At 38.3% G+C, this 1,112,354-nt stretch overlaps 5 protein-coding genes and 2 long non-coding RNA genes across 21 annotated transcripts; 3 read left to right on the top strand and 4 right to left on the bottom strand.

Moving 5' to 3' along the window:
- Positions 1 to 23,497: 23,497 nt before the first annotated feature.
- On the top strand, positions 23,498 to 93,170 carry PTPN12 (protein tyrosine phosphatase non-receptor type 12). Of its 2 annotated transcripts, XM_040062497.2 has the most exons (18): positions 23,499 to 23,703; positions 55,526 to 55,634; positions 58,752 to 58,828; positions 59,858 to 59,953; positions 60,836 to 60,874; positions 61,601 to 61,672; positions 63,099 to 63,158; positions 65,592 to 65,734; positions 67,130 to 67,196; positions 67,760 to 67,837; positions 67,928 to 68,026; positions 77,078 to 77,163; positions 84,341 to 85,305; positions 88,194 to 88,271; positions 89,581 to 89,669; positions 90,616 to 90,646; positions 91,156 to 91,272; positions 91,872 to 93,170. In XM_040062497.2, the coding sequence occupies exons 1-18, from the start codon at positions 23,605 to 23,607 to the stop codon at positions 91,931 to 91,933; spliced, it is 2,367 nt and encodes a 788-aa protein (XP_039918431.1). In that variant the 5' UTR covers positions 23,499 to 23,604; the 3' UTR covers positions 91,934 to 93,170. The 2 variants fall into 2 exon arrangements, with proteins under 2 accessions (XP_039918432.1, XP_039918431.1); XM_040062498.2 differs by lacking the exon at positions 88,194 to 88,271 and having other exon boundaries at positions 23,498 to 23,703.
- Positions 93,171 to 105,621: 12,451 nt separating this feature from the next.
- On the top strand, positions 105,622 to 152,777 carry RSBN1L (round spermatid basic protein 1 like). Its single transcript, XM_040062474.1, has 8 exons — positions 105,622 to 106,207; positions 117,224 to 117,337; positions 128,154 to 128,797; positions 141,243 to 141,380; positions 141,582 to 141,724; positions 143,297 to 143,464; positions 148,486 to 148,594; positions 148,677 to 152,777. The coding sequence occupies exons 1-8, from the start codon at positions 105,622 to 105,624 to the stop codon at positions 149,328 to 149,330; spliced, it is 2,556 nt and encodes an 851-aa protein (XP_039918408.1). The 3' UTR covers positions 149,331 to 152,777.
- A 5,897-nt stretch (positions 152,778 to 158,674) lies between these two features.
- Positions 158,675 to 162,001, bottom strand: TMEM60 (transmembrane protein 60). Of its 2 annotated transcripts, XM_040062296.2 has the most exons (3): positions 161,863 to 161,916; positions 161,430 to 161,479; positions 158,675 to 159,333 (listed from the first exon to the last, which is right to left on the bottom strand). In XM_040062296.2, exon 3 carries the CDS (start codon positions 159,289 to 159,291, stop codon positions 158,887 to 158,889), a length of 405 nt encoding a protein of 134 aa, XP_039918230.1. In that variant the 5' UTR covers positions 159,292 to 159,333; positions 161,430 to 161,479; positions 161,863 to 161,916; the 3' UTR covers positions 158,675 to 158,886. The 2 variants fall into 2 exon arrangements, with proteins under 2 accessions (XP_039918230.1, XP_039918229.1); XM_040062295.2 differs by lacking the exon at positions 161,430 to 161,479 and having other exon boundaries at positions 161,863 to 162,001.
- A 448-nt stretch (positions 162,002 to 162,449) lies between these two features.
- PHTF2 (putative homeodomain transcription factor 2) lies at positions 162,450 to 225,320 on the top strand. Of its 6 annotated transcripts, XM_040062231.1 has the most exons (19): positions 162,450 to 162,508; positions 176,697 to 176,773; positions 188,253 to 188,309; positions 188,689 to 188,700; positions 191,713 to 191,782; positions 194,849 to 195,007; positions 199,462 to 199,627; positions 200,318 to 200,482; positions 205,308 to 205,509; positions 206,587 to 206,745; positions 209,517 to 209,735; positions 211,602 to 211,730; positions 212,943 to 213,215; positions 214,376 to 214,507; positions 215,209 to 215,295; positions 216,330 to 216,485; positions 219,751 to 219,846; positions 222,108 to 222,233; positions 222,998 to 225,320. In XM_040062231.1, the coding sequence occupies exons 2-19, from the start codon at positions 176,729 to 176,731 to the stop codon at positions 223,016 to 223,018; spliced, it is 2,274 nt and encodes a 757-aa protein (XP_039918165.1). In that variant the 5' UTR covers positions 162,450 to 162,508; positions 176,697 to 176,728; the 3' UTR covers positions 223,019 to 225,320. The 6 variants fall into 6 exon arrangements, with proteins under 6 accessions (XP_039918165.1, XP_039918166.1, XP_039918167.1 ...); XM_040062232.2 differs by lacking the exon at positions 188,689 to 188,700 and having other exon boundaries at positions 162,484 to 162,508; XM_040062233.2 differs by lacking the exon at positions 200,318 to 200,482 and having other exon boundaries at positions 162,484 to 162,508.
- A 24,050-nt stretch (positions 225,321 to 249,370) lies between these two features.
- Positions 249,371 to 963,324, bottom strand: MAGI2 (membrane associated guanylate kinase, WW and PDZ domain containing 2). Of its 8 annotated transcripts, none has more exons than XM_058420134.1 (23): positions 962,983 to 963,324; positions 751,160 to 751,276; positions 542,267 to 542,386; positions 492,670 to 492,885; positions 485,405 to 485,618; positions 473,124 to 473,203; positions 407,253 to 407,310; positions 400,293 to 400,414; positions 398,698 to 398,880; positions 369,889 to 370,524; positions 341,035 to 341,066; positions 336,491 to 336,680; positions 321,077 to 321,168; positions 314,928 to 315,120; positions 313,863 to 313,949; positions 311,626 to 311,874; positions 299,167 to 299,352; positions 295,390 to 295,564; positions 292,409 to 292,649; positions 291,077 to 291,220; positions 273,200 to 273,338; positions 267,294 to 267,382; positions 252,190 to 252,381 (listed from the first exon to the last, which is right to left on the bottom strand). In XM_058420134.1, the coding sequence occupies exons 1-23, from the start codon at positions 963,281 to 963,283 to the stop codon at positions 252,325 to 252,327; spliced, it is 3,921 nt and encodes a 1,306-aa protein (XP_058276117.1). In that variant the 5' UTR covers positions 963,284 to 963,324; the 3' UTR covers positions 252,190 to 252,324. The 8 variants fall into 8 exon arrangements, with proteins under 8 accessions (XP_039917277.1, XP_039917278.1, XP_039917280.1 ...); XM_058420135.1 differs by lacking the exon at positions 267,294 to 267,382 and adding an exon at positions 267,626 to 267,662 and having other exon boundaries at positions 252,313 to 252,381; XM_040061343.2 differs by lacking the exon at positions 267,294 to 267,382 and having other exon boundaries at positions 249,371 to 252,381.
- Positions 454,292 to 459,470, bottom strand: LOC120751462 (uncharacterized). Its single transcript, XR_005700443.2, has 3 exons — positions 459,347 to 459,470; positions 459,135 to 459,223; positions 454,292 to 455,335 (listed from the first exon to the last, which is right to left on the bottom strand). It is a non-coding gene; the product is annotated as an uncharacterized LOC120751462 (long non-coding RNA).
- Positions 945,743 to 949,049, bottom strand: LOC120751463 (uncharacterized). Its single transcript, XR_005700444.1, has 2 exons — positions 948,892 to 949,049; positions 945,743 to 946,477 (listed from the first exon to the last, which is right to left on the bottom strand). It is a non-coding gene; the product is annotated as an uncharacterized LOC120751463 (long non-coding RNA).
- Positions 963,325 to 1,112,354: the final 149,030 nt, after the last annotated feature.

Raw genomic sequence — 1,112,354 nt, 5'->3', positions numbered from 1 at the left:
CAGTACTGGGACAATCCCCAGTATTGGTACAGGCTGGTGGATGGACGGATTGAGAGCAGCCCTGATTAGAAGGACTTGGGGATGCTGGTGGATGAGAGCTGGACGTGGTCTGGCCATGTGCACTCTCTGCCCAGAGAGCCAGTTGTGTCCTGGGCTGCATCAAAGCACTGTGGGCAGCAGGGAGAGGGAGAGGATTCTGCCTGTCTTACTTTGTTCTCATGAGACACCACCTGGAGTCCTGCATTCAGGTCTGGCATCTTCTGCACAGGAAAGAAGCAGATCTGTTGGAGCAGTGTCAGAAGAGGGTCACAAAAAATGATCAGAGTGCTGGAGCACCTCTCTTATGAGGACGGGCTGAGAGCTGGAGTTGCCCAGCCTGGAGAAGAGAGGACTCCAGAAGACCTTATTGTGACCTTTACTTAAAGGTAGCTTATATGAAAGATGGAGAAAGACTTTTTACTGAGGCCTGTGGTGATAGGAGAAAGGCCAATGGTTTTAAACTGTAAGGGAGATTATATTGCTTATAAGGAAGAAATGTTTTATGATGAGGAGTGAGTGAGACACAGGAGCCACTTCACAGGTGGCCCCGGTGAAGTTGTGGATACTGCATCCCTGGAAAGGTTCAAGTTTGGATGGGACTTGGCACAACCTCCCTGCCCATGGCAGGAAAAGGTGTCCCTGACCATGGCAGAGGGTTGGACCAGATAATCTTTAAGGTCCTTTCTGACACAGACCATGCTAGGATAGATTCTGTGTTCAGTACTTGCCAAATCCATTTTCTTACCTGCTCCTTGCCCAGTAGGAAGAAAGTGGCCATGGAAAAGAGCATTGCATTGCAGTTGCAGTAGGTTTTACATGTTCACACATTCCTAGTGGGGACTGTGGGTAGGGAAACACACAGGGTGGTGCTGGACACACAAGCAGTGGGACTGTGGCTCTTGGTTATGGGAACAAGAAGCTTGCTTAGTTTTCATGCTCTAAATTGCTTAAGGACCTCAAATTAGATACTCTATACTGCTTTGTGGACTGAGAGCCTAATGAGGTTAGCTAATGAGTTGTATGTCCCATATTGTGCAGAGTGAATGTTTCTACACAGTTTTGTTTTAAGAACTCCATGGACAATAGCCTTGAGTGGTATTCTCAGGCTGAGAAAAAATTACATAAAAATGTTAATACATATTTAAAAACCAGTTTTAATTACTTAAAAGCTAACTGCACTAAATACCTTAATTCTAATTGTCTGCTTGTTTTGCGACTTCCCTCTGAAGTGAGGTTACAGTTGTTTATTAAGGACAACTTGATATTTTACTGTAAAAATCCTCTTCTTTTTTTTTTTTTTTTTTTTTTTTTTTAACTACCACAATCCTACTTTTTATTCTACATTTTAATTACTGGTACATAACTTGTATCAATATTAGTTTCTTTTTCTCAAAACCTTGAAATAATATTTTTGGTTCTGAATGTAAAGGTCAGCTTCCTAGGTCAGTTTAAATATCAGGACAACTCCAATTGCCTGACCTAAAGGCAGTGAAGTCAGTTGAAAGTAATACAGCCTGCTGCTGCTCTGCTTTTTATCATTTCTGGAAAGGTTTGAAATGGGTAAATGTATGGAAATTTAGAAAAAGAGCAATCTTGCTTAAAATCTAGGTGGAGGTAGAAAATTTGCTTCATAAAACAACCTAATGAAGTAATCATCAGAGTCACCGAGGAGGGCAGGCAGCATCCTGCAGAGCTGCATTTCCAGCTTGCTGATCAGGCTCTGTTCCTTCCACTGAGAAACTCCCACTTCCACTGAGGACGCAGGATGAATACACAACATGCAAATCTGACCAGTTGTAGGTGCTTTTTGTAGTTCTCCCATGACTAAGAAGCTAAAGATCATGAGTAATTTATTTCAGCCTTTTATCTTATGTCTTTTTGTCTAAAGATGGGATCCTCAAGATGTCACTTGCCCTAAACTCTAGAAAGCACAGATCAGTAATTTGTAATCTCCTCCAAGTTCTTCATTTTCAGCCGGGCCAGTCTGTAATGCCACCACTTCTCCAGCACATCTGATGGGCTCACCAGGTGTGCACAGTACAATTATCACTTTCAAATGGCCAATGCAAGTACATTTGTTTCAGGAGACAGCAAACTCCCTAAGACCATCTTTCAGTTTGCTCAGGCCTGCAATCCTACTGCAATCCTACTGTAATGACTGCCCTCTCGCCATCCTTTCTGTAGGAACTGTCACTACCAGGAGAAGCTGAGTGTTTTGAAACATGCTGTTGTTCCTGGAAGACCAATTTGATCAGAGGAGACTGGTCCTTTCAGGTGAAATGCCATTAATTCACTTAGGAGCCCTGGATACACAACATTCGAAGAAATGATGTGACTCCTTCAAACAGTGCAGTACCAGTCATCCCAGTGATTGAAGATGAGTATTGTCTGTGTATTGTGTTCATGAAGTGGGGAAACCTGTGGGGTTTTTTCTTACAGGTTTGTTGGGATTGGCCTGCATGGATGTATAGAGGTTGCAGAACCAGGAAAACACAGGGATTACTGCTGGACCTAAAAGATAAAGCTGCAGATTTTAGGATAACTCTGTTCATGTAAGGCATGTATCATTTTTGCTTAAAGTGGTCTATCTTGAACAGTAAGAAGTAGGTATATTAGGGTGTGTGAGGACCACAGTAAGTTTTGGTTGCTTGCTTGGTTTTGTATATATATATATATATATAAAATAGAAAAGTGTAAATTTTGATTATTGGTGTCAGACTGTCCCAGCTGCTATATTCATATATCTGTTGCTGTGAACCCATGAAGATATAGTTAATGCTACTGAGAATTACATTTTATAGCATACATTCTGAACACTGTAATACAGCCTTGCCACCTGGACTACGCCCCTCACAACCTATCTAGAATACAAAATAAATGAAAAAAAGAATTAGAGACAAATATTAAAACCTTGGAAATATAACTAATAAATATAAAAGCTGGGGAAAAAAATCTGTGCAGCAAAACCAAATTAATATAAATAGCATAGAATTTTTTTTTAATTGAAACAATTCCAGAATTAAAGTCACTTAAGGCTTGTCTTTAGGCCAGACTGACTGGAAAATGTTTCAATTTCAATTAACCACTCTTTGGTTTAGTCTGAAACTGGTAAGACCTGAAAAACTTCCACAAAAACTCATTTAAATATAGTAATGCCCAATTTTGGTAATGTAACATGTACAAACAAGATGTCCATCAGTTTAGTTGGCAATTTTGAAAGATTTCCACTAAATACTCTGCAATCTTCTGAAGCATTGGAGAACCACAAATACTATGGACTTTTTCCCCTGCTATTTAGAGAATAAATGTAGCTTACTTTCTACTGGTTTTTTATGCTACTTTTTTTATTCCTGATTCAGTGTAGTTGATCCAGTAAAGCTTTTTCTCAGTGCTCAGCTTTTATTCTGTTGGATGCTGATTGTGCCTTTTGACCTGTGCTGAGGATTTACTGGTGTAAAATTGTAACATAATTTGGTTTGGACCAGAATTCAATGTAATGTTTATAACATTTGTATTCCACGTGGATCTTTACCAATTATACTTACGGGCAAAGTATTGGTGCACATCTGAAAATTATCTTTCTAGACACTAGCTAGATTTACTAGCTAATAATCTTACTGTGGGAATAAAATTGGGATTTAAGAGAAAAATTAGCCAATTCTGTCTCACATTTTTTTGTTTTGTTTCCTCTAATATGAATTAGAATGCCTATATATTTTTGAATGTGTCATTTCATCTTTCAGTTTCTAATTTTACAGTATTAGGTGACCAAGACTGCATTCAGGTCAAGGTTTGTGGTTTTACAGACAAATGTAATTTCTATCATAAAAAAATACATGTGAAAACTCAAGCTGCAATTTGAAAAACTAAAGAAAGCAAAAATCAGGTTTACACAGATCAAAGGAGCAGCAAAGAGTTTGATTCCAAGGCTGAGATCTGGCCACTCAAAATTATTAGCCCTCTCTAGTGCAGTGATGCAGACACCATGACTGCAATAAGGCATCAGTTTACAATTTGGTTCATTTAAACTATTTCTTTACCAGAAGTGCAGGCAGTCAGCCATGAAAGTGGCCAAACCAGGAATGTATTGTTCTAATGTTTATGAAGTCAAAAAACCCCAAGCAGGAACCTTTCAGCCATTCTACTCCACTTCATCAACTCTTCTAAAGGTTTGCAAAGACAGGGTGATATGGAATATGTTTCATTTACAATAAAACATTGCCAGAGAAAATTCTGAGGGCATAAGCCACATTTCTGGAAATTGCAATGACTCAAGTGACCTCTTGTTCTGAAAAGTACAGTTTTAAGCCTGCACTACTCTGATCTGTAATCAAGATAGGGAAAAAGAAACAGTGGTGTGGGCAAAACAGACAGGACTAGATTGCATCAGAATATGGTGTTTGTTTTCTTGCCTGACCCAATATAACACATAACTTTGAGATAAAAAGTAGTAAGAAAATTGTGTGGACATTTCCTTTCTCTTTAATTTAGTCAGTTGTACAATTGTTTCAGGTTGGTCATTTGCTTTGAAGACTGTTTGTATTGTAGCAGACTAAGGGCAGCTGTACCCCTACGGAATCATGGTACTGAGAAGCTGTATGGGAATTGGTGGTCCATCCCCTACACTGAGCTGATCAGCTGTATCCTAGACCATCCTCAATGCAAGTATGCTTAAATGCTCTTAAAACTTCCCATTTCCTAAAGCCTTTCTAGTCTATGGCCCTCCAAGCTAACCTATTTTAGTGTTTAACAATCCTGTAGGTTGGAACGCATATTCCTAACGTCTATGCTAAACCTCCCAAGCTATAAAATAACCTAGTTATTTCTTGGTTTTCCTCTTGTGGCCATGAGTAGGAATTAACCATCTGCTCTTCATTTAAGGGGAGACTGTTTCATTTTTTTTAACCCACAGTTATTTAAATATATATCCAATATGATAAAGTGCAGAAATAGTGCAAGGGTGAGGATTTGCTGTATTTGGCGTAGTTAGTGGTGTGTGCTCACTGTCCTTTCTGTGTGCCAGCCTACCGCTGTTCCTTAGCGGTAAAGAAACCCTCCCTGGGCCGGTATTTGCGCTGGTGCAGCCAGGTGGAGTTCAGTAACATCTTGCCCTGCTCTGAGGTTTTGCACTTGTAGTGCAGATGTGGCAAGGGCCTGTGGAGTCTGCCAAAACCTGTGTTCAGTGAATTTGTCTCAGGCATAAATTTTACCCCTTACACAAGCACAACCTCAAAATGAGGAGGTCCTGCCATTGCCTAAAACTGTGGAATCCTGTAGACCACAGCAACAGCTTCGCAGATCAGGACAACATTTCATTCAATGTTTTAACCTCCTTAAAATATTTGTAATTACTAAAAGCCACATTTTCTTATCATGTAGTGTTGAAGAAGCTGAATTCTGCTGAATTAATCCTGAGTACTACTGCTGCTCATAAAAGCGAGTTTGACCTCAATGTGTTTGACAGACAGGATGAATCAATTTAAAATGTTTTCAGTATTTCAGAAATGTAGAATGCTGTATAAATGATAAATATTAGTTTCCCTAGATGAAAATGAAAAAAGCATTTACCCCAGTAACCAACATTTGATCTCAGTTTAAGTTATTGACTGTAGTTCCAAAAAGTGGATGTGGTCATCCTGCTCGTACTCATTGCTGTGTAGAGGGATCGTAGTGCAAACACGGTAAATGGGGATAGTAAAAAGTCTGGGATAGTAAAAGGTCAAGAGCAACTCAGCAAAACAAAATTGACTCCAAGATATAACAAGTACATTTCAGCAGGTCCCTTTTCTTCTGTCCCACCTCATGCTTTGAAACAGGATATCACATAACCAAACTGCACAGTGGATCTGTGGCATTAAAAGAAGCATTTATTGGGCCTACCAACAAATTCAAAATTTGGGCTACTAACTGTCCACAATTTCAGTAATCATTAACAAGAAGGGATATTTTTTTAGCTCATGGTAACAGAAAAATCTCCAGTGCGTCATCTGGGCTGCAGGACTGATGATGCACTGTCTTATCTAAATTGCAGAGATAACAGAAAAGTCCAAATTGTGAATATTTTAGCTTTTCTTTAGGTGATTTTAGATGACAATATCACCTTTATAACACTTTCTTCTCATCCAGCTAGTTAGATTCTACCCTTGATCACTGTACAAATCATCCTCTGGTATTAAATGAGAAGTGCCTGGGCTAGGTGTGAAGTGCAGGCTTGGAAATTCTGCATTCCCTTAGCCTTCCTGTAGCTCCAAATATCCCTGGTGAGATCCAGCACCATATTTCTGAGCATGAACGAATGACTGCTTCCCCAAAGGCACACAGCCAACACGGTCTTGTTTATTGTTTTCATGCAACCCTAAGTCTTCAGTGGAAGTTCATTCATATTTTTACAGAAAATTCAAAGTAAATGGATATTTCCATGTGGCTTAGAAGAAGAGAAATTGCACAAAAATGGAAGCAACTCTGCATCTTGCCCTCAGTACTCTAATGGAAAATCCAAGCACTCAGTTTCCCAGTAAACCTTCTCAAAGCTAATTTTAATGTAAACAAGCTACTGCTTAGAGTGCTAATCTGTTTTTTGCTGTGACTTGTGAAACGTGTTTCACTCTTTAATGATATTCTTTTGTAGGTGCAATAGCAGTCTATTGCCTACATAAGATTATATTTTCAAAATGCAGTATTTTTTAATATATATGCCATTGTTCTGGAAATTTGAATTGCATATAAAAATTAACATGAAATTTTGCATTGTTAATTGGCTTTTACTGTGCAAATTATGGTGTATGCACAAAAGTTTTGGATCAAAACATTGGGAAAATAGACATAAAGTGCATTTTTTTCCAAAAATGAGCTGATAAGGAGTTATTTGGAAATGTAAAATATATAAGAAAAGGAGAAAGGGTAGATAAAATGTCAGTACTGACTGCTCATTTACATATTTTACAAATGAAAAAAGTTCAATAAAATGCCAGACCAGCTTTTTCTTTCCTTACCTTGATGCAGCATTTTTAATAATTAGACAGTTACTATCTAGGGCAGAATTTCTTTAAATTGTTACTTCAGATGGAAGTTTTCTAGAGGAGACTTTGCTTTAAAATAAACAACAGATGCACTTTTCCAGGTAACATATAATTGTGCTGCAGAACTAGATATCATAGAATGTTTCAGATTTGAAATGTATCTTGTCAAGGAGCTGCGACACTCGCAGATACTGTTTCCTAACTGTAGCACAGGATGTCAGTGTACAAACTCCAGTCCAGGATGCCCTTAGCTGCAAGGCGCCAGAGCCTGTGGATGACCTGGCCATGGGTCTGTCTCTCATCTCGTGCATTAATTCCCTTAACATCCACTACTGGCCACTTTAGAGACAGGTTAAAGGGGGGCATGGAGCCAGCTGGACTCTGACCGGACCTGCCATGATCAAAAAATGTTGTAATACTTTTTTCCGTTGAAATTTTGGAAAGACACAAAACAAGTTCATTGAAATTCACTCTTTGACCCCTGTGAACACAAATTACCAGCACACACACATTTAAAAAAACAAAACAAAACAAAAAAATCCCCCACCTTTTAATGTTAAGCCTTTTAGTGACTATTACTGAGTAATCTTTAATGTACCATAATGATGAGAGACCATTACCTATAAATAGGAAATGGGGAAGGGTTTTAATGTATGTTGCTAGTAGTTGGATGCACATTAATATCTCAGGTTCATTCATCAGACCTATACTTATTACATTTAATTCCCAAACCTTATGATTTTATCCTATTTCAACTGGTATTGTTGGAAGAATTCCAGTTTCATTGAACTCTTTGTCCTGATAGCAAAATTAACTTTAAGATGTTCTCTCCATCTGTCCAATAAATAGTTGTTTTAAAATCTAGAAAGATTTTTTTAAAAAAAATCTAGCTTTTTAAGACTTGAGTCATGAAACTTTTAAAATTCAATTTTAGTAGAAATTAAAGTCTTAATGACTAGAAATCTACATTTAGTAATCACCAACCATAACCCATTGTGAATGATAAAATCAAAAGGTCACAACAAAATAATAGTTAAAAATATTTTGTCATAAACATTGCTGAAAGGTAGATTCTTATGAGAAAAACAATTGAGATTACTGTTAGGTCAAAAGGAAGACGTTTGCATTAGAGAAGTGTATGATGAGCAACGTGCACAAAAATGTCAACAAAAGGACTGAGAAGATCATGTATTTGATGTTCATAGACCATCATCCTGCATCCAACTAAATTATGAGGTAATAATATGTAAAAAAATTACCTGACCTCCAGAGAACTATTTTAAAACTTTTTTTTTCTTTTTTTTTTTTTTTCTTTTTTTTTTTTTTTTTTTTTCTTGAGACAGATGCTTCACAGGTTTTCATGAAGAAGCTGGAAGTATTTTAAAATGTTAATGCCTCTATGTGCATTTTCTGCCAAGATGGATTATGTTATTTATGAGATTGATTTTGTTCCTACCTTTGCAAATTATTGGTAATGACATTAAAAAAGTGCATACCAGAATCCCCGAATATTAATGTTCTTAAGTAAGTCCTAAGCCTACATTTCTTGTGGCTGTGCCACAAAGGGGAGATTCCAAATTCAGCAGTTCTCAGTATGTTCTAAATGAACAACACCCAAAGCGACGGCCAGCAACACTCCAGCAGGACAATCCTGAATAATTTGTTTTTTGTTAAAAGGGGTAGAGTAATTCCCTGTACCCCTTTTCTGGTGGTGGATCCAAATGAGTGTTCATGCTGGCTATCTCTATTCCTCCTCACAGAGCTGGTGGGACAATAAGGGCTGATGTCCTGTGGCAGAAACCCTGTACAGCTCACAGAGCCACAAACATCTGCTCCCACACTGTCCCCTGTCCTGGTGGTGGCTGCAGAAGAATCTCACACAGAAGCTGGATTGCAGCTTCTACTGGGGGTGTCTGCAGTCAATGTGTTGTCATTCAGGCTATTTTTCAGCTTAGAATGTATTCAATATTGATTAACTGCTTAAGCTTTAGGAGATAAAGTGAGAGGAATCTATAATAAATATCTATATCCATGTATATTTCCCTTTAGAAAAGCCAAGCAGTTGAAATCAATGAAGGCTCCAGCTTTTTAGTGACTGACTGTTTCTGCTGAGCTGGCTACTGAAAGCAGAGTGTGAGCTGGAAAGTCTGATCCACTGTGTTAAAGTCACACTAAGCTCCTTCACCAGCAGCCCTTGGAGCAGCCTTGTGGCAGGAATGGAGCAAATGGAAAACACTTAACTGGGGGAGCAAACATGCTCAAGCAGAGAAGGAATTATTTCACATTGTCATTAGATGTCAGAAAGTTTATATGTGTCCTTACAGAAACAGCCAAAAGCACCAGTCCCCCCACCCCCCAGGTGAAAATCACATTAGTAACAGTAAGAAAGCTTTCCATATTTATTTGTGAGATTCATGAAAATCATAATGTGTCTACAAGTGCTTTTGAAGTGAGACACAATGATAGGACAGCAAGGAAAACCATCTGGACAAGCTCCAGAGAAGTAAATTGTATAAACAATTCCTAGAAAATATTCTGAAGCAAGGTTTGTATCCCTGCTGCCAACTTTTCTGTGAGAAAATCTTTCTCTGTGAGAAAAAAAGATGGGAAAATATAGCTTGCAATTAAATGTAGAACTGGAAGCTTGTATTACTTTTTTTTAAACAGGTCTCACTTACTTTGTTTCAGAGTATAAAATGTAGGACCAAGGCACAGCACAATACACTTAGCATAATCTACAAATAATCCCTAAGATACAGAGGGAAGTTTTATTGATGAAATTCAGCTAAATAGTTCATTAGCAAGGGAATTAATAACAACAGGATGGCATTAAACAGCAACAATTATGATAAAGTTGTTTCACATTAAATACACATTAAGTGCACATTAAATACCCCAGGAATTTCAGGTATTTGAAAGCTATGGAGGTCCCATAGATGCACTTGTAGCCTGTATTATTCTGAGGTCAATGGACTTGGAAAACTATGTTGAAACAGCAAAGCAAACACTAAGGCAGATGAACATGATTAAGTCTTGGTTTACTTCACTACGAAACCACACCTCTGTACTCGAGAGTCTCAGTCACGTGTACAATGACTGAGGAAGATCACTTTGGCAAAAAGAAATTTGAGGGTGTTTTCATTAACTCAAGCACCTCTCATTATAGGACTGTGAACTGTGACAGCAAAAATGGTGAGGGTAAAGAAATGTAACTGTCTAGCAAACCTTTAGGCCCCACCAGCAAGCAGAGACAATGAGGCTGCTCATTTGCAGACAGTGAAAACAAGAACAACCAAATGATATAAAAACTGTGGTTCAAATCTGAGAAGTCACATTCACTCCAGATAAGATATTCCAAGCAGGATTACCATCCTTGTGTTTTCTCATGAACACAAATTATTTCTCACTTAGGAACTGTCTGGCACTGTATAGAAAAAACATGTATTTATCTAAGATTTGGAGGCATGCAGCAGCCCTTTTCCTGGGAAATCTGACAGTTGTGCAATGACAGTGAGCACACGCAGTGGTGAGGAGAGGCTTGGCATATGTTAGTAACCCTGGACATTCATAACACCTTGGAGAATGTGGCTCCATATGTAGAGCAAGCTTGATGTTTCTCCAAGAAGTGCAGCTGTATGTGCAGTGTTTGGTGGCACAGCCCAGAAATTCCAGTTCCATTCTGCAGGTGAAGCACAGATTCCTTCTGTGCACAGTGACTCAACACTGACAGTGCATAACTCCGATTCTAACTTGAATAATTGCATATGGGTAAGAACAGTGGCATCTAGCTCTGCACCTTGTTTCCTATAGTGACTACCAAGTAAATTTCCTGAGCAGGTTATAAGGGCCCTCCAGAAGCCCTTCCCAAAATGTATTTTGAGTGACTGCAGATCAGTGATTCTGTGACTTCCTAAATTATTTGATGTAGGTTTGTATTGAATAATCCTAGGTGTCCTTTTGATCCATGAAATTATCAAAATTTTATTTTGAATTTGGGTACATTTTTAGCATCCACAATATCCTGGCACAAGTTCTATTGATTAATAATGTGATGAGTGAAGACATAGGTCCTTTTGTTTGCCTGGAGACTGGCATCTTCTTGCTTCATTAGATATCTTCCAGATTTTGGGCTGAAAGAAAGTTATTTCCTACTCACCTTATTCAGGCCACTCCTGATTATGCTGTTCTCTAATATATGTTTTCTTTTTGCAAACAAACCCCTTAATCTATTTTTTTGTTCTTCATCCTGTATCCATATTGTTCTTCATCCATATCTTTAATCACACTTGTTGCACTCATTTGTATCTTTTACAGAACTTCTATATCTGTCTTCAGATGGACACATAAACACTTCTGAAGACGTGGATATGCCACGTATTTATACAACAGAAAAAGAATATTTTACAGTCTTGATTCCTTTTGTAGTGATTTCTAGCCATGTTTGTCCTCATTATACATGCCTCTACAGTGAATTTTTGTTGCCTAGTCATTACATGTAAGAAGTCCTTATGTGAGTCTGCAATCAGCCAAAGTCTGTATCACTGACTAATTTGGTGCCATCAGCAAATATTTTCATCCCTTTTTGACACTGTTTTCTGATCCCTTGTGATCTGTGTTGAGCAATGTGGACTTCAGCACAAAGCCATGTGGGATTCCATGTGTGATCTCTTTCTACCGTGAGAGACAACTGATACTTTACCTCATTTCTTCCCATCTTCTGAACATTTCTTCATGTCTGATTAGCTTCCTCAAGAGCCTCAAGGGAGTCAACATTTTGAGTGCCTTCTGGAAATCCAGACAGATGGTATCAAACAGATCTGTGCTGCCAGCATTTTACTGACATGTCAGAGGACATTGGTTGATAAGTGAAGCACAACTTCTCTTTACAAAAACCATGCTGACTCTTCCTCACTGTACCATATTTATCCTGATGTCTACCATTCTGTTGGTTATTATTGTTTCTTCTGTTTGAGTCAGTACAGGGTATTAGTTCAGAGTATTGAAGGTCTTGCCCTGCAGTCCTGCTTAAAAACTGGTATCAGGACAGTGAGCAATATGTTTAGCAATGGCTTCTCTGTGCTGTCTCTAAGGGAGATAGATTAAATAGATACACAATTAGGCAGCTGGATCCCTGCCTTTGAAGTCCATGCAGGAGACAACCCCAAGATGCTGTGCCTGTGCTCTGGCATGGGCTGAGCAGTGCTGCTGGGATCACTGCACTAGAGGAGCCTCTTAAAAATCCTGCTGAGTGTTTGCTCTCCTGTGGATCTCCATTTCTGTGAGCAATATAGAAGACATCCCTTCATGTTTCATTTAGAATGAAACAAAGCAAAACCAAAAAACTACTCAGGCAACATGTAGATTTGCATTTAACCAGAGATCAGGCTTTTCAGGAACGGTGAATTTTGCTGAGCCTATTAAAAGGTTGTTTATTTGGTTATACCAGTTTTACAGAATTTGACTGTCAACTTGAAGGGATTTGTATAATGCAAGTAAAGGCTAAAATTAAAAGCAGATTTAAATCATGAGTACAGATAACTTTGTGAGCATTCCAATTTAGTAGTTGTGTGTGGACCTGAGAATATTTTGGCTTTCTCTGTTTTTATATTTAGTATTCAAAGCATTCATACACACTATTACCTACTCATTGACTGCCAGATAGATTATGGAAAGAATGGTAAGTGCTTTACTATGTTAAAGGCTCCTTGGTTCTTGGTTGTTTGGTAATCCAAAGAGTTGCTAATGGATTCTGCAGGTATTTCCAATAAGACAGTCTGTATGTATATATAGCAGATTTATCTATTAAATGTTTGTCAATTATGTATCTTGTTCCGGGAGACTTCCTGGCCGCTTAGCAGATACATCCTTCCAGCACACTGACACCACACTAATTTGTAAAAAATACTAATGGTCCAGGCAGTGTGACTTTCACAGGGCTGTAACTTCAAAAACATTAGTTGGAGAAATTTGCCTCTTACTATTTTTGTACATTGCCTGTGATTATTGCTGTCATAAATTAGAATTACTCAAGTGTGTTCTCCATCATGTGTACTTTCGATCTCCTTGATGCTGTCTGTAACGAAAGGCACAACTCTTATCTTTGTTGCTCTGCCCACATGCTTATGCCATTGTTTCCTTGATATTATTAATTTACATCCTGTTAAATTCTTTGACACAAATACTTTGAAAATGCTTTGTATGTGCTATAATACCTCATGGTGGTTTTTATCTTGCTAATTTTGTTTCTGAAGTTACATCAGCAAAGGAGGGAAAGCCACTCTCCATTAGTAAACACAAAGTCCCTGGAGAGTACTGTCCGGGGACTTTGTGTTTACAACCATCCAGATGGCAGTGAGTGTGAATTTTGCATTTTGATTGAGATGGTTAATATTGATATAAAAACAACAACCCCCCCCATGTTTGCAGAAGATTGCCTACAGACTATGCATCTGGCAATGTAGCAGGTATATAATTTATTCCATGTACAGAGAACATGTTTCACTTAGAAAATATAACTAAACAGAATGGTTTCTGACTCTGATCAAGTAGAGTTTCTTCCGTGATGAGTAGAAATTGATGCATGCCAGAAATATTAATTGGTAGAACAACCAGGAACAATAAAACAGTGAGCACTTTCAAAGTTAAATAATTAACCAGCAAACATACATACAATCAATACTGCCAGCAAGTTATGTTAATGCTGAGGTCTTAGCACTTTCAAGAGTGCATGCTTGAAAATTATAATTAAATACATGTGCAAAATAGTTTTATCACTGATATAGTCAAGAAATTACTATATTTTTGTATGTAAGAGGTAAATATAAGGAGGAAAAATGATAATTTTAAAAGAGCTTGATATTAATTTTCTTCAATAAGTGATGCTGAGATGTAACAGCTGCATTGTATTTTACCCTGATTCTTTGTGCAGATTTCCTTTTATCACAACTGAATCATTCTTGTCTTCCTCTTTCTATTTTAGTTCGTATTTACAGATTTTATCATCCACTTTAGTTTGCTATGAAGCTAAGAAGCCCAAAGTCTGTACTATGAAAATGGAAGAGTTTTAACTACTGGAAGTCACATGCTAGTATTTTTGATTTTCTGGATTTGTTTGTTTTGCAAGTAGAATTTCTCAGAATTCAGTCATGAGCACAGGATCAGTCAATGGTACTATTCACCACCTTCATTAATGATCAAAATAAGAATATGCTAATGAACTTTTTGGTGGCAGAAGGCTAAAGAAGGAAGAAAGGCAATCCTTGAGGATCTGAGGACTAGAAACAGGGTGAAAGTTGGGATAAAATCCATTTCACTAGAGGGCAGTTCCCTTACAGGCCTTGTCACAGAGTTTGCATTTACACCTTCTCATCAGTTTCTAGATGGTGTAAAAATCCTTTCCCCTCAGAGCTTGCACATGAATGAGAACATGCACCACTTCTACAATATGTGATTCCTCTTTCTAATGGCAGTCACTTAAATTCTACCTCTGCCATCCAGGATATCCTTTGTGTGTCTCCAGGTCAGAACTGGGACTCCTGAACCAAGATGTTTGGCTCACACTCAAGTGTGTCTGGGCTTTGCTCCTTCCACAGCCTCCAAATTTCTAGGGAAGTTCTAAATTCAGGGGGAGAAAAAAATGAGCACCTTATTTATTTACTTATGCAACATTTCCAGTGGGCCTGAGGTGACAAGATTGGATCATATGGACTGTTTTTTCAAGAAAGGGCCCTCTTTGAAGGCTAGGTCAGTTGGGTTGCTTGCTTTCTGGGTACTATTCCAGTGTCACGTAGTCTGTGGCAATGCCAAAGCCTTGATTAGTTGTTAATGGAATGTGCTATGCATGGTTTGGGCTGGAAGGGAGCTTAAAGATCCTGTTCCAATCCCCCCACCATGGACAGGGACACTTTTCAGTAGACCAGGTTGCTCAGAGCTCCATCCATCTTGGCCTGCCCCAGGGATGGGGCATCCACGACTTCTCTGGGCAACCTGTTCCAGTGTCTCACCATCCTCAGAGCAATAAACTTCCTTCTAATATCTATTCTAAATGTGCTGTCTTTCAGTTTGAATCCATTCCCCCATATCCAGTCACTACCTGGACTTGTAAAAAGTCTCTCTCCATATTTCTTGTAGGCTCCCTTCAGGTACTGAAAGACCACAATTAGCTCACCCCAAAGCCTTCTCTTCTCCATGTTGAATAAACCAAATTCTCTCAGCCTTTTCTTGTACAAGATCCTTCTCCATCCATCCTTCTAACCATCTTGGTTAGTGAGACTCTAACCAAAAAGCTTCCTCCTGTGTTTCCTTATTTTCCTTCAGAATTGCATCTACTCGCTGTGTCGCTTAGCCTTCATCCTCTGCAAGCAGATGCAGAGGTTAGGGAAGTTTTTCAGTCTGGAACTTGGCACATACCTTATCTTCCCCATCCGAAAAAGATTGATTCTTCTTAAAGAATTAATTTGACTCTCCAGCTATGAAGAATACCCTGTTAGAAATGATGAGCAGTTTATGGCATAAGAATAGAGCAGAACTTTTCCAATACAGCAAAACAAAGATGATTGTGCGTAGAGGTATTTTGTGCTGGAAAGAATATCCTTGAAAAACTGAGTTTGAGAATAAGAAAAACCTTCCAGAGTCATAGTCTTCTTGTGTGGCCAGTGGAGGCAAATAATGTGATTTGTTTGGAGATGAAGCTTGACAGTGTTATTAATTGGATTATATTCAGGTTTACATGTGACGGCAGGAGCTTCGACTTGGTGACTTTTGCTGTTCTTTTCCAGTTCTTACCCTATATTCACCTATTCCTAAAGCTGGAGAGCATTTTGGCCTAATTTCAGCAGTCAGAGAATTCATAAGGAACTTCAGACTGCAGAGGAACTCCCAGGTGAACCCAACATGATGGTCTTGAAGACAGCATTAGATAATACTCTTACCAAAAAAAATCCCAGCTTCTCCTCCTCACTCTCTGTGGGCTGATTGAGAACCCCTTATTCCTGTCAGAATGAGATGGCTCATCAGTTCTAGATTTCACAGTCTTTATTTATTTATTCTTATGATTATATTGTCTTTTAGCTGAAGTAGAAATTCTTTCTCCTTGATTTTTTTAAATCTATTGATGTACTTATAGATCAGTTGTATCCCTTTTCAGTCTTCATCTCAAAGTCCTTAGTATTCTCTGGAAAGAGACTTTCCATTGCCCTTTTCACAGTAATTGGCCCCCTGGCAGTTACTGCAAACTCATTACAGACATATTGATAGAGCAACACCAACACTCATTTTATTCAAATTTTTCTATCAGGTCTTGAAAAATTCATGTTGATAAATTAGTTTACAGGGAGAATTGGCTTTCCTACCTCTATTCAAACTGTTTATTTTTAGCTAAATATTACTGAATATGGAAGCAGTCCAGTTTACATCCTGGTTTGATTTCCTGTTTACATGAGCCAGTCTGGTGTCACCATCGTATTTCTGGACCACTCTGGAAGCTTGTGTGCAGCCTTCCTTCCACCTCCAAGGAGAGCTGCCCTACACAATGGAACTATTGTTGTGCTCTCTGATAGTGAAATATGAATATTGTCGGACACAATATATGCTGGACTTATGTCACTTTGCTATAGTGCACAGATATAACAGCAAACCTTTCACTGAAGTGTGGGGAGAAAACTCACTTTAGATAAAAAAGTCGGAACTGTACCCATATTTGTTTGAAGTTAATATATAAACAGATCTGGTCATATATAGAGTGACTGCCTATAGTATAATTTTTGTGAGCTTGAGGGGGAGGGGTGTCTTTAGTTGCAATTTTTTTCCCCCTTCCCATCTGGTTTTGTTTCTCAAACTATAAAGCTTACTATTTCCCTTAAGAGACTATTAAAAATATTTTTTTTTAAATCTACAAAATAGTGAAGAATCTGAACGGGCCATTATGACTACTAATGGTCATAACAGCAGGCATTTCACAGGAGGGACTCAGGGAGCTCAGTTTCACCAGTCCATCAAATGCATTAGCAGTCTCTGTCCCTGTTACTATTTTAATAGGATTTTCAGAATAAAATGGAATAGTATGTGCATCCAGAGAATGCTCATGCCAGGTAAAAGAGGATTAAATAATTTTGGCTCAGATTCTGTCTAGCAATTTTTGGTTTAATTTTCAGTACAGATGCATTTTAGAGAAGTGGGAATACTTTAATGTGTGATGATGAATGTAAAACTAGAGACAGCCAAGTCTAAGGTTTGTTTAAGGATGATACAAACATTGCTATGCTAATGGATAAGAACGCTGAAACAGAACTGGTTCATTCTTTTGTTCTTGACGCTGATTCACAATAACTGAACAAGATAAATTAAGCAAAGCTCATTCAGTTTTTTGTAATCTTTTGGATTAATCTATGCAAATTTTCATGCTAAGAGTATTCTTTTCCAAGTCATACTGCAAACTTCATTTTTATTCAATTACCCCTTTCAAAATCGCATTTTGAATGAGTGCCTCCCATTAGAACATCCAGATTCTTCCCTGGTGTCTTTTAAACACGCCGTTTTGTTTCGTTTTGTTTTGTTTTTAACGATGCTCATTCTGATACTTGCAGGCAAAGGTTCGAGAGCACAAATACCGAGCATGGCCTGTGCACAGGCTTACCTTCTGCCGCTGCTATTTCCATTTCAGCCGTGCTGCCTGTGCCCGGGGAATACCCTCGAGGAAAGCTTTGTCCCCGGGAGGCACACGAGGTTCCCGGGAGCGGCTGACGGCAGAGCGCAGCTGGCCCGCAGCGCCCACGGCCCGGCGCCCTGGGTCACAGGCACTGCCGAGCCACGGGATGGGCTTCAGAAATTCTGTGCCCCATTGCAGTAAGGTCAAAAGATACAGCTGGAAAATGGCTCCCGATTTTCCTGATCCAATAGCACGGAGCACGTCTCCTGCTGCATTAATGGTGACATGTACAAATACCAGTCATCGGGCCTCTCAGAGACGGGTTTACAGGGAGGCTACTGAACAGCAGCTATCAAAAGGGGACACGGCAATTAATTTGAAACCCGTTTGTTATTTATTTTAGTACTGTTTAAAACTTGCAGAAAATCTTGATTGTGTTCTGAAACTTTTTTTTTTCCCCGCTCACAAAAATCAAAGCAGCTCAGTCAACAATCTTTAATTAAATTATTTTTTTTTAAAAAAAAGGCTGAAATATTTTGTGCCCAGACAGTATTTCACAGCTATTTTCTTTTTAAAGATGGTCATGGTAGAAGATTATGCTGGTGGTCATAATGCACACTCTTATTTTTGTTTCAGGTGCATGCTAGCAATACCTAAAAATCTCTTTAAACCTCAATGCTGTTTCAGTAAGTGCTGCAGCAAGAAAAAAGTTTGTTCTATGTACTGAAACTGAGTTTGTATGGGGTGGGGGGGTGTATGTTACACTTAGACAGGATTCCAAAATACGCATTGATCATGAAACTCAGTAATTCTAGTCTAAAACATTTATTACTGACTTAAGAAACGTCAGTTTAAAAGGTTTGAGCAATATCACACAATGAATCCCAGAAGATGGCAAATAAATAAATAAATAAAAAAAATCTAAGCAAGCCAGGTAAAATAAAATTGTAGTAGGAGTATTTTCAGTGGTAATTACAGGAGTCTGTCATTACTGAACTGAGAGTAATAGAGTCAAATGTCAAGAGATCCAGCAGTCACATGGCATTAATGAATGTGAATGGAACATATTATACAGACACTGATCAGGTCCTTATGACTCATTTAAAATGAGATTAGTTTCAGGTTTAAATCAGAAATTCAATTTATTTGTAGTGTACAAAGGATACTATGTATCTTACTCAGATGTATTGTCCACAGTGCCTTTTGTTTTCAAAATTAGAATTTTGAGACTCCATGGGGTTGCTGGCTTTTAGTTTGTGACTTATAATCTAAGTGGTTAAACTGTAGCTGAAGATCAGTCAGAAAACTTAATACATTATTTTTATTCTTTTTGGAAACAAAAGTGACTAAATACTGAAATGTTTTGAGGATAAGAGTATAAAAAACCTATGTGATCCTGATATTCCTGAATGTTTCATTTAACTATTTTCAGCCAGCGTGAAACATTTTGACATTTGTGGAAAGACACATTGCATTGCAGTTTGTCCGATCAAAGACAAATGTTTCGCTTGGACTTAGTTTTTATGTGTACCCTTGAGCTGTTCAACAGCTTCCTGGCATTTATACTCCACGCTCCAGTTCTTTCATGTGCTGAGTCCCTAACCCAAGTTGTGCTGACTTCAATGGTAAAGACATTTCTGCATCTGTAAGTATAACAGTGCATTGTTTTTGTCGGAAAGCAGAAAAACATTGGCAAAATTGTTTCCTGTGGAAAATGTAACTGTTACAGAAGCAGCATTTTCCATTGAAACACCGCGTTTTTAGAAAACTTCCAACTAACTGCACTTAAAGTATATTTCAGGAGTGTTATTATGAAATCTATAAATGCTAGCATCTATTTTTTATCCTAAATAATTTTGATTACAAAAACTTTCCAGACACCCAGTATAGATAAAATAAATTGAGCTTTCATGTATAGGATATATCGACTATAATTTAATTAAAATTTCAGTATTACATTATTGATTATACAACACCATAAAGTGTTATGGGGCATTATGGTTCTTTTTGCATTACACCAAATAGTGGAAATCTATGAGCCTGCAGATTATTGCAAAGGAGAGAAGAAACCAGTGACAAAGTGAGCAATCATTGTAATGTAGTCAACAAAATTACAAGGAATACACAAGGTTTTGTTTTGCTGGACAAAGGAGGAATTAAAACTGTAGGAGGTGATGCCCTTACTCAGAGCTGTAGGGTTCTTTCACCCTTCCCTCCCACCTCGGTTCTTTGATTTCTTTCTGAAACACACTTTTGGGTAGATATGCGCTGGGTTTTGAACACAGCTCCAAGCCACAGAGGCATTGAAGCCAAACAGCTTTGATGTGAGCCTGTGCTCCATCTCAGCTTGAGGGAAACTGCTGAAGGCTGGTGAACTGGGATGTGTGGTAGTCCCACCCACTGACTGGGCAGCACCATGGTATGCAGGCCAGGAAGCACATTTACCAATCTACACCATGTTTACCTTGTAGGAACATGAGAAGCCACCTTGGAACAGAAAAAACTGTCTGTCTGTCTTCCCTGCAGCAGCTGGAGTAGTGCACAGAAAGGCAAAATGAGATTATAGCAGAGAAGCTGTAGGCGATTTACTCGCTTTTCTTCAAGGACCATACTTGTATGGATTGTTAAGACAAAACTAGAATTTTCTTTATAGATTTGGTTTGAAACTTCCTGTTCTATCTATAGGGTGAGTAATTCACGCTGTGTGTCTGTTTTTCCGCCTCTCTCCTACGGCTACACAAATACGCACTCATGCACACATGCTGCATTGGTCAGATGTCTGGGGTTAGCCCAGAGAGTATGAGCCTCAGATCAAAAGTGTGAGTTAAAATGCTATTTTTGCTGCTGAGGCTTTAAGTGTCTGTTCATAGCACAGACATGAGACAACCTCTCGCAGCATTTGCAGGGCTGTGGGAGATAAAACTGGTGCTATTTGGTTTGCAGCTCTCACAGGTACAGGTGCACATGCACAGGCAGACGATGCCAGGCACAGTTCTCCACGCTATTCCTAATTTGTTTCGTATATACCTTTGTTTTGGCTAGTGGCACACCTAGTTTGGGGGCTCTTTTTTTGTCTTCTGAGACTGTATAACCTTCTTATCATTTAAACCAAATGAAAGGCCACAGTTACACTTGGCCTTTCAATAAACAATAGTTTATTACCATTCAGTTGCAGATTGTGAATGAGGCCAGACTGACAACTGAGTCATTTCCATGTCAGGCAATAACGATATCAGATTCATCATGATCTTTCTTTTCCTCCTCTATAACTCGGTTGTGTGAATAAATTAAGAAAACCATATAACATTCAAGGCTTCATTAATTGTTTGTGTACTCTCAAGTATCACTTTTCTGAAGTTACCTGCCACCTGGCACTGGGAGCAGGTTTGCCAGGATAACTGCTGAGCAAACAGCAACCTTCCTAAGCAGATGGAAATCCAACAAGGTCACATGGAAAACCTATCTGGTGATCCAAGCCCCAGCTATCCTTGTGGTCTCTGGTGTCTCTCTCTAATTTCTGTCTTTGCCTTTAAAGCTGCCTTTTAGTATTGTAAAAAATCAGATTTGGAGAAGGAAAAGGAGAAGGAAGAGAGGAAATAAAACAAGAAAAGCAGGTATCCTTGTGGCTCTTCAGGGCCAATTGATTAACTTATTATGGAAGCTGGTGCAAAGGACATCGAGACGAGACTGAGCTTTGACAGCTGATGTGTTTGCGTGGAGTGCTCAAGCTTTATTAAACCTCAGAACAGAACTGATGCCCTTTCTCAGCTCCTTCATGTGTCCTCATGTCTTCTGTATATTAGCTGATGAACATCCACAGCTAAAAAACCCAACCCCTTAATAAGATGCTGAAGTCTGCAGCAAGTCATGTGAAAATGCTAAGCCTCTCAATTTTCCAGCCTACCCCTCTGCCAGAGATGGCTTTGTCTGTAGCAGATGCAGGAGAAAGAAATGCGTGTGCATGCAGCAGCAGCTACAGTTCAGGCTGCTACACCATATCTCAAAACTTGCCTCCACTAGGAAGATGGTGAGTTGGTGGACACTGAATTGGGCTGAGGGTGGTAATGCCTGTATAATGTGGCCATTGTACTAATTCTGGTGTGGAAGTGGTATTCTTTGGCAGCCTTCTAAAACAGTAATATCTTACACCAACACAGACCAAGCTTTTTGTAGGTTTCTTTTGGTAACAAAGCCAGACTAATGGAATGATCAGAGAAGAAAACACACCAATTTTCTATGGACTTATATTGGAGCTGAGTTCCCTGAGCCGGTTCGATGTCCTGTCCAACAGGGGTTGTGTTGGTGTGACTGCAAGCGCCAAACACTCCCAGGGCTGGGAATGAGCAGCAGAGAACGGGTGGTTGGGCAGGAGCGACTTAGCCGGGTTATAGCTTAGCTTCTCAGCTTGGACCTTCATCATCTGCCTGTGTGACAAAGCTTTACTGCATTGACAGCATCACTCAAGGCCGTGTAGGTCTTCACCAATAAAACTATATTTTAAAAGACTTCACTTGGAATATTTATTAAGCTACAAGGCTATACATACGCACACCTCTACAACTGCTTCGCTTAAGCAGAAATGATAAATGTCATCAGGATGAAGAAGTTTAACTTTTCCATATAACATTAAGAATGAAATAGCACATTGCCAAATCCTCCAACAGGTATTTTAGGCTGTTTAAAATAGAAAGGCGCGGGGTGCCTGAGCCCTCTCGCTGGGGTGCCGAGGGATGCGGGACCCTCTCCCTGCCTGGCACTGGCCCGCAGCCCACGGACACCTGCCGGCGACACTTCCATCATTCAGCTTCGTCTGCGGACACTTCTGTTACGTAGATCGATCTATCTATCTATCCATCTATCCATCTATCTATCCGCACACACATACATACATACATATATACATACATATATATATACACACACTTCAGAAAGACTAAACGCTTACACACATATACATAATTAATATACATAATTAATATATATAATTAATATACACACACACATAAATACTTAATTTACATACATACAAATACGCGAGGAGCGGTCCCCGGCCAGGTGTCCGCGCCCGTCCCCGTCCCTGTCCCGCCCCGCCATCTTCTCGCTCGCTGTCCGGTGTCCACCGCCGCCTCGCCTCGCGAGGGACCCCCGGCATTTCCCACGGCTGCGGGCTTCCCACTCGGGGCGGGACCCTTCTGGTCCGGGCGTTTCAGTGGGATGCTGCGTGAGCCCCCAGTCCTGGGACGCGGCGCTGTCGCGACTACATGTCCCGACATGCCGCTGCCTCCCGGCGCGACGCCGCGGGCACTCACCGCCGCCCATTGTGCTCTGGCCAAGGGAAACAGAGCTCCGCTCAGCCTCCCCGCTCGCGCGCCAAGTGGTTCCTTCCAGCGCTCCATGAGGCGCCCTTCGGGCGGTCCCATTCGCGGGAAACGGGGGGAGGGCCGGCGGAGCGGGGCGAGGAGCGACGCGGAGCCCAGCGAGCGCTCCCTCGAAACCCTGCCGGCCGGTGATTGGCGAACGCGGTCGCCAATAGGGCGAGGCGGCGGTCGGGAGAGCCAGTGGGCGCGGAGCGCTGCCGGGCGGGGCGGGGCACGGGGAGAGGGCGGGGCGGGCGGCGCGCGTGCGCGGGGGAGGAGGCGGGGCCGTGTCGTGTCCGTGTCGGCTGCTCCAGGGAGGGTCGGGCGGAGGGAGGGGAGGATGGAGCGGGCGGCCGGGCGGCCGTGAGCGGGGCGGGAGCGGAGCCAGAGCGGAGCCAGCAGGCCGCGGGCAGGCCCGGGCGGGGAAGAGGCGAGGCAGGGAAGGAAGGCAGCCGGGTGACGGGTCGTGCGGCGGAGGGGGCTCCGGGCAGAGAGCGGGCGGGCGGCCGGGGCTCCCGCTCCGCAGGGCGGCCGGCGGGGCAGGATGAGCCAGGAGGAGATCCTGAGGAAATTCATTAAGCGAGTCCAGGCCATGAAGGACACGGACCACAATGGGGAGGACAACTTCGCCAGCGACTTCATGGTGAGGGGCGGCGGCGCGGGCGGGGCGGGCGGGGCTCCTGCCGCTCCCCGGGGCGGGGGGGTGACCCGCAGCCCCTTCCCCATCCCCCCGCCAGCGAGGGGGTGTCGGGGCGGGCGGGCGTCGCATCCCTGGGGTGACCTGCTATTGTGTGCCCCGGGGCTCGGCCGGCTCCCCGTGCCCACCAGCACTTCGGAGCTCGCGGGGGGAGGGAGAGTGTCCGCCTGGATTCTGCCTCCTTCGTGCCCCCCGGCCCTGGGAGGTTTGTCACCGCGGCCCCGGCCCTTCCCCGCTCCTGGGGGAGTGGTGGTCATCGGCTCTTGCAAAATTAACTGGGAGGCTCCTCGTCCACCCGCCCCGCTGCTTCCCTGAGCACATAAAGGGGACAGAGGCGGCGTGGGGGGGGCTGCGAGCTCTTCCTCGCCCTTGCAGCCCCTTTTCTGCAGGGTTTCCATCTATGATATCAGCTGGGGATAATCGGGCAGTCGTTCCCTCCTTCCCATTTTATCTGTCCCTTGTAGCTGCCTGCTTCTCTTCTTTCCGAGGAGACGTGTTAAATATATTGATAGTCCTTGGAGGAATATTCATCTTCCCTTCGCTACCATCTCCCATCCCCCATCGCAGCCCTGCCTGTATCCCTCGTCCTTTCTTCCTTCCAGATCGGTTCACCGTCGGCCTTTGGTTAACATGTGCGCTCAGGGAAAAAAAAATTGAAGAATTAGTGCTTTTTCCTGATTTATTTTAGCTGTATAATCGGGCTGTTACAATATTTCGAGGGTTTTATCTTTTGAACTGGTCGTCTGTGCTGTGAACAATAATTTTGATTGGGCAGATGTTGCCGGCACTTTTCAATAAAATTTAAACAATATCAAAATGCAGTTTGACCCTCAGAAGAGCTGAAGGAGAGCGGGTTAGTGCCCTCCGCATCTGTCTTTGTAGCTCGTTTCATTATGCGTCGCTCTTTGGGATTAAAAGCACATCGTTGGCCCTTGAAGCTGTCATCTGTGCTAGTGGTCTGGGAACAAAAAAACCCCATCTCAGTGTAAGTGTCGCATCGGAGATTGTCCGAAATGTGGGGAGGAGGCCGCGGATGTTGCGCAAGGCGAGGGGCGTTGGGAGCGCTGGCAGGTCCAGGGGTGGAAGAGGAAGTGGACTTTGGGAAGTAACGAGTTCATCCAGGGTGGGGACGGAGCCCGTGGGAAATCGGCCACGCTCTTTGGGCAGGATTTTACAAACACTAAAAGTATGCTGCTGAAACATCTGAGCGTGTGGGAAAGGAAGAGAGAAACGTGTGAAATGAAGAATGGCATTGGAGCGATAGGACCCTTCTAAATCTTCACATGACAGCTTAAAGGTTACAGAATTTGACAGAAGCTTTTCATTAAGTCATAGTTTTAGTACTAAAATTGCTGTTTAACACAAATTGACATCTTGCCTTGTACTGATGAGCCCGTCTTGTTCATGTAAATTATATATACTCTATGAAAAGGCTGGCCTAGACGAGTGCAAAATGTGGGACACTTTTAATAATCTTTATGTTAAGTACTTTGTTCTAGATCTCCTAATCCGCCTCTACCATTTCATATCTGATAGTTATCCTGATGTTTTAGCTTTGTTGTAGTCAAATGATATACAATACATATTTTTATCATCCTTTGAAGCAGTGGCACCTCTGTATGGAAAAATAGCTTTTGTTTCAATTTCTCTCTTTGACAGCATGTAGCTGTCAATGGTATAGACAGTGAGTTTTCCCATCGCTTTCCTGTAGCAGCAAGAAAAGGGAATACTGATAAAAATGGGAAAATAGGCTTATAGGAACTAATGGGCAAGACATTTCAGGAGAAAGATGTATTACCTGAAAGAGTGTTAAATATTTTGGGGAGAATTGTGTTGAAAATTACTTTTGTCTTCTTAACACTTTGTATTTCAAACTTCCGTGTTAGATTTTTGTATCAGAAATTAAAGTAAAACCAGGAAATTAGAATTTTCAGCTCTAATATTCACCTTTATGTAGTAGACATAGATTAGTGTGATAAGACTCATGATTGCTGATTTTTAATTTTTTTTATTGTGAACGTATTGGGGTATTTGGGGATTTTTGGGGTATGTTTTTTAGGGTGTATTTGGCTGTCTTAACAGAGCCATGCTTAGGTCCTCTGAAATTATTGAAAAGGAAGAAGGAAAGAGAGGTAAAGGGAATATAAGTTTCAGTGTTCTGTTCAGTTGAAGAATTAGTAGATATTTTTTGAGGGGTGACAAGGGAGGAAGTTGTGTTTTCTCATTTAAGTGCAGGATGTTCTCTGGCTGTTAAATAGTGGCAAGTTTGTGGAATAGGAATTGCTGTTACTCATTGCTTCATTTCCAAGTCAAAATGGAATCTAAAACATGAGTGACATAGTGGGTGAATGCAAATGAAAACAATTCTTTACCTTTAGGTCTTTATTGTCTTTGATTGTGTTGAGTAACAGGCTTAGAGAGTTGTACATAGGCCCGAGTGAATGAACACAAGTATGTGCTGGATGCCAAGGAGTGCTGAGGAGAGGGTAGAGAAGCTAGAGGTGTGCACAACTAAGCTGATAAACCTGGCTGATTGCTATTGAAAGTCCAGAGTGTAGATGACTAAGACTGCAATTTAATAATGCCATGAACATACCTGGAAACAACTTCCGCTTGGAAGGTGGAAAGTTGATTATTACCCACTCCACCACTGCCTCCCCACCTGCCCCCCATAACAAGATAAATTCTATAATCTGGCCACCAGTAGCAAGCTTGTTGCTGGAAATCAAATGTATTTAATTAATTTGCAGTAGGAAGTAAGCAGGACTTATTAGTAGATCACTTCAGTACTCTGGGTGTGCACAGTTAGGATTAAATGAAGTGAATAGTTTGAAAACAGGACAGACATGTCTGTAAGCCTTGTCAGTAATCATGTATATGTTGATATGGGGCAAGTGGGCTTTTTCCTAAAAGAATATAGGTTCGGATTTTGCTACTATGGTTGCAGTACATCCAGGAGTATACTTTTTCCTGTGTTTTTGCTGATATTACTATTTGGGTAGAAGGAAATAAGCATAGATTACTTCCTCTTGATGTTTCATGCTGTATGAATACAACCAGCGTGGTCTAAGTTCTGATTTTTTTGTAATGAACTTGTGTCTTACATCGAACAAGGGTTGGAAGTCAAAGTTCCATATGGAAGAAAGGAAAACAGCTATTCTAGAATTTAGAAAGACCCTGATGAATATTTGCTGATTTCTTTTAAAATTTTAATTTACCCACGATTAACACATTTATGTTTTCTTACCTTATAGTCATGACAAAAGCATTCTGACACTCATTTCTCTTGTTTGATGTAGGTTGCTGTTGTTATAGGAGAACTGAAATATGAATAGTGTGAAGTTTTACCTTCAAAAATCATGTTTCAATTCTTTTGTGGTATACAGCAGTCTTGCTTCATCTTTTGAATTATATATCTGGCTAGTCTGTTGTCATGGAACACCATGTATGGCTGAGAATGGGGGGGGTTTGTGATGGACGCTGTATAGGGGGCCCTCAGCTGCTGTTTGAAGGTAGTGGTGTCAAAAAGATCTTGTCTTAGATCATCAGTCTAAATAATAATGATGTTTTTTAACTGCTTAGTTATACCTAGTCAAAGATCTCTTTATACCTTTCATTCAAGAGGGCACAGGTAACTAACTCAACTAAATATTGTGTGTCTGTGTTCTGTTCAATCTAACCTGAAAATTTTGGAAACAGTAAAGTACTCAAGGTGCTGTTTTCTGAAATGTGAAACGGAATTTGAATGGTTTGAAACAGGTAAAAAAAAAAGTGTCCCTGCTTTTTACTTCTCATTGGTTTTGGTTTTGACATTTTTATATTTAAACGCTTCCAGCTGATTATTTTGTGAAAACGCTATTTAAAAAAATGGGAGATGGAATGTGCTTGACTTGTAAGGATGCAATATAGCTGATCATAGGAAGTGCTAAACCACACATTATAAAACTTGATTTGTGCATTTTTTTAGGCTTTTGTCTTTCTTTTGTTGTTTTGTGGTTTTTTTGTTTTTTTTTTTTTTTCAGGAGAGGGTACAATTTCTAAAGTGTGTAAAGGCTGTTTTAAATGAATGAATGAACAATCTCTACTATACTAAATCACTGATTAAAACTACTAAGACACGTAGTGAAAGTCCACATACTGATGCCAGTCATGACATAGATTTTGTTCTGGTCTGGAACAGCATTAGGGATACCAGAAATACCTATTCAACTGTAGCACTTCAGAAATGCCTCTCTTAAAAGCTTGTCTGTGTATTAATGTGCATTTGCATAAGCCTTTCTGATTCAAATACTATTAGTGCACCTCTTGAGTATCTGTGAAGATATCTTTGAAATTTATAAGGCAGGCATATAATCTGGAAACGTATAAAACATTTATTGTTTTTTACTATTGCTGCATTTTTTTTAAATATTCCACCCTATAGACATTTTTGGAAGTGATGTTTTCTAGAATCTATTTAATGAGTTTCATGCTTGTAATTTATTGTTAGGAATACTAATGCTTTGTCATATGTGTTATAAGTTGCATGCTGTCTTTTCAAGAGATATTTGTATCTGTAAAGGTTAAACAGGGAAAAATGCTTTGGTGGAATCAACTAGATGGTAAACTGTTTCTTGAAACTTCAAATCCAAGATTTAATTGGTGTAAGCAGAGGTTTGCATGGAGTTCTTGTAAGCTGGGTTCTTTTGGGAAAACATCAACTGTTTGGAGCACTTATTTTCTCTAAAGTGTGACAGAAGGAGTAATTGCATTGGAGAAAATGACCCGTAAGTGTGTTGTACAGTTGATCTGTTATAAGAAACTTTGCTCTTAGCAATGAGTTAATAGGTCATAGGCAACTGTCACTTTAGATATACCTTGTGCATTTTTATCATTGCAGGGTTAAATATTGGATCTGCTAGTAGTCACCTTTCATATTATGCTTAAATTTGCGTGTAAGTGTATTTTTAAGGTTTTGTTTCCATTAATTGTATTTCAGCTAGATGCTGTTAATTTGTACGTGGGGGGCACACCCCAGCACATTTCTTCGTTGTGTGTCGTTATAGTCATCAAGGCCATTCATAAAGCTTCTTTACATGGACCAAATTTGGTTGGAGTAATTTGACTGAATAGTCATTTCAGTAAACCCAAACTTTAGAGTCTTGTGAAATTTTGTGAAATGCTGTTCATTCAATGTTATATGAAAATACAATTTTACATGAACAATCATTCAGTTTAAATATTCAGCTTCTTTGTCCTCTTCTAAGGGAATGAGTGCTGTTTCTGTTGCTTCAGAATTCAGACAGATGCCATTCTGAATTTTCACAGGGGGAGTTGAATACAGCCACAAAGCTGCTGTAGTGACCCTGGGGTATAAGAACTTGCAAACCCTGCCTAAAATTGCTGTTCTTTCAGCACATGAAACTAAACCAAATCAGTTAGGCAATGCTCTGGGTTGTGTCAAATAGCTTGTGTGGTAACAAGTTCTGTTTGCTCACTTTCCGAAGACAGCGGTGTGTAAGTCTGCTGTTCTCATGGATAAAGAGTTTTGCACTCCAAATAATTTAAATAGCATGTCAAATACATACTTTATTTTTATTCTTTCCTCAATTCTGCAGCACCTTTTGCTGTGTTTAGTTATATACGTATATAGATAGATGCATATCAGTAGTTACCCATATATGGATATGTCTCGTGACCATAATTCATCAACCTTAGACCCTAATCTATAGTTCTGTAGCTCCATCTGCATGCTTATGTATTTGTATATGCATGGTTGTATGTCTGTGTACTACTCTGCGGATGTGTCACATACACTCTAGTATGAATTTCTTGGTTTGGATTGCATGTAATTTACTTTAAAATTGCAGTAGGTTCAGATTGTTTTTCCTTGATGCTGTTATAGCTAAATATAAGTTATCAGCTCTGAGAGCAGGGGAAGGTTAAGCAGATATTCAGATCATGAGTGCAACAGAAGTCTGAGACTTCTATATTAATCTCTTAAAGCCATTGGTTTGTAATAAACAGAAATTATGTTTTATCTTCTTCACTCTTACTATATAAGATCTGTGGATTTTCCATTGTGTACTGCTACAGTTTGACTATAGAATGCTTAGTACTAAGGACTTCTTGGCATAGGGAAAATAGTAATCTATTTCTTAGTGTTGGGAAAACGTGAAACTGTAGGAGTGCCTTGGGTATGCTTTTTTAGAACTGAAATCAGATGGTAGATGATGTTTTTTTCTTGGTGTTATAAAACAGCCTTCTGTTAGGGAGAGGCATCAGTATTAAAGGTCAGATAAGGAACTGAGTAAGGCACAAGTGAATTAGGTAGAGCAGGAGCTCTTTGTGCCATTAGGAAGTGCATTGTTTGCATCCTGATCTTTTCCTCAAGCTGTTGTACTCCATAATTGCTATGGCTTGGATAACTCAGCTCTGTGTGTTTGCCCTAAATGAAGCATTACTGTTCCTTTTAACTTGCACATGAACATTGCAGAGAGATTAAACTCTTTGTTTTCCACCTTCATCTGACAAAAAAACCCCCTTGTGAATTATTTGTTCAAATTTGAACGATCATAATGTATTTATGAAGGGGGAGGGCACTCTGGTGTGGCTGTGGAGTTTTGGATCTGGAACCTGGAGCCCCAGAGAGTGGCTGTATTGTTGGAGCTGTGTCTGGAGTCCCTCTGCATCTTCAAGAAACCAGATTGTGTTCAGACCCAATATTGGTGAGGCAACATGAGTACAAAGCCAGTAGCTTTTCTAGGGGAGCGGAGAGTGCAGCAAGGTAATGAAAGAGTTGTAAGAGCAGAAGAGCACAGTCAGGTCTGTCAAGCTTTAGGACTGTCATTCTGGGTTGGAAACTGTTGTTTTAAAGTATCTCTGAATACTGGTGTCAGGATGTTTGGGTCACTGAGGTTTGCATAGGAAAGTTACTGCTTGTGTCCCTGAGGGCCTTGTTCCAGCTACGCTTTTGTCATCAGCTTTAGAATGAAAAAGTTCTTACGCAGCTAAAAAGATCAAGTAGAGAAAAATGTTTCCCAAAAGGTACCAGATAAATAGAGGTATAAATGGATGACCTAGTTGAGTTGACCTAATTTTTGCTCTTATCTGTCCTCCTACAAGCCAATACTTTTAATTTCTTTAAAAGACAATTTTATCGGTGTTAATTTATGGGAAGACTTAAAGGCAATATTGTCCTAATGGAAGTGTCTTGTGAAAGTAAAACCTAGAAGAATTGAATCATCTACTCTAAAAAGTCGTAAGGCAGTTACTTCAATGGGGGAAAATATCTGACTATTACAAGACGACTGAAGCTATGGGCCTCATGGGCTATACATGTCATTAGGAACAAAAGCAAATAAAGAAACATGTTTCATTCATTCATTCAGATTTCTGGAAGGAAGCATCAATAGTTTTGAAGGAAATCCTACCATAATGGTTCTGACCGTTAATTTTCTGTATTAGTTTTACTTCTGAGCTCCCTTAGTTCTGTAGAAAGAATTGAATTGCCTAGTGTTAGGAGTGTGCCAAGGGCAACTGCATGAGTAGACTGAAAGGTTTAAGTGCTGTAAGGATTGGTTGGATTTTTATATTTTTAATTTGCTATGATATGGAGAAATCTTAACACTATTGTTAGGTTGTTAAGGGTATCCGTATAACTTGTGTTCCTTCCTTTTAGGCAGAAGGGCTCTGTGCTTTGTATTTTACATGTTGGAGAGCAAGCCTTGATTCCTAAACATTATTGAAATTTACTTGTTTTAATTGCCTGATTTTTGCTATGATTTTTGGTGTCTAAAGTCATGGGTTGGAAAGCATCAGTCTCTAAGGGGAAGTTAGCTTAGTTAAAACCATATTGCTTTAAAGAATGTATGTACTACTTTAATCTCTTTCATTTAGTTATGACACTGAACTTGTCATTTTTAAACAAACTTTTTTACATTAACTTCCTTTCTGTGTAGTCTTGTAAGGTGTAGCTGGGTTTGTTTTTCGAAGGTCAGAGTTCAGTGGTGTCCTCTTGAACAATTTTACATCTTGCTGAATTTGTCCTGCTGTCTTGTCATTCTTGCTGCTTCATGTGGATGACAGCTGCTTTTTGTTTTTCTTCTGAAAACACACAGATGTTCTGTAGTCTGTGATCACGGCAAGAACAGCTTGTATGTGGATGAGTGGGAGAGTGGGGTTTTTGTGGGTCTGGAGAGGTAAATGACCATCTTCCAGCCATGCAGCTGGGCTGCAGTGGGAACGAGGGGCCAAGGCTTGTTCCTCTGGGCAGCTCATACAATCAAAGAGAGCCTGAAAGGAATGTGGTATATGAGTAATACCTTATGTTCTTCCTTTTATTGAGGTGGGGCAGTCAGCGCCTCTGCTATTGTTGCTATCCTTGCTATCTTTCTTATTTGCTTTAAGGTCAATATCATGGATGAGGAATTAATTTCTTGTGCTGAGCTAGACTTGTTCTAGGTTCTGGCTCATACAAATTTTTCCTGGACTTATTGGCATGATTTCCAGCTACTTGTCACAGGTGAGCGTCTCAGGGGGCTGTTCCAGAATGTTCATATTGTTTTCTGTTGTTAATTACATTTTTAACTGCATTTTGTCTTCCATTATGATAGTATGACATTATTTTTATTCTCCTGGTAGTTCTTGGAGGACACAGCTATCTTTGAGCAACTTGGTTCCAAACTGAAAGGATGTTTCATGGGTTTCCTGTCCAAGTGTTCAGAGGACTTGTCAGTGTAGATTATGCATCCTGTTAAAATGACTGATTGCTGTGGGAACTGCACTGCTCCTGAGAAGTCTGAATAGTGTTCTACTCTGTCCTAAATGTTTCGCTTCTTATTTGACTAGGTTTGACTCTGTAATGCCTAACCCTGTGATGGAACAGTGTATTTTTTTCCACAAGTGTGTGGGTAGCACGTGTGGTACTTGGGTATAGCTTCCTACTTAGGCAAACATTCTTATTGGATTCGTTGTCCAGTTGTTTCACTGCGCAAAGCTGAGAGATCAATTAGTATAAAAAGCAGAACAAACAGAGAAAAACAAGTGATAGGAATAGTGCACTGCTCTTAGACTGTGCTTAGGCTGGGTTGATGACTAGCTGCTCTGTGAATGAGTAAAATTAATCATGGAGATATCTCAGTGGTAAATGTATTGTGTCCTGTATTTTGCAGTGCACAGCTCTTTTTTTACTGTTTTTGCACATGTAGAAAATAAGTCTTAATTTTTCCTTTATTTTCTACTTGAATCTTTACTTTCATACATGGGAAGCAGGATTACAACTGGAATGCTTTCATTACTTACTCTCTCATGTATATTCTGGTAATTTTAGCAAATAGGTAATTGTTAATTGAAATGAATACAGTTGTCCAGTAGGAATACTCAGGAGAAATATCTAGCTCAAAATAAAGCTGGAAAATGAAATACTGCTCTGGAGGGAAGGGCATATGTAGGTTAGTTGAACTGCTTCAAGAAACTGAGAATTCCTACAGAGTTGAATTAATTATAAATTGCCTATAGGGCAGCGTCGCTATTGCACAAACTGCTAAAGGAAGGAAATAATCTCTTAGATACTGTGAGTGTCCCCAGATAGCTCTAAGTATTCAACAGTTACTTCTAAGTTTTCAATTTTAGGTAGTTTAGGTTACACAAAATTGTGTGGATTTTTATTGTGACCAAATTGGACTGTAAAATTAATTTTAACTCATTTTCTTTGAGGTTGCATAAACAGAACTGTGATTTTAATGGACATATAGGGAAATATATGTAAATGTTAATGGAGAAAAATGACTGATTTTAGGCAGGTAGAAAGGACTTGGAAAGTACTACAGACACACACTGTAATTTACTTTAGTAAAGAAATACGGTGTTTTATAGATGCTTTATTTTTCTGTTATTTCCACTTCGTGAAGACCCGGCCCAGAAGGGAGAAATATACGTTGTTTCCTTTAACAGCTCTTTGCTACAGAATTGCATTAAGTGCTACACAGTCGCTTAAAGCTTTGGACATGAGTCTGCTTTTCAAACTGAATGCTCTAAAAAAAGTTATTAAGCTGAGGGTTGAGCCCTATCACAATCTTTTATATTTTCCTTATAAACAGAAAAAACCTTTCCAGAGGCTATTCCACAGAAATGCTGGGGAAATTGCCCTGGCATTCTGTAGTAACACTGCTACAGTTGCTTTTTCAACTGGTGCCATCTATTTTCTTAATATTTTGACTAAGATGATGAAATGTCATCAAAAATTACTAAAAGAAGTGTTTCATTTCTTTTTCCTTTTGTGGTGAAAATGCAGCTTGCAAATTGTCTGAGATGTCAACTTCCTATTTTTGTTGTTCTGAAAAAAGCAGGTGAAACTGTGGCAGAGAAGCCTAGTTGTATTTTTTACGAATTACAGAAATCTATAGCCTGTTGATAAATTATTTAAAGTGAGAGACCAGTAACAATGAAAAAAAGTGTGTATCCCAAAGTCACCAAGCTGTTGCCATAAATCAGTGTGATTTCCAAAAGAATATTTCTTTCTAAAATGCTAATTCCATAACTAATTCTAATATGGAGTAGCCTGAATGTGAGCTTGCATTTGGTACCTTATAAGTGATTAAACACTGTAGTACTTTTGGTGCAAAGCTATAGCGACATGTCTTCCTGGCAGGGCAATTTAAAAAGCACTAGCACTGTTTAAATTGGTGATCGTGTGAAAATGAAGCCAGCATCCTGTTTCTCCAGCCTTACAGCATACATAATGGGCTTCCCTTCCTGTATTCATAGAAAAAATATTCCCTGTCTGGTACAGGAAGACAATATGGTCACCCAGTGAAGGTATGTGGATATAAAAATCTCAGTGATGATGTCTTTAACCCTTACGGAGAAAGGTAACTTCCAGATACATTAAGTGTATGTGAGGTCAGGATATGTTTAGAAGTGAGAAAAGCAGCAATTAAGTAACAAGGGAATTCAGTGAAGGGGTATAAGTAGATAAAGAACTGATTTATTTCTAGCGACAGTACCTGTCAAACTAAAAATGGCCATGATTTTTTGCTAGGTAGAGGAGCTTGTAGGGCATATCAGGGAGGCACTGGAAGTGACTTTTGTAAATAAATGCAAAAATTAGTTTCTTCTATTCTTTGAGTACCATGTGGTTTATTTTTTATTGGGCTGTTGTATTACTTACCACTTTAACACCCCCAGAATCAATGCTGAAGTCAGGAGTTTCCCAAATTGTGCGCTGCTGATGTAGATGGAATAGTTTGCATGGAACACCTGAATAAGATAAATGATAACAAAGCAGACAATATTTACGTGTTATCTTGGGATGTTTTTTCCCCCTCTTTCCCCTGCTAACAGATTTTTTTATTGTGGTACTGGAAAGTTTGTTGTTTGTTGGTGACAGCTGAGAGGGTGGAGTGTTGTTCTTATGGGGTTGTGGCTGTATTAGTTTTGCATGGCCTGATTTTGGTAGTGGGTGAGGGCTACAGGACTGGCTTCTTTGAGAAGCCACCAGAAGCTTCCCCCATGTTCAACAGAGCCAATGCCAGCAGCTCCAAGAGGAACCCTTTGCTAGCCAAGGCCAAGCCCGTCAGTGATGGTGGCAGCACCTCTGGGATAACATATTTAAGAAGAAAACCCCAAAAAAGTTATTGCACAGAAGTAATTGTGGTCAGGGAAGAGCAGAGTGAGAATATCTGCGAGAAACAGCCCTGCAGGCACCCAGGTGAGTGCAGGAGGAGGGGCAGGAGGTGCTCCAGGTGCCAGAGCAGATTCCCCTGCAGCCTAAGGGTGTCCATGGGGCAGCAGAGATCCACCTGCAACCCCTGGAGGACTCCACCCAAAATAGGTCAATGCTTGAAAGAGGGCTGTGACCCTGTAGGAAGCCCACCCTGGAACAGACACCTGACAGGGAGAAGCCCATGCTGGGCCAGGTTTCCTAGTAGGACTTGTGACCCTGTGAGGGTCCCGTTGGAGCAGTCTGTTCCTGAAGGGCTGCACCACATGGAAAAGTGACCCACACTGGAACAGTTCATGAACTGCAGTTTGTGGGAAGGGCTCACAGTGGGGAAGTTTCTGGAGAACTGTGTCCTGTGGGAGGGATCCCATACTGAGCAGGGGGAGGACTCTTCTCCCTGAGCAGTGGCAGAAGAAAAACATGTGGTGAACTGACTGTCACTTCCATTCCCCATCTCCCTGCTCTGCTTGGGAGAAGGACATAGAACCTGGGATGGAGGAAGGGTGTTTTGGTTTGTTTGTTTTTAATATTTGTTTTACTTCTCATTATTTGTTGGTAATAAAATCAATTAATATCCCAAAGTTGAATCTGTTTTGCCCATGTTGGCTGTCAGTGAGTGATCTCTCTCTGTCCTTAACTCGTGAGTCTTTCATTATATTTTTTTTCTCCCTTGTCCAGTTGCAGAGGAGAGGGTTAGAGTGGCTTTGGTAGGCACCTGGCACCAGCCAGGGTCAATCCACTACAGCAGCTTTCCATCTTTGTGTGCCTGAGCTGCAAACCTGTTTGGATGGAGATCCCAACCTTCTCTCCTTCCTCTGGTTGGTAGGTTAGTGGGTATATGATTGTCATATTGTGTGAGAAGTTAAGTACATAAAATCTTTTAATTTACCAGCTGGGCCTTGAGAAACCTTAAAATTCACAACATGTCTTGCATAACCAAAGTTATCCAATTTGCTTCTGGAGGTTGTTTTGAGGGCCGTGGGGGAAGGATTTCTGTAGAAGAAAAGACAGAAATGCTTGCTCATGTGAACTTCCTCTTGTATTCATACCCTGTCTTTGGCTTGTCTTTAGCTTATTGGATCTAGCTTCTGGACATTATATAAACAAGATATCCTTCAGGAATTCTGTATTTATGTCAGCTAGTTGTTGAATCATCCTATGAAGTGTGTAGTTTTCCACTGGGTACTGAGTACAGTACCTCTGTCAGATCTTATGCAAATTGCAACATATATTTTTGAGCCAATATCAACTGATCTGTCTTAGAATGTTTTCCTTGAATGAGAGGAATTTTGTGCCTCTCTTTATGTTGTGGTTGCATTTTACTAATTTTTTTTTTCCTCATTTCTGTTTGTGCTACCTTGTGTCCCTGGGCTGCTAAATTTATTTCCTTATTTTTTAAAAACCTTTGGCTTTTACTGGTTTTGGATGACAGAAGCCATTACATGATGAGTGGAAAACCATGTGAATACGTTTCATACACTTCAACTTTACCTCACTTCTAGACTAGAAGCTCTTCAGAACAAGCATTGGCTTCATACAGGTTGTCATGGATTTGATGAACTGAAGGTAAATGATTACCTATAGTATAGTTTGCTATCCTTTTAAGCTATGTGAGTATTGCGTGATTGGTTGTTGGATTATAAGAAAGTGTGGGGGGTTTTTTGTCTTTTTTCTGAGTTCAATGGTCAAAGTAGAATAGCCTGGTCTATTTGGATCTTGGTTTTAAATCCAGAGCAGAGTAGCTTAGCCACGCATTTTATTGACCTTATTATCCTCTTAAACAGAAAGTTGCATTTAGAAATGTTACCTGTCTCTGATAGTCAGTGGACAGTGAGATTCAACCAGACTGGTTTGAATGGTCTTTGTAAGAATCTTCATGCAGTGTCTCATATGAATTTTCCTGTTGTGGTTTGTTCATTTCACCAGGAATAATATTTCAGGGTTTGTATTGGACCAGGTAATAGTGCTTATGGATCCCTTTCCTCCAAAGAGCCACTCAAGTGTTGAGCTGTTGTCCAAGCTTGCTTATTACAGAGATTCATGGAGACCAAAGCCTAAGCTGAGTATTCAGAAATAAATACTGAGTCCTGACAGCTGCAAGGAATGCAGTCAGTATTCAGAGGGAATAGCAGTGAGGCTTGCACTGGGGCCAGGATGCAATCTTCTAGTAAGTGGTGTACTTGAGCGTGCTCACATCCTGTGCTATTCACCATAATGCATCTATAAGAAGCACTTGCATCCTGATAAGACGTTGTGATACTTCACTGCTCCTGTGAATTAATTTGCTTTGGCTGTAGAGTATGTGTTTCTGTATTTTGCATTTTAAAGCCAGGACTTAGCAATCCTGTATGTCTCATCCTATTACTTGTCATGCAGTTACTGTCTCTTTAGAACAAATGTGTATTCCTGTCTGGGCTTATTAGCATTAATAGCTGTTCTGGTTGCTCAGTGGAATACTGATGCACAATGCTAGAAACTGGGAATGAGAAGAGGGTAGCCTTTAAGGGAGGTCACAATGGAAGGATTAAAGAGGGCATTGCTTTGGAAAAATGCTACTGTTCTTTAAAATCAAACTGCAGCAACAGATAGAGAAGTTGTGATTGAATTTAACTGATGTGTTGAAAATTAACTGAGGTCTTTTAAAGGTATGGATTTGGTTTGGAATGCTGCCACTTCTATGAAGGGAAAATAAGATCGAGAGACTTTGAGTCCTATTTAACTGTGCTTAAACAATTCTCCTAATAGTAAGTGTAGGGAGTTCTGATATTTGGAAAGGGTCATTGTTTGTCCACAGTCCGAATTTCACGCAATATCTATCGCCTATTTTCTAGCTAGAAACACTGCAATAGGCAGTCCTCAGCTCCTCAGCATCTGTAGGAATTTACAAGTTTGGGTTTTTTCTGACTAATGGCACATCTGTTTCCATGCTGAAGAGCAAGTCACATAGTTTTCATGGCTGTAAGCAGCAATGGTACTTGTTCTTTTTAAGCTGTTTAGTGCTTTGGAGCTTCCCAGTTGCCCTCTCTCATTCTCATTTTCTTTTTCTTTTTTTTTTTTTTTTTTTTTTTTTTAAAATTAAAAAAACCCTCCCACTTTGGTTTAGTATTTGCTATCTTTCTGAAATTTTAAATTCCATTCTTTCTTATCCAACTTTTCCCGTGAGTGGCTTTGCTAGATCGGAGGAAATAACTTTGGTAATGCAACTTTCCTCATTTCCTGTATTTATCTACTTATTTTGTCATTCTGAAGAGCTGTGACTAGCAGTTTCACAAATTTGGAGATTTAAAATTGGAGAAATGACGCCTAATTACACTTTTAAATAATGGAAATGTATGTTCAATACTCAGTAAAATGCTATAACGTGTATGTTTCTTGAGGGAGGTAAAAATATTTTAATGGAGAAGGCAGCACAGAGGAAAGGTTGGGAGGAAGCTGTTGAGTTTGTGGAGATTGCATTGCATTTTAGTGACCTAAAGGAGGAAAGGTGTTCATGGCTTATTTGTGTGCAGGTTGGCAGCCTGCTGCTTTCTCAATGATTAATGTATGTTAAGTAATGTTGAAAAGGCACAGTAAAAATGTGAGGGAAGTTGTGATTGTGCCAGGAGCTGTCACCAGTATTTTACATTTGAACGAGGCCTGACTCTGGTCTCTGCAGGCAGTGGGGCTTTGTGATGCCATCCGGAGCGTCCACTTGACAGTGCCTCACCGAATCACATTGTTAATTCTGTGGCTTTGCTGAAATAGGTTCTGGTTTTCCAGAATTAGAATGTGAATTTGACCACAGCTCAGAATATTTTTTAATGTATGTGGAAGCAGAGAAAAGAGGAATACTTGACTGAGTGCTGAGCAGCTTTCCTGTTCCTAGGTGGGCAAGTGTGGGCTGCAGCCCGTGTCCCTAGCAAGTTCCTGTACAGGCAGCATTTGCTCTGAGACGAGGAAGGACTGACAATCAATGAGGTTAGTGGTTTAGGAAATAAGATGCAAGTGACAGAATTGGAGTTAAAAGCTAAGAGGTGAAATATTGTCAAAACTTGATGCAATAGTTAGAGAAAATCTCAATATATAATTAGCTGTTGTCATTGATGTTAACTATTGCCTCTGGTACAGGAGAAACAAACCAGCTGACCCTTGTCTATGGAGTGGGAATGAAACAGTCCTCATGTTAGCTCCTTGTACCAGAAGCTGAGCAGATTTGCATTAATGGAGCATGGCTCATATCAAACTTAAAGAATCCCAAAATTATAAAGAAAAAGCCCTTCTATCCTTATCTTATAATAATGTAGATCATGAAAACCTGTCTTTCCTGTATTCCATTTGTTAACTTCTGCAATATATGATGGAAGGAAGCAGATAAATAGCGGTTTATACACTTCAGGTTTTAGCTAGAGGGAAACTTCTTTAAAATCTGAACTATGCCCTAGAATTGTATCCAAGGTGGTAACTTGCCATTTTCTACAAGGTAAAAAAGCCTAGAATCTACTTTAGCTGCTTTTTCCTTTTTTTAAGGATTTCTTAAAATAAGAAACCCATGGTTTCCATTCAGTCTCACTAATCCTTTAGCATTTGTAATTTACAGGGTTTGGGTGGTATCTAAACATTTAGGTACATAATTAATAGTAATGAAATCCGAATCAATAAACCATGAAAGAACTATTGCTTTGTAAAGGCTACTTGTGTGCTGAGGTGATGGGTTTGTTACTTGAACACACTAAATTAGCTGAATATTAGTTGTGGTGTTTGGTACAATAGAATAATATGAATGTCATTACGCTGCCTGGAAAGGATCTCAAAATGTTATAAACATTTTTGGAGTTTTTTGGGGGGAGTTGTGGGGTGTGTGGGGTTTTTTTAGTGCTGTTGAAATTAGAATCTGCTACATGTGGTCCAATAGGTATATTCATAATTGGGAAGGAAGATGAGTAGATGGATCTACAGATCACTGTATGTGACCAACCAATAGTGTTAGCAAGGTGGATGAAGAGGTGATCTAAATACAGCTTACAGGAAATGCTGAAGAGTTGGAATTTGGCCAGGATGTTCCTCTTGTTGCCTTTTTTTCTGTTCTCAAGAACATTCAAATTATCAAAACAGTTATCTTGGAAAGAGATGGACCAGCAAGCAGAATGTTATTGTAGGGCACATATGCACATGGGAAATAGAACCTAGAGTTATTTCTGTATTGAGGGTAATTTTCTTGAGATTTCTTTGAATTTGCAGCATAAGGGCAAAAGGGTAAAACTGTCTTAGACTTGCATGGGCGAAAAGGATCTGAGTAGAAGGCAGTCCCTTAAAAGTAACTTGATTATAAAAAATGACCAGTTCAAGTGATCATAATTGCAGTTGTGGTGGTTGGGAGAAAATAATAATGTGAATGAGGTGTGGTTTTTTTAATCCTTTCCAGGCAGTGCAATACAGTCTGGTGTACATAGTGCAACAGGTGTGTAAATAATGGGGGAGGAAGATAAGGAGATAATTTTTAGGGTCACATGATACTTTTTCAGGTTCTTTAGAGTATTAAAACAATTTAATGGGTCAAATGAAATATGCACCTAGTCTAATACTTTATTGTGACTGTAGGATACTATGAGAACGTCAGGAATGAAGTGGAGCCATCCTCCCAGTCTTTCTCAATGGCGGATTCTGAGTAGAAGCTCAGAATGTGTCCATAGTAGCAGCAGGTTGATGAGCACAGGACACCAGAGCCCATCCCTGGTCAGGACAGGGGCAGCTACTGCTACCTGGCATGTTTCAACAGGCCCTGGACTGCTTGCAAGTGTTTTACTTTTTTAGTTCTGTATAATTTCCTATCATTCAACTTCTTCTTTTTTTTTTTTTTTTTTCCCTAAGTGCCTATTTCGAAGAAGAAAAAGTTGTGGTGAATTTTTTTTTTTTAGCCTTTTCCTGTCTGGCAAGAGTAACAGATGTAAGCATGCAGTTAACTATAAGCAGTTCTTCAGGATGTGTCTTTAGCCAGATCCTGTGCTTGTTCAAATTGGCTTCAAGGTGTTTTTCTTGCTTGGGATCAAAAGATTGTCTGGCAAACTGATCCAATATCTTCAAAAAGAAAGAAATTTGTACTTCATGACCTTCTGAAATACTTAATTTCTTTTTTTTTTTTTTCAACTTCATAGCCTTCTCAGTCTCCTCCACAAGAACCAAGAGGTTTCTTGTGTGTGCTACCACTGCATTGATCATTTCTTTGATTGTATAGGTTTCTTAGAATCCTGTCTGCATTAAAATATGACATAAAATTTTGGCTTGTTTTTTCTCACCTTCTTTGTTTGTCTGTCTTCTTTTGTAATGTGTGATGCTGCTTCCCCTCTGGTTTGCCCTTGCCCACCAACCCAACATAATTTGTAGAGGTGTCATTAGTTTACAAGTATGGTCCTGCAGTCGAGCTTAAGATTCCTTTTATATCAGTATTCTCCTTTTAGACTTAAATTTAGACACCCTTGAAGAGGTCAAGCAGCTGGACTAGATGATAATTTTAGATCTCTTCCAACCGAAATATTCTATTCAAAACTTAGTTTGCCTCAGTATCTAGATGTAGTGCAGCTGAATAGAAAGATCTGACAGCAGTCACTCACTGTGCCTGAACTTTGACTTTGGATCTGCCCTTTATTTAGGGTGTGGTATTTCATGCCTATCGTAGAGGATTTTACACTGTGCTGTAATAATTATATTATTGCTTCCAAGTTTAAGCCTCTTTAAGCCTGACTTACATTTTAGTAGAGATAGAACCCATTTTTGTGTGTGGCTTTTTCTGTTTGTTTGGTTTGGGGTTTCTTTGTTTGTTTGTTTGTTGTTGTTATTGTTTTTTTTTCCCCAAAAAAAGCATTGGTTGGTGTTTTGAGGTATTTCAGGAAGCAGGAAACAGAAATACATTTATCTTTCAGGCCTTTTTAACACCCATGTTCTGCATCCTGGAAAGTGTCAGTAATGTTTCACAAAAGGGTTCTTAGTCATGAGGTTCTCAACTCTATTGGCTGAGCTTTGTGTCTAGGGCTATATTTGTTCTGTGTCTCTTACCCACAAGTGCTGCTGTTACTGGCTGCTTCTGTTGTGGCCAGGGATGCTTTTTCAGAATTTTCTCCTGTACAGTTGGCCTGATAACCAAGGACTGGCAGCTGCCCTATTTCCATTGGGAGCCAAGGTTTTCCTCTGCCCAAGAGGACACTGACATCTAGTGGATGGGTTCCACTGACACAGGGCAAGAGCTGCTGCTTACTGGCCATCTTTCTTCTAAACTTTTAGCTAATTTTTCTTTTATTTAGATCATTGGGGTTGCTGGGAAAAAGGAAGAAAAAAGGAAAAAGCCCAATCAATTTTATGTAACTTCTGGGCTTTAAAGAGGGAAGTCTGTGTAGTCAAAGTAGCAGTGATTTGTTGTTGTAATTTGGTGTTGTTGTAATTTGGTGGTGGGTGGGTTTTTTTGTTTGTGTGTGGGGTTTTTTTGTTTGTTTTGGTTTGTTTGTTTTTTTGTTCCTTCAAGTCACCTGCATATGAGCCTCAGTTGTTTGTTATAAAATGATTCAAGTTAGAGCATCGGCAGTTGTTCTCCCAGCTTGTGAAGAGCATAAGTTACCTGTGGAGCACAGCAAGAGGCAGATCATAAAATTATTGGGTGGTTTGGATTGGAAGGGACCTTGAAGATCATCTCATTTCAATGGCCCTGACATCTTGCTCAAAACCCCACCCAGCCTGACCCTTCCAAGGATGGGGCACCTACAGCTTTTATGGGCAACCTGTTCCAGCGTCTCACCACCCTCATAGTAAAGCATTTCTTCCTAGTATCTTATGCCCTATTTCAGTTTGAAGCCATTGCCCATATCCTGTGGCTACATGTCCTTGGAAAAAGTCCCTCTCCATCTCTTGTTGGCTGCTCTAAGGTCTCCTTGGAGCCTTTTCTTCTCCAGGCTAAACAACCACAACTCTCAGCAGGTGCTCCAGCTTCTCACCTCCAAGACAGACAGTGCCTTTAAGTTGCCTTCATTTCTGTGCCCGTTCTTGCTATGAAACTTGGGGCCTAATAATTGCCCAGCAGCTGCCTTGCAGCTTGTCCTGGATATGTTAGTTTAACTGGGAACCAAGCAGCAGGAGAAGCTTTAACAAAACCACAGATTTTCCAGGAATGTTCCTGACGAGAGAACAGTGCTTAGAAATCAAACTTTCTGAAAATGTTCATCAAAATGTTAGTATTTCTTTAAAGACAAAAATAGACATTTTGTTTCTGAAGTAATAAAATCCACTTCTCTTTAGCAGAGAAAATAAACACTGCCTAAAGCTTGACAGCAGGAGATGGCATGCTAAAGTATTGCTGCAGATTATTGTTTGATCTCTCAAGTGTTTAAACTATTCTGCACTAGTACTCATTCAACAATAATGTGCTGGGTTTGGGTTTGTTGACCATCTGGTAACTTTATAGATGTGGTTAGAATGAGACAATTTCTTTAAAATCAAAGAAAAACCTTTTGGGTCCCTTTAATGGTACAGGAGTCATAGAAAGTATAGACTGACATTGCTTAGGATGAGGGTGTTAGGTTTAAATGTTCAGGGACTGTCTTTAAAAGGAAAACATTGTTTCTTGTCCAGAGTAAATGTTTTTTAATTTGGTTTTTGTTGTGTTTTTTTTTTTTTTTCCCTGTGAAAGATGCTAGCACTTGCTAGCATTCTTTGGTTACTTTGAAAGCATCCCCAAATAAAACCAGACTATTGCAACCTAAAATATTGCGTAAAAAAGAAGTCATGTTTTATATGAAGTACCAGGAAACAAGCGTAAAAGCTATTAACACTTTTTGTGTACATTTAGGCAATGCAAGCAATAGTAGAATATGAGTGTTTCTGCCCTAGGAGGAAAATTTCATTAATTTCAAGTTGAATTCGTTTTACTGATTTCAGACAAAGAAAATTAAAAACATACTCCAACCTATTATGTTAACTAAGATGAGAAACTGTTTTTTCCCTTTGTCCTGTTGTCTGTTGAGAATTTATATTGTCTCATCTGTAGCTTACCAGCATGCTGGACTAACTACTGAGTACAGGTTATCAATAACTAGTCTGTGGGTTTTTTTTTTTCCTTGGTGACTTTTATAACTCTTGAGTTGCCACTTGGTTATTTGTGATATGCGTTTGTGTTTCTGTCATTGTAACTTCTAGCCTACGACTTTATTTGGCATTTTTGAGGTTTATTCTTTTTTCTTTTACCCTGAAAGTTGGTTCTCTTTATTAATATTATATTCCCATCTTCATCTCTTACTGTATTCTGGTTTGTCATCAAATGTTTGTTAGTGTGCACTGCTTTGCTGGAGAGGTCATGAAGGAAAATGCCTGCTTGGCCTGGGAAGTTTTTTTGACAAACTCTGCTTGTGAAATCCCTTCAGTCAGATGATTTTTAAATTTTTTTTTTTCCTTGTAAAAACAAACTAAAGAGACTAGTCTCGACTGAATTCCTGTAGAAATTCACATAGTCTTCTTTTGAATTGGCACCATGTCAAATACTTACTTGAGGCTCAGATTGGAACAGTTTCCTTTTCCAAGAAAGGAAGTGGAGTCACATATTCCACATAGATGAGAATTAGAGATAAAGATCTTGAGGTGGGATCTGAAGGTGTTCCCGTGCATTTCTGAAATACCTGGAAGTAAATCTCTCATTCAGAACCGGGAGGTGTTGAATAAACTTGTTTGTGTATCAGATAAAAACCCCTGTGCTATTGTTTACCAAACAAACTATCCACTTGTATATTCTGGATTGTAAATATTAATCTTTTTAAAGCAATGGCAGCTGAGGTTTATTTTAAATTTATCTGCAGCTTGATTGACAAGGTCCTTGTCTGAACCAGATCCATTCTGCCAGTTGACTTGAGGACCTTTCTATTTGTTGAAATTTGGCACCATAGAAGGACTGTATTTTGCACATTAGCTGTGTAACAAACTTCAGTTGTGAAGTACTTAAAAACCTGTAGGTGATTGAGCATGTACTTCATCTTTGTTCTTCAAAATATAAAAATTACAGAAATGATTGCATTGTAAATGTTAAAAAGGCATCCTCCAACTATTTGGAAAAGAATTTAAAATTTGAACTGTGGTTTTGATGTGCAGAATAAAATTTATATAAAAAGACTTTATTGTGGAAATATGAGGAATATAGTGGTATAGATTTTCAGCACTGGTTTTAGGAGGATATGCAATGAATGTCTTTTACTTGACACTTTAGGAAAGTAACAACTTTTGTGACTCTTCAGAATTAAAAATTTCCTCAAAAATGTTCATGATTTTTAAAAGGTTAAACTTCAAACTGTTTGATTAAAACAGTATTTTCATTTACTTTCTGGTAACTTCACTGTAGTATCCTTGTCTTTGTATCTTGTTGAGATCCAGGCCTGCCAAAGAGACGACTGGTTCCTTTGTGGCCACTTTTGGATTGGCATGGCCTGAGAATACCTGGGATTAAGGTTACCATGGAATTCAAAGTGTCAATGGTGTGTCAAGCAATAAATGATTATGTTGGAGAAGCACCCCTGCCTTTTCCTTTTCTTGAAATGCTTATTGAACAAAATATGAGGCAAGTAAAAAACACTCTCCTTGAGTGATAATCCTAGATTAATACTGTAATATGTACTCTTAATGGTGATACTGTGTAGATGCCTGTGTTCCTTTTGTAGGAGAGAATTGCATACAATATAGCACAAACTGAGAAGATTTAAAGACCTTTTCTTGAATTCAGCAGAAACAAATTAAATGGCAGAGTTCATATTGTTCGAGCATTTGAACATTTAGCAGTTCTACTTGAATGTTCAGCCATTAAAGCAAGAACTTTAATGGAGAGAAATAATCTAAAGTCATGCATGGAAATAACTGGTTGTCTGAATTTATTGTTTCTGTACTAGCCATTACTGCTTTGGTTTCATTTCAATAGTTGCTTTATACTCCCTCTGCCAGAATTATGAGAATTTTGTTGGCCATTGAATTCCCTGTCCTGTCTCTTTCTGAAACCAGAATTATGCTTGGAAGGTGTGTGCTTCTGAGTTGCTGGGGACAAATTTGTTAGGCAAAAAATGACAGATACTGCAAATATAAATGATTACAACACAAAATTCCTTCATCTCTCTGTAAATATTGTGCTGGTTATTAGCTAGGGTTATTACAGTTGAAATCTTAGTACAAGTTTGGGACTTTAATGAGACTGCTTCTTTCTAGCTCTTAAAATGCTGTTGAACTCTATCATAAATGGCCTTTTTATAACTAGTACATTCCTTGGCTTCCAAACACAGCCTCAAAGAAAGGGTGAAAATAGTTGTGTTTTCTCCAGAAAATAATAGAAATGTATTTTCTATTTGCTATCTTATCTTTTTATTACAATCCCTTATATATTCCTGCGTGAGTTGCCACATGGAAGTACTGATTCAGTGTTTGTCAAAAGTTTTCTTATTTTTATTTATTAAATAGTGGGGGTTTTACTTACCAATCATGAACTGGCAAAATGATACTATCAGTATCCTAGTTTTACCTGCTGAATAGTGGGGGATCTAAACTGCTGAAAGTCTCTAAAGATACTGTGTTTCTAGACAAGGTTCAAGCTTGCTTCAAAAAAAAAAAATTAAGACTTCTGGTGAAAAAATTGGCATATTTTTATTGGAATTGTGTATTAAGCACTAAACACATATCATTGAATAGCAATCCAGCTGTATGCCAGAGGATGTCACTGAACAGCACCTCTGAGCTCTAGAGATGTTTCAGTAAGGTAATTTGTACTCAAAACTAGATCACAGTTAGTGTTTCTTGACTGCACAAACAGCTCTGCTTTTTACCCAGAGCAGTTGTTAGGCTTCAGCTTTTCACCTTAAAGCCATTCTCAGTGAAAGTCTTACAGGGCAGGATCTGTGTTTCAGATAAATTGGCAAGATGGGGCTGTTAGAAGCCTTTTGGGAAGGCAGGACATAACAGCTATGGCAGACCTTTTTTTGAGGGAGTGTGTGTAGATTTATTAGAAGGCTTAAATAAGGTTTTACTAAGGCTTTAAGACTATTCTCCTGTGCCTTGCCTTTATTTATGGCAGCTTTGGTAGTGGGGGACTAGCAGGTAGGAAATTCTGGTTTACTTCTGTTGGAGTGAAAGCTCAGTGTTTCCTGTTTCAGTCATGGTGCTTCCCCCCCCCCGCCTTGTATGAATTGCTTGGAAAACAAACACTGACCTCAAGGAAGTGTGTTCCAAGGCGTGGGAAAAGAGGAAGGGTTTTGCATCTTGTGAAGGAAGAGGGAGGAGAATTTGGGTTGGTTCCCCCCCTTTTCTTTTGTGCTGAGCAGAAACAAAAGCAAGATACATTCTCCGTGGATCTGAATGCTTCATGCCATGTGCTATCAAGTTGCAGGCAAGGGAATGGTAATGACTGGGAGGAGTAATAGGTGGTGATAGATGATGAAATATTTCAGGGAGAATTTATATGGTTGAACAACCTCTATATTCTTCAAGGATAGAAGCTAGTTTTTAGATCCTCATGCTGTTTGTACCTCATGAATTGTACCTCATGTGTATTCGCTGTGCAGGTTTTCTTGTGAATTCTTGTCAGAGGGTTGTTCTGAGTGTTTCAGGATGTTACGTTGGTTGAGATACAAACACTGAAGCTGAAGAGCCACAAAGCTGTCACAAACAGTGACAGGTCCCCTCCTGTGGCCATGAAAAAATATGGCTTGTGTTCCATTATACTGCCTGATTGACCTGGAATAAAACATCATGCCTTTGGGGTGTTTCTTTGTGCAAAAAGTCTCAACTTGCCTGTAGATACTTTCTTCTAGGTTTCCAAGGGTTGGTCCTGGAGACATTGTTACTTTGATGTCTTCCTGCTACATCAGAGCTGTTGGGTTTTGGAGTAATCTCATCTGGAGATGAGGACAGGTATCTACTTCATCTCTGTTTTGGGTACAGGATATGGTCTGTAGAAGTTTTCACTCAAATGTTGCACCGACAGTGTTAGTGTCACATCCAGGATGCCAAAATTTGATTTACTTCAGAGGCAGAGTCTGGGACAGACTGTGAAGGTGGAGTGGACTGTAGTATGGTCACTTCTCCTGGATAACTCAGAGGTGGTCTTGAAAAGAGGTTTACCTTGACCTGTAACCATTTTTTGCTTTAAGTAAAGAGTAAATTTGATGCTTTTAATATACCTGTGCTGTCAGCCAGCATAAAGCCTAATACTGAAGGAATAAGAGGAAGATAATGAATCCACTAACTCGAAAATCGTGATGTTAAACAAGGGGGTTCCCTGATTTATGTGTTTTATTTCTTTGTTTCTCTAACTGCTTTGCTTCCATATGCTGTTTGGGTTTATATCATGAAAGTCATCTTGTTGCAAAAATTTTGAGGCTTATTTCTGTTTTGAATTATCAACAGTTGTTCTGGAATTGCTCCAACACTGTTAAGAAGCCTGCTATTTGTAGTGTGTGCTAATGTTAACCTTTTCTGGTTTTGCATTAAGGTGCTTCCTCGGCTCTGGTCCAAAGTAGTCATCTTTCTAATTGCATGTACTAAAAGCTTTCATACTAATAGAAATTTTCATGTTCTTCACTCACAGTCTATAAAGAACTCTTACTGTTTCATTATCCAGCATGTTTTCACTTCTTGTAATATATTCATGGTGGTCACTGCAGTAATGTGAGTGTGCTGAGGAAACAGTATGGTTGAGAGATAGGCAGTTACAATCCCAATTCTTAATGAGTGTGCTGCAGGACTTTCTAAAATATCTCAGAACATACATTAGTAACATAGTAACTAAAACCAGATTATGCTTTGGTAATTTAGTGTTCTGCTTTGCTGGATTATTTCCTTGCTTGTTGTCAAACCATGGATCTGCTTATTCTCCAAACTTGTAAAACTGGCACTGGGTATGTGGTTTAACTATGATGCTGAACATCGATTAACTGTAATTGATAGTAGGGCTAGTTTAGACTAGGATTAACATGCAGATAGTATAAAAATAGTTTTAGAAATGAGGGAGAGGAAAGAAGACTTTTGAAGCAGTCAGCCCACATTTTGATAGTGTCTGTGTAAAGCTATCTTTAGTTATTAGCAGTGTGGGACGTGTCTCATTCTAACCTTTTTCTTATGGAGAATATAGGTTTGGAAAGATGGGAAATGTTGGTCCTACTCTGACAGTACCTAATTCTGGACAGTAAGCTGCTGGTTTGAGGTTTTTACCTGATTCTGGGTTTAATGTGATACTGAAGAAAGTAGGATGTACTCCTTAACAGGCTGCTTGCAGTATCACCATTTTGCCTTTTCTACATGAGGATGTACCAGCATTGTCTTCATTGGCTGGTATTTCTTTATGGGATAGAAATCTCCAATTCACCTCTTTCCTGAGAAAATATCAGAGAGTTAAGATGATGTAAAATCATAAAAAATGTCCTGAGTTGGAAGGGACCCACAAGGATCATTGAAGTCCAACTCCTGTAGGGAATATGCCATACAATCTAATACTGAAATAATGTTGTTTGCAGTTGCGTGGGTAATTTTGGAGGGAATTTTCTTCTACGTGGCTCCCACAAGCTTCCTGGAATGCAGTGGGGTTTGTTGGACTCATCATTGTCCTGCTATGAAATGCTGAAGACAGAGTCCCCAGGGCAGTGTAGTTACCAGGATTGTCTATTAATCACTTCAGCAGAGATTCCCTTGGAGCACCTGCAGCTCCAGGGTTAGTAGGTGTTGCCAGAAGAGAATGCCGAGGCAATGAAAACTCCTTCTATCAGTTCAGCCTGCAATTTCCTTTCAGGGCTTTGTTTCAGAGAGATAGGTCCAGTGCAGACTGCTAGCCTGGTTTTTTTGCAGCCAAAGCCACCTGTGAATGTGGAGATACAGTGAAGGTTTACCAAATGGAGTTTATGTTTGACTAGTGTTTGGGAAGGCTTTTGCCCTCCTTCACGAGGGCTAGGAATTCTTGTAGACAATTGCTGTTTGAAAGCTGACAGGAATCAAGGGGAAAATATTGATATGTTTTACAAGTGTATGCTATTTTACAAATACCACTAAGACAAAGTGGTGTTCACCGTGTTCATTTATTCCTTGCTATTGCAGCCTGGAGCTGCACATGCACTCCTGAATAGTCCATTCTCCACCTGAGTTTAATACCATCAGCTAGTCTTGGTGTTTCCCAGAGACCTCACTGATGAGAAAGTGGTGTAGGAAAACTCTAGTTGGATTTGCAAGGCCTTGAAATTGAAATAATTCTGGAATCAAAGGAGTTTTAGGAAGTCAGATCTGCATTTAAGCACTGATACCAATGTCTGCGTTGAACTGTGTGTTGCCAAAGGCATCTCTGGCATTTCTTCATTCATAGGTACAGAACCTGAAACCTGGGTTATCTGACTATAGATAACCAGAAGATAGTAATTTTGAAATTTTTGTGGTAATTTACTTCACGTTGCTCCATACAGGTACATTTTTCTCACTATGTAAGTACTAGGGAATGTGTTCTGCCCTAGTAAGCTTTATCTCAATTATTTGAATGAGACCAGAGTTGCACATAATTCTTAGTTTTTTCTTCTCTTCCTGTAAGTAAGAAAAACACAATGTCCACCTTATGATAGAAATAACTCTCTTATTTCATGAAATGAGTGCATTAATGCAACATTTTTAAAGTGTTTCCTAACATCTTCTTTTATGCTCTGATTTTTAAGGTGACTTTTATGGAAGCTTTTCTTTAATTGCTCATTTCTTTGAGTATTTCTTAATGCATTTTGGCAAATTTTTCAGAACAAAAAATAGTCCTGTGTGATTGGCACAAGGTCAGGAGACCAATGCCAGTGTAGATCTTCCCAGTCCATGGCCTGGTTCTGTGGCCTGTTGTCACATGGCAGGTGGGTGTTGTGGAATACTGTAGCAGCTGGCATCTGACACTCTGCTATGTCCTGCTCCTCAGGAATGGTCAGAAAGGAGTCAAGAGACCTCCTCTGTTGCATTATCTCTTCTTTTGCCAATTAGAAATGTCAGACCAGGCTAGGAGGCAGTTTGAGGACTTGAGGTAACAGAAACTCTGGTGAAATATTTGTCTCCTTGAGAAGCCTGGAAAGGAGTCAAAGGAACTTTTGTATCTTAAATGAAGCTTATGCTTTTGAAGTGAGTTCTTTAAATTTCAGTATGCTATATAAATGCTTTCTTTAATCCACAAACAGCACTTCTGTGATATTAGGCATTGGGTCTTTAAAAGCTTTCCAAAGTGTTAAATAAGTAAATAAACTGACAATGAAAGTCAAAGATCTGTATTTCCTGAACTGATTGGACAAAGTTCTTAATATGGTAGGATTCCACAAGTTGGGTTTGAAAAGCTGGTTTGTCTTTTTACAAAAACTCTGAAGTAGATTTGTAGTACAGATTGTAAAACCACTGTGGAAGCTGGAAGTATGTTTCTGAAACTTAAATTGTTTCAAAGGCTCATCTCCCCACTGTCACATGTGGTGTTTGTCACCACCACACAAACCACTTCTGTCACACAATGAATAAGCAGAATTAAAGCTGAGCTTTTCTAATGACTGGAACTAAAGGCCTTGTGAATATACTTCTTAAAGTGTGTATTTGTGGCTCATCATGCTTACTCTTTGACCATTTTGTTTGTTCTTAAAAGAACACACCAGTGCAGATTCTTGTGGTACCAGACGAGCAGTCCCACGGAACAGGCGAGTTCAGGCAGCGCCTGGTGTTATCTGCAGAGGCTCCAGGCTGGACCTCCAATGTCCCTGCTGCTGGTGCCTGAGTATCTTCAGGGAAGCATTTGGGCAGCTGCCTGACTTAACCCAAATGAGCATTGCTTTGTACTCTGGACAGTTGTTTATTAAGAATCAGCTTGAAACCGGGCTGAGACGGTTCTTGCTGGCTGTCTTGTCAGCTTAGCGTAGTCGGAACGGAATTCTTTTCTCTTCTGCCCTGTCATTACCCCGGTTCTGCTATTGAGTACATTCTCCTCCTCCTGGTCACTCTGGGCTGTAACCTAGGAAGCCCTGGATCCCTTGCATCCCGCAGCAGGCTGTGAGCACACGCTGCAATGGCCTTCTGCAGTTTTCTATTGCGTGTGGAGCGGAATCCTCTGCTGAGTCTGGCACTTTTCCATTCCGGTGGTACTCTGTTCAAAGCTCAGATTTAAAAATTCTTTCCTTGCTCCTTAGTCAATTCTTCCTCTTCCAAAGCATGAAATAGATATTTTTCTATGTAGCAGATACTACTATAAATTGTAAAGAATGTTCCTTACTAATTTTAATTGCTCTCAGGACGGTACTTGGCTATTTGCTATTACCCATGTCCCAGAGCTGCCGGCAAACATACATTAAAAGCATGGATTCTGAAGTGTTTTAGGAACAGATGTACGCTAAAATCAACCTGTATTTCATTTCCAGGCTTTGCCTTGCAGCTGGGCTAAGCTAATCCTACTTTCTGGTCTGTTCAGCAGACTGCAGAGCAGGGGAGATTGAATCATGTAGGGAGGAAGGCTATGCTAGGTTCTCATAGCATTGTGTTCTAGAAAATGCAAGATGATACTAGTCACTCGAGCCTTTTTGGCTTACAATTTGTCCAAATTGTATTGGTGAAAGTGTTTTTTCTCGCTTGCCTTTAAAATGGCCTTATGCAAAAAGGATTGTCTTCCTGCTTTTTGATACCTGACCCAACTTCCTTGAGTGTGCTCTTTCTCCTGTAAAATAACTTTTGTTTCTAGTCATGGTTAGTAGAAGTAGTTTTTCTCTGAACTTCTAAGCAGAGACATGACATTTACCCTATAAAAATCAGTAAGATGGGAGAAAAGAAAACCATGTTGGAGCAATACACAAAACCATATTAATGACTGTGCTTGGAAAGTGTCTTTGTTGGTCTTTGCTTTTTTTTTCCCCTCTTGATTGGAGATTTACAGCCTATTTCAAAGTATTTCTCAGCCTTGAAGTTCATAGCTGATTTAGCCAAATTATGTGCCTTTGTTTGGCTTTTTCTAGACTCCTGGATGTGTTCAGTCTTAGCACAAGTGATATTTTTGACTCTAGGAAAGGTCAGTGTTGTGTAGGACAGTGTCTCCTATGTGCAGTGGTATTCTTTGTCTGTGCTCTGTGACAAACCAGGTTTCTCTGCCTGCTGTGGGTTTAGGTAATGCTGTGAATTTGCTTTTAGTGTTGCAGAGATGAGTGTGGTCTATATGGAGGATTCCAGGAACTGTTTTGTCTTTTTAAGGATTGAATCTTCCTGTTCCTCACTCTCACAATGCTTTCAGGTTAAATATTTAGTAACTTGATCACTGTGTGGTCAGACACTCACTACCACACCTCCTGATATTTATTGTTTTTCTTCATTGATTAATATTGCAGATTTCTCGAGAAAATTCATTTTAAGGAAAAAAAATATTTTCAGGCTAGTTCTGTTGCTCTTTTTAGTGATCAGCGATTGAATTTGTGATGAAGTCTTTGCAGAAAAGAAGAAAATTGAAATCTGGTGCTTCTTGATTAGTTTTTTGGTTTTTTTTTTTACCTTGCCATTTGTTTTTGCTCTGCAAATGTCACTTTTCTGGTTTATTAGATGTGTATTACTCAATTAAATTAATGACAGGTTTTATCCACATTTGCATGGGTAATTAGATTTTTTTTTGCTATATCCATATAAATTTCATGAAAATGTTTTTTCTGTATGTAAAAGAGATGCTAAGTTTTATGTGTCTTTATTCTTAAGGTTGAGGCTAGAACCATTTTGGACCTAATGTGCATAATTAGTCAACCTCAATTGCATACTAAATTAGGAGGAATTATTGGAGGCTTGAGTTACCAAAACATTTTTTTTAATTAAAGTGTGCGGTGAGTGCCCCAAGTTTTTTCTTCTTGAATTCTTGTAATGCTACTAAAGCTGGTTTTCCAAAGAGATCATCTTCATTATGATACCTTTGTGCCTATATGTTGCGGCATTGTCAGTGGCAAACAAGGTTTACGCTTTTAACTGGTCAAAAACCTCTCCCATTGTCTGCCTTCCCCAAAAGAACACAAATCGTGAATGTTTTGAGTCTTCAAGTGTGCAGTGATGAATTGAAGATAGAGGGAGGGAAACATGAAGAATGTCTGTCCTTCTCCCTGTGCAGAACACCCCTCCCCTGGAGATGTTCAACTTGTTTGAAGCTACTTTCAGTCTTCCTCTTGATAGTCTTATGCACCACCACCATGTCAGTGTTGATAGAATGGCTGGGTTTGCAACCACCAGAGTTAAATTTCTTCATTCTTTGGTGTTCCTTTTTTAATCTGGATGTCTATACAGTTTAAAATAGCAAGCATTGCTGGCTTCTCTTGTATTTATTTTTTTCAATGAGAAGTTTTAGTCCTCAGTTTTAAGGTTGCAAAGGCCTAACTTGTTTGGATGGATAAAAGCTGTATTGCTCTTTTTATTTCCTACTTTACTGGAAGGCAGGGGTTGGTTTTTATTATTTGAGGTTCTGACTCTCTCACGTTTCTAGGATTTGACATAGATGGAGGGGGAAAAAATGATGTACTGTTGTGAATACAGCAGACCTCCTGTCACTCATCTTAACTGTGAATAGCTTGTGCCCGAGAGACAGGAACCTCCTTTCTTTGAGCTTGAAACTCAACAGGAGTTGGGCATTAGGAGCTGGCACCAGTTAAGTGTAAGATTTTGGTTTCTGTTCAGTTGTCAGTGTTGGAAGCTTTGTGCCTCAGAGCCAAGTACCAGCTGTTCCTGAGCCAGCCCATGCTGTGCTCCAGGTACCCTGAGATGTTTCCTTTTTCTCACAGGTCTTCCTAATGCAGTTCTTACTCCTCAACAGGGCCATGTATTGTCCAAGTAAAGTATGGCCATAGTTCATGCTGGTGCTGTACTGGCTTTTCCAAAGTTCCATGTCTCATGATGCATAGAGCAGGCATCAACTTGCATATAACCTGTTGATGTGCTGAAAGTACTGGAGAACGGGGTGTTTAAACTTCATCGTAGTGAATGTCATAAAAGGAGAGAAGAGATTTTTTTTCTGAGTGATCATCTTCATCAATTAAACTAATACCCTCTGTTTATCTTGAGCCTTGAAGATATAACATAAATCTTTTTTTTCAGAGGTTAAGAAGATTATCAACAAAATACAGAACAGAGAAGATCTACCCAACAGCCACTGGAGAAAAAGAAGAAAATGTTAAAAAGAATAGATACAAGGATATATTGCCATGTAAGTCTGATTTACATGTTAATAGAAGACAAAGTAAAGGGCTTGTTATTCTCCACGTGTTTTGAATTTTGCTTTTTAGTTATTACTGAAAGGCAAAATTGGAGGTAATTTGCTGAAAGATGACATTCTTAAAATTTTTTTTGACTCAGAAGGCAAAGTGACTCAATATTCTTATATTTTATCAGGGGAGGTATCACCAGAAGATAAATGTGTTCTGGTTCTGAAGTTATATCGAGCCAACACTTTCATTCTCGCTCAGAATAGCTGAGAACTTTACTAAATGCTTAAATGTATGTTTTCCTTAGGAGCGTATTATTCATGGTAGAAAACCAACAAATGTCAGCATATACTCTAGGTGAAATTTTAAGCAGGCTTTAGGAACCTGTTTTGATGTAAAATAGATCTTTTTGGCCTGTTTATGTCCTGCAAATGGGGTTGAAAAACTTTCAGTGCTAGATCAGCAAAATGGAAACCAAAGCTTGAGTCCAAATGAAATTCTTTTTAATGTGTGGACACAGAAAGCAGAGTCAGAGCACAATTTGGATTTTAAACCCACCGACATGTGAATATTACATATCACTGATCTGAAATTACAAGACTGTCTATGACATGCTCACTTTGTGTAGCTCCTGTGGCCACGTATTTCAGAAGCTCTCACTGTGCTGCTTGATCTGAACAGCTGACAGTGAGATTAAGGGGTAGGCTTCTGAAAAATGCCACTTCACTTATCCCAGGAGGTTAGCAACAGGTACATTTTACTCTCCTTATTAGTTGGGAGGAAATACTAAATAGGTAGAGTGGAAAAGAGAGAGGAAGTCGTTATTGTCATCTTATTATCAGTGTCCTGGCATTTTGGTAGATCATGAACAATGTAGTGAAATCTTGGTAGCAGCCAGGCTGAATTGGTGAGACAGTAGCACTGCAGCAGCGCATGCATGGCTGCAGCTGCAGCAGTGGATGAGCACTTGTGTCACGTGCATGGAAATAAAACCCGAGTCACTGGGATCTGGAAGGGAACGAAGCTTACCGTGGGGAAATGAGCAAACTTCAAAGCTGACATTGAGGAAAATTGAAGGTATATTTTCAGTTTAAGTGAATGTCTCAAACATCCAGAATCTCTGTCAATGAAGCGATGGGAGACCAGCTTGAAATGAGGAGCAGGAGAAAGTATCCTTGTCTATTTCTCGTGAATCCAGGAAATAACGTACATTTGTAACTTAATCCAAGATTAGTGCTGTATTTATCAGAAATTGTTACTGCTATCAGAGAGATCAGCACCTCAGCACTAACTCAACCCTGGCTTCAGAGTAAAAGATGCATGTTCCCATTACAGTTTACTAAGCCATCCTAAATGGCAGTTAAACGCAACATGGTGTTCACTGGTCACCTGAAGAACCAATTAGTGTGAAGTGAACCTTTAAGTTACAGTACAATATCCAACATAATCCTCAGAAGCTGAGAACTGCAGTGGATTTTTTGGGGGAATTCAATTGCAGATCTTAAACTCTGTAACAGGTGAGCTGTGGCACACAGAGACAAGATGGCCATGTTGATGTTTGGAAACTGCTCTAGAATTTTGGATCTACTGTGCTAAGAAGATAGGATCCCTCACTAGCCTGCCACTGTAATTAGTCTGTTCTCCCACTTAAAAGGAGTTTTTAGTGTAAAGTCCATGACACCATTTCATGCTTAGAGAATGTTCTTACTTTTACAATCTATGTATCAGCATGTAACACAGTGCAAAGTGTTTTAAGGGTTTTTCTACGCCTTTGTATGATTGTGTTGTCTTTAGTGATCTAAAAGTCTCATAATTTGCACTTGTGCTTTTTTAAGAAGCATTACATGGTAACACAAGGTTTTTTGCATGTTATGAGGACCCTGGCAGAAAACTTTCACCATTTTGCAAGCTTTTTGGGAGAGCTTTCTGTATAGAAATAACTCTTAGCATTTACTTCTGGGCATGGTTCCCTGTTTTATTATCAGTGATGTTTTGACAAAACAAAAAAACCCCAACTAACCATATTTTCTCTTTTGAAATATATCTCAAAATAATATATAAATGTTCTTTGTTATTTTCTTGAATTTAGGTCTAATCAAAGGTTTAGCAGCTGTTCTGTGGTTGAGGAATTGACCGTGGGAGCAGAAATTAACAAATTGCTTGAGCAGCTGCTGTTTCTACAGATACTTCTGTTGCCCCATTTAAAGATAATTTCTTTTTTGATATGGATTTCCAACTAAAAGAGCCTCTATTGTAGAGATGGTTTGAACAATTTCTATATGATAGCTAATAAGTGTTGTTATCAACAAGAGCTGGAAGGACTGGCAAGCCTGCCAACCACCCACACCATTTTAGTAACAATCAAGTTGTTGTATTAAAGATGCCAGGTTTTTTTAAGGCCAAAAAGAATAAAAAAATGTTTAGTTTCTTCTGTCAACAAATAATAAGGCTATTTTTATATTGCTGAGGATTTTGGTCTCCAAAGATGTGCTGGTTTTATCAGAAGCTTTCTCAGAGAGTCAATAGTGTTTGAGGCAGAGGCTTGACATGTCCAAAACCTCCTAAATGAAGGAATGTGCTGCTTTCTAGATCAGAAGTGCTCCAGCAAGGAGCCCAGCCCAGTATTTGGGGTAGAGGGGTCAGTCTGTGCCTGAGCAGTAAACCCTGGTGCCTGTTTGCTGTTGTGATACCTGATGGAATCCTCCTTGGCAGAGACTTTGAGAGCTGCCAGCTGCTTTAACCATGCACTGGTGTTTTGTGCTCTCTGCTTTCCCTAAGTGTGTCTTAATTCTGAGCACTGTGATCTGTGTTAATGTTGTGTAACTGCAGTTTTGATGGCTTCTGATTAACTGTCTTTTGCCTCTTCATAATGGATTGCTCTTGGAATTCCAGGAGGTGGTACCCTGTGAACCTGAGCATCAGAAGCACATAGCAGTGGGAGTGACTCTGCTTATCACTCGCTGCCTGGGTTGGGCTAAATCAAATGTATTGACTTGCTTGTGTGACTTACCTTTGGAAAAGGTTCTTTAATGTACTATATATATATGTTATATTTACTGTTCTGATTTACATGTGTTGTAATCCTTGTTCAAAAATAAATTTTGGTCTGTTTTTTTTAGTTGATCACAGCCGAGTTAAACTGACCTTAAAAACTCCCCCACAAGATTCAGACTACATCAATGCAAACTTTATTAAGGTATGTGGTACCAGCTTAACAGTTCTTCTACTCTTTTTAAGCTTTTTTTTTTTCTTCTTCTTATCAGTGCAGTTTTAGTATTATAGTCTAACATAAGACTTTAAAGCTGTGAGGGAAGATATTATCTTACTAGGACTTGAATGAATTTGCAAACAAGATGCCATTTATAACACAATCTTTAAAGCTTTGACTTTACTCCTAAGTGGAAATATAATGAAACTATTTCATTTTAAGGTAGCAGGCAAGTGAATTATACCATAGGAAAATTCAGATGTTATTGTTTTAACAGGACATTTTTAGGGACCATAAATGAGGTGTTTGACAAATTGTGTATGTTAATGTAAATTTCGCTCTGTTCGTGGAAGAAGTGTGGCAATGGAATTAAAATTCTGACATTCTTAATCTAACAATGGCAATGGGATTAATCTAACATTCTTAAAGAGAAGCCAGAATTTGACAAAAAGCCTGTTACAGTTTTGTTTCAAAGTATTAATATCTTGAGCTGTCTTTTTAGCTTTACTCTGATGCTGTTTCTACACACTATTTATTTTTCAGAAACAGATGTTCCTGTAAATCTTCCTTTATGAATGTTTAGCTTGAAAAGCTGAATATTAATGTACTGAAAATTTATATAAAGCAAAATTTAAATTTTATATTTTCAAAATATATTACAGGGAGTAAGGAACTTGAATTTGTTCATGAGGTTGCTTTTTTGCGAAAACTTTTCAAATTTTAATCATTGAATGTTTGAGTAACAAAGAAAATGCAGACTTAAAGGGAATCTTCAGAATCTGAATGTACTTATTTCCTGTGACAGTCGCTGTAGCTGTTGTGATCTTGGGCTCCCTTGAGATTAGCAGCAAAATTCCCACTAATGTAATAAGGAGCCATGTTTTGTATTCACCCTTCCTGTTATATATTTTAAAAAAGGATATTCTAATTTCACACTATTATAACCCAAAACCTTTTTTTAATTTAGTGCAGATAAATGTTCTTTACAAACATTAACATCCTTTTTTTCAATCCCAGGGAGTTCATGGGCCAAAAGCATATGTTGCTACCCAGGGTCCCCTAGCCAATACAGTCATAGACTTCTGGAGGATGATATGGGAGTACAACGTTGCTGTAAGTAGCTACAGAAAAATTCAGTGTTGCCTTATTTCATGGCTCTGTGATTGTGTATTTTTTTTGCCTGAGCTGGCTGTTATGATCAAAATATTGTCAGTGATTTAGATTATTTGCTTCCCAAATCTTGCATTTTGTAGTTAAATAGCATTAATATTATTTACTCAGGTTAATAATGTAAATTCCAAGTAATAATTTTGTTGAATGAATGTTAAATCCTTCATATTTATGATTAGTTTCTTGCTTGGTTACATCTGTAAGGTAGGAGACCTTACAATTCTGACTTAACGTAGTCTGGCAAAATCAAATACAGAACAAGCATGTGAAACAAACAAACGGGAGAAAACCCAACAACCCAAACCACTTATCTTTCTTTCTATGCTAATTTTGGGTTGTATATTCTACATCTGTTTAAACAGCTTTTGTCAGGAATTAAATTCTAAATACTTGTGGAAATTGGCAAATGATTTGTGAATTTTTTTGGGGGGGGGGTGTTGTTTGATACTTAAGTCATGGTTACTTACTGTAACAAATAGCTTACCTGTTGGTGCAATTTATTGTGCTACTCATGCTTTCTGAAATGGCTTCATTCAGAAATTTGATTGATGGTCGGGGTTTTTTGGGGGGGGGGGGGTGAATTACGTAGCCTTGAAGTGTTGTATTAACGATGTTGATTTTGTGAAGGATGAAACTTGGTTGCTGTTTTAGAATTAGAAGAGCATGTGTATGCAGGAAAGAAAATACTACTAATTGATGTCTTCCATAGTAACCACTTAAAGTGTATCAATATCTGCCTGACAGAAGCAAGTGGTAAAGTGTAGGTTTAAGTTACATGATCCACAAACATCTAATTTGGAGCATCTTTTTTTTTTTCCTTTTCAGATAATTGTAATGGCCTGTCGAGAATTTGAAATGGGAAGGGTATGTGTCCTAAATACAAAAATAAATGAGCTTTGCCCATATGGGGCAATAGCTGTGAAGCTTCATATGCCAAATCCATAACTGTGATAATAATATGCCAGATGAAGTGAGAATGCTTATCCTTACATTTGTATATAGGAAAGGGTTCATGAGACTGCATTTCTTTGCCCCATTTGTAGGGTTACATGATTATTTAGGTGTCATCTCAGTGGAATATGTGTTTGTGTACAGAACTGTATGCAAGGGTTTGTTTCTGGTAGTGTCACTGTGGAAAAAGTGCCTTGCACTTTGTGGGATGTAGGCCAACTACGAAAATTCTGAGTCCTTCAGAATTTCCTGTCAATTGATACAGCTGCGAAAAGAATTTTGTTTTTTATAATCTCTCTTCTTTTTTCTTATGACCTTAGAAGGAAATGCAGAATTGTGAATCCCCAACTTTCACAAAAACTAAGCTTTCATTGCTCCCCTCTGCACGATGTTTATGCATATGGTACAGGCAAACATGAAGTTTACATCCTAATTTGCAAAGTGTCTTTTGCCTGTATTTATGTTGGTTTTTGAAGTCTTGGTTTTGTATTTCTCTTGTTATCCAAAAGAGAAGTTATTGTACTATCTTAAAAGAAGTTCAGAATAAGGCATTCAGGGTTGTGATTTTGTCTCCTCTGCTTCTGTTAATCATCTTTCAGTACCATGCATGAATTAAATTAGGATTCTTTACTTTAACAGAAAAAATGTGAGCGTTACTGGCCTCTGTATGGAGAAGCAGCTGTAACTTTTGGACCATTTCGTGTTTCTTGTGTAAGTATCAGCCTTTATAAATTAACTTTTAAGTATTTAGTGGGTTTGTAACTTTAATATTCAATGAACTGTTTGTAGTGGGCTTTTTAGTTGTTCAGTACTAAATTTTACACAAGGACTTTCAAAGGGATTTGCCCATCTAAGCTGTGCGGTTTTTTGAGTCCTCCTCAATTGTTTTATTTTTTTAAAGAAGGGAATCTGTGTCCCTTGGTCTTGTATCTTTTTATGTAATATTTCTTGAGTTTTACATGCTGTCTGAACATCTGTACCATACTCAAGAAACCAAAATCTTGTGCAGTTTTTTTGTCTGTTATGACTTGTGCCTTCTGAGTGAACTGAAAGTAACACTGAAATTGGTTATTTTTACCAAGTTAATTAACATGAAGTGTTTTAAGGTGTTCAGAAAGAGTTTACATGCCTGTTTATTCAGCTGTTAATACTACTTTGAAATAGTCTAACAAGAATTAAATACACTTCATCTTATCAGGACAATATATACTTGCAAATTTTAGTCTATAAGATTCTGAGTTACCTTTTCCTACGGTAAGTTGATTCAAATTTGGCTGCTTTTTGCCCTGTTGCTTGTGATACTGGTGAAAGGGGTTTGTGTGTTTGTTGTAATTGATTTCATAGCTGCAGCTGAGAATCTCTTAGCTTTAGGTGCTCTGGTGTATGTGGACTGCATTGCTTTAAAACCTGCAAAGTGTTGCAGTTGTTGATGGGAAATGTTAAATTCCCAGGAGGAGATAGAAGCACTCGAAAGCATGTATGCAGTCTCCTAAATTCTCTGTGGGAAGCTGTAATGCCAAGTTTTTAAAGGCTTATTCAAATTCTGACACTACTGATATTTAAAGTACAATAATATTGTTTGATTTCTGCATTATAAAATTTCCTTGCTATTCCAAAAGAAGATTTGAAAATTCTGTGAGCTAGAAGCTAGGTTTTTTGGCCACAGCCAAGATAATTAGTGATTCCTTTAGTTTTTTTTTTAATTGAAAACAATGGAAAAGGGAAGAATAAAAGGAGGCAGGATAGAAGCTGAAGCTTATACAGCAAAAGTGTTACAGAGGGATGGCTGTGAAAGGCAATCTGTAAATTATAAAAGTATGGAGAAATAAAGCAAAAGAGGTAGTTGGGAATATTCTTACATGTTTTTTTAAAGACTTTGGACTGACAAGACTTGAATTTCAAAATGCACACGTTTAAGTAAAAGTTATGCATTTTGCACATCTTGTGCAGCAAGCTAACTTGCTGGTGTGTTAATCAGTGTTTTGATTGCCCCTCTCTGGAGGAAATCAAAAAGACAAAACCAGTAAATTAAAAAAGACCCCCAAGTTTAAAGTTTGAGTTTTAGTTATGTCCTGTATGTTGCATATTGATTTTTAATATTTTTTTTTCGAATGCGTTACTGTTTTCTCACGTTTAGGAAGCTGAGCAAGCAAGAACAGATTACTTCATTAGAACATTATTACTTGAATTTCAAAATGTAAGTACACAGTCACTTCTGGTCTCGCCTCCAATGGTTGCTCAAAAGTCTCCAAAATTACACGATGTCAGAAAATGTAGTGAAAATACCTTCACTTTTTTAGGTACTGATTATGCATGTAAATGATAAAGTTTGGAAGTGATGTTAAGATCTTAGTATATAAGGGAGGAATAGTGAAATTCTTTGCCTTTTAGCTATGTTCTTGTTTTCCCAAATCGCTTAAGCTTTTCTTATAAACTTACACTGAAATGTCAGATGTCAAATGGCAGACTTCATTCGACTGAAAAGCAGCTACCAGTACATAAAAACCATAGAGCCCTCCTGTAAAACACAAAGCATAACAGTCTGTTTTACAGAATACCTGACACTTTAATTGTCAATCTGCATTAATAAATGATTTATTGCAGGTTAGCCTCATTTGTGGTTACCTTTTCTTTGGCAAAGCTTTGTTCCAATTCAACAACAGATAGCACAGCAGTTACAAAAACCACTTAATCATGAGGGGAGTAATCTTGGGGAAAAATTTTTGTCTGCAGTATTTGCTAGGAATGCATGAACTTAATCAGTTTGTTTCTGTTAGTGCTCATAACTGGGCTGGCAGACAGTTTAGATAACCGAAATTCTGTGTAGTAATCGGGGTTTGTGACATTTTTTGAAATGCTGCCCTTCAAAACCGCACTGCGGAACCTGCCTTCCTTTTAATTCCTGGATGTTGTATGAAGTAGTTACACCAGAAACTGTAGCTGATGTATATATTTTGCTTGCCTATACTGGAACATGCAAATGATGTTTGGCTATTGACTTTGTGGAGTTCTGTCCCAATTAGAAGCCTGTGTACTGCTTAAAAAGGAAGCAGCAACAAAAAGCTACACTTTTGTTCCTATGAGGAGCAATTTAACTGAAAGGTTTAACAAGATGTGCTGATATTTGATATGTGCCTCTGATAAAGTGGTTTTTCTTCAGATTTATGTAGCAGATATGCTTGGGGATTCCTGTAAAATTAACTACAGACTTTTCATCTTTCTTTGAAGAATTCTAGCCTTGCACTGGAGAGGAAAAGTATGTTTGTGGTATAAAGTAATATCCTTTTAAGTTTGCTTTTAGGTTTTCCAGAATAATTATATGTTTTGTCACTTCTGTAGCATTTGCAGTGGATTATCATACAAAAACACCTAGGCAAAAGGATTTAAAATTTCCATAAATCTTCAAAGTTATTTTAGTTTCCAGAAGGAAAACCAGTTTGACTGAAACTTGAGTATTTTCAAGAAAGAACTTTGGTCATTTAGTTTATAAATGACAGTAGAAAAAAAGGACTATAAATGTTCTTTTAAATTTTTTGATTCTCATATAAAAAACAAATCCTTTTTTTTTTTTTTTTTCCCCTGACCATTCTGCTAATGTGAAAAAATCACTGGTCTTTAAAAAAGTAATTAAGTGCAATTTCTGGGTGGAGCTTAATAGATAGCTATAACTCTTCCTTTTTACTGATGACCTTGCTTTTACATTATCATCTCGATTTTTAAATTTGAGCTTTCTTAGGCTGCTTTCTCTTGTTTCAGCTAGCTATAGTGTTTCCATAGAGCTAGGAAAAGTCAAGCATGAAAAATAGATAAATTTCCATGCTCAAGAGGCCTGCTGTGTTGCTTCTCACATAACTAAACAGAAGGGAGTGTAGCTCTTGAAACCTGTGGACTGTAATGTTCATGCTGTCCAGGACATCGCTTTGAGGGGTGTACTGGAACCCCAAGGTGTGCCAGTAGAATTAACTGCTGCTTCTGCTGCTGGCTGCAGGTGCTTTGGAGAGTGATGGAAGAGAGGGTTTGCAGGGATTCAGGTAGCTGAGTAACTAAGCTGCTCTAAAGCCTGCTTCCTGCCTTGTCTTTAGTATTGTTGTAGCTCCTGTTCCTAGATAAAAGTGTATCTATTGTTGTTGCAAGTGTGATGCACATTTAGATAGGGTCTTGATTATTTCTGCTGTTTCCTTAATTTCCCTCTGTGAGCCTGTGCACTTGTGCACACGCTGTATTTTGTAATGTGATAAAGCAACACCTTTGCCCCCATTTTTTCCCTTGAGGTAAGTCACCAAAGTACAAATAGAAGAAGAGGAGACCACATGAAAGATTCTTTCTCATTTCCAAGTTATAGCTGTAAGGAGAATAGACCCTTTTCATATGGTGCAGCATTTTTGGTCCTTTACCCATATAATAGAGAGGGGCTTATGAAATGTCCCATAGGGCATCTTCTTCTGTATTAGCAGCACTTCCAACATGACTTCAGACTTTCTCTTCTATTTGTTGAAGTGGTATAAGCTGTAGGGTTTTGTAATCCAGTAAGTGACTTTGCTTGTCAAAGCAAAGGTTCATAGAAATACTTATTGGGTACAAATTCAAATATATGTTATCATTAACACCTTTCTCCCTGCCTCTCCCTTAGGAGACTCGTAGTGTCTATCAATTTCATTATGTGAACTGGCCTGACCACGATGTCCCTTCGTCTTTTGATTCTATTCTGGACATGATCAGCTTGATGAGAGAATACCAGGAACATGAAGATGTTCCTATTTGCATACACTGCAGGTATCAAGTGTATTTATCTTTTCATTTTTAAACATTTTCATTTTCTGGTATCTAGACTTTTGTTATGGGACGCACTAGTTTTGGTTCTAAGTCATAATTTATTTGTTTTAATTGAAAAAAAATTCTTGTGTCAAAATATAATTCAAAATCATACAGGCCTCATTTTCTTAAAACTGATGCAACAGTGAAATTTTGCTTTTACTTCAGGTTAAGGCAGAGTATCAATCAGAAAAGAATGAACCTTTGAAAGGGGACCTATTTTGAGTTCATGAGATGTAAATCCTTGTGAGGACAAAACAGACTTTTGAAGATCACTGCAAATCAGCTTGGGAATAAAGGCTTCACTCTCAGTAGGAGAGACTACGTAGCACATACATCACTGAGAACTCTGGCAGTGTTCTAATGTGACAAAAAAAGATCTTTAATGGCCAAGCTGTAGTTGGGAAGTCCTGTGAGCAAGTTTCATCCTTGACCTGAAATTTGGCTAACAGAAGAACCGTTGAGACTGAACTGCTATGAAAATATTTTGATGCATTGACACTTTCTAACAATTTATCTGGAAATCTTGCCTGTTGTTTTTAATACTTTTTAAAGCAACAAAAGTTATTGTGTTGTGTCAGGAAAAAATTGAATACAGATTTATAAGCTAGGACATGTTACATTCATGGGACTTATTAACTCTTTAGAGCTCAGTTATTCTCTTCAAGGCCGGCATTATTTTTTTGAAATAGACCTCTCAAGTGAGGTCAAAAACCATAAACTGACTCAGCACTGAAATCTATTCACATTATCCTGTTCTTTTTGAATGCCAGTATAATTCTGAATGTTGACTCTTTACAACAGTGGAATCACAATGTAATAAATATGCATTAATTATAATTCTGCATGTGTAAAGCAGAGGAATTCATACCATTAAGAAAAATAAATAAGATAGTTTGCTGTCACTCTTAAGCTTTCAGATCTAGGTTTTTCCCTACAAAGCAGGAAATACAAATGTGATGCTAAATCAGAAAAATGTGGCAAGCCTTTAAATGCATTCTGTTCTGCCATTTTACATTATTTATCATTAAACCTGGAGAAGACCACACCTGATGAAGCAATAGTACCTGGGAATAATGTGACAAAAGAAAGAAGCAATAAAATGGTCAGCACTGAATCATCTTTCATGACTTCAGTTCCAAATGGCTATGAAAACTTGCATTAAAAGATTGAATGCTACATTTTGCACTGCTGATTTTATTTTTAAGACACTGTAGTGTCAGGCGTGAAATTCAAATGATCGTTGAGGGATTTGGAGAATTTTTTTTTTAACATGGACTTATGAAATATAAGGCTTATAGTGTTTTTTTTATCAAATTGAAATAATATCTAACACCTATCTGTTCATGTTCATAGTGCAGGGTGTGGAAGAACAGGAGCCATCTGTGCCATAGATTATACATGGAATTTGCTTAAAGCTGGGGTAAGGAATCCTGAAAGAGGTTTTATGACATTCTGTTATTTCGTAACAGTGATTGAGCTTCCAAGTGCTCAAAAATAGGGAAATGTTTGAGACATTCTGGAACTCTCTTGACAAATTGGATGCTTAGTTTCATTTTAGTATGAACTTACTTTCCTTTTGACAGCAAGTTTTTATCTAAAAAGGTCATTATAAATTCTAATTTTTAAAAAATAAATTTCAGTATAAATTGATCTTTGAATTCAGCTTTCTCAGTCTTTTGGATTTATCATGTAGCTCAAATATAAAGGGATAACTTCATTCTGGGATTTTTAGATTATGAAGCATTGTTAACATTGCAGTGTTATATTAATGACATCTCATTTCAAAAATGCTTGAAATGCTCTCATCTGGTCTAAATCAAATGTCACTTTGGAGTTGCTTTGAAAAAAATTTAAATTGTTGCAGTAGGGAAAGAACAGATTAGCTTTACCTATAAAAGTTACACTTCTTTTTAATGTTTAACAACCTTTGTATTGTTGTTCTAACAGTTATGTCATTGTAATTAACTTGCTTCTGTATTTCAGAAAATACCTGAAGAATTCAATGTATTTAATTTAATACAGGAAATGAGGACGCAGAGGCATTCTGCAGTGCAAACAAAGGTAAAGTTTGTTTTAAAATTAATGTGATGATATATAACTAGTCTTTAAAAAGATCTTGTGCATTAATTTTTTTCTGGTACCTTATTATAGGAGCAGTATGAGCTTGTCCATCGAGCCATAGCACAACTGTTTGAAAAGCAACTGCAAAAATATGAAAGTTGTGCAGACTGGAAGATTGCAGATGGAGTGGTAGGTGTCTTTCCCATATGTAGCTGTTAGCTTCTGGTGAAAATTCTCCTGTGAAGTTGTTTTGAAAATGTTCAATGGTGTGATCTTATTAAGTTCTCATGTTTTTTAAAGTACTGCTTGCATTGAAATAGATTAGGGGAGAGAAAAACAAGTTTAAAATCCTTTTGTAAGGGAGCTCCATGCTCTACCCTTTTAAGAAAGGAGAAGGAAGTGGAAAAAATATTCTTCATTGGTATTCACAGTATTTGAGGATTTTTCTGTCTTCCTGGCCTTCCCCTTTAAATTTCATGTCCCCTATAGGTTTATTCTCTTTTTTATGTTTACATATGTTTTCTTGGCTGTTGCTGGGCACTGTAGGAAACATGACTTTTTGGATGAATATATTCTTTCTCTCCCACAGTCTAGAACTCTGTACCACCCTTTGTCCCTGGATTGTGTTTATTCAGTGATTTTCTGTCCCTAATTGGTGTAGATTCCATAGGTCTCTAGAGGGAGTATGAGTGGTATCTTCAGGACTCTGAAATATCTGGAAGCAATTTTAAATGTCCTTTTATTAATAAGCATCCCATTTATTTTAGGGATTTAGCTGTCCTCTACTGTGCTTTCTAGGAAGTCTAGAATGTTTTCAATTCTTGGATTAAAGGCATCCACCCTTCTGCTAACTCCTAAGAATTTATATCTGTTCATGCAGTACTTATGAGGTCTTTAGTCATGACAAGAAGCCTGTTGACTAAATGCAATATGGATAGGGTGGCTGCTTTTATTTGTTACAGGTTTGATTAAGCTGATGTGTGATTTTTTTTTTTTTTCCCCCTAAGAAATGAGCATGGCAGGGTTTGGAATATGCAGATTGATTAGCTTTGTACAGAAGTAATTTCTGAGTACTTAAGTTTTGATCATGAAATAGTGCATGGATCAGCCTACTGTATCTTCTGGTGATTTGACTTAAACCTTACCTTGTGTCTGTGCTCTTACATAGAATCAAAAAACGTCTCTTATTTACTTATTCCAAGTACTTTATATTCTAAATGACTTACATATTCCAGAAGGTGAATAAAGCTGTGGCACAGTATAGTGATCCTCTGTAACAAAGGCAAGTGCTGTCTTCAGCACAGCTTGAGAGCTTTTCTGACTAATAAAACAAGACTGAATAGAAAATGGACAGGTAATGCACATGGGGATGAGAGAGGGATAAATCCCAGCTCTGAAAAGGCAGTGATGGAGTGTGAGTTTTGAGTTTTACTTGGATATGATCTTGGTTTATGATCAACAAGTCGTAAAGGAAATTGAATTTTAGCAGTTACTTGGAAACTAATAAGAGCAGAGAATGTAATGTCCTTGTGTGGGTACCTTGCAGTTTGGCTACTGACTGCATGTCAAGTCTGCTTATCTCAAAAACATGTTACGGAATTTGAACATTAAACAACTGGACAAGGATCAAAGGTGTTGGAAGGCTCAATCTAAAGACCAGCCAGACTGAGGTGGAGGAAATATGGCTGAAGTTAGATACAACAGAGGCTGAGTAACAACAGAAAGCTGATTACTATTAACTTTTTCTGAGGGATACCAGCAAGACCTGAAAGACTTAATAAAGTGACATTTGTATAAAAAATGCAACATGAAACTGCAGAGCTCCTGGCAGCTGAAAGCCTTTATCTTTGTGGTGAATATCTCACCATCTTGGAACCTTCTTCCATGAGTTTCACTAACCTCTGACCTATGAAATTCCAGAGTTGCGATCTGTGGGAAAACATTCTAGGGAAGGATCCCCAAACGCCTGCTCTGATCTTATTCTTTCCTGGAAGTTCCCTTTTGGTCACTGCTGGAAGCAGGCAAAGTAAATCTTTGACTAGGCATGGCATTTTTTGTTTTGGGAAATGATGCTTCTTCCTACTGTTACTTGAATAATTCTGCAGAAAGTTTGAGGGGGGAAAAATTTCTGTATCTAAAAGTTTGGTACTTAAAGTTCCTACTGTCCATTTTTTAGAAAATTTGCTTTCAAGGAATTAACTGGTACAGGCTTAGCTTCTGTTCTGGATTTATGAGAGAAACCTCACATATCCAGTTGAATATTTTCTGGTAGTTTTAACCCAGTTCTCAAAACTCTGAAGCTCACTTGAGACATCACTTTGATATTCTGACAAAGCTCCTTTTTTACCTCCAGGGCTATTGTGTAGCATCTGTTGTATATGAAGTCTGATTTTTCCCCAGAAATTTTCTAGTTTGCTTTCTTTTAAAAAACAAACAAGCATTCTGGGATGTATCTTGATTAAAAAACTAATTCTGAGGCAGGAAGTTTTCTAGTAACTTTATTAAATACAATATAATATTCTAAGGCTCCTTCATGTATGTTATTCTGCCTGCAGATGCTACAGCAGCTATGAAATCTTTACTATGTGAACGGTTTTAATTATATCCAGTGAAAACTATTTCAACAAAATTCATGTGCTACTTTGGATATATGACTATTAGTTAAGTAGCAGATGCTACTGGGCTGGAGAGGAAATGTGTCATTTATTCTCTTTTGATAGTACTGTGAAGAGCTGGAGTGCTCTGTAGGGTTGGTTTCATGGCTTTGTTTTCCTGTTGCTGTTCTCATTTCAGGCAGTGTTTGAAATGGGTTGGGTTGCAGAGGCTCTATATGCAGGGCTTGCCAGTAACATCCCAGTAAAAAGTTCATCTGATTGGCAGTGGGGCAATATTCCTGGGGAAGCGGCTCATGCACAGCCCCAAACGTGTGTTCCTGTGAACTTGGCAGCTGAGCCCTGCTGGAAACAGTACTGTAAAAAGCTGCAAGGCATGCAGTGTTTGAAAATAGACTTATGATAGGGTTAGAATTTCCATTAGAATTTGATAGATTCAAAACCATGTAGAAAATATATGACCTGCTTTAATGTAGTAATCTTACCGTATATATACTATATACGGTATATACTATACTACTAATGTAGTATATTCTTACCATATAGTTATACCTACTGTGAGTGTGTAGAACTACAAATGTTTAACATAACACCAAGTATTTAAATGAAGTGAAATGAAATGAGGAAAGCTCTGCTCAGATACCAATACTTTCAAGAGTACCCCACAGCACCCAAATTTCAGTGTGAAGAATTGCTGCTCAGGAGCCTTTTTTTTTTGTGATAAGAAAATAATTCAGATGCTAAATTTGATAATCAGAGCTATTCCCCTCCCCCACTTAGTACTACTTTCAGGTTACCAAACAATTAAATTGGAACAGTCTTGGACTGAAGCCCTTCCCACTGAAATTCTTGATCATATTGTTGTGTATTTCAAGTCAATAGCTGTGCTTCTCACCATCATTGGCTTTGTTAGTACTGCTGTGAAAATATTACACATGGTGTTGTGTTTGGAAGCTTTGAAATATATGTGAGATCATTAGTCTTGGTCATCTGATAAGGTATCAGTCAGATTTGTATCAGTAAAATATTTTATGAGTTATGTGAGAAGGTTTTTCATGAACTGAAGTGAACTGTAACTGTCTTGGAAAGTCTGAATCATATGGAATTTAATCAAGTTGGATGTTCTGTTTGGAAATCAGAAAATTGGTTAAAAGACAAACAACCAAGCTCACTCTCAATTCAAAAATGTTTCTCGTTGAATTTTTTCTCTTGACGGTACCGAGCATGTTGCAGTACTGCAAGTCCTTGTTTTGCCCTTATCCATGAGCAGAAGCTTGTTTTAATGAACACTTTCTCCCAAATCTGGCAGTGCTAGTACTCTCCCGTGTCTCTCGCATTTTGTGCTGTAAAGGCAACAGGGATCTGTTGCTGTGGTTGGCTGCACACTTAGAAGAGGAATCAGCTGCTATAAGAAGAATGTTATTTGAAACATTAATGGTTTAGAAACTGTAAGTGAAAAGACTGATGTTCATTTTCTCTTTGCTCTTTGGCAGCTTGGAAGGATATTTTTTGTTTTCGCAGCATTCTAAAAAATCATTTAATTCTTCAGAGACATTTATCTCCTTGCCTCTGTTGGAATGTTTAATCTGAGTCACTTGAGTGTATCATTTCAATCTGAAGTATTTCTCTTTTTATCTACTGATGCTCAGTGATTCCCATGCTGCTTTATGAAAAGAGCAAAAGGAATGCCTCAATTCCTTTTAAGGGAAAACATGAGATTACTTCTGGAGGAGTCTTTGCAGTAAATTTGCCAGTATTTCACCAGTACAGAAAGCTTCTGAATGACATTAAATATTTCCACTGTGAGCTCCAAAAGAAAATGATACATTGCAATTCCTGGGAAAAAGGGTTTGAATTGTAGACAGTGTGTGTGAAATCACAGTTTAAGACTATGATCCTGTATTTGTAGTTAGTGACAGCACTATTTGGTGATTGAGCCAGTGGAGGAAGCAGGCAGGGGAAAGACCCCCCTTGGGAGGTGATAGCACAGCTTGAGTTACCTTAGCAAGCTGGTTTCAGACACTGCATCTACTGTGACAATTCTTTGTTTCTCTGCATTACTACAGGAACATAAGTTACTCTGCATTTTTGTAGACATGGGGCAATCTACACAAAGTATCTGAGTTATGGTCTGGTCACTTGTTGATGTTTTCTTTCATAGGTAGATATGCACACGTCTATATATGTGCAATCTAACGGAATACCTAGAAATTCCTAACTATGAGCAGTTTCACTTGATCTCAGTAGCTTCTCCCTCAGGGGAGCAGCTCCAAGGGAACTCTTGAACAATTGAGCATTTGATGCATATAGACACAAAGGTTGGGGAAAGATCCTGTTCTTTTGTTTACTCATGTTGCAGTGAGAGGCCTGCCACAGTAGGATAGTTGTCTTCTGTGAGAAAAGAGGGTGCTACACTGAACACTTAGTGAATTGCACATTTGTTAATCCATGTTTAAAACATTATTCTGTATGATGACCCCTGTGAGCTACGTATGTTGTCCTGGTTTGTCTAAGCTGATGCTTTTAAAAATTGTGCTCTGCCTGAGAATGCAACATCTGTCTAGAGAAGCAAGAGAGTGTTGACTGATGTCGATAAGCTGTGCTTAGGAAGGCTGTGCAAGGCTTTTTCTTAATACCACCATCTGCTCTTCTCAACAGATGCAGTCATCCCAGTGAGATTCCCTATATTCACTTTCAGAGCTGAGTTTCCTCATTTCTGCTCCGTGCTAGTTTTTCTGCATGTTTCCCTATTCGCTCAGTTTGATATATGACAGGGAAATCTGTGAGTTGGTGTCATTCAAGGGTGATAAATGCTCAAAATACTGGTTATTCCCTATTTCTTGTAACACAGAACTGAGAACAAGTAACAGGGAATGACTTCTCTAAAAGCAAGTGAAGACTTCACAGAAACATCAATCCATTGAGCTAATTAGAGAAAGTAGCAAACTGCCTCTCTTTGTGGAGGCAGTAATTCCTGTAATTATTCTTGCTCCTCATTCAATGTAATTGAAGCAGTGAATGGATCTGGAGTTTAACCTCTGATGCACAAGTGAAAGTTTTGAACACCTCTCTGCCTGAAGCCTTCCCTGATACAAAATTGGGGTAACCACTGGCTTTTCTGGTGTTAAATTTGAAAGTACCATTTTGTGTGTGCAGGTTTTCTTGTTGGGTTTTGTTTGTTTGGGGGTTTAAATTTTTTTTTCAAGGAATTGTTTTTGTAAACTGTGGGTTTATGTGCCTTAGACATTTGAGCTCATATACATTTTTGTAAGGCTTACACATACATTTTGTTACCCGTAGCAAAAATGGCAGTGCCTTTTCACTACTTCTGCCTGTCTCAACTAGAAACAGCTTCTTACTGTACATGTGGAGTTTTAAAAAGCTTTGACATATGTTAGCTTCTTTAATAAGCTTTTTCTTCTGCCTGTGAGAAAAGCATATCTCAGGAAACATTCTGTTCACAAACACTTCACTTTACAAACATAGAAGGACAGGGATGCAGCTGCTGGTTTGTTTTCTGGGCAAGTTAGCCTAGAGCCAACAGGCACACCCTTTCCCTTGCCAATACCCTTTAGAAAACTGAGTGCATGAATAAGAAATGTGTTCCTGAAAACTTCTGTGCTAGTGGAACTGAAATGGGAGACTTTTCTGTTCTGTTCTAGGATGGGGAAGTTGGTGGTGAGGGGGAGGAACTCTTGTGGAGTCTCACTCTTTCTAGTATCCTTGTGCCTTGTGAAACTGGGGTGTGCTGTGGTGCTGAAGCAAGGCCAGCAGCCTGCTCTGCTCTCAGGATGCAGTTGTTTAGGTTGCATTCATTTCTAGCTTTGGTTGTTTGTACTTATGAGTAAGGGAGCCTTTTGTGTACAATACCAGCGCACTTAGTGCTATCCATAGTAACGAATCCGTAAGGGAGAGATTCAGAGTTCGCATTGCACAGCTGGGGGAAGTGGGGAGAACGTGACACAACCACTGAGCAGGAAGCAGAGTTTATTGTTGAATGCTGGGAGCCTCGGCATCTTTGGCACCAAGCTTCAGCATGATCCCCTGCCTGAATGAGGCAATAAAATTAATATCCATATTTGTTAAAATGATCTGTATGGTCACTCATTACTTGATGTCAAAAAGTAGGAAATAGCTTTTTTGAGAGGAGCTGGTAAGAGGGATTGGATGTTCATGCCCCATGGTAATGTTTCTGGTGCTGGGGACCCCAAATCTGGATGCAAACAGGGAGGTGATTCTGCCCCTCTACTCGGTATCCGTGAGACCCCACCTCGGGTGCCGCATCCAGCACGGGGGTCTCCAGCACAGGCAGGACACGAAGATGAACAGAGGGATGGACAGGTCTCCTAAGAAGACAGACTGACTGAGTTGTGGTTGCTCAGCCTGGAGAAAAGAAGGCTCCAGGGAGACCTTATTGTGTCATTGCAGTACTTCAGGGGGGCTTATGAGAAAGATGGGGACAGACATTTTAGCAGAGCCTGTTGCAGTTGGACAAGGCATAATGGTCTAAAATTCAAAGACGTTCAGACTAGATGGAAAGAAGAAATGTTTTATGGAGAGGGTGATGAAACACTGGAACAAGTTGCCCGGAGAAGCTGTAGATGCCCCATCCTGGCATTCCTGACAACAGCCAAAGCCAGCTTGTACAGGGCTCTGAGTAACTTGATCTTTTTAAAGATGTCCCTGCTCATTGCAGGGAGGTGTGAATTAAATGGCCTTTGAAGGTCTCTTCCTAAATGAGCTGTTCTATGATTGTATGAAAACCAAACAACTTTGATTGACTGCAGTGGGAGCTTCAGTTGTGTTCATTTAAATGAGAGTGGCTTTTATCTGCTGATTGAAACTTACTCCAAAAAACCCCTGATAGTTACAGCTAGTGGTCAACAGGACAATGAACTCCCTGTGCAATTTCCCTGAAAGGGCTAACACAATCCATTCATTAAGGAACAATAGGGTATTTCTGCTGGTCTACTTGTGCAATATTATATTTGACAGCAAGCTAATGGAGGCAGTTAGGGAAAAACAGTAAGAAAGTTACTATCAAAATAGTTAATTTTTTTCTTCACAGGTAAAGCTCCACTTAGTACACTGAGGAATAGAATTTGATAATAGACTCATAGTAGCCAACAGTGGTATTGGTAACTTCTAAGACATGTAATAGAAATTAAACCCACAAAACTAACTGATCTAAATTTAAGTGAAATTAGTTAACTGTTGAGGCAACACGTCGTTTATCTTCCAAAGCAAAAATTGCTCACTGAAATCAAATGCAACTATCATATCTGAAGCAAAAATTTGTCAGGGAATTCCCTGTTGTTCTGTAAGACTGAAGAAGGGCAGTCTCTATCACCAGCCTCAGCAGGTAGGCTGGCAGACCGCAGACCCTATTGCCTGAATGTGCTTTGAAATCTATTACACCAATTTGGGATATTTGTTGTTCTTTTCTAAGACTGCTGTTCAAAAGAGAGCTCCTGCAAGAAAAACCATTAGGTAAAATAAGCATTAAAGTTAAGATAACACCAAGGTCCTCTTGGTTTTGTTGGGTCTTTGGCTGTGGCACATGTTTGGAAATGATATGTCAGCTTTAGACTGTTGCATGTTCCGTTTTGATTTTTAATCATATGTGGTTTTTTCCTTATTTTTGCTTAGTGGCTGGGTTGAAACAGTGTTGATAGTCACTCTTGGGGCACTGTGTTTTAGATCTGTGGTGAAAACAGTGCTGATGGTTGTTTGTAGCTAATGCTGCAGCTCTTGCTGAACAGCGTTTGCATAGTCAGGAGCTGGCAAAGGCCCACCTGTGGAAGGTTATGAGTGATTGCTTTTGCATTGCTTGTTTGATTTCTTTTTATCTTCTCCCATTTCTCCTCGGCCTGCTAAACAATTTTGTCTTGACCCACAAGTTTTCCTGCTGTTCCTCTTTCCCCTCCAGGGGTGGAGTGGAGAAATGAGTGGCTCAGTGGGGCTTAGCAGCCTGCCAGGGGTAACCCAGAACAGTATTTCACATTTATATACATGTAAGTGTGTATAGATTTATAAATACAGGCATATAGAAAATATGTCTTTTATATTTATGGTCCTAAAGGGAAATTAAAATCTTCAAGCTTTGCTGAGTAAATTAAACTTTCTTGTACACAAATGGCAGATTATTCGAAAGTGGTTTAGACAAGTGGTAAGATCATTCTCATTTTCTTACAGCATTGTAGATTAGTCTTTTCTTCATTGGAGTGATTGTACAATTGAAAATAATTAGACTGACTGGAAATGAAATACTTTATTATCCAATTATTCATTTAATTATTCAACGTGAATAATTGGGAGGGTTTATGAGAGCTTGCTCACTACTAAGGAAAGATCAGCTTTTGAATATTTTCTCTACTGGATTGTTCAATGGCAAGCAGACCAGAATCTTCAGTCAGAAAAATCTGAAGTTGGAAAAACAAGATAAAAAATAATTTTGTGCATTTTCAATAGAGTTTGCAAGGTGATCTCTATATTATAGCCAAAAATAGGTCATATTGTTACATATTACTGCCAAGTGTCATTACAGATCTTTGGACCTCACTGATCAAATAATGTGTGTATCAGCTTTACAGCCATGTGTAAAAATACCCTTTTTTCTTTTCATCAGGATGAAAATAATACAGAAAATGCTGTCAGTTCTTCAGATGCTGAGAAACAGGATTCTCCTCCACCAAAGCCTCCACGGACCCGCAGGTAGTTAACTGTTCCTTTGCTATTTTAAGCTGAAAGACGAATAAAAAGTAGACTAAAGCTACTGATACTATAAAGACTTAAGATGAATATGTTGTGTTTATAAATAGAAATATATAAAATGCAAATAGAAGTCTTGTAATTGACTCTATATATAAGCTACAATGTATCTGGGAAGTCTGTTTAAATACACCAACCTTGCAATTATTATCTGTGAGTAGACAAATTTATTAGTCAGATATGTTAGATCTACTTGTGTTTTAATTCTGCCAGGTGATAGTAGCAAAACAAATTTAAAATAGCCTCAAATAATGACTGAACCCTCAGTTTTGGAGACAAAGCCAAAATGAAACATACCCATTTATTCCAGAAAAAATCTCAGACAATTACTGGTTTTGACTAGAGTATGGCAACCAAATGCTGTTTTTATTGAGAAGAAGAATTGGTCACACCAATCCTTTCTTTCAGCAGAGGAAAATCTTCTCTAGCTCTTAAAATGCCTAGATATAGCTTTACAGAAGCCAAAAGTAAATCTGAACCAACAGATTCATCAGCCTAAAATGGGTACCCAACCCAAGTGTTAAGACACCAAGTGTAAAGAAGCAGCTCTCCTCAACTAGGTGTCCAGTTCCCCAGCTGGTTTGTAGAGAACTTGTAGTGGCCTTTGGCAGGTGATCTTGCCTGTGTTACATTGCCTGGAGTCAAATAGCAGGTGAGCACTTGGGTTTCCTAAAGTTGTTGAATGATGTAAGAAACCACCAGCCAGTTGATATCCTTGCATAACATTTAGGCGTAAGTAATGTATAATTCCTCTAAAATAAAGAAGGAGGTGGAACATAAGTTGGGGCTTTTTACAAACAAATTACGTGGTTGGTGCTATATGGGCAGTATATTTTTTTGCCTTATTTGGATTGATGGTAATGTGATTGTATTCAATGATGTAGATTAAGATGATGACAGAGGAGTAAGTTTACCTGTGTTCATGATGAGTTCCAAGCTCTTGAAACTTCCTCACTGAGCTTTCTGTCCAATAGATGATTTCCTTACTAGTGTTCCTTGAAATAATCTTAGGTGTACCGTAGTTTGTATCAGTTTTATATATTCATGTAATCTTAACATATGGATAATTCATGTAATTCATGTTTAAGCACACATCTGTCTTATCTGCACCGCATTGTTCTTTACTTGCTGCATTAAGTTAAAATCTTTTAATCTCTCCTTAAAGCCTGGGGTTTTTTGGGCCTCTTTCCATAAAAATCATACTTTCCCATCTGCCAGCAGTGGCAGGCAGATTGGTTTCTTAGAGGTGAATAAATGGAAGCTTTTAGCAAAGCTGTTGTCTTTCTAAAATGGAGATTATTTTTGAAAAACAATTACTTAAACTCCTCCTTGAAGATGCTTCTGAGGAAAGACTTCCTTTGCTATTAGTCACATCTGCTCAAAATACTCACTAATGAGCATGGTTTTTTCTTGATGTGGGGGGTAATTATTTCAATTCTACAGCCTGATTCAGTCAGGACATAGAGCCAGGTTTTGTGTATTGTGGATGTTTTGGCATAGATTAACATCCTTTTCCTGGGGAGGATGGGAGAGCAGAATCAGTGAAACAGTCTAATTTAATCCCCATATGCACAAGGAAACATTTTTAGGTTACCAGCCAAATGTGTACTTGAGTTCTACATGTGCTGTCTCTGAAGAAGTTACAAGCAAGTTGCTAAAGCTACTCCTTTTGAAGAGAAAAAATGGTTTTTACATTCTTTATGATCTATGTTGTAAATGGCTTTATAATGTGTATTTAGTAAAGCAAGCTGCATTTTTTAGAGGGAAGGTTTAACATTTGCTTTGTTTTCTAAAGCAAAAAGAGCTATAGGGACTGATAGAGCAGAGTACTTTGGGCCAGCTTGGTTTCAGGTGAACTTGCCTGAGATGATCCTGAGTGAGCAGGAGAGAAGTTGGGATTTTTTTTCTTGTCCTCAAGACGCTTGTTTTCCATACTGTTACTGGACTAAGCTATGTTTGCTTAGACAGTGGAGTCTGTGTTTCCTGTTAGCTGTTTTCTCACAGCCCAATGTCTGCTGGATGAGATAGTGACATCTCCTTCGCAGCCCTTTCCACGCAGGCTAACCACTCAGGACATGGCAGAATTTTTCTGTGGAGGTGGCTTTCTCACTCTCTCTTGTCCTGTTTGTAATATTATCATGAAATCATCTCAGTATCTTCTTTAGACTTAAGATCTCTTCTTCTAAAAGTGCAGCTAATGTCATGTAAACTCTCTTGTCTGTGCTAAGGACGAGATGTCACTAAAGACTTTGATCATACAAAGTAGGAAGCTTACTCAGAGAGGTATAATTAATCCTTTTAGTACTTTGGCCTGGGTATGTATTGAGGAAGGAATGATACTTGCTAGGCTGCTTTTATCTCTTCCTGGAAGTTACAAGTATCTTTAGGACATCATTATTATATTGGTATTAAATTGGTATTTTAATTACTTAGATCTCCATGAGGCATCTAGCTGTACTTGTTTGGCAGAGGTTTTGGAATTGTATTGCTTTCCAATCTTTTCTCACCTTGTAATGCTGTAATGTGATTAAACTTGCTGTACAATATATGAGTATAGTCATTTACCTTAATGACTCTCTCCATTTGATGTCAACATAAAAAATTCCACTATTCCTCCTTAATTATTACAGAGGCAAACAAGAACAACTCATTAGTGCATACATCAGCACCTTATCCTAGAAATTGCTTGGCTTGGCAGTTGATCATTTCTTGTGAAAGTCACCTTTCTTCAGAGGTCTTGAGGGAATGGGAAGTCTTCATTAGGCATGTTTTAATTCTGTTCAGATTAAGAAGAGGACATAAGTAATGTTTACCATAGTTAGATATAAGACTGCAAAAAGCCTGAGTTTTAAATTTACATTGTAGGACTGTACTCGATTTTACATGACTGATGTGTCAGAATTCAGAGGGAGCACCTTAACACCTTACAGTATTAGTCTTTGAAATATTCATGTGCTTAGTAGTTGATTCTAAAGTATTTGGGAAACGAGGTAGTTTGTTTTAGTCAGGCTTTATTTTGGTTACAAAAAGTTCCTTATTCTCAAGTTCAAATCAAAGAATAAACTTAGAATAAACTCATAAAAAGTAAAGATGATTTAACAGGGTTTTTTTGTATGCTGTGTAATGTGCTGCTGTCTGAAGGAGAAAAGATGAACTACTGTAGCAGTTTAACTTCTCATCACATTCTGTTTGAACTTCAGTCTAATGATAGTAAATGCATTTCCAGGGTTATGTGTCATTCTGTTTCATTTCAAGCCCTGCAAGCCATCTCTTTCTATCTCCTGCAAAGCAAAGATAAAACTCATTGATGGGTGTTACTTCTTTAGTTAACTATCTCTAATTTGTATGCCACAATTAAAAAAAAAAGCCTCAGTAAGTAAATTTTAAAAGATAAATTCACTAGCTGGTTATTTTTATTAATTCATTGTACTTTTATATAAATTATTTGTAGCACACTTGCAACAGCTTCACTTACTGAACTACAGCTTTTCTTTCACGTGGATGGCAGTGATTTAATGCTAAAGTAGAATAATGTGGTTGTCTAGATTCAGCCTGCTTATGTTGAGTTTAATTTTCCTATTTTAATTACGAGGGAGGATGTAGAGCTTGCTATCTATTTTTGGTTATTAATAGCAGCTGCATTCCATGACCTTGGCATCACTCTCTTTTATTTGAAACACCCTACAGTATGCACCATAGAATAACCATGGATTACTTAAGGTTTTTTTTCTTTTGAACACTGGCCAAGTTTCATTTAAATCTGAACCCATTGTGCACAGTTCTAGTAGTACAGCTCTTTTCCATTAGGAGTAGAATGGATTAGATTTTAAAACGTTCTAAAAATTTATAATGTATTGCAGAGAAAGCAATAAATGCTTTTTTACATGTATACGTTTTTGGTTGAAAGCTGCGGGAAGGCTCTTTTTTTTTTTTTTTTTTTTTTTTTGACAAATTATAGTACTTTTGCCAAATTGTATGTGATTATTACTGTGGCAAATAATTTTAAAAAGTTGTTATTGCCTAATTCATGATTTACCTGAGACCTGAGAAGCCACTGGCACTAGGGCACTGCATCAGCTGCTCAGGCTGAGACAATAAAGGTGTATGAAAAAGCTGCCTCAGCCTCCCAGGGAAATTTCATATCCAGCTGTAGAGGAGGAAGTGCTGAGGTAGTGGCATTCCAAGATAATCAGGAGCAGTCCTCTCTGAAGAGGCACTTGAAGGTTGAGTCATGATAAAGCTCTCTATTTTTTTTATCACATAGTGAGATTTTGTACCCATCTGTGTTTATTTAAAGGTATAACACAGGGAGGCTTACTTCTCTTACTTGAATGGCCTGGCTCTCTTTGGTTCACTGACTCTTTTCGCGATATCCTTTTTTATGAGCTGTCTGTCAGTTTCCTGGTATTTTAAATCAACCTGGTCTTACTGTCTCCTGTTGTTTTCAACAGTATTAGTGGTTCATTTTCAGATAATTTTCTGCCTCTGGGGGCAGAAATGTCTCTGGAGCACAGCTATTGAAGGACATGCCCAAAGACAGCATTATGCAGCAGCCCAAAATTCCCAAGATTCACAAGACTTTTAGAAAAAACTGCTGCCAAACAGAGCCTCTGGATATGTTCATATCCTAATATTTCTGCTGAGTGAAAACAAACAGAAACCTTATTTGCAATGCAAATATGGATAGCCCAATTCTTGAGGATAGATATCCTTCAATATTAAAAAGGCAAAGAATGATTTTAGCAAATAATTTCTCATTTCTTCACTGTAAGCTTTCATTTAAGAATGAAGGAGTGCCATTTAACTTTAAATGTAATAGGGAACATTGTAGTAGTTCTGTTGAGATGTGTAGGAGGAATTTGTTTAATCAACTTTTGGGCTGCTGATTTGTGCAGCATTTCCTGTATCATCCTATGGATACATCTCAGGGAACCGTTTCAATACGTGTGATCAAAGGTTAGAGTGATTTTATTGAACAGTAAATATTGAACAGTAATGGTGAAGAACTTAATGAATTTTGACAGGCATTGTCGACCTATAACCTTGTTATATCTAGTTTAATTCTAATTTGCTCCTTTAGCTAATTGTAATGCTTAATGTTAGGTCTGTACCAGATAAGAAATTAGTTTTGCTGATTGCAGACAACTCTGGGTCAGGAAAATCAGGTCAATAAGGGAAAATCATGATTTACAGTAGGAGGATTTAGTAGAGATTACTGATGAGCATCACTGCTGGTAAAAGGGGGCATGTAAACATTTGTGCAAGTGCACTCACTGTCTGTCTCCCTGTGTTCCCCTCCCCGCTTGGAGCAGAGGAGAGAAATCCAAGAGGAGGGAATTCTCTTGTCCTTAGTGTATATTAAATTGGAGCAAGACTTATGTCCCCCCTTTCCTGTCTCATCTTTACTAATTCAGGCAAACAACTTATTGTCAAGCTTCTTCATTTTTCAACATCTAGAGGCAAGAGTTCCCAAATTACTTCTGTTAAACTCCTGTGATATGCTTTGCATTTCTCCTGTTTTAATGTAAAGAAAACCAGCAATATACAAGTGCAGGGAGGAAAGGAAGAAAAGGAATTTGAGCCCCAACTCTTTGTGGCAGGAGTCAGGCAGAGAATGGAAGAGATCACCCAGAACTGCAAGGGGATCTGGGGTTTTCCAGATGCAAAGATACGGGAACTTTTAGGAGATAATTTGGAAGCTGGGGAGCTTGCAGTACTTTGGGGGGTTAGGATTTTCACAAACAGAAAATCCAAATGGTTCTCTTTAGTATGGAATCCCTTGTATAAAGATTTTAGTTCTGTAAAAGGATGAAACACTGTCCCAAGTCAGGTATGCTTTTAGTTATCTACAAGGCTCAATTGTGAGACAGTTCTTGGGCTTTTTTTTGTTTTGGGTTTTTTTCCTATATGTCATAATAGTCTCAAGAATTTGCACTTGCTGAGTCCTTCTTAGGCATGATTTGGAAGCAGAGGAGCCAAAGTAGTACTTTGTCTGCCACATAATGAGCAAAGTCAGACAAATAATGAGAGCCTGTGTGATGCCTTTCTCTTGCAGGCAGAGTTCTTGTGCAGTTTTATGGTCCTTCTTATGCTGGAAGGTCTCATGAGAGCAGGGTATAGGGGTAGAGTAGAATTCCCTCCTTCCATGTGCTGGCCACGCTGCTTTGGATACAGCCCAGGACATGGTTTGTTTCGGACTGTGGTGAGTTGGTTTCTGCACACTGCTGGGTCATGTCCAGCCTCTCCTCCACCAGCACCCCAAGTCCTCCACAGGACTGCTCTCTGTCTGTATGGATGCCAGGGATTGCCCCAAGCTAGGTGCAGCACCTTGCACTTGTTCTCTTGGGCCCACCTCTCGAGCTTGTCCAGGTCCTCCTGGATTTTTAAAGGAATGAAAATTATAAAAATGCCTTCATCAGTTAAGCTAAATGTTTGTAGCCAACTACTCTACATCTAATCTGACCATATGCTTGAAGAACTTCTCCTTTTAAGTACCTTGAGATGAACTGCAGTTATAAGTGCTGTGGTCTTGCTAATATGCACTGTAATTTGGACAATAAATTATGTTGTATGTACTTCATGTCAGCTAAATTTGGTTTGCAACTTAGCGGAGACTATCAAATACACAAATATAAAAATACAATCCTCTTGGGCATGTACAAAAAATAAAATTGAAAGAAGATGTTCAGTGTTAAGTGAGATGCAAGGATTTTTTTTTTAAGAAATCTTTCTTGGCTTTATTGAAATTTTAATTCCATATGTCAAGTTTCTCAGAGCCACTTAAGGAAAAAAAGTAGTGAAATGCTGCCACAAGAGGGCCTGTCTTGCAATGTCTGCAAAATACTTCTGAGAAAGGATATGAGCAATCTTTGAACTATTAGTGAGGATTAGCTGTGGCCTGAATGAATGTCTTTGTGATGTTCTGAAAGACATTTTGAGTGCGTTGACTGCCTATCCCACTAGTCATATTCTATGGCCGTTGTCTGTGTGCAATGGAAGCTCTGTGTGAAGCTTGATATTGGTATTACAGCATTAATAACTGCAGTGGGAGATGGATAGATATCTAAAATCTTGTCAAAATCCAGAAAACTTAGACAATTGTGTCTTGGTTGTTTTGCAGTTGCCTTGTAGAAGGAGATGCTAAAGAAGAAATCTTGCAGCCTCCAGAGCCTCAGCCAGTACCACCAATCCTAACACCGTCTCCCCCATCAGCTTATCCAACAGTCACTACGGTGTGGCAGGACAATGACAGATACCATCCAAAGCCAGTTTTGCACATGGTTTCATCAGAGCATTCAACAGACCTCAATGAGAATTACAACAAATCCACAGACCTTTCAGGGAAGAACGAACCCAGCGAACACACAGAGAGGAGACTGGAGCGCAACTTGAGTTTTGAGATCAAGAAGGTTCCTCTTCAGGAGGGACCACGAAGCTTTGACGGGAACTCGCTGTTGAACAGGGGACATGCAATGAAAATTAAGCCTGCGTCATCCTGTGTAATTGATAAGAGCTTTAAGCCACAGGAACAGATTTCAGGGGATTCATTTGTAGATGCTTCTCAAAACTCATGTATGGAATGCAGCGTGCCACAGTTTAACACAGCCTTAATATCTTCAGCAGAAAGTCTGCAGAGCCAGCAGGTGTCCGATACCCCACCCAGACCGGATCGTCTGCCTCTGACAGAGAAGGGACTCGCCACGTGGTCGCTACACGGGCCTGAAAATGCACTGCGTACGTCCGCGTCTGAAGAGTTGTCTTCGGACACCTTGTGTCACGGTGTTAAAACTCTCTCTCTAGTATCGAACACCCCAGCTGAACATCCTTCCAGTGACACTGTTGATCATACTCCTCTTTCTGTTCGAGCACCCCTCTGTTTTACTAATCCTCTCCATGCAGATGATTCTGACACGGATGAGGTGGACTTTGACAGAGCCATGAGCAAAAGCGCGTCCAATGTGTCAACCGCAAGTGCCACAGTCTCTGCTGCCACTAATACTGAAAACATTTCTGCCAGAAAAGTATTGCCAATGTCTATTGCTAGGCAAGACTTAACAGCTGTAACATGTTCTGAAGATGGCAAAGGTAGGTTTCCCTGAGGTTCAGAAGTGCTGTTCTTTATTTAGCTGCGTCTGTAGAGCTGGACAGCGTAAATTTCTTTGCAATGCAATTTTCTGAAGATAAATTTAATCAGTGCAGTATGGCAGCTTCAGAGAGGGCACAACTCTTTTCCTGACAGCTTTCAGTTTGCATGTGAGCTATTTTTGGTATAAGGTACTACAGACCATGATTAGCTGCTTCAAAAGCTGTACTGTGAGCTTTATTGTGAGCATTTGTTTAATGCTTTATTTATAATGCCTTCCTGTAGGTTTGTATGTAATCGTAGGTTTCTATGTTATTATTTGGTGCGTATTTTTTCTCTATGCCCAGTTTCATGGAAGTGTCTATAATTGAGGGTTGACTAATCAAAGCATTTTCAACAGGCTTGTGCAAATACATAACAAATTTCATGCTTATTGGTTGATGTGCTGTTCCTAAAAATGTAGATGTATCCTCATTCACTGTGTTGGTCTTTGAAGTTGCTCATGATTTGGCTCCTGCATTTTAATAGTGTTGTAAATATTGAGCTGTGCTTTCCTTTCTCTGTATGTGGCTGGGGATGACAAGCTAATACGGCTGTTCATTTCAAAAACCAAGTTATGCTTTAATAGCATTTTGAAAATTATTTAGTGGCTTTTTATCTTTTACTACTTTTTTTGAGGGTTTCTTTTGCGGAAGTTTGCAAGTTAGAACATCATTTATTGAAGGCAACAGGGTCCCAAAGCATGCAGGTGCAGATTTCAGTCAGGCCGGCACACTTAGAGCAGATGGAGGACAGAGCTGGGAAGAACAGATTAGGCCTTGGTAACTGCTTGTGCAAAGCCCAGCAAAACAAGAATTGAGGCTGTGGAGCTGAAGGAGGAACACGAACTTCTGGATCCAGCTCAGACTCCCATGCTTGGAGCTGCTTACAGTGATGGCCTCACCTCAGGAGTCTGCGCAGACTTCATGACTTTCTGAAGTGAAATGGGGCTCAGTGTATATGCAAGATGCAGAACCAGCTGAATTGAAAATACTGGCTTTGTGAACTGAATGTTCACCAAAAGTCATATATGCAGAGATGTGAACTGTTTTGCAGCCTTAAAAAAAAAATCTGTTTCTGTAGATCTTGATATAGATGTATAGATATTATGAACTGTATCTATAGATCTATAGATCTTGGGACATTGCGTAAACACAGGACAATACTTGCACACACCGGTTTATTTTTAACACTGTGACTTTAAAAGGTGCTCTGCAGAGCTGACAAAGTCCTTTTGTCATACTTATTTCAACTTTGCAAGCAGTTCTTCTTGGATTTGTTTTATAGATGTGTAGGCTATTGTATTTTTCCTTTTAGACAGAAATTTTTTCTTCTTTCCCAGAGCAATCATTGTTTATCACTGTTTGGAAATTATCACCTCTCTGTGCATCTCATTATGTAGATGCTATAAGAACGTGCAAATAAAATAAGTGATATGTCATAAATATCATAAAGAATTGGAGAAGTGTCACTCTAGAATTTGTTTCATGTAACTGTGTATCAGAAACGTCTTGAAATAACAGTACACTCCCTTATGCTGCTGGTATGTTGATGATTTCAAAGGAATTGATTAAAATTCTAGCATTAATTTTTTATCATTTATCTCTTGTTAATAAGGGTGTATCTCTTCCCTGTTTGTATGATAGTGAACACTTCCCATTTTACATTCTGGTTGCAGGTCTTGTAATTCCTCTGGGACTCAAGAATATAGGGTTAGATTGCTTTGCACCAGTGATCCTAAACCCTGTTTACAGTGGCTTTCTTATTTTCATACTGGCTCAGGACTCTTCTGTCTGAAGCTGGGAATGTGGCTTCAGTCACCAGTGAAACTTGTCTGTGAACTTACCAGCACACTAAATGCGGGCGTGCATGATCTTATACCACGCAGTTAAATCCTCTTTTGCATTCAAATGAAGTGAGAGGTAGTTGTACCCTGAGGTAAAAGTAAAAACAAACAAAGAGAACAATAAAACAGCAACAACAAAACAAAACCCTAAAAACTCACTTTCAGTTAGTGCACGTCTATGGTGACTTTATTTGGTTTTATAGAGGCCCTTTCTGCTAATGAAGGTGTTCCTGTGCTGTAAACTTGAGATGGATCAGGTCTCAGAAGTCACTTCTGTCCCTGCAGCAGCTGGGCATGCTGGCAGCTCAAGCTTCATGGCTTTATTAGTTGAAGTGTGTCTTTGTATTTTTGAATCCTGTGCAGAGTACAGTTGTCAGATGAGATTTCTTATGGCAGCAGCTACTTTAAAATGTTTTAAACCTCTAATTACTATTCCAAAATTCTTAGCAGGTCAGAGAGGGGCTTTTACTGCCAGAACAGCTTGTGTTAGTACACTCGTGGGAGGTGAGAGGGAGCAGACTGGGGGCAGGATGTGGTACTGGCACCAACAGCAGCCATCTCCTCTGGCTCCTATTTACCCTTCTGCCTAGTAAACCTTGCACTAAGCTCTTTAACCAGATCGGTGGTGTGGGAGCCAGTGGGCCTCAACACGGACTTGGTGAGCAAAACTGAGACCTGAAAGAATGAGCAAAAATTATTCATGGGAGTTACTGAGGGTTTTTTCCTCCAAATTATTTAGACTAAAATGTGTTTTCATTTTCATGCTTGCATAAGATGTAAACTGATCCTACGCCCTTAATGTGAAGTTAATGTTGTTAGATGAAGTTGCTCCACAGTGTTAGTGTGGTAAACCAACATGTTTTATAATACTTGGAGCAAATTTTTCTTTTGTTTTAGGTATTATACTGAGTTTAGGATTATCTCATATATGAAAAGATCAACTTCTAAAAGTCTAGGAGAAAAATCTATCTTTTTTAACTTCTCTAAATGTCATATTTGATTTAGATGCTGATGCTAGTGAAGATTCCTCTCCCCCGCTCCCAGAAAGAACACCAGAATCATTTGTATTAGCAAGTGAACAGAGTGAGTTTTGATGTTTGGTGATAATTGGAGATAAAATGTGAAGAGCATGTGTATTTGAGTACCCCAATTTTTGCTTAGTTAGCAAATTGGAATGAATTCTAGCATGTGCAGCAGCTTATTTTAAGCTTTAACTTTTACACACCCTTGAACCCAGAGAAATTATTTTTCATTTTCTGTCTAAATATGGTGTTATATGATATTTAAGTAATTGGAGACTTTTATATTAGTAGAGCTGGTTTTTGATCTGAAGGGTATGGAAATGAGATGATACAGTGGGGAAATGCAGTTCAGTTAGGGAATTTCCCAGCTATCTTAATTTCCTACTGCTCCCAGGTAGGGAATGGGTATGCACATGAACAGTGTTTATCTGATTCCCCTTTCTTGGGCAAAGGAAAGATGATGACACTTCATTCTGCACTGCATGTAGTGAACAAGCCCAGTTTGTGAAGTTTAATGCAGTTCACCCTTGGACTGTGTCAAAAGGGTAACTGCAAGAGAAAGCTGACACTTACGGATGATGTGCTCCTTTTGTCATAGTTCATTCATCAAGCCAGTAATGGCAGAATACAAAACAGATGAACTGAAATGAAGTGATAAATTAGGTTGATTCTTGGTACCTTCCAGAAAACCTAACATGATATAGTTATCTAGTGAGACTTTAGTTTAGTGTCATTTTGAAGCTCAAAAAATTTTGGACCAAGTAGTTAATCTAGATATTTTCAGCATGAAAATGCTGAAGTTTTGTTAATGTGTTCTTTGAGCATCCTAAGCATAAATTCAGAGTCAAAGTGATCCTTTGTTTGGATATTATGGACCTGTTGCTTTTCTGTGACCGCACAAGGAACAAAGATGTTTTCTTTAAAAAAAAAAAATCTCTCCAGGATTGGAATCACTAAAACCACTTCCATTTTTTTTGTCTTTTTGCACTATGTCATGAAAGGACAGGTGTGGCTGTCCTGACTTGTATGTTTTCTTAGGAGATCTGAAAAAACACATACTATTACTGCCCAGCTGATGTAACAGAAGTTCTAAATTGTCCTTGAAAAGGAAGCCAGTTCCCCTGTTGATTAAGAGCCCGCAAAGGAACAAAACAAACACCCCCAATGCAAGCACTGTAGTCTTGTGCTTTGAGTTATATTGTGGCGTTTTGCCTTTTCCAGAGCACTTTTCATGTAAAGAGATTTTCATGTTTTTACAGGCATTTCATTTAAGGGGGAAAAAAAGGTTTAGAGTACATTTCTAATGCTGTGTACTAATGCCTCATCATGAGGAGAGCTGAAGTGTGTTGAGTTGATTTAATTCTTCCTAGGCACACCCTTGCCCAAGCCAGTTCCGATTGCACAGTCGGAGTGGAGCGTGTTGCGTGATCAGCACCTGCCTGAGCAAACAGCCTCCACAGTAAGTGCAGCAGACAAGCCTGTACTAATCAGTCATTTCTGGTTTTGTTGGGAGCTACAGCAGAAGGTAAAATACGTGCTTGTGAGAAGTTGCAGCTGTTGGCCATGTACAACTGGCCAGTTTTCCCTCTGCCTGAGCTGCTGAATTGATGTGAAGAGCATGTTTTTTTTCCAAGAAAACTTATCTGGTTTTCTAAGGTCAGCAGTATTTCTTTTAAAAGGAGTAATCCTAAATATATGTTAAACTATGGCCTTAAGAGTGTAAATGTGCTGCTTTTAGGGAGCTTGCTGCCTGCCCTTAATGGATCTTAGGCCAATTCAGACTGGAAAAGAACTGCACTCTCGTCTAACCTGCTGCAGGGCCTCAGCCCAGGCTAACCAGAGCTCTTTCTGGCTGCATCTTGAAAACCTTCAGAGATGGACACTTCTTACAAGCAACCTCTTTCACTGCCCTTATGTCCATATTTATTTTAAACAAACTGGTTTTGCCCATCAGATTTCACTTTTCACTCATCCAGCTCACAGTCATCCTGCATGATCAGCTGGCAAAACTTTAAAAGAATAAAAGAACTTTTTACATTTGTTACTTTTTTTTATATGCCCCCAATATCTCACTTTAAAATATGACAAAAAAGATAGATGTGAATTTTCAGGGACTGTAAATGTAGTGTGAGAACTAACCTATCTAAATTTCCAAATAAGTTGCAGTGTCATGTTTTCAAATTTTTATTAAATGATGAGGTTCTAATAGTAAATTCTCATACTAACTACTATAGCATTTTTTGTCAATGTTGAGTCAAGTCAAAAATGTTGAGGCAGGTAAGGATTTCCATAAGCATTATATGGTTTTGGTGATGTTTTCATGATCTTAAATTTCTGACTTTCTTTTAGGTCTTTCTTTCTTGGAAGTGGTTTGTGTAATTATTTTATATATCTCTCATTAACAGGGTTTGAAAACAGCTTCACCTATACTACCTGGTAAGTAGTGTAAAAGCTTTTCTATTTTTTTTTTTTTTTTCAAAATACATTTTTACTTCTGAACAAAAATTTGCCTGAACTTGATCTTTGCTCTGAAGATATCTAAGCATATTGTCAAATATACTTAAATGATACTAAATATATTGTTACCTATGATGTCTAAGCATCTTTAGTTTAGAAAGAACATGAACAGATGCCTTTATCTTGATGTATTAAATGGCACTGTGAGCTTTTGCTGTAAATAGATGCTTTGTGGGATTTCAGCTATCCATACAAACTGATACAAAATAATAACCCTGATTTGGAAAGCAGGAATGTGTTGCTGTCACTGACCATCTATTTCATAAACAATTTTCAAGTATCACTTTTAGGAAATGAGAAATTGGCTTTCAAAGCTTTATTTTTGTTAGTAATATTTGCCGCCAGTTTTTTTTTGGACTGTAATAACGAGTGGTATTGCCACAGTGTTGACTAAGTGAATGTTACAGTGAGGAGTTTGTGTTTTCCAGATTGTCCTGAACGAAGCAACAAAACACCAACTGACATTTTACCTCAGATTTCTTTTTCTGGTTCCACTGATACAAGAGGTCAAATTCCAGAATTTCCTGCAGAAGTAACAGATATTGGTAATTACAATTCTTTCAAAATATAATCATTAGATGACTTAAACAAGGGATTCACTATCAGCTGCTACTACTGCCTGCCTCCAACTCACTGAGATGCAGAACCCAGACAAATAAGCCTGCCTAGTCTCTTCAGCAGTGCTAAAGGAGTTTTCCCCAGAATAAATGACTGAATAATTCTTCGCTTTGGAAAAAACCTGAAGTGTTTAAAATATAGAATTTGTCAAATGGGTTATAATTTTTGTAAAGCACTGAGAGCTTCCAGAAATAATATCTGATAGCTGCTTAGGTATGCAGAGGAAAAAAAAAAAAAAATATATATGCATATATATAACAAAGGCTGTAATACTGTATTTATTTAAAAGTACTTTCCAGTGAGGTTTAAGTACTGAGTTGTAAAGGTATACAAATTCTTCATATTTGTATTCCCTATGGCCAGAGTGCCTTAAGAATTCCTGGTATTACAAAGTTTTCTAGCCCTGAGAGTAAATCTATTCTGTAAGAGCTGATGCCCTGTCTTAGTGATCTTCTGACTGCTGCCAGCCTCTGTGAGCCTGTGTTGTCCCAGCAGACAGAAGTATTAAATACATTTCTTTCCTTAGGTTTTGGTAACCGCTGTGCAAAGCCCAGAGGACCAAGAGAGCCACCCTCAGAATGGACATGATCCAAGAACCAATGGACATACAATCGATAAATTATACTGGAAAACTCAAGTGCCACTGAGAACTAGAGAAATAGTGTTCCACTTTCCTGGGGGGCAACTAACACAGAGCAGTGTAGATCTAACTATCAATGGTACATTCTTGCAGTGCATCCCACGCAAAACCTGACACAAGGGTCACAACAGTGGATTCCAGTATTACAACCTTTTGCTGGGCCATCTACCTGCCTTACTACACTTAGGAGAAAGTATTACATATGATTTATTTTGTAACTTCAAGTATTATTGCCTTAATGTCTTTTAACCCTGTTACACGCTGCTTGTAGACATATGTTAATATAGTAATACTTTTGACAGATTGTGTTTATGGACTACTTTTTGCTAACATTTGATTACCATGTATGCATTATTTTGTATATGTACAGGGCAAGTAAGTATATAATTTGATAAAGTTGCAATCATAAAATATTAACAGAAGATGTAAGAAATCTCTGCATGATCTAAATTTTTTGTGTACCTTATTTGTAAGTTATTTGCCCTGAAGTTTTAGAAAATAGTTTCTGGGGTTTTTTACAAAAATTGCTGGACACACACAGCCAGAATTGCAGGTTAGCAGAGATAAAGATTGTAATGCATTTTGTAAATTGTAAGCAAAAGGTTATTTTTATATTATATACTGTTTAATTGTCAGACCTGATTTGTTCTGGTTTTCATCTAGTCATGGAGATTCAGTAAGTGCCTTGGAACAGTATTGAATTCTCTTAGCCTGTGTATGTTACTTCAGTGTTTTGAGTTCATCTGGAATTAGATTATCAAAAATATTTGTATGTTTCTTAGTATATTTGACCTGCCAGTAAAAGAGAAACCATTTTACATAATCAATACTCCTTAGTTTTCATTTTCATGTTTCATCAGTTGCAATCTTTAGGAAGTTCATCTCTATCACCTTTCTGTATAGTAAACAGTTTTAATATGGCATGTTTCTAATTTGGGAAAACCAGAACACACTGGTAAAAGGACTGTTTCAATACCACTGTCTTCTCTTACAGATGGGGAATACAATTTATGTTGTTCAGCGACTGTGTATGTAAGAAAGCAACTTATATGAAGGTTCACCTGGAGCCCTTGCAGCTACACTGTATCTTGGCAATATATTATGTCAAGAGTTAATCCTTATAAGGATTCCTTACTTAAACTTTTCTGTAATACAATCTTTAAATTAAAGAAAGTGAAAATCTCACTCTGGGTGGTTTTACTCTTAGGAAAGAAAACTGTGTCCAAAAGCAAAGTGTAACAGAGTGAAGGATGGCAGTCTGGTTTAGCTTACAGATCTCATACTTGAACAGAACACTGACATTAGAACCTTATTTTTAGTAACTACTTTAAAAGTTCTGGCTAGCAATAATGCCAGAGAAGCAAAGAAGAATGTTTAGAAGAAAATGTTCATTTTAGGTAGTGAAACCATATTATTCTGAACTTTAGCTGGAAACATAGTCTGATCTACTACATGTACCTTAGTGTCTCTGCTAAAAGAGAGCTAATGCCCCGAGAGCAACTCTGTTGTAACTTCCTGAAGGGACAGAACTTGCAATTACTGTCTCTGACTCTGGATTTAATCACCATGTGCTTTGTACATGTGACAGACTGCCAAGCTGGGGAGCTCTTTCAAAGAACTGTGTGCACTATAAATGCTTTCTGTGGATGTAGTTTTGCAGTTATTAATTTAAAAATAAATCATTCAATGATATATGCCATCTGGGATAACCTATATCAACTGTATTCCTGATTTGTAAACAGTTCAGACAGCTGGAATGTTCTGCAGTTGGTAGAGTAAGGCTGGCCTGAACTTTGTCTTCCTTCCCTCGTGTTGCAAATGATTAGCTCAGATTTTCACTCTTGCAGAGCTCCTGTGGATTTGTAATGCAAGATGGGCTGTCAGCACCCCTGGGCAGTCCAAATCATTGGAACTTCTGGGAAAAAAGTTCAATAAGAAAATTTCCAAATATGTTTTGGATGTACTTTTCAAGGATCCCTTCCATATTTGTCAACCAATAAAAAGCAGATCTGTGCAGGTAGTAGATTTTCTGGTTTTCACAGATGAATTTCACTTAACAGCAAAGGCTGACCCAAATCTGTGCACTACATACATGCCATCTGGTTATGCTTAATTAAAGTATGTTCAGGTTCATCTTTTTCCCCCCTGCTTTATTTTGCACAGATTTGGATCATATTTCAGGCTGAGTCTGTCACTGAAAAAAACTGAAAGGAAGGTTGTAGCCTTTCTTTGCTTTAGTGATGAAAAACTGCAATTGTCCGGTATGGATTTCTGTTTCCTTTGACAGAGCTGATTCACAACTCGCTGCTCCCTGCTTTGGGTTTTATATTTTCACCTATTGTATTTCAGATAAGCTGGCAGTTTTAAGAGCAAGGTGAAGCCTGCCCAATGTCATTACTTGCTGTATCTGCTCTTGTGGGTGGTGCAGAGATAACTGCAAGTCTGGATGCTTTATGCTGGGGAGTTTCATGTCTTAACTTTGAAATATTATCATCTTAACAGCTTTGTCCAAATTACCCAAAACTTTTCCTTGTGGTTTATTTGAAATGGAATCTAAAAGGGTTTAGAGCATTACACTGGCTTGCAAATGACCACTGAATCCATTTTGTTCATATATTGAAATCAATCCTGTTTAGTTCCAGTCTTACATGTTATTTTTTCCAAAAGCAGTCTTCAACTTTCATCTCTGAAGTGCAGCTTTTCAGGCATTGACTTGCTCATTGTAGCAAAGAAGCAGTAATGCTACTTAACCCAGCTATTTTTATTAATAACCGCTGCATTGGCTTGTGTGGCCTTAAGTATTTTTCTATTATACCATTTATTAATTTTTTCTAAAGGTATTAATATTGAATTAAAGCATGTGGTGAGTTATCACATCGAAAGAAGAATGAGTTCTCTATGTTTCTGGAAACGTGAATTCTCAAGTCTCAGAAGAAAGCTAACCTCTACTACTACCATTGCATTTCTCTATTACTCAGCATATTTAAGGTTGTGCATTGATTTCACAGGTAACATTCTATTTTGTTAGTACTTAGAACATTACACCAGCATTTTTATTTCTTATCTGCTAGGAAAACCTGCTCCACTTACATGTAGTTTTCCTTAAAGAAGTTTTGAACTTGGGACCTGCGCAGAACAATGAAAATCTCAGAGAATTACCTCTGGATTTTTGTATATTGGAATCTTGGACTGGGTTTCTTTGGAGATAAATCTCTAAAAGAATGAATGAGTTCAAGTGTGACGCAGTGACTCGGCAGCATGATAACCCTGTGCTGCTGGGGCAGTTGCTTTTAGCTGCAGGTCAGACTGTTGGGAAGCACCCAAATACCAAGCTCTTGCCTGCAGCATAACTCTGACATGCTGTGGACAGAGAAAGAAAACCCAGCAAGAGCGAGTTGGATGGGGGAAAAACTAGCAATGAATATCACCTTCAAAAGGGGATTTTGTGGAGCAACAAGGAGTTAAGGACTTTAGACAATGGAACTAAGCAACCAGATACAATTGCACACAAGTCAGGCTTTGAGAATTTTCTCAAGGCTTGAGGGAGGAGTAACATCTCCACAGTGTAAACAAACAAGTTGCAATTCCTACAGCTCATTGCCAAAGAAGGGCCTTTCTCACAATCTCAAATGCTCTTCAGCTCTTGAGAAGCTGAAACCTTCTAAGGGAGGTTATCCTGTGTGGGCTAAAGAACAAAAGGCTAAATGCATGGAACACATGAACCTAGGACCGAGCACAGCTGGGGTCAGCCAGCACAACACACTGACTGCTCTGGAGCACTCTGAGTATCTAAAGCCTGTTAAAACAGTAAGGCTGTGAAGTGGTTAGTAACAGGCCTAGTAACAGCCAGGCTCCGGGAGTGACTTTTCCCAACCATTTCAATGCGTGTACTTAATCAAAACACAAGTTTGTCAAGGGTTGGGTCAAACAGAACAAGAAAATAACTGTTCTCTTGGCTGCAATGCTGTCATATCCTCAAGATGTGAACCAAATGCTTCACTTCATTACTTTTAAGACCACATGGCAAAAGCTTAGTATTTGCAGTCTTAAAGCAGTGAGTAAATAAAATGTTGTTTGCTGTTCTGTCTATTCAGTAACAGTTGATTTCTTTAAAAACTTGACTCTTGCCTCTGAAATTGTATTGTGTCTGTATGAAGAACTTACTGTGGTGAAGCCAAGGTAAGGAATCAGTTTTGCATTTTGGCTTAAATCCTGCAAAGTTACGTACCCTGTGCATGTAAAGAGCCGTGGTGAGCTCAATGCAGGTATTCATTCATGGGTGTTGTGTGTTCGTATTTCCAGTTCTGGGGCACTCATAAGGACAGGGGTTAGCTCTGCCTCAGGCACTGTGACTGAGCTTCACAGATTTCAGATAGTGAGGTGGAGGTTGTCTTTCACATCTACAGTTCCTACTTTGATCCACAGTTGCAGTCCTTAATATAAAAGATCACAGACAGGTTAAAAAAATTGATCTTTTGGGTAGGTAGTGCCACAATCTCACAGAAAGCTTGACTGTCAAGTCAAAAGAAGAGCAGGACTTGGATCAAAGACGATCCCATTTCTCAAACATGAAGTATCAAAGACTGCTGAGCTTTTCTGCTTACTCGACTTCACTCCACCAGAAGACACCTGGAGTGTGGTTCCATCCCAGTATATATTCCACCTCCTACATCTCTAGCCTAATGTTAAATGGACCAAGAAATCCCATCAGATTCATAATCTGAGTGTTTTCAGGTAGTTTGCTACATTTGATCAAATTTTTATTTGCTTTCTTGCTGTTTTCACGTTAAATGGTATATTCATTTTTCAAGTGAGCCTGGAGAAGCTGGCAGGAAGAAGACAAAAACCTTGTGAGGAAACATGCCAGCTCTGGTGTCCATTGGCTGTAGCTGTTCTTTTATTTAATGCATCTCCAAAATGTATATGCTTTATGGTGAATATTTAACTTTGTAATGTCAATTACACATTTTATCAGCCCTGCCCAGTGCACTTCTCATCTTAGGGTTTCATTCTTGCCTGCACTGAACACTTTTTGCTCGAAGTGCAGGAAGATTGGGCCTGGTACATTCTAATTCCACATGTTACTATTGTATCTGGCCACAGCTGAACCCGCCAGTTTAAAGGCAGGCAGTTGGGTAAAAAACAGTAATGTCGCTTCTGATCTGTTTCATTAGAGACAAAAGCTAAAATACCCATCCCTGTGAACTCCAGTAGGGAACCTAGGGTTACCCTTCCCATTGACATGAACAGGCCCTACCATCAGGCTTTTCTGAAAAAGCACTTGTACACTGGTTTTTATAGAAGTTAATTTAAAAATTACTCATAACTCAGGTCATGAAATTCATGGGGAATAATGTGTGAGCACTTCAAAAGTGAAGCAAGTTGCTTGGATAAAGTGATCCAAAGAATTGTCTCTGCTTGCTGTGTGGTAAAAAGTGAGCCTGGCAGGGTTGGGAAGAACAAGGAGCACGTAACTCCGGAGGAGAGGAGGTGGGAAGAGCTGAACTGTAGCAAGTACAAGGGGGGGAAGCTGTCTTTACGTATGGGTAATAAAAGGCTGACATGAACTTGTTAAGCAGGTTCCCAGTTTTGTAAGCTCCTCAGATGGGCAGAGAGGTGTGGCTGGGTAACAGGAATGTAGTACGAGGAAGACGCTTCTTTAAATAAATTGTTGTGTTTGAGTTTCTACTCAAATCTGCAATTGAGTAGGAGCCTCTTGCGTTTTGCCTGATCAGGCCCAGACAAAGATAACAAGGTGGGAGAAAAGTAAGGATAATAACCTAATAAGGATAAACTGACCCTTGAAACATCCTGGAGTGGCTAGGAGAGGTGGAGATGTGAAGAATGTTAAATTCAGAAAGCAATCCCTTGTTAGGGATTTTGAGACCTCAAAGTGATACCTGAACAAGAGCACTTTGTGATACCATTGCCGTGCAATGAGTACATCTTTGTCTGCCTGTTGGCATGTAAATCACTGGTAAGAAGGAAGCCATGCAAGTAATTCTTTTTATAATGTAAATCAACTTCTATTATACGTTAGGACTAGTGAGATACCTAACTGCTCTGAAAAGCCTTTCTGAGCAGCTCTTTCTCCTTCTGTGTCATCAGACAGCAAATTCATACCAGTTCATTGATACTGGAAAGAACACTCAAGTGTATTTTTTCTCTTAAATTTACCCTTTTTGGAAATTAATTTTCAGAGCCTACAAAATATTTTTACAGATGAATTAGTTCTTTACACTTTGGATACTGGGTGGTGGTCAAAGTTGTCCTGAATGTATTTCTCTGCCACTAGTGCCTTCCACATGGTTTATTTAGAAGAATGGAACTCTCATTTAGGCAACTATTCCACAACAGGGAGAGTGGTCTTAGACTCCCTGATTCATAGGAAAGGGGGTGTCTAACCTTACAATTAAAAAAGAAAAAAAATTAAAAACATCAGGCCTCCTTTGAACCTCAGGCACCTGCCAGCCTCCTCTGGGTGCTAAGTTGGAATGGCTACAAGAGGCAAAAAGTCTCTCTTAGAGATCTTCCATGTTAGTCCACAAGATTGAGCTCAACCCTGTCTCAGGAAAGGGTTTGGCTCCAAGAGAGGCAGCTCTGCTCTTGGGCCTGTCTGCAGTCCTCAGATCACAAGGAGGGAGGAGCATTTGTCACTAAACCAAATACTTTGTGTTTCAGCCGTTCAAGGCTCCTCTCCCCACCACTTCTGGAATGTGACGTGCTCTAGGGACTCCTCATAACTCAAAAAATGGACAGGTACTCTTACAGGTCATATCATGTGCCTATCTAATTTATATTTGAAGCTGTGAGACAAATCCTCACTTTGCTAGAGACCAAAATATGTGTAACAGTAAGGTCCAGAAAGAGGGCACCAGGTTACGTCACTGCTTATAAATTTGCTGCACACTTCAGTTGCACAACTCAGAAAGCTGGCTGGAGTTTTTATGAGAATTTTTATCTTAATGATGTTTTGTAGATATATCAAGCAAGCATTTTCCAGTGTCTCTTCTTTCAGTGATTAAGAACGTGTGAAGAATTTTTCCTTCTGCTTCTTCATCTCCTTTCCCATTAACTCTGAGCATCAGAAGGAACCAGCATGAAGGAGCTCACTTGGAGCAGCCTCTGGGCCAGAGCCTGTGGTCAGATGACAAATCTGTCCTGCACATTTGCTGGAAGTGGGGCTATCCATCAAGTAGGCTCAGCATTCCTGCCTCTAAGCTAGAACAAGACTGTACAAGTAACAAGGTACAGTTGTGATTTGACATGAACAGGCTGGGAGGAGCCTGCTCATCTCCCATTTCAAGACTGTGATCTGAGGCTGATAGTGATGTGTTAGATTTGCATTGAAGTTATTCCGTCCATTCTGAGTGAATCCCAAAGCCGCTACTGCCATCCAATACATATATTTGAACATTTTTGGGCGACTTTATACTGTGAGATGCTTTCCTAATACCATGGTCTAGAAATTCCTGTGTAATTATCTTCCAGTTATATCGGTACATCAGAGAAAATATGAGGAAATTATGGCAAATGCATTTTTACTTCCAACAGTTTGTCTTAAACTGTTTCCCAGAATCACTGTGGCCACTGATCTGAAGAGCTGCTGCCTCTACTGTGAAGTTTGTGAGCAGACAGAAAGCTCTTTATTGTGGATTTTTCCATTAAGATGTTGTTTATGTGAGCAAGAAGCTGAGTGAAAGATTAGCTGCTACACTAGTTGTTTGTTTTCTTTTTATATATACACTTACAAAAATAAACAGCTACTTTGCAATTAAGTCTGTACCTACCACGCAAGACCTGAATTTCCTAGAACTAAATGTACTCCAGATCAAGGCCAGGTTGGATGGGACTCTGATCAACCTGGTCTAGTGAAAAGTGTCCCTGCCCATGGCAGAGGGGTTGGAATGAGATGATATTTAACCCAACCATTCCACGATCATTCTTTGATCTGTTTATTATTCCATAAGCCTTTAGGGACAGGGCGGAGGAAAGCCATCAGGAAATCCATACAGATTTCAGTTCATTGACTTAAAAATAAGAGGCATGCATATCTCATAGAACTGCTTGTTAAGGACTAAGTATTAGAAAGTTTAGTTTGGGAGAGTCTGTGCCTTTTCTTTAATGGAATCCTGGAATGGTTTGGGTGGGATGGAAACTTAAAGATATGTAACAGAAACTATATCAAAACTTAGAGCAAAAAAGCCCTCAGTCAAAACAAAATTAGTTCCACAATCACCTGTGAAACCCTTGGAATTTCCTGCTGAAAGACTTCTGTAAAATTTCCAAGCTGATATGTATAAAGGATGGGATATGGGGATATTTACAGCCCAGGCAGGCACAGCTCAACTGGAAAATGTGGCTGGTCTAAGTCCTTGTCATTGCAAATAGATATTGATTCCTCTGCCTGCTGAAGCAAAGACTTGTAGATCCTTCTATCCATGATGTTTGGGGTGGCCTGCAGCTGGAGCATCAACAAGCAGAAAAGATGGTGAATTCCAGGCACAGCCCACAGAAAGAGCCCTTCTCCCATGGTCCCCCTTTCCCCAAGGACAGGAGCAGCCACAGCCTTGCTGTAGCAGCTGTGGTAAAGAAGCTGGGATATAAGCTTTAGGCACTGTATTGTATTTCTAAAAATGCAGACAGGATATAGTGAACAAATATGGGAGTGGACAGACTCTGGAAGGATTTGAGTTAAGGTGGATCTAATGGTAGCAGATGAAAAAATGACTACTTGTTTTAGTATCTGTACAAATCTGTGCAGAGCAGCAGGGAGTTCAGGTATCTCAAATTGCAGTGAGCAGGCTGTTAATTGGTAAAAAAATCCAGAGCTGCTGGCTTGGAGCTCCATCTGAAGAAAATTCATCTCTTAATTGCTACTGAAATAAGGAAATGGGTAAGACTTTGATCCATTTCCTCCATATGTAAAGAAATACAGTTTTGTTTGGCTTCTATCCTCTTGATTTCATACTGATTTTAGTCATTATGTATCTTTTGTATTGAAAAATTCTAAAGATCTTTCAAATAGTCAAATTTTTGGGGTGCTATGAAAACAATAGCTAAGCAAATTACCTTTTCAGCTGCAAGCAGATATTTAAAATTGTGTATATCAAGACTTTCCAAGTTTGCTCCATTTTGTGATTGTTATTACACTTCAAAAAAGAAATATTGGAGCTGGGGTGTTTCACATGTTAAACACAAGTGAGAAAACCAGTTGTAAAGGCTAAAGAGCTGTTCTAGCACTAACTGTCTAGCTGTTTGAAACAAGTAATGAAGGTCCTCCCTGAAGTGTAAACTCCTTTTTGTGGTTTTTATGGATTCTGTAAAATGTTGGCAGACGAACAGTGTAATAAAAACCATGAGTGTCCCCAGTTGTCTCCTCTGCCACACTGCCAAATGTCTAACCCAGCACCCCTGAGCAGTCAGCAGAGACATTCGCTGCTTCTGAGGGGAAAAAGGCCTTTTGGGTTAACTGCTGCCTTGGTCACCAGTTTGATCACAGATGCTGGGCTGCACATTCCCATTGCTCAGGTGTGGGGACACTGTCCCTTGTGAAGGACAAGGGCAGGAGGGGGCAGTTCTTATCCCCCTGCAGCAAGGCTCGTCATGCTGTCAGCAGCTCCCAGTTATGAGCCAAGTTAGTCCCCAGTGTCTCACTCAGTCCAATTGTTTGGGTGGTAATTGCAGAAGTATTTGGATATGTCACTGGTTGTTCTGAAACCCCTGACTATGGAAAATGAAGCTCTTCTAAAATAAATCACTTTTACAGGATGAGATCACCTTTGTCAATACATTTCTGTGCACATAAGGCTAGTTTTCACCTTCATTTCCAGAGATGAATTAACTGACTTTTGATGAGTTTGAGGAAATAATGAATAACATTAAAAATTACAGTTAGCTAATTTTGCAGACAAAAACCAGCATAACAATGTCTAAGTGCTATCAAATGTTTTTAATTTACACTTGGCACAATTATTTCCATGCTTGACTTAAGAACTGAGCAGATGCCAAACCAAGGAAGTAAGCACATGGAGAGCAAGTTGTTGAAATTGTAAAAAGATTAAATAACATTTCTAAAATCTGTTTTCCTCTTTGGAGACCTGAGTAAGGCTACAAAGCATCACTTTGGTAGGCAGTAAAGAGCATAAAGCCGAAACACTGTAACTCAACCTGTGTACTGCATTTACATTTAGCTTTGTATTTTATAGAGGATGTCTGAAATTATTCTAAGTTTAGGTGAGCATATACAGTAATTTTTTTAAATAAATGCTTTGATTAATAACCATTTATATCAGCATTTCATAATTATCCTAATTAAAATGGCAACACACTTGCAATAAGCAGGCTAATAACACGGGAAGCTTATTCTTAATGCATGTTGCATACTGGACTGCTTGGTGCCTGACATTTTTACTGTTATGGTTTTGTTTCATTTCGGTTTCCATGGTCTAGAAAGTCTTCATGGATTTCCCTAAGTGCATATAAAACTATAGACAAAAGTACATTGATACAATTTCCATAGTCAGTTTAAAGGCTTCTGCTGAAAGAGATGAGCCCTCTGGTCTCTGTGTGTGGGGTGCTGCCAACACCTCAGGGACTGACCTCAACAAAGATTCCCAGTTCACACAGCTCTCTCTGCAGGGGACTGGAGTTGTGAGGTGAGACACTACTGTAATTCTGTGTAGCAGTTTGGTTTGGGGCAGTGTTACGACAGTGTTTCTTGAGATTGTATCACTTCATATATATTTCACTCTTTTCAATTAACGTCAGAACAAATTGCTGAATCTAACCCGTAATTTACACAAGCTGTCCTGCTTGTATTTACCCCCTTTATTCTGAAGCAGTTTTGGTGGTTTTCATCTTTTCTGTCTCATTCAGGAGCATCTGCCTGCAATGTGTGCACCAGCAGCCAGAGGTTTAATTAAAGTAAAAACAGGTAGTAAGGAAGACACCATGAAATTTAGTTTTAGTGCTTTGGAATGTGTGCTCACCTTAGGTATGGTGGAACACTTTAATGTATCTGTGTGACTGGTGACAAAACAAGTGACAGGGACAACACCCCTCCCTCTAATGCCCATAGAGCAGCAGGACTGCCGGAGCTGAAATGGAGCCGGCTTCTGAATTTCATGCACCCTGCAATTTCCTCTGCTGACAAATGGGTATGAGATAGCAGCAGCAAACCTCCAAACATTAGTCACACTGCTTTCCAACAAGTAACAATTACATGTAATAGGTACTCTGTCATCTTGCTCCAGCTGAATTTTATGAAGAATTCACTAATAAAAACCTGGCTTATGCTTACAAGCACAATATGCTACTTCAGAAAGCATAGGAAATAACTTTAGCTTGAGCTGAGTTTAGTGGCATATTGTCAGCTGTTAAAGTTTGCTGCACATTTATAAGTTTATTTGTCTGTTTTTAAATCAAGTGTTGGGCTATAAGTTCTTTCACCAGTTTTATCTTTGTATCTGTTTTCATATTGTTGGGTTGCATTATAATTCAATGCATTTTTAAGACATCCAAGCATGTCCAATACAAAGATCTGAACTGTCTTAATTATTAACATTGATGTAAGTGCACATATCAAGATATTCAGCTATTTATACAGCCATCCAGACTCATTAGCCTAATAACTCTTGCTAAGCCTGCTGCATGGAGAAAAGTGATGTACTCCTAGGTGACTCTGGCATTTCACAGGTTCTCATCAAGTTCCTTGAACCAAAACCAAGCCCTAGGACTTACTTAAAGAAACATTGCTCTTCCATTCCTCAAAGCCCCTAAAAGCGAGAGCTGAAAATATGATTGTGCTTTTCTGAAGTTTGAGTGAAAATATACTGTTGACTTGGGATCAATATTGGCATAGAAGTAAGATGAATTTGGTTTCAAGCCTGTGAAGTTGAGACAGTGCCATGAGGTGCCTCAAATACTCACTCTAGGGTCACCACAATCCAGTTTCCATTAAGGACTGATATATAGGGATACTCATGGCCTCGTGTGCATATTGTGGCACCTCTAACATCAGTTGAGACAAAGCCACTGATTTGGACTAAGGTGGATGGGTCACTTTTACTTAACCTGGAAAAGAGACATCCATTAAAACACACAGGTTTTCCTCACCCACTAATACAAATAAAACATTTCTGAGGGGAACTGAAGATGACCTTCATACTCATAGGCCCACTCTAGTTTACCAGCCTGTGTACACATGGGAAGATTTGCACCTGGATTTCAGTCTGGGATTGGATGCAAGCTGAATATTGCTGCAATACATGCTGTGAAATGTTCTTCCTTTGACACAGATGCCATTTTCCGCATGAGGCCCAGAAATACAGTTTGAGGATACACTCTCACACTAGTGGAACTTGAAACATCTGAGGAAGAAGCAGAGTTGTCTGGATACAGGAAATCTGTTCTTTGCTGCTGTTAAGATGAACACTGAACTAACTGCATGCAGCCTGGTTTACAATTTCAAAAGAAACAAAGGACATGGCTCAAGTGCTAGGTGCTTATTCTGAGTCTGATCAGTGGCAGCTCAAATGAAAATGCTTTGTGGAACAAAAAAATCTAAACTTAAAACCTTGTTTGCCTGCTGATACATCGTGTACGGAACTTCTCAAAGCAATTTCATCTGGCTGCCATGTGCCAGGTTCGGTTTAATGTGGCAGCGACTCGGTTCTCCCCGCAGCAACCAGGAGACCCGAGGTGTGACTGACCAGAGCAGGATCCCGGCAATTCGAACGCTCCAAGAAACTTCTGTGCATTTCCACAACGCTTCCTGCTGACACCAGAACTTGGTGAGAATTTCAGTCTGGTCCTGAACCGCGGTAATGGCAGCTTTAGTCGCCAAAAGCAGGACTGGGGGGCTCCTATTTAGGACACTGAGCTCAAATCCCTTCCCTGAGGCACGGCGGTCAATAATCCCCTGGTGACACACACCCGACTGTGCCGGCGGCACTGTGGCATCGGCACCTCGCACAGCTGAACTCGTCAGCCTCTGCCTTCCTCCCATCAGCAGGCCCTCCGGAGCTTCCAAGCTTTATCTGACTCCCCCCAAGGATGCGGGAGAGCGTGGGGAACTGGGGTTCAGAGAGCACCGAACGAACAACCCCCCGGCCCGGGACACCCGGAGGGACACGTTCATCGCTTCCCGGGGTACATCCACCGGGAACGGCGCTATTCCAGACCTTCCTTATTCCCAAACAAACGCCATTCCCAGGAACAGCCCACGGGGCTGCGGGACTGCGAGGATCCCGTTCAGCCGCTCCCAGAGCGAAGAAACCCAAAACCTGAGATGCTAACGAAACCCCCGGGATGAGCCGGGATCCAAACCTTCCTTACTCCCAAACAAGCGCCTTTCTCAGGAGCTCCGCCGCCCCCCAGCTCCGGACCCCACTGCGCTCCCCTCACGCCGTCCCCGCTCCCAACCCGAGCGCCCCCGCCCCCGCGTGCCCTGCGCACTCAGCCGAGCCGCCTCCCCCAATCCCCTCAGAGCCCGCCCCTCTCTCCGCCCTACGATTGGTCGCTCTCGTTGTCTGTCCGGCGTCTCCCCAGCCCATTGGGCGAGGCTGTGCCGCTGCCCCTCCTCCGGCGCTGTCGGTTGGGGCGAGCCGAGAGTAAATAGACGCCGGAGCCCAAGATGGCGGAGCTGCCCGGTCTCGGTCGTGGCGCGGCGCCTCCCGAGCAGGAGCTGCTCGGCGCCAGGACGGCCCCGGACGCGAAAGGTTCCCGTGGATCCCAGCCGGCCGCCAAGAAGGTGAAGGGAGCCGAGGAGCGGAGCCTGAAAGGCGCTAAGCGCGTCAACGGTGAAGGGGGCGGCGGTGGCGGGAGCGCCAAGCAGCCGCTGCCCGCGGTCGTGCCCAGCTACAGCAGCCCCGGGCCGTGGGGCTTCGCCGCGCTGCCCACGGGCCCCTCGGCGGGCGCGGGGGGCTTTGCGTTCCCTGCCCCGCTGTCCCGGAAGCTGCTGCCGCCCGCGGTGCTGCTGCCGCCGTCCGCCTCCCCCTCCTCGTCCCACCCGCAGCACCAGCACCGCCACCATCGGCACCGCCTGGCGCTGGCGGGCGAGGCGGGAGGCGGCGGCAGCGCCAAGCCCAAGAGACCCAAGGAAAAGCGGGACAAGGAGAGGAGGAAGCACGGGGCGCTGCCCGCGGTGGCGGCGGCGGGAGATGGCGGCGGGGCCCTGAGCCGGGAGGAGAACGGGGAGGTGAAGCTGCTGTTCCCGAAAGGTGAGCGGCGGGGCAGCGCCGGCAGCGGGGCCCGGGAAGGGAGGGCTGGAAGGGGCAGCGAGAGCAGGGGGCTCGCTGGAGCTGCCAGGCGGCAGCGGGCTGTGACCCGGGCCGGGGGCTGCGGGCAGTGCTGGACCCGGTCACACATCGCTGGCGTTGTGTAAGTTCGTGGGGAAGGCAGCAGCGGCTCAGTCCGCCGTCAATCCTGTCAAAAAAGGGGGTGTGGAATTAGCGATGGCGTCAGCCAGAAGCTGCCAGAGGCCTTAGGTTTTCTTACCTATTAGGGAAATGAGGATGCCGAGTAATTTATTAGAAATGTGCGAACAAAACCGAATTCGGGGAAAAACGCAGAACGTGTTGCAAAAAATCGCCGTAATTTCAAAATTAAATCGTGAATAATCTCGTTTTTTAAGGCTAGTAATTTTTACAAGCTAAGTCATTGAGTACTAGAGAGCATGCAGTTAAAATTTAGATACTTAAGACTTTTGGAATCTCATGTAGTTGCTGCTTCAGGCTTTCTTTATTTCTTGAAGATCGCATCTCCCAAGGAATGCTCGAGGCCTTCAGGATAAGGGGAGGAGTGCTGCGTTAGTTCATTAGTGGGGCTGGGCAGAAATGGCCATACGAGGTAGGACAAGATGTCAGGCAAGAGTCTTGCTTGGATTCCTGCTGTGATCAAGAGTAAATCTTGGGAACTAAAAGACAATACATGAATATCTGTCGACAGTACAGGAATACATGCTTTTATTTCTAGTGTGTCCTTTCCCAGTCTCCAGTGACCTTAGACCAGATGTTGATGCTTTTATATTTACATTGAAATATGAGGAATTTGAAATGTGCGCTCCATTACCTAGTTAATCAGATTTCCTTTCTTTTAAAAGAAAGGTAAATTACTGTTGTATAAATTTAGGTTACTTTGATTGTGGCCTTATACCTGTAATTACAGGATCAGCCAAGCTTGCAGAGAAATATCAATATACCTTTTTGTCTATTGATTATGTTGTCTGGGCTGCCTTACTTCATTTTCCACTAATTTCCATGAGTATCTTAGTCTATGATTCACTTTATTATTGAGGTGTCTTATTTTTTATTTTGTTTTATTTACTCGGATCTTGATTGGTGGTGTACAAGTGGGTTTTAAGTATGTAATTTCAGTGCTTTCAAGTGTTCTGTTTTAGGATTTTTCCTCCCCTTTGTTCCTGTCCAAAAGGTGACTTGGAAAAAGCCTTTAGAAATGATGCTCAGTACTCGTTTCATGTTGGTGAAGTTGTTTTGTCTTCAAGAATAGCTGCTAAGAAACTCACCCAATATCCTTCTTGCAAAGCCTTGTAATTAATAACCATATTTACTCAGATTGCTGTAGTGTCCTACCAGTGTTAAAGAGTCACATTAGTAGATCTTGGAACTGTATTACAATAGCAAGATGAAATATTCTTTCACATTGGTAAAAGAAATTGGCACGTGATAGTGTTGACTGAATAATTGATGTGATTTGTCTTTAAAGAGAAGATTCTGCACCTTGTATCTGGAAGATACTTCTCTCAGAGCTTATATACTTGGAGACACTTTTTTAAGTTCCTGAGTGTTCGGAACAGATCTTTTTACCTTAATTTTTTTCTTTGAAAGTTTATCTACATGCAACAAATAAATTTTCAAAGGCAAGCGATACCTGTTTGGCATCTGAGTCTACAGACTTCTGTTTAGAGGAAGTAGTTTCTAAAGCTAAAATTTTATGGTATAATTTCCTAGATAAAAGAAGAACTTTATTTTAATTAAACTGTATATTTCTGCAGAGAAGGCTGTGTGAATGTGAAGGATGCACTGAGTCTTCTGCTGAGAGCTGCCAGTCTTTCAAAAGTGATTCAGTATCTGTAGATTAAAGAGCAGGTTTGTCCTGTTAATCCTGTGAATAATTTTCTTTGCAGAGAGGAAAGGGGAAAAATGCAGTTATGATCCAGGGAGAAAAGAATGGCTGGGGGGCAGGCACAGTACAGAGCAAAGCTAAGAATGACATTAAGGTGAGTGGGTGGAATAGTCAGGACTTTTACATTGAGAGTGCTGAAGCTACAGACTGGAAAAAGATACCAGAGGGACTGTGGTTGCAGCATATAATGAGTGAACGTGGAATGAATTTGAAATACTGACAGGAAAGGAAAATAGCAGGCAAAAGCAGTATGGAGGTGATTCTGGTCTTGTTTTTGGGCAAAAGATTATACTTAGGTGCTGTAGGAAAGGCCAGGAAGGTTAGAAGAAGATAGAATAGAAGGAGAATGAAAATTTTAGACAGCCTATGGATACAACATGGGTACCTTTAGGCAGTTTGGGTTAATTATGAAAAAACTGAAAGGCAGAATATATGAAGGGTGGGAAAGCAAGAATAAGATACTCTCCTTTAGGTGCAATGAGATGGGTTTGTAGAAGCTGTCCTCAGTGCATTCTAAAAATCAATCTCATGCAGGGAAGTGCAGCCTCTTGTTCCTGGAGTTAGACAACCTTTTTGCTTTTGATGCAGTGGAAAAGGAGCAGCAATGTGGAAATGATGGTATTGATTGTTTTTCTCTCCTAGCATTCAGAACTGATACACTTGCCTGTGTAACACTTGCCAGAAGGAAAATTGTGCCAGTGGGGAGACTAGAGGTGTAGAGGCGGAAATACTAAGATAAGCAGGTGGAATGGGTGAGAGTTCTTGGTTGTTTTGAGGTTCTGAAAATGGAAAAAGTCCAGCCTCCTGTTTGCAGCCAAAATGGAGATGCATTGCAGGTGGGTACATGGGATGGAGTGGAATTCTCAGTACCTATGAATGAGGAGTCGTGTTTCTGATCAGTGAGCTGTGTGCTCTGCTGCATAGGACTCTTACGGTGTGAGGGGAAAAAGCTTTACCTTTGTGAGACAGACTGAGGGCCTGCACAGATCTTAGTACTAGAGAAAATGAGGGGCAAAGCTAGGGGAATCAGGGGAAGAATGGCAAAATTTGTTTCATGAGATTGTTAGGACTGTGGTATAGACAAAATAATACAGGGGGTCAGGGTATGCAGTGATGTGGAGTGAATGAATGTGAGATCTGGCCTTGAGAGTAGTAGTAATTGTATATTCCTAATTTTAGTTTAATTACTGTAATCATGATAGGGGTATTGACACTGAGGGGGAAATAGTGAGATATTTCACCTTGCATTCAGAAAAGCTGATGACAGGAGCTGATGTGTGTCCTTCACTTGCAGTAGTGATTATGAGGTAAGGGAGCCTAGTTCTGAGGCACACTTATTTCCTAACGGATAGGAAGATGTTCAGCTTGGTAGTAGCCAAGATGGATGATGTGTTTAAAGCTTTTCAAGAGTTTTTATATTTTCTTCAAGTCTTTGGTTAAAAACTTTTCTGGTCTTTTAACTAATTGCAAAGAGCTTTTAAGTTACAGAGTCATAACCAGGCCTTACAGCTGGTGATTCCATCAGATGAATGGAGTTCACTGACCCCTTCAGAGATGATCTACCATGCAGAGAACCTGAAAGAGCCTTTTGCCGGATGCATGATTTATTCTGCAGATAACGAGGTTTAGGCTGTTTAAAATAAGCTTAAATTTCACTTGTCATGTGCATTCTGGTAGTGGAACTAAAGTTGTGCAATGTTTTTGTTTTTAAAACACAGTGTCAGTCTGACAGAAGTGATTGCTGCTCATGCCATGACTCTGCTGATTCAGTTAGTCATTTAACTGATACTCTGCTCTAGCAGTTCATAGTTGAAATTGTTTTCATAACAGTGCAAAGCTCAGCTCAGCCACTCCCCACTTCATTAGACAGCTCCTGTCCAAATCTTTTGGTTTTGGTCCCTATTCTTGCTGTAAGGTGTGATGCAGTTGCATGGCCAATCTTTTCTGCTTTTCCTGCTGTTTCTGTGTACAATTTGTCTTTCCCTCCATTTTAATTTTTTTTTTCCCCTTCAGTGAAACATTTTGCTGATAAGATTGCCTCAGTGTGCAGGCAGCTGCAAAATGAGATTGACATCTTTTGACTTGCAGTTGGGGATTCCCCGTATGAGCAGGAGAGCTGGATATGGTGCTGTAGCTCTTGTTTTTAATATCAGTCTATTTTTTTTTAACTCTCCCCCCTTTGCTGCCCCACCCCCTTCCTTTCTCCTGATGTCTTTGAAGGATAGATAAGATTAGATTTCAGATGAGCATTTAGCAATGATTCTTCTGGTAACTGTTACCTTGTATTGTGTGACCCTTCTGGGATTTTAGCTTTCAAGAGGTGACACTTTCCAGACTTAATAATTTTGGTTTGCATCCAGTGGGATGCTCATTTCATAGTCTGTTACCAAAGTAGATTGAAGAAGGTTTTGGATTTTCTTTTTCCCTGCTTTAGAACTGGGGCCATGTATCTTGCTTGTTAGATTGTCTTTAATTTTTTCTTCTGCTAAACAGTTCCTCCTTCTGTTCACTTCTATTTCCCTTTTTTTTCTTTTTCCTTGTACTATGTGACTTGACTCACTTCCCCCTCCTCTCTGTTGGATTTTTTAAATATAGCAATCATTTTCATACTTATGAGGCCTCTTGACCATTCTGAATTCTTCAATGTATTTCTGTTTGGATACCCTGCTGTAAACAGCAATGTTTAGAAGGTTTTAAGTATGGTATTGAGGAGGAGGAGGGACTCTTCAAATTTCTGTTACTGTTTGCGATTTACATGCAGTTCAGTTTTCAGAGCTGGTAGTGACATTAATGTAAGTATGCAATGTTGGGATAAATTTGGGGCAGTGCATCTTTTTCCTTGAGGGACCCTATCCCCTTTTTGATAAGAAAATCTGAAGCTTGCTAGGCAGAATGAAATCTTTCTAAGCTGGAGAACCACGCCCTTCCTGTACCCCAGAATCCAGCTTCATGTGTAATTTATGCAGCAGAAACTTACTGATTTTTTGAGTACCAAATAATTTTTCTTAGTTGACACAAGATCAGGAGGCTTAAACATTTGATCTGAAACCTCTTGAAGAGGCCTTGTTTGCATGTCACATTATCTGTTACTGATTTCTGATGCAATGCCCCAGTGCTTGAGCTTAAACTTGGCTCATTCAGTTCTGCATGTAGAAGGTCTCCTTAGCAGCGCAAAGCTTAAAGGAACTGAGAGCTGTAAAGATCATATTTCAGTTTTTTAGAAGTGTTTTAATTCTGAAAGGGATCTGTCTTCCTTTCCATTCATTGAAGAGTTTGGGGAAATGTGCTTGCCTGATAAGGGGATTTCTTTAGTTATAGCTTGGATTTTAAATTTAAATGACTGAAAGAGGTATCAGCCATATATTCCTGGTTGCTGGGATGTGAAACCTATCCCTTTTTTGATGATTTTTTGTATCCTGGAAATACTGTATGGGTTTTTCCGTGTTCATTAAGTAGGGAAACCTGCTCTGCAGTGTACATTGTAGGATTTAATAAGTGCAGGTGTCAAAGCTGTTAACATGGTGATAGTAAATGTACTTCAGGTACCTGTATAACCAGTTAAACATGGCTTCTTGAGGTTTTATTTTTATGGTGTTTGTTCAAAGTGAGGAGAGTGCTGATGGAAGGGATGGGAGCTGATGTTCTTCTGTGCCCCTCCTTATTCCCCCTTCCTTTCAGTTACACTGCAGGTGGTGTTAGCCATATTGATGGTGTCCCTTAGCAGTAGTCTGTAAATATTTTGCCGCATGTGCAGTGACAGCCCTTAAATCAAACAGAGGAGAGAGAGTCAGAGTACTTTTAACGTAATCTGTGACTGACTGCTCATGTGAGTTACCATCTGGAAAATGATGCAAAGCAGCTGCAGCTTTTGGCATCTGACAGAGTTGTACAGCTCTCCTCTTTCAGTGCTGAAATGGACTTGCTTGTTTGAGCTCCTGCATGGGCTTCAAGGTGCAAATTTCCCAAGTCACAGCCACCACATTGCACGTTGTGCATCCACTAAAGAGCGATTCCCACTCTTGCTCTGTGCTCTTGGTTTACCTTTTTGTCTGTAGAAAGCTTGCAGTAGAGGCAAAGATCTGATTAGATTTCTGAAATCAGGATGGTGTGATGTGTGAATTTGTGTTCCTGTATTTTCTGCTTAGGAAGTTGTGACAGTCATTATGAGAAGGTATCTCCTGAGTTGGGAAACTAAGAACTTTAACTGTAGCCTTTGGTTGTAAATGGCTATTTATTGTATAAATACAGTGTGTATCTATTTCTTTTATTTATGTACTTAACATCCAGAAAAAGTAGCTTTGGAATTTGGGGAGGAAGTATGCATATTGTTCTTAATTAGTTCAGTTCATTGTGTAGAATTGTTGTAAAGTGAAAATATTTTTCAGATGCCCTTTAGAAAGGTGAGATGGCTCACACCATAATAAAATTCTTTCTGACTATATGTAGCACTGGTTTTATTTTAATATACTGCTGTTGCAGCATTTCTTTTGTGTGTGGGTGTACTGTTTCTGTGACATGCAAAGCAAAGAATATGGACTTTATGGTGACATTCTTTAGTGTGAACTTGAATGAGACATGTAGAAATCTCTTAATTCCTTGGATGTTGTATTTTCTCCAAACAGGGATGCTTATTCCTACAAAGCTCTGTATTTTAAAAAGTATTATTTAGTAGAGTTGGATTGGTTTTGCTTGGCAAGGTTTTGGTAGCTGGGGAGATACAGGGGTGGCTTCTGTGAGGAGCTGCCAGTGATGGGGGTAGCATCTCTGGGATTATATATTTTAAGAGGTAGGCAAAAGTTACTGCACAAGACCAATTGCAGCTGGAGAGATGAGTGAGAATATCTGCGAGAAACAGCCCTGCAGGCACCCAGGTGAGTGCAGCAGGAGGGGCAGGAGGTGCTCCAGGTGCCAGAGCAGATTCCCCTGCAGCCCCTGGTGAGGCAGCTGTGTCCCTGCAGCCCAGGGAGGTCCATGAGGGAGCAGAGATCCACCTGCAGCCCCTGGAGGACTCCACCCTGGAGCAGGTGGATGTCCAAGGGGGGCTGTGACCCTGTGGGAAGCCTTTGCTGAAGCAGGCTCCTGGCAGGACCTGTGACCCCACGGGGCACCATGCTGGATCAGGCTGTGGCTGAGGGGCTGCACCACATGGAAAAGGACCCACACTGCAGCAGTTTGTGAAGAGCTGCGGCCCATTGGCAGGACTGATGTTGGAGAAATATGTGGAGTAGTGTCTCCTGTGGGAGGGTCCTCACTCTGGAGCAGGGGAAGAGTGAGAGGAGTCCCCCCTCTCTTGAGGAGGGAGGAGTGACAGAGATGACATATGACAAACTGACAGCTCCCCCTCTGTCACTCAGGGGAAGGAAGTAGAGAAAATTGGGAGTGAAATTAAGAGTGGAAAGAAGGGAGGGGCAGGGGAAAGATGTTTTTAACATTTAGTTTTTATTTCTCATTACTGTGCTCTACTTTTGATTGCTAATAAATTAATTTTTTTCACCAAGTTGAGTCTGTTTTGCCCATGACAGTAACTGATGCTGCATACAATCTTTGTCCTTACCTTAATCCGCGAGCCTTTTGTTGTATTTTCTCTCCCCTGTGCACCTGAGGACAGGAGTCCTGGAGTGGCTTCAGTGGACCCCTAATGTCCAGCCAGGGTCAACTTTGCTACAAGAGTAAGAAATAACTTTATAGTAATAGAGGCTTTTTTTTGCCCTCAGTCAGTAGAACTTGAAAACTAAGGACCGAACCTAGCTCTCACTGAACTTCCATAGCTGATTCCTACTGTACTTGGATTTATATTTTTTTAACTCAGGTAAGGAGTATTTGCAAACTCTGTTTAGTCTGTGATCAGTTATTTCCTGAGCAGTGTATTTCTTTTGTCAAAATCATATAAAGTAAAAGTGTGTGGTTTGGTAGGTGGAACAAACTTAGTGAAAATATGGATTTCTTTCTTTTTTGCCCTGGGATACAAATTATTTCCAATGGTTGGCTTTTAGTTTTAGTATCTTTGGAGGTGTGTAGAGGCCTAGGAAGGCTGTGTATTTGGGCTATGTTATTTCTGTGGAGGCTCATTTCATCCTCAGTAGCTTAAGAAGCCTTTTTAAATTTTCTTTTTTATTTGTTAGGAATAGTATTGGTTGAAGCTAACTGCACCACTTTCTGTGGACATGGAAAGCTTATCATAACTATCTTTCTACTTTTACTACTTTGTGATCTTGTTGCCCTACAGACAAAATGGAGACCAGCAGTAGCTTCTACTGGTAAACTTCAAAAAAGCCATACAAGAGCATTCCAGGTTTTCCTAACTTCAACAGAACAAGATTTTCCTGTTTTTCCTTGCCAGTGTCACTCACTGCTTGTTTATTCTATGTAGGTTGTAAAATGCCTAATGTTGGGGGCGTTAATTTTAAAGCAGGAATTTTGTGAAGAATGTTCATGTTTCTGGATGTCTTGAGAAGAATAATCTGCAGTATTTTGCTTGAGAGTTCTGTTTGAATTCTGCAAGCCAGACTAGAAAATACTTATTAATACTTATAACCTGAAGACTTTTGAACTGAGAATTAAGTTCAAGTGTTAATCCATTGAATAACTCTCATTTCTACACAGGTGGTTGTTTTTTTTTTTAGCAAAGATTTTTTTAAATTCCAGTGTTTATTTATGCCTTTTTTTTTTTTTACGTGAACTACTGGCTATTGTTAAGCTATTCTGTCTGCTTTCAGGGAGGAAACCAGAAAATCTGTACATTCGAATTGAGCTTCTCAACTGTTTTTCACTTGCATCAGGCTCTACGCTGGTTTTGTTACAATACTGTGATTTCTAGGAGGGAAAGTTTTCTCCAAACTTCCCTCAGCTGCATTTACATTGTATTTGCAGTCACTTAAGGTTTGATTTTACTGTGGCTGTTGCTGGGGGATGTTACAGAACACATTCATTGTTTCTTTTGTCGGTAAAATTTCACCATTGGCTCTAATTGCTTTGTACATGTGAAAATAAACTGGAGGCTCTTTAAAAGGTTCTCGGTCTTTATGTGTTGCTTCTGACAAAACTGGAAGATTCATTGGCCTGTAGTGCTTTTCGTGAGGTGGTAGTAAAGGATTCTTTCAGTCTTTTGTCCTCTTTCAGCAAGACTCAACATTTGTATATGCTCTTCAACCTTGCTTTGATTTGTAAGTGATAGCAGAAGTCAAGTGTACCTCTTAACCATACGAAAACGCTGAGATGAAATCTAGGTCTTCCCATGATAATTGTAATTCTGGCTGAGTTGATCGTTCAGCAAAGGTTATAAATCAAGCTGATGTTACTGCCTACTAGCTGAATGTCTGCTTTCAGAGTGTTACATTAACTCCTGTTGTACAATTTGCCCAATTTCATACTCGAGTTGCAGGGGATTTACAAATTAGATTCCTTTTTGGGGAGAAACAGGTGGGAGAGGAAGATTTATGTCTCCTTAACCTATTCCTAGAAAGGTTTGTGTTGCTTAGGAAAGCTTGTTTGGTTTCCATGGTCTGCTGTACGCCTAAATCTGCTTTGTCATCCATCCCTTCCCACAGAGGTGAAAGGAGGAGGCTGTTCTTGGACATGGTTGTTTCAGTCACTTAGAACTAAGACATCCTGGAAGTGCAGCTACTTTATTTAATGTTTATGCCAGTCTAGTTTCTGTTCTCTCCCCACTGCTTATTGTGATCTGTGGAGAGGCAACAGACTTATCTCAATTGCCATCTATTTTGGTTTTTATTTGACTTATTTTCTTGAGACTCTCCCTAAAATATGTTCTTTGCTTCACCCTGAGAACTGCGAGGGTTTAAGTTCTGTATCCTTATTAGAAAACTCCTCAGAGGAAAGATATGAATGCTGTGGAATCACTGTTAGAACATTCATTTTTGTGGATTACTGTCAGTTCTTTGCACCTTTATCAACATGCTTCCTGAGTAGTTTGGTTAGGGATCACTCTACATTGCCTTCTAGAATTGAGTGCTTTCTTTGGTTTGGTTCTGAAATATTTCTGATTTGTTAGTAGTGAGCATACTTGCTTCTTCTATTTTATGTGAGTGCTTAAGGAAGAGTAATTGGATTTCTTTGCTTCCACTTGGGGTTTATAATGCAAGTACCATGAATAAAACATCAGGGCTGTCTCTCAGCTGTATTACTGAAGCATAACATTATGTAGAAGCTTGAAATCAGATTTCCTCTTTCCCTGTGGAGGTTAAAAAGCCCAGTGAGCTCTTGAAGCAGGTACTGGCTTCAGGCCAGGAAATGAGGCGTGAAGTGCTGGCTACAGTGCATATGAGCCTAGTAAAATCTGACTTCTTTAATGCTTGGCCTCATAAGTGAATCTCAACTTGGCTTGCAAAGATGACTGCTTGAAATTATGAATTCCTCTAGGTCTAGTATTTTACATGCAGAAAGCATGCCTAAAGGCTCTGCTTTTCTATGTCAGGAATTTAAAAAGCTGGAGTGACTTGACAAGAAAGTAATAATGAGACTGCTCAGGTAAGCTGTTGCTGATTGTAGGTAAGCAGGGGAAGCACCTGTGAATTAAATCTGCTTTGTGAATACAGCACATGTTATGTTTTTATTAATTATATCTGACTGCTATTAATGCATTAGCCTGTGACTAATATAGAAGATTTTTCAGTTGGCAGAGTAAGCCACCTTTCCCAGGTATTTGCAAAAGCCTTTAAGTTCAGAGTATGTTATGAGGTTTTCAGTGTAGATCTGCACCCAAGAAAATGCAAAATATACTCTTCCCCCCCCCCCAATTCTTATGTAATGCATGTGATTCCAGTTTCAACAAATGAGCTGACTGCAGATGCAAAGAGCATAAGGTACAGAAGTAAGCAAAAATTACTATACAGTTAACTTGCTGGGTTGTTGCATACAGCCACAACATAACAAACAAAACTTTTCTGAGCTAAAGAAGCTTATGTTGGATTATGCAACAGATAAATATTAGCTTTTCATATTGTAAGTCCTGGGATTTCCTTGTAACTCCTCCTCTATATCCTCTTAATAGAGCTTGCATAAGAGTAATAGGAAACATGTATGTGACAATTAATTTTCTGTTCTTGCTTAACTGTGAAATATTTGCATTTCAGGTCAAATCAAAGACAAAGTTAAAGAAAGGGAGAAGAAGCAAAAAGAAAAGAAGAAGCACAAAATAATGAATGAAATCAAGAAAGAGAATGGGGAGATCAAATTACTGCAGAAAGGTAGGTTCAAACTACGTAGTGGTTTTTCATTCTGGTGCTAGAAGTATTTGTGATTGGATACTGTGTTTTAATACTATGTTTTTCATTTAACTTATGCTGTTTTTCCTGGTTAGTTGGTGCAAGAGTTGCAAAATAAAACCTGATACAGGTGCTAATTTTTTTGTCAACTGTGCTAGGTGCTGGAAATTAAAGCTAAAACTATCATCACAGTGTTGCATATCCAATAGTAGTAATAGGAAAGAACAGTACTTCGAGGAACAATATTAGTGATGCTTTAATAACTGCTCACAAGTTGTAGGTTATCCTTTTATATATTGTGGAGAAGAAAGATGAATGCATGTTGCATTTTATGTCTAACATTAATTGTACAATGTACTGAGTAATTAAGGGGTTATAATTCAGGAGCTTTGTCAAATACTAAGCAGTTTTATGCAACTTGCAGTCTGAAATTTGGCTGATTTCTTTAACTTTGTTTTCTGAAATGAAAGGTTGTTGGGGTTACATTTTCTTGTGGCTTGTGCATACACTGAGTCTTAGGACTGTGCAGTAGCTGAGTTTGGAAGGGATCTAGTCCAACTGCTCCGAGTATGATCAACTAGAGCAGGTTGCCCAGGATTATCAGACTCATTATCTCCAAGGGTGGAAGCAACAATCACTCTGGACAATGAGATTCAGATTATATATACAGAAGATTTTTTTTTTTTATAATGATGATGATAAGAGACTGAAATGGGTTGTCCAGGGAGGTGACAAATATCCCATCCCTGGCAGCATTCAAGGTCAGGTCAAGGAGTGGGCTCTGAGCAACCAGATGTAATTGCAAAGATGTTTCTGCTTATTGCAGCGAGTTAGACTAGATGGTCTTGAAAGGTCCATTCCAACATAAAGTATATGTTTGTTGTATGGTTGATGAAGAAAGGCTGGGACTGATAGGCCCAGAGAAGAGGAGGCTGAAGGGGGATATCATCAGTGTGTGTAAAAACCTGATGAAAGCAAATGAAGAAGGTCATCACCCTTCTGGGTCTATTCCTTCCAGGCGCAGGGTTTTGCCCACCTCTCTGTTAACTTCATGAGTCCCCCAGGTTGGACCATTTCTGCAGCCTCTCAAGGTCCCTCTCACTGGCAGTGCAACTCTGCGGCGTATCAACTCGTTTGAGTGTTGGATCAGCTGCAGCTTGCTGAGGGTGTGCTCTGTCCCACGATGCCATTAATGGACAGGCTGAACAATACCAACACAAGATATTAAGGTCTGGATTACTCTAGCAGGGACTGTTTCCAGCTGGAATTTGTGCTGCTGCTCACAACCCTTTGAGCCCAGCAGTTAAGCCAGTACTTGAACCACCTTACTGTTGACTTAGGTCATGCTGCGTCAGATTTTTTGTGAGGGTGTTGCTCATTTGAGTAGAACAAATGATTTTTTTAATCTGTTGTTTTCAGACTCTGCTTTTGAAGTTAGGAAAAAATTCCTGATAATGTTTTTCTGTTACCCTGTATACTGTAGCATTTAATTTACAAACCAGAAACTGAAACCTTCAAATCAAATCTTGAACTTCAGAATGCTTGTATGAGGTCAGAGGCACAGAACCCTGTAATTACATTGCATATTATACTCTGCACACATGTATTAAAGAACAGTGACAGTTTAAAACCTTTGTTGATCAGATCTCAAGGTATTGCCTTGAACTCGAGGATTGTGTAAGCTGGTGACTTCCTCTGAAAAGAGCACGTGTGACTCTAGTCTTTGCTGAGCCTGGAAGGAAGTCGGTGGTTGAGATACTGGGCAGCAGTTAACTGCCATAACAGTGGGTTCTTTAGGCTTTGTTTGAATAGCAGCCTTTTTTTACCCTGGTCCTGTTTCTGTTGCCATTCAGCAGATGAGGTGCAATCTGCAAAGACAGCAAGTTGTCTTACAGCGATCTAATACATGATACCTCATGGGGCTGTTGATACTAAAATTGTGCTTTATTTTCAGATTAATGTAAAAGTGTGTATGCCCAGGGATTCTGTTAGAACATCTCTGCTCAGAAGCAGGATAGCTTATTTTCACAGCAAACAGTGCTACAAATTAGATTTATCACACAGGTGTATTTTAGGTTTTCTTTAAGGTGTTGGCTATTAAATGTTTTGTAGAGGCTGTGTTTGGTTTGCCAGTATCCTGCAAAATTGACTCCTATTTCAGGGAAAGAAGGGAGTGAGTCAGGAGAGCAGACAGTTTTTTAGAGCAGACATATCATCTCCACTGGGTTTATATTCTGTTCAGAGCAGCAGCTTGGTGTCTTCTGTGGGCCTCCAGAATCTGACCGGATGTGCTTGTATGTGCTGTGAGGTTTGTATAACATTTCCTGAGCTGTCCTGCTGATCTAACTTTACATCCTGGGCAAGAGAGAGCAGAGGCAGAAGTGCTTTATGATGCAGCTTCTTGTATATATCAGTGTCTCTGGACATTTTCAGATATTAACTCTATCTCAGAGTGTCTTCTTCCTGTGTAACAAAAGTTAAGCTTAAAGCCCTGTTGTTTTGAGTGCAGGATTTACTGTGTGGGCTTTGGAACAGAGTTTTGGAATGAGTCTGCTTTCCATTTCTTTGGGTTTTTGCTTTTGTGGTTGTTTTTTCTATTTTTAGTCTGTGTTTAGAAACCAACAGTACAGTGCCTAAAGACAGCTTATTTCCTTCCTCTATGTATTAGATCTATATCTTATTGTAAAATATTGCTCTGGCCATCTGTTTGGGACTGACTTTGGTTGAGGGGGTGGAGGTAACAGCCTACGTGACTTCAGACAGCTAAACTGGCTGTCCAAGGTCAAAGGTGACAAGTTATAGAAGAGGTCATACTGAGGGACTGATGCCTTTTGAGGGAGAGCTGGTGCATAAGCCTAATTTTGGTGCTCTAAGCTGAATGTGGAAGAGTTTATTTATACTTGGACGCTCTGGGTTGTGAGCTGTTCATCTGCCTAAACTTGGGTTGGCGTTCTATTGAAAGCAGTGATAAAACTTGGCCGTGTTGGAGAAGGGTGATTCTTAAAAAGGGTTTTTTAAAAAGGCTGTGCTTGAGGCTGCTAAAGGAAATGAGGCTCTTTCAGAGAGCCTGATGGCTTTTCTTTTGAACCTAGGATTAAAAGGATTTTTTTGGTCGTCCTTTTGCACTTAAAAGATGTATTCTCTATAGATAAAGCTACAGAATTGCCTCTGTCTCTGTCTGCTATGTGGAAGGAAGAGCTCATTTTTCAGACAAAAGTTGCTTGGCACATGCATACTGTTAAAAATTCAGAAACTCTTAAGTGATTTAAACTTATTTTTAAGAAAAATCTGCACTGTAAACTGTCTAGAAATTGAGCATTGAATGGAAAATATTTGCACCGATGTTATGTGACAAAGTTACTGGAGGTGCTGCAAAAAGGAGGATGATTAATAGGCTTATTTGTAAACAGTCCCATTTCTGGTTTTCGTTTTAGAAAAAAACAGTCAGTCTTGTTTTTCTGATTACTTATATCTGAGCACAGCAACTGCTAAAATTGTGGTAGGAAAAATTCTTAGTAGGTGTTTCTGCAAGATTAAATAACTTGTTTTATTGAATTCCAAGATCTAAGAAAGAACTGGAAGTGAATATTTTATTTGCTGGTATGAGCATACATAAATATAAATTGCTTTCTAAAGCTTTTTAAAAGTTATTCTTCTGGAAGAAATGACATTTAATTGTTCATTCTTATGAACTTTTAAAATTTTCTAGATGACTTTTTTACATAAGTAATTATAAAGTCAGTATATTGAGCATGAGACATGAGTCTTCGTGTATCTTAAGGGCAAGTGTTCAAGAATATGTATGCAATGCACTTTAGTTGAGGGAATGAGTAAGACTGAGATAAGAGAGCAGGGCACACAAAATCCAGCACACTGATTTGTCTGTGATACTGGGTTTGCTTCACAGTCCTTATGCACCGAGTTACCAACTTCTACCAATAAAATATATGAGTAGAGGGTAAAACACAGATGTCAAATGGGATAGAGCAAGTGGCAACTGGAGGGAGAGCTGTGCTGGAAAGCTTTCTGCTGGAGCTTGAAGCAAAGACTTCCGGTACGTGAAAGTGTTAAATTTTGGTGACTGAGCTCTCTTAAAGTAAGAAGTGAAAACTGATTTTAATTACTGGCTGCCGTTAAAAATCTTTGTGCCTTCCTGCTACTAGCTGTAATCTAGAAAACTGTGGGAAATAAAGAGTTTAGTGTTACTAATTTTTGGCTTTTGTTTTGAAATGTCTAATTATTTTGGCTGTGACCTCAAAGTTGAGAAACAGCTGCTCTGGTTGAAACAACTGAATAAAGTATTAGACTTAATAGGTCTCTGCTTATTTAAATTTTCAAATCAAATGATCAAACACAACAAATGAACAAAACACAACATAAAATAAATTTCAGGTGATGTCTGACTTCTTGTGAAAACTTACATTTGGAAGGTATCTGTAATTAACCAGAGATTAGGCTGTCGAGAATCAGTTTCAACTACAAGTATGTGTCATGTAATAACAGAGTGTTGGCTTATTTGCATAAAATTTGCACAGTTTTGAGTATCAGTCCTTAGTAGTAAGTCCCATGTCACTAACCGTGACAGGGATACTATGGCACCACAAAAAGTAAGGTGTGCTGAGTTACCTTGGAAGATCTGCCATTCTTGTAGATGTGTGCATGCAAGAATTGTTTTTCTATTTATTTAGCATTAGTTTTGATAACTGCGGAGTATGTGTTTGAATGAACAGAATGAGCATCACTTCCTCTGATCTTCTTTATTGATAAAGGTGCAAATTTTGTAGCTATCCTTGTGCAGATACTGCTAAGCCAGATAAGAGCAGAAGCTGTTCTTTGGTTTTTTTATAGTCCAGTAAAGTGTGAGCTCAGTCTACTTTTTAACAACAGATCGAAGAGGAAAGTTTCTGCAAATGTGGATGCTGAGGATTTTTCTATTCTCCCCCCATCCCTGTTAATTCTCATTCTTGGAGTCCTAAGGTAGTGAGTCACAATAAATAAAATGTTTTCAATACAACTGAAAATTGTTGACGTCTTCTCGTGTTCTTGAACCATGTGGTGGAAGAAAGCTTTTTGTTTATAGGTTCAGTACCTGTTGTGTCTAAATGGATCTCAGGACACAGAGAGACAATGATGCTGTGCACTTCAAAATGTGTGAAATTAGATTCCAAGGGTCATATGTATATGTGTGTATGTACACACCTGTACTGTGTGTGCTGGTGAAGACTCTCTCTAACCCCTGTCTTGAAAGTTTTGGGTTGCCTGTGTGTGCCTCAGCAGTAAGAGGTGGATGCAGTTAGCTTGCATTGAGTACTGCATTGCTGTTCCCAAATCTGACTTAAAGTAGTTTGGATATCTCAGCCTTGTGTTGGGATCTTTATGTAAACTTTTGGATTGCTTATTTATGTTTTCACCAAATTCTGTACGCCTGCTCTGGAGCAACTTGATTACTGCCCAAGAGAGTTGTGGAAAGCTGCTCTTCTTTTTTTGGTGTCCATTAGTGAAGTATTAAAGCAGTGTTGCTGGCTTTGGAAGAAGCTGTACATTTTACTTTTAAGTACTTTGATATATGCAGCAGAGGAGTGACTGAATGAATGTGTTTCTGCTCCTCTCTACAGCTAATGTGGAAGAAGAAAGAGAAGAAAGTATTTATTGGGCATTGCTGATAGCAGTTCCAGTATTCCAGCAAGCTAACTCCTTTTGCTCTTAAGTGTTTGCAGCTTCTGAGCAGCTTTAAACATTATTTCAGAGTGGATCTTTGAAATTCATCAGGGCAGAAGCCTCAGGCTAGAAATGTGCTTCCTTTCTCTATCTGTCACATTCTATTCAAGCTTTACTGAGAAATACATCTGAAAATCAGTTTTTCATTTCACGTTTGTATTCTTCAGGGGAACTGTCTGTACACTAAAGTAGTTGAACATAAATATTCTAAAATTTGGCTTATGCAGGTGTCAAAGCAGTATGGAGAGCAAGCACCACCCACACCCATTGTAAGAGGATAGATGGAGGAAATTGTAGTCTAAACAGTATTACAATTAAATGAACTAAAGTGTTACCTTTAAAAGGTAAATTTCTTAACTTCTTTGTTAAATTTAAAAGTTCAAGTATTCAGGTTACAAAAATTTCTATTAAGGTTTGTTAGGAAATTGATCCTGTCTCATAAATGCACTGTTGGATGAGGTGATAGGACTACTTTTAACTTGTGAAACTTCAGCTTTGTTAAGTGCTGGGGTGGATGGTGAAGGTGTGGGGGACAGGGTGGGTAAGCAGACCAGGTGGTTTGCTGCCCTGAGGAGGGGTGGGTGCTGGTACACCTTGTGTCCTGCTCCCGGTGGTCTGTGTGCTTTAGTTCCTGTCTGACAGTGCTGTGAACCAGGTCACTGGTCTAGCAGCAGAGTGAATAGTTTTCTGCTGAGCTGTTAAGTTATTGTGCAGTTGATGAGCACCAGTCAGTAGCAGCAGTGGCGCAGGACTATGTGCCAGGAGCAGTGACAGAGGAGAGTGGGGGATTGGATCATCTGGCAGTGAGCTCATACATTGCTCAGCTGTGTCATAGCCACTTGAAGGCTGAACTAATAATTAAGAATGAAAAAATGTGACATTCTTCCAAGATACAATTTGATTTTAAAGTGTTCTTTGCAATGCGGTGTATAAAGTATGTATAAAAATATTTTTCTGTATGTACGTCATTTGCTGCTAGTGGGGAAATGGAGTTTTTGACAGAACTTGTGTTGTGTATGCAGTAGCAAAAGCTTGTGTGGATTTTAAAAAGGCTCAAAACAACCAAGCCGTTCTTGAAGTCATGTTACCTAATTCCTGCTTGAAGTGGTTTTAGAGAACTAAGTTTTACTTAGTTTGGTATGCAATTTTTCCCAAAATCTTTAATTCTATTAATGTTTTGGAAAAAGCTCATTTGGAATCCTTTTTATCTTCTGATTTCTGTGTTTTAAGGCTTTTTTCTACTTCACTGGCATCAGTAGCTCAGACCCTTGAAGATGGGATTCATGTTTTTTTCTCCCAAGGGTAGACACAGTTTTTCTCTTTCAGTTGCAAGTAGCAGTTCAGGAGCCCCTGCTACCTTCCATCATAGATCTTCTGATTTTTTTTTTGTTACACAGCCTTTTGTTCTTTCAGTGATTGTTGCTCTCTTGGCTTCCAAGTGTTTCAGAATTAAAACTGATCTTGGTTCCATCCTTCTTATATATAGAGATGCAAAAAATTCTGTGGAAGAGAGTTATGCACAGAAGTGAGGGGCTGTGGGCAAATATTTATTTTGTTCCAAATTAGGGGCTGTGGGCAAATACGTATTTTATTCCAAATTATGTGCATCATTTTTGCAGCCTGGTGTGATGTGAGAAAGTGTACAATGATGAATTGTAATACTTGATATATATGTAAATGGCATAACCCTTTTATCTTGTGTTCAGAAGTAAAAGCAGTCTATATTAAAATCAATGTATTTAAAGCTGAGCAGAAACTTTCTTTTATATACCAAAAAAAGAATTATTTTTATCCTCTGGTTAAAATATTTTATCTCTTCTGAAGGTTTTGGAGAGATAGTGTGCAAACAGGGAATGACAAATGTTCTTCACTTAAAAAATGTCTTAGTGTAATTACCTCTAAGGTTTTAAGTGCTTCCATCAATATATATTAAGTTTAAAAAAAATACTTTTACAGCTGGTTTTGAAGACAAACCTTTTTGGATCTGTTCATGTGAACTTTATGTAATTCGAGACTGATTTACATTCCATCTATGTTGTTTCTGTCTTAAAGGCACCACTGGTTTCAAGACCATGACTGTGCTCTTTTGAGTGCTGCTCACTGATGATTAGGAAAAATTAACTATTTCAGTTGGAAGGGACCTACAGTGATAATCCAGTTCGACTGCCCAACTGCTTCAGGGCTGACCAAGAGTTAAACCATGCTGTTAAGGGCATTGTCCAAATGCGTCTTAAACACTGACTGCCTAGGGGCATTGACCACCTCTATAAGGAAGCCTGTTTTGTTGTTTAATAGTGGAAATTTTTTGGTTGGTTGGCTAGTTTTTTTAAAATTTTATGGCATAGCTGCATCCTTGAAATACATTAAATGATGGATTAGAGAAACTGCTGCCACATATTACGGGAATGAAATGGATTGTTAGTAAAACTACTCAGATCAAATCAAAAGGAATGGGACAGATTGAAGGGGAAATCAGATAATATTTCTTCTTGTACTTCAGGAATGGAAGTCAGTAGTTTTTGTTGTTTTGCACAGATACAGATTCATACCCATCTGTTATGTAAGTACTTTACATTTCAGCAGTAATAATGGAATGTAACTTAATAGCTGGGTGTTCAGCAAGAACATACAGATGCTGATCTTCAGTTGTCATAGGATTTTCTTTGGTGGTTGCAAACATGCTCAAGTAGGAGAGAGCAATTTGGCTCTTACCACAGCAAATAGCTTCTTGCTTTGAAGTTTGTTGCCATTTATATTACTCTGATTGAACCCCAATAAATAAAAATTTCCATCTTTTCCCTGCCATGCATGATGTCCCAGATCTGAGTGAGTAGTTTCAACAAAAATCTGAGCTCCATTTAAGTACAAGTGAAGTGGGTTGGCAGGTAACTTGTGCTTCCACCTGCATCACCTTTGCTTAGCTCCAGCATTTGGTGCTATAATTCCATAGTTTGTATATTCAAACTAATATAATGTCTGCGGAATGCTTGACTTCTTTGTGATATCCATCAGTATTGCACAAAGTGTTCATATTTAGGGTGAAACAATTTAAAAATGCTGAGTTAAAGCATTTTTAAGAGTTTGCAATACCTGTATACTCGTGGATGCTTTCTGATTATTCTTCTTGCAGTCAGAAGGAAGGGAAGAATGTCTGAGTTTGTATTTTGAGATTTGTATTGAGATTTCAAAGCCTGCAATACTTTACATCCTGCTGTCATAAACCATTTCTTTGTTTTTATTTCCCGCTGACTGGAGCCGGTGCCATAATGACACCATTGCAATACCCCAGAATGTAGCAGTAGGTGATTTTTGTCAGGTGATGACATTACATGCAAGGACCCTGCCATCCTGAATGAACTATTTTCAGGATTCCTCTAAGGTTGAGGTACTTAGTTGTTGAACATCTGTTGCTGCTCTTCCTGGTCTTTTCATGCCCACTAGACTTAAAGACTCTGGTGACAGAAAGAAGATATTAACAAAGAAGTGGTGAATATTGCATCTACCAGATGAAGCAGTCCTGTTGCAGAGGTTTGATGCTGGTTTAAATTAAATTTAGCCTAAGAAACGACAGACTTCCATGAGGATATTCTGCCTTTTGGCAGTTGAACTTTGTTAGCTAAAAGTGAAGCGGTGTTCAGCGAGTGTGCTGTGTTCAATCTGATTCTGAGTGAAGGGTGTCTTTGTAGTTACTAACTGTGTGGATTAGGTTAAGAAATCCTAGAATCCATTTCCTTGTTTGGGCTAAATAAGAAATGTGGTGACCTCAGGGCGCTTCTCCTTCCTCTCTCTGTGAGAAAATAGAATTCAGGGAGATAACTAAATCTGTCTCTGCTTCAGGAATCCCAGAAGTATTTAGCTGCTGTCACAAAGCTCAGGAGACTCAGACCCAAGTATCTTCATTGTTTTTTCTCCTTTCCTGTATCTGCATCTTCTGTGTCCAGTCTCTTAATCATCAGGAAGAATTTGTGATTTGATGCACCAATTCTGGTCTCACTTTTGTTTTTTTTTTAAGGACTCTTGTAAGGTACTTGGGTGGAGGATGGCAACCTGAATATAGTCTACTGCAACATAGTGGTAGAGACTGGCTAACTAACTCTTGCAGATTTCATATTACTTAGTCTTGCAATAAAATACACAATTTTTAAACTTCAAAGCTTCTGTGTTTGAACATGTTGGTCTTGAATTGCTGGTGTGATTATAATTTTGTGCTGAAACATACCACTGACTTCCTTTCACTACGTGCTAAATCATTTTGACTGCTTGATCTTAGGGCAGTGTAGTGCTGGAAGATTTTTTGGCTACGACTTCTATTACTTGCAATAAAAAAAAAAAACAACTCTCTTGTTTAAAACAAGTGAGAACATTTACTTTGGGAATCACCTAAATGTGTTATCCCCAAATGAGTAATTTTTCCTTTCAGGACATTTTGGACGTTTAGGACAGGTTTTTTTTCACTTTAGCTTGTATTTTTTGTGAACTTGACGCTAGTTTCTTTTTTGTGAGCATTAAAACAAGACACATTAAAGAAAATTTTATTTATGTTATAATATATATGGGATCAGATTTTAGATGTTCCCACAAGTACTTCTTCAACAAAGTTTATGTAGTTGTGAAGGAATGACCACATGAAGAAGCCCATCAGAGCAGGTCAGTTCTGGCAGCGGTGTCTCGTGGGCAGCTTGCTGCTGCAGGTTCATATCCATGGATGGTTTGTAGGCCCCTTGTTTGGCAGTGTTGGACAGATGTCTCTGGACTTCATGGGACAGCAGCTGCTAACAACCAGCTGAAGGGAATGATGGACTGCGACTCCTCCTGAAAGCAGCCTTGGGAATCCTGGGTTATTGTGATGTTTTTCCCTTGTTCCCTCAGCTTATTTATCCGTTGCAATGTGACCAGGGCAGGCGTCCCTTACCCTCCTCACCCTCCTCACTTTTGGTAACACATGCATTATGACCCTCGCTTTTGATCTCTGGTCTTTGTGTGCCATGGTGAGGGTTTTGCTGACTTTGAATCCCAATCTTTAAATATATATTTTGTATAAAAATATCCTTAAGAGGTTTTTTTTTTAAACTCTCAACAGGTGGGAAGGAGAAACCAAAAACCAATGCAGAAGAGCTACAGATTAAAAAAGTTAAGAAGAAAAAGAAAAAGAAACATAAAGAGAATGAGAAGAGGAAGCGTCCAAAAATGTACAGCAAATCCATTCAGACCATCTGCTCAGGACTGGTTTCTGATATTGAGGATCAGGAAGCCAAAGGCATCATAGATGATCATCTTAAGGATTTCAATGGGAAAAATATGGATCCCAAGAAGGACTGTGAGTCCAAGATACCAGAGAACAGTGAGTTTCCATTTGTCTCGTTAAAGGAGCCACGGGTTCAAAATAAACTCAAAAGGTTGGACACATTGGAGTTCAAACAGCTGATTCATATTGAGCACCAGCCTAACGGAGGTGCATCAGTTATCCATGCCTACAGTAATGAACTCTCCCACTTGTCTCCTGTGGAGATGGAGAGATTTGCAGAAGAGTTTGTGGGTCTGGTTTTTAGTGAAAATGAAAACTGTGCAGCTTACTATGTAATGGGTATTGTTCATGGGGCAGCTACTTATTTACCTGACTTTTTAGACTACTTTTCGTTTAATTTTCCCAATTCACCAGTGAAAATGGAGATTTTGGGAAAGAAAGATATAGAGACAACGACTATGTCAAATTTTCATGCTCAGGTAAGAGGTTATGCATTTTACTTTCTAAAGTCATATAATGGTTTCAAACAACTGTGAATGGGTGGGGGTTTTTTTAGAGTAGTTGCTATTAGCCCTGCTATGTGGATGACACACAAGACCAGGATTTCTTTAATAAGTCAGTTCTGCGTTACTGAAGATGAGAAGAGACAAAATTGTTAACTGAGACATCAGTTTGGATTTTTGGTGGGAGGGCAAGTGTTTGCATGCTTGTGTGTGTAGGTTTCTTTGGATTTGTTCCTGTTGCTGAAGATTAGCCATGGATTTTGGAGGGTTAAAATGGTTTAGCTGTGGCTCTCTGGGTGTCTGAGCAGTAGTTTATCTGTATGAACTTTGTCATAAAACTGAAATGCTTTAATACAGTGTTATACATAAAAACCTGTGTAGGGCACAGTTAAATTAGCTGCATTTGTAATCTGGGTTTTCTAAATCCATCCTTAAAGAAGAGCTTTAAGAGGGGGTTAATGTGGCAACTGATTTGGTCCTTAGCCTTTGCATTTCTCCTCACTTGGCTGGATTCTCTGGAAGGCTCTCAAGTTAAATGGTAGAATGACTGTCAGCTTTTGAATATATATTTTTTTTTGGTGAGAAATTACTGTATACTCTCTTAACAACAGCTGCTGATTAAACATCACCTCTGCTCTTCATTAACTTACTGTAGAAAATAAATTTCTCTTGCACAGAAATTATTTATAGCACTGGTTTTCAGGAAAAAAAAAAATCTGTCCAATTTTCACCTTGATTATGAGGTTATTGCAGAAAGCCCCTATAGTGAGTTTGAAACATTTTATGCAGAAACTCAATCCTGTTTTGAATTATATCAACTTTATCTCACAATTACTCTTTAACACCCATATTTGTGAACTTGGATGTTGTGTGGATCAGTTTTAAACTATTTTAGTCTTCACTTTTGAGACAATTAGAAAGAGTTCAAGTGTAAGTCACACTGTCATATTTTTCATTCCTTTTTTTCTCCTTTGGCTACATAAACATTTGCATAGAACACTTGCATGTATTGACTGATTTCAGGTGTGTGTTATTCACAAGGATATGCAGAACTAAAATGTTGCTGCAAGAGAACATTTGCAGTGCTGGCTGAAAAAATATCTACTGCCCTGGAATATGAATATTCTGTGAACTACAGTCACTATTTTTCCTGGGAATCATTAATAATAAAAATTGCAGAACATATGATGGGCAACTCTCCAGAGCTGCTCTATCTTTGGCCATTTTATAAAAGAAAAGTTGGATCTGTCCTTGTACGTTCCTTAAATCCAGCTGGTTGTCTTGGGGAGCATTAACACAGGTACAGCTGTGTGCTAGTACCTGCCCTAAAGAAATAGTTAAGAAAAGCCCAGATCTTATTGTTGCGGATTATAATAAAATTATTTTACTGAAATAATAAATTAAATTGGTATTACAATGGTAGCATCAACATCTGTAGTTCAACCAGTCCTGTTGTTCCTTGAGGTTGAAATCATAATTCCCCATTTTTGTGTAAGTGAAGGAGGAACTGAGAGAGGCTGTGGTAGGTGAAAGAAGCCAAACTGTATTATTACAGGATTCACCTGATCAGCTCCATGGTCTAAGCTATATTTTACTTGGCTGGAGGTTTAGTTCTGGTATCTTCTTTTCCTTTCTGTTCCCTAATTTTTTTCCTTAGTTTTCATGGCATTTTATCACTTCTCAGTTTGGCTGCTTGACAGAAAATGCTTGGCTCCTTGTATTTTTGCTAACTAAGGGGTACATGGTGTATAAATAACATATACAAGCAAACATCAGACTGTGCAGCATTCCTGTTTCCTGGAATATTTAAGTCTGTATCTTGGTTGCCTAGTACATTACCTTATGATTTTCTTATTTCTGTTTTACTTTGGCTGTTTATTTTGTGGGTTTTTTTAATGTGGGCTGCTACAGTTAAAATGTTTTGTTCCTTTGTATTCTCCTTTTTGACTTGTTACATTTTATGTAGATGGAGAACATTATCCTGTCTCACTAAGTTCTTTGTGAATCTTTTCAAAGGATTCTAATATCTTGTTGCAGTATATTTTGATGAAACTTTAAATGTACTTCGTTTTCTGTTCCTACATTGCCCAAGCTTTGTGCTGTGGGGTTCCTTGTCCTGAGCAGCCTGAGCAATGTCTAGCGGTTGTTGTATAGCCTCAGTTCAGGAGGGATTTGTTTTCTGAGGAAAGTTGATTTTATCAAGTCTGCATTGAGTATGTATCTTGGACTATATCAGCTTTAAGAAACTTGGGTATTTCTTTGCTAACTCTAACTAAAACACTGAAACGAAGCTCACTTTGGTACAAGAGGTTCCTTGGTAGTTTCTCAGAGCTCACGTACCACATGTAATCAATCTGACAAATATAAGTGCTTAAAAAGATTTTTAAAAAGTTATTAAAAAGGAGAATGAAGGCTGAGCTAAGCCTGAAATCTAAAGTATTATAGAGTGTTTCATCAACTTCTGTTTTTTGAGTTGATCCTTTTGTTACTACTCAATCTTCTACCTTCTGTTCAATGACAGATGTGGGTTTGGGATTTTTTGGTTTTAAGTAATGCATATTTCTAAGTCATCAAGTTCTATGACAAGAGGCAGATTGCACAGTAAATTCTGTTACTGAGGTCAAGTTGGAGTCTTAAGTTTACCTGCATCCCTCAAACAATTTACTTAGTTTTCACAATTGTAGAGTTGAAAACTAAGTCCTTGCAGCTTGCTTCCCAATACACCTGTGTCAGATAGGAGTAATGTAATTTTACTTGTTAGAAGGTTATAAGGGACACAGATTTGTGAGAATATTTACAGCAGGTGCAGGAGAGACAAATTTGGAAACGGTTCTTTGTAATGAGAATTAGCTTTTAAATTTTACAGGGAAAGGAACCTGGAGAGTTTTTTCATCATCCAGCTTGAGTCTATGCCTGAGTAATCCTTAATTTTTTTTTTTTGGTATTAGTGGAACAGCTCTTTCTGAACTGACTGCAAGGCTTAGTCAGATTGTTTCTGCAACTGGGCAAAATGAAATTAGTCTGGATATCCTTGTAGCCAGTAAGTCAGTCCTTCAGGTGGTGAAAAACTATCTTGTAGCTCCATCTTCCCTGGACTCTGTATTTGTGTACATGGCAACAGCTGCATCAGTTACTCGATAGCCATGAATCTTGTTAGGTTCTTATGAGAATTTTAAAGAATGTAAATAATCAGCTTTTGCCACCTACTTGCAGCTTACATCACTTCACTTAAGCTATTAAGTGCTGTTGAGACAAATGTTAATATTTTGAACTTATTATTATTTTCCTTGTGCTGGGCAAGTGTAAGTTAATTACTGCTGTGCTGAAACCCCAAAGCTCTCAATTGATGTTTAACAGGAACAGTGCTTAGTGCATTGATTTTACTGTCTTGAATCAGAGGCAACTTCTTAGTACAGATGAAGTAAAATGCTGCCAAACAATTCCTCTGCTGCAAAACAAGATGGAGTATTTTAAAGCCATATTTGACGAGTCCTTGTCTGATGTGTTTGCAGTAGATCTCAAGGTGATTCCACTCTTTCCAGAGAAATCTGTTGTAAATTTTTTTTCCCTTTTTGACCTTTTATCCTTTTATTCTGTTCTTTAGTGGACAAGGCAAGCAATTTATCCTTTTCATTCAGTTTTCTCTGTATTTGAAGATTGCTCCTTTTTTCCGTCTCCCTAGATCAAGTGTTTTGAGTTATTTCAGTCTGTGATTATGTGTTATGCCCTTATTAGTCTTAGTGTTCTCTCCTTATGTTCAGTTCAGTCATCCATATTTTTTTCTTAATATACTAAAATACTAAAAATCGACAATGTCTGCCTGTTTTATTGATGTCAGAGACTATGAGAAGATTGCTGCAATTGTCTTGCAAATTATTGCTCTTATATCTATTTGTTTCTTTTTCAGAGCAGTTTCTGATCTGCTGTAGCAGCAGCTCCTGCTAATTGAGTTGCTTCCCTTTTCAGGTTTATGCAGTTCATTAAATATGTATGTGAGTGTAGTTCTTGCTTTTGTTTAAGCTTAATTATATCCTTTGCATTCAGACCCTCTCTCCAGTTTCAAGATCTTGTTAGTTTTGATCCTTTCCTGTAATGGACTTGCAGTGTTGTGATACCTGTGGGTTTTATGAGGAGACACTGCCTTCAAAGGAAGGATCCTTGCTGCCCTCCTCAGAATTAGATAATTATGTGAGCACAGACAAAACTGCCCGCGGTTTGCTCTTAATAGACCATGTTTCTGTAGCAGTTTTTAGAATATAATGGAAATGTCAAATGTCAAGATATTTACTGATCCTCTGAACAAGCCTATCCAGCCCTTGTTACAAAGAGTAGTTTGGCTTGATTTTCCTTTTTTTTTTTTAACATGACCATGTTTGTTAGTTCTTACTATCTTATTTTCTAGATAGTTGATAGTTGTATCCAGCTAAGTGGGGTGTTTTTTCTGTAAACTGGAATTAGGCTAAGTAGTCTCTAGCTCCTCTGTCTTCTCTTGACACCTATTTCTTTAAGATGGTGTGTTACTGTCTTCTAGTTCTGCAGAACTTGTTTAGTGGTTTTGAGTTAGAATCATGGAATGGTTTGTGTTGGAAGGAACCCCAAAGGAAGGAACCATCCAGTTCCAACCACCTGCCGTGGGCAGGGATACCTTCCACTAGACAGGTTGCTCAGAGCTCCATCCAGCCTGGCCTTGAACGCTGCCAGGGATGGGCCATCCATAGCTTTTCTGGGCAACCTGTTCCAGTGCCTCACCACCCTCACAGCAAAGAAATTCTTTGTAGTAGATAAACTTGCCCTCTTCCAATGTTTAGCCATTCCACCTTGTTCTGTCACTATATGCCCTTGTACACTGCTCTGCTCCAGTTCTCTTGTAGTCCCCTTTAGCTACCTGAAGGTTGCTCTGAGGTCTCTCTGGAGCCTCTTCCCCAGGCTGAGCAACTCCAGTCTGTCTGTGAGGAGTCTGTCTTCATAGGAGAGGTGCTTTAGCCATCTCATCATCTTCATGGCCTTCCTCTGGACTTGTTCCACCAGGTCTATGTCCTTCCTGTGCTGGGTCCCCAGGGCTGAATGCAGCACTGCAGGTGGGGTCTCAGGAAAGAAAAGGGGCAGAATCCCCTCCCTTGCTCTGCTGCCCATGCTGCTGGGGTGGCAGCCCAGGACGCCTTTGCCTTTCTGGGCTGCGAGTGCACAAGCCTCTCATCCAGCAGCATCTCCCAGTCTTTCTCCCCAGGGCAAATCTCAGTTGATTCTCCATGCTGTATTTGGGATTGCCCCAACCCACATGCAGGACCTTCTTGCACGTGGCCTTGTTGGACTTCATGAGGTTCACAAGGCCCATCTTTCAAGCCTCTGGATGACATCCCTTCCTTCCATCGTGTCAACTGCACCACACAGCTTTGTTCTCATTGATTTATTAAAGCTTTGTCTTGTTTTACCTTACTGCCTTTGTGCTGTAGGCATGAGAGGATGCACATCATTCAGCCTGTTTACTTTAGGAAAAGTCACTCTAGCTGTACAGTGTGCAATTAAACAAATGGCCAGAGCCAATCTGATTGCTGCTGCTGCTAAAAGAAAATGTCCTTATTCCTTCTTTCCTCCCAGCTGCATTTTCTTGTGCCAAGATCTGGTGCTTCTTGAACTGGTGAGTTCAGTTTGTTCCACTAATCCAGCAGAACTACTTAACTACTCTTGAGGGATTGGTTTTATTACTGAGTTGGCAAATTGTATTGTTGAAACGTGTCAGAGGTAGCTCAAGGATGACTGTGGGTCTGCACAATCAGCCCCATTCCATAACAACATCTTAAGAGAAATAGTTTCTGTTGCTTTTGTTCCCAGTTTGGAATAAATTAATGTTGCCATATTAGCTGTGATGGACGCTGAATAGTCAAATATTAATGAATTAATTATTTTAGAGGAAGATCTGTTATAGTAATGATAGAAATTCATGTTTGTGGTGTGACTTTATGTGAGGGGTTGGCCTCACTTTTTCAGGTTCTGCACACAGAGCTTGTCATTCCCCTACTCTTTTAGCCTCTTTAAGCTTCTTTTAATATTATCTTCTTGCTTAAACAGCTTCTTTAGCTCTTTAACATTTCTTTTGCAGCAAGGTTTCTGCTGTTTGGCTCTTTTCTAATTTGTGAAATCTTGCTTGAATTCACTAGTTCCTTTAATATTTGAGGGGAATTGTTGAAAATATTTTTTAAAGAAAATCTCAGATAATTAGTGCTTCATTTCCTTATCATTAAAGATTTGTGCAATATCTGTTTCTATATATTGTGTTATTATACTGTGTTCTAGAAAGAATTCTTTTATATTGGAACCATATTTTTTCAGTTGTTTCGGTAGTTTTCAGTAGAACTTTGTTTTCAGTAAAATTTGCTTCTTGCTTTTAAGCTGATCAGATGTTTGGTTAGTTATTAAAAAGGTATAACATTTTTTAGCTTCTTGCTGTTACAATTCCTTCAAAATAAAGCCTTCTTTTTTTCCCTTCTGGATGATGAAAAATTATCTCTTTTAAAGTAAATACATTGTCCATTCTCTTTCTTTTTATCTAAAAAAGATTGATTCTTATAAAAATTCTTCTTAAAAAATCTTCAAAAAAAAGTATTTTTTTAAAACTGATCTGTAGGACTATATGTAAGAGACTTTTTGATCAATGGTGGCAACATACTGTCTTGAAGCACGAGTTTTCACTTGGTGAATACCATCGAACAAAGAATGAGTTCACAGGGAATGATATTGGAAATCTGCAACACATGCTCATTTGTTTTCCACTTAGAAAGCAATTACCTTTCTAGATTTCTTCTTGATAGTTACATCCAATAAATAGATTACAGTCCTGTGTTACTCTTTTTAGTCACATATGTTGTTATTGACAAAAGCCATACCTAAGTAAAACTCTGGAGGTTTGTACCGGCAGCTCGGACAGGGTGTGGGGCTGACCGTGCCATGGATCTGCCTGAGCGACCAGAGCAATAGTAGCTACATCGCTCTTGCTGTGTCATTTTCCATGAAGGTGTCCAATTGATTCTGTCCTTAATTTTTTATCTATTTAAAAAATTCTTTGTCAACTGCTTCACTGTTTTTGTGTTGCTGGAATTCAGAATAAAAGTTGAAGTCATTTTGCTTTTAGAAACCTCTGTCTATCCATGCTATTATTTGAGAATTTCATTTGCAAAATGGAACATGTCAGATGATAAATGAGCTACAATGGTAAGAGGATGCTGGTGAAACTAATAAAGCAGTAAAAACCTTGAGATTGCATTTCCAGAAACTTCCAATTGGGAAATAATATTTGTTGAAATTAGGTTTTTAATGATAATTGGGTAATGCCAGAACTGATACAAAACCCGGACCTAAAAAAGGTGAAGGAAGGAATATGAGATACATGCGGTTTAATAGTAAAAAGCAGCCAAACAAATTGAGGAGTATTTGTAAAATCAGAGCAATTTTGATGAATATTTGTGCAGTGCTTGCTCCCATTTGAAGCTGGAAGTATAAGGAAGCATTTAAGGATTTGAATGAAGTTGGCAAGGAACAGAGAACCTCTTGGGCTCTTTATTGAAATGTACGAAATGAGCAGGCATGGTAATGGCCTCTTCATGGCTGCAGTGTTTGACATTATCACTGACTCTGAAATGAGATGATGTCCATTCTGAGATAGCAGCATGTAAGTGCATGGCTTGTGCATTTGTAGCAAAACCCTCTATTTCCTCAATGTCCTTGCATATTCTTAGGCGGTGTCATGTTTTGGGAGTTTTTTTGTTGGTATTTAGTGGGGCTTCGTGGGCTTCTTAAAATTATTTTGAGTTCAGTTGGTGGATAATTTTGTTGTAGGCTATTTTTTTTTCTCTGAGGATTGTTTTTCCAGACTTTCTTGGTTTTAAAGGTGAAAATTTGAAATAAATTTAAACCTTAAAATTCTAGCAGGCGAATCATAAAGTTTCAATTAAAAAACTCCACCTCCTCCACCTAAACCCCACAACAACCCACACCCTACTATATTAAAAATAGGAATTCAGTTGTTACTTGGCCCAGTTTACATTTTTTAAATTCCTCTATTGAAATGCATGATTCCTCTGGATTGTTCCCTCCACTTTGTGATTTATTCAAACCCAAAACCTTTAACATATAGTGTCTAAAACGTTTATATTTGTCAGACGATAATGCTCTATATATTTTTGGTATTTATATATATAATATGTATTTTTGCATTTAGTCTTCAGATTCTTGTCGGACACCAAGATATTTCTGTCAAAACACTTGCTATTGCATTAAAAAATCAGTTGAGGCTGTGCGAGTCACAGAAGCAGATAACTCTCAAGTTTTACTAATTGTGGGTTCAGTGGTGGTTTTACTGTCAATTTTCTGTTCCTGTGATGCAAGAGAATGACAGTCTCCTTTTATGTGTTTTTAGGTGACATACTTCAGATGTAAGCTACACCAGAAGAAAGAAATTAGGATGTCATATTCATTATTTTATATGTTTCTATCTCTATAATCTGTTCATAGTATTATAATGCATGTACTTGGTGATTTGTGTGTATTCGTTCCTTACCACATGCTAGAAGAGCAGCATGTCCTTGATTTTTTTTGTTCCAGTTTTGGGCAAGTCTGTAAAATTTTAAAAACCCAGTCACACTGTAAGCTGTGAAATTACTTCTGGGAAGATTATTTTATAGAAGGTGTGTGTGTGTGTATATATATATATTCATATAGTGCTTCATTAGCAGTCAGTGCATAATTTAATGTAGAATTTGATAGGTGCAGATTTTAGGACATCAATATTGTTTTTGTGGGCTTAGAAATACACAGAGGAATCTACTTCTCTTCAAACAAGAGAAGTTGAACAAACCAGCCAAAGGATACTGGCAATAAAAGGAAGGGACAATGTTGCTGTTATCTAATATGCCATAGGTTATATTTATTTGGTTGTTGTCTTTATTAGGATTAAATTTATGTTTGTCATTGGTCTAAGGTTAATGGGAAGTTTTGATGTTTTCACACTGTTACTTAGTAGCAGTGTTAAGCTGGGAGTGAGTGAAAATCAGCTCCTCACTAAGAATGTCCTCACTTTTTTATACATGCTCGTCTAAATCTTTAGCCTAATCTGAGGTAATGTAGTTCAAGCATTAACCTCTTCTCTAAGACTGGAGTTTAGGATGCTACAATCCAGTTCATGGAAGAGATGAGGTAGGAGTTGCTTTTTACCTGCCCACAGCTGCTTCATCTTTCAAACTCTCTTATTCTTTCTGGCCAGGCATTAGTATTTATGACCTATGTCTTTTTTTTTTTTTTTTTTTTTTAATTTTCTAAAATACAGAAATTTTTTTAGGTAATTTCTGGATTAAATTCAGATCAGTTCCCTAGGCTTGCTCCCTGTCCATCTTCAGAGGACCTAATGCTATGAGGAAAGAAGGGAAACGAGAGAGCAAATCTTCCCTGTTGATCACTAACATGGATTTATTTTCTGTTTTAACTGGGTCTGGATGGATTAATTTTATTTGTGGATTGTGTTTTGGGTTTGTGACTAAAACTGTTGGTAACACACTGGTGTTTGGCTCTTGCTGGGTATCACTGGCAGAGTGTCAAGGCTTCCAGAACCCCCCTGGTGAGTAAGCTGGGGTGGGCACGGAGCTGGGAGGGGACATGGTTGGGACAGCTGGTCCCAATTGGCTGTGCTCTATCACATCCTGCTCAGGAGCAGTCCTGAGGGGACTGATGGCTTGGCTGGAACGCCCTGTTGCTTGGGACTGCTGGGCATCAGTCTGTTTGTAGGAGTTGGTGAGTGGTGGAAAACACCACTTGGTGGTTTTTCTTCTTCGGTTTCCTCTTCTCTGAATAAACTGTGTTTATCTGGACCCATACATTTCCTTGCTTTTCCGGTTCTCTCCCATGTCTCACCAGTGTGGCAGCTGAGTGAGTAGGGGCTGTAAGATCAGTATCTGCTGCCTGGAGTTAAGACACTACAGGGCTCATAATTGCTCAGACATTTCATTCTGTATTTGTAGTGATGCGATTCTGATAATGGTCCCAGAAGAAACCACTCATCATTTGTAACTTTGACATTATTTAAGCATTCATGTTGGTATTTCTTCTCCTAAACTGGATCTTGAGAAGCAATTGTAACTGCCTCGTGATCGAGGGAAGGGTGGTTGACCAGGAAAGCTGGGGGTGAAAGAGGTTGGACAAACAATGCTTGAAAAAGTTGTGTTCATTTTTCAGCTTTAATTTTCAGTGGCATGGTCTTTTATTTGGAACAAATGAAAAATTACTTAATTGATCCTTCTTAATGCAAGCATTATGCTGCAGCTAAATACTTCACTGACTTGATGTTTCATTACTAACACCTAGTGGTATATAAGCCAAATGAGTGGGTTGAAGCTGGAAGCTTCACAGCTTTTCCAGGCTTTAAGTTAGTATTTTTAAGAGAATTTTTAGAGTTTTCACTTGGAGTAGTTTCACAGCCAGCTTAATCTTATCCTATATGAATCATAAAATGATTTAGGATGAAAAAGACAGCAGGTAGACCTCTTCAAGAGTCCGGCTGTTAACTCAGTCTTGCCAAATCCATCACTAAACCATGTCCTTAAATTCCACATCTACCTGTTATTTAAATGCCTCCAGGGATGGTGACTCAACATTTTCCTGGGCAGCTTATTCCAGTGCTTGGGATCCTTTTTGGTGAAGAAGTGTTTTTAATATCTAATTTGAACCTCCCTTGGCACAACTTCAGGTCATTTTTCTCTTGTCTTATCACTTGAGACAGTGGTAGTAGATAGCATAAGGAAACATGAAAAAAGGCAGAAAAATGGTTCTAATTAATCAGGGATGTAGATGAAAACAGCGTCTCAATAACCTGGACTGGAGTGGTGGAATACTTAACTACTTATGTCAGTGGAAGAAACATCCTTTTGCGTGTTAGGCTTTTTAATAAAGTGTCACAGATTTGTGAGTGTCTGTAGCTTCAGAAAGTGGTTTTAGGGTTCTTCCTAGCTCATTGCTGTAATTGTACAAACTTCTGATGCTTTGTGCCAGTGCGGATGTAGCTGAGGACTGAGCTCTGATGCAGATTCAGCAGAAATGAATGTTTTGTGATATTTTATCACAAAATCAACAGCTGCCTCTGCAAAAAAAAACCCCTTCAGGAATATGACTAAGGATTTCAGGAATAGGGAATTATTATTGGACTGTTCTTTTCAGTGTATCTGTAATGGCTTGCTGTAGCATTAACTAGGACATTTTGTAAATCCCTACTTTTAGCCATAAATCTGTTTGCTGGGAGGAATGAGAGATGACTGGGACAGTGTTTGGTTCTGCATTTTTGGAAAGATCTGGTTACATTAGTAGAGTTTCTCAGACGAGCAGTGTTGTTCCTTGCTTTATTTTCAGGAACTGCTGTTAATTCTCCTCTGCACTGCCATAACTACTAGGAATGTTGATGGTCTGTTTGTGTGAGGAGCATAGCTAAGCAGTATTTCATTAACTGTTTTCCTTGCACTTTTTTACTTTTCTTACTTTGGATGCAGAATGTCCAGAGGTGTCATACAGGAGCCTTACTTGCTGTGTGCAGTAATCCCTCTGCTCTTTCCTCTCTTCTGATCTCTTTGTATTTCATCTCATAATGCTGCTGTGCCTTTCAGCCTGCTAAATAGGAAATCAGAAGCTTAAAGTGGGCATGATCCTCATCAATCTCTTGATGCTTGAGTATTTCGGTGATCTAACACAACAGATTGTTGAAAAAAACCCTTAAAACAATATGTGTTCCTGTTCAAATTTCACAGTAGAAGATTTCTCATGAGAGGTGAATGTTACAGCTGTTAAAGTCTGAAGGGAGGACAAGATGTGCTAGCACAGCAAATATGAAGGAGTGACGATCATTGTCTCGTTTTTTGTACAATTCTTTATGAGCCTTGTGTTCGCTGTTGTAATTTTCTCCAGTTAATGTGGTCGCAAAGAGGCAGAACTAGAGAGGATGAGTAGCAGAGGAAGTGTTTAGAGTTAAACTACTTGTAACTCCGTTCTGCCTGTTGCAAGAAAGAAGGTAGAATTTCAGCTAGGCTTAAGTAATCCAGGTAAGAATCCTTACTGACTAGTTACTGAGCATAACATGCATTGATACCTTTTTAGAGTTACTGGTTTGGAATGTTATCTTCTTGAAAGGCAATGAACAGTTACTCCAGTTTACCTTCAGGTGTTAAAATAAAATGTAAGTTGTTGTGGATGTTTAATAAGATCTTCTGTCTTTGAATTCGTAGTAATTTACTTCATAATAATCTTAAATACACTGGAGACTGAAGGACTAAAAAAAGTATTTCTTTTTATCTCAGAAAGCATAAACATAGAGATTGCAGGTGCTCAATGAATGTAGAGTATGCACAGTAGAGGACTTGGTATAACTTTTGTTGTCATATTCTACTTGTAGGTAAAAAGAACATACTCTCATGGTACGTATAGAGCTGGCCCAATGAGACAGATCAGCCTGGTTGGAGCAGTTGATGAGGAAGTGGGGGATTACTTCCCTGAATTCCTTGATATGTTGGAAGAATCACCCTTCTTAAAAGTAAGGACAGAAGGGAATGGGTTGGGAGAAGGGGGACAACATGCTGTGTAGTGCTGTTACAATAATAAAGTGAGAGTATGTGATACTTGTTTAGGTAATTGAGTGTTCTAATAAATTCTTTCATCATGAGAGATAAAGGCTGCATTTAAAAAGTTTTTTAAAGTAACTCACTTGAAAATTGTGGCTTGTATTTCCCATTAGTGTACACTGCCATGGGGAACACTTTCTAGTTTAAAATTAGAGAGTCGTAAAGACAGTGATGATGGGCCCATTATGTGGGTACGTCCAGGAGAGCAGATGATCCCTGTGGCTGACATGCCAAAGTCACCTTTCAAAAGGAAGAGGTAAGTTGAATTGTTTTACTTGGTAGATGGCTGTTTAGTAGTTTTTTTTCTTTACAAATTCATTTTATCCCAAACCTTTTACTGTTTGATATTACATGCTAATATAAATTATTGTAAATCTTCATCTCTGAAACCACTTTTTTGTTGTTTTTGTAAGAATCTGGATTTTTTGTTTTAATTTTGGCTGTCTGGCCAAGTAAGGTGCTGGTCCTTCTTGGAGCTTTAATAGAAATTTAAGGTGAAAACTTGAGGAAAATGTGTACATGTATGACATGTGCCGTGATATGTACCATGAGACGGGAATTGGTACCCCTGTTGTTACCTGTGAGTGGCTGTGTTACGACCTCTGGAGACAAGGGCTCTTCTCTCACCTGGAAGATAACAAATCCAACATTAAACAAAATCTTTAAGCTTTGCTGTGGTATTGTGTATAAGAACCAGCTGATGAGTAGGGAAGGCCTCTTGCAGAAGTTGGATATTGTATGTCATAAGGAGTTGTCATGGGAATTCTTTTCAAAATATGAACACAAGAAGGTGGCGTACGAGAAGCGGAAGCAGGGGCAGGTGCCTCAGGAGGAGTGTAGAGACACTGTCCAGCCATGAAGGGGATGGATGCAGTTACAGCCAAAGAGCATCGGGACTTGATTTTGGCAAGGGATGTGAAGGGCAGCAGAGACTTACACTGGCATATGGACAGAGAAGGACTGGGAAAATGGAGGGCATTTGCTGAATAGGGCAAAGGACCTGGGGACAAAGGACATGGAAAAGTCTGAGATAGCGCTTTCTTTGCCCTTGTCTTTTTGAGTGAGATTTACTTTCAGGAATGCTCTGTCTTGGAGACAGTGAGAGTGTCTGGAGCAAGGGCTACTTGCCTTCAGTGGAGGAAAATCAGGTTAAGAAACTTAATAGAAATGCAGATTAGACAGAGACAAGCCTGTGGGACCTGCTGGGATGGATCACATCCCACAAGTGCAGTGGGAGTTGGCCAGTATCATTGCAAAGCCATTGTCTTTGAAAGATCATGGCAACTGGCAAAGGTTCCTGAAAGCAAATGCCACTCCAGTCATTTAGAAGGGTAAGTAACAGAACCTGGGTAACTGCAGGCCAGTCAGTTTCACCTTCATCCTGGGAAAGTTGCCATTTCATAGACGAGCAGTGCAGCAGATTGAGGGACAGGGTTCTTCCCCTCTGCTCATCACCGGTGAGACACATCTGCAGTATCATGCCCAGTTCTGGGCTCACCAGGCCCCAGGCCAAGACAGGCATGGCCATACTGGAGTGTGTCTGGTGATGTGGCAGAGCTGGGATTTACTCTTGAGAAAAGAATGCTCAGTGGGACCGTATCAGTGTGTTTAAGCACTTCACAGAAGGTTGTAAAAAGGACTTATTTCAGCAGTGCCCAGTGACATGAACAGAGAGAATGGATACAAACTGAATTACAAGAAAGTACATTTAAAATAAGGGAAAAAAAAGTTTCTTTTTTTTGCACAGGGGAGCAGTCCTGTTGGCTATGATAGAAATTAGGTAATTCAGAGAAATTTCTGTATCACTGTTACTGTTTTTCTTTTACAGAACTACCAATGAAATAAAAAACTTGCAGTACCTACCTCGAACCAGTGAACCCCGTGAAATGCTCTTTGAAGACCGGACCCGAGCCCATGCGGATCACATAGGACAAGGCTTTGAACGGCAGACCACAGCTGCTGTGGGAGTGTTGAAGGCTGTGCACTGTGGGGAGTGGTAGGTGTCGATTGGCTTCACCTAGGTGTTAGAAAAATGTTTGCCTGAATTGCCGTTTGTAATTGGAAGGGAGTGCAGAATAGGTTAATCTAGGATTAAAGATTCCTTGAAGGCTTCATAGGTCCTGGCTGAGCATTAGATGTTTGTCTGCCCTCTTTAGATTGTGTGTGGCTTTGCTGTGTGGTTGAACCAGAAATGTGTACCTTGCAGTGACAGTTCAATAGCTATAATTGAGTTGCTGTTACTGAGATCACGTTAGATGTAAAAACACCTCACACTTCATTTTGCTTAAAGTGGTGCATAGAGACTGCAGCAGAGGTGCCCATGGAGACCTTCTGGTAGTTCTTTGTGTTGTCTAGAGATGAGCAGAATTCTTACGCTTCTGCTTCTCCAGTCATGGCTGTTATAACCCTGATTTATTTATGAAGCTTGCCTAGGAAGAATTCTGTTGGAAGTTGTATGATATTTTTTGGTGTCTGTCTTTGGAATTCCTTAGTGAGATGCGGGAAATTACATGTTCCCCATTTGAAGTTTGTTTACATGTTAACCAAATAAAAGACCCATAACCATATGTGCTACCTGGTCCAGATCTGTGAGGCATTTATTTATGTCTTCAGACCGTGGAGGATGACTTTAGTTTTGGAGGTTACCTTTGCATATGTAAACACTATAAACACCTTTTTGTCTGTCTAGAAATCAGAAGAGCAAATTCTATTTGGACAAAATTATGTGAATTTGTGTTATAGTGCATGAGTTCATTGACATAGAAAGTAGAATAATTGTCACTTGGGGAAGAAGTGGATTGTTCAGATGATAATGTTTGTCTCTTGGGCTCTGAGGTTTTCAGTTTCCTTCCCCTTCAGGTTGACGACGGTGGGAGCCTTCAACTTCCTGCTTGCTCCGACTGCTGTGGTGAATTAAGACTGAGCCATAGTAGCAGAGCAAGAGCTGAGATAACTCTGTAGATCTGAATATTCTAAGTTACACTTTGCACATTTGAGAAATGGACTTGCACACCAAGTAAAGAAACCAAACAAAACCCCACTCCCCGAACTTGGATGTTTGTGGGAATTAAGACATTGAATTGATAGTAATTTAAGTGTCTGGGAACTTCCCATTCACATCCTATAGCTTTCTAGCATAGTTGACAGTCCTTCAGTTTTGGGAATAAAAATGAAATATCAGCATTTCATTTTAGTGTAAAGACTGAAAATGTATCTTTTAATTCAGAATAAAAAATTTGTAACTGATGGATGGAGACAAGTAAAATATACAACACAAGCAATACAATAAAAGTTACATATTCCAGGCTTGATTTGGCCTAAATTATAATTCCTGCTTTCCCTTTCCACTTTTGTTAATTTTGAAAAGCCACTTCAGTGTACTTACATGATGAGAACTAATCAGGGCTTATGATAACAAAGCATCATTGATTAATGTGGCACATTAAAATTATTTTAGGTATTAGTTTTGCCATAATTTGCAATTTGTGGGTGGATTTATTTTAAAGGAAACAACATGAATGGAAGTTTTGAAAAATCTAGTTTTTATTTTTGTTCAGTTTTGTTTCTTTTCTTAATCTGTTTGAATAGTTGAACAAACCTGAAAAGCTGGAGATATTCTGGAGTGATTAAGGCATTATGGCAGTAAAAATGCACACGTTCTAGTGATGAGATAATGTATATAGGAATAATACTTTCTGTGAGGAAAAAATGGGCTGTCTGAACTAAATCCATAAAAATGGGTTTGGTGTGCAAAAAGAGCTTTATAAGTTGCTGTAGATTTAAAGAAAGTAGGATTTATTTTTTAGTTGATAGGGCTGAATGTTAATTCTAGGTGGGATAAACAGTGTCTTTCAGAGCAGACGGGAACAGAAAGGTTGAAAAGCAAAAAGCAGCTTATGGTGCTAGAGGACAGACATGGAAACTAAACTTGGTATTTTGAAGAAATAAAATATTTGTCCTTTCCCAAGTGTGACATGATCTTGATTTGAGGTATTTTGTAAAATTATTGTATTATGATCTTCTTTTTATTGCTTTGAGTATGTACAATTTACAGAACTATTGCTAGCAAAAGGAATCCAATCCTTTTGAAGAATGAGGTTAAGGGGAAAAAATACTGCCAAAACCAGTTCTAGCAGTTCTCTAGTAGAGGCTTAAATGGGTTTTTCTGAAGTTATCTTATGTTTTGTTTTCATTTAATGTTGTTTTGGACATCAACTGAATTTCTGTGCTACAGTTTTGCTTGGGGGTAGGTACCTAATACCAAAATTAAAGGTTTTGCAAAATATTATCTCAAAGTTGTACTAAAGATAAAATCTGCAAAGAATACAGAATTTAAAATTATCTGACAGTGTTTTTTCTCAGTTGTTTGCAAGAGGAATGTTATGTTCTGTGACAGAATTGCAGCACAGAGCTGGTGATCCGTGCTCTTGGACAGATGAGGCTAGGAATGACAATGCATAAACCAGAATAGACACTTCTGGGAAAACACATTGATTTGGATTGAAGTTCCCTAAGTGTGTGAAATATTCTTTCAATTGATTTAAAGTCTTAACTTCATTTACAAATACTGGGGACTCCAAATGTAAATCCATATTTTCATGAAAAAAACCCCTGCATTATGAAAGGTAGATTAATGTAGTTAATATTTTTAATGCCACTTATTAGCAGTGTTTCTGAAGTTTTTTGCTTTCAGTGTTTAAATTCTTTTTGGGAGTATATAGATCAAAATACGGAGACACATTTTAATCTTTGTAAAACCGGAAGTAAAATATGTGGTCCAAAAATTCTCCCTAGCATACTTTCAGTAGTTGATCTGGGTGGTTTTTGTTTTTTGTTTTCCTCCTGAAAATAGCCTCAGACTGGTTATTTTTTGTTTTATTGAGGTCATGACCTAAATAAAATTAACATGTCTCCTATGTTTAAAAAGCCTGAATGAAGTGTACATCATTGCCTGCTTCCTAGAACCAGTAATAACAGGACATGTATATATCTTTATATAAAAATAGGTGATCATCTTGCTTTTTGGAAAGGGCTTGTGAACATCCATTAGATTCTGAAGATTCTGAAATGCTTCAGCTCTGCTGCAACAGCTGTTCCCCAGGCCCCCTACATCTGACTTCCACCCCGTTTTTGTAGGGTGGAAGTGGGGTGAGGGCTGTCCTGGAGGGGTGGCAGGCGCCAGCCCGGCCCTGCAGGTGGGAGAGGCGGGCGGCGAGCAGCAGCTCCGCTCCCTGGTTCCGCTCCCTGGACGTGCAGCCTGTGCCCACTGCGGGCCCAGGAGGAAGAAATCTTTAACCAGGTTCTTCCTGGCTGAGAAACTGTCCTTGCAAAACTTCTCCAATGCGAGCTTTATCCTTTATAAATGAAATCTTTGTGTCATCACATGTAAATTAAAAAAAAAAAAAAAAACTTTTAAAATGTAGGCATCCCTCAAAAGCAAGCATGTGGAGCTTTTTTTTTTAACATGTTTTCAGTGCAGAACAGAGTTTTGCCTTTAGATCAGAAAGTTACAAAGATTGTAGCTGCTTTTGCCTTTTGTGAGCCGATTCTAGATTGTCTTGGTTTTGAAAGACTGTTGTCTGCCAAGGAAAGCTAGAGCCTCCCTTGTAATGGAGAATGTAAACCCCTCCTTCCCTCCAAATTATTATAATTTTGCAATTAGGGGCTTTCAGGCAAAGATATGGGAATAGGAGTAACAGTTCTTTACTAGGAATATTAAAAAAGGAAAATAAAAATGTAGTAGTAGAAAAAAAAAACAAAAAAGAAACAAGCAAGGAAGCAAACAAAAATCCTGGAAAAAACCCTGACTGAGTCAGGGATATGACCTGGCACCCTGTTGGTCAGGGTGTTGGAAGCAGTCCAGATAAATCCTCCTGGAGTAACAGATGTGGTTCTGTGGAGTAGAGATGGTCCTGTAGAAAGTCCAGTGGTGATGAGGTGGGTCCAGTCTCCCTCTGGGAATCCAGTGGAAAAAAATGGATCCCTTGTGTCCTTCAGTCCCAGTTTTTATCTAGCTAGGAACAGCTGGCTCCTCCCCCACTGTGTGGCGCATCTCGCAGTGGGATGATGGAATGTGTCATGTCATTCATGGTTCCTAATGGCCCATTATCAGAAGATGTGCCCCTGGAGGATGGAGGGGTGGTGAAAGAGATAGGAAACACTGCCCCACCTGGTTCGAATGGCTGGGCCATTATCAGAAGGCATCTGCTCCCCTCCCCCCTGGAGTAAGAAGGATAAAACATCTCCCAAAAACCAGCTTTCAACAGATGAGATAGAATACACATCTTTAGGTTACATAATCCAAGACAAGACGATGTCTCCAAAGGAACTGTATAAATGGTGTGCATTTCTTTGGGAGAGATGCTTTGGAACCTAGAGATGTTTCTCCTAACAATCTGAATATGGAGACAGCCTAATTCAGACTTTGCTCTTGTGCGGCTCTCTCTATAGTGAGCATAAATAGGGATATATTTTTCGGAGATGTTTTGTGTAGGATGCCGGTATTGGCTGATTACTGACATTGTGGCAGATTAATGTAGGTTCAGCGTTTACTCCAAACTCCGAGCACGGTGTTGGAGGCTGAGATGCCGAGCAGTGGTTGCCATAGTGCTCCCAGTCAGACTGCTGCATGCTTAGGTACCTGATGGGTACATCGTGTTGGAGTGCTGACAGAGTAAGCCCAGTATATCTGGGACAGCTGTCTTTCAGCATCTAGGCAGACAAGAGGACAGTTAAAAATAGAAGTGAGAAATTGTGTGTTTTGTTGGCCTTTTATCACTGCCTTTACTTCCACTTATAAAGAAACTGTAGTTTATTTGTTTAACCAGTTTACTGAGGTTGTGGTTTAGAATTAACTGTTTTGATCAACTTTTTTTTTTTTTAAATGTAGGTTATGGTAGAGTTGTTGAGTTTTTTTAAGTTAAAAAAAGTTGCTTTATTCTTGCTTGCGGACCTTTTGTTATTTTCTGCAGCATGGTAATTTCAGCCTCTGACTGTGCACTTCTTACTCTTCTGTAGGTCTGAGCAGCCTCGTATAACCAAAGATGTAATTTGTTTTCATGCTGAGGACTTCTTGGAGGTAGTTCAGCGAATGCAGTTAGATTTGCACGAGCCTCCACTCTCACAGGTAAGCACGCTTAGAGCTGATGGTCAGCGTTCTCTGAGGACTAAATCAGAGTTCTCACCTTTCTCCCACTTCCTCCCTACAGTGTGTCCAGTGGGTTGATGATGCAAAACTTAATCAGCTGCGAAGGGAAGGCATTCGATATGCCAGAATCCAGTTGTTTGATAATGACATTTATTTCATCCCGAGGAATGTTGTGCACCAGTTCAAAACAGTTTCAGCTGTATGTAGTTTGGCTTGGCACATCCGGCTCAAGCTCTATCATTCAGAGGAAGAACTCTCTCAAAACACAAGTACTGTTGAAGCAGGGACCTCTGCAGACCCCAAGTCTTCGGTTGTTGGACTTCAGACTGACAGAAATTGTACCGTGAGCAAAGATACCTCCGAAGACACCAAATTTCCAGATGCTCTGCAGACCAAGTACCCACAGCAGGAATTTTTGCCGATAAAACATGAACCTCTTGCATCTTTCCAAGTAAAAGAAGAACCCATGAATGTTGATCTTGCTGAAAAGACAGTGACACCTAATGATGTCGGGGGGCAGAATGTTCAGGCTAGGCTGGATCACGTTGAGTTGACATCAATAAAGTTGGAAATGGATTCTAAATTTGAACCTGGCAACAAGGACTTACAAGGCAAGTTGTGCTCTGGAGGTCATGTACGTCCAGAGGATACAAGACAACCTAGCTCATCATATCCAAAATTGCATGGACAAAGAGAGGATGATTTTTTGTGCTAAATTTGTATATATGGTTTTAAATTTCTTTTTAAACTTAATGATGTAATAATGTAAAGATCATAAGTTGTGAGGCAAGTTTGTGACTTGTCTTCGCATCTGTTACAGAAAATAGTTATGTAGCTTTGTAACATTCCTCAGTGCCTGTCCATAACTGTGAAGTATCAAAGCACTTAGGGCCAGATGCACTGTAAACACTGCAGGTTTAACATAAAGAAGTCTTTAAATAATTTTGAGTTGTAGGTTTTAGAGTAGAGCTGACATTTAACATATATATTTTTTGTAAGATGAGCCAGAATTCTTTTTGACAATTCCAGGCTTTTCCATAGAGCTTATTTATACCAATTTTTTCATTTTAAATGTGTCAGCACTGTAGTGTAAATATCTTTTTTAAAAATCTTTTTAGTGTGATTTATACTGAAATGTGAGCCGCTTAATAAAGGTTCATAATAACAGATTGGTTTTATTTTTGGGTCTGCAAAAAATAATTCAGTTCAACTGCCTCTCTTAGTGGTTATGTTTCTACCTGCCACTAATGCATAGGATACCCTTATGCCTTGAGGGTGAGGAGCTGTAGCAAACTGAGGTTGAGCTGAGGCATCTTTGTAAATGCAGATTAGTCAGAAGGCAGAATCAGTCCTCCCTTCACACGACTTACACGTGCTCGTTCCAGGCACACCCCAAACTCCTGCTGTCAGATATTCAGGTGCAACAGGGAGACAAACTGGCTGTGTGGAGGGCAGTCGGACGTGCAGTGGGCTCCAGGAGCGCTACCAATGCCCGCCTGCATCTCTCTACCTGAGCTGTGCAAGGGAGCAGATTCCCTCCTGGGCTTTGCCCCTTGGCCTTGCTCAGGGCACAGTTCAGACAGTTCCATGTCACCTAAAAAAAAAACAACCACCCAACCAAAAAACCAACACACCCACAAAACAAGCCAAAAAAGCAACCACTCCCTCAAATCTTTATCTAACTACAATTAAAAGAATAATTAAGTGGTGACTACAATTAAAAGAATATTTAAGTGGTTACTTACCAAGCTAAAAGGGCCTCAACTTTAGCAGGGATCTGTAATTCACAGAGATACCTGGATTTGAATTGCTCCCTGTGCTGATGGTGCCAGGCAATAAAGGGGCTTGCCAATATGTGTAGTGGGAATGTTCCTCATGAGTCACAGTTTGGAAGCAAGAGGTGTTTCATTAAGAAAATAACAGCATTGTCCAAGTTAACTGTTCTCTTTCCCCATCTATGGAACACTTGGATTCTTTTGTGTTCCGAGGGGAGAGAACTTCGAGGCTAGCTAGCATCTGATCTGGTAACTCTGCCATTTAACTTATTTATTCTCTGTGTAGTGAACTCTTGTGTAGTTCAAATACAGCTGCATGATACGTCTCTCTCTTGGGTAGCTGCACACAACAGTAAACTGCCCTACATTCTGTCCTTCAGCTAAATACTTAAAACTTCAGATCCAAGGCCTATTATTTCCAAAGCCCTCTGTAACTCTGATTTTTGTTAGGATTTTTCTGTATAACATTTTTAAAGGTTGTACATCCTTAAGTACCCAATTTATAAACTTTGATGCACTTAGTGGTCACTTTGGCTTCATTTGTAGCAATAGAACAATGTGATTCTCTGGCCATGTCCAGTTCAACTACCTGAGGTCCTTCTGTTGTAAATGTTTTTTCCTCATAGGTTGTTAAAATTTAAAATGTTAAAATCAGCTATTTATTAGATGAGTGCCCTGATTGGTTTAATCCAAAATAGGTCTGTCAAGGAACTATTAATCAAATCAATATTTGAATTGCTAAACATTACTCCTATATAGCCATAATTATGTATTAGAGAAGCAATAGAAATGTGGGTCTCTTGGATGTGGCTAATACATCCTTAAGTCTTACTACTGTTTTCTTTAATGCTTGCTGGCTAAGAGATTACTACCAGTGTTTCAGCCTCAGGGATCTTGCTTTCCCCTTTGCCATGAGCAAATTATTCATGTGTGATGTGGTAAGTTATTGCTTTAGCATATTCCGATCTGAAAAATTTAATTTGTTCATGTAAGAATTTGAGCCTTCCTTATAGCAGGAATGTGGTCTCAGCTCCCTTTAGTGTTTTCTGGAAATAATACTTCCACCTGTAATCTCTGGCTTCATGGGCATCCATACAGAGTTACTTGGCCTTCCGTCCCTGTTCTCTGTGCTGCCCATGGAATACAGCAACAGAGCAGAGCTGCGGGTTGTAGTTTGCAGTCTGCAGGTGGGATAGATGAGGGCTCCAGCTTTAGCAAAACCAGCCTTGCCAGATGCTGCTTTTTAAAATAAAAAACACACAAAAGAAACTCCCCAAACTATTTAGTTGACTCAGAATAACGATCTTAGCAGTGTGCTGGTCATGCATTTGCCAAGCATTTGTTTGGGTTCAAGTGATTTTTAGTAACCTGCCAGGTTTTAGTGAAGTGTGGACATACATCCCCCAGGACAGCTGCCAACTTTCTGCAGCATAGGCCCTGTCCAGACAGAAATAATAAGTCTTTGAAAATTATTAGCAAATACAACTTTACACTTACGAGTAGAATTTTATTTTCTTCTGGAGATCTGCTCAGTGGTCTTGGCTGATGTGGTCTTAAACTTCTGCTCAGGTATCTTAGTCCTGAGATTTTGCTTCTGAAGTGCCCATACCTTTGGCCCATTTTTTCTTGCCACTTCTAGAGTTTAAAGAGATATTTTTTAAGTGGCAGGGTTTTTTTTTGCAGTTTTTATGTATTCTTTTGTTTCTTTGAGACAGACTAGATTCTCACTTTAGGCAGAATTCCCTGCAGACAGAATTTGAACCATAATAGGATTATCAATGGCTCCCAGACCTCCCTTTGCATTTACAGATGTCTGCAGTCTGGGCTGACTGGCTGCATTACTGTTCACTTTTTACTTGCTTTTTAAAGAAAAGATTTAAAAGGAGTGTTGTCCTCTCCCTGTGGTGTGTTCATTTTAATGAGGTTGTCCTTTGAGAGGGGAATACTTTTTCTGAGAATTTCATCTCCCAAGTGGTTCATTAGTCTCACAAAGGCCTTGCTTCAGTCCTGTGCTGCAGCCTTTGTTCATGCTGCATACAACTTCATCTTCAGACTTTTGCTTCAGCAATAAATCTCTCATGCCTTCTGCTGTAGTGAAATTAGTCCTTGCTTATTGCTTTTCCCCCTTCTCTGGATTTTGGTGATATATAAATCTTTGTTATTTTGGCTGAAATCTCCAGTGTTTTAATTGTCTCTCTTGGCCCTTGTTCTTGTGCATATTGGAGAGAATTGCCCAAGCCCATTGGTGCTGTTCCTATCTCCCTGCACGTGCAGTGGTGTTCCAGTTAATAACATAATGTGCAGAAAATTAGATGTTTTCCTAGATCCTGATACATATTTTTGGGTAGCAAAGAATTGCATTGTTACAATTGCTAAACAAGCTTCCAAGGGGGTAGCGCTTTTTTTTTTTTTTTTTTTTTTTTTTTTTTTTTTTTTTTTTTTTAAATATTGCTGGATCTTTTGCATTTCACTGACGACTGACTTCATGTGTTACATACAAGTGTTACTCAGTGTTGTGTCACCCCCAGCCCTTCAAATGCCTGAAAATTGACTGAAAGAACATTTTCATTACAGGTACTGCTGGCATGCAGATTTTTCCCTTCCTTGTTACTATAGTGAATATTTCAGTACTACTTTAACTGAAACATTAATTCTATCTAGTATTAGAAATAAAGTATTATTTTAGAAGGTGATGATTTAATTCTTCATCTGTGAAAGAATTCCTTGGCGATGAATAAAGTTGATTTTTAAGTGGATATACATGTGCACAGTAAATAAGTTGGAATTTCAAAAGATGTAGGAAATGGAAATCTGAAATAGTAGGATGCTGTGAAAGAGATCCGAACGTTACAGGTTTGGAAAATTGAATAAGTCTTCCAAGAAACACAAGACTGGTATTCATTTATCAAAATTACTGTTTTCTAATATCTGCATGTGAATAAGATGCTGAATTGACCAAAATAAATCCATGATTTTTCCTTGTGCATTGGCAAAATGAACTGTTGTGAGACAGTACACTGCAAAGTGACCCTGCTAGGCTGAAAGATGTACGGATTCTGATCAAGAGATCAAAGAACTCCTCGAGCTTCTCAAGTGTCATTTAATTTATTTTCTTGTAGTGGTCAGGTACGTAGAGAGCCTTGTGTTTAGGCAGCGCAGCGCCTGTACCTTACCAGGATTTATCCAAGCTGGAAATGGAAAGGATGAATTTTCACTGCTTTGTGCTTTGCTGTGAATGACTGTCAGGAATGTTTAATTTGATTATGAGTCACTGTGTTCAGCTGATACTTTATTACTTTCTTAAACAGATGAAATGCACTTTAAAATTGTATAGAAGTTACTGATATTTTGTGCAGATCCCACTGAAGTTGCAGCATATGTGGGAATATTTGGGGAACTGATTCCCACCAGTCACTCATTTCATTTTTCTTAAAAATGCAAGTTATTTTGTGTTCTGTTCAGAAGCAGTGATTAACTTCACAATATTTAGGTTGCTGTTTCTGTTAGAATCATCAGGGATACTGACATTGCAAATTTAGTGTATTATATTCTAACCACTGTTTTTCTCTGTGCTTTGATGCTGTTATGATCTCTGCTTTAAAGCCGTGCTGTACTTGAGTGCCAGCTAAACATTGATCTTCTCTTGTTCTGGTCATGCTGATAGATGAGCCTACTGATGAGGGCGTTAGTCCTGAATAGTCCTTTAATATTTGGTGTACAGTTATCTGATACAAACATTGATTAAAACAGCAGTTTAAACTTCCATTTTTATCAAGTTTGATTTTTCAATAGTTATTTTGATACTATGTTTTACCATTTAATTTGCCATCCGCTGGAATGACAGTCCCATGTTGGGTGCAGCTCAGACCTGTGTTCTAAGGACTGTGCTTTTTATGGGAGCTTTTTTATCTGGTTGTGTTGAGACAAAGTGGGGCAGTTAGCAGAGAAAGCTGTTCCTGGTGTCTGGAGATGAAAACCGTAAGAATCAAGACCTGTGTGTGGGAGACTATGTAAAAAAGTCAAGGCTGCTAAATCTTCATCCTTGGCTTGCAAGAGTAACGCTCAGGTACTTGCCAATGTCAACTGAAGCCATTGAGAGTTTTAGTTGATCGCAGAAATGGAATTTTTAGACTAAAAAAACATCTTTAAGTGGTGATTTTTAATGACCTTCACAAGGAACACTGAGATGAACATTAAGGCAGATGAACTAAGCTCATATTCTCATTGCTTTTCTCTTTCTTGCTCTTTTGCTTTTGTTCTGCACTGTAGGGAGACTTTTCTTCTATTTGTCTGCCTGGGATGTTGGTTTTGTTAGGAAAGGCAAATCGGAGGGAATGGCATCACTGAGTTGCAGATTTTCCTATTCTTTATCCCCCTACAGTACAAGTCCAAGGATAACATGCAGAATTTATATTGAACAGAACTCCAGTGGTCCAGCTGCAGAGATTCCTTAAGTTGCCTTAGTTCTCAAATCCTGACGCTTTTTAGCAGCAAGTTGATAGCCAGGCCCATTCAGGTCTACAAGGTTCATATGGGAGATGAACTTCATCAAAACCTTAGAAAGGTGCAAGTGTTCTTTTCACAACTCAGCATAGTTGTTTTTACTGCAATCCTAATTAAAAAACACGATGTGTTACATGATAGTGCTATGTTTTCCTTGCTGGTAAATTCAAACAACTTATTTCTGAGGATACAATTATTCAGGAATAGCTTTATTACTGAAAAGCTATGTTATTTTTTCCGAATATTACATTGATGTTAAAAAAGTGAACACCTGATGTTAAAATTCTGAGTTTCTGGGAGTCTCATAATTTTCACTTTCTATTCCACTTTGAGTCACCCAACTTTTTACACTGGAAACGTGAAAATTTTCATGAGGTTCGGCAAACACTACGATGCAGATGTGTCAGAAGATAATACTGATAAAACATCTCTCAGATGGTTGTGTACTCCTGTCTGTGATAGTTCAGGCTTTGATACTGCCCTCTGTGCCTGGCAGTGTATTTTGTGTTTCTGCACACATTCCCAGAGCATTCAGGTTAAACTTTGTTATAGGTGGGGATGTACATGTCACATAACTGCCTTTTTCAAGTAAAAAACCCTCAAAACTGGATACTGTTCTGAAATGGTGACAAATCAAGAAAACCAGTATGAATTGGCAACGAAAATTTTAGTTTTGTGACTTTTCACACATGTGCAATAAGTATTTTCTGTAATCAGACAAAAGCAGATACTCGCCTGCAATGCATGCTGAAGTGTTCAAACTTCTGTAAGTGAAGGAGAGAAAACATGTGGAATATAATCTCTCCATGTTCAATATATATATATCATCAGTACAGAGAAATACTTCCAGTTGGTTTCAACAAGCTTTTGCATTGAAGTTAAAAACAAAGCTCCTGAGGGCCAAGTTCTCTCCGTTGCCCCCCATCAGCTGCTGCAGGGAGCTGAGACAACATCCTTTGCCTTTTTATCACAAATCAGTGTGAGCCATCTCAGCATGGAGCTCTCCTTTTCCCTGCCACCTTCAGCAAGTTTCACCCATTTTATCCTGTTACTGAAGATCAGTTGGTCAGTTGGTAAACTTAGGAAAATGTGTGAGGAGCATTGGTTCCACTTCCAAGCTGTGATCAGCACCTTTGAGAACAGAGTAATTATGAACAGATGTAATTAATTTCTGCAGCAGTTTCTGGAAAGATCACAGTGGGCTATAGTGTACTTTGTATCATAAATCCTTCTGAATGAAGTTCTGATAACACAGAGAATCAACACTGTGTGCACAAAGATCCCAGCACAGTTCAGGTCCGTTAAGTATGATACAAAATTCTCAAAAGGGATATGATCTTGTCCAAGTTTCCCTGTAACGACAAGGAACTTGGAAAGTTGAGCACTTCGACTGGCTGTGTGTGACTTCTGTAGGACACCAACAAGAAGCATCTACTTCGGCCTTCCAAATAATTTATTTCAAGGTTTGTAAACCTTAAAAAGACAAACAAAACCAAAACAAAAAAAGCCACAACCAAAACTGAAATTGCTGATCTTTTTTTATTGAATTAGAGGCAACAATTAAAAGGAGATTTGTAAGGACTATGTGTGATTCTAGTTAATTAGAGATGCCAAACTTTCAGATAATTGTTACATCTGTGGAAGAGAAGGGCTTTATTAAGGGGGCAGATTCACCATTCACGGCCTATCTTGCTAATAATCACCCAGTTCCAATGAAGCCAGTTCTTATTCTTCCATCTTTTGTTTTATGTCGTAACAATCAATTACCATCATCAGCTCGGCTGAGAAAAGCTGCTCTGCTCTCCTGAGCAGCATGGGGATATTCTGGCATCCTCTGAACGAGGGGATTTAGAATTTTATTCTTCCAGAATCATTGGATGGGAGAGGACTGTGGGTATTATGTTATGCTTGGTCCCATACCTACCACAGGTAAGTGTGTGTGTGTGTGCGAGGTGCTTGAATGCCTGTTTACACACGTGTGTCACTGCTTGTTAAAAGGGGTCATCCAAGTTTACCTGAGTTGGAGGTAGGGCTTTAGGTACTCTTCACAGATTTTGGAAGCAGCCATAACAAATTCACAAGGTCCAGACCGCCTACCACGGAGTAGGATTCCATTCCAGACAGGGGCTCAGTAGCCCAGGTTCCCATTTGCAGAACAGAACCAAGTGGGATGAGCAGGTGGGTGGAGCCTGTTCTCTCGTGGCGCCTGCAGTGTGTGCTCCTCTCACAGCTCCTGCAGCCAGCGCGTCTAAGGCATGTTCTGAGGTTAATGTACTCCTCCCCACAGCTCCTCCTAATCACAAGGGCCAATTTTACTTGAAAAATAACTCCAGACTGAAGGAAGTCTTTTCTCCACAGGAACCTCACATGAATGGGCAGAAAGTCTCAAACACAGAGCAAGGTCCTTCCATTAAGTATTTTTCAGAACTGCACAATTAATAGATCCACCCCCTAAAAACAGCTGTTCCTGCCAAGCACTCCCCATAAATTACCTGATGTGCATAACTTGGGCCTGGGTACGTGAGTTTGCTTAGTGAAAGTTGATGTGGTCTTATAATAAAAATAAAGGGTTTATAAATATTTTACATTTTTTTAACAACAGCTACGGTTTAGAATTCTTTTGTCTTTGTCTTTTCCTGGCTGCTCTTTTATCAAGATAGTACAGCTAGCCACTCTGAAATAAATATGACTTAAATTAATTTTAAAGATCATTTGTTACCTGATATTCTGAATTGAGAGTCATTGCCTTAGAATGGAACGTTGTTTTCTTGGATAAAGCTCTTCCAGCAGTCTCCCACAATATGGTTCCTCTGTGTTTTTACTCAGATGTGTATGATGAAACAGCAAGAGCAAATCCAAACACTTCAGGAAGACTTTTTTTCACAGACAAGTACAGTTGAATGTACATAATTAAAATTTCATTACTGAGACACTTTGGTCTAGGTATGTCCTGCTATCTTAGACTGTTTTTCATTCATTTGACTTTTGTCTCCAGAACTGTAAGTGGATCAGTACTTTCAGCATGCATGGTGATAATGTCCCAGATAACTGCTACACTTGAATTTGGTGTTACTGCGTCTCCTGAAAGAGCATTTTAGTCCACAAAATACACTTCTTTCCTGAAGTACTACTCACTTACCTGAAAAAGGTAATTTCCTCACACCTGAGTTAGCCAGTGCTCCATGAAGCCAAGGCTTCACCTCCCCCAGATTTCATATCTTCAGGTATTAAAAACTTGAACAAGAGTTCAAGCACCACTTTGGACAGGTGTAAATGCAGTACTGAACTCACCCTGTAGTTTCAGTCTCTTGCAACACTGGTGATTTCTCACTTGGAATCTCCATTGTCTCCCTCTTCTGTGGACCTCAGGACTGCTGGCACAGCTCAGCTGCCAACTGTGTTCCCTAAGGTTCCCTATCATACAGGTTATAGGCTGTTTCAGCAGCTTAGAAAACAGTGCTTATTTTTAGACTGGTAATGGAATCCCACTGTCCAAAAAAAAAAAAAAGGTGTATTACTTTATTCCTTTTCTTGCTCTTATTTGGCTGCTGTCAACTGTTACTGATTTTTAAAGCAAATTTAGCTCCTTATGGAAATTACTGTTAACTGGTTATTTCTTGACTTACAGCATAAGTGGCAGAAAACAGTCCTCTCTCCTAGGATCACTCAATATGCTGAATACTGGGTAGAACATTTGTGGTTTCTTTGACAAGGTCTTCTACCTGCAGGTGAAGAACCTGTATCTTATTCCATGTAACAACAGTAATCATATTAGAACATCTTATGTTGAACAAATACTTTTATTTACAAGAGCATATGTGAGTTTTAAAATAAAAAAATGAAACAAGTCTACTTTCAGTCTTCAGCTTGCTTTAGCTCAAGTCTCCAGCTTGACTCATTTGACTTTCTAGTTTGAAGATCAAATTTGTGGCAAAATGGTAATAATCTAGTAATTTGGTGCCAATCTTGGCGCTGGAAACCGCTTGGCATAGCTTAGTCTCTTCGTACATAGAAGATATTATATCCAAGCTCAACCATGCCCCCGATCAGCAAGGCCCAGAGCGGGATGAACACATAGGCCAGTTTCATGGTGGTGAATCGCTGCAGCTTCGCACACAGGGCCAGGCAGAAGGCCAATTTCAGCAGCATTGCAATGAGGTACCAGACTTTCTTCTTCATGTTCTGGGAGCCATTGCGAGGGTCAAAGCCAGACTTGCACCGTCCAGCCATTTTTACAATTAGCATAACTAGAAGAATTGTATCAAATATCCACACTGGAATAAAAATAAGGAACCAGTTCCACGGCGCTTTCTCATCCAACTTCAGCACCAGCATGATGAGGAAGAGTAACGTAAAAAGCCATGTCAGCAGCACTCTTTGCGCCAGGGACATTCTCATTTAAACAGCTTTGAGAGGAAGTGCTTTGCTGTCAGTAACAACCTAACAAAATAAAATGGGGAGGAAGGGCATCAAAAGATGGCACTACACCACCATTAGGCATATTCCATAAAGGAGCCCAACTCCTTGCTCTTGCCTTCCCACTCCTAACCCCACCCACGTAGTGCTTCCTAGCGCTTTCACAACTACCACGCTCAGCTGAACAGTGTTTGTTCCAGTCCACCATTCCCTTGGAGTGCCTTAAGTCAGCTATGTCGGCCTTAATCTAAACTTGTTCTGTGAAACGAAATGTACTTTAATCCTAAACAAGCTGTCAGACTCATTTAGGGGACTTTTGAATGCTAAGAATATGTTTAGATCCATTTTCCACCACAACTGACGCACTCATAGCTAACACTTGAAAACAAAACAATTCTATCTCTGTAACAAAATAACCACAGTAAAATGTGAACCAGCACAAAGGAGTACAAAAACCCTGGGGGAGATCCTGCAGTCTGCAGAGCTGCAGCTGGAGTGACCTGGGCTCAAACTGAGCCAGTGACGCTGCCCAGCTTTCTGTCAGCCAGCAATCTTGAAATTACTAGAAGCTACAGATAACGTTTGCTTTTTGGCAGGTATCTCAAGTATTCAGACACTGGCTGACAAGTTTATTGGCTGGGTAGGATATTTAAATTTCTCTGCAGTCATGACGAAAGAAAAACAAGACAAATACATCTGCCACTACAGTCATGAAAGTTAAGTTTTTATATTCCTAACTGGAAAGTTTTACTGCTGCATCTGCCAAAAACCTTTCACTACAAGTGCAAAAAACAAAAATGTGAAGGACTGTGATCTTCCTCTAGATTTCATGCTAGAAAACTGAGTAATTTTTACCAGTGAAATGGTGCTGAAATAGGTATTTTAGTTATTTTAAGAAATTGAGTTAAATTTTTTAATAATTCTCTTTAGAACACTAATAGTCTTTCACCTGAAATAAGAAAATGAGCTTTGATTAGCTCCAGACTACAAAAACATTTGAGTTACTGGAAGTGGGATGTTGTGTTCTGAAGCATCGAATCCTCAGCACCAGATGCTGAGGGGAGGACAAGAGCTGCTTCCCTTCTGTGCCCAGTGCCTGAGCCCAGAGGCTGCTGCTCCTTTGTGTTATCACCAATGCACACAACATCACCTGATATGGCTGCTGAACTCACCCAACATGCAGAAATCCACTGCCACCTTTTTCTTTTTAACTGGGATAGTTCTTTTCCAGATTAGGAAGTTGAACAAAATCTGTGCTCAGATAAGATTTGCTACTAGAAGGAGGGAAGTTTCAACATTCTTTTGTGAGAAAGTTTTTCAAAACTAGTTCTAGAAATCAATGCTACAAACACTACAAGAAGCAGACTCTCTTATTAGCAAACTGGAGAAAGCAGAAACCACACAGAAACAGACTGGAAACTTGGGTCTGAAAGGAAAAAAGAAACTCAACACTCTTAGAAGTATCAGGTTATCAGATACTCAAAGAAGGTGCTATCACCTGTCTCTGGAGGAAACACAAGGCTACTGAAGATGTATTACATAGGGCTACTCAATTTGAAGGTTGCTCACTTGAAAATTCTTTCAGTTTGCCAAGAACCACTTTGCAACAACTGGAAAAAACAGGCAGAAGATTCAGCGTGGGAAGAAGTTACGCTGCCTTTCTCTGACCTAATAGATGTTACTGCCAGACTGGGCAGGACAACAAGGCTCCAGTCAGTTTTAGGGGCATTTTTAGATAAAAACTCAAGAAAATCCAAGTGTACTTTTGAGATCTTAAGAGACCAAGTAAAGAAACTACCAGATTTTGAAGGCTGAGAGCTGGGTATAGAGCTGACATAACAATGAAGGGTTTGATTACATGAAGCATTTGATTATCTCATGCTGAAAGAAAGATGATGGGCAGATTCTTTGCCAGAGCCCAGCTATCCCAACAAGATGGGTGACACTGGGAAAAGGATGCAGCTGTGCTACAGGTCTGAACTGGCTCTTCAATGAGAACACTGATGGGATGTCAGACTGTGAAAATAAAAAAAAAAGCTATTGACTCCTATTATAGAACCTACATAATTAGGGAGTGAATATTTTCAGTGAGGAGGAAATATCCATGGAGCATCACTGACCTTGGTGGGATGATCTGCATAACGAGGATATTATGATAGCTAATTCTGTCCTGTTTAGAAGGAAAAAATAAAGAGGAGGGCAACTTACACATGACACTCAGGTCAGTAGTAACGATAACATGAACGCATACATTCAGATTTAAAACTTGAACATCGCCTAAAAAATCCCTGAGATTCGTATTATGGTGATAATTAAACAGAACCCCAGTTCGATTAAATACGGTTTTAGAGCCTATTCCGATCGTATGGGTAATTTAACGCTTAGAAAGACATACTGCGTTAGGCCTGATTTAAAATCCCACTTAAACACAGCTTTGTATTCAGGAATATGGGCCCTCTCTCGGCCTCATGGCCTTGTCCCGCCAGGCCCCGCTTCCCCGGCCGTGTCCGAGGTCCCCGAGACGGAAGTTCCCCCTCGTTGCCCGTCACCTACCGCAGATCCCGGCGCATCCCCCGGTCCGCGGGGCCCGCGCTCAGCTGAGGGGGCGCCGGGCCCTCCCCTCCCGCTCCGCCTCAGGGATCCGCCCGCCTCCCTCACCGGTCCCGCTCCTGCTATTGGGCGGCGGGGACGCGCGTCCCTCCGTCCTCCATTGTCATTGGGCGACGGCGACGTCGCTCAAGCTAATCCCCCCTTCCTCCCCTCAGCCGTCGTGACGCCCCTCGAGCTCGGGCCGCCCACCCCGGCCGGCGGAGACTCAGCCTGGAGCCCCGCCCCCGCCGCCCATTGGTAGAAGGGCAATCGACCCCGCCTCTGCCCCGCGGCCTGTCCGTCAAGCGCAGCCCCGCCTCCCTCACCCTCTCGTTAGACGGCGATGCCGCCAGTCACGCCCCGGCCCCGCCCACCGGGAGGCGGGAGGTGCCGCCGTTGGCTGCCGGCCCCGCGCCGGCCCCGCCCCCGGCCCGGCGGCGCGCGCGGGTGGCGCGCTGTTGCTGCCGCCGCTGCCGCCTGGGCGCGCGCGCCGTGCCCCCCCTTCCCGCTTCCCCCGCCAGCTGTTGCCTCGCGCGCGCCTTCCCGCCGCCGCCTCGCGCTCCCGCCGCCGTTGCGTGCGGCGCGCGCTGCCCCGCGGCACCGGCGAACGGTGAGATGGCGGCGGGGGGGCTCCGGCACCCGGCGGCGTCCTAGCCCCGCCGGGGCAGCGGCGGGGGGAGAACCGGGGCGCCGCGTTCCCCGCGCGGCTGGGGAAGGGAGCGAACGGGGCGCGGGGGGGCGGCCGGGGCGAGGCGGCGGTGCCCTCTCGGTGCTGGGGAACAGCGCGGCGGAGGCGCGGGGCGCGCATCACCGGCGGCGCCGCCGCCGCGGCTCTCCTGGCGGGGCGGCGGGACCGGGGCGGCTGCCGCCCCTCGCCGTCTCCCGGGGGATCCCCGGCCGGGGCACGGGCGGGCGGCCCGCGGCCTCCGCGGCGCCGCGGTTCCCTCCGGCGGGAGCCGGCGCCGCCGGGGCGGGGGGTCCGAGCGAGGCTCCGAGCGGCCCCCGCCCGCAGCGCCGCGGACCCGCATTGGGTCCGGCCGGGCAGCGGCCGCGCCGTCCCGGAGCCGTCGGTGCCCGGGCTGCCGTGTCCTCTGCCGCCGGCGTCGGTGCGGGCGGCAGAGGTGCAGCTGCGGTCCGGGGCCCTTCCCGTGCTTGGGGCTCTGCCTGCCCGCTCCGGCTCTGCTGTGAGGCACCTTCTCCCCGCTGAGCTGCGTGACCGTACCGTGAGCTGCCTCGGTGCCTGTGTCAGGTGATAGAATGTGTTTTCTGCTTCCTTTGAAAGGTCCTGAATTTCAGCATCTTCATCTTCGTCTCTGACCTCGTCTCTTGTATTCTTCTGTTTTATACGCGTTCACGTTTTCTTTTTCTTGACTTTTTTTTTTTTTTTTTTCCCCCCCCCCACCCTTAAACAGTGGCAACCTGACTATAGCTTATCCTTGGTTTTTCCATTTGGGAGTCAAAATGTGAAGGAGCTTCTCATCACTCAAAATTTATGCCATCACATTCATTTTCTTTGCATTTTATTTGTTGTCTTTTCTGTGAGAAAGAAAGGAGCCGGGGAAAATTTATCCTACAGAACTAGAACTGTCCAGGTGTTTGTTACTTTTGGTTCTGTTTCTCATACCTAGCCTCTGAGTGCGTGTTACTCAGGTGTATCAGAGTCAATGAAACTTTGAGTCCATAGTGTCAAGCTCTGTGCCTGGTATTTTGCCTTTTATTGCTTTTACATGTTATTGGTCACTTGAAAAGTAATGCTGCTGAGTCCTGCATTTTGTTCCAAATTTGCCAGTGTCTTATCCATCTGTCATATAATTAACTGGAAAAAGTAATTAATTGGAAAAACAGACTTGTTGAAAGTGCTTTAATTAATGTTCTGAAATTCTTTGTGAAGAAATATTCCTACAGAAAATGCAGCTTGTCTTACAGTTTGGATACACAAGTTCTCTAACAGGAATGAGACTACGTACTATGTGTCATCAGTAATTTGTCTGCTTATATCTTCCTGTTGATGATGTTAAACAGATGGTGGTATCTGTTTTATCAGGGAGAAGTGCATCACTTGAAATAACCTGTTAATCCTAGTAAGTGAATCCTAATATCTTCAGCTGCACTTGGAGTGGTCAGTAAGCAGCAGAAGGATGTATTTCTGTTACATACATTAGCACTTGGCATCAGACTTTCTGTTTCCCTGAGGTTAAGAGGCTAAAAGTGTTCTGTGAATAAATCTCTGGGTTATAAATAGCTGTATGCATTTGGCTATTTTTGTAGCTCTGAAGTTTTGGTGATCTTCTTTGATTTGCCTCTTTGCTTGTGACTCCCTGGAAAGGATAATCCTTTTCTCAGAAGTCCTATTTCTGTTCCAGTAAGGTGTTTATGCATGTATGTACACACATCACCTTGATGGACTTCATTGTACAGGATTTGCAAGCAACTTCCATTTCTGAAGGTGAAGGTTGAGAGCAGTGCTTGGAACTTGTGTATTTAAGATCCCAATCCATGTTTGAAGTGGAATGTTTGTGCAGTTAAACGCTCTGTTGCTATGTTTTACTGCCAGTGTGTGTTTTTATTCTGGGTATAAATATTACAAAGGATAAAACATGAGCCTGAGTCACCAGAAGAAGAATTCGGAAACCTAGTTGGTTTAATTCAATGTTTGTACTATAATTTTTTCCTCTTGTGTTGTGTGGAATGTGACATACAAATAAGTTGTCGGTAATTGTTGGGAACTCCATGGAGCGTTTCAAGTATTCTGGTAGTACTGGATTTCTCCCAAAGCAGAGTTAGCTCAGCTTGTCTCAAAAAGTTGATCCCAGCTGTATCCGTGGCTGTTGGTGTGAATTCTGGGAGAAATCAGAGTCCTGCAGGTTTTGAAATAGGAAACAGTATTGGTGTGGTTTAGAGGGGGGACATAGGTGTGTTAAAGAATTCAGTCAACCTCGTCTGAGGCAGTTGACCAGGCAGTGAGAGGTGGAGTGCTCTTGGAGCTGAGCAATGCTGTTCCTGTCACAGCTGGCAGGGGTCACTGGAAAGCAGTGGACTTTATTTCTTTCCTAATTCTCCAGTGTTACATATACTCTCTTCCTTGGCTTTTTCTATATATCTATCTTTTCTTATTTCTAGTAGAAATATTGTTGAAGAGTTTTTTTGTTGTTTTTTTTTTTTCTTAGGACCCCTGTGAGTGAGAATGTAACAGTCAAAGATTGGGGTTTGGGTTTTCCTTTGTCTGTGAGGAAGTCCTTTTCATAATATGCAGTGTTGTTTATGGATTCATCATCTGATAGTTTATGTGGATTTTTAGTGAAACTTAGAAGGGGCACAAAGCTTGTACAATTGCTTTCTTCGTCTGTCTTCTCCCGTTTGAGTCACTTCTTACTCAGGTGATGAAACCGAAGTTAATGGCAACTGAAAAACATTAACTACCTACACTGTGACAAATTCTTATAAAACTTTTGACAGGCAGTGACCCAAATTAATATTCCTACCCCAAAAAGGCAGTCATAATTGCGTCTCTCCCGTGTCCAAGAAGTGAGCAGCTGTTGGGCAGTCTGTGTGCTAAGCTCTGAGCCATCAGCAGTAGCCTACTTCTACTGGCCCAGCCTAACACTTGGGATGGTTGTTGTGATGGGTGGGGGGCAGGAAAAATATTATGGGTGGGGTGGAAGAGGACAATAGAGAGCTGTGGGACAATGGTAAAAGCAGGCAGACTTAATTGCTTCTGCCCACAGAGCAAGGTAGGCCTGTTTTTTCTTTAATGTTCTTTTTGTTTTATGAAGGAAACAAAACTCTTGGGGTACTTGTTGGAGGTACTGCTTCGTTTGACTGTTCGAGGACAATTGACCAGCACTTACTCAAAGATATGTAGTGGTGTGAAAAGTAACAGACTTTGAAAGCTTTAAATGTCATGTTTTCTCCCTTGAGTTTACTGTGCTGTTATTTGTAAAGGTCCTTCTTGATGGATGGAAATGGTTAACTATTTGATGAAATGATATTCGAATTTTTAAGGAGAACCTGAAGAGCTTAATAAATTGCCATAGGGGAAAAAAGAGTTAATACTAATTAGAGCTATAATGTATTGCTGTGTAATGTTTGGGTATGCTCTACATGTAATCATAGAATAATTTAGGAAAGGGTCATTGGAAGTCATCAACCTGGTCCAATCCCATCTCAGAGCAGCTTCAAAGTTAGAGCAAACACGTATACATATAGAGAGATAACCATTGTGTTGTCAGGAAATTTGGAAATAACAGCTTGTGTTTGTGGTGGATTTTTTTTTTTTTTTTTTTTTTTTTTTTTAATTTGTTGTTGTTGAACGGGAGGGAGGATATCAGGGAGTTTCTAGAATTATTGTCTTATTTCTTAATTCATTCATATGAAGGGGATTTTTTCCCAAATTTGTTTCTGCTGGGAGTACATGTAATGTTCAGTATTTTAATTCTTCAGTCATTTGAGGTGGTCTTGGTAGGCATTCTCCAAAGAGCTTAGATGGCTTTTTGGAATGAGTCCAAGCATTGGATTCCTATTTGCAAATAATTTGTGGTTCTGTTCTTAAATAAAATACAACTACAGAGTGGGAGAAGAAATTAAAGCAATATCACGTCAAATGTGAAATCGTGCAAGCCTTGCATTTTGGAAGCTGGCCAGCACCAGATGCTTTTGGGTTTTAGGTGGTTGGCAGATGCTGGCTTGGCAGCTAAACACTCTTGGTGTTGATCTGTCTAAGGGACAGTTTGTTCTGTGTGTGGCTCACACTCTCCTTGGTATTGGCTTCTGGCCGTTGTGGGGTCGGGTCCAGGGGAGTGTTTGGATGGCCGAATACAGCCCAGTGATCTCTTTGGACGCTTTCTTGCATCCTGGGTTATGAAGCTTGAGATTCCCTCAGCTGTGTGTTTATTTTTTTTCTCTTATTATTATTGCTATTGTGTGTTTAAATAGCTGCTTTCTTTTTGAATGGGAGTAAAATCTTGGCTTCAGTGACTTCCTTTGACAGTCTACTTATGTGTTGTAATATAGTATTGCTCTGTTAAAAATTTGGCTTTGCTATCCTCTCAGCTTAGTTAATAAATGAAGTTGCCGGTATTATTGGGAAGCTGTTGTTTTCTTGACTCTATTTTCTGTTTTTCCCTTGAAGTCTCATGTAATTCATTATAATGCTTTATTTTTCTGTCCATGGTTTCCTGTTTCAATATGAGAGTCTTTCAAGTGGTTGGTAATTCACAGCCCTTCTCAGAACCCCTCCCCCAGTATTTTAATATTCTTATATTCTTCTCCCAATAATGTAGGTGTGTTTCAAGTCAGATTGCACAGCTGATCAACGGAGCTGTAATGCAGTGTTTTCCTTGTCGGTCCCCTTTTATTCAGGTCTCCCTGCTCTTCTGACTGTATTATATTGGATGGAAGAGGTCCCTGAGCTGCCAGAATTCCTGTCTGGATTTGAAATATCGGTTCTTAAGGCTTTGAGTGGTGTTCATAGTTCTCTCCCCTGTAAGCCTTCCCTTACAGATAACATTGACATGGTTGATACTGAATTCCGTCCATTTTGCCTTCTCATTGTTAAAGTTCATACATATTCTTAAGCTTTGCTAGTTTAAGATTGCCATCTAGAAATGTTACTGCTTCAGGTTTTCTTTTCTTCTTTGCAGTATAAAAGATAAGTATAGTGAGCGCTGCTAGGCCTTTTTACAGAAGCTTAAAATTTGGAATAATAGGATAGGGTTCAGTTCACTCTATTTCAGAACTTAATTTAGGCAATGCTTCATAAAAACTCTAGTCTCCTGGTCCAGCTAGGAGGAGGAGAGGGGAAATAGCCCTAATTAGTCGAGATTACTTTGTTAATGGTGCTTGAGAAGGCTTACCGGAGAGATGCGGAGCGTCCAAGCCTCCCGCGGTCAGAGCTGCCCGAGGGCTGCCCGGGTGCCACTGGCGCTCCCCCGCTGCAGGTGGGTCCGGTGGGAGCTGCTCGCTGTGCCGGTCACACCCTGCGGCTGTCTCCTGTGCAGGGGCTCCGGGGCTGGAGGCTGGGGACTGAGGACGCTGTACTGTGCTGATACTGGTTTAGAGTGGCTAAAACCCTTGTGGAGCCTTAGGGGCCACCCTGACCTTCGCGCTCGGTTGTGTGGACGTGTCTTTAGGAAGAGATTGCTTCTGCTTGAGGTTCCCTCTTTAGGACTCTGGGAGCCAGCAGGAATGTGGGGCATCTCGACTTGTGAGCTACCCTTACCTGTCAGGGCCCCATGAGCAATGACACGGTGTCTGTGTACATCTTTCTAGTAAAAATCTGATGACTGGAATACTTACCTGGAATTTGCCATTTCTTGATGCTCTCATCCTTTAACAAGGTATCACCAGGCACGTGTATGCTGGATGAGGCCCTGAATGGCTGCCTATGTCACTACAGTGTGCTAAGGTATGTGAAAGCTAGTGGAACATAAAGAGACCAGAGTAGGAAGATTTAGTCTGTTTGGTTTCAGGATTAGGATGGTTGTGCATGAAGGAGAACGGGGACTCGTGTGCGCTTTGCCTTGTGCTGGCACTGAACGGAAGAGCTGCAGGCCAGCGGTCTGTGATCCAAGGAGCTTCTGGGCACCGCTATCAGGTGATCAATAGCCTGCTCTATGCAGACTGGATGCTGCTGTTAGTCTTCATTATCCAATTAGCTGATTGCAGTGAAGAATGCTGATTCCAGGATTTGTTCAGTGTTGGCTGGTTTTGATCTGCAGCAATGTTTGCTTTTCATAGACAACAGACTATTCGGAAGCCTTTGACATCTTTCCAAAGGTTCTTTGAAAGTCCACGTATGTTCTATCACTTGCTCTTGTTTATCAGTTAGTTTGACATGTCCAGAAATACTGATAGACTGAGACATGATCTTCCTGTGTAGAAACTGCTGATTAGACCCTATCAGATAGTCTTTCAGGTATAATGGTGTTCCATTTTTAATGATTGTTTTGAGGACCTTGCCAGATACACATGTAAGGCTTGTTACTCTGCAATTCCTTGCTTGGATCGCTCCAGACTTTTTTTTTTTTTTTTTTTTTTAAGAATAGAAGCTCAAGCATTTTCAACTGCGTTCCTACAGAACAGCGGCTGTTACAAGAGACAGCAGCTTTTTCTGACAGCTCAGCCACTTCATGCCTCAGCTGCTTCAAAAACTTGCTGGATAACTATTTGTAGAACATGATGCTAACTTGGTGATTTAGGAGTGGTTTTCAGCTTCCTGACTGTAGTCATCAAGAAACCACAACTCTGCTGTGCAGTGCCTGGTGACAGATAAACATGTCTTCCTAAACACAAGTCAGTATTTCCAGTGAGCAAGATTTATTACTGTGTTAAGAACCTCAAGGAAGAAGAAAGGGACATGGCATTTTATTTCAAGGTGGTGTCTATATTTGTTTAGAATTTTTGGGTTTTTTTTTTTTTTCAAGTATTTGTTAAGGCAGCTATATATATATAAATTAAAACCTTGGTGTATAGAAATTCTGTTCTTAATAAAGCTGTTAAAGTTGTAAGAGCTGATGTATACATGCAGTGTTTCAGGGATTTATCAGTATAAGGTTGCAAATGTTTCATGGCATGTATGTGTATGCGTATAGTATTCAGTACAGAAAAGAGGAATAGAAAGAACTTGAGATCGACCATGTGCTTTTTTTAATTTAATTTTTTTAAAAAAGGTACAGCATTTTCAGAAATGGCTTGTAGATCCAGTGTGTTAACAGCACTTACTGTATTTGGTGATAATTTTGAAACTGACATTTCTTGTAGTAGCTAAGAAGCAAAATTAACTTGAGTGTAGTTCCCTTTAAAGACTTGGATTTTTCTACTTTTTTGAACAGCAGAATATGTTAAAATACTGGAAGCTTTTTGCTAATTAATAAATACTGCAGTGGGCTCAAAAGTAAATTATGGGAGGTGTAGAATCTTGGACTTCTCAGTTCAGAATCCTTTCCCCCTATTTTTATGAGTAAGGTCATTTTATGAGATTGTGTCATACAACTTCAAATGGAGCCATGAACCAGTTATGTAACAAAATTAGGAAACTTGCACAGCTCTTAACGCTGAGGGCAGAGATTCCAGAAATGGCTGCAGCAGTTGCAACAACTGCATGCAACGTTCTTTTTAACCAGAACCTGAAATAAATCTCAGAAATCCTTCTAGTCAACATTTTGTTGCTATTTCAAACAGTTGTGTAATTCACTGGCAAAACAAGGATTCCTTGGGCGAGAGCTACTTTGTGTGGCACTTCTTTGCTTCAAATATTGGTGGGTTTGCTGTGGAAGTGGAGATGGTTAGATTGAGTCTGCTTCCAATCAGATTTTGGAAGCTGGTTCTCGCTGCCTGCTCTGTGCTGTGTCTTTGATAGCTTCCTGCTTTGGCTGGTGAGTGATAAAGGGCATGAGCTTGTCAGGAAATATGCAGCAGCAGAAATAGGGTCAGATGCAGTGGCTCGTGGGCAGAATACTGAGAGAGAATACTCAGAGGCCTGAGAAAGTATCAGCTTTTCAGCATCTGACATCTTACTGGAGGCGCAGGCAGGCGTGGACATGCTGCCAGATGTCTGTCTCTCATCATATAGCACATTTTTGGTACAACTCTATTCGTAAAGAACACAGCAGCCAGCAGAGGGTCTGATTCATGTCTTATTGTTGCTGCTGTTGGCCTGATGGCATGGGCCTTCTCAAATAAACAAAACCCCCCTGAAACAGGCATCTAGGGATTTTTTGTTTGTTTGTTTTTTTAAATCAATTGTTTGAGAGTGATTGTATTTTGGGTTTTCAGGGTTTTTTTTGGGGGGGGAGGTTGGGGTTTTTTTGAGATGGAATAAAGGGCAGAGTTTGAAAATTAACTCTCATGAGCAGCATCCTAGGAATGCTGGTATCCACTATCAGCAGAGTTTTTGGTCTTCCTTGGGGAATGCGAGTATGTTAATTCCTTTTTATTTACAAACTCTTGCGACCTTGGATTGCAAGACTACTTGGAAGGGCTTGGCAGGCATGGCAGGAAGAATACTTTTCATGCTGGTTGCTGGGCTTTTCTCAATTTAACTTGACTTTTTTCCTTCTGTTTTGACTGGTGTAGGTTTTTTGAAGGGTAGCTGGAAGGAGCATGGTAAAACCTCCACTGAAAGGTGTGAACCTGGGAGTGACGAGTTTCTCATTTGCTTGTATACAATTTGCAATTCTGAAATGCTGTTTTGAGAACAGTGATGCATAGATAAAGTACTTAAAAAGAACAGTGAATGCATTGCTTAGTATTTGATGTTCCCTTTCAAAAAGGAGATGTAGGTTTAATGGTTTACATGTAATGCACTTGAGAAGTAATGATTCTTTTGGAGCATTGCTTATAGCTTTCATCCTGTTCTTTGTGGCAGTGGCAGAGCTCCCCTGGGTTTGAGTGGAGGAAGGATGACTCCTGTTAAGTTTAGTGCTGTATCTGCATTAGAGGGATCCCTCCCTTGGTTTGTTACTCATGGCAGAAGCAGCTTTTCAGTCAACAGCAGATTGCTTACGTGACTAAGCTGTTTATTTGGCTCATTTAAAGTATCAAATAATGTCAGCAATTTGATGATAATGTTAACTTGTATTTTGATATTGAACCTAGAAAGTGAGGGTTTTTTCCTTCATTAAAGTTGTTCTCTGGCTGTGCATGAGTAAGTGCAATGCTTTAAGAGAGTTTGTGTGATACAAATGTTGCTATAAAATAAGTAGTTTAGGCCATAGTCTTTACTGTTCTGATTCATTGTCTTTTCTTACTCTGCATGCCGGGGAATCTTAGTGAAATTATACCTGTGATTTTGAAACTGCTATATGGAGGATCTAACATAGCGGTAAAACAGTTCTGTCGTGGAAAGCAGTTGAAACCAGGTTGTCGTATTCTCATGGCTTTATATGATAACCTTTTTAAAACTACCTATAATTTCCTGAAGGTACTAAAAAATAAATGCCTTTTTAAAAAACATTTGAGACAAAAGCAACCTAAGTTTTGCAGTTTTAATTCCGATGATGTATAGTGAACATGCAACTTCATTGCTTCATCAGTACATGGTCATAAGGAGTTCAGAAGGACACTCAAGTCTTGACTCAACAGCTGGATGGTATCTTGACCATTCAGGTTGGGGTTGCTATAAAGGGAACAGGTTCCTTGAAATACTTACTGTGATTCACAGTGTTTATAGGCGAGGAAAACAACTATTTGCCTATGTGTCCTTGCTTGTGTTGTATTTTTAATTATGTCCTTCTGCTAGTTTACACTGTTTAGACTTGTATATTCTTAAAAAAAAACCTGTTTTTTTTTTTTTTTCTTTGTCACTATGGAAAAGCACAATTTTATTCTGAACTTCTGTCAGTTCAGATTGCTTTAGATTGTCATTTAGAATATATACATTCATGTCTGACTAGGGTCACCAAAGCACTGTGGATATGAGTAAAATTTCTAAATATAATTTGAATTTATTTAAATCCTATCTTACTCAATAAGCACTGCAGTACTGTGGGGCTTGCATGAGCTCTTAGCTACCTAAAGAGATCTAAATATAAATTTCTGTGGCTTTTGAGAAACTGCTAATTTGATTGCAAGGTGTATTGTTTAATGTGATTGTGACCTGAACTGGGAAGTAGCTAAGAAACCCCACCTCTGAACAGGCACCACCAAAATTAGGTAGTCCTCTCTATTTAGCTTTAAGAAAGTAATTAAGTTTTGATTTAAAAATATTGCTAGTTATTCATAGCATTAACCTTGGTTTTGATGGAAATGTAACAAAAGCTCTGTTGAATGTTACAGAGGTGTTGAGGTCATGCTTTTATATTTGGATGCTCTTTTTAATCCCTGAAGTTTGGAGTATTTTTTGTGCTGCTCTTAGTCTTCAGTGAGTTAAGATTAAGTTAATCTTGCTGTGGTTGCTCTGCACAGGACATTGTACAAGCGAGTGGTAAAGCTGGTCCCTCTATCCTAGATGCAGGTATTTGACACAGAACACTGGACAGAAGGTGGGTCTAGAGGGGATGAGGGGAGAACCAGGCAGAGGAACTGGCACCGCTCTGTCATGCTTGTGTTTGTCTATCAGCTGTTTTCCCTTGTTCACTTTTACCCAGTTGATAATGATGAGCTTGCGAGCTGGGCTTTTACAGGCTGACCTCAGGATCAATGTCTGCTGGAAACATGAATGACAGAGTAACTTGTCATGGATACACAGAGTTCTGAAATTGCTAAAATACTTAGTTTCCAGTCTAAGGTGTTCAGCGAGTTGTGGGCAGATAGAGCCAGGGCTGCAGCTAAAGTGCCTTCGATTGTTTCCATCCATCCCTCACCCAGATAAGCTAGCTTCAGGCTGAGTCTATTAAACTCATAATATCTCATCTCACCTCATTAAACCCCCAAAACCTAAAGACAAACTAAAAACCAAACCAGAGACAAATCCCAGCTCCTGTAAGCAGAAACACTGTACAGAAATAATTAAATAAACCTTTTCACCTTTCACCTTACTGTGCTGTCTCAGAAATGGTTGTGTAGCTCTTGAAGACAGCATGTGATATTTCCTAGTAGAGATATTTTTACTTATCACACCAAACTCTGTTTTGAGACTTCCATCCCATGATTTTGTCATATTTACTTTTGTAAGCATCATATTTGCATTTGTTTATGCAAATATGTATGCAAATAAGGTTTAAATGCCACCAAAATAGGTTCTATGGAGGATTTAATGCAGAGAGTTTCTTAAAAATATGAAAACCATGGATTATCTAAATAACAGGTTTGTTGATAGAAATCAAATAAAGCTGCTTCTTGATATTTGCTTTATAGTTTTGTGAGGTAATTGTTTCTTGAGGCAAAGGATTTTTGAGTGAATTGAAAAGCTACTGCGAACAAAGGTTACTGCCTTTAAAATGGCTGATCCATTTTAGCCATATTCAACTCAGTTCAAAGTCTTGGATTCATGAGTTAATGTTTGGTTTCCTGAAAAATCATTGACCTTGGAGAAAGGCATCAAGTTAATGTAGCTGTTGAGGGGAAGGTTTCTGTCCAGGTTCAGTGGCTCTTTAGTGCTGATAATGAGATGTTCTAACCTTTTTCTCATCCTGTGATTAGGCTGGTAGGAAGTAGGGTGTATTGTATTTGAGAGGGGTGATATTTAAGAGAAGTGAGAAGGAGTTAAAGGTCCTCCAAGATGAGGTCATGAAGGCAGGGAAGGTGAGGGTGTAAATGTGATCAGTATCTGTGTGGCCCCTTCCTGCACTGGCACCTCCGTGGCAGTGAGCTGCTGTCACTGTGACTGTGTGATGGAGGCGGTGTGTGGGGAAGGGTTTTATGTCACTTTTGAGTCCAGTGTAGTAAAGGATTTTTAAAGTCAAATTTAACTGAAGAGGTTTTCCAATAGGAAAGAACGTCCTCTTGTAAGCTTTGTATGGGGGAGAAAGAAAGGTGACCAGTCCATGTGATATGCCAGGTTATGTCAGACTCTCTCTTGGACTCCTTCCTTTTATGTGATAGTATTTTTATAATTATTGTGCCAATTAATTCTTAATAAGAACAATTGATAGTTGCTCTCAGAAAAACAGACTCTGTTATCAGAAACAAATAGAAACAATTACAGATGTTGACAGTCATAGCTGCCAGCTTTAACTGACTTGATGTGACATACATGATATTTTCAACAGTGGAAAAAATGAGATGTTTTGTTTGCTTGCTCAGTTGCACCGATTGTAAGTGTTCTGATATTTCTTGAATTTTCAGTGACTGTCTAAGCACTCTGAGGCATTTCTTATCACTTGAGTTGTAGTTTTATCTGAAGCTGTATAAAAGATATTGGAGTTGCACTGTTAGAAATCTTAAAAATAGGTTTGTTTGGGAGCCCTCAACATGTATGGCATTGTTTCTTTGAAATCCTCAGGCACTGATAGAATATCAATCCATTTGTTGAAGGTTTGTACTATAGCGTATATGATGCATATCCAAACTAAAAGCAGTATTATTTATATCTTTTAAGTAATGCACTGTATAAAGTAGCAGTATGTCCATGCACAAGTCAGAGAAGAATGAACAAATGTTAGTGCAGAACTGAGTCTTTTGGAGGGTCATTTTTTAAATAAATAGAATTGTACTGAGTTGGAAGGGAGCCATAAGGATTATCAAGTCCATCTCCCTGGCCTTGCATGGGACAATCCATGGATGTTGCCCTCCATTGGATGCTGTCTCATAGCTTAATGTCTTTTTGTGTTGTGGTGCCCAAAACTTCTCCCAGCACTTGAGGTGAGGCCACCGCAGTGCAGAGCAGGACAATCCCCTCCCTGTCAGGCTGCTGATGCTGGGCCTGCTGCCCCCAGGACAGGGTTGGCCCTCCTGGCTGCCAGGGCACTGCTGGCTCACATTCAACTTGCCATTGACCGCGAAGGACTCCCAGGTCCATTTCTGCAGCTTCTCTCCAGCTTCTTGTTCCTGAGTCTTTACACAACCAGGGTTGTCTCAAGTGCAGAATGTGGCACTTTTTCTTGTTGAGCTTCATATGGTTAATACCTGCTTTAAAAAAAAAAATAAAAATTCAAACACTGAAATTTTTGGTGATGAATAATGTACAGTAAAGCGTCATGAGTTACTCTAATGCTTAGGTCTTTCATAAAGACACTCATTTTAATCTCTTGTACAGTTTTGGTTTCCATCCCATTTGTTGTATGTTACATTTTTCTTTGCCTTTCTTATCTGTGTAAAAGCTATAAACAAATGTCTTTAAATCAGGAGGTAGATCCCAAATAATCTTTTACTATAAAAACTACCTACAGGTTAATAAGTCTTGCTTCCTCTCAATGAAGAAATATAAGGTGTAATCTTATTGTTGATACCGACAATCTTATAGTAAGTGTAATGTTTTTATGCAAGATGGATCGTGGAAAATGCTTGATGTATGGTTTGGTCTTTGGGGACTAAGCCAGTGCCATCCTTATGACATCCTCAAGCACATCCTTACCATAAGACCATCAGTGAGGCCACACTTGGGGTGCTGAGTCCAGTTCTGGGCTTCCCAGTACAAGAGACATACAGATATACCTGAAGGATTTTTGTTCTTTTCTCTTTTTTTTTTCTTTTTTTAAATGAACTCTGGCTGACTGATTGCACAAAACAAGACTGCAAAAATTAGTTTCAAGATACAAATATTTTACATAGGCTGAAATTTTGGGTTGTGGGTGGTTTTTTTTTTTAATACTGAAAACTAATTACAGTGGCATCAAAGATTAACTAATGCTATTGCTATTTCTTACTGTTAAAACAACCATAGAATTTTTCCTTGTTTTTATCTTTCTGATTTAGTTTTGGTCTACTGTTTTCATGAGGGTATTAATTTTGTGGTTAGTGAAGTTCTAGCACTGGTATTGTTTTCTTCTCCAACTATATCTTATAGTCTGTATGAATTTTTCTTGCATTTTTATAATTGTTCTGGACTTCAGAGTACTGTGTTGAGCTAATAGTTATATTTCTTAATTTATCAGGAAAAAAAGGAAAAAAGCAAAAAAGCTGTGTGTAATATAACACTTGTGAGGTTCCTGTGAGATAATGACAGATCATCTCTGTGCAGCCTGTGTGCTTTACTGGGAGGGCAGGACAGACCTGGGTCTTTTGATGTCCTGTAGCAGCAGATTTGGATTTTTTTGTTTGCCTAGAGGAGAAAGCCCAAACTCTTACTAAAATAGAAATGAGGCAATGTGTAAAGTAAATACAGCTGTTCAGTTATTTGCAGGTAACGGGAGTGTTTCTGCATTCCCCGTTTGGCCTTTGTAGGGAAGTGGAAGTAAAGTTCTGTCTCTTTCTGTTAACAGCCTAAAATGACTCTGTGAATTCAGTGGAATAAATGGCGTCCAAAGTAACTGATGCTATAGTTTGGTACCAGAAAAAGGTAAGATTTCTATTTGTTTTTATGGTGGCTTATTGTGTTTATGTGTTAATATAACAAATATAAAATACTTATGCATTACTTGTTAGCATTGTATGAGAGAGTAGCTTGAAACTTTTCTTCTATAGTTAAATAAATATTTAGTGACTGTATTTAGTGAAATGAAAATAGCTTTTGGTCTATGCTGAAAACTCCTTACTGCCTTGCTTACCTGTGCTCTGCAAAAAAAGAAATTTTGCATTCTTGGTAGAATGTTAATGTGTGCATGAGAATGTTGTTTCTGTAGCACAGCAAAGAATCCTTGTCTTTAAGTAGAAAGTAGGAATTGAAACAAATTTTCTGTCAGTAGCAAAAAACCTGTATAATACATACCCAAAAGAGAGTCTTGGTTCTTCATGGTTTAATGAGTTTCTGTGAGTTAGTGTCTATAGCTGTCATTTGGAGAGGGTACACATTGTCCTTAAGCAGATAATGGCAGTGGTCTTCAAAGCAGAAATTCTAGTTAGCTTCCAGCAAAGTAACAGTTACTTTTTAGAAATAAGATAATACTGGTCTGCTTTATTGAGGGCTTTACAACAGTGAATTAAATGTACTTAATTATATTTTACAACAGTGAATTAAAGTTGAAAGAGCAGAAAAATTAATTTTGCTGATTAAATTTATACCAATCATTCCATTATATATTAAAAATGTGAAAATAATTCACATTTTAATTATGAATTGTTTGTTTGGTTTTTTTTTATTGTGTACTCTAATTTGGAAGATGACTTGTAAAAGATCTAATGTAATGAAATTCAGTGCAGGATCTCATGGAAGGGGAAAGTGATGTTGATTTTACCTGCTTCCACTCATTCTCTCATACACTTAATTCACTCACTGTGTTGTGATATCAGAATACTGATACCCAAACACCAAGCTGGTTTTGTGTTTGGTCTGGCCAGGATCTCTTTGTGCAGTGCAAGAGATGCTGGGTGTCACATCCTCATCATGTCTCTGAGATGGTTTCTCTTGGTGATGATGCACTATCCTGTGGACAGGTCGTTCATGATAATCAGCTTTAGGTATAGATGGTCCTTTGATACAAGAAAGAGCCTGCAGTCTCTGTAAATCTTAAATGAAGTTCATGTTTGTTGTCTGGTTGTTTTTGTGGTTTTTTTCCAAATACCTGTCTGTTTTCCTGTTGGTCATACAATAAAAAGAATGGCACGTTTGATATGCTCCAACTTTCCATCCTCCTGATGTTAGGAAGAAGGCAGGATGAGTCTCTGTGGTGTGATTTTACGGAGGCCTTCTGCTCTTGATACAAACAACCCATTGCTCAGTTTTACTTTTCCCAGGACATTGCTCCTAACAGGATTACTTGTTATTCACTACAGATCATTCTTTTAACTCCTGTTCTGTCATTTTTTCCAATGATTTCACACACATTTCCATTTTTTTTTTTTTTTTTAAATTCACAGTAAACCCAACATTTCTGTGGTGAATTTCTGTAGGTTTTTACAGAGGTCTGATTGGCCAGGAGTTGCACAGTGCCTTTATGGCAAGGAGTTGTGGTGAGGCGACTTTTGTTACTTCTGGAAGGACTGAGCTGACTTCAGGAGGGATAAGATCATATATAAACCAGATGTTGCTCTTTTCCCTGGTGTGAACAAAATTTAATTGAAATCCACATGTGGACTGGGATCTGCCAGATGAGCAAGTTATGTTGCTTTAGTGTGAGGAAGCGTAATGTTTTGAGACAGAAATGGCTGTATTGTAGAAAAGTTGCAGATGTTCATGTGAATTAGCCTGTAATTTCTTAAGTACCATGTATTGAGTGTTCTCCTGGATCTGGCTGGTAACCCCAAAGAGTTTTTAACTCTATAGTGTGGTGTGTGTGTGATCTGTTCTTGGGGGTATCTAGACTCTTTCACCTATGCCCTTGATTTTACTTATTTATTTATTTGTTTAAATTTATTATATGGCACAGTATTTTTTACCCATGGATTTGTTGTTTAAACCAAATATTTCAATTTGGGGAACAGAAAAAGTTGTGCTAGTGTTTAGTTGACACTGGACTTCTTTTTTTTTTTTTTTTGTCCTTGCTTATGATGTCAAGAAACTGAACTGTATGACCTGTTGCTTCCAGAATTGAATTTTCATTTCAGTTTTTATTGTAGTTGTCGGAGTTGTCCCACTGATTAGAACTACTGACTCATCCCAGCTGTAACTGGAATTGAAAGTGAGGAGGAAGCAAAACATAGTGCATTCTGGTGGTAGGAGTTGGTTTCTGGGGCAAGAGAGAACCAGGGTTGCAGTCAGTATTGATCAAATTGATATTACTTGCCTCTATGATGAAATGAGAAAAATAAGCTGTTTTGGGGGAGGTGTTTTCAGATTAATAAATTGGTGTATGCATGCCTTAAAAAGAAATGCTAACTACTGGTATTTCTAGTTATACATGACTAAGAAGCATTTGGGTAGGTTGGGGCTGTGTAAGAAATACTGAGCAGATAACTTGCTCCTTGTCTTTCTTAGCTTTCAATTTTAATGTATTTTTTTAATGTACTTATTACATGTGTCTCTCTGCTGAGTTTCAAAGGTGTGTTTGTTTCTCAAACAAGAGACGTTTTTATATCTCTTCAATGGAAAGAGTTAAGCAATTGAGCTCTTCCAACCCTACTTGTGGCAAGTTTTGCAAACAGCAAGTTTACTCATGACTCATACTATTGTCTGAAATTGAGCTCCTTGCACCAGGATGATTTTGTAATACCCTTAATTGTTTAAAAGGTCAGACCTTTTATTATGTAAACATGTTTTTCTGTTTTGACAATAGATTTACTCTGCTTTTAGTGTACTGGAGCTCCTGATTACTGTCTTGTAAAAATACAGTAATCAATTCTGAATTATTTTAAGTTGAATTGTAAGATTTCAGACTGGTATTACAGCAGCTTGTTATTTGAGATACAAGATTGCATGGACAGTTTTAGTGCTTCCAGTGATTGCTTGCATTTCCCAGCCAGTAGAAATACTTTTTCAAGGCATGAAATCTACTAGATACAAGTTGGCTCTGTAGAAATTAAAATAAATGAAACCTCTGCTGTGTTTCTTGATGTACTAAGGAGTACAGTGCTGAGGTACTTCTGTATGACAGAGGGAGGGTTTGTCTGGCTTGTTTTCAGCCCTTGGAGCTGCCCTGCTTCTTGCAGTAGAAGGGAGTGGCAGGAGTGTCTGCATCACCCTCTGCAAGGGTTCCAGACAGCTGCCGAGCTGCTCCTCACATAGATTCACCACTTGGTTAATATCCTTAGGATTATGTGTATGTACCACAACACTGAAATTGCTTCAGCTTGGTAATTGATTAATTGTCGTAGTGTTTCCTGTGAAAAGAATCTGACACTCCACATATATGTTATGAATAATTTAAAATACTGCTTTTGTTGCTTGTAACTTTGCTTTAATTTCTTATAATACTTTCAGATTTTACACATGATAATAGGTGGAATTTTTGCTCTGGTTTTCAGTTTGGAGAAGATATGTAAATTTACCTTAATGGCTTTCTGATTTTAAGTCCTTACGGAAGTCTTGCTGCTTAAATGGGAAACTTTCTCCTGCAATATTGCAAACAAATTTGAACAATTATGTTGTTCCTTCTCTTGGGGATGCTTGTAGGAGAAGGCAGAATGAAACTTAATGAATTGAGGCTGAATCCTGCACCTGATTGCATATCATTTAACTTTGCCAATGCGGCTTTCTGCTGCTTTGGGTGTCCCTTGGGTACAGCTGTTAAAGGGCACAATAAAACAAATGAGACGTTTTCTCTCTCATTGCTTTAAAGGGCAAAATTAGAGTTCTAAAGGCATTGCTTTAAGATCTTAATATTCGGTGTTTTACAGCTCAAGATTATGCTTGCCTGTTTAGATTCATAGAATGGCCTGGGCTGGAAGGGACCTGAAAATTCATCATGTTCCAAGTCCCCCACCATGGGCAGGGACATCTTCCACTAGAGCAGGATGCAACTTGGAGCCCTTGCTAGTGACGGCCGAGGCAAAAATATCTGAGTACCTCAAACTTCTCCATGTCCCTCGTAACGAGCTCTCCTGTTTTTTTTTTTTCCACAGAGGGCTCACATTTTTCCTAGCATTCTTTCTGTCATCAACAAACCTGTAGAAGCTTGTTTGTGTTGCCCTTGAGGTCCCTGCCCACATTTAACTCTATCAGTGCTTTAACTTTCCTAACCTGGTCCCTGTATTAAATTAATAAAGGAGGAGATAAACAAAAATTATATCCTACTTGAAACCACCCGATTTCCTTTTGGCACTGAATTCACATGATGCATTATTCACCCTGGCACCAAAGGCAGTTTTTGCCAAATGGACAGGCTGTATGGCTGTTTCACCTAAACTCTGCATGCTGAAACTGCATTGATTTAAAACCATCTGACTTCAAGTGCTGAAAGTTGGCAAGTGTTAGAGCTGGCATTTGTCAGAGCACTGAGGAAGAAAATGTATGTTCAGATAGTTTCCTTCCACATTTGGTACTCAAGTAGTCGCCTGACCTGGTGGGGATTTACCTTCAGTGCCTTGTTTGCTGAGGCAAAACTCTGGTTTCTGAATCTGGTGCAAAAGATCACTCCAAGAGGGGCTGTGGCTGAATGAAGCAGGCTTGCATTTTTCCTGCCTGTAGGCTCCCATGCCTGCTTTTCCTTCCCAAAGACTTTCATACATTTATTTAGTGAATTTGGTCAGGAAACTCATCCAGCTAAAACTAAGACTGCGAGTTTACAAGGAGATGAACATATCTAATGGCCGGGGAGCGACGAGATGAAATCCCTCTGTCTTGAGAAGGATTCTCTGATTCTTAAATAGTTTAATTAGGCCTTGTGAAATTACAGCCTACAATTTTCTTTTCTCTTCCTGAGTGATCTGATTGATCTTTTAGCCACCCAGGCCAATGCAGGGGCAACAAGGAGAGCATCCTGTGGGAAGTGGAAATGATCAGGGACATAAGGGCAACGCTATTCTAAATTCCTACTTGCAACACCAGTAAAGTTGCGGGATTTTCGGAGGTCTTCAGGGAATGATGCTGAATAATGAGCCTGTCAGAGTGGTTTTCTTTTCCCGGTTACATCTTGGGGCTATTTTGTTTTATGCAAATATGTGATCATTAAAAAAAAAATAAAATGTTTCAGAGGTCTTAGATTGTAAATGCTTGGAGAGTGGCTGGGCACTGTTAGCAAAAGTGTAGCCATGGATGTAGGAAAGGGATTGCTCTTGACCAGCTTACCTCAGACAGCACTAGGGTGCTGTGTCTAGCTTTGGTTATTCCTGTACTCTCATTTAGTTTAACCTGCAAATGGTTTCTAGCTGTCCTTCTGTACATAGAGTTTATGTTTAATTGTTTGATGAAAAGAGATGTTTTGTGGTTTTTGTAGATATGCTAAAATTTGTAAACCATTACTCAGGGCAATAAATAAGTATGGCTGACGGATCTTAAAAAGAATTAATCTGTAAAGAATAATTCAGAAAAACCATTAGTATGTCGTTGATAAATGTTTAATTAGCTTATTATTGCATTCTGAAAGGGATAATATCTCTAAAGTAAGCCTTAGTAAAATTTTTGTTCAGTGAAATGGCTGTAAATATAGTGCTGTTGCAGTTATTGGCAGTATTTAAGTGGGTCATTAGTTGGCAATTCAAATAGCTAATAATAAATAACTCTTATTAAAGTTTTGAATCGCTTGCTTAATTTTACTCTAAACAGCTGCTTTCAGCTCTTCCTCTGGCACCAAACAGAGAGAAGGGAGAGGTATTGGGATATTTTAAAATAAGAAGTAAAATTCAGCAGTTATAAATTCAAAGCTCTGTACCTTAGGATTTAGAACCCTAATCTCTTCACTGTCCTTTTCCTTTTGATTAAAAGTTACTAAACTCTTTGCTGTTAGCAGACAGTGTACAACTATCATATTGTGATTTCTATCTGTGGTTTGTCAGCTAAGTTTGTCTTTGCTTAGCTTGTCCAGTCCACATATCCACCATAAACTCAATTGAAAAAAACTTACCACTCTTGAAAATGAAAAATATCCAGGAAAAAAAACCCATCCCAAGACTAGAAATCTACTCCAACAGAGATAATTGTACTGCTGAGCTACTAGAGTATTGCCTGTACTGCAACGGGGATCAGTTCATGTAAGAAATAAACTGGAGCTTCAAATAACTTTTAATAATCCTGTTCTACGTATTGAGAAAATTAGACATATTGTAAAAATTAATAATATTGCCGGTATAGAAATTATTTATACATAGATATCTTAATACTAAAATTGATATGGAAAATCATACAGTTATTTTAATTATGTTGGACTGTAGACATTTATAAAGCATATTAGGTAATATTTTAGCATTAAATATTTTAATAAGGTGTCAGACAGTCCAAGGAAACAACTTAGTTACGTATTTACCAAACTCTAGATCTTACGTATTTTGGATTTGTAATACTATTGTGATGTGGCTTGTAAAAGTGGTTAGAGGTTTTAAAGAGCAAAGTTTAGCACACAAGTTTCATTATTGATAAACATTAAAGTTTTAAGATCCAAGAGGAAATACTGTGTATTCTTAGAATTATAATCTTTGCTAGTCTGCAGGGTCATAAATTATAAATGCCTCTTTAAATATTGATCAATTCCATTTGAATCAGAAGGGCCTTGTGAGTATTGGGCTACAGGTTGATACCATCACTACATTAGCTTAAAGTGAATATCAGTGTCATTCACAAAGCTCAAGTTCAATCTTGATGCACGCGTGGCTTGTTAGAGAGGAGCACTGGGAAGAAGCACTGTACAGTGCTAAAGCCCTTTCCATGGTGCTTTGAACTAAATATTGCTGTGTTTTCAACAGCTTAACTATTTACTTAAGCTAATTGCTATTGCTGTTATACAGCCTAACTGAAGAGGTGCCAAATTGCAGGTGTATGATGAAATTTGATCAAATGCTTCCTGACGTATTTGACTGGGAAAGAGTAAGTGCAGTTATTTTAGATAATTGCAAGAGATGCACATATTTCTTAAGCCCAGAAAATGTTATGAGGAGTCTGCACTTAAAAAGGATCTCAGATTTATTTAATCTTTCACTAAGGAGCTAGCTTTATCGAGTTTACCAAATGTGTAATTATAATTTCCCATGACAAGTCTTATACAAGTTGGATTTTTTTTTTTAATGATTACTTGTGAGGAAATTTTTTTCAAGAAAACCTGTTTGAAGGTTTATACCTTGTTATAATTACTTGTTAGTTTAGTAGTTAAACAGCTACTTCTCAGTTGTGAAAGAGTGGCTTCAGTTTTCATTTGCATTTAATCCCTCATATACTGAAAATTTTTATAGTTGCTTGAAGAATGGTTGCTAATTCTGCAAATGAATAAACAAACAGAATCCCTTTTATCTTCTTTACTTGGTGTTCATTGAGGTGTGGGATCTTCAGAACCGAGTGTTTTAGGGGTAACTGAGGTAGATAGACTGGATAAAATCTTGGCATTGAGGAGACCTGAAATGCATGATTTAAACTGTGTGTAAAATAACATCTACTACTTTATCTACTTCAGCTACAGGTAGGTTATACCACAATTTTTAATATCTGTAGCATATTACTGACAAGTTTCCTATGACAGGGTTGTGTTGATGCTTGGCGATAAAAGTTGCATTTCAAATGAGGCAATAGGCTTGTTATCTAACTTTTTGTTAATTTATTTTCTGCGGTCATAACAAATATAAAAAATGCTATGGTTTCGATATTTCATAAATTAAATTAGAAGAAATTTCTGTGCAAAATCAATTTAAAATTTGGATATTGTGTTTTATAATCTGTTTTAAGAAAAGTTTATTGCCAGTTGCAGGCCTGACTGATGGATTGAAAGTATCAGTGATGAGTTGTTACACGAGGAGTCTTGTGCTAAGTCTTGAAGAGATTTTAGAAGCATTTCTTACAGTTGTGTACTTAAAAATGGGACATTATTTTTGACTCCTGTGTTCTGTACTTTAAGTTTTCTCCGCAGGATGGTGCAGAACTTGCAGGAGACTCCAGGCACAGTGGGTGGGCAGTAAATGGGTACTGGAGTTGGTGGGAGCATTCCTGTTGGCAGAATAGCTCCAGCCAAGAGAGCCTGGCCTGCAGAGGAGCCTGGGACAGCTGCATATTGAGAGAGACCTTGCTTTGATCAAGTTTTGTGTATATTTAAATTATTCAGGTTCCAACCTGATCTTATCTCTGGAAGGTTATTCCTTCCTTTTACTTGCCTTTAGAGCTTAATTTCTTTGGTGCTGGGCTAGGTGCTAGGCTTCTTTTGTCCTGCAGGTATGTGCAGTTGTAAGGAAATACATGAATAGCCAAGAGCCTATATTTGTTTTAGATTTACATTAGATTTAAAGTAAAACAGAATTCAAATGCAAATACTTGTAAATCCAAACTCTTTGAAGCAGGAATTGGCTGGTGCACTCAATAATTTAAAGCTAGGAAGGTTTGTTAGTATTAACTTACATTCTTCAATTCATTCACTAATTATGTTCTTGATTTTAATTCATACATGTGTCTAGTATCTCTGGTACTCATTATATGTTATAATTTAGTTTGTTGTAAATGAAAATGTACCTTTCAATGAATTCTGCAAGACACATTTCACCAACTCTATATCTGCTTTCCTGACATAAAGGAGAGAAAAAAAATGTAATGCCTGTGTTTTTTACTTTCCATGTTTCAGTAACACTAGTTCTTCCTATTTTTGTTTAGTGTGGGAAGTGAAGTGTGCCAGTATCCAGTATGCTACTTTGTGGTAGTGCCTTTGTTTTTATGTATTTTCTTCTGATTCACTTGGAAGAGAAATGTAGAGGGATGCTTATGCAGATGGCAAGAAGGGAAGTTGAGTATCAGGTTGGAATTTGACGTGCTGAGTGGCACACACACTGCTTCCTGAAATGCTCCTTAAACTTTGTTAAAACACAAAGGGGTGGTACGAGCTAGATTAAAAAAGAAAGCCCGAACAACAATGAAACTCATGTGAGAGAGAAATGGTACTTGCTGTCTGTAATTATCTCTTCCACTCCTTTCCATTCACACCAGCATGCCTTACTGAATACTCCTGTGCTCGGGTGTCAGTAACTAAAGTTGATCAGAGGTGGCTGGACAGATCCACTTCTCCAGTTGTAAAGGACCTTGTCCTTTAAAGTAGTTCTGGCTCTCTTATTTTACCTCCTGGTGGAAGAATTGCTTTATAGCGCAGTGTTAAAAGAGAAATGTGAATGGCAAAATCCCTGCTTCTGGTCTTTTTTGTGGAGATGGAAGCTGCTGCCTAAAGAGGGAAAAGAAATATTTGTAGGAAAATATAATTAAGATTATAAATCAGTCGATTTCCCTGTGTCACATGTTTTCTGGGATACATTTCCCAGAGTTCCTTTAACAAATGGTCTGTTATTTGTCTAAAAGAAGAACACTGTTTTAAAGACTTTCAACTCCATACCAGTTTCAGCTATGAATGGAATTACGAATGGAGTTTGCTTTGCAGCTTTATTGGCACAAAGGCTTCCTTCTGTGTTTGGTTCTTGCCTGACAGAGGGACACAGACTTGCATCCCCCTTTCTGCCCTTGTAGAAAGAAATTTTTTTGGTAGGGGGGAGAGGAGGACACAATATTACACAGCACAAAAAATTCACTCGGGTCTCTTCTTGGCAAATTTGATGAAATCCAGAAAGGCCTGAAATTTCATTTGAAATGTATTTAGAGGAAAAGCCAGAACAATTAGCTATAAATGCCTGGGTGGAGTGGTTATTCAATATATTGACTTTTTAATTGCTGGCTCTTATCCAGGTGGAGTTAGCTGTTGAACTTCCTTTAATTACTTTAATTGTAGTAAATGCTTAATTCGGCCCACTACTGTGCCTGACTCCCTAGTTATTTTCCATAGTTTATTTTTTTCCAAATGAGAGGTGTACAGTATTTATTATTATCAAAAAGCCAGTAGATTGTTTCTTTTGCACAGTTCTAAAGTAGTAAACTATAGAAATTGTTTTGCTCTTATGAATGGGAAATATTATTCAAATTTGGGAAAGAGTAACTCAGTAATTCAGTTTGCTATCCTCACTTTCAATCTTAGATATGCTTTGGAATTTACTACTCTAAATTAGATTTTTTTAATGTTATTTTTGGTCAGATTTAGAGGCACAAAAGATACTTTTAGATTTCTTTGTTTATGTGTTTGTGAGTTGGTTTCCCTGAGTATTTTTTTTGCATTTATGTTGGATCCTTGGTTAAAAGATCCTTTTTAATTAAGGATGTATTTTTCTTTCTTTCTTCTGTAACATCTAAATTAATGCAACATCTAAATTAATGCTGAAGGCTGAAATACCAAAAGAGAAATGAGAACAATGTTTTCTGGTGCAAGATGTGTGCACTTGTGCCTCTTATGTCTGCTGCAGTTGTGAACTGGAAGGAGGAGTCACACTCTTGCAGTAAGATTGAATTGATGCAGGTTTGCTCAGATAATGGGAGTTGTTCCTCTCTCCTCTCTGTCAGGTGTCTGACTGAGCTGCTTGTCGCCTCTGCAGGCTGGAAAAGGATCTTTCAATCTCAGGAACTGCATCTGTCTCTCTCTTGTGACCTAAAAGTGATCTTACACGTAACTGCTCAGAGTCTGTGATCTGAATTGATCCCCAGATACACATGATTTCTGTGTCTAGGTAGAACAGCTGGGATGGCAAAGCTTTAAAATTGCCATAGTACAAGAGATTATTATTACTGATTATCACCTAGAAATACTGTTTGTGTAGAGTTCAAAGCAATCTGATGATCTTTGATAACTTCTTTCGAGACTTAGATGTGTTGTCTCATATATTTATTTGTTTTTGTTGCCATCTTAAATCCTGAAGTTTAAGGTTGCCCTTCCTCTAAATATCCAACAGTCAATGTGGAAAAGTGCTATTTCTTGATCTTCTTTGAGTGCTCCCTGGGCTATAAGCTGGTTGGTTACCAGCCTGACCATGGATCTGTTTTCTGTGCACTGTTAAGAGATAAAGCTAAAGACCATCTGGCTTTCAAAGTAGGTGGGATGGAATGGGAATTATAGATGGTTTAAAAAAAAATAAATCAAGTGTGTGTATGGGTTCATCTAGATGTGCATGTTTCTTTTGAAGTTATCTGAAAGACCATGCCAGTGTAGCTGTCATAGTTCTGCTCTTTGTCATATGGAGGCTGGAATCTGGGGTGGGAGGGAGCGTGGTCTTCCCATTGCTTGGGCTTGCACAAGTCCTGGGATGAGGCTGGGGTTGTGTGAGGCTCAACTCTCCCTTCTATTACAGTTCAGTTAGAGGTTAGCTTGATCCTGTCCAGCCAAGATAAAGATTTCTTTGTCAACTCCCCAAGGAAATAACTTGCTGGCTTCATGCTTCTCTTGTTGAAGGTTGATTTGATTTTGTTTGATCAGTGTCTTCTAAATCCTAATGAAGATTATTTTTCTTTTTAGATTGGGGCATATGATCAACAAATATGGGAAAAATCAGTAGAGCAAAGAGAAATAAAGGTAATAATACAGCATTTAATTTTTTGTGTGTGTGATTGTGGTGAAGTAATCCACATCGTATGTTGGTGGTATTTAATACTGGTAGAGTAAAACTAGACTTGGAGTGTAACCAAATGTAACCAGCATACTGTGCTCTATTTATTTTACATAATTAATAACTCTGCAGCATTTAGTGTGATGCATCTTTCTGTATCTCAGTACTTTTTTTTCTTTTCACTTATCTTAAGATAGGGCTTAGTTGTGTTAATACCTCTGTCTTTCACTTTTCTTTGTGATGAATTCTAATGTCAGTTATCTGAGCTCTCTTTGCTTTCAGTAAGTTACCTTATACCTGCAGTTTACTTTCCCTCCTTTATGATGCTGTCATTGTTTTGTACAGTTTATTAGACTGGTAAGTACCTCAGGCTTTGTTTCTCTGAACAAGCGGTTTAACAGTGTTCTGTGCATTTTGGTGTAACTAACAGTACCATCAGCGTCTGCCACGTTGCTATATCACTTTGGAGATAAAGGATTCAATCCTTTAGGTACTAGCTCTATGGGTTGTTTATGAAATACCCATGGTGTTAATTTAGTTAACATTTTCTTGAAATTAACTTTCCTCCAACACTGCATGGAAGTATTGTGCTATTTCTGCATGAGTTTCAAGGTATTGCTATTACTTAATATCAGTAAATTGTACATTGCCTCAGTTTCCTCGGGAATGGTTTTTTTTCACTCCTCAGTACTTAAACAAAACTGTATTTGGGGGCTTGCTTGCCTTCTGTGGGAGCTGTTACTGACCTGAGCTACAGAGATTTTGTACAGAAATACACACATGAAGTTGAACCCCATGGTATTTCAGCAGCACAGCTGTGCTTGGGGCTTCCTGAAGGGTCCTTCCCATGGCCGTGAAACCCCATCACAGCTTCGAGAGGAGTTCACTACCTGCTGTGTAACAACATGTTATTCAAATAGTTACTGCAAATAGTGCCCTGTGCTGATTGGAAATAGCGTCTTGTTGGGCTCAGGAGTCCAGCAACTAACGAATTACTGCTGGTGTCTCAGTTTGGGTTGACTGAATGAAGTGCAGTTTGGGTAATACCAAGGCACATGGCTGAGTTCAGGTATTGCACATTAGTGCTTTAATGTCAGAGCTCCAACACGGCTTTGATATTATAAATTTAGAAATATTTATGTAATGATTATAAATAAACTTCAGTAAAAATCTGAAAAATTCTTATATATTCATAGAAAATATGTTTCTCTTATTACAAACTTATAATTTACTTATAACTATAGTAGAATCTATTAAGATTAATTTTAAAATTTGTGTAAAAGTGTTTTATACAATAATAACAAGTACTTTGAAGCATTTTTATTTAAACCTGCTTTTGCTAATGCTTACCTGAAATGTGGTGCTGAATAGAAATTATATGAACTAACTGGATGGGTCTGAGCATTATAAAACACTTTTTTTTTTTTTTTTTTTAAAATAACCCTAGTCTGAAACACTGCTGTTTTCCACATATGTTAGAGATTTGTGATGCCTTAAGAAAGTGTAGAAATTGCATCTGAATAAATTGAATGCTTCTACTGTGTGTAGAGAACAGTTCAGGAGCCAACTCCGTGAAGTCCATGGATGTTGAAAGTACTGTTTGACCAATGAAATTTTTAAAGAATGAGTCACCATTTCTTTTCCTCTGAAAGTCCCTTCAAGTTGTACCCTTGGCTTTGTTTTTTCAGAGTTCTTTCTTTAACATGAAAAAGTAATTTGAGCCACAGTGGTAGATTTTTCCTAGGAATGAGCATGTGTTTCTAGAAGGTTATTTTTTCCCAGAGGCACATCTGTATTTAGACTTTTGAGAGAGATCTTGTGGCCCATAAGCACTAATACATTTGAAAATAATTATATCATTCAGCATTTTCTTTTTAAGCTTCACTTTTCTTTATGAAATAGAGTGGCTCACTCACCCAAGATTCACAAGAATCTGTAGCTGATTCTAGAATTACAGTAATTTCCAAGGCTAATTATAGGTTTCTTTTCTCATTCCTCATAAAATTACTGCAGTTTTAGGACTGCAGTTCTGTAAAAATCTTGCATTATAAGGTCTTTGTAGTGCTTGAATTTAAAATACAACTGGTTGTCTCTGTCATCCTCCGAGCACATTTTGCCCTATTCATATTTCAGTTCTGTGCATTAATTTTTTTGTTTCAAGCAAACCCATTTTTCTAAGACACATTCTAATTACTCTGTATCTAGCTTGCTTTAGTCTGATTTTTTAATCTTATCTTTATTTTTGCATGAAAAAGATATCCAGTTTAATTTAAATGTTAGAAATATTTTGAGCTGCATTCAGTTGAACATTTTGCTTGATACTGTTCTTACAAAAATTAACACCAGATTTCACTGATCTTTCTCTCATTGACAATTTCATTTTTATGCTTTCATTTATACTTAATGTTTACATTTCAGTAGTGTTTTTACATATAGATGAACCATGGCAATGGTAGAAATATGTGCAGTTGACCAATTTAAATGGTTTTTTGAATGAGAACAGTTAAATGACTTTCATAGTAATTCTGTTTGTATCCTAAATATCTTTTGAAATATTTTATTTTACTCTGTATGAATTGTATGCTGTGATTTTCTTACTGTCTAATGTGATGAAGAATCTAAGCTAAGGGAAGCAGAATAAACTCAGCTGTCTCTGAGACTTGAGAGTACAGCATCACATTCTAACATAAAAACAAACTTGAAGGCTTTGCCAGAGAGTTTGGTTCTTCAGTGATGGGAGATGCTGCTTCTAAAAGACAGAATAATCTTGCTCTTCTTCCTGCTGCACTCCTGTTGTGTGGGATTTTCCCTTCCTTTTAATTGGCCAATCTAGATCCACTACTGAGGAAAAATTCAATGCTTTTCTAGAATTTGGATTTTTGAGGGCTTGCTGATTAGCGGCTCTTGCATTGCAACGTGATTTGCTATCAGGGTTTGGAATTAAGGAGTTGCAGTGTAGCATTTTGTGAAGTTGAGTTACACAATCTAAGGATAAGAGAGATTCAAGAATATAATTTGTTGCAAAAAATTCTGAAAAGCTAATAGACATGTATTACTAATTCTTGCAAGTGTGTGCATACATTGTCTGCATAATGCAAAGCCATGAGTGCTCAGTGCCTGTTTGAAAAATAGCCTGGTGGATCAGTAATTGGTTGGGTTTTATATAGATTATAAAGCGTGTAAGAGGCATCTATTGTGCATTGTTATTTGGAAAGCTTAATTTGTAGTATTTAAATCTACAAAGTTTAAGTGTTTGAATTTTCAGTAGCAGTATAGGTTAAATACAATTACTGACCACATAGATATTTTTGTCTTTTGTAATGTCTGTCATCTGCATGAAAGTATTTTTATAGTATTTGTCTATTGCAGGGTTTGAGAAACAAACCAAAGAAAACAGGACATGTGAAACCAGACCTCATAGATGTTGATCTTGTAAGAGGTAGGTTCTGAGCTAGAAAAAGCTGAATTTCTCAGTATTAAAATAACAGCCATCCTGTGTCTTATAACCAGAGTGGATTAGTAGGTTTAAAATAACCCCAAATGAAGCAAAACACAGCCAACCCTACATAACTCTTCCCTAAAGCAGATGGATAGAAAATATTGTTAAATAGTGATATTAAGATTAAATTGAAAGGTTAAGAATTTAAATTTTGTTATATAGGTCTGGATTTCGGAGGAAAAAAAAAGGAAAGAAACTTGTGCGTTATCTTTTATCATTTTAGAGTTACTAGTTTAAAAGCGTCCTACTGCCATGTATTTAGAATTCTTTCAGGTCTTCTGACATCTGGAGGAAATGTTATGTTGAAGTTTCTGGAGGGTAAAAAGTGTATAGGCCTTGATTGTTTCTTGCCTGTTTTAAATAACAGAACAGCAACAGAAGGTCAGATGATATGACACTTTTCTAAAAGTCTTTATTTAGTCTTAATTTATTCTTATCGGTATGTAATTTCCCTCATGCCTCATGAGGGCTAGGGAAGACGACATTTAGTGGTTTTATCCATGAGCCCAGCAGCTGGCACAATCTCCTGCATCCATTCCAGGAAGCCAGGTAGTGCACTTTGGGCACCCTCACATCCAGCACCGGCCTCCAGCAGCCGCCTCGGGCCCCGTTGTGTCCCCCCCGGAGCCTCGGGCCCCGTTGTGTCCCCCCCGGAGCCTCGGGCCCCGTTGTGTCCCCCCCGGAGCCTCGGGCCCCGTTGTGTCCCCCCCGGAGCCTCGGGCCCCGTTGTGTCCCCCCCGGAGCCTCGGGCCCCGTTGTGTCCCCCCCGGAGGCTCGGGCCCCGTTGTGTCCCCCCCGGAGGCTCGGGCCCCGTTGTGTCCCCCCCGGAGGCTCGGGCCCCGTTGTGTCCCCCCCGGAGGCTCGGGCCCCGTTGTGTCCCCCCCGGAGGCTCGGGCCCCGTTGTGTCCCCCCCGGAGGCTCGGGCCCCGTTGTGTCCCCCCCGGAGGCTCGGGCCCCGTTGTGTCCCCCCCGGAGGCTCGGGCCCCGTTGTGTCCCCCCCGGAGGCTCGGGCCCCGTTGTGTCCCCCCCGGAGGCTCGGGCCCCGTTGTGTCCCCCCCGGAGGCTCGGGCCCCGTTGTGTCCCCCCCGGAGGCTCGGGCCCCGTTGTGTCCCCCCCGGAGGCTCGGGCCCCGTTGTGTCCCCCCCGGAGGCTCGGGCCCCGTTGTGTCCCCCCCGGAGGCTCGGGCCCCGTTGTGTCCCCCCCGGAGCCTCGGGCCCCGTTGTGTCCCCCCCGGAGCCTCGGGCCCCGTTGTGTCCCCCCCGGAGCCTCGGGCCCCGTTTGTCCCTGGAGCCTTGTCTCCTGATGGGCGCTCTGTCCTTGCTAGGACTCAGTGGCTGTGTCGCTGGGGCTGCTGCACCCTGGACACACAGTTCTCCCCAGGCCCTGGCATTGACTGCCAGTGCTGGCGCTCAGCGCCATGTCTCAGCCCCATGTCGGTGTCCTTGGACACAGAGCAGATGCTCCCTCGCCCAGGGAGTTGAGGGAGAAGTCAGTCCAGGCTGTGCTGAGCAACTGTGGCATGGCCAGACAAACAGCAGTCTGGGCAGTGGCTGTGTGACCACTCCTTTTTATCCCCTTACTCAGCAATTTCACAGCACTTGTTCCTCCCTAAATTGCCCAGACCCTTTCTTTCTCCCACCCCTGGATTCTTCCCTAAATGCCCTAGAAGTGCTGTGCCATCTGAGCCCCTTTTCTCTGGCATCCCACAATGAGTCCCCCCCTCAGGCAGCATCCGGGTTCCTCTGAAAGATGGCTTGGGGAGCTGCTCCCAGCCGTGCATGGTGACGCTTCCACGCCTGGACAGTGGGGTCATGGCTCTTCTGGGACAGCCCTGGGCAGGGCCTGGTCATGGTGTTCATCCCATGGTTTGGATTCCCACCTGCTTTTCTTCCTCTGTCCTGCTTTGGCCTCATGAGCTTGAGATGGGTTGATGGTTCCAGAGATGAGTCTATGAGGAGGACACTGCAAAGTATTATTTGGGCTCCCCCCTCCAATTCTCTCTTTGAACTCCTCTGTGGTTGTGCAGATAACCTTTTCTCACATCACAAACAGTATAATTTTTTAAAAATGGGAATGTGAGAGAAAGAAACAAATCAAATAACATTTGAACTTACAAGAAACTAAGAAACAATGTTAGGCTTTTTCAGTCCACTTATGTACGTGAATAGCACTTAAATGATTGCATGGACATCTAAGTTGGCCTTAAAGTAGTTTCAGGGCTGGCAGTGTTATACCTGTGCAGCACAGAGCTCACTAATGCCAGTGCTGCTTGTAAATGAGATGGGGATGGTGTAGCAGCATGCAGTAGTTGCCCTTTCAGTCAATAACTTTGCATAAATTAAGTCACATCTCCATTAAGTAAGTTTTACACAGTTTTCTGGCTGGAAAGAAAAAGAAATGGGGAGATATAGGAGAGAAAGGACATTTGAATGAGAGAGATAAAAACATGTTGACCAAGGAGCCAAAGATAAATTATTCTTTGGGTGGCTTCCCTGCTCCTGGGGCTAGTCTTCAGTTGGACAGATTTACTTCAGTTCTTCCTAACCTCATTCTTTTTTCTGAATGACATGGCTGGTGCAATTTACAGCTGCTGGTATTTTAGATCCCTGTGTTGGGAAAGGGCTCTGCTGTGCCTGCACAGGCATGTAGAGTTTTCATGAGACTTGTTGCTTCATATCAAGTTTCTGATACCTCTGTGAAACAGAACAATTTTTAATAATTAATTTTAGAATAATTTTGACATGACAATGTTTTATTATTCAAGCATTCTGAAATACAGGTATTTGTAGAAGTTCCTCATAATGGTTGTCAAGAGGGTATCAACAATTTATGCCATACTTGGATTGGGGAGATAGTTATTTAAAGGAGCAATTATTAAATGCAATTATTTGAAAAAATCTTTCACTCCCACCATTTCACTATCTCAACTACTCTGCTACTGAACAACTGAGGTTCCTATTAGCCATAATGATGGAATAAATTCAAATTTCTTTTCTTTTTTTAAAGGATCTGCTTTTGCTAAAGCAAAACCTGAAAGTCCTTGGACATCTTTGACCCGCAAAGGAATCGTGAGAGTTGTTTTCTTTCCATTCTTCTACAGGTGGTGGCTACAAGTGACATCAAGGGTCATTTTTTTCTGGCTGCTTGTTCTTTACCTTCTCCAAGGTAGAGTTGGATTACAACATCAGCTTTGACTGAATGCCTTATTTTAACCATATGGAAGCTGCAGTGTGCTGCTTGGTTCACTTCATGCTGTTAAGGTCTATTCCAGTATTTTCAGAAAATATTGGAGTGACACAGTCCCAAGCATATGTCTCTTGGTTAACATTTCTTTTACAAATCTGAAGGATGCATAATGAAAAATTTAACACCCTCCTCACAGGCTTTCTTCAGCATTTGGCACACGTTAGTTTGTCACATCTGAATATAATTCAGGTTTTCAGGACTATCTAATTCAGTTCAGGACAACTATTAACAAACAGAAGTCAGTTCACAGCTTTTGGGATATTCAGTATTGAGTTCTAGCAGTCTGACTTTGTGAGTCTCTTATATGTGATACATTAAGAGGAAGATTAGAAAGGGAAGAATATAATGCAGTGAGTCAGTATCTATCAGTATGAAAGTCACCAAAAGAATAAGTGTTTCAGAAGTTTGTACAACAGATATGGAACAGAAGGTTAATGAAAGTTGGGAGCAATATAAGTACCCTGAGAAGCTAAATGACTAATGAATTTTCCACTGAAATCCAATTAACATGCAATATTACTTTTTCAAATTCACCATCTGTCATCTCAGTTGTGAATCATTGTATCATTTGGAAATTTTAATTAGCACAATATATGGAGTTTAAAAAACAAGGCAGTGCCTCTTGTGTGGTGATGTTATTAGCAGGCATAGAATTAATCTCACCATGCCAGTGCGCCAAGACCTGCAGTACTGACAAATACTCATGTGGCCTTCTAGCAAAAGTTTTTCTTATCCCCATTTCTGATATAGATTCCTAATTTATCTGTGTAAGAGATCCCATAGTGTTAATAATTTTAATCTTGTTTATAGTAATATAGGTAGTAAAATATGTAAGTTGTGGTTGGTTTGTTACCATGTTCATAGGTGTCTTGTTCTGAGAAACACTATTGCAGTAATTTTTTTATGTTCCTGCTGGTAAATTTATTAAAATATATATATATACTCCCACTTAATTTGTGGTACCTCCATAAGACCCTAAAAGTAGAAAAATAGTTAGACAGTGCAGACTCTCAGTGTAAGCAAGTTTTTAGGACATTAATTACAGAGCTTTCTTATAACTGGCCTTTTTCCTCTCAGATTTCTTAGGGTCTCTGGTTTACTAAGTTGTGGCTGGAATGTATCATTCCCTTAATCCATGTAGTGTGTAATATGACAAAGTGTTTCTGTGGTGGTGAGTTAACAAATAGCAGGAAATAATGAATAGTATTCCATATTACACTATAATCCAACTATCTGAAATACTTGATATTGAAACTGCAGAATTAGCTGCAGATTTTTTGATAGTTTTTTAAATAAATTAAAAAAGTTACAATGAACACGTAAGTGAAATTAAATGGACATATTTACTTACTGGGAACTATTTGAAACAACCCTCCCCAAGCACTTATATAGAAGTTTTGTTTTTATTTTACTCAGAAAGTGTGCTCAGTTATTAATTTTGTGCAGGACTGGTAAGACAGCACCAAAACATCAAGAACCCATGATGGAAGTTTAAAAATAAAACACCTCAAATTCCAGTGGCCATATTTCTGCCCTGATTCTGGATTTTGTACTGTAGCTTGGACTTTTTCTCATCATGGTAGATTCTCACTGACATTGTTGTAAAATGCTCTGACTATATTTTATTTATTTGTGTTCATAATTAAATAATTTACCTGAAGTATTTTCTATAGATATATGAATTGCATTACTTGGAATTACTGGTTTAAAATTGATCAGCTTTACCAAGATACTTGCTAGCATTTATGTAAATCTACAGAAAAAACTTTTTCCTTGGCTGTAGATTTAAACTCCAGGTTTTATTTGCATTGGTTTCCTTTAGTGTAAAGTGATTAGCACCATGTGTGATAAGAGAACTACAGAGAAATGTTTTATGCTCAAGGTCATGGAACAGGCCAATCACTTAAGATAAAGATAAAACTTTTCTTCTGTTTCCTTATCTATCTAGTATATAATAATACCCCATTTTTAACTTACAACATTTTTATATTTTAATGGGAAAATGAAGTGCAAACTTACAGTGTTTATTGTGTATTTCTTAAGGATGTAGCAAGAAACTTTAATATCGATGTAATCGTTTGTTGTGGTGGTGAGGTATATAGATACATATGTATGCATTTTTAAATTTGGTATTAAAAATATTTCCAAACTTTAAATGCTTTAAAAATAAATGCTTATTGGTCGTTGAAATGTAAGATTGCTTTCTCTGAGGCAGCTTTTTGTTTAATGTGATATTATTTTATTTGTGTCTGTTTTACAAAATAAGCTACTGTGTTTTAGAAAAGGGGAGGTCAAAACACTACAAATACATAAATAATTAAAAGTGCTGTAAGAAATCCTGATCCAACCAAATCTGCCTAGATGTTGGTAGGAGAAATTCTGGGATAACCTGAACTAGAATATATTGTCACGCTGTACAGAAATCAATTCTTTAATTTCCCTCCCATTGTACTTAAAGATCAAGAGATTGATAATATTTTTCTAAATCTGTGTGAAGTCTTGTGGTAGGAATCTGAAATCTGCAGATTTTTTTCTTCTGGAAGATTATTTTTTCTAGACACCTCTGCTTTACTTAATGTTTTTTAAGTAGCAGTAGTGAATTTTAAAATTACTTTGTGTAGGCCTACTCCTGTGGATCATTTCACATGGATCTGTGGAGCTCTGTGTTCTCAGAAGTGTATGTTTATCCAAATTGTATAATAGGAGCCCAAATCAGCTCCTGCTTTACATTTTGTTCCTCATGGAGCTAATTGTATGTGCGAGGAACTCAGATAAGCTCATTTAGAAAGAGATAACATTATCTTTTGCTCTCTGTGCCTATTTTTATTGATTTTTAGTAAGATGCATGTGGTCTTTGAGAAACCTTATACAGCAAAAATGTAGTTCACTTACAGTAATAAAAGATACTCCCGTGCAAAGCTTTTGTGCTTTAATTTAGGAAAAAGACAGAGGAGAAATTAGAAATAGTTTTTCCACAATCAAAAATAATTCCGTTGTTTTGTATGTTCATCATGTTTCTAATACTGGTTGCCTTGCTAAAGATTAGTTCATGAAAAACACATCAAACCTCTTTTAAGTGGAGAACATCACATCCGGGTGATATGTTAGGTGTTGTTCTATGGGATCTAGTTTAGATACTTGAATGTGGCACAAAGCTTTGTATGTGTTTCAGTCAGTTTCACTAGAGAACTGGTGACAGCTGTTGAACTTGTATTTCTTGTGCTAGAAATAGGTCTAAATTATGGGACTTTCACTACTCACTAGTACACGAACAAAACCAAGTTCTCCTGGGGTGTGCAGATGTTAGGCACAGAGAATTATTTCCTGGTTCTGTTCCTGAATTGTTTCTTGGAGCTTCTGTGTGGTGTTTGGTTGGGTTTTTTTTGTTTGTTTGTTTGTTTTGTGTTGTTGTTGTGGTTTTTTTTTTTTTTTTTCTCAATTGCTTCTCTCAGCTGAGTTACACATCACAGCTCTTCAAGCGAGAGCAACAAGGACATAGAGTAAGCAGAGAGGAGAAGGGTTGCCTTTTCCACCTGCCTCGTGCCTGGGGGATGTGTTCAGGTTGACCTAGGGCCTGTCAAGATGTTTCTGAGTGTTTGGGCTCTGGGTGCAGGAGCCTGGTTGCTGGCTGCATATGAAAAGTGTTTGTAGGGTTACAAAACTAACAGTTAGCCCTGGAATTGGAAGCTGGCCTTTTTTCCAACCACAAGTGCTAGTTGGAGCCTTGGTCAATTCAGCTGGGCTACTCCATAGTTTACATGGTTTGTTGCTTTAATCTTTTCTCACTGCTGAAAAATAAGCACACAAGTATATATAGAATGTTTATAGGCTTGTACTTATGCGTGACTGCCTGTCCATCTGGGCAATTTTGTCCCTTGGCTGGGGCATGGAGTTTAAAATTCATTCTGCTGTGTAAGGAGTTTCTAGTCTTAAGTCTCATCAAACTCACTGGATTGTGCTTTGTCATAACACATGATACAGAATTAAATTTAGCTGGGCTGCTTTAAGGATGATATTTCCTTTTTTGGTTTTGTCTCCTCCTGACATTTTGCCGTGGTTAAAGCGGTTTCATGACAGATACAGCTTTCCAAACATTCCTCCCCCCCGCCTGATGTCATTCAAGCAACTTTTTTTGAGCAATACCTATAATATCACAAGTATGAAAGAAAAGATGGGTATTAAAACAGTAGTTAACTGTTTAGACCCTTATTGCTGCTGTTTTTCAGCAAAATAATAATTTTGTTCTCTCAGAATTACATGAGTTGGCTTAAACTGCAGGTAAGGTCTGCACCTGGCTGGTTTGTTTTTGATGAAAGCTGTATGAGTTGGCCATTTCAGACATTAAACTCAACTTCATTTCCCTTCTTTTCCAGTTGCTGCTGTAGTGCTATTCTATACGGCCCAGAGCCCACATAATATACCTCTGACTGAAGTCATTGGGCCAGTATGGCTCATGTTGCTGCTTGGGACTGTGCACTGTCAGATTGTTTCAACACGAACTCCTAAGCCGCCTCCCAGCACGGGGGGTAAAAGAAGAAGGTAGAGTCTGTGTTAAAGTACTTTATCATTTAGGATTGCTAAACTTATGTAGAGAATGTGCATGAAAAAAAAAAAAAAAGGTAGGAGTTTACAGCCTGTGCTTTGCTGGAGATGAGAAATTGGTGTTCTGTTTTTATTTGAAACTTCCAAATGGTGCTTAATTGGTGCTCTTTAACTTTTATGCATTGACTAATTTAGGCATAGTTTTATTTGAATTTTAATGCATTAAATTTCGCATTTTGCCTCAAAACAGTTATCTGAAAAGTGGTAAAGTAACAGTGTTTATATTACTACAAATTTAGTTGTATAAATCTGGCTACTAGTCTATGGAAAGTATATGTGAAAAGAGATGTTCTTGGAAATGTAGAATTTAAGTATTTCAAGCACTCCACTGACTGTGGTTTGCTACAGTGAATTGTCCTATTAAAATAGGAACCCCTGCAGCAGTGAATTTTGTAGGTCTAAGCTTCTGATGATAAAGTGAAATGTATTTTGTGTTAAAAGTATTATAATAATGAATGTATCATGCTTTTTTAATTAAACGGAGTTTATTAAATTGATAGGGCAAAACTTTAGCAGAATACCTTGAAACCTTGCTTGTTTTTGCATGCTTAAACTGCTGAACACATAATAGAACTAGCAGATTGCACTTACAGAACTACCTTCCCATTTTAATCTTTTCTGCTGAAGGAAACTAAGGAAAGCAGCACATTTGGAAGTTCATAGGGAAGGAGATGGCTCTAGTACCACAGATAACACACAGGAGGGAACAGTGCAGAGCTACGGTACAAGCACCTCTTGCAGTATTGGCGCTGTCTTCAGAGATATCTGGCATGCTGCTTTCTTTTTATCAGGGTTTGTATTTATTCAAGGCTACGTATGTGTTAGAGATGCACTATCCCTTTTCTAATTGAGTAAATATTGATGTAATGATTAAACTTCTGTTGATCTAGTTTTTACTCTTAACAGCAAACTCATCTGAGTATTTGAAAATGGACTAAGGTGTTGTTTCTTGACTTTTGCAACTGCTGATGCAATAATTTTGAAAAAATATTGTACTGTCAAAGAACAATTTGGGTTGGAAAGGACCTTAAAGATCATCTAGTTCTCCCCCCTTGGCATAGGCAGAGGTAACTTCCACTAGACCAGGTTGCTCAGTGCCCCTTCCAGTGTGGCCTTGAAGACTTCCAGGGATGGGACAGCCACAGCTTCTCTGGGCAACCTGTTCCACTCTCATCCCCCCCACAGTTAATAATTTCTTTCTAATACTGAAAACTAAACATATCTTTTTTCCATTTGAAACCATTACCCCTTGTCCTGTCACTACATGCTCTTGTGAGAAGTCCCTCTCCAGCTCTGGAAGGTGCTCAAAGATCTATGTGGAGCCTCTTCCCCAGGCTGAACAACCCCAATTCTCTCAGCAGGAGAGGAGCTCCAACCCTCTGATCATCTTCTTGTCCTTCCTCTGGACTTGTTTCCACAATCTCATGTCCTCCTTGTGGTGGGGCCCCAGAGCTTAGCACGGTGCTCCAGGTGGGATCTCATGAGAGCAGAGTACAGAATGAACTTTTAGTTAAACTACATTTTGTTGTTTTACTACACTGTGTAAATTATCAGGAAAAACAACTTAGTTTCTCACTTTTAATCCAAAGAGAAAAATTAAACTCTAATTTTACTTTATTGCGTTTCCTTCTTGTTACTCCTAGAGAATACTTATTCCACTCTGTCACTGTCATCAAATTACACACTTTTTCTTCAGGATTCAAATCAACACTGATTATGCTATTAAGAAAAGTTTTTTAAAAACCCCGTTCTGTTATCTCTATGTACAAGACATGCTATGCATGCAGCATTTTGAGTGCTATGTATCAGTATTTATTAATAAATGAAAATATATTCAATAAAGCAGTATTAAATTGAGAAAAGGGATAATGCAAGTTATTACATTGATGTTTTGTTGTGCATGCTGCATTGTAAATACAGCAACACTAACATATCTGTCATACCTGTGGCCTGTGCTCTTAACCACTGGTAAAACTTAAGTTACATTCTGGGAGTGTCTACTGGAAACTTGGACAAGTTTTAAACACTTTTAAAAGTGTTGTAAGAGGAGAGTTCACTTTACTTTTTTCTGTGTGGGTTAAGCTCTCTTTGATAAACTGTGGGTTATAGTGACAGGCACCCGGGCTGTTCTTTGGGTCTGTGGGCATTACTCTCTGGTATGTTTCAAATGTAATCTTGTAAACTGGGATGTTTTGTTTTCCTTTCATTGAAGATACCGATCTGCAGTAAAAAGAGTGTTGGAAGATTTTTTTTTTTTTTTTCCTTGCCTTACCTGCTGTTGAGCTCAGACTATTTTCAGTTGGGAAGGGCTTTGTGGAATTTATCCTAAAGATTTGTTCAAACCATTTAATGAGAGGTAGTGCGTGTGTGTGTATATAGATGTTAAGCCTCCATGACGACTACTTTAGTACATACAGTAGGTTCAAAGGAAAAGGAACACGGAGTTACTGAGAATGCTGTAAACAGCCCTTAGTCCTTTGTTACCCCAGAGGCATGGTAGTTTGTATGTCTAGAGCTTTACAAACTTGTCCAGATGAAAAATAACCTTTTTTTTCCCCAGGGGAACATGCAGTTCAGTTTCTTCATGTAATTTTTTTCATGATAATGCAAACAGTTTTGTCAGCACAATGGGAGTGGAGCTGGGAACGAGGAAGCACTCCACAGTGTGGAGTGACTACTTTGTGATGTTGCTGAAAGAAAATCTTACGAAATCTCAGTGCAAGGAACTGCACTTGCTTGTCTTGTTTCTTAAGACATATTTGGAAGCTCTTTAGATAAGCACATTAGAATGTCTTATATAGAAAGTTGCATTAGTATTTATTTTCATCAGTTTCACCTACATTAATCGTTGATGTGCTGTTTTCTGGAATTTTAAGTATAGGTCATAAATACATGATTTCAGATTAACCTCAGAAATTATGTTCTCTGTGTTAAGGCAGGACCCTGTGTACCTACACCATTTGCCTGTGCTCAGATCATTGGTAAACTGGAACTGTGTACTCAATAAATATCCTTTCCATTGGCATAACTCTGTCTGATTTAAAAATTATCATTCTAAACTTCAATCCATCACAGGGACAATTTAGAAAATACTGTTGATAAGTTTTACTCAAAAAGAGGACAGTATCCAAGCAGGGGGATTTGTTCAGGATGTAGTACTGATTTGGGAATTTGCTCTGCATGTGTCCTTAGTCCAGTGGAAATCTTGTAACTTCTCTAAAAGTTTTGCAGTGGGAAGAGAAAGGAGAGTTTTGCTGATCAACCCCAATGAAAATACATTGAAAGACTACTTGAGAGTGCAAAGACTACTTGAGAGCGCAAACTGACACTCTTCCAGAAACTTTATTTAACTTTTCCTTAGTATTTTCTCTGGCTAATGCATAAGTAAGACTGAAAATAGTTCTTGATTTAGCTTTTGCATATATTCAAGCCTTTTAAGATGTTGTATTTATTCCTGGTGTTCTTTGTCTTACTCTAAGTATTTTTAGTTCTAGCTTAAATTTGTAAAAGTTGATTAAGGGTGTCTATATAGTAAGTCTAGAAAACCATATATTTTTGTCAGGAAAATATTGTTTGTTTGTTTTTAAACACATGCATAAAAGCCTAACTTTAAGCCCAAATGCATGCTTTTCTGGCTTGAGGCTTACACTTTAATTTAGGGAGTCTCACAAAAAATAACTTTGGTTTCTCTGTTAGAAGCAAATAAAGGCTTCAGTCAATCTCCCTGATATTTAGAATGAGCCTTAGTTGATACCATACAAGTAGCTTTGGTCTTGCAATTTTAGCACTCAAACATTGCTTGAGTAGTGAAATCCCATGTGAAAAAGTTGTGCATACATGTATATGTTCTTTCTTTTTCCTGTCTGGCCCTGTTCAACTGTTTGAGGCTACTTCTAGCTTTAAAGTTTTGTATAAAATGTATAAAAACTTTTCAAATCACACTTGGAAGAGTTGTCCCATTAATCCATTAATAAAGTTTAGTAACTTGTGGAGGAAGTGTTTCTGACTGGATGCGTGTGTGTGTGATGAGAACTTCATTTTTTTTCTGCCTTGTTAAAAAGGCATTTTTAAAAAGTGCTGGAGGAATATTTAATGTATTACAGATTAGCTTATCTGGATTCCTCCTTATTGCAGTTAATTTAATTTTAGTGCTACATCCTCAGTGCTCACAACTGACCTTATTATTTTACAATGAGTTGCCACTGAAAGGCAGTCCCTTTGCTTTAAAAGAAGTATAAATGTTAACTTTTTTCCTAGTTAGGGTGACAAAATGAAATTAAAGATGGGAAAGGAGGATTAAACACCTTAGTAACATTGTCTCTTCTCTTGATCATTTTGTCTGCATCCCTTTTTCCATTATTTTTTGAGCTGAAGTGGTCCTTTCTGGATTTTTTTTTTCCTACTTTATCCAGCTGTCCCTGGCCATTTTTTGTGTTCAGGACTTCCCTTTACATGTGGGATACCTTATCTTGGGAGGAATGTGAGGCAACTCTCCAAATTCTCCCAATTTGTTTGGTGTACATATTAAAGAGGAATTTAATCTTCTGCTGTAATCCAAGCCCTCACAGAATGCCTCAGTCCTTAAAGAGAAAGGCAGTGCATATTCCCTCACAGGAGCCCAAGATCAACTGAACAGATTCTCGATAGCCCTGACCTATGCTCAGTGTTCTGCTTGAAATAAAAATAAAAAAAATCAGAACCCTTATTTATAACACTTCCTTGTGTCTTCTCTCCCTCCTTTTCCCACTAAGCGTTCTGAGAATCTAAAATTCAAATTTTAATGTACTTTGACAATACAGAAGCTTAAGAGAAGACTAAAAGTCCCTGTCAGTAAGGCAGCAAGTTGCTATTCCTCTTCATTCCTTCAACCTCTGCACTTTCTAGTTTGAGAGTATAATCATCCAAATGTTTGCTGTGAGAGAGCTGCCTTCTTGCATTAGGTAGTCTTGCTGGTACATTTATTGTCTAGGAAAGGGCCTTGATTCTGGAGGATGTTAAGGGACACTTTTCAGTGTAAGTGGTCTTGAGATTTTGTCTTTTACAAAGCAGCTTAACTGGTATATTTGTAAGAGATATTGAAAAATGTTGCCTATAGTGTTACTGGATAATGCAGAAAAGATCTTCTGTTTAGTAGAGTTGTCAGTAAGCAGAGTGTATTCAAAACCCCACCAAAATCAGTGTACAGAGTGCTAAACAGCATGTTTGTTTGCAGTTTCAGGAAATTGCATGCTTGCTTTGTATCAATAATTATTAAAGCAACTTCTAGCTTACCTCTTTTATTTGTTAAGATAGAATAGAGGGGTTTCACTTTTGAAGCTTGTGGTTCTATTGCCAAAGCTGCTGTGAAGGTTTATTTTTAAAGCAGGTTTCCTTTTCTCTCAGTAGCTAATGATACACATTTCTTTCACACACTGACAGTTTATTTTATAACAATTTTAGAAGAGGATGATGGGTGTTATTAGGAGATGAATATGGCATCAAAATCAAATGTTAATATGGTTAGTTTGTGGACATCTTAGTAAAGCTAAGGTATTGGTTGATAGGAATAAGCAGGATTTAGACTGGGAAAGAATTAAGAGAATAATTAATTTAATATATGTATTTGTTTTAAATATAGATCTAAGAAAGCAAAAAACTCAATAGATAAATCCACTGAAACCGATAATGGCTACGTGTCCCTTGATGGGAAAAAGCCAGGTAAAGGCAGTGAAGAATGTGTGCAGGGCCATGAACGTCGGTGTGAAGTGATTAGGCCAGAAGAGACAGGGTGGAGCCCTTCCACGGTGAGAGATGCCTTGAGCAGCCAGAGTCACCACAAGGTAAGTGTGTTTGTTGCTTTTTATGATGCTTTTGATGCATTTTTATCTGCTTTATTCTTAAGAATGTTTTAAAAATTAAATTAGGCTTAGGGTCCTGGAGCCAAAAATTATAGTGAGTTGTGTTATTTTGTCATATTCCTGGCCTTTCCTTTTTCTTGTAGGAGGAACCTTAATGGTGTTTAACATTCTTTGGTATTCTGTGTTTCAAGGCACAAATTTGTGTGCTGTGCTTTATTTCTCTTTATTTCCTGACCGGGTAAACGTTCTGTACCTTGTCTGAGAGTCTGGGTACCTATAGTCTGTCTCTGATAAAATGGAACAGATTTTGGGTTACTGACAACTTGTAATTTTAAGGTCATTCTGAGCATTTGTTTGCCTGTGAATCATCTTCCTTTTCCTTTTTTTTTTTTTTTTTTTAACTAATCTGTGTGAAAGATGAGGAAAGCAGGATTTCCCTCCAAGTGAAATTGGCAGTGAGGAATAGGAATGAGAGGGAATAATAGAATCATTACAGAATCATTGGAAGTGATCATGGAAGGAAGCAGAACTTTTAATTTGTCTGGATCTTATTATCTCCTGGATATCCTGTACTCAAAGTAATGCACATTAGTGACCTCAGTATTCAACATACGTTCTCTAAGCACCTCATCCTTTTAAGAGGTGGTAAATATTAATTTTGTACTGAATATGTTGATAATTCAATGTTATACCATTACTTTTGGTTGGTTGGTTTGAATTTTTTGGTTTGTTTTGTTCTATTCGGATGCGGATACATTCTCTCTAAGCCTATCTTGGCATGTTCAGTTTATGAAAAATCACATTTAAAATAAGAGCATCATAGTCTTTCTTGAGGGTAATGTGAACTAGGCCTTCCTTTGAAAAAATGTTTTTGATGATACAATTTCTATTCCATAGTTCCTGCTCTGCCAATTACTTGAGTCTTGAAAATGCTTTAATATCTGGTTTAAGTGAGCATAGATACCAAAGTTGTAGAGAGAAATTTTATTTCAGTAGTTGAGAAGAAGAAGACTTAATAAATATGACTGTGTCTTACTAATACTGTATTTCTTGCACTAGGATACTCACAGGACTGTGACAAATTTATCAGATGAAGTTTCTAGTGAGGAAGGGCCTGAAGCTGGCTATTCTTTACGCCGCAATGTAGAACGCACTTCTAGCGATTGTACACTTCGAAACAGGAAATCTCACCATTATAAGAAGCACTACCCTCTGGAGGTATGTTCATTTCTATTGCTTCTTGCATGTAAATTCTTAAAATCACTTGCCTTCTTATTGAGTAAGGTATATTGAGCAAGCAGCTTGCATGCACTTTCTTGCTGCCTGGACTTAAGCTATGATATTTTCACAAATGTGGTGGGTTTTTTTCCTGTACTGGATTTTAGGAGTCTGTAAATTGGAAGTCATTCTAGTGAGGAAGAGAGAAATTTTTTTAAAACTTTTGTTTAATGACAGTATTTTGAAATTAAGGGGTTGTAATCTAATTTCTTTGAGCTTCATCCTATTTTCCAATTTGTTATAAGGAGACTAAAATATGTCTGGTAGATTTTGCATCGGGTTATGGCATCTCTGTTGCTGTCTTATGACACCAGTTATCTCCTCTGGAAATTTGCTTTGTTGCAGAAACAGTAGTAATTGGGAATATGCAAATTTTCAGCATGGTACTGCTCCTGTTTCTCTCCATTTAGTATTTTGGATTCACTTGCTTCCTTGTGGAGAAGTCAGATTGACTCTGAGTTTTCATTTCCTCGTTCGTTAAAACAACAATATAAAATCTTGTCATGAAATTTTAACAAAATTGTTAAAGCATAAAAAAATACCAAAATTTTAAGAGAGTTGCTTGACAATACAGCTTATAATAGGGGACTTCACAGATTCCATATTAGCAGAATCCTTAATTGTAAGGACTCAGTCATTGAAAGAGAATGGGATATCTTACTGTGGTTTTGTTTATTTATTCATTATTTTTAAAAATTATGCTGTTTTGCTAATGGTAAGCAGCTTCACACATATGAAACACTTTTAAAAGACTGTTTTGCTATTTTTTTCACTAACGCTGAGCAAAGAAAAAGAGTAAAATCAGCACTGACAAAAGTCCACTGACAGATGGATTTGATAGGCAGAGTCTCATAAGTAAACTCTACTTGATACAGGAAAAGTGTATTGAAAGGGTTTGGGTATTGCTTGCTCTGATCACAATTGCAAAGCCTTGAAGTTGATGCTTTGCATTAAAAGCATTATTAAATAAACTATTCCTTCACTCATTTCTCACAGACTTTGGTTAGAAAGATCCAGAATGTTAATTGATCTCAGCATTTAATACCTTTTTTTGTGTGTGGTTTGTGATAGTGGCACTGTTTGTTTCATGTTACAGAAGAAGTCCCTTCTCTGTGTGCTTGTGCAGCCGTAGTGCCTCACAGGAGGAAGCAGAAGGACACCATTACAGTTGATTTCTTCTGTTTTTCTGCTTGGATATATTTTCTCTTGCATAGAGTGCTTCAAAGCTAGGGAAGACTTTTGTAGATACCTTCAGAAACTAAAGAGACAAAATGTACTCCGTGTTTAACTGTGGCAGTGCTGTTTGACACTTACTCCCTGTTCACTGCTCTGACTGATGCAAAGAAAGAGGAAGCTTTTCTTTCTTGCTACCAGCTTGCCTCCCCCACACCATTACAAAAGAAATGTAACAATAGTTTTCAAATCAGTGAAAGCTTTTTTTGTATTTAAAAGAAAAAATTAGTGAAGTCAGTGGATATACAAATTCTGTCCTACATTTTCTTTTATCCTCATGTTTATATGTCTACTTAATTGTTGTTTGAGCAAGCTATTTTTCATGTTCTTACTTTATTAACTTTCAGCCTCAGTGGTACCCAGTAGTGACTGCCTTCTATAAATATCTTATTTTTTCCTTGAAAAAAACCCACAACTTTGGACTCTTTCTTCATTGATGTTACCCCTCTATAAAAAGTGGAGGAGGAGTTCAGACCAAAGTTTTTCTAAACATTTCTTTACAAAATGGTTTTCATAAAATACATTAAGCATGGTTTTCAGAAAGAATGAAAAACATTTCTTCAGATAGTAATGGACTATGAAACGCAGTAAGTTAGTATGTCTGCTGAAACAGTGCTTAATTTTTTTTCTGTGTAAAAAATTGTGTGTTCTCAAGATAAATTAGTAGAAAGAAATAAACTTGGTGTTAAGAGGGAATGGAAATTGCAAGAGGATGGCAATGAGTAGGCTGATACTGCTTTTAATACCACACCCCTGTCTTGCTGTAAGTGGATTCTGTTTATTGTAGAAAGTAGTGTTTTTCTGAAGACAGCAGTAGATTGTTTCTGGTGTATGCATTGGGAGATTTGAATGTCCCAAACTTAAGATTTTTCTTTCTTTATCTAAGAACTAGGTAAAACTTGAGTTTATAGAGGCATACTTGTTTGTCAAGTGCAGTTTGTTTAAAATAATTAAAATTTTATGTCTAACTGTGCAGATTACACATAAACCTGGCAGTAGCTGTGTGTACCCTTGCTTATTTTTCCCCTCTATATCTGATGCATCTCTCTGTCTTTGAGAAGGTATGTTAGTAGTAACAATGTGACTTCAGGGAACTTTGAGGGTCAATTCCTCAGAAGTTTGAGATATAGCTGGAGTCTGTGGCTCAATAATTGCTGTTCAATTTTAAACTAATGAGCTCTAAAAATGCGTCAAGTTGTTGTTTCCTTTTAATAATGAGTATGATTTGAGTCTTCCTTATGTGACCCCCTCCCTAAAAAGCAGGGCTTGTTGCTTTTTGGTACATTATCTTAAAGTATGCAACCTCTTAGACACACTTGCGATAAACATACAAATCTTTCTGATGACAAGGATAATGGATTAGAACCTAAAAATCCAGATAAACACAGGTTCATTAATCTGAACTTTATAACATCTCTGCCAGGAAATGCCGTATGAAAAAAGAGTGGCATTAATTCCCATGGGTGTTTGGGTTTCAGGATACACCTAAATCAGGTACTAGCTGCAGTTCTCGGTGCTCAAGCTCCAGACAAGACTCTGAGAGTGCCAGGCCAGAGTCAGAAACTGAAGATGTGCTGTGGGAGGACCTCTTGCACTGTGCTGAGTGCCACTCGTCCTGTACCAGTGAGACAGACGTGGAGAGCCCTCAAGTGAATCCATGTGTCAAGAAAGAATTCAGAGATGACCCATTTCATCAGGTCGGTATCCACCGATTTTGTTTTTCTACACTGCACACAAGTTCAGTGATATCTATCACACATCACAGAAAGTCTGGGAGAAAGACCTATATTAGATGGAAGTAACAAAGCCAAAGTGATTTGATAGAATTAAAACAAATAAAACTTGATTTCTACTACTCAGTCATTAATTTGTCAAAAGAAGCGGGTATGACAATATATGAAAATAGCCTATAGTGGTGTTTTTTGTTGTGTTTTGGTTGGTTGTTTTTTGGTTGGTTTTTTTTTTTTTTTTTGGTTTTTTTGGGGGTGGGTTTGGTCTTCTTTTTCTCTAGTGGAATTGCTTTTTATAAGTACTTATCAGACATCTTTCTGTTTGCTTATTTAGAAATAGATATATAAGAAAAGCAAACAGAATGATTACATATGCTTTATGTATATGCATGTATATATGATATAATGGGTGTATTATACATTTCTAAATTCTATTTGGTTGGTTTTTTGTTTTTTTTTTTCCCTTAAAGTTAATAATAGCAATTTGGATTATTTTGTGCAGTATTTTTTAATTTTTTTTTTCGTTCTTCCTGCTTGCATTCCATGAAACACTAAACCTTGGAGTAGTGAGTTGAATTACAGTATATATATTGACTTGAGGATTTATATTGATTTGACCAGTTGAGAATTTTTCTATTTGATTGCAGATTGTAAATTTTTTAATTTCAGCTCCTGGTGTTGATACTCCCTCTAGAGGGAGAGCTTGGTAAACTGTGGTTAAGAAAAACCTGCAACAAATATTTACACAATTTTAATATTATAAATAATCTCTTCTTCACCCAGTGGAAGTAAGAAGGGAGATAATTGAGTACTCAGCAGATTACAAAGATTTCAGATCAATACTTACAAAGCAAGCAATAAAATGAAAATAGAGCTTTACTTTTAATCAATGATAATCTAAATTAAAAATAATAGCATGCCCTGCCAGCACCACCACTTCCAGCAGCATGATGCACATAGTGCCAGGTGACTAAAACTAAAAGCAATTTTAATCTCCTGAATGGGATAGGAAGGAGACAGGGCTGAGGAAAATAAAGAAATGACCACAGCAGTACTTGTCATCTCAATGTTTTTCCATATCCTTTAGTTCTCACTTGGCTCTGTGGTTTGAAGAAAAGGTCCCTGAGCCCTTAGTGGATTCAGAAGATTAACCTGGGATTGCTTTGCTCTAGGAGCTGCCTGTAGTGATGAGACACCTACTGCTCTCTGAGGCTGGCCGCATAAGGGTCTTTATGCATAACAAGGATTGTGAAGTGTACAAATACCATTAAGAGCAAATAACAATTTGAAAAAAAAAAGTTTCCCCTAGGCTTAACCTGGGAGGAGTGCTTTTCAGAATGTTGGGGCTAAATAATAATAAAAAAATTCATTAAATGTGTCAGAATTAAAGATTACATAAGTAGAATGTTTTCATATTTCTCTCTTCTTTGATATGCTTGAGTGAAAAAGAAGCATATAAATTCTTAATCCCATTAACTCATCCTAGTCATCCAGGAGAGATTTCTGTTCTCACAGCTGTTTCTTGGAAAAGAAGGGGATGATTTTGAGGGATGAGACTGACACAAATATTGCTATATAGCATTTATTTCTACTATATGTTAAAGTGTTTCAGTATGGTTTTTTGGTAGGGTTGGTTGGGGGTTTTGGTTTTTTGTTGTTGTGGTTGGTTTGTTGGGTTTTTTGTTTATTTTTTGGGGGGGAGTTTTTGGGGGCTGTTTGTATGTTTTGGGCTTTTTTTCAGGGAGGGGGTTTGTTAGTATATTGCTGACAAAGGCATATTGACATGAAAATAGATTTTTATTTCTGATGGAAGATATTCTGTGTCATCCCCAGAGTCATTTACCTTGGATCCACAGTTTGAATCCAGGACTAGAAAAAATAAGTGCAATTGTATGGGAAGGTAATGACTGCAAGAAAGCAGATATGTCTGTGCTTGAAATCAGTGGCATGATAATGAACAGAGTGAGTATTTGTTTTACTTTATGCAAGTATCATATTTAGAAGTGTAAGCACTACCACTATCACTACCAAGCTTGGTTTATGGTTGGTTGTGTTTGGTTTGGTTTTTTGTTTTTTGTGTTGCTTGGTGGGGTTTTGGTTGGGTTAGTTGTGGGTGTTTAATTTGTTTGCTTTGTTGTTTGTGCTATTGTTTATGTATCTCTTATTCACATTATTGTTCTATGGCTTACATCTGATTTACTTGTTGCTACTAGATTACAGAGCTACCAGATTTTCAGTGTTGGGACAATAAAAGGTGTTTGCATTGTTAGGTGCCTGCTCACATAGCCAACCTCCGTTTTATTGATAGATGCTGTGAATATATGGGTTTATCTCCTTGATTTCAGTGAATAAGTAATTTATTGGGTTAGGAATATACACATCTGAGTATCAGGATGCTAAAGTTAGGATTGGAAAAGAAAGCTTTCCTCTTTAGGAAGCAAACCTCTAAGAGGATGAGTGGGATGTTCTCACTAGTCCTCCCTCCTTTTTCCTAGTACTCCCCTCCAGGAGACAGTTGGAAATGCATTTAACTGATGTGCTCTTTTTCAATATAGACAACGTGGGTATTTTGTAGGTTGCTCATAAAACCCAAGCAGAGCCAAAGAAAACTCTCACTAGTTCTGACAGGTTGATACTCACTCTCTCCAACTTGTTAGAGAGCAACTTATTCACAAACCTGCCTGACTCAGACTTTACAGGTCTGGATGCAATACACAGCATAGGGAAACTCAGCAAGCTGTGGCCAGCACAGCAGCACTGCAGCGCTGTCTGCACTGTAAACACTTTGATTCCACTAAAAGGAATACAACCTAAACCAAACAGGAATAGGAGCAGCACACAGGATCTAAGCAGCCCAGTCTGATTGGCCCACTTGGCTAATTCAGCATTCAGTGAATTTTTAATGCAGGAATATGCACTGGAGTTTAACTGCAGTGTTTTATTGTTGTGATTAATAAGTGATTTGTCTTATTTGGTTCCTGTGCATTAGTGATCTTTGAGGACTTGGAGGTTTTTTAATAGTAAAATGGGAAGATGATAGGTTGAAGTTTTCATACAGTTTACCAGCTCATAAAGTGTTCTTTGTGACAAAATAAAAATATTAATATTTTTAATTGAATTAATGACAAAATCATTCTGAAATTAAATATATACCTTGTTTTCTTTTTTTTTTAGGTGAACAGCTATATACCAGGAATTGGCTATCAGATTTTTGGAAATGTCATATCTTTAATCTTGGGATTAATGCCCTTTGTCTTTCGACTTTCCCAAGCTAAAGATTTAGAACAACTAGCTGCACATTCTGCCACTGAGCTTTGCATGACTGCATTTGGATCAGATGGAGATGTTCTGGTTCTCTCAATGGTTATCATAAGTTTTGTGGTCCGAGTGTCTCTAGTGTGGATTTTCTTTTTTCTGCTCTGTGTAGCAGAGAGAACATATAAACAGGTAGGGACAGCAGACCAAGAGGTGTCATCTAAAGCAAACCAAGGTTTAATGTTTATGGGTTTTGACTTCGCGGGTATTTTAAATTTGCTTTCTTCAGCATGCTCTCAGTCATAGATCAGTGATGACAAACACTTCAGTGGGCTTGCAGTTTAGGAGATGACTCAGTTCCAGTGGACTGAAGTCTCTGAAGCTAGAAGGGGCTTTTTTGTTGATGTTTTTATTTTCTTTTTTTTTTTCCTGGAGACAACTTCTGGGGGAAGACTGGCTCAATGCATTAACCCAATGCTTAGTCATATCCCAGTTTGTTTCAGGTTTCCACAAGGAGAATTTCTGGAAAAGAGCTCTATAAATTTCCAGTGTGTTTCATTCAAAACCTTCAGTTTAATTCACAGAATCATAGAATGGTTTGGGTTGGCAGGGACCTTAAAGATCATCCAGTTCCAACCCACCTGCCATGGACAGGGACACCTTTCACTAGACCAGGTTGCTCAGACCCTGTCCAACCTGGCCTTGAACACTTCCAGGATGGGGCATTCAAAAGAGTTCTGTCCATCCCTGGCCAAGGCCCTGCCTGCTTTGTTGTTAGATCAGTTCTGTAGCTGGAGATGCTGAGAGCTGCTCTCTGAAGTTCTACACCATTGCTTGCTATTGCAAGTGAAACTTCAGAGAGCAACCTTACTGGCTGCAGCATATAAATACTTACTGGCTGCAAAAGAAACATTTTTATTCTTTCTGTTCTCAAATTATGGTCAAAATACGGGGTGTAATACAGTAGAATAGAATTAACCTGCTTCTAATAATGATTTGTATTGAAAGGAACTTTGGTGGTATAGGTGCTCTCTAATGCAAATAGTTGTCAGGTTTGGGGTTTTTTCCCCAAATTTTAAGAGTATGGCAGGTCTATCTAAAATTTAAAGAAAGGAACTCAAAGTATAGCTAAATTTTGTTAATCATTAGAGCGTGGAGACTTCTAAAATGTTTTAGTGTATCTCCTCTCTTTAATAATATGCTGCACTTAGTTCTGGTTTATATTAGCATATTTTAATTTACACTGGTACATTGTACATTAACTTGACATATTTAGTGAAGCTTTTTATTTTTTTAGTATTTCTGAAAATCATTTCACAATTATGGTATTTTTTTTTTTTTTTTCTCTGCAGAGGCTACTTTTTGCCAAACTTTTTGGTCATCTAACATCTGCCAGAAGGGCAAGAAAATCAGAGGTTCCTCACTTCCGCTTGAAGAAAGTGCAAAATATAAAAATGTGGCTTTCTCTCAGGTCCTATCTAAAGGTAAAATAATGTATATTTTTGCTTCAATAAGGTTTAACACATTTAATTTTAAACATCTTAAAAGAATGTATGTTTATGTTCTGATATAAAATATCTCCTCTGCTCCTGATGGAAGGTTGGTGTTGTAGGCTGAGTATTTCTCCTGTACATTTACTATGGGTGCACATATATGTTTCACTTCTTTGACTCTGGGCCAGCAGTGCCTGCAAGCAGACAGATTTTGAGAAAGTTAATATGTGGTTTTCATCTTGGATTAAAACCTGAGTGTGTTCAGAGTTGGAGTCTTGTCTTAGTAATGCCAGCTGAAAAGTTGTGTGAATATGTTGGGCAAAAAGTGATTGTAGTCTAATACTGACTTTAACTTTTAGAATCTCATCTGTTTTTACAAGCAGAAAAAGATCTGTGAAAATATTAAGTGTTTTAAATTTCTGCATATAGTTGGTTGTCCTGTTGTGGAATGTCTTTCCTTCTTTCCTTCTAACCACACTTGTAACTTTCCATACTTTCCTTCTAACCACCTTTTTCTGTGCCAGCGGGAACATTTGTGTAATAATGTGGCTAACAAAAAAGTGGTCAGAGACAGGTGTATAGGTCAGCTGAGAAATAACCAGTGAAGAAGAGTGTGATTCTAACTAGTTATGCTGCATACCAGTGCTGATTGGGTGGGGTTTCACTCACGTGTGCATTTCCTGTATTTTCAGCGTCGAGGTCCTCAGCGCTCAGTGGATGTCATCGTTTCATCTGCCTTCCTACTGACTATCTCAGTTGTGTTTATCTGTTGTGCACAGGTGAGGAAATGTTACTTGTAGAGAAACAGCCATGACATAAATAGTTTTTAAAAAAATTTTGAGTGCCTTTTGCATGGGGATTTCTAGTAAGTTAGAAGACCCCAGTGAAAAAAACGGTAATATCTGTTAGAGCTTTTTGGAATAGAGCACCATTTTGTATTGTCATTTCATCTACTTTAGAATATTTTTCTGTAATAGCAAAAGAAAACTTTGTCACAAAAAATTAGAGCAATCACCAGTGGTGTGGTGTCCAATGAGGACAAGTGGTAGATTCTACATCTGGGACGATGTGATTCCTGGGGTATCCTGTGCCAGGACCAGGAGTTGGCTCAATGATACTTGTGTATCACTGCCAACTCAGGGATACCACTGTTATATTTTGAATCTGTGTCTTCCTTCATTTCTCACTGTGGTTTTGGAACACTTTTTTTGGGTTTTTTTTTCATTTTGCATCAAACCACACTTCTGCAAACACAGTTGGTACTGACCTTGGTTGATGCTTTCTGTGAGAAACAGGCTTGTTGGTTATATTTGCCTGCCCTCTAGTGGAAAATCTTTTAGTAAGTAAATCTATGTTTAAAGATTTCTGTGGCTAAAGATTTGTCTTTGAGCTTCTGTTTCAAAATATAGAGGATGTTCTGAATGGCTTCGGGTCGTGTTCTCTTTCCAATTTCTAATTAACTCTATTGTGTTGGCCTGCTAGCTAATTATAAGTATTTTATTAAGAATGTAATTTACATAAAATTTAGTACATGTGAGGGTATTTTTTTTTATCCCATGTAGTGCCTTTGCAGGTTTGAGCAGGAGTTAAAAATTGCCTTAGTGTATTTTTTTATTTCCCTTCTCAGACCTCATATCTCTGATACAGGGTTGATTTAAAATTGAGTCAAATTTTATTGGCCTGAAAACCTTCCATATATTTATTACTGGGATATGTTTCTTGAAGTTGTGGAGATACTTAACTGTTTTATTGTATTGTAATGTAATTATTATTTCAAATTAAATTTTGATTTCTTGCCTCTTTTTTTTTTCAGCTGCTTCACATGCATGAGATTTTCCTTGATTGTCACTACAACTGGGAACTCGTAATTTGGTGCATTTCTCTAACTCTTTTTCTCTTAAGATTTGTTACTCTTGGATCTGAAACAAGTAAAAAGTACAGCAATACCTCAATATTACTTACTGAGCAGGTGAGAATTTGTATAGACCTATGTTTTTATATCTAAACAACACACTTATCTGGTAGGTCTCAGGCCTTGTAGATTTATTAAAATAGTTTGGATTAGGGAGTTAATTATGGGGAAGTGAAGCAACTTTGCAACCCAAAGTTCGGTTTCTGAGATAAATGTTGGACTCTATCCCAACTTCTGTTTAAGTGAGTGGGCTTAGAGGCACCATCTCCTTTGATATAATTTAACTTCTAACAGAACACCAACATAAAAATTAGTTTTTAAATATGAAAAAAACACATGGAATCTCATTTTTGGCTGGGTGAGTAAAAGATTTGAAAACAAATTTAACCCTCTATGAAGTGAGTTGCTGTTTCAAGTCCAATAGCTTAGGACTGCTAGGTTGCATGGATTTACATACAGCCTCTTGTCGATTCCTTGGAAATCTTTTTTTTTTTCCCAGTAATTTTTCAAGCTTGGCTTTGGATCTATATGTGTTTCTTCTCAGGAATGTTCTTGTTGGTGTTTGTACTTCAAAATTCCCTCTCTGCTCTGCCTGGCACTGCTGATAGTTTTCCAAGCTAAACATGTTCATTTAGTGTTAGGTTAGAAAGAAATCTTTCTTCTGAAGTTTCACACTGGTACAAAACAACCCTTTCAGAGCAAGGTGAATAGGCAGTTCTAGAAACCTTCACAGGTTTCCTACAGAAAAAGTGTTAAAGTAGGAGAATAAAATCTTCCACACTGTGTGTCCCAAAGTCAGGGTGTGAGGCCTGTGACAGGTGATATAAATTACTTATTCTGCCTTTTCTGAAGATAAGGTTGGACACTGAGAAGCCTGACTGCCCCTCTGCCTTGTCCTGAATGAGATATTTTGCCCCAGTCTGAAACCTCTCAGAGTTCATTAGCCTGGAGAGTTTTCCATTGTTCTGTTGATCCCCAGAGTACCAGTAGCTGAATGTCCCAGTGAAGTTTGTTTGCTGTTTCTGGAATGAAAATGGAGGGAAGTGTTCAGGATAAGGATTGGAAAAAAATGCAGAGAGCAAGGGGAGAGAGATTGTCAAGCCTTTGTTTTGCTTTCATAGGTTTCTATACTATGCTCTTCCTGGGAGTCAATGTTTGAACATTTTAATCTAGCAAGGATATTGAAAGAAACACTTTCTGTATGTCCTCAGAACTTGAAGAAGTGTTACATCATCAGACACTTATCTTTGCATTGAAAGTAGCTTATCCTGTTACAAATCTTTTTCCTCGAAAATGCCAGAGAGCTTTATGAACTGAAAACCAAAATAGAATTTACAACTGTTTCTCAGAAAGTTAAAAGGATGCACTTCTCCCTGGGTAGGACTCATTTTAGACTGGTTTCATTTGCTAGAGCTGGCTACTACAGCGTTCTTGAGACACTCATGGGAGTCTAATATTTTGGCTTTTCAAGAAAGGTCAAGCCCAAAAAATTGGCTGATGCTCACTTTATCTAAAAAAACACAGCTGATTCAATGTCCTGGAAAATGGCACACTGCAATTATTAGGCTTACTGAGAATAGAACAAAGCTGAAAACAAACAGGAAAGTACAACAAAAACACACACACACACGCACAAAAAAACCCCCACCAAAAAACATATGAATCTCAACTCCCAGATACAATTAAAATGCTCCACAGATAAGATGAAATTGAAAATTCTACTTTTGCTAGCAAAGTTCCAGGCACTTCTTTGTGCTTTATATTTAGCCTATGAATTTCATGATTATGAGCCACGATGGGAAACTAAAAGGGTTGTTTTTTTTTTTTTTTATGCCGTTTGGTTGTAATTTTTCAGATCCTTCTGAAAGTGTTTTTAATTGGTCTTGTAAATCTGTGAGCAAAATAAACGTATGGTCTGACCATAATTGTCATTCTGCCAGTTTTGAATGTCAAAATAGGTGTGGTAGGTGACTGTGCATACACACTTCTTCTTTTGATGCCAAGTTTGTTATTGAAATTAAGAAAATCATAATAATTAATCATCTCTTAAAAGAGATTTAATTCTTCCTAGGGTTTTCAGAGTTGCTAATTAGAGCCTTTATTTTTTGTTTAGTCCTGCATATAAAACTTGCATTGTTGAAATCTTAATTGTTTTATCTTTAAAAATTGGAATCTCTTTGGTTCTGAAAGCATGATTTTAATTTAAAATGCAATGGTAATAGTTCAGGAGCTTAATATGCCTTAGAATATATGAGGCATAGATTTTGAGTTTTGGCCTGTGTAAGAAACTTAAAGTAATCTTTTTAGGGAGATCTGATAATCTGTTACTTGTTTTAGACGTCTATGGCCCTTATTTCAATAACCACCATACAATGAGGTGGTTAAATATATCATAGCATCATGTGGCATCACTTCCTTTCTGTAGTCAGGTGTCATGTGAAGAAATACTTGAGCATGCTACTAAATTGTTCATTTTTTTATTTTTGAAGGTTGTAAACCTAAAATAAAAAGCTTCTGGCTTTTCAAGACACTTTTTTTTTTCCTTTGATTTGCTCTGGTTATGCAATAGAAAAGAAAAAAACCTAGCCTTTGTCTCATCTAGGATATAAAAGATAGGTTGTTTCAGAATGAAAGCTGATGCTTCAAAATTGCTAAAAGGGCAAAAGAGCTAATTTGAACTCTTAACTTTCTCAGAAATAATGACCTAAAAAAGTCTGTATCACAGAAGTATTGAAATGTTCAATATGCTGTTCTCCTACAGCAATGAAGAGTTTAATAATTTTTCAAATATTTCAAGGCACTGGAAAGATTGATTTTCTGCACTCAAGGTGCTCATGAAGTACTAAATTACGCTAGAATCTTTTAAAAGAAATTACACTTTAGCAGAGTTACGGTTTAGCATTTCATTCTGTTCAATAACTTCTGAAGATGTTAAGTCTTGTAAGGTCTGCCCACTAGTATAAAAACCTGGGGATCAATTGTCAAACCTCAGGCAAGCCTTGAATGAGGAAAAGAAATTATCTAGACCCTACCTGTGCTGGTGGGCTTTTGTGCCTAATTTATAAACTTCAAAGTTGGTGCTATAATAATGTCAAATGTAATTTGTTATATCATAAAGCACTGTATTTTCCTATGGTGCTGAGCCAATACTTGTTCCTGAATATTAAAAAAGAAACAAAAAGTTTGCTTGCTTGCAGAAAAGTTCTTGCAGTTTTGTCATATAGTTACTGAACAATCACACTGTTGAAATACTAAGTAGTTCCAAATTAATTCCTTTAAATTCTGCGTAGGTGGTGATACTTGTGTTTTTGTTTTAAATCAGATAAACTTGTACTTGAAAATGGAGAAAAAGCCTAATAAGAAGGAGGAACTGACACTAGTGAACAATGTTTTAAAGCTTGCTACTAAGTTATTGAAGGTAAGAATTAAAATGGTATTCCCATATTATAAGAAGGGACTGGAATAGATTGGTTAAAGAGTCACTTGTGTTACTTCTGCAGGCAGCAGGGTGTGCTTTAGTTTAAATTTACCCTGTACCTCTTTCACTGGGATGCTGCTTGTTCATACACTGCAGTCTGTTATGTTGCTGTCATTGAGGATTGCAAATTATTATTACATCCAGTCAGTTTTATTCTTTAGGATGATGGATGCTTGAGAAATAAATGATGCAATTTTATTGTCTGTTTTGAGTGTTGATGCAGAGGTGATTTAAGACCTTGTGGCCTCACGCTGAATTTGGCTCCCTTAGCCTGTTGATTCCCATATGCCAGGGAGCAGCCCTTAAAATGAAGTTAAAACTCTCTTTAATTTAGCCAGCCAGGAGCTGAGATCAGAGTATTTCTTCTAGTTAGATGAGTAATTCTTCCCACCAGCACACCTCGGGCAAGGTGTGTGTCCCCTCCTTTCTAAAAAGATACACACAGCACTTTCCATAAGAGGGGTCAGCAGGGACTCAGAGCTGACAAAGCAACCGCTTGAGAGTTGTGCTGCAGCAATAAGGAGAGACTGACTAAATCAGTGACTAACTCCTGGTGTAAGAATAAGGGCCTGCAATGCTTTTAGGACCTGGTTGTGGAGCAAATGAAAGGAAGTATTCTCAATGCATTGGGTGGTCAAAGGACACTGGGGATGCAGAGAGGTTATCTGGATTCAAGGAGAGACTGGAAGAGAATGGACAAAGTCCATCAGGGTCAAGGTGTCATCTCATGAACTGAAGTGTTTGTGTGCTGTGGGACTGTGGGTAGGTTGGATGCTGATCAACTCTTGGTCTAAATTGCTTCCATTTTTTTCATGCTCTTCTCAGTGTTTTAAAGAAAGTGTTCATGTTTTCCTCTTCCCAAAAGTGTACCAACTCACAGCCTTTTGCAGTGGGGAACTTAGCTTTTGTGGCACAAATCCCAGACCCAGGCCATCATTTAGTTACTGTGAGAACATACCGAAAAGTGAGATTTCCAAGCCACCTACTTTGAGCTTTAAATAAATCCTTGGTAGTTGGCAATCAGCGCAATTACATACTTCATGCCCAGTAGCTAAATGGGCTCAGGATTTTTTTAAATTTAATTTTGGATGGTTTTGGTCTTTAAACTTTGAAAAATACAAGATTCTGTTGAATATTCTTACTGTTTTCTTACTCACAAAATTGGTAAGATGAATCCAAAATCTAAAAACTTTTTCCTTGCGGAATTTCTCTGCTGTCCTTCTCAGGATCATGTCTTTTGTATCTTTTGTAATTGCAGCAGAGTTTTATATGACATTACATCTAAATGAAAAGGTTGTTCATTCTTATTTCACCTTTCTGAAAGAAGAATCATAGCTTTGAAATTCTTCATTTTCAAGAAAGGGTTTGTAAGGCCTTTCTCAAGGCCCAGGATGTAATGCAGGAGAGGGATGAAGATTTAAAGCTAGGAAATATAAATTACTAAAGCACTGATAGTTGGTAGACTTTATATAATCCACTCATATTTTAAATCTCCTTTTTCCTTCCGTTATTTGACATTTTTCTAGGCCAGAAAAGTTGGGGTGACTATATTCACATAGCAATAATTGAAAATCGGTGAAACAGCTTCTTTGTTCAAGTTTTCTTGCAGATTAATTTGGGCTAATTTTTTTGTTCCTTCCAATTAAAAAAAAAAAAGAGTGAAATATTTCCAGTCTAATGATAATAGGATCTTTTTTCTGTATCATTCTTCTCTGTCTATATTGATCAGTTGTTAGTTTCAAAAATAATGGAAAAGGAAGGAAATGGCAATAGGAAAGATGTTTTTGTTAATTTTCATAGTCATGAGGTAGTCTTCTGTCATTATGAAAAATCAATCTTTTCTCACTTTTTGTGGTTCTGCTCCCTGTCAGTTCTTTTAACGCTGAAGGTGATTTCTGGAATCTGTAAGAAATCTGGAGATGGTGGCACCTAGCTCTTTATTTTCTTGGCTTCATGAGCAGTTTGGTAGATAATTGTACATGGGTAGCCTCCAGTTTTTTTAAGAAATATTTAGACAATAGCAATGTGATGGATATTTTACTGCACATTGTGTTTGATATGCAGAATAATAGGAGAACGTTTTACTCCACTGGGACTTGAAGACTTCGTAAAGTATCTAATATTTCTCAATACATGTGTGAACAAAACCCCTTTAGTGTCATTTTTGTTTTTTAATGAGGCTGTTGTTTTGCCTTATTTAGGAACTGGACAGTCCTTTTAGGTTGTATGGGCTTACAATGAATCCACTGCTTTATAACATCACCCAGGTTGTCATCCTGTCAGCTGTTTCTGGAGTCATCAGTGACTTGCTTGGATTTAATCTAAAGGTAAACACTTGAGCTGCATCCTTTTTCTCACCATATTGTTATAGATGGAACACATATTGAAGCATAGTTAATTCTTAACCAGGCTAACTAGAAGATCCATTGTTTGAAAACTGTTACTAAATTATTAAATTAAATCCATATCAGAAGAATAATGGTGTATTTGTCAGAGTGGCCCTTTAAACTTTTTTCTTTTCCATTTTGAGTCTTTGTAATTTCATTTAGGACAGTTGATTACAAGAATTCTTATACATAAATACGGAGACACTCGAACACATAAATACAAGACCTTCCTTAACTTTTCTTCATATCCCAGATTTGACTTCTCGCTTGAGCTCCTAACTGTTGACTCTGTAGCTCTAAAAGGGAGGCAGACGGGGCAGGCTATCCTTGTCTTGCAGTGCAGTGAAGTATTGCAGTAGGAGTGGTTTTGCTGTGACCAGTCCTACGGTGTTGGTTTGTCTGAACTGCTGATGGACTGTCCCTGTAGATCCCTCTCTCTGGCCCACTCTGAACTGAAAACTCTGGAAACTAAGATTCAGGTTATGAGGCATAAGCTTGTAGTTGTCACAAAGACCTTTAATGGCTCTTAAGTTTGCTTACATCTACTATAATTTTCTTGTTAGAAGTAGGTGGATGTAAAATCTATTTTATTGTGTGTTATTAGAACGTGTAGCAAATGCAGTAAGAAAAAACGTGGTAGTATTGCAGTTCTGGTAAACAAATAATTTGAGAAATAAGTTGATGTACTGCTCTAATTTTTTCAGCTCTGGAAGATCAAGTCTTGACAGTATAGAAAGAAGATGAAATAACACAGTGTTACAGAAAAGCTCATTGATGGACAAAACTGCCTCACAGCAGCCACCGAATCTGTATTTCAGAAGCTACAACCTCTTCAAGGAAGTCATTTGGAAAACAGAAGTGTTTACATCTGTCTTGTGCAATCTTTGTATTTATTTCATCTTCTCACTGGTTTATGTTTGTTTTAGTTGACATGTTTTATTTTCATATTACTTGCTTAGTTTTGGAAAGGGTCTGACTTAGGAAAGGTCAAAAACTGTGTGTCAGAGTTTGAAATCCTGAAATTCGATCACACTAAACTGCTCTGTCTGTTGTTAAAGCTAAGCCAATGCTGGACGTTTTTAATTACCAGTAACACTATATGGTAGTCATTTGATTTTTGATAGTGTGGTAAAATTGCGTAGAATATTTCATTTGCACCAGTCATTTATGAGGGCAAGGTCAATAGATGCTTGGTTGCAATAGAAAAGTGAGACGTAATCAAAAAATAAAGTACTGACAATACAGTATGACAGGCAGCAAAAATGTTTTATATGACTATTAGAAACAAGTGGGAATTTCTAATATTTTGAGTAATTCCAGGATCTAAACTCATATAAGCTGCAGTTTAAATATCCTGGGATATTAAAAAGGTATTATATAATAAGTCAACAAGTGTTCTTTGATAACACACTTATTAGAGCAATAATTGTAAATGGTTATCATGCTGTATGATATTTTGATAAAAACTAAATATTGTATTTATTTGAAATACTGGGCTGTTCTGCACAGCTCTGACTGTGCATGTGCACTTTTTATTGTTACTTTTAATGAGAAACTTTATACATATAAATGTATATTAATTGGGATATATTATGGTGAACTATGGAGCAGTATGTATTATATGTTGAAGTTGAATATTTAAACAAGCAGATTATTTACTGGTGAAAGGAATGCCTTGAATGACTGAGCAAAAAATAGATGCACTCCTTGTACGCTATAGTATATGCCATTGCTACCACATTGAAGTTTAAGAACAATTAAACACAAGGAACAAGTTGCTCTGGTGAGCAGCAGAGCTACAAAGCCTGGTATTTGGCAGGTTTGTGTCTTGAAATAACTCCCATTCCTCCCCAGCAGGTGTCATTCCCGTGGGCTTTCTGCTGGGGTTTCCAACACCTCTCCCTCTGCCTCCCACAAGGACCAGTCATATTGACTCGTGGTTCTTCAATGTGACAGAAATAATGTGTCTATCCCCGTGGAATTAAGTAATTTGTAACAAACTTTCCTACTATAGATTATTTTGGGAGGTTTAATACCACCAGGCACAAGTATTCTTACATTTTATGTTTCTAAAATACTGGTTTCATACTCAAAAATGACAAGTAATTGTTGACAAGAGTCTGGATATTGCCCTATGTTTGCTAATCTTCAGTATCTTGGAAGATTGGAAGTATTGAGTCTTAAACTTATGTGGTATAAAAATATTTTTATATATAAAGCAACACAAACAAGCATTTTGTATTTTATTTGCCTCTGTACTAATGTTTAAAAATGACCAAAGTGCATTCTGGTTTTTGGAAGAATGTATTACTGGAGCTTTAAGAACATACTATATTTAGGTTCTCATGTGAAAACTTCAGCTGCCTCTGATCTGTTTCTCCTTTCTCTGTTGTTTGACGTTGGGATTGTTTTTAAAAATTAAGTACATTTTATACACAGTTTTTTCCAAATTATGGTACAGACCAACACAGAACTTAATTTTGCACAAAATATATTTAAAAATAAAAAAAAGAACGGCAGGAGTTCTATGGGTGATAAAAGATAAGGCAATTGCTTTTTACAGCCTGTCATTATTATAAAACCATTCTTTACAGTGGAATCATTTTTAGAAATGTGAAATAGTGACTATATGGCTTTCATTACTTTAAAAAAAAAAGGGTGAGAGAAAACACTGTGGTTTGGGTTGAAGGTGAAATTAGTTTAACCATGTATACCTCAGCAACTCGCACTGTGCGGTTTGTTGCACTAACAAACGAAGGCTTGGGGACAGTAAAACATTTGTGAAATGAAATTAAAAATAATAAAAACCTTTATTTGCTACCCTTAGGTATATTCATTATGTTAAAAATGAGAGAGGTTTATTCTCCATCCCTCAGTGTGGAAAGTCCAGTATAAGAATAGAGGCAAGTAGAAATATGGCAGATCTTGCGTGTTAACTGTTATTTTTTGCCACGTGTTTTGTAACTGAAAGTGTGATCAGGCTTGGAATAAAGCTTTCTATGGTTGATGGTAAAAAAAAAGAAAAAAATGCAGTGAGCTATATCTTTTAGTAATGTCCAGCACATTTCTGTGTCTGCCTGTTTTGATTTAAATCTATATAGTCTATTTCGATTAAAACACTTTTGGGAAAGAAACCTGCACATGGAATGCAAATGATATAAAATGTCATGTAGAACAAGCCAAGTTAAAGTACATGTGAAATGCAGAAAGATACTTTAATAATTTCATTAGTTCTCCATGTTATCTTCTAGGAATGGGACATTAAAAACCCTTTGGGTAGCTGTCAAATTTAGTAACTTCAAAAAAATTTCTCTGGATTACCGGTTTATTGCATTCCAGGTAATGCTTAAGGATATTTCTGGTTCAGATTTCAAAGGTCCATCTTTGGCACCCAGCAGCAAACAGTAGAGAGAATTCTCTTTTTTACAGGTGGTAGTAGTGGGCTGCTGCTCTTGTCTTTACTGGATACTTCAAATCCCATGGCATCCAACATGTCTGTCTAGGGGAAAGGAGGAAAAAAGATTGGTGGTGTTGTTGATCTGTCCACTGCTGCCTCCTTAGGTAGGCTTTGGTTAGGAGTTTCTCAGTAGCGAATTTCACTCAGTGGGAATGTTAGAGAAGAGTTCAAAGGAGGAATGCATGATTCTTTGTTCTCAGTCCATAAACAATTACATTTTTATTACATGACTGCATAAAATATACCTGTATTGGTGCAGGAGCTGGGGAAGCAAATCTTTTAGTAATAAATAGCAGCTGACAAAATAATCTTTTCCAATGGGGAAAACAATTATCTTTGCCAATGTAATTCTTGCAAGACAGCAGAGGAAGTCATATTGAGAAGGTGCCCATGTTGTTTGTTTTGTTTAAACCCCCCCACAATAGTTTTCACTTCACACAGTTCACCACTTTACTGTGGCTTTCCTCGTGAATACTGCCTTTGTACCTTGTCAGTCTTAGGAGAAGCAGTGAGTCTCAGCTGTGTTGTTAGGATCCTGCTTTGCTGACACTTCCTTTTCCTGAAAATCACCACAGTCATTGGTGATGGACAGAGCCTGCATATGGCCTTTGAAGTCCCTGTGTAGGGGGTGTTCAGAAGGTGATCTTGGCAATTCTGCTGGGCCTCGGGGAGTGTCTGACCATAAAACACCAGGAGATTCCTGCATTGCCAGTGTTCCTGACTGGGCTGACCTGGGCTGACAGAGGTGTTTGTGGTAATACCTGTCAGCTCTGCTCATTTTATCTGCTCCTATTGCCTTCCTGACTGAGCAAATAGACCCCACTGGTGACAGCAACTAAACAGCTGTCTTGGGAAGGGGGAAGTGTCCAAGGCTGCCATGGACAGTTTGTGAGAGATAGCTCAGCAAAGAAAGGGAGTGTGATACCTCTGATACCTGGAACTGATCCACTTCTGGTGACAGTTCTGCTGTCAGAGTTGGATAGCTGCAGTATGAAATAAAACCTCTAAGCCCAGCATTGCCTGGGGCTTGGTGGAGATAAGGTTTCCTCCTTCCAGTCAATCACTGCTGGAGTCTGGGATGTCATGTACATTCTCTAGACACACAGGCCTTGAGAGGGGCCTTCATGTGAAGCCTTTTCAATAGGAAATGGGCACCAAGATCTTCCCCACAGTGTGCAGCTACTTCTCCTGATAAGGACTGGGGCAGGACAGAACTTGTAATGAACAGTTTAGGGACAATAACAGAGATCAGGGGAGACTGCAGCTGTAAGTCTTATCTCTTGTTGCTTGGTCTTGGTGTGGATGGTCATATTGCAGGCTGAAGGCTTTGTCAGCCTGTGGCTGTAGATCGCTGCAGCTTGCCCAAATCATCTGAGGGAGACTAAACCAAGTGGAGAGATTGGTTCTGAATGTAGAGAATCCCCATGTCCTGCATCTCAAAGCTGATCAGCTGCTGCCACCAGGTGTCTGTCCTCTTTGGTAGTTTTGATCCTCAAATGCTACACCCCATGCAGTTTAATTTGCATGGACACCTATGGTATCTTTGAGGATGCTGTGGAGTATTGCTCAGTGTGAGGTGTTTGGTGCAGGGGAGATTCATGTGAAGGAGAATTTACCAGCCTGTTGCACCAGGAGTTGGATCTGCTTCTCCAGCCCGGGAGCAGCACCTTGCAGCGAGCTCTGCTTGGGGCTGGTATTGGAGCACACAGCAGTCGGCACTCTTGGGCAGCTGGGCAGCATAACTGGTGTTATGCAATGTTTAAGGCAGGCTGGGCTTGCTGGCAAAGAGGTCTCAGTAGATCTTGTTTTAAGTGCTGTCATGCCAAAGACACTGGAATTTTATCTATAAGCAGGTGTGTAAGACCTTGGATTTTAATTGGATGTTCATGTAGAAGCTCAGGTCAAAACCATTTCCCTTGGTTTCATCAGGGAAAGTTTGCACTGTGGCTAGAGGAGTAGATGGGAAAGGGAAAATAAACCCATCTGGTTGATGCCATCTGGATTGTCTGTCAGGCTGCTGTTTGAGAGCTTCCCCCACGTACCTTTGGTGCACATAGGTCCTTATGGAATGTCTGAATTATGCAAGTGTAAAATAGCTGTAGAGCATTGGTTCAGATTAGTTAGTTTAGATTAAGCACTGGAGAGTCAGTACGTACTTCAATATGTCACAAATAATGCTCCAAAAGTGTTATTAAATAAGATAAAATATTTTTTAATGTTTATATTTTTACCTAGTCCTTCCCTCTCTTTAATAGTTTTACACTTCAGTGGACACTTTGCCATCCTTTAACAAACTTTCAGAAATCTGAAGTTGCTGCAGATTTGGTTTTGTGATAAGAAGTCAATTCTCCAGGCTGTAAGCAATGCCATGTCTCTTGCTGTCAGTAAAGGAACTCTCTGGAGAGAGAAATCAAGAGAGATTTCCTTTCTGGCTGTTCAGAGATGTAGCTACAACATTCAGTATGGACACAAGCACCTCTGATAAAATAAACAGCACTGATGGCTGGTCAGATTCAATTTTTCCAATACAAGCTGGTATAAGTTCACAGTCTGGAGCAGGAAATAAGATTTTTCATTCTGCTGAAAGATTTGTCCATTTTATTTCTTTTCCCGCCCGTCTTTGATTAATCATTTCAAGGAAAGAAAAGCACCTACACTTTAGGGACAAGCTCCCCCAAAAATTTCATTTGTTACTAATTTAGTTTATTACTCCAGTCTTTTGTTTAAGAATGACAATACTTTATGTTTAGGCACACTTGCATTCCTAAACGCCCACTGACTTTTCACTTCTAGCCCTCATAAAGAGTTCCTGCTTCTTGAGTATGGCCTTATTGGTAATGAAATTTGTCAGGAATTAGCTGGCTGCCTTCTGCCCATATCAAAATGCAAGCCTGAGTCTCTGCGTATGTGATTATGAATCAAATGAAATTTCTTGCTTTTGCTCTGTCTCATGCTTGTAAATAAATGGGAAGTGAATTACCTGACTAATTGAAAATTGCAATTAAACAAATGGAAGCTGGCACTAAACCAGTAGGTTTTGGTGAAACAGCTGTTTGGAGCACTCCATTATTTCATTAAACCATCTCTGCAATAGTTCTCATTGGGGTCAAAGACAACCAACATAGAGTTAAAGGTTTGACCTCAATGAAAAGTCACTCTCCCAATAGCTCTGCATGCTCTCCTTACTGTACCTAGGGCTGTGGTCTTCTACTTTGGGTAGGGTTCTTTGTCCTGAGATGTCTAAAATTTAGATGCCAAATTGACCCAGGGCTTCCTTGGCAGTCACTGAAAAGTCACATTTACCTTTAGAGGGTAATTCATTCAGTTGATCTTTGACCCTAATTTTAGTGATCCTCTGGGATATTTCTCTCTTGAGTGTAAAAGGAAAAGAGTGTGAGTAATTTAGAATCGGATGCAAAACTTCAAGCCACTTAAATTAGGGCAGATAATCCAACTCTACTGTTTTGTTCTGCAGTGAAACTTAAACAGTGTTTGCAGCTGCGTAATTAGTTCAGCTGCCACTGGAAAGGAAGACATTTATTTTCTTCTTTTTTTTTTAAATGTTATTAGTTTTCTCTTAGAAAAGGTTTCCAAACATGAATTCCGTAGTCTTGCCCCAGCACTCGGATCCGTCCCTGCGCTGTGGTACTGCAGCTGGTGAGCTGCCCACGTGTGTACAGCTGCAGCTCTGCAGGCAGCACTGCAGGCACAGCAGCAGCACCCACAACAGGCACAGCCTCTACCAGGGTGGCACACAGGTGTACCTGGAGAGATCTGTGTCTTTATTACTAAAACGAGTAACTTGAAGGATGGGTAAGATCGGCTCCGACCTTGACCTCAGACATGGGGAAACGCTGTTCCTGTTTTGGCATGGGCCGTGCTTTCGTTCTTTGCCTGTTACAGGGCATAAGGATTTGGAAATCCCTTATGGCAACGCTGCTGCCAGGTGTAAAGGTGTGATGCCATTGAGGTACAAAACCCATCTAAAAGCTGAGAGCCCTCCCTGCTTGGCCAAGATCTCTGCAGAGCAGTCCCTGGGACGTGTGTCCTCCCAGCAGCTGGGATCAAGGGACCCTGCTCAAAGGGAGCAGGGCTGACAGCACAAGGTTTGCCATGTCTCCTCTGTTGTCTTCAGGCTGTGATTTGCAGTGGAATCAAAGATACTCCTCAAGGGCCTTTGCTTGCTGGCCTGAAAGCTTTTGCAGGGTGGATAAAAATAGCACCAGAAAATCTCTGGCTCGCAGAGGGGGAACGACTGTTATTTTACCCCTGTCCTTCAGCAAAGTGTTCTAGTTCCAGTCTTTTGTAAACCCGTGCTAAGTTAGACTGCTCCTAAGTGTATTTGGTGAGTTATTTATTCATGCAGCCTATGTGGATGACAGAAATAACTTGAAATCACCCTGGGAACATGATGCTGGAGCCCTGTTTCCGTAACAGGCCATTCCCTGCGGTACTTGTGCTGTCGTTGTGCAGGCAAACACAGCAGGAAGAGCATTTAACCTGCATTTCTCACCTCTCCTTTGTGCATCACCTTTGAAGCAATAGCTCTTGATAGTAGATAAACTGCACTGAATATAATGAGGTGAGTCTACCTTTAATGTTACAGATGTATTACTGGTGTTTTGACTTCTGTGCTGTCCAGGGCTCTGACTCTTCCCAGCTCTTTTTTTTGCCCGTGCTATGACCCGTTTTCGCCACTTGTGAAACTGGCTGAAGCAATTCCGGCCTCACCCAAGGGGCTCTGCACATTTCTGCTGCCACTCTGCTGCTACTCCAACACACTTATGGTTTTCTTTTACCACCACTTATTTCAGTGCTGTTTATACCCCAAGTGTTGGTGCTGCCACAGCTGCACAAGCAATGTGCTGCGGGAAGGGGGTGGAAGCTGGATTTTTGGCTGCAGAAAGCACATTGTGTGGCTACAAACAATAGGGATCACTGCCATCAACCTTGGAAAGAATAGGAGCCATTGAATTTATTGAAATGGCATTAATTCCCATTGTGTATAGAGGGGAATTAACACAGTGAATGCAAATAATGTATATGGCCAACAATTTTAGCCTTGGGGTGACATAACTCTGCAGTTAGGGACTGCCATTATTTCCTATTCTTCTTTCCCACACACATGTGCACATTGTGAATTTCAATTGAGCCACAAATCCTGGCTTTCTAGATAAAAATAAAAAATTAGAAATTCAAAGTATGCAAAAGAGTAATTGTAAAATAATTGTTATAACTTGGAGGAAACAACAGATGTTTCACTTGTTGCTAGAATTCTCTGAAGGAGAACTAATTTTCCGAGCATATCGAGTACATGCTAATCAGAAGCATTTTTCTCTATGCAGCAGCATAATGGTATTCCTGGAAATGTTCTTTGTGTTGGCTTAATAATGCACAGCAGAGGAATGCACTACTGGGACTGGTGAAGCAGCTTTTGCCACTACCTTTATATTTTGCTCCTTTATAATTCTCTCAACTGGGCCACTTGAAATAAAAGGCAAAATAGATTTTTTAATGTTTGAAAATAACATTTAAACCTACCCATGAAGATAAGTGATCCCTGAAAATCAGGTTGCTGCTTTGTTAAAGTTACTACTTATAATGCAGATACAGCACATGAATTTCATACTGAGAACACCAATGCTCTTTCCTCCAGATCTCAACCTTTGAATCAGACCCTTCTAACAGCAGCTGTGACTTCAACTCATCAAAACACCAGCCCAGCTCTATAGAACTTATAGTTGTAACTACAGTACAAGAAAACCAAGTTTATTTGGTGGCTTGGGTAGTGTTTGTGGAATCAAACACTGAAGAACATCTACTGACCTTAGATGGAGATGCAGACAGACTGGAGAGGATCGAGCCACCATCTACACCTGCTCTATGAGGAAAGACTAAAGCAGTTAGATCTCTTCCCTGGAGCAGAGAAGGCTCCAGAGTGCCTTATCACAGTATTACAGTGTTTAAGTGACAGCTACTAGGAGAATGTAGCTCTCCCTTCACAAGAGGCAATGGGTACAAACTGCCTATTTCAGCCACAGATTTCCTTGCATATGCAGTTCTGTGTTCTCAAAATGCAAAGGCTTTCATCCTATCAGAACACAAAACCAAAAGACAAAACCCAACATGCAAGACAGCAAGACTGTTAATTCCCTGCAATGCTCCTTCTTAAATGCAGTTATTATTTAAGAAAACATTTCCAGAGCCTTTGGGATAGAGTTGTGATGATCAGCCCTGACTGCATGCTCCTCTGACTGGGGCAGCCACAGAATTATCAGCCAAGAGCACCATTTCTTCTTATTATTGTTCTAAGAATATTCCTATTTTTATTATTTCTGTTCTTACTAATGCACTTTACTTAATACCAGCAGTAGGATTATCTGGTTTTTAATTCATATGGCAACAGGGAAAAAAATCTTAGTATTGAGATCAGGTTGCAAATTTTTACTTGAAGGTAAATTGAAATCCTACATTTTGGCTTAAGATGTCAGAATTAGGCAAGAGCAAGTTACTGACTGTTTGACTGCAAGCAAACTCTGTTAGTGTCCTAAAACTATAATCTATAAATAGTTATAACCAGCACCAATATAATCAGACTCAAAAGAACAGAGATTTCCTATGTGCAAGTGTCCACAGACTGCCATGACTTTTGACAATGTTCAGGTGAATGGTGTATCAGTAATACGTAATACTGGTAGGCATATGAGATTGTTTAGATGCCCCATTCAATAATAAGAGAGTATTTTCAATATATTTAGAAATTTTGCACACTCTCCTCTCAATGAGCCATCATTAGCTGACAGTCTCCTTTAATATTTGCAGGAGATGTTGGTTCTATGATGAAATGGTATTCTGTTCATGTGTGATGTGGTTGGGAGGAGCAGACAAATGAATCACTGAGACATGGAGAAGGAGAGTAGTGTGTGCCTGGGTGTAGAAGAAAGTCTTAGGAGAAGACCAAGAATCACCAGCTGGGATATCTTGTTTTTGAAAGACAGTTGTCTGGCAGGGCCTTCCTGGGAATGGAGAATATAAACCCCTTCCCTCCAAATTATTATGATCTTGCAATTAGGGGCTTTAAGGCAAAGGTATGGGAATAGGAGTAACAGTTCTTTACTAGGAATATTAAAAAAAAAAAAAAAAAAAAGGCAAGGAAGCAAACAAAAATCCTGGAAAAAACCCTGACTGAGTCAGGGATATGACCTGGCACCCTGTTGGTCAGGGTGTTGGAAGCAGTCCAGATAAATCCTCCTGGAGTAACAGATGTGGTTCTGTGGAGTAGAGATGGTCCTGTAGAAAGTCCAGTGGTGATGAGGTGGGTCCAGTCTCCCTCTGGGAATCCAGTGGAAAAAAATGGATCCCTTGTGTCCTTCAGTCCCAGTTTTTATCTAGCTAGGAACAGCTGGCTCCTCCCCCACTCTGTGGAGCATCTCCCAATGGGATGATGGAATGTGTCATGTCATTGGTGGGCCTTAATGGCCCATTATGAGAAGATGTCCCCCTGGAGGATGGAGGGGTGGTGAAAGAGATAGGAAACACTGCCTCACCTGGCTTGAATGGCTGGGCCATTATCAGAAGGAATCCTCCTCCCTCCCCTCTGGAGTAAGAAGGATAAAACATCTCCCAAAAACCAGTTTTCAACAGATGAAATAGAATACACATCTTTAGGTTACATAATCCAAGACATGAGATCTTGAGGAGAACATGTTTTCCCTACAGAAAGATGGCATTGTCTCGTTAGTTTAGGGCTGAGTGCATGGAATGTTGATGTTTCGAATAATGATAGAAATTGAGAGTAAGGTTTCACACAAGTTTTTCCCATGTAAACTCTTCATGGTATAGAGAGGCTGAGGGATAGGAGAGGGAAAATGTCAATCTGAATGGAGTACATGTGGTTTCCTTTGGGTCCTGGTGGCCAGGATTTCTTCCTGAGCTTCAGAGGGGTGGAAAGACATAGAGGCAGTTGTCCCTGGGTCTTTTCTCCATGCAGGATTAAGGTGTTTACAGTGCACTGCTGGACCTGGATGGTTTGGAATTGTAGAATATTTCAGGTTGGAAGGGACCCTATAAGGATCATCAAGTCCCTGCATCTTTCAGGACAACTTAAATCTGAACCATATTGTCTAAGACCATCAGTGAGATGCTCTTTGAACTCATGGCATTGGTGCCATCACTGCTTGCTCCAGGAGCCTGTTCTAGTGAAGACCAACCTATCTGTGAAAAAGATTTTTCTAATGTCTGATCTAAACTTCCCCTGATCCAGCATTGTTCCATTGTCCTGTCACTGGTTACCACAGAAAAGAGATCAACACCTCTCTTCTCCCCCTTGAAGAAGTTTTAGACTGCCATGACATCACCCATCAACCTTCCCTTCCCTAGACTGAACAAGCCAAGTGACTTCAGCCACTCCTTGAAAAATTTGTCCTCCCGAGATTTCACCACCTTAGTCACTTTCCCCTCTATGCTCTCTAATAACTCTGTATCCTCCTCATGGTGAGGTGCCCAAAACCGCACAAAGAACATACCAGGACAATGTGGAGCAGGACAATCACCTCCCTTGACTGGCCAGTAATACTGTGACTGATGCACCCCAGGACACAGCTGACCCTTTCAGCTGTCTGGACACACTGCTGCCAATTTACCATCAACCCAGAGCCTCAGATCAATCCTTGGGTGCCAGGGCTCTGGGAGCCAGGGCAAGCTCACATGGGTATGAGCATGGAGAAGGAAGAGTTACCATGTAGAGGGTTGATGTTTTTTGGAAAGCAAGCCTAGAGCACTCCACTCCCTTGTTAACGTATCAGAGAGACAGAGATGGCATTTCTAGCTTTTTCTGTTTGCAGCATTAGCAGTAGTGCATCTCTGGGTACTTGTGCCTTGTTCTAAAACATATGGCAAATTGCTTGCCCATATGGGTTTGAAGAGCAGTGTGTGTTCAACAGTTTAAACCTCAGAACAATCAGAAGGCAAGCTTTGCATTTCAGGCTGGAGAGCATGGTAATCATCTCACATTGTCTAGACTTTCCTCTTGGTCATTTTTACATATTTTGCAGTGATTACATTCATTTCCTCTGTCTTCCTTTCTGCCAAGATCTATCTGCAACCTAGTTATCTGTTAAGATAGTTTTTCATATTCATGGTATTAGTCACCGTGAACATATTTGGAGTGAGCACTTCTGATGCTCCCATCCATTTTCGTTATGGTAAATTAATCCCATTCCTGGAGGGTGATGGAAACTGGTGGCTTTTCTGATTTATCTGTGCAGATCTTATAAATGAAATAAAACCCCCATAAAACCAGTGTTTTAAAATAATGATGTATCTCATTTTTCTTGGGAGATATATTATTAGGCCAATATAATATAGAAAACTCATTACTTTGGTTGTAAAAATGTATTAATTGGAGGACTGAGTTGCAGCAGAAAATGAAGACAAACTTGCTACAGAGTAATTTTCATTAGAAACTAGTGGAAGTCCAGTTCTTGACTTGCTGGACTTAGGGGGTAACATTACCCTTTACAGTGTTCTGATGTTGATGGGATTTTAAATTACTTTTGACAAATTTGAGTAACATTGCCTGTATTAGCAAGCTGTCTGTGAGCAGGTGAAAGGGAGTGCTTAGGTAATGGTGAAACATCCTAAAATGGGAAAAGGCTGGAAGGTGGACTTTAATCAAAACTTTCCTCATGCTTCCTCAGCTAAAGGGAAGAGTATATCACCTGAAAGTGTTGATCTTTTCTTTTGCCTTAGGCTGGAGCTCAACATGTTGCTCTTAATCTCTGCTTTCCAGTGTGGGGACTAAGGAAAATTGTCCTTAGGATTTTACTGCCTTAGGGTTTGGGCATCAGTTTATCAAGCAGACAAAATCTTTGGTATAAGCAGGAGCTTGAAGGCTGTTGGTGTTTGAGGAAGCAGTGAGCCACCATACAGGTGCTGTGGAGCTCACAGTTCAGCTGCACACACCCCTCTCCCCAGATTTGTCATGAATAGCCATTTCCTCCAGCTGGAAATCTGGGAGCTGATCTGGTTTTGCTCATGCAACTGATCTATATGTTGCTGTCTGAGTGGGTAGTTGTCTTTCTTCCTTCAGCTGTCATGAAATCCTAGCCCTGTGTGAGGCTTGGGAAGCTGCCGTGGTCTGGGGCTGCTTCGGGTCACCAGAGCAAGGCACCAGCCTGAGCGCTGGATGCACAGCCCCCATTTCTGCAGGTTTTGTGCTGCCCTTCTCTGCATTCCTGGTGCTTCCCCAAAGCATGCTCTGCCCCAGCTGCACACAGATGTATCTGCCTGTAGCTTGTTCTCACATTTCTGTCATTTCATCCAGAGTAGGTGTGTCCATATTGCACACCTGTACCTACCCCCCAGCCTGACCCTGGCAGAACTGCACAGCTGCTGCCCCTTTACAACTCTTGTGCAGAACAGACCCTTAAAGCTGGTGATTAAGTGATGAAGGGTAGTCAAAATTTCACCTGCTGATCCCTGCCATGATTTGGACAGAATGGCTGTTCTTTATCCTCCCCTGCAGTGCCATGGTTTACCCGGCTCAGCTCAGCCTAATGCCCTCCAGCCTAGCTGGGGTGCTGAGCTGCCCTGCTCCATCCTGCCTGCAGGTGGGGACTGAAAACTGCATTTTGAAGGCACAGATGCTCTGGGCGCTGCAGCTCACTTCCAGAAGGCAATTATTCTTCTGCTGCAAGCTGGGCTCTGTCTCCTCCTGAGACCAGCATTTCATGGAGGGAGGTGCAGTGTTTAAAGAGCAGCACCCCTTCCCCTTGAGCTGCCTTGCCAGTTCCTCTGCTGAGAAGCAGAAGGAACCTGAGGACCTGGGATAGATACAATCTGAGTGCAGACCGCTGTAAGAAATGGGCTGGAATATGTGGAGTGCATATAAATATGCACACATATACATGCATTTAATATGCTTTGGTTTACATATCAAACAGAAAATACTGGATAAACAAAACCATGACCAAAATGTCTTTAATGTTGCCTATTCTGGGGCACAAAACAGCAGGGAAGGGCAGCTTGGCAAGCTGCCTTTGCTTCTGTGGGAAGGGGTGATTTGGACTGTAGATGATCCAGTTTGCAGTTTTACAACATAATCAGAGATGGCTGCTGTGCATCATGCTTCTGAGCTGAGGTGGAGTGCCCTGGGACTGGGGTTGTCCACGTTTCCAGGCCAGCTCAGCTTTGCAGAGTACGTAGGGGCAGAAGGGCACTGCAGCACTCTGCACACCTGCACACACTGTTTCACTCTGGATGAAGAAAATCCAGGTATTTGCTTTTGAGCACATGCTGAAATCCTCTATGGTATGTAAGAATTACTCCTCGTTTTGGAGAGATCCAACCAGGGGATTTGGCACCAGATTTCCGGCTTTTATGTCCCTCGTAAAAGGCTTGAAGAGCTCAAGTAGCCTGGTACTCTGTTGGGGATGTTTCTCCTGCACTGAAATAAACCAGGCATTACAGCTCATTTCTCTTCTAGGTTTATGTGAAATCCTGTCCACCTTGAAATCAGAAGTTTATGTTTTATTCCAGTGGAGCCAAGCTTTCATTTTTATTTCACAGGGAGTTCAGTCTGATTTATATGATTAAAAGTTTAAAACTTATTATTCTTGTAAGAACACTCTTTTCCCCCTTTACAAAGATTTCCTAAGTGTAGAGGGACACACACCCCCCCATAAATTATGTCGTGACTGTGAACAGTAATATTGACAAACAGGGAGAAAAGCATGACAGACATGCTGCCTTGCACCCCAGTAGGAAGACCCTAGAGAGCAAATGCTTGAACAAGAACATTCTCAGAAAACCACGAACACTTTAAATTTAGCAACCTGTTACAACATAGAGACAGAAGCATGTCAAGGAGGTTAATGTCACTCAGAGTTTTCTTCTGTCTTCAACTTGCCCTTTTGTCTTCCTCCTCCCAGATTTTCAGACTGAAAGCTTATGAACACTGTCTGTTCATACTTGCAGAATTTTGGTAGAGAGGTAATTAAAAAAAAAAAAAAAAAAAAAAAAAAAAAAAAAAAAAAAAAAAAAAAAAAAAAAAAAAAGAAGAAGAAGAAAGAATTCAGATGCATGCAGGTCTGTTTTGTGTTGATGTTTAAGAAGACCACAGAATGAGTGACCCTGGACCTTTGCCTCAGCTCCCACAAAGAGCTGCTGCAGGACAGCAGTGTTACAATGCTGGTGCTGCAGCTGCCCTCCAGGTCCTTAGCAGGACAGAGCCCCTACACTTATCCTTGGTTCTCTCAGGTCTGTGAGTCTTGGCTTGACTCTGCATCCCTTGTGCTTGTGCTGCAAGGTGCAGGTCCCCTGGTGTCAGAGAGCCCTGCTGGGACACAGGCTGCCACAGCCCATCCCACAGTTGTGCTCATGAACATCAATCTTGTGACTTGCCCCAAAGACTCTGATGCCTTCCTATTTCCTTGTTCCCCCTGAGTTCCCATGCTGGGCTTCAAAAGATTTACAATGGCTTTTGTTTAATATTGAAACCTTTTGCAACCCTTTGTTATGTTTTATGGGTTCCTGAGAGACTGAATTTCCAAAGCTTTTTTTTTGTTGAACAGCACAAACTTTAAGTCCCAGCTGTCTCTCCAACTTGTAGTCTCACTCTACCAGCAGTTGCAGGCTTTGATCGTCAAAATTTCTATTATGCAACTTGATTAAAGGTATTCAGATCTCAAGGTGAGAGCAGAGAGAGATTTACATTTGAAATGATTTATTAACCTGCTGTAATTTAAGGTCATGCTAGTTTCAGAATATTGTTAGTCCTTAATTTCAGTCTCTCTTTGTGCTATCCAGTAACAGACAACTAACATTAGTTTAATTCAAAGGCTTTTTGCTTCCTTGGAGGAAATACTAGAAAGAAACAAAAATGCTTTAGTCATTAAAAGGGATTAGGAAAAAAAAAAGCTTTTGATTTCCCATTCTCAAAATCCCTATGCTACAAACACAACTGAATAATGTACCACCTAGGTAAGAAATACAAAATTGCCACTAGTCCCTCAACTTGTATTGTACCTTTTATATCACTTAGTAGCAAGGGAGTGTCAGCGTAAGCTGTAAATGGTGTGAGTAGATTGTAACCACAGTCATTGCTTGGTAGTCTCCCTATTTTTATGATATGAAAAATCCTGGATGGTCTAAGTCTGGAATAGTTCAGTTGTGCACATCATGACCACAATATCCTACACTTCTACCAGTGTCATGGTGTGGTACAGGGGGAGAGGAGTTCTAATCCCTTTGTTAAACAGCTGTGTCAACCCACACTTGAGGGACAGGGAGCCCCCAAGATTTGTAAATGCTTGTGGTTGAAAGGAATCACAAAACTCAGGGGGTCCACAAACCCATGACGTTTTATTAGTAAATTACACACTTGACATGGATTTTAGTATGTTAGTCCCTGACCTACTATATAAGCACATGACAGTGCGTTTTGGATAAAGAGGTAAGATGAAAAAGAATAGAGAAAGAAAGAGAGAAAGATAAAGAAAGAATAAGAGGAAGGATGCCCAGGCTTGGTGGGGGTACCATTTTGTAGAGAATTTTCCCTGCCCTGAAGACCATTTCCTCTCTTTCTATGTGAACTAGTGATCGTACAGAGTCCATTCTTTCAGACCTTTCTGGGTATGAGTCAGAGGGCTTCAGGGGTCTTGGGTGATCTTGAACCCCTACTACGTTCCATGCTCACTTCTCATCTTCATTTCATGCTTGCACTGGACTGTGTTGTGCTTTTCTCCAGCAGTCAGTAAAAGGATGTTTGTCACAGAAAATACTGCCCTACCTCGATACATTCCCCTTCTCCAGACACATCTTGTTCTCTTCCACAGCATGTTATTGCCAGCAATCCTTGGCTGGCTCCAGAGCCATCCAGCTATTGGTATTTGAGACATACACATTATCTATCCCTTCATCTTCTGGGCAGCCTAACTATTTTTCAGAAAGCCAAGGAAGCTAAAGAGCATTTTGGGATTCAGGCATGGTACAGACAGTGCTCACTAAACACACTCACTTCACTGTTTTCATATGAGTCACCTTTTTTTTTTTTTTTTGAGAGTAGAATAATCATTTGATATACATAACTACAAGGTCATGACTACCATGAGAAAAAACCCACAAAATTCAGGTATCATGATAGAAAGCCAAAATGATCTCAGTACAAGAGAAAGTCAGGCCTGAATGTACCTACACAGGCTTTATTAGTGAGACTGAGAAGGGGTTGCTTGTTGGGGTGCTGTTTTGTGAACATGTGTGTCTGTCCATACATGTGCAGCTCCTCTTTGCTGTGCCCTATTTAGGTGGGGAAGTTTCATTTCATTTTCTGTTCTTCACCAATCCTATCACACATGCAAAGAAATAGAAAATAGTTCTGCTTCTGTGCCCCCAAACGAAAAACTTAGTACCCAGGTATTGACTTCTTCCATATTCTGTGAGGACCTGGTCCCATTTCTGAGACAACCAAGCTCAGATTTTGGAAATATTTGGTATTCTTTTAAAAGAGAAAACCCCCCATAGGGACAATTTATGGGGGAAAAAAAACCCACCAGACCCAAAAATAAAACCATCTGGAAAGTTTGCAAGAAGGAAAGGTAAACAAGTGTGAGGAATTAGAGTTTGGATGCTGGGCTGTGGGTCAGGGACAGATGAGCTGACAGGTTCCAGGCAGAAGCACCTGAAAGAAGGGGATGGTGATGAGCCTCCCAGGAATTGCACTCTGAGGGAAGCCATGTGCATGGTTGTTAGACACACACATCTCTCTCTAACAACTCTACTCCAAACCCTGAGCTGGGCTCTCCAGACACTGAATGCACATCACAGTGAAAAGCAGTATCATCTCTTCGGAAGAGGACACAGGATCTGCCAGACAAATGTCAACTTTGGAAAGAGGCACTGTAAGTTACCAACATGACACCTTTGCAAACACATTCGTAATTACCTGCTAGGTAGATGCACTGTGAAAAATTTGTTCTTATAAACTCATGACACCCACAGATACTCACTTTTGTGTTACTTTCTGAGCACGGCACTTGTTCTGAGGCCATAGCAGGCAGCGGCTGTGCAAGCAGTGCAGGCAGCATAATAACAGGCACTGGGAGTTTTGGTCTCAGCAGGACTCCCTGGGTAGGAAGGCTCCAATTCTCAGAAGGTCCTGGTCACCTCCCTTGTTAGTGCTGGTAGCAATTCTCTAGGTTGTCCCACACTGGCAGAGCCGCAGCTCAGCTTCTTCTGGACCCGTGGGGCCAAGCCTCTGCCCCAGCTGTGGGTAACTGAGTGGAGATGTTTCACACAGATAATATTGTTGTAATGCATTAATTGGGTTTATATTGTGTTTCATCGGATTTGTAGTGTTTTTTCCCTGTTCCCTTTTAACTGTATCATGTGGCTTGTCCCTGCTCAGCTGCGCCCATCCCCCACACTGGAATGTAACCCAACTCTGTCCCACTCCCACTTTATCCCTGATCGGGCAGTGGCTTGTCCCTGGGACGGGCAGAACCTAGCTCTCTCTCGCACCGGTGAGCCACTGGGAAAGAGCTCCAGCCAGGCAGGGCAGGACTGGAGAATAAAGCTGTTATATCCCACCCGGTGAGAGAGAGCAGACTCTTTCCTTTTGCCATCGGTGGTCATCTGGTCTCATAAAGAAATACCACATCTGGTGCCCCAATGTGGGGCTCAAAGCCACAAGCGGCTCCCAGAAAGTTGGAAGAACCATGCGTGGAGCACGTGGCCGAGGAATCTCACACAAGCACATGAGTCATGAAACGTAGCCCACCCACACAGAGACACAGACCCGTCAGGCTTGTCATTCGCTGTGGAGTCTCTGAAACATAGGACTCCATAGGCCAGGGCTGTAGTTTTCTCCTTTGGCCTCAAAAAACCCATCGGAGTGCTGCAAAGAAGGCCCCTGAACAGCAGGCCGCTCCCAGAGAAGGTGACCACATATTCGTGGAAAGCTGACCCTTGGAACCGAGACTGGAAGCTCTTTTTGCACCAAAAGGGTCAGTCTCAGGCAAAAGGAGTGATTGGGAAAGAAGGGAAAGAATCTGCTCTCTCTCACTGGGTGGGATATAACAGCTTTATTCTCGAGTCCTGCCCTACCTGGCTGGAGCTCTTTCCCGGTGGCTCACCGGTGCCAGAGGTGAGCCCATCCCAGGGCCTTTTTCCCCGGGGGGAAGGGCCCAGAGGCAGGGACAAGCCACTGCCCAACCAGGGATAAGGTGGGAGTGGGACAGAGTTGGGTTACATTCCAGTGTGGGGGATGGGCACAGCTGAGCAGGGACAAACCATGTGATACTGTTAAAGAGGAACAGGGAAAAAAACACTACAAATCCAATGAAACACAATATAAACCAAATTAATGCATTACAACATAATATAACAAATAACTCTGGCTGAACCCTCAGGGTTTACCTGCTTAACTCCTTCATGCACACTGATCCTATAGATATGCTCTGGATGTGTCTCAAATCAAAGGCATCTAGGAATATTTTAATAGGGATTTAACTATCCTGACTTCAGAAATGGAGATGTTGGACATGATTTGGAGCTAGTGATCCTGCACACTTTTTATTTTCTCCTCCCCCCCGAACCGGGAGCCGATGGAATCCGGCCAGACCTTGGACCAGCTCCCTCCCCAAAGGCACGGAGGGCGCAGCAGGCCCAACTCGATGTTACCCTTCCCTCTCTCTGGCCAAAGGGAAAAAAAAAAAAGGGCTGACCTGCAGGAAATCAGGGGTTTTTGTATGGGTGCTTCCCAAAGTCACAATTGACATTTTCAGTGGTCAAAACAGATGCCAATATTCCAGCTAACCTTATGATAGGTCCCTGTCCTTTCTAAAGCAGTTCCCTGGTCCTGACCCAGAAAATCATTCCACATTCTTCTATGACTAAAAAACTAAACTGTTCTAACCTATGACAGGTCCACAGCTGCCTTTTGTACCCCCTTGCTGTCTTTTTTGCACTGTCATCCTGTGCAGGATATTCACGTTATGTTTTTAGCTGTACCACAAAACAAGCTCTTCACAGCTTTTGGGAACACTGATTGGTGCTTTGTGCTTTGTGTTTGTCACCTTGGGATCCTGGGGTCATCCTGTTCCTTAACACATCATTTGGGATGTCTGTGCTTTCAGAGCACCTTGCCATGCAACAGTCTTATCCACTGATTACCAATTCCCAGCATTGATTAAGGCTACATGTCCTTTGAGCTTTTGACAGTGACATACTGCACAACATTTGCCATGAGAGAAGTAATACAAAAAGCTGAAAAAGTTTGTTTCAAAGGGGAAAATGAAATTAAAAGACATTGCATAATGGACTCACGGAGAGGGTTTATTCTTGAGAAGATGACTCCAGTTGGCGTTTAGCTGACCAGACATCCTATGGATACCAGCCTGGGGAGGATATTTCCTCTCTGCCTAAGATGCAAAATTCAACTGGATTTTAATTAATGGATATTCTCATCCTACTTTAATAAGTTTATGTACTTCTAGTTCCTTTACTTTTTATGGGCTACATTGATTGCGTTACTTAACCTATAGGTCAGTCTGTGTAACTGTGTTGCTGTGATTTGAGTTCTTATGAATTGGTACTTTCTCCTGTGTCCATTTTGCTCTGTGTTTTCATGCCCTGATTCCTTTAGATGCCATGAAATATCTGGTAGTTCCCTAAGGTCACTCACATGGTCATTTAAAATAATTTTAAATGGTGCAGTATTAGCCAATGGTAAGAATTCTGTGACTATGTATATAATTTATGATTTAGAGGATAAAATTGTTTTCTTTTAAAATATCTTGGCTTTTGCTATCTTGGTGAATGACTTTTCTACTGAAAGACCATAGTGAAAAATACATTGCTTGCATTTTTTCCTAATGCTTTTTGCTAAAGTTCAGAAGATCAGCACTGGGATGCAGAGTCTATTTTCTCTTGCCTATAAATAACTCTGTATACAGAGCAGAAGAGCTGTAGCAGGACCATGCCTGCGTGGCTGGCATACCCTGCATGCCAGGGGGCACGGTCCCATGGGCAGCAAACCTGCTGTGGGCTGGAGAGGCCACGAGGATCACAGGTCCAAGCTGCCCTCTCCCAGCAGTGAGGCTGCAAGGAAGAGTCAGCCCTGTGGCACAGCTGCCCAATTCTCTCTGCTCTGGACACGTGTCTTTGCAGGCGTGCACTGTGTTCCAGGGCACTGAGCAAAGGCAGCAGCATCCCACTTGGACTGACTTTATCCCCCTTTCCCCCAAAGCAGCTCCCATCACTCCTGTATCCTATAAAAGCTGGCTGTAGACAGCTTTTTTGACATACAAAGGCAAGAAAAGGGAGTAAGAGATGTTATTAAATTCATACTTTGTATTTCACAATGCTACAACTGCCTTTTTGCTTTTTAATCTATTACTTCCATACAGTCTTTTATAAAGAAACATGTAATAGCTCCTTACTATCCCTCAGGCTATGCTGGCTGAGGTTCCCTGTGCTTGGTAGCTTGATGTGAGAGTAATTGTTGCTGTTGTACAGTGACAGCTCATACTAGCCCGCCTTGACTTGTGGGGCCCATTTGTTCCACCAATGTTTACATGGCAAGTCCCGGATCAGTGGTCCCCCATCACTTTTCTGTGTTGGCTGGGTCACCAGGAGGCAGTCCAGACCTGGATGGGGAAAATCCGCGTCTGATTCTGCAGGCTAGTTTGCTCCAGGCCAGCCTTGGGCTGATGGTGGCAGAGCTGCTGTACACATTATTTACTGTGTCCTCCTGCTGTGAGGAAAATGCCTGAAATGAATGGGGAAATTAGGGGAAATTTGTTGTTATGTTGGTCCATCATTTATTCAATTTGGACTTCATCAGCTGCGTAAGCAATAGGGGTTGCCAGGCCCTGTACATCAGAGCAGGGATACCTGAGTGGGAAGGTCTGGCAAAAAGTGGAGAGCTCTGGTGGCATCACCTCCAGTGGCTTTGTCACCTCCACTCCATTGCTGCGGTGCTCACTGCAGCCAATGAAGACCACTGGGGCTTATAAGTGGGGCTGAAATATGATTGACTTCTATGTAATTTGCAAAATACTGTAACAATCAGTTTTAAATGCACTAGCTATCAAACCTGCTGAATTTATTCCAAAGCCATTGAGTCTGGGACAGAGCTGTTAATCAAAGAACATAATGGACCTATAAAACTATGAGGTAGAGACCTATTTGTTAATTTCAGGGGACTGAAGGTATGGGGCGGATCATTTTGGGCTGCACTTGTGATTTTTATGCAGTGTGAAAAATGTTCAGTATAAAGAAAGCAGGATGAGAGATGAGAGCAGGGAATTGGGCAGAGGCTGCTTGAGGCATGTTCCCATAGGGGCTGATGTTGCTGATTCTCCAGAGCTGCTTCATGACCAGAGCCTGGGGCTGTGATCTTTCAGCTTCGTCAGTTGTGAACCTTGTGTTGAGATGTGAAGTCAGGGCAGAAACATTGCTGGAGCTGTCCTCTTTCAGGAAGAATGCCTCACTATAAATTAGTATGGCAAAGGAATAAACAGCCAGGTTAAGGGGCTTGTACACCCCAAAACAGACTCTCAGAATAAACTGTGGTGGTTAGGAAAAGGGCTTTTGCCCTTGACATGAGGCTCGTTTGAAGGCTTGTGGTGCTGGGTGCCAGTTGTTGGAAAGTCACAACACAGGACTCCATGCCACATGCCCAAGGATGCAGAGCTGTTTGTACAGCTCCACAGCCCGAGCTGTGACGCCTTCCCAGCTGGATGTCACACAGGCTGGTTCTCTATGCTCCTGGGTGCAGGGAGGGTGCTCTGGTGCTGCTGTGCAGGTCAGATGGGAAGGTGCCTCCAAAAGGCTTTGTGACCTCCTGCAGCTGCCATGGCACAGTGACACAAGTACATTTCTACCAGAAACCAACCTGAAAAGCTGGGCAGTACCAGGGATATTGGAAACAGGAATCATTCAGGAGGGCACACATGCTGGCATTCATCTTTCCTGGAGCAATATAAAAGAGTAATCAATTAGTATTGTTTGTGACATTCAGGGTTTGAGAAGTGCTCTGAAATATTCTGTACTAACAGATTGCAGTGCTCCATGTTGCCTGCTGGGCTTATTTTTTAAAAACTTCTGGAGTGAATGAAGTGCTAATTGGAATAGTTACTTCATAAATGGCGAGCTTTCTGGACTATGCTGGGTAAGGTCTGATTTTCTTTCTGAATTAAATAGGTACTTAAATCCAGCATTTTGTACTTGATGGTTTAGAGACAGGATGAACAATTTTCTGGTTTATGGACTGCAATTATTTAAGTACTTCAGCTAAAGCTCTTGGCACAGTTTTAATCCTCTTGGGAGTACCAACACCAAAATTCTTTAATTCCATATATATGCATGAATAGAAACTTCAGAGCTATGGGTGGCCCTGCTGCTCGGTGGTGGCAGGAGAGTTTTGGACTGGTTGGGGTGCCTGTTCTTGTTCATTACTTTTGAGCAAAGGGCACTCCAGGAAGAAAATCTGCATCTCTTTTAGAGTGTTAGTAAAGAAGTGTAAATATTCAGGTGGCTTCAGAAATGTCCCTGAGAAGGGATAATACACTGAGAAGGGAAGGACAGAATGATGCCAGTGCCCTGGTCTCACTCCTGGCTGTTCCTCAGAATATTTCCTCTTGCTTACAGTTGCACTGGGGCTCTCATCACAGGTCTGGATTTGGCTTTCATATTTCAGTTGCTCCTTCCATTGCTTCTACAGCTACATCTCTGGGTGGACAACATTGGTCCATTGGTGCTCTGCAGCACTCTTGGTGTGCAGAGATAAGGGGAACTATCCCAGGGACTGAATTCTCAACCTTCTTATGTCACAGTGGTGCTGGTGCTGGCCCACCATGGCAGTGCCAGCCCACTGCTGGAGCCTGATAGCTGTGGAGGGTGGAAATCCTGTGGGACACAGCTGTGGCAATTCCATCCCAGCCCCTTAGCGGTCAGGAGAGTAGGCAGCCTGCAATGCTTGTGTGGCCTTTAGAGCAGCAGTTAGAGAAAATATCCTAGCTTCTGGGGGACAGAAGAAGGAAAGGGGTCTTTTGGAGACTTATGTGAAGTCAGTCCCTAATGGGATCAGATATCCCTGGGCAAGTCCAAAGCCTTCTCTAGCTTTGAGCTCCATGGCAGTGTACCAAGAAACTTTTCCCCTTCACAGCAAAGCTTACTTCCAGGCAAGGAGAAACCTAAAGGGTGACATCCTCATTTGCTGAGGTGTGCTCTTCCACTTCTGCCTCTGCAGTTCTGGCCCCAGGTTTCCATGGCAACAGTGTACAAAAAGAGTAGAGTGGCTAAGACAGAAATGTGCCTGTAGCTTTGCCTGTCCTTGCCATTGTAAAATGAATTTGAAGACTTCCAGTAGAGATCATGGTATGTTGCACCCACAAACCCTGTCCTGAATGCTTGAATCACTATCAGTACAGATATTCGGCAAAGAAGATAAAAACATTATTTGTACTTGCTAAAATAGTTACTGGCTGCATGTAGAAATACTATGTCTAATAAGTAACCACTGGTGGTTTCTGGAGGACAAGGGAGGTGATTTGAGCAAGGTATTGGGTATGTCTTTACATTTGTATGGCACCCAGGAGTGGGTTAAAGACTTGGTGTGTAACTGGTCATGACACCTCTTTGAAGAGGTATCTCATGTTGAGCTGCTGATACATATCAGGTAGAGGTTGAGAGATGCCAGATGGTGACAGAACAAGGGAAAAAGAGGAAGACAAGTTCTGAGGGACAGAAGGAGAAAATGGAGAATGGAAGATTTGATTTACTGAGTGGCAGCAGCACTTATCTTGGAGGTAGGATTAAGAACCAGTGGGGAGTTGAAGAGGAAGAGAAGAGATTCAGTATAAATCTGGTGGTGATTAGAGCATATGGGATGTAGAGAGGGCAAAGCATGAGATGTTTGTGTTTAGCAGAGATGGCAAAAATCAGATGGAATCTCATCTTCGATGGAGATGAGAAGGTTTCGGCAATGGTGGCTAGCTGCACATTGAGATGAAAAGTATCAGGGAAGAAATGGGTCCACGTTTGAACTTCTGCATCAGTTCCTAGTAGGCAGCAATCCACACTGGGTCTAAATTGTTGGCAGTCTAATCCCTGAGGCCATGAAATAGGTGGATATATAGCCTACAAATGCCCCTCCTTAGGGGAGCACAGTGTAGCGAAACCAGTGCAACTTATGCTCTGTTCTAACTAAATGAAGGGTGTTGTCTATCCAGCAGCTTTGTGGAACAAAAGATGACATCTTTGGTGAGATCTTGTGGGAGCTATTAAATTTCCTTTTTTATTTCATTTCTTTGAAGATCAGCTCTTTCAGCCTTTGCAGTTTGCGTGAAAAGCCTAAGGCAGAGAAGCACCTGGAGAAGGAGTGAGCTCCAGAGCCCACATTTGCCACTGGGTAAGAAAAGGGCTGTACTGACATGTGTCTGTGGTGTTTTTTCTCCAAATTCCTGCCCAAATGGGCATTGGTGATCACAGGCTGGCAGGTGATATCTACATCAAAGAAGGCATCCATTTCCTTGTCTTGTTGCATAGGTATGAAAAAGAGATATTAAAAGGTGTCATAATAACAGCAGTGCAATGCAAACACTGTACTACTATGTTTAAAAGATATGTTATTAACAGAAAAGGTTAGACTGGATGAAACCACATGGTTTCAGAACACTTCCATGTGATACCTCTGGGTCTGAATCAGCCACACCCCCAGATTTCCAATCATGAAAATAGTGGCTATTTAAACAGCAGCAAATTATTTTTTAGTATTAAAGATGCTTCATATTTTCTATGTGTTTATTGTAATGCAAAATTATGTTATTAGTTCAGCTGGTTGAAATTTTCTATGGGGAACATTAATCTGGAAAAACAAGGTTCTGCAGAAGTTGACTCAGGCTGTATGAAGACAAATTATTATTTTCTGAAGAAGATTATATTTTAAGGAAACAGGAAATACTTATTTTTAAAAATGTCATATTTGTGTGAAATATATTGCTTGCTTTCCAGGTAGACATCTTACTGTGTCTAGAGTCTATAAACCGACGATTTATTTTGCCTAACTGGAGGTAAAGAGCATTTAATGAGGGGTAGATTTGGTCCCAAAAGAGGCTGTCTGGTTACCAATGTTTTTACACCATTATGATGTTTTTTGAGACTTATTTTTCTGTAAAATTAATTGAAAATGTAATTATGCACCCTTCACACAGCTTGACAACAAAACCTTTCTAGGACTAGTTAGAACTGCCCAATTTCTGAGATAAATATGGTTTACGCTCCGTATATGTGGTGTACTGTCAGAAGCTGTCTCTCACTGCTGGGACTCTGGCCACCCTGATCCTGTGTCTCCTGGGACTGGAAGGAGAGTAAGAGATTTTTCTGTATCTGTGTCACCTCATAAGCCTTAACTTGCCATTATAAAATTTGTTTGGTCACCTAGATGTTTATTCATAAATTGGAGCAAGAAATTAAAATGGTCTATTCCATTTTTTATAAGACAGTAGCTAATTGACTCTACTCATATTCAAGAAAATGATTGTTTCTCAGGGTAACACTGAAGCCTGTTACTCAAAATTAACACAAACTATATACGATTGAAAAAATGAAAGATTTTTGGATATATATTTTATTTGACAGTGGTTTAGAATATCATACAGTAAACAAGATTTCTGTAAAAGTTAATTTATCCATAGTGGTGCGTTTCATAAAAATAGTTGCTCACTTACAGCCTTTCTGTGACTATTAATACATGGAATTATATTTATAGAGATAGAGCTGTACAAGGTAAATTCACAGCTAACACTACACAGAAATATTATTTGGAATGGGGTTTAGATGATGTGCTGTCTTCACAGGTTATCGATTACAGCCGCATAAAGCAATTACTGCACAAGGAGTAGCTGTGAACTGTGCAAATTAGAGTTTATGCAAGCATAATCTCAACTGTTTTTCAGATTTCATTGTTTGCTTTCTTTATACATAAAAAGAAGATACCAGGACGTGCATCTACACTACAGAAGCATTGTCCAAAATCAGATTCAATAAATTAATGGCAAATTATATTGGATTCTAGTTCAGGGGATAAAGATTTTTTTTTCCATTAAATAAGAGTTTTATTAACAGCTACATGGATTTGTGCTTTTTTAGAAATCATAAATGGGTTTTTCTTTCAAAAAAAAAAAAAAAAAAAAAAAAAAAAACTTTGAAAGCTGCAAAATCCTTGACTTGAGGCTTTTCAAATAATTGGACAGGAAGAAACATGTCTATAAATTTCGCAGTCCAGTGCAATGTTTGAGACATACAGTAATGTGCTAATTTCTTGGAACAAAGCCAATCTCAATCTAGTTTTTCAGCAGAGCATGTGAGGAACTAAGATTGCTAATGAACAATAATTTTTAAATACGAATTTTTGACAGTACTTAGCTTTATGATTTTTTTTTTTAATTACCAATGTATTATTGCCCAGGATTTTGTTTTAATTTTGACAGACGAATAAGCATATGCGCACTTACACAGACACACACACACATCTTTTTGAAACAAGATAATGACTGATTGACTGAAGTCGGAGTTATTTCCTGTGAAGGCAGACTGGAATGTTTACCTGGCACTTAAGGCTTAAAATTCAAAACAGACAAGCAAGAAAGATAAAAACAAAAAGAAAAGAAAAAAAAAATTTGAGATAGGGAAAGAAAGGTAAAATGGAAACAATTTTAAAAATGGAAAAATCCTGAATTTACTGAATGAGGACACCAACAACTGTATTTCAGAAACCAGTCTAATTATTGTTGAGGTGTGCCTGAAAGGCACCTGCTCTGCCAAACTGAGGGGATGAGAGGTGAGAGTGTCCTAAGTAAATGTGGAAGGGTATGAAACATAGCACTGTTGATAAGTGACACTGTCATCTTCTGCAGGAAGGAAAGGCCTTTCCTTAAGGAAACTGCAGCTTTTTCTCTGTAGCACTCTTCCTTTCATTCATTTCAAGGGCCTTGCAGATGCCTGGGGTTTGAGCCTGACCAATTGGTTTGTGTGCTACCTCGCAGGACTTGGGGTACCTGTAATAAATCACTTTTGAGAATAATTTGCAAATACAACTCCACCTTAACTCCTTTCCAATGTACAGAAACATGGTTTGTTCACAAAAATGGCAGTAGAAATGGTATCACAGAAACTAATCCTCTGGATTCCCCACTCCTCCCGTAGCGCCTGGTGAACTACGCTACAGGGTACCATACCACGTGGACTATCCCAAAGCGTTAACAGTGGAGACGTGTCATGGGTGTACAGTTCCAAACAATGCTTTAAAGAAACCCTTTAACCCCTGTCTAGATATGTCAAGAACAATTTATTTACAACATTTTAGCTCCATGAAAAGATCCTCTCTCGGTTTCAGCTTGCTCCGTGCAGTTTTATTTAAGGCGATGTTCCAGTTTGTGATTGCTCTAACTTGTTCCAGTTTCTTGATATAAAGTTTGAATGAAATCCAAGTCCTTCATGCAGTGGGAAAAAAATGCTAAAGCTACACTGCACTATCCTTCTCTGATGTACTGTCCTTCATATTGTTTTGGTTTCTTCCATAGCTGCCAAAGTCCCTAAAATGGAACTGGGACTTTAGGGTCGATTTTAAATCTCTGTGTTGACTATATGCTTTTGAACTTATTAGATACTGTGCACATTGTCATGGAATTACACACTAATGTTTTCATTCCTCAATGCTTTGTGTATATGTGTGATAGTTAAAATAAATTAAATCAAACCAATGTGAGACAAAAACTAAGAAGAATGTTCTGCGTCAGTTTGAGACAGTTAGAGGGCAACAGTCCCTTGCTTATCTGCTCATGGCAGAAGTACCAGACTTCAGGACGCTAGGTAGCTTATCTGAGCCAGGGATTTTCCACGGCCCTGGAGAGACCGTTGCCTTTCGAACTGTGGTGTTGGTGCTGCGAGTGCTGATGGAGTGGAGATGTCCCTTCCTGGGGAACTCGCTGGGTTTCCCATCAGGGTCCCTCTGGCTGTGGTCCATATCACTTCCAGGCGAGCTGCAACGGTTGCTACTGTATGTCTTGGTAGCTCCTGTATCGATCTTGACATGGTCGGGTGCTGCAGCTGACTTCTTCTCACTGGTGTTTGTGGATCTGTGATCTTCTTTTTTGCTAAGAGATCCTCCTCTCTTGCTTTCTGGCTTCCTCAGCCTCCCAAACTGTTCATCACTGGTTCCAGCACACACGTGCTCTCTTGCGCCAGCCTCGATCATAATGCTGTGTCCCACCACTTTGCTTTCTGAGGTGGGCCTGCCACCATCAGTGGTCTTATTTTTGCCTTCTGAATATCCTTTCCAAGAAGCCTCTTCGTGCTTTGACCTGTCTACCTTTTTAGGACTTGCTGACCTTTCTCTTTGTTCTCCTAACCTTTTCTTTTTGTGACCGTTCACCGAAAGCTCCTTTGGTTTCCTTACATCGTGTTCCCTCTTGATATCCCATGTTGGCTCTGGGCTTATCTGGTGAGAAGGGTCAGAGGGTGGGGCTATGTGTGATGAAGATAATGGTGAGATTATGTCGTCGAGGGAAAGAGCTACTTCCGGCAGGCCTGGGGAGGTGGCAGAGGGAGCACTCCAGGAGTTTGGTTCGTCTGTTTCAACAACAAAGAGAAGAGAGTTAAGGGCATATCAGCAGCACAGAGTGTATTGCATAGGCACAGGTATTCTGAGCAACACTGATACCCAAAGCATGCACCAGCCTTAAACCCCTCTGTTTCAGGTGAGGTGAAACTCCCTCAGTTGTGGAATTAATAGGGAGAAAACAAAAAAATAATCCTTCCACCAAAAAAAACCAACAACAAAAAAACAAACCAAAAAAACCGCCACAAAAAAACACCCCCCCAAAAAAAACCAAAACAAAACCACCCAAAACCAAACCAAACCAAAACAACAACAACAAAAAACAAAACAAAAAACCACCCCCCCCAAAAAAACCAGGAGATACAAGAACCACAATACTGGTAACTGCAAATGCTGGAAATCCCTGTCTTTTTTTTTAATAGAGATTCTGCTTTTTTCTGCCTATGTTAAATTATTCTTAAAATAATAAAGGCAGGTGCTCATGAAATCAAATAGCCTCTTTTGGAGCTGTATAATGGATTTCTTAGCTGGGCAATATCAGTGCTGTCTCTGAGAATAAATGAGAAGGACTTTTTGTCATCTATTAAACATGTCCCTACAAGCATATAATAATTGACAAGAATTTGTAGCTCAGATAAGGTCATCATTGAATTCTGTCTCATATTTTTTCTAAGCAGATATAGTATTGCAGTGTTTATGGCCCCACAATTCTTACAGGGTACTTACACATCTCTGCCTTTATATCACAGCGTCAGCTGCTGAGTCTCCTGGTTGTGCATTTTGAATTTCTCTTGGTTACTTAGCCTCCACACAATATGGTTGGATTGTGCAGATCCTGTTTAATTTAGCTAAATAAATGTCTCCTTTGCTGAATCATGATGATTTTCCTAATCCAAACCAGAATATTCTGGGATGGATTCTTTCTCTTGCATATACATCCTCATTTCTTTTGTTTAACCGTCTGGCAGAAAACAAATCCATCATGATTAATGACAGCATGGCTCTTATTCTTTATCGTCTACTTAGAGGTTAGAGAAATTACTGAACTTGACTAATGTCATTTCCTATTTAGCACCATTGCCTGGCTTTGAATGGTATGAGGAATAATCTGTCAGAGATGAAGGACTGTCTCAGGAATCCATGGAAACAAGGTGGAACTTGTGGCAAAAGCTGGATATTTTATGGGAGAGAAAATGTAACCTTCTAGCTAAAAAACAAGCGTGGAATTCTTCAGGTCACGACTAGTATCTCTCAGTGATATCAACTGCCCTTTAAAAAAGTAACATGCATTTTTCTTAGTGCTGTGGCTGCTTTCAAATGATCATAGAGCTGCACATTGTCTCGAGAAATGGGATAGATTCTACTGCCGAGCCGAGGATCTGCAGCTTGCTTGACTAAACCAGCACTCTTAAGTTAATAGCTGGATTGAGTGATTGCTGTCTTGCAGATAAAAATAGGAGAGACAATAGTGAGGTGGGTGACGTAAAGGGAGGGAGCAGCACAGTTAGCTGAGGAGCTATTTATTTTCCCAGATGGTGTTTGTCATATGCTTTTGCATAATGAGCATATGTGTGGAGAGGATTAACATTTGAGAGGGGTAGAAAGCACAAGTTCTGTGTAAGACAAATAAACATTGAGCTGGGACTCTAAATGGGCTGAGGGTCTCAACTGAATTTAAAAAAAAAAAGAAATCACACTTTCTTACCCTCCAGTTAAGGGTGACTAATGTGCCATCTGCTCCCAGCTTGGCACTCAAGCAAGAAAAAAAAAGAGGAAGACTCGTGCTGTAGAGTGATCAGCTCCTAGGAGTTTGCCTACAAAAAGCATTGACTTTGAAGGGCTTGTTCTTTACTTCTGTTGTTCTGCACCACCAGCCTGGTACAGGACCACAGCCTCTGCCTGATGGGGGAAGCACAGAACCCACCCTCGCTCTTCTTCAATCTGAAATCCAGGGGATCCCTTTTTACTTAATACTTGAGCCAGGGACCATGCACAGAGTTCAAAGCACTAAAACTATCCTGGGACTCAGCACAAACCAAAACTATCCTGGGACTCAGCCTATGTGAACCACCAAAAGGTACATGAGCCAACTCTGAAGAAGCCACCTTGAGCTTTGGAAAATTAGGTTTATACTTTTCATGGCATTGTCGCTCCTACCCAGGGTAGAGGTGGTGCCAAGGGCTGGACCAATGTATTCTTCTGAACTACAGTCTGCTTTTCTAGTTGTCCATGAGATGTTTTTTCAGTTTTTCAGTGTCAGTGAACAGCAGTGGGCCATTATCCAATCTCGTCTTCGTCTGTGAGAGCTTCTGGTTACAGAAATAGCCTGCTACTTTGGGTAGTATCATCTGCACACCAGTAAAAACACCAAATAGCCTGGAGCAGCAGGATGCTTTCAGGTAACAAGACTGCCTCTGTGGAAAAGGTACCACTCTGCTCAAATCAGCTGTTTCTCCTCCAGGAGGACAAACCAGGGGGGTAGCATTCAAAATCAAGGTGGCAAACACCTCTTGTGGGTCCTCTGAGGCAAAAAGGATAATATGGTACCAGTTATTTGTGGGATGTTCTGGAAAGGAGACCTGGGGGTTAGTGGCTACTGCTTTATTCCCTGGAGATGACAGAATTTCTCCTACTTTCTTTTTTTAAAGGGATTGAAAAACCAACCAAATGTTGTAGTGAGAAATCATAGTGGGTTAGAACATACTTCAACAAAAGTGAGTCAGCATATCTCGTACATATACTGATATATAAGTATAGGTGTCTATAAACTGGGACATGCCATATTATATGCATTGCTGGATTTTATCTCTCCCCCAGAAAACCTTAAGTAAAAAACAACTTGGCCAACTAAGCAACAAAACTCGTAGCCACAGCTTTTTAAGTTTGGCTGTGGGACAACCCCAGGTAGTTCACTGGCTGCACTATGTTTAAAATACTTGCTGGGAAGGCACCTATATATAGGTTGGATTTTCAGTGGTTATGGAACAATGTTGCCATGGAATAAAACTATCATTTATATTCTTCGTCAATATAGCACTGGCAAGTAAGAAGAAAATTACTTTCTTTTAGGTTTAAGTACTATCAGTCTGAGACAGCCAGACTCCACCTAACCTGCTTTTCTTTCAAATGAAATGACATTATATAGATAATTGTCCTCAGCCTTGGTAGATGTTAATGTCAACAAGCCATTGTTGCAATTTGTCACTAGATAGTGAGGAGAATACTCATATGAGGGTATTGTAGCCAGCTTCCCTCTAATGTCTGAACATTATGGAAAAATATAAAAATTACTAGAGTAGAGCAAAGTACAGGAATGTAAGTAATTTGTTGCTCAGAAGAAAAACCTTTTAAAGAGCTGTGTTCAAGCCATAAGGGTTCATTTGGACTTGTTCAACCAGCACTAAAATGATTGCTTCTCCATAACAAATATAAACAGGAGAAAAATGTAAAATTTTATCCTGAAGAGCAGTTAAACTAGTAATTTATTTTCATGATTATACTCAGTTTTGAGCTACATTTTTGAGAGAGTGTCTGAATATTTCTATAATATTTCTGAATATTTTTTCTGTTGGTCTAAGGCATTTTATGCAACCTTTGTGTTAATTTGTAACATAACCTATTTTACTGTCTGTTATTCTGACGTATCTCAAAGCATTTTGCAAACATAATAAACCAGAGACAGAGCACTGATTTTATTTTTTTCTTCCTTCACCTCTTGGAGGAACTGAAAACGGTATTTGTTTAACAGAGCATGAACTACCTATGCCGAAACAACTTGCAAGCAGATGAGAAGAATATTGCACTCAGTTGCAACTGCTGGAGAGATTTAGGGACAACATAGTTTTAAACTTGTTTCTGACTTTGTCACCATTGATAACATCCTTACTGTGAGAGAAATTGTTTTTCAAAAGTGTAGCTCTCACTGAAGGCTAATAGATGCCTTCCTTCTTTCTTTGAAGGGAAAAAAAATCTCCCTTGACCTGCTAATTTAGACAAGACAAATGAGCTGGGAGCAGCACTACAATCTGTCATTGTGATGGCATTTTTTGGGTGTAATTTAGGAGGTGTTTACTGGGTGGATTTTAGTTTCCACAAGCTACTGTAACACAAGTTGGTGGCACTTCTCCATGGGATGTGTAAGAATGACTCACCTACGACCAGCTTTGCGTAACTCCCAGGCAAAAGAGTAAATTGCTAACTGAGTAAGAGCCACCACAGACACAAGATCTCGAGTGCTGGGAGCACAAGTGGGAGATGAACACGGCCATTTTGGGGGAAGAGTGACACAGGGAAAACATCAGGAGCAGAAGTTTTCTGTTTAAAGGTTTTTTTATTTGACGTAGAGCTGCCACATACATGAATTGCTTGTTTTCCTCTGTCAGCTCTCACACATTCAAAGGAGTGGAAATGAGGATACTATTCTCATGAGTCTGTTTGCTGCTGTCTCAACTGTCCTATCTGGATCCAGTGCTTGCTGATGGCTGAACCATGAGAAAAAGAACCCTGGCTTCAGTCCTAATAGAGGGGAGAGCTCTGCCCATGGACCTCTGATTTGTGGCTAGGTTCTCCCTCAGCATCAAAATATTTAAGATAACTGTTTAGTAATTTATTGAGGACATGTGATTTTTCATCAGATACAATTATCCATAAAATACTAATATTAATTTATTGAATATTTAGTATTAAGAGTAGAAATGACATCACATTTTATTACTTAAGTGCAATAAAATCTCAAAGACTTTTTAATTTTCAAGTTATATGAATAATGTACAATATATTAAAGCTTTGAACACTTTCATTAGTCTGAATGAAGTGTTTTCTGAAATGTCTAAGCAGCTGTTCTCATATCTTCCCAGAATTATTTTCCTAGGGAATCAAAGAGGGTTTGATTGAATAAAAAGTATGGTGCTTTATTTTTCTCCCCACATTTTTTTTGTCTGAAATTATGTATTGCCAGGAGGTGGCAAGCAGTTCTTACAGATGCTGCTAATAACAAAAATGGGACAAACTGTCCCCTGGTGAGTATCCGCTAATGTTGGCAGTGCTACACCAGGAATGCATTTGGGTCTTTCTCATTATAGCTTGACATGTCTTTGATGTTCCTGATTGCATTGGTCTCCTGAAGCTTTTCTTTAACACTCTCTAAGGAGGGATATTTCAGAATATATAAAGAATCTTTAATCTTTTATCCTGACACTTCCACAACCCAAACACACAGCACCCTTTGTCTCCTGAAATAAATGTTTCTCTGAAGATTTCAGGCTTATAAAAGCTCTTGGTACTTTCTGTTCAACTATCAGCCTTATGGAAATGTGACACAATATGCCACCCTTTCCCCCAGCTCTCCCAGAAAGTGAGTGGCAATGGGCTCTGCCCCCACCTTATGGCCTGCCTGTACTTCTGGCTATAAATTGCAATTCCTGTTAATTATTTAATATGCAATGCAAATGTTTTCTCACAAATTGCACTTTTCTTGGCGTAAAATTACGGTTCACTTGTCTCCCCTTCCAGTGAACTTAGCCACATTCAGATCCCTGGATACCAGTGGCCCTGGAAGCAAACACCAATGGGTTTAGGAGCCTTCTGCTGTGATATGGTACTTCCTTAGGTCAGTCACTGTGGGCACATCCAGGTGGGATAGTCTTCCCATCATTAGTACTGCTCCTATGCTTTACAAAGGTATGATGGCAGCATGCTACGGGTGCAAAATTCTATGTCTAGGAATTAGATACATGCCATATACATTTATAAAAATTAACTCAGGTTATACTTGGTTATTTTAGTATATGAACTACTTCTTTCTCACACATGCAGTTGAGGATCAGCTTAGTATTTTGAAGTCTTGTTTCTGATATAACAAAAACCTATTCTAACTATTTGCTATCTTAATGTAGCCAGATGTGTTATACCACTTGTCTACTGGTACTCAACAACGTCATGTTGACTCTGAATGTTGAGTACCTTATAACTTTAAATGTAGCTTTGCTCAAGACTGGAATCTTTCTACTTTTTAGTAATTAGTTCTTTTTTTGGCTTCACAGACTAGTTTTTCCAAACCTTGAGGACAGTTGCTCAGGGTAAGCAGAGTTAGTTTACAAGTCACAAAAGATTACAGGAAAACAAACATGTATCCGAGTCCTGATATCTTTCACTTCTAAATTTTGTGCTTGGCATTTTCAAAAGAGCAGAATGATTCATTAGGAAAGACTGATATTTGAGGTATAAAACCATGCCAGACTCAGTTTTTTTGGCCCCAAAGTCACTGTGCATTTTTGGTTTTGTCACTGGTCTAATATGGGACTGGTGACCCCTATTCCTATTACATGGAGCTATTGGTGGCATGGCTTCTGCAGATATTCAAAAGAACTGACAAGATACAAATGGAAATGTAGCGTAAGTGATGAATACTTCTGTCTCTTCTGTTAACTCAAAAGTTTAATTTTACATCCAGAAAATTCACCCACTGACCCATTCCAGCACTGGGAAGCACAGCTCTACATCCTGCGTGGCTCAGGTCCTAGTGCCATTGATACTCAGATGCCCTGCTTCTTTTCATGCTCCTGGCCATTACTGGTGAACAACTATTTAGTTCCTTTGGGTTCATTATATCCATCTTCCATTGTATACTTCACCTAGATATTAAGTGGAAGATGCCCTAAATATTTTTTGCAGCAGACACGGTGTTCATAAAGTTCTTATAAGGGCTATTTAATAAGATTTTGAATGATCTCATTTCAGGTAAAATTCACTTTTATCACCTTTTCTGTACTCTGCTTAGAGGTTTGTTAGAGAAGTGCTTTCATGTTCAGAGATCTAATTTTAGAATTATTGCAACACTTCAGAAAGAGTAGATTGTTAGTTAAGCTTGGAAGAGCAAATTTACAGAAGCTCAGGAGATGATCTTACTTGGTTTTGGAGCTAAGTGAACAGAGAGAAAAGGAAAATTTAAACTTCACTAAAAGGGGGCAAAACTTTATATTGCAAGGAAGAAAATGTTCAAAAATTCTTTAGAAAAATGCTGAATGTTTTCTTGAAAAAAGAAAGCCACACACATTGATTTGTGTTTGCTTGAATCTATAGGAAGAACTATGGATGAAAGCACTTTTCAATTTTTTATGTAATGTAGCCTTTAAATATGATTAGCAAAGAATCATGGGAAGGAGCTGATCTGACTTGGAGGGTTCCTATTATTATTCTGCACTGGTTTTGATCCTACATTATTGCACCCAGGGCATCATCAGTAAATCCCTTCCCCTGAGTTAATTCTTTAATTATGGCACCATTTCACCAGTATTTTACTGTCCTTACCACTTGAGATAATAATTTAATTGCCTCACAGAGTCATAGAGAGAGGTGTCTCAAAAGACCTCTGGAAATAGATGTCTGCTCTTCTGTTGAACATGTACACAACAAATTCTGGGGAGTTCCTTACAGGAAACCCTGTGGATCAAAGCTGAGTGGAGGAACAGAGAGATCTACACCCATCACCCCACATCAGGTCCTTTGTAGAATACACCGGCCACAGCAAGTAAGTAGCCTGAGACCTTTCAGGCTGACATAGGAGATAACTAATGAATTCAGAGACACTCAGGCTTTCTGCCATGGAGAGCAGGTGGCCTGGATTGTCTTGGATGATCTTGGGGTGCTGCTTTAGCCCTTTCCTGGTTACTCTGTCAATGTGCACCCCTTAAATATAAATCACATCCATAAACAATTCACTGTGATTTTGTAATAGTGCCTAAGCTCTGCATCATTTTTCTCTCTCCAACATCACTCACACCTTACAACAGGGCTGAGACTTTGACACTGCCCTAAAAATAGCAAGAATAAAAAATGGTCACCTGAATGTAGAAAAAAGCTATCCAAAGCTATCCAAAGCACAGGAGAGGAGACAGGGAAAAAATTAGGAGCCACACCTACAAGCAAGTTGTATTTCAGAAAAAGGTAAATTAATGTAGTAAATCAGTTTACTAATTTACTGTAATAGTCTTTTGGCTGTAAATCTTTAAGCCAGATGATTATGGTACACAATTTACCTCTCATTCCAAGGTCCAGTTTAGTTTATTCCATAGATATGATTCTAATAAGCAGTCCTATCAACTAAATATTTAAATCATCTTGATCATCAATCTGAGACAACTTGGCGTAAGAGACTGAAATGTTAATGATTAATGACTCAAACAATTTTCCATTTGCAAAAGCAGCAGATGCTTTGCTGAGGATGTATGTGCAAGGTCACAGCCCAGGAGCAGAGTAGGTGTGCACGAACTTTTTAGGGGCAAGCTGGGTTTTGAGCCAGATAACAGAAGAGGCTGATAGGAAGCAGATCCTGTGAGGTGGGATAATGCTTTTTATCACGTCAGTGTTCTCCCTTACACAAGTGGCTTAGCTGTAAAACCCCTCTGGGGAAGGAATCGAGATATTCATCCCTTCTGATGGGGCATACCTGGCTCAACTACAATGATATGAGAGGAAGCTATCATGTCTTAGAAAGTTCCTTCCTTCCTTCCTTCCTTCCTTCCTTCCTTCCTTCCTTCCTTCCTTCCTTCCTTCCTTCCTTCCTTCCTTCCTTCCTTCCTTCCTTCCTTCCTTCCTTCCTTCCTTCCTTCCTTCCTTCCTTCCTTCCTTCCTTCCTTCCTTCCTTCCTTCCTTCCTTCCTTCCTTCCTTCCTTCCTTCCTTCCTTCCTTCCTTCCTTCCTTCCTTCCTTCCTTCCTTCCTTCCTTCCTTCCTTCTTCCTTCCTTCCTTCCTTCCTTCCTTCCTTCCTTCCTTCCTTCCTTCCTTCCTTCCTTCCTTCCTTCCTTCCTTCCTTCCTTCCTTCCTTCCTTCCTATCCTTCCTTCCTTCCTTCTTCCTTCCTTCCTTCCGTTCCTTCCTTCCTTCCTTCCTTCCTTCCTTCCTTCCTTCCTTCCTTCCTTCCTTCCTGTCCTTCCTTCCGATCCTGGTTCCTTCCTTCCTTCCTTCCTTCCTTCCTTCCTTCCTTCCTTCCTTCCTTCCTTCCTTCCTTCCTTCCTTTCCTTCCTTCCTTCCTTTCCTTCCTTCCTATCCTTCCTTCCTTCCTTCCTTCCTTCCTTCCTTCCTTCCTTCCTTCCTTCCTTCCTTCCTTCCTTCCTTCCATTCCTTCCGTCCTTCCTTCCTTCCTTCCTTCCTTTCCTTCCTTCCTTCCTTCCTTTCCTTCCTTCCTTCCTGCCTTCCTTCCTTCCTTCCTTCCTTCCTTCCTTCCTTCCTTCCTTCCTTCCTTCCTTCCTTCCTTCCTTCCTTCCTTCCTTCCTTCCTTCCTTCCCCTTATATATTTTCTTAAGTGAGATTTTTATACTTTTATATTGTTATATTACTATAGGTAATAATAACCAAAATGTCTACATACCTGCTTTCCATTTAAACCAAATTGTTCTAAAATAAACCATATATATATGTGTGTATATATATATATACACACATACACACACACACGTATATCTATATATATATATATAGATATATATATATATAGATAAACACCAGTCATTCAGTGTTCCTTCACTCTAATCCCCCTCAAGGGATCTATTAACAAGAACTGCTGTTACCCTCACCCCCAGAGACAGGTTGTAACACTTGGTAAATTAGATTTTTCTATAAATCAGCTTAATCCATCTGCATAAATGCTGCAGGATTACTAACACTGAAAGAGTTGAAGTGAAGGGTAGCAGCCTGCATGGGGCTTTTACCCTCCACAGGAAGCTCCTCACTGTTATGTCAATGTTAAGTCTGTGGACAGCTTAAGTACCAGTCTTGAGTGGTGTTGCTCTAACCACACATTATCATTCAATAGGCTGTCCAGGTGGTTTGGTGCCCTTTTTGAAGTGCTGAGCACCTCACATATTTATCAGATCAGAGCTACTCAAGCAATACTCATCCTGTCAATAAAGAAGGTTTTATATTTTCCTGTGTGGTCAGGCAGCAGGGTAGAACTGGAGAAATCTCAGCAGTTCTCTCCCAGAGCCATGCTGGAGCTGGAAAAACTATATTGGAAGTTACTGTATAATTAAAAAAGATAATGACTTTCAAATTAGTTTTTATTAATGGCATTAAACCACATTAAGTCATAAAAGGTGTTCATAAATATGTTAATAAAATGTGTGGTATTAATGAAAAACATTCTGTAGAAACGGAATAATTTAAGAGTTGAATATTACGCACTTAATTAAAGTTAAATATTAAAATTATTAATTATCACAGCTAAAATGGGCGTTAACAGTAGGCATCACAGTCAGGTCAACAAATAGCTGTCATTATTAAAAGCATGTAGATAATAAATAAAATTTACTTAATAAGTGAGGAATTCAGAGCATTTTGACTTTGTATGACATGTTTCTAGAAAGTTGTTTCTAGAACACTGAGGTTCTCACTCTACAAGTGAGAGCAGAATCTTAAGCAAAACACTGCTTTGAGCTCAGTCACAAAGCTCATGAATAAGTAGTCCTGTTCTGCTTAGGGAAAAAGCTGCAGAAGCAGTTCAGTGTCTCTTCAGCAAACTCTTTTCAGACTGGGGGCCTTTAGGCAATGAAGGTGCAGAGCTGACTCTGGGACCACACTTGCTGTCAGGGCTGTTGTAGTATCTGATATCTTTGGAATGCTGAGACAAATTTATCTGAAAACTCTATAATGACATCTTGCCCTTGCTCAACAAAATTCAGCACTCTCTATGGTCATGTTTGTTAAGCACTGGTTGGAGAGTCACAGCTACCTCATAGCGTCAAAGTAAAAGCACAGCAAAAACACAAATTTTTTTTTTTTCCCCCTCAAGCTAGGAATAAGAAGTTCTAAGAAATCTGACAGAAGCTGTGGCCTGTGCTTAACCTTTCCCTGTGGTCAGGCCACAAAGCCTCAGCGAGGAGTTGCACCATGGGCTGGTGGAGCAGGGTCAGAGGCATCACCTGCAAGTCCCTCTATGGACAGACCTCGCCTTCGCCTCCCTAATGGTTGGAATAATGGGTTTTGGTGTCACTCTCTGTCTGATTATTTAGGCTCATCATATTTCTGTGTGCCCTCACACTGTTCCCTTTGCTACAGAGCTCCCTGTGGCAAGGATACCACCACAGATACATGGGGCAGCTAACTCTGAGTAAGAACAAGCTGCAGTGATGCAGTCTTGTATTAGTTGGGTTCTGTGGCAAATAAAAGGGACTGTGAGATGAGCAGCAGGAAAGGGATTTTCTGGGATATTGCTCTCCAACAGCAGAAGACTGGACTTAGTCCTGTGGCAAACTGCAGAGGCGTAGTAAGTGTTACTGAATTCCTATTTTACCTATTTATCTGGATTACGTGAGGAAAGGAAAAACTGATGTTGTGGAGACAGAGGTATGGCTGTGTTCTCGCAGGTCCTGTATTTTGGGTGCTTATCTTTCAGTATTGTCAACTGGATGGAAATACAGGGAGCCATGAAAGTAAATGTGAGAAAAAGATTTGAGGATGGGACTTTCCCCTTCTTTGGGAAGTCTGCTTGCCAGTTTATGTGGACCAAAGCACGGATAATATTTGTTCATCTGTAGTTTTGCTGTAATTATCTATACTTTACACCATATTAATAAATCTACTCCAGAATATTATATTAGAATAATTAAGCTTTAATTAAGAGACAACTTGCTCAACAACCTTATTAATAATCTTTGCTCAGATATGGGGGGACACTGCCAATTTTGGTGTGGATTAGCAAGGTTCTGCTTTAGTAATAATACTGAGTAGTCAGCTAGGAATTTTAATCTTTAAAGTGCTTCTCAAGCATTAAATAATTAATACCCAGAACACTCCCACGAGATAGGTAAGTAAATATTACTATCCCTGTTATACAGATGGGGGAAGCCTGGGTTGGACTATTCAACTAGACTGGCCTGGATCCATTGGGAGTGTAATTGCCAAAGCAGTATTTAGGACTCAGTAGTTTTGCATTTAAAAAGTGGAGAAAAGATATTGCCTTCCTGGAAGCTCAAAGTCATTGCCACAGAACTGAAAGTCTGTGCCATGTGCCCCTCTTTCTTTCAAGACAGGATTTTCTATTTCTGTATCAACGGATAATAGATCTGCATATCTTCTGAAACAGAAATTTGCTGTAAGACAGAAATAACCATACGCACCCACTTACACATACACGTCCACCGTCATTTAATAGAAGGGTGCTCTACTTTTCTGCCAGCTGCTACATATTTATTAAGTACTAAATACATGTTTGTAAAGCAGGTTTTAATATTCAATTTTGCCCTTGAATAGTTTTTACCCATGGCAATAAAACATTCTAGAACCTTTGGGAGCCCATATTCAAATTGCCTGATGGTTTTAGACCAATTTTATTAACCAGTATATTGGTTCATTTAGTGTTTGTTGTTGTTGTTGTTGTTTCAGTTTTTTTTTTTTTTTTTTTTTTTTTTTTTTTTTTTTTTTTTAACCACAGGTTCCTTAAATTAAGTTGGTATTGCTAGAAATAAGAAGGTGGTATTGGAAATGCAGCAGGAATACGAATGAATGTTTGCAGTTGTTACAAGGTGGTCACAGGCAGAAAGGGCACTTTTCCAAAATGACTATTGATTTTTGCACTCACATCTGATAAATGATGTATATGGTAGTTCAAGTTTCAAATAACATCCAACCTCAGCTCTGGAGATTTATAAAATGAGCATTAAAAAAGGATGAACTGAATTATCTGATCAGTACTCTGAACAGATAGGAGTATCTGGCATCAAAGTATAGGCCAAGATGCTTTAGCCATTTATTACACAAATGTGAAAGCTTCAGACATTCTAATAGAACTAGAAAAATCAGTTTGTAGCAGACTTTAAACTGGAGACTTCTGAAGGATATAACTACATTCAAGCAATAACCCCACAGTATAAGCTCCCAATTTTTAATCTGTTTTTTGCAAATATAATTGCAGTAGTCATTGGTAAGGGCTACCAAACCCGTGGTGCAAGGGAAGAACAGGCCTGTATCACCTGACCTGGAGATACCTTTCAAACTACCTGCATCTCTCCTGTGCTATGTCTAAGTTCAAGTAAGCCTGCTGATCATCTTCCAGAAGTGATTATTTATACAAAAGGGAACAATTCCTTTGTCCAAGATGATTGCTCTATGATGTTATGGTAGGGCCTCTCCTAAGGCATACTAGAATGAACAATTTGTTCTGCCTCAGGAAATTTGACTCCTTGCTCAGTGCTCTAATGAATGGTAGCACAGCCACATTTTTGGTTGGGATAAGCCCCATCAAAATGGGCTTTTTAGGAAAATTCTTCCCCTCCAAACTCTTTCATTAAAAAAACCTGAAATGGAGACATTTTACAGCAATCGTATTTTTATTTGACATGATACTGCTTTTTTACCAAGGAAGTATTTCAGTTTTGGTGTTGACCAGAACTAAAGTTCTTTTGCTTTTCTGGATACATTATACTGAGAAAAAATTCTGTTGCAACATTTCCTGCCAAATAGATGAGAACCATTCACAGCTGGGTGACTCTGCAAAACTAACTTTAGCTATATTATAGAGTACTTACATTTCTACTTATTTCAGGAAAAAGACTTATTTCCTCTGTATGCTTTTCTATGGGAGGAAAAATAAAGATGATGCCCAAAAAGTTGAGGTTATAAGTATGTAGAACTTGTGTTTGAACTGCAGTTCAAACTTGGGACTTGTAAAATCACCTTAATGCCAGCCTGGATATCTAACCTCTCTGAGCTATGTTTAGTGAAGAACAAAACAGAGGTAAGGTGAGAATACAAGGAATAGTGGAATTAACATTTCTATATGATGCAGGAACTTTGCAGCTAGGAGGTCTCTGATGGGTCACACTTGTTTTCCCACCCATACATGGGAATATTTCCAAATAGCCTCTAGATGTGCCCAGCTCTGCAGCAGCAAAGTATATGGATGTGTCTGTGTTCAAAAAAATCCTATTTATAGACACAGACTGGAAATAAGCTCTAACTGGAAACACATTGGTTAGATTACCTGAATCTGCATGCACGAAACTGATAACTTAAGCCCAGTTTAGTGCCTGGTTGCTGGGGGCAAGAATTCTATGAGATCACACTGGAGGAGCTGCTTGAATCTCAGAGGCTGGAAGACATCTCTGGATATCATTCCTTTTCTATTTCCAATCTGGCTACTTCAATGCGTGAGACTGTCTTTAATTGTAGCAATTGTACTACATTGTGCAAAGTCAGCAGCAGACAGAGCTGAATGCATCTGGACACTGCTGTGTTTTCTGTGATGACAGCAATCAACAGGAAAATAGAAAAAATAAGTCTTTCTTTTCCTTTGCTTTCCAGGTATTGTATCTGTGCCCTGGCTCTGTATTACAAATGAGATGTATCTGAACAATCTGTGCAGTTGGATCTGATTCTATGAAGAAAATTGCTTGAAATCAAGAGCAAAGGGCGTTGTATAAATTCAGCATAACCTCACGGTTTAATAAATGAGTATTGCCTTACAGCACATTTCAAAATGTGTTCAATTCTACATTAGTTATTTCCTCAAGAGGCTGCACATAAATATTGTTTGAGGTCAGCACCTAACTTCCACCTTCTTGTTGTTAATATTTTTGCAAGCCAAGTGCTATAAAGAAGAGGAAAATAATGGCTTAAACTCAAAAGCTTAAGATTTTCTACCTGAAAAGTCATATTCAGAAGACAAAATTTTGTCATGAGAAAAAGTGGATATAGAGCATATCTTTGCACTAGCAGTAGTGTAACATGCAAAACTCATTATTTAGGATATTAAAATACATTTGTAGAATGCATAGCTGCTTTGATGTCTTAGAAAATCAGTTATGAAAGAAAAGCTGAATATTGTAGAAACTATTAAGTGAGCTAGCATGGAAGAAGCTGGAAAATACTCCATTAACAGTTGTGAGAAACAAAATGTATTAGAAAGATAATATACATGCAGAGTTTACAAACCGTGTCTTTAGGGTGGCCCAATAAGTAGAAATATGGGGACCCATGCTTGTCACTTTTCATGCACATGGAGAGACTGGAAGGTACCATTCCTAAAGGAAGGGGAGGAACAGCCTAGGACCAATCATTAGAATTAACAGAACCAGTGACATACAGACATTTTATTATTGTTAGAGCAGAGAATTCTTAGTAAGTTTAGAACTACTGAGTGAAAAGCTTATATGTAACAGGAAAGAAGTATTTTTCTAAAGCTAAGACAAATAAGCATGCTGTAAGTCTAAATATTAGTGTATCATTGAAACTACTGTACATATATATTCAGGACATAGATTCACCTGGTCTATGGATATGGAGTACATCTTGAGGTGCTTCCTGAAGGAGTCATAACAAATCAAAAGCAAAGGATTTAATGCATTTAAGAACTGTGCCAATTTACCTGTATGAAAAAATCCTTGTATTGGTATCAACTCTGACTTTTTTTTTTTTTGCTGGGGTAGTGCTGAAGCAGGAGAAGAGAGTTTCTTCAAGGCCCTTCAGAAAGGACTTATTGCTAAATACCTTGTCACATTTATGTCTTAACCAGCAATTTGTATATACTGAAACTTTAGATTCAGTTTGGGCTGTTTAAGGAAGATTAAACTCTAGTTCTGTAAAACCACCTATGTGTAATGAGCCCATGGGATAAGCTGTGTACACAACTTGGCATTGTGTAAGGAAACAAAGGTTCCAAAAACACACAGTGCAACCCCAGGACACGTCTTTTAATAAAGCCAAACAAAGCAGGGCAAGAGAAGGAAAGGGACCATCATTGTGTAGATCCATAAAGCACCAACCATCGCCGCACAATGCAGAGTCCTTGTTCTCCAAACCTCAGTGATTCCAGTTCCCACAGCTCTGTGTATCTGTTAGTATCACAGTGTGACCTAAAATGCTCAGGGCCAGACTCAGATGTCCAAGATAGGGCAATGGAAAAGTTTTCCAAAATCTCAGTGTAAGCGGGCTGGAGTCTCTAGAAGGTATAACTTCCTGCAGGAGCTCTCAAGCACCTTAAAACTAAATGAAACTTGATAGAAACCTTATATCAACACGACAGATGATTTTGTAGTCCTGAAAGCAGGAAGGGAAACAAATTAGGTTATTTCAGATGCTCCTTACAGGAGCAAAAATTCAGTGTTTTTGCTCCCTCTGCACTACCAGACAGAAAGCAACTGGGGCAGGGGGTTCTGTCTTGCTGGAGGGATGGAGTCCACCTACAGGTGCTAACCTGCCTCAGCCTTCTCCACCTTTACACCATGTTGGCAGTCATTTGATTATAAGACTCATTGCTTTCTGAAACTTCTAGGAACTTAATATATACAAGTTATATATGTACTGTGAGTAATAAAATCTCCAGTCAGGAAAGGCCAGGAGCAATAAGCCAGAAAAAACAAACTGCCAGGACTGCTGGGACTGAGAGTGAAACACCACAGGCTGTCCTAGGGAACTTCCTCCAAAGACACCTAGAGAAAAGAGCAGGTGTTACCAAAAAAACCCCTGTAGTTTTCTGGGGCTGATCAACCATTAGAGATAACTTTTTGCAGAATTCACAGCTGGACAGAGAGACTGATTGTCAGCTTTATTTCCTCTTGAACTTTACTATTTTGGGATTTTGTGAACAGTTTTCCTGCATTTTGTCTTTAAGGGTAATACTTCACCCCAGTGTTTGGCTATGCAAAGTACATGTCCTTCTCATGGTGTTTCTATAGCTATGGCTAAGGCCTGAAATGCATAAGCATCTGTAATGAGGCTCCCTCAGTGCAAACAGACAGATTTTTAGAACTGCTGCACACCCAGGAGCTGAAGTCAGTAACCCCTTAGGCAGGGGCACACATGGGAAATTAGGCAGCCACTGCAAGAAATGTCTTGAGCCATCACTTTACTCAAATTGTTTTTAATGCTGGTGGGAGAAGTGATCAGTTCTGCAGGGATGACTCTGGGTTTTGTGTCCTGTGACATGAATGAAACCTCACACTCTCTGCAGCCAGACTTCCCAGGCATTAAGTGCTTTTCGGGATCAGGATTCCCAGCAGTACTTCTAGTCTTTTTTCACATTAATATGATTTCTTACTATGACTTGGTTCTCTAGAGAACTCAGCTGGCAGACTGTTTCTGATGAAACATGATACTGATGTTCTTCGGGTTTGGACGAGCTGTGATAATTCACCTTCCATGGAAGCACGGTTCCTCTGGCTATTCTTATCCTCAGCAAACATGTTCTGAGATGCTGGGTGATAAAACACTTGTTTTCAATGCTTCTTTTGTTGCACCCTGCTGTGAAATCAGCTACAGTTTTGAAGCATTAATCATATCTGAGCTCCTTTGCTTACATTCTGATGGCAGCATGACCGCTACAAGAGGATATCTGCCTCTGAAATGGTCTGGGATCTTCGGCATTCGTTTTCAAGCAAAATCAGCAGCTGGAATGGAGGTAAATGATGCATTTGCAGCACACTTTATTTCTCCCTAGGTTTGAACAGTGTTTAAGCTCAGCCAAAATGTTCCAAGATTGGAAATGGACAGATTTCCAGGCAGTATGAGCTCACATAACTCCTTCGGGAGATTTATACCCTTGCAGCAGCTCGTTCTTTGTTTCTTCACTAAGTGCTTTCTTGTTTTCAGTACACATTCCTTTCTTTCACAAATCACTCTGTTATTATTGATGATTTTTCCTTAACACTGCTTTTACCAATGTCAATCACATCATCATTCAAACACTGACATTTCTTGCACTTAAGTACATACCACCATATTTTGTACTAACAGAAACATTGCACTGGAGTTTAAAACACAAGGAAAATCAAGAAGTTGAAGACTGAAGACAGTAATGTGATAGTCTTGGCTGGCTGGTTTATGTAGCTCTAGATAACTTTTCTCCTTTTTAGTGCTGTGAATCTGAATGTTGCTGCTGTTGAAAAGGTTGAAAATCACAGCACTACTAAACCCGACTTGGGAAGTCCCTGATGATTTCGCTTGTCAGGACTGAGAGAGAATATCCAGGAGCGAGTCTTGGTACACTTGTGCTCTTGCTATTTTTATCCCTAGGCTTCTGCTGCACACCACCATTGCAGTCCCAATATCAGCTCTGTCCTCAACTTTGCATTTCTATACTCAGCTAAGTCTTATTTCCCACCGATGCTCTCCACAGCTGGACCCTGATGAGTATAAGAAATATTTCTGACATGTACTTACTTAAAAACCCCCTGACTATTTCAGTAAAAAGATCTCCAATTAGTCTTGTTACATCTCAGCTGTGAAATTCTGGTTGAAGGAAGAGGGAACTACTAAATTTTGACTGGTTTTCCTGATGTCCTCAGGACCGCTTTGCCCTCAAACCTACTGTCACAATCTTCTCTGCATTCAGTTTTACATTATTTGGAAAAGATGTTTCTGGGGGTCTCTAACAGATGTTCTTTGCAGCATGATGACTTAATCTTGAGATCTGGCCTACTTGAGACATGGCCTCCCATTTTAATTTGTTCTGTTCATTAATTTCTGTTTTTAACTTCCTAGTCAGGGTGCTGTTGGAATTTAGGTGCACTTTCTGTTTGTTCTTACACTACTTCTTATGCCTTTGGGAAATGGTCTAGGGAGGACTTCAATTATTTCAGTTAATTTCAACAGGCTTCTTCTTATTTTGCTTCCATTCTGCCTCCAGACTGGATACAATTCTAACACTTTTCTGCTTGCACAAAGCACAGATTAAGAACTGCAGATGTGCAGATGTTTTCCTTTGCTGTGATGCTTTCTGCAGGTTGCGTGTACACTATGATGTAAGTCCTGAGCACTTTAACACTTTTTTCAGTGCAGTAGGAAAAAGGGGCTTTCAAGCACAGCTACTCAGTTCTCCTCCTGTATGGAGCTGTAAGCTGGAGATGCAGCTTGGAAAATGATCTGATTAAAAAGCGCTTCTTAGTAGCAACTTTTATATCTCAGTAATCTGCATTTTTAAGCAACTAATGCTTAGTATTCCAAACGCTTCCCAAATGGCCCCCTTGGCTTTAAACAACACTGTGAAGTCACCGTGCTGCTTTCTGTTAGCATTAAAACCTGTGTCTGGATTTCTAGTGGTTTATATATGTTTTCTACTCATCATCTTCTGTGAAAGGGAAGACTTGTGTGCATATTTTGGAAGATTTGTTTTCCTAAATCAATGATACTTATATTGAAGTATTGTTTTTAAATTTTTTTAATGTTTAGATTTTTTTTTAACTGGAATAATGTACAATTTTATAAGATTATATGAATAATGGAAATTTGTTCTGGATTTAAGTGCAATTTGGAACTGGGATCTTAAGAAATTCAGATTTGGAATGGGTCTGAATTGCAACAGATTCTTTGCTCATCGTAGCCTCGTGGACCTACTTTATATTAAATTGTTTCCTGAGGAACCAGAGAACTCCTGGTATATAGTTCTGCTATTTGAGAAGGATTACTACCACTCTATCAGTCCTGGATGTTTGGGGTTTTTTTTCTTTATTAAAAATGATGCACCTCTCCCCATAAAATAGTTTTGGAGATGACCTGAATATCTGTTGGAGGTCTCTCTGAAGGGATTGCACACTAGTAAAAATTGATATTAACTGTATGTGGATTATTTTATCAGAGGCCCTGAAAGCCATTTTGGCTTTGTTTCTACTCACCAAAAGTATAAATCACTAACTTTATTACCATATGAGTGGGCTATGGCCCATCTTTTCTGCCTTTATTCAGAAGCTCTTGAAAATTGTAAAGGATGCAGCATACACTGTCCTGAGTATTGGCTTAGCCATAGAATTAGCTCTAGTTTAGAGAAGAGAACAGTGCAATTACCATGCGTATTGACAGCTGGGAAAGAACTGACTTTCAGTGCAGCTGGCTTTAACAGAAGTATTGAATTTATGTTAGCAACAAAGGCTCACCTAAACCTATAGTTAAGCCTAAGTATTTGAATTTTTATGTGACCGTAATTTCTGATTCTAATGGGAAAGCATTCTGGAACTTCAAAAGTAAAAGTAAAATAGTTTAATAGAGTTTTGGACCTCCTAGCATAAAGAAGTTAAGGACTTTTCATTAAAAAAAAAAGTCCCTTTTCCTTAAGGCCCAGAGGTGCATATCATAGAACTTATGTAAATATATGAAATTGTTACACCATTCTATACAGTAAGCCCTGATTTCAGTTTTAAAAAAAGCTCTTTGTCATTGAAATTACCATTGGATAATTTATTTTTACTTTTTGTCATTTCAGTTATGAATAAAGTTTCTATATTTTCTAAATGACTCACACTTTTTGAAATACTTAAAAAGTCCCAGAAGTCCTTCTGTAACAAAACATAAGAAGAATGGATCCTGTTTTCTCACCACAATGAGCAAAATCTCATGTTTTCAATTCAGAACTGGCTTCTAATTGATCAGCCATGTATTTTGTCACAGAGAATACAATGGGTGAAGTTGTCCAAGAGAGAACTTTCTTGATTATGCTTAGAGTTTCAACCTGAGCCACTCAATTGCATAGCAACAGCATCATCTGCTGTGACTCAAAATGTGCAGAGAAGTACCAACAAGGAAGAAATTCCAATAAAGGAAGAAAAGGAGAGTTTATGGGCAAATCAGCAACTCCCAGCACGCTCAGAGATGTCCCCTAGGAGGTTTGCAGTGCTTCCTCCAATGCACATCTTAAAAGCCACTGCCTGTGTTGGGAGGGCAGCAGATGACAGTGATGTACACACACGTGAGTAAGTCCACATCTGTACAGGTAAGCACTGAAGCCTATACTTCATGTGCTCCAGGAAATTACAATATATAAATATCTGCAACTGCTACTTAATTCAAAAGCAATATAATTAATTTATATAGAGTCATGCACATATAAAAATGTAAAGATGAAAACCCACCATATTCTGGGACCTGGCCTGTTCCACGTTTCAACAACAGTCGCACTCTCCTGCCACCAGACTTGATTAGCTCTATTGCTCTGGCATGTGTCATGTCCCTTGTGCTTTCTCCATTGATTTCAATTATTTGATCTCCTACCTGTCAGGTAAGAAGAATATTGAGTCAGACAGAATTGCAGTAAAAGGAGTGTTTCAGGAAGAGACATATTCAATGGATCACAGGTTACTTGAATGACAGACACACACATCAAGATAAATTTGTTCCTGTCTATCTGAGGAATATTACTGGCAGATCAAATAACCTCCAAAGTGGATTCTGAATATGGTATATCAAATGCTGCTTGTCTTCTGCTGAAATCAGTGTAACTTGAAATCAGCCTTTGTAACTTGCCTCACATCTTCTGCATGTAAGAGGCTTTGTAGAATTGCTTGATATGGTGGAATCACTGGAACATTATCTGTGCTACTCTGTAACATGCAGTGTTGTGTGAACCTGAGAAGAACTTTGTTGCACTCGCTGTTTTCATAGAGAAAAAAGAGAGGTTCAAAGCACAAATATAAACTTCCATCATTTGAATTTCCAAATCTTGGTAGTAAAGTTTCACACCAAATTAAGAGTAGTTATGAAGCATGCTATTAAACAAAGAAAGGTTAGTGCTATGACACAGGACAAGCAGGTTTGCTGGAGTTCAAAGAGCATGCTTTGAACTATTTACCACAGGAGCTTTTTGCTGGGAGTATGCACAGCCTGTGGCTGAACTGTCTAGTTAGAGCAGCTGACTCCAGGGTTCTGATTATGGATTTCTGCCACTCATCTCCTGGCCAGATTTCCAGTCAGAGTTGGCGTCATTATTACTGCTCTGCTCTATTTCTACAGCAGTTAAATGTGGCACTGATGTCTGCATATCCCATCCACGCCAATTTCCCTGGCTTTGCCTCCAGCCTGCATGTCTTGATTTTGGCTGGCGTTTCATGATGGAAACCTTCTCCTTCAGTAGGGGAGCAGTTGTCTTCTGCTGTGCCTGGTCAGCGCAGCAGAGAGCGCATGCAGGGAGCAGCACCGCACAGCCTGCTGTGATACCCCTGTGTGAGAGCCTTAAACAAGAAACACAGTGAGCTGACACGTGAGCCTCGTGTCAGCAGCACCACAGCCTTTGGAATTCGTGTCCTGCAGAAGCCTCCCAGCCCCCGTGGAAGGGCAACCACAGTGAAACCCAGAGGGAGGGATGATCTCCTGGTGCTGGTAGAGGGGCAGGTCCAGGTAATGGGCAGCCAAGAGTAGGGCGTGCGGGTGTCAGTTGAGTGGGTCAGCGCGCTCATTTGTAGTGCCAGAGGAACACATCCTTCAGCAGGATCTTACCTGCCTCAGGGTGCACCCACAGCTTCCTCACAGTGTGTTTTCACTACACTAAAGCAACAATGCCTACACATCCTAGAGAGGAAATTATACAGACTTCAAGGTGATGTGCACTTTCTTTCCTTCTTACAAGATCGTCTTAACAAAACCAGCTCTTAGCTGGCCTTGGACATTGAAATATCTTCTATTTTATATGTTTTCTTTGCTACAATTGTGCTTCTGTCAGCTAAAAGTATAATCCTTCAGAGGTTTTCCTTCTGTCCAGAGTTAGAAATATAGTATTCACCAAATAAATGTGCACAATGTGAAATGTCAACACAACTCCTAGCATCAAAGAAAACTGAAAAGGATGTCAAGAAGTTATCTAGTCCTTACATTTGCTCAGACACAGAAAGAAGGGTAGTAGAAGTACTATGGCAGTGTTTCTTAATAGGAATTCATAGAATTCACACTTTGTCAATAGGAGCTGCATCCTCTCAGGATCCTGTATGCAATCTATGCTGGTATTTTGCATAACTAAAAAGCCATTGGTCCAAATAAAATCTATTACCCTTGCTATTATACTTTGTAAATGCTGCAGAATTAACAGTGGGGGAAAAATACCAGAATTATTTGGTGCAGAATTATTTTTGCAGTGCAAATAATTCTTTCTCAGCTGATTTTCTCTCTTACAAAGAATGCATTTGGTTGTACCATGTGATGCAAAATTTAAAATATTTCTGATGGCCTTGAGGGCACACTGACACACAACACTGGTAAGATCTCCCCCAGGTCTGGCCATACAGGGCTCTCTGCATCCCCCTGACTTTTGGAGAATGCATTTGGTGCACACACTTGGAGCAAAAAGGGAAAATCTGTGTTACCACTCCTGTAACACAGAAAGAAAACAGCTTTGTAGCATCCCCACAAGGATATTAGGCCAAATACAGACAAAATTCAATGAGTTTGGGAAAACCTGTTTCTAAATGTCATGGAACAATTAAACCCTGTAGAAATCCTGTAAAAGTAAAGTCAGATTTTCAGGAGGCTTGAGGACAGATTTTTTTTTTTTTTTTTTGTGCTATATTGCCTGTGTAGACCATATTTTGCAGAAGGTATTTAAAATGTTCTTGTTAGCATGTCTTGAGAGAAGTGCCAGATTAGATCAAATGAAAGAGGTGTTTTTAACACTCCTTGATGAATAGCTTTTAAAATTAGTACTGAAAGCTGCATAGAGAATGTACAGTCCTTCAAATAAAATCCTCTGCACTCCAGAGCAGCAAGACAGAAAGATTTTAATACAGTTTAATATGTAAAAAGGTTAAGTTAATGTCACATTTTCCCCTTGTTGTTTGCTTTCCTTCTGTTTTCACTGGTCACTGTGCAGGAAGTATCTTGTATTAATGTAACCTTTTCTGTATTTCTGTCAATTCAATTTTTTTTCTCTGTAGGCAGCAAGTGGCTCGCTTGATATTTTTTTTTCATTGTAAAATATTGTAGCTGATTTGATATTTCCTTTTCTCATAAAATATTGTGTGCAAATAACTTGAAGAAGCTAAAAAAAAAAAAAGGCTAGCATCTTGGTTATGTGACCGAAGAAGGGGAACCAAGTTTACAAAAATTATTGTAGAAATTCTGATGTAGAAATCTACATCAGAAAGGGTGAGACCAGAGGTATAATGAATAGTTGCAGGAACAGTGGGTTAATTGTGTTCTGTCTTTCTTTGTCTTGTGGCTGACTGATGTACATATGAATTACACTGCCTTTGCAGCACATGCCCAGCTCTGATTAGATGACAAAACAACAACGAAGAGAAAAGCTGTCAACACTCTTACCTGGAGAAAAACTTCAATTAGGCTTTACACTCATATTTGGAAACTCATACAAAAGAGAAAACCTTGGCTGAGGAGGGCTCCCCATGTGTCAGTAAGGTACAGTTCATTTTTTTTTTCCTGCAGTTAAACCTTCCCTTCCTTTCCCTCCATGATGTAAATTTTCTTATGGCTGATATGGGAAGAAACCCGGCTGTATGTTTTCTCTTTTTCTAGGCATTCAAATATGCTTTCTCCCTCGATTTTTCTATTGTGGAATAAATTTTTACATTTGTGGAGTTATTTCTGTCTTTTCTAAATCCAGTGATTTTTTAAATATGACCTTACAGATACCCACATATTGAAGATAAACCAAGGTGAGGCCAGAGGTAATTGCAAGTATAAAATCAGTGTCTGTTATGTGGGATCCTTATTTCTGTTTCTAGGATCAAAAGTTGATTCCTGCAGTTTATACCACACAGCATTTCTCTACACTTCTCTTCTGGATCCTTCCATGTCTGTTCACAGTGTCCAAATCGGAGATATTATGAAGGTGGGGAATAGGTAGAACAAATCAAAATGATAACATTCTTTCCAAATTTATTAATAATTTTCACAGAACAAATTCTTTGCCATTTTGTAACACATCAGATTTGCAGCTCATGGTCACTTTGGATTCTGAGCAGTTACCTCACATTTTACATTGTACGTCTGATTTCTCTGCCCTAAACTGAGCACTGTACACCTCAGTGAATTTTATCAGATTGACTGCTTTAGTACAAAATTTTTATTTTGAAACAGTCTGTTTCTCAAAGTCTTTTTAAACTTCCTATGAATAGTGACATACTGGCATCAGCAAATTTAATTTTATAATTTATCAGTAGGTCTCCAATTATTAGTGGATATTGAACCGAGGTGCTTTCATCCCAGATGCCTCAGAACCACACCGGTAATTACCACTAGGAGCAAATCATTCACAGCAGCCTTTGAGAGGAATTATTGTCAGTAACTACGTTGAAAAGAGATTCCACCAAGAGCCTTTTCCCTCAACTTTTTAATGTGAATTTCAGAGTGTTGAAAGGTGAAAGGAAGATTGTACATTCTCCTCCCCCTTTTTCCACATAAAAATAAGAATGAAAATCAGACATAAGAAAGGAAAATTAGACTGGTATGACAGGATTTGCTTTCCACAATTCACATGTCAGTGAACCGTCTCGATTTTTTGATAACTTGTCAGATTATTTCTGAGTACAAAAGTTAAGGGAAGTTTTCTTTATTTGACTTTAAAAATAGGGTATATGTTTTGCTTTCTCTAGTCTAACTTTCTTGTCTTCCATAAATTCTTAGACATAATTACTAATACTCTGTACATTTATTTACCTTAGTCATTGAGCATACATGAACATCAGCAAGTTCTGCAAACTTGAATCTAGGGATGCTTTAAGCAGTTTTCTCTTTATTCTGATTTATACTATTTTTTCTTTGTTTATGTTTCTTCTGAACATCTCAGTGGAGACTGATACAAAGAAAACACTGAATATTTCAGCCATCTCCTCATTCTCATCAGGCAGTAGGCCTCTTTTTTTTTTTCCAGGTTCTTAATGTTTCTTTAAACATGTGAAACAGAGGGATGTACCCTTTCCCAGTCCCAACAGGCAGGCCCTGGTTGTGGCACAGTCCCCAGACTGGCACCAGCTCTGGTTTTGAACCTTCCTGGCAGTCTTCAGCAAAGAATACACAGCAGGAGTGATCTGTGTCCTCCAGATGTTCTCAGCAACTTAAGGGTGAAGCGTGTTGGCAAGCCTGGGAAGCTTGCCTGGCTGCTGCCTGAGCTGTATTTATTCTGAGGAAATGCACTCTTTGCAGCTATGAATCTGGAAATTTTATACACGCTGATTTTGTGTTGTGTTCCTTCCTTCCTGAAGAATTTGACCATTGCTGATTTTCCATGCTGTTTGGGGTAAATATCTACCCAAACCTAGTGGTTCTCCTCCTAACCCAATGCCACTTGGTAAGCAGAACACTCCTCTATTATATTCTTACAATGTGCAAGCACAAAATAAACACTGAAGGCTTCATCCCCTTAATGCTTTGAAATTTGAATAATAATGATTTAAATATAATTATGAAAGTAGTTTGTGTGTATGGAAAGTGTTTCTTTAAAAAATCTGTTTCAGTTCAAGTTAATTCAGATGCTCCATCCATGTGTAAGAGCAACTGAACTATAAAATTGGGCAACGTGTTTTCTGGCAATAATGAGAAGATAATATTCCTAAGGAATGTTTAAGTGACATCACTATTGATAGGTTAATTAGAAAGAAAATTGTAAAGCTTCTCCAAACCATTAGAATAAAGTGCCTCAAGTAAATGTGGGTTTATCTGCAGAGCCTTTGTTCTGGCCATATTTTAAAGCAATTATTACTGGTCTTGTTAAAAAAAGCCAGCCATACACACAAACAGTTTCAGAAACAGGGTGAAACAGCAGGGAAACACATATAGTTTTAATGTAGTAAAGAGGTTTTTCCTTGCTTGAGTGTGCTTTTAGACTACGGATGAGAGCCTTGTGTATGTTTGCCTCTGTTGGTACGTAAGGAACAGTCTCTAAGCAGGTGTGTGGTTCCCAGTTGCACGAAATTGAATTAATTGTGTATGCGCATTTTCAGTCTATGTTAAATCTAATGATAAGAGCAGCCTCAAATGATTTGTGTGGAGGGTAGTGCTATCTGTCATTTCATTAATGCATTTTATAATTAAACCTCAGGAAAGAGACTATTTTTATATGGGCATTCTATTTTTATAACTGAAACACTTTTACATGCTATTTGTTGCAGTTGTTATTGTCAATTGGTCCAAAAAGCTGTACTTGGAGACCAAAAGGCAACTCCACAGTGTCTATTTTGGTGAATTTCCAACTACTGTCAAGCTCAAGTATCATTGCCTGGAGTTAGGCACAGGCTGGATAAGTGCTGTGCAAATTTCCTCACAGCAGAGAATCTGTACTGCCTGGAAATCCCAGGTGTAACAAGTAGCCTGAGCAAAGCTACAGGGTTTTGGCAATCTTGGACTCCCTCCAGTGCATTTTAGGTGTGTGAGCTTGGATGGCTCAGCGGGAGACATGGTATTTCTCTTTGGGGCAATTACAATAACATGTTCCCTGCTACTTTTGAATCAACCACATAAAAGTTTTGAGTGAAAAAAATCTTTTTTTTCTGTGGCCAACTAGCTATTTAGGCAGCTGCAGCTTCTTACCCCTGGAAATACCAGGTTCTTTGTTCCCACAGAGAGGGAGTCTTGACTCCTGCCCAAAAGAAGGGGGAAAGAGGGGACATAGGACATGGTGCAGAGCAAGAAAAGGCCTTCATACCACTCCTCAGCAGGACCTCTAGCTTTTTTCTTTTCACTTTTTCACCTTTTCCTGAGAGAGAGAGAAAGAGTAGTGATATTTGAGAAAGAGTGCTTGGAAAGAGGAAAATGTGCATACCTGATTGTCTACAAAGAATGGGGAGTGCAAGAGGGAAAAATGGAGTTTTCAGTCATGAGGGCTGAAAAGACAGCAAAGTGGATTTCTGGTACTAAAGTACACTTGATGCCTTTCGCAACATTGCTGCAAAATAATCCATGCATATGTGAAATATAGCTGTCAAAGGTAAAAAGAAAATGCATTGTCCTACTGTACTTGATACACTATTACTTTGTAAAAACAGAGGTGGGATAACTCATTGTAGCATAATGTAATATTAATAACATGAATAACTTCACCATTACAATCAGGGATGGGAACCAACAGAGACTATGAAAAGGAAGAAGGAAATTTTCTGGTATCTTCATGATGATCTCAGGCAGTTCTCATCAGGCAAAAGCAAAGCAAATTCAAGATATGACAAGCTGATTTTATGGATCTTACAGAGCAATCTGAGCATGGAGATTCCATCATCCAAAGTTGCATCCACGCAACAAAAGAGAAAAGAACATAAACTCTGACAAGATAAAGATGAAACCACAAAAAGATTTTGAGGAGGAAAAATGCTGAAATGTAAGATCTAAGAAGATATTTTCAAGCATACCAGAGGCATGGGGTCTGGCAGATCTCAAATGACAGTTTGGGCACAAGGTAGAAAAGACTGCAGAAAACAGATTAATTCTTTACAACAAAGTTCACTGAAGAGGAGGGCAGCAAAACTCCTGCAGAGGGTCTGCTCACTGCAGGGTTGAGTGAGGAACTGACTCCAAGAGCAGGGGCAGTGGCAAAGATTTTATAGCAGACATGAAACAGAGAGTGAGAAGCCACCAGAAGCAGATGACTTTTATCCTCAGTTCTAAAGGAATTTGGATATGAAGCTGTTCAACTAGTAGCTATAGGATATAATCTACTGCTTAAATCAGTAAATTTCAAAGGAATGGGAAGTGGCAAGTGTGCCTTGGAAAGTAACCAAGTGAGTCTCATGTTCAATTGAGCAGATGGAAGGAAGCAATAAGGATGGTGAGGCTTAGCTAGCACATGGATAATGATGATATAGTGGGAAAGGGGTCAGTGTGGTTATTGTAGAGGGAAGCCATTCCTCACAGATCTATTGCAGGTCACTGGAGCTCTCAATGACTATATAGACGAATGTGATCTGGTTAGTATACTGACATTTTCAGAAAGCTATAATAGTAAAGTCTCCAATAGAGGCTCTTCTGTGGGATGAAAAAGAATAGGTTCTTCTAGGCAGGAGATTAAATTCTGGGGAAAAAAAAGCTTTATATAAGTGGTCAATTTTCACAATCAAAAGACTTTACCATGGTGATTATTCTGCTCAGCATACTTGCAAATGGCGTGGGGAAGAGCTGATAGGATTTGCAGGCAGCATATTACCATGCAGTATTGTAATATCTAAACTTAAAAGCTCTAAAAAAAAGATGGCACAATGCTGTGTGCTAAAGCAGCACATGAAATCTAGTAGTGCCAACTGCTAAGCACCAAGTATAGTACATGTGGAAAACTACCTACTCCATCACTCTAAATCAGCCATCACTCCTGAAAAAACAGATCCCACAGTCCTTGTGCTTAGCTCACTAAGCTGAAAATGTCAGCACAGCCAAAAACCCAAACAGAACACCAACTGTTAGGGGGGAAGTGAAGAGTAAAGGAGAAGCCATTGCTGTGTCATTTAGGAGCACAAATATCCTGAAAACTGCAAATTTTTCTGGTGCCTCCACCTCCAAATTAATGTGATACATTGAGAAATGGTTTGAAGGAGGCCAATGAGGCTGGTCAGGGGTAAAGACCAGTTCCCTTTTGATGCAAGATGAAATCCACTGGTAAGGTTCAGCGGGAAAAAAGTGTATATGATATAGATCAATAGAATAAGGAATGATACGGAGAATGATGAAGTAAGGTTATTATATTATAACTACAAACAAACAAAAAAAGAGAGTTTTTTTCCAAAAAATGCAGGCACTTAGACTTGGAATCTAATGACACATTATATCTGGAATGTCAAAAGCATGAGTACATTCAAATAAATAGTTAAAAAATAGTCCTAACGTCGAGTCCTAGTGTAGAAAATCTATAAACTTCTGACTGCCAGGGTCTTGGATGTTATACGCAGTGAAGAATCATTTTATATTTGTCCTACATTCCTTTTCTAAGCATCTTTTCCAACTTTTCCTTGTTGGAATGAGGATACTAGGCTGGTGGACCATAGCAATGGGCCTCATATAGCAATGGGACCATAGCAATGGGCCTTTTACCTTCAGAGATGACCGCTCCCAGTTTCCACTTCTCATGATCTGGGAAAACACAGAAGAAAAGTCGAAGCCTATGTCACTCCTATGGCTGGACAAAGTGTTGTAGTTAACAGAGCAGCATCATGTGGTGTGCTCATTTTTTTTCTAACACTTGATCCTTAATTTTTAATTTAGGGTTAATTAATTTTTTAGACCTGAAAACCTTCATAAATATTGCACAAGCCTCAGATTTAAATACGATGCCTGCCTGCCAACTATTTTAGTCTTAAAATTTAATACTAAACTATTTTTATCAAGATTATTAACTTTTTTTTTTTTTTTCACAGCTGGCTTGAAAGATTTTGCTGCTAGGCATTGAGTTAGAAGGACACTTTGAATGTGCCAAACTGGATACAATTTTGCAAGAAGGATGTTAATTAAGTGTGTGAGAGGAATACTCCTCTTTACCTTTCTGCAAACAAATTCTAAAAAACACACACAGATTTTTGGAGAAATGTTGAATAATAGCTCACCTACAGTTAATTTGCTCTTGATTTATTAGGCTTTTATACTGTCAAAATATATTCAGGATCTGCGAGCGCCTTGGTTTGCATTTCTTTGTTGTGCAGACAGTAGAATGTTGATCAGGTTTATGTCTGCATGTCAATAAATTCTGCCTTGAGTTCTGCCAATTACACTTACCCAGCACTGAGCTCCTCTTGCCACGGGCTGGCATCCAGCTCATATGCTTGAGGATCCCAGTTGAATTCTCTAGGTTCAGATCAATCACACCTAGTCTCACTACAAGTGAGGCTGGACAGTGATGTATGTAGTAGGGAATTGGAGTGTGAGTTAGATTACCCCAAAGGGACAGGCAATTCGGTGGGAATACCTAACATCTTCCTGTACTGTTCAGATGGATCACAAATCACAGAATAAATGGATGGAACTAAGAATGTCTTTGTCTTTTTGTTCCATTGCAATGACAGTGTTGACATTCACTGAATGCTTATTATGAAGGTAAGATTTATATTACTGCGTAAAGTAAGACAGGTATGCTGCAGGTTTTAAGAGTAAGTGCTACTTATGTAGAAAAGATGGGCTACTTAACTGGCATGAATCACTATGTGGGCATTTGTCTTCCAGATATGTGCACAAAACCTTAGTTGAGCTGCTGGTGGTGGAGCACGGTATGCTCCTGGAGTGTACTTCTGCCCCTGATGTGTGGGATTATTCCAAATATTTATTACTTTTCAGTGGAGTTTCTGACAGCCTTCTCAAGCCCTCACTCATGTCAAGGGTTCAGCAGCGGAATCCCTACTGTGCCACCACACCACGTGGATAAAACCTTTCTGGCTCTTAGACCTATCAATGCTCCTCCTATGTTTGTGTTTGTTGTGATTAGAGTAAACTTGCAAAGAGGCTTCCCAGAAGCAATATCCACTTTCCTCCAATATTCTGAACATAAGACTTCACTGCTTTTTAGGACTGGGAGAACCTGAGGATTTTCATGAGTCACTCAGCAGTATGTCAGTCTTGTACTTTCTTTTCAATCTAAAATAGGATTCCAAAGTATGTTTTATCAGAAATTACAGATTAAACTGGTAAATTTTTCATTCATTTTTGGATACTGGGATTGCCTTAAATGTTTGTAAAAACTCATGACTGATCAAGCTATTCCTGCATTCTTCTTATTTCCTTGCAGCTTTTTTGATTGGATAAAGAAATGTCAGTATGTCACCTACTCTCTTTACTGTGTGACAACTGTTTCTCTCTATTTTAAATGCTTTTTGCTCTAATCACCCTCTAGCTGAGCTGAGCTGCTTCTTGCTAACTGTACTTACTGATTGCAACCTTAGGTGTTTTCCATTGCAGACTATAGGAAACCATCCTTTAATGTGGGACTAATCACTGATGGAGCATCCCAAAGAGATGCTTCATTCTTCATTAACAAGAAATCTGTGAGGCTCTACACAAGTGAGAAGTTAGTGCAAATTGCAGGGTCTGCATGGCAAAGTGATTTCAAGGATTTCCATTTACTATAGAGTAAGATACTCTTCATTCTTCCTTTTAAGCTTTGATTTGATTAGATGGTCACTGACAGAAAACAATCAGTCCTGTTGATCATCAGTGCTTTTTCATATTTACCCATTTTCCATATTCCTTTAGCAACGGGACTACATACATCTGAGATAACCCTGCAAAGACTTTGCTCTGGACAGACTGAAGAAATACAACATAATGTATAGAGACCAGAATCAAAAATGTTAGAAGGTTTCTAGGTACAAAACTACAGGAACTGCATGTGGTTTCTGGTACAAAATGATTGTGCAATAGGAATCTAACAAAGTGGTATGTGGTAGTCCAGGCATTTCTGTTGAATTTTGTCATGGAAGACAACAGCAACTGAAAAGTAATTTAAAAAAGAATAAGGATATTTTGCACATGTTAATATGGACTTTAAAAAAGTGTCAATGGAAGTTGTATTACATCCAAGCCTCAGGAAGGGAATAATCCCTTATTCAGTGGAAACAGACAACTGATCTACTAAGAACCTAAAAATCAAGATTGCAAAAAAGGGATACAGTGATTTAGTGACTAGATGAACACCAAGCTAAATGTGTGCAATACCTAGCAATAAAGAAAGATGAAATGGAAACAACACCATGATGAAACAAGAGAGAGACTTCTGTTTTGCATGGTATAAAAGACTTTCCAAACACTGTAGTGTCCTAATTAACTCATCTCTGACTATCTAGTCACTGAACCCAGAACAACTTTAGTGATTTCAGGGTGCCCTGACTTGAGATGTTCGGAAGCACCATATTCCAAATTAATTTATGTTACTTTGTTAAACTCCACAGTTGTAAGCATTTAGAGAGCCCCAATGTCCACACTGATATCACCTGATCCTTTGAGAAGCCTGAAGAATCTTAATGGTAACAAATTTATTCTGTGGGACATAGTTAGCTGTGGCCAACTATTACATGCCACCATACTGTTCAGAAGCCTGGACTCCAGACTTTTCAAACGGGACTTAAAGTTGTTTCTCCTATGGCTCAAGAGAGGGCTTTGATATCAGATTATAAGTTTGATAGGAGCTCTGTAACTTATTTCCAAATATGATTTAGGACACATACAAAGAGGTAAATGTCAGTTTTGAATGTTCATACATTAGCTGAATGCTCATACATGGGTTTTGACAGCAGTTTTAAATATAATATTCATGATCTCCATGATTTGAAACTTTGGTTCTGTTTCCTTCCAAATAAGAGACAGACTCTCTCTTTCTGCCTGCCTTTTTTGACTCTCGGCTCTTGAATACCCAACTCTCCCCTTTTGCTAGGAATAATTCTTGGTGTGGGTGGATGAAGGTTTCTGAATAACCACAAATAAGGTTGGTGTGAACATTATTATTATGGGAAATTATTAAATACACAAACTGTGCTGGCTTGCAGAATGGCACGAACCTGACCACAGCATAGGCTGGTTGCTCAGCAAGCTGGAACAACCAAGCAAGCCACACAGACTCTTATGCAACAACACAGGAAGCTCATAATTGACACTATGGGAGTCTCCTCTCCATTGTGCCTGGTTTTATCTCCAGCTGTGTATGACTGAAGCAAAAAGAGGGATGCAAACCACAGAAATGCAACGAACAGGAAAAAAAAGACTGAAGAGTCAAAGCAGAACTGCGGAGTGTGAAAGATATAGAATTCTGCTGTGCCTGGATTTCAGATGTCTGTCCTGCCAAAATATATGCAAAGTAAACAATAGAAAAAGAAAAATAATGTAGCATAAGGAGATAAAAGGAAGCTAGAGATAGGGCTAAATGGTGCATGAGGACTGAGAAAAATGAGTTGACAAGACAATGAAACTAGAAATGTCAGAGATGAGATGTATGGCTTTTGTGGAAGATGTGAAAAAAAGGATGTAGCTCACAAAGTGACAAGATGACACAGACATACATTGTCTATAAAAAAGCACATTTCACCCTCCTTCTCCAAGAATTTCTTGTTATTCTGGACCTTTGCAGCCCTCAGCCACAGGCTCTTTGACACTGGTTTCAATAAACATGCTGGCTGCTGGAGATATCATTCAAGGCAATAACAGGTCTGTTGATCATATCTCATGTCTAGCAAACACTACGACCATGCTTAACAATTCCCCTGAGAGCAGTAAGGAACTTATCCCTTCCTTCTAAGTTAGGAAGGGATAGAAATCTCCAAGCAGAGTTCTGCCAATCATTGTCCTCAGCATGAGGAAAGAATAAAGTATGTTAGCATGAGCCTTATCTAAAGAGACCTGTAAAATTGTTTCCAGTAGTGTCTGAATCTTCAAAGGCTGTGGGAAGTGTGCTCCACATTATCTGTGTTACGTCCCTTGTCTCTGGTGACAGATTCAACTCAATATGACTGTCACTGACAGTGTGTGTGCCATGTTCTTGCCCTACTCTGAGACTGGGCCTTGAAATTTTATTCTTAATATTGCCATCACCAACTAGTTTCACTGTTTTGATGTTAGGATTGTTTGAGAAATGGAATGCTGATTTGCTGAGATGTCTGCCATTCTGGAAAAAGATAACAAGGCACTAATAGTTCTCTGAACTTTTTTAAAGGTTATTTTAATACATCTTTGTCTTATGGAGCACAGACACAGGTTTTCAGAATTCACCACTGTAGCTTGCTCTCTGGTCAGCTGTCAGAATTAAGTCAGTATTTACATATATTATATATATTTTATGTATCTAAATAAAATACACGGTCAGTATTTAATTCCAGTGTAGTGATGAGGTTCTCCCTTACAGCAGTCTCCTGTGAGAAGCTGCCATACATCTAAAGGGTGATTTTGAAAAAGAAAAAAAACCAAAACAAAACAAAAACAAAAATACGGCATTTTACTGCTAGCTATTGGCTAGTGTTATCTGCATAAGCATTCCTTTGCAGTTACCTGTTTACACTTTGTTGAGGGAAAAAGCTGGTTCTCAGGCTCAGTGTCCTGGTTCTCAGGCTCATCGTCCTTGACAGTGCTAAAACAACAGAACTTTCCCAGCACTGTAAGGCCTCTCTGTGTCTGTCTCCAAAAATCCTGCTACAAACATCTTACCCATAAACTGCAGTAAAATCTTGCCACATTTAATTGTGGTGTATGACCTGACATATGATTTTATATGAAGCTGCACTAATGGCTGTAGTTCTTCAACACTGGTTGAGAATAGTTTAAGAACCACATGGGCAGTGGATGCATGCAAAGAATCAGTTTCCTGCAGACCTCTGGGGCCTTTGATGGGCATTTCCTTCCCACGCTCAGTGATAAATGAATCCAAGTTAAACTAAGATATATGCTTGGGCTTTCTGCAGAGTCTGTGGGCTCAAATAAAAATCTTAGTGCATGTGAAGGTGCCATGACTAAGTGTAACAAGACTATCAAAGTTTTAAACCTGCTTTAAAGGGAATAATTTATTGAACCTCAAGACGTAATGCAGTGTCTATCTAGGCTGGCAAAAAGGGATCCCTGAGTAGAAGAGCAATAGGATCGGAAAACTGATGAACTCTGTATGACATCAACTCACTGCTCTTCCACCTTTCCAGTTCCCAGAACAGTTGTGCAGAAAATCAAAGCAGAAAGCTTCATCTGCCATGAAGTGCAAGTAAAGACTATTTTAGACCTTGTAATCCTAAAATGGGGTGTTCCTTGATGAATTTGTTTCCAATAAAAACACAACGTGCCTAGCATGCCATCCCCAGTGGGAAGGGAGTCAAGAGTAATATTCCAATTATGATTGGAGATGTGATGTGATAATGAACTGCATAAAATCTTTTTCCTTCTTACATCAATATTTACAAATCCAGTTATGGCAGGGCCAGTGGAAGATCACTTCTTTGGCTTGTTCTTTGAGTCTGTTCTCTGTCTGCTCACAAGTCTCACTGAAGTTCATAAAAGCCTGAACATCAAACTGAATTTTTCATAAGGATGTCCTGATTTTGATGCAATTTTCTTCATCTTGTTTTATCATTGCTTTCTTGTTCAATTTCTCTTTGTTATTATTGGCATACTGTACTCCTCCCATACTTACCTTCCTCAGTAATGGATCTTTTTCCTTTTACAAGAGACAGCTCCATTCCAGTTCTTTATTTACATCTGTTTTCCTATAATCATAGCTTTTACTTTAATATATTCTGCATCTGTAATGACTAACACTTTCACATGTATATAGACCTTAGAATCTTTTGAATGTGTGGTGGTGGACTCTCAGATTTTTTAACACATGTGCAAGTGGAATATGGCTGTTGAGACTCATTCCATCACTGTGGTTTTGCAGTGCCCACTAATAGAGTAAACACACAGAGTATGTTTACTAACAGAGTAAACATACAAAACCCGTGTATGAGCATTTGACTTCCCTACCTCGAGCTGTCTTCAGTTCGAGATTTCACTTCTTCAATTACACAATTTTATAAAACCACTAGTATAGCTTCAGCTCTACATTTTATTTATTTCTGTAAAATAGGGAGCTTTATATCAATATGAATCAGTCTCTATCAGGGCTTTTTTCTGGCTATACATAGATTGAAACCAAAATGTTATTTGTGAAATATGTTTGCTTACTACATGTAAGTGCTCTACAGGTAGCATGCTTCATTATACAATCTGTTTTTTTGCTACAACTTAGCTGGTTTTGTTTCTCTTTTCTTAGTTTTGTGAGAGGGAATAGGGCTGGAATTATGTGCATTATTTCTTTTTATAAGCATGATCTGTGCCTTGTGCTATATCTGCTTCGGTGTTTCTCTGTAAAGCTTCATTTAAATCAAAGAAGGCGGTTCAAGGAGGAAACAGCAAGCAAAACAACAATGGAGACCAGGAGGTCATCAGAAGAACTCTTAGCTGGAAAGCGTTCCAGTAAGATCCTGCCACAGAAGCATGATTTGCTATCCTCAGTGCTGAAAGCCTAGGATCAGAGAATCGTGTCTTTAACAACAATGGTATCTAAAGCAAGACGCACTGCCCTGATTTTCGCAAGTTTTGCTGTAGAGATGCACCTGTGAAACAGAGAGATACAGAGATGCAACAACCAGCGAAGAACTGTGAATGAACCTGCATTGTTAACAGCTGATGTAAATTTAGGAAAGGACATGTGGGTACTGAACTCTGCTTCCTTTGCCTACCTTCCTAATGTAATATATTTCTTTCAACAATGTTTTTTGTTCATTTCTATTTTTTCTATTTTTGTTTTGAAGCTCTTTCTTGAGCTTCTGCTATCAGTCACAGGTCACTGAATATAAAAATCTTTCACATTCCAAACCCATTTGTGAAGTTAAAATGTCTGCGAGGCAGGAGAATAAAAGAGAAGACTCAGTGACAAGAATGCATGGTAGAACTGGTTTAAAAACATAATAATGTTTTTAAAAGGGAGAAAAACATCCCAATTACAGCTATCTGGTCAGAATAACATTTGGCTATATGTTGTGGTCACTACAGTGAGAAAGCTTTAAATCAAGTTATTTTAGAAACTATATTAGCGGTATTCATTAAAGCATACAGAACTTTTCCTAATGCAATTGAAAAAAAATGGCTCATATTTATGTTAAATACTTTCTACATTTTGGCTACTGCACTAGTTTGTTTAAATGATGCACGGATTTTAATGTTCATTTTCTACTTAATACAGGCTATTATTTGAAATGAACCCTCTTCAAAGGTGTTCTTTTATTTTTTTCTGTTTCTTAGCCATATGCTCCCAAATATTCCAGAGCTTATTAAAAGCACAGCTTTTTCTCCATCTTTAATCACATTATAGCTACTAATGTACATCTTGCATATGGTTTCTCATTAAGAGCAACTGACAATGATAATATTAAAATAAAGGAAAGAATGAAGACCAGAGAAGATAGTCTTAAGCTAAAGTTCTAGCTGCAGCATGAAGTCACCTGTATTTCACATAAAAAATGCAGTGGGAGTATCTCTCAATTACCAGTTGCCTGCCTGACTGCTCCACTGACACAGGGACTGCTGCTGCCACCGCTGCCAGTGCCAGGGGCTTGCACTCCATGATACAACTGAGGACTAACTGAATTTTGCAATTCTGTCAACTGGCCAAGTTAAAAGTAATTTGAAGCTCAGCAAAACTCTTGAGTTATACACAGAAGGACAGTGCTCTTTCAGTAAGACATCAAATTTGATCAGATTGTTTAGACTGTAAGCAGAAATAAGTGTAACAACCATGAGATTTGTAAAATCTGTTCTTACCACTGTACAGAACACAATTTTCATTGCCCATCTTTGAAATTGAATATTGGTTGAACATGACAGCACTAATTAGATACATAAACTTTCTATGTTGACTCTTGGCAGTCTTGCCTATGTTCTCCTTCTCCTTTTTGTGTACTCACAATTCTGCAAAGTATCAGCAGGCCTGGATGAGTTTATATCTTGTCATTGTCACAACTGGACAGATTAAACATCTCTATTTTTGACTAGATTATTTTCCTATATAGACCATGGGTTTGCTTTTTTTAAAATCATGATCCCTACAAACAAGATCAAGATCAATAAACAAATTTAGCAAACACTACAAAGGCAACTTGCTTAAATTAGTAAGATAATACAGATGAGGTCTTATGTTTCATAGTTGTCTAATACATGCCATATAGTGATCACTTTGCTTTTGTGATTAGAGACCCAAATGTTAATTCTATTATTATCTAAGAAACTTAAAACGTTGTCTGAGATTTTTAAGTTGCTTAGATAAGAGTAAAAATAATAATGATAAAAATTCATAACATGATAAAAGTTATTAGCAGTCAGAAGTAATGCATTTATTTGTGAAGAAACTACAGCAATTTATGATATGTATCAACAAGTTTCTTTAACTCCTAGAGAATGAGTTTATTTTATAAGAGGTATTTGGCGTTATTTGTTTAAAACCCGATCAAAGGTGAAATAAATGCTTTCCCTTTGATTCCATCACCAAACATATCTGTAAATGTTGAAAAAAAAAAGTCACAATGCATTTTACTCACCCTCATCCTTCCATTTCTTATTGCTGGTCCATCTTCTGCTAACCTCAATACATACAAATCCATTTTGTACTCCCTTCCTCCTCGAATACTAAACCCAAATCCTTTGGCTCCTTTCTCCAAATCAACGGTAAAATAATCAAAGTCCTGTACAGACAAATACAAAATGAAAGACAATTAACTATATGGACATTGTGATATGCATTCAAGAAAACTTTAAAATAGATCTCTTCAAAAATGTATTGATTCACTTGGTATAAGCAAAGGTCCATAGAGAGATCTGGGAGGGAAATTGTGATGTAGCTTCTGATCCATTGTCAGCCAAGAATGCAAGATGCATGGGAGCAGAAGAAAGCAAAGAGCAAGCTTGGGTTGTGCAGTCCACTGTTTAGAGAACTGGAGATGCTGGGAAACAGCCAACCCAAGCATCTAGAGAGATGCTAAGAAGCATCTTATAAGGTATGCACATGGGGATAGAGATTTGCAATTTAGATACTGAAATGCACAATATTTTCATAGAGTTCTCTGGATCCCATTTAGGAATTTCAGCATTTTTCTTGATATAGTTTACATGTCTAGTTTGAAAATACAGATGTACAAACCACAATGGTTCCAGCATATAGTGTCCAGAAGTTTACAATTTAATACTTTTTGACCTGTTTTTCCTGCTTTTATATAAGGAGAAAGAAAGGTTTTTGTCAAAGTCTGAACTTTGAGCTAAATCCTCAACCCTCAAAACTGTCAGTAACTATCTGTCATCAGAGGAGTCATGTCCAAGGTACCATAACTCTTCATCTAACTCATCATCTCTTTGAATTTGTCACATTGTGCTTGATGTCAAAGAAACTAGTTGCAGGGGCTAGTTTCTACTCATCCAGACTATTACCATCAGAAATCAGTCAGGATTTTCATTCCTTTATTTATTTATTCCTATTAGATAAAATCTTAATTTTCAAGAATGCTGTAGCAGCGCAGTCTGGCCTAAGTACACCCACCAGAGTTTGAAGACTACGTGCCAAGAATGAAAAGAAATTCCTCTGCTGATGAAAAGGCTTTTTATGTTAGAGTTTTTATTTCAACTCTCCCGTACCTTAAAAATGGCATTTATTTAACATTACAGTCGCGCAATTATAAATGTAATGCTCATTTACAGATCGCACAGTTATGCATTAATATTAATGGTTTGGAAGTAATTTCCTCTACAGAGAAATAGTAACTCAGAGTAAAACCCTTTAATGTGTCTTTTCCTTCTGTGGTGGCATCTCCCTTACCAGTACCCGTGACCTGTCCCTACGGACCCTGCTGTGTAGGAGCTCTCCGAGTGCGTGTCCGTACCTGGGGCTGCCTGTACTCGGACAGGGGGTACTGCCTGGTGTCGGGGGAGTGCTGCCTGTACTCCATCAGCGGGGGCTGCCTGTAGTCCAGCGGCGGTGGCTGCTGGTAATCCATCACCGGCGGGTGCCGGTAGTCCAGCGGGGGCTGCCGGTAGTCCGTGGAGGATTGCCTGTAGTCTGTAAACGGGGGTTGCCGGATATCGGGCTTCACATCCTGCCTGGCTTTTACTTCTGACCTGTAGCTGAGGAAGGCACGAGGGCTCAGTTTCAGAGAGCAGCAAACCATTCAGAATGTTCATTGCATGCAAGAGCGAGGAGTGAAAGCGAGCTGCCTGGCCGCAGAATTGCACGGAACAAATTTTCACAGAGAAGCAAAACTCTCAAGGGTAAATAATCGAGGCATCCAAAAACAGTGAGCGCTTTTGAAACATGAGCATAAACAATTTTCCTGCAGGTCATACTGTGCGATTTTCCAGCTTGCATCAGTGAGATCAGGATTATACTCAAAGGGACAGGAACAGAAGAAGCATCTTGATTCCCACTTACCTTGCCTATTTTGAAAATGAAACTGCATGTGAAAACACCCATTATACTCACTACAAAATAATTCACTGAGTTTATAAAGTGCCTTTTTTCCCCCAAATTAATATTTCTATAGAATAAGTGGAATATCAGTGTAGTTTATATCCCCTTTCCTCGACATAAAATATTATTGTGAGCTTCTCAAGGTTAAAAAAGGATAAATTCTTTGTCTTTGCCGTTATCTTTTTAATGAAAGGTATTCTGTGATATAACATCTGTTAATATAGTGTGTATTATTTTTATTATACACTCCCTATGATGTTATCTGGCTAAAAGCTATGTCAGTAAAGTCATGTCAGTAGTTATGCACAGAAATAACACAAGGTGAAAAGAAAATAAATTTGCTTATGAGGAATTAATAACAAGTAAAATATTGCTTTAGCTGATAACTGGTTACAGGGAGGGGGGTCCTAAAATTTGAAAGAAAATGTGACTTTCTGAGGTACAGCGACTAGTTATTTACTTTATTCAGATGGGAATTTCCCTTAGCACATGGAAATTAGCACATAATGGCACTTCAGGGTGAAGTAAAGGACATTCCCTATGGCAAACATCCCTACCTCTGCCGTGTGCTAAAGAGGCACAAAGAAAGTCCTGAACTCTTTTAGCAAAGTAATTCTGTAATAGTGGTTTGAGTTATATTTTAATAAAAATGTTCACAGAGTGGATGTTCTTACACTCTTCCCTAGGTGCCAAAGGTAATATTTATTTCCTATACAGGAAATAGACATTTCAAATTCTGCTTTAATAACGGACTGGAAATTTTCAGTCACCCAAGTGACTGTGTCTGTTCATGGACACATACAGATACAGAGACACTTAGAGACTGTGAAAGGGATTTTGAAATGTACTTATTGGTTACAAAAATTACACTCTGAAAAAATTACAGCATTGTTTTTGATTATGTTGATTTATATATAAAAAGAAAATCTGAATCTAGATGTTTCAAATTGTCTGATATGTTTCAAAATGTCATTATTTTATTAATGTGGTTACAGTTACACTATGGCTAATCTTCCTACACAAAAGTTTTAATAATCAGAATCTCTAACCAGACACAAGAACATCAGAACTATTCCCCTTTGACTTTTCTGAGAAGATTAAAATAGACTGCTGCCATGTGTTCTTTTAAAACCTGTACATAGCATCTATAATAAGACTTGCATGCATATATGCAATCCTCTTACTTTCTTTAGTCAATATCATGATCCTGTAAAAAGATGACAGAAGACAAACAGGCTTACTGTGATACTGAGCCTTACTAATATTGGAAGTAAAAAACCCCACCCAACTAGTTAATATTCCTAAGAGTTTTAAAATCTTATTTTGGTAAAGAAACAAAGTATGTGGCTATACAAACAAGCTGTAATATAGCTTATAAATTCTAGTGAAAAATAATTCTATATGAACTAGCAATAGTTTACCTTTTCTGAAATAAGAGCAACCTTTAGGCAGGTTCCCAATATATGGCCACAGCTGCATATCAGAAGATGATGTTTTAATTCACAGATAGAGGCACTGTAAATTTTGCTGGATTTGTAAATAGTGACATGAGCAATTAGAGCTTACACTTTTCAGTATAATTATTACAGAATTTCTTTCTGGAACTTTAATTAATTTTCGTTTGCTGGTCCCATCTGAAAATTCCCAGTTTAACAGATATTCAATACTGACTTCCTACAGCACAGAAGGACTTTTGTGAAAAATTTGTATTGAATTTTGTGAGAAACATGTCTTCTAGGAGTTGATCACTTTTGGAAAAAACTAGTTAATGAAATATAAGGCAAAGTAATTTTCCTAGTATGACTAACTGAAAGAAAATAATTCTGGGCAAGTGAAAGTACTACATCTGTTAAGCAAGGAGAATTAGAGGGTGTAGTGTCTGAATCACAAGTGAACTCAAGTATTTTCAGAAAAGTTACAATTCTATAACCAGCATCATCTGGGGAAGAGGATCTTGATGATATGTGTTGGTTACTGGAGATTAGCATAAAGACAGTCAGTGTAATCAGCCTTGTTTAACACACTAAAAAAATAATCCAAAGACTATTGCAGATTGTAGGTCACAGAAAGTTGTATCATCCCATAGCTTTTAATAAAGCTGGTCACAAAATTTCTGTCCCCCTACTATTTGATTTGCATTACAGATAAATTTGCTAAAGTGTATGCATAAATTACACATGAGAAATTGACTGATAAATGATATACCAGAGATTATACCCCCATTAAAAAAAAAAAATCTATCTATCTATCTATCTATCTATCTATCTATCTATCTGTCTATCTATCTATCTATCTATCTATCTATCTATCTATCTATCTATCTATCTATCTTCCTGACTCCAGACTAACATATACGGGGAAAAAGAAAAAAAATAGACCATTGAGAAAATGCAAAACCTGTTCTCGTGTCCCTGTGGCTGGAGGGGCTGTGGAGGCGGTGGCTGCGCCACGGGGCTGTGCTGGGCGACGGGGCTCTGCTGCGCCAGGGGACTCTGCTGGGCCATGGGGCTGTGCTGCTGGGCCAGGGGGCTCTGCTTCTCCGAGCTGGGGGCCGAGGCTGGGCTGTTCAGCTCTGCATAAAGGCAAGATGGAGATTAAAGACCTGTCACAGTGCAGCATTTAATAAAGGGCAAAGGTACACAATAATAATTTTTGGTCACGCACTACCTCTGCAAATTTATGCTTTGTCGCTTTTACTCTCTCAGGTTATAATTAGATTTTAAGACATTTGAACCTAATGGCCTCCTTTTGATAGTCTGTGAGATCCGAAATCTTGGTGACTTCTATAATTCTGGCTGACACCGTCATTATTTAAAACACAATTGAACAAGGGAAATTGCTTTCGTGTTTCACATAATCTTTTAAAGCATAGAAATACTGATCATAGAATGACAGAATGATAGAATGATAGAATCACAGAATAGCTTGGGTTGGAACGACACTTAAAGATTGTCTAGTCCAACCTCCCCTGCAATTAACAGGGTCTTCTTCCACAAGACCAAGCTGCTCAGATCCCTGTCCAACCTGGCCTTGAATTTTAACAGGAATACCAGCATGGGTCATCTACCACCTCTCTGGGCAACTTGTTCCAGTATTTCATTATCCTCATCATAAAAAAAAAAAAACCAACAAACCTCTTTTTTTATATCCGTCTGAATCTTTGTAGTTCGAAGCTGTAAGACCACTTTTCCTATCACAACAGGCCCTGCTAAAAAGTCTGTCCCCATATTTTGTATAAGCCCCCTTGAAGTACTGCAAGGTCAGGATAAGGTCTCCTTGGAGCCTTGTTTTCTCCAGGCTGAACAACACCAATTCGCTCAGCCTCTGCTCTCAGGAGAGATGCTCCAGCCCTCTGATCATCTTCACGACCCTTCTTTGGACTGCTTCCAACAGGTCCAGAGGACCCCACAGCTAGATTCAGAACTCCAGGTCTGGTCTCATCAGAGCAGTGTAGAGGGGCGGAATCACTTTCTCAACCTGCTCATCCATTGAACAGTTCTCCCACCAAATTAATCTCTCTCCGATTTAGAGAGAAGGATGCTTGGAGTACCATGTCAAAGGCCTTACAGAGGTCCAGATGGGTGAGACCTAGAGCTCCTTCCTTGTCCATTGTCTACTGATGTAGTTACTCCATTGTAGAAGGCCACTAGGTTGGTTAGGCAGGACTTTTGGTAAAGCTGTGCTGGTTGTCCTGAATCACCTCCCTGTCCTGCATGTGCCTTAGCACAGTTACAAGATATTTGAAATTCTTTCAATTTAGAAAAAAAATCATTTTGAGAGAATGAACATTTTCCTGCTTTCCTCACTGTTTGGGATGATAGACCTGTCACTGAAGCTAAAACACTGGTGTCCTTACATTAGCTCCTGCTGTCTTTGAGCTCATCAAGAGTTTCCTGTCTTTTGAAATTTTTGGGAACTGTGAACAGTAAAACAGTAAACTCAGTCTCAATAAATTCTGACTAAACATTAAAACTGATGCTTTATTTCACTCTTTTATGTCAACTAATTAAGGTTTCATATGGGAATGGTGCAGAAAAGCAAAACCATTTTTTCCAAACAGCACAGACTTCAAAAAGACAGAGATTGGCATAGAAAATATGGTCTTGTTGCTTTTCTATAAATAAAAGATACCAGTTTTCATTCAGGCTTCCTTCTGGACTTGGGGGGAGATACATTTGCTACTGAGCTCATATAAAATATATTTCTTCCAACACACTAGCACAGTCCTGCTTGCCATTTACCTATTAGGATGCATAAATGAAAGAGACTCCACCCACAGGAGGACAGAGCACTGCAGAAGCTCCTGCACTATCAACAGCAAAGGCAAATAATATATTTTTCTATTCCTGCTTGCAACAGAAGGAGTGAGGCCAGTGTGCAAAACAAACAAAATGGACACACATATGGCTGAGCATCCCTAACAGCAACAGCTACCCATGATACAGATCTTGCCTAGTTTAACATTTGAATCTAGTTTTAATTTTTATGTGTTTTATTTTTAAAATTTTAACATGTGAGTTTTTCCCTATGGGTGCATATTCTCTAGTTATCTAATTTATGCTCACAATTATGATAAAAAATTTGTATACTTTATTAAAAATATTTTCAGTTTAGGATGAATTATAAAAAAAAGCTTGTGTATTTGCACTTAAAATACTCATGCAGGCACAAGCAATACTTGTCTGTGTAATTACTATGCTTAAGGCTGTAATTGCCCATTTTGCATCTGTGAGTCTCTTGTATTGCAAGTTTCAGAGATGAAGATTGGAAATGTTATCCCTCATTTCTACATTACTCTCATAACTATGGACAAACTGGTAAAATCATGAGCTGCTTCTAAAATTGCTTTGCATTTATATGGCATTTTTTACTTGAAAGCACATGATAGAGGTATTAGATTTTTTTACCAATTTTTATAAGCTGGGAAGCTATATCAGAAGGCAAATGAGGTGTCCAGTGTCACAAAGCCACACAGGGAAGCTGTGTCTTGGGCACAGATAATTTCTCACCGCTAGCAGCTCAGAACATCTTGTAGTACATCAACTCAGCTGCACCTCTGCTTTCTTTCTAATTTAATGTATCCATCTCTAATGCTGAACTATTAATGATGTTATTTAACCTGGATACCAGAGAGGCTCAAACAAAGTTCATGGACTATATGAAGTATCACACCTGTTTTAGATGCTTGCAAAGCTGACCTCCAGTAATTATACGGGTGCTAATTGACATGAATTCTGAGTTTGTGTATGTTTGTATTTTTCCCTTCACTGAATTCATTTAACAAATTAGATGAGTTCCCTCAGTTGCAGTCTATGACCAGCATCAGACTATTTCCCTGTCCCGTTGCTGGGTGCAGCAGCACAGGGTGAAGGTCATCTAACTGGACCATGGATCATTAAGTAATTCCATTACTTTCTGTGTGTCATTCCCAGCTCTACTGGTATTTGTTGCTGAGATATAAAGACATAGTCTCATTAATGTGGTACAATTCACGCAGCAGTGCAGCACATTGTTAAACTAAAAAAAGCCCTGAAATCAACATCAAACCCCATGGAACCAACATCAAAAGATCTTCACTGATTAGATGTGGAGTAATGACCAGAATAATGAGTCTATCCCCTTATCCTCACCCTAGAAATGAAATAATTCACAGTTCAGTTCTTTCCTGCCTTTACAGTGCCTTTACAGTGATGTATCACTATATGATGGTGATGGAGGAAACTGCCAAATCTGAACGCTTCCTTCACATCACTTTTGTCACACGTAGCTGGTAGCTGAACACGCCTGATGACAGCCATTGCAGTCGCTTGTGAATCACTTTGTCAAACTTTGGCTTGTCTTATAGCAAGATACAAGGGAACAAACTCAAAATTTGGCTCTCTTGTAGAGTGTTTTTCCATGTAGAAGACAATTCTTGCAAAAGACCTTAACATCCTCTTTCTCTCTCTCTCTGTCAGGTTTCTCTAGGTTTGCTTTAAATACCCCTTTCATAACTTGAAACCTTTTCAAGAATTCAGATCCTATCTGAGCTAGTTCGAAGCTCGTAATTCTGGTGTGCTGCACATTACAGCGGAGGAAGGAGAACAAAAGATGCTCTTTCAAGTGGTGACATAATTTAAGCTAATTGGAGACTACTTAAAATTTTCTTCCTGTTTTTAAGGGCCATTGACTTACCCTCCTGAGGAATGATGCGAAGAGTTACACTGAGACCTGCATCCTTAATTAGCTTCACAATATCTGCATGAGGCATGTTAATAATAGACTGGCCATTCACAGCTAAGATCCGGTCTCCAACTTTAAGTTTCGCACAGCGATCTGCAGGACTTCCATCAATTATCCGCCCTATTTTATGGGGTACAGCTAGACAAGAAACAATAGACACAGTTAATATGTGCTGAAACACGTGGTGGTGTTCACAAACAAAAGAAAATGAGTTCATTTTGGAAGAAAGTTCTATATGAATTAAAACCAGCTTGAGTAAAAGCTTATAAGTATATAAATTCTTATGCAATGTCATTTGCAGTAACACTGTACTGTGTTTTTTTCACTAAAAATGCAGAATCCAGTTGCATATATACTCATGGCATATACATATGAAGTCCAAAATAAGTTTGTAATTCAGCTATTTTGCAAACCTGGCATGAAACAACCTAATAAGCAGATCAGGAAAACAACAAGGCATTAAAACAAGAAAGGGGATAAATCTACACAATAAATAGCAGTCATAAATTGTCTACCATCTTCTGGTTTGCAGAATTTATTTATCTGTGTATTGCAATAGAGGAACCAAAACCATTATTTGTTTTCTATACAAAATATTGTTACTGAAAATGCTTGGGATACATGAAATTGTTCTCCTCCATTCAAATGTGTTTATTGATAAGCAGAAATAATACTGAAGATTTATTGAGATGTGCAGCTCTCTAATTAGATATTAATAATAAATGAATAAAATGGAACTGACAGCTATGGGTAGATAGACATGTACTACATCAAAACATTTCAGCCCTCTTCTCAAAAAATTACAGAACAAAGTTTCTCCTTTTGCTCTTCTCTGTGGTTCTTCACCAGTCTGTTTATTCCATCCATGTTCTGTCTCTTCCCTCATTTTTCATTGAATTTTCAAATTATTCTTGATTTTTTGGCTAGTGTTTCTCTATTATCCTCTGCTTTTTAACTAAATGCATGTGCTATATCAGTCTTTTCTCTAGGCCCCCAAAGAGCATGCTACTTTTCTTCCAAATACTCATAAATATGCTTATCACAATTAAATTACTATGTAGTCTATTAATATCCTAATAGTGTTTGAGTATTCCTCCAGTCCCACACATCAGTCCTGGAAAATTTAGCACAAGCTCAGCCTCACTATCCACCTTTAAACTGGTGTTTAAAGCCAGTGGTTTTTGTGTGTGTGTGTGTGTTTTTTTTTTCCTCTCCCCCAAAATAATAAAACCTTAATATTTAATTATCTACAGAGAACTTGGAAAAATGAAAGAAAAGATTGTTCAAACACTTTTTGGGAAATATCTAGGCTATCAATGCTCATATAAACCAAAGCTATAATGGGAGATGTGTTCAGAATACATTGCTGCAGAACAAATTTCTCATCACCCTGATAAACATTTGTTGAAGGTTTTGGTGGCTAACGCAGACTGCACATCTGGTATAAAGTCACAATAGACATACATCAAAGTGACTTTTGTTTCTAGTATGGATGTAAGTGTTGTTTACAGTGTTAAAAATTGATTTTCAAAACACCAAAAATATGAGTGAGTACTCTGAAGTGCAAGCCATAATCAAACTGCATGCTTCTTTACCACTATGGTTCAGGCAAGAATATAAATTAAAACACAGCCTTAGTAATACAGGCTCAAAAAATGCACTTCAGAAATGTCTTGTTGTTTAGGAAATATCTAATTTATGTCACAACATCTAAACATTCCTATGTTTTAAAATATACTAAGTATCTATAGCCACACTTTCTACAGAAATTGTGTTTATTTTACCCTCAATGCACACATATAGCTGCCATGCACACATATCAGTGAGCAAACAAATAAAAGAGTAACTTGACTTATAAACAATTTTCATAAAATCAGTTCTTAAAGCATCACCAAGAATCACTTAAACTAATACTAAAATGTGCCTGTTTCTGGCATATGTAATAAAAGGTCTTTCTGAATTGTCATGTCTTTGCTATATATTAGTGGAGATTTGAAAATGAGACTGTTTTATGTTAAAAAGTGAGAAATTTGGTAGTAAAAAAGAAGGGGAAATATGGTAGAGATGCCACAATTAAAATTTCCATGCTTGCCATTTCCAACCCTAAAGATGTTTCTGGTAGCCTAAATATTTAAGTAGAGACATAATTTCAGTAGTAAGGGGTGTGGGAGGGTGGGGTGTGGGAAGTCCTATTAATTTGCCAAAAAATGTTTTGTTGGACTTCTTGTACCTGACAAGTGAATAGAGCAGATGTCTGCATGTTTGAGATGTCTGCTGAAATCAAAGCTAGAGGTGGAAGAGCCATGAGATCCTAATTTGGATCCAAATCCTGAGAAAAGGGAAGGGAGGGAGAAAGAGGGGGAACTTGGTGTTCTTTTCTTCTTCCCTTTAAGCCTAATGGTCTTTACCTTCCTGATAAAGACACCTGCTCTGAATGTTTTGGTATCCCTGAACTCCCTTCACTCTGTTGTGTTATGAAAGGATCAACAGTAGGTGACCATCAGAACAAAGCTTGTGTCTGTCAAGGTATCTTTTCTACTCCACCTTGCTTTTTGAAGATTTAATGCTCCTGTTCTTAGGTATTGGTGCCATACGTTGCCATTTGATCTTGCTGCAAAGTAGGGTGTGGGAAAATTTTGCAGAAGGAATCTGAATCTCCAATGGATTCAAGGTTACACTGTTATGCTCTATAGGATTTTATGGGCAAACCTAGTGACTTACTAGAGGAGCTCATGGCCACTCAGCAGAAACTGGCTTATGCACATTTCTAGATAATATGAGGAGAAGTTTATCTCCTGGCTCTTTCTCTCCCAGTAATATTATCCTGAGGAGTTTCTGTTCTTTGCTTCTCTTCCCAGTGGAACTCTGCCTGAGAGCCCTCCTAATCCAAAATATCCTGACTGCCATGGTCCCAAATGCTTCCTTGGGAAGAGGGGACTTATTTAGGGCTTTTTTTTTAAAGCATGAATTCTTCAAAGTGATGCAGATTATCTGATGTGTAGATTGTTCACAAAAAACCAACCATGTTAAAATATGTTAGAAAACTCTCAATTTTTAGGGAGAGCTTTTGGTGGTAAAATACTTTGAAGGGATATGAAGGAGCTACTCTCATTAATCTCAGAGAATTAATCAGGTAAAAGCCAAGGAACAAAGGTAGAAACGAACTGTGAATTTCCATAAAGGAGATTTTTTATTGTTCAGAATGGTCACATCTAAAACAAGTGTGGAAGAGCTGAGAACTGTCAGTAGGGAGTGGGTTGACTGAAGTGGCAGACGGGATCTCATGAAAAGAAATGCAAGATGATGCAAGTAAGGAAAAAATAACCTTTCCTAATATTAAGCAGAGATGAGCCCTAAATTAATTATTATCACCCAGGAGACCTTGAAATTTGTGCCTACTTCTCTAAAAACAAACTTATTAAAACAGTCAGTACAACACTAAGAGTTAGAAAAAGAATAACAAGTGAAATAAGCCATTGCTAGTTACTGCTGTGCACATAAAGTCTGAGTATTGCTGATTGTTCCAGTATCCTCATCTCAAAAATCACAGCAATGAACTCAAAGATTCAGTGATGGGAAGCATGGAAGTCAGAAGCAGAAAACAGCATCTGCTCAAAGGAGTTGTCCATGAACTCAGAGTCAACACCTTGCAAAAGAGAATTTGGGGCAACCTTCTGGAAGGGTAGAAGAACAAAAGGATTCAAAAAGGGATTAGACCAGCCCATGGGGGTGACCCATTGCTGACCAAATCAGAAAACCTAGGCCGTGAAAGCTGACACAATGCCCAGGAAAGGTTTTGTCTGCTGTAGGTGCTGCTGTTCTCTCTGCTACTGGTCACAGCAAATGGACAGCAAGGAGCTGTGCAGCTGCTTTGTCTCTCCCAGTATGGCAGACCTCTCCTTGGAAAGAAACCTCCCGTATCTGGCATTTAATTAGGGTTTTGTCAACATACAATACTATTTTTTCTTAAATTGCATCTTTAGTGTTTTATTTTTATCTAAGCAGAGCATTTAATGACGGAACCTTTAAAAGGAAGTCCCAGATCACCTGACTAGTGGTAAATGTTTCCTATTCCTTAAAAATTTTTACTGATCTATTAATGCCTCTTTTAACAATTCACCACAAGCTTTTCTCCAAACATATGCATATATTGAAGAGTGGCAGCATGTGCCTCGATGAGACTTTGCAGAGAATCTGATCTACTTGTTTCAAAACACTGAGTTACCTGAGCAGCATTTCATATTGGGAGGCCGTTCAGAAAGACTTGGATTTATGGCTTTTTTTTTTTTTTTCAAGATACCCATTGATTTTGCTAAAAGTGAATGCAGAAAACAAGCTGTCCCTTGGCAGAACAATTCCTTTCTTGGTTCTCTCAGACTACACAATGAATGAGACTGCAAGGGAAAAATTACTGTAAACAAGAATTAATACATATTTTTTAACTGTTGAAAATATGGGAAATTAATAAGAATGATTTTATATGTATACAAACCACACAGCCCTTCAAAATAGACATATAGGGCCTTTTTCTCCAGTTCTATCAAGACATGCAAAATGTGATACTCAGGAGTGATGTAGTTGGATATCTACCTTAAGGTAAAATAAATCCTTCAAAGACAGAAGGCATAATCCTAGACCCAAAATAATCTAGCTGCAGAAACCTTATCTAACAAAAGGTCTTACAATGGAATGTAACTTTTCTGCAGTATTTTTCAAAATTTTATGACTTGGGGAAGATTTGAATCCTGAGAGCACTAAAGCTTCTATGATATTTGAGGTCTTTAATCTCTCCTCCTAAATCTTGCTCAGATATTTAGAACATTACAGCACAAACTGACCCAGAGTTGTCATGTAGCAGCTGAGGCTTTCCCAGAAGGTATCTAATTGTGCAATGATCAGCTCATAGCTCATTAAAGAGAAATTAAATTAAAAAATTGAAAGACAAAATGATTCAAAGAAATCTTTGCATTTAGAAAGTGGGTAAGGTCTGCTTTCCGAAACTTGCCTATAACTACAAATTTACATTTTCCTCTATATTAATATTTTTATTCGATAAAAATCATCCATTAATATCCTTGCCATACCTGCATGTCACAGAACAGAGAACAAATTTTGTGTCATTATACCTGAGTGTCCATATGCTTGGGTCAGCTGTACACAAACCCAGAGCAGTTGCTGAATACAGATACCGCTTCTAACACTATATATCACAGAAACACAGAAGGGTTGGGGTTTGAAGGGACCTCTGGAGATCACATAGTCCAACCCCCTGCTAAAGCAGGTTCACTCAGAGCAAATAGCACAGGATTGAGTCACATGGGTTTGAATATCCCCAGAGAAGGAGACTTCCCCACCTTGCAGGGGGCCTGGTCCAGTGCACAGCCACCCTCAAAGGAAAGATTTTCAGAATGAACTTTCTGTGTTTCAGTTTGTTCTGAATTCCCAATGTTTGGATTTACTCTCCTGACACCCACCCTTAAGATATCTGTATGCAGTGATAAGAGCCCTGTCAGCCACCCCTTCTCAAGGCAGAACAGAGATTTCCTTTCCTCTAAGAGAGATGTTCCTGTTCCCTACTCATCCCCTTAGAGCTTCACTGGGCCCTCCCCAGTTGTTTCCTGTTTTTCATGACTGAGGAGCCCAGAACCGGGCACAGCACCCCAGATGTGGCCTGACTAAGGCTGAGTAGAGGGACAGGATCACCTCCCTCCACCTGCTGGCAATGCTTTTCCTAATGTTCCCCAGGACACCACTGTCCTTCTTGGCCACAAGGACACAGTGCCAGCTCATGGACAGCCTGTTGTCCAGCAGGACCCTCACGTCCTTCTCCACAGAGCTGCTTTCCACAAATCAGCCCCAGCCTGTGCTGGTGCTTGGGATTATTCCTCCCCTAATGCAGGACCTTGCATTTCCAGCTCAAATTTCATCAAGTTCCTCTCCCCCTACCTCTCCAGACTGCCCAGATCTGGCCAGCAGAGCTGTCAGGTGTATCAGCCTCTCCTCCCAGTTTTGTAACATCAGCTAACATGCTGAGGGTACCTCAGTGAGGATACCTCAGCAAGGGTACCTCGGCTGAGGGTACCTCTGCCCTTTCACCCAGGGCACTGGTGAATAAGTTAAACAAGATTGATATTATCTATCAGCCTCTTGCTTCTTGAACATGAAAATAATCTCTGCTCATTTGAAAGACACACAAGATTAAAAAAGTGGGTTCTAAAAAAATATTACCATATATAAGGCTTTTCTGATTTGCATCAGTAATTTTTTTACATCTACTCAGTCCTTCTAGGCATAACTGTTGAGACTATGTTTTTTAGACAGCAACTTTCCAGTTTTCCCCCCTTACACAGTAGCTAAATATCAAAAAGTATCAGTTCAGGGGAAAAAAATCAAACCTTTGTTTTATCTATTAAAACCCTCTGGCAGATATAAATTCTTGCAATGTTTTCTAATGTTAAGAGATATAGACAGTAAGCCAAGAAAATGAGCCTTCCTGAGCCAGCTGTCCTTTTCAATGTTATACAGTGATCAAATGAATATTTATTATATTCTCAATTCTCTAAACATGCAAGAGTTTTCATTCAGCAAGCAGACTCCAGCATATCAGATTTTAATTGGAAGAATATATTAAATATAAACACCTGTAATTTCATTGCTACGGAAAAATCTAAATTCTGGAAAACTTGACTATGGTGGAGTATTTCTATCAGGGCTAAAAAATATTTTCCTGATGTTGATAGGATATTTCATGAATGGAAACATCCCATTTTGTGCTGACATGGAGCATATTTGCTTGCATAGCACAGGCAGAAGAAGCTAAATTGGATGGAGTGCACATTCCTTAGAAAGCTGAAGATCTAAGAAAAAATTAACAGAACTTACAGACTTTAATTCACATTTCTAATGAAAGCAAAGTGCACCCTGTGGAATTATTAGAAAAACCTAGGTTCCCTTGATGGGTTTGTGCTAAGAAAACTCATACTGTTCGTTCTTTGAAAACACATGAGTAGAACCTGCCAAACTCAGAAACACAGAGGATGACAAAAATCATCTAGAGAGGGAAGTAATGCAGTTAAGATCCTCCATTATTTATCTCCAAGAAATATGAAACAGACAATTGAGTATTTCATGCCTGAAAACTGGAGCAGTGTGTTTTGATGATATAAAAAATTTCTTTGACCTCTAAATGTTTTTCATTATGATTAATTGCTTATATTGATTTGAAAAACTAAATAATACAGAAATTTCTTTCAGCTGCAAGTTTTACTATCACTTAAACATACTCAGAAAGGTGCTTTTGTAGCTGAAGAGGTAGAACAGCTCAAACCTGAATATCAAAGCTGCATAGAAATGAGAATCCAGATTCCTTGCCCACAAGTTGCAAATATCTTCCATGGGGGATGCACACTGTGGGTGGGTTTTCATTGCTATGCTCTAAAAATGTCCTAGGTGGGGTAGACAGACATTCTAATTTCCAAAGCTCTGTATCCTTTAGAATTTGAAGATTGGTCACAAAAATTATGTTCCTAAACACCATCTTACCGAGGAAAAGCATAGGTGAAATTGCTGCACAAACAGTTCAGATGACACAGTTATCACTGACCGATAAACTGGTTTTTATCTCCAAACTGTAAGGAGTTCAAAGAAACTTTGGGCTGAGTGGGACTTTATTCAGAATGCTGTTTTCTGCAGTCAGCAGAGGCTTATCTTGTTTTTTTTTTTTTTTTTTTTTTTTTTTTTTTTTTTTTTTTTTTTTAAGTTAAGACTGCATGGTTTGAGCAATGAAAGAAACTTCTTCCATTAGACTCAATTTTATCATGTTTTCAAAATCCAGCAAGCACTGGCATATGCAGTGTAGGGGCAAATTAAATCTACAACCCCTGTTTTGCAAAGCAGGAGTAAGATCATAACAAGTATGCAGAGTCTTTATTTTTCAAAATTGTTTATTGATTAGCCTGTATTTTCAGTTTGCTTACACTTTATAACTGTGTTAATTGACAGTACATGCTACAGTAAAATTCCTGGAAATATTGCCAATTTTCCAATTTTATTGGAAGTTGCAAGTTAACAAGGTCTGTTTACAACACATGGTTTCTCTCTAAAAAATTGTGATGTAAAGAGATTTACAGGGGATCACAAGTACTTATTCTAGATGAAGCTGCATCCCTAACACAAAAAGTAATAGTGCCAGGAAGATATGAAGTAAGCAGGGACAAGTTTACTACACAAAACTCTGGGACACATTCATGCAGAAATCTCATTCTGGCCACCTCCAGAAGTCTGCAAGTGTTTTTCCATAGGCTGCACATAGTGAAATTATCTTGATACCCAAAAAATACTTCCCTAAATGTAATGCAAAGTGTAGATTAGTTGCTTAAATTTAAGTATTTTAGCTGTAATTTCTCATGTATGGAGAAGGGATGAGAGCCACATCCCCCTTTAATGTTGGAGCAGGATCTAGGGGAAGGCACAATAATATATTTTAGAGGCAGAGGAAGTTAATCCTTTAGTTAGAAATAGGTCAGGAGCCTGGACAGGTGTATTTTCTTTTCTTAATCTCTCAGCACTCTAAGATCCTCTGTGTGCTGCACTAGGCAAAATGACTTGCTCCTGGATATACCACTCAAGCACAGCTCTTTATTTATCCACTTTATCTCCTTTTACTGATACAATTTTGAAGCATGGATGACCTTTTCTATGCCCCTACTTTGCCCTGTAAAATCTCTTCATTCAATCCTTGTCATTCGTTTTCCACTCCTGATCTCCCCACATCAGAACTGTAGTTCAGTGCTCGATAATCCCCTGTGCTGGATTAGAACATCCCAAGCAATGCTTTGACAAAGGGAAAACAAAATTTCTACCATGATAGACACAGGAAAATAAGTGTGCCACAAGAATTGGATGTTTAAGCAAGCACCAGTAAGGAAAAATGACATTCAGATCTAAAGTACTCCGAAGTACTCAATGTTAATTTATCAAAATGACAGCTATTATAGTGCTGCCCATCACAAAATGTGAGAAAATAGCATGTTTCCTAATTATGGCTGTAGTCTGCCCTCACCCTGTATCTACATTAACTGTAAAAAACCCCTGCATTTAGTATTTTGAAAATTTCTGCACCACAAAGGAACGCCCATAAATCAACAGTAACAACAAACCCCTTGCAAACCATATAGAGAGAAAAGCTGACCAAGACCTTAAACCTCCTGGAAAAAGTGTTTCATCTCTAGTTGTGGGAGCTCCTGAGACTTTCATGGCTCATTCTCAGGTCAGGAGCATGAAGCACTCCTAAGAAGCTGTATGGGAGCAGTGCAGCCCATACCTCACCAGAGGGTGGAAAAGGGATTTGAGACTCAGCTGGAGCACTGCTACTGTGACTTCAGAGACAGAGCAAACATTCCTGGCAAAGAGAAGGTCAGCTTTTGAGCAACCCTTTCTGCTTCAGGCCAGCTGCAAAGCAGCAAACTAATGAACCTGCAGCTCTGCAGCCAGCAGCAACCTTGCTGGAATGACTGCTTCAATTTTAGCAATGCTGGAAGCACACACACCTAGTGACACAAAGTGCTTGCTCCTGTACTCAGCAAGAGCTGTTGTAATCTGTTGGACTGTAAAATATAGTAAGTGTGGTTTCAAGAACAAGGAAAATACTTTCAGTGCATAATTAATCTCCTTCCTGAGTAAAAGTGGTGATCATACTTATTCTTCTAAGACCTCAAGTCTTTTGCTTTTGCAAGAAAATAGAGGAAGGAATAGAGTTATTGAAATAAACATTCTTAAATCAAAGGAACCCCTCTTCACTCTGCCCTGAGGATGCTCCCAGTGAGACAACTTCCTGGGCGCTGCTCTTCCTAACAGTGTCTGGCACTACATGATACTCCCTTTTTTGACCTATTTCGCCCATTTTGATTTTTTCCAAATTGCTTTGCAATTACAACATTAACATTTAACTGTGCATGCATGTCTGCATAATATCATTCTGTTCCACATGGGGATACAGGAGCTGGCAACAAGTGCACTGCCTCTGAAACAAGGGACACTGGAACCAGAGAACAACATTTCACTCAATTAACATATTGGTGCTATGGGAAGGATAACTACCAAGGTGTTAGCATGGTGCCGTGTGGGTGCACATTTTGTTAGTGAAGTATCATATATTTTGGACATTGCTCTTCCTATATAATTTTTATAGTTTCCTACTGTTGGGTTGCTTTCTACCCCCGACCGTGCGCTTCAATAAAAAGATTTTGTGTTGTTTCAAGCTAGAAGGTACCTCAGGAGAGTTTCCCTGTTGTGTTTTCTACCAAAGGGCCCAAAATTTAGATGCTGTATTCTGAATAGATGTCAGTGAATAATGAGTACAAGGGGATAATAATTTCCCTCAATCTATTGGCTATGCTCCTGTTAATAAAGCTCAAATTACTTCACCCAAATAAATATTAAGTCCAGAAAATAACCACTCTTACCTTAGAAAGAGTCAATAACTTTTAGATTGTTTTCATTACTGATGACAGATATATCCTGTAATATTCAGGATATATTTTCTACTACATTTTTGTAACAGAATTCATATAGAAGGGGTATTTTCTTCTCATTTCTGTCACTGTCTACAGCAAATGTAATTTTTTTGCTCACTGCTGTTCTTGTAAACTTAAGATTTGGGATCACTTTTTGGGATCACTGAAATTCAATGCAGTTATTATTTGAATAAATTCTCTTGTCACTTCCACAGCAGGCTGTCATTTCTCTTTACCATTGGAGACATTCAACTGAGTGTCAAAAATGACTACTTACATAGTTGCTTGTGGAGAAAGAAAAGTGCTGAAAGAACATGTTGGAGGGTAGGAGGCAAAGCAGGATCTTGAACCTGGGTCTGTAGTCCTCAAGAGAGTATTCCAGTCACAGAAATTTTGGTTCCTCTCTCTCTCCCGTTTGCCTCTCCATCTGCCCCAACCACAAACTCTCTCTATAAAATAATTTTCTTGAAAAAATCATTACTGCCTTAACTGATTAACATGTATGTGCCTCAATGGATTTTTTTTTCTTTTCTTCCGCAAAGAACTTCCATTTCTTTGGTTATTATATTCAATAATGTGAAAACTCAGAGTCCCAAGAGGCTAATTAGCTATGGTTTTGTTACAATATTAATTCCAGCAATTATGGAGTTTAAAAATTCAGCTGAGGTAACATGAAAAGCAACTCTTCTAATACCTGCACAATCATGAAATACTGCAAAAAAAGTTTTCTGAGATAACTTGCTATTGTGAGTTAAGGTTTTCCCAGTACTCTCTCAGCTGCTTTTCAGGTAAGAAACCAGAAGAGTGATGTTTGGCCCTGAAGTTTAAATTGTGATTTTATTTTGTAAGGAGACAGTTTCAGGCAAAAGAATAGTTCCTTCAAAACATATTTTAGTGTAGGGAAAGAATCGTATTAGGCTGCAACTTGCAAAATTATAAAAGCTCTTACTTCTCTTGGTTTTTCAGCAGTGATTAGCATAACTTGGTGGAGCATGTGGATACCTCTCAATATAAAGCCTTTTTTGCTTCCTTCTTCAAGAGGGCTCAGCTCTCATTGGGTTCAATGTCATTGGGAAGACCCCAAGGTGCCCCTGTTTCTCCAGCTGCTACTACCCGAGTTTGAGTCTTCTGTAGGTCCTATGTCACATCTGTCTGACCTCTCCCTAGATGTACCCAGGACAGCTCAAGTGGTACCAGATGTCTGTATTAAAGCAATAAAATTGGCCCACAGAAAAAACTAGTTTTCTGAACAGAACGTAAGCTATAATTATTAAGGGCAGATCTTGTCACCTGAGTACTACTGAGTACAGAGAGATACACCTATCCCCCTGTACTCAGCTGTAGGTTTTATGAGGGCTATATTCCACCCAGTTAAGTCAACATCACTGCACCTGCATCTAACAGGTTTTCCCAATTTCCATTTGCTTCTGATGTCCCATAATTGGACAGCTGTTGTCATAGGGTTTATCATAATCTAGGCTTTTTTCCAGCTTGCTGAACTTCATCTTGAAATATTTTTTAAAAAGTCTAATTCAGTTGCATGGAGGAGAATGATTTATTCACATAACTCTACTTGTTACTTACAGTGTCTTTTTCAGACACAGTAACAGAGAAAGTCTATTTTGTGGGTGAAATCTCTATTACTCTGATAGTCAAAGAAGTGTGGGATTTGCAGAGCTCGAGAGGCCAGAATAACCTTTGGGTTTGCCCAAGACAAAACAGGCAAACAGTGCCCCTGGATAAACATTGAGAGTATCTTCAGTTTAAATCTCTGCAGTGATAAATTACTAGCAGATGGTTTAAATAAACTGTTCTTTTTTTTTTTTTTTTTTTTTTTTTTTTTTTAAATTTGTGGCAGACTTAGAGAAATATGAACTGAAGAACATGATTTACTTACTTATTGTGGACCCAGATTCAGGCCTGTTGAGGGAGCTGATGATAACAAAGCCAAAGCCTTCGTTCTCCTTGCGGTGGATCACCACGTCACTGGTTTGCAGGCTGTGAGAGGCGAAGCCCTCGGGGGGTGTAGCGTTGCTGCTGGAGACAGCGTGATTACTGTTGGCATAAGTCGTGTAGTCACTTCTTGGAGAACTGTGGTGCGTAGACACTGAGCCTGGGCTTCTGCCATTCTCTGGGCAGGGTTCTCCTACAACATAAATCACACCAGTGTCACAGTCTGACTTGCTCAGTGGCTCTGTGATTTAAAGTACATTTGCTACAGCAACACGAATACAGCTGACTGTCTACAGACCAGACTACCCCAAGTATTAAACCAGGAGCTGTAGTAGATGCAGAGAGACAGGAATCTACACAGCTCTGCAGAAAATTCAAGGGCAATCAGATAAAGCAAGCATGAACGCTGACTGCTACGCTAGCTACAAGAGAGGCGAAGAAAGTAAGAACAGCGTCTATCTGGATTGCAAAAACATTACCAAGTGCTATTCCCTTGTCTGCTGGTGGATCTGTCATCAAGAGGAAAATGTGACCGTCTAATCCAATAAAAAATTATTTGTGTTTGGATTACAAGAATTTAAGCAGGGAGCTAACAGAGTAATTAGGATTAGCTGCATAATGTTCTTCTTACAAGTTGATTAGCGTGTTCAAAAGATGTTCAAAAAGCAGAGCTGTTTTACAACGAAAAATGATCACAAGTAGTTTTTCTGTGGGTGTCATGGCAGAAGCAACAGTCATTTAAATGTTTGGAGATGCTCTTTTTTGGCAAGTTCAAAAGGGCAGAAGTGAAAATGGAGTCCATGAACGCTTTAGTATTGTTTTACAGTAACAAGGACCTGAAACAACTTAAAACTTGTGGGATTACACTTTTTTTAGTGTGAGCTTTTTGGCAACAGAAAACAGTAAATTTACATTTCCAGACGGGGAAAAAAAAAGATATCTATTCTTTGCAGATCTAAGTTATTTACAAAAATCAGCATTTATTGACAGTTTTAATACAGAACTTTCAGATAAATGTAAATATTAAGTTTTCTGTTTGGAATGACAAGAGTGGCAGAGTAATTTTACTGAACATGTGAGGAGCTCCCACATATACATATAGATCCTAGGTAGTGTGCAAATTAGACATTCAGTGTGTGTATATATTAATAAAATAAACAGCATCCAAGGACAAGCTGTTGTTTTCTCATTCAGGTGTGTCCTTTAGCAGTCCTTCTGCAACTATGAAATAAAGTAATTAGAGAGTATAAAGAGGAAGAAAAACAAACAATTATTATGCCCCTGAAAATCTCTCAGAGTTATTGAACCAAATCTGCAGCTAAATGCCACAGTCAGTGACAAGAGAATTCTCATTTTCTGGCTGTCGTGTTTCAGAAAGCTGAATATTGTTTATGTCAGTATGGCTACAACAGAAAGAAAATTCTTTTATCCTGTAGAATGACCAAGAGCTGGCTTGGCCACAAAAGAGTGAAACTGAATGCCATTAAATATAGGAAAAGAATGATAAAGGAGGAAAACCTTAAATGGCTATTCAACTGTCAACTGTGCAACAGTTTTTAATCAGAAAAATTACATTTTTGCTCCTGCCTGTGAAAAAATAACATTTAAAATCCATGCTGTTCCAAAAAATCACATTTTCCTAATCATATTGTTTTCCAGATCTTGTGAATTGTGATTTTCTGTTCCAGATCTGGGTAAGTATATGTACAAAATGGTAATTCCAGGTGAGGGCTAAGATATATATATCCGCTACAGACAGGTAAGGAAAACGCCAGATCCCTCTTCTGTGTACATTCATGCTAGTGAGAAATTCCCATGAAATCAATTGGCCTGATGTATTAGTACACCATTTTTCAGTCATGCCCATCATCAGTTGTTTTAAATTTTTCCACAAAGCTTATGTTGTAACACACCACATTAAAATCCCGTTCAGCTCCTGAAATGCTTAAACATTAAAGAGCTACACGCTACATTCCCTGGTGTGGCACTCTCAAGGCCCAAGAGCAACTTCAGGTGTTTCACCAGCTTGCTTATTGTCTGCACCACGAGCCCAGCCTGGCTAGCAGACCCTTTAATGTTGAATAAACAACAGCGAAGTCCGGCATCCGCTCTGTGCTAACTTCGCCTGCAGCGCGTGCAGCTGACGCGGGAGAGGAGCTGACGGCGAGGACTTGGCATTACCTTGGTTATTGGCCATTTTCCTCGCGCTGGGGGAGCTGCGAGGGGGCGTCGCACCAGGCGCAGGGGCACCTTTCTGGCTGGAGGACTCTGGAGTCAGTAACAGAAGAAAGTCAGTCCTGCAGGAGCATGGCTGGCAGGGAGCTGCGGTGCCGCAGTGGGAGGGGGACAGCGAAGACGAAGGTGAGTGGGAGGGCGGCTTTTTGGCACAGGAGAGAAGGGGAACGGCGCAGGCAGTGACAGTGGATCTAGGGCACGGGCAGGCAGAAGACAGGACAGGCTGGGAATGTGGTTTTGCTCATTTCTGGTACCTCAGTGAAGCGTACTCACCAAAAATGCTTTAAAAGTTCTTAAATAAACTTTCCTCAAGAAGGCAAACGTTGTAATGGAAGGTGTTCAAATTCTCCCATTAAAGCTTTAATAGATGCTGCCACACACATTTTTCAAGGTTCTGATGTTTTTCAGCAATTGAGACTGAGCTAGTCTAAACATCTAATTTACTACAAATACTTCATATTGGTTTAGGTTCATTTTCAGAATGTGTCCGCTTGACAGAAGAATCCAGCCCTATTTCTATGAGCCACTCGCGCCCTACAGAAGATTTTCAGCCAGCTTGCACTGCAGTTCAGTGGGAAATTCCAGATGACATCAGTGAGACCAGAAATGGGCTTTTAACACATACAAGAGTGAAATGAGTTCCTGCCCTGAACAGTTAACAGTTTCTGAGCCTTTCCCTTATTGACATAGTCAGCTCATATGGCTTTAACTTAGGTGAATGTTTAGTCCCAAAAGTGGACGAAAGGAGACAGCACAGACCAAGACAGCATGGAACAAACCCAGAGCACTTATGATCACCACACCAGGGTTGCCAATATGTTTCCACTTCTGAAGGAAACAACACTTGGAGTATTTTTCTCAGAGAAACAAGAGACATATATTTACAATTATTCTTTCCTGAAAATGATACAAACATTCACTTTGATTTCCTCTATTTTTTAAAACAGCACTGGTTTGTGCTGCCAGCATTGGGATCTGTTTTCCTTTTCACCTTTTCCAGCCTTCACTCACCCGTGGGTAGCACCTTTCTCCTCACAGTAAGATTCACCTGCCCATTTCGGGCAGCGTTATGCATAAGATCAATCACATATCGGTGGGTTTTGCCGGCCACTGGAATCCCATCCACATACACCAGCTCATCACCAGGATGGAGACGACCATCTCGGTCTGCTGAGCCCATGGCAATGACTGCTCCGATGAGAATCTAGGCAGCAAAGAAACAAAATCCTGTCACATATTACACTGAGCCTCCAATTTAGTGACATGAATATTGCAGTGATTGTCTCTTTCTTCTGAAAGAGTGAGTGATTTAGCACAGGTGAAGACACCTGTGTGCATCTGAAAGCTGTGCTTGTCCTCTTGTGGGTATGACAGAAGATGCTTCCTTGCCTTTGGTAAGAAAGTGCTTCCTACCTGCATAGGAGAGATACACCAGAGAATCATAATGTGAATTCTGCTTGATATGTTCAAATCAAGATAATTTGTCTCTAAGGAGTGTTGAGTTTCTATAGACTACATTATACAGAAGAGTTAAGTGATTAATTCCATCTAAGGATCTTCTTACATTTAAAAATTGGCGAGTCTGTGTATTTCTTGTCGAAAGCTCTTAATTGCTGTGTGATTTAAGTACCTGGCGTCATATACCTGAGGTCAGCAGTGGAAGTGACCTCACTACATAGAGTTCACTTTGGGACTCTTTAGGGGAAAAGAAGAACTATATTAAATGTTATTACTCATAATTAATGATCGCTCAGGCAGTGCTTGATTAAAATTGAAAAAAAAGAGGAAAAAATGTCAGCTTGTTCTGGGCAGATGTTTTTTTCCCAAATTGACATTTAAATGTAGTTTGTGTGGGACATAAAAAACTACTAAAAAATCTGTCCAAAACCTTTTAATGACTTTCTCCACTTCTATGCAGATCATTTCACATAATTTGTTAGAAGAAGAAATATATATTTTCCCTGTGAAATAACTGATAGAACAGTTGAGATTGATTCGAACAAAACCTGCTTTCTTTGAAAGAATATTAAAGCATTCACAGAGTGTGTTCCAAATTTTCTGTTCTCTTTTTCAGTGTGAGAGTCTGCACAAAATGATGGATATGACACGCCATGTGACAATCTGCTTTACATAATAAAAGATAACAGGTAGGAAGCATTGCTTTTCATGCTGAATTGCACAGTCTAGATGTGGTAGACACATAGATGGGCCTGTGGTTTTTTTGTGGTCTTAGCTGCAGAATTGCAAGTATCTTAGCATAGTGTTTAAATTAAATCCCCTGTGGAGCCTGGAGAAATTTCCCCCGTTTTTAGACTCTCTTTGGCTTACTTTTGCTTTCAAAACTTAGCAAAGAGAACATATGATGCGGCTTTATCCTACTTTCTGGGGTTCTTGGGATCCTGTTAAGCAGTCCCAGGCTGAGCAGCTAGAGAGGCTGTTTCAGGTTCTCCATTCTGTTCTTCAAATGATGAAAAAAAATACCTCAAAGCCTTGGAAAATACTTTGTGGAAAATTCAACTATGAAATATGCAATTATGCTCCTTTACTGGACAGAAGAAAAGCTCTCCAAAGCTACATTTAGCTAGATATCCACTAAGTATTCTCAAAACATTTGAGAATTAGGCATCTCACATGAGTAAGAATTTATTCGTAGTTATTTTGAGAAGAGATGAGTGATAACCCTCTGCAGCTTGGGAGTTTGTAGGGATTGGCTTCCTCCTTTTGTTTTTATTGAGCATTTGCAGTTTTTTCATAATTTTATGACAAAATATTAAACTATTTGAAAATCTTTAACCTTTGGAAAAACAAAGTGCAGATCACAGCATGGTAGGTCATCAGTATACAGAGAAAATTGGAAAAACTCTTTCCAGTTCTGTCTAAGTAATTATTGCTGATATTTCACATTTCCACCAAGGAATGTGATTTTGTTACTCATCTCAGTGTTGGACTCCTAACATAAGCAGCCGAGTCATACTTCAAACATTTCTTCTAGGTGTGTTTGTCAAGGTGATGGTTACCATATTTGTTATTTGATATATTTAATAGCAAGAATAACTTAATTTTCCTACTTTTTCATTTTCTGCGTCTGAATTTGTCTCTTATGCAGTATCTGCTCTCATTTCATGGCTGAGAAGTTGCATAATAGTTATCAATTCTACACGTAAAGCACAAATTGGAAAAATATATATCAGGATTATATTGCCTCTGAAATGCAGTTTCATGCTGGCATGAGATTTCTTTGAATGCGTGAGGAGAAGGATGATGGCATGTAAGCAATAAAGAGTGTGTTGTAGAGAAAAGTTTCTCCTATTGTTTGAGATTAAACAGGACAAATTCTGGGATTAGAATGATTGTGGCAGAGCCTAATCTGAAATTAAAGCCTGTGTCTATTAGTTTATACAGGTTAATCTGCTTTGATACTGACTTTCTTTGTGATTCTTGGCAATTATCTGAATTTATACTTCAGTTTCTCTGAATATAACACAGTAGTTTCACAGGCACACAGCAAAATTTAAGTATATACACAATAAAGGATGATTCATCTAATTTTAAGCATCAGTGATGTCTAAATCCAAGCTAATCATCTAACTGTGTCTAATCATTGCTAAAATAGGACTTCCCAAGGCACGGCCTTGTCCTAACATTTTGCTCTATGGATATCTATGTCTCAGAAGTGTGGAAAGATACTTAGAATGTATCTTCACATTGATAATAAAAAGAATATAAACATATATCTTGAGGACATTTTTGAGAAAAATCCCAGTCAGTCTGTGCTGAAAAGGTAAAACTCTTAGAGAAGTTATGTATATGTTCCTGTGATTTTGAGTTTGAGCTGCACAAATGTATGCAAAATACATCTGCCCTTTGGGACAGCAATTTGCAACTTCTGTAAAGTTCTGATTTATGTGGATTTGCAACTTTTCAGTAATATTATAATTCACCATTACAGAGTCAGATTATCTCTAAATCCTCGTTACTAGGAGGTGTGATAAATAGCTGTTGTAGTGCAATATTATATGATTTGAGAGGTTATTTGAACTGGTACAACTCACAGTCTTGGTATTTGAAAGTATGCAATAAATTTAAGTATTTCCTTTCAAAAGCACTTTTATACATACAAATATGGAAATATGGAGTAATATAGCAACATTTTCTCCTTCTAAGGTACCAGGTAGCTGATATAACTAGAAGGAAACTGAGCTACAATCCCTCTATAGTGTCAGCATTATCCTTCTGAAATAAAATTATTTGGATTCTGCTTCTTTGAAAAAGTTATTGCCTTATGCTGAAGAATCCATAGTCCTTTTTAGAAATCAAACCACAAAGACAAAAGCTTCCTTTTGTTCTTTGTTACCTGACTGCATAGCAGGAGAGCTGAAATAAAAATTTCAAAGTGTCTCAGTTCTTGTTTCATAGGAAAGGCAGGGGTTTGGAGAACAGGCAAAAACTGCTTCTACTTTTCCGGAGGTGAAAGGAATGGGAGGCTGCAGGTGGGCTGTCCATGGGGGAGCAGGGAAGCGGTGGAGGAGAGGGAATAGAGTTAAGAAGTCTTGTACTTTGAATACAAAAGAGAGGGACACTAAAAAGAGTACATCTGTTGTGTTTATTGATGTTGAATTTGAGCAGTGAAAACAAGATGGGCAACAACGAGGGGGTGAGAATTATAAATCCCAGCACTGCAACAATTAATTCTAAGAAGGCGCCTTTTTGCCTTGTACAATTCGCAGTTTCAAGATAGCTTCTTCTTAACTTCTGAGGACTTTGAGAAATGTTTGCAAAGACACATGAAACCTATTGGATTGATAAGCCTTAGGGAAAAATGCTTTTGTATGTGCAAACCACGGAACAGAGATAGCAGCCTTGAGGCTAAGGGTGGGATAAGAGCCTGTTCAACAGGACAGTGAAATGTGTTAAAGGGTGGTTCACAGAGGGCAGTAACTTTGGTCCTGCTCCCAAAAAATAGCAAGGTGCTTATCTCTGCACCTGATACCCAGCTATGGCTCTTTGACTTCAGACAGTAGAGTCAGGTCAGTCCTTTGCTGAAGAGACACTAGAAAGAGCTGATCCTCTGTAATACTTCCGTGCATAATGCATGTAGCTGCAGGGCAAAAGGCTCGTTTCAAAATTTATTTTCTACTGGATTGCTGAGCAGAGACTCAAGTTTCTCGCAGCTCCAGCATGTATTATGGATAAGAACTACCAGAATATCAGATATTCTACATGAGTTTTCTCTTAGTCCTTTAGGTTGAAATCATTCAGTTTTATATAAATAATCATCCTTTAGACAAGGCATTTGAGCTGTACTTTTCCCCATGAGATTGTCATAAACCTTCAACAAGCAGAGCCAGTCAGACGCTTAGTCTGTGACTGCTTAATTATCCATTGGTAGTGAAAAAAGTACTAAAGGAGACACCAAGAGAGCCTCTCACAAAATATTGAGCGGCCTTGTAGCCAGGGACACTTTCCTGGCAGATAGGAAATGCCATTGGACATTACTGTCCAGAGCAGGTAGAAGGAGATTTCCAAATCTTCACAGAATCATAGAATGGTTTGGGTTGGAAAGGACATTAAAAATCCTCTAGTTACAATCTCCCTGCCATGGGCAGGGACACCTTCCTCTACACCACGTTGCTCAAAGCTCCATCCAATGTGGTCTTAAAAGCAGTGCCTTTTCTAGTGTCATTTCCAACAGTCTAAAAAGATAAAATGGAACATTTCCACTAACACCTCACTAATTTCCTTTTTTGCTTCACTCAGTAGGTGTGCTTTGAGAACTTATAGTGGCTGGGCCGTCCAGAAGGGACAGGAAAAATGCTTAGTTGGAGAATGTGCAGATGATGGCTAAGTCGCCTCATTTTTATGTGCACTGGGACATGTTCCACAGAAGGAAATTACATATCACAGGGGCTTCAGGCACGCTGCAAGTGTAGAGGATGAAGCAGTGTTATCTTGGAGTCCTTCTGAGCAGCTATACTGTATATTTGAAAAACCATTGTAAATGCTTATTCTAAACTAGACTTAAATTTCAAACAGCATTTGAAACATCTTTTTTAGAATACATTGCATTCTTTTCTTTTTATGAGAGGCACCAGTAAACTGTTAAGATTTTTCAGTACTTTGACAGATGTTGACAATTTTAAAATATAAGAGCTTCTTTGTTTCTCAAAGCCATGCACTGGTCAACCTTAAGGCTTGAATGAAAAATAAACTATTCTATATTCATTTGAATATGGAATATATAAATTATCCACTAGGGAATATACAAATCTAATAATTAATTATACATTATCTCAGAAATGTGGTAACACTGGACTCAGACTGTGCTTAAAATTGTGATAATAAAGCACTATCATTACTGACTTGAGATTAATCCTAGCTGTCAGTCTATAGTTACACCATTGAGTTTCTTCTGAAAAACTACCAGTTCTGCCTGCTCTCAAAATTATAGTATTTAGATAGATTGGTAATTTATCAAAATGTGTACACATTTGTGGTGTGTCATGCATATTTGTCCCTTATTTTCTGGGCTTCTACACTGTTTCTTTTAAATATTTTGCACATAGTTTATTTTATATTGTAGTTGATTAGCATACCATCTATGTTAATTTTTTAACCTGTTATTTGGTTAAAAGGGTGTCTTCCTCCTAATTTTATAAAGCTATCATTTTTATGCCTGTTGCCACACATGATGTTATTTAACCTGGAACACTGACTGTCACTCCCCGGTAAGATCTTCTGTTTCTGGAAATAAACTGGACTGTTGACTGTGTCTTTTAACCACACACATACATTCTGCATACAAGTTACTTACTCTGAAACATAGTTATGGATAGTCTTGCATAATTGGATTTTTGGAATCTTCTGCTTAAACTTGATTTTGGAAAGTCCAGATTAAGAGATGCCAGGTCACACTCCTCAGTAATGGGATGAGTGATGCTCTGTTTCCACCTTAATGCCTTCTTATTCTAACTTAATTCTCTGTGACACCTTTTAGACATGAACAACCTGAGAGCTCTTTTTCTATGGATGAATGAAAGTCATTTTACTTGTAGCCTTAACATGGTGTTCATTTGGGTTCAGTTATGTAGTAATATTTTTCTGACCTTTACACAGATTATAGAATGTGGAAGGAAAAGGAAAATCAGGAAGAAATAACTCACAGGCTGCCCAGGTTCATCTCCTCCTAGGATCCTGAAGCCAAACCCAGACTCCATTCTCCGAAGGTGAACATCCAGCTCCTTGTAATCGGGACCTGGTTTAAAGAGAAATCCCACTGAGCAAAGCATTTTGGTTTTATCTTGAGAATTTACACCAACTTCTGTCCCTCCCTGTGTTTATTGCACATGACTAATGACATCCTGGTTGGAGCTGGTGGAAACAAATGGGCCACAGACAAGGAGGAGAATTGAAGATGTAGGTGTCTCTTGGAGGGTGGTTATGTTCAGCAGAATACACTAAACCAAACTAGAATGCATTCACAGAAGAACAGTATGGAAAAGCCTGTCCAAAATAGAGATTAAAAACGTGTCTTCTTCCTAAAACTGACTGAATAATGGACTGATGTTCATCCATCTTTGGTCTTTAATTTGTGTTTTCCTTTCAGTTCATTAAATCCTACAAAGACTAAACTGAATTGGGAGACAGAGATACATCAGTCCAACTCACAAAATATGAAAATCATTACAGGACATTTAAGTTCCAAACACAGATATACATATATATCTTTTTATGTAATGTAGCTTTTAAGTATTCCACTTCCAGGTAATACCCTCAATAAGGAGCTTTGATGAAAATAATCATTATAAACCTCTCAGTCTCAGAGTTTAAATTGAAAGCTAACATCATTAACTTGAACTCCTTAATGCTATTCAATTAAAGTCTCAACAGCTTTATGAATCAACAAGGTGGCATTTCCATATGCCTGCCTAACCTGTCTTTAGACATATATTATGTCCTGTAATATATCAGTTGAGGAATATAAAGTCTTTTAAAAGTCAGTTTCTTATAAAAGTGTCTTTAGCTTCACTTGAAAGAATGAAGTGTTCTGGGATGATGATGATGATTGTTATTTCAAATATCATAAAGTGAAACCGTAAGCATTTAAAGGATGAAGAAGTTGTCTGTTGTTTATTGTGACTATCGCTTTGTCGGCATGCTCATCAGAGATGCTTTAGACTCATCACCCAAAGCAGTGACTGACAGGAATGCTCTTTCCTATGGATTGTACTCTGGTCTAATGTGACATAAAAGCTTTTGGTCAGTGTCACCTTGTTGCTGACCCCAACAGAAAAACGGATGATAAGGTTTATTTCAGCAAACTGCTCACAAGTGTCTTCAGTTGTGCCTTGTTTCCTCAGGGTGAAAAGGATTACAGATGGCTGAAATATGGTACTTCAGGAGCTCTCACCTATAGATCTCCCCTCAAAGCCATCAGTGGACACCTCATAAACTGTGGAATTTGGCACATGCCAGGTTTAGTGTGGGATTAAAGCCTGATTTGTTTCAGTCAGGTATTATTGCAAAGACAGACACAGAATGACCTGCACTGGCTCTTTACTATGACTGTGCAATAAAAACCCGCTATAAACAGCAGCATAGTGCATTATTGCAAAAATCTAGATTGGTGAAAGTGAGACTGAAACACAAATATTTCAATTTCCCTACCAACTTACTTCCCATATATTGAGAAGACAAACCCAAACAGAACCAAACAGCTTATTATACTGAATTTTCCCATTTATTTGATGTGTCTCAACACTAAGGAGCAAATGAATTCTGGGTGTGTATAGTATGTTAGTTTAATGCAAATCATTTAAATGTTCTGAAAGGTGAAGGAATTTCAGATGAAAGCAATACTTTACCTGGTTTGCTGTGCCTACAAGGATGGGGCTTAGCACTAGGGGAATGTTTTTTTAGATAGACATTTTGGTCACCATTTGTAACCCAGGTTTAACACTCAAAGACACTGTCTCCAGCAGTCTGTCACAAACCGAGCCCTGTCTTTATTATGCACAAGTGAATGAAAATGCACCGTTGGGAATACAATAAGAAAATATAAGAATGTCACGTTGTGATTGCTCTGGCAAACTGAGATGAAAACATCCCTCAGATAATATTGACAAAGCTGAGTGAAACCAGTGTTTCCAATAGACTCTAAAATAAGGGGTATTATTTATTTTTGAAAAGATTCTGTTTTTCTTCCCCATTTAGAATGGAATAGATAAGCCAGGCTGACCATGAAAAAGTCTAGGCTAAAAAATACTGTATAGGGGCATAGTTTTCTATGAGCCCTAACACAGTTTGGAAGCCTTTGGATTAATTGACTTAATTAATGAACTAGAAGGCTTGTTCAGAAGAACCTTCCTTCCCAAAGACTTGGAATGCTGTGGAGCCCATTGTCTGCCAACAGGTCACTGAAAACTGCTTTTAAAAAATAATATTCTTTTCTGTCCCACTAAGGAAGTAAAACACTGGAAAGGATTCCTGGTTCATCAAGTCTAGCTTCCTGTTATTGCAAACCTCTGCAAGCAAGCAGCACACAGACCTTACCAGTAAAGACATAGGCAAAGAAGACATTGGCAACTGAGCTTGTTTGTGGCCTTTGTCACTAGGTCACCCACTTTGCAGTAGTATCATAATATCATAGGATGTCCCATGCCTGGCTGGTACACAAACCTGTGTGCTGTTTCAGCTTTCATGTTGGGTATGATATGACTCCACTGGCTGCATGATCACCTTTCCATTGCTCTGGAGACAGCACAGATTCCTGAATTTACATCTCTGAAAGTGGACCTGACTTCTATCCATGGTTTTTGCACTTAAGTGATCCATGAAATAAGACAGAAGACTTATTGCAAGGCTCTCAAATAATATTAATCTTTCATTCCAGATTCTTCTAGTAGAATTACTTAGGTGCTTTCTAGCCATTCATCTCTACATTTCATGCTAAACACTGTCTTTCCCAGACTAACATGGAAGTGTTACAATTATAACCGGCATTTTGTAAAATGTAAAGTATAGATCAATTAAGCACATATCACTTGTTTGGAGAAAGAAATCAGTGACCAGGTTAGTCCAATCAACCAACTTTTGCTAAACTCTCTTTGCATGGTTCTCAGTTTATCTCCGTATTGGCAGTTAGTCTTTGATCAAAAACATGTTCTAAAGCCTTACTGATGCTGAGATCCTTTTTTCTCGTTTCTGAAAGACAGGTAAGTTGTTCATTACTTTGTGCTTTTCCACACGAGCTCATGTTTGGTAGATTTACTAAAAGCCCCTGTGATTATGTGGCAGCAGTTTCAATATTCCTGAATATACATTGATTAAGTATTCTTACCCATATAAATGATTACATTTCATCCCCTAGTGATTGCTTCTCCAGGATTCTGGTACTATTTTGCTCCTCACAAAGGATTGTTAGATAGACTAAATTTTGTGTTTTCTTGCTGGAGCAGATTTTCTGTTGATCATACAGAGAAAATTACCTGTACTTACAGAAAATGACACTCCCGTGCCTTGCAATATACTACAAAGTGTTGGTTAATATAACTTCATTATGGAAAATGTGTCTTTTTGTTTTCTCTTTCTAACCTAGATTAGCATCTTGTAGTTCATGCCAAGTAAAAAGTAATAAATAGGTTTGCAGGCAAGCCAATATTGATTTAACACTGTCTTTTCCAGTTTGCTTATCCTTCCAATCAGCTTAATGACCTGTCTCCTACCAGTTTCACAGAAAGGAGAGTTTCACCTCAAAGTCAATATTTTTGCTCATGTAATATGACTATCCTCTGCCAGAGTGACAATGCTCCCTGTCCTTCCTTGCCTCTCTACACTTTTATATTAGAAAAAGAACTTTAACTTTGCCTGCTAGTAACTTAATTCTCTCTTTTTTAATAGTTATACCACTTTGTTTCTTTTTTTTGTGTGAAAGAAATCTTTCTTAATAGTTCATTTGGCCTGGAAGATAAAAAACACCAATTCACTTTGCTAGGCTATAAAACCAGCTGGCTCCCCCATGAATCTGAAAATGGTATTGGACAAGCTGCGATCTGATCATTGCTGCACAGTGAGGACAGTAGAGAGCATTGGGAAATTCCTTCTGGTTCCTGAATGATGGGGGATTTACTTTAAATGTAATGGTATCAGAATAGATTGTTACTGAACAGTAGTGAGATCTCATGGGTGAAGATGTGATTATCAACTCCCAGCTATCTTTCTGCACTGCATTCATCAGAATCACTGGGTGAACAACACATTGATAAGCATGCATGCAGTTGTTTCTTAAATGTTGAGAAAATATATACCGGAAAATGCTTATTAATTTTCTGTGTGAGACAAGTTGAACAAGTGCTATGTGATTTTACAGTGATAAACCTGGCATTTAGGATGATCCTGTAAATGTTGATATAAAATTTTTTATTGAATCTCTTCTATATTGCAATTAAAGGAAAGATGAAGTGCTTTGCTGTAATAATTTTACAGTCTTTCTGGGTGTATTCAGCTACCTACTGAAAAGAAAAACTAATTTGGACTCCTTTGCTGAAGATGTTGATTTTTGTATCATACAGATAATTATAAATTGTGAATTGTAATTGACACAAAACTACAGTAACTTCATCTGAGTTTCAGATGCTCTTGAAAGATGTGAAAAGCTTGAAAACAGTCATGGATCTGCTGCTCTGCAATGTGAGCAGCTTTTTAAAAAAGCATACATATTCCCTCTTGATATTTATAGAGAGGAAAGCTGGCAAATAAAATCTTCAGTATAAAAATCATCAAAGAAAAGAAAAAAGAACTGATGTGCTAACCGAGTTATTCAATGTATAAACCCTATTGGGTTATGCAAAACCAGTCCAACGTTAGATTTAATTTAGCATTTCTGTCCAACTTTTTTATGACTAGAAAAACTTTGATAGGATTGTCTAAACAGCCTTTTTTTTTTTTTTTTTTTTTTTTTAAAATGGGATGCCTGTTTTAGCTGTTCACTTAGCATGATAACACTGGGAAATCAGATATTGCTGTTTTTAAAAAATGTCGATTGCCATTTTACAAGATCAGCATCGGCTCAAACACCTCAGAAATCTCCTGATTTTGAAGGTTTTTGCTTTTACATTTTTACAGCACAAGATATCACAAGATATAAGTATGAGGGCAAGGAATTTGTGGTAGAATTAAGATAGAATTGAATTCAGATTTAAAAAATGATTGCTTAAGCTTAGATTTGGGCATGAGCTATAGCGATATACTTGTATGCTAAAGAGTGAACACTAATATGAAAGTACACATAAAACACAGTAAAACATAAACGAAAACTGGCTGAGAAGAAAGAAATACCTTTCCTTGCTCAAAATGCAAGTCTATTATAAAAAGATTTGGCATAAGCAGTCTACAACCCCACAAAGATCATACACAATAAAATGGTGACTGGGCAGTCATGACTGCCAATCATCTTGAGAAATGATTAAAAAAAGAATAGCTAAAACATAAAATGAAGGATAACTAGTTTACAGAAAACAAAGGCTGAAGAATACTTGCCAGAGGAATCCGCTCGAAAACCAGTCCTGGGCAGCACTTGTTCTGAATAGGAAAATGGGGAATTAAAGGTGAAATACATTTCTCAAGTTATTTAAAGATGCAGCATCCATTTCTCTGCTGTGTTTTGAATTATTAAAATGCATTTTATATTTTTTTCTTGAAATTTTGTTTTCTCCTCCCCTCCTTTTTTACTTTCCATGTGGTAAACGTACATATTCCTGCTAGATTAAGGCCTACCTGGCCATTTCTGTAGAAAGTGAAAAAGATGGTGAGGTGGTAATGTTTCTTGAACACAATGTAGGTTCTGATGAAGACAAAATTTTTAGTTTGGTTTAAACTGTGAAAAATAGTGACAATATTTGTGCTTATTCAAGTACAGCAAAAAAGGGGGAAGTTTAATGGGTGTGTTTGGATGACTTGACCTCAGATGACTTCACCCCTTCTTTTATACCATTCAATTGCAAAATGTCTTTTATCATCAAGAGGAAGATTTCTCTTGAGGTATATATGTTGCCAACAAGAACAAGTAATTGTACATGACGGTAAATGCATGTAAATCCCTTTAACATAGTTTTTATGCAGGTAGTTTTAAAGTATTTGCATTTTACTGTATGAAGTGCAGCAAAAAACTGTCTTGTTTTCATATAAAACTACTTTGCTTGCGTTAGAGGAATCTGGATGAGTCTGTAGCTGAATTCAGTCATGCTTCCTTTGCTAATTCTGAAATGTTCTGAACAAGAATTTCTGTTTTATTGTTTTGGCAGCACCCAGAGTGAATTGCAAAACATTCCAAACCAGTGATTTCTATTGGCCTACACACAACAAAAGGGCAAATAAGTATCCCATTTATGTGACTCTAAGCCAGAATATCATACAACACATATTTCATGCTATAAAGGAGATAAGGTCTTTCACATTTTTAGGACATCTTTTGTGTTTACTGTCTGTGTTGAGTTGTGTCACGTGGGCTATGCTGTTTGACTTTATAGGTGGCTGTATATCTTTGATGGTTAAACGAGACAATTCTTTCACACACTTCTGATTTTGTACAGTGATTTGGGACCCTTCAGGTGAGACGTATTATCTAAATGTAAAATATTCCACCAGCACAGCTCCTGAAAATCAAAACCTTTGAAACTGATGCTGCTCCGCTGCAAACTTGGAGAAATGATTTTTTTTACTCACAGCCTTTTTAATGTAGAGAAAGCAATTTCATCTTGATAGTCTCAATAAGCTTTTAGGTTTGAAGGTACACAAGCTTTTTGTTTTGGTAACTCAGCTAGAATCACTCTTTGGAGCTGCTGTAAGATTGGTTGATTCTGTTTCCATTTCTGCTTGCAGTCACTCTACTATCACCCCGAATTGGCCTCAAGCAGCAAAGTGAAAGAATTACCACCATTCTCAAATGGTGACCAATTAGGGAACAACTTGCTCTGTTAAGACAGACAGCCATATTTTAAGTAAGTTATCAATGTCCCTTAACAGTTAGCACTACCTTTTTCAGAGGTACTATGACTTCCAAAATAGACTTGTACTCTGTTTTTGTTACTTGTGGTCAAGCAAAAGTGCCTGTCAATGAGGTGGTTTCCTTCAAAGCTAATCTCATGAAGTTTGATATAGCTTTTGTTCCTTTGCCTTTCAGAACTTAATTTTGATTCTCACAGTGTTAATTATCATCCTGTAATCAACCATGCAGCACCTAGCATGTGTTTTCACTGTAGTTAGGAATTCGCACACACAGAAATTGGAACTGTGCTATGCTGAAGATGCTGAATCAAGCCCTGAAGTTTTTAAATGTCTGATCACCAGTAAGATAAACTTAGGTGTGGATTTGTGGTTTTGGTAACCATAGCAAAACAATGTTCATATTAGGAATAATCTGCGGTCAGCAGTATGGGTCTCTCTGCAGTACACTTAATTGTGATAATGCCACTGACACTTTAGAAAACAAAATATATCCTCTAAATAGCTGTGCTCATGCAACAAGCAAACAGCTAGCAAATAGTAGAAAACTTCAAAAGAAGAAAGATCTGTAAAAACATTCAACATAGAGGAAGGGACTGAATTAGCACTGTCTCCATCTGTAAAATATAGAGATAAGTAGTTTTTTTCAAGACTCACCTAATTCTGTGCTCAAAGACCCTACAGAAAAGCAACTTCCAACAGAGGAGGAAGGACTGCTGGGCCTGGTGCTCAGCTGAGCAGAATGTATGTCATCTGTGCACATCTTGGTGCCTTCTATCTTCTAAGGATAAATTGAGCTGGTAATTTTACCAGAATACTGAGAGACTCTAGTGAGCATTGTTCTATAGAAATGCGTCAACTAGGTTTATAGAAAACTAACCCTACACAAGGCAATTTGAAACTTTTCATTTATTTATTATTAAATGAATTTTGACATTTTCCAAACTTTTAATAGATTTTTTAAAAATATGTCAGATGTCCTGCCTCCACCTCATAGGAAATGAGGCAGAGGAATTTAAGTTTTGGAGGGGACAAAGAGACAAGTCTACTCAACACTGCCACCATGAAGAGGCATTCAAAGTGCTGAAAGTTTTAAAATGATGATGTAAGATCTTTGTGTTCTCCCTATGATTCCCTTTTGGTTGAACCTCTGCAGCTGCACTGCCATGAGTAGTTGTAATCTTTCTTGTGAAATAGGAATGAAGTACTTACAAAGTAGAACTCAAAAGTATAATAAAACATTTGTTAAATTCACTGATTTTTTTTTTTTTTTTTTTTTTTTTTTTAGTTCAGCTAACCTTTTCTAGAAATAAGAATCAAGAAAGTAAAACGAAGAAATCTTCTGAACTGTTATTTGTACATAACTATAATTAAAGTAAATCTCCACCATGGTGATGACTTCCTGTGCTCTGGAGAACAAGGATGCAGCTGTGAATTTTGAGAAGTCTTGCCATTCGTCAAAATTTGGGGGTTGGAAGTACATCCCTTCCAATCCAAACCATTCTATGACAATCATTGTATGATTCTTTACATGTCAGATGAATGCAAAGCCAAGATTAATTTTGCTATTAGAAGATAGAACAGTAAAAATCTTGCATATTTACCTTCTTTTTAAGTCTAAAATTAATTACACTCATAGATTTAGTTCATTTTCACTCATTCATTTTAAACTGAAAACTGAAATATTTGTGAAAATAGACAAGCAATAAACAAGACCTGGGATATAATCCTGATTTGTATGAAATCAATGGTGAAAATAGTGGGAGTTTTTTTTTTTTTTTTGCTGTCAAGATACAGCCATAGGAGCACAATTCACCCACAATGTGATACAAGGTGTTTTATTTACACCAATGGAGCCACTCGTATTCTCTGGAGGAAGAATTATGCTGATGAAACATAGGGACAATATTTGATATTTGTTTTCCAGATTCTGTTGTTTTCTGGATCAATCTTTGTTGAATGCTAAATACATGGACATACATAAAACTAGCACAAGGGAACATGTATATTTCAGCATTTCAGTACTAGCCATGCTTTAGGTAAGGGAGTTTCCCCAGTGAGAAGAATGAGTGTGATTATGCTGCAATGTCCTTCCAAAGCTGTGCAAGCAGCAGTTTGACATGGCTCATAGGCAATGCAGCACCCACTTGTCTCATGCACCTGTGGCCAATTCCCCTATGCCTACAAGTCAGTTCCCTTAAATTTTTACTTTGACTCTTAAGTACATGCTGCTGCTTCGCAGATCAAAATCTATTTGTATATCTTTTAGTAAAGTGTAAATTGTTAAAGGAAAAGAAATACTGAATCTTTAACACTGCCATCAGCTGTAAAACTGACACTTCATATTAGCAGAGGTCATTAGGGACCTACTTTGCAATCCAGCAATCAAAATCATTTTACATCCATGGTACTGTGATGATTAGATACTCATAATTCCATTTGAAAATGCTTTTGGTTTCACTGTCAGTTCATATAAGTAACAAATCCATTTTGTCTTGGTGAGTAATTCTTTCTGCAATGATGAACAATACAAAACCATTTGACATTAGTCTCCTAAATTTTGTCTCATTTTATTGTATATTATCTCTTATTAAAAAGAAAGGCTTATATTCATTTAGTCATATATGTTCTTAGACCCTCTCCATGGTGTTGCTTAGAGTAGCAATAGATTGAAGGAAAAAAACCAACATGGACTGTTTGGAAATTGCTTTGAGAAATTCCCTTCCTATACCTCAGTTGTTCATACTCTAGGTCAAGAAGTAGTTTGATGATAATAGACCTTAATTAGGATTTTCCCAATACTTTTATTTACTAAGTGAAGGCAGGCATGACTTACTGACATAAAGGGCACTAACTGGTGAATAGAAATATTGAAAGATATGGTAAACAGAGTGCAAGGAGGGTTTGAAACTAGAACCTGATTTTCTTGTTTACAGTCCCAAACAAAAGCCCCTTTACGCAATACTTCAGAATACTATGTATTTAGTGCTATCATAATTCAGCATATATATATATATATGCATCTGTACACAGATTTGTATACATATATGTTAAAGCACCATAATCAAAATGTGATTTCTTTTCAGACTAAGAACGAGCAAAAATGGGAAAAAATGTTAGAAGGAATTTCTTTTTTGGTCAGGAAAATACTGTCTGAAAAAAAAAAAAAAGGTGGTAGTACAGATTACGTGAAAAATTTCCTGCAATTTTTAATATTTTTAATCTTTATTTTTTAACTGGATCTCTTCTGCCAACAAGCACTGGCAGGAAAATCCTGCTTAGCTGTAGACTAAAAACCCCTCAGGTGGTAATGCATTCAGTGCTAGACACCGAAAATTTTTTTTGTTTTTTTTAAATGTTCCTTGAGTATCAAATTTAGGAAACCCCGATTGCCTTAGTGTTTTTCTGCAAGACTGGTATTTTTGTAGTTACACATTATGGATCAGAAATCTTTCCTGCTTTAATGTATATCTGTGCTGGAAACCTGGAGTGATGTTCCAGAGGAAAGGTAACCCGTGAATATGAATTGAAGTGCTTTACCTTACAGAAAGGTACTTATAAGTCTGCCTAAGAATATACCTTATTTTGTGGAAGCTAATTATGCAAACACATTTGCTATTTACATATTGCACAGGTGTTGGTGAACTTTGCTTTTTGGTTCTTTTCCAATTTTTCAAAATCTCTGACAGTAAAAAAAAATAAAAATACATAAAACAGCTGATAGATTTGGAAAGGACTTGAGAAATTCAAAATACTGTGGTCAGAGGAGACAATAACATGGGAAATTTCAAAGAAAGTAACCTTTGTCCTTGCAGCTAACGGTGGAATTGTAATTGTTCAGATTTCACTTTTAATGAGAACTTGTCACTGGCTTATTTCATTCTTCCTACTGGCATTTCTGTGTCACATCACCATCCTTGGCTAACTGAAGGACAAATGTAACCCAACCAATGTAAAAAATGTTTTATTTTACCTCTTTCCTTAGAAGAATATAGCATCAAATTTCTATTATAGCTAGAGAAATATGACATTATGATTCCCAACAGCTTTGTGACTCTTGGTTGACTAATGTCTGCCTACAGTGGTATCTGAACAAAATTTTTATAAAAGGTGAATCTACAATAATTTAAGATAAGTAGGATTTATAAAAGCAAAAATTTAAAATTCAGGTGAAATAAGTCTCCGAATGATAACTCCAGGGCTCCAGTTACAGCTGTAACCATCTACCTCATATAAAGTAATAATTTTTTCATTCATAGGAAATTCCTGTTCTGATGTTCCATTTTCTACCTTCTGTACCTAACCTGGTTAACAGGAGAGTCACACTGTCACAATCTAAGAGTTTTCATGAGGAGAAAGGAGTTAAAGGTTTTGCTTTGAATTAAAAGTAGGACAGAAAAAAGGAAAATGCATCCAGTTGAGAAAATTATGTCACAGCAAAAAGTTAGGTAGGTATTCCTCATCATGGAGAAGAAATAAGAAGAGAGGAGGAAAGAGAGTAAAAACAATACCCCAAAACCCAAAACAAAAAAGCAAAAAAACCAAACCACACCACACCACACCAAACCACACCAAACCAAACCAAACCAAACCAAACCAAACCAAACCAAACCAAACCAAACCAAACCAAACCAAACCACACCAAACCAAACCAAACCAAACCAAAGCAAAAGAGAGAAACAAACCAGAGAGACACAGTAAAGGAAGAAAGCATAAACCAATTTCCCATCTTTTCCTTTTAAGCAGTTGTTTTAGATGATGTGGTAGTCCTCCTCAGTGTTTGGAGACCCCTCATTCTCCTTTTTTATCTCCTTGGAATTTTGAGCTTAGGTGACCAGTGACAGCAGAGACTGGTGACAGCTAAGACAGAAGAGCTGACAGGTAACAGCTAACTCATGACAAGAAATTTTCAGAGGTACTGTGACTTCCAAAATAGAGTTGCACTCTGTTTTTGTACTAATACATAATTTGATTGCCTCTTTGAAACTCTTTCCCATGCAGAAGCGATAGTGCTTTGTAATTCATATGTAATCATTATGAACTGAAATCTTCCCATCACACAGGGTCTTGCAGGTTCTTCATGTTCCTTAGGTGGAAAAACATTCCTATAGAATGAAAATCATACTTTTTCATTGAGACTTCCTGCTTGAAACCCCCTTCTTGCTATCATTAGGTAGGGATGAACTAGAGGCAACACATTGGTCTAGTTCTTGCTCTGCTTTGAGTCATGTTGCTTGTGCTCCTCACAGAACTACCTTGTTTTTCATAACTTGCTTCATGCCCTCTCTGACTGGGAAGCAGAAGGCTTTTATGAGGCCCTGGTGAGAGCTGACTGTGGGGAAACCCTATGATAAAAGGCTCCATAGAAATACAGAGTTATAGAAGTACAAAAATGAACTGTTTAGTAACAGAGTCTCACAATGAGAGGAACAAAAATTTTGCACTATCTCCTTCTTTTTGAATTTTCCAGGTCATGACTGTTCACTTCTCTGCCCTATTTTTAGAAGATGAAGATGAAAATAAGGTCTTGCCAGGCGATAAGACAAATTTGCTTTGAGATAAGAAGTACTTAAAAAAAGCCAAGTAGCTGAACTTTTCCTGTGCAATTTTAGGGCATGTTCTTCCCAAAGATAACCAACCTGACACTGCCAAATGGCAGGAAGCAGTGTTGTCTTGAAACTCTCCCTCCTGCATACCCAAATTAGATGACAATTACTTGACTCAGTAATGGATTTCCTTCTTGTTGTTTCCATTTTCAGGAAACAGGGCATCTATGTGGAGCTAAGGCTTGACAAATTGAATTTGCTAAAATGTGTGCTTATGGCATTAATGAAACAAAAATGTCAGGGACAATAGAGATCTTTGGAGGCAGCTATTTATAAATAAGGGATATGAATGAATGCAGACAAGATCTGGTTGGGGACTGTGGAACCAAGTCTTAGAGAAAATGTTGAGAGGGCAGTGGTGATAGCAGAAATTTAAGTTTCCAGGATTAGCTGGAAGATGGGACACTGCTGGAAATCTAGGATAAAGTTACTGCAGTCTTTCTTTTCATCCCTTACTTACTTGTTTTGGGCCTAGGAGGTTCACAGTTTTTAATTCTTTGTTTTTCTAGGCAGCTGGCTGTAAACATCTCACATACAGTTTCCAGCTGCCTTTTGGACAGAACTCAATTGCAATCACACCAATTAAACACAGGCTTTAGCCTAACTCCAACCCACGTGTTAGACGCTCTTCCTATGGTAAAGCATATACTCTTTAACACAGTAGATCATATAAGATAAGAGTTCATCTTGGTCAAAGAAGTGCTCAGAAATCTTGAAGAAGGCACCCATGAATATTGAATGGTGTAAGATATCTTGTAATGCAGTATATAATCTTATGGGGGGGTTATTGAATCTTTGTAGTTGACATAAGATCTACAATCCCACAGTTTTATGAAGAGCACACATGGATCAAGCCTATATTGGGGATCAGGATAAAAGAAAATGCTATATAAATATGCGTGTCATATATCCATATAGCATTTATAATATTTTCTTAATTGTCTCACAGAGATGTTTGTTTCTATGCAGGAAGTCTGCACTCTTGGCCTGATCCTGACTGATGAGTGGAAAGATTTTTATTAAACTTCATCTCTTCTAAAAGCTGTTGATATGGGAAATGATTATTTGCAAAGGGTTTTCTATTTATTAGAGCTTTATACAAAGCCAGAAGTTTTTTCAGTAGCTGTGCTGAACTAGATAAAATCCTTTCAAACTATGGAATAGATTTTTTTTCCTTTTAATTTATCATATACCAAATTCCATCACTTTGAGAGAAAACATTTCAGTTCAAACAAATGTTTCTATTTATATATTAGTCTAGCCCTTATTGTACAAGAGAAAGTGAAAGAGGGGAGATGTCTGGAAATTATTTCCAGTCTTTACTCAAAACTAGTCCTACTTCTTTCAAACCTATTTGGCCTACCCCATACAGTATCCTGATCCATACGTCAAAGAGTTTTAAAATTTCAAAAATTATAGTCTCTTTTTGTGCATTTTCTTGGGAATATCAGCCAACATGGACTACATGGTGTTTGTAAATATACTGGAAAGTTTAGTTTCTACGACTAACAGTTTATAATTGAAGATTAAATACTTTACAGGGGTCTAAGTGAGTTCTCAAATCCATGTTTAGGTGTTTAGGGTGGTTAAAATACCCAGTATTTCTCAAAAAAGCTAGCAATTTATTCAGAGTACATGGAATTATATTTGGGATCTTAATTTCAGGCACTTGTTAAATAAATAGAAAACATCAACAACTATCTCCCTCAAAAACAAACAAACAAACAAAAACCAAACCAACCAACCAACCAACCAAAAAACTACATTATGGAAAGTGAGTTTTAGGGTGACAATCTATGCTGAAAAGTGTTCCACTAATAGGATCAGTGTGGCAGAAGATGGCTCTGGCCACAGTGGCAAAGGACTGAGGAGTACAAAATGTAGCTTTGGGACTAGATCAGGGTTTACTTGGCATAAAACAAACTCTGGTGTTCCTCCAGCATATCCATTCTTGTGGGGACTAGGAATACGAAAGCCAAAGAGGAGATGCTGATGCTGTAACTAAGGTATAGGCCAAGGCAAGTAAGAACAGTATGAACCCAGCATTGGGAACAATAATGTATTTCCTTCAGACTATCCCCTTGCATGCTGAAAAAATGTGAACATTCCAGGTGTCTGGGCCCAACTAATATTAATGGGCTGGTCTGAATCAGCTCCAATATTTTATGTGTAATATATAGCATATTTTGATCTATAGGCTCAAGTATTTTAAAAAATGATTCGAAAGGTGGCATTTGCAAGTAATGGCAGTGGTGAAGAAGCTTTCAGTAAAAAAGTAAACTATTTTTAAGAATTTATCTTAAAAAGTGCAAAGGCTGCAGACAATTTAGAACAATATTTTTAGCTAAAATGTTCTTTACAAAAGGAGTAAATAAGTCTAAGCCCTTTTATTCTTGTCAAAAATATAGGATATATTTCCAAACCATGAGAAATTAACTCAAGATGAGCATCTCAATGGCTCAGTACAGTTTTGTACAGGTCTTCAAATAGTACTTTATGCTATGGGTTACTTTCTAACTACCAAAGACAATGTGAAAACTTACCAGACATTTTTATAAAAACAAATACATTTGAAATTTCTTTAACAAATGTCACTTTGAAGTGAAAGTAGGTGAAACTCTTTTTCACTGATAAATTCACACCTTCCTATTGGTTGATGATGAAGAAAAAAACCCACATGGTGGCACATATACTGTGCTTCACCAAGGATTTAACCATCAAAATGGGGAGATCAAAAATATAGGGAAAAAACACCTATGAAAGTCAAATATTAGAATCTAGGCAAGATCTAAGAAAATACGTAAGTGTACAATTTTTGAAACATTTACAATGGCCTCTATTTACTGGAAAGAAATATAGTTTCTTTAAATTACAAAAGATAATTACAGAAAATTATGTCAACAGTGACATATTCATAAGCAAAATTTTAAATACTAAATGGTCAGCAGGGTCAAGAGAGCTTTCACTTACGCCTACTTTCATAAATAGCTCTTGATTTCTCATACAGCTCATATGGGTCAGGTTTTCGTGGATCAAAGGCCTCTGTTGAATCAGGAAATGAACTCCTGTGAAGAGTGGGTGGATAGGGAATATTCTGTGGCATAGCTGGAGCAGACACACTTGTTTGAGGGCTGCCTTGATTCTCCCATCGTTCCATCATCTGGAATAAAAACATACAGAGAATAAAAATGAAGTTTTGCAAAAACTGTGGCTTCCATAATGAGACAAAGACAGTGGTTCCTGTTGAAGATGTGTTTTGTAAAATCAGTAAATTTATTTACTGCCTTTTGAAATTAAATTTGTGTGTTGTGCTACTTATAAAATGACTTGGCTAAATTTACTTAATTTGTTGCTCATGGCAAGATGTGACCTTTCTCAGGTTAGACTAGGCCCAGCATTACCTCTGAAGCATGTGGAGTGCCTCTCACAGAATGTGCTGAGCTACTGGAAATTATTTGCTAAAGGTGGTATCTGCAGGTTTGTAAAGACACAATCATCAGATTCATCAAAATACATAATATACATGAAGGTAGTGCTTAACAAAGAAGGGACAGACTCTGCAGCAAGTGAATGACCTTAATGCTGTATCTTCTGAGAATACATGAAAATAACTAGCTGCCCAAAACGAAGTAGATAACTGTAACTCTCCAACTTGGAGAGCTGGAGTTACATCTCCAACTGAAGATTTAAAAAAACAAAATCAAAACCAAAAGAAAATAAAAATCAAAACTGAAGAGAAAATTATTACAGCACATATTCAAGAATCTAGTGTTCAAAAAAAACCCCACTAAAGTGGCATTATACAATGCAATGTTTCCAAGCACAGGATAAGGGTTTCAACTCATCCACGTCATTTACAGGAAAGAAGCCTACAGCAGCCTATTGTCTATGCACGGAAGACTCCTCAGTTCATGCTTTTTTCAAGACTGTCTTTAGGAGTCTCACATATACATCAAGCTTGAAGATATTATAGGTTGTGAAAAAGAAGGCTTGAGGATCTATTTTTTTTTTTTTTTTTTTTAAGAAATAGTTGTCAACTAATCAAATTGCATTAGCAAATTTCTTTGAAGATACTAAATTAAAAAAACTCACAAATATTTATCCCAGGAAATGAGTACTTGGCTATTCCTACAACCCCTCCTTCCCTCCTGAGGATAAGGGTGCTAAAGCCTCCAGAATAGCATGTTCTCACACATAACCCAACAATGGTAATTACACAAAAAATGCCTCTCGGAAACAAACTGATCTGAAATTAAATTCCACTGACTTCTATTGTTGTATCAGTGAAGGTTTATCAAAGATGATTGTAGGTTTACAGAGAGCTTGCTCTCCAGATTCTGTGGCTATCATTTGTCTTTAGTTCCTTGGTTTCAGAAATTGTTTGGGTCAGCAGGTAGGCTTTACTCTCTGTTCTGATGATTAACTGTATTAGGTTTTTTTCATACCAGGTATGTGTGGACTAAGATGTCTTAGTGTCCTGGTGAATATGCTGAATAACTATCCTGCTGCATATCCAAGTTGATCTGGCATTCTTAGGCTCTTACTTAAGAATTAACAGATTATAGATATTGGCCATTTTTAGTTGTCAAGGATCTCATTCTTTTACAAAGTATTATTATAATTTGATCCATGTTTCTGTCAGAATTTCAACAGTAAGTAGGGATGGTTAATTCAAAACTATAAGTATGTACATTCTGTGCAGTACAGTGGCATATGGAAATACCTGATTTACCAGCAAAATAGCTTAGGTACAGGAATGTACCTTGGATACATTCAGGTATCCCTTACACCAAGATAAATTCATTCTCTGCTAATAATTAGGTAAATTAGCCTATGTGATAAGTCACATGAATAGCACAGTAGTACTTCTGACAGCCCTAAAAAAATTACCTCCAGTAGCTATAAACACTTACACAGTATATAATTGCATTATGGAAATGTAAATTCAAAGGTCTCTAGAAATACACCTGATTATGATCCCTATGTCTAAATAAGAAAGAAGAACTAAGCTCAATTCAAGCTCCTTATGATAAATGAAATTACCAGAAAAATATGGTTAGGCTTTACCTTCCCTTAGGAATCTGAAAGAAGAACACAAGCAGAAGAACCCAAACTATGAATCTTATAATTTTGAAGAAGAAAGACATGCAAGGCCATGTCTATCTAGAAGTGAAAGATTCCTAATTTCTTGGAAAGTGCTGGGGAAATAGATCACTTACCTCTTTCAAAATGCGAAACTGGACAAAATTAAAGTACTTAAAGAAAGATTTAAAAAAGAAAGGAAAATATAATTATCTTTGATGAGCAAACTTTACCCTGGAGAAAGGACAGGAAACTGGAGATCAACTGGCAAAACCCTACTGGGTCTCATATGTTTAATTCTTGCTTGCTGGTTAGCTCTAAATCTTCAAGTGTGAAGTTCAACCAGCTAAACAAGCAGATAAACAGAAGGGGAATTATATCTCCCAAACCGATATCAAATAATTAAACAGTCACCTAGTGTTCATTATCGGAAGTCATCATAATGCTACTGCAGAAAAGAAGGCATTCTTGAAAGTGAGCAAGGACAGCAGTAAGTGCAGGGCACCAAATCCAAATTGGGGCAATGGTTTGGTGGCATTGCTCATGGTCATTTTGCACTAATATTATACATGATATATATATAATATATACACTACATACATAGGAACCACTGGAAATACCTGTTACCCTAGTTTTCCTTTGTTTTCCTTTGCTGTTACACAGACACAGGCTGTGCTGAGGTGTTGGGGAGGCTTTCTAAACCTCCTGTGCTGGCCTTACTGCGTCAGACTGTCTGCAGACAGTGCTGCAGGCACTTGGTTTCAATCTTATCTTCAGGCCTTCGACACGAGAAATTTATGTCTGACTATTTCTCTAGTTAAAAATGGTGACAGAGAGAGGAATTCACACTACCTTAACTTGTTTAATCATTTGAGAACTCTCTGGCTGAGATTAACCCAAAACAGAGTAGCTGTGAGCAGTCAGCCTGCAGGTACAGCATACAATGGTGTTCTATTATTCTGTGAGCCCTGGTTTCCTCACACCATTGCATGAAAAACTGCATCAACCCAGGCTGTTTTTCTAGATTCCAATTATTGCCAAGTGCTACTTAAGCACGACATTTACATAATGAAATGTTGCAGAAAATCATCAACAATAAATATGCTGATATTAATATATTTGATGTGTACATGGAGAGGCTAAGTATGGACAGGAGGAGGTCTTCAAATGTGGACCTTTAACAAGTGACCTCCAAGCTATTTATTTCCCCACTTTTTATCTGAGATTAAAGGGTGAACACTCCAGCCATTCAGGAATCTTAAACTGGTGGGAACAAGCCAACCTTTAATAATCTGATTTTTTATCACAAATGTCCTGCTACATAGATGAACAAAGCAACTTATGCAATTCTTATTGCAATATATTGTATATAGACTCTATCCTTTCACAGCAAAACCACCATAAGCTGAAGCAGTCTGACAAAGTTGCATCAGCTGACTAATTGCTACATGTACTTGACAGGGTACAAAAATTATATTGGCAGAACTTAAGCATACCTTGCTCCAATATGAGGGTACGTAAAGTTGTTCAGATTTAACGTACTTCCCCTGCCTGCTCCCAAATAAGAAGGCTCTAAGTCCTTTAAAAGGTATTGCTACTCCAATTCCCACTGCTCTTAGGAGTCTTCAGTATATATTTTCCTCTACACATACTTGATGAGAATTAAAAATTGCTCTAAGTTCTGTAAAATCTCAATAAAAAGTCAAATTAAAAAAATCCAAAACAACAAACAAACAAACAACCCCCTACAACAACAAAACAAATCAGACAACCAAAAATAGTAGCTTATGAATTCTTTTCATACTACGAATGCTGTCACAATTTTAGGAAATTACATAATGTGGTGCCAACAGAATAAATACAGCCATTGCTTAGTCTTACAGTAGGAAAAGTCTTTACACCTTGGGTTTTACTGTCAAAATCATAGAAACACAGAAAAGTTGATTAAAAGGCACCTCAGTCAGTTCTGAGCTCTTATTTGAAGTGTGACTATTTGCTGCTCTAGGTCTCCTAAAGCAAGAAAGTACCACCATCTCTTTAAGGATGTTAAACTCAAGCCATTTGTAAACCAGAAAAACTATATGTTGTTCGTTTCAAAGAATTTGCCAACTAGAAGACTAGACTGGCCTCATTTCTGCTGCCTTCCCCTCCAGACCTCTTATTTTTAAGCCACTTTATTTCTGGTTCTTGCTACCCATCTTAACATTAAGGTTTTTCTTTTTCCAGTCCATTTCTGACAGACTCCAAGCCAACAGACCTTCAGAGCTTATCAGGGAGGCCACCCCTGGTACTGTGTCACTTGGAGCTGAGGCACTGCTGAAAGGTGTCCCATGAGCTGGGAACAGGATGGGTAGGTGAAACTCTACAGAAACTTGCTTTGCATGACAGTCATCCTATGAACTCAATGTGTACAATTTTGAAAGGGAACTTACAGGCTTTGGAGTTTTCCATGGAGAAAAGAAACCTGAAATAAACAAAAAATAATGTTAGCAGCTTTTTCTGATGCACAAAGAGTGGACGCTAAGTGGTGTCTATGTTCCCATTCTCATTCAGGTCTGCAGATAATATTGATAGATATGAGAATTCTCTACACACAAGGGGTGAAAACACAAAACACAAGGGATAATTTCTAAGAAAAAAAAAAAAATATATATATATATACATATATACATATACATATACATATACATATATATATATATATGTAAGTGGAGCTATTGAGATCATTGCCATACTTTACAAACAGCATGGGATTAGGTTGAAATTAAAAGAACTAATTAAAAGGACTTCCAAATGTCTTGGTGGACATTGGATAAGACACCAAATGACCTGGTATTGATGTGTCAAATGCAGTCGCACCTTTAGGAAGAAGCATTCAGAACATCCCATCAACAAAACCTAATAATACAAGAGATTTTTTTAGAAGAAAAGCCTGAAGAAAAATAACTGTTTCATCAGTCTAGATAAGGTGGCCAAGTCTTGAGAGGATTGCTTATTTTGATACTGTCTTGGCTTTTGGTTTTAGCTAGTGAGCAGTCATACATGACTACCTCTTTTACACAAGTAGTTATCTCCTCTTCCATAGTTATTGACTGATTGATAACTTGCTTCAGTGACTTTTCTAAATTTCAACTCTTGTAGCTTGCACATGTTTAAAACTCCAGATATGTATTTTTCATAAAAAGAAATAATTTGAAACACTCATTGTAAACATTGTTCCTATCTTATGCATTACGAAGTTAAAGACCTTTAGAAGGTATTAAATAATAAAAAGAAGCCTTACAAAGGGTATTGGGTTACATTTTTTAAAATATCAGTTTTCAACAGAGCTTTCATTCAAAAACTCATTCTCAGTTTAATAGCAGGGAAAAAAAAGAGTCTGTGGACCTTCCTAGGTAAGATTAAAAGCTAATAACAAAGAGTTCATTTGTTTCGTCAGAAAGAGAAATGGGGCTTAAATTGAGATATCTAATAGGAGGCCTGCTCTTTCATTAAAAAATGAATTCAGCTGAAAAAGTAGTACTGACTTCATTATTTCTTTTTCTAAAGTGAGTCTAAAAAGAAAATTAAAATTATGAGAGCATTAGCATAGTATCTTTATACAGACAAATCACAACAGAAATGATTTTTGCACATATATTTAAGGTTTGTAGAATTCTGTGATAATGAGGTAATCTTTTCTGCCCTGATACCTAATTAATTTCAACTGAAATATCTTGCAGTGTAAAAGCACTTTAGCCATTTGTAGCGCAACACTGGCTATTAAGTAATGCTGATTTCCTTTTTTTTTTAAAAAAAATGTCTTTCAAAAAAGTAAACCTGAAAAGGTTTATGTTTACTGATTCTACAGTGCCTGGATAAAAACTGCTTTATTAACAAGTGGACAGATTTCTTTCCATCTGCAAACTCAAGCTGAGATAACAGGCATCCTTGATCTGACTTGCACATCACTTTCAGTATTAAAGATTCTGCAGCAGAAACTTATTTAATAACTTATTGGATGGCAGATGGCTACCTTTTTATTACCCACTATATTTCTGTACTGCTAAAAAGAGTGAAAACTAAAAAGTACTTTTCCACTCTGAGCTAAAGACTAGAAATGTGCTCAAATCAACTTACTACCCTGATTAGTTGTTCAGAAAATATTGGCGGAGGTAACACTCCTTACCCATTGATACTAGTGCACCTCCCACAACTTGCTGTCATCAAAAATTACCTCTGATTAAACTGAAAGGTCTTTTTTTCCCCTATTTATTTACTGTCTCCACCTAAAAAATGTTGTGCTGGAGATTCCATAAAAATTTTACTATCAATTAAAAGTAAGTATTTAAAAATCAAATAAACAATGACATATACATCAAGTCAAGATTTTTTTAAAAGCCCCTCAATTTAAAAAAAAAAAATCAATTATTCACTCAAACAAAGAGAATATAAACTGATATTTAGCTTGGAGGTTATGGGCACAGACTGCAACATACAAATGACAACATCTACACTCAAAACAAATAAAAGGCAATATTTATTCACACAGCATGAAATTATGTTAAGAAAACTAACAGATATAGGATGCCAGAGAAGTAAAAGCTCCAAAGGAAAAAAAAAAAAATAAAAAAAGGAGATCCGTATGTGCACAAAAGGATGCTATAGAAGCAACAATCTTTAAAGGCAACAAACCTTGGGACTAATAGTAAAATCCATTCTTCTGATTTAATTTCATCTGTTACATCTTGACCTCATGTAAAATGAAATAATCTCTCACCTCTGTCAAAGACTAGGTGCCAGACTAAAGGGGTGAAGGCCTAGTTCCAGAAAGCAAACTTTATATTTTTTATGTATTTCTCGACAATTTTAATGTTGCCTCACATAAGATCCGCAGTCACAGCTGAATTAAACACCCTTTTCCCAACCTAAACAAAACTGATTTTTATAGAATATATGACATTATCAGTTATTCAGTATGAGACTGATCATGGGTAATTGCTGTGTACCAAATATCCAGAATTATCACTAGTATTTAAACACATGCAACAAATGCTGCATATTCAAGAATTCAAGAGAATATTGCATATGTAGCACACTGCAAGTGTTCAAGAAACCTAAGAGACCTAAAACCAAAATGTACTATCTTGGGCATGCTGCACCCCCTCCTAATTTTCACTTTTAAATAGTACTCTGTATGAGTACAGGAACAAATCCTCTTCTTGTAGAAAACTGAGGCTTAAAATCTCACCTGAAGAATATACCTTAATAATGTATATTCAGTGTCCACTCAACAGTGTTGGCTGTCTGCAGCTACATCTACAGCAGGCAATGAGAAGAAGTGGACTTTCACTTAGTTTTACCTCACTTCACACCACACTTTCCCTTGACTTCCTGGTGCTCCTTACATGCCATGTGAGCATTCCCCACCAGGGACAGCAGGATCCCACCTGAATGACAGCTGCCAGCAGACTGGCATCAGTTCATATACAGATACCGATTTATCAGCAGGGCTGAAATTGGTTCTCCAAAAGATGCAGCTTTTTTTTGAGTACTAATTCAATACTAATACTGCCCAGCCTTCTGATCAACTCACATCTAACTAAAAACAGATACTGGAAAAGCTCTTACAACCTCATTTGACCTCCAGATTTCTGCTCTTCCCTCCTCAAAATTCCCAGCCCCCTGCCGTCCAACTTACGATGTCTTCATAAAACTTGAGTAGCTGAAAATACTATATACATTTACATATTAACACCCCTCACCTCCATATCCACATGCATGTTTAAAATTTGAAATAATAAAGCCAACTTAGATCCACCTAAAAATACTTCATGCAGCCTGTTCTTGCCATGAGTGGCTTTTGGCTCACCCATGTGCCTGACAGCCACTCCTTCTCACAGTAACCTCACCCTACAAGCTGTAGTCCATCTTTTGAAGATTTCTGTACCTTTTTTTTTAATACCCGTTGTAAAGACAGTCAGTACAGATCTGCATCAGTTTCAGAAAGGAAAGTGGGGTTGCTGCCTTCTGTTAAAGAGCAACCACCATCATTCATCCAGGTGCTAGCAGGAAAATACATGTAAGCATGCAACAATAAAAATACATAACCTCATATGCTTCTGCAAAATTAGTTTTGAGAATACAATTTCTTATTCAAGGTAGGCTATTTAAACTGTAATAAGGTAAAGCAGCTGTACATATGAACATTTTAATTATTTAATTAAAAAAATAAGCTGAGGTACAGTAACAACCATATTTTCTAAAAATCAGAATTACACTTTCTCATAAAGTGGTGTTACAAACATTCTGAGATTGTTTTTTAAGTTGTATTTACCACCTTCCAGAATGAGCTTCCCTGGAAATCAGAGCTGTGATGGTTTCTATGTTGCAACTTAACTAAAAAACTCTGTGAACTGAAAATAAATTCTGGAATAAAATATATTAGGAAGAAAAAAACTTTTTTCCTTTTTTTTTTTTTTTTTTTTTTCAGATCAAGGCAAATTCCAGCTTCAGTTTACTGTACTTCTTTTTGATGAAGACATCCTGTAACAAAAGACAAATCACATCATACTCATTGTATCTACTCCTTCTTATATCAAAGGTTAAGTATGCTTTTGTTGTAAAATATTCTTACAGATATCATGTGCCTTACACTTCAGCAGGGATTTATTGTTGAAAAGTTTAGTTTCTGGCAGGACTTAGAGCATTTGCAAGACAGAGTTCTGATTTGTTTCCTTTTCTTTTTTTTTTTTTTTTTCCCAGTAAAAATAATGAATTTGGCAAATTCCATAATGTCGGTAATACAAAACCAGCCCTTAGTTATTAGTCTGCTACCAAGGGGATGATTTTTGCTTCATTTCCATCTTCATTATTCTCACATTTTTGCATTGTTTCCTGGAAAAGTTCTTCACACCTTGCACAGTCATAAGTAACCAACATAGCTACTGCTAAGTCACAGGGGTTTTAATGATGTTCACCTCCATGGCAGATGTGTATGGATAATTAAAGTGAAGCCTGGAAACAGTTTGATTTCTGCAGTGACGGCGTGTGCTGCAGGGAGGAACTCAACAGCATCAAACACAAAACCTTTTAATCTAAAGCAACGCTCAGGGTAAGTCAACATCCCTCCACATCACTTGTCGCACTTTCTCTTTTAATGGGAGAAAGCCCACTAGCTTCCACCAGGCCTCTTGGGAGCTTTTTTTGTGCTTTAATATTCTTGCTGCATATGGCTTCCAGAACAAAGCTGTCTTAAGCACTGAACAGACCCTTCTCCTTCCTAGATGCTTGGAAGTCACTGAACAGATGGCTGATGAGCACTCCCAGAGCCTTAAATGACTCCATGGGCATCTTATCAACATCCATGTGACAACGCTTCAAGCAAAAGTTTTCCTTTCTAGAAAAGTTACTGGATAAATTTACTGTAACAGTAGATTTTTTTTTCCTCTTTTTTTTCTCTTACTGGAATCCCTGAGATGTCTATCAGTTGTCTACCTGGGCCTCATTTCCAAAGGTATCAAGTACTCATTAACTTCAAATGGATGTGACAGGAGAGAACACTGAGAGTTCAAACTCCAGTGTTCACCTTTAGCAGGGTTCAGGGAGCTGTTTCTTACCATGCACATTACATCTGGTTTCTCCCTCTGTATGTTTACTTGTTGTTGATCTATGTTAGGTGTGGTCAGATTGGGTGCACAGAACTAATGCTACCATTGCACTGACTCATTAAGATTTAAAATATCCTACAGCTAAAATTCTGAAAATACTTGTGGGAGAGGTAATTTTTTGTGTGTGTGTATAGAACAAATATACACTATTAATTCAATTACTGTTCAAATATTTTCCCCTTTTAAGGAAAAGGATCATGATCAATGAGAAGTAGTACATTCAATTAATTTACATACCATAGTAAACAAAATATAAAAGGAGACAATGAATGAAAATAAATGTAAATAATACTTATGAAAACAAGCAGGTGATAAAAAGATCATGTAATATTTAAAGTATCAGATGATGTATAGGGAATGGCAATTAGTAGTTCCATTTCTAATAAAATCAATCATTATTACATATTACTTTTTCAAAGGTCCATCTTTTTTAAACAGCTCTAAATATTGAGCTCTTACTCTAGCAACAACAAAAGGTTGATTTACCTTGAAACAAAGAGTAGGTGTAAGAAGACTGGGAGCTCTAGCTCTTCAAGCATAGTTAGCTAGTCCTGCTGTCTGCTGTCCTTCAGAGTGATGGTGCCAAGATGTGGAGGATCCATTTGGTCTTTAGCTGGGATGGCACCTGATGCAATGGGTCAAAAATCAACACATCCCACATCAGAGTGAGATGAACGACCCACTATCTTTGATCAGGCCACAACATTCCTATGTTTAGAGCCAGTGCCTTTTCCCTTGCAAAAGGCTACACACAAGCAGCATGGCAAGTAACTGATATAGCACTGTGGCACTGAGATGAAGGCTGGTTACAGTCATCAGTTGTATCAAATGCAGGTTCACGTTAAAAAGCTGAGAAATCCATTTGTCTTTATGGCTATATACATATGCTCAGATGTTACTAAACCCAGTTTTTCCTGAAAAAGGACTCATAACGGCACAAACTGATTCTCAGTAGTTGCTCGTGGTGGCATTTTTGCTTTATTTTGCATTTTGCTACTTGACTGCTCTTGATCTCAACCCAAGTGAAACTGCAACAGAGGTAGTGCTCCAGCCTAAATTGTCACTGTTTTACACTCTTTGGCCTACTACACCTATGAAAAGTGGTCCCAAAGAACGAATACATTCCTGCTTACAGACAATCTATGAAGGTATGGGCAAAAAACTGTTCCAAGAAAGATCAGCTAGATCTTTACCCCATTAGGGTACCACCCTGTCTGGCTTATCTCTCCTCCGGATTACTTGGGGGCATAATGAGTCCAAGTCTTTATTTCAGTTCTTCAGAGTTTCAGACTTCTTGACACGTAACATAAAGTGTAAGACAGAAGTTTATCAGAAATGATGTAGAGGTAGAGGAGTACCTTAGGAAAATGTACCTGATCTCATCCTAGTGAAGTTGCTGAGATGAGTGGCTCTGGTGCTGACATGATCGGCTGTGGAGTGCTCCAGTGAGGTGCACAGGGGAGTTGTCTGGACTTGGGAACCTCAGAGGAGGGACAACAGCAGCCTGCAGCCTGCACCTCACGCCACAGTGGCTGACAGGACCGGCAGCAACAAGCCAAGCCTTCCTCCAAAGGATAAAAGAAGCCCAAAGGGATCTCTAGGGGCCAGGTGCACCATCAGCAGGGTGGGCACCCAGGGCCTGGTGCGGCACCAAGGGCGTGATCTAACAGTCTGGTGGCAACTGGCACAGAAGGGCACCCAGGAAATGTGCTGAAACCGTGCCAGCTACAGGAATAAAGACATGGCCTCTCTAACTCTGCACCCACCATGAGGGACACAGCTGCCCTGGTGGAGCTCCAGTGGGAACATGCTGTCACCCCAGTGCCAGGATTTGCACTGCCATTGTGCCAGGACTGCTGGCACAGTGAGGAGCTCCTGTGCTCTGGGAGGAAGGGAATAGGCTGAGGAATTGGGGGGAGTGTAAGAGTTTCAGACTACTGGAATCTCAGAATATTCTGAGTTGGAACAGACACAGAGGGAGCATCAAGTCCAACTCCAAGGGAATGGCCCATCCAGGGATGGAACCCATGACCTTGGTGTTATTAGTACTGTGCTCTAACCTTCATTCCCTGTCTTCCCTGAGACAGGCTCCCCAGACAGACAAGACACATGATAGAATTTGTAGATAGAATATCCTCTCCCCCTGGCTGAATACAGTGACTAAAGGGATTGGTGGCAGTGGTGACAAGTCCCTGCCCAGTGCACGTCTCCTCTGGGACTGCCTTACCTCCCCAGATGTCTGGGCATAGCAGGTATGAGGCTCTGCAAGTGGAACCAAACATAACAAGGGTGGTAATTCATCTAGCATGAGCGTGATGCTCTGGTCAAGTTGGCCTGCTCCCTGTGCCAAAGCTGCCTTCCAAAACAAAGATGGGTCCTTGTCAGAGGAAACTCCCTTCTGAAGGGAACAGAAGGCTCAATATGCAGCCCAGACCCACTTCTTATGGAAGCCTGTTGCCTCTCTGCAGCCCTGGTTAAAGATATGAAGAGAAAGCTTCCTACCCTGACACAGCCCTATTATTCATTTCTTAGGTAGGCAGTGACAAAGTTGAAACAAGAGGTTAGAGGGAAATCAAGAGAGATTTCAGGGCCTTGAGATGAGTGGTTAAGGGATCAGAAGCACAGGTAGTGTTCTTCTCTATTTTTACAATTGCAGGAGATCATGACAGAAGGAACAGAAAGAACCAGCAGATCGAACCTTGGCTCTGAGCCTGACACCACCAGCACAAGTGTGGATTTTGTTTTTTTGATCGTGGGTTAGTTTAGAGAACACCAGTACTTCAGGGAACAGATAAGGTACAGTTGTCTCTAGTGAGGAATCTATGCACAGGAGTTAGCAGACTCAGTGAAGGAGATTCAAACCAGATTTGAAAGGGGTAAGGGATAAAACCAGGCTTGCTAGAGGTAACCTTGGGGGGCTGCATGTCACTGTTTGAGGGACAGGGTGTTAGCAATGTCCTCTGGTCTGCTGTCTCAGCGGAGATAGAGGATGGAGATCGGTGCAGCAGCAGACACATGAGGGTTATTGATGTGCTAGAAACCATGAAAGCAGCTGACAATGGTCACATGTTAATTAGGGCTTCTCCCCCCAACAAGGTGTCAGGATCAATAGCCCAGATGGATAGTATCTACACCACTGCACCCAGCACAGGCAACAAACAGGAAGAACTGGAAGCACAGTTCTTGGTACTGCCGGAAAGCTGTGATATAGTTGCCTTCACAGAAATGTGGTGGGATGACTCACAGGACTGCTGCAATGGATGACTATAAACTCTTCAGAAGAGACAGGCAAGGAAGGAGAGGCAGTGGGGCAGCTCTGTATCTTAGGGCCTGTCTTGATGGTCTGGAGCTTAGCAATGTGATGACAGGGTTGTATGTTTAACGATCAGGGGAAAGGCCAACTAGACAGATAACATGGTGGGATTCTTTTGTAGACCACCCAAACAGGATGAAGAGGCACATGAAATACTCTATAAGCAGCTGGGAGAAGTCTTACAATTGCTAGCATCCTGGCTTGTGTCAGCAATAGTGTGGCCAGCAGGGCCCGGGCAGTGATCATTCCCCTGTACTCAGCAATGGTGAGGCCACACCTTGAATCATTTTTCAGGACAGAAAGACATTGGGGTGCTGGAATGGGTCCAGAGAAGGGCCTGCATAGGGCCAGTGAAGGATCTGGAGCACTAGTCTGATGAGGAGCAGCTGAGGGAGCTGGGTGTGTTTAAGCTGGAGAAAGGGAGGCTCAAGGGGGACCTTTTAGCCCTACACATTTCAGGTAGGAGGTTGTGGTGAGGTGGTGGTTGATCTCTTTTCCCAAGTAACAAGAGATATGATGAGGGAAAATGGCTTAATGTTGCAGATGGGATGTTTAGATTGTATATTTGGAAAAATTTCCCCACCTAAAGGATTGTCAAGCAGTGGAACATGCTGCCCAGGGAGTTGGTTGAGACACTGTCCCTGGAGGTACTTAAAAGATGTGTAAATGTGGTAGTTCAGGACACGGTTTAGTGATGGACTTTGCAGTGCTGGGTTAATGGTTGGCCTTGATGATCTTAAGGTATTTTCCAAATCTAAACCTTTTTATGATTCTATGATTCTATGATTCTAAGTTTCTATGTTTATAGAGCTGACACAAAAGCTTAAATGACTGTGAGATCAGGTACTATCAATATTCAGCTTTTTAAACACAGGAGCACTTTTTGTGCAGTTCATGAAATTTCACTGACCTACCCTGCTTAAGCAAAAAATTTTCAACAATATTCAAACCCTTACAAATAAGTAGAAAAAGGATAGCTATTCAAAATCATGAATGCTAGAAGTAATTGCTGTTCAAGCTGTAACCCTCACTGGTCACCTGAGTCTATCAGAATGTAATCTAAAATACACCAGAGGGTCTCAAGCTACCATTAAATTTCACTTTCATGAATAGCAAAGAGTCTTTGTTAGCAAGAATACAGCCATCAGAAAAGGTCAGAAGCTGGCATGGTAATGAGTTAATTTACATTCTAATGGACGTAAAGGTATTTATTTTCCTTGGCTACTACAGCTCTGTGAATTGCTTATCAGCCAGAGATTTAAAATAATTTATGAAACCAGGAAAAAAATCCCTCCAAGTACCATGTCCTTCTAATTAATCTGGATGTGAGGCAGAGAATTGTTTTATTATATCTAAAATAGTGCAGAGGCAAATGCAATGATTAGTGACAGTTTCTGATGCATAACTACACTAGATGCTGAAAAAATAATAAAAATCTCAATTTGCGGAAATGAAAAATACATTTTTGGAACAAGCTTTCTATGTGGTCAACAAGGATGAATTATTTTCCAAGGACAAAATTAGATACTAAACACCTATAGAATGTCTCATTTTTACACAAACTCTCTTCTCTTTTCAGACACCGATTACCAGAACAGCATTACTCTGTTACAGATTTATTTCCTTGCTGATAGAAAACTATATTATCTGAAGGACAGTAGTGTCTTGGAATTGAGAAAATTCTGCTGCAGAACAGATTTTACTAGGACAACATGACCTGGAGTAGAAAAAGTTATCTTATGGAATTAAGGAAGAACCTTGTCTCTTTTTTATGGCAGAAGTTTCTCCTAAAAGTTCAAATCCTTAGGTTTATATCCTAGTTTTTGATTTGGAGATGCAGGTAGTATTGGATGAACTGTTGTTTTCCTCTCTGAAGTCTAAGAATACGTATTTTTATTTAAATACTAACCCAATTAGCAAAAGTCTGCATGTGTAGGTACTCATACATGATGAGCAAGACATCTCAGATGTTTGCTCAGATGTTGATTCTATAAACATTTTGAAAAGGTCAAGGGTATATTTTTGTACAGATGTGAAAAAGAACCTTTTGTTTGGCTGAAGGGAAATTCTCCCTGAAGAATCTCCAGGCTTGCTCATGTGCTATGTCTAATAACTGCTGCTAAAGGCAGTGTCACTGGTTCTCTTTCCACACCAGCAATTACACTCTTGACTGTACTGCTCTAATGCTGTGAGAACTGGTCATGAAAGCAATGCCTTGTCTCGGGCAAAAACATGTTGTTGAATGCAACTCCCCCTGAGAAGAGCAAACCCAGCAAGGCGAAAATCTTGGTATGTGTCATACACACAGAACCAGCAATATTATTTGGAATATAAATTGAGACTTCAGAACCCTGACAGCTTGTGGCTGTTGCTTCTAGAAGGGCCTGCAAGTGCTGCCATACCCAAAAAGACTTTGTATGCTAACTAAGAATATGTCTGACAACTCAGCGTGGCTTTAGTGAAAGCTAATTTAAGCCTCAAAAACTTTCAGAAATACTGCATCATATTACCAGAGCTCTCCAACAGTCAGAAACTCTGCCTAACTACATCACTCTCTGCTCTTTCATGTGTTTAGATTCTGCTCCCATTTAAGCTTTAACACTTTCTAAGCCCAATAAAGAAATCTCACATTGCATTATAGTATGTCACACTGATGAATATCGAGGCACATTCTAAGTATTTTCCGTTAAAATGTAGATGGTGCGTAAGTTGTTTTAATACAGTGTCCTAAAGTGCTCTTCATGAGAATACATTCACAAAATATCTTCAGCAAGTGTGGGGGAAAATATTTAATAATAAATCCATTCTTTTGCTTGCATGTGAATTCTTCTAATGTTGCCAGCTGTGACAAAAGGACCTTTGGTGGGAAGTGAGGTAGAATATCTACAGGCATCTCAACAGAATAGGATGTCTATATGTCAGCAGTTAATTAAAGTCCCCATCAGTTATAACAGACACACAAACACATATGCCAGATTTAGATATTGATATTCAGACAAGTAAATTTTCATGTCATAGTCTGTGAATTAGGAACTTGACACAGATGCAGAAACTGTGTTTCTAGTTTCCAGGGTGCCATACCTAATGTTATTCAGAAATCTGTCCTAGATTGGCAGATATGACACAGAATCTATGGAAAACTTCAGAGCTTCAGTTGTCATCCTTAGACTGCACTTCCACTGAAGACTTCTAGGTATGCCAGTACATCTCAGATGGCCCTGGATATTGCTAATGAGATCAGAGTCTCCCTCCTCTCAATTTCTCTAAAATTTGGGAGCACTGGACAAAAGTTCACCATAAAGCAACAAATAAGTGTAATTACAGAGATTTAGAGAACCTCCTGGCCACCTCTGACTGCTTGTCATTAATAAATTACACAGTAGTGACTTCCGTATTTTGTGTTTAATACATATCAAGCTGTCTGCATGGTTCTAAATTTTATTAATTTGCTTTTGAAATCTGTTCTGTAGAAATGGGAAGTGTCAGGAGCTCAGGTGTGTTAACAATAATTGATGCATTTTCATACCATACGACAAACAGCCGATGGCAACAGAATAAAAAGGTAATGATGCCACTTGGCCACAGTGGTGAAAGCTGGGATAAGAAATAGCATGATTATTTGATGCTTTGGATCCAGATGTTATTCAAAGGAATAATTAATTTCCAATTTCCTGCTCCTTCACACCAGCTTGACAGATGAGTTTATTCCTAGCTATAGGGATTCAGGTAGAACAGAAAGATTGACAAACCATTGGAGACTGAGAAAGAGAAGACCAGCTGGAGAAGCAAAACTTATCACAAGACCAAGGTTTACATGGCTATGTTGTGAAAATACAACATTTAGTGTGAAAAGCAGAATATTTGGCAAGGGATGTTAGTGGAAGGCCCACGTACAAAGGGTAATAAAACTGTGAAAAGAACAGAGAAGTTCTAAATTTGCAGTTCTCTGGTTGAACCTCCAGGTAATATGTTTTGCTTTGAGCTGCTGAAGATTTGATATTGTACACTCTGACATGTACCTAGTAGAGATACATGTCTTTGCTTTCACATACCCACTCAGGAGGTAATTCTCAGTATACAACTTATCAAGAAGAAAAAAACTGAATTAGTAAAAGCTTTGCTGATCATTTTAGTGATTTAAATTATGCTGGTTAAAATGAAGTTCAGATGGTTTAGCATAAGACCACAGGAGCCTGAAAGAAAAAAATGAGGGAGTAATAATGATCGATGGGCATGATATTATTGCATTACAGAACACCGAAGAGTATAAAGCATGATAAATAGATCAAGATGACCTGGCTTGCAAAAAAACCCATTAAGAAATGTCAATTTTTAATGAATTCCTTAAAGTTTGGAGTTGAGCAATTAACGTAAAGAACGGCTGTATCCTGAAGTCTAATGAGAGAGGAACAGTATTGATGTGAATTTTATGATGTTTAGATTATGCGCTGGTCACATGTAGTCCTGTGCAGTACTTAAAAAGTTAATGAACAGAACACTAAAAAAATGATGCTGAAAAAGGATCCTGACAAGATAGTTGGGAAGTGATAAGTATTAAATGAATGTATTACAAGGAAAAGGAAGAAAAACTGTGAATAGTTGTGTGGGTTTTTTTGGTGGGTGTTTTTTTTTTTTTTTTTTTTTTTTTTTTTTTTTTTTTTTTTTTTTTTTTTTTCCTGTGACACTGCTGTGTCTCTCAGAGGAACACAAATTGGTTTTAGACTTGAGATAGATGACATGTCCAACATAATGGAAATAAACCCCTCAATACTGAGAAAATTGCAACAGTACATAAACATGACAAGTTAAACAGAGGAGATTATGGTGCTGACAACCGTGAAGCATTTTGTGGACCATAAAAATTAGCATTTTTAGAAAGACATGTCCCTCCTTACTTAAAATCAGAATTTACTGTGTAAGAAAAACTTGGATATAGTCCTTGGATTCATAAACCATCTTCTTCCTCAGTCTACACTTATACCTCAGCATCCCCATTTGATCACAAGACAAAATCTGAATTTATGCCTGGAGAACATAGCTGGCCAAAGGACTGAATAAACAGCACAATTAATCTGTGATGTTCATGATAGGTTCTCCTTGGGTTTCCCCAAAGAACATATATATATATATAATGCCACTAAAATTGGATCTGTATGCTCTTTACCCAGTCATCCTACAGGCTTCCTAGTGCAAGTAATCCCAATCTGATAGAATGGGAAGTAGCTGGTAGTGGAAATTTCCCCTGGTGCTCTTTTTTAAAAAAAATTGTATTTTTTAACTCTAACAAGCTACCTTAAAGAGTATAATTCATGTCACAGGGATCAACAACAAAGGATCTACTTCAGAGGAAAGGGAAAGAGAAGGTAAATTCAAATTAGAGCTTTTTATCAAAGGCAATTTTCATTGGTTAACAGTAATTCTCTAACACTATCTTTGTGAAAAGCAGCTGCATTTCCAGAATGTTTTGAATATTTAATGGGTAAAACAAACATAATAAATCAGATCTCAGATGAAATTTCTATTCAGGTTCTAGACAATATACCTACTGACGATCTAAAATTTAGTGGGATCATCTAATATTAGGCAAGCACTAAATATTAGATGTCCCTCATAACATGGAGCCTGAAGTAATTTACCCAGCTATAAGCAGAACTTTGCTTTTCACACCATCAAACAGTTTTTGATCTATCAGGCAACTTCTAGATTAAGTTGCTCTACTTCTCAGTGAATGTTCTCTTTGGTGAATTTTTTAAAAAGCATTAGGACTCATAGGATAGAGGAAGCAAATTACAAATCCATTCTAATTTTTATATATATATTTTCCATCTACTCAGAAGTTAGCAATTCAGAACATTGCTGCAATTTGCAAATAAAATCATTATGGCGGGGGGGGGGGAGGGGCGGAGTTTTCAGACTCTCCTCAGAACAACTTTTTCCCTGAAGAATGTTCTGAAAATTGTGTTCTGCTATACAAAGAGACCTTAAATTGGAGACATGGCAAATGCCTATAATTCTCCTTAATCTAGTAAAGTTTATTTACTGCTGAGGCAAATAGAAAAAACCCAAACCAGTGTGCAAGTAGCTATCACATATTAATGAATAAAAATGGCTAGCTCTGTAGAAACACAGGTCATGAATTTCTATTAATTTCTTTCCTAGTAGGAACCAGTCAGAAGTGTAACTGAGTTGCAATTCTACAGCAGTAATCTGCAATAGATACATTGAAATTTAGTGACAAAAATGTTTTTATACTGCAATTATTTATCCTTCAGACAACAGAGATGAGCAAAAAATAAAAAGCTTTTGAGTACTTCAGAATTAATACCCACTCTCTAGAGACTAGGCCTGAGCCCCCACCTGCACAGTTTCAGACATTAATTTGTTTTTTTTAAAAAAAATTTGGAACATTATTTTCCATAAACAAAATTATTTCCTTATTTATTATATTGCATTTAAAACCACTATTGTTTATTTTTTATTTCTTTGATATCTGTATTTTTTTCCTAAATATAAATTTTATAGCTTTAAGTGGCAAAAGAGAAAATGATAGCAGTATATTTTAATTTGAGTGTTTTTTGACTTCATAATTATAATAATGTTTATTAATTTTGTCTTTATCACCCCAAATTGTAGAACTGAAGTAGAACTTCCCCTTTCAGTAAAAATCTCTGAAATCCCTAGAATTTTTGTGATTTTTCTTTCTTCATTACTAACTCACAATTAAATAGCCACAGAAATAATTATCAATTCAGAAGAAAAAGCAGCTTCAGCTCTTAGTTCCAGAATTCAAGCCTTTAATCTGCAAGGCAAAGGATATGCCAAACTGGTGAAGAAATTACTTTCTATTTTGTGGCAACATAGCAGGTTTTGATTTGGTGTTTTTTTCCCACATAAGCTTGATCCCAGGCTGGCCAAAGATTTTATCTAGACTTGTCTAGACTCCTTCTTACAATGGCTCCAAAGGCTTGGCTATATATATAACCAAACTAAAACCCAAACCACTGATCTTTATCATAAAACTAAAACACACAGGTTTTCAAATAGGGAAGATGTAAAATCATTAACTGGAGAACACAGAATCCAAAGGAACTTCAGAACAGCTTACCGTGCTCACGATGTCCCTACATTAGAGGTCCTTGTTTCTAGTGAAATCATTAGAGGTTCTTGTTTCAGTGACTTCCTGAGTTATAAAACGCTCTGTATAGTCCCTGCTAGTCCCCAAATTTCCATCCCATTCCCTCTGCAGCCCATGTCTGCGGTTCGCTCCTCTCAGCAGATTGCTGGGTTAGGCTGTCATCTCTAGATTTCTGCCCTGCCCCTCCCTCCACTTGCTCAGAACCCACAGGCACTGGAAATGTCTCTCCATCAGGACCTCAGGAAGGAGAAGTCTGCCCTCACTGCAGAAGGACCTGCCTAAATCAGGCACTTTTCAGAGGAATGAAGGCAGTCTACACACCTGGAAGAAACCAGAGAGATCTCTCCATCAGACTGCTGTTATCTATTTGACAACAAGGATGGCTGCAGTTGTTTCAGCTAAATATTTACTCATGGTAACCACAAATGTCTTTGAAGCAGTTTTCCAGCTAATAGACTGATAGGCAGAGAGCTGCAGGTCAGAGACTGTGCCTCCTATCTGCTGAAAAAAGGATCACCCAACAACACGGCTCTTTTGTGAGCCAAAACATCTTTTCTGAATGTCTAATTCTTCACTAGCTGGTTTCTATCCTTTCAGCTCTGTTTTAGACTACTCTTCTGAAGCAAAGCCCTTTTCTTTAATTTTTACAAGCTTTTAATGAACAACTACTTGCAAGATTTCTCACAGGAAATAAATCCTGAAATTACATGCCTAGTTGTATGCACAGGAAATGAGATCTATTACAGGAGTTAGGTGGTAAGGAAACATCTTTCCATCTACCTTGCATGTGGACAACTGAATCAGCCATTAGTTTTGCTAATGAAGAAGCATCTGGAAAATCCTATAGAAATCCCATATTTCAGGTCTAATAAAAAAGAAGCGTTAAAGATATGACATCTACAAGAAGCTTGATCTTTGAATAGTATGTGGAAGCATCACAAAGTAACTTTGAAATAAATGGGAAAAAAATGGAAAAATAAGATGGAAGAGCAAGTGTGAAGAAGCAGGGAAAGACAATCTGGAACAGGACCTCATGGATTTTTTAACATTAATAATAACTGCAATAAAATAGTTTTATTTTATTAAATAAAATAGTTTTATCTACCAATGGCATATTACTAAGAAAAATATAAACAAAACCTTTAGTTTTTAAAATTTTTTGTTGAATCTGCCTTTTTTCGTTGTGATATATGCTCATGTGATTATACATAATGATTCAAAAGCACTTTTACAAGTTTGGGTTGCATTCCTTACTCTCTTTCAAGAATTAATTTGCAATGACTGGATAAAAACACTTTCTGTTTGCTAATGCTTAATTTATTAATTATCCACATTGCTCTTTATCAGTAATTTTTACCTATTCAATAACATGCACCAAACTCTCCGCCAGCTGCAAAGTTTACAGTATTGACTTCATGTTTTCTACAGGATTTTCAAAGAAAGTGCATTTAGTCAGAAGCCAAGAGCTTTTCCTAGGGATGGTTCATTAAAAATAAATTCCCTCACTGATTTCCTACTTATAATTATTTTAAAAGATTGGTAAGTGAAGCAATTTTTCAATCCAGTGTAAGGCATACTAATTTTACTTCTTTCCATTTTTAGGTAAGGAGTGGAGTTGTTGCATGTAAAGACTTACAAAAGTCCATTATATAAAACCAATTAAATATTACAATAAAATTTGATGTATTAATAAAGATATTAATATATATTTAAGATGAAATATTTTATGTCATCTACATTTCTAACTTTTATAAAGAAATCCAGACTGTTTCCTATAGTAACATAAATGGGATTCCAGATTTGGCCTTAGTGTATGAGACAGCTTTCAGCTTTTGCAATAATGTATATATTTTTTAATAACTTTGATTATTACCTATGCTTGCCTCTGGTGTGTAGGCAGGACTCATCCCATGCACCCTTGTTCATCTGGCTTGTCAGCTAACCTAAAGTTCTCATCCAGACTTCTCTCCAATCTGTGCAGCATAATGGGAAAACCCAGAGAATAAGCTGCCTAGGCAATATCTGAATAAAATTATTTAAGTCATCTTCCTCAGGTGCTTATTTTCCACCACTGGCTGTAGGGATAAATATTTTACTCATGTAGACTAGAAATCTAACTATTTTACAGTTAAGTTGGGATGTCACCAAAAGTGAGTAGAAATTTAAATTGGAATTGTTGGTAGGTGAGTTTTTAAAAACTTTAATAATCAACAAGAAAGAACAGGTTCTTTTAGAATACAATCGATTTCAGCTGCTTTAGATGTTTAGATCTTTTAGATGAATGGCAACACAGAGATGACTGCTTCCCTCACCACAAAGGATCCCTGCTTGCTGCCCAGAGCAGATGAGGAAGGATTCACTGTAGCTGCCTACACAGGATCCCTGATAACAAGTGCTGAGGAGAACGTGGCTATATGTATTGCAAGGCAAGGGTGGGAAGACAGGGTGAAGAATGTTGCATGTGAAAGATTTTCAGCTCATTTGCCTTTAGGGGCATGTGAAAAAACACAAAATCAATTAATCACTGTGAGATGAATGCTTAAAAAAGATGATTTTGACTGAAGCTGTATATAAATGGTTCATCTTTTAGTACAATGCATCCAAATATGATGCTATTTGGATAAAGAACTTGATAAATTTGAAAGTCTGATATGCAATGAATAAGTTACAAAAGAAACCTCTTGCTTACTCAAGATTAACTTTCGTAGAAATAATCATTCCAGTTGGTGGTCATGCAGTAAATGTTAGCTGCATCAGACTCTCCAGATGTTTCTATTTTAGAGCCAACCCCACAATCCACTGAGATCTCCCAGAGATGCTACATAATAAGTGAATAAACACTGCATTATTTTTCAATTACAGTGTGAGAATAATTTGTTATGTATTTAATCTCTAGGAACACATCTGGCAAGCTGAAATTAAAAAGCATGTCACCATTCTTCCTGCTTGCATTGACTTTTAAAAAAGTCTCATATATAAAGAAATATATATTCAATATGGTGTAATAAGGAGACAAGATTAAAAAGCTTCTCTTTCTCTCTGAGAAGTACTGTGGAAGAAGTTTAAAATTATCCAGATGATGATTTGTTCAATCAGAGACCCTCTCTTTTAGCATCCTGGGCCTAAATGTGGGAAATATAGACAACCACAGAATAATCTGTATTTAGCTTGAAAGGGATAGCTGGAGTTCAGCACTAGGCCAATCTCCGGCTCAAAGCAAGGCTAAGTTCAAAGACTGGGCTGACATTCAAGAAGGGCAACTTCTCTGAATTGCCAAATGAAGCAAAATGGAGCCAGAACAACAAGCAATAAACATGCAGATTGAGGAAGGACTGGGTAAAACATGGAAGACGCCAGAGAAGAATGGCAGAAACTGGATGGAGATGACTGTCTTTGACTCTGCCACATTTGTTGGCTCTTACTGCCCACAGATCAGAGCCCTGTGGACTTTTCCCAGAATTATCTCTGGGCTGCTCTAGGGCCTTCCATCGATGTAATCATCCTGCATTTTGGCTAAACAGCTGAATCACCTGCCAGAATCTTTCCATTTTCACTAAATACTTCCGCATACTTATTCTAGAGAACATGAGATGTTAAACTGTGTGGCCTAAGAGTGATGCAAAAGAGAAGCCAGGTCTTCTGATACACTATCCCACTAGGATCATGTTTACAGTTCCTCAAGTGGCCATTCTTTTTTCCCTTTAAGGAACAGATAAGAGTGTCTTTTGCCGTACTTCAGAGATATGATAGTGTTTATATTACAGCACAGAGGCACTGCTTGGCCCCAGATGCCTAAAATAATAATATTTATTGAGAAAAAGTTAAAATACAGAAGTTATGCAGGGGTTGTAATAAAAAGATATTGGCTTTATATTGATATTGATAGTGAAACTATTAAAATATAGATAATAGTGTGGTATTCCCATAATAATAAATTTTTTTCTATGATGTCAAATAATTCTTGATGTATTAATATATTTTTTAAATTCTTTAAGAAAAATGACATTATTATTAATAATATTACTACTACTATTACTATCATCATCATCATTTATCAACTTAAAATATTAGCAAATTTTCTGCTATGAAAAAACCCTAATTATAGAAATGGAAATGAATTGATAAAATGGATATAAGGATCATTAAAACATTTCCTCATTCAAAGATTTTGCATCTGTGCTTGTATTCTTGCATACAGACTATTTTTCTAATTATATGAGAATTTTTAGAAGTGCTCAATCTAGAACACATGAAATACAACTAAAAATGTTAACATTAAAGAAAGAATATTCTAAAAAGTCCATTGAGTATAATTTGCACACATCTGAAATACAGACTAAAAATAAGGTGACGCTGGGTATGTGTATAGAGGAAGCTTGCCTTCTTTTAGCTTGTGGTAATAAAAAGTACCAAACAAATAAAAGTCAAAATTTCTCTCATTTACCAAACAGGAGCACTGCACAGTATGTTTCTTCTGTGCTAAAATACTGTTCAAACTTATGAAAATTTTGGCATTGGAAAGCAATTTATTTCCTTTAGAAATATGTTTGGACATACTTGAGAGTCAGCTTCCAGAATTTGTGCCTGGCAGCTTTGGTTTCCATGTCCTTTTTTTTAAACTGTAAACTAAAGGTGACACAACAAAGGGGTATGTATCCTGGCGCTGGTTAGATTGTGTTTAAATTATGAGTCACCCAAAGGCTTCCTGAGAAGGCAGTGTTGTATTTAATAAATGTTATAATCTCGGTTTATTAAAAAAAAAAAAAAAAAAAAAAAAAAAAAAAAAAAAAAAGAGTATGAATAATAGAGGGCACGTATAGCCCTTGTTAAACCCTTTCTTTCCTTTTTAAGAATGTAAATGAAAATTGCTTAAAGAATTGTAGAAGAATTAATATCTCATTTAGAAGACTAATTTAGTTTCTGCATTTTTACTGGATATGCAAACCATAGGGGCCAAGAGAGTTTTGTGGCTTAGGAAGTGCCTGAAAACCATACCTTCCCATCTCCCCAGTGCCGTGTCTCAAGTCTGTAGCACAATAGATAATGTAGTCACTTGTTTCATAGTGTATTAGCTTACTTTATTACTATAAAATATTGCACTATTTTACAAATCACCACATCACAACGTCTACACAATGTACTTTGACAACAGATTTGGAAGCTCAACAAATGCTGTTTAATAGGACATTACAGTATACTGAACCAACAAAAACATTGTTCAACACATTTAGACTAAACTTTAGACATGCCTCAGTACACAAGCACAGGTTGTATGGTACTTTTTTAGAGTCCAGCTCTGTAGTTCTCCATCCTTAGGCTGAGATCTCCCAAATCTCCTCTGAAGAAGGTGAGATTCACTCAGAAACTAGACTATGGGTGACTGGAAAAAACCCCCAAGTTTCTTCATGCCTCAGTATTGCAGTAGGCTCCCCCACATACTGTGCTTGGGAGGCATTTGGCTTCAAAAGATGTCATCTTTCACTGAGATGCACAGTCCAAGAGAATACCATTAAGTTTTCTCATAATACTGCTTGCAAGTGCAGAGGAGAAACTTCTCTGGCCTGGCCAGATTCCAAGGTAGACAAGCCAAAAAGTCTGTTTTCTCAAACAAACTGTTTTTCAATTTGTGTGAATTCATTCACTAGTATCAGTAAGACTGAAACCAGTCTGCAGTACTGCCACTGGAGCTATTGGGTTCTAGCAGTGACGTGGGCTGTAGCTAGCAGACAATACTGTGCCCTGTACTCCTCAAGAGAGACAAGGAGTTGCCTGTCCTGAAGGCAGAGTTCCTGCAGCTCTGCACAAATCCTGTGTGCACAGTAAGTCTCTTTGTAATCCTAATAACTCTAATGTCTGACTGCTCACTGTTTGTAGCCTCTTGGGTATAAGAATTTATTGCCAGAATAGCCACTGGAGCAATGGTGGTTACCTCTTTATGGCATGCAATGATGACAATATACACCTATACACTCATGTTTCTTTTTGCTAAAACGTTTTCTACAGGGACCTATTTCTCCAGTGTGCAAACAAATTCCTTCCAATGTCAGCAAGAGCTAGGCACACATTCCCTAGGAGAAGTGTCCACCAAGTTTTAATAGAGGCACTGTTCAAATTTCACACAGACCATACAAGTCTACATCAGAAAACAGTTTCATCAGTGATAAAAGCACTTTTGAAACAAAATGCTTTCTAATAGTCATTAAATACCTTCAGTGTAATATATGTAAAAAGGGTTTATCTAATGTTTTGCAAAATTATCCACAAATGTACCACACAGTGCACAAACATTAATAAGAAAGAAGCAGCAAAAGCATAGCACTACCACTTTGAAATGCAGTGCAATTAATAATACTTCCAGTAATACAGTGTAACAGCTACTAACTATTATTAATGTCTATTTTTTCAGGAATCCATATTCATTAAGGAGGTCTGTGGTTTCTTTATCTTTTATTCAGAAATATGGAAGCAGTTGCACACTGTTTCACTGCTAATCAGAGCTATACAAGAAATGATATGAAAGTTTCATTAGTGCAAATTTCAGGATAACTGGTCTCCTGCCCTAACTCCTCCTGTTCAAGTTTGTCATTCCCTGTGTTACTGAAATGTTACAATTTCTCTCAGTAAAAAGATTTACACTGAACCCCTTCATAAACAAGGCTCTATATGTACCTTATTTTCGTTTATCTGCTATAATGTGTAATGTTTGTTGAAATAGATTTTATACCAGATAATAGCAACAAGATGCTTAAAAAGTATTTCAAGTGAATCCAAAGTATAAAACAGTCTTAATGTGTAGAGAAAAAAAGGATGTAAATTATTGGAAGGTACATATCTCACAGTTAAAAATATGATACTCTGCAAGGTGAGACATGACTCGTTAAGATGAGTCAGGAAAGCAGTGCTTCAGAAATTTTGTTAATAAAACAGCTTTTTACAACTTTTTAACAACTGTTAAACTGTTTAACAACAGTTTTAACAACTTGTTTATTGCATGTTAATGTTATTTGTGAAAATTTTATTTCTGGAATTAACAAAGGAAAGACACTGTCCTTCTCACAAGGCTGTTAGGAAACTATCTTGCACAAAATACTGATTTCTATGCAGGGAAGGTAGGAAGGGGCAAGTGTCCATGGCTGGCAAAAGGGCAACAGGATATCTAACAGAAAAGTCAGTGAAGTGGATAATATAGCATGACTCGTAATATTTTGGATCATTAAATGTTTTTGGCTTTACTAGCTAAAAATAGCAGCAAAAATGAGCACAAAAAAAAGGCAAACAACTCAAAAGCCAGCATGAGAAGAATATGTTTGTAGAGAAATCTTTCCTCAACGCTGAGGAAACTGTTGAATTTATGATGTCATAAAAAAAGCTCATAATTTTGAGATGGAAAGGAAAAAGGTCAGCTTGAACCTTTGTTTTCCATCGTTTTTAAAGCAGATGGATCCAGGAACAACAGAGCACTTAGAGGGATGGCAAGGCAAAATGGTGTGGCAAATTAGAAAGAGAAAATTTTAAGAGGATGCCATCGGCAGCGTGTTCGACAGAAGGCATTTATGTCTCCAATTTCCAGGTATCAATGAATCACGTGGTTCTCTTCGAATGGGTCAGTGCTTCACTATCAAGTTCATTTGCACATGCCCTTTGTGTGATCAAATGTCCCTTAAGCTCCCGAACAAGAGATACACGTGACATTGAAGAATACAGGAAGGCTAAAAATGCGGATATTGCCAAATATTCCTCTCAACATTAGACTGCTTTCAGGAAATAAGAGGGAAAAGGATCAGGGCAAATGTACAGTTGAAGTAAGCATCTGGAGAGTAGAAAATATATCAGGAAACAGGAGAGATATAAGACATTGTCCCAAAATCTCTTCTCAGAAACAACGAAAGAAGCAGAACTTCATGAATAAGGCAAGTATGAACAGACTACCGTTAAAGTACCCATAGGATGCAACTAAACCAAGATTGGCTTCCTTTAGGAAGTGACTGGAGAGGAAAAATTTGCCAATGACTCAGGGATGTAAAACAGTAGAGGCAGTAGGATGACGGAAAACCTCTGTAAGTCCCAAATCAAAAACCTACAACATACTCCCAAGACTTTAATTTTTTAAATCCTCAGGACTGTTGACTAGAAAGTCCTGAACTGGGGATGAGCAAGCCATGAGACACAGGGTCTTCAGTCTGCAACAGGTACTGTGTTACTATTTTGAATGAAGAACTGCAGAATGAGAATAAAAGCCACAGGGACCTCAGTGGTGGGCTGAGCTCATGGAACAAAGAGATCAGAACTTCCTGGGCCAGACTAGTGCTCGCAGCATGACAGTGCTGCCTCAGCTTTATCTTGCGCAGCTTTTCCAAAAGACAACAACCTGGAGATAAAGAAGCATGAGTTTTCCTGACCAGAGGAATTGAAACACATAGCAATCCTGGGAAAAAAAAAAAAAAAAAAAAAAAAAAAAAAAAAAAAAAAAAAAAAAAAAAAAAAAAAAAAGAAAAAAAAAGAAAAAAAAAAATCACCTCTATGGGAGAAAGGCAAAACTGGCAAATTTGAAATAAGTCCAGGGAAAAGGTAGTGAGGATGGAGGGTTCCTTCCACTCAAGTCTGCTTATTTTGAGGGATTAGTGTTCTTCACTAGAATATTCAGAGATTTATTTGGTGAAATTTCTGCCTGTTTCTGAAATTCATAATGATGTGTCTGATTTACTGGTATCTGTTAGAGGTTTTAAGGAGCTACCGATTTCTACTAAGATTTATGCAATATCTGAGAAAAATAGTTTGCCTTCCTTTTATTCACACAATTTTTTCACAATCATTTTGACTATGTGTGCATTGCATGTGGCCCTCGCTATTTCCCATGCCGTGTCATGGTGACACTGGCTGCTGACAGTCCAGACCCACACCAGGACTGGGCTAACAATTAAACAGTGTTGACAGTGTGTCAGTTCTCCGGCTCATTTTGTACCAACATTCTCAGCTTCTCAGCGCCAGATTGGATTCTACCATTCTCTGATTCCACAATTATAAAATAGCCATCTGATGTAGGAATTTTGTCAGTCTCCCACTTTTTTGTATTTACTGTTTCACTCTCAACACCTATTATGAGTTGCCATAACTTCATGAAGCAGTCCTGGGTTGTCTGCAGGTTTCCTTAACAACAGCATTTCAGACATAGTCCTAATGGATCTACATTTGAATTCCTTTTGACAGGAACACTTCTGGAGCTGGGCACCTCTGCTGTCTACAGGTTCATATATTTCAAAGGTACTTTCCAAAAGAGATGGCGTATGTCAAACACTTGGATAGCTCAGTTAGTAGAATCTAGTTTTTCTGATTATTTTGCTCTACATAAATTTGCTACATACCACTTCAACCACTAAGTGCTGTTCTTCAGTAGTACTGGACTAATTCAGAATTTATACTCTATCTACATTCAGAATGCCTGATTTTTGAGAGCTCTTCCACACTATTTCAGCGGCCTGTACTCGATGAAATCTACTGCAGAAATCTACTGCAGAAGCTGAGGATAAAGTGTAAAGCCTGAAGCAAAGCTGGAAAGGAGTAAATCTCATTGGGAGTTATTTTCTTTCTTTTATATATATATTTTTAGGGTAACACTTTTCCACTAATTTTTTTGATTTTTCCATTAATTTTTTTTTTCCAGTACAAACACATCTGTCAGCTTATAGTAATCAATGGAAACAATATAGCTGCTTAGCAAAAACAGATGCAAAGATACTGAACTATTATAGTGCATCTACTTAGCAAAGAACTTGTCCAATAAACAAGAAAAAGATGTCTAGCTAACGCTAGAGAGATGCTTTGCACTTCCTTTGATAGACAATCATATTATTTAGATTACTATTTTTTTTTTAACAAGCATATACATTGCTACTTCTGCTTTAGAAATCTTAAAATGAGTGGACTATGAGTTGTGGGACTTCCTCCAGCTGCATTGCACCCCATGACAAGTCTCTGCTGATGGTGAGAGAGATTTTACTAGCCTCTTTAAATCTGAGTACTGCTATTTCCTCCATCCTTTTGAAACATGCAGACCTCTCCTTCTTCTGCATACTCTGGCTGTTGACCTTTTAAGCTTGAATTTTAAAATGTTTTTTAAAGTGCTGTAGCATGCATACTATGTGCAACCAAGGGAATATTTTTTCCAGTATGAGATACTTCTTCCTATAGTGAGAATAAATCACAGTCAATGTCAAGCTGTTTCATGTCTGCAGTGCAGAAAAGATTGCTGGATGAGAGGGAAATTAAGCCACTCCCAGAAACGGATTTGCCACAATTAGGTGTGCAGTCAGGCTACATTCATATCAGAGACAGAAACATTACAAGGCAACACACAACCCTATGCAAAACAGGTAGGAACGGTCCTTTGGTCTTAATTTTAAAGATGAGACATTAAAGACAGGATGCATAGGCTAATGATGGAAAAGGATGGCATAATTCAAGTGTCATTACACATCAAAATAATAAACTAAAAATTGGATCCATGAGTAATGAGAAAGTATACCTTGTTTTACTGGTGTCACTGACTGAATATTTTATAGTCAAAGAAAGTTTCTCTAAGTATTTGGTTTTGTATTCATATTTTCTCACATGGCCAAATCTTATAACCTGTTTATTATTCATAACATATCAGATAGACACATACACCTGAATCAGTCATCCTCTACTCCCTTTAAAATCAGCAAATATAGTTTTAAGGTATACCTAGATATACCTGACTTATTTGAGACACCTACAGTGGAATTACATCACAGAAAAACCTATTTCTACACAGGGACTAAAAAAGGAGACATGATGACTAAAACAGACATAATAACCTGCATTCTAGGTGTATATTTAGTCACATAGATTCCCTTTTCCTATGAATAGATTAAAAAAAAAAATCCAACAAAACCCTGGTTTTCATCTTAAAATAGTCCTCATGTTTGTGTTAAGATGTGATTTTGCCATCTCTTAGGTAGATTAGGTTTGATTCATATACTAATTTTTTCAGTTCTTTTGAATCACTAAAAAAGTGAGCTTTTTTTGAATTTTAATTTCATGGTCTCACAACCTTGAGTTAAGGTATAGTCATTATTTTTGATGTACAAAAAATTATGATAGTAAACTTGCATTTGTTCTGTGCAATCCCCTTAGGTTTAATGACACTGTAGTACTTCCAAACATTTGCTTTAGTCTTGGTCATTGTTCTACCATGAAAAAACCACGGTCTCTTTCTCTTCCTTGCATTCTCTAAAGCAACCAACCACTTCCTGCCCCAGCAACAGAAGGTTAAATGTTCCTGCATTTGGACTTAGCATATTGTGTCAGCTGAGCCAGGGGAAGGACCTGCACCTCGTGCTTGGCCTGAGAGAGACCAGATGGTGTAAACTCAGAGCGCTTTTATCGAGCGCTGAGCTCAGTGTAGTATCTCCTACCTGCCACGGTGATGTGTAGAAAATAACCACAGCTCAGTTAATGTACCAGAACTTGTTAAACTATCATGTTAATCAATGTAAAACTATCATGTTTTGATCATGAATCAATGACCTAAGAAGAAATTCTCTTCAGAGAGAGCAATTATCCTCAAGGGCTTGAGTATGTTGCTGTTTCAGTTGTTTTTTTTTTTTTTTTTTTTGCTACTGTCCTGTACTGATTGCTGAAATATCTATTTTATTGTCTATTATTACTCAGGCTTGTTCAGCATACTGGATTTCACACTCCACTTCTCTCTGAAGACTGGTGTTCTAAATTGTTTTCCTCTAGAGGGTGATTATCTTGCCTTTTGCAAAGTAAAATTCCATCTTTTTGGGGTTACACTAACCCTTCTAGTTGTCTTTATGCTCTTTTTTTTGCTATGAATTTCTCCCTAATTTGTCAACTTCTTAATAAAATAAAAATGTTGTTTTTTCCATTGTTTAAGATTCTTAATGGCCATTAAGGACAACCAGATTTAATATCATTGAATACAGCTTCTCTGCAACCATTAACTTTCTCTAAGTTCATATACTATAGTGACTCCATTTAATTATCATCCTAATTTGATTTCATTGCAAAGAAATAGAAGATTCTGTCTCTTTTAAATCATTGTTTTATATATATACATGAAAAATAATTTATTGACTATGTGCCTTTACTGACTGTGTGATTATATATCACCTATAATCACCTTATGTTTGTTACTTCTGCAATTTGACATGCTACTATATTCTTTATTCTAAGGATTTTTAGGTATTGTAACGATAAACCTTTGTCATATGCAAACACTAAAGCTTCACTTCCCTATTTCTATTCTTCAGAAGGAAAGTAGTTAGTATTTTTGCATCTTTGTGCATAGAATCCTTTTTTCTTTTGAAGCACAGAGTAATGTACATTAAGTGATATATGAATGCCTTTAGAGAAACAAAGATTTTTAATTCAAAAACCCCAATCATTATTTAATTCACGTAATAATAAATTAGGATGGATGTTCATCTCAAACCACCAAAGAACTCTTGTTTGGCTAAAATAATAAAAGCTATGAAATAACTTATGCCTGTAAAGTTTTTAACTCTATTTCTGTTCTTATTGATTCTTTATGGATAAGTCTTGGCACCTTCCAATGGTGACATTCAAACTTACTGCGTCAGGCTGGTGAGAAAAAAGAAGTTGCTAGAAGCTATTTTTTTAAAAAATCATAAATATATATACCATGGATCTCTGTTATCAGGAAAGAAAATAGCCCCAACAACTGTTGTACAAAATTTTTACAATGAACGAAAAGGAGGCAAAATGGCTTAGGAAAACCAGTAATCTTGTAAAGGGTAAATAAATTTCTCTGATCTACATTAATGAGTCAATACATACAACTATATCTAAAGCTTGCAGCAATGCTTTGGGACTACATGAATTTGCTGCAGACACCATACAAATTATTATGGGGTGAAAGGTCCAGGACTGCCCTAGTTTCACCCTTATATAGAGATGGCACCATTGACACTCAAAACACATAAAAAAATGTACAACAAACTGTAAGATTTTGCCTAGGATACTTAATTACAGACACACTTTTCCAGAACCAATGGTGATACTTCCCACAACACGGAAATTAATTTCCAATCTAGCAAACAAGGATGTAGTGAGTATATGTATGTCTTATGGTTTTGAACCTTTTATACACATTTTTGTAATTGTACAGACTTTCCAAACTTACCTCCTCTATGGATAATCAAAGAAGTTTCACTTCCAACAGGACATTCTTTAAGTATATCCACTACTTCTGCATGGCTCAGGTTCTGTACATTCTGCTGGTTGATCTCAACAATGAGGTCACCTTCACACAAACCAGGACATCCCTGAATGTCTAGAATTTGCTTCACCCTCTGTCCTGTAGGACTGTCTGCTATAGTGAAGCCAAAGCCCTGGGCCCCTTTCACAATGGTTAAGGTCATGAGTTCAGCTTGGGTGGCCCCAGAAGAAGCCATTGATATATTATCATCATGGGCAGGTGGTGGGAATGTGCTATCAAGCTGACTATCTGCTGGAATGGAGTGCAAGGAGTGTGGTGGTCGATCTGATACGTCTGGAACAGACTGAGAAGTCCTAGAAATGTATTCCAAATAAGTTTCATAGTTATGTCTTCCATTTACCACTACCGGAGGCCTCTCCATTACTGCAAGGGGTGGCACCATGCTGTTGGCAGGATCTTCAGGATCAAAGGGCAAAGGGTATCCACGACATAGCACCAAGTTGACACTCTGACCAATAGGAACAGACTGGAAGAGTTTGACTACATCTGCGTGAGTATGTCCAAGGACACAAACTTCATTAATATAGACAATCACATCACCTAGAACGAGAAGAACAAACAGTGACAACATGAGACAACTTCAATTGCTGTATATGCAGTGCATTTTTTTTTAAATGAGATAGAAGTCTACTAAAAAGATATGATAAATTCAATTAACATACTGACTCATATAGCAGAGACAAAAAAGTAAAGTTTGTCTGGCAGCAAATGTAATACAAAGACACAACAACAATACCAGTTATTTTCTGTGTAAGCTCATAGATGAAAAATTTAGATGGATCTAGACATTAACCTTTTCTTTACACTTCCTCTCTATTTTTCTAACTCATTGCAGTGTAGTCTCCATAGATTACTTTTTTATAAGGAAAAATGGACAGTTATTTGGAGAGTGTGTTGTCGAGAAATACCATTGTTTGGTGTAGAGTAAAAGAAAAAAAAAAGTAAGTATTCCTGGACTTAAGAATCAATGAATGCCAATGCAAGACTGGGTATGGATGTGCATAAGGAAACACTTTTTGCATTGATCATGATATCGATACTTTTCTGTTAAATGTGATTACTTGTCATCAGCCATTCAGAGCTGCTACTGTCATTTCTTATTCTAGGCATGAACTATCTATCTTAAATAATATAGAGATGCTTCATGGCATTTTGTAGCCAAAAGTCTCAAGGACAATGACACAACAAAATTTTTTTTGGTAGGTTCAATAGCTTTACATTAGAAAAATCTAGACAAATATATGAAATTCAGTTTAATATTTTCACCTAAGCAGCTGGTCAAACAAAACCAAAGATAATCCCTTTACCTTCAAATCTTTTCTCATGTATAGCAGACCTACCAGTCTGAGCATATGGAAGCAGAACACTTTAACTCACAGGCTATTTATAGGTCTCCATATTGCCCATGCATCAACCAGCTACTGTTACTGGAAAGTTCAGAAATAAGTTCAAAATTCTTCTTGGCATTAGAAGAGATCTATATATTTATAACCATAAATAATTTTTAATGTACTGTTAAGATGCACACTAATATAAAAATGAGTTATCAGTGCAAGCAATATTCAGAATAGTTTGATGACCCACAGTCTGTTTTCACTTTCATAAAAAAGTTTGCATCTTTATAGATAAAGAAATGGATTTTTCATTAGAGAACTCTAGAAATTAAAGTATTTTTCTAAGTGAAGACTGTCTTATTAGTATTATTATCATTAATCACCAGGATACTGTGAGATGTCTACAACGTACAAAATTCAAAAATTGACACATCACAACACAAAGCTTTTAAAGGTATTTGAAAACTCAGCAATAAAATGAGAATGATTTAGGGAGAATGAGGTGGCTTGGGTGGAATTGCTTTAAGTGTATTTATGAAATAATGTCTTTCAAGTGCTTCAGTCAAAATACCTAATCCAGCAAACTGAGGATAAGAGTGTCATCAAGATGCCAATGCAAGCGCTGTTTCTAAGTGAGGACAAAAGGCAAAGGCTGTTTCTATGTGAAAACTAAATGGTCAATTCCCACATGATCAGACCGTGTAACAGCTTGACAGTAATTAATTGAATTTGCACAAACTGTGATTCAGAGGAAGATTTCTTCAGAGGGTGCCTAGGGAAAACGACTTCGGAAGTTTGCTTAAATGATTGTGAGTATTACACACATAAACCTTAGGAGTTGCAAATGCTTTCTTAAATGTGCATCGTAAATAGATTTCAAAACAAGCAAAACAGTAATGTCACTTCATAGGCAGTACTGAAAGAACTCCATTGCTTTTGTCTCAAGCAGCTGAAAATAAAGCAGTTTTCAAAAGTCAAAATTTAAAAGAAAATATTCACCGTACAAATTACTGTGGCAATGGCTGCAATTCATCATGATTTGCTTATGCCCTGGTATAGAAAGATCTTACCTGCATTCTCATCCCTGGCTCCTATGTTAGCAGTGAGGCTGACATTGCTCACAACAGGACTGCTTCTGTTGAACTGAGAGCTCTTCAGTGCATGCTTCTGTTTCAGTAGCTCTGCCTTAATAGTAACCTTGCGACTTTTTAATCCATGCAGTCTTTATTTTCCTGAGTGCTGGCAATGCAGCTATGTGGTGGGAGGAGACCAATCTGTTTGTTCATCCTCTCTTACAGTATATTAGCAGAGTGCAAAACGAAAAATGCAATTTTTGTGTTGGGCAAGTAAATTGTTGCCTGCTTTCACCCCTTCATTCTAAGTATTTGGACAGGACTAGCTATGATATAAAATTTAAATCAATATGGTTTCAATATATCAGAAAATTACATAAACTAGTTGACATTATATAGATCTGTAGTGAAAAGAAATTACCTTTTGCAAAAAGAGTGCAGTCAGGAAACATAAAAGCCAAGTAGTCCCTTTCCCTAGTCACTAAACAGGCTAAACTGAGCACTAGAAGATCTCGGGTAAGAACTTCCTCAAATAACAACCTTCCATTATCCCTCACAGGCCAGCAGAAAATCCTTCAGCATTTCCTGAATCAATATCTTCAAAGCTCTTTGTTGTTTCTGAGGTATAACATGAATAGCATGCCTGGGCAGATGCTGAGGCTGTAACTCAGTCACAGTGGGACCGTTTGGAACCCGCCTGCAGTGGTGTCACATGGAGAATGTACAGCCACAGGTTAAGTGTGATGAGCACAAGGGCATGAGTTACTAAGCTCAGCTCAAAGAAAGGACTTGCAGTGGGGAGAAACAGTTTCAGATCATGAGACAGGAAGGAGGAAAAAAAGGGGTTAACTTCAGAAATCCTTCAAATTAATCTCTCAACTGTACTTTTTCCAAACCTAACTCATTTTTCCAGGCTGAGAGTTCCTCATTGCTGACACAGAGAGAAGTACCCAGCACTTGGTAGGAGGAGGGAGATAAGAGCATTACAGAGCCAGTGCCATGCTAATGCAAAGTTCAAAACCTCTCTTCTTTAGGAAACCTCCCTTAAAGGTTCCTGTAGCATCTTTTCTGCCTGTTCTCTTCTGCTGCTTCTAATAATAATGGGTGCATATGGACAAGCATAATAGTGATCCACTTTATAACTCATGTCTGATTTTCTGAGCAAGCCATAGTCTGCCTCCAGAAATCACAGTTTCACAGTGAGTGGGTATCTTTGAAGTTATGCAGAACATTTATATTAAGCATCAAACTTCGCCTGACTTTTAGAATTAAATTTACAAAAATGACTGGAGCTTGCTTACAGAATGATTGAGCTTGGCAGGGATCTCTAGAGGTCATGTTGTCCAAACTCTGCTCAATCAGAGTCTCTTATAACCAGTTGCCCAGGATCATGTCCAGGTGGCTTTTGAAAACCTCCAAGGAGGTAGAATCCACATCTTCTCGGGGCAACCTATGTCAGTGCTCAGTCACCCTCTCAGTAGGGAAGTGTTTGCTGATGTTCAAAGGGGACCTCCTGTGTTTGAGTGTTTTTCCATTGCTGCCTCCTTGCCGTGGGAAAGAACTTGGCTCCATCTTCTTTGTACAGGTATTTATGTAGTTTGATAAAATCCCCCTGAACCTTCTCTTCTCCAGGGTGAACATCCTCTCTATCAGGTGTTCTCTAATTTCATCTTCCTCACTAGCCTGTACAAACTGTACACTTGCCATACCACCCTCATCTTACTTGAGACTGTTGAGGGATGAGGGAGCCCAGAAGGGCTGATCTATGGAAAAGCCATCTGAATCAGACTCTCTAGATGAACTGGCAGGCTTGATAGACACCCAGTAGACAACAGATACCCTGGCCTACATCTCAAAAATCTACACTGCCACGAAAAGAGATTCTTCAGTGTCTAAATTCAGCACTGAGTTGAAGAATCTTAAAGAATACTGACAGCAAGCAAATTTATCAAACTGTCCTAAAGTTACCTCTGATTTAGTTAGGGTTTTTGCATTTAACTGAAAAATTTAGGAAAATGGGTCTGGAGGAGACTTCCTGGCTGAACCTAATCCCCTGTTGTCAGATACAACACAGTATGTTACACTGGATGAAATTTGATATCTTCTTCACAGAGACAACCACTAATCCCATAATATTTCATATATTTAACTAGCTTGTTTTGCTTATTAAAGTCTGCTGATCATTACTTATTGTCATGTAATGTTAATTAAGTCAGTGCATGAATGTTTGATTAGAGGTTACATTTTGTTACCTACATATTTCAAAGCGAAACCCAGATCTATACTGTCATTATCTTTAGTTTGATTAGTAACTGGTGAAGAAATTTCTGAGCTTAAATATCTTTTAATGACAGATTCTGTTTTACATTCCTCTCTACAATAATGTTGCAGAATTAAATCTGACACCCTGGGGATTTTCCACAAGCATTAATTCTGAAAAAAACCCGAACTTTTTTCATGCTTGATCCAAGCAGAATTTGTTTTATTGACATAACTAGTTTCATAACAAATTACCTTATAGTTTCAGGGAAGGTTACCAACTCTGTTTATCTTTCTGAAGAACCTGTACTGTTCAGTTGACTCCAGTTATTTTTTTCTGATAGTTTTTTTTTACCCCTAGATTCTCTGTGTAAACATCTTGCACTTGTAGGTAGAATTTGTCCATTTTCTTACCTGTGTTCCCACTACCGGATATAAACATTTTGCCTATTTCTTCTTATTATGTTTCTTGTACACTTAGGTTTCTGGCTGTACTTCAGTGAACTGAATTGCCTACTAGACTGCCATTCTCATTATTAATTAGAATTCACTAAACTTTGACATATGAATGCAGAGAAAAAAGTGCAGATTAGTTAGAAATTTATTAGAAATGTGTCCATTCTTCCTGACAGGTTTTTGATCATGCTCCTAGTTCTAGATTTTTGTGCTTAAAATATGACAGAATGCTGTGATTTGGGGTGGAGACAGCTCTGCTAGGGCCCTGCAGCCAGCAGAAGCCAATAGCAATGGAGCTAAAACCAGCTCATGTTTTGGCAAGTCAGCATGGGACACACCAGCTCTGCAGGACTTGGGCTGCATAATTTTTTGCTGCATTTGTAGCCCACATAAACTCTGCTAACTTCTCCAGCATTACTTATTCCCACTTGCATTTCTCACCCATATAATCTAAATTCTGCATACGCATACTCTGCATCAGTTTCAGAACTAGCAATACATGATTACTTCATCGTTGAAGCTTTCCCTTCACCTGCCCACCCACACCCTCTACTGTCATTATCAGATATATCTGTCACTTCTCAGCAGTGACCTTGTCTTCTCCTTCTGCAGGCTGCTGCAAGATTGCGGGCACTGGAGCCTGTTAATAATCAATTCAGAGCATGTTTCCAGTATCAAAATATGAAACATGGGGTTGATTTTAATAACAACAGTATGCAATTGATGGTCATGAAAAAAGCAAAGACTTGTAAGAAATGAGACATTTTTACATTCACACATACAGTTACAATTAGCAGTACAGAGAACTGGTGTGTGAGGGGTCCTTTAGTTACACAGTAGCAAACAAACTTCATTCTGAAACTTCAACACTCAACTTCCTTCCACTTGCCGTAAGTGTTAATCCAGTGTGGGAATAAATAGTTTCTATTACAAATGGCTAGAAGTATTTTTTTTTGTCTGCAAAAGATTTCACGATGATCTGCATAAACAGAAATTCTGGTTTCTTGTACTCTGACTTTCCGCAAAACCTTGTAAAACCTATTTGGCTCTAGCAAAAGAAAAAGCCTAGGGTCTTGTAGTTCATGCTAGCCTGATTTGTCTTAACCAAAAAAAAAAAAAAAAAAAAAAAAAAAAAAAAAAAAAAAAAAAAGGCACAGCCCTAATTTTGTTAATACTCAGTATAAAATTACCCTTATTTTTAAACAAAAATTTTGGAATTACAACAACTTCTTAGAGGAGATTGCAGTGTAAGATGACTACTGCATATTAGTACTGAAATACTTAAAACACCTGCCAAGAAAATTCTTAGTTAGTTCTTCTAAAGAGGAACATTAAATTAACTGCTAAAATATATCAAAAGGGCAACCTGGGGAGAAGTACATGCATACAATAACTCAATAACTACAGCTACTGATCAAAAGAACTAAATTTAAAAGTGACCACATTATTATCAGCTTTATAACAACGTACTCTGATAGACAGTACTGCAGCAGCCAGAGTGAAAAGAAAAGAGCTGCTGGGAGACATAATGGGCAGCTGCCTCTGCATTCAGAAATAGTTTCAGGACCACTTGCTGGTATGCAAGAACACTAAATTGTCCATTAAAATATCACTGCTCATACTGGCATGGAAGAACCATTTCCCAGGCTTCATCACATACAGAAAGTTTTATCTGTGTGTGACAAACCTGGCAAAGCTGACAGGTAACCACTATCCACAGCTCCTGCTTTCACTCTGGGAACTGAGGTTCAGGGGGAAAAATCAGGGTAATAACAATAATATTTATTTAATCAATCATCAGTTATTATAATTTATTATTTCTTTAAATCAGACAAAAAGTCAAACAAACATGTATTCCTAGGCATTCAGGCACTCAAACTGGCCTAGATTTTCCTTTTTCTGAAAACTGAGCAACAGATATAAATCATCTGTTTGTCAGATTTGAGTCACTACTTGTACAAAACGGCATTGTAGGGGTGGTAACTTGGGCTAAAATCTGTTCCCATCATTGGACTTCATAATTCCCATCATGAGGGACTGAGCACTGGCTCTGAACTTCTCTTCAGGGACCAGCACAAATATGTGACACAGACACTTATCTGCAACTTCACCCAAGACTCAGATCTGTTGAGCAAGCAGGTGCCATTTTTATACAATCAATTTTTTAGAACTCATTTTAATTCTACTGTGACCCAATGCATATGCCTAATTAAAAAGCTGTGTATTAAAAATTTTTGTGCTTAACTAGCATGTATCATGTAATTACAGTCAGGCAGATGTGGATTAGTAGAAAAAATTATTTCCATTTTATTTGTATTTTGCATATAATGGTAAAAGCTATTTAAATAGAGGCATTTATTGGTGAGGGAATAAAATAATTTCCAGAAAAATCTAAAGACCCTGATTATTTGCTGATCTAGTAAACATGAAGCATTGTAGATTAAAAAGTGTAACTAATGCAATAACAAGGCATACTTAAAGGAATGCCGGTCATAAAGCAGTAAAAAGTAGGCAAATTTTCTTCCTAGAAACTGTTTTTCACTTCAAGCATCTGAAAGCATAGCATGGATGTTAAAACTGCTACTTTACAAAAAAAAAAAAAAAAAAAAAGTAATTACTTAAAAGATGGTAAGCATATTGGAGGCAAGACACAAAAAAAGAAAAAGGTCCAATTTTCCAGGTAGCCTTTTATTTACAAATTATGTAAGCCTGTTCTGTCTAAGCTTGCTTGCAGGAACTACTTGTGCATCCTGAAATGCCTGGTGTGAATGAACTGTGTGACAGAGCGTCAGTGGATCTGAAGAGCGAGATAAAAAATGTATGCCATGTTTGCATAGCTATTTGGGATCACTTTGAAAGGTGTCATTGTGCACAGAGGCTCATGGAGAAATAAAGCCCTTCCTTTTCTTTAGAAAAAGGAGGTCAAAATTTACAACCCATTTGCTTTTGTATGCACATTTTATTTCTGTAGGCAGCGCATCACATTTATCTAGGTAATGGCTCCCAGGAGGAGGAAGGTAGCCCAGCCAGCCTCCCGGCAGCCTAAAGGCATAGGGGTAGGGAAAAACATGATGTAAATAGCAAGCAGCCCCTGTGCCCCACTGGGAAACCTGGCCATGTGCCACCTGTCCCTGGTGGAAGACATTTTCAGCAGCATTGTCAACTGCACACCATTGCCACTGCTGATTCCTGACATGAACTGCCAGGAAGGAAAAAGGGAGATGGATGAGATGAGGAATTAGATGGAGCATTTATAAAGATGCTGCAGCACAGTGACAAATGCCTTTACGTGTTGAAATATATATAAATATATGTTACTGGTAATTTTAGCAATAGGCAGTCAAATTGTGAACTGAAATGGTTAATAGAGCTATTTTATTTCTTTGAGTAATGGTAGCTATTCAGGAGGACAAGAATAACTAGTCACACACTAAATTAGTAATTTGTGAAAGCAACAGCACTTTGTTGGTCATTTAAAAAAACATGTGCAAAGATAGATGAGTAGGATTAATCTTCATTTAAAACCTATAGAGGTACAACTTGAAAATTCATTTCTATTTTAGAGATATTATGGTTTCCAAGGAGATTCCTTGTAACTGCAGTGGGCATTACTGCCAGAAGTGGGTCAGTTTTATAACACTTTTATCTATTTGGTAAAACTGCGATTTTCATCACTTTTTGATCAATACTTTGTTTTTCCTGCTACACTTGCACAGTGCCCATCCAGGTGCCTAATTCCAAAACTGACCGTCTGAGACCACTACAAATCTAATTTGACTATCAGTCAGGTTATTAATTTAATTTAAAGCTAAGACTTAAAGCTTTGATTTATGGATGTATTGTGTATTCATTGCTGAAGTCCACATTCTTCTGACTGAGATCAACGTGAGCTGCCAGCCGTCAGTGTGCTTATTTCAGATCCAAACCATGGATGTGGAGCCAAACACCAGGCACCAAATCTGAAGGTGTTGCTCTGATGTATTGATTAGCAACGTTAATATATCAATAATAATAATCATCATCATTATCATCATCATCCATATTCTTCCCAAAAGTAATGTTTAGTGTTGTCCCAGATGCTACTTTTTATGCTACTAATTCACTACCAGACTTTGTGCTGAAGAATCTGACTGATTAACAACTTAATCATGCCACTAGTTGTAATGAAATGTGTGCTCATTCACTGCTTCATCCTAGTTATTGGAGCTTCTCCTGTCATGCCAAACCAGAAATTCAGAATATATATATGTGCACTCCTGATTCTACATATATATAAATCCTCCAATCTTGCTGTACCTTCAAAGTAGTCAACAGGGTTTATAAGGTCAGCATCTTTCAGAGACAGATATTTCAAAATCTGGATCACTACAGATTAATGTTTCTATGCAAAATTAAAGACAGGGAGCACTCCATCAAGCAGAAATTAAATGTATCAAAACAGTGAAATAATTTCCAGCTAAATAAATGTATTTTTACTAGTAGTCTACTACAAATAAATACCTCAGTGCTTTTGAAATGGAGCTATATATAATTACCAATTCATTAATAAATGCTTATACAACTGTATGGCTAGAATATAAGTAATTTTCTACTCATAAGTTTTATAAAGGCCATTCAAATTTTACTTTATATGTCCTTGTCTTATATGGTACCTCTATATTTTCTTTCTTTTTTTGACAGCAAAATCATCTACAAAAAAAAAAATTACCTTTACTTCAGACAGCTTCTCACATAATTTCTATACCAAATGATCTACTCAATAGTTTTTCAGGCATGTATGAATATATTACTTGCTTTAAAATTGCATGGCAAAGAGAAATAGTAGAGTTCCTTTAGGTTCTCTAAGGTTTTACAGTATTTTTCCAGGTTAATAGAGGGTAATGCATTATCAAACTGACCTTCCTTCCAAGCAAACATTGGTTGCCTTAATATCTCTAGAGCCTCTTGCCCTGCCAAGCACTCATTTTCAAGGACAATATATTTTTACTCTTTGCAAAACAATTTAACACCTTCACCACTGAATAATTACTCTTTAACTTTCAGCTAATTTCTGAATACTATACTGAGTATAAAAATACAAAATTCAGCTTGCATAATATTAATTTTGAAAGAAGAAGGATACAAAATCATTAACAAAAGTCCCACCAAGCTCCTTCTTTAAAACTGCTTTATAACACACAGGTAACTCCAGCCTTAGTTAGGAAAAGGTCACTTTCTACTCTTACAGATTTATGGCTAAGAATCACATTCCCCTCTTATGAGGATTATCCAGTCTCCCACTAGCTATTCCTCCTCCTTTTATGTCTCATCCACCTTCTCTATGTTCTGTTTTGTTTTCTGAGAGAAAGGAGAATTTTATAGCACTGAGAAGTCACAATATTGTTGGGACTTCCGTTCCACTGTAGTAAATATATGACCAATAACAACACCATTGCAGGGCAAAATACTCCATCATTTTCTATTGCAATATAGGAGTTCAGCTGAATGTTTGGATCCCAACAATTGCCACAAACTGCTGCAATATGCATACACCAATTGCTGTTCAGTAGTCAAATCTCAGATCTTATATATAAAGGGGCATTAACCCTGTTGTGTATGAGAGCAACCATTTTCCTCTTCAGAAAAGAATTAATTTTCTGGATGTCTAAATTTATTAATTTGTTAATCAGCTAATGAATAAAAGTAAATTAAAATGTGTTAATATCAATGACTGTGATGCCACATCAGACTATTTGTTCAGACCATGAAAAAGCAGTCTCACACTATGCCTGCCATCTCCCAATGCCCTTTGTGAATCATCCCATGGTAATTTAAAAGCCCTTCCAAAAATTATAATTGTATCTGATTTTTCCTGAAAAGGCTATCACTTAATGCCATTTGCTTCCACACAATATTTCTATCCTGCTCCTGACAAAGTAGGTGGCACCATCCCTCCTGAGCGTGAATTGCTTCTATGTCCTTCAAAATCTGAGATCAAGTTGTAATCTCCTATCCCACTGGAGATGGCAGCCATAGTGGTTGAAGGTGATTCATGGAAAAGCTCTCTCCAGCATATCATAGGCACAACTTCCTCCCCTTTGGAAATCCTGTAAAAATGGTGGGAAGTGGGACAGCCACTCCATAAACTTCCTTCTGAGATGCTGCATGAGAAGTGCACAAAGAAGGGCAAGAGTGCCACGTGTCAGTGGATGCAGCTCACTGGAGACAGGGGGTAACTAAGGGTGAGCAGGGGATGAGTGTGTGCTGTGGGACACAGGAATGGAAGGAGCAGGAGGAATGTGGGACAAGAACGCCAGCAGCAGAGTGAAAGCAGTGGCTATGCACTGAATGCTTTGTTCTTCCCTGTCTTTAAAAACCCCAAACTGCCTGCCTGTCTAAGAGCCCTGACCTGCTTCAGGAAGGCACAAACAGACTGGAGAATACTAGTGAATCCTGCTCCAAAAGTTGATTTTTTAAAATAGAGGGCAATTTACCTTAAAACTCCTTTTGTTCTTATGGCATTTTAAGTATGACATTATTAAATTTTCAGACTTGTATGCAAGCAATGCTCAGATACAAACACTACCTGAAAATGGTTTCCAGACAAAAAAAGAGTCAGGTGTCAACTGCTTATATGTCAACTGCAATTCTTAGAAATACAGTGAAATTACAGTTATTATTTCCAATGAGGATTATAATGAGAGAAATTCACTAAACAAACTAAAAAACCACAAACAACTCTGGCTAGAAAAATGAAAGTATGGCTTCTTGTCTATTTTAACTCTCTCTGCTTTTACTACAAACTATGAGTTCAGAAAAAAAACTCAAGATTGTCTTTGTGACTCACTCAATCCAAAGATGGGGCTGCTGACACTAATGAGAGACATCACCAGAAATAATACTGTCCTAGCAGCAAAGTTAAGCATTGCTGGGTGAATGAATTCAGTGTTTGTTTGACGCACTGAATTTTAATTTCAGAGATTTTATGATGATATATCCAAGAGACTTTATACCAGTTCAACACAATAAAAAAATAAAGAATAATAAACCAATTCTAAAAGAGAACAAGGTTTTACAACAATTGATAAAAATGTAGTAAATGCTATAAGTACAAAATATGATTTGTCCCTAGTTTTATTTCATTAGTAGTTGATGTTATATTTTAAATTAATATTTAGAAGAACAAATTGCTGAAACTGACAGTCCTTAAGCTGTTCTCAGCAAGGAATCCCCAAATTGTTTAGCCTTGAGAAATTTTACATTCATAAAGATGAACCAATCAATCAATGTATTAAATGTCTAGTGAACTTGTAACACTGTAAACTGCTTTTGAAATATTTTCAAGGCTTTCAGTGTTAATGAGTAAGTGGAATTACAATTAAACACTGTGAGGAAACAAATTCTGAAGAGTTCTATAATTTTACTTTCATTGAGATTGAAAGTAGCCAGTCTTTTCACTATCCCTCCATAAGTAGGTTATTTGTATCTCTTACGGCAAAACTATTGTAACAGAACTCCCATGGCAAGAAGGACTCTGATTAACTCAGACTGTAGAAGGGATTTATGCGGGGAAAAAAAATGATACAATGTTGTTAATGTCCCTATAGCACAATTTCTAACACTACTTCTATGAATTATTCAATATGCTCAGGATAACTAGTGTGAATGCTTCTCAGCATGCTTCTTTGTTATGTGACAGACACCATAAAAAGAAAGGACAGTAACTTTGATATTAGCAGCGACCACATTTTCGTTCTCTGACTTCACTGTCCTCCCAGATTTATTGCAATGAGCTGCAAACGAAATGCTGAATACCACAGTTCCACCTAGAAGATCTCATCTAAAAGGTACTTTTGAAAAACAGAGGTATGCATATTTTCACACTTACTCATCTTCAGCTAGCTTCAAAAACAGTACAGATTTAGAAGGAGAATAAGTGGTCCATCTACTCCAAAAACTGGAGTGCATGTTTTGAATTCTGAGGCAATCTGGAATTTATAGAACAGCAAGCTTGGCAGTTTCTCTGGTGCAGAGCTTCTGATAAGCAGAGGTGACACGTTTTCTTCCAGCTGTGTTCACTGGGGCTTGAAGGCACAGGACAACCTTCACCCTGAGGGAGCAGAGAGCACCTGCCCACATGTCCAGTTTCAGGATGCTGCTATCAGAAAGAGCCCCATAGCACCCGAGATGCCTCAAAGCCAGCCTAGCACAAGGGAATAGTGGAACTGATAGTGTCAATTAAGTGATGGAAATTGAGAAGAAATAAATACTAGCAGCAATGGAAGGAGAAATATAATGACGTGAAGAAACTGTGAGACAAATTCCTCTGGCAGTGCCTACTGTCCCCCATGCTGGTCAAGGCAGCTGAAAGGCATTTCTGTAATTGCACAGTCCTTGGCAGTCCATAGGTAATCTTACAAAGAGCATGCTCCCCAAAGCTTTTAATGGCTTTGTCCTGTCATTTAAAAAATATCATAATTAAAATGAGTAATAGCACAAATGAGGTTCAGGTCCAATGGTAAGCCTTCCTTCTGCATGCACAGGTAAGAACTGTTTGCACATAACAGATATGTTTCTGTTCCACTGGAGTCTATGCAGGTTCTACTTTGGATTAGAATGAATTTTTTTCTCAATTCTCTCCTACTCACTCTCTACATTTCTTCTGTTGAAGGACTCTTGCTTGCCTTCCCAGCCACGAAAAGTAGAATGAGTACTTGTTTGTTATGATTATGGTTGTGTAGTTAAAGGGAACCTGCAAAAGCAAGACTGTTAAAGATGAATGATAATATATTCCTCTTTTTCACTTGCACAAATAGAATCCTTTCAGGAAAGATGCTCTTGAGGCATAACAAGGATTTTGAATACCTAAGACCCAGATATGCTTAGATACCAAGAAGATGTGAAAGAGATTAAAAACTGTTGCCATTAAAAGAGAAATTAGTTACATGAGCATTCTGAAATTTACTCAAAACTCTCACTCTCCCAAATTAAAAGCCAGATGAACTGTCTAATTCAGACACAAAAAATACAAAGTGTGCCTCTATCTAATGGAATGATAATACTGTTGCATTAAATTGACTGAAATGCAAAAAAAATGAAAGAAAAAGGAAAAAAAATTATATGAGCTTAATGTGATTTTTCTCTTTTATAGATAAAATGGGATATAAAAGAATATCTAACTCCATCACTAATAGCAATAAAATAGTAAGGTTATGGTAATGAGAAATTTAAATTACTCTGAAGGAGTAGGTTTGATGTGTAGCCTGTCCCTAAACCCTGCTATTGCAGGATGCAAACAGAGGTCACAGAAAAGTTGCATCTCATGTAATTTCTAATGTTTGTGAGAAGAACTCGCTGTCACTGCAAGAAAGAGTAAAACTGTTGCTGCAGTCTCTCGAAATGGATGCAATTACACTGTACAGCTATCATGCATCACTCTGCTTGTCAACTGGACAGGGCTGCTTGCATTGCCATGGGATGGCTGTCAGAAACTGACTGAACACACTGGCTTTCTCCCTCCAGTCTTGACTCTGAGAGAGGTTGTTTCAAGTGTCTTTTATGATTTCTATTACATACTCCAAATTTGGGGTAATCTTCTGGAGAATGATAAATTAAAGATTGCCTACATTGTCTCAATTATGTTTGCATTGTGCAAACAGATTTTGGAACAGTCTTTATTGAGATCAGACTTTGTATTTTATTCTTTGCTATAGGGTCTTTGTTCTAGCACCTTCTTTTCCCCATACTTGGCCTGGCTGTTTCCCACAGCTGGGTTTTCCACTTATGTATGAGAGAGAGAGAGACAGAGACAGAGAGATAGAGCGAGCCAGCCTGATGTAGCTTCCTATGGCCACTGCCATTTCTGCACAACTTAGCTGGAGACCCAAATGAGGGAAAGTCTGGCTTCTTCTGTCAGCCTGTGGTAAAGCACATTTAACACAGAATTCTTACTGGAGAAAAAAATAGCACCTGATTCTGACACACACCTGCAAAATGGGACTAACATCTAAGTGCGGTTATATTTTTATGTAGAAAAGATGAAATCTTATGTACCTGGAACCAGGCTGATCACACCTAGCTTGGGATTAGGTAGAAGATTTTCTCAGTCTGTGGTAATTTTTCTGGAATATGTAAAATAAAAAGCCCTCTAAACTTAGAAATATTGTGATTTTGTTTTTCGCAGAATGTTCTTAAGATCATGATATTTTCAATTTGATTTTTTTAATATCCCCCGACATTTTTTGAAAAATATTACTTCCAGTTGATGTGAGATTACAAGTATTATGCCCTAGAAAAGATTAATTCATTATTCCTGTAGCAAACAAAATGATTAAAGTATCACAATCCTGCTTTCAGAATTGAAGGGACTATTGAAAGATAGTATTTACAACACTGCACAGTTTAAAATAAAAATCCATCCACTCAGTACCTTGGCTGGAGTGGAATTTTTGGCATAAACAATTGCTCGAGTACAATTCTTCTTATTATCCCCGTTTCCCCAAGCAATTCAGAACTACTTTTTCAACTGTGCTAGAAACACTTGAATCTCTTATATAATAGTCAATGGCATTTTCTTTTGATGCAATCAAGTTTGGTCTAAAAAAATATACTCTTGTCTGTTATGCAGAAAATAATTGGAACAAGAATGATTAAAAGGGAAAAAAAAATCTGCCAAAAAAAGGAAGTTTTATTGAACTGTGAGAAATGATGCTGCCATTGTGACGTGTCTAGAAAATGACCAGAGATGATATGAGTGTTTTCAACTTCTCCCATCTATGTTAGAACAACTCTCTCCCATTAAATTAAAAGAAACTTCTAAAGTGATATTAAAAGTGATATTAAAAGTATAAACGCATAAATGTGATCAATATGTTCATGCCACGTGTAGGACTGCAGTGTTGCATGACTTTCCTGTGGAATTTGACAGAGGAATCTACCCTCAATCCCACTTGCCAAACAAACAAGGTTAAATACACGTGTGGTTTCCAGTGCCCGTGACCAGGTCTGACAGGAGGCAGTGTCTTTGCTGTGGGGGGATGTGTTCCTCTTGAGCTGCCTGAGCACATCAGGCTGAAGTGTGGCACATCAACTTTTGTGGAGGTTTCAGTGCAAGAAAGTCAACCAGACTCCAACAAACAAAATAAGTACCAAGAGCATTGGCTGAGGATCTGCCCAATATCAGAAGAATAATCCTGGTAACATGCTAATGAGGGGGGTATGATTATCGCTGCCCCACACATCTAGTGCGTCTCTCACTCCCATACAATGATGTTTCTCCACTTCCCCCTTACAAGAAAGCACTGCCAGGCTCTCATCATTACCTCAATTTCCACATTTGCCAGTTTCCCACCTCTTTCTGATGCCTTTTTTCAATCATTCTAGTGAAAAAAAAAACCCATTTTTTTTTCAGCGCTCTTTCATCCCTTCACCATGTTACAGGCTCAGCTCTGACAGCTTCTTCAGAACTGACGGGTTTGCAGGATTCACAGGCATGATTTCAGACCAATAATCATGAACTGCTCATAGCCTTTGCTTATTGAGACTTGCTATTTTTCTTATGCAAAGGTGGAATAGGACAGATCACAAATAACAAAGCAGCAGCATAATCCAACATGCCTCATGACAGACTTTTAGCTTATGAATACATTGTCAAGGAACATCTATCAAGACAAGGTGTCCAATATTATCTGACTTTTCCCCAGTAATACTACAGGTGATGCTCAGTATGGCAAATATGCTGATTTTAATGCAGAAAAGATTAGTTTAATACAAAGATTTTTAATTTAGTTCCATTTGGAGCTAAAGAAGAAAGCAATATATCAAAAGGAGTGAAAGTGCCAGTGTTTAAAAGATCTGTACTCACATCAGTGCTCTCAGACCTTTCTTGCAGAGCTCCTTTCTTCTTTTCCTTAGAACCTTGCCCTCCCCCTCCTGCCTCCTACATACTCACACATGCATAGAAACACCCACTCTCCAGCCATTTCTAGCATAAAATTACTGCCTTTTCTCTCTGCCTCCCTGCAGAACAAAAACAAATTATGTCATCTTCAGCTCCAGCATATCCTAGTCCAGTCAGTTTTCTCTCTATTCTGCACCCAGTTTCTGACGACCCTCTTCTCCCCTCTCCACCAGCCAGTCACCCCCTGAGGCTGATAGCCAAGACCTGGCGAAACACCAAAGCTCCAGACACCAAGAATTTGTCAAAGCTCCTGTACACAACCCTCCCTTACTTGGGCATGGCAGCAGAGCAGTGTTTAGGGCACCCTGGCTCTACCACTGTGGGATTACTTCCCTCTGGTACCTGCTGAAGGAGGAGCTGAGGAGGATCCAGTGGTGCCCAGGCAGCTCCCACTGCTGCACACACAGAGCTTTTGGGGGCAGCAGGGCACCTCGAGCTCCACCTCCATCCACCGACTCAGGGACAACATCACACTTCGGTGACTGCTGGAGGGGAGAAGACTTTTGTGGGGCAGAGAGATAAAAGGCTGGAGGAATTTTTCCAGGGGCTTCTCACTTTTCATCAGGATTCACTCCATGCCCACCTCCTGGTTAGAAAAGTGCTCCTTATGTCATTGAGAAATTTTCATTACAGGTCTTTAAACAAACAAGCTATTTTTTAAATGTCAGAATCATCAATTACAAAGAGGCAGTCGCATAAGTGCTGGAATAAACTTTGCTCTTCTTATATAAAGGCTATGTTAGCAGCTAAACAGGGTCAGATGAAAGGTGCATCGGTGCTAATAGCCTGATTCTGGCAACAGACAGTGAAAGATGTTTTCAGAAGTGAACTTCTAATAAAATTGCCTCAAATGTCTCTAACTGCCCGTTAGTTAAAGGTTTGCAAAGCTCCTCAAATATGATTTATATGCCTGGAAATGTTTTTTCATCTCTAATACAACTCTGGATAGTTTTACTTCATGCCATGCATCAAATGATAAAACTCAGAGCACGGAAAAATATATCGATCCATGTGCGATTGAGCACAGATTTCTCTTTTAATATACATTGTATGATTGGACGTTGATAATATTTGGCCTTAATATCTTAAGCTGAACTCCATTAGGCTTCTCTTCTCTTTGTTTTTAGCAGTTATGATGGGAGTTGCTAAGTTGAATAATTATTGGACTTTACTAAGTTCTAAAATGACTGTTTCTCCTTTTGGATGGGGAAATTCAGATATGCATATGTAAACTAATTTGTTCAAGCAAGATATTTGGTAACTGTCAAGACAGATATTTGCCATTCTAAATGTACAGCAGAAATTGCTTCTTAAAATTAATTATTTTTTTAAAAAATTCTTGAAGAATTTAAAATTTGTTCCCAAAAATGGTTAAGGGCAAAAATTGAGTGGAAGTTTTGAACTCTCAGATTTTAATATAAGTACAGATTGTGTTTGCTTGCACAAGTGCAGAGGCAGAGGTGAATATACGTCAATCTATTTTTTTCTTAAGAAACAAAACTTCATTATTTATTAAATGAAATAACACGAGAAGATGATGACTATTAATTTCAATGTATATTTTTGCCTGTTCATACAAATAGCCAAATCGTGTGAGATTTAATTGCATTTGATAGAAAATAAGTAGTTTCTACAACTGCAGCATTTTTGGCAGCTACTGAGTTCAGTGCATGTTGCTTACTCAAGTGGCAGCTTGCAAAACTTACAGTGTCCTAATCAATGTGAGGATTATGACAAAATATTTGTCATCTTCTGGTCTATGTTAAATGTCCTCGCAGAATCTGCAGATTTTGCATGATGAGGTTCCAATTAAAGAATGAACTTATGGACTTCCTAGAATATTCATACACAAAACAAGTGTTGATTTCAATATGAACACTCAAATTGGATAAAGGTGTATTAGGATGTGATAGCGGACAGAAGAAATAGTTTAACATTTTTTCTGCCTTTGTATTTTGCATAGTTTTATCATCCTTGTCTATGCTTTTGCCCTTTGTGGACATTTTTCCATGGAGTCAGACCTTGCATTAATAGGAATATGAGACTGCACATACTTGAATAATTTGTGTCCAAATAGCCTCTTTGCTTTTTCACCTTTACTCTTTCACATTTTACTTTACCATAGTTCTTGATTTGTGTATGATCTCATTTTCTGCTAAAGATATAGCTCCTTTGAGCACCAGAGTATTTCCATCTACTCTTTCTAAAAGAGACTGAGGGTGGTGTCTTAGGTTAAACAGGGTGTGATGCCTTGTGTTTATGGTTTGTGTTGCATTTGTCCATAAGAGACAGGATTTTTATATTATCATAGATCACATTTCTATTATATCCTCTCTTCCCATCAAATTACTTCACCATTGGTTTCTGGGTTAAACAAAAACATAACTGCAGGGAGAATCTGGTCAAAGGTGAAACAGCTGGATAAAGAAAAGTAAGTGCTATAAATGTGGAATCTGGCATGGCTGGGCATGTTCAGACCTCAGCCACCTCTAACCAAATATCTTCAGCTTTCTATAGTTGGTGCTGGAAGAGTTGCTCTAATGGCTTAAATATTAGAAAAATCTTAGCACATATAAGCAGGCCCCTCATACACTCTCTCCTGCAGAGATCATGTGGCACACTTACGTAACCTAGAATTTCACCTATTTACATGTCCACTATTTTGCTGATTCAAGTAACAAGCACATATTATCATTCTTGAGACTGATAACCATAGACCAAAATACAGTGTCAACAAATGTGAATTTCTTTCAAAATGAGGTAAGTGCCATAATCCATGAGTATTGCGAGTTGCTTCCTGTGTATGAATATGGATTTTATCAAAGCAAAATGAGAGACTGGTGTTCTTTTTGGATTCCTCATGTATTTCTGTGTAATATGTGGACTTGAAAAAAATGAGTGACTCACTTCAAAAAGAATTTTGAAGAAAAGTCACCACAGGAAAGGAAACAAGTTACATATACAATATTTAATCCCAACATTGGCATAATCTTTATGGGTACCAATAATATATGAAGCAAAATATTTTAAGGGCTGAAAATGAATTTATAATCTCCTGTATATGGGGGGATGAACTCAATCATCAAACTGCTTGTAATGTTGTTTGAACAGTTAAATGAGAGATAATTAAGCCTATTAATTTAAAAGGGATTATTGTTGCTTTTTAAAAGTATTCATAAAACAACAAATGTGAGTTTTGAACTAGACTAGGGGAAAAAAAAAATCCTTAAAATTGTCAGAAAAGGATTATTATTACAGTAATTAATCAATCAATCAATTACTGTTTGCTCTAATAGATAATAAGGAAAACCAAAGGAGTCTATTAACACACTACTTGTTGAAGGAGGAATGAGGCTGTTTAAGCAGGTGTTTGATGACATTTGCAACAGCCTTTGGCATTTGAGATATTTTTATGTGACTTGCAGGTACCACACAGGACTCACAAGAGAGTGCTGCCTGGAAAAGCAGGAGGAGGCTAGGTGGAATCCCTGGAACTTTTAATGGCACTGGACACCTATGTTTATGCAACTGACTTGCACCCACATACTGAGAGTCTCAGTTATCTCCCTTTTCCTCCCTATTGCCACCCTTCTTGGGAATCTACTTTCCTTAGTGTCCTGCTTTGAACCACCCCGAGTTAAGGTACTAAGTGCAAAATAGTGTGAGATAGAAGAGTCCCAAAATTTCTATGTTATGTCAGACTTTAGGGCTAAACCAAAGGCTATGGAGACCACTGAGTTCCATTTGTACTAATAATGCATGTAAAGAATCCTATCATGAAGTGACACAGCATGTGATGTGGAGACAAGAAGTTCCTAAGAATTTTTTTTTTAAATTGTTCCTGTGACTTAAACAACACACTGTCCATTTTCAGAAGCGTTTTGAAATTCAGATGCTCTGCTACAATTGCTCTTTCAGTTTGCATCAGTAATTTTAATTGAAGACTTCAAGGGAATAGACAAATGACAGGGCTAAAAAGAACCAAGAGCTCTCTTCCCAGCTTGAGGAATGTCTATTTGTAGGTACTGCTTAACGAATGCTCAGTAGCTCAGAGGGGCAGCACAGACTCAACCTCTAAATCCCTATCAGGCAGGACGAATAGCGACACATGGTATTTTTACAATTCACAGAGAACACAAGGATGCTGAATATCACACCAGCCAACTTAACAATCTGACAAGGTGCACACAAAGACCTCAGATGCAGACAGTAATAGTGTGTTGTATACAAAATATGGATACTTTTCTTAGTCTAGTCTTGTCTCTGTCCTGGTTATCATTCAATGAGTACCTCACAATATAGTGAATATTAAAATAAGGAAAGTATGAAGAAAACATTAAAATCAGAACCTCATGGAGATTAAAATTCAGTAACCTTGTGACAAAAGTAGATGTCTTTCCTAGTCCTTTGGTCAACATAAAGAAAAATTGAGAGATGTTAATGTACCAAGTTATCTGAAAGCCATAGAAACATAAAAAACATAATGGAAAATTAATCTTGGAAAAAAGTATCACAAGTACAAAAAAATTCTAGCAACCTAAGTACTACCTTCTTGTCTTTTTATTTACATACAGAGCTCAATGAACTGCCTGCATTTAAATTTGAAAGAAAAGGGGATTGAAAAATAATCTCTTAATTGCTGTTAATATTCCTAAAACACACGTATTAGTTGTATTATCATGCATTTAAAACCACAAGTCATATCCCTTTCCCCAGCTAAACTGTCTTAATATATTTATATCAAATAAATAGTAAAACTGGCATTTTTTCCTTTGCCTAGTGTTTGAAACCCCTTAAATATAATGTGGTCATACTTCAGCACTTTTCTCTGTGGCAGGGGAACAGAAGATTTATGCTGTAAAATTCAAGATAAGATTCAGATTTAGCCCCCTTTAAACAACAAAAAATAATTAAGAGTTTTGCTTTAAAGAATTCTGGTTACATAGAAACTCAGGATAAAATTGTGAGGACTAGCAATATTGATAAATTGTTAAATTGATAAATTGATAAATTGATAAATTGTTAACTCTATACCTCTGGCATAGTTCTGGCATTAGTTATATGATGTGCGAGTTTTTATGGTGAGAAATTAAGTGGGATGCTGTGTACTGCAGAAAGAAAAAAACCCAAAGGTTATATCAGTTTGTTGCAGCTATGAACTGTCAGGGCATCTTTTAACTCTGTCCTCATGTCTGGTGCAAAGACCACAGAACTCACCTTGTGGTTCCAGTCTCCAAACCCTTACAATCTCCTTGATTCAAAAAGCCAAATTAACTTGTGAAATGAAAGAAGACTGGTACTGCAAAACCAGACTGAGGTTTTAACAAATAGTTACTCTTGGTATGTCTCACAAACAAGATATAGGTTTTGGTTGTACCTGATGGAAATACAGTACTTCTGCTCTGCTCTGCACCATTTCATCACCAGCCTGGAGGATGCTGGAACACAAGGAGTAAATATAACACAAGTTCACACTGACTAGCCTAACATGGGTGGGAGAAATCATTCTCCATGATGCCTGAAGTAATTTTTGTTATTGCTGTTAGTTACTTTCCAAACAGTTAATTTTCTTTCTCTGAACTCCATGGGATGATTAGCAACATATGGAGACAGAGGGAGATGTGCAGTCTCAGCTAGACTAAAACATCAGATGAAACATCCTAGCTTCCAAATAAAGCAAGGGTAGTAAGGGAAGCGAGTAATACAAGCTGGTTTTGTATGTGCTGCTCTGCTCTCACAGTCCTGCCTCACCCGGCATCAGCCTGCAGCTGCAAGGCTGACACTTCATGAGGCCTTGGTGCATATTTAAAGAAGTGTTTTAGCCTGGAGATGCATAAGACTAACGAAAAGATAGTCCTTCCTCAGCAGTGCAACTACTAGCACAGCTTCTCATTTTCCTAATACCATGCCTTAACTTTGTGAGGCCAGTTTTCCTGGAGCCATCGGATGAGAAGGTGTCAGGCAGGTGAGATAACTAAATTTCAGCCAGTTTCAGGTACTGTGGAAATCAAGCCCTACATGTATGTGACCAGCTCCTGGTCAGTGCATCTCTTGAGATGCAACTGTGGTAAATAGTTGGTTACCAAGGGAAGGTTGTAAAATAGATTATCGGTTGGGTTTTGACTGGTAGCACTTCAGAAAGACATGACCTGTGTGAAAAAGAGTATAGGTACTGCGGTGTGTGGTCACAATACACTGAGTGATGTTCTGAAAGCATCAACATTTCCAGATGACTGCCAAAACATAGATTTTAATTTTAACATATTTGCTTCTTTGGATTGAAAGCATTCTTTGTGCATACATAGTTCATCTTTTCTGTTGCTCAAACTACACTGCTTGCATCCCAGCTAAGCTCACATTAGGTGATTTGTTTGCTCACATGATCTGACAATGGATAAACAGGGAACAGAATTAAGCATCTGTTTGAACTTGTAAATAGCATCCTTTTGCAGATATCCCAAATTCCTTCTGTATTGAGTACTCCACTTTTTATAAAGGTTGTAAGATATTAGCCTTACTGTGAAAAAATATGCAGTAATGAAACTAGATAATTATTTCCTAAGCCTAGTGACATTGTAGGGTCAACCGCCTGATAATGGCTTTGGGTTTGCTCTTATTCACTTGAATAATAACATTCATGGTTTTGTAGATCAACAATTGCGGTTTCTCCAATTTTCTTATATTTAAAGTAACCTCAGCTTCTTGAAAAATTCATCATATGCAGTAGATTGTTATGGGTCCTGATGGTATGTCCACGGCCAGAAGCAAGGCCATGGGTCACTACTTCCAGCATTTCTAACAGCTCATTCCCTTTGGAGATCTCTAAAGTGCAGTAAAAAGTCTGAGTGGTAGATGTGGGACCAAGCTCTAGCTTTTTTCTCTAGGCTTCATCCTATTACAGTCATACAAAAGTAATAGATGTCTGCTTATATGGTAGGTGTAGATATCTATATTGTAGACAAGTGCATCTGTTAGCTGAAACTTATATTTAATTTATGAATTTCTATCTCTAGAATGGATCAATTAATATAGAAAAAATTACCATTCCTGAGAGAACATCATCTAAAAAAGCCCAAGTTTGCATTGTTTACAGATGACTTAGCATCTTAAAGCTGGCCACATACATGCTTGAAATGAAAGAACATATTTCCCCTTTCTTGATTCACACTATTGAGCTATGACATTTCCCCACAGATTTATGTTTCTGGGAAGTTCAACCTGCAGTGACCAAAGACTCCCAGAACCACTTTTGCACCATGCCTTTGAGCTGTTTCCTGGAAACTTTCACCAAAGGAAATGGAGCTTGCTGAAATGCAGAGAGTGAGAATCTTTCCCTGAGCTTGATTATGTGGGAGTGTTTCAGTTTATCCAGTCCATTGAATAACCTTGAGAATTGTAGGTGAGTTTTTGCCTTTGCAGCTTGAGCTTTTATCTGACTCAGCCGCAGGCCTAAATCTTTGTTTGCCTTGGAACAGCAGTCAGTCAAAATAACTCACTGTATAAAAATCTTCTCATGTAGATGCAGTCTTTCACCAGTGATGTTCAGTCAGCATTTTAATCCAATGCAGGGGCATCTTAAATACAGAGAGTTTTCTGTTGGCTGCATGAGGCTTCAGACACGACAAAGCAATGTAACATCTCAGAAAAGAATGTGGTATCAGCTCCTAGGCTGTCCTGAGGTAGACAGACATGCTGCGGAGTGTAATGCTCATATCCAGCAGCTTGATTGAGCTCCAAATGCTGAAACATGTCCTAGAAAGGCATTTTCAGTATTATCAACAACCATTAGTGCACAGATGCTAGATTTACATGAGGGCATAATAGCCCCTACGAATTTTGAAACATCTGGCAAATGGGATCAGGAATGTAATTTTGGTTGTTTTAGACTCATCCACTGAGATGTGGTTCCTCTGAGTCTGCTTGTGAGGTTTATTGTGGGTCTAGGACAAATATAAATACCTCTTAGTGCCCAGCACTGGGCACCAAGTGGTTCTGATAACTTGTCAGGACCTGAGATATCTCTTGTTGCATCTCAGTGCATTCAGTTTGCTTCATTGCTTCATTTCACAGCAATGCCAAGTCACTGTCAGGCAGCTGCTTTTGTGTTCCCTGTGGCTTCCAGGCTTTCAGCAGTGCTCCTCAGGGGTCAGTACTGGGACAGGCACCATTTAACATCTTTGATCTTTCTTGGAGATTCGGACACAGGGACAGAGCGTACCCTCAACAAGATTGCTGATGGCATCAAGCTGTGGGGTCACATGCTGGAGTTCCACCTGGTTTAGTGAAAAGTTCACCTGTTTCTGGTATGGGAGGTGAGACTGGATGATCTTGAAGGCCCTTTCCAATCCAATCCATTCTATGGCTCTATGTTCCGAAATCCAAAATTGCTCCATTTTGAAACCTTCAGGTCAAACTGTTTTGTTATGATCATATGAAAGGGTGACAATGTCTTACATAGACTCCCTCTTTGAACAGCATTTGTATCTGACCCCTATATTAGATTTTGGGGAGAGAAATAAACTGAAGTTACAATGTAGTTTCATGAGCTGGTTTCTTTAACAATTATTTTGAAGTACAGCTTCGGTGTCTTCAGCTTGTAGCCAAAGTTTAGGTAAGATAAACAAGATGGTGCCTTTTCTTCTTATTTCCCCCCAATCTGATGAAGGTCTGAAGTATGAGGATTTCAGTAAGTACTCAGCCAAAAAATAGTATCACCTTTGCAAGGGACACGGTCCAGAACCGTATTAGAGTGGGGAGCAGGAGTGCTGTGGTTATCCCTGACACTCAGGCTGCTTCACAGATTGTTGTTACCGCCCTCAGACTTTCTACTATTATGCCCTACTGCCAGAACATGATGTTTTGCTCATTAACCAAAGCTTCCCATGACTGATCATATTTGGAGTGCACATAAATTGATCAACAGCACATAGCTTGTATCAAAAGAATAAATAAAATCTATTTTAAAAGCTGTATTTATTATCTAATGATGCCTAACTAACAAACAAAAAAACCCCAGCTGCAATTTCCAGTAGTTTCCCAATATAAGATTTTAACAGTATTATTAAAAAAATGCTATTGATGGAACCTGAGAGGCTTTCATATCTTTAGTTGATTCTATTGTAAAATAGGTCAATAGAGAGAGAAATTCTAATTCAGGAAATGTGAAAAGGATTTTATATCCGGAAATACAAGCACATTGCTGAACAGTTCTTTTATAAACACTTTGACTTCAAATATATTTTTTCAGTTTACCATTAACATATTTAGAAATTACTTTATTCATAGAAACCATGTTAGATGCCACAATCATTAGCTGAGATTCTCCAATTACTTTACATCAGAATCTGTCACTCTTCTTAAAAATGAAGACATTTGACTCCAAAATTTGTTCTGAGATCTAATTTTATATGTTTTGGGGTCACATAATTGTAGAGTGATTATATATTTGAATGTACATTTCTGGTTTGCATACCTAATGTAATTGAATTAATTACTTGAGAAAAAAATGCTATTTCTACACATTTTAAAGATCATATTTTTACATGTTCTCATCACAATCCATGACTACAATAATGCCCATCAACAGTATTATGAAACCTATATTGAATTTCAGCATAAAAATTCAAGTAAGTTGCAAGGATACCCTGTTTTCCAGAGAAAATAGCTCCATATGACCAAGTTCACTAATAACTTCAGAGGAATTAGCAAGTAACTATATTTGAGGTCTGCATCTGAGAACGTTAAACCATGACAAACAAGGAAAAGCTCTCAAGTCATGTATTAGATAATATGAAAATATTAAAATGAAGTTTATGTCACTGCAATCTTCTGAACTTCAGGAAGTCTGTTGTATCCTTTGTTCACTTAATCAGCTAATTTAATAAATTTTGCCTTTGGGAACTAAACTGCATTAAGTTAAAATGGCAAGAAGAACTGAGAATTAAAAAGTTGTTAGACTGATGTCTTTGTAAAATCAGTGCCAAAAATCTATATTCTACTTCTTTCTAATTTTTTGTTTCTTCCTATAAATTTTCTGTTTATTTATTTGGCATTAGAAACATCATGCTGGCTATAACATTAGTTTTGAAGCAAATCTTGTTTGTTTTTTTTCTTTTAAATAATACTTTTCAGAACCTTTACACTTCCTACTTAGCGAGTCCTAGAAAGCCGTACAAAATAAACTAGAATTTATTCTGGCATATGAATATGACTATGATAAAAACACTGACAACAATAAAAGAAGGATGAAATTAAATTTCCAGAAAAATCATGTCAGACTATCCCACTCACATCATTTGTGCCTGCATGTGTTTGTGCTTCTGCTCTCTGCACTGTAACACTCTAAAAGGATCCTTCTCTGCTGTTGTGATCCATCCACAATGATCTGTTGCCAAAGATTACAAAAATTCTCCTCATAGTGACTCTGGCCACCATGAAATGGGTTTTCTACAGAGGCAACAACAATCCCAAACTAGTATTTCTTTATTTCAATGTCTTGGTGAGAAACAGAAGGATAAATTATGCACATGCGATAAATTATGCTGGGGAGAGATGGTACAGTATGACAGGGCTGCACAAACACAGGAATACAGGACTTCAGTCCCTAGTAACCAGCTATACCCATGGAAAGCCCAACTGGACCTAAAGAACAAAAATCATAGAACAATAGAATGGTTTGTGTTGAAAGGGACTTTCAAGATCATCTTGCCACCCACTAGACCAGGTTGCTCAGGGCCCTGTCCAACCTGGCCTTCAAAACTTTCAGGGATGAGGCATCCACAAATTCTGGGCAAAAGTCTTTACCATGAGACTGGAGAAACACTGGAACAAGAGTCCACAGAGGCTGTGGAATCTTTGTCTTACGAAATTTTCTCAAGACCCTGAGAAACCTGATCCAAGCACAAAGTTAGCCTTATTTTAAGCAGGAGGATAGTGACTGAAGGTCCCTGCCAACTGAAATAATTCTATTATTCTCTGACTGTCTTTTCCTAGAGAAGATGACAACTGCTTGGAAACTGAATTAATTTTCCTCCAAAAGAGTTTCATCCATACATAGACCTGATGTGACCTTTCAGACAGTGTTTTGCAACCTTAATCAAACTGTGAACATGAAAATGTTTGCTGTAGTGGTCCAGATCTTCAGAGCAGCTTTCAATATCTTCAGAAGAAGTTTCTTTTATTTCATGAGTTTTCAGAGATTCTTTTTTAATAGGACACAAATGCCTATGTGTCCATATGCCACACTGAAAACTATCGTTATGACAGTTCTAATGAGAACAGTATTGGATCAGACTCAACTGATTATTTTGCAACACCATCCTTTGTAAAGAAATAAATTTGCACTTAGTAGTCTGCTCTTTCTATCTCTTTTCTTTCCATGTATACTTCCCTTAAATAAAGAGCTTACAAACCAGATCCTATTTTTATGTAGGGAAATGCAGAGATCTTTTCTCCCTTAAAATATTGTGAAAAGGGAAAAATAAGCTACCTGGCATTTATTAGCAAGAAATTTTTACCAAGAAACTTACCTTTTCAACATATTAACACAGGAAGTCATATGGGAAATGTATGCACTTATGGAGAGAGTGAGACTCAGAAATCTATTTCTCATCCTATTTCTTATATAAAAGAACAGAGGAACCTTCATAATTACCTGTTTCCATTTTCCCATCTTGTGCTGCAGGCCCATCAGGAATTACACTCTTCACCTGGAGAAACTCATCTGGTTCATCCCCACCAATGATGGTAAATCCAAAACCCATGTTGCTTTTCTTAAGAGTTGTGCTGAGGAAAGTCCCCTTCAGTTGTGATGCATCGCGGGTGAAGAGTGGTTTTTCTACATGAGTCAACACAAACAAGAAAGACAAAAGTTTTGATCTAGTCACAACATAGCAGGGACAGAAGATAACAATATTGGCTGGCACCAAGCGGCAGTGTATCAAAGACAAGAAAATAAAGTGTGCAGGCATTCCAGGAAAAATATTTGTGAGCTCTTACACTAATACAAAGCTAAAAACATATTTTTTATCTATGGCAGATCAGCCATAAATAAAAAGATAGAAATTTCCTTTGATATTAGAAATCCATTTAGAAGTGGATATTGTGAAGCTAAAATAATTACAACAATAAAAATGATCTGTGAGGTAATTTAAAAACCTCTTTCCTAACCTATAAATTCAGCTTTGTCTACAAAGCAGTACATCCTTCATAATTTCTCTCCCAACCACAATGAAGAAAATATCCCCTGTGAATGTCTCATTCCATTTGTCACCAAGAAGAGGTAAATATTGGACAAGCTTTTCTCTCCAAACACACGGGCTTTGGCATCCAACAGGTGACACACACGACTGCTGTGCAAACCTCGTGTCTCCTCTCGGCGTGCCTCGGGGTGCAGTGTGCGGGTGCTGGGGGTCCCATGCTGCACTCAGTGATGGGGGGCTGGGGAACGTGCAGAGTCTGTGGCCCCAGCTGGTCCGGGGCCGCAGTGGGGACGTACCGTAGAGCCCGCGGGCCCCGGCGGGGTCGCGCCGGCACTGCGACAGGTCGCTCACGCTGCGGGACCTCCTGGGAGCGAGGCGCAGGCGGGAGAATTTGGGCCTAGGTAAGGTTGATGAGGAGCTCTCTACTGTTACAAAGGAGAACAAGCCTCATTCTTTGACTATAACCTTACATTAAAGTTCATTTCTCTGTACCAGTACTGTTTGCTGCTTATACAGCTCCTGTTGAGCGCATTAATTTTTATGTTACCGAGTGGCTTCATTCTTTTAAACTCCTATAACACTGCGCTTGAGGCTTTTAACTTAATTGATGCTTGTTAGATGAGCTAGCTTAGAAACATACCAAACATCAATTAAAAGTTATTTAGAGAGAGTACAATTAAGTATTTCAGTGTTGCCAACCTCAGGTGCTCAAGAGAGAGTCATACATTCCCAGGAACAGAATTTATGATTTTATTTAGAAAATTACTTTGGGAGTCTTACTGTGCTTTCAGTTTCTCAGCCTTTAGGAAACACTAGATTCAACTTTTCCATTTTTTTTCTCTGTGCCTCTGGACATTTTAGTTGGCTGATGAGCCCTACAACTATTGGAACTTGGACATTTAAGGGAGAAAATTGCTAAGATATAGGCAATAATCTTTTGAGCACTGGCAACACTACTCTTTTAACCAGACTGTGACAAAATCACTGTCACATAAACAGGAGAGCAGGATCTTTCATCTTAACTAAGATAGCTGACATGGTACTGTACCTCGGAAACCTTGGGCCTGCATAGGCTTTGTTCCAAGTTCCGCGTTGGGCATGTTATGCTGCTGTAGCTTCCTTTTCGCTTCTAGGACAGGGTTTTCAAATTGAGTTCTTCTATTTATGTGGCTGGAAAAAAATTGATTTTGATTAAAAACTGGGTTCAGTAGGGTAAAATGATAATTTTCACAGTAGAGTGCCGTATGTGGCTGAGGTGTGTGTGGTTAGAGAGCAAAACTGTCATGAACCCCCAGTGGGCCTCAAGCTGTCCCTTACATTCTACAGTTTTGTTGGGGATGAGAATATACGACCAGTGCCCTGTGTAATGAACTGCACTGTGCAGCATCCTATCACTTCAATATGCTGAACTCTGCTACAGACAAATGGTTTTGATCTACGGGACTACATATAAAACAGCAGCACCGCTGAAACATGCTGCAGTAACTGTTTTTCATGACTTCAGCATGACCACTGATCTGTATGATTCAAAGGATCTCAACCAGTTTTGTGCATTATTATCAATTAGTTGTAAGTCAATATACTCACTTACAGAAAAAGAAAAGCCTAGACATCAGAGTTTTTATGATGGTAATTTACAAATATATCTAACATAGGTAATAAATTGAAGATTATTCCTTTTTAGTACTGTGGTGTGTATCTGCTCAGCTGTACAGAAAAATCAGCTGCAGAAACTTAATTGGATGGCAGATTAGAACAACATAGATCATATATGAAATAGAAGAAAAGTTAGTACACATATTTTTTCTTGATGTTTTACATTTCCTACTACAGGTCATTAAGTCCATCTCCAGCATTACACCACTATTTTTCTGCATTGTGTTTAGGACTACAATCTTTACTGCTACTGTCACCATACCCTAGATTTTAATTCTTTAAAGCACACATTTTATCAATCACTGAGCTATCCTTCAATCCTGTCCTGGGATAGGTTATGCATGTTTTCTGAAGGAAGCAAAACAATGTAGTATGCTACACAAAACACAGGTGCAAGATAGAATCACAATACAATCACAACAAAGAGATGGGGCTTGTGCTCCAAACACTGTTCTGGGGAAACAAATACATATGTACAGAAAGACAGGCTTATGTCACTGCTTATTTGTTCTCACTGGGTTACCATCAGCTGAGGTTTTCTGAAAATCCCATCCAAAAACATGGGTTTAAGCACTTGGACAGGTTACCTGGTAACTTTCACAACTCTAAGATCCTAAAAGGGTCTCTTTTAACATTGCAATGACCTTTTGTGCCACATTAAGAACTTTTCAGGTCCTTTGAGATTTGGATCCTGCCACTGCTTCAAAGCAAGTAAGTGGAATTGCCATTAGGAAGTGAGGTAGAGGAAAGGCAGCAAGTCCTATGGGAGTGCAATACACTTGCAAAATAGGATTTAGCAGCCAGTGTTAATGAAATGAAAAGACTTTCAGTCATGTAAAAGAATATTTGATTTAATGAGTTGAAGTAAACGTGATAAATCCTTAAGTTGCTACTTTGTTCACATGGCTATAACTCATTCAAGTGGCTGCTAGCTTACTTTCACCACTCTAAAATTTTGATTAATAGTTTTCAGTAAATTTTGGTCTATGCTGCAGACAGAGAAAGTCTCTTCTTTCTGTCTTCAGACAGGCTGTTTAAAATTGTAGGTGTTCTTTTCCTAGACTTTTGTTTCTGTTATTTCTAGTAATTGTCAGGGTCTTCAGCACCTTATTCTGGAACCTAGAAACTTAAGATAAAAGGGAGATAAACCTCACCAGTTAAAAATGCAGAAAGCAAGACATATGTGCATTAAAAAAGGTAGTCATGAACTACTAACATATGCACAAAAAAAGTAATTATGTGACATTTTATCATTTGATGTATTCCTACATTGTAAAGGAAATACTGCTTTTGCCTTTACATGAGACAGTGATGAACACCCATGATCAAATGAAATGAATCTATATGAAAGGTTTTACAAGGAGACCAGTGAAAAAGAGCATTCTATTATAGAAGATTAAAGGAGTTTTAGCTTTTTATTCAAGCAGAATTAATTCTGATATATAATTGCACTCTATGAATACATTTGGAAGTAAATACTAGAATGTATTGAAGATGCCAGGATTTCAGACTTGAAGTCGGTAGGCTTCTCACAAGAGAAGTGTGAAGTTAGAAAACAACTTCCAGTAGGAGGTATGGACTACAATATCTAGCTTGTTTTATGTTAGCATTTAATAAAGTTAAAACCAGGGTTGCTACACATGTGGGTTAATTGCTTCAACATAGGGATTATCTCTTTCTTTTGGGGCTCTAAAGTATCCTGCCCTGTTCTCCAACTGCCCTCCACAAGGGCAGAGGATTGCCATGTTCTTGTGCCATATCATGCAGATGTAATGGATATCCAAGATTACACTCCAGATTTTCATTCAGGACCTTAAATTAGGCTTAGTATCACGTTGCAGTTGCAGGGCACATCCCAGAGCTGCAGGAGGGCCACTGCAGACCTAAGATTCAATTCATGCAGTTCTGTGATATAAAAGAAGTTGAGATTTTAGCTAATCTGTGTTCATGGCTCAAGAAAGATTATTACTGTGGTACTGACATCAAAGCTAGAATCCATTTTCTACTGCCTACCTACAGTTTCTAGGTAGAGTTTAAGTTGTGGTTTGGTGCATTTAAACAGAAATAGCTTTGGTAACAGCTATCTTGAAAATGACATTTTGTCCTATCAGGCCAGATGGGAACACTAACACAGGTTCTTAAGTACCTCATGTTGTTGGTGTAACTTTAATAAATCTAAGGTTCAGTTTATTCCCATATTTTGACTGTTTTTTGGTAGTGTGCAATCTCAAAAGCACAGTATGAAATTTCCAACTAATTTAAAAGAGGAGTGTGTCCAAGAGAAGTTAAAGAAAAGAAAATTATATTTATAACCAGTCATTTTTTTTGTCAGTAATATTGTATTACGCTTTTATACTGATGATACATGACACACATCTCTTTTATGCAATTTTAAATTCTATACAGCTTCATGGCTAAATGAGAAAAAGTGCTCCTGATGAGTTTACTTGAGAAAGAAGTTATTAAGCTGAGTAATTCTCTTGAAAGAACATTCTAGCTTTTCATCTAGCTACTTCAACAGCATACAAAAATATATTACTAGCCTAGGCCTTCATAAGACAAGCCAAATGTGAGTTTTAGAGATTTTTACAAGTAAAAATCTTTTGTGGTTAAAACAGATTTTGGATGGTAGCCAAAATGTATTGCTCATTGCTCATAGGATCTAATTCAGTGAGCAATTCTAATTTCAATTTTCTTCCTTTATTTTATACAATATATGTTAAATCAAAAATCCTAATCCAAAACCTAATCCAACTAATTTCTTCTAGTGCCACTGTGGCTGTGCAGAGATCAAGGAGTGGCTGGTGCTGCTGGCCCTTGCTAGCTCACTGTATCTTAACTAGGGACAAACCCTCAGAGGTAGGATTTTCTTCTGAGCTGCATTTACTTGTAATGTCAAAATACTGTGTGATGAGGAGGTACCATCACCACCAGCCAGCCTATAAGACACAGACACAGTTCTGCCCTCTCAGTGGGGCCAGACAAAGTTGTTTTTGTGATGAGTTTCAGGTTAGATGCACTTAAGACAACTGAAACACATCTTTAGGAGATTTGCAGGCTGTAGAGTTTGATTTGCAGACTTTAGTTGATGGTCAAGGCACTGAGCTCTAACAAAATGATAGCAGGTCAGAGCCTGGGCACCAGTAGAAGGATTTTAACCTATCTAATTTTCTTAGCTACTTTAATATGTGGGGTGGGGTTTTATTTGTAGTTTTTGCTATAGCTTTTGAAATTGTTGCCTATTACCCAACAAAGTAATTCTGGGGATCACGATGCCTATAAAATGGGTATTCTAATGCATAACTTCTTAGTGCCTATCTACTCTTTATATTCACATTTTTCAGTTGATAACACTTTATAATGACAAAAAGACCTGAGATAACTTTTCCTATTTGAACAGTAACAGGGCACTGTCAGAAGTTGTAAATCAAGGAGGTCTATTTTTCCAGAATAAGTACCTGTAACAGCTAATTTAGCTATTCTATTAAAGAGCCCATGTCTGGAAATTGAGCTCTGTGTTCCCTAAAGAAGGAAACAATCTTTTGGCAATTAGGATCCTGAAAGACCCAGTGCACTTTAATGGCTACTTTTCCTCCATAGTCCTGCACAGCTCAGTGCTGTTAGTTCTTAGTTTACAGATTAAGACCAGATTGCATGAAAGTTAACAAACATATAGCAAATGCTTCTCTTTTTACACATTACAAATGAAATCTGGACCTGCATAACAAAGCAAACAAAAATTATATTATCTTCTCACACCTACATAAATGCACAATTAAGAGAGGTAGCTACACTAGAGACTTTTTTTTTTTTTTTTAACCAGAATTTATAAATATGTTGTGATTGGCCTTGCGGAATTCGACTAGCATGAGGTGTAAGTATTTTTGTTTTGGTTTGTTTTCTTTTTTAGCTTTTACTCTGGTCTCAGAATATTTGAGCTGAACATTTAAGGTGAAATGGAGTTTGCCTGCCTCATTGCTCAACCTTACAAACTTCCCATGGGATACAAGTAGCTCAGTGAGCAGAGCACAAGCCCTTCTTTCATGAGGATTTTCTAGGCCTGCATGTAAACTTGGACTGGACCTAAATGTGCGGAACTTTGTAAACTTGCGTTTCATAATTTACCTACTTTTATGACAAAATTAAAAGAGTTTATTGTAATCTGGTTTTATCTAGTTAAAAATGAACCCATCTGTTGAATACTGGTAATAAAAAAGCTTTGACTGTTACATATTGCAGCAGGAAAAATGGAAAGCAATCTTTGTTTCAAACTTATTGAGTTCAGACAGCAAATTAAACTACAGCTACGTTTTACTGACTATAAAACTCCATGTGAATTTATCAGGGCTGCAGTTTTAATGCCATACCATGAGCATCCATTCCACTTTTAAAAACCTCAGAGACTGCAGCAGGTTTGATGTATCAGTCCACAAATCTTATCTATGGTAAGATCAATAAATTTGGCACTAACAGCATTAAAATATGTAATTGCACGATAACATCTGGGCCTGGTGCCTTGCATCTGTTTACCTGTGGTTGGACATGAAATGCAGATAAATACTTGTTCCTTTTCTGACTCTGCAGTGGAGGGTGAGCCTTGCTGGTGCCAGCATGCCTCGGGCTGCACTAACAACCAAGTGGAGTCTCAGTAAGAGATTGATGCACAGAAATTGCACAACATCTGTTACACCCCAAAATCCACGAAAAACCACTGGGGCAGAAGCTTTGCTTACACCCAGCAGCCGCATAATTGCATGTGCAGAAATCTTTGGCGGGGGTTAAGTACAAATTGATGAGAGAACTGCAGCCCCTCTCTACCTGGGGACATCACAAAAGAACTCAGGCATCACAAGGAGGATTAATTTAGTGGCATTATGTAGGGATTTCAAAACTTATCCTTTTGCTTGAATCTGGACTTACTAAGGTGACTTGAGCTGAGCAGCAAAGTAGATGGAGCTGCTGCCTCTTTCACCTGAGGGCAGAAAACAAGCTGGGGACAAAGAAGGAGAGCAGGTGCTCTGGCATTTGGAGAATGGGACAGAAGGATTCAGCAGAGCAGTGATCAAACACCATTTTTCAGTTGTTTGTTTGCTTTATAGAAGGCTGGGGAACATGCAAGGGCACCCACAAGCTGCTGCTGTGACAGCAGGTAAGAAAGATGTCATCTGACATCTTCTACACCTCCAGAAATCAGATGATTTTTTGATTTCCCTGCACACCTGAACCCTCGCATAACAGCGGCATATCCTGAAGCCTGGAAAAGCTCCATCTTCATTACCTGTCCAGGGCAATCCTGGAGTCAGTGTGTTGGTATGGATTCAAAAGACCAAGGAAAAAAATGTGAGACACAAACAAAGTTTTCTATATTCTATGAAACAACTAGATAAATAGACTTCTTGAGTGTCAGGATTTGAAAGAGATTTTAGGTCAGGGGCCATATTCTCTAAAGATCTCTGTTGTTTAATAAAAGGCACTAATGGATAGTTGCTTCTCAACCTTTAAGCGCTGTCTGCACAGTGACAGGAATGGTTTTCTGTCTCCTCTCCTGCTAGTGTCTGTAGAGAGCAGAGTGAGAATTGACCCATCCCAAAGAGGTATTATAATCTGAATCTAGATTCATTTTGCATAAGTCTCATTCACTATGTTAAGTTAAAAAGCAGAGCAACTCATCTCTCAGATCTACTTATTTTATGTAAAAAATTGGCCAGGTTCTACCATTCAAACAAAAGCAATTTGTTGGTCTTTGCACAGAGGAAAAAGCTTTTTTTTTTTTTTTTTTTCTTGTTTCATGACTAAAATAAAATTTGAAGAAAACAAAAGAAAGGATTGTGCTATGAAAATAGAACTTACATTGTTTTCAGCTGTACTTTTAAATACAAAATAAAACATAAAATTTTATATGCAGCGTATAAATAACTTGACTTCTGGTACAACCGGTATAAACACCTGATTTGCAGCAAGGAGCACCCAGAAACAGATCTTAACTGAGCTAAAATGTTTATACTTTGTTCTATTCATTGATCAACAAGAATTATACCTTTCTGGATATCCAAAACTTAGACAGAAAATGCAACATCTTTTTAATGGACATGTTCTTTGTACATGTGTCATCTGGAATGGTACCATGAAACCAGACCCTAGATAGAGTGACTGAATGCCCGAGTCACTGATTTGGGACACTGATTATATCTGGGTACATTAACTGCATTGATGACTGAGAATTTCTAGTATACCCTTAGTTTCACATGCCAAGTAATTGTAGCCATTCCTTGCCAGGTTGAGCATTGCAGAGGATACCAGTGTTAGGTTATGACATATTAATAGCAAATTTATATTGAACTTGGAAACTTACTCAACATAATAAGTGCCATAAATGGGATCATCAATTTTCTCCCAGCCATATGGAAGCTCTGAAAAACAAAGAATTAATCCCTCTCAGTAAATGCAGTACAGAATGCAAAGATTTCTAATAACAAAATTGTGGATCTTTGCTGGGTGTTGGGGGAAATAATAGTGAAATTAGATAGAGTGACTAAAGCAAATGCCAAATCTTGAACACACCCCATGGCAGCCACAAGTAGTAGTAACTTGGAAATTTGCATGTAAAACCAGCTCTCAGTTTCTAGAGCAACTTATTCTGGTTGAACTTCTTTATTGTTCCAGCACTTGTACCAGCCAACAACTGTAGCACATCTTGTGTGACATCACCACCAGAGGAAGAGAGGGCATTCTAATTTCACTAATAGGTACACACAAAGAAATAAGTTGCTCTTTGAGCTTTTTTTTCTTAGAAATCCTGGAAAAGTTGGTCTAGAAGGAATGAAGAGTCTCCTGCCATATAAGTACAGTTAGTATACTGAAATGTTTGCATTATTCTTCTTACTGTCATGGCAATTCCACAATCTCCAAAGGCATCGCGTTCCAAAGGTTAGTTATATATCAGGAACACAGGAGCACAGAACAGTACATGAAAGTACAAACCAAAATAAGATATTGTAGCACCCTCTGGATGTAAATCTAACTACATTTTTCAGAAACAGAGATCCCTAAAACATTCAAGTCTTAACAATGAAACTGTTATTAATTCAATAATCTTGAAAATCAATCTGCATTCACTTATAACCAAACTGCCACATACATATTCATGTACATCCATACTTATTTTATTATCACTAACAATGAATGCTTAAAAAATTATTATACTGCCAACAGAATTTAATCTTTTGTTTAAAAGGCACCAGATAGAGGCAACAAGTCACTCAGCTGACATGAACAGAGTAAAAACCTCAGTACCAGATGCGGTGACTTGGACAGAGGAGATTCACAAAGGGATGGCCATTGCCATTATGCACACGTATTTATTTCTGTGCAGTTAAAGACTGTGACACAATGTATGGGGACTGGTACTGAGATTCTAAAAGGAAATTTGACTCTGGAATTCCTTCTCTTGGATTTTTTTTTTTCCTTTTTAAATTCTGTTGCATTATTTTAAAGTAACTTTTTGGAGACAATGAGTTCTGAACTAGACAGAACAGAACTGATTTAGGATATTGTTAGCTTTGTAATCTTCTTAAGTCCACATTCTGAACTACTTTTGTCAGTGCTATTTTGTTATTGTCACTTCCTAGGAATAAAGACCGCAAAAGGAATTGAAGGAGGTCACAGAATTACAGAATGGCTGATGATGGAAGGGAATTTTGGAGGTTGGCTAGCCCAAGTCCTCTGCTCAAAACAGGGTCAGCCAGATCAGATTTCTCAGGACCATCTTCAGTCAGCGCCTGAGTATATCCAAGGATGGAGACTCCATAACCTTTCTGGGTAACTCAGTGTGTGCCCTTTTGCCGCCTGTCTTGTCATCAGACACCACTGCAAAGAGCCTGGTTCTGTTCTCCTTGCACCTCCATTCATGTATTTATTCAGATTGACAAAATCTCCCTTGAACCTTCACTTGTTCAGGCTAAGCCATCCCAGGTCTCTAATCCTTTCCTCAAAGGAAGGATGCTCCTGTCCCTTAATTGTCTTAGTGGCCATTCACTGGACTCTCTTCTTTATGTCCATGTCTCTCCTGTACTGGGGGCCCTGGATCCAGCACTCCAGCTGTGTCTCACCTGTGCTGAGCAGAGGGGCAGGATCATTTCCTTGATCTGCTGGTGATGCTCTGCCAAGCGCAGCCCAGGAGGCCGCTGATCTGCTTTGTTGCAGGGCACACCACTGGCATGTCAAGGCTCTAAGAATTAGAAAGCCCTGGTGATGCTCTTTCCAGACCTTCTCAGAACTTGAGTAAAATGAGCTGAGTCACCCTACAATGGCTCTCACAAATACTGTGTATCTTCGGAAAAGACTGTGTAATGGAATCCATAAATATTAAAAAAGAAATCAGTTGATGCACAAATCCTGTACTGTCCCAACAGAAAGTTTCATTGCCAACTCATGCATGATAAACAAGGAAAAAAATCTGCTATGAAAAATGTTGCTCATACCAAACACTAATGTCACAGAATGAATATAAAGCATTAGCTTAAATAACATTGGTACGTTTTATTTTCATGTAACCTTGCACACTTTTCTTCTGCTAATTAACTTAATGCTGCTTCCATATCTGTCCATCTAAAATTATATTTCCTTAGAGAAAACTCAGACAGGTACCAGTAAAACCTGGACATAGAAATACACACAAACACACCCACATCCCCATATACATACACACAGAGGTGTGCATAGGTTCCTCTCCCAAAGTCTATTAGTAGTAGCATTTTCTCCAAATAAATAAATAAATAAATGAGTAGATATTTTGTCTAATTTTGAAAGAAGGTGTTTTTATGTAAGTATATACACTACAAGTGTATAGATGCAGATAATGTATTTAATTCTATGTATTCAGAAAATCTGAAAAATAATTGAGGATTCATTATTAACCTATTGGCCTATTTTTTCCTAAAGTAATACTTAATTATACTTATGAACTGGCACAACCTCTTAGAAGAAAAAAGGAAAATTCCATTTACTAGTGTAAAAGTCTGTAAAATTCAATGTATTTGGCATATCAAGGAGAAGCCACTTTTAAATGCATGGATTGAATGACTGATTACTTAACATCATAAGATAGCCATGGGTTCAGAAGAAAGAAAAACAAGATTAGCTTTGTGTACCATAATACACTCCATGTAAGGTTATGCTCTGATTTTATTATTCCATTTAAGATTCAGCCTATAAGCTATGTTTAATTAAAATTCTGTGTTGACCAGTAAAACAGAATTGCTAGAGCACAAACCCCAGGCCCCTGCCTGTCGAGAATGGCAGATAAGATTAGTGGAGGGGAGTTTACTACAGAGGTTCTCTAAGAAGAATCATCTGCTACATTAGCTTTCAGGAGCACAGTGATTATTTTTCATTACATTAAATAGTGGCATCTATTCCATTTTTCACTATTGAAATGAAAGATTAAAGGACAGAAATACTTTACTGCTTCATAAAGCAGGAAGCTAAGAATTTGCCAGATTAGGGGTGAGGGCATTTCAGTTTCTCCTTTTGATTTCACTGTGCCCAGGGATGATCATTAGGGATGAAAGTGAACAGTAAATATTTGTAAAAGAGAATTGTTGTAAACCACTAGTGAATGAGATTGCTGACAGCCACCATGATGTGAATAGGGAAAAGAGCTATGTCTTATGGCTGATATTTGTTTGGTAGCATCAGCATGCTCATTTGTGTGCAAGTTTTGCGAGCACTAGTTCATGGATACTGTGCTATAATATGACTGACATCTTCATCTTCAGGAGCTCACCACTTCTACTACTCATGTCCTCCCCAAGTCTCTAGACTGCTGAAGGCTTTCTGTGTATAGAAGGAATAAAATTAAAAATCTACCTTTTATTTTAAAATCTTAAATATCTAACATTCTCTTATCATCAAGTGCAGGGCCTGTTCAGGAATGTTTATAAAATCATCTTTTAAAAATCACTAATAGTTTGTGCAGTGGTTGGCAATACTGACACCATGAGTGGATGTAAGGTGCGGGATAATCTGCATGGTATGTTTATATCCTCCAGTTTTTGCAATGCATGCCTTAGTGAAGCAGCATCTAGCCAACACCAGTCATCTAAAAAAACCTTTGCTCAGTAAACATCTGGGTGAGCTTTTAATTCAGAAGAAACTGTTTCTCTAAAAGCTAAATGCCCATTTGTAATGGAAGTAAAGGAAGGAAGGAAGGAAGGAAGGAAGGAAGGAAGGAAGGAAGGAAGGAAGGAAGGAAGGAAGGAAGGAAGGAAGGAAGGAAGGAAGGAAGGAAGGAAAGGAAAGAAAGGAAAGAAGGAAGAAAGGAAGGAAAGGAAAGAAAGGAAAGAAGGAAGGAAGGAAGGACAGAAAAAGACAGAAAGACAGAAAGACAGAAAAACAGAAAGAAAGAAAGAAAGAAAGAGATAGAAAGAGAAAGAAATGAAGGAAGGGAGGACAGACTAATATGAACTCGAGCAGGTCACTTTAATAATCAATTGTAGTGCCTTCTCATCACAGACTGCTTATGCTAATGGTGCAGATGCTCTTATTCTGCCTTCTGAAAGCTGTTGCATTTCAGAATGATTTTTAATGGTGCCACTTAACATTCTCTAGGGATGGAGGAAAGAGTACATATTGGATCTCAATGTGCCAAGATGAAAAGCATACTATCAAGCCCAGAGATAAATTTTTCTGAAGTTTATCATTTACTAACTGAGTTAAAGAGAGTCATAAAAACTTCTCAAGGTTTCAGAACAATAGACAGCATTGTGTCGGTATCCCACTGACAGGCTGGAAAGAAAGATGAGAGCATGTTTCCTGATTCGGCTGCAATCAAAATTTTGTATAGTTCAAAGGAATATAGCATGAGAGAGAAAAAAAAAAATATAATGCCTGCTGTTATTGAAAATATTGTCAATAAGGATGTGGAAGCTGTGAAGTCAACATGTGTTTGGTTCACCTGCTTTGTTAACACCCAGGCACAGGCCAAGAATCATTTTCTAACCTATATGGGAGATTTTTCGGAAGCATACTGTATCTTCCCACTCACAAGCCTGTGGATTTTTTAATTTCTTGCTTTCTCTCTTTTCCTTCTCCCTGTTTCAAATTCAGTTTTGCCTTTGTCAGTTACCTACTGTAGAGGGTATCAAAAGAGTTGGATTAAAATTTACAAAACAGCAGAGCAGCCCCACAGTCTAGTGCAGTGTCACAGTCTTCCAATTTCTCTAAGAGATACAGTCTTTGCAAATATTTATCCCTAAGTCTAAACCAGTGTTCTTCACTGCATAGCTTACACAAAAAAAAACATTGCTTGTAATACCCTAAGGCACAGCACACTGATTCCCAGGGGATGGATGCTGCTCCAGGCACGCTGTGCTGCTCCCTCAGGAGCTCAAGGTTGGATATATTCAGTTTGGGTACTTTTGTTTGTGCAAGTCGACATTGTCCAGCTGATACATGAAACACATTGTGGTTGTGTTGCTGCTCCTGAGACCCTTGATACAAGTTGCCATAAGGAAAGAGAGGATAACACCACCCAGTGAAAATCAGGATTTAACCTACTATCCCCACACCCATGTGAATTCTGCTAGGTCACCTATCTGCATTCCATCTGGAGCTCCAAAAAGGAACCAAATCAATAGGTATATGGTATTGTAACACAGAGTGCGTGGGGAGAAAAAAATTAGATAAAATGTTGGAAGCTGAATTGTTCACTTTCTCAGTGAAAATAACAACAAAGGTAGGACAGACAAATCCACCTCCAAACCATCCCACCCCGAAAAAGAAAAAAAACAACAAAACAACCCACCAAACGCCACCCAAAAAACAACAACAAAAAAACACCCCCAAACAAACAAACAAACAAACAAACACACACACGAGAAAAAAAAAAAAAAAAACCCACAAACCAAATTGACTATTCCTTTCATGGGAGATCTGGAAAACGTAGGGAATGTACCACCTCCAAGTCAAGCCATGTAAGTTCAATTTCAATGAAACTCGTATTCTCCAACTGCCATTCTCATATCAGCAGATTTCACAGAACCACGACTGTTTATGTTCTGTCTGCAATCAAAAAGCATTCGTGTGCAATTTATTCTCACAAATAAAATGTCATTATGCAAAATTTCTCCTTGCAGAATGGAAATAAATGTCTAAGTAACACATCTGATAAATGCATCTTCTTCCTTCTGTGCAGCTTATTGTGACATGCTACATCCTTAATTATGTAGAACATAGATTACTTAATATTACTATAAATTCAATAATATTTTTCCCCAGCATTGTTACCAAGTGAAATACTGGTAGCAGTAGGGATATTTTTTAACATTAGGTGTACTTGATTCCTCTGACATGCAGAACTGTGCAACTGCTAATTAGAATTTGCATTAATACTGTGAAAAAGTGTCAACTGAATTACTTTTTTTTTTTTTTGTCTTTGTTTCTTTGTTTTTCAATCAATAAGAGTCTATAAAGGGGTTGTTAATTTTTCATTCAAATAAAAATTAAAACCCACAATCAATTAGAAATAAATAAGTGGGAAAATTACTTATATATTGAGAACTTAGCTAGATTACTGTAGGCAGTGCCTGAGATGGTTTCCTTAATAAAGGCTTAATAAGGAATTCAGTGCTTAAGAGGTAAGTGGGCAATAGCTGAAGCTGGTCTAAAGTACCCTCCATAGACCTTTTCAAGAGAAAGCAAAGAGCTTCTGTTAAAAGATTTCAAACAAATTTCAAAATTGTTTTCCATGTATTTATAAAGATTCAATTTAAGGAAAGCAGGAACATTGAAAAAATATTATTAAAACTTTACTTTTTTTTTTTCATCAAAACCTTTATCCTTTTATCTTGTTCTCTGTCCTTACTCCTGAATTAGTTGTGCCAGGTGCCTGGTTCATATTACAGAACTTCTGCAGAGAGAGAAGCTTAAACCAGGTCCTTGTTGATCTCAAAGTTCCCACTGAAGTGACCAGCATTCCCCATGCTGGGGAAATAGAGATATCTCATTATTTTAGTCACAAGTTCTTGCTCAGAAGCCTGAATAGGAATGCATCCAGGCTTCCTTGGAATAATAAAACAGCACTGTGCCTTAGCTTCCAAGAAGAGCGTGTCAAAATTTCTGAATTCTGTGTTAAATTACGCACCGTCTCATTTTTAATATAACAAAGGGTACACACAAACAGAGCCACTACAACACCCTCAGAACTCATAGATTTTACTAGCTGACATGGGTGCTGCTAGGAATGAAATCCCTTCATGATGAGGGATGTTTGTGCAGGTGCCGACTCGCCGAGGAGCCCGGCCCGTGCCCTGGTGGCTCCGCGCCCATGAGCTGAGGTGGCACCGCCAGCTGGTTCAAGGTTCAGCTGGGCAGTGTCAAAGGCCAGGCTGAACGGGGATTGGAGCAACCTGGTCTAGCGATAGGCAGGGGGGTTGCAGTGAGATGATCTGGCTCTGACACACTCATTTTACCTGCAGAACAGGAGCCCTGAGTACAACAGCTGCACGCTGGATTATCAGTTTGTATTCCGAAATTTCAGCAGATTTGCTTCACTCCATGTAGAGCTCCAATGTGGAAAATTCTGCCTTCGAAACTGATTTTATTAACACAGCTGTTACAGGCTATATTCTTTAGACTTTGAGAAAAAACAGACTGGAAAGAAACACTCTTTTTGATCTTTTGGATGTTCAAATCCTTCAATGCTTGTATCTCATTACTGGCTGTATCAATTCAGCCTTGATACAAACCAGTGTTTTTTATCTAACAAATGTATGATGTCAGGAAGTTAGGTTTTTCTTCTATTTGATTTTCAGTCTCTTACTTTATTTGTATTCTTTACTTTGTCGTTAAATGTTTAACTGCATACCCTGTGAATTTGTGGAGTTACTGAATTTACTGTTATTATAAAACCTAAACCCTCAAATTTGGCTACTGACCTAAAAAGATCCATGTATGTATGTAACAACTAACAGTGCAGGCCAAATTTTATGGGAGGCTGCCAGGTATTTTGTCGGTCAAATTCAACAACTTTAGTTATCTGTTCACCTCTTAACCTCTAGTATAACAAATTGAAAAAGTTTATCATTCACATTTCAGTGCCATTTTCAGTGCCTTTATTAAGGGGGAAACAGGAATACCCTCAGCCTTTGCTCACAGGGTAAGTGCCCCTGCTCTTGCCTGTCTTGGTTGCCCTCTGCTGAACTCCTGTGTATCTTGGGGTCCAAAAGTGGATTCAGTATTACAGATGCAGACTAACAAGTCAGTTCCCAGCCTGTAACTAACAAGTCAGTTCCCAGCCTGTACTGTTGCAAGATATTGTTCCTGCCCAAGTGTAGGACTCTGTATTTGCCCTTGCTGAAATTCACAGGGTTTCTACTGGCCCAGGCCTCCAGCCTGGCTAGGTCCCAATGCAGCCTTGCCCTTGATCATTTTGATGGGTCCCCAAGGGGTCACCTGCAAAGCTGACTCTGTTTTCTCCTTCAGATCTAGAGATGTCAAACAGGGCAGATTTATCTATAAACTGCTGCAATACTCCTCTTCCACAGGCATTCAGGCACAGTGTGGCTCATTAACCACCACCCTCTAAGCCTCAACACCCAACCAGTTACTTACACACACAGTTTTCCATCAACCCAGATTTTTAATGTCTTAAATGTTACGCACAAAATTTTGTGACAGACGGGGAAAAAAAAAAAAAAAAACAACTTGAATAAGTCAAGATAAATGAACTCCACTGCCTTTACTTCATCCACAAATCCAGTAATTTTAGCACAGCAAACAAGCTGGCCAGGCATGATTTGCAGTGGGTAAATCCACACTAGCTGTTCCCAGTGCACTGGATATGGATGGGCTGGAGTTACCTTTCCCCACAGCAGTTCTTGTAGTGCTGTGCTTTGCTCCAGTAGCTAGAAAGGTGTTGATAACACATCTGTGTTTTGACTACTGATGAACAGTGCTGGGACAGCATCACAGGTGTCTCTCCAGCATTCCCACCTCACCAGCTGTCTGGGTTTGGGCAAACTCCTGGGAAGGGGCATAGCCCCTTTCAGGTACAGCTGACCCAAATGAAAAAAGGGATGTTCTGTATCATATGATCTCTGCTCAGAAATTATAGCTAAGAGAAAGGACAAGGAAGGAGAACAATCATTATTCATGACATTTCCCTTCCAGAGCAATTGCCATGTGTGCTGAAGTTCTGCTTCCTGGGAAGTAGCTGGACATCACTTTGCTGATGGAAAGAAGAGAGCAAAATCTTTTCCTTTGCTTCCACATGTGATCATTGCTCTTACTTTATTAAACTGCATTTATCTTGACTCTTGTTTTTTTCCTCATCTTATTTTCCCCCCTTTCATCCAGCTGAAGAGGAAATGGGTAGGACAGCTTGATGGGCACCTGGTATCCTGCCAAGGGCAACCCACCACACTCTGTCATCACTCTCTTCTTCAGGTGGCCGGAAATGTTCTCAGAGAACTCCATGTATCACCCAGGACACTGTCAGGGTTTGACACCTGCCTGTGTTCTGAGCTCCTCTGCCACAGTGCCTTGAACTTCACTGATTTCATGGTCACTATAGCTGCAGCTGCTGTTGATGATCACATCTCCTGCTAGTTCTTGCTACTAGTCCATAACAGGTCCAGGTGTGTGTGCATCACCTCTCATTTTCTTATCTGGTACCTGTAGCAAGAGCTAATTCCCCCAAACTGTCAGAAATCTTGGTGCCTGCTTGTCTTCCTTGTTGCCCCTGCAGCTGATGTCAGGGAGCTTAAAGTTCCCCATGGAAGCCAGAATCTGTGATCAGAGACTTATTTGAGTTGTTTAGAGTACATTCCCTCACCCTGATCAAGGGATCTGTTGCAACAACCCAGCACAGTCTCCTTCACTGTCCTCTCCTCTGATCCTGCCCCACAGACTCTCCACCAGCCAGCTGCTCAGGAGAGCTCCACACAGACATGCTGCTCCTGTGCCTGGATGAAGCTCCTTTTCCCTCATCTCCTCTAACCATCTTTTCTGCCCCAACATATTATTTTACCTTGTTTCTCAAGGATTTTTTAAATCACAACATTGAACTTTAATTAAAATTTCAATCAACGTTAGAAAACATTTCTTTCATGACTGCCTTTTCTCATTGGCCTTGGGAGTCTCAAGTCAATGTTTCAAAATAAATCACATAGAATAATGCAGTCTGGTTTTCTGGTGGTTTTTTTTCTTCTGTCTTGTTATTACAACAAATGGCAGTTACTTGATTTTATTTGACAGGGCAGTGATGCAAATGGATAGATGTATTATAAAAAGAGACAAAAATGTAGGATCTGTAGTGATAATGTAAAAAAACCCCCAAAACCACAAAACCCCCAAAAAACCCCAAGTACTGCTTTGTAGGCTTACAATGAATTGATTATCTGTGGGTGGTATACAAATAAAAAGCTATCCTGCCCAGACTGTAAAATTTCAAAGGTACAGTATTTATTTGTGATGAGCTGCAACTGCCTCAGAATCACCAGATATTGACCCTGGGTGGAAATCTGAGAGCAGATTAAATGAAACAGTGCTCTGATCAGGCACAGAGCACCTTACATTTCTGTGTTTCATTTACAAATGGCCAGTGAAGTTCTATACAATCAGATAGAAGAATCCTCCTCAAAGTACTTTCTATATGATCTGTTTCCATGACTACCATGCTTTTTAATAACATGTTTTTACAGTTCTGCACTTGGCTGCATATACATAATGCAGATACAGTAGTTCTTTCAATAGTATCTGATGAAATAGATAAATCAATAAAATTGATGAGAGAGATTACATTGCACTGGAGAAAATTCATGTTAACACTGCACCTGCTGAAGCAGCAATTCTTCATTTATACTAGTGAAATAAGATTAGAGTCTGTTTTTTTCTTCTCAGTGGCTTCATTGCCTTGTTGAGGATGAGAACTTTGAAGGCCCATTTTTTATTGCTGCTTGCTTTGCTGTACAATCAATAAAAAGCTGCTTTGGTTGCATGGAACTGCTTTCTGAAACTTCTTGTTATAACTTATTCATCATTATGCATTTGTCATATTTATGGGGACACTCACTCCATGCTTTAAACATTATGTTAAAAAATCCCTTGGCATTTGAGTGACAAGGAAATATATACAAATTCACAAGCTTATTTTTCTTTATTTGAATTGTAATGCCATCTGCCAAAACTCATTCTCAGTATGGTTCTGTGAGAGCATCAGAAAGGAACTTTGCATGAAAAACAGGTATGTGGTCCTTTATTAATGTGCCAGACACAATGTGCTTGCATTCAAAAGGGCACTTTGCAATTTTAGTGTCTAATTAATACATCTATTTGTGTCAATGACAAAATCAGGTTTATAAGTGGCTTTTCCTTCAACAGCTTTAACAGTGTGGGATAATAATACAATAAAGAGCTGTCCATGTTTTCTTCGTGTTTCAATGTTCATTAATGTTGGCATGTCCTAACATTGGACATGGAAGAAAAGTTATAGGAAGAAAGGAGATAAAGAAAAATAAAAGGAAGGCAAAGGGAATGCAAAATATGTGCATTGTCACTTTTTATGACATTTCAGCACATAAAAATAAAAAATCATTACTATGGAAGAAGATGAAAGAACTATTTTGCCTTCCTTTTATTTTTCTCTCTTCCTTCTCCATGTAAAACCTCCCTAAGATTGAACAGAGTAGCAACCTAAACACTAGAGAGGGGCCTGAGAGGATACTGTGTTAGTGGGATGGAGGTGGAAATGGGACACAGAGATGGATAAAACAGTTATTGGAAGAAGAGAGTGTCTGCTCACTTTTTTCATGTGTGTGCAGCAACAGAATATTTGCATGTCAGGGGACTTTCAGGTTACTCAGTCATGGCTGCCTTTATCATAAACACCATCCCCGAGAGATGAGGCATCTGACTTTCATGATACTGATACATGCAATTTTGGAATCAGCAACTGATCTACTATCCAAGAGAAAGTAACCTTTCCCTCCCTGTACGCCCTGGCATGGGCATTGTATACACTGGTTATTTAACTTACATTCAATTAAATAATTTTAATTGCATTTGTGCTTAATGGTTGAAGGTAAGTCTCTAAACTGAAAGTACCAATTCAGTGGCAGAATAAACAAATTTCAATTTGATTTCCACCTTTTCTGCCAGTCCCTTCAGCTTCTTAATATCACGGTCACTACAAGTTCTTAAAATAAAAGAGACTTCCAGATCGCTTCTCCTACAACTATCCCAAAAGATGTATGGTCTACACAAAGTTAACACAGAATATAGAAACACAAAATGCAAAAAGAGAATCTCTCACTGCAGATCTCTCACTGCAGTATTTTACTTCAGCCTAGCTTTGCCTAACTATTTTATTCCTTTCTAATTCTTCTGTAAATCAGCTTAGAAGTAATCAGATAAAGGCATACAAAGACATGTCTTTTGCAGACTGACCTAGTGACACTTGGTTGAATTTTTTTGAAGACTTCTCCCTATGGCACAGGAGAAAAATTGAGTGATTATGCTAGGTCCCCTCAATGTCAACACATCCTGTTCAGAAAGCCAGTAAGAAAGGCAGCATGACCTCACTGACTGCAACCTCTGTTATTTACAAAAATACATGTATGAAGGACCAAAAGATAATATAAAAACTGCTGTTCACCAAGGCTATCCCTAAATCACTAGAAAGGAGTCTGAGTACATCAGACAAATAAAATGCAGAAATTGCAAGCAGAAGAAGTGATAAGATTGATTTTTTTTGTCATTGTGTGTAACCATGCATAGCTGTATTATAACCAGAGAAGAGCAAATAAGTACAGAACAGAACTTTTTGTGGCTGGTTATGTTTCCTTTCGGTAATTTGCAGACTTCATGAAACTTAATAAACTGTACTGCAGACCGAACTCAGAGGATGAAAATTTATTGAGACTTCTATATTGGACAGGTGTAGAGACTATTATCTCAAAGGTAAGCAGAGCTGGAAGGGACTTGATTTTACATCTCTCTTGATAGGCACTCTACTGATACATAAAGTAATGCTGGAATTATCAGCCATAGATTTAAGATGCAGGCGAATGGGAAAAATTACATTTCTTTGTAATTTATGATCCACTGTGTGCACTTACTGAGAGCTAGTTATGTTTTTCCTTGGCAAACTTTAATTATTTTGAGCAAAATGTTATATGCCTACTGAATATGTGTGCTCAGCTCCTAAGTTTGCCTTTTGGGCTGAGCTACAGTGAGGACTTGTGGATTTAAACTCATGTCTACTTTCTTCCTCGATTTGTATATATGTGCTTGCATTTCACAGGCTCAGTTACCATCTTGTTCACTGGTCTTTGCTCACAGAAAAAGACAATTTCTGTACCATGGGAAAAAATAAACCGCTAATCTTTTATCAGAAGCCTTAAAAATTCAGGGAAGTGAATGCTACATGCATTTTAGGTGCGTGTTTGTCTCTGCTCCACTGACAAAAATAGTTGTGCAAGTGCCATGTTTGTAAACTGGTTGGGTTGGAACACTTCTAACACCTGTGGCAATGGTAGGCTCTGCCAGCTTTTAGTACAAAGTGAAATGATAAAAATGTATTAGCTTTCCACTTTTCAGTTGCAGTGCTAATTACACGAGGCAGCTGGTGCTGCAGGAAAATCTGTACTGTTTAACGGTAAAGGAGTTTAAGTGGAAGGAGGGAACATGGTGTTGCTTCTCAACTGTCTCATTTTTGTCTTTAATCTCTTTTTTCCTTCCAGCATTTTAAAATGACTAGATGATGAAAAAGGACTAAGGAATAGGAAGATTTGTGGAAATGTTGAGAGAAAGCAATGGTGTGCCTGTGAGGGGAGGAAGTCACGGCATGATAGCTGGGCAAGTCTTGCTTGGACTGGCCCTGAATTGCTCATTTCCCTCCATATATTATGTCTCTCCTTGAATTGTCAATCTATTCTCATTTGTCCATACTATTTCCTCTATTTTTATTTTCTCTATTTTTGTTTAAGCTTCTTTTCCCCTTTTATTTTTTGAAATTGTGTTAGTAATAAGCAGGATACCCTTTGGTCTCCTAACAGTGACAGAAGACAATGGTGTCTCCTGCAAGTTAAAATAAGAACAACTGTTCATGCAGTTTGTATCATATAGCCTGAAAAAGAGAGAATGTCCATGTCTACAACTTCTGAGTTTGCAGAAGCTGAGTCTGCATGTCTGTAAAAAGCGTAAAAGAAAAGGGGGATTGTAAAATATGATCTTAAAATCACATGCTGGTTGTTCCTTTAAACACAAAGCCCCCGGTGATATGAATACATAACTCACCAGTGAGTGCTTAACATCCCAAGGATTTTATAAAATTAAAACTAATTTAGATGGCAGTCTAAGGTTCTCCTGAGAATATTTGCATTTTCTTGTCTTCCTATAATAAAGGCAATTAATGCTACTCAGTTTTTATAGGATTACAACTGTAAACAGGATAAATATGGGCTGCATCAGGCCTGTCAGTTTTACATTGTCCCAAAGAATCTAATGTTCACAACACTTAATTACTATGTGGTGGGACGACCCTGACTGGATGCCAGGTGCCCACAAAAGCTGCCTTCTTAATCTTCTCGTCGGCAGGACAGGGCAGAGAAAATACAACACAGGTCTTCCCCTGTTCCCGCATGGAGTCCTCCAGGGCTTCTAGGCAGATCTCTTCTTCCCATGGACCCCCCTGGGCTGCAGGGGCACATCTGCCCTACCAAGGACTGCCCCAGGGGCTGCAGAGGAATCTGCTCTGGCACCTGGAGTACCTCCTGCCCCTCCTCCTGCACTCAAGTGTGTGCCTGACTGGGTGCCTGCTGGGCTGTTTCTCTCAAATTCTCACGCCTCTCTCTTGGTGATGTAGCAGTTGTTTTTTTCCTTCCCCCCCCTGCTTCTTAACTATGCTATCCCATAGGTGATGCCACTGTCACTGATTGTCTTGGCCTTGGCCAGCACCGGGTCCATTTTGTAGCCAACTGGCATTGGCTCCATTGGACATGGGGGAAGCCATCTGCCACAAAAACCTTGCCATGCAAGGCCAATACACATTGTTTTCTCAGATTTCCAGTATCCTGCACTCTTGTGTTAGCTATGATGATATCCAATTACCTACAAAACTGGGCGTCTCCTGAGCAACTGCAATACTACAAACATCAAGGTCATTCTCATGTTCCTTCAGAACAGGGCAGTTAAAAGCAATTGGTGTCAGTGTCTCTGAGCTAAACTCAGCCCACCCTTCGATTTGCAGGTCAGACTTCTGCCGTCTGAACATTACCAAGGTTCTGAAATAATTTAATAAAGTGACCTGAGACACCAGCTACTCATTGCAATCAAACACAGGCTTGCCCCTCCACACTTGGCGATAACGTACTGAAATAGCCATTGAAAGTAATGAAAAATACTGTAATAGTATCAAGGTCCCAGAAATCATCAATTCTCAATCCAGTGTGTTCACACAGCAAAAGTGGAAGTCTGGAGGCTGTTTTACCCTAACAACAGCACCTTCTTTGCTGTAGCAGTAGTAATTCACTGCAACCTGACAACAATTAAACCATTTCACAGGTCAAATTATCCTTAACTGATGGGAGATTATATTCAGCCCTACTCATGATTCTACATTGTTCTCTTTCTTATTAAAGCTTCCCCATAGCCCTTTGGGATCTTTCTCTTAACTGCTAATAGTAATAGTTTTACTTATTAATAGGTTTGTTAATTAAGAATAAACATTAAAAAATCCTTTAAAGGACTGGAAATTTTCTGTGGGCCTAATGATGACTATGTTATTTTGTGTAATCACACTTGTCTCTCATGAGGAGGAGCTCTCAATAAAGGACTCAAATTTTGATGCAGCGCACACAACTTTGATACAGATACTTTTAAACTCTTCTACAATTCAAGGCTACACAAATAAGCCAAAACCTTTCTTTCATGACACCGTGCAAACCTGAGATATTCTGGGTAATTTTATAGCAATGAGAAAGAAGGGATATTTAGCAGGGTGAAATGACTGAGGAAAAAAAGACATATAATGTGGAAGTAGGAACTGCAGTAGGAACATTTCTGTGCATGGGCACATGAATTTACATCTCCCACTGTGATATCTTCCCAGCCCTGGGTGGTCCTTGCACCCACCTACTGCCCAGCCCTGGTGGGATCCAGACTGTCCTCTGCAGCACAGTGGGCTCCTCTCCCAAAGAACCTGCACCAGTGTCACCACTCAATGGGAAGCAGCAGAGTTTAACCCCTGGTAACTGTTCATTACCCACTGACTTATCTTAAAAAACAGAAACTATGGAGGGTTTTATTCTGTCGTATTAGCTAATCTAATGGTCAGAGGGAGATCACTCCCAAAGGGCAACTACTGCTATTGCCTCATAAGTAAGCCACTTATGCTTTTAATTTTGAGAAATTCTAAACATTTCTGATATTCAGGACACTTAAAGACCGTGACAGTAAAAGGGAAAAAAAACAAAAAACAAAAAAACCCAAAAAAACCAAAAAAACCCCCAAAAACCCCAAAAAATCAAAAACAAAAACAAAAAAACCCCAAAAAACAAAAAACAAAAACACCAAAACCAAGGATGACATCACTCAATCTTGTGAGAACAAAATATTGGATTAAAGAAAGGGAAAATTCATTCAGTTACTGCAATATGAATGGTCTTGAGATGCCAAATATGAATACAAAATTCAATTTTTAATCTATCTAAAAGTGTATGTCTGCAGTCTTTGATTTAAACTCATGTCTAATGCAAATCTTATTAAATAGATGAAAATGTTTGAAAGAAAGAAAAGAGAGCAGAATCAACTGCAAAACTTTCCCCCTTCTCTCCCAAAATAATATCTTGATCTTTTCAGGATAGCACACAAAGACCAGGGTTTTTTGGTGTGGTTTTTTTTTTTTTTTTTTTTTTTTTTTTTTTTTTTTTTATCTTAATGCCTATTTTTTATAACCTTTGTGTTATCTAGAGGCCAGAAAATGGGAATCTCTGCTAATGGTTCCACTCCTAGCATTTCACATTGCTTTTCAAAGTGATATATGCTAATTAAATGAATAGAAATAAAACAAATGTGCATAAGCAGATTTTGAAAACGTCAAAGTGCTATTTTCAGTAAGGATAGCCTCTTTTCTGATGTCCATTCCAAACCATATAGTAGACTGACAATATCCACAGACTATAGTTCACATTTGCCAAAGAAAGTACCTTGTGACTCCATTTGTATGCAGTTGATGCAAGATGAAAAAGATGAAGACAACAAAACCAGTGTTGCCATATGTTCCAGTATAGAAGCAAATTATAGTACACTAACACCCCACCACTATAAAATAAAAGGCAGCAAAGATAAATGTACCCTAAAAAAATCTACTAAAGAACTAAAAGAACTACTATAGAACTAATTAAATAAAATAAACCAATTTAACCCCCCTTTTTCCTTCAACAGCCTTATCCCTTTTTTTTTTTTTTTTTTTTTTTTTTTTTTTTTTTTTAAATTTTTCTTCCCAGCATTAATATTGTTACAGGTTCTTCCAGTATTTTCTCTCATTATCATTAGAGATCTTAATGTAATCTTTCACCAGTAGCTTCATATTTATTTTTTTTGTTACAGTTAAATCTTCCAGGAACTGTAGCTTGAATAGCTGAAGAATATGTAAGCTTCTTATGTCTGTTATATCAAAAAATCTCAGCCCACATATTAGTGGTCCTCATAGCATCAAATCATAGTGTTATATATGCTGGTCTGTCAATTTTATTATTTTTTTTTTTTAACTTGAAACTTTACTTGTCTAGTTTAGTGCTTTAATATAAGTCTAGATTTTCTCATTTTGACCCTCTTTATTTTCCCATCAAAATTTATTTCCCCTTGAAAGAAGTTTAGGATTAAGGTAGGCTGTGCTGTGTAACTTTTTCTATAGTTATCACTATGCATGGGTATCGTTCTGGATTGAGGATATCTTTTACTAGGTTAACCTTCAGGTGAATTCTGAACAACTTCACATACACACAGGGATGGAGCTGGAAATATGAAAAGGATGGAAAATCCCTGTATTCAAGATTCTTCTTCCCAAGTATATAGATTTACCGGATTCTTTGATTTCCCTTTTATCTTCAGAAGAAGGAATAATTACCTATGGGCTAATAATCACATTAAAAACTCCAATGGAATTGCAATCTTCAGGAGAAATAGTGGGGGGGCTGTGAGCAACCTGGTTGGGTGAAAGATGTCTCTGTGCATGACAGGAGAGTTGGACCAGATGATCTTTGAAGGTCCCTCCCAACACAAACCATTCTGTGATACAAAGGATAGCTGGTAACTGCAATGTGGACAACTTGTCTCCAGGAATGACAGTTTCTCTACAGACAAGCTACTTTTGTTGCTTCTTTCACCCCCTCTTTTCCCTCTACAGCTTCCAACCAGTCGCTGTTCAGAGATACTTTTTTCAGACCTTTAGTTCCATTTTCATATATCTTCTCACAAATGTGCTCCCTATTTTTTAAATTTTTTTTTTGCATGTTGTCACTAATAATTTGTATTGATTCACCCTGAATTAGCAGTCAAAATGAATCAGAAATCTTAAGTGCTGTAAATGAATCAGAAATCTTAAGTGCTGTTACTTACACAAAATGTCAAAAAGCGGGGTTTCTCAGGACTGCCGGTTCTTGATGATGGTGTAGGCGGGTTTCTAAGCCCAGCAAGGTGTCATTGCCACTACTTTTTCAAAGCAGACACAAGCCTAATAATACATTAGTCATTTATACAGCATTCCTCCCCCCAAATAGTGATCTTAGAGCAACTGAAGGTCTGTGAACTGATCCAGGGCAATGTGCAACACCTGACTGGCCTGACAGAAACTAATATTCTAGGTGGGGAAGAGGGACTCCTTACAGACCCCTTAGGAAGTACAGGCTGGGAAGACAACAAGGTAGAGTTGCCCTTTATGTGATAGAACAGCTGGAATGCATGGAGCTCTGCCTGGGGATGGATGAGGAGCCAACTGACAGTTTGTGGATGAGGATTAAAGAGAGGTAAGGGTTGGTCTGTGTTCCCTATAGGCTGCCTGACCAGGACGCACAAGTGCATTAGACTCTCAACAGAAGAACCAGATTAAACTCTCTACAGAAAAATAGAAGCAGATCCACATTTGGAGGCCCTGGTCATCATGGAGTACTTCAACTAGCCCAATATCTGCTGAAGGGACAGCACAGCAGAGGTTCCTGGAGTGCAGCAGGAACTGTCTCATCCAAGTGAAGACAAAGAGGAGAAGTGATCTGCTGGATGTCACACTCACTTGTTGGGGATGGGAAGGTCAAAGTCAGCCTTGGCTGCAGTGACCAAAAGTTAGTGGCGTTCAGAGGTTGCTCCCAACATCAAGCATTCTGTGATGGTATTAGAGCAGCATCTACAAGATCTGAGTTAGCCTAGATGACTGGATAATTATTTGCCAAAAGTATTAAAAAATGCTTAAAGAACAGCACAGAAATAGGCACAAGAAAGACAATGCAACTGTACAAAAAAGTGAAATGTACAATCATATAAAATGGGTGAATTACATTTAGCCTCTGTATTTATTCCTCTTTTTGTCCATTTCAGCTCCAGTCTTTGATTCTGGTTCCAAGATGTGTTTCAATACGGAGCCTACTCAGGAGGCATAGACCTTCTGAAAATGTTTAGGTGTTGTTGAATGTTTGCTTTTACTGCCTAGATCTTTTAAATCTAAATCCTTTTCATGGAAATTAATTGAATATTAAAGAGAAATTTGCTTTCCTGTTTCACAAAAGTATTCCTGTAATCCTTAATTGTACCTGCTATCCCATTCCAATCTAAGCTGTAGGACTTTTAATCATATTTACAAATACATTAAGTTCTCTCAAATCACACAGGTAACATTTTATTGACCTATTTCAGTTCCAGCTCATTAAACACAGATGTTCTGATGCTTAAGAAAAGAGCAGAATGCAAACAAACAACCCTCCACTCCTCCCCAATTAAGTGTAAAGGTGCAAAATTCAGAAGCAAAATGGCTGATTTAAATTCTCCCATCTGAATTCTCTTCTCGGGTCCAACCAAGCCCTCAGTTTTTTCTTCACCATGAACTGAGGTGTAGTTGCAGGATTTCCATTGAACAAAAGGGACTAAATGTTGCCCTCAGGCCGTAGTGTGCAATCCTCACTGCAGCCACATTTACACAACTTAGGTCCCAGAAACAGTCTAGCAACAGACTTGGCAGCACAGAGATGCAAGAAAACTAAATTTATCTTGCTTTAAGATAACCTTTATCTTTACCTTTAAGAGCTAGTCAGGCATCCCCTCAATGTGTTTTGAAAGTTGGTACTTAATTTGTTTGCTGCACTGGAGTTGTCAAGAGTTTTCTTAAATTATGAATTCTTCTGGGCTGAGATCAGCTAATTTATTTGGCTACCCATTTGTTTGCTAACCTCAAAAAAAGGCTCTCTTTTATGCTATGTGACAGTACATAATAATCATAAAGTTATAATAGAAACAGGTCAAGCAGTGGCAAAATAGTGTTTTCAGAGTAACTGAAAATTATTTTGTAAAATTTTTAAGCAAACACAATAAAGATGCAAAGGACTGTTAAAAAAGTTATTATCTGAGATATATAATGAAAATGTTTTATCTATGATAAATAGAAAATTACAAAAGAATTCTATATTCTTAGTAGACTGAGATATAAGCAGATGGAAAAATTGATAAAATGGGATAGATGGCATTTCAGCTTCTGAGCCATACTCTTGAGCATTTTGGCTTTTCTGAGATTTCCAGGATACGCAGATATGTTTCTATTCAATTAAGCCTGAATTTGCCTCCAGTTACAACTCAGCATTTATTGAATTGCACAGCTCCTTATATTCAAGAGTTTATGTGCTGACTTCAGGTAAATCATGAATCTCAGCAACATCATCATCACTACTGAGGATGATGTTTGTTCTTTAAATTACTTGCTCAAAGCAATACTTGCTTTCCCAATGTGTAGTTGAATAACTAAATCTCCAACAGCTTAGCAGAACCTTTTCCATATGAAATGCCAAATCTGATTTCTGTGCCCAGCTTTCTTTTTTCACAAGACTACTGATACGTGCTTACACACTACTCCAAAATATCCTCAAAGTATAATAACATTATGTTAAGAAGCATTTAGATATGATAGTTTAAACTGTGCTTTTGATTTATGATATTTAAACCAAGAGATTAGCTGATTAAATCTGACAAAATAATGGCACCTGCTTCTGAATGTGGAGCTGTTATTACTGGTGGCATAGTTAAAGTTGCTTTGAGATTGGTAGCTGCAGCTTGTACTGAATCCCTTGGACCTGGGCCAGTGCACATTAAAGTCAATAGAAAGGAGACTTGCTTGCACTGAAATTAATCAGAAATGAACTCATGAGATTTAGAGCTAGAAAAATTGTATGTATTGCTTGCTTAGTTTCCTAGATGCATGGCTCTTTTACCTACAGAGGCATTGGTGGGCATAAGAACTTCCAGAATGCAGAAACTGGGATACTTTCGAAGGCACAATGTCAATCCTTTGCCCCTAATGAAATTATCTTTAAATACTCCTTTTAATAACGTTTTACTCATGCAGGGGGTTAGAAATACTCAAAGATGGAAAATTTTAATTCACAGGAAAAACATTAGTTTTATAATGTTTTTTCTTCAGAATATACCAATGTTTTAAAATCTCAAATAAATTAAGCAAATACTATTATGCTCATCTTTGCAGATGAGGATGCTGAAACACAAAAAAAGATGCAGTTTCTCATAGTCACACATTAAATCCCTGGCAGCGCATGGGACAGAGTCCAGGACTGCTGATTATCTGTGAACCACTAGACTACACTACTCTCAGCATGACTTAAAGAGCCATCTTCAGTCTCAGAAGACAGCTTTGTAAAATATAATTTTGCAAAAGATTGTTGGCTGGATTTCACATGCAGTACTTCTAAGTCCGATTTTTTCCACTCATCCTATTTCCCAGGTTTTGACTTCACAAAATGTTTTGGGATTAGCTTCTGAGAGCCTTGAGTTTCAGCCAAACATGGATTATGGATCAGATAATGCTAATTACAACTAATAATGTGGGCAATAATATTGTAAATTGAGAAATTACCATGGAATTAATTTTGTCACTGAAAGTTGGAGTGATGCTACAAGAACACAAAATCCATAATTAGAGGCCAAAATATGATAAAGATTAATCTTTAGAATATTTATTCTGAATGGAATTGGATGATAAGTAAATTTATCCACAGACCCATAACTATTCAGAAACTTGAAATGAGACTTGGGATAGATTTGTCTGCTGATATTTTTTCTGGATGAGATTCATAAGAATAGTACTTTAATTTAAACGCAGCATGCAATTGCTTCCCATCAAGATTTGCCCTTCATATTCAGTGAAGATTTGAAGGAAATCAAATTCCTTCAAATCAAATTCACCATTTCCCAGAAGTATAGCCTTAGTGGTGTTCACAGTCTAAAAGCAACTGTTTTCATTTGTTTTTGCTTTTTCAATTCTTGTGATTAGTTGTTTAACAGACTAGAACCTGGAGTTCACATATTTTCATATAAAGGAGCATCCTTCTCACTAGGTTAAAAAAATTACCCATACTTTGTATATTTTACTGGTTGGCTGTGCAGAAAATGGAAAGGATTAAGCACAGGATGGATTAAGAAAGCAGTGACGTATGAAAGCCTGGTGTATAAACCTGTAACTGGAAAACCTCTGCCCACACCAAGACTTTAATGGTTATGATGGACACGAATAACAAAATATCTGTTTTATGTTTAGTGTCTTACACTACAGCATTGAGGATTTACTGGAACAGGTAGACACATAAATATGTGCCATTTCTATGCTCACATCCGCTTTTTTGTTACTTTTCTCACTGAAGGAGCTAGCAGTCACGAACATCTTTATGAATAATAAGGCTAAATTAGAAGAGAGGTAATTGTGAAAATTTAGTGATTCACTGCACTGTTCCTGAAAGCTGCTCCTTCTGATCACAGAGTAGAAATTATATCAGTAAAAATCTGAAAACTGGGCAAATTTTTGTGCTATGTCAAAATTTTAAAATTGACCTCTGAAATAAATGTTCATAGAGAAAATGTGAGTTTCTAAATGCTGCATCAGAATATTTTAAAAAGTATTATTTTGCATAGTTACATGGAAAATTATAAACTACTTATAGCCATTATGCAAGCAGCAAAATATAACTTCTAAATTAGGCATTCAATTCTTTTATCTAATATCATTAGATGTTTGTTACTACATGGTAATAATTTATCAGCTCTAGTTACTGTATATTTGAATTTACTACACTGAAATCTGCTTGTTCAAATGAACATTAGAAGCAAATGATGAAGGGAACACAATTTAATTCTTTATAATAGACATTCCAAAGAGTGATATATTCTGTTGATTCTGATGTTAAAATAGCTGAAAACTTTCAATATTTAGAACTGACACTTTAAAAAGATAAATTCAGATCTGTAAGCTCATGCTCCTAAACTGGAGAAAATGGTAGGCAAAATCATTACTGTAGAAATGTTTCAACCAAGATTTATACTTGTTCAAATTTCCTCCTTCACCCTTTCCCCAGGCTATTATGACAATTTTGTTACTTTCTAAAATCCCTGGAAAATATAGTGTGATTAAATTCTTATAATTTGCAGTGAAATACTGGCTAGCCTAAATCTTTTAATAATGCTATTACAGATATACTGATACTATAGTAGAGTGCATTGTGGAAGTAAAAAACATTGCATGTGTGCTGAATATAAAAATTGTAAATCTGAGCAAGGTTGGCCAGGATGTTTAATAACCTCTTGGCCATCAACATCTGAAAACACTGAATGATGCAATGGGCAGCAATACCTTTGTGACATTTTTTTTTAGTTCATCTGTAATTCTTAAGTATTGAAATGTTCTATTCCTGGCTCACAGGCATCATAAGTACACAGAATCACAGAATGTTTCAAACCAGCAGTCATGGCATAGTACAAATATGCTATTTCACTTCGTTTCAGTATCAAAATGACATAAGAAAACACCAGTCAATAAATAGCAGAGATTTTGGAGAACGGCAGGTGACCAAGGAAATTACGACAACAATATTATAATAAACTCATCTCTCAAAGGGCTTTGGAAACTGCACAGGCACTTGGATTGTTAGTGCAGCATGTAAAAAGATGGAAAAACCCCCACATTTTCAGACCCAAGTGATGGTGTATTAAGCTGGGCTCACCGCCCCACTGATGCTGCTACATAGCTGCAGGAGCAGACTGAGGAGCAGCCAGACTGGAGTCTGAACAGAGCAGGCACCCAAATATCCACACATCCAATTTCGTATATCTGCAGGCACTCACAGCTTTGGGGGTCTCACTTGGGAACATTTAGACATATGAAGCATGATTTCATAATTCAGTACATGTTTTCACAGTATTATCTTTTTAACATTTTTAACACTGACACAGTTTTTTCCTCTTGCAGAAATAGCAAGCTAGCAGAGAATGGCTCTAAAACAAATGGAAAACCAAACCAAAACTGAAAAAAAAAGTCCTTGTAAGGCAGTGACCGAGTCTGTACCATGTTACTGAAGAATATATTAAAGGTGCAATATTGCATTACCATCTTTAAAACCTTAAATAACCTCAGCTAGAAACAGCACTTCACTTTTTGCAGTCTTTTTTTTATGAGAAACCATGCTGAAGAACAATCTGATTTAAAGAATTTGAACTCAATACTTTTAAACTTCTTTGATAAAAGAGCATAGAAAAAGCCAACAAAAGAAATAAAATCCTGCCAGGGTATCTGATGCTAACATCTCTATAATTCAGTTTCTCAGAAGACAGAAATCTACCTGATTTGTCTCTTTAAACTAAATTCAGCTGGATTTCCTCAAGTACACTTAAAGCCTTAAGTGTGACTCACTTCAATTTAGGATCTGGAGAGCAAGGAGAAATAATTGGTCTTGGAGGAAAAAAAAAAAAAAAAAAGAGAAACTGCAATGCAGAAAATCAGCAGTTATAAAATGGGAGTGTCAGCCCTTGATATTTTGGAGTGGAGGTCAGATAAGTATGAATGATCACATGAACGGAAGTGGGGACGGAGGACGGTGCCTCCTGCTTACAGCCAGGCCTGGGGAGTCTCAGTTCTCACCAATTACTGTGGCATCACTCTCTGATCAAGCAAAGGAAAACAGAAATTGTCCAGAGAACTTGCGCTACAAATAAGTATGCCCATTTTACCACTCACACAGGCAGCAACTGTATTTTAAAGCAACTAGCCCATGATTCTGTAGCAACTGTCATTATTAAAATGTGTGCCCAGAACCCAGTGGTTCTCCTGGCTATGTTGCAGGCGAACAGGAGAACACTTTTGGGTAGGACATCAGCCTGGAAGACAAGCTGTCCATGGAGCTCCTTTCTAGCGGCCTCAGAGCAGGAGCCTTACGTTGTGGGCTGTGCTGGCCACGACGACTGTCACCAAGCTGCTGGAAGTTTCCCCTCATAACCTTCCTTCTAGTTGCTTTGAACTTCTGATAGAAAATTTAAATGAAAGTGGTCCAGCTATTTCCTAGAAAAGGCTCAGAAAAATATATTTGGAACAATGATTAAAAAAAATCCATAGATCCTGATTTTGAAATGCTATAAGAAAGTTTCTGCTTGGGAACAGAACTTCAAGAGAATGTTTTTACATCAAGCACAGCCTTCTGTAGACTCAAAAAAATCACTAAATGTTTCAAAACCTGGTAAGGTAAAATTTCTGCAGATCCTTTCCTTTCTAAGCATGCATAAATATGTCTGCTGATGAGACAGAAATGTATGCCTTCTTATCACAACTGTACAGCAAACATATCTGCATGAGATAACAGAGGGACAAGTGACAATATCAGACTTTGTAAGTACTTGTTCTTTCCAAGATCGTGTAATCCAAGAAACTTGAATTTCACCATTCCTTGTCTGCTGGGAGCATTTGTGTGCTGGAGACTATCCAGCCCCCTGCTAGCAGAAGGTCCTGTAGACCTTACAGAGCAGTCTACAGCCACAACCCATCCACTCTTCTGTTTTCTCAGGTGAAGGAAAGTCTGTTATTGAAGCTGGTCTTTTTCAATAGTTGCAGATAAACCACATGAACAGAAATATTTCAGTGTCATTTCCCTCCAACCCCTGCCTGCTTTTTTAAAAAAATATTCAATAAAATATATGGAAATTAATACTACAATTTTATATTGAAAACTAGAAATTTAAAATTAGTTCCGGAGTCTCAAACTGACCACTCTAAAAATGAACACCACCAAATTGCAGTGTAAGAATGCAGGTCTTCAGAGCTAGATTCAGCAAGAGCAAGTTAAATCAAGGTTCAAACTGCCCCACTTGGCCATTTCTTCACAATTCCTTGCATCAAGCATTTTGCAAAAGAAGCAAAAACATCCCACAGCCACAGAGCTCTGACCCATGCCAGAGTACACAATGTTCTGTCCTTTGTACTCAAGGAAGAAAGAGCCTAAGTGAAAGATGCTTATATCCACATAACAAAAAGACAGTGTCACAGTCTATATGAACCTATCATCTTAACAGCATTATTTATCTGTCTCCTTTTCTTTGTGTGTGTTCATGTATCGAAATATATTGTCTAGGCCAAAGTTTTGTCCTGTCTCCACATATATAATAAGATTCAGGAAGACAATTACCACATGGCAATTTTTTCATACCTGAGGTTTATTTCAATATACATTTCACACTGATATGATCACAGAAAAAACAACCTACTTATAAAACCCCTAGTTTTCTTCAAAGCACAAATGAGATGCAGAGTGAGATTAACTTTTTAGTTTCTGGTTTTGATTACTTGGTGACATAATGATAATGCTGTTAATTAATTAATATATATACAGCAAGATGCAAATAACATTAATCTGAGTGAGGACACAAGTTTTCAAGGTACCTAGGAGACCTGAAGGGTCTCTGAAGGGACCAGAATGTGGAGTCACAAAAACCAAACAGCTGTATATTCTTATGCACAGCGACAGAAAAGAAAACTGGACAACTTGTGGGTATTAAAACTGGCAACTGAGGTTTAAACAGATCTAAATCAATTTAAAGTACCACACTGCTACAGACTAATTGAAACAGGTAGATAAAATAAAAAAGCGGGTTGTGGATTATAATTCTAGAGATTGCATCTGATAGTAAACCCAACAGCTAAATAACAAGGTTTTACTGATTCTATTACCTGATATCCACAAAAGGTGACCTGACCTGTGAGAAGGAATCCTGTTAATTATTTCATTCAGCAATATGCTTAGCAGTTACATAGCAGCAAGCATTCAACAATACAAGTGTGGCTAGCAACTTTAGTATAAAAGTAGCTCCAGCCATCAATTATTTTATTTCTTAATACTTTTCCATCTTCTTTTCTGCTACTGAAGAAATACATGGACTGAAATAGCGATTTTACAGTACAGTTAGTTAATAAAATTGTCTTCTCGATATTTTATTTACTTCTCAGCTGGATAGGTGTAAAAGTATATAGTTAAAACTGTTTCCACAGCATTAATGGGACAGTCTCCCTCGAGCTGTGGCAGTAATAGTTCTGGTTAATTTCATTTTAGAACATTAGAGAAAGAGTTTTAGATTATATTTTTGCAGAGGTTAGGAAAACTGCTATGAAGAAAATCAAAATACCAAATACTTTGGACAACAAAAGCTTTTTTCTTGCCATCTTATCTAGGCACATGGGAAAGAGCTACCCCAAATGCAGCAGAACTAGTGGTCAATGGCACATGTACTTGGTTTTGGGAGTTGATCAGAATTTCAATGAAAGCTTCATAGAACTTTTCTGTAATAAAACTTACTAGGAAATCTGGCTTAGGCAAAATGTAATATTCTCAAACCCACACCACTTGTACTTACAGTGTAGTGTAAAAGCATGCTTCAGGCGAGGTCTGAGACTGAATTCACCAGCCAGCCATTTTCATGCCTTCAGAAATGCTCTAAAAGACTGCTCTGAGGCAGCTCAGGCAGGTGTTACTGCTCTAAGTGGGAGCTTTAGATACTTCCTGTGCTTTTGAGTATTGCCGATGTTGTAGCCCTTAGGAACAAGACTTCAGAACATGTTCAGGTGGTCTCCAGCTGCTCAGGAGCCTCCAGCCGTGCCAGTGCAGTCCAAACCAGGCTGGGTAGGCTACTCTGCACACTGTCCTGGGAAGATCACACAGAGTAAAACCTCCCTCCTTTTATTCCATTACTCCTGCCTCTCTTCTGTGTACACATGAAGCTGGGAGCCCAGCACCACAGCATCCACTATTACACTTCATCTGGGAAAAAGCTCTCCTGGGAAGCGCTGGCTGCCACTCAGCTGCTGTGCAGCTCATCAGTTCTGACAAGGGCACTTACTCTGAGGAAACACCTCAGGTGCTGCAGGTGTCCGCTTCCAACCTTTCTGCCATCAGCACCAGTGCCTCCTGTAAGATTGGGAATACTTCTAGAAATATCCTGAGAAGCTGGACTGGGAGCCAGTCTTGGGCTGCAGCCCCTGGAACACACAAGCCCATCAATGAACCTCTGCAAACCCAGCTGGCAGGTAGAGGAGACAAAAAGCTTCCATGGTTGCTTCTTCCAACTGCTGGGCGCTGAAGGAGATTAAATGGGCAAACATTTCTTCCTACACAATGCAATGAGTGTAGAAATAACTTGAAAGTATGCCTGCAGTCCAGGGCAGTAATGCGGGCCAGATGTTTCTCATGCTAGGAAAGGCCACTGATTCTTATGCTAGGAAATTTAATTATTATTAAATAAAAAGGTAGAAGCAAATTAATTATACACAAAGGGAGGTTGAAAAGATCATAACGGTTTTAAATGTGGGGTTTTTTTAAATAGATGGATATACAGAAAATAAATTGAACATTCTTCTGCACATTTAAATAGGAAATCTAAAGCCACTGAATTTAAGTAACGGAAATAAATTTTTTGTGTAAGACCTGATTAAATCAGCATCACAGAGTATCACCAAGACTTAACAAGATTTAAAAACAGGTTTAGTAATTTGTAAGTATAATGAATATTTGGGATAATAACTGAAGGAAAAACATCCTACAGATTGAGGTCCTATCACAAGCTCATGAAGGTTAAGAGGAAACTTCCTCTAATTCAAATTAAACTTTAATTGCCACTCCTGTGCTTCCTGGACTTCTCTCTGATGCATGTGACATTGTTAGTGGTCAGCAACAGGAGTGCCTATACTCATAACATTTTGCAAAGCAAGACCACTAACCCAAACCCTCCACAGATTTCCGTACAAGTGCTGTGATTTCTACGGCAAGAAATAGCCACTAAGAAAACTGTGTGTGTGTTTATTTTTGCTAACTCTGTGATTTAGCAGCATGTTGTGGATTGTCTGTATCAGTCTTTTGCTGATGGACTCTCTCTTCCAAGCTGCAAAAACAATATTCACCTGTATCACCCTACCAGTCACAGCAAGTGGGAAAACCAGAAAGGCAGCATACAGTGAGTATGCATCCCTGAAAATAAAACAAAAGGCAGATTTGTGGGCCTGAGTTTCTTTGATATGCTGTCCGCAGATTGTCCCAAATGATTGTCTTTAACAGCAACAGTGCACTGGAAATCAGGTTTAATTTTCAGAATAAATTAGACAAATCAGGACATTCAGTTTAAAGGGTTCTATACCTGAGTATTTGTTGTGTATACAATTTTTAAATAATCATATTGAAGTTGCTCCCTGATGGCTTTCCTGTGCAAGTGACAGAAACCACATTCCAGAATATTTTTCTTCAAACAAAATCTATACATAATATTTCAGTCACTGGAGATTGGCTGCTTGTATTCTTATGACAATGTTATTATGCACATTATTCAGTAGAATTCCTACTTCAGCAAAGGGAAAACTTACTGTTACACCAAATTCCTCCTATTTCAGTAGATTAGCATTATTCTTTTCACTTCCTATTATAAAATGTTTCTTTATTAACATTTCATTTCACTAAGCTGTTCTAATATACTTTAACTTTCAATATTCAACCAGATTGAAAATCTATTTTGTTTTATTAATCACTGGCAAAATACATAAACCACTTAGATTCCAATAATATTATTAGTACCAATCTAATGTTATAGTTATGACAACTGACAAATTCACAAACCACTTGCAGTAAGTTTGTGTGTGCCTGTTTATCTTCTCCTTTACAATGTTTTTCCAAAAATCAGAATTTTAAGATTAAAACAATTTCTCCTATAAGGACAAATCAAGAAATTAGCAAATCCCAATATATATTAGTATTTGTATTTTTGATGTTCATGGTTCCAGGATATCAGAGTTAGTTATTTTTTTCCCTTAGTGAGATTTACTTCCTGATAAATAAATACATTTTATTACTTAAATAACTGCAAAACACACATCACGCATCGCCTCAAATCTGAAAGTTAAAAAAGAACATCCCATTCTTGGGAAATCAGGGCTCAGGCATCTCTAGGATACTTTTAGTCAAACATTTTACAAGCAAGCCATTTGAGTTTGATTTATTACATACTGAACTGCTTTACAGGAGCTGAGTAGAAACTCCAGAGACAGCCACTAATCTATTAATGTACACACACATCTTCTCCCACAAACTTTTACGCAATTAGGCCAGGCTATAACTTTAAATATAAGTGCTCATTATCTTAGCTACACAAATCTTTAGTTAATTTTCATGCACTATTACAGAATATGGGTCAACCTCATTATTTCCTGTCTACTGAGGATAATTTCTCTTCCTGTTCATAAAAGCTGAATGTCACAACCTATGAATTAAAATGCTTGCCTTGTATCCCAGCTTTTATTATTATTACTACTTATGCAAGTTCCACTAGAAACAGGACTTTTTATTCTGTGCCTACAAGTTCAAAGCCCAAGGTGAAACTTCACACTAAAAATTATATGTGATTAAACTGGAACCTGGCAGAGACACAAACCCAACATGAAGAGTTCAACTCATTAAAAAAACATCAGGCAGGCAGGTGCTCGGCTGTGCTGGTGTGACTGAGTCACATAGCAGATGGGGGTGAATAGTAAGGGGCAGATCTTAGCTGGGGTGTATTGCCTGAGCTCTGCTGGCTTCAACAGAGCTGTCACAGGTCACATGAGAAGAGATGTGACCCTGACTACCATGCACCAAAAAGCAAATACCCATCCATGGATGTGATTTAAAAGCAATGTGCCTTAAGAGGCACAATACTGTGACATGAGGCACAAAATTCCACCACAACATCTTAATATTTCATGAGGTAACTCAATTTGTTCAGTCAAATGGCAAACTTTTTAATTTCTGCTTTTTTTATTTATTTTTTTTTTACACGTAGGTTTTAATTAGCAACTCCTTGTTTAGCTAGAAAAAGTAAAGACTTCAGGAAGGATATAAATGCATTAAACCCAGCATCACTCCTCTCCTGTTACAAAGTTTTATTAATAATCAGAAGAAAACCAGTGTTTACTACACATGGCTGCGCAAAAATATTCCACCAAGCTTTGGTACCTTTTTAGAGGAGTGTTATGGGTGTGTGCAGGCATTTACAAAATGAGCCTTTTAACTCCTTTCCAAAGTAAGACCTAAATTTAAAAGCTAATTTTCTGCAGTTTTAGGCCCAAATTTCCTTGATTTTCAAAGGGGTCTGTCAGCTATAAAAATCCTATATACCTTCTGAGAGGGCTCTTGATTCTAAGATTTTGTCATCCTGGTAACAGCATGCGTGCTTCATCTCCCCAAAGTACAAATATTTGGGATGCTAAGTGCCGTATCCTGTGAATTTCCTGGGCTCCTGATGTTAGATAAGGGGGATATGGACACAGAATACTGGTCCTGTGAGGGGTATGTTATGTAAAGGGAAAGGGATGCAGCTGTAGCTGCTCACCAAACCATTGCCCAGGGGGACTCGTGGCAGCACAGGGCTGTGTGTGACCCTGAGCCCCAGGCTGCAGAGCATCTCCCCAGCCTTTCCCTCTGCTGGGGTCTTGTGTATCCCAGATCCAGCAGTTGGGTGGGCTTCCCATGGAACACGGTGGGGCTGAGCTGAGACAGCCTGAGAGAGGAGCTGTGGGGCAATGGGAGCTGGGGGTTAGAAAGTGTGTGACAAGAACATGTGAGACTCAGCACATCTAAAGCTGTTCACAGAGGAGAAATCCATGCCCAGCCTGGGTTTGCTGTTCTAATTGGAGTCACAGGGTGTCTGACAGCCAAAGCCTCCTGCAGCTAATGGGACTTGTAGCTGAAATACGATGATTCAACTGTGAAATTTCATCACTGACTATGATCCTGCACCATACCAGTCCAAATGACAAACTCTGAAAAGCAAGTAAAAGTCTTGGAATATGTCAAGTTTTCTTCTCAGTAGAGTAAATTGGCACTGCTCCTGGTCACAGTAAGCCAGAGAGCTCTGGTCAGTATGATCTAAAAGCAGATACTGCTCATGGCCACATAATGAGCCAGTGGCTGCTGTCAGATTGAACTGATCTGCAGCAATTTTTATTTGTGCAATGATCCTGTCCTACAAATTCTTAATATTACAAGGATGAACACAAACTTGGTCTGATTGTGAGCATGGTGTTATGCAGCACGGGCCTATTGTTTGTACTAACCGAGCCTCTTCTCACTGACTTACTGTGCTTCTTAATTAACATGACCTTGTAGGTCATTATTTTCATTTAAGGGAAATGCTTAATGAGCACTCCACCTAGTTGTTCGAAAATAATTGGAGCCACTTAAAAGCACAAGAGTCCTCAGAGAAGCACCTGCCCTGCTGTGCCCCACAGGCCTGAAACACTAATACCTTTCCTGCAGGGTAAGGGACTTTTTTTACTCTGACAAGAGAAAGGAGTTTGAAGCCTCAGGTATTATCTGTGGGGGCTAATTTCTCCCACTCAAATGATGTTAAGGAAGCATCACTTAATCAGAGGCTGAGAGGTCCAAAGCCTCACTGCCCACTCCCCTCACCTTTCCAGTTACTCTTCTAGACTCTGTTTAGGTTATTTTGTTGGCAAAGAGCAGAATCACGATGTCACTAAGTTCAGTCAGGAAAGCCTTTGGCACCCTGGCATCCAGTGGGAATGACTCTTATTTTCCTTACCAAACCTCCAAAAAGCCTGACCAGCCCAGGGCTGGCCTGACACCCCTTCTGACAACCTGCAGTGTCTGTAGCTTCCATGGCAATGCTGCTCCTCATGCCCAGCTCGGTTTTCCCTGCCTGACTCCCAGGTTGCCTCAGAAATCCTCAGTCCTCAGTAAAAATATATTTTTAGCTCCATACAGCTTCCAGCTGCTGCACGTTTACTGCCTTTCCTGGGGACTGTTGGTCCTGGTCACAAAAGGCCCACACAATTATTAAGAGGGATGCTGCCTATTTAACTCAACTAAACCTCAGTATGAGGAATCCCAAGGCCAGAGGATGGTCTACCCAAAGTGATTTCTTTCTTGGGAGCTCTATAATTCACAAGTACACCCAGCCACGTGCAATGCACACAGTGGACACAGCAAGGCCAGGTGTGGAGTGTGCCTGTGGGGAAGGACTGGCCAGTGTGATTTTATTCAGATATTTCAGTTGCAGGGAGGTAAATCTCACCCTTTCATTCATAAGCTCTGCTCGTTTTGTCCTTGTTATGCAATTTCATATGGAAGTTCATGTCTTGTTTCTCACATTTAACCTCAGCAAATGCCTGTGCACACACAGGCAGGAACACCCCACATCACTTCACCAAGCTGAGAGCAGCAAGAGGAGCCAGGAGAGCCCAGCTCTGACTGGGGTGGCAGGGCTGTAACAAATCATTACTTCCTTTTACCCTGCCCAAGCCATTTATTCTGTCACTAAATATATTCTGCTCTTTAGGTATCCCACCAAAACCATCCGCAGTTGTTCACATCTCTGACCCCAGTCCTGTTTCTTCTGCTGCTCCTAAAACTCTTGCTGGAGGACAGAGAATGCAACAAGTCACCATCTTGGCTTCCTCTGAGAACAGTGGTCTTACCTGAAACTGCACCTCCCAAATGAATAAAGGAGACAAAAGGACAATACTCCTAAGTCAGAGCAGAATTTCCCCCTCCCAAAGGTTCATGTTCAGACAGACCAACTCAGTGGCAAGACATTTAAATTTTCCAGTTTGTAGCAGGGAAACCTATTGATATCCATTCCATCTATGTGCCTGTATTGATCATCACCATCATCTCAGCTACAAGATTCGAACAATGTGTTTTGATCCCTCTAAATTCCGACATCCTACTATGAGGGCAAGAGATTAAGTTGTTTTTTTTCCCATATATAACACATTCATTCTTCATGTTCCCATGAATCAGTGATGATGCCAAGCTAATAGCCTCTGTTGGAACTGTAAGATTGAAATTAGACAGTCTGTGGGAGGAAAGGTTGCAGGGTGAAGCATACTACTCTCAAATGATTCCAAAATGGCTCCGCCAGGTCAATTATTTCAAGTTATTATGGTACCTCCTCTGTTCACTTAGATCAAGTGCAAAGCCTCATTTAAATTATAGATTAGAACAGCACAGTAGTTACAGATTCTACATAGAATTAATGACATACCACAAGGCTTAAGTAAATGAGTTATTTTATGTTCATGTATAAAAAGAAAAGAAATAAGGAATCATCTAAGAATTAAGCTATTCAGTACCCTGAGAAAACAGATTCTTCTTTTCTGGATGTTCTACCAGTGTGTACTTTCATCAGTTGGAAACCAGGCAGTACACACAATTCAACACCTATTTGAATCCTTAATAGAAGTATACTGCAGCCAGTCTGACAAAGTGAAACAAACCTGATAATTACTTCCTGATAGTCTATTAAATGATAAACATGAGACTGTAAAGGAACTGTCTGGTACAGCATAAACAACAGCTCTGACCAATTAAAAATGTATATTACCAGGACACAGACTTTCATGTGGTGGAATAACTTAGTGGGTTTCTATCAAAGTCTGTCTCACTAGAGATCTGATCAGAGACAGAGATCTGATGAAGCTAGACAGAGAAATATGAGTATCCAGTGCCAAGACAGACCCGAAGAACATCAAGAACAACAAATACTAATTAGATGTCCATTACAAAATTTCAGCATTTTGCAGCCTTATACAGGTTGAACTTCAATACTGTACATGACAGTTTGCATTTCTCACATCATCTTTTTCACTTGCACTCTTTTGATAATAACCCTAACTTCTAGGCATGGTGATTTTTCCTAAACATCCTTCCAGCTATTCAGTAAGGAAGACATCAGATAAGAGACAGAGAATGTGGATTATATATTCCAAGGTACATGTTTTAAGGCAGCAGCTGACTTTGCTCTGTGGCTCAGCATTTCCATCTGCTGACATACTCCTCTTAAAAAATATTATAAGCTGAAAGAATAGCAAAACCCCATCATGGCAAAAGAACTAATTCTGATCTTGCCTTCGGCTTGACCTTGACTTCAGTGCAAGGGACCCAAACTCTCTGGTCATTTCACGCCCTCCAGCCTCACTAAACTGAGCTCTTGGTGGTGGTATCGCTTTCCTCTGCATTCTTGGCAAACAGTCGGACATGATTCCTCTTCCCTTACTCAGACACACTCTCAGAGGTGACACGAGCCTCCTGTGCGGTACTGGGTTTCTAGATGGCAGATAATTATTGACATTTCACTGAGATCTGCATAGAGAAGGTTACTAATGTATTAGAGGAGTGATGAGAGGCTGTCTGAAGGGCAAAGAGATGAGATCAAATTTTACTGCTGTAAAGGATCACAGGTTTTGGAAGATATTTTCCTTTTTAGGGGTAACCAGAACCATACATCAACTAGCATTATTAGCATTACTTTATTTTCAAAGAAAAACAGTCCCTTGCTTTTGTTCTACAGTTTTCAGAGAACTGACGCAACCTTTCCTAAAAGCTAACAGCTCCATGCAAACGACTATGGACCATAGCTAATCAGTACAGGCTTCCAAATGTGGAATACAAAATATAAGAGAAACAGCTTCCAGTGAAGTTGGATTCACTGACAGGTGTAAATATCTTTAACCAAACCATCTAATTGGTGGGTTTGGAGAACATGAGATGGAGGTTACCAGGGACTGGGACAGGGGGATAGGGATGCCCAAGAGATCTGATTCTCATAAATCCTTTTGCAACCCTTTCTGGGTATGTATAGCACAAAAAAAGTGGATCAAATAAGTTTCTCTTTAATTTTGGAAGTTTCATAATGGTGATTTTATTTTTGGCTATCTAACCTCAATAGACAACAGGTTGCATAAGTTGCTCCCTTTCTCCATTTCAGTAGCTGGTGTGTTTTATATTGGTGTTTCTGATGGGGCTTTGTTAAAGCTGTAGAGATGGAGGCACACTTTTCTTGAGATATATTTATTAAATCTCAGCTGAGACTTTCTCAAAGGATCAAATGCAACTCAGGATCTGGGGAGACGACCCTGCTAGAGCTGGAAGGCAGTAGGGAGACTTGGGAAATGGGAGAAGTCCCAGATGCACCCAATTAAAATTCACCCACCTCTCTGAAGGGAAAGCTGACATTAACTTATCTCTGAAGGGAGTTCTCCCTTGGGACACTGCATCCTCAATTCTAGGACTTCCAGGCTGAAGAGATAAATGCTGCCTGCCAATAAAACTGAGATTTGCTAAGAACTCTGCAAATGTTACTAATTTTGCCTTGTCAAAATGGATACTTCAGAATAACATGAAAGTTGTCCAGCTCACATCAGTCAGACTATCAATAAGTAATGACAGCCTGGAGGAGTTAAACCTGAAGATTAAGGACGTAGCACTGCTTGATGATTTTTCATTTCTTCTCTTTCAGTTTTGAAACTGAGATTGACTTCAAAAGGCATTAAACCGCCCCCAAACAAATGCAACCAGAACTGATTTTATTTTGTAATTACGTATTTACATGTTAAGTTTTTGTTTTACACACTTCCAAAATACATTCTCACTCAGGATATTTTTCTTCCTTATATTACCCTTTTTCTTTTTCTATGCAAGACTGAAAATCCAAGCAATTAGTATATGAAGACAAAGTACTAGTGAAGGCACCACAGTTCTATGACAAACTGCAATTAAGTGTTTTGAAAAATATCGTGCCTCCCAGTGGGGCCAGAAAAATGAGGCACACAGTACCTGAGAAGGTGCTCCTCAATTGCTAGAACACCATTTTAGTAGTGCTTTGCATCTCTGATAGGCTGACTAGAAGTTTAAAGAATTTAATATTATCTTTCAGCACAATTGCTGCTGTGGAAGTTTTGTTAGATCCTGAAGACAAACTACTTTCTTTTAACCATAATTCAGCTGTAAATTAAATCAATGTCTATGATCTTCCTTTCAAATTACCTTGCAATATTTAGTCATTGCTCTTCACAATGATAATTTTTCATTGTCTTTAAAATGAGCAAAACTTGTTCCCACCTTAGAGGAAATGCTGTTAGAAAATTGATTTTCTTTCAAAGAACTTAGGCATATTAAAATACACACATAGGTATTTGTTAATAGCATTATTTAATATGTTAAATTCCAGTTTCAGTGGTCACTTGAAGCTAGTAAAACTTAAATTTGAAGGAAGACTATGGGTTAAGAAGTGGGCTGAGCAGGTGATAGCACAAAGTACAGTTACTAAGCTTAAGACAGCTGGTACATCCCATTTTAAAATAAACTTCAATTGCTTAAAGATTTTGCAAATCTTTAACCACCTAATGTAAAACTCATGTGCTGGGTGTCTGCCATACTAAATGAGACCAGGAATTCTTTTTAATAAACTCATGCAGTTAACACATACATTGATTCACACATTGGTTCACACAAAAAGGATTGGACTAGAGTGGGTAATGCTGCCTAAATTTTGGTGTTTCCTCATCCCTGGGTGTTTAATGTTGAAAAAAAAATCTTTATATTTGAATGCATTTATCTTGGGCACAACTGTGAATTTAAGAGCTGTATGAGTTTACTAAGAGCTTTCAGAGACTTATCTTCCACCTGAATTCTACAAGGAAGTAATGTTGGGATATGTGGTGTGCAGAACCTGCACCGGGATTTTACTCCAAATTGACAGCAAAGGGTCCAGGGTGCAGCCTGGAGAACAGAACGAGGCTCAGGAGTAGTGTTGAATTTTGTGAAAGGGTAGAGTCCATTGAATTTATAGAAAACTGGTTTGTGCAAACTGGCTTCTTCCCCACAGCACAGTTTCTAAGGAGTGGGTGGGCTTTCAGCAGGTATCCAGCTGCCTTGGTGCCTGTGGACTCAGGAACATGCAGGCAGTTCCCAACCACCACCACCACCACCACTCCTGGGACAACTCTCAGGTCCTTAGAAATAAACAAGGTGCTCCCTCAATGTGAAGATGAAACAGATATTTTCCCCTAGAATTACTGAAAAGTTGCTATTTGTAGTCTTTCTAAAGGCTTCTAATTTTCTTTAAAGTCACAGTAAAAAATGGAAAAAATACATTTCTATATTATAAGATAACACAGCACTGCAAAGAGATCCCAAACATCTGATAATTACAAAGTATTAAAAATGCACAATGAAAACAGGAGTGGCATTTCTAAACTCTGGGAAAATGCCATAAGAGGCAGTTTTATTTGCCTCGAGAGGCATAGAGAACCATAGAATCATACAATTTCCAACTTTCCAATAAGTTGGAAAAGACCTTTAAAATAATCAAGTTCAAGCATTACCTCTGCACTGCCAAGTCCTCCACTAAAGAGTGTCTCTAAGTCCCATATCTACATGTCTTTTAAATAACTTCAGACATATCTTTCAAAATTAGTGTCTTAAAAAAAAAAAAAAAAAAAGAAAAAAAAAGGAAAAAAAAGAAGAAAGCAATATGAGAAGACTCTAAACACATGAAGAATTATTTATGGAAAACTTGTCTTGGCTTTCTTTTAAGTGCATAAATTTTACACTACTCTCTAACACCTATAGACTGTTTTTCTCCTTTTTCATCTGGTTTTACAAAAATTATTTCTTATTGTTCGTATAAATAGAATTGTACAAAAGGAATATGCATGCAGTGAGGAAGACACAGTTCATACAACACAGATGCTAAATTTGTCTCAGCTATATCAAAAAGAAAAAGCTCTTTTTCAAGTGCACAGTGTTACAGAATGCCTGAGAACTTGCACTACTGATCTTCTGCACCTACAATTCTGTCTTCTGGAAGGTGGAAATAGATTTTATTTTTTAAATGTAAGAAGTACTAGAGTGCTGTTTGTTCTTGAGCTTGTAAGATTTACTAGAGCAAAAGAAATGAGAGCTTTAGTCAAATGGGAAAGCAGGTGTCCCCCTTGAGATTACAAAATCAATCAGCTCTTGTTTACTGTACAGTGACTGAATCTCCTGCTGTGGCTAAGTTGCAGAGACTGTTAAAACACTGAACAACATTACCATAAACCTTATCCAGTTTGCTGAGTGAATTTGGTTGTCTCCTGACACACAAGCTTTCTCCTTGCTATATAGTTGAGCCATCAATATTTCAGTCTGGGATGAGAAAAGCGTATAGGAGATGATGGGGAGAAATCCAGAAAGGGAAATGTGCATCCTTATAGCAGAGCACTGCTTTCCTCAAGTCTTTAAAATTCACTCCTTGGAGTCTGAAGGAATGAGATCCCAACACAGACAAGGAGCTAGTGATGTCTGTCAGCCATTCTACTCTCTTTGCAGCCAGTTCTGAATAAATCCCAGTTTTTAGGGAAGAAGTGGAGTACTGAAGATGCTGTAATGGGTGGAGAGCCCTTTCATACTTATTACATCAGCCTGTATACTGGAATGGGTGGGCTTTGAGTGCACAGGTGTGACTTTACCCGTGCCATAAATGGTATGGGATTCAAGGTGAGTCTCATGTCTCTTTCATAATCTCAGCAGAAATTATCACTGGGACAGGAGAACGTGAAAAAATCACGTGTCCTCTAACAAATCATCAGAACCACCATTCCCACTGAGATCAAAAACCCCCCACTGACCTATTTTATATGGCAAGAGTGGAGACCCCAGACTTACAGATTTGTAAGGTTGCACAGCCAAATAGCTCTACACCAACTCTAATCAAGGTGCATGTACTTCATAATGTTCTTGTTTTTCTTCACTCCCTTTTTAACTCAAATTTAGCCAAAAATTACACAGAGCATTTTTTTTCTTGATTTAATTTTTACTGTTTGGAACAGTAAATCAGTAATATTTCCTCAAAGACAAGATTTTTGTGAGGAAAGATGGCTTCTGTTGTTCAGTGGATTAGTGAATAGGGCAGAAACATTGGCATGTATCACTCAGGGAAAATTGTAATTCTTATTTTCTCTCTTAACTGTGGGTTCAGGCTCTTAAGTGACAAGTTCAGACAACACATTACCATTATCCTTTGTAAAGTGTATTAATAAAGACTGCAAAACTCAATACAGCAAGTCCATCAAAGCACAACAGTAATGCTTGTAATGCATTTACTCAATTTTTTTCTCTATTATTGACAACATGGCATACCACCAAGTGCTAACAATCACAGTGAGGAACTAGACAGGATTTGTTTTCCATTTCCAGTTATTTATTTCTCAAGGAAGACTCTACCCGCAGTGTTTTTAACAAATACACAGTTTTTTTTAAACAATGAATTCTTCATTCTTCAATTCTTGAGAAGTCTACAGTGTGTGCTTTTCAGATAGAAAACTTTCTGGTTTTGATGTCTGCTTAAACCAGAGCTGTTTATAATGCCAGAAGAATTCTCTTTTGTTGTGATGTGTAACTAACCTAGAAGCATTGGTTATGAAATATCCCACATGCCCAGGCATGGAGAGCTAGGTCCATAAAACAGGATTTAAGAAAACACATTGTTCAGGGCTACAGAATCTAATATTGTGCATGCAATGCTTAGAGCAGAATGCACAAAGTGGTATAAACACCTGGCATTGTCAATATCTCTGTACTCAATGTTCACTGGGCATTGCAAGGTGTTCTGCCCCAGAGAGAAAATCCAAACAGCACGAACTACCAGCTGTCTGCCTTCTCTGTACTGCTCAGGACAATAGAAATATAACAGTATCTGAAAAACTAAATGTGCATACAGAATTAAACTAGCTCATTAAAAAAAAATATGCCATGTCCAGTTAAAAAAAAAAACAAAAAACCTTTAAACCCACTAATTTTCAATCCCATAGCAAAAGGTAAATTATAATATACTTTCTATGAAATCAGCATTTTCAACAATAAGATCAGAAGCAAAAAATAAGCTATTCAGAGTATTGCCTTCGTTTCATTACCCAAAAATAACTATTTTTTAATTAAAAAAAAAAAAAAAAAAAAAAAAAAAAAGAAAAGAAAAGATTTTTTCTGCTTTTTTTAATCCAAAAGAAAGTTTATCCTGCACAACTGGACAAATATCTTGATCTTTTGGTTGGTATACATAAACATAAACATGTTTAGTTTAATAGTACCAATAACTTCATTCTGAACTGATATACAGATAAGTTATTTTTTTCTACCTTGCAGACTCTGCAGATTTCAAATTTCAAAATCTAAACTGAGCACGAGACGAATCACAGTGGGAAGTCTGCTTTAATTTTCCTGAACTGAAGGAAGTCCTTCAATGTTTTTGCTCTAAATTTTCTTCTTGAAACTATTAAAAAAGAAGACAGGAGGTCTTTTTAACTAATAAACTGTCCTTTACACAGTTGCTGTCCATCATGTTCCCTAGCACTACTGGTTCCTGGCCTTTTCCCCAGAACTTCCATGACTTGATTAGATTTGGGGTTCAGAGACTGCAGAGGAAAAGGAACTCTATCAACTCCAGACAGCCTATGTAACATGTATTTTAATGTTAACAAAGCTGACTGACTGTGGAAATGCTATCCTTAGTTCAATGGCAGAGCTATGCAGAGGAATGGATTAATTCTTTAGACAGAAGAAGCAGAAAGAGTGGTAAAGAAGAGAAAATTAATTTTAAGAATAATGCTACTTTACTTATTTTAAAATAATTGACAGTGCTAGGATTTAGAAACACTTTGTAATTTTTCTCTGTTGTCTTTTATTACAGAATGCATTTTGTCTCACCTAAGCTAAAGAACATGGAAGGAATTGTGAAGGAGTACCTTACACACATTAAATGTTTCTTTGATGAAGATGAAATCTAAAGGAAGAATGTATAAGTTATGATCCTAAATACTAAAAATATTCTAAGAAGCTTAGGGATTATTTACAAACCCTATGAAATCAACTGGAAAGACTATGGATACACTATGTATATTTTTTTCTGAATTCTAGTAGCAAGAAACTGTATTTGCCACATGTAATCACTTTGGTGACAGTCTTGATCGTTATTAGTTACAATTTTGGCATAAATTAGTGGTTGTATATTAGGGGTGAATGAGATACAAATCATATCCTTCTAATGCCCATGTTCATATCTGAAATAGATTGTTTTAATGAAGTTTGTGTTTCCTACAGCGTCAAAACCTAGTGAAAAAAATTTAGAGCCATTCCAAGTATTGGGTGACCGTGTAGTATCCGATGGTCTAGAGGTCATTTAGAACATGTTGGCATATATTGACATGATCTTGCTGGATGCAGTGTCTGATTATTCTCAGAGAGTGGAGGGAAAGGGTACACATCTCCATTGAAAAGCTGGGTTTCAGTAGCAGAAGGTTGAGCCTGATGCTCTGTGGGGTGCTAGCAGCAGGGTCAGGGGAAAACAGGTGTAGTACAACAACAGCAATGATTATTTGTGTAGGGGAGAGTGCGTAAACATATCAGACAGCCTCATCATATATTCCATACACAAGGTAAGCTCTTGGGTTTATTGGGGCATTGATAAAGGATGAGGGAGTCAAAATACATGTTCCTTTCCCAGTTTGGAAATTTGGAGTGAGAGACACTTCAGCTGAATTATAAGCTTATTTTTTGTCATTAAGTTTCGTAGCATTTATCTGGCACTCAGCAGCCAGCATTTAATGAGTCATCATAACAACAACAGCAACAAAACTGTTCTTGTCAACTCCCCTTAAGAGAAAGTTTCATGCATCCTTTGGACAGGCCTCTCTAAGTTTGTTTAGCCACCTCTCCAACCCATTTTCTCCATCTCATTTTCCTCCATCCCATTTTCCTTATAAGAAGGGTGAAAATATGTGTCCAGTGTATGAGGAAATATATCTTAGTTTATATTTATCAATAATGAAATGTTTCAGATGTATTTCCATCAGGATTCCTTGATCTTTACTGAGGAAAGTGACGGGGACAGAAATGCACCATATTACTGATCTTGTGATTTTCTTTGCAGTCCACATATAGAAAGCAGGAGGGATCCATTCAGATTGCCAGAAAACTCTATGGAGTCCATGACAAATTCAAGTTCACAGAAGAGAGCAGAGAGATAGGCCCATGCACATCCAGTCAGGCCAGGGTGAAACTGAGTTTCCTACCTCCTCTCTCTGTTGAAAGCTTAATTCTGCCGTATCAGAGATGTAGTGGATACCATATAATGGATGAGATGAATGTTAATGGTTTAGACTTTGGGGCATACTGAAACATTCCAGAGAAGAGCTAATAGACATGCTGTTTCTTGTGGAGTATTAAATTCGGTGGCAGCAAATCTGTGATGCTAATTCCACCTTTTCCCACTAGGAGAAATAGAAAAAGGCTAATATTTAAAGAGAATTGGGTTCTAAATGTAGCCATAGTGAACCTCATTTTTGTGGCTTATGAAAAAAAAAAAAATACTACAAGGTGAAGCAATATTCTGTATTTGTGGTAAGCAAAAATCTAGGCCTGAATGCACTGCTGCTGAAATACACAGCAAGTCTGATGATGATATCAGCAGGAATCCAGCAGCACTTTCTCTGGAATTCTGCCAGACCTAAGAAAATATTTGGCATCTGAAAAATCCCAACAAGATGAAGGGTGACACTTCAGGAGCACTGTTACAGAATCAGAAGTGGGAACATCTAGTCCCCATCTATCTCAGTGCAAGGAATAATCACATTTCAACAGAAACTTCCTTGCTAGGCTTTGTTCAAAGACTAAAAGCTGTCAGCATTATGGCATACCAGTAACAAAAAGAAAAAACTGACAGGAAAATCACAGAAATTGACAGAAATGGTAGGTCCATGGTTCCTGTTGACAGCACCTGCATCTATTTTCAATGAGAAAATTGAAAAGTTTCCATTTCATTTAGGAAAAGGTCAGAATTATAAAAAAAACAGATGATGAGAAAGTTCTAGTAATCAATGAAACAGGTATTCCTCCTCAGCATAAGCTTCAGTCTATCAGCTCTTGAATGAGATTGTAATAGAAACCTACTGAATTGGGCTTTTATGTATCTTCCTGGGAATCCCTCCAAGACCCGAGCATCCCTTGTGTAGGTGTCTGCATAATTAAACTCCCCTCATTCCTGCCCCCCTCGAATGGCTGCAGCTTTTGGGGTCTCTCCAGCCCCAGCCCACAGGGAGAGTCTGCCCTTTGGGTTAACAACATGTCCCCAGGATGATCCTATCTGGCTTCACACAAGTCAGATATTGACTGGGGAGTTACAAGACCATGGGGAGCTGTGATACAAAATTATGAATGCTTTTATGTATTGCTTTCTGATTTCAGTTCCTGCTTTCAGTGAAGCCAAATAGCTGCTTCCATCTTGCACATAACTCACTTTTTAATATCTTAAAAGACTTCTAAACCCTTGCTGATTAATTTCTTTTCACTTTTTATATACTGCAGTAGATAGAATAGGGCAGCTTATCTACTTTCCTGTATCTGAAATACAGAAGCTCTGCTTGGCCTAAATCAAGAGAAAGGCCACGGCACACATGTGGGTGATTTTGGATTGCTTGTGATTGGCATAGGGCAAATGTGCATCAAGGCAATACTAATTACTACTGAGACATAAAAACTCTATTGATTTTCTTCATTCTAATCCCAAAGTCAAATTGTTCATAAACAACATTTGAGGTTAATACAGCTGTGTGAATCTCTATACAAATATTTCATCAACAACCAATTCAACTATCAGATAGTGCTGGTTTAACTGCTGCTACTTGGGCACTACTGGACTTTCCCTTGAAAGTCATATTTTCATTAGACTTTAATACAGAGATATAATTAATGGATAGCTGTCACAGCTGCTCCTATCTGGTGATTCACTAGAAGATGTCTGAAAAATAAAATGTATTTCAAAAATGCCAGCTGCAAGTGGCAAACGGGAAAAAATGATGTTCCATTATTAAATGAAAAATGATTGACTATTCATTGTACTATGTATTTAGACGAACACTAAGTTACTGAATTAGAGTTTGTTGTGATAAAGAACCTGGTACAAAAGGCCTGGCTTTCAAGAAGTCTCTGAACTTCCCTGTTAAAAGTTTTAAGGACAGGTCTGTGCGGAAGTCTAGGTGAGAGCCGACAAAACACGTCCTGTCCGTGCACTTAATAAAGCTGTTTCCTTATGCCAGGATGCCATTATCAATCATCCGATGAAGTCCTTTGTCTCAGGAAGGTGACACCTTGCCTGACTGTATTTTTAAATACTCTGTAGAAAATAAAGCACTGGGCACTCCTGGAGAACTAAGAAGATACTCAAGGTACAGTCAAATCTTTGCTGGCGCACCAGCTTCAGACATGTTTCTGCAAGATAACAGTTTCCCTCTTACAGGTGCAAAGTTTAACAACTTAACTCTAACCATTTTTAGCAGGGAATAGGACTTAGGCACTTTAAAGTGACTAAAAGCTGATCATTTACTGAGTAGCCCAAGTTTAAGTGACAATTAAAAGTTTGACAATGGTATTTATAGTACCAGAAAGATCTTGGAGCAGCTTTTTACTGCTAAATTCCCCCAAAGTCTGACAATAGCCACAAGATGCATTTTGGAAGAGCAAAGACAAAAGCATATGTGGGTTCAGACTGCACCTTGGGTGTGAGGAAGTTCATGTAAGAGACTTCAAACCGCCGATACCTTAAGGAAAGACTAAATGATTAGGGCTAGCTAAAGTTTAGGACCAGATAGCAAAGTAAATCTTTCCAGTAAAAGATGATAGTTCTTGCAGAATTAAATTGTTGTAAAAAACAAATTTAAAAGTAAAAAGTATAATACAGATGTCACTCCCCCCACACCCAATTGCACAGCAAATTTACACAAATAATACTGTATTGATTACCAGCATTATAATAGGAAAGGTTTACTTTAACAGCTCAATAGCTTTGGACATGTCATTACATAACAGCCAAGCAAGTGACTTTCTTTTGCCAATTGCCAAGCTCCAAATTTAAATTTATATTGTTAATGGTATACAGTAACATCTCAAGTGCCTGAAAAGTTGATTTTAATAAGGTGGTGGATTTGTGAACTGATATTTCAAATTTCTAGGCTGATATGGGACTTTTTCATAGTGATGATTTCCAACAGACATTTTAAACAAACAAAAAGAACTGGTAAGGATTATCTTCATGCAGTAATGCATTCATCTATCTTTTGTTAGAACAAGACTATAGGTTTTCTTTTTTTGGAAGGTGATAATCCTGAAACTAAAGAATGTAGCTTGATGAACAATGGTAAAGTTTTTGTTAGCTTTATACATCCTAAATCCAAAACATTTCCTTGAAACAATGGAATGGGAAGCTAGCAGATCTTAAATCATCCTTTAGGTTTTAATTTGGTCCACTGAGTGGAAATCTACTCTACATGCCCAAAACTGCAGCCTCCTTCCCTACAGAAGGATTTTATGGCTGCCTGTCTAACGAAGACATCCTCTGTCTGAGGACCTTGATAAGGAAAAATACCCAACCAGGATCTAGGGGAAAAAATAATTACAGAGAGAACAAAACAATTTACATACACACAAAATAATTGCAGGATAATGACATCTGCAATTCCTTGTACCTCACTGGTGCCTGGGCAGAGGCACCTGCCTGCAGAAATCCAAGTGCAGGCTACAGAAATAGGGGCTTAGAGTTTGGATAAACTCCACAGAAAGAGGGACGATGGGCAAATGCCTAAATAAAAGACACACAAGCAGAAAAGGGGAATTTAACAAATTTTTTTTAAAAAAGGAAAACACATAGGCAGAAGTTACTAAAAAGAAAAAGAAAAAATTCAGGTGAAAATAGGCCTGGTTTATGAGACACAACAAAAGGAAAATACATAAATGTTAAATTGTCATAAAAGGAGGGAATTAGGGGAGAATTTAATAAATTATAAATTTTTTTAAAAAATCACTGTTTCCTTCCTTTTTTTAAATTCTGCCTACTATTTTTCTAATTAGCTCAGTATTTGTGGCTTTCAGTTCTGTGTTTTTAATGATTGATTTATAGTGGTTTATCTGGGGCATTATGAGGTGCAAATACTAAATAACCATGACTGTAATTGGTTAATAGCCCAAATGCCATCAAACATGGAGCTCTGACACAATGACAGGGTGCAGAGTAGCATACACTTGTTACATACTAATTCATCATCAGTGGTCAATCTGCAAATATTTCAGCAGTCACCACTGAGGAAGATAAAGAACATGGTCTATAGATTTTCCTTCTCTAAATAGGGGCCTGGGTAAAGTCCATGACAGATAATCTGTGATATAGGACTGGCGTTGCTTACTCCTGAATTAACAACATCTTTAAAGTCTGATAAAGAGCCTGTATCTGCAGAGCTATCAGCCTGACATCTTTAGCATCTGCTAAGATCACTTAAAGGGTGAGGAGGGGAAGAGAGATGGAAAAGGAAATAGGATGAATAGAAATGAGGTAAAGGAAGGTTATGAGGATGATAAACAGTTTAAGAGTTGAAGTAGCCCTCTAGTCTAGAGGAAGAAAAGTTGGGCTTTTAATACACACTAAATTACCTCAAAAGAGACAGGTTTAAACCCTATTTCTGAAGATATATCTAATAATACTTAAAGAGAAAAATATGCTAATAAATCCATGACTAAGAGTATCTGTAGGCACATAAAACTGTTAAAGCTGCAAAATCATCTTAAAAAAGCCCCAAACCAGATGTATTAATAGCATGATGTAGCGTCCTTGCTGTTCCTGTAACCTTGTGATTGCAGTGACATTGCCAGAGCATAAGCAAAGGCAGCTATAAACTTCTCCATGTTGAATAAATTTTACACTCTGTTGCTGTGGGGATTTCCCAGTCTGAAATCCGCAGGATACAGGTGACCCGGTTTTGAGCACAGGGTGGCTGAGCCTGCTGTGTTCTGCTGGCAGCACACCAAGCTGGCTGCTCAGAGCCGGGCACAGCAGCTCCCTTCTGCAGGGCAGGGAGTGCCTGCAATGACAGAGCACCCCAGGAAAACACGGGTCCCTCGGAGCCAGGCAGACACATCTGTGGTCCCAGAATGAGCTCTGGCCCTCCGTGGTCTCGCTGTGGGAGCAGTGGAGGATACTGAAGCTGGAGTTTAGGGCACATCCCTGGGAAAATACTCACTGAAGGACAACCGAGAGGTGAGAGAAAAAGGACAGCTGGGATTAATCAGGAGGTACCTCTTGAAAGATAGGATAGAATGGGAGCTGTTCCCCACAGAGCTAAGTTGGGAATGGGTACTTTTAAGTAAATAAATCACTGAGATGTGTCCTTTAGGCTAGGAGAGCATCAGCCAGTCTGAAACATGGGAAGTCTATTGCTTTTTCCTATTTTAACTGTGCCTCCTCTTCAGCAGTCAATAGTTCTACCTTGGAAGAGCACCAGCTCCTCTATGCCAACTTTCAATGTGGTATATATTAAACCAATGGAGATAGGCATCTTTAGGAAATTGATTTTATAATGAAAGTAGTGCAGCGCTAACTGTAGTGGAACTCCAAAATGGCATTCAAATTGATAATAACTAACTCAATTTTCAGCCCAGTGGTGATAGAGCATTTAACACTAACAATTCCAGTAGCCAGTAGACAATGTTGTATCTTGTTTTGTCTTGCCTTTCCAGGGGAGGGAGTGGAAATCAGAGAATACTCACAATCCAATTACTGGCAAAAAAGGTAGTACAGAACAGTATCAATGGTGGGATCCAGGAAGAGAACAAAATAGGGAAAAGCTCCTCAAACAGTAACCACTACAGCAGTTCTCTGCAGAATAGGCAGTGTGCTCTAACAGAGGTGTTGCAGAACAACTTACCAACCTCATCTTCCACAAAGGGGAAGTTGGAAGGATACTCTGTGGTTCTTGGGACAGTGTGCTTAAAGTGCTCGTAAAAGTATTTCTCTTCAAAATGTGTATTTGAGCTTTGTCCACCTATGCTAACTAGTAATTTGACAGATGAATTTTAAGATTTTGGTGAAAGTTTGGGTGCCATGATGTGCTACTGATGTTAGTTCTCTTAAAAGTTTAATGGATGAGATTCACAAGGCAAACTGAAAGCTATTTTTCTCATCACTGATTTAGCAATTTAAATAGAATCATTAAAATATGACATTCTATAAATCACAATAGTGTGGACTTCACTACAAATATCTGTGTTCCTGTAATGGTCCAAAACCTGTAGGTCAAATTACATTTTGTAAAAGAGACTGTTTTTGTCCTTTTCATTTTGACTCAGTTACCCTTTATGACCAAAAAAAAAAAAAAAAAAAGAAGATAGCAAAATGCTTCATTCAGCCTGTTAATATTGTAAATTGCTTTTATGAATTGATTTTCTTTTAATTTTACCTTTCATCATTAAATTGTAAACAAGTTGATGTACTGATGATGCACACTTCTGTACATATATGTGGAATGGACCACTTCACATGAAGGTTAGGGTATTTACTAATGTTTATTCCTTTAGAAAGATATTAGCTAGCAAAATTCAATAAATCGTAAGAATTATGTTTGTATGATGTTTTTAGCAAGCTGAATTTTAACAGAGTATCAGTAGGTCTTTGGATACCTAAAGATTCCACTTTGTCATTTTTAATGTCTGTCAAAAGGCACTATAATTTGAAAAGAATATTTTTATAAAATATCTTTCAATGAAAAGAAACAAAAGCACTGTCTTAATGTATTTTTTCTGGTTATTTTTACAATTTAAGAGTGTCATTGCTTTATATTGGTGTATCTAAAAGAATTGTTATGCAGTCCTCCCCTTTCAAATTCCTGTGTAATAATGATGCAATATTCACATTTCATGTACTATAGAAGGATATTTTCTTGCTTACATATATTGGAGACATGTACCTAAATATATATAAAAAGTATGCCTATCACTGTGAACTGCTAAAGCATTTTTCTGGTTTTGGATTCTATTTGAATTAGCATATTACAAATCTGTTATTGAAAATGAAAGAATTTTGGTTTATTTCCTCCAAAAAAGACTTGATTTAAGGTCAACATCACAAGATAATGCATCCTTTAGAGAGTTCCCCTCTGCAATGCAGAGTTTTGCTAAGATCAGACAGGCTGTGCCCTTGGCCATTTGGGAATCCCCAACTGGTAATTTGGCTTACAAGCCATTCTATTCATGCCTCTAATCAATGGCCTCTTTTTTCTCAGGCTAATGACAACCTTATGAAGCAGTATTTCTCCCATGACTCTCAGAAAAAAACAATTAGCCATAGCTACAAAAGCCATTGACACAAATAGATCCTCAAATTGGTTTTGTGATTTAAAACTGTGGATCCAAAAGGTGTCATAAATGATTTCATTGATAAAATGGTTCTGAACTTAGATTTTCTAGGAGACCAGGAGACAAGCCAGTAAAAACAGTTATAATGTTTAAAGCAGGGCTTGATCCTGAGACACATAGGCCAGCTGCAGTAACCATTGACTCTGCTGAAAATTCTGCAGATCTGTCCTTCTCTGAGTTCTGATGTCACGTTTCTGTATTCCTAGTCAGCACCAGGCAGAGTGGGCACAAATGGCACTTTTAATAGACCCGCCTCATAAAAGCAGCACTCTAATACTTAACAGAGCTGTGCATCTTTCCTTAGCAAATCTATTTTGTCAGCCTCTCCTGGATCTTGTGTTTGAAGCATTTACTTTCAGTGAGACTGTATAAAGCCTTTTGGGAAACAACCCAAAAGTTTCTGTCGGGCACAAAATGAGTCCTTAGATTTTGAGCCAATATTCTATTAGTGTTTCATAAAGCTGATTCAGAAAAATAAGTACATCTAGTACTCATCTCATACTTTATATATTTCTATGTCCATGCTCTATAAATAGATGTATGTAGACATGTATTTCTCTTATAACACTACAAAGCTTTGTAAATAATGAACTTTCACAGATTTCACACTAATCAAATTACTTCTTGCTAATAGGTATCCATGGAGGCTGCTCCCCAGGTTTTCTAATTTTGCTCATTATGTTCTCTAATTTTTCCAGAGAGACAACTCAAGCAGCTATTTGATATACAACGGCTGTACCCAGCTGGCTTTCATTTGAGCAGTTGCTTTGATACGGCATCACATGATGATACTCGTTACTTCAGATAAATTATTCAGAAACTCCCAGATGCAGTGTCCTGCAGTTTACCAAGCTATAGGAGAGTTTCACTATACTGTGATGCTGGTATATCACAAATGGATATGAATTTCTGAGTATTATATACTCTTAATAAGCCAAAATAACCCGTGTACTGGGTCACCAAGTTGCAATTAAACATTAGCATTATTTCTCAAAAGGTTCTCTAAATGCAAAGTTCTCTTATCTTTTTCCTATTCTCTGTGCTATTTAAGATTACTTAGTAAATATAAAACAGTAGCAAAATCTTCTAAAGCTACATGTTTTATTTCCTAAAATTCTTAAAATGATTAATCTTGAAAAACAGTGTAATATTTTTAATGATACTACAGTATTGATGCATCACATTTCAAAATTGGGATGAAATTAATTTAAACTTTATTATTTCGTTCAAGTTCTTCAAAGCCCTTAGATGGATAGATAATACCATGCAAAATATTTTTAAAACTAAAAATTGTGTATGTGTGTGTATATATAGTACATATATATATAGTACATAGTATATATATAGTACAAAGTTTTCCCTTTACCTGCAGTTTTCACCAAACACAGTCCTGACTTCAGGCTCTATCCAAGCATAACTATTTCCTTTAAGAACAAAACACCTAGTAGATTCTAGAAAACATTCTCAAAGTAACAAAGTGAAGCCAGAAGCCTATTCCCTAGCAGATCTGGCTGTTGTCCACCTCTTGCACAGCTCTGAAGTAGCACAGCATCAACAGGAATTGCACAGGAATAAAGGACAAGTGTAAAAGGCTCGATGTGTCTTGCAGAAGAAAAGGAAGGCAATACCTGCTGTTGCTGCTTTCAGATCAGTTTTGCTGGAGATCCCACACTAAATGAATTTCTCTGTCAGTCCCCCAGCCAAGTTGCCTCAGGACCTATAAAGGGGAAGGCTTTTCTTGGAGACTGCCAAGACTGAAGCAAAAAACATATCATGTACTTCAAAGACTTCATGTCACTCTCACCCAGGGTTGATCCCTGATGATTCCCTTCAGACCCACCTGGGTAGACAGGGGTGTCAGAAGCAAAATCCATCTCATTAAGCATAAAAGCTAAAGGTGGGGTGAAACACTCTTTGGAGATGTCTACAGATAGAGAGTCCCTGCTATCCAGCTCTGGATTTCAATACCCCACTTTTCCATCACTAAGCTGGGCCAGCTGGTTTCATTTCTGTGGACTAATTCAATTCAGCTAACTAAAGGCAGCTGCTGTTACCATGCATTCCTAAAGCCCCCATTTCAGAAACAAGATGATTGTATTAACGCTCTTTCTGGCTCTTTTGGTACAGTTTTAGTCCATTTTACTGGTGAATAAAATTATGCAAATAATCATCTTAAGGGATCAAGCATAAAGAAGATAAATAAAAATTGCCACACGTTCCTCCTCAAGATCTTTTGATTCTGAAGTCACTTTCCTGATTCTGAGATATTGATGAAAGATGCAGAAAGCTTATTCCAGATAATCAAATTAAAACAGCTTGTGAGAACCTGAAGAACAATCTCATTACACTGAGTGTAAAAATGGATGATTAATTTTAATCTCCATAACTGCACAGAAATGCAGAAAGTAAAAAATGAATGCTAACTGTACGCACACACATACGTAATGATGGGCTCTAAAGTAGGTATTAACACTCAGAGAAAAGATCTTCAAGACACCAGCTTAAGCCCATGGGTAGTCAAAAAGCAATCATAATGTCAGCAATGTTAGGAAAGGAACTGAAGCTAAACACCATTATACCATCAATAGTGCAATTACACCCTAAGTACTGTGTGTAGTTCTGGTCATTCAACCAAAAAAACAGGCAGCAGATCCTACAAAGGTGCAGGGTGGGGGGATAGATAATGCTGTAAGAGATTTGCAAGACCTCATTTGCCAATGTGAGATTTTGTGGGCTAGGGTTCTCCTGCTGGAGAAATATTATGTAAAGGAGTATGATAATGAAATATGAAACCTTTCCCAGAGGGCGGAAAAGTTTAAATGGCTCTAAAAAGGAATTAGACACATTTATAAAGGACAGTTAGAGCACAGTGATACTGAGACCATCACCAGCTCAGAATTTCTGTAACACAGTGAGAGATAAAAGTAAGAAGGTGCAAGAGGAGATTATGCCTGCTTTGTTCCTTGTAGCCTTTTCTCAACCAAGCAAGTAAGCATTTGCTCCAAGCAGTACTTAGACACAGGATACACGTTAGACAGAGAGCTATTCTGAGCCAGTAAAACAGATTTTGTTCTTTTACTATGCTGTCCTCACTACGTGTAAAGTAGGAATTTATCTTTATTCAGCATAAGATTCAACTTTCCTTCAGCTACAGAATCTATACATTGCAGCTCTTTCAAGCATGTTGAATGTTGGTATTTTTCATGAACTGTGGTCAGAACTGGGAAAGTATAGTACTATAAAAAGTTTTGTTAAATATCTGGATTATGAGCTGTAGAAGTCTTTTTTGGTCTAAACTTAGGTGTGATATTTGACCAGAAAAACTAGACACACCCATTGTTTGAAAGCAATTTTTATTCCTGGATAAATTAAACACAGTCTCCTTTCTATTTTAGCAACTATTTGAGTTGTTTTAAAAAAATTAGGCATTATTAAGTGAATTAGGGCTATCTATTTATATTATACACTATAAATATATATATATATTAATATATATATATTTATATATATAAATAATAGTGCATTACTCTGGTGCTGAAGGTTTGAGGGAGTTGACTTCCTGTATCTTCCAAAGAACACCCAATATTATATTTAAATACTTTACACAGAAAAAATACAACTTAAAACCATGTTAAAGGCGGTGGAAAACAACATTCTATAAAATTCAAGCTGAGGTAGCCATACATGATTTTAATTTTAACGATAGCAACGTATTTTTCGTCTCTCATCAGGGACTCTCATTGCAGCATGACAAAAATCCCCACTGTATGAACTAAGTAGCCTAGGAACACCTGATCACAGTTATCCTTTTCGTTTAACTCCTTTGATGAGCAACTCCCAAAGGCAATGTTTAAAGTTAGTGAAGAAACTATATCTCTGGCATTAAACTCAAAGACTTACAGTGTTGGAAATACATGACACAGAAGTAGAAATTCCAAGCAGAAATCCAAAATTCTTTCAACCAGTTTAAAGCTTATCTTGCTTGGCTTGCTGTTGCAAAATCTGCGTGTCTGAATACATGCAAAGCTGAACTAGAATCTGGCTACAAATAATGTTTGAAAAATAAAAGCTGTGGCTCAGCTCTCAGAAGGATCAAATCCATGATGGCATTTTTTCAACCTCAAATTCAAGTCTCTATGAAATCTCAGCTGTTGGGCGCTCAGTCATGTGAAAGGCAATGTACAACAGCAAAAGCTGAAGGGCAATATTCCCAGCTCAAACATCTCCTCTCTGCTGCCCATGATACTAATGAATATCAATACTCTTATCTTAGATAGCTCCCTACAGCAACATCAGTGGGAGATCTGCATACACAAGGAGGGCAGGGCAGCAAAACATAGAACCTGCAGCTCAGAAGTTATGGTGATTAGAATGGTAGATTAGGTCTACAGGGTGAGATGAGCATGCCCTCAGTATTGCCCAAAGTATAAGTATTAAATGAACCACACCAACAACAGTGAATACACCCTGAAGTTTGTGCAAATTCACTACCTCTGTGTAACACGGTACATGCAACAGGAACATAAAGCACAATTAACCTTCCTGGGAACACAGGTTTTATTTTGCAAAGAAGGACATTAGATAAATATCAGCTCTGCCTTTCCGCCAGATAAACATTTAAAAGGGTTTCTTACTGATTTTTCAAAGCCTTTTGTATTTATAACAACAATGTCTAACTTAATTACTGTGCCAATAATGGGGCACATTTACTATCCCAGAAAAGGAATAAGAATCTTCCTTAGTTTAAGAACTATGCAACAAAAAATACCTTGACACACTAAATATTCTAGCTGGGCTCTCTGTCAATCTGGTCATTTCTAAAAGTTATTCCAAGGAGAGAAAATTTATTACATTTTTTGAACCTCAAAAACAAATGAAGGAAACATGAGCAGCTCAGTATCTGAGAGATGACGTTTGGCAGAGAAGTGTGGGGATTAGGGTGGTGTTAATTTTAGTTTTGTGAGTGTCCCAGTAATCATGGGAACAAAGCCAGCACTCATGCAATTTGCCCATCAGTCATTAATTGTCAGTGACCGCTGCCACAGTCATTGAAAAACAATTAGAAGTGAGAGAAGGAAAGTGCATCACAAAGGCACAAACAATCCAGAATAACCACTGCTGGCACACACATTTTAAATGGGGATTTCACTGCCACAAGAATGCATATTGTTCTCTCTGGAAAGAATATTCATGAGGACATAATTACAATATTTGGTGTTGCATAAACAAAATCTCAAAAAGCACACTCCTCATCTGAATAGGGAACTTCAAGTCAATCAATGACGGAAGCTTACACTGAGAAAAAGGCAAATCCTCCTTTTTATAGATGTATAATCTTTCCACCTAATCCAATGCTCTTCAACAGAAGCTGTTCAGTGGATTTTGAAGAAGTCCCCTATCACCTTTCACTGACTGAGAGTTTGTTTGGGCTTCTCTAAACAAAAAATAAATCAGTAGGGCTCTTTCAAAATTAATCTAAAAAAGCAACACAGGATTTTCTGCCTTCTTCTCTTGTAGTAGTGTCACTTATAATCTTACTTGTGCTTAAGTAAGAGATTAAAATTTGTTTATTAATGTTCTTTATCCTTAACAATTTATTCTAATTCTGCTTTTGCCTACCTAGTGGTAGTGTAGGTAGAAAAAATTCTTCAGTTCTTTACAAAGGTAAATGTTCCTTAACCTCAGAACTGTATTTCTTGCAGGATTAATATTAGGGGGGGAAAGATTATCTGCTTTTACTCCTTACTAGACAAAATTCTACTATTTAAACCATGTGATAGATTCAGTTATTGAAACAATATAGAATTTAAGCTGGGCATAATGGAATTTTAATGAAATATCATTTACGGAAATAGATCTAAGACTATATTTTTCTATCCAGCGTTACCTGTTCATTTTATTAATAGAAATTTGCATGTTAATAAATATCTTCTAGTTACAACCAGGAATTTTATAAACAAAAATTGTTGTGCAAATTCCAGTGATCAGTATAGCAAGCAATACTATTATACTTGCCATGATCTTTTCACTAGACCAACAAAAGTCCAAAACTACAATTTCACTTTTCAAAAATTTACACCCGCGTTCAATGAATAATCCAAACTACTCAAGATCTGTTAAATGTGACAGTATGAGACCAGACAGTGGAGGGAAGCCTGAGAACAAAAGGATAGTGAGACAAAACTAAAGATGATAAAATCCTTCAAGAATTTGAAAAAAAAGAGACAGGAAGGGGACTAAGGTCAGAAAGTTCAATGAATTTTGAAAGTCACCTATGTTGTGAACAGGTATTATGTGTCATGTGTTTAATAGTCTGGAAGACACACACTCTAAGGTCTTTTCCATACCATTTTTCACTAACTCATCAGAGCAACATTTTATGATCTTGTATATTAATGCAGAACTTGCAAATACAGGTGTATTCTTCAGTTGTGAAGAGACCAAGTCAAATAGTGGTGGGGAGTTAAGTACAGTCAAATAGGCCCAGGCAGAAATAGCACAGCACAGAAAGTGACCATAGAGAATTGAAGAGTAGTAGAAAATATGAAAATATCTGTATCTTTGAACAAAGTGGACCACCATAAAAAAATTGCAAATTTAATGAATATTAATGGCGCTCCAACTGGCAACGGCCTAATTATCCCCACTAAACCCACTGAATAAACAATGATGAGACTGAAAAGTCTATCAAAACATCTACCTCCCAAACCACCAATGACAGCAGTCCTTTCCCACTTCCATAGCTGAAAGAAATTGTCCTCTAGTCCAGTGGAAGAAAGTAGAGGAACATTTGAAGACAGAAACCCTTAAAATATGAGGGTCTGAGTATACAAAATATAACAGTCCCAAAATAGCTAAAGCTGCCTTTGTCCACCCTTTGTCCAAGGGTGAAAATTTCTAAAAAAACCCCCCTGTGTTGAAGATAAGATGATGGTCAAGCAAAAGCCACAGTATGAAAAGCATGAGGCCCATCCTGCGAGAGCCGTGGCAGACATGTTCAGATTCGGTAGTTGCACATGACCACAATGAATGCTGAATTATGAAAGTGAAATACATTTATTTCAGACACTTTTTTGAACAGGAATTTCAGATGTGGATCAAATGTTTCTATTTCTGTCACTGGAGAAATGGAATGACTGAAATTTTGTTAAAGGAGTGAAAATTGTGAGAATTGTATTCCTCTTTAGAGAAAAATCTTGCTCCCTCAAGTAAGTATTCTGCTATAGAGAAGGTAAACTATAAATTCTCTAGGCAAAGATTTTTTTTGTAAAAAGTAAAACTCACAGACTACTTAAAAGAAAATAGATAAGAGAAATCCAGCTGGGATTGAAAGAGGAAAATGTATTTTAAAAATATAAATCCAACTCTCCTTTAACCTTTGCTCACTCCTTCCAAAACAACAAAACTTTTGGACAGAGCAATTCATGTGTGATGCAAAAGCTGAAATATTAAATAAAATTACTATAATTAAAACATTTCTCAATTTTTTTCAGCTTATTTGAGCAAATGTACACCTAAACAAAGTCCAATGTCCAGTACATGTAAGTATGCAGACAAAAGAAGTTGTAGCTTCTGTTACCTCCAGAGTGAAGCAGAGCAATATTATCACTGCAGTGACAGTATAGGAAAAATGTAGGTTATCAGTAGTGAGATGTTGTCTAGACTAGATAAAACTTAGACAAAATTGCTACTTTGAGCAATTGTTAATAATTTTGATAGCAAAATATAATTTTTTTCCCTTATATGAATCTTTTCCCCTCCAGAAGGAAGGGGATCCAACAGAAGAGCGGGGTGCTTCATCATTGTACGGGAAGATAACTGGGTAGCCTCCCAGTCTCAGGAGTTACCAGAATCTGGCCTGCATGGCTACAGAAATATGCACATATTGATATCCAAGTAAGGCTCATTTGTGTTTATAGCAAGTGACTACATTCAGCTGGAATCATTCTGCATTTCAATGGCCTTTTAATTTTTACAGTTGCATAGACAAAAACCAATGCTTCACCAAAATGTGTAATCAGAAATTATTATTTTGATGAAACATTAGACTGTATTCTGTAGAATGTAATTACATAAAAAGGTTTGATGTTTAATGGAAACAAATTCTAACATTTCTTGTCAGGATTCCAAAATCCTGCCTGTTTGCCTTATCAGTCTTTTTATCAGGTCTCACAATTTCCTCATATCCAGAAATACTTTTCCCTCTTCATGTTTCTATGCTGAAATAATTCTAATCCTTAAAGACATCACAAATCCATATATCTTTTTATACAGCCAGCAACACATTCTCCACATCTCTGCTTTTTATACTTTCTACCTTTTATAGGCACTTATTCTATTCCGAAGCCTTCTGCTATGAATTCTGCAAATGCAGTTTCTCCCTTCCCAACAGCTCTGCAATATCCCCCATCCACACACTAAGTGCCTTCCTCCCACTCAGGAAGATACACTTCTCAAAAAACTTGAAATGTTACCACGTTTTTCTCCCCTGTCCCACAAACAGTGATTATCTGCCACTGGGTCTTCGAGGGTATTAGTCATGAAAGACAGAGGCTTTTTAAAGTGCTGCATTATCTGTCAAATCTTAAATACAGGATATCTGTACTCAGACAGGATTTCCCAGTTCTATTTAACAGGGACTCCAGCACTCACTTTGAGGATTTTAGGCTGGAATCAAAGACCAGGCGTCACAAAAGGAAAATAACTGAAACCTTTTTTAACGCATACTGCAAAAATAAAAAGAAATGGAAATAATAAATACAAGGAATTCACTTAATATTAAGAGAAAAACCCTGAGGTAACTGTATTTGTGAAGTTCATCTGCTAATAAAACAGAAAGTTTTAGATACATCCTCTCTTTAATTGTAAAGTCTTGTAAACGAAGAGCAGTCAAGGAATGTTTGGAATTAATGACAAATACTTTAAAGCTATCTGCAAAATAACAAGTGTTACTAGGGATTTTAGCAAGTCACCATATTTCTTATTTGGCAACAAAGGACTTCAAAATGATTGCCAGGAAATAGCCAAGCACTCTTTGCAACAAGTCAAAATTTCCATCAAAGAACACCAAACTGGTTTTTAGAATGCTTCTAAATTTGATAAAATTGCTGACTTTCTAGATGAAATTCAAAATGAGATGATTATGAAGAATAATTTTTTAAAAGGAGTAGATTGACATTCTTTTTTCATTAATTATCTCTGAAAAAATGAGAACTTTTATGGAAAATCAGAGGGAGGAGAAATAATAAAGCCAAAGGTAGCTGGACATATTGCAATGAATACAATCCCACAAGCTATTTAGCATTGTTAAAGCTATCATGCTTCATTGCCATTTAGAAGTCAGAGACTGAATGATTAAAACTATAGGGAGAATAAGATTAAAAATGATGTACATTGATTTCTACCTATGATTTAACAAGATGCATATTTCAGAAGGAATTTCAATCTTTTGTTCTTTACTGACATCAAGGCCTTGATCTTTGCATAATATTGTGGTGTGAGTTCTTCGCTGTGTGAAAAGACAGGATCGCTTCTTTCAATGGTCCTTGCAGGAATATTTCAGGCCACCTCTATTCTCACACCACACATTGTTTGCATTTTAGTGGCAAAAACCAACCCCGTGCTGTCAATGAGAATTTTGCTACTTGCTTCAGTGGTGAATGGAATCCAATTTATAGCTCATTAAAGATGTGAATTGCTAAAACTCTGGTCCTGTTCCTCCTGATGAGTTTACAAAATCTCTCTCCCTCCCTTTTTAAATTTCATTACACATTCTAGCTGAAAACTACTTAAGCTTAGCCATTTAACTTGGCAGCAAAATGAAAAAGAGATGCTCTTGGAAACTGGATTTGAGTTGCTTCAGCAGCTCCAGCAGGAATTCAAGCTACCATAGCCATTCTGTCGTGGTCATGTAGCCTTGGACCACCTTCCAGTAGCAGTGCAGTTTGAACTGTATGATCATTTTAGCTCCCAGTGTGCTGGCTCTGTTTTGGGGTATGTCATTGGTCAATGTGTTTATTTTATTCTGAAATTAAAATATAATCTGAAAGAGTCTTACAAAATAATAGTGAACCTTTCTCGCTGTTAGAAAATGCATTATTCACCGTATCTTACACCACTGATGAACATGCTGTGTTCCTTACAGGGGGCATTTGTTATACATGTTGTAATACTTTATGCATAAAGGGCCATTAGCAAAAATTATATTTCATATCTCTATGAACCTTTTCAGCTGTGAATCTCAGTGCACTTTACTAGCAAATAAGCTTCACAGGCACATGAAAGGTGTGTTTACAGGACCCTCTTTCATAAAACTCAGAAATTTGAAGTGATTTTTTCATATCATCATGAAGAAATTAGAATGAAAGCCTGTGGTTTTTCTTATGAATGACCATGGGACAAGCTAGTTGCTTCCTCAACCTGTATTTAGCAACCTTTAAAATCCTCACGTTGCTGGAAAGGTTCCTGTGAGTTGCCAATACATCCAAAGACAGGGATCCTTGCAGGCTGTGTGCTGAGACAGCAGGCAGCAGTGGGATGCCTCAGGGTCCCTGACATTTCCCCATTTAAATGCACTGGGTGAGCAGTGGGAGCAGTGAGTGCAAGAGAGCCAAGTGCTCACTAAATAATCAAGGAAAATAGAATTTTTATTTCTCTACTTTTACTCCGTCTTGTCCTTGCAATTACCAACTCTATTTAAGATTAGTGTTAGCACTCTACAGGGATTTGTATGGCTGAGAATATGAGAAACTGTAATGGTTCTGAAGGTAAAGTAATATTTAGTAGTCCACCACAGCTTAAAGGGTTTATCTCTTACACTGATAAGTGTCCTCCAAGAAAACTTGACTGCATGCAAGACCTCCCCCAGGGAGATACCAGAGTGTTGCCTGGGGCACAGACAGCCAAGGTATGTACATGAGGACAGCTATTTTGTCTTAAAACTTATCCAAGGATGATGAATTACTCTTGTAAGCTGTGTCACTGAACCAGGTTATCCAGAGAAGTGTCTTCTGAACTTGTCCCAGGAAGAAAATCTAATGAGGTGACCCTTTTCTTATTTTTATTATAATTATTGTGGGTTTTGGTCAGTGAAGGCCCAGATGGTGTTGCCAGCATGAAATGCCCTTCCAAAGGTCATAACAGTTCAAGATATTTTGTTATGGTATAATTTACCCAAAATTGAAAATTCAAGCTGAGAAAATCATGTTCAATATCTCAAAGAATGACAGAAAAAAAAATCATTGTGATCAATATTATTACAAGTAATGCCAGCTCCATTGCAAAACTGATAAAATAATACTTAAAATGGGGTTAATAATCTGCAAAAGGGAGTTATAAGTAAAGACAATCAAATAAAAAAACTATTTGTGGGAAAGTATTTACCCTCTACAAGTTGCTGTTATGAGAAAACACAAACAGTATCTGTATAAGATAAAAGTTTGTTACATGGCTTCCAGTGACAAATATGTCTAAGGGAATCAAGAAGTAATCCTTTACCCATAAAGGCAGCGTGCCTATGCCCAAATGCATCTATAAAACAAAAATACGGAAGGCTGGTACATCTTACTGCAGCATAGTAAGGAATCAGGTAAGCAATGACAAATTCTGCAGAAGAGCTGTGCGGGGCAGTGAGAGCATCAAAGGTACTGCCTGTGACTGCAGGAATGGGGAAAACACAACCCAACAAAATGGGATGGGTGGGTTCCCTTCAACATGAAGACAGTGAACGCAGCAGTCTGTCTGCATACAGGTATCTACACAGGTGAATCAGGTGTCTGTGTCCTCTAAGTGCCAATGCAGAGCTGACATTCCCAGTCAATGAAATATAAAGGCAACTTGGCTCACCCTACATAAGTATCTATATTTTGCAATCAAGTTGGTGGGTGTAGAGGAGTTGGAAAGACAGATGATGGATGAATGCTAGGTGAAATCAAAGTTTTATTTATAGCTGAAGGCCTACTTGCATTTGAAAACTAGGAGAAAGGAGGTTGACATAAAAAGAAAGGGAGGGTTAAGAGTGATAGAGATTATGGCTTGAGATGGATCAGTAATGAAATCAGTGAAATTTTTAGAGGAAATAAGTGAAACTTGACATATCTGATCCCAGGAAATTTCAAGAGCTGTTAAATCCCTAAACTGGACACAGAAGAAATAGTTGATTTTTCTCCAGAATAAAAGTTCCCTAAAAAGAATTAAAGAATTTGAAAAAATTAATAGCGACATTTCTTAATGAAAAATGAACTTTATAAAGCCTGTGATATTTCATGTCACTACAGCTGAGCTGCCTTTCAATGCTGCCTTGTGGGACTTGTCATTCTTTTCCATATTCTCTCCAGAAGAAAGAATCAGTCAGAAGACCACTCACACAATATACCTGTAATCATGCAAAGCCTGGGAATCTGCTATGTTACATGACTTTAAAGGAAATTTAGCAATGGGGGAATCTAGCTCACAGATGCAAATGGGTCAGAACTATAACTTCTCTAGTACTCTACATATAATAATTGTTTAACCAAATTTGATGTGGGAAAAAAATAATTTAAAAGTAGTATTTAAATTCAAAAAGCCAAAATATTTAATTTATATTTTCAGCAGGGAAAACACAATTATTTCTATTAAGGTCAAGATTTTCTGGAGGAAACTAGAAATGTGTAAAAATTGCAGCTGTTACTGTAGAACTGCCAGCTAATTCTACTTATTGCTATTATGAAACTCAGATTGGCACCATAAAAACAGAGAATAAGAGTCAGTTCTTGCTTCAAAGTCCTGCCATCTAAGTAGGTCTGACAGAGCACAAGTCAAAGTAATTTGCTGAAATACACACAGAAGTTCCACGACACAGAGATAGAAATAAAAATCAGCACTTAAAACCTCCTGACCTACAAAGGGATTTAGAGCAGTAGGTGTCATTAAAGAAAAACAGAAGGAATCCACAGCATGCAGGTGAAGAAAGCTTGACTTGGTAGAGCTTGTCAATCTCATGGCAAAAGCATGTGAAAAACTTTCAAGAGGAGGGAAGTGCTGGAAGGTGGATTCAGATTTTGTGAAAGAAAATGAGCAAGCACTGGCATTTGCAGCTACAGAAGCCAGAGATAATGAAGAAATCATATTTGTCAAAGGAATATTGAAGAGCAGAAAGTGGAAGAGAGGAAATGCCTGGAGCAGAGAAGGCCCTCAATATCACCAGCCCAGAATATCAGGACTCTGGTATCATACCCTGCTTGGGCATTGTCTGGTGTGGAAACTGTTTGCTGGTGGAAGAATGAAGAAGGAGAATTTGGCAGGATTTGCATCGAAAGGAGAACAAAAAAGCTGGGTTATTCACAATGAAAACCTGATAGCAGAATCTGGTAGATGATAAAGATGTCATAATGTATCTCAGAGAATCAATACAAGTTCCAGATGTGACGAAATGAATGTGAGTGAAAAGCAAGAGTTGCGCATGTAGTGATAAAGTATCAAGGTAAGTATAATTTCCTATCTAAACAATGATGTCTTTCTAAACTTTTTTATCTCCAAGTAAAATAAACCAGAATAAATCACAAAGCATAACAGAAAATATGTTTGCCATAAAAAAATCTACTCAGCCATAGCTGAAATTAATTCTTGAAGTTAGATTAAATTTAAACAAAAATTTCAAATCCCTGTGTGCTCTAGCAAAGTCCCTTCTGTTGGACATCCATGGCAAGGTACAGTCATTTTAAGGCATATAAGTGATTTCAAAAAAACTTTTCCCTCTGCAGGTATTGGATTAAAAAAAAAAAACAACAAAAAACCCCCAACAAACCATGAATGACAATTTTGAAAAACAGAAGAACCTTAGAAAAGAGAGGATGTTGGAAGAACAATCACTGTAAGAATAGAAAATTTCTCCCTAAAGTCTTTTCTGCATCACTCCAAGCACTTTGCATTAATGAGCTGAACAACCTTAAAAGAACATGACCCAGCATACTATAGTGATTCAGTAATACAGTAGTCAAATAACTATAAAATATTTTTTAATGCACTGATCTTAATTTCCAAGTGTTTCAGATACTTAGGTTTTTTTTTTTTTTTTTTTTCTTTTTTTTTAAATATCTCAATGCTGTTCTGATCTCACTATACAACAGTTAGCAGGAAAAAAAAAAAAAAAAAAAAAAAAAAAAAAAAAAAAAAAAAAAAAAGCAATGCATATAGACTCCAAGTAACTCTGTGAAATGTTACTCCACAGATATTGGTGGAATTTTTTTCCTGCTTTTTCCATTAGTATTTTCTAAGGAGCAGGCTAAGATATAGGTTCATACAAGTAATGTGAGAGATTTAGAAAGCAAAGCTCCTGTGCCCTTGTTTTGTTTCAGTATCAGACCTTTATTGTAATCACTGTAGAATTTAGTCTGTGAGCTCATGTTGTCCGTGTTAGAATAAGCATCACAAAATCATTCAGACATGTAATTTCTGATGTCAGAAGAGAACGTCAGAATTGCTGCTGAAATAAGGAAGCGATTTTTGGAATATAGCAATCTATCGAAAAAAAGCCATTTACAAAAAAATCCAACCCAGAAACATTTTTTACCAAACCCCTGACCCTGCAATTCATACAGACAGCGACTCCACAGTGACCTCTTAATCAGCCCTGAGTGTCATTTCTTTTAATAGTATTTACTTTAACCAAATGAATGTATTTTGGACAATTTAAAATAAATCAGATGCAGTACATGAAAACTTACGAATATGTTTAAAATATTTTAAAATGCTTTGAATTAATGCACATAGCATGCATGCATTTAATGCTCTGTAGCTCACAACAATAAAATAAGTAGCAGTTTTTGGAAATCATAACAACTGACTAATCGAACTGACATGGAAGTATAAAAAAATGAAAAAAACCCCTTATCAGAAATAGATCGATTACAACACATTCTTGCCTTGACTTTATTAAATGTTTTTGATAACTGATAAACTTTACCAGAGAAAAATTAGAAATTATACTGATATGGTTTGTATTATTTCAGATCTCTGAATCTGTCAATATAATAATCTCTCCTGCACAGCAGCTACAGCTCCTGTTAGCATCCTCAGCAGTATGTATGCTTTTAAATTTTAAAGCATTAGCAATGTAGTACCCCCCGAATCCAGCCTTGAACTCTGACAGACACTGATCTCTTTTCTCCCTCCCACACCCTGTTTTATCAGACACTGTTTTGTTTAAATTGGCTACTAAATAGCATAGCACTGTACCTTTAAATACAAATCAAACAATATTCATATTCCCACGGTGCTGCTAGTTTCCCTTATGCATTGAATCGGCTGTAGATTAAAAGCTCAGAATCTGAAAAGGATTCTGTTCTGCAGACCAAAGTTCTCTGTAGGAGATGAGGGAGAGGGTCAGTCCCGGAGTCACACACAAAACAGGCAGAAAACACACTTGTGATCCTCAGCTTTGGATAGCATCAGAAAGGGGAATAAAAAGCAGAAACACATGGCACACTGAGAACTGGTATCACTTATGGCTTCTAACCAAAGCAGCAATTAAACACCTTTCATCATTTCCCCAAATGCCTCATTTTTGTAAGAACTGAAAGACACACACACACAAAGGAAAATCCCCTCTGAGCAGCAAGGAAAACTTAATCACCTACCATTTTCTTTGCACTCTTCTGGAGGTTTAGCCTTTTTCGCAAGTCGTGGATCCAGCCATGATGTTGTCTTTGTGTTATGGCTGAAAAGGAAAGAGATCACTCTGAGCAGACACATACTGAAAGGAATCAAGTTTATTCCTTAAGAAAAAAGGGTTAGTCCAACAAAATTGCAATCGATACACTTAATTTGCTTACTGGTTCTAAGTAGCCCTGAAGGAGGTGTAAGAGTAATTGTGCAAGGCAGTTGTAAATTTGGCAACCTCAGCTCCCTGTCCTCAAAGCAGCTATTTTTATTAAAATCAACTAGAATGTTGCCAAGTTAACCTCATTGAAAATGCAGAACTCATCCAGAGCAAAAGGAATTTATTACAAATACAGTGTTCTCCCGTTGATCGAGTGCAGGCGACAGGATTCTGTACCATTCTCACGGTTTCGGATAGAATTATTTTCATCTCAAACCTGTCCTTTTCATAAATACAGGTTTGTTATTTCTCTCCAGCAGCAGTGACAAGGCATAGCAAAAGTGATGCAAATTACAGCATGCTCCTGCGAAGTCTACATTTCCGGACAGGGTGATTAATGATACTTTGTTTAACAAACCTTTATCTCGCCATATATAATCCTTCTATAGAGATAAAATAGATATGCACAAGCAGAATGAATCATGTGGCTCCTTTCTATGCTCAGAATAGATCTTTGAGAAATCAGCCATCAAAGAGCATTGAACTGGCACAAATTGTTTTCTGGGAGATTTTTTTGCCAAATGAATTGACACTTAGCACAGCTAATGAGACTTAAAGCTGGATCCTTTCAATGTACACCTTACCCATAAGCAATTAAATTGGGGGCCAAATATTGCAAATATATTAAAGAAGACTATAAACCAGAAAATTATGTGATCATTACTCCTTGATTTTTTGAAATGCCTTTCCTACAATACCATCATTCAGAGACATTTCGAACCCATGTTTTATTTATCTGACACGTCCTAGAGGAAGCCCATTCCATACAATACTGAATTATTTAGTTTATTATTAATTTGCTGTGTCATTTTAAAGTGTGCTTACAACTTCTCTTACAAACATTGATATAAGGTGTACAAAACCAGGGGATCTGGCAAAAAAAATGGATTAGGATGAAATGTTTGTTAGTTACTGATACAGTCCACGTGATCACAACACCACTGGTTCCCCTAGGGAAAAATAAATAAATAGAACCAATTCCTTCTCCCACCTTGTCTTCCACAGCAGATGAATTTTCCACTGCCTCTATTTCTCCCTCTCTCTCAAAACAGTGACAGTGCCTACTTCTCAGCATAACTGTCACCATGTTAAAGCTTCCTCCACATTTTGAATGGGAAAGAAGGTAGATCAGAGTTATGTATGGATAAAATGGCAACTAAAATGAAAATTGAGGCATTTAAATTATTTTTTCTTAAAAACATTATCTAGTCTAGAACACCATTTATGACAGGCGAAGATGATAAACAAACCCTTCCCTCTGAGAGCTGAGCTATATTTGTAGAGTATGAAGAATGATGAGCCAAAGCTAAGGTGAATTTGAAATTATGCCAGCAGCCTGTACTTGATTGCAAGTGTAACTAAGACACTTTCTCAGAAGCTCTGGATGCCTGTGGTCTCCTGTAGGGTGCATTTTTATGCTGCAGTCACAGCCCAACCACAGCTTGTGCAGACATACTTGAGCTAGCTTTAAACTAACCGGGGGAGATGCTCCAACAGTGCTGCAGGATGGAGCTCAGCGTGGGCTCATCACCCCAGCATCCATGCACTGAGCGACTTGGGTGCATCCAGCAGCATATGCTGAGCTCCACACCACAAAGGATATCCTGTTAGCAGTGCCAGAGATCAGAGCGAGCTTGGACATACCTGTGGGAAGCTGCAGTTGCATCTCTGGAGTGTGGGCAAGTATGGACAACAGCCACTCTCTCCCAGCTCTTAATTCTGAATTATTTTGGGGGCCCCACTGACAGCAGGGACTAAATTAGAATCACAGATAGTTTCCTATGGTTTTAAAAGTGCCATATATGACTACTATTAGCAACGTTTGCTGTGGTATAAAGCAAATCTTAAAGCATTTAACAAAGGAAGTAAAAATAACCACCCCTGTTTTAGAGACAAGAAAATGGAGTCACAGGGTGATGAAACTACTGCCCAGAGCCACAAAACAAGCCAGTGACAGCAGCAGTACTAAAAGCCAGCTCTGTTGCAAGTCAGCTGGCCAATGTCCACCTATCAGACTAGGCCAAATCATGAGCCCTGAAAATCCCCCTATAATATTTTTAGAAGGAGTTTTAAGTATCTGCAAAGACAGGTGCCAAGCTGAAAACAAGCCCAATTCAATATCAATAATTAAAAATGTAAATTAGTTGAATTACAACCTTAGAGTCTTTTGCTGAAACTGATAAGTTTCAGCAGTTACGCTTCCCTTTAGCGTAAACACAGCTTCCACAAAGCCAGCAGGACTGATGTCCCAGTTTTGTGCAAGATGGCCATATTAAACAAAACCAAAAAAACCCTAAAAAATAAACAGCTCTTCAACGGAAGAGTGATCCTGCAGTCTGCAGTGAAATTTCACAGAATGGAGATGATATTTCATTTAGATCAGCACTTACAGCACTCAATCTCCTCTTCTGGGTGATATCTGTCAAACCTGTTCAGCTACTTAGTAAAATCAAAACTCATCCACAAGAACTTTTGTCTATAACAAATAATTGCAGGAGCAAAGAACCTTTTGAAATTCATCCCTCTTTTCCTTGCCTGTAACTGTGACTTTTCTCTTGCCCTTCCACTTCATAATCTATACTAAGCATACAATGCAGAGGGACTAAACAACTCTTGCAATGGGAATTTAAAGGCTTCTAGACAAGTGCTCTAGTGGGTAAAAAAATCCTTTCCTGCTCTGAAGGCAGGACTTAAAAGAAGGCAGAATCAACCCCACCTGACTTAACACCTCCACAGCACCATCAATGTCCTCTTATGTTCTCCCTAGTGCTGTTTGCTTGGATCGTTTTAGCAACCAGGTACACAACACACAAACACTCCTTCATGGAGAATAAACATGGCTACTGTCACATTGCTCTCAGTAGGAGGGAAATGAGTAGCCCTGGAGTACAGCATTGTGGTTTTTACGCATGTCTATTTCTGTCCTGCATGGGAGGTTTACTTGGCAGGGTATTCTTCCAGTTCCCCTTGTGTCAGCTATTCCCTCTTCAGCTCTGCAAAGGACTGCAATCTGTAAAAGCTAATGGGAGACAACCTTTATCTCCTAAACTGTCTTTAATATAATTCAAAGGAAGCCTTGATAGGAAAGCTTCAACTATGGGAGAGGAGACAGAAGGAACAGTAAATTGGTCAAATTAACACTAATGGCAAAAGTAATATTAGCACATATCTGCTGCATAGGCTGTGCAGACTGAATGCTTCTTAAGCAATAAAAACCTTGTAGGGTGCACAACCTGCCTACCTTACCACTAGGTGTAATCATGTCCCATTTGGGAAGTCTTATAGACAGACAAGAAGGAAAAGAGGTTGGGGATTTACAGATTAGTTATGAATGAATAGCAGGAGCAGTTGTGGAATAAATGCTCAAACAGGCATTTGGAGTTGTCAGCGAGAGAATAAGAGTGAAGTGATGCAACAAAAGCATCCTTGAGAAATAGAACTGTGGCTCCAGCAACATTTTACACTGACCAATGCTTCATCACATGGCAATAATCAAAACATTATCATCAAAAACATGTCTACAAAGCCCATCTTTACCTAATTTTAATGATTTTTATTACTAGCTAGGACTACTGAGATAAGTGCTGGCAAATCAACAATGCATGTCTTAAAATCTCTCGAAAAAAATCAACAGTAAAATCCTTATTTTTGAAACTTTGAAAGCAAAGTTTCCTTAACAGAGGATTGCTTTGGACTTGCTTCAAGCAGGTGGAGCATGGAAAGATCGTAACTTTTTAAAATTAATCTGAATTTGTTTCCTATGCACAAAATAGAAACTGCGTATAGGCCTGAAGCGTATTGCAGTGTTTTTTTTTTTTTTTTTTTTTTTTTTTTTAAGGCCATTCAGTAAAGCAGTGGAGCTTAATATTTTAGCCAAAAGTCAATAAAATAATTATTACTGAACTAACTTAAATCCTCTCTCTTTGTCAAGTATTTGCACCTAGCAGAAACAGTTTATTATAATCTGAGTCATCTGGTATTAATTGCACACAATTTTGAACATTTGTGGAAAAAATATTCTTGAACTGGTTTAAATAGAGTGAAAGGAAGCACAGAATACTTCCCAGAAGTCTTGACTCAGCCTCATGTTCTTCTCCAGATTTTCTTGATAGCTCTGCTTTTAAGACTTCACAGAGACTGTTTGAGTGTTACTATTCCCTGATAATAGCTCTGGAGCTGGGTACAAGGAGCAGAGGCTTTCTGGGAACCACAATGGATGCTACTCGATATCTTATAAAAAGCACTAGGTGTGTGGCCTTTCTTATCTAACCAAGTTTTATCTTTTCATTATAACTATTTGTTAGTATATAATTTTACTTAAGATTTGAATATAATGGATTTGTGTCAGTTTAAAGCACTTTGACAGATAAAGTTTCTTGTACTAACAAAGCCTTCAGGCAGTCTCTTGAAATGTTTTCGAAGGAAATATAGAAAGTACTTACTGACAGGAATAGCCTTAATGTCCTTTAAAAGCACAGCAAACCTAGTCTAAATTGTGCATCTTGCAAGCCTTTTAAAATGGGCATTTAGCAGTGTGCTGTTTCAGTGTGTTTGGGGGCAGCACATAGGGGTTTGTTTGGGTTTTTATTGTGAACACATTACATTTAAGCTGGTTCTTGATCTAACAGCTTGAGCAACGGGGAGCATACGAGAAGAAAACCACAATGCTCTGTAGGCCCCCTAATTTCAACAGCACTAACTCCTCCCTCCTTTTTCTTTATGCTGAAGCATTGCGCCTCTGCAGAGTTTGTCAAGTGGCACAATAATGATCTTCAAGTAATTTGTGTGTGGAGGGACTTGGATAGCAAAGCAGAGCATTAAACCATCAGTTTTGCAATCCATCCATGTGGGATGCTACCTAAACTTCTTGCATACATGTAGGAACAGATTAAAAAAGAAGTTGTCCTCTGTCAGTGGTTTGCATGGCAGCAGCTGTGACTGCCAGCTTGCCTTGCATTTCACAATGTGCTCAGAGTTCATAGTCCTTCAGGGACCTGGGTTTGGGAGTTCCTCTCCTGTGAATCTTTGGCTTTGGGCAGGAGATAAGCACTCAGCCCAGAGACAGTGGCGCTGCCTCTAGGCATTCGAAGGAGCAGAAGATGCTTACGCAAGACTTTTTGGGGAATATATAAATACCTAAAGTCTCCTATGGTAATTTCTGTTGTTGAAGTAATTCTCTTTGACTGAGGCAGCTTAATGTCTGACAAAGAATGGGCTTCATCTCATGTGACTACAGAAATTACATAGCTAATTGCATAGGATTGGTCTCTCTTGAAGGGAGAGACACCGCTACAGAATAATTTACCTTACCCATCATCCAGCAGAACCACTTAAACATATGTTCTTAAGTGACATAATGCTGGTATGTCACCTCCCAAATGGCCTCTGACTGTCACTCTAGAGGGGTCCTGGTTTTGACAAATTCTGTGTCATATCTGTTACGGTGTCTTGGGCTGTTACTGTGCCTCTAGAGTGGTGCTTTGGCTAAGATCAGGAGGCCACTTTTCAATGAATCTCTCTCTCAGTTATCTTCTTTTTCACACTCAGCATTCTCCAAGCTTGTAAGCTTTTCACTTGAATTTAAACCAAAGATGCACAGCAGGAGCTCACCTACTGCACTACATTCACAGTCCTGCAGCCCATGGCAGCTGAAAAGACCTAGAAGCTGTGGCTGCTGGGTCATCAGCACCAAGAATTTCACTCTGCAGTATTCTGATATCGCTAATTTAGATATGGAAATGGTTTAGATCAGAAGGAGCTCTGACTGGTTTTAACTCAAATCCGGTCTCATGGATGGCGTTCAGGGTCCAGATGTTGTAGAAAACCAAGTGCACTCCCAGAGATCAACTTTCTTTTCTATTTCATCTGAAAGGAATCCAACGTGGGTACACTGAAACGTGACCCAAATCACAGCACGTGAGGACAACCAGAAGATTTCCTTCAAGAGTGTACTCCTGACACAAATTATCTGCTACTGCAGACATAGTTTTGGATATCTGGAGACATATTTACTGGCAGAAGCAGCTATATTTTGGCAAATTAATTCTTCCCTTATATATGGACAGGATGAATCAGCCTCTAGAGGTAATTATCTCCCTCCATTGACCACAGAGGGAGTCTTGGTAACTGGTTTACGTTAGATACGAAATGCTATATGGCAAGGCAGGTGAGCTGATTCTTCTAGTTCAGTAAATACAAAGGAGAAAAGTTATAACACACTACAAATATCAGAGGAAATGTGGTGGAAGATTAATTCTGCAGAGCACAGCAGCAGAGATCTTTGGGGGAAGGACCAGGAATAAGAAAGTGAGGAAAGACAAGAGGAGTTAAGCCGGCAGTTTGACCTGGATGTCAGCACAGATCTCACAGCAAGTGAGAGCAAGGGATAGCACACCACTAGTATAGATTGATAATGTCTTTACAACATCAATAGACAGGAGAGAAAAAAAACAAAAAAAAGAATTCATCATTCCACAAATTCTTTCCAGTTCTACCATCTTCATGTTCTGAATTAACTTGTCATGAGGCAAGGAAGTGATCTCAGGGGAAAAGATTCCTCTCAGTTTCTTTCAGCTGCCTGTCCTATTGTACGTCGTGATGAAATCCAAAGTGCATTAGAAATCTGATTTTTTTATGCTGACCAAAACTGATGGATCACATCCAACATATAAACAAAGAAAATGAATTACAATTATAAGGATATTCACAAGACCCCTAATGGATCAGAATTGTCTACACAGTATATCATGCTGATACAAGATGGCTTGTTTCCCAAAGAAAAATCCTACCAGAAGTGAACATTATACAGTACGTGAGAAAACAACAACAAACCCCCAAAAATTCCCACCAAAAAACCCCAACCAACCAAACAAACAAAAAAACCCCCCACAACCCCAAAAAAACAACAAAAACCCCCACAAAAAACCCCAACACAAACCAACCAACCAACCAACCAACCAACCAACCAACCAACCAACCAAAATCCCTCAAATCCTTAATCCTAATTGCTGCTTAATTCAAGTAGCAGAAATATCCAGACAACCAAAACATTTCAGTATTATGGACAGATGCTCTGATGATGTAATATACTCACAGAAGTGTCAAACTAACTTATAAAAGTTTCTGTAGTTACTGCAAGATATGAAATTAATCTTGAGCAGGTAGGAGGATATTTTAGAACTTTTAGTATCTTCCAGTACAAAATATAATCACGGTGTATCCAGGCATAGCTAAAATATCCTGCTTTCTGATGGTGAACTGGTGGAGCAATCAGGAACAACTAAATATATCATGGTTCTTCAGGTAAACAAGATGTTGGGATAAATGTTATTCCTGCAATCAAAAAACTTTCCTGCCTTAAAAACTACTAGGAATAAAAACTGATCCCAGTGAAGTCCATAGCAATATACTCGTAGCTGTACTCTTTAGGTATCACCTGAAATTGCACCAGCTGTATTAAAAAACTTAATAGCTGGTTTTTACAGTGAAAAGGAGAGTCCTTGGCAAAGGAGTATTTTATTGCTGTTTTTTAGTCTTTTATGGTACTTTCATAAAGAAAAAAAAACCTTTAACAACTAGAAAAGATACTGCAACAGGTCCACAAAGCTATGCTGACTATGCTGTTTTAAGAAGTAGGTGTTGAGGTAGTCAGAGACTGAATGTCTGCAAGATGTACTGGAAAGTGATTTGTTAAACCTTATGTGGCCACATTCTCCTAAAATTCATCAGCACAAGTAAAAAGAGATGATCCTTTAAAGATGTTTTACAGTGGTTTGCATTTATTCTAGACATTTCTCCACTAAGAAAACAAGTAACAGCATATAAATACAAATAACAGTAGTATAAGCAAAAGAAACCATATATGCTTTTGAACAGTATAGAGTCAAATAGCTTTAGGTTTCATGTCCTGCTGTCCTTGGAGCCCTTTCAGAGTTCTGCTGCCATTGTGTGGAGAGAAGGCTGGAGAAAGACAGAAAACCAATTCTGCCTTTTATAAGAAGGTATTAAAATGTGTAGCCAACTGTACAGGACAGTCTATGATGTAATAACGTATGGGTTGGAGCTGGGTGAGGGCCACATTTCAGGCTGACTGCACATGATAGCACATGCACCTAGAATCTGGGTCCTTTTTTCTTTGCTTCAGCATTGCACTGGACCAACAGAGCAAACACTGATTGCTTGGGATCTGACACAACCAGCATCTGCTGACTTTGTGAGGACAACACAAACTTAGGTCTCGAGTATGTGGTTAGAGAGTTGTTGGTAAGGCAAGGTCTGAAGGCTGTGGGGAATCACAGCCTTTCCTCAGCCCTGGGAGAGGGAAAAGCTAAAAATAAATGATGACTATGATTTATTTAAGCATGCCAAAATATACCACACTTACCAGCCATATTTAAAGCAGGAAAGAAGGAGCAAAACTGGAGAGTTTTTTGACGGCATTCCAATTTACATACAGTCTTAATTATTGCATGTTCTCATTAGCATATGTTCTCAGTGAAACCAAATGTAAGAGATGGAGTCCTATTTGTATAGTGTGCACCTGTATTTGAAAATTCATATTCATATGTAAGGGAGACTGGAAACAGCCCAAGAAATGCACTTAAGCAGCTCTTCCTGAAAAACACTGGTAAGTACTATGTTGCAAGAAGAGGTGCTCTTGCTCAGTCTGTGAATGCTAAAATAGGTAAACATAAGGTCATGCACCAATGTCAAAAAGGGAATGAAAGGAAGAAAGAGACCAAGACATGCTCTAAAATAAAACTATCCTCTGAATCATTCAGTGAATCTGGTAGATGATTTTTTTTTTTTTTTTTTTTTTTTGTCTTTGTAGTCCTTGATGCAGAAGAAATTCCTTCCACTGTGCTTTACAAAATGTTAACTGAACCATTAATGATTAACAAATAAATAATCCTGTCTGTGGACAATTATCTTTCCCCTTATGAAATCACTTCCTCTCCCCCAGTAAATGAGCCACACTCTTCTGATGGCAGTTTTGGTAAGTGAGATCACATCTGAATTTTAGAGGTTAGTTTGAGGTGAATGAATGAAAATGCTGTCATGAAATCTAAGACACTTGGATATACCTGTGACAACCTGGAACTTGAGATCATTTGCTGCTGGAAGGCTTTAGTGTTTAAAGGCACAATTCACATGAGCCTCAAATAAAGCAATAAAAGATGTTGCCTAGCGTGACTTTTTTCCTACTCATTGTGATGTACACTTTAAAAATGTTTGTTTTTCATCTATTATTTAATAATCTAGTACAATCTTTACTACTGTTCAGGGAGATGTTGTTAGACAAATAGGTTTTTGTTGTCTTTTTATCTTTCCGTTTTTTTGTGAAGGCAAATGGAGTCTCTTCATGCCATTAACCAAAGTGACTTGTAAACAAAGAGGCAATTTAACAGCATCCCCACAGCATTACATTCCTACTTAACCCTGAGAAGTCTGTGCAATGTGAAAACTCAAATGATCAGAGAGTTGTTCCTTTTGCTTGGATTCTAGTAAATAATGTAGTATTTTTACAGACGTGTAATTGCACTTTTTTGTAAGACATTGTTCAAGAATATAATCCCAAAAGCAAGAAGCCCTTACAACAGCCCTTCTATCCAGCCTGCACCTCTGATTGATTTATTTGCTTTATATAACATACAGTTAGTGGAAGTGAATGATGAGCATTGTCAGAACTGCAGTGTAAACCAGAGCATTTCCAGAAAAGGAAGTAAGCTGTAACATCAAAGGAACTTGAGGAGTGCAATGGCTTCTCTGTAGAGCATCAGGGCTATTTGCATTAACTCCATCTGTTACAAAATAGATATTTATTTCCTATTCAATTACCTACTGCAGTATTTACTACTCTCACAGTGTGTTAGTGATCTACCCATCATCCCTCCCCCGGTCCCCCACATGTGCCACAGGTTTTTGTTACAAGTAAAATAAAAGTGCTACATAATTCAGCATGCTTTTTGTCAGACCATTCAATATGTGTGGAAAAATTAAATTTGGGAGTAAGGTAAGAAGGAAACGAGTTTCAACTATCCCTGAGGTCATCCTAGCTCTTCTCTGCTTGCTTGGACAAAGTTAATAAAATTATTCTTTTTCTAGAATAAGCATATTTTTCCCCTTTTCAGCAAACATACTTATGTTTTAATAGTTACTGCTATTTTCAGCCTTGTATATGCCAGAAGCTACAGTTGGCCATGTCATTATTAATTATAAAGTCACAGGCACAAACTTTATTCTTAACATTTGTTTACACTTCATGTGATAGTCACAACATTTTAAATTAAATATAGGATTTAATGCATAATTGACACCACCAAATGTTATTTTTACCTACTAATAACCAGAATAACAGATAATGCTACTAACTCTGGCAGTTCCTTAAAGCAAACATACATGCTCCTTCTACCTCTGTAGTAGAGTTCTACTGATGAAAATGTTGGTTTGTCTGTTCCCTTTCTTCTTCTGAGGAACACAATGCTATACCAAGTCAGAAGCTTGCTGTATTTTTATCCTGGTAATGTACATTAATGACAGAATCATAGAATGTGCTGAGTTGGAAGGGATCCATAAAGGTCATCAAGTCCCACTGCTGGCCCTGTGCAGGACACTCCAATCACACCATGTGCCCAAGAGCACTGTCCAAACCCTCTTAATTCTGTCAGGCCTGGTGCTGTGACTACTTTCCTGGGAAGCCTGTTCCAGTGCTCAACCACCCTCTGTGGAGAAAACCTTTTTCCTGATATCCAGTCTAAATGTCCCTGACTCAGCTTTTCCTTGAGTTTCCTTGAGTCTTGTCCCTGGTCACAAGAGTGAAATCAGTGTCTACCCCTCCTCCTCCCCTTATAGGAAAGCTACAGACTGCAATGGGTTTTCCCCCCTGATGCCTTAAGTTTTAGTTTTCATATTTTTCAGATTCTGTGCTGCCTATTTGTGTAGTTCTGAGCCGCGTACTGAGTCTTAGCTCTCTTCACAGGGTAGGTGGGCAAAACAAATCCTTTTCCAGCTTGAGACCAAGGACAATTGTTACAAGTTGCAGGCCCAAAAAAGAACAAACAATGGATGGCTGAGGGGAGAGAACAAGGAGAATGGAACTTCATGACCTGAAGCTATAATTGGACAATTAACCCAAATATGCTAAAGGACCAAAACTTATAGAAGTGTGAAGCCTTGTGAGTGGTCATCCATTTTGTCACTATTTTGGAACCATCCTGAGTGTAGCCCTGGCCAGGCTCTTGTACTGCCCCAGGTGTATCCTTTAAGGCCCTTTGATAAATACCAACTGTATTCTCTTAGCTCAGTCCAGTCTCTTCCAGGTCAGCCTTCTCAAGGCATCACCCCCAGCAACCTCTTCCCCGGCTGAACAAACCAAGTGACCTCAGCTGCTGCACTTTATAAGGCCCTCCAGACCCTTCACCATTCTCGTAGCCCTCCTTTGAAAGCTCTCTAATGGCTCAATGAGAGCACATAGAGCATAAAGAATTTTCATATCCATTATTTCAATGCATTTACTAATTAGTAACAGGTATCTATAGTCTACCAACAGGGAAAAGTTGCTACACATAACAAATTCTCCTTACAGTCAGCTCATTTATTTTATTCTTTCTATATACAGCATAGTCTCCCTCTACTGTCCATTAGCTAGTTTTTAGTCCAGTCATTTTCCTTTCCTTTAACTGGCAAAAAGCCTCATGCTTTCCACCTCTTTCCACATAAGGACGGACAAAACCCGTGATTGTGTTGCTTTCCCAGCAGAAAGCTCCAGAAGAGCAGGAAGGCCTTGCTTTCAACAGAAGAAGCAAAATCTTTAATTCCTGCCATCAAAGTAAGCAGACCAGTTACCTATCTTAAAACCCAGCAGGTTTCCATCTAAATCACTAATGCAGGAATTGCCACCAGCCCTCAGGAGCCCTGACAGCCAGAACATTCCTGCTGTTTTAATGAGGAGGAGTGCAATGCTCCGCTTCACCATACAAACCATTTCCCCACCCAGTTAAATACAACACAGCTATTAAAAATAGAAGAAATAAGACTTACTCAATAAAGTAGACTTCCCCCTTTTCTGTATAAGCCATTTCCCAGTTATCTGGCAGTGGGCCCAAGTCATCATTCTCTTCAGGTTTACTCTGTTTTGTTATATCCGTATCCTCCTTTGCTTCTTCAGGCTGACCATATCCTGGTGCAGGACAAGGCTGGGTGGTAGATGCCTCACCTGAGACAGCTGTACTCTTCTCTTCATGTTCACTTGATTCTACAAGAGAAGAAAAATTACAGGTTTGGGATGTTCATCTTAATGGTGAAGAACTTGCCCGGTGCAAGTCTCTGTGAACTGCAAGTCTTGAAATAAAGAGAAAAATTTTGTTTGGTTTACACAAGGGTCTCTCTGATGTTGCATTTTATTTGGAACACAATAAAAGAAAATAAAGCAATAAAACCAAGCTGAAACAAGAAACTAGTCAAGAGTTCTGGCTCATTCTGTCCCAGGAGTACATTCCAGACTAGCAGTAAGCACTGAGCAAAAGGCAGCTCCATATCCAAGCCGCTCTACTGTCTCGTCTTAACTTTTCAAACTGTACTCATAAACACATATATAAAACACCCTGCTGTTTTACTACAGACTACACATCCTTTTCATGTAAACTAGTATATGCACTAATTGTCTTATCTGTGTCCATATATCAAAGAAACCAATGACAGCCATCAACTCAGCAATATATTAACCACATAGAAATTGGTTGTGATTTCATTGCTGATACAACCTGTGGGAGGCTTAGTTTCCCACAGCCAATACCAAATGCTTCAACATGTCAACACCATAGTCTACAGTAAAGTTCAAGAAGATTACAATTTATTAAATGATCTAACAGTGCACTGAGACCAAGGAACTATGCAGACACCTGTGTGAAATGTAGGAAGGTGGAAGACAGCTTGGGTGAGATGCTCTAATTGGTGATGCTTACAAAAGCAAGAAAGAAGAGCAACAAAAAAATGAAAAAAACTGTTTATGAAGGCCTAAATTGTAATTAACTCACAGAATCAATAAATGTGATACTGTGGCAAGCAGTAGTAAAAGTTTAGGAGAGCTAGTAAGGATTGAATAAGCAATACTCAGAATGCAAGTAAAAATTGTAATGAAAAAGAAAAATAGTAAGTATAATCCTAGGTAATTTTAATTAAGTCATTAATTTGCAGCTTGAGACAGAATTGTTAAAAAGGTGAAAGCCAGATGAAATTGTTAGGGATGAGCACAGAAAAACAACAAGGCCATCTAACAGCAAAACAGAACAGTCAGTCTAGAAAGTGGGATACAGTCAGGATATTAGGGCCAACAAGAAAACTTTCTGTAAATGCAATAATATAATATAAAATAGATATAATATATATATGTTTATTTATATATTTATATATAATATATATAAATATAAAAATAATATAACAACAACAAAAATAACATCAATAATAATGATAATAATAAATACCAAAAGCAGATTCATTCTATTATGTGGGAAGGAAAGCTAATAATTTATGATGTATAAAAACTCCAAGGCAATTAGTGCTCTTTTTACCTCAGCCACCAGTACAAAAAAATCACCTGTGATTAAATGACTAACACCAGCAATAGGGCTAAAGAAGGTGGAGTGGGCTGAGAACAGATCAGGTGAAACTCAGATTTACCAGCTGTGCTCTACAGGCAGGGCTAGATGAAGTGGAACCCAGGGTACAGAGAGTACCACGTAAGCAGACTCACGGCAAGTAATGGCAGCACCTTCCAAACTTTATGTGGGAAAAGAAACTTGGAAAGGACAAACACAACCCTGGTTTCAGCAAAGTATCTATGATTTAGGTTTTTGGATAGTTTATATTCTTAATTTCTGAGTACCTAAGCTTCCTCTGAAATTATTTGATCCATTAGGCCATTTTGTCTTTTTGTAAAAATAAAAATGGAGGAGGAAGACTCATGAAACTGTAACTGCATTCTTTTTAATTCCTAGGATTGGAACTAAGAATCAAACTACCTACAGGTAAATACTTCAGAAGTCATAAATATTTGTCAAGACTTTTCAGGAAGAAATTGTATCAAACTAACCTTTTTTTCTTTACATGACATAGTAAAAGGTGCTGCTTCTAGGGGATAAATGGTATATACAGCTTTCATGATCTTAAAAAATACTTTTGGCACTGACACATCAACCCTTCGGAATAGCATGAAAAAATACCCAGATTCAATCTTGGAAAGGATAATGATCTACAGCTCTACATCCACATGCAGCTCATGTTGCTAAATATTAACTCATGCTTGAAATATGTGAAGTTACAATAATTTCATGCTGTTTGTAAACATGAATCTGTCTGTCTGTAGCATTTTCAAATACGTAAAATCTTCCTGTAAAGCAGAGATTATACATGGCCCCCACTTGCCCTGAGATTAGGACAATGTAATAATTGCTGAATAATTTTTGGGGTGTTTTGTTGTTATCTCTGCAAAGCAAAAGTCCTCATCTGCTTCAGGCATTATTAACAGATCTGTGAGTTGTATTCCTGAGGCTGCCTGCAGCCTTGACCACATTTCTACCACAGGAAGGAAGACATGCAGATTAAACAGAATATAAGACATAAGATCAAAAGGCAGATATGATCACAGCAGAACAAATTCATCTGGGGCCCAGGTGCATCACACACAATTGACTATTGATCAGCCAATTCATCTGATAGAGCACAGATGTGGTAACACTACTGTGTCCTGAGCTTTTACCATGATATCTCTAATATGTGTTCTTCCTCAAGATCTTATTTTCAATAGGTCTGAAGATGTCTGATGCGTGATTTTCAATAACTGTATTGACAAATCCCAGCAATCAAGATGACAGAAAAAAAAAAGGTGGAAATTGTTTCTATTATTTACAGTCTAATTCCTGAAATTTGCCATCTAAACATGCAAGAGGACCTTGTCACTTTATTCCTTTATTTCAATGCTGCAGATTATTCATGCAGAGAAGTTAAAAAAATTAGTCTCTTCATCAAAAAGAACCAACTAATATGACTCAAGTAATATCAACAAAGAAAAAAAGAAAAGTATTATTAAATAGTAATTTATAGGGTGGTTTTAGCAGTTCTGAATAAAAGTATTTCATATCTTTATACCCTTATTTTATCAAATGGCTAATTTCTTAAATTCTGTACAGGAAAGAACCCATCCTTTTAAAATAACTGTTGGATACAGGAGTAGTTTAACTCATGTTTGCCAACATATGTGTTTGCCAATATATGTGTGTGTCTTCTTGTAAAGATATAACTGTGCTGCCTTGGAGTTTTTCCCTTTTCCATAGAACTGGAGCCATATTCAGGGCTTGGTGCTTTGGTATGGAGGCACCTCTCTCACTGACTCCTGACAGTGAGAACCAGGAGCTGACCTGGGCAAGGAAAGCAGGAGTCATGGAGTCTGGGTGAGAGCAGGGTATTGTGTGGGTCATAGGATGTGACTTAGTTGTGATAAATCAAGTTTAAAGAATACACCTAGAAAAAGAAATGGATACCAACTTTTGTATGTTTTTAAATCTTATGGCTTTCTGAAGCTTTATATGTTTGTTGTTTTCATGCCTCTGGCTGTATTTGCAGTGTAATAATAAAACAATAAACTCAACCTGTTGCCTGGGACTAGTGCACCTTGCATGGTGATTGATGGCACTGGGACTCTGGTCTTTTGTTCATTCCTAAGGCCTGGAATGATAATTTTGAAACTTTATGTCATATCTTAAGCCTCAATTAATTTGAGCCTGACAGAACTTCATTCTCTGCGTGCAACTTATCATTGCTCAAGTACTGTCAGAATAATGCACATAGATAACCACGCTTTCAATGTTAAAGTGATTCTTCTGGAGTTTGATGATAAACTTCATCAGTCAGCAGTGGAAAGCAAATGTGACATGACCAACACAGTGCCAAATACTGATGCTGGTTGTGAAGGAGACTGACTCAATTGGTTGCAGACATAAACAGTGACAGCAGTAAAAATTGTTGAATGTCTGACAAGTTTCTGGCGACAATTTGATCAAGACCCTTTTTACCTCTTTGGTCAAAGCACCAGTTTTGCAGAAATCATTGATTTCAACACAGTGTCCATCAGGAAAGTCTTCTCAGGTGCAATATCTCTCACCCAGTAATGAGGACAATTGCACAAAGCGTAAGAAACCCAATACTAAGTCTAGACTTTCCCATCTAAACAGTTAATCTATAGATTATGTTTCTCACATGTTTCTTGGAAAATAGTAAGGTTCTTCATTTAAATTTAGCCATTTAAGCTCTTCGGTATCTGTAGGCGGAATTAATCATTCTAAATTGTAGAGGTGATCCCCTAAAATGTATATCTAAAGCAGCTATGCTCTCTTACACTTCCTTTTTTTTTTTTTCCTTCTTATTTTATTTTTGTATCAACAGATCAGAGATGAATAGCTCAAACAAAAAAGTAAGGAATTTAGTCATATAATTTACTAAAGCTGGATGAGATAAATCCCATCTCCGAAATCATACTGTTTTGTCCTGAGGGAGCTTAATCCAGGATGAAGGACTGAGAGTGCTCCATCCTAAAAGGGCCAAAAGCCCCATCCCAAAGCACTGAGAGGGATTCCTGGGGGCTTCTGGGCTGAGGACAGGTGACACAAATCAGAAAGAATAAACATATTGGACAGAATTATGATCACTTTGTCCATATCCAGCTGGCTCAGGGAAATTTGATAGACACAAGCAAGGCATATGGATGGTATTAATGAAAAATTGCTAAAGCTCAACACTTGCACAGATTATGCTAACATACACTGAAAATTTGCTTGAAAATTCAGACCAAAACCACAAAAATCTCTGCAGCCACAGATATTGCTTAACTGGAGTGATAAGGATGGGTTTATTTTCTTCAGAATCGTCTTAGATCTGTTACTATTTCAACCTCATGGTCCTATGTGTTAGAGCAGTCCTTTGAGTTGACAGGCTCAGATATGCAGTTAATAAGCCATTAAATTGCTGAGCATCTATAAAAAATGAATCAATGTTTTAGCTGTCCCAGGAGTCTTTTAATTAATAAAAGCCTCCTCCTGGAAGTGAAGTATTTAAAATAGAACACACTTTCTAAAAGAATTGGCAACAACAAATGTCCTACATTTGCTGATTCTTTATCAAAACTAAAATGCTCTCACCACCAAGACTTAAAAAAATAAGTTAATTAAAATATTCTGTTTTTCTGGATTGTTTAAAGACACAAACTACAAATGCACTGACATTTTAGAGGTGACTAAGCCTCTGTCAACTCACAGAGAAAATGACTGCAGTAACAGGGTCTGTGGGAGCCACACTGCCCAACAAAGGCAACACAGCATGTATGTACAGAGCTGCTTTGCTCCAATCCCCAAAGTCCTCAATCAGTGTAACTGAACAACAAAACCCTGCTTATAAAACCATGAGAGCCAACACAGGCACTGCTTGTTCTGCTGGCCACCAACAGGATTTACTTTAGGGAGGAGAGGAGGGGGAAGAGGGGGGGCTGTCTTACACCCATGCTCGTGTATTTCATTTTGTTACACAGCACATGCCAGTGCCTGCTTCTTGGGTGCTGCCTAGTCATTGTTCACACAGAAATTTCCCAGGAGAAGCATATTGTAGGTGAAGAATTCAAGGAAAAATGCAGGTAAATATTGCCTCTTGATCCACTTGGAGCTGAAACATATTGTCCTAGAATTTGCTCCTCAGCAATGGTCTCTTATGTGTAGGCACATTTTGAATAACTACAAAGAATGATCTTTCTAACGATTTCTACAATACACATCAGAGACCAAATCCTGCCTTTGCCTCTTTCTCTGTGGAAGTATCCTGGCAACAGCGGCAGTGCTGATGTTAGAATCTCTGGGCTTCATCCTTTCCTGCTTCGCTGTGCAGGGACGGCACTTAGCGCCAGAGCAACGCCAACAGATGCACTCCTGTGTGGAAGGGATGAGCAAGGATTGTGCAGCATGTGGCGGCAGTGGCCAGGGAGCAACACTGCAGCCCTATGGAGAGCCAAGGGGAAAGAACCAGACCCACCCTCACCCCACTGCTCTTGGACACCCCTGGTAGATGGGGATGGATTCTGCACAGGAATTTTCCCTTATATGTAATGGTAGGCAACTGCTAAAGAAAAGCGTGTGGCAAAGTCATCCTGCATGGGAAGATACCAAATTCAGTATACCTTGTAACGAAGCAGGAATTTAAAAGGTATATATAGACTTTGCAGTATGAAAATCCTTCTACAGAGCTTAGAAGATTAGGTAATAGATTTTTTGTTTCACAGTAACCTATGCATTTAGAGAACTTGCAATATTTCATTTTATGTTCTCATCTATGTGATTGTCACTAGACTTCTATTTCAACAATCTGTTTCTGAATCTCTAAGTTTACCAAAAAGGATTCAGAAAATTATTTCTCAGACATATAAAAATCTGAATTTAATTTGCTACATGAAGAACAACAAAATAATTTCTTAAATTCTATTTCAGGATAAGAATTATTAAATTCTGTAAAATATTGTCTTGCTGATAGTTTGAGTGGGAAGTTGATTACCTGCTTCAGAATAAGCTGGAGTGCTCTCACGCAAGATACCAGCCAGCACCCAGAACCCCCTTTTTTTTGGAAGCACTGTGCTCCAAGCAGTAAAACAATTGTCTTTTAGTACTTGACATCTGAAACCCTTATCAGCTTTATGCAAGCTCTGAAACACTCCTGAAAATTGCCAGCTAAGTTTTAATGGCACTGACACAACTTTGTTAATGTGGTGACTTTAGCCTTCCACTATATTGCTAAGTCCTCATGGCAGTTTACAAAAGTTCATTTCATAAAGTGCTGAACAGTCTTGTGAGTCTTGAGAACAAGAAAACCCAAAACACAGAGATTATTTATCTGAACAAATTGCAGTCCTCTAGACTCCCTCTATAGTCAACAGAGAGGAACTGGCACTTGTGAATAATTTCCTAACCTAGAAATCTAAACCAGGTCACAATCCATGTTCAGAAAGAAGGTATTTTTCTCTTTGGTCGATAAAGAGGGTTTATCTACTAGTTCAGAGACAGAAATCTTTACAGTAGCTGAGGTGAGATGACTCCCCAAAATAGAGGTTGAGTAATTTTTTTTTAGGCTTCAGAAAAATCCTAATATTCAGGATTCCTGCCTTTCCCTCTTGCAAGAACATCCTTACCTGAACATGCATATTCTCACTGCAGAAGGAGGTAACTGGGGACTCTGAACAACAGAAACTCACTGCAAAGTAAGAAGGAAGAACAGACCTGGTGTCACTGTCACGTCATTTCCATTGACCACAGGTCTTTCTTCCTCTTCTTCCTCTGGTGGTTCAATGCCTGTCTTCTCCATATTGCTCACAGACTTATTCCTTTTACGTTTGCCTTCAGCCCCGGGAGTGGCACCTGGGAGGATCTGGTCTGTCACATTTAACAGCAACGGAGCCGGTTCTGCTGGAGGCTTCGGAGTGCCGTAATAGTTGTCTGGAAAGAAAAGAAAAGGAATAACACATAAGACTGCAGAAATACACAGGCGGCTGCTGCTGCTTCTTTTGTCTTAGATTAATGGATGTGTGAGGTAGGATCTGGCTCGTCAGCTAAAATAAAGAATAGTTCAAATTATTTTGTGCCAAATTGAATGTTTACCTTTCCTGAATGGTAATTAATTTTCTTGGTGATAGCACAAGTAATCCAATCATGTATCTCATTAACAATGTCTGAAACTAAAATAGGTTAAGTTTACGTTCCTCTCATCCAAATACCTGACCAACTAGTAGTGTACCAGAGCTGTTCCCTTATTTCAAAACATTAGTTAATTTTGTTTTGCAACACCTATGCCACAAAACAAGAGTTTCTTTAGGATCAAAATGATGATAAGAATATTATTTATTATGTTATTTCTTTTCACTCCCTCAAATTATCTCACCTGCTCATGAAGTAAAAAATCATGCAATGACTCATGGGTTTGCAGTTTTCAGTAAAACTTTCACTATCTTGTTTTTCATATTTATCAAATTTTTGCTATTCATGACTTCAAAATTTGTAATAGTTAATGCTAATATATTTTCAAAGAAAGTTGAAACCTTATGCTTTAGGGCTTAACATTATCTCAAAGTACTAAGGAATTCTGAGAAGACTTAAGGTGGCTGACAGATTACCCTCTATTTGCGTCTTCTGAAATTTCTGGCAACTTCCTCTGAGTCTTCTACTTTCAGTCAGAAGGATTATTGGAGTAGATGGACCACTGTCCTATCTTAGCTATCAATATCTGTATGTTTGCATTTCTAGCACATCTGATCTCAAAATTAGTGTCTTACTGATGCCACAAAATTTTCATAAAAATATGGTTAAAAATAGATCGGTAACATAATTAAATTATATTTTAAAAAGCATTTGCTTTCTAGAAAGAAACAGAAATACTAATATAAGACATAAAGATGAAAATATGGGGTTTATGCAGTTTTTTCATCTGTAAGTGTATTGAAGGGCAACAAACAGGCTGTTTTACGAGTAGATTTATAGCAGTTATTATGGGAAAATAAAAATATTGTCCAGGTCTGAGAAACTTTCCTCCCTCCCACCTCTCCCCACTCCCTCCCCATGCCAAAAAAACCTAAAAAACCAAACCTCTGTAAGCATATCAAGCTGATGACAATATTTGTAGACCTTATGACCATTTTTAAATTTCTTATCGCACTATTTAGGACTTCTGTATGATCAAATAGCAGTAGCAACTGACAATATTATTGTAACTACAAAGGCATGACAAAAATAAATGCATATGTTATACATGCACAGTAAACCATCATAAAATTCATTTTAGAGGAAGAATAAAAATTATTACTGGCACTTGTATTTCTGTGTGTTTCTATGGACTTAAAATGTTCAGCCACATGACCACCTCAATACAGGTAAGTAACTGAGCAGCCTTGCAACTACTGATTACTCATTGAATTTTTCACAGCAGTTTAGCAAAACAATATTAATAACAGATGTTTCTCTAATTTTAATACACAGTAAAAATGTGCTGTGTTAAATGACACAGTCACTCTGGACTTAGAGATGTCTGAACGAAACTTTGACTCACTGCAGATTTTCTTTGGATTTTGTGAGATGGCAGCAGGTTTAACCAAGAGGTCCAGTAGGACAATGAGATCTGGCTCTGTAGGGGTGACTGTGGGAGTTCTCTGACTGCCAGAGTTAAAGCAGGGGAGTGGGATTTGGGCTCTAAGGGGGAAAAAAGAAATCTACAATGATCCACTCACAAAACTGTACCTCCCAAAAATGTCAAGATCAGATCTATTTGCAGTCAGATTTCTATTCTCTGCCAGTACAGGCTGTTTTGAGAGTACCTCAAAACCAACAGTGCTCAGTCAGAAGGCTGCTTTTGTATTGCTCTAATATCATGTAACATTTATTGAAGGTAATATCTGAATAATCAGATATTTTGAAAAAAGGATTCCTCAATTAAAAAAGCTCCCTGGCCTAATCTATTTTGCCAGTCTTAATCCGTGCCTCAGAGGCCTTACTCTTGAAAAAACTTGTCAAATATGCACTAATTTCCACTGATTCCATAAATATCAGAAGATATATCCCAGGGATATCGTACCAGTGTGACACAAACTGTGAAACTAAAGTGAAGTACCTTGGCTTATTTCCTTCACTCTTAGTTTTGTCATTGTCATACAAAATTGAGTGCAGTAGTAATTAGCAGTAATGCTAATATCCTGAATTGTAGATGAGGTGTTTTAACTGAAGGACACTCTCATGTTATTTTAAAATATTAGACACTTTTCCACTTTGACTGACTGTATGCACTAGTGAGAGAAGAGATAAAATTCACCAAAAAAAAACCCAAAAAACCCCAAACCTGTGAATATCACATATATTAAAATATAAGAAAAAAATGCACATGTAAGATCAGGGGCCAAAGAGGATTTAACTCATTCTGTTTCAGACTGAAATTGCTGTATAATTTCCAACTTCTGTCCTATAACATAACACTTTGTGTCCTTTATGATCCAGTAACCAATGATCAATGATTTAAAGGTGAGTTTTAAATTATTTCTTGCTACCTACCTATTGATCTCCACCTTTAATTCAAAAACATGCACAAACAATGCAAATAAAAATAAGAAACTGTTTACATATCAATACAATCAGCTTGTCGTGAAAAAAAAATTAGTTAAACCCCAGTGGAAAAAATATATAGGGTGAGAGGTGCAGGCATTTCAATGGAGCAATACTCTATTATGGAAAAGTTAGAATTGATGCAAACTGTATCTTTCATCAAGAAGAGATTCTCAGTTTCTTGAAATTCCTTACTTAAGACTTGGGACATTAGAGATAATGGGAGCCTCATAAAACCTTGGCAAATGCTATACTTAGGCATAATATAGAGACTAAATGTTTAAAACCCATAACTTTTGCTGCCATGAAATTTTGAAAATCTCTGATATCTTTTTCATCTTCCCTGAACAAAGCCAGGCTGGTTCAGTAGGTTATTGTTGAAACACTAATCATAAAGTACTGAAATTCATTTTCCTGTTGGTAAAAATGGAGCACCAAATAAACAACTTCAACTGTAGTTAATTTTTAAAAAGGAATTATTAAAAAAAAAGTTTAAAAAAAGGAAGTGTACTAGAAGGAAACACAAATCCCATGCTTGTTGGCAGTCAGAAAAAACAGCAGTTAGGAGTTTGTTTTTTCTTTTTTTTTTTCGATGAACGGAGCACAAAACAGACAACACCTTCATAGCACTATACAAAACCACATAGTACCCTCTCTCTTCTGTATACTGCCTGCTGTTCTGGTACTTGCCTCTCAAAAACTACAGGGGGGAACTAAAGAAGGGCAATTAAAGCTTGGAACTGCTTAAATTGATTTTGAGTTTTCAGCTTGGAAATGGAACAACTGAGGGGGGATATGGCAGATATGTATATAAACAGGACAACCCTGGGAAAGTGCCTAGAAAATCAATGAATGGATGCTTGGCTGCCCACTACTTGAGAACAAGAGGATGCCCAATGAAATTTACAGGTTTAAAACAAGCAAAGGAAGTGGTTTACTTTAACACAGCATAAGAGAATAGTGGCATTCACCATCAGATGCTGCCAGTATCATAAATGCAGTCAAAAAGCAATTATAGAAAGTCATAGAAGAAAAAAAGACCATGAAAGCCTATTAAACGTAAAGGTCCGAATTCTGAATCAAGAGTTCCATACAATCAGATTGGTAGAGTGCAGAATGTAACTCTGCGTGCTTTCCATGTTCTTGTATTTTATGCCTTAACATCTTACAGGTCTCTTCCAATCTTGGTGATTGTGTGATTCTGTGATCTACCAAGGGGCAGTAGTAGAGACATTTTCCCTCCATTTGACTAAGTGCAGCGGCTCTTTACTCAGGTCCCTCCTTGTTGTACTCAAAAAATTTTGTGTATACTCACCTGCCAACCCTGCACGGTCAAGAGGTCAGTTTAAGCCTAAGTGAAGTTCTTCGTGCTGGGCCTGAATCAAAGCCTCTGTGCAGACAGGCAGTGCAGAAAAAGCACCACTGCTGAATCCATCTGGCTGCTGCCCCTGATTGCTTCAGTGCTCCCAGCTGAATACTCAAGATGGTCTGGCCTGACCTATCTGACTTGGCTGCCAAAGCAGCTTGGAAGCCACGACACAGTGACAATTGCCAAGACAGTTACCAATCCCGTGCCACCCCTGAGCTGTATGAACCCTGATCAGCACCCTGATTCTGCAAGGAAGAGTCAGACAAATTAATGGGTAGGCTTGCTCTGATGACAGAGGCCGGATCAGGAAGTCAGAAAGTCACAAGAAGCAGAAAAATGAAGAAATAAGGAGGACGAAACAGCTTACTTTTTCCCTCAACTTTAGTTCACCTGTGTCAGGATGTAGTAAGACTTATTTTATCGATAAAGTGTTTGATGATAAAGCAATATCCTAACTTGCTTCCTGAGAAAAGGTAAGCCTTTGTGGAAGAAAAAAGAGCATTTGGGTGATAGTAAAGGAGCAGAAAAATCCACATGCTGAAATGATAATGAGACTCAGATATACTGACAGTGCCTACACCCAGTGACCCCAGTTATCGGGCACAGTTAGAAGTGAGTCTCCCATGTTGTGCTCTGCTTTGTGCTCCATTGCAGGGACTGGCCTACATGCATTTTCCTCTGCCTGACCTTCCAGTCCCTCTCCCTTTCTGTGAGGAAAGATCCAAAATGCAGCATAGAGTGGACATCTCCACTTGCCATCCTTCTGGAAAGAGAAGGGAGAGGAAGGGCTTTGTGCCACGTCTGCACTCCAGGCTGTGGAGGAGCACGTGCTCCTTCAGCTCCTGGGCCAGGCCAGCCTGAGCTATCAGGCTGTGGAGAAATGGGATAATTTCTGAGAGCATCCTTTGCTCCTGAAGCTCCACTGATCTCATTTAAGAAATTAAAAACTCTACTTTAAAAATTCAAGTGTTACGAAAAGTTTAAACTGTGATGAGGAATTAGGAAATTATAGTAAAAATGAACAACCAGACACAAAATAAGAGGTGTGCCAGAGCCAGAAGCTTTTAGGATGAATACTTCCAGCTGTGGTGTGACTCACATTCTGAGCCCAGAGCAAAGACAAATTCCTTTTCACACTTATTTTTAGAGCAGGAGGAAACAATACCCAGCTACAAATACACACCTGCCTCTGCTTATTCAGCACCCTCATTTAGATTGATCTGGGTTTTTTTTGTTTATACAGCTTTGAATTGCTGAAGTATCAGTCAAAATTATGTGAGTCAGCCACAACTCTAGGAAATGAAAGACAAACCTTATTTTTCAGTTATGAGAACAGTAACTGCAAATGCTATGACGAATGTTAAACTTCTACATATTTGCTTTTGTGATCACTGACTACTGAAAATAAATTAAGGGGACATATTCTTAAGTCTAATTGTTGCCTAGATTTGAGTTACATTTGATATTTTAACAGTTCACAGACAAATGGAAATGTAACGGATTATAATGGTATAGAGAGTTTTAGGTAGGCAGAAATGAGCTTAATTTTCAATAAAATAGTAATGTGAGCAAATATGAATATTTTATAATTTGATTAAAAGAATATGGCTGAATTTATTTATGACTAGAAGCCAACTGCATACAACAAGAAGCATCTGTTCATGGTTTATGTCTGTTTACAATCAGTATCCATTTGAAGACTCTGACAAGTGGTGTCCCTCAGGGGTCCATATTGGGAAAAATAGTGTTTAATATCTTCATCAGTGACAGCACCAGTGGAACTGTGTGTACTCTCAGCACATTTGCAGATGACACCGAGCTGAGTGGTTTGGTTGGTACAACAGAATGCCATCCAAAGGGACCTGGATAAGCTCCATAAGTGGGTCCAGGAGTCCATCCCATGAGGTTTAAGAAGACCAACTGCAAGGTGCTGTACCTGGGATGGGGCAACCAGGAAGGACTTGGAGGTGCTGGTGAGAGAAAATCTAGACATGACCTGGCAACATGCACTCACAGCCCAGAAAAACCAACTGGATCCTGGGCTGCATCCAAAGCAGTGTGGGCAGCAGGGCAAGGGAGGAGATTCTGCCCCTCTGCTCTGCTCTCACGCAGTGCTCTCACGCAGTGCTCTCATGCAGTGCTGCAACCAGCTCTGGGATTCTCAGTACAAGAAAGACAGGGACCTGCTGGAGCAGGTCCAGAGGAGAGACACAAAAATGATGCATCAGTCCATGGGGACAGTCTTAAAGTTGGGTTTATTCATGCTGGAGAAGAGAGGACTCCGGGGAGACCTTATTGTGGTCAGTCAGTACCTAAAGGGGGCTTAAAATGATGACTTTTTAAAAAGACGTTGCAATGGGACAAGGAATAATGGTTTTAAAATAAAAAGAGGGTAGGTTCAGACTTGATAATAAGGAAGACTTTTTTAACGTAAGGATAGTGAAACACTGGAAGTTTTCTAGAGAGGTAATAGATGTCCCATACCTGGAAACATTTAAGGTCAGCTTGGATAAGGCTCTGAGGAACCTGATCTAGCTGAAGATGTCCCTGCTCATTGAAGTGGGTTGGACTAGATGACCATTAAAGGTCCTTTCCAACTCAAACTATTCTATGATTCTATGAAAATCAGCGATCTTTTCATAACAAGATATTTATTTCCTCACCTGCTTTGGAGTCTGCAAATGCACTATTATGGTCTATATTCATTCTACCTAACTCTAAGTGTTTAACTGATGCTGTGTTTAATTGGTATTAAGTAAAGCAATCATCTTCCAGGAAGTGCCTAAAAAAATATCTCCATCTATAATGACCCCCAGCCTGCAAGCCCTGGGACATGAAGCTGATGTCTGCTGCTGTAGAGTCTATACCCTGTGCACTCCTGGGATGGAAGTTTAAGTGTAGCTTTCTGTTAAGCTCCAGAAGACAGCAAGAAAACAAGCTCATGGTTTTGGTATTGTTTAGGGCAGGCCCAACACACTGGCAGTGTAGCCAGCAGGGTACCCCCATATCACTTTCAAATTTTGTGTAAAGTTTGCCTGGACAACATATCCCAGGAATATGGGTTGCAGATATCTTCTTTGAAGGATTTAGTATTAAAACCATGGAATTGTTAAGACTGCAAAAAACCTCTAAGATCATCAATGTAACTGTTACCACAGCACTGCCATGTTCACCTCTAACCATGTCCCTAAGTGCCACAACTACAAGTTTATTGAGCATTTTCAGGGATGGTGACTCAACCACTTTCCTGAGCATCATTTGCATGCAATAGATGTCAAAGACAAGAAGGAATTCTTAAATGTAGGGTCTGTGGACTTTCATGAACTAATAACGTGGTATCACCATGCTCTCACTTCACTGTGCACACACATCACTTTCCCATAGATGTATGTCCAGTCAATTGCCACCTTCTTGTTAAGGTGGCAATTGATTCACTTTATTCTAACATTTCTGATCATCTGTACGTGTAGTTTAGAGCATTTTTTTTGTATGTCTGTTTTGCTCTGCAATAAAAACACACAAGTATACAATGTTCTAAAACTGAAAAATCCCTTTCTCTGTATTATTACAATCATCTTATAAAATTCCGAAAGAGGAAAAGAGTACATAGACTTTGTTAAAATATAATTAGTGATGTATTTTAACAAAATCCAAGACAATTACCACCTCCTTAAGGAAGTCTAGCAAACTTCTTTTCACCCACTCACCCTGAGTAATTTATTTTGACGGGTGACTATACTACAATTAGGGCTTTTTTTAATCATTGCTGTAAGGTTGGGTGAGTAGATTCTGTTCTTGGGTTCATACATTTTCATGACAGTTTGCAAAGCTGCTTGATGGATTAAAGTTGCAGAACTCTCACTGTGACTCCAAAGAAAGTGGAATTAAAAAATGAAGCCTTCTGAAGCCTTTTGATTTACATTGGTGTTATTTTTACTCATGAACTTGTGTCATTAAAATGGCAAAGTAATAGGAAAGGTCATAGTTCAGATCTCCCAGAATTTAGGGAGAAAAAGTTATTAAATATAGATTTACAATTATGTTTTAAACAACAGATTTTGACTTCTATTGTGTTCTCTGAAATATTTACAAGCAAAGTTATACTTTTACTATGATCCTTGTGGCTACTTTTATTTTCTTTTAGACAGAAGACTGAAGGTCCCAGAGATGTCTTTGCTCTTTTTTTACTAACTAAGCCTTTGAATCCAGACTTCTTAGTTCTCTGAGCCCTGCTGTTAAATTAAAGTCTGAATTAAAAATACAGATTAAAATTTATTTACTTTGGGAGTGCTGTCTGAATGAATTACACATGATACACAGAACTAATTCCATACTTGTTCGATATCGACATCCCCAAGGCTACTTGTTACAAAGTCTGTTTTTTTTCTCCCCTTTATATTTCCTAACTGCATTGGGCTTCAGCTATAAATCAAGTTACTCAGAAGAAATACTTTTTGGACATCCCAGGATCCTGCTAGAACAGAGGTGTCATAGTTATTGCCTGTGCATTCCCAAGAAACACTTCAGCATTTTCTGGCAGGGGTATCCAGCTGTTTCCCAGCGGCTGGGGGACTTTTGATGCCTTGTGCTGCTGTGCCTCTTCCCCAGACAGAATTCTCATTCGGACTGGTCTCTGCAGCTTCTGCTAACAGACAGGCAAATATGCTAACTTCTGTGTCAAGTAATGACATTTTAATAACTGGCTTCAGGATTGTCTGTTCATCTACATTAAAATTAAGTCACTAATTATAGCTGAGGATTTTTGCCCAAGAGTGTTCCGGCCCCCAATGAATGCAAAAGCAGAGGAAGCTTCTAAATTCACAAATACAGCCATGGAGACAAGACGGGCGGTCAAACCTTCCAACATGACAAAATTGCTGTTCTCTTACTGTTGGACACCAACTGCCCCCAATAAAAACATCTGCTTTCCATCCATACAGACTGGGAAAGACTTTATAAGTAAGGATATACGAGTTTGTTTTTTATTTCTTAAGTGGTATTTTTCAAGATAAATATCAGTCGCAAATGAATGTTCTTTAACATTAAGGTGGTGATAGAATACAGCAGATAAGCATAGGGCATGGTCTGACTTTCAGAAATTTCGAAGATCCCAAAATTAAGACATACATAAGTTAGCTCTCATTTTTAAAAATATATTTTCGTCAGAAGTATCACTTCACACTTCAGCATATTTCAGAGAGTTCAGACTTCTAAGATTTCTTCATCACTGTTTCCATAGTTCCATTTTACATAGCTGCTTTTCCTTTTCATGAAAGCATTCTTTTTTTTCTCCCACCTTTTTAAGTACCAGGGTGGCTTTATCCTATAAATACTCTGCATTCCTTAGATTTTGCTAATTAATCTTCTAGCTGTTTTCCCATCTGCAAATTTAGGCACATATGCAAGACTAATCCCTAAAGCTCTATGTAAGAGTATAAGAAACAAGCAGAAAGAACAATTTTACCTTTACAAATCAGGTACTGCCGGAACTGTTTTCATCATCTCTTTAACTTCTACCAAAACCAACAATGTGAGAAGATACAATCCCCTTGAGCATTGAATCTCTCATAGCTGGGAAATAACAGTTCTCCTGTCAGATGTGGGAATCCCATGGGCTGAAGGTGTAAATACCTTTCAGATAAAGTAACTATAAACCATCCTGTGTTAAGTCCAGGTGGAGGTGACTACAGAGAGGGAATTGTCTTGCTTTAAGATTCCTCTAAGATTAAGGTCCTGACCTTATTTCTCACAAATATTCTTCAAGTTTGTATTTCTTTCTGAGAAGCAGAACACATCAGTTTTAGATAATGGCCTAGAAGAGAGAGGACAGCTTATCAGATGCAGCAGAGTGCTGCACACACTACACATCATCACACATCCCCCAACCACCAGCAAATATGAAATGACTTTTAACTTTCGTAATTTGATGTTCTGCTGAGCACAGTGTACCAGAAGTGAAAATCTAGACAGACCTCTTGAAAAGGCTACTCTTACATACTTAAGGGAAATCATGGACAAAGGGCCAGGATTGAATAATTAATACAAAATGAAATTTGGACTTCAAAAATAGGAATCACAAAGGTACGAATGCAGGCTATTGGAACAAGATTATGCAACAACATAGCTTGATAAATACATTAGTAACTGTTTTATAGTGTTCTGCACACTGTAAAGCAATTCTGTCATCTGATCTCATCTTCTAAAAGGCAGCAGTATAATCTGAAACCTCTGCTTTCCCAGAAAAGAGACAGGGTTCAAATCCTAAACAGCGTGTTCTTTGCTGCAGCTAAGCACAGATGCCAAGATACTTCTTCTCACCCCATTTATCTTTTTAATTGTGAGCTGGCTGTTGCTGTCTGCATGGGACCCTTGAGTAATCACTTGTCCCTAAATATGCATGATCCTTAAGTGATACAGAGAGTGGGTTTTAACCTAAATTCACTTTTCCTGCTTAGAAATTCAGTATCTAAAATAATGACCTCTCTCCCCCATCTGCCCTGATGGTGAACTTAGATGACATTAACTGACCTCTAGAAGCGTACTTGGGTTTTGGTTGTTACTTTACAAGAAGGTCCAGACACCTTTAAGCTTACTAATGGTAGAGGTCATGATTCAGACCCTTAATGACCAAGGTCACAACTCACTAAATCATGCTGTTACTTTCTTCCTTCATTTAAGATTTAGGCTAAGCAAGATTTTATGCTTCCCCTTTATATTTTATAGAATTATGGCTAAGATTCTTGTAGAACTAAAAATCCTTTGCCATATTAGAGAACAGCTTGCAGCAGAGTCCCTCCCTTTTGACAGTAGTGCCTACATGGTTTTACACTCTTACAAATTATCTGTAAAGATGAGAAAAGTCTAAGAACATTTCTAGACAAAATTTTATCTAGTTCAGTCTGGGCCACGGAAATGAATGTTTCTGAAGCTTCAGAAGGCTTAAAAAAGAGAAAAAAATATAAGTCTAGGGGAAGTTATTATGTTAAATGAAATTTATTACTGATTAATGCAAATCAGAGAGCCATTTTGTTACAAATTACTATTCTTTTTAGAGTCATACTGGCCTTAATGCAGACATCTCACTGTATAGCAACAGCTTCTTTCTCCTAAATAATAAGCAAAGCTAGAATCATTTACTGCACTGAAGGAATAGAATGTCATGCAGTGCTCATCATGTGGTTAAGAAGTTTAGTGCATACAGCATTGGCCCAGATTTGAAAGGAAAAAAAGTTACAGAAATAAAAGATGTTCTAACAAAAGCAAGTAAAATTATAAGCTCCCTATAATAAAAATAAAATGCATTTCAGTTGTACAAATTAACTATATTTCTGTAAAAGGTGGTGTGAAGGAAAGGGTATACTAAGTTTTTCAGATGAAGTTTTGCTAATAAATAGGAGTGAATTTCAAGAACATAGAGTCACTACACCAGACGTTTCTGAGAGATTACCCATATGTTAAATCAATCCATAGTTACTACAGATCTATCTGAAAATGCCATGTGTAGGAAAGCAGGGGCCAGGTGAAGTTTATTCAAAAAATGATAATGCAGAGGTCTTACGGTGATGACAATTGTCTGATCTGTCTTTTGACTGATATAAGAAGCTGGATTAATGCCCCCACCCCTGGTTTGATCAGTACTATGTCTTCTTTTCCTCTTTTCTCAAAGGACTTTAAGCTTATTTTAAAAGCTGTGTTCATAGACACCTTATACATTTTCAGAGTAGCATTTTCTCTGTGTTATAGTTGGAAATCTTGACAACCTTGTGAAGCCACTGTAGACTGCTAATTTCATCTGACAGTTTCTTCAAAACTGAGGAAGAAAAGAGATCCCTGTAATCAATCAGTTTTTGTATTCATTTATTCAAGCTGCTACCAGAGAAAGTTATCTTGTCAATTGGAGAGGTATATAGGGAATCCTTTCCTTTTGTGGCTAAAAAGGCATCTGCAGATTGTCCTGGATAGTCATCTTGCACAACATGAATAAATCAGATGTTCCCTATTGGCCTTCCCTTAAGGAGTTGTCAGAATAAATAAAAAATACTTCTCAGAGGCTCACAGTGACTCCAGGTACAAAAAACCAAATGAACAAACTTCCCAAAAAAATCCCCCCAAAAAACCCAGAGGGAAAAATAACCTACATAAATTCTGTTTTCATCAACAGATTGTTATTTTGCCATATTAGTGTGAATCATCAGGGTTTTTTTTAAGGTAATTGGAATTATCAACTCAAAATATTAAGCCATAACTAATACTTAACAGAGGCTCTGTGCTTCCTGTTTTCCTTAAAGCCAGTGGGATAACTCTTTCCAAAGTGGTATTTTTTACCACAATATCCTGGCTACCACCTTGACCCTGAGATGACTGATAATGACTGATATACAGAGCTTTACCTTTCTCATGAAGTTTTAATCCGTAACTTTACTGCCAATGAGGTCTTGTGCTACAAACAGACATTTTAGTTCCTCCAGAGTTCAGTTACTACATGAAGATCTATGATGAGGCAATCCAGAGCCCCAAGAATATGTCCTAAAACCGCACAACCTACCAATGGTAAAACGCAACTTTAGGTCAGGAAAAAAAAAAAAGAAGTTTTAAAATCTAATTATTTTTGATTCATTCAGAACATTTCTGATTAGAAACAAAGTAAGAGATATTGAGGAATGAAGTAATTGATATTGCCTGGGGTGAGTTTATCACATATTAGCAGAAAAAAAACCCAAAACAAAAACCAAACAAAAAAACAAGGAAAGAAAGAGTTCAGAAGTTGAATGAAAGATTTCTAATAAAAAAGCTTGATCATGCTTGATGAGTCTTTTCTCCTAATTCTTGCTCCTAAGCTGAATAACAAGGCATTCTGGCATGCTCTTCTTCAGGCCCCACAAATTACAAACTTTACAATGTCATTCTCCCAAAAGAAGGAATGGAAGGTCACCTTCATTCAGGAGCTAAGCCACTCACCTGGAAGGCAAGGTGAGACATTAAATAAACTCTGACCTTCCACCAATGCTTTTTTTTTTGACATGAGATGACCAAGAAAGTGGTCAGAGGTTGTAAAGAATGTGCCATACCCACCACCAGAGCCTGGACATTTCACCATTTGCCCAACTCGTATTACTCAATCTCTGAGTGTGGATAGGACTGCTGGGGGAGTGGGGTAAAAATAGGTGCTTTGCAGTCATTTATTGACTCTGGCAGAATTCAGGCACCAAAAGACACCCTAATCCCGAGGTCACAGCGATCTCTGCATGCCCGGTACTGCAGAAATGCAGCAGCTGCCAGTGCTGACTGAATTACGTGTTATTGCAGTTGATGGTGGCCTTAACTTACGTTAGAAAGATTAAACAGAAATGTTGTTTAAAACAGTGAGGGTTGTAGATCCATCTGACCAACAGCAGAAAGCACACTTGTAAAAAGACCAAGAGTTTTCATTTTGTCTCTCAAAGATGATATATAATAACTGCCTGAAGGCCCTTAGACAAATAATTAAAAACAGAAGTAAAGTAAATTAATTGCTATTCATCGGGTTGACTGTGGGGAGAAAAAAAAAGAAAAAAAAAAGGTAGCTGAAAAATCTGTGCTCTTTTCATTCTCTGTCAAGGACAGCCAAATGTTTTTGATGTGTGGTCTGCATAGTCATTACAGATTGAAGCCAACATGCACAACTGTCCAAGTGTTTCTTATCTCTCTCTTTCTCATTGACACACTGTGTTGCCCCAGGCTACCTTTTGTTGGCTGTCCTTGTTTTGCCTGCCTGCTTGCTTCATTTCTGATCCTAAAATCCTGTTCTGGGGTAAAAGACTTCTCTACTTCGTCATGGATACCTCTTGAGTCTGCCCTGTGAGCCAGCAGAAGCAACAAAAGAAAATAAAGGTATCTGTCTTGTTTTGACTTTATTTTTTTGAAAATTGCACCTAATAAAAAATGACCTGGTAATACAAGGCACTGGTTTGATCCTATGAAAAAGCTAATGAGTTAGTGCTCTATGAAAAAAGTAAAATCTATTTGCTATATTAAATAATTTAGGTAAACTATGCATCTGTGAATGAAGGACTCTTACAATCGCTAAACTTTTGGTACAACTGTGCAAATCCCTCCTGTGAAATAAACATGTCATGATCTCAAATGCTGAGTTTATCAAATGTCCCAGTGTTTTAGTTATAGCTAAATCTTCAGAGAAGACCTGTGTTTTCCACAACCTTCATTCTACCATGAAAGTGCCCTCTCACAGATATCAAGGATCTGATTCCCCTTTTGTGTGAGCATAAATCAACTATTTCCACTGAAGCAAATGGACTTACTGTGTTATGAAGGAAATGCAAAGTTCAAGCATTTAAAAAGTGCAATTCTGTGAAACAAAGGTTGTTTTTCGTTTTTGGTGTTTGTGGTTTTTTTTTGTTGTTGTTTTTTTTTGTGATCTTTGAGTGATTACTTGTGACAAGATTCACTATATTTACTCTTGTAAATGGCAAATTATTTCTCTTTAATTTTCATTCTGGACAGAAAATGGTTGGGAAGACTCACAAAGTAATAACAACCTTGAATACTTACTCAACACTTTGCATTTCAAACTGCTTCAGAAATGTAAACCAATTAGGCTGTCATTATGATTTATGCTAAGGGAGACAAGAAGTATGTAAACAAAGTCAAATAGAAATGCAGGGCTCCAAACTACAGTTCTGTGAATTACAAATCACAGTAAGAGCCTTCCAGGGACTTCCAGGAAAACAGAAGATAAAACTCTGGAATAGATTGAGTAACAGCCAAGACATTGTAACCTAGTTACTGTTGAATGGTCACATCCTTCCATATGGAACACAGAACACACAAGTACACCATTTATCTAAATAAGCATTATCAGCTTCATCTCACAAATAACTATCGTTCATTAGCTCATTCGTGAATTTCGTGAGATACCTGATTTACAATGCAATTACCCTTGGCAGATCTGTCTAAACTGAAAACCAAAGGGCAATTAAAATCACTACTCAAGCCAGACCATTAGATGGTTAAAGAGTAATATCTATGCTACTGGTTCCTTTTACAAATACATTGTTAACATCAGGAGCATAAATGTTAATTAGAGTAATGACTTCATTCACCAATTTCGTTTCTACAAGGCCATTTGGATCAGAATTCAACTCCTCTGTTTGAAAGGGCAAGTTCTTTTTAATTAGGACAGCTACTCCATTGGTACAAGTAATAAATGAGAGGAGAGATGAAGGTCTCACTCACCGGGATTTTTCCACTTTTTTTTTTGTTTCTGCGAAGCATTCAGTACTTCAGAAAAAAGCTCCAGTTTTAATCAGAGGAAAAAAAAAAAAAAAAAAGTCCTCATTCTTATAATGTTATTGTAGATCTTTTACAAACATTTATCTGCAGCCCAGATATTCTCATATCATCATTTTTGAGATAAATTTTCCTCCCTGCATGTTTCAGTAGGTAGATCAGTAGCTTTAGGTCATTGCTATTCCACTGGATCACCCCTCTAAGGCAGGGGTCTGTGCCAGAGTGAGACTAGTTAAGAAAAACCTTCAAAGACTATTTAATTTCAAGCCTTCTCTGCTTTTGTGCATCTCTCACTCTTGAATCGTGCTCTGACCTTGTCAAGGCACACATGCAACTGGGAGAGGACGGGCTGCTCTTAGCAACAGCGGTTCCCAGTGCTCTGCCTGGTGCTGACCTGAGCTCCACAGCAAAGGCTTCTGAATCCAACCTGCAGACACCACAGCAGGAACAGACAAGCACCAAAAAAAATATAGGCTGAGGAGACAGAACGAGGAGCACACATCTGCACTTTCAGGGCAGGAAGCATTTCTGCTCATCATCCTTGCCTAGACTGGCAAAGCCTTGTGGACTTTCACAAGGCTGCTGCCACCTTTCCTTCCTTAAAAGTTTGAATACATTATTACAGAATAGGTTGGATTTTTACAAGTTAATTCCTGGCAATATTTCTTATATCTGGCCTTAAATCTGGCTGGGCATCTGCATGCACTGGGCATATACCCTTACAGGAGTTAGTGGCCAAGCATGACCATGAGTCAAGAATGGGCTGCAGTTACATGGTTACTTCACGCGCCAGAGCAGCAAGAGTGTAAAGGCTTCATGTTCACAGAGCCTCTGAAGAACTATGTCTCTGCAGGTTCTGAGATCCACATTTCACATTCCTGTTCCCAAAAGGGCAAAGAATAAGAAGGAACAGAAATAACTGAGTGTAGACACAGGTGTCAGTCTTCAGCCAGTTTTGACGGGTACAAATCCCTTCTAGACTCTAGAGCCAGTCTAAGAGCTTGTGGGCCAATTTTGTGCGCAGAATCATAAGGTATATTCCTCTACAGAAAGTATTAACTGGCAGATAAGAACAATGATACTCTATGGAGCAAGCTGTAATTCCTCCTATCATCTGCACAGATAGCAACTTGTGCAGCCAGAGATGTGGACAAGAATATACATTTACATGCACAGTAGTACATGCACACTCATGCAAGGTTCCTCATACACTGATACGAGAGAGAGTCATATCTTAACTTGACCCTAACTAGGTCACTAGGAGTTTCCAGTGGGAGGGAATATGCAGAGGCCCTCAAAGAACAATTTTTTTGGGCAATACCAACAATCCCTTCCTAAGATTAAACTCTGCAAGGATCTGTCTTAGTCTGATGTAGACCCAGAATAACATTGCTAAAATCAGGGGTTTTAATCCTATAAATGAAAGTTAAGCAGATTAAAGATTAATTAATAAATAACAACAACAACAACAATAATAATAATTATAAATTTTTTCATATGTCTAAAAGCAGTATACTCCTTGTACATACTTAACACTTGGTCCAACTTATTCATACTAAACACCATTATAGCGAGTTAAAATTGCAAAATTAATAATTTTGTCAAAATTTTCTTAGTTCTAAAGAGTTTTGATGGTATTATGGCCAGCTGGTATCACGGAACTTGACTCAGTATATCTAAAGATAAAAATTTAAAGAACTGCAAATTTGCCAGGTTGAAGCTGTATCACTGCAATGACAAGGTGATGCAGACATTTTCCCTGTTAGGGCACTACATATACTACAACCAAAGTTTATATTAAATCAAAGGAATATATAGTCACTACTGCAAAATAAGTCAACAGTGTAAGCCTTGCTATTAATGGTTCACAGTGTCAGAAGATCAAAGGTGACCCAAGCATGGAGAACACACAAGAATGAGATCCTCAGACAGAAGGCAAGATTAGATGATCTCTAAGCAGACTGCAAGGAAAAACTTACAGACCTACTGTCATTTCTGATTTTTAAGCTGGATGTTCCACATTAAAAATGTCATTCAGAATGATACTAAAACTTGCTTCTGTGTGCCATTAGTTCAAATGCTGCGTTAACATAACAGTGCTGTGTTAACATCAGAGCCTTCCTAGTACAAAGTTTTGTGTTTTCTTTGGAAATGCTGAATTTCCATACACATTTTCTGTCCAGAAGAACTAATGATGTCATTGTCACTATATTCACCAACCTTGGTAAGCAAGACCTATTTTTGTGTGAAGTTCTCAAAATAGTTTTTAGACCGCAGCAGTGTTGGAAGTTGGAATAAATCCAACACTTGTGAAAGCTGTACCTGATCCCCCTCACCACTGCCCTGTTATGGGCAATGTTACTGATAGTTCACTCTAGTGCTCCTAGCTGAGATTTTGTCTGAAGCAGATCAGAGCTGCTGAGCACAACCTGCTCTTCTGGCAGATAAATGGGAGTTACAGGAAAGAGAGGGGTGGGAGAAAGCAACAGCGAATAGCCACATTGGCCAGGTCTCCACCAGCTGGTGCTGGGTGGGATATCTGTCAATGCCCCAACAAAGGAGTGAAATCCAGCTGTCATACTGACATAATGAATCCAGCTCAAACACTGCACAACAAAGGATGTAAGGATCTTTTAACCCATCAAAAACCATTTTTTTTTGGCCCTGGCACTAGCTTAATATCTCTTGTGTTCTGTCTCTAAATCTCCTTTAGTTTCATGCAAGCCTGGATGAAATACAAGTATTTCAGGTTAGTAATCAAACCAGCTTTCCAGATGCAGAACTCAGTGTCCTTCAGATGACTGTAAAACAGAGACTGTTGTACATTGAGTGCAGTGGAGAAATGACTAACTGGAAATTAAGAAACCTGAATGGTAGTAAGTGTATGTAAAGTTCTGTTGGGTAGATGTGAAAGCAAAACAATCAGAACTGCTTCAGTCTGCCAGCATCTCTTCAACTTGGAAAGAGGCTTTGGGCTTGACTGCTCATAGGTCAGTCTGTTCACAAGAGAGAGAGTTTTAAAACATAATTACCTGGTGGTTAGAAACCCTTGGACAAAATCCATTCACAGACTTTATTTGAAGAAAGTAATGTACAGATGGCCATGAATATGAATGCTTTTTGTACCCAAGTGACGTGTTTTATAAATTGCCACGCTGATTAATCACTTGACTCTCCTTTTCAGGGAAAAATGAAAATAATTAATTACTTTAAAAATTACTTTTCTTTGCATTTATTTTTTGTTGTTGTTTGTTTTTTTTTCCTTGCATAAGAATGTTCTTCGTGGAAGCTTTTGAGCTAAATTTAACCTATCTACTACCAATGTAGATATCAGTCACCAACTGAAAAGCAGACATAGGCACATGTTAATTTCCCTTTTCTTACTACTCCTGACATACCATTTCATTAGATCAAACTGAAAAGCTAACATGCCGAACTATTTACTCTGAGGAAAGCTAGAAGGTGTTTGTCATTCAGCTGATCACAGTTTAAGTCAAGTAAAATTTGTTGAACTGAAAATACTTTTTTGTAGGAATAGAAAAACAGAAATGTGAATTGTTTAGCAAAGCTATCCCTATGATTTCCTATATTTGCATTCTGGTATTTTGTCTGTTTAATTTGGATTATAGCTTCTTAGAAGACATCTGAGATTAAGAAACATATTTTTTAAGAACTGTGTTGCCTGTGCATGCTTTGAAACTTATACTTGTTTCCTATACACACTGTGAATTTTTAGTTTCCAAACCATTGGTACTTAATTAAACTGACTGAAAATGAAGCAATTTCCTGTCTGATGATGCTCTCTACAGAGTGGAACAGGACAGGAAGGACAGGAGGAAAATCAGAGGGAGCTTTCACTGCATGAAGTGGTGAATGCATTGTGCAGTCACAGTCTGACAGACACCTCTGGCACTGCTACTGTGTTGGGGAGGTGCTGCTCTGACAATGCCAAATACCCCATGCATTACAAAAACAGAGAGCGCCCCAATGTGCCTTAGGATGCACTGTGCAGATTTTAAATGGATATTTTACATTTATAGGCTAAGCAGACGGTGTGTTCTTCTGGGACAGCCCTGTCGTGCAGTTGCTAAGCAGCCAGCGCCTCACGTGCACAAGGCCCGTGTGCCGCGCGATGCCCAAGCAGAGCGGCTGCATCACGGTGTAAAGGCACCTGCACAGCTCCTGGCACACAGCAGTGCTCCCAAAGGCTGGCTGGGGTGCAGGGGCCACGCCTGCACCTCACAAAGTGCCCTCTGGCAGTACCACTAACCACACAGTCCCCAAGAGCAGCCGGGGCATCTCTTTGTGCACAGATCTGCCTCCCTCATAGAGTCCTGCCGGCAGCGGTGCGACTCTGGGAATGCCAAAACTATTAGATGGCCTCGTCTGCTGTGAATGTGGAGGATGCCAGAAATAGATTCACCTGTGATGCTATGCAACATCCCTGCACCAGGAAAGGGTCAGCCTGTGGCCTGAGCACAGACAGGAAAAGGACTCCTGCCTCAGGGTGAGCTCCCAGGCTGACCTCTCCAGCCTGCTGGCATTTGTCTCTGTTGGGAATGTCCCAACAGAATCTTGTAGCAGCATTCTGCATGAGCTAGTGTGATCCAAACCAAGCCACCTCTCTTCTTCCCGACAGGAATCTTTTTAACTGGTAAGAGGGAATAATAACCAGGTTCTCAGACTGTAACATATCATGGTACCCCTGTGAACACATCCACCCCTGAATTAACTGGCATTTGAATTGTTGACTAGAAAAAATTACCTTAGTTTAAAAAATAAAAAATAACCTTAGCTTTAAAAATGTAGTACGTGGTAGCCCTGGATATCTCATTATTTGCCTCCATTGCTAAAAACATGTGCTTCATGGCTAATCTGAACAGGTTCAAGTAACAGCCAGGGGATTGTATTATACTTTGGCTGCGAGACTGAAGGACTATCTATTACCTGGTATCTGTTTCTACAAACACTGCAGAAATACTTGTAAAATGTGACAAAGTCACACCTTCACCTTTATGGTGCTAAACCAAACAGATTCAAGTCTGACTTTAATATTTCTTATGAATTCCTCTCCAACTTGTCATCTTCTAGCATGCACTGCATGCACCACAACTGGACAGAGACAGCCAGGAGAGCCTCAAGCAGCTTCATACACAAAGATGATGTAACCTCTCAGGTCCTATAAGCCTACAGACACCTTATCTCTTTGCCCTACCACCACAGCAGGAGCTCACACCCATTTAATGTTGTTTGCTATGCTCTTTAACTACCCCCAATTATGAGAAAAAATATCATGACCTATATAAACGTGTCTCAGGCTAATCATCCCTTCATAAAAAAACTTCATGTTTACAATGTACCATCAGTTACTGAGCTAATGCAGAACTGGTCACCAGCCTTTTAGCAACCACCTCCCCACTCAGTAAAATATCTCTTCACACATTTGGGTTTTGGTTTCTAAGACTGTGTAATATACAACCACTCAGAAAGCTATGGTACCTGCCTATCAGAAAAACAATGTTTATATACCATTTTATACCTACTGAAGCATAAGAAAGATGTCTGTGGGGCTGTTGCACAGAAGGAGCTGTGAGAACAAAATTACATAAGCTTAACAGTGACAAGCTAACACAGACATACAAATACTTTTTTGAAATATTTTGCTTCCTAATAAGTCATTATAACTGAGAAACCTTCAAGAGAGCTGGATATACACAAGGTTACATAAGAGGACCTGCATCAAAACCTTAGGAAAAAAAGGAATTAATGCATGTATAAAGGTATGGATTCCATCCTGTTATTGACAGAAACTGCATGACAAACTGCTGGAGCAAAAATGATACATGAGATGATATTAGTTTTAGAACTGGAGAACAAATGGTATACAACATAGTGAATATCATAGACCACTGAAATGCTGTAACCTTGGCCAAGAAAGTGCAAAGTCAGATTTCAACTTATCGGAGTTTTAACTAATGTAAATATGATTCTTCACACTCACTTTAACAAATGTTTTTCAAGTGTTCAAGCAAGAGGCATATTCTTATTAAGACATTTAAATAATATTCCACATTACAGAAACTCCATAGATATTGTGACCCCTAGTCAGGCTACCAAAACAATTAGCTGTTCATCATACATAATTATTTAAATAAATTCCTTAATAAAAATACTAAAAATATGCATTAATTAATCTGTAAGTTATATAATAAATTATATCTTGTTTCCACTCATCTAGTTGCACACTCATCCAGTTCATAACATACTCAGACATTTGGTTACAGCCACAGTATGTGCTGTAGAAAGCAAGCACAGGTGGAAAAAAGATTGGAATTTTAATCCTCTTGACCTGCTGCAAGCTACACTGACGTACAGCTTTTATCTGGTTAATGTAACTGGTTAAAGAAGACACCCTCCTAGATTATGCTTAAAACACTCTATGTCAATCAGACAATAAATATAACTGAAAAATGGCAGTTTTCTCAAAATGACTGAAAAAAACCTGAACATATAAAGTTTTCTCAGACTGTAACCTGATTCTGATATGCATCCATGAAAAACTGGTTTCCACTTCTCATGAGTAGGAAACAGAAAGAAGAAATTTAAGAAGGAGATAAAACAAATGCGAAGGCAGCAAGCTTTGATGTTAGGAACCTATTTAGTTTTATTCAGGATTCATTGCAGTTCCCACTCTAAAAAGTTTTGTGATTTTTAGTGTTCCATAAGATCACTCAAAACTTATTATTTATTTAGTACTATTCCTCTCCCAGGTGCTTTAATGAATAGAACATCACAAATGAGTGGCAGAAAAACCACAAAGTATTATCTACTTCAGCACCTACCGGCATAGATGTTTTTCTTGCCCTGCAGTTATATTGCTTTTCTGTGTCTATTTTAAATATAATTAAGGTATAAAATCAATCTTAATGAATTCCCTTTTTAATCCAATGCCTTCCAAATAAGAAATGCATATAGTTAAGATAAATTCTGTTAAGAAAAAAGAAAACAGAATCTAACAAATATTGTAATTTGAAAAGAGCACTATATTTATACACATTACTTATCCAGCCACCAGCTGAATACTCCAGTTCCTCAAAGGAGGTGGGGGGATCTTGCAATTTTATTGTTGCAATGGTTCTTTGCTGTCAATACTTCCTTCTCTTAAAGCATGAAGAAAAAATATTATTTTTAGAATAATTTTACTGGTGCTTCTTCAATTTCCTTTTATGTATAGTTTGATTCTCAGGAAGATCTGATCAAAATGAAATTGTCAAATGAGTTTTAAATGACATAAAGCAATCCAGTGATGAGATTTCTCCTGTTAAATAGATTTCTTAGCTATAGACTCTATTTGCATTTTTTCTAGTTTTTAATTCTAAATTCATAATTATTGTGCTTCAAAAATGATATATATAGATTTTCTTAAAAGAAATGTGGCCTATAAAGCTGTTTAAATAATGGTTAAAGAATGGTTAAAGTCTGTTTAGATTAAGTCAGGAAACCCTTCCAGGCATATGGGGGTACAAATGAGTTTGTACAGACACCTGTGAGCAGAGGACAATTCTGGAAAGACTGAAATATTCCTTGTCATTCCAGACAGATATTCACCATTCTGCTTAAATGGTGATGCACCACAATGATGCACAGACAGAAAAAGGTATGGATTGTTATCTAAGACACGTCTGGAGTGACCAAGAGGTCTCTCCTATCTGTCATTAACATTCCCTTAAAAATTCTAGTCAGATTTAAAAGAAAACAACCCCAACTTTCAGACCATTCAGGATGCTTCTGAAACAATTGGTATAACTCTTTTTCTCTTTAAAATGAAAGTTTAAGATTTCCTTAATTCTGTTTTACATCCCTGATCTATTCCTCTGAAATCGTCTTTCTGCAACTCAGACTCAAAGTGACACCAGTGTCCCATGCACTGACATGAGAAGTGGTTCCCTGGCAACAATATCGACACAAAAGTTCTCCTCATTTTATCTCTCACTCCTGTGTCTTAATGGATTGAATAATCCAAACAGCAGAGAAAAGCAGCTTGCATCTGATCTTAATGAACTGCAATAGCTAGAGATAGCAGGAAAGCAAGCAAAGGTATTTGTGCTATTTATAAACTACTGCATCAGCTGACTCTGCTTCACCGGCATCTGGAATAATTCACATTATATCCAGCAAGTCATTTAATGAGATACTTTAGTGTGTCAGGCTATGTGCAAAATATTCTTATACTTCATTTTTACCAGCAGTTTTATCTGATAGCTATAATATATTGGAGATTAGGAGAAGCATGGGTTATACCTTCACTATGATCAAGAGATGGGGAAAAAACAAATTCTAAATTCTCCCCAGATCTGTTACCCATCCCAGAATTACAGAATCAGTTAGGGTGGAAAAGACTTCTGACATAATTGAGTCCAACCTATGGCTAAACACCATCATATCAACTAGACCAAGGCACAGTTTCAACTATTTTGACTTTCTCCTGCCACTTCAGCTCATCCTACAGTACTCATTCATCAGCAAATGGATTTTTCCCATGGCTATGAATGTTGTGGAAAATAAAAGGAAAATAAAACGAGAAAACCAAACTGTAATTGTTTGGAAGGAGCTGTTATCAGTCTGCTTTTGCCAGGTAGCATTCACACCATCTAGTCAGCATTTACATTTACATATTAGTGTCACTACTTATAAGGTGGCTTATCCTATACACTTATATATACGTATGTATTTGATGTAAATATAGGTGAGGACCTTTTCTTTCCCATATTACTGTGGGGATATGTACCAGACTGGGGATGCTAACAGTGGATGTGGTCTTGCCTGCACAGCCACTTTTAAACCAACCTGTTTTTCCTCACTCTTTTGAGACCATCCAACTAAAGAAAAATAAAATAATACTATAGTTTGTGTTTGTAGTTTCTCCCATACTCCAGCCATGACTAATTAACAAGTTTCACTCCAGACTGTGGCTACTAGCTGCTGAATAAAACAAAGAGCACAAATTTACCAGCCAAGGAAACTGGAAATATTGGTCTACAATAAAGCAGAAAACAGAGCACTTCCAAGCCTTCCATGGTTTAATTCTACAATTGTGATCTAGAGGCATTTGACACACGGCCAAATACTTGTCTGAGATTTTATGTGATAAGCGTTGTGTAATTTACAAAATTCTTCTCTGGTTCTTCTGGGACTGAGAGAACATCTAACTGTTGTTAGTATTCACTGGATGCCAAGACCATATGTATAAATATTACATTAGTCAAACGTGAATATAAATGAAAAATGAAGTATGTGAAACTAGAGCATGAAGTGAACCTAGAAACAATTGTCAGTGCCAGAAACATGGGAGAAAAAAAAAAAAAAAAAGAAAAAAAAAAGAAAAAATTCAGCTGCTGCAATTGAAAGTTCATTGTTAACATCAGCAGAGACTGAGATTAGATTTTGTAACTTCAGCCTATTTCACTGTATTGAACTGGGCAATTGATAACAAATCCTGAGCCCACATGTCATGTCCACCCTTACTTTATAATCTTCCATAATACGAAGTGGAGATCAGTATTACAGGCCAGCTGACTGAACACAAACACCCTCTGCAGCTTTGGCGTCAGTAAGATGCCTGGGGCATTCACACAGGACTGGTAGACTTGAAACAGAAATCCTGGGAGTCTTGTGTTCTTCTGGAATAGCAGCTGAAGGTCCAGTGAGATATACCACATCTGTGTGTACCTTTGGGCATTAGAGTTTGGATCAAAAGTGCACGTGATGCAACCCCCATTGCTGATACTTCCCATGCATTGCTGTGCACATGGAGCCATCTCAGAGCCCTCTAGCTGTACCTTCTGCTGATGGAACTAACACGGAAAACACCCTCTGCCTCCTGAATGTGTTCAACCTGCAAGGCTAGGATAGAGCCTAACCCTCAGGATGTTCACGGTGACAACTGGAACCAGAGCACGTGAATGGCTCTCCTTGCAGAGCTCCTCCCATATTCCCATGCTGTCTCCCAGTGCAAAGGCAGACTACATTTTCCCAAATGATACCAAAGGACTTTCTTTCAAGCAGCTGAAATCCCCTGGCCTGACATTGGAGGGAATGGTTCAGTCCAGCCTGAAGCTGACATATAGTGGCTGATCACTGAATCCCTCTTCCAGACTCCCCTTGGCTAATTAACAGGATCTCATTAACAGATAGCAGTGGGACATTAGAACCCTTGTGATGGAACTGACAACCACCATTCGTGTCAGCATCACATAATCTTTTAGGGGCTATAGCTTTATTACCTAGAAAATACAGCCCTTCCTAAAGACCCATCTTCTGTTGGCAATGGTTGAAAGGTGTGGGTGATCTTGGATATCTGCTGGGCAATCAGAGCCCTTTGGTGCTCTTGTCCCCATCCAATATCTTTCAAAACCTCTACAGTAAACATCAAAAGAAAACCTAAAAGTCGAGCAGTACTGAAATCCTCAGTTAATAGAGAACAAATTGCAATTAATATACAAGTAAGAGGCATGGGGGCAGGTTACTGCCTGTGGAAACCAAATTTCTGTAATCTGTAGACAGATGTTAATTTCTGCTGTGAATTTTCCTTTTAGCTTTAAATAGGAATCTTAATTCATAGCACTAATCAAAAGCTGCTCCAATCTTTTAAAAAATGTAAACAAACAACACTTATTCACCATGTGAATACTAAGATGAGTCTTGGAAAATAAACACATAAAAATTAGCATTCTTGGTCAAAAGTACAGATGGGAAAGATTTATTTTGTTCTTAAAGCTGGATTCCAGGGACACTTAGGATAATAATTTTTCCAAATAATTTTCTCAGTCTGTGCTTTAGTTTACTTTTGATTTCCTAAAAGAGAACTTTGCTGCTGCTTCTTTTCAAAAACATTTTATAACCCAAAGGATTTTGCTGTCGGAAATTAACCCTGAGAGCTAGATGAAATCCTTTCTTTTTAAATTTAATCCAGCTATTTTGCTAATACTGCTCACAACATCATAAATAACCCCTCTTCCCTGCTGACATTTACACATTTCAAATATTTGAGAGCATGTTTTGCAATCACTTTTTCACTGTAGTTATATAAATCATTTAATCTTTTCATTATTCTGGTCTCTCTGTGCTTGATAAAAAATTAAATTGAATAAATACATAAATACTCTGAGCAATTCTAAATCTACTTTATCCATACTACAGCTTACTCTTCTGTCTATTTTTGTTTCCCAAATAATGCCATAAACCTTATCTGGAATGCCAACTTTAAACATCATTCAACTCACCTTAAACATCTAACTCATCTTGGCACTTCTAAGATTTTTGCCACAAGTATTTTCAGTCATCTTACATAATTTTCAAGATAAAGTAACTGGATTCAAAAGTTAGATAAATCCTCAGAAATTATATCATTATTTTAGCTAATGCTGAGATAATTGATAACAAAACTGCTTAATACCAATACAGGAACCTGTTTTTACAGGTTCCTGCAATAATCAAAAACTCAGAAGATATGAAATTAAATGAGAAAATTTATGGACCCCATCCATTAATTATTTTCTGTAGACAACAAAGACTTTCTCCTAAGCATTCGTGGAAAGAGGTTTTTTTTACTTATTATACTAATAGTCCATACGCAAGTGGAGTAAAACAAACTAGAGAATGTGATCATAAAGATGTGTCTTTCTTTTCATTTTACAGGTTCTCAAATTTACTCATTTTTATTGTGTGAGCTCTGTCTGTGGGTAACTAGTTTGTGAATAGTTCATTTTAAAGGCTGTTAAAATTCTGAGCTGTGATTAGTCATTTGATTGGAACAGAGAAGTCACATGTGTCACAGGAATAACAATATAGAAATCCTAAATGGAGAACAATCATGAAACAGCATGTTTATGGGAACACTGCAACAAATATTCACAGTGATTTTTGATGTATCTGCTTAGATTCAAATAGGCTATAACAGAATCAGTAAAATGAGAGTAGAAACAAGTAGTGTACTAGAGTGAAGGTATATTTCATTAACCAAAGTAATAAACACTGAATGAGATGTCATATTATTTACTAAATTTTCATTTCTTAACACCACTCATCTCAAGCCCACAGACTAAATAATATGCATTAAGATAATTTTTGAGAACTGACAGTGAAAACATAATTTTAACTGATAATGGAACACTAATCAGGATCTTTAGATTTTGGCTTTTCCAGCTTCATCAACTGACCTGGAGGAGTACATCCTAAGCTTACATTTGGATAGCATGGTGATTTATAAGTGACTTTAAGATGAGAAAACAAAGGCTTATAATGCCCAATCATCAAACTTCTAAATTTATCTCACAAGTAATTTTCATGTTTAACTACCTTTTTAGCTCTATGATTGCCTACTGACAATAAGATGCTTTTAGTCTTATATTTTTCGCATTATTTCATGTAGACTGCATTCAGGTGTATTTCTCAAAATTGTAAGCTGCCTCATGGTTACAAAATTTACTTTTAGAGTGTTTTGGTAAGTTTAACAAATATATATCCCGTGATATGATTTCTAAATACCTTTAGAATTCATTCCTTGTTGGAATATACATCTTAAGCATAAGGCAACATAAAAAACCCGTAAGTATTTGGTTTGGAATTAATATTTTTTAACATATATAGCAAAAAATTTAAATTACCTCAGGATGATTTTCAATTTCTTTTTTAATAGAATATATTGGTTTAATGATGTGTGCAACTTGCCCCAGTAATAAGACAGTAAGAGACACAATTGGGAAGCAATATACTGGTGATGCTACTACACCATACAAGTCAAACATGAAACTTTGAACACGCATCACCCGAGTGAGACTGTGAGTCTCCTGAGGACCGAATCCCACTTGCCCACTCAGTGATCCAGTTGTCTTCACTATCACAAATTAATATTCTTTGCTGATTTATAAAATAATTATTTAAAATAAAGGCCTTTTAATTAGTCAGGACTTTAACCACTTTATTGAAACTGGTGACAGTGAAATTATGAAAGGAAATACCCAATTTTTCTAGCTTTAGATGTTGCACTCTATTCTTCCTAATCATCCAAAAGATCAGAGATGCCTTTATGCTCGCCTTAGAACAGACATGGGAAGATCACCTAGGTCTCCAACTTTTTTCCTTAATTCTGAAGTGACTGAGGACTAATCATGATTTTTTGTCAAAGTAATTTCATTGGAAGTGTGAAAAAATATCCCTCACAGCCTCCTCAACTAACAGAACTGCCTCGGCAGAAGCCTCAGAGTGGACATATTTATACTAGCAGAGAACGCCTCTTGTTGGGATAGTTCAGCTTATTCAAGGAACCAGTGGGAGTTCTGTCCTTATAAAACCTCTCTTGCTAACATGAGGCACATTTTCTCAGGAATGCTTTACTGATGTAAATATATCAGCAAATATGTCTTAGCGTAAGTCTTTAATTCAATTAGCAATTAATGTTATTCAAGCCTTAATGCTCTTAGTGGATAAATTAATTAATATTAACATATATAATAATTATGGTTATTGATAGGAAAATTTTACCTCATATTCAAACAAAGTTTTAGTAATATTCCTGGCATTTCCAAAGTTATTGTACGTATCTCAGAATTGTCTAGAGATTTAGTATTTTTTATCTTGTCTTTTTTAGAAGATGATTTTTCTAATATTGAAAGTCCTTACTAGACCTTTTAGCAACCTAGGTTATGTCTATACATTTTCCTTTCTGGTTTTTTGTGGCTGCCTAATTTGTCTTTCATCCTACTGATCTCATTTTAGCTTAAAAAAAATTTATATTGCTTGGGGGGAAAACAGAAGTATGTTTTCCCACTGAGGTAATTTCGATTTACTTGGAACCTAAATGGATACCCTTGTATATCAGGAGACAAAGTGATCAGATGCAGTTCCCTTTTTACACATATGTTTGAAATCTCATTGCTGTGCTTCAAGAGCAGTATTAGCTCAGCCTCATGGATGTCTATTTTTCTGAACTTATTACTACCATAGTTCAATGCAATTGTAATCCTTGTTTTCCATTTACAGGTGAAAGACACTCACTTTCACTTCAGTACTCATAGTTCATGTGGGACCATTCAGGAATGTCTCTGTTGTATAAAAATATATCTTAAACATAGATCTTTAAAGATACTCATAAGTTTTCTAGAGGAAAAGGTATCCTTACACAATATACCACAAAAGGACCAGAACAGATAGAAAATGAAATTATTTAGACGAAATTTGTAGTCTAGAAATTAAAAATAATAACTGCAATAAATAAATATCCATCTTATTAGAAACTATGAAATAATCAATGACCTGATGAACACTGGGATATTTGGTGAAGACGATGATGAGAATTTAAATGCATTTATTACGAAATGGTTTCTATGAAAGCAAAAGCATTAACTGTTGAGAAATAAATTCTTTGTTTTGAGTTCCTTATGTTTCTTCACAAGGCACCACTTAAACTCTTTACCCCAAATAATGCTGGGGAAGCTTAAAAGTTTCAAATAGGTACTGGGCACCAGCAAACATCATCTCAGATGAACTAAAAAAAAGACAAGAACGCTCCTTCAGGAACAACTTATATTTGCAGCCATGAAAATAAAAATAATGCGTCTAGGAAAGAGCCATAAGTCAGTAAAGGCATTCAGGAAAAAGAATGCCTTAGTGAAGGACAAAATGAACAAATTTTAGCTAAGAGAGAAAGGACATGCTGTGCTTGATCCGACTTGCAAATACAATGTGTCAGGGGAAAATTTCTGGCGTAAAGCAAAATTATTAATAAGTAATGATAGCTGGTACCCAAGCCCCACTAGATGAATAAAGAAGTCCTAGAGGGGAGCACGAAGCTTCCAGGCTGCCTCTAAGGGCAGGGAGTTCTTTCCCCAGCCTTTTTGAAGGGAAGGACTGGAAGTCTTACTGCACAACCCCATTCCTCTGAGCAGCAGGTCTGGGTGAAGAGGCCACAGGGACCAGAGAACCATTAACTTGATTTTCCTCTGTAAAACAGAACACGAGGCTTTTCTAAACCAGTTCTAGTGAACTAAAGCATAGATGCTTTCTGTATATTTTTCCTCTGGGAAAAAAAAAAAAAAAAAATCTCTATATATACTTTTTTGCTGTAATAAGAATTGTTCAAATTTCACTTTTTTACCCCTTATGTTATATATACTTAGCTTCCAGGCATTCTGTATAAGTTTGTGGTACTCATATTTTAGTGTCCTCCAGGCTAACACCCTGCAATTTCCCATCGCTACTAAAGAATATTTAATTTTAATACCACCTCACTCCCTCTAATTTAATCTGTAAATACTAATTTCTTTCAGCTTGAATCCTCTTCTCCCTTCCTGTGATGTTCTGTGATGAGGTCCCAGGTTACAGATGCCAAACCCATCCAAGTGCTGTTGGGAAGAGTGTTAAAGCAGTAAGCTGGTGGAGAAACAACAGTGAACACTGACTGAAGGAGCTGCAGTGAAGTGACATGTTGAAAACTCACACCATGGATCCAGAATTTGAAGCATTTCAGTGCCAAAAAAATAAGTGGGAAAAAAAAACAACATGAAAGAATACTATCAGACTATATGCAATCGTTCTAGGAATACTTAGACAGTATCTAGGAATAGTTTTCTTAGACAGAACTAATTACAAGTCAGAATGCAGTGCGGCAAAAATCAGGGGGAAATACAATCATTACCTCTCTTAGGAGGGTCAAACCCGGAGTAAGAAAAAAATGATTCTGAAAGTCCTCAGTGGATACAAGTAGGAACAATGGATTAAACCTGTTCACAATAAAACCTCCAGCCAAGTATCAGGAAGAATTTTTTCCCTCTTAGGATGTCAGATCACAGAGCTCTCTCCCAAGGGAGGTGGTGCAAAGAGCTTTGCTGTATGAGTCATTCAAAATTAGACTGAAACAAAGCACCTGCATATACCTCAGGCAACAGAGCTTCGTTGGCAGGCAGACAACCGCAATGACCTGACAAGACTTAACCAGCCCTCCTTTCTGTCATTCCATTTAATTTTAGTCTGCTCATATTAAACAAAATGAGAAAAAATAGCATTCTGTGTAGCACTCATGTATTTGTTTCCTCAAGTGAACCATTCAAAAATGGAAAGTACATAAATTGTTGTAAATATTTGGACATTTGATAGGTAAATCTAATGATAACTCTGCTTCGTGTTGTTATTTAGGAAGTTATTTTAAAACATTCCCCCTTCCTCCCCTACCGAAATGACAAATTTTTCCTTGCCAGAAGGTGAGCCAGCCAGGGGTAATCAAATACATAAACAAGATTTAGTTTTACCTGGGATGATTATGGTTAGAGCATTTATTTTTGGACTCCTACTGCTTGAAATATCTACCTTTTCAGATGCTTCTTAAGAATGCCAAAGCAGAAATGGTAGCAGCAGAAACAAAGACAGGTTGATTAGAAAACATTCATGTCTGAGCAGCAAGACATTCCAAATTTGCTCCCCTGAGCTTTTCAGCATGTATTTCAGAGAACTGAATACCTAATTTGCCTTTGTTTTGTTTTGTTCCACCTTCCCAATTCCAGCCACCATGGGCTAAATAGAGAAAGAAGACGATTTAGCCTTAAGCTTTGGAGGAATTTACAGGAAAAGAACATAGAGAAAAAAAAGATTAATTGATTCTTAATCCACTTCTGATATTGAAATTTACTTTACTCTCCTCTTTCATATTATTTACAGTTATTTTCCATGATTGAACAGGAATTAACATATCTGTAATTATACACTGCAGAACATGGGGGAGAAAGCAGAATGGCAAAGAAGAGTTCAGCATTCTCAAAACAGGGATACCAGGTAACTTCCACTGCAGAAACCCAGTACCTGACCTCTAGGACTGGCAGTGAGGATATTAAATGTATATATAAAATTTTATGCTTGATGAAAAACAAATAAAATAACAATATTAAGAAAAGAGGGAAAAAATTTTCAAGTACACGGTGGCCTATTATCCTGACCTCAAAATTATACAGGACTTTAAAACATACTTTGAAGTCAAAAAACAGGAACCTGATCTCTCTCCAGTTTGAGTTTTATGTGAACTCTTGCATAGGAAGTGACTAAACCAACATGGATTCATTCAGCTTAGCAGAACAAAAACTCTACATTTGCAAGGGGTGATGTAAGAGTAAAATGAAAAATTAACAGTACTTTTTAAACATAATTTTTAATGCCATATCACACGTAGTCTGTCCCGTGTAGCCTCTAGAAACTATTATGGAAAAGTACAATACTTACGGGTCATATGTAATATCTTCCAGTCCCACATGGGAACTATGTTGGATATCAGTCACACTCAAGGACATATCAAAATGAAAAGGGAAATTATGTTTAGACCACTGATTAGCTACCAAAGCAAAGAGTCATGTGAAGGAAATCCAGTACTGACATAAAAGTGAATGATGTCGGCTTATAAGGAACAAAATACAGAAATTAGAGATAATTTTCTATGTAGATGAGGAATGATGTTTAGAGCAATATTTTCATATGAAGTAACAACAAGGTATTATATGATTGTGAGATAGAGCTTGATAAGTTTACAACAGCAGAAGTCTGGAATCCCTTAGAAAGAACAGAATGATTCAGAATGAGGGAGGAGGTTCTTATGTCCAAAGCATGCGACCAGAAGCACACAGTGTGTGTCAAGGATGGCCAAACTGAGAGGTTTAAACTGGTAATTACAGGAGAGAGGGAGATTCCTCAAAAAGCAAGTGAGCAAGTTGAGGATTTAATAGGCAAGGTAAGAACCAGGGGAGATGGGAAGTGACACAGAAATCAACAAAACCGATGATGATGTTGAATCTCTTTAAGCATAGGTCCATAAAGAAGAAGGAGCCAATGAAATGACCTTGAGACTATTCTGGTGAATGAACACGTCTGGGTGCCCCTCTGAAATGCTTGATGATAATGGATAGGGCATGGGCAAACCAACAAGAGGAATCAGAAATCCACAAGCAGTTGCAGTCATTGAGCTAACGGAGACATGATGCCATAGAACTAAATTTCTGAAATGGCTGGGTAAAGACTCTCTTGGAAAGATAGGCTGGGAAGGAGAGGTGACTTTTTAATGAGACTGCAGCTGGAATGCCTGGTGCTCTGCCTGGGGATAATGTATTGATGCACTGATTATTCTTCCCCAGTTTCGCTGAGCTTTATGAGTTTACTCTCAGCCTAATTCCCCAGCAAGTTGAAGTCCATTTGAACGGTAACACAACTGTGTCTGTATCAGTCACTCCCAGTTTCGTATCATCTACAAACTTGCAGAGAGTACACTGTCCCATTTTCTGGATCATTAGCGAAGATGTTTGAGGAAGAGTATTGGCCCCAAGATCAATCCCTGGCATAACACCACCAGTGCCTTACCTCCAACCTGACTTTGTACCACCGATCTCAACCCTCAGGACTTGGCTGTTCAGCCAGTTTTCAATCCATCATACTGCTCTCTTGTCTATATTTTGCCAGATTATCCATGACAAAGTTGTTGGAAACAGAGTCAAAAGTCTTGTTAAAGCCTTTTGGAAATACTAGCTGCTCTCTCTTCATTCACAAAGATGGTCACTAGGACCTGAAGAGGCACCTTCCAGCTCAAGCACTGTGACCCTGTGATCTTGAGGGTGACCATTTGTGTATGCCAAGAAGAGCAGACCGACTGTGGCAATCTGTGTGTCAGATCCCAGCTAGCCAGTGTAGCGCCAAAGTGGTTGGCACTGAGTAATATCAGGTTTACTGATATGAGTAAACCTGGAACCTGACCCCCACCTGTCAGGCTGCTTTTGCAATCCTAGGGAATGTTAGAACTGACTTCCTCTGAACTGATGCTCATCAGGGCTATTGATGGAAATGGTAGCTCATCTCTGTATCCGTACCCAACAGACTGAAACACTGATGTGTTTTCCTGTTTTCTGTTTGATCATCAGCCCTGGAATGCAGTCTCTGTTCTGCTAAGGGCCTCTTCTGGGATCTTAAACAGGTCTTCAGTATAGGGGTGCTTGCCCCATCTACTTAACTCCTTCAGCAACTGCCCTGTAATTTAGTGCACCCAAAGTTAAGCACTGAAATTCTCAATACAGAGAATAAAAAGAATTGAATGCCTCTAGGGGATGATTTGGAGCACTAAATACTTTAATTTACATAAATACATAAATATCCCCTCAGTCACCTCTCTGTCACATGCAATTTTTCCTGGTGAATTCCTGACTCATTCATACAATGAAAATGTACGGAATGAAATGAATGAAGAATATCCAATATTTATTTTTGTCTGAATGCTTTGAATGTGTCTTTATAACATGTATCATGCAAACTTTTGCAGTTGATAAAGTAGAGGTGCTGTGAAGAATGTTTTCAATACCTAATCAAAAAATACAAAGAAGGCATAGGTAGTTTGTTTTACCTGCTTCTGCCTTAATGACTTATTTGGAATGTCACTTCTGAAAGTAAATGCTATCTCACAAACCAATGCATTTCTGAGCATCTTTGAAATGAGAAATGGGAAGAATGAGATAAAACAGCAAAGGAAAGTAATTATTTTATAAATTGCAGGTCAGCTGCATGAAGACCACTACAACATATATCACTATGCTTTGCCCAATACTTTTTTTACAAATAAAGGTTATACTTATAAGCTGAAAAGTTATGGCAGTGCTGAAACCAGTGGAAACTGCATCCTGTCATTCAAGCAACAAAACAACCCCCTTCCCTCCTCCCTCCCTCCCTCCCTGCCCTAGTTTTCTATACATTAACAGCATTTTGACAGGACAATGCATTTCTATGGGGAAAAAACCTGTCTCAAAAATTTAATTGTCTATGTGATATTTCTTCCCAAATCTTGCTTATCTAATTGGGTTGCCACGCTCCAAAAAAGGGTCTCTTGAGTTCGTATTAGCTGTTTCACCATTTGAAAACACATACAAAAATTAGGCTCTGTACGAGCCATGTACCATTAAGATAAACACTCCAAACACACTATATAGGTACAATGAGAAGAAATGATGGAATTTTCAAAAACCAGAATAATTTTCCTCAGGAAAAGACATAATCTTTTAGTCTTTTGCTTGGAATGATTTTCTTTTTTCCCCCCATGTGACTTTCACTGACAAAAGCAGTAGTACTAAAGGTCAAAAATAGTTTAGGATGCAGGAAATTACTCATAACTGACAAAACTAAAAAGACATACAGAATTTAGGTAATGACTGTTTAAAGTCCAGAATGTTACAGATGCAGGCTCTGCTCCAGTTGATTCAACCTAAGCCTCAACATAGAAGATAATGCCAAATTTTTACCTCACAATCCCTAAAAATATTTTTCTCTGAGTTTGCACTAAAGGTAAGGCGGTTAGCTCAGCCTCCTCACAAAGCATCTCTTGTTGACACTGTTCCTGTTACTGGTTTCAACGTCACTCTCCAGTACAATCCCAGTAAGGAAAAGGCAAAAGCACCACCCCTCCTATAGGTGGCAAACCAAACTTTTGCTCTACCCTAATGAACCAAGCATACTTGCCTTTGTCTCAAGGTTATTCCTTTAGGTAGAACAATCCATTCTAGCCTTGATGGTAACCCCTTAATGTGGGGGTTGCAATGAAGCACCAAGGCTGGGAGCTGAAACTGTAAAGGAACTGCCAGGTGAGATTATGAAGGGAAATTGTTAAATAGTGCTATAGGGGCAGCTCCTTCATTTCTATCACTTTGATTTCCTTACTTTCTCTTTCCAGCTAAATTTTGCCACTGAGCATATAATCATGCACATCTTCATACCATCTGTCTTCTTTCATCATTTTACAGCTGAGTCAGTCAGAGTTTTAATTTCAATTTTCATCGATCAAGAGATTTTTATCCTGTCTCACACAGAGAGGCAGAGGTTTTCCAAAGATAATAACAGTTTCAGTAGCCTGCAGAAGATTTTATTTCTATTTCTTTTAGCTGTGTAGTTTTTATGCTCAGCAGACCAGTATCCCAAATACAGCTGGGAACAGTATGACAACAAAACACGTGCTAGAGATTACTAACACAAGTACCTGCAACCAAAATCACCACAGGGAGGTGAGACAGAATTTTTCTCAAAGGACTCTCAATTATGAAGTTACAACAGCCCACGGCTTTTGGTTAAGTCTAACTTGTAAAGAAAAACTTAATGTCTGACATATCCCAAGTGCCAGCGTGGTGAGGAGGATGCTCTTTCCCTTGTCACACTCAGTTTATCCACAGCAAATGAAATGCTCCTCATAACAGTGATAGTGCAGGATCTGGTCCAGAACCTGCACCCTCTGCCATGGAGTGTCCAACAGGCCTGGCACATACTGGGCAAGGGAGGAGGAAAGACTTGCACATTCCTCTTTGTGTAAAAGCCTTTCAAAGCCTTATTATCATAGGAGACTGGTAATGAGATATTTTGTGATAGCACTCAGCCTATCCTGCCTATTGTAGCAGAAAATAAGAAACCAACTTGCTTTGGACAAATCCTTTGGAGTTATTATGAACCACAGTGAATATAATTATCTTTAAAAGAATGTGTTAAAAATGCTGACAATAATATTGTTCATGCCAGAATCTGTGCTTTAAGGTTTTTTAGTTGTGAATTAACTTTCCTAGTGAAGCTTTAAGTGATGAAATCATTCAGCTGCTTTCATTTTAACATTAAACTAATGTAACACATTTCTTATTAAATTGAGCAAGAGAGCAGTTGTGAGCTACACCAGTTCCAGATCTTCCCACTGGTAGGATCTTCCAGCTCCTCAGAGTGAGAGAACACTACACTCCCAGATGCCAGAGCCATTCAATCCTCACTGTATTTACCTACCTTTTAAACACTTTGCTACTTTTGACTAATTCACCAGCAGCCTTTTACTCATCACAGCACCAGTCTCTTTCCCTTCCTCACTTATTTTCCATACTGACATGATTTTCCCACTTGCGTAACTCCTTACTCAACTCAGCATTTGCTTTACCTTTTCTGTTCTTGTTAGCACCTGCTCTTACAAAATCTCTTTGTATCTCCTGCTGTTCCTGATGTGCCCTCAGGAAGAATTATTTATAGCCACACTACAATGTCACCAACTTCAGGTAGATGAAGTTGGAAGGGACTTGCAGAGATCTTTTTGTCCACTGCTTAAGGAGGGTCACTCGAAGCAGAGTGCTCACGGCCAGATGGCTTTTGTATTTCTCCAAAGACGGAGACTCCACAACCTCCTTGGGCAACCTGCGCCAGCGTTTGAACACTTCCACAGTAAAAAGCTTTTTATGATATTCAGACAGAACATATGTTTCTGTTTGTGCCCATTGCCTCTTCACTGCCTCTTTTTACCTCTTTCTCGCTTCTTTCACCTCTAATATTCCAATGTACAGCTGTGACAGCAGTCAAAGCGCTGGTCCAGGGACATCCACTGCTTGGCATTCAGCTGGTTTCCCTACTGACTGCTTTCATCTATTGTCCTTCATGTTACATTATACTCACAAATTCACAAAATATGGACTTTATTTTTTTCTCTGCCTCTGCAGTACCTAGGCAATGGTTTCCAGTCTATGCCTGGAGTTCTCTGACATAAATACAAATAGCAACAATTCTTTCATCTAAAGCTCCTAAAACCTTATTAGGGAAGAGTATTCATATACACAAAGCATGAAGGAAGAACAACAGTGTCATTTCCCTACAATCAAGCTCAACGTCTGTGGAAGACCCCACAAATGTGTCTAACCATGGACAGTAAAACTATTTGATTCCCAGTCACCAATTTGAAAGTTCAGTATTCTTATCAGGCACATTGTTAAGCAATTCAGAAGGCCTTCAAGATTTTTTTTTTTAAAACTGTAGATTTTTTTTTTTTTTTTTTCTCCCATGGTCCTGAATTCATTGATAGAGTATGTAACATAATTTGGTGGTGAACTTAGATCAAAGCAAGATTTTTGTCTTTCCATTCCTCTGATCTTCAGCAGCCTTGAGGATGTGGTAAACTATGTCAGATATCAACCTGCCTTGGTGATGGCCATCTTGCATCCTATCTCTTCATGGTGATAACTGAAGTAGATTAGACTTACCCTGAACAGAGTCTGGAAACACAAATCTCTGAAGAGCCACTCATTTTGCAGCCTTGTCACCTCTGCTGCATCAGTTCCAGTGCTGGTGGACTTTCCTTATGCAGGCATAGTGTTCTGCTCCATCAATAGTGTCTTTTAAAAGTTATTCTATATTCTTGGCTATTTTTTTTCTCTATGCACAAAATAAAATAACTGTAAATGTAGGTCATCACCTGTGCTTTATATTTAATTCTCTAGCACCATATTTGACCTTGCTTTCTGACTGCTTCTCCATTATTTTTTTTGAAACACAAGAACCTTCCATTGGCCAATACCCCCTGTAGTTCTGTTTATGTTTTCATTTACACAAAGTAAAACATAGCCATTATTTTTTGAAAACAGTGTAAACCAAATATACAGATTTCCCTACACTTGAAAGGTTTTGTTCATTTGTTTTTAATATCTTCAGGGTTATTTTTTGTTTTGTTTTTAATCAGAAACTCCTTGCTTTGAAACACAAACACTTCTTTTAGTGCTTGTGTTTTTTTGGTCTTTTATCTTGCTTTAATTAGCTCACTTGGGAAGTAATGTAACTCTATTGCAGAAAAAGCTGTATCAGTAGCTGAATCCTTCTTTTCAATTAACCATACAAATCCAGGCCTTCTTCCCACACTCATACTGCATTATTTTGCACTTGGCACAACCTACTTCTCTCAAAGTCCTTCATTATTTTAAGGTCATCCTGACAGGATGCTTCCTGTCTTTCTTTGTGCCAGCAGGCAGAAAGATGCACACTTTTTTTCACCTGTCTGGAGTCCACCATAGCAACCATGGCCAGGGTTGCATGCAGGACTGCAAAGTCTTACAATACCTTGCTATTGAAACAGAGTAATCAAAGTGATATTTAAAAAAAAAAATCCCATAATTCCTTCCAAGGCCATAACATGGAATTTTTTGTGTCTTGATGCAAAGAAATTTCTGCTGAAAAAACAGAAATACAGAAACTGCAATCCTTGCTCATATAGAGCAAGGTCTTATAGTGATTTCATAGAACATTGTGCGAACAAGGGAAGATTTTAAGGGTCAGTTTTCCTCCCAGGAAACTCCTCACTACAGGCGTGTCAGGAAGGCAGAAGCATGGACAGGCAAAAAGGAGTAAGAGAGAACTGTTTCCTGGATACACAGGGCAGAATTAGGAAGGCCAAAGAAAAGGTGGAGCTGAGATTGCTGAAGCACTTCAATAGCAACAGGAGAGGTTTCTACAGCCACAGAAGCAACTAAAGGAAGACTGGGGAGAATGTGGGACAGTGTGATAGGTGACCAAGAGATGGAGAGTGTAGGGAAGGATGACCTATGGTAGGGAAGTGTGAAGGACTCAATATCTTCATTTCCTCAGCCTTTCCTGACCAAGTCTGATGCTCACTCCCAGGCCACTCAGGTCTTTGCTTAGGACCAAAGGATGGCAGAAACAGGTACTACCACGGTACAGAAGGAAAAATCAAATTAGGAAATAATTAGATCAGCTAATGTGCAAGACAAGACGTGCGAATCCATAGGACTGGATAGGATGCATCTGAAAATGCCAGGAAACTGGCTTGTGGTTATCTCTGGACCATTCTCTATCACGTTTGAAAAGTTGTGATCAAGAGAGCAAAGACTAAAGAAGACATGTTTTAGTCTTCAAAAAAGACAAGAAGGATTTAGGGAACATACTCAGAAAAAAACAACCTTTTGATTCATAGACATATGTTAATAGAGAGGTATTGTGGAAGCTTCAGTATACCTGGAGTTTAGAAGATACATCAGCTTCAATATTTTTGGACAATTCTGAGATTGGAAGAAACAGAAAGGAGATTTTTCTCAAATTTCTTTCAAAAGAACCTCCCAAACACCTTTTGGACTGCAGTGTATGGTATTTAGCAGAATATTATTTCATACAGGTAGGTGATCTGAAGCTTAATATTGAGGAATATAAAATATGAATGTGTAGTATCTGAGAGCATATAAACTCTAGAGCAGCTTCACGAAATTGTACCGAAAAATGGAGATCTCTGTAACTAAACAGCTCCGCAGAGCACAGAATAGTTTGCAATTTGGATGTTAAATTCTTTTACATCTTTTGTAATACCTACATGTGGCTTATCAGTGTGATTGCCTGGTAAGTCAGGCTATACAGTTTGATTTTTTTCTAAAACACTGTTTGCATTTAAACTAAAGCCACACAATATATACTGCAGGCAAAGTTCACTTAGAAATGTAACTGAAATGCAAACATGAACTGCTTGTGACCCGTTTTATAAAAAAACTCCACAATGAAAACCTAATGTGTCACACAGCATTAATATATACTATACTGAAGCATACAATACTATACTGCAGCCTTTAATTAATCCTTCTACTAGTGCAGGAATATTTCTACTAATAACTACTTTTAAAATTTCTAAGAGATGTATCTACACCTCTGAAGGTTATTTTAGGTTTTAAATCACATCAGTATGAGAATTTCACAACCCCCCCCCCCCCCCCCCCCCCCCCCCGATATTAAATTAAAATGTTCATCTTTTCCAGCTTCATCACATTAGCCCTGGTTACTTATTTGACCAACTTTGAATTATCTTTATTCATCCACTGGGTTCACACATTTTAAATTCCCTGAGCTTCTCAATCATTACTCAACAAAGCCCTATTTGATGAGTTCTCTAAATTTATCCCCTACAGCTCCCATGGTAATTTGCATTGCTTTTGCCCGGGCACTTCAGTTTGTTAATACTTTTCTGGTAGTAACTGCATGGAATTCTAAAGCCCTAATTCTAAAGATTAGGGCTGAGGTCTTGGGCTAAGCTGATACGTGGTCAACCCAGCTTGGGAAAAGGCATGAAGGCAAACTTACTTTCTTGATTTCCCTGCTATTGAGATCCTCTTGGTGCTGATCCAGGTTTGATAAAAAAGAAAATATTTTGACAGTTGTTTCAGTGAGCTTGTTTGAGCAGAGAGGGTTTCTGGAGAACTCAGACCCCTATAATTTGTACCTGGTGTACCTGGTCCTGTTCTACATCCTGGGAACACACACAAGCAGAGTGTTGTCTGCCTGGTAAACATACATCTGATTTTCTTGGGAAAATTACCAGCCAGTAACATCTGAAGCAACTCTGAGCTGAGAGTAAGTTTCAGCTTGTAGCAGTCACAGAATCTCAACAAAACCCAAATCAGATGAACTGAATGTCCATGCAGCCTCTGTTGAACTACATAGCCCCAGCTAGCAGAATTATGGGTTCTACCAAGCCACACGTGACCATGGCTTAGTCTGGGACCTTGTCCCTGACACACAGGAGGAACACTGGACATTGACTCAGGAGGAGCACCAGCCAGAACCCTAGTATAGCCAGAAAGTGCTCCTGCCTCCTAGAACCCTCCACCTTGGCAGCACAGCTGTCTGACAGGCCAGGCAGGGAGCTCAGTTGAGATGCTGACTGCACCACAGCTCAGTCAAGTGCATCCCACTCACAGCCTTCTAAACACAGACCAAGTGTATCCATGGCTATCTGCTGGGCAGGGGATGGAGATGACAGATGCTCCTGGAGACAGAGATAATTCCAATGACTGTTGGTTTTCATTCAGTTGAACCCTGTTAGAAGCCATGGGGAAACCAGTGATCTCTTGGATTCCTCTGGAAGTGCACAGGATGAAGGAGCTGTCAGACCTTTGGATGAGGATGATTTAAAGGCTGAATGGCCCCACTCTCCAAATTTCATGCATAAAACCTTAGTCCTTAAGCTTCTGTTTCTTGGATGTCTGTGGGAATGGGCTTGACCTATACTGAGACATGTGGCCCCCAGGTGACATTTTTTAATGCTACATTATGATGTACTTCTGGATATTATCTTATTGGTTGTATTCTTGCAGTAGATCAAAACTGACCATATCTGAAATTTTTGTAAAATAATCGCATTTGTCTATTGGCACAATCTGCAGTCTCAGGTATCTGTAAGCTTCCCAGCAGTGCCACCAGTGCTGTGGAGGATGATGACCCTGGACCTACACAGGGCAGGACCTTCTAACTATAGACCTTGTTGCTAACCACACACCAGGAATATCAGTTTTCAAAATAATGAGCATTTATGCAGTCTCAGAACAGACACAAAGTATACATTCTGCAACACTACTCCCACCTTTCAGAGTTTAAAAAGGTACTGTAGAAATTATGAAAGTCACTCTTTACAACGCAACAGTATAATTCTTAAAAGCAGCTGTTTTTCATACAAAAAGAGAATAATATGTATTCAATTTAATTCTTTACTTATCACTTCCTAGAGAAAATGACAAAATACTTAAATAAGGTTTGAAAGAAAGATGTGATGTTTTATGACTTAAAATGAATTAAAAATATATGTTAATATATTTACTGCCATTACATTTTTTGAGCTTCTGACCATTTTTTTTTTTTTTCTTTGCATTTCATATTTATTGATGAAATCCAACTCCTGCCTCTGTCCCAAGAGTAAGAGAGGAAACACAAGGAAGCCCATAAAATCTTACTAATAAAGAACAGGGGCAAGAACCCAATCAGATCAAGATGTTACTGACTGCATCTAAGATTTCTTCTCCTATTTGTTGACCTAAATATTCAAATACCCAGAGTTACATGTTCTCTGAATATGGGGGTGAAATTTTGACATCACATTAATATGAGATCTACCTCTTCAAGAGGCACTTTCAACAGGAATATGATTTTTACTATCAAGTATCTCTTTTCATTCTTTTATGCCCTTGAAAAACCCTTCTGCTGTTAAAAGACATGGCTTTTGAAAGACTACTATTTTTATCTCTTTGCATCTATCCTCATGAATCCTTTGTTTTCCATTTCAAATCAGAATATTTCATTAACTACTGTGCTTAGGTCTTAAGAGGGTAGCATTTTTATTATCTTTATGTTGATTAATTTCCTTTGTATCCATCTGCTGTGAAGTGCTCAGGATGTCCTGCACACAAGGGAACGCTGCATACAGTAAGTGGGTGGAATTTTTGAATACCTTACAATTTTTACAAGGAAGAATGGAATCAAAACTACTGGAATCAAACACCATTTTTATAAAACCATTTTCACCACAAAGCAGTAATTAAAATTTCCATTGCCTACATGGAACCATCCTTAACTAATTTTTAAATTTTTCAGATATTAAAATGAAATGTTAATTGAAAATGCATTAGCTGAACAGAAGGGTTTTGATCATTTAGGCTAAATTTGGCTTGAGAGAATAATGAAAGCCTGTGTAAAACTTAATGTCTTCTCAAGGATACAGTCTGGGGACCGTCTCCAGGTGAATGGAATCAGAGCACCTCCCAGTGTTGTTTATGTGCCAGTTTTTGGAAGAGTCACAGGCAAGACATTGGCTGTGACCCACATTCTCTTCCCCAGTGGAGCTCATTTTAATGCTGACCCTCTAGAACTGTGCCTACAACAACTGGAAGTTTTGTCCTTGAATAATCAAATAATGCAAAACAGTAAGGTTTCATCCATGGGACGTATTCAACCTGTTTTTATAAGACTTAATAATTACAGATTTCTGGAATGTTAGGGAAATCCCAGCTAACACAACCTTCTACCAAATAATACTCCATCAGTGAAAAAAACAGGGGTAAAATTCTGTATTCTTTCAAGCCAGCTGGAAATTTACCATGGAATTCAGTGGGGCCAAAGAAAGTCCATGGCCATGTAAGTGGTTCAATAGCTTCAGTGAGCTTGGAATTTTCACCAGTGAATGAATTTGAGACAATTCCAAACAATCAAACAAATAATAAAAAGTGGATTATTGACAAAATTAATGGCACAATAACTAAAATCATTGATTTTAATGGAATAAATTAAGGACTAATATATTAAAAGCAAATAAGATGTGTTTTACAAAACAAGTTTTATGGAGATTTTCTGAGGAAAAAAAAAATGATAGAAAAAAAGTTCTACTTATTAAGTGCACTGGTCAAATTAGTTTATGTTCTTTTTGCCACACTGCTAAAATACCTCTTGCTTTAATGTATTGAAATACATTTCTATCCTTATGGATTGCCAACAACCATGTTTCTTTTTCTTATAGTATTTATACACTGAACATATCTTCTTATTTCGGGTACTGCCACTACATATGCCACTTTCAGGAGGCAATTCTACCCATAGCATGCATTGCACTTAAACTCTTACATTTTTAACACTTCATAATGATGTCTTACTATAACCTTCAATCATGTGCCTGGGTTTTGGAAACATTGAAGCTGTTACATTCCTGTTAATGAGTGTTGACATTCTTAAGCAATATACAGTTCAAGCACATTTTAATTCTACTGATACACTATGCTGGCTAAGAATTTTGCTGATCGAATAAGGAGATGGAACAACATTTGATATCAGTGATCCATGAAGTCTCCATGCAAGTTTTGACATATTGGAGAGATGACAATGTGCGGAGCCAAACCTCCTACAGGAGAAGTTGTAAAAGCCCGCACACACACAGAGACACACAGTTTGTTCATCACAGGTTTTGCTATTCTGCATATTATAGATTGACACATTGTGTCAATTCAAGGACCATCTTTACTCTTCATCCCAGAAACAAGGAAAGGAATGTGGGTTATTTTGCTGGGGCATGTCTTCCTGTCTTACATGAGTCCACATGGCAGTGGCTTTCATTCTGCACAGGAACACCTCGTCCTCTGGTTATAGAACCATGGTTATGTCATCTAAATAAGTGTGTTGGATAATGAAGTTATAGTTTTGAACCAATTCAGATTTACTTTAATCAATACAGTAAATTGAAATTCTACTGAAAAAGCAAACAAAGCCTATAGCATTTGGTCGTGCTGTTATACAAAGACCTTGAAATAAATGTTTGATGTGCTTCAGGCAAACAGCCCCTGCCTCAAATAGCAATGTGCTGGTGTATAATAAATTTTTAATTTTAGATAAATGTGCATAATAAAATTTGTAATTTTATTACAAATTCAAAACTCAATGATAATGTCACTGAAGTTAATGTGACTTTGTTAGTCTGAGTGAGAGTGGAACTGCGTCTTGTATCCTTTCTTTTGTTCTGCATTGAATAATGTTGTCTAGATTAACAGGGAACTTAACCACAGGTAAGCTGCAAAACATAGCAACTGTTTATGTAACATTATGTATGCTTAAAATAATTAATGTCTATAAAGTAGCTTTCTTACCAGCAGTTGCTGAAAAAGACATAAGAAGTAGAAAATGTCAAAATAATAATGCATTTAGTCCTACTGAAATAAAATATTTTCATATTTGCAAAACTGCTAAAAAAAAGAGATTTGTAAAGTTTTTATCATGAGCATACTATTGCTTTTCTACAGTACTTTGGAATACTACAGTCATTCACAGTTGTCACAAAAGCGGTAGACAAAGAAAGGCGTATCTAAAGCCTAAAGCAGTAAGGAGGTCACAGAGTATCTGTGGTGGTGTGAGAATTGTTTTTATTAAGTTATTTTTGTAAGATTTTTAAGTTATTTTTATAATGGTTGAGTCCACTGCATACCCCTGTGTTCTGCATTAGTTTTCCCCTTATGAGTTAGGTTGTTTAGTCCACTGTATAACCAGACGTTTTCTGTCATTCATTCCTTCCCTGCACCTGTCGCTGTCAATCCCCCCCTCTCTCCTCATGGTCGCTCTGTCTGTCACTCGGAGACCCTTCCCTGGCTTCTGGAAAACTCCCTGAGGGGTGCCGAGTGATAGGCTGGGGCCCTGGAGACCCCCTCCCATCATTTTGTGGTTGGTCCCCAGTTCCATGGTTCACACCCCTGGTTAACCCCCCGATTCCTGTGACTGGCTGACCGGTTGTCGCCACCCCCGTTTCCACCCGCCCTTAAAACCTGCCGCGCGCCTGCCCTCGGGGTCTCTCCTGGGCAGCAGGTTGCAGCGTGCAGAGCCCTGCGCTCCCTCTGCCTCAATAAACCTACGTTACATCCTGCTCGGGAGAGTCCGCCTCTCATTCAGCTGCCGAGGTTGCTTGCGTCATCTACGTGCCCGTCGCTGGCGGTGGGATCCAAGTTCCCACAGGAAGGAAACGGCGCGCTTTGCCTGCCACTCCGACCTTACCACGCTGCCGCAGTGAGACACTCTGAGCTAGCCTGTGGCCGCGCTGGTCAGCGCGATTTCTGGACACTGCGACAAGTATCCTATTCTTAATTCTAAAGAATTCATACCAAAAATCTATTTTAAAGCTTAAAAAAAAAAAAAAAAGTGCTTCAAAGAAAAAAATAAACGGAACTATACAACTTTACCTTTCTAAGAATATATTTCTCTTTTAGATTATGTCCTGTCCAGGTTGGAATCATAACTCTTATTTATTGCAATAGAACAAAATTTTCTGATTGTTTTTACTGGTTTTGTCATTACTATGAGAAAATATCACTCTCCCAACAATACCAGGTACTACAATGAACAATACAAACACTCAGTGTCAGGTAAGTCTGCACCTGACCTCCTCCTCTGGCTTACCTGGATGTTCCTGATTCTCTTTGGAATTCACACAGCAGAAGGTAAATTAACTGAAACCAACCCCCTAGTCAAAACGTGATGAAAAACATACACAGTCCAAATTTTTATCTCAACTGAATGAGAAGTCCATTCTTTAAAACATTTTTCTGGTAGAGATTAACTGATTCATAACAGTTGTGGTTAGATAATCAGCATAGACTGACTCAGCCGCACTGCATAGAAACTTAGCTAAATACAGAATGATTTTCTTAAAACAAGCAAACAAAAAATAATAAAAAAAGTCTTCCAACCAATCTATTAATACTGAGAACAATTTAAAGAAAGGCTGATTTGTTTGATTTGTTTCATAAATCCAACAACCAGTGTTGGTAAGGAGAGGAAAATTCATCTCCCGGAGTACATACGCTCAAATAAGTTGCTTGACCCATGCAAGAATTCAAAAATCATCTCCTCATGAGGGAAAATGAAAATTTCTTTGCTTTGATTGGTATAACTTTCACTAGTAGACTTAATCATTGAAGTCTTAATGTGCTCAGGAAAACTTGTGACACCATGATTAGTAAAATTTTTCCCCAAAGAAGGCATGACAGTCAAGAATTAACCATGAAACTGGAGGTGTAACTTTGTATGGTCAAGTCCGAAAGACTTTTCATGGAAACAGGAGAAATAGCATCTGTAAAATACAGATACAAAAAATATATTTTCTCATGTGTTACCTACTTTTTGCCATAAGGCATAGGCAGATAATATATTATCTGTTTTTTTGTCAGAATGCACATCTGGTGTTCAGAAAACCTGAGAATCAGACAGGATTTAGGCAGAATTGGTCTGTTGAGTTTAGTTAGTTGTATGTTTAATTTCTGATTTTTGGCTTCAGTGAACTTGTCACCTGTGATAAGCAAATGATGTGACAGACATTGCACAGTTACGACTTTGGACCTCTTCAGCTGGCTCCTCAGCTGGTTTGAGGAGTCATGCAGACTTCCTCAACCAATATTTCACCTTGCTGTCCACTCAGCTCTGGTAGCTGGTATTAAAAGACACATCTCAGTATCCCTAGAGGGACAGAAGAGCACTGTGAATTAATTTACTGCAGCAGTTCAATCTCCAAAAACTTGCTGCAAACTAATGAAATTACATGGTCAAGCAATGACAGACTTGTGCTCCATTTAAGCTTCTCTAATGTTACTTTCAAACACCTAAGGTAACAAAAAGAAACTTCAAGAAAGGCTTGTTATTAAATTAACCTGTGATAAAAAGTAAAATTTTTGTGGTGTATTAATGTTTAGGTAACTTGTACCATTACATGTCAGACAATGGTGAAAGAAGGAAAAACCTGAAAGATGACATAATTTCCTTTATTTGACCTTTTTTAATGGAAATCTTTGTTACAAGTTCTGTATTGATATAACTCTTAATGAAAATTTATTTACTGGACAATGGGTACTTTGTGCTGATTAGGTGGGAAAGAATTACCTTCTTTGCTGCTATTTATAACACAGCTCATGATTTTTTGGGGGGTGAATAGCCTCTTATTTATCTTCAGATGCTTTTCTTGGCAGGGACAAAGTCAGGACAAAAAAGTCTTAATTTTTTTTTTTCTTTTTTTTTTCTTTTTTTTTTCTTTTTTTTCGTTTTTGCTACAAGGTGAAAATAAGGGGTTGATTTCTGTGAAATGGCTCTACTCACCCAGGTATTCCCATATATATGGGTCATAATTTTCCTATAAAGGGCATTCCCTCTAATTCTGAATATTGAACCCCTATCCATTACACAGTTGTTTTAAATACTAGTGTATTTGCAAGAAACATATGGTTTGAAATAGTGTATCATTATTCTGGTTTTATTAAGATACCCACCTCTTTACAAGAGTTTCATTTTCAGGACAGCTATGTTTTGGAAAAGGTTTAAATTCAGATGAATCATTGCTTCTCCTGGGAAGCAGAGTCATGCAGGAAGCTGTTGGCTCTTTGCCCCATAGACAGGAATTTCTAATGCAGCCATTAGGATAGCCCTTATCCCTCTGCTTTATTACAAAATTAATGAGCTCTTTTCAATAATTTTACAAACCCCGTAAGACATGACATAGCAAATTCTTCCTCTGTTACTTAACTAGAGAGTTTTGAACTCCTGATATAGGTGGATAATTGCAGGATCCCACATGCAAAGGAAAAGTGTCAGCCTTACACCTGACTTCTGTTGTAGAATGTGTTTGTCCTATGTTAGAAAAGCAGCTCTTTGCTGAAATTCTGTGGAAATGTCTTTGAGTATTTGGTGTAAGGAATTAGTCCTGTCCTGTATATGTAACGGAGTACCATGTTTCTCTTAACCATTATAATATACTAAAATTGCAATGAACCCATCTGCATTTAGCTTTTACATATGAAAATATTTTCATAATGGCCATATGGCTCTTCACGAATTTCTGATAACAGTAGCAATGACGCATTTGTAACAGGTTATCCCAGTGCAATTCCATCACATTAGAAACAGTACAATGGAAACATGATACAAATTTAGCAGTAAAAGCATGCTTACCTTCATATGTTCCGCTTTCTAGGAGAGCACCACTTTTCTCCAATTCCATAAAATCTTCAACAGTGATGAAAATATAGTCCACACCAGGGACTTCCCCCTCCTTATGTGGCCTTGTGGTGCCTATTAATAAGATGAAAGACACACTGTCAAGCACATGGCCTAAAGGTAGAATGATCTTTTTGAAAGTTTTGCAAAAGTTGCAGAGTAAACCATTTACACAACATCCTACACAGTGCATCTTCCTTGTGAGGATGCCTTTCAAAGCAATCCAGCTGCATTTGCTGAAGCTGACAGAGGTATATGAGATGTATGTTTAAGGTCATGCCAGATATTATTTTGATCCATATTTATTCTCACTAATGAAAAACTATCATACTGTTCTTCTTTTTACCTTACTAAAAGACCCTTTGTGACATCAGGCATTCAGAGGTAACACAAAACAAAGTCTTTTCTACAATTAATCTGCTTCACGATATTTTAAACCTTTATTTAGAACGCAAAATAATAGTTCTGTAAGTAAATCTGTAAGGGTTATATTCACATTGCTTGTTTCAGTGCCATAAGTGGACTTGACAAATGACAGGCTTTAGGGCCTGTGGGATAAAAATCACCTGCTAACCCTGCTGTCAAACTGCAAAGGTGTTTATATTTAGTTATTGCCTCTATTGTCATCTCTGGATGACAGAACTCTGTAAAAGCTGACAGATAATATTACACACAGCCTGACAAGTCACTTGGCTTAGCTAGCAGAAGTTGGGATGTTGGCAGAGAAGAATCTGAAACTGACCTGATTTCCTAATGGTCCAGTTTACTGTGGTCAGATACCCCTGCTTTGACTGAAACCACTAATTAGGTTTCAAAATTCCATTTGGAAATGGAAGTGTTTTAGGTTCTCCTCAGTCTGTTTCTGTTTGAAACATCTTAATCAATTCTTTATCAATACTGTACTGATTACTTCACACTTGCAGAGTTTGTTTTAAAGACTGTTGGTGTTGGGAAGTGGCTAGAAATCTGTCCAACCTCCTTGCTGTTGCTTGAAGACACAGAGACATAAAAGTGTTAGATTAACTCGATTTCCTGTCATAGAGACTTCTTCCCCTCAGACACAGCCTGAAGTCCATGGCAAAGACTGAATGAACCTGTCAAGATAGTATTTCACTACCTACCATGGGGAACATATTTTGATAAATCTATAAGACTCTTCCCTCATTTTCTCTGATTCCAATTCCCTTCTCATCTCAACATTTACAACTAAAACCGGCTATTAATTTCTCGGAATTCTCATACCGTTATTTGGAGTACTCTGTCCATCTGGAGTACCACGTGCAATTCTGGGCTCTACAGTACAAGAGAGATGTGGAGCTCCTGAAATGGAAACAATGGAGGGCAACAAGGATGTTTGGGAGCTTGAGAATCTATGATTAAAGGTTGAGGGAGTTGGGCCTGTTCAGCCTCAAGAGGAGATGGCTGAGAGGGGACCTCATTAATGTGTATAAATATCTAAGGAGAGGGGGCAAAGAGGATAAAGCCAGGCTCTGCTCAGTGGTGCCAACCGCTAGGACACAAGGCAGTGTCTGATGCACAGGAAGTTCCATCTGAATATTTGGAAGAATTTCTTCACTGTGAAGTGACCGAGCACTGGAACAGATTGCCCAGAGAGGGTGGGGAGTCCCCCTCCTAGGAGATGTTTCAACATAATTCTGATCCAATCCCGGGCCAAGTGCTCTGGGATGACCCTGCCAGATCAGGGAGGTTGGAACAGATGCCCCCACTGTGGTGCCCTCCAACCTGACCCACTCTGTGGTTCTGTGATTACTCTTGTGTTTTGGAGACGGTATGGTTAAGGCACTCGGACACTTGGATTGTCCGTAAGAATGCTGAATTTATCTCCCATGGATTATCTGACCTCTGGGGATGCAGCAGATCTCCAGCCCTTTGTGAGAACTAAGCACAGGGATTTCGCTGTGCCCCTGAGCTCCAGGGAGCTCTGCTAACAGCACAGACATCAGATGTTTGTTCTGCATGCTCTCTCCTGAGAAATCTTTCACAGTCAAAGAATATTGACAGAAACTGTATCTTCCTCACAAAACACTCCAGCAAATCAAGGCTATTCCCAGACACAGCACAGGGAGGAAGCTGACATTTAGATGAGTATCTCTAGCGTACCGTTTCTTCAATTTTTTTTTTTTTTTTTTTTTTTTTTTTTTAATGTAGATGAGCTTGGATTACCAGTTTATCAATCAAACAAAAAGATAAGTTACATAAAATGTTAGCCCTGCTTTGAGAGCAAATTTGGACAGATGGTATAAAGGGCTCCCTCACAATTGAAAAGTTTAATAATTTTATGCTATTTAATGTTAATGCACCCAAGTTTGTTGTAAACACATGTATATTCAGCAGTCATTTATGAGGGATGACAGCAAAGTCTCATAGGAGGTCCAACGACAGACTTGGTTATCCCTGTGCTTCTCTACTTTGGTCACAGTCTTTGTTCAATTTGCCTAGAAAACTGTAATGGACTAAATTTCAGATTCTGAATCTCTCCCCTAAACTGGAAGCTAAAGACCTAATCTTTTTGCCTTTATATTACTTAGTCATGTATTTTTTCAGCTATGGTACAGATATGATACATTTTGCATATGCCTTGCATTAATTAACTATTAACTAAACCTTTTCTCTAGTCTGCTTAGACAACAGCAGGAGATAGCACTGTCACTTGGATGGTTCCACCCTATTTTAATACACAGGGAGCCTGCTCCAAGAGCTCTGCACTGCACTGTGCACTGAGGGCTGCAGACCTATAAAAGATCAAGTAGTCACTTCCCACAAAAAATGGAGAAATGGAGAAAGGAGCAAACCATGATCAGTAGCTGCTTGAATTCAGGGTGACTCTCACCCCAGCAGCTTCTATCCCCGGCAGAACTTTATTGCTCTTGATAAAATCATGCTGAGTCCCATTTCCCTTCTGCATCTGTTCTCATTCCCTGAGGCTGGAGGACCTGAGATCTTGGAAATGGTTAAAGCAGCTCCCTGGTTAATGGAATAATCAATGGTTATTGCTTCTTTTTCACCCTGGAGAAACTGAATTGTTGCTAATAATACTTCTGTCATCCATTATAGCTTTCTGTAAGCACCACAGACTTTGTAATGTGCATGTTTACAGGGTTGGACACAGTCACTGGAGCATCTTAAACACCCATCAAGGTCTGAACATTGAGATCTATATATTGGAATCTTACAGACCACTGGCAAATTCTTTTCTTGCTTTTAATCAAGAGCTACATTTCTTAATAGATTTTGTCTTTAACATTCATATAGACAGATAAGCAGGCCTAAAACTTATGATGATTCAAGACTTAAAACAAAGGACATGTTCCAAGCCTCATACTTCTACAGAAACACATCTTTTGTTATGCAGCATCAAGTTCTAATAAGATACAGTTGTTGCTACTTATAATATTTAGCCCTTTATTAATGCAAAATGGAAAAATGAACTCAGTTACAATTTTGTTGCCAAGGTAACCTATGAAAAAATTATCTTTGAATTCCATAAGGAAAGAACATTATACTTTTAGATCTTTCTGGACCAAAACCAACAAGGGCACTGTGCATATTTCTGACAAATGCACTTTATTGCTGCTGTTGAGGACACAGAATGAGAAGCTCTCAAGTAACCATGACCAGACCAGTCATCCAAGTGTTGTCACACAACCTGTAGGTACCTTAGAAATTGGAGGACCTTGGTCTACAAAATCTGGACTGGTATCAACCTTCCTTGACCTCATGACCACTTCTTGCAGCATTCACCAAACAATCTGCTTTCAAAACCAATACTAAGGTCATACAATGGGCAACTGTTTTCTTTAGATTTATAGCTTCAAGAAGGATAGGTAGCACAGTTCAGAAACATTTAAGGTATATGCTATATATTTTTATTTTTTTATGTTTTAAAAAGCCCCTTTGCAGCTGGTTTCTTCTCTTCTACAGGGGAATTATGGTGATTTGCCATACTCGAGTCCAGGCTTTCCATGCTCATGTGTGTTGTGGGATGGTGCTATATTCCAGGAGAGGAATTAAGTGCTGTTTACATGAGTTTAAGGCACCTGAGGGCAGGCGTTGAGACATGTAGGAAATCTTTACCTCTATGTAAAAAAAAAAAAAAAAAAAAAAAGGATTGTGTTAATTTAATAGCAATAAACTATTTTTGAAATACTGCTTTTATGAACTTGGGGAACAATAAATAAATGGAACTTTTATGTCGACTTCTAGTGTAGGTTGGAAAAACAGTCAGCTTATATAGTGTTCAGTCCACACTACCTTTAACAGTAAAAAAGTATAGAATTACTGATTCTAGAAGAATCAATCAGGGTTGGAAAGCTCCACACCAGTTTTTTTAGAGGCAGAAGAACAACTAGGAAATTATATGTGTCTTTTTAATCTCAAAATTCAATTACATAATTACAAAATTTTATTGCTTATTTGGGACCAAAGTGCACATGTGAAGTGCAAAGTGATTATGAACATATTTCTCCTACTTAGAGGCATTGAGTCTTCACAGTCTGTCCAGCTCTGATACTTTCAAAAGCAGGAAAGGTGCTCCCTCCCTCAATTTTTATTTTTTTTTTTTTTTTTTTTTTTTTTTTTTTTTTTTTTTTTTTTTTTTTTTGGTAAGTTAAGGGCAAACCTGGCACACCCCTATCCAAACATCTTCACGCCTATTTAGCTGATTTATATTTGGATTCACAGATTGCTTCCTACTGCATGAGGTAATTTCAAAAGCAAAGGTGTGTCTTTGCCACAAGGATTTACAGTCTAAGTGAAGAGCACAGGAATAACCTAGTCCTTTCTTGCACAATGACTCTACTTCTAGAGTAATTTTCCAATTGTATGGAAGCAAATAATGTCTTGCTTTGTTTATCTTTTCCAAATGTAACAAAATGCAAAGAGAAAAATATCTTTAATATATGAAGCCCTTTTATTAAACATTCTACTGAGAATTTGTTCTGTAACTGCTGCGTTCAACAGCTTGTTGTGGAACATGGTCCGCCAGGCTGTCACACGTTACAATAGCTGGAGGGATCCCTCCTGCAGAAACAGACTGCTAATCTTTAATAAACTTCAGCTGAGCCCTTGGTATGACCTTGTATACACTTTGCTTTAGAAAAATTCAACAATACTTAATTAGGACTTTTGTTTATTTGCCAAATTACTCTGGAACACAATAACTGTGAAGAACTGAAATGTATGGGAAATTATACCTATCTTGTCAAATTACTAACTGCATTAAGCAGAGAAGAGCCACATTTGTCTTGATCTACTGAATTTCCAGCTGAAAAGAATAAAAAACATAATTCTCAAGTAAAGTGATTTTAGATGTATGACAAAGCCGGAAGCTTCAAGTGTTTTTGACAATTCTCATAAAAACAACATAAACCATGATAGCATAGGTCCCTTCTTGCCAGCAGTCATGAAGAATAAAAGTGTTTCCCCTTTCCAAGTGTGCAATACCAGCAATTGCTCTGATGTATTCCTATTAAAAAAAAAAAAAAAAAAAAAAAAAGGTGCAAAGGAATGAATTTCAGATTCCTGAATATGTTTTTCAGGGGTAATAGTTTCAAACTGCATTAATAGTTGGCAAATATAATCCTGAAGGAGATTTGGATGTTGATCAATTCAAATTAAGCAAAGATGCTGAGAGGGGATCTCATCAATGCATACAAATATCTTAAGGGCAGGTCTTAAGAGGCTGGGGTCAGATTCTTTTCAGTGCTGTCCAGCGACAGGACAAGGGTCAACGGGCACAGACTGAAACACAGGAAGTTCCATCGGAATATGAGGAAAAACTTTACTGTGAGGGAGACAGAGCAGCAGTACAGGCTGCCCAGAGAGGTTGTGGAGTCTCCTCTGAAGATCTTCAAAACCTGCCTGGACACGAGTATGTGCAGCCTGGTGTAGGCGAAGAGCAGATGCTTTAGCAGGAGGCTGGACAAGATGATCTCCAGAGGTCCCTCCCAACCTCAATCATTCCTGTGAAAGCAGGCATTTTACAACTGCTGAGCTCTGAGACTGCAGCATCATTTACAAAGTTGCCTGTACAAGGAGAAATCAGATGCTATTTTGAAGAAGCAGTGTGTTTTTACCATCTCCTGGATTATCTGTTTTAGTTTTAGTAAAAAGTGAAAAGCACTTAAACTTCATCACAGAACTACAAGCTTCATGTATAGGTGCTTAATTCATGTGAACTAAAAAGGAAGTTTTGCAATCCCAGTGCATAATTAGCATACACTGAGAGCAGCAGAAATAACAGATGAACTACATGGCTCAATCTACTGTGCACTGAAATTAGGTGGAGAATTTGATTCATGTCAAAAGAAACATTTAAAAAGACAATAAAAGCCTCACCCATGGTTTTCACAAATTGTATTACGAATTGAGATTCATGATATTGTTGGATATATTTTGATTTTTGCTGAAGAAGCAAAACAAAAGACTGAAAAGCAGTCTTAAGGGACTGTGCACTGGGTTGTAGAGCACAACACTACCACATAATTTTAGAACAAATATTTTATATTTTATAGTGTAAAACAGAAATAATGAATTCCTGAATTTGAGATTTTTAATCCATGTAGGAGAAAATAAGCATGTCCTTAATGGAATACGCATTCTTTGAATGGCTCTTTAGATCTTCATTATTTTCAAACTTGAGACATATGCATTAGGTAAGCTAGATAAGCTCCTGCCTGGTGGTTAGCAGGTATATTAGATTCCAGATGCAGACATCCTTTCAAACACCTTTTTAAACTTTATTTTTAGATTCAATATACATTCAGAAGCCTCTGATTAAACACAGCCTGGATTTTCTATTTGTTCTCTTGGTTTCATGCAATGTGACAGACAGTGAACAGCCCTAAGATAATTTATGCACTGTAAAATAAAGTCATATTGGAGCTGAACAGAAAAGTAAAACTGAGAGATGCAAATGACAGTAGTTCTAGCTAAAGACTGCATGTAGGAACATTATATATTTGTTTATTTATTTGGTTAATCATGAGAGGACCACCGGAACCAGCAAGAAGAACCCAGAAAAGAAATGCAGCTCAACAGCTGTGCACTGAGACAGATAATTGGAGACTTTTCATTAAAATGTAGCATATCCAGAGTTACCCCTATACAGTGCAAAGGTTTGGACATTGCACTTTGTGCTCCTGTCCTGTGTTAGGCACTGATACACTGTGTGCTCCCTCTTCAAGGGTACGAGACATTGCTGGTTATTGTGGCATCAGTTGGGTCACTTTCCTGCAGTTGGTGAATTCTCATTATGTCTGCAGGGTAGTTTCTTTTGAGAAGAACTCTGGCCCAGTATTAAGCCAGATATCCAAGTTTCATTGACAATACAGCATTTGAGCAAATAAAATAGCTTATTTTTCATTATCTTTGCCAATTGTAGGTCTCAAAATGTTAGCAATAAAATTCAAAGATAAAAACTAAGAGAAGCGTGAATACTCTGTGTAAAGTTAGGCATGGATGACTGCAGAAAATACTTATAAAAAGCACCCCCACCCCCCGCCGCCCCCCAAAAGTTGCTGCTAATACAGGTATCTTAAACACTTAAATTACACTCTTCATAATTCCTGGAAAATGCCAGATGGTGAAATTGGCTGTTCAGGCATTTGGAAGTATAGATCTTACAGGGGTTAGCCAAGTCTCTAAAGGAATCTGATTTTCAATGCTCAAAAATTGGGAAAGATGAAAAAAAGAAAAATCAGCTATGAATAATTTTGGATTCCACATTACTGCCTTAAGAGGTTTTTGTGTTTTGTTTGATTGGTTGGTAGGTTGCTTTTTTTTTTTTTTTTTAAAGGTAAAAATTAGTACCAGACAGGAAGCTCCAGAAGACACTAGGATTTTATTAATAAAACATGTTAATGTCTTAGCAAATACCCCAGCAATATTAGCAAATACCCCAGCATTATCTTTGATGCTTATTAGAAAATGAAAATTCTATATCAGCTTACCAAACAGACAGGAAAGAAAGCAGTAAATTGCCATAAAGATACATTTGAGAACAAAACTTTGAAAATCTGATGATTAATGAGTGGTAGATTGTGGTGTACAAAGTCTGGGGTTTTATTTTGGTTAACTAGAAAATTGTTGAGCAAATAAATAATTAATAGAGTCCAAATATTTTTTTTTTTCTTTTTTTTGTATGTGTTTTAGACAGTCACTGTTCTTCTTTCATGGATTTTCACTCCTTCAGGTAATGATATAAACTAAAACAGGATGACAAACTTCCACCTCTTGTGTACACTTAGACTATGATTCCTATGGCACATAGTTGTTTACACCCCCGTAAATCTTTATTACAACTATAAAGAATAGGTTTTACATGAAAATGTAATATATGTGCACAAGAGAACTACCTGAATAATGAAGACATACATTAGGGCATCATGATGCGAGACTCATATATGCATGAACATTTATGTTTCCACACAGATTTATAAAAATCACTTTCTAATGAGATCCAGACAGAAACTTTTTATGATAATACTAATAAAATATAAGTTCACCTAATTACATGAAAAATATTTTCTACTACTAGAAAAGCTTAATTAGAAAATGGTTTCTTATGGTCTTTAGAAGAGCAAAGTATTTTCTGGGAAAAGCCTGATTTTTGCAGCTCTTCAAGAGGATAGATGATATAGTCAGAGAACTATTTGCATAGTAGTCAGTTGGCATGGGTATCTCTGCTAAACAGTGAGATACTACAAATGAATTTTTGTCCGTTATTAGCAAATTTGTTATTCCTGTTTATGGTTCAATGAATTGGATTATCAGTGGAAATATTATTGAGATTTGGGATGATTCGTTTAACTGCGATGCCAAAACATCTATTTATAGTGCACATCATTCAAATATACCTCCAGAAATCCTGGAAACACACCACTTCTAGTGTAAAGGATAATATTTCCGCTATCAACAACAGAACCTGCTTTTTTACCACTTGATTTTATTAACATTATAAATACACTATTATGGATGACTTCTGTTATGCAGCTTGTACTTATTACCACACAGAGCGGATGAATTCTCCTAAGTCGTACACACACCATGGTGTACCTTGAAAGGTTCTGCAATGCCTGCAACAATAACATTTCAACTCAAAAAACACTAATATTCTTATTTGCTTTTTATATTTTACTCAAACATAGGAAGCCAGCTATTCTGTATAATGTCTATTTAATTGAATTTTAAAAGGATTTGTGACGTTGTTAGCTGTTGCTACTAAATCTTGGAAAATATTTAAAAATGTATTTTCTAAATTTACAGTATTACTTTGAGAGGCATTAAAAGAGAGACTGTGAAATAGGCGACCATAGAAACCATCCACACATGTATTCTTAACCAAACTCACTTCAGCTGTTTAAATTTGTGTCAATAATACAGAACAATTAATAATGAATAAATAGTATGAAGAAATAGAAGGATTTTAAGAGTATAAGGGCAGATGACTAACAGAAAACTGGGGGGAGCTTATGCTTAAAATAGGGAGCTACTTAGTACATGTGAGTGAAAAAAAAAAATCTGTATTTAAAATGTGGCAGCCTTCAGATATGTCTATTTTCTCTCCATAGGCTTCAAATTTATGTTGTGATGCACCTTTGAACAGTACCTGTCCACAAGGCATACCAGCAAGAGCACTTCTTCTGACTCAAAAAGTACTGTCAAAAACTACCATGTCTGAAAGGTAGAAGAGAGTTACGTGTTACTTGGGCTTCACACCTTCCTGTTCATAGCTGGTTCCAATGGTTGTATTCCTTGGCTTTCAGCCCAAAAGTTGCTAGGTGCAGCCAAAACTCTGTACCATTCACCAGACCCTGGACTAGACCTTGGTTTGGTGACACAAAGATGCTGAGATGCAGCAGCAATCATTTTTACTGAACAAGTTTGAAGAAGAGAATGAGTGGCTGTGCAGTGTGCAACACTTCCAGCAGATTCCCAGCTGAAATCCCTGGTGGCCAACTGCTATCCAGACAGCAGAGCAAATGCTCTGCTGAGACATAGGGAATGCTGGTCCCTCAGCAGGGATCCCATCGGCGCTAGACGGGATTTCTTACTGTGGCATGCCACCACATGCCGTGGAGGGCTTTGAGCAGAAGGAGAAGTCACGCTGTGGGACTGCTTCCCATGGCAGCACCGCTCCTTCCCTGTGGAAGCACATTTCTCATCTGAAGGTTACAGACTGTTGTAGGCTGCGCCTCTCAGGCACACCAGCAGAGCAAGCACACGTTTTCTTGTCTGCTTCCAGGGTAAGACAAAATATCTTGCTCCCTCTTTCCTCCTCTTGCTTTCCAGTACAAAGAACAAAAGTAGGATATACACAGTAATGGTCCGAACCCCTGTGAGAGACTGAAATGTTACGGTTAATAGCTTAAATATTGTTAAAATTACCTCTGTCCACTGTAGCAAACTGTGATGACCAAAGCCAAATCCCGCCCAGAACATGTCTCCTGACTGGAAATGGACTGTGAGTTAAGCCACCTGACAGGAACTTGAGACAAGATAAATCTGGTACTATTGTCCAGTTGTCTCAAGTGTAAGGAGAAGTAAACAAGTCTGCAGGGAGAAGAATGTACCCACAGAGGAAGCCTTGTTGAAAAACAGCTCTGGCTGGGTTCAGCAGTGGGGAGGCCAAAGCCCACAGACTCATTTGCTGAGGCCAGGTTTGCACCCCTGAGGGGGAGGCTCAAACCCTGCAGCCTGGCATGGCTCTCTTTGTAGTGGTCACTGTCCTCTGCTCAGGGGTAAAACTGCCCCCCGTCCTCGGGAAGGGCTGATGGGGCATTACCGGCTCAACTGTGCTGAGAGGCAGCTGTTGTATCTTAGAAGGTGCCACAAACCATCAAAGACCCAAAGTGGCCCCAGACCCACTCCTGACGCCTTCCAACAGATGACTGCACATGATCTAAAAGCACTGCAACAGATCCAGGGTGCGCTGCAAGAGACAGTGTAAAACTTCCCCTCCTATGGGGAAGGTACCTGGGTGTCCCCACCCAGCCTGAGCCTATTTTAACCCACTGGAACGTGCGTTTCAGGGGTTTCTTCTCCCACCCCCTTGGATCAAATCCATCACTTTGAACAGTGGTAAACTACATTGCAATAAACAAGTCTCATCGTCAGCTCTGTGGGTGCTTATCTTTCTTTTCCCTTACAGATTTTCATAAATGAAATTTTTATGCTTTCATGTTGCTTTATTACTATAGATAATAATAGCCAAAATGGCTACATACATGCTTTCCTTTGTGACCAAACACAACCAAATTGTTCTAAGATAAACCCTACATGTATATTTCTAAACACAGATCATTCAGTGTCATTTCACTCTAATCCACCCCAAAGGATCTATTAAGATCATGGTTTACCCAGGTCATCTGGGTAACAACCCCTAAAAAACATTTTTCTCTTTTTCTTCCACTGTTCCTCACAAAAAACAAAGTTTTCATTGAACTAAGACCTTATGCAGTAAATTCCAAGGAAACACAGCGTTTTATTTTTCGGTTCTACCAAATTCAGTTTAAAATAGTAACAGAAAAAATGTATTCTTTCATATCAATGAATGCGTTATGAAACATTTCTACTGTGGTATTCAAAAAAGAAATCTACTACTTTGAAACCATCTTAGTTTTTAGATTAAATTACTTTCCCTAAAAATACTACTTCCCATAAAATGCAAGTATTTGAAACAGATTTTTTCCCATATGTTTTTAGGAAAAAATACTATTTTCAGTTTAGCTCCCATTAATAAAAAATAAAATAAAATGTTCCTTCACAACAGGTTGAACAAATTATTTATATAGAAGTCATTATTTTATAGCATACTCAACTTAAAAGTGCATGATGTAGACTTCAAAATTATAACTATTTTCAGTTGTTTAAAATAAACTTAAAAACCTTTTTCATTCTTCTTTTGAAGATCGACAAAAAAAAAGCTTAGATTTAACTTCAAATGAGTCAAATACAGTGAAACTGAGGAAATAAATGCCACATAATTCTGAATGTAGGAAGCCCATTGCTATTTTTATCTCCAACAGGAATTATTTCTGAGGTGAACCTATAGCACTGGTGAAGATTGTTTCATGAGGACTACAAGATCCAACTAATGGATAAAATCCTTATTCCAGAAAAACGTAAACATTATGTTTGAATAAAGAAGGGCTTGTACAACCTGAAGGATTTCCAGGTGTGACCTTGATGTTTTTCTTGTATTTGACAAAACTAAAGAATAGTTGTTGGTGAGTAGCAAGTGTTACTCTGGTTGATTAACAAAAATTATTACTTTCCATATACAGTAAGGCTTCCTTTTCTCATATGATGGGTTCTAATAATCAACCCTACAACATTCAATTGAGCAGTCACTAGAGAGCAATTATTTTGTTAATTGTTAATCCAAACAGTTAGCAAAAACTAGCATCTGCTGCTACTGATTATACCTGAGCAAATTAAAAGTACCTGCCTCAAACTGAGGCAGATCTAATTACCCTCTTCTTGTTTTTATATATGCAACAATTTATTATTTATTATTTGTGTTCTAATAATTAATATTAGAAAACCAAATTCCCTGAAATGCTGAAATGTGTGGGTCAATGATTCTAGCTTCCCAGCAATCAGAGATGAATATTCTGTTTTTTTTGTTTTTGTTTTTTTTTTTGTTTTTGTTTTTTTTTTTTGGTGTGTTTTTTTTTTTTTTTTTTTTTTTTTTTTTTTTTTTTTTTTTTTTTTTTTGTTTTTTTTTTTAGTGATACTCTTTCTTTCCTTTTAAGAATCTTAGGATTTCTGCTTCTTCAAAGTTCAATTCAAGAGCTCTGTATACTTATGTAGAACATCACTATTGCTTTTTCACATTAGCCATCTCTCTACAAATACAGACAAATCCTGAAATGTTGTGGGTGTTTTTTGTTTACTTAGAGGGTTTTTTTTCTGGCACCACATGCCATTCAGACAGTGGTCCCTTCATCCCAGTATGTAAAAATGTCCCTGTATTCAACAGCTGTAAAATCTGAGATGAATTTATAACTTGTCAATTTACTTCAAGTAGTGTACATGGCATACATACATTGCCTGCTCCTTTAGCTTGTTCTGTGCTTGTTAAATCCACAAATATGTGCTTGTCATGAAGCATGGCTCAAGTTCAGACACTTCAGTTCTAGGACTTGTCACACCAGCCAAGCTTTTCCTTATTTGAGTAGTGGTCAATCTCTCCAGGTGAACAGGTTTTTATCTCAAATAAAATGTGGGGGAGAGTTTTCTCCTTTGGGACACCTTTCAGAATTGTGACTCCTTCCAGGAAAAGGTGCTGTCCCCACACTTACATGGCAGGGCTGCCTTGCTGCCATGGGCATTGTGGTGGAGAACACCAAGATGGGGAGTTTATTTTGGCTCAGACTCCTCCCTTGTGTTTTTGCAGCACATGACATTTGTCACTAAGCTGTTCCAACATGGGTACTGCTGTGCTCACTTGGTACTCCTCAGGATATACTGCTGTACTCAGACTTGCCAAACCTCAGCTAATTCTGCTGCTACAATTATTTCTCCAGGGGAGAACAACAGTGAGCTCCGGAAGGACAAAGCCATTGCTGCAATTTTTATGGGAACAACAACACATAAACACATAAACACATCAACAGTACCAACATCAACTCTTGTGCCATCATGCTCAGCAGAAGGAAGGAGTCATTTACACCATGGGAAGTGATTTTTCTCCTCATTTACCAACAAGCCTCAGGTTTGCCACTCAGTAGGACTTCTTCCATACAGCTGTTGAACAAGATCACAGGGAGTAACATTCAAATTATGAATTTTCTCTAATGGGTTACCAGATTGAATTTCAGCTTTAACTCCCACTTTGTAGGATTGAATTTCAGCTTTAACTCCCACTTTGTAGGACTAGTTTATCGCAAACATGCATGGAACTCAAGAAATTATGCAGACAAAACTATTAGCCCATGGGAACATAGATGTACCTCTGGTGGAGCATCTTTGTCAACTATTTGACAAAAATAGTGTAGTATTTTCAGCAACCAAGTAAATACAGCTCACATAAAGCTGTGACTTTAATGTCTATTCCTCACAATTTAACACTAAGTTCATTGATTTAGTAACTACTTTTCTTGTTTTTAAAATGTTTGCTTGGTTTTATTTTTGTTTTAGAAGAATGTGTTTCAAAAAATTTAATTTGAATTCTAGTATAAGAGATTCCATGAAATAAAAAATAATAAATCTAATAATATTTTTTTCAGGTTTTGAAAACCTAGTCAAGAACTAGTGGCTACATCAGTTGACCTTGAGGAAGAAAAATTATAAGAACCACGGCCTTTTTCCTTTCAGCTGTTGTAAACAGCTTCTGAAAGTAGAATAAAAAAATGGCAGCAATAACAGAGTTTTATGCTTGCTGAACTCCACAGGAAAAAACTTAAAAGAAAAAGCATTTTCAATACACTGTGTTTGCTTACGGCATAAAGCTGTCAAGGGCAGCAAGCATATTTTTATTAAAGTAGTAGATGCATGTGTGTATCTAAATTATACTGGTTGGCTAAATTACATCTAATAAAGATAGTAATTATAAATGAAGTAATGCTATAATTACTACAAAACCCCACCTCCTTGCATATCCACTGAATCTAATTTTTGCGATATGTATTGCTTGCACATCAACCTGTATAAGGTACATTGAATTTTAATAAAAATGAGTGCAAATTGGCCTATTTAATATTTAACTCACAGTAGTTATTTATTTTTATCTCCATAGAGAATATTAATTCACCACTGATAGGTTCTGGGATTCACAGGAGTTTCAAAAAAGCCAAAAAAACCAAAAACAAAACAAAACAACAACAAAAAACCCAACAACAACAACAAAAACCAAAACCCCACCACACACAAAAAAACCAGAAAAACCAAAAACCACAAAAAACCACAAAAAACCCCCACCCCCCCCAAACCTAATGATGATATATGTCCAGAAATCTTGCATTCAAGTATATTTAATGAAATATTTCAACTCATTGAGATATTATTCATACTATGTACCACCAGAACTTAAAAGATTGCTTACAAGTTTTAGTAGTCAAGAACATTTTGACCAAGTTATCTTATAAACTTATGAAGATTTTGGATCTGATGTATTAATCACTAGAGGGAGTATGTTATATTCGTATCTGAAATAATTTGTTAGCTACCTACAGTCTGTATTTATTTCACACTTTTTTCCTGTATTGTAAACCAAGTTTTAAATAAATACACTCCCATCTCTTGTCTTTTCAAAGCAGTCCCAAACTGCCACTATATAAGAAGGTAAAGGAACAATACAGGCTGTTGAATTTTTGATCAGCTGCAAATAAAGAACGATCAAGTTAAGTGGGCTCAGCTGATGCAAATCTCTCGTGAGAATCAATTCTACAGTTCCTGACATTCTGAAGTATGGTTATGGAGCTTTCCCTGTGAAATACCTGAAGGAAAGAACAGAGTTATGAAGAAACTAACAATATATAATCATACCTGCAAGTAGCATAAATAACAGCAATTTCATTGATTTATATCAGCCAAGAAGTCGATCTGTGGCTTTAAAAATTTTCATGTAATTGAAATCAAGCTTATAAATCACACACTATAATTTCCTCATACTTTAATATTAATTTAAATCTAAAATTTTGCAATAAATACCGATCTTTCTCTTGCTGCTGCTTTTTCTATTTTAGAATCCAATAAAGTAAAGGAATTCACTGCAGGTGAATTAGTTCTCTAATATCACAGAGCACCACTGTATCACTTGTCAAACCTTCTTGTGTAGAGGTTTTTGTGGGCTGTTGTTATTTAAAAAAAAATAGTTAAACTGTATGAGATCCATAAATGTGCCCTCTACCTAAAATGTAGACAAGAAAAAGTCTTGACATATTGCAAAGTTTGGAAGAAGCAGAAGACTTCACAGAGAAAGTGACAGGATGATAAAACAATTAGTATTGCAGAAGAAATTTGCTTCGTATGGTGTCCATTTCTACTGAAAATGCATTTTAATGAGCACAAACTCATTTCTCCCAATGAAGAAAAAGCTGAAAGAAAATCTCCTAAGGTGAAATGTAATGGATCCTAATCTTTCAAAAGTACCCTTAGAGGAAGACACAAGAATGGAGAACAAATGTACAGCACCAATTTTTCTGCTGTCACCTCATGCTGCAATATCCCAGAAAACCTTGTTTTATAGCAATGTGGATATATCGTCATTCTTTGGTTCTCTAACCTTGGATGTTGTTATGTTAATGCGTTGTTTTTGACAACAGTCTTGAGTTTATACTGTTGGACATTTTAAAAGTAATTATGGCTGTCTTAACAAAGTAAAACTCAGTGACATAAAAGTCCTCTCATTGTTTCTCTTTCTCAAAAGAGTTGAGAGTCACAAAGCTGAAATATAAGTCAGCCATACTTAAATTCATTAACTCCTTTTTGGAAATAACAGCGCAAGTACAGGAAAACCTGATATAGCAGAAATAAATGTACTAGCCATTAGAGAACAGAAAGGAAAAATACAAGAATTATGTGCATATTCTTTATCCAAATGATCCCAGAGTCCCTGAAGATTTTGTGCTATTGTAGGAACACATTTAAACACACACAGAAAGCAAAAGAACTCATAACATGTTGACTCTGTTACAGCAACTAGGGTATAAAGAGATAACAGGACTATGAGTGAAATCAGATGCAGGTCCAAAGCATGTATGTTCTAGGATTGCACAGTGGAAGGATTTAATTAATATTTCAAATTTTACATTATGGAAAAGTGATTGATGTCTCCAATTATATAATTTTTAAAGCAGGAATTTGGTTTAATGAATAATTACGTGCTTCATAAAATGTTTACTACCATGATCTATCTAGTAGCTAGAAGGTGAGCGTTCATGCACAGAGACTAGAAAAAGGTGTATGTTTTTAATATCGAGGGTAATTAACAATTTGAATTATTATCATGTTATAGATTCTGTGTATCTTTAAGGTTATTTTCATATGCATTGTCTTAATTGTTAAAAGTGGTTGAAGAACTCTATCCTTTATGTAACACAGGAGGTCAGACAAGGTGAACATAATGATCCCCTCTGGCTGTAGAACGCATGACTCTATGAATTCAGCATGAAGTTAGTGATGGTTTTAGCTACTGAAGTATTAGCACATTCATTTTTGGGTAGTGTATCCCTACTCTTCCTCAAGCTGCCTCTCATCAAAAGCAGGTAACTGGTTGAGACAGATACAGAAGCACCAGCTCCCAGTAATATGGATAGCATACCTCCATCCATCCAGGGATAAATGAAAACCTCTGGAAGAGACATGACACTTATCTTGAATACTTAGATCTCAGGGATTTACAGTCTCAGAGTTTAAAACCTTCTCAGTGCTGATCAAGAATTGGTGACCAATCTCAAATACATTACACAAGCAGACTTCTGTCATTCTCCAGTCACTCTTCCTCCACTTAAAAAAACATCCACTGCTTTGAGCTGAAACTGGATCTACTATTACAGTGGTTTTATTAAAAGACATGCAAGAATGAGCGGGGAATTAATTTTCTCAGCCTAAATTCTCCCCTAATTATTCCAAATACACTGAAAGAAAAAGTAGCAAACACTATAAATTAGAATATTAAGATGGGAAAAAATTACATCAGAAGTAATCAAGCACTGGAACTGGTATACCAGAAAGACTGCATATCATTGTAGATTCTCAAAGTTAGCTTAACAGAGTCTTAACAACATGACAAACTATCCAGGATGGTTATAACTTTGCAATTGTTCCAGCTGTGAGAGGAATATTTGACAAAATGATTTCCAGAGGGACTTTCCAGGCTAATTATGAGATGATCCTGTGATAATGGAGTTTATCAATAAAGGAAGTGGCCAATGCTACTGAACTAGAAATACCCAGGAGAGTGCTGCCTTTCTGAAAGTGAAGTTCAAATGCACCAGCAGCACCAGGCTTTGCTTACGATTTGTTTTGTGCTTTTGAATCTAGAATAAAACCTGCATTTAGGAGGGAACACTCATATTCCCTTCAGTTCCACTCTTGAGAGTGTCTAACATAACTCTCAAAACATGTAGCAGTTGTCACTTCTACCTGTGCCATGTGCCCTAAAATCCATTCTGAATGTTCAATTACACCTCTGCTTTCTTGTCCTCAGCTGGCCTGAAAACAGGAGCACTTAAGAAAGTGTTACCTGATGTAAAAATGGAGACAAGTAATATATTATATTTTGGTTACAGTAAGCCAGTCACTTGGAATTAAAAATGGGAATTTCAGTTTTTTACATGTTAAAGAATGATCTAGTTCTTTATGAAAAACAATGTCTATTTGCCTTCTGCTAACAGATGTAGTGCCATAATAAAAAGCAAAATGTTACATAAAAGTAATGGTAGTAATTTTTATTGAACAAAGAGAGAGAAGATATTCAGCAGTCGCTTTTTCTAAGCCCCACAGGAGCCCTGAAAGAACTCATCCTTGTTAATTGGAACTAACAGAAGGGATGTTACCAGCACAACAGGCTGTGCACAATTGTATAGCTGTATGTTTTCCAAGGAACAGTGATGTTACATGATACTCATGACAAGGAACAGGACACAGATGAAGCTGAAATCTTACCCTGTAAAGCCATCTCCCTTGTGGTGCGTCATAATGATTCAGTTTTGTTGATCATGGAATACAGAACTAACATAAGCAGCTTTATTGGAATACTGTGATTATTTTTTTTTTCTTTCTTTTTAGTAAAATTATTTTATGCCGTCAAAGAAAACTAATGACTGGATTTGTGTTTACCTCACATGGCACTACAGCACACCGGCATGAAAAGACCTTAGGGGGAATTTGTAGTTTCTCTGTTCTCCTTAACCTGCATGAGGGTACAGATGTGAAGGAGACATAGATTTTCCCATTGGCAACACACTTTCTTACTTTGCTTTAATTAACAGGTTTGAAATTAACTTTCCATTCTCCATGGACTTTTTGATTCTGCAGCTTATTTAACCAGATACTTTGATGAAGAACTTAAGAATGTTTGTGAAAGTTCATTATTGAGAAATCTACATTTCTGTTAAAAGGTTTTGAATGTGATACCCACTATTATGTTACTTGTAACAAACTTCTAAAGAGCTGCTTTTGTATAAAAACATATCCCATACATGAAGAGGTACTTTTCAAGTGCACAACTTTGGGTTTTTTTGAAATGCTAAGACATGGCTATTTTATCTTTGAAGTGATAATATTTTTGCTGACATTTTGTACTGAAGTAAATATAGTATGGCTAATCCTATAGAACTTAACATCATATGATATTTATTTATCGAATAATTTTATAGATTGGCTACTGCTAAGTGTACTATTTCTCTTCTGATTGGGAATTACATTCCACTTAGGAGAATTACATTCTACTTTTTAATTTAATCTTCCCATTTCACATTCTAGAGTTTGTAACTCCATGACATATTCACATTGCTTTGTTACATGAACAGCAGGCAAAAACGTAATTAATAATCATAAATTGATGTTTCACCACACCTGAGATTACGATTATTAATTATTTTATATAGGCCCTGTTTGTAACTTTTAAAGTTAAATAAAGGAGAAAATAGAAACCATGTGAAGTATACAGCATAAAACTACCAGCAAAATCAGAAAGCAGAAAATGACATGAAGTTGACAACAGAAGTCCCAGTGCAGGTGCTATTCATATAAAATATGGACAGTACAATTGATGTAACTGTGTTCTTAGCAGTGAAATATTGAATGTAAGAAGTAAGTTATTTTAAATGTAACACCTAAAACATTTAAACTCCAGAGTCCAGAGGAATTCAGTTAATGTAGTAGAAGTTTTTCAGCCTTGAAAGCTGAACAATAAAATACCACTTTATCCCTGAACTAAAAACTTTTCCTCTGCTATGTTTAGAGGTACCCAGTGTCCTTCCTTGATATACTAGGCTTTCTTGTAGGATGAGTATTTTTCCCCTTAACATCCATTCTTTCAGAAACATAATGACTATTCATTGTATATATTTCTTAAACCAGTTGCAATATGATCTCCTGTATTTGGTTCACAGCATGAAGGGAAATCATTGCACCTTCATGCAATAAAATGTGCTATTACACCAATTTATGTAGTGGAATCAAGAACATTCCAGACTTCAGATTGCTTAGCAATATACAAAAGAGGTAAAATTAAATCCAGCTTTTAGCTGAGTTTAAGATAATTATGGTAAAATGAAAAATAAAATTTCACTTCTGATACTTATATTTTTTAATTATTGCTTTTTACAATACTTTGCTACAATATAAAAATACTGGGTACAAATGCCTTCTTCAATTAAGAGTTCAAAAGCATTCTTAAAAAATCTTCCTACAGTGCAGTTTGACATACAAACCTTGACCTGAAATAAATGCAAGGTAGGAAATGATGTACATACTGCACTTGTTATGAAATTACTGTCTATTTTCACTCTGTTTTCTTATAAAAATCTCTCTTTATTTAATACCTGTTCTGAAAACTACAAATTCAATGCTCTTCTACACACACGAAAACAAGAAAACTAAAGCTGCAAAAGAAAAAATGTTTTGTGGCTTTCTGCTCACATGTCCTTGAAAGAACCAACTCCTCAGAGAAGAAGAGAATTCAGTCTCCTCTCATTAATGTATTGATTTGTTGCTCCAAATGTGGTGCTCTGTGTCCATCCAACAGGTGCTGGAGTGAGCTCACCCATGTTTATCCAATGTACATTCACCGTGTTTCTCATCAGTGAAGTGCAGACCCAGAGTTGACATCCTCATTTTGGATTAGTGAAACAGTTAGAATGTGCCACCTAGAGCCACCACTGCAGATTTCAGCTGAGTCTGAGAAATAGGGTAAAATAGGAAACAAAATACTCAGAAATCCTGTTTTTAAAGTTATGTTTTGAAAATACAGTCCATAACAGTCAGGACCTAATATGTAAATATATAGCACAAATATAGCAAAACTTCAAACCTTACTGGGATATTGCCCCACACCTCGAATGCACAAGACTAAATTAAGATTTCAGGCAATCTTTAGGATATAGGACCCTCACATCTGAAAAATCTTTTGAAACTCTGTTCTGTTCTATTGTATTCTACTCTATTTTTGTTCGTCACTATACTATGTCTGTAACAGTGGCAAAATTAATAACTCAGTACTTATTCCCACAGCATGAAAGTGCTAGGACAGATAGAAAAATTATTCAAGCTAAAAATTACCAATAATGCATTCTTGATATCTTCATGCTATCATGCAGTGCTAGAAGAATTAGGGGTGAGAGGTAGTAAATACAGGAGCCGAAGTTTCAGCATGAGTAAGATCACAAAAACCACTCTTTCAGCTCCAGAAGCATTCTCATATGATTATACACATTGTGGTGTCGAGTCTGCACACAATATTTAAGAAACGCATTTTTTAATTGTCTAGAGTGACTCTGCTCATGTTAATGTGACAGATAAAGTACCATCTGATGCCTAACTGGGCAAATAATTCTGGGCTGGTTAACTTTTTTCCAGATTACTTTCAGTGAGGATATGGGAGAAAAAGATGAGCTCAGAATAACGACAAGATCTGACTGCGGAGTAAAAGATGTAAATTGAGGAAAAATGCAATGTTCACAAAACAGGCTAACAATTTTTTAAATAAAGTGCCAAGAGGTGGAAAAGGTGCAACAATTCTTTTTGGACATTTTTGCAGAACAGCCAGAAGAAAGGTTCAAGTAATTTTTAGAAAAGCTCAACAGTTGGACTATGCATCTCATCCCCAAGACACCTCAGCATTGTCTGCTCACTCCAGAGTAGCATATTAATTCATTAAAGATAATTTAAAGAGACAGTTTGGAAGAACATTGCTACTTCTATCACCCTTTGCAAGGATGCATACAGATTTTTTAAATTCCTTATCATCAAGCTGAACATTATAGGGTCTGGTGAAATAGCTATGTATGCAGTTTTCATATTATCGCTGATTTTACATGAATGATTTTTCTGCAATATATATATGCACATGTGCACACACATATAAATATATACGAAGTATGTATGTTATAAAAATATGCCTGCAATATAAAACAACCTTTCCTTATTGATTTAGCTTAAAACATAAATTCTGCTGATCTTTCCTGAACTTTTTCCACTGTGTACATGATTGTCTGCTTTCATCAGGTTGGATTTTAAATACTTAATCAATTGAAACATACATGAATCGCCCTGAAGGCAATTCCATATAGGAACTCTGCATCAACCATGTAAAAATATTTCTCCTGAGACTTTAAAAGACTTTGAATGCTCTGAAAATAATTCCACCTACTGAGGAAGGGAAAGAGGACTAATTTCAGATTCCATGTCTATGGCCAGTTAGAGCAGCAATAAATACACCAATTTATAGGCACAAATAGCTCAAACTCCTGAGGATGGGGGGTCTTGAGCATGCAGCAAGGAAGAAAGAGTTGTCTCTCCTGTAGAGCAGTTCTGCAGACATTTACTGTCATTGCTGTAATTTTTAAGGCGGCGCTGCTTCACCTCCTGTCTGCGACCTCTTTCTTCTGAAGAAATTAAGCATCTACATGCTCGTACATTCTCCAGCTCATAGAAATGAGGAATTTAAAGCACTGATGTTATCCTTTTCTACAGAAAATGTGCTGAGGCCAGAATCAGAAACATTTCAAGCTAGAGACAGCAGACAAACACAGGACAGTAAAAATAACAATAACAGGACAGACTGTGTGCATTTACAGGGTTGTCATCCTCTATTACCACTCGGATCATTGACAGCCTAGCCAGCAAATGGCTGCAAAGGTGCAGCTTGGGCAGAACCCTGCCAACTTTCATCCTGCATAAAGTAGCATTCTAGAGTTTGAGATGTCTTCAAGTATCCACAGACTATTACAACTTCCTTGGTCCTAAATATTTGTGCTACCTGTTCTAATAGACTTGGGCAAACAGCACTAAAGAAATGGCAATACACGAAATTCCCCTCTAAATAGTGATGGACCATCAGATCATGTCTGGGTTAGACTCCTGTTAAGTCTCTGCTTCAGCAACTCTCTTTCACTTTCACAATCCCAACTGAAAAGACCTTTCAGCACTACTTACCTCATTTCTTCATAATCCCCCCTCCTCCCTTTTCTTTCTCACCTAATTCTTATGGCCTTATTATTTTAATTCGTAAAGCATCTGGGAAAAATGCAATCGTGTGCAACAAAGACCATCAACAACTTTGTTTTGTTTCACACTTACATGAGTTCTTTCAAAATTTGCACACTCATTTTGAAACACTCATTCTGTATTTCTAAAAGCACACAAACATTTCATAATCTTCAGGGGATGAATAATTGCAAAACATTGATGGATTACTGTAGAATAGTAACTTAGTAAAGGCTAATATGATGATGCTAAGAGCAGTACCTAGAACATTTACATCAAAATTAACTGAGCAGGCACATATTCAGTTGTATCATTTCTATTGCTGTCTCTTATCCCTTAATAGAGTCTCTGAGACATACAAATATCACTCACAGTGGCTCAGATTTCTTGGTAAGCATCCTTTACATTGGCAGTTTCAAAATAATTTTAGAGACTTACAGAAGCTCAGCTCTTTAGCTGGTTTCCTATCTTGTGATGCTATTTCCATTTATTTACTACTGACTGAAGAATTTACAAATCTATCTAATCTACTTGCTAAAAAGAAGGAAGTAACAATAATGCCATTCCCCCTGCAGAACCAAAGACATTTTCCTAGACATACTGAAGTGCTGATTCATGCCTTCATATATTTGCCTTATCCTATACAGCAGAAATCAGTTTTTTACTTCCTGGAGAGGCTGGAAATCAAACTCACAGTCTGGTATGGAAGAGATTACATGGTTTGTGGGAACCTATTGCTCTGTAAGAAGAATCTGAGAGCTGTGACAGCTTTTAAATGATAATGTATGAAGGAAAAATTAAATCCACTAAGTTCAAAACAACAAAAACTATTTAGTCCATGAATCCTGCTTTCCTTTAATATAAATTACATTTCTCATTTCAAACAACTGCAGCAATCCTCCTGTGGGTTCAGGTCAGTGCTTTCAAAAACATTTGCCTTTCACTGAGATTCAGGGCAGGCTAGATTTTCACAGATGGAAAAGTGTAGTTGCAAACACCTGACAATATTTTACATTAATTACAGACTGCATCTGCTGACCTCACCAGGAGACATGACAACAAAAACCTTCAAAACCACTTTTTCCCGAATGGGTGCATGTACATCTTTAGGTTTTGTTCTCAAACAAGCCCAGTGTTCTTCTGCTCAGCAAACCTTGTGTATGAACCACTGCAGAAGAGAAGATGCCAGTATCACAGATCCATGTGCAGAGTGCAAGCTGGGTGTTAGAGAAAGGCAGAAGTCCTTTGGAGCAGGCCTGACTTCTCCTCCATCTCCCAAACAGAGCCCCACCCCAGACACTGTGGTGACCCAGCCTGGGCTCTGTGATCATATGGTCTGAAAAGCTTTGGAGCACTTATGTCCACCAGCACTTGGCTGTGCAACTTGTGGCTGTGTAGGTTTGGGAAAGTTCCTCTGAAAAGGTTTCTGAAGGAGTAAGCGCTTCAGTTTGAGCTGAAGGGGAGATAGTCAAGGTTTGCAGCACTGTGAATTTCTTAACTGGATACTTTCACCTTCTTTTAATGAGAGATGTATGTTGATATTGGTCACTGTGGGTCAGATCCCTGCTGTGAAGAGCAGAGAGCACAGGAAACAGAAAACAGGAAGGATGACTCCCTTCCAGAACTGAACAAATTCCCCTCTTGGACCTCAGCACATGTTGTTATGTGTTGTATTCTGTTAAGAATAGTCAAGTGCTTTGACTTGCTTACATTTGCTTCCACAAAGGAAAAGTTAAGACTACAGCAATTCAGGAAATGAATGCAGGTGCGAACACACAACACTGCATATAGACACACCTTTCTTCTCTGTCCTTCTCTATATTTTTTTCTTTATCCTACACACTTAAGACACCTTTAAATGTCTAGGTCTAATAGCTGGAATGTAGGCAGGAAGCAAATAACATCATCCCTCCTGTGCAAAAGGAAATCACCCAGCAGCTCAGTGAGACTGTGTGGTGAACAAGGACTCTGGGACTGATGGCTGAGCCACTGCTAGAGTCTGCAGGACTCTTTTACAGCTGTTTTCTGTGCCTAGATTTGTGTTCCTATACTAGGAATTTTCAAAGCTGTCTTGTCATGTCTTGTCATGACAAAGTTTCTTCTACACATGTATTACATGGCTCAGCTCTAAATACTTTCTGTACCAAAAATTACACTATTTCCATTGGCAGAATATTTCATATTATATAATTGTGTCCTATAAAGTTTATTTCTACCATTTAAGCGTAAAAGACTAAGCCTGTTACTCCTAGTTATGTGTCCATTAATTAGGAAAAATATTCAATCACTCTTTATGGTATTTTTTTCTATATTGGTAGATCATTTTTATGCTTCTCCTCTGCATTTTCTTCCAGTGAACATGGCAAGATCTATAACCATCCTTGTCAGTTCCTACTTTTCAAATCCATTCCTTTATATAATGCTTTTCTAATGTATACTCCTCTACCCTCTTCTTCTTCCCTTATTCCATATGGACTGAAGACAATGATAAAGTTCCCATGATTTCAGCAGTTCAGGATCAAGACACGGTTTGCAACACTTAGCAGAATAATTTGGAAAAAAAAATTGTCTTTGTTGATTGCGCCATAGATAACTTGTTTTTAATACTCAATTTCTAATACATCCTCAAAATCACAGAGCTCAGCAAAAGAAATGTACAGTTTGTATACATATTTTTCTTTTGTATAAAACTTAATTCACCTTTTTCCCAAAACCATGTAAAAGCAATTGAAGTTTCATACTCTCCTACTGTAGCAAGGAGTAGGATATTTCTATTACTAAATTTTGTATTTTTGGAAGTAAATAATATCATACCATACCACCCACAAAGCAGACAAGGGAAAGCTGCAAGCAATCATGCACCAAAACTTTGATTTAAACTATGTTTTTGAAGTATATTTAATGCATATTTTAAAATATTTTAAGTATATTTTTGAAAAAAATCCAACAAATACTCTTAGTCAAAATAGTAATAAGAGTTGTATGCAAAGGATAGTATTTTTAACAGGTTATACTCATCACTGCGTTTTATTTCAGGGCTTGATTTATGTGCATTTTATAGAGTCTATAAAAGAAAGACCTCTGCATGTTACTTTGTGAGCTTTTTTAAATAATTGATTTGGATGGCATTTTCAAACTTATCTCTTCCACACGCATGGATCTATTTTTATAAATCCTGCAACAAAAAGCCCAGCTAATACTACGTCTAAAGCTCACCAACACCACAACTGAATTCTCTTCCTAAAAAAAGGAAGAAACAAAGAGAACTGCTGCACAATCGTGAAGTAACCTAGCAAAACCAAAGACTTAACTTCTGTTTGTTTTTTAAAGTCCTCAATATAATGGATGTCCTAAGGGAGCAGACAGGACTTTACTATCCATGCAAGCCTTCTGATTCCAAACAAAAGGGAAATTTGAACTCAGGATGCACAAAGACAACTCAAATGATCTCATCTGACCAGACAGGATGTCAGACCATAGCTCAGTCTAGATTACTCACAGATTCTGACAAATATTTGAATGTCATTTCTTTCTTTATTTATTTGTTAATTATTTTAGGATGATTGAAATGCAGGGTCACCCTCCACTCTAGGATAAAAAGACAACCAAAAATCCATATACAATACCAACTGAGGCTGCAACTAGAAAATTGCCATCAATTCCCTATTTAAAGAGCAAGGCTGTGTTTACTAAAAACTATTTTTTCACTAAAAATATAGAGATTAAATGTACACTTTTAATTTGATGATTTACTCTTCCTTATCTATTTGTGAAAAAAAAGAAATGCACAGATGATGTAATATAAATAGGAGAAGTTTGTAAAAAGTCTGCACAGAAATGCAGTGAATACCTGGTATTAATAGTAACAGACCCTTCAAAGACAATAATAAAACTTATCATCTGGATTCAGTCTCCGTAAGATCTTGCACTGGATATTAACATTTTCTTTGGATTGTGTTTAAATTAATTTCCCCTTATTTTTACCTGTTTTCATTTAAATTCCATTTAGGTTTGATCCATATTTTTAGTGACATTAAAATAGACTTCACAACAGTTTTCTATAAGCAAATGGAAAAGAGAAACAACCTCAGTCCATTCAACTGTAGATTCTAATTCCTCAGACATAATTCACCTTGATATGGTTGGAATAATGTACAGGCCAGGAGACCTAAAATATGGGCAATTACATTATTCTGTGACTCCATACGGTTATCTCCGAGTATCCATAACATTAATTACAAACTAAGTTCTTACTCTACACCTCATTCAGCAGCCTCTGAGATGGGTTAAGATCTATTCCTTCTATTCACAGAACAGCCATATCAAGTCACAGACAGATGAAGAGAGCTGCCCAGGGTTATTCATTCTCTGAGCAGCTAGAAATAGTCGGAAGCCTGTGGCAGAAATAAAAAGAGAATTCGTACTTTTGATGAGCGGGTTTTGCACCGGAACTGGAAGGACAGAGATTTCTCAAATATGATGAGAAGGAGGGGAAGAACAGGAGGTAACAGATATTTTGTTGATGGGTTGAATCTAGTTGAAAAAATGTTGGCATTGGTTGCAGTGGAATATTTGTGAAAGATTATGGTGGAATGAATGATTTTTTTAACAAGAGGTATTTCTAATAGCAGCGAGACCAGGCGGGCTCTAATGCACTGGTGAACTCAGCGCAACAAATAAGTCAATTAAACTCACATCACATATTCCACTTACTCAAACCATGAGCATACAGCCGTAATAAATCTAATTACAATATGATGATGTAACAGACAAAGGCTATTGTCTAGATAGGAGGCCAGAGGCCCTCTCTCTTTTTTTTTTTTTTTTTTTTTTTTTTTTTTTTTTTTTTTTTTTTTTTTTTGATTTCCTAAATTTCATTTAGGCAACTGTCATTTTATAGCTTTGCTAATAAAACAGAATCTGAGACTGCTGTCTCTTCTCACATACTGTATTTCTTTTTGTGGAATCAAAAATATAACTGGAATAAAATAATCTTTTAATCTGTGAGCTATTTAATGCATCTTTCTAGGATAATCTCCTATAAACAGGTTAGTCCTCTTAAATCCAAATTATGGTCCTTCAAATTAAACTTCCAATAATCAAATAAAACTTTCCTACAAACAACAAAGGTAGCACTGAGACACACCGCTGCCTGTTAATATTGCAGAAATCATATTTTAATCTCCTTTGTGAGATTTTCCCAGGAACACTAATAAGGGAAAAGAAAACGTTTGTATTGTCTCTTGAAGTTCCATTAAGGGAGCAGAGTGAAAAATTAATTAAACCAGTGAAGAAAATAAGATTTGGTTCCTTCAGTTTAAGTGGAGGTTCTCAGTCTCATCTATTTTCAATATTTCTAGTTCTCTGTTATGAAAAGAAATCTTATTAGAAAAGAAACACGGATAGGTGTAAGTCAGGATATCATTGTTAGCAAATTTTAACAGCTACAGCGACTAGCGTGTGAATGGCAAATTGTTTTATAGCCAGATGATTGAATAAAGTATATAAAGGTCTTAAGATTTTGTTTAAAATTTTCTTTAAAAAAATCTCAACCACAGATCTCTCCAGTCTAAAATTTCTCACATGCTCCCATAATACTCCTGGAAGGATGTTGCTAAGGTAAGAATAGTTTGTTATGTTTTGGTTTTGGTTTTTGTTTTGGTGATTTGTTTGGGGGTTTGTTTGCTTTGATTTATTTTTTACTAAGAGCCATTAGGAAGTCATCCTGATTTCATCAAAGAATTACTTAACTCAAGTTAGATTTAACAGAGACAAATATTTTATTTAAAAGAAATGCTAATGGTGTTTTTGCCTTTTTGTTTGTTTGTTTGTTAGCTTTTTGGGGTTTTGTTTTGCTTTTCTTTGAAAAAAAACACTTTGAAAGAATAAACAATTCTCTAGAGTATTTTAACTGGAAAACTAAGAATCTTAATTACTACAGTGAAAGATTCTTCAACTGGAAAGACAGCTTCATTATAATCAAAATGCATTGTCAGAACATGTCAATTTAAGAAATTTTAACAGATATGTGGAAATGAGGCATTAGGATTTTACTATTTCATCCTTATTCATTTTGGCTTATGCATTATAATATTATGTACTTAATATTGTATATTTGTTATTGAAATATTACCAAATACAACCCACGAACTCATCAAGTTTGACTTTTCAGTCCAACTGGAATGAATGAGAATATCAGTATCTATAGTTTTACGTATGAAAACTTCTGTGACTTGCTGTGCACTAACAAATAATTAGGTCTCAATTTTAATGAATATGTTTTCATCTCCAGCTTATACGTGATTATGGAAAATCGAAATAACCCACTGATGAGTTTAATTCTTTTCATGAACACTGTACCACCTGCAGATTGCTCCCACCAGATGGGAGGCGGCTTGGTGTTTGCACAAATTCTGATCCAGGGCCCTGCTTTGAGTCCAGCAGGACTTTGAGCAGGCTTCCTAATGCATTCCCAAACAGCCCAGGAGAAGAGAGCAATAAAATATATGGCAACAAAGTGGAAGAGCCTTGTTCCTGAAGGAAGATTTCTGTTGACTGAGGATATTAACTACCACCACTTTCTTTAAAAACTAATAAGGTACTGAGTATTGCTCTGGGAGAGCTTCTGGCATGGCTTAGGCAGGAATTCTTGAACCTGAAATCAACTTCACTCTTTACAAAAAATGTTTTTGTCAATAAAACGTCTTTACTTCTTCAGAACCTTGCATTGTGCCCTGATGTCACTTAGTCTGTGGAGCACATAAGAATGTCTTTATGGTAATAAACACTGTCTGATCTTTCTGTGTCTTCCTCTCCAGGGCTATTTTTTCTACACTGACATCCGTCCTCAGATACTTGATTTCATATGTCTAAGATTAATGAGGCATTTACATTCAGCTTAGATGGTACGGAAGTTAACATTGTTTCTCTTGTTATGGAACAGAAATGAGCTAATTAGTGACCTTCAGATTTTGGATTAAAAGTGATACTTTTTTTGTAATTGGAAACATAACAGAGCACACAGAGCCAAAACCAAAAAATGTTTAAAGCTCAATTGATGTATAACAAAATTGTAGCACAGTTCTCTGGGAGGAAGGAAAAGAAGGATGGGAAGTTGAGAAAGGAAGCACAGATAGTTAGAATTCTGATTAGAGCTATGAAAAGAAATTGACTTTTCATGGGTATATTTGAAAAATAAATGTAAAACAATCAATTTTAACATTGAGTGGATGGAGTACTTACTTTTTATCAAAATTAAATATGCAATTTTGAATTCTAAGCTTATGGGACTTTTAAAAAATATCACTGTGATTAACTTTTGTTTTCCTTTCAGCATAAGCATAATTTTGGAATATAATCCTTCAAATATTTCAGTTTAAAATGTTGATTTTTTTTCCCTTTTAGACTAAAAGCTTTCTGTATCATTTCATAAATGGCTAGTTTCAAAGTAAGAGGAATTTTTCTACATAGAACTAAGCCATAGCAGAGTTAAAACCAACCAACCAACATAGAGAAAGAGAAAGCAAAAGAGATAGTGAAAGTAAGAGAGATGGAAAGAAAAAGAAAGGATGAAAGAAAAAGGAGAAAAAGGGGAAAGCAGAGCAAAGAAAGTCAGGAAGCAGAAAGACAAGAAAGCAGAAAAAGAAAAAATCCATTCCAACCTCTTTTCAGAGTTTGCCACACAGTTTTTCTCTGTGCTATCGTGTATGAGAACTGCCAAAGTGAGACCTGCAATGTCCAAGGCAGCTTCAGGAGCACTACTAAAGAATGTGCTTTGATTGCCTTTCTATGGAGAATTGTCTGAGCCAGTTTGATGAAGAGCTGAAGATTTTAAATATAATTATTGTGTGACTTCCTAAATTTCTCTGAATGTGTTAACAGCATTTCCAAGGACAGCATTCTGTTCTTTAAAAAGTTACATAATTTTTCCTAACACATTTAAAAACATTTTCTTTTTTCACAATATTTTTTCTAAGCAGTAAAGTGAAAAGCAATTTTATGGTTTATAAAGTCCCATGTGAAAGAAGTTTTGAATACAAGCTGATCAAATGTTGTACACATCCTATGTGCACTGCAGGGATGAATAATTTCAGAATCAACAAACCAATGCATAAATAATCTAGTATTACTAATCAGGTTTGCTGAGATATCTATCGTAGCTGTAGCACTATCTTAGTCTGACTCAGCCAGGCTGAAAACCACAAGGATTACTGACTAAAATCTTCAAACCACAAGAAACACAGACTGAAAACAGCAAAACTGTTTGCAAATGGAAAATGATAGAATTCTTGGAGAACCTCTGCTGGACCCATTCCCTTCTTACAGACCCTGGTTTTTATCTTGTGGCTCATTGGTTCTTTCATTAGTTTGCTCTGTGTGAGATTGGTGAAGGGCTGAAGGAGGGAAGAAGCCAAATCTGGGGGGAAATCTTTGGCTCAGTGTAGTGGTGTTTGTTTTGGTTTTATTGCATATGTTGTGAATTTATTGAATGGTTCCTCCTATGTACCCCTGTTTGTTCCCCCCAATGGTCTTTTCCTGTTTTTTTCCCCTCCAACAGTTATGTGTCAACCCCCCACTCCCCCTCCTCTGGGGTCTGCCTGTCATCTCGGAGCCTTCCCCTGGAACTAGAAAGTTCTTCCAGGGGCGTCGAGTGAAAGGTCAGATCCAGAGGAGGTCTCTCCCCATCAGTTATGCTTGGTTTATGAAAATACCATTCACCAGGGTGACCACCCCTGGTTTGCTCACCCCCTGCCTCTTCCCCTTGTTCCACCCCCAAATAAAAGGTGCTGGCAAGCAGTCTGGGGGGCTCTGCCTGGGCAGTTACCTGGAGGTGAGGAGGTCCCACGCCGGGGCTCCAATAAACTCTTGTGACCCGCTCAGCAGAGTCTGCCTTTCTATCTCTGCCTTCGTTGCCCTGCACCACCTGTGCCTGCAGCCGAGGTGCATGGGAGCCAAGGCCCCACAGGATGGGATTAGCTGGCGCTGCCAGCTGTCTGTACCTCTCCACGCTGCGGTGCCTGAGCCAGCCCAGGAGAGCGTGGGACCACGCCTTAAGCACCGCGACAGCTCAGCCTACAGATCTGAGCACATATGTGATGGGGTGTTACTGCCATCTGAAACAGTGTCACTCCAGCAAAATCTTCTTCTCTGGTCACTGATCAGTTCTGGGGACAGTCAATTGGGTGAGGTTACAGTTATTCTGGAGGAAAAAAATCCCAAAAGCAAAGATTGAGAGCTCAGCCAGGTGCTAATAAAATGTAACTGCATAGGCAGGACCAGTTCAGCCTGCATAAAACCAGGGTATATGTACCTCACAATCTGCAGGCTTCTGAGGTCTTGCTTTAGGGCTTCAACTAATAACTGAGAGCTTCATTCAATGATTTATCACCTTTACATCAATTTCAGTAGACTTGAATGAAAATTTAAATACCCTGGTATTAGAGGAAAAGAGTCAGATGGCATCATATAACTAATTTCTGTCTTCAACAGGCTCTAAAAAACTTTTTTCTCCAAGAAACAACTCGCTTCAGTAGTGCTCCACTAATGCCATTTTTTGTGACAAATTAGCTTAGTATATTTGTTATAACTGAAATGGGCAAAAATCAGTAAATGTGCAGCATTAGTTTAAATGTACTTCAATGGTGAAAAATCAAAAATCCAGGGCAGAGAGGGCAAGTTTCATGGTGAAGGCTTTCTCTGATATGAAGCCTTTAAAATGAAATTAGGGTGTAATGCCTATGAGAAGATGAGAGGTTCAGGCAAGAAACATTCATAGAAGTCTGGCTTTTGTGTCACGTAGTCAGACATGACAGATGATTAAAATGACCACTTCGAGCTTGCAAATCAACGAAGAGTGGGTCTATGAAAATTTGTAGCAAATGGACTTAATCACAGAAAAAGATCCAACAGTGGATCCATCAAGCATGCATGACAAGGACTGCCACTGCCTGTCTGAAATACCTTAAGTATCAAACATGTCAAGCATTTCAGACTATTAAAATCATACCAAACCTAACTAATTACACCCAAGTCATTTTTTCTATAATTTCAAAGTATCTTTTTCTTATTCAATAGTATTGTTAAGCACTTCAGTTATTTCTGCCAGTATTGAGGGAAATACAGGAGACAGATCAACTCAAAGCTCCAGGAACTAATTGAGTTACTTAATTTTAACTTTGAGTTGATGTTACATCCTCACTTCTGTTTCTCATTTCCCAAATGCCATTGCTTCTCCTTGAATAACAAGGGCAAAACATGAAATTGTGTGTAATTTATCCAACAGGTTCTGCTTTCATGGCTTCAAGGAGCAGAGTTAGCTCATCTTAAGAAATTTATTTTTAAATTAATATTTAGATGAAAACTGCCAGTGCTTGGATGACACACAATAGCTGAACCTCTGGGTGTTCCCAGCCTGTTGCAGTGCCAAGAAGAGGGGTTAACTTAAGGCATCGGTGTGCTCAGTACTGATTAGTGACATTTATTTCCTCCCCACATATTAAATTTCCCAATCACACTCTTGCATCATGATTAAATTCTAATAATAATGCATTTAATTCCCATGAATATACTTTAAACTTACTTTAATATCCCAGTTCCCTTAATTATCACAGCAAGTAAAATCTTCTCTTTAACTAGAATTGAATAAAAGTTTTTGCTTAAAGGTCAACCATTCTAAGCAGTCTAAAATCTGTGCAATTATTAGACTTTTCTATGGTTTGGAGAAGGGAGAAAGGGACGGAATTACTGATCCTGATGTGACGTCATTTGAGAAAGTAAAACTGAATCAATATATTCTAAAAGCCCTCATTCTTATTCCCACCTTCAGTCTGACCTTAGACCTTAAAAAAGATCTTACACAGGGAAGAAATATCAACAGTATTATTAAAGAAAGATACAGGTTTTCTCAACTACTTCAGGAAGGCTTGTTCTCACCCCACAAATCTTGTATTTTCAAAAAAAAAGATTCAATTTAAACTTTGGGAAACTTACACCTCTGCTACCTCCAGTTGCACACTAAGTTTGACATCACACCTGGCGGGTGTCAGAGAAAACTTGAACATTTTGCTACTATTCAGTCAGGGGAAACAGAAGATCATCACACTGGGGTGTGTAGAAACTTAGAAGACATATATTCTACACACTTCAATTGAGTTGGTCATTTTGCATGTCAGAACAGCCACATAAAATTGAGAGACTAGATATGTAAGAGTGAAATTAGATATATATTTCCATATCTTTGTTTAGAAGTTTCTTTCCATTAATCCATTGGACTGTGTGGCTCAGCAAGGAAGTATGGAATCCTAGTACAATATTCAGATGAATGCCTTCTCTCTCAAGAGCTGTTACAAACAACCCAAACAATTAGTTCAATTATCCCAGCTCTATTTATTTTTTAAAGACAGAAAATAATAGCTTTGTCTACATGTACTGTAAATGGATTCTGAAATAAATGGAGAAAGAAATAGAGAATAAAGAAACTGGTTTAAAGCAGTATTTAAAACCTCATTGTAAGGCTAATCTGTTCTGAAATGCTCACCAGTGACTCCTAGGGAAGTTTAATTCTGCAAATAAATGACATGTGGTCTAAAATACCAACTTACATCCTTGATGGCATATATGAATTCACACTGCTATGATTCCACACTGAAAGACTCACAAAGGTATAAAGAAAATCTTTTCACTCTTGAAGTGTTTAAGATGCCTTTTTGAGCTCTGAGAAGTGATTACCTCTCACAATTTACTCTCAGGCATGGTTCTCTCTCGAAGGAGAATCAATATCCTGATGAGTCTCTATCGAGAGTTGTTTGTACAGAGAAAAGCTTTGTTTACTTGGGCACCTCACACATCAGACACTACCCTGCCTCTTCTTAGGCTTCACCAGTCCCAACTAAAAAAGTAATTTGAGTTCACAAAATGTGAAAAGTATTTTTTAAAAAAGGACATTTAAAAAATAAGTCCACAGTACTTCTGCTTGCCTTTTAAACTTTGAAATTTAAAAATCTTCATTTTTGTTACTTGAGGAGAATTATCAATCTTTCCTCGTAATCTAAATTAATGAATAGTAATGACAAATAGGATAAAGTCACATTTGCCTCAATCATTGGATATGGGATTCTGGGGAAAAGAAGTGTTATTTACCATATTCTTTGAATTTAAAACTTGAGGAAATATATATTTGACCATCTGTTTAGTCTGGAAAAAGTAATGTGAAATAACAGACTAAAATTTCTTACTCAATGCAGTTGATGAAAGTAATGCTACAGCATTTTTAGAATTAACAACTTGTATATATTAGTGCTTTTCTCTAGTCCATACTTTCACAAAAACTAGACTCTATATTGCTTTTAATTGTTTTGCTGCTGATTATATGTCACACCCCATTCTGACATAGACTTTTCTATGTTTAGAACCTGAAACAGGATTCAAAATCACTCATGGCTTAAGAGAAGAGTCCAGTATGTGAAATTTGAAAATGGGTGAAGTGTTATTACTAGTCAACATTCCATTTTTACTGGATAACCCCTTTTTGTCCAGATAAAGTTAGGGTAATCTTCTAACCCTCATAACCAGAAGAAAACCAACTTCAGAGAGGTGCTAGAATAGAAACATTGCTTCAGAACATGCTATACAGGCATGGGCAAGATTCCAAATTAATATCCTCTGGTGTAAATTTCAAATAGGCCCATTGACTTATTCTAACTCCACTGGAGTTTCCTGCTGGAGTGAAACCAGGGTGAGGTCAGAATCTGGCAGTTCATTATTGAATGCAATCCATGTCTCACGCTGACTGCTTTCTAAAAGTAACCCTACTGTAATAGGTCAGCAGTGTCTAGTACAAAATATACACTGTCTGTCTACTGCAAGCTTTGTGATGGAGCTGTTTGTACCTTCAGACTTAAGATTTGAAGTGAGGCTTAAAGCGGCTTTTGAACATTTGCCACCCAGAATAATAATCCCAAATATTAATTTCAATTACCATTATGCTCTCCAGTCCTCAAACAATTAAGAAATATGTTGCCAAGCCTTTTCATGTGGTCTCACTATTTTTTTACTGTGAAGCAGCTCCCCACCCTACCTGCCTATCATTAGAGCAAAATCAGATCACAGCAACAGATCAAGCTGATTGCAAAACATCTAGTTGCTGCCATGATTTACAAACTGACTGAAAACCAAACTGACCTAAGTGTAAAGCACTGTAGTTTAAAGAGTGACTTAAGATCAATTAATGTAAAAGGACTACGAGCATTGTTTTGCTGTTTAGGGCTTACCAGCTGCTCTGTTTTGCCTTATGCCAAACACCCACAGGAGTCTTCTTTAAAACTAGTAACTAAGGGAAAGAAGTAGCAGAAGAGAAGGAAGCATAAATGATGTAGCATAGAAATATCAGGTGCAAATCTTTTTATTCCCTTTTTGCTGCAAAAATGCTATTGAGGGTGATCTCCAGGCCAGGACTAGCCAGCACATCTGGGAAACAAAGTCAGAGCAAGTGTTACCGTACTGCAAGAACCTGGGCCATTGTCAAATGCTCCATTTTTGTCAAATGCTCCAGTGAGTGAACTCTCACAACTTCACTGTGCTTGTTTCCAGTTTCCTTTGATTCACTGCAGTGAAGAGTGGAGTGGCACACATCCTTTCATTGGTTCTAACACCTTCTACAAAGAGTTAAAATCCAGCAAGCACTTGCTTTTGCCTTATTCTTACATATTGTCTGTATATGATAGAAACTTATTCAGAGACAATAATTTCTCCCACACAGACATCCTAATCCACTTATTCCATTCTCCAATATGCTTTATAATTTTCCACATCAAATGCATTTTCCACAGAAAAGAGAAATAAAACCCCACCAAGCCAGAATGGACTGCTGGAGAGAGACTGTCAATATGACCATAGGACACGTCTCAAATTTGATACAAAGACACTACCAGCCTTTGGGGAGAGATATACAGGACTTTTTCCAACACGGAAATGTTCTGATAGTCATCCTAAAATACTAATTAAGCAAGATCTATGATAGTCATAAAGGGATGTTCAAAGTAGCCAGTTTTTCCAGTACTGCAATATTATTTGCATAAGAAGAACAGATGGATTTCTAAAACCAGTATGATGGCTCTTTCTGCACTTCACTGCCCAGATTCTGGCCAGATCATATCCTTTCGGCATGGTTTCTACTACCAAAGCTCTACAGAGGCAGATAAAGGGAGAATAATGGACACTGACTAAACAAGAAATCTCCAATTGATCCGTAGTTATCCATAAGTTCTTCAATATAGATAGTTCAGTATATTATAGTTCTATAATACAAATGAACTATCCAGTAAAATACTTTCAAGTGCATATATGTAAATATGTATAGAGCCTCTGAGAAGCTGCAGACGTGTTAAAAATGAAATTTTGATTCCACACATCATACAAAGTTTGACATTTTCCACTGAATCATTGCATGAAAGAAAACATTTCCATACATATTCATTAATTCAGAAGCCTTTGAAGTATATCTATTTAGAAATTGTGATTTCAATACAAATACTTTAACAGATTGTATTTTATGTATATATCTTTTTATGACATAAGGAACTACATTTGAATGTGGAAAAACTCTGCTCTGGGTAATTTGCATCCTTATGTCCCATTATAGATTTTCCTATTTGGAGTTCCATCTGGTCTTCAATATCCTTCTGAGTTTATTACTTTAATGAGATCATCTTGGGTTTACATACCTATAATTTTATTACTATTTGGAAATAGTGTTGCCTGCTTACCTATCCATAGACTCTTTACCCATACCTTCTAAGCATAACAATGAGCAATGATTGGGTGATGCTGATTCAGAATGAACAAAAGGACTGTAAGTGAAATAATCTTGTTTTGAAGAACCTCTAATTAGGAAAAAAAGAGTTCATGCCAACACCTTTCATAACCATTCATACCCTGTTCTGGAAAAGTAATGACACTGTACTTTAGGGCTTACAACTAAAAATTGCAATTTCTGTCTAATGGACCTCCAACATGATCTTTGCCACTGGCTTGTAGCATAACCTCGAGCAAGCTAACGTGTTTGGGAAACTGCTGGAATGCCAGACATGTCAACAGAATACTTTGAAAACCTAAGCATTATAAAGATACTATGCATAAATAATTTTAGGAATAATTTAATGCTTCTGCTTTGCCAAGTTCAAAGCAATTTGTAATGAAAACACTGGCAAGGCATACAATCAAGGCAGACAATATCTATCTGCATTTATGGTCACATAGGAAAAACAAGAGAAATGTCTGAAAGGGTTACCAAATCCATACCACTCTTCCTGGAAGACAGGTCCTATTTTCACTTTCATAATTCTACCAGCTTAATTTCAAACTAAGATTTTACCCTTACACTTCCCTCAGAAAAACTGGTCAGGCACCTTTGAGTAATAAGGCACATTTTCCAATTTTCAGCCAACATCTGTTCATGGCAAATTTGTTCCCATTTATCCTTATGCCAAGATTTCACTTTCAGTAAAGTACCTTTTACCACCTTTGTGTTTGCACCTTGGAACAAAGTGATCATTTATCAACACACATTTTTTCTTTGTATCAAGCTCCTTGTCTTTCCTGTCGTGAAACAGTCTCTCATTATGACTGGTGAAACTGTTCCTAACACAGTTCCAAATAGTTCTTCTCAAATATTCATTGCCACAACTATGCATAAAATTCTAGACATGGTCACATCAGTTTAATTAGTCTGTGCTGTTCAATCCATGCTGTTTTATCTCCATCAACATTTCATGTTGACGAGTCTCCAAATTATAGCAGAAATATTTAGTGCAAAGCCATGAGATTTTTAAATAAAACATTCATAGGTTTCATTTTACGTGTACTCTTCTATGATATTCCATTCATCTTTTGTACTGAAAATTCATCTGTATTCTGTATTTTACACTAACTCCACTGAAGAAATCATTACATACAATTTGTTCTAATAATGGTCCTTGTTAGTTCTATTTATAAAATCTCTTTCAGACCAATAGTAGCCTTTAAGCAAAGCCTGCTGTTGTTAGCTATATTCCTTTATGGTCCACTACCCCATAATTGTTTTATTAATTCTCATTTTCTAATTTAACTAATAATTTCCTATGTGACACCATATTAAGTGATTTTCTGAGATTCTGAGATGCTGACAGATTAAATTTAACTTGGTTTGTAGTAAGTTACTTGCTTTTCTTTTTCAAAAATACCAGTTATCTTACAAAAAGACAACCTTAGTATGATCAACCTGAGTAAATCCATGATCCATTTCTCATTTAACCACATTATCCCAAATTATTCTTTCTTTTCAAAATTTGTTCACAGTTTTTGCATGTTCCTCTTCATTCCATGTCTTGTCTGTATTAAAATTCTTAGCTCTTCATTCCAGTTGACTTGACTAATTAGTTTCCTTAATCTCTCAGTCTTCCCTATTTAAAATTAGAGTATTTAACTGCAGACCTATTTTGTTTATCTTTCCATTCAAGTTAAACTGAATAAACTCATGAACATTCAGTCTGTTTTCTATAGGAACTTCTGTAATATTTTGCTTAAATAAGTTCAAGGACAATAACTTCTTTATGGGTTGTTGACTATTTGGTGACAAAAGGAGCATAACTGGAGTTTATTGCTGTTAGTAAGGACATGCTATAGCTGGACATCAGCTACATTCCATTGTGACCAAAACTGCTATAGTTTTGACCCTCACAGTGCAATACAGAACTTCTGCTCTTTGTCCTGGTCCCTATCTGACTGCACTCATTTTATTTCCTAAAAAACAAAAGTAGGAATTTTCTCTGCAAATATACATTTCAGAGCAACTACTGTAAGTATAATAATATTCTGATGTCTGTGGGCATCTCTAAACAATTCTGGTATAGGAAGGAATAAGTAACTCCTGAAATAGACATCTTTTCCGAAGAATGTTATGAAGAAATCAATATAAAATAAACAGTATAGAGTGACTACAAAGTATCATAAACTTCACAGAAAACTTCAATTTTTCTCTCTTTTCTCAAAAAAAAAAAAAAAAAAAAAAAAAAAAAAAAAAAAAAAAAAAAAAAAAAAGGATTTTTTGTTAAACTCTCCTTGAAGTCAGTGAAGGAAGGTTGCTGTTTGATAGGATAATTTATCCTTGTTGATAACTTCATTTCAACTGAACAAATAAGCATGTGACACTTGGACTTAGATCCTTTTTTTTACTGATACTGTAGTGTCATTTCATTAGATTCTTCTCATACAGAATGAATTAAAATGTGGACTGTTACAATTCAACATACTAAATTACTGTTCTGAACCATAATCTCAAATAATTTTGATTTTAGTGAGCCTTTTTCTGAAAGAAATAGATACTGACTGCAAATAAGCTACTTTTGTTCTGCTCAGAAAGCCTGTGCCCTGAATTGTTGTTTGCCACACTGCATCCTACAGTACATCAGCCTGAAAGGGAACCATCTAGCCAAAATAACTCCAAGAAGCCTTTGTTAGAAACAAAAAGCTGTCCTGACTCTGCAGATGTCCTTCAAGGACTCTTTAGAAGCTGTTTCTTAAGAAAGACTTTCCTGAATTGAATAGGGCTTATTAGGGAGTGTTGTGAAAAATAAACATAAGATTGTGCTGCTGAACCTTGCAATTAAACAGAATGTTAAAGCTTTACGGAATCTTTGTCAGGTAAATCAGCTGAGAAATGAGTTTATGGAAGGGAGAAATGTGCTTGTGCACTTTGTCCCTCCAGCTGGTTTCTCTGAGGCCCATTCAGGAAGAAGTTAAGATTCAGGCTTTCTCCTGGGTGAATCTGATGGGGGTGTAGTGCGCCCTGTGCTGAGACCCCCAAGGACCTGTCCTCCTGCCCACCACTACAGAACCAAGAATACTCCATTTCTAGGAGAAAAATCTACCTGGAAATACTATGGCTTACTGATCCACAATATAGACAAATGGAAGGGAGGAAGAAAGGGAAGGATCCTGGAAAATAATGTGCCTGATAATGTATATTTTATCACTTAAAATTTTTCTAGGAAGAAATGACACTTTCATACATGCCTTTCACTCCAGTCCTCAATCTCTTACAAAGATCTTCAGGGAGAGAACTTCCTGTTCCCATTTTTATTACAAAAAAAAAATCCCCCAAACAAAAAAACCACAAACAAACAAAGAAAAAAAAAAATCCAAAACCCAACCAACCAAACAAAAACCCAACCAAAAAAAACCCCAAACTCAACACCCCTCCCCCCCCAATAAAACCCAAAACAAACAAAAAAACCCCACACCCTTGCAGGCTTCAGTGGTGCCTCTTGCTGTGTTTAGTACTTCAGCTTTTCCAGAGAAGCTTGGGTTTCCCAGTCCACCATGCAATGGTTTAATATTAAATCTAAATAAGCTAAGTACAGGATTTAAATCTTAAGGATGAGAAGGAACTGTGAGCAATGACTGGTTTTCAGGAATATTTCTTGAAGCAGATAAGGTTCCTTTTGGGGGACTGTCATACAGCAAATATATTCAGAATCTTCCATTCTTTCAGCACAAATGCAGGGGGATAAAAACAAATCTATGGGTTCACATAATTCAGCCTTGCAATGTGAACCACAAATAGTAAATTATTTGTTACAAGGCACAGGACCAATTAACTGTGTGAACTTGGTGAAGATCCAAGTTTCTAAAATAGTATAACATCTACTTTAAGCAGATTTTAGAAATCCTTAGCAAATAACATTCAAAAGAGAAATTCAAAAATAGCTGAAATGTACTACATTAGGATCACTGATTTAATTATATTACTAAGTTGATAGGAAATACTTAGCATAATCTATTAAAATATCTTTTAAAAGCATCTTGCTATTGTTAAAAACAAAAACATAAAATAAAAAAATGCAATATACCTCAAAAAGAAGGAATAATTTCATTCTAGATAGACCTATTGGCAGATGGAAGTGCCCATATGTTTTTTTTTTCAGAAGATGCTCTCTTCTGAATACAGCTTTGTCTTGGACAAATTGTTTGGAATAGTGATAAAAGCAAACCTTGGTAAAGAGCTGAATGCTAAAATAGGGGGAAAAGTATATGAAAAATAGCAACAGAAGTAACAGAGTAGAGGATTGCAGAAGCATGCAGTATGAAAGATGGTATGGGTGAGATAAACTTTCATTGATCTACCATAATGCTGTATTTTATTTATGATAATTAGATTCTTGAAAGTGCAAATTAGTTTAGATAAAGTTCTAGATACAAAACAAATACCTCATAAAAAAATTCTGAGAATTTACTGTAAGCCTGAAGCATCATGGCCTGAGATACCACTTACACCAATAAAATATACAACTTGTATTTCTTGACATATTATAATTTTCATACCAGTATTGAATATTACTCATCTTCAGTGTATTCCTTCCTACTTTGCAAATGCCACCAAGGACATGAGATTATTCTCAAGAGGAAAGTCTGTACTAATAAGGAATTGATTAGCAGTACAACAATTTCATAATTCCTAGGCCATTTATCTAGACAACCAAAACATATCAGCAAAGAATATACCAAAGAAATAGAGTTATTCTATTTCTCAATAAAAAAGTTTCCATTTAATTATTACAGCAACTTTGGATAATCTGTTTTTTTGTTGGTTTATTGTTTGCTTGTTTTTTCCCCATGCAAAACTAAGAATAATAAATGAAAACAACTTTTGAACTCTTATTTAGATAAATTAAGTCTTTCCATTAGTGACTCATGTTTCTCAACAGAAGAAAAATAGGCTGGGAACCAAATAGGTTGCTAAGATTATTTTTTTATATCAGACAAAAAAAAAAAATTGTTATAAAGAAACCTCAGAAATGTGCTCCAGGTACATTACTGCTGTATTTAATTCTAAATAACCTCGTCTACATTTCTCTACCCCCATCCCCCCACCAAAGCACAACAACAACAAAAAAATCAGTATTTTGGGTGTTTAAAGAACACATCATTCCATGCAAGACATCTATGTAAGAATAAGAGCCTCAGGGCAGATTTTGATCTTACTAACGCCAGTATAAATGAAGTGTCACTTTCTTGACTTCAGAAGATTTACAGATAACTCTAATCAGAATAAGACTTTAAAAATTCTGTTTTGGACTGGGATGACCAGCTGCTGTAGTTTTCCCTGCAATGTTTGAGCAGTAGCACAGGTGGCCCAGGGAGGGCTGTAGAGTCTCCATCCTTGGAGAAAGTCCAAGGCATCTGGCCATGGTCCTGGACAACTTGGCTGGTCCTGCTTGAGCAGAGGGGTTGGATCAGATGACCTCTAGAGGTCCCTTCCAAATTCTGATTCTGTAAAGTCTCCTCATGGATTTTCTGCTCTGTCAGTACTATCCTGTCATTACAGACAGATTTAAAGTGATTTTACTACTCAGTCCAAATGGAAATGCTTCAAAGGGAAAAGCTCATATTGGTTTCCCATCTCCAGGAAAGGAAAGAGCACACTGGAAACCACACTGGGGTGTGATACGCAATCCAGAGGGCTGGAAGAACTAATGGCACTGGAAGAGGGAATGTGGACTAAGGGAGACAGGGTTGTCTATATCTGGGTAGACTGAGGGGGAATGCAGGATAAACATACAGAACAAACAGGATTTTTTATACTCTGTCTCCCAGATGAACAGCTTGTTTATTTCTTTTCTCCTAGGCAGCAGAGATAAGTACTGATCCATGCTAATTCCCCATAAGAGCTAATATTTCCTGATGGTTGTGCCTTCAAATGAAGAATAGCCCTTAACGACAGCACCTGTTAGCCAATACTGCAATATAGATTGTTGTATTGAACCCACTGAAGTAAAGGAAAAGCTTTAGAGAACAGTCATTTCTTTAACACTTGCCTGCCCTTGCTTACATCCTGCCATTTAGCAGTCCTCCTCTTCTAATGTGCAACTCAAATGTGGCCTTGGTCACTGCTGTCCTTGTTAGCATGTGGATGAAATATCTGGCTGATCTGGGGGCAAAATGGCAGAATCGAGGGATCTAAACCCCAGGATTTTAGGTGGTTAAGGTTTTTTGTTCGTGAGTAGAGCAAGATAATGCTGATCAATGTAAATCTAAATCTCAGAGAAAAATACACATGCTAGAAAAGGTTTTTAAAATGCTGTCTCTCATAATGAAAGTATGGAAGAAGGAGCTACATGTAAACATCAAACTTCCCAAGACATATCGTGCCCTGTCACAGCTCCCCCTCCCTTGGTCCAATTCAAACAGCTATGTAAAGGGAAAAAAAAAAAGGAAAAAAAAAGGGAGGAAATTAATCAAAGAAACTCAGAAAAGTGAGGACATTCCCATAAGCTTCTGCTTTTAGCCCTGGAGATACCTTCTCAGCCATTCATCCATCCAAGTGTTACAAGAACTTTCTTTAATGCTTTGCTACTTACAATCAGCTTTTCTATCATAATTTGGGTTTTTTACTTGTTTGTTTTCTCAGCATGAGACCACAGCAAGGTTTATGCTGGCCTTACAGTTGAGGTACCCTCTTTGAACAAGCCCAGACAACAGGAAACTGGTTTCTTTGGAAACATGAGCTATGTGAAATCCTTTAGTGTTTGTATTCATTTCAAGCTGTTCACACATATGTAACAATAAGGCACCAGACCTTTAGCACGTGATTCAGCTTCTCTAGGCAAGGTAATTAAGGGGAACACCACAGTGACACCCCTGGCTGGTAAAACAAATTGGTCCAATTTGAATTGGAGCAAAACAAAAATCCCATCATCTAAACAACTTTTTCTTTGTATGAGGGTTCTTAGTGGTCATAACAATACAGAAAGCATCAGAAACAAATCTGGGTGGCATTTGTACTGTGCAATCTGGAGATGTTACATCATCTTTCTGATGATATGGAGGTAGCAGGTCAACATATATTGAAAGCTGATTTATGGAGAACAACACATTAGTCAGTGATGGGACTAATAAAGCTAGTTTAAAAATATTGAAGCCAAATGGAAGACTTCTTAATTTCCCATTAATTCTGGTTTTGACGTTTAAAGACTGCAGCTGGACACTGAGAGTCTGTCTTGGATACAGCTGAGACAGGGAAAGGTGACACCAGAACTTTCAGTCCACTTTGTGCTCTGAAAGCAATTACTAGTCTGGAAATTGTCATGTCAGAAGAAACACACACCAGTTTCCCAGGCACTGCCATTCACAGGGTGGTATTAACATAAATCCCAGCTTAAGCCGCTTTTAGACAAAGTAGAGGACTGTGAATAGCAGTGACTGAGGAATCAGCACAAGAATATTGCTCCTGCTTCAACTGCTGCTGGAACTATAACCTTTAACAAAGTTGTGGGCAGAAAGCAAAGATAGAAACATCTTATTTTATGTCTCCTAAATTTAAACTCCTCTGTCTCTCAGAGCTCAGTTTCCTCACTTCCTCAGAACTTTTCAGCAGATAGCATGTTTCCTGACTTTCCTGACATCTCCCACAAAATTCCATGCATTTGGATGTGCATAAATCAAATTGTTCCTTAATTGTCTTTGGTCAAGAATACATAGAGATTCTTCTCAGTGCCTTCACACTTACATTAGAACAGCAGGACAGTGCATGGCAGATAAAAAAGATATCATGAAGGCATCCTTCCCCATGCTTTCCCATTGAGGGATTCCGTGAGGGAAGGAAAATTAGAGATTTTGAATACACCTGGCAGAAATAATCATATTTCAATCAGTGAAGACAAAACCAAAGCATTTAGTGATGAGATATTTTAATTATGACAACAAAACTGAATTTTATGAGGAAGTTGCAATTATTTAGGTATTGAGATACAAAGGGGGAGAGGGATGGCAACTAAGGAGAAAATAGGAAAACAATCAGAACTTATGTCCACACATCTGATACAGAGAAACAGAGGCAGACATTATTCAGACACACACATACATTCATGCAGATATTTATACAAAAACCAGAAAATATCTATGGTTTCAAATTTGCAGGTGACTACTTCTTTAAAGTAATGAACTTTTTCCTAGTAATACTGCTTAGGTTTCTATTTCAAGTTAGGATTCTGTTAAAATAGATGAAAACTTCAGAAAAATAGGACCTGATAAAGGGACACTGACATGAGAATGCCTGGCAAGAGGAAACAACCACTCATCTCAAAAAGAAGAGATAACAGAATCAGCTCAATTTGCCTTTGCTTGCTAGCTTCTCTAAGCATTTTAACATCTCTTGATGAACCAGGGTGAAATCTGCTATAGACCCAAAAATATGTATTGTTAAAATATGTATTATATGTAAAATATGTTAAAATATGTATTAATTGTTAAAAGAATATGCATTGGTCTAATTAAAATATATTCAAAAGGTTCTTGAGTTTTTGAGGTAAAAACGAGGCAGTTACCTTACTGAAGTAGAAAAGAATAGAGAACTAGGATAACAGTTGGCAAGACTACTAGTTTAGAGTGATATTTTCTTGAGCCACGGCCAGATCATAGACTGTTTTAGCATTGCCAGTAGGATGCCAACATCGAAGAAGGTGTTGACAATCACAGCTGATTGGAGTCTCAGTTACTTTTCACCATTTTTTCACTAACTAAGGAAGCCATGTAATCACTGGCAGTTTCTCCACTGCTTTCAGGGCATATGTCTGCAAAATGTCTCAATATAGTCAAAGCACAGGTATAAATCTGAAATGAGGCAATAGAAAGAAGCTAATAACAATTAGTCAAGAGAGTCAGATATGCCCATTGAAAAAATGCACTGCTCTGCAAAACTACCTCAGACATGAACTACTGTGGTGTAGCTACCACAGAGCAGATGGTTCTGCCACACTGGCTGTTCTTGGAGACAGGGTTTATTTGTCACTGCAAAAATCCTTTCTTACCAGGACAAAAGGAAGAGCATGAAGTCCTACTGAAAAGTCTCTTCACCTGATTTCTTCCACTACAAAATCTTGCTACCACAAAGGATCCTTACAAAGAACCAGGAGATACTTGGAGGTATCCAACACCAGTCACGGCACATGTTTGAGAAAGAGAGATAAACCCCAATAAATAATGGTGCTTTTTCTTGATCTGGTGAACTCCAGGGGGGACGCAAGCCTATAGCCTGTGGCTTTACTGTTTGCCTGCATGACTGCATCTAGGGAGGTTCTCTCAGGCAGCCACAGGGAAAGAATCATGACAGCATTTCTCTACTATATCTTTCCTAATGCAAGGACTCCAGAATTTCTTCAAGAGAAGTAGGCCTTCAGTCAGACCAACTCCTGCCAAAAGAGAAATTGCTTATGCCCTCAAATCCAGTTGCCTCTTGCTGGAGTTCACATTGCCAAATAACCCTGAACTGCAAGTGATCAAACCTTCAGATGAAAGTTAGAAAGTTCTTGACCCTTATATTGGAAGCTCATTTCAGATCCCCATTCTTTGAATAATTAAAACCACCTTCTAATCCTTTTAATCCTCTGACTAAATTTCATTCTTCATAAGTGTCAGCAGCAAGTCCTGATCAGTGCTTAGATGAGCCAAGAATTCAAGGAGCATGATGCTTCCAACTCAATTACTTGGAAAAAGTCTCGAGGAGAGCAAAACTGGAGTATTTCCCTTACTTTAAGGACATACAAGTTAGTGAGGGATAATCTATGCCATAGGTATTCACCAAATCCTATTTTATACTATGCACTTAACTCCCTAGTTCATTTTCTGCTACTTATAAGACCTGTCTTCCTTAATTCACTCAGTCTTCTCCTTTACAGCCTGTTAATTTTATAAGCACTATTTTATTAATGTACTCCTGTCAATAAACTGGAAGGTTGACTTGTCTTTGAACAATGAGTACTTGACATTTTTGACAATATGTTCTGTTTATTTTCTTCTTCTTTGTTTTACATGGAACCATAGTTTACCATCATGATGCAGAATATTCTAAGAATTATGCTTTGCACACCTTTTATTCATGAGCTCTCACTTTTTGGGGATTTAGGAGCTAAATCCAGGAAGACATTAAGAGACAAAGCCCAAGAAGGGTGGGCTTTATTACGGGGAATTGCAACACAAAGATAATTATTATTGTTTTAGACAATTATTAGATAGCAACAAGAACGGAAAGATCTTAATTAAGTTACTACTACAAAGAAATGTAATCTTTAAATTTTCAGCCTCTGGGTGACTTTATCCACAGTAAATAAAACAAGAAATCACTAATGATTAAGAAGAAATAAACAGCTTTTAATAACACATTCAGCAGCTAAATAGGATGTAATGACAACACCTCATGTGCAAAAGTCTGTATCAGCACACAGATTCTGCCCATACAAGATGTTTTATGAATAGAGCTTAAAAAAGACCATTACTAAATAATAGAGCTCTGAAGAAAACAGAGTATGACATTTATTTTTTTATTATTGCTTGTATTTCTGAAATAAAAATGTTCATGCATGTCCAGAGAGATATGGAATTTGATTATTTAATTTCTCAAAAAGTATCATCCTTTAATTTATGCTCTAAGAGAAAAAACAAATTGTTGTTTTGTGTTTCCTTTTTATTCTACAGTAAAATGATACCTCTTTAATATATCTTGAACCTATAGTATCCTTCTGAAAGTACATGGAGTATATTCTTCTATGTTATATAAGAGTACATGAAATCTTTGAAATTTAGTGGAATGGGTATAATTAAAAAATGTGTCCTTGAAATGTGATCAGGAGGTAGAAATGGATGGTTTTAAAAACTAATCAAAGATTCTGTATCTTTGTATGACATTTCTTATAAAAATTAAGACTGAATAATTTTTGCAGTAGAAACTATGCCAGATGTTTCCAGTACTATTTGTCCTCATCTTACTGAATTTGTGTTATTTAATAAACTACAAGAGACACATTTCTACTCTACATCCCAAGAATCTTACATGCAAAACAAAATAACTACAAAACAAGACATCTTGAAAATGAAACTGATTCCTGCAGTGCCCATGACTGGCAAAATGTCAGAGGCTTTCAAGCATTCTCCCATGTTTGATCCTGATACAAATGCTTAATTCTGCAGCTTCTGAATAGCCTCAATACTTCAACGGTGTATGTAGAGTCAAGAGCATGGATGGATCCTTCTGGGATTGCATATTTTTGTGCTACTGATATTTCATCTGAAACATGGAAGATACTAACTGACAGCTTTGCAGTGTTCCCAGGGTGGCCATACTAATACTAGTTTGCATATTTGAACTTCCAGTGTAGCTATGGCAAAAAACCTTACAGCAAACAATCCCAGCAAAGAATTAAAATTCCAGTCCTGTGCAGCAAACATTGTCCAGCAGCTCTATAAATTTTAGCCTAGGTAACAAAAAATCCTTTACTTATTAAATCTCAACAAAACACTAAACCATGTGTTCTCTCTTTTTCTCTTCCATTCATTTGACAGCAAAATATCAGAGCTCTCCGCAAAACTCAAAAGCAAACAATTTCATTTTCTTAATCTAGAGAAATACTATAAAGCAACCCTTCAAAGGCAGAAATACAAGTAGAAATTATGTAGATTTTTAAAACTGCCTTAATGAGTATAAGCAATTATAAAATCAGACATTTAAGATTCAAAATCAATTAAAATGTAGTGTAAATATGGCATAATATAGAACAGACTTAAATTTATTAATTATTAATAATTTCCTTTTCTTATTTATCTGCTTCAGCTGGCTTTTGCTCAGAAGTCTGCATAAGCACTTCATTGGCAATTCCAGCAGGAGATTCATGAACCCTCCAGTCAAGGCTGGAGCTGGTCACTGGCAGTCATTCAGTTCACCTTTAAAGTTTGAGGCATGTACAACAAACCCATACAAAGCTCAGAGGGTGTCTGGAGGCCAGAAAGCTAAATACACATCTTCCAGGCTGATTTCCAGTGGAAAACCTGTATTTCCTGTAATTCTCCCCCAAACCTCGCAGCACTGACACTGCTGCACTGCGCTGTCTCCTGAAATGAATGAGCTCTGTTCCTGATAATTATGCAGCCCTTCAATCCACTCACTCCTAACTTTCCTTTCCACTGTGCTATATCTGACACAAAATGTTTAATCAGGTTCATTTATCATGACTGGAACAGCCTGATTCATTCCCCATTTATAATTAGAAAGGATTTCATTTAATAAATGTTGAGTACTCTCAGCTACCAAAGTCAGTGAATGAAGAGTTTGCTCACCACCATGCAAGACCGAGGGTACCTAAACCTGTTTTATATGGAATTAGAAGATTCCCAGATTTCTTCAGAAAATTTTCAGAATTTGAGGCAGTAAAATGTTACTTAGGTTCTATGTAAAATGCTCCAGCCTGGAAATATGGAGGTAGCAGGTTTCTGCTTTGGTCAGTCTCTACATAAAATAGTGGCAGTGAGGGCTTTTTTCCTTTGTTAAGTACTTCCAGGGAAACCTAATTAATCATTCTATATCTGTTGAATATTTAATAACAATTTATTTCCTAAGCAGCTAATATCTTGAACTCATGAGAAGAAAACTGTAATAACAAATTTAATGCAAACTTAACTTAAAAGAACAAATTAAAAATACCCAATCTGTGGCCCAAAAGTCAAAACAAAACAATGAAAGATTTAAATGTTTGAAAGTATTGAGGTAGACACATAAAACCCTGCCCTTCTTTATGTCTACAGTCTAAAGGCACTTTGCATTTTTTGTACTTTCTGTGGTGTTGTGTTTGCCCTATATAATAGCACTGATTGCTTTAACCCAACTGAGAAAAGGTATATCATAAACCATTGCCAATTAATTTAAACGCTGCACGGTCAGCCTTGAAAAAACATGCCGTGATTCCTGAAAATGGAGAATCCTCATCAGTTCCCAATGTAAAAAAAAGAGAAAGAGAATGAGAGTGGAAAAAGAAAAGCATAAAAGAATAATGGAAGGAACAATGGGTGAATAATAATGAATAAAATGTCCCCACTGCTGTATTCTCTCTGCCTGAAGGCCTTTACTGGAGAGGGAAAGAACTTGAAATGAGTGTGCTAAATTTTGAAGCTGTGTAAGTTATAATATGACAGCTAAAGCTGGCTAAATGAGCTGAACTTCTGTGCTGGTAGGTATTTAACATATATGGGACCATAACTTCAGCAATGAATCTTATAAAACACTAAACACTCAGCAAGAATTCATAAAATGAAAAGACAAATTTATAGAATATGAATACCTAGGAAGACAATAAAAATGAAGTACATATGCTAGGAGGGAAAATTCTTCCTGCTAGGACATTCATTTCTTGGATACTTTTAAGGAGTTTAGGCACTTTGTGGAATATGACTGCTTTACTAAATACCAATTAGTTATTTAACTTTGGTATTTGACCTAACTTAATGCATCAGTTATACGCTTAAAGCTAGGTAGGGTGAATGTAGGGCATATTACTTAAGATTTCAAACATATTAAGTTAAAAATAAATAATAAATATCTTGTTAAAAAAAGACCACTGATCTTCATAGAATCATACAACAGTTTGGGTCAGAAGGAATCTTTAAAGGTCATCTAGTCCTCTGCACAATAACCAGGGAAATCTCCAACTAGATCTGGTTGCTCAGAGCCTCATCCAACTTGGCCCAGAATGTTTCCAGCAGTGGGGACATCTACCACCTCTTAGGCCAAACTGAGCCAGCCTTTCACCACCCTTATTGTAAAATAGTTCTGCCTTTTCTCAAATCTGAATTTACCTCACTTCAGTTTAAAATCATTAAATGTTATCCTAGCACACCAGGCTGTGCTACAACTATGATGGATACTAGGATGGTCTCTCCCCATCCTTCTAGTAGGCGTCCTTGTGGTTTCACCCCAGATGGCAACTAAGTACCACACAGCTATTTATTCACTGCCCCCTAGACCCCACTGTGGGATGGGGATGAGAATCAGAAAAAGGTAAAACCCATGGATTGAGATAAGAACAGTTTAATAACTGAAATAAATTAAAATACAATAATAAAAGGGTCAACAGCAATAGTAATGAAATGGGAGATAACAAAAACAGAGAGACGAACAAAACCTAAGAAAAACAAGTGACACACATATGTGTTTGACCCCTCCCAGCCAACTCCACACAGTTTATACACTGGGCATGGTATGGTATGCTGTAGCTCTGTGGTATAGAGTATCCCTTGGGCCAGTTGGGGTCAGCTGTCCTGGCCATGCTCTCTGGGCTTCTTGTGTGCCTGCGTACTGGTACAGTCTGAGAAACTGAAAAGCCCTTAGAACAAACAGTACTGAGCAACAACTAAACCATGAGTGTGTTATCAAAATTATTCTCATACAAAATGTAAAATACAGCACTGTGACAGCTACTAGGCAGAAAATTAACTATTCCACCCAAAATTAAGACATCAGTGTTGAAAGGACACAATAAGATCTCCCTGGAGCCTTCTCTTCTCCAAGGGAATCAGCCACAACAGTGTCAGCTGTCCTCAGGAGAGGTGCTCCTGACCCCTGATCCCTTTCGTGGCCCTTCTCTGGGAAGGTGGGGGAGAGTGAATGTGGACCCATTCCAAAAAATCCATTATCTTTCCTGTGCTGAGGACTCCGGGGCTGGATGTAGCACTTCAGGTAAAGTTGTACCACGGAGGAGCAGAGGGGCAGAATTCCCTCTCTCAACTTGCTGCCCAAGCTGCTTTTGATGCACCCCAAGACAGTATTGGCTTTCTGGGCTGTGAATTCACATCACTGCCTCATGTCCACCTTTCAAGCCACCAGCACCCCCAAGTCCCTCTCTATAGGTCTGGTCTTACCCCTTCATCTCCCACCCTGTACTGGTACCAGGAGTTGCCATGACCCAGGTGCAGCACCAGCACTCAGCCTTGTTCCACACCTCAAAGTACCCATGCGCCATTCCTCAAGCTTGTCCAGGAGTGGCCTCCATTCCTTCAGGCTTGTCAACTGTCCCACTCATCTTGGTGTCATTTGCAAATATCTATTTCAGTGATGAAGATATCAAATGTATTGGTCCCAATAAGGACTCCTGAGCGACCCCACTTGTCACTGATGTCCACTGGGACATGGAAACATTGACCACTACCCACTGGGTACAACCATCCATTTCCACTGAACTTATCAAGTCAGTATCCCTCCAATTTAGAGAGAAGGATGTGGAGGACTGTGTCAAAGGCCTTACAGAAGTCCACATAGAATAGACAGCTTATCCCTTGTCCACTGATGTAGTTAGTTTAAAGATATTATTTAAGTCTGCTACTCAACAAATTTATTTTATAAATTTAATGCAGTATTATATAGTTATTTTCACTGACTGGTATTCTGACAAGGCAATTATACCCTGCTCTTAAGTTGATGCAGTTATGTCCCCTACTTTAACTGACTCTCTGACCATAATAACTTCTTCCCCACCTATGGCTTCTTACAGATTCCTGATCTTCACTTCAAAAGATCAATGTTTCATTATTGCCTCCACCCAGGACAATTATCTATCCATTTCTGACTTCACTTCTCCCACTTCTTATTCCCTTTGCTTTTTCCCAACTATTATGCATAGAACACATTTCCTGCCCTCCCTCACTGCTGGCCCTTGTCTCACCAAAGTCAGAAAAATCTCTCTTATAATTCTCAGTACGAATCTTTCATGCCTATTGCACTGAATTCAGGAGGCAAAGAACAGAATTAAAACCCAACAGCTAGACAGGTTATGGTGTCTGCCAACCATTGTGCTACTTCCCATCTCAGTGCTGCCCTGTGCTTGAACAGTGACTTCCGTAAGTGACACCACCTCAAAGGGCCAACTCAATCTAAATCATCACATCCTAGGGAATGCAGGAATGCACAGCTGTTCCCAGGATCTGCAGTGCTGCCCTGCCTTGACCCCTGTCCCTGGAGATTCAGTAAAGACAGGGACCAAGAAGACGACTTTCTGCCATCCCAAATCTTTTAACACAATAAAAACTTGCCTCTGTATGCTGCATACAGTTGCTGCAAAGCAGATGTATTCAAGAAGAGTATAGAATAGTTATCTAAATATTTCATTGTAGCAGAGTAAAATAACCCAGGCAATTAATAATTAATACAAGTATGAATTATATACTGTAGGTCATTCCAGTTGACAAAGAAGATTTTAAATAATTTAAGACAACAAATCTATGTATAGCCATTAGAACACACAAATTAGCCCTTCATTCAAATGTATTTCCTTATAAAGTTATGCAAAGCATTTGTAACGAAATGGAAGTATAAACACTTGCATATTTTCCTTTGCAATGAGCACCAAACAAGCAGAGACCAGAATTATAAGTGAGAGCAGTGACATATTCTAATGGATTTGTCATCAGGAGATAATGCAATGCCATTAACTCATCTCATTTCAGGTTCTAGCAACTGCATATCATGGTAGGTAACACAAGCTGCCAAAAGATCTCAGAAAAAGAATCCAGAAGGAGAAAAAGAATTTGCAAGACTATGGCTCACAGGTATATCTCACCCAAAGTCAGGAATGTCTATTTTAATTTTGTTGGAGTTAATGTTTAAGGAGCATAATATTAAAGAATAAATAACTTGACTCACTAAGTCCTCTTAACTCTATTGAGAATGAATCTCATTATTTTTGTATAATAAATATGCACTAGGAGAAAAGAATGCTGATTTCTAAGTGTAGAAACTCAAAACTGTCAGAATTACAACAAAACTTGACCAAAAGGAAATACATACAGCCTTTCATACAGCCTACACGATCTCTCCTTTTGGTTGCATCTAATAAAAACAGTTCTGACAAACATTTAAGAAAAAGAATAGCTGATATATTCTCACTAAAAACAATAGTATTAAGCACAGGTAAAGATCTGCTGTTCACACAATAAAATTAAAGATAACTTCCTCTTTAGTATTTGCCTTAATGGCATTATTATTCATTTAACATAGGTAGTACAACAGTCTAGACCATAAATACATGCATAATATTGATTAAAACTTAAGCTACTATATATGTTCTCCATAGAAATTTGTAGCAATTTACAGCAGCTAAATACCTTCCCCACTGATGCCTCTACTATATATTTATCTCTATCTCTTAAATAATGTAAGTAATTATGTACTTATCCAATGTACTGGAATGACTTGCAGCAATTCTAGTCTGCTGGATCTCAGTTCAGTTCAGTTTAATATATGATAAATATAGGTTCTATAAATTTCTTTACTTACTATGTAAATGTGTTAAAATCAGCTATTAGAAAATAAATGTTGGTGGCATCACAAGTGGAAAAAAAACAGATGTCAGTGCCTTAGTCTGGGTTTTCAAACAGAAACCTCCCATGTGAATGATTCTGCTGACTCCCAGATGAGGTTCAGTGATAAAGTAAATCCAAGCTTTAGGGTTCCTAGTACCAGATAAAGGATGCCATAACCATATGACACAGAATTCTAATCCTGTTCTAAGACACATTTTCATTTCAAACATGTCAAAATATTTTTTATAGCTTAATTATAACAGGATGTGCTTTCCCCGTTGCCTCCCCCCCCGCCCCCCCGTTAGACATTGGCAATCCAGGTATTTTTCTGCAAGTCTAACATGTATTAAAAGCAGCATAAACTCAGTACTGCTTGCTCCTGCTAACTCGGCATAAATGCAGTTGTGTAGCTCATCTGGATCAAATAAGAGTTGTTAAATGATCTGAGAAAGCACAAATCTGACAGCAGGAAGGAAGTGACTCTTCCTTGAAAGCCCTCTTGAACCAGCTTAAACTGTGGACTTGAGCCTTCCCAATCATCTCCATTGAGTTACTGACACCAAGTACCAGCAGCCTGAGGTCTCACTGCATAAACAATGGCCAGCCTCAAAAAAGAAAGAAAAAGTAGTTTTCAATAATTAGTTTAAGCCATGATTTTCAAAAATTTTCACCAATTCTATATGATTGGCTAAACATGGGATTTGGAAACTATCAGATTATAACAGATTTGGCCATATTTAAATATAAACATAGGCTTTCAGACACCTGAACCTGTATGCAGGAATACTAAATTGAGCCTTGATTTCAGTGTGTTTATCATAATTCAGACTCCGTTTTTCCAATGTCTCAAAATTTTGGCACTAGCAATTTTAAAACAGTAAAATGAAATACATTAGAATAAAAAAGCCTTGGAGTTTCCATTCCCATTTCAAATTTTACTCATTTAATACCAATGCGATAAGGAGAATATTGCTGAAAATCAACATGATAAATTATGTTCATTTTTAATTAATTAATACTTGGTTAAACATGGATATCTCAAGGCACAAATATGGATCTGTATGTTAGCTGCTAATTATAAATCAGTCACTAGTAAAAGCAGACGTGCAGAAACCTTTGCAGCATATTTTTCTAATGCAATTTTCTTGGTTTTATTTGTAAATGTCTTTTTCAGATTCAGTATGAAAAAATAGTAACTGGATACCAATGTCCAGGTCAAATAATAGAATGACAAGTTATCTTCTTCTTCAGGTATTTTTCACTTTCCTTAGCAATCCTCCAGGAACTCATTTGGGCTGCAGAAGCTACCTGTTCTTTGGAAGCGTTCTATCAGGGCTGACATACAGAACAGTGTATTAAAACCCAGACCCACCGAAAGCCAGGGTGCGTCTAAAGCCTGGATAAGGATATAATTCTGTGCACATCAACACATGCAGAAAGCTTTGGAAGAATGTTTGAGATCTGTATAACTCAAGCCCCTCAGTCACCAAGACACAACAACCACTCCAAGTATCAAACTTTGGCATCTGGCATCCAGGCAAGGTCAACCCACCACAGCTGCTGAAGAAAAAGAACTGCGGGCTAAAAGGGAACAAAGTTACTCTTCCTTTTCTGTCCAACATAGGCAGCTAACACAAGGAAGAGAATACCAAAGTTTTGCTTTACAGGGATCTGAAGAACAGGACAGTGGAGTCTTGGAGCTTGCAATAGGGATGTAGGAAAAAGTTTATGCTGGAAAGCTGAAAGGTAACTGGCCAAAGGGCACAGAGAAACTTTATGTCACTGTTTGGTTTGTAGTGCCCTGTCCCCTGCACAAAGTAACATGACTCTTCTAACTCATGCAACTAACACAAAAATTGTCAGACTTTTCCAAACAGTATGTGCCTACCATTTAATCAGGTATTTTTAGCTGGAAATAAGATTGGTGGTAGGTGTATCCTCTGTCGTACCTGTTGGCTGTGGTGTTTTTAAAGCCACTTAATGTGTCAAAACGTGCTGCTTCAACTGATGTAGGAAGAGAAAAAAGCTCATTTTTTGTTTGTTTGTTTGTTTGTTTGTTTGTTTTTAAATAGTTGAGACTATATTATTTTCCCATATACAAGTAATAACATCTTCAATATTATGTCATGGTATAGGAGTTATGATCCTGAGTAATTCAGCATAAAATTTTTCATATCAATACATGGAATTTTCTGTGTAGTCATAGAATTTGTTTGCCTGCTCACATTTTAGTTGTTTCTATAATATAAGCCCAAGTTCCCTAAGTAACTAATGAAGAGCAAGGAATAACTTCTTATGTAGCAGTAATAAGGAGACATAAATGGTAGGTCTGCAAGTAGACCTTCAGATCTTTAGAGTGCTTTAATGGTGGTATTACTGAAGTGCTTATCTAGGTTGTTAGAATTTTCATATCTTACAGGTTACAGAGGAAATGTTCCTAATGCCACAAGGACTCCGTAACGACTGCAGTATAATGACTGCAGTATCATTTTCCAATTTACTATAAAGTGGTATTTAACAGTGCTATAAACACAACATGTAAGTTAAAACCCACAGGAAAAATAAAAAGTAGGAAATGTTTTGAAGATCATGTCAGCAATAGGTAATAGTCTTGAATAAGGACAGGGAATGTAGAGTAGACAATATATCAAAATAATTATAAATAACAACTGTGTTCAGCAAAATGAAGACAATCTCCTCCTTAATCCTCTCAACTACAAATGCCACAAATACATGAAGTTAGAAAATCCTCAAATTGTTAAAGTAAATACAATAAAAATTATTGGTGTTCATTTAAGTCCTGAGTTTTCTCAACAAGGCCCTGGTTCTGCATTTGTCCATAACTGGACAGGCTTCTGGACTCGTGGGACTTAAGTCTTTAAAAAGAGATCTGATTAGGTGTAGGTGTCTTTCCAAATAACCATCACTTGGAAGACTGGAGCACAAACGGGAACAAAACACGACCACTGAAAATAGTGTGAATGTCACAATGCTGTAAGATTATTCCATCAGTACTTTTATTTCTGCTACACAAAAATACACTCTAAACACAAGATACTATTTCATTACACAGCTCCTTCAATCACAGGCTTATTGAGACTACTATGATTTTATGCTACATGAACTGGAGCACAAACAGGCTGATAGAACCTATTTTAAATAAGCAGTAGATAACACTGAATAGCAATAAACACCAAAAACATTGAGACTGATTAGACCCTAAGTCTACACAGACATGTTGAATCATCTCACATAAGATATTGAGCATCTGTGTGCCATTATTCGATGTGTGGTTGCATATTTTAAGTGTATAAGCACTTCTTGTTATTAGTTTCTGCTGATCTACTTGTGAAATGTTGACCTAAACCTCAAATTTATTTCTCAGGCTTTCTTCATAAAAGCTATCAGGTTCCCTCGTCAATTACCACTTTTATTTAAATAATGTTGTGATGTAATAAATAGATCTCCTATAAGAACAAAAATTTATTGAAAAATAAACTGGAAATTATGAGAATGGGTCAATATATCAGTGGGAATGTTTGGTACTTCCTAATATATTTTATTAATTAAACACATTTTTCAAGGAAAGCAATAATAATAATAGTAATAATTTTAAATAAAACAGGACATGAAAAAAATATAATAAGTAATTAATTGCAGAAAAGGGATCTAACAATCCAGATTTGCTAATGACAGCACTGTAGAAGACCCTAATGGGTTTCACTTAATTATGAATGAGTTCAATAATGAAAGCAGACAATTTAAATAATTACATAGAAAATGAATGAAATCCTAATTTTAAAGCACACATCATGCACACCGGAGCAAAACAGAAGTACTTCACTGAAGAAAAAGTTGAATGAAGTCAAAGAATTTTTAATATAGCTTTTCCTTCTGCAGCTGAACTGAATGTCTTAACAAATCTTTCAAACATCCTTTCAAATGTTTTTGTCACAAATAGGAATGGTATATCATAATTCCATTAAACACATCCTTTAGAAAGAGAAGAAACAACAGTTCCATTTATGATGGCTATGGTGATTATATTTCTTGAGAAATTGTACCATTAGAAAGCTATTAGTGTTTCTGTGCTTCCAAAATATTTCTATTTAAGCAAAACACTGTCTGAGTAATTTTCCCTGTGTATTTGTTTTCTGCCTCTCCTAGTACATTATTTGGGACATTTTTATCTCTAGGAATATTGAATAAAAAGGTTTAATTCTGAAAGAGTAGCTTGCCTGTAGTTAATTTCCCACCTGATAAGATTATCTTTCTGAAAGCAACACTAAATTCTGTTTTACGCAATGTGATGATCTAAATATGGCAGCGAATATATATTGAGAAAGAAGATAATACTACTGGGTTTTTTCCCATCTCCCCAAAAGATAAGGAACTTTTTTGTCCCTATTTGCAGGGTTTTGGCACTACAGTGGGGGCCCTGGCCCCCAAAGAGACACGTTAGCTTTTATGATCAGACACAGAATGCATGCAGACACACTCTGCCCACCTTTATCCTCAAAGCACTGCTGTTAACAGCCTCCCCCGACTCTCAGGTTTGCGAACCACACAGAATGATTTTGTTGACATGAATTCTTTTAATCCAGCTCAGTCATCCCTACTCCATGGGTTTTTGTGGTGGATGTGGCCTTAACTGCAAGGAACAGCATTTTCACCTTTAAAAACTGCAGATTGAAGGAAAACCATTCCTTCTTCACCCTGTCTCATTAACAGTGGATGAGTCAGAAAGAAAGATAGAAAAGGCTACCAAGTTGGAAAGTATTTTGTCACAGGCACTTTCCAAGTTTTCCACATGGTGTCAGTGGCTCCTCTCACTTTTTTGAAAAGAAAAAGTTAGATTTATATATTTCCAAACTCATCTATGGTGTTACATTTTCAACTGTACATTGATTGTGTAAATACTGCCCAGGTAAAACTTCTATCACTGATGCCATTAATCTTAAAATTTGTTATGTTTGCACTTTAAATGAAGAATTTGTTATTATGTGTTTGACTAAACACTTCCCTTTAGTGCCTAAAACACTTATCTTTAGTGCTTTTCTCTTAACCAAATCTCCTTATTGCCGAAGACAGGCAAACAAGCAAAATAAAAAATATTCTTCTTCAATAATACCAGCCTAGAACTGAACAAACCTTTTATCCAAAAGGCAATACATTGACAAAAGCACTACCCTTTTCATGCACCCAAGAAGTCGAAAATAGATGTTTTACTTTAATTGCACTAAATCAATAGGCTGTCTTGCAGGACATTCTTATTGATTTATGACTCATGACATATATTAGAGCCACAGCTATTTTTAGTGTCTCAGTAAAAAGGAATTACGACTTTGTTCAGAAGACAAGCAGTACAATACTATGTGCATTGCAAATGTTAAACTTGAATTTTAGATTTATTTCTTATTGAAAATTAATTGCCCTTGGTTTCTTTATATTAAAAAAACCCCACAAGTTGCCTTTTAAAACCAGCATTTAAAGTGTCATTCAGTGAATATACTGTGCTTTTATTACTTGAACTTTCAAGAACTTGGATGAAAAACACAAAGAGGATTGCAAGGTCATTTACTGCTCCACCTGAATATACACACTAAGCTACCTTAATAGTGTCCTGCTGCCACATTTTCCTGCTGGTGATGATCAAGCACATTTTCTTCTGAGGATAATCTGTAACTGTATCAAGTATGTAACTGTATCAAGTATGTATCAAGTATGTAACTGTATCAAGTACCTGGCTATGTAAATGGACAGCAAAACCAGTTTTAACCACAGTTTTAATATGCCCTCCAATAGGCCGTTCAGGCATATGTTAATAGCCCATATTCTCTGCCTATGTAGTCCTTATTAATATTAAAAATATTACTAAAATGCTCTTTCTTCCTTCCCTTTAGTCACAGACAGTGGTGACTGAAGAACAATGGTCACCAGACAGCACAGGGAGGAGGGATAATGTCCTTTCCCATAGATAAAATCTTATCTTTAACAGACTCTAGAAATTTCTGTGAAGAAAGATTACAGATACACTTCCTAGTGCATTTTTTTTTTTTTTTAAATTTATCTCACATTTTTCTCTTCTGTCTAAGGTAGCTTTCGGTGAAATCTCTGAAATCAAATAAGTATGCTCACACTTGCCTAGATTTACAAGAAAGACCTTTTCTTAGCCATAACATCCTTTAGTTTGGAATGCTTAGCCTAGTCAGTAATCACTACCATAACACATGAAATACTTCTCTCAGCTGTCTTAAGATTTCTCATTGAAAAGTGAAGAGCACAGAAAATGTAGACAAAGTGCAGGTGTCAAACTGGCACCCTGCCAGTTTCATCTAAATCATCACACACAGAACCACAGAATGTCTAGGTTGGAAGAGACCTCCAAGATCATTGAGTCCGACCCATGCTCTAACACCTCAACTAAACCATGGTACCAAGTGCCACATCCAGTCTTTTTTTAAACACATCCAGGGATGGTGACTCCACCACCTCCCCGGGCAGACCATTCCAATAGTTTATCACCCTTTCTGTAAAAACGTTTTCCTACTATCCAACCTCTATTTCCCTTTGCACAGCTTAAGACTGTGTCCTCTCATTCTGTCAGTTGCTGCCTGGAGAAAGAGACCAACCCCCACCTGACTACAACCACCTTTTAAGAAGCTGTAGAGTGATTAGGTCACCGAGTCTCCTTTTCTCAAGGCTAAACAACCCCAGCTCCCTCAGTTGTTCCTCACAGGGCTTGTGTTCCAAACCCCTCACCAGCCTCGTTACCTCCTCTGGATGCGGTCAAGCATCTCAACATCCTTCCTAAACTGAGGGGCCCAGAACTGGACAATACTCAAGGACACAGTACATCTGACCAGTGCAGAGTACAGGGGAAGAATGACCTCCCTGCTCCTGCTGGCCACACCATTCCTGATCCAGGCCAGGATGCCATTGGCCCTCTTGGCCACCTGGGCACACTGCTGGATCCTGTTCAGCTGCTGTCACCAGTACCCCCAGGTCCCTTTCCTCCTGGGCACTGTCCAGCCACACCATCCCCAGCCTATAACGCTGCAGGGGGTTATTGCGGCCAAAGTGCAGGACTCAGCACTCTGACTTACTAAACTTCATCTTGTTAGACTCTGCCCATCCATCCAACCATTCTAGATCTCTCTGCAAAGACATCCTGCCTTCCAACAGATCAACACACTCCCAGCTTAGTGTCGTCTGTGAATTAACTAATGAAAGATTCAATACCCTTATCCATGTCATCAATAAAGATCTTGAGGTTATGCTTGCAGGAATAGTCCAACTGGCTGTAACAGACAGGCATCTGTTTCTGTTGTGATATACTCATGTCATATGGGCTTTGGTCCCTTTAGTAAACCAAATACTGTCACACACATGCCAAAGTCATGCCCATGTACTCCTGTCCTCTAGCATACCACAGCAGCACCTACTCAAATAGACACAGACAGCTCCAGCTGCACCAAAATGAGCTACAGGCTGGCATTGAACCATCAGAGAAGCTTTCAGAAGTCTGTACTACCACTAATTTTGGTTTTTCAAAGGCGAATGCACTCTGATTAGAGTCTTCTTCCATGCATAATATGTTTTAAATAAAACACATATCTTTGCAGTTTCTGCAGCTGGAAATTATAACCGGGAATCATTAGCACTACTTTTAGTGTACAGAATGTTCTATTATGAAGTACAAATATAACCTACACCTTTGATACTGTATGCAGTACATCAGTTTTTGCATTAATTTTTTTAATAGACTATCTGTCACTTTGTGAGAACTAGGAGACATAGATTTATGAATTGATAACAGATCACTGAGTATTTTTCTTCTAGGGTAGTGCTGTAAAATCACTTCTATTCATAGCCTGCATGAAAGGAATTAGTGACCTCAATAAGTTACTGAAAAATCCATCCAGTGCTGAAAAGTCACTACTGCATCTATTATTATAATTAGACTTACCATTACAACACACCAGCACTGACACATAAAGAGATATGTAGAGTCTGATCTAAAGCCAGTAAAGGAAATATAACAACACTGATATGTTCTCTGTATCATATTGATAATCAGTATTTACACACGGTGGCCATATTTTTCAAAAAGTAAGCGCCTAAAGGAAGACACCTTAGTCTGTATTCATGTTTTTCTAGAATTCTGAGCATTTTCCAACTACAGAATCTGAAGAAATTTAGTATATGCAAAAATCAGGGGTTCATTCAGGAAGGACTACTGATATTTAATATGAAATAACTATTACTGAATTGTCAGGATGTTTCAGTATCTTTTACTTCAGATTTTTTTTCTTTTAAGAAAGGAAATTTCTGAAAATAAAAATGTGTACAGTATAAATTAACATCTTCAGTAATTCCATGGAAAGTCAGCTGTACCCTGTATTTCACTGCAGTGTTTCCTACTTTGAGGCACTATTTTGCTCAGTTTCTCAGTTTCTTCAGTTTCAAGGTATATAGCTTGACTTTTATTTTGTAACAGAAAAGTATTACAAAGCAAATCCCCAAAGTTATGGATATTCCCAAAGGTTCTTGATGAAAGGAATAACTTTACGAAAACTGAGCTGACATTGTAGTGTTGTAACCTTTAAATCCATAACACAGATCAGTTAGTCAGAAGGTGGATCCCACTGCTATTAGTACAGCTTTCCAACAAAACTACTAGCAGTGGCAAGGAATTTACTTCAGAGAGGGGAATGCAAAGTGAGGTATAAGGATAAATTAACTGTCTGAAGTTAGCCTCTCATTTACTTTCTATACATAGCTACATATATTTCACTATGGTTATGATGATATCCAAAGCATGGATAAGACACGAGAAGAAGTCACTGCCTTGGAGTACTCTCAGTTATAAATCCAGCATGACTACAGAGTGAGGAAAAGGACAAGAGGAACACAGAGGGAGAAGACATCACACAGATCAGAGTTCCATGAGAAAATACGTGGCCAACACTGTTTCCAGTTTGCTCTCTGCAGCAAGTGTGGAGCAATTGAAAAAAATCCTGATTCCAGGAATTAGGAGACTGTACAATTACAGTGCAGATCATCCCTTTTAACTGGAAATGTCCATGTAAAGAAAAAAATAATCTAAAGCTATTCAAAGAACACTGGAATATTCCTATTTTTCTACCTTTTCTGAGGGTGAATGTGCAAAAAATAATTTGAATTAAAATAAAATAATATGTAATATCTTTTTTATCTCATTATGCAATCAGCACCTAAAGTACACTAGAATCATAAAGAAGAAATCTATATTATTTTAATCTCATCCTTTTGTGTGTGCAGCTCTTCACACTCACTGTGTACAGCAGAAAAAGCATAATTTTTGAGTGTGTCCTAAACCAGCACCAATTTAGAACTGTACATTCATAGGATGTATAATTTTACTTTCCTTCTGTGTTTGCAAACAGAAGCAAAAGAAACACACCAAAGAAGAAAATATGATTCACTAAAACCAGATGCTGCTCTTAAAGAGCTCACAATTTATACAGTAGGTCTTGCAGGCAGTGAATGCTGTAATCTACCTCTGGATCTTGGGAAAGGAATAAAAATCAAGGTCTCTGGAAAGAGAGCTTCACATCTTTGGAATGTATTTTTCAATTTTAACAAGCTCAAATTCACTGCAGAAAATACACCAGGGCAGCACAAGTTTTCATACGGTGAAAATATGAACAAATTAGAAAAAAACCTAGTATGTTAGATTATTGACGTAGTTGAATCTGCATTAAAAATTACTTTTTCTTAAGCTGGGGAAAAAAGGCATGTTTCAGTCCATTTGTGCTATAAAACAGAGTACTCAGGAGCTAATAATACAACGCGCTACTGCAGATCTTACAGTCAGATTATGACTTCCCCTTACGCATGGCTGAGTTGTTTCTCTCACTAGTACTTCTCCACAAACAAAGATGGATGGCTTGGAAAGACACTGGGCTTTGTGTTTATCTCAGATGAGTGTAAATCAGGAAAAACTACACCGAAGTCAATGGGATTATTGTACTATAAAATGGATGGGAGAGCAGGACACAGCTTCCTGCCTGCGACGCACAAAGCGGCATTTTAAAGGCACACTTTTAATTCAGCAATTCCTTTTGCTAATCTGGGATCAATTAAAGATTTTTTTTTCTCCCCTCCCAAGCATGACTGTGTGACACCTAACTTCCTTGCTTTAAATGCCCCAAAGTCTGATTTAACATCACTGAAGCTTCATTAGCTCATCATCTGCCGCTGAGCAAAACCTCTGCCCACGAGGAGCCCCCAGCCCGGCCCCGGGGGCCATGTGCTCCCACTGGCACTGCAGATGTGGCCTTACACAGCATCAGCAGTGCACAAAAATGTTTCTGTGTCCAGTCCTCTGCACAGTAGCAAGGTCAGGGAGTGGCAGAGGACCCTGTCACGTCCAGGATGTCCATACACCTGGATGTACTCCTCTGTTGTGCTGGGCTTACAGGGGCTGCGGGAAGAAGGAACAATGCAGGGATTTTAGTGAAGAGCATGGAGTAGCAAGACAGCAATGACACAACTGGAATTTCAAGTGCAGTGAACAAGGGAAAATTGCATTTTCTTATTAATGACATTTTAAGGAAAGGAAACAGGCAAGAGAGGCAAAGAAGAGGGCATATTTCTGCCTGGTTTTGAGCCTCCAGAAGAGGCTCCTCCATTTAAAGATGTGGCACAGAAGAGAAGGGACCATTGCATTTTCTGCTGATTATCCTACGTGTCCACTGTTCTGCTGCCTGCAGCACTGGGATGGACAGCACCAGGAATGCATCCTCATCTTTAAATCAAGATACAAAGCCTTTCATAAATATATGCTCAAATTCTACCAGGGGTTCTTAAGGCTTATAAGATTTACTAATACAGTAAGGAAAAATAATTCCCTCTGCTTTAGGGATTATCAGGTGAAATTCTGTGTTTAAAGGAATGCATAAAGATGGACTGGAGCAGAATGGTCCTACCTAGCTATAAATATCTATGCAACTATCTCTCATGATCTGCCTAGAGTATAAAGACCAAATAATGCATTTTCCTAATTAGCATGAATTGGTAAAACTTTTAAGACAGGAATTATTTAGAGTCTTTGAAAAATAATACAAATATTAAAAAGCATCCCATTTTAAAATCAGTAGGACAATGTATATTGAAGATTGTTGCTTGAAGTTCTCAAAGTAGAGAAGGTATTTAAACAAAACCCCAAAGAATATAACATAATGTTTGGAATGAATTATGTATCTGTCATTTTAAGTTATTTTCATGTTAACATCCCATTTTGGTAGTCATGGCACAGGCTTTCCAAGGGACTTCTACCATAACTTTAAAGGAATTGTACCTTCCACAGTACTAAAGAAAATACAATGTTTACTGATATCAAACTTGCATTGATCTATGCAGTCATCTGAAAAGGAAGAATGGTCTTGGAAATAGGGTGGGTTAGGGTTGGATAAGATGGATAGGTTAGAAATGGTATTGACAAGAGATGTTACCAATTTGTGCCCATTTCTGTCAATTGATGCTGTGGACTTTCAGCACTATCATAATCCCAATTTTAAAATGTAAAACTTTAGGACTGGAATTTATTCCTATTCAGACAGAAAATTCAGGACTACTTAAGGCTGAACTTAGTCCTCCAAGTTCTGCACCTGTGTCCCTATTCTCAACAGGTTGATTTCTCAGAATACATTGTAGTGGAACAATCTCCTGTGCTAAATACAATTCTGAATTTTGCATGAGACTTCAGAAATCACAGTGTTTCTGCTGAGGTCTTGCAGTATCATGGTAGTATGGGCTTTTTTGTAAAGTGCATTTAATAATGGATTTTATGGATTCTTTCTGGTCACATGGGAAAATACAGGTGTCTCTTTGCAAACGAATGAACAATGAAAGCTTTACAAAGCAGTGGAGATGAACAATACTGCATTTATTCCCTAGGGACAGGGGACATGTCATACATGCCCCTCCCTCCCTCCCTCCCTCCCTCCCTCCCTCCCTCCCTCCCTCCCTTCCTTCCTTCCTTCCTTCCTTCCTTCCTTCCTTCCTTCCTTCCTTCCTTCCTTCCTTCCTTCCTTCCTTCCTTCCTTCCTTCCTTCCTTCCTTCCTTCCTTCCTTCCTTCCTTCCTTCCTTCCTTCCTTCCTTCCTTCCTTCCTTCCACCCTTCCTTCCACCCTTCCTTCCACCCTTCCTTCCACCCTTCCTTCCACCCTTCCTTCCACCCTTCCTTCCACCCTTCCTTCCACCCTTCCTTCCACCCTCCCTCCCTCCCTCCCTCCCTCCCTCCCCACAAAACTCACACTCTCTGCATGTTTTCCAGATTTGTTCAGAGTTTACTGAACTCCCTGCACATAAAATATTAATAAAACTATCATGACATTTCTCTTATTAGCCAACGTTAACAGTATATGGTCCCTAAAGCTCAGCACACAGCAGGATCAAAGCCATGTTCACCTGTTGGGTTATTTCAGGCTATAGGCCAGTTTGCCTCCTCCCCAAACCATCATTGTAATTTTTTAGTAGTTCACACATGGGGTGCATCCTGGGACCTCCTCCTGCATGGGCACACACAGTGGTTGCTGATTTTTAATGATCACAACTTCCTGCTTCCCCTTTCCTGTGCTACTGGCAGTGGCTCAAGGGGCATCTTGCCCAGGGAACTGGATGAGTGTGGAGGCTGCCGTGCCTGCCAAGCCCCAAAACATGTTTGAGAGGAGGGCAGAGGAGGCAGCCAGCACACTGGGGTCTGCAGACCCCCCAAAAGGGAAACAAACACTGGTGTGAGACTGGGCTTGTCCTGTGAAGGAACACGTGACAGTGCAGGAGCTGTGCTATAATAAAAGGGTTTGTTTGTGTAAAGGTAAGGACAGCGTATGGCTTGGTAATGGCCTTCAAATCCACTCCCGACTTGGCAGAGCTTAGCTAAACCAAATCAGTCTTTTGGAGGTTAGGCCAAGAGCTGCTTCAATTTCACAGGCCATGTTGCATTTCATATGATACCTATTTATAAAATCCTAGCTACATTTGTAAAGTTAGTGTAGAAACAAAACTTCTGGAGAAAACCCAACTTTACAGGAGCCATCTGTGTCCCTTCCCCCCTTCAAACTCAGAATCACTTCAGCAAGTTTCTTAGCTCAATATGAACCATAATAGAACTCCAAAGTTGAAGGCCTCCAAACTTTTGTTGACATTTTGTCTAATGAGAGAAGACAAATTCTGAATTTTTTACAAAGAATATGTAGGGTTTCTGAAGTGATGTTATTTCATGACATTCTATTGGTCCACAGAGTTTGCTCTGTAATTATTCAATTCAAACTTGTTTTGGTGTATCTGGTATAAGAGATTTTATACCAGATACACCAAAGAAACATTTATTCACCCAAACCCATTCTCATCTAGAGGCTAGGAGTGTGCGCAGAGATGAATGCTACTACCAGAGATACCAAGCTGATGTCTTTGCTCTCAGATCTGACCACGCAGTTATGTTTTAGACTGGGATTTATGTACACATCACGCTCTTCCCAGCCATATTTGTCTGCTCTGTTTTCTTATTATGGTGATGAGGTGAAATGTTTAAACATTCTGTCTTTGTGAGAACTTCACAGAACATGATTGAGGATTTTTTGCATATCTCACTTATCTGTCTGCCTGCAGCAACAAAGGTACAGGGCAGTGAGGGAGCAAAACTACTTATGTGTATGCACTTACTGCCATTAAAAGTCAAGCAGTTTTCTGCAGTAACTAGAACTTAAAAAACCAAATAGACCATAAATCTATCCAAAACTGAGCTCATGCTATTTCTGCAAACTGATTGTTAGATCCCTGATGAACCCACTGAACAGCCTTTGGATGTAATGTACTGTGACTCTTCTTTTAAGAAAAGGAAATTGAGGCAACTGCTTAGAGCTTGTCTGATAGCTGCATGATTTTCCATTAAATAGACACAACGACCACCCCAGCTTGAAGATGTTATCTTTATACCATTGGCATCTGCATCTGATCTTTGTGAAGTCTATATGAATTCCATCATTCAAATTCTCTGCTGAAAGGACAAGCTCTCTCAAGAACAAGAAGCTAGAAGGGGGAATAGACTGCCTTCCCCATTTGCTGTCAAAAATGAACAGGAAGTTCTTATCTTCTGACAGCTCTAAGCAGTTCAATAACTAGACTGATTTGTTATTACTGCTGCTATTCCTCCAAAAAAAGCCCTTTGCCTCTTGTACCTTTTCCCTTTTCTTTCTCTATTTAAGTAAATAACAAATGAGGAAAATAAGCCTTAAGTACAAATGCCAGTTCTGCAGTGTCAATAGCACTACAAGCACAAATTTATTTACTGCATTGTGCTGGCGTTTATCCATTAGAGAACTTTAAGGAAGAGATCTGTGGAAGTCTAGGGAGTATTAAGTCCTCAGGCAGCCAGACCTGTTTAGCACTGGTCTGGCAGTGGCAATTACAGAGCTGCCTCAGGTGAGAAGCACTCATTTAACTGAACTCCACATGCCCTGTGTGCAGCTTCATGAGGATCATCAGACATTGAGCATCTCTTCATCATGCCCATGCAGGTGTCAGCTGTTAAAACAGGGAAGAAATGGCCTTTGTCTCTGTGACCTCTTGGCATTCTTTTTCCATGGCTCCTTTTCCCATTATGTCTTAAACCTAAAGCTAAGCTGTCCTTGGGATCTCCCAAGCATTTCTTATGCTGGCAGCTGCTGTTCAGTACCACCAGTAGACAGCAGTAGATGTGTGCACAGTGGATGGAATACCAACCAATTTCTGAGGTTTTGCAGCCTCAGGAATATTTTGCTTACTAAGTAAGAGTCATATCCTCAGCCGCAGAGCTTACCTGAACCCTGAACCACACTGGCTAATGCAAATTTCCTCTCGCCCAGTGCCCTTCCTGCCTGATAGATCTCCATGCCTATGAATAGCTAATGTATTTCACAGGAGCAGCCACAGAAAGATAAATTAATTTTAACACTAGCAAGGATTCCAAAGAAAGAAATACAGTCAACAAGGCAGAAATTCACACTTCGATCTTCTGTTTTCCATCACTGCATGCTCACCCCTGAGTTCACCCCACCATCCTGCTGGCAGTGCCCTGGCAGCTAGGAGGGCCAACCCTGTCCTGGGCTGCATCCAGCACAGCATCACCAGCCAGGCAAGGGAGGGGATTGTCCTCTCTGCTCTGCACTGAGGTGGCCTCACCTCGAGTGCTGGGGGTAGTTTTTGGTGCCACAATATAAAAAAGATACAAAGCTGTTAAGAGAGTGTGCAAAGGAGGGCAACAAAGATGTTGAAGGGGCTTGAGAAGAAGCCGTATGAAGAGTGGCTGAGGTCACTTGGTCTGTTCAGCCTGGAGGAGACTGAGGGGAGCCCTCATTGCAGTGACAACTTCCTCATGAAGAGGAGGGACAGACACTGATCTCTGCTCTGTGGTGACAGTGACAGGACCTGAGGGAAAGGCCTGATGTTGTACTGGGGGAGGTTCAGGTTGAGTATCAGGAGAAAGTTCTTCCCCCAGAGGGTGTTTGGGCACAGGAAGAGGCTCCCCAGGGCAGTGTTCACAGCACCAGCCTGACAGAGTTCAGAAAGTGTTTGGACAATGCTTTCAGGCACAGGGTGTGACTCTTGGGGATGGTGCTGCGCAGGGTCAGGAGCTGGACACGATGATCCTGATGGGTCCTTTCCAATTCAGCTTATTCTATGATTCAGTGGGAATTCTTTCAGCTCTCCTTTAATCCCAACCTAGTATGAATTGTTTTAACTCCTTGTTTTTCCCTTGCTCTAGTATAATTCTGTAATATAAAAATCTGTATATTGCAATTTAAAGTTTTCACTTAGGGAAGAGTGTGCAGAAATATTCACAATTTTTTCACAATTACAATTTTTAAGTCAGTATTTCATTAAAGAATGCCTTTAAAAATAATTTTGCATTTTCCAATCTTGCTGACTTGCTGAGTTTTCCAGCCTGAGATGTGATGAATCAATACTACATTATTATTACTAGCACCTACAAAAATATAATTAGGATGCTAAATTTTATTTCAATGCTTTGAAAATCTCATATTGGTTTCAATCAGCTGCCAGCTCATGAGAAGGAGGTGGTGACTTATTGGGAGAGCAGAAAGGGCAGCAAATTTCTCAGAGCAGCTTGGAATGATTCACAGGAGAGCAATAGTGGGAATTGCTGGGCTCACAAATGATGATCAATAGACAATCTTGAGAACAAAGTCGTTTGTGGAGCCACAAGATATCTCTATCAGCTGTGGGAGTGCCCTGTGTGAAGCCATGCAGCACAGTGTGAAGACTGGGTCATGGGCTGAAAGCGGTGTGAGCCCCATTGTACAGTCCTGTGGACACACTGCACCAGAAAGCAGCACAGATGGCCTGTGTAAAGCTTGCCATGTTCATAAATTAGTTTGGAGTATCTAGACAGGTAGGCTAGATTTGAGGCATCCAAAGAAAGTGTGCTGGTGGCCCTGTATGCTTTTGCAGCTGTATCTGGCCAGCCTGGAGAAACTGAACTCCCAAAGATACTAAAAAAAAAAAAAAGTTGGAAGATTTTGCAAGGACTACAGATCCATTTCCTCAGCCATTTGTCCCTCTTTAATGTTTGAATGCCTATAAAAATGCTGTCAGTTAGCACTGATTTGAGTCTCACTGCAGTCTGTCAGAGTCCCTGCAGCCAATACATGGGAAGCAGTGTTTGCTTTGGATATCTCCATCTCCAACTGGCAAGCAGGAAACAGTGCGAGCTGTCGTGAGTTTAATTTCCCCCACTGTTTCCACATGCCTGAAGATGAGTGGAATGGTGGCCTCCTTTCCACATTGCAGGAAAGGAGATGATAATCCTTCTTCCTCTGGCCAAATGTAAAGTGACACTGCTTGAAAAGCCTCCCCTCTAGCATGAAGCATCCCTCAGTGCACTAAATTAAGAGCCTGGCCCTAAACAGACAGCGTTGACCTTTCAATGCTCTCATACTGTCCTGCCTTTAAGAAATATGACTCTCCCTGTTTCTCTACATTTTTTTTTTCCCCTAATCTTTATGGTTTCTTTCTCCCTAAGCTGCTTTTTATAGGTACACTGAGGTAGTGAGTGCCACTGTCTGCTCCAGATGCAGTGTCTCTGAGTCAGGCAGAGGAGCTTCAGGCAAAGGTTCAGCCTCCTAATAAAGCAAGTATATTCTAAGATATGTGCTGCATTAGGAATTTTGGATTTTCTCTTTTCCAAAGTTGATGGTTAATACAGAAATTTTGTGGGTGTTTTTTCCAGCTAACTTTGGAAAGAAAATGCTGGGGAAGTTTCGGGTTTGGCTCTGAAGCCTGAATCTTCCTAATCCTACACCACAGGTCCTTGAATATGTTGTCAGGCTTAAATATTAATTTCAGATAGCAGCAAACTGTGGCAGGGCCTCATGTGGATCCCTGAGCATAGGACTATCTGACTTAGCAGACTTTACAGAGAGGGAAGAAGTTCCCTAATCACTGAGACCAGACCAGCACAGTGGATCACAGCTGCCTCGCAGACAGCTGGCTGAAGGATGGAAACATTTTATAGAAGTCGCATATAAATGCTTCAAGGACAGAGTTGGGCCAAAAATGATTTACAATTTATTAAAGCTGAAGAACATTTCCATACCAGAACATAGGAATAAGCAACTAGAGACTCCAAAGTGAGCCTGGGAGGTCTGGGAAGCCTCAAGAGAGGGAAAGCTGACCACCTGCTTATCTCTATTGCAACCCTGTGTAGTGCAGCAAGAGTTCATCTCAGGGCAGCAACGAGATGGCAAGGGCAGGATTCACATGCCAGCACTCTCAAAGAAGGCATTTTTCTGCATGTTTTGTTTGTGGCAACAATGAAGGGATACAATGATTTATCTCTGCAGTACAGATATTTTCTAAATTACTACCTAATTTGAAGCAGCATCCCTAGAAAAGAAGGGACACTCTGGTTCATGAGCAACGCTTCAAGTGATCCCCTTCTTGCTGTAATTTTAAAATGCCTAGTCTTTGAAATGTTTGCTATGACTGCAATATTTTTATATGGGGAAAGAATTGTAGGGTTGTATTGTGTGTTTTCAGGAGTTCAGATTCCTGGTCTGCAGCCTAGCCGAAGTCCCTCTAATGAACTCAAGACATCACATCTACACAAGTTTTTTTGCACTGGTTGGGTAGAAAACAAGCAGAACATTTCCAGGGCTCCTCCAAAACTGCCATTTCTATGGGCTGTAATTGTTATTTTAATAGGCACCCTACCAAGACTTTGTCTTTTAAAACAAATCTTTTTCTTTTAACAAATAGGCTTCTGTCAAACACTAATCCAGGCACTTTTGTGAGCTGAGATGGTGACTGATATTAGTGACTAGACACTTCTGACTGCATCTTAGTGCTTTGCTCCTCATAGGATCTTTTCCCAAGCTGTAAAATGGGATGCCAGATTTAGTTTCTAAAGCCAGAAGAATAACAGTAATAGACAGTAAATGGGTGTGAGTTGTCACATACACCAGCATCAGAGTTATTGCTATGTCTCAATTAGCAGCAGACTGAAAATCAGTGGGAGCAGACAGTATTCTTTCTGGTTTCTGTTGCAGTTCTTGAGCTGTAGAGAAACACAGAAAAAAGAAGTGTACGTTTCCTGGTGAGGAGAGAAGCCTGTGACTGGAGTGCAGCAGGAGCAGTGTCCCTTACTTGCCTGCTTGGCCCTTCTGGATACTCGCATGGATCAGTTTATGCCCATGCACAAAGCTGAACACAAACACGTAGATAACTGACAAAGGCTAAACCATGCCCGTTTTCTAATGGGAAAAACCAGTGTAATTCCTGCTGGATAACAAATGTTAGGTGTGTCCAAAGTACAACCTCTGGATATTCCTGAAGTTAACTGATGTTGCAGCTTCGGCTGGTCCTGTTTCATATGCATAGGAGTATGTCAGCCCCAACTCTGTAGAAATCACCTGAAGTTTTGCTACTGATTTCCGAGGGACAGAATTATATTTTCACCGTTGTGAACTGTTTCCCAAAGTACACAATGAACTCATTTGCCTGCTAAAATAAAGCAACAACTACCAGAGATTACAGGGGAAGTGAAATTACATCAAGTTTGCCAGTTTACCCTTGTACAATGCATTGGCAAAGACCTTATGAGAGGGACGCTCTGATTCATGAAGCACTGTTGCTTAATGCATCTGAAACACATTTTCATGCAGTTTACACAGGCAGATTGCTACATATAAAGTTGACAAAACCTCCTCTATAACTGTACTCTCTGATGTAATTTTAATACTGGTGCAGGACTTGAAATCAGTAAAAGCATGAGGTACTAAGAAAATATGTACCTTATCTAAGAACAATATTTAAATATACTTCTATTGAGTCAGGGTTCATAGATATCTTTTTAAAAATTCAATATTTAATTGCTTTGATTCACAGTCTCCATAGTTCAAAAACTCCTATCAGCCACATAGCATTTTTGTTGACTAAAGTCCAGCTGTATCAGATAGGGAAATAACATTTCACAGTTTCTAAAACTCCCTTTTATTCTCTGAAGCAAGCCATGGAGAAAAGTGCATTTCCTTTGAGAAGCACATGCATATCACTGGCAAAGCTGATAAAAGGGCCTCTAACAGCTGAAAAGTTCACTCATGTCATCCAATAACAAAAGCTGAATGGATGAAGTTAATAACAATGCAAATAAAGCTAATTACATCAAATATATTTAATTATTACTTGTTCATTTGACCCTTATCTGAGACATTGATGATGTATTCATAGAATGAAAAGCAATGAGCTTAATATGCGGTTGCTATGTACTGCCTATACACATGTATCTTACGCAATTTTAAATGCATTGATGCACCCCAAGTTAAGCAGAGTAAGCATTAGTGAACATCTTTCATATCAGACATCCATGCAATATGACCTGAAAATGGAGACAAGCAATTATATTAATAGAAAAAAGATTCATGGACCAGTGATCTCTGGTTAAGTGGAACAGTCACTCCCAAATCTGGGTTTGTCCTCACTTAACTCAGTTCTAATTAAGCACACTAGACATAACTGTTCAAATTATTCTTAAACTTATCCACTTTATGGCTTTTTGTAAAAACTGATAACAACACCAAGTCAAAAAATAGCATACTTTCAGGTTTTTGGGGCTAAACTGAGAGCTAAACAGACCTCACACATAAAAATTCTTTTAGCATAGCCTGCTATGCTAAAAGACATCAAAGGAAAGATGCCCAGAGCCTTTTCTATATCCTTCATATAATGCCTTTGAAGTATCTGTGTTTACATGACCACTGTAAATATATAGTCCACTGGTGGCATCAGCCAGAGCTGAGTAGTAACACGCCATTTGTGTCTGCTGGATATATCTCGTCCCTGCGGCTGGGAGGGAGATGCAGAACCATCCACAGTGGCTTTCACAAGAGCTTTCCTTTTCCAGCCATCCCCCAGTGCAGCACTGAGCCTGACCTGCCTGGGAATGGGCACCACCATTTGTACCATCCCCGTGCTGCCATAACGAGCCCCACGCGATCCCGCTCCAGATCCTGCTCCGGATCCCGCTCTGGATCCCGCTCCAATGCTACACGCAGTCCCAGGGCCCCCCACACCCCACCCTGCAGGCTGTGCCACGGTGGTGCAGATGTACCTAGTTATCAGCACAGCATCGCCCAGTGCTGTTCTACAGGTCCAGCCCTGGACCAACCCTGAAAAAGCTTTCCTAGACTCATTCCAGTCACTGCAGCTGTGGCAAACCTTGCTAGGCACAATTTGGCTCTATAAAGGAGTTACCTCAGTGTCTCCCTTGCTGTTGAAATTTGACCATATGTAAACATTTAAAATCTGGCAGGAAATATAATTTTCCAGCTATTTTAACGTGACATATAAATGGTCTTTGCTGATTTTTTTTTTAGCAGATACCAATATCATTATCCAGTTAAAAGTCCAGCTGCGACATATACATACCTCCACTTACTATCCTAAATACCTGTGTTTTATTGCTGTATGGAAAAACTAAATTACATTTTAGAGGAAAATTAACTGGTTACAAGTCCCCCAATTTTCTTTGTAACTATCTCTTTTTGTATTATCACCTCTTTTTACAAACTATTCATGTCAGCTCACACAGCATGAAGAAAGCAAATGAGTGCTGCCAACAAAATATGCCAGCTTATCTGGTGTAGTCCTAAATCTTTCTCAGTTTTGAGAAAAGTTTATCTTTCATTTCATAAAGACAAGGAAAAATAATACTTTTTTCATATATGAGGCCCAAGGTACATTCTTTCCTTATAGCGAGAAATTGGAAACACTACTATCTCACTGATTTTTTTTTTTTTTTTTTTTTTTTTTTTTTTTTTTTTTTTTTTTTTTTTTTTTTTTGCTGATGTCTGTACTCTTAGGTCATCAAAACACAACATTATACCTTTGCCCTTGATAAGGTGTAGCAACATTATCAACACCACAGTAATCACACAGTAACGGAGCATAAAGTAAGAAACATAAAATTGGGTTTAAGGAGATTTAAAAGTTATTAACAGTAGGACTTCATATTTTTGTCTTTCAGTATAAATTTATTTTTAAAAAAACCTGTAAACATCACTTCATAAACATCAATATCCTCATATTACTGATATACAGACAAAAAGAATGTCCAATGACTTTCCCCAAGGTCAGAAAACAGGTTAATTGGAGTCAAGAAAAGTGTTATAGAGAATTTTGATCCACTAATGCAGCATGGGGTTTGAACTCTTCAGACAGTTTGAAAAGCAATCAGTGCATTTGTGATACTAGATTTGCTTGTTTTGATTTAAAGTTTTGAGGGCAGTATCTCAAAAGAAGAAAGACACTGCAAGGAAGTGAACACCTTGGTACAATGCTTTACAGACATATGTTAGGTAATTCCTCACTTTGAATATGAATTCAGATACAGCAATTAGCTTTAAGTTCTCTTCTGAGTATTTTCAACACATTGAGTTTAGGCATAATTGGATTTTTTACCCCTGAAACACTTAATCAAGGCTAAATCAAAGAAAAAATTCGCTTTCAGAAGAATTCTGCATTATACAAAGAAAATACTTCTCTATTTGCAAAAGATCTGCCAGCTTTATTAAGTTTCCTTCATTTAGAGACTTACTTGTTTTTCCTTTTATCCAATTAATGCATTAAATCACTTTGATGTGTTGCTTTTTAAATACGCAGTATCTGCAGTTATAAAAAAGTACTAGACACATCAGCACCATTCATTTTCCCAGAGACAACACTGTGCTCATCTCAAGTACAGAGATGATTTTAAGGTGACTTGATTGTTCCCCCTGTGTTTAAACAAACCTTTAATCAGTTTTAAAGCTACACAGCTGAAGTGTTTTCTTCCCTATAGAGCAAGGATTTCTGTCATCAAGTTAGCATGAGTCAAAGAGATCCTGAGGAAAAATCAATAGAGAGCAAGTCTTGTAAGATGAGTGTATTTGAGAAGTGTAATCCTTTTCTTCCATCTTACACATTTTCCAATGCAGAAGAAACTAACATATGTGAAATCTGAGTGCAATTTTGGTATAAGTAAACTGTCTTCTCCCTACCCTTGCACACCCAGACGTGGATATATATGGAACTTGTTAGGCACCTGACAGAAGTGCCAACATTCTCAGGAAAGATACAGATAAAAATAAGATGTCAAGAGAGTATTCAGCAACAAGGCCTTATAAATGAGTTTATTAGTATTCATGTAGGGTAGACATCAAATCTTACCTGTAAGAAGCTATAATTCTTATTATTGATTAAAAAATCCCAAAAAAACAGGTATCTTTGGAAAAATGCATAATTACACAAAATCACCTAATCAGATCTCTAATTTTAAGCATGTTGCATCGAAGGAGAATAGTTATCAATCTCTGTATTTAATTGTCAAAAGATGAAAGGCATTAGTGACTTAGGAATGAATATAGACTAGACCACTATTAAAAAGAACCCAAACAGATCCAGAACTCATCGGAATCCCAGCCTCACCTCCGGTATTGTCTTTTCTTCTAGGAAGCCAAATCACAGCTTATTCTGCCCAACAGCCAAGTCACATCTGTCAAGGGCACAATAAAAGGACTTGCCTCAAATATCCAACTTTGCCACAAACATTAATGTCGGTGTTTGTATTGATATATTTGAGATCAGTAATAGTAATAATTCCCAGATTCAGGAGAATACACTTGGCATGGCATAACCTGTTTGTATGGAAAGTTGGTGAGTACTATTGCTATCCAGAGCCTATGTGAACATGTGCTAAGTCAGATTTTTACTGATGTAACTACACAGGACACACACACACAGATTCCACAACCTGTCCCTACCAAAAGTGGTTTATAAAAACTCCAAAATTGGATGCAGTGCTCAACCTGTGTCTGTTACCTACTGGGAGCTGTTTCAGGGGAGGAGGTTCAGAAACTGTTGCATGTCATTGCCATGGCAATGTGGATGTGGCTACCAGGGGGACACAATCTGATAGTCAGATCTGATAGTCAGATCTGCTCAGTCCAACTGAGCAGTTCCTGTTCTGCCTGGAACTAAAAGTCACGCTGAGAAGGATTAGTGCTTTCATTTCTTCAAGTCCATGGTTGAAGAAATTAAATGGGAAAAGCTGGGACAGCCTTAATTCTTCATGAGAAGCTTTAGCCTTAAGTAAAACCTCTAGCTAAGGCTATATGAAGGTTCAAGAAGGAATATTGGATGTTTCGCAATGAATCTGAACACGGTGTATCTCTAGAGTTATAACATTTCTGACACAGAGTGTGGTTAAGTCTTTAAGGAAAACAAATAAAAGATTTATATGAAAACCAGCATTTTTTCCAGGCTAATAAAATGTATTTTGAATTTTTTTCTTTCTTCCTGAGATATGCTTCCATCTTTTGTAAGCTTTTTTGTGCATTCTGTACTTGATGTATTTGAAAAATAAACTTGCTTTATGAGTGACTCTCAGCTTGTGTCAGCACTTTCACAGTGTAAACACAGAAAGCTTTATATAATGTAGATTATGTTTAAAGTAAAAGTGTCTTTCTCAAACTCCCAAACATGCTTTTTTTTCCCATTAACTATATGAATCCTAATGAGATCAGGATTGCTGTGTAAAACAGCAGTAATAATGAGCTGAGCCATCCCAGTGCCTCCTGTTTCTTCCCACTCATGTTTTGGACTGAGCTCTGTTTCAGTTGACACAGCCATATACCCAAATATACTGCCCCAGTCAGGGCTTGGCAATCGTATAAAGACAGCACAGTGTAAAGTGCTGGCCACTGAATCCTTGCCTTGTAATTCACAAAATACTGAGTTAACCTTTATGTTATTTTCCTGATTTCAGCCTGTTTAGAAATGCATGTCAACAGAAGGAGCAATTTCTACTCATTCCTCCAGTTGCTTAACAACTTTTACAGATTTTGTTTTCACAATAATATTTCCTTTTCAGATTTTGTTTCTGTATTAACCCATCATCAGGTTAATGCGAAAAATAATAATATCCTTCTTTTAGCAATTACACAGCTTCCTACTATGTCAATTCCTTTGTTATTTTCTAAGCAAATGCACAACATTTTTCTTTATTATTTTTCCATTCACCACAAGCTGTTTCACACGTCCTAACACTTTTCTTGGAGTGACTTTATACCTCTTTGATTTCTTTTAGCTTTGAATCAGCACTCATAAACATGGATGTACAATCCTTGAACTACTATGTTTTGGTTTCTTGTAATTTCATCACATTACTTCCTGTTGTATTGGTTTTGCCCGGCTTGCCAAAACCAGTAACAAATTCACTCCTGCAACATCACCATTGGCCAGTAGGTTACATGGGACAAAAAGCATGGCACACGCTCCTGCTACTTGATATTACATGTGTGAAGAGTTTTTTTAACTTATTTTTAATTTCCGTTTCTAATGTCAGCTACAGAAATTTCCCAGTAATGTTTTGTGCGTGTTTACCAAAATAGCATCTTTCCAGGGCTTATCAAGCTATGTACTGTTTTGAAAGTCTTATGTGAAACTCTGTTTTGAAAGTATTATGTGAAAACGTATTTTGCATGAAGAATTCACTGGTCATGGTGGTGCTGCTTCTATTCCTCAGTCATCTCTTTACAGGTCATACAACATTTCTCACAGGGGAAAAAAAAAAAAAAAAAAAAAAAAAGTGCTTCAGGAAGCTAAATATTTTCACCAACCAAATGGGAAATAAGTGAATTTTCACTTTGATTGTCTTAAGTGCTGTGGCTAATAAAAGTTTGTCATCTGCTTTTATGTATAAATTCCAAGTCACTCACCTCTGTCATGAAAGGCTAGAGCAGCCAGTCGTCCATATGTGGACATTTCTTACTTCTGTGATACCTGACTTAAGCCTGCTCTCCCATCTGTCAGTCTCCTCTTGCCACTTCAAAAGCAGAATCTCAAAGCATTCTGGAATGTGGCTTTTTCCTCAAGTGACATCTCAGGGTTGAGAGACACTTGTGAATATAGCTAAAAGTTACCACTTCACTACTGAGTTCAGTCTCTAATTTCTCTGCAGGTGATGCTGCCGGTAAACCAACAAGTGGTTTGAATCTTCCTTGACAGAAGGCTACAGAAATGTAACAGCCCAGAGTCACAGCAGCTCACCATGGCCAAAACACTAAAGAGCTAAATAAATATTCAAGAAACAAAAGCTACCTCACCTACACAAAATTGTTTGTTTATGTAATAGGATTTATGCCGCAAAGTGATATTTTAAGAGAGGGAAATACTATTTTTTTTACCACAGGATTGTGTTAGCACAGTACCTTAACTGCTGTTTAGAAATTCAGATTTTGTTTTTGGTTTTTTTTTTGTTGCCTGGCTGGATCTTTAGCTAGGCAAGACCCATACTGATGTAACACATGCTTTTGCAATTATCTCTCTCTCTCTCTTTTTATTATTATTATTATTATTATTATTATTAATAATAATAATAATAATAATAATAATAATAATGATAAACAACCCTGAAAATTACCAGTTTTCTTCCTATCTTGTCAGCTCCAGGAGGAGATCAAAGGATGACTATTAATACAAAGACCTGGGTGCTCTATAGACAAAAATTGTTTCTTCATTGCTGTTTCCCAATACTCAAGAGTTTATTCTAGCAGTCTCATGGAATATTAATTTTAATTGTCAACTTCAGATATTTTCAGATATTTTGAGAACACAGCAGTGTAGAAGAAATGGCCTGTATTAATTTTCTAAGAAATTCCTTTATTGAAAGTCTGGACCAAGCTAGGTCACAGGAAGAATGATTTAAGAGCATGCTGAAATGTGGAAGCACAAAAAATAAAATTAATAAATGTGATGTGATTAAAGGGGTGTGACATTTCTCCTTTAAAGTTAAAATCATGCAAGACTTCATAAGAACACAGCAAAAATCAAAATTAAAGGGACTGTAGTTAGTGAAATGTCAGACATCCAGAACTGAGAGTGCAGCAAATACAGCAATTATGTTTATACATGAGGGTGGTTTCACTGATCCATCATTACCACAGATACAACCAGGAGTTCAGAAGATTTGGCATAATGGAAGTCTCACCATCAAGCATTTTCAACAGCTCAATGATCTCCTCTTTTGTATAGAACATGCCTTGATTCCAGCACCAAGGACAATGCTTGTTTGTGTTACTAGATTTGTATTACTAGATTTGTTCAACACAAACTGGATGTGCACTGTAGTAACGAAAGTTAAACCAATCTCTATTGTGAACAATTTTTTAAAATAAATTTATTTTTAAAGCATAAATTAGAAATTATTCTCCCCTGTATTGACTGACACATCTAAAAATCATCCATTATTTGATATTATGATTATGACTTTAAAATAAGGAATAAAAAGGAAAATAATTCAGTAGAAAAAATATGATCACAATGCAGCTAGACAGGTGGAAGGGTATAAGGCAGCAAATTTGGCTGCCAGATGAGAGATTATTCTGCAAAATGTCTGTATTTGGGTCAGTGAAGGTGATGTGCCTAGTTAATTGGTGAATAGAGAACAGCACTGAGATCAATGAAAAACATTGATAACTGATGAGAATGTAGTTGGTGCTGTACAAATTGAGTAGAGAAAAACTGATTTGCTTATCCAGGAGATTTTATGATACAGTTGACCGTGATTATAGGGGGACTGAATTCAATGGCTCAGAGGTCTCTTCCAGTTCTACACTTCTGAAAAAATGGTACAGGAATTTATGCAATCTCTGATACAGTGTTATAACTATAGTAATTTCAATAGGTGGTCACTATTTTGCTTTCCATTAGCAAGAAATTGTCAAATAATTAAATTTGAATGTAGTAGGGCTTCAGGTTTGGTCCTTCCTATGCAAAAATCAGTGGAAAACTAAAATCTTGTATATGAACCTCTTAGTGTCTCTCTGTTATGGATGGATGGAGGCATGGATAGAGCCATGAGTAAGTTCTTTGATACTGTATGGTTTACACTTCTGAAAAATAACCTTTGTAAAACATGCTTTTATGTTAAGACTTCTGAAATCCTTGAACAGTACAATACAGTTGTATGGCTACAGAACATGTCAAATGTAGAAGTGCATGTTCACGACCTTTAAGATGGACACTGAATTTCTGTTTATAAATGTGTACAAATGATACTGATCAAGATCTGTAGCACCTATGGCATCAGAGACAATCACTAATAAGTTAATAGTCATCTTAATGAAGAGAAAAGGGAGGACTAGTAAAGAAGACTAAAATAGCACATGACGAGAGGATTAGGACTAATGGTCCTAGAAAAGAACTCTGTTGATTATTTCCTAGAATATCCTCTCAGTTTGACACCACCACCTGGAATGCAGAATACAGTGTCTAAGCAAATGAAATTATACACCTCTCTTGTGCATATTCAGTCTTTGCCTCTTGCTACTTTTAATATAAATTGCAACACTGACTTCTCATTAACTGCCATCTACACCTCTTCTCTGCTAAACCCAGCAATTCTGTCATTATTACAAACTGACAAACCTTGGACCACCCTGAAATGTTATGCATCTCTAACTGTGAAAACAGAAATACTGGTAGCCACATTTCAGACAACTAGCTCTCCATGTTTTTAACAGGCTTTGGGAAACACTCCTAAGCACAGATTTTAAAGTAAAATAATAAATATGGGTTTTAGCTGAAGTAAATTTCCTACAGTGTAACAGAAGGTTTAAAACAATGATTTAACTTCATTTAGTATAATTGTAAAATGAAGGTGATACTTAATTCTAATCTTCCAAATGAAAGTAAGTGCCAGCACTATATTAGGAGAAGTTTACAGTGCCAACAATTTAGAAGGAATTCATCCCTCTGTGTGGGAGGAAGGGGTGAACTTCCTCTCTTCCACTGCTAGGAAAATACCACTGATTTTGAGCAAGTGATTGCAGATTTACACCACGGCGCCTCAGATCAGAGTATGGCTTGTAATAAAGCTTCAGTGTATTTCAGGAGTGAAGACGCTTGTTCAAAGACTTTAAGATAAAGTGTATGTTTTAGATTTTCATTTAACCAGGTTTCATTCAGGCTGCGCTTCAAGGAACCTGCATGCCAAAGTGCTAGAAAGTGACTTTCTGTCAGAAACTACAGTTTTGCCTTGCTCTCATATAATATTATATCACAATATCCAGGATTTTGGACCATTTCTCTCACACTGTTCTCTCTGCCTTTTCTCATGAGTAGGGATGCTGCATAGAGGCCACAATGACTGTATTTCTCCATCTTCAGCCTTCCAGCCTCTTCTTCCTCAACAGCCTATGGTGTACCAGGATGCTGAAAACCTGCATAAGACCTTTTCCCCAGTGACAGCCCTGACATCAACCCTCCCCCAAACTGCAGTGGTGGAGAGGAGCCCAGTACAACACACCAGACACTGGGCCCTTCTGGAGAGAGGAAAATGTGGGATATGGATGTTTTAGAGCAAGAAGGGAATGGCATGAGCATCAGGAGGAAGGAGGATAGCCTGAGGTAGAAGTGAAGGACCTCACTGCCCTGAAAACCTTAACACCTGGGGAAGGAAATTTATCACTGGTTTAACTCCCCTTGGACACAATTCAGCACACAATTATTTTCAAAGACACTTTTCTCCTTAGCTTCCATAAGGCAAAGCCATCCATTTCTGTTAAGTAGCATGGTGTGTCACTTTTGAGTTAAACAGTAACCATAAAGAATGCTTGTGATAGACAATAACTGTTCTTGATGTCAAGTCTTTCCACAATGGGGAACTGCTTTTAAATAACTTCTTTGAAGAACAAAATAGAATAGCTTCCTGATAATTGTTTTATTTCCATGGAGAAGTGAAGGAAAAGCCATTGGGTTTATATTCTTTACCATGACAACTTGAGGATGTGCATAAGGATTCCTGTTTCTGCCATAATTAATTTTAATTTTTCTTTATAATTTTCTTAATTTTGTTTTTGGCTGCCTTCTCTATTTCTCTATGAATTGTTGGATTTCTTTCCTTTCTGGAGCTTTATTCCAAGCCCTCTGCTCTCAGCTCCTCTCCATGGCCTGTGCCACTCACTCAGCTTGTTAAACACTTTCCCTTCCACTGACTTCTTGGTGCAGAGACGGTTACAATTCTGTCAGTGTAAGATGTTCATGCCAAGGTTCAAGGATAGCCATTTTCAGAGAGGTCAGTAATTTTAAGGGCAAACTGAGACTGTCTCTTACAGACAACTGCACTGCACTCAAAGAAAAAAATGCATTTGTTCATCATCTATTTCAATCCAATCTCCCCTCACACCTTTGGGGAAGGGCGGCAGAGCCCTAAAAAGTATGAACAAAAAGGCAAACCAAATCAATATGGAAACTGATAAGATGAACTGACATTTCAAAGGCATGCCAAAAAAAAAAAAAAAAAAAAAAAAAAAAAAGGGGGGTGTGTGGAATATTCCTGTAACAGAAAAGAGGCGATTTGATGGAGAGTACTATGATCCCAGAAGAGGAGGCACATTCTACATCAAACACTTTCCTAGATCTTTTTAGATAGTAATTTGCTGAAAAAGAGTTTATTCTGATTCCTTTTCTTTTTTTCATTTTGGATTACTGTACTTTGCCTTTGCCAGGCATGACTCATATGCACAGAAATGTCTTTATCACAAATGAAACACATTTTCAGATTTACATGCTGACTTAGCCAGAACTCACAGCTTTTGACTTTTAAAGTTTCAAAGTATTTCTAATGATGGGAGGAAGGTCTGATGTGCTTGAAGATATTAGGCTCATCAAGAAGGCAGCAGTAAGCTCAGGTGAAGGCCTAACAAACCAATTTTCCTCCATGACTGGGTCACCCTGTACTGAGGTGTAAAGGTCTGGTTACATACACACCACTGAACATGTATCCATGAGAACAACACTGGAAATGACATTTCTTCTGCATTGTACATAAATATCAATTTGTGCTTTACAACAAGAATGTCATATCACTTGGAAAATATCCTAGTATCTTGGTGAGTTATACTGGAAACTGGGAGGCATAAAAGGAAAGTATTGCCCCACATGGCCTGGTGCTGCTACTTTATCCCAGTGTGAAAAGCAGGATGCTGGGCCAAATAACCTGCTGTTACTCCAGCTGGGGAAGCAAATTCAATATCAAACATTTAGGATATTTTCCAGTAATTTTGGCATTCGCTGTTGAGGTGGAATCTGGATTGTCTGATCACACATTCTTATTACAGTGGATAATCCACATTTATCAAGCTTTACACACAGAAGTGATTGAAAAACACAGAGTACAATAATTAAAAAAAAAAAAAAAAAAGCTTGGTAGGAGATAAGAGTGTGTCCTCTACCTTCAAGATTTACCACACCTGACTGGGTGGGTCTGGTGCATTTGCACCAACATTTGTAGCAATTATCACAGACTCATTCACCTGGTGTGGGCTGAGAACCTCAAACTAAGAACATCAGTGCCTCTAAAAAGCCTGTGAGAGACTGTGGGGTCTTGTGGGACTTTGCTATTAAAATAAAAGTGGGAAGAAGAAATGAATAGGACAAGAAAATATGCAAGAGTTGGTCACATTGCAGTGTGCCTCCACCAAGGACAGTCTGCACCTTACCTCCTGGAGGTACAGAGCAACAAAAACTTTTTCCTTGTTCTTAGGGCAGCTGTAGGCTACACATCTTTTTCCATGGACTGCTGTGGCTATCACCAAGAGCTGTGGCAAAAGAAGCACACTAGTATCAAGCACTGTAATGCTGAACTGGCAGATAATACCAAAGCACCTAAAAGGAGAGAGAGCATCTTGCGCTCTCTCTCCTTTTATTTCTTTCCTGCTTGTTATCATAACTATGCCATGGTGAGTTTTCTTTGAAGCATTCTTTGAAACACAACAGACAGCATATATTATTTATCCTAATGGAATAGTGTGCAAGGCACCCCTCCCCAAATCTCACTTCCTCTGTATAACTTCAGGAGAGAACAGAGCAAGATAAAAACAGGCTACATTTTTTTTGGTCAGAAACTGATGAAACCTCACAGAAGGCAATTCTCATGTGGATGAGGTTGCAAAAGTAGGAGCAGCAGGAGATAGAAGACCCAACTTTGTTTTCTCCTGTGCTACTGAGTCACTGGGGGAGCCACGTGTAGGTACTTACAGACCCATCCACATACAAATCCAAAAGCAAAGTGTAATTAAGACAAGTCTTTGGGAAAGGCCCTGAGAGCCTGACCATCTTTACAAAGATGACTGAAAGTTACTTCTGTTTAAAAATAGTTGCATACTTTCTCTGTCTCAGCCTCTCAATTTATTTTCACACTTACAAAGGAGTGAACCCCTATGGATTTTTAAATAAAATTAACTGCACAAATGTAAACTACTACTTATAGGAGAGAACTGTAAACACTGGGAATTTGACTTCTTTGCATATCAGCAATAAGGTATTTTTTATACAGGTTCCACCATTTAAGGGGCAGAGAGCATTTACTAGTGCAAATGAACACTGCCATTATTTTGTTGGTATGAAAACAGCAGCAAACATGCTTCCTCAGTTTAGTTTTGAATTCTGAGCAGAGCTCGTATTTCACACAGTAATAGTCAGTAACTTCCATGGACAGGGAACATAATTACAGTGTCCTAGCTCCAAATGGCTGAAGGTTGTAAAGGATAATATATAGCACCTGCTGAATCTGCAGAAGGAAAAAAACCTAACACAATAAAGAGCTCCCTACTGGCACACTCCTCCTTTTTCAGAAGGACTTTCCAATAGGCACAAAGACAGGTGTTTTTTGATGGTTATGTCGCTGCAGTTGGTTCGACAACAGCATTTGACAGCTGCAATGACAGAATGGGAACAGACTATCCTCTTGGTTTTTCCAGGTTTTAAAATCCAGCCATGCAAAATCTAGGAAAGTTTGGAGTTACCCTTCTCTTTTGTGTACCAAAATCCTCCTAGTGCTGTCTGAGGGGTAACTACCACTCATCCCATAAAGATTTCTGGGGTGCAATGATACTCGCATTTCCACAAACTGTTCACTTGTGTTTTCCAGAACCTCTTTCTATTCCATCATCTAAACAAGAAACACCAAAACTGCAGTCTCCTTCTGTCAGTCAGGAGCTGCAGAGCTCTGAAGACAGAGGCACACACTCTTCCAGTCGCCCCAGTCAATTATGTGTTCAAACAGTGAACAATTATGATCTGATCAAGCTCCTTTATTCAGCCATCTACAATTCTCCCCAGATGTTCTAGATTTATGGAATATTCCAGTGGCTAGTGTCATAATCAAGCTTTGCTTTTAGATGTTCTTGATCCCAACTATGTGATAGAGAACATTAATTAGTGACAAAGGCACTGTTCCTCATGCCTCTTTGGGTTATGTGCACTGTTAAAATATAAAATGCTAGATTGTAACTGACTGCATAACATTACAGGGTGATACCAAGTTACCTTTCAGAATTTCTTCCAAGAAGCTAATTCTGAGGGTGAAAAATCCTTTAATGAAAGGGAACTCTGCCCTGAAGGTCCTGTCCCTGCAGAGGCTTTGCTCACCAATGTTTCATTACAAACATTATCACCTCCTGGACTCATCATGGCTTCTGCCGTCACAGAGATGAGCACAATCACTCCAATAACTTCAGCCAACGTCATGAGCAATCCTGAAGATTTAAGCCAGGACCTTGGGAGAGGGGACAGATGGAGAGCAGGAGCAGCACAGGAGTGCTAAGGCTTTGTGCTCCCATCAGAGCAGGTTTCTCACCAGATGACCAAGTCTGCAGTTACACAATCCATATCCAATTAGTCTGCTTGAATCAATCCAGACTCTAAGAGTTCCTAAATCTTGATAAACTTCCAGAAATCTTTAATTTCTGTTATCTAGGACAGACTTTTATAGCTTACATCTTCTCTGTCATCAGAAAAAGCACTCTAGTGGAAATAATTCTTCACACTGTACTTCACTGCAATTTATTTATTTGACTGGAAAGGAAGGGATAACTGAGAAAGAGAGCTTTTATTGTGATGTGCTCTCTATTGCAATGCTTCCCACATCCATGCCCATTTGTATTCCATCACCTCTGGGTTATGAGCAATTCTGTCAATGGGGATTGTCATGGCTGTAAAGACTTAACTCCTAATACCTTCAGATTAAAGAATTTTTCCCAGGCACTTTTTTTTTGTTGTTCATATTTTCATAAGGGATAACAGTTAGGGGGTCTAGAGGTTCAGTGATCACCCAGTATCAATCCTATTTACTTGTTTTCTTTGCCAGGAAGGTGATAAAATGTATTTAACCTGAGCCCCTCTGCAAGATCAGATTTTCTCTACTAAACATTCTCTTGTCTCATCTCTAGAGTGAAACTTGGCACCAATTTCAGCAGGGGCACAACTGAGCCACATACCCCACTCTCCTTTAGTACCATTCATATGATCATGCAGGTATTCAGCATACAGATTCAGATTATAAAACTATCCCAAGAAAGCCACCAACTTTCATTGCTCCCTTCAGCAGTTTGGACCAAGGGAATATTGGCAAAATTCTTTATGGTATACTTGGCTGATGTTGGGATGAAAATTAATTCCCTTTTTGTCATAGGAAGACTGATGAGATTGAGAGTATTGTGTTCTGTAGACCTCTGTATATGCACCTCTCTATAACCCAGCAACAAATAATGACTTCATCTGGAATAAAGAAAGGGCTGGTGGCAGAAATTGCTTCTCACTGTCCCAGAACATGGAGTTGGGGCAGAAGAGAAAAGTCATAGATGGTTGGTAAGGTTAAATCAAAGAAGGTTTACATAAATAAAGAAGTATGAGAGGAGAAATACAAAGAAATTAGAAGGGTGACAGGAAAAAGATTGTAATGTCAGGATAGAAGCATGTTACATTTTTCCAGGTGAGAGTGGTTTTCTTTATTCAGTTGAAAAAGTCAACCTAGCCTTCCATGGTTAGAGAAAGAACAAACCCAGCCAACTTTCAGTTTACAGTTCTCAGCTCACTACTATTGATGTTTGGTTTTCTACAAAATAGTGGGCAGTCTAGGTAGGTAGGCATCATTTGTACACAAACACCAAAGGTCACGAAAAAAAACCATCCTCCTCTTTATCCCACAGCATAATGTAGTCAGAAACAGTTGCTACAGTGATCAGAGAGATCTCCGGAATTTTTGTCTGGTGCTTTTATCAGACATGTCGGTCTGGGGTATGCTATTTACATGAGGAAGCAATGACAGAGGAATAGGAATGTTCTTATTGGGGCGGGGGGGGGGGGGAGGGGGGAATAAAAAGTAAATATATGCTGACCATACTCTTTTCTTGGCCCTATGGGCTACAATCAGCTCTGTTATAGTGACACCGTTTACAACAAACTTGATTTAAACTGGTTGCATTAGGGCAGCTGGGAATACTATATGGGCTTTAATGTTCTTAAGCTTATTTTTCAGTGAGAGCACGATGGTTTCTGTATAGGCATTTGCTGCTGAAATGGGAAGTAGGTGGGCTGTTTGATGAGTCTGTCAGCTGGAACACTGGCAATTGCTACTTGGACTGCTTCAATGTAAATATAATTTTCTCAGACTTCAATACTCTAGGTCTGAGCATTTTTTCCTGTTAGTATACACTAATCTATCTAATTCTTGTTGTGATTTATTTTCATCACAACCAGAAGACAAACCTGACTTTTACGTTTATCCACAGGACGTATTTACACAGCTTTCAGAAAGTGATGGTGATAGATTTTCCTAGTGCCACCATTTTATTTCTGTTTCCTTTGCCCCTTTACAGAGGTCCAGGGTGTCACTGCTGCACCATGAGAAAATGTGCATTTCCAAGTGAAGTCCCTGGGCAGTTTTCATTTTGTAATGACAATAAATTAAGTCAAAAGTCATGCTTAATTTCTTAAATCAGATTTTCACTGTTAAATCCCATTTTAAATAATGCTGTTGTTAATAATCACATAATCAATAGACAATGGTCCTAGTTGGATGTGTGTATTTCTTTAGAGTTGAATTTGCTCATTTAATTTCTTCTGGAAACTTTTCTGCCTGATCTTCTATCCAGTTTTTCTTAATGTAAGTAAAGTTCTGAAATCCAATTTGTTCCTCTCAGTATTAGACTCCCATTTTATACACATGTGAAAATCAGCCTGGTTTGGCTTACCTTCCAAAACTGCAGATGCATTCCAGTGCTTTGTAACTCTGGTCAGTGTGAATAAGGCATCTGGAATCTTTCTGTCACTCAAAGCTTTTTAACTCTATTTATTTGAACATCTCTCATTGACATTTCTGCTTGTCTGATGGTTTGCAAGATGTTTGTTTTCTTTTTCACAATCCCAGTGTGGAATTGTGTCACTTTCCATGAAGCAAGTGTTTACTACTGTCAAATTATCTACCTGTACAGAAGGAGCAACGGGATCTGCACGCGGTGTTAAAACTCCTTTTTACCTCCTTTCCAGAGGTAGTGGAAGCATTTAGGTCTATGAAAATTAATCTCAAAAGACAGTAACAAGTCTGGCAAGTCACATTTGGGGGTTTTGTAAGTACTGCACACAACCTGCTTTCTAAGCACCAATAAAAATAGTAGGCACTATTAAGCAGTCACAAAAAACACTGGCCACATTTTCTGGAGAGGATCCATACTACTGACAACTTCTCACAGCTACCCTTCTGCCTCCCACTTGCCCTACTTTTGTGCTATGGAGACACCTTATCTGAGGGAACATTTAAAGAAGCGGTTTTCACTGGAGTGGAATTCCCAGTCTCCCCATGAATCCCCTGGCACAGATCCCTCTGGAGAAACGCGGTCCCTTTCCTCTCTCCCCTGCAATCACCCCACACATGCACAGATAGAGGCTGCTCCCACCTCTGGGCTGCAGCTGCTGCTCAGGAACGCTGGAGCAGAGCTGTGGAATCAGGCTGAATGGCCATTCTGTGCGGGGCTCTTTCCACCCAGCACACTTGTAGTACAATTAAAGGAGTGCCTCCCCTGCTTCTCCTCCCCCCTCACTCTTGTAGTACCTGAATGTGAACTTCTCCCTTGGATAAACAAACACCTGTACCCCTACATATACTTCTGGCCTTTAAGGACTTTATCCCAGTGCCTTTTGTTAGGATTTTCAGTTTTACCTGTCAGTTGCTGGCTGGCATTCCTTTCTCACCTGTATCGTGGGTGGCACAGTATTTAAGACACATGTTTTTCAACCCACTTACTAATTCCAGCAGAGCTGACAGGAACTGCTTTATTAGCAGTATTTATACAACACATTTGCAATACACACTTTTAAAAATTATTTATTTTTTTGTAAACAGTAGTATTGGCATGAGATTCTGATTTCAGGTAAAACAATCACTGCCCACTATAGCCCCTCAGCCAGTCAAACAATCAAAGAAAGCAAAGCAAAACAAGCCAGTCAGACATTACCAGAGAGAATGGTGATTATAACAAACAACAATACATGGGGAAAATGCATGGCTATTCAGAAACTGTCTTTTGGGGACAGAAGAAGAGATCTGGAGCCATTTTTCACTAGGTTCACGAGAAAATGTCAGCACACAGATGCTACTGTACTGTCAGATTGCATCTTAATTTGGCCAAAGGGGACCCAGGCAGTCACCCCTCACAGACATTTTTAAAGGCCCATTACAAATCTGATTTATTGGTTGCTAAGAGTCTTCCTGCTATAGTCTGCAGATTTTGCATGACATGGAGCTGAAATCCAGTTAGAGATAAATGTCTGCTTCTTTGTATGATCTAAATCCATCTAAATTCAGTATTTCTTGGGCATCGGTCAAACCTCCCCTCGTTTGCCCACCTCCTCTCCTCCTAATACCTTAAGGCAGTTTACTTCAGAATGAAGCAGAACATGAACCTGTCTAAAATTGCTAATTTGTATATAACTCTCTTGCTGCCATTTAAAAAAAAAAAAAAAAAAAAAAAAAAGGAAATGCCTTTTGTTCTAAAGAGGCAGGGAAAAAATTCAGGAACAAAAGAAATGCATCTGCCCAGCAAAAGAAATGAGAAATTGCTGGGATATGTATTATATGTTTAGGCATGCTGGTGTTAACAACAACCATTCAAATAAAAATGCTAATTTACTCCTGTTCTTCAATATTAAAAAAACCCCCAAAACCAAAAAAACAACTCGTCTTTTTTTTTTTTTTTCCTCAAAAAAAAAAAAAAAAAAAAAAAAAAAAAAAAAAAAAATCCTTGCCTTCTGTGAAAAGCCAAAGATCATATGAGTGAAATGCATTTGGTATTGGTGAAGAAATAAACCATTTGAATGAAATCATTCAAACTTGCTCTACTTGAACTGCCCATTGTTACAATTCAGACAATGTACAACAACAAGCACAGCTCAACTTCTAACCATGCCCGCATCACAAGGAATTCAAAGTCAACAGCTCTTCCTATTTCCATAAACTCACCTCCAAAGCCTTCATTTGCAGCTTCTCTGGCAAAAATCTACTAGCATTGGAACAGTCATCTGACAATTCGTAACAAAGCATGCAGCTCGTCCTAAAACCTTGTATTTCGTGAAAGAACTATTTTAAACAAAGACAACATCAAAAGCTACACAAGGATCGCTCACAGCAAGTCCAACTCAGCCCAAGTTTGGATTCAACATCTGTCTGAACACAGTAGTGCCTCCCATTTTGGTTTTATTTTGGGGGATTAAACCCCACCTAATCTTTTTAAGTGACCTTGCCTCAGGTTCCAGCTGTACTGCTTTACAGATCCAGAGAGAGAGAAGGGAAAAAAAGCAAGAAAGAGAAGGCAGCGCCTTATCCCACCTTTCCATGGCTCTCAGCCCGTCTGTCTTCGCGTGATCTGCAAACCACCTGTACTGGATCCAGCCCATTCTGGGGACGGAAATTCCCGGTAGATGTAGTCTCAGCTGCGCTTTGATTTTTCGGCACGAATGTCTAGAATCTTCTGCTTAAGCCAGACACAGCAACACAAAACTGCAGCTGAGCTCTTTTGTTATCCGTCTCTCCAGGGCTGAGGCAGCGGCGCTCCCGCTCCCTCCGCCCCCGGCAGCGCTGGGCTCCGCCGCCGGCCCCCGCAGCCGCCACCTACCCCAGCCCGAGCCGCGCCGAGATTCCTCCGTCAAGGGGCAGCTCCAGGGGGCGGTCAGGTGATCTTCCGGTTAAAAACGGAGAGGATGCTCGGGGACCGAGCGCACGGATCCGTGGTGGGATTCAAGCTAGCCATTTACATTACAAAGCAGGGAGGGAAATAAGGCTCGGAGGAGATCGTCAGGCATCCTTCTGCTTGCCAGCACTGCGCTGGCAATCCACACGAGAAGGTACAGCGCGAAGATATGCAATTAAACTTTTCAGTGGCAGTAATCATACATGCTTTGGATACCATGAAACTCCTAAACATTTAAAATTAGGGGTTTATTCCTAAATAAGCATAATTTTCTTTTTAAATGTTCTGCTGGATCTGTATCCCTTCACAGGTTCTTCCCAATTGTACATTTTTTTACAACACAATCTTTAAATATTTATGCTGAAGCCATATTTAATTTCTCATCAGCAAATGGACTGTACTCAACTAAAAACAATTATTAGTTCTTTATTCACATTATTACATTGCAATTCAAAGTATCTTTGATGTAAGGGCCATTATATTTAAAACTGACTCTCTGAGTTGTAGACTATCCAATGGCCCTGCTCCCTGAGATTACCCTGATTAAAGTCACCATACGGTGCAGGGCTTTGGAATTTAGGCTCTAAAAGACTGAAAGAATTCAGATTCTGTGAGAATCCTAGTTATTGCCAAGTAATAATACCCAAATATTGTTGTAAAAGTCAGAATTGCTTGCAAATGATATGTAACAAGAAAATCTTATAGGAAACAGACTGTGAATCCTGATAAAATATCAATTTTTAACCCAAATTTCCACTGAAAATTTTATACCATGTTTAAAGAGACCACAATTTCACCCAAAATACTCCTATGCATTCATTACAAAATGGTAACAAACAGGAAACATCTGCAAAACTAGGCACAAAGGGTAAAGTAGGCATCCACATTTTATCAGTCTTTCTGAGAAACTACATGTGTAGATGTAATGTATCATCTATTCCAGAAGAAATCTAAACCCATTTTCCTATGATCATATTCTTAAAGACTCAGGTTAAAACCAGAAAGCCCACTCATCCATCCACCATCCAACACAGGCACTTCTAATACTTCCCAAAGTTTCCAACAATATAACAAATAACCATTTACTCATGTTGCATTAACTGCCACAGACACCTCCGTTTCTCTGGCACTACACAGAGAATGCAGACTTCCACCTTTTACTTTCTGTACTATCACTCTTATGATGTAAGGTAATTCTTTTGATTAGTACACAAAAAGAGCAACCTGGATTCCTTTTAGGATGCTGAGGGATAAATTTATATGAGAGATCATGGATTAACTTCACCATATTATTAAGTCATTATTATATCTACTAGACTGATAGTAACTAACTACACCTTGCTCTGACTTTCAGAGGCTTAAGGTTTTTAACCCTGACACATCCTTTTCTGTAATGCTCCTGTAAGAGTGCTTCGTTTCATTCCTATCATAGCCAAAATTTTTGCCACAGTCCATGAGCTTTTGGCAGAAGCCAAGAATGACTCCAAGGGGCCAGTAAAATTCACGTAACTATATATATATATATATATATATATGTGAGGCATTATTTCAAACCAGTCTTCATCGGGAAAAAAAAATCACTGTACTTTGCTACATTTAATTTAATTATATATTGCAAAAAGATGTCAGAAGTGGGACACTTGTCATGCTCAGACAAGCATATCCTCGTAGAAAATTATCTAACAACTATTGCACACTGAACACTACAACATGTTTAAGATGATCCCAACCATAAGAACCAACACAAGACAGGAAGAAAGCAACTTCATCTCAATTGCTCAAGTTTCTGGTTAGAAGTGGAATTCTGCAGTTCTTTTGGGCACTCTGTGTAGCCACATGTAGTTACTCTATTAAAATATTTTTCCTTTCACCCTCCTGAAGCCACAATAGTGCAAGCAGAGTAGAGACATTTACTGGCTGCAATGGGTCATATATGAGAGACCCAACTGAGTAAGTCATGTGAAGAGGCTAGCAGGGCCAGCTAAGCTACATAGCTTCATAACTCAGAATTGCATATATATTGGTGTTTTCTAACTTGGATACTGTCAACCTTTTTATTATTGTTGTAAAGCCAACATAAAACTTCTTTTCAGTAAAGAAATGGGCCTAAGCTATCTTTGCTGAAAAGGCAAATAGGCACAAATTATCCTGCCTGGTACTCAAGAGTAGTTACAACAGTGCATAAATCTAGGGACTACTCAACAAAATTTCTGATGTAGTCAACTACTAGAATGCAGTTGTGTCATTCTACTCGGGATTCCCACTGAATGTGATGAGTTTCTCCATAAGCAAGAGGATCACATCTTATGCACTCTTATTACAGTCATCAAAATGTTCACTTTAGCAAAGCTGAGTACAGTAGAGCTTTTCAACAATGAAATGGTGTGGTCACCCTTCTATTGCAAAGTATGGTTTATAACTCTCAAAAGAAAGTAATTTCATCTGTAAGAAATAGAGCAATGATTTTAGGCTTCCAAAAAAAACCCTTTTATAGTGTCTGGGCTGCCCTACCCATTGACAGGAACAAGTCATTCAGACTTTACATGTTGATGCCATAAAAAGTACAGGCCTAATCCACTGGAAGAAACTGGAGGCTAATCTTCCATCTAAAAGCTGTATGTATACATGCAAGTAGGTATGTAAATAATGTGTACAGTCATGTACACATAATTAATAAAACCATGTAATAAATATGGATGAAAATCTGTCTCAACCATGCAAATAACAATTATGTTTTGGAAATTGTGTGCAGTAATATTTATCAAAATAAAAATCAGTACAAACTGATATTTTACTCAAGAAATAAATACAGGATTTTTTAATCTTTAAGTTTATCTCCTGTAATCTTTAGAGAGGAATTTGAGAATTTCCCAGAAGAATCACTAGTTTTAAACCACACTCTTTTAAAAATCAGAGCTTTAATTCAAACAACAACACAGACATAATCAAATTATTGAGGCATGACAAAAATAAATTAACGGTCTACTTTGTGATAGAAATAGTTTCAGTATTTGCAATGTTAATTTCAAAACAGTAAAAAAATGCATATATCTACATAAAATAACAATAAAAATCCCTATTTTAGTTATAATAATATCAGCCTTAAGGCTGGATTTATTCCTAAAAAAAGCCATAGAAATAGGTTGCATCTTTTAAAAAGTTCATTTATATGCAAGTCAAAAAGGTATATCCTTAAAAATGAAACTATAGCCAATCAGTAAGAAAATGGCTATGTCACGTATTTATGAAGTCTTTCTGAATTTGTGCAGCAAACAGGCACAAATGGCTTCTTTTTCTATTACTTTTCAGATGTAGAATTTGCAAGCCTATATTTCAAAATTAGTGCTAAAGGAAGAAAACAGCTATTAACTTCAGATCCTTTACATCCATATTATTGATGAGTGAAAATATCCAAGTGCATACAAGTTATTAATTTATACAATGGGGTAAACCACAACAAAAAAGGCATTTACAGTATTTTAAGTATCTGCCACCCTTAAAAAGACTGTAAATTATAATTGGGAAATCTAACAGTTTTGAGGTAGATTTGGTTTGGGTTTTGGCTTTATCTACTGTCCTTCGTCATAACAGGTTAAAGATTGCATAGAAGAAAGTGAAAGAAGGCTGAGATAGAGATGTGGTCTGAATCCAGTTACATTATAAATAAGCCATTTGATGTGTGGTCTACGACTCGTGCTAGAGAAAGCCTCTATAGAAGGCCTTTCCATGGAATGGATTAGTTGTTGTCTTTGACTTTAAAACAGACTGAACTGAGAGATGATTAGCCATGTTAATACAAATATCCTTTGAAATTCATGACCTTCCCTTGTCAAATTATGGGAAGCCACAAGAAGAAATTATGGAAACTTTCCCTTCTTTAAAAAACAGGTTAATGATAAAATAGAAGGAACAAAATTCCTTTGACAGTGAGGAGAAATTCACCATCAAGTCTGATGGAATGTCCATGCTTTTTTTTTCCCTTGTGGGTATGTTGCACATTGCACAGGATTGCATCCAGATTTTTTTTCTATTATTTCCAGTGAGGGGGACTCCACAACCTCTCTGGACAATCTGTTCCAGGGTTTGGTCACCTACACAGTGAAGAAGCTCTTCCTTGTCTTCAGGTGGAACTTCCTGTGAATCACTTTCTGCCCTTTGCTCTTATCCAGTTGCTCAGCACCACCAAAAAGAGCTTGGTCTGTCCTATTGACACCCTCCCTCCAGATATTTACAGACATTCTTAAGGTCCCTTCTCAGTCATCTCTTCTCAAGACTGAACAGGCCCAGCTCCTTCAACTTTTACTTTTCTTATAAGAGAGATGCTCCAGTCCCTCAGTCATCTTCGCAGAACTGCACTGTACCCTCTCCAGGAGCACCAGGTCTCTCTTTTGCTGCGGAGCCCAGCACACCTGATGAAGCCTCACCAGGGCTCAGTAGATAGGAAACTTATTACCTTGTACAGGGTTCAACTTGTACAGAGTTTAATTAAATTCCATAAAATTCAACTTGTGGAGGATTTGGGGAATGGAAGGTACAGCTTCCAGCAAAACTTTAACAAAACTAATTTGCCAACCAGTTCTGAGAGTTGTGTTTCAGAGAAGATTGAGTGCCTTCATCTAACTGCTAAACACAGTAGCCTTAATAACTTTAGTAGAAACCAGTGGGTAGTGATGGGGAAAAAAGTCCCATAAAAATGTCTCATTTTTTTTCGAGGATATTAATTTAACTTTCTTGGGATAGTTCAACTGTTTCTCATTGAGGCTGTAATATTGCCTGTTTAGGCTCATGAGGAGAAGGAGAAGATAATTACAGTCCTCTTCAGACAGTGTGTTCATTAGATGTGTTATTTTGGATAAGTAAGTTTTTAAAATTGGTTTCCATTGCTTGTCAGTAGGATGGTCTACAGTGGCATGGCAGTGAGGATCTGTGCTCCTACTGCTTGCCCCTGTTGGAACTCAATATAGTTTAATTGAATTACAATAGGGGTTACCACAAGATGTCAATTACTGGTTTATTCACAGTGCTCACTCTTCTTCCAGTGGCACTAGATTGACTCACTCAGCATATTTCTCTTATTAGAGGACTTCTTCCCCTCTTCCCAGAGAATAAGTATTGTACCAAGGTGCCACATTCTTTATTAAACAGCAGCATATTCACACAACTCTTGTGGCACTGACTGCAAAAATTCAAGCTCCACCTGGTCTGAGTTTATAGCACGTGACCAACTTTATTTGAAGCTATAGTTGGAATGTCTTCCTGCATGTATTTCATATGTTGAAACTTTCCCTCTCTGGAACTGGGAAGATACCATTCTTTGAATTATGCATAGCTATCTTTTGTCCAAAAAAAAAAAAAAAAAAAAAAAAAAAAAAAAAAAAAAAAAAAAAAAAAAAAAAAATTCTTTTGAGAAAATATAATGTTTGGAAAGATTTTTTCTAGATTTCAAGTGTTTAAGTTATGTGAAAGAACTGAATGAAAATAAATCCTTAATCTATCTTTCTGACTGTTCCCTAGTGCTCTGCTATCCAATTTAAGACCTGAAAGATAGACGCCAAATGTTTTTGCTAAAAGCACTTAGTACATTGCAAAGACAATAACCTAAATCCATGAAAACTGGTCAAAGATTTTGCCAATTTTCCTTTGATGCAAATGATATCTTGATTAAATACAATTTTACATTAAAAAAAAAAAACTATTTTTGCATTGTTTTTCCCTGTTAAATAGCCAAGTGTAATAAGTTTTGTAAAACTTTTTCGTGGAGAAAAATAATTTCCTGATCTGTAAGTGCAAATTAAAGTGTAAATTTGAAAAATCACTGTGCTGGTATCAACATTAATATGACATGACTATGTTTTTACACAAATCTTATTTCACCACGATTTAAGAAGACTTAAATTACATTTTAGCAAACATTCGATAATCCTGTGTGTTACTGCTAGTCGGAATAAAACAGAAAGAATAATAAAATTTAAATTTGCAGGAGGAATGGATGTAATATTACAAAATAACAAGACCCTTGACCGAGCCTTCTCAAGCTAGCATTATTGCAATGCACTTCCAAGTTATTACCTGCTAGAGATTATTTGCTCAACTGCATGTTTGCTCAGTCCTCCCTAGCCTCATATATGATACAACCCCCTTCTAAAACAGTTCTCAATATTTCTATTACAAATTTTGGATTAAGATAATGTTAATAACAAATTAAGAAAACCAAATTTTTAAGCATTAAGTCTATGGATTTATTATATTCCTATTAATTGTAATTATAAAATGTTTTTTTTCTTTATTTAATGTCATAGTAAAGTACTCACAAAAGAAAACAAAATACATTTCAATATTTTGCATGTATATATTATATTAAGATATCTTGTTTAAGTCATCTTTTTATGGGGTTGCTATAATACCTTTGCAAAAGAAAATGGAAGGTCTATACTTTTTGCACAAATAGTCCAACTCCACAGCTTGGCATTTACAGAAAGGGAGCACATTCACTATTGCAACACCCAATGGTTACTGACCAAAGACTATTATACTCCTCTGAAGCCAACAATATTTTACTGGGAAGTGGCTGATTTTAAATTTCATATATGATTGTGCTGTGGAAACCCAACATTTGGAAATTATGACACATTTTTCCTTCCCCCCCCTCCCGCTGTGCTGTACGGGAAGAGGAGTTAAGCATTTTTCATACAATTGCTCTTCCACACTGAAACTTCAAATGTGGGGGACTCACTGGGGCTTCTAAAGGCTAGCAGTTTAATCTGAAATTCTGGATTTTTTGTTTCCTATTAACAAAAGACAATCACTAAATTACTGAGAATACATAGAAAAGAATTCTACCTATATGTAAGCATGAGGTATGATAGCTACAATTTTAATTATTTTATTTAATCTTTCTTGTACTGTCAGTACATTTTAACTAGGCACAATAATATTTTCTTATTAATAAGAATCTGCTATTATTATTAATAGTATCCACCTCTGTATTCATGCAGTATTTTAAATGTTATGTTTGCATATCATGTGCATTTTAAAAGTCCAAAGAATTGTATCACTTAATTCCTTTATTCATACATAAAACTGATAGTTTTGTATTTAAATCAGTTATTGGAGAAGTGTGTAAGAGAATTTTCTGGTACCATTTTGATTTTTTTCTTTCTAGAAGATTTTTCCTAAAAAAATAAAGAAGGCCTCATATTCATAGTGTATATAGTAATATTCCATCTAGTCATTAATAGTCAAACACTCACACAGTGGCACATCTGACATAGGCAGCTGAGTTGGGAATTGAAGCCATAATAATTAACAATAGATTTCCTGATCTCACCATGACAAGTAAATGAAACACTCTGTGGTGTGCTTGCCCACTGGAAGAGGGAATTAACTCAGTATGAAAAGCAGAATAGAAGCATATCTCTGATTAGATCTAATGCACAAAGAATGCAACAATGGGAAGCTTGTGTCAGCAGAACACATCAAACTCTTTTCTAAATATTGTGCATGAGTATGCAAAACCATGCACATTCCCCATAAGAACCACAGCGAAATGCACAGGATGTACAAAACACAATCCCTACTGCAATAAGTAAATAAATAATTAAGCAGATAAATAAATTAATCAAGAAATAAAATTGCTGAATGCTCTTGCTTACACAAAGAATTTAAACCAACATTTAAATTTCTTCAGTAATTTTGGCCCCATTCACTTCAAATTTCCTATTTAAACCACTCCTCTCCCTGTTCCCCCTGACCAACCTGGCGGCTCTCAGCGTTCAGGACCTTGGAGAGCAGCAGCGGCCGAGCCCCGCTGGCAGCGGCTCTCACCCAAACACGCACAGCCCGGCCCTCTCGTGTTTCATTCATTATTATCCTCTCTTCTGATTCTGTGTCTCTTACGACTGCTCCATATTTGCCTTTCTGTGTCTCTTATAACTGCTCCATATTTGCCTTTCTCCTCCTCAAATTGTCTTTTTCTCTTATAGTGGCATTTACTGTTGCAGCAACTTTTTGTCTGGGACAAAATGCTCTCCCTTTCATTCTTTAAGGTGTGTTGGTTTGGTTTATTTATTTATTTATTTATTTATTTATTTTTTATTTTTTATTTTTGGTTTTGGTTTATGTTTTGTAAGGCTACTTTCTCTTTAATGTTGACAATATCATCATGGGACATTCGATATAATTATTGTACCAAGCATTACAGTTTTGTTGTTTTAATATGTACGCGGCTGGATACACTGCATTCTTTTACACTGCGTATTGTTCAAAAAATTACTTTATAGATATCTTGAATCAGAAATTACTGTGTTTGTAGTCATATAAAGTATTTCAGTACATCCATAACAATGCAGCTGTAGTTACAAATCTTCTTCCATGTATTAAAAACATTTTAATATTTCAGATTCTCTTCAAAACTTGAAAGAAATGAAAAAAATTAAAACTAAAAATCTGATTCTGCAAAAACTTACAACGGTGAATAATCCCAGTCCATTCACTGGACATATTCACCTGCACAAAGCCACATGGCATGTTCTTGCAGATCTGATCCTTAACGATCTTATTAAGCCTCAGAGTTTAATTAACTCTCAGAGAGATATAAATCAAGAGTGATTCCCAAAAGTCAGTACACACTCACTGGTGTAGCTCACTGATTTTTTTTTTTTTTATTTTTTTTTTTTTAAATTATTTTGGTTTCTTAAGGAGAATCAAGTTTCTGTAATGGCATTATAAGAGGGAGGCAAGAAGGAAGGAAAGGAGGATTGTGGGTATGGCATATACACAAACATGCATTTGTCAGTGTGTCCTTCAGTCTCCCCGACTCTGTTGGAGCACATGGCCAATTTCAAATGATTTTTATAATAAAATAGTCATCTCCAACCTATCATGCTTACAATTTTGTGAAGATACAAAGGGGTCGGGGGAATCAGGAAATCCTGAATAATGAGCACATTCTGGAGATCAACCTCAAGATTCGTAAGAGACCTCTTTTGTGGATTTGGCATTGTGGAAGCATTTTTTCTTTCTAAAAGCCATGAGAGTTCAGAAAATATATTTCATGTCTCTCTTTCAATATGTGGCTTTGTAGTTTTGCTCTGCTATATGGAATTCAGAGTGCATCCTCAGCACTGGCTCCATCAGAATAAGAAATAGCCTCTCTCTGTTCACAATAAACAAAACACTCATGCAATGTTCTTGGGAAGATTCAGACACATGAAAAAAGAAATCCTCAAAACAAAACAGTCAAACTGTTGACATGCCATGATGGACTGTTTATAGTGGCTCCAAGGCACCTTTTACCAAAGATCCACTTTTAGTCAATGCACTTATCAATACACAGTAGGAAAATCAGGCAATATAAAGTGAGAGGTCTAAAAGGTAAACCCCACATATTTGCAAGAATAAGGACAGGTATCCTTTAGTTAAGAATAAGTGGAAGGTGCCTACAAATGCAGACACGTTCAAACATCATCAATGAATCATAGCCTTACTCTGGATCACTCAGAACTCAATTTGGCTAACATATCGGTAATTACATAACCTAGCAACTGAAGATAAAGAACAGCATGTCTGGCAGACAAACTTCCTAAGTCTGATGTGAATTTTAGACTCTACAAAGCTCACTGGGCTTTTTCTTCAGCACAAAATCATAGGTCCTACTACATATACAGTGAAAGAGGAAGGCAAACCATCCTCATTGCAAGGAAGGAGCTGTTATTATTATTGAGATCCCATGCCTTCAACAGAGCAAATAATGCCACTCACTCTGTAGGCACTGACTGAATGTCAAATGGGAACTGAAACTGGTACAGTATGCTCCTAATAAATAATATTTTACTTCTCTAGGATGTTTTTTATTTTTTTTTCCCTAGCACAAAAAAAAATCTTTTCTCTAGAAGAATATTTGATAACTTGACTCTGACAGAAATCAAAACTTGCTTAGTCTCCTAAAGAAGTGTTTTTTTTTTTTTTTTCTATAAGGATTCCAGAATTAAGAAGCCCCTCATTTGACAAAAGAAAATTGACAAATAAAGATTTTAAAGGAAATCTCTGAATTAAAATGTGAGCTAAAAGTTAGAATGGTAATAGGTAGTGACTGTTATCAATAGGAATTCCTAACACACAACTACAGAAAATTAAGGTTTCCTAAGTCTTATATGCTAGGCAGTGGGAACATTAGAAACAGTTAAAATACAGAGGAACAATTGCAGTTGCTATATGTGAAAGTCAAAAATAAATATTAAACACCCAATCTTTAATGATACTTTAGGTGGCAATGTTATGATTTACAGTTACGAGTCGGCATCCCAAGCACACAGCTTACAGTCTCCTTAGAAGGTAGGTAGCTGCAACAACTCATTTTCCAGAGTGTCAGGTCTGTATCCAGTTGTCAGAATCAACAAGAGCCTAGTTTTACTTTTTCTTCTACTGTATCTTTCTGTATTCTGTGGAACACCTTCACACATGAAGAGAAACCCATTTTTGATGTACATGTCAAGATTTCTGATATCACAGTTTACCTCACTGTTCTCTACTGACAAAAAAATTCTTGTGAACAAAGATTACACATACCAAAATTCAGTGCATATTCATTCAACCCTTCCAGTTTCTTCTACGGAATTTGTTAAAATGGGAACTAACTTTTGAGTAGTGTCAAAATCTTGTAGCCTAGCAAGCAAAAAATACTGTATTGCAACAAAAAGAATACTGTATTGCAAATATCTCTAGCCTGCTACTCCGTTAACATATGCGACAGAAGAATTTTTCATTTCATTGAAAGAGTAGAACAGGAGCAACTTATATAGGACTACTTCAAAATGAGAATTGAAACTTTAACTAGATAACCTTTATGCTGGTCTCATGTTCCCTAGAGGAATCATAAGAGGACTTGTGGATTTTTACCTTGCATTTCATCAGATTCCAGTGATGGTACAGGCAAACACTTATATAGAATACAGAATATATATAATGTTAAGGGTATTTTTAACTGTGAATAAAGAATAGTAATTTATCAGTACTGGGATGTACTGCAGATGCTATACCAAGCTTTTGGAATTATTTTTCTGCTATTCAACTTTTTCACATCATAGCAAAATATTCTATTTTACAGGTAGTCCCAGATAAGAAAGAGTTCCTTAATCAATAAAATGATCTCACTCCCAGCAGCACGGGCTATTGAGTGTTATTGGCATTTCATCACAATGGCAAAAACAGATGACTGAAATGGGGAGAAGTAATTTCTTTTAAACCAGGCTACAGCCAGAAAAAGTGCATTCTGAATTGAAAACTAGATAATGAATGAATGGATTGCTTCTGTCCTCTCTTTTAGAAGGCAGAGCAGGATGTATCAGGAGGAAATTCCTTCCTATTTAGGGCCTGGTTAAAACTGCCATCAATGTATCTCACTTCAAGGGATATGTATTCCAGAGGGAAGGAAGAGAATAGTCAGAGATTAGTAATGAGGCAGACTATTCTAGGAGCAGTGACAGAAAGTACCACAAGTCCTTTTTGAAAACTACGGATCTGTTCATAGAAAATACGCACATCTCATGATTTGGTGACTATGATTTTCAAGGAATACCTGTATCCCACTGAAGAGCAATGGAAAATCCATGAGACAAATCATAAGAAAAAAGTTCTTCAAGTACATACTAAGAGTAAAAAATCATGTTATGTAATTCTTGCTCACATTCCGGATGGGTTCTTCTCACTTCCTTTCTTTTGAAACCCACTTTCCTCAAAATCTGATCACCATGCATGCTTCTACTATAAAGTGTTTTATATTAACAATTTAATGATAGCTGAGCCACACAAGGTCATTTGTGTTCTATGAGGTAGAGGTTATTTTACTAGATTCAAAAATGAAGGAATAAAAGAAGCATGACGTGACTCAGTAAAAAGGCTTTTTTACTTGAGGACCTAAATATTCTAATCAATAACACTGTAGAAACATTGTTCCTGGAGGAAAAAAAAAAAATAACAAATAAATGTATTTAATCGGCATAATAATTCCTTAGACTGTTACAGTTTCAAGACAGAGATTCTTTCTTGTTTTCATTCCCTGACCATCTTTCCAATGTCCATCTTTCTCCCTTTCTGGAGTATTACCAATAGATTAATAATTTTGAAAGCCAGCCAAGCTAACAGTGGTGGTGGTGACAGTAGATTTTGGTATTTCCTTGGAACACTGAATTGTGCAGCTAGTTAAACTGAATTGAGAGATGATAAGATGATCTAATGGTCTGTAGTCTATTGCAGTTTCTGATATCTATATCCTCTCTTAAAGCAAAGAGAAATAAAAACATATTCCTGCCAGAATACACAAAATAGTCTTAGGATATATCTCAGGAAATAGTTAGAAGTCTGTGTAAACAACAATAACGACAACAATAACAACAATCTATCAAGTAAGATCAGTATATCTTTAGATACCCAAATCTCAAAGCAGAACACCTAAGCCCCAAGAGTCCAATAACTGAAGTACAGATAGAATAAAAAAAAGGACACCTCCTCCTCCCAACAAATTAATTCAGATGCTGGGATAGCAATTACTCATTTCAAAATTAAACAATATGAAATGAAGTAGACATTTGGACCCAGGTTAGGAAATGTACAGCAATACAAACAACAGTATTAGGCTTGCCTGGAAATAACATAGCCTACATAATTACAACACAAAAAAAAATAAATTAAAGAAATAAAAAACACTCATGTGCCATGGAACTTAAGCTTCAGCAAGTATGAGATCGATGGATTATTTTTGAAGGCTTTCATTTACAGTTAAATCCAAACTGAAACACCAGAGCATTAAAGCCAGAAAAATCCAAAGGTCAGCATTTTTTTCAATGAACAAAGTATTAAAAGTACTCTCTAAGTGAGCACTACTTTTGTTATAAAAAACCCTGTTCACTGAACCGATTTCCTGTTAGCAGACTGAACCATGGATTAGGTACATTTGATTTGAAGAATGTCACTAATGAAACAAATCATCAGGAAAGGAAAGAGAATTTTGAAGTGTGCTTAGCACACTGCAGGGTCAGAGTGATGAGGTTTTGCAGAGCAAGGTGGAAACTCAATGGAAAAAAATAAGGGGAAAATACGAGTGTATTAAAAGGGATTAATGATGTGGCTTTAGAAAGCTGAACCTTCTGAAAGAGGTATTTGGAACTGAGGTAGCTGATGAAATATAAATGTCAACAACTGTTACAACTTAATGCAAGTGAAATATTTGTAGTACAAAGTCATAAAGAAGTGTGGCTCTAGTTGAAGTTGATCTGGGTTAATGAATGCTGTAAGTTTTTACAGTTTGGAGCAAACAATTGCTAGTTAGAGTTTCTGGCTTGCACCAATAATGTTATCATTAAAATGGTGTAATTTTAAGCAAGTCATGACTGCAAGGCCTCAGTTTACCTGTTTATGAAGCCAGAATGGCATTTAACTGTGCTCTGGGGCTTAATTATGCTCATAAGGTATAGGGGATCATTGTAGGAGATGTGTGCATGTGAATTTTTATGAGCATAACATCTGTATCAACAGTTCTTTGAATAATAAAAGACATGTAATCTGAAGGATTGGAGGTGTAAAGATGGTGCTTTTCCACATCACTGTATAGTAAATTACACGTAATTAGAAAAAGCAAAACTAAGATAAAATGGGACAACTTAATAATTATGCTTAGAATCCAACACTCAACATCCCACATATAAAAATCTATGACCTTCTAGGATGCTTTTCTGATATTTGTCTGGAAGATGGTCAAGGTTATGCATCAAAATTTCGAAGTCCATAGTTCATAATGGTGCCACAGATACAAACCATAACTGGATCCTTGCTCCTATACCAAATGATAGCTTTAGTAATGACATTTACCATAAAACTTCAGAACATTGTTACATATATCTTTTTCTGGATACCGTCATGCTGAAGAGGCAACTGCACCCTCAGCACCTTTCTAAATGTCCTTGCCTCTTCAGATAGTGAGAAATTTGCATGTGTGGTGCCTTTGACTTACCAAACAGTCCCAATTCAGTTCTAGTGTTTGTGTGTGTGTGTGTGTGTGTGTATATATATATATATATATATATATATATATATATATATATATATATATATTAGTTTGATTAACTTTGTGGGGGTTGTTTTGTGGAGGTTTTTTGGTTGGGTTTTTCTTTGTTTTGTTGCTGTAGGAGGATTTTATGTTTCAGTTAGGCTTTCAATCTTAAGACAATATTCCTGTATGGCAGAAATCAGATATAAACCTATAAGCTCCTACATTTAGAAATAACATTCTCTGGTAAAAAACCCCTTTGTTAACATACATTTAAGACTCTCCCTAGTATCTCTTACAGAGCATCACTTCAGTAAAATAAACCTTCTGAAAAGCATAAAATAAAGAATTATAGTACATGACAGCTCAGTCTAACTCACTCCAATTTTACCTCTGCAAAAGCCACTGGGAATATCTGTGACAGCCCATCTCCAAAAGCAGTGCATGACAGGGCAGAGTGGTAAAATATAGAGTGAGTTAAAGGGGGGAAAAAGTGTTTCTATGAAGTAAGTGAAGTGCTTTTTCCATTATTCTTTTATATTATCTGCAAAAATAGAATACAAAATATATATATGGCAGGCCATGGATTAGCAAGGGCAGAGCAACGGTTAATTTTATATTTCCTCATTCCCACAGTTTAAATCTGACAGGTCAAAGCAGTGGTGGTTAGCTTGTGAATCAAGTTACAGAGGGAAATTTATAGATGTGTAGGTGACTCATATTTTAGTTAATACATCGGACTACTAGAATCATTAATTTTGTATTCATGAAGACGTGTGGATGCTAAAAATATGAAAGCAAACCCATTTTTATACAAGATTTGAAGCTGATTTAGGTGGATATAGCTATTGCAGAAGTTGAAAGCTGAGTTACTGTTGCAATTAGGCAGAAGGAAGTTGGCTTTTTTCCACTCCTGACTACATTACTACAGCAGAAGAGTAATCATCGTTCCTATTATTTCTATAATTCCCATCACTGGATGCTGGAGTTACTAAGATACAAAGAGAGATGGATTGTTAGTTTTTCTCGAACCTAAATAGTATCAATCTCTGTGTGTCACACTGCTTCTAAGTATGAAAAAAGAAGGCAGATGTTTTACAGATTTCTAGTTTTGAAAGAATACATACAGGGCCAAAATATCCTGGCTTTAGGCTCCTTGCAGGGGGTTCTTAATGATCAGCATGAAGCCTGGATGGTTAAGGAGTGTGCTGGGTTGCTGGTTCTTTGTGAAAGAACATGCCTGGTCCCTGAAGATGGGCAAATGAACTGCTTATTGTTTAAGTTATAACCTGAGCTAGATGTTATGGAGAAGTGAAATATATCAATGTTATTTGATTTCCTTCCACTCCTTGTGTTCATGACTGAAATGCTTATTATGCTCTTTTTATATGATTTTATATGCCTGTCCTTGGTCATCTTTAAATCATTGAACTTACTAAAAAAAAAAAAAAAAAATAGAATCATCAGACATAATATAGTCAAAGGCTGGAAAAGAAAGTTCTGGACAAAATTTAAAATAAATAGGCAAAATGTATGGCATTTATGTAGCAAAAAAAATTCTACATTTTATGAGAGCTATCTCAAAATGCTTCATCCTATTAGTTTTTTTACCTAAAGACAGATAGTGCAGAAGTACTGCATTCTTGAAAAATAAATAAAAACTACAGAAAAATGTATTGGGGGGACAGATGTGTTCTCCCTATTGCCAGTTTCTGCTGTGATGAAAGGAAATGGGGCAGACTTAGAACGAGACAGTTTTTCTAAAAAAATTCTTCCTACCATAAGAACCAGTTAAGGGTTTGCCTTTTAGAAAGTCAACTCTGAGTTCACTCCCAACTTTTGCTGGATTTGGGGATAAGATTATTTAGAATAAATAACATTGTAAAAAATGAAACATAGTATCTATGCTCTAAAACCCATTCAGCTTAAGATGGAAAACAGCAAATCATTATGGGCCTTCTGAATTAAAGACAAAGTTAGATGTCTACACATACTCAAGAGAGAGTATACAATTGGAAGAAGTACCTAGTCCACATGAATTTTAGAAAAAGAAATTCAAGTATTTGAGTTTATCTAAAGAGGTCTTCAATCACAGTATTTGGGTTGCTATATTCAGCAAACTGCTAGTTGATTTGAAATGGAAATATATATCTTTAGAGTAAAGGAGTGTGCAGATGGTCTTGGATGACTGAGAAACAAAACGAGTACTAGCACAAAATGAGCACAAACTGTTCATTTTATGAGTTGTCATGGAGAGAATTATGAATGGAAAATATTCTTACTCACTAATGAAGGCAGGAGAGCCCTGAAAGCTGCATTAATTATACTGTAACTGCATTACTCCAGTACGGACAATTTGTTGAACAGTATTTCTTATTTCAAGTGCTGACAAACTACTGTGTAAAATTTCATGCAAACACATCAGTTTTCTGAAGAGCAAAAGAAAATATTAAGATTTGAAGGAAGAAACTGGCTATATGGAAAAAAGGCTTTGCTCATTCAGCAAAAGTGAACAGGCCAAACCCGAGAAAAGGAAAGAAAGGAAAGGAGTGCATTTAATATTCATTGCAGGGCAAGACACTAAAGGACAAACAGGAATTTCTGTGTTTCTTTCTGTAAAGACAGAGGTGGAGAGGTGAGGCAGAGTAAATGAACAAATACAAGTGCTGACCAACTGATTGTAGTTTGGGAGGTTAGGTGAACTAGCAATTCAGGTATGATATCAGTATATTACTGATTGATGAGGATTCAGTGTAAATTTTTAAAATTATTATAAAGTAAATTTATTAATTTAATAGTTTACCTGTTAGAAAGGAAGATTGTCAAACAATATAGTATGTCACATTTCCAAATTTATCACTACTGGCAGTAGAGGACTTGTGAATAGGCTTTTCTAATTCCTTCCATAACTAGGAAGGCAAATGCCACAGGAAGTCAACCTTTGAAGTTCTCTGTTACTTACTCACTACAACAAAAAGTGAAAAATTACCTATTTAAGTACTTGAGATACCATTTAAAATCAGGCACGTTCAGAATCCATTAAGATCAGTAGGAACAGATGATGTCAAATTGAATGAAGCGGCTTATGTTTGAGACAACGCTAAAATTAAGGGGAAAAAAACCAAAAAAACCCCACAAAATCAACATCGCATTTCAGTCCCCAACTGTGAGCCCCTAAATCACACTTTTAATGGTCATATACATCTCAAGATGTTCCTCACCTTCTGTCACTGTGCTAGCAGGACAGTAGGAGTGCAGGAGAAAAAAAGCCAGATTCTCATTTGATAGCAAAAATACATCAGTTAGGATTCAGCTTAATGCTGGTTCCAGAGGCAGTAACCTCATGTAAGGTAGTTCGCAGGTTTTGAGATAATTTTGTTTAAAGCAAATTCCCTTCAGACTGCCACTGTCTTTAGTCATAATTTGATGGATACACAAAGAAAAACTCAGTATCTATTTTAATTAATGATACTGCCATCAAGAGTGGTGTAAAAACAGGTGTGTATACTGGGGCCATGCATTTTTTTTTTTTTTTAAATAAAATCAATTCATTGAGAGGTTTGGTGCTTCAAAACTAGTGTAACATATAATATTGTGTTATTTCTGAATGAGGAATAATGCTTGATTTTCTTACTCTCCAAGCACCTCCAGAAGCAGCTTATTTCTCTAGCTAAACTTGAATAAAGTCATATACATAACAAAATTAAAATTCATGCCCCATGATTATCTTTCTACATGATTTTCTTCAGCTATTTTATTCAGTCTGAATAAAATTCAGTATTTGCTTTATTTCTCATCCTGTATATGAGAGGTTGTAATTTGCAGTCTCTGCATCAAAAGAGAGATCAGAATTCTTAGATGTATACATGTGGTACACAGAAAATACAGCACAAATTTAATCTCAACATTTGTAATATCTTTCTTGTTAACGAAAGAATTTTTTTTTTATTCCTTTCATCAGTTTGTAGTTTTCATGGCAAATAGCCAGCCAGTAACAAGCAGTGGGTTTTACTGGCGGGTGCTTTACTTATGTTTATATTTGCAATAAGTCCCTATTTTACCATATGAAAACATAAAAACCACTTTTGATTCTAGCAAATGTAAAATGTTTAAAATGATTGTATATTCAAATGCAAAAATATAGGTATTTGTGAGGTAACTAAAGGACTGATTTTGAAAGTTCTCCTTTAATGTATTTCACACCATAAAATTATTTCTCCTTTTCATATTTTTTTTCATTAATTATTTTTAGGAATTTACATAAGATTTCCAATGTTTTTTAATAAAGTGCTTTAAAACCTACTTGCTTATATTTAATTGGTAGTCTTCATAGGTCACCTTGGATTTGTGGTTCATTGGAGGGAGGAAGCAGGTGCTTTGGTCTTACATTTGGTCGGGTTTTTTTAAACCCAAGATGTCTGTGAGTGAGGCTCTCTCACCCACTGCCTGATCAAGGTCTCTGCAGCTGTTTTCTGAGGGGCTGAGCAATAATGCTTCCCACTGACCTTAGCTGACACTTTGGGTCCTCAGTTTTGGTTTACAAAAGCAAAATTAAGCATTCACTGCCTTTTTGTTTCTTTGTTTGCTTTGGGTTTTTTGTTTTGTTTCTTTTTTCAAATGTGCTGAGTGAACTACACGATCACATAATGAATAAAATCCAAAAGAGTTGCACAGATCCTCACAATGTTCTCCCAGACTGGCTCCTATCTGGTTGGAGAAGAGCTGCCTGACATAAAGTGGAAGTGCACCTCATCTTCCACGCCAAGTCTATGAAGCTCAGGATCTCTTCATATTGCCAATCCACATGAGTGACAATGACTGATTATCCTGCATGATTTTAATTTAAGAGCAATAACTGAGAATAAATAATTAATTTTTGCTCTGATATCTTTGTTAACAAGTGTAGAAGTATCCCCTTTAAGCAAAATTTGCTAGAAAAATAAAGGGATAAGGTTTATAGACACTGACATTCTTTAAAGAAAAAGCATTACGGTAATGAGTACATTATAATATGATGACTCTATCCACATTACTCTTCCAATTTTTTAGGGGACATGCACTTTATTCAACTATTTTCATTTACCTAGCTCCAACAAAGACCAATTTCCAAAATGCAAATGAATGCCTAAACCCAATATCCCACTACTTAAAATTCTGAGGAATATTTCAGGTAGAAACAACTGCATTCCAATCTTAGCTTTCGTACAGAATGTACTACATAACAGTGGCAAGATCAAGTAAATTCTGGACATCTGTTTCTCTCCTAGCATGATAGTTCTTATTTTTGTGATAATTCATCAAATTACCTGTTCCTTTTTATGCATGTAACATCACCACCAAGTCTGAGGTCACCTCAAAAACAAAGTATTTTTTCCTCCAGTGCATTTAACAAAAAACAAACAAACAAACAAACCACAAACAAACAAACAAACAAACAAACAAAAAAAACCACCAATAAAACCCCCTCACTTTAATACATGTTTCTAAATGTTATACTTTGGAATAAAACAGCTGCAATATTTAGTTTCAAAAAAGTTGAAAGGAGATTTTTCCCTTCCCTCTCTGTAATTCATCTAAGAGCTTAAAGCAAAGATCACATGCAGTTTAATCCCCAAACTGCATTTTTCAGGAAACATGCTATTATTCAGAAAAAAAGTCACCAATAGCTAAGCCTATTACTATCACTTCCTCAACATTGCCTTGTGTTATGGATGTGCACTTTTAAGTGAAAAAGAAGAAAACAAAAAGATTTTGTACTCTTACAGTTTTATGCTTAGACTTTGAGATTTGTGTATTTTTCTAAGACACAAATTTTAAAAATACATATTTTAAAAACCAGAAATGTCTAAATTACAGTATGCAGGAAATTGTAAGCAAAAGTAATACCTAACTGTTCTGAATTGCTCTCTTCAATCAAAGATTTGTTTCATTTTGTTTACAAAATCCATTGTTTCTGAGAAGTGTTCTAATTAACAGCTTAGGCACAGTTATAAAATACTTTCCATGCCAGCTGCTTTTCTCTGGTACAAGACAGATAAGGAAATAAATAGGTTTGCCCTTCCAATAATGCAGTTAACCCTTTTAAGTCAGCTGATCCATGCCAAAGCAATTTCCCTTGACATAGTACTTTATCCAACAAAAGAAAAACAAACCAAATTCAATTGAACATTAATATAGGTTTCCTTCTAGCTATCATTCTAATTAACCACGCAATCAATAATGAAATATTTCTAACCTTGTTTGTAACAAAATATAGATCTAGATACACTACTTCAAAGGGAGTATTTCTCTGCTCAGTAAAATTTAAAACAGATATACAAAAAGCCAAGCTAATGGGAACATTTCAAAGCAGTCCTGTTTCCCTGTGAGAAGCGTGCCTTTGCCTAAACTGCTATTCCTTTCAACATTATTGTATAGTGTCAAGTGAAAGAAAATCACTCTATAAATACAAGAAAAGTAATTTAGGATATATTTGCAATAGGAAAAACCTTTGCAACTGCGCCCACTTGCTGGTCTAGTTCCTGAAATCTTGCTCTTTGATTTATTCCTATTGTTTCACCTAAGAAAGGGACAGCAGTTTATGTCAGTGCAGAGCAAATTTGCCATGGTTTCATCCTGTCTCTCTCTTCCTCCATTCATTGTGCAAGTTCAAGATGCTGATCTGTCCCAAAGCTGACCAAGGTACTTTCACAGGAAAAACCTTGTCCCACAAGCAGTTCCAAATCTTGCTTACAAGCCACACAATCCCCGTGCCAGCACAAAGGAGTAGGTGCTCTTTAAGATCTGACTACTCTGAAGTTAAACACAGTTGATTCTCCTACCCCCCAAAAAAGTCTATTCTGTATTGCAGCAGCCTGTCCACAAAGAGTGCTTTGAATTTCACAGACACCTGCTAACCAGGATGCTTTAGTTGCTTCATTATTACACTGCACATTACAGATTTACCTCAAAGGGTGGCCTTCGGGTGGCTTATCACAACTCTTTGCACCAGAAGTTCAAGAAGTCTTCAATCCACCTCAGATTTCTCTAATCCATACTTAATCAGTCTACGAGGATAATATGGGAGACAGTGCTGAAAGACTTGCTAAACTCTAGATGTACATCATCTCCTGCTCTCCTCTCATACACCATGCTAGTTATTTTACTGCACAAAGGCATGATCAGGTCTGATTTCTGCTTCATAAATCCACACTGATTATTTCCAATCACCTTCTTGTCCTTTGTGTATTTAGTAATGGCTGCCAAGATTTTTCGCTCCAACCCCTTCTCAAGGACTAAAGTGAGGCAGGCAAGCCTGCAGTTCCCTGGATCCTCCTCCTTTCTCTTTGATACAGGAGTAGTATTTGCTTTCTTCCAGTCCCCAGAAACCTTTCCAGACAGCTGTGACCTTTCAAATACAACCAGCAGTGGCTTTGTGGTGACTGGCCAGCGCCCTCAGTACTAATGGGTAAAAACCTTCAGGGATGCACTCATACTTCTGTATGTCCTCTCCTGCCCTACCTGTTTGAGTGTTCCCTTATCTGGTCCTTCTTCCCTAAGGGTAATTCTCTCTCTCCAGACTTTTCCCACGGGCTTCAGGGACCTGGTATTGCTGCAAGCCAGTCTTACCAGTAAAGACCAAAGCAAAGACGACACTGGACACCTCATCCTTTTCCACATCCTTCATCACCAGGTACTCTGTACAGTTCAGCAGCAGGAAACGCATTTGCCCTATTTTTTTTTTTTTTTCCTACAGATGTACCCGCAGAAGCCCTCTTATTGCCCATCGTGTCCCCTACTGGATTCAGATCCAGAAGGGCTTTGACATTTCTAACCCTGTTCCTGCACATTTGTACAGTGCTTCCATATTCCTTCCAGACCACATGTCCCTGCTTTCACCAGTAAGTACTGGTTTTGGTGCAAACTAAGGTTACTTGCCAAGTTACAGTTATGTTTTGTGTGTATACAAATTTTAATTCTATTTATTACTTTAGTACTTTTTTTTTTTTCCCTGATGTTGAGAACACTGTTGTTTTGAAATCCACTCTCTTTGGACAGTTATACATTTCTAAAAAATAATAATTGCAAAATTCATAACTCATTATAATTACCAAGTTAATTCTGACTACAAAGCGAAATGCCTCATTGCCAAATCATCGTTTTCCTTCATCCAATATAATAATTTGATTAGGCATTCTGTTCCATATTTCCCTATTGGTTTTAATTTTTTCCTCTGGAGACTGAATTTTTAGTCTTGTTTTTCAGATGAATGTCATAGCTGATAAAGAATCAACTTACTTCTAGCTTGTTCACAGATAATGATAATAAAATGGGGAAACATCAAGGATGATTTATTATACCACATCGAGCAGTGAAGGCAAAAAAATGTCAGTTGTGCTCACTTCGTTTTATTTAAATGAATGTGATAATGTCCTCCTTCTCCATCATTCCAAAGTAACGTTTATTTGCATCTGATTTCCCAACAATACTACATCATATAAAGGGAAAAAAAAAAAGACATTTCTGAAAGCACAGTTGGTAGACCAAGTATGCACTGGTGTTTGCAACTTGACTCTCTTAAACCTCTTGTTTGCTATACTTCTAGATACCACTGTTAGTCCACTTAAGCACCTTTTAAAAAGTGACGTACAGTGTTAGGAGAAATTAAATTGCTGGGGACTGACAAGCAGTAACAGCATGTGTCAGCAGGAGAGATGTAACTGCAGGGAGCAGTGCACCTCTTCTTTTTCTGGTGCATTGCTTTGGGTACCAACTTCTACTGTCATTCTCCATGGTTTCCACAGAAAACGTGTTCAGGATTTCCATTGTATTAAGTGTCTGCATCCATGCTTTTCCCCCCATGTTTGTGTAATCCTTTGCTGGACTGACCAAGGGATACTGGTTTATGGTCTAGTTGTTGCACAAAAAGGGAATAGGATCCAGTTCCCTTTCTTATACCTGCAACATCTCTGTAGGTCTGGGAACAGTTTTTATAAAAGCTAAAACAATCTTCCAAAATGAATACTTTTTTCCTTACTAAATTCAGCCAATGTGAGCTAGCAGTATAAAAATACTTTCACAATAGATTTACACTTCAGGAACAGAAGGCATTTATTTCTGTTTTTACACATTATAGTAAAAAAAAAAAAAAAAAGTGTAAATAACAATTTTTTTCCCAGAACCATGTAGATTTCTAGTGAAATATGGGACCCATTTCTATTTTTGCAGCTTTTCAAGATACTGTAATGCCCTGCGTGACCAAGGCAAACCAACTTTCTGTTTAGCAGAATCTGAAGATGATCCTTCCTGTCCTGATATCCAGAAATATCAGTTGTGGAAGGAAATTGCTTGTGTTAGTCCTTGAAAATGCCTTGACAATGAGCATAAGATTAATGGTACAGGGGAGAAAAAGGAACATCTGAAAGGTTTATAGCTCTGTCCCTTAAAGTGCGGCCAGTGTGGCAGTGCCAGATCTGCTGCTACATGGCATGGTGGTGGCTATGAATGACACTCGTGTTTCTGTGTGAGCTCCATCCTGCTTTTCTCATGCTTCCAACAGACTTCCGGTGAATGAACAGGAAGCAGGAGAGGAGATTTTACCCTTTGCCAAGCTTGGAAGCTCTCTTTGCCTGAATTGTCACTGGTGTAAGAGGACATGAAGAGCTTACTGTTAGAATGACAGACTATTGTCTGTTTTTAGGAGACAAAGTGGCAGAAACTGCCAAGTGTGAGTCCCTTGTGCGACTGTGTGTGTGAGAAAAAAGGGAGCCGGGAATAAAAGCTTTATTTAAAAGCAGCATGAAAGCTGCTTGCAGGCTCTTTGCTACTGGGATCTTTTGTACTGAGAAATTTTAAAATGAAATGTAATATATTAAAAAAAAAAAAAAAATCCACATTCTCAAACCTGAGATTACCTTATGAGTGGAGACAAAATTGCACACTTCCCAGAAGAGGGCACGTTGTTTTGCCATGGATTAGAACAACACAAACTCCTCACAAACAATGTAAGTGATTCTAGGACTGAATTTCTCCTAGTGGAATTTCAGAACATATTTACAGAGAACACATATAAATTGCCATCTTTAGTACTTCTTTATAACTGGCAAAAATCTTTCAGCTCAACTTTCACCCAGAATGTTGAGCTGATTATCCAGAGTTTATCTATCAATGACAAAGATAAATATTTCAGAGACTCTGTGATGGCATGATTTTAGGCTGGGCAAGGCAAATAGTTCTCAATTAACAAGACTTTAACTACAAACAAAGGAAAAATGCTTACATGATCAAGACCAATCTCTGAGCTCTAAATCTGAGCTTTGATTTTGAAGTTGCTTTAGTCTCTGAAAAGGTAAGAATTCAGAACTTGTATTAATTTTTGAATATTAGCTCTCATTTTTTAAGTTTTAAATACAATGACACAACTATATTGATGAATCTTATGAAATAGAACAGACAATTTAAAGAAATATTAATCTTACCTGTTTCACATTGAGGAACACTTTTACTTCACAGAAACTGATATCTCAGTTTGCAGACTAGATGGAGCTATAATTTTGGCTAATTTTAGCAACAGAAATGATAGATGTCAAATATAACCTAATCATCTAGTCTGCCTTACAAAAAGAGACAGGAATGTCCACAGGGCAATGTTTTCCACTTAGCTTTAGTACTTATCTTAGGGGGAATTAGCCTCCAGCATCACCTATCTCTTTCTGCCGATTGTTAGAAAATCCTAGGCAACTATCTTAGATTTATGTGCTTAGCAGATTATTACACCTTACTTGTGAACATTTTTAATGCACCTCAGGAGAGAAAAATGTCTGCAGATAATTGAATGAAAAATCTGAAGCTTTTTTTTTTTTTTTTTAATTCTTTGTCCATATTTTTTTGGTTGTTTGGTTGGTTTTTTAAAATTTCCTTGTCCATATGGATAAATTAGGGAACCAGGGAGGAATATAGAATTCAGAGCATCAGTGTTTTCTAAAAATGAGCACATTAGTGGACAGAAAAGGCACCTTTGTTGCTCATACTTACAAAAGTACAACAGATGTTCTCTCATATACTTGCAAAGATACACAGAGACTTTTAAAAATGATTAGTTACTTAACAACCAAGGTTTCCACACATGAAACCCTATTAGGTGTTTGACATTTTATTCGATGCTCAAATACCACCACAATTGCTTTTAAATATGCTTGAAAGTCTGGACTGTTCAAAAGTCATGGATTGTAAAGCCATCTGCATCTATCATGTGTGTTTATACATCCTCTAGCACCAAAGCAATCGAACAATTAATGAAAGACAACGGTAAGGTGTGACGTCACTGGAACTAATAAAACTGAATTCATTATAGAAGGTTCTTGTGACCGATTGACCTTGATGTCCAACTGAAACATTTATAAATCTGTGGAAATCTAATTATTTAATTAATTAGGCTCCTCTACTTCTGTCACATGCAGTTAAAATGCACCAAGTTCAAAATGTTTTGAAGGGAACCCAAACACATGCAGGCAGGGGGGGATCTGTGATCCTTGCCTTCTGTACAAATAATTCTACAAAGAAAAATCTCTCCTATGCTTGCAGAAACATTAAGAAATTCAACGTAAAGCTCTAACTGATCATCATGCACCCTCATTAAAGTTGTTTTAGTCTTATTTGACTTGTTTCCAGTCTTATTCAACTTGTACATCAATGACCTGGATGAAGGGATAGAATGTGTTCTGTGAAAGTTTGCTGGTGATATGAAAGTGGGGTGAGTCACTGATGCACCTGAAGGCTGTGCTGTCATTTTGCCAGGCCTGGAAAGGCTGGAGAGTTGCGTGGAGAGAATAATGAGGGAAGTGAAGGGTCACTGGGGAGTGATAACCCCAAGTACCAGAGAAAACTGTGGCCAGTAAGTTTAGGGTGACCCTGGCCCTCTATCCTATTGAGGCCACATCTGAAGTCTTGTGTTCAATTCTGTCTCCACAGTTCATGAAAGATAAGGAGCTGGTGGAGCTGGTCCAGTGGAGGGCTACAAAGTTGATTAGGAATCTGGAACATCTCTTCTTTGAGGAGATACTCCGGGAGCTAGGCCTGTTTTGTCTGGAGAAGACATTCATGTGTATAAATATCTCAAAGTGACAAGGGGATTGTGCCAGACTTTTCAGTAGTGCCCAGCAACAGGGCAAGGAATAATGGCCATAAACTTAAATTCAAGAAATTCCACCTCGGCTTGAAGAAGAACCTCTTTACACTGAGGGTGGCAGAGACTGGAACAGGTTGTAGACCCTCTACTGTGGTTGTAGACCCTCCCTCTTTGGAGACTTTCCAAACCCACCTGGACAAGTTCCTGTGTCACCTGCTTTGAGTGACCCTGCCTTGGCAAAGGATTGGACTGGATTATCTCCAGAGGTGATTCTGTGATGACAAAACAGTGAACACACAATAAATCTATCTAAAACAGAATTTTAAATCTTTTTTAAGGTACTCTCTAGGTAAAGGTTGTAATTGAAATGTGAAACTTTGGGCAGGTGTGAGGTGACACCAATGGAAATGGACATGAAAAAGCAAAAATAAGACCACAGCTGTAGAAGCAGCTTTCTGTGAGACTCCTACAAACAATGGCATTATTTGCTCTGTCTGTAGCAGATATGTCAACTTAACCAATAACAAAAGAAGAAATTCACCAGGAGGCAAAGAAATGTAAACACATGGCTCAAAAAATACATATATTTATCCTATTGGGAAAAGTATTTTCCATGTTTTTTTCACATACAAAGTAAAAAACCAAACCAAAACAAAACCACTGTTCCAACAATAAAAACTGTTTAAGTGACAAATTTCTGATATGCCCTCTTACAGGTGAAGAATTACTCTGCTTGGCCATATGAATGAAGAAAGGTGATGTCAAGTTCAAATGAATTTAGAAATGGCTGATATAAGGGATGTCTAAATCCTCTGTCAGAAGTACTTTGTGGGTATCTCTAAAGACTCTTCATGGCAGAGTATGGGTACTGAGAATATTAGAAGTCTCTTCACTCAGTTTCCCTGAACATTTCCAGGTACTAAAGCTGTCTCTGAGGTACACAGCATGGTAACCATGCAGTCTATTCCCCTGCTCAGTTAAAATAACAGCAAATCTCCCATCAGCAGGTCTTAGAAAAACAATTATTTTCTCAGTGCTTTTCAGGTCAAGCACTAAAACCAATCCCTGGTGACCCATGGGGTATCATTCTGTGCCTTTTTCAAATAGGCATAACAGGTAATATCTGGCTACAAAAAACCCCTAAGTAGAATTGTGAGAGAGAAACTGATGTGAAAGTGATGGACAGTAGCCAAGCTGTATGGGAATGCTTCTCAGTATCCACTATGTCTGTGTCTTATTGTTGTTACTGGGTCCTACGGATCTATCTCAATTACCATCTCAGCTGTAGCAAGTTGATAAAGTGATATGCTAATGGGTAAGATGGAATTCTGATAGCAAGGGCACAAGAAGGCAACAAACCTCCAACTAAACACAGACACAAAGAACAGACAATGAAATTCAAGGTCTGTTAGGAAGGATCTCAGAAATAAGGCTAAATAAAAGAAATTCTAGTCTCTCTCTCTCTCTCTCTCCTTTTTTCACCTCCCCTCCCCCTTTATTTTTAATTTAAAAAGAAAGATGTAAGAATTCCTGGAGTAATCCTTTGTAAAGATCATTATCCTCTGTTGTGGTCTAGAAACTCTATCCCTTTTTAGTGAGCCCTGATCACTTGGACATCTAGTCAAGCACATCCAGGGATTTCTGATTTGTACCAGGGCACTACCACAACCCTTTCCAATACAAATGAGATTTTCCTCCATTTTCCCTTCTGTCCTCCTGACTACCTACTTTTTTTTTTTCCCCTCTCTGCCCATCTCTCAATTTCACAGTGACCCTGAGCCTCACTACGCTTCACAGCACTGGCACAACAGGCTGCAGCAGCTCCTGCTGAGAAGGAAACAACTTGTGTGGTGGTGCCTTAAGCTCTGAAATAATCAAAAATAAAAAGAGGTGTTGTAGAGGACAGATTGCAGCAGTTGTTGACTACAGCTGTGGGTACCACATTAGGGTGCCTGTTTGTGGCTGTCATAGACATTTACACTGAGAAGATATTCTGCTCTTACTACTACGGGTTGCTTTGACAAAATTGGAAAAATAGCCATTATTCACACTTGCCCACTCAAAAGTCAGAGACAGGATTATTCTATTCAGACTTCTATATGTGCATGTTTAAAATAGTAACTTTGTATAAATGTAATTTCAGACTGAAAACATTGGTTAATTTTTGCAATATTTTGATTATGCATTTAAATTTTCACTTTTTTCCCTTTCATCCTACATAGCTTTGTCATGGGACTAAATTGTCTAAGATCTCCACTTAAACACAGAAACTACTAAAATGTTGAAAGTCACATGGAGTAGGGTCAAACTCTTAGCATATTGGTATCTTGAGTTATTTCTATTATCCTAGGTAGGGTTACATCAAAATGTGGTCTAAATAAATAGTATTGTCATATTGTCTCTCTCTCTTTTTTTTTTTTTAAATCAGCTAAGGAACTGGTCAGCATTATACAGATTAAAAAAAAAAAAACAACCAACAACAAAATAGCCCCTCATCTTTCAGAGGTTATTCAATACAATGCTCTTTAAAAATAAAATATAGTAAGTATTTATATAGCTCACTCAATCATCAGACAAGTTCTGTTTTTCTACTTTTCTACTTTCTACAGTAAGCATGCCTTTAAATAAAAATTACTCTATTTCAAGACCATGTCTATTCAACCTGATGTCTGTTCACTACCACTGAAAGAACCCCAGGTTTAAAGAAGAGGTTGAAAACAGCTGCTTTTCCCAATTTATAAAAAGCACAAGTAGAGATTAACTTTGATAAGTGCTCACAGCAAGATTTGATTTGGCTGTTTAAGTAAATTAGATTTAAAATATTATTCAGTTTTTAATTTAAAACTTGGGAGTGCTAACTAAACTGCCAACCAATTGTTAGAGATATTTAATTGTACTCCAAATGGTCAAATAATTAAGGGCTTAATGTTATAATTCAGTTTATTCACAACTTAAACAATAAACCTATTATATGTTCACTCAGAAAGAAAATAGAACAAACAAAAGCACTTTACAAGCTCTGCTATAACTAAGGAATTGCAGTGTTTACATTAGTTTTGTAACTTAATTACCAAAGATATCATTAACTTTGTAGACCAGGACACTTTTGTTTTACAGCTGCTCTAATTTTATTTGTGAGGCACCGGCTTTCATTTCAGGATAAACTGCTGTATATTTTAAATTTTTGGTTTTAATAACTTATGCCACTGAATCTCTTTCTTTTTAACAAAATTAAAAAACTAGTTAAAGCTCATACAAATGCATGATGAGACTTTGTGGAGGTCAGTCACAGCAGTGGCATAAGAGGCCATGGGACACAAGCAGTCTCAGAGTGGTGGGTTTTAGGATGATCTTTCCTGGGCCCAAATTTATGATATTAAGTCTTGAACTTGCAAAGAAACATTAAGTGCTCCTTTCTGTCTTTGTCTGAGGGAAAAGCACCAGGCCACTTATACTAGTATGCTAATTACACACTGAAAATTAAATTGTTCAAATTATATCTGCCCTCTATAATCCAGGAATATAGAAAAGAAAAAAGATGAAACAGCACTAAAGGAGAGTAGTAATGACTATGTATACTCTGTAAAAATGCCATCTCACCTTTGCAGCTGTCTCCAAAGTCTCTGAGGAGTCCCTGAAGTAGAGTCCCAAGAGAAGAGAGCCTTTTGACTCAGTTTTTCTTTTCCTACAGCCAAATGACACTTGTGGGCAAATCTTGTTAACGTGATTTTCTTCATGTTTCAGACAAGGACATTTTCTTCAAAATCAGAAGAGAAATGAGGTTGCCTATAATGAATAAATCCTATCTATCCACATAAAAACTTTCTTCCATGATCAGATTTATTCATCTAATTTCTTTAAGAGCTCAAAAAGATTAGCTGCTGAGCCTACAGCTCCACAGTGATGCCTCAACCTTGACTGTGATGTTGACAACTTCAGCATTCAGTGTTTTCTTGCTTAATAGAAGAAAAAACCTGCAGTTTACCAACTGATGCGACTGGCTTGAATCTCCTTAAATATATATCTGGACATATAAATCTAAATTCATTTAAGTGAGTACTCAAATAAAGAAAAAGAGTTATGAATCTAACTGTACCTATTGCACTATGGACATGGCCAAAATTCAGAGCCTGTAGACAGGTTACATGTAATATTTCAAAACTTACATAGACTGAGGAAAATTAAGAGAAAAATAATGCTGACTGGACTCTTCCTCTACTCAAGCCTTTTCTTTTCATACTGGGTAGTTGGTACAGCTGCAATGCCATCCCCTTCAACTCCTTAGCACCACGTCCCAGACTGAGTTTCAGTCATGGATCAACTCGTCCATTTACCACTTGCTCAACCTTTTCATCCTTCTGCTTTGGTTCGTTTTACATGTCTCAATGGATGCATTTGACCTCCTTCAGAATCATCTCTTCTCCTCCATCTCTCTCTGTAAACCCATGATCCATCAATGTCCAGTACTTATTTACTACTTCCAACCTCATTTTTGCCCATCTTCTGCTATAGCAGCTCAGGTTTATTTGTCCGCCTGTCACAAAAGAACCTTTACTCCATTATTCTCTATTATGACTCTTCAACATTCAAAGTACATCTCTTACCTTTCTAAAATTAGAACACTGTTGAAAATCTTGTATACTTATGAAACAAGATCACAAACAAAAAATAATAAAAAAAATATTTTAAGCCGTTTCTTTTTACAAGTGATTGAAAAATGATATTTGAATGCTTTGCAAGCACAGATTGTAGGTAGGTATCAAAACTCAGATTACGGGGTGATTTATTGGAAATAAATACATTCTCCATCCTCCTTATCCAGTCTATGCATTTGTTGTCCGACCGGGGCATTTAATAATTGAGAAAGATTTTTTTCTTTTCGAGGATGTCTAATAAAGCAAGAACACAAAACTGTATAGCCTAAAGGCTGTATTACTGGTAAGCCTGTGCTTGTCCAGGATTACACATTACTGTCTGCCACATGAAACTGTTTACTTCATGTTTTGGTCCATAGTTTAAAGCATCATATTTGTGCAATGTGCATCAGTCAACCTTAATACCAGCATTTGCAACCAAAGATAATGAAAAATACAGAATCTGTCATATATCATAATTGTATCTTTTCCTAAAAATGCAAGAAAAACATGTTATCATCATTTGAAAAATGGGCATTTAGCTACATTGACATAAACACTTCTACTTTTCTAATCATATTAGCTTTTGCAAGATTAAATAGAGTTCATTCATTTAGGATAAATATAAATCCTGTCACATGAAGACTTTATTATCTCAGTGAATCCTGGGGCAGCATCATGGTACATGTTGAACAACTTCTAATTGCAAATACCAGATTTTTAACATTTACCTATGGATGTCAAGTAGTGTGACTCAGACACAAAATGTATGAATACACTTATATGTAAAGTATGTCTCTAATTCAGTCTATGCATGAAATGCCATTCTTGGTTCCCCAGCTGGTCTTATCTGGTGTTTGCACCATCCCTGCATGAGGACATGTAGAGGAGCCTGTGGAACTGTTACATTTGATATATTCATTCGTCTGAAAAGCAGAGGCTCATCTGGTTGCTCTGTGGGGCAGGGTGTGATACCAACCTGTGGACACAGTATGTTCTCTTAGGTAATGCACCTTTTCACTGCAATTTCCTCTTGTGTGAATATGTGCCAGGCACAGCTGGCCACCCACGCAAGCTCAGCCAACCAGCTGCTTCTCACACTTGGGACCACAAAATGAGCAAGGCTGCATAAGAAAGGACTTAATTATGAACTGTGGAAATCAGTTTTTCACTCAGTGCTTGACATTTGAATTGCCACTTTCAAATGCATGAGCTAAGCAGCTTTCCATATCACTGCAATTCCTGGTCAAAGTTTCCCAGAAAAACCCACGCACTACATGGAAGAATGTGGGCAAATCAACAGGAGGATTTGTTTCAATCACTAGCACTATGAAGTCAGAAAACACTAAAAATAAAGGCACTGATAAATGAGTGAATTAAGTGAGTCCAAGACACCTTTGTGTAGGGAGCTATTGGCAGATTTCATACTTACATTCCTCCTTGGAACTGCCTGTATTTTGGGTATTGAAAAATAATTTCAGAGAGGCTACATCTTGAGCAAGGCAAAGCAAAACACTACCAACTTCCTGCTTCGAGGACTCTTTGCCATTTTAACCCTTGTAGCTAAAGATAGCTAAAGATATGACACAACGACAGACTAACCAAAGTGCTAGAGAAACCAAAAATAACCAGCCGACTTTACATAAAGAAGATGGGAAATCCAATGCACAAAATTTGCTCCATCACTCTTGCACACCATGCACTATTCTCAGACTTCACTGAGTACAGGAAAATCCATCTAATGTGTTTCTGATTTCTCTGGTCCCCTAGTAGGACTGTTGCTAGCCAGCTGACCAAAGAGCTGATTCAGTGGACCCGGTCTGACAGCCTGGAAGACTTGTATAACTTAGATGTGGTTTAAAGATGCCCCAGGTGCCCCACAGCGCCAAGAAGCACAGGGTTGAAAGGGCCATCACACAGCTATCTACAAAAATGCATGCATGGAATTCATTACTTGCCCAACATCTCACTACATATCTGGCATTAGCAATTAGGAGCTAAGTGCTGCTCTAAAAGCTACTGCTGTAAATTCATGGTGGTCAAGACCATTTGACCTCATATTTCTACAGTCTCACTCCTCTTCTTTTGCTGCTTGACAAGCAGTCTCTCCAGAAAATGCTGTTTTTCTGTTATTTTTCCAAAGCAGTCTTTTACTAACCAAATCATACTGGAATTTTCAGAAATGGTCTAAAATAGATAATAAACCTCTATCAAAAGATAACACGTTAACTCACAATATTAGTCATTATTGAAAATATGAGATACATTGCTTTGAGAATAAGTCTTATAATTTTCTTGGGTTTTTTACCCATACATTCTGTTTCCTCACAAAAACACTCTCCTTTTCTATTTCTAAGCTTCCCTTCATCTTGTGATCAGCATTTTGTCCTTCCAGTGACCACAGCTGCCCAAAACAGTGCAAAAACAGACACAAAAAAAGCAACAGAACATGGAAGAAAAACAAAACGTTCTCTATGTACTGATATACTTGTTAAGCAACAGAGATTGCATGGAGGAAAAGTTTGCTGCATTCATTAAATATAAGTCAGGGTTGTTTGTGCATACTCTCCTTGAAAGCCAAAAGCAAGCCAAGAAGGAAGGAAAGGACTCTTCTTTCTTTCAAGCATCCTTCAGCGTAAAAAGAACTGCTCTTGCTATTTCTCTGATGAAGAGATGACTTCATTATACAGATCTGGTAATCATGTAGATACTGAAAGGTAGCTACATCTGTTTTTATCTTGTCAATATAATGGACTCAAAAGGCTTAAAAAGTCTAAGTGGCTTGTGATTGTTCCACAAGGGTAAGTGCACGTAGCAGAATATAGGATCCCACACATATATTTCAGTGGTCAAAGAAAAGCTGGCTCAGGTGCCAGAAGGAACATTACCACACCTACTGTTGAATTTTGCCTGGGTGAACAAGGCTTGCAGCATAGCAAAGTATACTACTACAGGCAGAAGGCCATGCTGATACAGCTTTAAACCTTTTCCAGAACTTAAATTAGCACAACCTACTTCAACAAGGAACAGCATTTTGGGGCAATCTCCAGAAATTCTCACTTCAGTGTTATTTAGGTGTAGCAGAAATGCTTACAAGAATTAGCCTCCCCACAAAATCCCACCACGCTAGGCAGCTGCTTTCATCTTCAGACAAAAGTATGAGTTTGATTTTCTCCTCCTTTACTTTGACTTTACACAGACTCATTTGAGCTGTCAAGAGGAATCAGACCAATTATCCATCTAATCCACTATCCCATCTTTGACAGAGGCCATCACCTCATGCTTCAAATGAAGGTAAAGGGAACTCTGCAGTTGACAATTATGAAACAATCAGCCCATAGGCAAAAATTTGCCATTAGTTAATGTTTTGTCCTATACTCAGAAATCTGTGAGCCTGTATCCCTTCTCAAAAGGACATGTTTTATCTGATATGACTATGGGTATTCTTCAGTCATGTCTATCTCTTGTGTTTTTTAATACTTTCAACTCTGAAACTCAATTTATTCAGACAAATTCAACGTCATACAAAGTAAAAAGCAATGGAAAATAATTAATTATTTTATCACTCAATATTAGTGACTTTCTTAAATTTTAATGAGTACTCCTTCTGTTTGGTATAAAGGTAAAAGATATGATAGGACTATGGTTACATTGTCAGTACTTCCAATTTATACATCTTATTATTACATCTTGCTTGTGTACACAAGTTAGTGTCAGATTTCTCAAGCTCTCTTCATTACTTTCAAAGTCTTCTGCTCCTATTTATTTTGCTCTTCAAAATTCTTTCAATTTTTCTTAAATGAGGTGATTAAAATTTAGCATGGGAAATTTAAAGTGATAAGATGATACTGAATACTCTGCATTTTATTTTCTACTTAGTCTTTGATCTCTTAAACATCATTGTCTATCTGAAAGTCCCTGTGCTCTAAACAGAATTATTAGAAAAACTCCCTGAAATGGTACCTTGCTCCTCGGGAGGAGCAATTTCCGTATCTTTAGGCCCAGCGAGGTATATGGATAATTCAAATACATATTTTGAATATTCTTTACTTTGCATCTGCCATCTCCAAATTTCTTCTGCTATCATGCCAACTATGTAATAAAGGTTCATTAAGTCTCTCAAAAGCTAAGTATGCCTAACCCTTAACTATTGTGATTTAATTTTTAATCCCCTCTGCTGCTCTTGATCTTTCCTGGAGAGTGTTTGAAAACTTTTGCTCAAGCAGTATGACAGACATTGTCAAATCAAACACAATTTCTGTTTCTATAACCTCCTGATCCAGAAGCTGTGTGATTTTGAAACAGGTCTATAACCTCAGGCTCAGCACTCTAATACAGCTCCTTGGCACCTGGACCACAGCTGAACAGAGATCAGGATCACAAGGGAGAGTGAACAGATGATTGTGTTTACTCATGGAAAGACACCCATATCAGAGGAATTTTACTGTAATTATTACTGATTTACAGTATACCAATGTAAATATCAGAGTAAGTATCTAGTGGAATTTAAGCATCCGATTATAGAGATTGGATGTTTTGATTACAAAGATAGTATGTATATATGTTTGTGTCAATCAGACTTCTGTCACAAAATGCCAGTGAACTTATTCTGACATGAGAGCTCTCACAGAAACTCAAGACTTGTGAAAACTGCAAGTTAAATGAAAACAGTAACACACATCTGGGTATATATTGTGACTACAGGAGCACGGGGCTGATCCAAAATACATTATTTGACTCCTGTGAGTTTTCACACCAACTTCCAGACAAGTATCTTTCCAGGCATATTAGGTTTCTCTTGTCCTATTTTTTGCAAAATTGAACATTGCTATCTGTAGTTATTTAAGGACAGGTACATTTACATTTGCTTAACAGAATATAAGGATTCAGCCACCTTTTAAGACTGATGCATTAACTTCAATAATAACTTTCCTATTAGAAATTCACATTAAAATAATCAATACCACAGTTTCAAAAACAAAACAAAACAAAACAAAACAAAACAAAACAAAACACCAAACCAAGAAACAAGGCAGGGGGAAATATCACCTACAGGTTTTTAGTTCTAGTGTGACTTAGGGTTTACAATACAGTTTCTAATGTAGTTCCTAGGCAATAAGTTGTACTAAAATCTAAAGCAAATAATTTCCAGCAAAAGGCAAAGATTTCTACCGCTTGAAAAGACAGCTGGCAGAGCTGATTGGTTAAGAAATGCTGAACAAACATCACTTTCTTATAATGGCCAAAATTTATTTTCATTTCTACTTCATTTTCTGTATTTAATACAGAATGATTTTAATCTACTATTTATGTGTTCTAATCATGTCAGATGTGTGGGTGTCCTGTAATTCTTTGTGAATAATAAGGAATGCAAATAGTGCTATCTTCACACTCACAGTTGACTGCACTCTGTTGGCTCCCCATCAGCACCTAATTTATCAGCTACTAATTTTCAGAGAGATAATGTCTAAGGCTAGAAGAATGTCTTAGTTCAAATAACATTACACTGCTGAGGAAGAATGTTAGAAGCATCTGACCAATTACATGTGCATCAAGACAGTCTTATTTGATGGAGGAAATTTTCTAAATTTCCCTCACCTTATTTATCGAGACTTCTTATTATTATAATCAACAGAAACTAACAATGATTTTTGCAATCTCACAAAATATTCAGTTAATACAGAATTTTTTTGAGGCAATTATATATTGAAGCGTGAACGGCAACAGCCCACTGTAAATAAGAACTGCAGAAATAAATGCCTAATATAATCTGAAATTATTAGTAATCAATCCATAAATCTAATATGAAAAGAATTTATTAAACTACTAGTAGCATCATCAAGCAATGTTAGATGACGGAGACATAATGCATTTTCCACTATTTCCCATTTCCTTTTTTCCTGCATGACTTAGACATTCCTGTAGAGTTAAATTAAAAATTAAGTCTACCTTCCTTGAGAAAATTGATTTAAAACTTTTGATGCAATAAATAAATGTTTATGTTTGCTGTTTTTTAGATTTTAGAATGGATGAAGAATAACATAATTAAATATAAGTTTCATTTTGTCATTAAGCTTCCACCTTTCTTCACAAGGATTTTTCCATCCAACTTGTTTCATATATAAATAACATTTCCACAAAGAAAATAAATTTTGAAATAACTTAGAGAGTTACACAACCTAATAATTCAGGTTGCATTAGCAAGTTTCCACGCTCATAGGTTTGGGCCCTGGAGGAAATTTGATACACAATTCATCTCCATGTTTGTTTGGATGGTATATTCTCAGACACTACTCTTGTTTTCTTATATACCTTACTAGAAATTAGTTTTCTGGGTCAAAAGTTTTCTATGCTTTGATAGCAAACAACAAAATAGATTGTTAAATCTTACTGGAACTTCAAAATAACTTTTACTCTTCAGATGTCTGGTTATTAATACCTCTGCTGCCGCTAACTGCACTAACAAAATAAAACCTAAAACCTGTCAGCCTATGACCATAGAAAGCCTTTTCTAATATTTAGATTTATTTAAATTGCCGGTAGTGATATGCGAACTTCTTTGACCTTATGGCATCCACGGATTTCTATGATGCTGCAAAAATCTTCATGTCTCATAAAAAAAGAAGAAACTTCTGGAAAGTCATAAATTGCATTGAAATTACTTTCCCCATCTACAGAGAAAATATTTTCTTTCACAAAAAATTGGGGAAAAAACTATGTCTAACAAATTTAAAAACAACTTCTGGTTGGCAAGGAGTCTTAAATTTTGAACAAAAGGCTTGGTCTATTCCTAAGTCTTCTAATAGCTTGTGACCTCAGGAAATTCATGTGACTTATTACATTTTCAGGTTCACATCTTCACAAAGAAATATTGATTTACAACTTCTCAAAGTATTTGATTGCTTAAGAAGAAAATATTCTATAAATACTTGAAAAATATTTAAGCCTTATCTTTGGAGATGAAAAACTCTGGATAAAAGTAAAAACTTTCTGATACTATGAATGACTACTATTTTTTGCTATTTTTGTTCTAATAGCAGTTTTGTGGGGGGTTCCATTTGTTTGCTTTTTTGTTTGTTGCTTCTTTGATTTTTTTCAGTAAACAGTAGCTTTTAGGTAACTGAAACATACTGGAAGAAAATAGGATATATATCAATATATACAGAATATTAAATAAAGATCCATTCTAGCCTACTTACAGATAGATAGTAAAAGAAAAAATAATTAACATTATTCAGGGACAACATGGAACAGTGTTCTGTGATGCATCATTCCCATGATTGCAAAATGCAGTGAAGCTTTAAACTTGAGCAAAAATTGTTGGTACCGGTTTGTTTTGATATATGAATGTTTTATCAAACCCAGTTTGTTCATCATGGTGTCTTTCCTGTGATGGTCAAAGAAAGGGTGCTATTTCCCATGCTCTCTTTGATGTCACTACTCAATTATGCCTTGTCCAAGTTCTGCCTGGGTGCTGCCAATTCAGGGACTGTCAGTCCTGGGGTTTTTGCAAGGCTGTATGAACCCCACACTTCATGTAACTTATCTGAAGAGAAATTATGCAATGCCTATAGTTCTTATTTTCCCCTAAGCTTTCCCTGAGTGAAGCATGCCATTTCTGTCTAGTCTGTAATGGTTTTGTTATATAAACCAAGTCACTGACAAAATTTGTCAGATCCTATTCACTGGGGATTGTTTATAGCCAAAAGATCAGAATGACTTTCAACCCGTTTTGTCAGGACTCAGTGACTGGCCTCCCTTACAGAGTTATCCTAGGTTCATAACATTTTTTCATGTTGTTATAATTCTAAAAGAGTTCTTTCAAAAAAATATGAACAGCACTGGAATATTAATTATATTCTTTGTACGACAATCCTAAACAGATACTTTAATAAGGGATCACTAAACTGGACTTTATGTTGTTCCGTATTTCAGTTGATTTCAAATCATACTTGCAAATATTTTTAATTCTGTATTTATTTAGAATAAAATGACAGAAAGTTAAGAGTTTTTTTCCAACTAACTTCAAGTTTATAGTACTGAAGTTGCATCAATTACATAATTTCTTGTTAATTTTAAACAGCCTCTTATGCCAAGTATGATGTTACAGAAAAATAGTAAGAGAGGCTTTTGGGGGTGTGGCATTTTCTGTCTGCATACCTTGCCTGTGGAACTTAGTGAATAAACCAATCCAACTGCTTGGCAGAATTTAATTAATCTTTGGGGGGGGGAAAAAAAAAAAGGCAAAAAAAAAAGAGCTGTTGTTTTATGTGATCAGTAAAAAAGTCTCTCTTACAATGAAATGATGTGTATAATCACATAATCGTTACATTAATAATGTGTTTTAAAACGTCATTATCTTGGATTTCAGCTCCACTTCTTTGTTTACCTGGTTTTGCTTGAGTGGAAACTACTGAGTGGATTATTTAAGACCTAGATACACAAATTCAACATATAGGGATCAGCAGAAATTGTAAATTTCAATGGATCAACTTGGAATTCTTTTAAACTGCAACTTTTTAGGTGTTTTAAATTGGTACTCAAGCTTTGGTAAATAAAAATATTTTTCCTTAAACTCTGGGTAAAGAAGATACAGATGAAAGGTGCTCAATCAGTGGAATTCACAGCTAACCAAAAGCTAGTTGGATGAGACTATCTCTACAGAATAGAAAATTATAACCAGGGGAAAAAAAAAAAAAAAAAAAAGCTAAAAAATTAGCTTTGATTTCTAAGTTATATAAAAGGCATTCCAAATTGCCATCTTTTAATGATCTTAAAAATGCTAGTTTCATTTCTCAGAATTCTAGAAAGTATGAAATTTAGTTACTTACAAATATAAATGAATGACACTTTAGACAGAAGTGGAATAGTTAGGAATTCTGTAGCAGCTGTAGTGCAGAAGGGATTTTGAGGGAACAGGTACCAGCCACTTTTGTGCTATTTCACATGGGCTTAGCTCCAGAGAGTGCACTCCTACAGGCGGATCCCCCTGGACAGTGGCACAGGAGCAGATGTTTGGCCAGTGGTTTCGCCCTCCTCCAGTTTGTTCTCAGTCTGCCACAGCTAAGGGTCAGCATTTACACTGTTCATAGAGACACTTCCAAAATAACACGGTTAACACTTTCATCCAGTTCTGATGTTCCATTAATGATTGGAAGAGTCATTTCCATCCACCTGGCTTTTCAGGGAGCACATGAACACACCTGCACATGCAAGTATAAATATATGTAAATATCTGCACAAACAGAGAATTTTAAATATACTCATTCTTATGTATAATACAGTTTTGCAAGACTTAAAGGAGGAGAAGTTAAACTTCATATGGTCTTTCCTGGTCTTTATTATTAAAAAAACCCAACTGAGTTATGAATATGCAAGTCCAGTGGAATGTACTCATCCATTTTAAAGTCTTTTAAAAATTTTATTCTAGCATGTTGGAATACCTAATGAAAAACATTTGGGAAATAGATGGCTCCTTCCTGTTAGGTTCCATATTAGAGTCCACACTTCTTTACAACCTAATTAATTAGTTATAATAATGAAAAATTACATTTTTTATTGATTCTCAATTCAGTTAGTAAATTTTATTCTCCAAGCGGTAGTTTTCTGCTTGGAAAATTTACTCTTATCTTTGTATCTTAGTTAGCAAAATATGAGTTTTAGCAAAGAACAGAGTTTGCATCCCTTACCAATACTGAGAAACACAGAAATATATAACAAATAAATGTTATATAAATGCGAAATCTATCTTCTTTTCTATTCCTATTACAACTAATTTCATTCCATGAGATTAAAAAAAGTATAAAAGTGTTTATATTCTCCCAAATTTGCATATGTCTATGTCAAAAAATGAAAATATTTTGCAGTGATGTATTGCATGCCTTAACAATGGAGAGCAATTCTTTTAGCATAACTGTGTGTGGCTGAATAAAAAATGCTGAAATTCAACGGACAAGCTTATGATGACTTCAAAAGGTTTCAAAGGTTTTTGAACAGGCCCCCTAGTGTCTCATCCACTCTAATTTTTAACACCCCAAGCAATAAAACTCCCTCTAGTCTTCTTTAATTAGCTCGCACAGTAATTTTGTGAATTATTTTTAAATACAGAATCTATTTTACATCCTTGCTGGTTTCACAGTTACTTGTGTAGAGCTCTCCTATTAGTGCGTTCTCAGAGAATTTAATGGGTTTTTTTGGGTTTTTTTTTGAATCAGTTCAGAATGCCTTTTTTCCAGATGTAATCTCAGTTTCCACGATCACAAGGATAGTTCTTTTATAACCTAGGAAATCCTTTGATGTCTGTTTGTGTGACTGTGGTGTACCAGTAGATATCTAGACCATTAATATTTCATTTGACTTGGATATACTGTATTTTAAGCATCTTGGAAATATTCTTTCCTCTTTTTCCACCAGACTTAACAGTTTGCAGTAGGTGTTTCTAGTGCTTCTATTCCAGAAAGTATAAACCAAAATGAACCCACTTCATTTGTCAAAACACAGTTTGCCGGAGTCGTGATTATTTTTGATACACTATTGACATATTATTGCTACTTCCCTGTAAGAAGTACTGTAATACTTTTACAATATATAGTCATTGATGTCGCATCTAGAAGAAACATCACCCAAAACTTATATAGGCCCATTTGGTCTACACTGTAATTTGCATTATATTTTAATTAATATTCAGAAGTACCGATTTAAACAGTATATTGACATCATCTAAACTTCTCTAGCCTCTGGCAGTGGTTTCCTTCTTTGATACCAAGTCCTATAAATGAGTCAAATTCTCAAAAAATAATTTCTCAGTGTAAAATCATATAAGAGAAATATACTGAATTTTTTAAATAAATGCAATAGTAAGGATGCAAACCACTGCAAAAGCATTTTATAATCTCAAACTAATAGGAAGGATAACTTTTATGACAATGAATAACCATGTCTTTACTACCGTCAATCAAAAGTTCCACACCAACGAAACAGAACAATCTGTGCTTTAAAGATCACAGAATCATAGAATGGATTGGATTTGAAGGGACCTTAATGATCACCTCATTCTAAAGTGGACACCTTCCACTAGACTAAGTTGCTCAGAGCTCCATCCAACCTGGCCTTGAACGCTTCCAGGAATGGGGCAAATGCAACTTTTCTGGGAAACCTGCTCCAGTATCTCCAATCTTTTTTTACCCTCACAGTGAAAAATTCTTTTCTAGTATCTAATCTAAACCTACCCTCTTTCAGTTTAAAGCCATTGCTCCTTGTCCTATCACTACATGCCCTTGTAAAATGTCCCTCTCCACCTTTCTTGAAGCCCCCTTAAAGTACTGGTAGGTGCTCTAAGGTCACCCCAGAATTTTCTCCTCCTCAGACTAGATAGATCATCCATTCTCAGCTTGCCTTCATAGGAGAGGTGCTCCAGACCCCTGATCAACTTTGCTTTCTCCTCTGGACTCACTCCAACAGGTTCATGCCCTTCTTATGTTGATGATCGCAGAACTGGATGCAGAACTCCAGGGAGGGTTTCACAAGAGCAGACTAGAGAGGGAAAATCACCTCCCTAGACGTCTTGGCTACTCTGTTTTTGATGCAGCCCAGGATGCAGTTGGTTTTCACAGCTGCAAGTGCACATTTCTGGTTCATGCCAAGCTTGTCAACCAACACCCTCAAATTCTTCTCTTCAGAGCTGCTCTCAGTCTATTCTCCATCTAGACTGTGTTTATACTTGGGATTGCTTCAACTCACACGAAGGACCTTGCACTTGGCCTTGTTGAAGTTCATGAGGTTCACACAGGCTCACACCTCTCAAGCCTGTCAAGGTCCCACTGGATGACATCCCTTCCCTCCAATGTGTCGGCTACATCGCACAGCTTGGTATCATCGGCAAAACTGCTGAGGGTGCACTCACAAAAAGATGACTAGATTCTTCCTGACTACAGATGACAAATTTTCTCACACAGGTAAGCAGTATTTCTCTAACATCCATCTTCAAAACTGTTGTTCTGGGTGACAGAGAAAAAAAAAAAATGCTAGAAAGAGCTCTGCCTCCCATAGTCTCCTGCCCTTAGCGGACCAATCACAGAGACACGTCTTTTCATGTTTGGTGTGTTCCACTGCTCACTTATTTCATGATTTGTTTTAAGATTTTAGACACAGGCCAGGATTTAGTAAGACTCCTGTGGTGTAGCTGTTGGTGTTCAAAGAGTCGAAGTTTTCTTATTGTAATCTCTGAGTACCAGAGCCAGATTTGATTTGCTTAAAAAGCATGGGCATGACTTAAGGTCTTCAAAGGTGTCTATTCAATAACAAAAGAAGTTAGAAATCACAGGACATTTTTTCTAGGTGTCTTTAAGACATCATAGACTGAAAACACAGGGGGAAATATTATTACCTTTTGGTATCTTATTTTTGAAAAATAGTTATTTACTTCTTAAGAACACAAACAAACAAACCAAGCCAAACCAAACAAAAAAACCCACCCCAAAAAAGTTCATATCTTGTCTCAAATTGTTATTTCATTTGAACTGATCTAAATGGGATTTTTTTCATGGTCTTGCTGGAATCTTTCTCTCAAACACACCAATGTATTTCTGAAAAAGAATCCTCAGCCCTCTTCTCCTTCCTATATAACTGAGATAAGATTATTGTAGCTCCTTCATCTTCCAACAGCTCTCATACTATTTAGACATCTATATTATACCATGTACATAAAATACTTTACCCTTTTTATTATTATTATCTTTTTATTTTTTATTGACAGTCCTTTTCACTCTCACTTAAAACTCTATGATTATTCAATCTCCCATCAAGTCTAGAGGAAGCTTGTGGTAATTCAAGCAAAATTCTTTCACTTTCTGAAAAAATATCCCCTTTTCATTTCTCTTCATAAAAATAACTTTGAAAAACCTGATATGAACTTACTGCTTAGAAAGAGAGAAATTGTAGCTGTTTTCACTGTTGAATATAGAACCCAGAAGACATGTTACATATAACTGATGGCAGCTTACAGAAAAAGATCCACTTTTTAGACATCAAAACTTCTCAAGAAACTTTCTGTCACCTTGCTGACACTATTGACTTTTCTCCAGATGATTGACACAAGTCCAAAGAGAGGGTGAGAAAATGCACTCTTAATCAGCACCATTAACGACTGCAGAAAACTGAAGTTGCTCATGTGTTCTTTATTAAGACATCTCTTATGTAAGATGCTCTATCTCCTGTTCTATTTTTAATACAGGTGAGGTTCAACATCAGAAGAAAATGTGATCTGAAATCATGTTTACAACAAAAAAGTGAAAAAACATCAGTTAAAAAAAAAAGCAGTAATATCAGGTGTTCTACACAAATGATGACTGTCCAGAGCAAAGCAGTCAGTATATGGTTGTACTGTTCTCTGATCAGTAACTGTGAAATCTTATTATTGGGATGGGGTTGAAGGTGATATTTCTTGCCTTTTTTTTTTTTTTTTTTTTTTTTTTTTTTTTTTTTTTTTTTTTTCCTTCTTCTTCTTTTTAATGTCAGGGCAGAGAAATAGCCCTTCCTCATCTTCTATCCTTATCTGAAACAGAAATGGTGAATCTGACTTGGACCAATTCACAGGCATATACCACCCTTTTTAAACAGCCTCAGTCTTTGGTGTTCATTGCCTTCACTGTGTCAACTTTTCATGTGAGTTGTGTCATACACACACCAGAACTCCCTGCCTCCAAAACAGCCTCTCACGATCCCTCAGTTGCCTTCGGACATTTGAGTGTATATGGCACCGCATTTTTACCCACTCATCTGATCTTCAACATACCTCATTATAACCCATTGCTCTGCTTACACTGGGTCTGGAAAAAGAGACCAGTAAGTCCCAGGATAGTTGAACATTTTGAACCCTTATCCAAGATGATGGCTCATCTTGGCTTAGCTTACTCTGAAAAAGTTTAACCTACTTCCAAAATGTAATAGTCTTCCTTTGGTGGTGGTATTTTAAAAAGGGAGAGATTGAAGTCTAGGGACCCAAGATACAGAATCACAGAATGTCTAGGTCAGAAGGGACATCCAAGATCATCGAGTCCACCCCATGCCCTAACACCTCAACTAGACCATGGCACTGAGTGCCACATCCAGTCTTTTTTTAAACACTTCCAGGGATGGTGACTCCACCACCTCCACAGGCAGACCATTCCAGTATTTTATTATTATTTCTGTAAAAAACCCTTTTCCAAATATCCAATGTCTATTTCCCTTGGCACAGCTTAAGACTGTGTCCTTTCTTTCTGTCAGCTGCTTCATGGTGAGAGACCAACCCCCACCTGACTACAACCACCTTTCAGGAAGTTGTAGAGGGTGATAAGGTTAACCTCTGAGTCTCCTTTTCTCCATTTGCTTACCTAGAAGCAAACCTTTTGAGAAGATGTGATCTGCAAAAAAACCCCGCCCTACTTGTGAATATACAGTTGAACATTACGTGACTGCCAATCCCCTACATGATCTCTTACTGAAAGCCTTGTAGCTAATGAGTTACCTCTACTGACACATGACTTGCAAACCACAATCTCAAAACTACAGCACAGTCACTTGTACTCTGTCAAAACGTTATGATGCTATTTCTTGTCCTTGACAGCTTTAACATCACAATGGTACACTACAGTAGTTCTGCTAAGAGTGGCTCCTGTTTTTAAAGCCCTTTCAATAAACAGTAAAATAAAATCCTTAAAAAAAGAATAAAACAGCCAACAGTTTACTTAGCAGGAATCTGTAACTTCAAAATGGTAAAAAAGAGATTAATGTCATGAGAAAAATGACATGATGCAAATGACATTATCAGGTTTTCGGTTTCGGCAGTGAATCACAGGCAGCTGTATGCATTTGGACCACAACTGTGCATGCTCTGCACTGCATTTCGTTGGCAGTTTGTAACAAGGCCATTTGCCACATAAGAAGAGATCTGCTCAGATGGAACCTCAAATATTTACTTAAAACAACGGGGCTCATTACAAACAGTGTTTCACAACAGCAAGATCCAAACATTCAAAGGAAAATAGATGACTCTGTATATTTTATGGAAATACCATATTTTGATCCATGTACAAGAACGTTTTCACATAACACTGGGAAAATATCCAGAAGATGAGCACACCATCTTTAGTGTGGTACTATGAGCACACAACTTGAATACAGGTACAAATGCTCAGGATAGATAGCCTCTGGGAAACTGCTGCAAACCTGTTCCAAACTAGTCCCCATGTGAAAGAAAACAATAAGCAGTCTATAGTCATCTATCAAAATAAGCTGCATTTCTATGTGCTGTTCTACATTTGATTTTTTTTTTCCTGTTATATTTTTTATACAATTTTCAGAAACATCTAAAGACATTTTGTTTGTTAAAAAATTCATACTGGAAGATATTTTTAACTTTACTATGCTATTCAGTGGAGCATACAAAATATGGAAATATAAATCCTCCACAAAATATTCTTGTTTTTTAAAAATAATACATCATATCCAGACTCCTCATAAACATCTATGAGATAGCTTTTGAAGCACAGACCAGCAAGAGCTGTGGGTAACAGTGAGAAAACAAAGGCAGAACAAAGGAGATTCTTGAATTACTCCATATCTGAATTACTAACAGACAATAACCCATGTTTTGTAAAAAAAAAATAAAAATTCTTTTTGCTGGCAGAGCAGTGTTTTACTTCCACCCTCCTGCATATGACAAAGAATGCAACTGACTTGCCAAATTTGGGAGGGTCTAAAGCCTAGGTCAGTCAGAGTTGGTTCTCTTCACTGTTGTCAAAGAAAAACGAGCACCTCCAGAAGATAATACATTTCATCCTAAAATAGCTTCTAAAGTAGGACAGATTATTTATCTTTCAGCTATGCCTATTTATTCCATTTACTGGAAAGGAAGCCTTTGTGACTAGCACGAAATTAGACAACTCTCTTTAACAGGACTGAAGTTACATAAAATTATACCTGTTTAAATCATCTGTCTTTCATTTAAGGATTGGCATGGGAATACGTGCATTTAATACTGTATTTGTTTTTTATCTGCAAAGATTTTTAGACAGTATTTAAACATTAACATGATGTCTCATTGCATTCTATACAGTAATGCACAGATCCCTTTCCTGGGTGTAAACACATTGATCAAGTAAATGTTGAGCCTGCAAACAAGGTCGGTTAAAAGAACATTGAATTGGACTGACATTCATTACTTTCAGTTAAACATTCATTCACCATCATGTTGGTTATTTACTTAGCTTAAGTTTTTCCCCATCTTTCTACAAGGAAAATTCTGAAGTATCTCCACTACAAGCTCTACAGGAGTGCTCCACAGCCTTTATTTGTCAAGGGTCCACGGGAAGAGAGATCAGACTTCATCTAAAGAAAAAATTTCACTACACCAATTGAGCCTGGGCTAGCAGGTGAATGTCTTCATGGCATGGCTCTACAAAAGTTATTGACTGATAAATGTACTGTAGCTTTCTGTATTATATCAAACAATTTATTATTTTTTTTTAAGCTAACATGTATTGATTTTCTGCAAAACACAAACTATCTTCATTATTTTTCCCCAACTCTTTTTTTCTTCTTTCTGTAATCTCTCTATAAAACTTTCCTTCTTTCTCTTGCATTTAAATTCTTTGGTTTTGATTTTGTTTTTGTTTTCTTTCCTGCAACTGTCTTCAAATTTTCTGCTTGTTCTCTTTGCCCAGTCTTTTAGAAGGGTGGGCCATTCCCATAATTCTTTATATCCTATACAGACAATTCACCACCTAAGTCAACAGCACCATGCAGAAAACAGCCATATATTAAAAGCTACAGGTCTTCAGGTCTTGAAGGTTACCCACAATGCTCTCCCTAACTCTACTCTTCTCTTCCCTCTTGCAATTAAGCTCACAACTTTTATTAATAGAATATCCTGTATCGGTGAGTTTTTCACACCGTAACTGTATTTAGTGACTACGTTAGCTGTATTTCAAAAGTCTATTCAGGCACCCATCATCTTCAGTACAACCCAGTGGCAGGGTGTAATTTCTGAAGATTTATTCTGGTGATATTTTCTGCAGCAGCTAGCAGTGTTGTAGAAGCAGGGAAACAGGCCTGGGAAGCATTTATAAGGCTTGACAGTTTTCAAAGGACATCTGAATGTGCATCTAAAGCAGCTTCCAACCCTCTGAGCTTGGCCAGTCATACAGGATTTTCATCTCTCTCCATTTCCACCCACAATTAAGTTTTCTATGGGCAGCATAATTCCTACACTGAATGGATGTATTTAACTGATTTTCATCTGATGTTTCTGTCTTCCAGCCTGATAGGGTCTCTTGCCTCTTATGTACAAAATAAAAACCCACTCATACTGGAAGAAAATGGCACAGGCACTTGGATTTTAGTTTTTGCAACTGTACGAAGCAGTCTGGATATATTAGGATGCAAAACACTTTCTGATGCCCAAAATTATTTTCCTTTATGGTCAAATAAAGAAAACTGCCTTAGGAAATAAGTGATTTCACTCAGCCTGGCTTTGAAAAAGGCAAAACCCCTTAGTTTTCTATGTTTTTCTGTAGGAGAAAATACGTTGCTTTTTTAAGATTCTGTTGTGCAACAATTCAAGGGGAGATGATGTTTATCATATTAGTACAATCATTTAAGGCTAACTCTACCTTTAAAATATACAGCACAAGGCTAGATTGACATCTAAATGAAAACATAGATCACTGGTCTCACAGCAAGACAATTCCCCTGGTGAATGGGTTAAACTGTTGCTGTCAGATTGAATACAATTAGTACAAGTGATATGCAAAGAATTGCTCTGTCAGGAAATGTCACTGTCATTGAGCACTGTTCCCAGGCTGCTTCCAATTTTTTTGTCCGGCTCAGAAAATTTTAATAACAGGTCAGAATTCAAATGAAAAAATTTAACCAAAGTGCATAGCTTCTCCCCAATTTCTATTTCAATTTTAATTTTCTGCTTGGTGTTTCACATAATTTTTTAGTTACCAGGAAACTATTTTTAACTGTCTATTTTCTGGTTTACTTAACTCTTCTTCTCTAGTTATTGTTAAATGAAACTAACAGATTTTCTTGGTATTTCTTACGCTACTTTGTCTTTTGATTATTTTTTTCAAATAACCATTAAGAAACCACACAGACAGCAAAAGACAAGTACAGAAGGAAAAAAAAAAATTTCTGTAGAACATCACTTGCAACCTATTCACTGTATGCCCACCCACACCCTGTAATCATTCCTTTTCCCACCCTGTTTTTATTGCAGTCCTCCAAAGGTTACTTTTGGTGCTAATCTTTTTTTCTTCTATATTTTTACCCTCAGTACGGGAAGCATTTTAGGACCATGTACTTCTGTGCTAACTCTTCCAGATCCTTCTTTCTGTTTAGGAGGAAATGGCCACCACCTTTTCAGTGCTTTCCTGTTACTTTCCAGCAGGTCACAGATTCCTGCTGGCTCTATGCATGACACTCTGTGCAAAAACTTTGAGTGAGTTTGCAGATTTCCAGTCCTGCAAGGCTGGTGGCTGGGAATAATACTCTGGGAGCAAAAGTGCCCTCCGGAAACTGGGTTAGGGATGGGTCAAAGGGAAGTGCCTGCTCCTAGAGTCATGCTCTTTTACAAGCCAATGAAGCAGGCAGGGGGAAATGGTGCTGTGATGGCAGGTAACTAGTTATTGGCTTAAGGAAATGGGTGATCAACAGGGAACTCAGCTTGACCTATCTGGGAACTCCAGTCTTTGGCCTGGAGTGCCATTGAGTAACTGAAGGATAGCAGTGCCAGAGCCCAGACCATGGGCTTCTGGGAATTCCTTTTCCCACCCTCGCTAAAGAGCATCTTTTTTTATATAAGGTACTGTCCCTCATGACACACAGCCCCCGGGAGGCTCAGAGAGGGGCTGGCTTGCAACAACTTCAGAGTTCAGTACCTCCTGCCCTTGCAGATGGGAAGAGCAGGGGCCACCTCTCCTGTCAGCCCCAGGGAGGCTTTGCTGAGCCGTGGGGCCGGGTGCTGCTGAGCTGCCTGGCAGCCGGGATGCTGACCTGCTCCTCCTGCCCCACGCTGCACCCACCGACAGAGCCGAACCTGTCCCTTCCCATCTCCTCCCTCCTCCTACCACCCTGAGCAAAGACATTTCCTCCTGTGTGACTCAAGCACACAAGTTTATCAGGGTCTGTAAATACATTTCATTATCAGTTTGTTGTAAAATTAGACTCTGACCCTTTAGCCAGAATCCTGCTTCAGGTATGAACTAAATTCCCTCTTTTTAGGGAAAAACATCACAATGCAAGGGTTACCCCACCTTAATTTGCCTCCTGGTATGCTGAGGCAAGTCTGTGTGCAGGTTCTTTTAGCTGAAGATACATTATCTTTCTTACTTTTAACTGCTTGTAATAACAGATTTTTTAAACACGAACCTCTACCAAAAAATGTGATGATGGCTTTATTTCAGCCCTTATCCCTACATACAGCCATCCTGAGAAACATCTCTTTTCCTTCTCCCCTCATCATGAGAGTTTTCTCATCTCATCTCATTTTCATTTTCTCAAATCTCTTCAATTTTCTTAACACAGGAAGCTTAAAGTTCATTTACTGTTTGCAGAAACCACTATCTCCTTTTTGCTTGAGAGCCTTGTACGTCCAGTAAACCACAAGGCAAGATGAGTGAGCGGTTATTGTAGTGTCATTTCCATCTAATTAAACAGATACACTGCAAAGAAGTGTCTAAAATTTCAATTAATTCACTAAAATATATATCTCCAGCTTTTCGGTCTGTGAAGAAAACGCTAAACCTGAGTAAACCTGAGAGTACTGGCTTCCTGAAATAAGAAGACTCAGAGGCAAGCAAATTGTTCTGATTAAAGCTGCGACTTTCACTTACACTACTGCTAACCATAACACTCATATCATTTTAGTGAAATGATTGAACTGATGCTTTGTAAGTGGACATAATGGCAGGTAACAGGGCATGGTCTGGGGAAATCAGCTGTCGTGAAAAGCTGCAGAAGTTGGGGAATGAGATAATCCTTCTTCCCAGAATAAAGAAAATTGTTTCTCCTTTCTCAAGACGGGACAGAAAATTCATCTTTTCCTCAATATTAAATGTTTCAGTAAGCTCTAGATGTGTGAAATACACATCCTTCATGCCAAAAGTCCCAGCTGTCCAGTAATCACTTGCCAATATCTTTTTTCTAAATATGCTGCTATATTCATATGGAAAGTGCAAAGAAGTACAGTATAACGATATACACATGATATATATAATGATGTGCTGTAGGCTAATTCTAATGCAACAATAAAGTGCTCATTTTTTTTTTTTTGTCTTTCTAGAACCTTTATTTCTGTTTCACCATCTCAGTGAAATTTGAGCTAAATCAGATTACTAACTATGCTAAACATATATAAGCCACTCACTCCTTTATAATATTTAGTTCAAGTATTTTTCTTCATGAGCCATTGTAAGATTTGACTACCCAGAGAAGGTGAAATTTTCAAATTCATTTTTTTCATTCAGATAAAGGACTCCAAAGTAGTTGTCCACAGAGGAAAAAACCCACCAAAATTATGTATTTTTAGAAATATGTATTTTTCCCTCATATTTGAGCAGAGTGTTTAAGAGGGAGACCTACTTCTACCTTATTCTTCCTCCAGTCAGTGACAGGTAAGTAAATTAAGAGCAAAATCATATGTATAAACTGATTTTCGCATTGAAGTTATAAGCCTTGATGTCTTTTCAGAAGCAGACTCCTCTGAGTAAGTAAAAAGTGTTAATGATATTGCATGATTTTTTTTTTTTAACAATTATTCTTACAAAGATTAAACATTAGATACTAAAAGGCAAGTGAGCTAAGAGGCTTTTGCTGGTGGATTGCTATGAATCAAAACATCTTATTAACAATGTTCTTATTTTCAGGACTATCATGTAAAATCATAAGCAAATTTTTATTTTTTTTAAAGAATAATACAATTATTCCTTAAATTTATTCTCAGTATTTTTGATAGTCTTAGATTTTGTAAGCTAATTTCCTTGTAGATAATTTAGAACCTTGAGATCAATTTGTTTAAGTGCAACAACCACTCCAGCCTAGGACAAAGAAAATATGATTGCTTAAATCTCATCCTATGCATCTTCCCATAGGAGTGGAATACAGATGAGCTGCAAATGAAACACTCTCATCACCACACTGCCCAAAGCAATTTTCCAGTATGCCCCCTCCCCTCAGGACATATTTTACTCCACCTTTACTATGTTTATAACATGATTTACATGTTAATGAGAAGTGACAGGGACTAAGTAATTAGGAAGCAAGACTGTAGCTCGTCATGCATTTTAAATACTGTAGACTGCAATTTTGAAATAAATATTCAGCCCCTTTCCTCATTTTCTTCTTAATTAGAAAACACAATCAATTTAATCTTTATAACCCAAAAATACCTTCCAAAGGTAAATAACAGAAAAAAATGCATGGCTACAATACGTCTGATCAGGCTAGTTCTCGTACATTTGGCAATTTTTCTTATTACATTCTGTTTATTAAGCTTGGCCACTACAGCGAGAGCAACATAAAATCCAGAGAACAGTCCTTCCTCTGACCTCTGTAAAGCTACAGTGGTTTGCACTAGATGGAAATGCCACATGGATGTGCAGCTGTGTGTCTTACCTGGATAATTCTGTGGCTAAAGAACTTTGTGTTATGACTGGGGAGAACATCTCTACATGGGGCTATCGAGGCCCTACAATAAAGTCTGAAGGCTTCCATGTTTGGACAGAATGTCTTTCTGATGATGCACAGGAAGAAAAGTGAAGAAATTCAGGACAGCTGACAACCCCTGTGTATGTATAGAAGGCAAGGAGTAGGAAATGCCTACCAGTACAGCCATTTCCACAGTAGGGATGAAAACAGTGCCACTCAACCACAACTTCTTTCACCCTCTTCATCTCCTTTCACATCCATCACACACAGTGGTTTTGCTCTTTTCCAAGTTTTTTCGTGGTGCTCTTTGTAAGATCAGGACCTCACTAAATAATGCTTACCATTTCAGTACTGATTGTCTATGGTGACTGGGGAATCAAGTTTCAGAATACACTTCTGATCTATGAAAACATTACCATTCTAATTATTCAGGTCAGGAAAAAACTCAGAGCAAAAAAAGAAATTTGTTTCAAAGTATTCTAATTGAAAAAAAAAATAAAATCATTCTTCTTGCAGATCTTCACACTTCTTTTTGCCAAATATATTACAAAAAGTTTAAAGACCTCTGAAGCTAAAAACTCTGTTGGGTTTATGTTACCATTCTATGCATTTTGCTTTCAAACATTAAATGCTTGGAGTATGCCATAGCAATGTGGCGCTTTTTTTAGTAAGAGATGCTGCAGGAAACAGGATGAGTATTTACTAGTCCTTATTTTATTACTGAAAACAATTGTAATGGGCGCAGACCTGATAGAGATCTCTTGGTAGAGAAGTTGCCAAAATGGAGTTGATAACTATTAGACAGGTGCTGATAGTATAGTATGTCTTCGCTGAACAAGAAATACTTTCTATCAGCCCCATTTACCACTCATGACTGCCTTGTAAACTCTGTTCATTCCCAGGACTTTTAGATTTCCAGATGTGTGCTGCTTTTGCTTGGGATACAATTTTCTTCATAGTAGCTGTTATGGGCTACCTTTTGGATTTGTGCTGGAGAGACTGTTGATAATTCAGGGATATTTTAGTTATTGCTAAGCAGAGCTCACACACAGTCAAAGTCTTCTCTGTTCTTCACCCCATCCCACCAACACCTGGGCAGGGGGCACACAAGGGGTTGGGAGGGGACTCAGCTGGGACAGCTGACCCCAACAGCATGGCCTCATGCTCAGCACAAAGCAGGGGGAAGAAGGAGAAAGCAGCAGGCTTTCAGTGAGGTGACATTTCTCATCCCAAGTCACCCCTGTGCCTGATGGAGCCCTGCTTTCAAGGAGGTTGCTGAACACCTTCCTGCCCATGGGAAACAGCAAATGAATTCCTTGTTTAGCTTTGCTTGCACGCACAGGGATTTTGCCTTACTTATCAAATTGTCTCTATCCCAGCCCAGGAGTTTCCTCACTCTTGCTCTTCTGATGCTTTACCCATCCCTCCAGGGGCAGTGAGTGAGCAGCTGCATGCAGCTCAGTTGCCAGCTGGGGTTAAACCATGACAAGATGCTAACACAGTACTAAAAAATCTAAGTGTTCTCTAGGGGCATATTATGTATAATTGCTATACATGCAAGGTCTTTACAACCATTACCAAGGAAAGGATCTTGTTGATACAGGATCTGAGAATTAATCATGCATATACTATAAAGACTGAAGTACAAATAGATTTTACCCAAACTGAAGTGCTAAGAGACCACAGTGATATATGCAAAGAAATCCCAAACTAGTGTGAATAGTTTACTTTTGTCTCTTTTTCCAAAGAAATATATTCACAACTTTTCTTTCAGTAAGACAATTTATACTCTAGTTATTATTATATATTTGAATGTCCTATCACACAAACATTTAAATATGAACATTAATTTCCATCTGAGAGCTACCCAAAGGTAAGTAACACATGGCAGTGATTAATTGTTTTTTGTTAGCAATTTTCATGGGAATACACTCTAAATATCTCAGCTTGAGGTACTTGTCTACCTCATCTATAAAATGTGCAAGACAGTTAATTAAAAAGGGACAGCCAAGCTACTTCCAGTTCCATATTACCTATATTAAATACATATGGAAATAAAGAGCCAAAACCCAAGGTAACCAGCAAGTCCAGGATTTCCTTGTAATTCCCTCTGAACTCAGCTACACAGGTAAGCATAAATTGCAATCTATCTAGCCATTGAAGGTAGGAAGAAAAAAGGTAAACTATTCCTTTGCACTCATTTTTGACAGGTGAAGTGCTGGCAGTATAGCGAGACAGACTTTTTCATCTTATTAAAAAAAAAAAAAAAAATTAATGGGCCAACTTGACCATCTGTTTACATATTGTATTGCTACTCTGTATCTGGAGAGTGGAAGATGAGATAGAAAAATGCCCCTCCCTAATAATCTAAAAAACCTAATTTACTGAAGTTTAGTAAATTAGTTTTTTTAAAAATGAAGAAAGGAGAGCTTGAAATGCAGAGATTGTAAAGGGGCAAAATATTCTGAATGCTGAAGCAGTAATAGTCAACAAAGAAAGGTGGATTTACTCAGCATTGGTGCAGGAGCATTTCTATAAATTAACCCAAGGCCCATGTCTCATAATTCACTTGACAGTTTATCAGCCCTGGAAATGAATTCAGGCAATTTAGATGAAGGATGGAAGCAGTGGCTTCAAAGCCCTATGAGGCAGCTCAGAAATATTCCCTGAGCTTAAGCTTTTTGTGTTCTAAAGGTTAATGGTCCCCAATCATGACTTCCACTGGGTTTTATTAGTGTAAAAACCAGCCTGCAAGATATCCTGGGTGCAGCAAAACAAAGGTAAAGAGCATGAAAGATAGCTGTTTTCAAATCAAGCTACCTTATGTTTGGCTAAGGGAGGATGGGTTTATGAGTCTTCAAAGCCACCTTGAGGACCAGGACTAAAAGGAAAACCACACGTTGTAGATGGGCTTTTACCACCATTTGCTAAGCCCTGTTGCTGTCTAAGTGGTTGTATTTGGACAAACATGCAGTAGACATGAATGTGTCTTCTAACTGATCCATAACACTGATGAAATCTGGCATATGGCCATGTAAAATTAGTTAAAATTATTTTCAAATATTATGCTTAGGTCTGATCCTCTCTGCACACATCTGCAGTTTAGGAGTCAGAGGTCACAAACCTATCTTTCATGAATTGAGCAGCTACATGCACAATGGACACTTTTGTTGACACTGTGGTTTTTCATATTCTCAAAATCTCAAAAACTCAAAAAGAGGATTCTTTAATTCATGTATTCTTAGCATTAAAGGGACAGATCTCACTTTTGTGAGATAAAATTCTGTCAGTAAAAGAGGTTTGCTAACTGTAACCAAAACTGACAATGTTTCTGTTATCTTTTTTCTCCTTAGTTCCCATCATGTTATGAGAAAGACTGTCTCAAGCAAGAAACACAGACTCTCAAGCCTGATAAACACAACTTTAGCTGATTCTTAAAATTCTTAAATACTTATTGTAATGGTCTGGATTTTCAACTTCCTTCTTCTTTTTTTTTTTTTTCCCCTCTGTCCACCACTTTGTGGTGGTCTTTTTGCCTAAGTTCCTACTCTACAGCAAAAATCTGGTTAGAATTTCATGCAATTAGAGCAGTCTTTATGTCTTTATTCCTGCTCCAAAAGGCTTTATAGTATTTCTATGCCCTATTAAACTGCCTTATGCCATGCTGAGAGAGCGCATGAAGTGATTCCTGGTCGTGGGTTCAAAGATGTAACACTGTAAACACTGTAGTCATACTGCACTGTGAATGCCACTGCAGGGTTCTGTTAGACAAGTCATAAAAGTTACTGCCCTTAATCTGTTTTGTTAGTCTTCCTGGCACAGTCCTTCTGTCCAAGCTGGGGGAAAAGTGCTGTGCAAAAAAAAACTGAACTGGAAGGAGCTGTTGTGAGCATCAAAGATGATCACTTGTTGCCTTGGTCTTCCAGCTCCGCTGAAGTTTCTTTCATCAGGAGAAACTCGTTCTGAGAGTCAGGTTAGATTGAGAGATCTCTGGAATGTAAGATGTACCTGTCCCAAGCTTGCAAGAACCTTTATTGGAGGACTGTCGGGAATGAAAAAAATATAAAGAAATCTCAAGAAATTAGAATACCCTATACCCTTCTTTTATTCACTAAAATGATTTACAGGTCCTTGATATCTTTTACCTTTCCCTGGAAGAGCAATAGTAGTACTGCCAATATCACAATAAGCTCTTAGCTTTCAGTTCAGCTTCACATGTTGCCTTTGGTATAAAATACAAAGCATGTGAAGGAAATAGCAGGTTCTCCTTGTATTTTAGATGGCTGAAAAAGTTTGTGTACCTTTTTTAAATGTAGCTAGATTTAATATTGCTGTAATGGATAGAAGTGTTGGATTCTTTAATTTTAATCAGGGTATCTATTTTAAACCAACAAACCTAGAAGCTTCCTGATTAAAAAAAAAAAAAAAAAGAATGAAAAACCCCTGCATTGTGAAGTAGCATTTAAAATATATATGCCCATCTTTCCTGTAGAATTAAGCTTGTAGCCTAGGTTTTAGAGCATTCACATCTCATTTGAGAGAAGTGTTCAACACTTCTTCAGCTATGTAATAGGGTAGCCACTTCTAAATTTTTAATCCAGATATATTTTGGTCATCTGATAATCGCCTGTGAGAAGATTTTTGACTATATTTTTCAGACTTCAGACTCTGAATAAATACTAGTAATTTCACAATAGAGAACAGAAGTTATAGCTTGAGGATGTTTTTCTTCCTACTGAAAAAACATGTTATATAAATTATTAGAGAGCACTACAATGGTTTTCTTTCAAATGAGGAGAAACATATTGAAGTAATACAAAATTGATGAAATTATTCACTTACCCTTCTAAAAGAGAATAAATAAAATTCAAAGAGAGGAATACATATGAGATGCCATAAGTGAAAAGAGAACTGCAATTTCTCTCTAACTTTATTAGAAATAATAATAACCTCCCCCCTCCCCGCCCCCCCCCCCCCCCCCCCCCCCCAATACTTTTCAAGTACTAAACTAATGTTTATCTTTCCATTTATTCAGAGAAAACTGCTACTAGTTGTTTAGCCACAGATTTTTCTCTTTTTTTTAAATAGCCCAAGGGAACCATTGTGATTAGCCAGTCTGACCTCCTCAATAATCTTTGCAACAATTTAGGAAATGTGTGCATAGAGTTATGCATAACAGAATATAACTATTAAAAAACATTTCCTTAATACTTAGGGTATTTCAAAGCACTTTAAAAAATAATTAATCAAAACTGACCAGTTTCCAGAAAATTTCCACCACTGCTCCAGTGGAAGTGATTACAAATCTCAGAGAGAGATGAGATGAAACTTTAAAAGGTGATGAACTTCTTAACTAAATGTAAAATTTAGCACTCATTTACACTCTGAAATATTTTATAGCCTTGCAGAAAACACATTCAATACATATTTGACCCCAAAATGATTTTTTTATAATACTCAATACTTTATACAGAACACTGTAAGTTTTAAGTGACTGAATAGAAAAAAAATATTTTTTTTGATACCATGAAGAATATAAGTGCACTCTGGCATGACCAAACTAGAGCAACAAATTTTGAAGTCTACTGCAAATCAGCTAGAAGAAAATAATATTATTCACAGACAGTGAAAATGGCATAGCACTGCAATAAAATGACAGAATATGCAGCATTACTTTTAAAGTAATTAGAAATATTTAGGTATGTAATTCTCTGATTACTTGACATATTGAAATCAGCATTTGCATAGTGCAAAAAAATATATAAATGCAATGGCTTCTTTACTTTTTAAATTTTATTACTGTTTCGACCTTTTAAAATAAGGATTTTTTTTCAAGTTAAAAGAGCAGATGTGAATTATGGGATATATATGTTATGCCTAAGTCTCTTCCAAACTCTTCAGCTGAACAAATTCAGTTGCATTTTAGACGCTAACCTCTAATGCAGAAGCAACCTTTACCACCTCTAACTGGCTTACAAACTCTTGTCACTGTGTTGGACTTGCCCACCAGCATCCAGGAATGCAAGTGGAACATCTGACCAACGTATGACTTTTACACAATCTCACTTGATGCATCAGCACCAGGAGCTCCAGCAAGTCCTTAAAACTACCCTGTGCATCCTCATGTGTGTGCATTCCCTGTGGAATACACACAAGTGCACCTCCCTCCCTGCTCCATGAGACATCTGAATCAAGTGCAAGGTTCAGTACTTAGCTGCAGGATAAACCATTGTCAGGGGCTCCTTTTTAGGAGCTTAAATTCCCTGGCATTCAGGTGGTTTTAGAGTTCTGGCCCTCTGCAAAGCTCTGTGCCAAACACAGGAAAAGACGGAGTCTTCAAGGTTACATGCTTCGTTTATTAGTTCTTATCTTGCAATATTCTCAGTGTCCAAAAGATGTTTGCCGCAGCTCGGACATCTGGTGACTCCTCCTGTCTCTGGGCTATCCTTATCTTTTATACTAATTGCTACATATTCTTTATTTACTATTTCTTACCAATGTCTATCACTATTACTAAAAAGGTCATCTTTACTCTGACCCAATCCTCACTAACTACTTTGTGCCAACGTCACTGCAGAAATGGAGTGAGGGAACAAGAAGGAAGAAGAAAGGGACAACACCCTAAATTCTCCATCTTGCCCCATTCACTTCAAAGCCAAGAATCCCAAACTCACTGTTTTTTCACCCTGTGATATACTAAACTACTATTTTTACACTCTTGTGGCCTGCAATGCTTCCTGCAGTGCAAGAAGCCTCTCCCATGGACTGAAATCAAATCCAGTGTCTCTCTGAGCCCTGGGCTCTGGGCTGGGGTCCCAGACCCCCCTGCCCAGGTCCCTGACCCTCCAGGGCAACCAAAGGAATGCCCTGGACTCCAACAACCATGAATTTCCTTTCTTTAACAGAAGTTCAGAAATACAGGATCATTACCAAAACCATCCAGAAATACACAGAATAACCTGAAAACTCAGTTGACACATTGGACAAAGCATCTAGAAAATACTTTATTATTTTTACTACTGATGTAGGCACAGCAAGCAATTAAGAAAAGCTCCAGGCTGTAAGAAAATGCCTTTCACAGAGAGATGTGATAGATTAATCTGACCTTTTCAAAGGCATGGCCCACACAGGATTTCATACGGTGAATCCTGTATCCACCACGTCTCATTGACCTAGAGACTCTTCCTAAGAAAAACATGAAGGGAATGACTTTCTTTTAGAAATCTGAACACAGGTGTCTCCACTTAAACCCAGTGCTTTAATGACCATTATGTTCAACAGAAACCAATCCAACACTGTAAAAGACTATAGAAGTGTGACAATCAAGTGAACAATCCACTGATCTCCAGAGTGAGCTGCAGTGCCGCCTGCTCTGCTTCGTTCCTTTTCAGATCTCTTTACATCCAGTCCCCAGCTACAGCTTTTATCAGTCTTTGTCTTTTAGAGTAAAATGCTTCTGCTCTCAGAAACTACATTTTCCATAACTACCCCTTAAGTACTTTCTTGTACGATCAAATCAGATCTTCAGTTTTCTTTTTTTCTTTATACTATATATGTTCAGATTATTTGGATTCTCTCAGCTCTTCTAGAATTAGAATCAGTCTTATTTTACTGTTATTTTCTAAACACTTTCCAAATATGCAGATTTTACTGAACAGGATGCATCTCTTACTTCTGTCACAAAACTTTTAATCTCTTACATTACTGAAAACTTAGAATTATGCTTTCCAAATAACTCCAGATGACAACTATTACAATCTTTGGAAAATGTAGTGGCATAAAGAAGCATGGCAAACTCCCCTATTTCTTATTTCAAGTAGCTTTTCATTTTTGCATTAAAGGCATGGACTAGGAAAACAAAAAGTCTTATGTTTAATTCTATGTATAGTTAATTTCAACAATTTTAGGGCACTCATGCCCTAACCCCAGCAGGTACACAGACTTATGGTAAGGATATAGTTCTGAATCACCACCTCAAAATCAAAACAAAAACAAAATTGTATTCTCAGTAAGTAGCATGTAATTCCTACATACATGTTTAGGAGCATTGAGTCTAACCTGAAACCTTCTGGCACTGGATATTTAAGCTAAAAAAATCAGTTAGGTCCTTTCATAAAAGGCAGAATATTTAAATTCCCCAAATAAACACTAGTGAGTTATAAACAGGATGGACTATGACTCAGATTGAGTGAACTAGGTCAGATAGGCAGTTGCTCTGCTAGCAGGTTTCTCTCCACTACTGAATTTTCATGGAGAAACAAGACAGGAAAGGGAAAGAGGGAAGAGATTTTCATTGACAGAGTTTAAACTGGAAATATTTGAAAGTTTCTTTGAGCTACTAAAGCTACTTTGAGCTGGAGAATGAAAAAAAAAAAATCTCTCTTAAAAAATGTTTGACAGAATAATTTAGTTAGTATGGAAAAGAAATAATTCATGCAATCTGTTCATTTGGTTTGAACACAAAAAATGAAAGGTAATAAATTATTATAGTTGAAGAGGTTACCAACAGAAACCCATGAAATAATGTTGAGTCAAATTGGGTGAAAAGAGAACCAATCATATAAAACTTGTTTTCAAAAAAATATGGCTAATATTGCAAGGAAAGCTCATTTAAAGTTCCTATAGATCAGTTGATGAATGTTTTTATTAGAGAAAGATATGAAAAATTCAATATTGCACATAACATTAATGCTTGAATGTTATTTTGCATATCACTTGCACTTCCATTTTCCTGCAATTTTCAGTTCGAAACTACGCAACTGAAAGCTGAAGGGTGAAAGCTATTAATATCTTGTAAATCTATATATTTCCTTTAAAGTAAAGAATCAATTAATAAAACATCTATGTTATTTCTACTTAAGCTATGGTGAAGTGTTCTGCCATAAATATAGTATTTTTGTTAGTGAATCTATCAAAAAAAATAGTGCAGCAGCAGTTTAGATGAGTACATGCTATGAATATTCTCATTGGCCTAGTTATAACTGTTTAACAACCACTTGCTTCTAATTTACTACATATGAACATACATTCTATTTGAAGACGCTCTTGTTATACAATTTAGTTCAGTCAAAAGAGAAGTAAACCATTTGGGAAGAAATTCGCTCTGACTTCATGGAATCAAAAATATTATCTTCGAGTGTATCAGTAAGAGCATGCTACATACATGCTGAAAAATAATCCCCTATAAAACGATAGAAGTGAAAAAATACAAAAAAAAAAAAGACTGAAAATTCACGTGAATGTGTGCTGACTCTCAAAAAGGGGATAATGTTGGTGCGGGCATTTTCATCCTCCTCATCCATCAAATTCAGCAAGTATTTCTAATCACATTTCTTTGCTTTCTGGTGGTAGAGTGGCTATAGAATGTTTGACTAAATATATGTCATTGACATATCCTGACTCGTCTTTTCATCTGAGTTGAATGGAGTCATTTTGCTTGTGGGACTTCATGTGGCCACAAAATATTGCTATCATACTGTCCTATCAGCCCAGTGAGCACAGGTAATTTGACAGCTCTAATGAGTTCCATACACACGGCCCTGAGAATTCAGTAGAATTTCTATTCTAATTCATTCAAAGAAAAGGTCACTTTGCATATTCTGTCTCATTGCTGTATAAAAAGTGTACAGTACATAATGACTAAAGGCCAATTCCCTCAATCATTAAAAATACAGCATTCATGGTGTTAATACCACGGTTAAAAAGATATATTTATGGACATTTTTCTATCATATTTATTTCCTAACAACCACCTCCTCAACAGAAACATTGAATAGCTTCTTAAAATTTTTCTCTAAATGTTTATTATTTGAAGTTAAGAGACCTTGCTTTGATAGAAACCTCTTTTGCATTCACTAAAGCACTGATATAATTCCTGGATAGCTAAAAGCACAGAATTCTCAGGGGCCGTGAACATACTTATATCCAGACAGAAATAAATTTCTCAATCTATCTTCCCATGCTGTAATTCTATATTTTTGAAAAAGTGCACTATTCCTTTAACATTTAGAGAACTTTTTTGAAGAACCATATTTTCTGTTGTAAAAATATGTCAGAAATTCCTGATTTTGAAAATATGAAAAAAATGTTGCTGACATATTCTCATTAATAAATGGGCCTTTATTCCCTAAACAGAAAATTACTCAATGACATCATTGACAGAAGCTCTGGCTATGTTGGAAAGTATTGATTCATGTCACTAGACAGTATCTAATTAATTTAGTGGATTTCAAACCATTACTAATGACCCAGTTGAATGGGGAAAAAAAACCCCATTTGCACATATAGCTGCAGCTCATCTGACCAGAAGCAAACACTGCACAACAGCAGACATGCAGGGAGGTTCTTTCAGTGTATTTGGACTGAAGTCAGAAATATTAATACCCTAGCCCTGTGTTTTCTGAACACTTCATTCTTGTATCAAAAACCCCCAAGCTGTGAAATACTTTTAAAGTTAACAGTGTGCAAGGAAAACATTCAGAACTGAGTTCTATGAAAAGAACTTTCTAGGAAATGGCTGGAGCACAGTTCAAAAACACAAAAAGATTGTTAAAAACAAGTGTTCAAAAACACAGTAAAAAAAGACTTGTTTTTAAATCCGTAATGGCTTATCAAGTAAACCTGTATTCAGTATCCTCTCCACAAGTTTTTCTAAAGGGAAAATGTCGCTATAAACTGACCTTTTCCTGAAGCATTTGCTAAAACTCTACAAATGTCAAAACAGCAGTTCAAAATGAAGACAGCAGCATCAAGAAGGAAAACTCCAGGGGAACTTGTGCATGTAATTTAACAAAGTAACTCAATGTATAAACTGTTTTTACCTTGACTCCTAAGATCCCTATCCAAACTAGTAGACTTCTAGATATAGGTGAGATTAAAGTGTAGCCAATAGATTTTTTGTAAGCTGCAATGTTCAACAGCTTTTCTGGCATTAAATGTGGTTTAAAAAAGTAATGAGAAAAGCAAACTAATAAGGTTTAATTGCCACTGAATAGCATGCAGGACCAAATAAAATTATGAAATTTCAGGGCAATCAAACAATAGTACATATTCTCCAAGTCTTTTTTCATCTTTTATTGTATCACAGTCTGTATTAATATATTTTTCTTTGTCACCACAGTAAATGGATACTCATTTTGTTTTTGAATAGGCATTCACCATGCACCAGGAAGACCCACCAGTTTCACTGGAAGGCTGAGGGAAACAAAAATGCGTGGAAGTAAATACCTAATGTTTCATCCAATCTCATTTTCTAAAAATTGCATGACCCTAGGTTGATGGCTAAGATTACAGGTGGTGTTTTTTTTTTTTTTTTTTTTTTAAATTTTATTTTACTATCAAAATGTCAGAGAGCTAGAATAGAGAACAACATAACTGTATATGAACCTAACAAAAATGCCACTGCCTTTGGGATCACTGGGTAGCTTTGAAAAAACAACTGACCTGAGAGATTCTTACAAAGGTCATTGATTGAATGAATCAAACAAAAAGCCACAGTGTTAATCCTAACCTCATTCTTTTGGATACTTATCCACCTCCCACCTTTAAAATCTGTTGTCACATGAATAAGATCCACCAGACATTATAACCATGCATTCTTCTGAGTTATTGCAGAAAAGGGACCCATCCAACCTCATTCAGGAAAGCCTCTAAAACCACTTAAGATGCAGGAATAAACAGTATGAATGAAAGCCAAACAATCAGTCTCAGTGACTGAACTTTGCAGACAAGGCAGCAGACAGCACAGCAGACTCAGAATTACTAACTTCAGTACTAATGAGTAGAAACATCTATGCAAATGATTTTGTGCAGTGAGTTTGTGGAAGGTATTGCTTAAGAGCATTTATCTCACTATTACTCTAAAATATTAATTTACTACAGACATGTAACCAGTAAAGTAAAATACCCAGTACCTAGCACAACTATCCTTATGAGTTCCTTCCAATTTGAGATGTTCTATGAAATTCTACTCTATTAGTACAGATTTTTGCAGACCATTGGAGGTGAAAGAAGGTATTCACAGGATAGCAGTAAAAACTCTGTGACTGGTGGATGCACAGGTTTGACTAATGAGTTTTTTTTTAATAACTCCAAGAAAGAAAATCCTTTCTACAAAGTATTTATAGATCTCATAATTTTCCCCATGTTGCCTTTTACTTGGGCCTAACTAAAACCAGATTACTGACCTGCAGTCAAACTTCCTGAAGTTGCTGGGTTGAAAAAATGTAGCAGAAAGCCAGATATGACCTTGAAGCTATGGAGATCATGAAATAAAATAATTTCTTGTTATGGAAATTTAGATGGTAGGTGGATAAAATACAGATTGATGGGGACTGATAAATCCTCACAGTATAACATAAAGAAAGATATCCAAACTGGTAAATTAATCTCTCCTACTAGAAATATATCTAATAGAAAAGTGTGAAGCACTGGAAATCTGTAGAGCATCAGACTGAGTTGGATAATCAAGAAACACACTGGATGTTATATCCAGTTGGAAGAATTATGCCTGCTGCTCAGCTTTACGGCTGTCTGGAAGCCATTAAAGTGCATTTAGCTGGAAGTGAAACAATATTTTTCAGTGTTCAAATGTGGCAGTTTTGAGTGTGAGACAGAAGACAATTTAGGAACCTCTGAAACACTCGTTGGTATAATAGCAGCGATCCATCCTCCCTGAAGCAGCAGCTGATGCTTTAGTTTTCTCCTCCGTTTAACTAACAAAGTGCTTGGATGAGCTCTTGTTAAACCCTGCTTTTGCCCTAACTGGCTTTGCTGGTCTTGACTCCTAGGATTTTTGGAGGCTCACCTGTTTTGCACAGTGCTTCATCCCCTTAATTCATGCATTAAAAAGCATTTCCTCTGCCTCGTAAACAAAGTGGGAGTTTGTTTCCATAGAAACAACAACAAAAAAACCCCTGGAGCTGTTTCTCTTTCCACAAGTGTGAGGCCCTGGTTATATTCCTCAGGAAAAGCATAAGGAACCCACATCTTGCCCTCTGTGAAGCGGATACAAGACCAGCGCTTGCCCAGATAAAGTCTAATTCTCTCAACTCTGAATCATAAACTGATCTTACTGTTCTCTGTTTATTGAGATGTAAGCCACAAATGTGGCTTAAATATTAATATTTCCTAACTATCTTGTTATTATTTCCCCATCACCATAATACAGCTTTTGGTTCCAGCTAACATTTTAATATCATTGCATGCTATTCAGAACTCAATCTTTTTACATTCTTTCTTTAGCCAAATATTAAAATTATTCAATTATACCAAAATCCAGCACAAAACTACGTCAAAAGCATGAGGTTTCCATGTGATATAGAAGCTGACCTAAATAGAAGGAATAGTAATTTTTATTCAGCTGTTTTCTTGTAATTTTCTTTTGCTTTTCTTTCCCTATACTACACATATGAAATATCAATTTCCATTTGCTGCAGCTTCACTAGTATGGCAGTACAGCAAATACTGAACACTTGAACTCCTTTGAGTCCTCAATAGTCAGCACTTGTTTCACATTGGGATTTTCTGAGGACTACAAGATTCAAGTTCTTCATTCAAGTTTCTGATAGGTTCATGTTTAGTGGCTAGTAAAACTTCTTTATTTTTATTATTTTTAATGACCATATATGTGCACTGTCAACTGCTTATCATGAAGCTTCTACCTATGACCAGAGCTGTGAATTCTTTTTAGCCCTTTTGCATATGCAAACATGTGTGCACATTGTTTCATAACACAGACCTAATTGCTTGTACAGCCACCTTGCACTGACTGGTATTCATTAGAAACTCGGATACCCTGTGTCTTCATCGGCAAGTGACAAGAAAAAAGTACAAAGAAAAGGGAAATCCTTAAGGCTTTGAATATAAATATTACAGTGTGGCTTGCAAATTCCATATTTTTATTTGATTTTCTTTATAAGATAGCTATTTTGATAATAGCATTAGGCTTATTCTCAAAATGAGCAAAAGCATCATCATTCCCAATCCCATTCTTTTCCTTGTTACCTCTTCTGTTGCTTTTAGTATCAGTCTCTCTTTAGATTTTTGTTTTCCTTGCAGTTAATACTCTTTCATTTCTACTCACTGGTATTATAACTTACCTGAGTTCATTGTAATATCTGTCCTGCTGACATCTGTTTTTCTGAAAGTTTTCACTATTACTCAGTTGAGTAGTTTCACTGACTTCTGAGGGCAAAGAGACCATGGGTGATTAATAAGTACTCAACAGAAACCCCAGGTGCAGAAAATCACTCCACTTATCATTGTTTTCTGCCTTGTCCCCTTTAAAACTTTAAAAATATTTCCTGAACCTTTATAAGCTGTCTTTGCTATGTTCCTTACAGAAGAAAAAAAAAAAAAAAAATTGTCCAAAATAAAAAAACAGGTCATATCTCAACATTTCTAACCCTCAGAATTTGCAGTGAGACTCAGAGATAGAAATGGGATACAGAGAAAGAATTCTGCTCTTTTTAGGGCTTGAATGAATGAAAAGGACACTCAACCCAAAATCTCTTATTTGATTTATATGTTCTTTGAGTCACTGTACAAGACTAGTCTTCACAAAGTTGTAAATCTCAGCAAACCAGAGGCTTCCCAGAGATATTCCCAAACACACAATTCAACACCTTGGTTTTCTAAGGTTCTTCATGAAATACAACAAAATCTCTTGTCCCAAGACTTTACATATCATTTAAAGAACTACAAATAAAAAAAAAAAAAAAAAATACATCACCTTGTGCAGATTGTCTAACTAGACAGGATCACAAAAACTATAAAACTTACCTGCCTATCAGATTTACCCAGAATTAACTTTCGAAGAACAGAGCATGAAGTAAAAAAATTCTGGTCCAGAAAGTAGAAAACATTCTGTATGCTACAGACCCTAATCTTGTTGGACAAATTAGGATAACCTTGTATAGAATGCATGAAGTTCTACTTCTTTCAAGTTACATCAGTAATACAGGTCCTCTTGTGAATTACTTCATCCCAGTGCTTCAATTACATGTAAAGAACAGAACTTGTGACATCTAAGAGATTGATAATAACAAGAATGCAATCTGAAAGTATATGGTATGTATAAAATCCATACACTAATGCTTTTTCACAGCAACTACTGTTCTCAGGGAGAAAGAAAGGGATCAAATCCCAAATGGTGACATCAATAGAAAACTGAAAAAAAAAATCATGCCATGAGACTCCTGCTCAATTTCTGTTTGTTTTTTTTTTTTTTTTTTTTTTTCTTCTTTTTCATTTTTTCCCCAAATGTCCGGTTTCTCAGTTGCCTTCACCTGTTCTGTTTGAGATGAAGACCTTATGGCTACAAAAGCTCACACTCTCTGACAACGTGTCAACATTCACTTTTGAGATAATCCTCTAATCTCCACTGATAGTCAATGGAATAAATACCTCAACCCAAAGACATGTTTAATAAGCAGAGCCTAAAGTGAGTAGTATTTGTATTGGTGGTCACATCATAGACATTGGAAGTTCAGTGGGATGAATTTCACTGTCTAATTTATGGCAGTACAGTGACAAGTACTAAGACCAGGAGATAAGAATGTAATTGAGGTCATGGAAAGAGAGATTGTGTCAGAGGTTAGGACACAGACCTAGGAATGGTGAAATACTACTTCAGATTCCTGTTCTGCTCTTATGTGGTCATGACCAAATTACTAGCTGCTTTAAGTTAGATTTAGCTTAATTAGTCATCTTCTCCATAGATATTCTCAGCTAGTTATCCAGACTCACTGTGTGGTTAGTAAGACAAGATAACTCATGCCCTCAACACCCACTGAGGGCCTACAACATGAGTTTAGCAACTAGTTCAAATGCAAAATTTGCATTATAAAAGTACAAATGTAGGTGAGAGTAATCTTGTTCTGCATTAGAGATCCGGCTGGACTAGACAGACTAGATATAAAAGAGTTTCCATTTTATCTGAATTTAAAAGTCACTTCAAAAAGTGCCAGAAAAGGGAAAAAAAACCCACTTTGAAGCACGTTAAACTCACTAACTGTTCTTTCCATTACCATCCCCTAATGGTGTGCCTAAGCTCCTAATGAATAATGGCTCCAATTACATTTTCTTGCTTGCAAAGGTGTCATAAATTTACAGAATAAAAATTGTGAAATACAATAACACAATAATGGAGTCATATAAGAACCTGGGAGAGATGTAAACAGCACTGTCTGTATACGATCTTGTAAAGGTGCAAAATGGAATGAAATAAATCCCCTCTACTATATCATTATTCTGAGGCTGAACACAGTAAATATTTAAGGTCAGAAATGGAAAAAAAAAAGAGATAAATTTAAATATTTTATATGCATATTTTTTCCTTTATGCTAAGGCACGAGTCTGTATATACATGTCTAGAAAATTCACTGTGGATTTATCACCTTCCATGAAGCAAACATTTGGGAACAGGCAGATTAGCAAGCAGATAAAGTGGACATTATCATCTATTTTTACAAATGCCCTTTTGACTTTCACAATTCATTGATCAAATGGTGATTTTCTTCTTCCTAATTTATATATAGGAATTTTTCACACCTCTTTATGCTGCTTGGTTGAATCAGATGGCAGAGATTAAAGATTACTGAATTCTCTCTCATCCGTTATTCGAAAGAGTAATCCCATTGCACATGGAAGAAAATAATTTTACACTAATGGTTAAAGACATAGACTTGAAATCAGCTAGAGATTCTGAAACATCATGCCCATCAGTTATACTTGCAGAGTTCTAGACTCACTGATCCTGGGGCTATGGTGCCTTTCTTTTAGGGTTGAAGGGAGCAGATATGTCCTCTGGATTTTCTATTTGAGCAGGTGCATTGCTCAAGGCATCACAACCTCTACAAATTCACCTTGCAGTTTTAGTGCATCTTTCTGGTTCCTGAAGACTAAGAATGGCTGCAAATGAATACCAAACACCAAGAACTGCTTTTGCTCTGCTGCTTGGAACACCCAGTTTACATTCTCCAAGCGAGGTCAGCAAACCACAGGCAAAACTGTTACTTAATCAGGAAATTCACTCAGTCACGTTCAGGTACTGCAGTCACCAAGGTGCAAGGCCAGACAAGCGCTTGGTTTACCTCTCATCTTGCACTTCAAAAAGTAGAGAATTGTGGACTTGTTATCCAATTACGGTTAGCATCCAATGTACGGTTAGCATCAGTTATCTTTCGATGCAGAACATTCAATGAACATTATGTTACAAATATAATGTAGAAAATAAACCCCTTCAAGTTAGTCATGATACATTTAATAAAAGACAATAATGGGGATTAATGCACTGGATTGCATTTTGGCCTCAGTGAGAAATTGAATCTGCTAAGAGTATCAGCTTTAAAAAAGCTTATTGAATATTTTCCAATAAATGAGGAGCCATCCTGCTGCCTGTATCACTGACAGTCATTGCATATTAGGTACAGTACAATCTACTAATTAATAACATTCTAAACAACTCAAGATAGTAAAAAAATTTAAAACATCTCAGTGTTTTGTTCAAATATAGCATATTGATATTCTGAAAAAAATCATTAAGAAATCTATCATTCCTGAGGTTCTGCTAGCACTGCATATGACAGAAGTACAACCAATAAAAAAAGAAATCTAGCAATTTAGTAACTGTCCTTTTGCCCTTTTACATCTGTCCTGTTACATGTTTGCACTGGAAACCTAAACACTAACTCTCATTTCAATATGCAGAATATAAAATGGTCTGTTTAAAAGAGAAACACTGCAAACTTGCTGAAATGTAATCAACCATGTGAAATCACATGTACAAACACATAAGTCAATGTGCAAATCTTCACCTGGTTGCTTATCATTAGCTCCTTGCTTAAATGGAAATGTGTCCTAAATAATTAAACAGAGATCAAATTACCTTCCTGTCTTACACATGTGTCCCTCTACACATTTTATTTAATATTGTATGATATGTCCTGAATTTACTTTAGGAAATTATTATCCATTCCATCACTTAGAGTAATGCATCAGCAATCCATATCAATTTCTAACATGCTAAATGAGAAATATTTTAGATGCCAGCAGCATCAGGAAAACTAGAACAAAACTGGCAACCTATTTGCACAAACCTACAAACCTGCCTCGCATTGTATATAGAGAAGTATCTATGTCAAAACAAAACAAAAAAATAAAGCTTTCTATGACTGGTGTAACACCAAGAAAAGGGAAATGTTCTGAAAATGCAAGAGCCACGCAAGAAATCTTGAATCATGATAGCACTAATCTTACAAAGAACAATCCATTTTTAAACAGTTAATGAAGATGTCTTCATACCTTTTACCTCTGTCAATACCAATTAGCATTTACAGTGCATAGCATCTTGGAGAAGGGACTGAATTCAAGGTAGTCCTTTTCTTGCAGTGTAAATCTGCTTATTTGATCAAAAAAATCCTATGGAGATGTTTAGCACTTGTTAATTGCCTCCAGATATAGATCAGAAAAAAGAGGCAAAAAAATCAGCAAAACCTACTCTGAACCAAACCCAAAAGTACACACACCCAAGACATAGTGTGTTGAGGTTCTACAAATATTGTCATCTAGCACTTGTACTTCAGCAGCTAGAGATATCTGTCAAGACCTGTGCTTTCAGATTGTTTAGGTGGATAAATATGCATTTACAGTTTTCTGTTTTTGAAACTGTTTTCCTAAACAAAGCAAGCTATCCTGCTCTGCCCTCCTAAATGACCAGTGAATAGAAAACCCATCCTGAGAGTAACATATGGCACAAGTATTCTGAATAAGGGGCATATTCTGACTGTCTACTTTATGCCTGATTTAGACATGTAATTTGTATAATGAAATATTTGGCACTAGTGTAATCATTCAGGGAGCTCAAGTGATGTTCTCGAGTCTGACACCACTGCAAAATTCTGATGAATTGAGGCACCTATTTCTCCCCCTCGTGTTTAGACACATTTCAAGAAGATTTGATGCATTTAGCATATTTAATGTATTAAAATGTATCCTCCATTGCATAGGAGAATACTCTACAGGAAGCTAATACAAAACACTAAACAGGGAATTTATGCAGGCACACAGCCTGGAGCCTCAGAGATATCTTTTCCTGTATCTGGATATCAATACATACAATACAATACAGGAATTAAAAGGTAAACATAAAGTTATTTCCTACTTATTTATGGCATCCTCAAGACATTCTGAATTGATCTCCGCCATGTATGGCTTAATTTTCTCCTAGGTTTTGTACTACAACTTAGAATTAACATTTTTGACTTATTCCTAGGGATGCAGCAAAATATTTGAGTGATGAGAAAGACTAGATATTGTATCTGTATTTCATTTGGTTCCACTTTCTTGAATATTTATACTCTCCTGCAACTACAAACTATTACTGGTAAAAATTGTAAGCATTCCTGCAATTTTTTGCCTCTTGGTTCTGCAGAAGCTAAAAATACCTTTGTATTGACTTTAACAGTATTAAAGATCAGGCTCTTCACAGAGTCACAGAATATCCTGAGTTGGAAGGGACCTACAAAGATAATTGGGTCCAACTCTTAAGTAAGTCTCCCAAAGAGAGACAGAACCCACAAACCTGGCATTATTGACATGATGATCTAACAAACTGAGTATTTGTCTGAGCATCTCTTTTTGTAGGTATGCAACCAAAATAAATTCAGTTTCCTGAAGCTTCCTTTATTAACAATAATTTCTAGATGATCCGTAATGATTCCCTCTCAAGATAAGCTACTACTCAGATAGAGTGGAAAGTTGAGTCTCATATGAAAACAACAATACTCTGGGCACTTCATGGAAGAGGCAGATTAGCTAGCTAATAAGCCTGTCCTTCTGCAGCTTTCATTCTGGAAATGCATGGAAGCAGAGCAGAGGCCACTGTTCTGTGCCTGAGTAGCCATAGCTGTGGCACTTGTCAAGTCCACAGCAGATGCTGGATTAGACTTTTTCTCTATTTCACAGCTGTGCACAGGATTTGAAATGCTGACACTGGAAATACTAGCACATCATATGTGCAGAGATATTTTTCCTTTCTGTAAGAAAAAATATTTGTTAAAACCATATGATTCAATCCCTTTCCATGTGAGATCTTAATACTGAATACCCTACCCTAGGTGCATATATTTTGAAAAAGCTTAAAAAAATGTTCAGTGGTGTCATCAGGTTTTGCATTTTTTAAATTTTTATCTTTTACAGAAGACCAAGAATACCTCAATGTATAGAAGTAACAAAGTGTCTCAACATAGCGCAGAAGAACTAAGGCTCTTTGAAGAGAACAGACCTGGGAAGGATCTTAAGTTCAAATTACAACAGTGAAATGCTACATCTATTTCTGACTTTTAGCAGTTTGGAAGAAACAAGAAACAATTTTCTATAACTAGCCTATTTAGTGATTAACCATTGTGGTGTGACATTTTGTCTCTAAGGATGACAACAACAACAAGAAGAAAGCAGTAAATGACAGAATGAAGACTGAGTGAAGACACCAAGCCTTAAAAACAATGAAACAGTCACACACCAGCTGAAAGTAATTCAGGTGATAGAGGTCAAAAAAAAGGAGAAAAAAGAAAGTGAGTGAATTCCTCTTTGGGACTTTCTATAGAAAGGCAGCTTAATACAACATTGGGGTTTTTTGGCAACTGCTGTGTCTTAGGGTTGTAAAGTGCTCCTCTCTCCTCCAAAGGATGTGTGCCAGTCATTCCAAGAGAGACTACTATCTGCCACTTTGACACACAGCTGTGGCATCTCAAAAAACTAACTAATTTTTTTTTTTTCTTTTTTTTCCTTCTGGCAAAATTTCAACTAAATGTTCAATGTTACACGTAATATTTATGAACTATCAGAACAGTGACACTGTCATTGGCAATTCATCCCTTAAATCTGGCAGACATATATGAACTGTTACCACAGAATATAAGGAAAAGAAGGAAAGTAAATAAACAAACAACTGCTCACTAAAAAATTAATGGCATATATGAGGTAGGTACTTTGCTTTGCACATGATATATATAGCATAAATGCATTTTACACTTGCCTTGTATTTATGATCCTACTCTCCTGCAATCCCAGGTCACCTGCCATGTACTGTATTAGAGTTCCCTCTACTGGATGAGTGACTGAAGCTGTTCCTTAAGAATTTGCAAAATAAACATTTTATTTACTTTTACTCAGTTTACTGACCTGAAGTTCTTATGCTGTGAACTGAAGTCTTCTCTTGGTGACATACTGAACTAGAACACCAAACCTCATATAAACAATGATAGATTTCCCTGATCCTAGAAGGAATGTATTGCTCAATTCAGTAAGTGTTCACAGTTCAATACAAAAAGTATTGTCCATGGAATTTACTTCACAATAGAAACTTAAGGAAATGCCATTATTTGACAGCCTCAGGAAAGTGTCACTATTTGCAAAGGAAACTGTATCTTTAATGCCAGTGATATATAGGTTGTCTATGCATAGATAATTGCTTATTCAACAATGTAGAAAGTTATATTGGTATAAATTGATGTGCAAGAATTCACTGAGGTAAAGGAAGATTTAAAATCTAATTTCCTCAAAGAAATCTGCAAGTTTAAGTAGGCCTAGTCCAGATGCATTATAATAGGAAGAGTAATTCCTTGGCCATGGAATTTTGCTCTTACAGTTTAAGGTTTCAGATCCTCTGCTATTACTCATCTCTTTGATCTTTAGCAGCAATTCACCACTTTCAGAACATATTGTGACAATTGTTTAACTGGAACTCAAAATAAACAGTGAGCCAGATGACACTCACAAATTCAGCAACATTCATCACTTCCTCAATCACAGTTCATTGTGCCTTATGATAGTGGATGAATTACTAAACTTGTTGGAATTTCATCTGGTACCTGAATGTTGACAGCATAGAAATACATGAGCATGCTTATAATTTTCAAAGGCATATGAGAATCACTTCCAGGTGGAAAAATAGCAGGAAAAATCCACTTATTAAACAGTGACAAAAGAATATTTTGCATTGAATATTAACTGCATTGAATATTAACTATTGGAAAACTATAAAATACCAGGCAGTCATAAGGCCCGTTCTAATCTCCTTCTGCTGTTAATTTTTCATTCAGCACTGAAATTAGAAAACAAAATTGAAACTAGGCTCAAATTCTATTTCATATACTAGTTGAAATCTACTGCCTTATACTTGGGAGTTCGAACATCATGGCTTAATTTTAGAGCTTTATGTATTTCCATGCCCAAGTTCTCTACAGGAGGACATTCACACAGTTTGAATGTCAAGTATCTACGTGGAGTAGCGGAGGTGAGAAGGAACTGCACAGGAATTACACACCAGCAAAGGAACAGTTGCAGAGCAGCAATGAGGCTGTGTCATTCCTGTGGCCTTAATGAAGAAAGGACAGATTGCTAGAGCTGCACATATAGAGATTTTTCCTCTGAGTGGATGTGCTTTTAAAATAAACATGATGCAGCCGATTTCCAAATCCATTGGAGCTGCATGTTCAAATGCTGCCAAATTAACACATTGTGCCCGTAGCTGCAACTGAGTCAATCTCTTCTGACTAGTTAAGTCAGATATGAGAGCTCACATCTTAAGAATAATTAATGAAGATATTATGTAGGGTTTTGCATTTTTAAGATCTTAAATGCAGTCCTCGATAGCATGGTGGCTGTATACCTTACACAAAACCATACATTTTTTTACCGATTTTATCCATGAAAACTATTTAAGAATATTATCCATGTACTTGTATATGGTTTCACTAATATCAATAGGATAACTCAGATTTAATCTCCATTGGATTTCTTCTGCTACATTAAGACCTTAACCAATTTTTTTTTTTTTGTTTAAGGAGTGTTTTTATCAGGGTTTGGTTCACCTTAACATTAATAGAGCATGAGTTAACCTAAAGTTAATCTTATCTGCTGAATTGATTATACTTAGATATGCCTATCCTTTAAGGTGGAGTTAAATTCACACAGTCCTCTGTAGAGGCAATCATTTTAACATTAAAACAAAAATGCCTTATGCCTAATTAATCTTGATGCTTAGGTTTTTGAAATGAAGCTGTTGTCTAATGCTAAGTTTGCTGTGTGTGATAAATGGCAGAAAAAAAGCACCAGAGAAAAAGTGGAGGCACATCTAAGCTGGGTTTCCATATGCATAGATTCAGAAATGTTAGTCTAAACATTTAAATTGTAGAAAACTTGAAAAAAAAAAGAAATTGAATAGCTGATCCAGACACCCACCTTCACCGAATTTGCTGCTGACCTGCACTAGAGACAATCCTAAAATATTTGGAACGCATTGTCTTTGAGGCCAGTGGCTGTGGGAGAAGAAACTGCATTGAAATCTCTCTCTCCTAGGAAATGTTGTATATAACCATAATGAGTAAATATAATTTCAGGGGGTTTTTTTTGTAGTGTTTTATGAGACATGAATATTTTTGATATTTATTCAAAACAGGTGGTAACATATGGTCTTCTGCCGTATCAGCCTGAGTTTCCACCTCCTAAATGAAAGATGATACTTTATAGTCCTCAACATGCTATTCTTTTTCCATGTGCATTTCTAGAGAAACATTATGATGTATGACATACTGGATTTCAATTAGACCAAGATGTGCTAGTACTGTATTAACATTTCATAGAACAACCAGATTCTGCTAATTTATTTCACACCAAACTTCCTAGTTTTAATTAGCAAAAGGAAAATATCCATTCAATTTGATTAAAGATCCCCAGGTACACTCATGTCCATCTCAGGAAGTTCTTGTGAAGATTATGATAATGAGTAATTACCTTAGGCTAAAAGCTGTTTTTATTCCAATGTCTGGAATGAAGAACTTGAACTGTTTCCTCTCAGGAAATAAAAGAATGAAATATTAAATTATATTCAAACTCTGGTCGGATAGTGAGATTTACCTCTGCATTTTCCCGCTAATGATTTTCATTTAAAAAACACTTTTCCATGACATATGCTCATTACCCTTTTTGGTGTATGGCAGAATCTCTCTCCTGTTTGAGACTGGCAGTGATGGTGTCCCTGGAAGTATTCACACACTCTGTAGTGAATTTTCTTTCTTTTTCTTTTTTTTACAGGCTTCACCTCTTTGATAGGTACTGACATTTTTGACCTGGATCTAAAGGGAAAGAAATTACAACTGCACCCTTAACTTCTCAGGAAACATGAATACATTTCTCAGATATTAACTTTTGTGGCATGAGATCTTATGCAAGTCAGATGCTTTATTTAAGGTTTTGTACAATGAGAAGTACAGTCATAAAAAAGACTCTTTCAGCTGACCTTATTTTTATCTCAAAGACTTTTAATCCCTCATTACTTAGAAGGAAAAGATTGAAGAAACCCTTGCAGAAGCAAGGGTACACTGGAGGCAGGCTTGCCATCCCCACACATCCCATGGGGAAGGACAGAAAGGACACCCTGGGTGGCACAGATTGCCTACACACAGGCTAAAATACAGATGCACACCATGGTCAGCCCTGGTGTCTGGTCCATCCCAGTCAGAGATCAAAAATTCCCTTCTAGGTTATGCTCTTGAGCATGCCTTCACACGGGAAAATAACTCAGGGGAGGAATGGTCTGCCTGCCTAGGCCTTGCCCTAGTGTGGTGTTTTGACAAGATTAAGTTCCCATCTGGATTTTGGAATGTCTGGTTCACTGGTCCAGACAAAATGAGTGCTACCCATAATTCTATTTTTATTTTCTAAAGGGAATATTCTTTACCTTCCTAGCAGTGCTGGCCAGGATGCTGGAATGAGTGTGAGAGTGTGTCTCTGTGTTTGTGTGCAGCCAGGAAGAGTAGGCAAAAGGTATTCTCAAAAGTGTTCTTCTCTTAGACATTCACTTTGGTGGCATGAAGAATGTCCTAGGGTAACTTTATGATGCCTGTATCCCCAATCGTCTGTTCTGTTTGTGCTGTATATTGAGTCCTGTGCCTTTAAGACTGGTTTCTAAGAGCAAGGAGAAGCGCGGAGTAATGTGCAGTTAGTGCCCAGCTTTAACACACATTGTTTGTATTAATGTCCTAACTGGTTTCAGGATTCCTTACTACCATTCCTAATCACCAAGGGAGCACTCTCACTGTTGAAACACTTTACCTTAAGATGGATCAGGTCATCCTTAGGGAAAATATCCAAAAAGTACTTCAAGTAAAAAGAAGATATGTGGACATTGCCCTATTCATTTTTAATGAGTTTTGTATATCATGCCAACAGAAATTATTCTGGGATGCACAGCATGTGTTAGATAGGATTGCAGTGGGGAAAGACCTGGATGAGAGGAAGTGGGGAGAGAATTGTTTCCTTCAATACTTGCTTCCAGACACTTCAGCTCTTTGAAACTGTAAAGTGTATCTAAAATTAAGGAGTCATAGACACACACCCTTCACTGCACTGTTCAAGCACTATATACATTAGCATATGTTTAAGAAATATGCTATCAGTGCTAACGATAAAAAAAAAAAATAATAATAGACACACCTTCTCTTTGTATTGGTTCTAAATTTACTTGTGATTTAAAGAGCAAGTTATATTTCAATGTTATCAGGTCACTATCAATGCCATTTAGCTTTGCACCAGGATAAAAAAGTGTTCATTATGGAAACTGCTGTTTCTTCATATGAAAATGCCCTCCCCTGTAGAGATATCCTGCTGTGTCTAGTTTTCTTGAGAGCAGAGAGGCTGATGAAAAAGCCGCTCTAGCCACAAAAGCACTTTCTGATCATCAACAGCCAAACTCTTGCTCATGGTGCTGAGTTGTTTGATCACAAATAAATGCCTGTGACAACTACAGGGTGCTGCAGGGTTCAGGACAGCTGTGACCAAAATCCTTCCATGGAAGGGCATTTTAAATGACTTGTTATAATTACAGGATTTTAATTTTTCTGAGGTGGAATGCTGGTGTATGGGCTTCGATGAAGCTGATGTCTCTGGTTATATTAATTAATTTAGAGTAGACTCATGCCTGAGTTTGCCAAAATCTGCAGCTGTTTTATCCCGAAGTAAACCTCCTGTGGAAGACCGAATTTTGCAGATCCAGTTACTCAGTCAAGTGGAGGCAGAATTTTCAAAATCTTTCAGGCAGGTCCCTATAAACAGAGAAAACCAGAAAGCTGCATTGTCATGGACACAGAACTTACTGCACAGCAAAACATATCCATGGAAATCAACACTTTTGACCCCAAAATATCTTGCATTGATTGGCCTTCTTATGATCTAAGGCCTCCCATTGTGCACTGTTATCTCTTATCAATCAGACATTCTTTCCAAATAAAAATAATCCAGTTCAAGTTCTGAACACTAAGTTAAAACCATTCCTCTGAAAGAAGTGAGATTCTCCCACCTAAGCTGGTGAGAAAGAGGGAAAAGATTTGAGTAAAGACAATATATCAAAGGCATTTTATCCAAAGAACTCTGCACTTTATTCCCTACTTGGTTTTCTGAAGTGACCTTCACTGGCTGCTCGTACCAGACTATGACAAAACTGCATCTCACTCAGGAAAAAAGAATTGGTGATTACCATGGCAATAAACTCCTTACAATCAACCTATGAGGAACCATAAGGTGTCTTACAATTTCCTGGCTTTCAGAAAGGGCTCTTCACCAGCAGGAGGAATCATTTTAAGCTGAATTTTAACCTCTTTTAAGAAACTTGATCTCTAAATAAGTTATCCTCATTGAGTTAAAATGGTTCCCTGGTCAGAGAATGGGGGTAGTTTCGGCAAGTCACTTCCCTTCAACTCACTGGAGGCAATTAGAAATCTCTTGCGATAAACTGGGTACCTGCCAAGTAAACTGGAATGGGAAGCTAATTAAAAAGCTTTTTGTAAAATACGCAGTCTAATTGTAGCCATTGAATGAAGACAACAGAAAACCCAAACCCCAATGCTTTGGGTAATTACCTAGAGGCTTCTCATAATTCTCCCTGCACCTGTGGTTTTGTTGCTCTTTGGATTATGGATTTTTACTGCACAAACCATATACATGTATGGAAAAAACCCCAACAGAGCAGCCCATCTTGGACTGTTGTTCCTTGGTATCATTACCTTGAATAAAATAAAGCTTTAGCAAAGGGGTACAGAAGCTTTAGGTTGTTTTGGTGAGGGTTTTTTGGGGAGGGAGGTTGTTGGGGTTTTTTGGCTTGGTTTGGGGGGGGCGGGTCGTAAGAAAGAATTGGGCCTTTTTTTTCACTTTTTTTTACAGGAATACTAAACTGATCTTTAGGTCTTAGCAATTTTCTAAAAAGGGTCAACGATGGAAGAGAAGAGACGGACAAGAGGAGAGCGCCTTAGCTACTCTGAATAGACCATTAGTGGTCATCACAGGGCACGTTAAGCAGTTCAGGTCCTCCATAAAATCCACGGGTCAGTTAGCAAACTGTCTTTGAGTGCAGCTTAGGCTATGCAGGTGACTTTGAAGAAAAATTTCTGTGGTTTAATATTCTCAGTGGCCTCTCAAACAGCCAATTACTTTCTACAGGAAAAGAGAAACATGTAGATATTACTGAGAAATTGTCAGGATATTTCATTTGATACACAAGCAGCAAAGAGCAAAAAAAAAAAAAATTATGAATGTAATAAGTTCAGTGAAGACACAGTATCACGCATAATTAGTTTTTCACCAAATACTTTTTCTTAACCATACTATAAATAAATTGTTCCTTCCACTTTTGCATTAATAAAGATTAAATGACAAGCAATCTTTGTGAATGAATTACCAGAAGGTACTGCTGCAGCCATGAAGCAATGTGTTTTGCAGGAAATGAATAGTTCTAAGGACGTCCAGATATAGCAGACCAATTGGGTATGCAAAAAACTTAATTAAAATTAGCAATAATTCCTTAGGCCATTTCCTCTTAAGTAAATATTCTGCATCTTTCACATTCCTGCATGATCTACTCTGACAGTTTAGGAAGAGTTGCTCTTTTTAACAGATTGCAATCTAACCCCAAAATAAACATTTATTAAAAGAACATTTTTAATGGAATATTTCATCTAATCTTCTAGTGGAGCCTATGAAAAACATGTTCAGTTTAAAACCAAATAAAAGTGACATTATTGAAGGCTTTATCTTAGGAATTAAGATTTTTCATTAATTTTTCTTTCAAAAAAATTCTGTAATTATTCCATTGGCTTTAATTAAAGTATTCTTGGTACAAGGCTGTTTTCTTTCCTATTGCTTATAAGTTTTATAATTCTCTTTAGTGCTTGTTTTTTTCTGCACTACTTTATGCACAGTGTTTATGATAGTACTGGGTCTTATCATGAGGAGGCAGGTGCCTGCCTGCATAACTTATCTTACTATTTGGATACAAAAAGCAAGAGACCTGCAAGCTGTCTGGCGGCATCAGTATTCTATGATATTTTGTCTAGAAGTCCTGCTATTCTCTTTAACTGTGGATGTACCCTTTATTTCACATTTCTCTAGCAAAATCTGACCAGCGTAATCAAGAGAGCACGTTCACAATTCAAACACTTTACCTAAAGAGACATTTTAAATGGGAAAATATAAAAAGCGTTACATTCTACAGTTCTGTAGTCCAGACATTTCTAGAAAACAGTAGGTTTAAACAAAATTTTCATACAAATCATGTTGGGATAAATGCTGTTCCCATGCATAGCTTTTAGGTTTTGTTGGTGGGCTATTAGTGAGAGAAGACAGTTGCCATACATAATTGCCCCTTTGAATAGGGCTTTCTAAGAAATAGCTGAAAGCAGAATTCAAGCTGTTAAAAGCTCCCTAGAAATGTCATAGGCACACAAAAAAAGAAAAAAGGCAAAGTGCTCTCTGAAGGGAACCCTGTGTTTCTGTGAGGAAAAAAGCATCTAAAATTGCATGAGTACATCTGGAGAGGACAGAGATACCGCAGCCTCCATTCAAGATACCTCTGTCAGCACACCAAAGAGTGGGTCTGGGTATTTTTGGAAGGGATTCCTACCCAGAACACTATGGAATGCCCATATCCACTGCTCCTAATTATCATCTCCCCTGACAATATCACTGCTTCTGTGACCCCATGTCCCTTAAATGAAGCTTCATGCTACTTTTGATGAAGGGGAACAGCCACTTTACTAATTAGTATACATCTTGGTAATACTTGTGAATTGAGAAGGACAAAAAGGACCAGGAAGCCTTAAAACTATTATTAAATGCCATGCCCCATTACTGTAAATATGGGAAATTATAAATAAAAGACTGCAACACACATTTTTGTCCAAGTAGCTATAATTTTGCAGAAATGCATGAACAAAAAATTATGTCAGACATGTCAGACAACAAGACATTTTAACATCTCCAAACTGTCACACATTTTGTTCATTTTCCTAAGGAAGCAACTTAAAATGATAAATGACTCAGTGTAGATGAGTTTATTTAGAGTTTATGAAGTTCTCTTAAGGAGAAGGCAAATGTCCCCACTGAAAACAATGTCATCCTTTCCACACGGGTATGTTCCTGCTCTTATCTTCATGACCACATTAAAGTTTGCTCAATTATGACATTTCTATGACTATGATTAACTAAACACTAAGTTGAGTTCTCATTTCTAGTTCTAACTCTTCCCCCATTTCCTTGACATCCCTATTTTTAAAAATGAGGCGTCAGATAGGAAGTTTTGACTTGTGATTCATCATAAAGAGAAGTTAATTACTTTATGGATACTATTCCTCACACTCAATTATTTTTCAAGGCCTGCATTTTTATTAGGATTAAGTCAATACTAATTTTTCTTCTGATGTATTGTAGAAATCAGGTGTTCCAAGTCACTTAAGGCATGATAGAACTGCTTTTTTTCAACCTCAACAATCTCTTTGCTATCCTGCACCATACTATCCTTGCTCCTATTAGTGTGCAACTGGGGTACCTGGAGCACATATTCTTCTGGTTTGGGATTTTTATACACATAAGCACAGATACACCACACCAAGAATTTTTTTTTACTACAAAGAGACTCTTATCTTAGTACTGCTCTTTTACAATTTAATGTGTTTCTGCAGCTCACTTTGTAATCAAAGGTTATATCACACACACAGGTTGATCATTAAACCCATTGCAGGATTGCTCATTCCATCATGATCTCCCAGGACATCCATTTAACTCACTTTCTTTGGTCCAAGGCCAGGTTACATGCCAATGGAAAGTCAAGAAAAGATGTACTCTTCTATCACAACGACTGGGAGAACTCTTTGACATGCAGTTATCTCAGAAAATGCCCTTTGCACACTTCTAAGTTGCTTTCTCTCTCAAGTAGAACTGAATTTTACAAGTTTGTCTTTTTTTCTTCATCACTTACCTATCTCACTACTTTCACTGCTCTTACATGCATTCAAGTTCAAACTGTCCTGCTCCCCATTGAGTTCATATTTATTTTTCACTTTCCTGGTGACAGAATTATCTTTATACATGTCTAGTAGACATCTTTCACTGACCTGGAAAGGCCACAGTTGTCAAAATCCAGTTCTTCACTCAAAAAAATTGCCAGTTCCCTCTGCCAGGCATCCTGTTGCATTTCAACTAGGTTTTGGATTAGAAAGCAAAATACTATTTTTCTTGCAATTACCGTCCAGGTAAGTAATTAAGATCTAGAATGTCTGATCATTTCTGTTTTTATTAAAATAGCTAAACCTGACATCCTTCTGTTTCAGGGTGGATTGCATGTTCTTTCATACTTGAAATCAAGAGACTAAGACTTACACTATTCTAAACTAGGTGTAAATCATACATTTTTGCTTTTAGAATGAGAACTTCTATGTATTGTCTTCCTCCAGTCTCCTGGAAGGAAAAAAACGAGGTAGCATATCTTTAGTTTCCATCTGATGGATAAATTTTAATTAAAATTAAGAAAATAAAACCACGAGTGTTTACTTATTTTGTGAGATACAATTAACATAATATAAACCTAAAATCTACTTTATTTTCCAATATACATTTTTCTCTAAACAGTTTGTCTATAGTGATAAGCTAATTAATGCTTAACAAACATTTAAAACATGCAATATCTAACTACCTGGTCATTATTGTTCTGCCTTGAACTTTATGACATGAAATGATAAACTAATTTAGAGATTTGGTTAACTGGTAATATCTTCTTGATCTATTTTTTGAACATGAATGAAAAATAAATTAAAATAGTACTAAAATGCATTTATATTTCTAAAACTCAAACCACTCCTGCTGATTCATGTTGGGCATCTCACATTTTTGGCATTTGTTAGGCCAGAACAACTAATCTTGTATTGACAAACCTATATAGTGCACCCTCAGGAAATAATTTAATTTGCAGAAAAAAGAATTATTCTTTCAAATTATGAAATTAAATACCATCTTGTACTTAAAGAACTTACAAATCCTTCCCAGTTTCTGTAGGTGGCTAATTCAACAAGAAGTGCAGAGGAACAACCCCATGCACCAGTGCTGGGGCACACCCATCCAGAAAGCAGCTGTGCAGGAGAGGACTGGAAGGACTCCAGGTGGTGGAGTCTGGACCAAGTCCTGGGCAATTGGATCCAGATAGCCTTGTCTGAGCAGGGGGATTGGAGGAGATGACGTCCATGAAGTCACTTCCAACCTCAGCCATTCTGTGATTCTGCTACCACTGATTGTGAGTAAAGATGAATTTCTCATTTTCTCTGATCAGTTATTCTAAGAAATTTACAGTGGCATATTGCCCTCATTGTTAGGAAGCAGCATTTTATTTCCAGTATGAATATTTTAGATTTCTATTTCCAGCAGTTGGATTTTCAACTATTTTTTTTCACACAGACACAAAGATGGGTTACTTGGGTTTCTCTCCAAGAGAAGAGAAAACTAATTAGTGTTATTACTGATTCTGAAATGCTCACATAATAAATCTGTTCCCTAATTGTGTTTGCTGGCACAGAGATGCCAGCCACCACACTGAACAGATGAATGACCAATCAACTCTTTATTTTCTTCCTTAGAAACAGTGAAAATTACAGAGAAAATTAATGCTCTTAACTTTTTTTCCAAGGAGATTTGCACCACCACAGAGATTATTTTGAAATTATTCCTAAATTGAAATCATAAGCTGAAGTAATTTGAAATTTCTCCAGTTGTGCCATAAAAGAGTTAAAACAAGGATAATTTTACATTTTTCAGGTTCAGAGATGTAAAGAATAAGCCTCCCAGTGTGGTGACATTTTCCACACACACTATAAGGATTGGGGGTATCAACAGAGTGATTCTTTCCTCACCATTATTACACTGCAAGTTGTCCAGTAAATACCTCTGACAATATATAAAGCAGAAAGATCTCACCCTCCAATACTCCTAGTATCGGGGTTATGATGAAAAAAAGTATCTAAAATACACAGAAACTATGCCAGGTTGTAATTCACTCAGGAACATTTTCTGTCTGGCTTTAACACATATTTTTTAAGGCCCACTGAAACGTTGTTGAAATAAAAGCATTCTCATTAGATTCCTTTGCCATGACAACAGCTTGGAGGAGGTTTCAGAATGATTTTTTGATACAATTTTTGTGCTGTGCCATATTATTTTCATGCAACTGTGGAGCATGCAGGCAGAAAAATATTAAAGTGTCTGGATCTTTATAATACAGTGTGTGGAAATAACAACCAACTTTCTTTTTTGTGTTGGTCTCTGCTGCATGCCAGAAGTGACCTTCATTCTGCTCTCTAATGTTTGATTTCAAATGTGCAACTCCTATCATGGCCAGTTAACAAAGAGTAGAAAGTCCATAACACACCCAATTGTTTAAATACCTCAAAACCAAACAAGCTCTTTATTAAAAAAAAAAAAAAAAAAAAAAAAAAAAAAAAGCAAGCTGTATTTAAATGCAAGTTGACAAAAAGTCCCAAAACTATGGAATTTCTTACCTATGAAAAGTAAGAATGACTTCCACATGTAAGAACATAGAACCTATTGGATCATTGCATTTATTTTTGATATTTCAAATTACAAACATTACACATATTTATGCTATGCCTCCACCTCTTTAGGAACTTATTGGAGAAATCACTTAAACTTAATGGGATCAAACTCTGGGCATCCTGCTTCAGACTCATGCAAGAGAAGGGCTTATTCCACACACATCCATTTAGGAGCTATGACCCAATGACTCTGGGCATTTTGTGTGTTTAGTAATTACATGATCCATTCCATATCAGGACACCATTTTTGATCATTGAAAATATTAGGAAAATAAAGCAGAGTTTGCTGTTGTTTAAACACATGAGCACCTTTAGACAAAGCTGAGTTTTCTTTTTCTGTGCTCTGAAGTCTTCTTCTGCACTCATATGTTTGATAAATAGATGCAATGTCAGATAATTTGTTCCTTAGTGCAAGAGGAGTTTTGCATACTGTGCAAACTTACCGAGTGACATAGATTAGTGGGAAATCACCATGCTTCCCAGTCAGAGAAAAGTGATGTTCTCAGATTTCTTATTATAAGCATATTTCATCAAAATTTTATTTGTGGCTCACACAAACTAATTCTGAGTAGCAGTATGTGCTTTTTTAAAATTATAAGAAATACTGTGAAGCTGTCAGGCTTCAAATGCTTGCTTTGAGGGAAGTGTTAAGTCACTGTTTTAACTGTACTGTCAGGATACACCCCTAGTGCATGACCAAAAAAAAAAAAAAAATCAATCAGATTGCAAGCATTCATAAAAGTAAGACAATAAAATTTGAGAACTCCATGGGTAGAAACAGAAGCATTCACTGTTATATAGCTGACCTCAGTTAATATAAGACCTTAACAAGGGGATATATCTGGGGGACTTTCAAGGACAAACCTCGGCAAAACTGGCTGGGCAACAAGGGCTGTTAGGACTATCTAAGCAGGTTTTTTCTTAAAATTATCCTAAAGAGGAAGATGACCAGCAGCTGGATTAAACTGAAATGGGGAGTTAAAGGGACTTTCAAAACAAAAAACACATCAGCTTTAAAGAAGTGTAAAACAAAAGTGGAAAATGCAGTCCCTGTCTAATTTAGCTTCAGGTATTCTAGTGGACATGTTTTATCTGAGGGTCCTCGAAGAGACATACTATTTAACCTTACCTGAGATACTTCTGCCTTCTGTCTTGACAAAAGGTGCCCATGGGAATGCTCATAGGACTGAGATTCAAGCAGGGTACATTTAAACTCAACTGGATTTTCACCTAAGGCTTGGTGAAATGAATGAAGGTCTTAATGTAGAGAACGTCTAAAATAATTCTAATGCTACCATCTTATCAGCGGGAATTTGCCCAATGTTTTCAACACCTTCTGATTTCAGTGGAACTGTTGGCTTCAATTTAATGGAATGCTTTATTTTTGAGGCATTTGCTTTCAGTGGGCAACTGAGAAGACATCAAAAATGCCACTGAAAAACATAAAAACTGTGTATATAGTCTGTTGATGAGCACCTTTACAAAGAAAAGCTGATGCTGAGTACCTGCTCTCTCACCTCATACATTTTAGTCTCTATACCAGACTTTCACAAGGATGTTGTTAAGTCCTGAGACAGTTGAGATCTTCCTCAGAAAGCCTGACAGGCTCTTAATTATATATGTCCTGCAGGACACTGATACAATACCAATTTAGTTTCCCTGGTTACTAACTCATGTAATCATAACATATACATTTTACCACAGTCTTATTATGACATGCCAAAGAAAGAATGTAATTATTCAGGCTGGCGAATGCTTAATAAAAACCAGCTGTACATAATTCTAGATTATTCAAATTATTTCAAGCATTCTCTTTTCATTTGACTCAAATAAAATGGCAGCAGTAAATCAGGGTATGTAGAGAAGAAATCAGTATTATATTAATTATAATTCTGGCAGTGTAATCCTAATGATCAGCTCTATACAGTGGACTTCGGAAGTTGTAATAAGTCATGTCTGGTTATGAGTTCTGTATGAATACAAAAGGGATTTGGTTGGACAGAAGCAGCTTGATATGTTCTTCACGTCTTCACTAGGAAAGAAAAAATGTCTCAGAGTTGTAACTGAAATATTTGCAGTCTCAGGCTTTTATTATCATACAATAAGTTACTTAATTCATCTTTTTTTCCTGTTCATTTCTACCTCATGGTAAAAGGATGACAATTTCTTTTTACTTGAATATGACAAATAGATTTTGTCAATGTCTCTAGCTATAGGGTGTTTTCTGACATCCAAAATGGATGTTTTTGCAAAGAGCATATCTCAGAAAAGCCAGACTTCAAGGGAGAATTTACCCTGGGTTTTATAGCTTTGCAACTTTATCCCATTTGCGGAGCTATGAAGAAATGTAAAATAAGTTAAGTATGAGCCATGGAGTTTGAGTGCAGACAAACTCCATTAATTTCTACTGCAGGCAGTTTCACTTTCCATTGAACAAGAGTCAATGGAAAACAGCACTAGTGATTTTTTTCCATTTTTTTACACCTCATTTGGGACAGGCACATGGTGGCGAGTTGCTCACCTGAGGAGTTACCCACAAAGTAGCTCTGTCTGCTCTCATCTGCATTTGGTGATGCTGCATGCAGTTCAGTCCTTCCCTTTTTTTTAACATCAGTTCTGGTCCTTTTCCATAGGTTTCCTTCAGGCTCCTTTGGAATTAACTTAGACACAGTTGAAGAACACTCACATAATACATACAAAAGGTTCCATATAAAATGTTGAATGCAAAAATCACTACAAGTAAGGCACTGCTGGGACCCCTTTGCTGCAAGGTTTCTTTTTTGTGTCCAGCCTCATCTTAGAGAAAACTGTCCTAAAGAAAAATCAATTGTAATGAAGTTTTCTTCATATATACTTCAAAGTGAATTAAGTTTCCTTGATAATTTGGTGAATGAAAGAGTTTAACTTTTGAAAAAACTACCTTTGTCAAAGATTTTAAATACAAGCTGAAGGAAACAGGAAAATTTACAAAGAAAAAGAGAAATCAGCATTCATGAATGCAGGAGGGTGTATGAACAGAATAGTGACTCTGGAAGGGAACTCCGACTTTATGTACCTAGACGTCTGTGTTTAAATGCTTATTAGGACCTGTGTGTAAAAATGTTGAAAAGAAAGAACATTTTTTTTTCCCAGGGTAGATGTCAGAATAGATCAAATGCTTTGCTTGGAATACATTCAGAAATAGATCAAAGCAAACCACAGCTCTGCAGTGGTGCAGTCTTGTTGGCCACAAGTGAGACCAAAGCAACATTAGGGTTGCCATCACTATTTAATGGGATGTGACCAAAGAAATATTTGGTACTGATGGAAGCAGGGCTCACTGAGATCTGGAATGCCAAAATGATGTTTTGAGGGAAAGGTATTGTTATGGTAATGGTATTCAAAACATAAAGAAAGAAAAGTAAACCTGTCTGATACACAGAGAAGGCAAGGATATGAACATGGTATCATGACTAGTTCAAAGCTGATAATAAATAAATTCCACATATATTAACATTTACATAGATGAGAAGTTCTTGTAAGGAAATCTGCTCATTAGATGTTTGCATCATCTTAGCTGTGTGACTTGGAACAAAATTTTTATTACCTAAAAAGGCTAGTTCCTTGGGTGAGGTGTAGAAACAGGTCAATGTGACATGCTTATAACCAGGTGAAAAAACAACAGCGTTTGCCCTGCTTGTATTGAGATGATTACTCTGATTTAGTCTGGATGTCTCTTAAAGCAATGAAGGCATGATTTGGGGCTCCTTCAGGAATGAGGAAAAATCTGAGGCAGAGTGAGAAGAGCATAAGGGAAATGAGAAGACAATAATATGTAGTTTAGAAAGTTTAGAAAGTGAGAAGGGAGATTACACTTCTCTTTCTCTGCATAAATATCAATCTGCAATGATAGCAGCGGTCACTGCCATTGGTGTCACTGCCATTGGTGGATGATAACTGAGACAGTCTGGAAATTCCTGAATAACTCATTGACTATCTTTCTGAATCTCTACAAAAGACACATGGTTTAAAGACCATTATAAGGACCCCTGGATAGCTTTTAAAGAAATTTTAAAGGTTTTCCATTGAAAGACTTTCATAAATGGAGGCATTATTTTTGAGAGTTTTCAGTAATAATTGAGAAGTTCTAAAATCTCAGAACACCTAAAGCATCAGCAATATAAAAGTTCAATGAGAACAGGTGTGACACTGCTGATTTTCCTAGACTGGGCCATTCTTAGTAAAACTCTATGATGCCACAATATATCCAAAACTTACTATTCAAAAGATGCAGAAATTTAACAGAATGGTTTAATGGTGCAACAGTTGCAATTCAGAGGCAATGCTGCCACTTTTCATAAGACAGAACGTAAAAATTCCTGTGAATATATTCTGCAGTTAAGTCCATTTCTTGATGTATCTGGGGTTATTTTTGCACTTAAGAAAAAGGGTTAAACATCTACTTTGTGCCAATGTAAAGTCTTACCAGGAGCACTATCGAGAAATTAATGTTTTTGATGGCAGGTAGCAATGTAACCAACATAGAAATTATTTTCAAAAATAAATATAAAACCTAAAGGCTTTTAATTTTTCAATAACACAAACAGAGTTTACAGGAGTTTGAATGAACAAGTTTTACTACTGACCATTCCATACAGATGAGGAAAGTAATTATGTTGGGTGATGTACACCCTGTGGATGATGTTGATGACCTAAACAGCCTTAAAATACTCTCACCCTATTCAGCAGTACTCCTAAAGAGAACCACCATCAATTCTCTGTTAACACTTGTGCATCTGAAACTCTAGGAGCAGACATCTAATTGTGTATTGTCAATTATATTTTTTCTTATTGCTCTTCGAGTTCTGTGTAAAAAAGGCTTCTATTCAAAACAAACAAAAAAAACCCCTTCAGGCTGTTAAACTACCAAGGTACTTATCTCTTGTATCATTACATTGATAATTTTTTTTTTTCTTTTTTGGCAATAACAGTCTCTGCAAACAGCTCTTTGGAGATGTGAGAATATTTATGCAATGTATTTGAGGACTGCAGTCAAATTCCTTTTACTGTACATGATTTGTTTTACACAGAATATGTGTTTGAAGCTACTTCTGTTTTGCAAAATGTCTCTTTCCTTGAGGATACACAGTGCATCGGGTGGGTGACCCTCTGCACTTCTGTACTGATGAGATGACATTAAACAGCAGAAGTGTTGTGTTTGATTTGCCTTTGTAGAGCTCCATTTCTTATAAATCAAAAAAAGCTAATTTAACAATCAACTTGTACAGTTATGTTTCTAAATTATTTAGACACACACACAAGGAAGTGGGACTGGAATAGAGAAACATAAATTTTTCTCTTGTGTCAGGAAAGGTTAAACATAGTATTCTTTTTCTTTTCTTTTTTTCCTTTTTCTTTTCTTTTTCCTTCTCTTTGTCCTTTTCTTCTCTTTTCTTTTCTTTTTCTTTTTCTTTTTTTTTCTTTTTCTTTTTCCTTCTCTTTTTTCTTTCTTTTCATCAAACTCTGCTATACAAACTTACCCCTCAGCCCTGGATTGAAAAATTTTTGTCTTCTTCTGCAAGGTCCTTCTTCACTAGAAACAGTTGATATAGGAAAGAAAAGGTGCTTGTGTTTATGAATACTCCCTCATTCTGGAACATGTCTTTCACTCCGTTCTCTAAACTTGTTATATTTTTACTCTACTTATAATGCTTTAAAATCAACAACAGCCTTTAAATAACAGCTTGCATGACTTTACATGGAGATTCTTTATGGAGCAACAAACTACTAAAAATCTAATTAATAGACAGCAAAATAATAAAGTCACCATATTCTGAAACAAAAGCTTTAGAGAAAAGGCACATCTATCCTTTTATTTCCCACTGAGTATCCCACTGATTACCCTAATCTGAAGAGATCCCTATTTTTAATAGGAACTGCTAAAACATTAAAGTAGATACATCTGTGTCTTGCTTCCTCTACTTCTCACTTACATTAGACACATACAAAATTACAGCAGCGACTACACTGAGAATAATTGACCATAATTCTCTATACATATCATATCAGCATATATACACTCTGCTCACAGAAATATTAACACCTCTGATATTATAATAATGGCTTTTTATTAAGGATTAACATCAGCACTGTTTTGTTGGCTGGCATGAACTGATGACAATCACAAAACTGTGAATTAGGTCTGAGATAAAGCTTTTTTTAAGAAGAGCTGAGAAATATTTTACTGCTTCTCAGAGTTTACATAGTTAAAATTCTATCTTTATCGTGTTAAAATATCAATTATCTATATCCAGGCTTAAACAAACAAACAAACAAAGGCGGTTTCTTTCTTTGAGTATTTTTTATAAAGAGATGTATGTTTTAGTAATTAAATTCAATAACTCATGACTTCACTGGCACTGAGGCATATACTGATGTGTTTTGCTAATCTGGACTAAAACATAAACTCATATCAAGAAGAATCCCAGTCTTGTCAATGGGGCTATAGCACACAAACACATCACTGAAGGTGAATGGCTGTATCATATACAGGATAGGCATGATTAGCTAAAAAGTTATTCCTTTTATCATCAAATTCAATTTATAATCCCAGGGAAAATACAAGCTAGCATCATTCACATATTTAAAATTAGCTTCAATTTACTCCCTTAAAACCAAAACCCATGAGATTTTCAAAAGTGCCATTAATTTCCTGTCTTAATAGATTCATAAAGGGTTATATCCCTTTCTTAGCTTCTCTTATCTTAATATTTCTTTTTATCACTCTGGTATTCATTCCTGAAACTTTCTATAGGGGGTAAATAAAACTCCTCTTATGTCTTTGCTAAAGTCATTAGGCAAAGCTATTCCAGTAAGACAAGAACTCTGCTGAGCAGCTTTGTGTGTCTTCCTCCAAGTTTACATTCTTCTTGGACATGCAAAATAATACAGAAAATTTCAGATGAAGTCTTCCAATCTTCTACATAGCAGCTTTACTCTTTTGTATCTCTCCACACTAAGCATCACAATGAATTACAAACTGATTAACTCTGTGGTGCACTTCCTCAGCTGATAAAACCAATAATTCCATTGAAGACCTGTCAGATTACCTTGACCTTTTAAACCCTTTTTGCTGTATTTTGTGTTATTTTCTATTGATCTCTCCGACTTTCCTTTCAAAATTCCTTTCCTTTTCAAAATTATTTTGCTCTCCAAAGAGGTGAGCAAATAAAGAAATAGTTTCCTGAAAGGTGCTTTTCTTCTAAAATGACCTGTATTTGGTATTATTAATGCCACTTGTGATGTTATGAATGAACTAAACATTCTGGATGTCAAACTTGCAATTTAATATTGAAATTCTACTGATATTCTGTTATGGAGGTAATCTGCGCCCCTACATCCCAAGGCAAGTTCTTGGTTTTGCCCATAACTCAGATGCCATAAGGTTTTATTCTTAAAAAAATAAAAACAAAACCACTCACAAATCCCAACCAGCCAACCAAAAACCCCTAAAAATAAAAACCCCCAAATTTACACACTTCATCACTAGTAATTTTTCATCTATGCCTAGGTTCTAAATGATCCCTAATGATATTTTTTGTCTGAAGTATAGCAAATCCTAACAACCTCCTCCGAAGGAATCACCTCTCTTCTTTCCCTATTCAATTTTTATTTAGGTGGTCGAATAATTTATTTATTTGTTTTATTCTCTGGAGGTCTAATTCATCTTTATTTTTCTCAGTCTTACTTTTCAACCACTAGAACAGAGCTTACTTTCTTGTCTGATAAATATCTTTGCTGTTCCTTGTAGATTCTTCACTTACTATTAATATTTTATTAATTTTTTTTGGTAGCTAAACATTGAATCTCTTTCTGATTTTCTTTTCCCTTTGCCTGGAAGAAAGTTCTGGATGGATTTACATATTCATCTTACAGAAACTTTACCCCTAGCTATAAAATCTCCCAAGTCAACTGACTCAGTAAAGCTCCTCACTGTGTTCAGTTGAGTCATGCACTCTTACCTTTTCTTATCAAAGGAGAAAATAAAACTGGACAAATATGAAAGAAAAACTTTCTTTGTGGAATTGACTGGCATTTTTCTTACTCCATTGATCAAAACTCTATTTAATCTCAGTGCTTGCTGAATGGAAAGCGATGAGGCATTATCTGAAAATGGATGTTTTGAGCTTAATTCACATATATGTGGTACACCATTGAAATGATACTCCATATTTTTCTTAGCTGTAATTTTCTCCTAGAATATAAAAGTGTAATTGAGAGCCTTGAAATCTAAGTCACTGAGTTATCTATACTGCTTTTTGTGCCATAGCCCCATTGAAGATGTTTTTATCTACAGATTAAACATTATTTTTCAACATAAATTACCAAAATAAAACACAAATTATTTCAGTTCATATAAATTGTGCTTGCAGGTACAAGTGACAGTAACTGGATACTTCATGAAACATTTCTCAGGGCAATGAACACACAATGAATCCATAACATTTCTTACAGTTCCGTCAACCTCTGTTTACATATTTAAAATTGTAAATAAGAAATTATATTAATAATAATGAAAGGCACTCTCAGCTGAAGCAGAAATCCACTAAGGCCTGTAATAAACTTACAATCACCAAATTTAATTTAAAATCTTTTACTCAGAATTGAGTAAGAGATAAGAACTAGACCTTAGTCAAAAATGCTGCAGAACTTCCATTTAAGTGAACTTCTATAAGCCAAAACTAATATTGAGCTATGGATTATTCATGGACCTAAATCTGTATTGATAGCAAGTCTGAAATTTTTGATACATTTTTCTTTTTATCTTTTTTCCCTACCATCTTTCTATGAAAAGTAATCAAAATCAACTACCTAACATGGCCCTGAAATACCTCTTCCCCCAAGGCTCTCTTCATGGCATTAGAGTACCATGAAGCTGAGGAGATTACTTATATAAAGAATGTTTTAGCATTTTGCTCAATAAATGTTCTCCCTCTTGAAAGATATGAAATCATATGTTTATTAGCCATAACCATTAAAGTAAAAATCATGTTTTTAATTCAAAGAGAATAAAAAAATCCCAGTCCTCCCACAAAATTATGAAGTCTTACAATTTAGGGTTTAACAAAAACACCCTACTCAAAGATTATATGCATATGTATTGTGACATATTAAAACACATAGCAAGAAGTTATTACAGAAAGAGGGCGGAAACAAAACCTAAAACAACTGGGTGTTTTATGGCAATATGCCATTATCTGAAATCTACCTGGAGATGGCTTGTTTTTTCAGATCTGAGTCATTCTTTTGACTTTGATAATAATATCTAAATGCATTTTACTTGATAGTATGTTGCATTTCAGACTACACTTGGTGATATGAAATAATTTAGTGAGACTTCATTAATCTGCCTTCAAAAGAAACTTACAAAGTGTTGAGGGTTAAGTTTCCTGTAGAATTTTTTCCCCCCCATAAGTTGCTAGGAGACTAAATACTGGTAGTTAAAGGGTGCTTGACCCGGACAAAAGGGAGTGGATCACTTAGTTTTGGGGGAGGAAAAAAACGCTCCTGGAGAGCTGAGGGTGGGGGGCGGTTTGCTGCTCTCGGCTTCCGGAGAGCACAGATCGGGCGACTGGTAGCTGCCTGGAGTCCGCAGCTAACGGAGGAGTCTGGTCCTGGGAATTCCATCATCTGTTGGAGCGCCCAGGAATCCAGAGTTTCTTCGCGGCCCTGCTGGATTTTAGGTCAGCCCGGGTCCAGCCGCTGCGGTTTGTCCGGCACTGCCCACTTTATCTGCCAGGGCACCCCGTGCCTGCCGAGGACAATCCACCGCTTCCAGCCATCAGCGCCAGAGCTTCCACTGTTTGCCCTCGGGGTTCTTGGCTCTGTTTTGCTATTATTATAATTTTATAATTGCTGTTGTTGTTTGACTGTCCTGTTATATTTACTAGTAAAGGACTGTTATTCCTTTCCCCATAGCTCTGACTGAAAAGTGGTGTGGTTTTTTTTTTTTTTTTTTTTTTTTTTTTTTTTTTTTTTTTTTTTAATCTTCCAAATTATAATAACACGGAGGGAAGGATTTAAGTCCTCATTCCTAGAGAGGCCTGCCTCTCCTTAGCAGACACCTGTCTTTTAAAACCAGGACACAAAGTCTGCTATTTTTCTTGGTTTGTATATGAAGAAAATGATTTTGCAGCAAAAGTTTAGTGACTTTATTAAGTTTGCTCAGGAAGAAAAAGGCATGCTAAAATGAAAGCAAATACTTTTTAACCCTAAATAACTTTCCCTTCTAACTACAGGATGACCTTAATTTTCTACAGCACATATCTCTAGATTCAACATAAAATTCTTGGTCAAATTGGTATCTCATTTTTGGTATTTGAAATCAGCATATTTCAATTTGCTCCCACTTTACCATTCTTTCTTGCACTGAAGTGAGGCTTGTATTTTGCCTATAACAGAAAACACCACTTTCATGATCACTTATATGTGTTCAAATTAAATGAAATTAAACATGTTTAAATCATTTCACTATTCATTAATTTGCGCACCTTGGCATATCAGTCATTCTGTGATTAAAATGAACACAAAATACCTTTTCAAGAATATTCCTCTACTGGGTCTTCTGACACGTCATTAACAAGAAGCTGCTCCAGTTCCTGCCTATAACTTGTGAAGAGGAGACTAAAAATACTTATTTGAAAAAAAAAAGCCAAAAACAAACAAACAAACAAATAACAACCAAGAAACTACTCACAAGTACATTCTTATTTTGCTCAAATGCTAATATATTGAGTAAAGAAAAATAGGGAAACATATATTAGAACCAAGATAATGCAACTAATGAATAAGACTCAAGATTTTGTTGTAAATATTTAGCCAATCTGGAAAGTTTTAAGCCCCTAAAGATACAATAAACTAAGTATAGAATTTTTTTTTTTTTTTGGTAGCAACAATCCTCTTTACTGGAACAACTTGGTCAAAGCCATCTCATTTCTCATAAGCAACACCTCCTATATCCCACTTCTTTCCCTCCTGCAGAGTTTGAAGTCATTCCTGGTTTCTCACAAGAGCCATACAGAACTAGGACATGCCTGAGCACCTCTGACTGTAAATTCATGGACATTTCCTGATAAGGAAAACTGTGTAGTACTGATGCTTGAAGAAAACTCCTGGAAAGCCAGTTCACCCTATCATTTAGACAAAAATGTCACTCATTTTCACCAAGATACTGCTGCAATGTATTTCTGAGCTACCCCAGCACACACAATTCATCTCAAATGCTTCTGAGTTTAAGAGAAACCCTGGAAAATGTTTGGGATTAAAAGAGCATAATCCACATCAACTAACAGCAAAAACCCCTCATATGTTACTAATGTTCTCTCATATGTTATTAATTATTTCATGATACACATAAGCTTTACAGAACTGCTGAAAATAAATTACATAATCTCAATTTAATGAACACTGGGCAAGATATGCTCGTAGCAAAGTTTCACTTATTGTGAATCTTTATTTATCTTTGTTTACTGTATCACTCAAGGTTTCTAGCTGCAAATGCTAACGCATATTTAATGATTTTTCTTTCCTCCAATTACATCAGAATGATTACATAAAACTAATTAATGATTTGAAAAAGTGCAAATTGATGGGAATAAAGTCTCTCTGAGAATGCCAACTAACTGTTTTCTTTTAATATTTAAAGCAATATTGGGTCTTCCATTAAGAAATTGTTTCAGTCTTCACATTTACTGAGAGCTGTAGTTATTTCATATTAAAGTGAGTTTGAAATATTTTTTTTTCCCAAAGTACTGTTTCTGCTGAAACAGTAAGATAAAAATAAACAGAAACAAAGTAAGATAAAAGTTTAATTTTTTAACTCCCCCTTAAAATGTTATTATTTCCGGCAAGGAAAAAAAAAAAAGTTTTATGGCTCTGTACACTGTAACTTGTGACAGAAGAAAACTACTACACTTGTAAACCATAGGACTAAAAATTAGAAAATGTCAGAGTTTAGCAGTTTCAATTCATGTTCTTTCTTATTTTTATTACAATGAAATCTTTAATAATCCTGTAACACATTACTTTCCCCATAGCTTTGCACTCCAGCCTTGTGAAAAATATAACCTATTATTTTCATTTACCTTAGAGAAACCCATGCTCCCCTTGCCCATCTTCCCAGCTGCTGTCTCTGAACCCATGATCACTGTGCAGCCTCATCTCACACACCCCTAGTTCTTACTCCTCATGCAGAAAACCAGCATGAAGAAGCATTTAAAAAACCCAAACAAAACTTCAAAAAACAGCAGAAAAAACCAGTCTCACTCCAGTATCTACTGTTCTTTCCTTCAAGGAAATAGATGCCTCTTGCCTATGTGAACAGTGCTGGTTCTTCCTGCTCTGCTTCTGTTTTCACAAGTATATGTGGGTTAAAATAACCCCATCAAAAAAATGCTTATGAAAATGAGACCACACAGAATTTCAGTTTTCCAAATTGCCCCTAATTGTGATCAGAGCACCTGGGTTTAGCTGTGAAGCCTACACCAATTTTGCAAAAGGAACAATAGGTAGATCCTCAATTACAGCTGCACTCAGGCATGCTATTGCTTTTAATAGTGCTTAAGCCACAACATGACATTTATTCTCAGAGGTAAAGGCCAAAGAAATAAATACGGAGAAGTGGCAGAAACGACCTTGGCAAAGGTAGCCCTTCCTAGCAGCAATTATGACCATCTTCACCATGCTGCAAAAACAGCCTGCTGAGTGAGTTATTTCAAAAACATAAAAATGAATGAAAACAGTTCTCTTAATTTAAACGTCAGGGTGAGCACTGGGTTCTGGGCTTTTTTTGTCTGTTTTTAAACTATGAAAATGGCAATAACAGTACATTATTTAAAGAAAACAATAAAGCTGCTCCCGCTTTTCAGATTTGCAACCTTTTACAGTTCTATGATTAAACTTTTAGCTAATTTTTCTTGTAATTCATGAGAACAAAGCAATTTACAAGTCCCTACAGAAAAATGCTACAAAACTTCAATTATTTTGATATTTCAGGAACATACTTAGCTCAACATTGAACAAAGTTAGTTGTTGTGCCAATCTACATCAGTAACATCTAGAGAGCTGTTAGAATTCAGTAATCATCTGGAAAACGATGTTTCCTGGCTATCATAACAAGTTTAAAGCCTGAAACTGTGCTGATTTCTGAAAATCTCTAACAGTAATGAAATTATACTGATTGACATCAGCAGAGAAATTGTTCCTGGTGTGCATTCAGTATAATGGAAACTCTTAAGAGTAATTTAAAATTCATTGTACAGATTAAGTTGCAGAAGAGGATGAGAAGAGTTCTACTTGCAGGTCTAATTCACCTGTTACATCAATAAGGCACAGCTTTCAACCCTCCCAAGTCCCCTGTTCCACCAAAGTCCCTGCGAACACTACACTTTAGACCTTCATCTTACAAGGTGCTGTGGGTGGCCCACCAAGGACGTATGGACCCCTCCACATCTGCAATCCTGCAGGCATTGCATTGCCTCAACATACATGAATATAACAACTGCATAACTCCAGGCAGTATCAACAGGGAACAGCATGTATCATAATTAATATAACATTTTCATAGATTGAAGCACCAGGGGATAAATAGAAAATTCAGCCTTTTTAGAAAGAAATAGAATTGTTAGGTGTGCTTTAGTTGTCGTGCACTGAATTTTCATTTGAATAATACAATTTAGGAGAAAAAAATAAAACAGATGAAACAGGAAAGAATATTAAGAAGTGAAGAAGGGGTTTATCTGATTGCCAACCCTTCACTTTGCATTCATGTAAAATAGGCCGCTTCCTCAAATCACCAAACTGCTCTAATAACAATTATTTTTACTTTCCTGGCATTAGTCATCTGAAATATCTTACAGGTTCCTGACCCATCCTTCAAGTGTTGGCCATGAACGATACATGATAGCAGGATTCTACCCAATCAACAGTTTTATTGCAGCATTACTGGATACAGTGACATTTAGACAACCAAATCCTTGCCTCTGTGAACAGCAAACAAGCTCAAACTCTCAGAGTGGCACTGGTGCCTGCAGAGAGTGAACAGGCAAGTCCTGGCCTTGATGAGGGAACCCATGAAGTGAAAGCAGACTGATTATCAATGCTCCTCTCTCCCCAGTGCCACTGCAGAGCTTATTGGGGAGTGGAGGGTGAGGGGAAGGTGAAGGGTGAACTCTTTTCTGCTAGTCTCTTCCACACTTTAAGGCTGTGCCTGTTTTCTCCTACTCAAGCTTTTTAGTGACACAGAACGAGTAGTAGTATATAGCCCAGATTTAACAGAGAAGGAGGCTAGAATTCCAAATCTAACAAGGACAATGAGAACAAAACCAAAACTCTGACTCCTAATATTTTAAATCATGCTACATAGAACATCGAAACAAAACAAAACAAAAAAACCCAAACCCCAAGAACAAAAGCAAAAAAAAAAAAAACACAAACAAAAAACAAAAACAACAAAAAAAAACCACTAAAAAACCACAAACACAAAAAAGAACCCCAAAAAACCAACCAAGGAAAAAACAACCAAAAACCCCAAACCATACCACAACAGACAACAACAACACCACCCCAAATAATTAAACAAACAAACAAAACCGAAACCAAAACAAAAAAAAGCAAACCCAAACCCTCAAAAGCACTTCAAAAAATCTTTTTGCTAAGAGACATATATTAAATATTGCCCTCATATCATACTGCAGAATAATATTTGCCAAGTTGCTGTGGTATTCTTCAACTTCCAGAACGGAAAATTGGACTATATCATTCAGATTAAATTTCTCTATCTTAAACTTGGAAGCACAATGCCATTGGTAAATAAGCTTGGAAGTACACTTCTGTAGGAGATGGATGGAGTAGTGGAGACAAGAAAACTGAACATTTAACTACATCATGTGTTTCTATAAGTGGAGGTGAAGGGAAGAAATCCCTTCCCACCAGCCTAGAAGTTCACTATTTTCCATTCATCTCTGTCTGTTTTTTCTGGCACAGACGCAGCCATCGCCTGCTTAGGACTTGAAATGCTTAGCACTGAGCATTGTTAATGAGGACACTCCATACCTGCCAAGGAAATTGTGCTCCCATATTTTCTCTGATGCCTCTTTGGGATATGAAAGGAGAACTGGGGTATGAAGGGAGACTACAGTATCACATGGAGTGTTGCATGGAGATGGATTTCTCTGTCTGTCACCATCTGCTGTACTGCATAATACTGTCTGAACAGGGACAGTACACAGCCATGGGTACAGAGCAGCCCAGCAGAGTGAGGTATATACATGGTCTGAACCAAAAAAAAGACCAACAAATTTTAAATGTTCCTCTCTCTCACTAAAATCCCCCTTCTCTTTCTGCACTGATATGGCACTAAATTAGAAGCAGTTTCTGTGAACCCATTTAAAACACCTCTGCTGGACCACATAACAGGAAGAAAAGACATTTTTTATCTTATGCCATGATCTGCACCAGAATAAAAGTGGAGTGGAGGAACACAGAGCCAGAGCACTACAGAGCCTCCTGTGAATGACTTCTGGAATGATCAGGTTGAGTCTAGTTTCCCTAATTATCCACTGTTTTCTTATTTCTGTGTACTCTTACACCTTTATTAATTCTTCTGTCCAGGAACGTGACATGCTTTGTGATTGAATTTAATGGACCTGAAGACATTGATTTGTTCAGGCTTTAGCTTTGAAGGATTGTTAGTGTTGTGCAGATCACATCTTTATAGGCTCTACATGGAATCATATAATGAAAGAAAATCAAGCTGCTATAAACTTCACTGTATTATCTGGGGAAGAGGTGCTTTATTTTCTAGCCTGCAGAAAGCTAAGGTTTGCAATAATTTAACAAAATTCTACAAGAGACATAGGGAATGAAATTAATTCTCACTTCAACTCAATGAAAGTTCATGATGATATTTCACTTGAACGGTAAAAATTGTGCCCCAAGTTATGACTGCTCCTCTGTACACTTCCTATGCAATTTTCCTTATGTTCTCACCCAGTGGGTTAAAATCAACCCTCAAGTGACTTACAGTTTATTTTCACTGCTTAAGCCAAGCTAAGGTGGTAGTCTTCTTCCTACCAGTAAGACTGGTCAGAACAGAAAGGGGTAAATAAACCGTAATCACATCAGAAAAACTTCAAGAAATGAAATAAAAAGCCTTTTCTTTCATACTGCATGTATATTTTTAACTGGATTAAGGATGATCTTCAATCTTAAACAACGATCTGGTTTCAGATATATTGTTAACAAAAGTCAGGAAACTGTAGGAAAGTTTTCAATTTATCACACAAATGTTTATAAATTTACCTTCTACAGTTACCTTTGGTATTTCCTCCACCACCCAAATGGCTTCACAGATGATTGCCTCATTGTCTGATACTGTGTCATGTATACTGTGTCATGTACCCTGAGACCTGTGAGGTGTCACTCCATGGGAGGATAGGAGGTGCATTTTTTGGTCAGAGCTTACTGTCTCTCCAAACCCATCATTACCCTTTTAAAATTCTTAAAACTTCTGCTTAGTCTTTAGTAACAGCTTATGAGCACAGACATTTCCAAAGCAGAAAGAAAAACCCCCACTTCACATTGGAGTTTATGACATAACATGTCCTTAACAATGGCATCAATGCTGTGATCCTCAGGAAGCTCTTGCCCAAATCAGGAAAGCTTCTGCCTCCCTATGAGAGCATAATCTGACCTCTGGCCACAATACAGTTAAACACATGCCCTCAGCAACCCTCCATGTTCCCAGACTCAGTAAAAAATACCATTAGAAGGGTGCAGTGACTAATGAGCTGACTCATGTTTAACTTTGCATCAACCAGGACCCTAGGTACTTTTCTGTGGCACTGCTTTCCATCATCTTGTTTCCTAGTCTGTCTGTACCTCCAAGGTTACCCCACCCCTCGTGCAGATTCTGTAACTTTCCTTTGTTGAACAAACCCTGCTGCTTGGCTTTTTCATTTTCCTTTATGCTCATCTTTCAAGACTCCTTGTTTTGTAGAAGAGAGACCTTAAATTGGAAGCCTTTTTCTTTTTAAAAAGTAAACCTTTAATTTTTATTCAGAATTTTCTTTTATGATGCTAATGGAGGATTATACAAGAACTAACATTTTCTCATGTTTATTATTGTTGCTTAAATCTTCCACATTTAATAAAGCGGGACAAAAGACAATATAATTGCATCTTGCAGAAGCCTTCTCTTTTCTTTTAGACTTTATTGCATTTTCAGAATTTTTAAAGAATTTAAATAGAGTAGGAATTACTTAACAGAAATAAATTTTTCAAAACTTAGAGCTTGGTTACTTTCCTTCAACTATGCAGGGAGAAATGCTCTTAGAAACACTGTGCCACATGGACTTCTAATATTTTTTTAAAACATGTAAGCTAGTGGAAGCAAGGTCACCACAGAATCCCTCAAATATCCTGGATTTTTTTCCACTTGATTTCTCCAGTTCAAACTGAAGAGTTCTGATCCAGGACAGAAATAACCCTGTGTTTTACTCAGAAGACTCTAAAAATTAAAGCTCCCTGCAAAAGCCTACTAGACATGCCAGAGCTGGGAGACGTAAATCGAGGATAATGACAGGAAAGGAGTAATTAGATGCTCTCTTTTTGTGAAGATGATGAAAGAAAGGGTTTTCTCTAAAATTCACCACTTTCTTCCAGGACATTGCATTATAAAGTAGAAAAACAGAACAACCACTATTCTCTGACAGTTTACAGTCCAGATTACTAAATTGTTTCTGGCTCCAAGTGCCATATTTCTGAGTCAGTGCAATTTTAACTGTGTATTTAAATAATAGTTTGTTGGTGCCCAACTCTTAATACAAGTACAGATGCATTCGCATTGTAGATAAAAGTGACTGATGATCTCATGGCAAGTTTTAAAGCTTTAGAGGAAATAATCATTATTTTTGAAGTACACAAAGATAAACTAAACATTGGATAATATATATTATAGCTAGCCTCATTTACATGATACACCAGTGGGAATAATCTTTGTCTCTGGTAACTGATGGGGAACTTCACAGTTCACATACTCCTCAAATGAAACCCTGAATAGTAAAATGACTCACTACTCAGCTCTACCTCTCACCATGCCCTCACAGGATTCAGAAGAGAGAGAAATATGAAACCAGCCTGATTTTTATCCTTTTCTGGAGAAAGTAGCTGCACGAGCTTATCTAGAGGACATAAACCTTGAAGTCTTAGCTTCCTTTCCCAGATCAGTTATGAAAAGCTTGGAGTCAGACACCAAACCACGAGCTTTCTGAAGAGGCAGTCAGCCAGGGTTTAGAAGTATGGAGCCAACAACGTGTGGAGGTTCAGAACCACTAAGCATTTAAGGGAAAGTCAAAGCAGGACATCTCCAAGGAAATACGAGAAATTTTTTTATCAATGCTGCTACTACGAGGGTATTGTATATAAAAGTGACTTCTATTTTTATGTAAGAAAGGAAATCTTGCCAAATCGCCATTTTGAGTGCCCCCACAGCATACAATTCCCAATGACTTAAAGGTAATTAAATGACAGCCTGTCCTCTGGATTCTGAGAACTCCTCAAGAAGGAGTACAATGCACTGTGCATTTCCCAATTAAATGAAGTATTCTGTGAAATGAATGAATCATAACAGGGCAAAGGTTTACTGCAAGATTTCTTACACACCTGTGATCAGGAAGGGCTCCATAGATTCTTCTGCAGGAAAAAAAAAAAATGCAAGAAGGGGTAGAATGGTTTTGATTTAAAACTTTAAGAAACAACAACAAAAAAGAGATATTTCTGGGTTTCTCAGTATTAATAAATGCCAAATGAAATAACTGGTCAAGCAGCTACTCATGTCAGTACAAATATGACTTAAAGAAATCATAGCAGTAACAAGTTAAAAAAGAAAGCTCAATAACCAGTCAAAATAATAAATGGGAATTACAAGTTACAGATGAGTAAAAGTGAGTACTGGTGTGCATTTTGTCACTAGCTAAAGGTCACGACAACACATGTGGAGACTGCACCTTCAGCAGCCTAGAGTGAATTTTGTGCTTTCCTACATATAAAATGATTCACTGTTTCTTTAAGCAATGTGAAAATATCTTAGCAATGTAAAACAGGTATTAGTGATTAGTTTCAACAAAGCCACATTGGTAAAATAATATCAAATGTAAATTATTGTGAAATTTAGTACTAAAAAATCTGGTCTCAACTGAAAAACATAGTGTTTTCTAGACCCTGTAATATACGTCCATGCAAGCTTTTAAAATTCAAAGACAAGAATTTAAAAGCTAAAATTACAACACTGCTCTGCATTTAAATCCAGATCCCTGCTTTCATTTTAAATACAGAGGTCTGGAACCTCTGCATTATTCTACTTTTTCTAACAAAAATGTATTTCTGCCATCTCCACAGTAAGAAAGTTTCTCTATTCAGACTCAATGAAATGAATGTGACAGAATTATTTGAATAATCCATAAGAGATTGATAGCTAGTCAAGGGGTTGATGTGTTAATAACAGTAATACATTAGAAAAAGAAAAATGCATTAGGTAGAATCAAAACCTGGAGACAAAGGAGAAATATAAAGTTTTGACAAACTGTCACAGGTCAAAACTAGGACAGCAGTATCCTCAGGATACAGGAAAATAAAAAAAAAAAAAAAAAAAAAAAAAACAAAAAAAAAAAAAACAAAAAAAAACAAGAAAGGACTTGCAGAAAAGGAGTTTCCTCATGACAGTTTTTCAGCCAGTAAATTAAAAATTAATCTCAACCCTATTGATGAAACCAAAGTTTCATTCACTCTTCAGGTCTTAAGCACCTCTTCAGGTGTTATAGCACCTCTGTAATCTTCACTCTCTAATGTCTTTTCTTCTCGAACAGATTTATTCTAGCCAGGGTACTTTTGAATCTAAAACATGGTGCCACTAGAGACACTTGTCCATTGACTTGGGCTTATTATACACAGAAGAGTGTGATTATTTCTGTTGGTTTTTTTTTTTGTTGTTGTTGTTGTTGTTGTTGTTGTTGTTGTTGTTGTTGTGTGTTTTGTTTTTTTTTTTTTTTTTTTTGGTAAGACATTGAAAATATGCCTTCTTCTCTACAGCTGGGAAAATCTTAAATCTTGAAACAAGATCTAAAGTTGTATATAGTCTTATTACTGTAAGTAGTGACATTTTTAAATGAAGGGAGTGCTGGCACAGAGCATGGTGTCCAAACAAACACAGAAGGACCTGGGCTCCAGCTGGTGTGAGGAGGCTACTGAACTGCAGGTGCACTTCAGACGTGAGAAGATGGTCATTTGGTGAATTTGGCCAAGTGCTCACCAAGTCACATACATTTCTCAGTATGTACCAGATGATCTGTTCATGAGGACGTCCATCATCACTACCACTGATGTGCTTTTGTTATGGTTGTAGATGAGAGCCCCAGAAGAGAAAAAAAAAAACAAAAACAAAAACAAAGCAAAAGAAGCACATCCTCCCAAAATTGACATTGGACCTTTTTATTCAATGATGCAAATATAGATTTAGTAGTTTACTGGTTAAACTACTGGTTAAACTACTGGTTAAACTACCATTTAATTCAGAATATTTATTCTTTTATACAACTCTTTTTTGTTGTTGTTGATATTGTTCTGGATTTCTAAGGACAGTTACTGGTGTTCCATGTTCACTGTTCAGTTGTTCTTCAGTTAAAAATCACCAAGTAAAGATTATCCACTGTCTCTGACAGTTTATCTTCTCTAGACTGAGGGAAAACACAGAGATTTAGAGTATCCCGGCCTACCTTAAGAAAAAAAATCAAATTTTGACTGATTTGACTGCAGATGGAGGCTAAATTTATCTAGAAGATATATTTAAAAATCTTTTAACATCAAAAGGCAATTTGGAAAGATCATGCAGGAAATAAAATATGCTTTAGAAATCATAGGAACACTTACATTCGACAATGCTGCAAGTATTGTTCATCGTATTTGTAATTCTTAAATTTCTATGATACTTTGGTTATTTAAGGAGAAAGGTCAGTAGTATATCTAAGACCTTCAGGCTTGAAAAGCCTACTGTCATAGGGAGATACAGCCTCTACACAAACTTCAAGCTGCTTTAGGCTACTCAAGAACTTTGACTTGTACTTGTGAAGTAAGTTATTTGTAGCCTCTTCTATTGTTTGCTATTCTTGTTCTGCTGAGGCAAGGTACTTCATCAGATTCATGCTACTGCCATTCTAGTTTGCTGCTAGTAGTCAATAAAATTAGGGCTATCATCAAAATTCATCTAAACCTGCCACAATCCTTTATCCTTTTGTTATCACATGAATTAGAGAAGCCATTTTGCAACACTAGAGAGCCTCTCCAAAGTTTAAATAAACATATATTGATTCCTGGGGACAATCGGCACAAATATTGTAACTAAACTCTCATCTGGAATTATGCAGATTATATAACATATAAATAATTCCAGACATATGTATGAGCAACCCAAGATGCTTGACATTAGTCTTTAAATCACATGCCAGCTAACACCAGTTAAGGAAGATAGGTGATACACTTTTGTAAGAAAATGGCTTTAGAAAGATTTGGTTTGCAATTTCAGTACATTTTCTTATCTTTTTTTTACTGCTAAAACTCTTATTGACTTTAGTGGTATTGTATCAACTTTTCAGTTGGCAGGGCATCAGACTGCCTGTTATAAAAACAATTTTTATTGGCAGTTGTTTGTGGTTTTTTTAAATATTGATTTTGATTAACTTGGTTTTTAAAATGGGAGAAAAGCACGGTATTTAAAAGAGCAGAAAGGAGGGAATAAAGGAGTGGGAAGAATGGGAGTATGGGACAGAATTATCAGTCTCAGTGTCTTGTAGATGTGATTTGGGTGCAAAGACCGCTGAGAAACAGAACAGTTGTAACTGTATAGCCAATGAAAACATCGTAGTGTCTTCATACACCCTTTATAGAACATTTAAGTTGCAATATCAGAAGTGGTACACAACTACTGTTCTTCATTTTGTCACAACTGTTCTCACTTCTTACTACAGTTATCCTATATCAGACAGGTTCCTTCCCCCCTTCCTCTTGAATGGAATTTATTTGCTTTGCATACGTCTTATTTTAAGGTGAGTACTTAGTCATTGAATACCTGAAAGCTGATGTCCCCAATATGCAGAACTGAGGAAAAAAGAGAGAAACTATGTACATTTTCTCTCTCGTGACCAACAGACAGTATGGTATTTTCCATCATGTTGTTATTTGTACATATAATTTGGATATCTGTTTACCCTAGACCTTAATTAAAATTGTGGTTCACTTTGATAAATACATTTTAATTTTTTTTTCCCTGGTTCTATTTTTATCCACTTCCTGCTGAAGGCAGAGCAGTGCCAGAAGATGCTCTGGGCACAGGCAATGCTCTGTACAAACTGATGGAGAAGAAGCACAAGTGCTGACTCCAACCTTTTACCACCCTGCTCTGAAAGAGACAACAGGTTCCACAAAATTACGTGAAAAGTCAATACAAAGATGTATAAGCCAAACTCTTTGACCAGGCATTCCCAGTGCCCTCAGAAAAACAAGTCATTGTCTCATGTGCATTTCCAGTGGGTAATTAGGAATAGTGAATGCAGCAGTGGAAAAGAAAGCAAAGTCCACAGGCAACAGTTTAACCACCACTCTACCTCATGCAGGACACTAGGCATTGTTGGTGCTCTGTGATTTTTGTCAGCTATTCTTTTCTATTTAGGCTGCCAGTTAGTGAAAGCAGCAACGTGGCTGTGATGCAACCAGCACAGTAGGGCCCCCATCTCACATAATTACCTGATTTTGCTTGAGATGCCAATGATTTCACTTTAAGTACACTTGGGAGATGTGTTCCATGAGATACACCACAGGAACATTTTTGACATTTTTTAAGAGCTCTGCTTTTCTCCTTTCTGAACCATCAAAGTCTAAGCAATAGCTAACACTGGAAGAATAAAGTAGTCATTAAAGTTATGTATCGTTATTTCCAGTGATGCTGACGTTTCTTGGCAGTATGGTATGCTAAGCACAGGTAATTTTAACCTAGCAGTATTCCATATGACGTCAAACTGACAGCCCTTTCACTGACAATACCTCTTGTAAAATACTTTTGATATGAACAAACTTGTAAGAAAAACATACCATTGGCAAGTCTGTTTCACACATTTAGTTTTGAATTTTCTTGGCTATATCCTTTTTAAAAGAACTAAAAAAATATTTTTTTAAAAAAACCCCAAACTTGAAAGGCTTCCTATCTGTCCAAATATGGATTAGTCAGGTATACCTCACAACCTTATCCAGAGCAGCAGAATTATGCACAGGGAGCTTCTGAGTTTGGGCTACCCTCAACCAGTACGGAGTTATTGCCCACTTGAATTCTGCAACTCTTTCCTCAGCTTGGAAATTAGAAACCTCATATGAAAACCTAAATATGCAATGTGGATTTAATTCAGTCTTTACTAATTATTCTGACCAAATGAAAAGGTATTAGAAGAAATACAAATTATGACAACACCTATCATTAGGAGAGGAAAGTCTTAGGAGTTCTTTATTTCTGATAGGTACCCATGAAGCAGATTATGAATGACTAAGGTTTGCCAATATATTACACTTCTCTGATGGAGGGAAAGACATTGTTTGTTTTGCACTGTTTTGCAGAGGGAGATTCCTTCAGGTCTGAAAGTGTGAATTCCCCTGCAGCCTCAAGTATAAACATATTTTACTGACTTTAGTATCACCAGAATATAAACTAATGGCTCAACTTTTACTATATATGATAAATAAAAACAACACCCAGGAAAAAAAAAAAAAAGGTATCACTGGATGTACTCTTTCTTCTGGGAAGAGAACTAGACAACAAATGTAAGCATGCTGTAAGAGATAACATTTCAACAGTATACAGACAATATTGCACCATGTGGGTTGAGTTCATATGTAGACTAGACTATAGTAAAATACAATCTATCAAAATTATATTTCAAAATATTTACATTGACTTAAAATGACCTAAATCTAATGTCATGGGTTGGCACAGTTTTGTTTGTTAATTATGGAGGAATGGCTTTAGAAAGGACAGGGACCTATCAGAAGGCTAGTTTGGGATATTGGCATCTGTTTTGACCACTGAGAATGTCAAATGTGACTTTGGGTAGTAGCCATATATAAAACCCCTGACTTCCTGCAGGTCAGCCCTTTTCCCTCTGGCCAGAGAGAGAAAGGTAACATTGCACAGCAGCCAGGGTTCGGCCGGGGCTGGGCTGAGCCGGGCCCAGAGGAGCGGCCCTGGCTGGGCCGTGCCTCCGGGCCCAGCTGCTGCCAGCACGGGGCCGGGCAGGCGCTGCCGGCCGGGCCCTGGTACCGGCTACGGGCTGGCTGGGCCGGGGCCTGGCCTGATTTACACTGAGGGGTGGGCAAAAAAGGCACTGATTATACTGCCTGGGTTTTATTTTTTGATTCTGGACTGCCCGGGTTCTCTGATCTTTCTGCGTGAATTCTCCCCATCACCAGCACGGCCTTGAAAATCAACACCATGAGCTGCAGTGAGAGGGAAAAAGAAGACTCTGGGCAGATTTAACCCTTTCCTGGCAAAATTAAGCTTCCAAGGCCTAACCTTTCCCTGAGAGAGAAAAGAAAGGGACAGAGTGAACATAGAGAAGAAACAGCATGAAGTCAGTGGAGCGAGAGTGAAAGGACTCTTGGGACAAGGGATTTAAGAGTTTGCCATTCCATTTTAGGCTGGACTCTCTTACTGACCCATGGAAATGAAAGCTATATTTAGATTATCCCTTTAAGTCATGGGAAAGATATGCATTTGGGGAAATGATTGTTTAGATTTGTGTGTGGATTTGAGCAAAGGTGTTTGTGATGGGCTAAGTGATATTAATCCCATAAGATGCTTGAACAGAGACAGAGATGAGAAGCCCTCTGCACCAGTGAAGAAGTGAGAAGATATCTCTGTGCCTTGAGATGAAGAATCCTTTGCTTTTGGAGTTATTAATCTTTAAATGGTGACACCCCAGTATGCAAAAGTCTAAGACCCATTTTGGGGTCTTCGCTTGGGAAACTGCTAATGGTTTCTCTGGGCATTTGTTTTTGTGACAGTTAAAAAACCTACAAGTGAACTGTTCTGTTGTTGTGGGATCCATGACTCTAAGAGAGACTCCTCTTCTAAAGATTGGTAAAAGATTATTTTTGAATGACGAAACTGACTGAAAATCACAGGTTTTGTCTCTTTATGTTGTCCTGTAGGATAGTTAACAGTTTTTAGGGGGAGGGAAGAGTGTTTTTGGAGTTTCATTTTGTTTTGTTTTAGTTTTTCCCCAGCTTTCTTTTTCCATTCTTTTAGTGTGTGTTAATGAAATGATTTGTTTATTTTTAACCATGAGCCTGTTTCGCTTTTCTCCTAATCTTTTTCCCACAGAAAGAGAATATACACCAAGACCACTACACTAAATTCGGTGATTGTGAAACCACTACATTTAAATATTCATAGAAGATGGAAAAAAATAAGTCACAGTGGAAGTGACTTAAGTGACTTATTATTATTGTTCATAGGCATCATATTTGCAGTGCAGTGTTAATTATATTCACTTAACACAGAGCACCCATGGCATCAACAAGCAAGAAAAAGGAGGATTTGTTATCACGATTTGGTGAGAAACTGCTGCTCATAATGATTCCATTTCTTGCCCCTGGTCCCTCATATACAGCATATGGCTCAGTTACAAACCTAATTTTTTTTTCCTGTGCTGCTGATAAGTGTCTTAAATAAAACATCCTTCCTCCAATTTCTGTGCTAATGGTAATACTCCAATATCCAGTGCTGTAAGGTTGATCCACATACCCAATCTCTCTATTCTTACATCATTCCTTTTTTTCTAAACTCAAAGACTAGGAAGGAAGACTCCTCATCCCCATAATGTTTCTAAAGCTATATTTCCCCATTTTCACTGTGAAGAAAGCATTCATGGGCTGCATCCTCCTATGGTGCAGCAGGGTATACCAACTCATCCGAGCTACTGTCAATCTGAGGTTATATCCCAGAGGATATCAATGAGCTTCTCTTCCTGCTTTTCTGTATTGCAGGACAACCTGAAGCACAATAGTGCTCCTAAATATCTTCAGGAGTAAGTTTAGGATATGAAAAGTGCTAAAATTCCACACAACATGAAAAGGGGAAGAAAATGCATGACACAAACTTCAGGTAAGTCTTCTGAAAATGGAAAATGAGGAAATTTTCTTTCCCCCAAAACTGCCTTGTTAATGGCTGTGTCTTGACTGCTGCAAATATAATTGTACATCCTGCCCAGGGATATATGCATATCATTCCTGTTGGCAATTCAGGGAAAATCAGTTTCATATGGCACTGAGAACTGCGACACTTACGGAAGGCAGCATTTGACTCTCAGGGTTACATGGTCATTTCTAATTAAGTAGAAAGGAGTACTGCATCAGAAAAAGTAGAGAAATGTAAGGATCACAAAACCAATCAATTCATCCCATTCCCAGGGGCTACAATTTCTGAGAGCAGAATTGACCTGTTATGTCATGTGATTCTGGCCCGTCTATTCTTTGGTATACACAGGGATGTACACTTGTACAATAGACAATTCAAAGTCTTACCTAGAATCATAGAGCCACAGAATGTTAAGGGGTTAGAAGAGTCCTTAAAGATCATCTAGTCCCAAACCACTCCACCCAAGGGCTGGGACACCTCCCACTAGAGGTGGTTGCAGAAAGCCTTATCCGCCCTGGCTTTAAACACTGCCAGAGTTGAGTCCAAGGCCCAACCTTATCTAGTAAATGCTAGCTCACTTGTCTAACTTGAGTTGACTTATCCGGATTTAAAAGAGGTAGGGATTGGTTCTCTGCTTCCTGGCTTCACAGAGAATACTCACTCATTCAATACAAGTGAAAGATGACTTAATCTAACCTAGAAGGTGAGAAACCCATACTCATGCCCACTGCACTGCTAGGGCCAGTGCTGCCAGTGTGAACAGAAACAGAAAGCAAAGAACACAAAAACTCAAGGTCAAGGACTCTCTACAAACCTTCTCATGGTTTTAGTGGCAATTATGCCTCTGTAACAGAGCAAAGATTGTAGATGCATTTTTAAAAGGAAAATGTTACCATGTATTTCTCATTTTTTTTTCCCTCTTTGTGTTACAACCTTGTCATTGGAAATTAGGTCTATGCTGACTACAGCAGGGTTTCCCTCTCAATTTTTTTGCACAAGAATTTGAAAAAACTGAGTGCTGCTTTTGCTGTGTTGGCATCTGTTGCAAGATCTGTAGTAAGTTCATGGTTAGGTGCACTCATTAAGTGAACTTGTGGGCAACGGCACAGTCAGTTTAACATTACCACTGTATACTAAAGACAGTGTTCGGAAAACCAACCAGTACTCTTAGACTATGCATACAGATTAAAAAAAAGTACTGCCCAAAGCAGAAGATTCTGAATACCAATGCTCTTGAAAGGTAATTTTGTGATTCAAAAATTAGTTAGCTTATATGAAAATAAGAAAACAGTTTTTGTTCCTAGGCATGAATTCTGGGGACAGAGTAAAATTGTATTAAAAAAAGATTCACCACAATTATGATTTAGAGGAAATTTGGGCTGCAAACTATGTGATGGTGTCCTTTTTATCTGACTGATTATGAAAAAATCTTTTAGCTAAGCACATATCATCCTGTCTACATTTGATAATTTCTTTTATTTTAAATACCCACTTTTAAGAAAGATTACTTTCATAGAATTTTCAAGAACTTTTTGAAGAAAATATACCAATTAGGTACTATGAAGTTGGGTTTTTGTTGTTATTGTTGGTTTTCTGTGTTTTTTTTTTTTTTTTTTTTTTTTTTTTTTTTTTTTTTTTTTCCCCTGCCACTACTACTGAAAAGAGTCCTCCACTCTCCAGGACCATACCAGCTTACCTGGCAAATCAGCACCTGCCATCTGTAACACTACAGTATATTTCAAAATGTAGTTCTTACTTAGTCAAATACGCTCACTATGTAATACAATAATAACCTAAGAATTTAACCACCTAAAGTGACACAGAAGATGGAGAAGCCACAGCAGAAATGAAAGATTGTAATGTTTATAGATTCCGAATTGTAGTCTCTGTGGTTGTAGTGTTTCATTTTGAATGATGAATTTGCTTCTGTGAGTACTGTATTTTACTTGACATGAGAACACTTTATTATTGCCTTGAATGAAAACAAAACAACCTAAAAAATACTCATTATGCCCATATTGCTGACAGATAGTGTCTGTCATACATAATGTGTGTGCAGTAGTTGCAATATTGTTGTATTTTCCTTCTTTTTTAACCTGGACCTGTGGCACTAATGAGCATGGACTGAGGATATGTTTAGGCTAATGGTGTTCTCAGGAAATGGGATTTAGTCTCAAAACTTTTTTATACTTGCATTTCCACTTCAGCTGTGATGTTTCTCAGCATTTTCAGATAAATCTAATTCTCATCATAAATCTCACATAAAAATAACATTTTTTATTTTCTCTATACAGGTAATAACTTTCAAATGGTTTTCTCCACCCTCCTTTCTGATCAGTTGCAAATGAAACATCAGAAATTAGGAATTTATATTCATGGTTTTTGGGAGGGGCTTTTCAAAGCTTTATTCTTTAATATTATGAAAGAAAAAACATACAGTAGCATTCCCAACAGCTCAGCTTTTAAAGTGCATCCACTTATTACCATAAAAGTAGCACAGCCACTTATTCAGTATACCTTCCTCTGCCTATCATTCCAGTGTCCAGTCCAGTGTCAGTCCTTTTTAAATGATGTATTGTCTGTCAACCAAGTAGATCTGTTCAGGAAGGCATGGCTGTGACAGCTGGACATGGATTACGTGACTCTGACTAATTTCATGTCTGCAGTTGAAATAGATAAATACTTTCAATACAACAAAAATTATTTTCAGAATATTTCAGGTTTCAGAATATTTTGAATATTGACTTACGTGGCAAAAAACACATATGTGATACAGTACAAACTTTCATTGCTATGCTTGTTGTATTCAAACAAAATCTAGTTTTCACATTTCTTCTGTTGCCCTATTGCTTTCTAAATCCAATGGCATTATTACATAATGGATATGTGGAACATGAGGCAGATCAAACTCTCTCTGTTTGACATCCACTGAACCAGCCCAGAAAACTGGGGTTTTTTTCTCTTTAAATTTGTGCTTTCTGAAACTACAGAAGAAATAAGATTATTATTATTACAGAGCCTGACTTTATGAAATTACAACTTTGAAAACAGCACAAAAACATCAGCATTGCACAGCTGAATTTCTCAGCAGCAATGCGTAGGACTGGAACCAAGCCACAAATCTATTTAAGGGAAGGTTGTTTTATCCACAGACCACCTCTTCATGCATTGCAAAGGGCCTCAGCAGCACTCACCCAGATAGTCTATTGCCACTAAAAAGCCAGGTTTGTCCATCTCCACCCTACTTACATGGCACTGTGCGGAGGTAGAGATTGTCTCTTATGATCTGCTGGAGCTCATGGTCCACTGAACCTTTCTGGAACCGTAGATTGAGGTAGTGACGAAGGTCCTTATCAACAATGCCTCCTGACAGGGAAAAGACAAATGAAAGTACACTTTAAAATTATTGCTTTGATGGAAGCAATGAATCACTTGTGAAGTCCTTGTGGCTCATTTTCCTTCACATTTCTGTCACAATGGAGAACAAAAGTACATAGAGCTTTCTGGTTAAAGCATGTGGCTGGTACAGTATTTTTTACTATTGACAATTTTAAAGGTTAAAAACAGCTAATGACAAATAACTGGCTAAATCTGTACAGTTCAGAAAATACATATAGGAAGACAGAGCTGTCAATTTTTTTCTGCACAAAACTCAAACATATTGTTTTTATACAGCTACCTACATATGTATCTAAATAATAAAGTATTGGGTATTATATTTGCATGTTAGGTATAACATGTATTACAACACGTTTTTATGTACGTGACCGTGTGCCAATTTCCCATTTCTTATTAAACCAAAAATCTTGGTTCAAAATCCCTCTGGAGTGTTCAGTGTTTTTAGTCCATGCGTAGCCAGAATAAAATGTGGCTGTACTTAGCGATCACATCAATGTTATATATTTTGTTTTATTTATTTCTGATAGAACTCACAATTGAAAGAGACTCTATCAAAAACAAGGCACATTTTATTCCCACCACTAAAAATATCATTACAACATCTCAGCAAAGCGGTGCAAATGTGGAAAAAAACTGAGTAAAAAACCTTGTATTTGCCATTTTTAATATAGCTTTAGGACAAAGCAATTCAAACTACTGTTTAGCCACTGACTGGTGTATCATGTTCCACTATGTAAGGCATATCTATGAATCTAATCCAACATGATTAATAAGCATTTCCCAATATAGTTCCTCCCCATTTCTTTTAACCTTGAATAGGGATCACATTTATAATTATGAAGAAGTCTATAAATAGCTCAATTTCTTCTCTCTCTGAAATTCTGACATAGGAAAGATATACAAAACCATTACTACATTGAGTTCTGACATATATTCCCAAGATGAAAAATTGCAAGTAGATAGATCCCTAACTTGTTGCTTCACACATGCAACCTTAAAACATTTTTTCAAATGGCATATGCTACTGAACCCTCTGCCAAAAGTCTTGTTTACTTAGACTATATAAAGATTTTCCTGTAAATAGGAACACATAGCATCCCTACCTAATTGTATGAAAGTCACTGCAGAGCACAAAGGGTTATGAATTGAAATATATTTCTTCTTACAGCTATTGCTATTTATCTGCCTATTATAAGTCCATAATGCTATTACTGCTGCTCTTTGTCAGTAACTTCAAAACCTTTTGTTTCAGGTATATAGAAAGCTAATAAATAATTTCTCTCTTCTTTAGCTAAAGGCAAAATAACGCAACAAACTTTCATATTCAAAAGGAGAAAAAAAGCACCCCAGCTCATAAGACACAAAATACCTGTATACTTGGTTCCCTGGGGCTGAGAATTTCCATATGGGTCTCTGTTCTTCCAGGATCCCTAAGTTCTAATTGATCTACTACTTTGCACCACTAACCCTGCTTCTTGCAATAGGTTCAGTTTGCAGATGAGACCATCCTTACTTCTAATTTCTTGTGAGATTTCCGAGGAGAGTGTAGAGAAATTCTCTGAGTCTGTTGTCCTTCGTGATCAGCTGCAGACAGTAAAGGTCCTGCAGCTCTTGCTGTACTAACTCTAATATACAGAACATGCCCAGTGATGCTGATGTGCTTTGGCAGCCTGAGAAAATGCCAGCTCAAGAACAACAGCTGTAGCCTGCCCACTGACACAAACCCAAATCATTCAACTTACAACATTAGTAAGTTTAGGAACCTCCACAGATTTCTGACCATCAAAGTGCATTTTTTATTTACAGCCTCTTGTGTCAAACACAGCCATTTAGTTAATTTAGGTCATGATGTGTAATGAATATACTAAAACCTCCTAAGTACTTCATAAAAAGAGTCACCTGATAATTTTGGCAAATTGCATATTCCAAACTAGATATAAAAATGTCTGTTTACTGGAAGAGATACCTACAGACTTGCATTAGTTACATGCAATTCAAAAGCAAGTTTCTAACAGAAATAAACAGAAATCAAATCATGGTGCAGAGGAAGTAAAACTTAGCAGCTTCCAAGCACAATAGAAACAATATAATTTTTTTCCTAATATCTGAGTATATACTGTAGAGTTTTGTTGCATTTAAAGAGCAGTCAGATTAACTACAGTCAACACGTACAATTTCAAATTTTCTTCTTCAAAAGTCATTCTGTTTTCTGAACTAATGTTTTTCCTATTTTTCAATTCCATGGGCAAAAGCTGACTTTTTTATTTTTTTATCTGGTATAACAATGAATTTTTCCTCCTGGAAATTGTAAAAAATAAAGTAGTTCTAAAGGTCTGAAAAATAGATGCAGTATATTTTTAGTTCATCCTTTCAATTGTCATTTTTCTGCTTTTCTCTCCTAAAAAGTTCTGTAGTTTTACCTGATTTTTTTAAAAGCATATTGATTTGAGACGTGCTTTTGTGGTATTTATAGTACCTGAGCTTTGGAGCAACCTGATCTTTTTGAAGTACAATCAGAACAACATCTTCCATGTGTAGTTATGGATCCATAAGACTTTTTGCAAGAAAACTACAGTGAATTGCAAATATGTAAACCGGCCTTGATTCAGCAGCAGTGAATTACAGTTTGTGTTACAGACTATATAAATCAATAATAACATGAGTAATAATAATAGGATTATGTCCTACAAAAGGCCGAAAATAAGACACAGAAAATGTTATCATTTTGTTTACTTTAGAGGGAAAGAACAGTGACATTGACAGCAAGTTCATAGAAAAAGAAACAGGGGAAAAGCATTTTTACAGTCAGTAACTACTATTTGAGGCTCTATCCAGCCCAGTTAGACAAGTAACAGACTTGGCTTCTGTAGAATCCAACTTCCATTTATTTTCTCTTTTTGTAGGACACTGGAAATTACTGAGATGTTGAAAAATTCCTGATGTGAACCCAACCCTCCTCTTTTCTCTTTTTCCCAGGCTGCCCACAGTGAAGGAGTTTGTGAGGGTGCTCAGGGACCACCAGTGCCCATCCACAGATCCCCCTGTGCTGTCCTGCAGCTCTCAAGCTGGAGCTCTGAGGGAAGGAACTCCCCCAGGCCACATCCTCTCACTGCATGGGACAGCAGCAGGAAGCACTGCTGTGTGTTAGAGGTATTATACAGCCCAAGCTTTAGGAACCCAACCCAGAGACCATAATTTAAACAATTCTTTGGCCACTGCCACAGGAAGAGGCTGACAACTTGCATGACAGAGTATTCACTGGCTTGCGGCCATGCAGTGCTATTATGTTGGGTTTTGGGGTTTTTTTTTCTTCCTTTTTGCTGGCTTGAGGCCTGTGCTCTGTTTCAGTTTCATTTCACTCCAATGAATCCTTTTCCTTTGCTAGCTGAGAAACATAGGATGTGAATTAAATACTTCCAGTAATGATCTCTTGCATAAAGTATGTGTGGTTTAGGTACAGCTACCAATCACGATGGCAAACCCACGATCATGACTGAAGTTGATTCCAGACAATATAAAATAAGACACACTTGGCTGAACTAAAAACTGCTCTGTTTGCATGTTATACTTATGAATTTAATGAGCAATGTATAACTCTTTACAGTGTTCTAATAAATTTATCTCATGTTTGCTTGTCTTTATAAAATCTAGTAGGAAAGTCCTATCAGATGAGAAGTACAATAAAGAAGACACAGACAAAAGGGTACTAAATAGTTTCTAGCTCATTAGAAGATTCTAACCTGAAGATAATTGCCATTTCCAAGAAAATGGCAGGAATAAAGGTTTATAATTTTCTCTAATTCTAAATATTCTGACAATTTTTTTGTAACTTCCTATGTGGTAACTCACTGATGCTCCAGCTGGAGTCTACACTTGAGTTATATTTTCCATGAAGAACATGTAAACACAAACATCCCTCTTGTTCCTGCAATAGTAGCTCTAAATAATTTGTTTTACCCTTAAAAGATTTTTTATTGGCGCAAACTTTCAACAAACACTTTGGCGTATTCACCCATTAACATTTGCTCATCTTGTATCTGACTTCCCAAAATGTGGTGTGGTAAATTATTTGGGGTTTTTGAACAGTAAAATCAATTGCATCTCATCTGAGAATAATTTGCCTTAGATACTTTTTTTTGCTGGGATTAAAATTTAAAAGATTTCAGTTTCCCTGGCTTCTGCAAATACTCCTGGTTAGAAATATCTATGTGCAAGCAAGATTTTTAGATCTATATTTGCATATGTACATGATCTGCATCTGGGGAAACTAAAGGAAACCTCCTAGTATTGTTACTCTGTGAAAGTAGACAAGCTCATAAACTTTCAGTATAAACTACCCCCTCTCTTCTACTGCCCTACTTTAATCAGATTGGCTCTACCTTTGTTTTTCAAAAGCTTCTACTTCTGACTGTAAACATAAGCCATATATTTGGCAATATCAAATGCCTTGAATGACCTGGCTTTCACCAGCTTCAGCAGGAGCATTCTGCTGGAGAGTCTCATCCAAATGATGTATTCAGGTGGTACCTGGAGCTTTATGTCCATACCATGGGGTGGGTCCATGGCCATCTGACAATAGCTCAAGTTTTTTCTTTACTTCTTCAGTATAATATATGCCAGATTAATTTATCCTTCACTGTTCCCAGATAATCTAATTGACCTTTCTGATAAGTAGCCTCAATGATGACCTAAATTCTATAAATAAGCTAAATCAGGAATATCTGATTTATTAGTTATTTTCTTTTTTTGAGATAAAAAATTCTTTTACCCAGGAAGGTGAGTGCAAGAATTTTTATTTTTTTTTTTGTGACTCTCTCTGGGATATATCAATAAAATCATAGTCATCACAGGTAAAACGCTGTGTGCATGGCCTAATTGCTCATTTCTGAATGTCTTTTTAAATGGGCTGGTAAGAATCCAGAAAACCTGAAATTACCCTATAGAACCCATCTTAGTCATTCCAATCATTTTAGTGACACCATAACCACTTATCTTTAAACATCTCCATCATTTTTTTTCATTCTGTCATATACAACCTCATGTGAGGTGATCTGTAATTCTCTTCCTGTTCTGTTCTCCAGACCCACACACATCCAGGCTGATGCACAAAAATCAGCAATGAGTAGCAGTGAGGGGTGGGCACCACACAGCTGTGAGAAATGTCAGCTACAGCTCCCAAACACTCCCTCTGTCTTACATCCTGAAAGATTTTTAGCATAAAGCGAAATTTCCTGCTGTATCCCCAGGTTTTTCCCCACATGATCCTCTCAGAAGAAGAGCACCACAATTCCTTTTTCCCTCCCGCAAGTTCAGTGATATTTTATTGTAATAAACTTAAAAAATATATCCTTAAGAAAACCTTCATTAAAGAAAAAAAATATGATTACCACTACTCATATGATTTTCTCCTGTTTGTAATACAAATGGTACATTTTAAATAAATGCAATATATCTTATTTTAGTACTTGATTAATAAAGATCTGAGGCATTTAAAACTTATGAGTCAGTATAAGATGATTTACTTTAATAGTTTCTTTAACTGGCAACAGTTAACCAGAAAAAATCACTTTTAAGAGAGAATATGAAAATTCCAAGTAATATGAAAACTCTTGGTTGGATTTTATAAGGATTGATTATTAAAATACAGCCTGTAGCTAAGCCTATTATTTAAGGGAAATTATTCTCAACAAACCTATCTTGTGCTCAGATTATTATAAAGATGAGTGTTGGCATTTCACTAGTCATGGTGTAATGGGCATATTCAACAAGGGATTTTCCTTCAGGTCTCCATGTAAAACATGTAAACACCATAACAGTAAAAAAAAAAAAAAAAAAAAAAAAAAAAAAAAAAAAATTATAAGAGGGATTTATCACACTGCCAGTCATCAGCTGAAGATCACACATCTTATTTTAAAGCCTTTCTATCTCTACATTAAACTGTACATCATCTTTGTACTTCTGCCTGCCTTTCACCACTACCTTCAGCCAAGACTGCCATCTGACTTATCTGCAAAGCCTCAAACCTTCGGGGTGAGCTGTGATCTCCATGGAATCAAGAAGGAATTATGCAAGAAAAATCCTCAAGGAGAAAATTAATTTCTTTCATATTTGGGGCAACTCCAATAAATTGTATTCCATGATCTTTTAATGGAGATCTAAACAAATTTCAAGGCTTTCGAAAAAATTAGATCTTGGTATACTTCTTTGTGCTATATACAATGAAAAACATTTAAAGATCTAGTTTATTGATGGGAAATGGCCTTTCATAGTCTGCTGTTTTGTAGTATTTCGCTTTAGGTATGGATTATACTACTAACCTTTTTGCTTATGGATCTTTTATATTATATATCATATACATGTATCATATTTATAACACTTAGAGTTGCATCCTTAGCTTTATTCTTTGGGTTTTTCCTCCTAGCATTTTAAATTCAAAATTTTAAAGTACGGGATTTCCAGGTTAAACTGCATGGGGATGGTACTACATACAGACTGTATTAAAAAACCTGCAATAAATTCTAGCCAATGACAGTTTTTTTCCTCTATGTGAATTCATATTTGGATGTATGTCTCTGTACAAATATGTAATTCCCTAATCTCTACAGATGATATATTCCAGCTGCTCTCCTCAGACCAAGTGACAGACTGAGGTTTGCACACTCTTTGATCTTCACAGTGGAGAAAGCTTCCACTTTGTTTCTGGGAACAGAGGAGTCCTCACTGCCTAAGGACACCCTGGGTTTGATTCACCTCTGTGTTACACCTGCCTTTGTTGTACCTCCTGGGGTAGTCTGAGGACCAGATAAACAGGATACCCTAGAGCAGCCACAAATGAGACCAGCACCACAGTGGAAGACTGATTCTAGGAACACTGTAAAAGCACATCATTCCCTGGATTTATTTCTTAGTTTTTGTGGCTAGCCTCAAGCCTCTGTTTGAAATGTGAAGACACAAGTGTGCACCGTGCTGGAAGCAAAAATGTGGTTTGTAATGATACAGGGAGGCTGTGTCAGCAGGAGAACCAACAGAGCCAAACACATCTGCATTTTGTACTTTACCTCAGATTGCTGAACTTCAGCTCTTATTACAGTATACAGCTCCACTCCTCATGGCTACAGAGAGTTTTCCATTGCAAAGCCAGCTGAAGCACCTTCCAAAGGCTGCTAGCAGCATGCAACACAGACTTTTTAATCTCAAAATTACCCCAATCTCAAAAAATGGACATTTACCCAGTAAAATAATTTTGTACCTTTGCTGTTTAGAGGTACTTTGGTTTGTTTTCTTCAGTTAATTTACTGCTCAGAACAGTTCTAGATTGAAGTTGCTGGGAAATACCATGATTTAACTGGCTGGTAAAAAGATGTCGAGCTGTCAGTCCTGTAACAGAGAGGACAGTTTGGGGCACTTTGCTTTCAGAATGCTCATCTTTTATTAGGTGTTCCAGTTTATAGGTGCATAAATAAAGTGATATTCAAATAATGCTGCTGGTCTCTACAAAGCCTGTCTGGAAATGAACTGCCTTTTATTCCAGTTTTGCAAATTTGCTAAAGCTAATTATGAACCAGCTGTTAGTAGATGCCTCCAGTTTATCAATAATTTGATTTTTAACTTACACAAAAACTTTAATGACTGCTACTGAGATGTTAAAAAGACTCATATTGTTCCTACAAGACTTGCTACAAGGCAAATAATTATCTTTACAGATGTTTTTGACAAACATAAAATTGTAAAAGACTATACATTTACTTACAAAATGAGAATGTCAAAACCCACACTCAACCTGTGTAGTCATATAGAAACCAGCAATATTTGCAAAGATAGGTTTCTCTTTGAAATTTGTACATATTTACAGAAGCCTTTACTAGCAGTCAAATACTACCTGGCATTCAGATGCTCCCGCCCTGGGAAATCTCATTCTATTTGGTCAAAGGGTGTCACAACAGAGTTTGAAATTTGCTAACGCCAATGTTTGTTATGCAACCGAGCTCTCAGCTACAGTTCCCAAAGAAAGTTCTAGAAACTGACTTCAAGAAATCAGTGGGAAAAGGGAAATAATACGTTTTATTGGTATTCTTCTAAAGAAAACTGATGGCACATAATGCTGAAGATTCACAGAACAGGCTTAACCAGAGATTGTATCTTACTAAAAACATTTGAGCAGACTAGTAAGGCTGGTTTTAGCTTCAGAAAAACATTTATATTCTTGTTTGAGTTGGATATATTTCCAGGAAGATGCTTTGTATTCTGGGAAGATCTATATTAGTCAGAAATGTTCAACAGGCAAATTTAATTAATAAGGAAAAAATGTCATAGAGATGTAAGAATTTTATTTTTAATCAAGTTGTAGCAAAATATTTTTATGTGTATACTTGGGGAAAACAAACAAACAAACATGTGCTGCTTACTGACATATTCATCAGAAAAAAGGGACAAATTGACTTGTCTGAAAAATGCAGCATTAACCTGTAATACACAGTAATGGGGATAATGGGGGCCTCGTTTGTTCTGGCTGGATACAAATTATGCCTAACTGTGTCATTGTAATTCTCTGTGCTTTGAGGGTGACTCACCCAGCACCAAAACCCTGCAAGTTCTCTTGGGGTCAGCTGGTAAATGCCCAGAACACCTGAAAGAAGGGCCTGCTCAGACAATATTCCTCAGGAAGCAGCCACACACATCTCACTTGTACCAGAAGCCGCCTCTGCTGTCCACATCCAGAGCCTCTGCATCCCCTCTGAGCTCCACCCTGCCCATCAAACCCTGTGCTGGGAGATACACAGATAGGACAGACTGTCAGTCTTAGTGAAGATTCTGTTACAAGTTTTATCATTCAAGCAAAAGAAGAACTTATATGTTCAAATTTCTCTTCCAGTGGACAAACATTCTCCTGTCCTTGTTTTGCAATGGGTAAATCCAGCTCCTTGCAAAAGCAGACAGAAATTGCTCCTCATCTTTATCGGAAAAGTTACTGTTCTGTTTAATACTCTTTTTCTATTAATACATCAGTACAACTGTTCATCTACTAGGGACAAAATATTCTTTTTCTCTAATACTCTTTTTGTGGAAGACAACTGTGATGGAACTTTGAGGGCTGACATGTATTTAAATAAAATATGAAAAACTGAATTGGAATAGTGTCATAATTTTACCAGACTTGAATTATTTGAAAGGTATTTTACTTAAATCATAGCTGCACAATTTTAATTGCTTGAGATAGAGACTTATTTTCCTTACTTCTGGAAATAATATTGCCATATTAATAGGCTGTGAATTATGTGCTGACACTTTTTAAAAAGAAAAATTAATCTGGGTAAAAGAATCCCTGTAATACACAATTTATGAGGGAAGTAAGCTCACAGAGGTTACAATTGTAGGAGTTCTAATAATAGTTTAAAAATATGATTTAGCTTGGTATCTGAATTATGGCAGCCCAGTTTTTTAAAGTCTTTATAGTATCTCAGTCTGAACTCCTTATGTAGAAAAATCACTACTGTAATCCATTATTTTCTTGTTTTCTGATTGTCATAAATAGCACAACAGTATTTTGCAGACTTTGTACTCAAGAAACTTGTCAATTTCAAATTGAAATTTGCAATAGATAATCTGAATTTTTCAGAGTTCACAGAACTATTGATAATCTCTTGGACTGAATTGCATATATGTTATCAAATGTGTTTCCTTCCCTGAAAATGCTATTAACAGAATCAAGTGTCACGGTATTCATATCAAGTCAAAACAAGAGTAAAACACTGAGAAAAACTGAAACGGGAGATGCTTTGCAGCTATTTTTCAGCAATAGGAAATTAAGGCAACACAAAACATGCAAATAAGCCCGACGCTGAGAAGGTATCCTTCAGTTTTTTAAACACAATACTCAGTACCAGTTAGGCAGCCCTGTGTATTTCATTTTGGGAGATGTTGCTCTCTGCTTGCAGCCCACAGTGGCACCATCTCGCAGTTATCACACACATTAACCAGGACAGTCAGGAAATTTCTCAGCACACAAAACTGAAAGGAGTCATGCTGGAAATTGAGCAAGAGGCACTTCTGTCCCCAAGCCAAGCACAGGTGAGCACCTTGGCATGTGGAGAGGCCACTGGGCCACTGGATCCATTGCTCAGCCCTTGTAGGCTAACACTGAAGTGGTGATGTGTCCTGCACACTGAGAAACTTGCATTTCAGTCAACACAGAAGAGAGTGAAGACATTGGAGTGCTTGAGGTCACCTGGAATGAATTCTGCTCTTCTAGGGGAACAGGTCATTATTTGGCTTAGAAACAAATGAAACAAGATATAGCTACACTAGCAGCAGGTGTAATATTTAGAGATTTACAAGAGGACCATACTGTTAATTCCACTGAAAGGGAATGAACACCCTACTTATGTGTTAATTAAATATAACAAGAGTCAAAAAATACAGCATGGAGATTTGTAGATGCAAACAATTGCCATGTACTTAACTGCCGACAGAGTTTTCTAAGAGGTGCAACACCGTTCTTCACTTCTAGGCACAGCCAGACTGCATGAGCCCATGTCTCTGCGTCAGACAAAAACAGTAGATCCCCAGAACATAAACACAATGTAGCTTCAAATTAGTCTGGTCTCAAAAACCTACAAAAATGGGACTGATTTTTTAAAACAAAACAACTGAAGTCTTTTTAGTGCCACTCAATGAACACTTCAAAATTACTGCATGTGTAGCCAATAGAGCAATGCCTTTATGCCATCAAAGGTACCTTTTTAATGCAGAATGGTACTTTAGCATGAAAGACAGCACTTGGTCTTGGAGCACTGAACCAGCTGCTTGGTGCATTAAGAGGCTGTTATATTCTGGGACAGTCTCAGTTGGTTAGCTGAGTCCCCTCGTGCTGATTTAATTAGCACTGCTGGAAAATGCAAATGACCAAAAGAGACACTGTGTATTGTGCAAAATTAGATTGTGAAAAATATGTGGGCTTACATAATATGTTTCAACAGAGAAATAAAATGTTCCTGCTCCCAGGAGCTGTAGGCAGGCAGATGGTGGGTACTCCAGCAAGATCGTGCACTCTGCCTGCAGAGACACAATGCCCTCAACCTCTGGGGAAGAGACTGCTGCTGCATTTCTCTAATACCCCAGTTTGCTGAGCCACAGAACAAAACACACAATTACAGCTGGACTAAAATTGCTCACTGTGCATCCCCAGAAGCGGAAAGGTGTCACATCAGGGGACAAAAATGAGATGACAGAGCTGTAGGTTCACTTTGTTACCCTTCAGGCACATTGTCCCCATGGCTATGATCTACTGGACTGAAATCAATACAGTCTGTAGTTCAAGACTGAACTTAGTTGTTTTGCACAGAATTTATTATATTTTCACAGTCGTTACTTAATTAAAAGAGAAAACTAGAGGGCTAAAATCATAGGACAATAAAGAATTTGGCAAGCCACTGAGGTGTGGATTAATAGTTACACATTTCCAGTTTTATCTGTGCATGTTAAGGTCAATATCAGCCTGCATATGGTACAAAGCCATTAAAAGAGCCTCAAACATGAACATTATCAAGAAGGATGTGCCTGTAATTTCACCTGCCTCTTTTGAGATTTTGATGCATACCCCATAAAATATTAGATCTGTACTTCCCCAATTCCACTTCCTTTATTTAATGCTACAGGCCCAATATAGTGTAAGTAAATTTTACACCATATAATAAATGCCAGCAGTCAATTTACCTTTTTCTATTTTTAACATGCTTGATAGTATTAAGCTAGCACGCAGAAATAATGGAGAGATTTATGGTTTTAAATTAGGAAGCTTGTAAAAAAATTCTGTTTCTCTAAGACTGCAATAAAAAAGGAAATTTAAACAATAAAAGGCCGGATTCTTGGACGCTAGTGCAGCTATAGTAAAGAAAATGTCTGCTCATCTCATGTATTCTCTTCTACACACTTGAAGACTGAAAGGAAACAGAATAACTTCAGTACTTGGCTTGAACTATTTTACCATTATCCATTTTGAAACACTACCCTGAGGCCTCTTGGACAAATACTGGTGAACTTGGGCCTCATATGCAGAACAATGCTAGTGTGCAAGTCAGATTGTTTACTCATCCTATACTAACAAGCTCAAATAATGCTAATGCCAGAGTAGTTCTGCATTCAAATTTTGGGTTATAAGGTGTCAGAACACAAAAAACCAGATGGTTACCTTTAAGGACTCTGCAAGTGTCTCTTTTGCTTTAGGATGACAGGCAAAGGATGAGGGCACAGGATGAAACAATGACTTTAAAATGCATATTTCATGCAATAAATAAACCATATCATCTGCTTCACATTAGGAAGGTGTTTTTTTGTTTTAGGAGTCCCTTCAGACTAAAACATGCTGAGGGTTCAATTTGAATGTTGAGGTTGCCTCCAAAAGCTCTTTGAGCTGCCAAGTGACGCTCCAAAACTGTAAGTTAGTTTACATGACAGAAGAACTTAAATATTGCATTGGACTTGCTCAATATGAAGTTCTCAGAAGCAGTACAGATAACTGAAAAGACAGGGCAGCTCGGGGATCAGTATTAATAGGGAGCAGGTCCTACTGGCCCTCCCAGCCACAGAGTCCTCAGAGGAAGTGAACCCCACAGGACCAAGGCTTTTGATGTCCCAAACAAGCAAGTATTGGTCCTGTATAAATCTGCATGAACCTAACACATCTATATCTTTATACCTTTTTCTTGCAATAGATGTCAGATCAAAAGAAATGCCTCATAAAAAAGGAAATATCCATACGTGTCTAGATCAGTATAGCACAAGCCAACTACCCTAAGGCCCTTCAGACTCCGTAATGCTGAGGGGAAGAAATATTTTATTTAAAGAACATTATAAACAAAAAATAATTTACACCCCCTGCTAATGATCAGATTTCTTTTGCACAAATAACAAGTTGCAATGGTGTCAGTATGTCAGTTTAACTCAGATTAAGAACTAGTTTGTGCAACAAAATAGTGAACTCCTGAGGGGGAACATCAAGAGCAGGGGAATGCTCTTGCTTTAACTGAGACAGTGAGGGAAGTGAAAATCATGTTTGTCCCAGCAAAAAGAAAGAAACCAAAACATTTCAAAAAGTTATGAATGTGTAATGTTGGTTGAAGCTTGGAGCAGAGCATAATCGCTGGCTGTTTAGAGACTGACTTCAGTTGAAGCTATGATCTTATTCCTGAGGTGAATTCAGAGGTATTCAATAAAGACATCTGATTTTTGGTGCTTTAATTAAACAAACGGAGGAGAGACATTTCAAAGAAAACTGAGTAGAGCAGTCTGTCCTCTACTGCAGTCTGGAGGCATCTTTTAATCAGCAATAGACCAAAGACACCATGCAAAGGGGATCTGGGTTTTGTCCTTAAGGAACACAAAATAGATTTACTAATTCACCAGTTGTCAAAGAGGAGCTGGCAGATGCCCTTATTCAGAAGGAGAATAGGCAGTGCATAAAGATGCCAACTTTTTCGCTGAAGATATTTCATCAACAAAGGAATGCCATACATCAAGGAAAAACCAAGAGGAAAGCTAGCTTCTGAGGATGCAGCCAGCACTATACCATCTCCTAAAAACTATCAACTAGTCTAAGCCCATGGACTCACAGTGGGCCTCTCAGAGCTGGCCACTTTCTGTTTTATCTTCAACCAAAATGAATCCAGCCTGCATCCTGTCATACTGAACTGGAGGAAGAACTAAAGTATAAAATTAATTTCTCACTGCAAATATGTTTTTCATGCTAGAAATTTCTTTTCATGCTATACTAACTTATGCTATGTGTCTTGTTTTTGCTTCTGCTCTGCAAGCATAACAGTTATCTGTTGCCCTAACAAGTACCCAGAATGATACTCATTACTATTACTACTTTCAGTATTCAATACTATTGCTAGTTTCACCATCATCATCACCATTAATATTAATGCCTGTATTAATCTGTGCCAAAAATAGAACACCGCAAAGGGAAAAGGATGCATTTTGGGATAGCAGTCAACTACTACACCACAAACAAGAAAAAAATGTTACTGAAAAATGCTGGATATTAGAAATAATTTATTCAGAGTTTCAGATTCAAACCAGCAAGGCTGCCAAAGGCTACTGAAACAATGATTGGGTTAGAAAAATGTCACTGAGCAATATTTATGTTTCTAAACATGGAATCGAGCATGAGACATTATTAAGATTTCTTCTTTTCTGTTTTAAGGCAAATTACATTTTCTGAATTTCTGCATCAAAAATGTGTGGAATTTAAAAGCATAACACAGAAAACCCCTTTAGATCCTTTAGTCTGACTTCCCACATGTTGCAGGATATACTCTTGCAACCAGTACTGTGATCCCTGTACTAAGTCTTAATTCATATTGCTACAGCTGTTTCCAGAAACATCTACAGGCTTGAAGATGAGAAAAGCTGGAGACACTTCCCTCCTTCTGCAGTGATTTCATTGGCCTTACTCTTAAAAGAGGCATGCCTTAATTTTAATTTGAATGTCTCTGACTTCTGTTTCCAGTCCTTGGCTTACAGTACCCCTCTCTCCCTTCAATAATGAAATAGCTGTAACTGCTCCATGAAAAAAAAAACCTATGTTGCAAATTAAACCACTTTCTTTCTTCTTCAACCTCTTCCTTTTCCTGATCTTTTTTCTTTTCTTCTTCTTCTTCTTCTTTTATTTTTTTTTTTTTAAATTTTATTTATTTTTTCCTGTTACTGTTGAGCTGAACAAATGGAGGGAACAAATTTCTCTGATTTTATATCTCTTGGATGTTTTCCCCTGCAGCTCATTTCTAGTTTGTCTCCATCCCATATAAAGATAAGAGCAGAGCTAGACACAGATCCCTCACTGCCTCACAAAGAGCCACAGAGAACCCATGAATGTACCACCACTGGAACTGAAGGAAATCTGATGTTTCTTTAGAGGAACCAGCTGAAATGAACTCATGGGTCTTTTGAAAAGCCTCTCATGTCTTCACAGTGCCTATACAACCCTCTGTATTTAAGAGTATTTCAGTATCAGAACAAGAAAGCTTTTAATGGTTATGAAGCAGGTTGTCACAGGGCACAGAAAGAGAGGATTAAACACAACTATTTAGGAGAAGTAGGAAAAATACAATACAAGAATAGGAAGTATTTTATTAAAACCACCAATCATGGCATTCAATGGCACAGGTGACTGGTTAAGAAACATGCTCTAAGGGCTATTTGAAAAGACAAAGGTATTTACTATGATTTCAAAGTCAGCCACTCAGATAAGAGGTGGATATCGATATAATTTTTTGTGATTTGGACCGAGACAACTTTGGCATTGCAAGATAAAACTGCAGGAGAAAAGCTGGAGTATTTAAAAACAAACAGTAAAATACTTGCAAGAAATAACAATAGCCTTAAACATTATTTCCAGTATGAACTTGCACTTTTTTACACAAATATCTCTAAAAATTCTAATTTGCATTTACTCACATCGTTTCGTAATTTTCACCTACTTACCTAAGGTTTATAGGTACTGATATCCCTAAATAGTCAAGTGGCTCATGATGCAAAAAAACCCTCAGAATTTTACAGCACAAAGATGCTATGGTAGATTCACATTTATTGTTATTACTGAAAAAACATTTTCCTAACTCTGAAATTTAAGAAAAAACTGCAATTTGATGAGAAAAAAAATATTTTAAGATGTGCTAATCACTGAAATTCCCCATCCCTAATTTGTTTGCTTGTTTGTTTTTACTTTTTTTCTCTAGTAGATGTTTTAACAAATTTAAAATGAGAATAAAAATATTTAAAGTCTTGCTCACTTTCAGTTGTACACATATGGGAAGGCCAATAGAAAATGATCTCCTTTTTATTAACAATTTTTCTGTTATTGCCCACGTTTAATAACAGAGACAGGTCTGATGCCACAGATTAAAAATGTGTGACTTTATACAATATTGAGTGATAAACTGTAAACAATTATACCATTAACAAATGTCAGGAAATCCCTGTGCACAAGGGACAGTTAACACTATTCAATAGTTAATAATGCCATATTAACTGGCATTTCACTGCTTCTGAAGCCTTAATTGTCTGACATTAACATTCTTCTTGCACTCAAGGGATGTTCTTTACACCACTCCTTCAGCTAAGGCAAATGTTATTGCAGCTAGGTTGCTTGCCCCTCCCTCTCCCCAAAGCACTCTGTTGATGGCTAAATAGTTGCTGCACTTACAGAGGAAAATACGTCCTCCTGATGCAGGACAAAAGAATGAGAAAACTATTCTGATGAACACAAGATTTATGTTGAAATTTCCAACCCCCTTTTGGCACACCACAGAAGACAGGACACCATTTTTCTTGAGAGGATTATATTAGTCCTTCTATTTAACATGATTTTTTCAAATGAAGTATAATTTCATTTCATTCATTTATTTTCCTGTAGATATAAGTGTCTCAAAAATGGAAGATACATCAGTCAGTGTCCACAGAGCAAACTGCTGATTATCCAACATGATAACTCTTAGTTTTCTCTCAAATTCTCTCAGTTTACAGTAACAATAACCTTTCTCTGCTTTTCCTAGACCATGCCCTAAGCTATGGCCCATTTCTATAATGATAGGTATGGTACATCACTCACACCTTTTCCATAACTAAGAACATTTTCATAACCATGCTCTTCTAGGATAAACAGGTGCTCTGATGTCTTCCTGCATCTGAAAGACTACTGACCTGCCCAACTAAAGTGCCACTTTTCTGAGCTGATTCCAGTGGCAAAACAGGATATGTAAAATTCATTATGCTCTAGCCTTTTTTCTATAGATGTGTAAGCTTGTCTTGCTTGTAAACACTGTGGTTAAAATTTTTCATCACTCCAGGCCTCATGATGCCTTCCTCCATCCTCCAGAAGTTTCAGCGCAAAATGAATCAATTTTTGCCCCAACCTTCATAAAGAGGTTCAATCCTTTGTGACTGGTGTGTTAATTTTTACATTCCAAATTAGATACGCAAAATATTCTTAGCTGCAAATAATTCTCTGCATTTTAAAGACAAGCATTTTGACAGGTTCTTTCTCCAAGAGATATGAACTGGCATTCCCTTAGAAAAAGCTTATAAGAGAGATAGACGTTTTAGGACTTTTTGAAAGTGTTTTTCAGCAAGGAATTTTTGTTTGTTTGTTTCCAGTGCTGGTATGCCTAAGAGAGGAAGTACCAAATTTCATTCCAATTGTTGCATTTGAAAGTCTCAAGAAAGAATGAAAGAGTAAATATGGCTTCCTTGCTTTAAGCAAGTAAAAATGTTACATTTTAAATGTAATTAAATTAATTAAATTATAAATGAATTTATGATTTTTTTTAAAAGAAATTTAAGTTTGTGTATAAAGGGTATTTTTTTTTGGTAACAACTGCCAATTTATTCCAATGTCATATATTCCTTCAAAAGTTATTTTGGAAGATGCTTTTCTTGAAATAAACATTCCTTTACAGGATATTTTCATGAAAAGGTACAGAGTATCAGTGAAAGGTGTACCAGGCTTCTTCTGAATTGTAGGATTTCACATATCGTGGTGCTGCAGCTGGCATTAGACTTTGAAAACAATTGTTTAACCAGGACTTTCTGGAACAGATTCATTACAAACACCAGATCTGCTGCTGTCGAGTGCATCAGAGGTGGAAGAGAGGAGCTGAGAAGTGGTGGAACTTCTCTTACCTCACAGTAATACGATTGACTTTTCCCTGGAAGAAAGAACATCTAACAGGTGATAAAAGTCTATAAAAAGTCCAACAGAGGTCTATATTCAATATTTAGGCTGCCTTAAAAATGTTTGATGCATCAGAAAGCTGAAGTATCTGGCAAAGTATACACATATTTTAAATAAAGCCTTGTTCTTTTTCCATTGTTTATTAGGTAGTCAAAAAATCTACTTGGATTATATGTGCCAAAGGTCAATCCAAGTAATGCTGTCCTCCTGTTCATAGACTGGAATCAGTTTAACTACAACACTTCCCAGGCTGGCAAAAAAAATCCTGCTGAAGTGCTGTCTTAGAAGATCATTCTAAGAAGAGCATTCCTCTGTCTTGGAAACCACCATTTGAAACCCATTTGTAAATCCAGCATATTTATGAAGTTACATTCTGGATCAGGCAACTTCTAAATTTACTGTGTTTGGAAACTCTAATTCTACATACCTACAGAAAACGAGTAAGATCAAATTTCACAGCTCATCTGCTGCTGTGCTGTGTGTTACCACTTGTGCTTTGCACCTAAACATCTTTACAGAAAAATACCTTGGTGGTGTTTTCACATCAGTAAGTTTTAGCCATAGCATGCTATACTTTAACAAAAGTCAAATTGTTGCACTTTTAGAGAAGGACTTTTAAAAATCTGTTGTTGAATCTTGCAAAATGCTTGGGATTGCTTCCAATGGGATTTTTTCCATAATTACAGAAATATAGTCTTTGGTTTTCAATAAAAAAAAATGCTTAAGAAACTTGTAGATTCAACTGCATGAAAGCAGAAATATTATGCTGTTAACACTTAGTCTCGTAAATTGATTTGCTTCTCCCTGTACTCTTTTCTCCCAAGGCAGCATTGTAGTTCTTACACTACATAATCCTGAATAAAAAAACTGTACTTATAAAACAAGGCAGTTACAGTGACAGAGGAAAGGAATGCCAAGTCAAATTCTTTATATTTAACTTGCTATCCATTTGCTTTTGTCCACACTTCCTACACTACTCGTCTTTCACTCCTCTATTAATACTGTGAAGCAGAACTCCATGTGTCTAGTATCTGTAAGGGCTTAAATTTCAGAGTCCCCTCAAAATCCCTTTAGGTCAGTTGCAAAACTGAAGATAATTTTTTTTTTTTGTCCAGAAGAAAATATCTGTGCCTGATCTTCTGAACTTGCAAACTCCAAACAGGCCACAGAGCGACAGAGGTGTCAATGTCTGGCTGCCTTGAGGTACCCTGGGGCACCACCTGGGCTACTCCCTGTTCTTTCAGAGTTCCTTACCCCTCAACCACTTTCACCATCATACACTACTTGCATTCATCTGCTTTCAGATTTTAATTTCTTAAAGGCCTCCCTGCTCCTGTTTTGAATTGTCAGGGAATTAATGCTACAGATACTGGAACATGAAAATTAAAGTTGAAAGCACCCAAACCACTGAAGCTGAAAGATTCATGACTCTCACAGCTCCATTCATTTTCCATTCCTCACTTACTGGGAATAAATTAAATGATACCATAGAACAAATATGATTCATCTCTAACTATCCAAGAATCAGATATCCAGTCTGAACTAGTCACTTGGTCTCCCTTGGCAGTTAATACAGTGACTAACAATGTAGACGTGATTTTAGAGAGGGTAGAAGAGAAGTAGAATCATAAAGGAGAAAGAGGAAAAAAATTATCCTAGACTGATGCAGAAAAACGTGACACTAATACTGTTTCATAAAACTGCCTGCAGTACACTTGCAAACTTTCCACCAACAGCCTTGTCACTCCTTCCCATGCATTTCCCTCCACCCCCAAAATTTTGGCATCATTCTTAATTAGATTTCATGCTAGGCCAGTTAACTTCCTAGCCAAACTATCAAGAAAAAATTGTTGAAGTATCCCTCAAGCTTCATTTTAAACTTCATTTTACAATACCATATCGGAAGGGAATAAGCTTATAAAGGTTTTCTTGTATTGTCCTAAGAATATCACTTTGATTCCTTATGTGACTAAGGACACAACATTGATTAAGCGACATAGAAATTAGGATCTTTTCATTCATTCTTTTTAGGCATTTATTGAAATGTCAAATCTGCACATTATATAGCAGTGCAACCAAAATCAGAATTTAAGGCTAAATCTGTATGGATTGGTCTTCCAAAATGTTTATTAATCATAATAAAAAATTTTTTTTTAAAAATATATAAAGCTGTCAACAGAAGTGCTAATTTCCAAATAGCACTAGGAACATTCAATAAAGCAGACATATGGATGCACTTTATTCTATCAAAAAATAATGTTAAAAATCATCTCAAGAGACTTGAGAATCCATTAGAAGCTGTTTTGGTGGGGTGAAAAGTGAGGTATTAAAAGAAATAAAATATGTATGAGTTCTAGTAAGTCATCCCTCCAGTTCCTTAACTTCTAACCTCTTCTCCAAATCTTAAACCCATATTTTCTTCTACAGAAGTTTCTGGCAGAAAAAATTCCTTTAAAACCAAGGTGTTCTGCACTGCTACCATTAGCTGGTAACATTTTTTAAAAGTGTTTCTGTAGTGACCTGTGTATGACTCAAACAGAGCTCCTTTATTGCAAAACTATTTTCAGAGCTGCAAGTGGCCCTGGGGCCACCAGCATAAGGAGGACACGGACCTGCTGAAATGAGCCCAGAGGAGGGTCATGAGGATGATCCAAGGGCTGGAGCACCTCTGCTTTGAAAACAGGCCCAGAGAGCAGGGGCTGTTCAGCTTGGAAGAGAGAAGGCTCACAGAAGAGGGTGGATGTACATTAGAGATAAGGAAGAAATTCTTTCCTGTGAAAGTGGTGAGGCACTGGGAGCAGGCTGCCCAGAGAAGCTGTGGACTCCCCATCCCTGGGGAGAGTTCAAGGCCAGGTTGAATGGAGCTTTGAGCAAACAGGTCTAGTGAAAAGTGCTCCTACCCATGGCAGGGGGATTGGAATGAGATGATCTTTAATTTCCCTTCTAACCCAAACCATTCTTTGGCTCTATGATTATTGCAGTATGTTTCTGGCAGGAGTATGGTGAGTAGATGACTCAGTTTAAGTTAATAGGAACAAATTCAGTTCAAGGTCTGCTGCACTACGAAAACTAACTCAGATTACTGTACATATCAACACACAGAAAACCTATTGAAGGTTTACAAAAATCCTTGCCTGATCTGTTGCTTTCTACTTTCTGAACAGCCAAACACCCACAACAGCTATATACTTTATCTTTATATAGCTATAGACTTTTCATTCATATCCTTTATATTTTATGGGGGCACAGCATGACCTGTCCAATGCTTAACATTCTAACCCTTTCTTTCAGCAAGGACTTAACACAGGAAGCATTTTTAACTTAATGCCTTACAAAAAAATCATAATTTTTAAGCACAAGCATAAAACACTGGTAACTTCCTGTCAAGGAAAAAAAAAAAAAAAAAAAAAAAAAAAAAAAAAAAAAAAAAAAAAAAAAAAAAAAAAGGACTACTTGCAAAGAATTTCCAAGTCAGACAAATATATGAGATTATGCATTAATGCATAAAACACAGAATCATGTGAATGGAGCTAAAATATATCAGTTCCACTTCTGATTCATGCTAACATCTCTTGACCCTTCTTCTGGTGTCCCTTTCTCTAGCTTGTGCTACCAGGAGAACACTTACACCTCACACTACAAAGGACTATGTTAAACCACGTACAGGTCCTTGTTCTCTTAGCAACTGCATCTGATGTGTTTCGAGCCCAGTGAAAGAAAAAGATATAACATACCTCAGTCTGTTGTACTTGAGGTCCAAAAAACCCCAAATGAGATTCCTGGCTTCATGGTTTGAAAATTCTTCAGGCACGTACATTTGTTTAATGACCAGTGTGGCTATGACTGAGCGGAGGACACCCAGATTCCAACCAAACTACATCTAAATCTAGAAATTAGATGAGAATAAAACCCCCTTACTCAGGTGTGCCTAATCCACGCCTTCATCTTTCACCTTTTAGAGATTAAAAATAATGACCATTTGAAGTAAGGACCTTCCTTCTCAAACCTCTTTCTTAGACATCCTGCTTACCAATTTGGTTTCTCAACCCTGTCCTCAGATTCCCCTCTTGGGATCAGGGGCCTAAAATGTGAACATTACTGTTCTCAGCTTGCAACTACTTTAAGCCTTTAGTGAATATGAAAATAATAATTAAAAAAAAATCTAATGAAACTTAGTCTTGCAAAAGGAAAACAGACCTACTGAGATTTTTTAGTAACTTATGTTGTATCTGCTCTACTTCAATCACCTGTTTATGAGTGACTTTTGTTCTTGCTTTGTCCCCAGCACATTACAAATGGGCTAATTTTATTCCAGGGTCACATTTATGCAATTAATTGCCTCCCAATACAAAGCAACAGACATTCCTCAACATCATCCTGCCATGAAGAAGTAGCAAGTAGCAAGTTTCTGCTTGCCCAGATTTCTACCAGCGACTTTTTCCTGGAAGGAAGGTCCTCTTGATAGGATTTCTCACCCTCCCAGAAGATATTCTGCTGATGATATTGTATTTTCTAATGTTTGTGCAGAGCTGGAAATGTGTCATTTGAATTCCAGAACAAAGAGCCATGAATTCACACAGTTTGTACCCAGGACAGTCCATTCTTTACCAAAAATAATTCCACTAAAGTCAACCAAACTGCACAGACGCTGCATAAGTACGTAATAGGAATTGGGAAATACGGGTAATGCACATTTCAAGAAGAAAAATTCAATATAGGTATTTTGGGCTATTCTCAAATTGGTAAGATAATTGGGCAGTTCAGCAAGAAGCCTGCAAGAAGAGGCTTTTCCCAGACATTTTAACAAGATATCAAGTGAAGATTGGCTCTTATAATTTTTTTTCAAATTTAAGAAATTTTCTGTGAATAGTTTTGATAGCAGTACATTGTGCAGAAACAGATAACTTTCAAGATGAGCTTTTTAATCATGATTTTTACCACTCAATGACCTGCCATGCAGTCATAAGACTGTAATTTTTTCTTCTGAATTAAACGGTTTTAACTACAATGCTGAAATATATAAGAAAAATTTATCTAGGCACTTTTAAATAATTTAAAATACATTTTGTAAGTGAAAAGCAAACAAAGTTTCACATTTGCAAAAATGTTAAAATAAAAATATACATACATCTTGTGCATGAATTAAAGTGCACCTAGAGGGCGCATGTAGAATTAAAAATCAGATTGTATTAAAATGCAATTAAGAAACAGAGACAAAAAGACAAGGGATAGCTTCCTATCTCAGCTGTGGAATAGCTGTTCAGGGTAAATGAACTGAATACAGACTCCCCCACACAACACATTGAAACTGCAGTCTTTTGTAGAGCTATGTAATTACTTAAGATCTCAGCAGCTGCTCAGAGAAGCTAAAAGCTGGTATTGGCTAAGCAGTTTATTCGTGGTTCTGGATGGCAGTCCTTTAGCTCTCCTAAGGAGATGGTTTCAATTTTATCTCTGATTCTGAGTTAAAAGGCTTCCAAGGGGGCTATAAGAGTGGATGCTAAAGACTCTTTATTAGTGCTAATAAACTGGAATCAGTTTGGATGTTGCAAAGACAATCTCATTGCTGCCCTTCTTCCCCAGCCACTGCCAGGTCCACAGCTCCTGCTGCAGGGCACTGGCTGCCCCGGGGACCCTATGTGGGCACAGAGTCAATGCAGAAAAGGAAAATTTGCGCAGAAAAAGGAGGAACAGGTCTTTGCTGTCTACTGGGATCTACATTGGGAACAACCACATTGAAATGGAGAAGAAACAGTTATTCCACATACCAGTTGTAGTTGTTCCTTTGTAAAATGGTGTGTTTAGTCTATTTTACTGTTTCTCTGTTTGCTGCTGAGTTTTGGTTTTACTTTGTTTTTTGTGGGGTGCTGTCTTTGTGGTTTGATTTTTTTCATTTTTACTTACAGCCTTTGCTTCAGGAAAATCAGCAAAACATGCAAAATCTAGAAGCTATTTTATCTAAGCTATTTAGAAATTGCAAGAAACCATTTGGAGAGGCAAATGGAAAAAAGAATATACTCACTTAGACACGTTCAAACACCAGTGGAGTTATCATTCTGCTTGCAATGGGTTCACCCAAACTGAGAAGTCTGTGCATTCATGGAAGTGAACAAACTCTAATGATTCATTATAAGAATATTTCTATTTCACACATGATACATATTCTTAACCTAAATTCTAAACCTTGTTTGCCTAAGAATCTGGTAATTTCTTCTTTACTCATAAATTCTTTTAGAAAACAGTGTTTTCTCTCACCAAGACAGAAGTTTCAGAAGACCTGGAGTAGTGTGGGCATTGTGTAGAATGGCAGTTTATTTTTACTCAATTTTTAAATAAAGTTTTGACCTAATTGTCTGAAGTCCAGTGTGAATTAATTATTTCTACTTAAGTCTGCTAACACAAATGATAAATTTGATTTGACAACTGAATATTCTCATGGCATGTTGGTGACTCATGTGTTCTCTAATCCAAGTCACAGGCCAACATTTTATCATTATTCTTTACACAGAGAAAAAAAAATTGCATGCAGCAAATGCTCAGGTCTTCACTATACACACATTATTTAGAGTTAAATTTTATCAGATTTTTATATTCTAAGTTTCCATTTGAATAAAGTATGTTTAGTGTAAAAAACAGCCACTTTTGCTCCGTGCAGAATAATGAGTCTTTGCAAAGCACTTTTCCAAAAGGTAATAAAAATTAATGTAATTTTAACCCACTGGAAGGCCAATTGTGTCTCTCAGTGTGGCTCAGAAAGTTACATGGTCTGTGTTATAAAAACAAAATGTTTACCCTGACAGGTCCCAAAACACCTGAAAAAGATTGTTTGGGCTTTTTTTTTGTACAGCCTCATAACGCTCACTAGCAAAATATGATGATTCATGGGTGGTTCATTGTAAACTACATTTACAAGGGTCTGTGCAGCCTGAAATAAGTGCTAGCTAATGAATAGATATTTTTCTGTGTTCTGTTATAAATGACACCATAATTACAATGATTTCTGAGAAAACCAGTAAATGTTCACAAACTACAAATGCTTCTAGACAGAATTAATTTATTTTCTTTTTTGTTTGTTTTCATTCAGGTTATATGGAAAATACATAGAAGCTTCAACAAGAACTCTTTAGAGTATTTTTTTTTCTTATGGTGCATGCATTGTCAAAGCTTATTACTAGGAAAAAGAGTAATTAAAAATAAAATAATTCTTTACAGATATCAAAAAATGGGGTTGATTCGGAGTTCAAATTCTCTTAGTCGAAGTGAACTCTTGGCTGTAGTTAATCTGGATGTTTCAAAGGAAAGTGAAATAAAGACAACAGAGATATTAGATATTACCTGATTTTATGTGTGCCTAAATTTCATAGCTCCATATTAATTTGCATTTGCATGCTTCACACATGAAGTGTGAAAGACTGAGATTCCCTTCGGAAATACACACACACACACACAAAAACAAACAAACAAAGCAAAACAAAACAAAACAAAGCAAAACAAAACAAAACAAAGCAAAACAAAACAAAACAAACAAACAAAAAAGGTAGGAGAATTCTTAAAAAAAATAAGCTTGTAAATTAAAAAATATAACTTTAAATTTACATTATTCAATTACAAAAGCATTGCTAGATTACTAAAGTTTAGCTTAATTTTTAATATTGTCCTTGATTCTTTCTGGGTTTCCTTACTGTTTGGTTCATTCCACCAATAAATGAAAGTATCTAATTTAACACCCCTGTGACAATAGCATGCATAGTTCTACTATGATAAACTTTAGCATTAAAAAATTCAATAGTAATGTCTATTTATGAAAGTACACTCCTTCACATGGCAAACTGGCAAGCAGAAAAGCACAGGGACATAATTTAAAACTGATGTACTACTTTATTAGTCCATTAATTCAGATCAAACAAAGGGCAAAAATCATCAAGAAGTAATGAGGAATTAATTCCAGTATTTGGAAAAGTTTCTCACTGTTCTGTGTCTCATTGCTTGTTGGAAGGTGACACATGAACTCATTGTCTCTTTACTGACCACATATAGATTGTTCAAAATGAAAAGTTCTATATAATTATAGGATCTTACTATCAAGCATATTACAGACTGAACAAAGTAAAATTATGCTATTTTTTGTCAGGTGCATTAGTACATTGGAAGTGTCTGGGTTTAATTATTTAATTTTTTTTTTTTTTTTATCTATAGCATTTTTGCATAGAATATAGTGTCCTCTATCTTTTACTTTGGGGGTAGACTCAATGCCTGAAAGATGAAACAGATCTCACACAGGGAGAATATGGAGTAATGAAAAGCATATAAGGAAGGAACACATTTGGAGCTCTCTTTTGCTTCGTGAAAAAGCAATTTGCACATATGCATACTCTATTTCCATTTATTTTAATAACCATCAGACTTTCAGCTGAGATTGAAATGCTTCTGTGAGCTGACAGAAGGTATGTCCTTTATGGTTCAAGAAGTCTGGTCATATAGGAAGAGGGCTGGAAAGGTCCAGCACTAAAGGAACTAAGCAACACACAGATTTTTCCCATTTCCCAGACAGAATCCACAGTACTGAGAGGCTGATGGCAGTGCTGAGAAGAGCTGTATTGCATGAAATGAAAGGCAGTTGCAATAGATCTGCTGCATGTGAAATTCCAAAAAGTAAGGAATAGGAAACCCCCACCTCAAAACCAGCCTGTAACATGCAGGAACCTCACCCAGGCACGGTGGTGCAACATTTTCAGGTAGGAGCATGAGCCAGGTCCTTCAAAACACTGCCGAAGGGAATGAATGGTGATTCTTCCCCTAGTGGTACTTCTCTGACTTTCAGATTTTAAGGAATATGCTCAAAAATGTGTGAGGATACCTGCATTCAAATCCTTCTGCAGAAGGTGACTCAAACCCAACCAGGTTCATCTCAACTAACACAGTTTGCCAAACACAAGCCTAAGGTATTCCAGGGCCCCCGCAGGCAACTTTAAATCGTTCCTCATTTCCATTTTGCATAAATATTTGCTGGGTAAGAGACAGATTCATTGCAAGGCTTAGTTTTAGGGCATTTATCTGTGATGGTAGTTCTGTCTTTCAGTCCTTGTGGTGCCTTTTTGCTCAACACTTCCTGAAACCAGAACTAGTTCCTCGGTGGTATGGCTAATTAACTGTGACCTTCAAATTTTCCTTCTTTTTTTTTTTTTTTTTTTTTTTTTTTTAATGTTAGTGTTCATTAACATTCTTTTTTTTAGTTGATGGGTCATAATTTTTTAGGCCAAGCGGAGCAGCCCTTATGAGAAGGATTTAGACTACATCCTTCATCACAGAAAATGCTGATGGCCTAATTATTCTCCTACACAGAAGACAGACATTTTCTTAAGAGGTAGTTACACAGACTTCCCTTACAATAAATGGGGAGGAATGAGCATTTTTAGACGTGATTCATCTCACCCTAAAGCAGCTGCTTTAGTATATGCCGCACTAACCAGACTCTACAAATGCCTGCGGAGATCTAAAATTAGGTGAACATAATTACACCATAATTGCCATAAACTGCCTCTACACAAAACAAAAGTAATGGGTAACTTCCTCAGGGAAATCAGTAAGACAAATTTCCATCTGGAATTGCCCTCCTCTGTTTCCACTGACATAGTGGGGAGCTGATGCACTTCAGAAACAACTGTGTGTAGGTGCGATCAAACAACCTACAAGCCTCCAAGGGCAGGAAATGCAGAACTCAGTTTTCTGTGCAGGCCTGTTGTGTAGGCAATAGATGGACCTTCAACGTTTACCTCCTTTGCTGGGTAGTCCCCAATATGTGAGCAAGAAGAAAATGGCAACTTCAAAATTTTTTTTAAAAAAAGTTAATAATATATATTATATATTTTTCCTTTTTTCTCTCTCTTTTTTTTTTTTTTTTTTTTTTTACCCATAGGGAATCACAATACATTAATATTATTTCCTAGTATGATATAAAGCCCATAAGGCATTTTACAATGCAAGTTAAAACCAGAATATCCACTGATCCCATTGCTGAAGAGTAATGAAGCCTTCAAAATACCCATGGCCATTGCTGCATTTCAAGTGTACTGTACTGAGCTATTAAACAACAAAAAAAATTCAGCTCATTTCTAAAGGGATCCTTTGGACAGCAAGATTAATTCCTTGGAGAACCAGAAAGACTGAGACTAAGATTATCCACCAAAACAGATTGATTTTTATGAACGGGGGATGCCAAATTATACATACTGAAAGCGCTCACAGATTGATAGAAAGTGCTCACAGTCTTGGTTTGAAGACGGCAGAGAACCACTGACTGATTTGATATTATCATGATCAGAAAGAAATTCAAGTCTGTTACTACACAAATTGTTAGTAGGCTCTGTATCTTGTTCCTAACAGTAACAGATGTTTCAGAAACAGGTGCAAGAAGCCCATATCACATCTACGTGCAGTAACACTTGATCAATATCTATTTCTAACAGTAGAGATTAGGACAAACTTTGATGTGGACATCTTCACAGTCTTTAAAAAAAAAAAATTGAAATTAATCATGATCAAAAATTCTTAAGATCAATATGTTCAATATGTTATTTTTCATATTTAGGTGTACTCCAATACAAATTTACTATTATTTACCTTTCTAAAAAAAACCCAAACAAAACAAAACCAACCAAACAAAACAACAACAACAACAAAACCCCCCACAAGATTTCAGTCTTAGTAATACTTTTTTCCCCCCATGAGAATTGCTTCCTAAAAATCCCTGATTATTTACTTTGCTTTTCCATGAAACCCCTCTTGTCTGGCTACTCTTTCTTAGTGGGAGATCATTGGCACTGGGTCAATTTTCTTCAGATTGTTAATCATTCTCTTCCTTATTTAATCTAATTTTGTTTAGTGCTACCAGTTGCAGGTAAGGCAAAGGTCTCCACTTGCCTATGAACAATATGATTTTGGGGTGGATATTGGGGCAGCTAACTTGAAACTACGTAAAGTGTATTAAGTACATAATATTTCAAAAGTGGATCTAGTAAATGATACTATAGCTCATTCTTTGCTTAAAAATGGTATTATTGTAGTTTGTATTTTTCTAAGCATACCATTTTTATATGCTTATTATTTCCAACTCTTTTGCCTTTGCAAAGAGCCACAACAACTGTTTTATTATCGAATTACCTATTCTAAACATATTTCTGATACTGTGATTGTGACAATGTAACTCAATTTTTTTTACAATTTCTTTTACTTTTAAAGATACAAGAGGGTTTTAATGGAATATATTAGAGGGATAAAGAATGTGGGCTGGTTTTCTGTAATTAAGTATTTTTTTCAAACTCATTACTATAGAAAAAATGAGTGAAATATTTTCTTGCTCCATTTCTTAATTAGCAAGGAGATGAAGTATTGCTTACCATAACTACACACTGTTCTGTCTTGCTCAATAATTTTTTTCATGAGACTTATTTGGTATAAATTGTCTGAGCATAGTCATAAAAGCTTTAATAATACACTTTGGAGGATATGAACCTTTGTGACACAGAAATAAAGACAATTCAAAATACATCTTTTTAACAGAGGACCTTGGCTATCCCTGCAGCTCTGATCAGCTCCACTATTTTAACATTTTTGTTTCCACATATATTTATATTAGGAGTTTTATATGCACTCAGAAACACAGAAGAGAAAAAGTAAAGTTGTCATATCTAATATTAAAGAATACTGCAAAATCTAAAAAGCGTAACTATACAACAAACTCCCTGAATATCATATGATTAAATTTTCGTCCATGAGAGTAACTGGCTTTAGCCTGAGGTTCTCTGGATTGGACCCACTTTGTCAGGATAATTGCAGGTAAATTTTGCCCTTTCTTAGTGCTTTGGAAAATTGGCTGGTAAAAACCTGCAGAGCCTCTGAAGCTGGTGCTGGTAACAAGGGTTATCAGATAACATCTGCCAACAGAGGGGATCCAAAATCCCCCAGGTATCCTCCCTGACCTTTGGTGAAGCCTGCCAACTCTTCCAGTGGAAAGCAGAAAGCTGTGCTTTTTCCAAGCAGAATTTTACATCTATTTTCATATTTAAAGATGTCAGGAATCAAACCACAAAACAGTTGCCTTTGCTGTTCAGACACATTTTGCATACACCACATTTGATTTGTTTCGCACTGTACAATTATTATATGTGAATATGAGATTTTAGCCTCAAATTTTGGTTTAAACATAGCAGCGCTGCCTTAGACATATTGAAAAATACTAAATAAAACATAATATGATTGCTTTTATTTTTATCCATTTGAACAGCACCTTCAGACACCTAAAGTGAAAGGTACAGCATTCTTAATACAAATGATTGGCACTTTCGTGAACTTTGTATATAGTTTCTAAACAGGAAGTCACTTACTAATACTGTAACAGATGAACATGTAGATGAAAGAAGTTCCAAATACCACCAGAGAGTCCTGAAAGAAAATCTCCTATCTGCATTTTCATAAAGCTTCTATAAAGCATGCTATGGAACCTGGAAAACAATTTTATTACAAGTCTAGTACTTGATGTCTCTGAATATATTTCACACTAGATGTCACTTCCTAAACTACTGAGAATTGAAGGATATGTCAAATGCAATTTGAAAATATTTTTTACAAATATATAATAAAGGCTAGAATTTTACCTAAAACTTCAATGCAGTACTCATTTAGGCATTCACAGAATACATGTTCCCCAGACCATACCTCGGCTGATACTTACCCCAGGAAACAAATGCGACAAAAATATTTTAAAAAGCCATTCTAAGTCTTCTCCAAACAGTGCAAAAAATTTGAATTATACAGAAATGCAGCTAATGCATTAGAAATAGATGCAGATAAACACAAAACAAGCAATATTTTACTCCGACAACAGTATTGTATTGACTAAGGAAAAAACATCTTGCTGTGCTTCAAAGGTTGAAGCCATGACCTTCCTATGAGGTTTTTTCCTGCAGAAATACTTTGATAGTCTTAATAGCTGAAGACCACAGAAACATTGAACATGTTTGCATATAGACCATTACCAAACAGCAGCTAAAACTGATCTACTCAGTTTGCTGTCCAAAACATACTGCTGGGTAAATAATCATGAAACTTAAGAAACACCCTATCTCCCACTCCAGAAACCAGTTACTTGAGGATAATTTTTGCAGTACTGCAGGAACAGATATTTGTCTTTGGAATTTTGCTGGATGAGTTGAACATCAAGTGCACTAAGCCATCAGACATTGGTTCTTTCTGAATTAATAATAATAATAATAATAGTAATAATAGTAATAATAATAATAGTTTTGAAATGTTTAGGTTTTTCTTGTGACTGCTGTCTCAGAAGAGCTCAAAGTTCACTTGTGTATAAACCAGACTCCCCTTGTCATTTTTTATAGATTTTCCTGACAACAAGAAAGTTCAAATGGCTAAGAGCAAAGCAAGAAACAGATTCCATAAGACAGCTTTAAATGTTAGTCAAGTACAAGAGATTGCTTATGTACTTTAAGATCTGATTGCTGCCCCTTCCATGAAAATAGATTTTCACCAAACCAGAGCATAACCAGAGAAATAAGGATTTCACCTGTATAGGTATTTTTCTAAGGTGACTGAAGACTTATTTATACAAATGTGCATATTTTTAAAATTGTGCCACATTATCAATAAGAAAAAATAACCCATTAGATTAGTTCCACATTTTACAGAGCTGTTTGACAAGTTGCAAAGCAATTTCCCTGTGCTGTAATCAGCACACCAAATATTGGAATATTGCCCTGATGTTTTGTGTCACGAACTGATGTGTAACGGTAGTGACAAACAGGGTCTCACTCCTTTGGTTACAATACTCATGCATTTCAGTAAATGAGCTTTCATATTTTCCCATTTACTACCATTCCTACATAACTGCCATGGTATTTATCAATGCCAAGCCATTTCATTTTATAGTTGACTTCTCCCACAGTTGTTTTCCTATACAACTGCCAGGCATAGCTGGAGAGCATCATGCCCTGACCATGCCACTCCTGACAGCAGTTTTGTCTCTGCTAGCAAACTTTTAATATTCACAATAATAAAAGTTATGCATAAGAAGATTCAGATAATTTTATTTTTCTCAGATAATTTATATTTTAATATATCAGATGCCTTGCAAGAACATGAATGAAATTGTTCCACAGAGAGACTGGTCCTTAGCAATGAACAGTTAAGGGCAACTTCCAACTACCCTGGATTTTCTACACACAAGATACTACAGATCCCTCCACACTCCAGGGCAAAAGAATGCTGAATTCATATAGCTCCAGTACTAAAGTGTTTGCTTCCTCTTCTGTGGTTTTAAAGAGAGAAATCACATGCTAAGCGCTGGAAGACCTTAAATTGGGGAGGTAGTAGCTATTTCTGCACTACATGACCTCCTGCAGTATGTGATTTTCTCACAGGAAGTGATTCCCACCTCACTTTGGCACGGGTAGAGTACAACTGAAGCCCTGGAATAATTTCTGGGCTTGGGCTCTCCAGCATGAGCCAGACCCCCCCAGTCCAGAGAGGGACACAAAGGCTATCTGAGAGCTGGAGTACGCCACAAGTGCATCAAAAACTGTGGCAAAGCAGAGCACATTTGACATTTTAATTCTCCACTCCTGACAATATATAATAGCTGCTGTTTTCTGTTAGCTACTCAGAAGGTACATTTCCTTGAAACACATATGATTTTATTGACATTTTAATTGCATTTGGTTTTAATTTATGCCTAATAATGTATCTTTTCCTTTGCCATACTACCTCCTCCTTGAAGATTATCCAGCAGAATTTTTGTTTTCTGGCACTCTGTGAGATTTTGAAGTATTCATTGTCATCCACAGTTTTTAGAGAAGAAAGTTAAAGTGACTTGCTCAGGGCTGTGAAGAAGCTGTTAGAGAGTGAGGGTCAGAATGCAGATCTTGGCATCATAAGCCATAGTCAGTCTTCTTACATAAAAAACTGTGCTTCACACTGAACCAAGATCCCATGTTAACAGGCTTTTTTTTGTTTGTTTGTTTGTTTTGTTTTGTTTTGTTTACATAATAATGTACTGGTGTGCTTGTAGCAAGAACCAACCAATTCATAGCAAAGAACAGAGAGACTATTAAACCCCCACAGCAGAGGAACATAACCACAGAGAAAACTGTGTTTGTTCTAATGACCTGCCATGAAGATCATGTAGGGCATCCGAGATGACCTCCCGTGGTGGCAAAGAATAAAACAGGAAAGATTTTGAAAGAAATGGGTCTGGTCTATTTGATCGGCTTGGAGCATTTATGCCAAAGTTTCACAGCTCACCTAAACAGATTATCCATTCCTCAGAATAAAAATATTAATTGAAATAAAGAGTTTAATGCCTTTTTAAATCAGTTAACTCCAGAGTGATAAGCAGAGATACTGAATAACTAGACACAGTCTAATAATCATAGAAAAAATTAACTTTGCCCAAGGCCTGAAGGAGATGTACCCCACAACCCTTCCGCACAGATACAAAAAATACAACAAAGCAAAATAAAACCACACTCAAAACACAAATCTGAGTATTCCAGTCCAAAGGATAAGGCACTGGACTATTACCTGCTGCAGGACATGAAGAACTGATACTACAAAAGTGAACTACTTAGACCATAATCCATTTCTTCTAAAAGGCAATGTTCTTGTGGTTTTCTGCTGCTGATGTTGTCAAGGCCAATTATTGTATTAATTGAATTGTGCTTTTTGTACATTACCCTTTACATGAGCATGAGATACACAGAAAAAGGGGGATTCTTTTCTTCTAGAATAAGAAAACACTAGTTCTGAAAATCTGAAATCAATAACTTGACTTCAGTGGTCCTCCAAACTCTGAATAAAGACAACAGGAAGAATGGGAAAAGTGAGAAAAAAGAACCTGTAGTTGCTTCAGTGTAGTTTCCTATTTGAAACAACCTTCATATTGCTTCTTTTCTGTGATAACCAGTAAGAGCAGTAAGCATTGAAGATTGTCACTTTACCCAAGGTATCCATTAAGAAATGCTGTAATACACCATGTGACTGGAGACACTCAAGTTAATTGTAATACCTAATTTTTAAGACACCTTTCATATTTCTTAGTCCTACAGTCTTAGAATGCTGCCTTTATACTGTTGTGCTACAGAAGGATGAGACTTAAAGGAAGCACAGTAGATATATAATATAATATTCTCTTTATTTTCTAAATGCTATCCTGACTTTTTATCTTCTCATAAGCTTCAATAAATAGAGCAAGAGACAGGGGAATTTCATTAAAGATAAGAGGGTCCAAGATACTGGAAAGAGGAATAGAAATAGCAAGATTCAAATATCAAAGAAGGTGCAATCCACTCCAATCTCTGTGTGACTGAGGATGTAGGCAAATGACCAAACAACATCAAGTCAGAGTAGTGAACAAAGTCACTTCAGAGCAGCCAAGGAAGTATCACCAGTCACCAGGACTCGCCTGCCTCTCCAGTGCAGGATGATGAAGCACATTGCCATGACCTCATGACTGAAGAGGTTAAAAATATGTGCATTGTTCAGCAGCTGCTCAGAATTAATTTATTATACAACTGTAACTTCTCTGCTTTCAAACATTAGGTCTCATCTTTAGGTTGCCAACACCACCCTTTTCCTGTCCTGTCTATCCAGAGTGCAAGATCATCCGGGAAGAACTATTTCCTCTCACACACTTCTGCAATGCATGGCAAAATGTGGTGTCTGCTTATTTTGTGGAATTCTAGCTGTTGGTGAAATAAAAAAGAAAAGGAAAAACAAAAAGTAGAATAATGCTCCATATTTACCAATATTTTTTCTGCCTGCATTTTTCATATATACTCAATTGCGTTTTCATGGGGTGGCAAAAATCTTTATCTCGAAGACACCTCTCCTCTTTGCAAATATTGCTCCTGGATTCACATTTTCTGGTTAGTCCATAAAAGCAAACATCTATTTTGCAGAAGACTCATCCCAATGCATCATTTGTGTAGATCCAAGTGATAGCATTCAGACACAAAAAATAACTCTAATGCATTTGTATATGTAGCTCTGGTGAGTTCTGCATTCAGAGCACATCTCTACTATAGTTCATTGCTTAGTAAAACGCTTTGAGCTATAGTATATGAAAAGCACTAAATAATCCGTAACAGAATATAAAGTGAACCACCTTATATTCAAAGATTAATGTTTCCTCCAGGTGAATAACTGTCTTTTGGAACTAGCTGTGCTCCTGTGCAGGGGCTGTGTTTAAATTGTGTGAATTAAAAATAAGGAGAAAAGGTTTATACAACATTTTGCCTTGTAACTATTTACCTACACTTTAGACATGCCCAATGGGGAAAATTATGGATAATTTTTAAAAGTCTTTAAAAGTCATTGATCCTCTGCTAGAACTGGTTTTAATTTTGATGCTGGTTTTTCTCCAACTGCTCATTTAGCTTGCTTATTATATTTTTGTATGAGACTTCTCACACCTTATTATCTCTAGAGAGGCCTTGCAGGTTTGTCTCCACAAGGTAAGAAGCTCCAAGGATAAAATCAAGCCTGGGATGGACACAAACGAGGTGCACATTCCTGTTCACTGCTTCCATCGCTAGCTCAGGCAGTTTTATGAAAGTTAGTAATTACATGACTGACAATTGTTGAAAGAAACACTGACCCAAACCTCCCACTGAAATTTCAAAAAGTATCACATGTAAGAAGGAAATAATTTTATCACTTTTGCCACCAAAGTATCAACAGAGGTGAGGCCATGTCCTCTACTGCTTTACTCTCCAATATCGAAGAAACATTAAATACAAACTAACCATAATCTTGTAAACTGTTAAACCCCACAATCAGAAGCCCTATACATTGATTTAAAATAAAGGTTGATGACAGAATGGGCTAGCAACCTCTGGGCTTTGAAATGGGAAAGTCTAAAACATCCTCGTGCTATACAAACACGGAATAATGTCAACACTCAGGAAAACCCCAGGTCTCCCCAAGTTCATTGGCAGCAGCAGGAGGAACATGTCCTGAGGTTAAAGAGACATATTTTTTTCCTATTGAAATCTTTTCTATTACATAAATGCTCCCAAATGTGCAGAAGTATTGCTTTTCAAAACACAGAGACACAAGCTGGCAACAGAAATATTAAGAACAAATTAAACATTCTTCAGCAGTTTGAAATTATCAATGAAATCACAGAGGTGAAATGCAGGCAAACAAATACCACACATTTCCTAATATCAGCAGTGATTTCAGGCTTTGCTGTTAACTCCAATTTAATTGAGTATTTTCTTTTCAATTTCCCAATAACAAAATATTTTGATTTTTCTATTAAGTTCCAAGTGTACTGAACAGGCAGATGCAACATGCATTACAATTTTCTACTACTGCAGTAACAGCAACTGTGGCAAGTGAGTAGAGCACAGCACTATGCTATGCAGCATTGGCTGCCTATAGCAGAAAAAGGCTCAGCTCTGAAAGGTTGAAAATCTCCACAAAAATACTGCAAGAAGGACAACAAAAAGGTGCAATTAACATCACGGAACTTTGGGATTAAAAGAAACATCCACCAAGGATGTGATGACAGGACAGTACTTCTGACATGGACAGGCCGTGCACTGCCTAATCAGCTAGGTCTTCTCGGACATTTTTAAATAGCATATTTCACTACTGAATATCTATTAGCAACTGTTTTCCTTTTAGTAATACAGAATTCTCACTTACAGTGACTTACAGTATTCAGAAAATTCTTCCCCATTCAGACCTTTTACTCAGATGCTGATATTCTAAGTACCGATGAAGGATTTTAATGTACTTGTGGCAGAGAAATTCAAAGCAAGGCATTTACCAAGATATAGATTTGTCCTATACACGTTGCATTACAAGTGGAAATGATCTACAGCAACGTTTAGACCCCAAACCCCATGGCTTAACACTTTTATGTTACTGAGAACTTTTGCCTTTGGCTGTCTGAGCTTAAAAATCAATTCGCTACTTTAAACTTTATGCTGCTGATGTCATTTTTATTGTTGAACTCAATGATCTGAGAACTTCAAAGAACAAGATCATGAAAAATCGCTTCCCATTTACCACAGTTTGAAGCAAAAGGTGACCAGTTTCAAGTCTTCAGTTTCATTGCCCTTGTGCAGCATGAAACTCTGCAGGATCACTTCGTGATTAGTAGAACCAAATTTGAATCTCCAACTAAAGGGTTTGGCTTTCACATGCTGTGTTCTTATTCTTTTCCACTTTAACAAACTCCTAATGCCTCTCTCTATTTTCAGTTTTATGACCGACTTTTATTGATCTATTTCTGCTCTCAACTATGTTTACTACCAGTTTATAGCAATATAATCAAGATCAGATTTCACTTCAGTGCCTGTGAAGCCATTTTACTAAACAAAATAAAAACTGCATCCCTGTATCTATGGTTCCAAAATAATTCTTGGTTATATTTTGGCACTGGATCTGATTTTCATAATGTCTCACTCTCCTTTGCATCTCAGAACCAAGGCAGAAATGAAATGAAATGAAATGTTAAACACCTAATGAAAAGTCATTCATGTCTACCTGGGATCCACTCGTCTCCTTTTCCTCACTCCTTCAGCAGAGAGGAGGACTTAGCTGCATCACCCAGTTGACATAAATAACCAGAAAAGAAAGGTTTTCTCATTTTCCAGACCTGTGGCTCGTGCTGTTCCCCCGAGCCCATCAGCCACCCCTTCCTCCGTAGGTACCTGGCCATGCCATGGCCACAGCCCAGCACAGGAGCCCCTGCACCCTTACACAGCGTGTTCATCTTTGCCTGGGCCCCTTCCCAGCAGCAGGCTGCCCTCTCTCATCCTAGTGCTGCCAGGCAATCAAAGGGCACATTATTGCTGCTTTGATGTGAGAGGACAGAACGATTTTTGCTAATTGACAGCATTTTCACCATTTGCTGACAACCAGAACACTAGGTTTGGCCTGAAGCCCTGGATGCTGGCTTACACTTTTCATTCCTCATAGTGCTAAAGTGAAATGACTGCACATTATAAAGAGACTGCACATTGGAGAGAACCTCTCCTTCACTCCATTTTTATTTGAGCTTTCTTCTATAGACAGGCTTTTTATTTGTTTCCTTACATTATCAAATTCATCTCTTTTTTTTTTTTTTCCTCTCTGTACTTTTATTTATGCAACAGATGATTTTGTGCTTATCTGAATGTTTTCTGTCATTTTTAAATTGATAGCTTTGATGGCTATGCAACTTGCTGTCTGAAATCAAAGCTCTGAAAATGTCAGTGTGTAAGCTACAACATCTTAGCTTTACTTTTATCAGGCCATAGAGTCCCTCGTAGATTTTTGTTTTCTTAAATGTGTTTGAATGGAGCTATAAAAACAAGTCTCCTGCAGGAACCAGTCGGTCAGTGAATGGTTATTGCTTCAGCGGGAGCAATCACACAGTATCACGGAATCTGTCAGATGGACAGAGTTAATTCTTTGGTGTTTGGCTGGTAATTACAGAGCATGGGAAAATGCCTCTTAACCTGGAGGCAGTAACTACAACTGCTGACACATTGTTCCAGCAACTCCGGTACCATGAACAAGCTGGCAGGGTGATTAGCGCTCCCAAAGTCAATACTTGCCAGCAGTTATTGAAGCATGTGTTGTGAGATACTGTGGAAAGTTACAATGAGCAGTAGCTGATACTGCAGCTCTGTTTATTGGATTGCAACTCTTCTTGCTCCTGTTCCAGGGGGTAAAAACCCTCTTACCTGTGACTGTGCAACAGGAATGAGTGGCTCTGTAATTCAGGTATTGAACGATCCATTTGATTACTTCCACTTGGGGATTTGGACTCAAGAACAGGACTTTTTGATTGATAAATTCACAGAAGATTCATAGAATGGTTTGTGTTGGAAGAGACCATAAAGATCACCTCATTCCAACCCCGTATGCCATGTGAAGGGACACCTTCCATGAGACCAGGTTGCTTAGAGTTCCATCCAATCTGGCCAGTTTCCCAGGATGGAGCATCCACAACTTTCCTGGGCAACCTGTTCAGTGCCTCACCACTCTCACAGCAAAAAATTTCTTCCTAGTAACTAATCTAAACCTACACTTTTTCAGTTTGTAGTCATTCCTCCCTGTCCTGTTACTATAGGCCCATGTAAACTGTTTCTCTCAATTTTTCTTGTAGGCTCCCTTCAGGTACTGGAAGGCTGTAATTTAGTCACCCTGGAGCCCTCCTTTCTCCAGGCTGAACAATCCCAATTCTCTCAGCCTTTCCTCGTGGGAGAGGTTCCATCCTTTTAATCATCTTAGTGCCCTTCCTCTGGGCTTGCTCCAACAGGTCGATGTCCTTCCTGGGGATCCCAGAGCTGGATGCAACCCAGGAAGGGTCAAAGCAGAGCAGAGGGGCAGAATCCCCCTCCTCCCCAGCTGCCCACGCTGCTCTGGATGCAGACTGGGACACAATTGGCTTTGCACATTGCTGGGTCATGTCCAGTCTCTCATCCAGCAGCACCCCCATTGCCATTGAGGACAGAGGCACAGAAGTTGTTGAATACCTCAACTTCCTCCTCATCCATTACCAGTTTACCAGCACTGTTTACTGGGGGGGCATGGTGGGGATGAAGGGGTGTACAGCTTTGTTGACCATTCTTTTGTAGTTAACATATCCATAGAAGCCTTCTGGCTCTAACACAATTCCTAAGCTGAGGAGGAGAGGCAGATAATAAGTTGTTTTCAACAATTTCTCCTCTCCTCTCAAGCACAAGATGAGCATAATTTCTGTCTATCCAACTGCTTCACTTGACAGTAGCAGGAGACACACCTGTAGGAATGGCATCAGCTGACAGGAAAGCTTTGGGGCAAGCCAAAAGCAAGAGCTGAGAAGGCTCTGGCTGGGACCACAGCACACACCTACAGCCAACTCAGCAGCCAGCTCCATTCTCAGTGTAAAAACATTATGTACATCAGAAAAAATACAAGCTTTTTTCTTTTTTTCTTTTTTTCTTTTTTTTTTTTTTTTTTAGGTAATAACCCTTTTCCTCTCCACTCCCAGCAATGACATCACCAGGAAGCTTATCAATGTTCTGCAGAGCTTTAAGGACAGTGTTATTTGATAAGACACATTTAAAACACATCTGATTAAAACCTGCAGCAAAGTGAGAAGTTACTAGACATCTCTCATATAATTGCACTGCCATTAATTAATTTTATCAAAATGCTACTGTTTTTGTGATATTGCTGGAAAGTTGGTTTTAAACCAGTATGACAGAAAATGTTTTTTGCATTACCACCAGCTGTTATGGACACTTTTGAACTCCATTTAAAATAAAACTGGAAATGAAATATTCTTGTTTCCCTTTCCGATGTTGCTAAAATCAGTTAAAATATACATATATAGATAGTTGATAATATGATCAAGAATGGGAGAAAACCAGCAACAAGGATAAGAAGGAATGTCATGTTCCGGCTATCCTTGGATAGTTGGTAAGAATTCTTAAGTAAGAATCCTCAGCACATATTAGAGACAGGTTTTTTAAGGTTCTTCCCTACATAGTAAGATTTTTTTAGACAAATTCAGCACCATGGATGCTTGATATTCAGCATCCCAATTGAAACAGCTGGCCTAACAAAGGCATAAGAAGCTTTGTGTCTCTAAGCCCCTGACTGGGTTCAGCAATGATCACAGACTTACCATATGGTTGATGTTAAAAAGTAATATTGAGTAGTTACTGGTTCAGTGATCACCACTTATCCCTTGCACTGACTGAGACAACAATTTTATGGAGAAAATGGGTTCAGGGGCACTGAGGAAAAAAGAAGGAGGTAGGAAATTGTAAATAATTTAATGTATTTAAAAAAAAAAAATAATTCTTACAGTGCTATTTAGGGACATGGCCCAGGCTAAGACAACTTCCCTGAGAAGAAAGACAAGGGGCTGGCAGTGAGAGGACATTCTTTCTATGTGCATTTACCACCCAGAGAGGAACATAAGGCCAGCTTCAGGCAGAGGCAAAATAAGTAGATGTCCACCCTGGCAGACTGTCCTAGTAAGAGATGTCCTGGCTGTCAGCTCTCCTCAATGGCACGGCCCCAAGGTGATGGCCCAGCTGTTATTACTGTTATATACTGCTGTTATTACCAGCAACAGCCTGAGTGCCTGGGACAGGGCAGTGGAAACAGAGGGAGGTGTTCCCACTCTTGCCCCACACTGCAGCAGCCACAGAGAGGTTTTTCTCTTGTACTTGGAGCCAAAAATACTCAGTTTTGTTAGAATTAACAAGCAGCATTGAGCTGGTTCTGATGGTGAACACTTGTCATCACCAGCAGTGCTGAGGAGTAGCAGATCCCAGCCTAGGGATTGCAGTAGGCCTGGCCTATCCACAGCACACAACTTTGCTTATCACTCCTGGCTCTTCCTTGCCCTCTGCATCCCTTACCCCAGGTTTGTGAATCTTCCAGCCTTGCTTCAAATTCTCTTCTCACTATGTTTTGGCTCGTGCTTTTCTTTTCCACCAGTGCTAAACCTTTCCTTTCCTCATATCTTGAAGAAATTATTTCCTTTTTTACTTGGTCTCCTCCTGCCTTCACTGCTCTCTGCCAATCCCCAAGCACTGTTTCCCCATGGACTCTCAACTCCCAAGTGGGTTGTGTTTGAAACTATTAGGGTTCAGCAACCTAAAAGCAGTTCTGTAATAGGCAGTACTTGTCTGAATTCAAATCCAAGGCACAGATAATACACTACTGCTTCTTACTTATTTTCTAAGGTAATTCAAAAATATATATTGTCAAAACTTTAGTTGCCTGTAGTCCCTTCTACCTTTATATCAAATAATCCCTTTGTTCTTTCCAGAGCCTGTTGAATATGTTTTTTCATGACTATTTCAACCTCTAGACATTAATCCTCTGAAATTCCATCAATAACTGCAGGATCCTGTAATAAATGATGCATCAGTGACTTACAATGTGTGAAAATAGTTTCTTAAAAGACTGTGGAAGGGGGACTATCAGTGGGTTTCTGTTCTTAAAAAATAAGCATACTTGTGAATACTGCCTTAAATTTTCTTATGATTTCAATAATTAAACTTACTGTTCTACTTGTTTGGTTTCTTTAAATAAAAGCTGTACAGCAAAAGCTGCAGCTGAAATTGTGAATGTGACTGACAGTATGCTCTCTGCGTGCCAAAAGAATCTGATTCTCAGAGATATAATGTGAATGAACCTAATGCGTAGATTTTTTTTTTTGTGACAAAGTTTAGATGTTATTACAAAAAAAATCCCCCCAAAAACAAACCAAAAGCAAAAACAAGACCACAAACAAAGAAACAAACAAAGAAACAAAGAAAACAAACAAACAAAACCCAAAATAATTGTTGTTAAAACTAATTGTCACATTTTCTTCTTACTGTTTACTCACAAATTTTATTAATGTTAATGATTGCTTGCATTTACTAAAGAGGGAACCTATCTACCTCCATAAATAGATTTATCTAATGGGACTATGTTTTGGCTTTAAGTACACTGCTGGAATGGAGCCAAAATCATAAATCCCATCACCTTCTTTAGCACATTATGAAATTCCAGGTTGTTTCTCTCCCCTTGAAGACCTCATCGAGCACTACAGCTCCTCATGTATTTGTTCCCTGTGTTGCCTTCTTAGACCATTGATTTCCAAGCAGAAAAGCAGAGCATGTGCAACAACACGGTGTTTGTGTACCAAGCTGATTTGGTTTAACTGTTTGGGACCTTCATGTAGTAGAAAGCACTCACAGATGACCAGGATATTTATAAAAAAGTATTAGATGCAGCTCCTGTTGACATTTAGAAAAACATGTGTGGCTCTAGTCTTTAAATAGCAGTCTAGTATCTTGGGAACAAAGGGGATTACAAAGTAAACCAGAATGAAAATTTAACTGGAGATTCTCACAGGGAATTGTATAAATCACTCTTAAAGCTGTCTGCAAACATACGTAAGAAGGTGTAGATTACAGACTTGAAAATCTTCTCAGGCCCCAAAATAAGGATTAAATTTGTGAAAAACATATCTGAAGAAATTTTCCAGTGGAAAAAGTATAAGGGATAAGATAATGAAGTTTCCTGCATTGCTCCTGCCACTGTCTCTGACTGGAAAAGAGAACAGCAGTAGGGATGTGAGCCAGACTTTGTCAGCTGCTCCAGGGCCCAGAGAACAGACTGAACTTCATGCTAGATTCTAGAAGCCTTTGAACTTTACTCTGAACATCACATAGGTCTTCTTCAATTTGTAATCAATTAATCAATTGGAATTATTTCTATTCTACTGAGGAGAACATGGTCCAAGGCTATTTGGAAAGTGGCTTTACTAAAGAACTTGATTCATAGTAAAGAAGATTTCTACATATTTAGCCCTATGTTTTATTATTGTGGACATCATCCAAACATGCCCCACAAACTCAAACATTAAATATTGATTTAGGGAGTATGTAAATGTCACATTTATTATATTTAATACTAGCATTTTCCTTCTTTGATCTTCTCAACTTGACAACAACAGGTAATTTTTTTATAAAGCTGTACAAATATTTAAAGGATGTTATCTCAGGGCAATCAAATCACCTGATGTTTCTCATTCTTTTATTACAGTCTAAAGTTGGCAGTAAGCTGAGCTGCTTTTTCAAGAGTTTGCACAGAACAAAATATGTGCACAACACATACAAAGACATAGTAAAAAAACATCAAAATGTCATTTAGACCCAATGACATTATCTAATCTAACAAAAGATATGAACAGTTAATGTAAAATTTCTGATTTTATTAGATAATGAGGTAACAGCATGAAAGACAACTGAGCCAAAGATCTCTGTGGAGCCTACATTTCATCAGTATCTCTTCCTCATTTAAATGGGTTGGAGTGGATTACAGAACTCACAAAAGGAAAGAAGCTGGTGCCTTATTCACTTGTAGAAGTTATTCAGCACTTGAACAGCTTCTAAATCTTAACAAGAGAGATGGAATTGTGGTGTCTGCTTCTGTTGTGCTGAATAACTGCAGTGAAATACATTCTTTGATTATGAATGGGTTTTACGTGGTTCATCTTTTCTGATTCTGAAGTTTAAATTGAAATGACCAAGAGGCAAGAAGGCTATCAATTCTAGAACATCCTTTATCACTGCCAATGGTACCCCAACAACAATGAAATCTAATGAATTCTCACTTTTCACTTCATTAGCAGTGGATAATATCCTTAAAAGAATGTAAATAGATATTTCCAGGTTTAACAGAGACACTGTCTAGACAATAATATAATTACAGGTCTGAAATATGTGTATATTGTATCTCAAAATACTTGGATCGTGTCTTCAAAGAAAAAAAAAAAACAAAACCACAAACAACAATAACCCAAAATAATACAATTTTTAATATGGCTTTGGTTTTGTCACATATGTAAGAAATGTGACTGCCTTGTCACATGTGACTCAGTTCAGCCTACACATAGTAAAGACCTGTAATGGAAGGCAGAGGTTGTCTCCTAAAAGGCAAAGGAACATGTTGTACATTTGTATTCAGGGTAAACACATTGGGTTTTCTTCTGTTTCCTAAGGCAATGATTTCAGTAATTTGAAAGCACTACAAAAATATGTCACATACTACTCCAAACAATGCCACCTCAATCCTGAAAATTAATCCATCAGGAGCAATCTTGAGGAGCACAAATCTTTGCCAAGCACATCAACAATGCATCAATTTTCTCATTCAAAGATAATGCATTCATCCAATAAAAAAACATTAAAGGGTTTTTGTCTAGTCTAAGGCTGTTCCATTTTTCCACTTAGACTGTTCTGGTTTTTTTTAAAGTTTGCTACTTAATGGTTTGATCCACTTTTCCCCAAATTTTCATCCAAACATTTATCCCTATTTATCTGCCTCTGCCTTCACCAGCCCCATGTTGTAGGTCTAGAAGATTTAAGATGAAACAAACTATTGATCCTGACCCAGGCATCCTGATCCTGTTTCCTTAGCAATTCATCTTGCAGATATTTTTGACTTGTATTCAATCTTTGAATTTGTTTGTTCAGCACCTACAGTGTCTAAAACTCATAATTTCTTAACTCTTTATCACCATAGTTGTTTAAAGAAAAAAATATAAAACAAACATTACATATAGCAGGTTCCCAAACCAATCTGCCCTCCTGGAGACTGGAACAACAGGAAGGCAGGAATTATTTTTATGAGATTATCTTATTTTCCACCTTTTCTTTCATCCCTAAGCTCAAAGAAACTCCAAGACAACAGGGACAAATGAAAATTTCAAGAAAGTGAAGTGGTAGAATCATAGTAATTTTTTTTTTTTTTTTTTTTTTTTTTTTTAAATTTCATGAAGCCAACACGACCAAATATGAGTGCAGCTTACGTCTCAGTTGAGGAATTACAACAATGAGATCTACTAAAGGCATACAGAAATTGGCTTAGTGAAAAAGATGTCTGGCATAGTTTTACAATTAATGAAATCTATTTTGTTAAAAGCTCAGAAGCATTTCCTAGCCATCAACTACCCACGTGATTTTTTAACTCCCTGTGAATGTTTAAGTACTCCTGGTCACATCACACCATCTCTATCCTTCAGCCTTTCAGGTTGCAAATTTCAGGCAGCAGCTTCCCTCTTTTGTTGATTAATGTTTTCTACAGTAGAATTGCTAAATTCCCAGGAAGTCAGAATGGTATCAATTCATGTTTGGAAGATTATCTGTATAGCAATAAATATGGAACAATTTATTTCTGAGGCGTCAAATCCCACTGAGCAATCTTTACACTTGAAAGTGCAAACAATTCCTGAGCCCCAGAAAATTGAATAGGGCCTAAAAAATACTGAATAATGATATTTTGTAAGCTTCAGTAATGAAATTAATCTCAAGACCTTTTAAATACAAGGCTTTAATTTAATGGATTTAAACTTTTTCTCTATTTCTGACAGAAGCAAAACAGAAAAAAAAATTAAAGGGCATTTGATGGCTAATAATTCTTTATTATGGAAAGGTCTTTGGCCTCCAAAGGCAGAAGAACATTCTTGCAGCCATTAATAATTCTAGGAAACAGTACCCTGCCCAACTATGAAGGCATGGAGCTGGGGCTCAGCACTGAGCTGGATCACCACAGCACCAGAGCTAACAGCCCGTGGGCATTTGCCACTTTTACACAGCTCCCTTACACTGAGGTCAAAGCTCTCCCCATTTCCACAGCAAGATCTATTATGGACAAATCAATTATTTAACTGTTATCAGAAGAATTTTTGTAGTAAATTTTTGAATTTACTACAATAATTCAGTCATGTCTGATTCATTTTCCAATTCCAAACACTTTTGAACCAAGCTCAAAAGGAGCCGGCACAGTGGGAGCTCTGAAAGCACTTTGCATTTGTGTGCAGGTGGCCCAAACAGCACCACCCAAAAGCAGGAGGATGGAAGAGCAACTGACACCATGTGGAACATTCAGGGATCAAGACAAGCCCCCAACATTTTTACACAAGTTGGACAGACTCAAGGTCAAATTATTATTATTATTTAATAATAATAAAGCATATCTTAGGCAGAAAATCTTAAAAGAGATTTCCCTGTCCCTCTCTAATGCAGGCATGTGCTGCTGCAAAGCACTAATAACCATTTTCTGTTTCACGTGCAGGCTGGCAAGGGGCTGCAATTAATACCTCCAGGTAGGTAGATTTGTTTTTCACAACCTTGCAGAGCTCTCTGGGATGTGTTATGACGAACAGTACTATAAGTTATCACTATTATAAAAACATACACAAACTCTACTCTCTGGATATCCAAAATATTGTCTCTATATTCCAAATATTTTAAATAAACTGCTGCAATCCCCCCTCCAGGGAAATGATGTTAAATGCCAAAAGGATGCATGCACTCATAAACACACACTGTCTTTCTCTAATTGAAAAGAAAAATATTAATATAGCAGCTCTACCATTAAAAACCTGCATGAACAAAACACACACTTGTTTCTAAAACAACTTCCCATCTGCCCTGAGCTGCTGTTTTAACAAATCTTTATCACCATGATTTCATTTCAGCATATAAAAAAAATCAGTCATGCTTCACTGAGCTCCTTCTTTCTCCCTCTTCTTTCTTCTTTACTTAGTAGAACTGTCTCAAATTAATAGGTTGGTTTCCATATCTTATGAATTTTGACTACCTTTTAAATACAGAAGCATATTCATTGCAGCTTAATTTTGTTCGGACCTAGTATATTTGCAGTTCCACAAACTCATATACAAATAGAAATGGCACACTTCTATTCCTAATAGCACTTCATGGTCTGTTGATACTGCACCCCTTTACAGTGTAAAAAAAAAAAAAAAGCCTCCCAATCTGATTAACAAGTTCTGCTTCCAACACTCCACTTGGATGCCCAATGTAAGTTTCATTCTTATTAAACCTAGCAGCATTTGCTCCTTATTACAGTTCATGCCAAGGCAACACAAATGAAAGAAAAAGTTACATTTTAATTATGAAGATGTGATTTAGTTTTGCTTAGGAATGACAAGAGATGATAACAGTCCATCTGTTTTTTACATTCTGGATGGCTGCTTAAAAATGCAAGATTTGATATCACATGTAAAAGCATCCTCATTTGGTTTAACAACATAATGATGAACCCTTGTCACAAATTATGTAGAAAAAATGTTAATGAGACTGGTCCAAACATAACATTGTACAAAGACGTGGTGGTTTAACCCTGCCTGGATAACAGGTGCCCACTAAAGCTGTTTTATCCTTCTTCTCCTCAGCTGGATAGAGAGAAAATATAACGAGAGGCTCACGGGCTGAGATATGGTCAGAGGGAGATTGGTCAGCAGTTACCATCCTCAGCAAAACAAATCTGACTCGGGGAAATAACTTTAATTTATTACCAATTGATTCTGAATAGAGTAATGAGAAATGAAAACCAGTATTAAAAACACCTTCCCTCCACCCTTCCATTCTTCCTGGGCTGAAACTCTGGATTCTCTGCCTCCTCAGCAGCACAAGGGGTTGGGGAATGGGTGTGTGATCAGTTCATCCCACATTGTCTCTGCCGTTTCCTTCCCAAGGGGAGGACTCCTCTCACTCTTCCCCTGCCCCAGTGTGGAATCCCTCCCACAGGAAACAACGCTCCATGAACTTCTCCCAGGCTATTCTGCCAACGGGCTTTCAATCATGAGATACTTCAGTGTGGGTCCCTTCTGTGGGATGCATGGATCATAAATCCTGCCAGAAAAGCTGCTCCAGCATGGGCCCTTCTCTCCATGGTACCACAGGTCCTGCCAGGAGCCTGCTCCAGCAAAGGCTTCCCACAGGGTCACAGCCCCCCTTGGACATCCACCTGCTCCAGGGTGGAGTCCTCCAGGGGCTGCAGGTGGATCTCTGCTCCCTTGTGGACCTCCCTGGGCTGCAGGGACACAGCTGCCTCACCAGGGGCTGCAGGGGAATCTGCTCTGGCACCTGGAGCACCTCCTGCCCCTCCTGCTGCACTCACCTGGGTGCCTGCAGGGCTGTTTCTCTTACATACCCTCACCACCGGTAAGAAAACCGGAGCTAACTTTGAGCAAAAAGAACTTTCATTCTCCTTTGAAACAAACTCTCCCTCAGGGTACAACTCTGGCAAGTGTGGGCTCACAAGAACACTTGTTGGCCTCAGCTTCACTCTCCGGGTACCTCCACAGGTCTAACATGTAACAGGAATGACTAAGGATGGGCAGAATGAAAATTTATGTCGTAATTAATGCAAATCAACTGTCACACTAAGATATAAAGCACTGCGACAATATAAGCCAGAATCCCAGTGCTCCTCATGAAATGGAAAGAATAAGACATAAGGGAAAAATCACATCACATCACACACAATGGTGACACAAGGAGCTGGTAGGTGATTGCTTGCAGCACATCTTGTGAAATTATCTACATAAAGAGAAATATATTTGTAAAAAATCTCTGGTTGTTGGACCACTACAAAATGCATTAAGTTGATTAAATGGTTCTTTCAAGTGCTTAGCATACTTTCGTGGGCTATAAAAATAATTAATAATAATGACAAGAGCAGGTGAAATACTTCTCATTTCTTGCAGTCAGTAATGTCCCTACTAAACATATCTCTGTTTACCAGACAGAAATACACCATCTAAGACAGAATGACCTACTGTGTAACCATTGGATTAAATAATGGAGAAAAAAGATTCATGCATGCCCCAAGTCAGAGAATTATTTGTTGTATATATACTGCATTGCCAAAGGTCATGAAGCATATAAATCCATACTTCACAATTCCTTAAAGAAAAGTAAACTATATATTTTACCAGAAACATATAACCTTCATGTTAGAACTGTACAGGGTCTGTACCACTTAAATCATTTAAATATTCCAGATATAGTAGGCTGTCTGTAAATATTTCATGCAACTAGGAAAAACTTGTTCATATGCCTGTTGATTCCCTACAGTTCCCATGAATCAGGAACCCAAATGGTCCTATGCCTTCAAATGCACTTATGAAATCCTGTTTACCCTGCAGATCTTCACTTAAATCAACAGCAGCCTCACTTACCTAAAAGTTGCTTCCATGGGTGAAACATAAAACAAAATATGAAGTCTTATTTTGCCAGGAGGCAGATGTCAGACTTTTTGAAAAATAAGCATGAACATTAGTTTTGTTGGGGGGGGGGGCGGGGGGTTGTCCATTTTTATTTTAAACTGAGCTATTGGGTAAAAATAAAAGAAAGTACAAACTGTTATTTTGTGGTTTTGAAATTCCACAAACCATAACAACTCTAGTGGAACATGGGTTAGAATTAGGAGCATTTCATGTCATTAGCTGAAATGTCAGCAATGGATGCCTATGTCACTTGCTGAAAAGTAAAAAAAACATTGCATTGCTTCAATTACAGTCACAAGTGTAGGAAACAAGTAAGCAGCTGTGTTTACACTCCCTTTAACTGAACGTGAAAATCTTGTGGATAGCTACCAAAGTCATACACCAGCTATGAGTGTCCATCCACATATTTGCAACTGAGAAAAAAGGGACATAATTTAGTCTCAAACATGGGTCCCACAGCATAAACCTGACTGTTTCAGCAGCTCCTGACAGCTCAGAGATGCCACACGAACAAGGCCTGCTGAGAAATCTCTGAGCTGTCATATTGAAGCACTGACGTGATACACACTCAGTTAATTTGAGGACCAAAATTTTTATGACTTTCACTTGAGATTTCTGTTACTAATTTAGTAATGAAAGAACTTTTGTGCCTCATTTGGGTAGAGCCTGTAATTACGAAGTCATAAAAGCATGAAGGCAAGGCTCATGTGGGCTACCTTTGCCTGTGATCAGTACATCTGCTGCCTCTGAAGATGAACACAGGACTGGCATAAAAGATCCCTGGTGTGTGTGTCAGCAGGTAGATGTTCAACTCTTGTCCTACTCCAAAAAGGATGTGTTTGTGTGTGTGTGTCAGCAGGTAGATGTTCAATTCTTGTCCTGCTCCAAAAAGGATGTGTTTGTATGCATCTTACATTAAAACGTCCATTTGAAAGCAGGCTGAAGGAATCTTACACTTCCTTATACAGTTAATGTTTTAAGGAATAAAACACATGAAGTATAAAGGTAGGCATCTCATTTTTTTTTTAAATAAACACACAATCAAAATGGACTCTATTGACTGAAAATGCAATTATGGGTTCAAATAATTTCAGACAGACATTGTCTATGACTAATCTTTAATAGCTATAAGGCATTTGCTTAGACCGTGCTCTGAAAGACATTCAAATTTGTAACGAATAATGCTAAAAATAATCTGACCTCAGGAAAAACACAGCAGAATATGCAATTAATTATGTACTTTGCAGCTAAAGACACTGTAGGTATAACAGAACATATATAATTCCACAAGCATGGTCTAAGGGATTGGTGGTTTTTTTTAAGTCCAGAGAAGAGAAGGGTTCAGGGACAGCTACCTCATCCTGCCGATAGATATCAAAAGGGTGATCAAGAACAGAGCTCTCTACTGAAATGTAGAAGAGAGGTGATAGGTATGACCTGAAGAGGGATCCTACTGAGTATAAGAAAAAAATAAAATCACTGTGAGGATAATTAAGCACTGGAACAGGATTCCCAGAGGCGGCAGATTCCCATTCTTGGACTTTCCAAGACCCATTGGACAAAGCCTTGAGCAACCTACTCTGAATCCAGTGTTGGTTCTGCTTCGAGCACATGGACTCTTGAGACCTTTCCCACCTGGGTGAATATATGCTGCTATAATTACCTGATGAAGTTACAGTTTTCAGCTAAGAACTGCAATCTGTTCAAGAGCTGGACCGAAGAATGCACTTACATGAGAAAAGTGCAGGTGTGGTTTTTCTTTCATGCTTTTACCAAAGGCAATAGAAGATAATGTGTATTAGTTCCTATATGAAAAGAGTAATGTGATATAAAGACTGCTTTCCTTCCAAGGCTTTAAAAATTCCTTAAAGAAACAAGGCAAATATTTAGAGAAATGGCTGAAAAAAGAGACATGCAACAACTGTAATTCAGGATAAAGGTTGGCATTCAATCCCTCGGAGATTTTGTTCATCAGGATCACATTATAGAAAGACAGCTGCCAGAAATTGTCACATACTGCATTTGAGATCTACAATCAAGATCTATTGAAAATAACTGCTTTCCAACACTGTTTATAATAAATATATTTCAAGCTCAATGAACAGTTTAAGCTAAAACTATGGTACGGACTAGGAACATGTGTTTGTAGACAACCTGATCTAAACAATACCATACCCAAAGTATGCCTGGTTAAATTGAGCTTTTTCAGTTTGCTTTTCTAGTGACAGGATGCTTTTATATTGGACTCAAGTTTGCGTCCATGTAAGTCACTGACAAAAGTTTCGTTGACTTTACGGGAACAGATTGGGCCCTCATTACAGGATCATTTTTCACAAATCTTAAAATACGAGGAAAGGAGACACATCTGTTAATCTAAAATGGAGGACTCCAGAGCTGTTGTCCTGGAGATCATCAAGCATCTCAGGCAATGCAGAGGCCATGAAGAAGCATTTCTGCTCAGCTTATTATTTGTTTGTTGACTCATATTTAGGTCTTAAATTCTGGAACACATACACTGGGCCATAGTTGCTGGAGGTTTGACCCTGATTACAAAGTCTGAGCTCATAACATAGTTGGCTAAATGTGACATAAAATCACTCCTCCAGGTGTCAGCAGTCAATGGCTACAGTTTTAAACTCCTAGTAGTGCAGTGTAAACTCAGTTGCTTTCCTGGATAAAATAAAGACAATGACTGAAATGGACAGGGACAGAATGTGCCACCACTCAGCTCCTGCACTTAGGTGCTGATGTGTTTGCTTCCCCAGTCCTGAAGAGCTCGTTCAATAGTGAAGATATGATTTTCAGGTAAATACTGGGGAAGACTTATTTAATATTTTTTATAGTTTCCAATACAATTACATATTGATTTATATCATACAGCTATTCTTATATCTTTCACTGGGTCAGAGAAGGCAGGATAATTAATCAGTTCAAATACCTAGGGTAAAGAACAACTGCTTAGTGATATTAAATTTTTTGCAAAATCCATCAAGATTTTTTCCTGAATGACCACTTGGTCCCCACGGTCCTAGTTACAGCACCCCCACAAGAGGCCTCTGTTCACTTCAGTCCTGGCCTGATCAAGTTTGGTACCCATGCCCCGAGAGACGTAGCTGCAGCCTCACTTCTGCTGGGGGTTAGAAGCAGGAACAGATGTGTTCAGCTGCTGCAGGACTTTTCTATCCTTAACTAGAGAAAGAGTCAGAAGTACTTAGTCCTGTCCTCCCCACAGTTGCTTCTTTTTCAAACCTTCTGTAATAATAACAGACATTTGCTGGGGCAGGGACATGCCTTAGGAGGACAGAGATTATAAAGAATAATTAACAGGGTAGCTTCCAATACCAGCATAATTTGGTACTTGTATTGATTTAGGAAAATGGTGCAAAATTACTCTTGCTGCAAAACTCACTGTTCTTACTTCTCAGAACTTTTTTTTTTTTTTTTAGAAAAGAGCAGCTCAATTCAGATCCAAACCAGCTCAAATTTAACTCTTTTTTCACTCTATTGCTTCAAAATTTTACAGATAATGTTCAGTTACATATTATAGATCTGGATTTGTTTGAAATTGTAATGGTCAGAGACAGCATTGGTTGATATCTACCCCACAATAAGGTGGGATTTTATAAGTATATTTTTTAAGGTGGAATACTATAAGTATGAATAGTTGTAATGAAAATACTATTCTTTCTGTTCTTATCCCTGCCCCAAAATTTTAAAAATTCCTATTCCCATGATATTCTCCTTTTATCTTTCCATAATGGTAATAACATACTTACTGCTTGAGATGGCTTTTGTAGCTCCAGCTGCACTTCGGCATTTAATAAACTATAAAAGCCATTTATTGCTTCATGGACTCAATCTCCAGGAACATTATCACTTAACTGTATGATTGCCCAAAGCAACAAAAGGAAGGCTGTCTATACAGTAGATATATGCCCCATTCATCTTTTTGTGTAGTTCTAGTATCCAAAAGCAAATTATGGCTATTTTTTACCACTAGTAATGTACCTTTAGAAAATCAGTGAAAGAAAATGCACATACTGTGCTCACACTAAAACTATTTTTAGGGAAAAACCACCAGCTGGAAATTCAGCTCTCAAATTGCCAAAAAGATTAAAAGAAAAAACAAGCCCCCAAAAAAAACAAAACAAAGAAAAACAAAACAAAGAAAGAAAGGAAAGCAACCCGGATGTTTTATAGGCATAGAAGCCAGAATGACACTATCCCAGTGCTAACTGCTGAGCCAAAAGTAGGAAATGCTTGTCTCTCATTTATATCTTTTTTTTTTTTTCACTACTGAACATCCTGTTCTCTGTCATTGCATTTCTCAATTATTCAGCACAGTTTTTCAAGTTGGAATTTGTCTTTGCTATACAGAATAATTTACTACCATCAGCAAGTTTCACTGTAATTTTCCAGTTGATTCATGACCAGGTAAAACCCCACAATTAAAAAAAAAAAAATCTACCCCTGAATACCCTCTACTATGAAAATCATATTCCTGTCCTGTTCCCTGAATGTTTTCAGCCAGTGCAAGCATGTTCTCTTGCATCTTACTCTTCCCTTATTTTCTATAACATTGTCTACTGTCACCTCAGCTTGAGGCAGATGCCCTGTCTCTGCAAAGGAGGCCATTAAGGAAAAAAAAAAAAAAAAAAAAAAAAAAAAAAAAAAAAAAAAAAAAAAAAAAAAAAAAAAAAAAAAAATATCACTAAATTACCTCATTATTCTTATCAACCTTGCATACTGCTTTAACTCCTACAAAATAAGGCTCTAGAACACAAAGGCTGTACCCTGTACCCCTTCCCCATTGGCATCTTCTCTAAGGACCTTGCAAGTTCAGTCTTACTGCATATTCCAAACATTGTACACCTCTGCACGACACAAGTAGAGCGTTTGCTTCTCTTTCCTGCTTACTTAGCTTCCACATGTGTTTCATAAGCCTTTTGATGCTAATGAAATAACAGGACTCATATTAAATAATTAACTACTCGATCCTTTTGGGACCTCCAAGTCTTAATGAAAAATTTCAGTTTTCTTGAATGTTAAAAAAAGGAAGTTTTCTCTCTATAGAAACCTGAAGGAAGTCCTTTAGTACAGTAAGTCGATTTTTGCCTACCCAACTCTGATCATATTCCTGTTAACTTTTCACGAGTTGTTTTCACCAACAACCTACAGAATCTCAGTGATTAAAAAAAATTCAAAGCAACTCTTCAGCTTTTGACAAAAGAGTGAAGGATGTCTAAACCATCCACTTGACACATGGCACCTTCATGTCATATTTGGTCTTTTCTCTACAAAATTTTCATTTTCTTTCAAAAGCTGATTAAATGCAATGCAGTCTTGACCATTTGTGAAAAATGGTGAATAGTCTTATAAATCAAATTCCTTATTTTTATCATTTAGAATTCAATAAATCTGAATAACCACTCATCAGATTAAAAATATCAAAAGAAGAAAGAAAAACAACGTATTTCACTTATTTTTTCCACACAGCAGTAGAGTGGTTTGCTTGGTTGATTGAGGTGTGAGTTTTTTTCTGGTTTTGGTGTTTTTTTTTCCTCTTAACAGTATTTGTATAGTGTTTCATTCCCACTTCTCCCATAACTGCACTAAAAATGATATATAAACTGACAGGAATCACTCTGCCTGTTGCTCAAATTCACTGTGATAAAAGGCAACAGATGTTGAATAACACAAATCAGCCACTGAAGACAAGACAAAAAAAAAAAAAAAAAAAAAAAAAAAAAAAAAAAAAAAAGAAAAAAAAAAAAAAGAAGAAAAAGTCATTTACAAAGGCATCCCAGGACACAGGATATTTATACACCTACATCAGCAGAGCCTCTGAATTCAATGGAAATGGGACAAAGCATCTAAACTACATTACATAAACCATCAGTGCAAAGTGTGCCCATGTGCATTAAATTGTTCATCTCTAAGAGAACAGAGATTCCTATTAAGAAAGATGCAGGAGCATTTCCACAAGCATCAGAAGAAATCTAATTCTCCTTCCTTGTTGCTGCATCCCCCAGTCAGCGTCACTTCTCTATGGAGGAGGCTAAGAGGGGAGGAACAAGGCAGGAAAGAAAGGAAGCTCTCCTTTTATCTCCAGAACACAGGACAGAATCCAGTCCCACCTGAAAGCTCAGTGGCTTTCCTATGTTAATTTCAGAATAAACTGAAATTGAATGAATGCATCATACTCTTTCTGACCAATGGCAGATCGCTCTGCCAACCGATCATCTCAGTTCAGCACCAGCTTTCTTTCATGTAACTTACACAGTTTTAACATGTTCTCCCCTCAGATCACTCTACTTCAAAACTGGAGAATAGACTCAACATACTTAGTATCAAGAAATTAGCAGGAAGCCTCAGACACATGATTGTGTTAAAAAGGCCACATCTATTAACTAATGGGAGTGTAAGGGGCGACAATCACATCAGTATCTGGTGAAGACACATTTCCAAGCAGTGCATTGTGCTGGTTCTGGACAGTACTTTGATGTTTAGGAGATCCTTGGTTGGACCTCTTGCTGGGGCCACTCCAGGTAAACCTGTAACTACAGGTGTTGAACGTGACAAAGAGTTATGCCTAAGTACTGACAGTGAGATTTTTCAGGCTACTTAATTGATTAAACCCAAAAGATCTATGCTCTTTTGGTGTTCTTAAGAACTTCCACAATCTACAGCTAGTTAATAAATTAACAATACTCCTACCATAAAAATAATGGGATTTTTTTCAAAGGTTTTAGGACCAAGGTTTGAAAGAGGGGTGACATGCATTTCTTGCACCAAAAATTATCTTTCTTCAGCTTCCTGCAATGATTGACAGAGTATTAGTTTTGTCATCAGGTAGGAAGTGACAAAAAAAGGAATTTTTGCACTGATACTAACAAGTATCATTCAAACTTCCCTGCTCACACTAAACCCAAGTGGGGCAGAAAGCTGTAGCAGAGGAAAAGCAATCTGACATGTACATAGGGCTGGGCGGCTGAAAGCCACACACATCATCAAAGCAAGGGGGAGATTGCAGCATGGGCAAGGTTAGGGTATGTTCTGAATCTAGGATAAGGAGATTTGAGAGCGAATAGATAAGGGGATGCAGGGAGATAAACACATGTGCATGAAAGCAGGAAAGATTATGAAGGACACAAAGCTGACTGGGCACAGGAAAAAATGGAAAGCTGGAATGGGAAAATCGGGACTGTGAAATGTTTCAGGGGATTACAGAGTCAAGGGAGGTGCAATATAAGGATAAAAATAATGACAGTGAAGGAGAAAGGAAGTGAGAAACCAAGACTTTGGGCACTTAATTTCTGCATGTAATAAAAATGGAATTTCAGAGTAAGCAAGAATTTTTCTGTTATCTTCAGTCCTTGTCCACAGCCAGGAGCACTGATATCTGAAAATTTTGTGCATAGTTGTGTGGGGCTTTTTTGTTATGTGATTATGACTATTTTTATACATTTACATGCTACTCATTTTTACCACTTATTTTTTAATATATTTTATAAAATAGCAAATTTTGTTTTAAATTTACGAAGTATATCAGCTGAATTATTTGCTATTTAAGGAGATACCAGATTAACCATGTCAACAATTCAGCCACACTTGTTTCCAATCTCCTAGGGAATAAACACGAATTTTTCAATGGAAACCAGAGAAGATATTCCTGTTTACATTCATGTAACTCATCTAGCTGCATCTACAGAAACTATGCCAAATATTGATTTTGTCTATGATCTCCATTTCCCTTAAAATTTAAACGTGAAGAAGAGTAAGTGTAGGGGTCCCTGTTTAAGACACATGTTGGGAACACAGTTCTAATTTGATGAATCATGGGCTGCTTCTGACATGTAATTCAGCACAGGTCCCCACCTTCTGCATTAGGTTAGAAAATGGGTGAGTAATGAAGTCCAGGCTAGGCAATTTTCAATGAGAATTAATAACTTTAAGAGCAGAACTCCGTGTTTAACTTTTGCACTAAAGCACTTCTATAATATTATCACAATAAAGGAAAGACTGAGCTCAAATTATGTATTTTACTTTCATTTGGACAATTTTCTGTGAATATTTTCCTTACATTTTTTCTCAGAACTTTTCTGAATGTAAGGAAACTTGTAGATGGCTACAGATAGAAACCTGTGGATAGTTGCCAATTTTCTACCGTTACAATGTCAGTCAGGAATTACAAAACAAAAAGAAAAACCCTACCTGCTGTAAATGCTTAATACTACTTTCTCATCCAAATAGAAATCATGAAACAGTAGACTCTTAAAAAGGTGCTTGACTAAAGCAGTAAATGAAGTCTAAATGGGAGGAAAATATAAAGCTGTCAGTATTAATGCACACATACTTTTCACATGACATTGACTTTATATTTCTAACCTGTTAGGCAAAAAAAGTCTTGTAAAAGAAAGGGTTTTCAACAGTTATGCCTTCTGGGAAGAAAGATTGTAACAATGTCTTCACAGAAAATACAATTGCATCACAGGAAAAAACTCCAGAACATATGGTATAATTTGGCCTAATTTAATCTAACTCGCAGATAAGAAAATATTTCCTCATATAATTTCCAGTTCTCAGTACTTGGGCAGCATCAAGTAGTTAATGCAAATAGATTTATTCATCTTATATGCACGACTGAAAATGAAGGAAATTTAAGGGCTAATAAAAACAGACTCTGGGACAGCATCATATCAGTTTTTTTTAGAAACTGTATTTTGATTTCCATTACATTTCTCTGAGGTAACTGCAAGACTTTTGAGTTCAAGACTTCATGAACAACACACCCTGGCATTTCCATTTCAGATGCTGAAAAGTGAAAGTTTATTAAAGCTTTTGAGGATTTTTCATATTGTGAGGAAAATGGAAAGTCTTTGGTGGATAGAGACTTTGGCTGGGAACCAGAGGTTGCACTTCAGCCTCTCACAGGCTTCCTCAGCTCCCCAGACAGACGAGGGGGATGGCAGCTCTATTTATCTCTCTGGGCTGAAAGCCCACCATCTAGTTATTGAGATTAACCAAGATACTGTCTGTCAGCTCCAGTCATCACATGTGTGTTTATAGCCAAACATGAACAGGAGATTTCACTCAAGTTTAAACCAACACCCTCTATCTTCCTTTACTCCTGACAGCAGGCCAGCTCACTTGTTTTTTTCCAAGTGACAAGGAGAGTACACATGCAGTAACCATTTCTCAGATAAGGGGTTCTCAGATGAGGGAGAAGCCACCCTGATCTTTTGTCCTTCTATGAACATACCTTTATTATATGTATACAGAGCTTCAGAAAACAGATTCTTCTCACCCATTCCTCTGAACAATAATATTTTAGCCTTCCTGACATTCTGTTCCTTTATAAAATGAGAACTGACTTCTCCAAGGGGATTAGAGCTGACGCTCACTAAAATGGCTGCAGTGGATGCAGCTGGATAATTCTGGAAGAATGAAATGTAAGTTGTATATGACATTTTTTACCTTCCTTGAACTTCCTGCAATTAAACACATTAACATTTTCAGTTCTAATATTTTTACAGCTGCTTAGAGATCTTCTTTACACTGTGAGAATACCCTGATGCTCTGCAAGGTGTCAGTCCTGTGTTCCCATCCTGAATCACCAGGATCTTCCAAATTGTTCAAAAGGTCCAGTTAAAATAATTCTGCATATGTCTCTGCTGGGCTTACAGTCTTTCCCCATCCACTCAAAACTGCTCTGCTATCCAGATGTTAGGCATTATTTGTGTGTACCAGACTGGTCACAAGTATTTCCATGCCTCCTTTCTAGTACAAAAGGCCAAAAATTGACACCATGCAGTGTGGTTTCATGACCTTCATTCCTCATTGTGACCCTAAGAATTAAGTTCTGAATAACTTTTTATTTGCTGTTGATCCTAAACATTTCAAATGTATGTACTTAAGCCTGCTGGAGGAGATTTCATCTGACAGAGATTTCAATACGGCACAGCTCCTTTAGACACTAAATACAGCTTATGACACAGTTAATCCTCTGAATTCAATGAACTCGAGATGAGTTTGGTTGTCCCAATATCTCAGCACCCACAGATGCTACAAGTGCACTGCTACATGCAGTGTGCTGAACTTCCCTGCATAAAGCTGTACATCACCTCTGCAGGAAGGGTGTGGGCATGAGATCCAACATGTAGGATAAGGAGTCCATATCTAGACTCCTAAAACTTAGTATGATATACATATATAAATGCATACGCAAAACTAGCTTAAGTTTCACATGGTCTGAAAGTATTCCCTTACAACTGGCTTCCACACTGTCAGTATTTCTGTGGGGAAAAAAAAAAAACAACAAAAAACCCACAACACCAAAACCAAAAAAACCCCCACCCATGAAGGAGCAGGGATATGTGGGGAAGAAGAGATGAAATAAAGACAGCAAAACATCTGGGATAAACCTCTCACTGCAAGACTGTTGTCCTGTCTTAGAGTACAGGGCCAGTTTTTTATTGCCTACCAAAATAAAGAAGACATCTGGGGCTACTTTACATGGTTCTTGGCTACCAAGCTGCACATCCAGAGCATCACAGGTCTTCATTAGCTCTTCTGCCATGTCAGTATATGCTCTACAAATACCTCAGATATTGCAGGACATCTAAAATTGCATTAGGTGTCCGTAGGCAAGCAATGGAGTCCTACTGCAGATGTAACATCCTAGTTATTTACTGGTCTCTGAGTTTGTGGGATTATTCACATTGTTTCCACTATTCACCCCAAATATCAATCTGTTTCAACATAAGCTACTCCTGTGTGTCATTTTTTCCTTCAAACAAATAGAATAAACTCCTAAAATCACAGGTGTCTCAACCCTGTAACAGAAAAAATAACCATCATCTTTAGCACATGTATACTTCTGTAAAGCAGCACTGAAGACTGAACAGTTTATAAAACAGAACATTTGTAGCAAAGGATAAGAAAAGAGAGCACACTCTATGCAGGACAATACATTAAGAAAAGCACTGTGTAAGATATTTATTCCAACTCAGCTCATTCCAATTCTGCTTTAACAGTATAACCATACGTGTAGCCCCCCTGAAACCTAAACAACAAAATGTGAACAAATCTGTACAGGAAAAGGTCCTAAGATTTTGTTGGGTCTAACGCCAGTGTGAAAAAAATGAGACAAAAGAGACACTTCTCAGAAGAAAAAGAAGTCAAAGTTTAAAAAAAAAAAAAAAAAAAAAAAGTAAATGAGGAAACATATCAATGAGACTAACACCTCTGATAGACCAGAATTATGATTTCCTAACTATGGTCAAAATAATATAAAAAAATGAAATGGGAAACTATATTTATTTTAAGAAATATATAGCTCAGTTACAACTCCACAGGGATCTACCCTAGCATTAAATTCCATTGCAGCTCCAGATTACATTTCTGCTGCTTGAGAACAAGAAAGGCAGAATAAACTCAGACAACACTATCTGCATTGCAACTTGCTCCAAGTCAAGCCCTTTGTTCTGCTCAAACGAGCAATGGACAGGCTATCACTGCTCTCTGACAGCACTTCCCAAGGCTGGCCTAATAATTAAAAATAAATCCAACTGTACCATGACAGTATTTACACAACATTAGTCACTGGGGAAGCTTTGGTGGCTGTTTTCTTCCCTTTTAATAGTTCATCTTAAAATGCATGCTTGTGGCTTTGTGGAATCCCATCAAGAAGGGGGGAAAAAAAAAAAAAATTAAAAAAATTAAGAGCTTGCAGGAAACACTTACAGAACCATCCAGAACACATTTCTTACAACTCAGTGGTACTTGAGATGTATTTGAAAGCCAGGAAAACATAAGTGGCTCCAAATCTGAAGGTATTAAACTTGAACAGTGACAAATGGGGTTTTTTTTGTTGTTGTGTCATCAGGGCATATTCTCTCCTCCAAAGTTTTCTATGACGTTAATTTTCCCCAGTCCTTCACTACCTATCAATGCCTGAGATCTGCCACCTACAAAGTAGGACTCATATAGCCTAGAGGGAGATTTATTGGTACTTTATGCAGCATTAAACAAGGAAGTTAAAAAAAGTATCTGAGACTGAAGCAATCTTTATTTCATAATGTCTGTTAACCTCTGGTTTCTTAGCTGCTTCTTCATCACAAAAAGGGTCAAAACAATTTTTTTGAGAGAATTTTTATGTCCCATGAAAAACAGCACTCATTCAAAACAAAAAAGTTATCTTTCTCTAAGGTCTCTCAGTTTCTTCTGGGATCCTTTATCTTCAAATAATTTTTATTCTGCATGGCAAGAGTAAGTACTTAGGAAGGCTTGAGTTGGTTTTCTTAATAGAGTGTTTCATTCTCTTATGATTTCCTTTAGGCATAGGTGTTCTAATTCATTAAAAATGAGCTATTTTCACACAGACTAAAACAAACAGAGAACTGTGAATAGCTAAAATTTAAAAACCACTCTCAACACAAACAAGCCCACTGATATTAACAAACCTCACCCACTCACTTCCTGACTTGTCTTCTGTTTGCCAGTTAAGAACATAACAATACATAGCTTTGATTTGGATCACAGGGCTATTCTTTAAATAAGGTTTATGTCTAAGGTTCAAGCACTTCTCTCTCACTATTCCCCAATTTCTTTGCTCTTCTATCTCAGGAATGGAGCTAATGAGATCAGGCTGACCTGGCTGCCCAGGGAGGCAGCAGATTTGTCACTTCTCTTATACCCTTGCCCTGCAGAAACATGTCACACCATTTCAGGCACCTCAGAGGGTCAGTGACCTGCAACTCTCTCACAATTTGTCCTCTCCAGGCAAGCTACAACAATACAGACACTTCTGTGGCTATCACTTTTTGTGATCCAGCAGACGCATGGAAAAAATTTCACAGCACACAAAGGTGAATTTACCCACCACCTTTCAAAACAGAAATTTTCACATCCACTAATACATTTTAATATAAATAAGATGCTCTCAGTCATACTGTTTGGGTATTTGGGATAGAAATATGGATGATGAAGAAAGGACAGCTATGCAGATGGCAGATGATTTGTACATTCTCTCAATACACAGAAATTTACTGATGAGTGCCTATTGTCCAGTCAACATTACTCCTTTCCCTTCTCAAAAAATAACAACTGCCAGAAGCAACAAGGACCTTAGTAAGAGACCAGAAAGTAAATTTTCAGGAAAGTTGGGAGGAACTGCCAGTACCCTGAAGAGTGTTGTAAAATCTTAACAAACTGGAAGTACACTTTAAAAAATATGCCTTTACTCAAGATGAATATGAGAGGGAATTGGAAGCAGGGAAATGATCTGTAATGAAGAATAGAGTTCCTTATACATTTTCCTAAGGAAAAGAAATAATTGAATTGATAGTAGAAAAGGGCACAGGTATTTCCGTGGTTCCACCATCTACTTGTCAAATATGTCAACTGTCTCAGGCTATTGGAGGGAGGGCAAACATCTTACCAGGAGGACATAATCAGCCATATCTCCTTTCAATCCACTCAGCCCAGGAAAATTGGCACAACTGGACAGCTGTGATCTGCATTAATCAGTCTAAAACAGTACATTAACTCATTAGGAACACAAAAGAGCAGCTTTTCCTCTCTACAAATACACATGTGCACCGCAAGGGCCAGGATCTCCTTTCCAGTTTTAAGGTTTGAAAAGCATCCAAATTAAGAAGGGTCAGATAGGGAAGAGCTCTTTGAAATGCCCTTTTTTGAAAAAAAAAATTGCATATACTTCAAAACTGCAACTGTAAATTGCTGTAGCAGTCTGTGCTGGCTTGCAGACAGGATGGTTGGTGCGTGTCCACACATCACAAGAGACATTAACCACTGGACAGAGTCCACATGGCAGCAATAAGGATAAACAGACGGATGGGGAGATCCCCAAACCAACAAACAACCATGACAGTTTAGTCTAAAAATAAGATGACCAATGAAGAGAAAGAGAACATGAAAACAGTCTTTAATTACTCAAAAGGCTGCTGCCAAGAGTAAGAAAGTGATGTTTGGTAGAGAGTATTAGCAAATAATAGACCCAACATCTAAGAAAGATTAATACAAGATGAGATTACTAAAGAGCTCACTTGAAAAGTTCCTTTGATGCCATTCAGCATGCTGTAGCTGTTTCTGAACTGGTTTTGTTTCTCTCTGCCAGGTACTCTTTGAATGTTCCACACAACTTCAGGGGGAGTTGTTAGGGTGGTTTGTCTTTTTTTTTTTTTTTTTTAATAATGATTATTTTTAGTACTGTTCCATGACTAGGAAAGTTCTCACTCTAACCACACTGAGGTTGTAAGAGTGATGTAAGAAATTCATGCATGGGCTTTCAGGAATGTCTGGTTAAGACAACCAAAAATTCAGGTTTTTTTTTTCTTAGTCACAACATTTATAAAACAAACAGAGAAAAAAAAAAAGCATGCCCATTTTCTTTAAATCCCTCATAATTTATATTTTATTTCTGCTCAGGACTTTCAAATCACATTTGAAGTTCAAAAACTTTATAATGGAAGGAATATTATCAAAGGGAATATTTAAAGGAAATTTATATGGCATTGCAGACTTTAGAAAAAAATCTTTTCTGGAAATCAGACAACAGAATAAGGAGATCATCTTTTAAACAGATATTTAACTACACATTTTAAAAAGAATGCATTAATTTATTAAGACTGTTAGGGAAAAGAATCAAACTAATTTACAATGAGTATTTTTTATATTTAAATAAACATTTCATGCAGCCTTAACTGTATTTGCACAATTGTTGACTTTTCTCCAGCAGGTTGCGATAAGAAGATCTATTTGGGGAATCCCAGAATAGTTGAGGTATGCAGGGAACTCCAGATATCCTCCAACCCACCCCCTCTGCTCTAAGCAAGGTCACCTACAGCCATTTGCTCTGGGTCATGAACAGCTCTTGGATATCTCCATGAGAGGTGATTCCACAAGATCTCTGATGCCAAGTTTTCATCCATCCCAACAGTTTAAACAACAACAAAAAATATTTTTTATGCATGAATGGATTTTCTTATTGTTTTGCGCCTGTTGCCTTTTTCTCTGTTGGTGAGCAATCTGACTCTGCCTTCTGTACAACCCATCTGATATTTGTACACATAAATAACATCCCACGGATCCCCCTCCTTCATGTAATTCCCACTTAAAGATGATATCAATCCCTTCTTTCAAGAGGGATGTTATGGAAATCAATTCTAATCAGCACATGAGCTCAGGGCCAGCACTTTGCCAGTCTAAAGAATCAAAGTACATGAGTGGCATGCTCCAGTAAAAATAGAACCCTTTTAGGTCCCAGAATATGAGAAAAATACAACTGGTATAAAACCATGGCTGGTTTTATAAAACCTGGTTTTATGACAGGCGTAATTGCACACCACAGAATGTACAAGCTGGTAATCGGGGGTAGCTGTGAACATGATATATTCCAACCATACTATAGATGAGCGCAGGGGAACACAGGACATTCAGTAAGGATACTCTGCTAACCTCAGATGTCAGTCTTCCTGAAATCAGTGGCAAAATTCCCGCTAACTCATTTAGGACAAAAATTTGTACCTAAGCCAGGCAGCTGGGAACAATGAACAGCAGAGGGAAAGTTCAGATGTTTTAAGTGTCTGGACTTCAGAGTAATGTCTGTTCTTACATCTCTGCTCCGAAGGAGTCATCTCTGTTGAACCCACTGAAATCCACTCCTTTTTCTTTAATGATATGATGTTCATGGGTTTGCCCTCCAAATATCCCCACAGATCACCTCCCTTCCTTCACTTTTAAAGAGTTGCCCTCCCTGCCAGCAATTCATCTGCTCCTGCAGTGTTTGTGCATGAGGGAGCAGGATTTCCTTTTGAAGAGCAATGAAATCAGTGAATTTCACTTTAATGTCTGCTAAATCTGTCTGGGATACGCATTCAGCCTGCTCTTTCAGGGCAATGCATTTGACATTGAATAGGTTTCCAGAGGTTTAATAAAAATTCTGTTTCTAATATTCTAAATTACCTGGAGGCACTGAGACTGATAAACTGAGTTCAGGTTGTGATTACGAGACACTGTCTTGATTTGCCAACATCCTTTGCCTGTGGTCAAGTTATTAATTCTGACCATTCTGTCTCATAACTTAGAGCTACCCCCAAAAAACTCGGAGTCAGAAAACAGAGAAACACTTTGAAAATATCTTCACGATGAGTTATTTTAAGGCTGTAATCAAAGAAAAAGCAGACAGGGCGGGTTACCGCTGCCGATGTTTCAGACTGCAGCTCTTTGCTGCCCTCTCTAGATACAAGCAAAAACTGGATATTTGGGACAATGAAAATGGAATTGCAACTCCTTTCTAATTTTTACACCCTGTGTTATCCACTAAAAGACATGCAGTATTGCATTGTTTTCGGTACATTAAATAATCTCAAGCACTGGACTTCCCTCTTGCCTTCCCAAAAGACACATTTACCTTGGTCTGGTCATTTAGGAGTGATACTGAAATCATACAGAAGAGTGTCAAATCTCTATACAATGAGCTGTGGAAGGTGAGAAGTCCATGAACAAATCCAAACCTGAAATCTTCTCCCTTTGTTTTGCTATACTGCTCTCAGCACTTCAGCATTAAAATGTGTATTTTGGAAAAGGAGAAGAAAAAAGAGGAACACACAGGAAAGAAAGGATCATTGTAGAGTTTTCCTAAAAAGACTTCTCTCCATATATTGTTGGAGCCCAGGGCATTCCTTTGGCTGCCCTGGAGGGTCCGAGAACTGGACAGGGGGGTCTGGGACCCTGGCCCAGAGCCCAGAGGGACATTGGCTTTGATCTCAGTCCATGGGAAAGGCTTCCTGCACTGCAGGATGGGTTGCAGGCCATAAGAGTGTGAAAGATAGTAGTTTAGCTTATCACAGGGTGAAAAAACAGTAAATTTAGATTTATAGCATTGAAGTGAATGGGGGCAGGATGGAGAATTTGGGGCGTTGTCACCTGCTTCTTCTTTCTTCTTCCCTCACTCCATTTCCGCAGTGACATTGGCACAAAGTAGTTTAAGGAGATTGGGTCAAAGTAGAGATGACCTGTTTAGTATAAGTGATAGGTATTGGCAATTAATGGTAAATAAAGAATACGTAGCAATTAGTATAAAGATAACGACAGCCCAGTTCGGGGGGAGTCGTCAGATGTCCAGGCAGCTGCAAACATCTTTGTTGGGCACTGAGAAAATTGTAAGGTAAGAAAAATAAATGAAGCATGCAACCTTGAAAAATCAGAACTTGAAGGCTTCGTCTCTTTCATCCGTTTGGCTCAGAGCTTTACAGAGGGCAAAAAGACTCTAAAACTACCTGAATGTCGGGGAAAGCCCACGACAATATATATCCTTCTTTTTACTTTAATCCTAGTGCTGATGGTGACTCCCTTTATTGCCTTGGGCAACTGAAATACTGTATCATTGGGGTGTTGTGAAATTATCATTTGTAAGGCATTCTGAAGCTGAAAAGTGCTAAGTATTATTATTTTTACAGATGAAAGGCCTGTTAAAACAAATATGCAAAGCTTCTCTCATCCTAAAACTTAAGACAAAAGTCTGAAATCCTGCAGGAATAAGTACTTTTTAGCCAGCCTTTCATTGCAACTGTTCTCTTCTTTGTGAAAACTGCCAAGGAAATAGCCTCTTTCCTACAACTCAAACTGGATGCAAACAACCATCAGACTGATGGCACTGAAAAATAAAACAAAATGAATCTGGACTTGTTCTTACCCAGTCAGATGAATGGACTTATGACATCAACACTTTTAATGACAATTAACTGCTTTGTGGATGTGTCACCCACAGTTGCCCCTTCAACATTTAATAACCTCTGACCAGATGAAGTAGAAAGAAGAAGGAATTCTGAATGTAGGGCATGTGCATTGTAAAGGTGTGAAAACAAATGGCCATTAAATCTGTTTCTGGAACAACAGGGCTTTTTCAAGCCAACATCAGACTCTTGTAGCCTTCTGCACAGCATTAGGAAAATAGCCCCTATAGCCACAAAGTGTAGTAAACACACGGAGATCTGGGACTTTTGAGAGGGCTCGTGTGCTCTTGGTGTGAGGGGCAATGCTGGCAGAAATTTCTTTGAGTGAAAGTCTGTTTGAAGAAGAAAACATAGTGTTATGTGTTCTGTCACACAGGTGTTAGACTTGTGTTTTGGTTTAGGGCTATGCCAAACGATGGGGATGATCTTGGGAAAGGATGACTTTTATTATTTAATGCTTGGATGTCTGAGGGACAGAATTTCTAAATTCTAAGCTTCATGCAAATCTATTGCTATAATATATACTCTTAAAGCTTAATCCTATACAGAAGACTGAATCCTACAGAATGCCTTTGCTGTGCACTACATTGGTCTGGCAGTTGTACAGGGAAACACAAAGAGCTTTCTGCTCCTCTCACCAGTGGCCAATTACCCACTGCACATACCACACGGCTCTGTCCTCTTTACAAACCTACCTCAGAGTAGGTACACAATCCCTCTATTATAAATATTTTAAGAGGATAAATTTACACAATAGATGCACAAAAGATACCTTATAAAAAACATTTTCTTAAGAAACATTCTTGCTACCACTGAGACAAGGGAACCATGGTGCTAATTAACACAATTCACTCACTGCTCTCTACAAGATTAAAATATCAAACTCTCCTGACAAAGGCTTAACAGAGACTCAGTGCACAATAGTTTTTCTAAACTTCTGGAATACGACTAAACAAGAATGTAAGCTTGAAGGGCGACTACACTTAGAGCTTTCTAAAACTTATCTTAACGGCATCATCATTTTGTATGATGCCTCATTGCCTTTCCACAAGAAAACACAAAAAATTGGGTAGAGCCTCTTAAAACAGACTTCTCCCCACCTGCAACTGTACCAGCCTATCAGATGTTTTTCAGTACTGGGTTTCATCTCATTCTGAAACCAATACAGAGATACTTACCATTATAAAACTCTGTCCCTACTCTTCCTGTCTGACTCCACTTGCTGCATGCATGTTTCATCTGCCAGACCTTGTGCCCTGCCTCACCCACAGCAAATCTTTCTGATCTCTGCTATTCATTATACTGGCTACATGCCCAAAGCCTAAACCTAAGGTTTCACTGTGAGTAGCCCCATCATTAGACTTTCACTAGCTCAGACTACTTGGCTGGAAAAATCTTCAGGATATAGCAAGAACATTGATAATCATGGTCTATAAAGAATTTTGATACAGTTAAATTTAGCTTGCTACAAATGGGATATTTTTGACTTAGTAGGCACTGGCAAAGGTTTGACTGCTAGGAAAGCCAAGAAATATGAAACATCTCTCTGGAAGTGCAACTGGCCTTTGAAATGGCTCCTCCCAATAGAAGTTTCAGTAGGGAACAGCCAGAACAGCAGTTTCCTTTTCAAAAAGAATGCCCTGCATGTTTTAAGACTACATGACAATGGGATAGTTTTAGATCTGAAGGAATCCCAAGGGTTTAGAAATTTCTTGGTCTTTCTCTGGCAACTCTAAGACAGAATAAGAAAAAAAATCTCCTATTTGGGCATGTGTTATATAATTTACCCAAAGGGACATGGCATTTCCTAAGCCTTATTATTCATCCTCTCTGTGCTGTTTCCTATGTTTCCCTGGAGAGAATTAAATAAGAAAATCTCAAACTATTTTGGGCCTGATTCTCTGCAATTTTGAGCCTAATATAGCAAGTGAAGCCTGTTCCTTACATCTGCTCCCACTGGTCTGAGTGATTACAGAACATTTACATGGAGAATCATCATGCTCTTACAGGCTACACTTATAACCCATGCACACTCTGCCATGATGTAAAAACGTATTTCTTAGACATTTATTTCCTTGAATTATCCTCTCCACACAGGGAGGTCATTAAGATCTGAAATTCTAGTACAGTATTCAAAGCGGCAAAATCCTAGAGGTGCTTAAAAATTAATTTTTACAACTAATTTTTAAAGCAAATATTCCTTTTAAAAATAATTCCAAACCAAGGATTCTTCTAAAAATCACACGCTGAGCATCAGTTTACCTACTGCATGCACTCCACAGGGCTATGTACATTGTCACAGAGCTAACCACAGGCCGTCTCTTTGACAAAAGCAAACTTAGAAATTAAACCTCCATTACCATCTGCACTTCTCAAAGATCAAAAGAATGGTCTTATAAAAGTCATATCCTGGGGATGAGGCTGGGGTAGAGAGGCTCAGTACGAGCTAGAATGTCTTAATACTTGCATTTGTCAGTGCAGGTGGCTTTAGGCTATGGATTGATCCAAGACATTACTGTTATCACAAAAGCAAATAAAATTATGCCTCTGTGTACAAATATCAGAAAGATGATGTAAAGTGAGTGAATCTAAGAACTGTAGAATGATTTGGGTTGGAAGGGACCTCAAAGATCACGTTGTTCCACCCTCCTGCCACGGGCAGGGACACTTCCCACAAGACCAGGTTGCTTCAAGCCCCACCCAACCTGGTCTTGGACACTTTCAGGGATGGGGCAGGTGCAGCTCCTCTGGACAGCCTGTGCCAGTGTCTAGCCACCAACCCAGGGAAGAATTTCTCCCTAATATCTAATCTAAACCTTGACATACTGGCCACACTTGATGCAGTCCAGGATCTGTTTGGCTTTCTGGGCTGCCAGTGCACACTGCCAGGTCCTACTGATCTTCCCATCAACCAGAAACAGACTTAAAAAGCAGTAAGAGCAAATGCAATGAAAATGTACATTATGGCGTTGACTTCTATGAGGGAACGAACAGAATATTTGACATAGTTAAATATCTTCCCCAATTTAAATTTTATGTTGTGGCTTCAAAAGCAATTAGACTATGCTACAGTCTGATGATTTGCCAAATTATCCTTTCTAAAACAAAAGTAGTTTTTGACTAACAGAGGCAAAAGAAAACTGCAATTATGGCCTTTATTTTCATTTTTATAGTGTAGTATATCTAGGGCCGAACCTCAATTAAACCATTTAAGCATATTTGTAAAGTCATGGATACAAGAAGCCCCTACCAAATCACTATTCCAAGATAATGGCTTTTTCAGTGACTTACCTGAGACTGAAAAGTAACTGATGGGTGTACTTATTCATGACAAGAAACACACATACACACACATACATATATGCCCAAATTTCTATTATTCTGCTACAAAACTTCTTAAATTAAATCAAACATAAGCTCATATCTCCCAGGGGAGGAAAACAGCAGTGCCACAACATCAGCATATAGTGAGAATAAGCCAATAGAGGTCAGCAGTACATAAGAGAAATAACTTTTTAAGAGCAGTCCATCAACTAGACTGACCCACAGTCATAAAAAATCATTAACTGATATTTGGTGGATTTTTTCTGAAAAAATTTAGATTTTTTTCATAATAAAAAAAAATTCATATTTTGGACATTGTCCGTATTTCCTCACTCACAATACCCATCACAGAGCTTCACAGTTTGACTCATGCTCCTTTTGTAAACTCTTATACTGTGTCATTTGGATGTTGGCCATACACAGGATAAATTTTTATTCACTGTCCTAAGGTAACTTTATGACGCTTGTTTTCTCCCAAATTTGCCTTAAACCAGGACAAATACATATCTGAGAATTTTATTGCAAGAGAGCTTAGTCTGGTAAAAAAATTTAGTAACTCAGGCAGCTCAGACTTAATTTCCTTTTCTTTAGAAAATAATGTTTTTCAACCAGAGAAATTTGGCTTTTCCTTCTTTGGTAAATTTAGTATTTTTAAATCTATCTTTCTAATTATGTAATATATTAGTTTTTTTAAAAAAATTAAATTAATCTTTATTCTTCATCTTGATTTTCACCATTCATGTCTGCTTCTTACAAATAAAGTTTTTGGATTCATACCTGAGGTCTGACTACAAAGGTTTAGAGACTTTTAAAATTTTTTAAAATAATTTTGAGGAAAAATACAGTTTTAAAATATTCAGGGATTGTTATGCACAACAATAATTCTGCTTTAATTCAACTGTAATGCTCATTTATAGCCTATGAATAACAAGATTGGGAGAGACAAATCCCTTACTGAAAAATACTGCATTCTATTTGTCCAAACAAATGGCTGCCTTTAGTCTGGCAATCACAGATCATAGTTAACAAAATGTGTATTAAGCTTGGAGAATAACCAAGGCAGCATGAAAAGCAACAGTTTAAAACAAATAAGGCATGGAAATAATTACTTTTTCAGAGGGGAAGATTGTGATACACTAATTTGCCACCTGCTATCATAGAATAAGTCTTGTTCATCTTAAAAAGGAGGTAGTGAGTGTACAAGTCAGCACATATATTTACTTGATGAGGGATAAGAGTGAAGAAACTGCAGAATGAAATCTTTCTGCTTCCTAATTTACTACACACATTATCTGTTAATGTTTCAGGAATAAAGCAGGGGATATTTATTTAAAAAGCAGGATTCAAGAGGTACTGTAAGAATTTTGTACTTTTTACAAATTCTAAATTTTAAATTTTCTTCCCTTAAAACAATGAATTTTCTTAGCCTTTCCTCTGTATATAAGCTTATACATAACTTATTAGAATAATGAAATCCTACAGGATTCAGCAGATATCCTTACAGGCATTACATCCACTGATCTCCTGCATGAACATCAGCCTCCACAGAAACAGTGGCTGATGATGCCAGAGTATCCCAGGGAATTAATGGAAAGACTTCCATTTGGTCCACATGTTCTGGAGGACTTTGAAATTCAAAGATCTCTCTCTTTAACTTTCAGAGTACAAAGACAAGGTTGTGCCTTCAGAGCACAAGTTTATTATGATGCTGTGTGTGCACTGCTCTCATCTCCAAGGAATTTAACACACTGACAAAACAGCTCCGCAGTCTGTGGTCTCAGGTAAACTACACACCAGGCAGGGGCAATGATCAAAGTGAGTTTAGCTAGGTCTTGACCATTAATGTTTTCCTACCATTTTGCATAAAACACGCAGCCACGACCGAGTTGTGAGAAGGATCATTTCCAGGCTGATTCCCCCCAGCTCAGAGGTGGCAGGACAGGCTTTACTCCTGTATTTTACGTACCTGTAACCTCACTGACCTCATTCCTAATTTACCCCACCTTAAGATCACAATCAGAGCCACAGTGTCTGGTCTTTCCATAACGGAGCTGTAATGATAGTCATCTAGAAAACATTTGCAATTATGAACTGAAATCAGCAGCCTTTATCCAGATGAAAACTTACACTACAGTGATTGACTTCACTAGTAGTTTTAGCAAAAGTTGCCTGTTTGGTTACTATAGTGCAAAACTTTTAATTGTAAAATTGAATATAGGCAACAGAATTCAGCTGTACATAAAAACATCCATAATTTTTCACAAACAAGCATCCTTTGCTTATTAGCAGGACTCTGGGCTCTCTGTGCTTATGGTATAAGTGCCACAGCCATTTAATCTTGGCTATAGTCATTCAAATAGGTCTTTAGAATAATTGCATTCAGTTATGGCATCGAATTTGAACTAGACAGCTATTCTCTAGAGTTTCAAGTATATTACCCTTCATTTCTTTTGAATTTGGAGAGTGACTTCATATACTGGGGAGGAAAATATAAGAAAAAAAAAAAATGGAAAGCTTATAACTCTCCCTGGTAGTCAGCAGAATAAAGTTTTGCAGATTTTGTTGTTCATTGGTTTGCTTTGATTTTTTCCATAAAATCATTCACTGCACAGTCAAAAAATTTTGTCAGCCTATCAGCAGGGTAATAACATTTAAAATTCTAGTTTTATCAGAGTATATATTTAGTTCAGCTAAATATTGCATTAATTATGAAAACATTATTGAGGTATTAACTTCTTATTTGTGATGTACAGTGTTGTGTCAAACTCAGAAGGATGAAATTAGCGTTTCTTTGAGGGAAGTTTATAGAGGACCAAAAAGCCAAGTCTCTGCGCACACAAATATGCAGATATAGTGAGATGCTGTTGCATTAAATGTAGTATCTTGAGACCACCAACTATGAGAGCCAAGTTTTCAGGGAGAGGCAATATTTTTTATGAGATACAACTGCTCAGAAGCACATACATTACCTCTAACTGTGTAGGCTGTCCTCGATTCACAGTGTGCTCCCAGGAACACAAACCCCCTTGACTGGGGAGTCCCTCCCACGTGTTCAGAGCTACAGGGACTTTGTGGCAGTGACTTCCATTCCCTTGTCACACCACAGCCTCTCTGCAGCCATGGCTGCCCACACCTCCAGCTCTTCACTTGTCCTCAAACCTTTTTCTTTTCCAACAGCAAACAGCGAGCCTTTGAGATATTTCCTTCATGTACAGGTTTTCTAAGAAGATGTTCTTATGGGGAATCCTCTGTACCTAAACAGCCCTTCCTGCTGCTCTGCACAGTGACCAGAATAAACAAGTAGGAAAACCAATATGGATATATAAGGCGAGAGAATTTTAGCAGGAACATTATAAATGCTCCAAAACAGCTTTTCCTGGTACTTTTGCCTACAGTCACAATCCTGAGAGATCAGCTTACTTTTATGGGTCACCCATACACAGGGAGTCCTAGTCTTTTATGTACCAGACCTTCTTGACGCAAAAACTAGACAAAGGTAATAATGTTTGGGTATAATGAACTTCAGAGACTCTAAACTCCTGAAAACATGCAAGACCAGGTAGGACAGGGCTCTGAGCAACACAATCTAGTTGAACATGTCCCTGTTCATGGCAGTGGAATTGGACTAGATGGACCTTTACAGGTCCCTTCCAACCCAAAACATTATGTGATTCTGTAAACGTTACAGCTACAGTTTGCAGAGTTTAGCAAAGCCCTGCAATGTGAGCTGGGTCATGGAGGAGTTGGTGGACCTGAGAACACTCTAACATCTCCCAGAGCTGAATGCTGGGTTTGAATTGCTAAGAGCAAATGCACTTACACTGCTTGGGTCTCTGCAAGATATGCAAGGAGCATAGTAAATACCAGATCTGAGAAACAGAATTCATTTCCTCTTCCTCCTCTACAAATAAATTGCAAGTAATAAAAATCAATATTATTTTGCTTAGATTTCTTCCTCTCCCCCTGCACTGCCACAGAGGTGTTTTTCAGACACCTACAGGAGGGCATATCCTCATTTAGATTGCAGTGAATCCCATAATCTCACAGGTGAATGCATCCTAATGAAGTAGAAAGATCTACATAATCCTTGCTTGCAGAGCAGCATAATTTATAATACAGACATCTCCTACTGTAATTTTCTTCTTGACATGTTGCAGTCTCACTTCAGATTTCCTGAATGCAAAGAGGGCTTTTGTTTTGCTTTTACCATAACTACTTATTTTAATTTTGACTAATTTTTTTTTCTTAGCATTTATTCCAGTATTTCATGCTCTGTTTGAGAGAAGTAATTGGTTCATTCCTTGAGGGAAAAGGTAAAACACAAGCAAATACCATTTTTGCATACAACATACCCACATATTTTTGCTTTAAAGAAAAAATAAATAGCCTTTACACCCTCTAAATATTAAAAACACGAAAGTCTTTACCCAAGTGAACATAATGTTAATTGTCTTAGATTTATGGTATTCTTATACCACACTTTAATAGTGTTTTTTACCAACCAAGCGAGAAAGCTTGGCTACACTAAGTAAATAATACCAGCTACTGCAAGGCAAGAAAATGCTGTTCTGGTTACAGCAGCAGACTAAGATTAATAAGGTCTTAAATTCCATATTCTGTCAGTGCCTTGCTATGTGACATTAAAAAAGATATAGCTTCATGCCCTACCTTTAATTCCTTTCTATAAAACAGAAAAGTAAGAACTGTAAAACTATTGGACAGAGCAACATTCTGGTTTTGTGCTGAATCACTGGCTTGTACGGTGTGGCCATAATTGGTTAGGGCTTATCTGCCATACTGTAACAACTAATAAATGATAGCAATCTATGCCTTCATGAACAGAAATTTCACCACAAAGACCAAATAGCTCCACTGCACGTTATTGAAGGAGCTGAGTTAAAAAGTGCCATGCCATTACCAAGAAATACAAGCAGGACAAGCAGCCCAAGAATGAGGGAAGGCAGTGCAGAGAACCACCGACCACAATGGCTGAGAAGTCAGGTCTTAAAAAAAACTACTAAAACATCTGTATCCCTTCCCACTGCTGCTGCTGGCTGGGAGGGAGGGTTTTGCTAGCCAAGGAAGGAGCTGCCATGCCCAGGATCTCGTGCACAGTCTCAGTTACCATCACGCTGCCCTCATCAAACCCCATGGCCCCACTGACATCCCTGGGGCAGCAGCAGCAATTTACCTGGACCCTCCTGCATGGGCTTGAACTGCTTCATGTTTCCTCCACTTCCTGCACCATCTCTGAGCAGTTTCTATTAAAACTGATACCTTCATTCCTCAGAGGTGAACTTAAAGGGTAGGAAATGCACTGATGTCTCACACATGTAGTCTACAGGCACTGTGTAAAATCGGTGTGAGGTGCAGTTGGTTGTGCGTTTAATGTAAAGTGAGAAATGCTAGTCAAATAAAATTAGTCATGTACAAAATCCCGGGCATGTTTTGCACCTGTTTTACTCTTCATAAAAAGGTAGATAAATCACTGTAAATGCTTTCTATATTAATGTTTGCTTATGGATTTATATTTCCAGTTAAAATTGCACCCCACTGCTGCCACATATAAGATACCACATCTGATGTGGAGGGAAAAGGCTAACAGCCATTTTATTTACTTTACAATGTGCTTTACTGATTTCAAGCAATCTGGAGGGAGAGAAGACTATAATGGATAGGAGTGCCACAGATTATATTTGTTAGGTAATTTTTCAAAAGTGCTTAAATATGCACAAGAGTTCATAAAAGCATCAGAAAAGCTAATAGCACTCCAAAGTATTAAAAGGAGTAAGAGAGCAAGCAGTGGAATGCATACAGTGCAATTAATTAATTGCTTTGCACCCTTTCTCGCTGTTCCTTCTATCAAAATCTCCAGCAGTAGCCAGGATGAGTACAGTAATTAATCTTTTTTATCATCTGAGATCAGCATGATTACTGGGCACACCTTTTAAGTGGAAATCTAGTCTGACATCCTGACCCTAATTACTCACAGTCATAATTAAAGTTCGTGATAGAAAAAAGAATAATTGCACAATACAGATTTGCAAAATTCCACTCAGTAAATGGATTAAACCCAGAGATCAACATCAACACTTTAGTCACAACATCCTCTGTGTAAAGTCAGTCAAAAGCAAGAAAGAGCTAAACGTTAGATATGACAGTATTCAAGGTAATACCAAAGAAACAAGACATTGGATCGGCTTCCAGCCACATGGAAGGTAGCAAACATCTCTCTTACACATTGCAGAAACTGAGAGACCAAAATGAAAACATTCAGGAATGCAATTCACTGAGATGCATTTGACACAACTCTGTATTTGAATGAGTCATTTTTAGAGTCAGGTGGTTTGACAGGCCATCACAAAAGTACATGAATGAATCATAAGCAAATTACGTTTCTGAATCACTGACTGGAGAATATTGTCAAACTCTAATTTATTAGTTGGGTTATTTATTTGGATGATTGTTTCATTTATTTTGACAAAGGTAAATCAGTTTTCAGTATTAATGTAACAAAAGCTATCACACAAGAATACTTGATGCTGAATATGTTATGAGGGCACAGCTGTGTAACTGGCATTTAAAGGGGTCATGTACAACTAAATTTCAAATTACTTCACCTTAAAACCAGGAACTTGTGAAAAGCCACTCACTATTCAACTACTGTGAAGTACCTCCCAGTCCTATCTAAGTTTTCTAAGAATATAAACATTATTTTTTGCTGAGTAAGAAGGAAGCAAGCCATTTATGCAAATCAACTGATTTGAAATATTAGCAGCTTAAGACAACCCTGAGAGGTGTTGCCTTAAATTTTCTGACTTACTTGTAGTAGTATACAGTTTATAACAGTAAGTGAAACAGAAATCTGAGAGCTGGATCCTGAAACATATTAGTATGATATAAAATAGAATAATCTGCAAGACCCAGAATGTGGAAAAGACTTCCAAGCCTAGGTACACTTACTTGGTAAATACTTAACTTCATGATGACATAGACAGATTGGTCAATGGCAAAATTATTCAATCAATGGCAAAATTATTTATGTTATGTTTATCAAACATAATTCTTACCAGAAACTTATAGTCACATGACTAAGTTTCAATAAATTCATTTTTAAATTATTGCCATCACAGAAAAATGGGTCGGAATTTCAATGTAGCACTGACTGCTCAGCCTGGACTGACAGTTCCTGACTCTTGAAAAGCTGTCTTCATGTCAATAATTTAAATATTAAATATTAAAAAAAAAAAAAGAGGGCTATCATGTCCCAACCATCATAGTGTTCTCCACAATTCACCATACCCTAAGGAAGTTAAAAAACAAGAGGCATAGGAAATCCAGATACAAGTCATTACTCGCACTGTCTCATTTTTCTCCCTAAAATTGTGGTAACAAGGAACTTGCATGCATACAAAAAAAAATCTTAACGCTTACTATTCTGAACAAGAAGTAACACAAAACTAGTTTTTCAGACAAGCTCAGATTATTTGTACAATGCTAGACAGAGTAAGTAAGATCAGAAAATAGATTTGAAATTTTTTTAAAAGCCACAAGGACAATATTATACATTTGGCTTCTCATAACCATATTTTAAACAAGCATTAATAATAATATCAGACACTTTACCACACAAGCTCTATCAAAAAGGCTCTGAATGTAAGTGAAGATGAGGGTAAAGAATGAATCTTTATAGATATTAGAAAACATTTTCAGGAAACCATTATTAAGAGTGCTAATAAGGGGTGTTCTAGTATAGTGCAGTGATACACTTCCCCAGTCATCTAGGACATGTCTGGAAGCATTTTTACTTTGGCAGTGCACAGATGCTCAACTTAGAATTGAGATCCCACTGTGAAAGGTAATAGTTATACAAAGGGAAAGACTGGTAAAATGTGCATTTAGCTCCCTATATTAAAAGACAAGAGAGAAGGAAAAGCAGAGGAAAGCAACAAGTGAAGGCACAGTTCTGCAGTTAACCCTTCTACTGCGCACTGACTGTAGTTACTTCAAACAAAAGTAGATTTGGGGCAAATGAGGGCTCCATGATCCTAAGCTTTAACTTGGAAGGTGTGAATGTGTCAGCACTAGAACTGGTAACACACATTGATAGATCTATGAAATAAATGTCAAAGCCCAGGTGAAAAGCAAGAATGTACATGAGTGCACAAAAACAACTCATCCTGACTGTTTTTACTGTGACAGCATAAGGACAACTCCACCTGTCTCTGGAATCATCAGCCATTCTCCCTTGCTCTCTGATGGCCACTTGGCCATGAGCTCTGGTTTAAGTCAAACTGCTGTTGTTGCAGAGCCAATAAAATAAATCAGAGTGCAGAGCCATCCATCTGGGAAGACAGTTTTCTTTGCTAGGAACAATGTTTAGATGAATGTATAAGAAAACTAAGTAAATTGTTCACGACAGCACTGGGAGCAAGCAGCCAGTGCTGGTTTGTAATGGGGTTAGATGTGATAAGCTGAGGCTGTGACAGATGTGTCTCCCCAAAACACTGAAGAGAGTCATTGCTGCTCTTCCCAGTTGCTCAAGCAGTTGCTGTAACTCATCGGGAAGAGGAGTGTCTTACATTTGCCAGTGAACTAAGAAAAAAGAAATTTGAAATTAAGTAAGTTGAGCAACATTTAGGTTAAATTCATTTAAATTTAACCACTGTCTTGAAAAATTCTCATATCTATTTCCACAGATTTGGGAATGTCTTAATTTTAAAAGCCATCACTGTTCCAAAGGTTTTCCAAAGCATTTTTCAAGTATTTTACCATAATTATTTGTTGAGTTCAGGCTAAACTTGCACATGATTTCTATTTCCACCATAAAAATTCCAATTTTCCAAACAAGATTAAAAAATCCCACATTTTCTAATGGCATTCTCATCTCTCAGAACGGTGTTAGTAGTCACTGCTGAAAGTTTTCAAATATGCTTTAATAAAATCTTACAAAACTTAAGATGACAGATTGGTTTAGATGTGACATCCTAAATTTGTTTTTCTTTTGACTGATTTATTATTTCTAAGCTTCTCTCCTTAATATCAGAATCCAAGCCAATGTCTTCTGTTTTCATTACGGAGGTTTGAACACTTGATATGAAACACCAAAGCTTAAATCTGCTAATACAGATCTCAAAGAAAACTTGGAAGGAGTATTTAGGCCTGAATTTGTGCCATTCTCTTATCCATCTGCTAGAAAAAATGAAAGGCCAGATGTTTCTTTGCGAATTTATCCCACATTTGTAGAGTTCAGTGAGTCAACTACTATAGCTCTATTTCTGCAGATTTGGTATCACTCTGACACAATTTTGTTTCCTGAAATAAAAAGACATGAAACTATTATTTTACGGAATTTTATATGAAACCAAATATTTCTTTTTCTACTTAGAGCAGTTTATATTTTGAGCATGGAGAAGCAGTTCAGCGTTGAGGTATTTCCCCTGCCTGCCAGCCCCTGACCTGTGAAGCAGCTGCAGCCACAAAAGCCACTCAATGGTGGGCCTGCAAATGCCCAAAAGAATGTCCTCAGTTTTCCCAAGACTTTCTCTACAGTAAACTACTGCTCCATATTTCCCTTTCTCTGTTTCCATCATGGCTTCATCTCCTTCCTCCCACCTGGATTGTCCTGTTTGCCCAGCACAACTTGGGGAAGTGCAAATGTTGAGCATGAAGCTTCCAGCCACAGCAAACCCCATCCCTGACAAATCCACATCCAATATTCCCACTGGTTTTGAGCCTGAGAATTGAGCCAAATAGTTCAGCCTGTGCCACGAAAAGGTTTCACCAAACAAAGAAGCAGAAGAAGGTGAGGATTTGGACAATTGGGTTCTGAAGGTAAAAAGAGAGGCGAGGAAGGACTATTAAATTAGTGTTTTGGCCTTTTAAGAGCACTGCTTTCATGCAATAATCATGCAAATGAGAGGATATTTTATCTATGTAGCCAAACACAACCACACAGGGTTATAAATATGTCTGGGCTAAGGTATTCTCCTGATTAGTCAATGTAATAAAAAAGGAGAAAGACTAATCTATGTTAATTAAAACATGCAGCAGAGCCTTTGTAATATCCAAAGCTGCTTAGTCAGGCTCCAGAAAGACAACACACATTTTATGGTTGACACACAAAGCAACACAGCTGGGAATTGCCTGCTGGGAGCTAAGTGCTACCTGTAGGCTTTGTTACCTTTGCTGCCTGTCACCTGGTGCAAAGCCTCAACAGCGTGTTCTAGGAATACCTTGGGCTGCTGCCAGCAGTCCTGCCAGACGCAAGTTAAGAGGTTTTGTTAGGAAAACTGGGTATTTGTTCTCTTCTGGTTTTAGAAGACAGCTGCAAACAGGGCATGATTTTGATCTTCAAAACTGAAGATGTATTTGGTACAGTCGAATTTACTAATTTTAAAGCCATTATTGAGTAAGACAAATGCAAATAATTTGGAAGAATTAATAAATACTGGAAATTCTACAATAACATCAAGCAAATGTTCTTAAATAGCCCACCGAGGATGGTAAACTACTGCCCTGGTTAAGAAGTGCAAATTCTCCTTCATCTGTTCAGGCACATAGGATTAATTAACAGGTTTTATTTTACAAGCTTTGTTGCAGTTTTCATAGATTATTAACTTGTGTAATAAATCTTGTCATAAAATTCTGATTTTTCATATATCTAGGATTATCTGTAACAGTAAAAAAGCCACTGCCAGCATTTGGGGAATTTGGATTGTCCAGATTCTAATAGAAGAAAACAACAATTTTAAACCAAATCTCCTGGATATGGCAGAGAAAGATTATCAGAAGAGTTTGAGCAACAAAAGATCGTGACCTGCTGGACTCTAAGGCTGTGTGACAAGTAAATATGGGATGCATCCACCAAAATTAAAGCCTGGTAATTTTCTTTTACTTAAATTTACTAAGCATTCTTTTTCAGACTGGATTGCTTTGGGTATCTTAGGGAAAACAAACAAAAACCAAAACAAAGAAAGCAAGAAACCAACCCACAAACCAACCCACAAAGAATAGACCTTGAATGGAAAAGTAAATTGTCCTAGGTCGTGTTCCCATGATAACAATTCCTTCAACTATATGTAAAAGACAGCTGCTGTACTTGATGACAGATCCTATTTAAATTGTCAGCTAAGTCAAACCACTACACTGTACATATTCCAAGTTCACACAGTGTTTTGCTCCTTTGGGAGAAAGGAGTAGGGGTCTTTACCTACTTAGAAATAAAGTTTTTATCTGGCCAAATACAGCCTAAATTGTTCAAAACTGTGCAGATAAGCACAGGTTACATAATTAGTAACAGTAATTAAAGCAAATTACATATTAATGGCTATATTGGGAAGCAGAAGCACTTGAACTCCCTCTAGAAGGGGGCTTGGTACTGGATAATTTTTATGGTCCCTTCCCACCCAAACCATTCTAGATATTTTTATGGTGTTTCCTGAATTCACTCTGAAAGTGAACAATCAAATGCTTAATCTGTAAATTCACCATCAGGCCAAACATTGCTTTAAATGGTTATTTTACCTTCAGTAAATAGCATTTGTGCTGGTCCTTTAGAAAAGTAAATTACACAAATAATATCCAGACAAGAAATAGTCAGTTGTTCTTTGTGAATGGGAAACAAGCCTACAAAAATTTCTGACTCCAGTGAATTTGACTGCTTTCACTCTTCACAGTACACAGTGTCCATTTGATGAGCAAGCAGAGCTCCTTGTAATATTTCTTTAAAAAGCACATTTGTGGCTATTTTGTTAATAGAGAAAACAAACCCTGCAGGGCACGAGCACTAGTTTAATACCACAGGGATGCATCTCGAATGACAAAATATGTCATAGCTGTATGGACACAGGTGTGCTTAACGAGCTGTGCCTGGAGTCTGGAAGTGGGAAATAGAGCAAACTGCATGACATAAAAGGTAAAGTGACTGCATTAATATATCTTTCAAGCTGTTTCAAATGGTCAAAATGAAACTGTTTTCCACAGTCTTAATAATTTCCTCTAAAAGAACCAAGGACTGGGTAATGAATTTACAGACGCTGATCTATAAACTAACAGTTCGTATGAAGTAGCTTTCTAGAAACACTTGGAGCAAATCTACCAACACCACAGTTCAACAACAAGCCAGAGCCCCTGAGCTCCTCAAAACTTTGCAAAGACACATTGTAAAAACTGAACTCACTGTCGGCTCAGCAAAAGCTGGAGGAAAAACTACATCTGACTGCTCTGCTGCTATCCTGGCTGCCATTTCCCTGGTCCTCTCTACCTCTGCCTGCAAGTTTCTGGCATCTGCCTCTTCTGTGCTTTCTGATGTGAATACCTCTTCTGCTAAACGCCTCTGCAGTATCTGCTCTTGTCCTTGCTGTGCCTCCTTTAGGCAGAGAGTTTATCTTAGCTGGGCAGGTGGAATAGCCTGTCAGTGATAGGAGAAGGTAAAGCTGTTATTTTTAGAGCCGTTAAGGTTTACCCACAGGCTTGAGTCAAATTTACATGAAGCTTTAGAAAACCTCTTCAAGACTAAGAGAGATCTCCATTTTATTTTCTCTTGCATATTTAAAGCCAGAACAGCAAAAAAATAAAGGGGAAAAAAAAAAAAAAAAAAAAAAAAAACACAAAACAGAAAAGGGCAGATTCTGTTTGGATGACGGAATGAGCAGTGCAGCAGCAAACGTGAGGGATAATATAAAGTATTCCACGGAGTAAAGACAAAGGCCAACTCGATATGCTGCAGAAGAGCTTCAAGGCACTGAGTGGAAAGAAAGGCAAAATGAAATATAAATTAAAATGAAGTGATATATGTAAGGAAACAAACTGTGTGCTGTGGCTGGGTCTGAAATAGTTATCACCACAAAGGAATGAGATCTCAAGGTTAGGGTTTCAGAGAAAGAAACTCACTGACCATATCGAGTGTTATGAAGTACTGATGGAATGAATGCAAAGTCCATTAGGCACAGTAACCCAAACTGAAATAAAGCAAAATAGGAAATATCACAGCAGAGGACACAGACTGCATACAATGGGACTTCTGAACCTGGAAAACATAAAATTGGAGTGGGACAGGAAAAAAAATCTAAGAAATCTGGAATGATGAATGAATAGGTAATATTTGTTCTATGCGTTGTTAAACAAGGATTAGGGGGCATCAAAAAACGGCATCACATAGCAGGTTGGAACAAAAAGATATTTCTCTATATATCTCACTATAAAGATGTTATGATATTACTTCTCAAAGGATTCATAATGTTTACCTCAGTTCACAAAACAGCTGGACAACTTTATGGAAGAAAAATCCATTGACAGCTATTGAATAGCAAGTCCTCTCCTAAACTTTATGAAATCTGTGATTATGATGTGCTGGAAGTCACCAAAGTATCCTAGAGAAGTCTCACAACCAGATAATCCTGTCTTAAAGGCCTTCTTAAACACCTGTGGCAGGCACTGCTGAGGGTGTGGAGAGATCTCAGGTATGGGTTTAGTACAACCAAAATCAGGTTACTCAGGTAAAAATTACCTACGTGTGTTCCTTGTTGAATGGATCTGCTATTTAAGTTTTTGTTTGGAACACAGCAAAATTGGAGCAGAACTTGCACTGAAAGAACAAGTGTTTCTGTAACTGGAGTACTGGAGATGTGGAACTGGAATTAGAGACTTGAATGGTCATACAAACCAAATTCAAAATCCCCATGGAAAACCATGCTCCATCCAGAGAAGGACTTGACAAAATTCAAAACCCCTGGTGAAAAAAATTAATTGTAGGCCTGCAGTAACTCAGGCTTACTACTACTGCACCATTGTCTTATTGGAATATTTAATAGCTGTGCACAAATGAGGTTTGCCTTCCAACAACCCCTATTTGTGGTATCTTCAACTACCTGCCAACTATTTTTCCATGAAAGTAGCATCTTACTTAGATGCACATGCTGAAATGCCTGTAATTAAATGGCAACAGCTCAGCATGGCAAACTACACTCAGCCCAGGGCATGCAGGGGATCTCAGACCTTTAACTGTATCAGTTCCAGCCTATAAAAAACAAAAGTTAAAATACTCATTAACGTAGTCAAGCTCTTGATTGACATACCAAGCTTGCCTTCTGCCTCATTCCTGCCTCCTTAGGCCCTCCCTGACCATATGCTCTGGCCTGGAAGCAGAGGGCTGATGAGCTGCCAGGTCCCGGGGGTCCAGGCTCTGGGACACACACGTCCCCCGTCCCTCCACAGTCTGCCAGGCCTGGGGCACATCCAGCCTCGGGGCTTGCTGACACCATTTCCAAGCATATTCCACATGTGGATGCTTAAAGAATCCATTGGCAGGTTGCAACCTTTGTTCACATCCATGCTGGAGGAAGCAGTGGAGCAGCACAGGGCTTGCTGTGAGAGCCCTCCAGCTTTTCCCTGGCTACAAGCACTGGAACATGTGCTATGGGAACAAATCTGGGGGCTGTGTGCTCAGCTTCAGCAGTGTTGCCATAAAGCACTTTGTTTAGGTTTTCTTCAGGGTGGGGGAAATGTGCCACTTCCATTGTTCCAGAGATTAAGAAAAAAATAGAGAAAAAAGAAAAAAACCCCAAACTATCCAACACCTCACTAATAACCCCCCCTTCCCAATCACCTAGATCTGATCAAACTTTGATTACTTGTACTAAATTCTGACCTTCATGTTAAATGTTAGAGACAATATAGATGTAGATACTGCAGTAATTGTAACACCCCATGGCACCCACATAAAATCTAGACTCAATTTTGCAGAGTGAAGGGGAAAGAAGGAAAAACTGCAGAGTCCAGAAAAGAACCGCAGGAGAGCTACAGGATGACCTGGGAAATGAAAGAAAGAGCTAAGAAAGTAGTTTCAAATACATCAGTAATTCAGCTAAATAACAGCTTGTGAAGGGACTTGAGAACAGTTTTCCAAGGGACAAAAGCTAATACTGAACGAGTTGTTTCTCATTAGCCCGTGTCTGTGCAATTAACTGAGTAAAAGACAAAGAGCAAAGCTGAGCTCAGAAGTTATCTTCATAGCTTTCTTAAACTGTGAAATAATTGCTTGAGGGGAGTTGTGGGAACTCTACCATTTCTGGGATGTTTAAAAATCTACAGGGGCCATAATCCTAGAAACAGTATTTTAAGAGGGATTTTTACTAGCAAGTACTTAACAGAGCAGTTCCATTAATTGCTTGTAGCTTTTTATTTATTAAAACTCAAAATTGCTGGGGTTGTCCAGTAAATTACTTTTGTGGTAAGTGTTCCCTGAAAGTAGCAATTTTTACAAGATTAAATAATATTAGTGCCACCAGATTAACATGGTATTTGAGAAAATTTACATGCAACATTCAAAGTTTATTGAGAATCAACTGCTAAAGACAGCATTTTACCCCAACTGTGGATTATATCTGCTTAGAGTTTTAATTCCCCATTTGGTCACTTAAAACTCTGTTTCATCTTATTTCAAATCTTATAATTTTTTTTTCTTCATCTTTCTCTTGCTCTTTTATTCCACGTTTTCTTTTGTTCCCTTTAATCTCTATTACTATCAGTTTTCTTGTCCTCTCCAGCACACACTGCTCCATTCTGTACTTTTGCATCACTGGTGTCACATATGCCAGGCCAGAATCCACCTTTTTGATTTTTTGTTTTGTTTTTACCTCATGTGCCCTTTCTTCTTTTTCAGCTATCCTCCAATCTTTGTGGCTCCCTTTAGCATTTTTCATTCAATGCAATATTTGTGTTTGGTTATGCAGTGCAAAAAAAAATTCACAGATCCAACAATTTTACACAAATGTGCTTCTCCTTATGGCTGTTCTTTTTTGTGGCTTCTCTTCAGATAATATACACATTTTGTTCCATTTTATTTAAATGCCACAAGGTCAGGATAAGGAATGGTCATTTTAAGACAGAAAGCAAATTGAAAGGAAATAAAATATTTCAGTAGGAAATAAAATGGCTCTTTATCTGTTAGAAAATAAAGATAAAATAGAAAGGTCAAAAATAGGCTTAGAGGTCAGCTTCCAAAACTTCTTTCTTTAAGAAATTGTTATCTTTTTACTTCTAGCAGGTAAATTATGATAAGAAGTTATTTCCCCTCACCTGTTCCATCTTTCCACCACACATATTTTTTTATTCTTTTCTAGACCCAAATACAACTTCTGTTTCTTCAAAGAGCTGTTTCTTTCTCTAAATATTTTGGTGATGAATCCCTCATAAAAAGGGAATTCAGACGTATTCATGCATTTTTCTCCCTACTCAGATGTTCAACATTATTCCTAAACCCACCAGACCTTTTCTTGTCTCAGTCATCATAGCTACGTGAAAATTTAATACAGCAGACAAGCAAAAAACATGTCCCTTCTTCAAGTTTTGTTTGCTGGGTTTTTTTTTTGTTGTTGTTGTTGTTGTTTGGGTATTTCTGTTTGGTTGATTGGTTTGCTTGTGGGTGTTTTTTCCCAGAATGGGATCAACGCATTTCTGGCTTCATTTGAGTGCTGAAAAAATATTAAAAATGCCTTCAACAGCAGCAGACTAGAACATCACCTGTATACAAAATAATTTAATCTCTCTCTGCCACATAGAGCGACCCTTCTTATTTAAGCAGCCATACTTCTATCTGTACAGAGTGTTCCTGAGAGAAGCTTGGGTGGCGCTGGCTGAGTGCAAGAGGCAGCTGCTGTCCCTTGGGTGCTGTGGGTGCAGTGGGTGTGACACAGTGCTGTCCCCTGGCTGTGGGTGCAATGGGTGTCACACAGTGCTGTCCCTGGGTGCTGTGGGTGCAGTGGGTGTGACACAGCGCTGTCCCTTGGGTGCTGTGGGTGCAATGAGTGTCACACAGTGCTGTCCCTGGGTGCTGTGGGTACAGTGGGTGTCACACAGTGCTGTCCCTGGGTGCTGTGGGTACAGTGGGTGTCACACAGTGCTGTCCCTTGGGTGCTGTGGGTGCAGTGAGTGTCACACAGTGCTGTCCCTGGGTGCTGTGGGTACAGTGAGTGTCACACAGTGCTGTCCCTTGGGTGCTGTGGGTACAGTGGGTGTGACACAGCGCTGTCCCTTGGGTGCTGTGGGTGCAGTGAGTGTCACACAGTGCTGTCCCTTGGGTGCTGTGGGTGCAGTGAGTGTCACACAGTGCTGTCCCTGGGTGCTGTGGGTACAGTGGGTGTGACACAGCGCTGTCCCTTGGGTGCTGTGGGTGCAGTGAGTGTGACACAGCGCTGTCCCTTGGGTGATGTGGGTGCAGTGGGTGTGACACAGTGCTGTCCCTTGGGTGCTGTGGGTGCAGTGGGTGTGACACAGCGCTGTCCCTTGGGTGATGTGGGTACAGTGGGTGTCACACAGTGCTGTCCCTTGGGTGCTGTGGGTGCAGTGGGTGTCACACAGTGCTGTCCCTTGGGTGCTGTGGGTGCAGTGGGTGTGACACAGTGCTGTCCCTTGGGTGCTGTGGGTGCAATGGGTGTGACACAGCGCTGTCCCTTGGGTGCTGTGGGTGCAGTGGGTGTGACACAGCGCTGTCCCTGGGTGCTGTGGGTACAGTGGGTGTCACACAGTGCTGTCCCTTGGGTGCTGTGGGTGCAGTGAGTGTGACACAGCGCTGTCCCTTGGGTGCTGTGGGTGCAATGGGTGTGACACAGCGCTGTCCCTTGGGTGCTGTGGGTGCAATGGGTGTGACACAGCGCTGTCCCTTGTGTGCTGTGGGTGCAGTGGGTGTGACACAGCGCTGTCCCTGGGTGCTGTGGGTACAGTGGGTGTCACACAGTGCTGTCCCTTGGGTGCTGTGGGTGCAGTGGGTGTGACACAGCGCTGTCCCTTGGGTGCTGTGGTTACAATGGGGTGACACAGTGCTGTCCCTTGGGTGCTGTGGGTGCAGTGAGTGTGACACAGCGCTGTCCCTTGGGTGCTGTGGGTGCAATGGGTGTGACACAGCGCTGTCCCTTGGGTGCTGTGGGTGCAGTGAGTGTGACACAGCGCTGTCCCTGGGTGCTGTGGGTACAGTGGGTGTCACACAGTGCTGTCCCTTGGGTGCTGTGGGTGCAGTGGGTGTGACACAGCGCTGTCCCTTGGGTGCTGTGGTTACAATGGGGTGACACAGTGCTGTCCCCTGGCTGTGGGTGCAGTGAGTGTGACAGTGCTGTCCCTTGGCTGTGGGTACAATGGGTGTGACACAGTGCTGTCCCTTGGCTGCTGCACCCTTCACTTCTGTTGCATTTTCAACCTCCATCTCTACTTCAGCCTTTACACATAATTTCCCTGCTCAGGATAAGGATGTGGACAGAAAAGACTGCTGGTTCCTGTTTCTTTCAAACGCTAGGATTCCTCAATGGTCCATCTCTGATCAGCCAGAATAGCACAAATGTTGTCACTTTTAAAATCATAGTACATTACAAATAGTGGTTTTTGGTTTGGTTTGGTTTTTTTAATACATATGGGGATAACTAAAGTAAGAGCATCCTAGAAGAAGAAAATATATAATTGACGTAAAAGGAGGACGGAGCAAACACTAATTAGTTCCTCTTCAAAAAAAGAATAGAACCCCATCTTAAAACTTGTTTTCACACAGATTTTCAGTCTCATTTTTATGCTGTTCTCTGATTAGTAACAGAGACATGCATAATATTTCAAACACACCCAGGTACATTTACTTAGCTGATGTGCTTTAGAAGGTTCTTCATTTAAATAAGAAACTAGCCCCAGGCAAGTGCCTCACAAGAAATACTTGCTAATAGATGCTCAGCCCTGTATCTTAGCTAGTAAAATTAAGTTGCTGTCGAAACAGATTAATCAACTATCATGCAGAAAATAAATACATACACAGTGGCACTGTGAAGGCAAATTTCCAAACAAATTTTATGCCTAGATAATTCTCCATTTTTAATTTAATTATTTGTTAATTTCAATGCCTTTATTCAAAAGGCAAATAGCAGCTTCTGCTTTCTTAACACTAGCTGCAAATAAAAAAATGAAAGACATTTCATGTAAAGCTCACCTTCTCCAACAAAGACAAAGGTAGAAGACACAGAAGGTAATTTTTCAAAATGCCTTACCATAAGCATGTATGATGTCCAGAATAAACACAGACAACTACTGTTACAGATTACTTAAAACAGACCTGAATTTTTACCATTATGCTTGTCCATTGCATTTAAGGAGCAGCAGAAATTATAGCATGGCAGACAGCAAGACATTTTCCTGCTATAACCCCAGGATTAAATGGTCTTGAGCAGTGACCTATGTGTACGTGAAGGGAATTTTTCATTTGCTTATTTCTGTATGCTACAGTACTGTGTGATAACCACATCTTGCACCTCTCTTGATGGATTTTCAAACTGCCACTGAATTAGACCTCCTTGCTGTAATTGGAACAGTGGAAACTGCTGCTCATGTTCAATGAAGCTAGGGACTTAGTATGTAACATCTTTCCAGACATAATTACATCAAAGCTGAGTCAAATTAAGAACTAAAGTCTTGAAATAGAGATTCTAAGGCTCTGTAAGTCCTGCTAATGGTTTGTCTGGGTTTTTAAAACAGACTCTTCAAAAAATACAAAGTGTTCAGCGAAATCTAGGACATGTTTTCACAAAGGAATAGAATTCTTTTCAATGATTATTTTGTGTCAAATTCAGACTGAGATGACCTATATCACAAAGCAACATATTTCTGGGATCATAAGAAATACACCACCAGTTCCTGCCCCAAAAATATTCTTACTGATTTTTTTTCCTCCAAATCTGAGCCCAAGTAACACATTTATGTCTTTTATGCAAAGAAAAGTCACTGAATCATCTTATGTCCAAAAACTTTCAGGACCTTTTCATATAAATTTCTTCGATGATGCTGGAGCTCATAGTGAAAGAGAAGCTAGTGGGGACTCTGCTGTTTTCTACAAGGACTTAACTAGCCCTGGATTTTATCAAGGAAATATGTAAGTTTCCTCGTTTAGTATTTTCCATATGATTGGCACAAATACTGAGATGGTTTCTGAAAGTATGTTCTAGGAATAGGTCAAAAGTAGTCCCAGAAGGATTTGCTATTTTTTTTTTTTTTGTTGCCCACTGTAATGGGGCAAAAATCGAATGACTGATTTCCCATATGATAGGCTCTGGGCTTATTTGCCTATATATATGAGCAGTTTCTACATTTAAAGTATAGAGACAGAACTGGTAAAGCCTTTTTCTTTCTGTGTTCTGCTGACCTAGTGAAATCACTCAAGGTTAATACAATTAGATGACGGATAAAGTTCTTGATGGATGGGACTGCTGTGACACTGAAAAATGTGGTGCTCATTCTATTAGGAGAGATTTCTGCATCCAATGCAATTAAGGGAGGTACAGACGTGAAAATGGGAGCAGTTGGAAGAGGAAAAAGAAATGGCTTCATACATCTGCAGACCTCTATAAAAGACATTTGAATTGAGACAAATACTGGTAAAGAGATAATCTTCCTTCTGATGAAGGTCAACCCAAGGGACAGCACTCATCGACTGTGTCAAAGCTGTGAAATCCTCGAGTGCTCCTTAGGTGGGATTTGCCTGGAATTTGCCTGTCTTCCCTGCTGCAGGAACTGAAAGGCATGGAAGATGAGGCAGTGCATACTGTGGAAACAACTTACTCTCAGGCTGGAGCAAGGCTCCCGAGACACTTTAAAAAGGACACATCTTTTTAAAAACTTTTAGGGACAATGTAAAGGTAAAAGTTGTTTCTTGGCTTGACTTTATCACATAAGCCTTAAGTCAAATAAGAATTTTGAAAAATGAGCATCTATTTTTTTCCTCAAAAAATCTACAAACAATAGGAGTAATATTTACGAACATCAGAAGAAATGTTAGAAACAAAGTTATGTTCTGAGAGAAGCTAAGCAGAACATGATGCTGCACACAGCTCTATTACTCGCTCCTTTTGCCAGAGTGAATCCTCCTAGAACTAGATCAGACACAGGAACAAAAGAAAAGCTGATGAGGTAGTTCTTATCTGCATTTGACAACCTTTTATTTACAAGAAACAGAATAAGAAAAGTATTGGTAAATGCACCAATCCATCATGAACCCTTTCCACCAGCTCCTTCCCATGTGAATCCTCCAGTGTCTAACATTCCTCTGCTCAAACTGAACTACATCTGACTCTCTCTCCTCCAAAGCCTTCAGTACCATCATCACTAGAATTTCATTTTTCTGTCACATTCGGCTTAACTTGGACAATTGATTTTGAAACTATCACCTGCATCCCACTACCTGCATTCAGAGATCCTATGACTGCAAAAGTATCATTTCCCCTGCGGAAATGAGCCACTGATGGTCATTAACATTTTAGCACCAAAAAAGGGCCAAATTATCAGAAAACCTCTGAAGGTTTTTTTCTCTGAGGAAACAAACTTTTTTTTTCTCTTGTGCAAATAGTGTTGTCAAATCCACATTCTTTCTGCCTGAAAGTCTTTGTCAGCAGCCAAAGCTCCACAAAATAACAGACTAAAACATCTACCCTACCCCAACTGCAAACTACTTGCTTTTCCTCCTATGCTCTTTAATAATTTGTGCAGATTCATTAAAATGGATGGCAGCTTTCCATCATAACAATAACTGTCACATTCTTCTGATAATAATAAGCACCCCTGGAAATTAATCTTCTGGTACAACTCTTATAACCATTATTTCACTGTGCTTTCCTCAATTACACAGGAGTTATGTCTACCTGTGTCTTCCTTAGTGTCTCTTATCACAGATCACAGGCACACCAGGTCTCCAATTCAATATAATGAAACATTCTGATAGAAAATTACATTTTTAATCCTGGAAAATATTCTCTGTGACAACCAAGCAAATACATCTTTCTGGATCAGAGAAGGAAAAGGAAAGGGAAAAGCAGAGGGAGAAGGAGAGGGAAATTTGCCTACTCTTTATTGTGATGATTCTATGAGAATTATCTAAAGAAGAATTTTGCTGCATTATCAACTCCACCGTATGAAAGAGAATGTGTGCTTCATCTGTATTATCCACATAGCTAACACTGCCAGAATGGTTTCCACCAGGATGTATTAACCTTTAAGGCAGATTCTCTTCCCTTAATGGGGTAAACATAGACTTTCTTAAAATGATCATTTTAATGAATATAAGAAAAATGCACCAAAGGCAGCAACAGAACCAAAACTTGCAAGTACTAAAATACTAAGAGACAATAAATTCACAGTCAGGCTTTGACTTCAACAGAAGAATTAGCCAGGTTTTCTACCTTTGCTGTGAATTTCAGGGAAGTGACCACCCTTTCATGCCGATATCTATTTGAGTTACTGTGACCTGAGAGCTGAATCTGATAACTTGAAATATCCTAATGAAGAAAGAAGTATGTTTAAAAGCCTTCTCTTATGCTAATCAGCATTGCCTTCTTGGCAAAAAGGCACGAATATTGCTCCTGTTGCTTCCTTCATGTATTTTATCTGGCTCTGAAGAGCTCTCTGAAAATATATAGCAGCAACCTTTCCAATCCGCAAGACATCATTTATCACCTCAGACGAGTTCTGATGCTTGAAGAGACTACAAGGTGTTTCATAACTGGTATCAAGTTAAAAAAAAAAAAAATTTATATATATATATATATATATATATATATATATATATACACACACACACACAATGGACAAGAATATTTCAGGGACAGATTTTTCTCCATATTATTGACCCTGTAATCCTTGGGGTGAGTTTTCCCCTTGGTACTGCTACCTAGTCCACAAAAGATGCTGATTTTTTTCAGCTGCAAGGTACTATTATGTATCTTCCAATTTCTTTGCACAGTCTGCCATGCACACTGGCTGTCCTAGCAGGAACAAAGCAGTTATTCATGAGAGATGACAATGGTCCTTTGAGATTCAGGGAATATTACACCTTCTCTATTAGCTATCCAGTCCCCAAACTATTTCACTTTGCTATTCCTGATAGCACATGGTTAAGCATCATTCACCAGCTAAACGGTGAATCCCTTATAAATTAATGAAATTTAGCATCTTGACTTCTGCCAGTAGGGTGACATGATACAGTATGGAGAAATTACTGGAGAGGATTAACACGAACACCAAGTCACTGAAGCACACTTGCAAATGAAATCATGGTTCCCAGATGATTTCTCTAGCAGCTATGGGTTTTTTCCTGACACAGACTCGTCTTTAATGACTATCTTTTCATGGTCAGCTAACTTCCTTCCAAAGTCAGTTTCTACTAAATGAGGCTGCATATTCCATCCAGGCTTCCTACTACAGCACTTACTACACCAGGTCTGTTTTTAATCACAAATCGTGATACTGCATAAAAGAGCATAAAATAGAGGGTTTTTGCCGTCTCCGGAGGGAATGATCAGCAGAATGCATTTCCATCTTCTATTTTTCTAAGCAACGACTTTAATATTTCTGTAACTCAGGAGACTTTTCAATATTTAGAAATATTTTTAAGATAAAATGAAACTTCATATTTATGTTTATGTTTATCAAAGAAAAGCCAATGCCCTAAATTAATAAAATCACCTGTGTACTGCAGGAGATGTGGACAGTGAGTGGGAATCTAACAACAGCATCTGCTTTGGAGGTATTTATAAAGGGAATCTATAAATTGCTCCTCATCGCTTTATCCAAAGACGCTCAAAGTTCTTACATCATTAGGACAACTTTGCAGCAAGATTCTTGTACAGCTCCACTAGTTTTCCCCTCTGGACAATGCCTATTTTTCTTCTTTTGTCTGAAGCTATAGCTGGCTGTCATTTCCCAGACTGAAAGTTCCTTGCTAATTGCAAAGACTGAGTCCAGGAAGGGTGGGTTAGGAGCCATACAGCTTGTTCTGAGGTCTGGAGTTATTCCAGAAACTGCTTGCAAAGTGATACTCCCTCTTTTTTTGCTTTGGGGACTGCCTCAGACTTGCCACTCAACACTTAGTCCTTTCTGTGGATTCTGACAGAAAAGAAAAATAGAACTGAAAAAGCTCACAAAAAACTGTGATGGATTCTGGTTAGTCTCAAACTTTCAGCACAATTTTCTGCTCTGGCACAAAGAGCTGGGATTTTCCAAGGCATCTAATTTCAGTGCCCATGTATCACTAACAGACAAACCTCTGGAAGAGGGGATGCAGAGTACTTTGTGAAACATGCTGACACAACTATCTCACTCCTCCTAAAGAGGTTTGGTGTTTTTTTTAATTTAAAAAGAGCAGAAATCATACACTGAGCAACAGTGTTAGATCACTGATGAAAGCAAGGGCACAATGTTTCATGACCTTTTAGGCTTTTATCTCTGCCTTGGTATTAAGTAACAAAAATTTGGTTTTGAAGTTTTTTTTTAACGCAGAGGCATGGAAGCTGAAGCTACGTCTTTGATTTGCAGTCTGGAAAGGGTTAACAAGAAAAAGAACAAACATCTCCAAGTTAAAAACAAGGGATAAACCCTTTTCAAGCAGTCATGTATATCAGACCATTACTAGGAATGATAAATTCCATAGCCTCACAATACATAGGGAAGATTTTGTCTCTAGGGGTTGAAGCAGGCAGGACAGTAGGCTGGGAAATGTGCCGTTAGCAAGAGGGCACTCCTTTTTCTGAATTACTTTTTTTTCCTTTAGTCACAGGAAGAAAGAAGCAGGAATAAAACTTTGTCATCTGAAGCAAGACTAAAACATTGTAATCTGCAGCTGCAGACATAAGGGCACAGAAACTCACAGTGGTACCTGTACTGTGTGGAAACACCCGGATACTGTTTCGGATTTCCACAGTGGAAGAAAAGTCTTCTTCCTTAAGTTCCAGTTTCCCAAGCAGCATTAAACACAGGAGTGGCTATTGCTTTTCTGGGGTAGATATACTCACAGTCCTTTTAAGAGTACATTCACACTCCTTGAAATTTCACTGCTTATACACAGATGTTTCTATTTAATCTCCCAGTTCAGATAGGTGGCTTTTGTCCCTGTAGAAGGAGAAAAAAAAGCCCACAAAATCCAAAAATCTCTTGGCAAATCAGCTTAGATCGGTGCCTTATTCTTTCTTCTCCATCATTTACTGGGAGGGCAGAAGGGGAACTGAAGGCCAAAAGATTAGCTCTCCCTACTGGATTGCAAAATATAAGAAAAAACGGTGCAAACGGATTATCTTTTAGACTACCTGTTTATATACTTTGGGGAATCTGTTCTTTTGATTATCTTGTGGAAAGATGAGCAAAACTGAATGCAGATATTTCTAGGAATTCATTTTTCTTCAAACAATTCTTGATGCACTTCAAGGTCAGGAAATGGTATAAAATCAAGACCCAAACCTTCTGATCAGCTTTTCCCCTGAAGGACTGAGATACCAGGACTGATGTCCTGAGAAGGCTGGCACGGAAAAGGAAGGCAGCACTAAGCTCTGTGACTGCATGCTCAAGCTTGAGCACAGAAAGCTGAGTTCTTCAGCCAGATGAGTGACTTCCAGGACAGGACACAGATGGCTCTTCACTGCCACTGGCAGAGTGAATCTCTTAAGGGAAAGGAAGCAGGGAACCTTTCACACCTGAAGCTTTCACATGTGTGCCAACCAAATTGTGCTCTCTTTCTCCTGGCCCAAAGCTACTCTGTGTGCGATGAAAAACTACTGAAGCAGGTATCTCTTCTTCTTCTGGCTCTCTCTCCTCCATTTGAAAACCATGCTGTCAGCAACCAGGCAGAAAGACTTGGGGAAAAGGAAGAGCTAGACTTGGATGACTAATCTAAATTATTAGCCAAAGTGTTAAAACTTTGGAAGCTGACCCATCGAGTTTTTATAAAGCAAGAGAGCTTTCATCAACACTTCCCTAATGGTAATGATTGGTAGCTCTGATCCATCTTTGTCTGCTGTCACTGCTCACATTGCATCTCTCCAACCATGGAGTACATCAATTTTTCCCTTTGAAACAGACTGTAGACCTTCATGCACCAAAGAACAGCATGTGCTATTTAAGATTACAGGTTTTATACAAATATTAAGCAAAATACACAGTATATGCATCAAGCTGTGATGAAAAGAAACAGTGCAGTACAATTACAGTAATTACCTCTCCAATGACTCTGAGGCCAAAAGGTCCCCTGCTTTTATATTACTTGAGCACTCTCTAATGTTCAACAAAAGCTGTACTATTCATCTTTAATGAATTCAAATATCACAGGACAGAGTATCTGCTTCATTGTGAGATGATTTTATAGAAAACTTTGTTAACATATTCAGAGTTGAGATTTTGCCTATTGTATACCTCCATCCTGAATATCATAAGAACATTAAGATAAAAGGGGCTCTGGCTCAGCACAGACATTCTTATAATCATCCACATCATCTGAGATCCTGCCTCCAACAGGCGCCAAAGCTGGATATAGAAATGATGTGAAAGAAGTGTACTTGCCTAGCATACTCTGTATTTCAAAACAGGTTGAAGCTGAGGGAACGCCTGACCCACAGGAGTTGAACCCTTATAAATTAATATGCACAACTCCTGTGATGAGAGTGCTCTTAGCAAATATGCAGTAAGAAAAGCAACTTGAAAAAACCCAACCCAAATTCTAAGTTTCTCATCAGCTAATATGTGGAGCCAATGCACAGAACACTTATATCAGTGTTTTTGGAGCACCATAAATACTTTGTCATTTTGGTCCCTGCCTCTGTGAGGTGAAGCACAGGAACAGCACACTACGACCTATCACAATTGTATTGATATGCTAATTTTAAAGATATCTTGTACATATCATATTTCCAGAGCCAAAACAAAAATAGGTAAGAAGAGTGATAAACAGATGAACAGTTTTATTTACCAACTCATAAAAATAAAATTAGAATAAAAAATTACATTTCCCAAGCTTAGAACAAATAACTTCTCTCTTTCCAAAGAACTGCCATGTGTTACAATAATGAGACTGACAGACCACAATGATGAAAAACCAGAAGAGAGTTGTGTGCACAAACTAAGACCCATCTACGCCTTTCTGGAAATGTTCATCTAACACCAGAGCCAAGGACTGTCAATCATTCTGCAAAGGATGCACTCCTCTGGAAAAAATACTGCCCATAGCTCTCACGTTGGCCATGTTACACAGCTTTTGCATTCATCTGCTCAAAGCAATAAAGCAGATCATGGTCTCAGAGAGACAAAGCATCCCTGCCCTGAGGGTTGACAGGGATTCTGCCGAGGAAAAATGTCCTTGAACAAAAAGCAGACTGGGCAGAGCACGCAGGTGAATATGACTTCCCCTCGCCCTCACTTAATCTCTTCAAAGAATCCTGAAATTGCTCAGTTTGGGAAGGATCTTGGGTTTTTATAAACTGATATGGCTTTCTGTGAGGACAGGGAAATTACTGGAAAGATCTCTGAACAAGCACAAGACTGAATCCATTTAGAGGCAGCAGGACAGACCCTGTTAGAGCTGGGGTCCAACCAGTGGGAGGGACTGCACACAGCCAAACCTGTGATCAATGACTACTCTGCAATTAGGATATTTCAGACAAACAATGCAGTTCCTGAACTCTGTTCCCAGTGGGATTCCAAAGGGAATCATGCCCATGAGTTCAGCAAGCCAGCAAGGAGGTGCTGAACAATAAATCAATAGCCAAACTTTAACATTACACAGCTTGGGCCACAAATTCCAGTGGACTGAGATGAGATAAAGGAATAAATAAAGAAACATTGTAGCATTATGTTTAGAATAATTTGAAGAACACTGCATGAGGATGAAGATCTCTCCAGTGATGAGAAGGATTTCAATAACAGTATAATGTTATTCTCTGCAACTCAAACTAATGACAAAGTACATTTGTAATACACTTAGAAAAGTGAGTTTTGTATATTTTTAAAGCAACTGTCAATGTTATTCTATTAGAACTATTAGACTAGATAAATGTTTTTAATCTATTCAATCTATTTTCATTACTCTTACTTTACATTTTTTCACAATAATGTAACTTATGGACTGTTTTCTTTGATAGACTATCTGAAAGACAGAAAGCAGATTCCATCAAGCACACTGAGATGCTACTGTTCTTCAGAGCACAGATTTTCATTTCAGGTTAAATTCCTCCAGCCAGTTTCTGCCTTGTAGTCCAGTCAACTTTCAGGCACTGTTGGTTTGTTTTCCTGTTGCACAGGAAGAAGCACAGACTGTGTCTGATGGCCTGTTCCGTGCAAGAACTGCTGGACAAGATACAAATCTACTCAAGTCCAGCAATATTATGGAAGAGACTATCCCCAGGTTTTCTCAAAGCAAGCTCTGAGACTGTCATGAATCACAGAGCTCAGTAAGACAATTCAAAACACTTACAGTAATTCCGTATCTTAGGTTTTAGAAGACACTGTAGAGGCTCAAAATAGGAAGCTACAAATTATAAATTACTAAATAAGTTCTTCCCCCCGTTGTTGTAATCAAGTGTTTCTCTATTTAAAAAATCAATGATGTATAGAGACTAAAATGCTGCTATTTAGCAAATACACAGTTTAAGGAGCTCACAGAGATTATCAAAAGCTTCTAATAAACCTTCTGAAATAAACATTCAGACCTGAAAAGGCACTGTAACACATTCTTCAACTTTCAATATAAATTGAAGTGAATAGACTTAGCACTCAGCTCTTCTGAGAGAGCAAGAGCACATAATCCTCTTCTTTCCAACTCAGCACAGCTGGAACCCAACTGTGAGCTTTGTTACTTGACCAGCAAAAAGGAAACCTCCAGTCCACGTTCAGCACAGTCACTGCCAGAGCTGCTGAAGGGATACAGCTGTGGATCTCTCATTCAGGGGTCCACCAAAGCCCACCCTTCTCTGTGGCATCCCTGAAGTGCTTCAGAGAAGAGACGGTTACAGAACTGCGCATTTGTGAGCCAGTGGGCACGTTTACTGTCAGTAATTTCCGTAACAGGTAAAATGGTGTTGTATGGAGTGTGCCTCAGTTCCTAAAACTCATCTTAAGCTTTTGTGATGCCCCATGTCAGCTAATGGCTCTGAGTTTGCCAGAGTTAATACTACCCATTATATCCCATTTCACATATCAATGGCAGGAATGAAGATGTCAGCTTGCACGTCCCACCAAACCAGACACCCCTGTCCTGGCCCATCCCTGTCCCCAGAGCCTTGCCCATCCACTCTTGGCTGGGTCTGATTGCTGCTCCTCTCCCTTGGCCTGATCCAATTCCCCACCCACAGCTCCCTGACCATGGGCCCCAGGAACCCCCGGCAGTCAAAGCTGCAGTTTTTCTATACACTAAATTTTTAGCATGTGTAAGTAATCCACACTTGGAGAACATCATGTTTGAACATGGGAACCCAGAACTACCAGTCCACATATAAAACTGAGCCCATCTGATTTCTCTTTTCTTTGGAAAAAGAATTGGAAACAGCTTCCTAAGAGTCCAAAAAAAAAGGAGGGGTGGGGGGTGGGGGGGAGGAAGTGCCCTGATTTGCTTCTAAATCCTTCTGTTTGCCAGTAAGTGAGAATGCTCCAAAACAAGAGCCAAATTTAAGAATTATATGTCCTAAGATGCTCTAATTGATTATTTGACCTTTCCTTTGGTCATCTCACCAAAAAGCAACCACCCTGTTGTCTGTATTTTACTGTTTTATTACAGTACCCTACTTTGAAAAAAGAAAAAATAAAATCAGTGGCTGATCATTTTTCATCAATAATTTTAAAAAGTTAATCTTTTATGTAGTAAACAGACCACTCAAGAGAGCTCATGAGCAAGGCAGAAATGGCCAAGACTCTTTACCAAGGTGACTCCAGAAACAGATGGTTTTTAAAAGGGTAGTTAATATCATAGAATAATAGGTCAGTTCTTTATCCTAAAGCCTTTTAAATTACATTTGAACAAATAATTTTCCAGACCAACATAATTACTTGCAATATCACCTGCTTCCTTTACACACCATGCAGACAGCAATGGTGGGGACGGCTCTGCTATTATTCTGGCAGTTAAGAGTGAGGAAATCTTGACTCTAAGAAAAGATTAACATTCTTAATTTCAGTCTTTGCATTTCAAGTAACATTTTTAAATTGAGTAGTCCAAAATATATCTCTTCAATCTACTTTCTTATTTACATTTTCCCTTTTAAAAAATGCAACATTAAGCTCCCAAAAGAAAAAAAATAATATAAAATCACTAACCTGAGCACGATCACAGAGAGGGAAGGATCTGAATAGTGCTCAAACACTGCTAAAGAAATATCCCTGCACTGGCAAGGTCACTGCTGTTTCATGGCTGGGACTCTGCTGACTGGACACTGCTAAAACAACCCAGTGGCAGGCTGATCTTCTGAGGAAAACAAACACTTAAAAATACCAAGTCCACTAAGCACATTTTCTCTTTGCATATGTTTGAGATTTCAGCTTAAGTTCTCATAAATTGTGTCCTTCAGCCTCCTCTGTTTCTTTCTCTCTCTCTCTCCCTTCCCCAATTTTTTCCAGTGAAAAATCAATGCTCGTGAAAGCTGCAGAATGAGAACTTCAGAGACTGAAGGCCTCTAATTATCTAGAAAAGTGCAAAAAGCTATCCTTCGCCATTTAACCCCGGGAATGCCTCAACCCCTCTCTGCAAGGATCACATCCCCAGAAGAGGAAAAAAGAAATAGTGCAAGGAAACAGTTCGACCTTGAGCCTTCTGCTAAGCTTCCAGTGATGCTGATTATTGCCAAATCTGACAAATCTCCTTGTGGTAGTGTCACTTTGCTGTTGGAAAATACACTGACAGCCAAGTCACTGGAAAGTGGTCACTGCAAGGAACAGCTCATTCACCATGGGTCTGGGTACCATATTGTCCAAAATCACTTTGCTTTTAACTAAAAACAACAACAACATATTGGAAAGCTTAAATTGATCTTTTCCTCCTCCATCCCACCAGAATGAATTTCTATTGATTGAGAAAGGAAAATTGCTTAACAAAAAACAAGGAAGCATTCTGCAACAAAAGACTCCCTGAACCAGAAGGCCAGAAGTGTTATCAAGTTTATCTTCTGATGGGATCTGAAACTCAAATGCAAAGCCTTAAAAAACCAAATTGAATACACTAAAATGAAACCTAGATATTTTGATTTTAAATTATTTCACTCAAGTTAGACCAGAATAGAAATAATTTGAGAAAGCTACACTGAAAAAAACCCACATGCACTGACTTTGGCTGCTCCTATCTCAATTCCAGAGTATAAAATATGCATATCTACTATAATAACTTAAAACTGACAGTTTCGAGAGTTTCTCACACTTGAGAAAAATGATTGCTATTTAAATGTGTAGCCAATTGCAGTCACCAGAACAGCTAAGGAACCTTCTCTGGACAGAAAGAGAAGGGATGTAAATTTACAGTATTGATATTTAGAAGAGCTGGATCTAGAATAGATTTCCACCAGTGTTATAACATAATAAAGCTATAATTTAGATTCACAAACTGATGCAAACCCATAGATTCACAAACTGATGCAAACCCATACATTACTCTGATGTGTTTGGTTAGTGTACCTGTTGGCAAAGTACCTTTAACATAATTACGGTAAAAATGACTTAAGTTTCCAATTCTACTCATCTGGCCCATACATCATTATGAAGTTTGTATGGAAACATCTCAAAAGGAAAGTCTGGTAATACATTACATCTGAGACCTTTCATTTACCAACAAGGAGTGATTAAACACTAAACCACTAAGCAACTCAAAATGTTTTTTATCAAGGGTAAACCTAACTTTGCCCAGAGAGAGCAGTGCTCTTAGAGCAGACACCCTGCTCATTTAAGGGTCTCTGCTGAAGACTTTACCCTGGATTGATGCCAAGTTTTAACCTTCACACAGACTTCTCCCCCTGACCCATCCAGGTTTAGAGATGCTATCAAATCATTGAGTCATATGGTAGAAATCACTTTTCACTTCAATCAAGGCTGGGAGCCATCTACTTCAAAGGGAAGACATTGGCACAAATCACTTACTCAGAGTCCGTACAATATGCTTCTGAAAATACCTCTCATCTCCCCAAGGACAAACAAGTACTTCTGCAGCAGACAATAGATTGACAAATCCTAAAGCATTAAAACACAAAATCAAAATAGTACAAAACAAAACCCACCCCAAAATAGAAAAAAAAAATAATCATAATCAAATAACCCCCGCAAAAATACAAATAAACACATACAGACCAAAAAAGCAACCAAAGAGGAAGCTTGTTTCCACTCATACACAAGGATCAGTGCAGTGCCTTTGCACCAGCACAGCTTTACAGCAGTGCTGCAGCATTAATCTAACACTAACAAAAATTGAACAATAGCTAATGCTAGCAACATTCAAACAAAACCATACACAAGCAGCACAGAAAAGCTTTTGTTGTGTACTAAAACTAAAAAAGCTTTTGTTGTTTACTAAAACTGAAGCATGCACAGCAAAAAGATGAATCCAGCTGTTCTATCTGCATTACCGAAGTCCTAGATGGGAGTCAATCAATCTGTGAAAAAACCTTGAAAAGCAGCAAGAAGGTACAATGCCGTTATTCAGATTTTACACACAGGTGAAAATACATTTAATACTCAATATTTTAAGTAGTGGAGACCTTGGATGGGCTGAGCAATTTCACAGTAGAGAGACATCTATGCGGTGATTTGTACTTCTGGCACAGACTTAAAATACGTCTTGTCATCAGTTATCTGGGCAAGGAAAACATATTTAGTGTAAGATTTTTAATTTTTCCCCTAGGCTTGCCTTGAGTAATTTTAAGAAGCAATTTCAGTCTACATACATTGATATGTATTGATTCACTCTTGACTCAGCAGTTTTAAAAGAGAACAGTGTTTGCAAAGGAGCTGCAATATAGAACATATACAAACTAAATGGGGAGGGGCTGTAAAAGTAAAAGGTCAGGATATATTAAAAAACTCTTAATAAACATTAAAAAATGGCTTATAGAAAGCCATACTTAAGGGATTGCCTTCCATGTGTCTGCAATATGATGTCATTCTTATCTGCATGACCTTATCCAAACTCTTCTGCAAGACCTTTGTCCATTTTAATGCAAAAGATGGATGGCAAAGTTCAATCAACGAATAGATACTTAAAATCTGGCTTTCTCCAAAGTGTTCACTGCATGACCATATGCTTTAGTTTACCATGCCCCATTCAAACATGCTCTGCCAACAGAAACAATTAATTTGCTAGTGGAATTTTTCTAGTATTCCTTGATATGATCTCAAACATCAGAAATGTTAGTTCATTTTCATCAGACTCCTTCTAGGAAGAGAATTATATTATCTGAAATTTTAAAATTAAGAACTTCCAGAAAAAAAAAAAAAAAAAAAAAAAAAAAAAAAAAAAAAAAAAAAAAAGGCAGCACATATTTAGTCATTTGATGCCCAGTTAGCAAGGAATATAGTCTATTATTTTCTAGAACTCTTCATATTACATGGGCTTTACATATCCAAAGCATTCAACTTCTCTGTCAATTCTGAGTGCTCAGCATGCCTGTAACTGCAGTCACAGCTTCTATTTTCTGTGAAAATTCACACTTAAACAAATTTTTTACATCAATATAGGAGTTCAATGGCATTGCTATAATCCAGTCCTTTGCAGCAGCACTGAATTTCTTTAAACAGAAGGCAGTCCCTTCTCTTACTACCTTCCAGTTTGATTCACTCCATGTGTGAAGTTTGTTTCTGCATGAAATAAAGAAAAATTGCAAAAATCATTCAAGGTGAATCACAGGAACCATGAACCTCACTGTTTTCTGTGTATAAAGAACAATTTTGGACTTCCTTGTCTGTAAGTGTTCTCAAGCCTCCAATTTCCATCTTTCCCCATGTGCAGGAACCCTTCTGCCTAAATCCCCTCCATCCTGTCCTCCAGTGATGCATCCAGTGGCACCATAAGGAAGTGGGCAAACCCCTCTGTCTGGCATTTCAGGCAGGAGAGGATCAACTCTGCACCAGGTACATTAAAATTAAGATGATTGTGAAGGTATTATTGCAAGTGTACCAACATCTACACACACCCAAGCTCCTTCTGGCAGGCAAGCACAGCTTGCTGTGTCACCAACCAACACCATGACCCTGGGCAATGAGACAAGACCAGACCAGCTGGACGTGGTGGGATGGCAGCGGCACTGCAGGGCTTTACTCCCTGTCCAGGGAAGCGGCAGGGTTGGTTAGCGATGGCTGCATAACATGAACTGCATAAGCAGTCTGGGGATGTCAGGAAAGGTGTCTCTGACGTGGTCCAAGTGCCCTGACCTTGTTCCCTAGGCTGCACCACAGCCATGGTCAGCAGACAGCAGAATGATGCTCCTCACCCTAGGAAGGTACACCACAGCTCTGGAGTCTGAAACACTGGCTTGACTCTCTTTGTGTGGGAAGATTTTATCAGTCACTTTCTATAGCCAGTGAGGGACACTGGTACCCACAGCTCATCTGTGCCATTTCTAACCATCTTCACTGCATATGCCTTGAGTCAGTTTGGAACATTTCAAATCCTCCCTCAGGCCCAGGAGCCAGTGAACAGGAAACACCCAGCAGTTCTTAGCTCCAGCTCCAGCTCTCCAGATAAGCAACCAGAGCTGCTTCATTCTCACTCACAATCTCCACAGGAGCCTGAGCAACAGTTCACACTTGGGATTCTGCTTTGCTGGGGAGCTGTATTGAATTTAAATCACGTATGAATTACGAGAGCACAAGTTTACATTTTGGTTTTCTGCATTTTTTTTTTTCCCCACCTGAAATAAAATGAAGTCTTTAAGGCTTTCCTAAAACAGGTCCAATGCATTACCTGTGTGCTTCTGTATGTTATTTCTTTTTCATCAGTGGTGTTTAAAGACCTGTTGAGTTTTACAGGCAAGCTCCTAGCAACAGGAAGGAAAAATATTTGATCTCTAAATCAATATTTCAATCTGGCTACTGACAGAGTGGTCACCTACTTGACCTTGAACTTTAAATGAAATCCTAGTCACATTAAGACTCATCTCACAAGTTCAAAAGGTACACTGGAAGAGAACAACAGCTTACAATCCAGAGCATGGTTCTGTCCAGGAGATGGACAAGTTTCTCATTTCAGGGTCACTCATGGGTGAAACTCTACCTTGGCTTTAGTCAAGACCTTTAATGTTGATTTCAATGAAAACAGGGTTTTATTTTTAAAAGGGAAAAAACCACCCAGCCCAGCCCATAATAAGAGACATTAAATCTCCAGCAGGAGAGTGCTCAAAGTTCTCTTCATGCAAGCAGACATCTTGTGCTTGCCTCCTTGCTTCAAGCTCACTTGGAAAGCACAAGCAGTTGAATTTCTTAAATTCCTAACGTGTTTTCTTATGTTGAGAGACTTGTCCTTTACTGTTGTTTTTATTATTAAAAACTTGAATTATTTCTATTGCAGTTATCCTTTTGAACCCTGTGCTATTTTTGCTGAAAGTTTTCAAACTACTCCAACATCTATCTACTTCTTTAGAAGCCAAAGAATGAAATTTGTTCCTGACAAGTGGGAAAAGGGGGTGGCAGGAAAGAACATTCCTCACGTTTTAGTATGGCATTTCAACACTAACATTAATTAAACAACACCTGTTTGTACAAGCTGAAGGACTGACCCCATTAGATTTAAAAGCTAAAGAAAAACAGGATAAAGCTATCAAGACAAACTCCAATCCCAAAATAGTTGAATTGCACATATCTGGTTCTGGCTTTCCTTGGTAAACAATCATAGTGTTTGAGAGATTAAAAAAGTCTGATGTTTTCAAATACAGTCTCACTTTTTTTTTTTATTTTTTTTTTTTTTTTTTTTTTTTTTTCCTTCCCCCCCTTGGTTAGAGCTTAAAAACATGAAAAGCTAATCTGACCTTTCCGTAATGTTTTTATTCAGTTTGATATTAAGGAGTGGAATTATTTGACCTCTCTTTTCTCATGCTCATTTTCACCCTCTTTTAACATCTTTGTGTCATCTCTACTTTGCCAACAGTAGATGGCACCAGTAAATTCTCTATTCATTACAATACCAAGGGGGTTTTATTGTCGGTTTAACTTCCATGGTTATACTTTTCTAACTGTATTCTATGGTGTTTTTTTTTTTTTTTTTTAATTAGTGACCATAAAAAAATCTACTGGTGAAAGTCTCTTAATTTACTGGCATGTGCTTCATTTAAATATCTGCTTATTATTCACAGGCTTAGGATAATACCACCTAAAACTATAGCTTGATACAATGCCAAAACAGTAATTTTCTGCTTTAACTTTAATTACTGCACTAAAATTGCATTAATTCAATAACAGAAACTTAGATTTTTAATTACATTCTTGAAATTGCATTAATTTAATAACAGTAACTTGAATTTCTGCTAGCAATGTTATTGTTTTCAAAGAAGAAATTATTTTTGCCACGTAACTCAATTTAAATGTTTCACAATCATGTTAGCTTATTTATTTAGCTTATACTTTTAAAATGCAGAAACTAAGCAGCAGCTCTGCTGGTGTTCGGGCCAACACGTTCTTTTACCTTTGTATTTATCTACAGGCTCACTGATTTGTGTTAGTCAGGTCTAAGCATAATTATACAAATACAGTTGAATCAGAATTTTTAATATATATATATATATTTTAAATGAAAATACACAGATATAAAAATGAAAGTACACACTTCTACACAAGAAATCAATCACAGCAAGATCTAGAGAACATTCTATTCCTCGCAAACACTGCAAAGGAAACCAATCCTTAAATGTCTACTGAAGATACATATATTTAGTTCACAACAAGTTCCTTTCTTATTCTGTAGGAATATGAAAACACTTGTAGGATCTATTTTAGCCAAATGCATTTGAATGCAGATGAATTCTACCTTTAATTTCTTATTTTTAAAATAAATTTATTATTAACTTGGCAAAATTTTGATTAATTTTTGCAACAACCTTCACTTTACCAGAAATGAAATTGTAATTTGGGTTCCTACATATGTTCATATACCCATATCCATATCCATATCCATATCATCTATATCTCTCTCCATATATTTGCCAACATAATAGCAAGGAACAACAGCCACAGTAGGAAAGATTGAAAAGCGATGATTCTTTGGAATCGTCATTTAAAAATTCACCATGAAGAAACATTCCAGTGCATTGGGTAAAAGCACCACAAATCTAAAAGGAAGGCTGTCCCTCTGACCTACAATAATGGGTTGCTGACCTATTGAGTTCAGGGATCAATAGGCTTCCTGCATCTCAAGAACACGTCCAAGCAGGCACTTAGCAGCGTTCAGATCAATGGGTTTCCTTTCTCTCTGATCCACAACATCCGGTATCTGTACAAAGTTGATATTCGGCCCCACTCCCACCCTAAACGAAAGATCCCCAAGTTCCTGTTGGTGCGAGAATGACTTGCATCCAGGTCTTCATCTGCCACCCCCACAGAAAAGAGAAAAGTATGTCTGCAAACAGTCATGGTCACTGAGATACCACGATAATGGACAGTGGATTAGGAATACCAGAGCTGTGAAGTTCATGAGGTTTTCAAAAGGCTGCATAGACTAAAAGTTAAAATAGATGTTTTCTGTTTGCCATTGGCCTATGCCTTCAGGGGAAAGAAAGCAGAAAGGGAAAAAAAAAAAAAAGGAAAAAAAGATTATTTTAAAACATTATTTTAAAAGATTATTTTAAAATAAAATAATTTTAAAAAATTAAAAAAGATTATTTTAAAAGAATAAGAGCACAGAGATGGTGAGTAATAAGCTATCAGCCCTTATTGATGAGTAACTGAATTGTATATCAGCCCACTCCAACAGGCTGACCTCAAAGGCAGGACAACATGAGGAAGTTGCTTGTGGATATTCTGCTCTTAGAACTAAATTAACAGGAATTCATCTCACACCTAGAAAAAGACTGCTTTAAAAACTGAGCGATTTGCAGAGAATCTAAAAAAAGGTCAGAGGTACTAATGTATAGTCTGGTGTTCCAGGTGATGTCTGGGCAGGAGGGGGGGCAGTATTTGACACCAATGTGGTGCACTCGTGCTGGAGGTCCCACTCAGCACATCCTTAGTTCCATTCATGGCTATCCCCAGCCCTGCATTTGGAAGGGAAAAAAAAGTGTCTGCACACACAATTCCCATTTGGAACAAGCTTGAGGGGTGTTTTTTTGCCACACTTTTGGTTTGGTTTGTTTTCTTCATATAAATGAATTTTCAAGCTGATCAAGACTTCATTGTTAAAACCCTTCCCAGGATATTCTGCAAAACAACATTATTTGAGATCTTTCTGCTTCTACCTTATACTCTATTTGTGGTCCCTCATTTCTATAATATATATATATATATTTAGGATCATTCCTCTTTTATTCCCAGATGAAAACTAAAAGAAAACAAAACCAATCAAGCAGCCAAACACAAATGCAAATTTGAGGCATTCAAAATAATTCAGAACAACTAACTTCAAGCTGCAATTTCCTCTGCGTTTTAAAAAAAGGAAAAATTAAATTTTCCGGCTTTTGAAATTGCAGCATTACTAAAAGAAATTCAATCAAGGCCAGTAAGGGCTAGAAAAGTCTGCCTAGTGCTTGCAATTCATTACAAATTAGTCTTAATGTTTGTTGCAATCTTTCAATTGAATCCCATTCAACCACCTAACATATTCCTTATAATTTTACATTTAAACAACAACAACAAAATTCCCATATCTCACATTGATTCTATAACAAAATTGTCCAAATTAATCTAACTGACACAATTATTATGTTTGGTTTTATAGTCTCTGTTTTGTTTCAATATTATACAAAAAACTTGTGACAGCAATACAATATTCAGAGTAGCGGTACAGAGCAATACAGAAATGCCATGTTAGCAAAATTCTACAGTCACAACCACAACCCAAAAGTTAAAAAGCTCTTGACATTCTACACAGTTTCTGCTCTTCCCATTCTAGCATGACAATCATTGGTGGCATTACAGCTATCTGCAGGAATAAGCAGGTATAATTAAGAGCTGTAATTAAAGTACTCCAAATCAGTCTCACAGTTAAGTGCAGTTATATCCCCGTCACTACAGATGCTAGATTTTGGTATAATCCTGGGATAAATGTTAAGTGAAGAATGAATAGTGTTTAACTTACAGAAGACTTGGAAGGATAATAATAACCCTTTAAATAAATATATGGAAGTTGCTGCTACGAATAAAAAAATCTCTTTTTCTTGTCTACAGAATGACCCTGAACTGGAGTAAGGCACATTCAGGTAAGAAAGCTGGAAAAAAACCATTTCTGGTATAAGAGAGGCACCAGGATGGACTGCCTGGCTACAAACACTATGGAATTTCCATTACTGCAAATCTTTAAGAAAGAGCCAAATAAGCATCTGTCAGGAAGTACGTAGGTATAGTTGATCCAGCCTCCAGATAAGAGAGGAGCTGGATGAGTCCTCAAGTTCCCAGGCGACCCTCTCCTTATTTGAATTCCACGTAAAAAAGATACAATTTATATACTTTTAGTAATTACCAAAATGATAAAGTAACTCAATAAATTATTTTAGCAAAAATTTCTGGTATGCTTTCACTGAAGAACTCAAAAGACACCAAATTTTCTTTTTCTACCCCTCAAAATGTAAAACCTCAAGCCACCAATAAACTCTTACAATCAATTTTTTCTGCAATAACTTTTATCAGTTATCATTTTAATTATAAATACTATTTGCAGAATATAGCTACTAAGCTACAAGCCAAAATTAAGTATATTATAAATAGAATGGGATTGATTTGATCTTTGATGTTAATGTAACAGTTTTCCTTAATGACAAAAAGCAAGTGAAGGAGATCCCATTTTACAGATAATTTTATCTAACGGACCGGAACTTTATAGCATGAATGATCTAATATCTGCCAAAACAGAGAATCTGTTTTCCTATCTCTTTGCCAAACAACATATACATGGCACATGCACTCATACAACTGCATGGTTTAGACTGTGTCTCGAACCTGAGACTGGTCCTCACCCTGCATTTCAGGGTGTACACACATAGGTGGTTTCTGCCTGGTGCTGCTCACCTCATCACCCATGTGAGGGAAAACTGAGCGCCTGCTTTTAACATGACAGCATCTCAGTAAGCTCAGGCATCTGAAAAATCCTATTAGGTAAACAGCACTTGTGTTTGTGTAAGTTAGGCACACACACGAGTCCTGGTGGATCACAACCTCCATGAAATGTGCGTGTCAGTAGCTTCTTACTTGCTGTAGTATCTGTAGCGCAGCGGAGTGAGACCCATCAATTATCTACACATTTAAAATATTTCTTCTTGGGTACCTGGCATTAGACTTTTATCACCCTCTCTCAACAATACCACTACTTACACATTTCCTTTTCATCATGGTGGCCATCATCTGCATTTATGTGGAAAATATTCTGTCTACCCCCAATATATAATTTAGAACATCACCAAAAACAAAAGGCATTTGCTGATGTAGAACGTCTGTGGGGTTTGTGGATTTGGACTCTTCCCAACATTCCTTTTCTTTTTTTTTTCTTTTTTTTCCCCCCTCTTTTTCCCCCTCTCATTTCACTGATTTCAAGCAGTTGGGTTTTTTTTTTTTTAGAGCAAAGATTACACCCTTTATTTCCCAAACCATACATTCCTGGCAACATTTAAATCTTTATGCCTCCTTCACTCTTCCAAATGGGGAAAAGCAAGCCACAGCTGAGCAAAATTTCAGAGGAATGTGGAGACTTCTAAAAATTTAATTTCTCAGAAATGTGCTTAAATTCAATTGTCCAAATCAGGTGCAGATTAGCCAATCACCACAATTTCTGAGATGAAGTCAGAACTCCATTCCAGAATAAAAGTCATTTAATTAGAGAGGGAAAGAAGTCCCATCACCAGTTAATACTTTAATTCCCTTTTTACCTCAGATGACAGGGTTGTTTCTGTTCAGTATGGCACATAGCAGTAAGTCTGTGAAGTGCACTGTTCTGAAAAACTGACTTTGGCATTGAAGCTCTGTAGCAGCCAAGTTATCCCATAACTGGAGAGGAGCTTTTGCTTCCAGCTTCCTCCTCTCCAAGGCATGAGAACTCATAAGCATCGTCCTCCAAGACCTGCCTCTTCCAGCAAAGGTTTTACTGTGACTTCCTGATCCCAGCTAACTCTTCCCTGCTCTCAGCCACAATTGAATAAATACAGTCGGGCTGAAGCTTTTTCTGCTTTACCCAAATAACCTACAGAAACCCTCTGAAATGGAGGGCAATGGGCAGCAGCAGCTCTTCACATTCTCTTGTAACACACAGTAACTGCAGCATTAGTCCTGACACTGAATTAATTCTTCAGGGAAATTGCTAGATCTTAAAGCACATAGAAATAAAAAGACCATTGTGCATCCTATCAACTACCACAGCACCAAATTAAAGTTTCTCAAATTATTTATTTACTACAACAACTTTGCTCACAACGTAGGAGTGTACCTTATCAGAGCTACTCTGACTGAGGAATCCATTTCAGGCCCTTGCTGTATACTATATTTAAAAGAAATTCCTTTCACCAATCACCAAAATTACAAGCTTGTGCTCTTATTTCAGAAAGTAGTTAGGAACACTTTAGGAGTTTTACATAAGACTTTTAACGAGGGTTCAGTGATTTTGCTATCAGAGTATAGTTAATGCAACCCTGATTTTTACTGTAAATTACTGTCATATTTTTGCCAAATCTGGGGGAAATTTGCCCAATGAGAATCTGTAACTGTATTTGGCATCAGCAAAGATGTTCATTTGATTGTTCTCATTCCCACTGATTTCAAGTGCCTTTTGTTAATTCATTTTGTTTCCGCAGACTTGTGGCAAGGAATAAGCCAGCATATGATTTCCGCTTACCTACTTTACAAAGTAAATCCTTTTTAATTTCCAGATGAACACGAGATACCTCAGTTGTGCCTTCGCATTCAGGAAAGTCACACATTGTGACTGACCTGTGCCTGCCAGCTCAGCCAGGAGCAGCTCCCAGTGCGACAGGTTCTGAGCTCATGCCAGGACAGCTCGGAGCAGCACTCGGGGCACTCCACGGCTCTGCCTTCCCACGGGCCAGAGAAACTGCCTGGCTCACCTGATATGCTTCCCTGGCTCCAGCCTGGCTTCCCTCGGATGAGGCAAACCAAAACCGATAAAGGAAAGTGTCTGTGTGAAGGGTTTGTGAAACACGGAGAGAAACCTAAAATAGCTTGCTCAATCTCAGTCTTCACAGAGCTTTACCCCGCCCCACCCATGGGGATTTCTGTGTAACTGCAACAGAGAAAACTTGAAGAGCTGCTGCTGCTTAACTGAGAGACTGATCATGTTTTTCTATGCAATTCTGATATGAAAGACATTAATACTGCTTTTGCTTCCCTGAAGCACAACAGGTTCAGCTAGTTCAGTCCTCCAACGCTTGGGAATGATATCCCATTCAGTCAGTGGGACCTATGTCTGATTTGCATTCCCGGATTTTAAGCAAACAATACATTTGTATTCAGTGTATTCAGCAGAGAGAATCTGCAGTCAATTAAATCTGTAAAACAGAAATGGACCAACACTGAGGAAGATCCAACAGCTCAGTCATGCCTGGCAATCTTCTCCTCCAGAAGCATGGGACCGAATTACATGTCAAATGAAATGAAGCATGAATATTTCATTATGAAGCACTTAAAAAATAATTCCAAAAAAATTAAAATCAAAAAAACAGCCCTAAAAACCAGCACACATATTCTTGCTGAAATGCAGAATTTGCTCCTCCAGCCTGCCTTATTACATAATTAACCCTTCCCAAAACAACTTACTTGAGAAAGGGCAACATCAGAATTGTAGAGACCCTGGTAACAGTCTCAGACCTACACCTTCATTCAAGTACAAAGCTCACGTGCAGATTTTAGTTCTAGAATGCAACTAGGGCTTTTGAAATTTATTATAAGCATTTAATAATCACAACCAAAATTTTAAAGAAAGTGAATATTTTTAATTAAAAGCATTTTATGAAGTCCTGGGCATCAAATAATGAACTATTTCACTAACTTTAAAAAAAATGTAAGCAAAAAGTATCAAAAAAAACCCCCCTATAACTTGCTTATTTTTGCTTTTCTCAGTGATCAATATACAAAACCTTGATTAACATCATGACTGTTTAATCATTAATAACATTGTGACATAAGCGCCTCATTCTCCATGATTTCTTGTTAGATTCGACAAGCAATCCCACATCCAGAAGAGAGCTTCCAAATGTTCCATGAAGAAGTATTTATAAAAGAACCTTTATAATTTATTCTACATTTACATGCTGAGTTCCTCAAGATCACTCAGGGTTAGACCTTAACTCTTGGGAAGAGAAGAGCTCAGCAGCATCACTGCAGCCTTTGGTCAGTCAGAGATGGCTGAGATGAGGAGAGAGCCTGCAGAACGCTCATATCGCTGAGAATTAAGGACTGGAACAACAACATCAGAGAGATTCACTGCTTCACATGCACCCACCACGCCTTGGACGTGTGTTTCACTGGGAGCAGCTGAGCACCCCTCCACCAGACTGGGGCCGTGCTGCCAGGCAGCAAGAGGCAGGCGTGGGAAGCAGAGGGAAGCGCGGATCTCTGCCTGACGGGGCACCTGGAAATGTCAGATGGAGACCTCTGTCAACACACCGTCCTCCTGTGCTCCTGGCAGCCAAAAGGGAGGATGAGACGAGAGCAGAGCAGAACAACCCAGCCAGACCTGACAGAGCAGAGCCGTGGGCACTGCGACCCGCGTGCCCCAATGTGCTCTGACAGCGCGGATCGGGGCGAGCTGCCCCACAAAGGCAGTGAAAATGCCACACAGGCATCAGCAACTCCACTCAAAAGCGCAAAGTGCAGTTTGGAAAAGCCAAAGGTACAGGCTCGACCCAGCATGGTGCAGAAGAGGCTGCGGTACAGAGCGACAGACTGTGGGAGTTAGCACAGTTTGTTACTCATTCAGTAAGATGTTACCCGAAACAGAAGAACAAAAAAAGTGTCTGAAGAGCAATGTTTTGGTTTAGAGCTATGCAAGTGTGGGGGACTTTCCCCCTTATATTTCAGAATTCATAAATATACTATAAGTCCTATAAATATATTTCCCTAACTAGATTTTATTAAAAGCAAAGAAATACATTTTTGATGAAGAATTAAAAAGCTTTTGCCACTCTCCTCTTCTTTCTGCTTGTCTGATGCGTGAATCTCTTAAAGCCTCAGTGACAACTACTCCAACCCAGCTATAGAAGGTACAGAAATAGGCCTAGTAATAAATCTGGCCTTTACAGATAAGGATGCACTGAAATGGCAACTTCTTACAAGTATGACATTTTCATATTGTTATTGGGGTAGTCAGCTTACAGCCACCATCAATGGATAGAAGTTCCAGTGATTTCTATGTCCTCTACCATGATGCATTTATTAGTCAGCAAGAAAGTTAAAGAAAAAAAAAAGGAGAAAGAAAAAATTAAAGGATTTGCTTTTTCCTGTCAGAAAAAGGTAAAAGACAGACAGATATTATAAAACAAAGCTGTGCTTTTGAGAATTAGAGAGCTTAAAATCAAATCCATTACCTTCAGGTAACCAGGACCATCCCAGGAATTTTTCATTACCACAGAGTTGGGTTTGGGGTTTTTTATCTCTTCACTCCTGCTATGCATTTAATGTCTTATTGTTCCCTGCGTTTCTTTTGACAAATGAAACGTCTTTAAACTAAATGCAACAGAATTGCATCCGAGCAGCATATATGTGCACGTGTGTTCCAAAATAAGGTTTTATCTCTGTGACATCACATGCCCTGGCAAAGGCCCTGTTCAGACGCTCCAGGACAATGTTCCTCAAGAGCCGCAGCCCAGGCTCTGCAGCAGCTTCTGCTCCGAGGATGGGAGAGCTGGCATGCAGATCCCATGCTGTCCATGTCTGCAAAAACCTGCCTCAATCACGTAATCCAGTGACTTCTGTTTGTTCTTTCTGTGTCCTGAAAGCTGTCTGAAGGAACATCGTGTCACATCTTTGTGTGCAAGCATGTTGGTTTTTTCTTGAAAAACACACACACAAATAGCTTCTCCTCAAGTAATGATTTATTTGTAGGTTGGCTTAAAATTTATTCTGAGGACAAGTCTTAATATTTTCATGTTGGTAAAGTCCATCTTAGTAAGAGTAAAAATAGCAAGAGAGGGCATGTGAGGCACACTTTTCCTTTCCTCATTTTTAAAATAATTTTTCTTCTAGATTAAAAATCCAGAGTATATTATGGCCTCCTACAGGGCACACGCCAGCTTTAGTCACTAAGTAGTACTACCTGGCTATAAATTTTCCATTGCAGGCTCAGTACATGCACTTAAAAATAGCCTTGTGGTAAATAACACCATTTGTAACTTCTCCATTGTGCATCATGCGGCCAAATGTAATTGCAGATGAGTTATTTCTGTTTCTGCAGTAGTCCACTGAAATCCTAGCCCTGTTCAAAGGTTGTCTTTAAACTAATTTATCATCATTTGCTATTATAAGAGTGCTCCAAATCCACAGTTTCATCACATTCCAGTGCACCTTAAGAAGGGAAAGATGCTATTTGATGTCTTGGTCTAATGTTACACCTGGTTTAAAGTCTCTACAAAAAACTCCCTGGAAGCAGGCAAACACTGCCACAGGAAATCAGCAAATCAGCACACACAAAGCCCCAAAAAGCCCTGAAGGATCAATCTATTTGATGCACTTCTATTTTAATCCACTCTTTGGTAACAGAGGATGGTAAAGTACCTCAGAGGCTCCCATTATCTGCATCATGAAGAAAATAGCACTGAAGGCCTATTTTGCATCTTCAAACTTTGTGATTTGTCATCTCCTCACTGATCTTACCGTGTCTCCTAGTCCAGTTATTGTATGCAGAGGTAAGATCCCATTTCTCTCGTATTCCTTTGTTTTCTCTGTCATATTTTTGTCTCTTCAGCTTTAATGATCTACTGTGACAACAAGCTGCATCACCGTTCTCTCTACTGCAGTCTTTAAATGGCCTTAAAATGCTGGACTCTAAAACTCTTGTGTTAGAAATGCTGGAGGTTTGTAGCTTTTTGGCTTTTTCTGTGGTGCAAATGTTCAAGGAATAATCACCACAGAGTAAAATTGCAACAAAGCATCCTCTACACACTGCTACCTAGAGATAAACAAAACTGACTGTCATAGTCCAAAATTTAACACTCTGGGAAGGACACCTCACAGGCAATGATTAATACATGTTTTTTAAAAACAAAAAAACAAAACACCCAAACTATTCAGGGAAGGGGTCACAGCACCAAACTTGTCAGAGTACAAAAAGCGTTTGGACAATGCTCTTAGACATGGTGTGACTCCTGGGGTGACCTGTGCAGGCCCAAATGATCACGATGGGTCCCTTCCAACTCAGCATATTCTATGACTCTATGAAAACGTGAAGACCCAAAGAAAGGTCTTTCAGGAAGTCTTATCCAAATATTAAAAGTAATTTAAATATTTGTCCAGAATTTTCTAATTCTAGCTACCTCAGTTTTGCTGAGAAGAAAGTAAAAAATCTCAGTAACTGTTTCAAGATTTATGTTTGTGGTACATCCCTTTTGTCTCATTATATTTTTTTCTTCTTTTATAACAAGAAAAAAAACCCAAAACAAGTGAGAAAACGCAACTGACCAACTACATAGCCCAGGAAAGCACAGGGAGCTCTTCATCCATACCTTGAGGCAGACTATATGTAAAATTCAAATGAACAACTTCAAATCTACAGTTGAGACTCAATTATCCTGATGGTATTTTCCAACCTGAATGATTCTATTCAGTTAATATATGCTAAATAGACATTTCTAATATTGATAACATTAAATTAACACGCTAACATTAGTCCCTGGAGTAGAGTTGGTCAGGTGTTCTGCTACCTACTGTCATACAGATGTTTTATACATTTTCTGGAGTGGGAGTAAAATAATACCACAATTATCTGGTCTCATGTCATGGCTCTAAATGACTGCACACATTTCAAGACATTCAGAAGTGCCAGTGACTTTAACTTTGGGACCAAAAGATCCACAAACTTTTTCTCTCCTAGATTATTTTGCTTCAATGACAGCAGACTCAATCAGGATAAATGTCTCCAAAATACGGGCAGGCTGAAAGCGGTAAATCCATGGGCAATTCACAAATGCCAAATCCCTCTTTTCATTTCACTGTTATGAGGCTGCAAATCTGGATAAGGAAATTATTTTATATGTCTTGTTTTCTCCCCCCTTGCCTTTTTTTTGATAACTAGTTTGTGACATAAGATTTCACAGGACAGGAATAGGAAAACCGGTGGAAATAACTCATTTTTCTGCTTGCCTCTATGTGTTTATTGCCTGGGATTAACAGCAGTGTTTTTCTCCTTGAATTTGCTATTGAGGAAACATGAAAAGTCGAAGATGAAAGGGAATAGTAGAAGAAAGGGCTCATTGTAATGTCTTAATTATGGAAAAATATACTCTCTTAGATATATACTGGGCTCAACACTGGTCATACCACCTCTCTCAGTCCTTCAGAAACACCTCTACCTGAGGAAGAAGACAGGCAACAAGGCATTCCCTGCACTGTGCTCTGTCTCACCTATCTGGCTCACCTCCCCAGGCACAGAACAAGAGTTTTAACGAGGAAAACCACTGCTGACATCAGCACACTTTCTTAGGATTCCCTGCTATTCTTCAGAGCCCACTCAGAGCCATTCCCTAAAACAGTGCAAGTGATAGCAGCATCTAAGAAGAGGAGCCACACAACCTTCCCCCCCACCCAAAACTTGTGATTGATCTACAGGGACCTCTACATGGCCTCCCTGGGAATATGACACATTGAGCTATTTCTCCTCTAAAGGCAGTTATGTTACAGCACCATGGAACTTAAGGGTTTTAATTCACATTTAAAATAAAAAGTTAAAAAGCAAACCAAAAATATTTCAAACATAGCTATTTATTTTGGCTAAGCTCCCAATTATGTAGGAAATATCCCACTCTCATTGTAATATTCAGATGACAGCCAGGGCAGCCACATCATTATAATTTTCTGGAGTGGAATAGAATTGATAAATAGTTCAGAGGGAAAAAAAAAAAAAAAAAGAAAAAATTCAGCCTTGCATGTAATTCAATTTATTTTCCCAGACAGATTTACGTAGCCATTACCCACAGCAGTGAAATAAAAATTCACATCCCAGAGGAGTTTCATAAAAATGTCAGTAGTGAACTACTAAAATTGAACTTTCATGGTAGTTTTCAGGATTACACTGATTGTAGAGGAACATGAATGAGCATAAGTTTTGCCTTTAACAGGCCATGTAAACAAAGGGAAGAGCTGTTAAAGTGTGTTAGCTGTGAATACTGTGTTTAAACCACATATTCCTGGACAGGTGACAGCTCTTTCATAAATGAGTGAAAGATCTTTCCATGCAGGTCTCTGAATTCCAGATTGCTTTAAAGTATATTCTAACATGTACTATTCTGGAAGAACAAAACAAAATTCACTCCTCAGCTGAAGATCATTTTAGCTGCAATGTCTTACAGACTCAAAGATCTGCAAGAAAAAATTAAATAAAGAGGCCCAAAACAAAAGACAAGAAATAAAAACTCTCACCAAAATAAACCCTCAAGAAATCCACAGAACAATCTGAATTCCATGTGGAGACAGGCCCATCATCTTTAAAACAAGACATTTGGTGGAGTTTGGCAGGCAAACAAAACAAACACAAGTCTGGCAGACGTAGATCACTTGGGAGAATAAGGAATAAAATATGATTGTTCATTCTGGTAGAGGTAGGGAGCGGAATGGTTGTAGCATGTGAATTTTGGAACTGACCCATAGAGCTGGGCAAAAATGAAAACATTTGGAGACATGAAATGGAACGCATTAAAATAAATAAGAGAAAGATAGGCTCAAGTCAAATTGTTTTGTGCTAACTGAAAAAGTTATTTCCATCTGGCTCAGTGGTGGAAAGATACCTATGTGTCTGTTTAAGACTCATAGTTCAAAATTATAAAGAAAGAGTCAAGTGATTGAGCTATGCAACAAATCAAGCCCCTTTCCTCAATTTAATATCTCTGAAAGGGAATGCAAGAAAGCATTTCCTCAGTAGTACATAGCATAAATCTGTGTGAATTTTGAATCCTGAGAAGGGTGGAAATGAAACCATAAATACTGAATCACAGAATCATAAAATTCTCCAATGCATTCTTTCAAGGAAAAAAAAAAAAAAGAAAAAAAAAAAAAAAACACAAAAAAAAAAAAAAAAAGAAAAAAAAGAGAGAGAGAGACAAAAAAACCACCCCACCATTCCACAAAGTGTTTGAGCACATCTCTAAGCAAAAGTCACAATTTTTCTCTTGATGATAGGACAGGCAGAAGATACAATTACTGTTATATAGATATATCCAAATCCTTAATTTTCCTCTGCAGTTTCCTACTAGCCTAATCAGTGTTTACTTCTGCCCACTATCAGCACCTGAATAAATGACTTTGGGTAGTATGAACTACAAAACTGGTATTTGTGAAGTCTCTTTATTATCATTGGACCTAATTCTGCAAAGACTGAAGGTTGTGCACTCTCAAGGTTCAATGGGACTCAGGAAAATACTAATGATCACTCACCTATATATGAACCTAAAACCAAAAGGGTGATGAATTTGGAAAAAATTCACATTTGAGTACTAATGTAAAATGAGAGGGAGTTACAGGAAATGCCTACAAAATTTAATACAGATACCTTTACAGCCACAAGCTGTACTAGATTCTGCAGCACACACCAGAACTTTAATCTTAACTAGAGAGCTCCTGTTCAACAACTTACATCTTTCACTTCAGTAATGTTTTTTATTTAATAAATGAAAACAACAATCCAAACCTAGAATGAAATGTAAAAAAAATAACTATTTTTTGATCAACTAATGATGGAAATAATTTGGGAAATATAAAACTATTTAAATTACTATTTGTTTTTTAAGAACAGCCCTCTCTGATCATGTTTCTGATGGGACGGAAATTTAAGTGAATTTCTTTCCAAGCACAAATTTTAATTTCTCAGTTCACACAAGCTTTTGGATACCATCTCGCAAGAGATGTACACCTTTACTGTGTAGCTATTCTGAACTTTAAACATGCTGGATAATTTATTCTGTTTATGCCTATTTTTTAATTCAGGGTACTGTAAATGAAACAATAGGTAACAAATAAAAACCTGTAATATGCAGCCTTGAAATCCAGTGTCGCCCCCCCACCCCCAAAAAAAAAAAAAAAAAAAAAAAAAAGAAGTATTAAAAAGAATGAATTTTTTAATTCTACATAGAACAGAGTAGCAAGTGAAATATTTCAGCACTGGAAAGGGGTTATTTTTAATTAAAAAAAAATTAGCAACCATTGGGCAAAAACCAAAACTGTGTTAGAAAAGAAAATCAAAGGAGGGGCATTAAAGGTGGCTGGCCAAAGTGTTAAAAATCCATGCAGTGTTGCTGCGTGGCCAAACAAATAATCCTGAATATTTGGCACATGTAACCAAAAAAAGTGCCAACCTGGACAGGAGAAGCTAATAACATGATGAAAGAAAAGGCTGATCATCTCCCCTAGATTCCCGTGGCCTTGTTTTGCCACAGAAGTTGCATGGTTATTATAATGAATATTGATTCAATTAGTATATAAAAAAAGAAAAAAAAAATTAAAAACCCTACCCACCTCCCCAGTCTCACTCCCCAACCCAAAAAGTAGTGTTCTTTTACACCATCAAGGCAAAGAAAACAGGTCTCCAGATATCTGAAGGATTTTTGCTCATGGCTTTATTAGCCCTAAGTCTCTTTTTTACAAGCATTCTGCTGTTACTGACTCTCCCACCACTTGCTCACTTCAAGAAAAACAAAAATGGGCATATGCTTGTCCTGCTTTTTGTTTTTCTCCATATTTTCTATTTTTTTTTAATTACTTCATGCCGACAGTGATTAGTAGAAATACAACTATTAATAATGCTCTTTGCTGAGATTAGAGTGATATATAATTGTATAATTTAATGTTGCCTCCTACAGAGAGTTTTCATATTTTTTTTACCTAATAAAAACATCAATGCTAAACTATTTTAGCCCCTGTTATACTATATACTGCAGAAAAATCACTGCATCTGAACATTATTTCTCCATTCTAAAAACCATAGATACAAACCCTTGCAAGGGAAACAAAGGCAGAAATTCAGTCTAGACTCTGGTTTGTGATTATCTGGAAGCTAGGGTAATGGACATTTTGGCTTGAAATAAACTGATTGGAATGAAGCACTAGAATAGCTGATGATAAGGAGGAACATTGGCACTACTCTGGAAAGAAACTCATGCTCTGCATAAGCAGGAAGGGCAGTTTTAGCTAATGCAGTGTTAGAATGAGTAAATGAAATCAGGAATTACACAGCTATGCAGTAAAACTTGGAGTCAAACAACACTCACACAAACTAATTAGTAAATATATATCTGTAAGAATTTCAGCCCATGCAAACTGCTGAAAATTAGGGACACAAAGCATTTAGTGCCAGGGCCAAACAATGCTCTCTTTCACCCAGCCAATGGATGCACCAGTAAATGCTCAACAACACTAAAAAGCAGCAGCTGCCTCCTCCTGTGACCAACGCTCTGGCAGATCCTCCACTGGTTTGGACTGATGCTAGCCTAGCAATTTTGAAATCTGCGTCTCTTATCCTTCCATGCCCAACATCCAAGTTCTTTGTGGGGTGTCAAACAAGACATTTATGTGGCATCAACTGAATGGACTGAGCTGATCAAACAGTCTGAGACTTTGATAAAGAGAGAAGAGTAGAAATAGGATTGGGTGTGGTCACAATAAAAAAACCTTTCTGAGAGATTATAAAGGAAAGTTGTTAGTACTATAACACACTTCCATCTCATTACATACAGACTATCCTGCTTTCAAAAATTTGCTTTGCATAAAGGAAGGTGGGCCAGCTTCTTTGAAGAAAATTCAATATACACAGTGATACAAACATAGGTTCCCGATAGATTTATGGGACAGTATTTAAAACTAATGTCTTTGTGAAATTACCTGTTTTCTGAATGTTTAGAAGATGACAGACAAATTTAAGGAACTTGTGTTCTCCAATCTCATTGCAGGGCCACCTCACATCAGCATTGAAATCAGGAAAGAAATACAAATTTTAATTTTTATTATTTTGACACTCCAAAATGGCATGCTTTTATATTCTAAATTATGAGAGAAGTGACATAAAAAATTAAATTTTAATAGAGCTTGGCTTTCTTTGTTTAAAATAATTAAATCTTTACTGATTTTTTTAATCAATGCTGTACTTTCATTCCTATGTATATGACAATGAAATGGTCAGAAAATCATCTGGTTATGATTTATCTAACTTTTCACTGTTCACTAATTTACAGAAATCAAAAATTTTGCATTTAAAGGAAAATAGGTAATCCAGAAATATACTAAACATCCAGGAGCCAAAACCAAAGCAAGCTTCAGAAAGCCATCACTTAGAATTGGCAGTACAGAATCATCCAGATGTGTAATTTGCTTCCCAACAAGCTGGCCCTAAATTTAAAAGATAGAAGCCATTCAGGTGAGAGCTGGAGCCCATAAGCAGATATACTGAATAATGTGAAATACACATCTGGAGTTGGGAACTATTCCAAATTTATTCCAGCATGAAGAAAGCTGGGCAGAATCTACTGAGATCCTTTTTCTTTCCCAGGATGGATGAAGTGGCAAAATAAGAAGCTAAACCCCGCAAAAGTTTGTAGACAACGTATTTGCTGTCCCATTGGAAGCCCTGTCCAGAGCTTAGATGGGGCCGTCAGCAAAAAATATCTCCGTCACAGCCCAGCATCAACACCACTGCCTTGTCTCCAGCTTTGGAACTACTCCTGCAGAGCAGAACTGCTCAGCAGCATTTAGATGCTTCATTCACAAGTAAAGCAAGGAGACAGTTCCACATTTCTCCTGCTAGAATGGAAGAAGTTTTGCTCCACTGCCTCCATTAAATGCTTGGTTGAAGTTCTGTAACTGTTTTCTTGGGACCTTTTGTAGCACCTCAGCTCCAGCTGTCAGTGAATCAGCTGTTTCATGACATATTTTCCATATGCACATGCATTTTCCTTTATCTCCCCTTTTTCTGTAACACAGCAGTGTGCACTAAAACTAAGGAATGCAACTCCTCTTTAAGCCTTTGTGTTTCTAGTGTTTCATCCACAAAAAAATTCAAGCAGGCAATAAACTTTTCTCCCTCTGTGCCATTACTTGTAACGGTAATCTGTTCAAGAAATTGTGTGCTGCCGCTGAAATCGCAATAACCATCTCATTTGCAGCAAGGCAGTCATATTCAAACATAAAATGCAGTAGAATGCAACCTCTTGAGACAGTACTATATTAAAGTTACTAATAAAGGCCCCAGCTCTTTTTCCATTAAAAGTACAGCAACTTTCCACTCAATTCAATGCAATTTGAATTGGGTCTAAATTACTCTTTTTAAACAGGAGGCCAAACTTTCATCATGTGCCCTAGGAGAAGCCTCATAATTCTACCCTGGGTCTCCTTTCTGTTGGGCATCAGCGGATTTTACACAATATACATCTCAAAAGATTCTTGCCGCATGGTTATAAACCATTTTTTCTTCCAAAACATAAAGAACACATCGTAATCAGTAAAAAGCAAACAACTGTAGAAAGCTGTATAGTTTTGAATCTTTACCTGATTTTCCTGTCTTGGCCAGGATAAAGTAAATCAAAACATCTGATAAATTCAGCAGTTTATAGCCCTTTTTTTCCCATTTCCTTTGAAGCAAACAACTGAATGCTATTAGAAAGGGGATACCCCGTAATTCGATATCAAGATTTTTGGTAAGATGCTGCAGTATCATTCTTTTTTTTTTTTAGAAAATTTCTGTTGTAATCGAAAAGTCATCACTTAGTAGTGGAATTTAGTTCAGGAAGGTTTCTGGTTCTGCTGACACACCATCTGATTTTCACTTCTGCCAGACAGTTGGGTTTTTTTATTTATTCGAAGACTATTTGAGAGATGGGAAGAAATAGAAGGCCTGTAAAACCTGTGCACTTACAGAGAGCAAAAATGAAAAGAAAATAAAGAGATGAGAATCTTTTCTTGCTGGGTGACTACCGAAGGAATGCTAAATTTATGTGAAAGTCACTCTTGTCTTATAGAGGATATCAACAGGTCAAGAAAACACTAAGCAACTACAGCAGTGTTCCAAATAAAATTGAAGATACTGAAGGTTACCGTACCCTGGACTTCAGGAAGAAAAACAAAGGCGGGCACGTAGTTTACACTTACAGTAGACAGAATGCATGACCTCCTAAGAGAACTAAATCAATAGATAAACAAATTCTTTTTTAAACCTTGGAAATTCATAAATTCTGCTGCATAAAGCTTCTCTACTGACACCAAGGACAACCTGCTGGCTCTTCTCTGATTGCAAGTGGTAAATGTAGTCAGAAGTTATAGAAAAACCATTCCAGGATTTTTGCCAATCAACAGAAGGATTTTTCACAATGCAATACAAAAGGAAAGATGGTCTAACCAAAGACATAGGGGAGAGAGAGTGATCACAAAAATCTTGGCTATAAGGGGCAGTCAACATAACTGTATGATTGAGAAGCTCTGCATCAACATATGCAAGCATTGTTGGGAGACAATGGATTCATCTATATTGGCCTTTTGATGCATTTTAATGCATTAATTTTGTAATAAAACGTTTTCATTGCACCTATCCTTGGTGTCACATGGCTTGTTCTCAAGCACACATCGTGCACACTTGGAGTACTTTATCTCCTGGCAGAACTCAGGCTGAAGTCACACAGATTTTATCCAGCACATCCTAGCTGTCTCTCTCCTTTACAATATCAAGACCATCCCACCCAGCCTCTCCCCCCTCTCAGGTTTATCTCCATCTGCAGCAGAGTCTCTTCATGCAATCCAGCAATCCAACCAGCAGTTCATCCCCTGTCCCTTGGTCAGTCAGAGCTCCTTCCTATGATCCTCACCTTAGTCCTGTGCCCACTCCTGTTTAGCCATGCAAATACCACACTTCCACTTACCACTTAACTAATAAATCACTCCCATCCACCTGCCCAGCTCCTATCCCTTCTGAAGTTTAATCCTCAATGTTGAATTCATATTGCTGTGCTGACTGATCATAACAGGATGCTCACCAGAAAACATGACAGGCAAATTCCTCGGTCTCAGTTCCTCGAGTTGTACTGGTCTGACCTGTTCAACTCAGGGCAGCAATTTCAAGGAAAGTCCCGTCTTAAGGGAGGCAAACATCCAATACATATGTAATCTTTTGGAAATGCAGCTGCTAAAAAATCTAATAAAAGTTGACCAAGAATGCGTGAAATGCAATTTTTCAAATGTTCATAACTTTGCCAAATGTGGGTGGATTTTCACAGGCATAGTAAAAAAGCATATATCTTGGCTATAAACTTCAAATCCCTCCACAACACAAAGTAAAAACTAGATGCTGAGAAAGAAAATGTACCTAGACATTTAATGTCAGCCAAAAAATACTAATATTGCAAGATATTCACTGAAAGCCTGGCAGTTCCATCCAAACAGTAAACTGACAATTTAAGAGTTTCAAGTACTAATACAAAAATCAGCCCCAACCACACAGACTAAAAAAACTTTTGCAATTCTCAGCCATAAACTTGAAAATTTTCTATTAGAGGAACTGAAAAAGACTTTGCTTTCTTTTTTATCCACAAAGAAGTAAAATTAAAATATATTTTAATTCCAAACAGGCACCTCACCAGATTCACCTCACCATGTGGTATCATGCAAATTACTTAGCTGACTTTAAGAAAGGCCTGGGATTTTATCTTCTTTTTCACCTGTTGATGCAAATTACTATCACATTATATACAGTACCTAATAAAAACTAAAGAAGTAGAAATGAAAAATGAAAGGAGTCACAGACATTTGATGAGACAGGCAAGACAGCCACACTGAGATAAAACTCCAGCATTTCATACTTAGGTACAAGTATTTTAAACTCCAACAGTGAGTTCACAAACGATTTTCTACAAGTCCTCTGAACTCTCCTCTGGGCAAAACACAAAGGCTGCCCTTCTCGGCTGCATAACCCCAGAGACAACTGCCATCCTAGTATTTCTCTAAATTGCCTGAGTTGTAAAACCTATTGCTGCTTATTAATGAATCCCATTGTAGGTCATCATTTCAAGAGGAAACAAATTCTAGAAAAGGAGTGGAATCCTTTAAAACATCAAGATGTATTGATGTAGAAATGAAAATGTTGTTGTTGCTTAGTGGCCCCATTAATTAAAAAAAGTGCCTACAATGAAGGATCTCCTTATAGGAAGTCATTCTCTGCAGCATGCATGGTGCTGTGTAGCACAATCCCTGAACCATAAGTAAAAGCCCAACCACACCAACAGGAGTTGCCATTTGAACAGTACTGCAGGCACACTGTGTAAAAAATTGGCCCCACTGTGTAAAGATTAAGTATCTTGTTGGTTTTGTTTTCCAATTAGATAAGCCTGATAATTTATCTTTTTCTGTTACTTTCAAGATATTTTTAGTGAGAAAACTGTTCGCACAGATGCAAAGCAAGACTATAATTTAGCAAGCAACAGACATCCTTCCTTAGCCTTACCCTCACTGAAGCTGCTCCTTCCTTTAGAAGGAAGAGCCAAAATCCAAATCCATTTCCTATACATGCAGGTCCCATAACTGCTAGGCAAACCCACGGGACATTTGGCTGATTTTTTTATTTTTTTTTTTTTTTCCTATTGAGAGCATAAATTCAATCTTGGTCATTATATCCAAAGGCCCCTCTGGGTTGAAATTTCTATTTTCCTAAAAAAAAAAAAAAAAAAAAAAAAAAAAAAAAAAAAAAAAAAGAAGTGTGGGTGTGGGGGTGTGTGTGTGTATATACATATATTTATTTATTTCAAGCTTATGGAATATATTTATCTGATCTCCAGTACTGCCCAGGTAAAAAGCAATAGATCTTAAAAATACCTCTAGAAAAAAACCCAAAACCAACCAAACAACAACAAAAAAAGCAAGATTTATGTAAATAAATCTTAGGAGAGACATCAGTAAGAATACCTGCTACCAAACTGAACTGAAAAGGTTCAGTTGAGCTTTGACGGCAAAAGATTTGTTATGATCAATTACAGTGAAACCTGGAAGCATTTATGCTGAGGGTTATAACCATAACAGCAGCAGCTAGGAGGAAGCAATTAGTTAAGTAGGGGGAAAGTCAAGGCAAATGACTCTCCAGTGCTGCCTTTTGTATAGTGTTGCACAATAACAACTTTAATGCACAAATCCAACTTCTCTGTTTATGAATTAGAGTCCTGTCTTTGCCAGCCTTTCACTCCATGTGCTGCTAATCTTATATTCACTGCTACTGAGCACAGTCTGCATCAGAGGATATCTGGCTGCATTCCTAGTACACTGTACCAATAAATATTAACACCCCTACTCCTCTAACTCCCACAAAATAACTCTGCATGAATTGTTTATATACTTTTATGACCAGCATTTATGAGAAATTAGGCTTTATTCTACAAAGTTCTGATATCCATCTCGAAAAACTAAGATAAAGTAGCATTCTGCCAGCTAGCACAACCAGTTAATTTCATTTAAAGGGAATACTTGGCACATTTTTCTTTGGTCAAGAGCTGCAAGATTACTGTGATGAGCAAGTATATTTCCTGGCATTAACTCTTTTGTCATATAGTAGAATCATAGAATGAGTTAGGTTGGAAGTGATCTCAGAGATCATCTAGTTCCAATCCCTCTGCTATGGAAAGGATACCTTCCACTACACCAGTCTGCATCAGCTCTGGTCTTGAGCACTTCCAGGGGCATCCACAGCTTCTCTGGGCAACCTGTTCCAGCACCTCCCCACCCTCACGGTAAAGAATTTTTTCTTCACATTTAATCTAAACCTACTGTCTTTCAGTTCAAAGCCTCTGTGTCCTATGGCTACCTGCCCTTGCAAACCTTCCTCTCCAGCTCTCTTGTAGGTCTGCTTAGAAACCGTATGGCTGCTGCAAGGTGTTTCCAGAGCCTTCTCTCCTCCAGGCTAAACAACCCAAATTGCCTCAGTCTGTCTTCAGAGAGGTTTCTCCTGTCTTCACAGGAGAGGTTTTCCAGCCCTCTGATCATCTTCACAGACTCTTCTGAACTCACTCCAACATGTTCACATTCTTCTTATGTTGGTGACCCCAGTACCAGACCGAGAACTCCAGGTGGGGTTTCACATGAGTAAAGCAGAAGAGGAGAATCACTCCCTCAACCTTCTGGCCAAACTGCTTGTGACACAGCCCAGGACACAGTCGGCTTTCAGGACTGTGAGCGCCAACAAAAATATTAAACAGCACCAGTGCCAGTACCAACGCCTCAGGGATGTCACTTGATTTATTTGATTACCTCTACTTACAGACCTGTGCTGTTAGATAACCCGAACCTCCATCTGTCTACAAAGCCACCTTCCTGCCCTTACAGACAGGCTTTTTTTTTGGACGCTAGATTTCCCTCAGTTGTCATTTGAGTAACTTCTTTGCCTGATCTGAAATGAGAAATAATACAATTTTTAAAATTGCAAAACCTTTTAGTGACAGTCTCAACTGGGCAAAGCAGAAAATTTCACCTGAGAAATCAAATGCTTGACCAAGCTACAAGAACAGCACTGCTATTTCTTAAGGAGACAATGAGATCTTAAATTAAGGGTAATTTAATTGATCAAACCATTCTAAGAAAACCCCTTGTCACTATGAGCAGGATCTTCCATCAGAAACTGACTTTTTGGCCTACTTCTTATCCTTATTCTCTAGTTAAAATACTTAGAGTAAGATGTACAATAGCTACTCAGATCAGGTAATAATAAACAGGAAGTTTTATAAAAGAGAAAAATGCACCTACAAAAAATTATGTGACCTAAAGTATATTCACTATCATGGTATTTAACAGTGCCATCAGTTGACAATTCTGGGCAACTATGCCCTGGAGAAGCAGAAGATAGTGTAATAGTATAAGTAATTTTACTTACACTAGCATTGTGTACGGTTTACATGGAACCTTGAAAAGAGTAAAAATATTATAAATTGTATTGGTAAGTAAAAAAGAGCCATTCACAAGAAGCAGAGAAAGCAGAGAAAGAGGAGATAAATATTTTTCAACTCTAAGAAGGTAAAATTCAGGTATCTAAATCAAAGCTGGTCACCCTGAGTTCACCTACTCACCGAGGAGAGAATCAGGCACTTCCAAAAGGTTAGCAATCAGATTTGTCCTTACTTTCTATATTAGCATCCCCATGGGCTATGGTGGCAGAAAGACAGAACCAGTTGAACAGGGAGGCATTTATTTCAGTTACTACAAACAGGGGGAGGATAGACGAGCACCTTTAATATTACCTGGAAAGTCTTAAGTAATCCTTTTCTATACTCATAGATCAGCACCAGACACTCAACAATCTTCTTTCAAGGAAGGCCAGGAGTCGTCATGTTGTTTTAAGTTAAAGCTAGTTGCCCCAGTTTTATCCAACAGTTTCTCTGAGCATTATATCACAGATAACTTCAAATGTGGTAAGTTCCTCATTTCAAAGGACCCAAATTCCTCTTTTACAGGCATTGACTAAGTCTTGTGGTGTAGAGAAGTCTGGTCCAGGAGCTACCTCAGTTTCAAGTGCTCTTGCAGACTGGCCATACTTTGTGAACTGCTGGCACAAGAAGGCAGCAAGTTTAGGCTTGAGTCTGTGGCCATCTGCACGGGACATTTGGGTGAAAGTGAGAAAGTTGGGTTTGCAGTCTCTGCAAGGACTGTTGGACACGTCAGCAGCTGAAAATCACAAATAGGAAATATTTCCTACCCAACAAAATTCAGAGTTTAGGTAGAGCTAATTTTTTTGAGTTAAAAAATACCACAGGTACATCATGTGCCACAAGCCCTTGAGAAGGCTTTATGGCTGACTAATGCCATAAGGACATGACTCAGGTCTCTGGAATATTATAAAGATTAACTTTGAAAGAACAAAGCAATCCAAATGCTCATCTAAAAAGAGTAAATTTCAATTAATGTGCTTCCATATTCTCCTATTTACTTCCATCATAACAATTGCATTTTAAGCTTTCTGAAGACTCAGTGACAGCCACAGCTTTACTACCACGTTAGTTTGGGAGTTGGTCCAAAGGCAACTTTAAGAAGACTCCTTTTTCCAAGTGCATTGGAAGCATTTGTCTTGGTGAAACAGACTTTCTTCGCCAGTGTCCCAAAGAATCACACTTTTGATCGTGAAAATTCTCTTAACAAAAAAATACTATGATATTTTTAAGATGAAAACATACATGTGCCAATCCTCCATGAAAAGCAGTCTGACTACAAATCTGTAGTCTGCTCCAGGCTTTCCAGAATTTCAGAGTAACAAATTCCAACTCACAGGTTCTAGTTTTGTGCATTACCACTGGGTAGCTAAAAAAGCAAGAAGTTAAAGCAACAGCAGAAGTGAAAGGGAATACAACTCCAAAATAAAGAGAGAAATAAAAACCCATAACCCAGCACCCAAAAACATTGGCTCAAAAAAATCTGTTCAACCAGCATGAGCAGAGGCAACCTTGGAGAGCTGACAGGTTGCAAAGCAGATTGCTAGCACTGTATTTTGACTTGCCAGAGGAGAGAAATGACAACTAGAACACAACAGTCTTCCTGCAAATATTGCAAGCAAGGATAAGTGACTTGAAAACAGACTTTAGCAAATCTCAAGGTATAGTCAAGTCAGGCGGCGAGGCAGGAATACATTAAATACATTCTGAAGCCTCAATCTTCTCAATATAACTTCATTTTACTTTAAAAAGGCATAAAGCTTCCCTCATATCACAGAATCTGACAAGTTGGATGGAACCCACAAGTATCACTGGGTTCAGCGCCTGGCCCTGCACATCACCATCCCCGAGAGTCACACCATGTGCCTAAGAGTATTGTTCAAATGCTTCTAGAAATCTGTCAGGCTGGTGCTGTGACCACTGCTCTGTGGAGCCTGTTCCAGTGCCCAACCACCCTCTGGGTGAAGAACATTTTCCTAATATTGAACCTAAACCTCCTCCAACACAACTTCAGGCCATTCCCTCAGGTCCTGTCACTGGTCAGCACAGAGAAATGCCATCTGCTCCTCCTCTTCTTCTCACAAGGAAGTTGTAACTGCAGTGAGGGCTCCCCTCAGTCTCCTCCAGGCTGAACAGACCAAGTGACCTCAGCTGCTCCCCATACAGTTCTTCACCATCTTCATGGCCCTCAAAGAAAGGCTTCTCTGTAGGAAGATGGTTGTCTATGTGTCTGTCTGGCAGCATAGTAACTTCCTTGAAAGTTTCAGTCAATGAGCTTCATTTCACCTTCTCTGTTCCATTTCGAGAGTATTTCTTTCCCTCTACTTCCTAAACCATACCATGTTTAAAGTAAGAAAAATCACCAGACATTTTATCCAGTCATGACAACAAAGTAGAGTAGCAGGAATTAAGCTGTTGCAGCATGAACATACCATCTCAACAAGATGACTTTAAGATGTTAGGACCTCACTTAAACACTACGTCAATGAACACAAGTCAAAAATTCATTGTGTTCACTTAACACATGTACATCAGCTGTGAGTTACACTGTTGTGTTACTCCACTTTGAATCAGGCAAGTGTGATGGTTTCAAAGCATGTTCATTCCTTAAAGTACATATGTGCTAAGTACATGGAATTAGAAGACCAGGGCACCCTGTACTGCCAAATTTATGACGGTAAAAGCTACAATGGCTTTGTGGTCCATAGGATCTCATACCACAGTGCCCTAACAGCAAACAGTGCCACAGTCTGTGCCGCTGAGTCTGCTCCCAGCTTGTTCTTCAAGCCTCGAGTGCGGCCCATTGCACTGCTCAGACAATGACTTTACCTGCAGCAGAACTACCCAACCTCACAGCCCAGGGGATGTTAGTGTCATCAACCTGAAGAGGTTTCCCTCCATCCCATTTCAGCCCAAAATATAAATATATTTAGATAAGCTTTTTAATCAGTATTTATTATACTCATGCCAAAAACACAAAGTAAAAGCTGGTATGTCATCCAGCTGTAGTGTTAAGTGCTTGTTTGCAGGATGAAGAGAAAGACAAATTTCCTACTATAGTATAATATTTTAATCTTCCAATGCAAAATAAAAACAAATTTATAAACAGAGGGGAAAAAAATCCAGTGGGTAAAAAGGGAAACACATTAATAAACTGACATTAGTGAAAATTCCACAAGTCCTTAAACTCATACACAAAGTGCGTGGCAATAATCTATTTTCTTATGCTAATTTATGCACATAAATTTATACAGTCTTTATTACCTCAATCTGTGAAATATTTACATCCAAATTAAAGTTGCAGGACTACAGTGTTTTCACAGAAGAATCAAATGCCATTTTAGAATATTCCCCCCCAAGGTAAATCAAATAATTGAAGTTCTGTGTTGAGAGCTCTCAAATAAAAACAGATCTTCTGTCAAATACAGAAAGGCAACACGAAAAGTAAGTTAAGACAAAATGTATGTACAGAGAGAGATAATAAAAACAACAACAGATAATGCTCTCTACCAATTGCCAAAGATGATAAAGAGGAAGTTTATTGGGAACCCAAACACTAAGACCCATAAAAGGAACAGTAATATCTCAAGAGCAAAATCATTATTATACATGCGTGTTTCAGGGAAAAAAAACCCCAAGCAATACAAAGTGTGCTCAGAGAACAAGAAGCATACCCAGCAACAATCTAATTGTCTCTCAGCGGACACAGCACGCTGCAGTAGCAGCATTCCAGCTGATCTCATCAAAGTGCTGACAAGGGAATACAGTCCCAAATTTCTGCTGTAGAAAATGCAATACACTTGTGACTCCTATGACCTGAGAGGGAAATCCGTGGCCAGCTTAAGGAGGAGAAGAAAAGCAATTCTTCTATTCTCACCTTGTCTGGCAAGGTAATTGCTTTCAGTAATGGTGGAGACTGCATTAAAAGTGGAAGAACACTTGATTCGAAAGGACAGCTTTGCAAGAGAAATATTAATGAGAGAGACTGACACGGAGTAGAACACACCCCAGAGCACTGATGACAGCACTGAGGCAGACAATGCTAGCCACACTACACAGAGAATACTTCCTTAGCTATAAAGAAAAGTTTTGGGATATATAAAATAACCAACTGGTTTCTCAATGAGCTTTTAAGCAACTCTCACAAGAAAGGTTTTCAACAACCCTCGCAAAAAGAGAGACTTTTTTTTTTTAACATAACGCATAAAAGTTATTCTGGAGGGCTAAATATAATTTCTATTATTAAAGGAGATCTACGGAGAACAGCTGAAGCATTTCTATGGGATAGGGCAGCTCCACATATGGAAGCAAGAACATCCAACAAACATGATAATTTAACTGCAAAGATAGAAAGAATAAATCTTGTCTAGCTAATTTTGAGTAAAGATAAGGGAGATTTATTTGATAACGTGATCTGTGCATGCTTTCTGTATTAGGTCTACTACTGGTCAATCTTAGAGATTTCCTTAAAGTTTAAGTGTGCGTTACAGGTCTGATGAGTCTATCTGGTTTCTTCTGAAGGTTAATCTGTCACTTACATGGAAAACTAAGGGATTTTAAATGGGAATTTTATTGACCTAATTACTAATAAAAGTCATAGTGCTGCAGTTGTACATGGTGCTTTATAAACAAAAGATGTGTTCCAGTCTAATGGTACTGAAAGAGAAAAATATATTTAGAAGACTTTTTAAAAAGCTGAATTATTTGTTAGATATATGCAATGTTTGTGCAGAAGACTCAGTCTTTCCTAGTTATTAGATCATTGCTTTAGTACAAAGATCTGCAGCCATTTTCTGTTGCATACATGTAGTCTATTTCCTTAGGACTTTTATAAACCTTTTGTTGTCGGGGAAAACAGTTTAAAGAATTCATTTGAACTGATTTGTAAGCAAAATAACCTAATTACATTCATAGCATAAATTCCATGCCATAAATTTCATGTATTGTTTGCGTTTCTCTCTTCCAGTTCTTTATTTAAATGATCATGAACAAGTTTGCTATTCCTGAAAGACTGGAGCAAATTAAGTTTGACATATTCTACAGATGCCTTTTATTTATCCTTAAAATTCTATTTGCTGTAGTGTTCTGAGCACTGCACAATAGTGTGGTTTGTCATTTGACACAACTTAGAATAATAAGAAATTATATTGCTGCTAAGGATCACCATTATTTACTTTTTCATAATTACAGCAATTTATTATATCCATACTCAGTGAATACAAAAAAACCCAAAACACACCAGTAAGATGAATTACAGTGAGATATGAGAAATTTAATTGAAAAGTTGTAACCTTTTACCAGCACGTTCTATAAAAAAAATAAAAACAAATTTAAAATAGTAAATTTGACCTGGTAACCAAAGTATTCAGATTTGCAAGCATCGTCAGCTATCCCTAAAATACACAATGAAACAAAGTTCATGAGATTATTTCAATTTACTTGTGTCTCTAGGAAAAAATATATTTCTGGAATAGAACAGCTTCATTTTAAATCATTACATCAAGAGTCAACAGCTAGACTATGTTACACATGCATACATAAGCACTGAGACATAAGGCAGTTTTGCACTTTCTTGAAAATTTTAAATTGGCACTTTCTGGCTTATAAACTACTCACAATTGAAATGTCCCAGCTGAATGCTCAGTGATCAAACATCCAATTGCTGTATGTCAGATGCATACACCATTTCATGTTATATACAGCAGCAATTCCTGGGAGTGATTTAGTTCCTGGGAGAGGACAGTTCTGGCATAGAAAGAGGACTTATAAGTTATTTGATTCAAGGACTTCAGAGAGAGCACAGGAAGGAGATGGCTTCAAGGAAGTATCCTGGGAACTAGTTAATATATGCATCCTTTAGAATATACATTTTCCTTTTTACTGAAGATTAATTAACAATCAAGAGTCAAAGGTAAAAATAACATGCTTACAAAATATTTGGTAATTTTGGTAATTCTTACATATCTATTTAAGTGGCTGACAACTGTTAACAATTTAAAAATCTTATAAATCACATGTCAAAATATGAAGAAGCAGCCAAGCACCAGCAAGGGATGCAGTTGTGGCTTGAGAAACATTAAAATCTCTAACTGTGGCAAAACAAAGTTTTAAATGTTAGAATTTGCCACATGATATTTAGGGATGTTGAAGTTTATGCTGCTCTTCAGGGACTGACATATTGTGAGGATATAATAAACAGTATTTCTTACCTGAAGTTTCTCAGCCAAGGAGTATTATACATTCAACAAGGGCAACAATAATTTATGAGATGTGCCCAAGGATACAGTTCATTCTTTATTAAATGTTACACAACAACAGATTTAAGAGTGAACAGGTACTTTACTGAACAGGTTTTGCAGAAGACCAATAAAATTAAGATATTTTTCTTGTTGTTGTTCCATAGTAATGTCCTTAGGCCTCAGGAAGATCAGGAGACTTTCAGTACAAGTTAAGATTTTTGTAAAAGAACTTGTACTTTTTTGTTAAAAGTATAAGGACTTTCAGCGCAAGACTTTCTTACAAGTTAAGAACTGGTTCCTGCTCTGAAAAACTTTTAGTCCAACTGAACTAAAATGGGTAAGTACATTTAAGGAAAGTGAATAAAGAAAAAAATTCTCCATTTCTTAAGATGTGTTAGCACACCTTACACAAAAACACCATGAAAAGATGGATTTCACAAAGTCTGTTATGTGACACAATTGTCTTTCCCATCTGTAAGCAAAAATTGCATCTAATTAAATGTACAATGCTTTAAAGGGTGGGAGGAAAAAAAAAAAAGGAAGAAAAATCTAAGCCACTGATACTAGGTCTCAACAAAAAATGGAATTACTAAAACGTAGAATCATTCCAGGAGATGGATTTCCCTGGCACTCTCTTCAGAGCTCTGGTACGAAGAGATGGGTGCATGCCTGCGAAGGAGTCTGTGTACAGTAAATCAATCTGTCAGGCAGTATCAAAGTACATATTTAAGAATTCATGGGCTTCATGATGGGCATTATGTAACACAGACTACATTTCAAGTCAAGTGGCTCAAATGTGACTTGAGTTTTACCTCCCTGTAGTTTTCTAGGCCATTCTTCAACACAAAAATAATGATTTAAAGCTTTTTAACCAATCAAGTCTTTACAGATTGACAAGTCTATTACAAAATGAGTAGCAGCAGGCTCAGGAAAAAAAAATTGCAAGAAGACAATGCTTAGTTCTTTGAAATGTTTTTGATTGTTTTCCAGTTCTTTCAGGCTGAAGACATGGATAGGATCTGGAACTCATGGCAACTATCTAATCTTTTCTTAGGAACCTGAGTTATGTGCAGAGTTTGAACATTATGGATTCATAATCACACTTGTCTCCAAGCTGAGGGCAGCCCTTCCAAATGAGTACAGTACCAAAACCTTCTAACTGCTTCCCTACCACAGACCAGATCAAGCACCAAAGTCACCTCTGAATGCTCTTCTGCCACCAAGAGCCCCTCCAAGCTGCACAGGCTCCATTTGATTAAGAATCCAATTTACCTCTTGGCAGAGACCTGATTTCTCCTTCCTCTTCTACAACAGAGAGAGGCATTTCCCTGGCTCTGAGACATCAAGGGAATCTTGGGGGGATCAGGACCACTCCTGCAGAGTTATCTGATGAAGAAGAGTCTAAACAGTTACAAGTCCATAGGATGTGCACTATAATCTCAGGTAAATAATTAAACAGCAGCTCATACCAGTGTCTTCTCTCAAGTATACACATCCCTCAGTCAGTACACACAAAGATAAAGCTAGTGTTAGTGAGTGGGTTTGGCTAAACAGCCAATTCCTTTGTCACCTTGGCCACTGTGTGGTCCTTCTGACCTTCCATCTCTCCTAGGGGATGTGTTGAAGCTGGGGGTGGTAAAGCACTCCTGAACCTTGCTGGGTAATAAGGGAGCATTTTGGGGCAGATGGGGGAAGAGTTGTGTGTGTCTATGAAAGAGCAGAGGCTGCAGAGTGGGTTTTGTGGGATTGTTGTTGGTGGAGTTAATTTGTGAGCAGTGCAGCTCTGTGAAGAACTTAGGGCTGGAGGATGTGGAATCAATTACCTTTTTGGTATTTTTCGGGTGGAGGGAGAGAAGAGATGCATAACCTTTGCCAAGATGCCCGATGTTTTGAAAAAGAATGTAATTTCACGCAAATTGAAATATATATATATATTTTTGGTTAAGTCTACTGCCAGATGGAGAAGGTCGTCCAGTGGAGGGCTATAAAGATGTTTATGGGACTGGAGCAGCTCTCATACGAGGAAAGGATTAGGGAGCTGGGCCTGTTTAGTCTGAAGAAGATAAAACCAAGAGAGAATCTGATCAATGCATACAAATATCTTAAGAGCAGGTGTTGAGAGGCTGGGGCCAGATTTTTTTTAGTGCTGCCCAGTGACAGGAGAGGGTCAATGGGCACAGACTGAAACACAGGAAATTCAATCTGAATATGAGGTAAAACTTCCCAGTGAGAGAGACAGAGCAGTTGAAAAGGCTGCCCAGAGAGGTTGTGGAGTCTCATTCTCTGGAGACAGTCAAAACCACAATCCGGTGGAACCCGCACTAGGTGAGCCTGCTTTAGCAGGAGGTTGGACAAGGTGATTTCCAGAGGCCCCTTCCAACCTCAACTGTTCCGTGATTCTGTGAGATTGTGGGCACTTAGAGGAGGGAAATTATGTTCTTGTTGCTCCTAGGGTAGCATCAAATGCTGAACTAGTTATCCAAATATATATTTGATGAAATGCATGTAGAAATTTGCCAAGAGTGTCTCAGCATTGCTGTTTAGGGAAGTATTAATTGGAATGGGTAAAGTAAAAAAAGCTGCCTTTGCTGATGAGTTAAAAATAGTATAAATATTGAAACAAAAAACCCAAACAAACCAGAAATGTCTTAAAGCTTAGCCAAAAAAGGACTATCCTCTTCTATTTCACTCTTGTTGAAGAGAAAGCTTTGTTCTTTTTTCCATGGCAGTCAAGAGACTTGTATATTGAATGTCTCCAAAACAACGTTATGAAGAAATTAAGTCTCGAATAGTTCATAAATAAATAATTCCTAGTCAGATAATGAATACATCTATGTTTAATTATTATAAGGACATGCTCTCAGGTATGTAAAAGCTTTTGGTTTTAAAAAAGCATACAAAATTAATATTGAGGAGTAAGTGCTATTTTTTTCTTTGATATAGGCAAAAAACTTTCTCCTCTAGAAGAAAAAGTAATGGGAAATTTTGATCTGTATATGTGTGTATTAATATTACAGGCTCAACTGAAGCTGATCCCTGTGTAGACAGGCAGTACATCAAATTCTCTACTCAGTATCTCATTCTGGAAACTATGTTTATTGAGACTAGTCACAGAAGTAAGTAAAGGACTAATTCTGTTGAAGGATCAAATGACTCATAAGTTACATGTATTTTAGTTAGATCTCATTCAGAAATTGTACACTTAGGCAAAAATTTATTCTGAGGGTTTCTGCTTTCTATTTCTCTTATTCCTACCTGGCTTCTGCCCAGGAAGTATATCGGGAAGGTCAACCATCAGCCAGGGTGTGGGCTTTACACCTTAATTAAGGTGTTAATGAAGGTGGGTTAGGTGCAAACTATGTCAATGTTAGCTTTCAGATAGTCTCCTGACCTTCCTTGGTGTCAGGTTCAGAAGGCAAGCTTGAACCTTGCAATGCCATTTGCACAAATTACTTCTCTTAAAGGGCAAACCAAGGGGGAGCTTCCGGTTGAGTAGGGACGAGGGCCTATACAGCCCACTCAGATTTCTACATGGTAGTCCATTGTCTGCTTTCCAGAAAATTTAATTAGGTATTTCCCCAGATAGTCTGAAAATACCTTGCCTGCCTTAATTTAATCAACCAAGTACCAGGTGATTCAATGATATTAGTTTTTCTCTATTTGCAAATTGGTACAGCGTTTTATGCCGCCAGACACTGACTGAGCATCCACCCCTGGAATCCAGAGCATTCCATGAACAGGGCAGCTACCCCAGAGTGAGCACTGAAGTCCTAAGGAAAAGCACACTGAATCTGGCATCAGTGAAAAGGGGGAGATCTAAGTATTGCTTGTGAGGTTTTTATACAACAGTAATATAAAGTAAAAAACCCAAAAGTTCTGTGGGAAAATGACTATAACCTTAGTTCATACAGAAGTGCAGGGCTCTGCACAGTGATTTTAAGAGGACCAGATTTATCTGTCTTGTCCTTTTCACTGGTTCCTCCTAAGCCCATAGATCCCCATGGTTGGAAAAGCATCTTTATCAAAATGCACAGGGTGGCTGCTGGCATGCTACTACACACTGCCAAAAAAAGGCTGGGCTGACTGGGTGTCAAATACATTTCTCTAACATTTGTACTGTTTCCCTCCATTTCTGTGAAGGCACTAAATCTGAATAAGACTCTCAAGGAGCTGAAAAAAACCCACGCAGTCAAAGGAGAGCAGTGAGCATTTAAATGAGGCAGACTGGATCCTGCACATCTTCAGAAGTTCCTCTCTTGAATACAAAGGAGAAAAAAACAAAATTATGGTTGGCAGACTGAACCATATGAATATGGAATTGGGCACTTGTGCTCCTCATGAAGAAACTGGTTATTTAAAACAGCAGACTGGATTCTGAATTGCATTAGGGAATTAACAGGTATATCAGTGACTCATTTAAAAGAATGAAACTTCAAAATGAAAATAAAGTGTAATTATTTTGAATTATCTCTTAAGGTAATCAAGTATCAAAATGTAAAAATCTGAATACAAAGTAATTTACTGTAATAAAAAATAGTGTTCACATCAGTTCTGTCACGCTTTTTTGCCGAGATATCTAAGACGAAATGATTATACAGAAAAATTAAATCATTCTATCTAGTAACTGATGAAAATCATTCAAACATTGCATAAATTAAAGATTAGTGCTGAAGGTAGCTTTTTTAATGCATCACAGGAACAGGATTTTACTGACTAATGTCAAAGGACGCAGAAAACATTTCTTGGCTGAGATGGTCTGGAAAAAAAATGAATGTAATTTTTATCAAGGCCTTTGTATTAATAAAGCTGGAAAAGGTAAGCATGTGGCAAACAAAAATATCCTTCTGGCCTAGAGAAAAAAATGTCAACAGCAAAAGTTAGATGCTATGATGCCTGAGGTTAAAAAAAAATCTCCTCCAAGGCTTATAGTTGTATAACTTGCATACTGAGGGAGAGTAAGACATTTTGAGCAGTATGTGGAAATGATTGTTGCAAGATGTTGTAGGAGATGAATGGTTGAACTGATGCACTGTGGCAGTGACTGGTGATCTTGGGAGCTGTAAATGAGTGTCAGGCAGTTCAGCCACTATCCTGCCTCCAAAACGCTAAGTGGGAGGGAGGTCTGGCTGCCAAGAGGTTATGTGTACATGTGTGCAAAGAGAGGGGGGCAGATGAGGACATGTTCTGATAGATAACTGCTGGGAAATCTAATGTACTACTGATAAAGAAATTATATTATTTTATCAGGTACCCATGTTCTACCCAGTTTACTGGGAATTTTCCCATTCCTGATAGCCTCATTTACTTCAGGCATCCCAGGACAGACCCAGGTGAGAAGGGAGCAGAACAGGGAAGGGTGGTCCCTGTAGGTCTGCTGGGGAGGCATCCCATGTGCTGTATGGAAATGGGAATCCACACAAGGCAGAGAAGGCAAAGCGCCTGTGAAGTCTGACCTCGCTGGCAGCACAGACCAGGTGGGTGGATGAGTCAGACTGACAGGAACTTTGAGTAAACTCATCATAGTAGCTTTCCATCTGTTGGTAGTGCTCTCACATTCACAAGTTTCCTAGGTACCTCATGGAAGACGATGCACTCGTGAGTCTGTGTGCTACAAAATGAATTTTGCAAGCACATAACACAAGCTATCAGTTTATTCATGAGCATTTCTGTTCCCCCTCTCCCCTTACTTTATGGCTTTGTGCATATTTTGGTCCTTTGGGCAGAGTTGTTCGGCTCTCTGCAGTCAGTTCCCTCAGTTGCTCACAGTCTCTCCAAGGGCACATACACATCACACCAGCCTGCCCCGAGCTTTGCTCTGCCACATGCAGACTGAGCTGGCTGACTTAAAGACAATGCCAAAATCTCTGCTGAGAGAAACCTCTGCAGTGCTGATATGAGAGTGCTGATGTGTAGGGGGTGGCCCCACAGCAGCTCCAGGCAGTCCATCACGTAACACAGCTGCAGCTTTGCTGCTTTCCACAGCACGCCAAGCCTTGCAGCCGCCTCTAGGGCTTCAAAGTCTGCATCCAAAGTCAGTGGCAATGCTGCCTTTCACAGCAGTGAGCCGATGATCAAACCCTGGCATGGTGAGGAAAAAGTAGGGGAAAAAATAACTTAGAAAGAAACAGGGAAACTGGCTGGGGGGTTATTAGCAGGTGTTGTAAGTTATTCTCCTTTTAACTCTGTTTGTAAAATGGATTAGATTTCCAACTGGTGATGTTCCTTTAATCCAAATTGGCGAAATAGACCACCAGCTGTGGCAAAAGAATTTACAAGCTGAAAATATCTAAAATATTTATAATGATGTTTCTGTATTTAAGGACCAACAAAACAATACAAATAAAATGTAAACAATATGTGAATCCATTAACATAAAACATTCATCTTTTGCCTTATGCTGCACTAAAATAAGGGTAGTATATGCTTTTCTGTGTAAAATTTATAACACCCCATTTTTCTGTCATTCAAAACCATGGATTTACTCATATGAGCTGCTAAATAATTTTAGCATTTTATTCAGGTATGAGTCAGATCCAAAAACAGCTTGACCAATTTCCTTGTGGGCTGCACCCTGTCCATGCCAGGAAGATGCTCTTCCCCGTGCACTACACTGGGACCTGAGCTGCAGGGGCGCGCTCAATTTCTCTGTAAGACCTAAGCAAGAAAGGTCTTCGGTGTGGGATTCAGTCAATATGAGAAATTTCCCAAACCACCAGCTCCATTATAGGTCACATGCCTGGAAACGTGAATGGAAATTATTTCACTAGCTGAGAAAAAACCCTGATCTACACAAGAGAACCCTCTCCTGGGATAAAGATGAGCTTGGACCGAACTCCTTCTTAGCTTGAGTGAACAAAAGCCCTATTGCCAATAATATATGAACGAGCAGGCTGCAGGCTGGCCCAGGTGGAGGAGTACTCTCCTGCTGTCGAAACAGAGCCATTGTGTGGGCAGAAAAACAAACACTGTGGAGACACAGGAAGACCAGGCATGGAGGAACAGGCTCTACTTAAGTATGTGGGAAAATCACCTAGAATGGCGAGTTTTAATTCACGGTGCCTGGTCTCTGGAGAGTTTCTGCATTTTTAACAGAGACTAATATGACCTGCCTATGTCTGCACAACTCACCAGACCATGCCAGGGCACCAAGCAAAGGGTCAGGCTCTGTTCTGCCCCCTCAGTTCAGTCATGTCCCTATGTTTGTTGGACTGGGCAGAGTTCTCAGCTGATTCAGGCAGCCATGGGGTGGTTGAAGTTCCCACCTGGGACACAGATGACTGGAGGTTGCAGAAGGCAGCTTTCTCCTGCTCCCTGGGAAGTGTCCACCCACTTACTGTAGCCTATGAAAGTCAGGTGCTATCATGCTACTACTATTTCCTTACAATGACAGCAGTAAGTTCTGTTCACTTGTTCCATAAAAATAAATTTGGAAGTGGCTAGACTCCAAACTGTATCCCTTCACAGGATCCAAGGACAGAGATTAGCTCTTGCACGGGGTAGGAATTCAGATACCATTCGAATACACTAACAACTCTAGTGGCTTCTCACTCAGCTTCAGGTTTTCAAGTTGTTTCTTTGAGCTTCCAGTTTTACCCATTCCGTTTCCTGGGGCTTAGGCACCCAGTTCCCACTGCAGCATTTTCAAGGGGTCATTATATCTACAGCAGCTACTGACACACTGGCTTGTAAATGTGTCTTTTATGAGCCCTAGTCCTAACTCTATTCAGCAACAACTTTCTGAAATGTAAAATATGTTCATCAAACTGTTTTAATGTGGTTATGCCCTTCATGTAAATAAAACACTTTTCTTTTCCTCTGTGGAACAAATTGGATTTTTTATCATTTTGTTACAACATCTGTTCAACAGAGTCAAGTCCAACACAGTTCTCAGGTCAGTTCCTGCAGCCTGAGCAAACAGAATCTGTTATTATCCTAATTTATCTGTGATGAAGCACTGAGGCCAGCAGTTCATGTTCAACATTCTCTAACATGCTCAAAATTCTTTGATTTTGGATAGTTCTGGAGCCAAGGAACAATGCCGTTCTTTAGTGGGAATTTCAAACAGATTCGAAATAATTTGGGTTTGGAGGATTTATGCTAGCATGAAGGCAGCTCAGGGAATTATTATGGGATCAGTTTCATCTACAACCTTCTGACATAATTTAGGCTCTTACCTTGCAAACAATTATGTATGTGCTGAACTTTAATTATGCAGCTGTTAAAAGAGCCACATAAACAATATGCTGGAATCCGGGTAACATTCAATACCAAAAAACTGGTAATTATGTGAGAACAAAGCTATATATTCATGAGCACCATCTACTGGCATATTCCTATCAGCTCAAAATTTGCTTATAAGCAAATATCACACAGAGCCACAGAAGGGCTGAGGTTGGAAGGGACCTCTGGAAGCCACCTGGTCCAACCCCTCTGCTCAAGCAGGGTCACTACAGCAGAATTCACAGGACTGTGTCCAGATGGCTTTTGAGTATCTCCAATGATGAAAGATCTCATATGTATACCAAGACCAATGCACCATGTTTGACTATTCATTTATAGTTAAATACATATATATATACACACACACATAAAAACACATTTCAAGTAGGGAATGTGGTTAGAAGGCAATATAGTGTCCTTTTACTCAGCTCCTTTATACTAAGTGAGTAAAGGCATGAGGTAGAGATTCAGATCCAGAATAAGAATCTAGATTTAGATATCTACATATAATCTGGGCCCAGAGTTTAACTGCCTAAACAGTTTCCAGTAACAGTTGAGATGTTTTTGGATATCCTTCCTATGTTCCCAAGAGTGCAGGAGTTCTACCATACTGTGTTTTACCATACTTCTTTCCCAGACATTCCATACCACAGACTATGCCATCTGGCATGGCAATATACATGTAAGGAAATTTTTGAATACTCAAGAGACAACTTCAATACATGGAGGAGAATTTCTCCTTAATATGACTAGAAAATGCAGAAGCCTTAATTTTCAAAAGTGTCTCTATAGGGCAAAACCTCCCTTCCTCAGGAAAATAGGAATAAACAACACCATAACCAATGTACAGGGGAAAAAAAGAAAAAGAAAAAAGAAAAGGAAAAAAAAAAAAAAAAAAAAGCTCCATTTAAGGCAAAGGCAAGGTTTTATTTGACTTAAACAATGCTAGAGATGTTTTTGTCCAAGTATTTAAAATCTCATGCTATAAGCACACACTGAGATTTTTACAACATACCAAGTTCTATGTCTATTGTAACAAAGTCTACCCAGAAGACATCATTTTGGAGTCCTACCACTCTGAACAGAATGCAGCTCCTTGTTGAAGGGTATTAGTGTGAACAATCATGACTCTGACTGACCATTCAGCAGTGCTTAGGCAAGCAGCTGTGCTGTAGAGTACCTTCCCTTACTACAGGCAGAATACATTCACTGACTCCACATGCATGATTATACTGGCTTCTCAAAAATCAAGATTAAGTATATATCTGATTGCTCTTCATGCAATTAGAATTTGGAAAATACTACTATTAATATTTTATGCATATGCAAACTGAATTTAACAAAGGTTTTGCTTTATTGTTTCACTGTAACAAACCATGAAGGGGTTGGTTTATTTGTTTGTTTTTACATCTGCAGTGGCAGCTGTGTTATTTCCAAGTACAACACCTCACAACTGTACAAAGCATTGTTCTTCCCATGAGACCATCTGCACCATAATGGATGTGACCCTGCATGAACAAGTGTGGAAAAACCTGATGGCTCTTCTTATCTGAATGTCAAGAAACGGAACAAAGATTAAGTTTCCAAGGAGAAGAGCCCTTCATCATTTTCAGCCAACCTAAGGCTTTGACTCCTATTTTTATACAGTTCATTACTTTTTCACAAGCAGCAAAATGTTTTTGCTCCATAGATGACTCAAGCTATGCATGAGGATTTAGCAGAATATATAATAATCATTCCATTCTCTTCATTTTCTTAAAGAGAATATGTAACATAAAGGAAGACAACAAGAATTATTCTCCAAGAAAAAGCAACAGCTCAGCTTCACAACATTAACTTTGACAAATATTCATGAAACTGTAACTTAAAAGGTCCAGAAAAGGAAATAGCTCATATTTAAATTAATTCATTTTCACAACTATTCTCATTAATCTCTTCTTATGTAGATTCATATTTTAAACATAAAATAATTCCTTGCTTCCATTTCCTATGCTATTTTAGCATCATGCTTTCTTAGAACAGCTGTGCCCAAGTTTTTATTTATGCAAACATCTTCTTCACACCATTTTCCAGCTACTTTTCTGTGAGTTTATAGAAATGTGTATTGTTAGACATAGAAGGTACACTTTTTGAAAGCACGTGTGGGACTTGGGATCTTGGGTTTTATTAAATTTCAACTGCAGCTGTGATTTCACCTTTACGGGTCCCTCAAAAACCAGTTGTTTGACAGAACAAGAACAAACTTGTTCTCTACAATGTCACTTGAACAGTAAGTTACTAAATTTAACTTCTGATGGATTTAATATAATCATCAGAATTTCCTTATTACAAAACTTACTGTATTTTCATTGTAACTTTCAATTAATGCAATGGAATCTTAAATCCGAGTCTAGAAATTACATCTCCTAGATAGGTTTCTATTTCTGTGCATGACACCACGTTACTGCATTGCTTCTTTATATTCTCTGTGGCCCAGTTTACCACTGTACAAAAAAAGTACTAAAAAAGTACTTATTTAATGTAGAAATTTTGAGCATTCAGACAGAATAATACAGGCTATCATTCTGCACATGTTTACCTTGAACCAACATTCCACAGTCTTTCAAAAATACCTCCCTTTTTCCAAAGTGAACTCTTTGTGTTTTCCACCCTCTGAAAAGTATTTTCTTCATTGCAAATATTTTATAGCCCTTCAGACCCACTTAGTCTAGGGAAGAACAGCAACATTTTTCTTTTAAAACAAAACAAAACAAAACAAAACAAAACCAAACAAAACAAACCAAAAACACCCCCCCCCCAAAAAAAACCCCAAAAGCAAACAAAAAAAAACAACCCAACCCAACCCAACCCAACCAACAAACCAACCAACCAACCAACCAACCAACCAACAAAAAAAAAAAAAAAAAAAAAAAAAAAAAAAAAAAAAAAAAAAAAAAAAAAAAAAATCCATGAATGTGACCATGAAAAAGGTGTTTCTCCTATACATACCTTAAAAAAATCTATAGAATTAATCTTGCCTTGCAGAAGCTGGAGAAAATCTGAAGTCCTGGAAATCTCCTCCTGACAATAAGAAAACTGCCCAGTGTGACAGAATTGCACAATCAGAGCACGGATGAGGCTAGCACACATCTCTGGAGACCATCTCATCGAGCCTCCTGCTCAGAAAAGAGTCAGAGCTCTTGGCTCAGGCCTGTGTCCATCGCATTACCTCCAGGGATGAATACTCCACAACCTCCCTGGGCAACCTGTCCTGGTTGTGTTTAGTGTTGTCCTCAAACACTAAAACTCTAACAGTGCCACTCTAGCAGTAAAAGTGGTTTTTTGGATACTTGAATGGAATTTCTTTGCCTCTTGTCCTTTCACTGGGCACCACTGTTTAAGAGCCTTGCTCTGTCTTCTCTACCCCCTTCCTTCATGCATTGCTGAGATCCATGTGGCATTTCTCTCTTCTCAGCTCCCTAAGAATCTCATTAAACACGAGACTGTCCAAGTTTTATGTTTCTGTTCCCTTTCCTTGGACTTTTTGCAGGCCAGCTCTGGACACAGCATGTGCCAATATAATGTACTTGTTCCCAAAATGAAGATCTTAAGTGATCTGAAATGGTATGGTTATACCCTCATTTATCCTCCTCAACTGAATTTTCATTAAAATCTATATCTTTTACCACCCTTTTACAGATGAAAAACCTTGTAAAAATCAATGGATGTTTAAGGTGTGGATCAATGTTATAATATGGCATTTAGTCTTCATGTGAGAACAACCTGCTTTAATTGGCTACTCATTTAGACTTAGGGTCTCTTCCTGGCAGGTTGATTAACATAGATTCTCTGTCCTTCATCTCTGTACATCATACTCTTTGACTTTGTGAACATTTTCTTCTCTGCTACCTGCTCAGCTTTGCCCATTATATTTAATTCAACACTTCAAGCAAATAATGAAAAATATTATTGCAGATTTAATATTTAGCACCTTATCTTAAAATTGCTATATATGGAAGAATCAGGTGGAGTCAGTGGGTACTCTGGGATCAGACAGACTGCAGATTATTTAGGTTTATGGTAAGGAAACTATTGCTGGGAAAGGATTTAGATAAGAAAGAAATAGCAAGCTAAAAAATAGTTCAAAATATTAAAAGGAATGCACAATAACAACAAAAGACCCTCTAAAATCCCTGCTTATATTCTCACCAAATGCCCAGTAGAGAAAGGAATGCAAGTTTCAATGAGTTAGACTACTTTACTAACATTAACTTGCATTGCCTTCAATATTCCTCATGTAGTCCATGCTAGCCTCACAGACAATTACCTGGTAAATATTTTTTTTTATTTTCATGGAAAAAATCCTCTTTCTAAATAAAGCTCCATTTCCCTACCAATTTAATGGTGAAAATTCCAATATTAAAAATAGTTTACATTTCTTTGAAGAATCTTAGGAAAAATCATACACATTGATAAAAATAATTCCAAATTACCGATAACCGAAAATCAAAGATCAGACTGTTTTATTTCTGACTGGGACAGAAGGGATAATGAGGCCATAAAACTAGCTGAAGATCCTAAATAAAACTAGAGAGAGAGAAAGTCACACTTACACAAGTCCATGGAAATTCTTCAGACAGAGAATGATCTGTTTGTCATCTCAAGGCAGAGAACAATCTCAAGTTTATTTGCACAGAGCCTGCTCTCTTATCTAAAGTATATCTCCTGCACAGCCTGAGGGGATGGATAGGTAAATATTTCCTGTGAATGAAACCAACAGCTCTCCACAGATTAAATCCTCTTGCAGCAAGTTGGAAATTTATTGAAGGCTATTTACTTGAATCATGTATGCACCTATATATACTAAGTACTACGGACTCAGATAGGTACAACAACAATTTTACAATCATATTAATTGTATGAGAGGAAACAATTAATGGAAACCACAAATACTTGTGAAAGGAGTACAGCAGGATAAATTTATGATTAGCTTCATAAACAGCTAGCAGATTGCTGGCTGCTACTGAACTCTGTGAATGTGCAGCAGCATGGTGGGAAATTCTGAGGAAGGATTTGAATGAGCACAACACAGCAGCTAGGCAGACATTTGTCAACAGAATGGTGCTTTCTTTCAGAGTCATTCAGTTTTTGGTTTTTTTTTTTTCCTTCCCTCAGGCAGTGGAATTTTGGGTGTGAAGCAAAGGAATCCTTAATCAGTTTCTGATTCAGCAACATTCCCCTTAACTAAGAACAGGTGCCGTATGTTGCCTCCCGTGAAGTGTTCCAGAGTATTGGACAAACACTGGGCATATGTTTCATAAATAAGCAATAGGCAAATAGCAAATATATTTGCAATATGCTGTAGTCACCAGGTACAGAGGATACCATGAAATTTTATGACAACAGTATTCTGACAGGACAGGAAAATATAAGTATTAAACTTCTAAGCATGAAAATAAAATAAGACAGATATGGCATAACAGAAAATTTTATATGGTTTGGGAATTGTGGTAACATGCAGTAGGAATTTCTGTTAAAAAATCCCCTCCAAATCTGAGAACACCAGATGATGCAGGTACAAACAACGGCAAGCTTGTTTGAATTTGGGTTTCAAACACTACCAGATACCCAGCTATCAAGGTGGAAAAATCAAAACAATTATGAGCACCCTAGAGTTGGGTTAAATTTGTTTACATTAAAAGTCTTCCTGGTATTAAGAATACCTATCAGAAAGACAGCTAGAGCAGGAACAGTTGGAGAGATTCTTCTTCAGCTCAGTGCAGAATGCCAAGCATCTTTTTTGAAAGCATGTCCAGGCAACACTGAAAAGATTCACCTCAGCTCTCCAGAAAACATAGAAGTGTACAAAGATTAAATATGAAAAAAAAATTAAAATATTCTTTTCAGTTTCTATTGCTGGGAATAAGACTAGTTGAACATTGCAATAAAAAGAGACGTCAAATCATATTTGGAATGTTTGGAAGTCTACTTTTTAAACTAGGATTAAGAGAGGTATAGTTGTATAAAATACAACTTGCTTGTGATGTAGAGAATGTCATACAGCATGAACAAATGGGCCATGGACCAAAACGTCTAGCTTTAAACCTCTTATATTTATAAGCATAAGTATCATTCTTGACTTAACTCAATTATTTTTCCTTGGATTTAAAGAATCCATTTGGACAATGTATCTTCTCTTAAACCTCCTAATGATGTTGTCTGTGGAGCGGGAATAGAAAATAACCGAACAGGGTCAGCAGGAAATTAGACTGAGCAACAGGAGAGGGTCAAAGAATCAAAGACTGAGTAAGATAAGCTGACCCGGGAGAGTCAGGTCTGACCCAAGAGAGTCAGGAGTATGTGAAAGAACATCACAGATGGATTGGTGCATGTCCACTCAAACCAATGAAAGATGTGTTGTGCTGGAGCAAAAAAAGCAGTGTGGCCACCCAGGACTATTAGGCCACCAGCCTGAAATGAGAGAGACACGAGGACTATATTCCTAGAGGAGGCTATTGACTTATTTTCACAAATAGCACAACTGAAATGACTAACAGGGAAGAAGTAGCCTGTGTGAAAACTGACAGAAACTCAGGCTAAGTTGAGGCTATGAAAAGACACTACAAACTCCCAAATGCGTCTCTCACCAAATGAACACAGTGTTAGTGGAATCCGTAGTCTCTCTCTAAGTAGCATCACTTAACTAGACAGTTTGCCCTTGCAGACACAGAAAGTGCTCACATTGCCACTCAGCACACTCACAGAGAACACCTTACACTGGCAAACTACAACTTCCTTGGGGTTAAAAACAACATAAACAATAAAAACTCCATCAATAGCAGGTTTTTTCCCATATGATAAATGGCAAACTCAGTAGTAGCACTGATGTCAAATAAATCACTGTACTTTCTGATTACAGTCTTATTTGCAAGCTTAGGTTGAAATAAAACCTCCAATTAAAATGATTAAAACCTCAAATCAAGGTTGTGGTGTTACATAAATAAACATCACAATTACAGTTATTGGAAAGTTGCCTATATTTAAAAGTATCAATGTCCAATAATCTATTTTTCCTTGAGAGTGAATTAGTCTACTACATTGCAGAGAGCTGAAATGCAAAGCACTCAGAGAAGCCCAGCCTTAAAAACTTGTAGAGCAGACCTCAGTATTTAAATGATTGCTTGCAGTGTTGGGCAATTGAAACTGCTGTATATTTTCATACAGCTGCTTATGAGTCAAAAGAGCACTGTCACATGGCATGCTGCATCCACCAAAATGAATAGTAATCTTGACTCATGCTGGGTGTGTCTCCACTAGATGTCAAGGGAGGAGAATTTCCTCACCTGTACCCCTCTGTCCTCCTTGAGCCATCTGAGTATTTCTCAGATATTTTCTCATTAACCAATACTTTTCCATTACCCAACACTGATTTATATCAATGCCACTACAGTCTTGCTGCAGTTCTTTTCCACGTATTGGTATAGATAGAAATTAGTTTTGCACCTGGCTTGCAAGGGAATCAGTTAGATCCTGACATCTACGCTGTTCAGAGAACTCCATCTGACTCAGCTGAAGACAGGTCTTTAACCAAGGTCTATCAATGGCTGCCAGTGTTCTTATCTGCCATGATGTTCTTACAGTTAAGACAATCATCTGGATGAAGTGAATCATATATTGTTAAATAAGTCACTGAGAACAATCCTGTTTACTATTTACAAAGGAACCATTAAGAGCTGGAAGAGCTGCTCAAGACTGGCACAAACCACCTAATGTTCCCCATGCCTTTGTGCAGGACATCATTATCCCCATTCATTTCAGCACTGAAAACCAGAAATACCAACTAAGATACAGTAAGTAATGGTGAAGAATGATTCAAAGAAGAAGACTTTGTGGACAGGCATGTCTAGAATAATGGATTTATAAACCATTACTTATTTTTTGTATTTTAGAAACAATAGCCAAGTCAGGGAAAAAAATAACCTCCTTTTGGACACAAATTTCCAGTGGTAGCTCTGATGTACAAATGCAAAATCAAAGCTTCTTGTTGTCCTCTAAAGAACCACACTTGATTATTAAGCTGTCCATGAAGAGAGCTTGCACTCATCAAACAGGGACTCCATTCTCTCATTTGCACCCACAGCTTCATGTAAACACTCAGCAGAGTATTGAAACCTCGTCAGTGAGGTCGTTAATGTTTATAGTATTCTTGTCATCTCAAATAGTATTAAACCCAGAGAAATGCAAAAGCTCAAATGAAAAAATTGGCATTTTTTATGAAAATATATAGGAACAGTCTGCACACTTCTGCAAATAAATAATTTGCTCCAAAATACTATTTTCACATTTATCGTAATAATTTCTGAGATCAGGTGAAATATTTTTTTTCATTTCCTACCAACTTCTGAAAAATCAGGAGTGTGCAACAGAAGGCATAAAATTCTGATATTAGTAAATGAAAATATGTGATTTTAATATGTAGTAGACTTCCAGTAAATCTTCCATAGTGGAAAAGAAATGTAAGCTCTCAAACCCATGTCTTTAGGATACCTGAGTGCCATCAAACAAATGAAATAAGCCCTAAACATGTCCTCCTTCTCTTTTTGTCCTTCTACATCTCACACTCACACTAAAAGAAATCTAGAGGGGAGTCGCATGGTTTTTTTAGCCACAATTTTAAAGAATGACTCCCAACACCTCGGTTACAGAATATTATTCCATGAGGAGAGAGTTCTATTCCATCTAGGCTCTGGTTCACCTCTGACAGGACAAATAATCAAGCTTTAAATTTTTTTAATTTTATTTTCCATGCTCTGAGGAAAGAAAAAGGGAAGAATGAAAGAAGACAAAAAATAACAGCACAGTGTATGAGGCAACACAACAACTAAACAGTGTTAAATGTCATTAGCATTCTGGAAATATTTGTGGCCTTTGATACTCAGAAAAAAATGAATCTACATAAGCAGTATTTCCTCTTGAGAACAATACCAACAGCCTTTGATTTAGCAGGGGGATGGTCATAAATGTGACATTAAAGTGGAATTAACTTTTTTGGATCAAGATTCATGCTCAAGATTCATGAACTTGTGGTTCAATACCACAATCACATTCTTCCCTTACACAACAAATAATGTAATCTTCTGATGATTCCAGTGAAAACTGTTGATCATCCAGAATGTTTACTCCCCAATTTCAAAGCAAGTCTGAAGGTCATGCAGTTGTTCACTGCCACAGATTTAAATAAAGTAGCTCAATATCATTAACAGAAAGCCAGGCACAGAGTCAGAGCAACAGATGTACTATAAATTCTTGGAGAACCAGTACAAAGGAATTTACAATGCAAAGGAAAGGCAAAGAACAGGATTACCCAAGGGACGATAAGAATCTAATAAATGAAGGAATAAATAGGGTTTATTGCCAAAGTTGTAAGTCTGAAGAGCTTAAGCATAAAGTGACTATTCAGAAACTACTGAGAAAACAGGAATTTGTGTAAATCTTTTACAAACAGGGGAGTTTATTTTGCAGCAGAAGATAACATGTAAAAATACACTGAGATAAAATGTGTATGGTGCTGCCAGAGGAGGTAACAAATGAACTGAAAGAATATGATAAGGGAATGTGAGGGTCATAAGTGGCACAGTTAGCATGAGGAAAAATAAGAAAGAAATGAGTGTAAATAGAAGCAAGAGAAGTAAATTAATATTTGAATAAAACTCAGAAAGTTTATTAGAATTCATTTTTGCCCTGCAGATCTTTTCCCAGAATACAATGTTTCATTCTCATTAGATTTTTCAGTGAAACACATTGACTCTTTGTCACGGATAACAGAAATTTCCCTTTGACAGCATTTCCCCACCATTTTCTGATGATCCTTACAGAAAACTCTTGCCAGCCTCAGGATACATCTCTTCTACTTACCTTGCCCACAAAGATGTACAGATGAACTTTCAGTCAGCTGTGGTACCAGGAAAGGCCGTGGGACCGTGGGACTCTGTGCAGACTGTCACACCCAGGTTAAGCACTGTGCCACAATGGCACATCCACACTCCAAGGGCTGCACGACCCGAAATATCCATAAAAACCTAGGATTTACTTGTGCAGGTCAGGTCTGCCTCTACACTGTGACTAAAATTTGCATTTGCAGTTTGATTTGAGTGATTTGCTCCAGATTTCTAAGAGCCTGAAATGCTGCCCCATTTCTCGGCATCCTGCTGGCTGCCCTAAACTTAACAGGCTTCATCAGGACAACTTGAGACATCAGGACCAGCAGGACAACAGGGTAACAGGCACTAGTGAAGCAGTAAAAGCTTGAGCTATGAGAATTTGCAGGTATTAAGGAATCAAAAGGACAACTCAGTGGATTGAGAGTCCATCAAAGTGACGTCAAGGACCTGAGGGATCCAAGGCTGGGGCAGTGGCTTTTGGGAAACAAAGCTACAGAGCAGGCATGGAGGGAATGGAAGGCTCTTTCCACATCTTGCAAATACTACCTTAAAAAAATATGTTCCACAGAAATCCTTTATATAAGAATAAAGAATATTCAGATCAACTACGATTTTATAAAAATTTTTAAACTCATTTTACTCAAAACATATAATCAGTAAATTGAAATGATTTTGCACCAAACTTATCTACTGGAACAACTAATGAGTAATCTATTGTGTTGCAAATCTCTCATTTTCCACAAAGTTTTACATCAGGAACCACTGCTAATAAAGTCAGAAGAAATAACATCTCTTTTCAGAGAAGTTATTATCAGAGTACAATTACTCACTAGAATTTAAATGTTAAAGGAAAAAAAAAAGGAAAAAAAGGCAGAAAACAAAAGAACTTTAAAATAAAGGAACTTGAGCCAAATGTCTCCAACCTGAGAAACAATTACTCTCAAGGGGATATATACTGTCAGCCTCTTGAATTCTTCCCCAGTCTGCTTCTACTCTGTACCGAGTAGCATAAAAAGAAGGAAATCGAAACCTCTGCCTTCTGGGATGAATAGATGTAGACAAAATACATTGCCTTCTAAGCCATTAAGTAACTTCAACATTCAATAGGCGTGGGTGAAATATAAATGAAAAAGCCCAACCAACTATTCATACTTGGCTGTGGCAGCTTACAGTCAACACAGTGATATGAAGTAAATTCAAAACTTCCTTTATAATCCCATGATGATTCTCCAGACCCCATAAATCATTAGCAATTACCAATACTATTATTTGTTTGGTATTTTGGGATAGCAAGAGACTTGAGGGCTCTGTGCTATGCACAGAGTAAAAAGCTAATAAAAGCAGTCACCTGCTCCCTTGCTCTCTGTAAGAAGGATTTTTCAACACTACATAGGGTTTTAGAGGGTCCATGTGGGAAGGTGGAGACACTGCAATGATACTTCAACATCAAAGAAACCTAGTGACTAGTTAATTTGGAACAGTCATTAATTTCAGTGTGTTGCTAGTATAGGATCAAGAGCATGGAGAGCGGAATATTATGTCCAGAACTGTGGAAGAAGCACAGAACTGCAGTTAGAGTCCCAAAGTCAAGTACTGCCACTGTGACTTTTCTGCGTCTGAAGAAATTCCTGAATTAAGCCTGTGTAATATTGACTACACTGCTAGTAACTAAATCCAGAGAATTGTTTTTAGGTACTAGCAATATTGCCCGAGGTCATTCATATGATCTAGAGAACTCCTTTGGAATTAGAAATCAAGGAGCCAGACTTGTTTAGCAATTCAAACAGCGTGAAATAGCCAGAAGGTGTGATTTCTTTAGATTAATAAAGAATAACCCAAAGGACTCTGAAGTCAAAGCACAACTAAAGAACCAGTCAAAGCTACAGCACTTCATCTCATCAGAATTTTGACAGCATGTCCTGAGAGAGATTATTTTATCTTCAAAGTGACACAAACTCTTACGTTTTTGTTCACTGTACCAGGAATCTGGTGCAGACCCAACTTCAGTCACATTACCAATACTGAAATTCATTTTAAATAGTGACAGGATTATACCGACCCTCAAAGGGCACAGTATCTTTCAAGCTGGTTTTCTTTTGCTTTCCATCAGAGGAGACATTTCTGACTAACTAAACCTCCATGTACCAAAGCTCTGTCGTAACTCCCCTGATTTAAACTCTGACTAGTTACAGACTCAGCCCTAGAGAGTTACTTCACTCCTATGCACAGCTTACTTACAATTACAGATAAAATGATGTCAAGGGAACTGTTTACCTTAAAGAAAACCCAAAAAAGCCCAACAAACACAAACAAAAACATGAAAGAAACAACCTAAGAAAATCATGTCACATCCCACTTCTACAACTGTCTTTTCTGCCCCGTCAGTCTTCAAATGCTTTCTTCCTCCTTTTTAGCCTGTACCTCCCTCTTACAACATCTGGGCTGTGGGACAGCCCTGTGTTCTAGTGATGCTGGAAAGTGCTTCCATAGGAAAATGCCTCAGAACTTCATCTCCTCCTTGGGCGGTACACAGTGGAATCACTGCAAAGCAGTGTGTTCCACTTCTGGTACAGGGACTTTCCTCCTGCGCTTGTCAGTAAATAAAGTACAAATTAATGGGTAATGGCTGATGCTATAGGAAGAGATTTACAAATTTTAATTGATGTTATAGCATCCCAAAGAGTTCAGTTCAAGACATTTTTTAAACTCTTGCCTTAATTCAGTAATGCACTTAAACTAATTAAAGCTTTAAATATCAAAATTTCAAGCTAAAATCAATGAGTATCCCCACATCAAACTAACACACACATAGGTAATTTGTTGACCTTTTTGTGGGACAAATTAAAGCATTTCTAAAAAGTCACAGATGCCCTAGAAAGTGAGATCTGTTTTATTCAAAATTTGACATTCACTATCACTAGTCGCTACATACAGCGCACAAACATTAAATATTTATATTAAAATTATGCATTTGCCACTCCCAATTGAGGTATATGACTAATCAAAAATAAACTGAGTATCTCACATTCTTAAATTTTGGATAGTAAATGAAGTGCTGACTCACATCACTTATTACATTTGTTTGCCTGAGTTATGCTTAATATGAGAGAAGGAATGTCCTTTTTTAGCTCTTTGCAAAATGGCTGTTACATTCAAGTACAAAACAGAGATATTGGGATAACTTTAGTAATTGTAGAAAGTTCTTTCACTTTAGCATTTTCTCTTTTGCTACTTCATTTTCCTTAAATAATTTGTTGATTAATTTTTCCAGTAAGGGTACTTTTTACTTCACAATATTCATCATCATCATAAATAATCTGGTTATTTGATTGGGAGATTTGCTCTCTCTTTTATCAGGAGAGATGCCCTTTGTCCTTGTCAATTCAGTCACCTGTTTGGGTTTTTTTTCACCTGGAGAATCAAATATCACCTTGTTGGGCTCTGCCTTTCATCCAAGGGCAGTGAGAAAAGCCATTCCAGGACCACCTCTGCCTTGGTGCTGAGATGGAACAAGGACCAACAGGTAAGAATCTGCATGCTGAGGACATGGCTCTTGGTTTGAGATCTGTCACTTAAACTCATTCTACACGTCAGAAACTTCTTGTGAAACAAGGCCTTTCATTTTTAAAGTCATATTCTTGCCTTTTGTCTTAATCAAGCTGTCCTTCTATCTCAGAAAACTCAGACTGTTTCTAATCAGCAGGTAAAAAAAACAAACAAATAAACAAAAAAAAGGGATGAAGAAGAAAGCAGCACATCATACTACACTACCCTAAAAACCTTGTATAGATTGTCTCCTTTAATGAATAATGAATCACAAGCACAAGCCTATTTGGAAATTCTCCAGCAGGTCATTCCTGTACCCTCAATGACAATACTACTGGGATAAGAAGTTACAGCCAACAATGTCATGGAGATCAAAACAGCCTTAAACAATGTTGACTTCTGTATTTTCAGCTCAGACATCAGCTTCTGGATGCAATGAATTGGCACTGAGCAAGAAATAGAGCTGTTACAGGATACCACATTGTTTTGTGGGAAAACAACTTCTTCAATAAAAAACCTGAAATACCTCCACTCTAGCCAAATTCTGCATGAAATGCATCAAAATTACAAGGCTGTAACAAAAATCTGGACCTTTTAAATGAACAGTTCTCCATTCTTACCATGCGTGAAATAGCCAAGCATGTAATTCATACAAGGTGCTTCATACAGGACAAACAAACAAATCTGAGAAGTTAGCAACAATTTTAGGGAAGCATGAAAATTCATGTAATCATGCCAAGTGTTATTATAAGATATGGCTGGCCTGACTATTTGCCTCCCACAAGAATCTTAAAAAAAAAAAAATCCCATCTCTCCTAGGCATCAGTAAATGACATCGCCCTGCAACTCTGCTTTTCCCTACCTGAAATCCAAAGAGTTTCTTGACCTTGAATCATCAGACTACATTTTTTTCTGAAACAAATGAAGCAGCTGAGTTCTGTCCAGTTTAGATAAGACTACCAGTGCATCACTTGGGTGATGAGAAGCTGTGAACACTTTGAGAAACAGGATGCCCTGTCTATCAAACACAACACATTTTGCTTAGTGTCCACTCAGACCCTCTCCACCAGAGCCCAGCGTGTGCTGGGAGGTTTGAGCTCTCAAGGTCTGCAAGGATGATTTCTGGATTTGCAGCCCTAGGAGTGGATAAAGACTGAATCTCTGATCCTTTGGTGTTACTGTAATATGCACTGAACAGCTACTTTGGACTGCTTTTTTTAAAAAGTGCTTTTGCTCAGGATATATAACATTACTTCTGTCTATATACCTATCTCTGACTTGCTGGTATTCCTGAAGCACTGTCTACTGTGAAGTAAGGAAGACAAGAATTTATACAAAGTAGGCTGAAAATGTTGGCAAAATAATAGCAATAGGTAGGAATTTAAATTACGAAGCTGTCCCTTTATATATCATCTCAACATCTCATGATCACTGGAAGATTTCTCAGCTTTAAATTAATGGGTTTCAATATCTCCCTTTAACATGAAAAACCTTTAAAGTCTGCGGACTTTTTCTCCCTTCACTTTCAGAGACCAGATAATAAGTAGAGCTCTAAATAAGGCCATCTCTGCCTTTTAGCCAGATAATGCCTTTTAAAGCTTGTGTGGCATAAAGAATACTGGCAATGGAGCTGCATTATATTAAATCATCCATTGGCAACACACACAGAATACAATTGAAGATAATGACTCCTATCTTATGATCCTACTGAATGGCTGTGCTTTCACATCCCTTTCTATTTAGACAATATCATTTCATGCCATGAAAATAAATAAATTTACTCACACATATGAATTATGTATTAAACTTCTTAGACTGATTTGCACATAAAGAAAGAAAATTATGGTTGATGCCCACAGTATAAATTGCCTTTTTTGAGGTTTTATGCTAAGCTTTAGAGATTTATCACTAGCAAACTGGCTCTCTTGGTTATATTTATTGATCCTAATCTAGAAAAAATAACTTTCTCTTAAAGATTTTTTACTTCTTAATAATTTGAACAGCCACATAAAAAGGCAAAGTTCCTTCTCTTTGTCCTCATTTTGGGTGCTGATGGCTATCTTTGTCCTGAACTGCAGTGAGGTAAGGAAGTATTTATCTGTTCTGATTATCTGAATAAAAGTTCAAATCTGGAAATTAACTATAGTGCTCATGAATGATCTGCGTATTTTACAACCTATACAGCTGATGTAAGTGTGCTTAGAAGGGGGAAGGAACAATTTCCATCTGTCTTTAAAGGATTCTCCATGTACAGTGCCACTGCACATAGAAGAAGCATTTGTCTCTGTTGTTCAGCACTCCTTTCCCACAATATCTAGAGACCACACCAGCTTCACAGAAAACGGAAAGAAGATGGAAACATGGACTTGAAGAAAATTCTTTTCTTGTCTAAGAAGGCTTCCTAAAAACCCCCACAAAAAATTCTGCAGTTATATGTGCAAATTATTTTGCAGTCTTGGAATCAGAGCTCCTGTATTTTAAGTGGCGTAAGTTTGGAAATAAACTGAAGCCTAATGTGACACAAGTAGCTGGGGTACATGGTATGCGATCAAACATTTCTGAATCTTGAATAATTTTCCAATCTGCAGAAGCAAAAGCAATCAAGCCTCTTAGGAACTACTGGAAGAAAACCTACTGACAAGAACCTCCCCTTCCCTTTTCCATTACCATTTCCACTCTTTTGCATCTTGCTTGTTTCACCACTGCTCTTTAATCACACAAATGTAGCTACATTGTACTAGAATTTTATTCTGGTGCTTTGTCCCAACTAATTATTCGTCTTTTATGCATCATTATTCTTTGTCAGTTTATCACCTGTACATTATGTTCCTCACTCACACAAGGTGGCAATCTCTCTGGGAGGATCAAACCAAAGCTGAGGTCCATGTTCTGCTTTCAGAATCCAGTCACTCTTTACAGGTCTTGGACTGGATTTCTGTAAACTCTAGTGTTTTATGATTTCACCCCATCATTGGGTAAACTCTGAGGTTAAAGATTTTTGAGTTTCAATAAAAAAGGACACTATCTTCACTATGTGCTCATAAAAACAAAAAGTTCTACTTTCCATTAAGTTATTCTTACTAAGATGCTGTTCTTGGGAACAATTTATTGACTTCTTTTGGATACTGGCCTAGGTTTCTGGCAGTTTCTGCATCCCTTTATGCAGACCCTGATACAAAGATATAATTCAGCCATCTGAACATTTAATTCTTTCCATCTATATGGTATATCACTTTTACAAACACTTCACAGTTGCGATTCATGAACTTTGGAGGTTTTCTGGAGTTTCCATGGATTACAGAAAGATAAATAGGAGAAACTTGCAAGGTGCTAGAAATTGAAATCTAATATAAAGAACTGAACAGCTTATTCCATAAAGCTTCTATCCTTCAAGGCTGAATATTATACATTAGCTTTTCAAAACACATTTCTAATTTACACACAGTTATAATTGTTATTTTTTTTTTCTTACTTTAATACTATATATAGAAGAGTGATTTTTTTATTTTGAATATTTTGAATAGAGGTCACCAAGCTGGAGAGGTTGAAACATAGAGTGAGAGAGGAGACAGACAAAATCTAGTTGGCCAGATTCCATTGCAACATTCCAATGATCCTGTATTTCTTCACACAGATTTAAATGATGTGTAAAATTTATAATGGCAACAATTTTATAAGGTGTTCAATAAAAAATCCTTCAAGGCAGTGAAGGTCATTTAGACCAGAAATCAAGATATGTATTATGAAATTAGAAAATAATTCATTTATTGCAACCTTTAAAAATATTTTTTAGCGCTGCAGATTGTTTTAATTCAGGAGTTTCATAAAATAAATTATGAAAGCAAGCATAATTTGAAGTTTTTTGATGACAAACTATTTCTTTCACAATCAAGCTATGCTCCTTTTATCAGTTGTTCAAGATGCAAAATAAAACTGGGTTTAATTGTATGTGTCCATCATGTATGTGACAAGATACTACATCAGGTCAAGCTAAACCAAATAATGTAACATAAGCATCAAAAATAAAAAATAATCATGTTACCTATGGTTGTTTGCAATTATATTCAGCAGGAGGTGCTCTAATTTCCAAGCATTTGAAATAATCTTTCCCAGGAAAAATTAGGAGTAAATTTATATTTCTCTGTACAATTCTCTAAAAATCAATGCAAGGGTTCATTTCTCAAGTACATCAAGCATGACCAGCAAAGTATGAATAGTGAAAACTCAAGTTCAGAACACTCTTGTGGTTTTTTGCTGCTACAAGTGTCAAAACTGGAATTGCATTTCATGGACCTTTCAGTCTGAGAGATCAAAGTGCCAAAAGGAATTATGACAAGGATTTCATATACCTTAAGTACACAGGACCAGATCTCCCTTACCTGTTCAGCAACTGAGAATCTCATGTAAGTTGAGAACAAGAATAGTTAATTATATACTGTTGAAGAAATCAAGTGTTAAAGATAAATTAAACAATAAGTCAATGAGGTGATAAATTTTGCTGTAAATGAAGGTAAATTTGGAAGAGGCATTTTTGGAATTTGTGTGGGATTTTTTGATTTACACGTAAGCAAATTGAATGCAGGATATTGAATGGCATGAAGACCACAAAGCACCCTTCTATCTTTTTTTTTTTTTTTTTTTTTTTGATTACAAGAAATTTCTATGCTATGTGTATTCTTCCCACTTCTGTGGATTGTACTTTAATATGATCATTATTTTTTCTCTATCTATAGAGGCTTAAATATCTATGCTTGTAAATCTCTGTGCTTTGTGAAGTGCTTTGAGCTGAAATGTATGATAGTAAGGCAATCATCATTCTTATAATGACGGACATTCTCAGAGCAATTCCTTTTATCTAGATGAAAACAGTATGACAGCCAAATTGACTTCAGTAATGATAGAAATACAACTTTTTTTTGCATTTGTTGGGCATCAGCTGATACCTGTGTGCAATATTGAACTAAAATGGGTATTGACAAAACTTCTGTTTTTCCTTTTGCTTTTGAGTCCCTACCCACCTGGGAGGAGTCCTTCAACATGTCCTTTAGGGATGCTGTACAAGTCTCTGGATTTGGGAGATGCAGAGCATAGAGGGTTGCAGGCTTTCAGCATATTGACAGTAGCAATAGGATCACTTCTTCCCCATTCTTTCCTGATTTGGTGTTCTTGACAAAAGACAAAAGGTCAATGGAAGTTCCCTTTCCTTTCCACCAAGTCTCAAAAGCATGTGAACCACAATTCCATGGACCTGAGTCTTTGACCGTTATCAAATTCCATGAAATGATGGGATGATGTCGTGGAACTGATACATCCCACTCATTGTAAAACTAGCTCAAGCAGCTTCAATTTCCTGACATGCTTCTGTCCAAGGAAAGAGGATGACCAAGAAAATTCATACTACTCAAAATTTCCATTAAAAATTGAAAATGCATGTTTTCCAAATTTAGACTGGATTCTACTGAGCACTGCGGGAATGAACTCTTTACTTTCACACACCTGACTAAAGAAAATAAGCCTAAGCAATGTTTGTTGTCCAACAAGCCTTTTTAAGTAGGTTTTAAGTCTACCAGTTAATTTTAATAAAATTTAAAGAAGGGGGGCATTCTTTGAGATCTAGTTCTGAAAGTACTGACTACATCAGATAGAAAAAATAACTGCAGTAGAAAACATAATGCATATAAATGCTGAGTTTGGAAAGCTGCTCAACCATTTTCTCTGACAACAACCAAAATATTTGGGAGATAGCAATTATGAATCCCTAAACCACACAAAAAAAGTTTTAATTAAAACTGCCACTTTATTAAAGATACAGTAATTAAAATACAAGAGAAAACTGCATGGTACACCAGGCAGAAGACTCCCACTCTTTTAAAGACTGTTCTTATGTTGTTTTCTGCCTTCATTCAGATAAACCTGAACTGTCCTATCAAATGGGTATTTAGAAGAACAAGGATGATGATAAGAAAAGAAAAATTTCCATGCACTGAGTGGGTTCACCCTCTAAATGTTGACCTATGGCCACTGACTAAGGGACAGAGCAATTGGTCACCAGCCTCCCTCACTGTAAGCGTTAGATAAAGATAGGCAAGAAGGACAAAAATCTTCAGATCTGTGAGTGTACTGAAGCTAGAAGAGAAAAGATGATATTTATGACCTAAAATTGGAGTCCAGATCTGGCTAACAAACCACCTTCTGAACCATTCTGTTCTTATGAGCTGTGGATGAGATTCAATTAATAACTAACAGGAAAATTAAGATAGGAGAGAAACTGATACAGGTGGGGAAGTGTGCTGGTTTTGGCTGAGGTACAGTTAATTTTTTTTTCACAGTGGCTGGTATGGGGCTGTACTTTATGCTGAAGGCAGGATTGATAATCTAGAGATGTTTGTGTTATTGCTGAACAGGGCTCACACAGAGCCAAGGCCTTTTCTGCTTTATGTACTGCCACACTGGTGAGGAGGCTGGGAGGAGGTGACCTGCACTGACCAAAGGATATTTCAGACCATGTGACACCATGCTCAGTCTATAGTGGGGGAAGAAAGAGGAAGGGAGGATGCTTGGAGGGATGGTGTTTGACCCCCAAACCACCATCATATGGGATGGGGCCCTGCCCTCCTGGAGATGGCTGAGCTCCTGCCTGCCCATGGGAAGCAGTGAATTAATTCCTTGTTTTGCTTTTCTTGTCTGCATCACTTTTGCATTTCCTGTTAAACTGTCTTTATCTTAACTCAGGAGCTTTCCAGCTTTTATCCTTCCAACTCTCTCCCCAGTCCCACTGGCAGGGGAGTGAGTGAGCAGCTGAGTGGGGCTTTGATGCTGGCTGGGGTTAAACCATGAAAGGAAGACAGAAATATACACAGAAACTTATATAAAAAATAATGCTCTTAACTTGAATGTAATGGTTTTTAGACTAATCATATAAAATGGAGGTGTTTATTTACACAGAAGCAGAAAACTTCCATAAGGATGTGTGACAATTAATACCTGCTTATGTACACTTCATATCCTGAAAACTCAAGGCTGAAACATGATTAGATATTGCTAGTAGCAATTCTGAAAATTTTGGAAAAAATCTAAAAATGCAAAGAGCCTCTCAGCCTTAAGAAATAAAACTAAAAAGACAAGCCAAGACTTGACACAGAACCTGATGTGTGAAGGATGCAAAGCCAATTCTAGACCGTCAGTTCCTAATCCCAAAACAGAAGGAGCTTTGTAGGCACTGGCAAAGTAACTCAAGTGCTGTTATTGTTTGATTGTTCCATGGTACAGCATAGGGAACAATTCTTGCAGGCTATTTGTGAAGAAGAGTGTGCCCTGATATCTGGAGGGCTTCTGTCAGAACTGAATGATTTGTAAATGTAGGAAAATAGAGAAAAATTTAACTCCTTTCTTTTTGTTCCAATTCCTATAATTTTCACTGTTAAACTCCTCTAATCTTATTTTCTTGAGGAATTTGACCATATTTTTTATTTTAACTATTTTCTTTATGTCTTTAGTTTCTTCTAGCATTTACAGAAAGGCTCTACTGAGTTCCAAATGAGAATTTAAATCTATGGGCCCTTTTATCCTGATCCAGGCTGGTTGTTGTCTTCATCCCTTATTCCCTCAGGTATGTACTATGCCTTAAAAACAAACAAACAAACAAAAGGTGAAAAGAGTTTTGAGATAGGTTCCTTTATTTGTATCTAATAACTAGTAAGGAGTTTTAGCTCATCTATCTTAATGCCTCAGATTAGTGATATGTTTTCAGATCTCACAAGCAGGATAGATATTAACTGGCAACAACTGAAGTTTGTAAGGAGAGTGAGGGTGCAGTGTACTCTGTGTAGAGTCTATAAAGTGTGTTCTATAAAGACCACACATGTGTTCACTGTGGGTCTTGCTGTCTCCTCTTGAATCTTTCAGACACATTTCCCAAGAGGAAAGAAAAACACAACTAGACCCTGCCTTTTTTGGTACTATTTTCTGCTATCTCTGTGTCCCTCCGTTGAGCCTAGGAAGAAGGGCTGATGAATAAAGAATCAGAGTTGAGGCAGGACACGTAACATCACAGCTGAGTTCTGCAAATGATGGTGGGAATGGGATAAGACTCTGTTCAGGCACCACACGTGCTGCTTTGGAGATATGCCATCAGTGACAGATGACTGCACTGCAAAGATCCATTGCATCTTTGTGTCTGTGTGGTACCTTTGTTCAGCACTGCTGCTGCAGTGACACCGTGACGACTGCAGACACTGCTGTGGTGACAGTGGGTGACAGAATCCCCAGTCAGAAAAAATGTCATTAACTATTTTTGGTATTTTTGTACTTAGCGAGTTTATAATAACAGGCTTGTATTATAAAGGGCATTGTGAACTGACAATTGCATAATGCTTATAGCAAATGCTGCCCTGTAGACAAAGTTCCAGAAGCCATGGTCATGGTCATCATACATACCAGACACTAGAAAAGAGTCCAAAGAGTTCTGGGGAAGGGCATAAAAAGTAAGGAGCCACGAGCAACTGAATACTGAGGGTGCAACAGAATTCTGAAGTTTCATCTTCCCTGAGTAAACTTTGATGACCCTATAGCACAGTATTCAGAGCAAGTCTGAACTGATAGCTGCTATTGCAAAGACTTTACTTCCAGTCCTGGTATTTAAAAGTCATGTAGATGTGGCACTAAGGGATGTTTTAGTGGTGGACTTTGCAGTGCAGTTAATGGCTGGATTCAAAGGTCCTTTCCAACCTAAATAATTCTATGATACTATACATACGGGGAAGTTTCCAATAGTCTTAAGAGGAAGAGAAACTTTTTTCTGAGTCAAGGCTGATTGCTTTTGTTGTTGTTGTTGTTGCCCTTCCCTGTTTTTTTCTTTTTCCCTGCCACTACAGAACTCCCAAAGGCACACAAACTTCGAAAAGACTCAGCTGCAGGATTAGGTTAATTTTTAATACCTGGTGATGGCATGTCTGGTGCAGATGACAAGAAATGTCAAGAACTTCTGCTGCTTGAGATGCAAAGAGCTAAGTCCCTGTCACCAATTTTTTACAGCTAGCATGACTTCTGCCAGAGGCTCTCTAACAACAAAACCAGAAAGCATGCGAGGAAACAGTACCTCACATGAGCACAGTAGTTTCTGCTCTCTTTTCCAGTGTGTGAAAAGGCATTAGACTCAATATGAGTCTCAGAAGTGGCATTTCTCAGTATATAACATGCAGCCTCCTTTCGAGTCCTGCCAACAAGAGAAGCAACGGGTGCCATGCATCTTCTCATGACATATTTTATGATGAATAAATTCAAACAAATTATGGAAGTGACCATAAACTGAAAATTTTCCTACTCACTCAGGAATATACTTTACTCATGGGAGAATACATGGACTAAATATATAAAACATGCTATATCCTCTTGCTTTTCTTTAAAAATACATTCTTTTTTCATTGAGTTTTGCACTCCAGTTTCTATGTGCCTTCATTAATTTATAGAACTTAATGGTTGTAGGGATTCTCTCGAAATGCTGCTACACTGAACTTTTGATATTTTAAATGGTCTAATTTATCACTGTCAAGCATGCACAATTTTGGACATACAATCTCCAATGTAATCTCCATTTTTACATGATTCTTCTTTTAGTAAGAATTTATAATGTCTATGCCGATAAAAACCACGATTCAACAGAAATATGTCAGAGATTATTCTGTTATGTGGTTCAGCAAATATTCTGAAGAGACAAATGGCTTTACCTTTTGTAGGTATAGTTCTAACTCCTTAGGAACTGATGGAAAATTCAGGGAACCAATCCAAACCCTAAGCATTTCCTCTCAGAGTCCCTGGCTGTGCCTATGCAGCTGCAAAGAAGCAGTCACAAAGAGCAGCTCCTGTCTGTTAACTCATGGATGTCTTGGGACCATTAGCACTTTTTATGCTCCAAGCACGTCTGGCCACGTGCTCTGGATGTACCTGGAAGGCTGCTCAACTGGAGGCAGGTCCTGGATAGAAACAGAGACACAAATAATGCTTCAAGAGCTGCAGCCTAAACCAAGCATCACAAGAGCTGCAGGAATATGGAGTGAGCAGTGTGAACCTGAGACACTCTGACACAGTCTGCACAAGCTTTTGCATGTGTCTGTGTTTACACCTACATGAAAAGCTTGTCCCATCCAAATGCTAACCTGTATTTTCAGTGATGAAGCAGGTACATAAATGACAAACAAAATTATAAAGTAATGACCTCCACCAGAGGAAAAAATGTATTTTCCTATTCTTCTGCTCTGTACATTAGGATGCATATGTAATGCAAAACACACACAATAGTATAATTGTATTAAAAATCCTGTTCCTGTTCCTAAATTCATATGGGCATTGGGATCTCTTCTGGGCTGGAGTTCCAAGGCCCAAGATACACTGCAGATGTCCTACCCCTCCTCCTACACCATCTAGATTCAACCCCACTACAGCATAGTTTCTTTCCAGGTACCTGCAGAACATTAAAAATGTATTTGAGATAAAATAGCATATTTTTACTGATGTGACTGAAGGTGTGGGCATATGCAATTCACATTTATATTATAGGGCTGATTGTACCCTTTCAATGCAGCAGCTATTTGCTACATAAGCATGAGTCAGCTCTCATTGACTCGGTGAGTACAGAGCATCATTTTCTCAGAACTTCAGTAGCTGCAGGATTCTTGGAGTAGTTTCTAATGGTGTATGACTTAAAATGGTGTATTTGTCTCCATTTTCTTATGGTAGAATACACATGGCAATGATGAACAGGACATATATTTCTTTCCAATGCACTTTTCAAACTACCATAATTAGTGTCCATAAAAAGGACTGAAGTAGCAAATAGCTAAATAATGCATGTTGCTCATAAAAAAACCCAAAACAACAACAACAACAAAACCTGAAGTTTTCTAAAAGCAAGTTGAATTAAAGCCTTTTTCACCAGTTATTTCATCATCCTGCAGGTTACTGATCCATCAAGCACGAAATCATCGTGTACTACCCCAGATACATAACTTTCCTGTTGAGAATTGGAGCACTATCTTATACAATGAGATCTGACCACTCAAACATTGCTCAGCTTTACTCTGCTAAATGGCTGATGGGATGTCTTGATTAATTCATGCCAGGTCAAACTAGTTAATTCATGCTTTCAACTTCATTAAAGTTCCTGGAAGACAAGGGTGTACTCAGCACTTCGAGAACGTTGCTCAGCTGGATCAAACCTTTCTAATTTTCTACTAAAGTAACAATAGGAGTCTGGTTTCCAGCTGTTTTTGTTAACATTACATACATGTGCCACAAGACTTAAAGCTGAAGTTACTCTGTTTTATTAAGAACATTTGGAAGTATACTGATTAAAAAACTTCTTCTTCTCTGTCTTTTGTAGGAGACATGTTAACAATGCTTATGTTAAATACAAATTAAAAGGCTTCATGTTGCCAATTTATAGATGGGATATCTCAAATTAATATGGGCAGTACAGATAAAGCATAACTCCTGGTCTCACATTGCAGAGGCACTGTAGATTATTTCCATCACTTCAAGAACTGGTTCAATGCTCACAGTCAGGCCAACAATTGAACACTCACAGCAGAGGAGATGAAACACTAGGAAAATACAAAATTCAGATAAATTATGAGTGGATTGTGGTATGCTGTACACAAGGATTAATCAATGACAATACTAGCAACAAGAAAAAGGATAGGAAGCTTGACATAGTGCTCTTCTTGATGCTTTATCACATGATCACTCCTATGTGCAAATGGTGTGGTACATTGGTTCGCAGCTACAGGGAATACAGAATTTGAGTCCTCTAGCTGTTCATGCTCAGATTTTCCAGAGGTTCTAAGGGATAACGCTGAATAACAGGAAAAAGGGCAAAACCCATCTCTGTTCCACACTGCTCCCTCTCCCAACAGGACAATTCAAACCCAAAGGATCAGCACCCACATCTGAAATGTTCATCCATACTCTGACAACACTGTCTGTCCTCAATTCACATCTGGTGAAAGCTCCCTCATGAACAGCAGCCCTGAGAGTGAGGGATTCCCTTCACAGCTAATATCATTGCCTCAAGAGCTATTTTTAGGGATGTACTAAAAGAAATGCTAATTTATCGTGGCATCAGCCTTCATACAGTCCTCATCCTTACACTTCACGGGAGCTGAGCACTGTGGGCACTGTTTAGAGAGTATGGAAAGATGGACAGGAAGTCAGCCTGAATTCAGTAATTTAAATTCTGGACTTTCAGGGGCTTCTCGAGGGACCCAGCTGAGGTATAAATTATTCCCTCCTTAAATCCAATTGCAAATAGAGTCTAGGCAGGAGGTAAATGCTTATGGCCTCATAACAGGAATCCTGGAAGCTTTCAGGTAAGGAAAGGAGATGTTTACTAGGTTATGCAGTCCTGGAAGGTAAATTTGCTGGATTGCTGTCTAGGTTGGGTTTTGGAGGTTTTCAGCCTCCAAAGATTTTAGTGCACTGGATTTTACTTTGGGTCCTAGCATTTGAATACCAGACAGTTCTTTAAGGTTGAGGAAATCAAATTACCTGACAGAGACAAAAGGTAACCTCAGTCAAATTAACATCCAGTAAAGCTGATATGAGTTTTTCAACTTAACCTTACAGTTCATGAAACTCCATTTAAGTTTATTCATTCTAATTTCTACACCAGAAAAGCTAATCACACTCACCACACACACAAAACAGTATTTCTGATAGTATTATTTTGTTTCCTTTTCTGCATTTCTCATACTATACAAATCTACAATTCTGTATTATTATTCTATGGATGGAAATAGGCCTTACAACAAATCGTTCCAATTTCATATAGCAACCTGTTCTCCTGTTATAGAATAATTATATTTGCAACTTCTTCCAGTAGACAAGAAAAGTTCCAGCATTATAAATACATCAAGTTCCATAAAGCTAAATTTCACTTCTTTATTAAAAAAAAGAAAAATAATTATAAAAAGAAAAATAATAAAGTAACATAGACCATAAGGTAAGAAATTTCAGAACTGAAAAGAAATCAAAGACCATTTGCATAACAAGGCATTGCCTCCATATGGAAAGGTATTGAAGCTTCCTGAAAGGCTGTCTTTTCCATTTAATTCTGGAAAACCATGAAATGCATGCATCAGTGCACATAGAATTCTTTTCTGAGTTCAAGACACATGAAAACACTTCATATAGAGGTCCACATTTAGCCAATAAAACTACGATCATGTTAGTCACAGTCCAGATGTACATCGTTTCCAGTAACACAAATTGTGATGGGTTAAAAAAAAAAAAAGGCAACTCAAAATTTAACTAAAATTCATGTAATGCTGGCTCTATGATTATATAAATGCACAGGGTATACTCAGCAAAGAAAATACCAAAGGGGAAAGAAAACTACACCATTTATCCTTTTCAGTACACTCTCCTTTGAGAAAAGCCTCCGTAGTTTCCTAGGATTTGTTTAAAGTCGCTGAATTAGTAATAGGAATTGCCACACTTACTGATCATCCAGGACAAAAAAATACATTAGCAGAGAAATGTCTGGCAGGTCAGCGCAGAGAATATTGACTACATCCAGTGATAACACCTCCAGCCCTGTTTTTGGGCACCGGTGCCCTGAGCAAGCTGCGGAGGCTGTGCCCATGGAGGGAGAGCCAGGCAGGGTCTGGTGGTCAGGGCAGCCAGGAGGAGACCTGTGGGGTCTGGGTACCGAGGGCAGCCTGGGGGTCACAGCACTGGGGGTTACTGGAGGCTGTGAAATCCTTCTGAGAGAAGAAATGGGGGAGGTGTCTCCAGTTTCCAGGAGATAACTAGCTGTAACTAGTAACTCAGCTGCAAGCTAGAAAACATTAAGCGCAGAAAGAAGCAGAAAGCCATAAATATTAGCATGAAATCTCAAAAGGAAATACCGGAAAAGCTTTAAAGTTCTTCTTACTCTGTAAGCAAAGCAAATGCTCTTTCAGCTTCTATCATGAGTATTTCCAGGACACCTGCAGTGTCAGTCTTTGGTGCCAGCATTAAACATCCATCCACTGTACACAGTGCCAGCATGAGTGTGCAGATACTGAAGGCCAAGGGCCTGATCTTGATGTGTGTAGGTCTTCTCCCACTGACAGCAGAGGAACCTGAAGGCACCCAGCACCTGATAGCATCAGGGCCACTGAGCAGTGAGATGGAAGTTTTGTGTCTGAGCACGCCCTAGGAAAGATCTCCCACAGAGCCTAAACTTTGGACAGATTTCCTCTTTAGCACAAACGATCTTCTACAGTGCTCTTTATGGATGTGTTTTAAAAGCAAATATAACTCAATACCTGAGGCAGATCCCATTCCATGCTGTGCCGTGAGGCTGCCTAAGGTGGGTTTAGTTGGGGCATCCTAAAGAAGGGAAAAATTTCTCACTTTGAAGCATTCTTATTTATAGGTTCTAATTAAGATTGTATTTTAGTTCACAAACTTCTACTAACTACACATATGAATCTCTTGCTATCTAATTCCATGTGGTTGCAGCTAAACTACCTTGTATGGAAATTTCCAGACACGGAATATTTACGTAGAAAATTATCAGAACTATTCTAGTAAATTATCTGAACTTTATTTAGGTACTTTCAAAAGGGCACTTACGAGGAAAATACAGTAAATCCACACTACTGTATTTCTTAGAATAATGGGATTGTAGGAATTTTAATCTAAAAGTTAGTTTTTGGTTTGCACATACCAGTGTCCAGGACTGAGTCTAGATTTTGATTAGAAAAGTTAGCCATAAAAAACAGTCATTAGCACTATAAAATATTGCTATCCATGTATTTATGCCTAACAATTTTTATTCTGTTCTCATGGTAATTATCTTGTATAAATTTGGCCAGATTTTTTTCCCTTTTCTTCTAAAAATACCCTACTGATCTAATACTACTGAAATACTTCTTTCAGCCAAACTGAAAGATGTCATAGTTGCCCCACTACCAATGATTTCTCTAACTTCATTTTAATAATAATTTATAAATCCCAAGTATTTGGACACTCCTACATTTAAGGAGACATTCATAAGGAAGACTCTACATAAAACACTCAACAGTTATTAACAGTCTGTCCTCAAACTCCCTTTGTCAAGTACAGATGTCCTACTACCCACTCGCTACAAACAGGCAGTTTAATAAATCCATATGAGCAAGCCACGGAAATCCAGTTTGACTGCACAGCTTCCTGACATCTCACAGGCATCTTACCACAGGGAAACCAAAAAGCATCTAGAAGTCTCTGTGCTAATTTGTATTCTGGCAATAACTGCTGGCATCCCCATAGGTGTCTAATTTGTTATGTTGCTCTAGTGTCACCTATTATGCCACAAAAATGCCATCTTCAGTCCAGCTGAAAAGTGAGAGCCACATTTTTTGCAAAGGAAGAAAATACTTGGCCATTACCCATCTTTAACTTATAAGCAAGTATTAAATATTTAACATAAAGTAATGTTTAAGCCATTCAACCAGAAACTGGAAGAATTGGGTCTAAGTGAACACCTTGAGAACATTAAGCTGACACCTCCCTCCATCACAGATGAAGCTCTTAGGCTCCCTTTAGGCCCTATGCGCTTCTTATTCTCAAAACTTAAAGACTTGTGACTGTAAACTCTCTTTGCCATAAGATATCTGACACAGGAAAGGTAACGAAACCTACTACCCACCTAATTCTCTAAAATTTCTACTACCCTTACTAAACCTGAAATATTGAAGGGTCCAATAAAACACCAGGAGTGAACAGCCTGGACCTGCACTAGACTGGTAGGTGCAACCTCCTGAGGACCTCAGGGGACAGCTGTGAGTTACCACTGCCCACCAATGCTCTAATTACTGACCTTGTGTTCGGTGTCTCAGTACTCCATCAAAGAGGAGAGACTTTCCAAATCCCCAGATACTCCAGCATGCTCCTTAGCTTGTGCCTGTTTCACAGGTAATCAATTATCCACTCAGAAGGGCTCAGCCCGTCAGTGGCCTCCCACCTTCGCGCTGATCGCGCTGCACAGCCCTGCTATGACAGGTGAACCCTTGCAAGGTTCAGTAAAAGCAGGAGGGAGCTAAAGGCTCCATGGAGGGCCAGGCAAATGGAAATGTGCAATCATCAGCGCTGCAGTAGCAGGCACTGGGTTTATTTTAAGGGCTTCTTAACTCTTACACTGTCAGCAGATCTGTCAGGCTGGCAAGGCCACTGCTGTACTGACTGTAATTCCCCACTGAAGATGTGCAAAAGCCAAGAGATGTAGGGTTCAAGCGTGATATATTTTCACCTTCAACACTACAGAAGGAAATACATGATCATTATAATGACAAGGAATATAAACCCACCACATGCTCAGGCTTCAGAAATCTTCATGGTGATGTACAAAGCACACAGGTAAAACCAGGTACCCCTCACACACAATCAGAACTCCAGCACGTACTTCATGGGACATGCTGGTATCCTGCTCCTGCCAAAGAACAGAAACTCCCACTGGCAGAGCTATCCATCCATTCTCTAGCGCCATAACCAGCATGTTGATCCCTTCCAATGACCACAGTGCCCAGGAGTTTCAGTCACCAGCTTCCGCTGTGTGGTATTGCCGGTGAGATGGTATTGATGCAAATATGTGCAAAGACAACGGGGAACCCTTAAAAATTCTGCTGGGGCTGTCTGAGGATGAGATACTGCAGCCCTTGCCCAGCAGCAGCCCTGAACACAGCCACAGTAACACAGCAACTGCAAGCGAGGGTGATATGCAAAGATGCCATGTACTACCAATATCCTCCTATACCAATATGTTGCATCAGCTTGATTTTGCAACTTCAGGCTCACCTGCTTTTCCAATCTTTTCAAATTCCTGTTCTGATATTTTAAAAAGTTCTTCCCCTGTTTGCGTTGTTTTTTGTTGTTTTGTTTTTGGGGTTTTTTTTTTTCACACTTTTCTTTCTTATACAACAGCCACAGACTATCTGGAGAAGGCTTGGAGACAACAGATCTTTCTTCCTCTGCCATGAAAAAGGACAGGAGCTTTGTTAAGAGTTAGACAATGTCAAACTTCCCTGAACTCACCCCAAACACATTTTTAATGTAGGAAAATTCTTATTTCAGCTTGTAGACACAATTTAGGGAAGTGGGAAACTACAGGGTTACTCAGTAATCAACTTAAGGAAGAGCAGCAAATGTCCCGGTGCCTGCCAAGTCCACAGGTTTGCCCAGAAAATACTAGTCATGCATTTGCCAACATTCATTCTTTTCTCAGTACGGTGTTTCTTGCTGCAGGGTCAGGTCCCCTCAGACCATGCCAAATTCCCCATTTCCCTCTACCAGAAACTGAGAGCTCATCCCAAAACTGCCTCCTGACCCTGGGACAAGTGGCAATTAAACTCCACAGGAGGCTCAGGCAGTCATAAAGCTCAGAATCTTCCCAAAGGACACTGAGTACACAGAACAGTCACATACTGTACAGTGCAAAATAAGCTTTAATTGTTAACACATTTGTTTTCCGGTTTGACAAGTGCAAGGCAACTGCATTAACCTCACACAGAAGAGCCACTGGCAAGCAGCAGAACGGAAAGCAAACCAGTATTTAACTCTGTGGATTACCTACCACAATGGGACACCAGTAAGCAAACAGAGAAGACATTTCAAAATGAGGCAGCTGTTCTTGTTGCAGCCAGCACACTCAGAGCCCAGCAGTTGAACAGTCCCATACATATTTTTCATACAGGCCACCCTTGTTTACTAGGAGCAGATGAGATTGGGCACAGTCTTGCCACACAGGGCTGAGAAACTGGCCATCCTTAGTGAGTGAGGCCTGAAGTTCAGGAAAAGTACATGCACCGTGGAGCACCCTTGTGGCTTTATCCTTCTCAATGAGATGTTAGAGAAAAAGAGAATGAAAATATTCTGTGATCTTAAGGGTAACGATATAAAAGTATGTACAGCATCAGCATAGGTGTGTTGAAATGTACTAAAAATATGAAGATTTCTAGTATTTTCTGACCTATTATTTTGGCCATGTCTGTCCATTTTCTCATTAGATCAATTTATCCAATTTTAAATTTACTAGTCTGTGACAGGGCATCTCCAAATGTCAAAGGCAAAGCCAACAACAATAACATTTTAAAAACCAAAGAATACTGTGAGTATTAAGTCCCATCAAAGGCTACGGACGTTACACTACTGTCATCAATGAGTTTGCAGGTGTGCCCTCCAAAGCTGCATCACACATCGACTCAGCGATGTGAGTGGAATTCCTAGACCTGAGAATACAGCGGCTCATAAGTGAGCTAGCAGACCAGTCATTATAAACACTTTCTCTGCTTGGAAGCGGAGTAGAATGCCCAGGTGTCTCCACTTGCCAGGTGATTAAGGAATTTTCCAGGAAATTGGCAGTCAAACTCTCATATCTGAGGTGAGAAGTGCCAGGAACTCCTCACGCCCCACCAAGTTCTTCCACCTTATGGGCTCACTGCTGCACCAGACCTCCACCCTACACGATCCTGCTGCAGCTGTTCTTGCTCATCTACACTCCTGGTAAGCTTTGCTATGGCCTGGTGGCATTGTACAGGTCTACTGGAGCCAGAAGGTCTCAGATGTCACACTGGCGGTGTGCCCTCTGCAGCCTGGACTTCTGCAGGAGAGGCAGTGGGGCACAGGAAACCCATCACACCGAGACACTCTGCCTGATGACTCTGTGAAGAAAGCAAGGGACAAGGCTGTCATCCTAACTGACCATCCTGACCAGAGCTGGCTCAGACTTACACAGGCAGTAGCTGAACAGGTACATTTCTTTCTGGGCAGTCTGATCAACCTGCTCTTCCTCTGAACCAAAAAACTTGTAAGGTTCATGTTGAAGACCCAGTTCATGTAAAAGACCCATTTCTCAGAGGCCTGCTTGTCCTCGCCTTCATGTGACTATAGCCCCAGAGCTGCACCCTTTAAAATTACCTAAAGGTACCTCAACCTATCCTCCCTCTCCCAACCAGGAGACCAAAACCTAGACCCACCACTGTCCTAATCCTGTCAGGAATGAGGAAGAACTTTCTCCTGCATGATCTGGGCTGGGTGCCTAGAACAAGCCCTGTTCCACGTTTACTGGCAAATGTGTACAGTCCAGTCAGAGGGCTCTCAGGAAACTATCAGGTGGTGAAGGCCTGAAGATAAATAGTTGAGTCGTGTCTGTGAGCTGGAGCCTGCTGGCAGAAGGAGGAAGGGGAGGACTGGCTGTTCCAATGCAAAGACTACAGACCAGAGTGTTTCAGGCGTAAGTGCTGCCTGCTGCAGTATGAGGACTATGCCAAGAAATATCGGACAATGTTTCTGGAAAGGGGCTGATCTCTCACACTGTTGGCACAATCTTGACTATCACACTGCAAGCCTACCAAAGGTAATCCACAGAGTTAAATATTGGTTTGCTTTCAGTTCTGCTCCTTGCCAGCAGCTCTTCTATATAAGGTTAATACAGTTGCCTTGCACTTGTCAAGGCAAGTGCCTACATGGACACTTCCAGCAAAGGTGAAACCTGAACCTACTTCTCTCCAGAGGGATGAGAACTGTCCTTCTCCATCCCACAGACACTAAGAACACGGACTGGAAGGCAAAACCAGCAAGCTGCACAAAACCTTACATATGCAGAAGCAGGTACCACCTAAAAGCAAGGGCAGCTGTGCACAACCATGTAACCTCCAGTTTTTCTGTCCTGATGTAGCACTGGTGACCCACTTGCTGCAAAGTTAGCAGGTAATGAGTTCATTACACAAGCAAGGCTTTGGCAAAGTTGTGGTGCCAACTGCACTCTTCCCATGGGAAGAACAGACACAGATGTCCTCTGAGACCCGTTGATACTGGGTCATCTGTGCCAAGCAAGGTCTTGAAAAAAACCAACAAGAGAGTGTAAAGACACAGGCGGAAAGGTTATGGCATTTGTCTTTCAGCCTCACAGAGATCAGGCTTTTCCTAGCATTTTTAGTCATTTAAACCTAAACTTGGCCCACAATTATCACTCATGGCATTTTATCTGGGACTTCTAATGGCTCCAAGAAATTGCATAATCAGAGGTTTGGGGTTTTAAAGACCACATGGTAGCTTTCCTGAAAGCACGGTAGACAGAGCTGTTTCTCTGTTTTGTACAGTGTCACACCAGTGACGTGTCCCATCCCTGCAGTGTTTGTCCACCATCTGAATTCCTGTAAACAAATGCCAGAATATGAGCTTGTTTTTGTTAACTTCTGCTTCTATTTCTATATTTTTAAAATGGCTAATCGCAGCTGTCATTGTTGCCGAATGAACATTTACCGCCTCGCTGTAGCCTTTAGAAATACATTTATCATGTAAATGCTGGTAGAATTTTAAGTATAGCTGAAATAATGAGTAGTTCTGTAATAGCCTTCCCTACGAGATATTGTGCCACAGTTGGCCACAACAGTCCAAAAATAGAATGATTGTTCTCAAAATCAGTAGCACACCCGATATGCATTGCTCATCTCTCATCACAAGGGACACTTCTGCTTTGTACAGCTGTACTCTTTCTTGTCTAGATTTGACTGGTCACATGCCATGCTAAATTAGTGTGTTTTATTAATTTTTTTTGTTTGGTTGGTTGGTTATTTGTATCACTCATTTTTTAAAATTTTTTAACTGTTAATATTTACCTAATAGTAAAACAACTCATAACAAGTTATATCAACTGCCTGTACCACCTGGAATCCTACTTCCAGGAAGAACCGAAGCTGATTTTTAAAGGGAAGCAATTAAAAACTGTGTATCTAGGTACTACTGCAATGCAGGTGCAGAGAGAGCAGGGGAATTCTCTACAGAGACTATCCTCATGGTCAGCTTACACAGCAACTCATTGGTGCTTCTTTCATTCCCTTGAATTGCTAAATATTTCCTTCATATTTTACAGATTATAAAATCTCTTGAAGTGCAAACATGCTGCCTGTTTGGGTGACTTCATATTGCAACACGTTTCACTGTATGAGACTAAAAGCTGCCAAGCCTTATACAGCTCTGAGAAACTGAGAACTCTCAGGACCCTCTGGCATGTGACTCTTAGGAAGGGATGGGAATTTTCCTTTGCACGCTGGTTGTTTTCCTTTTAGTGAGTATGAGGTTCTCATTTCACAGGATGAAGAGGAAACTGAAAAGACAAAGTTCATATTTTTGCTTCTTTTTTGGCTGCAAACAGCTAGACACACTCTGCCTGAAGTAACATGAGTGACCCCTCTTAGTTTGATGGGAGCAAGAAAGATCCCTACGGACAAGATACTGGAGAAAAAGTTTTAACTCTACCAAATTTCCCATGTGATGCCCAAAACTAGACACCACAGGGTAGAGAACCAGAGGTGAGATACCTGCTGCAAAGCAGAACATTACCAGAACTTCTTGCTCCATACAGGCCTGAACTATGCATCTGTGATTGCTTAAACATGGATTGCACATTGTAATGCTTACTGACTGAATAGAAACCACAGAGGGTGCCTAAGTAGAAATAAATTAATTTCATCTGCCTCATTATTTTTACATATAAACCAACATCAACAGATTAAAAAAAAAACAAAAACACAACAACAACAAACAACCAACAACAACAACAACCTATGCAACCCTTAGTTTTAATTTTTTTTTAATATATTTTGCCTTAAAATGTAAGTTATACATTAAGAAATATCCATATGTTAAAAGCCAACCAAATTAGCTTTCACAGAAATGCATTCTATCCAAGGACAAAACTTTGGATATAAAAAACTGATTAAAGACCAGTTCTCAAATATTTTATGTACCCTTAACTTTCACAATTTCCATAAAATGCTGGGTGTTCAGATTAGCAGTATATTCTTTTGATTCACTGACCTATCAAGTTCAAAGTTGATAGGCATTTTGGCTGCAGACAGCCTTCATAAGCAGATTTATTTTTTCCTTCTAGAAGAATGCTTTGATGTGCTGCTAATAAAGTAGCCATTTAGAAAACTCCATTAGGAAATAGCATAGATAATTAGCCATCCCTTTTAGCATCCTACTGCTCTTGTAATCTATGTAATTTCTGGTATATAGTCAAGAATCAACTACTGAATTGCAAAATGTAATTAAACAGCTACAGTAAGATTCCAAAATGAATGTGTGTTACAAAGAAAAAAGATTTAGTCATAGGCAAAAATGCCTAAATCGACCAGGTCTAAGCCAGTCAGGTGCAACTGTAAAGAAAATAAATGGGGACACTCCACACCCACACAAGGCAGTTTCTGAGTTCATTTTTAAACACTTCACAGTACTATACATAGAAGAATTCTAACAAAAAATATTTTATGGTGTCATAGAAAGGAGTTTCACTAAGTGACACAGCTATTCAGGTATCATTATGGACTGTACAGAACTCTGCACAAAACAGCACTGAGATCAAGGCCCATAATGGCTGCTGGTGTGTGAAGAAAAAGCCCGTACGTTAAGGAGCTTATGGGCTGGTGTGAACTCAGTCTGCATGGCATTTAAGCTATTAAATTTTTTTTATATGGTATCCTACCCATAAAAAAGATGTGGGCATGAAACTGAACCTAAGTCTCAACATCCAGACAATTCTTTGTGTGTTGTCTTTCAGTTTGCAGCAGTAGTAGAAAACATAGCTTTGACCAGTAAGGCTCAATTTTCCTTAAATTTTACATTCCTTCTATGCTGCTTATTTCCCACAGTAAAAGACACGACATTCCAAAATCTGATCTAATATAAGACTGAGCACTTAGCAGTACACAGCAGAGTTACAAGAGAATTCACATTTGTCGAAAATGAAAATTTAGAACTGTCCATATCTATATAATTCTTTGTGCCACTGGGGAATAATTTGGTGCTTAAACAGTAATCATAACTTTGGAGTGAGAACTAAATTACTTGTTGTAACCTTATTAGTTACATAAACATGGGATGCCTGATAAAAGTTCACCAAGCAGCTCTGCCTTGGCCATCCCCTTTGGACAGTGGCTTTTGTGCCCCTCTCTAGAGATCTGTTTACAAAAACCCCCGACTATAGCAAATGTACAGCATGATCAATGAGCTTCCTGTAAATCTTAATCCCGGTATGGAATGCTAATAGGAGTCATGTGCTCTCCCCAGGCTGATTATTTACCAGATTCAGGAGCTATCAGCCACAGATCGAGGTGAATTCACCACGCTGGCCAGCTCCCCAGCATTCCTGCCAGACTACATGAAAAGGAGCAGATGATGATTTAACACCGCTTTGTTCAGTAAGGACTCTCCAAGAAAGACCAGAGGATGTCAAAGATCCCTGATACATTTGGCCACCAATGGCCAGGGTTCTGTGTAACTACTCATCTGACCTTACAGTCAGAGAGGAACTCACCACAGTGAATGACAGCGTGACCTCAGTTCACACAGAAGTCACAGAACAAGGGGAATGGAGCTGACTGTAATTCTGACATATCTCAGAGGAAAAAGGACTGCTGAATGATTTCACTCCAATTGCGTAAGGCAAAAATTCTGCTTCACTAATCAGAATTAAATTTTGCAATCCTTGCTAACACCCAGAAAGGTTTAATCTCAGACATATACTTCTGATACTTATTTAGTGATATGCTAAAAAATTATAACAAAAGAAGAAACAAGTACCACAATTTTGGTTTCCTCACAGATATTGTGTTATTTCTGTCCATGACAAATTACATTCAGCAAATTTTGACCTATTGCCAAATAGCAGAAGAGTAACACCTACCAGGCTCAATTTAGTAAAACAGGCTTATGTTGATTTACATACAGAACAGTGGGTTGGATGGTGTTAAGTTTAGGCTCTTGATAAGTTCATATACCAAACAAATTATTTATCTGCCTGAATAAATTATTCAGAATCCAAACATCTCAAATGGGATGATGCCCCATTGTATGTGATGAACAACTGCAGGAGACTCAGTGACTTCACTCTCTAAGGGCAAAATTACAGAAAATTACACAATGAGAAATCAGACCAGCCTGCATCCAGTTCTTCACAGTTGTATCATTTTAAAAGGACTGTGTAGAGTGGGTCTTATATCATATAGGTGCACCTGGCATCTGGGGTGAAGACATCTACTTAGAAGATAGAAGATTACATTTTAGATCTCATCAGGGAGAAGAGACTTTGCATCTTGGGCCTCCCACTTCCTGGCAATGCATCTAGTCATTAGGCTGTTACATATAAATGATACATATAAATGATATAAATGTATATACATACAAATACGCACATATATGCAAATGCCACCTTTTTTTAGGTATCTTTTGAAAGGACTGGGGTGCTTAAGTCCCCCTTTGCAATGCAGATGGCAACTTTAGGGTAGTGAACTTAAGTCTCAAGGACCAGTAGACCCAAGGCAATAAAACAGACTACTCCCAACCTGAAGGAGAAAAAAGCAGGGAAATAGGAACAATCAGACATGTTCCAGCAGAGCCAAATTTGTATCTTATCTAAAAAGTCAGAGGAAAAATCCCCACACTATCTGAAGCCCTAGTTATTTATAGTTTATGTTTACTCTTTGCTCAGTAAAATAAATGTGCTGAGTATTACTGTGATATGACATAAAAACATTACTTGTTGTACTGACACATGCTCTAGTAAAACCTTTAGAAATGCAAATAATGCTGCTAAGTTGCTCTTATTTATGTTTCTAAGTCACTGTATTCCTATCTGCCATATCATACTTCATGCCCTAAGCACCTTCTGAATAGGCTGCTTCTTAAATTGCTTTTTATAGATTAAATCACTTTGCCCAGAAAATCACATCCTTTTGGTACATAAGCCATGCAAATGATGCCCAAGGCAGGTACGGTGCTGATCAGATGGAGCTGGTATTTAATGATTGCAGTTAAACAACACTGAAGTTCACAACATCTTCTGCCACTACACCCTGTGTCTCACCAAGCCCCTCCCCACACATCTTTTTTGCACTCTGCAAACCCCCACTATTCAAATCTCTCCCTATTACCCCCGGTATTCTTTCAGGTACTCCTTTGGTCACATTTTCTCTTCTTCATCTCTTCCGTGCTACCCACTCATACTCATGAGTGGCAGACCCATCTACTTGTTCCCTTACCTCGTTCCCTTGTGTCTCCTTCTGTATCATTTGATCTTGATGAGCTCAGACATGGGAAGGTAATCGAGACCTGCTCTCTACACAGCTGCCCCCAGAGCTGGCCAGCCGGAAGCATCTGTGTGAGCTAAGATATCAGATCAGGTCTCACGTTATCTCCCAGGATAGCCAAAGCCTGCCGTATGTTTTTATGTTGCAAAAAGCTGCCCAAAATGATCAGACACATCTAAGGAAGGAAAAGGGCAGCTCAAAGCATCCTACTTTATCCAGCTAAGACCAAGCTTGACCTAAGAGGCTGAATTCCAAGACATCACCATCACTGAACCCAAGAATTATAGCATGGGTTTTCCAAGAGGTCTGAGAGCTGTATTCCCTTCACTTGTGTGAGTGGTTATAGCCAGATACACTCTGTCCTTTTGGGAAGAACATGGACTTTGTCTTTTCCTTTTTTCCCTTTACCAGCTATGGCATCTGAATGTTAACACAGAAAACTGACTGCTTCACTACCCTCTCAAAATTGTAACTGTAATTAAGAGCCCTACCTAATCTTGTTGATTTACTAATTATTTAATCTGATATTCTTTCTTCCTTTCCCACCATACCTCACAGAATTGCCTATGTCTAAGAGTAGCTTAAGTCCCCATTAATGGCTGGGTTACTAAAAAAGGGCATCACTTAGCAAAGACATAATTCAGTTTTCTGCTGGATGCCTCTTAATATGGATTTTTTTTTTCTTTTTACTGCAAAAAAATGTTAGATATTTGACTTATGCCCTTTTCCCCACTGCAATTGTCAAAATGGTTACTTTCGTGTCAGACTTATGACATTGAAAGTAATTGCAAGATACACACACATTCTGAAGCATGCAAGAAAGGAGACAAAGTCTAGTTTCACAATTCAGAGATCTGTTCACACAGATTTATTGCCTAATAAAGCATAAATCCTATCACTTCTGTGTCTCAGAATAAGAAATGTTATAGTTATGTTAAGTGGTGGATGAAAAAAGGTGATCTAATGTGAAAAAGATCACTGCATGGCTAATGAGGTGAGCATTCAAACAGTGCTTGGAATTGGCAGTACCATTCTGGTTTCATAAAATCATTAGTGGAATACCGGGCTCAGCTTTGGTGTCTGTATTTTAAGCAGCTGTTGATAAATTAGAAAGACTTCAAAAGCAGCTACTGAACAACTGGAGAACTGGAAAATGGATATTACTCAATAAACACGATGTGTGTAGTTTACACATCGAAGGTTAAGAAGCAATTTAGTTTTCCTCTCCAGATTTAAATATGAGGGTATTTTTGAGTTAATTTTCATTCAAATGCCTAACAAAGTTCAACAACTGGAAGCTGAAGCTAGAAATATACACAAGAAATAATTAAGATTTTTGTAAGAGTTTGAATAATTAGCTATGGAACACTTCACCTATCACGAATTTCTCATCCATTAAGGCCCTTAAATCAAGAGGGTGCCTATCTCTAAGAGATACGCTTCAGCTACTAAACAACATTCAAAACCTCCAAAACGTATGGCCTTCATTATAAACCCACCTATTACAAATTACATGGTGAGTATGAGGTGGAGTCAATTGTGATGGTAATGGCCTTGCCAGACTGAAAAACTGCAAATCCTGAAATGGAACACAGTAGAAGATGCAATGCAAGTAAAGCCAGACTCAGCTGAACCTTCCCTGATAAATCCACATGTCCAGAACAGATGCCTCTGTGACTCTAGGCATGATGTTGCACAGTCACCCATCATGTTACTGAGTAAAAGTAACCTTCACCCACAAATTAGTATTGTTACTGTAAATCCTATACAGTCCTGAAATAAAGTGAAGGAAATGAGAAAGTTAACTTAAATGTAGCTCTGAAATCACGCAATTTATGAGAAAAATTAAAGTTGTTTCTGTTAAAGGTGGATCATGTATTTTCTGAACATTTTTTAAAAGGGGATGGAAGAATTACCCACTCCAGCAGCTTCTTTATCCCAGACTCAAGCTACCATTTTCATGTCTCCCTTGGCAACCAAGAGTTGTTGGCTAGAACTGAATGACCCAGGGTTGCAGCCAGGTGCCTTGAGAGCACAGGAACTCTCTTTGCCCAATAACGTGACTCTGCAGACTTAGGCTCCTACCAAAGCAGCCACTGTAGCAGGGCCATCCAGGCAACTTTGACTGCCAGAGTATTTGTCTCAATCTACTGCTGACATAATGTCATACTCCAGTAAGCAGAAGGTCATGTTTATCTCCCTTTTCTTGACTAGACAATCCTGCCAAAAGTACCACCACCACCACCGTGAGGGTTTGTGCTACAACACAGCTCTCAGGGCACCTGATTGTATCTGCAGAGTGTATCTGCTTGTAACTTGTCAGGGGAGAGGGCTCGTCCAAGAGACAAAACCCCACAGGAGCTCCAAGTGGATCACAAACACAAACCAGGACAGCTGCTGACTTTACCACATGCTGAACCAAAGGCATACCTAAGTCCTCTGTTTTAACTTTCCCACAATAATCTTATAGCATGGCTCAAAAAGCAGCACAAAAATATCAACAGGTTTTGAAAGTAGAAACAAGTGCCTGAGTATTGCCACCCTTTCCCTTATTTACAGGGGAGATAGTTAGATAGTAACTCAAAATCTTCCTCTCCTTTTCCTCCAAGTACAAAGGATACTCTTCTGAGCCATCCTGCTCTAACATAAACTTACAGCAGCATGTATACAGCTAAAAAACAATCCAAACCCAAGCAACAACAAAGATCTTACAAAAACACAGCACTGCAGGCATGCTTCTTCCCTGGGGAGAGGATGAAAGAGCAACATGTGACAGATGTTTGTCATGTCATTTTATATAGTATTCAAATGCACTCAGAAACAATAGTGATGAGAATGGTATAAAAACCTCAACAGACCAGACTGAAAAGAACTGTTACAAAAATAACTCTTGAATAAGAACAAAAGAAATTAAATATAGAAAGACCAAGAAAGTGGTTTTAGGAAGCTCTGTTTGTTTTTATGACAATTTAAAGAAAAGAATAAAGTCTCTTTTAAGGACTCTCTCAAATCCCAAATTTGTCTTCATTATCTGCTGACTCAGATACTTCACAAGACACTCTGGCTGGGAAACTGCAGGGGTTGCTTCCGACATAATATAGTATTGATGTACCCCTGAAGGATGCAACAGCACCATGAAACAGACCATCCTCTTTGCCTACAGGGTTTCCACTATTCTCTTAGGCTCCTTATTTCCTCCCTACAGGCAAACCCTCATTTTCCCTTATGTAAAACTCCTTTCTATACCAGTTTTATAAACAAGCGGACAAAAAGAATAAATAAATTTTCCTCTGGCAAAGTGACTTGGCAGTGAAATGTCAGCGTAATGGATACCTGATCATATAGGAATAAATTTCAACTATGAAGTGCAAGGAGAAGCAAGACACTTTAATCATTCATTCATTCATTCATATAAATATGTATGGAGGCAACCTACAAAACTTCACCCAGTTTGGGTAATATGTATTTTAGCATGCAAACTACTGTACAGTGGTTGCACATGCTCCTATGGGGAAGATGGCACAGATACTTTGATTTTTCAGGCTGCTGCTGTTCACTAAAAGACAGTGAAAGCACCGTTCTTCAGTCTGAACTGGGTATTGGTATCCTATTCTAGAACTGAGATGCAAAGAAAAATCCTGTATAAAGTTTTTTATTTATGTTCATGTATTCCGTTTCTGCAAAAATTAGATTAGGAGTTATCTTCAAACAGTTTCAAATACTTTGTCCACAAATGATAAAAAAAATAAATAAAATTCAGCTTACCTACAGTTCCTAGAGAAAAACCCTCAACTGTTGCCATCAACATTTCCTCCTCACAGGGGCTCAACATCCACGAAGCATTGCTCTCTCCACACAATAGCCAGTGTGCTTTGATCTCAATAGAACTATTTTCTACAACCTGCTCCCTGGTTTAAGAATGTACTTCCACAAATTTCCCCATTTGTGCAAATGTAACAAAAGTTTTACAATGTAAACAAAAGCCTTATGCACAGCAATAAAGGAATGGCCTTTCCTAAAACAGTGGGACACAGCACTTGGAAAAATAGGACAGAGGAACATGTAGTGAGCTAAAAACTGTGGTGGATTCATGGCCTGATCAACGTGAGCAGAGACAGAGAAACCACGAAGCCCAAACCCACCCCTGTGTGCCCCTGGCCAGCTGTCCAAAGGTGTTTGGAGGGAGGAAGGCTCTGTGGAGGACGGCTACACTTTCTGGGGTTGGTCAACTCCTGAGCATCACAGCTACTTCAAAACAGAAAACTGGCATTTTCTCTTTAGCAACAGGTAACCAGGGAAGCAAAACCACAAAAAAACCCCTCACCCTTCATCAGTCATCCTTAGGGGGTAGGGCTGTTCCAACCAACAAATCAAAAAGCTGGAAGTTGGCTGAGTAACAGCTTTTTCCTCTCTCCTGCATCCACACAGCCTCAGTGAGCAAGCCAAAGAGAGGACATCCAGTTAAACCACTGAAGAAGAAATCCTCTCTGCTTTTTAAAGAAGAGGTCCACTCCACTTTTCTTTAATCCATTTAGAATCAAAACTGGTTTTTCTCCATTCTGAGATTTAATCAAGAGCATATTTAGGCTAGAATAAAATAAGGATTCCCATTCATAAAGGCCTGTGGGTGTATAAAGATCCACCTGGTAAGCAAAGTTTGCTTAAGTTCCTCAACCGCCTGAAAACTCCTCTAGCTGCTTTTATATCTTTCAACACTCATTTTTAAAAACAGGGCTGATGTCTTTGGTCAAGTAATCAAGTAATTGAGGACTGAAAGATCATATCCTGATTTTGGAACACTTCCTTAAGCTCCAAGGGGATTATCTGTTCCAGTTACTACCCAAAGTGATTAAGTCACATGATTCTGAGCACATCAGAAATAAGAGACCAAATCTGCTTTTCTTTTGTACAAAAGATTTTTCCAACATGTGAATCAACACGCAATGAGGTGAATTTTATCCTCAGTGGTCAGACTGGAGTTCAGAGAAAGGCATTTTTACCATCCAGTAAAAAAAATTAATAAATTCAGTCAGACATAAATTGAGTCTGCTTCTGTGTTCTCTTTACCAAAACTCACTTGAAATGTACTTTTTAGAAAGGGTCCTTTTGAATTCATTTGTATTTTTTAAACTCAAATAATTTTAAGCTTGACAAAGTTGGAGAATTCTGGACAGTAATTCTGCAGATAAAGTGAATTTCCTGCAAAATTTCACCATGGAGTTATAAATGTAGATAATAATTTGAATTCTGACATATCTCTGGCATTACTTCCCTGATTTATCCTTATGCATTAAAACCTAGCTACTTATTTATTGTAGTTAACAGAGTGATTTTACTTTTCTTCTCTGCTAGTTTTACCTTGTTTCAGTGAATATTAATGCTTATGAGCTATAAGCAGCTGTGGTCAAACAAAAGAAAGAAACTTGTAGCCTGTATCAGACCAATAAAATAAACCAGTGTCAAACTACATGGAGACAACAATTTATTGAGGCATCTTACTATGCTATTGAAAAATATGATTTTGCTCTTCCCCCACTAATACATAATAAAACCAAATTTAGCTACTTTAAACTCTTTTTTTTTTTTTTTCCTTGTCACTCCTAGAAAAGTATGCAGATACTGGAAAACAAAACTACTCTTTGGGTTGTGACAACTTTCACATATTCAACTTCCACAGACTCTTCCTAGTAATTCCAGAAATATAACACAGAATTCTTTACAACCTCAAACTTATATTTTTTTATCAGGTGATGAAATGCAGCCTACTGTGCTAAGGAGTGCAAGTTATTGGAAATTGTAGTAAATTTACATGACAACTGTCACTGATACCTCCCAAATCTATCATATATACACCACTAATCTGCTCATTTACAAGGCACCCAAAAGCTTTTGAACTCTTATGGCAACAGGAAGATAGAGAAATTCTGCATGAATGGCTGCAGGAGATGGAAAGAACAACCTTACTGCACACGTTACCAAAACTGTTAAGAGTTACTGCAGGGTAGATCAGGTACACCTCAGTGACACCACTCTCTCCATGAGCACTCAACACATGCAGCCCAGGGCTCCTCAGAGCTGCCACCCTGGGCGCTGTACAGACCTGACACAAGCATCTCTAGGCAGTGACCTACCCAAAAAGTATTTTTTCTATTTCATTCCTAGTTCCCACAGAGCAGAATCCACACCATCAAAGTCACCAGGTGACCTTCCCAGAAGGAGGTGAGCCGTTGTGTCCTTGGTATGAAGGAATTCACACCTAAGTGTGGCATTACAGGTACCTCCCAAGCTACCACTTCTCAGGTGTTATTTACCCTGAAAAAATCAGTATGTTTTATCAAGAGCAAAAACACTTGACTCCACCATGGTCACTCAATCATTTAAGAAATGCCAGTAGAAAAAATATGCCAAACCAACACAAATTCTCACTTCCTCTTTGCATCATTCAGTTGCTTGTCTCTTCCACATAAATTAAAAAGATAATCAATTATTGTCTTCAAGGTATATGGCTATTTCTCTTTCTGTAAATACTGATTCTTATTTTGTATGTGTATACAATGAAGGAATACAATATGTTTCCTCCCCTTGAATAATGGACTCTGCAGAAATGAAGACCTGTATATGACTGAGTGGAATTACACAGCACCAAATGGAATCAATGGCTAAAATGATCAGATAGCTCTTTTAAACAAATTACTAAACTAAATCATGCACTAGAGGACAGCAGAAGCCAAACTCACTAATAACCTTACCAGTTTTAGTTCCTACACTGGATCCTGGAGAACAAAAGACAGCTGTGATATTGACTGAGGTCAAGTTGTGTTTATTGTCAATGCAGGACAAGCTTTGGCCTCATTCCTGAGTGGTCATCGGTGCTCAACACAGCTCTCGCAGGGTCCCAGAGATCATAAAATTATTTGAGGAAACCAACACTGTATTGCAACCTTACACTCTTAGAGGAGTTTCATGAGGGCTATTCTGTTTCAGTGATTTCCTGCTCCCTTGTGTCCTTTTGAAATCCCAGTCTTGGCATGTTTTTCTCTAGGCTTACATACTATAGCATCTCAACAGTGAATATTCTACCCCAACACTTTTTTTTTTTTTTTTTTTTAGTTTCCTATGGTCTGTGCTCCCCAAAATTTTCCAAAAAAATCATTAAATGTCCAAATTTCCTAGTGAGATTAATGATGATTCAGAGAGATTATGAAAAGCTATTCCAGCTCAGCTTCAGATCAAATGCATTTAGATCTTTGAAACAATAAAGGCTAGAACTGCTCAAAGACAAATTATCAAAACAACTTTTAAAAATTTCTAAAATACTTCCAGCTTGCAGGTGACTCTCAGGTAGGACTGTAAAAAGAAAAATTCAGTTTCCAGTGGCCTTCAATAAATTTGATTAGGTAAAAGTGTTAATTATTACATACTTTATTCTTTCATTTATTGAAAACATTTCTTCTCTTTCAACAAGGCAAACTTGATACTAATTTTAACTACCCTATGAATTGAACTGTAGCAGCTTCTTAGTACTGCTAAACTTAAGGGTTTATATTAGAACATGCAAGAAAGCTCTCATATAAGAAATTTATAATTAAAATACAAAACTGCTCTCAAGGCTTATATAGCTGTTTGGAAAAATCTGCCTATTTATCAGCTAATGAAGGATTTTTAAAACTCAAATCTGACAAGAGAGTTTGAATTTTGCTCAGAGTGCAAAAAAAAACCCCCAAACTTAACACATTACTGCTTTGTTCCTAGATCATGATATCAGCCTTAAGCAAATGTTTCACCTACAATGAACTGCTTTTTCAGCCACCTAACTTGCAGTTTTTGTTCTTAAGTCAGCTAGGGAGCAATGAAGAGCCCTTCAGAATAAAGGTCTGCCACAATAATTTACCATAGAGTAAAATCATCTATAATTTATGTATTGGCTAAGAGCTTCAGCTGAGGAAGAGGAACTGGACTTCATCCCATCCATCTCAACTGCTTTGTGGGCAGCAGATTATACAAAACTAAAGGTGATGAAAACTTAAAATATTGGCTCTCGCTTTACATCTGAATGGTATGAATATTTGATATTTTAAGATATTTGTAGTTCCATAGAAGGATGGAATCAAAGATCACTTCAAGCCACAGTTCAGCTTTTCAAGCTCCATAAAAATGAACAAGTCCTTCCCCTACAACTTTTCACACTGGACATTATGATAAAGAGTAAAGCTGAAATATAAAGGAGAGATATGGAGTGACTTAAATTTAATATTCCGGTGGATAATAGTTTGTTATGCATCAAAGTTAGATATTTTGGTCTTTTTTACTCAATATAGTGAATATAAACTAACATGACAGATAAAAAATAATTTAACTTATGGCAGATAAATAATAATTTAAAAATAAGTTTAGGAAGTATCTATCTTCATTGACATCAGATATTGCCCTTATAAGTGGAGTAACGATAGCCTCCAGTACCTTAAAACACAAGGTATGAAGTGAGGCATACTGTATTTTCATTTTTTCCATGAAAACAGGGCAATTCCACAGCAGATATAATCAGGGTGTACAATGTCTTAACAGACAGCAGATTTTGTCCCCAAATTTTATAAAAAATCTCAAAGAGAAATAAACTAATTCAGTCTGTTTATATCTTATATTTGTTCACGCAGATGAATTATTTTCTTTTAAAAAAAATTACCCTTTCAAGACTATCCAAATAAACTAACCATAGTTTTGTAAGATCATTTTGAGGCAAAAGAAGAGAAGATTATACCTTCTCTTACTTGACATCTGAGAACAATAAACAGCCCCAGGCCAGGGATGTAGGATACCTGACACACTACCTAAAAAATCCCAAACAGTTCGGAAGTGCATAAGGAAACTGTATGCTCAGGGAAAAAAAAAAAAAAAAAAAGAAGCTGAACTTCAAATTATTTAATGTCAAACAGAGATCAAAGAAATAACTCATACTTTGTTTTTTTTCCTTTTCCAAATCACCTTCATTTGGAATCAACTTTAATACTTGGTTGTTGAATGCGGCCTTACCTTTTCCTTGGCTTATTTTTTAATGCACCTAGTGCTCCTAAAGTTTACTGAAATATTGCAACCAATGTGTAGATTTGAGCAATTAGAATCCAGCAAATACAGATAGAGGGTTCAGTCTATTTACCTTTAGTATTGACTCTGAGACTGCGTTTTTTGTAACTCTCTTCACTTTCAATGGTGCATCTACAAGCAACATGAGAATAACCACATTTGGATGAAAATGAAATGCAAAACATTAGAAAAGTAATGCAGAATGCAGATTCCTTATACAAAGAAATAAAATAGGCAAACCACAGAATGATAACGATGCCAAATATGGAGATATTTCTAGTCAGATACCTGCCAAAATGTTCACAAGCACTCAGGAGAAAAATCTAGTGCAAAGATAAGACTCACAAACAATGTAAACTTCTACTACTATAGTTCTGCTGGAAAGTAAGAATTAAACTGTCTGGAACTGCCCCACAGTCCAAACATTTAGCTGTCAGTTTTACAGAAACTTCTTTACATGCTTAAATAAAACCTTTAGCACACAGGCTACCATGGTGAAAGGAGAAGCATAATGCACTCTGTGTGCATCCTACCTTAACTATCTTCAGCAAAAAGAGACTAACTCTCTGGAAAAATAATAATAGCAGAAAAAACGCTTCTCAGCTAAAGGGAAAAGCCCATTCTGTGCAGCTAAAAAAAAAAAAAAAAAAAAAAAAAAAAAAAAAAAAAAAGTAGGAAGACATAATAAAAAAAGATCACTGACTTGATCAGAGAATTGTTTTAAAACTTATATGGAAAGCATCTTAAGCCAGTGCATTATATGCAGAGAAAGAACAGTAAGAACAGAACAGAAAGAAAAACACACTCTTGAATTTAAAAAAATTAATTATAATTTATATCATATTTACACAATATCTGATTCAGCTTTCAGAATTTGCTTTTCGAGGATCAGGTCAATATAGATTAATCAGCAATTACAGGTTGGTCAGTCATATCAGTATGCTACCCTGACTGCTATTGCAGACAAATGCATCACAATCATTAATTGAGTTCCCTCAGAATTCTTTCTGAGGAACAGATCTATTATTAGTTTAATAATCTATGTGATTTTGTTACCATTGGGGAACTAAGGTAGAGAGATTGAGAAATTTATTTAAGGTTTCTAGAGAATCAGACAGAGCCCAGATCTCTGAATGCTTACCCATTGCCTAATCTACTTAAGCATCTTAAAATCTACACCATTGCACATTTCAAAGACCTCTCAATACTGAAACTACCAGATGATTTGCCACTTTAAAACAGGTAACATACACAATAATGACATTATTGTATCTCAGCACTGTATCAAGTGACATAGATATCATAAGCCATTCTTCTTTTGTAATGACTTTAGTATACAGACCCTTCACATGCACAGCTGCATATAAATAACCACGAGAGCTCTCTAAAAGTGATGCACTGGTCTGGCACAGATGTCAAGAAATAGTTGTAGCTACCTCCAATCTTTTCTCCAACCATCCAGACATCACCACCAAAGGCTCAGATGGCCCCAGCACTGCTGTCCCCCTACCTGCTGTTGCTGGCCCTGCCAAGCTTGCTCTGAACACCCCCAGCAGCGGCAGCCTGGTCTCCTTCCCCTGGCCATGGCACTGATGAACTGCAGCAGAGATATCCCCAGACTAGAACAGCTGCAAGCTGTATTTTTTTTTTTTTTTTTAAGCATCACCTAGCTTCAAATGGATTAATGCTGGTTTTAAACTATGGAGTGTACAAAGTATCTTCTGGACGCTCTATTTTTTTACTTTAATTTCCCTTTTGTTTGCTCTGTTTTTTCTCAGAGATTTGGAGGTTTTTGTCTTGTTGTTTTGGGGGGTTGTTTATTTGTTCATTTGGTCTATTTGTTAGTTTTGGTTTACTCCTTGAGATAGCATCTTTATCAATTCTTCAGGAGTCACACTCAAGGCCATTAAACATGCCAACCATATCCTGAGTGGCATCAAAAGGAGCATGACCAACAGGTCAAGGGAGGTAATTCTGCCCTTTACTCCACTCTTGTGAGTGCTGTGCTGCAGTGCTGTGTCCAGCTCTGGGGCCCTCAATACAAGAAGAACATGGAACTGCTGGAGTGGGGCTAGAGAAGGGCCACTATGATGACCAGAGGTCTGGAGCACCTCTCCTTATAAATCAAGCTGAGAGTTGGGACTGTTCAGACTGGAGATGAGAAGGCTCCAGAAATCTTGGAGCATCCTTCACTACCTAGAAGGCTACAAGAGAGCAGGAAAAGGACTGCATGCAGTGACAGGACAAGGGACGATGGTTTCAAAAGAAAAGAGAATAGGCTTATATTAGATATTAAGAAGAAATTCTTTACAGCGAGGGTAAAAGGAGACTGGAGACAGGGGAACATATAGCTCAGAACAGGTGTGGATGCCCCATCCCTAATGTTCAAGGCCAGGCTGCACAGGGATTTCAGCAACCTGGTCTTGTGAAAGGTGTCCCTGCCCACGGCAGAGGGCTTGGAACAAGACGATCTTCCTTGGTTCGCTTCCAACCCAAACCATTCTGTGATTCTATGATAGCAACAACACAGTTCATAGTCATTGTCTGCAGGGATTCAAGAAACTACTGGATGTGGCACTTAGCACTGAGGCCTACTTGACAAGGTGGTGATCAGTTAAATGCTGGACTCAATCTCAGCAGTCTTTTCCAAACTTTTTCTATAGTTCTATGTATTGACAGCTCTAGTGTTAGAGCTACGTAATAAAACATATTTAAAACACAGGGTAGAAGTGTGAAAAGAGCCAAGATGTTTGAAACAGTGAGATTATGCACATAACTCCTATCAAATCACAGGATTAAAGACTGTGGTAGAGAAGAGGGTTTATTTGATTGATGCTGAACATGCTCCAACACACCAGTAAGGATTTAGACAGACGGCATCAGTTAGTTGCTCTGCATCTGCTTTAATGTAGTACAGAAAAAAACTGAAGCTCTTCCACTGATAAAATGAAAAAAAGCATGTCCATGAAAACAGTCATAAGAAGAGGGGATTTTACATACACAACATACTTAAAATTTGGATGAAAAGACAGATTTTCGGTTTTCTTGGAAATCCTTGAATTTGTTGGTTTAAATCAAATCCTTAACTGTAACTTAACCACTTACGCATTAACATGCAGCTTTTCCAAAGATTCTTGTTATACGCATTCATAAAAATTGGGAGAAACACAGAATTTTTTTTAGACCAAGTACATTCATTTCCTCAGTTGATTTGAACTGTACAATGAAGGACAAAAAACAAACAACAAACAAAATCTAATGATGTTACATTGAGACTCTTCCACTTAACGTCTGCATGGGGATTCTGGCTCACAAGGCGCTGTGGAGAAGCCTGCCAAGGGCACTGGCTTCTGCCCCATGCACAAAGCGCAGCTGAAAGCACAACTCCCTTGGTTTCCTATCATTTCCAACAAGCACAAGGACCTGGAATTGTCTCACTGGGGAGAGCAATCCCTCCCCCTTCTCCACTCTTGTAGTCAGATTCAGGGCACCAGCTCCAGACCTCTTCCACTTCCCAGGCTGAGCTGTAGAACAGTCTTTCCTGCGCATCACAGCCAGGGTTCCAAAGGCAGGACCATCTCCAGTTCCCAGTGAAACTTCCCAGCTCTTAGATGCTGTCTTCTTAAAAAAAAAAACAATAGAAAACCCCTGTGGAAGAATATGTCATCTGAAAACACAGAAATTCTCAGGCAGTAGCATCAGCACTGCAGACTGACAAATCTTTGTAGCCTCTTAGGCAGCTGGATGGGATGGAATTACTCTACAGTGCCTTCCACTCCTACCCTTTTTCCGCCCTTCCCTTACTTTTCTTTGCTGACCAGATTATTCCTGGTATGTATAATAAGCAATTATAGAAATACTTTGCAATCATCTCTGAAACAAAAAGACAATCAGAAATTTTCAGGTTTCATAAATAGTTGTAAGACAGAAATAAATCACAGGGATTGCTTACAGACAGCTTTAGTAACCAAAACTCAATTATAAACCTTTAAAACACAGCTCCAACATCCAGAAATGCAGTATCTGAAAACACCTGATTGGGAATTCTCTTGTAAGAGAAATATGGAATATTCCAGACTGTACTGTGAACTTGATAAACTGATATGAAATTTCCCTGAGTAGCTGATATTGGCATGTGAAAATAAAGCAAAGCTCAGCAGGACACACAGAATTCATGCATTTCCAACGTAATTCCAAACAGTATAGCATAAGTCAGCATGGACATGTAATTTTTGGATCTTTGACACAAGCAAAGCAGAAATTATGTGTTGTTGCAGGTGTTTTGCAAGCAAACACGACACCCAGCTGATTGTTAACAAACTTTTTTTCAAAGGAAAATGAGCTGAAGTAAGATCTCAGAGCTGACAAGTGAAAAAAAAACAGGTGGAAATAGTTATGACCACCCCTGGGCTGGAGCAGTCAGAAGCTATTGTTTGTGCTAGGATGGCACTGGAAGCAGGCTGCTCCTAGGGGAAGCAGGAGCTGGCTCCAGCAGGCTTGAGAAGCATTTGGGGCCATGACAGCCACTTCCAGCTGGGCCAGTTGCTGGGCTGCCCAGCATGGGCAGTTCCATTTGGCTCAGAGATTGCAAGAAATGTGCACCTCACCCTGAAAGCTACGGAACACCTGCAATTTATGAGAAAACTGCAGTTTCTAGCCCCTCAAAGCCAAATTTTAAAGGTATATGACTTATAATACTGTCATTCATAACAAAGATCATCTTGTTCCAATCCCCTGCCATGGGCAGGGGCACCTTTCACTAGACCAGGTCCCTCTGAGCCCCACCCAACCTGGCCTTGAACACTTCTAGGGATAGAGCACCTCCAGCTTCTCTGGGCAACCTGTTCCAGCACCTCACCACCCTCACAGTAAGTAATTTATTCCTAATTTCTAATCTAAACCTGCCTTCTTCCAGTGTGAAACTCTTACTCCTTGTCCTATCACTACACACTCTGGTAAAAAAATTTCAACTCCAGTGATTTCTTTGTTTCTTACACAAAACCCCATACATGTAAAATACCTTTAGGTACTAAAAATGGAGCCTCTCTGCTACAGAAGTATTGAAGTAATTTTTGAAGAAATTTTGTAATTTGAAGAAATTATTGAAGTAATTTTACATACAATTCAAAGGCTGAACACAAAGCCTTTGCAGTGTGCTGGTTAGGGTAATAACGGGAAAAAAAGGAATTACAAAAAAACCCTCATCTTTGTAAAGTAATTTCTATATTATAATAAAATTTAAATATTTGATTTACAAAATAATTATTGCAAGTTCAATGGATATACTCTTTGTAACAGAAAAATACATGTAAAAAAAATCTAAAACATGAAGAAGGATCCTTGACTTGCCAATCTAGGTGAAACATCTTGCTAGAGGCTTTTTCCCCTCTTCATTCTGCTGTCCTGAAAAACTCCTGTGTAAATCATATTCTGTGGGTTCACCCACCTTAACTGCAGGATGTTTCCAAGAGACAGCAGTTATCTGTAGCTACCAGCCAGAGGGGGGAAAACATTAAAAAGGCTTTAGACACAGAGGCCGGGCTGCTCCTGGATTTAATCAGAAATCACTTCTCAGCAGCGACACATAATACTGTTTCCAGGCAAAACATGAATAAACATGCACATAAACTTTTGATTCAGAGAAATGCCACACTAGTTCTATAATCCACCAGATCTCAGAAGATAAACGTGATGTGATGGGGTCATCTCTTGCTAGAAAAGCTTCCAAACAGCAACTGGAAAGCAGCAACTAGTTGGCGATTGAGTGCATAGGACACTTCCCAGTGTGCATAACATGTGGCCAGGCACAGCAGCAGGAAGCATTTGCTCTTGAGTTAAACAGATGAAACTGCACTGAGAAAGACTGGTCCGAAAACAGGGATTCTGCTTTCAAAAAATGAAACACTGACATTTGGTTTAATTTCTTGCTTTGAAAAAAATTTAATGGAGGAGAAAGAATGCAGTCTTTCAAACATTAGTTGAGGAATTTATACCCAAGTGTAGTCCCACACCAAGGACATTATTGTACAGACCTGCTCCACAGGTCAAACTGGAGGCCATCCAGGTCACCTGCTTGCAAGTGTGGCTTCAGCTACAGCTTTATGGTGCCCCACAACATTCCCAGAGAGCAAGCCCAGGTTCCCTCTCACCCAGATAGCAATGCACTACTCCATCATCTATTTTGGAATGCAGTTGGGCCCAGCACTCTGCACAGCTTCAGCTATCCCATTCAAAGGAGTACTCACCGGTGCAGAATTACCCAGCACCCCTTAAACACAGGTGGTTTTGCCTTCTGCTATGAGGACACCTGGCATGCCTGAACAGCCTGATCCCGGGCTGAATTCAGGACACCTGGTCCAGGGAGGGTAATGATGCCAGTGCTATTCCATCAAGTACTGCTTGGACCTTTGCTTTACAGGAGCAGACTGGTAAGTCTGGTGCCTGAGCCAAAGTCTAGCTTATCTCACTTATTCCCTGGTGATTGGGCACACAGAACATTACACATTTTCTGCAGCAAATTGTTGAGCAGTTTCACCATGCACTGTGAACCAGCTGCCCTCGCTCACCAGCTGGAGACATCACCTTCTCAGGGTTCCCTCTGTCCTCAGACCTATCAATGACTGCACCTGTAAAAAGCCTGATGAATTAATAATGCAAACAAGGCAGCAGCGTGCTCATGACCAACTTCAGGACCAGAGTCCTATCAGGCAAACTATACAATAATGGGTGCTGCAGATCGAACAGGACTGCATGGCTGTCAAAAGGACACATGAATGCTTCAACAGAATTAAAAAAAACCAGGAATGTACTGCATTGGCTTGTGGCAACTCTGTTTAAAGAATCTAGAAGTACTGTGGTTCATAGAAGGGGATTAAAAGAAGGATTGCAGAACCTCAGCTAGATGTCATCTTAATGTTATGCAAGTCCTTTCTCCTGAAAACAAAGGGTGGATTCAGCAAGACCTAAGCAGCCTTGCTTGTGCAAAGCTAAATCCTACCCTGACCTCTCCCTGATCACTTCTTTAACTCCACACAGGCCCCAGGCACTGAAAGAGGAGAACAGTCCAGCAGAGCAAGCAGCACATTCCTCTGTACCGGCCGCTCCAAGGGGACTGGAAGCAAAGAGTTTCCAGTGAAAAACAAGAAACCGCTGCCAACGAGGAGGTGAAAGCACCAAGAGGCACCAACAGCTCTTCACAGAGGGACAGAAGCACAGAGGCACAAAGGAAACCCCTGGTGTAACCACAACTGACACGGCAACAACTCAGCTCTGCCTGGAATTACCAGGTAACATCAGGACCGAGCTCACTTCTCCACAATTCCTCATCAATTTGGTGGGATGTCAAGCTGGGCTAAATCTAAGATTCTGCCAATAACCCCATCCAATTGGATTAAAAGATGCCAACAGCAGGGCTCTGAAAGGAGCCACCACCAAAGGAAGCCAATCTGAAGTCCCCCACCACTGTGAAGAGAGGCTCCCACTGGGTTCTTAATTAGTACAGTGTACATTTCACTCAGCAAATCAAACTCTGCCTATGGTAACATTTTTAGGACTCCTCCTATTTCCAAAACATTTTAAAACAAAAAGACAAAGGAGGTGGGTAGAGGAATAAACACCCCAAAATAAACCCCACAAAAATTACTTATAATTTGTTACTTGTCAAACAGTGGCTTTAATAGGCCAAAAGAATTTTAATAAATGTCTCATACAGTGTGACTGATGTACCTACTTGTCTAATTAGCAGAACAAACAAACATAAACATCTCATTAAAATATATAAATGTATATAACTTTGGTTTCCTAGACTTTACCACTTCCAATATATTTCTGAAATGCATTTCATTTTAGGAGAAAACACTCCATCACTCTCTCTCATCTGCAGATACCTCTGCATGATTGTGCTTGTTATTAAAAAAGCTTCTGCTTTACATGGGATTTGTCATATAAAATATAAAATAAAGACCTACAAAAATGTTTTACTCAACCAATCAATAGAAACCCTCATTGAACAGGAGAGAGGGTTTTGTGTGGTTTCTGTGCCTTTACTTGGATGCAGTACTGCTTGCATAGACTTTTAAATTACATTGCAGTGTTCCCCGCTCTGTTATTGATTGATCTGAGATTTTTGGCAAGCCATTTCACCACTGTGCAGGTCTCTCTATTCCCACCTATCCTCTCTGTCTAATTTGCCTTTATAAACCCTTTGGGGCAGCAAGTATTTTTCACTGCCAGCTTGTAGTACCTGTCACCATGGGATCTTATTTCAGTTGGCTTCATAGGCTAATAACACCATTCGTGTTGTAAGAGATTAATTTTCTAAAGAATAAAAGGAAAAAACTCAGCAATTATATTGGAGAAATACATTACCAGTTCTATGGGAAAACCATACATTTCTGGAAAGATTCTTTCTTCCTATAAAAACAGGACAGGCTTCAGTAATGAAATAATTTAAATTTTTATTTTTTAATTTTGTTCATACTTTAATAATTTTTAATAATTAAAAAATTAAAAACAAATAAAATCATAAAAAGACAGCACAGAGGACAAAAATCATCATGATTGTGAAACTCAGTAATTTCCAAATGGTTTCTAACAACTCTATCTCAAAGCCCAGGTCAGGAGATCAAAGAGGGAAGGAAGTTTTACACAGTCCCTGCTTCCCTTCTCACACTGAACTTCACAGAGGTAGCTGAGGGCATCAAGAATAACTCCCTGCCTGGGACTCTGAGTAAGATTTTGTAAATGATTTTAAGAGTCTGGAAGCTATTCAGATAGTCTAATAATAAGGCCAATATTAGTATCTAAAGGGATACAAGTGAAAACTTCTGGTTTAATGTCCCAGCTGCAAATCTCTTTCCCAGCAGCAGCATTCTCGCTAGCTGGCCAGCAGTGCAGAGATACAAAGGGAGGAATTCTGCAGCTCATACAACCTGTTCCTACAGCAATTGGTGAGAAAGTTGCTTACTACTTACCAGAAATCTTCTTAATATTGACCCAAGAGGATTCTAATTGGATTTATACTTCTCTAGAACTGGAACTGCTCTAGTCACATGCAGGAGGTGCTTTCTCACATATGCAAAAAAAATCAAAACCAAAACCAAACTTTCAGCTTCTCAGCCGAAAGAAACATTACACTCAGAAACATTAATTTCACTACCCTTAAAGCACAGGCACAGACATGAATCGTTACTGAGGAAAAGCAGCTGTTACTCTTCTGCAAGTCAGATTAACTGTACACAAACCCATACAATATTTCACACATATTTAAAAGTGGCGTATTCAAGTTTTATGGGTTCGTCTGTTCTGAAGACTATTTTAGTACGTAAGTATCACAGGCTTAACATAAAAACTCAATATAAATATGAATCCAGAAGACCTTTTAATTGATATTTCAATTACCAACTTTTAACTTTAATTAAGCAAACCCAACATCTCAATTTTACTTTATTTTCTTAACAAAACCCCCAGTACTGTGATGGAATCTTTTCATGAAATCTTTTATGCTATTTTTACTGGGAAATTACCAAATAGAGTGAGTGTTGAAAAAGCTCTTTTTACTGGCTTATCAGAAATTCCAGTAATTCTTCTAGTTTACAGGGTAGAAATGTTCTTCCACATTTGTAATCAAATAGATAAAATGAAAAACCAAATTCTTCAGGAAACATATTCTCTGTACGCAGTATAACAAAGGGTTTTTGAATAGGCTTCACTAGCAGTAGCTGTGATAGAAAAACTGTAAGACAACAGACCAGCACCACCAATAATAGAAGCTCCACATCAGTAATAACTACTATATTCTCTTAAATCCAAAAATATTGTTCAACTTTTATCCACTTTAAAGCTTCTACCACCAAGACTGAATTATGATCAATTTGAGTTACAGATCCTATGTTAAAATGATACAGAATATTTCCAACAACTAATTCCAAGAAATTCACTGTTAGATTCTAAATTTAATGTGAATACTTCCTTACATTGCTATAGAAACGAGAGACTCTCAACTTGAAATTGCCATGCTAGTTGCTACAACAAAAAGGCAGTTCCTCTCACCAAGAGTTTTCAGATTTCACACGTGAGACAATAGGCAGATATAACAAAACCAGATGGAAAGAGAAACCAGAAATACCAGTAAAAATAATGACTATATAATTACTCTAGATATACATATATATGTATATATATAAGATGAAGAGGGGTCAGAGCAAACCACCTAATATCATCAAGTGCAGAATAGGCATCCCAGAGGGCCTGAGCTTCAAGGAGAGTTTTCCAAATGAGTAATATAATGGCTGAACAGGGAATTTGGGGGGTAATTACACTTAATCTAAGCAAAGCACTCAATAGTTTAGTCTGAAGAAGTGTTCAGCTTCTCCATCAGTCTGATACAAGAGTTCAGCAGCTGCTCCCTTTCCCACTTCACAAGGATTTCAATTCCATGGTAGGAGCACCTGCATGATCTTCTAGCTTTTTAAGATAGCAACAGGACTCTGCAACACTTTGAAGTAAAAATTACTGTTCCTATTAACAAAACCAAGGACAGAGAATTAAAATATAATGGGATTAATACTTGTTTATACTAACATACCATTTTGGAAGCATGTGAGAGGCCTATGTGACATTTATTAACACAGATTTAGCACAAAGAAGGACTTAGCAAGGGAATAACAGAAATTAACACAGCCATTCCATTTCATTCTAGTTAAAGAATCAACTGTGAGAATGTAACATGATAGAAACTATTCAGTGTAACTCATATGGGGTACAAATAAGACTGTTCATCACTTTTCAGCCTAAATTTAAGTAGAAAAAATGGTGTGTGTTTTAAGAACTCACATGTGAAATGGATGTCCGAGGGTGAGACCAATGGCCAAATTTTGTTTCCTTTCAGCTTCTGTAGGATAGCTTAGGTGTTGTTTTATGAAATGGCAATATTTTATCAGAAATACACAGATTAATTCATGATTGGCATGACTGAAACAAAGCTGGAAGGTTTTTTTATATTACAAAAAGAACCTTAAAGTGGGAAATTTTAAAAAAATCATTTTGCACATTTCGTTTTGAGAAATGCAAGGACAGCATGTACCAGTAAACAGGTAAGTAATAAAAGACGATTTGTACCTGTTTGCAGAAAGGATTCCACTATGGAATACTAATGTTACATTAACACAATTACACAATGTACTTGCTAGTACAGTGTAGAAAATTTTGCTCATTATACTCTTCCACTGCTTTCCATCGTTCTGCTATGTATAGAAAATCTGTGAGCACTACTCGTAACGATGAAGTCTGTTTCTAGGGGGGTTTTCTTTTTCCTCCTGCATAATGAGAACACAGTATTTCCTCAGTGTTTTTAAAAACACACTATGACTCTGCAGAGAGTGAGTGAACTCAATTCTGTCCTCAGGGTCTGACCTAACAGACTGTCAAATCAAAATCCTGGCCCCCGGTGTAGTAATCTGGGAACTCTGTGAACAATTTAATAATTCTGGATAATTCAATGAAATGACTGCCATCACTGGCTATAGAGACTACCATATGTTGTCAAGGCTGTGTCACGTATCTCCCAGACCAGGCACAATGGGAGATTGTTATTCCAGGCTTTCTCCCATTAGAACAGGCATGGTCTGGAATCACGGAATGCCAGAATTCTGTGTCGAAACAAGTTTCTGCATGCTTTCTGAAGTGAACTCAAGCACAGAGGGCAGAAATATCTTACTGGCAGAATAAACTAGCTGGTGCTAATGGCAGACCTGAAAGATGTGCTACCTGGAAGAGTCAAGGTGAATTCCAGCAACACAGGAAAAGTGCTTCAGCAGCACAAAAGCCTTGGAGGGGGCAAGAAAGAAGAATGCTGGTGGCAGATAGGGCTCCATGGTTTGCAAATGTACAGAAGGCCTCCATGAAATACACTGATCTGAACCAAGGATGGCTCAAGAAAGTAACAAAAATATTAATAGAAATGTATATAGAAAGGCACTATTTCACCTGTGGATATGGCAGCAGACAGCCTATTTGTCTTGTCTGAAAACCATAAAACACATGCACATTTGGTATTTTAGCTCCATTTTCACATGATGTTGAATACTTGAACTGTTGCCCTTGCTTCCCAAGGTCAGAGGCCTGAAAAGCAAGGCACAGTAATGATTTAGTGGTTATGGTCCTCCACGACCACTACTTAGCGTTCATGGTCACGACACCATGACAGTGTTGGCACCAGAGAAGAAGGATGCAGAAATAGAGCCAGGGAGGCCGAGGTGCTGCCTCAGCAGCAAGGAACCCAGCAAGCAGTGCTGTCCATAATGAAACACTACCTGGTAAATCTCTTTTTTGTAGGAATGTCACACACACATGAAAGTCATCCTACACAAATATGTGTTTCTCCTCCACTTCTCAGGCAGCACCATTGTTTCTCCACAGTTTCATGAGAACTTGGGACAGAAACACAGACATGTAAACAATAACTCATGCTTTCATCTGAAGATGCAGGAATGCAATTTTTTCCTTTGGAATGAGTTCATTGTGCATATTTTAGAGGGGTAGCTTTACACTAGCATTCTTCTGGAGAAACCAGCTTGTCATAGCTTGGACTGGTGCACTGTTTGCTGCATATAATACTAATTGGATGCTTTAGCTTGGAGATAAAGAGGCTCAAGGGAGACCTTATCACTCTCTACAAGTGCCTGAAAGGAAGTGTAGCTTGGGGGGGGTCAGCCTCTTCTCCCAAGTAACAAATAATAGGACAAGGAGAAATGGCCTCAAGTTGCACAAAGGGAGGTTTAGATTGGATATCAGGAAAAATTTCTTCTCTGAAAGCATTGTCAAATATTGGAACAAGCTGCCCAGGGAAGTGGTTGAGCCACCCAGCCCTGGAGATGTGGCACTTAGGGTTACAGTTTAATGGTGGACTTGGCAGCACTGGGTTAACGGTTGGAATCAAAGACGTTATAGTCTTCTCCAAACTAAATGATTCTAAGATTTCAACATGTTTTGAGAAACTAAGACAGACTGAGGAAACACATGTTCCCTGCGCTGATTTTTCCTGTGCTGGAGGCACAGGGCCATACACTATCTAGAATATGTCATAACATGTAAAATCTAAAACCAGTAACGTACTTTAATACTCTCTAATTTTTTTTCCTGGAACTTTCACACAATTTTACTTCCTTCATTTTGTTCTTTGTCTTGCTTTCCTTGCACTCTGGAAGTAATCAAAGACACCCAGGAGAAATGTCTGAAGCTGATAAGCAGAGCAAAACAGCATTATTCATATATTACTAATCATAATGTATGTATGAATGAGAAGACACCTGTTAGTGCTGTGTTGACAGCAAGCTACCTTTTGATTAAGCTTTCGGGATTTTAGCAATCTGAAGGTACTGACTAGGAGTTCAAGAACAATGTAAAAAAAGATAAATACATGGCAGATACACACAAACAACAGCTTTCTTTCAGCTCAGCTTCTAGGATTGCAGGTTTGAATAAATGAGAGATTTTAGGTTAACATTAAAAGAACATTCAAACCGTAAGTACTGTTTTTGAGATTATCATTTACCAACAAGGATTTTTGTCCAGTTTACGAATGCTAACTAATTTTTTGTTAAAGCCCTTAAGTATCTTTCTTTTCTCTCGCTTCTGCCACCATTCCACTTTTCATTGGGTAGTTTCAGTCTACAGTCAGAAAGCTAAAAAAATGGCCAGCAAACGATGACACTTTCCTACTGGATAGATTGCTATGAGGTTGAAGAAAATTTGTAACAAATTAGGTGTGCTGAAGAGATACTGTTGGGATCTCAACCCTGTGGTTTTAGAAAATTCAGTTAAGGCCAGCATTGCAATGGCATTCAGCAACAAAATCCAATGACAGGCAGTTTGCCACTGAAATCAATACCTTCCAATTCTGTGCTCTAGACTGCACCTACTTGGATAGACATCTAGTCAATCTTATTCTAAAGTTTATTATTTTCTTTCCTACTGCAGATTCCTGTGCCATTATGTACATTACTTGGCCACCAGAGTGAATGAGTTCACTGTAAATATCATAAATATATTTACACCAAAACTTGAATGAAAAATATGCTAGAGTAGTACTGTAGAAATACATGTATAGAAGTATTATACAAATTCTTACACAATCTCAACCTTCAGATGAAAATTCATACCAGTCCCAAAAAAACCCAAAGACTGTACAAATTTTTATGCATGTTTTTATATTTATAAACACCAAGATGCATAAGCAAAAAAAATAGTTGCAGAATGTTAACACAGTCATGGAATATCACTGTCCTTTGAATTTTGCCTTGATGCTCCCCAGTTTTTAAAAAAAAAAAAATCTTTAATTTTTTATTTGTTTATAGCATAATGAGGAAGAGAAGAACAAGAAACATATGCTTCTACAACCACTGCAGCACTTCCCTCTCCATCACCCTTTCTAAACCACAGTTGTGACCACCTCCTCCCATAAATCCCTTTTGAAGGAGTACTTTTTCCATGTATACACCACTTCTTGTATACAAAACATGTAGATGAATAATTTATAGAATCTTTCATGTCATGAAAGGAGCTCCTCATCTATAAAGAGCAAGGAGAAGATCAAGAACACTGAAAGCAAAAGCTCAGAATCCATATCATTCATGAAATGCTGAATTAATGCAGGTGAGGTTATAGGATGCATAGAGGAAGTCAGACACAATTCTACCCCCTCACACCAGTACTTTCCTTTGATGTCAACAGGATCAACAGATGGACAAGTCTTACTGTAAAATTAACTTTACCTTATGTGACTAAACAGAACTAAGCAGAGCACTCTCAATTATTTAATTTCTTCAAGGAAATGATGCACTAACAAAGTCATGGCCCCATCCTTTAATGGCACATTTGTAATTCTCAGGGAAGGAAGAAGACTAATGAATATAATTCTACTGCTGGTGAACAGAGTCCCTGACATAAAACATCACAAGCTCTCTGGAGGAGCTGAAGAATAAATCACAAGCTACATGAGTCAGAAGTCAGCTTCAATGGTCTTTAAATTAAGATGGACAAGCATAAGAATAACATAAAGTAATGGTAAAAAAAGAACTCTGAATTTCATTTCAGGAGTTAGTAAAATCCTAAGGGGCACAAATTAGGAAAAAGGAGTAGGTCTGAAGTACAGTTGATTTTCAAATACTATCTATGCAAGTCATAGAGAAAAGTATAACCAGGCAGGTTTTCAGGGTTTGGGGTTGGTTTTTTTTGTTTGTTTTGTTTTGGGTTTTTTTTGGTTTCTTTTTTCCCCTTAAATTCTGGAAAATCATGCAGATTTCTATTGCAAAAGAACAAAAATGTTCTTCTTGTGAAGCTAACTGTAACCAACATTCCCATCTTGGAATATAGCATATAGTGATATCCAGGAATAAAAGGTCACCAAAAGACTAAATGCATGAAGTGTTTTAATGAATGTAGAAGAAAATTATTTATGACCATTATTAACAAGATTTTTTTTTTTTTTTAAATATAACTATACATAGGAATATAAGTATGGAAAAAGTTTGTAGTCTGCAGTTAAAACTTTGGAAAAATCACATTTCTGTATTTCTCGGTCAAAAGGATTGTCACAGACTTAGATATTTTAAAAGTTAAGCCAGGTCTTAATTGCAAAGCTTATGGATGAACCCATTAAGAAAAAACACTACAAGGCTACTAAAGCCTTAGCCACAAATCAGTGGGTGTCGTGACAGTACCATCCTGTCCTTTTAGTCTTCGTCCAGCAACCACAGTCACGGCCACCAGGAATAGCATGTGGAGGATGCAGTCTGCCCAAACTTGGCTGCTCTTGTATCCATCCTAATGAGGGTCCAAACCTTTTCCTGACTGGGAAAGCACTTGAAAATATGCCCAAGTACATCTACCTTCTGCAAAACATTCTAGCATATGCTTACTGTTAAGCAAATGATTGGACTGAGAAAATAAACTGGGTTTTAGTTCCTCCTTACATTATGTGTACTAAATGCCTTTTTTGCATAACGAGCTAAAGAATTACGGGTTGATTCTTGAAGTCTGAATATTTAGAGTCAAATAAGAGCCATAAGAAAGTGTCCATATAAAGTGTATTTTTATTCATAGCTCATATAGTCATATTACTAAATACTTCCAAAAATAAATTTAATTGCTTAGTTGGTCAGATCACCTGGTTACTTACTACATCCAAACCATTCTCCTTGAGAAAGAGAAGCACCGGGCAGGAGCTCCAGGACAAAATCTGTTGCAATGCTCTGAGTTCTGAAATTCTTTTTCAGACTGTTCACTGGGATTCTTCTGAGAGCATCTGCGGAAGTTTATAACTCTACGTAAAGAATAAAGAACCTTTATTTATGCAGCACAACCAAGCGGGTTGTTTGTGCAACTCTTCAAGGAGTGAGTGTGCATAGCACAGAGCCCTGTCAGCCACTGGTGGGAATTACTGTGGACCTGAGCCAGCAGTGATGGACAGAGAATGGAACTGGAGGCAACACTGTTCCCTGTATGACTCTTCCCCATGTGATTACTTATCCAAATTAAGATGCCTTTCCTTAACACACTGCTACTTTTACAACTACGCATCTGTACATGTGTGGGAAGAAGACAGCACTTAATCCAAACTGTTCTGCATGGAAAAACAAACACATTTGAAATTCAGAAGTATTTCTTTAAGAAACAGTACAAGGCTCTTATCCTCACCCAAGAGAGCAGAAGGTCAGAATGTACATTTGCAATACGCCCAACTAATGTAACTGCTTATACGTTATCTCATTCAAAAAAACATGGGGTTTTACTGAGGAAATCCTGCCTTCTTTATCTGATGTCAAGGACAGCTTTACCTTTGACTTCATCTAGGCCAAGATTCCATCCCATGTGTTTCCAGAGATTCTCTGTGATTCTGCCAACAGTAGAACAACAAGTGGCTCACAAAAAAAACAAACCAAACCAAACAAACAAACAAAAAAACCCCACAAAAAAACAAAAACAAACAAAACAAAACAAAAAAACCACCCAAACAACAAAAAAACCACCCACACTAACAAAAAACCCAAACAGGAAATAGTCTCCAAGAATAAGTCTTTGTGAACTCTTTCAATTAAGGCTAATAATAATAATTATTCTTACAGTCTTTTCTCCCCATGCAAATCCAGAAACAATGTACTGCATTAAAACCCTGTTTATCAGGTGTCATACCTAGGAGAATTCAGGTCAAATCATATCATGGAACTCCAAATCAGTTTCTTATGAAGTTTACTCCTCCTCATAATATGCAGCAACTCCTATGTTATATGTTTGGGGTTTTTGTAATTCAAGATGTTTAGTTAAACAAAGCAGCAATATTCCACCTGACTTTTCAAAAGAAGTGTTTCATCTAGTAAATGATGAAATATTTAATTATTTCAGAGAGGGGGGTGTTTCATCAAACATAACATAAGGAAAAATTATGAAAGCACCCTATCTATGCTTCAAACCAGCTCTTTCTTGAATTAGCCATTCCCCGATTTCATCTTCAAGTCAATTTTCACTGCTGAATTGTCAAAACTTTCAAACAAGAGAAATACTCACAGTCTCTTAAAGATCACTTTATAAATAGTTGTGTCCTACCTCCACATTTCTCTCTCTGACTTCATTCCTAGGCAGCACTAAAGAAGCAGCTACAGTCACATGGTGCATTCAAGGTCATGCTATTCTAATTGACAGAGATAGCATTGATAAATTATGCGGAAACAATGATAATGGAGTCATTAACCTTGTTCCAGCACACTAAAGGTGCCTTATAATTAAAAGGAGTACAAAAGTTACAAAAACATATAAAGATTTTATAGCTCAGGCTTTTCTCTCCTACACACTGCTGCAAAGCACTGTTAGGGAGTAGTAATATTGCTGTAATGTGGCTGCCTGTGCTTTGTCACCAAGGGGCGCAGGGACACACTGGCTGACACCTGAAGGAGGAGTCAGGTAGTAAAATGCACAAATCATTGATTTTTTTTTTTTTTTTTTTTTTTTTTTTTTTTTCCCCAAATAGGAAGTTGAATCCAGAAGGCTTCTCTCTTTGGCATAAAAGATGCTGGAGCACATTAAAGATCATTCCAGCCAGGAAATCTTTCTCAGTCCAAGAATCTATGCTGAACTGTCATTTCCAAATACATAGTCATGTGGCCAGTGCTTTGAAAACTTGCATTAAAACTGTAGTGAGTTAACATACTGAACTGAAATTCTTCAGATACATATAGATACAGGTACAGATACACAGAATTAGGTAGAATTCCGAATTTATCCCTTATGTCTCGTGCAGAAGCTTGCAGTAATTCCCAGACTAAAAGCCTGACTAATGTCCCTAATTCAAATATGACAGGTAATTTATTAAGGGTGAACACATTAATGAATCACCGGTAGTAGCTTTGACTTCAAGAGAAATTTTAGAAAAACAGTGAAGAGATAGGTCATATGTTTCGCACAGCAACTCGAAGTAACCTGAAGTAACCTTACATTTGCCTTATTGTAAAGAATCTATAGAATTTCTGGGGGAAAAAAAAAAAAAATGGATTACAGACAATCTACCTTTATCTCCTTGACACTTCAACTGCTGCTTCTTTTTGAATCCCATCACAGTAAGACCACTCACACTAAAATTATTTATTGTAATTTACTTTAATTTACTGTAATTACAGTACAGAGCAGGTTTCCTGGAGTTCAGGTGCCCAGAGATAACACTACACTGCCAAGACAGAATCCATTATACTCATTTTTAATCTTCACTTATCATATGAACTATCGTGTCTCCCTGCATAGCCCAACTGTCAAGATATGATCTACAGCATATTGCACAACTTACCCATAAGGAAAAATAAAAAAGTCCCAGATCATATCTGTACATAGAGGCTTGACCTCATGTACAGATATGGAGATAACTGAATATTCAATAAAGTACATTCTGAAGGCCTGAGTGGAAATCAGATTCTTCCTACTGGTTCTGCCATGTTTGGATAAACTAACATTAGCATATTCTTCAAGCATTCTGAAATATCGCAAATTATACTTTAAACAATAAGCCGTCAATTACAAAGAGGAAGCAAAATTGCCAAGTAACACCCAGTGTCAGAGAGATTCTCCTCTGCGTCCTCTGAGCACAGGCTGATAGCTACAGTTGCAGAGCACAAGCGCCTCTGATGCAAGGTATCTAAAAACTTCCCACCGCAGAAATTCCCAAGTTTTCAATGGCTGGGCTCCCTGCCCGGCCGGAACGCGTACTTTAGTGATACGCCTACAGCCGCTGCACCACCCATAGCCAAGCAGCACCTACAGACTCTGTTCCCAGAGCAGCTCCTGTGCTCCAAAAATGCTGCTGGGGAGCAGAAACCTCCTCGCAAGCGTTCAGCTGCGAAGAACTCAACTCAGCATAGTTTAAAGAGGACAGAAACAAACATGTAAACAGTATCTGCGGCGCCTCTTCTCTATTGACTTTCCTGGAAACGCATTAACCTATTACAGTGCTTCAAAATAAATAAGGGAAACAGAGGCGAGCCACGAGTATACAGTTCTCTCCCAAAAGTTTCTTTCTGCCTGTCCTCTCGCTCTGAGCTCCCCGTTCCCTGGGATTAGCGATCGTTTTCACCAGGGATCAAATGAATGACTTTTCCGCTAATGACACTTAAGAGATGCTAAAGCCACCCTGGGCGCCACCAGAGACCCGCTGCGCGGCGGCTGCCCGTGTCCCCACGCCAAGGCGCCCGGAGCGAGGCGAAGCCAAGGGCAAGCCCCGCTCCGCAGCCGGCCCCGGCCGCCGCTCCGGCCCCCCGGCAGCGCCAGCGGTAACCGGAGGGGCGGCGGGGACCGGGGCCGGTGGGTCGGGTCGGGCGGGGTCCCGTCCCCGTGAGACAGGGGCTGCAGGGGGTGCTGCCGCCGCCCCCCGCCCGGCCCCCCCCCGGCATGGCGAAGCGCTGTCACTGACGCACATTTAATTCGCCCGGCTGCGGGTACCGCGCAGCGCCGCTCGCATCCTCCCCCCGCCGCCGGGGAGGGGGCGGCTCCGGCGGGGAGGGGGAAAGTCAAACTGCAGCAACAAAGTTGCTCCCCCTCCGCTCCCCCAGACCTGCCCCGGCCCCCAGGGCCCGTGCCCGCCTTACCTTGCTTGACGCACTTGAGGCGGATGGGGTCCTTGCAATGCTTGATCACGGCCAGCACATCCCTGATGGTGAGCCCGGCCACGGGGGTCTCGTTCACTTCCAGCAGCAGCTCCTCCGGCACCAACTTGCTGCCGCCCTCATAGGCCACCTTGCCGGGCTTCACTTCCCCCAGGTAGGGGAACTGCCCATTCTCGGCGCCCCCCTTCAGCTCGAAGCCCAGCTGTCCCTCCGGGTTCCTCACGATCACGATCTCGTGGACTCTGCTCGTCCAGTGGCTTTTCTTCTTCAAGCCCTTGGACATTGCCGTGGGGATGCTCTGCCCGACTCCCTCCCTGCGGTCTGTGCTTCTTCCCACCCCGCCCCCTCTCTGCCCCCGCTCCCCGGGGCAGCCGCTCTCCTCCGGGCAGGCTCGGGGCGGGCGGGAGCGGCCGCGGCTCCGGCCGGCGGCCCCGCGGGCTGCGAGCTGGGTCGGGGAGCGCCTCTGTGCCCGCTGCTCCTGGTTTTAGCTGATATCCATGGCAGCCGCGGCGGCCGGACCCTGCCTGCGCGTGGATGCACTAGTTGTAGAGAAACTGGCAGGAGGGAGGAGGGAGGCAGGCAGCGGGAGGGAGGGGACGGCCGCGGCGCGGGGAGGAGGAGGAGGGGTGTCGGTGTCGGTGCCGGAGCGAGGCGGGCGCTGCTTCGCCGCTCCCGCCTCGCCTGACCCGGTAGTGAAGGCCGAGAGAGAGGCTGCCTGGCACGGCCGGCAGAAGGCGGAGAACGGCCCGGGCGGGGGGGCGAGGGCGCTCGGCGGGCGGGAGGGAGAGCGGCGACCCTCGCCCGGCCCCCAGCGCGGCCCCGGCCGGGGGGGGGGCGCTCGGGAGAGCGGGGGCGCTGACCCCGCCGTCTGCCCCGGCCGGACGGACACTGCCCGGCACCGACTGCCCTGCTCTGGCCGGACACTGCCCGGCACCGCCTGCCCTGCCCCGGCCGGCCGGACACTGCCCGGCACCGACTGCCCTGCCCTGGCCTGGCCGGACACTGCCCGGCACCGACTGCCCTGCCCTGGCCGGACACTGCCCGGCACCGCCTGCCCTGCCCTGGCCGGACACTGCCCGGCACCGCCTGCCCTGCGCTGCCCCGGCCGGACACTGCCCGGCGCCGCCTGCCCTGCCCTGCCCCGGCCGGCCGGACACTGCCCGGCACCGCCTGCCCTGCCCCGGCCGGACACTGCCCAGCGCCGCCCCGCGCTGCAGCCGCGAGGGCACCGGCAGCGACTCGAACCGTCCGGGGCATCGCGTCGCTGGGGGAACGGCCCGAGCCGGAGCGGAGAAGGGTCCCGCGGTCCAGGAGCTCGGCTCGCGGCCGGAAAGGACCAAAGGCAGCGGGGCTACGGTCTGTGGCTACAATACCAAGGGAGACCTGCTCGCTCCGTGTCACTCCGTGTTTGCAGAGTGGTTTCACTCCACGCGGAGATGTCAGTTTGTTGAGTTGCACATGGGCATTATTGTTTTCACTGGGTGCTGTGGCCACACCTGATGGCTCAGGTGGGTGCTGCACCTGAAGAGGGTATGACAAGGAGAGGGGTGGCAGTTCTTCCCGTGAAATATACTGGCTGTCAGCCAGCAGGTGTTCACCGCCCTCGCACAGATAGCCTTCTGCTACTTGTCCTTAGTGGCCAAAATCCCACACTCCAATCTGCCGCTCTTCCCTAGAGTCCCAGTAGTGAGATTCACTGTTCAGCAGGTGATACTCCTCGCTCCTCGGCTCGCTCCTCCTGTGAGCTCTCCTTTTAATTAGTTCTGTCATTTGCCTCACATGTGTGAGAGCCATGGAGTGTAACAACCGACATGTCTTTCTGGGAAACTTGCCTTGACTAAAAAAATAGTTTCTGTCCGAAGTGGAGGTTGACAAAATACATTCAGAACAACATCCTGACTGAAAAGCATCGTTTTTGTGCCTGCGGGATCTAGGAGGGTGGGATGCATGAAGACTGGGGTCTGCAGACAGGGTATTGAACGGGATAAGGCAGGAGAAATGTACTTTGTGTTATGGCATGTGATTTAAAGATGGTCAGATATTTTTAAAAATTCAATTAAAGTAACTGCAATGAAATTTTTCAAATTGTGCTGCTGTTTTTCCTCTTGGTTTCTATGGAAACAGGCCTTTATGCGATCATGCTTGGCTGTGTCTCCTTTACTTCTCCAATAACTTTTGAAGCTGTTGGGCAGTTTCACCCAAATCTATCTCAAATGTAATTAAGCTATTTCATGAAAATAGGCAGCTGTGTAGGGCTGAGAGATCCTGTGGATGTCCCAAAGGCTGTAACATGAACTTGCCTCTTATTAAACAGTGATTCACATGGTTGAGAGACCATATAAATGTCTTGGTAATGAGAAAAGTTTCAATTACAGCTCATTATCGGCCTCACTATAAGTCCGTGGGAAACCAGGGTTCTTCAGTTCATTTTCCCTCAGAATTACTTCTGTTCCAGAGGTGGAACAAACACATGCAGAAGGGAAGAAAACGTTGAGAAATTACTGACATCTGTATTCTGCGAGTCATTTCACCTGTTTTGCTGGGGGGGGGGGGGCAGGGGGGAGGGCTGGTCAGAAGTGCAAAACTCTGCGTGTGAGTGGCTTCACAAAAGTGGGCTCAAAGGATAAACAAATCCAAGACCCCACTTATCTGGAAACATGAGATGCATAAGTGCAGACAGCTGAAGATGGGAGGGGAGCTGGAAAGGTATCTTGATTGGAAGGTACTAAGATGTTTTCACTGGTGGGACAAGGGTTATGTAATGGTCTCCTTTTCCAAAGAACATCATGAATGTCCTGTTGTCACTAGGGAGCAGGGTCTCTGGTCTGGACAAAAAGAGGCTAAGACGTTCGGAAAGAGTGCAAGAGAATCAGTGGGTTTTGTCTCTCTGTAGCTTCTCCTTCTCAATTTGTCTCGGTTTTTATTTCAGAAATGGGGCAGGAAGCAAATGGCTGAAAAGAGGAATACAAGACCTAGCATCTCATTATCCTTCAGTTTCACAAATTTTACCACAATTGCTTCTTTGCTGAGTCATCTGCTCTACTAAAGTCCACTCTATTAAAGTGGTCACCATTTCTTAATTTAGAGTTTGTAGTCATTCTGCTAGTATAGTATTGCAGTTGTTGATTTGTCTTAAAATTAAAATAAAATTTTAAGTAACTCCATGTTTACCACATTATATGTACAACACTAGGACATCTGCCAAAAATGCAGCTTTTAATAAATATGTCAAGAAATACTGGAAATACCCCTAGATGAGGGAAGGGCATCCTATGGGTGCAATTTTTCTATTTCTTAGGACCCTCTCATAATATATTGATCAGAGTTTTTAAAATGTTCATTACCATTTTAAAACAGATGACATTAACAGTAGGTGATGGATAGAGCATTTCTGATTTCACGTGTGCTGTGGACAAATCCAGCTGAATAAACCCTTCATGTCTAACTGCAGTTGTATTAATTTAAATAATACCATGTAGAGGTGGTGGAATTGGTGTTCCAGGGACATTAACTTTGCCTTCTGGAGGTGGGCAGCAGTGTGAGCCAGACAGACCCCAGCACAGGCATCTGCAGTTTGGCAGAGAAGTGGGAGATTAGATGGAAGGAACCTTAACAGTTTCCCCAAAGCAGATCTGTGTGTTACCAGACCATGAGATGAGTTGATCCTCGTGTCAGGAAAGGATGGCAGTTTTCAGATTCAGAGACCAAGACTACTTGGTGAGTAGAATGTCTCCTGTTAAGGTCAGGAGAGAGTGAAGGATGGCTGAAGAATAAAGTGTTTCTCTGCAGCATTTTCTTACAGGAGACATAAGATTTCAGAGTTTTGAGTTGATTGTGTATGGGTAAAATTTTGCCATCGTATCATAACTGGCTTGTGTGCTTTGGGCCTAGGGCAGTAATACCAGAAATGCATAGTTTGCTTTGCACCATATCAGCTAATTTTGTTTAATTTCTACAGGGGTAGAGAGGTATCTGTGCAACAAGATTATTCTTGTCTCTGACAGAGCTAGTGTCCCAGTATGTGGCTGAGGGGGTGAGTGAGCAGATTTACTGTCTGGCCCCTGAAGATCTTGAAAAGGACTTTGTGACCTGCCAAGATCTTTCTGTTAGTCCCTTCCATTGGTTCATCCCAGGAGGGCATGCAAACTGGTCCTGAGTGTGAATGTAAGGGTGTCTAACACAAGGGATTTCCTGTGAGCAAAAGTAACAACAGCACATAATGAAACACATTCACCAAACAACACAAATGCCTTTATTATTCCTTTAAATCTGAGCCTGTAAACACAGGAGCCAGTAAGTCACTGTACATTTGGGAGTAAAGTTGAGCACATGAATAAGCCTAAGTGTGAGACTTCATAAATAATTATATTGGGTAGCTGGAAAGGAATCCTTCCTACTGTAACGTTACAGATTCAGTTAAAAAGTAACTGAATTCTGGTTTTATTTTCAGTATGCCATGTTTTTAGGTAAGTGAATTCCTCAAACAGAAAATGATGTATTGCACATGCCAGAGGGGATAAAAAGAAAATACATCCATTACCTTCTATTATTTATGCAGGAATGGAGTTCTCTGCCTTGTAATTGTGTTTGTAATGTTGGATTTGAACTCAGAAGACATTAAATTTCCTTCTTCAGCACATGCTTCCTGTGTGACTGGTTGATAACTACATGATATTGCTATCTCTTATTTTTTCCATTTTAGTAGGGGCATAATTTCTCTTTTCTTTACAGTTTTCTATTTAGCATGTAGGCAACCCAATAGTTATTCTTAAATAAGATTTTAAACACTATAATATAGATTCACCAAAGGACATGTATTCATCTAGGACCAGGAATTCAGATGATTAAATCCAAACCCATAGATATTTTCCCTATACTCTTAGTTGCCCAAAAAGTTTCTAATAGATAATATTCCCATCAGTGGAGCTCCAGAGTGTCTTCGTTCATTTATTCTGCTTGGAATTCTAAATGACCTTCTTGGGATTCTGAGAAAATTCCAAGTCCTTTATATCTTTGGGTAAAAGTTTAAAATTCCTAATCTTCTCAGCTGCAAATATCACCAAAAAACCACTGGAAATTTGTTACCACATTTACTATGGTCACACGTGTCTTCTATGAGTTTGTTTTACTAGTATAAGCCTAGAGTTTTTCTAGTATAATCTTTTCCCATTTCCTGGCTTCAGCTTTTGAGAACACTTGTTTCAGGAAGGCTAAAACCTCAGGCTATTTATCTAAAAACTCTTTTCTTAAGTCCTCCAAATTCTCAAGTTTGATAAAAAATACATGCTTTATTATACTACAGGGCAGAAGGAGAATTATTGTGTGTGTTTCATTAGGTTTTTATTTGTCTTAGACCAAAATATTCCATAGTTTTGGCCATCAGTGCTTCAAAATATTTTTTTATTTAATTTAAAACGTCAGCGTTTTGTAAATCATACATCTGGCAAAAATGGAAAGTAATGGGTAATACTCAGCTGTCTCGACCCCTTGGAGGTTTTCTGTTTTGGCAATAGCTCTTGCTATCAGGGCAAATCTGATCACTTCTGCATGTGAAGAAAATAGTCTCTATGTCTGTACTGGAAGATAAATGCAACTTCAGGGAGTAGAGAAAAATCAAAGACAGAAGTTCATCTAAATAGTATTGTTTACAACAAGTTTATAAGATTGCAGGAAACATTTTGTTCTCTCGTGCTTATCTCTGTATTGGCTTTTGTTTTAAATGTAATTGTTCCCAGTTACTTTTCTCTTTTGCTATCAAATTTTGGTATTGTATACTTCCTGTCAAGCCTTGGTATTGTATACTTCCCTTGCTGCTCTTGCTAGCTGCTCATGAGTTGATTAAGGTGAGATATAGAAAATTTGTTGGAGGTCAAAAACTTCCCCACGGATGAAGTTTTGGAGACAGTCTGTCAAAATAAATTTGGAAAGAACCATTGAAATACACAAATGATAGCCTCTTTCTACAGCAATGCAAGTTTAAATTGCATCCCAGTAAATATCCACATGAGAAGACAAAATAAGACAGGAACAAAACTGCACACAACACCCTATCAGAAAGTAATCTTTTAAATTTGTCCTGACAGTAGAAAGTTAGCAAACCTACAAGTATCTGTTCTAGTGAAATGAAACAGAAGTGGGAGGCTCACTGTGAATTACTGCTGCTGAGTGGTGGCTGGTTTTCTGAAAAATAGCCGATAAAGTCGCTTGGTAAGACCCTGGGTTTGAATTGGTGAGTTGTCTACTGCCATGGCACCAGTTTGTCCAGTTGCTAGTTAATGTTATCCTGTATCTAGTCTCTTCTTTTTCCCATTTTAATATTTAGTATTCAGTGATTTATAAATTTATATCATTAAAATATCAATAAACATTTGGTTATTTCTGGTATATCATGATATCTTAGATTAGCAAACTATGGTGGACCCATTATCTGAATTCTTTTTTCTGTGCCTTATTTTCATTTCCCTTGGATTAGACAAAATGAGACTTTTCTCTTTCATGTTTATAATTGGTTTCATTTTACATTTCATATGAACTAACAGTGCTGCTGAGATTGATCTCACAGTGTGGCTGGGAAAGGAGATGAATATTTTATGAACTTATAAAAGATAAAATGAAAGCATATTATTCTAGGGATGTATTGTTGATGTTCCATGCAAAATTGTGACAGCATGTCCATTCAGAACCTTATTTGCACATCTCTCTCATCTTTGAGAGGAATAACTTTTCCATGTCAAAATTCTAGCACTTAATGTGATTGCAAAGCCTTTTTGTCATGAAAATTAACAAATACTTCTGAAGTTAGAAGTATTCACACAGACATCACCATGGAAATTTATAAGAGGTTACATGTTTTGTAGATACATTTCCATGAATATTAAAGCATGGTGCAATGAGGAGTTAGGAGAAAATGACAGTAAAATAATACCTGCAGAATCTCACCCAATGCTTGTCGCTGCTCAGAGGCCATGCATGAGCCAAACTGAGTACGAAAGACACCTCAGTCAATTTAGCACTTCGGTGCAAGTGGTGCTGAAGCACTGAACTGGCCAAATTCTCAACGTTTTTACCTTAGTAAGCCTGGAGATTTAATTAATTCAGTTAGTGAGGATGATGTCTGATTTCCATTGCTCTACCACACTTTTACATTTGTCAGAGTTCCTGATTCATGCTGCCTCATGCCAGCTGAAGGACAGGGTATCTCTTGTCTGATTGGGGGTGCTGAGGATCATGATCCAGCTAGTCTCCACTCCCTGCTATCGATGTTTTTCACAACTGCAGAAGCATCTGGATTGCTTTCACTAGCTGGTTGTACTGCAAGATTATCTGGTGATGGAGACGTTTAAGTAAGAGTATCATCACACTGTGGTTAGTGACAAAAATGGTTTTGAATTAGCAGGGATTTATTTCAGAGTGATATATAAATACTCAAAACCTTGAGTGTTAGGGTAAACCCAGAGACCTTGTCTCTGCCCCACAACCAAAGCGTGTGTGCTCCAGATGATGTGACCTAAGGGCATTTACACCAATTGCACTCCCTGAGGTTTTATTCAGTTTGGTTTATGTAGTCCTGGAATTGGTCCACGCATGCTTAGAAGCACAAGATGGGCTTTGCTGCGTTTTCGGGATGATAAACAAAAGTGCTTTCAAGGAAGCTGAATTACGTTACTGTGCAGTTTTGGTGTTATTCTCAGAATATGGCTCCATGCTCTGTCACGCTGGTGGCTGTACATTATTCTCAATAAGAACATTTCTGCACAGGTGCTTCCATCAATAGCAGCTCACTGATGGGACTGCACTGTACTGTCAGGTCACTGATGCTGTTCTTGGATGACGTTTTCAGGGGGAAAAAAAAGGCTTCAGCTGATGTAATGACCTAAATCTAATGATTTGAAGACAGAACCCTCAATCAACACTTCAGTTCAAGGTTTTTACTCCTGTAAATTGTAGGTCAAGGCCACAGTCTCCAGGAATATTTGACGCTTGACCAGAAATCCAGCTTATCCTGGGGAAAACTCGCAGATAGACACCTCCACTGAATTTGAAGAAGGAAGCATGCTCACCCTCATGAAGAAAGACAGCTCTGCTGAGAGGTTGACTCACTGTAGGCTTCTAAGATCAACAGGGCTCCACCCTGAGCAACTTGCTCTACTTGACCCTGCTCTGGGCATTGGGTTGGACTTGGTGACCTCCAGAGGTCGTGTCTAGTCTCAACAATTCAGTAATTCCGTGTGGTTGTATGCCGAGTCTCTGGAGTCTTCTGACACAGCTGTTCATTGAGCCACATAAAGTTGTATGAAAGCAATATTGTTGTGGATGGAGACCAGTTCTGCAATAATTAGATTGAGCAGTACTCCTTCGTAGCAATTGTCCCATTGACTTTTATATTAAATTAGCTTCTGAGCACCTCTTGACCTGAAGGTTAAGCTCTTAGTATGCAATTCAATTTAAAAATTAATTGACACTATTAAGACACTTCTTCCAAACCCAGATTACTAACCCTCTTAATTTACAAACCTAGGAACCTTGGATGAATTAATAATGTATTTACTGGATTTATATATTGGCATTCCTACAATACTAAATAGGTACAATTGGTATTGGTTCAGCTGGTGTTAGATTGAAACTAATTTCTCCCAGTGATGAGAGAAAATCACAATTTGTTCATTTGACAGGATTTTATTGTTTATGGGGTACACTTCAGAAAGGAATGCTGGAAATAGAGGAAAATATTGAATTATTCTACAGAGATAAATTAATAATGAATTATTTTTTACTTCTTTTAAGGTGAAGCCAAATTTTCAGTGGGACCCACATAGTGCTGCATTTATTTTGTGATGTAATTTTTGGGTATGCATTTTTAAGTGTCACTAGAACAAATCTTTTGTCCTTGCTGCTTGCACTCAAAAAATGAATGCTGCACTGGGAGCTGTTTACCTGCAGTATTAGTATAAGAAAATGTCTGACCTACTCAATTAGCAGCATTATTTTCTGAAGTACTTAATAATTTTCCTGATATTGCTCCTTCAGTTTTGGTATTCAGTAACCTCAGGGTGCCCTTCTCTCAGAAAGTACACAGGTTTCCACCTGCAGGTTTTGTCTATGCAATGATCTTCCTAAAGCAGATCTGCACACAGTTGTACCATGGCTTCTACTCAAGTCTATCATCTTAGCATTGTCTTCAAAAGAAATAAAGTTAGCCAAATTTTTTAAAATTATTTTTGTACATTAAAAAAAATCAAAAGTTGTTGCTTTTGGATTGTACCATTACAAAATCTACAGGACATTAATTTTGAACCTGTCTTCTCAAGCTAGCCTGTTTATTGTTAGAAAAAAATGATCCACAGCAAAAAAAGAATTAGACTAGAATTTTCAGCGTCTTTTACAGAAATCCCCCTGAAGAATGTTTTCAGTCATTGCAAGGGAGCAAGAAGTCACCTTGTTTCTTAGACAGCAATAACCAGACAGGTAAAAAAAATTGGTAAAAATTTCAAGGTTTGTCTGTGTTCTATACATTTAAGGGAAGTAAGTAAATTTTTTGATTTAGAAGTAGCAAGTCTATTCCACCCAAAAAGAACGAGTAATTTACACTTCTTCGAGGTGTAAATATGACAGCATTAAACTCCATTGAATTGATTTGCATATATGTGTATTATAATTAATTATCAAAACAAAGTCTGTGTGAATATTAAGGCACTCACTTTAATCCTAGTGTGAAAAAGAGATAAAATAAACTTCCATTTCTGTTCTTAATGGGGTTTTTTTTGAACTTCAGTATTCTACTATATCTACATATATCCCAGAATTTACCTTTAGTTTGACATTTATATGTTATCATTTAGTAGTTATAAGTCTAGTATTTTCATTTGAAAAGAGGATTATTTTCTAGGATAATTGCTGGAGATGTAGAAGGCAACATAATTTTTTTACAAAGAATGCAAATGCTTGTATTTTTTATTCTGAATCACAGGCGCTTTTTATGATTCTAGAAATTGTGATTCTAGCAGCGATTTTGACTGTTTTGAGTGCTTACACTTTGGGAGCTCACTCCTTTTTGCAAAAGCATGGCACTTGACAGTGTTTGTTACTACTAACACTTGGCTTTCTGCAGTGATAAGAGGATGGCAGTAGGCAGGTGTTACACTGTGACTACTACTTAGCAGGAGAAACTTGCTCCTTATCCTAGCCCTTATTCTCCCATCTGCTTGCTTCACTCACTGTTGTGTCTGGCTGGAATCCAGATTTGTAAACTCTTTTGGGGACTTGGATTTCTTTTTTTTTTTTTTTTTTTTTTTATTCCATGCTTTTGGATGACTTAACGTAGAAAGCACAATAATTATCCCTTCTCCTAAGACTGAAGGACAAATATTGCACTCTGCAGTCTTGCCTCCTGACCATCAGAATAAACAAACTGTAGGACTGCATTGTGGCTCTGTCCCCAGCCACGCAGCTCCCTTTTCTTGTAATAGGAATAAGCATTCCTAAGTGGCCTTATCTGGGCTAACAAATAAAAATAATTGGTGTATCTACTACACCAGACTGAATTAGTAAATAAATTTAGCCATTTATTATAATAATAGCTTGTTGGTGGTAATTTGAATTTAATTGACTATTACTAGTTAGAATAAAGAGTACTGCAACGGTTCCTTGTTATCTTAAACTTCTAAATTCGTCAAAGAGCTAATACTTGGGTAAAATCAAAGCATATTCATACTTTTGTTTTATTTTACATTTGAGTTGAGGGATTTTTTTTTCCCAAAAGTTGTTTAGAGTATTGTGCTAATAACATCAATGTTGTGGGTTCAATACTCATATAAGCAATTCGCTTAAGAGTTGGACTTGATGATCCTTGTGAGTCCCTTCCAATTCAGAATATTCTATGAAAAATTATTGTAGCCTGTTTGAAAACTGTGATTTATGGCAATGCAAAAGAATACCTCTGTGCTTGGGAAGGCTATGGAGCACATCCTGAGTGCCATCATAGTTAAATGCCAGCATGCAGGCCAGCCAGGGATCAGACCCAACCAGCAGGGGTTTGTGAAGGGCAGGTCCTTCTTGACCAGCCTGAGCTCCTTCTGTGACCAGGTGACCCACACAGTGGCTGAGGAAAAGGCTCTGGGTGTTGTCTACCTGGACTTCAGTAAAGCCTTTGACACCATTTCCCACAGCATCCTCCTGGAGAAACCAGCTGATCATGGCCTGGATGGGAGCACTGTTCACTGTGGATAAAACTGGCTGGACAGCTGGGCCCAGAGAGGGGAGGGAATGGAGTTACATCCAGCTCCACTGGGTGCCTGGTCTCCAGTGGGGCTCCCCAGAACCCAGTACTGGGGCCAGTCCTGTTTAATGTCTTCATCAATGATCTGGACAAGGGGATCAAGTGCTCCCTCCATAGTTTGGAGATGACACAAAGCTGAGTGTCAGTGATGACCTGCTGGAGGGCAGGAAGTCTCTGCAGAGGGATCTGGGCAGGATTGATGGACTGAGGTCAATTGTGTGACAAGGTTCAATGCTGCACTTTGGCCACAACAACCACAGGCTGGGGCAGAGTGGCTGCAAAGCTGCTTGATGTAAAAGGATCTTCAGGTGCTGGATCTGCAGCAGCTGAATGTAAGACAGCTGAGCCCAGGAGGCCAAGAAGGCCAGTGGCATCTGGACTTGTATCAGCAACACTGTGGCTGGCAGGACCAGGACACTGACTTCCCTGTGTACTTGACACTGGTGAGGCCACGTCTCAAATCCTGTGTTCAGTTTTGGGCATCTCTCTAAAAGGAGGACACTAAGGAGGACATTATTGAGGTAATTCCCTCTCAAGTCTTGGGCTTGGCAAGATTTACATTAATTTTTTTTCCCAAAACAGATCTCTAAGGACATTGCTGGAGTGAGTCCAGAGAATGGCAACAGAATGGATGAAGTCTCTGGAACATTATGAGGAGTGGCTGAGGGAGTCCAGGTTGTTTAACTTGGAGAAAAGGAAGTTCAGAAGGGACCTTATCACTCTACAATTACCTGAAAGGAGCAAACTGTGGGTCAGACTCTTCTCTGAGGTAAATTACAAAGGACAAGTGGAAATGGCCTCAAGTTGTGCCAGAGAAGGCTCAGATTTAGGAGAAATTTCTTCTCTGAGACAGCTGTCAAGCACTTGAACACTGTGGATTGGTGGAATCACCATCTCTGAAGGTATTTAAAAGATGTGTAGATGTTGCACTTGCAGACATGGTTTAATGGTGGAGCTGGTAGTGCAAAGTTGGACTCAGTGATCCTAGAGGTCTTTTCCAACCTAAATGAATTATGCGATTCTGTTCTATAATGCAAATGGATTTAGTCTCTGAATGCACACATTTTTAAATATGCTTTGAACTTGAAGCAAATAAGCGGTTTCTTTACAGGCATAGCTCATTTAAGAAGTAAAAAATTCCTGCAGGTGTTTCTAAAATCAGTGCCCTGCATAGCTGTGTTGACACAGAAAATGATGTTGTTATGGCCTTGAAGGAGCCAAAGGGGAGAAGAGGATTTGTATTTATGTTTGAGGTATTCAAAATTATTTAAAAGTTCCTTTATCTACAAGGTTAACAAACTTTTCTCAGGCTCTCCCATATTTTCTTCAGATGAATTCTAAAGTAATTCTCTGCCTACATTTCCTAGCTTTAGGTTCACCTTGCCTGGCAAAATTTACAAGTGCAGATGAATTTGCAACTAGTACAGTGAACTATCAATCTATTATTTATTTTATAGAACAGTAATGAAAATCTGATGCTCAAGTGCTTAAATGATATATTTCGAGTTTGTGGGCTATACACTTGGGAAAGAATCAGCTGGACAGAATGCTTTCCCCATACACTGCTCTTTGCAGCATAACATTCTTTATTATGTTGCTGTTTATTTGTTATCCTTCTAAAGCATTATTGCACTCAAAATGTACTTATGTAACAGGACATAAAAATAATATGCAGAAGAGTAGATGGAAGTTAAGACACACTGCTGTCTACGTTAGACAGGATTTAGTTAGAAACCTAAGAGGAAAGTCACGGAAAATGTAATCTTCTTTTTTTTTTCCTTCTTAATCTTTGCTATTCCTTCTCTGTACATGGCATATTTAATCAGATGCAACTGCTTGAAGATTCCTGCATTTTAGAGATCCTTTAAAAAAAAAAAAAAAAAAAAAAAAAAAAGTAAATCTAGCCAAGCCCTGATTTGAGGAATTATTTTAAAACTGATTTTGAATGACAGTAATATTTAACTTTTTTTAAATAGAAATGTTAATATACCTGTCATAGTAAACAGGTTTTGATAGTGAATTAGAAATAATCCCACTTCCCAAGGATGACACTTGAATTACCTTTATACACAAAAATGAGAAAACATAATTATTATTTAGAATAAATTTTTATTATTGTATCCAAATAAAAGTCATTATAGTACCTCAATAATTTATGATTATTTACAGAATCTGTTAACAAATGTGTTCATGCAAGCATGATCAAACTGTACTTGGACATATGGCATGTTGTTTATAATGGAACACGATAATCTAATGAATAAAAGAGATGCAGATTGATACTTTATAATATTACAGGAAAGTGGGTTTGATTTCCTTACTATTTGTCTGCTGCCTTCTCTGAAGTGTTGGATACAAGGTTCAGAACCATTTCTGTAAGGTGATGGTAGTGCCTTTCCTGCTTGAATGAATATGTGCTAAAATTAATTTTGGTGTCTGGAGCTTTCTTTGATCACGAACTGAGCTGAATCTACTCAGTGAAGTGAAATCCACCCTATCCAGACTCCTCTGAGGCATCTTTGACAAGGCTCAGAGAAATAACTGAGCTGCTAACAGACAAGAAGTGGGTGGAATCACTTGGCTCTGGGGTTCCAAGAGCCTTCTGAACTTTTGGGTCACGTCAGAGAGGTGAGATCTTTCCCTGCTCAGTAATCTCAAACAGGAGGGCCCTACCAGCACCCACAATTGCGTGGTTGAGCCAAGGATGTCTCAGGAGCACCTGCAGAGAGGCACAAGCTCAGGTCAGCAGGAGCAGGGTGGACTCCTGTGGTGGGAAGAGGATGTTCATTTAGGGAATAGCTACAGCACTGTGAGAGATGCCAGAAACATGGAGAAAGCAATGGTGAGGCAGGACTTGGGTTTTGCTAGAAGTTGTAAAATGTTTTGAAAATTAAACTTACTGAATATTATTCCTTTTTTCTTGTGCTATATTCCTGCATAAATGGATATATGTATATGAAGTATGGCTATATTTTTGTGTCCTTGTTTGTATGGGAATTCCAAATATTAAAATAATGTATATAACAGTTATCTGCAGACAAATTGACATTAGTAGCTGCAGGAAGCATAGGCATAATTCTTTAGAAACATAACTTCTGCTTTTCTTAATACCCATAAAACTTTGCTGTTGTGTGGGCAAGGCTCCAAATGCTGTATTTCTGTAAAACAGCTACCGAAATCAGCTACTGTTCATTTAAAGTGTCATTTGGAAACCATGGGAATAGGAATACTCATTTGGGAGGGAAAAAAAAAATCTATCTATATACTTTGTAAAATGTGTAACAACTTCAGAACCTGCAGATAGCACCTGATAGCACTTTTCATGCAGATTAAACAGGCGGAGTCCAAAGTCCCCAGTTAGGAGAGTAAATTATCACCTTGATTTCTAAAACCTCCTGTAGAAGAGAACAATTGACTGGTCAGTGCTGAATCTGGGTAAGCATCTTTCAAATGCACTGGTTTCAGATGTAGGACTCCAGAAGGACTTGGGTCTTGCAGAGTTTTGGTGTTGCAGAGTTGACTTTGAGTGGTCAGGGGAAACCTGGAGCTATAAACCTGGCTAAATATAAATTATACATTGATAATTTATGTTTATCTGGTGTATAGATTTGGCCTAAGAAAGAGGTCCACTGGTGTCTTCAATATGAGTAAAAATTCTTACAACATTCTTATGCCCCATGTTAAATTGTAGGAAAGGACATTTACATGCACAAACCATGTTTTATAGCTATTTTTTCCACCATCTAATGGTTAATGTCCATTCAGTAGGTAAAAATCCTGTGATCAACTCCCTTTAGCAGCCTGATGATAAGGCACCTGCATTTCTCAATTTCTCATATCACAGCTTTTTTATTTTACAAAAAGTACCTAACTATATGTATTCAAGGGAGAGGAGATATGACATTTTACCCCAAGGTCAGAACACAAGGAGCTCACATGGATCATTGTACTGCCGGATTAAATAGTCCTTGGAGCAAAGACTGAAATCCATGTAACTTTCCAGCAGGAATTGATCACCCTTATGTTTGTAATGTGTATGTAATATCCAACATAATCTCTGTCTGTGTGTCATGCACAGTGGAACAGTTTAAAGGACTGACAAGGTCCAGTAACTTGTGTTTAAATGCATTAACATGGAGAATATGTGGCAGGTTAAAAGATCTGGACAGAAAATAGACATTTTTTCTTGCTCATCACACAAGCTCTGTACTGGCTCCTAGGTAAGAGAAAGGTGTCTTCATCAGCTCTTAATTTTGGGGACCAAAAGGTGGGGGTAAGTTTTGCCATTAGAGATGTTTGTGGGGAAAAGGTGTTGGGAAACCTAGTGCATGATTTTCAATAGGGGCTAGGCATGGAGCTGAAAAGGGGGCCACAAGGAGGAATGACCACACCCTGCACAAACTTGTTCACAGTCAGAGTAGCAGCTGAGATCTAATCGAGTTTAGTAGGAGCTGCAAAACTTTTTTGGGTTGTTTTGTATGTCAGACGACAGACAGATCAGGACACGGTTGGAAAGAAGAGCTGGGGGAGGTCTAAAGGTGCAGGAATGAAAAAAGAAATCTTCACTAAACAAAAACTGGATGAGTGAGTGGATGGGAGAAAGGAGGGGAATTGATGTTCTTTTTTCAACCTGGTTTTGCAATGAGAAAGAAAACTTGCATTTATTTATTTCTTTTTTTGAACAGTCAGTCTGATTTTTACTCATGATAGGAGGACATGCATGAAATTATTTTAATGAGCAGTTACTTAAAGGAAACATAATCAGGGAGATTAGGGAGTTCTGTACTTTTTCAGTTTTTATGTCTGTATCTAAATGCACAAAAATTTTCAAGAATTAATAATTTACTTTCAACAAAGCTTTGGGCTTTTCAAGTAATTTTTTTTTTTTTTTTTTTTTAAAGCATTGATGTAGCCCCATATTTTTCCATTGATGGTTCAGAAATAGGACTTTCCCCATTTTTACTGCCAAAGTCAGTACAGAAAATAAAGTATTTATGACATAGTAACCAAGTTACTGCTCTGCAAAACAGTGTTGCAAATGTGTGTGTAAAATGTTCAACTGTTTCAGTACTTCCTAGAGCTCTCCGCATGGAAAACTTCTGCACAGTATTTCAAGAGCTTTAGCTCTGTATCTCTATTTAACTCAATAGAGAAATATTTAAATAAAAGGTTTTAAAATTACTTAATGTATAACAGTGATTTAGGGCATTAGTGACCAACTGAACTGATAAGAAAACTCAGGATAATTTTTTGAAGGATCAGAACACAAACCTAGAACATCTTAACTGGAATAAAAATACTTTTGATAGCATTAATATTTGGAATATGTCAGACTTTTTCCATGTTTTTGTTATTGCCATGAATAGTTTCAGCCTAGCCAAATCAGCCATTCCTAATAAAGAACAAAGGCACATAAGTGACATCCTACCAAACATCTCCTAAGCAGTTGAAAGTACCGTCGGCTGACATGGAGGACAAAATGCTGCAAATAGGGAATAAGGGTCTGGAACCTGCCATTAGGATCAAAGATAATTAAAAGGCCTCGTGAAATTACAGTAGGCAGGAGGATATGCTGGAAATGAAGAATAAATTAGTGCAAAACAGTTCTCCCCCCAAAATTTATTTATTTTCAGTCTTCCCCAGGATATGTCAATTTGTTGTTTTACTTACATTTTGCTCTTTTTGCTTTTATCCACTTTCCTCATTCCATTTTATTGCAAACCCCTGAAAAAAGCCCTTTAGAAAGTACTGCTAGAAGCAGAGAAGTCAAAGTTCACCCTTAGAAATAAAGGCATGTGGAGGAGTATCCATTTTACGCTGCTGCAAAGGGTTTCAGAAAGTTTGGCCCATGCCTGCTCTTGTTTATGCTGCGCAAATGGGAAGGCATTTCTCAGAGGAATGCAGCAAGCAGCCTTTCTGAAAGCAATCGGGAAATTCTTGCTGACGTGGGAGTTGCCAGCACTCTCCCAAGCTAATGAAAAGCCCAAGACTGGGATTAAGTTCGAAAGAAAAGTGTCTGCTAATTGATTTTCGTTGTGTGTGGAACAAGAATGGTTAGAGGTAGAACTGTGCCTCCCTCCTGGAAGGCCGGACGCTGCTCCGGCTGCCAGGGCGTTTTTGTCACCTCCCAGCCCCAGGGTCTTCAGCCTCCCTTGCAGCGATTGCAGCTCTGGGGTCTCCTGCACTCACAATTCCTGCTTATTCTCCCCACTCACTCTTCGAAGCTCCTTTCAGCTGCTGCTTGGGCAGTTCGCTGGAGCTTTGCCCGCCCACTCAGGGTTATTTCGGTATGTAAAACCCAGCTCTGGAATCACGGCCGGGCTCACCGGTGCCGCTGCGGGCCGCCGGCTGCTGCGGGGCACCGAGCGGGGAATTCCCGCACCGCAGGCGCAGTTGGGAGCGATCTGTGCCTGGCCGGGGGCGTCCCTGCCCGTATCCCACAAACAATTCTGCCTGGCAGTATTTCTAGCAGTCCGGGCACGGCGCTGGAGCCCGGCTCGCTGTCGGGGAGCTGCCGAGCCGCCCGGCTGGGCCGGAGCCGAGCGTGCTGGGGCGCCGAGTGCCATCTGCCGGCACCGCGGCCTGGCGCCGGCCGCCCGGGCACCGACACCCCCGGGCCGGACATGGGCGTGGGGGTGAGCGCCGGCAAGTGCCAGCCCGGTGAACTGCTCTGCCCCGGGGTAAGGACGGAGCCATCACGGTCATCAGTAATGTACACTTGCCTTCCAATTCTCCTCCTGCCCAAGAGCAAGGCAGCCCGGAGACGCTGGGGCCTGCATTTGTCCTGACTTTGTGGCCTGCATTTATCCTGGCTTTGTGTTACGAGCATTAGTTAGATTAGCTTTGCAAGCATTACAAGTCTGCACTTTTACCACAGATTCCTGTTTGACATGACATGTTTACAAACTGGTTACTCCTGCTTCGTTCCGAGTTCTGATTTGAAGGGATTGAATCTATATTTCCATTTCTATGGAAACAGCTAACTGTCTTCTAATATAGCTGTTTTGTAACTGCTGGGTCTGATTCTGTTCTCACGTGGGCTGTTTTTAATCCAGTTTAGTGCTGTCGATCCCACCTGAGTGGTTTGAAGTTGACATTTATAACTGAGAGCCTTTAGATCTGCTGCTCTCCCAGGACACTGCAGAGAAAGGGGCTTAACATGCAAAATGTAAGCAGGTTTGCAGCCGATCCTGTGAAACATCCCTTACCATCCATCATTTCGATAGCCCTAGTTCTAACTCCAGAGCGAGAACAGCCACAAATTTCTGTTATATGGCTCACACCAACCTGACAACTGTGGAGAATCAGCCTTTTTGTATTCATTAGGAATAAGGAGTTAGATTTGATACTCCTTCAAAAATGTCTGAATGCATGATCAGCATTGCATTTGGCTTTGGTAAGAGTTTTTTCCCCATTTGTGCTAACACTCATAATGCTATGTGTTTCAAAAATGTAAGGTGTTCATAATTATTCACCCTCTTATGCACTGGCCTGGTATGGAAGCAGGAGTGGTCGTTTTTCCACCCCTGACTGTAGGACAATCTGTTCTTTGATTTAATGCTATCCATCTTTCTTCAGAAAAATGCCGTAGTTTCTCTTGGGAGTTGCAATCTTAATTACGTTTTGAAATGAGGCTGATATCAAATGGGTTTGATACTCATATCAGGTTGTTGTGCTCTGGAAAAATCATAAATGGTGCATGGATATCTGGTCATATTGCAATAACAACTTTCATGTTTTAACGAGTGAAACCACATGAAAAGCTAAGGAAAACATGAATACTTCCCTAAGATTGTGTATTATTTGGTCATTTGGAAACAAAGATATCCCTCACAGCTGTGTAGCAGCCGGAGCAGGAGTAACCATTACCTTCACAGGCTTCTTGCAGCTCACGTGCATATTGTCCTGCTCTTCCCAGTTCAGGGAACTTGCAGTCACTTCTGAGCTGGCAACAGCAGCCAGCAAGGCTGCACATATTTACCTCTTGGGAACATCCCTCTTCCACTTGCTGTGGCTGTGAAAAGAGTGTAATGTGTACATGAGGCAGGCTTTGTACTTCGCTGTGTCTGGCACCATGGAGTAAACTAGTTTTGAGTCATATTTGCACGATTCCCTGATGGGTAGAGTAGACACTCTGGTTTTTTTTTGTTGACTGTTGCTCTCCTGAATTGAATCAACCCATGATCCAGTTCTTCTCTGTGGTACTTTAATGTTATGATAGTAAATATGGTTTTTCATTTACCAGTCACAGTAGCTTAAAACCAGAGCAGTATTTTGGAAAAATCTGTTCTTGACCTATAACTTATACTACTTTTTGGAAGAGATAAAATACATATGGCACTAAAAAGAGAATTTATATGCTAAATAAACTAAAGGGAAAAACAACATATTTAAACATCTACTGAAACATATGAAATATATATATATATATATATATATATATATATATATATATAAAATTTCACATTTTCAGCTAAATTATACCACAGAGATACTGATAAATCCATTTCTAGAGGGAAAAATTTGGGCTGTGGTAATATACCCAAAGATGAAATCATGGTAGGTGGCAATCTATGCCTTAAACAGCTTGGAGAAGGGGGTGGAGTAGGGATGGGGTGGCAGGGGATATTTGACTTTGTTGTTGCTCTGGAGGTTGTTTTGCTGATTTATGTATTTATTGTAATATTTCTAAATATTTATTGTATTTATTTATTGTAATATTCCTAAACACTGTCATATTCACTTCATCTTTGTGGATATATTTGTGAAGAGATCTGACAAGGCTGATCTGGGCGACTTTGTAAGGCTCAGCATGAACCCACTTATTAAATCAATCAATCAATCAGTAAATGTGCTTGGTGTTACACTCTCTGTTACTCATCTTCCTGCTCCAGGGGTACTCTCCGAACAGGCAATAGCCTGGCAAAAAATGCAGAGGTGCCTTCAGACTATCTGCTTTTCCGATTAAACTGACAGGAGAGGTTCCTGCCCTGGGCCAGGTAGCAGGGGCACAGTTTATGTAGTGTGACGGAAACAGCCCGTGAGGCCACAGGATGAGGGAGAGAGTTGGGCATGGATCCTGGTAGGAAAGGGCACTTGGCAGGCCCTGTTTGGGTGCAGGACCCTGGGCAGGGAGCCTCAGTCCCAGCTGCTGTCCAGGAAGGCCGACTGTCCTGCCATTCCTCTCCAGCCTTATCCACACAGCACGTGTCACATGCTGGCTGGGCAGGCATGCACTGTGATGATGTACTGTGAGGGACAGTATGGAAATTATCCAGTGTAAATGGCATTTTTCCGTAAGTTAATCTAACCACGATTTGTACATCATGGGGGTAATGTCCTCGTAGCACTGCAGTCTTGGATTCTGAAGGTGGAAAACCTTTTCCTTGCTGTGACTGTGTGGGAAATCCTGGAAGCCTTGCAAAGGCATGGCCAAACACACTTCAGGCTTGAGTCCAGAACCATATGGATAGCCCAAGTGCACTTCTCTTGGTGCTACCATGGTAAAATATAAAAGCAGCACAAGACAGTTTCCAATAAAAAGTTATCTCTACAATTCTGAAAATTTGTGTTTAGAGATTTAGAAATTAATTTCTAAGGTCTGTAAGTCTCTCTGCCTTGAGCCTATCTTTTTCCATTTTATCTCTGTCTCTTAATTGTAGTTCAGGTTTAGTGCTAAGGTGTTAGTATGTTGTGAGAACAGTAAAATCTCTCCTAGTACTGAACTAGTATTGGTTTTAAGCTGTGTAAGACTGACTGTTATTATTTAAAAGCCTATATTTTGTTTTTACTTTGCATAAATTATATCCTAATGTACCTCTGGCCTTATTGACAACAACATATTTGCCTGAGATTATGTAGAATTGGACTCAGGACAATCCATGTTGTCTCTTCCAGTGTTAGTTAGTTAGTTAGTTGGCATATAAATTCAGGATATAAAATGTAATTTAGTGCAGTGATTCCCATGCTGTGATGTTTAGTGCTGTGATGTGGGAATCACTTAGACTTGTGCAGCTTGATGGTACAGAGAGTTGTGCCTGTGAATATGATCCTTCCTTCAGATGGTCAGTGGCCAAATGACAGGGAGCCTTTAATAAATACAACTCCATGTGATTCTTTAGGACAGATCCTGGGATCTCATAAATTGCCAACATCCTCAGGATGTGACCCTTTTTCATCTGTATAAATGACATATAAATATATAGAAAATGTATTCATAGTTGATCTAAATCCACCTGCATCCTAATAATTGCCTAGAATTTATGCATCACATAACTTCAGAAATCAAACAACCATCAGTCAGGAGACAGAGTTAAGCTTGAAAGCACAATTGCACGTGTTCTTCGTAAGGACTTTTTCAATGTAGCAGTATAAATAATTGCTTACTATCAGGTAATATCTAATTTATTGCAAAGTGGAATTTCTTCTGCATGCTGGCATAGAGCAATGCTCAGTGTGCCTCACTGGTTTGTAGGAGTGAAGGCATGATTTCATTTTATTTAGGTAATGAAAGGTGATGTATCTCAGTTATAATGGTAAAACACCATAGCCCAGGGGAACCTGTACCCCCTAAGCACCAGAGCTTGCATCTGCAGTCTGGAGCTGGTTTGATGAATGACATCTCAAGGAGATCTAGAACTCATGTGAAAATAGCTATCTTTGAGAGAGATCTCTGCAAGTGACTTCCTCATTTTCTTCCAAATAAGTCCAGACTTTGGTGAATTCCCAGACTTGGGTCTTCATTGTGTCACTGTGGATCCATGTCAGGAATTTTTCTTATGTCTGCTTTCTTCCTTTCATACGTTGCCAATTTTTCTTTTTTTTCTTCATTTGAAAAAGAAAGGCAGACCATTATGCAAAAGCTTACTTGGAAAAATAAATTGCCTTGAACTAGTACAGCTGCTTTGCTATAAATAAATATACTGGCGTTTTAACCTTGCAGTTTCACTGCGTTAGATTTAGAATAGCCTCACTAGAAACAAGCCCACTGCATAATATCCTCGAAGAACTCATGTTTTATGTGTATTTCAGTTCTTGTGAGCAGAACAACACAGGAACAGTTTGTTATAAGCTGTTATTTATAAATCATAACTGCAGGTATACAGCAGATAGGCACTCCAGTGTCTATGAGCAGCGCAAACACTGAGAAAAGCAGAGATGAACTTGTAGCAGTGTTACATCTGAATATCCCAGAGATCTGAGTGACTGTCAACTGCTTAGATCTAGAGTCTTGAAGGGTGTGTGATATGAAACAATAACTAGTTTTCAGGTTTTAACACTTTTTAATAAATAACATTTTGATATAGTATAAAATAAATAATATGTAATATATAATTAAAATAATCTAGATCTATAGATAAATAAATATTACAATAAGAAATATTTTTTATCGGTCTCACTTCAATGCCACCATGCAAAATAATGGAAAAGATTATTCTGGTTTGTTCTGAAAAGCACCTGGAGAACGACACAGTCATTGGTGACAGTCAGGATGGCTCCATGAGAGGAAAGTCCTTCTTGTTGAAACTGATTTTCTTCTATGACAAGGTAGCTGATCTAGGAAAGTCAGTAGATGTCATCTTTTGGGACTTCAGCAGAGCTTTTGATACTTTCTCTCGCAAGATCCTGCTGGATAAAAATACATCCAGCTCAGAGCTGGATAACCCAGTTACACAGAGGATGAGCAATGGGCTCACGGGTCAGGCACAGAGGTTACAATGAATGTGGGGACACCAGGCTGGGGACCTGTCACTGATGGGCTTCCACTGGGCTCCATCCTCAGCCTGCTTTTTTTCAGCATCCTCTTAAATGACTTGGCTGTAGGACTAGAAGAATACTAAGGAAGTTTCTCAACAAACCTAACTTTGGATGAGCTGTCAATTCCCTCCTGGGCAGAGAGGCCCTGCAGAGAGATCTCAGCAAATCAGAGAGATGGGGAATCACCAACCATATGAAGTTCAACCAGGGAAAGTGCTGGATTCCACACATGGGATGGGGCAGCCCTGGATGTACAGATAGACTGGGGAATGAGAGGCTGGAGAGCAGTGCTGGGGAAAGGGACCTGGGGCTCCTGGTCAGTGGAAAGCTGAACATGAGCCAGCAGTGCGCTGGCAGCCAGGAGAGCCAGCCCTGTCCTGGCGGTATCAGGCCCAGCATGAGCAGCTGGACAAGGGGAGGGGATTGTCCCACTCTGCTCTGCACTGGGGCGGCCTCACCTCGAGTGCTGGGGTCGGTTTTGAGCACCACGACGTAAAAAATACATTAAACTATTAGAGAGTGTCCAAAGGAGGCCATGAGGATGGTGAAGGGTCTGGAGGGGAATCCTTATGAAGAGTGGCTGAGGTCACTTGGTCTGTTCATCCTGGAGGGGTGAGGGGAGACCTCACTGCAGTTACACCTTCCTTGTGAGGGGAAGAGGATGGACAGACACTGATCTCTTCACTCTTGTCACCAGTGACAGACTTGAAGAAACAGCATGAAGGTGAGTCAGGGGAAGTTTTGATTTCCTGATAAAGTTTTCACCCAGAGGGTGGCTGGGCACCAAACAGGCTCCCCAGGGAAGTGGTCACAGCACCAAGCCTGGCAGAGTTCAAGAAGTGTTTGGACAATACTCTCAGGCACAGGATGGGATGGGCGTGGTGACCTGTGCAAGGTCAGGAGCTGGACTGTTGGAGTCCAGGGCATTCCTTTGGTTGCCCTGGAGGGTCAGGGACCTGGGCAGGGGGGTCTGGGACCCGAGCCCAGGGCTCAGAGAGACACTGGATTTGATTTCAGTCCATGGGAGAGGCTTCTTGCACTGCAGGAAGCATTGCAGGCCACAAGAGTGTAAAAATAGTTTAGTATATCACAGGGTGAAAAAACAGTGAGTTTGGGATTCTTGGCATTGAAGTGAATGGGGCAAGATGGAGAATTTGGGGTGTTGTCTCCTTCTTCTTCCTTCTTGTTCCCTCACTCCATTTCTGCAGTGACGTTGGCACAAAGTAGTTAGTGAGGATTGGGTCAGAGTAAAGATGACTTTTTTAGTATTAGTGATAGACATTGGTAATAAATAGTAAATAAAGAATACGTAGCAATTAGTATAAAAGATAAGGACAGCCCAGAGACAGGAGGAGTCACCAGATGTCCAAGTCACGGCAAACATCTTCTGGACACTGAGAAAATTGTAAGATAAGAACAAATAAACGAAGCATGTAACCTTGAAGACTCCGTCTTTTCCTGCATTTGGCACAGAGCTTTGCAGAGGGCCAGAACTCTAAAACCACCTGAATGCCGGGGAATTTAAACTCCAGGGAAAAGGAGCCCCCGACACTGGACTTGATTCTGGTGGGTCCCTTCCTACTCAGCATATTCTGTGATCCTACGATTTATTTTTGTTTGTTTGTTCTTGGTGCAGAACATGTGAGATAGTTTTACATAATTTACAATAATAATCAGGCATAACTGAAGCACCCGGTATTTTGAAATGGATTCCGATTCCTGCCAAAGCAAGAAATCATGAGTAAAACAATTAATAAATGCCATTCCTCACTTTCCAGCATAATTAAAGGAAAATATAGACAAACTGTGTAAGGCTTAAAATCTGTATATCTGTGTGGCAAAGCGTAACATAAAGATCCTATCTGTTCTGCCTGTGATGTTTTAACTCAATGAAGAACACTGATTTTTTACAGAAAAATAAATACAGATTGAAAAAATAAGAGTTCATTAGTTTATAGAGCTTCATATTTCCTGATTTAGAGTGATGACAAGAGGTAATGGAAGCTTGTTGGATATTCTCACTGAAGCTGGGACACTCTGAGACTGAGTCACAGTTTGAAGCTTGTCCAGCACTTGTAGCTGACCCACTTCTGTCTGATACATGAGGTGAAATTCAAGGGTTTCAACATTTTGGGGCCGGGAGGCTTGCAGGGGTGTGAGAAGATTGTGCAGAGCTCTTGAGTTTTACTGCATATACAGTCCAAGCTATTCCTCAAAATTCAATAGAATAGATGTTGCCCATGGGATTATGACCTTTACCCTGATGTTCAGGTTTTCACTGTTTACACCAGGGATAAGCTAAAAGAAATATATTTACTTCAGATTGCCTGGGGCCCAAATGGTCTAAAAATATTGAAGCTTACTGCAGCATCTCAGCAGCGAGTTTATTTGAACAGAATCAGCATTATTTTTACAGGACACAAAAATATTTTATTTAGTTCCAAATAACGGAGTTTCTTATTAAAAAGCCATCCTCAGCTCCCCTCAAAAGTGTGTAGTCTCATGCATGGATAAACAATTATCAACAACTACAACCTTGAAACTGTCTTTCCACTTTTAAAACACTCTTTGAAAAGCTCTGAGGAAAGACAAAAGAAAAAAAATGGAGTTACTAGCCAAGCACAAAGGAAAAGTTTTAGTTTGAGTATCAGTGACTTGCACTGTCAGTAGCCCTTGAGCTCTCTTAATCAGGTATCTGGCAGAGCAAAGACATCCCCACTCAATACTACATAATACTGCAAGTATTTTCCTTCTAGACCTGGCCAAGCTTAAAAAAATACAAAACATTGGAGGTTCTTGGCACTTTTGCCTCTTGAACTCCAGGCATAGGGCATCGATTCCTGCAATAGTTGACTTTTTGTTAGCAAGAGGCTGACAGGGTGCTGTGCACTTGTCCAGCTTTATTATTCATTCTCCAGAATGTGTCCAATTTCCTTGTTTTTTGTCTTTCACTGCTTGTTCCTCCTGGGATCCAAAGGCATGACATTCAGAGAGCACTTTTTTATATCCCTGCTTACAATCTCAGTGGCTGCCTTCCCCACCTGTTGGCAAGAGCCTGGTAGGAATTTTCAGAACACAGTGTGTTTCAGCAGCATGTTTTTATTTGTTTTTTCTTACTCATTCCCTACCGGTACATATGGATGAAGAAAGTCCTGTAAAAAATGAAAAACAGTATTTTATTGAAGCACAGGGAACCAGGTTATTAGGATGGTCAGTGCAGGAATGTCCTTAGGCAAATTCCTTATATGATGGATGGATGACCTTCAATTCACATACTCATTTTGGACATCTCTTACTTGAGAAATCTTGGACATGGTGTCCAAAGAAAAGTGTTGTCTTCTTTAGCTGAAAATTATGGAAGATTCAGACATTGCATTGTTTGATAAAGCAAAAGGTAAATGAAGTTTGTTGCCTGAGTTTTATTATACTCAGATCAGAGGAACAATTTTGATTTTACCTCTCTGTACTTGAGATTTCCTATCAAAAAGGGAGAGGTCATAATATTTTTCTGCTAGTAAGGGATGGGATCTGACTTCCCTGTGCCAGCCCTTCAATAGCTTTGTAAATTTGAGAAGAGGGTTGTGGTCTACTTGTGCGGTATAATTACATATTTTATTCATGTTCCTTTTCAAGCAACATTGAACATAAACATTTTTTACATATTTTTCTCAGTAATTTCTCCTTGTGGTAAATTCTTAGACTCTGACATACTTTGAGCTTGCCTTCAGCAATCTGTACAGATGTTTCTTATTATGATCTCCCTTGTTACATCATTTTTTAGAACACTGTTTTGCCAAATATTTGAATTAGGAAAGGCATGCCATTTTGATGTTATTCAGAGATTTTTGCAGGGAAGTAAGGTAAGATATAGATGATACTCTGTTTTGAGCACATAAGCACAGACGTTTCTGATTAGTTTTCAGCAGCTTATAAAACCAAATGGGATTTGATAGAAGCTGGCTCTAAAGGAAGTTTGCAAAACTTCTTAGAAAGATTTGAATCCTTAATTTGTATGTATTCCCAGCTGAAGTTTCATTGTGTAGAAAAATGAATATGGAGAGCTGTTGCATAACCAGCAAACTCCAATTTGTATTTCAGAGAAACATAATAAAGTGAAAATAAATTACATGGTAATAATTGTTTTGGACTGCAGGGCTAGTGCAACTTCCAGAGAGAAAAACAAAACCTATGATTTGCCATGGTATTACTCCATTTTTATACTGATTTATGTGTATTGCATTCAAGGAAAACACTGGGAAAGGAGCAGAATAAGGACAAAGATGACTCAGGTCCCCACAGTGGTGATGAATTTCTTATTATAACAAAGCACATACAAGGAACCTATAAAAAGTGAGTACACCTCATTCACTTGACGTTTTTCAGTGATAAAGTATCATCCATCTGAACAAGTTTTCTTTTTAATATATGGCAATTGTTCAATTGTACCCATCAGCGCAATATCAGGATGACAGTGTCCCACAGAGAGGCAGGAAAATATTATTACTCCATTACAGACTGAGGCACAGAGAGACTTAGAGACTTGTTCAAGTTCAGGCAGGAGGAGTAAGGCAGAGATGGGAATGGAAATCACATCTACTATTTCCCAACCTAATGCCAGGGTTTGCCTGATTTCTTAAAGATGTTGTTCCCCATACTTATGGGACCAGAGCATCACATCTTCTCCCTGTTCAGCCAAGTGCAATCACTAATTAATTTTGATGTATATGTCTTCCATGAGAATGTGCAAGCTCTTTCCAGTGCCCACCATGGAAAACTACTCATGTGCAGAAGCCTAGCCTTAATTTCAGGCATTTGTTCCATACCTATGCTATAAAAACAGTCAGAAAAAATGAATAATGATGAAAGGGATTAAAAAGCCTTCTCAATTTTGTGCATTTCTTTGTGCGTTGCCAGGGTTTTCTCTGCCATTATCCCTCTCACACTGCTTGTCAGACTCAGTGGCTTCTCGAGACAGGAGCACAGTGGAATTCCTCACGCTGGAAGTTATACTGCTTGAAACTGCATTTTTAAAAGCATCTAAACCCACAGTTCTGTTAACCATGTCACTATTCATTGTTTAGCACAGACAAGTTTTTATTACTGTTTCTGTGTTCCAGCATCCACATGATTTATTTCCCTTTCCAAACACTAGGTTTTCAGCCTCATGTGGCTCTGTGTACCGACTACATCGTTTCCAACGCCATCTACAAACTCCCAGTCACATACAGGTGTTACTCACCCAATAAAGCTAATCCCGTTCTCCCAGGCTGACAGACCTCTGAGCTGGCCCTGGTGCCATCCTTCTGTCTGCAGGTATCCCAGTATGACAGCAGAGACACCCAGCAATGTACTTAATCAGCTCTGGGAAACTGTACCCACAACCAATCCTGCTGAGGTCCTCAGAAGGAGAATATTTTAGAGGAAAGGCATTATGAAATGTCAGATGAGGAAAGAAATACGTAAGTTGATCACTGGGAGAAATAACTTTGATCTCTCCCATGGCTCATCTTTCTAATTAAAATTGTTGTCCCTTCTCTTTATGGAGAGTCTGATAGTGGTATTGAAGATTAAACCAGTGCTGGTTTTGGAAAATCTCGGATTTTCAGTCTGCTCACCCAACACTCACAGTTGTTTGCTCTGCTGTGAGAGAATGTTGAAAATGGATATCTCTATTTTCAGATTTATGTACAGACAATGTCCTCAAAACTTTACAATATTATGGGATGCCAGAACACACTTTGCTTTGTTTCTGTCCAAAGGGTCACTTGATGGTTACAGGCTATCACCGTGCTAGAAATACATTGACTTTTACCATGATTCCAATGAAGATAGTTACAATAATTTCATGAAAAAAAAAATCAAAAGTCATTGTTCTTACAGTTTCCCAGAGCTTTGTGTCTAAGCTACTGCAGTTATTGCCAAAACTGGAGTGTTATGTGATATTGAATGCTTTGACAAATTATAAAAAACCCCTAGAAGACTAGGAGACCATGGAGTAAACTCCATGGTGGAGTCTGCCCTTGTGCCAGGCAGGTGTGGTGCCCCCAGCAACTTCTCAGCAGCAAAATTGCTGTACTTTTTCTTCCCAGCAAAGCCAACAAGGGCATCAGTTTGACTGGCCAGATACCATGTCTAGGAAGCTGTGGGTTTGGTGCAAACTTTTTTCAGATTTGCTGCTTATTTTGATCCAGACCAAAATCACTTTCTGTGGAAAAATAAGTCTGCAAAGTGGAAACTGGATTTTTATCCAGATTTACTCTGATTTTTTTTTAAATTTGGACCTTTTAGATTCTTAATCTGGATTAAAAGTATACAATAACATAAGCAGCTAAACATGAAGGCTTAACTAAATAAATAATCGATTGTTAGAGAGTATGAGGAAAGCTAGTACCACAAATTAAAAAAAAAAAAAAAAGATACATATCAAAAATCTAGCTATGGAAAATAATTATAATTTGGGGGTTTCTGATTGTCTTTTCTGGACACATATGTTTCCAATGTTTACCTTAGCATTGTGAGAAGTAAGAAATTTCCATTAAAAAAAAATGGGAAAAAAGCCCACACATTTACTGACATTTCTTGAGGACTTAGGAAAAGTGCCAAATGTTATGAGGTTGTGATAGAGGGAGGGGTGTTAGCAACATCAAGAGCAAGAATAGCTTTGTGCGGGTACTGCTCTTCTGACAGAGCAGTTAGATATATCTTGAGGAATAACTCCCTTTGCCATGCTTGCATGCTGCACTGACGCTTCTAAAATTTTCTGATTTGCATTTGTACTCACTGGTTTTACACATTATTCAATTTGTCCTTCATTGTTTTGAATTGTGCAAAGTAAAAATATTCATGTGTGATGTAAAATTAAACAGTATGGTATAAACAAATGCTGTCACTTACACATTGCATTAGTATGTGTGCTCATACCTTGCAACTGAAAGGCTTAATAAAATGTAACAAGGAATGATGATTGTGTGTTGTGTGTTTCTCAGGTACCTGATCAGGTACCTCAGGTTCTGTTCAGAACGAGACACTACTGAAGATGTCTTACAGCCAGCCTAGGCTTTGCCATCTGTATTTCACAATACTAATGCTTAAAATAGGCATTCCTAATGTGTGATGCATGAGCAAATATTGCATATAATCCAGCAGCATGTCCCTGATCCCAGCTCTGCCTGCACTTTAGTCAGAACAAACCTGGTGCCTGTGTGTGCATGAGCTCTGTCTTTTTGGTGTGGTGTCTGTGTCTAAGCAGGTCCTCGTCCTAGAACAACATATATTTGCCAGAAATAAAATAATCTTCAGAAAAAGGTCCTGTAGCCATGTCTTGGACATGGTACAAATCTTCAGGGCTTTTCTATTCTCTTCTACAGGCTTGTCACTAAAGATTAAACTGACAAGTATAATTATTCTGGAAGATCATCTATGGTTTAATTTGTTTAGAAACAATTTAGCATTATGAACATTATTCCAGACAAATAAGGCCTGGGAATTGATGGTTGCATGGAGAAGCTACTGTGGCATAGTTGTTACAGGGCAGTTTATTTCATGGGAGTAGTTATGGCCACTAATATCCCTGGTCAGAGAAGCCTCACCCTATCAGCAGCCACCACCTGAACTCCCCTGGTGAGTAATAGCAGCCAGACAGTCCTTGACTGGGTACCTCGCTCTGCCAGTCCCTTGGGAAATTGTTTATTGGAATAGCCCAAAACTTGTTGCTTCTTATTTTCTGTTGGGAAGAGGAATCTAACTCTCATTTTGATATCTTTATTTTTATATCTGTGGGAGTCTCCAAACAATACTGTGTTGTATTTATGTGTCTAACAGTTGTAGCCTCCACTTTCTCTTCAGTGATGTTCAGGAAGCTGGATATTGTATAACAACTAATAAGTCATTTCCTAGACCAAATTATAATTCAGGCTGTTAGGTGGATCCCAGAATTCTGTAGCTTTTTATTTAAATAAAAGCTAGATGTGAAATGTATTGTTGCATGTTGAAGAACTTTACATAAATCTATTAGTGCAACTGCCTACTTACATTTTCCATATTCCAAAAATAAATTCCTTCAGTACTGGCCTTGGGTAACATACCTAAATAAAAATATATGAAATAAAAATTGAAAGCAGCCTAATCCTTTTACCATTCATCCTCATGGGAAAAGCTCAGCTAAAGTCAATGGGAAAGACTCAGGTATATAAGATGAAGTCTTACTCTAACCAGACATATGTGGTTATCAAAATAAGCTGCTGGTTAAACAAAGGTGGTTATTTTAATTGTAGCACAAAAATGTGAAATTCAGTTTCATTAAAAAAAAAAATTACGTTACATATTTGAGGGTTTGCTTGATTTCTTAGGCATTTTAATGCTGGACTTGATGCTAGAGACCATGACGATATGGAAAATGAAAAGAATAAAATCCTTACACTACTTTTGAAAATGTATCATAATTTCAAGTGGTTTTGATATCCTTTCCAAAAAAATGTTACTTGTGAAATGCATCCCTTGAAAGTGATAACACAGTTGAGCATTTTTGTTGAAAAGTTAATATGCTTTAGCAACTAGGCAACAGGCGTATCTTGGATCTCTCCATGTAGGAATTTGTTTACTTTTTTTAGCAAGGAATGCAGTCATCAACAACAATCTTGGATATGCAATCGGCAGCAACTTGTGTCTTCTGCTGCCTTATTATTGCACATTATTATTCACAACCTCCTGCAGAACTAAAATACTACTGGCTTCTGAAAACTTAAAAAGTATGGGGGAATATAAATGCTCAGACTAAGAAAAGGGCACTAATGTCTGAAGACCTAAGATTCTGCATTGTCCTGTGTTTTGCATCAGTGTCATCTTCTACAGCAGATGTGCTACACTGTGTAGGTTCAGCAATGCTTCATGAGTATTCTGTTTACTTTTTAGAAAATTTCACGATGAATCAAAGTGCAAGTGGGCATCAGACTTGTGAAACTTCAGTTATAGAACCAAAAGACAAAATTACACACCCAAGTTACATACCCAGGGAGAAAATACAGTTTGTTAGAATTGTATTGATGCAGCTAAATTATTAAGATGGATTTAGTTTAACAGCTGCTTTAACATAATAGATGCTTAGCAAGAGATGGCTTAAAATCTGTTGATAAAAATCTGTATCTGCACAGATGACTGGCAAGACATATGTTTTGCCATTCAAAATTTCTCTCAGCTAGAAGGAGAAAATAAACATCCATTTGCTGCTTTTGTAGGAAAGTGGTATGTCTGTTAGACTAATAAATGAATGGAGATGAGGAGAAAGGTAAAAAGACTGGCAACTCTACTGCATTTTTCTTTTTCATTTCAAGAAGACAACTGGTTGCTGTGCATAGAAGTGGTCTGAGAAGATGGCAAGGTCCAAGTGTCATGGGAATTAAACAAAGAAGCTCCTATCTGTGTGGCACAGTGTGGCACGCTGGAGGCAAGCACTCAGGTGCTCAGCAGTTCGAGACAGGCCCAAAGTAAAGCAGCATCTGGAGAAATGTAAGGGACAATATGTGGCAGGCCTGAAGTGCAGGTGTCTGCTGGGCTGCTTTCAGCTCTTCTGTTGATTCAGATTTACATTGATTTGTATCCAAGTGTTACCTTTTACCTTTGCCACGCTGAGGTGGCCAAGCCCTTCACTGTTCTCTGCACCTTGGTTCTGCTTCCCTCCCCATAGCACATGGTGGACTCTCCATAACAAAAGTGCCCCAGGGATTTTTACATTTCATTCTAGTTGGCCGCAAATCTTTTGTTGTGCACAGCAACCCACTCAGCATGGTTAGTTGTTATGTAGTCAACCTAAAAAACTTCAAAATTAACTGTGTATTCTAAACTATCTATGGAAATCAGTAGGTGCCTTGAAGAGCCAGTTCATTGCTATCAGGTGAATAATGGGGGATGACAAGAATGCTGACCTCTCTCCACCTACAAAAGGAATCTAGATGACCACCTTAGATTGGATCTCTAACTTCAGATGGCTAAATGTAACATAAATATCACCTGTATTTGGGAATTTCATCCCTTGAACATAGTACTTCTATTTGATCAAGACACTTGTCTTGAAACTTAAGAGAAAAAGAGAAACTTCTTCAGAATTACTAATTTTTCCTATATGCTTTTCTCTAAACCCTGTCTTAGGGTTTTAGCTACATGCTGACATAAAGCTCAAAGTCTGGAAATTATAACATTATTTGGAGTCTTTAAAACTTTAACCAAAGCAGTAGATTTACATGGCTTGTTATTCTGGTTCTCAGGTTCCTTCCAGAATTCCTCTGAAAAACTCACCTTACAAGATATTGGCAGATTCTTTTATCATCCAGGTATGAACAAGTTTTAATGACCCTAAGTCCTACATTCTAATTGGAAGTATCATCAAATTAAAAATCTTTCTCTTCATTATCCTGAGTATCTATAGCAATGATATTTAGAAAATGTAGCTGACTGTAAAAAGTCAAATAATTTGTCATTTTATAGTTACAGAAGTCTTTGGATTACCATTGTGAGCCGTTTTGAATTTACGGAGAGACAGAAGTTATGTTCTCCACATACAATTGACCACAACAGCGACTGAATTTTCTGCCTCTTTTTTCCTGGATCTATCTGCCTCCGTCTGCCCCCATAATGAACCAGCTGGTCATTCAAACTTGCAGCCAAGTATACAAGGAGTAAATTACTGCCCTCTGCTTTGGGAAAGCCAGAAATACCCACAGGTTTGTTGATCAGCGTGTATGTCTGTCAATCAGCGTGTTCCAAACTCAGAAGCAGACACCACATGTGCTGCTCTGAGGAGTTGGTAGGGCTGTGGCGTGGAAACTTGGAATACAGGACACTTGTTCAGGGGAAAAAGGGCATGGGGGATTACTACAAGAGCTAGTCTTCTACTACTCATGCTGTTTCTCTCTTGCTAGTGAAGGTGAGGGATGAGAATCAGAGCAGCCAGAATAACAGAACTGTTGGGTTTTATGTACTTGAAGTTGTGATGGAGAGAGTATGTGAGCACATAATGTCGTACACCTGAGGACCATGAATCAGAACTGAAAATATATGTTACACACTAAAAGGCAATGTTTTATATTACGAAGAGAAGTAAGGTGAGGATTTTTATTTAAGAAGTCTCTATTCTGTTAACCTTTGCATTTGGAAGGGAATCAGAATGTAGAACTAAAATGCTATGGCAGCAGAGTGTAAATAAAAGCAGCTAACATTACACTATGGGTACAATCGAGAGTTCAGCTGCAGAAAGCAGACAGGACCAGCTTGCCTCTGCCATGTATTTTAGTTTTGTAGCAAGACAGGTTAGGAGACCTTAAACTTCATGTTTGACTGGGTATCCCTTTTGTATTAAAATAACCTCATCATTCAATGCCATGACATCTTCTGTGCCCCATCTTCAGGTATGGGACAGATTTTGTGTTTCTGAAGAGAATAAGTGTTTACAGAGTTATCCAACAATCAGAAAATGTGATATGCACAATTGTATATGAAGTTTATATTCTGAATAGAAGTTAAAATATTTAATCTGGTTCCATTCTGGATCTGTGGGCACTGATGGGAAACTGTCAGGAATTACTATGGTCTTCCAGGTACCACAGGATCTCTGGCAGGGATGACGTCTTGAAGATATTTGTATACTACACATTGTGGTGCTTTGCCATGTTCTCTCTAGAGCATGGCTTTCAAGGGTTTGTCAAGTTCAGTTGCTAGCTCTTTTAAGTCCTTGTCTGCTGAAGCAGACCCAAACTTGGAAGGTGGAGGAATGTTTAGATGTTCCTCTCTGAAGAGTTAGTGTTATAACTAGAATAGAGATTTGGGAAAGAAACTAAAAGAGGAGCCTGTTCAAATTACAGTCCTCCTAGCAGTTGTGACCTTAACATTTCTGGAGACTAAATTTATGTTTGCTGGCCTCATCCTGGCCAACCCCTTGTTTTCTCATTGTCCTACAGATGAATGTCCTCCTCTACCAATGGAAAATACTTCTGTATGCCTTCACCTCAAGGACCTCAAGTTAGAAGACTACAATTTCAGTATTTTTTCTATGAGTGGTAATATTACAAAGCATGTTATCAATTCTCTATGTTAGTGCTTGTAAGGAAGAAATTATCCATGGCAATAAAAATAAAAATGCAAGGAAATTTGAAGTTCATTAACAACACAATTTCCATAGTGATTGTGCTCTGACAAGATCTAGAGAGATAAATATCAGAAAGTCCATTGCCTTGTTGTTTTGTTTTTAAATGAAGCCCAGAAGTAATAAGGGGAAGGGATGGAGACTTGAAAACTTAAATATGAATTATTTATCAGTTATTATCAATATATATTCTGAATAAAAAATGCTTTCATGGAATGATTGATAGGCCTGCAAATCTGTCTTCTAGATGTTAATCTGTTAAACTGTTTCTATCACTAAAATCTGGGGTGCTTGTGTGGTGTGTTTTCTATTTGTCTTTGTCCACCATGAATTAAAGATCATTTAAATTGGGAAAAAAAAAAAAAAAAAAAAAACCCCAAAACAAACCAACACAAAACACCAAAAAAACGCATTAAAAACCCCACAAAAAACAAACAAACAAACACCCCCCCTCCCCCCCAAAAAAAACCACAAAAAAACAAACCACCAAAAAAACCCACACCCAATTACAACAAACTGATTCATGTTAAGTCACATTAGGATTGTTTCTTGCAACCTTTAATTTCATCTTTTTTTCCAGTGTGCTTATGACTATCTCCAGAGATGGGGTTCTATTATTTCCCTTTAAGGACTATTCCATGGTCCAATAGACCTCATCATTATTAAAACACTTTTCCTCCTATTCAGCCTGAACCATTAGGTCTGTAACTTCTTGTTGTAATCTTGTGACACATTTCCCTCCTTGATATTTATGCACCTCAGCTTAGAGATAGCAATTGTTTCTTCCCTTCTTGGTTTTCATTTAACACGCACATTAATGTGATATATATAAAGTGCAAAAAGTGTATCTTTAAGGAATGGATTTTATACTAAGGGGAGAATTGTCTTAGCTCAGCTACAGCTAGGAGACCTTTAGCACTTGAAGAGAGAGACAATGTAGCTCTTTAAAGTAATTAATGTAATGTTATTAGTGCTTTTAGCCAATGCAGCTGTATTGTTTTGGTAAGCAATATACATAAACAAAATTTAATCTCATTTTTTTCTTGCATAGCACTTTCTTGTGAAAGCAGCAGCTTTGCTCAAAGGATTTTTTCTGAAGATTTATACACTTATAAACATTTTAGGCTTAATATTCGAAGTGTATTTGCTATAATTGTTCGTTATGATGAACATCTCAACACTGATGCAGTGTTCTTTTGCAAACATCTCTGTAATTTATTTATCTTGATATATTAAGCCTGAAAACATTTTTCTGTGTACAGATTTAAAAATCATTAGATTAGAAGCTTCCACTATTAGAAAAGGGAAGCTGAGGCACAGGGGAGAACATTTCCTCGTAGGCACACACTGAGTGTGTGCTATTTGCCAAATTGAGTGAGACAAATTTGGGACTGGAGAATAAAATGCTTAGATTAATGTTTATGTATATGTTTGCATCTATAAGAGAGAATTTAGCAATGGAATCTGTGTCTGACTGTCAGAACTCCTTCTGAAATCATTATTCCTCATTCTTTTTAACACAAACCATGGAAGATTTACATACATTTATCTGAGAACTTTGCATAGTGAAAAATGGTCTTCCTGGCACACTTCCAGAGTACTAAACTTCTGAATTGTTATCCCACATTTACCTATGATGCTCATTTGGGTAATTTCACTCTTTGGGTCAGAGTATAACCCCTGTATGTCTGGTGCTTCAGGTGACAGCAGAAATCCAGGCCAGAATCTGCCCATAACCCAGCCTTTCTCTGGGTGAGACCTGCAAAATCATTGGAAAGGGTCCCTCCAGCAATTCTCGGGGCATGTGCAAATTAGCACTTTGCCCTTGCAAGCAGGGTGGTTTCAGTCCCATGGCAAAGAAATTTTGGCAGCACAGCCGTCCAGAATGTGCTGTGCTTACACACTTTTCTAAGTCCCAAAGTTTAAGTGCTTCTCGGCTTTCAAGGTGCTCAATTACCTCTGTAAATCCATCTTTTTGTGCATCTCTTCCTTTATAGTATTCCTTTATTTATCTCTTCCTTTTTATGGTAAAAATATAGCTTCTATCACTGGGCACTATCCAGAAACAGCCTATAGAAATGATAAACATCAGCAGGACACAAAATAACCTTATAGCATTAAAAGTTGTTGATTCCAAACTGGGTAAGCAGTTCCCACTGTGAGAAACCTACACAGATGTGTTACAGGTTCTAAATCATATTCAAACCGCAACCTACTATGTGCAGTGGAAAGTTAATTAATGTGCTAATATTAAAAATAATTATTATGGAAGTATAACATCAAGCAAGAATTTTTTTGCTTTGCTGTCAGGAAGGTTATACCCTTGGCATTTTTAATGCACAGCCTTTTCATCTTGTTATTTGCTTTTCATTTCCTGCTCACAGTATGACATCCTAAGTGCAGGGTTCCTAACAGACTATGAGGACTCTGGGAATATTCAAAATCCTTTGGCCTCTGGTTGTCCCCCTCAGTCCTAACACCAGAAGCATTTATTACCCCAGCAAGAATTGCCAGGAGTATGTTACCACTCACTTTTAGTATAAATGACAATATTAAATAATATTTAGATAATTCTGATGTATAGTTGTTATCTGTAGGCTCAGGTTAAGTAGTTGATGTGTTATTTTCATGCCAGATGGGATGAAAAACCTGGTTGGTGACAGCTCTTTATTAGTCGGAGAGAAAAGATGCAGGGTATGTAAACAGGCATTTCAAGGCTTCACAGAATGTGTGTAGGTGGGATTTTTCATCAGGGTAAAATGATGTTAAGTGAAAGATAATCAAAAAGAATCTTTCCTGATGATAATGAAGAAAGAACAGATAAATTTAGCTAAGTACACTCAGACATACAGGAATGGGAAGAAGGACAGAGACACTGTCCAGAAAATTAAAAACATGTGATGAAAAAGAAATTCGTTTTCACCTGGGGCCAGTGCTGTGACTTTTTTGATGGACTTTCAAGGCTTGAATGCAAGAGTTAGACATCAGTTCCAGGAGTTTAGTCTTCATTTGATTTGATTACAATAATATCCAGCTCTGATATGAATTCATGTCCTACACTCTCAACCCCAGCTCAGCTGAGGGATGGATGAGTGGCTAGTTCTGGGGTATATGGAACAAGTTTTCCTGTTTCTTCAGGCTTCAAATGGCAGCAGCATTGCTCTGTGGTGTGAGCTCTTCCTCCTATCCTCTCATTCTTTTTTCCCAGATTCAGATAGCTACAAATACAGTTCTGTATGTGGAGATTGTTTTGTTATCACAAACATGCAAGTCATTCCTTGTCATTTAAAATGCACCTGGAAAGGATAAGAGACAAGGATTTTTGCTTCTTTACTTCAAACTAGTTCTCATACCTCAGAAAAGTTCAAGTTAGAAATTTTAATATGGCCATTTTGATTGCTTGGGTTGAATAAGAAAGACCTCTGTCTATTGGAGTGTAATACTCATTCTGCTAAGAAGCCATTAGAAAACAGAACTTTAAACTTTGTGACAATACTGATATGAAAATTAAAGCAAAAGGCTTGTGAAGGAACATAAAATTAAGAATTCCATCTGTTTTTCTGGGTCTCATCACCAGTTTTATTATATAATATTACACATCAGGTTGTCTTGTTTTATAATCCAGAAGTTGTATGTAATGCAATAGTGGCATGCAGAAAGATTTGCAAAAAGAATCAAGGACAAATGGTGTTACAATATTACCAAAAATCTCTCAAACCAAAGCCCTATTTTATTGTCCCCATGGAAACTGAAGTCATGTAAGGGTGTGAGACTTCATGTCTAGATCACTGTGTGTAACTTTATGTGCCGTGCCCAGGAGTCTCCATGGCATGAACAATCTTCGTAGCATCTTTCTTCAGACAGAGGAGAAGGATGGGCACCCCTGGGGAGGACTCAGCCCACCCAAGCCACCAATGGCTCATAGGAGTGGTTTGTCTTTCTCCATTATTTTACGAGTTTTAGATGTCTAAATAGAGATGAGATGAATCTGAGCTGAAGAGTCAAATGGGCAACTCAGGCAAATAATCTGGAAGGAGGAGGTAGCAAAACAGCCAGAACTACTAGAAATACATAACAGTGTCTCCTTGAAGCCTGTGATAATCTGCAGGCTTTTTGAAAGATTTGGTGAGGAGTGTTAGAGAATGTTTTCATGAAGATTTCATGAATTCAAGGACACAATGTGTATTCTGTGTTAAGTGATTTTCCTGTGGTGAAGATTTGAACCAAACAAGGACAAAAGAATTACGGTATCACAAAGCCATGAATTCTTCTCTGCTGAATAGGTACCTTTTACCTGTTTTCTTTTTGAGTCGCTATGTTGATGATCTCACTAGTGCTGAACCAGAAATATTTTTTGTTTTGTCCTAAATACTCTATCATAAGGCTTAATAGGAAGAGTGTTTCTGGATTTGAACCAGATAAGGCCAGTTCAGGGAGATTTGTGACACAGCCTAAGTGCACAAAAAATGAAACTCAATTTGAAACTATCTTCAGAAAAATACCAGGTTCCTGAGTTGCTAAAACAACCGAAGCTAATGGGCTAGTTGAGTTCACCCAAATTAATTCTGGTATGAATTTTAATTTCAGTTAAAACCTCGTGGGTCTGACAGAATTAAAATCTTTCCAGTTAGCTCAATATAATTTTGAATCATTAACTGAGTTGTAATAAAGACCTAATGAAAACACTCTTAACTGTTTCATTTTGGATTGTTTTAAGGTGAAAAAGAGCTACTCTTTTGGTGGACTGGCAAGTGATGGGTGAGTACCAGATGTGATTAGAAAGAGGATGACTGCTAAAGTAATAATGCCTGAAATTCCATTTAAAACTATTTCAAGATCTAGCTGCCCAAAGGGGTGAAAAGATTCCTTTTGCAGTTATAAATTTCTCATTCTTTCTTCCCTGGAGTATCATAGAAATGATGGAGAACATAATATAGCAATTAGGTTCTGCAGCAAAATTCCTCAGCAGAGATGTGTATTGTAGCAGGCCAAAAATGTTTTTCTACAGTTGTAAAAGAAAGTATAGAAAATTATTGACAAAACCTTGCATTGACTGTGAATGATCCCTGAAATGATACAAGAAATGCTGGAAGAAATGCATATAAAGCCTGCTTACCACAAATATCTTTCAGTATTTTACCTCAGTTCAGATGATTTTCACCTGTGTTAGTCTCAAGAGCTGCCACTCCAGAGTAATGTATTGTAAAGCTTTTTGAAACTTATTGTCAGTTGTTTGCCATGTTACGCAGATGGCAAGAGGAATTACATTTAACTGCATTTTACTAAAGCAAATGTTGCAATGTGGTTGATAAGGAAGTATCACAGAATCACAGAATTGTTTAGGCTGGGAGAGACCTTTAACATTGTTGAGTCCACCTCAACCCAGCACTATCAAGTCCAGACATAAATCATTTCTGTAAGTTCCACTTCTACACATCTTTTAAATACCTCCAGGAATGGTGTCTCCCACTTACAAGTGTAGCCTGTTCCAATGCTTGACAACCCTTCTGGGCAAGAATTTTTTACTAGTATCTGATCTAAACCTCCTTTCCCACAACTTGAGGCCATTTTTTCTTGTTCTATTACTTGTTGGGATGAGAGACTGAGCCCCACCAGGTTATAACCTCTGTCATGGCTGTAGCTGCTCTGTAGCTGCAAAGATAAATTTGGCCATAACAGACCCCCAAACTTGACCAGCCTAGAAGTAAACAAGTCCCTGAGAGAACAATGATAGGATGGATTTAAACCCAAAGAGGGAACCCCAGCCAGTCTCATTCAACCCTGAATGCAGACATATCACTAGTCAGAGAGGTGGGTGGTGTTAAGACCCCGACCAATCAGTTATCTAAGCCCGGGAGTTTTGAACCCCTTATAAAAGGGGACCCTGGACAATAAATCAGGCTGTCTGTTGCATGGTCCTCAGTGCCTTGATGTAGGAATGCACCCCCACACCTGAGCACGTGTTTCCACATGGCAAAGGTTTAAGTTTCATCCCTTGCCATGCTTATAAGGTGAAAGAGACAGAAATTCCGATGCTCTTTTCCCTGTAATTGGCCAGGTCCCAAGCAGAGATACCGGTTGGACACCTGGACCTGTACCTCAAAACCTGTTGCCAGTTTCATTGGGCAAAGTACCCAAAAGCCCTCCTTGACCATTAGGTATTTAAAAGACAGCACAGAACTTCCCAGGGCTTTTTCGGACTGCCTTAGCCAGTGCAAAAGTTCTCTCTGCACTGTGGTCAGCTTATATTTCTTTTGTTTGATACTATTTGTAATTTTTGTCATTATTAAAACCTTTTCTTTTACAAAGCACATCCAGAGAAGTTGTCTTGATATTATTTTAAGCCATTTCTCTGCAAGGGCTGGCCCCTCAGAGGTGACGGACCTTCCTGGGGTTTATCACATCTGACCCCACTCAAGATTCCATCACCCTGAGTCGTGTGTCTTCTCCAGCTTACAACCTAGTGTAATAAACCTCCTTTCAGGGAGTTGTGGAGAGTGATAAGGTCCTCTGTGAGCCTCCTTTCCTCCCAGTCAAACAACCCTAGCTCCCTCAGCTGCTCCTCCTCAAACTTGGGCTCCAGATCCCTCACCAGCTTTCTTACCCTTCTCTGGGCATAGTCCAACACCTCAGTGTCCTTCTTGTAGTGAGGGGCCCAAAACCAAACACAGGATGTGAGATGTGGCCTCACCAGTTACTCATACAGGCCAGGATGCCATTGGCCTTCTTGGCCCCCTGGGCACGCTCTGGCTCATGTTCAGCTGCTGTTGACCAGCACACACAGGTCTTTTTTTCCACCAGGCAGCTTTGCAGCCACTCTGCCCCAGCCTGTGGCATTGCCTAGGGTTGTTGTTACCCAAATGCAGGACCCGGTGCTTGGCCTTGTTGAAATTTACACAGTTGGCCTTGGCCCACAAATCCAATCTGTTCCGATGTCTGCAGAACCCTCTTGTCCAGCTTCGAGTCATCTGCAAAATGGCTGAGGAAGCACTTGATCCCCATGGTCCCAGGCTTATCTCCAGCAAGTGTGGATTTATCCCTTTCCCCCTTCAAATCCAGTTGAGAAGCTGTATCTGACACAGCAACTGCTTGAGAGTCTTGCCTAATTGTTGTGTCAATCTGACTTTTTAATTGAGGCAGCCAACTTCATAACTTCATCCCACTAATGCATTCTGTATCTGTTTTCAATTGCCAGTTTCCGAGCTATATCTCAGGGGGGAGGTGGGAGAAAAGCTCTTTTTAAAACACAAACCACACTCAGTGAGTTGATTAATTCAGATGAATGGCATTACGGAAAGTTAAGAAAAAATGAGCTCTTACTGACAAAGCTTAATACGATTACTACTTCAACATTTAGCATTCTTTATTTCTTGCTGCTTTCTACTTCCCTGATTTGCCCCAATGATTATTTTGCTTTTATTTTGGACTTTATAAATTATAGTTTTATAACAAATTTATGGCTTTCCTTTCACCTAACCATATAATTTCAAGGTTACAGTGCAGCATTTTATGAATATTAAGAAAGAATAACCAAGATTCTGTGAAGTGGTTAACCTGAAGTAAAGTGAGTGAGACATTCAAACAATGCAGCCTTCATTTTGAAATAGCTGCCTTGTGAATATCTTTGACACGAATTAGTTAAGATATAGTAAAAATGTCTCCAGGTGTCTGGCCTTCTAGATGAAGTAGAAAGCATAATAAAGTAGAAATGGGATGACTCTTTCTTGTACTTGCGTTCCTGTAAAGTGCAGTGACCATAAAATGTCTGGGGCTACAGGAATAGAGCATCCCGCTGACGTAATGACTGGAGTACTGGTAACTTTGTTTTGATCCCAATAACCTCTCCAGTCATATTTATTTGGACCGTTCACTTGAGCCATCCCCCCTTTTAGAGGTCTCACAAAGCATTATTTCCATTAAAAGAGATTTAATACCGCTATGGTTGTCATGTATTAAAATACTATAGAACTTGTTTTATAGTAACATACTGTATTTATTCTCTAAATGAAATTCTGCTCTTAAACCAGTTTTCAGAAGGAAGGCACTAATCTTCCCAGCATTTAGACCCAACTGACTCATGTAATTGTGTTCTTAAAAATGGTTCCTTTGCAAAACACAGTCACTGAACCTAAAGAGTCTTGAGCTATCAACTAAATTAGTGGTGTGGAACCAAGAAAGGGTGCTGCAGAGAAAAAAAAATTAAAAGAAGACAACATCTGAAAGTTGCGTATTTCAGTTCAATAGTTCATCTTTATTAGCATTGTATTTTAATATCCACTTGACTAGCCAGGCATTTTCTCATGACAAGCTCACATAAGGACAAAAATGGATGAAAGATTAGAGTTGATCTTCAAGGAAACTGGCACAATATTAACATATGAATTGAAATCTAATCCATATTTTAGATTACTGAAGAAAACAAGTAAATGTGAAGTGCCTGAATGATAATGGACTCCAAAAATACATTGATGTGGCTCATGAAGAAACTGGAAATGCATAGTAAATATTTGGGATTTAAAGATGATTGAAAACTAAAAAGTGATATTTTAATTTCCAAAAATATCAAATTCATATAGTAAAATTTCCATCTATTCCTAGGGAGTCACCCTTAGGACATATCCAAATTGAAACCCTGATTCTTCTCGTTCTACTTTAGCCATGGGAAGAACATCATAAGAGTAAAATTTTACTGATTTGGGATGGCAGAGACCTTACAAGGTAAGCCTGGAGAATGTGATCATTGAAAGCAAACCAGGTCTAAACTTTGAAGCCTCATCTTCAACTCGTTCAGTTTAAATCTGATCTGAACACAACCACTGCTCCTCTATCTATAATAGATATAATGACACAGATAGAACCAGTGACCTATTACCACTGCAGGTGAAATTTCTAAGACTAAATTCAACATCACTGGCACTGAGAAAAGGTCATCTAAACCCTGAATATGGCTGATAAGCACTCTGACCTGTCCAATGACGTTTTATACTGTTGCCAGTTCCTACAACATCTGAACAAATTCCTGAGAAAATAGACTGCCACTACCACAAAACCTGCAGTGAAAGTATTAGGATTCTGACTTTTCCCCTGCTCTATATGATTAAAAAATTTCATGAAGTTGGATTTGGGGCATTTGAGAAAAGGAAAGCTTATAACTTCCTTTTAAGGTAATTTCCTGGGGGGGGGGAGATGTAGAAAATTTCTAGAGCATTATTGTAGAAGATTTCTGGCAATCTTTTGATTGTCAGATTCTGGTTTTATCCAAGCCCTGTTAAGGTCTAGTTCCCTAGCTAAAGAATGTTCCAGCATACTTCATAAGCTATTTTTCTTCAGAGAAATAGTGAAATATTTGTCTTCTAATCAGTTCTACATTGTGTAAAAAGATAAATTAGCAATTGGGCAACAAATGGAAAATATTCAATTCTGGGTTTTTTAGCTTTGTTTTTCAAAACACGTGTTTAAATGAGAACAAAACCAAGGTCTAAAGTATAAGTTTATACCATGAAAAAGAAAATATTGAAAATTCTTTCAGTGTGACTAAAATCAAGGACTATTTTTTCTGAGTTACTTTATTTGCAAGTCAGTTACAGTCTTACAGGAGTCAGGAAAGATTCGGGTTTTAAAATAGCAAAAGCTGGAGAAAAACCTGCCCCCAGAGGACCAGGTTAATAGCAACATTTATAGACTACAAAGAAACTTCCAGTGCGTCACAGGTGGCATCGTCCTTAGCTCTCTGGCTAATCCTAGTACTGAGCTATTAATCTGAACACAAAGATGAAGTGGTAATACACTCTCAAATTTCTTTTTTCACATTTAAATAAAATGATGCATTTGCTAGAAGAGCCAGGCTGAAAAGTTTATCCCTGAACTTATAGGAGAAATAAGCTAATGGAAGGATTTACCCTGGCAATAGACAGAAATATTGACTTTACTAAAAATCACCCCATACAAGCTGATGATAAAAAAGCCCAGCCCTGTCCAGGGGTCACCACTTTGCTTAGCTGCAAGGCTCTATGTGTAATATGCCAGGAACAGCAGTAAAGAATGAAACTCTCTGGTGGGGGATTTAACAGCATTACACTGAGAAGAATATCTGCTTAGAAAGGTACTGAAGTTTAAGCAATGACAAATATAGAAAGAAAGAAAACAACCTAAAGATGTAATTGGAAGAAATGAGAGGCACGCAGCCCTAGTACTTGACCCCCCTGAAGCACCTGTGTTGGAGCTCAGCTTGAAGGAAACTCAGGACAAAGCTGAGGCCTGGGTCAAAACACAAATGCATAATTTTAAGCATATTGATAACCCAATAAAGAAACAAGTAAAAGCATTGCAGGCTTGATTTAATGGCACTGTTTATGTAGAATTTACTCACATGCTTAAATGACTGTCCAGAATGACTGAACTTTGAAGGGATATCTGAAGATCACCTGGCCCAACAATCCCACTTGAGCAGGGCCATCTGATGGAAAGCCATGTCACACAAAAACCTGATCATGAAGGTCTGTTGATGTAGAAAGGTACTTATGGGACTATGCATGGAAAGCTGTTTTATGGCTGTTTTCATTTTTCTCAACATACAAAAATGTTGCTGATTTAGCATTTTCCATGAACAATAAATTCAATTAAAAGAATAAAATCAGCAGCAGATAGTCAAGGCCAGTATTTACTTCCTAAGTCTTTGTTGCCTGTAATAAGAACCCTTTGGTTTTCTCCAGAGTTTTCCAAAACATTTTATAAAGCAATCAGGGAATACTTATAAGAATCTATCATCAGGCTCGTGCCTTTGTGCATGTAATTGCGGGTATATTTTCCATCTTGCAAGTGCTCAGAAATGTCAGTTTCCAATAGAATTTTCTCACTGGAAATTCAAATTCAGTTATGGTAGTAAATTCCTAAGTCTAAAAGTGTACCAAACTGTTTTCATGGTGTTGTCTCTCTGCTCAGTCTTACAATTTTGAATTTTAACACACACACACACACTCAAAAAGATGCGACTAATAGACCTTTGCCTGCTGTTCATCTACTACATTTTCTGAAATATTTAACTTCAAAATTGCTTTTGTTCCTTTCCCCTAGTACAATATTGTTTGATATTCACTTTTCAGAATACCTTATATGTCCATGTTTTCTGTTTGACATTTTTTCTCTATGAATACTGGATAGGATTTTCTTATTATAATGGTTTGAACTTTAGAACAACAGTGATATATAAACAAATCTTCTGATTGTTTTCCAGTTTCCAGCAGCATGAGACTTGAAATGTAGATGAATGGCTCTACCAGCTGAGAGAAGATAATGTTTACTACTGTACATCTTAGAACAGGCTTGAGGGAATTTGCCTCTAGGAATTAAAAAAAGACAGTACACAGATAGTAAAGCAGAACAAATGAGAGATACAAGAAAGACAAGATTAACAGAGATAAGAATAACAATCCAGCTAACAGTAGGTAATTTGCATTTAAAGATCAGAAGATAGAGTAAAGAAATAAGAAAAAAATTCTCATTCTTTCCCCCCCCAAGATTAGTGTCATGCAGTGTAAAAATAAATAATGAGATGTATTCTTAACATTGCACATATGCTGGAGAAAATACAGCAATACAAGCAAATATTTGAAAATTCCCTAAACTACTATTGGATCATGCACTTTGACATAAAGAATATAAATGCCACTCTAGTAAAAAACCAAACCAAACAAACAAACAAACAAAAAACCCCACAACCACCAAACACCTGTTTATCTGAATTTAGCTTATAGCTCTTATTCCAAGAAAATTGTTCAGAGACATGACAGATTAATGGACACACATGAAAAAACAAGATACCCTCCCCTGAAAATTCCTAGAGCCCAAAAAAACTCATTTGTGGAAGGGTGAATCTTAGCCTGTGTTAAAAACTTTATATGGGTAAAAAATTTGCAGTGAGTCTTGTTAGACCTGTATTAAAGCTCATAAAATTGCTAGTTAAGATATGTACACACAACCTTTTGAATTTAATCTTCCTCTTCTTAGAACGGGATTTCCCATCCTGCTGACATGTTTACTTACACTATTCATCCTTCCATTCTTACATTTTCCATCCTTGCATCTGTATACAAAACACAGCTTTCAGTCTATCCACTGAAATCAATCAGGTCACAATTTTCCACAGGTTATTTGCTCCTAAAGCACAAATTATGAGTAGGATTATTTTGCTGCTCTCTTAGAGCCTGACGCTTAACATGGTATCTTAGGTTACAATGTAAGATGTGCCCAAAGTATGTATTCTATCACCATCTACATGAGCTGTTGACACTAGATTGGGCAGTGTTTCCCTTGCCCTCTCCTTCCAGACTATCTTCTGTCAATGGCCCATCAATGCCCTGCTGCATGACTCATAGGTAACTCCCTCCAGGAGCTATCTCTGTTTAATGGGCAATCAAGGACCCATTGCAAGACTGATAAAATGATATCAGCCCATTGTGAGATGCTCCGCCCAGGGGGAGGTGCAAATCATTCCCACCTGGATATAATCTGGGATTTGGGACAGCACAGGTACCTGTTGTGTGTTATTTCCTTTCATATTGTATTGTATTGTATTCATTTTTTATTGGGTTTTATAATGGTTTGTTCTATCCTCCCCTGTTCTCCTGGAAAATGTTATACCCTGAGGTTTGTCCCTGCCCATTTTCCCACATTCCTCCCAGTCCCCTCCTGCGGGCCCTGTCTATCATTTGGCTGTTCCACCCAGGTTCTGGAGGGTTTTGGTAAAAGACATTGAATGATGGGGCAAGGGCCGAGAAGATCCCTCCCTTTATGTTCCCCGTTGGTTTCCTTGAATGTCCTCCAACCCTGTTCCACTCCCACCTTTTCCCTCATTGGGTATTGGCTTGTCCCCTCGTTTAGCCCCTTCCCTGGATATAAGCCCAAGCAAGAGAAGGTCAGCTCTCTTGATCTGGGCTGTGCTCTGGGGTAAGACTACAGAACAAAGACTGAATAAAGCCTTTGTTTCACCTCCAGGTCAAGTGCAGACCTCCTTCCTTTGCTGCTGATGGTATCTCGCTCTCTTGTGCTAAGGGAAAGGTTCTCAGCCACCTCCTGGGTTTTTAGGACCCTGAGAAGCTCTTTTCATCTGCCAATTGTCTCGGGCTAGCCTGGGCAAAAACGGAGCCGGTGAGCTCCGGGAGAGACAAGCGACACTGACCCACTGGATTCCCAGAGGACAAAAGCTACCAGACCTTTCTACGGGATCACTGCTTCAACAAGACCACTTCATCTGGACTGCTACCACCACCGCAGGGTGTCAGGTTTTATTCTGACTCTGTTAGTGATCTTTTGTACTATTGCATTTGTTTTATTTTATTTTATTTCTTCTCCTATTAAACTGTTTTTCTGACTTGGAGTCTCTCGCTGGTTTTTCTTTCAAGCCAACACACATGGTAACACAGTTTATCTGTGGAAGTATCTATTTGACATGCTTAATCAATCAAGTAAAGATATTTTAATCACTGCGCTTCTCACAGTGCAATTGGGCTGATCTCTTTGATCTCAAAACAGTAACTAAGAAAGCTGCTGCTTTAGGGCTGTTTTGACTTAAAACAAGATTTTGTTTTGCCTTTTCATTCTGACCTTGCGTAAGAGTTAAATTCAATGCATAATAAAATCTTTTACTGGACATATTATAACTGCAACAATTATTTTTTATGCTATACATTAAACAAATTTGTGAATAGGTATTCCATCTGTGAGAGTGGAAGTCATCCTGGTGTAGTTCTTGCCCTTCCTTCTGATCTTCTGAGTGACTGTGTGAGTCAATCAGGCCATAAACTGTGTTTCTTGTTATTGATTTGGAAGTTTTGCCACATAGAAAATCCTATAGATTAGGATAATTCAGATGATTGGAATATAAATAGTATTATCTAATAGGCCAACTTCAACATTTCTGACTAACTGTAAAGCAAATGCAATAATGGATTATGTAGTAAAATTTAATTTTTGTTGTTTAGTGCATTCCTTGAAACACCTAATTTTCTTAATTGAAAAAAGTGGGAGATATTGGCATCAGAAATTTCTATCTGCTCTAAGTCCATATGTTCTCATGAATGTTCTTCATAGGAATTTTCCAACAATTCAGTTGATCCTCAGATTAAGCTGAAATAGGTTCCCTGCTCATTGGTGTAAGGGAAATCTAACTCCCTCCCTGATTTCACCTAAATTTGGGTGAAGCCTCATAGCGAATATGAATCCAGAAGAGATGCAGCCACTTGTTCTCTCCATGTTGTGCTGACTACAGATGGAAACTTTTCCTGGCATATCTTAGAACAATGGACACACCTTATTTTAAAGAATACAATGGAATATGGATCCAGGGCTGGATTACTGCACATTTTGCTCTTTACTCACTATAACAAAGATTTCCCTCTTTCTTGAATAACCTTTATTTGGTTAGTAGAGAGATTGTGGCATCAATTCAGGCAAGAAACTTCAGTATATGTGGTATTAGGTGCATCCTTTTTATTGTGAACAATATTATGATTTATTGGTGTTCTAGGAGAATATTGACCTTGGAATCTTCTCAGTTAATATTTAACTCCTGGGTCAATAGATCTGGACAGTCACTTATTCAGAAGTCACTATCAACTTCATTGTTATTGGCAGTACATACTGTAAAAACCTTTGGATGCTGATAATTGAGTATTTGTTATGAGATGTTATGAAGAATATCATATTAACCTGATATAATGATGACAAAAATTATCTTGTGGTAATTTTTTTTTTTTTTTAATATAGCAATGTGAGTTGTGTTTGGATGGAAAAAGGCAAAAAACCCAGACATCAGTTGTTAGTATGTGTTTGGTTTTTTCATTTCTTCTCTTTGTTTAGATCAGTAGTACCAGAAATTTTTTCAATGACTAAGAAGAACCCGAACTTCTGATTCTCATTAAAAATGATTACATGGTAATTAAATGAGCATATAGCCAGTATTTCAAGGGAGCACAAACACTTCTTTATCTGCCTGGAAATCTGTTATGCATAATCAAATTCTGAAACTTTTTTTTAATATTTGTGCAGTCATCACGTACCAAGTTCACTAAGGGCATTGATCCCCATCTACAGATAACACAGTAGAGCATCTGATAGTAACAGTATCCACTTCTCCTTCTCGTGTAGCTTGATGCCATGGTCCCAGCCACAGGGAAAGGAGTGGGATCTGAGCTGCCAGCCCTCACTATTCCTAGCACCAGGAACTCCTAGCTGATGAAGCCCGCTTTGTCTGTGCTGGATTTATATGGGGTCTCTATAGTGTGTCATCTGCCAGTCACCCACCCAGCTGCCTTCAGCAGTGGAGGGACACTACACTGTTGTACAGAGATAATTCTTCATACCCAGCATTTCATTTTCTCCTTCAAACCCAGTGTTGCATTTTGTTCCTCCTCTTTGACACTGGGGCTCTTCTTGGGAATGACACAGATACCTTGGCAATTGTAAGGCTCCAGAACTTCCTCACCAAATCCCTTAGAAGGGCTTACATGTCCCCGAGGAAGGGGAAACACCAACAAGATATTTTCAAGAAGGCAGAACAACAACTTCCCTGGCAAGCTTTTAACTTTGGCAAAAGTTTAAAGCAACATTCAATCAACATGAAGCATTTTACAAAGCATTAACTTAACAAAGGGAAGCCCCCTCAACTCAGCGAACTCTGACCCATCCATCTTTAAGTTACTCAACCTCTGAGAGGAAGAAATTAGAGGGAAAAGATAAGATGTATGAAAAAGAAAAAAAAAATTAGCTACCATACCCACTTCCAGTAGCACTCTAACTGTTAAAAAAGCCATGAGAAAGTAGGGTCAAGACATATAATTGTGTTGCATTCTGGTTTAAGTCCAATTTGGCTTTCCTAGGCCCTGCCCCCAGGTGCGACTTCTAGTTTGGTGGGCACTCAGGAGCTGGCTTCAGGATGCCAGAGGTGGGGTGTGGACCATTGCTTCCAGTCTGCCAGGGATGTGGTGTAGGTGGGATTCAGGTGTGATCTATTAAGCAGAGCACTGCCTTGCAGGGGAAGACTTGCCCCTTTCCCCACACATGCACCTGAAATGTTTTGAGCCAGCAATCATTCTGGCCTCTCACAATGACTAATGACTTGAAAAAAACCCTTGTATTTTGTACTTTCCAATTGTGGATCATCAATAGGATTTAATTTTAAATTTTGCTTCTTGGAAATGTCTTTCGGTTAGATTTGTTCTTAACATGCTGTAAAGACAAGCATGCCCCTTGTGAGATTTCTGGAGGTTTGGGTACATTACTGTGTCCTGCAAGAACCCAGTAAGTCTGCTTGGCTCTTCTGAAGAGCCACTCTGTGCAGCAGTGACAGACCGATCTCTTTGGGAGTAACAAAATCTTCATTTGTCTCACACAGAAACAGAGAAGGATGGAAACAAGTGCTTCGGCTTTCATTTGGGCACTCACATGTGTCTTGTGGCTTGACACTCTTTCTTTTAACTTCTTTTGTAGTCCTATGACGGACAGGAAATAAAAATGAAAAAGAAAGAAATTTTCCGGGGCTAGAATCACTCTCTTTTGCTGGTCAGATACCTGGTATTTTATCATACATTAGTACTTCCTACGCAGTAGAATAAATATCAATCCTGGCATGGCTTTTGCACCAGCTTCATGATTAAATAGTACTCAGGATGAAGATACAAATGATTAAACAGGTGGCAACAGGCTGATTCAAGGAAAACAAAGATTTTTATATATTTTATATATATATATATGTATGTATATATAAAAACTAATATATATATTAAGGCACATAAATATCTTTATAAATAGAAATCAATTAGTGTTCCAAGATACCTTCTTATACTTTATTCATTAGTATGATGGACTACATCATGCATATGAATAATTATTTAAATATATGGGTATGAATATATTTAAATAATTTACTTTTGAGATTATGTAATATTTCTGTATTCAAACTAGGTTGATGCCAAACCTATGATGATAATGACAAGTTAAACTCTGACAGTATTGAAGTACTAATGATGTGGTTAATCCTGAAGTGATGTAAATGTAAGGTCTAAAAAATAAAACAGAGTATATCAAGGATCAAGCCAAAATATACAGGTAGTTAAATTTCACAAATGAAAGGATACCTAACACATCTGTGGAGATAAATGAGCATGACTGAGAGACAAGCATTCCTTCAGTTCTTTGTTTTAAATTCTCTGGGGTTTTTTTTGTGTGTGTGTGTTTTTGTTTGTTTGTGGTGTTTTTGTTTTGTTTTGTTGGTTATGTTCATCCAGACAAGAGGGCTTCAAGCATAAAGAAAATAGTCTTTATAACGTGTTTTTCGCCATTTATCCTCAGTTTTAAAAATATTTGATCATTTAAATCTTGCTTAAATATAGATTAAGAACCTCAAAAACTCAAAACAAATCTAGCCTACCTATTCTCCAAGAGTATTGCCCCTGTAAGTGCTTACAATCATAGCATGCCCTTCTGTTCAGCCTAAATCTCTCTGGATGCCTAACTATAATTGTTCAGCTGCATGGAATAAAGGGAGTGAGATGAACTCCCGTATCTTCCCTAGGGGTGCTTTGTTATCATAAGGCACAACTCCTTGAGAAACTGCCAACATTAAAATGGGCACTAGTGATGCTCTCCCGTTACCTTTTCAATTTCTGCTAAACAGTTTAATGATGAAGAGTTGTCCACCAAAACTTGGGGTTTGTGCCTATGCTTCATGGAACCTTGAACTTACAATACTAGATGGTTTATTTTTCATTTCTGTTGTGCAAAAATACAGTATTCTTTTAATAACTCTGAAAGCTTTCTGTGACTGCTGGGATGAACTTAATTAAAGAATAGGTATTTACCTGGCTTATCTTTAATAACCAAGTAAAAGACTTATGCAGCATGATAAAGAAAAGAAAGATAGCTGCTTTGGAGAATAGGGAGGACAAATCTCCTCCATCAGCCTCTAAATAGTTCAAGCTGTAGTATGCAAGGACCCAGCAGACATTTTAAGATGAGGTAAAACAGTAAGTGATGGCTAAAATGGCATCAGGCAGCCATTTATAAAAAAAACCCTACATAGTTATAGTTACCATATGTGGTGGCACTCAATGAAATTGCCCTTGGACATCTGAGGCCATGTTTTAGTGCCTGATGTAGAACACCTGTGCTGCTCTTCTCCCTCTCCTGACACTCACCTGGCTCAGTAATGGTCCTGAACAGAAGCCTCTCTGAACTGGACTGGCACAGTGTTCTTGCAGGTGGATGTAATTACATCTGTTCTTTTGGTCAGGATTCCTGACAATGCTGCAACTATATTTGTTTAAATCTGACATTCTAACTTTACAAGAGGAAAGTGTTCTTGCACTCCAGCTGGCAGTGTGATATGTCCAAGGAGTTTCTCCAGCTGGCTGACATGGGAACTAGCACTGACAGCAGAGCAGGTCTGCCTGCAGCAGTGGAAGATCACAATTACCTGGGAGCTGAGCAGCTCACACTGCCTTAGATCTGCCAGATTTGTCATTTATGATACAAGACTTACAGACTTAGAGGGCTCAATTCAGATTTAGTTATATAAACAGACTTCGTAGCTTCAGAAAATCCATTCAAACAGGAAGAGCAGGTACCCAGTTGCCTGGTCTCCTTCTAGACATTTGGGTCCTGCTTTCTTGACTTACAGTGGTTTGCCTTTAACAGAGGGGAGCAAAGCATGCTGATGCAAGACACTGCCTGGAATAATATTCAGTGTTGTGTTTTCAGGATTTTCACTTCTTGAGTCTCTGCTTTAATTTCTGAACTAAAATATAAAATACAAGCACAGCAACCCTGGCCCATTATGTTCTCATCCTCAGAAGAGGACTGGGTAATTTGGATGACAAGTGAATGAACAACCTTGATATTTCCTAGTGATTTCTTCTACGCTGCATGGATACTTGACTGCAGGCCAAGTGAATTCCCCTCTGCAGGTTTTCAGCAGCACTGTGAGAGCACAGAAATCTCAAGCAGATATTTTAGGCATCATGGGCTGCCCCCGAGCCAAGTATTTACCTCTTTGGTGAAATAATCTTATGTTAGGAACTTCTGTGGGTGAGAGGGGCTCTGCTTGGAAGGGACATGACCAGCAAGCATGTATGTATGCATGTATGTATGTATATGTACATCCCAGGAAACAAAGGTTTAATTGCATTTCAAAGAGGACATCGCATTAGAGGGCCCTGATGATGAAACAAACCTGCAGCCACCAATTTGGATCTTGGCATTTCACTCTTCACAGCACAGAAAGCAGATGGAGTTTAGGAAGTCTCCCAATCCTCATAATCTCCTCCTCCTCCTCTAAAGCCTGCAGGAGTCATTGGGAACTGCTGAGATGTTTCTGCTTAAAACAGCGGTGTCAATATTGTGCTCTAGTTTGTGTATGCTCACACTATTGCATTAATAAACCCTTGTGAAACTTCTGTAAGCAACCTGATCATCCAACATCATGAGTGGCTCTTTTCTTTCCCCAAGGAGAAACTTTTCATGTGTCTTTGAAGATTATTTGATAAATTATATGCATACTGTGAAATCTGTGCTTGGTAAAAGTGCTGAAGGTGTGTTCAGAAGGAAAAAAGAGTGGGATTCCAATGAATGGTTGAGCTAGGTCTGAGCCTGCCTCTGGATGTCCTGCCTGCCCTTGCAGTGAGCGTGGGAGTGGCATCCAGTGTTCCCAGCAGTATGGTGCAGTCCTTCTCAAAATTTGGGATGTGCTAGGGCTAGGGAGCTCTTGGAATGCAAAGATGATTTTGCAGTGTTGAGTACATAAAGAATTGCTTCAACAAGAGCAGAAAACTTTGAAGCTATTCCCAAACAAGATTGTCTCTCTAATTTTAGGTATGGAAGATGCCCTCATTTTGGAAACAGCCTTTCACAGGGTGGTCTGTCAGGAACTTTCCTGTGAAAGCTGAACTTTCCAGGAACCCGAATGGTGAAATGGCACATTTAACTACAGTAGAAGAGTTGCTGTAACACTGTGTTTCAACACCTCTTCTGCCACCTCTCTGACTACCTGGCTTGGGAAGATAACAGCTGTTCCCAAGACATTTGTGAAGATCTTTGGTTGTAGTCTTCCCTTACGGAGGAATGAAAAGAGTGAGATAATGACAGTTTTTAAATTTGTAGTGAAATATGTTCCTGCAAAAACACCTGATCAGCAGAGCAGCAGACGCAGGTCTCTTTGAGGAAAACTGTACAGCTTTGTTGCTGAGGCAACAATGGTACAAGGGAAACAGAGAATCAGTGCTTAAAACCAGGGCAGACTTTCTGTGCATCCTTAGGATCCTTAGGCACTGGCTCAGTAAAGCTACTTGGTTTTCTGATGATGTCATTATAATGTGTATTTAAAGATGTCATCAAGAGGAATTTTTTCTGTTCACATACTTTGACTATTTTACTTGTAAGACATGTAAGATCCTTAGGACCAGAACTGTGTCTCACTGTGTGTTCAAATGCCCAAAACAAAACAGATCTGTAGTCAGATCCCCAGGTGCCAGCATGGCTCATAAATTAACGGTTGTGGTAAACACACAGAAAGCTCATTTGAGTTAATGGAAAAACCTCTTTATAATTTTATGTGTTTGTATTTTCCTTTGAAAAGCCAAATCTAATAATAATAAAAAAACCTCCACGGTACATAAGTTCAAACAAAATTTAATGCCTAGAATGTCAGCAGATCCAATGGATCATATGCTCCTGCTGCCAGGGCTTTGCCTGTCATGGCTTGGAGTAGTCACGTGCTTGAGGGGGCTGGAGGTTTTGTTTCCATGGTTATGTAGTTCCCCACTTTCTTTTAATAACCCAGACAAGAGATTTGTTAATGTTCACTACTGATAATGGGAAATTATAGAAAAAAGTCATCCCAAGAGCTTTGTTTTTTTTTTGGTCTGCACTGCACTGCACAAAGGATCAGGTGAAAAAATAACAACAATTCATCCACATAGCTAGGAGCTACTTAAACCCAGCAAAATGTGACTTTTGTGCTTATGAGCAGCTCAGAAATGAAGGCACAGTGGACTTGTTCCAGCTGTAAAGGAACCTATCTCATTTGAGAGTATTTACCCTTGGCAGCAAAATTGTGAAGAGCACACAGTACAGGAAAAGTTACTCTTGCACTCAGTGGTCCATTCTTTTCCTGTGATTGCATGACATTCCAGGAATCCTAATAAAATTATACACTATACTTACAAATAATATGTTGAGATAGGCTTTTATTCATCTTCTGCATGAGGCTATAGCAAGATCTTTGTTTTCTGTGGTCAATTGAACCGTAATTGATGCTAATGGTAGGGCACAAGGTTACCAATAAGGCTCTCAGAGTTTTTTAAAGTAGTGCAGCATCGGTGTTAATATCCATTATGTTTTCTATGTTGAAAGGGTGGTTAGAAAGGAAATAGATTGGCTTTGTTCATACACTGAAGTTTGCAGTTTGTTGGGGAAAGATGTAGTTTCAAGATCTGAATATCTATTTTAAAATAAGAAACAAAACCAAATCCATACCAACAATTTAGCAACTTTTATTATTCCAGTTCAGAAATGTTCTGATGAATATGAAAATCTATTCTGAAAAAGTAACATTGAAAAACTGAATGCAGTACCTGTCAAAGTTCATGAGAACTGATGGCAAAAACCAAATTGGAAATTTCTGGATTGTACTACCCACACCATTACATACCCTGGTGATCTTTGGGATGTCACTTAAGTGAAAATGTTGACATTTTTCACCTTGATTTTTCCGAGGAATTGAAAAAAAGTGTAATTTTAGCTAAGGTTCTTTGGGTACCTCAGCTTCACAAAGAGCTACAAATGATATTTTGAAAATAATATTTCATGCATCTGATTTTAGACAGACACAAATGATCTTATCACCTATATGACATAATTTCCTAAATTAATAATGAATAATGGACAATAATGGATAATTTTCAAGTTCAACTTTTTTTCCCTCTGGCTCACTTCAAGGTTTCTATATGAGGAGTTACAGAGTGGCAAAATAATATTTGATATTATAGCTTTCAAATTACTATCATATTAAAGGATTTCAAGAGATGCAGATCCAGCTACTCTTTTAGGTCTCAATTTGATTAGACACTTGAGGAAGAGACTGGTTTATAGCCTATAAACTGGATGTCTTGGGTTGTAATATATAATCAAAAGCACATATTCTATTCCCAATCTGTTGAAACCAGTTGAAGAGGTGGATTTTCTTTAACTTCACGGGGGAGGGGGTAGGTGCCTTCTGTTAATGGACCAGCTGTTAAAACCATGTGGACCAATGTTCCTTTTGTTTTCCACAAGCCATCCGTCCTCCAGGGAGGATATCTGCTGTTAATGAGCCATTAAGGCTCACCACATGACTGATAACATTACATCACCCCACTGGGAGATGCTCCACCCAGTGTAAGGAGTCAAGCATTCCTACCTAGATAAAAACTGAGAGTCAGAAACACCAGGGCAGCCTGTTTGTACTGGATTCCAGGGGAAGACTGGACTCATCTCACCGCCACTGGACCCTTCTACAGGATCATCTCTACTCTGACAGCGTCACGTCTGTTACTCCAGGAGAACTTATTTGGACTACTCCTAACAACCTGACCAGGTAGTATTCTGGCTCTGTCAGTGTTTCTAGGATTTGTTTGTTTGTTTGTTTGCTTTACTACACTTGTATTTTTTAATATTCCTAGTAAAGAACTATTATTCCTATTCACAAATCTTTGCCTGAAGGCCCTTAATTGCAAAATTATAATAATTTGGAGGGAGGGGGTTTACATTTTCCATTCCAAGGGAAGCTCCAACTTTCCCTGGCAGATACCTGCCTTTTTCAAACCAAGACACTGGATCGTTAAAAGCAGTGTGTTTAGAGAGAAACTTAAGTATTAGTGACCATCCACAGTAATTACAGGAATGATGCAAATACTTAACTGCAGGTATACCATATTAAATCCATATTTCAGTAATGATATAAAAGGAATTTATTAGAGCCTGGCTTAAAAGTTGCTGAAACTGTTTTCTCTAGAAATAGAAATGTTTTCATTATATTAAACAGATTTAAAGAGGTAGATCTTCCAAAGTTATTTCATAGATAGCTACTTGTTGCTCAGAATTGTGTCTTAAAACTTTTAGACGTATGATTATCCTTTTTCTGAAAGAAAATGATAATGTGATAATCGAAAATGTTTAGGAACTTTCTTAGAATAATTAAGTTTTTTAGTCTTCAGCACAAAAAAGAAAATTATTATTGCTATCTGTATTGTACTGAGACCTTACACATCGTGCGCCAATATTTTTAATACCTTCTACTTTCAGACCTCAATGCCATCTGACTTAGTGCAGAATTCGAATAAAATGTCTCAGGTTAGGACCTGTATTACTTTACTGTGATCTAGGGATGTCAAATCAGTAACTGCATACTTAAAGGTGTCACATTTTAATCCATGTGTCAGCTGTGAGGTTGTGAAACCTTAAATATATTATAACATTATTCCCCCAGAGTAAAAAAAAAAAAAAAAAAAAAAATTGGAAGCAATTTTGGATTTTTAAAATTTGTGTTTCTCTTTGTGTTTGCTGGACTCAGGAATGAAAAAATGATATTTTAAAATATAGAAATGGTTACATGCCATATTACATGACAAGGATGCTACCAAGTGTCTCAGGATCTGAGGACAGCTAAGGAAAGAAATAAAGGTGTCTCTAGGCTGCAGTTTCAGGTAGATAAATAGATTTGTGTAGGGAAAAATTTGCTTTTGAGTCCAACCACTAATGTTCACACCTTCCAGAAGAGCAGACAGAAATTATGTCTAGGGCAGATGCATAGCTAGATTATATATGCAGAGATTTAAGAGTTATTCTAGTCTGACACCCTGAAGGAGGGATTACCCTAAAAAGTAAAGATGGTTTTGAAGACATGGGAGCTGCAGGGAAGGGTACTGAAGAGGTGATGCTTGAGTTTACCTGTGGGTCTCCTATTGAGCCTCATTAATCTGCTCATGATGAATGGAATTCATTGATGTGATAGATTTGATCTTGGGACAAACCTTCCTTTGTCTGTGTCCTTGTGTCTGAAAGTCACATTAGAGCTGGTAAATTTCACATATTAAAGGATATGATCTGTTAGAATTTTGACAGGTAGAGCAGAATTTATTCCCCACCTTAGACTATTTGCAGTCTTGAATTATTTTTCTCATAAGAGACAGAGCTTGTAGCTTTGTCTCCTCTCAGCATGTGGGTGGATTTGGAAGTGGTTCTTCTCTGGTCATAAAACCCCATAACCAAAAGCCAATCTTCATCTTCCTGGGTTCACACTAGTTTCAGGACTTGGTGCACACATGAATGTTTTCCCAGGGCCAAGGTTCAAGAGGAACAAATAAGTGTAGTGGGGGAGAAGAGTGCAACTGCTCTGTTCAGAAGGGCGAAGCCTGGAAGTTTCTCCCACCCTGGGTGATTTATGGGAAGTAAGAGATGGTAGGAATGGCTGTATCAGTGCAGATCCAAATGCCACATGGTCCAGTGCAGTATTTGCAGCAGTGGACAATTCTTAATTTCCTGGATGTGCATCACAGCCAGGACTGTATGCTCACTCAAGTCCACCAGTTTTTGATGTTGACAAGGGATTGCTGGCACATGTCTTTTGGAGCCATGCAGAGAGTAGTTCTGGTTGGAGCTGAGTTAACTGTCCAAATAGGGACTTTAGGATGCTCTGGAATTATATGGGATTTAGGAGATACCATTTTCTCCAGTAGGTCTTATTATGCTTAGGTGTCTTTGCTGGCACAATTCTTATTGTTGGCACCACTTTGAATTCCTTTGAGGACAAGGAGCCAAACCCCATAAACATTAGGACATTAGAGTGCTCAGTGTAAAAGTGTCTATTTGATTTTATTTTTCCTTGGAACAAGCTGTACCTCTAATGAAACAACTTAAACCTGATAATAAATATCCTGTCTCCTGACACAGACATTAATTACTTCTTCAAATGAGCAGGTTTTGTAGTCCAAGTACTGAGACCTAGTTCTAAATCAAAAGATAGCACTCTTCTCTTTGAAGAGGACCAGAAGTAGAGTAAACAGTGACAAGGACATAATTTACTAAGAGAGAAGTATTGTTTAAGCTGCTCTGGGAAAAGAAACATTCTCCAAGGCCAGATTCATCCAAGCCTTTAATTACTGATCAACACTGAAGAATTTTGTTTAATGAAACATTTCACATGCCTAACCTGAAAACTTTTTAATTACCTAGCTGAGCTGGAGTCAAGAATACTCTGCAATCAATAGCATAATGAAGAATTTAAGAGAAGCCTAAGAAATGTTTTCTACTATTCAAGGAGGATCTTGAACAACAGATGCAGAAACCCATGTAAGGTCCTGAAATCCAAAGAAACAATAGTCTAAATTACAGTATGAAAGGATTTAAATTAACTCAACAAAGAAATTTATTAATTTTTAATTGGGAAAAATTAATGGATATTTCAGAACTAATAAACAGCAATTTGTAAAATAATGATTCACTCAGCTCTGTCACAATAGACTTAATCAGGCTGTTCAGTGAGCTCATGCAGTTCACAAAGCTCTGGGTTTTACTCCTGAAAAAGCAGATTCTTACATTTTTACTAAAGAGGAGATATTGGAAAAAATCAAGAATATTTGATGTGGAAAAATAATAAAAATATACAATACAGAATATCAATATATATTTTTTATATTGAAAAATTACAAAATAAATTTCTCTAAATAATTGAAAAAAATTGGTTGAATAAAAGATAAGGAAAAATTATTTAATTTAATTAATCTTTTTTTTGCAACAAGATGTAAATATAAAGTTCACTAAAAAGTCCATTTTTTTCTGTTGATGTTTTTCTGTAGAAAGTGATTCTGTTATAAAGGGAGGTTATTCAATATTGAAGCAATTTAAGCATCTTCTCCCTTCCAGATATGTAAAGCTATGACCTGTATATCTTTAGTTCATGTCCCTTTATCCACTATACAACATTATTTATTTCATGGCACAGCTATCTCTCCTTCCTACAGACCACAGCTATCCATAGCCCCCTTGGTGTTTATTTCATAGGTAACACAGGCAAATTGAGGGCTGTCTTTAATACAGAAAAAATCTGGATAGAAATTTTAAATTAGCCATTTTTAGCTGTTTATTTGCTCAACCTATGTGTGCTGATTTGAAAGATGTTTTTAGACAACTTCAAGATCCGTGCCTCCAGGTTTGATATTTTTCTCTTGTTGTTGTGTAATATATGCAAAATCCAATTGAATATTTTGGTTTACATTATGGTTAGATTAGCCTCTCATTTAAAAAGAAAAGAGATACAAAGATATTATTTCACAAATAGCAAAATTAAATTGCACATATCTTATCTTCAACCTTTTGCTGGAGCACTTGCAGACTGTAAGTTTGTCACCTCTTTTCTGAAGCCAGAGCATCCCCTTTGGCTGTTGTTCATTCGGTAACAGGGTTTATTTGAGATATTCTGATCTCTGCTTGTTCCATCTGCACTGTCCTTTTTTATGGCGGTTCAGCTTTTGTGGGGTGTGTGGTGGAGATCAGGAGCTGATAACCAGTCACAAAAAGAGGGGTTTTATTTGGGGGATTGCTGGATTTTCTTATTTTGACCAGGGGTCCACTCTGTCAGAAGGGCCATTGCCCTTTTCAAACAGCAGTTGAGTTGCTGTTCCCAAACTAGTAAACAAGCGCACCTGAGGGGTAGGTGGTGTTTCAAAGTGTCATTTATGGGCAAGGGGAAGCACACTACACACACTTGAATCCAGTGCCTTATTGTTAGTATGATGGAAATCTCAGCAGCCTAATTCAAGTATCTGGACCTATTTCTGACCTTGAAAAGAAACTAATTATGCAATTAGAGTGCTTCTCTACAGAAAAGGTCTCAATAACAGTGATACAGATATCAGCACTCTGTTCTTGGTTTTCTATGATTTTCTTGAGGAATGCTTACCCTTGTATTTCTCCTCTGAACTAACAGTCAGCAGATTTGTGCTGCTGGAAAGGGTAAGACCATTAGCCATCAGTCCCTGATCCTTCAGTGGGAGGGATCCAGTCTTGGTCTTGCTGGTTTCTTCCCCTTACTTTGTTCATTTTTATACATTTTACTATCATACACTTTTTTCTACCATACACCTTTGCCTTCATTCATGGTTTTACATATTATTTCCATACTTACTTTCTAATGCTCACTTTGTGGAAGATAATGCTGTTTTCTTCTCTTTGTTACCATCAAACCCAACTCCTGATTTGCAATCCTTTGCCTGCTGATGGGTGATTTATATCTCTTGATACCTCAGTGCCAGCCCGGGCCCACCTCTTAGCATTCCAGGCACTTTTCTATGCTGCATCCTGCCTCTCTACTTTCCCAAGGTTTTTTGGTATTGTATTTCTCTACCTTACATTGTTGTATTAGAGGTGTATATATCTCATTCTCCACGGCGGCTTGTTACAGATACCTGTATAAAACCATGGTTGTACCACATAAAGATAAGCAAAAGCAGAACAAATTAGCCATAGGGTTGCAGGAAAGTTAAGAAAAGGCAGAGCAGCCCTGGCAAGCCCCAGTCCTTATGGCCTCTCATTTAGCAGTGGCAGTGTGGTGCTGCAGGGCTACAGGGTTACAGTGCTGGGGAGGCAATGAATGGGCGAGTGCCTGCGTTAGGGACTGTTGAAGTCTGTGCAAGAGAAGATTGCCATGACAGTTTTGTTTTAAATCTAAGACGTCTGTTATAAAACCTAGTAGATGGTCTGTAATAATATATGTGCTAGTGATTTTGCATCAGCTCATGCAGGTTGAATATGTTCTAATTTTTTACTAGAAAAAGCATTTAACACACCTGTAAAAAGTGTGAAACAGTTGGCTGATCAGACTGAAGAACTTCTTTCAAAACTCTCTCCATCTGAGATGCACATTGCCACTCTCCCTTGTGACACTACCAGCAGTTGCCCAGCCGAGACATCAGGGACCTTATCCAGATCATCCCATCAAGGTGAGAAATCAAACAGAATCAAGACCCCAGCCTTGCTTCTGCCTCCATTAAAAAAGTTTGGGTGCTCCCAGGTGAGGTGGTTTGAGTAATTCATCAGGGTTGGGATAATGATAGGACTGCTTGTGCTAGCAGATTCTCAAAATGCTGTAGCATTCCTCCCAAAGCCTTACAACAAGGTATTGAGGATGGCTTTTTGGCTACCTCACTATCTACCTGGCAGCTTATGGGCATTTTCAGCTGAGTTTCTTTATGCTGTATATGTTGTGTGGATATAGATACTCAGCTATGTCTCCCTTGTGCTGTTTCTCTACTCTTTTTTTCAGGACATGACATATTAAAGTTGGCTTGAGGCCTGTTAGCAACAGATCAAAATATAGTATCTAGATGAGAGAATAACTGATCTTGTTTAAAAATAGCACGTCAGTTCAAAAATGCTGAAAAAATATATGTTGGGTGCACTTTGCATTAACTAGGGATTCTCCATAGCACAAATCAAAGACAAATGCAGTATGAAATGTGGGCATTAAAAAATGCTCTGGGATGTATTCTAAAAATAAATTATCATCTTAAGATATAACTGCACATGGATGCTATTTTGAACCACACTGTAAGTGCTAGGGAATATTACTCAAAATTCATGCTTCCATGTGGTGAATCAAATATTCTTTAAATGGCTCTAGTGGTCTAAGCAAAGGACTAACACGTGAGAAAGGCATGTCTCCAAGAAAGGTGATTCTGAGTCAGCAGCTCACTGAGTCTTCAACACTAAGAAAAACCCAGTCCTGCTCTCAGTCTTTGATGACTGCTGGGTATAATGTGCAGCCTATGGGAGAGGCTGAATTTCAAAAAGAAGAATGCCATTAAGATGGTCTAGTATTTCTTTTACAGCCTGAAAATATGATGTAGAGCTATTAGCAAATGAAATGTGGGTTTGTGGTTTACATGAAAACTGCTCTGTGGTAAAAGCCCTTCAGCTCTTACTCTTCATAAACAAACACAAGGAACACATTTCAAGTCAACTGCATTAAAATGATCTATTGTCTTAGAACCCTGGCAAAGGAGTGAATGTACCAGTACTGTCCTGTTCTGCCCATTATCCTGCTTTAGGAGATGCATGAGATACAGTCTTTGGTGGCAAAGCTGGCTTTGAAAGTTCCTGCTCCCCTCTGCCAAATCCAGGTTTGACTATTTATCATGCTGTCCTGGCACAATCAGCTGTGTTTTCTGTTGTGCCAGTTTAACTATTTGCAGTGGTGTACTGTACACAGGTGCATGGTTACTTGGCTGTAAAACCTCAAGAAACCTTTTATTCCTGGAGTGTTGTCTTTGACCAGATCCCCTGGTCTACATCAGCTGGGGTTTGTGTGTGCTTATTTTATCAGTAAATTTGGTGTGGTGAAAGAATTTTTAATATAATCAAAAGAAACAATGAAATCAAGCCAGTGGCAAAATACTTGTGGATTAAATAAGCTCGGGTTTCTACTCAGAACAGATGTTAGCTCTGTAGTATTATCATCATCACCATCATCTATTCTACACTCTTGAATAATACATGCTATAAGGCTTTCCTGAATAAATTTGCTTGAATTAAATATTTTTTCATTAAAAGAATCAAAAAACCCAACAACAAAACAAATAAAAAACTCAAATCAAAAAGCAAAAAATATACCTAACATTAATATTGTTATCTTGGTGTTGCTTATACCTCTTCTATAAGTTCTGACCTTGTTTTATTTCTCAGTCTGAACTTTCCTTGCTTCAATTTGCAGTCCTTGAATCTTCTTTTATCTTTATTTATGAGGTTGATGAGCCAGCCACAATCAGATTGTTATCCAAATTAGAATTAACAGCCCATAATCAAATCACTTTTTTTTTTTTTTTTTTTTAATGTAATGGATTCAGACCTTTGAAAATTTTGTTGCAGGCAATGTTTTTCAAACTGTCAATCATCCTGAATCCTTTCCATTCCTTAGTTCTTCTTCAGTCTCTGTGGTAGCAATATAATATTCTAGTGTCAGTGGTTAACTGCTCCTAAACCTCTGATATAATGTCTCTACACAAAATTGATATTTTCTTATGTATGAGAGAATTAATCTGTTCACCCAATGCACCTTAGAAGGAGATCAGGTAAGAGTAATTTCTCCTGTGTAACTTGCTGTTACTTGTAGGGACAGGAAGATGCAACATTTTCTGTCCCTGCAACTTGGTCTCTAACTTCTCTGTGAGCACACTGTATCTTCCATGAACCAGGTCCAAACTGGATAATTCTTGAAGAGTTACCCTGATCTACAAAAGTGCTATTACCTCCAAAGCTTTCTTTAAAAGTATGACATCTTGAAGGAAAAAAAAACAAAAACAAAACAAAAACAAACAACAACAACAACAACAACAAACCAAGGCAGTTGAGCCAGACTTACTTATGAGGCACTTCATAAACACACATGGAGAGTGTATAATTTCCCTGTATCTTCTCTTTTGTTCCTTTACATACTGCAGCTTGCAGCTTGCAGCCTGAGCAGTATATTCTGGGCATGACTATCTCTAGACTTCCTTCCTACACTTCTTTCAACTATTAGAAAAAACAGAGATGCAGACATAAAACCCTATCCTCTCGTACTCTTCTCAAATGTCTCACATGGAGAAGTATTAGGTGCTTGTATTCCCTTCTACTCTTCCAGTCCAATGTGGAATAAACAGACATCAACACTCAAGTACAGACTAGGAGTAATATATTTTGTAATTATCTGAAATCCATTAGCATTTCCATTTTCTACACCTAAATCTGCTGTGTAGAAATGCTGGCAGAATGGATTAGTATGCCCTTCTGCTTTGGGGACAAGTCAGTTTTTAATGCCGTGGCATATGACCACTCAGCTCCCGGGATAAGGCATGGGCTGTTTCATTCTGGTGCCTTCCACTGGCCCTGGGTTTGAAATAAAAGTGACAGGTATGACTGAAGAGACAATGGAAGGCTTGAGTTTTTAATTTTGAAGACAGTTTTTCTTCTTTATTTGGCTATTCATGCTGTACTGCATATTATTTTGTGCAATCATTCTGAGTTTCAAATACAAGTTATTCCAGGCTTGATCAAGGACCTACTCATTTGACTGTTCATATACTTGACATGGTACATCCACTGGATTGAAAACTAGACGAGGCCTGTGGAGTGAAGTCATACTTTTCCACTTTTCCAAGTGAAAGTCTCAGCCACCAATCTGTTTACTTTAAATTTATTCCCGATTGTACAACAGCTTGACAAAACAGCGTATATCCTGACTCCTTGTAAGAAGCCTGGTAAGGCAAATAGAGCCTTAAAGTTTGTTAAAATTTTATTTCGTCTACTAGAATAAATTGTTAATGCTTGTTAACCTGGGCAACTTGATCAGATTTCAGTGGATTATGCAAAATATGACAGGACCATGCACCATTCCAACAGTTTTTTTAACTTGAAGTTCAATTCCTCCTCTCTGCCTCAATAAAGTCCAACATAGGACTTTTCTATACACAGTATTGCAAGTTCTGATTTAGGAAATGGCCATCTACTATAGATTTCAAGAGTGTGCATCCATTAATTGAGATGCAGTGTGCTGTGATAACCTGGCCTTTTTGTCTGTATGTTCTTAGGGAAAGTCACCTTCTCCCTGTTAGTATGGAGGTCACACGCAGAGACCAGTGTGACCAATCTTTTGCTCCATCTGGTGTATTGGCATAAATTGGGCAGCAAAGAGGTCAAATTAGTCAAGAAAGATATCATCCTGGAAATGAGCTGTGGCAGAGCTTCTTGTGTTTGGGAACTTAACAAATCAAATCTTGAAGTATTATGGAGCTTTGGCAATTGCAGAGCTAGGAAGCTTTAAGTGCAGAACTCTCAAATCATAAATTGGAAGCTGTGCTCTTAAATCATCTCTAAATCTATTTTCAGTCCCTGCATCCATTGTGGGACCAAAACCTTGTCTGTAAAAGGCTCACGGAAAGTTACTGGATCTTTTGTATGAGTCAAATAGGATTTTGGTCCCAATGCCTAAAAGTATATACCATCACTAAACCCAGGATCTATTATTTTTTGTGACTGTTTTTTCGAAAGCAAACAATAAATTGAATACTGTATCTGTATGGATAAATCAATATTATTTCAAAATTTCAATAACTTCCTGTTAAAAAATATATGAGGAGATTAAATATATGTCTAGCTCTGCCAAAAATGAAAAATATATGCTATTAGTGCTGTCGAATTACAGACAAAAATTACTAGTGACATGCTGTATTACAATTAGGTATTAGAATTAGTACAATCCATGATCTTGTATGCATGGAGGCGAAAGTAGTAGTAGTAAATCAGGCACAGCAGTGGCTGGGAAAATTTCAACTTGCTTTAGTAGAATAAAATTTGTGCATGATTAACCCAGAAACTGGGAATTATAGAAGAAGTTAAGTAGGGCTCAAGCAGCGGAGGACAGTAAGCACGGCATAATCAAAAGGCTTTTTCTTGAAGAAAAATTCTTCCAAGATGTGAACAGAGGTTTTAGAGGGAAGAATACTCTAGGTATGAACATGAACCATGTTTTGGCAGGAAATCTTTAGTAAGGTATATTTAAAGTGAGGAAAGTCAAAATATTTTTAAAATGTTAGAAGAGATGACTGCAGTAATGTATATTATAAATGAAGACGATGGAGAGCAAAGAAAGAACAAGGATAAGTGATTGAACAAGCCCCCAGGTTGTGTTATCCTTGACAGGCGAGTGCCATGTAGAATAGAGGCCTCCATCTTCTGGAGGGCTACTTGTCACTGGCTGATCAGCCTGCAAGAAGCCATCGACATGGGCCTTGACAAACTGCGTTTTCCTGAACAAAAGGAAACCTGATCGCTGCTCACTGTGGACTGAGTTCATGTCTGGAGGAGTTAGAGAACAGGCTGGTAGGAGAAGCATGGCCTAGAGGGGGAGGTTGACATCTGCATCTGTCATCTCCCCTGTTGTTTTAAGAGAATGAGTGATGAATGTGCCTGTCCATTTTAGGTGGAAGGAAAGTTCCTATGCTCAGTCGGAAGGGAAAGAATAATGTACGTGGCATAATACTGGAAAGAACTAGTACATTAAGTTTTGAAGTTGGCAGCAAGGCATTGTATTGAATCTGTCAAACTGGAGATGGTACAGCAGTGAGAACAGCATTATGGTAATGATATTTGAAAACTAGATATATGTCAGTTTGACCTAAGTATAATGAAAACTTTTTGAACACATTTGGAAGAGAAAATAATTAAGACATGGAGATAAATGGAAAATGGGATTAAATGCAATATCAGTTTATAAAATCAAATCAGTCCAAACTAATTTGCCATATTTCATCTAAGATGTGCCTAATTTTCTAGAAAGAGAAAATATAGTGCATCTCATCTGTTAGGATTTCTGCAGAATGTTTGAAGTTTCTAGGTCAGCTAGGAAACTTAATACATGCCCAGCCTCCTCTTTAAATACACATTTCTGAGAAGAATGAAAAAAAAGATCAGGCATGGTTAGGACTCTGCATAACATTTTAAGAGTAGACCATAGGTAAAAGCCAACTTGATATCCCATTTTTAACTGATTATTCATTCATCTTGAACTTAGTGCTTATTTAATTACATTAAGGTACATCATGCTACATAATGCCTGATGCCTTATTAAAATAAGCTACATAATATATTTTTCTTTTGTTCTTATCTAATAAGCTATTTAATGAAACTAGAGTGGTTTCATATTAATTTTCTTGACTAAATCATGTTGGTAGTTGTTTATTATTTAATTATCTTTTGGACATTCACAAAATGAACCTTTAATAAGTTTTCCAATGTATTTCAAGATTTAGAACTAGGATGATTAGATCTGTATTTCACTGATTTCTCTTTTCTCCACATTAAATTGGAGACAGAGAATTTGGTAGTCCTTTTCCAGTCCTCAAGGTATTATCTGTCTCTTACAGCTTTAAAAAGATAGTAATCAGAGCTTATTTTGTCTATATCCTTAATCATCCAAGCAGGAATTACATCTGGCCATGCCTACATGAATGCATCTATGTTACCTGATTATTCTGTAAGCTTTTTTTCTTAGTCTGACTTATAGTCTATTTCCTTGAAAAAATATTGCAGCTATGTTCATGAAAAACTTTTTTTTTTTTTTTTTTTTTAAGGGCCAGAGAAGAGCAAGCATTAAAGTGTTTCTCTTTTTTGAATCACCTGCATTCTTCCAATTTAATGTGTAATTCCAATGTCATGTTTGATTTTATATGCAATTTACCATTTAAATATATCCTTCATAATCTAGCTTTAAAAGCAACTTCTATGCTCTCCTGTGGCTTTTCAGATTTTAGTAGTTACAATAAATAATTTCTTCTGAATATCGAGGTTTATATATGACTATGATTGTTTATATCCTCAAATTAGGCAGTTTGTTCTACAATTATACTACCTGGCTGGTATTATGTCACTATTTGCATTTATTTGAATTTAACAAGTATTTCATAAACATGGATTTTCCCTGTGGCAAATATGAAGAGGCAGAGAGAAATTATTTGACTTATGTTTGTTTCTTTGTCAGTGCCATATCTCCTCTGGATTTGCTTGGCAGGTAATGCAGCATTTTTGAGTGCTACAGTAGTCTCCTTCACTCTTGCATCCTCTGATGAACTGAATTAACTGGCTGCTTACTCTGTACAAATTTGAATTTCACTATTGTAGCCAGCTCTACAAGATTACTGATGCTGAGGTAAATTAGCTCAAAAGAGGTTTCCTAAATACAATTATTTTATATCAAGCCAACTCCATTTTCCCCCTGGGATGTGTATCATGAGTTTTTCCTCTTTATTTTGCGAATTTTCAAGGACATTATTTCTGTACATAATGCCTTTTAGAAATTAATCTTGGTTTTCAGCATTCTTGATGTTGATTTATCCTAGGTGACAATCATGGAGCGTTTGGAGGCTCTGCATGTGCCTCATGTAAAGCTTTCCATTTCTCCAGCTGAGTGTAGTTCATCCTGTGGCTGCACTATGAAACTATTTTCACATTATTTGCAAATCACACTGTCACTTGCAAATGTTCATAAATGCAGATGTTCTCACACCCGTGTGTCTCTCCTACCTAGATGCCTTAGTTAAATCTATTACAACTGTGGAAATTCTATTTGTACTTAGATTTCTTAACAAAATCTTGTACCAGCAGACTAAGCAGGCAATGCTTGCAATTTACATTAATTTAGAACAGACATCTGAAAAACACAGATGATGGAATAATATCAGACTTGCAAATGTAAATATTCAAGAGCCAACAATGGAACAGGAATAGATTTCAACCTTTTCCAAATGACATGTCACAGCCTGCATATAAAACCAGAGTGTATGTGCAGAACGTGCACCAAGATAAGTGATATATATCATAGTGACTTTAAGCATCATTTAAATCAACAAGGATTAATTTAAATAATGTTTATCATTTTCTCAAAGATATTCTGTAAAACAGTCTGTTCCAATTAGCTGAAATAATTTGATAAATGTAATGAAGTTATTTGCTCAGTGAAAAATGCATGTCTATTGCATATTTGTCTGAGTTGTAATAAAACTACATGCTTTTATTGTGCTACTTAGTACTTATAGTTTTATTATGCTGGAAATCAATGAATGGTGAATTCACTATTTAGTGGATAATTTGCCTTTTTAATTATTATTTGTGTGAAGTTGCATTTCAATGGAAATTCAGTTTAGCTGATGCCCAGTTAAAGATTAATGGCATTTTGATATTGTTTATTTGGGACTTAAAACTACAAAAAATGCATTAAAGAGCTCCTCAAAACAAGCTTTAATGTAAATTATGGTACTAAATGGAAATAATCATTATCACTGGTCAATGGAGTTTTTTTCCTGCCATATTCTTCAAATTTTTAAAATGAGTAAATCTCACCATTTCACACCTAATCATTCATTTACAAACTGAAACTGGAAAATGAGCTTTCCTTCTTTTTCAACATGCTCTGGTTCTCACAGCTTTGCTTCAGCTCAGCATTAAGCTAAAGTAGTGAATTAAAATGAGATGAAATATATTCTTGTGCATTTTCATGAAACACAAGTGTTGTCAAATATTAGCTCAACAGAACACAGTTTTAGTTTTTTAACAGATAAAATCCTAGGTCTTCATGCTCTGATTGTTTTTAAACTGTGATGGAAAACCTGCTCTGCTTAATTGTATATAAAAGATTTTAAGGGGCTATTAAAGAGTCACAATATATATTGTATTTTCTTTAGAGGTAAAAATATTAAATTTACAGTGGACAATATACATCTTCTAAAGCAAACCTTTATCTGTACTGAATCTGGTACAAAACAACAGGCACATGCTGTGCATGTGTGTGTAAATAAACCCTGGCTATTTATCCTTTTATGGTATAATTTAAAATTTATTTTATTCAATAGCTACTACATTCCTTAATCTGCAGGTTCTTCATTGGATATGCTCAATCAGCTGAAAATAGTTTAGGAATTTTGCCAGAACGCCAGATGATCAAAGAAAACCTGTGAGGTTCATCTCACATCGTTTAGCCTACCTTATGTCATGGAAACCACTGGTGAGGGAATGTGGGATCTCACTTTAAAGAAGATGTAAACTGACTGATGGGACATGAAGGTACAGGAGTAGCCCCTAATCTAGACATGGAGAGCAAGGAAGGAGATCAGTTGTAGTAAAGGGAGGGGAAGACAGTCAATTATTTGTGGGAGGGTGGACAGTCACGGGAGATAGAACTGTAGTTAGGAAAAGCAAATGCACAACTGAAGGAATAGAGATGATAGCAGTGGGAAGGGATAGAAATGGAACGTGTATTTTGAGGGTTAAGAGAATAAAAGGAGATCCTGCAGTAGGCAGTGGACTTCATTTGTGGACTCAGTTGAATATTGGACTGTCTTGCAAATTTATTTATATGTTTGGGTAAGAAAAACAGTTCTCCTGTAAAACATAAGGATATCTCTGATATTTCACCTAAATTTGAGATGTCTGGAGTGCAGCTTTCTGTTTCTGAGATAATTATCTAGGCTCCTTTAATGGTCACTGGAAGAAAATAGGCATTTTGTTTACAACTCTTTTTGTGCATGTCTAAAATTATCATCTGCTTTGCATGCCAAAAATATTTTTCTGTTGAGCACAAAAGAAGTCCAGTCAACTAACTCAGGTACAGACACAATGTGGACATCTAAAGTTAAACAAAATGGAAGTTCCAAGTGGGCAGATGGATTCCAAAATCTATTTGGTCAAACTGTCTAATCCCTTGTATTATTGTTTTATTTTTGATGTTGGGCATGGATGAAGACTGATTCTTTTTCACTGATTGAATTACTGTTGAGCAGTCCATTCCTCTCCTTACTCTCTGTGATCAATGTGGTTTTGTAGATCTGTGCCACGTCTCACTCATGTTTTTCAGACTGAAAAATGTGTAGTGTGGGTGAGTTGTGAATTTATACAGCAGTAAAGAGGTACTCTCTTTGTTAGCTATTTCTTATCTAACATGTTCCTATCATGTGCTCAATTTTTAATTTGTTTTTTAAACACAGATCAGCCTAGAGCTGATATTTTCTAGAACCAGCTATCATACCCCAAGTTCTTGCTCCCAGGCAGTAAAAGCCAGCTCAGGATAAACCACTTTGTCTGAAGGTACAATTGGCTTCTCACAAGGGGCATCACTTTGCATTTGTCTACACTAAATTTCATCTGAAATTTTATTGCCCAATCCATCTTGTCAGTTCTTCTGCAACACTTCACAATTGGCTCTCACCTTACTATCTTTAATAACTTGGAACCATCAGCAAACCCTATCATCGATTACTGTCTTTTCTAGGTAATTTATGAATATATTAACCAGCAGAGGTCTCAGAACAGATCCTTATAGAAACCACTGCTGAAATCCTTTATATGTAAGAACTATTTATTTGCTCCTTTTCTAAGTTTTTTATATTTTATCAAATATTTTTTATATAAGGCAGGACTGTCTTTCTTAAGTCATTGCTAAAATGTCTTTGGAAATCAGGTTAGATGAAACCCTTCAAATAGTTATTATTCTCATAACTTTTTACTCCTTTAGAACCCCCTAAGACAATTTTGAAGCAGGACTTGCCCTTAAAGAAGCAATGTTGAATTTTTAATCTAACAGTATTTATCCACAGGTCGACTAATATATTTTTCTGTGTAGTTACACCACAGTCTTTCCCACAGTTATTTTGGTTTCAAAAAGATTTTCTGTGGACACCCTTGACCCTTTTCTCCTTGCTCCCAAGGAAAGATTTTCATGTAAGAATGCCCCAATTTTTTACTAAAGTTAATGTCTTTTTGAAAGTTAATCTGCCTTCTTCAGTGGACTTGTCTTTCCTCAGCTCTCCTTTATACTTTGGGCTCTTCTTTTTTAAATTGCTGTTGCAGATGCTGGCACTCCTCCACCATTTATTTTAAAAGTTTCCTCCAACTGTTTTGATTTTAAATGCCAGCTGACTTTTTTCCCCTTAGGGTTCACCTCTCCTGTTCAAATCACCTTTATTCACGATGAACCTGGAATAAATTTTTCTTTCCATTACAGAATCTTAAAAGTGTCAAGGTTGGAAAGAACCTCCAAGATCATTGAGTTGAACAGTTAACCCAGCCCTGCCAAATCCTCACTAAACTATGTCCCTAAGTGCAAATCCACACACCTTTTGGGCACTTCTAGGGATGGTGATTTCACCACTGCCCAGGGCAGCCTATTCCAACGTCAGACCACCCTTTCAGTGAAGAGCATTTTCCTAATATCCAACCTAAACCTCCCCTTGTGAAATTTGAGGCCATTTCCTCTCATACTGCCACTTGATAGCTGAGCCCAACCTCCAGCTGGCTACAACCTCATTTCAGGTAGCATTGGAGAGCAATTATGTCCCCCCTGAGCCTCATTTTCTCCAGGCTGAACAACCCTAACTCTCTCAGCCACTCCTTATCAGACATGCTCCAGACTCTTCACCCGCTTCATTGCCCTTCTTTAGACATGATAACAAAATGGCACAACAAGCATTTTCCACCCCTTAAATTTGTTGGGGTTGTAATTCCTTATGATGTCTACCACATTTGTGGTAAGCAAAAGTCTTTGTATAATCATCCTTGAAGTAGCAAAATTTTGGCCTGATGATTACATCTTCTACTCTTACCAACATTTTCCCCTCTTCCAGTCTGAATTCCTGATTCCAGAGGAGCATCCTTAGTGCTGGATGCTACACTGATATTACCTGATGGGGAAAACACGTCACTTGTAAGTTTTTTTACCTTTCCCATGTTCTGTGATATTTCTGAATTTCTTAATGAACAGCTCCATCTCATTAGGTAGGACTTATGCCCCTTTCAAGATTAGATGGCTCCAACATGTCTGTGAAAGTGCTGCTGATTAATTTTTCTGTCTCTCTCAGTTCCTGCTATTCAGCCTTCCAATCTCATGGGCTTGAATTCTCTCTGAAGCTTTCATGTTGCTGGTACAATTGCTGTGTGACATCTCCCCACAAGGCAGGTACTCAGCATTGAGCACGTCAGAGGGTAAACTGAGAAACTGTTTCCCTTTTGGATGAGTTTACCCTTCATTTCTTCTCCACATAATGCAAAGGTGACTTCAAAAGCAGTTCTGAGTGTCCACATGACTTAACTCACCTCACCTCCCACTGTACTTCCTTAATATAAAAACTACAAAACATAAACAAGCACTGCAACAGTAAATGCTGTAGTAAATATGAATAAATATATGTTTATAAAGTAGCAAGAGGGATTTTTTTTTTTTTTTTTTTTTTTTTTTTTTTTTGGTTTATGTACTTGTATTTAATTACAGAATCATATAAGCCCCTTTAGGGATGGAAAAATTATAATTTTACTTTAGCTGAATTTTTAAATACCTCTTCAAGGTCAGTTTCTGGAAAACAAATTAAAAGGGCAACTTCTCATCTCATATAAATTCTTAAAATTCCAAGAAAATTCAGGATCACTTAAGAGTTTTCCATATGTATTCTCCAAAAAGAAAGATTAAAAAGCAAATCTAGTCAACCTCTGTGCAGAAAATAGAATGAGGCTGTTTTGTATGTCATTCTCTGAGACTGACATTTAACACAAATTCCTTCAGTGTTCTTTCATCTTGTAATTAACAGAATACCAAAGGAAGATCAGACTATCCGTAAGACTGCATCATCAGTCTGCTCTTCATAAGGGAGTGCATGGAGATATTAAAAAAATACTACTAAGTGTACAAGATGTTGTTCAATACTGAAACTGCAGCGCCTCTAGAAGATACAAACCAAAATAATCTGTGTAAGGTGGTATAAACAGCTCTACAGCAGGTTTCTAGGACTGGAAGCTCCTGTGGACTGTAGGCTTGTCCTAAGGCAAGCACTAAACCCCATAACTGTTGTTTTCTGTGTAAAAACTCAGTATTTCATGTGAGACAGAGAATCACAAGTGAGACTCAGTGCTACTGAAATTTTAAACCCACAATTGTTCAGCAAGATATGTTTCTTGGCATTCAGATCTTGGTTTTAATCTGACAGAACGTGATTTTGAAGTCTAAGCCAAGCTTAAATAAGGCCAAATATCCAAAACATGGTGAGGCATATAATTTTTTAATGTTTCATGTGAAGAGAATCAATTTATGTGTAGGTGTACTATTTGTGAAGAAAAAAGTCCTCTTTTTGGTGCAGTTTCAGACCTTGAAAATACTGCCTGCTGTGTGTTGGCATTGGATGGATTTTGTTATTGCACTTGATTTTTCCCTAGACTGGTTAATTTAAGAAAAACTATATGATTTTCTACAAATGTATATAAGCAGATTAAAGCAAAATCTACTATGTAAGAATCATCTTAAAAATCAATACACATGAAAGCTGCTCTCATGAAGTATCATGGATAGAACTGTAATATTTGAAACTGTACAGTTGAAATTGGAGTCTTGCTGTGAAGTAGCTGCTGAAGGGAGACGTGAATAGAGAGGCTTTTAGGACATTCCAAATACTTCCTATGGCAGAGATTAAATCTACAATTCTGGTTTTACCTGGATACCTGAAGAAGAATCTCAAATAGCAGCAGCAGCGATATCCTTCCTCACTGCATATTTAAAGGTTGTTCCACACATTGGGTTTGCAGGCACAGGCACAAATCCATCAGTTCAATTTTCTCCTGACCAGCCTCCTTAGCAGCTGATTTGTAAGAGTTTCCACAGAATCACAGACTGGCTGAGGTTGGAAGGGTCCAAACCCCTGCTCAGCAGGGCTGTCTAGACCCAGCTGAGCAGGACCTTGTTCAGACATCTCCACAACCACTCTGGGTGACATGTTCTACCTGAAGATACTACCTGGGGTTTTCTACCTAGAGTTATTTATTGATCATCTGAGATTATTTTTTATTGTTTTGATTCTTTGTTTGTTTGTAAAAAATATATCCCTTGAGATGTCAGCATGTATCCTGGGCTGCAACAAAAGGAGTGTGGGCAGCAGATCAGGAGAGGTGATTCTGTGCCTCTGCCCTGCTCTTCTGAGATCCCACCTGGAGTACTGCAACCAGCTCTGGAGTTCCCAGCATAGGAAGGACATGGATCTGTTAACTCATCTGCAATGAGTCCAGAGGAGGGCACCAAGTTAACCTGAGTACCTCTTTTATGAGAAAAGGCTAAGAAAATTGCATTTGTTCAGCCTGGAAAAGAGAAGGCTTCAGGGTAACCTATTTTTGGCCTTCCTGTGCCTAAAGGCAGCCTACAAGAAAAATGGAAGAAGGACTTTTTACAAGAGCATGTAGAGATAGGACAAACGGGAATGACTTCAAAGTGGAAGAAAGTAGGTTTAGAGTAGATATTAGAAAAAAGTCTTTACTCTGAGGATGTGGATACTGCATTCCTAGAAGTCTTCAAGGCCAGTTTGGATGGGGCTCTGAGCAACCTGTACTAGTGGAGGGTGTCCCTGCCCATGGGAGGTGGGTTAGAACCAGATGATCCTTAAGGTCCCTTCCAACCCAAACCACTCTATGGTTTAATGATTCTGTGTCATTTTTATGATGGGAATGAACATGAAAGAGAGAAGGGATCCTGGTTAGTGCCCTTTGGTCCTACATTGGTTACACGGTTGCAGACCAGAACTCCCTTGTACCAGATTGGCCTGAAGCAGGTGTGCAGCTCTGGGCATCTGCACTACTGTGCCTTTAGCTCATCAGGTATGGTTTGCTACATGCAGTGGCAACTGGAAGAGAAAAGCACAAGGTGAGCTGAGGACACCACTGAAGTGCATGGGAATTGGACAATGCATGACAACAGATCCCACAGAGGCATCCACTGCAGGCTTTCTGGAATAACCTTGCACCTGTAGCAAGAAGTGTCTGATTTTCAAATAGTATTCATGAACACTATTTTACCCTCTGTCTCTTCATTAAAATGCTTTACTGTAGGCCAGGCCACAGAAGACTAATAAGCAATCAGGAGGCAGCTACACAATTTTGGTCTGCTGTCCTTTGGTAACTGGCAAAGTGTTTGTCTAAGAGAAGCTCCAACACAGTGACACTGACTTCCCTGCATGTGTGTTGGCAGAGGAGGTTTACACAGAAACACCTATTTTCTAAGTGCATGCTGGTTGCCAAAGGCTCTGCTAAAAAGAATGCTTCACTGAGCAAATCTGGTTTAAAGTGTGTGTGATTTATCAAAATGATAAACTGTGGGGGTGACTCAGCTGATTCTGTGTAGGCTCTATTTGATCTAGTCACTCCTGGCTCCCTTTGCAGTCAATAAAGAGAAACAGGCACTTTTAGATCATAACCCATCTACACTTAAAGTAGATGCCATTTATGCCATAATAGAGAAAAGCCTACAATTAGCTGTAGGAAGTTGTCTGACTGCTTTAAGAGTAGACATATAAAGTCAGGTGAGATGATTCCTACCCTGAGGCACTGTTGTGCCTGCATGGCTCTTCCCTCAATTCAGTCCCAACTATGAGATGCACAATTCAACAGAGAAAATGTGTGATTGATACTTTTTCTATTAGTGGTGCAAAACTATAGATGTGAAGTGTGTCATTTGTTAAAGAAGGTCACTCAATGACTAACCAGCAAGAAACAAGTAACCAAGGACAGATCTGTAAGTGCAGAGTGAATATTTCATTTGACAGAAACCATGCTGGGCAATGTGCATTATTTTTATGCAACTGTCCACTGTTACACATCAGTACTAAAAGAGCTGAATTTCCCTTACTTTGAGCTTAATTCTACTCTCACAGCACTCCTTGACATGTGTAGCTGCATGGTTTGCAATGAAGTTTCTCCTGGTTTAGTCAGTGTACATGGCAGCGTCATTAGTCTTCTATTGTAATTTCTTTCTGTTCAATCTATTTGATCTTCATAGAAAAAGATTTCCTGTCAGTTCCTGATGCACAGTTTTGTGCTGTGCTTTGCACAGTGATTTCAGCATTATTATTTCCAGTGGAACATTGTCACTCAGACTTCATTTCATTACTGAAAATTTACATTACCCTTTTGATCTCCTAAATATCTTCTAATAATTAAAAAGCCTATGCTTTTGCTCTTGAATCCTTATCTTCATCTTTTGTCTTTTTTTGCTGTTTTCCAGACTGTGCTCTGCAGAGTGACATGACTGACTCAGGTGCCTTGGTACTATGGAGACTCAGATATTATGGTAATGAGCATGATAGGTACATTAGACTCCAAGAAGGACTTCAGGGTCATCACAGATAATTACCTTAACATGAGTTGCTTGCAGTGCTGTGACTAAAAGGGATAATGTGAACTTCAGAATTACATTAAGGGGAAGTTACATCAAGCAGAGGTAGGAAAATAATCTGAAGTTAGTGTGTATGTGCATCTTTGCCTGGAGCATTGCTTATGGAGCACAGCTGGAGGCAGATCGTCAGCACAGCTCTGTCAGTGCTCTGGTGATTTGCAGGGAATCTGTGTCCTTAGATCTGCTGCAAGTGTAAAGCAATCACACACTCATGATCAAGGTGTTCGTCAGAGTTTGGAAGAATATTTTTATGGCTTGGGTGGCTTGGACAGGTTAGTTTGGATGGTAGCTTCTTGGAAATCTTTTTTTTTTTTTTTTTTTTTTTTTTTGGCTTTTTCACTATGAGATAAGGGACATATGAGATAGGTTGTATTTCCCCTTCTCAGTGTCCTGACTCTAACCAGCTCTCAGACTGGTGGTACATCTCTCTTTTCCCCTCCCCTTGTTCACACTCAGAAGATTGAGGGACTGAGACCTTACAGGCCTAGGTGGCCTATTCTGGGTTTCTTTTTTTCACTGATATGTTCGTGCTGGGGGCAGGTGTGCTCTGCATCATGTACCATAGCCTTAATCTCCATGTGGTGGTTACCAGCACTCCTACTTCCCTCAGTTTTCTCTGGAAGCAAACCCGTTGGGAAGGTGGGGAGGTAGAACAGCATCCTGTGCATCTTGATAGATTGTCTATATAAGCAGCCTGGAGAGAAGGGTGGTGCAGCAGGGACTCAGTATCTAGGGAAGATTTACATTTAGCCTGCTGCCCATAGTGTGTGAGCTACTTGAGTGACTCCTAGGAGAGGATCCCTTAAGAGCCTGACCTTCTGTTTCTGTAAGAGTGTTACAAGAAAAAATATGGCCCCGAAAGAAAAAAATTCTTTACTTTTTGTCAGTAATGTATGTGCTCACCAAAAGGCCTAATATGCCTGTGTTTGTGAATACAGGCAGCACCAGAAGCAGCTTTGGAGTTCAGGAGCTCAGTATTTACCCCTATAATACAGAGAGGAAGAATACATTATTTGTTTTTTGTGGAACACAGCACTGCTTTAATGAGACTCATGAAATCAATCAAAAACTTCTCCCCAAGCTTCCTGAGATTTCCAATCACACAGAGAAACAGAAAGAATGCTTCTAGCCTCTGGTCTAAAAGCTTTTGGAAATTCTATGATATTTCTTTGAGTTTATGTCTGAACTTCCTTAAAGCAAATTTAATGGCAGAGGAAAGCTCGCAAGTAAGGGCTGGAGAGGGAACCTGCCTACTATGTGACCTCAAAGACTGACACTGTAGCATTATTGTGAGATCACAGGGTAGAAAAAGACAGATAAATGTTTTAAATGGCATGTCAGACTAGCACTAAGGACTTTAACAAATGAAACTTTCTTGTTAACAAACTGACATTATTGTATTTAAAGGTCAGCTGACAAAAGGGTAGGACGCCCAGGCAATCTCTCTCAGGCTGCGAGCAGGACCTCCTTGGGGAGACACTGACCTTTTCCAGGGGAGGAGCAATCAAGGCTGATAAAAGTCAGTAATTTCCAAAAGAAATATAACAGTAATTATGAACTGAACTAGGAGTGGACTTCTAATAGCTGCATGGGTATTCTAGGGCAGAAGAGACACTGTGGAATTCATTGGTTCCCTTCTTCTTCATGTTTTCCATGGTGACTGCTTGGAGTGGGCTGATGGGGGCACTGATTGTATCAAATCAATTTGCTGCTGCTCAAATGAGAAATGGTCTTGCCATGGAGGCTGGTTGAAAAGTTCTTTCTAGGTACTTTTGGAATATTTTGGAATTCTTCCATTTTGGGTATTTTTGATTACATTATTGCCATTTGTGACAACTGATTTTCTTGACGCTTTCTTGTCTTCAGAAAATTAAATGATTTCTGCATCAGCTGAGAAACAAGTCTTGTTGCTTGAAAGAACGTTAAGATGAAATTTGCTTTTGCAACCTCCATTTGGGCAGATCTGTTAATGAGTGTTAGCTGAATGATGGCAAGGTCTTTGAACAAAACAAATATTTTCTTGGGTGCCACACTAAGCTTGACACAGCTAAAGGCAGGTTTACTGAGCACCCACAGGAGACTACCTTAGATCCATCTTGCATACTCCAACATTCCTGTACCCAGATGCACAGTGACCACAAATTCAGAGTAACTACATATGATAAAAGGGTAATACAGAGCAGGATCCAAAAACTAATTGGTCGTCTACACTGTTCATTAATATAAACCTTCAGTGCAGAAGTGCATCCATGGTGCCAGTTATGTCTTGGGTCTTGTGTTTGTCAGAGCGGATATTTGCACAAATTGTCAGAGAATAGGTCATGTAGCAAAGCTCGGTAACCAAGTTCGGTCTAATTAATTAAAAATAGGATATGGAAGAATGCTGAAAAATGTTTTAAAACAAAGTTTTAAAAGTTATTCATATTTCCTCAGTGCCTTTCTAGTAAGAAAGATGATGTAGAACATTACAGAGCATATTAGGCTGCCCTGCATCATCATTATGGAAAAATTCCAATCATTCTCAGGGTATGTACTCTAATTCAACAGTAAATTACTGGATTTGACACTGGAGTCACTTGTGGGAAATTCCATAACCTGAGATATACAGGAAGGAATAAATGTTCATAATAATCTTTTGCCTTCAAATTCGTGAATCTATGTTCATTGGAGACTTTTTTCTCTGTCACAGATACATCTGCAATTCTGCAGGGGAAAGTAGCACTGCAGTAAGATTTTTATATTTTTTTTCTACCTACTGAAGACCTGCAGTTAAATAAAAACAGAGCTGAAATCCACTGAGCTTCCAGTGGGAAAAAATAATTCCAGTGGTAGAAAAAGGATGGCCTTGTGTTTAAAAGATCTTGTAATTTTTCCACTTAAATTATTAATTAGGATCTATACTGAGACATAAAACTCGAGAGGAGCTCTTAATGTACAGTAACCAGAAAGAAACTTGTCATCCATATCCTTTATGCTGCACTGACTGGAGACCCTCAGTTTCCTGCATGGAACTCACAACTGGTGAGATTCTGTTTTGTCTGATAAATGATGCTGCCTGTGTTTAGGGTCTCTGGTTGCGACTTTTGGCATTTAGACTCATGGAACAACTTTGGTGACAGAGGAGTGGCTGGAGGTTGCTTTATTAGTCTGGAGTCTCTGAGAGCATTAACAGTCACTGGGAAGGCAGCTGCACCCTGGTGTCCTTACCTGAGCCACACCTATCTCTTTGTTGGGATAGGACTGCTGGGAATTTCATTCCCGTGTTGTCAGCTGTATGTTTAAACCTATTTTCTGCCTGAGTCAGTGGTTGTCCTGTTAGGAATGCCCATGGCATTTTCCATGACAGCTGTTTCCTAACACCCCCTCTGCTCATCCACCACAGAACTCATCTAGTCGAGGCTCTCCTTGCTGACCCAAGCATATTTAAGTCACTTCTTTCTACTCTCATGCTATACTAGAAATAGAGGCTGTATCATCTGCCTCATAGTCATTAATAGGGATTTCATACTTAGCTCAGGAATCTGGTGCAAATTACTCGAAGCTCTGACCTAGCTGTCACTAAAGCTATCCATCTGAAACTCCTACCAAATTCAAAGGAAGTGAAAGTGTCCTGCAGCTACTAAAAATTACAAATTTGGAGGCAGGCTTACTTCCTTGTTCTCTTTCTCCCCTATCTTTCCCTTTTTATTATAATTATCTTTTCTGGCCAATCCCATTTCCCTAATCGTTTGTCCTGGTTTGGAGACAAATTTGGGGGAAAACCCCTGTATAGGATCCCTCTGGGAAGCAAACTCAAGTGGCCCCTCCCTCCAACCAGTCCGAAAAAAAAACCTCTTTGGAGAAAAGTGGAAAAAGCTATTTTACTAAACAAATAAAGTGCATACAAGTATAAAGAATGAATAATATGAAACAATAAAACCTCTCCTTCTGAAGTGAGATGGCAAATTGAGAAAGTCCTTGCCGTGGGTGTAGCTCGGCTCTCTCTCTCAGTCTCTCCTCAGTCCCAGTCCCTCCGGCGCTGCTGGAAAATGCCGAGGTCCAGGCCCCGGTGGGCCGCAGGTGCAGCCCCCAGTGCTCCCCTGGGTTTTCAGTCTAGAGCAGGTTTAAACAGTTCCAAGAAAAAGGAAAAAAAACAAAAAAAAAAACAACAAAAAAAAACAGTCCAGGGAACTTCTCTGCCCTAGCTAGCTGAAACTAACTAAAAGCAAAAGAAATCTCTGTCCTGCAGTCTCTCCAAGCCTCTGCCGAACACGCTGTCCACAGAAGAATGTGGAGGAGTCGGGCAGTTTTCTCAAAACAAACTCCGCGCTTCTCCTTGCTCTTAGAACCAGTCTTAAAGGCACAGGACTCAATATACAGCACAAACAGAACAGACGATTGGGGATACAGGCATCATAAAGTTACCCTAGGACATAGTTGAACAAGACCCTTCCTCTGTAGCATGCCTGCTGTATGTTCTTTAATTTTATTGCCTTGTTACGTTAAGATCACTTATCTATTTGAATTTGTTGCTCTATTGTGCATCCTCTAGAACATTCAGGGGCTCATTCTTGTGTCAATGGCAATATTCATCTGAAGATTATGTTGAATAGGGGGCCTACTATTCAAGAAAAAAGATTTACTTATAAAAGCTGTCACAAGAGATTTTCTGGCTGCATAGGCTGTAGACATATATTGGTGCACTTGCACAGCTCATTCCTGGGCTATGTGGGTTTGGGTGGTCTGTCAGCCCTTCTGCTAAAGAATAGAGTGCTGCCTTTAGGCAAGGCTGCATTTATTCCCACCATGGTTAAGCACGGAGGGTTTTATATAAAGGTATCTGCAACACCATTATTCGTTGCTTGCTGCATAACATTGGTTGCATGACAATTCCCAATATCCACCTGGGGGGGTTCTCACATTCACAAGAATTCCCACCTTTCTGATGAGCAATGGAAAATGGATTTACTGTCATTCTTCTTCCTCTTGTATTCACCTACTTAGAAACAAATCCACCTAAGGTAAGTTCTGGCAGCAGGTTTAGCACTTCTCTCTTTTTGCAGAATATCAGTGATTCACAATTCTCTTACAAACCTGCATGACTTCAGGTGAGGCAGACTGAGGAGAACTTCAGGCAAAAATAAGTGCATAGGTCTGTGCCACTAAATTAAATACAAGGTTTATGATTGATTTCAGTAAATACAGAAAATCACTGCTAGATTCTGTTTGAATCTTTTAGCAGAACTAACACATGTCTCTCCTGTTATACATTGCAGCTGTATCAGTGCTGCTTCAAATGCCACAATTGGTTTAAAATAAATAATATATAAATGTCGCTCAAAAAATCTATGTGCTTCATATATGGTAACAGGGAGTTACTACTAAAGTTGATGTCTCCACAAGCCATGGCAACCCCCCAATAGATATCCTCTCCTAGGTTTACAAGGGCAAAATAAGTCCACCATTCATGTGTTTAAAAATTCATAACATTTCAAGTTGTTGCTATCCTTTTCCCGTATATCTCTGTAAAAGCCACAGAAGCCAAGACTTAAAGTTTATGCTTAAGTTTTTGTTGTTGCTGTGGAGACAATTCTACGAAATTACATCAGCAAGATGTTCCTACATATTCAAAATGTTTACAGTAAACCCAACCAATTTTGCTTAAGGGTCTAAAACTGCTTCTCTTTTTGAGAACAAATTAGGGCACAATTCCAGAAATGGAATTTTTCGACTCATAATTGTGAACACTTAAAAATATGGATGATTCACTAAACAAGAGACCTTTCATGCTTAGCTATAATCATTACTATTATTTTCTTTAGATATGTGTATTTGTTTTCTCTAGCAGTTGAAAACATAAAGCTGTATGTTTAGAAAAGAATTTCCCTGCATGGGAAAAGAGATCTTTTCAGTTGAGTTCCTAATTGGTTTCATTTGTGCAACCAGAATATTTTGATAAGGGCATGTGTTCTTTCTGTTCTACTCTGTTCTATTCTACTCTGCCCTTTTCTCCTATACTCTGCCTCCACCATCCTAACTCATTAATTCCTTAATCTGGAAATGTTTAAATGCTGAAATAAGAAAGAAAAGAGTTGTTTGTTTTTTTGTTTTTTTTCCCCAAGAGTTTCCTCTGCTAATCTGTTGAATTTGGTTAGAGATTGAACAGAGAGCTCCAGAATAACCAGGAATAGTTCCCTGGCCACAATTTAAACATTTAAACATTTAAATATAATTTCAGATAATTTGAGAATTTGGAGACCTCCCACACTGACAACATGACTTCATCAACGTTATGGATATCAGAATGCAAATAAGTAGCTTACTTTATTCTCCATTTTTGCTGTTAGATTTGAGTGAATCTGTTTGCTGAAGAATGGATCCATGTGGATTAGGATTGCGCCCTGATACAAGTTCCATCCTTATCAGGTTCTTTGAAGCAAGGAGGTGTATCAATTACATTTCTTCCTCCTTCTGATTAGCCACTACTATAGAGTGGTAGATCTCATCATGTTCAGCAAAAATGCCTTAGCTGTTCCCAAGTCTGAGACAGAAGTTGTCAATAAAGGCAGGGCTCCTACTCTCATCCCAAATTTGATTAAGTTGCCACAGAGCTCTTTTTTAATAACTAAGTCTTTAATTACTTCACTTACAGGGCTGCAGTTGAATGATTTTGCCTATTACAGCATGCAGTGGTTCACTGCAAAGTCACATTGGTTTTACAATTTGAGCAAGGGCAGGTGCAGGATTTCTTTAGATTACTTGAGGTTAGGAAGACACTGATTTGCATAGCTTCAGGGCTGTTGGAATCCTTTGGGAAGTGAAAGTAATTTTCTTTTATTTACTCTCATTTCTACAGTTCCTTCTGTCACTTATTCTCACTGGGTCAGCCTTTCCCTTTTCTAATGTTTATCTCAGGCTATTGCACCAGAACTACACAGATTTCACCTGAGCTTGTGGAAGGGTAACGTCCATATTTTGTGAATTGAAAATTTTGCCTCTTCTTCTGTCAGAAGGCAGCCAACAAAACTTCTGTTTCATCAGAAGAAGAAAAATTAATTTTTTTTTTTTTATTTTCTGTCAGAATTTTTGGTATATTCTAGTACCTTTTTTACCTTCCCCTGGTTACCTTTTCCTCACCGCTGCCACTGTTTCTGCATCTGTGCCCATATTTAGTAATTCTGATACTTAGGTAACAAGGTGGCAACATTACAAAGCATTACTATTTTTCTTAGGCACTGGTGGTCTTATAAGTCTGGGCTTCCTAAAGGTCCCCTTTATTCTGCTACCAGTTATCTGAGAATTCTGTCTGTTTCTCACATCTTCCTCATACCTTCTATAAAACTATTCCTCATGATGCTGTTACTTTTGTCAACCTCTCACCTTGTTATTTGTTAAACCAAATATTTTTCTCTTGTCTCGTCCAGCTGTTTCTCATGCCCTGTTCAGTTAGTTTGACCTAACCAGCATCCCAATCACGCACCTAACACTGCCCTGCTCTCAGTGGAGATGCCCCCCTTCCATCTCTGTGCCATGAAGCCCAGGCAAGTCTCCCATAGCAACCCCAACATGGGCTGCACACCTTGGGGCAGGGGCCTGACTCCAAGGGGTTTGCCCTATGCAAGGTGTGCTGGGCTGCAGGATGGCTTTTCACTATTGCCAGCCCCAACACAACCCCCTAGAGACCAAACAGCATGGAGTGAGGCATTTCCACTGCTCAACACCCCTGTGAGAGCACCTGCTTGCTCCTCTTCTCTGGTCCTGTGGGTGGAACATCTGCTGAGTATTGCTCACTTTGTTTGGAAATATTCTTATTTGTGTGACCTAATCGTAGTAAATGAGGGTGATGAGATTAGCTAAAGAAGGGCACTCTTGACCTGAACAAAATGCTAATGCAGGCACACTGGCATTGTATTAACAAATCAACTCAATAACCATCTCTGCACCTGGTCTTTTTTGAATAGGGGCAACAAGAACTACATATAGAATTTCACTTGATGCCTTACACCATCAGGGGTTTATTACTTTTCCCCAAGACAGCATATATGTCCCATGGTACCACTCTAGTAGTTGGACAACATAGTGTTCCCAGGACTGGTTGGACTGGCCAGACCTTCTTCACTTCAGGAATGAGCCTAATTATACAGAACTCAGTACCCACAGAAGGGGTAAGATTAAAGGTGGAGAGGGGAGGTGGTGCAGGTGTTTGTGTTCTACAAAAGGAAGCTGTACTAATAGTGATAATATTAGCATACCTGAGTACGTGCCAAGAGGAACCAGGAGCAACATTACCAGTGATTAAACTGGGGTGCTTAGGCTGGAGCTTATCAAAACTGTGTAGTAATAAGAACAGATACATGTCAGAAACCTTGGCTAGTGGCAAGGGCATGGCAGAGCTCTGTAGCTAAGTTGATGTTATGTAATTATGGGCCACATGAGGTCTCTTGCATTCAGAAGGAGCCAGTACCCCATCAGTGACTGGCTGCCAGCTGGATGTAACTCCATTCCCCACCACCCTCTGGACGTGGCCATCTGGCCAGTTTTTCACCCAGTAAAGAGTACACCCATCCAAGCCATGATCAGCCAGTTTCTCCAGCAGAATGTTGTGGGAATTGGTGTCAAAGATGATGTTCTCCCTGTCCCTCCCTGGCACTGAGCTCAGCATGGCAGGTCTATTGTTCTCTATATTCTCCTTCTGGTTGTTCTTGTAGATGGTGTTACGTTTGCTAATTTCCACTTACCTGGGACATCTCTGGTTAACCAGGATTGCTGGTAAATGATTAAAAGTGGCTTGGTGGGCTCTTTCATCAGCTCCCTTATTACTCTCAGGCGCAGCCCATCTGGGCCCATAGACTTGTGTATGTCTAATTAGCATGGCATGTCACTATTTTCTCTGGATTGTGAAGGCTTTACTCAGCTCCCCATCACTAACTTCCAGCACTGGTAGATGGTTATCCTGAGGAAGAGGGGGGTGGGGAGAACCAGTTTTTGTCATCTACAAGGTTGGTGCTCTCTGTTGCATTCTCTACTATTTTACACTGCAAATTTATCTTCAGTGTTCCTAAGTGTATGGTGCTGTACTTCATCCTTTTTCTACTGTACACAAATCATGGCTGTCTTGCTCTTTCCTGGTGTTATCCTAGTCCCTCTTATGTGCTGACTGTGCCCTATTTAACAGCATACCACTACCCTTAGTGCTTAGGCTGTCAAAAACATTTAAAAAGATCAATGGTAGAGAATGGTAAACTCTACCCAGATTGGTATTTTCTCCTCTAGCGTGGCCAGGTGTCATTTTCCATGAGTCATTTCCCTTTCCCATCAGAATTCACTTCCTAATTCCTACACAGTTAGGTTTTACCAACTGTTTTCCATAAAGCGGCATATCTTGAAATCAAATAGAAAATACCTACTATATTTTAATTTTCCTCTAAAAATATTTTCTTACTGAGAAATCAGGCATGCTGTTGGTAATATATTATTTGGATAATGGAGATCATCCCATTCCTGATTTATCTATGTGTTTTCAAATTTTTCTTAATTCTGAAAATTTGTTCTCAATTCCTGAATATTTTAAGGTTTGACAAAAGTGGTTTTGTAGCTATTGATATCTCTTTTTCCATATATTTTTATTTTTTTTATTTTTAGAGATGTATTTTTAGCATTTAAATTTTCTCAGAAATATTTTATACTTTATCATGGATGTTGCCCTGATTTTTATTTATTTACTTATTGTGCAGTAGAAATTGTCCTGTCCTCATAAAATTCCAATATTGCTTTCTTCTCAGATGGTAAATTCACCATCCTGTACTTGGATTTTCAACTACTTTTTCAGCTTTTATTTGACACATCTGTCCTAGTTCAATATTATTAAAAAAAAAAAAAAAAACCTCGTTCTTTTTCTTGTATTTTACCCTATTTCTCTTTTCTTTTGTGTCTTTATATGGAGAAAATACATTTGGGTTTTTTTCATTTGTTCTTATTTCTCATAATCCTTTTCAAGACTTCTCTCAGCATTTCCTTTGGCAAGTCTCACTTTATTGCTGTGTCATTTTATTTCTAGTACCTTAAATACAGAATCAGAAGGCTCAAAGGGCCCTGAGAGGTCATGTAGTTAGTTCATTCTCCTGTCCCAAACCGAGACCACTGCAACACAGTTGTCTAACTTGCCCTTAGACAGGTTATCCCACCTACTAAAGTTCAGTATTTCACTATCATTTCTATCGAAAAAAAATCTGCTATTTAATTTTAATTTTTCTTACTTGAATTTACCCTGATTACTGCTTGTCTTTTTAACCAATAACATGAATAACAGATTGCTTCCTTTCTCACAGCAGCAACTCTCTGCAATTTTGGTAATTATGGAACTGCCACTCAGCTGCCCCTTCCTCTGGACACATTTTTCCTCACGGTGAAATTGTGTGCATGACCAAGATTTGTCTCGTTACTCTTCTCCAAACTCTGTCCAACTGATTTTTACCATACTTGAGCCCAAGAAATTCCATCAGCTGAGTCTTCCAGGATGCTGATTCAAGTACTTTGGAAAATGTATTCCAGCATTCCTGCATGTACATCTTGGATGGTATTTGTCTTTTTTTTTTTTTTTTTTTTTAATCAGGAAAGTTTCATTGATTCAGGTTCAGTTTGTAAACCTCTCTGAGGGATTTACCACTGAAGAATGACCCCCTAATCCATTGTCCTCTTCCTATGTTTTGTCGTTGATTTCTCCTGCCCTGTAATCAGTATCTTTCTCTGGTCCCTGTTTCACAGACAGCCTTATGCTTCTTCAGGTGCCCTCATGAATTATAAAGATTGAGTTCCAGGTGAATGTACTTGCAGTTTCATCCAGGATGATGTCACTAGCAAATGTGAGAAACATGTGAGAAACATCATTCAAGTAATTTTTGAAAATATCAATTACTTTCCATCCACAGCAAACTTTTTCAGAACCCCATGCAATAAATTCTTTAATTTTCACAATGAACCTTTGATAACTACTCTGTCAATCTTTGTTTCAATAAAACATTTTTCTATTTTTGTAGGTTCTCTTAGATGTGGAATTCATTCCTGCAGAATTCGCTTACATAGTCTTTGCATGATTGACTTCAGGTATTCCAGGCTGAATGATCAGAACACCTTATCTCTTACTTGGTTTTGTTTGTTTGTTTGTTTTTGGGTTTTTTTAAAATTAATTTATTTATTTTAATTTGACATCAAACCCTTTTTTTTTTAAATGGAACTACAATTGCTTGTGTTTCTTCTATGTGTTCCACTGCAGAATTAGCCGAGAGTAATTTTTTGTACACCATCACAGAATCCATTAATTCAAATAGAGAGAAAATTCACATCTGGGTAGCCCCACAAAAAGAGTAAACACCAGTTTAAAGACAAGAGCACAGAGCAATAGAAGCAAGGCATGCATACCATTCATTGTCTTACACACTTGTTGATGTAAATTGATTATTCTTCTGTGTGCAAACCTATACTTGCAACAATTACTTACTGTTGTGTGTATCCTGCAAAATTTATTTATTGCATTTTTAATGGTATCTAACATGATTTCTAGAAATATATCATGATGAATGGAAAATATAATTTCTTTTACCATCATTTTTTTTAAAGACCGTGGTCAACTATTTCTAGCCTCCTTCCTTTTGCCTTGCCTGATGTATTTTAATAGAGTGCCTTTCAGCTATAGGCTAATTTGTGTAGCAGTTTTCTTAGAGGGAAATTTAGTGTGATGTTAAAGCACACCATGGTAGCAGAACTATCAATGTCTCAAGTGACCTCAAGCCAAGCAAAGTTTAGGCATTTCACTAATGTCCCTGGCTGGACTTTTGCACTCCTTTTGTGGATCTGAGCTCTGGGTTTCACCTAGTCTTTTAAGAATAATTATTTCTAAAGCACTTTCCTGAATCAAGTCCCTTCATCTATTACAGGGAATTTCTATTTGCAGCCATTCTACCAGATGCGATAAGTTTTATAGATATGCTTCAGTAAACAACTACACTCCACAGAAGGTTGTTTTGATTCTTAAGGCCAATGCACTTTTTCCCCTATTTTTTATATTTGTTTTTACAATGCAGCACATTTTCAGTTAATCCAGGTGATGTAAAAATGTAATATCAATTAACTATTCTCCTGTATCACTACAGCAAGATTTGCAGTTACTCAAGGCTGGCCATGTGACCAGTTCTGAATTAGTCTGAAGTAACTCTGTATTATAATTTTTCATGATACCTAATATTTTTTGCATACATATTTAGAATGAACTCTACTGCATTTCTCTTAGGACACAAAAAATTATGATCTTAAGATTTATTGATTCCTCTCTCCTCTGTAATTAATTCTGTCTTTTCCAACTCAGGTGTATTCACAGGCTAATATCTAAACACTTCACAGTTTCAAACTTACCAGGTTTGTCTACTGAATTCTACCATTAATACATTTCCAGAATATTTTATTCAAATTGTTCTCAATTTTTTAATAATTTTGTTGGTTGTCGCTTGTCTCTTTCGGAGCTGCTGGCTCCATCTCACCCAGGCTAGTTCGAGACTGCGACAAGAAAGGAAAACTCCCCTGGGTCCTAGAAGCCCAGGGAGTGGCAAAGAGCAGTGTCTCTCTTTCAGAGCCCTCCGACTCCGTTTTTGCCTCGGCTAGCTTGAGAGACTAACCACAGTTGGAAGGATTTTTCTCAGGGCCCCAAAGATCCCAGAGTGGCTGTGAACCTTTTCCTTTAGAGAGAGCAGGTGCCCGCTGATGGCAAAAGGAAGGGTCTTCATTTGAACTGGGGGAAATCAAGGCATTATTCAGTCTTTCTCCTGTGGTCCTGCCCCCGCAGGGTCAGGAGCCTGGTCCCTGTCCCCCAGCCAAGAGGCCAATCCACCTGTTTTTCCTGGCTTTTATCTGGGAGAAGGGGCTAGAAGTGGGGACAAGCCACTACCCAGTCAGGGATAAGGTGGGAGTGGAACAGAGCTGGATTACATTCCAGTGTGGGAGAATGGGCAGAGAATAATGGCAGCGACAAACCTCGGGATGATACATTTTCCAGAGGAACAGGGGAGTACAGAAGAAACCATTACAAAACCCAGTATAAAAATGAAACACAATATAAACCAAAATACACAGCAACAGCAAAGGGGCTTTTTCCCCTTATCACGAGAGAGACCCCATCGGTGGTGGAGGAAAGGAGCCAGACTTGATGAGAGGGTGAGTCCAAGGCTTTACTCTAGTCTTTTTCCCATCCTGGTCGGACATTTGCCTCAGAAGCTCTTGCCAAGTCCTGGCCCAGCCTCGTGGTCTGGGCTTATATCCAGGAGAGGGGCTAAAAGAGGGGACAAACCAACACACAGTGAAGGATAAGGTGGGAGTGGAACAGGGTTGGAGGGACATTTGAAGAAACCAATGGGAACATAAAGGGAGGAACCTCCTCGGCTCTGGCCCTATCACTCGGTGTCCTTACCCGAACTCTCCAGAAGCTGGGAGGAACAGCCAAATGACAGGCAGGGCCTGTAGGAGGGGACTGGGAGGAGTGTGGGAGGATTGACAGGGAAAAAAAGGGCAGGGACAAACCTCGGGATATAACATTTTCCAGGAGAACAGGGGAGTAGAGAACAAACCATTATAACATAAAACCCAATATAAAAATAAAATACAGTATGAAAAAAATAACACACAGCAACCATTGGTATTTTTCAAGCTGAAGTGAAAATATACGTCAGTGCTCCTTGACCCATTTATATTTTATGATATTGCCATTTTTTAAATAATTATTTTTGTCAGTAATCACACTGTCATTTCATTCCAAGGGTCTTTTTGACTCTTTCTCCATCATATATTTTCAATTTTTTCACTTTTTTTCAATAAATGCTGAAAATCCTGTGTTTAACTAGTGAAGGTTAGGAGGGTTATTTATTTTAAACAAACCATAAATAATTGTTTCTGGAGAAAGAAGGAAGTAATGTTTCCCAGGAAAAACACCCCAAAACTAAAAGATAGTCACTTTATGAATTTTTGCCTTTCTTTAGTCCACATGATTTCTTTAATTTCTCATAGCATGCTTTCGGGCTACACTCACAGATGCATAAATTCTATGTACAGATTACATTATAATGACCGTGCAGTCTGATTTCTTCTGTAACACATGAGGCATGAAATTCCTTGTAGGAATTCTTACCAGAGGCCCTGCAGCTTGTGCTTGAAAGGCACTATTCATCCATCAGTCAAACAATTGGTTTGATCAGCACAATAGATTTTCTTCGGGGGACAAAGTGTTTAAAGGCAATTTGACCCCAATACACATCTCAGCCTTTGAAAAGATCATCCTTCTACCCTCCCAGCATATGAGATGACAGGTAACATTTCTTCAGGCTCAGTCACAGGGAAGATGCTGGCATATAAAAGCATGTATTAAAGGCACACAAAGTTTTCCCTGGAGGCTGTATGTTGTTTTGCTCTTAAAGTTTGTTGGAATTTTGAATGCCATCATATAGAATGAAAAGAGTGAATTACATTGCCTGATTAAAGTGATAGATGGTGCTAGCTCAAAATAGTCAATATACAGCAAATGGTGGTATAAACCCTGAAGGAAAAGTCTGCCTTTCTTTAGAATCTAATGGATTTCACTTCTATGATATCTATTAAATACAAAAATCCAACAAATATGCACAAATCTAATTTAAAAAATTCAAATTTACTTTTTTTCTCCCATTTTAAATTTAGAATACTATTAAAAACTCACCTAAAATTATTAAATAGAATAATATCCTGTATTGGCAGGATAGACTTCTCTCTGGACAACAGATCTGGCTTTCTTTGTCAGGGTGAATGGTAGGTTTCTCCACATGCATACTTGAGCACAAGTCCAAGCCCCAACACTGATTAATATACTTTTTGAAGCATCTTTTTTCTTTCCCAAACTCTGGCTCCCTTGTAAATGTTGCTTTTGTGGATGAAAATGTCTCTGACCTGAGACTGCTTTGGATTCAGTTTATGTCCACCTCAGAAGCTCTTTAATGCTGAATTGACTATAATATTTTAATGCACTTGTGGCAGAACAGTGTTTCTGCTCTACTATTAACTTGAATTTCCCACATTTCTTTTTAAGAAACTGAGGATCTTGTGTATAACAACAGTGAATTATTATACATGATCTCTCCATTGGCCTCTCTGTTGGAAAGTGAGGGAAAGTCTTCCTTTGACACAGGGAAGCTCCCAGGAGCTTATTCTGGGCAGAACTAATTGTCTAATAATGCAAATATTCCTATCCTCTTAACCTTAATTTCATTATTATTAAATCATATTATTTTTAGGATCCAACTCTGTAAATTCAAAGTGCCTCTCTCTTCAGAATAATTTAGAAGTTTCCATTCACAGAGAAAATTCCAAAGGAACAGTGATATACAAATCAGCTGTTTGCCAAAACCTTCTGCTCATGAGTGACATTATCCACAGCAACTTTGTGAATTGATCTCCTTCTTTCCTCCATCAAATCTCTGTCTTTAATTTGAAAGCTCAGACATGAGCAATATTACTGGCTACCAACAGGCTGATTTTTCTAACCCACTCTGAATTTAAATCCCTCCTATTTCTTTTAAGACATTAATGATATTAAGAATAATAGACAATCATGCACAAACACTAGTTCATGCTGGCAGGATGTAGGTACCGTTTTTATAAGAATTGGTCAAGGCTGGCCCACACTGAAGAGGGTAGGTTGACATGCTTGTTAAGACTATGTAAGCAGTTATAGGCAAAGTTTTTAATTTGGTTTGGGTCTTTTTTTTTTTTTTTTTTTTTTTTTTTTTTTTTCTTTTTCCTTATCACCTTGCAGGATGGAGAGTGCAAGAGGCTTTTCCAGGTTTTTATTTGAGTAATGCCATGTGTTAATAAATGATGAGTTAGTTCAAACTGTGTGTGTGTCTTGGAAGGGCTTGACCTTGGCACTAAAATAAACAATGCCTTGATGTCAGATATGTTCAATTTTAAGGACCTTTAATAAATATTACACAAGTTGCAATTATTACAATATTACATGATACAATACTACAAAGAGATACAAAAATGATGAGCAATCTGCATTACTGGTGAGGAGGATACTGATAGACAGATCCTTTATCTTCCATGCCAGAAGAGAAACAAAATCTTTTCTAAGCATGGCACTCTAATATGTCACCTGTTTTGCAGGTCATCTGTACCAAAATATTTTGAGATGATAAAGCCAGCAATGGATATGTCAAGAGAAATCTTACAAACACATGATAATAAGCAGTAACCCTACTGAGATTGTAATACTAAGTTTTTTCATAATTGAACAGTTTTATTCTGACCATCTGGAAACACTTCACTTCTTTCCATATTTAGACATCAGATAAACCTTCATTTTCCAAGCATTATTAAAGGGAATGTGAGACTAAAATTAGTCTCACCATTACTAATGAAGATGTTTGCTAAGGATAGTCATTATTATCCAGAGCAGTAATTAAACTATCAAAACCAAACTCATAAAGGAATTAGATCTGTTTGGTCTAAGGATACAAAGGGAAAATCATAGTAATGGTACTGTGACTTGTCAAAAATTATACTAGAAGAGAATAAGCTATTTTTTTAAATGGCTAAAGTAAATGGGAAAATGAATTAACTTTTAGCATTGAAGAATTTAAATGAAATATTAGGAAATACTTTCTAATCACTGTGAAAATTATATATTTAAGGTAAACAAGATCTATTTAAGAGAAGAAAGCTCAAAATCTCTTTACAGGCTCTTATAAACACCTCAGACGACTCATTCATGAGCACCAGAAAGTACCGGATGAGATCATCTCTAGTGGCTCCTTTTTTATTTTCAGTCTAAACCTTCAGTTCAAGATTGTTCCTTAGAAGATTATTTTCTTCATCTTGAGTGTAACAGTTGTGATTGGTGAGCACACTGTACACAAGTGAATTGTTTAAGAAATTTCCTTTTTTCTGTGTTGGCTATTAAAATTTGTATGCACCCAGTATGCTCCCAGCTGTCAAACACGAGGGAACTGGTTGTATTATTTCTGTTTTACTTTTTATTTCAACAACTTGAAGGCCAAAAGCCTTCAGGCTGTTGCTGACAGCAGATTTTTAATGAGAAGTGAATACTATACTGTATTGTGGAGAACACTATTTAAGAGCACAGAGCTCCCTGTTCACAAGCCACCAGTAAAATCTGCTATTTCAAATTCTTCTTTTCCCCTTCTTTTTTGTACTCCTCTTTTTGATCCACATAAGCATGACAGTATTTACATACAGAAATTATTTTTCTACCATCCTTTCTCTCCCACCTCTGCTTTTAAATAGGTGAGTTCCACAACTTCATTTTTCTTCTGATGTTTTGAGACTAAAAACTCAGGAGAATTTCAATATTAGATTTTTTTTTTCTCTCTTCATGAAAATATACATATATAGTTCAAAATTTGTGAGCAACATGTCCAAAAAAAGGCAAAATAAAACTGTCATCTGTCTCAATCATTCTAGCATAGTCAAGAGTTAATTAATATTGATAGAAAAAATGTCCAAAAATAGACATATTTTTTAAAATTACTGTATGCTAATTAGTGATCATAAAAGCATGAGAATCTGAAGCATTCTTCAAAAATCAATATGATAGGAAGCATTTGCCAGGAGAGGTTTTACAAAAAGATCCAAATGATATGTAGTGTTGCCTCATAAAAGTGGTTTATATTTTAGTGTAGCAATATACTGCAACATCACTCACTGAAAAGGTCCCCTTCTAAATTCCAAAACATTAGACCATTGAATCAAGAACTATTTTATGATTTGTATACAGTTTACTGCATATGCAAGCTGCAATGAAGATAGCAGGAGGTTTTGTTACAATTTATTTTTAAACAATTATTTTATGTGGAATTATGTTATATGGAGAGCAGAAAGACAGCTTTTCTGTGATTTGTTTGTTTGTTTGTTTTCTTCTGATTATAGTCTATGTTGGTTTTTTTAAGATCTTAGGTGCAGTTCTGGAAATTCCTGCAGTACAGATACAGGTAAATTCCAATCTGTAAGATAAATGTATGCCTGCATATCACCTGCATGTAAGTTTTGATACTTAGGCTACAATAATTTATTATTATTTTGTGATTACAGCAACTAACACCTCAACCCCCCATATCATTTTACCCAAAACCTCAAGAATAGCTGTAGCTTTATGGAGCTTTTCTGTGTGCAAAGTTGGGGGCACAGAAGAGTACTCACACTGTTGAAATGAAGACACCCATCTAAACACATACACAGATCTTCTGGTAGTCAGCCCTTGGGGCTACCATGCAGTGACTGCAGGGTCACTGCACAGTAGGTCAGGCCCCTTGTACATTATGACTTGTAGCAGAGGATTAGTGGGCTAGATATTTTCCAAAAATCACCTTTTGTTAGTAACACTACACATGAACCATGGATGTGTGTGGATTTCCGGATACATAGTGATCCTTGATGAAATATCTGACCCCTGAGCACCTCAGCCCCTGGTGATATTTATTCAGAAATGTGCTAATATTTACCAAGAATAAGGGAGGCCCGTGGCTAGAAACATGAACCTCTAAATCCACTTGGAACTAGGAAAATTCTGCTTAGTAACTGTGTAACTCCGTTAGTTCTGTAATTTCTGTTATCCCAAGGGATCATAGCAAATGCTGTGGTACTGAATTATGTTCCCATGCCCACACTATAGTCAAATAATCTGTTGAACAGCATCATCAGAAAGAGTGGGGAATACTCCCATCCCCTAACTGCAGACCATGGTACCCCACTCTGAACAGCAGTCTAGAGGAAAAGGCCTCCTGCAGGTCTGTTTTGGAAGGATGCAGCTGGAGTTAGAATTTTAGAGGAGTAAAATCTTTGAGGAGTCCCTTGGGCTTCCAGCCCTGCTCCCAGCTGAGTGGGAGGTTGGTGTACATGTTTTGGCAATGATGTGACCCTGCACATGCATAAAAGCGGAAATTCAGGTGTCTGGGAATCTTCAGAGCAAGATGTACATGTTGACTTTAGTGCTCCTCTAATGAAAGGGTGGCCAATACCAATGATTTCCTTCAATCAAATGTTTGATTTATTCATTTGCACCCTGCTCAGCTTTGAGTAATTTATCTCATCGAGGAACTCAAGATCTTGCGTGATCTCTAATACACACCGTGTGAAAATGCATCCATGTTTTCAGACTGGCCTGCATGAGCAAATGGTACAATTGTCTTTGCTGGTTCTGTGATAGGAATGTCCCTGACTGAGGGAGTGATTTTTTTAAAGAAATAATTTTCTGCTCATATTATCAGTTTAGAAACTGAATCCCAGGACAGCCTAATGTCAGTTAAAAAGCAGAGGATTATCTCAAAAAATACTGTACTGAAAAAAATGAAATCTTACATTCACCTCAAATCTTCCTGTCAACTCTCCCATTTAACTTTATGTGCACTTTTAACTTTTCATTTATTTCATGTTCTGAATGACACAGTGAATACTGTCCTTGTCTTATCTTCCTCCATATTCCTTTCTTTTAGAGCTGTTTTCAGCTGTTGCTTATTTAGGCTATTAGAAATGTCCTGTTAGAGATTTAAAACTATCATCTGCCTGATCAATAGTTGAGCTGTGTGCTGTGATACCAGTTATTTTTCCCTCTCCAGATAATTTGCCTTCTCACAAGATATGCATCTTATGGCCAATTCAATGGGAAAAGGGTTTCAAAGCCTGAGCTGCTGAATAGTGAACTAATTAGCAGAACTTCTACTTGTTAAAATTAGATATTAGCCAAGCTGGTGTGCAAATATGTTCAACAAATTTCAGATGAACACAGAGCTCTAGCATTTAGCTGTGATAGTTTAGATTCAGATATATATTCTCAGATGATTAGCTCTGTGCCTGGTGTTATACACATCAAGGTCATCTAAACCCACTTTCCCAGTTGCTCCAGACAGAGGTCTGCCTGGAGCTAGTGAATTTTTAGAGCAAAAGATTAACCTATGCTGTTTGTACATGGCCAGTCACTTGTTATAAAATGCATTACTGCAACCTCTGGAATGCACTATTGCAACCTCTTTTGGAGCAGGGGGATACAGCACGCAGGAGATGATATTTAAATGGCTTGAGTTCTCTTTCCCATTTGGAAAGTAACTGTCTTGAACAGTATTCACTAGTGGGGATTTTCTGAAACTCTACTTATATTAACTCTACTGACCTGTCATATTTGGAGTTTGATTAATTTTGCCAATTTAAAAAGCATGTCACAGCTCCACCTGGTATGTTCCATTTCCTGTAATAAAATACTGTTTAAAATTGATTCATGCTGTGAAAAAAAAAAAAAAAAAAAAAAAAAAAGTACTTCATTCCAGAGCAACTTCTTTAAAGGGAAAGTAAATCTTTTCGGTTTTTTGGCTGGTGGTACCTTGAAGTAATTTTAAAGCTTTAACATTAGGAGATCAGGACCAGATCCAAATCTTGAGGTATAAGAGGAGCATTTGATCTAGATAATATTAAAGGTGCCAGGAAGTTGCTGTGCCCAGGTCTGAGACACAGCTCCCAGCCCAAAGGGATACCAGACCCTCCTGATGGCTTGTTGCACCTGAGCAGCTGCTTAAATTTATTGCTTACATGGGTATATCTTCCTGTAGAAAAAAACTGTTCTAATAAACTGATGAAACTCAGCTTTCTATGGCTTTGTAGCTTACATTTTATATCTACTAAAGGTCTCTGGATCCTTCCTGGCTTAATTCTTCTGCTTCCTCCAGGCCTTCTCAATAGGCCCAGTTTCCTCCTCAGTTCATTACCCACAGCCTTCCTGAAAAGCACTTGAGGTGAGGCTATGGCATTGTGATTTACATCTGCAGCACTAGAATAGGAAAAGAGCTTTTTGTGTGTCTTAAAATTTAGGAGGTATAACTGGCTTGCAGGCTAATAGTAAGAGTTGAAAAATGCAAACAATCAAATCTAAAATTAAAATTAGCATGACTAAAGGATTTCATTTGCAGAACAGGATTTTAGCTGTAATTTGGCGTTTGACTCACAGTGAAGATGACAGGTTACAGACTGAAGAATAATAAAAGCTGCCTCTGGAATTAATTTTCTTTTACATCTTGTTGCAACACATTAGACACATACATTATTTATCATCACATGGATCTCATCTTAAAAAACTCCAGAGCCTTGACCCAGTCACATTCTCTACTCCGATTAGACTGCAGCAGGAGATAATTATTCCAGGAATATCTCTGTGTTTGGGTTTCACAGCTGTTGCAAACTTACAACAGAAATAACATAAACATTGACAATAAATAAAACCAAGGGATCTTCATGTTTTACAATTTCTTGCAGGAGATGCTCCACACAGCTAAGAAAAGGCATAGCCTACCTTTTATCTGAGATTGCTTTGGTATCTTCACACAAATGCAACCAAGCTGACTCTAGTGGGGAATGAGAGGAAGAGTTCTCAGATCCGCTTGAGAAGAAATGCATCCTGCTTCCAGAATTTGTCTGTGCCAGGAACAAAACCGGATTCTGCTTAAACTCATTTTACATGATTTGACCACAGCCTAGTGGGAGCAGAACTATTATAGGTGCTGACAGAAAGTGGGCTGAATGACCAAAAAAGGATAACACAACCACACTTTGCAAAAAATGCCTCTGGATTGTCTCCACTAATGTTGGGAGACAGTTGTGATTCTGGCACCCCTTCCCAGCTAAGCATAAAAGACAGAAAGTAAAGGTGACTTCTACAGTTGAAATGTAACTGTTCAATATTCAATTTCAGCTTCACTTTGGTTAGGAAAAAAAAAAAAAAAAAGAGAGAGAGAGAGAGAGAAAAGGATAATATTGCAGTCATTTATAAACCCCAATTCTCCTTCCCAGCAAATACACATTTCTCACAGGAAGAGAGAAGAAATGTGTACGTGTTAGAAAGTGTCAAGATGTGGATGATGGAGGGGTTTTTCCCTTCACTTTGTTACATCAGTCTTGCCCTGGAGTAACTCCATGAGTTCAGTGGCATCAAGCTGACAGACCAAGGACCAGGCTTTGTGTTAACGAGCTCTCATGGGCTTGCCTGATGAGTGAAATTTTTGGGACAAGAACATGAGGTATTTGAATACATACAATATTCTCTCTATTCTGCTGTTCCCCTTGGAGCTGGTTCTAATGTACACAATGAGAGCTAGAAAAGCTTTGTAAAGAGGCTTCAGGTCGTATCTGCCAGGAAAGTCAAAGGACTTATCTGGCTAGAAACTAATAGAGAATAATTTATTTTCTGTACTGAACTACTGTTACCCCTATTCCCGACAGAGCTCAAAGAATAAGTCATATTCAAAAAAAAAAAAAAAAAAAAAAAAAAAAAAAAAAAAAAAAAAAAAGAAGTTTATTCCTGATAGAAACCAAGATATTAGTTCTACCAACTTTCCAGGATCTTAAAGATGAAGATTTCAATGGTTTCTAACAACTCAATCTCTTTCACAAATTCTAGGAAATCACAGTATAAGCAGGAATACATTGGAACTCAGTATTTTGGTGAGAGGCAAACAGCTTGGTAAAGAACGTCTTCCCTTTCTCTATCCCTGGTATATTCTGGATCATTCAGCATGCTGTGATTGTAAGGAAGGAAAAAGACATTTAAAACTGAAGAGTCTGAGAGAATAGAATAGAACAGAACAGAACAGAACAGAATAGAATAGAATAGAATAGAATAATTTCAGATGGAAAGTACCTACAATGAACATCTAATCCTTCTGCCCAGCCACTTCAGGGATAACCAAAAGTTAAAGCATAATATTAAAGGGCATTGTCCAAGTGTCTCTTAAACACTGACAGGCTTGGGGCATTGACCACCAGTTTTTTGACCACCCTCTCTATAAAGAAATGCTTCCTAATGTCGAGTGTGAACCTTCCCTGGGGCAGCCTGGGACTATCCCACAAGTCCTGTCACTGACTGCCAGGAAGAAAAGAGCTCAGCCTCTCCCCCTCCACCTCTCAAGAAGCTGTAGAGAGCAGCAATGTGCCCTGTTCCCCCAGCAGTGGCCCTCCTGGTGTGGACCAGCTGTCCAGGCTGTTCTTTGCTCTGTTTCCATCACTGTGAATGCATTAGGAAAAGAAGTCTGCTGCTATCCTGCTCCTGCTTCATCAGGACTCAGCCCTGCTCCTTTTAAAGCAATGACAAAAGTGCAGATCTCATTTCCCCTCAAAGGTTTCAGATCTGTCTTTTACATTCGGAGGACGTGGACGCTCCTGACATTTGTGTACAAACATCCTCCGCAGTCACTAGCTCTGTGTTTGTATCTCAATAGAATTTCTAAGAGTCCCTTATGAAGCAGTGTATGGGTGGACAATATTTTGACACATATCTTAATTAAAGGTAATTCCCAGTGGGTGAAAAAAAAAAAAAAATACTGTGCCAATAATTTCATTTAACAAGAATTTCACTGAGCTTAAACACACAATGTTTGTGAGGAAAAAAAAAAAAAAGTTTCCTTTGGAAGTCTGAGTGCAAAAAAGCTCCTTTACTGTCCCAAATAGATTAAAAGACAGTGGCTTGCAAAACCCGTTATTAATTGCTTTTAAAATTTTCCCTTTTAACAGCTTTAATCTGCCTCTAACAGACCCTTTTAATGCTTAGCTTTGTAAAATATCCTAAAGAAACTGCTATTTTTTCTTTCTTGAAAAGAGAAAAACTTTTGGTTGGAAATCATTAGCTACCACAAAATTTGGTATCAGTTGTAAATATTTGGTCTGCTGGACAGAATACAAAATTGTAATGTTGATAGGCATTTTCCAACTGATTTCAACAGCTTCTGCATCTTGACATTTGTACACTCCAAGTGTCTATCTACTGCTGAGAGTTGTGAAAATTGTTTTCTAGCTCTTTTATTTTAGCAAATGCTTTTGCTCAGTGCTGAATATTTTAAGGAGAAATAGATGAGGAACCAAATGCAACCCCCAGAAAACCTTGTCTGATATATCTTATGTACTATGGAATAGTATTATACACAGTCCAAAGTCTAAAATACACTATCTTAAGCAGTGGAGTTAAATGTGGAACAATGAAAACTGTATGTGAGCAACTGTTTCAGTCCAAAAATGGACTGAAAGTTTTTTTTTTTTTATTATTATTATTTGGTGTATATTGATTCAGAATATTTAAACTAAATTCACTTAATCCAAAATAATAATGTTCATGCAAAGAGCTCACATTTATTTAATTAAACTAATTGAACAGATCAGATTTTGTTAACTATTTTAATTAACCAAAAATAATAGTAAGGAGGATGAAAATTTCCTTAAGAACCCTTAAGGAAAATTTCCTTAAGTTATGGATGCAAGCCAGTTTGGGATCAGACCCCAAAGGGTATCAGCACTGTCTCTACTTCAGGAAATCTTGAAATGATTGATGATATTTTTTGCATTCCAGGAGAATTTGAAAATAATATTCAAGCCCCTTCTAGTCCAAGTCAGGTCTTTAAACCAGAGCAACTTTGCCCCTGGCAGGCTGTGGTCTGTTGGGAAAGGGCTTTGATGCCTTTGGTGCCTTGAACCTCTTCACAACATCCCCTGCCAGACACATATGTGAATGTTGACACAGAAACTCAAAACACTTCTGAATGTTGTGCTGCCAAGCACAAAGATATAATCCCCAAACTTCAAAATTGTTCTTTTCCCTATCTTTTGCTAGAATCAACAGAGCCATGTAGGTGAGATTTGTGCTTGCAGTATCACATGAATTACCTGGCGGAAAAAATACAAAAGAATATTTTGTGCCCACAACGCTGCTCATCTGTTGATTTTTTAATTACTGTTTTGTTTTGTTTTGTTTTGTTTTGTTTTGTTTTGTTTTGTTTTGTTTTGGTTTGGTTTGGTTTGGTTTGGTTTGGTTTGGTTTGATTTGGTTTGGTTTGGTTTGGTTTAGTTTGGTTTGGTTTGGTTTGGTTTGGTTTGGTTTGGTTTTTTTAAGTGGGACATTAGAGGTGGTGGAGGGCTGGCACAGCTGTTGTTTTGTCTCCTTCATTCTCTTAAATATAAAAGTATCATATTTCTTCCAGGATACCTCTGAAGTTCAAGTAGCAGGAAGGTGGGAAAATATTCTGGAAAAATCATTATGTTCTTATCCCTCTCTCATACGCCCAGGACATTTGTTTTGGCTGTTGCCAGTCACAGAATGCCAGGCTAGGTGGACTTCTTATCTTAAACCTCATATGTCCTTGTGTAGGACATATCCACTTGCAATTATGTTTTTATCAAGGTGTTTTGGTAACATTTCTATTGAAGGAAGCTAACAACAGGCATTTTGAAGTTGCTTTGTGTTGCAAAAATATGGTTAATCTAAACATTTCATAGGTTGGAGCATCTGTGTACATTTGTAATTAATTCTCAGACTTAACTGTGATCTTCAGAGTGAAGAAAAGGTAAGGCTTCCAGTCAGGTCAAGTGTATTACGAATGTTTCAGTTTTCCAATGTTTAAGGGCTGTCTTCATTAAAAATCATGCACAGTAGAAAAAGTATGATTTATTGAATTAATGAAGAGTTTTTCTGAACAGTTTGACTAAATGACTTGGAAACTTAATTTTATTAACTTCTTCCTCTGCAGCTTTCAAGCAACTACCATGATGAAGACTTTTAAGTGGTTTTCACAGAAAATATTAAAGTTACACAAAATAAAATGATGTTCATTTTAATTTCTTTTACTCCTTATCATTTAATCTCAGATGTCCAGGCTCAAAAGGATTTAAAGTTTTGTTTTGTGTAAAACTTTCTAATGAATTATTTGGGCCATATGCCCCCCCTCTATTCACATCTTAAATTCATAAATTCTGGGGTTTAAGCATATTCTGAGTTCGATCAAATGAATAGTTTTGCTGTGTCATACAAGTAACTGAGACACTTTGACAAGCAAGTGTCAGGGCTGAGTTCTCATTAATGAGGTGACATCAGAATATTTTAATTTAGTCTTTCATTCTAAGTGTAAGGTATTGATCAAAAGTAAGAAAAAAAGAGAAAATGTTGTGTTTTGTATGGTTTTGTTTGTTTTTTGATATATTTTCCAAATTACAACAAGAACACCAACCCTTAGCAGAGTTGAATAAAATAAAAGAAATACATCAGGAACAAGAAACATAAATACATTCATAACAAATATATATAAGCTGAGGAAAAAACAGACCTGTCCATACTATATGAATGAGTACAATGTTCTTCTTCTTTACATAAATAGTTTAAAGCAGAAACCAAAAAACATCAAACAAAAATGCATTTCTATGCTTGTGTCAATTTGCTGTTGCTACAGGAAACTAATTTGCTAATTTCAATCCCAGCTGGAGACTACCACTTAGTGCCTGGAGGAGTACATGGGTTTTTGAAATGACTGAGATACATACCAGTGACAGCAAAGACTCCCAGGACTTTATTACTCCCCCATCTCATGAAAGATAGGAGTTGAGCTTGCTGTTATTATCACTTTCCAACAGAGAATTAAAAAATTAGGTGACTGTCTGAAACACCAGCCACCTTGAAAATTAAATATTTTATTGATTGTTGCAAGAGCTCTCCAGGTGGGAATTTTAGACAGCCCTAGAGATTCCACTGGGCTGCTCCTGCTGTGTCAAGTCCAATTTATTTGCTTGCACCTATTGATTAATGTTGTGGGTGGAGTGTCACAGAGATTCTTACTGCAGGATCAATCAAATCGTACGTGGACAAAAGGTATAAACAGCCAATAGAATATATTCCTACAGATGAGGAAATGGTCACGTAGGACAGCTCTTTGGTTAAGTATTTTGAAGCTGTTTTGGATATAGTGGAGACAATCAATAACATTTTATCACACACGAACTGAAGTGGTCATGTACAGCCACAGGCAGGTAGATTGTACGAAATGAACAGAAGAGCATCTCAGGGAGCTTCGCTCAATTCAGCTGAAGGTGCTGCTGTGAGAGCCCTTGAAAGTGGGATTCCTGGGTGGGTCCAAGAGACAATCCAATTGTGCCCTGATCCTATGTCACAATCCAAATAATTAGTTTTTACAAAGACTTCTGTCTCTGAGACTCAGTGCAACACCAGCAGCCAGGTGATGTAACCTGATGACAAGAAAGTATATGGATTTTCCATGGTAGGTGAGCATTAGAGAAAAGCTACACTCCATTACAGCACTCTTGAGGATGTTGAGACTGAGATTCACAAGAACAGCCCAACACAAGATGAGGCTTTCAGAGAGGTTGCACATTTCCCTTCCAGGAAGGTTTTTAAGATGCATCTGCGTAAAGGCCTGAGCAGCCTGATCTGACTTCAGAGCTGACCGTGATTCAAGCAGCAGATTGGACTAGAGAAGGTCTGTTGTCCTCCCATCCAAAATTTCATATGATCCCTTGGTAACAATATGACAGAAACACAAGAGGAGGTTTACATCTATATCAGAGGGGAAAGCTGCCCACAGAAGTAGAATGGAGATTCCTCAGAATAAAGGTTCTCTGAATGCTGTTGCTCAGTGACAGTGTGTGTCTCAGACACCTGAATGACCATCTCAAGGCCATATTCTGAAAGCTGACAGCAAGAACCAGTTCAAAAATATGAGTAGATAAGCCAGTCCTCAACAAGGAGTGGCTGAGCCTGAACATTTGCTTTTTAGAAAGCTGTTATGAAACAATTCAACATTAACTGTTTTATTAGGAAGCCATGGGCAGCTGTCTTTGAAGATGATTTCTTACTGCAGAAAGAGACACCACAGATGTAAACGATGCCTATGGAGTATTTGGAAATGAAGTAAGGAAGTAAGAGGAGTAAGTTTTAGAGAGACAAGAATGTTTAAGAGGCTCAGGTCACTCACTTGGAAAGAAGATTCTGTGTAGAAGGAAAGGAGTAAGAGAGGGACAAAATTATGAAATGGGAGAGGAAGGAAGAAAACCAGGACAAATTCTAGAATACCCCTCATGAGTTTTTAGCCATCTAGTCAAGGTTACTTCAAGGGAAGAGGGGTGTAATGTCTTTGTAAAACATTATAAAATCCTTTGACTTCATACAGAATTTTCATTCACATTAAGAAAACTTATTATATTTAGGTATTGACTTAAAATACAAAAGAGTTCCCAACAGTGCCTGGGAAATGTTTCAGGTCTGTTTTATAGCCTTAGCTGTACTAAAGCCAAAAGAGGATATTAGAAAAGAGCTAATTATAATTATTACTCAGAGGGAAAATGATCTTATCAAAGGCATTTCAATGTTCTGCCATTTCAGAGGACCTCATAAAGTTTAGGAAAAAGTCAGATTCAGTTCATAATGGGGAACCTTTCCAAAAGTACCACAGTCTTTATGGAACCTGAGTCCCCTGTATAGCCAGAAGGAGAACTGACTGAAAGACTGCAAAGTCATCCTTACAGAGCATGGATGAGTGCATTAGGAACTTGGGAATAAACATTTATTACTATTTTACAGAGTATTAATATTTGTTTCACCATTCACGTGCTTCTGGGAACAATATTTTAGACAGCCTCAGAATTGATTTGTGTTTTTAATTTATTCTTGCATGGAATACCATGGAACCCTCAACAAAAGAGTGGCTGTGGCACAATTGGTCTGCAAGTAGGAAAAACATTGGATTTATGGTTCAGGAGGTTTAGGATGCCAGGCCTAGTCCCTGAGCAGCATGACACAAGATACACTGATTTTTCGAAGTCTTTTCCTCTGGTCCCTTTTCTTCTCCTACACTTTCCCATGTAGGAGTCTGCACTCATTCAGTGAGGGAAGAAGAGAAGGAGATATAATGGTGGCACATTTCTGGGACCATGCAAAAAACACTTGCTCCTTCTGCCAAATCCTCTGCTTTCTTCCCAGCCAAACCTTTACCCTGCACTTTTAAGAACCTGCTGAACTGAAGACTATCCCAGAGAGCATATCCTTTAGTCACCAAGCAATGTGCATTCCACTTAGGTACATCGAGACTGACATGGGAAATAGAATATTTTCTGATCAGGATGACCTCTGAAATAAATTTCTATATATTGTTATGTGCTCTAAACAATTGTGAAACCTATCAGGTTTTTGGTGGTTTTTTTTTTTTGTTTTTTTTTTTTTTTTTTTTTTTTTTGTTTTTTTTTTTGTTTTTTTTTATTTTTTTTTTTTGGGGTTTTTTTTTTTTTTTCCCTTTTTTTTTTTTCAGAAGAGATGCTCATAATGGTGTCTTTGCCTAGAATTCCTCTGGTCTGTCGCAGGCCAGAGAAAGAAGCAATAGTTATCTAAATACAACCTAATGATTCATCCTACGTCCTCTTTAATGTGAATTCAATGGAGATAGGAACAACATTAAATCATCACAATCTGAAGTCAGACAAAGAGGTAACACCCAGAGAGCCCTGAACTGAATATTCTCAGCATCTTTTTTTTTTTTTTTTTTTTTTTTTTTCCAGCCAGTTATTTTCAGCTTCAGTGAATTTTTATTCTGATTTTAAAGAATGAAAATTTTAAAAAGTGGTCATTAGCCCTTTCTAATGCATTCTTAATTCTGAATTGGTTTCAGAAATTCAGTCAAACACATCTGTGATTTTTGTGGAGCAAAAGTCACAAATTCTCTAAGTATCTGTTTGTCTGTATAAAACGTTTTAAACTGTTTTCCCCAAGCTATTTTCCACCTTAAAATAGCACTGATTGAAGTAATGGAATTGGCACCTAAGCAAACATTACTGTGACTCGTTCCATCAACTGCTTTACACTCGTTACCTGTGTAGAAATTGGTTGGGTTTTTTTTAAACACTGAGGAATGAAAAATATCTATCTGTAAGTAGCATTTACTATGTAAGAAAATTCTTCTCTGATGCTTCCTAATGCAAAGAAAAAAATTTTTCTCTTAACAGCCACATAGTCACCAGCAAGGCAGTATGTGGGATATAGGATATCTTCAGAACACATTCAGCAAGCCTGACAGAAGACAGACTTAGGCTGATGGTTCTTGTCAGTCTAATTTTGGACATCTTTTAATTAAGATGATGACTATGACTAGCTTTACAGAGGCATTACTAGACAAGTAAACTTACTGAAATTGTATATTAAGTTCTCATAGGAGATCTTGAACAGTTTTACTGGCAGTGGGTGTTTCAGTCATCCATGTCTGTTAGAATAGCAAGTCAAATATTCATTTTTCTGCTTTGCATTTGAATTTTCCAAGTGGGCTACATCTAAAGTAGGATGTGGAATTTTAGGAAGTTCATATGCAATATGTTATTCCAAAGAACTGTAATGGATTGGTGGCATATATAGGTGTATATGGACGCACACATGCTTGCACATGTGGCTGGGTGTATCTGTATCAAAGATTAAGCAAATAATAATTTTCCTCTGGCATAAAAAGAAAAAGGTTGACATTCTGAGTTCTCCTGTTATGAAGCATCTGTCTAACACATATAAGAGGCATCTGTGCCTACAGGTTTAAAGGCTCCAGAAGATATTTGAGACAGAAAAGTTCTGCTCTGAAGGAGCAAACTTCTGTTGAGGAAGTTTGGTCATATCTGTGAAACAATGCCTTATGTGCAAGTTTCAGGTAGGTGAACTCAATCCAGTTTCTCTGTACCAATTTTGTCTCAAACCAGACTGTGCAAGGATAGTGCAGTCTTGCATAAAATAGTTTCCTTTTCTAGTCCTAAAATAAACTGTTCCTTTCCATACATACAACAGCATTACTTGCCTGATGGACAAGATACTCATCTCTGAATCTGCATGTCTCTGTGAAGTTTAACAAGATGCAACCATGTACAAAAGCTGCAAATCTGTTCTGTGAACTGCAGTCTGGCAGAAATCTGTATTTGTATCTTCTTATCTCCTTAGCTCAGCCTGAATGAGGAAAATTAAAAAACTTGTGAAACTAATCTTGTACTTCATGGTGACCAGATTGGTTGGAAACACTGTTGAGTTTATAGGTTTTTATAGATCACTTAAGACATCTCAAATCAGCTGGATGGAGCTGTCATTCACCCCCCAGCACATAACACAAGTCTTGAACAGCCTTCAATTAATTTTGCTTTTAAATAAATTGAAAAAAAAAAATCCTAAGAAGAAACTTCAGGCTTTTCTTCCACTGTCTTGAGAGGTGATGCCATTATGTCTGCAATGTCACAGGTGAATGAAAAGAGCTTCTTTGTTCCCCTCTGTTGGGCTGTTGCTGGTTAAAATCATGCTTTTGATTTACCATTCGAGGGGAAGAACATTGTTCTTTTATGTATATCTGTTCAGTTCTGTGATAAATGGCCCTTAAGATTCTACTTTTTCCTGGTTAGTGACCTGATGTGTGTTTATTTTTGAGTCCTTTAAGCTCCATGAGCATTATTTTTTATTTAGACACATTTTCTTTTGTCCCTTTGTTTCACCTGCCTTTAATAAACTGCTATCATTATCTTTAAATGGATGTCAGATGAGCTCCTCTCTACAGGAAAAGGGCTTTTAATCTTCATTGCACATTACAACCTCTAGCTCTTTCTTATCCACCCTTCAAAGACAACAATACTGGAAGACTGCTAGGCTCCTGTCTCTTTTAAGGGCACTGATGGACTCTGTACTCTGTTAGGATGCTTTTTCATGCTTCTGTCATCCTTTCCAGCTCAAAAATTGGCATGATAAAAATTTATAAGGGCTGTAGTGTTTTAACGGGCCCTTTATCTCTTATATTCCATAATCCCTGTGGAGTTTCAGAAATGGTTGGGCTGTGATGAAATACACTTTGGCAGAAGCTGAATAACCAAATGTTCTGAGTTACATTCTAACATCCACTAAGTAAAACTGCATCTTTTCATCCATATAAAATGAAAATTAAAATTTGACTGAAATCTGATTGATAGTCTCTTGATCTGGACAGCTGCACAAATACCATGAAATTCGAAGGGTACTGACCTTCACAAGCTCTTAGTAAGTTAGGAGGTGAAAATATGTCCAGAAATCCAGTGTTAAGGGATGTGACCCACAAAACCATTGTATTCCCTTTCAGTGTGACATTACTTTATACATTCAGGGAGAGCAATGGGATTAAATACAGGATTATTACATGATTAATCCCTTGTTGTGGTTTAAGTCCAACAGGCAGCTCACAGTCACTTGGTCACTCCCTCCACAGTAGGATGAGGGAGAGAATCAAAGGGCAAAAATTAGAAAACTCATGAGTCTGATAGGTTAAACGAATACAGTGTGCAAAAGCAAGGTACAACAAGGACTTAATTCACAACTTCTCAAGGACAGGCAGGTGTTCAGCTATCTCCAGGAAAATAGGGCTCCATCTTGCTTGATGGTTAGTTGAGAACACAAACACTGTAATTTTGAATGCCCCTTGCTTTGTCCTTCTTATTGCATCTTTTACTGCTGGGCACATCATTGTATGGTGTGGAATATCCCTTGGTTACTTGGGGTCAGCTGTCCTGGCTCTGTCCCCTCCCAACTCCTTGTGCACCCCCAGCCTCCTCGCTGGTGAGGTGGGGTGAGCAGCTGAAAAGCCCTTGGCTCTGTGTAAGCTCTGCTCAGCAGAAATTACTGTGTTATCCACACGGTTTTCATGACAGCCCCATGCAGGATACTATGAAGAAAATTAACTGTATCCCAGCCAAAACCGGTGCATCCCTGATCACTCGGAGACCCTGTGATTCTGCACGCATTGGCACCATCAAGGTCCAAATGCATCGGCCAGGTGTCTGCTAGAGCTGTGTGGGCTGGTCAGCAGTGCCAAACAGCTTGTGTGGGTATGGCAGGGAGTGCCCTCTTGCTGCTGGAAAGAGACAAGGGATGCAGAGGGGTGCCATGGGTCAGGCCATCTCTCTAACTCTGCCTTCATAACTGAGACGGTGACATGGGCCCTGTCTTTGGAAGAACCTGTCTGTAGTCCTTCCTCAGTCATTGATTCTTTCTATCCATCACTTTTTTGTGAGGCTACACTGTGAGCAGACTAGTGGATGAGAAAGCTAATTCTCTGGGTTTGTAGAGATTGTTAAGATACCCTCATACCTTCACTCTTCCTCTGCGTTTGGTCTCAATTATCTTCTCATGTGAAAAGGCTGGAGTAGAAACACACACAAAGCACACTTGCTCTCTCAGAGGTCCTTGCTGAGGTGTGCAGGGCTTGGAATGGGAGCACACGGCTGTGGGATGCACAGTGGTGGACCTCAGGTCTTCGTGCAGGCGTAGGACCTCATGCTAGGTCACCCAGAATATGCAACCTACAAAAAAAACAGCCCTAGGATCACCCCTACAGCCTAGTGCATACCAACATTTCCTCAAAACCTTAGCACATTTAGAGGACCAAGGACTTTGTCCTGAAAGCTGTGGCACATGCTATTGTTTTCACAGTATCGAGAAGTTAGGAGGACCATAAAGTATAGGAAATGCCAACTGCAGAGCAGCAAATAGACAGAAATGAAAGCGTGATCTAACCTCATACAGTTCAGCATTGCACTTACCCTGGTGATCACCACCAAACCTATGCTGAAGAAGTCAAATTACAGAAAGAAGCAATTCTCCTGCATTCTATACTCTGATTTCATCATGTTTCCAGACACTTTACTGATTCTCTGTGATTTCGACATTTCCCTACTGCTTAAAAACTCTAATCTTTCCTTTGCAGAAATATTTTTTTCAAAATTCAATACCTGGTCTAACAATTTTAGTAAATGAACTTTTCAGCTTATTTTTATTTCAAAAGTTCAGTCTGCACTGGCAAGAGATGACTTAGTAGTTTTAACCCAGGTTCTCAAAGGCATAAATTCATAAATTCAGAAAAACGTATATTCTTTAATTCTTTAAGTCTGGAAACCTGCTGGGTTTTTAAAACTGGTTTTCCCTGACTGATTTCCCTGAATCACCTAGATAATTATATTACAATTTCATGAATAATGTGATGTAATTCTGATCAAAAATCAGAGGAGAGCTTCTTGGAAAACAGTTGTATTGAAAGCCTGAGAGGAAAAAATCTGTCTTCTGAAAGAGGTTTTTCTGTTCAAATAAATAAGAGTTTTGATCTGACATTCCTGGAGATGTAAAAGAGAACAGGACTGCTGAGATGTGCTCTGCCATTTTCATCTCACTCTGCCTGTAACTTAGTTTATAAGACTGCATGGCACTCACAAACATAATTCTTGGTTCTTACTCCACAAACATTTCAACATTATTTTTCACATATTATTTACTTCTGTGTCCCTTATAATAAATGTGAGGTTTCTTTTGAGTCTGGGAATGAGCTTCAGTATCAGATGTTTTCTGTGCTGCCTAGTAAGCAGTGAGACGGTACACAGACTTACTGCTCTGCTGCCTGTCCTCCAAAATGGTACTGTGATTACTCTTTTTTGTAAAAAAATATTCGTTTGTAGGGGAGGGAAGGTGGTTAAAGGCCGTATTTTGCTTGTTTTCTCCATGACTGAGGGCAATGATCCTTCCTGATGTTTCCTGTGTAAACACACCAGCAACATCTTCATGCAGCCCTTGAAAGACGTGCATTTAATCTGAGAATATTTCATGATAGAAAGAGTTCAGGCACATGGTAATGCAAAACACTTCTGACTTGAAATTCTAGCCAGTAACAACATTGTTTAAGGCTTAATTTTATGGTTTAAAAAGCCACAAAATCTCTCATGTGGGTACAGGCAGGTATACAATTGCTAATTTTATTTATACTTACTTAACCAAACAAAGGATGACCTTGTTGGTTTACATGAAAAACAGATTTGAGCAAACAAAAACACTGGGGATATGTGGCTGCAAGACTTAAAAGATATAATTTGAATTTTTTCTTCCTTGAAAGATCTGGCTTTGGGAGACATTTTAATCAATAATTGTCCCAGGACCTCAGAGAGACAAACAGTAGTTTTCATGAGGAATAGTTAAATAACAGGTAATATTATCATCCTTACATTTCTTATGGCATTCTTAAAACCTGAAAGCATAAATGTAATTTTAAAGTTTATTGTCAAAGAAAATGTTGTTCTTTAAATTAATGATTTAAGGAAAATCTGAAATGACGCTCTTTTTATTTTTCCTATGGCCTGGCTGAAAAATATATATATACGTAAAAACTAAGCTAGACAATCTATGTGTAATGAATATAAATTTCATCCTAAACCAGCAGAATAAAATTAAATATTGTAACATTTAGCACTTCTGCAAAGATATATGCTATCAATTTTACTGTGCAATATAAATGTTCATAAAGAACATTATTCATCCAATTTTGAAATCCAGAAATAAAAATTAAAATTAAATGAGCCTAAAATGAACATTGATTACAGTGTTTTTTCTGCCCCACTTAATTCATTCTGGTAAACCTAGGGTCCTTAGGACTCTTATTTCAGGGGGAAAAGTTGCTTCTTCTGTGCTACTTTTAAATTGTATGAAAGCTATGGTTCTGGAGGGCAAAGTGGGAATTTTTCGGGTTAAGACCCAAGTAGGGTAAAGGGGACTTTAGTGACCTTTTTGTGCACCTTAAAATACTGGATACTGTGGCATTGAGGGGTTGCAATGTATTGGGTCCCACTGGAACCTCTTCTCTTGGGGGCTTCACGTTCTACCAGTACGTTCACCCTGCAGTTCAAAGTGCCACAGCAGGTCATGTAGACCTGGAATTAGCTTTAGTCAGCTTTGTTGTTAAAGGTAGCGTAGGTCCAGGGCACAGAGAGCTGAGGTGGTCAGTGATGACACAGAGTGCAGCACTTGGCAGATGCCCTGAGCCTTATCCCATAGCTGCATTATTCACCTGCTCCCACTATATGAAACACAGCTTGGATGCGCACACAACAGAGATTCTGGAAGTTAAGGGTGTTTATGTGTATAAAAAAAGAGCAGATTTGATCCACATCTCATATGTCTTGGATTAATGCATCATTTATTGCTTCTTTTATTATTTAAAAAAAAAAAAAAAACCACAAAAAAAAAAAAACAGGAAAAAGCAACTAGAAAACCACATGCCAAAGCCCTCATTGCCAGGTACCAATGTTCAGGCAGTGAATTGTTCCCCAGGCACCCATGCTTCCTTTAAAATTTTCAATTTATAATGCAGAGATGAGCTTTCCACTTGTTAAAAAAACAAAAAAACAAACAAACAAACCTTGTTTTCACATTAAACTTGACCTGATATTCTAAAATGAACTCAGGAAAAGAGACCAAACCTGAAATATTACTTCTTTGGGGATAATGAATCCAAACAGGGCATCATGGCAATGTTTATGCCAAAAACATGAGAGAAGCAGGGGATCCTCTGGTACCACTTCATGTCACAGTGGAAGGGACAAATGCCAAATGAAGAGAAAGCTATTATTGAGGCACATGAATCTGTAACTTCCAGACAAATTTTCAGAACTGGGAAGACAGTGGCAAATTTCATGTGAGCTCAATGTTGTAGGAGGAGCTGCAGACACATGTTTAGTGTCAATTCAGAAGTCCTTTTTGAGATGCAGTATGTAGTCTCACGATTGAAACAAAAATGTGTATGAACCTTGTTGCTTTGAGCTTTTATCAATTACATGCATGGAAAATACTACTATTTTCACTTGGCTACCTTATTTCCACTTTGTATGTCTTGCAAATCACTGAAGAATTGGAGTATTGCAGCATTAGACTCAGAGATTTTATTTTTTCACTGTACCACTTTTGTGATAATTATTTGGCTTAATTAAAGCAGAGTTTTCCCAGAGACAATGAAATTACTCAATGTGGCTGCCTGACAAGGTCATGCATAGAGTAATAATTTGCATGGAGCTGGAAGAAGAACATGCTTTTCCAGGGCATAAACAAGCTTTGAGAATGCCAAAAATTATAAAAGAAAAATAATTATAACTTGAATCAAACCAGCTTGTTTCTTTTAACCTTCCCCCAGACTCAGCTAATTTATTGAACTCTGGGCATTGCAGTCAGAGCTCCAAAGAGCTTTTCTGTTCCATTCTGCTGCACTCCACTGCATGAATGATCAGGGAATGTAGCAGTGCCCTTGATTCAGATGTTTACAAATCACAGACCTGTGGTGTTTGACTGTCTTATCGGCACACATGATGCAGATAGGAACCTGTTTAGAGTCATGGCAGCACAAAGAGATACTACCTGGATTACATTACTTCACAAGTTGCATGGCTGTCTTCCAAAAGCCATAATGTATTGATTTATTTTTTTTTTTTTTTCTTTTAAAAGAATATCTACTACCATCTACCTGCTAACCTAAAATTTCTAATACTTCTGATCATAAAGGTACATTATTATTCTTTACATGAGAAAGCAAATATAAATCAAAATTTTCACTAACAGTTAAAGGCACCAAAAATATTTCATCTGACCCTGGTAAGATGCTGCAGCAAATATTGCGTATAGGTGGTGAAGAATTATTATTCTATTTTCTGTAGAACGAGATACTGAATTAGATGCCAGAGTGGTATTTTGATGACCATGGGCCTATGATTGACTGTGCCCTATGACTATTTCAATGAGTTGTTTGGTGTTGTTTTATTTGTATGAATGTGTTACAGTTTTTTTGTGTCTATCTTTTTTTTAATATACTTAGGCATCCTTGAATCTGAAAAAGCAAATTATATGGTATGTTTGTAAAATCCATGCTATATATAGCAGCCTGATAATATTATAGATATATCCTTCATAGATAGTCCTGTCTGATTTGACTTACATATCAGCCTGGTGAAACGTTGGCCAAATCTGTAATGAAGGTGTTGTCCTGGAACTGGCGTGGTGGAGGATACCTTGGAACAGGCTTCTGCACCAGTGAAATCAGATGTGCCTTGGATAATTTGCTTCTGTTTGGGCTGGGGTGGTAGTGAAATATGGCAGAGAGGTTAACTTCAGGCTCCTGTGAGGTTCTTAATGCCTGATGTGACATACATACAACTGCTGACAATTTTGATGGCCTAGATCAGATTGTCAGAATAATGTCTCTAACCCTGGGTCATGAAAATAAAACTAATGAAATGTCTAACAAGGTCTTGAACCAAGAAAACATACCTTAGGTTAGGTCTGAAAAACAGGCAAGGTTTTTGTCATTGTAGAAAGTATGTGATGGTGCTGGATGAAATGAAGAATTCCAGGCCTGAGCATCAACTTTTCAGAGACTTCTGCTTATTATTAGCACATGCATTTCCTTCCAAAATGTAAAGTTTTTCCATCAAGCTTACAGAGAAAATGTTTTGTATACATCTACAGGCAAATATATACAGAAGAGAAATTATGGAAGAGAAACCTGTACTACCCAGTGGAGACAAAGGCTGAAGCATTCAACCATTAAAATAGTTCTGTGGTATAAAGGAGATTAGCATGAAATCTCTTGTCAATAGACATATACATACAGGAAAGCAATTTAATGTGTCCTCATTTGCTAGCATATTGAATTAGACAGGGAAATTTGACATTCACTGAGAGCAAGTAAATACTTTCCATGGCCTGATGAGAGTATATTATTGATCAATTGGACACATTTGCCTATAAAACAATGGTCCCAATCCTTTTGCAGAGGCAGATGAATTTAATGTGAACATGCAGAAGCCAGTCAGAAATGTGGCAATCTGTCAATGTGATGATGAGTTCTTTTCAGTTCAGGCTTTGACTGGCAAAGCATGATGTGTAGGGTGGTCAAAGAAAGAAAAAGAATACCAATCACCTGCTTATGAAAGGTCATTGAGGGAAGGTTTGCTGGGGACCACGGAGAGATCTGTGAAACACCATGACAGTGCTCTACTGCAGATCTGGTTGGGCAACAGTTATTAAAATCCATGCTAGGAATGAGATCTCTGTTATGAATGATGCTTTGGCACTTAGAAATATTTTATACATTAATTGAAAATTAATGTACATGTAAAAAAAAATGTTTTGTTCCTAGGAGTGTTTATGGACCTGAAAACATCAAGAATTTTACCTAAAATAAAAATATTTAAAGTGCCACATCTGAAAAATGTTACTAATAATTTGATATTATTTTTAACTGCATTATTTTAAATGTTCTTTTTCAGAGAGAGAGGTTGACATTAAGTAAAAATGACTTTTCACTTTTGGCTTCCTTGCCTAAAGATTGATTGATGACCTTTCCAATAGATTAGTTTAAATCTTCACAAAGAAATACTTCCCCCTGCATAGTACAAATATAAAATATACATGTATAGATCTGAGCTTACTGGACATTTACATCTTTGCTAAAGCTCCTACCATATTCCAGGCAGCATTTGTGTAAGCAACTACCAAGACTGAACGGAATGCTTAAAAGAATATCTGACTTCACATACAGATACTTCATGGAGATTTTTGTCCTATCTATGTGTATATTTATATCTATTTAATTTCAAGAATCTCTTTATGTATATATATATATATGTATTCCTGAGAGCCAGCATGAATATGGAGGCTTGTATGCATACATCACTTTGATGAGCTGAACATATTACATGGAGAACATAAGTCTCTAAGTAGAGACACAGTAATTGTAATAGAGGGTAGAGCAGGTCAGTATAAGATTTAACATTTTGTATGAGTCAGCTTCAGCCGCTGCTCTACAAAAGAAGAGCTGTTAACTGCTTTGTGCTGTTAGCAATCCAAGAGAATCCCTGTTACCCTTTGGCTTGACAAGTTATTGAATCTCCTGAAGGGCTGTGATTTACTCCTCTGCTGCTGCTAGCCTGTTTCTCATGGAACATTCCCATCCCCTCTGTGTCTGAAGTGCCAAGGATGAGGGGCAGGAGTTCCAGGACAAGAGCAGGGCTGGCAGGGAGCTCCTGGGCAGCCCCAGCCCTGGGGATGGGACATGGGCTGGGGCTGGGGCTGGCTCAGCCTCTGGACAGGAGGGACAGGGCTGGTGGGGTGTCCTGTCCAGGTGGGGCTGGAGATGTGTCCTGTGGCCTTGCTGGGACTGATGGTGCCCGGGCTGGAATGGGGTCCTGGGCTGTGGACAGGAACAGCAGGGCCTGTGTGTGCACTCAGGTACTGACAGAAAATGTGGCAGATATTTTGAGCCAGTATCTGCTGCCCATGTTCCATGGAAATCCTTGTCTGAATAGCAGTGCAAAGGAAATTTCTCAAGTTCTTACATGATCTGAAATAAGAAGCTTTTTCTGAGCAAAAACATCTCTGGGGTAGGAGGAAAACAAATGGGAAATAAATACAGTGATATCTCACATAAGTAGCTGATTGAAGAACAACAATGCTCTCCAAATCTATCACTGTTGCCTTACTCCTCTGTTGTCTGACCAAACTCACCCTGAGTTTTCCTTGCTTCTCATCTGAAAGGGATTCTCCGAACAAATGCATTAAAATTTATTGATTTGATCTCTATTTTTGGCACAAAAAATCCTGATGTGTTCAACTACTATTACTTTTTATTGTCTACCTCTGGCATATGCATATGACAAACTCTTTGGAGGCTTTATATATCACCTTAAAAAAAAAACAACAAACCTGTCCATTTTACCACAGATTCACACTTTGGAAAAAACCTGAATTTAGAGTGAGTCAAACAGATTCAAGATTTCTTTGCGTGAGGACTCTCAAGGCCATGAATCCAAATTAAAAATATTATTTTAAAGAAAATGAAAGCTATAAATCCATGATTGAGCATCTTTATTCAGAATTCAAGTGTTTGCAATTTCTTTTTCACTATTTTCAGTTTGAAAGTGAATTGAACTACTCACCCAGGTTTAGTGCCTTCTAACTAACATATGTTCAACCCAAGCTAATATTAACTTTTAGAGTACTCATGTCTCAAACAAACAAACCAAAGGCAATGTTTTTTATAGATGCAAGTTGATTTTACTGTATACAGTGGGAAAAGTCCTTTGTCAATTTGTTGGTGCTTCAGTAATGGAAGAAATGTACAGTTATTTTTTTTTTCTGGGAAACTGAATATATTTCCAGTAAAATTGATTCACTCACTGAAAGCTTGAGTGAAAGAATTTCTATGAGATTTTCCAAATAAAAGAAAGGAAACTCCAAATCATATATATATGTATGTATATATATTTAGAAACTCCTGTTCCCAACCCCGTCCTTTGATTCATTCTGTGTACGCCTGATTTTGAATATCTTAAGATTTTTAATTTGTTTCACTCCCTATAGTGTCACATAAGCAGACAAGGTACTTGCTGAATATCTGCCTGTGAGAAGCTCTGTGCATTTCTTTACTCTTTTTAAGGACTATCCTATTTAAAGGATACAATAACCCAGACATTACACAATTTTATATATAAATTTTACTCTTTTTTCCTCAGCATGATGCATTTCTCTGTATGGCTAACGGTATAAAATGTTGCTCTTAGAAACTCTGTGAAATTTAGGCTAGATAAATTTCATATAATTTTAGTAGACCAAAAGTGTACATAGGGGGGTTGTTTTCTGCTGAAGCACACAAGAAAGCTGAAATGAACTTGAAACTGATATGGGCTCTTGGCTTCATGAAAGAAAATGAAACGAGATGTTTAGATTGGTCCCTCCTGAATTGCTGGGTGTCGTGCTTGGGTCAATAAAGCTCACAGCCTGAGTTTTTTACACCAGTCATGAATTTATGATTAGGTCAGCAATGAGGTAGAGTGAAACATTTTGTGGGTCTGAGCAAAAGAGTGTTCAGTTTCAGATCCCATTACCCAACCGCCCGTCTAGGTGGAAAAAGATAGACCACCACTTAAATCGCACTCTGTGACCAAATACTTTTATAAGGGACACTTCCCTTGGATTTATTTTGGTAATTTCTTGTTTTGATACATGTGACACATATTTCTGTTCCACTTAGGAGACTGGTAAAAGCAGAATGTTATGGAAGCTTATGAACAAAAGATCTATACAATGCTTATCAATTGCCAGTTTCAGGTGGCTTCTCATGGGTGTGGCTGCCTGTGACTTATCTGTCCAGAGAGCATCTTCAGGATCATTGGACTCAGTCAGCCTTGGAGTGCACAGCCATGGTGATCTTGGGATGGGCTTGGATTGATGATTAATTGAGCATGTAGCACACTGTGCACAGAGCTCAGCACTTGTCTGACTGAGCACCCTTTTCCTCAGCATAAGCTGGCATGTCTGGAGTTCACTGAGGAAAGCACACAGGAAAAAATATGGGGTTGCCATGACCTTCACCTCTAACTTTTTTTAGCTCATTTAATTCCATGTGGACTATCTAACATATAACCCAAAAAGTATAATGGGTAAGCAGATATGATCAGGACTGAGATTTTCACAGGTCTTACTAGCAAACAGGTGTTAGATTCTGTCCGAAGATTAAAGGAATTCACATGCTTAGTTAGTTAGTGCAGATACTCTCACACCACCATGAGGTGGTTTTTAGCAGTAGCATTTCATAAAATGAGAAAAGGTTCTACTTTTGGTTTGATATAACTCTATGCCAATAGACAGTTTTAGCATTTTAAATATATCAAAAGGATTCAAAACCCCACAAACTATTAATCAGACTCACAATGGAAGTGAAGAGAGAAATACCTGTGAACATATCTTAGGTGTTTGAGTTTGCCTGATAGGCTTGGACAAGTCTTCCCTGCTTGTGTTCTGAATTGTGAGAGCAAGAACAGTTCTAATTCCTGAAGCCAAAGATCTATTAAGATTGATATGTCAGTATCTCAAGGTACTTTCCCTTTTTACCATGGCTAATGGTAATGATTGGCACCCAGTCATGAGCAAAATTTTCCCTCTATGAGCCCCATCCAAACATATAAATCAATGGGACCAGATGGGATCCACCCTAGGGTGATGAGGGAGCTGGCAGATGAGCTTGCAAAGCCGCTCTCCATCATTTATCAGGAGTTGTGGCTCACTGGTGAGGTTCCAGGCGATTGGAAACTGGCCAATGTGACACCCGTTTACAAAAAAGGTAGGAAGGAGGATCCTGGTAATTACAGATCAGTTAGCCTGACCTCAGTACCAGGTAAGGTAATGGAGCAGTTCATACTGAGTGCTATCACACAGCACTTACAAGATGGCCAGGGTATCAGACCCAGTCAGCATGGGTTTACAAAGGGTAGGTCATGTCTGACCAACCTGGTCTCCTTCTATGACCAGGTAACTCGTCTGGTAGATGCAGGAAAGGCTGTGGATGTTGTCTATTTAGACTTCAGCAAGGCCTTTGATACTGTCTCCCACAGCATACTCCTAGATAAGCTGGCAGCCCACGGCTTGGACAGGAGCTCTCTTTGCTGGGTTAGGAACTGGCTGGATGGCCGGGCCCAGAGAGTGATGGTGAATGGTGCAGCATCCAGCTGGTGACCAGTCACCAGTGGTGTCCCTCAGGGGTCTGTATTGGGACCAGTTCTATTTAATATTTTTATAGATGACATGGATGAGGGCATTGAGTCCTTCATTAGTAAATTTGCAGACGACACTAAGCTGGGAGCTTGTGTTGATCCATTGGAAGGGAGGACGGCTCTGCAGAGAGACCTAGATCGGTTGGATGAATGGGCAGAGTCCAACAGCATGAAGTTTAATAAGTCTAAGTGTCGAGTTCTACATTTTGGCCACAAAAATCCCCTACAGCGTTACAGGCTGGGGACAGTGTGGCTGGACAGTGTTCAGGCGGAAAGGGACCTGGGGGTGCTGGTCGACAGCCGGTTGGATATGAGCCAGCAATGTGCCTTGGTGGCCAAGAAGGCCAATGGCATCCTGGCCTGCATTAGGAATTGTGTGACCAGCAGGAGTAGGGAGGTCATTCTTCCCCTGTACTCGGCACTGGTGAGACCACATCTTGAGTACTGTGTCCAGTTCTGGGCCCCTCAGTTTAGGAAGGATATTGAGATGCTTGAGCGTGTCCAGAGGAGGGCAACGAGGCTGGTGAGGGGCTTGGAACACAAGCCCTATGAGGAACGTTTGAAGGAGCTGGGGTTGTTTAGTCTGGAGAAGAGGAGGCTTAGAGGTGACCTTATCACTCTCTACAACTTCCTGAAGGGAGGTTGTAGACAGGTGGGGGTTGGTCTCTTCCACCAGGCAGCAACTGACAGAACAAGGGGACACAGTCTCAAGCTACGTCAGGGAAGGTACAGGTTAGATATTAGGAAAAAAATTTTCACTGAAAGAATAATAAAGCACTGGAATTGTCTTCCCAGGGAGGTGGTGGAGTCACCATCTCTGGATGTGTTTAAAAAAAGACTGGACATGGCACTTAGTGCTATAGTCTAGTTGAGGTGTTAAGGCATAGGTTGGACTTGATGATCTTAGAGGTCTCTTCCAACCTCATTATTCTGTGATTCTGTGAACATCCCACCTTCATTCATTAAAGTGTTTCCACAAAAATTGCTGAAGTATCATCACCTGCTCAGCTCAGCTTGACAGACAGGTTTGCCCATGGTCACAGAGAGGGTGTGACAGACTGGTTTGACCATGGTCACACAGAAGTTGTGACAAATTGGTTTGACCATAGCCACACAGAGGATGTGCAGCAGAAGTATTCCCCAAGGCCATCCTTCCTCCTGGAGGTTCTCACACTTTGATGAACACACAGCTACACCTCTTTGCAAGACTCTGTGGGAAAATGCATCTGTACTGCACTTGTCCTGAGTATCAGCAGACTGTCCCAGAGAGCCAGGCTGCTGTCCTGAATGAGTTCAAGAAGTGCCACAGAATTTTCACTTAAAAGTATTCCAAGAAATCCGAGTGGTTTTCATAACAGCTGAAGACAGTCATTCTGCTTCTTTACTGTGTGACAAGGAAAAATTGGCTAAAGATGTGTGACAGCTGCTGGCAAACTCATTCAAACTGACAAAGCTCTTGAAGTAACTGCCTGCAGTGAAGAGGTTCACTACAAAAGCAATCACTTTTAATTGTAAGATTTTCCCTGGATCGTAATTTTGTTCTGTTCTGAGTCAGATTTCTTAAATCAAGGATGCATTATATTTTATACTGTAAAGGTATGTCATATCTAATCCAGTTTTTCAGTCTAAATCTTTTCTGGCAAAATTATTTTTCCAGTTGCAGTGTTCTCATGAAATGTAAGGGGGGGAAAAAAAGGGAAAAAAGAGAAGAAAACAAAAGGGTGAATGATTTATCTCTCTGACCTATTCTTTATACTCAGTCCATCTGTTTAAATTTGGAAATTTGTATTTTTACATATGTCTGAAGTGGCCAGATTCACATGTTATAAAGTTTAATGAAAGTTAGATGCCTGAGAGTATTTCTATATTGTTTTCCCTTTACGCAACAAATTTTAATTTGCTTTCTCCGTTATTGCCTCATTATGTCATTTGTCAATGTCCATCTGCTCTACCCAAAACACCAGATTTTTCAGTTTGAACTCTGCATTCCTGCTTTTTTTCAGGATTTTGAGAATTCATCTTCAGGGTCTGTAATTATATCTTTAAAGTCTAATATTTATAAGGACTTTAAGACTTGTTTTAAAAACTTGGATCTTGGTTAATCATTGCTAACATCAATGATTAACCATTGTTATCAATGATTAACCATTGTCATCTCAACAAAGTTCAGGAACTTTAAGCCTGTAATCTCTTAAACAAAACCATGAAATAATATTTCTTTGAATTCTCACTATTCAGATTGGCATAAAGTTGAATTATCCATAAATCAAGTGCAGAGAGAGATACTTAACAGAATAACAGATATTCTGCATTTATTTTGTGATTAATCACAGCAAAACTGCTAGTGATTTTAGAAAATGCACAAGTGTACACATAACAAACCAGGAGGCAGAGAAAGTGTTGGGAACAGCAGTTACTGGCACATACCAATCAATGCATGAAACACCATATATAACAATGAAAAAGTTCAAATGCAAATTGAGATGTAACAGGTGGATCATATAATCATTATGGATCGTTCAAGATGCTGGAGAAAAACCCATCTAAAATATTATTTTTAAAGAAGTTGAACAAAAATCTGCATCAGAAATATAACAGTTACTGGGATGAACAGTAGAATGGAGAAGCTTTTCATAAAAAGTTACTAAAAAAGCTTTGCTTGTTAAGTCCATCAGATGAAGTCTCAGAGAGAGAATATGATTGCTCTATAAAGATCCTTGATGGGTAAGCATCAGGAAGGAGAAAAACTATTTATGGTAAAGGACAGTGCTGACACAAGGATAAATGCATATAAACTAGCTATGGATGCAATTAGGCTGGATATGAGGAGATTTTTAACTATGAGAGAGACAAGAATTGGGAACAGACTTCCAATTATAAGCGTAAGGGTATAGAACATAATTGACTCTAAGAGAACCATATTGGTTTCTGAAAAGAATAATACAATATGTGTCATCAAACAACTACACTTCAGGAGTCAGTCCTGTTCTCCTATTGCTATGCACAGGCATATGTGTGGTTTACAGTGTAGAGGACTAATGTTTCTGAATTTTAAAAAATTTAAAATCATTATCCACATGTAATTTTAATCCATTACTACTGTGTCTGTGCAGTGCCTTTCAAACTGAGTAGGATTCATTTTGACATGGTAAAAGTGATTAGTCATCAAAATAGTTTTATGAAATAACTAATCAAATGGGATGATGTGACTAGCACATTATCACCTTCCATTTGAAACTCAAAGCTCATCTGTCACAACAGATAAAACTGAAACACAGAGATAGGAACAACTGAGCAAGGGAAACTATCTTCTGATCAATGTTACAGTGAGAGACTAGATACTCACACAATTAACATGTAACACATATTAATTTAACATGAAAATATTTTGGATGCTAAAAAATCACTCTGCAATCCTTGTAGACCTAAGGATAATTTTCTGAATGTCCATCAGGACAAGTAAACCCATATTTTTTTTCCTGAAATCTGTGATGATTAGGTGGAGAGCTGAGGAAGCAGGAAGGCTGAGACTATATTTGGTAAACAACCCAATGTACTTTTTTGTCATCAAGGGCATCATTGTACCCATCTTTGACTTTGTACAAATAGACTTTCATGTTCCTGTTTATTATATATGTATTGAAATCTAAGACTGATCAAGTCCCTCTTTAAAAATTTTATTGAACTCTAAATTTTTCTGAAAGTAAAAAAACCACACCTTCAGTGTTGTGGTCTGCAGTGTTCTTCTTTGAAGTCTCACCTCAGTAATCCTACTTCATTATAGAAAGTAAAAAAAAAAAATCATTATTGGAACATATTTGGATTTTACACTTATCTGTGCAGTTTAAAAAAATGATGCAGAGCTACATTTTTTTATTATTATTATTTAAACAGCAATAAAAATATCAATACAAAACCTCTGTGGACTTTAATTTAATAGATTTGTAATTACACTTGTTTACACAGACTCAAGCAAACAAAAAAGCCCCTAGGCATAAGTAAAGGCTCCAGACATCCAGCCAATAAGGAAAATCAACAGAAGAAACTCTACTTTGCCTCTCTTTCTGACCAAATCTGTAAGATTTCCCCTAGAGCTGCCAGATCAATAACCTCGGCATGCATGAGAGGATCTTGTAGCAGCTCTGTGGAATCAGTTCCACACTTCATGGGAAATGCCCTTCTGGCAATGCCCTTTCCTTTACAACAACAGGAAATCAGTCACTCAGCTCCTTTCTCCCCTGTAACTGCACCCAAAGCAAATAAAGTGTTCTTCAGACAGGTGTGTTCTGTGCTACCCAAGGCATGGCTCTCAGCTCCACACCTTGGGAACAGTTTGGAGACCACGAGGCAGATAAGCACTGCCAGGCAAAGGAAAGCACTAGTGATGGTTTTTCCTGCACCGTGGAGCCACATGTTTTGGTGGTCTAATTTGAAGGTGGCCAAGGCTGAAATAGACAAGGCAAGTCACATCTAGAATTGAGCACTTTGGTGCTACCTATGCCAAAATAGCATAATGGACTCTGTGTCCAGACCAGCATGTGCTAAGACCATCCCTGTGCCGGTCCCTTGTGCCCTCCTGCTTTTAGGGGCCACAAGCTTTAAGTCAGAGTCTAGGATTGCATCATAATTTTCTCTTTATCCCAATATACTCAAATGAATTCCAGCCTGTTCTCTAATTCCTGCCCATTTCTTGCACAGGCATTACCTAAGGCCTTACCCACTTTAATGAAATGAGATGGAACCAAAATTTTAGAGAGTGCAGACTTTAGAGTGGATGCTGCACCCTAAGCCTGACTCATGGCCCCCACAGCCATTACAAGGAAAGGAGGGGTGGAGTTACTCTTCCTGCATTCCTCCTTTTCTGGTGAGATGATTAAACCTCAGTGTATTTACAAGCCTGTTGAGATAGAGATATTACAGAAACTAGTGTTTTCTATTCATGATCTCATTTTTCATATTAACAGCTGTTTCCTAATACCCAAATTTTCCCCTGTAAATTATCTGATAAAAGAGAAGGAGTGCTTGTAATAGCCTCCATTGTACAGAAGCCTGAAAGAACAACACATTATACTTTAGTTATTGTCTTAGCTGAGTATTCAGCAGCACTGGCTTCCATTAATAGCATCTGTGTCATTTCACAGTCTTGGCATCTGAATATGTTTTTATTTTTAATCAGAATAGACTTGTGATCAGTATTCATTTATTGACAAAATTAAGACTAACAAAGCACTATAGAGATAGGTACAGTAAATTAAAGCTGATTTTAAAGATTATTTAATCAGAATGGATCCAATTTTAAGACTGTATTAGCTTTCCACAGTTGAAAGCTGCACTGATTGCATTAAATGGCTCTAGACATGTGGTATCACACAAGAGTCATAAGTTAACCAGTTTTCTCCATCAGAAAACAAATTTCATGAAATTTTCAGTATGTCATTCAGTATACATTTCCTTTTGATGCCTCCTTGAAATGCTCCACTTGAGACACTTAAAACACAATCAAGATCACATAATCTCAGAAGTATTTTCTTCCCAAGTGTACAGTCCGTGATTGTGCCCCAAGTAATGAGCATGTCAATTTTATCTATTGATGTGGTGCTAAAATGTGTAAGTAAAGTTATAAATTATACTGAAAATCACTAACACAAGGGATGATAGAAACCCATTGTTATTTTACAAACCCTAAATTCTAAACATTTAGGTTGTCTTGTGGTGCCCCAGATTGAAAACTCTTTTATAGTCTCAGAGTTGGGGAATTTAGTGGGTCCAAGAACAGTATCTGCTTTAGTAAAACATTAGGGTGTTTTTTCTCATCAGAAGGTTTTTTTTGTTTGTTGTGTATATCTGCCAGGTTTCTGATGAAAAAGACATTGTTCATGCATCAGCCTGGCCAGCATTTTATATTATGCACTTCTTCCCAATTCTGTGTGCAGGTAAATCAGAAGCAGATGAAACTCTAAACACTTCCAGCTGCCTTCGATCAGGCATTATTTCAGATTTTTCAGCACTTTGCAGGATCAAGAACATAGAACATCATCAAAGCTGACTCTGGCATGACGACTGAGAAATGGCCACCATGTAAAACTTCATGGAAGTTTTTTCTGTCTCAAGAGCCTTTTGTCACCTGCAGCTATTTGAATCTGCCATAGCATTGTGAGATTGAATCATGACTTGGTGTTGCTGCATGTCAAGGATTTCTGGTCTTGTTGTTAAGGTCTGTTGCTAGTTAATCTCCATTATGTAATAGATAAAATACATGCCTCTCCTCTTGAAAAATAACATCAGTCACAATATTGATTTCAATCTAGGACTTTTGTATTGATGAAACATCATGTTTCTAAAAAGGCTTTAATTGGTGTATGGAACTAAAATCTTTGAATTAGAGTTCACTAAAGCCAGTCAGTTGTTTCTGAACTGCAATAATGGATGTTTATTTTTTTAAAAAGCTATTTACACTACAGTCTCAAGCTCAGAAAGGCAATAATTTCTTACACATTGCAGCCTCTATATATCAACTGGAGGATTAATAGTAATTACTTTATTTTAGCACCAGATTATCTGCTAATACTTAGAAGTCTTTGGAATTACAGTTCACGCTGTGTCACAGTGAGAGGTTTTATTTCTGCTCTGGATAAGGATCATCCTCTGCATAGACTTCAGCATGGCAAATGGAAGGTATTAGTTGATTCCTGTACTTTATCTCATCTGGTATGATTTTGGTTGTTTTTTTTAAGACACTTACTGTAGACATCCCTTTCCTTTAGAACTGATTGGTAAGTAACAGGTTGTTGGCAATTGGTTCTTTTGGGCTGGGGTGTTTTTAATCTTCTGAGAAGCTGTAGTTCGCTAAATTCTGTTTGCCAAATTTAGTGTAGTGGTCTTAGTGTTTACTCTCTTTTTGTGGGAGAAGATCAGGAGAAGAAAAGCAGGCTTAATCTTAAAAATAAACAAATAGTTTTATTAACACACACTAAAAGAATGGAAAAGTTGAAAAAAAAACCAAATGAAACTTCAGAACACTCTTCCCTTCCCTTCCCTTCCCTTCCCTTCCCTTCCCTTCCCTTCCCTTCCCTTCCCTTCCCTTCCCTTCCCTTCCCTTCCCTTCCCTTCCCTTCCCTTCCCTTCCCTTCCCTTCCCTTCCCTTCCCTTCCCTTAACAAACTGTTAACTTTCTTACAAACAACATAGAGAGACACAACCTGTGATTTTCACTGTTTCACCATTTAAACATAATCCTTCATCACTTTGGGAGAGGAGTCTCTCTAGAGTTTTATGGAGACATTTGCCACAAGACAAAAGCAGTCTTGTGGCTCCTAATGTCACAAATCTGCAACTGCCTGGAGTTTTTGCAGATTGTGTTGTTCCACTCAACAGTCTTTCCCATGGCTACTCACGGGCCTCTCAGTGTATCTGGGGTACTGTTTAAAAATGCTTCCTCTAGTACAAAACAAGGATTCTCTTCTATCTCTAAAATTGTCTCTATCTCAAAAGAGACCTTCTTTTACCCCAGGAGCTGAGGGCTTTAAATCACTTTCTCTTTAAAACCCTCCTCATCTCAAAGGCTGAGACCTCCTTTTAACCCAGGAGTGAGAGGCTTTGAGGTTCTCACTTAAATCTCAATCATATCAATCCCCAACTTTGACCAGAACCAGCATTCCCCCAAACAACATTAAGATGTTACAAGAAACAGCCCATTTCTCTATAGTTTACACCAGAGAAGTCTGGTTAAAAATGTCTGCATCCTTAATCCTTCTTTCTAATAGCCTTCATCAGTTCTTTTACTCTTACTCTACTGACTTCATGTGGTGTCCTTTTTTACGTCCACTCTGTCTCTTTCTTCTCTCTCTCAGAGAAGGATTAAGCCTTAAAAGCTTCACATTGCCAGAAAAGAGTTTATCTGCCCAAGCCTGCAGTGGCCATGTGACCTGTGCCAGTAGCAGTCTCTCCTCCTCTGCACCTTAGATCAGCTGGGCTTCTCCCCTCCCCTCTTTTCCTCTCTGCCTGGGATTCACTGGAGGAGGAGAGGGAAGAGCTCTGCCCACCCCTCGGTGACAATCGGCCTCAGCCCAACCGGGCCCACAGCTGTTATCAGGGGCCCGGCAGAGATCCCTCCCTGCTCTGGGGCTCCATGACTCTGGGGAGGTTTTAAAAGTATTCGATGTTAAGCTGCAGCCTCTCCTCCCCCGCTGGGAGCCAATGGAGCCCGTCCATGTCTCACCTTGGGATTAACTCCCCCCGAAAAGGGAGGGGCAGGGGAAAATGGCAAGCCCAACTCGATGTTACCTGTTCAACTGACCAGGAAGAAAAGGGCTGACCTGAACAAAATCAGGGTTTATATGGGTACTTCCCACAGTCACGACATTCAACATTCTTAGTAGTCAAAGCAGATGCCAATATCCTAAACTGGCTTCTGATAGGTTTTTGTCCTTTCTAAAACAATCGTAAAGTCCTAACAAGGCAATACTTTACATTCTTCCCTAACAAAAAACTAAACTGTGCTAACCTATGACAGAAGCTCATGTTGCTTTGGCATCAAAATTGTCACCAAGTAATAAGAAGGTTTTTGACAATATATGACAATGATCATAGTTCTACTTTGTGCCAGTTGAAACCATGTGAATGAAGCTTGGCTCTAAACCAAGGTATATGATCTAAACATATATATGTAGGTGTTCATATGACATTATGACAGCTAAGTTCCCTTGCATAATGGTTATAGCCATCAGAGACATACTTATTTCTTGGAACAGTGCTCCGTCAGCAGTTTATCTTCAAAGAAAGGTGGCTTGGTTCAGTTGTCCAAATAGAGGCAGGAGGTTGCAGGGCCCCTCTATTGTGTCTGGTACCACTGTGGGGATGTCTCAGATGCCCCAGGGTATCACACCTCTAGACACTTATGCTTGGGCAGCTGAACACCTCTGACAGTCACTGGGTTAGTTTTATAACCTTCCTCATCACTAGAGTTATCATGAGCATAAAAATTGTTCTGGTGAAGCTGTCCAGAGCTGGACTTTCAAAAAATCTGAGATAATATCCATGAAAAGCCATAACTGAATTAGAACATAATATTCTATTCAGCAGAAATGTTATTTGGAAAAAAAAAAAAAAAAGAAGTCCATCTATCTTAAGAGCAGAGGGGTGTTTATATTCTTATGTAAGGAGTAAGAGGGGAGAAATGGGAGGAGGGAAGAGAGACTGGAGGATGCCATGTGAGAATAAAGGAAAACAGAATGGAAAAAAAAGTGACTGAAAATTACTCAAATGACCCTACAAGAAAACGAAGCTGCTTTTCCTCTCATTTTGCTTTTTAGATAGATTGTGATTGTTCACTAAATATTTCAGGCAGATGGATTCTGCTACAGCTTGTTTCTGTTTTTCCAGCTCCAACTTGGAGTTACAAAAATATTACTGTGAATCATGGGAAAGTTTTCAAAATACAATGCTATACACATACCACTGACTTTGTTGCATATATGAAAGCTAAGTTCTGAGGAAAGAACATGGACTTTAATGCAATATCCCAGTGCCACTGCAATCAATTGTGAATCTCCTCTGGATTTCACTGGGAACAGACTTTGACCTTGACAAAGTAGCTCTGTGTGAAAAAAGCCCATCATTTAATATAGTGTTCTGAGTTATTTTATTTGAAAAATATGTGCTGTATCCATACCCCCCAAAAGCAAAGCAAACATTTTTTGGCTGTCATACTGTTTCAAATGTATATCTACAAGGGAAAAATATCATGTAGAAGCTATGAATCACATTTTGAATCAAAGCCTTTAAAAGGTGGGGGGAGGCTGAGCCTTCCTGGACCTGCTGCTAGCAGCTCTCATTTTCTGTAAAGTGTAATCAGTTGTGGCACCGGCAGCACAAGAGCCTGATATCGGTGCTGGCAAAGGAGTTCCTGTTGTGCCTCACGACTGGATAAGCATCTGAAGGGCAAAAGGAATCCTTTTGCTTTAAATATCTAACATTTATTTTAAAATTTAAACAGGGAAGCTGTTTTTCTGAGAAAGGTACTAAAACTGGTAGAAGCGTGGTTTATGGTCTGTCACTGGGGATCCATGTTACTTTCCTGTAGTACGGTACATTCAGGATTAATAAGAAGGCTTTGTTATTTCAGGTCTTGTGAAGCAATTTTTTTAGGGCCATAAATTTTCTTGGTGATATTTTGTTTGTGCTGTCTGTAGGAAAAAGGGGACCTTTGCATGAAATACTGGATGGCCAAAGGCAAACCACAAAATGAAATCCAGGGGCTGAGGGGGATTTGAAAAAGGGTTTAGAAAGGGAAATCTGTTTATTTAACATAAGAAGTGATGAAACATTCATCTAATATATAAATATTTGATGAGTGGACTTTTGAGGTAGATAAGAGTGTTCAGGACAGTGCTGAGCAGGACAGCTGAGAGCTGATAAGAGTTATACAGAGAAAGAAAAGACTGTGATAATACATGAAAAAAGAAAACTCCCTTTGATTGAAGTTTACTTCCTTTAAGTGTTGGTCTACAGAACAGTCTTCAAGGACAGTACAGAAGTATTACTATTTTGAACTCTTTATTAACATTACTTTATATTACAGTAGTGAGCAGGCTCTAAATGAGATCAAGGTCTTTTTTACTGAGCCATAGCTGAGAGCAAAATATGTCATAAGGTAATCCCTGACTTGGAAATCTAATGAGATTGATAAGGCATATAAAAAAGAGAAGAAAAATAAAGGCAAGAGTGATTTCCTAAGGTTACAACCCAAGTAAGTGATGGATTTATTTATTTATTACTAATTTATCTAGTGAAATAAAGCCATGATACATAGACTTTAAAATTACATCTGTGTACTAAGAGAAGATGAGCCAAACAACCCTTTCTTCTGGAAAACTCTCCCATTTGCTATAATTATCTCACATAAGCAGAGTACCCAGTGGCATTGTGAGTGCATTTTAGGTTATTAGCATTTACCTTGTAATAAGATGTGTTGGACATTCACACTGAGTATTGTAAGCTCCTCTTAACAACTTACAGCTAGTAAATACGTTTCTCTCATTGCTTTCCATTGCTGAAAAATGCAGGAAATTTGAGTTAAAAGTCCCTCTAGTGAGGATTGCACAACTCTAGTCAAGGCATTGCAATAACCTCTGGTTTTAGGCAGATTATAATTTCTTTAATAAGCATACAGTTATTTGGGAAGATCTTACAATGCTTAAATTTTTTTAAGACGCTTGGGAAGCCTTGGGAGTCCTGCAGTTTTCTGTGATTGCTAAAACCAAAGCTCTGTCTGGCCAGGGGGACACGTTTGACAATCAGATTTACCAAAACCAGCCTATGTGCTGGCTCTGGACTCAGGAGCAATATTAATGCAAAAAAAAAAAAAAAAAAAAAAAAAAAAAAAAAGTATTTTACTACATCAGAAAATGCTACTGATGTTCCTAGTTTTCTTTTTTAATGACAAAGTGTAGGATCAAGGTTCTAGAAATACATGTAAAATTGTACAATACAGTTTTCAAATGCTGGAGGAAGATGCATGAAGTAATATACCTCACAATTTGCTGATATTTTGCACTCACTGGAGAGACAAAATAAAAATATTTAAGAGAAGATTTTCTTAGAAGAGAATGAGCATTTGCAGGGTTATATAGGCTTCTGGCAGAATTCTGCAATAGCATATTACTTTTTTAGGTACAGAAATATTGTGTAATTAAAAAACAACTACAACAACAACAACAACAAACAACAACAACAACAACAACAACAACAAAACCCACAAAAAAAACCCCTTAATGTTTCTTAGGGCATATTTAACTTTATGAAATATGTAATTATTTTTGGACTTGGTCTTAATTTCTATTTCTTTACATTTTACCTTCTCTTACTCTCTTCTGAATCTAATTTTCTATCGTATTTTCTGCCCTCTAAGGAGTATGTGTTTCCTGCACCTTTCCTCTGACTTTCACATCTTGTATCTATATGGTTCTTCCCAGAAAACTGTGAAGGAAATCTGCACAATAGAAAATCAATGAATTTTAAGCGAGGTAGGGTGCTGGTGGGACCTTCATCACACATCTATATAACTCTATAAAACATGTCTACAAAAAACAAAACAAAAAACAAAAAGGAAACCAACCCAAACTATACAACTGTGTTCCATAAAAGCACCTTTCAGGTTTTAAGACAACTGAAGATACACCACAAACATATTGTGGGAATGAAACCCTTAGATATAGATAAATTATCATTCAGTGAGGTTGTCTTGGGAAGGGTTGTCTTTTTCTTCTTGGGAAGAAAAAACTCACGGTTCCTTTTTGTGCTGTATTTCCCTTTTATTTGAGTGCAGCTCTTGAAATATGCTCAACATCGTGCAGGTACAGAGACACAGATTCTGTAGCAATGTATGTGCAGTATAAACAGATGAGAGAAGCAATACTCCCTGTAAACCACTGCCAGTGTTTCCTGCCTTCTCCCAAATGATTTCTCCTGATCGTCTCTTTTCTCCAAGTGCAAAATGTCCCTGGACAGATGTTAAGGAGTATGTTGCTTTCCTTCACCTCAGATCACCATCTGGTAGATTCCTGTTCAGAAAGACTCCACAGGAGAGGATGAACACTCAGATGGAAAAAGGCATGTTGATGGTTCTGCCTAAAAGGTAGGGACCAACCCATGTTTCTCTTCTGTGCTCCTCCCTTGCTGCTTCCATTCCTTGCAACCACCTTCATTCATTGCTTACATTCTCCCATTTCTTCAGAGCACCTGTAGATTTGTCATTTTTCCCTTTCCTCCTCTTTTGTACCTTGCACAACTGACATGAAGCAGTTTTGTTTCTAATTTTGACTAGTTTTTGTTTTCTCCTTTATCTACCTGCAGATCCCTGTACTGCTGGTGAGTCCTTCAGCTTCTTTCCTCAGAGGAGACCAGGATTCAGGATGAGAAGACCTAGGCAATCCTGCAGTTGGGCAGCTGACAGTAACCACAGCATGCACTGCTTGCCAAAGATGTCTCCAGTTCTGATTGGGGGCTACATTTAGCAGTGATCAACTTTTGGTAATTGTAATTGAGGCTTTTAAAAGCCATGTGGCATTAGTAATTACAGATGTTTTCTTTCCTTTCCAGTGCTTGTGGCTATAGATGAAACATTTTCCAGAACAAAAAAGTTGCATTATGGAAAATTTAAAGTCACAGGAGAACTAGAACTTTCAGAAAAAAACCCAAAGAATAAAAAGTTGCTTGATAAAACCTTATGAGCTGACGACACAGAGCAGGGTGCTGAAGAAATGTCAGCCAGTACTGCAGCTCCAGCTGCATGTACTTGAGAACTGGAGTTCAGGGAGATTAATCCCTCATCAGAAACATAGACCCTTTATATCTCCTATAAGTGGTTGGGCCTAAAAAGAGGTATTGAGATCTCTGAAAAGACAGCAAATGTACAGAAAGCAAGTTAAAGAGCACTTGCCTGTGTATAAGGGCTGCAGCTGATCTGCCTGCAGTACCTTAAGTCCATCTGGCTGAGATATACAAAATACTCACGGCAACACAGTCTTTGGCACATGGTTTTGTAGCTGCAGTGAAGCCTCAGGCATAATTGCTCATGGTACCTCAGACAGCTCCCTTAGAGCTAATTATCTCTCTCTGTGCTATTGTCATGCTCTCTGAAAGAAGTCATCCATCAGGAGGTGCTTCGTGTGTCACATGAATCTTCAGTGGGCTCTTCAAGGTGCCAGCCACTGCTCTACCAGACACCTGCTTCTCCTCCCTGATCTGAACAAGGACACATGGACATCAGGGAGGCTGAGGTGGGACAGCTTCCTGCCCTGCTGTGCCCTGCCCTGCCTGTGTTAGGGTGGCAATTGCACTTTGCTCTTGGATGCTTCATGAGGCAGTGCTGTGCAACTGAGAGAGAGCACTGGGAGGATGAGCAGCAATTCCAGCACAGTATCCTTTGCAATTTAACTGTACAGAAACTGCCCTTTTTGCATGGTTCACCAAAATGTGGAAAACTTGTAAAATATGGTGCTGTCTCAAGACTATTTATGTGCAAGCTCAGAAGGAAAGTGATGAGCTCCATTGGGAAAGGGCAAAACTAGGTAAACAGGCAACACCAATGAGGATGAAGCTGAACCTTGACAAGCACAATATAAAGCACATTGAAAGGAATGATTTAAGTTATAAGTACACACAGATGGTGCCTGAATTAGCTGCAGTCTCATGAAATAAAGAATTGGCTTTTGTAGCAAAAAGCTCCCAATCTGCTCAGAGATTGGGAAAGCAAAAGCATTTAGTTGCATTAAGGATGAGTGAAAATTACATGTTTAAAATCAGGGCTTGTACATGCATGTTGACATATGGCAGTGATTTCCAAAATGTTTAAATAACTGAGATTGGCGCTCAGGCGCTTTTTTTTTTTTTTTTTTTTTTTTTCCCATATCATGTAAAGGGAGATTATAGCATCTATAGGTAATTAATTTCATAATTTTATGGAAATAAGGAAGAACTCATCAACATCTGTAAGCACCAGTGACCTTGCTCCCTCATCAGTGGAAAATGCATTGAAAATCAGGTTGCCTTTTACAGGTAATCATTGTTACCTCTGTCTCCCATGACTGGAGAAAACCAATTTGAATTAACAGTCTGGTATAGCAAGTCTGGATTTTGGGCTGCTCTGTGCAGGGCAGTTGTCTGGGTGTAGTTCAGACCATTCCCTTCTTGAGCTCCTCATTCCACTGGTTCTGGGCAGCTCCTCACTGCGTGTGGGGAGTTGAATAGCCTTGTTGGGAAGTATTTACTTTATAAAGGCTATAATGTCTTCTTAAAGGCACTGAGAATTTCGTTCTGAGAGCTATCTCCCTGTTAGACAGGGAACCTGAGTATTTAAGGCAGATGCAATGAATCAATCTTTTGGACCAAATTCTTGTTTGTACATCTGTAGACAGCAATTTAAACACTACAGAATTCATGTGCTACTGAATCAGCAATATGTGTCTCAGTATCCCTAATGATCTGAACACTGTAAAAACCCTGAGTCATGAGTTTTAACTAGGGATTTTTAAGGCTGGAATTCTCCTCAAGGAGACACATTTCAAATGATGAGAGCTACTGTGGAAGCAGAAAAGTTGTGGCCAATGGATGGCTGCAGAACCTGATGACCTAGATATGGCTAAAATATTAAGACCTTTATGGCCCAAGACCAAATGTCAAATATGACTCATTATGATTGAGAGATCAACTGTAAGTGAGAATCCATTCAAATCAATAATCAGAACTAAAACTAGACAAGCAATGTATGAAAATATTTTTCATATTCAGCTAAAATCCAGGAAGGCCTACAAACCACAAAGGAACAGCATTTGGTATGTCATCTCCCCACTATCATGTGTGGAAATAATCCTCATTGTCAAAGTCATGTCCTGACTTTCAGTAACAACACATTTTGATGGCATTATGATGCTACTTCTGAGGACCCTCAATGAATATGCTTTGATATTTTAATGAGATTATACATTAGGATTGATATTTGCTTTCCAGAAATAAGTATTATACTGCTTTGTGCCCACAAAACGGTGTCTTCATACCTCCACATTTGCAGTAAAACTTCTTTCCTATGTAATCTCAAGGAACAGTGATTTTATATTAACTTAAATGGGGCCTGCTAAATATATAAGAATACTGTTTTGCCTCCCCAAGACTATGTGTTATTTGCAGCATGACTGCAAATATATTTCAAGAAATAAAACCATAAAGTTGTATGCTATAAAATGAATGGGGAGAATAACGTTCCTATCCATTACTCAGGTACTTCATGTTGTAAATCAGCTGGCTAACCTCACACAAATCAAATAGTAAATAATGGTATGAACCTGAATTTTCTTTTGTTTGCTAATGAACACCCTCCTGAAAACAAAAAAAATAAAAAATATATCTAAACCTAAGATACTGATAGAAACAGAAAAAAATTATTACCAAAACACAGCAAAATCTCAGCTCAAATTGCTTGCTTGCTGGTGAGCTCAGCAATTCAGATGCCCAAATACAATCCTGCTTCGAACAATTCCCACCCTTCTAATTTCTTACACTTCCCCTATTAAAAAAAAGAAAAAAAAAAAAAAAAAATTGGGAGAAAATTGGGAGAGAAAATGAGGTTTTCAGGGCTTGAGCAGCCACTTACCTTTGCTGGGGAAATGACAAACACAGAGTAGGCTTCTGTTACGCATGCAAAAAGGCACGGTCTTGCTTTCAGAAACAGTCTTTAACTTGAACAGTTGAAACTTGACTTTAGAAATAGGATTTGTGAGTGATGGGCTTTGGAAGAAAGATAAGTGAGCAGAAACATTTTTTGTAGTCCCCATTATGGGGAGGGTTTTGCCTCTGTAGCAGGTCAGAACACAGTCACCGTGCTGGGGATGTTTACAGGGTGACCATGTGCAATGCTGTCAGTATGAATCTATAACTGATAAAGCAGCAGAGAAACACAGCCCATGCTTTTGGCTGGTCTCACATTCCTGGCGAGTTGTGGGCGAAGGGGCAGAGCTCTGCTCGTGCTCGCTGTGCTCGGAGCCAGCTGCCCACAGTGCTGCTCTGATCTGCTGGCCTTGGGCTCCAGCCGTGTCTAGCTGTGTGTCCTAATGATTTCTGGACCAGAGCTGCTTTGTGCTGCTCTTGGCAGTGGATGCAAATGTTGGTATATATCTGAAAGGTTTGTATTTAAGTACTGAATACACAGATGTACTTAAAGGAATTCTTTAAGCAGTAACAAAAGCAATTGCCATAGCAGGGATCCTCTACAGAAAAAATTTCTGTGAAAATGAGGTAGATGCATTTTCCTGTGTGTAGGCAGTGAAATCGGTCACAATACAAGTTATAATGGAATTAGGGTTCTTGAAAAAATCTGAGATCTGTTGAGGAAGGAAATCCTCGAGACAGAGGCTGTGTGTTCTGTCCCCGTGCTGTCAAGGTGTCATCAAACTCAGAGCATTGCTATTCAAATCAAATCTGTATAAAGAGAAAAATGAGCTAATAGGGAGCTCTCTTAAGAAAGTTACAGTAATGGCACAACTACAAACTGTGCAAATGCTGAGGATGAAATGCAGGAAGAGGTTTCTGTGGCTGGATCACAAGTGGCAATACAGGAAGGAAGTTGAGATGGGCAAATTAAGCCAGGGACAGAGATAAGTGTTCGTGGACAATACAGAAAGCACAAGATGAGTATAAAATGAGGTACAGCGTGCAAGGGTCATAAAGATGAACATGAAAACATTCTGTAAGTACCTTCAGAAAGATAGGAAGAATCCAGGGAAGAGCTGGTCAGCTACAGAGTAAAGAAGTTTTTAACAATAGTCTTCAGAAAACAAAGTCAGCTGTGGTCAGATGGCTAAGGCAATTAGGACAGAAAAAAAGTAAACTCAAGGTGTACCACAAAATATATTGTAATGGTCCTAATTTAACGAAATCGGGCAGAAACACCAATTAATGTAGAGGTTTTAGTATTTATTCATTTCTATGGGAGGAAGAGATTAGCAGAAAAAAGCAAAGCAGGCTTAAGCTTAAAAATGAACAAAAATAGTTTTATTAACACACACTAAAAGAATGGAAAAAAAAAAAGTTGAAAAAAAGAAAACCTAAACTAAAACAAAATGAAACTTTAAAACACTCTTCTCTCCTCTTAAAAACTATTGACTTTCTTATTAAACAACATAGAAAGACACAACTTGTGATTTTCAGTCAGTTTCACTATTTAGACATAATTACTCATTACTTTAGGAGAAGAGTCTCTCTAGGGTTTTCATGGAGACACTTGCTACAAGACAAAATAGTCCAGTGGCTCTTAAATGGTACACATCTGCTACCACCTGGAGTTTTTGCAGACTGTGATGTTCTATTAGCAAGGCTTCTCAGTGTATCTAGGGTACTGTTTACTAATACTTCTTCTAGTCTAAAATAATTTTTGTCTCAAAGGCTGAGACCTCCTTTTAACCTAGGAGTGAGAGGCTTTAAAGTTCTCACTTAAATCTCAATTACATCAGTCCTCAATTTTGATTAGAATTAGCATTTTCCCCAACAATATTAATATGCTACAAAGAACAGTCCATTTCTCCATAGTTTTTACCCTAGAGAAGTCCGGTTAAAAATGTCCACTTCTCCAATCCTATTCCAATATTATTAGTTCTTTCACTTCTAATCCACTGACTTCATTTGGTGTCTGTTCTACATACCCTCTGTTTTCTTTCTTCTTTCTCTCAAGGAAGAAGTGTGCTTTAAAAGCTCTATGTTGCTAGGAAAGAGGTAAATCTGCCTAGGCCTGCAAAGGCCACGTGCAGGCCCTGGGCTGCAGGGGCTGAAGAAAATGCAAAGCTGTGCCAAGGGGGGAGGCTGGTAAATGTCTTTTTTTCTACCCCTCAGTCCCATTCAGGGTGGTCTGGCTCAGAGTTGTTATGCAGCTGCAGACTTTCTTTCTCTGCTGCCAGCAGCGATTAAGCTGGGTCATGGCTTGGCCCCTTCTGCCGTGGTCCTGAGCATGTGGTCAGCACTGCCAAACTGCAGCCACCCCTCTGCCCCGCCGGCAGCCGGAAAAAGGGGGCTCAGCCGGCCCAGGCTGCTTCCCGTGCGGGCAGCGGCTTTTAGAGGCCTGGCTGGGCCCGGCCCGGCCGCCCAGAGAGGCAAGAGGCAGCAGGGCCTGACCTGGGCCTGCCTGCCGCCTACAATGTTACCCCATGGCTGATTCCGAAGCAAGAGAGCAATCTACTGGAGATGAGAGTTTTAAATGTCCTTTCCAAAGTCTCATTGGCATCCTTATTGGTCAAACTAGCTGCCAATATCTTGGCTAGCTTTCTGATAGGTCTCCTCCCATGCCCCCGAAACCCACTCCAGGGTCCTGGCAGGGAAAAACATTTCACATTTCTCTATAACCAGAAAACAAAACTGTGCCAATCCATGATATATATAAATGAGTGAAAAATACTTATATTTAGCAGACATTTGAAATTGTTTGAACTGTGAGAGGTGAAATGGGAAGTGAAGAATAACACTTAGTAAAGCTTCACACCAATTCTGTTTTTATTCTTTGAATAAAGTGAAAGGAAAACCAAAGTATTGTCTAACAATAACTTCATCATTTAGAAAAATACAGAATCACATAAAAAAGCTATTTATTTTCTTTAAAAATAGTAAGGCAAGTAGCATTCAATACGTCATGTCCAGCCATGAATGCTTTGTGAACCCCTGGTCACTCCATCTCAGAGGGGATTTAGTAGAACAAAGCTGATGAAAAGTTTGATCAGCTTCTATAAAATAAGATGATTAACAGAGCAGAAAAAATAGATTGGAAAATAGATGATTTAGGCAGTTTGGGTAAAAGCCTATAAATTCCTGAAGAAAGTGAATAGGCATTGATTATTCATTGTTTTTCACTATTCAACAACAGCAAGGCAGCCAAGAAAATAACGTTTAATAGGCTTAAAACAATAAAAGGAAAGCCTTTTCAGGGAGTACATCACTGAACTGTGGAACATATTGACATAATACACTGTGGAGACCAAATGGGACCAGTTAAATTCGTGGAGGGTTTACCTATCAGTGACTATGAAACATAATGAATAGTAAGGGAAGCTGTAGAGAGCCTAGAGAGAAAAAACCTAACCAGGGATCATAAAAAGCTGACCTAAGAAAAATAGGAGAAATTACTGTTGTGCATATCCATTTTTTCTTGTTGTGTAAGAAATGCCTGATAAGACATGCAGTTATTTCAGATAACCCTTTTTAACACAGTATTTTTCAAGTAGTTTTTGTGTCCTTCTCATTCACCGGTAAGTAAGATAGTAGACTCAATACACAGTCATGATGGACTTTGCTAAGAAGTTTTCAAATTTTGTTGTTGTTGTTGTTGTTGTTGGGTTTTTTTGTTTTGTTTCCTATCCAGTTCTTTACCCATTAAAAGTTCTTAGCCTTTAAATCTATTTTTTCCCCATTATATTAAATACAAATATTGAATCCTTTTTACCCAACAGTTTTATTACTTTTTATTAATTTGTTTCTCACTAAGAAAAAAAAAGCTTTTTGTAAGCTTCATATATCTTTTCAGCTTCTTTTGAGTTGAATAAGAACCCATAATGATCACTACACATACTCTTAGCTCTTCACCTCTGCTACAGAGTGTAGCAAAAGTGTGAGAGAAATAGGTAGAAATGTAAGCAATCATAGATCCAGGACACAGAGCCTGCAAAGAGATGCTGAGTTAAGTAGAACTGTTTAGCACTATGGAGATATAATGGAAATGTAGTAAAAGAATTGAGATTCTGGTAACAATTTAAATACGTGAAAAGCCGCTGCGAAGAGAAAAGCTGTCCTCCATGTCCCAGATGAACAGGAATAACATATAGGTTGCGTGTTAGGGCAAGGCTTTTTATGGAAATAGAGTAAAAATTGTAATACATTTCTTGCAGAGGTTCAGACTTTTCTACCACTGGAGATGTGACTTTGGGAGCTGGTTGGACTCACTGCTGCTGGAGGGGGCACAGATCCACTCCTGAGGATCTCTCTGGGATTCTGTAGGCCAAAATTCATTAAAGCTTCCCAGCAGCCTTCCTTCATTATGCTCTGAGGAGAGTTCTGTAAGTTCTTTTACTCTTTCTTTAAAGATTTTTTTTTTTTTTTTTCCTTGCAGGCTATTCTCTTTTTAGAGAAAAGAGAAAACACTGCTAAGTGATCACTAGGGTCATGATCCTTTTTCTATAAAAGTTAATGGGATTTTTGTTTCTTTGGAGGAAGTTGAACCAGAAGCTGAGATAGCAAGTTTTGAACTTACAACTACAATGAGCAATGAACATTAACTAAAAGCAAATTTGAATGGATGTGAAGGTCAAGTGGACAGGTTAAAAATCAAATTCATTCCCCTTGATCTTTTTGTTTCTGGTCCTGCAACATGTTCTGCTGTTTCTTTTGTCTCCTCAGCTTTCTTGAGCAATAGGGAAGGCCAGGGTTCAGAGACACGTTTGGCTGCAGGACAGGTACTTTCCAGCCAGACCCACCTGGGAGCCTGGGCAGGAGCTCCACAGATAAAAGAGCAGTAGATGCTGTTGGTCAGAACATTGTGCTCTGCATTATGCATAAGAAGTTTAAAGCTTTATCTATTGATTTTGGAAATTGTTCAAAAGAACTCATTAATCATAAACAATCCCTTTTTTTCTGACTCTAATTCATAAAATGCTTTTAATATTATGTCATGAATTAATTAGTGTCCAACCTTATTTATTATTAATAACCAAGAGGATTATTTTTGTCACAGTAGGCTCATTATCATTTTAGTTGATATGAATTTTCAGTGTAGCTTTGTCACAAGCAGCAAACAGTGATGAAGATGTTTTCCTAAGTTATGGGTCTAAAGTCACATTTTAGCTAAAATTTTATAATTTTAACAAGTACCATTCTTCTAATGAATGAAGTAGGCAGAGGCTGCAGCTGGTATTATGGCAAGATTTTAATTTATAACAACTAGATCACCAGGAAAAATATAATTTCCATCCCATTTTCCAGATTAAAATTCAAAAAGCATGGCTTTTAGAAGTCCTGAAAGGCTAGGATACCCTTTAGAGTTCTTTTATTTTGCTTTTGAACATGCAGAAGTTAGAGGTCTGAAGCATCCCAGGTTACTGCCAGGAAGACTGTTACAAATTTTTCAGGTGTGACCTGACCCTATTGTCCCTGCAACAAACATTTAGACTGTCCAGGATTGAGATTTGTGAATCTGCCTTTCTAAAAATAGTCACACAGTATAATATTTCACAGTGATGCAGAGCATTTGTTGAAGAAAGAACAGTTGAATTGCTTTGCTGTAGCAGTTACGCAAACTATGTAAACTTCATGCAGATATATTTTAAGCTTCAGTCAGCATTTAGTTCCAAACTTGCCTTTTGTTTGAATTGGCAGTTGAGTGAATACCTCCCTTGTCTCAGAAATCCTTATTCAAATAATACAGAAGATACAAATGTACTTCTACTTAGACAAAAGCTAGTAAATTATTGGTCACCCTCAAAGAGATACATCTCTTTTCCTGTTTGTACCTGCAATATCAATGTTTGTGAACACTACTCACCTAGCTTTCCTTACAAATTGTGGGGAGAAACAGGCAGCTTGTCTGTTGGGTGTTTGGACTCATGAGGATCTTCTATGTCACATTAACCTTCTCTGCCCTCAAAAATAGTCAGCAAGGGGGTTTCCACAAGCTCCTCAATCAATGAGTGGTTTACTTGTTTTAGCATTAAATGTTGTCATTACATGCAAATGTAATTTATGTCTCATACTTACACACAATTTCTTGTCTTACACAGCTGCTTTGAGGTCTAAAGACTGAAAGTCCAAAATACAAACCTGCAGGCATAAGTAGAAGTGAAAACTGTGTGTAAGGGCAAGTCAGAGTGGCAGCTGTACCCAAGGGTCTGTGCTGCAATGTACCCATTCCAGCCTGCCTCTAGGATGTGTGTGTAAATACATGTAAGGGCCATGACCCTGAATCTGGAAGGCTTTGCATAAAATACAAAGAAAGCCCCAGGTTTTTCTGCCGAGGCAGATCAGGGGCAGATTGCACAGGTGATGATGAATGCTTATACAGCTCTCTGCAACACGGAGTCTGTGCCTTCTGCTTGCTATGCAGCTCACCTTGAGGAACAGGACTGGGCAGAGATGACCAAAGAAGTTTTTAACTGTGTTGATTTGTGCTTCAGACCTCAGTGATGAGGCACTGAGTGATGTGTAATTTCCCCCCCTGTGGGGCTCGGTTCTTACTGAAGATCAGTAACTCTTTTATTTCTCTTGTGCCTCACAACTTTTATCTGGTATTTGCATGCAGTGTTTTGATTTCTGCACTCTTCAGATAAATAAAAAAGTTCTTTTATGTCTATAATGAATCACAGTCACATGAGCAACCTTATGGGAACTGTCTATTAAAATAAAACAACACTATTAAGAAAACATGGGGAGATGAATAGCAAGAAGTACTAATTAATTGCAGTACATTTACTGAGCATTTACCGGAAATTCTGACAATTAAATCACTTTAGCCACAAGATATTATGTTTTCCAGCAGTTGTCATAGTTTCCATTGTATTTGTATCTCAAAAAGGGGCATTTATTTAAAAATAGTCAAAATATTCTCCCTGAAAAAGTTGCAGGGTGACCTGTCAGGTAAGACATGCCCAATGGCTCTCTGACTGGCTCAGCAGGCCCACACTCACGACCTTTGCCAGTGCTCTAAGGCTTTCCCTTAACTTTACTAGATACCAGAAGAGATGGACACAAATAAATGCTTCTGCATAATTTGATTCAGCTTCAAAATAGACACACTGATGTTGGAGAGCTGCCTACCAAAATAATGGTTTCAACAACAGCAAAGGCAGTTAATCAACCCTGAAATCCTGTCTTGAAATATAAACTGCTTAAAAAAAAAAAAAAAAAAATCTGAAAAGGAACTACTAGAAACAGTTTCTGAGTTCTCTGTTGCTTGTTTTCAACATTGTGCATTATATCATTTTTTGAAATCCACAAACTGAGGAAGAAGGTGATAATTCTCAGAAGCAAACAGAGCTCAGCAACTGATCCAATACAGGCATGAAGAAAAAATGAAGAGGTGAAAGAAAAAATTGCGCTAAATATTGGTCTCACTCTTCCAAATTCTGCATATTTTCCAATCTATTAAATAAATGTGAGCCTAAGACAACCCACTGCTGCCAGGACCTCCACTGCGTCTATCCTTCTTGGGGATGAGAGAGAGTAAAGCCCTCCAAAATGCTGCACAATGTTTGTAGTGCACACAAGGCAAGGTAGCAACTGTGCCCTTAGCCAGCTCTGGAGTGCTTGCTTGACAGTGCTTCCCTGTTCTTTGTCAAATAAACTATTGAAGGGCTAAGAGCAGCTCAAGTGGATGTTTCAAATGCTGCACAATTTACCTCTTTTCATGCCTTCACTGCTGATAAATATGGATTGTTTCTTCCCAGAAGAATGCCATGCAAGTTTACATCTGAATGGATATACATAAACCAGAATATCTTTCAGTGACTAAGGGAATAAGTATAGGGCAGGAGCAGTGAAGCAGTGAGCAGACAGGCATCATGTTGCATTCTTGCAGTGATGTCGCTTGGAGCCCAAGGGCAAAGTGGAGCTATGAGGCCACAGCAGGCACGGTCAGGGTGAGGCCATCCCATGTGCAGGGACAGTGGGTCAGATCTACAGCTCATATCCACTGGTGGGACACCAGCCACCTTCAGTGGAGCTAGGCTGGTTTATAGCAGCTGAGGATTTAGCTAAAAAGTGTTTTTCTGCATCATTCTCCTTTTCAGCAGGTGATGTCAGCCATGCTGCTGCTCTTACCTCTTTGTTGCACACGCAGCAGCAGCACCATCAGCTCTCCCTGTCCCCTCCAGGAAGGGCTGAGCTGGGACAGAGCTGGTGGCTCCTTTGTTGCTGCCCCAACTGCCTAAGCTGGGAGCAGTAGCCGACCATCACCCTCTGAAGATCACTGTAACTCACCAGCCCTGGAGGAGAGTCTAGCTTGGCAAACAGCCACCTCCTAAGTTTGGGAACATGGTCAAGACTCCGAATATAGGATTTTATATTTTCATTGGGGAATAGTTTTTATTCTTCTTCCCTTCCAGATATTTGGTGGGAATAAGAAAAGATGTCAAGTCAGTAATAAAAGAAAAATAAAATACTGTGGAACTCATGCTTATTCCTGGCAATATTGTGCCATGTATTTTAAAAACCTGGGGAGTCATTTATAGTTGGTTTAAATTAGCAGAATCGCAGGACTAAGTCAGCCCTCATTAAAATGAATATGAGTCCTTCTATGAAATTCATTGGAGGCTGGAACAGGCTATTACGTGGTGTATATGATCCTTTTGAAAGAATAAGAATGGAAATGGCTCAAATTATTTTCACTTCATGTTCTTAAACAATTTGCTTATTACTTTAATGCAATGGGTCGATGCATCAAAGGCAAGTGTTTTGTGAAAGCATGAGCAATTTGAATTTCAGGATTGCAGTGTATTAGATTAATAACTGGAAAATGACTGTAGTAATCATAATGGAACTGGAATCAAACCTGCTAAGAAGACTCCCATGCTATTTCTTATTTCTAATGTAGGGTTGTTATTCAATGTTGGTAAAGCTGTTCCTCATTTCCATTGCATTAGCTGGGAAACACTGACAGTGGAGCTAATAATTTACCTCAGAGGTATAAAGTTTAAAGTTTGCAGAAGGCTATGAAGATTTGTGAGGGAATATTTCATCCTGTGACAAAGACACTGTACTTAGCCACACTGATTTATTCTATCAGTTCTTAGTACAGAGGTTTCTGGACCAAGGTCAGAAAAGTCAATGATCCACAATGCTCTTGTCCTATCTTTGTGCCATTTGCATCGATCACTCATTTAGAGTCTTCTGATGGTGCTCAGAATTACTCTCAATGATTGTCCTTTACGTCTTCTTTATACTCATTCATTGGCTGTTCTTCCTTGGAACTGAAACCATGCTTTTCATGTCAATGTCTTATATCATTCAGAGTCACAAACTCATATAAAAGATCCTTATCTCAAGAGATTTACAGTTTAGAAGGTTCAAGGCATAATGAATGTTTCTAAGGCATGATTCATCCCTTCCTAAGATAATTGTCCAAAATAGACATTCAAAGTGCCTATTTCCCTCCATTGACTCAAGAGGTGGGGCTGACTAGTTCAGATTTAAGTATTGCAGAGATCCCAAGTTAGCATGAGTAGCTTTGTGCTCTTATATCTTTTCAAGATATCCTTGCTGGATGTATAATATTAAAAGGTAATTGTTCAAGTAAATGGAAGCTTCGTTGCCACTGTGCGAACTGAAAAATACATTTGCCCTCAGAACGAAGGGTTTATTCCTCAAGAGTTTTTGTTTGTGCTTTCCACATAACATCAAATAGTTTATCTTGAGTTACTTAGGAATGCAGTGTACTCATTGTGCACTTCTCCTGTGTTCTCAAAGGTGAAAACTTTCTGATCTTCCTAGAATAGTGTAGCTGCTAACATCAGATATACAGCAGTTTTCTTTTCCTCTCCTACTGTTGCAAAATTTTATTAGTAAATTTTGTAAGTAAATTTGCCTTATTGTCCAAAGAATGTAAAAAAACTCATGCTATGAGTTTAAAAATAAAAACAAAGGACTTGAAAGGTGTTCAAGTGTTAGCATGTGTTGTTGGTACTGTATCACACTATATCACAGGTTCACAGGAATAATTTTCTCTTCTTTGTTTGTTGCGGTCGTGAGAGTAGAAAATGACATTTTTGTGTCATTCAAATGTGTCTTCCTACGCTGGATTTTGGCAGCCGTTCTGATCTATTCTCATACATGTGCACATTCTCTTGCTCCCACTCAGAGTGGTGTGTGAGGAACTGCTGGCACCAGCATCTGCTGCCCCTTGTGCAGCTCTTGCTGAGCCAGCACCTCAGGGATGCGGTTCTCTCTGCCTTATTGCTGTTCTCAATAACTGCACTTTGAAACAGCTCAGATCTTTTTGTCTCATAGCCTCCTGCTGCAGGAAGCTGTGATTTCTTCATGATCAGGGTGCTTATAAAGTGTTATTGCTTCGTTTCCTCTGCTCTGTGTTGCATCTGCAAAAATAATTTACACAACACCCCCCCCCGCCCCCCCCCGCAAAGCAATTTTTAAAGAAATAATCAATAAGAAATAATAAGGTTTGGAAAGTGTAATTCTGAATTTTTTTTTTTTTTTTTTTTTTTTGGTGTGTATTCTAGATATTGGTATATTATGGTCTAATCTGGCCTTTGGGACAGTAAAGGTTAAGAAAAAAATGAGCTGAGTTGTGTTGGAGAAAGCAAGTACGTGTCCAGACAGATGACTGAAGAAAAGTTGTATCAAAGTATTCTATTACTCTCTGTGAATTTCTGTCCCTCACATTCTCCTCTATTAAACCAGTCTTTTTATATTGCAATAAAGGAGTAAGGTTCAATAAATCCAAATTAGCTAATCTATATATATTTCATTTGCTGCATTTCTTTTTATTATTTTTCTTTGTTCTACACCAGCAAAATATGCTGGAACAGCAGACAAGAATTTCCAGTTTTTCATCAAAATTCAATTTGACTTCTGCCTCTTCATTTCTTTTTCAAGAGGCAGGAAAAAAGTAGGTTTTCCATGAAAAAGCTTTGTTGTTGTTGTTGTTGT

The sequence above is a fragment of the Hirundo rustica genome, chromosome 4 (assembly GCF_015227805.2).
Source record: "Hirundo rustica isolate bHirRus1 chromosome 4, bHirRus1.pri.v3, whole genome shotgun sequence".
Taxonomy (NCBI): domain Eukaryota; kingdom Metazoa; phylum Chordata; class Aves; order Passeriformes; family Hirundinidae; genus Hirundo; species Hirundo rustica.
This window is presented reverse-complemented; position numbering and strand designations above follow the sequence as displayed.

Bases quoted from the DNA above. Each gene is read 5' to 3' on its own strand.
- PTPN12 (XM_040062497.2), top strand. From the start codon at position 23,605: ATGAGCCAGGAGGAGATCCTGAGGAAATTCATTAAGCGAGTCCAGGCC. The intron at 59,954-60,835 runs GTAAGTAGCTAC...TTTCCTTTTCAG, and splicing joins TATGGGAGTACAACGTTGCT to ATAATTGTAATGGCCTGTCG. The intron at 63,159-65,591 runs GTAAGTACACAG...CCTCTCCCTTAG, and splicing joins TATTACTTGAATTTCAAAAT to GAGACTCGTAGTGTCTATCA.
- RSBN1L (XM_040062474.1), top strand. From the start codon at position 105,622: ATGGCGGAGCTGCCCGGTCTCGGTCGTGGCGCGGCGCCTCCCGAGCAG. The intron at 141,381-141,581 runs GTAAGGACAGAA...ATTTCCCATTAG, and splicing joins AAGAATCACCCTTCTTAAAA to TGTACACTGCCATGGGGAAC. The intron at 148,595-148,676 runs GTAAGCACGCTT...TCCTCCCTACAG, and splicing joins ACGAGCCTCCACTCTCACAG to TGTGTCCAGTGGGTTGATGA.
- TMEM60 (XM_040062295.2), bottom strand. From the start codon at position 159,291: ATGAGAATGTCCCTGGCGCAAAGAGTGCTGCTGACATGGCTTTTTACG.
- PHTF2 (XM_040062231.1), top strand. From the start codon at position 176,729: ATGGCGTCCAAAGTAACTGATGCTATAGTTTGGTACCAGAAAAAG. The intron at 209,736-211,601 runs GTCGGTATCCAC...TGTCATCCCCAG, and splicing joins GAGATGACCCATTTCATCAG to AGTCATTTACCTTGGATCCA. The intron at 222,234-222,997 runs GTAAACACTTGA...TAATTTTTTCAG, and splicing joins TGCTTGGATTTAATCTAAAG to CTCTGGAAGATCAAGTCTTG.
- MAGI2 (XM_040061343.2), bottom strand. From the start codon at position 963,283: ATGTCCAAGGGCTTGAAGAAGAAAAGCCACTGGACGAGCAGAGTCCAC. The intron at 370,525-398,697 runs GTAATTATGAAG...TTCTCGTTCTAG, and splicing joins AGATGGGAAAATGGAAACAG to GTGATGTGATTGTCTATATT. The intron at 292,650-295,389 runs GTTTTGCATTTT...TGCCTTCCTCAG, and splicing joins CCACAGGGACACGAGAACAG to CTACAGGTCAGAAGTAAAAG.